The 1,119,239-nt window shown below is 40.6% G+C and overlaps 5 protein-coding genes and 1 long non-coding RNA gene across 15 annotated transcripts in view; 3 read left to right on the top strand and 3 right to left on the bottom strand.

The window, feature by feature from the left end:
• Positions 1 to 98,735: 98,735 nt before the first annotated feature.
• LOC119860672 lies at positions 98,736 to 138,164 on the top strand. Its single transcript, XR_005294601.2, has 3 exons — positions 98,736 to 98,832; positions 124,101 to 124,220; positions 137,566 to 138,164. It is a non-coding gene; the product is annotated as an uncharacterized LOC119860672 (long non-coding RNA).
• An 8,348-nt stretch (positions 138,165 to 146,512) lies between these two features.
• On the bottom strand, positions 146,513 to 150,341 carry FOXI1 (forkhead box I1). Its single transcript, XM_038413612.2, has 2 exons — positions 149,689 to 150,341; positions 146,513 to 148,563 (listed from the first exon to the last, which is right to left on the bottom strand). The coding sequence occupies exons 1-2, from the start codon at positions 150,260 to 150,262 to the stop codon at positions 148,010 to 148,012; spliced, it is 1,128 nt and encodes a 375-aa protein (XP_038269540.1). The 5' UTR covers positions 150,263 to 150,341; the 3' UTR covers positions 146,513 to 148,009.
• A 13,938-nt stretch (positions 150,342 to 164,279) lies between these two features.
• DOCK2 (dedicator of cytokinesis 2) lies at positions 164,280 to 658,048 on the bottom strand. 3 transcript variants are annotated; one of them, XM_038413725.2, is made up of 52 exons: positions 657,762 to 658,048; positions 622,863 to 622,946; positions 609,906 to 609,946; positions 602,219 to 602,274; positions 601,746 to 601,842; positions 600,384 to 600,532; positions 596,804 to 596,939; positions 594,347 to 594,501; positions 586,559 to 586,640; positions 577,750 to 577,885; positions 575,251 to 575,326; positions 571,691 to 571,767; positions 571,200 to 571,325; positions 568,586 to 568,710; positions 558,252 to 558,350; positions 554,703 to 554,775; positions 554,514 to 554,617; positions 550,708 to 550,891; positions 550,507 to 550,604; positions 547,016 to 547,105; positions 545,600 to 545,700; positions 543,358 to 543,492; positions 514,901 to 515,009; positions 497,001 to 497,071; positions 495,681 to 495,787; positions 449,039 to 449,187; positions 422,821 to 422,916; positions 299,633 to 299,731; positions 297,460 to 297,554; positions 264,964 to 265,042; positions 240,741 to 240,841; positions 240,590 to 240,648; positions 234,365 to 234,513; positions 225,108 to 225,193; positions 217,630 to 217,786; positions 214,458 to 214,498; positions 213,037 to 213,127; positions 211,797 to 211,916; positions 209,508 to 209,597; positions 208,022 to 208,126; positions 203,745 to 203,886; positions 198,461 to 198,542; positions 194,633 to 194,717; positions 192,697 to 192,783; positions 184,358 to 184,534; positions 182,761 to 182,844; positions 178,386 to 178,523; positions 175,706 to 175,833; positions 173,001 to 173,175; positions 169,571 to 169,691; positions 166,712 to 166,857; positions 164,280 to 165,199 (listed from the first exon to the last, which is right to left on the bottom strand). In XM_038413725.2, exons 1-52 carry the CDS (start codon positions 657,802 to 657,804, stop codon positions 165,125 to 165,127), a joined length of 5,511 nt encoding a protein of 1,836 aa, XP_038269653.1. In that variant the 5' UTR covers positions 657,805 to 658,048; the 3' UTR covers positions 164,280 to 165,124. The 3 variants fall into 3 exon arrangements, with proteins under 3 accessions (XP_038269653.1, XP_043346952.1, XP_043346953.1); XM_043491017.1 differs by lacking the exon at positions 657,762 to 658,048 and adding an exon at positions 654,189 to 654,447; XM_043491018.1 differs by lacking the exons at positions 164,280 to 165,199; positions 166,712 to 166,857; positions 169,571 to 169,691; ... (18 more) ...; positions 240,741 to 240,841; positions 264,964 to 265,042 and adding an exon at positions 296,649 to 296,688 and having other exon boundaries at positions 657,762 to 658,019.
• INSYN2B (inhibitory synaptic factor family member 2B) lies at positions 300,946 to 417,512 on the top strand. Its single transcript, XM_038413733.2, has 4 exons — positions 300,946 to 301,125; positions 382,875 to 385,349; positions 388,021 to 388,095; positions 413,702 to 417,512. Exons 2-4 carry the CDS (start codon positions 383,977 to 383,979, stop codon positions 413,886 to 413,888), a joined length of 1,635 nt encoding a protein of 544 aa, XP_038269661.1. The 5' UTR covers positions 300,946 to 301,125; positions 382,875 to 383,976; the 3' UTR covers positions 413,889 to 417,512.
• Positions 658,049 to 669,490: 11,442 nt separating the features above from the next.
• SPDL1 (spindle apparatus coiled-coil protein 1) lies at positions 669,491 to 718,561 on the bottom strand. 8 transcript variants are annotated; one of them, XM_038414123.1, is made up of 13 exons: positions 718,290 to 718,475; positions 715,676 to 715,763; positions 705,290 to 705,480; positions 703,254 to 703,430; positions 701,941 to 702,135; positions 701,450 to 701,599; positions 697,809 to 697,907; positions 696,770 to 696,880; positions 694,862 to 695,002; positions 692,958 to 693,070; positions 690,294 to 690,481; positions 687,150 to 687,492; positions 669,491 to 670,316 (listed from the first exon to the last, which is right to left on the bottom strand). In XM_038414123.1, exons 2-13 carry the CDS (start codon positions 715,740 to 715,742, stop codon positions 670,166 to 670,168), a joined length of 1,926 nt encoding a protein of 641 aa, XP_038270051.1. In that variant the 5' UTR covers positions 715,743 to 715,763; positions 718,290 to 718,475; the 3' UTR covers positions 669,491 to 670,165. The 8 variants fall into 8 exon arrangements, with proteins under 8 accessions (XP_038270051.1, XP_038270058.1, XP_038270055.1 ...); XM_038414130.2 differs by lacking the exons at positions 715,676 to 715,763; positions 718,290 to 718,475 and adding an exon at positions 718,480 to 718,555; XM_038414127.2 differs by lacking the exon at positions 715,676 to 715,763 and having other exon boundaries at positions 718,290 to 718,330.
• A 248,280-nt stretch (positions 718,562 to 966,841) lies between these two features.
• The window catches only part of SLIT3 (slit guidance ligand 3), a 796,449-nt gene continuing 644,051 nt past the window's right edge, over positions 966,842 to 1,119,239 (top strand). The window contains exons 1-4 of the mRNA XM_038413692.2: positions 966,842 to 968,063; positions 1,008,374 to 1,008,445; positions 1,012,706 to 1,012,777; positions 1,062,240 to 1,062,311. Coding sequence (XP_038269620.1) covers positions 967,879 to 968,063; positions 1,008,374 to 1,008,445; positions 1,012,706 to 1,012,777; positions 1,062,240 to 1,062,311 — 401 coding nt within the window. The 5' untranslated portion in view covers positions 966,842 to 967,878. The remainder of the gene's footprint in view (positions 968,064 to 1,008,373; positions 1,008,446 to 1,012,705; positions 1,012,778 to 1,062,239; positions 1,062,312 to 1,119,239) is intronic.

Here is a 1,119,239-nt window from a genome sequence, read left to right as displayed (position 1 = left end):
CTGGTATGTTGTGTTACGTTTATACCTTTCCATCAATCAGATGAATTCCACTTGTGCAGCACCAGAGAAATTGTGTCTATACTATAATCTCAGCAAAAAACAAATAAAGATGTCGCTTAGTGTTTTTTACTTGACTTTGAACAAGATTAATGATTTCTAACAAGTCACTAAATTTAGCAGAAGATATTGAAAGGATAAAATAGATTTAAGAAACCCTCATGTACTACATTTATATTTAATCCCTCAATAGATGCACAATTCCCACTCCATCCTTTTCCGTTTAAAGAATATTTGTGAAAGGAATCAATTTTGGAGTTCACTACCCTAGTCCCTTCTAATCCTCTTCAAGCACTTCCATATCAAGGGAGATTATACGTTATTTTTCCACTGAACCCATAGACATAGTTAAATCATTATTTAGGCTCTCAAATGTGACTGGTTCCCACTAACTTTAACCCTTTCCTCTTAAACACAATGAAGCTTTACACTGGCAAAGGCATTTCAGTTTGTAGTTTTGACTGAACTTCCTCTGTGCTGATTGGCTGTTTGGTCCAACTCTCTCCCACCATCTCTTCACCTCAGCATCACTCCCTATCTGCTCCTCTTACCCTTTCATCTTCCCTTCAATGTCTTCTCACACTTCCTTTTTCTTTCCATGTACTTGATTCCCTCCTAACTAAATCCAGCCCACAAAGAAATCCTTGAACTATCATTTGCTGCCTTCATACAGTTCACTCTGCTGCTGTGTTCTACCCCTTCTCCATCCTGTGTGTGTCTGGTTTATGTAGATTGCAATCTCCTTGGGGCAGGGACTATCTATTACTCTTTGTTTCTATAGTACCAAGCACTATGGAGCCCCATTTCTGGTTGGTCCTTAGGCAATGCTATAAGAATAATAATAGGCAGACCTGAGCTACGTTAGTGCTAAAAATGAAAACTGGCAAAACTATTTGTTATTAACAGTAATCAATATAAGTTTAGCTCCTTTTTAGTGGCCCACCAATTTTTAGATTTTTTTAGAATGAAGTTGAATGTCTTGGATGAATTGGTTTCAGGCTATGGGCTGTTTGCTTCAGATATTTGGTATTTACTATTCATATTGTTTAGTTGTTTAGCAAAGTCACATAGTATTATTTCTGCTCCCTGATCAGATGACAGACTTTTTGAACAAAAGAACAGTTAATAACCAATAAGGGTACCTGCAGAATAAGATTTTGGATACTTAGGCTATGGTTACACTAGAGAGCTTACAGCAGTGCAGCAGCACCGATACAGCTGTACCGCTGTAAGCTTTCTAGTATAGCCACTTGAAACTGATGGGAGAGAGGTCTCCCATCAACTCAATCCATCCCGCAATGACCGGCTATAGCTATGTTGGTGGGAGAAGCTTTCCCGCCAACATAGCACTGTCCATATTGGCACTTAGGTCAGTGTAACTTATGTCACACAGGGAGGTGGCTTATTCACACCCCTGAGCAGCATAAGTTATCCCGACATAAATGGTAGTTTAGATGTAGCCTTAATCATGAATGTTGGAATTCTGAAAACTTTCAGAATTTGCATACATTTTCACAACTACCCAGAAATTGTCCAAATACACATGAACACTGTAATCCTTTGGCTGTGAAGTCAGTGGATTTGCAGTTTCTCCGATTACTCTGATTACTGAGACACTGTTGTATTTATTAAGACCAGAAAACAAGGGTATATGTAAAGTTTAACACATTGCAAGATCACATCCTAGCCATGTCCCTTTTTCCTGTGGCAGGTGGTAAGTGTCAACTGGCCTTGGGAAAACAGAAATTGCACTTCAATTGCACAATTCCTGCCCATGGAACCTGGAGTCACAACTCCAACTTCATGGTTTTTTGAGTCAAGTTCAGGTACACATGGTGCCATGACTAAGTGGTGGATAGCCATCATGAAGAGACTTCCCCTCCTTGGGGTTAATTTTTTCCCCGTAATTTTGGGAGTTTCTGAATTTTGAGCAAATTTATCATTATTTCCCACACCTTTAATAAAAAAAAAGTTTATTGGAAGAGATTTTGCAGGTTCCATGAGGTCTTGCAATCATTTGAATTCAGTTCACTGGAAAGTAATAAGCATTTCCACATGGTTCAATTAATAGCACAGCTTTTAGTTCTCTTTTGAACCATGATCTTTATTTTATCACACTGAAATCTTACTTAATGCCCCTCATCTGCATACTAAGCTTTCATCCATACATCTAGCTGTCCACAAGTACAGCGGGATCCCACATGGTACCTGGTGGCCACAGAATGCCCCTCAGTTCAGTGGACATCAAAGAGAGTTGAGGACATTTCAGGATTTGCCCTATACCCAATTATTATAGCATTCTCATTATAATGATATTGTATTCATGGCAATAATAGCATATTCACTGATTGACCACAAAGAATAGGGGGCCTTGCTCAGGTTGATACAATGAGTTATGGTTTCCACGGCAAGTGTTTCCTTCTTTGCTAAAATCCATTTTGTGCCATGTACTTAATGGCTAGAGACAGACTGGATACATTGCAGGTTGTAAAGAACAGAAACTTCCAGCTGTTACATGACTTTTTCATTCACTGCCCTACACCCTTCTGTACATATATCAGAACTCTAAATCATTAAAAAGTACAAGTAGCAATCTGTCTAAAATGAACAAACTCACACTCTGTGTGAGAAGGTACTAGTATGATTTTTAAATTACATGTGTGATTGTGCCATAGTGGCAGAATAATTGGTTTTTGAAAATGATAAAATATCCAACAGGAGGCATAACTTGAGATACTGAAGCAATTCTTCCTTAGCAATTACCTTGTGCCATTTCCTTCTCATTAGGATCTCTCATAAACTGGGAGTAATAAATAAATTTACAATATAACCCAAATCTCTGTAATTACACTCAACCTGACTGTGTAAATAAAACAGTGTCACAAATTCCAAGTAATGCACTCTCACCAAGTAGTGTGATATCTGAAAACAAGAAAGGTCAAACTGCTGAGTAGCAAAGAAAAGCCACTACAGGACCTTCATCCCATAATTACAATGTATTGAGTAATAGCAAGTTGAACAACATGAATGTGCTTGGATGAAACATGTAGGGAATTATTCTAAATGTGAAATTATGCAAGTATGTAATAAATATCAGATTTAAGTAGTGTCAATGTTTTACTAGGATCATCTTATCTACTTCTTATTCAGTGATGTTATATTATTTAGGTCTTGTTTGAAGGGAAATGTGTGCCTACCCGTTATGATCTCCTTTTCTTTAAATGCTGAAAATCAGACTCCCATGGCTTTTCCTCTTATTCAACCGAAGAAACTACATCATGCTTAGGAATCAGAATGTCTAGAGTAGGGCTTTCAGGACACTCCCAAACCACTAATTACTGAAGCACAGCTCTTACCCTCAGTTTGTATGGTAAAATACGTCATGTTCAGCAGTCACACCCCCATTCAGTTTTTTCTGTCTCTATGAAGAAATCTTCTCCTGGGAGAAAGACAGCATTATCCTCAAACATCATCAGGATCTGTGGTTGCAGAGTATGTTGGTTTCAGGGGGTGCTATTCTGCATTTATATCTTCCCTTTTCCTTCATGCCACACACCTATAGCACCATTCATCACCAAAGTGTTGGGTTCTTTCTCCAGTACATAGTATGAAATTACATTGTTAGCTGGCCACTGGGATGACTTGTCTAGCTGCCAGGTCCTTTGGCATCCCAGCCTGCACTTACACTTGCATGAAACCTGGGACAAATCTTGAACCTTATCTTAGTGGTGTAGAGGACAGCTGAAGCCAGTTCCTCCGTGATTGGCTTTAACATTTTATATATACACATACACACACATTGGTTTCATCTTAAATGAATAATTAAGTATACAGCTGTGATCATTTTGTTAGCATTTGCTCAAACCCAAAGATTAGGATTTTATAGGCTGTATTTCAATAGAACCTTTTAAATTCTGAATTTATCACTGCTGTAGTAATGTTGTAGTCAAGTCAACTCCAGAAAGCCAGGCATACTGCAAGGGAAAATATAAATGGTTCACTTGTTAACATGTAGCCAATACAGTATATGAAAGTACAAGTTATAACATTAGTAGAAACAAGACAGTCAATCTTTGTCAGAAACACATCTTCAGTGAGCAACAGAGGAAGTTAGGTAATGAGTAGCAAGAAGGGGATACAGTATGCTTTGTACAGATATACTTCAATCACCTGTGAAAAACTTAGTTTTGTCTGATACTGTATGTTGAGTGATGCAGTCTGCCAAATTGTTTAGTTATGCAAGGATTTCCACATGAGAATGGAAAGCTCAGCATAATAACACACACAAGAGACCTCTCAAATACTGAAGAGTCTAATCAAGTCTTAACTCCTTTGCAAAGAAGGATAGACAAGCTCATTAACTACTCAGAAATATAGCTGATACACAAGCTAACTTAATGGTATTAATAACATTTTTCCAATATTCTAAACTTTACTGATGAGCACCACTGTAGAGATATGCATGTAATATGTTCTTGAACGTGTCACAATTAAGCTCCCTTTGAGGTCTCTTCACAACCTAAGATGTCAAGACAGTAATTAAAGTACTTATTAGCAACATTTTATAATATTTGCAATATGCTAATGCAATCCCCTAAAACAATTAATCTATGGCCAATAAATTAAATAAAGTAAAAATTAATATGAAGGTTGTACTCATCTTCAAAATTTGGTTATCTTGGTCAGATGCAGTTTATGCAAATCATGTTGCTTTAATTTTTTTCCCTCCAACAACATTGTTAGAAATATTTTTCTCGTGGTCAAATGGTATTTTCTTGTCTATTGCAGCTTTGTGAACTATGCAGTAGAAGGGCAAAACAAAAAAGGAACAAAGGACAATGTGATAGAATGTTCCTGGACTCAGTTTGAGGGTTCCTCTTTTAAAATCTAAACAGCTGGAATATCTTGTTAAGCTGTCTACAACAATGCTTCATGACATTTCTAGATCTCCTTAAAGCCGCACCAAAACAGAGCAGACAAAGCAGATGTATATGCAGCACACTGTAATTATCCATGACTATATGCAGTATCCACTTCCATTCACATGGATGTGTTAGGCTGTTCTGACATTTACCTAGAGAAAGGTCTCAAGATCCTTTATCATTATGCTTGTTAAGAATTTGGGGAGTGGCATAGATCATAACTAGAGCTAAATTAATTGGCTATTGTATTAGTGCCTCTTATTGACACATTCCTTGGTCTTCAGGTGAACCACTGAGGGTACTGAATAGACCAGTTTAAGAGTGCATTATGCACCAGTTTAAGTACTAATAATTTGGCCCACTACTCTGTCTGAGGGAGCCAGTCTACTCCATAACTGAAAATGGGTAAATCAGTGACCCAGTCATTCCAGAGTTATAATTACATTCACCACCGCTTTTGGTTGATTGACAATATACTTCCCGGAACATCTCATTTTTCTGTCTTTCCAAGCCAAGTCATATGAGTCCCTGGTTATGGAGTAGGGATTTGGTCCACAAGATCTGGTTGCTTTGAGTAAGAATCTGAGTCAGTAATTAGTTTCATCTCAATTTTTCCAGGAAACAGGAGGTTGGGTTTTCCTCCTGGAGGTCTAACCCTTGGTAGGCCCATGGTCTCCTGGCTTTCCTTCCCTTCCTGATTTTTTTACATTTAGTGAAGGTGAAGGAAGTCTTAAACGAATCTGAATGGACTGTAATGATGTTGTCCTAAGAATCCATGGAGCATTCTCCTCTGGTCCATTCCCTAGACATTCATGGTACCAGAGCCATTTGAGATTCCAGAAGGGCAAGAAACTTTGCCCTACAGTAATCACTGGCCACAGCAGTATGTTAGCCATTGCTACCCAACCAGTCTCACCAGCCATGTAGCAGTGGTTCTTGGTAAACGCACTTAATAATTCATTGCTCCTTAGATCCTAATAATATGTCCGTACTAAGAAAGCCACCAAAATCAAACCACAACTGATGGATGTGGTTGGTGGGTTACGCTATGAATATTCTCGTTGCTGATCTTCCACTTAATATGAAGCTTGCTTGCCCAGAAAGGTGTGCTTCAGGTTACCACACTAACTGGGACTTTGTATCACTCATTGGAACACCCATACAGCTGTCCTGCTTAATGTATTTAGAGTTTCTCCTCTTAGGTCTGGGTATCTGGAAAATGACAAATTGACAGGTGATCTTAAAGCATATATATGTTCCAAAAGCATGATAAATTATATGCTTGGCAAAAAGAGTGGAAGATGGTGTGTAAACTACACGATGTCTGAAGTTGGTCAAGATATTGAGAGTGAAGATAGGCCTACACTGCATTCAGAGATGTGACTGCAACACGTGCAGATGTTCTTAAGCGAGTTTTGATCTATCTAGCTCAAATATCAATAGAAGAGAAGGTGCAACAGCAGAGGCTAGCTGCTTGAGAATACACCAAGGGGCCCATGGGCCTATACAGCCTGTGCTGCCGCATCTTCAATGCTATTGTTTTAGCTAGCTAGATCAAAGCTAGTTCAGGTCTGACTACACGTGCAGCAGTTAATATCTCTTGGCATATTGGGACATGTAAATGTCTGTTCATTTCCTCCTAAAGCTAAATTGAAGTATTTAAATTAAATCAAATAGTAAGAATATTTGTTTAATTGTCAATTTGCGACTAATGTAGTAGCTTTTTGTACTTGATAACTGTAAAAGCTAAGTCTATATAAACAGTGTCATATAAGATTCAAATTCTTCACATGTCAAATATTTACTTTTTTTGGCTAATCTATTACTGAATATTTTTATTTTTATTTCCTCTAAAGAGGGAAATTACTGGGGGTTTTATTATGATTTTAGTTAATCTTGGTTTGAGATACTCAGGGTTTTTTTCCTTGTAGACCCTTGTACCGTAGATATCATATAACATATCATCAACTTCAGGGATTCTAACTGTTCACTTTTGGCCAATGATTCCCATTTTCCTGTTTATATTGAACCTGCTGATTGTTATTACTGTACATGTTGAGGACCATAGGATAAAGAATTATAGACTTTTTTTTTGCATCTCCATTAGTTTGTATAATCCAGCTCTCTGACAGTGCTGAATCCATTTTCACTGTACATTTTACCAGTTTTTGTTCCAACCTACTTTTAGATTTCCAAGCGATTACTTTATGGACTATTTCACTAAATAATACATCTCCCTCCTCAGAAGCTTTTCTGATATTAATCAAAAGTTTTATCTTTCTTAATTTCATCTCAATACTTTTTCATACACTTTTGTAATACTTTGTTCCCTTTTCCTGCCACTTAATCCTTATATGATGAGCAATGAATCTGCCAGTGTATTGAAGCAGAAACAACTGAATTGGTGATGGCAAAAGTAAAACAAGCTAGTAGCTTGGTGGAATACTAGTCATGACTGGACTACAGGTATTGAAGGGTATGTGCTGTTTAGGAAAGACAGAAATAAAGGCAAAGGTGGTGGAGTAGCATTGTATATCAATGATGAGGTAGACTGCAAAGAAATAATAAGTGATGGAATGGATAAGACAGAATCTGTCTGGGCAAAAATCATATTGGGGAAGAAAGTTACTAGCCTCTCCCCTGGGATAGTGCTTGGGGTGTTCTACTGACCGCCAAGATCCGATCTGGATATGGATAGAGATCTCTTCAATGTTTTTAATGAAGTAAATACTAATGGGAATTGTGTGATCATGGGAGACTTTAACTTCCCAGATATAGACTGGAGGACAAGTGCTAGTAATAATAATAGGGCTCAGATTTTCCTGGATGTGATGGATTCCTTCACCAATTAGTTGCTGAACCAAAAGAGGGGATTCCATTTTAGGTTTGGTTTTGGTAAGTAGTGAAGACTTTATAGAAGAAATGGTTGTAGAGGACAACCTTGGTTTGAGTGATCATGAGCTAATTCAGTTCAAATTAAATGGAAGGATAAACAAAAATAGATTTGTGACTAAGGTTTTTGATTTCAAAAGAGCTAACTTTAAAAGATTAAGAAAATTAGTTAGGGAAGTGGATTTGACTGAAGAACTTGTGGCTCTAAAGGCGGAGGAGATGTGGAATTACTTCAAGTCAAAGTTGCAGAAACTATCAGAAGCCTGCATCCCAAGAAAGGGGAAAAAATCATAAGCAGGAGTTGCATACCAACCTGGATGAGCAAGCATCTTAGAGAGGTGATTAAGAAAAAGCAGAAAGCCTACAAGGAGTGGAAGATGTGAGGGATCAGCAAGGATAGGTACCTTATTGAGGTCAGAACATGTAGGGATAAAATGAGGAAGGCCAAAAGCCATGTAGAGTTGGACTTTGCAAAGGGAATTAAAACCAATAGTAAAAAGTTCTATAGCTATATAAATAAGAAGAAAACAAAGAAAGTAGAAGTGGGACCACTAAACACTGAGGATGGAGTAGAGGTTAAGGATAATCTAGGCATGGCCCAATATCTAAACAAATGCTTTGCCTCAGTCTTTAATGAGAAGCTTAGGGATAATGGTAGCATGACAAATGGGAAGGAGGATATGGAGATAGATATTACCACATCTGAGGTAGAAGCCAAACTTGAACAGCTTAATGGGACTAAATCAGGGGGCCCAGATAATCTTCATCCAAGAATATTAAAGGAACTGGCACATGAAATTGCAAACCCATTAGCAAATATTTTTAATGAATCTGTAAACTAAGGGGCTGTACCGTCTGACTAGAGAATTGCTAACATAGTTCCTATTTTTAAGAAAGGGAAAAAAAGTGATCCAGTAAGTACAGACCTGTTAGTTTGACATCTGTAGTATGCAAGGTCTTGAAAAAAATTTTGAAGGAGAAAGTAGTTAAAGACATTGAAGTCAACAGTAATTGGGACAAAATACAACATGGTTTTACAAAAGGTAGACCGTGTCAAACCAACCTGATCTCCTTCTTTGAGAAGGTAAAATATTTTTTAGACAAAGGAAATGCAATGGATCTAATTTACCTCAATTTCAGTAAGGTATTTGATATGGTTCCACATGGGGAATTATTAGCTAAATTGGAAAAGATGGGGATCAATATGAAAATTGAAAGGAATTGGTTAAAGGGGAGACTACAATGGGTCACACTGAAAGGTAAACTGTCAGGCTGGAAGGAGCTTAATAGTGGATTTCCTCAGGGATCAGTTTTGGGACCAATCTTATTTAATCTTTTTATTACTGACCTTGGCACAAAAAGCGGGAATGTGCAAATAAAATTTGCAGATGACACAAAGCTGGGAGGTATTGCCAATACAGAGAAGGACCGGGATATCATACAGGAAGATCTGGATGACCTTGTAAACTGGAGTAATAGTAATAGGATGAAACTTAATAGTGAAAAGTGCAAGGTCATACATTTAGGGATTAATAACAAGAATTTTTGTTATAAACTGGGGACACATCACTTGGAAATAAAAGAGGAGGAGAAGGACCTTGGAGTATTGGTTGATCACAGGATGACTATGAGCCGCCAATATGATATGGCCATGAAAAAAGCTAATGTGGTCTTGGGATGCATCAGGCCAGGTATTTCCCATAGAGATAAGGAGGTGCTAATACCATTACACAAGGCACTGGTGAGACCTCATCTGGAATATTGTGTGCAGTTCTGGTCTCCCATGTTTAAGAAAGATGAATTGAAACTGGAACAGGTACAGAGAAGGGTTACTGGGATGATCCGAGGAATGGAAAACCTGTCTTATGAAAGGAGTCTCAAAGAGCTTGGCTTGTTTAGCCTAACCAAAAGAAGGCTGAGAGGAGATATTATTGTTCTTGATAAATATATCAGAGGGCTAAATAACCGTGGAGGGAGAAGAATTATTTAAGCTTAGTACCAATTTGGACACAAGAAAAATGGATATAAACTGGCCATTAGGAAGTATAGACTTGAAATTAGATGAAGGTTTCTAACCATCAGAGGAATGAAGTTCTGGAACAGCCTTCCAAGGGAAGCAGTGGGGACAAAAGACATATCTGGCTTCAAGACTAAGCTTGATAAGTTTATGGAAGGGATGATATGATGGAATAGCCTAATTTTGGCAATTAATTGATCTTCAACTATTAGCGGTAGATATGCCCAATGGCCTGTGATGGGATGGGATCTGAGTTACTACAGAGAATTCTTTCCTGGGTGTCTGGTTGGTGAGTCTTGCCCACATGCTCAGGGTTTAGCTGATCCCCATATTTGGGGTTGGAAAGGAATTTTCCTCCAGGGCAGGAAGATTGGCAGAGGCCCTGGACGGTTTTCGCCTTCCTCTGCAGCAAGGGGCACAGGTCACTACGAGTGAGGTCAGTAGGCTGCACTACAACTAGCAGTCTGTCTCTTAACTACTATGCACACATCATTCCTATTCCATTGAGGACTGGCCCACAGTGCTATAAATGTAATCACAAACCAAATCACCTGTTTATTCCAAAAAGATGCAAATCCACTTCACAAAAAGACACTTTACATATGACTTCCTGCACAGCAGTTTCTCTGATGCATAGGTCTATCAGCAGTTGCATATTACTATAATACACATGACCCTAGTCACTTTTTGAAAGAGCTGCAAGAATCAGCTTTTGATTCCTTTGTTCATCTGTGACATTTTGCTCACATCCCTGGTGATACATTGGCCACTGCTTCTGCTGCTGCTATAGCATATAGACCAGTTATGGCTTTCCAAAGGTTTTGATTAAGACTGAAAATTTAAGTCAGAGGATATGTAGTTCAGTCCCTGAGAGCATTCCATCTTTGGCCTCTATGCTAATCTTTCCATTATATCTTGGGTTCCCAGTGTTAAATGGACAATCATATAAAATAGAAACTAGACAGATAACACACATTCATTTCACATAGACCTCTGTACAGCTGTCAGATGAGTGGTAATTTTGGATACTACCAATGAGGCCAAGATTTGAGCAGCAACCTGGAGGTTAATATTACTAATAATAAATCATTTTACTGTATCCAGAGGGATTATCACTTCATTACTAGCAGGGCTGTCCCTAGGAGAGTGCAGGGCCTGGGGCGGAAATGACAGCTTTGACTCTTCTGGGACCAATCATACCAGCCAATTGCACCAACCCTCAAGGGCCCCCAAAGCACTGGGCCTGAAGCGGTCGCCCCGATTCGCCTTACTCCAGGGACGGCTCTGATTACTAGAATATTTGTAGCTAGCCAATACGAGTCAGCTCCGATTTTCAGAAGCCAAAGACATATAAGACATATCAGAGAATTAAAGAATAACAGTTTATTAGATGAAAGAAAATGAAATGATGGAATTAATGTACTCATTATTATGAAAAGACATTAGAGCTCATCTCCATAGTATCTGATCATCTTCCAGTCATGCATTATGGCTAATATCTATCATGTGCTGTTTGTTCTCTCCCCCTCTCCCCACGGGGAGATACATGTGTAGTGGACCATTTTGTGTTCGTAGGCTTTTTTAAAAAATATACATGTTGTTATGTGTTTATGTCAGAGAAGGCAAGGTCAAAGAAATGCACCTTGCTCTTGGAACAGAAGATGGTAAGGTTTGTGATAGTCCTGGGCTCCTGAGGGAGGAAGCCATAAATAAAGATGAAGTAAAGATATTTCAACTTATTTGCCTGAAGTTGGAATTCTACAATATCTTGGCATGAGTTTTTTTATATATATAATAAATCAACATGTTGTGCATTACCCAATCATATATATTCTTTAATGCATAAATGACCCCATAATATATTTTTTAAATTGCTAATTTTTGTTTCAGGTCTCAAATGTGAGCAAATGGAAGCACTGTTACTGGACAGCTCAAGAATTCATTTAACTGCAGCTAGAACTGTTCTCCTTAGCATTTCTGTCCGCATATCTATACAAGCGCCAATATTTTGGTCAGAAACTAGATTAAATAGAACACAAGAAATAATGAAAATTAATAGCTTGGGCAAATTATGACCCTTGTTGAAGTCTGAGATAATGTATTGGTTTGAGTTGTGGCTTAAATCATTCTGGGAGACTATTAATTACGCACTCGTGAAAGAGAAGGTTATGGTAACAGACTACTTAGTTATTTTAGCATGCTTATATTTGAAAGAACATGCATAATAGTGATCACTCAGCCTGTCTCTTCAAGGAAGAGAGCAAGGAAGGATGAAAAGGATCTGCATTATGTTTAGTGGCACCGTGAGAAGTTAATTATACTTTTTAAAACCCTTTTACAGCAAGGCATCCAAAATGACTATTCACAAACAAAAACTCCCCTAAAGTGTGGTTCTATTCTGCAAAGATTGCATCTTATTATTCAATAGATGTTCTCCCTGTAGTTACTCGGTGTCATATCTGCTCATTTTAGTCATTAAAATACATTTTATTACATTTTTTTCCTTTGCAGGGTCAGCACAGGAGCTGGATTTATTTGTGCATCACCAACAGAATTATTAATTAAATTCCAGTGGTAATGGTAGAGTCTTTATTGCTGGTGATGTGCAAGCTAAAAAGAACCCACATTGACTCTCATTTCCCAGACAGAGTTTCCAGGGCTGGTGGGCAGAAAACAATGTTTTTACTTGCAAGCTGATTAACATATTCAATGTGGAGTCCCTGAGAGATAATAAATGTGGAACTCCACATTTCAGAGTCACTTTAGGGAAGAAAACTGCATTTTGAACGCTATGAACTATACACTGTGAAGGGAGGGTATAACACACTAGTCCATTGCTTAGAGTGGGGAACATGTCAGTGGGAATGTACTCCCTTTCATGCCCAGCTTTATCCCTCTTGCTTCAATAGGCATCCCCCCTACCCCACCACACTGTTCCTCAGATATTCTTGTTAACTGCTGGAAATAGCCTACCTTGCTTGTCACCATGAAAGGTTTTCCTCCTTCCCACCCCTGCTGCTGGTGATGGCTTATCTTAAGTGATCACTCTCCTTACAGTGTGTATGATAAACCCATTGTTTCATGTTCTCTGTGTGCGTATATCAATCTCCCCTCTGTATTTTCCACCAAATGCATCAGATGAAGTGAGCTGTAGCTCACGAAAGCTTATGCTCTAATAAATTTGTTAGTCTCTAAGGTGCCACAAGTACTCCTTTTCTTTTTGCAAATACAGACTAACACGGCTGCTACTCTGAAACCAGTAAGAGTTAGGAGTACAACATATTCATCAAACCCCTTATTTGAGACATCACAATACTTTAAAGTGGCCACTATCAATACATCACTCTATGCCCCCATTGCCACACTGTAGTATCTGGCATAACAGAATTTCCCTTTGTATAGAAGAAATAGAACCAGTCAATCCATATTCTCGCTATCTTGGGAACATGTGGCCTATCAAGTTACTAAGGAGCTACTGAAGAGAATGTGCTTTGTTTCCTTCTCAACTGTGCAATTTCTTGTTTAGGTTTGCATCACAACTTTAACAACCTCTTCATTTAGTTATTCTGAGATTCATTTTAAGTTGTTTTTTTTAATGGACTACATCATTCAGCACATACATAATGATACAAGACACATGCTAATTAAACAACATTAATAATTGATCAGGTAACTTGATGCCATTAAAGGACTTTAACATGTACTCCAAGAAAAAAAGAACCTCAGACCTAAATAAATAGGTTTATTTATAGGCCTTAAGATCAACAAACTCTGACTGTGTTGGAATGAGGTGCAAGGGGGAATGTGAGCTCCAGAATCCAAGACTCTCAATAAAAAGCCATGCAACTAACACCTGTCATGTAAAATCTGGGGCTCCTAGTTCACACATTAGAGTAGAATGTGACAAGAGTGGCAGACTTGCCTCATATTGGTGGCACAATGCAAACCAACAATTATTGCCCTTGATTTATGACCTCAGAGAGTAAGGAGGAGGATAAAAATGTGATAGTTTAATATTTGGGTTCTGATGCTCTACACTTCAGGAGTCCTGAATAGAAAATGTGCAGGCCAGATATGTGCTCTTGGGAATGGATTTAAATAAACAGCATATGTCACTGTTGCTTTATGAACCAGATCTGCGAAGCAGTTTTGCTCATCTGGTTCCTAAAGCAAGCAGGATGTGCTGTACAAAGCATTGTGTTGTTCTGGAGATAAGAGTAACATACACTTCTGGTTGAGGCTGGTAACTTGTAGATAGATTCTACTTAAATGTTGGAGCCTTCTGCATAGCGACTCTCCTCACTCCCACCCCCATGCCTACATTTTAACTTTTCAGTTTCTGGAAAATCATGCGCTAAGAGATGTTAGACTCAGGAGGTGAGACCCTCTCCCTGCTACAGCCCCTTTACACCAGGTAGAAAGACCAAAATGGTGTAAAGGGGGTCTTAAAAGCCATATTCCCTGGCACAGGCACTGCAGAGATATCTGTAAGGCTATCTTCAGAGCACTCATTTGCACGCTGTGATGTGGGAGATTTACTAAAGGTAGGTCTGGAGTAGAAAGGGTGTGTTAGGGATGAGACTGCAGCATGTAGCTGTGAGGAAAATATGGGCAGTGCAGCAGACCATAGGGCAGCCCAGGTTGCTGTAATTTAGGCAGTGGTCAACAGCAGGCCCAGTTCTGCCCTTGTCTCTCCAACACCCATAGAAGCCCAGGATCAGGAGGGTGGAAAGGTGGCTTAACCCATCATCACTTTGGACTGAGTTCCTGGCTGAACCTCGAAGTGCTACAGCACAGAGCCCCAACCATAGGTTTTAGTCAGAAATCAACATTATGATCATCTATTTGCTGCATAGTACAGGCCATTGAATCTCACCCCGCTGTTCAGGCGTTGAACCCAATAATGTGGGGTTCAAATAGAGAATATCATTTAGAAAGACAAGCAACACTGAAAGTAAGGTTTCCCCAGGCTCTTTGTCAAAGCCAGGTCCTGGGTTGCCTGAGGGAACAGAACAAGCTGCTCAGTATTGGGGTCAAAGATGAGCCCAGGCCCAGGCCAGTTAAAAATCACAAGTCAGAGTCTGATGTCAAATTAAGAGTGTGAGGCAAGAATCAGAGTCAGGCTAAGCCAAGGTCTTGCCCTGGGGTTAGTAATGGTCCGAAACCAAAGAGAGTAAATCAAGATCACAGTCAGGAGCCATGCAAGATAGGGAGCCAAGAAACTGGGATCCAGGTGAGTTGTAGTGAGGAGCAGCAAGACAGGGACCATCTCAAAAGCACACTGAAGCTTTTTAGTTCTCAGCCAACTCCCAGAAATGGCTTCCTGGTTTACATGCAGAGTGCCAGCCAATCGAGGAATCATGGAGGGCTGCCACTCATGTCTCTCAGGGCAAGTATTTCTTGGTGGCAACCCTACCTGGGCCCTTGGGTGGTAATGAGGAAGCAGTGTCTGTCACACTCCCCAGTTTTAGGCCCATGGGTTCCTACACTCTTCCTGTAACAAGCCTCAGAAAATGCAGTATAGATGATCATTTTATCCAGATGTCTTTTGTACACTAATGTAAATGACCCAAACTAAAATATACAGGGGTATACAGACAAAGAAGCTAATTGATTTATTAATATTGCTGATGGTTACAAACATAAAATATTCAGATAATATTTGTGAAGGGTTTGAGAAATCAAGTACTGTATAAAGCAATATGATTTGACATTGCACAGTGAATAAAGAAGCATTCATGTTTGATAATAACAAGTCTTGTTGATTTGATTTGATTTCTAATGATAAATTATCTACAACATCCAAGAATCAGTTTGCTTAGGAGAAAAATAGTAATGCAATTAAATGGCATGCTACAGTGGCTTGGACAAGGTTCTGCTTCATCTAGATTCTGGATAATAATGCCATATTCAATGTGCCGTCTGGTATGGGGCAGAAGAGAAGGTGCTGTAATATCCCCACATTAAACTCAAAATCAAATTATTTTAAGTAATAAGTAATAATTGCACAATGATGCCAGAAGGGGAAGCTGTTTTGCTGAACTTCCCTTAGTAAGTAATCTAGCTAGATATGTGTTAGATTATGATTTCTTTAAATGGCTGAAGAAATAAGCTGTGCTGAATAGAATGGATATTCCTGTCTTTGTGTCTTTTTTGTAATTTAAGATTTTGCCTAGAGGGATTCTCTATGTTTTGAATCAAATTACCCTGTAATCCTTCCCTTAGATTGTCTTTTACATAAGGCCCTGGCTAAAAGGACAACTCTATATTATACAACTTTCTATTTAAAAAAGAAATTTAGCAACATGAATACCTCAGGAAAGTGGAGTTGCCCCTTTCTCCCCTTCCAGCTATGGTAGGCAATTTCAGCAGATTCTCTCTCTTTCTTCCTCCTCAATCTTCTGTATAGCTTTTGATCTCAGGAGGTGTAAGAACCCTGGCTCAACTAATATAAAATGTGATGCAAGAAATTCAGAAGGAACTATTTACTCACAAATACTTTGTTACTTCAGTGAGGAATAGAATATTTGGAAAGTAAATTGTATATGGAAAATAAAATGGGGTGGGAGGGACTTTGAGGGGTTAGGAGTAGGGTTGCCAGGTGTCCTGTTTTCGACCAGAACGCCTGGTTGAAAAGAGATCCTAGTGGCTCTGGTCAGCACTCCCAACTGGGCTGTTAAAAGTGTGGTTGGCAGTGCTGCAGGGCTAAGGCAGACTAGTCCCGACCTGTCCTGGAACTGCGCTGTGCCCTGGAAGCGGCAAGCAGGTCCAGCTCCTAGGTGGGGGGACCATGGGGCTCTGTGCACTGTCCCCACCCTGAGAACCGGCTCCGCATTCCCATTGGCCGGGAACTGCGGCCAATGGGAGCTGGGGGGTGGTGGCCTGCGTGCGAGAGCAGCACACGGAGTCTCCTCCCTCCACCCGCCACCTAGGAGTTGGACCTGCCGGCTGCTTCCGGGTTGCAACGTGGGGACAGGACTGGCAGGGAGCTTGCCTTAGCCCTGCTGCGCCGCTGACCGGGAGCCGCCTGAGGTAAGCCCGTGCCTCAGTCCCGAGCCTCAACCCCCTGCCCCCATCCTGAGCCCCCCCAACCCTGGAGCCCCCTCCTGCATGCCAAAACCCTCATCCCTGGCCCCACCCCAGAGTCCGTGCCCCCAGTACAGAATCCGTACCCCTTCCTACACTCCAACTCCCTGCCCCAGCCTGGAGGCCCCTCCCACACCCTGAACCCCTCATTTCTGGCCCCACCCTGGAGCCCACAGCTCTCATCCCCTCCCACACTCCAACCCCCTGCTCTGCCCAGTGAAAGTGAGTGAGGGTTGGGGACAGCAAGCCATGGGGGGTTAAGAAGTTAAGTTTAAGACACTTTGAGTGATGAATTTTCAGGTGAAGCTTGCCACTGCAAAAATTAAGACAGTAAAACCAATTCTTCATAAATTATTTAGTAAACAACTCATTTTCAAATAAAATATTATAAGCTCTTGGATTTGCCATGATTTTTGGTTAAATAAGATATATAACTATTGAGCTTGAATCTGTTCTGATTCTTTTTCAAATGAGAGCGAATGTTGTAAAGAGAGCTGAACTCTACTGGTTCAACATGATAGAAGCTCATTTACAGAGGGATTCTGGGAAAAGGTGCTTGAACAGCTGAAATCAATGGGCCCAATTCTGATTTTGATTACACCTTTTTTGCCCCACTGTAATTTCATTGCTTGTAATGGGAATTACTCCCAATTTGCACTGTGGCTGACAGCAAAGTCAGGTCTGCCATGCATAGTTTGCAGCAAAGTTTTCCCACTCACATATAGGTGACTTTACCACTTGTGAAGTTCTTGGAGAGTTTGTCACTGGTATTGTTTTATGCTTGTAAGGTATCTTTGCTGTTTCAGATGTAGTTCATTCTGTGCTGATATTTAGAGTGAAATAAAGAGATGAAGGAAGGCATATTCCAAACACTACATTTCCCTAGACGGATTAGTCTAGGAATTTGCCAATTTCTATTTCATTTTGAACAGGAGTAAAAAGTACCTTTAAAGACTTAGAGCACGGCTACTCTTGCAGATGTAGAGCGTTGTGAGTTAAACCCGCCTTCATAGAGCACAGTAGGGAAAGCGCTGCAGTCTGTCCACACTGACAGCGCACTGACATGGCCACATTTGTGGCACTTGCACTGCCATTGGGAGCGGTGCATTATGGGCAGCTATCCCAGCATGCAAGGGACTGCAACATTCCTTCCAAATGGGGAGGAAGGAGTGTGACAGGGAGTGTGTTGTGTGTCTGTGGGGGGAGAGAAAGTAGGTTTTTGGAGTGCTGAGAGTGTGTCAGCATGCTGTCTTGTAACTTCAGACCCTCCCCCCCACTCAAAGCAAAGAGTAAATGTTTGCTTTTTCTCAGAGCTGATAAGCAGCCGGCTTCTCCCAAATGGAGCATTCAATGGCATTTCCTCATTCCTGCTGCCTATTTCACAACAATGACAAGAGTGGCCACTTGACTTAAGGGACGTTTTCGGAGGTCAATCAGAGCACAGTATTGCAACACCTCGTCCACACTGGTCCTGCGGCACTCCAACGGGGGTGCAGCAAAAGTTATTCCACTTGCCGAGGTGGAGTACCAGCAGTGCTTTAGCCGCAGAGTCAGAGCACTCTACATGCCTTGCCAGTGTGGACGGGGAGTGAGCTAGGATGCCCGGGGCTGCTTTATTGCACTGTAACTCACAAGTGTAGCCAAGCCCTTAGACTGCACCTTCAGTGGCTAGTTTCACTAGAAATTAGAGATGTTTGCCAGAAAGCATTTAGGAAATTAATCCAGAATTTATTAATTCAATCTTTGTTCATAAATATATGTACTTCAAATATATTTAAATAAAATATGTATTGATTTTTGTAATTGAAGATAAGAAAAGTACAATAAGGAAAATAATAGCCATTATCTCTTTTAACCTGAGCAGTCAGCCAAAATTTGGGGTCTTGCAGGTTGTTTCTGTCAGGACAAGAAATTGATGATGGAGGTAAGTATTTCATTGAAGCATTTCTGTTTATTTACAAAGAATGTACATAATGTTTTGTTTCCCTGAACTCAGTAGGATCAAATAGCAGAAGACAGTTTGTTTCCTTATAGTTTCAAGGTTTTTTTTCAAGTCAGCACTCTACCCAAAAGCTCTCGCCTTCTTAGTTTTTTTTCAGAGTCACACTACAGGTGCTTCTTTGGCTGCCTCTGAGGCTTCCTTGCTGCCTCCTTGTCTAATACTGAGGTGTTTCTTTTGATTCTCTTTCACACAGAGATACACAACTGTAAACAAATCAATCTTCTGCCCTGGCATCGGTTATCAGACACCTAGGAAACCCCTTGGGCTGCACAGCCCAGTCACTGCTCAGATTTTTATGAAGTCTAGTAATTGAACAGTGGTTTACCATTATTTCAGCTATCATTAAACAAAGTGACAGTTAATTGCTCCGCCACTGAGCCTAAATGGAAGGGGGCTGTCACACCCCCATAGGTGCAGTGAGCTAGGGTGATTGCCTGACCCCTTAGCATAACAAACCCCAGAATAAACCAGAAACTCATGATGATATTAACAGGAACTATCCTTCCTTTTAACAGAATGCATGGGCTTGACTTCTGAAGCAGGGGGCTACTCCGCTGAAGCCAGTGGAGTTACTGTGACATAAGTGAGATCCAAGTGCTTAACATGAGATATTGAAGAATGTAATCTGCTCCCTCTTTCAAGCATCACTCATATTGTTAAAGCTTTAGATGGGTGAAAGCTCTAGGCCACCATCACTTAAAACACCACATTGGGCCTGCTCCCACTCCCGCTGAAATCCGTGACATAGGGCCCATTTGCCCAGACCCTCAAAAGTATTTAAGCTCCAGGATTCCAGTGAAAGCAAACTGAATTAGATGCCTAAATACCTTTGAGGATCTTGGTTATTGTCTTTAATGAGAGTGGGACTGGACTTCATGTGCCCCTTGACAAGGCAGAGAACTCACCTGCAACAGAAAAATGCTTCTTCTCCACCACTAAACTCCCCCACCTCCTGAGCAACTTTTCTAAGATCACTGAGGAGAAAAGGCTTTTTCTCATAAGTTGTAGGGCAGCAGCCTCTGAGGGTTGCCAAGGTCTGCAGTGCCTTTCTTGCTGTTTTAGGGATGGTTGTAGAATGGAGATGAAATTGTGTCCAAGTGCAGAAGCATCTAGGAAGGAATGAAGGAAGGAGTTTCAATAGGCACTGATTTCTCCTTCATGGGGTGTGTCTGACATCTTTATGGACAAAGAAAGGATGGTGTGGTTAGGCCTAAAGGCTGATAGATTACTGAACAGCCAGACTGGGATTGGAAGAGAGAGGGATAGGGGGTTGAGTCCTGTAAACTGGAAGATAAGACCCAAGTGCTTATGCCTGGGCCTGGAAGGTGACAGATGTGATGGTGAGGTAGAGGTTTTCATATCTGTCTGAGGCCTGTCAACATATTGTTAAATGCTCCCTCCTTCCCTCTCATTTCCAGTATCACAAAGGACCCCAAATTAGCTGTTAAACCAGCTCAGCATTCAGGATGTTCAGATCTAGGGCTTTGTTTCAGCTCAGATCAGGAAGCATTCATAATATATGATTCTGGGAAATCTCCCTGCTTGTAAGCTTATGTCAGTCCCATAAAGACATCCCTATTAAGCTGGTCAGATGGCATATTTCTCAGGTGCTGGGTTATTTTTGACATGTTGGCTTAAACTAATGTTAGGAGATGCTGGTTGTGAGGGTTATGATGCATCAAAATTAATGAATTTTATTCCAGGTCTTTTAATCACAATGAACAAAGTAGGGGAAAAGAACATTAATTTGTTGATTATTTATAAAAGCATTGGTTACTCATATGCACAAAAAGAATCAGAATTGCCTGCTTGTGATTCTTAAGCTCTTTAACAGCCTCCACATACTACGGCTACCCTCACTGCGGACTGTGTTTCTGCTCCAAAAAGACTGAAAATGGCAGTGCGGGGCTCCATTTTTATTGTGTTGCAGTAATTTCCAGACCCAATGTGCTTGGTTCCATGGGGCTCATAAAAAGAGAGTTTTTTATTCAGTTTAACTCACAATAAGTTGTCCCCCGCTCATGATCTTTCATTGCATCCCGTTTTCTGTGTGTGTGCCTGTTAGACTGTAAGCTCTTCAAAGCAGATTCAGTCTTTATTTTTGTACTTTGTAAAATGTCAAACATAGTGTTGGTGCTAAACAAATAAATAATAACTGTCTTTACTATTTTACAGATGGAGAAAATAATACAGAGAGAGACTTAGTAACAGTCATTTCAGAATCTCTCCTTAAAATGTGAAGATCAATGACAGGTCACCTCTGGTCTAATTTAACAGGCCTACCATTGTTTTGTTTTTTGGTTTGGTTTGTATAAAGACAAAGATAGGTAATGCAAAAAAAAAAAGCAGGCACAATTGTAGCTAATGACCTTCCCTAGCATTGTACAGGTTTGTTTGCAAGAATACAAGTACAAATAGGGAGAAACAATTTCAGCTTGGGAATCATGCAATGGGCTATTTTGCAAAGAAACAGTGTGTGTTAGTTGTTGAAACTTTTTTGTGCATTCCCTGAAACAAATGACACTATTCTGAATATTTTCTTTTCTGTGCAGTAAATAAAGTCTTTGGTGTTGACAATGCTAATATTATATTTTAAAATATATTTGCATCTCTGTGTTTTGTTGGTTTTTATTGCTTTATATAAATCCCAGAGCAAGGACTCACTAAGTTTCACTTTGAAAAAGAGCCAAATTTTTCAGGATGGCACTGGACACTCTCCCTGCTGATTGTACTACATTAAGCTGATGGATTATCGGGTGAAAATATCCAAAAAAGCTATTTTCAACAAATATTGTGGATATGTACATGGTGTACCAGTCAAGAAGATTTTTTTAATTGATTTCTTGTTGAATTATTTCACATATAGTAATTTTCTAGGCTGAATATTCATATTGCAGAATGATCTCAACATATTTTATTAGCATTGGTGCTTCAAATCTTTGTTTTCTTTTTTGTTCCTTTTTTTCCTTTTTTTTTTGGTGAGGAGCCACTGTTATGACACTAGCAGCAAAACTGGCAAGAAAAAAAACCACCCTGTTGCTAACTCAAAAAACTAAATCTTCTGGGGATTTGTCTTTACTATCAGTCAGGACAATGCAAATAAATATTTCCTAAAGGATGAAGGCTATGTGTTGTAATGAATAGGATCTACCTCAACTATTTGTTTTAAGTTTTATTTATACAGAGGACAGGTTAGCTAGCAATTTGCATCCACGTTGAGCTGGTTATCAAGAAATGAGTTGTTGTTAATTCGGTATTTATGGAAATATTGATCCCAGTTAATGCAGCTTGGCTAGTAACTTTAAGGTATTTAATGTTGCTCTTGTAAAGGTCTCCTCTCACTTAAGAATGTTGAAACCAGTGGCATTAATTTATTTCTGAAGGACAAAAATTATTTCTGGATGAGTTTTTAATGGATTTTTTAAAAATATATATAAACTTTCGATACCATAGAAACAAACCCTTTCATATATCTGAATAATAAAAAAGGACTTGTTCATACAGTATTAGAGTAAAATATTTAGTTGCTGGAGGTTTTATTGGTGATCTTGAATATCTATTTTAGGAGAATTTAGTTCCAATGTCATAATGGAGGAAGTGGAACAAGAAAAAGCAGGAAATTTCCATTAAAAAAGAAAAAAAATTTGGTCTTGGTTTTCTTTTCGGTTCATGAGAAGGAGGTTTGTGCCATGTTCACAGATGTAAAAAGCATGAGGACTCTCAGACCGATCTTAAGTTAGTAAACAAAGTTGACTATTTGCTTTTGTCCAAGATGTTCAGTGAGTTTGAGACACTTAAAGGTAGCCTATTTTCAGAAGACAGATGCTCATCACTCTTTGAAAATCAAACCCCTCTAATGTATCTCACATTGAACACCCAGAATCAGTAGTCTCATTTGAAACTCTTGGCCTTGGAAGTTTCCTTCCCTATAACACATTTTTATTACGTGCAGTACCATGGGTGTCTATACTAGCCAACTGAGTTGTGTGGATCAAGGATGTTTAAAAAATAAATACTTAAATGCATATTCTGCAGAAGAAAAATGCATTAAGGAACATTTTAACACAAATGCTTGCTTTGTCTTTTTAGAATTAATATTTTATGTCCATAATTAACATTTTTAAAAATGTTTTAAAAAACTTAACTAAATAAATCAGATATATTTATAAAAATTGGCTATTATGGGTATTAACTCTGGTTAGCATATTTAGCTATATGTGTGAAGTATGTTGAAGGAGTCTAATGGAATGCATTCACAATCTGCACAGGCTTTAGTTTGATAACACAGGGTCTGACCTTCTCTGGATGCATACACAACTTCTATCTATATTTATTAATGGTACCTGTGGAAGAATTGCCTTGAAGTAAAAGAACAGAATTGGGAGTTAGGAGATTAATACTCGGCTGTCAGCTTCAACAATGGCTTCCTATGAGATGTTTGGAAAGTCACATAATTTCTTTGTGCCGCAAATTATGGTGATACCTACCTATCTAATAGGGGTATTGAATGGCTTAGTGCACTGGTATTTGTAAAATGCTTTGAAATTCTCAGCTGAAACAGAATATTGAGATGCATCTTTGCATCAAGATTACCTTTACCTTTAATTATTTTTCTTGTATATGTGACACAGTTTTCGGGTGACTTTAAAAAATTATGGCCATATAGTTCTTTGGTTTTACACATGCAGCTCCTCATAACGTGAAAGGGATTTTTTGCCACAGATCCCAGAGAGTACACTTAGATATCAGTTTAATAATCACTTTTGAATAAAAGGAAATGGTTGCATTACAAAGTGCACAAAATTTTTGTACAAAAATAAGACTTTTTAAAGCAATTGAGGAAATCTTACTTTGTAACTAGAAAGAGGAATTTAAGTAATTACTGATTGATTAGTGACAAGGAAGGCAAGTGTAATAAAATTCCATACTTTTGTGATTTTTGCATTGATGATAGAAAAATCCTGTTTGTCTAGGAAGTTATGCCTATTAAATTTTATTTTGTTACAATTTTGACAATGTAATGAGGCTGTATAATTGTCTCAAATCAAAATGGTCAAATAAATATAGATTTTTTTTTAACTTTTTAAAAATGTCTCTAGCTATTGGAAAGTAATATAATTTAAAACAAACCTCCTCCTCCATTCCTTACAATTCCAATAGAAAACAGTAAGAGCCTGATCCAACTTCCATTGAAAATAAAGGAAGTTGGAAGTTTGTTTAGGGGAAACAATACATGTTGGAAGGACTAAAATAAAAGAACACAGGGCGAAGGATTTAATAGTTTATCATTCTGTTCCCTCTGTTTGGAGAAGAAGGTGGCAGTTAGTAATTTATGTTTGCTTCAGAAGAACATAGAAGCTCTTTAGCATATGAAAAGAGTGCAATCTCTCAGAAGCTTTCTGAAAAGAATATAAAGGTTTCAGAAGCTCTATAGTTTCAGAAAAGAATACAATAAATTTCACTTCCTGTTTTCAGTTTTAAGAGCTTGATCCATCTTCGGTAGAAAGACTCCCATTGATTTCAATGTACATTGCCTTGGACCCTAACATGAATTCGCGATATTCTGCCTGTTAACCCTCTGTAAAACCATTCATTTCAGTGATGCTGGCCAAATGTAACTGATCACTGAATTTATCCTGCTGTGGTTGTCCTTTCACAGAACACACTTCCCTTTTGTACTTCTCAGTATGGCCTCATGACAATAAGACACACACACGAAAAGAAAATAACTAACAGATGATGGGCTGAAATCTACCCCACAGGTAAGTACACATCTCTCACTTAGATCAATGAGAGCCCCATATATCGATGTCCAAGTGCAAATTTGGCTGTGTGCATTTACCCTTCTGATTCAGATTTATTTCTTTCATGTATTTCACGGTGTCTTCCTTAGTTCCTTCTAGTAACCAAAGGTAACTACAATAGCCCAAACTGATTCATTGATTTCGATCCCAAGAAAAGCAGATTTTTATTTAGAGATTACTCAAGTTCATTTGGAAATTTCTTTGCCAATAATCTCTTACATTTCAGGCCAGTCTGTCAGTTTGTTTGCCAAACTGATACCTGCTACTCTAGCACATCCAGATGGTATACAGAGCTGATTTTTATGAATTATTATTATGAATTATTCATATTTCCATAAATAGAGGAAAGCATTTGAAATACATAATGATAAATACAGAGCTACATTAAATATATACCTTTTGCTTGTTCTTGTTTTTCTGCAATATAATTTAGTGTGACAAGCTCAGCTCTTCTTAGAATATATTTTTTGGGAAAAGTCTGCCTCATATTAATCACAGACTCCAAGATCTAATAAAATTAACCAAATACTAGTTTATGGCAAACATAATGTGAAAGTAGTTAACAATACCACCACTACCCCCAACAAAATAAAAAACAAACAAGCTCCAGGGGCAAGGACATTTTTTACAAAGAGAAATGTACCTATAGTTTAAAAAAATGGATTAGTAGCATGTATTTTTTAACTAATCAATATTTTGACATCATTTTGATTGCCTTTCAAATAAATATAGGTATTGCATTTTTGATGGTACAGATAATGATGTGTCAGCATTTCTAGGAGATATCCTAATAATGAAGTTACGGTAATAATTTTAAAAGGTAAGCAAGATTTTAACCTCACAGGAAAATTACTGACACTGGTCAGGAAGCTTATCTGTTTTGAGATGTTACAGCTTTATTTATGTTCTCTCTTGTGCGCTTAACTAAAAAAAAAATGAAAACAGAATATAATCTGACAATGCATTTATTCATGTCTGAGCACATTTTTTGCCTATTCTATTTAAAAATAAGCAGGAGGAATTATTTGTTTTGTTTTTTTTAAAAACAGGTTTCCATTATGTGTTGACTACTCACATGACTGAGAGCATTTGCAGCGCCTAAATTCAGTGATCCACAAGTCACTTATATTTGAGTCCATGTGCTCATTACTAAACTGCTTCATTGTATAAGGGCCCAGGTCTGCCATCATCACACATAGAGAACAGCCATTGATTTCAACAACAGCAGGCTAGGTTATATCTGTCAATTGTAGTTTTGTCCACTTGGCCATATTTTAGACAACAAAGTATATTTAGCTTTCCCAAGATAGATTTCAAGTTGTGCCACAAAACCCCAATTTAAGAAAAGGAAATTTTAGTTATGTGTGAAATATGCCAGATGACTTCCACAATTATCCACAAACAGGTGCTGCACTTTGGAGAGTTTTCCTTTGTTACATATGTTCAACTCCTTTTCACAGCAAAGGATGCCATGCATGTTTATTAAGCAGAGAATAGTCTCATTTTAATGTGTTCCATTGTGCATGTTGAAGACATAGAATAAGTTACATTTCTCTTTGTAAGAAATGTCCTTGCCCCTTGGGTTTGTTTGGCTTTTGTTGTGTTTTGTTTTGTTGTTTGGAGTGGTGGTAGTATTGTTAACAACTTTCACTATTAGTATTATGATTAACTTCTCAGTGTCTATGATGATTAATATGATGTCAGACTAGATGACCATAATAGTTCTTTCTGCCTTTATAATCTATTTATATCTGATTTTACATAAAAAAATTTTGGAGGGTTAAAACATTATTTTTAAATATTGCACAACAAGGTGTCACTGATCTAAATTATCCTGCTAGCTGAGGCCCAATCAAGAGCTGTAACTCATTGTTCATTAATTTATCTAACTTTCTTCATGTCCTCTTATTGTTAGGTGTTCTAACATTCTACCATTTTCTCTAAAGCTGCTCACAGGCTCTGTAGCAAGAGATGATGTTGGAGAATCAAGTAAAGTTATTTTTCACATGTGAAAAACCCAAATAAACCCATTTTCCTGCACAATACTAAGCTCCCTTATCCCAAATTATGAAGCACCAGGTTTACTGGGACTGGACAGCACCAACTGCCAGGCTAACACTGACTTTAAGTTTCCAGAATTTGTGAAATTCATTGTTTTAGATTTAGAAACTTTGTGTTTTCTTTTACAGCTAGGGAAGGAGCTTATTTAAATATCAAAGCCCAACTACAGTGCATTCAGCCTGGGTACAGTAGCTGGCTGGAAACACTGGAAGGTTTTGTTTTCTGCATTTACCAACACAATACGTGCACGTATTTTGAAAAAATACAAGACATTTATTTTTCAGTGCAGTAATTTCAAATGTCTCTAGGACTAGTCAACAGGTACTTTCCACTGTCTGCATATGCAAACAACCTTTTTGCCCTTCAAGTGGAGAACTCTTATGTGCTTATTTACACAAAATAAAGAGAGCCTCACTTCATAGTTTTAGTATTTTGGGCAACATAATATACTGCTCCACTATCCAGTCCTAGCAGGAAACAATTCCATCAGAAGGAGATGACTTGTGGGCTCAGCTGATTCTGAGAAGTTTAGCAAACGTGTTATCTCTGGAATAGGCTTGATGTAATGTGTATACAAGTTCAGTCTGTTCTGTTTTTCAGTTGTTAGTGATATGATTGTTACCAAAACACTCCATTAAAGCTTGTTCCTCCCCACTGTGACCTTCAAAAGATTACCCCAAGATGATGCTTCAACTGGAAAATAGAGATTAATTTTAACATTTAAAGAGAAAGTCCTGACATCAAGTCTAGGCATTTTAAAGCCTTTTCTCTTCCTTTAACTTTTGTTTATAAGGATGCTTACAATTTTAAATTGAAAAGGGCTTCATTACTCATTATCTAATCTAACTCTTCAATTAAATGTGGTTTATTTGGTCCATACATTGGGTAAGCAAATGGGTTTATTACTGTAGGGTTAATCACTTCTTGTTATCTATTCTGAAAAGTGTCTCTGTAATGAATGTGGCCTAGATTTAAAGTTATCACTGGTTTAGATTTTAAACGCCAGGTACCTCTCACTGGAAACCTTCAAGACATAAATGATTCCCACCCAAAAAAAGCAATTGTGAATCTACTAACAGTCAGAAGGCAGAGTGGGTTTTGATTTGTTGGATTACTCAATGCTGGTGTGCAAGGTGTTACACTTATTATAAAATAGTGGGAAAGGAGAAAGGACTTGGAATTTGAGAAGTTAAATAATATATGGCAAATTAAATAAAGAACAAACAATCTTAAACCTTTCTACAGCAACATAAGTTCCATTGGTGCAGTACAAGACCCAGACGCATGCAGCGAGTGCCTAGCAGCAGGGTGCTTCCCTTCTGCATGCTGCTGTGCGTCTGCAGCCGGGGCAGGATCTTTCCCATGAATCTTCCTTCATCAGTCAAGTCAGTGACGGGCGAGGCCCGGTTGTGCAGGCTGGACCCAGGCTGCCCTTAGAAGCTTCTCTTTCTCTCTCTCTCTGTCTCCCTATGCAGAAGTTTCTTTCAAAAATTGATGCTTTCAGATTGTCCATTCATCCTAGCCTCTGAGGGGTACCCATATCAAGGAGCGGAGAGTCCCAGAGAAATTCTTTCATTTCTTCACTAGTGGGCCCCAGGCTGGGAGGAAGAAGGGGTATATTTGTAGTGGTGATGTTGATTTCTGTAGGTTGTATCTGCCACTGTTATCACTCTTATCTGCTCTCCCTGTACTAGTAGGAACTTCAACTGTATAGAATAACACTATTCTGAAAAGACTCAACTCCCAACTAATTTGGGCACCTAATCTTGCTTTAGATTTCATTTATTTTTGATCCTGATACATTTCTGAATTTTGGATATGAAAAATATGCCAAGGAAGAGACATTTGATTTGCTATTTACAGGAAGGTAGCATACGATGAAATCACATTTTGGACAGCGCGTCTAGTAGCTTTCTTCTTATTCCCATCATGTTCCGTATTGATTCAGGGGGTTGTGTGCCCCTTATTGAATTACCAAGGTCACTTCCTGCAGCAACCCAGGGTTTTTTCCTCGTCGTCTCCCATCTGAGTACAGATCCAGAGCTTTCCTGTTTAGCCTGAGATCTGACTGGGTTGTAGCCCAAAGAGATGTGGCTGCAGACAAAATTAACTGAACACAGTGGTGAAGTCACATTTTATGCATAGTTTTAATTTAAAAATTAAGATGTGCATAACATGGTACAGTTCATAAACCCTTAATTTACATCTGTGCCCATTGTTTACTGATGCATGTTTCTACTGAATACAAAAGCCTGAGCTTTTCTGTAATATCTAATAAGCCAGTAGTCTTTTTTTAATCAGGAAGTTACCACAGAGGGGTAGGATATAAGTAACAAAATGGTATATAAAATATATACTAAAGATCAAAATTTCTCGATCTCTCTCTACACACACACACACACACACACACACACACACACACACACACACACGTGTTTTTAATCCCTTCTCATCAGTGCAGATGCTTTTCACTGGGCAAATTCGTCAAGGTAAAAGTACAGGAAGGGGCAATGCTGACTGATACAAGTGTTGCATTAACGACAGGAAGAACGGAAAGTTTAGAACAATCAGATTCCTGGCAAGAATGATGTTCAGCATGCCCATGACACACCAAAGGATACAGCACAGGAAAAGTTACACGTTTAGGGCCTGGATTCACAAAAGAGCTAAGGAGACTAATTGCCACTTTCGACGCCTAGATCCCAGAATCAGGCCCCACTGGGATTCATAGATTCATAGATACTAAGGTCAGAAGGGACCATTCTGATCATCTAGTCCGACCTCCTGCACAGCGCAGGCCACAGAATCTCACCTACCCACTCCTACAAAAAACCTCACCTATGTCTGAGCTATTGAAGTCCTCAAATCATGGTTTAAACACTTCAAGGAGCAGAGAAGCCTCCCTCAAGTGACCCGTGCCCCATGCTACAGAGGAAGGCAAAAAACCTCCAGGGCCTCTCCAATCTACACAGAGGAAAATTCCTTCCTGACCCCAAATATGGCGATCAGCTAAACCCTGAGCATATGGGCAAGATTCACCAGCCAGATACTACAGAAAATTCTTTCCTGGGTAACTCAGATCCCATCCATCTAATATCCCATCTCAGGGGATTAGTCCTATTTACCCTGAATATTTAAAGATCAATTACTTACCACAATCACAATCAGTTCTTATATTATGGGAACAAGTAAATAACTTTTCCTTATTCACTTTCTCCACACCACTCATGATTTTATAGACCTCTATCATATCCCGCCTTAGTCTTCTCTTTTCCAAGCTGAAAAGTCCTAGCCTCTTTAATCTCTCCTCATATGGGACCTATTCCAAACCCCTAATCATTTTAGTTGGCCTTTTCTGAATCTTTTCTAATGCCAGTAAATCTTTTTTGAGATGAGGGGACCACATCTGTATGCAGCATTCAAGATGTAGGCGTACCATGGATTTATATAAGGGCAATAAGATTTTCTCCATCTTATTCTCTATCCCTTTTTTAATGAGTCCTAACATCCCATTTGCTTTTTTGACTGCCGCTGCACACTGCATGGACGTCTTCAGAGAACTATCCACGATGACTCCAAGATCTTTCTCCTGATTAGTTGTAGCTAAATTAGCCCCCATCATATCTTATGTATAGTTGGGGTTATTTTTTCCCCATGTGCATTACTTTACATTTATCCACATTAAATTTCATTTGCCAATCACTTAGTTTTTTGAGATCTTTTTGAAGTTCTTCACAGTCTGCTTTGGTCTTAACTATCTTGAGCAGTTTAGTATCATCTACAAATTTTGCCACCTCACTGTTTACCCCTTTCTCCAGATCATTTATGAATAAGTTGAATAGGATTGGTCCTAGGACTGACCCTTGGGGAACACCACTAGTTACCCCTCTCCATTCTGAAAATTTACCATTTATTCCTACCTTTGTTCCCCATCTTTTAACCAGTTCTCAATCCATGAAAGGATCTTCTCTCTTATTCCATGACAACTTAATTTATGTAAATTCCCTAAGTTCCATTAGTTTTAAAGAGTGTTGATCTTTATAATATTTGCAGGGGGGTTTACAGAGCTGGTTAGCTATGTGTATGTTTTGATGAGTACTAATTCACAACACTATTCACTGACCATCACTGTAATATTCAGTTGTGTTCTTAGTAACATTCCAGGCCTTATCCACAATGGCATTTTTCATGAAACCTCCCACGAGTGGGAGCATTAGTGTAGATCATTTTTACCACAACTTGCATTAGTACTCCCACCATTGTTACAACCAATGGAGATGTACTGGTGATAGGAGGTTTCCCCCAAAACTGCCTGTGTAGATGCAACCTCAGGTACCAGCATCAGCTTGTTAAACAGCATTCTTACTACCATGTTCCAGTGTAGAGGCAACATAGTTCAGAGATGTTTATAAATCATCTCATTGATGCTGAAAATAGTTTCCCACTGAATGTTAATGTCTGGTATGACTACAGTTCAAACTGTCAGTCAAGAACCATGTTTAGACCATTCTTGCTGGCAAAATATTAATGCAGTTTCCCTATAGCTTGTAGGGACCTTTGTATTAACAGCAAGACCCCCCCCTTTTTTTTAAATACACTAGCCAGCAAGACCATGTTAGAAATCTGAAGTAAATACCACACTTCAACTGCAGTCAGCTTCAATTTCCAGTATCTTATGTGAATTTGTCAGATATTCATCATGTAAAGGTTTTCCCCGCAAGAAAAAGTAGCAAATGTTATTAGTCTTTAGTTTCAAATGCGTAAATGACATTTTTAAACAATTCCACTTAATCATAATTTTCCTCTTTACTGCTATCCAGTAGATCCTCAAAAGGTATGAGCATCAGAGTTATGGACTTGCTGGTCAACTGGACAACCTGTGGAACTGGAAGTCAATCAGGCAGCAGCGCAGACAAAAAAAACCCAAACAAAAAGCAAATACTGCACTGCCTTGGGGCGCGGGACTTGAGTTACAGGGGTTGGAACTGCAGCTGCAGGGTGGAGGGATGGTCAGGGCTCCAGGTGGGGGATCAGGGCTTCAGCCCTGCAGCTCCACTCCCGGTTTTAGCCTCATGATTCACAAGCCCCCACTCAGCTGCCCTCAAACCCTGCAGGTGCCTAAATTTGCTTGGTGCCTAATTTTTTTTTATTTGCAATAAAAGTATCTTAAGCATGTGTGGTTTTGCTTCTGAACATGCACAGTGCAGCCCCACACCAACCGTCTGGACGCCTAAGCCCCAGAGCGAGGCACAAACCAGGAGAGGAGCCCCTCCAACTAAGTCGCCTAAGGAGCCTGATCCAGTGAACATGCTCAGACCTCACCTTCTGGATTGGGTCCCTCTAGGCAAGCTTACACAACATGGCAAGGCAGGGGAGGAAGAGGAGCCGTTCCCTTATAACGTTTAGCCCAATAGCTAGGTTATTCACCTAGGATGTGGGAAACCCCTGGTTCAACTTCCTGCTCCACCTGAGGGAGAGAGGATTTGTACAGGGATCTGTTAAATGTCAGCCGAGTGCCCTAGCCACTGGGCAATAGGCTATTCTGAGGTGAGGCTCCCTCGGTCTCTTTGCTTGAAGCTGTACCACTGTGGATAATTTAAAAAATCATTGGAATAGGGGGGACTGGAGCCTTGGTCTCCTGCATGAGTGCTTTAACTACCAGGGTATAGTATTCTGATGCTTGCTTGCTCTCTCTGGCACAGTGTTTCTTTCATTATTTATCCTCTGTGGGACAGCTTCGGCATTCCGCCAGTACAGTTTGTATGCTGTTCCACAGCACGCAGTTATCTATTCAATTAACTTTTAAAGAAGATTTTGGAAGCAAAATATGCAAGACCGTTCCCCAAAAAAGTATCCTGCTATGTTCAGATACTGGTTAGAACCAGTGTCAGGGACTAGAACCATAGACATTACAAAGAGATAATAATAATACCAGCTACCTCTTATATAGCACTTTATATATTGCAGAAACGGGATAGGCTCAGAGCTTTGCCAAAGCTCATCCAATATGCTAGTGGAAAAGATGGTTATAGAACCCAGCTCTCCTGGAAGTCCAGTCTAGTATTCTATCTACTAGATGTGTATTGAATTCTTATACTATTATGTGTTCCTGTCTGCGTGTGTTTGAATAGTCTAATATAACTATTTTTAATTCGTAGGAAGATGTGTGGCACCAGCACACTTTTGTAAGTCTTCAAAATCTTATTCTTAAATATGGCTTATTGAGGCACATTTAATGGGATTGTTAATAGGTGCCTGGGGTGCATTGTGAGGAACCAAGCTGGTATCCTTCTACTGCTATACGTGCATAGTAATGGGCCCATAAAAACAATACCAGCAGTGCTTCACTACTTACTGTATTCATGAAAACATCAGGGAAGAAGAATTATGGCTAGCCATAGGACTTCTTGGATGCAATGGCCAACCTGGGGGCATGACCAGGGAGAAGTGTTGTGTCGGAGAAATAGAGATTCTCCAGCATTAATGGAATAGTTATGTACATATTATAGCTTGCTGATTCTGATGCACTACATACTGAATATCTGATTCCCCGCAGTGTATGTAAGCAGCATCTCTTTGTTGAAGTGCACTCTCGGGCTTCTATGCATGCCAGCTGTTTGTTTGTTTGTTTTTACCTACAATGTAGCAAGACTGGTTGATTTTATTGATTATTTATAGGGCACCAAGTGTGCTTAATGGTTTGGTGACAGATAGAAAAGTCAAACCTCATGCCAAAAGCTAAATAGTCAACATACAGTTGAAGTGGAGGTTATGGAAAAGGCAATATAGGAGAGGTTAAAGATGTGTCTTGTTGTCCTATTCATTATTGGTTAGTGCATTAGCATTTTGGGATAGTAAGATTAGAGGCCTCCTTGAGGAAGAGAAAGGAGCTTTGACTATTATTATACATTAGGGAAAGTGGTGCAATTTCAGTCAATTACATTTACTTGTCATGCAAATTCTATTTAGTAGAGAGTACAAGTTGGATCCAGTTTCCATGAACAACCTTGTGTATCTGCATCAACAGTCATGCCTCTTAAATTATTTCCAAATCCATTATTCTCTACTTGAAATAAAAGTCTTTCAAGCTCTTCTAGTTTCCATCCAGAGTTGCTCGCCCTCACATGCACACCCTCATCTGAAAATATCCATTTAGTCATTTGATAGTTCATGTATTCAGTGTAACTGTTCAAATATCAAACAGGCAAGCCGTTCACTTGGAAGTTCTTTTTCACATCCATCTACATACACTTTTAATTCACTCCCATTCAGTTTATGCTGCCTACTTTGTTGTTTTACTCTTTATATGTGACAAGTGTTATATACAGCATGGCTACATATTAGGCTATAAATGTCAAGAATTATAATATTGTATATCTGGAAATTTGCAAATATAGACTAAACAAAGGCCAGTGAAGGATCATCTATATTTATCCTGGGAAAATTAATAATACCAAGTTCTTATATAGCACTTTTCATCAGTGGATCTCAGAATACTTAATAGTCTTTTGTATATTTCATCTCACAACACCCCTGTGATGCAGAGAAGCATTATTTGTATGGGTGGGGAACTGAGGCACAGAGAAGCTAAGTAACTTACCCAAGGTCACCCAGAAAGTCTGTAGCAGAGCGGAGCATTAAATCCAACTCTTTTAAGTTCTAGGCTAGTGCCCTAACCCAGTGACTCTCAACCTTTCCAGAATACTGTACCCCTTTCAAGAGTCTGGTTTGTCTTGTGTATTCCCAAGTTTCACCTCACTTAAAAATTTACAAAATCAAACATAAAAATACAAAGGTGTCACAGCACACTAACAGCATACTATTACTGAAAAAATGCCTTCTTTCTCATTTATAACTTACATTTCGGTGTATAAACAAATAATTGTCTATGAAATTTTAGTTTTTACTGACTTTGCTTGTGCTTTTAGGTAGCCTGTTGTAAAACTAGGCAAATATCATGATGAGTTGATGTACCCCCTGGAAGACCTACACATACCCCTGGTTGAGAACCACTGCCCTAATCATTACACCAGCCTTCCTCTCACATGCATGGCTCACTATTCAACAGTGTTTTCAGGCAAGGCTATGAGCTGCTGGGAAGAAGATTAGATTTAAAGTGTGCCAAAGAGCCAAAACAGAGGTTTATATGATTTTAAGAATAAGACAGGACACTTCTTGCCTTATGCGCAATAAGCCAAATGGTCTCCCTACGTCCTTTAGAAGGGTGTCCAGGTTAGTCATTCTCTGGTCACAGACCTAGCAGAGATACAATAATCAGACTCCAGGCATGGTGAGCAGAGATGGAATTTTGGAGATTGTGATCCTTGTTTCAGTAGCTGGAAATGAAGGGGCTTAGTTCAAAGGCTGGCATTCAGGAGTCTTTTGGCCCTGTTACTGCAATTACCAATCAATCCCGCCCCCATTGCCCAACTAAGTGGTGTCTGCCAAATATGCTGGCCAGACTACAGCAGGTTCAACCGATCACTTGACTAACTGTGGATCCTACTTATTATTAACATAGCTGAGGCTTGAAATGAATTCTTGTGGCCCACAGGCAGCAAAAATACCAGATGAACTAAAAGGGAGCCTTACCTTTAGTCAAGTCAGTAGGAGCTCTGACAAGCTGTTCTCAACGGGAAATCACAGTTAGCGTATTTTACATTTTCCTCCAGCTGTTGTCAATCTCCATCTTTAGGGTCCCTTTGGAATGCCACGGACAATATTCAGGAGTAAGAGAGGGGCTTCCAGAAGCTTCCACACATACCCTTTCAAATCCAAAGGCATAAACTGATGCAGGATAGATTATGAAGACTTGATTTTGTAGTAAGATTTGTTTTGTTTAATTTCTTGTCTGCGTTTGCCATGAAGACTCCATGAATGCTGACTGAAGGACCAGCTAGTGAAAATTTGCTGCAGAAAAAGCTTTCCCCATCATGGACAGAGACTAAGATCCAAATTTCACCTTAAATTTGGCATGTCCCCAGTTCTGAGACATTTTAATCCGATTCTAATTATGCCAGTGAGAGTCAAGAATTCCTCCAGTGAAGTTAGTAAAGCTACCACAAATATAAAACAGGTCTCAGAGGAAAATCAGGACCCAAGGGCCTGCTTTTCTGGAGGTGTTATGCACTCACAACTCAATTTGAAGTTGGCAGGAGCTGCAGGTCTTCAGAACCTGTGCACAGTCAGACCCTAGGTTTATCAAGTTGGACATTCAAAAAGGGTGACACTCAAAGAAGGTGACCGTTTTTGCCAGCTTGGACTCCACTTCTGCGATGTTTATCTGCAGATGTGACAGAATCGCACTGTAACTTGAAAACTAAATTATTGACTTATAGAAGCTACAGATGGAAAGAATTATTAGGTGACTTCCTAGACCATCTCTCTACTAGTGCAGGACCTGTTTCCTACAGCATCACCACCATTGTTTGTCCAGGCTCATCTTAAACAATTCATTTAGGATAGACTATTGCACTGAGTTAAATATTAGGATTCTGATAATCATCTCTCTTTTTAATATTACCCTGGTATTCCCAGTAGTACCAAAAGCAATTTCTCTCTTTCTTCTGTGTTCACCCTCTTCAAAACAGTTGCAGTGAGTTATTTTATCCCATTTAGTCATTGTTTAGCCTAACTGGGTGTGTTTAATTCTTTTAACTTCTCCTTGTAAATCAATTTTTCCTACCCCTGGAGAAACCATTGTTGGAAGGAACAGTTTGCTAGCAACATCCCTGCAGCAGAGGATGCATCTCAGCATTAGCCAGGGCAGGATTGGGCCCTTATCCATGTTGTACGTTAGCCCACAATAGCAGAGATATGGAACACTCTGCTCCCATTTCCATTGTAAAGTTTTTTTATATGGAAGCACAAAACCATAATGCCCCTTTATCTGGCTATCCAAATTCCATAGGCAGCTTTGAAAATCTCACCTTAAACTGCTCATATCATTCAAATATGAATCTCCTCAGTGACACCCGCTTCCTTCCCCCCGCACCTGCCCTCACCCGCCTTTGTTTTTAAAGGCATCTACTATATTAATCAACCTCTAGAGGGCAGCATAGTATTTTAGGAAACAACCTAGACAAAAGTTAATACTGTACCATACCCTAACAGGTTTCAGAGTAGCAGCCGTGTTAGTCTGTATTCGCAAAAAGAAAAGGAGTACTTGTGGCACCTTAGAGACTAACAAATTTATTAGAGCATAAGCTTTCGTGAGCTTTCATGCATCCAATGAAGTGAGCTGTAGCTCACGAAAGCTTATACCCTAACAGTAGATCTTAGTGGCAATATAACATTGAGACTAAGTTATAAAACAAGTAGAAGGAAGACATTTGTGAGCCATCTATCAGAGTGTTCTTAGTTCAGCTGTTTTGTTGCAATGCACGTTAGCACATCTGATACTCAGCGGAAGAACAATTTGGGGCAATTTGTTCCTGTAGGCTGCAGTGTGTGCACTAGCATGGTGCTCAAAGGAAGCATTTATCCTGCAGTCCAATGCATTTTGGAACCAAGCAGTTAATAATTTTCAAGGTACTATTTCTAATGCAAAGGACAACCAGCTGTATGATAATGAAACTCTCACATGCAAGCCCTCATAGTTTTGTTAATTATGTCAAATGATAGATTTAGTGCTGGCAAGATGAGTAAATATTTTAAGGATTCTGAGGGTATATCTACACTGTAATGTAAGCCCAGGGTCTGACCTCAGGCCCTAGCCTAACTCCCCTCCCATCTACACACAAATAGCACTTATCCAGGGCTTGGGCCCAGGTTTTCAGGACCCCACAGGGGTGGAGGGTAGAAGCCTGAGTCAAGCTAGAACTTAGAATTCAAGTACTATTGTTTTGCACCGTAGATGGAGCACCTATGGACCTGTGCTCTGGGAGTCCACCAAAAGTTTTCCACAGTCCCATGGGCAGACTTTCTTTGTCCTCTGGACAGTCAAGTTTTTCCATACTGCACCATGAACAAAGGGCTATAGCAGCCACATTTTGGGAGGGCACTAGGAAGTCTGGGATGTGGGTAGCTGGATTTGGGCCTGCATAATGCAGTGTAGACCAGTGGTGGGCAACCTGTGGCCCATCAGGGTAATCTGACTGCGGGCCGCGAGACATTTTGCTGACATTGACCATTCACAGGCACAGCCCCCCGCAGCTCCCAGTGGGGATGGGGGGAGGGGGGCTACTCAGGGTAAAAAGTGGTTTAAAATATCTGTTCCAGCGCAACCAGAGTAGCTAATGATCAGGAGCACCAAAGAGTGGAGTTTTGTGAGGGAGTTTAGAGATGGGGCATAAGAACCTGATATACCTAATAAATATTCTCTAAACTTTGGCTCATATTCACCACCTGCCCGACATTCCCCCCTCCCCCACACCACTACTAAAGAACAAACAAATGACTGTGCAAGAGTACAAATAACACATGTACAAATCCAGCAGCAGAATGGGGGCTAGCCAGTTTATTACACTGAAAGCAGCATTTGCCTTGTGGGCAGGTAGCATATGTGTTTTTGGTGCAAGCAGTTCATGGTCCTCAGAGACCGAGAATGGTATCTTGAGACCAGACTGGATGAACTGGAAGAGCTAAGGGAGACGGAGAGGTACGTAGACAAGACTTTGCGGGACACAGTAGAGTGGTTCCAGTCTGACAGCCTGTGCTTTCAAGAAGGATGAAAATCTAGTGAAAGGAGAACATCAAGCTGGAGTGGAGGGAAATAATCTCATAGTTTGGACCCTCCTTCCAGATGATACCTCACTGGGGGAGGGACCCCAATTATTAGGAAGAGACAGGTAATAGTAATGGGGGATTCAATTATTAGAAATACAGATAGTTGGGTTTGTGATAACTGGGAAAACTGCAAAGTGCATTGCCTGCCAGGTGCAAAGGTTGCTGACCTCTCAAGACATCTGGACAGACTCATGTGCAGTGCTGGGGAGAAGCAAGTGGTCGTGGTACATGTAGGTAACAGTGACATAGGGAAAGGTAGAAGAAAGGTCCTGGAAGCCAAATTTAGGCTACCAGGTAAGAGACTAAAAGTCCAGGACCTCCATGGTAGTATTATCTGAAATGCTTCCAGTTTCACATGCTGGGCCAATTAGACAGGCAGAACTGCAAGATCTCAATGAGTGAATGAGATGATGGTATTCGAAGAAGGCATTTAGGTTTATTAGTGACTGGGGAATCTTTGGGGAAAGGAAGAGCCTATGCAGGATGGATGGTCTCCACCTAACCCAAATGGAATGCAATAACTTGCATGTAAAATTAATAAGGTCATAGAGGGCTCCTAAGGTCAACTAAGGGCTTTGGGAAAGCCAACAGGTGCAAAGGAGCACACAGGTTGGACAGACCAAGTTCTTGTATACAAATGCTATAAGTCTAAATACTAAGATGGGTGAACTAGAGTGCCTAGTATTAAATGAGGATATTGATATAATAGTCCTCACAGTAACTTGGTGGAACAGTGATAATCAATGGGACACGGTAGTATCAGTGTACAAAATATATAGGAATGACAGAGTAGGTCATACTAGTTGGGGGAGTTTCATTATATGTGAAAGAAAGCATAGAGTCAAATACAATAACAATCTTAAATGAATCAAACAGTTCCATAGAATTTCTATTGATAAAAAATCCATGCTTGAATAATAAGAGGATAGCAGCAGGAATATACTACTGACCACCTGACCAGGATGGTGATTGTGAAATACTCAGGGAGATTAGAAAGGCTAAAAAACCCAGAAAAACCAAAAATAATGAGGGATTTCAGCTACCCCTGTATTGAATAAGGACATGTCACCTCAAGACAGGATGCAGAGATAAAGTTTCTAGACACACTTAATGACTGCTTCTTGGAGCACCTAGTCCTGGAACCCATAAGGGGAGAGGCAATTCTTTATTTAGTCTTAAGTGATACATAGGATCTGGTCCAAGAGGTGAATATAGCTGAACCGCTAGATAATAGCAAATTTTATATCCTTGTAGAGGGGAAATACCAAAGAAACCCACCACAGTAGCATTTAACATCAAAAAGTGAAACTACACAAAAATGAGGAAGCTAGTTATATGAAAATTAACGGGAACAGTCAAAAGAGCTACGTGTCTTCAAGCTGCATGGAAACTTTTTAAAAACACCAGGCTCAAACTATAGGTATACCCTACATTATAAAATAAAAACAAGTAAGAGGACCAAAATCTGCCACCATGGCTAAACAACAAAGTAAAGGAGGCTGTTAGAGACAAGAAAGATGTCTTTTAAAAATTGGAAGTTTAATCCTACTGAGGAAAATAGAAAGGAACAAACTCTGGCAAGACAAGTGTAAAAGTATAATTAGGGAGGCCAAAAAAGAAGATGAAAAGCAGCTAGTAAAAGACACTAAAACTAACAGCAAATTTTTTAAAGTACATCAGAAGCAGGAAGCCTGCCAAACAATTAGTGGAGCTGCTGGATGACTGAGGAGCCAAAGGAGCACTAAAGGAGGACAAGGACATGATGGAGACACATAGATGAACATAACATGTTGGGGAAGAGTCAAAAAAGCTTTTTTAAAGGGAAATCATGCCTCACCAATCTATTAGAATTCTTTGAGGAGACCAATACACATGTAGACAAACGATCCAGTGGATTAAGTGTAGCTGGACTTTCAGGAAGCATTTGACACAGTCACTCACCAAAGGCTCTTAAGCAAAGTAAGCAGTCATGGGATAAGAGGAAAGGTCCTTTCATGAGTCAGTAACTGGTTAAAAGATATAAAACAAAGGGTAGGAATATATGGTCAATTTTCACAGTGGAGAGAAGTAAATAGCGGAGTCCCCAAAGATTTGTACTGGGACCAATGCTATTCAACATATTCATAAATTGTCTGGAAAAGGGGTAAACAGTGAGGTGGCAAAGTTTGCACAGGATACACAATTATTCTAGATAGTTAAGTCAAAAGTTGACTGCAAAAAGTTACAAAGGGATCTCAAAGCAGGGTGATGGCAAGAAAATAGCAGATGAAATTCAATGCTGATAAATGCAAAATAACGCACATTGGAAAATATAATCCCAACCATACATGGAAAATTACAGGGTCTAAATTAGCTGTTACCTATCAGAAGACAGAATACTGGGTTAGATGGACCATTCATCAGACCCAGTATGGTCATTCTTATGTCAATATTATATTATTTGTTCACAGATGTGAGTGTAGTGTCTGGGCATTATGTTCTTCTTATGATTCTAAGTAGAAAAACTTAAATATTTTGAAAATCAAACCTATACATATTCATGTATGGGGATAGCAAAAAGTCATCTTGCAGTTAAAAATCTATTTTCCCCTGCTCTCAGTTTCTTTCCATGAGCTACTTACGACACATGACAATTCATCCTAGAGTCTCATACCTTGGTCCCAATCATGCCCTCACTTAAGCCAATGGCAAAGTTCCCAAAAAGTTTAAAGGGAACAGGATAGGTCTCTTTATAAATACTGCAAGTTGGAGCTTGCTTAGGACAGAAGCTGATTGACAGGAGCAGTTAAGTAACAGCATTCTGCTAGAGTGATTGAGACTCAAGAAACAGCTGTACCAAAACAGAAATGGAGTACTTGTGGCACCTTAGAGACTAACAAATTTATTAGAGCATAAGCTTGCTCTAATAAATGTGTTAGTCTCTAAGGTGCCACAAGTACTCCTTTTCTTTTTGCGAATACAGACTAACACGGCTGCTACTCTGAAATCTGTCAAAACAGAAATGTTAGCTTTGTAGGTTGGGATTTGAAAAGGATAGCTCCAGCTATAATGTTTAGCCAAATAACATTATGTTCTAGGAGTAGGTGCTCTAGCTATAGTGTTTAGACAAATAACATTTAAAATATTACATCACCCCTGGCCTAATTCTTTTGCTATTTTTGTTTGTATTCAATTTTATGGTGCTTGGGGGGGGGGTCCATTCAGTAAACACTGTTAGGAGCATGCACATGACACTTCACCAAAATATGCTGCATACCCAATGCACTGTCAATAACAGCAACCAATCCTCCCACACAGACAGGCTCATCAACCCAAAGTTCAGCCTGCTGGCCTCCTCCATCTCACAGGAGCCTAGTATGTTGTGATGTAAACACCAATCACTAGCGCCAATGTTCTTTTTAAACAACAGTATCTTTTTCATGCTCAGCTGTATCTTGATATCATTTCTGATGTGCTGTATTTGTAGAGGTGTAGGGGACTGGCCAAACTGGAAACTGACAGTCAAATCCTCTAGCATACATAATATGCCAACAGTGTGCTCATAACAGGTGCAAGAGGCAATTTGGGCAAAATATAGATATATCTTCCTTGACATAACATCCCACATGCAGGCTCAGGAGACACAGATGGTATGTCTACACTGCAGTGTAAGCCTGGACTCAGACTCAGGTTTCAGCCCAAACCCTTCTTCTGTCTACACACAAATTTCTCAGTCTTAGAATCAGGGTCCTAGGACCTTACAGGGGGTGGAGGGTTTTAGCATGAATCAAGCCAGAACCTAGGGTTCAAGCCTTATTGATTTACAATGTAGATGCAGCCACCCCTGATTTGAGTCTTGGGAGTCAGCCAAAAGTATCCCAACAATCCCATGGCCAATTTCTTTGTCCTCTCTATCCCAAGAATCACCAATAAATTCCAGAGAAAGGGAAGCTGATAATTCAGCAGCTTGGCAAGTCAGCATTTAACCCTTCCATTGTTTTCTGACCACAAAGTTGCAAACACCTGCAGAAAAGTTTCTGTGTTTGCAATGGAGACTGACCAAAAGAAGCCTCTTGCAAAGCATGCTGCTTCTTTGTGACGGGAAGACATACAGATTTTGGTAGATCACTCAGGCAAGGCCAGCCAGCAAAACAAAGGACTTTAGTAACAGAACCAGGAATGACCACAACATCGACGAGCGAAGAAGCTGGCTGTGTTGGAAATTTAGCAGAATGATGACCAGTGCAGGAAACAGTTTATGTGGCTCAAGACTGAGTACCGGAAAACCAGGCACCAGAACTGAACTGTGGGCAATTCGCCAACATCATGCCCATTTCAGCTTGACCAGGTGCTGAGCACTTCACCTAACACAGAGACAACAATGGCACATGATGACCTGGTCAGCTGGAATGGTGACCTGCTGGCCCCAGTATCCAGCATGGGTCGTGACGGTTATGCCATAAGAACACTGCATGGCTATCAAACCTGCACCCCCAAGCATTGAACCCCCCCCCAACAAGCATTAACTAACACACACACACACACACACACACTCATAAAGGTACTATTCTCCCTCTTCCATTGGGCCATGCAAGTCCATAACATGGTAGCACAAAAAGCATCCCTGGAAGCGCTGCCTGGGAGCATTGAGCTCCAACTGTGATAGGTGCATTTCCTGGCTAAGTGCACTGGTTAGTACATCACTGTCATTGTTCTATTCAGGGGAAAATGGCTCACCTCTGGCTTCACAAAGATTGTGAGGAGCACAGCAAGCCACCATAATGTGCACAACACTGATGACACTGGAATCCAAAAGGGCCTGCAGAATCTCCTAATTTGTTTATGTACACACATAGGTGTGCTGCGGCACCCCCAAATAACAATCCAAATACATGGTTTCCGCTTTCAGCTCCCCCGCTATAAAAATGGTTCCAGCACCACTGTGTACATGGCTTTTAGATAGTCTTGGACTTCAGCTGTCTGATTGATTTATGTAGTTTAAATTTGTCAGGAAGATTCCCATGTTTCTTCTCCTAATTTTACAAGTGTAAGACAGAGTCTGTTGAAAATGTTTTACTGACAGTAGCAAGAGATAGGGAAATAGGAATCTAATAGGTAACTTATTTGGACTTTTGCCAATTATAGTTCTGCACTGTCTAATCTGAAAAAAAGTTTCTCTTCAGTCAAAAAGCAACTTTATGAACTTGGAATCTGCAATTCTGCCTTATCCAGACACACTTGAGCATATTATGCTAGAAATGTGTATATATTTAGAACATCTCATGAGACAAATAACTTTATTGTGGCAAAACAAGAAGAATCTGCTCAAGATCAAATGCAGACAGCTCTGAAATAAACTGTGTTTAGACTTCTTATTTATGTTTTTGTTTATCTCTATTATCTGCCCTTCATACAAGCAATACCTGTATTTGAATATTAACTTAAGAACATAAGAATGACCATACTGGGTCAGACCAAAGGTCCATCCAGCCCAGTACCCTGTCTACCAACAGTGGCCAATGACAGGTGCCCCAGAGAGAATGAACCTAACAGGTAATGATCAAGTGATCTCTCTCTGGCCATCCATCTACACCCTCTGACAAACAGAGGCTAGGGACACCATTCCTTACCCATCCTGGCTAATAGCCATAAATGGACTTAGTCTCCATGAATTTATCCAGTTCTCTTTTAAACCCTGTTATAGTCCTAGCCTTCACAACCTCCTCAGACAAGGAGTTCCACAGGTTGACGGTGCACTGTGTGAAGAAGAACTTCCTTTTATTTGTTTTATTATTTGGCTGAATGATTAGTTGGGACTATATAATAGCAAAGAGGTCAGTGGGATTTATGAGTTTGGAGTTACTTTTAAATATTTCAATACATACAAAATAATTCTGCCCATAATAATGTAACAAAAACTGCTCTTGCAGATCGCTATCCTTGTTTCACACTGTGCAGTGAGCCAGGGACAATTCTGGTCCCATGAAGATACGTATGTTTCAGGGAGGGGCTCTTGAGTTTCCCTCAGTGTTTTTCTTCAAGTTTGTCTCCATGGGAAGTTATTCCCGATTAACTATTTCTGATTAACTCCCTGTGTGGATGCTCTTTCTGGCATATGAATGCCTTCTTCTGACATTCAAGTATCCACACAATTTCTTAAACAGGAATAGCTATTCTGCTTTAAATCCATATTCTACTTTAATCCAAATTAACTTCCCTGTGTGGACAATCTCCAAGAGTAATAAGCTAAATTCATTATGTTAATGACCATGTTGTTCCATCACTAGATGGTGGCATGAAGAATGTCAGATGTCATTATTAATAAAGATATTAGCCAATATATCCCAGCTCCTTGTTCTGCTTCCAGATTCCTCACTGTCTTAATATGTCCTCCGTATATATTCTCTCTGTATATATTATTTCAATACAACCTAAGGCATGAATTTAAACCCATTTAGTTATACCAGTACAATGTTTTCCCCCTCCGATATATAGACACTCATTCTGGTATAACAGTGTTTTTTGTCAGTTTAGTTTACGTCACTTGGGAATGGGTTTAATCTCAACTGGAAAAAAAAAGCAATATTCATATAATAATAATGTTCAAATGGAGGGTTAGGCCTGCATAACTATACCTGTATAACTGGTAAAATTTCCTAAGACAAGCCCTTAGATTTACTTGGTGTAAATCTGCAACCATATCCATTCTATCAGAACTTGTACTGCTTTCTACCTTGTGCTGCCATAAAAGTTCATTAGGGTCAGATTGTGTAAATATTTGAATGAGAGACATTTAGGTAACATCAGAGAGCAGCTGGAATTTGCATGATTCAGTAGGTGACTGTCTTTCTTCTGTGTTAGTATCAACCTCCTAATATGGGGTTGGAGAGACGCTGCTCTGGTGGTTGAACTGTCCCAATACAAAGAGGGGCAGTAAAACAAATCTTTAGAAATTCAGATCCAGGACCAATGGCTACTGACACCAGTATCATACTAAGCCCTATAGACCTGAATTTTATCTTGGAGCAGGGAACTATGTGTGGGTAAAATATCTCTTGCTCAATATCCAGAGGAAGGAGAAAAAAACTCCCATAGTCACTGCCAATGTACCCGCAAAAAGAAAAGGAGTACTTGTGGCACCTTAGAGACTAACAAATTTATTTGAGCATAAGCTTTCGTGAGCTACAGCTCACTTCATCGGATGCATGAAGTGAGCTGTAGCTCACGAAAGTTTATGCTCAAATAAATTTGTTAGTCTCTAAGGTGCCACAAGTACTCCTTTTCTTTTTGCAAATACAGACTAACACGGCTGCTACTCTGAAACCTGCCAATGTACCATAATTGAAATTATTTCCTGATCCAAATCTGACAAATGATGAATCCTCCTGCATGTGAGGAGGGAACATCAACCACACTGGGTACATCTCACTGCAATAAAAACACCCACAGGTGGCCCATGTCAGCTGACTCATGATCATGGGGCTAGATCTGCAAAGCTATAAAATTACAATGTAGATGTTCAGGCTTTGGCTGGAGCTTGGGCTCTGGGACCCTGAATGTGGGGTAGGTTCCCAGAATCTGGGCTCCAGCTCAAGCCTGAATGTCTACACTGTAATTTTATAACTTCACAGCCTGAGTCAGCTGACACGGGCCAGACACAGGTGTTTTATTTCAGTGTAGTCATGAACCCATTGTGGCTTAACAACTAATGGTACCGAAAATGCAGTGCATACTGAAATAATAGGATTGATTCAGTATATGGCCCACTGGCTCATTGCATTGGGATAACAATACCTATTATACTTCATTGTGGAGAGTTCCTCAAGGCATAGAATATAAAACTAGCGGCTTTATCACATTCTTTCCTGAGAGCATTCCAATTAACACAAAAACAAATACGTAAAAGGGCAAAATGCCCACAGTGATCTTTCTTCAATCATTTAAGCCCTATTCAGCTGGGCTGCAACCACTTTTTGTCTTTCAGAACATGCCTGTTGCTGCTGCTTCCTTGTTTATTGATTTGGTTACAATTATTCCCCTTTTTTTTTTTTAGTTTGTTTGGGATTCCATTCCAATATTTCCACGTTTAAAACAGTGATCCTGGCCAGACTTTATTGCTGTCAGAGGATCTCTCTTATTAGGTGGTTTAATCTTTGGATGTGGCACCAAAGAAATTCAGAAAGGTTTTGTGTTAAGCAACCTTATAAAAGACTACAAAAGACTACTACAAAAATCCACCCCCAGTTTATTTCCTGTGAGACTGAAGACAGCAGATACAATGGGTCATTAGTTTGCTCCAGTAATTTCAGCTCTGCTGGTCCTTCTTGTAATATACAGCTTGTAGAAATGCAGTCTAAAGCCAGTCAGTGACATCTAAAAGCTCATCTGCTCTGGGAAGGCCAGTTCAGAGTTGATTAGAGCATGCTCCTATAGGCTTTTCTTGCAAAGCAAGTTGAAATACGCTTACACTCACCTCAAAGGATTGTCTCCCTAAATCTTTTTTCCCCTTCAATTTGAGAAGGAAAGGGGGAAGCGAGCGGGGGAGGAGAAAATATCCTTAACCTGACAGGCACTGAGTTTCCAAAATAAATGGTCATCACATTTGAAATGTTAGAAATAAAAAATAAACTCTGAAATGGCTGAGATGTTTTAGTTACAGAAGCTGTTTCTGAGGTTTTTATTATGCTTTATTCCAGCAGATTCCCATATTCTAGATGGTTGTGTTGGTCAGTTATGCAAAGTGAAAACAGATATGGTGACCTATTAACAAACATGTGCAATAACATTACACCAGCAAAACACACCATGCATAATTAGCCAATACTGGGTCATTTCAATTGTTTGCATGTTGAAAACCCAACAAACTATGGGTCCAGTATTGCACTCCTGGCACATTTCAGACCTGCTTTGGGACAGGTTCACTGCTGCACCAAGTTTCTGTTGAGCGTAGCTCAAGCAGAGGCTGTCAAGTAACTGGTTAGGACTCTCTGATTTTCTGCCCTGGTGCTGGCCCCCAATAGAGGTGAAAGCAGATCGAGGGCTGCTTTGACTTTTGCTAGCTGGTGAACAGAATTTAAGGGAGCATCCTTTAAATGGCGATAACTGGAGCACATTGAGCTCCAGATATTTCTCTTCTCAGCCACTTTGCCAAGATCTGCAGGAGGGCTGTTTACATTAGCTGTGTGTTTGCTGGGGACTTGTCCATGCTGTGGGTCATCCCCAGATGGAGAGTTATGAAAAGTCACTGACCACTTTGTGCTGCCTGACACACACCAATGGGAGTACAGCATGCCAGAGAATGAGGTCCCTTGTTTTCGCTCCCAGCTCAGAGTGCAGAAGGAGCACAGGCTCCAGTCCCCAGAGATCTATATAACTACAAAATTTAGTTTGTTAGCAATTTTTTATGTATTGTCCATTACCTTGACAAATGGCAAAAGAGCGTCACCAGCCCCAAAATTCATTGAACAACATGAAGACAGTGAGCAAGCCAAGCATAACAAAGAAATACACATGTAAGGTTGATGTGTTAGTGGACCCTTGGCTAGTTCCTTAATGTGCCCAAATGAGGCCTAACCTGGTAGGGTAGAGGAGGTGTCAGCTTATCAGCTTCCAGGTTCCTACTGCCTTCTCTCTCAGCCTTAATATTCTTGTAGGGTAAAATTGACCCATTGGCAGAGGCTGTGGGCAAGATTGTCTGCATTGCAGAATCATAGAACCATAGGGTTAGAAGGGACTGCAAGGGTCATCTAGTCTAACCCCCAGATGAGATGCAGGATTTATTGTGTCTAAATCATCCAAGACAGATGGCCATCCAGCCTCATTTTGAAAACCTCCAGTGAAGGAGCTTCCACAAACTCCAGAGGCAGCCTGTTCCATTGTCCTAGTGCTCTTGCTTCCTAGTTTTTTCTGAGATTTAATCTAAATCTGCTATGCTGCAATTTGATCGACAATACTCCTGCCTGGAATAGGGAAAGCAGGAACAGAGCCATGGGGCAAGAGGCCTTCTGCACTTTCTGCTCACCAAGGAGGTGGCACCATGCCAATCCAGTATATGCCAGCCCTGGGAGGAGTCTCAAGGTGGGATTGGGGAGGGGTTGCTTTTGAAGTGTGCATGTTCCAAAGTGAGGGTCATGGGACAAAATCATACAGACTAATTGAAATTATGTGGAAGTTCTCTCATTTAACATGTGAAAAGATTTCTATCATTACTGATGTTAATAATTTACATGAACTGTAGTAAGAGTGAGATACAGCAGGAATGCATGGACCAGAAACTCATTTGGTTTTCAATGGCATGAGGAATCCTGTAATGGGGAAATGTGACCCTTAGCTCAGAGATGATTTTGCTTCACTGTAATACATCTTCAGGAACAGAGATTATCTGGCCACACATTTCTGACTCTGCAGCATGAAATCAGTGGTTTTCTTTGCATAATAAAGGTTGGGAAGGGGGCAGATGGTGAATTTAGTGTTCATAAAAGTGAGGGATGAATGCTTTGAGCCAGGCATAGTCCAGGCAGGCATTTTGCAAGCCTCATCACACAGCGTTACCATCTTACCCCGATTTATGAGCTGGAACACAACAGCTTTTACAGACCCAAGCTGGGGCTGCCAGCTGTACCAAAGTGTGTGGTGGCTTTGTAAACAGAGACACAAAAGATGAAAGCACCAAAAACTTACCTTCACTCTTTGACCTAGCCATGGTTTTAAGGTGAACAATGTATACTGACCCACTACACCCCCTTGATCCCAGGATCAGGTGGTCCAAAGTTTGAGCTCTGCGCCTAAAATGTAGGCTCTGAGCACAATCACATTTTAATCACAATATATCTCAGCAGTGCCCTGCTTGCACAATTCTCCTGCAGCACTAGACACACTCTGCCTGGCATAAGCAGTGCCAAATTGCACCGTCCTAAACCAGGGCCCCCCACTTTAACTGGGCATATTTCACACCCAGAGGAGGACATGCAGTATTTCCACTGTCCCATTTACATGGCATTTCTGTCAGGGAAGGCATTTTTAATATCTTCCAGGGACTGTACAGAAGCCCATCCTGTGTAGGCTGCCATGAATCAGTATGGCCTGTATACCATTGTGACCAGCACCAATACTTCTTGTCCCGTGTTCTCTCCACTGCCACAGGCCCTGTTCCCTAGCTTATACCACCAGAAGCCAGCTTAAACCAGAGGTGGATCCTGCTCACTGTATAATAAAAGGCTGTTGATCCTATGTGTTCTTATCTAACACTGATTGTACTTCATCATCATCACTGTGGAAACTGAACAAGAAGGGATTTGAACGTTCCCTTTAAAAAAGTATTTCAGTTTCCTTTCAGCTGAACTGCATTGGCCTTTGTTATACCCGCTCAGTGCCCCATTCAGCACAGCACTCTGTATACATGCACACTAGCTCCACTGCCTCATGCTGGGAGAACAGAGAGCAGAGACATCCTGGCAGGAAAGCAAAAGTCAAAAATGTGGTACAATTAGATCATATTGGGTGAACCAAGCAGGTACCTGGGGCGGCAAATGTAAAAGGAATTCGGCGGCCACTCCGTCACAGCAAGTTTCGCACTTAGTGGAAATTCGATGGTGGGGACGTGACTCATCTTCGGCGGCCGCACCATCTCTCTGCCTCCGTGTTCGGCGGCAAGGTTTTTTGTGGGTTTTTTTGCTGCCCAACGCTGGAGCCAGCCCTGATACTGGGCAATCTACTCAGCAGCAAATAATCATATTTGTGTGCCAATGCTATAGTACTTTAAGACTGAAGGCCAAATTCTGCTCTCAGTAACCAGGGAGCTCTGTGCCATGTGTGGTTACACAGATTTAAATGAGAGCAAAGTTTGTACATATGTACAATGAAAACTGTCCATGTGTATCTGGTATGTACATATATGTTAACATGTCTGATACTACTTAGTTTATCCTGTGTGACATGTGAGCTTTTATTCTCTCCCTTTTGGGTAAAATTTTATGCTTTCAGATGGAAGTATGAGGCTGTAGGAACAGCACCGCCACTATCTGGATTCCAACTTTGCTCTATTGAAGGTAGAGGGTAGGCTAATAGAGCCAGTGAAGCTCATCCTTGTCCTTATGGCAAATCCCAAAGGGCTATATAAACTTCTTGCAGATTGAGCACCATTTTGATCAGTCTCTGGCAAGGGGCTTAAGGTGGCCTGGCTGAATATTCACTTTATGACTATCACTGCCAATCTTATTGCACCACCAAAGCTTTTGACACCCACATGATTGTTAGCTGTGTAGCAGCCTTCCTTGGCACATGCTCGTTGGTCTTCCATTATAGCATGTTAGTGGCAAATGTAAAATCAGTGCCAGTGAAGCTAATGGGATACCCAAATGTGCACTGCCCTAGGTATATGCTGCCATCACTATCGGGCAGGAGGGGGAGTACTCCTTGAGAGTAGCAGTCAGGAGTTATGCTAAATACATTTTCCCCACTTCCCAAAAACCATTCTGCCCTGTGACCTAGGACAACTCATGGATTCTCTGGCCGGCTGTTACCCTTCCACTGCCTCCCTCACTCTATGGTATTCAAGGCTTGTGTCTTCCATTTATTAGCATTGCAATGAATTACCATTCTAACTTATCAGCTTAATGTTTTGTATGTTACAATGCTAAGCCCTGGACTTTTTCAATGTGGAGGACTCGGGATATTTACATACACATCTTTTTAGAGCTTCCTTGTTTCTGAAGCATCCTTGTCTGTAATATTTAAAAAAAACCACCCTAGTATATCTGTTTTAAAGAACAGAAATTGTAATACAAGGATCCCAAGAAACAGTCAGAGAATACTTAAAACGATGAACATTGAAATCTGGGAAACAACATCAGCTACATTGTCAGCTACTGTCAATTTGTACAGCTCAATGGTCTTCAATGGAGCTGCAGTGATCAACACCAACTAAGTATCTAGCCTCATGTCCTTAAAACTCGTGTAAGGCTTCTTCCAGACTTGCCCAGAAAAAAAAAAAATCTAACCTGGGATAAGATGTGGCACATGACATTTCAGAAGGATATGTTTGGTTTGGTGAAGCTGAAAAAAATCAGACTTATGGGGACCAGTTTCAAATAGGGCTGTTAATTAATCACAGTTAACTCACAAAATTAACTCAAAAAATGAATTGCAATTTAAAAAAATTTATTGCGATTAATCGCACTTATAACAATGAAGTACCAATTGAAATTTATTAAATATTTTTGGATGTTTTTCTACATTTTCATTATTGATTTCAATTACAACACAGAATACAGCATGCACAGTGCTCACTATATATTATTATTTTTGATTACAAATATATGCACTGTAAAAATGATAAACAAAAGAAATAGTATTTTTCAATTCACGTCCTACAAGTACTGAAGTGCAATCTATTTATCATGAAACTGTAACTTACAAAGCAGAATTTTTTTTAGTTACATAACTGCATTCAGAAACAAAACAGTATAAAACTTTAGAACCTACAAGTCCACTCAGTCCTACTTCTTATTCTGCCAGTCGCTAAGACAAACAAGTTTGTTTACATTGACGGGAGATACTGCTGTCTGCTTCTTATTTATAATGTCACCTGAAAGTGAGAACAAGCATTCATATGGCACTTTTGTAGCTGGTGTTGCAAGGTATTTACATGCCAGATATGCTAAACATTTGTATACCCCTTCAAGCTTCAGCCGCCATTCCAGAGGACATGCTTCCATGCTAATGATGCTCATTAAAAAAGGTTAATTACATTTGTGACTCTCCTTGGGGGGAGAATTGTACGTCTCCTGCTCTGTTTTACCCGCATTCTGCATATATTTCATGTTATAGTAGTCTTGGATGAAGATCCAGCACCCGTTCTAAGACCACTTTCACAGCAGATTTGACAAAACGCAAAGAAGGTACCTGTCAAGGTTCCTTCCCCACTCTGAACTCTAGGGTACAGATGTGGGGACCTGCAGGAAGGACCCCCTAAGAATATTCTTACCAGCTTAGGTTAAAAACTTCCCCAAGGTACTAACTTTGCCTTGTCCTTGAATAGTATGCTGCCACCACCAAGTGATTTAAACAAAAAACAGGGAAAGAGACCACTTGGAGACGTCTTCCTCCCAAATATCCCCCCAAGCCCTACATCCCCTTTCCTGGGGAAGGCTTGATAATAACATCCTCAACAATTGGTACAGGTGAACACAGACCCAAACTCTTGGATTTTAAGAACAAGGAAAAAAGCAATCAGGTTCTTAAAATAATAATTTTATTTAAAGAAAAGGTGAAAGAATCACCTCTGTAAAATCAGGGTGGTAAGTACTTTACAGGGTAATCAGATTCAAAACACAGAGAATTCCTCTAGGCAAAACCTTAAGTTACAAAAAGACACAAAAAACAGAAATATACATTCCCTCCAGCACAGCAAATTTTATAATCCAAAAAAAATAAAAGAAAATCTAACACATTTTCTAGCTAGATTACTTACTAACTTTACAGGAGTTGGAAGGCTTGCATCCTTGATCTGTTCCCAGCAAAGGTATCACACAAACAGACAAAAACTTCCCCCCCCCTCCAGATTTGAAAGTATCTTGTTCCCACATTAGTCATTTTGGGTGAGGTGCCAGCGAGGTTACCTTAGCTTCTTAACTCTTTACAGGTGAAAGGATTTTGCCTCTGGCCAGGGGGGATTTTATAGCACTGTATACAGAAAGGTGGTTACCCTTCCCTTTATATTTATGACAGTACCAATGTGAGATTTCTAAAAATAGCTACAGCACTTGACCCAAGGTTTAAGATTATGAAGTGCTGTCCAAAATCTGAGAGGGACGAGTTGTAGAGCACGATTTTAGAAGTCTTAAAAGAGCAACACTCTGATACGGAAACTACATAACCCAAACCACCAAAAAAGAAAATGAACCTTCTGCTGATGGCATCTGACTCAGATGATGAAAATGAACATGCGTCAGTCCACACTGCTTTGGATCATTATCAAGCAAAACCCATCATCAGCATGGAAGTATGTCCTCTGGAATGTTGGTTAAAGCATGAAGGGACATACGAACCCTTAGCGCATCTGGCACATAAATATCTTACAACGCCGACTACACCAGTGCCATGTGAACACCTGTTCTCTCTTTCAGGTGACTTTGTAAACAAGCAGCAGGCAGCAGTATCTCTTGCAAATTGTAACCAACCTTGTTTGTCTGAGCACTTGGCTGACCAAGAAGTAGGACCAAGTGGACTCTAAAGTTTTATATTGTTTTATTTTTGAATGCAGTTTTTTCTGTACATAATTCTACATTTGAAAGTTCAACTTTCAAAGAGATTGCTAAAGAGAGTGCACTACAGTACTTGTATGAGGTGAATTGAAAAATATATTTTTTTGTTTTTTACAGAGCAAATATTTGTAATCAAAAATAAATATAAAGTGAGCACTGTACACTTTGTATTCTGTGTTGTAATTGAAATTAATATATTTGAAAATGAAGTAAACATCCAAAAATATTTAAAACAAAGAGTATTCTATTGTTGTTTAACAGTGCAATTAATCACTTTAATCGCTTGACAGCCCTAGTTTCAACCTTAACCATGCAGGGACCAGTGTCTTTCCATAACAGCCAGTACATTTTCAGTTCTTGTAATAATGCCCATGTAATTTACATCCTACAGATGGAATGACATTGAAACTGGTCTTCTGGTTTGCTTAATATTTGTTGCAAAGGCAGGAAAATGGACTAATACTTTGTTCAGCATTTTACTGGCAGTGTGTCTGCTCTGAAGATTTAACTGTTATTTACACTGAAACAAATATGCAGGAAGATTGCAGGGTAGAGCTCTAAAGGGAGCGAGCCACGGAGTTTTTGCATTCTGCACAATGTTATGGGTTGGCAGCCATTCCTGTGTGCTACACAGATTGCCTTCATCCCTTGTGTTTATCCTATAAACAAGAAAGTGCTCCACATTGTTGTCCTGAAAAAAATAGCTGAAATCTAAAGCAGATCAGTCCTGTTTAAGCCATCCCTAGGCATGCTGCCTATCACGCATGTTTGTTTTTCATTTACTTGTTAATGAAAACTGGCAGCAGATGCTACACCTTTATTGAGCACATTCAGCACAGAGGGAAAATAATATTTCTGCTTCTCTGGCAACTTCTGTACTTCACCTAAGTACAACCTGCTGCTTTCCTTACTGACCTTGTTCCGTGGCACATGTTCCCAGTCCCAGGTTAAAGCCCTGATAGGAGACTGAATGCCTTCTGAGCATGGACAGCAGGTGTAAGAGGCCCAGAGAGGTTAAATCTCCCCAAACAGGATGCAGCACATCTCCCTCTGGAAGTGTACTGGCCTGCTGCCTTTGGAGCACCGCCACCAAAAGGGCATCTGGGCTGTAACCCTGCCTGCCCTCCACCCCAAGGCCTTCCTCCTGCTTGTCTTCTTCCCTTATGACCCTGCCCACACTGCTCCTCTTCCCACACCCACTCCACTTCTCCCCCATCCCCGAGATATGGCCTCGCTCCGCCTCTTCCCTTGAAGCAGAGGGGGCCTTAGGGGAGGGGGGCAAAGAGGCACAAGTGGCGGGTGGGGCAGACTCGGGGGAAGGGGCCAGGCCTGGGGCAGAGTGGGAGTGGAATATGGGTGGGGTCTCAGGGGAAGGAGGCCAAGTGTGGGCAGGTCTCAGGATGGAACAGGGGGTAGGGCCATGATCCAGGCATTGGTGGTACTCCCACTTCTAGGGAGCTTCCGGTGCACACGCCTAGCCTCCCCAAATGCAGGAGTCACGCGCTGCCCATGCTTCTGAGGATTCACAGTGAGATATGGAACCCCCTGTTTTGCTTGTGGTTCAGAGTCCAATTAGGACAATAAACACCCAAAGGCACTCACATGTGATGGTTGCTTTGTCAAATGAGCTTGCAGTCTTTGGTCAAACTCCTAGTGCCCTCACTATTAAAAAAATCACCAAACCCAACCCACCCCCACATCAGCTAATGCCCTTGTAAGCAGTCTTAGCAAAGAAGATAAAGGCTTATTGAACATGGAGATGTAATGATCGTCTCATAACCCTCGATTTGGCTTTCCCTGGCTAGAGTAAGCCACAATGGCAAACCTGTTGGGGGTACATGTTCTACAGATGATTAGAGAACTTTAGGAACAAGAACTGCCAATCTGTCATCATTTGAAAGCTCTAAATTCAAGTTCAAACTTCCTAATAACTAGAGAATGCCTTGCAAGCAACAAACTTCATTTGGGAACTATTTTCATGGTAAAAAAATAAAGACATCAGTGAAACCTGCTGCTTTTAGCAAACCTCAAACTCCTATTGCAATAGAGCACAGCTAATGGAACCACGTGTCCCTACCATTGCTAACAGCATGTAGAAAGCACTTAACTGCTATTCATGTGCATTAGAACAACTTCAGAAGCATTGCAGATCAGTGTATGAATTGGATGTTCTTTACCTGAAGGTAACATTTTAAATATGGTATATTTTGAGGCTTTCCTCAACAACACATTTTTGTTCGCCATGCAGGTACTTAAATCCTAGCCACTGTGGATGTAGAAGCCCTCTACACCAACATTCCACACAAAGATGGACTACAAGCAGTCAGGAACAGTATCCCCAATAATGTCATGGCAAACCTGGTGGCTGAACTTTGTGACTTTGTCCTCACCCATAACTATTTCACATTTGGGGACAATGTATACCTTCAAATCAGCAGCACTGCAATGGGTACCCGCATGGCCCCATAGTATGCCAACATTTTTATGGCTGACTTAGAACAATGCTTCCTCAGCTCTCCTCCCCTAATGCCCCTACTCTACTTGTGCTACACTGGGTTTTTTCATAGAATCATAGAATATCAGGGTTAGAAGGGACCTCAGGAGGTCATCTAGTCCAAACTCCTATTCAAAGCAGGACCCATTCCCCAAATCGCCCCCACAAGGACTGAACTCACAACTCTGTACATTGATGACATCTTCATCATCTGGACACATGGAAAATAAGCCCTTGAGGAAATCCATCAGCATTTCAACAATTTCCATCCCACCATCAACCTCAGCCTGGACCAGTCTACACAAGAGATCCACTTCCCAGACACTATGGTGCTAATAAGCGATGGTCACACAAACACTACCCTTCACCAGAAACCTATTGACCACTATACTTACCTACATGCCTCCAGCTTTCATCCAGACCACACCACACGATCCATTGACTACAGCCAAGCTCTGCGATACAACTGCATTTGCTCTAACCTCTCAGACAGAGACAAACACCTACAAGATCTCTATCAAGCATTCTTACAACTACAATACCCACCTGCTGAAGTCAAGAAACAGATTGACAGAGCCAGAAGAGTACCCAGAAGTCACCTACTAAAGGACAGGCCCAACAAAGAAAATAAAAGAACGCCACTAGCCATCACCTTCAGCCCCCAACTAAAACCTCTCCAACGCATCATCAAGGATCTACAACCTATTATGAAGGATGACCCATCACTCTCACAGATCTTTGGAGACAGGCCAGTCCTTGCTTACAGACAGCCCCCCAACCTGAAGCAAATACTCTCCAGCAACCACACACCACACAACAAAAACACTAAACCAGGAACCTATCCTTGCAACAAAGCCTGTTGCCAGTTGTGTCCACATATCTATTCAGGGGACACCATCATAGGGCCTAATCACATCAGCCACACTATCAGAGGTTCATTCACCTGCGCATCTACCAATGTGATATATGCCATCATATGCCAGCAATGCCCCTCTGCCATGTACATTGGCCAAACTGGACAGTCTCTATGTAAAAGAATATATGGACACAAATCAGACGTCAAGAATTATAACATTCAAAAACCAGTCGAAGAACACTTCAATCTCTTTGGTCACTCTATTACAGACCTAAAAGTCGCAATTCTTCAACAAAAAATTTCAAAAACAGACTCCAAGGAGAGACTGCTGAATTGGAATTAATTTGCAAACTGGATACAATTAATTTAGGCTTGAATAAAGACTGGGAGTGGATGAGTCATTACACAAAGTAAAAATATTTCCCCTTATTTCCCCCCTGACTGTTGTTGTCAACTGCTTGAAATGGCCCACCTTGATTATCCCTACAAAAGGTTCCCCCACCCCCGCTCTCCTGCTGGTAATAGCTCACCTTTCCTGATCACTCTTGTTGCAGTGTGTATGGTAACACCCATTGTTTCATGTTCTCTCTGTATATAAAATCTCCCTACATTTTCCACTGAATGCATCCAATGAAGTGAGCTGTAGCTCATGAAAGCTTATGCTCAAATAAATTTGTTCGTCTCTAAGGTGCCAAAGACTTTTCTTTTTGCGGATACAGACTAATACGGCTGCTACTCTGAAACCAATTAAATCCACAAAGCACTGTACTTGCCGTGTGCATTGCTACATTGGTGCCTAGTAAGAAGAACCTAGGAAAAAAGTGGGGGGGAGACTAAAGGTCTGACTGTATTTAAACCCACTTTCAGATATGCATACTCATATACATACACATCTGTAGAACGTGTTTCTGCACAAGGAGCTGTGGTGGCCTCGTGTAAATGCACAATGGCCTCTAGCCCCTTTTTATAGTTTTTTTGTTTGTTTGTTTATTTTGTTTTTTTTAAATCATGGCTTCATTGCTCATGGGTATTAACTTTCTGTATTTTCCAACTTTCCATCAAACATCCCCCAATCATTAGGATTCTTACTACAGTAGGATACTGTTCTACTTTGAAAAATTATTATAGAGTATTGTAGCATTTGTATAAAAATATTTACCAGGAAGATTCCATGGTTACTATCATGCCACATGAGCTTTCACATAAAGGCAGTAGAATTCTTTGCACTAAAGAGAATTAAAGATCAATGCTAGGGGATTTAGGCAACCACAGGTACCTTAATAATAATAACACTAGTTTGTACGTACAAAATTGCATCAGTAGATCTGAAAGCAGTTTACAAAGGAAGCCAGTATCATCTTCCTCATGTTATAAGTGGAAATACTAAGGCACAGGGAGGTGAAGTGGTTTGCCCATGGTCACCTAACAGACTAGTAAAAGAAGTAGGATTAGAAACTAGGTCTTCTGAGTCGCAGTCCCATGCTCTATCCAGCAGGCCACACTGCCTTTCTTAAAGGGAAATAATCATGTATCAGTCCTGAAGGATGTACATTAATGAGAATGAGAGAGAGAGACGTTATTTTAATAGTTTAAAGACACTGTGTTTGGTATCCTCCAGGAATTCCATCTCCATCAATATATTTCTACCTTCTACCATGGTAAACTAAAATTTCTACAGTTTATAACATTGTTCCTGCAGTGTTTGAGCACAGTAGCATTTTTGGAAGGGTTCGTGGGTATATTTTGAGTTCTAAATAGGATGGCAGTCTCCCTATATTGTTGTACATCCCAGGAGGATTGATCCAAAGCTCACTGAAGCAAGTGGTCATCTTTCCACAGTCTTCAGTGGGCTTTGGATCATCCCTAATGGATGGGACTAAAAAACTAATTGACATTGATCCTGTGCACAGAGACTTCAGCAGGATGTTGCATGGACACAGGTCTGCTCATGTGGATGCAGTTGCAAGTTCTGAGCCAGAGAATTTATCCTCAATACGTGTTTTAAATATGAACTAATAAAGCCTGAAGTATCTGTGCTGGGATCAGAACTCAAGAGTTCCAGCTACCCAACCCTGTGCTCAGACCATGCTGCTCTCTCTATTTTAGCAGTACTGTATTTTCGGGGCTGACCAAGTGTCTGGTGGTCAAGTTCTGTGACGCTAAATAGGAGAGACAAGCTCAAGTCACCAGAGTCATTTATTTGGCTGGAACAACAGAGGCTGGGCTTGTTGGGGAAGCAATCTTAATAATTTCCTGAGCTTTCTCTTGCTCTGCTACAATGGAGCCAGGTAAGCAAGAATTCTGAAGGGGATCTTAGTGTGTCATATCACCAAGTAGGCGGCCATATAGTAGCGAGTATTTGTAGCTAGGGAAGAGCGGCGTAGGCTCAAGAGGATACCTTGTTATAATACATGAATGCTTTTGCCCAGATTTTCAACTGGTGTAAATCAGTGTGGTTCTGATGTCTTCAGCAGAGCTACACTGCTCTAGCTGTCAATCTGGACTTTCATATTCCCACATTTTAATCCTTGAATCCTATTTTCCATCAAGAAGCCGCTCTCGAGGGTAAACCACAGAAAGTTGTCAAAGGGCAATTCATGTGTTTGTGGAAGCCCCAGCCTGAAAATTGGGATCCATAAAACTTAAGCTATTTTCTAATGTCTTTTGCTGGTCACATACAATTGTGCATGACATAATTTCTTCATCTCTTTAAATAGAACATAGCCGACCCTGGTGTAATGCTCTTGATTTCATTGGAGTTATACCAAGATAAATGTAGCCCTCCCTCATATTTCTGCAATCAAAAATTCTATTCTCCAGGTTGCAGATAAGTATGCGGCTGGCTGAGGACCAGAGTGTTGAGTTTGTGCAAATACTGACAAGGATTCTACCAGGTTAGAATAATTGAGGAGACCACAAGCATTTTGGGTGTGTGCACAAAGAAAGAATAACCAAGGATGATACTATAAAACTAGATACTTAATTGTGCCTGATTATGTATGGCATTTTTCCCTTTGGAGCAATGCTTCTGAATTCCTAAGAGAAGTCACATTTACGCTCGGGTCTTCATTAATTTCTGTAACAAATTAAGTACAAATTCGAAACTTGCTATGCAAATTAACTTTTCCATATTCCTTTTAGAATAAATTTTTTTACCTACACACCCCATTTTTATTCAAAGTTTGTCTCTACTTGCCTACCTCTTAAATACAATTGTGCATGATGGTTTGGGTTGACAGACCATATTTGATTTTTTTCTAGGCAACTATTGCAAATGTATACTATTTTCTGTATAAATTTGTTTCCACTGCATTTGAAATGATTGATCACAGGCTTAAAAGTCTTATTCCAGACAATTTGGCCACATTAAGAGGCATGGTACAACATATTTCTTAGTTTATAGAAAATCAGACATTTATTAACTGTGCTTACTTGGCAGTTAAGTTAAAATCTGTCCACTGGATATTGGGTTCTCTTGCATAAATCAGGTTTTTTTTCTAGCAAGGAGTCAGTTCTGACTGGTGTAAACATGAGTTTGCGTGCAATATATACATTATTCATTTGTTCTCCACTTTATATTTTGGCTTTCCTCTGTCCTGTGGTTTCAGCCTAAGAGTATGTTTATTGTGTATGTTATTTATTACGTTATAAGACAGTGACAGCTGCACCTGCTAGCAAATTGGCATGGTTTCATTTCATTCTCTTTCTACATGAATGGTTTGCAAATCCCATATGATTGCACATGCAGTCCATCGGACGAATACGTATGCTGAAATATTAGGCCTCCCTTTTCACATTTTATAATCTTTAAAACCAGAAAAGGGAGAATGGGTTATAATAAAACAATTCCTTGCCAAGTCTAAAACTAACTTTGCTTCATTTTTCACTGGAACTGAATTGTTTTGTGGTTAGTGGCTGTCAGTATAGTAAATAAATTCCTTCATAGTGATGACATAAATTCTGTACTACTTGTTACTGATTAAATGATGTACCTTCTGACTAAGCTGAAAATCTTGTATATTTCACAGCTGATTAAAAAAAATTGACCCTAGAAAAACTGAGTAGTTATTTACAACTTTGCCTTGTAGTCTACTCTGATACAGAATTTCCATTCACAAGGTGAGAAGATGATAATTACCATATTATTTGTTATAAATAAAATTAAACTATAATAGTTCCACTACTCAATTGCCACATTATTAAGTGAATGTTGAGTCACCAAAATGTAAGATTAACTAATTTTAAAAGCCAGATTTTCAAAAGTCTGCCTTTATTATTAGACATTGTAAAGTTAGACATTTCTAAATTAGCAGGTCTGTATAACTTGCATCCAAGTGTTCAAAAGAGCTGGCTGAGAAACTTGCTAGACCATTACTATGAATGTTCAATAACACTGGGGAAGTTAGAGAAGACTCAAAGAAAGCTAATGTTGTTCCAGTATTTTAAAAGGGTAAACCACTCACCTCAGATAATTATAGGCCTATCAGCCAATGTTAGTTCTGGACAAAATAATGGAACAGCTGATATGGGATCCAGTCAATAAAGAATTAAAGGAGAGTAATATAATTATTGCCAATCAATATGGGTTTATGCATGGGTGACAGATGAAGCTTCCCCTTGGGGAAGCTAGCCCCTTACCCCACCTCTTCCAGCCAAGGTCCCACCTCTTCCAGCCAATGCCATGCCCCCACTTGCTTTTCTCAGCCCACCCCGTGGCCCCAGCTGGGGGGGGGTGGGGGGTGGGGACTGGAAGCTTGATTGGGGCCACAGGGAAGGCCCTGACCAGTACCACAGAGGAGCTCTCAGCCCTGTCTGGAACGCTGAGCCTGGAGCTCCTCCCCATCCACCTCTTCACCCCAAGGCCCTGCCCCATGTTTGCTCCTTTCTGCCTCCCCCTCCCTTGCTGTGGACCCAAGACCAGAAAAGCTCTGTGCTACTGCTGCAGCCACTCCATTGCCATGGCAGGGGGTGATTTTTTAGGGGACCCCAAATTGGCGGGGGTCCCTGGGCATATGGTAATCTGCCATTGCCTGCCACCCTGGCAGAGTGAGGTTGGGGAGGGAGGGCGCTTAGCCTCCCCAAGCCTCCATTATGTGCCACCCATGGGTTTAGAAAAATAGATCCTGTCAAACTAACTTGAAATCCTTCTTGGACGAGATCACAAATTTAGTAGTGTTGATGTATTATACTTCTGTGAGGCACTTGACTTTGTATTGTACAACATTTAAAAATTAGAATGTCACAAAATTAACATGGCACACATTAAATGAATTAAAACCTGACCCATCTCAAAATGTAGTTGCAAATTATCAAGCAAATGTGTGTCTAATGGGGTCTCACAGGGACTGGTTCTTGGCATTACACAAGTTAACAATTTTATCAATCACATTGAAGAAAACATAAAATCATCACTGATAAAGTTTTCAGATGACACAAGGATTGGGGGATTGGTAAATAATGAAGAGGACAAGTCACTGAAACAGAGCAATCTAGATTACTTGGTAAGCAGGGTGAAAGCATGTGCATTTTAACATGGCCAAACATAAAGGTATACATCTAGGAACAAATAATTTATGCCATACTTATAAAATGGAGGACTCGATTATGGGAAGCAGATTCAGGGGTCACGGTGGATGATCATCTGAATATGATTTCCTAGTGTGATACTGTGGCGAAAAGGGCTAGTCCAATCCTTGCATGCATGAACAGGGGAATATTGAAGAGATGTGTGGAGGTTATATTACCTCTGTATTTGGCACTGATGTGACCACACCTAGAATCCTGTTTTCAGTTTTAATGTCTATAATTCAAGAAGAATGTTGATAAATTGGGTTCAGAGAAGAGCTATGAGAATGATTAAAGGCTTGGAAAACATGCTTAACAAACAGAAAGTCAGGGGTGACTTGATCACAGTTTATAATTATCTACATTGGGAATAAAAAATTGATAATGGGCTCTTCAGTCTAGCAGAGAAAGGTATAACAAGATCCAAGAGCTGGACATTGAAGCAAGATGGATTCAGACTGGAAACAAGGTGAAAAATTTTAACACAGAGTAATTAATGCTTGGAACAATTTACTAAATGTTGTGATGGATTCTTATCACTGGAGATTTTTTAAATCAAGATTGGATGCTTTTCTAAAAGCTAAAAGAAAAGGAGTACTTGTGGCACCTTAGAGACTAACAAATTTATTAGAGCATAAGCTTTCGTGAGCTACAGCTCACTTCATCGGATGCATTTGGTGGAAAAAACAGAGGAGAGCTTCCACCAAATGTATCCGATGAAGTGAGCCGTAGCTCACGAAAGCTTATGCTCTAATAAATTTGTTAGTCTCTAAGGTGCCACAAGTACTCCTTTTCTTTTTGCGAATACAGACTAACACGGCTGCTACTCTGAAACCTGTTTCTAAAAGCTATGATCTTATTCAAACAGGAATTCATTCAGGGAAGCTCTGTGCCTGAGTCATATAGAAGAACACACTGGATGATCACAGTAGTCCCTTCTGGCCTTAAAGCTATTAATTGTTCTTGAACATTTTGTAAGTGCATCCTTTTCCACATGGAAAACGTCAAACTAAACAATAAATTTCACAGTCATTTGTGGAAAGGGGCAAGTGCAACTAGTTCTCAATCTAAGGGAAATATTTCAAAGTTCCAATTCAACTATACAGCTAAGTGTGTTGTGTCCACTATTAGCTGGTCCATAGGAGATAAGAGCCTACAGCTGATACGAGATAACAGAGTTATTAGTTTAGCTCAGGTAGTACAGGCTTACGGCACGTCTACAAGCTGGGGAGTAAATCTACAGCGCTCAAGAATGCCATGCACTAACTGTCTATGTGGACCCTGCTGCTGTGCATTTTAAGTTCCCTAGTGTTTACATAGAATCCCTTCTCTTTCCTGGTCCCAGAATCCTTCAGGGAGCTGGGTACCTCATTAATGTCCCCTAGCTGACAATCATCAGACTCATTCCTTCAATGTTGTCCACCTGGGTTGGATGATTCCAAGAACCTGCTTGCTGTGGTCCTCTCCAGGACAGGGCTGATTACTCCCTGGCTATTCTCCATTTGCCTTTAATGGGAAAGGCTGCCCTGTTACATGTCTTCTTAACTTCAAGGATGCAGCCCGTGATCCAATGCCCATTTGGATCAGATTTAAACTATCTCATTGGCATCAATGGGACTCTTCAATTGCTTATATTTAAGCAAATGTTTCAGTGCTTTTCTGTTTGGACCAGAACTCTCCAGGATTAAACCCATAGTGCAGAACAGTATATTACAAAACCTATGACAAACAGACTTTGCTTTTTATCTGTATGTTACAGTTAGAGGGAGACTTGGTTTTTTTACTTGAGTTTGCTTTAGTTTCAGAATAAGCTACCAGTATTTGTTACACTGTCATGACTGGCATTTTTCAACCTGAAGTACTGCTTCATCATTTCAGTTCAATAGGACCCTTTCTGTGGAATGGAAATTACTACAGATGTAATTATAGAGGTGATGTTTGTGCTGCCAGGGGGACTATTTTGAATCTGAATTTTCTGGGGTTGATAAATGGACTACCCTGGTCTAAAATTTAGTACATAAGGTAACTCAGGAACAAATATTTCTTTTTAAAATGTGCGTATGTTGCAATTCAGAAGTACCAGAACAAGATATTAGAATGTCAATAAATTTTGGTGGACTGGTCAATGCTTTATTGTAAAAAAAAAAAAAAAAAGATTGAGATTTATTTTTTTTTTTACCCTGTAGAGAAATCTTATAGGACTTAAGGATATTTTTGGAAAGAAACTTTTGTAAAAGAATAAGTGACTTTATTTTGAAATATGACTCATTGCATGTCCACATCTCCTTTTATGATAACATATTCAAAGTGTTTTTTTAAACAAGTGGATATAGGTGGATTGTTTCTTCATTTCACATACTAGATTAACCCAGCTCAGAGTGAACCATTACTGTCTAAAACAAACAAAAGCTAACTAAGGCCCCAATCCTGCAAACCTGCCCATACTTAACTTTACTCATGTAAGCAGGCACATTGAATTTGATATTTAGGTCTCTCAGAAAGCCTGTTGCACTTATATAATAACCATCATGGGTTATCTGCAGCATCTGAATCGAGGACTTTCACTATTAAGAGGCATGGGCTAAAATCATTAAAGTGACTTGTGATTTTGGGTGCTTAACTTGGGACACCTAACAGGGGCCTGGTTTTCAGAAAGTTTGAGCACCTGCCTGCTGAGAATCACACCTTTAAGGTGTGTCAAGTTGCACACCCAAAATATTGAGGCACCCAAATCAATTAATATTAAGGGCATGTTTACATGCATACTTACTACAGCTCTCCTGTAGCTGCAGTAGAGGTCTAAAGGGGCAAGTAGGGCTGCTGGACCCACCCGCCTCTCAGGCTGGGGAAGTCCTAGTTAGTAATCTGCCAGAGGGCCCCACAAGATAAGGCAGGGAACAGGATCACTACTTTATATTGTTGTTCCATGTTTCCTTTCTTTTATCCATCCCTAGTGCAAGTCAGTTAGAATCAACTCAATTTTTCCAGACTGTTAATTGTGGCAATATAAGTGCACATGCATATGCAGATACATACCCACACCTGCTGGTCATCAGCCAGCCACCCAGAGAATAGCCTACATGGAACCTGGAGAAAAGATTCTATTGATCATTGGTTGCAGAAATACTAGCCTCTCTACTGGTGAGCTAAGGGGACCTCCATTAGTTCAGACAGTACAAGGAGAACTGATACAATGGAGATGAGCACATCAAATTAATAGATTACCAAAAAAAACCAACCAACCACCCAATAAGATGCCTCTCCACCAAGGTCACACACCAATATTTTGCACTGTCAATAGGAGGAGAAAGAAAAGGAGTACTTGTGGCACCTTAGAGACTAACAAATTTATTAGAGCATAAGCTTTCGTGGACTACAGCACACTTCATCGGATGCATTTGGTGGAAAAAACAGAGGAGAGATTTATATACACACACAGAGAACATGAAACAATGGGTTTATCATACACACTGTAAGGAGAGTTTCAGAGTAGCAGCCGTGTTAGTCTGTATTCGCAAAAAGAAAAGGAGTACTTGTGGCACCTTAGAGACTAACAAATTTATTAGAGCATAAGCTTTCGTGAGCTACAGCTCACTTCATCGGATGCATTTGGTGGAAAAACTGTAAGGAGAGTGGTCACTTAAGATAAGCCATCAACAGCAGCGGGGGGGGGGAGGAGGAAAATCTTTCATGGTGACAAGCAAGGTAGGCTAATTCCAGCAGTTAACAAGAATATCAGAGGAACAGTGGGGGGTGGGGTGGGGGAGAAATACCATGGGGAAATAGTTTTACTTTGTGTAATGACTCATCCACTCCCAGTCTCTATTCAAGCCTAAGTTAATTGTATCCAGTTTGCAAATTAATTCCAATTCAGCAGTCTCTCCTTGGAGTCTGTTTTTGACTTCCCCCCCACCCCACCCCCCACTGTTCCTCTGATATTCTTGTTAACTGCTGGAATTAGCCTACCTTGCTTGTCACCATGAAAGGTTTTCCTCCTTTCCCCCCCTGCTGCTGGTGATGGCTTATCTTAAGTGATCACTCTCCTTACAGTGTGTATGATAAACCCATTGTTTCATGTTCTCTGTGTGTGTATATAAATCTCTCCTCTGTTTTTTCCACCAAATGTATCCGATGAAGTGAGCTGTAGCTCACGAAAGCTTATGCTCTAATAAATTTGTTAGTCTCTAAGGTGCCACAAGTACTCCTTTTCTTTTTGCGAATACAGACTAACACGGCTGCTACTCTGAAATAGGAGAAGAGGTGCAGATCCCAGTGGCTGAGGAGGAGAAGCCACCTGCCTCCAAGGCTGGGAAGCCCAAAACCACACACAAGAGGAGAAGATGCAGGGTGATAGTGGTCAGGGACTCCCTTTTGAGGGGGCTGACCTGACATGATGTCATAGGAAGTGTGCTGCCTTCCTGGAGTCTGCATCCATGATGTTACAGAAAGGTTCCTAAGACTCATTCATCCCTCAGACCACTACCCCACGCTGCTTATTGACATAGACGCTAATGAAGTTGCCAAGTATGACTCTGAGCAGATCAGCAGTAACTAAAGGGCTCTGGGAGGAAGGGTGAAGGGGTCGGGAGCACAGGTTGTGTTCTCACCCATCTTCCCAGCTGAGGGTAAGGATCCAAACAGAGACACAAAAAGAAAAGGAGTACTTGTGGCACCTTAGAGACTAACAAATTTATTAGAGCATAAGCTTTCGTGAGCTACAGCTCACTTCATCGGATGCATTTGGTGGAAAAAACAGAGGAGAGATTTATATACACACACACAGAGAACATGAAACAATGGGTTTATCATACACACTGTAAGGAGCGTGATCACTTAAGATAATCTCCTCTGTTTTTTCCACCAAATGCATCCGATGAAGTGAGCTGTAGCTCACGAAAGCTTATGCTCTAATAAATTTGTTAGTCTCTAAGGTGCCACAAGTACTCCTTTTCTTTTTGCGAATACAGACTAACACGGCTGCTACTCTGAAACAGAGACACAAGCATCCTTGAGAGGAATGAATGGCTCTGGTTTCAACAGGAGGGCTTTGGCTTCCTTGACCATGGGATTCTGTTCTGGGAAGGAGGATTGCCAGGAAGTGGGGAGGGGTGTCCACGTAACCAAGAAGGGGAAGAACATCTTCACACACTGACTCACCAAACTAGTGAGGAGGGGTTTAAACTAAGGTCAAAGGGGACAGGTGACAAAAGCCCACAGGGAGGTATATAAAAAGATGATCCAAATGTATTAAGTGAAATGGAAAATTATAATAGGGTCATAGGTGCAAAAAAGAGGGATAACAGCGGGGAAATCTGCTGAACATCTTAGATGTCTATACACAAATGGAAGGAATACGGGGAAGTAACAGGAAGAACTGGAAATATTAGTCCATAAGATAAATTCTGACTCAACTGGCATCACAGAGACTAGGTGGGATAAATCTCATGACTGGAATATTGATATAGAGGAGTATCACCTGTTCAGGAATGACAGGCAAGGAAAAAAGGGAGGAGGAGTTGTATTATACATCAAGAATATATACGCTTCTTCTGAAGTCCAGAAGGAGGTGAGAGTCAGACTAGATGATAGGGCAAATATAGTACCCATCTTTTAAAAGGGGAACAAAGAGGACCTATGGAATTTTAGACTACTCAGTTTAACTTTGATACCTGGAAAGATACTGAAACAAATTATTAGGCAAACAATTTGCCAACACTAGAGGATAACAGGATTTATAAATAATAGCCAACATGAATTTGTCAAAAACAAATCATGCAAAACTAACCTAATTTCCTCCTTTAACAGCATTACTGGCCTCGTTGATAAAGGGGAATCTGTAGATGTGATATATCTTGATTTTTAGTAAAGCTTTTTCCCCCATGACATTTTCATAAGCAAACTAGGGAAATGTGATCTAGATGAAATACTATATGGTGGGTGTACAACTGGTTGAAAGACCATACTTTCAATAGTTATAGTTATCAATGGTTCATTGTCAAAATTTGGGGATGTATCTAGTGGGGTCCACAGGCATCTGTCCTGGGTCCAGTAATATTCAATATTTTCATTAATGACTGGAATAATGGAGTGAAAAGTAGGCTTATATAATCTGTGGATGACACCAAGTTAGGAGTGGTTGCAAGCACTGTCCTTCAATTTTCCTAACACTTCATACAGACAAATCAGGAGGTGAAAGACAAGAACCAAAAAAGCAATTCCTGATCATATACAGAAAACAATTTAGTGGCAATAGATAATCAATAATTAAAATCCAAGATACCCAAGTGGTCATTTCTTGCCCTACACTCTGAAAAAGCAGTAGGCTTTTGGCAGATTATTTGACTCACAGATGTTGGGCATAGTTTGTTGATTTATTAAAATTATTTTTTTTTAATTTTGCCAAGTGATGGCTAGTATTTAGATTCTTATATTAATGGACTCTAACACTTCAAGTGAAGGAAGGAAGGAAGTAGAGGAAAGGAGCAGGGAGGATAACTATTCAGTTATAGTTAACTTGGTAAATTTTAACAATAACACTCTCCTTCCTTCCATGCTAGCAGGTCTTAAGCAGGGCACACCGTAGATCCACAGAAATAAGAACCAGGCTAGATAACAGGCAACTGATATGCAGGTCTCAAAACCAATATTTGAAGACTAGAAAGAATAGTCACAAAAATACTATTCAAGGTTTCAGAGAGATTTTGCTTCAGAAACACACTTCCATTGGTGTGCCTGGCTTTGACAAAAACCCAGCCTAGAAAGAGTCTACTGCAAACATTTCATCCCTTTTCTTTTTTGGCCACTCCTTTTTCCTTGCATCTCTTCACCTCCCTCCTTTGTAGATGGCCACAAATAACATGATGCTTATTTTACAGGCAAGAGGTCTAGCAAGCTGCCTTTTGGAGCACAAAACAAACGTCTTTCTGTGGATTGGTCAGCAGGAAACATTGTAGAGTAGGAATCTAGTTCCTCTCTTCCCTAGGCCTCAGCATATCATGGTTTGTGCTTCATTGACTCAGGGATAAAGAGACCCATATCTAGATTTTTAATGCCTCAGAGAGCAATACAGCTGCTAAACTTTCTTTAATAGGAGTTTTATAGCTGGGGAAGCTGAATGAGAATCAGCTGAGAAAGGAAGACTTACTTTTGGCCTTATTAAGTAGCAATTTATTATACTCTTGGCTCTTTACATATTTTTGCTCTAACATGAAAGAAGAATGCTGGTCAAACTGATTAGCTGTCATTGATTCTGTTCCAGTGATTCCCTATAGTTTTCTTAAAGGGACAAGGCATTAACGCTATTTTTCAGAGGCAACCCTAAATTTCTAATTCCTCCTAGGATAAAGCAGATCCAATCATTTCCCAGTGCTTAATATCAATTCAATATTTATTCTCATTTTGAATTTCCAGGCCTTTTTTATTTTAAACAAAATAAATCTCCCATCACGTCTGGACCCAGCTGAAAATCTCATTTTCAAAATCTCAGTCCTGGAAATCTCATTGTTGCTTTTCTTTAACACTCACTTTATCTAATGAACCTGTGTTAGCAATGTTAACAGAATGTTCTTTTATTAAGAGGGAAAGAGATAAGAGCGAGGGATATAAAGAAGTACCATAATTTGGACTTTCATAGAAATAGCACTGCAGGAATATTTAACTGAGGATATTTCACCTGTGTTGTTGTATCAACCAGGCAAGGCACTAAGAAGCTTTAACAGGACTTTATTTTCAAAGTGGAAACCTCTTTACCAAGCTGTTGCTGCACCCTCTGTAGCTTTCTCCCAGCCTCTCAACTCCTCCCCCTCCTTCCTGTTTCCTGTCCTTTCAGACTCCTGACAGCCAATGCTCCCAATTCTAATAATTACAAGCAACATCTACATTCCACATTCCCTCCTCTCTTAAGAAACTCTTCCAATTAAAATAAACATTATTGTTCTTAGCACAGGAACAAATATGAAACAAGACACTATACTGTTGGCAGAAATATTACACTGAAAACACTGTAGATACTACATAACATAGTCTCTAGTCCAGACAGGTGGTCGTCTGGGTCTGACAGGCCGTCTCTCAAGCCCCGGTTCCAGTGCAATGTCTATTGTGCTGGTACTACGGTGAAGTCATCCAATGCATACTGGGTGTTGGCATAATCTCTTCTGGGTGTATAGGCAGGTGCAAGATAAGAAGCATTCCATACCCGCCCATCAGAAAGTCGATAGCTGTAAGGTTCCTTCTTCTCTATGATTTTAAGAGGAGCTATGAATTTATGGTCCCCTTTGCATAAAATTCCAGGTTTTCGTATTCTAACGAAGGAACCACACTCAAATTTTGGTTCCTTAGCACCCCGCTGCTTGTCTGTGAAAGCCTTAGACTTTGCTTGGTTCTGTTCAACTGTTTTTCTCACATCATCCTCATTTGGGGCATCAGGTTGTGCTTTTAACAATCCAGCAATGATCAGTTTAGTATTCATCTGTTTCCCATGCAGTAACTCTGCAGGTGATCTTTGCATTGTGGCATGTCATGTAGCCTGGTATGCTTGTAAGAAATCAGTAGTGAAGGCTATCCACAATTGCCGTTCCAGTTTAGCCGTTTGCAAACTCTCTTTCAAAGGTCTGTTAAACCGTTCAATTTCCCCATTGGCTTGACTATAATATAGGGATGACCTTCTGTGTAAAATGTTCCTCTGTGCTAGAAAAGTTTGAAACTCCAAGGAAGTTAATTGACTACCATTATCTGAAACCAGTTCTTTGGGGTTACCTTCCCTGCTAAAAACTGAAGAGAGGAACTTAATTACTGTAGCAGAAGAGATTTGTGATGTAAACAATACCTCAGGCCGTTTACTGAAATAGTCTATTAAAGTGATGGCATAACGGCAGTCAATTGGAGCAGTATCAAAGGGTCCTACAATGTCAATCACCACTTTTTCCCATGCAGATTCCAGAAGAGGAACAGGCTGAAATGGAAAGGTACATGTCACTGCTGTCTTATGCATTTGGCTAGTGACACAGGATTTTATGTGTGCTTCAGTTTAAGAGTCCATTCCTGACCTCCAATACAGATCCCGTAGTCGTTGTTTGGTTCACACAATTGCTTGATGAGTATCATGTGCAAGGTGTATGAGTTTTGACTGTAATTCTTCTGGCACAAGTATTCAGTGTGTACCTCTTAGCACACATCCATCAAACAGAGAAAGTTCATTCCGAACTGTAAAATAAGGCAGCAAAACTGGGTCAAGGTTTTTTGGGTGACTGGGCCATCTCTTTGTCAGAAATTCCCATAGTTTTTGTTGAATTGGACACGCTGAACAAGGAGCTTGAAATTGTTCTCTTGTAACTGCAATGAGAGTGCTTGTAATAAGCGCAACCACTACATCCTCATCCTCTGGTGGACCATCTGGTGAAGGCAAGGGCAGGCGAGAAAGGCAATCAGCTATCACATTTTGGTTTCCAGGCTTATATTCCCATTCATAATTGAAAGAGAGTAGTCTTGCAGACCATCGAGCAATACAGTATCCTGCTCTTCCCAGTCCTTTTGTGGTGAGCAATGTTGTCAAAGGGCTGTGGTCTGTGTGCAACTTGAATGTGCGGCCCTACAGGTAAGTTCTCCATTTTTCAGTAGCCCAGACACAGGCATGTGCTTCTTTTTCGACTGTAGAATATTTTCTGTCAGCATTACTTAGTGTCCTTGAAGCAAGTGCAACAGTCCCCTCTGTGTTGTCCTCATGCAGTTGTGTGAGAACAGCCCCAAGTTCATAATCAGAAGCATCAGTATTTACAATTGTGGGCAACACAAGACTGAACAGTGCAAGTACTGGACTATGTACAATCAAGTCTTTCCCATTTCGAAACTAACTTGTGCATCCATTGTCCACAGTAAGGTTGAACTTCTCATAATTCCCGTAACGGTTCAGTGACAGAAGCATAATTGGGAATAAATTTTGCATACCAGGAAGTAAGACCCAAGAACGAACATAAGGTTTGCAAATCTGTTGGAGGAGGAGCATTTGAAATTGCCAGGATATGATCTGGATCAGGTTTTAGTCCAGCCTGTGAAATTGTATGCCCCAGAAAGGAGAGTTCAGTTTGTCTAAATTTGCATTTGGATCTATTGAGCTGGAGGCTTGCTGTGCTGATGCAGTTTAGTACAGACTAAAGGTTATTGTCATGCTCCTCAGAAGTATTTCCAAACACGATAATATCATCCAGATAGTACTGAACTCCATGTTGATTCTTCAGAATCAATGACACCAGGGGTTGCAGGGGACTCTGGCCATTCGGGACAGCTGCCCAGGCAGGACTCTGCCAGGGGGGAGTCCTCTGCTTTGTTATATTCTCCGCCCTTATCTCAGGATTACACAGGGTCAACAGCTGGTTACATTCTTACATGTATAATTTATGCTTGTTATATAAACTGACTTGTTTACAGGCAAAAAAAATGCTGAGTTATGCTAAGATATATTTTGGCAGGGTCTGTCTGACAAAGTTAATTGAAACTGCCTGCATCCTCCACTTACATCCAGTCACGTACTCAGTCCACCACTTAGCTCCTTGCCAATCTTCCGCAACCTTGCCCCTACACCTGCAATTTAAAGCAGCCAATAAATCTCTGCCAAGGATAGAAGTGCCTTTGTGGACAATGTAGAACTCTGCAGTTTACACAGCAATCACCAAAAGTAACTATTGCTAGCAGGCAGCCATGTACTGGAATATGGTTTTTCAAATAGCACACCAAGTGAAGTTTGGGTTCAGTAAGAGGCACATCTTTAAAGTAATGCAGATAGATGGAATCAGGTAGTATAGATACTGCTGATCCAGTGTCCAACATTAGCTGAATAGAGAGCGGTTTGCCTGAGGGTATGGCGAAAACGTTTGCAGTGCACTTGATCTGTTCTGGAATATGTGCAGTAATAATTTTGTCCACGCTCAGCACAGAAACATCTGGTATTGTAACTGCATGCACCTGTTGATTGAACTGACTACTGTGACATACTTTAGCAAAATGTCCAATCTTTCTCCAATGATTGTACTGAGCTACTTTTGCCAGACATCCTGTGTAGTTTGCAAGGTGTTGTGGGGATCCACAGAGAAAACATGCTTTTACTGTATTTTGAATTTGCTGATTTGGTGGTTTTTCATTAGTTTTCCTCTTGCAATTGTGTGTCTGCAGTGGTAGTGAACTTTTCTGCAAAGAAGTCACAGCCTGGACTGTACCTCCTGTATCCATGCTCATTACTTTGGCTTCAGCTGTAGCTGACTCAATCTGAGTAGCAATAGTTATTGCTTCTTCTAGTGTAAGTTGTGGTTCTAGAAGTAAGCGTTCTCTTACATGAAGGATGGTTGTTTTCTCAATGAGCTGTTCTCTAATAATCTCATCTGCCATATTCCCAAAGTCAATTTCCCAAATTACAATCAGATTCCTCAGGGAAGCAATATACTGCATTATAGTTCCCCTGGTTTCTGCTCATGCTGGCAAAATCTGTAGCGATTAGCTACTACATTCAGTTTTGGCACACAAAAAATCTTTAATGCAGTGTGTGCAGTCTCATATTTATCATCTGGAAGGGAAAAAAGGGAAACTATACGCTGCCCTTCTGCTCCAATGCAGTAGATCAGCAGACCATGCTTTCTGACTTCAGAAATCTCTGTAGCACTGATTGCAAGCAGATAAGTTTCAAAGATATGGATCTAGGCAGTAAAAGCAATTGGAGGTTCACCTAGGCTTTGTAGAAAGGATGCAGGTGGGTTCAGAGACAGAAGATCCATCCTTGTTGCCAAAATGTTGTATCAACCAGGCAAGGTACTAACAAGCTTCAACAGGACTTTATTTTCAAAGTGGAATTCTCTTTACCAAGCTGCTGCTGCACCCTCTGTAGCTTTCTCCCAGCCTCTCAACGCCTCCCCCTCCTTCCTGTTTCCTGTTCTTTCAGACTCCCAACAGCCAGTGCTCCCAATTCGAATAATTACAAGCAACATCTAAACACCACATCTGTGAAGACCAATTTTATTCCAGTATATTTTTGAAAGTTCTATTATTAAAGGTCAAATAAAAGTCTTCTTAAGTAAGACTCTCTTTGTTCCATAATTAAGCTCTGTATGGGAAAGAGCAGTTGTAGGTATGACTCACCATTTAGGAACCAATCACATATTATATAGTATCCCAGGCTTCCATTAAGCCTGCTTTACTAAATCTCACAATATTGTAAAATTAGTATTTTTTAAGAAATGCTGAATTGTTATTAAATATGAGCTTTTCATATGAGCATTTCAAAGTACTTTACCTAGGATGTTATAGGTAGTTAAGTTAGTGATTTTCTATGGGACAAAAACAACAAGGAGTCTGGTGTCACCTTAGTCTTTAAGGGTGCCACCCAGACTCCTCGTTGTTTTTGTGGATACAGACTAACACAGCTACCCCTCTGCTATGGGACAACTTTCTCAGGAATGAACCATTGTCCTGGTATCCATCTATGGGGCCCCATGCTGCTGGAAGTATTAGTATAATTTACTTGTATTGCAGTAGCCTCTAGAAACCCCAGTCATGGAGCAGGATTCCAGTGGTAGGTGCTGTACAAACAGAACAAAAAGATGGTCCTGCTGAAAGACCTTTGGATGAAATATAACCATGAGTTTTATGGAGAATCCCATGATACTTTTTGGAAGATCATGGGTCAACACTGCTTTAATTATGTTCTGCCTCCCAAAAGTTTCAGTTTCAGTAAACAGTGAAAATAGGGCTCATTCTACAGACATTTGTAATTATAAAATCTAGAGTCTGGGAGGCTGTAAAATAAAACTTTCTTATGGCTCATCAGTTCCTCCTGGAATAGCTGTTGTCCCAAAAACAGCTGATAACTGTGCCTGTATCTCCTTCTTTGCCCCATTGGATGCTGCATCAATAAACCCAGTCTCTGGTTTTTTATTGCAAACACACTCTTAGCCTCCTTCTCCAAACCGAAAAAATAGCTATCAACTGGGCTGTCTTGTGGGGACCTTGTGAACAGCAATACATTCCTAGTTTGAAGGACTGGGTGTATTTTGATGAGGTAGATTATCAGAGCATTCATATCAGTGTAACGTTTTCAAGTTATGGTTTATGCCAACAAAATATAACAGATTAGTAAAGGTAATCTTTAATTATGTTGGGACACATGGCTATGGAACTGCCTGGTGGCACCATCTCTGCTACTGTAGGGACTGAGGCTTTTTTCAGACCTGCCTTGTGGATGTAATGGAAGGATGGGGTTTCGCTAAACAAGTAAGGGTAGTGAGAGATGACATTCACTCAGCATAAACACTGTATTGAGATCTACAAGTTAATTGCTTCTCAGTTCTTTCTTTTACAAACCAAGTCCAGCCATACAATAACATCTGATACTCCTTTGTCAGTAACTCTGGTTACAGGTTTCCACCCAGGCATCAGAGATAAAAAATCCTTGCTTGAACAGGCAATGGGTCAAGACATAACATAACTATTTTTAATAAAAATTTGCCATGATCATGGCAGATCACAAACAGCCATTTTTATTTACTGTGTTTACCAGCCAAGATCCTGATCTTGCAAACAGTTACTCACTTGAATCATTCTTACTCAAGTGAATAGTTACATTGCAGCCAATGGAATTATCTCATGCGAGTAAGGATTACAGGATTTGGCCCTAAATTATATAACAGAACCTGCTAGTAATGAACTACATCTGACTCCCATTCTTGCAACTTATGTTTACAGAATCATTGTAGCTGATGCTAGAAAGCATATGTTATACTTATATTAAGTCAAAGAATAATACCAGGTTAATACCATACAATCCCCTCTCTCCTCTTACCTATAATAGTGAGCATAGAAGTGAGTGCAAAGCCATTTTACTCCTAATCCCACATAACACCTTCTTGATTTATGCTACTGGGAAGATGAGGAAAATGTGTCTGTGATAGACTGCCTCTATTGTGCTGTTTCTATCATAAATCAGATTTATCTATTGCTACCAGCTAGGCTTAGCCTGACCTGCACTGGTGCATTAAGGAATAATATTTTAGCTTGCATCATTGTATTTGTTGTAGGTTCACTTTCTTCTGGGAAAAATCAGCCCAACATATATAATATCTTAGGTATAACTACTGCAAAAATCCTTGTCTATTATCAGTGCAACCAGACCAACAAATGTTTATTTAAAGAGGGCCTGGTGACTTCAGGGCCAGCTGAACCTTCATGAAAACATAAGGGTTCATCTTGAACCCTGTGTGAGCCGAAGTACACAGGCATGGTACTGGGGACCTGTGGAAGGTAACAGGATGAGGGGAGGGGCAAAGAAGCTTCCTTCCACAGGCTGCATAGCCACTCCATAGTCACTTAAGCTGCCTCAGAGTTGGTCAAGGGGCCAGCCCTCAAGATTCCCTGCAGCATCTGGCTCCCTTTCCACAAACGGCAATGCTGTCATATCGAGGGACATCTACATTCATGATGTTTTGAGGCAGGATTTACTTCTAAAATGAGTACTATTAAGACAACAGTGAAAGATCACTTGGTAAGACCCAGATCCCCAGAGGTATTGAGCTGTTGCACTCCCATTGAGTTGGGAGTTGGGCATCTAAATAGCTGTGAGGGTCTGAGCCTAATAGTCATGTATTTTAAATGCAAGAGATATGATTACGTGTGAAGTCTAGATTGCTGATATATCTCCTGTGGCCTATGGCTTAATCCTTTGGTCATTAGTAGTTGCCTGCAGAACTGACATGCAGAGGGAGAAAAAGTTTGCCCCCCTTATGCATTATTATCTTCAGTGATGTGGCCAGAGGCTGTTACTAGAATTAGAAATGGTCCCTGTTTGCTGACCTTACAAGGAACAGGAGAGCTGTTGAGTAGCAGCTTATAGTAAAATGTAGGGATTAGAGAACAGCATGTTGGTAATGAAAAAGGAATCTGTGTTCAGTATTGAAAATTTGTGGTCCTATTTCTGACTTTTCATTGTGTACAGTCTTTTATACACTAATCTTTATAAATTTTGTTCCCTAACCCTAGAAATGACAGAGCCTGTTCATTCAGAATACGACTCCTGATCACTGTTTGTTCATTTGAATAGCCATATTGCTATGAGAGTGAAATGTATTTGCATAAAGTTAGTTTATCTTCAGGCTGAGAATGTAAAACAACAGCTACATTTGGAGAACTGTTGGGAAAGGTTGAAGAATGATACACACCTTTTTTACAATAAAATTCTTTAACTATAGATGCTTCCTCCCTCCACTCACATACAAACACAGATGAACACACATGCACACTGATACACACTGTAGCCAGTAGCACAACAGGTTCAACCTGTATTTTCCGGATTGCAGATCAGTTCAATACCAACTGATCTTTATCAGGGCTTTTATGAGGTGGCTCCAGGGAATTGTCTGTGACACACATCAGAAGCTTTTTGAAATGGCTTTTCATTGGCAGCATGAATTTTTACTTTTGAATACCATGTGAGCACCCAGGTGGGTCATTTTTCAGAGTTTGATTCCCCCCCTCCAAAAAAAAGCCTTTTTAGAAAGCAAATGATAATTCATCTGTGCTTTTTCATCCTGAGCCTCTTGATACTCTCTTCCTTCTGCACTATCTTCTTGAAGGATTATATTTGACAAGGACATTCACTTGCGGGGGGGGAGGGAGGAATGAACTATTCATACCTTATTTGGGCCTTAGTTAACTCTATCATCTCAGAAGAAAGACCTGGGCATCACTGCGGACCACTGTATGTCCTTAAATAATACTTACCATGTACCATTTTTCAAAGCACTGTACCCCCATTAACTAAGTTCTCCTCACTATAACTGTTAGGTGAGTAAGTATCACTCTACAGAAGGGGAAGCTACCATGAAAATTGTGATTCTGCATCCCTTACTCATGTTGAGAAATACTTATGTGTTGGCTTCAGTGTAACTAGGCAGCTGTATGCACCTTCAATGAGATTACTAATGTGAGGAAACACCACTCTTCGTAAGCAGTGCAGAATTGGGATCAAAGAGAGTAAATATCCAACCCTACTCCCATTGAAGTCAGTGGGAAGCCTGGGCCACACAGCAAGTCAGTAGTAGGACTGGAATTAGAACTGAGAATCTTTGGATTCCCAGTTCTGTGCTCATTTTGCTAGACCATGCCACCTCCATCACTACCAGGCCTCCTGAGCCTTGAAGCTAATAAAGTGGTGGGCTTAAAACGATTTTACAGAACAATAAATTACTCCATTAACCTTTTAGATTTTCCAAAAAGTTTCAGATCATATGATCACTGTCCAGTGGGCAAAACAATTAACAAAATATATAATCTTTCCCGTGCCTCATAAAATTTCACACCAGGTTTACGAATTGTTTTCAGTCCCATTAGACGTTTTGCAATATTTATATCATGCAGCAACAAGACTACTACAAGTTACAGATGGAAACCTTATAATTCATGCATGAGTTGAATGAAATAAATTGAGAATTAAATAGTCGTAACTTTTCTTGTACTATGGACTTTCCTGTTCTGAATTTAAAAAAAAAAATTCTGGAAGGATAAATATAATGCTGGGGGAAAAATTCCAAGATGCCTACTACAAAGATTGAAGATGATAATCCAGTTCCTACAGTGGGTATCTCAGTGCTCTAGAAAGCTAAACCCCTAGAGTGGGGTTTCCAAAATACTAACGGTATCACTGACAGCAAACAGAGTCCTTTTGATCTATTATGTATTTCATAAACATTAAGGTCAAAATTTCCAAACTCCAGTGCCAAAATCTAGGCACCCAAATCCATACTTAGGCACCAAACTAGCAGACCAATTTTCAGACATGATGAATTCCTCAGTTCAGTGGAAAAAATCTGTAGGTACTCTATAAGCCAGTCCAGATTTATTTAGGTGCCTGAATATGTATTCCCATGCTTAAAATTGCTTAACTATTGAAAAATTGCCAAACTTTTGCCAAGTTTGAAATTTTTGGTCAGAATAACAATATTAACTAATTATCTAATTAGATGCATGATTGATTAAACACTTCAGTTTAATTCTGATTAGTTGAAGAACAAAATTATTTCTCCATTATCATATTAGGGGACCAATCTCATCCTCATAGTTAATAATGTCAAAACAACTTTCAATTAATAGCTTTTAATAATAGTCATCTATTTTCATAGGTTTACTTCTGCTCTTTTTTCTTCTCTCTCATTCAAAACTTTGGTGCATTCCTTATTAGTTAAATGGCAACTGGATTTAACCCATAATACCCATTAGAAATATCTATGAAACTCATTTTAAAAATAGGCAGTTTATGTTAATTCTGATGCAAATACTTTTGTTCATGTAGTTTAATCATTAAAAATAGGATAAAATTATTGGTAGATAGGAAATAATTTCAGATAGAGAAAGATTTTACTAATATTGTTGCTGATTTATTCACAGAAACTGCTAATGTACCTAGAAAAAAGCTAAAATATAGTAGCTCTATTATAGTTATAACTTTTGATACACAAGTGGACAAGATTTTCGGAAGTATGTGCCTGAGTTCATATTTAGGAATTTAGCGATTGATCCTGCTCCACTGAAATCAATGGGAGTTTTACCATTAACTTGAACAGCAGCAGGATCAAGCTTTTAAAGAGATGGCTTGATTTTCAAAAGCACTGAGCACCCAGTACCTCCCATTAATGTCAGTGGGAGTTTTGCTCCAGTAAAAACTAAAGAATTTATCCTTATGGCATATACAGTCCAAGTTATTGGTGAGTTATGGAAGAATATGTACTATAGGTAGAACTGGGCAGGAAATGGTTTTCCCCATCCTGTGAAAATTTTCAAGACTTGAACATTTTTTCCCCATCCCAAATCAGGATGAAAAAGTCAAAATAATTAATTTTTTTTTAAAACTGACCCCTTCCCCTGCATTTGATTTGGGGCAATTGAAACATTTCATTTCATTTTTATTTCTTTTTTGTTTAAAACTTTTTTGAAATTAGTCTTAAATTTCTAAATGAAAATCATTTTGAACTGAAAACTGGAATCTCATTTAGAAAATGTCAAAACAAAACATTTGGACAATTTTAATTTTTTTTCTCAAAACATTTTCAAGTCAGGAAATTTGTCGAAACTGTTCCCATTTCATAAAAAAATTGTTTTTGCCAAATCAACATTTTTCAACCAAAAACATTTTGTCAAAAAATTAATGATCAGCTCTAACTGTAGGGCCACAGAGATTCACAAACTGCTATGATCCTGTTTTTAAGCAGGTAGCTTTTTCTAGAGAACAAGACAAAACATCTGTTCTGCAGTGTTCACCCCAATCTCTGGATATATGCTGGAGAAAAAAATGTAAAGCTTGTAGCCTCCAGCATCCTGAAGATGACCAATGAACCCAGCTCTCCTGTACTGTAATCCAGTGAACTGTACTGTCTGCCAGAAAAATATACATGATGGGATTTATTCTGTAAAAGAACTTGAAATCCAGCCCAAGTGTGAGCACCTGAAAATAGGTTGTTTGTAGTCATTTACATTTGACCGTTAAACAGGTTATACTAGTAATGCTGTTATCATTTGTAAACTGGCACCAGCGCTTAAGAGTTTTGAAATGAGGCATTCCTAGATGAAACTGTCATTTTTTCACAATACTAAGTTATTGCCATAATTAAATGTGCTTTGCATTGTACGTTTGTTCACAAAGTGTTTATAAAAGCCTCAGACATATGAACAAATTGATGCAATACATGTACAGAGTTACATTGTGACTTGCACTGTGCACCTTCAGAAGGGGGTAAGAGGGAAGAAGTAACCCCATTCACCCACAGTCCTTTGCGAACTACCCATTCATTGGGTCCAGATGTGGTTCATTCCAAAAAGTAAGTGTCTAGTTCTCATGATTGTGAAAAAAAGTGATAATATGAATGGAGCATAACCTAATCAGCAATATCTGCCTGAGTCTGCAGACAGCCTGACACAATAGCTCTAAGAGGTGTGAATTGGTCCAGGCATTTCGAATTGCTCTTAATTCCAAAACCCATTGCTCTGGAGACCCTACCAATACCATCCCACAGAAAACTCAGTGTGCAGCTTGAGAAACACTAGCCATCAGCTAAGTAATCTTCACTTAGATTTCAGGTAGTATCTTCATTTGTGATAAATCAAGGTAGCAACTGAATAATATCTTTAAATTTGTTCAGTCATGTTCCTCACTTAAACCACAGCATACGGTCATTCCAATTTGCAAAGAGACTTTGTGGAATGGGCAGGATTATTTCAGATATGTTCTCTCTGTTGTAATATGCTCTGTCCATCAGGATGTGGATGTCAAAGTGCTCATCTGACTCTATATTAATCCATTACGGTGTAGACCAGAAAGAGAGTAAAGAGATGAGATTAGCCAGAGCGGGAGTAAAGGTTATCAGGGTTGACAACAATGTAAAATACATTTTCTCTCAACATCCTGTCCAAAATCTAATCAGTTTAGTAACCTGAGTGAAATAAAGTCTAGACATTTTGTTCCTTAGGTGAAATAATACCATTTCATCCTTCTAAAGAAGCTTCAAACAGATTGGATAGAATAGCTGCCAAAAGATCTTTACTCTGAAAGTCTCTCTAAAGAATAGAGAACTATCAAGCTCTTGACATTATTATCAGAACATACATTAAGACAGGAACTAACTGTAACAGTATTGCCCACATTTCCAATAAACCATGCATAAAAATAAATTCATGGAAGAAAATAACTGGCAAGTGCTTTTTAGTTAAATACAAGAAATTTATTTCTAAATTAGTGATCATGTTTAGTAGGCAATAGCATTTTACACTGACACATTTGATTTATGCCCCTTCTAAATGTGTATGACCAATGAGTTTTGGCAAAGGGGTTAGTTTGTGAATCCAGGTAATGACAAGTAACTGCATTAACCCTCCTGTGTCATTTAAACTGAATCCGAATTTCTAACTAGAATGCTTTATGATACAGAGTAATTTCGTTTGATCAACATTTTTGTATAGTTCCACTTGCCTTCAAATAGGACCTGCAAGTGCTTTGAAGAAGTTATCTGCTTTCACTGTTGCTTTCATAAGGATTTTTGTATTATCCACAAAAATGAAAATGTTTAACTTCTATAGTAAGTTAAAACCCAGAAGCCTCCTTCAATAGCAGTGCACTAAGAGTGCTACTTTCCTCTTCTCTCAGCACCAGAAACCCATCAAAAGACTGTGCTAATCTCTAGTTGGAACCAGTGAGAGCCATAGGCACTCAGCAAGTCTGAAATCAGCTCATAGACTAATTTGTGCTTACACTGCAGCCATCAAAATAGACACAGCATTTAGATACATGTTGGAAATGGCAATAGACGGTGTCCCCAGAGCTGCCACTGACCTGCTGTGTAACCTTGGGCAAATCATTTTCCTTCTCAGCCTTTGTCTTGTCTATTTAAACAGAAGTCTGCTTGAAGCAAGGACTCTCTTACTAAGTTTCTGCACGGTATCTAGCACAATGGGGCCCAACTGCAGGGGGCACTGTAATACAAATAATTCAAATAACCAGACCCTTAAGATCCACAGGAACTGATGTTACAACCCAGTCCTGCTCCCCCTGCAGTCAAAGTTTTTTCATGGTGTAGGACAGGCCCGTAAAGTGTAATTTTCAGAGCAAACTTTAAAGTTTCAGTTCAGGAAGTTTAAAGCAAGAAAAGCTCAACTGTCCCTTTTAAATGTTGCTTTCACCTTTGTCACAATCCCAGAGGAAGGAGATGGAGGAAAAAAATATTCATGTGAACTGCCGATCTTGAGGACACACCAGACCCAATACTGACTTTTGTATACCTAGCACAGCACCCCAGCAGTTCAAGGGTGCACTGGGCGTAGCTGATGGCACAGCTGTCCCAGAGCCTACAGGTGTTAGTCAAGGATTTATTTGTAGGAGCAAAGACAGGGAAGTTACCACCCTCCTCTAAATTATGTTTCCTGTTTAAACACAGGAAAGTCTCCAGCCAGTGAATTAGTTTCTCCCCTTCAGCTTAGTATTATGATCTCTGCTGTCATATATTCATGACAATGATCTAGTCTCCTCCAGCTGCATGTTTCAGACCCTTTTTATGGCTTCCCTTCTACCTTTCTCTGCTATTTCTAGAAATGATGTTAAAAATTACCACTCTCAACAAAACCCTGGCTCTATCCACAGCTCTGTTCTTCCCAACCCCTGCCCAGCCCCACTCATTTACTTTCCAACCACGACTTCAGCCTTGCTGGTATTTACTTCCCCCCCCACCAGTCCTATGAACAGCTGTAAGCTCTTTAAACCCCACCTGGAACGGCTGCAAGCATGCCAGGGTTGTTATGGGCAGCAGATCCTCCTCCCTGCCCGTTCAAAGAGAGGAGGGGAGCACTGCAGCCTGACCTCTGTGGATGGGAGGGAAGGTGGAGGTGCTGCTGCAGGAGCCAGACATGCTCCTGTGTTTGTACGAAACACTGGGCAGAAGGTGGCCCTGCCTCCTGGAGCCAGATCTCCGTGGCTGCAAGCGGTGCAGTGGAGTCAGTGTGAGGGGAGGAGGGGAAACAGCAGTGAGTGCAAGACAAGGCCTGCCCAAGGGAAATGGGACAGAGAGAGGTAGGGCAGTTGAGCAGGTGTGGGACTGTTGAAGGGTGTGGGGAGGGAAGGCTAACTGCATAATCCACCACTGCTGCATGCACTATACACACCAGCTGCCTCATCCTTCCTCCTCCTCCCACTTCCCTGCGCAGCTTGTGTTTCCAATGAAGAGAAAGCTGGACAGTGACCCAGCTGCCTGTATGCTGAAATGAAGACCCAGCACAAGGGGAATCTTGGAGCTCTGTTAGAGTGCATGCCTAGAGCAGGAGGAATGGTCTAGTGTGTGAGGCACTAGGTAGCACTCAGGGCCCATGGGTTTAGTGCCTCAACCACAGGCTTCGTGTACCCTGGGCAACTCACATGGGGCTAGAAACACAAAGTAGAGGCTTGCTGGCATCTGATTTTAAAGCCCCATGCTGAGAGTGTCAAGTCATTTTCAGACTCAACTCAAACCTACTGCCTCCCCATAAACCTGTGTCATCATGTCACCACCTCATCCATGGGCACAGCCAGGTCCGGGCTTCCCATGTCCCATGCCCACAACCCATTTCCGGCCTGCAGAGCAGCATGCTAGTGCCAGCATGCCCCGCTCCTGCCAGCTGCCACTGCTTCACTGGGCTGTGTGATAGCCTGGATGAAAGGCACTGGGGGGGTCGTCAGCATGCTCACGGTCCAGCATATGTAGCGCAGCAAGGTGGTGGCAGTGGCCAGCAGGAGCAGGGCATGCAGCCATTGATGTGCGGACCCCACAGGCAGGAAGAGTCAATCAGAGAGGAGCTGACTCACACCTGACACTTGCAGTCAGGTCCCGTCCATTCACAAGGTTCTACCACAAAGGGGTCTTGGACTCAATATTGAAATGTCTAATGTTTAGGTGCCCTGCCAGCTAGTGAATCCTCAGCACCAAGTTAGTTTCCCAGACTCTCCATACAATGCATGGGGAGAGTTAGGTACCTAAAAATAGGATCTACAAAAGCCAGCAAGCTGAACAGGGAGTAACCTACATTAACCAATAGGAAATGCTGACTAGAGGGGTGTGGCAGGTACCTGACTTGGGTCCAGAGGGAGGTGCATTAATTTCAGTGGAAGTTAGGAGCCTAAATACCTCAGTGGATCTGGGCCCTAACCATTAATCTACCTGGTTTTCCCATCTGTAAAATGGGGATACTTCCATACCTCAAAGGAGTGTTGAGAGAATAAAATCTCTTGATGACTATGAGGCATTCAGGTACTATGATGAGATGATGATTACGATGGCCATATGAGAGGAACTGTGTAAAGTGGCACTTTTGCAATGAATCCTAATTCCTGCCTTCAACAATGGCTGTTATGAAACCTCATAAAGGTTAGACAGGCTTTCAGAGACAGAAGCTAGCAAATTCTGAGAATCTCACTTCTCATCTTCTCTTCCATCATCTGCTATTTCTGGGCTAATGTACATTAAATACCAAGATGTAGAGAATAAGAGGCCGGTTTAATTCAGCCACAAATTCAATGTGCTTCTTGTCCTTCTGAACAGCATTACTATTGGATTCTTTAACAACTTCAGAAGGTAGGAAAGCATTTGTTATTTGTGGTCATTTCATGATCATGTTTTCTAGAACTTTAATAAACTTTGTTGCTTTCCTCTGGGTTTTCTCCAATTTGTCCACATCATTTCTGAAGTGGGAGGCCCAGCATATACAATGAGCCATGTGCACTCTTCCCAAAGTGCAAATGGAGGCATGATTGGCCAGTATAGGTATTTAGGTTCAAGTTTTGATCTCAGTTATGCGAATGGCTCTGTTGAAATCAGTGGAGTCACTCTGGATTTAAAGTGAGGTAACAGAGAACACAATCTTCACTTTAGCCTGGAAAAGCAAAGACAAACAGAGGTAAAAAGCCCATTTCATATTCAGCCTCAAGTCAAAAATGATGGTCAGTCAATGAATCCAAAGTCTTTAGTGAAGCTAGATCAGAAGGTTCTTGGTTGCGCAGCTGGTAGTTAGATTTCACTTTCCCAAACTTCATGTTTGATTGACAAAAGAGTTTTTTGTTAGCCTCTATACAACTATGCAGTTAGGTTTGCTTATTGGATCAAATGCCTCTTGTAAAGTTTTGCTCCCAAAGAAAATTGTCATCTAAAAATTGGTCAAATTCTGCACTTCAACCCATGTAATGATTGGATGGAACTGGTATTTTTGCACCTGACTGCTACCCTCTTGGGTGTTACAAGCAACATATACCTATGGTAACTTGGGCAGTAATGTAAGGGACAAGTCATATGTAGTAAGGAACTGTATCTTATATTTTGAAATAACTTATGGGGAATGAGTCAGTTTCTCCAAGTAAAATTTAATTAAACACAAATCCTAAAGAAACCAGTGGCTATCTGTAAGCAATAATTGATTTGTCAGACAGTGACAGGAGTGAAACCCAAGGTCAGCTATCACTCTTACAAACCAGTCATTACAGACATTAACAGCTGTTTTTACTTTTAAGGGATTATGGCTACACTACACGAGGGTGTTATTAACTATCTATAAGGCCAGTGCTTAATTACAGAATAAGTTTATGTTCTAACAGTGGAAAAACATGTTTTCTGGTATGGTAGCTATTACTTTTTATCAGTCGGGTATCCTGAATGTTTAGAGATCAGCCAAAATAATGTTCTTTTAGTTTTGTGCAAGAAAGTGACGTGTTAATGTGAAGATTCTTTCACTCAAGTTTGAAAGAAGCCTTGGAAATCACATAAATATTTGAACAAATTCTGTTACTATTTTATAGAGCACAAAATCACAATAATTTCCAACCCATATAGATACATTAGAATTCACTAGACTCACATGGAGTCACATTTTGCTTCCCTCCATAACCATAAAGGCTTTGACATTTCACTTCCACATGAGGTCTCTTCTGTCATTTTAAAGGCAGTGGCCTTGAGCTTGTCGTGAACCTGCTAGAGAGATTCACGCAACAAACCCCAAATGCACAAAAGTTCATAGCATGTCGTATAAGAGACCTAACACACTGACAGTGAGGTTAGAGAGGAAGTACAATACCCCATGGTCAAATACTTCATACGGACCAGAGCCTCAGCTGGTGGAAATCGATGAGGTCCACTGACTTTAGCTGAGACTCTGGACCAGTGGTGGGCAACCTGCAGCATGTGAGCTGCATGCAGCCCATCAGGGCAAGCTGCAGGCGGGCCGCCAAACCATTTGTTTACGTTTGCATAGCCGCCCGCAGCTCCCAGGGGCCATGATTCGCTGTTCCCGGCCAATGGGAGCTGCAGGAAGCTATGGCCAGGCCTGCGCTGCTTCCTGCTGCTCCTATTGGCCAGGAACAGCAAACCACAACCACTGGGAGCTGCGGGCAGCCATGCAAATGTAAAAAAATAGTTAGGCAGCCTGCCAGTGGCTTGCCATGATGGGCCGTGTACAGCCTGCAGGTTGCCCACCACTAGTCCAGACCCAGTTTTAAAAACTGTGTTAATTTAAAGGCAGGACTAGGTTTACCACAGGGGTAATAGAGAGATATTCCTCTACACACCCAACATTTTAGATAAATAAATTGTCCCTGCAAGCTTTGGCTGTTTCTCATATGAAGCGCTGACCATTTCTGAAGTCCTCCTTGCTGCCCACGGTTGAATGAAATAATTTTTAGAAATTAATTTAATTTAAATTAAATTAAATTAAAATTAGATCACAGGTCCCTTTTCTGCTTTGGTTTTGTTTGTTTTAAATCTATTAAGGTCTAAATTAGCATAAGACAAACAATTGCACTCTTCAACTTTTAATTCTCATGCCTGCCTGAAGCGAGATTCATTGCTCGGATGCCAGCTTTTAATTGTTAGTGAAAGAATTATTGAAATGATTACAAAACCATTAGAGTTTCATGAGGTTTGTGTGACATTACTTCTCTTAATATCAGTGATTCCCCTGTTGCTCCTCTAGGTAACTAGTTTTTGTGGCTCAGTGGAAGGCCAAATGTTAATTAGAACAAATGGTAATCTAAAACACAGTCATGAAGTAAAAAGTAAAGTTAACCAAGCTGCACCAGGGATGCCTCAAAAAGAAATAAAGAACATTTTAGAAATAGACATTGCTTATTCACAACACTGAGCGCCCAGGCCATTTCTAGATTGTGCTTTGTTTTATTTCTAATTTAGGCTTTCAGGGTGATTTCTAGATGAATAATCACCTGTACTAGGTATTTTTTGTATAAATTAGACAAGCACAAAGTATATGGCACTGGTAGTTTGCCATCCACTGCAGAACAATTATGAAATCATACTGCAAGTCACTATATGAACAACAGCATAAGACCTATACACCCACCAATGCTACTTCTTCTGTATTCGCCCTCGAAAAACCGAGCTCTATGGAATAACCTAGAAGGCACCAATAAAGGATTCTGACAGTTTTCAAATCAAACACAGATAAACTCTTATTTCTGATTGGTAACTCAGAACACAGTGTATATAGCATGTATATAGCACTAATCAACTATTATAGTGGCAATATTAATTTGGATGTATATTTTATTATTATAGAGTGTACCCAGCAGTAAAAATTTCAGTGTCATTGTTACTTTGCTCTGCAGCAACCAATTGGTTTTCATCTAAAATCAGTTCAGCAATGTGCATACCTTATTAGGGCATTTTAATTACTTTAAGATTAAAGTGTATGGGCTGTATGGGAGAGATAGTACCTTTGAGTGATCCAAACTGCCACACTCCTTGAGTAGTTCTTTTCCTCTGTAGTCCTCACTGTACACCCAGCTCTCACCTGTGGCTCCAAGTAGCTGTCAGTATGCAACAGCAACCACATGCCGGCAAATCGTCTTGGCAGGCGGGTTAAACCAGGTGAGGGTAACCGGAAGTGTGGAAACTGACGGTGATTTAGGGATTGCCCTCCCAAGCATACGAAGACTGTTCTGGTAGCCAAGGCAAAAGAGACTATATATTAGTCCAATGGCTTGAAAAACGGTGCAGCAACATATTGTGGAAGGCGAAAGGCATGATAGGGCAGTATAGAAGTCATGGCTATCCACTGCAACTAAAAAAGCCTCCAGTTGTAACAGTCTTTGTGCCACTGGGCCAAGCTTCAGCAGCTGAGAGAATGGGATTGTCCCAGTGCAATGACTCTCCCATTTGAATCAACTTCACGCACACATCATTCATGCACATCTGTCTTCAAAAGTCCTGTGGCGATGTGGAGAGTGGCAAAGCAACAGGTGAAGACGATTACTGGCAGTGTAACCACAAACCTGCATGCAGGCGGCCTGGGACATTGGTCGCCCATTCCTGACCCAAGGGCAGCAAGGAAGCTCGACAACACCCCAGGTGACAGAGCAGCCTTTTTTAGGATTGCACTGCTCTCCCTTTGTAAGGGAAGGGGCTAGAAGAGAGGCCACAAACATTGCCTGCCCAAATGAAATCTGGCCAGTTTACCGTGGCTGGCGGATGATCCTCAACACGGTCAAAAACCAAAGATAACTAAAAAAGCACTAAAGATTGCTGCTTGGAACATCAGGACTATGATAGACAAAGACAATAGCTCTCAGTTTGAAAGAACAGCTCTCTTTTGAAAAGAGTTAGCCCGGTGTAACATTGACATTGCAGCGCTCAGTGAAACTAGATTGGCAGACGAGGGCATTATTACAGAACTGGCTGGGAGCTACACCTTATTTTGGAAGGGAAAAGAACCACACGATGATAGAATCCATGAAGTGGGAATTGCCATTAAGGCCAAACTCTTGCAATGTCTTGAAGACTTTCCAATAGGCATTAACAAAAGACTCATGAAACTCTGGTTACCACTAAATAAATCAGGATCATCAGTGCATATGCGCCCACCTTAACAAGCCCTGACGATGCTAAGGAACGGTTCTACTCTGATCTCAACTCTCTCATCAAGTCAACACCACAAAGTGACAAACTAATCATCCTAGGAGATTTTAATGCAAGAGTAGGTAAAGATAACAGCAACGTGTCATTGGGGAAAATGGCATTGGAAAAATTAACAGCAATCATCTCCTATTCCTAAGCAAGTGTGCAGAACATAGCTTGACAATTACAAATACCATATTCAGACAGGAAAACATATATAAAACTACATGGATGCACCCCAGATACAAATAATGGCTTCTAATAGATTACATCATTGTCCGACAATGTGACATAAGTGATGTCAGGATCACCAGAGCCATGCATGGAGCAGAATGTTAGATGGATCATAGAATAATTAGGTCAATAGTGAATCTACACATTGTACCCACATGCCCAAAATGCCCCAAAACAATCAAGACATCCTCTGATATTGTTAAACTAAATTATGCCTTCTATCAAGACAAGCTACAAAGTGCACTAGAAACCAACCTTGGTGATAACCCTGTCTCATGGGAGCAATTTAGAGAAACAGTACAAAAAACTGCAACTGACATCCTTGGATGGAAGAAAAGCGCTCACCATGTCTGGTTTGATGAAAATGGTGAGGAAATCACAGTACTCTTGAAAGAAAATAAACGAGATTTTCCAAATCTGGCAAAATGATATTCAGTCTTCCTCAAAGAGAGACAGATTTAAACACCTGCAAAGCATGGCACAAAGACAACTACGCTTGATACAAGATAAATGGTGGGAGAAGGTAGCAGAAGACTGATTTCATCTATCTCAGAAGCCAACCTACCTGAGACTTAGTGCAGATTCAGACTGGTCGTAGCACCATTGACATGATTTTCAGTATCAGGCAAATACAAGAAAAATGTATTGAACAAAATATGAATCTGTTCAGTATTTTCATCAATCTGACAAAAGCATTTGATACAGTCAATAGAGAAGGTTTATAGATAATCTTCAGCAAATGTGGTTGCCCACCAAAACTGATAAAGATCATTTGTTTATTTCATGAGGGGATGCAAGGTCAGGTACATTTTAATGAAGATCTCACTGACTCCTTTCCCATTTCAAATGGAGTCAAACAAGGCTGAGTCTTTGCCCCTGTACTGTTCAACCTCTTCTTCACCCAAGTTCTCAACTATGCTACAGATGGACTGAACAGAGGCATATGCATCAGATATAGACACAACAGCTCAGTCTTCAATCCTACAAGGCTTAAAGCAAAAACATAAGTAACAGGACTACTAATAAGAGAAGCACTCTTTGCAGATGATTGTGCCCTCCTAGCACACACAGAGGGAGATCTTCAGTGCATCTTAGATCACTTTACTGAAGCATCAAAATTGTTTGGTCTCACAATCAACCTGGAGAAAACTGTGGTGGTGCACCAATCATTGTCACTGCTCTGTGCCATATCCCCTAGCATATCTATTAGTGGAAACCAACTAAAGTAAGTTGACAGTTTTACCTGTCTCAGCAGCAACATCTCCCATGATGGATCTCTTGACAAAGAGATCATGAACAGGATACAGAAAGCTTCTCAGTCATTAGGAAAGTTATGTAACAAAGTCCTGAAATCCCACAACAATAACTCTCTCAACAAAAATGAAACTGTATAATGCTTTTGTGCTCACATCTCTCCTCTACATACAATGGAGACCAAACAAATGGCATATCAAACAGCTAGAGGCCTTCCATATGCGGTCTGTGCACACCACTATGGGGATCCGCTGGCAGGACAAAATTACCAACCTGGAGGTTCTCCAAAAGTCAAATGCCATAAGCATTGAGGCCATGCTGATAAAAGCCCAACTACTCTGGGTTGGACACATCATTAGGATGCCTGAATATCGACTCCCCAGAAAAAAATTTCTATGGAGAATTGACACAAGGACACCGGAATCAAGGCTGCCCCACAAAGCGCTACAAGGACAGCATCAAGAACAGCATACACTTTGGTGCAATAAAACCGGATGATTTTGAGAAGGCTGCATTAAATAGATCAACGCACAACACTCAGAGCTTTCCAAGCCTTTAAAGGGGACAGAAATAATTGATTGTTAGCTGCAAGAGAAAAGCGTCATACCACTACTATAGCTACCAAGACTCTCACAAATGACTTTGTCTGCCCAATCAGCCCTCAAGCATGCGCGTCATGCTTTGGACTTCAGAGTCACTCCAGAATCCACAAAAAGAGAGAGCATGAAAATGTCATCATCGAACCGACAGACTACACACAATTACTTTAAGAAAAAATATTTTTATGTGCTGCAACATATTTCTTTCATGTACTATGCCTAGAGAACTATTTGGCCCGTGCTGATGGTTTCCATAAGGATTTTTCAGAATGTGTAGGGTGCTTTGTTCCACATATGTTAATTCCTTTGTCCACAGATCAGGTACACTGGCAGTTCCTTGCCATTGTGCCTCACCTGTCTCCTACAGGAAACACATAGGAGAGCCATTCAGCTCCTGTGACTAATCCATCCTTGATCTTTCTGCAGAGTTTAGCAACCCAACGGAGCATATCCAGGGGGATTCCCAGCCCTGCTATCCCTCCAGCACAACTGCAAGTATGCTCAGGATAATTACACTGTTCTATGGGTATGGCAAAGGCCACCAAAGGGCTACTTCCCCACTTTCCCGTCTTTGCAAATAGTGCATCTCCTCCCCATCCCAGCATGGGTTTCCTTCTCTGGAGGTAAAAGTGAGCCTAAGGGCCAGATGTTTAGAAGGGCTCAGCCCATTTAGGCTCCACAACTGATGATTGGATTTTCCAAAGGCTCGGCAAAACACTGGGCTGCTGCTAGGTGCTGAGACATTGGAAAAATCTAGCTTTTATGTAGGTGCCGGAATATAAACTGGAAATCTTGCCCCATTTTGTGGGTGCTGATCACTTAAAAATCTGCCCCAATCTGTCCCAGTGTTCTTTTACAATCTCTTCCCAGACTGAAAGTTTCTAAGTTGCCTTTGGGATTTGGATGCACAATTCCCTTTAATTTTAATGAGAACTGAGTGTCCAAATCCCTCAGCCTAATTTTCCACTGCCGTTTGTTCAGCACACTGGATAGCAAGCTGACTCTTGCTCTTGCCAATAATCACTGTATACACTGATTTCTTTGAGCTACCTGGTTGTTAATAAAATGACAGCAACCATCTGTATTTAGTACAAAATTGCACTTGCCTTCCATGACAAGCTATTAATGATATACTATGAGCACAGCTGATTTCTAGTTTTCTGCCACTGATCAAGATGTAGAAGATGGTGCTGGGGCAGTAACTTTGTGCAGGTGAATGAATCTCAGTAAACTAAAGCATAAATGAAGGAACCTGTGTAAAATTAGCAACCATCCTGAATAGTCCAAGAGCTGCTAGTCCCTACTCAATCAGGCTAAACTATGTAGGGGGTGTCTATACTGCAGCTGGGACCAGGCATCCCAGCCTGTGTCCACAGACACATGCTAATGCTGCTTGAGCTAGTGTGCTAAAAATAACAGTGTAGTTATTACTTCCTGGGCAGCAGCACATGCTACCCACCCGAATCCAAGCCCATGTGATCCCCTGAGTCTAAGCTTAGGTGGCGAGTCCTTGCTGCCATGAATGCCACAAAGTTCACACTGCTATTTTTAGCTCAATAGCTCAAGAGGAGCTAGCGTATGTCATGTCTAGAGGCATGCTTCCAGCTGTTGTGTAGACGTATACCCATATTTTGAGCCTCACAAACCATATGCCTCTACAAAGCTCACTGAAGCGGCCAAGCTGGATTTGACATCGTAAATTACAACAACTCTCCACAAGCATACCTAATCCTCGGCCATGTGCTCTCCTACAAGGTTATTTGATTCATCCTATTTTACTATAAAAAACCAAAACTCCTACACTAATGATTACTGTACTTATATCAATACTATCTATTCGGCAACAGCTGTTCAAACATTTGTTAAATCGCTTCACAGCAAATAACAACATAGTACCGCTTGCCTTTTCCTCAGTTAACCTTAACCATAACAATATTTAACATACACTAAAAAACAGATGCCACATACAAATGTATTCACAAAAAAATGTTTTGCCTTAGCTCATGACATCATCATGCAAATCCAAGAGGATGCTGGAATGTTGTTCCATGCACAAATATCTCCTAAGTGATCTGCATAATTTCATTCATCTTGAAACCTATTTCCACACAAAATTACTGAAAATATTGGCCCTACCCTTGGGTACTCAAAGACATGCACCTAAATCCATGTTTACACATTTATTATTAATTACAGTAGAACCCACAAGTGTCAGTGTAGGTCAGGACCCCATTGAGATAAGCTCTGTACAAAAAAAGAGTGAGAGACACTCTCTGCACCAAAGAATTTACAGTCGAAATAGACAAGTATGGGAGGAGAAACAGACACAAATGGCCAATAGCAGCTTAGTGACCGAAGCCGGAGTAGACTGCAATCTCCTCTCTACTAGCCTGATACCCTACTCACTGGACCACACTGCATCTCCAAGAAAGTGGTATGATTTTATGGAGGTAGCAAGTACTGAGCACATTTGGAAATCAGGCCACCAAACTTGAAAATGTTGGTCTAATTACTAAGTTGCCGTTAAGTAAAAGCTTCTTTTCTTTGCTTCACTTCCTATAGGAAGGGAAGAACTTGTAATCAGTCAAGAAATTAGTCCATATTTCTTAGTCTGCAGATGCCTACTTGTGAGCCTACACTGTAGAGCTGCAGACCATATTACCATTTGTGAAATTTGCCAGACAGGTGATTAAATCAGCTGGCAACCCCACTCCAAAGCCCTCAAATCTGTCTGAGATCAGGGAGTTCTGTGAGAGGCATCAGGCTATTGCTTCAGCTGTGCAGAAATCCCTCCATGCACACTGCTTTTGGGGCAGCATTGGTTCAGGGAGAGCTTCTCCCTGGGTTGTTATCCCTGGCAAGGGTCAGGAACTGTGTACAATGTTAATACCTATACATTAATGCTGAAGGAGTCACACAACCTGTTTCCTGGTACTTCTGGCTCCTCACCTCATCAACTGCTGCCCAGCAGAGCGAGACCAGAATAGCCTCCCTATCACTACTGCAAGGTGAGATAGTGATACCCATTTTCTTCCTCTCTTGCACCAATACATGAGATTGCTGGGCCTCTGCTGTATTCCTGGGAGTGTTTTTCTGATCAGTTCACTGACCTTTTGTGTCCACCTCCCTACCTGCTCCCTAGTTAGGAGAACTCTGCCTTCTCCTTCCATCCCATCCCCGATGCGTGTATATCTCAGAAAGTTTAAGCAACAACTGGGAGAAATTTCCAAGTATCTTTAGCCTTCCTTCCCCCTCCCTCACTCCCCCCCCACGGGCATGATGTAACCCATTTATAACTCTGAGTTATGCCATCAGCATCCATACCCACTACTACTGTCCAGAATATCTGTTTCCACGTACAGCACTGCAGAGTTGTCAGCTGTGTTTCAAATGTTGTGGCTTATCAGTTACATGAATCAAAGGGTGTTGTGCAGATCATGCAGTTATAAAACAATTAGCACCCACTCTGCAAGACAAGCAAGTAACAATCTTGATTTGCTTGGAATTTGCTCCTGATCACATTTTACAACATGATGTATAATGTCATAAAATACAATTTCATGTTAAGGCTATAGGCAGAGTATATAATAATGTGTGCCTTGTATTCCTATTTTTATCCACCCTCAGGCAACAATTAAAATGCTTTCATAGTCATTTCACAGTTAATGAAAAAAGAGAATAAGAAATCTATAACACATATATCAAATAGGAGGAAACAGGGAGTTTTCTTGTTCTTTCTTTCCTTTTTCACTTAGGGAAATGCACTTAGGGAAATGATCATATCTTTCTGGGGCTGATCTTGCTTTCAATAGATCATTGTGACTCGGATGAATTAGGGCCAAATCTTGATGCTTGTACTGACTTGAGCATCCCAATGAAGTCAGTGAGACAATTTCTTTCTTGAGTGGATTTGTTCAACTGCGTAAGGGCTGCAGGATTGGGCCTTTAAAGTCTTATTTAGGTTATGCATACCAATCTGTAAAAATAAAAACTCTGCCTTTAGCTGTTTAAAAGAAATACATACAAGGACGGATTTATTGGTAAAGAGAAGTAGCTTCTGCAGCATCTCTTAGAACTGCATAATACATCCCCTGGCTACATTCTGGCTTCTTTCATGTAGCTACAGTATCTACCACATTCTATTTATTTTTCTGCCCCTCTCAGCTCCTAAAGTTTTGCTTAGCAGAAACAAGTGTGTTGTCTGCATCATATTCAGGAAAAGAATATTTGAAACATGTTAATTTGGCACTAGCTAGAGCCTGGCCAGTATGGAATCCAGAAGTTATTCATCCAGGCTTGCTTTAAATACAACAAAGCAGATTCAGATTTTGCTCTGTGCTAAGACATACATAATGCAATGGTAGAAACCCCTGACTCTCCTGAGCTGTAGGATTACACAAAAGTTGCCCACTGTTGTATGCAAATGAGGAAATTTATTTCAGAAGACTGAAGACTAATTTTGTGTAATTGTAATAGGAAAGTTTTATTAGGACTTTCTAGATCTTATTTATATTATATTACATCAAGTGCCTTGTGATGTGGCATGCAAGAGATTGTAGAAATTATTTGTTTGATCAGAGCAAGGGACTGGGACTCGTGCTGCTGCTTTATGACTCTGCTACCAACTCACTGAGATATGTTGAGCAAGTTGCATACACACCAATCCTGCTCTCAGTGAGTTTTATAAGTGATTTCCTATTGATTTCAGTAGCAACAGGATCTTAGTCATAAATTCCCCATGCCTCAGTTTACCTATATGCAAAATCACTGATGTTATGAGGTTTTTATTAAATATTTGAAAAAAAATGTTGAGATCCTTGAATAAGAGGCCCAGTAGAACTGCAATGTATTATTACTACTACTTCAATTCTGGAGCAGGAATGATATATTAGAGAAACATTTGAGTATCTTAATTATGGCTTTGGATCTCAGACAAGGGAATTGTGATTCAAGTGCTAGTGGGCAAGTTGGCACCTACAAGCCATATTAAAATGAAATGGACTTTCTCACTATGCAATGAATCCTTAATCTGGGTGGTCAGTAAGTGTTACTCTTGAAATCCAGAGGGAAATTAGAGAGAGAGAAAAAAGTAAAGTCTCCTGGATACGCTTGGTAGGTGCATGAGAATACAATCACACTAACTTGGATTTCACTGGGGAAGGTTCAAAGAGCAGCTTTTGAAAAAGGCCATTAAAAATAAATCAAAAGGAGCTCAAAACTCCGTAGAATGTGCTTAGCCTCTGGCTGCTTTACCACAGCCATCTTGCTTGCTCTGCCAGGTACTGGTGTCACGAGGCTTGGCAGATTCCCTGCTTTTCTCATAAAACAAAACAAACAAACAAACAAACACTCTCCCCACACACACACACACTTCATCTGTAAAATCGCTGAGGTTTTAATTATGTTCAAAGGTGAATTGCAAAGGTGGAAAGAAAGCCGATTCCATCCCACTAAGCAAGGTCCTGGCAGCATTCCATACTTCACAAAAGTTTGTTTGAATAATATATTTCCCCCCATCCATGCACTTTCTAGCAATTCTCCCTCTGTGATACTGTCTCAGAATGGGACATCCTGTGCCATCCCATGTGTGGCATCCCCAGGACATTAGCAACGTGTCAGAACAATTCATTCTGTGGTATCTTCAGTGAATCAAATGCCAGAGGATTTCACAGAAAGCAACACATGTTTTCAAAAAGTTAGTACAAACACATTTCTGTGCTTGATTCAGAGGCAACCTGACCCTGTCCGGGTCACCTCTGGCTGGTTTCCCTCCCTACACCCCAATCTCTTCTGCCTTTGTTAGTGGGAGCATTCAGCACATCAATCAGGAATTAACTCAAAATATTGTGGCCTTTGCTGTTTATAGCCATGATTCTGTGTTCTGTAATTTTAAATGCAAGAAGGCTGCCTGCTTGTCTTCTAGGCTGGGATGTGAGGGAATTCAAGATGGAGGAGATCTTACACAGCAACATACAGTCATCTTTCTCTCTCATAGGAAGACCTTCTATTTGTTCTCCCTTGGCTGTTTTCCTTATCTGAAATTAAAGACATGTAGACAGGAAGCATATACTTTGCTCTCTATATCTGGAAGGCACAACACCATTCACCTCTAGTTACTAGTATTATAATTACAGACCATCCTGAAGCCTCAATTATCTGAAGTTTCCTGAGACCAGAAATGGGGTCAAACCCGCAATGTCTGAGTAACTGCAAATAAGTGTCATTAACAATGTCCCCCTGATACTACCATTACTGAGTTTGTTCTGAACTTTACTGTGTTTGTGAATGTGTCCTGGTGACAACAAGTTTTTAAAATAGAGTGTTTTTAAACGTCTACAAACAGAAAGCATAGCCCTGATGAGAGAAGCAATCCTACCTTAGTACCAACAAGCAAGGAGTTAATTCCTTTCCTAATGCTCCCATATTCTCACAGGTGGAGTGGGTTGGGGGTAATGAAGCAAGGCCGCAAGTGCTGGTTGAAGGGGTCATTAGACGCTCAGAGGGTTTTTTCCCAAAGTAGATGTGCAAAGCAAAGAGTTCTGTAAAACAGACTCGAGAGAGATAAAGGAGGATGTGGAGAACAGAGGTTAGTAGTTAACCAACTCCCATACAAGGGTCAGTAAAGGGAAATGTACACACCAAGCTAGAAAGAGTAATTTGTTGTAGCCTGGATAGGCTGTTTTCTATTTGGTTTAAAGTATGTTTTATATATGTAAAGCTATGGGAGTAACATGGTGCTTTATCTACAGAAGACTATGCTAGTACAATAACTACTCCCTTACCCTGCTGAGCTGGCACTATAGAGGCATAGGCGAGAATAATGTAAAGATACACATACAGCTTTGTTGTTGGTTTTTTAAAGCCAATCAAGTAGCAGTATTGCTAGGGTATAGAGCATTAGACTGGGACCCAAAATCCTGGTCTCCATTCCTGGTTCTGCCACTCCTTTGCTGATGATGGGGCAAGTCACTTCACCTCCCTGTACCTCAGTTTCCCTGTCTGTAAAATGAAGATAACGATACTGAACCTGATAAAGTGTTTCGCAATGTATGGATGAAAAATGCTAGATGAGCGTTTATGCAGTATAGTTGTAACCTTTTTGGTCCCAGCATATTAGAGAGACAAGGTGGGTGAGGTAATATCTTGTTGGTTCAATAAAAGATACAATAAAAGATAAAATGAGATAAAAGATCTCATCCACCTTGTCTCTCTAATATGAGAACTAGGTATTTTGTATTAAGTATTATTATTATTATTATTATTATAAGCCCCCTTATCTTGAAAAAAACAATTTGTTTCCAAATGAAGGCTGCAACTCTCCTAAACGTCCATCTAAGGAAATGAGTATAACCTACAAAAAGGCCAAGCACTGTAGTTTTTGTATTGCTATACGGTATCAGAATTAGGGAACATGTTTCACAGCTGCACTAGAAGAATGCCCACCTTATAGGGCTGTTATGAGAATGTTCATTTGTGTTATGTATGTGAAGCGCTCATATACCACAGGGATGGTAACATAGAATATACTCTTTGTTTTTAATTAAAATTGTTCTGAAGAGAGACCACTTTAAAACTGAAGTATCCCTGGTTCCTGCCTACCAGTGAATGAATGTATTCTGTTCTTGGTGTTAAGGCTGAGGCTTTGCTTTATTTTTGGAGAGGGGGTGGTGGTGGTGGATTTTGCTGTATATGTTTCAGCTCTGTTCACATTCTTAATTATAGTGTTACATTAATCAAGTGTATTGCTGAAAGTTTTCTGTTTAACAACTGAAGACCAAGGGCCACATTTTAAAAGGTATTTATGCACCTAAAGATGCAGATAGGCCTGGAGTGTGATTTTTCAAAAGCATCTAAGTGCCAAACTCCCATTGAAATCAATGAGAGTCAGGAACCTAGGCACTTTTGAAAAAACATTAGGCACCTATATGCATCTTTAGAAGTCTAAATACCTTCAAAAATCAGGGGTAAATTCTGCAGTTGGAGCCAGAACTTAGGGTATAACAATGGGAGTTGTGTATGGAAAAACAGAACGTATTAATCCCTATGTATAAAGCAAACATTTCAGAATATGACTGGCTGCCTATCAGATAATAAAATGATTTCAAAAATGTAAGGTCAGTTGCCTGGGCTAAATAGTTAGGTTGGCTGGGTTTGATTCAAACACATTTTTATTCAAGGTTTTGAACTGTGGATTTTGTATGTTGCTTAGATGTCTTCATATTTGGCTAAAATAAATAAAGGACCTGGTACCTTTTTGAAGTCCTCAGTCTGGCTTCCACTTTAACAGGCACAATAAGGTCCTCATGGGTCTAACTGATAGTTTTTTGCAGTCATAGTTAATTGTGTCATCAAATATGAAGGCTGTTTTTTTAAATATGTCAGGCCTAATTTTATTTCAGAATTTTAATTTTAAAAAATAGTATCTATTTATCGTTATTCATAGAAAGCTATGATGACACTGGTCCAGGATTTATGCTCTAAAAATTGCAAGTTACTGCTAGAAATATGTTAATGCTGGAAAGTATATATAAACTGTATATGCTGTGAGTTTCATATGAGCCTATACAAATCAGATATTCAACTTCCACTGAAATTCAGGGGAATCTAATTCCTTTGGGACCTGTTTGAAAATACAAGTCATGCTGTTTATCTGATGCACAATCTAAAGGACATATACACAATCCTTATCAAGAACTCAGTGCCATCTGTAATCATTTATGATTTGTTATAGATTTGACTATTCAGTTTACTGTATGTATATTGAGTGTATACACAACAGAAGTGCTAGATAATGAGCAAGAGATGTTTCTCTCTGTTTTTAAACACGAAGGGAATGTGGTACTATAGAGTTACCTACCCTACATGATAGCAAAATAATGGCTATTAAGGCAGGGGAGGTTTTCTGATGGGATTAAGCACACTGTGAGGAAAGTAGGCTAACCACATATATGTATAAATGCAGACTCTGCATTATACACTAAAAGCCTGTGGCTACACAACAAAGTTTGATCAACATAAGTTACGTCAGCATACAGCCACTCTCTTTTATATATTGTTCAGATGCATGCAAACTTAGCTGCTTGCATCAGCACTGTGCATTCTTACCACAAGCATTTGCGTCGTTTGAAAATATGGTGTATCATGGATAGGCATGCCAGCATGTGGCATGCCACTGTCCAGCACAATGCCTTGTGGTACACTTTTGCAGTGTTTTGTGGAATATAAGCAATTTCCTCAGGAATTTCTGGGAATTAGACATCAAGTTCCCACAATGCCACTTTCTCCATCCCATAATTTTCACGCTCGTATAAACTTCCACAGTCATGTGTGATACTTTTCAGTCTCTACCATCTCTCTGGCAGAAGCATGGACCCTGCAGAGCTCAACATAATTCTCATGGCCATTGTTAATATAGGACACACAATTCTGCAGTAGAACCTCAGAGTTACGAACAGCACAGGAATAGAGCTTTGTAATTCTGAACAAAACATTAGCATTGTTCTTTCAAAAGTTTACAACTGAATGTTGACTTAATACAGCTCTGAAACTTTACTGTGCAGAAGAAAAATGCTGCTTTTAACCATCTTAATTTAAATGAAACAACACATTAAAAGTTTCCTTACCTTAGTTGTGAAATCTTTTTTAAATGTTCCCTATATATTTTTTTAATAGTTTATGTTTAGCATAGTACTGTAGTAATCTATACAGTGTCTGATGGTTGTTGGTTTTTTGGTCTCTGCTGCCTGATTGAGTACTTCCAGTTCCAAATGAGGTGTGTGGTTGTCCGGTCAGTCCGTAACAGTGGTATTTGTAACTCTGAGTTTTACTGTACTGTATTTGTGAACGATCAGTGAGTACTACTACAATTGGGTATGTAAGGAGGAAGAGACGTTTAACAACAATCGGGTTGCTGATGGACACAGTAAATGAAAATGTCAGGTTGCTGCTGGCATTCATGGTGGATCCTGGCTGCTGGGCCTAAGAAACTGGTGATCCCACCAATCAGTACCTCGTAATACAGCTTTGTAATGATGAGCACTGATTGCAGAACTTTCAGATGCAAAAAGCCAGTTTCCTGGATGTCTGTGTGCCAAGCTTCCCCAGCCGTCCAGCACAGGGACATTGGAATGAACGCTGCATTGACAGTGGAGAAGAAAGTGGCAATTGCACTCTAGAAGCTTGCAACACCAGATTATCAGTCAGCAGGCAATTAGTTTGGAGCTGGAAAATCCACAGTGGGACCATTGTCATCTAAGTGTGCAAAGCCATTAAGCATCTCCTGCTGCACAGGGCTGTGACTTTCAGCAATGTACAGGAAATGATAGATGCATTTGAAGCAATGGGGTTTCCAGAACTGTGGTGTGACAATAGACCGGACACATGTATCTATGTAGCACCACACCATCTTGCCAGTGAGTACATAAACAGAAAGGTATACTTTTCCATGGTTATGCAGGCAATGGTGGATCAGCAGGGATGCTTCATTAAATATTAGTGTGGGCTGGGCTAGGACTTTTCCAAAAGCTGTAAGCAGGGACATTCGTCTCTGACCAGTGTATTCCCATTGCCAATGTTGAAATGCCGGTAGTGATTCTGGGGGACCCAACCTATCCTTTGCTTCCCTGGCTCATAAAACTCTACACTGGCTACCTCAACAGCACCACTGAAAGATTCAACTACCAGCTGAGGAGGTGCAGGATGAATGTTGAATGTGTTTTTGGTCAATTAAAAGCTCACTGGTAATGTTTAATGACTAGACTGGATCTCAGCAACACAAACATTCCTATTATAGCTGCATGCTGTGTACTACTACATGTCTGTAAGACAAAGTAGGAAACGCTACTGGAAGGGTGAAGTGGACCGGCTGGCTGCTAAATTTGAGCAACCAGACAAAAAGGCTATTAGAAGAGCCAATTATGGAGTTATACAGCTGAGGGAGGCCTTACAGGAACATTTTTACAGTCAGCCATATATATAAAATAACTTTTATTGTGTGCATAGAAACAGGAAACAAAGTTAAAATTAAACATGGTAGCAGCACTGTAAGATAGTGGCCCATATTTTTAAAGAACAACATTAAACAGGCATACATATTAACATATTACAAGGTTTAATTCATGTTACAAAACATGCAGTGCATGGTATCTGGTGGCTGATCCTGTGGTTAATACAGGTCATCATAAGTGTAGTCATGGTTCTCCTTGTTTTTCTATGCTGTGGAGTAAGTATTTGAGGTAAGCGTTCATGCCACGCTGCAGCCTGTTGGCAAATACAGGGAGCAGCAAGCATGGACTTTTCCATGAATTGGAAGAGCTGCTGTGTCTGGGGTCTTTGGGCATGTAGCCCCAAAATGTTCTGCCGCACCTGCATTTGGTGCCTGAGCAAAGCCATAATGTCCTGCGGCACTTCCCACTGCACCTCTCTGTCTCTTTTGCCTCTTCTGCAGCAACTGCTCACTCCATTCCTGGCCTTTCATCCTGCTCTCGGCCATTTCACCCCTCGTGTTCATGGTCAGTTGCAGTAGAGGATCTTGCAGAACATATCCTCCTATGTCTGCTTCTTTCTTATACTGATCAGGAACAGATGTTCAGCAGGCATGGAGCGGGAACCTCTTAAGGCTACCATGGCAGAGGCTGCTGATTAAAACAAACAAAAAACAGCACTAGATGCAAAAATCGCAATGGAAAGGAAAAGACAAGTCTCAAAATTCATTTGCATTATTCTCATAAAGGCCTTTAATAAAAAATGTTAATTATCACTTTAGCTTTGGAGCACCTTGTTGAAACACCACTCTGCAGTTCAAGTGATGGTGCATACCAGACTAGTTTGGGGTGTGTGCGTGTGTGGAAAAGGGGTACTATGTTGCATGGAAAGTGTTTGATGCTGAGATGGAAAGTGCAGTGAATATTGCCAATTTTTTTACAGGCAGTGGTCATTTTGGCTAATATCTCACTCCTGCAGGTGACAAAGACCCCAGCTGAAACTGGTATCCTGAAACTGCTCAGGGCCCTGTATGCTGCTTGCCTGTTTACTGAGTGGTGTTAGCAGAACTTGTCAAAGAGTGGTGTAGGGATGCCTCATATCATGGGCAGAAACAAAGCTGCCATCCCTAGAAATGTTCAGGAGAGAAGTGCAGAGTATCTCCATGAGAATTCCACTGAGATGGCTCAAGAGGATAAAAGGGACATACCTGTTCAGAAAAACAAAGTACTCTGCATGGGGAGAATTGTGCCCCCACCTCTCCCAGTAAATCATGGAAAGGAAAAGTAAATGCTTCCTCTACCTCTTTCTTATCATCTCTATCAGAGCACAGTGCAGTGACTTGCTGTGAACAATGTAATTTGCATTGCCTGATTATTTTTTACTTTTAAAATGTTAGAAAATAAATTAAAGTGAGAAATCCAAAGTCAATGCCTTTGTTCTGTAAATATGCAGAAGGATAGGCACCATTTTTAAACAAGAGAAGAAGGGTGAGTAGGGAAAGGCGAGACGGTTTTAGGCAACAAAAAGATTTTAAAAAATGCTTATAACAAATAATGCGCATTTACACTTACCAGAGCTCCCTTCCTCTTGATCAAAGGATCATTTATGCTTGCCTGGCAAGACTGGCTTGACTCCAGCAGAGTTTCAAACAGCTCCTGGCTCACCGCAAGGTTTTTGTCTCTGTTCGGTGTTGTCCTGTCTATACGCTGCAGGGGTCTCTGTGCCAGGTTCTAGCAAAGCATCTGTAGTCACATTCTGGGTGCTGGTTGGCTCACTGCCAAGTGTTGCATGCAGTTCATCATAGACGTGACAGGCCTGCAGGGCGGGCCCAGATTTGTTGTTGCCTCCTTCACTTCTCGTATGCTTGCTAAAGTACCTTCGCCTCCACCTGGCATGGCTGCTCATTCCTGTTGTGCCCCAGTTTTAGTATCCCCTGTGCAGTCTACACCTAGATGTCTGTTGCTTCAATCGCGCCTTAGCACCACTTACACAGCCTCTTCTCCCCACAGGCCAAGGACACCCATGACTTCTTTCCTGCTCCAGGCAGGAGTGTATGTAGTAGTTGCCTGGCACGTGCATGGAGCCAGCATGGGTGGATGGGTTAGTAGGTGTTCTTGCCAGGGTAGGCAATAATGAAAAGGCATTTCAAAAACACCATGGTGTGGGAATGGGCTGCCAGTGTCTGTGACCCCTGGGCAGTAGAGTTCAAATTTGTGTCTGAAACAACCACTGTTGTGGGGCCTGGGGCATAATGGTGGAGCTATTACAGAACTGTTAGGGTTGACACAGGTAATGCGGTGTCTACCTTGCACTACATTGACAAGTATGTTTGCTGTGGCTCTGCAATATTCAAGGAGGTGACTGTGTTGTTGAGTTTATTGGTAGCCATCAGATTTAGGTGTAAATGCATACAAAACTATGTCAGAAAAAGCAGACTTTGATTGACTAAACTTTGTCATGCAGATCAGGCCAAAGTAAGACTGTCTCAGTTTATATTTGTTACCCTTTTTCTTATATTTCAAGATCTCTATCTAAAAGGAAAGGAGTACCTGTGGCATCTTAGAGACTAAAAAATTTATTTGAGCATAAGCTTTTGTGAGCTACCGCTCACTTCATCGGATACATGCAATGGAAAATACAGTGGGGAGATTTTATATACACAGAGAACATGAAACAATAGGTGTTACCATACACACTGTAATGAGAGCGATCAGGTAAGGAGAGCTATTACCAGCAGGAGAGAAGAAGGGGGGGGAACCTTGTGTAGAGTACCCAGAAGTTACCTACTACAGGACAGGCCCAACAAAGAAAATAACAGAATGCCACTAGCCATCACCTTCAGCCCCCAACTAAAACCTCTCTAATATATCATCAAGGATCTACAACCTATCTTGAAGGGCGACCCATCACTCTCACAGACCTTGGGAAACAGGCCAGTCCTTGCTTACAGACAGCCCCCCAACTTGAAGCAAATACTCACCAGCAACCACACACCACACAACAAAAACACTAAACCAGGAACCTATCCTTGCAACAAAGCCCGTTGCCAACTATGTCCACATATCTATTCAGGGGACACTGTCATAGGGCCTAATCACATCAGCCACACTATCAGAGGCTCGTTCACCTACGCATCTACCAATGTGATACATGCCAGCAATGCCCGTCTGCCATGTACATTGGTCAAACTGGACAGTCTCTACATAAAAGAATAAATGGACACAAATCAGATGTCAAGAATTATAACATTCAAAAACCAGTCGGAGAACACTTCAATCTCTCTGATCACTCGATTACAGACCTAAATGTCGTAATATTACAACCAAAAAACCTTCAGAAACAGACTCCAAGGAGAGACTGCTGAATTGGAATTAATTTGCAAACTGGAGACCATTAAATTAGGCTTGAATAAAGCCTGGGAATGGATGTGTCATTACACAAAGTAAAACTATTCCCCCGCCCCCACACACACACACACCCCCTACTGTTCCTCACACATTCTTGTCAACTGCTAGAAATGGCCCACCTTGATTATCACTACAAAAGGTTGTTGTGTTTTTTTTTCTCTCCTGCTGATAATAGCTCACCTTACCTGATCATTCTCCTTACAGTGTGTATGGTAACACCCATTGTTTCATGTTCTTTGTGTATATAAAATCTTCCCACTATATTTTCCACTGTAAGCATCCAATGAAGTGAGCTGTAGCTCAACAAAATTTATTAGAGCATAAGCTTTCTTATCTCTAAGGTGCCACAAGTACTCCTTTTCTTTTTGCGGATACAGACTAACACGGCTGTTACTCTGAAACCGATCTAAAAGGAAACATTATTGCTCACCTCCTAGTTTGCATGCTTTTGACAACCTTCATTCAGACTATATTCAAATACTAAATGTATATTGTTAGGGTTGCAAGAGATGCTTTCTTATTCATTTAATCAGATTAATCTGTTACTTTCTTCTGGAAATATCTTTGAAATACATTATTTTTGCATTTCAAGAAAGTGGTAGTCAGCCCAATCCATGGAGGCTTGATCTCTACCTGATAAGGATTATTCTTTGTGTATGTTGAATCTGAACTGCTTTAGAACTTGTAAAAATAAATAAATAAAAATTGCACTTACTGTATGTTATTTATAAAGAGATTATTAGTATAATATTTCATAGTAGCTCGGAAAATCTCTCATCTCTTCCTAATGAACATGAAGTCCATGTCTACCTACGAGTTGTGCCAGTTTAGCGAAGAAGGTTTAGAAACAGATTTGCTTAACTGATGCATCCCCTATGCATGGACATGTTTAAGATGATTTAAAAGTCCTTATATTGATTTACCCTTTTACATTTTTCACAGCATCTAAATAAGTTGTGCTTAAGCTAAATCAATACATGGCACTCTCAAGGCAGTTTGAAAGTGTCCATACAAGGGGCTTGCACCAAAATAACTAAGTAATCAGTAATACCTGCTGCACTCTGTACATGAACCACTGAACTGGGTACACCCCTGAATGGACCACTGCATTTTCATAAACATTCATTGTGCTCTTTAAATTGACAGCATCTTTTAAAGCTAAGAACTATGAAAATGAATCCTTAGAACATTCAATTTAGGTAACTCGACTGTGGGTGGGGGTGCATTGAGTCTCAAATGACCATTTTTCTTTGAGTTGCTTTTTAATAGGATTTTGGCATTTCACAGCCACTGAAGAATTACTCCAGGAATGTCATTAACCAAGATGCCCACACTGCTAATTACAACTGGAGTCTCATTCTGTAAGAATTCCACTCCTAAAACTTAAGCAGAAACAAACTTCTTAAAAGGACACAGTCAGAGTTTTCTTGCTGAGTTCTCAAACATTTTACCTCCTCCTGTTATTTGTCCAATAATTATCCTGTCAGAATCCTGAAACAAAGCTTCTTTCTATTGACATTTTCTTCCATAGTTTGTATGTGCCAATTTGTTACTTTCATGTTTCAATAGAGCTGGATTCTGCTCACCAGTTTATTTATGAAGGGCTACTTTATCACTCTTTTGACTTGGCAGGGGGGAAGGGAAAAAACATTGAAACCTTTTTTAAGGGTGGAAAACATTAAGACATGGATGGATTTGAAAAGAGAAGAAAAATGATAACATTATTCCCCAATATTCCTTTTACTTTTATATTGAATCTTGAAAATAAGCACATAATCTAGGAAAGGAAAGACTTGAATGTCAGAGGTCCAGAAATTTGTTGTTCAAATTAAAATTCTGCATTTTGTGGCATAACCTGATTGAGCTGGGGAGATCCTTTCAGCTCTAGGATTTGCGAGGGGCCCAAAGACTCCTCCAATCAGGTGACAGAAGAGATGCTGATTGTCGCTTCCAAGATCAGGAAGGATCAGGAAATCCACACTTGTAGACTCTATGAATCCTACCTATTGCCCCCTTTGGCCTGAGCAGTTAACTGCTCTTCAGGGCCTTGATGGGTTGATTGTATTAGGAGGAGACAGGGTTTATACAAGTCAGGTCTTTAATGCAGTGTTTAATGCAGTGTTTGTTTACACACAATGTACACGAAGTGCTCTTTCCAGGAACACAGTAGATACAAACAACAGTGGCAGGTTTCAGAGTAGCAGCCGTGTTAGTCTGTATCCGTAAAACGAAAAAGAGTACTTGTGGCACCTTAGAGACTAAAAAATTTATTTGAGCATAAGCTTTCACGAGCTACAGTTTGTTTAAATGGCTGAGAAAATAAGCTGTGCTGAATGGAATGGATATTCCTGTCTTTGTGTCTTTTTGTAACTTAAGGTTTTGCCTAGAGGGATTCTCTATTTTGAATCTAATTACCCTGTAAGGTATTTACCATCCTGATTTTACAAAGGTGATTCTTTTTACTTTTTCTTCTATTAAAATTCTTCTTTTAAGAAACGGAATGCTTTTTCATTGTTCTTAGGATCCAAGGGTTTGGGTCTGTGGTCACCTATGCAAATTGGTGAGGATTTTTATCAAACCTTTCTCAGGAAGGGGGGTGCAAGGTTTTGGTGAGGATTTTGGGGGGAAAGACGTTTCTAAACGGGCTCTTTCCTAATAAAATAAAACAGGTTAGACGTTTGGTGGTGGCAATGAAAGTCCAAGGGCAAAAGGTAAAATAGTTTGTACCTTGGGGAAGTTTTAACCTAAGCTCGTAAAAGTAAGCTTAGGAGGTTTTCATGCAGGTCCCCACATCTGTACCCTAGAGTTCAGAGTGGGGAAGGAACCTTGACATGGGGAAATAGTTTTACTTTGTGTAATGACACATCCACTCCCAGTCTTTATTCAAGCCTAAATTAATTGTATCCAGTTTGCAAATTAATTCCAATTCAGTAGTCTCTCATTGGAGCCTGTTTTTGAAGGTTTTTTTCTTGAAGAATTGCCACTTTTAGGTCTGTAATTGAGTGACCAAAAAGATTGAAGTGTTCTCCGACTGTTTTTTTGAATGTTATAATTCTTGACGTCTGATTTGTGTCCATTTATTCTTTTACGTAGAGACTATCCGGTTTGGCCAATGTACATGGCAGAGGGGCATTGCTGGCACATGATGGCATATGTCACATTGGTAGATGTGCAGGTGAATGAGCCTCTTATAGTGTGGCTGATGTGATTAGGCCCTATGATGGTGTCCCCTGAATAGATATGTGGACACAGTTGGCAACGGTCTTTGTTGCAAGGATAGGTTCCTGGGTTAGTGTTTTTGTTGTGTGATTGCTGGTGAGTATTTGCTTCAGGTTGGGGGGCTGTCTGTAAGCAAGAACTGGCCTGTCTCCCAAGATCTGTGAGAGTGATGGGTCGTCCTTCAGGATAGGTTATAGATCCTTGATGATATATTAGAGAGGTTTTAGTTGGGAGCTGAAGGTGATGGCTAGTGGCGTTCTGTTATTTTCTCTGTTGGGCCTGTCCTGTAGTAGATAACTTCTGGGTACCCTTCTGGCTCTGTCAATTTGTTTCTTCACTTCAGCAGGTGGGTATTGTATTTGTAAGAACGCTTGATAGAGATCTTGTAGGTGTTTGTCTCTGTCTGAGGGGTTGGAGCAAATATATTTGTATCCTAGAGCTTGGCTGTAGACAATGGATCGTGTGGTGTGGTCTGGATGAAAGCTGGAGGCATGTAGGTAAGTATAGCGGTCAGTAGGTTTCCGGTAAAGGGTGATGTTTATGTGACCATTGCTTATTAGCATTTCCAAGACTGCCTTTCCAGCATGTGCTGTGTCCCAAAGGAGCTCTGTGTCTCTGCTTTTCCCAGGGCCGTGCTTACCACCACTGTGCTCTCACTGCCTGATGGCTCTTTCCTCTAATTCACATGGTAGCAACTAAGCAGTCCCCTCCCCCTTGCATGTGCAATTTGGTCTGAGGGGTTTCCCTGAGACTCACAGCTTACTCTACCCAGGCTTTGCCATGCAACCTGGTGCCTTGGGAGGTAGCCTCCTATTGTTTCAGCTACAGCTATGGAACACATTTAACTGCTCTTTCGATTTAGCCTGAATAAAGGGTGCTTAACAGCAATCATCAGCTTTAACCAAGTTTATAATTGTCCATAAACCTAAGACCCAGTTCATGGCAATCATTAACTTCCAGACCAACCCGAAATGTAACCCTGAACAGAACCACAGCAAATCCACTATATCCATGTCTTCTGAACCCAACAAGATTGGGTATGTGGCAGGTTTTCTGTCTAGCATGAGCACTCTGATCTTTTTTCCCCCCTCAACTATGACAAATTCCCCAACATGATGATTAATTGATGTCCATTTACACAAAACCAATTGCTATTATTTGTATTCTCATATCACCTAGAGGAGACAGCCATGGACCAGGACCCCATTGTGCTGGGTGCTGTACAAAGAGAACAGAAAGACAGCCTTTGTCCTGCAAAAAGAACAGGAGTACTTGTGGCACTGTAGCAATGTGTGAAACTGCTTAGGCAAGGTCTTTGACTCAATGCCTGGAACAAAGGACAAACATGGTGCTGGATATCAAAAGAGTATAGGGAGTCCTCTGTAGCAAATTAATAGACTCCCCCATGTCCCCCGAATGAAGATTCTGATACAAGGCTCTACTGCACAACCCAGCTGAAGTTCTGGCCCTTGGGACTTAACCAGGCTGATTTGAACCTTAGATGTTGGAGAAGGAAAAGACCTAGCTGGCTATGTAGGTCACTCCTTCCCAATATTTTCCAGACTGTGACTGCATGTTGAAATAGCAAAGTCTCAGGACAGGCCCTTTCATCTAGTCATTAAGAAAGGAAGGGTCATGACCCCTGGGTAAAGAGCCAGTCATCTAGGCCATCTCCCTGCCAGTGCAGCACTAGAGAATGCTGGCATGGTTTCCTAACTGTTCTACCAATGCATTATAGCTAAGGCTACATTTATGTGACCAAGGTCATGGAAGTCACATTCTCTGCTTGAGAGCCAGGGGCTGTGGGACTCTAGAGCTGGCAGCCAGCAGGGCCTTGGCAGGGCACCAGTGACGGGGGGCCCCTGCAAGGTTCCAACAACAGGTGACAGCCTCAGAATGGGGAGGGGGATGCCTCAAGTGAGCGGTGGGGGGGAGGTGTCCCGTTTTCTCTTTAGAAAATGTGGTCACTCTGCAGCTCCCAGCCACCATGGACCGAGGAGGAACCCCACTGCTCCCAACCACCATGGTGGCAGGAGAAACCATTGAGCCGCAGCAGCAAAAGTCACAGACAAGTCATGGCTTCTGTGAATTTTTGTTTATTGCCCGTGACTTGTCCATGATTTTTACTAAAAATAACCATGACAAAATCTTAGCCTTAATTATAGCTGCTGTTACCTTACTTCATCGCCACACAGAAGCTATATTCTGCTGCATGCATCAAAATGCAGTACAGGGTGGCTGACGTGGCAGTGGTGATTTGACACAGAAGTCAGCATTGCCGGGGCTGCATAGCTCAGGAATCAGTGATAGTTTATGAATCCTTTTGTGTCCAAGTCACCAGCTACCCAAAGTCATTGAAAACTGACAACTGCTTGGTGAGCTAGGTGAAATGAATTGGTTCCAGACATGCTCCTAGCATACAGGCATCTGACCCAAAGCTTCATAAACACTGTGGTTTGCTGTTGGAAAATGACAATTTATAAAAGTTGACACATTCCCATGGTAATGTGTCTATTTTGACAAAACTTTTGCGGAAACCAGGCAGGGGCGAGTCTTTCACCAATAAGGAATAATCCAGAGGCAGATAAAACTGTTTTTGTTAATTTAACAACAACATTGCTTTAAAACAACATATGTTTAGTGGTTACAGTATCTGGTTTAAGGGCAGTACTGATTGGTCTTGGGGGAGAATCAAGGGGTTTATCTTCTCTTCTCCCCCTCCCCTTATATTGTTTTTGGGTGGACTAGTACTTTCACTTGCCCAGACTGAAAGGTTTTTTGAAGGAGAGGAAGGTTACACCTTGGGAAAGCTCCTCTTCACCTGCAGGGAAATTTCTCCCACACACATTGTCACAATTGGGAGGCTGCTCCAGGACCTTTCAGAACAAACCGTTCAGTGTCCCAACCATTTACCAGGCTCACAGAAATAGGATTTTTTTTTAAGACAAGAACTTTTTTCTGCAGCCCAGCTCTCTAATTTTAAATAACCATGCCATTGTTTGAGCTATTGGCATTGCCCAAATAAATATGACTTGGGCATCATTCAAGCTGTAAGTTTGTGATGGGGAATTTTGTGGGGAGGGAGGTGGAGGAATCATGGAAACAATGTTGCAATTCAGAGAAATCATGGGGGAAACTATGAAAGATCAGAGATGGCCTTGTAGTATCTGAAATCTCCTCAGGGACTCCAGTCTTACAAACACTGAGCACAAGCAGTGCTTTGCCTACATCAGCAGTCCCATTGTAGTCACTGGGGCTACTCATGTTGGTAAAGTTATGTACATTCTTAAGTGTTTACAGGATTGGGGCCCTATACAAGTCTCTCTTAAGTTGTGAGAACAACATGTCTCCCCTCAGGTTCTCAGGACTCGATTTTCACAAGGGCTCAGCACATCAGGTGCTTAACTCTTGTGACAGTCTGGTCCTAGTAGTCCCTAATGGAGGCTGCTAGGGGCGGAGCACTTTTGCAAATTTCGCCCGTATTTAGGTAGCTAAAAGGATGTGGAGCAACTGAATCTGGCTCTGAACACTTTTCAAAATTGGCCCTCGCCTGCAGACACTGCTGTCTCTTTTGCTCTATGTAGTTCTCTTCCTCGGCTCAGAATTTTCATTCCTTTTACATAAATACCTTGAAGGCCCCACAAAAGGAACAGGAAACCTGGATTCAATAATATGAGAACCAGCCTTATATGACTCGTGGCATCTGTAACAGATGCCTAACATTAGTTATCAGGGACTAATATCATGAACAAAGAGACATGGCACAATTTGCAACACACAATGGAAAGAGTTCATCTGCCTTTTGCCTCCTGCTCCTGCTCCATACATGCCATGCACACTGAATTATTTATTGCTAGATTTCATAGTTGTGTAATATATGCTCTTGGACCACACTGGAGTCCCAACGAATAGATACATTTTACTGCCTAGAAAGGGAGCTGCAATTAATGTCCAGGCTTGTAGCTGTTTAGAAAGAGTGGAGCAGAATTGCTTCTTGAGAAGGATTAGTATGACCAGTACTGGCTAAATCAGACTGCTGTCTTGATTCTAAACAAATTGAAATTTTCCTCATGAGGCCGGCAAAGGCTAAAGGACATCCAACTTGGTATTTTAAGATTCTGTAGCACGGTCACATCATTGTCAGACTTCCTGGAAAACTCCTGCTGCCTCCCATTCAACAAAAAAATCTCCATTGACCTGGATTCTGTTTAGTTTTGTCCCAGAAATAGCTACAGGTTTAAAGCCACCTACAGCATCTCTCTGACAACATAACTTCTCCTGCCCAAACATGACTAAGCAGCTCTGTGGTGACAGAGCAACTGAGGAGTTGATATTTATTGACTTTTGCTGTTTATCACTCTCTTTAAAATGGTGGGTAGACCAGACAGAAAAAATCTCAGAAACATGTTTGCAGGTGGTCTAGATATAGACAACTGTATTGTGCATTTGTAACGCTCCTCTTATCCTAAAGGACTGCAGTCGGCCAACTTCAGCTTGAAAAAGATACATAGTGAAATTAGCCACTGTGATTCAGTGTGTGTCAGTCACCAGCATTTAACAGTTTAGGGCAAGAATTGGAGTTTGTAGCTAAGGAACTTCCAGTAGTGTTTTACATAACTTCTAAAAACCAAAGTAAAGGTCTCTTGAATGTGTGGAACTACTTTTAAAGTTTAATGCTTGGTGAGCCAAACTCTTTGTGCAAAGCTTCAGAATCAATAAAACGTTACATTTGCTTTTGTGTTTAAATGATGCTGGGCCTGTACAGCCAGAGAATTCGAATAATATTTGGGGGGCATGCAGGTTTGGTGGTTCAGAATATCCTGTAAAATGATATTATAATTTCATGTCGACTGTCACATCAGTTTCACTTCCTGAAATGTGACAGCCTCAGAAATGTTAACAAACATCTTAATAGAAAAATGTCCTCAGGCTACGGAGGTGGTAGATGTTTATCCAGAGAATAGATGGCACAAAGAGAGATTCATTGTTCTTAAGAACAGGGTTTCTTTAAAGCAGAATCGATTAAAGAAAATACATACTCTTGGGTAAATGGATTGGTGGGAACCGGCCTATTGCAGATGGACACTCTATGGAGTGCAAAAAAAATTTCAGCTCTGGCACTGCAGGTAACCAGAAAATTAAAATTTATTTAATTTGGGATTGGTATTTCACTTCTAAATTAGGGGCCAAATCCTCACCCTAACCCAATTCTGCCCTTGGGATCCTAATGTTCCTCTCCATGTTACATATGGGAGGAGAGCGCACAAGTCCTTTCTCAGGAAAAACTTTGGCTGCCATCAATAGGAGTCTTTCATAAGTACAAGCTGCAGGATGTGGCTCTGAGTTACTCTAAAACGATTTTGGAGTTAGATCAAGCATTGCCTCAAGCATTTGGCATTGTACTATATTAAAGGATTTTCATTACAATATAGGATAATTGGCACATCGTGTGGGAAATGTCTAACATTAGTGTAACAAATATGATTCCACAGCATGACACTGGGATAGCAAATGGTGTGAAACTGTCTAATGGACAAATCCATCTTGACTAAGGGCTTGTCTACACTACAAAGTTTTGCCATTTTATATCAGTATAGTTGTTGTTCATAAGTTCCTTTCAGGAGCAAATCTCTCCTGATAAAAGCAATAACTGTTTAAGAAACAACCCGCCCAACAAATTCTGAGACCCTTATATCAAATTATATAAAATGCTTATATTAGGATAGCTTATTCTGGCAGGGTCATGAAATAAATGATATCAATGTAAGATACTTTCAGTACCATTGTAACTGCATCCACATTAGGACTTATCACAATATAAAGTAGCAGTTTTAAAAATATCATGCCACTAACTGACAGTTATAATGCTATGCCTTGATTAGCATAGACCAGGCCTCTGCCCCACTGATTTGTAGAGATGTAATTGTGGTGCCCAGGGTGTCACTATTAGGTGTCTTCTCTCCCACTTTTTGACATTTATACATGGAGAACAGGGATGCTGAGGTATTTACAAGGTGCATCGTGCCCACCATGTGTTTTGATATATCAAACACGCACTGTTTTGGATTCTCTCTTTATAGATGAAATATTTCACAGGTGTAGCCAGCATCTGCATTGCATCAGCTGTCTGGATCTGTCTTGTATCAACCACAGTGGACAGACCCATTGACTTCAATAGGACTCCATATGTGTGCCAAAGTCCTCACTGACTTTCTAATTACAGGCTCAAGGCACAGATTTACAATATGTTCTGAGTTCCATTTGAATATTCAATGCCCACTAATTCCTATTGAGACTAAGGTATCCAAATGTCTTGCTGGGATTATCTGGGTATATCTCAATCATTTCCCTGACACTGCAGAAGCCTCAAGCACCAGTGCATCTCAGTCCTTCCTATTCGCTGGCTATGGCACACAATAGTCTAGTCTTCTATTGGTCTCATTTACTTGGGTCTCATTTCTGTTGTTGAGTTTATTATGCAGGTGCTGACTACTTTGGTGGCCTGTGATATACAGGAGGTCTGACTAGATCTACTGGCTCCTTCTGGCCTTAAATGCAATTACTATTATGAGGCCTTGAAAGCCTTATTCTATATGTAAACACACCAAAATATGATACACTTTCAATCTATGTAATATACATTCTTTTGGACTTACTGTGGAGACAGCTGAAGTCATAGATGTCTGAACTGAACGCACCAATGACACCCTTTTCTGCCCTGAATTATATAGAACACTTGTTTAAAAAGAAGCACGAAAATACTTTAAAGCAATATATTCTGTACACTCCAGATGCAAACTGCTTCATTAAGTGAACTGAACTATTTTCACCTTACTGCTATATTGAAATAAAACACACTGCCCAAATGGAAGATGCTGATCTACAGTAAACTTCGAAACAAAAGAAGATGACAGCAGGTCTACTGCATTTTAAAGAAAAAATATTGGTTTCTGTCTCATCATTACAAGTGGGCTAGATGGCTCAACTGGTTTATAGTGCAATACCATTGTCCCTGGAAATACAATGGCAAGTCAAAACACAAAAGAAAAGAAAGACGAAACCCTGTTAACACAGCCATATTTAAGGATAGAGTGATAGCTTATGATTTTTTTTTGTCTGTATCACTTTATCTCCAATTGAAAGTCATAGCATTTCAGTCAGATTGGTCCCTTCACACTGTTGTAACTATGACATTGCTCTTTGGCTCATCATGTCTTGACTGATATGCCCAGACATGACATACTACAGAGTAATTCATGAGCCAGAAATTCAGCAGGATTCTAGAAAACTGTAGCTTAAAAAGAGTTATTGCTTTTATCAGGAGAGATTTGCTCCTGAAAGGAACTTGTGGATACAAATAAATGCAGCCATCTGTTACCCCAATCTTGATGTAAAATTACAGAGGATAAAATTAAAGCAAGTATTAAAGATGTGGCCCATCATTCAAGGAAGGATTAGGTACAGCCTGTGTTAGAGCTATGGTACATGTGATGAGCTGGCCTGATGGCTTGCAAAGGAAGGAGACAGTTAAATTACCTGTGACTGCTTGAGATGGAAAGTCCATTGCTGGTGTACCGTTCATGGCAACTACATTTTCTTAATCTATTTAAGTTTGTAGGTTTTACAAGAAACATCTCATCTTATTTTAAAGAGGATGCTGTCAAGTGTGTGGAGGGAGGGTGCAAAATCATAACTACTTGTATTGCACTGCATTGCATAACAAAGAAAAACCCACACTTACCAGTAACTCTGCCATCCCATCCCACTATCCATTATAACTATTAATCCTCAGAGCTTCCCGAGTTCATTGCCTGCAAATGAATAAGTAACACATTCCACAGATGTAGCTTCGTTTTCTGAATGTGGCTTTCTGAGGTCTGCCATCTATATGTGTATAAAGTGGAGTGGGTAAAGATGAGTAGATAGATTATATCTGGAAAGTAAGGTCTTACCCCATCATCCCAAGTGTCTATGTAGGGTGATTTCTAGTATGTATGGGGTGGTATACTGGACTTTCTGCTTCACAGTGGAATGGTGAATGCAGAAAGATGCTGTTTCTGAACTGTACTTGGAAACTTAAGGTGTGATGTGTTTCCATCTCTTGGCTGTAGTAGGGATGTAGAGGGTGAGTCTTTTATGTGTGTTCATGGAGAGTGATATCTTGGTTTCTGATCCCATAGCAGGTGGGTGATATTGAGGATGATCTGTGGGTAGTGTTTGTGGGCATGTTGGCAATGTGTGTGATGGAGGCTGGGTGGGAGTATGTGAGTTCCTTGTCTATACAGGTTGGGTGGTGATTGAGGGGGAAGAGATGAGTTTGAACTGTTTGTATATTTATAGAGCTTCCTTTCACAATACATCTCTATTTATTGTTTAAAAACCCCAAACACGTAACATTACTTGCTATACAGTCCATCTTTAATGTAAAGTAGCAATCTTAATTTAAAGCAAATAGTGTTTGTGGTGTTTATAGTGGTTATATACAATGGCTTCTATGTACTAGTTTTGATGGATTTTTAACAAATATATTAATAAACAATGGATGTGAATGAAGTGATTAACTTTCAAAGGATTTCACTCAGTGATATGTACATATTGTTCAGGTTCTACAAACAGAGTCACAAAGATGTTTTACCAGTTTAACTACATACTTATAGCATGTCAAAAAAAAGCAGTTGGTTTGTACCTGGAAGTATGAGAAATATTGCTTCTGGAATAATTACTACTTACTCCTTATCACATCAGAACTAAGATATGCTTCAGTACTCTCTTTGCAAGTGTTTCCGTGTATATAAAAACAAGTTCAGTTAAGGTCCAGTCTTTCACAGCTTTCCATACCATGTATTTCCAAGTGTGTGCAAGGCTTGCAAGACTGGAGCTTCTGGTTTTTAATATGTACAATATGTTACATGAGAAATAAAGACTAGTTGTAGGACAATCATTGGCACTTCCTATATTGTAGTGTCCAGGACTGTCTTACAGAAGCAAACATATCAGACTCGCTCTGTGTCTCACTCACCTTAATAGAATTCTGTCTTTCATCTCCCAGCTATTTGGGCAACATGTCCTTTTAATAATATGTTTCATAATACATGCACACAAGTACAATTTGCTGTTCACTTAAAACTGTACAACTTAGTGCAAGCTCTTATGCAGTCTTAGATGACAATGCATACATGTTTTTTTACAGGTGTCTGGGTTTGGGGGGCTCTGAAGAAAATATGCACATTCTATATCATAGGCAACATAATGTGTAGGATTTAATGTAGCATTCGGTTACTCTCTCTGAATGCTCTAAATCCTGATATGTGAAAAAAATTAAAGAAAAAAGAGAGACACCAGAATAATGAAGCACTCATCTGGGATGTAGGAGTCCCAGGTTCAAGTCCCTGCTCTGCCTGATTCAAGCTATTGCTATTCTGGGTTCTCTCTCTCTCTCTCTCACTGCTTTATACCAAAAATTCTGTCTTGGGTCTGAGAAACATTCCTGATTAAATGTTCATAGAAACTGATAAGTTTGGGCAAAAAAAAATCAGTTTCAATGTTTTTCCAACTAAAAATTTGTTTTGTTGAAAAACTCCCAACCTCCTCTAATAAAAACATGTTTAAGCTTCTCAGAATTAGGCAACAACAAACAAGACAAAAGTTTGTCAGCAGTTTCAAATGATAATATAGTAGCTCTTAACTTTTTGGATGTACACATGTCTCTCTTCCACATGGCTTAGAGACACATGTACAATAACCATGATCTGCAAGCTTCATAAGGCCTTGGGCTATTGCTTCTAGCTAAGGTTTTATGCATATGTTTTGCCTTTTGATTATTTTTGCTAGTCACAGTGTAATACTGCAGTATTTTTTTTAAGCCTTTGGTGGATTGAAAAAATCTCTTATTAACAAGACAATCAAGATATACTGATAGAGTCCCGAAGACACTAGAGATAGAAATATAAACAAGGAACTTGCACTCTGTTTTGCAGCATTTGAAGAATGGTAGGATGGTAGTAAAAAGAACTATTTATGAAACACATAAATATAACTCATTAGGATAAAGAAACAGGGGAGAAGTAAACCACCTGGTCATGCATATAGTCAGAAAGGCTTTGGAAATGCATGTGTTGCACAACCTCACCTGCTGTGTTTAAAACTGTCTTTAAACAGTTATGAGGAGCCAAGGCATATTTTTCCAGCAGTTTTAAAAACATTTCTTTCACATAGGAATGTTTATCACTCCCACCCACAAGAAGCACGACATTTTTCAACCAAACTGTAGTATTGTATCTAAAACGGGCAACACTAATTTGTATAAAGAACATGTTCTTTTGATGTACCAAATAATCTTCATATTGTACCAAATCCATCTCTACCTATAGGACTTCATGCTTGTCACTGTTGTAAGTGATGGCTGAGAACTATTTACTCCAAAACTACAGGCCTCTATTACTGGAACTAAAGGAGCATCTCCTTTAAGCTGTAAAATACTCTGGGGGCTCTGACACACGGTTGAGCAGTGCTGGTTCCCTCCAATAGATAAGCATAGATACAAATACACACTTATAATATTACGTGTGTTTCACAAATTGACAGACTTATTCCTCTCTTGCTAAACAAAATAAAAATAAATAGTATGGTATCTTTTAGCTGTTTTGCTTTGTTTAATTTATTAACAAAGGCAATTCAATATTCATCTCTATGCTGCACAAATCAATAGTCTATGAAAACTTTCTAAATACATAGCTATAGCTGTCGGTAAACTCGTTTTTAGCTATGTAGAACAGAGATTTGGCTGGAAAAAAAATCATATCTTTTCCTGACAAATTCAACAAGTTCATCCCCAAGTAGTTTGAGGTTGGCGAGAGAGGGAAACCTAGTCGTACACAAATATTATTACATTTCTGATTAATGCAAGTGAGGAAAACACATTAATTTATATTTCTTTAGAGGGAGATGAAAATAATCTGCATTATTTATTGATACAGACAGATTTCTTCAGCGTTCATTTCACTAGGCATCACAAAGTCTTTCCAAACATCACCCAAGCTTCTTGTTGGGAATAATAAATAGGGCACACAAGCCTTCAATATATTTGATAGGCTTCAGGTGAGACACATCACATCAAATTCTAATATAGACTATGAACCTGATCTAAAGCTTTCTGTACTCTGTTACACAAGTGTAACTCCACTACACTGATGTAACTGGATGGAGGATCTGGCCCTAGAAATGTAGGTGTAAATAGTCAGAACTGGACTTTGATGCTTACTTTCCCAGACCAAGACACTTGCCTTATTCCTTCTAGTGGAGTCATCTTACTGTTCATAAAATGCCACAGGTTTTAAAACAGGAGAGTACGCTACCTCTGCCACCAGAAGGGTTAGAAACAGCATGTATTTTTCTTGCAAAAATAAAGACATGATTGTGCAGAATACTATGAAATCTGCAAGTTTCTATTACACTTGCAGATGACTGGAGAGCCAGCATATCACTGGTCAACCAAAACAATCGCTAACTGAACCACTGAAATTCTCACTACTGCATCTCCTCTTCAGTCTTCATTCAATCCCTCTTTATAATATTAGGGCAATTAGCAAACACTTGGCAGTCTTTTTATTGGGCAAGAGTGTCAACTTCTGTTTGATTAAGGTCATCTGCTTTTCTGTTTATAATTGAATGGATTGGAAAATCTGAGTCTGATGGCTTTTGAAGGGCTTGTCTTCACTGCAGAATTAATTCTGACTTGTACTCAGGTGTTGCTCCAACCTGACTCTCACCCACACACAACAAACCTCTCATTTAAAAACTTTACAATCAACCAGTTCTCCCACTCTGGAGTGCAGACTAAAGACCAAGTGTTGTTTGCACTTTGGCTGGTAACCTGCCAACTTTGCAATGTCAACGTTGTCTAAACCACTTGAGTGCTCATAGTTTTCCAGTGCCTTTCCACAATTCTCCTTCTGTGCCCAGAAGGCCACACAGTTCTCCCACAATTCATTAGGAAAGAACCATAGAGCAGCTTAGCTTTTCTGGACTAACAATGGTGATATGTGCCCCCAGAAGACTTAATGCTTCACAGGAGCGCAGAGCCAGCGTGGATGCAGTTGAGTGGACATTCAAGTATGGCCTTGCAGTATAGCTACTCGGGCTAGGCTTACCCAGGGGTTCAGACCCAGATGCCCATCACCAAAGCTAACTCAGAAGTGAAAACAGATCAGAATTTGCAAAGCCTCCTGGACTAGCCTTGAGGGAGCTGATAAATGAGTTCCAGTTGACCTGAGTTCATTCTATTGTATAACATGAACACCACCAACAAAGGTAGCCAAAGTACCAGTAAGCCTTTTTGTTAAGTTCATTGTCAAACCCACTGGTTGTGTAGCATGGATTGTCAATATTGATAATGCTCATTATTAAAGCTTGTTTGATAAGGGCCAGGTAATAATTCCTGCAGCCTTTCTACTTCAATCAGTCTAATACATGCACATCCACCTGTGCATTCAAAGAACCTTGTGTAGTGTACCAATTACCTTTGAAATGCACTTTTATTCTACTTAATATGAAATCTTATGGAGTTACGAATGTAGTATGTGATGTTTGCTCATGGTACCTTCTAAATGGGTCATTATTTTATGAATGACTTAGGTCCATGGCTAGGAAAACTTTTCATTTTTCTGAAGCCCACAGAGTTCTAAGAACCTGAGTTTCTAGAGACACCTGAGGAATAGGCTACCAGATCATGGAGCTTCTGTGGGCTGGCCACATCAAGAGGCAATGGGTTCTTCACAATCTGGAACTCCATGCTCTGGCAATAGGTCCCAGAGTGAAGGTTTCTTCTGGGCCAGTGGTATAATGTGTAAGCCGCCAGCCCTCTCCTCTCCACAGGGCAGAGTCATAGCCACATAATTCAGGGAACTACAAGGTGTTGGCATAGGGAAGTGACCTGACCTCCTTCTATTCCAGGGATAGCAAGCTGCCTTTGTATTGTGTCAAGAAATGGTGACAAAATATTATGATACCATAACAAAAAGCTCTGCCCAAACTGAACTCTCCTGCGGTTGGTTTGAGCAGGCTCAGATTTCTGCTTTAATTGTTCACTCAGCCGTAGTCTATGCCAAATCAACAGACAGTCTGTTTAGATATGTGAACTTTAGCTTTGACTGGAACTTTACCTTCCATTGCCTACAGATGGCTTAGACAAATTAAGTTTCTCCTGGGCTGACTGCTTTCACTAGAACCAACCAACCGAACCCCCTCCGCCCCCTTCTGAGCTTTGTGCACTGTAATATTACAATGCCTTCAGGCAGGAGTAGGCTATTTGTTTATGTATAAACAGGTGGCACACTCCACCTGTAGGAGTTTGTTTTTGTACCACTAGCAGATAACAGGGTTGTAAATTTTATTGCTAAATATTATAAAAAACAGGTACATCATGTTTCTTCTATTTAGGGCCTGATTCTGACCTCACTTATGGCAGTTTTCAATTAAGGTGACAGAGTTATCCCTGACTTATCAGACAAGCACAAAACCAGTAACAGACCCTTGAAGGTTATTTTTCTAAATACTGGGTTTTTTTCTTGTTTTACAATGCAGTTTTACAAATAGAACTTCAAACAAAGAGTCACTTCCCCAAGAGTAATATATCATAGGACAAAACACAAAGGGTTAAATTCATGAGTGGTGCTACTCCATTTGCTTCTGTGCTGTTCCACCAGGAATTAAGTTGGGCCAATGTATTTGTTTTGTTATAAATTCATACTGTATAGTGAACTAGCCTATGTCATAAGGACTTTCCAGTGATAGTAGATGAGAGAAGGCCACAAAGTAAAGCTGGTGAGAACATTTTCAGCAAAATGTATTTTTGGTGAAATGGGCCGTTTCATCGAGATGATCAGTTCTGATGCAGTTTTCAATGAGAAATTTTCTGAATTCCAGGGCTCTCCCTTCTGACCACAGAGAGAGACAGACTAATAGAAAATTTGACCTTTTGTTTCTATAACCAGACATTTCAACACATTTCTGTTTAATTAAAATGACCAAAAGGTTCTGGTTCTTCTCCCATGAAGAAGAACAACCAATTTCTAAAGCTTATAGCTTGTTACAAAATGAAATTGTCCTCCTGCAACCAGTTCTATGCAAATATCCCTGTTTGCATTTCTTTATAACAACCATTTCATTTCTTTTTTGTGAACAATTTCTTTATCTGGGCTGCCATTATTAATGTGAGATCTTCTCTCCATCTCCATTTTCTCTGCAGGATCATCTGTTGCCACCTGAATGATTCATCTGGTCTTCATTGTTGCATAGCTTTCTCCATGCTAACTGCTGAGCTGCAATGTAACCAAGCACTGGAGCTGCGTTCTGCTGGATTGGTCTGGTATGTTAAACAGCTTTTGGGGATGTCATTTCAATACCATCATATTTAAGTTTGAAGGTAGAAAGAGTAGCCACAAAATTTAGCTGAGTAATTTTTCTTGCCAGTCCTTGCACCAACCCATTTTAGTGCTTATGTTTCTTTTTTGAGTTCTCATGAACTGAAATATTATCCACCATAGGACTTGCAAATAATATCTGAAACTAGGTGGTCCCCCCTCCCGCCCCAAACTACCTACTTTCATAGAAAAAAATACTTTCATGTTTTAAAATACATTAATTTATAGTTTCGGAAACATTGGACAGGACTTGAAGGTGATTACCTTTGCAGTCCCATTACAGAAAGGCTGCAGGTGGGACAATAAATGGGAGATTCAAGCTGATGAGATTTATCTGCAGTTTAATTAAAAACTAAAACCAGCACAGCAACCCCAATCATCATTGCACTGTTGGATGTGCTATACTAAACTCACATTCTCGAATCCTTTTCATAATTTGTTTTCAATTTAATTTCAAGGGATAATCTTAGAAAAGCAGCCTCCAAACTTGCACCTGAAATCAAAGGGGGGCAAGTTTTTGCTCTCACATTTATATTTCTGAACATAGATAAAATGGCATTTGTGCACACACAAATTTTAGGAGAAAAAATTACGTATATAAGATTTCAGACAGAAGCTCAGAGATTGACTTGAATACTCTGATAACTTGAACTAAAACGTCTTCTAAACATAACATGAAAGAAAGGAACTGTAAAATGCCATTGAAAATGTTAACTTTTCTTAATAGTAAAAGATTGATTATTTTTGTTTGTTATTAAAAGGATGAAAAATTACTTTGAAGAAAAGTAAAGTCTTGTAGAAAATAGGTATACAGGTTTATAAAGGAATCATTATTGTGAAGATTTTGCATAACTAAGAAAGGAAATGTTGATATTTAATTGCATCACTGTAATTTTCCACATTTAAGATCATTAATATACTCTTCTATTGGCATTCTCCTGTGGGTCTTACTTACATTCATTAGTGTTCTAGGTTTCAGTGATGCTATTCACATATGATACATTGATTCAGTACAGTTTTATGCATGAGACAGTAAAAAAAAAGAGCATTTTCATCTCAATATAAATCTTAAAGCCTAATGAAAAAAGCTATCTTCCATTTGAACAAAAAGAAAACTACAACATAATATATTTATGATATGCGTCATTCACTATCTACCTATGAAAATATGCCAACGGAACAGGAAATAGGAATAGGAAAACTGAATCTGACCGTGGATGAGGCCAATATGTTAATATCACCTGCCCTAATAACTGATGTCACTTATAGATTCTCAGACATGGATCACAGACATGGAGGGACATTCCTAACATTGTTTAGTGCGTTCATTCTTTTTGGTCCCTATTTTTACAATTATGCAAAACATATTGATTCAGAGTCTATATATTTTCTCTAAAGTGCTGTAGACCTTGAAAGCTACGGATAGCAGTAATTAGAATAATGAGAAGAAATAGTCTAGCTGCCAGGGTGCTGTACATCGCACAGCCAACAAGCCAGGATCTTTGGCTATGTTCTTTGAATATTAACTGGATACTGAATAAGAGAGATACTATGTAGTATGGTAACGTTTTCTTTTAACTTTGCCTTAATAGAAAATTTCTAGGACTAAGGGGAAGCATAGGAGAAAACACAGAAATGAGCACAGAAAAAGAATAGGAAGGGGGCACTGGGATGGGTGGCAGAAGGTGGGGATCAGAATGGGGACTAAGCAGGGAGTGATGCAGGAGTTGGAAGGCAAAGATGTAATGTTTACTTGATGAGGAAAGAGGAGTTTTTCAGCTTTTAGTCTATAAAGCAGAGGTTAACAGTGCTCAGACCATGGGCCAAATGTGGTTTATGGAGTTATACAAGATGACCCCAGCTGTTCTTATTCTTAATATGGAGATTTGACCTCCTGAATATTGCCCAGCATGCAATGATCCACCTTGAGCCCTTTCTTAGCAATGCCATTAAAATGTAAAAACAGGAGAAGGGGTGTTTTTCCCGGATTTCTTTTCTCCTTACTTCATTAACCACTGTTACATAGGCAGAGATCATAGGCCCATGACAGACTGACCACAGTGCACAATCACTCCCTCTTATATTTGCTGATTAAGTGATTTGGCAAAAGAGTCAGAATGTGAATTCTTTTTAAAGATGTCTCCGAGACTAAGTGTCTTCCAAGTCAGTTCACTCGCAGTGGTCCTGAGTGAAGATATACCAGGTTACACTATAATGGCAATGTTCCAATTATAAGAAGTGTTCATCTGTACAGTTAGAGACACCAGTCTCACTTCTCTTGTTACATTGTCACTAGTATAGATTTTTGTCTACTGTCTCTTCCTCATTTGGTGTCAACATGTTGTTTTAAATCTCCAGAAACACATCGGTTGGATTTTTAAATGCTTAGTGGTAAATAATTGAAAATTAGCATGATTTACAGTGTCCCACTAAAAAACGAGTCTTGACCCAAGTTGTATACTATATAATGACCTAAGAGGCAAACTTTTTAATTGATCTAATTGTGCAATTTTTTGCTCCCTCCTGCAAGAGATCTCTACCAAGAGAGACTACGTCTACACTATCACTTTTGTCGGTATAACACCCCGAGTGACATAAGTGCCAGTGTGGACAGCACTATGTCAGTGGGAGACACTCTCCTGCCGCCATAGCTACTGTCACTTATTGGGGGAAGTTTAATTATGCTCCCATTGGCACAGAGTGGCTACACAGGAGATCTTATAGAGGTGCAGTTACATTGGTACAGTTGTGCCACTGTAAACTCTTTAGTGTAGACATGGCCAAAGCTTAAAATCACAAGAATGTTCTGCTGCTTTGAAGGTTAATGTCATATAGGGAAAGTCTAATTGTACGTTGATTTGATTTTGATCAGTAATAGCGGAGCATATAAAAGAGGTCTTGGTTTTTTTCTTGGTATCACACCACGATCCAATGTTTCCATATTGATAACCATGGAGAATTTAGATAGGACTAAAGAATGCATGGTTGTGACCTAATTTATTTTTAACTAATTGAATATCTGATCGTATATTGTCCAAAGTCTCACATTAATCTGTATTTTGAACAACAACTGTGATAAGAAGCAGCACTGACCTACTCTGTGATTTTAGGCATCTCACTATCACTATGCCTCAATCTTCACATCAGTAAAATGCAGATAAATGCATAATGTACAAGGGAGGGGGCTTGGCAGGGAAGCTTAAAGCAAGCTATGTAAAGCGCTTTCATATCCTTGCTTGTAAAGTACAATATATCAGACTGCATTTATAACATACCAAAGATCATTTGCTGTTCTCCATAATCAATGCACAAGAATCCCCTTAAAATGTAAGAACAAAGCACGCAGCAGAAAATTAAACAGAACTGAACTTTGCAAGAATGGTTCCAGATAGTTAACTATCACTTTGGTTGTATGTGTCACAAATGCACATAGAAAGGGCTGAGCTATAGCAGTCAGCCATATCCCCATTTCAAGTGACTGAATCAGTATCACACACTGGAAGGGGGAAAAAAGCTGTAGCTTTATTTACAAAATGTATAGAGGCAGCAATAAACATCTATTAAGTACGATGTTACCTGCTAATGCATCCTGCGACACCTGTTGATCTTCTAGAGGGCAGGCCCTTGCAAACTGGAATAACACCTCACTCTTCCTGCGTGAGAGGGTGAAGCCGCATGCCCTTGAGTACCATGGAGATACAAAAAGAACGAGGAGTACTTGTGGCACCTTAGACTAACAAATTTATTTGGGCATAAGCTTTCGTGGGCTAAAAACCACTTCATCAAATGCATGCAGTGGAAAATACAATAGGAAGATAGATAGATAGATAGATACACAGAGAACATGAAAAAATGGGTGTTGCCATACCAACTATAATGAGACTAATCAATTAAGGTGGGCTATTATCAGCAGGAGGAAAAAAAACTTTTGTAGACATAATCAGGATGGCCCATTTCCAACAGTTGACAAGAAGGTGTGAGTAACAGTAGGGGAAAAAATAGCATGGGGAAATAGTTTTTGATTTGTGTAATGACCCATTCAGTCCCAGTGTTTATTCAAGCCTAATTTAATGGTTTGCAAATTAATTCCAATTCTGCAGTTTCTTGTTGGAGTCTGTTTTTGAAGTTTTTTTTGTTGGAGTATTGCGACTTTTAGGTCTGTAATCTAGTGACCAGGGAGGTTGAAGTGTTCTCCGACTAGTTTTTGAATATCATTCTTGACAACTGATTTGTGTCCATTTATTCTTTTACATAGAGATTGTCTGATTGGCCAATGTACCTGGCAGAGTGGCATTGCTGGCACATGATGGCATCTATCACATTGGTAGATGTGCAGGTGTACAAGCCTTTGATGGTGTGACTGATGTGATTAGGTCCTATGATGGTGTCCCTTGAATAGATATGTGGACAGAGTTGTCAACGGGACTTGTTGCAAGGATAGGTTCCTGGGTTAGTGTTTTTGTTGTGTGTTGTGCTGGTGAGTATTTGCTTCAGGTTGGGGGGCTGTCTGTAAGCAAGGACTGGTCTGCCTCCAAAGATCTGTGAGAGTGATGGGTCGCCCTTCAGGATAGGTTGTAGATCCTTGATGATGCGTTGAGAGGTTTTAGTTGGTGGCTGAAGGTGATGGTTAGTGGCATTCTGTTACTTTCTTTGTTGGGCCTGTCCTGGAGTAGGTGACTTCTGGGTATTCTTCTGGCTCTGTCAATCTGTTTCTTCACTTCAGTAGGTGGGTATTGTAGTTTTAAGAACACTTGATAAAGATCTTGTAGGTGTTTGTCTCTGTCTGAGGGGTTGGAGCAAATGTGGTTGTATCTTAGAGCTTGGCTGTAGACAATGGATCATACGGTGTGGCCTGGATGAAAGCTGGAGGCATGTAGGTAACTATAGTGGTCAGTAGGTTTCTGGTATAGGGTGGTGTCTATGTGACCATCACTTATTAGTACTGCAGTGTCCAGGAAGCGGATCTCTTGTGTGGACTGGTCCAGGCTGAGGTTGGCGGTGGAATGGAGATTGTTGAAATCATGGTGGAATTCCTCAAAGGCTTCTTTTCCATGGGTCCAGATGATGAAGATGTCATCAATGTAGCTCAAGTAGAGTAGGGGTGTTAGGGGACGAGAGCTGAGGAAGCATTGTTCTAAGTCAGCCATAAAAATGTTGGCATACTGTGGGGCCATGCAGGTATCCATAGCAATGCCGCTGATTTAAAGGTATACATTGTCCCCAAATGTGAAATAGTTGTGGGTGAGGACAAAGTCACAAAGTTCAGCCACTAGGTTTGCCGTGACATTATCGGGGATACTGTTCCTGACGGCTTGTAGTCCATCTTTGTGTGGAATGTTGGTATAGAGGGCTTCTACGTCCAGAGTGGCCAGCATGGTGTTTTCTGGAAGATCAAGGGGCTGGAGAGAAGCACTGTAACTGACTCGAGCCAAAAGAGAGGAAAGCATAGTGGTGTGATCCTGTGGCTGGTGAGGCCCCAGTTACTGCCACTATATACTCCAAATCTGTATGCTCCAAATCCTCAGTCAAAGAATTTAACCTGCAGCTCAAAAAATCAAATCACATTTCCAGGTTTTCTGAGGAACAGTAATGGTATTTTGTACATTTGGATAGACTAGTAGGCATAAATGTCAAACTGCTTTTGTAAATAGGACTGGATCCTGCAAAGCTGTAACACTCTTACCCTCATCTAGCTAAGCATGTGCTTTATCTTGATCATGTGATTAGACCCTCTGAAGTCAATGGAACATCATGATTGCTTAAAGGAAATCACTTGCTTGAGTGCTTCACTGACTGTGGGTGAGACTGCTTACAAAATGTACCCCCCAATCACATGCAAGGTTTTGTGTACAGAAAATAGATGCAGGTATTTTATAGGGGCAAAACACAGGCCCATTGAAATTTGGCCCCCAAGCACAACAAGTAGGAAATGTCATTCCCATGTGTGGTCTGAAGATCCAAACTCCAGCTATGAGGTTAATAATAAAGTTGCTCAGCTGTTGGTTCTGTGTACTGGTGGCCTCAGTACAAATAATAACAAGACATTTAAAAACATGTCAGTACACTGTGCAATCACAGCAGAGAGAAAAATGTGACAGTCACTATGGAAAGTGACCTCTTCTCTCCCTCTCAGGGTTTGCTATCCCAGTCAGGTGGTAGGCACTTTAATTTTAAAATGAACATTCATTCACACTGCCCCAATTTGATGAACCATCCAGGAAGTAGCTGAATTCACTTAGTGTCACTCATTTGTGGGACCCTGACTCAAACAAAAGGGGAAAAAACATATAACAAACCTGGGAAACTCCAGAGTGGGGTATTTTTGTTGGTTTTTTTGGAGGAGAGAGAAGTTAGAGCTCTGAATTCGATCTCTGATTTTGGTTCATGCCCACTTTGTTTTTGTTGTTTCCACCTGAGTAGTTACAATTTAGGTTAACAGTCCACTGGTACTAAGAGGATCAGCTTCACCTGTCCCACATGGCAACAAGGAAATAATAGCAGGTATTAAAGGATTAATCTGTACACAACCAAGATCTTCTCTTTCCCTCATGCTCCAGAATTTCCCTGAGCTTGCACACTGGATCTCTCATTGCCTTTGTTTAGATGGCCTGACCTGCACTTTCTGCAACCTTCATAACTGCCTCATTTTCATATTATCACTTATCATCAAGAGGTTTGCCACAGCTACAACCTTTTTTATTTTTTCCGTGTACAGGGTAAGGAATGTTAAATAGACTTTTGGATGCAAAAAAATAAAATAAAAAAAAAGTCCAGATCTACTGTAGATTGAGGGATTCCAGCTCTTCGGGGATGTATTAGTAACTTGCCAGGGGCCAAAAGGCCATGCTTAATTTGCATCTGTATTTGCATAAATACCATCATCCAAAAATGCACACAGTTACAATATTTGCATTCACTCATCTCTTACAGGATAGATAAATAGAAATGGCTTATTGCAATAAAGACCTGCAGTTGATCTGTTTTGGCCTCATATAACTTGTACAGGGAGGTGGATTTTCATGCTCTCCAGCTGAACAGTTGTTCATCTGCTTGTTCTATAAGCTCCACTCATCCATTGTGCACTGAAACCCCTCAGAACCACAAAGAGGACACAAAATATAACTGTGATGCACAGCCTGGTCGTCTAATTGTATCTCTCACTATGCATCAGGATATAAACTGGGCAAATTAGCTGGGTGTCACAGGGCACAGAAAGGTCTAGCCTGAGGACATATGCAGATCCCAGATGCTCTCAAGGTGTACTTCAGTAGTAACACTGCACCTGTGCTGTTGCTAGATACCTACCTCCCAACCACGTCGTTTTCCTCTGGATTTTGCCAGGTAATCTAACTGTAATGTACTGGAGGAAGAGGGGATGAGGGAATTGATGGTGTCCAACCTTTTCAGACAGGGATGCCCAAAACGTATGAATCCATCTTTATGGCCCTAGATAAACCACTATTTGGTTTATATGGCCCTAGATTATCAGAGGTTCTGAGCGTCCCTCGATCCCACTGAATGAATGGGAGCTGCTCGTATTCAGCACCATCTAGCTCTTACAGTGCATTTGGCACCAATCAAGTGCATCCGGAAGCTCATTGAAATAAAACCAATAGTAAAAGGTTCTATAGCCATATAAATAAGAAGAAAACTAAGAAAGAAATAGTGGGGCCGCTTAACGCTGAGGATGGAGTGGAGGTTAAAGATAATCTAGGCATGGCCCAATATCTAAACAAATACTTTGCCTCAGTCTTTAATAAGGCTAAAGAGGATCTTGGGGATAATGGTAGCATGACAAATGGGAATGAAGATATAGAGGTAGATATTACCATATCTGAGGTAGAAGCAAAACTGAAAAAGCTTAATGGGACTAAATCGGGGGGCCCAGATAATCTTCATCCAAGAATATTAAAGGAATTGGCACCTGAAATTGCAAGCCCATTAGCAAGAATTTTTAATGAATCTGTAAACTCAGGAGTAGTACCAAATGATTGGAGAATTGCTAATATAGTTCCTATTTTTACGAAAGGAAAAAAAAGTGACCCAGGTAACTACAGGCCAGTTAGTTTGACATCTGTAGTATGCAAGGTCCTGGAAAAAAATGTTGAAGGAGAAATTAGTTAAGGACATTGAAGTCAATGGTAAATGGGACAAAATACAACATGGTTTTACAAAAGGTAGATCGTGCCAAACCAATCTAATCTCCTTTTTTGAAAAGGTAACAGATTTTTTAGATAAAGGAAATGCAGTGGATCTAATTTACCTAGATTTCAGTAAGGCATTTGATACCATGCCACATGGGGAATTATTAGTTAAATTGGAGAAGATGGGGATCAATATGAACATCAAAAGGTGGATAAGGAATTGGTTAAAGGGGAGACTGCAACGGGTCCTACTGAAAGGCGAACTGTCAGGTTGGAGGGAGGTTACCAGTGGAGTTCCTCAGGGATCGGTTTTGGGACCAATCTTATTTAATCTCTTTATTACTGACCTTGGCACAAAAAGTGGGAGTGTGCTAATAAAGTTTGCAGATGATACAAAGCTGGGAGGTATTGCCAATTTGGAGAAGGATCGGGATATTATATAGGAGGATCTGGATTACCTTGTAAACTGGAGTAATAGTAATAGGATGAAATTTAATAGTGAGAAGTGTAAGGTTATGCATTTAGGGATTAATAACAAGAATTTTAGTTATAAGTTGGGGACGCATCAATTAGAAGTAATGGAAGAGGAGAAGGACCTTGGAGTATTGGTTGATCATAGGATGACTATGAGCTGCCAATGTGATATGGCTGTGAAAAAAGCTAATGCGGTTTTGGGATGCATCAGGAGAGGCATTTCCAGTAGGGATAAGGAGGTTTTAGTACCATTATACAAGGCACTGGTGAGACCTCACCTAGAACAGTGTGTGCAGTTCTGGTCTCCCATGTTTAAAAAGGATGAATTCAAACTGGAGCAGGTACAGAGAAGGGCTATTAGGATGATCCGAGGAATGGAAAACTTGTCTTATGAAAGGAGACTTAAGGAGCTTGGCTTGTTTAGCCTAACTAAAAGAAGGTTGAGGGGAGATATGATTGCTCTCTATAAATATATCAGAGGGATAAATACAGGAGAGGGAGAGGAATTATTTCAGCTCAGCACCAATGTGGACACAAGAACAAATGGGTATAAACTGGCCACCAGGAAGTTTAGACTTGAAATCAGATGAAGGTTTTTAACCATCAGAGGAGTGAAGTTTTGGAATAGCCTTCCAAGGGAAGCAGTGGGGGCAAAAGATCTATCTGGTTTTAAGATTCTACTTGATAAGTTTATGGAGGAGATGGTATAATGGGATAATGGGATTTTGCTAAGTAATTGATCTTTAAATATTCAGGGTAAATAGGCCAAATCCCCTGAGATGGGATATTAGATGGATGGGATCTGAGTTACTATAGAAAATTCTTTCCTGGGTATCTGGCTGGTGAATCTTGCCCATATGCTCAGGGTTTAGCTGATCGCCATATTTGGGGTCGGGAAGAAATTTTCCAGGGCAGATTGGAGAGGCCCTGGAGGCTTTTCACCTTCCTCTGTAGCATGGGGCATGGTTGACTTGAGGGAGGCTTCTCTGCTCCTTGAAGTCTTTGAACCATGATTTAAGGACTTCAATAGCTCAGACATGGGTGAGGTTTTTCATAGGAGTGGGTTTGTGAGATTCTGTGGCCTGCGCTGTGCAGGAGGTCAGACTAGATGATCAGAATGGTCCCTTCTGACCTTAGTATCTATGAATCTGTGGCAAATGCCTGATTGCAATGGGCTCAGGACTTTTGGGTGGAGGTTTGAACAGCATACCTCTGAGTCACAACGCCCTGTTTCGTCTGGCACATAAGAATGTCACATCTGCTTTGTTCTCAGATAATATGTAAGGATAGTGTGATAGCAGAGCCTACAGCACAGTAGCATGGAGCAGATCTTGGGAGGTGCATGGGTGAGGTGTCCCTTGCTCATCCCCTCCACCCTTTATGCACTGTAGAGTTTATGATAGAACCAAAGCTCAGAGACAACTGGCAGCAGTGACTGGAAAAGGGCCATCTGTTAAGTGTCTCTCTGGCTCCAGTTTGAGTCCAGCACAGCCCTTGTTTGTTTCTATGAGAAATCTGCATCGTAATATGACAACATTTTCCTGATGATGGACAGTGTGTGAGTAAGTTCTGTGTTAAACAGATTCCGAACAGCTGGCTGCTAATCCTTGGACATAGGGCAGTCTGGGATGATGGCACAGTCAGTGCAGTGGTTAAGGAGCAGGCTTATCAGTAAAAGTGAATTTAACCTTGAATTAATTTAACTGGTCAGTTTGGACTGGAGGAAAGTTATTACTTGTTATTAGTCATGTGCTAGTAATCAGATTTCAAAAGACATGGCTGTGTGTGCATGTGCGTATGTCCATGACCTCATGTGAGGGGCGAAAGGGCTGTATCTCTCCAGGCTTGTTTACATCCAAGCTGCACCGGTTTCACCACAGGTGTGATTAGTATAGTAGCCCCCACAGATTCTTGTCATAAACCAGCATCCCATTGTGCTAGGTGCTGTACAAACAGACAGCAACAGACAACCCCATCCTGATGTGTTCACAATCTAAGAACATGAAACAGCAGGTGGAGACCGCAAACAGGGAGAGCACAAGGTAACAATGAGGTGATGATAGTCAGCATGAAAAGCAGTGGGCCCAGAACACTGGCTGCCTTACCATTGGCTAAACTAGCTGCATTTTGTATGCAGACCAGGCTGCAAGCTCTTGGTCAGTGAATATATGCTAAGAGAGTAACGGGGAAATGTGGGGTAAGGTGCATGCAGCATGTTGAACAGAGCACTGGAGTAGGCCTTATGAGACCTGTATTCTATTCCTGGCTCTGCCACTGGCCTGTCAGGTGACCTCTGGCACCCGCTCTGTGCCTCAGTTTCCCCATCTGTAAAATGGGATAATGACACCTTCTTTGTAAAGTGTGTAGAGATCTACTGATGAAAAACACTCTGGAAAAAGTAGTACCTTTATCGTACCTGACTTTGCCAGTGCAGTGGAATAGATGATGCACTGCATGCTGGACATTTGGGTTGGGCTGAGGCCTAGCTGTGGGGGAAGTGCAATCTAGATAAGATGCACATGATACCAATACTATGGGGAAAAGAACCAGGAAAGGTGGTAAGTACCATATCAGCCCACCTGTCTGTGAGAGCATTTGGCATGGGTAACAGCAGGGTCTACATAGGTCAGGGGTACAGTTAAACCTGAGGTTAGAGCTGGGTGTTCTGTTGTCCCTGTAGACAAACATGACTTCGGCATGTGTGTTTGGTGAGCTGAGGTTTGCTCAGGCCTTTTGCACTTCAAAATGAATAACTACAGTAGAATCTCCCCCCGGGGGCTACCACTTGGAAACAAGTGGGGCACTTACCCAGCAAAGCAATAAAGCAATCAATTGCTTAAGTCCCACTGAAGTCGATGGGATTTAGGAATGTACTTCTAGCTAAGCACATGCTGAGGTGCTGTTCTGAATCAGGGCCCTGGCATAGTATGCATCTCTGCCTGTATTAAACACAGTTTCCCACCAACCAACCATAACACTAGCACTACAAGAGCTGCACTGGATTTTTGAATGAACTCAGTGCTCGTTTTGACTATTAAACCCCTAAATGGTTTAGAAGCTGGTGTCCTGAGAGTCTGCCTCTCTCCTCATGCCATACTGGACACAAGTGAGTTCAGTGCAAAAGCTGGTTAATAATGGGCTGCTGTCAGAGTATCTTCCAGGAAGCCTTGCATTTGGAATTTGCTCTTTCAGAACCCAGATCTGTTAAAATGGACCTTGCAGCATGTCCAGATGCTTTTTCCCAGGGACCGGGGAGGAGGGTATTTGAGGAAAGGAACAGCACCAATTAGAGCAGCCTAGTTTACTATCAGGGGCTGCTCTGACCCCTGGAGCAGCCCAGAAGTGGATGGCAGAGAGGTGACTTAAACCCACCTTGACCCTCCCCTCTCTTCAGCAGTGAGTTCTGGACTGTGCTTTTTGGTGGTTCATAGCACAGAGACTTCAGCTTTGGATGACTATATCTACAATTGACGCACTGCCCCTGTGTAGTGTAATACAGCCAGCCAAAGGGGTTTAACAGCCAGAATAATGGGTTGAGGCCTTTTAGAAAATGACCACTAACATTTCTGTACTAGCAGGCCCCAACTTGATGGGGAAACTGGGATATTGCTCCACCTTTTTGAACTTTTTTTTATCATGTTCGCATTCTTAGCATTACTTCTATAAATCATTTTATAGCTGCCCTAGTCATGGAAAAATGTACAGCTAAATCATAGACTAATACTCCCCGTCTCATTAGAGGAAAACATAGTAAATTAGCCCAGTTTGCATGCAAGTCTGCATACATACAGATCTTGGCATGAGCTAGGAACAATAAGCTGTTTATGTCAGAACACTTTATTCAAAGAACAGCATAAGAAAGCTATTGATATGTAAGGTATTATCTTACCAGAGTCTGCACAGTTGGTTAATCAGATGGCTCCCTCATGTGCCTTCAGAGAGTGTGCAACACTTTGCAGCAGAAAACACAGATCTCTCCAAAGGCTTTGGCGAGAAATGAATGTAACATTTTGTATCTCTTATTGTTCTGCATTCAGAATGCCATGGTTTGGGTGGATTGCTATATCTGTGGCCATACACTGGTGAGAGGGCTGGATCTAGCCATATATTGAAGCTGTGCACAGGTTAACAGGAAGTAATGTCCGGGAGACATTTATTGAATCAAAGAAAGGGTTTCCCTTATGGCACAATTTCAGCTCCTGAATATCTTTAGCTTATTGCTGTCAGCGTGAAGTTGCCAGAAAGCTTATGTAATTACAGCAAGGAGCAGATTGCTTCTGCTGCTGGTGGGTTAGCTACTGTCTTGACATCCCATGAAGAAGAGAAACTGCTGGTCTTGCTGACACTGAGAGTCACCCAACCAGATTCTCAAGTGCAAAGAACCACCCCCACAGTATGGCATGCAGTTACAGCAGCTCTGCTGACTACTATAGACCAAAACTACCAGTAACCTCAAATGTTAGCTCTGCTACTGCTTAGAAAAATTCATTGAGAATTTGACCTCAACATCTGCTTATTGCCTGCTCAATCTATATGCAATATGGTTGTAGCCATGTTGTTCCCAGGATATTAGAGAGACAAGGTGGGTGAGGCAATATCTTTTATTGGAACAATTCGTGTTAGTGAGAGAGACAAGCTTTCAAGCCACACAAAGTTTTTTTTTTTTTTTCAGGTCTGGGAAAGGTACTTCGATTGTCAAAGCAAAATGCAAGCTCGGTCTTTTGGAAGCTGCCACAGCTGCATTGGAGAAACAGAGATTCCTGTCTGGAGATGGTTCCTGCAAGAAGGCAGGAGAGAGTTTTTTGGCTGGGAAGAATTGAATGAGACTATCTGATTATGGTTCAGGGCGGTGACCTAACCATAGATTAAGGAGAGAAAGACTACTCCGTCTTTTTCATTGTGTTGCTTGAAAGCATATCGGCCATTTGAGGGATTTGAATGGCTTGACACAGTCTTCATTATCTGCCCTGTGAGTTGTGTGCTCTGTAAAATAAAAAAAACCCACAAAATTCAGGCAACCTCCCTAGCAGAGGGAACTCTGCCATCTTGCAGTCAGACAGCTCCCTTCAAAATATCTTTTGGACTCTTCACAAGTGACCTGCAGGTGCAGGAATAGGAATTGAGGACCACTTTCCAGCCTTTCAGAGCCTTGATCAGATTGGGAAATTGGCATTAATACCGGTCTGTATTTGTTCTTATTGCAAAACAATTTGTATTTAGAACACACACTATGTAGTTTGTGGAAACTATTTGCCTATGAATAAAATGGATTTATAGAGTTTTTATAGAGAAATTTTTAACTCCAAGTATCCCAAAAATATTACTCTGCAAGCTGACAGTGATGATTCCACAAATGGTACTGCAGAGTTTTTTGCACCATCCTCTGAAGCATTTGGCATTAGCCACAGTCAGAGACAGGATACCAGACTGACTGTAACATTATTCTTATCCTGTCTGGCAATTCCTATATTTCTAATACATTCAGGTAATTCACATTCTTCACCTCATCTGCCACCTCATCAGCCATTAAACAGCACAAAGCAATGCTGCCTGCCATTTTAGAACAGGAAGTTAAGAAGAATATTGTATCCATTTGAATGTGCAGGCTGAATGTAGGTAGCTAGGATGCAGCTCAATGAGTTGGAATTGGGCCAGGATGTTCTGGTTATAACTCCACTCTAAGTGCCACAGGATTTTTAATTGACCAAGAGTGGTCAAGAGTGTAGTTTTACGTCTCTTCTAACAGAGGTCACCTCCAACAGTCTAAAATATCATCCTCCAACACTCTCACACTGACATTTTTGATTTGAAGAGAAAAGTATCATCTGCTGACTCCCCACTGTCCCTTCCTATGGCACTTTTTTCAAGTCTGTACTACAAGCACAGATCCACCCCTACTTGTGCATGTCTATACTATGGAGACTGTACCAGCATAGTTATGTTGCCTCAGCTATGCTGGCATAACCCCATAGTGTAGATGCAGCCTACCCATTTATCTCTCAGTACAGGAATACCACCTCTCTGAACAACAATAGCTACAGTGATGGAAACACTCGTCTGTCAACTTACCCCCCAGGACAGCCACAGCTAAGTTGGCATGGCTATGTCAATCAGGTGTGTGGTTTTTCCACACCCCCACCTACGTAGTGGTGTAAACCAAACCTTAACCAGTGAAATATCTTGTGATTATATCATCTGATGTAGTAACCCTGAAAGAAGTGTAGATGGGTATGGCCCATTATGGTTTGGAAAGTAATACATGAATAATAATTTATTAAACAATAGCCTGCTCTGGAGATACAATCTGGTGAGCAGCTAAAAGAACCAATTAAGGTTTTAAAGAGACAGGTCCAACAGTAATGGGTGATTTGAACAGACTGCAAGTAAATTTTGATATGCTAGCGCCAATAATACGGCTACAGTTTTGCGTCTGCATAGCTCTGCTTCCTTATACTGCCTTACACTTGCCTCTTTTCACAAGAATTTGCTTTGAATTGCTCATAACAGAACACTTTAGCAACAGTGAACTTCCATAGATCCAACTTCCATAGTTAGATCTAACATTAGGAGATAAATGAGACCAAGCAGAGGCTCTGAAAGGAAACTGGGAAACAATTTCAGGACATTGTAATTTGGAAGAATGTAGGAATCCTGGAATAAATCAAATGAGGGAAATGGACTCTGGTGCACTTTACTTTTGCTTTCCATGACAACTGTGCTGCAACATAAATAACCTTGACTGTTACATTTAAAAATCAGCTTGGATCATACTGCTCAGCTGCAGCAATGAGAACATTTTTAAACAATATTGATAGCCAATTGCTTTTGATGTTAAAAGTATAATAACTATGAAAAACAGATTTTTAAACCATGAGTTTTTCCTCCCCACCCCTGCAAAGTTTGCTTGAGTTAAATCTCTGCCTGATTATGTGGGCACAGTAAGAATACTGAATGTTTGACATCAATTGCAGGCACAAAATTATGTCTGCAGTTGTGAATGTAGTGAAAGGTATAATGCAATCCAATGGCTGGAAGTTGAAGATAAACAAATTCAGGCTGGAAATAAGGTGTACATTCTTAATTGTGAAAATAATTAACCACTGGAACAATTTACAAATGGTCATGCTGGAGTCTCCATCACTGACCATTTTGAAATCAAGATGAGACTTTTTTTTTTCTAGAAGATCTGCTCTAGGAATTATTTTGGCAAAGTTCGGTGGACTGTGATATACAGGAGGTCAGGCTAGATGATCACAATGGTCCCTTCTGGCCTTGGAATCTATAAAAACTGCTAAAATAAAAATGGTGGTAGGTTGGGTTGGAAATCGGACCCTGTTAAGACAAAATGGTGTTATTAATGTGTGCAAATCTAAATAACCACCCCACAACTAGCTTAAAACTCTATAGAGATCCAGTAATGTTCTGTCTGCAAAATGTAAAATCAACTTTCTTGCTTTCCCTATGGAAAGTGTAATGTATAGCAATAGATTTCATCAGGACTAAAAGGGCAACAGGCTACAAAATGTGCTAATTGGAAGGTCAGCCCAGACAGACAGTGATTATCTGTGCAGAGAAAGCTTCCCGGTCAGATGGAGAGACATCTGAGAGTGGAATGAACAAGGACTCTTCTAATGTGAAATCATGCAAACCATCCAGCAGTTAATCCAGGAAATCACTGCCTTCGGGGCCCAGTCCAGCAAAGTGCTATTCACATGCGGAACTCCATTGAATTCAATGGAGTTCCATGCAGGCTCTGGGGCCTGCCTTCATGGAGTTTTGTAGGGCAGTAACTGGTCAGCCTTGGCCTGATCTTTTCAGAAGCGGAGCTTTCCCATTTCCATAACAGGAGTTAAGGGCTTGCGGCACGTCAGAAGATCAGACTGCCCTGTGTCAGAGAATATTTTCCCAAGAATCTTTAACAGAGGAATGACCAGCAGTCACATATGGAATAGAAAAGGAGTACTTGTGGCACCTTAGAGACTAACAAATTTATTTGAGCATAAGCTTTCGTGAGCTACAGCTCACTTCATCAGATGCATCCGATGAAGTGAATTGTAGCTCACGAAAGCTTATGCTCAAATAAATTTGTTAGTCTCTAAGGTGCCACAAGTACTCCTTTTCTTATTTGCAAATACAGACTAACACGGCTGCTACTCTGAAACATGGAATAGAATAAGTGGCCATTCTAGCAAAATAGGTGATGAGCAGCATTGCTAGGTCTCTGTTAGAAGTCAGGATTAGTACCACCTGAAGTGGATGAGGTTCAAAGGATTGTGCAGCTGTTTAAAGCAGTAAAGAGAAGTAAATTCCATACTCTGAAAATCTGCATTACTGAATGGTCCAGGATTTATCACTGTGGCTTGTGCAACTAAATTAGGCAAGTGATGCATTCATGTTGTTCTATTTTTTTGAATAAAAGGATGAGGAATAGTGTGTAGGTTGCAAGGCAGATCAGACATTCCAGCAAATGCAAATTTGGGGAAATATTCAGGAAAGGAACTTCTGTGGGGTGGTTGTTGTTGTAGGCAACTGGCTATTACCACACACTGTCTTGGGTCACAGAACTAACTAGATACATTGAGACTATAGATGCAGAAGTATTATTGCAAGATCACCAAGATACTATGGCTATTAGTACATTATAAATGCATTAGACAGATAGTCAGCACTGAGGGCCTCCTGAGAGGTTTCATTACTAGCTGAGGGCACTCAGCACCTTGTGTGATTAGACCTATGGTGTGTACAGGAAAATTTCCTGTGCCTGTCCATGTAGGAGGCGCAGCTAACAACATCCCAGTTTACTGGGTTGTGGTGAGTGCCAATTGTGGTATGGATTTGGAAGCAGAACTTCCAATACTACAGTAATACAGATTCTTTCAGTGAAGTTTAAGAACAGTGTCTGAGGTAACCAGCATCACACGACATGCCATTATTTGTACTTACAGCAAGAAGTGCCTGGGAAGAACAGAAAAGTATCACACAGGCTCCCTTCAACCACCTCCAGCTCCCACTGAAAGAGGTGCGAGGAAGTTTGTAAACTGTCAGGTACAAGCAATGCTGCTGGTTGGAATAGGTAGTGGGAAGAAGTCAATTATATTTGTAACACAGAAACGTTTGTCATATGAAACTACAAAGGAACCATTGAATAAACTTTTAGACAATTCGAAATTTCATAACTTATCCCATCCATAGAAAAACGCTACACAGTGTAATTCTGAATACTTTTGCCCTATTGCTCTTTGCTGGTGACTTGAATGTTTGCACAGCTGAAAATCTATTCTCCTTTTCAGGTACTTACACTGTACCGTCAATGTCTTCTTTAAACAGATTTCAGAGTAGCAACCGTGTTAGTCTGTATTCGCAAAAAAGAAAAGGAGTACTTGTGGCACTTTAGAGATTAACAAATTTATTTGAGCATAAGCTTTCATGAGCTACAGCTCACTTCATCAGATGCAGTGAGCTGTAGCTCACGGAAGCTTATGCTCAAATAAATTTGTTAGTCTCTAAGGTGCCACAAGTACTCCTTTTCTTTAAACAGAGTAGTTCTTAAGCTCCTACCCATTTTGTGTGTAATGAAAAGCAATGCATTCTGCAGCATTTCCTACAGGTAAATATAAATCTTTAAACCTACACTGGAGAGCCTTCATTCAGCAGAGGTTTATTTCAATTGGCCAATCTTTGACCTTCCTTAGCGTTGTTAGGGATATTACATTCTCGGACACTTGAGCCTTGCATTGAAGGACAGATATGGACAGAATCCATGCCCTCTGCAGAGGATTTTTCTGCCATGTTTCATGTTGTCTTGCCATTTTTTTTTAGGCATTCTAGATGGTCAAGAGGATGTCAACACAAATTCAAAAGTCTCTCCTTGTTTCTGGAAATCAACTATAAATGCCAATTTCCAAATAGTCCTTACACTGGAAGTTCACAATCTCATTTGTCTCTCCACTTCCCTGTGGAGAATGTGTGGCCAACATCTTCAAGCTCTGATCACTTCCAGTTGTTACAGAGGATAGGCCACAATTCACACAAGCGTTTGCTGAGCAAAAAACCCGCTAGGTTCCTAATCTGTATATTTGTGCCAGATTTTATAGTTTTTACTCAAAACCATCATGGGACGATCTGACCTACAAAGAACGGATGTGTCCCAAATCGTAAAACCAAGTAGCAGGATTCTTCTCTCATTAGCATTAAAAGTTACCCTCATGATTATGCAAAACATTACCTCCAATAAAGCAAATATCAGTATAAAATGATCCTTAGCTGCCTTGCCAATTCCAGGTAAAAGCTCCACAACAAACTTGGTACTTTAAATAACAAATAAGCAACACACAATGAATTGCCAGTTGGAATATATTTTCCCCATATTGAGATCAGCAGTAAATTTGGATGGCTTGACTATTACTATTACTTGATTTTGGCATAGGCAATTTAAGAAGTCCTTGTTAGTAAAGAATGGCACTTCTCTATCCTCTGGAGCCTCCAGTCATCAGCTATCTTCCATCATCTGGCTGATGAGCCAAGTTTGGCTGGCTAGAGAAGTGCACATTCACAGTGACTTTTGCTGCTTAACTCTGGCAAGTGTTGAATTTCTCTCTCTCTCTCTCTCTCTCTCTCTCCCTAATAGGGAGGATTGCAGGCAGAAAGGAAAGAAATCCTTGAATTCCTAAACATAATACTGGACTTTAAGCATCCCTGAGGATTTTGCTGTGTGCTTCAAAGGAGCAGTAACTAGTACAGTACTGTACGTGCTGGAGAGGCATTGCAGTGTTTCCCCCCGTCTCCCCCCCATCTTTTGATGGAACAGACACTGAGCCAGGAGTAGAACAGCTGATAACAAGCTGATTTGCAACATTTGTGGTGGTAGCACAACAGGGTGAAGAGACATCCATCAGGACACTTGACTACAGGTTCTCTGATATGACAATCATCCTAATATTTTTTTTTGTCCATGATTATTGCCCATTTCATCCCCATAGATGCATTTTCTTACTTAGCTTCAACAGCCTCTTCTATCCCCTTTCCTTCCAGCCCTAGACCCCGGAAAAGATTCCTCAAAAAACATATTGACTTGATGCAAGGAAGACTTGCACTGACTCTCTGAATGGTGAAATAACTGGTTTGTAAAGTTAGTTCTGAAGGCGTTGGGAAACTCTGCACCGCTTTCAGCCCACAGAAAGGACCGAGTGAATAACCAGACCTGCATGAATGTTAGCAATGCAGCAGTGGCCAGTGGGAGGGAGAATGATGAGACAATGACACTGGAAACTTGATTGCTGAAGCCCAGGTATTCAGGACAGATAGTAAATAGAAAAACTCTCCTCTTTACATGTAAACAAAGAGGAAACTGTTGCAGGGGCCATACAAACCAGAATGCCCACAATGCTGTGTATGCAAACTCACTTTTCACAGCAGAAGACACACTTTAAAGCAGGATCAAACATGACAAATAAATTGGAATATCCCAGAGAAACCAAAGCCACCACAAACCTCTCTCGCACGCTCCCCCTTGCCCAGAGTCATACCAATGCCTGGATGTGTTCCTACAGCAGAAAATAGGATCCGAATCTGAGGAGATGGGGAATCTGAGTTCTGAGTGGGGAAGGTGGGAGCAGTTTCAGTAATAATGTAGTTGGAAAAACCTGGTATTTTTAATACCACCACTTAGTAAAATAACAGTTTTTACCTTGGCAGGCAATGTATATTTATTTGTAGCAGTGAAATGCATTAATAGTTCTGTTATCATTGTGAGATGAGACCCTCCAGGTACTATTAACACATTCCTCTATGTTTCAGCTGTTGATTAAGAATTCAATAGACCTGTGAGCATCTCAGTACTGCAGGTTGACAATGTCAGTGCAAATATTCTTATACCTCTCTTAAAAAAAATGAGATCTACAGTGAGAGTAAAATGCTCTTTTTATTTTATTTATTCCTTCATAAAGTGGGTACATTTAGGGCAGCAGTGATTCAAACTTCCCTTGCATAGCCTCCGTCTCCTCATCATACCTCAACATCTGACCTGATATTTCTACAAGAGGGAGGGTGTTCAGATTTGAGCACACTCTGCTAATACAAACAAGGGTTTCAGTTGTGATGCAGACAGGCTCCTGTCCATAAGGAACTGTACTGCTGATACCACCACCTCACTATAAATAGGCCAAATAGCCATCAGTTGGTAATTGATGTTTGGTTAATACCAGTCTGGGCCAGATTTGAGGCAGTGATGATTCAGAGGCTAATGACTCTATATAGACTCATAGATATTAAGGTCAGAAGGGACCATCATGATTATCTAGTCTGACCTCCTGCACAATGCAGGCCACCAAATCTCACCCACCCACTCCTGCAATAAACCTCTCACCTATGTCTGAGCTATTGAAGTCCTCAAATCGTGGTTTAAAGACTTCAAGGTACAGAGAATCCTCCAGCAAGTGCCCCATGCTTCAGAGGAAGGCGAAAACCCCCCAGGGCCTCTTCCAATCTGCCCTGGAGGAAAATTCCTTCCTGACCCCAAATATGGCAATCAGCTGAACACTGAGAATGTGGGTAAGACTCACCAGCCAGATACCCAGGAAAGTATTCTCTGTAGTAACTCAAATCCCACCACATCTAACATCCCATCACAGGCCATTGGGCCTATTTACCATGAATAGTTAAAGAACATGATTTTGGCAATTAATTGATATCCCATCATACCATCTCCTCCATAAACATATCATTTATTTTAGACAAAGCAGATTGATAAAAATGAATGGCTCTCTGTGGCTTGGAATCTTCCATTTTGTTTCTGCCTAGCATCATCATGCTGCCTCCGCATATATTGGTACTTCCATCATACATTCATTTTTTAGGCCCTATATTTCCCATTTTACACTCCCTGGGAGTAATTTTCCTCTCATTTTTCTGAAGAGCTTAGTGCAGACTGTTTCTGGATGACTGTTTGTATGATGCAATATCTCCCCAAAACCCAGTGCTCACACAACACATTTCACATGTGCTGAATGACTCTGCAGAAAACTGCAGAACTGAGAGCAATGATTTCTGTAGGAAATGTTGCCCACAGCTGTGTTTCGGGACATATTATTTGTACTGGATTTCAATGTGTTAATGTTGCATTTGACTGTGGCTCATTTCAAGTGAAATCTCACCACGGTGATTGCAAAATTGAACCTATCATTAAAAAAACATACAAAAAATGCAAATAATGCCACAGAAAATAAAACCAAAAATGTTAAAAAAAAATAATTTGGGTAACTTTTTGGACAATTAGTATGTGGGGAAAATAAGTGCAATTTATATAATTAGAAATGATTGGCATCTCTTAGCTCCAGTTCAGAAGCTAAAAGAGCAATTCTTGTTTGGTAATGGCTCTGTGTGGCCTTTCTTTGCATAATACATCAGGCATGCAAATTTTGGTTGCTTAGACATAAAATTGTTTAACCGTTTGACCTTCTGGGGCTGTTATGTGTTTCTTAAGCTAAACTGTGCGAGTTAAAACACCATAAAGCTGAATTTTTAAAGTATCAGAATAATTCACTTTCCCCTTATTGGCTGTTGATTGTTACTAGGGTCTAGCATTTGAAATTCGTTAAGTACATTGCACGCACACTCACTTACATACAAATGTTTTATTATTGAAAATACCTCCATGGGTGTCCCATAATGAAACTGCAACTGAAGTACATATTAAAAAATCAAGGCACAGTAGGGTGTTTGTCACAATATATTAATTGAAAATTAATCTCTCCTCAGCCATCTTGAAATGTTTGCTAGAGCATAACTGTAAATAGCTGAAGATGTCTGTATTGTAGAATATTCAGTTTTGTATATTACAATATATAGTTGTAGAACTTAATGAACATCTTTTGGTGCAAAACCTTTTTTTAATCTTTGGATTTTTCTGTGTGACTACAGTAGATGGAATATTTTAGGAGATCAGGAGAAAAAAGCATTATTCAATAATATTTACACTTGGACATAACAATTGTTTAATTGACTTTTACAAAACACAAATGTATAGTAAACAGTTCCCCCCCCCCAATGACTGCAATCAATTCATGGGGAAGATGCAGTCTTTGAAATAAAGCTCAGTGAAATGTTAGACTTTCTATACAAAAGCACTCAAGGTTCAGATGCTTGTTCAGTAGAAGCATTTGTGTTACACTGGAACAAACACATTTTCTTCTCCAGAAAACTCAGGTATGTAAAATATATGGCATGACACAAATCCTGTTTTTCTTACATAAGTAGGCCCATGGACATTAGGTTGCAAGCGAGCCCATAAGACAAGCAGCATTTGACCCTACCCATGTATTTAAAACTGAAAACATGAAATCTGACTGTGAACATCCCTAAATTTTATTATTTCCCCTCTGTTTCTGGATGAATTTTCTGCCCATGGACGTAAAGGCCAAATTCTGTCTTCATACCTGGCTGTATACCTCATTGGGGCATGAAAAGATGGCAGAATTTGGGCAATAGTTTTAGTTATAGGTGAAGACAGGAATAGTGGTTGTCCTTAAATAACTATCTCAGCATATGTAGTACTTCCTTATATTTACTTAGGGTATAGCACAAATACTGAGGTAACATTGGTCTTGTCAAACCTTTTGCTCACACCTGCAAAAGCACTTTTGTGTCGGTATAGCTTATACCAATTCCCCACATGAAATAAGCTGTACTAAGAAAAGGACTTTTGTGTTTATATAACTGCATCTGCATTAGGACTTTTGCAGATATTAAAATGTAACTAAGAAAATCGCACCCCTAAGTGATATTCCTATACAGGTAAAAGTTACTACTGTAGACCAGGCCTAAGAAAACTGGCAGTTCTTTAAGGATGATGATTGAATAGTGTAGGGTAGGAGTTGTGACTGACAAAGCCCCACAGAGCTCACCTGCAACACCTTCCTGTTCCAGTCCCTGGCCTGTCATGAGTGGAGCTGCTAAAGGTGTGGTGGTTTGTGATATGAGGAAGTCTCCTAGGTAAAAGTTCTCACTTTTAGCCGCTAAGGCAGGTTGTAATATAGGTCTCGGAGATGACTGGCTAACAGTAACCGTCCACCAACTGACCATTTCCTCTCTTACACATTCATCTTTTCCTCCTTTGTTGTTTAAACCTCAGTTCCCTCTCTAGGATACAGGGTGTTATTTGCACCGATACTGCTGTAGAAATGGGTATTAAATTGACTGAGAACTGAATTGCTGTAGCCAAGATGGCTGGAAGGCATTGAATTGGACCACTCTGCCCCACTATGGCTGGGGATATTAGAAAGTGGAGTGTATGAACTGAAGCCTACCATATTCTGTCCCATTTTGTCAGTAGGCTCAGTGCTGAGTCCCAGAGGCACCGATCGGCTCACCGAGTTAGAGCCATTAACGTACGCGGCCATACTGGAGAGGAAGTTGTTGAGGCAGGGACTGCTGGAAGATGGCGGAGAAGATCTCTTGTCAGGTGAACTGTCAGTTCCAGGTGAGGAGCTTTCCAAGAGATCCTGGTGTTCGGCAGCCTTGGGACTGCCACTTAAGGCACTGTCCTCTGATTTCTCAGACGCAAGAGATGCTGTGCTGGACCCAATGTCAGACTTCCTTTTCCTCTTCCGACGGAAATTTCCATTGTCAAACATCTTCTCACAGTTTGGGTCCAGAGTCCAGTAATTCCCTTTTCCTGTTAAAAGAGACCAGCAGATTATAAATATAAAGACATAGACAAAGGCAGCAAAGAGCAGATTTCCTGGGTTTAATCTCAATCTTTCTGCTTCACAAAAAATAATAATAAAAAACAGCAATTGTTTGATACCCTGCAAAGAAGTCCCTGGTCTTCAAACCCAGCAAAGGCTGAAGCTTTGGGCCAGATCCTCCTCAGTTCTTGCCGAGGTAAAACTTTTAATGAAGTTGATGGAAATTTTACTTGAGTAAAAACTTCAGGACTTCACCCTTTGTGTTGACAGCACAGGGACCAAATTCTTGCTGCCCCATAGGGTCAGTGGCATAGCATGGATTGCTAGACAGAGCAGGGTTTGCCTCACAGTGACACACACAGTCATTCAGTAGCTTCAAATATGTCCCAATAGATGTTTCTGGCTAACAATAAATAAAGGAACAGTGTTGTCAAAAAATCAGCTGAGAGTCTGGGGACAGGCAAGCACTGATACTATTTCTAGACCAAAAGCTGACTGTTTAAACCAAGCAAAGCAAACAAACAAAACCCTTCCCTGTTTTTGAGAATTGTTGTTGACTCCATAAAGCAAATGAATTTTCCTTGACAATTTCCTTTTGTCTCAATTAATTTTCATTAATTACTGATTCACATACAATGTGCCAAATGGCTTTTGAATGCCTCTTGCTCAGCTAGACTGCTTGTGTGCTTGTTAAGCCATGTGTGCTCAGCACACTGATCAATATTCAGGAAAAACTACAGCAGAGAAGAATTGCCTTCTGTGCCGGGCATGCTTCATTAGCTACACTGTGGGTCAGAGTCAGATCTCAGCTACATGGGTGTGAATTCTAGAGCAACTCTACCAAAGTCAGCGGAATTACTCTGGGATTTACACTGCGGTGAGACCAGAATCTGGCCTGTTGTGTCTTTTTTCAAAATATATACAAGCATGTGGGGGTCGGGGGAGGGAGGGAGAGGGATAGGGTGACCAGATAGCAAGTGGGAAAAAAAAACAGGACAGGGGGTGGGGGAGTAATAGGTGCCTATATAAAAGTAAGCCCCAAATATCGGGACTGTCCCTGTAAAATCAGGACACCTGGTCACCCTAGAGAGGGAAAATACCTCAAAATGTACCTGGGTCATCTTCGTCTCTGGGCACTTTCTTAAAGCAATCGTTGAGAGACAAGTTGTGCCGTATGGAGTTCTGCCAACCTGCCTTGCTTTTGTTGTAGAAGGGGAAGTTGTCAGCCACGTACTGGTAGATCTGGCTGAGTGTTAGTCTCTTCTCCGGTGCTCCATGGATGGCCATGGCGATAAGCGCAGAGTAGGAGTAGGGTGGTCTCACCAGCTTCATCAGCTCCTCTTGGGAAGGGAGTGGAAGCCAGCCCAAATCAGTACCCCCCAAACCATGCATGTTAGGCAAGAGCTGCCGTTGCATCCCATAGGACTGAGGGATGAAAGGACTGGTGTTGGATCCTGGTAGGTATGATGGTGGGGTAATGGAGGGTCCATTTAGCCAGAGGTAAGGGTTGGGAGTGGTGTTGTAGTCCCCAGATTCAAAGTTTGTTGGTCGTTGTGGGCTAGGAACGTTCTGTGGATGGAAAAAGTTTTCATAATAGATATTCATCTCAGGAGGCTCCTGGCCAATATTTGGAAATTGTGGGCTGCAGCGTGGCGGAGAATGTGTCTGCAGATCAAATGAGCTCATAATCTAGCACCAGCAGTCTACCCAGTTACAACACACCTGTGTTAGTCCTTCCCCGAGACAGGTGCATCACCTGTGCCCTTCCTCAAGTACTTATGCACCTGTAAATGTTTAGGTTTGTGTTCCGTGCTCCGCCCAGTCTGCCCTGACTGGCTGGAGATTAGAGAGATATCCTTTTTGGAATGTTGGCAATCCAGGCCAGTAATTTATGTCACATCAACCAAATTTGAAAGTTACAACTGTTTATCTTTTTAAATGAATGAAGGAATTTTCCACTAATATGACTGACACAAAAAAAGTTTAAGGTACTTTGGGTTATGAGCTTTAACTTCAAAGCTAGAGCCACCTTCTACTAACCTTTTGCAATACAATATTAGCTTGTAGTGTCTCTCTTTTAAAGGGCAACCATTATGTCCAGCTGTGAGTAGAATTCTAAAATGCAAAAGGCATTTTCACTGTGCAGTAAACAGTAGGTACAGCATAAAAGGTCTTCTTTGCCTTTTGACAGGTTTCAGAGTAGCAGCCGTGTTAGTCTGTAAACTTATGCTCAAATAAATTTGTTAGTCTCTAAGGTGCCATAAGTACTCCTTTCCTTTCTTTGCCTTTGTAATTTTAAGTTTTAACTGCACACTACTATACAATTCCGTCTAGATTTACAGGCACTCAGAAAACTACTACCAGATTCTTCAAATGCTTACTCATGTGAGTAGTCTCACTCAGTTCAGTGAGATTACTCACTTGAGTAAAAACTACTCAAACCTTGTGCTATAGCTGCCCCGAGGTAAACAGTGGTTGGAAGTAATATTTGCTGCTTCCTCCATAACACTACCTTCTCTGGCCTGATTCTGCAAGCTGAACTGCATGGGGTCAAGGATCTGCCCTGTATGGATCAGGAGATCATCTGCCCTTAGAACCCCCTTAACAGAAATTCCAGGAAGGAGAGAGACACTTTTCAACAAAGCTCCCATTACATCATACATTTAAAGAGCTTTATTTAGAACTCTATAAATAGAATTGGTCCCTTAAAATCAGAAATTGTTAAAAAAAAAAAAACTAAATTGGCAGCTTGTATGTGCAAAGGAGGAAGAATCGAGTTGCAACCCCCAAACACTTTTGCCAGCTTGCAGCTAGCCCTTAGATTGTTAAATTGTTTGCTATGGGGATAAACCCCCAAGTGTACTTTCTCTCCAGTGACTAAGCAATAAATAAGATTTTGATTTTTTTTCTTATCTCTAAATGTATTCATCAATACCTGGCAGAAACCTGCCCACGTTCTTTAGAAATATAGTCCTCCTGAGTAATGCATTTATTACTTGATTGATTCCAAGACATGTGAAAGTCCTTATTAATGAAAGAACATATTTAAAGCATGCTGTGTTAAGATGACTTTTAGATGGCACTGGGTTCACGTGATTAATGAGAAATCTGGGCTTTGACATTTGATTGCTAATTCCTGGCTCTGCCACAGATACGTTGTGTGACTCTGGCCAAGTCACTTAACTTACTGTGCCTCCATTTCCTGATTTAACAAGTGTTTAACAAGTGTAATGCTTGTAATGTGCTTTGAAATGCTTGGATGGCAGTGAATAGAGAAGCTCAGAGTGCGAGCTGAAGAATACAGGAATACACAATAATGCAGGGCAAACCAAACTTCCAGTCCAGCAGCATCACTTATTTTTGAATGGGCCTATTATTTTACTTGCTTACAGTGTTGGCCTTTATTTTTAAGCCATTTCCAATAGGAGCAAGTGTTGACACACAATATTTTGATTTGAACAGTTGCATTGACACTTGCCAGGGGGATGAGAAGTCATAAAAACATGGGACAGGCCACACAAAACAGGCAAACTTTCACTGCAGATATGGGGTAGTCCTCAGACTTTCCTATATGGCTGGCAGTACACAAGAGGAGTGGGCTGAATTTAAAAACAAATAGCCAGCTATTTTCAGTGAGGGGAAAAAAGTGAACGCTTACCCTCATGAATTATATGTTCCTAAAGTTAACTAGCAACAAATCTTCAGTTTGTGAGAATGCTAATATACCCCTGGTAAAACACTGAGAAAAATTGCTTGCAAGTTTCCTAGTGACACCAGTAAAATATATATATATATATTCAAAGTCCTTCTGCAATCCCACAAATTTTATCCTACAAATAATCCTTACTCACACAAATGAGTGCTGGAAAAAGGACTGCTTGTACGACTGCCACTTTAAAAACTAATCAATAATTAAGATCTAGTGTGAAATAGATGGAAAATGTTAGACCCTACAAACTAATTACCCTATGGCTACAAAATATGTGAAGAATTTGCTAATTCTTTATTACTGTGCCTGCATGCAGGACTTGAAGTGTTTTGGGTTTTTCATTTCAGGTAGTAAAAGTTCAGCCTGCTGCACTTTGGGCTGTGATGAGCAGTTTCTAATTGCTTATTCCCTGGAGTGTTGTGTGCTTATTAACAGTTAAAATACATTGAAATGCGGGTTTGGCATATACATGCTTTGAAAGGATGCCAGGCTTTGCAAGAAAAGAAAAGTCACTTGTGCAACCAGAGGCTCAAGGAGGTTGTAAAACTTTCAGTGAACCAAGCAGTATGAAGTTGCAAGGCAGTGCACTGTTGCATGGTCAGAACCGCAGCGTGCTGCAGCTGGCTGAGAATGGATCTTGCCTGTGAGCTTAACCTGATATGACGTGTGATCAGCAAGTGAAGTATCACAGTGTCCAAAGCAAATAAAGTAATAGCCTGATGAGAGTCAAAATACTGTCCTGTAGCACTAAGGCGATACCTATACAGCAGACTTCTGCTGGCATAGCTATATCATGTGTGATGAGAGGTGATCTCTGACTAAAATAGCTGTGGCGGCAAAACACTTCTAGCGTAGATGCAATTATCCTGGCAAAGTTGTGCTTTTACCGGTAAAGCTTCTTTCATTTGTGGGTATGTGCTATAAGCTAGAGCTCTGAGCGTGTACAAGTGCCATACCAGAAGTGCTTTGCAGGTATAGCATACCAACACCCATCAAGAGCTCCTAATGTACACATGGCCTTACAGTTACAGCATTGTTGATGTTGATTCTAAAAATCACAATGCACTAAGTTTTAATGCAGAGTCTCAGGTTAACATGTCGTGTTTCACATAACTAGTGTTTTCCTACTAGTAGAATATACTTGATTGTCTAAACCCTATTTAACTGAAAGTCCTGGCCAACCAACAGTTGTGCTCTGGAGGGGTTGTGCTTGGAATCTTCACTCTGCTGCTATCTTAAATGACACGCTTAACTTCTGCAGGGCTAAAGCTAAGCTCCTGTAGAGCAGCTAAATTCCCAGGACTGCAGCTCAGCTCCTGCCACACTCCTCTCATCCTGCCAAACTTTAGTGCTCTGCCAGTCCAAAGCTTCTCAACACCCGCCTTTTGCTCAGTAGGCTGGCCTTTAACTAACACCCCTGATTATCTCAACTCCTGATGGTGCTAAGAAATGGCGTATTTCCCCAAGCCTCCTTAAAACTGGGATTCTTATATACAGGGCATTTCATCCTGAAGCTCTACATTCAGTACCACTGAAATGCAGCCACTGCTGGGGTGGATAATGTGCCTGCAGTCTGAGAGGCAATTTGAAGCCTGAACATCTACACTACTATTGTTAGCTCCGCAGCACAAACCCTGCGACACGAGTCAGTCAACCCTGGCTCTGAGACTCACTGCCATGGGGGGGTAATTTTTTTGCTGTGTAGACATACCCTTAGCTAATATTCATATCCCAATACTAGCTTCAGTGATTGCATGTAACAGGAGCTTAGTTAACCCAACTTGGAATGGAGCAGTTTAGGCCAATGTGTCTTTTAAAAATGATCAAATATAGTGATGGAAATATGCCAAAGTTGAAGGAATGCATATTCAGGCTGTCTCAGTCTCCACATAAGGAAATAAAATGCAGCTAACCCCAAGCAAGGTTTATCATCACTACTCAGGGCTCTGTTAAAGAGTGAAATTGCAAAGGCTACAAAATACGACCACTGAAGAAAGATGTGGGAAAAGACAAGAGGTGTGTAAAGAAAGAACAGAACAAAAGAACTTGCAGTTCAGTGTACTATGCATTTTCCAGATGCATTTAGGGACTCCTTTCACTCTAGAAGGACCTTACCTAGAATATAATATCCCTCCATCCTGTGTCATCATCTAAAGACAACTCCCTGATATACAGCTGCACACTTTTTAAAAGGTTGTCTTCCTTTGTTTGGGAATAGCATTCCACTAATCGTCCAGCGTCTATACGAGGGAAACATATGAGACCATCAGAAAGAAAACTAGCAAGAGATTGCCAAAGAAAATACTTGCACCTCAAGGTCATTACAAATCATCAAAGACTCGGTGAATGTAAAATAAAATACCACAGATGAAGAATCCTGAAAACATTATTCCCAGAAATTCATGTGTTGAAAAATGAAATTCATGGCGCACGCAGTAATCCCTGCGTCTGTGCTATTAATACTGCAAAGCTAGCAGCTCAGGGCCTCGTGCTGGTTGCTTCTTGATCCCATTAGATCAGTTGGATTTAGGGATGGAACTGTAGTCGGTTCCATGCGGAAGAGAAAACTCGCTTTCCAGGTACACGAGATTCTACAAGGAGTTCCCATGTGGATTTTCCTCTTTCTGGTGGGTATAATCTAAGATCTCTTAATTAGAAGGAAATAATATGCATATTGAATATTCTACTCCATCATACTTTGACAGCCTTAATGTGACTGTCACCTCCAAAAAGGGGAAATGATTGCCTGTTTCAGAATATTTGATCACGCTTGTACTCCTGCCACTCTCAATATTTGTTGACTACTCAGACGAGCAGTGCATTTGTGTGAATATTAACTGTGTTGTCTGAGTAAATTAATCTGTACACATCTTCATTCTTAGCCAGAAATCCTTCAAGATGGTTTAAACTGCCTTATGTTTTATTTATGAGTTTTATATAGCAAGGTTTAGAGAGAGAAGAAAAATCCATTGGTAATTTTATTGCCACCACAAGCAACTCTCTTATGCTAACTGTAATAATTACAGGTTTTTATTGTCAGGGCATTTGCCATGCATGTAAATTAAAATAAAACAAACCCCCCCAAAAACTTAAATGGAACTCTCATTCTAACATGCAGCAAAATAGTTGCATGCACTTAGAACAAATACAAGCAAATTATTTGCCAAATACTGTGGCACTGCAGACAGAACATAATAAAAGTAGAACTTTAATTGCTTGCTTTAATACAAGAGGTGGCTAATATTGCAGCTAAATATTACCCTCTAGTGGCAACGTCTGAAAATGTATTGAAGTAAATTGCACTTCAATCAGACTTTACTCTGGCAAGTAGTCCACCCTGAGTAATATTGTGCATGTGTGTATCAGTGTAGGACTGAGCCCTTTTTAACTAGCAATCTGGTGTTGGTAAACTTTTTCAGCTGTCCTTGATGCCAGGTCATAAATCCAGTATTTGTTTTAAAATTCTGGGCTGAGCTGCATGTGTGTGTGTGTGTGTTTGGAGACTACAACATCTTTTCTTCCTTGCCTGTGTCACTTAACTTCTCTCTGCCTTAGCTGTTATTCATTTCTAGGGAATAAGGAGTTTTAAGTTACAGCTTGTATAAAAGATTCTACACAAGCTCGGCTCAGCCAGTGCTGATGCACATGCTTAGTGCAATTGAAATCATGTGCATAAAGGTACTCACCTACCTAAGGACTTATAGAATCAGGACATAATTGTATCTAAAATGCAACTCTTTTCTCTACCACCTGCTACCTTATGAACTACCAATATTATGGAAATATACAGTCACTTGCTCTACCAGACATTCTGAGAAAAACCTTCCCTAAAGGCTTATTTACAAGTTACAGGCCACAGAAATTAAACAGACCTAGCATGGGCTAGTAGATTTATGAGTTATAATCCAGCATGATGCATCTGATGAAGTGAGCTGTAGCTCACGAAAGCTTATGCTCAAATAAATTTGTTAGTCTCTAAGGTGCCACAAGTACTCCTTTTCTTTTTGCGAATCCAGCACTGAGTCACATTCCCTCAGTGGCCTTGGGATAGTCCCTTCTGTCTTTGGTTTTAAGCAGAGGTAATGGTTTTATTGGGAGAATAGATACCTCCTTGCTTTCTAAATGTTCTCTGGCCAGAGAAGGTAATGCCCCCCACTTTGGGATAGACCATCCTATTAATACTATTTACACTTTCACAGAGACTAAGTCACCTTTGTCTTGATGGGCCTAAGGGAGCTCAGCTCTCCCCTCCTTCCTGCCTATTAACTGCCTGGTGATATAGAATGCAACAGGTGAGAGAATCTTTAGGGGGGTGAAGCTTGGGAGTTTGAGGGGCTCTGATTCTTCCCACCAGTAGGCAAATCAGCCCTGCGAGAACAGTTCTCCATGCTGGAAGCCTCTTATCTGCCTTCTTTTTACTACAGGAAGATGTGCCCTTGCTGGTCCTGCTGCCTCCCCTCCTTCCAAGGGGCCTGAGAGGAAAGGAGAAGCCTGCTGCTTCTCTCCCCTCCACAGGTGAAGGGAAACTTCTCCCTTAGCCAGAACCTAGAGGAAAGAGAATGTCTTTGTCAGCTCCCCCTCCCTGCCTTGAGCTCCATAGTCACTAGCCAGGGGAGAGCCCAAAAGCCCTTCCCTTGCATTGCTCCTCACTTTGCACTCCCACATACTCGTTAATTTGGCTGGCTATGGGCCTACTGCCTAGGGACACAGACTCCTTACGGGCACATATATTCCCTTGTCCCATTCTCTTCTCTGTGCCCTCCCCACCATATGCTGTCATTTCACCAAAGGGCATCAACCCCAATAACAACCTACCACCAGCCAAACTGGTAAGCTCCTACACCCTATATTGTTCATGTTAACATGCAAGCAAATAAGGTGCTTTTGAATGTACATACCCAGCTATGTACCTAATATGGAGATACCTGATTAGCATGTAGATTTTAGATATCTGTATTTATAAGTGAGGTGTGCACAACTTTATGTATGTGACAGCATGTACCTAACTTTAGATTCTGACCTTAAAGCTCAGGAAATCTTTTGCAAAGATACTAACATACTGTACAGCCCCAGCTTAGTTGAAAACAACCCCCCTTCCTTGTGTGTGAAAGACAATTCATGGCACACTGTGGCTCAGTGCTGGCTGCCTCCTGGAAAAAATTAAACTGCAAGGGACATTAGTGATGATTCTGTCCAAAGAGCAACTGGATTAAACCATTCTATTTGCTCCAGTCAAGAATTCAAGCTAGCTTTCGCCCAGAATTATCAAGTATATAAAAGCCGTGACTTATCCCAGCTTTGTTTTCTGAGCTTTATTCTTTTAAAGTGTTAATCTTTAGCACACTTGGTGTCACGTTAGTAAATCAGAGTACAATATTGTAACAGCCTGAGTCAATAGAGAACAGAACAGCCTCTCTTTTTATTATAGAGGAGTAAATACTGTAACACTGCTATTCTGTAGAGCTCTGGGGTGATGGGGAGGCAAGGTTAGACTTCAGGTCAGGTGACCTTGCGCAATTTTCATTTTAGAAATGCTTGCTAAAGTAGTCCAGGGCCTCTCAAGAGACAATTCACTTTTGAAAGGCAAAGAATAAATAAATAAATACCTGTGGCAGCGGCTGGCTTTGTGCTTACTTTATGAAGGCTGACAGGTTTCTCGGAAGAGGAAGAAAGATTGTTGGAAAGAGATTCCTCCCCCCCCCACTATCATTTCATCCAATTTGAAAAGGAGCTCCTGAATGATTTGTTCAAACAAATTTCAAGACATAGGGAGGAGAAAATTATATTTTGCTTTAAATTAACTTGGTCTAAGTAGAAAGGGTCATGTGCTTGTAAGGGAGATAAATTAGCTGCCCTGATGCCTCCATTCCCATTTCCTGAAGAATATGTTTCTGTTTTAAATTGAATATCCCAGTCCTGTTTTGCATTAATCTCAGAAGTTTGTTTTCAGTTCTCCTTCCTTCAGGGCCACTGAAATCAATAGAAAGACACCCATTGAGTTCAATGAACTTTGGATCAGTTTCTAAGAAAGAAACGTCCCTTGTTGATTCCAGCATGGCTGGAGTTGGAATAAAGAGTGAGGGATTTAGCTTTCATGAAACTACCCCGACCCTCGAGCCCCTGGAGGGAAAAGGTCTGCAACTAAATGGGAAGGGCATGTGAGGATATCTCTCCAGGGAATGCTGATGGGGTAGCTTCCGTACAAATCTTAGTCCTCAGACCATTGTAAATAAACAATCAAATTTCAAACAAAGCCTCGTTCCCCAGCCCCACCACGTTATTTTACCTACCCTTTCAACAGCCTCTCTCATTTAAATGAATGGGAGAAACCTTCACTGAAGCTAACTTCCTGTCTTCTCGGCGGGACGGGGGCAGCCTCTGTGCTGGAGTCTGTACTTAAACACGGGGGAGTTAGCGAGACAGTCAAGGTTAGTTTTTTAAAGCCGTTGCCATCCCTTTTGACAGACTGATTCCAAACAGTGAAATGTCTCTTTGGATTTCTTCTAAGCAGCCAGCAAATAGTTCTTCCTCCTCCAACACAAGACCTGGTGTCTCCACTGGGGAGCAGCCCTCCTCCAGCCATCTGCAAACTGTAATTATCTGAGCTTATCTCGGTTGAAAGCACAGATTTACCTTGTTTGGTACAGGGAATATAGACCCCCCCCCCATGACAAAGGGGTCAGCTCCAGGCACTACACCAGTTACCAGCCACCACTTGCTGTCCTGGGGCTTTTCCCAAGTGTACACTAACCTTTAGTGTTGATCAGAATAAGAAAGTCCTGTTCAAATCAGCATATGCATATCCACCTGGGACCCTTGGACTTCCCACCATCACCCTAATCTTGCCATCTCATAGGAAGCCATGGCAGGATCAAGGTCCAGTAGGGCGTGGCAGGGATAGGGAGCTGACTTGTCTGTCTTTCACCCCCTCCTGCTGTTGCATGACCCAGCTGTTGTTAGACATTCCCTGAGGTGTTTTATCAGTGGGGCAAGGTGGAAGCAAGCCGTACTCAGCTTCTGTAATTTTTGCTGTTGAACAAAGTGCACAAACAGATTAAGGTAGATCAAGAATGCTCTGTATTGTCCACATGATTGAGGATGCTCAAGAGCTTTCTTCATTGCTGTCCGACTTATTCAAAACAGGGGGAGTGGAAGGTTCTCAGATAGAAGAAGAGAAGGAAGGATTGTCCTGTGGCTGAAGCTTTGAACTGAGACTCAGAGTTTAGGGTTCAATTGCTGGATCTGCTACAGACTGCTCCCTGCATGATCTTGGGCAACTCACAATCATTTTTGCCTCAGTTCCATGTCTGTCGAAGAAGAGTAATAACGCTCCTTCTCCCCACACCTCCTCACTTGTCCTGTCCAGTAAGGTGGTTGGCTATTTGGGAAGGGAGAGCTTTGTGCTTGCACAGTGCTGGGCACAAGCGAGATCAGGGCCACATTGTGCTCAGCACTGTGCAAACACACAGCAAAGAAACACTTCCTACCCCAAACAGGTGACAACCTAAATTGCACCCCACCTCCCCACCAGGGTCTTTTCCCTGTTTTCTGTCCTTTTTTTTCTATCATAAATTTAATACGAATTAAAAAGAAAAAGAGGGACCGAGAAAACGGAAAAGACCATGGGGTTAAACGAGAAAAGGTAGCTTAACAGAGAAAGGTTGGAGAGGGGAAATGGCCAGCACACCTGAGCTAAGAGGGCAACGAAGGTCAGAGACACAGAGAATCTGTCCTGCTACTAGCAGTTCTTTTCATCAGCCTCTAAGAGGAGATGTGAGGTTACACCAGCCCTTTGGGGGACACACATGCAGCTTTGACTGATTTTGAATGGCAGGATTTGGTCCCTTATCTCCAGCAAGAGCCAATTCAGGAAAAGCTGCAAATGCAAACTCAAGTAGGGGAAAGGGGCACAGCCTTTGAATCCCAGTACAGCTTGTTGATTCCATTGGTAGAATTTCAAGCGCTTTTGTAATGAGACATAAAAGTATTCAACTGTCTATTCGTTCCTTGTTCTCCCAAAAACTAGACCCAGAGTCCAGGCAGGCTCGTGCCAGCTCAGATTGGAACCTGCTCACCAGCCAATTTTAACAGTGATACCTACAAGCACTAAAGAGGGGTCCTAGCTGCAGCGATTGGTGATAAAACCTTCACCTCACTATTTTTTCTCATTGCTGACATCTGTATTAAGGCAGGTTGCCTAGCTTATTCATTGTCAATCTACTTGTATTGGCACTCATGGGCGCGTACTTACCTCTGTGTTTCAAAGTACAACACCGGAAAGGCAGAGGATTATTCCCTTCTGTTGAGTCTAATGGGGGGGGGTCTCTTTTCTACATAATACCCAATATGCAATACCTGATTACTTGGCCAATCAGAGTAAACACGCGAAAGCCCTGCTAGACCATATCGCAGACACTTAAAACCTTATACCCTGCTTTAATTACAGTTCATGAATTGTATTAGCAATGTGTGCAGGAAAATCTGCTAACACTGTATACAGAGCTGCTTTATTTTGTCACCAAGTTATTGGCAGATTGGCGAGCTTGGCTCGTTTAGCCTAGCAAAAAAGAAGGCCGAGAGGGGATATTATTGCTCTCTGTAGCTACATTAGTGGGAGAAGGTAAATAGTAGAGAGGGTGAAGAGCTATTTAAGATAGACAACAATGCTGGCACAAAAAAAAAACCAGATGTAAACTGGCCATGAAGAAATTCAGACTGGAAATTCGAAGAAGGGCTTTAATGATCAGAGGGGTAAAGTTCTGGAACTGTCTCCCACTATAAGTTGTGGGGGCAAACAACTTAATTAGTTTTAAGAGAGAGCTGGCAGATTTATGAGTGCAGCTGTATGTCAGGGTTGCTTGTGGTGGTGGTGGGGGGGGGGGGGCGGGGGCGGCAGGGCTCAATAGCCCTGAGGTTTATGTGGTTTACATCTGCTTTAGGATTTCAGCTGCCCATCCGCAGGGGGTAGGAAGGAATCCATTCCCCTCCCCCATGTATTCTGGAAGGATTTTTTTATATTCTTCCTCTGAAGCATCGGGGATGGCTACAGCTGGAGATAGGACATTGGATGGGGAGGGCCAGTGCTCAGAGGTGGCACTGAGCCGTCTCCTTCAGGTGCTTGGTTTGCTGGTTCTTGCTCACATGCTCAGAGTCTAACTGATTGCCATATATAGGGGCCAGGACGGCATTTCCCCCCACCTCCGTTTGGCAGTGACCTTTGGGTGTTTTTTTTGTCTTCCTCTGCAGTGAGAGGGTATGGTCACTTTCCAAGATTATCTGTGTGAGTATCTCAAACATTTCCCTGCTGTTGCAGGGACCTCGATCCCTCCTACTTTCTCCAGCCCCATGACATATCACAGTCTAGCCTCCTGAGGGGCTGAAATACTTTGGTCTAATTTCTGTTGTTGGGTTTAGCGTGTGGGTGCTGGGTGATGTTGTATGGTCGGACTGGATGACCTGGTAGGTCCTTCTGGTCTTAAACTGTATGAATGCCAAGTTGGTACTGTTTAGAAGAAGAAAAATTTTAAATGTCTACTGGGGTGAAAATCCACCAAGTGCAGAGGGCCAATGTACCACCCTCCACTCCATTTAAGCCTCATGGTGGGGTTGTATTTGGGGTGATGGACTGGGGAAGAGGCTACGGGCTCCATTATTCTAAGGAGTGAGGAAAAGAGGAGGTAGCTGCCATGCTATTCCACTAGAGTAACAGCTTTGCAGTCTGGCCCAAGTCAGGGGTGGATTTCTGCTCCCCAAACTTTCTGCACTTCACCTCATAAAGCCCAGTGACTTGGACTTTGAGTGAATTTTCCCCAGCACAATATGCTAGAGGCTCATTTTGCCTGTGATGGGAATGGCACTAATCAGTACTGATTTACATTTTAAAATAGCAGTTGCCAGATGGCCACACTTATCCCAGGATGTCCCCTATTGTTCGCACCATGTCATTTACTTGTACTAAATGTCAGGTGTCTCTGTTATGTCTGTATACTTGTATATGGCTGAAGCTTGGTTTCCAAATGCAGCATACCTTTACAATTCCAGTTAACTGTGACTTAGTTTATGCTGGTTAACCAGCACTCAGAGTTGAACCCCAATGATTTTAGGCCTGAGACAGAGCCAAAATCCAAGGCCTGTTTGGCAAAGATGGCAAAAATCTGTGAAACTGGACAATCATGACATTTATGCTTTTCTGTGTCAAAACTGCATAATACTACAATCCATCTAAAATTAAATCAAATTCTTAGCAGCCTTAGTTCATCCTTGAACTACAATTGAATCCCGGCCTAAACCCATTCCCAACTCAACTAAAGTTCAAACTGAATGCCACACCCCTAAACCAAATTAAAACGTTTATTAAAGCTAATGTTAAAAAACGTATGTCATACATAGGTTGAGAGAACAGTGTCTGTACATCTGGGTATAATGCTTAGATTATCCATAAATACAGAGTTTGTTTTTAAGTCATATGATACACAGAGTACGTAATTCTCAATCCAAATGTAGGTGAATACACTAACCCTAAACCAAAGCCTAACCAGAACCTTGCACTCCTTACTAAACACTCAGTGGAACCCCAAACTCCATCGGGCTCCAAACCTTCCTAGGCTATTTGTTTCTAGTCTCTTCCATTCCCCTCAGCTCTTCTGTAAATTTCTTTGAAATCAGTGTTTTTGTGATAGCCTACCTAGTTTAATTAAAGCTCTCATACCCAGCTTTTCTTAGGTGAAAAAGCTGCAGCTTTACCTCAGGAGGCCCTTTGAGAACAAACGCTAAAATACACTGCAAGACAATGAGCAAAGGCAATGTCCTGTTAAGTGGTATCTACGGATGCTCAATAACCCCTCCCCGCCACCTCGAATAAAACCAGAATTTTGCTTTTAAAGATGTTATCTACTTTGTGGCAATGGACACTAAAATGAATACCTGTGTGCCTAAAGCTGCATTTATCCCATCAGCGTTTATTTAATTCATCTGCAAAGAGCATAAAAGGAAAAAAAACCCCAAGTAATGCCTTAAGCTAGGATGACGTTCAAATACGTACCCTACTCTTTTCACCTTCCTATTCATTCTTCCCTCTCTTTCACACACATACACAGAGCAGCCCATTAAAGTGAATTGATTCTTTTGGGGAACATTCTGTTCCCTCTCTTTGTCCCTCACTCAGATACAGTGCTGCACGGTCGTTCTGTATGGTAGAGCTAGGCAAACACAGCTAAACCATACTGCAAATACTCTTGCTGATAAAGAATGAATTGGCTATGGCTGGGAGCCTTTTGGTTTTGCTGTCTGTGATGATTTTATTGAGTAGATTTTACTTGCAGGACTATTAGCACAAACAGCAAAGGTTGGAGAATTCTCACATAAACCAAATGTTCATTATTTCAATAATGAATATATTTGAGAAAACAGTTTCTCACTGACAACTTGTGTCAGAGGCTATATTCATTAGATAATTTATTATGTAATAAAGTGGTTTTAAAAAATAAGGAGTCCTTCCACTGACTTTTGTAGTAAGCAAGGAGTGTTTGACTGATTTTCCCCCTTACCTATAACAAACCAAAACCATGGCAAGGGTGGGTTCCCCCTGCCCCATCCCACATAACACATTTTATTTAATCAGCACACACCTTCCTAGATAATTGTGTGGAACATATAGGGATAATAATAGAGGAAAATGAAAATTTCATAAGAGAAGTTTATGAAAAAACTTTTAAACAGCCTAATTTATTCTGTGTTTGAGACAACTGCGTTTCCCTTTAAAAAACAGGTAATAAGAAGATAGTGCGATGCTGAACTGCACTGCTGGCTAGTTTCATTGCAACAAAGAATCATCTTTGAACTCTATCGCATGAGTGTCAGAGGCAGAAAATCAATTACATTTGGAAAGAATGGGACTTGCAGTTGCAGAGTTCCTCCTGTTGTCAGTAAGAAACGATTAACACATATTATATTAGGCCATTTGGAGAGAATCCCGTCAGAAACATTCAAGGCAAATAAAAGAAACCTTTAACATTTTATTGCTGAACAGCAGAAAATACAGCTTTGCTTATACCATACAGTCAGATATGACATAAACTCACGTGTGTGTATAAACTTTGGGGAATGTTTTCAACACAAAACAGATAGGCCATTCTGGAAAAAACCCTCAAGCATATGGTGTTGCAGGAAGGGTCGGATCCCTTGGACATAAATGATGCAACTTCCATGTGCTTTGAGTTGGATTGGACTGAATCTTTGAGGCCTTCTATTAAAAAAAGTAAAGGCTTGTCTACACTAAAAGGGCTACAGAGGCACAGCTGTACCTACCACTAGAGGTGGCAGCTATGTCAGTGGGAGAACTTCTCCCACCAACATAGAGCTGTCCACAGCAGCACTTAGGTTAGTGTAACTTACGTCGCTCAGGAGAATGGCTTATTCACACCCCTAAGCAACATAAGTTATACCGACATATCCTGTAGCGTAGACAAGCCCTATGATTCACCCATGTAGAGGACCCACAAGCAGCTCTCTCCACTGGACTGAATTTCACCCCAACTGAGCACACCTTGTCTTTTACTTCTGTAATAAAGAGGATCACTGCAGTATTTTTAATGCACATATTTTAATATACTGCTGTAGGTTCCATGATCGCATGTCTTTTCAGTTTCTTCTAAAATCCATATTACACATTAATTAATTATACAGAGCCTTTGGTGTGAATTACACTTGAATGTATTCTCTATCATCCAAATACTATGTCAATCCCATTCTCTTCAATGGCGAATGCTCAAAAACAGTCTCTCACTTTGGGTTTTTTGTTTTGTTTTTTTGCTGGGAAATGATTTGTTTTGTAAAAGAATTCACAGCTCAGTGGATAAGGATTCAGAATGGCGCTCTCTGGAGTGCTTTCCATCTTCAGGTGGTTTGGACATGCGCTGCATAAAAGAGGAAGAGAGTGCCATATGTTAAAAGGCAGTTTTGCTTGGACCCCATTGTATGCATATACAGTAACTAGCTTGTGTCTTTAATCTGGTTTTCATCATTGCCTGCTTCAGCAGTGGCACAATATCATATTAAAGTCAGAAGAAAAATCACCGGCCAAATCCTGAAGGTTTTTCTTTTTAATAAGGCCCTAATAGTGCAAAGCCTTATGCATAATCTTACTCGTGTGAGTGATCCCCAAGTTACAGACATGACTAAGTCATTGTAGTATGGAGCTCTAAACTTTTATTAAGTCCTGCGTGGGCTTCTAAACAGGGTTAGTTTGTTTGTCATCCTTCTCACTTTGGGTGAAACCACAATGTAAAGTTGATTTACATGTACAGTTCACTGCCTTTGTGAGATAAATGTTATATCAACAAAACCCCAGAAACTCTAAATTAAGTTATTTTAGTCTCGCTCCTATCAGGAAGAAATAAGCTAGAAAACATTTAAACACAGGTTTCTCCAATGCTGTATTACTTTCCCAGAAAACAGCAAGCTAGGGTTTTTTAAAGCATGGTAGGGACAAAAGGATCGAAATGAAATCAGTGCAACACACACACTCTTTATAAAGTATCAGCAGAGAGCTGATGGGTGTAAAATATTATTGATATCACAGAATGCTACTCCACTAAGAATATCACTGATTTCTGGCACCTCTATCAAATACAACCTTCTGATAGCTGTAAGACTCCTTTACAGGGCACATTGCATTTTCAAGGCAAATTTAGAAACTTCTGATCTTAGTGTCTGCACTGAATATAAAATATTTGTTGTTAACTGACATTGGGCCAAATTCTGTGAGGGTTTTTTTTTTATTGTTCAAAACTCTCCAAAATCAATAGGGGTTTGAGCACAAATTGCTTCAGGGAGCTCAGCTGATTTTATTGCGAGACAAATTATACCTTCAGATGGGCATGTATCTGAGGTCAGATTTTGACCCATCCTGTGTACGGTAACATACTTTACACTACAGGCTATTACAACTATTGTGATGCTAAGAACCAGCTGCCCAATTTAAGTTTAAAAATTCAACAGATAATTGTTTTGTCATTAGGATGTTACATAAATCAGACTAGAAAAAAGCTGTAGATCAAATGAGACCTCTTGTGGTATGGCTAGAGAACTGCGCCTCTCAATAAATTGTATCTAGCTATGCAAAATGCAGAAAAATATGCTTTCTTTGGTACCTATAGGGAAACATTCACTCCTCCTTTAGCCTAGAAAACGTATGGATGTCAAAAAATTACATAAGAGAAAATAAAAGAGAAAATAAAACTTTGGATAAGTTTCTGTTCCACAGAGGCCTCTTGCTTTTAAAACCCTGTGTTACATTTTACTTTCACACTTGGAGTTTATTTGGGCTTTTTTTTTTTTTTTTTTTTTTTTAATACCAGTGCATTTCTGGGTTTTTTTAGGAAAGCGATCTGTCTCACTTTTTATACGCATACATACACAACGCTTACCTTTGTTTTAAAGAACTGGTTCACTTTCTTTTTTTTCATGGTCTTCTTATCTCCCTCTGAGGTAGAGGGAAAAATTTGCTGGCTTAGTCTTTGTGATACATTTGTTTCCTCAGGAGCTGGGGTGCAGACTACTGACAGAGTTAATCCTTGAAAAGGAAACAAATGATTGGTTGTTAAGAAAGAGTTATACAAAGTGTGACACAAGGCAGAGCTTACAATAATGAATTCTTACAATTCCAAAGGAAAGGTAAGATGTTTTAGTCTAATCATAACTCTTGCAATGCAGCATAGGGAGAAACTAGCTGGCCTGGGGCTGGGTTTGGTTACAGTTACATTTAAACTATACACAGAACAGTCACTGGGCCTGAATCTGCTTTTACTAAAACTGATTCTCTATTGATTTTTGCAACTCCTGTGCATGCAGCTGAGTCCCCTGATTTGCCCTGGTACAAATGGAAGAAGAATGAGAGTCGCTATTCTAAAATACTTACCCAGGGAGAAGTCAAGCTCCTCCTGTGGGTACATTTTAAATAGGCAGTTAGGGTTACTGGAAAAAGGCTAGGCTTTATTTTAGGAAAATATTGCATCTATCAATAGCCCAAGGTCTGCTCATGGGCTAAATAAACACATCTGAATTAATCATACCCAGAACATCTACCTCTTCAAGCAAAGAGATGAGGGGGCAGAATGTATACTGTAAACTGCTGAGTAAGAAGAGCTTGTTTACACTCATCTTTACTCCAGAGAAACTTGCCACCATTGCTACCACTGGTTGAGCTCCACCGGCGGTAGCAGCAATGGGAGAGCGAGTCTGTTCTACCACTGTGTTATTTAGACTAGTTCTGTACAGGATTTGAAAACGGGGGTAGAAATGCCAGCATTAATTAGAAACTATTTTTGAAAAACAAAAAATTGTTTTTAGTTTTGGCCTTTTATTGAAAAAATGTTTGCAGGAAATTTGGAAGGAAACAACCTGATTTTTTTAAGACATTTTCCCCAAAAATAACTGGCTTTTTTTCAACCAGCTCTCCTGGGCACCTGTCAGGATAAGGGCTTAGCCACCCAGAGGGTCCTGTCACCTGTATTTAGCCAGCCTCACAAACATGTGTGAAGTGGAAGGTACAGTCAGAAGTTCGTGGGAGCAACGTTTACCTGTGCTGTGAATAAATCTGATCAAAATGAAAAATAAACATGGGGAAGTAAGTCCAAAGGAAGTGAGCATTGCAGATTGTTTATTTAAAATAGCATTAGGACCTGTTTCATTCAAGTTTTTACCCAGCTTTACCAGAAGGAGATATTCTTCACTAGGCAGCCAGAATTATGCATTGTGCATGACTGCACTTGTTCTCTCTGACCCTCGCATTGCATGTGATGGTTGGAGTTGGTAGTGGCCCAGCCCTAATGGCCAGGATTAATAAGTAAATCAATGCTGCTGGGATTGAGGGGCCTTGAGGAGCGTGCAAGGCACAGCCCCCCTTGCCACTCTCCTCATCACAGTGATGGTCCAAAGGGCCACTTCTTGCAGGGAGGAGCGTGTTTAGCAACAGTCCTTCTCTGCAGCAGGAGAACAAAGGCCCATGGTTAGTTTTCACAGACAGTGACGCTCTGCTGTTGTCCCAGACCTTCTAATTCCCCCATGTGATGGAAACATTTATTTTCCCCTCCCTACAGGCAAATTTTGGCTGAAGGGGCTTTTCTTTGCATCTTCTGCCTATTTATTTCAAAGAATAGACATGGATGTCTGTTCCCTCCTTCCCTGCTGACTCCTTCAGAGGTGGCAACTTTAGCAGGGCCTGCTCTGGCTCTCCATTACTATAGGACTTCATGGTGCTGGGATGGTACCCTGCTCATAAAACTGCTGGCTGGCTGTCTCACCTGCCACACAACTACCAGAAAGACACTCTTCCACTGCCAGGCTGCCACTGGCTGTTTCCCTCAGGGAATCTCGCAACAGATGTCAATTGCAGGGGGCTGGGCAATATTCACTTTGGGGCCTCTGCACAGACACACACATCTTCCCCATCTGTGAGATGCTGCATCTGCATTGGGCACTATTACTGATCTCAACCCATTGGCTTTTTTCCCCTCAAAAGCAGGGGACAGAGCAACCCTTTCATGCCTTTTTGATTCCTACTACATTCTGCTCTTGGACACAATGTGGAAATGTCTCCTTTCCATAAATAAGAGCATACATGGCTGGGAAAGTCAATGGACCTTGGCTCCATGGGAGCCATGGAAGACAAGGTTTCTTGGAGGTTTGGTTCCTTATTGTGCTGCTGTGCAGGGAAAGAGGAACTAGTGCTAGTCAGTGTTCAGCCTGCAGCCCTTTATGGTGCAGTCAGATGGTAATTTAATAAGACATCTGTGGTTCTGCACTGAATTTTTTTTAGCCACTGGACTTATTCCAGATTCAGCCTGAGGTAATTCCCCTGTGATGCCATAGATGGAGTTATGGCCTCCAAAACTTTTTCTGTTACACCATTTAAATACAACAACAGGAATAATCTGGGCGAGTTAGATTAGCATTGAATGTGAGGAGGCATTTTCCTTATCTGAGGGGAGGCTGGGCCCCTGAGGATTTTTCAAAGCAATACTTTACATTGTAGTTGTTAAATTTCCCAGAACTTACATAATACCTCATCAGCATAATGAGAGTGAGTTATCCTGTTTTAAGGCCTGTATCACCATGGTATAGCATTTAAGTGTTGTCCTAGTGAACTCTATTTCAACCCTAAACGCTTCCTAAAATCCAAATTCTTCCACAGAATGAAGAACAAAAAACTCATGTTTTTTTTTTAAATATAAATGAAAGCAGGCAAACAGTGCAGCACTCTAATTCTCTTACTATAATTATTTTACCTGGCATAGTTGGCATAGATCGACTGGCAAAACTCATTTGCTTGAGAACAGATGTTTTCTGAGGTGCTACCAGATGTTCAGAGAGGTTGGTGTCGCTCATAAATTCGTATTTCCTTGACAGCTATATATTAACAAATACAAAATTTTTACCATCAGTGTTTAATGCAGATATAACGAATAGTAGTGAGCTAAGCAAAATTAACAATTTATATGAGAGACACAACTATGGCCTGGTTCTGTTACCTTTACTCATAGTGGATAATGCCTGATTTCAGTGGGATTACTTGTGAAGTAAGATACTACTCAAAGTGATCAAAAGTAACAGAATTTGGCCCTCGGAGACTATGAAAGGTACAACTTCCTAAGTAAATGTTCTGGAACTGATTTATAGTCAGAGAATCTGCTTATTCCACAGACTGAGAAGAGAGATTTAAACCCCTAAAACTGACAAGACAATACTTTGTAGGCTATCTAGGATTGTGTGATAGTGTTCCTACCACATATGGAATAATATTGTCATCAACCCAGACTGTGGATCTGAAAGTAAGATGAGACTGTGAAAAACTGGTTTCCCTACAGTGTTAATGCTGTCAGTTTAGGTGCTAGAAGAGACATGCCGCTTTTATAACTTGAGTCAAAAACGTATGTATTTTACAAAAGGTCCACTTTTTCACACAAAAAACAGACTTTTTCACTGGATGAATTATTCCATCATCGATGACCAGTGACCACTTCTTTACAGTTTGCAGTTTATTGAGGGGAAGACACTGTAGCTGTAGATATTTTTTTTTTTAAAAAAAAAACTTGTTGTCCTGCTATAAAGTTCTCTCTTCTCAAGATTATAATTCTGAAGTGAAAGAGCATTAAAATGTTAGGTCTAAAAACAGAAACGCATCCCTCACCCAGACCAGTCCTTAAAGAAAATAGAAAAAAGGCAATTTTCTTTTGCCTGCCACATAAATACTGTCTGTTTAAATTACCGAAACTGATGGTGCACTGAAAAGCTTTGCATCTACCAAGACTACAATCATAAAGGTTCTCTGTTTCTGCTGCAAATACTTTTGCTATTACCCATGCAACAAAACCAGACTATTTTTGTCCTATTTTTAACAGCTGCTGCTGTTTTAAAGTGCTCACTTGTTGCTCCTAGTCAGAAACATTGCCTACTTAGCCAAGTTTTGGAGGAAGGATTACCAGGGATTGTTAACTTTGGTGCAAGAAGCAATGCTTCCAGCTTTTGTTTTTGGCACTAAGCTATTGAGTTTTTAATTCTTTCTGTAAAAATTAAAAATTTACATGCTGTCGTCTTTTTGTACAGATTTTGCTTATACCTGATTTTCTTCAAGTTCACAGCTGTGCATTCTTTGTGTGAACAGAAATACTTCTTTTGTATGGCCAAATTTGAGATATTTTGTGTGTGTGTGGGGGGGCAAAACAGTTATTGAGACTCAAGCTAAGTGGCTGGGAAATGGAAGCATGCTAATGCCAAAGGACAGCAAAACCCATGGTAAAGGCTGTTCACAGTGGGCCTAGAGCTGGCTCTAGAGCATCAGGTACATTAGGACAACGAACCATTACTGAAAACATTTTCAGCAAAGCAGTGCCATTCAAAGTGCGATTGAAAACACTTGAATACTATGGAAAAAGGCTTCTCTCTGGCCATGTCTACACTACAGCCCTAAGAGAACCTATGTTAGGTCAAATTTCAGCCACCACAGTAATTACTTGTGTAATTACTTGGTGCACATCCTCACCAACAGTGCTTCCACCAACTGAAGAGGGGCAGCCAGGGTTCTGAGAGCCAGGGTTCTCAGCTTCCCACCAGGAGCTGGGAGTTGCCACCTAGGCTTCTCAGCTCCCTGAGAGGGGAGCCTCCAGGGAGTGGGGAGCTCTAGCTGCCCAGCTTTCTTGTCAATTTCACAGCTCCAGAAATGATGCAAGTAATGCAGTGTCTACACAGACACCGTGTTGCCGTAACTAGACTGACATAAGCACTATGTCTCTCATGGAGTTATGATGTCGGTATAGTAGCACACTTACATCAGCGTGACAAGGCTGTAGTGTGTATGCTGACATAATTAGGTCAACATAAGCTGCCTTACGTGGACCTAACTGTGCAGTCTAGACCAGGCCTCTTTGTGTGAGGCTAGGTAATACCCTGACTTCTGTATCTCTGTCCATCAGGATTGTATATGCATGAGAGCCAAATTCAGCCATCAGGGAGGCCTATAATGCTACATGTGATAAGATTCAAGGGGTGGCTTATGGTCAGATGGGTGACTATTCGTGGTTATTCTGTATTATTTATGTCCCTCTAGTTAATGAAGCTGAGGCCAAAATGCCCATTTTACACCTTTATATTGTGGCACATCCTCGTCTGGAATGCACAGTGTGTGCTGCTAGTGGTATCATCAGTGAGCTAAAACACAGAACTTGGCTTCCAGCAAATGAATAAAGGAGGAAACAATTTTTAATTAATTGATTTTAAAACTTTGGTGTTCGTCATTTTTAAGTGCACATGTAAAACAAATTCATCCCTAGTTGGGCTCCATTAGTCAGATCCGTGACAGCAGCAATGAATTAGGCCTATGGTCTCTGAAAGGGATCTTAAACAGCTTTATCCATAAGGGCAAATAATTCCACTTGTCTTTAATGATTCTTCCAAAAGATTTTTTGATCAAATGACATATGCTCTGACCTCCTTATTCAGCTCAGTGATTGCCTACCACTTGAATTTAGACAGGGCTTCTCTAGCTAAACTTTTTAAGAGTTTTTTGCTTTTAAATTGCCTCTTTTTACACTCAAAAACATTTGGCTCCTGAAGATGATTTATAAAAACTGCACAGTGTAAGTCATATAAGTCATTCTGATGATCCATTAGTCTGATAAAGGCACTCAGATAATATATAGGGCAAGAGAAAAACCAATGCCTATATGCTCAAATTTGCACCATTTAAGGAACAGTTTGTAAATTTGCCATTTCCCAGCAGCTGCATGTTCTGGCACAAGGTACAAAATGTGCAGGGTTCATCACTTCTGACATAATCCCCTCTGGAAGGGGGGTACCACCAGGGCCATACAACCACTCGCTTCTCCCCAGGAATACTAATTTAACCCCCACACCAAGCATGCGATCTTTAGCTGGCCAGGCATCAAAAGTCTGGAACTTCACAGCCAGATCCTTAGCTGGTGTGAAATCAGTACGGAGACACTGATTTTCACTAGCTGAGGATCTGGCCCTCAGTCTCTTGCAGGTTTTCTTTTCTGGAAAAGTGATGAATATTTTCACAACACTGGCTCTGAGTGGCCTTTAATAAAACGTGTTGTTTATTTTAACTTCCAGGAGGCACACAATGTCTTAAAGACATCTGCTGAAAATGACATCCACAATTTGGGGATTATTAGAAAGCATTCTAGGCTGGGAACCTACACATTTCATATCGGAAAGCTCGGGTGCTGTTTTTTCATCTGCAAATACCACGCTGCTTCTTTTTGTTCTTTTCCTGGATCTTCTCAACTTAACCTCAGGTTGAGTGCTTATGTGCAAGACGTTTTCTTCTGACTCTGATTTGGCTGGTTTTCGTGGTGCTACTTCCAGTTCAAAGCTGTAGAAAATAGAAGCAAAACATGCTCCATTATATTATAAAGGCCACCGAAGGTCTCAGGTGGTTTTCTTTGAGACACAAATGCAGTCATGCTCATCCTTTGTTCTGACTTTCTGAACTGTACTGCTGATCACTGGCAAATGAGGAGCACAGCACTGTGTTCTATCTGGCAACTGTCTACTAACATGTGCCTCACAGGAAACATCAAAATGTCTTAATGTCAGAGAGGTTGTTAAATATTAATCTAAAATGAACACTTCATAATTTTTGTTGCAGAATTAGCTCTAGGGCACCTAAATTATATAGGCACAGAGCTAACATCACATCGTGTATTTACATGCTTAAATATGTTGCTCTGGTGGCTGGGCACTTTAGGACAGGAGTATTGCCATCCCTTCTCATGCCTCAAGATGTAAACATATTTAAAAACAAATATAATAATAGTGACAATGTGTAACCAATAACCTATTCAAAGCTCAAAGGTTAGAATAATATACAAAGAGGTCTGAAACTGGCAGCAGGTATGGACAACTCCTCATCTTAGGGACAACTCAAAGTCTAAGAGAGAAACTAGACAAGAACTATACTTAAGGAAGCATGATGGGATAAGAGTTTTTCTCGTAAGATGAGAGGTTTTACTAAAGAAGCCTGACTATTTGTAAAACCTTCCCTTCCCACATGTACCTCCAACTTGGAGTTGGGCAGCTTCTGGAGCTCTACACTCCGCCTCCAAGAGTATGTCTACAAAGTGTCAGGTTTCAGAGTAACAGCCGTGTTAGTCTGTATTCGCAAAAAGAAAAGCAGTACTTGTGGCACCTTAGAGACTAACAAATTTATTAGAGCATAAGCTTTCGTGAGCTACAGCTCACTTCATCGGATGCATTTGGTGGAAAAAAAAGAGGAGAGATTTATATACACACACAGAGAAAGCTTATGCTCTAATAAATTTGTTAGTCTCTAAGGTGCCACAAGTACTGCTTTTCTTTCTATAAAGTGTGTGGATGCAAGTGTCTCAGTCTGGGTTGATAGACTTAGGCTAGCAAGGCTCACGCTAGCACTCTAGAAATAGCCGTGTAGAGAAAACGTTGCAGTTGCAGCTTGGACCGGAGCAACTCTGCTGTCCAAACAGCTGTTTTTAGAGCACCCCCAAATTTGTCAACCAGGACTGGGTCCCGCCCAAAAGGACAAACTATAATAGTCACCAGAGCCCTCTGACACCGTTTCCCAGCATGTGTGGAGTCACGGATTGGGAAAGGAGGAAGCAGAAACTCCTGTTGAGGCCAATAGGGAAGCTTATGCATAGGGTGATCTGGACAAGCAATCCACTGGCTGGATCACTGAACCCCCAGCTAGGGGACAGCCTGACTCAGGGAGACAGTTCAGTTTCTATTTTGGTTTTGGAAGATGACTCAGACAGATCAGAGACAGGGAGTACCTTGTTAAATTCCCAATTCCCACAAAAGGGATTCTTTGCACTGCTGTGAGATCTAGCAGTATGGGTCAGGGAGTTCCAGCACTGCAGTGACCAGCATCCAGCAGAGAGAGAGAGAGATCCAACCTGGCACTGGCTGTCAAGAGCCAACCAAGACCCCCACAGTATTTCAGACCAGGGAGCCAGTGAGCCTGATAAAAGCCAGAAGATAACTCTGCCCCACCCAGGAATGAAGAGATAGTAGGAGGACCCTTTGTTTATGCTGGCTAACAATTACAGTGATACAACGCTCTGTTTTAGGACTCAAACACAGCGTGCCATATGCCTGAGAAGATGCCAGGGATGAACTGGTGGCTGGGATAAGTGATCAGTGTTGTGAGGTGGGAGACTTGTTTATTTATTAATGTCTAATACTTATTAGTTAACTGTAAGTCTTTCCTTCCCCAGATTCTATTTTCCTATCTCAATGAAGTCACCCTTTGTTATGCCATTATTTTGGGGATGTCACTCTTTTGCTGTGGTTTCTGCTTATGTACTTTAATACCCCTTTTGTAATGGGCTTATACACTCTTTGTCAGCTAGCTGTATTGACTTCCTCGAGAGACAGAACTTCTGTGCCTGGCACAGTGAGGCGACATTAGGCACCAGAGAAAGAACTCAGCACCCAACTCATGTGAGAAGAGAGGGAAAGTAAATGGAGGGGGCCACTACAAACAAAAATGTAAATCAAGCTTACAAACATTTTTCAAACAGAATTTACAAATAAAATAACACCCTCAACTGTTAAATATTTGTGTAATGATATTCAAAAACCATGCAAATGCATATAAAATTCTCATTCTCATCTTCATCTCACATGGGCTTTCTAGAGTATATTATGTCTTTCCCCCTAACAGACAGCTCATTATGTGAAATAGTACAGCTCAGCATCTGGAATAGCCCTGGCTTCAATACAAATATGATGCTGACATATATTAAATAGTTGCTATTCATCTGAATCCTTGAATGGTTTTGCTGCAGTCTTATGCTTGATCATATGTAACTGGATGAAAACAAGGTGCGGTGGTGGCAGCATTTAGTGCGATATTAACAACTTACCTTTCTGAGGCCATTTTGACTGGAGTGCTACAGTCTGAATTCATGGAAGCCAGTGAAATAACTGACATCTGGCGATAAGATCTCAACATTGACCTCGGCCGACCTACTCTCTTGTCATCGAAATCCGGCTATAGGACAGAAAAGAGAAAAATATACCATGAACAATCTTTGTGATGCACACTTTATGCTCCTCACTAGGCTTGGAGGATGGCACAGATGTTCTCGGAGTGGATTTGGAGGAAACAGAGGATCAGAAAATCCATTTATAGTTCCAGAGTTTATTTTCAAACACTTTTCACAGTTTATGTGCAGTGAAAATTGCCTCTCATCCTGTGAGCTCCCAGAGTGCTGTGATAACACACAATGGGTGAAGCCACCTTTTAAATAGAAAAAGCTCGCATTAGCAACCTGAAAGAGAATTAGGGATGATGAAACTAAAATGGTGCTCCATTTCAAATGAACTGGCTTTTCTGTATGGGAGAAAATGGATGAAATACTGCTATTCACCAACTTTATTAATTTATGAGAAACTTTTTGAGCAGTAATAAAATAATGTTCTTTGCTGCATCAGGCAACTTTGAATAGAACTGTATTTTGTAACAGCACATTACATTGTTTTGAAACATGCTGAACCTCAGCTCAGGAAGGGAGCCCAGAATGAGTAAGGGGGAGATGTGCATCTAAAGAGCTATTTCAGGCCCCCTTGGACACTTATCATAAATCTCAATCATCACATTTCATATTACACTGTTGTGACTCCAAGAACCTCTCAATGCCAACTGGATAAAGGGGGTTACAAGAATATTCTGATCCTGGTATGTACATTCTGGTCCACCTGAGTGTCATGTAAGATCTTAAATGAAAGCCATGTTCAGCTGATCATTAATATGGCTATGAAATGTATGTACAGATACTATGTAAAAAGTTATGTATGTATAATGAAAATATGTTCCTAAAAGTCTGGATCAAGGCAGGATTGACAAACTATGTATTTTCACCTACCTCAGTTCACATGTAAATTAAGCATTGTAAGCCAACAAAATGGAAGCTCTATTTACATACAAAATCAACAGAGACAAGCCACTACAGAATGAGTGACAGGGTAGTCCTGTCTCTGGGGACAGACAATGAACTTTGGGGGATTTAAGGGGAAGGTAAAAAGACATCCCTTTATCCTGCACCTAGAAAGTAGTGCATTTACATTCATGAAAAGGGGATCCCAGCCAGTCTTGGTTGGAAATGCTGGAAAAGGACATTTTGGTTGAGCTGAACTTAGACTGAAAGTTTAGTCTCTAGAAAGCGTGTTGTGATTTTGTTTTCTATGTAACCTTTCGGTCTGCATTAGCATTACTCACTATCTCTTAAGTCTTGATACTGAACTTCCGATTGTTTTCACTATAAACGTATCTCAGTGCTGTGGTATTATCTAAGGAGCTGACCCTGGATTGATACGTTCAAGTTGGTGTGTATACTGCTCCCTTGCAGACCACATACCTGGTATCATTGCGAGTATTCAGTGGATAAGGGGCTGAACATTATAGGGAGATGTTTCAAAGGGGCTCAGGGACAGGGGTGCACCTATTGTTAACTTGAAAGGCAAAGTAAAGCTGGCATAGCCACCCTAACAATCTCCTGTGGGCTAACAGACTGGATGGGCCAGGGAGCTGACACCCAGTTAAGCACAACCAAGTATCTCTCTCAATGGAGGCAGGGGGAAACAACTGATTCTCAGTGCTGGGCATCCCGAGAACTGTCATAACTGTATACTGTGTAGGCCATGGGAATTCTGTCAAACCATGGAAGGCTTGGAAAGGAAATCTTAGTGTGGAGAAGAAGAGGGGGTTAATCACAAGAGCAGTACATTCTATTCTTGCTCTTGTCAAATAAAAATCATACATAGGTTGCTTTTTACTTTTACAAAAGTTGATCCAAATGGCTGTTGAAGGCTTCAACATTTGGCTAGATTGTGGACATTGGGTTGCATCTGTTTCCACATTGTGAGTCTGTCTCCAGTGGACTGAATTATAGGAACAATATTGACATAAATGGCTAGAATTGGCATTATTCAGGATTATACCATAGGATGATACCAGGCTGTAGGGGAGAAGTTTGCCACATTAAGTTTTTTTCCAGTATACCAACTGAATCAACATGTAAAAATTAAAAAATAAATGTATAGCAGGAGCAGCAAAATGTCAATCCCCAAATGACAGGGGTCTACTTTCTGACACCAACAAACAACTGAACTAATGTTCAGATATTTAGAATTGTTTTGCTCCCAGGATTATTTGGGAATAGAAGTAGAGTCACATGGTTGGAATCAGACAAGTGCAGCAAGCTATCTATGGACATCAAGTGTGGATCAAAGCTCAGAGCTACTAAAAATATTCCAAAGAGAAAAAAATGTGCCATGGCTTGTTTCTTTATAATGTGAAAAAGAAATGCAAGTTTAACAGAGATAGGGAAGGGTTCCAAATCTCAGAATGGGGGATGTTTGATGCATCAGGGAACTAATAAACTACTGTGACTGTAAGATTCAGATCATGGTGCCTTCAGATCACAGGACCACCCTAAGTAACCAATATGCAGGAGGCACTTTTGCTTACAGGAAAAGTACAGGGCATACACTAAATAAAGGAAAAGTGCAGCAGAGAGGAAATCAATAAATAGAGAGCCTTACCAATTCTCTGACTCCATATTGTTTTTCTACTTTGATCTTTAAGTGCTTGAAACACTCCTCCATACGGTCGTGGAAAGGACGAAGGTTATCAGAAACCCTCTTTTCATGAATCTTAATTCCAGCCCCAAGGAAAGGTATCTTGAATAAAATGAAAAGAAAGAACATTAAACTGGATCTGCCAAGCCCCCCTCCCTCCATTTACAGAATTTGCCAAGTCAACTGCAAAACCATTACTGAGACTTGTAATAGATTTGTCAGCCCCAGGAACTGGGAGAAGCCGATAGGCAGCTTGCTGCAAATTGGAGAAGGCTTCTGAAAAGCCAGCTTGTGGTGTAAACTGTTGGAGCAGGCTGCCTGAGTGGGCTTCTTCATGGTGATGGAGGGTTTTGGTTTTTTTTTTTTTTTTTTTTTTTTCATATTCTGAGATTTGGATACACCCTGAGAAAGAATCTGAGAAAATCCCTGGTTCTGCTCACAGAAACAGCATTGAGAGTTCAATTCTCTGCACTCATATGACTTGTCAAAGGGAGATTTGGTTATCTCAAATACTAATCCGTCTGCTAACAAAGGCACTTGCCATTTCTTGATGACTGAGTGTAGACAGAAAGTTTGGGAGGACAAAGATCCAAATGGCTGTCACACTCTCAGCTTCCAAGTCCTAATTTTTCTTGGAAATCCATCATTCTCTGATTTTGGGACTGCCAGTGATTTAAGCCAGGGGATCTTAAGTCTACCTATTCAGTTAGAAGAAGAGAGGTGCAGGCAGCCATTCTCTCAGAGATAAACAGGTTAGCAAGGGGTTCTCTCCTTCCCAGTTCACCAAGACAACATCCTCTCTTCATTTAAATCCCACATGAAATCCCTTAAATTCTGTGTCGCAACACATAGCAAGTTACTTTACCAGAAAATAAATACATAAATATACTACCTAAATGTGCTCAGAATGAAGCAATCATCATGTTATTATTGGGTGATCCTTCTCCTCTGCCTCCCTACTGGCTTTGTTACACTCTTACATTAGACTATATGATCTCCAAGGTAGGGATTGTATCTCTCATCTCCAGTTGTTTTGTAAAGTGCCTGGCACACTTTTGGGTACTGTATAAATAGGGGCCTACCAAATTTACGGCCATGAAAAATGCATCATAGACCATGAAATCTGGTCTCTCCCACTGTAAAATCTCGTCTTTTCTGTGCTTTTACCCAATACTATACAGATTTCATGGGAGAGACCAGCATTTCTCGAATTAGGGATCCTGACCCAAAAGGGAGTTGCAGGAGAGGTTGCAAGGTTATTTCAAGGGGATTGCAGTAGTGCTAACCTTACTTCTGTGCTGCCTTCAGAGCTGGGCGGCCAGAGAGCAGCAGCACTTGGCCGAGTGCCCAGTTCTCAAAAGAAGCACCCTGACAGCAGCAGTGCATAAGTAAGGGTGGAAGTACTATACTATGTCATCCTTACTTCTGTGCTGCTGCTGGGGGCAGTTCTGCCTTCGAAGCTGGGTTCCTGGCCAGCAGCTGCTGTTCTCCAGCTGCTCAGTTCTGAAGGCAGTTCCAGTGCCAGCAGCAGTGCAGAAATAAAGGTAGCAGTACCACAACTCCCCCTACAATAACCTTGTGACCTCCCCACAACTCCCTTTTCGGCCAGACCCCTACAATTACAAAACCGTGAAATTTCAGATTTAAATCACCGAAATCATGAAATTTATTATTTTAAAAAACCTTTCACTATGAAATTGACCAAAATGGACCATGAATTTGGTAGGCCCCTATATATAAACAATAGTAAACTAGCCTGCTCTTCTCCCCAACTGTGAAGGCACCTACTTGCTCCTAAGTTCTTTAAGAAGGCTATTTGTGAGATTTATTCACTATACTTTTAAATATCCTAGTGCAAATAATCTTTTGGTAATGCAGCAAAAACCTTATAGCTAGTTCTAAATAATGCATTTTTTTTGCATTATCCACTTATATTTTCTAGTTTCATGTATTGTGTTATGACCCTGTAAATAGCATTAACATATATATATATAAATCCTTATTGATCTCACATTTTATGGAAGTTCATTCTCAGCCTGCCTCTTAGAAGTACCTCTGTTATGGACAATCTGCTGATCCTCTCCTTGAGGACTAACGAGAAGTGTCTGAATCAGAGTTCTGGGGCCCAAGGACATGGTATTAAATTCAAGACAAACCACAAAAGCTGCAATGTTGTAATGCAATCTGGGGCATCCATTAAGTGTTTCAGACTGTCAATAAGGGAGAACACTGTACAAATAAGGATGTGTGGTATCCAGGAGACAAATCTGTGAAATTTGGTGACCATCAGTTACGGCAAGCCCGAAAACCAGAGCAATTAAAATTCAACAAGATGCTGTGAGGAAACTTATTTGGAAGCTTCATTTGTGGTTAAAGACAGGAACAGATAGTCAAGGCTTGCTGCTTCCTTATCTGTCCAATGAAGATGATGCTTCCCTTCCTCACAGGGGTGTTGTGAATCACATTTCACGAATACATGTGAGCTGTTCTGATACTACAGTGATGGGAAATATATGGCAGGCTCTATAGTAGAAAGAGAGATATATAGGACATATCAAAAGAAATCTAGAATCACACATTACTGGTGAGAGGATTCCTGTCTAATGAATAATATTTTCAGCCATCCATGTGAGGGGGAAAAAGGAACACAGTGGTAGGGTTTGAGACATTTAAGAATCACAAGCATATTTTAATATTGTGCATTTACTTAATGTAAGGATTTTATGCCTATTCTGTTCATAGCAAATACAGTACATTTCTCTTTCATTCAAGTTGTTTACATTTCAGAGCAGGGAGGGGCGGTGTTCACAAATAGCGGTGGTTATAGATTGGCAGAGAAATTTAAAATGAAACTTTTCTATCCCACAGTCACTCTGTGTACCAGATACAGTTTTGTAATGGCATTAACTGTTTTGACAAGATCATAAAAATAGCTCTGATATTTCCTGAAGTCATGGTTGTTTTTTTTTCTCTTCTATTGTAGCACCAAATAGTTTAGGACAATAAAGAGAGCTATTTTCCCTTGAATCTCATCAAAACTGATGTTGCCTTTGTGACACTAACTACAGTAGATGTGTTTTATTCTTTGAGAACAAGGGGAAGCCGCAGGTTGGGTAGCTTATCAAAGCACACTTTAAAAATAAGAAAGAAATACTGGAATGTAGCTGGTGCAGGTAGAATATTCTGGCTTTTCTCTAGCGAGATCAACCTTATAAAGTATTGACTACCTCTCCTCCGTTCTGTTTGTGGAGCTGAGTGTTGCATAAGGATGTGCAGCAGCAATCATGCATGTGATATGGGGTATGTACTACATGGCCCCTAAGCAACAAAAAATTCCACTGATGTTTTTGACTCAAAAAAAAAAAAGTGACAAACAATGAATGTTTAAAATGTGTGAGGAAGATGAATTGAAGATGAATTCTTTTCTAACATTTATAGGTTCCCTTTCTCTCATCAACTTGTGAAGCCCCCTATGGTCTTCTTACACTCTCAGTTTTGCCTCCAGGGATGTTTGCTAGAGTTCAAGATCTTACCCAGTAGCAATAAGGGTAGCTCCTTTTGTGTGAATTTTGGGCCAACAATTCCAGAGATGTGCTGGAGGGGATATCTCTGTGGCCTATTGTTAAAGCTCTGCCCTCAAACTGAATGGAGGTTGTCAGATGATTTCTCAGAGTATGGTGGTGTTTCACCCACCCCTCTCCGGACACTGCTAACCAGTCCCTGCAGTGATGTCTCAAAATAAAAAAGTATTGTGCAGCAGGAAATGTATTCAATTTGGAATGGATCAAACCTCACAAAAATGGCAGTTATCTTACAAAATAGAGAGAGGAGCTACAAAGTTTTATCTGCACCACTCCATTCCAGAAGATAACAACTCTTAGCTGTGTAATTTGATCCAGCATCTCAGTAAGTTTGTCAGTAAAGCAGATTTCCAGTTATATATGTGAACATTTGCCAAATGGTATAAGCCTCCTTTTGTGTTTGAGAGAGAATATTTGACTGAATAGATTCAAATTAATGCCTCTCTTCCCTCCTCTCTGCAATCCCACATATCCCCAAGACAGGAGATTTATCACAGGGTAAAAGGAACATTTTAGTAGGAACCCATTTTAAAAATCTTTGGTAATATAGCACCAAGCCAATCTGTTAGTTTCTAGCTATAATGTTGATTTTTTTCCCTTTTAAAAAAGCAGGAGAGGGAAACACACAAATACAAATGTGACTTAAATGACAGAACCATTTAAGTCACATTACTCTATCCCAATGGAAAGAAAACTGATAAATGGAAAAAAGGAATAACTAGGTAAACCTCAGAAAATTGCTGATAGTATGGCATTACCTGCCAAGCAATCAGGTCTTTGAGTCTGTTCAGCTTTTCTTGATCCTCTGGATGGTCTTTGGAATACTCATCGGTGAAGAAAGCCTGTGAGGGGCATATAAATCATTCAGTCCTTTTTAACATGAAAAGGAATCAATGCTTTCTCCAGTGTGAGTCACTGATCACAACAGAACTCTATCTCTAATCGAATGATAAGACATCTGTTTTCCTTGAGAGCAGCCACTTGTGGTGATGCTTTATTAGTAAATGAATTTGAGGAGGAAAGGGCATTTTTATTTGTTCAAAAATTTTTAGTGTCCATTTAATGCATTGGAGCTCAGGACCACCATCTTGAAAAGCCAACCTCTTGTTTTCAAGTTTTTTAACTAACATTTACTTTAGTTAGGGGTACAAAGTATTTGGAGTGCCATAATTTATCCATCAATGAATAGTGTCTTTTTGTTGTTGTTTAGCTAACATAAGTGCATCTCCTGGATGATCAGTTAGATAAAAGTTAAACTTTTCCTCCTGCTGCTATAGGACACAAACAAATACCAATGCAATTCATAACCTGAGCCATTACTTACAGCACCTGTGATACCTGGGGGAGGGGGAAAATTCCCTTTGATGGACAGCCAGCCAGTTAGCTGTAAAATCCCTCTTGGTCTGTTCAAAGGGAGCTATTCCCCCCCCACACACCCTTTATGTATCACAGCACCTCTTTCTCAGCCCAAAGTAAAGGTAGTAAGTCAACAAGCATTATGACATTGTATTACGACAGATTGCCTCACTGCAGATCTGGTGAATATCATGCAGATGAATGTCTTTTTTGAAATGATTTAGATACCTTCCAGGACATTTATAGGTTTGGATAGAAAGATTTGGATTGCTTGGGAACATATGAAGATAAAGACCGGATACCGGACTAGATGGCCCAATAGAAGCCAGCACTTGATGTTCACATGAAGGTGCAAGAGCTCCACATGTGTGATAATTAAGTCTCATCCTTATCTCAAATGGAGATTGTCTTAAGCATCAATGCATGATATTTAATATCCCTTCCAAAATTTGTGTTATGAGGCTGTCTTGGAATTATTGTCTTCAATAACTTGAGTTACTTAAGGGGCTGCATCTCCATGTACCCTGTTGTTCTAACAAAATACATTTCTTTACAAAAAAAACTGCCTTTCAAAAGGTTGCAGTTATTGGAAAAAGCAGTTAACAAGGTAAGAGATTTACTAACTCTGAGTCTGCTAGACTGCTAGAAGGAGAATTTGCAATGATTTACCCCAGACCAAACCAGTTGATGCATGGAAGGCTATTTCATTAGAACATGTGTAATCATATCCTCCCATATCACAGAAACCCCCAAGCTTGCAATTCATTTTGAGCATCAGTCTTATATCCATGTTAGAGTCAACTTTTAAAGGAGACTAAGTCAGACGTGACCAGAGTCTGAGGATCTTCAAATTAATGAGGTTCAGCCTTTCTTTGTGCCCATCCTACTATCTCCCACTGCTGTTTTTGACAATCACTAAACAAGCAGAAACAGAGCTATCATCATCATTTAGAATAGAAAAATCTGTGAAGATGATCTTAAAGCTATTAAAATCATTACCTTTTCATATTTAGCAAAGCCTCCCATGACTGCTGGATCAACAATTCCATTCAGAAGCATGGAGAGAGGGTTAATGGGAAGGTTTTCATCACTCTGGTACTGGTTAATCATCATCAAAATTTTCTCATTTGTCATGGACATTGTCTCAATGGCATTCTCCAGTGGACTAATAGTCGCCTATGAAATAAGAGGAGGAATGTTTAATGTGTCTATTTGATTTAATTTTTTCTTGGTTTTCATTGATACAATAGCAAGCCCAAAAAAACCCATCTGCTCAGCAAAAGCATTTCCCCCCCTCTTTTTGGTGAATATTCATATGTGCATCTGGGAAACTACTCATGGGCAACAATTCATTCAACAAATTAAACCCTAGTTTCTGTTCACTACTGGTTCATAGGCAGAGTTTGATTTTTACCTGTTTGTTGAATGGGATATCTCTGTGGCCTATTGTTAAAGCTCTGCCCTCAAACTGTATGGAGGTTGTCAGGTGATTTCTCAGAGTCTGGTGGTGTTTCACCCACTCCTCTCCGGACACTACTAACCAGTCCCTGCAGTGACTTCTCAAAATAAAAAAGTACTCTACAGCAGGAAATGTATTCAATTTGGAATGGATCAAACCTCACAAAAATGGCAGTTATCTTAAAAAACAGAGAGGAAGCTCTCTCTAGACCCCCTATAAAGTTTCCTTTGTTGAGGAATGAACAAACGTTGGTTTGTGGATTGCTCACCAACTGCATTTGCTATTCATTATTGTTGCTGTGTGATTGGTCATCTTAGTCATGTGATATTGTTTCTCTTTCCTATGGTATAAGCACTATTTTATTTTAAAAAGGGAAAGGGCAAGGGGATTTTGACTCTCTGAGGGCTCCATTGTGGACATAAAGAAAGATATGGTCTGTGTCAAAGAGCTGATTAATCCATATACCATGCGATGTCTAAGGCGATTTGTAGAGGAGGAGGGCAGGTACCAATATGTTACTGGGCATGAGCACTAAGTCACCCTGAGCATTCTGGAACCTCAGAGGTTCAAGCAGTAGCTGAGGACAATCCATATGAACAGTCCCACAACCCTGATTAATATAAAATACGGCCCTAATCTTGGAGCAAAGGAGAGGATCACATTGATGGTGCATTTTTAATACCTATCATGAAAAGCTTCAGAGTGTACCTACCAGTTTAAGTACCCATCTTGCCTGAGAAATATTCTGCCCAGTCATGAAAATGACTTGGATCACAGAGTCTCTGTGATTTGGTAAATCTGGGTAGAAAGTCTGGAAAGTCTGGAAAAAAGTTGGTCTCTACAGGACTGGATTTTCCACAATCATTGTACACTGGGACTTTCATGCCAGGTGGATACAATAAATTAATCCATCCCTATGGCAGAGATATTGTCTTTGTCTAATCAAGTGTAAAAAGCAAAACAAAAATCGTAACCACTCATGCTGACCCCTAAAACCTTCCTGGCCTTCTGCTAGTCCAACTGGATTACGTGACTCAATATAGGGCTCAGATGTGCTTTTCAGCCAGCTCTCAAGTATGCTGCACAGAAATAGATCCATTGTATAATATATCCTGTGCTTTCTTTTCTGTTTCTGAGAGCACTGAGGAAGTGCAAATATAAAGTGAACAGTTTTAATAATATGTATGTGTGTGTGGAGGGGGGTGAAGAACTGGCCCATCACAGCAGAGCTCTGAGAAAAAAATCATTGAAAAAACAAACCTTCTATAATCTTTTGTGTATTTTTATGCAATCCTCTCTCCTCAGGACACTATTGTTGCATATTCCACCTCTGAATTCATAATCCCATTGTATATGCCTCTGAAATTATAATCAATAGCAAAGTAACAAACGGAAATGTCACAAATAGAAGATTATGACTTCAGGTGAAGAATAGCAGCAGAAGCAGATGAACTCCTAGGAAACCAAGATGTTGCTTTCATGCAGTCGTCCTTTGTAATCAAGAACAAGGGACAAGAAAATATAAGAAAAGGAAAAAATAAAGTAGAACTCGTTAGTGATTTCTTGCTCTAGCAGGACATGTTTTTTGAAATGCATGCTCCCACCACTAGGGAATGAAATATTCAAAGGAGTAACACAAACATCATATTGTATTATAGATGTGAATTTCTCTAACAGCTGTTGACACTCCCCCTCCTTGGTCATTTTCATTTCTTAGATAAAAACATAACGGGTTTGATGTCTGTGCTAGAACTAATGCAGCGGCATCAGGTCTCTCAGAACAAGATCCTTCCTTGTCTGCATTCATGTGGCAATGAATTGGGTTCTGTCAACACAGAGAAGATTAAGGGAAAAGCTGATATTTTTCTATATCTTTTTTATAGCCAGCAGCATGTCTGTTCTCTCTCTTGTTGCAGGGAGAGCTGGCTACCATCAGAAAAAGATGGACAATGTGCCAATGCTCAAAGTGGGACAGGAGGTGGAGAGATGCACCCATAGTCATGTTGCATGAGAAGAAAGGAGGGAAATAGGTGATCACACAGTACCATGTTCCCCTTCTAAATCTGGTACAGCACTATGCTCCAATGTAAGACCAGAATGTAGATGGGGTTATCTGTTATCTTGACAGTAAAAATCCACCAAGATATGCTTTGCTCCTTTAGCCACTTGGTGGTTATACAGAAAGTATAAATAGCTATTTAACCTTGAGTATATGGGAGACAAAAGGCTAATGCTTAAGACAAATCCCAGTTTAGGAACCTCTTGGGTCTCTGTCCAGCCCCCACAGTATTCTCCTGCTGGTGATTTAGATGTACTGTAACAGTTCCAAATTAAATAGTTGCTTTTTAGGGCTTGTCTACATGGTGTGGCTAAGCACACTAGAGGGATGTAAATTCTCAAGTGTACCAAACATTTTGGCATGCTAGCTGGTCTGTGTAGACCATGTTGGCATGGACTAAAAGCTCCCCAGCGTGCATTAGTGTAGTACTATCTCACTGAGATCAGATTGTTAGATAAATGCAAAATTGTTCAACAGTACTAAGTTAATGTGCATTAGGTAATTTTTAGCGCATGCCAGAAGGATCTACAAGGGCTAATTAATATGCAACACAGCAGTGTGCTTTAGAATTCATACCCCTCTAGTGCTCATTGCTTTACCATGTAGACAAGCCCTTAGTTAACTTAATGCTGATTTAAGCCTTAAAATTTCAAGAGGGTTATGTTGCAATATAATGACATAGGCATGTGTGACACTTCACAGACAGATAAAAGAGAAGGTCCCTGCCCCAAGGAGCTTGCAGTCTCCAATAGACAAATGGTGTCATGAGAGATGACAAGAGAAAGGGGAAGTTGAAGAGACTATAGAAAAAAAAGAGAAAAGCAAAACTGCTCTTGGGGAGAGCATCAGTATTCACAGAACTCAGGTCATTTCTATGGCTTTGTTCAGTGCTCTTTAGGTTGTTAAAGAATGATGGGGTTCAAGACCATGTGGCACTTAAATAGATGATACTGATGGAAAGCTAACAAGTGAATTTTGATATAGGATCTGAGGAAGAAAGGGAGGCTGTATCAGGGGGCAGGAGGGATTGTGAAAAAAGATGGACTTGGAGCAGACCAAGGGACCATTAAACACGAGAGTGGGTAGCACACAGAGCCTGCGCGATCTGTGTCTGGAACAGCAGGAAAATGGAGATTAGAATCAGGTAATATGTGCCAAAATATATTTGCTCTTTTTTTTTAATAAAAGCTCTGAATAGAAATAATTTTAGGGAAAAAATTAATTAGATACAGGTTTGAATCCCTAATATCAGATCTCTCAACAGTCCTAGTTTTCATGGCACTGTCCCATTTTCAGCCCCAGAACCTCCTGTGCCCGTTGAAGTGAACATTTCCACATTCAAGTCTGACCAGGAGAAGGAGCCATTTGTTTGCCCCAGGCCCTCTATTTCAGAGGGCCCTCAAACTGAGTGGCATTGCCACCTGGAGCACGGGGTCACAGTGCCACTCATGTCTGGCCCATCAGCTTCTCCATCTCCATCTACGGAGGGGCAGACCGGCCAAACCTGAGTGATGCGGTGTCCTGCTTTAGCCACATGAAATACAAGGAGGTATGTTAATTCTGCAGTTAATGAATAAAAACAAGAATGAAAATAAGCTCACTAGTTTCTCTTTCTCAAAAATGAATGACAATTTTTTTAAAATCCCTCTATAAATGGTAAAGAAAATTAGATTTTATTTTCTTTAGTAATAATTTAGGGTGCTGCTAGTAACATACATAAGCACATTTTTCTTTTAAGACTGAACTTTAATTTGACAGTCTCACACTCAACATTTCTATACTTGGTTATAAATTTAAGTTGCCAAGGAAATATTTTTAAAATGCAGTTTTTCCTGATGGCAAAATCTTTGTGTGAATTTTACAATATGATCCTATTATGTTGATGAATGTGACACATAAGAAGGAAATCAGGTAATATTTATAATTGGCCTATATACAGTATATAGTATTTAAATATAATACTCTGAAATGTACATTCAGAGTTTTGTGACATTTAGCCATTTAAATTCAAATGGTTTTAGTCAAATTATTTACAGTTCACAGGGCTGCAACTCAAACAGAATCACTAAGTTTTCTGCATGTTTCCATCTCAAAATAAATAATCATTCCTTTACACTACTGAAAAATAAGGGGATTTGTCTAGAGTTGAGCCTCAGTTAAAACTTTTCAATGAAGCTGGCCAGACTTTGGGGTCCACAGGTTTTGTAAGTATTAAATCTCCTATGTTCTTTTAGGCTATAAAAGCTACACATGGCTAAACAATGGAATTCCAATTCCTGACGGTTGTTAACCACCTGAGTTGTACTTTATAAAATGTATAGAACACTCAAGATGTAAAGATTTTAACTTGCTGTGATAGTTCTTATATGGGTCTGAAGCAGCAACAAAAACCTCACATTCCATTTCTGTGCTACTGGCTGTATTAATCAGGGCTTCCATTTGGTTTTGAGCAGGCCTTCTGTGGAAGGGACTCATGTTCTTTTCCCCTGAATCAAGCTCTTATATCCTTCATAAACCAAGTTTCTTTTAGCAGGACATTTGAGATCCTGGATCTGAAGTGATATCCAGTTTTATGGTCAATGGGATTTTTAGTAGATCAAATTTTAAAAAAACAAACCCCAAAAACCCTGTTAAGGCAGCAGGTTAGGAAGAGGGGCAACCCTCTTCCCCTCCAATTGCTTTTTTGGGCTTCACATCAGATATTTCCTAACGGTCCTGTCTCTTTTAGTGCATCTACATGTGTGTATTTCAGTGATGCTCATGAGCCAAATTAATGATCAATGTCTCCTAAAAGAGCCACAATTGTGTGAATTCATTATTTCATTTACTATTTTAGATATATTATTCAAAGCATTCTGAATGGTTAATGACTTTAGACTGGTTAATAATTAAAGCACACAGTGGTTTAATACCATTGCTGCAAGGAGCCACAGGAGACACATTAAAGAGCCACTTGTGGCTCCCAAGCCTCAGCCTGACTATTGCTGGTGTATTCATTTTGTGGGGATTGGCGGAGTTCCCTTTGCTACACTGAACTAATTCCCAATTTCCCATACTGGTTTACTGCAAGCAATGAGAAGACAAAGAGTCTATTGAGTAAGAGGTGCGTATTGTTCCTTCTATTCTTTTTTTTTTTTTTTTGACAGAAGTGGCTCCTGAAGAAAGGAAGTGATCACGTATACAATAAGGCAAAAACAATAATTTTAAAAATTGTCCAAATCTTTTAGTGGCCATAAATTTTAAGTTTTATGTGCATTTTATGAGGAAATCAGAGCGATACCTCTGAGAACTTATAATGTTCATATTACCAAAGGGGATACTATTATCATGTTTTATGATAAGTCATCACCAAAGGGATTTCCTTCAGATGATCTCAGATCGCCAGTGTCAATTAAAGGGAACTGTAATAAATATGATGCTGAGAACTACTTTTGTGCAATTACAGCAGACAAAAACTGAAATAATATAAAGAGAAGCTTTCTTCCCCAAGTATAAATAATGTTGACAAACTCCTCAAAACAAGGAAGGTCAGAATTAGTAAAACTGAAGGAATCTTAAATTATTTTTGTACTAGCAATTGCCAACACCTCTTTGGCCCACCATGTACCAACAATACCTCAGAACTTGTCTACACAGACACTTTACGTGCAACAAGCCAGGGTGTAAATCTGCAGTGCATTAGCTTGCTATGCACTAGCTGGCCCAGAGGAACCTGCTACCTTGTGCTAACACTACAGAACAATTAGTGCTTGGTAACAGGGTCCAAACAGCTAGTTAGTGTTCGGAAAGCTAGTGTGCTGTAGATTTACACTCTGGTTTGCTGCACATAAAGCATCTGTGTCGATAAGCCCTCACTCTAAAAGCCAAGATGCTTGCCCATGACCACTTTTTTTTTTTTTAAGACTGACTATCCCTGTTGTCAGGGAGTCTCAGGACTGTACCTTACAAAGGATATATGAGTTGTAATCTTTAACCACAGCAGGGCTGAGGTGTCAGTCATTTCAATGTATTGCATTAAAGTAGAGATTCTGTCAAAATCTAGTAGAAAAATTGTCAGGCAAGATATATGGTTATCTTCTACCTTTTACATATATGTTTTATTCATTTGCAATAAAATGTCAAAATGTTATGTTTTCCATGATACATACAAGTTGGGTGAGGTAATATTTTTTATTAGACCATCTTCTGTTGGTGAAAGAGACAACTTTTGTACTCAACAAATATTGGTCAATATTTTACCAGCCACTGGTAAAAAGCTGCCAACCACCTGCCACAGCAATACAAGAACATAATAATGGGAAGAGTCCATGTAGCCCAGTATCCTATCTAATGACAGTGACCATTTATTCCTACCATTTGTTTCCTATCTTTTAACCAGTTACTGCTCCTCAAGAGGACCTTCCCTCTTATGCCAGGACTGCTTACTTTGCTGAAGAGCCTTTGGTGAGGGACCTTGTCAAAGGCTTTCTGAAAATCCATGTACACTGTATCTACCGGATCACCCTTGTCCACACACTTGTTGACTCCAGTCAAAGAGTTCTAAAAGATTGGGGAAGCATGTTGTGTTGACTCTTCCACAACATATCATGTTCAACTATGTGTCTGATAATTCTGTTCTTTACTACTGTTTCAGCCAGTTTGTCTGGTACTGAAATTAGGTTTAATCACACTGTAATTGCCAGAATTTCCTCTGGAGCCTTTTTTAAAAAATTGGCACTACATTAGGTATCCTAAAGTCGTCTGGGACAGACACTGATTTAAGTGATAAATTACATACCAGAGTTGCTTCAGATTCCTTGGGTGAATACCATACTAGTAACTTCTTAATGTTTAATTTACCTGTTTATTCAAAAACTACCTCTATTGACATCTCAATCTGTCACCCTAGATTTGTCACCTTAAAAGAATGGCTCAGGTGTGGGAATCTCTCTCACACCTTCTGAAGAGGAGACCAATGCAAATAATTCATTTAATTCTGTGCAACAGGTCCATCTTCCTTGAGTGATCCTTTAGCACCTTGATCATCCAGGGTTTGTCTACACAGGGATAAAAAACCTGCGGCTGGGCCAGGTAAGCTGTCTCAAGCCAGTGGGGCTTGAGCTCCAGTGCTCAAAAATTGCTATGTATATGTCCATACTTGGGCTGGAGCCAGAGCTCTAGGATGCTGTGAGAACTCAGTCTCCAGCCTGAGCCCAAATGAGCCCTGAAGCTCGAGTCCCAGCAGCTTGAACCAGCTGGCCAAGCCAGCCACAGCCATGCTGCAGGTCTTTTAATTCCATGTAGATGTACCCCAGTGGCCTCCCTGGTTGTTGGCATGCTTCCTTCTTCTGATGTACTTAACTTTTTTTTTTTTTGCTCTTAGTTTTTGTGTCTTTTGCTAGTTGTTCGGCAAATTCTTTTTTGGCCTGCCTAATTATACTTTTGCATTTGACTTGCCAGAGTTTATGCTCCTTTCTGTTTTTCCTGTATAGGGTTTGACTGCCAGTTTTTAAAGATTGTCTTTTTTGCCTCTAACTGCCTCTTTCACTCTGCTGTTTAGCCATGGTGTCATTTTTTTAATTTCGGATATACATTAGTTTGAGCTTCTATTATGATGCTTTAAAATAGTTTCCATGTAGCTTTCAGGGATTTCACAAAAAAACCTAAAATGTACAGAGTAGCAGTCTTGTGAGTAGATTTAGAAAACAAACAAACAAATAAATAAATAAACAAACAAACATTTGATCCATTTAATCTCAAAATAAATCTGTGTTAGAACCACTACACTGCATTTATATACATTAATTTGTATATCAGGATATTTAGCATGTAAATACCCACCTGTGACATGGAGACAACCTCAAACCAACGCAGAATTCCAGGAAGTTTGTAAGCTGTAACAAATGATGTTCTCTCAATCCACATAGACTGTTGGTTTTTTTTTAAAAAAAAAGAGACAGGATTGAAACCTTAGTCTTTTCAGGATAGAAGTTGATAGAAATTACATTGCAAAATAAAAGATTAGGTAGAAAAATGACACAGGATAATTTCTGCATAGAAAAATGCAGCAAAGGGAATCCAGCACAGCAATTTGTGGTTTATTGTTTCAAAACTAGGTCATCATTACGTTCTCAGTCTCTACCAGGTAAGGAACCCCCAAATTTCTATTCCCAACTCTGCCACTATTGACTGTGTGATCTCTAGTAAATCACTTACTCTGGACTTCTTTACTCGGAATTAAGAAACTTTAAGGAAAACACCTGGTCCTAGCAGCAGGAGGAGTTCTATATTACAGTGTCAGAATTGTAACCACTTTGTTGCTGTAAACAGGTTAGACAACATGGCGAATTAAGCAGCTAGCAGCCTGCCTTCTGTAATGCTCCTCCTATTATTGTTACCATGGGGAGCTGAGTTGGTAGTAGCAACTGTGGGAAATTTTAACAACAGGTCTAATGCAGACACAGCCTCACTTTCAAGTGTCCCATATGTAAAACAAATACTAATATTTACCTTCCTCAAAAGGTACAATGTGTTACTACAGTGTCTGATTCTTAGACAGATGCATTACACATCACCATGCCAGGATGTTAAAGTTCTAGAACTGGGAGCACAGGAGGCAGCTAGTGTCACTTGCTCTGGGTGTGGGACAGTGTGTACAGTCCCTGCCCACACAAGACCTATCACTAGTTAGTGCTATTAGTCACTGTTCAGAACAATACACATAATTTAAGTGCTTTGTACAATTTTGAAATAAGGTGCTCTTACAAATCTGAAAACTTAAGTTGTTTTCCCCACCAACATCCTGACAACACTGGCTTACCATAAAATGTGACTAGAAAAATATATTCAGCTATACAATTTTATGATATAATAAAACTTTATATATTTATTCCTCTAAAGTAAGAAAACTTACCATACTGTTGTACATGACATTATAAAAAGCATAAAAAGAAAAGGAGTACTTGTGGCACCTTAGAGACTAACAAATTTATTAGAGCATAAGCTTTCGTGAACTACAGCTCACTTCATCGGATGCACGAAGTGAGCTGTAGCTCACGAAAGCTTATGCTCTAATAAATTTGTTAGTCTCTAAGGTGCCACAAGTACTCCTTTTCTTTTTGCGAATACAGACTAACACGGCTGCTACTCTGAAACCTATAAAAATCATATAATTTATAGCACTTGTAGATCTCAAAGTATATTAAAACCATGAACATGATTTGTAGCTGTTTCATTACTGAACAGCTGATGTGAGTCAGTATGGTATATACAGTACTCATCACTTCACATGAGTGATGAAAACAGACAATTTACACTCCTTAGCTCATACCGGTAGCTTATGAGTGGAGCAATTATTAAGTACTAGTGGCAATGCATTTTATTGATATTTATATTTTGTCTTGCTTAACAATAGAAAATTTTACTAGAGAACTTTCCTGCACAACCAAATTGTATTTAACTTACTTAACTGAGAGGTTTCACCTAAAATTCAAACAATCAAGTATTAAGATCATAAAATGGGAAATTAGGGTACATATCAGGAAATGTAAAACGAGACTATGTTGAAAAGTACTTAGAGTAATGTAGAAATAGAGAAGCCCTAGATTTAAATTGTACTGTAGTTGAAATGAAAATAGGTCTTGTTTCAGATTTTGAAACTAGGCCTTCCATAGTTGGGAAGCTTGGCATGACTATTAAAGGATTAATCTCTGAATTCACACGCACAGCAACGCCAACATGTTTTACAAAGATACTGCCATGTCAAAAAATTACTTACAGCAAATTCATTTTCAGGGTCAACAGATCCTTTCCTGACTGGTCTTGAGTAGTGGAATCGTTGAACGTAGTTGGATTTATAAAAGCTGAAAGATTTAAAGAAGATGTAAAAAGCATAATTCAAGTACAGCTGGATCCCACCATCAAAGTAAATGGATCTCTTTTTGTCTGATTTTATTTTTTAAATTAAGTGTCATTTAGTGTTTGTGAAAAAGTGCAGCAATAACAGCATGGAAGACTGAAATCATTTATCCACCAAACAGGGACAGTAGCACTAAGTTTCATCACAGACATGCCTTGATTGTGACCTGGAGGATGTGAGCCTTTCAGAATACAGCTGAAATACTTAGGGGGAGTTGTAGTGGAGGGTTTTGCTTTTATTGACATGTACCTCTGAATTCTGTTTTACGGATTGACCCAAAAAGCACTGTATATTGTTAAGAACAGTAAGTGACCAAGTGGACTAGATTATATTTTGTTTTGGACTTAAATGTGTGCCTGTTCAAACACTTCCGATGCCAAATCAGTTGATCAGATCTCTTGATAATTCTGCCTACAACACAGCAAAATAGCAGTTTATTAAACATATGAAGCCATAAACAGCTATTTCTTGTCACTCTTGATGGATTTTGAAAAAAAAATCTAATAGAAATGGAATATCAAGGTCGAATACACCAGTAGCATCCAGTGCATTTTCATACTATGATCTCCTTAGCTACAAAATAATCTTCAACTACTGTTGCACGGCAAGAGGAACATCCACCTCGCCCTCGCGCTGCCACCCTTCCCCCCCACCCCAGCCCACTTTACCATACAATTAGAGAGGATTGAGAGGTAACTTGAAAAGAACACAAAACATACTTTAAATATTTTACTGCCCAGGAGACTTGATTTATTTATAGGAATTCAATTTAAAGCCAAGCCAAGCAGAGATGGACTTTACAGGGCACAAACAATGTTATAGGACTAGGTGCAACTTACATAAATATTTCCAGAAAGAATTTAAAAAATGACCTGGTATTTTGGCTGAGTAGGCTTAGAAAACATAGGGCCGAGTCTGGCCAAAGAGCTCTCTCATTTTGCTCATTATTGGGAGTGTATGATTCCTGAACTAGGTGACAACCACTGAAATTACCTCTTTGGTAAATCACGCTGATTAAAGAGGCATATCAATTCAAATAATTTTATATAACCCCTTTTAGGACAGAAATTTTCAACCACTTTACTAGAATGAATACCCTAAAATCACCTCTTACAAATAAGATTTATACTTACAAACAAGTACTCTTCTCAAAAATAAATCCTTCCTATTTTTGGTGGAAGATATTTAGTGCAGTCTTACAGCACCAAGTTCAAACTGTGGCTGGCATTGCAGTGACTTTAAAGTCCAGTCAAAGAGAGCCAGTTTCACTGAGGTGCTTGTCAGTCACCAATTATAAAATACATTCAAGATGAAACTGGGAGCAACGAATTACATTTCATTTCAAAATAAGAGAAATGTGCTTGTTCCCATCCTTTTAGTTTTAGGTGGATCATTCATGCTTTTGCATTCTGGATTAGTTGCAATATCTGTAAAGATGCTACTGACAAATCTGCAGACAAAGAATTGCTGTAATCCATTCTGAATGAAACAAAAGCCTGTGGAACATTTTATAAATCAGAAGGAGCCAGGCAGTGGATTCTAACTGTATTTAATAAGGCAATAAAAGGCTGTTGAACTTTCAGCCTTCTTTTTGAAGAGACTTAATGCCAATATTGTTAAAGGTAAACCTGACATTCCTTCAAATGTGGAACTACATGACACCATTGTTCCCATGCAAAATGCAGCTGCCTCACATTGCTTTCAGAAAATTCTCTTAGCTAAGAATCAAGACCCTTTTATTCAACTAAGAAGATATCACTGAGTCTTATATTTCTGCAAAGCTGCCTGAACCAGATTAGACTAAAAAGATAAGGATAATTTGCTGTTATCTGTGTGTTCCTGAAAAGAAAGATATTACCTAGCAATGATCAGTTCCAAGGAGAGCATGTATAGCGCTAATATCCTTGCCATATATGACAGCTGAATAGATTGGGTGCAAGTGGCTACTGAGAGCAGATTTGAACCAAGCTAGCACATTTCCACTCCATTAAAGATGTACATTTTTCTTCCCATTGAATTAAAACCTTCTAAACCAATACATGGAACGCCACCTCTACGATATCTGCCATACTTCAATAGTAAGGGCACACTAAAAAGGGAATTCAGTTTTGACCACTTTTTCCTAGGACTACTAGTAGCAATAAGAGATCTGAAACTGGAGCAGCTAGATGATTATTAATATGTGGGACATCAGGACCCAGGTATGTTTCTGATAAGGTGACCAGCTAGCAAGTGTGAAAAATCAGGACAGGGGATGGGGTGGTAATAGAAGCCTATATAAGATAAAGCCCCCCAAATTGGCACTGTCATTATAAAATAGGGACATCTGGTCATCCTAGTTTCTGGGAAGGAAGAGTTTTCGGGGGATGGAGCCAGTCCCCAGGAACAAAAGACTTCCCAGGAGCATTGTGAGCCCCCGGCATCTGGGTAGGGAGGGAGATGAGGTGTGTGAATCCAATCCAGACTTGGATTTAGGAGGAAGATCCACCCACTCTAGGGCACCAGGCAGCAGCAGGATTCTCCCTCCCCAGCCTATGAACTCAGGGAGCAGTCTTCTGAGGGCAGAGCCAGATGAGAGTAGAGCTCAGGAGAGGATAAGCAGGGAAGGAAGGAAGGAAGGAAGGAAGGAAGGACCAAAAAAATAATTATGAGTAGATATGTTGGGAAAATTAGAGAAAGCAAGAGAGTGCCATGCAAACACCAGTGAGTTTTAACGTTCAGAGGTGACAGCAGCTGTCTCAGGCAGGTAGGGCAAGCAGGATGAGTGGTGTCACTGTTCCTGGAGCTCCAGAGCTCTCTGAATTAGGCATGGTGGAAGAACAGAAAAGCAGCAGTTGTAGAGATGCTGTCTTGGTGTTGCTGAAACCACCACAGGTTACATCACTGGGAAGAGAGGGAGAGGAGCGAAGCATTGCCCTGAGGCTACAATAGCATAGAGAGTAGTTTTTAAACTGGACCTGCCTCTGGTCCTCTACTAATATTGGTTCTCCTGCCCCCAGTGCTCACCTGTGTGTGTTTGTTTAGGTGGTTCTTGCTACTAGCCAGGTAGATCTTTTAATCTAAACCTATCCCCAGTTCCCTATTGCTGCTGCTCTTAGCTCATGCTTTAAATGAGCAGTTTCAGGAGGGAATTTGAAGAAACTAACATTTGCTTCCTTCCGATTCCCATTGACCTTACCCCATAGGCTGTGAGGAAGTGTATTAGCAACAAACAGTGGCATTGGTTTGGAGGTCAGACAAGTATACAAACTCATGTTCTGTTAAACAAACAAACAAACACACACATCCTCCATCCCCCTGCAATTTCCCCAGGGAACTGGAATAAGAGGCTGAGAAGTGTGTTTTTGGGAGAAGAAAAGCAGACTGTGGCAAAACATTACCCAGGCACACAACCATTCAGTCCCACTGAAATCAATGAAGCTGCAGTGGGTATATATTAGAACAGAATCTGGCCACATATCCAGAGTAATTTGGGTTTTTTTCTGTAAGCAGACAGTAGTGTTTAAATGGCTGATGAGATTATCTGAAATGTCAGGAAAAATACATTTAGTAACTGAGATAAGTGCATGCACCCTGGCTCAACAATAAATTGGCTGTGTTTATAAAAAAAAAAATCTTTCTCCATAGACTATTAACCCAGATTCTCACACCTTTATGGTAACATTTATCCAACACAAATAAACTTACTTTATGATTTGATCGGGTACTGGCTTATTTTTGAATCTGGTATGCTCCTCCAAAACTGGTTGCACAGTAAAGCACTGAATGTCTAAAATCACACAGGTTAAGGACATATGAAAGATAGTATGTAGCCTGGAAAACGAACAACCTGTTGTCCAAGAGCAATCTTCCTAAGATTTTTATTCTAGAGAGGAAATATTTGGCATTAACACTGAAAAAAACAGACTAATTTTGAGATATATACAATACAGTATCAGGTATCTGAGTAGGTTTACTGTTAGGTTAGAGTGCCTGTGAGTTAATTTATCACACTGAATAGTTTATTGTATTACAAAACAAAGCCTATTTGATACAAATATTTTCATTACTTAACTTTGACATAGGCATAGCGTGTGGCATCGATTGACAAAATGTCATGAAGTTTTAGATCTTTGTCCAAATTACTGTGCGTCTGTAACAGGGTCGGCACCCACCTCTTGTGCATGCCCCCTATTCTTTGGCGGATAGTGCCTGCAAACACAGTTCTTTCATGGGGGGCAGCCCCCACCTCTTGTGCATGGCCCCTTTTCTCTTGGTTAGGTGTGATCCTGCTTTTTTTTTTTTTTTTGGTCTTACATCCTGCCTCTTGCAAGGACCCCACCCCAGCGGCTGGTTCTCTCAGCTGGTCTTTGGCAGCTCAGCCCACCCCTTCTGGGGTATGCAGTTCTGAGTTCTTATCATGGCCCTGGTATGGCGCCATAGGTCTTAGGTTTCTTTCCTGAGGTACTGCCTTCTTCAACCACCCAGCCAGAGTCCATTTCGGTACCCTCAACTGGTGTCTTTTTCAGCAGCCCTCTCAGGGCTCAGTCTGCAACCAGACCAGCAGGGCCCATCTCAATACCCTCACCTGGTCTGGCCAGGTCCTGGGATCAGTCCCCTGGGCTCAGCCTGCCTGCACTGACCTTTTCATGGTCCTGCTACTACTCTATCCATCCAGCCAGGCACCCGGTCTTTGGCAGCCTCTGCTGGGCCCAGTTCTGTCTGGTGAACTCTCTGCAGTCAGCTATTCGCAGTTCTGCTTTTTGTCTAGCCAGCCAGGCACCTGGTTCTCTCTCATCAAGCTCCACACAGCAACTGAAAGCTCTGCTCTACTGCTTGCCTTTTATCTGGCCCTTCTGGCCCCTTATTAGTCACTCCAGCAGCCCCCTCTAAGATGCCTGGAGGACTTCTCGCCACTCTATTCTGGGTCAAGGTGATGCAAGGCCACGAGGCCTCCAGACCTAGTCCACCCTGCCACAGTGTCACTTGTGTCTTAGATTTCCATTTTATAAGTGGGTGCTTAGTTTCAGTAGAATATTGTGTGGGCATAAATCAGATTCTTATACATTTCACTCAAGCACTTACAGTCAGATTCTGCCATCTTTCCTTACGTGTGGTAGTGCCTTGCTCTATGACCATTCACTTCAGTGGGACTACCTAGGTGTAAATTGCTCTTTATTCTGAGCAAGGATGTCAGACTCTGACCTTTAGAGAGGAAATATAGTCTAGTAATTAAGGCACTGGACTGGGACTCATGAGATCTGGATTCCAGTGTTATCTTGGGCAAGTCTGTCTGTCTCTTTGTGTTTCAGTTTCCCATTTGTAAAATGGAGGTAATATTACTTTCCTCCATTTATTCTCCAATGTTCCCTCCATTTATTACTCCCATATTCCTTCCATGTGAGGTGCTCAGATACTACAATGATCAGTTCCATAGGGAAGCCTACAAATAATAAACATACAGTTTTAAAAGGAGATAAAAATAATCCTGGGTTTCAACTGTAATATCTGATCCTTTGGTTACCCTTTGCTCGCCCAAATGCTGGGGGCATTTGAATCCAGATCCAAACCAGTGGCTCTCTAATGGTCCAGATCTGAACATTAGGAAAAGGAGACAAGAAGTGAGCAATCTACCAGGAACATTCCAAACAAGAAAATACCTTTAAGTTCTTTTTAAAATAAAGCGAAGAATGATTATTTGAGATTATTTGATGATGTAGCACATTCCAAAGGCTAGGAACTCCCACAGCCATGGCGCCACTGCCTGGTGACATAAGGAATGACAGTGGGATCTGTAAAGGGCAGGTGGTGGTACAAGGGCAGTTTCAATCAGAACAGGGAGGTCATGCATGTGGCCTTTAATGAAGGCCTTGTTCAGGTAGGTCATGCATGTGGCCTTTAATGAAGATCTTGAATGAAAAGCCTGTAAAAGACAGGAATGCCACCTGATACATGACCTGCCACTTTAAAGGTAGCCATTGCCATTGCTCACTACAGTTGTTACACGCCAAGTTGGTAAAGGTAAACTGTGTGTGAACTCGAAAGAAGACTAAATTAGACAGAGGGCCCCAGAACTGGGGGAGAGAGAGGGTGGGCACACAAGCCTTAGAAGAGAAACAGCCTAAATATGTGAAACTGGAAACTGAGCTGTCACATAAATAGGTGCTCGTCACTTTTATGAAATGATCACTCTCTGAAGCTGAATTCCTTCAGATATTGCTGGTGCCGCAGCTACCTGTCAGCTCTGGATAGCCGAACTCCGGTGAACATCCTCCTCCAGAGTTTTCAAATGTTCTCGTTTGCTCATTAGTTTAGCTTTTCATAAAAAAAAACCCCACACACCAAACCCCCCTCAAGTCCAACAAAGGCATTTCAAACATTAAGGGCTTGTCTACAAGTTGTGTTAGTGCAGCACCAGCTGGGGTAGAAATTCTAGTGCACTGCACACCAGCATGTTGTGCATTAACTGGCCCGTGTGGACCCTGCTGGTGTGCAGCACAAGTTTCCTAGTGTGTGTTAATGTAGTACAACAGGACAACATCCGCACAAGCTAGGAAACTTTTAGTACGCACCAGAATCCACTTAGGCTAGTTAGTTCACAACTAATTATGTAGACAAGCCCTAAGTGCAGTAGTACAGGTGCATTTTGGGGATGAAGGGAGAGTATTGTTCAGAATTATGTCACTGTGCCACCAGGGTGTTTCTAACACAAGCAAAGGATTTTTGAGAAGGAGAGAAAAGACCCAAGCTGGTGTAACAAGACATGTGTCAGTGACTAAGTAGATTTAAACTTAGATTTCAAGTGTCAGAAAAGCATGTGCATGATTTATTTACAAGCAGTTCTAGGAAGCCAGCAGACGTAGCCCCAATCATTGCTGCATGCAGCTTTTGAGGACAATTGCAATATACTGTTCAAATAAAAATGAAGTGTGTTTGGTTATTACAATAGATTACTGAAACGATACCCAGCAGGTAGCCACAGGCTGTTTGGATTTCAAAAGCTATCACATGTCTGTACGCTAAAGTATGTTTTTTGAGGGTGGAGGGTACATTAAGTACAATAAGAGCTTCTCTTTAAGTGCTCCCCCCCCTTGAGTGTTGGGGACTGAGAAAGGAACAGATGATATCTCGACAAGCTGTTATGAAGTATTCTTAAAAGATATGCATAATGGTTACAAGACTTTAGGTTCATGTTCAGTAAGTGAGTCGGGTCATTAAAAAGCATAGTACAAAACAAACACTTATATTTATGTTTCAACGAAATATTGCCTTTTCTTATAATTCAGAAATATCATGGAAATGAAAGGAAACAAGAAATACTGGAAAGATGTAAATAATACTGATAATATGGTGTGAAAGCACATGAATTAACTAAATTTAGCAGTTCATAATATTTGATGTTACAGACAGAACAAATGCATGAATTGTATTTAATAACACCACTTTGCACTGACAGCCCTCCAACTGAGCCTCTCAAAGTGCTTGCCAAACCATAGGAATCCATTCTCACAGTTTTCCTGTGAGGTAAAAATCCTGACTGTCCTTTTTTACAGCTGAGGGACAAAGTGGGGAAGCAACTTGCTCAAGGTTATACAGTGCATGTGTTGCACATCCAGAAAAAAACATTTGCTGGCGCTCAGTCCCATGAGGAATATAGGAATATTTTAGCAATGCAGGTTACAGATTTTGACGGAACTAATGGTCAGTGGAACATCATGCCTATCTTATTTTGTCTGTTCCACACAGGTTACGTCTGCTAGCCTCACCCTCTTTTCAAGTTCAGTGCAGTTTCTATCTATTACCAGTTCAGAACATAATATATTTTTCTTCCATTTGCATCCTCTAGTTAATCCCTCACTGTTCTTCCTTTCCCTTTTCCAATTTAGACCAGTGTACTTAGGCAAGTTAGCCAGTGTAAACAAAATCAAACCAACTGGTCATATGTACCCGCAAGCATTTGCGGACCAAAACTTTTGAAGTTCTAGGGTGGATTTTTAAGACCCATCAATGTTGGCATAACTCCACTCCTATTGAAACCAATGGGAGTTTTACCATTGATTGCAGTATGACGTTCAGCAACAGCACAAGACGCCCATTGTACTAGGTGTTGTAGAAACACAGACTAAGAGACAGTCCTACCCACAAAAAGTGTACACAATCTGTTTTGAGTATGATGTGAAGGGAATTAGACATACAATTGCTATTCGCATTAATGGGAGTTGTGTACATGCTACTGCACACACATGCTGAACACATGCCTTTCCATAAAATCATTTTATAGTGATTTAGTTCACAGAGCTGTACTGCCTCAGTCAACAGATTTACACAGTACTACTGTACAGGAGCCCCTTGCCTGTAGGCACCTTCCTTCTTAACATAGCTCCACCTTAGAATCACACAGTTAGAAGGGACAACAAGAGTCATCTAGTCTAACCCCCTGCCAAGATGCAGGATTTGTTGAGTCTAAAATATCCAACGCTATCCAGCCTCCTTTCATATACCTTCAGTAAAGGACCTTACACAACCTCCCGAGGAAGTCTGTTCTGTGGTCCTACTGTTCTTGCAGTTAGGAAGTTTTTCCTGAGATTCAATCTAAATCTGCTATGCTGCAGTTTGAATCCATTGTCTTTTGTCCTGCCCTCTGTGGCGAGCGTGAACAACTTTTCTCCATCCAGCCTTGTATGTCTTGAAGCCACATCTGCTTACTAATACTGGCAAAATCCCTTTTCTCTGAACCACGTACATCTATAGGCAAGCAAAGCAGCTTGATTCTATTTTTTTCATTGTTAAGAGGATTTGAGGATGCTCAGCACCTCACGAGACACTCACAACTTTGAATGATCAAGTCCCCTTGAGCCAACCTAAGTAACAGTGACTGCCATCGCTGCATACCATGATTCACAGGAACCATGAACTTCAACAGTGTTGCTATCAGACTCCCTTGACAAAACAAGTTTTTCCTTATTCTGTAAATTCCTATCTTTAAGGATACATTGACCAGAAGAATTTTTCATGTCCTCTCCTGGGGCTGAGGTGGTGTTCATCTTCTCTGCATTTGGGAACTGGCTCATCAACTGTGCTTGGAAATCTTCTCTCCGCTCATACTCCTTCCCACGGTAGATGAACACTTTGTTCTGCAAGAGATGAATACTAGATTTCTTAGATTGGAAGGTCTTTGGGGCAGGGGCTGTGTGTGTGTTTGTACAGGGCCTAGCATTGTGGGGTCTCTGAACTTGATAGGGGCCTCTAATTGTTTCAGAAATATAAATAATTGATTATAACCCACTTCCACTAGCTCCAGGAAATTGTCACTGATTCCCCCAAAGAAAATACTTCATGCTGCGAGACAGGAGGAGGAAAAAAAGGCTGAATTCAGAATATGCCTTTACAGTAGTAATTAAACAGGAAATGGAGAGGTGGGTAAACTGTTAAAATTCCTTTTCTTTTTTCTCCTTTATGAAAGAAACTTGCTTTATAATATATATTTTTAACCTCTCTTCTCCCTGTTCCTCTCCCCAGTATTATAAACTTCTAATTTACAGCACAGTCAATTCCAAGGAGTTCTCATCTGTTGTTCAGTGGACTTGGTGTCACGAGTTCGGGAAGGGAAGAGACAGGTGTCCTTATAATTATACGAAACACACCCATTCAGTGTTAATTTTTGAAACGGGGGAAAGGTCATTATTATTAAATTAAATAAAAGCGAGTAGTCAAATCTTTAACCTAAATATCCAACACCTAAAACCTAAAAATAAGGTGAAATTCTCCCCTCTGCAAGGGTTCCACTGAATGTCCTCCACATAAAACCAGTCTGCAAGGCTGAACTGGTGAAGGGAGGCATTGCATTGCTACTCAAGCATGAGGGTATATTTCAAGCTATGTTGGAACTACCATAGTACCTTAAAGTACACCAAATGTACCTATGTGAGGGGTATCCTTACTGAGACAGGGACTCTGGACAGTGGTGAATATTTCAATGCACTAACGCTTTGCCAAACACAATAATACTGAACATGGGCAGAAAGACCTGTCCTGGTAGCGTCTCAGAGTCAAGACAAGTCCCGTGATACTGAAAATTTAGAAATGTTGGTTGGGATTTTCAAAGAAGCCTAAGGGAATTAGGCTGCCAAATGCCAGTGAAATTCAATTGGACTTAGGAGCCCTATGATGGTGTCCCCTGAATAGATATGTGGACACAGTTGGCAATGGGCTTTGTTGCAAGGATAGGTTCCTGGGTTAGTGGTTCTGTTGTGTAGTGTGTGGTTGCTGGTGAATATTTGCTTCAGATTGGGGGGCTGTCTGTAAGCAAGGACTGGCCTGTCTCCCAAGATCTGAGAGAGTGATGGGGCATCCTTCATGATGCGTTGGAGAGGTATTAGTTGGGGGCTGAAGGTGATGGCTAGTGGCGTTCTGTTATTTTCTTTGTTGGGCCTGTCCTGTAGTAGGTGATTTCTGGGTACTCTTCTGGCTCTGTCAATCTGTTTCTTCACTTCAGCAGGTGGGTATTGTAGTTGTAGGAATGCATGATAGAGATCTTGTAGGTGTTTGTCTCTGTCTGAGGGGTTGGAGCAAATGCGGTTATAGCGTAGAGCTTGGCTGTGGACAATGGATCGTGTGGTATGATCTGGATGAAAGCTAGAGGCATGTAGGTAGGAATAGCGGTCAGTAGGTTTCCGATATAGGGTGGTGTTTATGTGACCATCGCTTATTAGCACCGTAAAAAGAAAAGGAGTACTTGTGGCACCTTAGAGACTAACAAATTTATTAGAGCATAAGCTTTCGTGAGCTACAGCTCACTTCATCGGATGCATTTAGAAAGTGGATCTCTTGTGTGGACTGGTCCAGGCTGAGGTTGATTCCCAGCATCTACAACCTATCCTGAAGGACGACCCATCACTCTCACAGAACCACACACCACACAACAGAACCACTAACCCAGGAACCTATCCTTGCAACAAAGCCCGTTGCCAACTCTGTCCACATATCTATTCAGGGGACACCATCATAGGGCCTAATCACATCAGCCACACTATCAGAGGCTCGTTCACCTGAGCATCTACCCATATGATATATGCCATCATGTGCCAGCAATGCCCCTCTGCCATGTACATTGGTCAAACTGGACAGTCTCTATGTAAAAGAATAAATGGACACAAATCAGACGTCAAGAATTATAACATTCAAAAACCAGTTGGAGAACACTTCAAACTCTCCGGTCACTCGATTACAGACCTGAGGGTGGCTATTCTTCAACAAAAAAACTTCAAAAACAGACTCCAACGAGAGACTGCTGAATTGGAATTAATTTGCAAACTGGATACAATTAATTTAGGCTTGATTAGAGACTGGGAATGGATGAGTCATTACACAAAGTAACTATTTCCCCATGTTATTTCTCCCACCCCACCCCACCCTCCCACTGTTTCTCAGATATTCTTGTTAACTGCTGGAAATAGCCTACCTTGCTTGTCACCATGAAAGGTTTTCCTCCTCTCCCCCCCCCCCCCGCTGCTGGTGATGGCTTATCTTAAGTGATCACTCTCCTTACAATGTGTATGATAAACCCATTGTTTCATGTTCTCTGTGTGTGTATATCAATCTCCCCACTGTATTTTCCACCAAATGCATCCGATGAAGTGAGCTATAGCTCACGAAAGCTTATGCTCAAACAAATTTGTTAGTCTCTAAGTCCCTTTTCTTTTTGTGAATACAGACTAACATGGCTGCTACTCTGAAACCTGTCATCTATACAGAGAGTTAGTGTGTGGCAAGCTGAAGTGTAAATCTACAGCGTTCTAGCTTGCCATGCACTCACTGGCCATGCAGATCGTGCTACCTCACAATAAAAGCTCCATAATACACTTTGACCCGTTGCTGTGGGCAGTACCAAAGCTATAGGGAATACATCAAAGTGTACTGTGGAACTTTTAGGGTATGTCTACACTGCAGCTGGGAGCAAGCCATCCAGCGCAGGTTGACAGATTCAAGTTAGCACACTAAAAATAGAAGTGTGGATGTTACAGGCCATATGGCAGTGTGACAGGGTGCTACCAGCTTGGGGAAGGCTGCAGGCCCAGGTGAGGGCAGTTACACATTTTCTGGTGGGGGATTGTGAGCACCCAGGTGACAATCACAGGGCTAACAAAGTAATTGGGGAGAATACAAGGGGCAGCTCAGGAGGAACTCAGAAGGAAGCTCAGAGGGTGAGCCTGGGCAGGGGAGTCTATCTTTGCTGTAAGCCTGTATTGCACAGTATTATCATGTAAGAGGGAAATAAATGGTTTAAGACAAACAGCCCAGGATGTGCGGCTGTGAAACTATCTGAACTAGTCAGGCAGTGAGGTTCACAGGGTACAGACAGAACAGGCAACTCCTATTCTCAAGCTCACCCAACCTCCTGCCTCTGAGCTCGGGTGGCTAGCCCAAGTCTTTGCTGGAGCTACAATATCCATGGTACTATTAGTGCACTAGCCTGAGTGGAGCTAACACCAGTCTGTCTATGTGGGCTGGGAGGCTTGTTCCCCGCTGCAGTGTAGATATACCCTTAGTGCGCAACTTCAGGGTCGACACGACCAGTTAGGTGCAGCAAGCTAGAGCACTGTAGACTTAATCTAAGCTTGCCATAGAATATTAGAGTTGGAAGAGACCTCTGGAGGTAATCTAGTCCAATCCCATGCTCAAAGCAGGACCACCACCAACTAAATCATCCATGCACTATCTCTTATTTCTCTGACAAGCCCTCAGAAGTGTGGACATGCACCCTTCAAGTATAGCTAAGGAGCAGTTCAGGTGTCATCTTTTATTCATTCATAATGAGAGCTACAAAAAATTACAAGTGTGTGTGAAAATGAAATAGATTTTAAGTTTTCATATGAACTCCAAACATCATTCCATTGCTTCATGGTACCCTGTACCTTCATTAGTCTGTCTGTGAAATATGTAAAATTTGGGCAGCCTCTTCCTACTTATAATATCTTCTAAGGATTCAGCATGCTGCCTTTTTACTGCATCACTACTACTATAAGGGTATTCTAGTCTACAAGGGAAATCAGAATCAATCAATTTAGAAGCATTTCCATCTGGGAAGGCTTTAATGTGTTATTATAACAAGTAATACTTCAGATAATTGTGAAATCTAGTGTCAATGCAAGATTAAATGAAGATCAGTTTTCTCCAGAGACCAACTACATTTTCACTAGTACAGTGCAGTGGTGTTTATATCAGTATATAAAAAAAAGTTGAAGGAGAAATGTACATAGAGAGACTTACCCTGAGGAATGTGGGAAACCCTTGGCCATAATATCCGACGGCAAAGTAGTCTGGTTTAGGCCTCAGAATTTTCATGATGTTTTCATAAAATTTAGCTTGTTGAATCTGAAATCAAAAATGATATCTTAGTCTTATTGTTTCAGAATCATAATACTTCAAGGAAAATGGTTTCTATATTAACTCATTACTGGGATATCTTTTAAAAAAATTAGCATTCAGTCAGCCTTTACACAGTTTTCTTGTGCCACATTAATTGTTTTATAAATTGTTTATGTAAGTATAATATACAGCTAAATTAAATGGGGTTAAACAATTTAAAATGAACTGTATGCAAAGTCACATATATCCCTAATAAGCAAGTGTGGAAACAAGCTGTCAGACACCTCAGAATTATACTAGGTAGGATCCATCGTAGCTAGTTGAACTTCATTGATAAGGTTAGTGAGATAATGAACTTGAAAATGTTTCATGTCCTTAATGTAGCTTGGTGAGGACTGGGCCAGCTGTTCAGCATAATGCTACAAGTGATGCATAAGGGGCAGAGGTATGTATGCTATACTGAGTTGAGAACAGTGCTTCATTTTATTTACTGTGTCCTCAAGTATAACATTGCATTTAGTCTAGGCTATGTAAATGTGGTCTGCAAGAGATTTTTTTAAAATAAGGGTTGTAATCTTTTGATTTATCACATATAAAGGAAGCTTGAAAAAGTGCATGTCTGAGGAGTGGTCGGGGTTCCTCCAGATTTGTTTTTCACATTAAACATTTCAGGAATATCAAGTTTTGACTCCCCTGGAAGCTTCAGGAAGGTGTCTAACACCTTCACTGAAATGGCAAAGGTGTCAAATCTTCAAAAAAAGTCTTCTTTATATATGTGAGTAAAAAACAAAACATGCATGTTTAAACAGTCGGCCTAAAAATCCTGTCTTCTTTCATTTTCTCAGCTTTCATTCTATTGGCTCTTGTGATGGCACTACTTCACTAGTTCTCCGTTCACCACAGACTCTTCCAGGCTTGACAGGATCTGAAATTCTAATGTCAAAAGCATATGCGGGGAGCGGGAATACTTCAAATGTTTCTTTCTACATCATAAAGAAGAACAAAAAAAGCGCACAAGGCTATTTTGTATCCTTTAGGTAATTTTTAAACCTTGCAAGTCAATTAATGCAGGATAAAGACTCCTGGGATTTGCTTTGTCTCATCTCATCTTATCTCTAGAATAGTGTCAAATGATTAAATATGCATACATACATATATAATAATTAACCACTTTAATAAGGCTCTTTAGCACAGGAATTTTATTATTTAATTTGGTATCAAGGTATGATCGGTGACAAAGTAAAGAATGTGAAATGATCTAAAAATCAATATGGATCACAAATGCCTATAGACTCTTCAAAAACTCGTCTACCTATCTACCATTTGAGAGTTCAAAAATATTCATTTATGTTCCTGACATGTTTTGGAGAGCCATGTATGTTCTTACCAGGTTCTGGCTTAGAAGTTCATAGTCAAAAACTTCCATTTCGTACTGTTCTGCTAGCTCTTTGCATAAGGATATTGATTCTTCCCACATCTGCAAAGTAACCACATATTCTAAAGTAAAATTACACAGGTGAAATCGAACACCAACAAATAAGGTTTTAAGGAACCACTGTTTAATTATTTATCCTTATTGATTAGGCTATCTCTAAGCTGCAGATATTTATTAACTGCAAGTATGGAATGGAAGATTCCAGGCACCCATAATTCCAGGACAGCAGCTTAATGTGCAGAGTAAAAATATTTTATGATTCATTATAGAGAGGAACAAGTGAATCTCCGGTACAGTTACAAGAACACTGCCAAAAATCATCTGACCTTTCAGTATCCTCCAAACATAGGTACAGCATCTCCAAAGGCTCAAACACAAACTCCATGCACATTATATTGTGCTTCGTAGGGGCTCAATCCTGTAATCTATGCTTCCAAAGTAGTCCTTGCTCAGGTGAAATGTCCTATTCAACTAAATTATCTTCAGACCAAATCACTGCCTGCCTACGAGACAGCAGTTTATTTCATTCCTCATAACATAATTTCTGTCTCAAGAAGAAACACTGGAAGGAAGACAGGCATGCTTCAATGGACATAGTGAGCCAGATTTTCTAGTCTGCTAAAGGCATTTTGCTGTAAGCCTCACAAAGTGATTTTAAAGCAGCTGGAGACATCAGGTGGATAACTCCCCCTCTGTAGAAAGACTTTCCACTGCCTTCTGTGCCATAAACCCACACCCCAGCCCAGATAGGGGAAAGGAGGGAACGTACTCAGGAAGGGATGGCAGGGAGAGCGCTGCTATATTTGATCCTCCACGGATATAAAGTCACTGCCAGTCTCATGAACTGGGGCCAGTCCTGCACATCTGTAACCTACACTTGGATTGGGCGGCCCTGAATCAGAGAGATGCAACCAGCTGCCTGCAGCAATCTGTCCAAGCAGAGCTTGGCTGAAGTAGAGAATTAAAGATATTGTGTATCTAGGGTTATGGTGCATGGAGAGGTATTGTTACACTGCCACTATTTCAAATACATATAGACAGACTGCTAGATAACGGTTAAATAGCACTGCACAGTCTGTGCCACAGTACAGTAGTGAGATAGTGCAGAAACACTAGAAGTTTCCTGTCCAAAAGGCTAACATTGGGGAAACAAGTTGTTACCAGCTCAGGACAAACAGTGGAACAAGAAAAAGTAAAGGAGCAACGGTTGGTCATTGTAGGTGAACTGCATCATTCAACAAGTGGGATTGAAGCTGTTCTTTTGAAGGTCAGAAATGGTATTTGCATATATCACCCAGAGGAAGGATAGGAACCCAGTAGTGTAGGAAGCAACCCAGGGAAGACATAGAGAGGGCTGAGAGAGGAAAGCCCTGAACTGCTGAGCTGAAGGCCCTTGGACTAGTACCCAGAGTAGAGGACAGTCCAGGGTTCCCTTAAGAGCCACTGAAGGCATGGCAGTGAATGGGGAGACTGCTAGTGCAGAGAGAGAGATGTTGAAAGACTTTGGTAACGGGGAAAGGCGAAGGCTGAGAGACCTAGCTGGAGGGCTAAGTCACAAAGAGGTCGCTATGGGTCCTGGAGCAAGAGAGAAAAGGAGGGATGGTGTGTAAACTGGGGAAGGGGGCATCTGCCCCAAGAGCTAAGCCCCAGAGTGATCAGGAGGAGATGCCAGACTAGCAGAGAGTGGAGCACCCAGGACAGGTTCAATCATGGAGTCAAAGGGACCTTTACTATTGGACATCAAAAGGTGCAGGATCAGGAACTTAAAAAGGTATTTAGTGGCCTATATATGACTTGTGTGTTGACCACTTGTCTAAAACCACATCTGTCTTTCTGAGATATCCTGTGTGTTTTTAGGAAGAGGACGGTGTGTTGGAAAAATAAGAACCATATCAGTTTCTTGTTAATGGAAAATTCATTGCATGTCTGTAATTATTTTATTTATGTTGGGCAACATGCACTATTTCATTGTTTTGCCTGAGCTAAGAAAGAAATAGACTTTCTAGACTGGATGTCAGTTATAAACATTAGCCTTCTTCCTTTGTATATTTATTTACAAGACATATTTATTAAAAAGGAGTTGTCTATACTGAATCTCCTTTTAGATGAAATTTTTACTTATGAACCACATTTTCAAAATGATTTTACCCAATAGCCAAACAGATGTTTTTGTTATAATAAAATGATTGTTAAAGGCCACTGTTGCATGAAGTAACACAGTCAGAATGTTAAAGCAGTTACCTTTCCCTTGTCAAAGTATTCTATAATTTTTTCATACAAGTTTTCTTTCAACTGTCGATGGGTCTGTGAATACTGGAATTCTGTCTGCATAACTTGAGGTGCACACTGTTCATCTGACCACTGTGAAAAAAAACATTAGAGAAAACATATTTTTGGAGGCAAAGTAAAAAAATGTTAAGTTTCTTCTGTAGTTCCCTAACATCCAAAGAGTAGGGAAATGCCACAGCAAGGATGCAAATTTTTCAACATGTGTCTGAATAACTATTTCATGTTGGTAACTAGGGTTGGTCAATATTTTTTGGATGAAACAGTTTTCTGTTGAAAAATGCAGGTAATACAGATTCATGTCTATTCTGATGAAATGCTCTGCAGAAAAGTTAAAACATTTTATTCTGAGAGTATTTCAATTCTTTTTTTGGATTTTCTATCATATTAAAATATTAATGTATTATGTATATGTAATATAGATTAATATAATATAAAAGTCAAACAAAATGAATTGAAATGTCAATATTTAAACACAAAGTTTTGATGGTCCTGAATTTAAATTTTTCCAAATTTTAATTTCTCTGGAAATTTGAGCTTTTTGTGCCAATTTAGAACTTTTGTTTTAAAAAAAAAAAAGAATATCCCATAGAACAGAAATTACTGTTTCCAACCAGCTCTATTGGTCACATCAGGTTCTTAACTAGATTGTAGTGAAAATAAGCATTAGTTAAGAAAACAGGCAGAGGGAAACATTTGAAAAGATGACCCCTGTCATTTAAAATGAACATTTTAATATGTCCATATTGCAGTAGCTGACAGGGGCAAATTTAATTATGGCCCAATATTATATGTAGGTTTCCAATCTAGCCCTAATTTGGAAATTGTGAGTACAGTAAGGTCAGAAAAAAAATGCAGTAATTATGGAGGGTTAAATTGCTCAAAAGTCACATATCCTGTCTTTATATTATTTGGTGAAACTATTTTTGTCACAATTTTTAATTACCAATACATAATTTTACATCATCAGCTGAGAACATCTAGTATTTCCTCTCAGGAAGTATGCTCTAATTTTCATTAAATGTCTCACTATTTGCAACTACCAGGAAATTAGACTGCTACTAATGAAATAATTAATACAAGTCTTTGATTTATTGTATAAAACAGATTATACACACATACAGACACACATTTCTAAATCTGAAAATTGTGACAGCTCATTATATACATTCAAATGTGAATTCAGTAGTCTAACCTTCAAAAGAGAGGTGTGGAGTAGAAGGGTGTATGCAGCTTCTGTGTAATTCTCACAATCTAAATGAAGATCTCGCAATTTATACAAGTATCTGTTAGAAAGGGGAAGAAAATCAGAGTTTAAAAATATATGTAGTGTTCTGGCAAAATGCATGAATGGCTTGCACCCACAGTGAAACTCTCCAGAGAAAGAATGAAAGATGCTATGAAGTAACTACCCTTAGAGATCTCAAGGTTATTTGGGGGGGAACTATTAATTAACTAATATTTGTCTGGACCATTAGATTTGTCTGAGCTTCCTTTGTGTTGTGGAGCATCTGCAAAAAAGCACAGTTAACAATCAGGCCACCTTTACCAGAGTAACTGCCATGCCTGTACCTGTGCGGGTAAAACTGAGATGTGCAACAAACACATTTGATCCACATTTTCCAGCATTTCCAAACCCTGGTGCACTCTGGGGTATTATCCAAAATAGTTTGCCTTTTGACTGCTGCCAACTACCTGCCATTGTTATATAAATTGTTAATTGTTTTCTCCTGTGCTATTTTGCCCTAATTTTATGTGGCTGTTTCTTTTTACACATGTAAATGCCACAGATAAGACTAAAGTAGGCGAAAAAAATGTGATCCAGTTCCTCCGCTATGGTTAAGGAGTGCACAACACAATACAACAGAGAAGAGCATACAGATGGTGTGCAGGTGGCTTGCTCCAATCCTGACCTGGCTATCACCAAGACGGGTCCCTAGCATAAGTCAGAGCAGCCTTCAGGCTGCTCTAAATTATATACCAACTGCCAGTGGCCCCAAGGGTCTATTGTTACAATAGGTGGGTATAACCATGGCCCAGCCACATCTCCTCCACCTACGGGGAGGGGAAGTGTGGCCTAGGAAGTGATTGTCCCTGCACAGGGGGACAAATTAAGGCCCTAAGTAAGCTTAGAGACAACATAAAGTCATGTATATGCTAGAAAAGTTTTGCTGGTGTTATGTACATCTGCAGCAGAAAATTATTCAACTTGTAATTGTATGTAGTGCTGAATATTTAGCACGCGCTGTAGTCTGAGCACATACAACAAAACTGGAAAGGGTTTCTCTATCTCTCTATAAAGTATGATGATTTCCCTCCAACTTCATATCCAACTGTATTTTCTTTATTAAAGAGAATGCAATCATTAATTCAAATAAACTTTATTCTGGAAAATAAAGTGCTGTTGATGAATATGTACAACAGATTCCAACTTTTTGAAAACTAAGTAAAAAATAGATTAAAAAGTATAAATGAGCCTAAGGATATTATGGATTCATTGTGCATGATGAGCTACCAAGGGCATAACACAAATCCATGTAGTATGCTGAAGACAGTGTGCATAAAAGGAATATTACTGCACTCTTCAAATAAAAATCAATAGAGCAATTACCATACCTTATATACATCCCTTCACGGTTAATGTCTTTGTAGAAATTCTATAGGATGGAAATGATTACAGTGTTAGTTTCCAATATCTGTTATTAAAATACTTTTCAGGACAAAATTCCTCATGCTAAGTATTCTTTTCTTTTTAATTGTATAGACAGTGCAGAAAGAAGACCATAATTCTGTATTTTGGCACATTTTATCATTAACATTTTAAAACTTAAATTACGAATATCACAGTTTGTAATATGCATTATTTACAAAGCATTCTCAATTAAAACCTGATAATATGGCTGCTTCAATCAACATTTTAGTTCCTTTATAGCACAACCATACATAGAATCTTCCAGTTCACTATCACAATTATTAGTGATGGCTCTTTTCTTTGTAAAGGGAAAAAAGGGTTATCCAAAGGCAAACATTGATGTTACATGCTCCACCAGTTAGCTACTAAAAGGGGTTTGGGATTTCTGATAATGATAGATCTAACAAATACTTCTGAACTATGTCTCTAAGGAGGCAGAGTTCAGGAAGGGGGGCAAAGATGGCTTTGCACATCTGAGACTGTTGCAGGCCACTTTAGTTTCCAGTGTAAGTTAAAGCAGCCTTTAGGACTGCTCTAACATGTGCCCATATTAGAAATGATTCCCAAGGGACTAGTTAGAGAATAGTTGGAATATTGCACACTCCAACCACAGCATTTCCCTCGCTGCCTATGCCCTTCACTGGGGACTGTCAATGGAAGGGGGGGTGAGCGGGGATGGCATAGGTCCTTATATCAGCCCTATGCTTTTGGAGAAATTCCTTGGAATCCAGCTACTATCCAACCCCTTTATACCAAAGAAAAGACTGAGTGGTGAATGTAGCCTAGAACCAGGGTCACAGGCTTCAGTGGGACTGTTCTCATGAGTAAGCTTCATCAAGCTCAGACACTTGGCCCCTTGCTACCAGTGCATTTTACTGGCTTCTCTCCCCCCTTGATGATTTAAATGCAGCATTTCTGACTTGAAAACTGCATTTAGTTGTTGCCAGTCTAGTGGGTGGATACTTTCTTCCTCAGAGCCCTGCATTGGAGGAGGAGTTGAAAAAGGGAAAAAGTACAAAAGAATTCTCCTCATCCCCCACCCCAAGGGAAATAAAGTGTCTAAACAAGTAAAAAAAATCTGAATAGTGGACTGTTAAAACATTTCAAGAGATCAAATGGATAAAACATGCCAGAAGCCAAATTAAAGGGCTGAATTAATGATCAAAAATGTGCTTGCTATCTGGATACACAGCCCTTGGCTAACTGACAACTAAGGGAGTATGTGGTGACTATCTGTGTATATGAAGGGGGCAAACACCAAGAAGAGAGATTTTTCTTAGGATGGGTCAAGGTTGGTACAGCAGAATGAAGCTGGGCATAGGAAATGTAAGATGAATTTAGGAGAGTCTTCCTACCAAAATTTTTTATGTTTTGTTGAAAAATGTGTGTGAGAGAGAAAAAGGGCATGGAAGGGAAGAAATGGCAACATTTTGTGCACAAAGGCTTTTCATTTTTCAATCAACTCTGCCTTACAGTGAGGTTCTGCAGACTGCATCAGAGTTTAAGGACAGTGAAGGTTGGAACAAAAATTTGGATATAAAACCTCATGTTTGAGAATTAAACCAGTGTTTAATTATTAAGCATTAGGATGAAACCTTCCCCAGGGAAGATTATCCCACATTTGCGGATTGAGGGGTTTCTTTAAGCCACTGTCAGAGCTGGATGGACATCAGTTCTGATCCAGTCTGGCAGTTCCTGTGAATGAGGATAAAGGTGCAGTTCAGGGTATGTGAATGTGAAGAATCAGACATGCAGATTATGAATGTTTGTTTGTTGGAAGAGGAAGGGAGTTTGTTACTCCAGCTCCTCAGCTTTATGTGTTTATGTACATGGGTGGGGCGGCCTGTAAATGAAGGCTGCTTTGGAGATTATTGATGGTGGGCTTCACTGCTGATAACATGGTTTTCTAGTGATTGTTTTGTTTAGAAAAATACTTGTTTAACTCAGTTAAGGTTGATCGTGTTTTGTAGGGTGATTTCTTTGTTTTTTAAGAATGTAAGGCAATGTGTTGTGTGGTGTAGAGGAGACTTTGCCAGGGAGGCCAGCAGGAGGGGTGTGATCAGAGAAACAGGACTGAGAGGACCAGGGCTCTCATTTGATGGCTTAAGCTATGTCTACACTGGCACTTTGTCAGCAAAACTTTTGTCGTTCAGGGGTGTTAATAAAACATACACATGAACAAAAGTTTTACCAACAAGAAGTGCCAGTGCGAAGAGTGCTTTGTTGGCAGGAATGCTCTCCTGCAACAAAGCCACTGCTGCTCGTGGGGGATGGAAGTTTTTTGTCAGCGGGAGAGCTCTCGCCTGCCAAGAAACAGCAGCTACTTTGTGTACCTTTCAGCGGCATGGCTGTAGCAGCACGGCTGTGTCACTAAAAGCCTCACGGTGTAGCCACAGTCTTACAAGAGGATTGCATATGGAGAAAATCCCTCTGTAGCAGAGCCATTAGCTCCAATTGGCAGGCCACTGTACTTTCAAGCCTGCTCCTCTCCCTGAGCCTGTTAATGTTAGATGCTGGGACATGATAGAAAGAGAGAAAGGAGAGCCTCTTGGCTGGCTACAAGTAGGGGTGGGTCTTCACAGCTCTATCCCACCAGTCCCTGGCTGCTTTGAGGAGGTCAGAAGAAAGTGTTCTCTGATATTTGATCTGTTCCCTAGCTGGGATGGGAGAGGGTGGGAGGGTTGAGTGTGTATGTGGATTTTTCCTTCATGTGAATAACTCGTTTCTCTTGCTGCTGCATCGCAAAGCTCTGAGCAGCAGCAAGAAGAGTAGCATTGTATGAGTTTCACTAATATTTCTAGACAGGCCAGAGTAGCAGGAATTTCATTTTGCTGCTGCCTGGCAAAGTTATGAGCAGCAGCATCAGTGGCACTGAGCTGCAGACTCAGGAAAACAACACTGCATGAGTTCAGATTTGGAAGGCTCTTCTCACAACCTAAAGGTAGAACATATTTTTAAAATTGAAATCTTCCACTCTGCATAAATTGATGTCTTAAGTCACTCAATTCCCTGGGCAAGCTTTACACTCACCAGTGATGAGTAGATTTTTGAACCTCTTCTCCAATTTTATAATTTATTTTGAAAGGAGGCACATACCAATAAGTTGACAGTGCAGCTCATGCGGTTGTCCTTGCTCTCATCATTCATCACTGTTCGGTAATCCAGCAGCTTTTCCAAAAGGCCTTTTACTAGGTTTACAAAATTTTCAACCGTCTTAGAAATGTCCCGATACTCTGAAGAACATTCCACGAGTCTGCAAACAAAGAGAGAAAACTGCTTTACGGTTATGTTATAACTGGTGCACCCTGATCTGAGATGCTTTGGGGCAAACACTATATTACAATGATGATAACTATATTACAGTATTGATCATAAAACAGGCATAGAGTGTATTTGAGATTCTCTTTGTGATTTCAAAAAGAAAAGGAGTACTTGTGGCACCTTAGAGACTAACAAATTTATTTGAGCATAAGCTTTCGTGAGCTACAGTCACACTATGCTCTGACTTTAGTTTTGTCTTTGGCATAGGACAGTTGGGGGGTCATTTTGCAGTTCAAATTTAAAAAATGTGTTTTAAGAGAGGGCCGAAGATTTCAAATCTTTTTTTCTCCAATCTAAATACTTACTTCACTGTCAGAAGGCTGTGGGGTTTATGCTCTTTATTTCATTACCAAAGGACACTATGTACAGTGGTCATCACTAAAAAAGACAACCCTGAAGTCACTTCCTGATAGGTGAGAGAGTAGGGATTTTCAGCTATTTTGTTTTCAAATGTGTATTTCTGATATTTTCTTAAATTCAAAAATGGACAGAACCCAGCATGCCCTGTATTCTCTCTTCTACAATCCTTTATGTCGGTGGAAAGCAAACATTACAGGGCACCACTGTTTGAACAACAGACTGGTACTTTTCATCTAAAGTGTGCATGTCACAACTGATTGCCGTTTCAAGATCAAAACTCAGCTCAATTTTTTCACGTCTACGAAAAAGTAAGTTGCATGCTGTGTGAGTGATGGAAGAAGTGGGCTCTTACTCAGATGAAGGGATGAGTATAGTTCAGCTTTTAAATTCTAGATTTGATAAAAATATACTCGGAGGCTTCCTAAATAGGGGATTTTGATAGTTGTCCAAATTCTGCACTTGGCCAGCATTTACTCCTTCAAGTAATCCTGTATTTACACTGGTGAAACAGAAAGCAGAATTATGCTCACTAAATCTTACTCTCAAAGCATGAATTGATTTTGTCACATAACCCACAGTGTAATAACTATGGGTTACAGATGTTTCTCCTAGATCATAAATGCTGGAAAAATCATGTGATGAATCAGTATGTTTCTACTGTTTGCCATCCCAGAGGTAAAAAAATACTGAAGTTTGAGACAACATGGTCTTATTGGAACGTCGTCGTCTTATTGGTTAGGTAATAAATGCACCTGGCTGGCTGCATTGAGTTCTGAGAAAACTAATACCACTAGATCTGTGTGAAACCCTCTGCCTTTAGATTGCACAAAGTTCCAAGGAATCTTTATGGCAAACTTTGGTTCACGTTTCCAAATTCATAGAATCATAGAATATTAGGGTTGGAAGAGACCTCAGGAGGTCATCTAGTCCAACCCCCTGCTCAAAGCAGGACCAACCCAACTAAATCATCCAAGCCAGGGCTTTGTTAAGCCAGGCCTTAAAAACCTCTAACGACAGAGATTCCACCACCTCCCTAGGTAACCCATTCCAGTGCTTCACCACCCTCCTAATGAAATAGTGTTTCCTAATATCCAACCTAGACCTCCCCCACTGCAACTTGAGACCATGGCTCCTTGTTCTGTCATCTGTCACCACTGAGAATAGCTGAGCTCCATCCCCTTTGGAACCCCCCTTCAGGTAGTTGAAGGCTGCTATCAAAGTCCCCCTCATGCTTCTCTTTTGCAGACTAAACAAGCCAGTTCCCTCAGCCTCTCCTCGTAAGTCATGTGCCCCAGCCCCCTGATCGTTTTCGATGCCCTCCGCTGGACTCTCTCCAATTTGTCCACATCCCTTCTGTAGTGTCGGGCCCAAAACTAGACGCAATACTCCAGATGTGGCCTCACCAGTGCTGAATAGAGGGGAATAATCACTTCCCTAGATCTGCTGGCAATGCTCCTACTAATACAGCCCAATATGCTGTTAGCCTTCTTGTCAACAAAGGCACACCGCTGACTCATATTTAGTTTCTAATCCACTGTAATCCCCACGTCCTTTTCTGCAGAACTGCTGCTCAGCTAGTCAGTCCCCAGCCTGTAGCAATGCATGGGATTCTTCCATCCTAAGTGCAGGACTCTGCACTTGTCCTTGTTGAACCTCATCTGATTTCTTCTGACCCAATCCTCCAATTTGTCTAGGTCACTCTGGAGCCTATCCTTACCCTCCAGCATATCTACCTCTCCCCACAGCATAGTCTCATCTGCGAACTTGCTGAGGGTGCAATCCATCCCATCATCCAGATCATTAAATAAGATGGTGAACAAAACCAGCCCCAGGTCTGACCCCTGGGGTACTCCGCTTGATATGGCTGCCAACTAGACATCAAGCTGTTGATCACTACCCCTCAAGCCCGACAATCTAGCCAGCTTTCTATCCACCATATACTCCATACTTTTTAACGTGCTGGCAAGAATACTTTGAGAGACCATATCAAAAGCTTTGCTAAAGTCAAGATATACCACATCCACTGCTTTCTTCATATCCACAGAGCCAGTTATCTCGTTATAGAAGGCAATCAGATTGGTCAGGCATCACTTGCCTTTGGTGAATCCATGTTGACTGTTCCTGATCACCTTCCTCTCCTCCAAATTATCTTGGCCTATCCCAAATCTCAAGCAAAAGACTTGGACAAAACTCTGAAACCTGGTGAGTTTAATCCTGAAGCTAAGCCAGATCATAAAATACTTGCAGCACTTTGAAAAATGTCCTGCTGAAATATTTTAATGCTCTATCATTTTCTAGGAATCTATATATTATCAAAGCCCAAAGTATCAGTTAATCTAGTCACTTCTATCTATTATATCTCCACAGAAACATTCACCTCTTTCTAAAAATATCCGCCCTTGATGATGACTATTCTGTAAAAAAGAAAAGGAGTACTTGTGGCACCTTAGAGACTAACAAAGTTATTTGAGCATAAGCTTTTGTGAGCTACAGCTCACTTCATCGGTTGCATTCAGTGGAAAATACAGAGGGGAGATTTATATACATAGAGAACATGAAACAATGGGTGTTACCATACACACTGTAAGGAGAGGTTTCAGAGTAGCAGCCGTGTTAGTCTGTATTCGCAAAAAGAAAAGGAGTACTTGTGGCACCTTAGAGACTAACAAATTTATTAGAGCATAAGCTTTCGTGAGCTACAGCTCACTTCATCGGATGCATAAGGAGAATGATCACTTAAGGTGAGCTATTACCAGCAGGAAAGCGGGGGGGGGGGACCTTATATAGTGATAATCAAGGTGGGCCATTTCCAGCAGTTGACAAGAACGTCCGAGGAACAGTGGGAGCTGCGGGGAGGAATAAACATGGGGAAATAGTTTTACTTTATGTAATGACCCATCCACTCCTAGTCTTTATTCAAGCCTAAATTAATTGTATCCAGTTTGCAAATTAATTCCAATTCAGCAGTCTCTCATTGGAGTCTGTTTTTGAAGTTTTTTTGTTGAAGAATTGCAACTTTTAGGTCTGTAATCGAGTGACCAGAGAGATTGAAGTGTTCTCCGACTGGTTTTTGAATGTTATAATTCTTGATATCTGATTTGTGTCCATTTATTCTTTTACGTAGAGACTGTCCAGTTTGACCAATGTACATGGCAGAGGGGCATTGCTGGCACATGATAGCATATATCACATAGGTAGATGCGCATGTGAACGAGCCTCTGATAGTGTGGCTGATGTGATTAGGCCCTATGATGGCATCCCCTGAATAGATATGTGGGCACAATTGGCAATGGGCTTTGTTGCAAGGATAGGTTCATGAATTAGTGGTTCTGTTGTGTGGTTGCTGGTGAGTATTTGCTTTAGGTTTGGGGGCTGTTTGTAAGCAAGGACTGGCCTGTCTCCCAAGATCTGTGAGAGTGATGGGTCGTCCTTCAGGATAGGTTGTAGATCCTTGATGATGCGTTGGAGAGGTTTTAGTTGGGGACTGAAGGTGATGGCTAGTGGCGTTCTGTTATTTTCTTTGTTGGGCCTGTCCTGTAGTAGGTGACTTCTGGGTACTCTTCTGGCTCTGTCAATCTGTTTCTTGACTTCAGCAGGTGGGTATTGTAGTTGTAAGAACGCTTGATAGAGATCTTGTAGGTGTTTGTCTCTGTCTGAGGGGTTGGAGAAAATCTTCATCATCTGGACCCATGGAAAAGACGCCCTTGAGGAATTCCACCATGATTTCAACAATTTCCATCCCACCATCAACCTCAGCCTGGACCAGTCCACACAAGAGATCCACTTCTTGGACACTACGGTGCTAATAAGCTATGGTCACATAAACACCACCCTATACTGGAAACCTACTGACCGCTATTCCTACCTATATGCCTCCAGCTTTCATCCAGACCACACCACACGATCCATTGTCTACAGCCAAGCTCTACGATACAACCGCATTTGCTCCAATCCCTCAGGAACTAACCCAGGAACCTATCCTTGCAACAAAGCCCTTTGCCAACTGTGTCCACATATCTATTCAGGGGACACCATCATAGGGCCTAATCACACCAACCACACTATCAGAGGCTCATTCACCTGAGCTGTAGCTCACAAAAGCTTATACTCAAATAAATTTGTTAGTCTCTAAGGTGCCACAAGTACTCCTTTTCTTTTTGTGAATACAGACTAATACGGCTGCTACTCTGTAGTCTACTGTAGTAATTATAGTGAGGGTTTCGAAGCTCTGAATGTGGTATAAAGCATAAATGTATGAATTATATACTGGAACTAAGAAAGCTGCTTTGAAATTTATATTTTTATTAAATACTTTTCAAAGTGTTATTTAACAACCTGTGTAAAATATGGAATTCTTTTTAAAGAGGACTTTCAAAAGCTTTTCAGAAGTATTTTATAGGGGGGGTTAAACAAAAAAAAAGTAAAGTAAATCTTTTAATTTAAAAGAAAGATGATTGCTCTTAATCGTTGAAATCAGTTATTTCAATAACGAGTTCCTTTCGTGGAGTTTTCCAAAATATGGGACAGAATGTCAGGTAGTGATTGAATGAGGCAACTAAAAGTCAGGATTCTCCAATACTATCCTTTGCTACTATGAACTCATCTTACTTGGATAAGTCACTTACCGTGGATATTACATTGTTCTCCTTCCTCTTTTTCAGATGTGTAAACTGTGTTGAAATCCCCAGATTAAAAGTTCTATGTAAACACACAGATTTTACTATCTTTAATTTGTGAGTTTTTTATAGCCATCTTTTCCCTTCCTCACCTGATGCTGCCCTATGAACAATTAATCTCTAAGTATTAAGCACATTACATTGCTGAGTTTGGAATGTGGCATCAGAGTAGACATTAAACCTCCATTACTAATTCTCTCCTCTTGTCTTTTTTGGTTATAAGGAATCATGATGGACATACAAGTCACACCGACATACCAGCTGTGGATACTGACCCCTACCATATGTAAGGATAAAACCTTTTTCTAACTCTGACCCATCTCATGACATTGGGGGCAGGAAATAAAAATCAGTCTCTTGCTAACATTATTACATATCACACCTGCTGTCAGAATAAAGCCAAGCCTTTGACTAAACAGCACAAAGGAAGCCACATGAATTGCTCAGACTGGAAGGGTCCATAAGAGTGACGTCAATGAAACCCTTACAAATTTTTCTGGAAAAAGTAATAATGGAGGAAAATCAGCCTTGCAGTAAATCCAGGGGCATAGTTCTACAGTGGGGTCATGAAGGGGATTGCAAACTGCTAGACAAAGTCATTCCAAATGTCAAGAATACTCTGGGGTGTTCACAAGAAAGTCCCTTGAGAAATGCTTCTTTTCTTTACAAAAAAAACCCACTTCCAGGTGAGACTATTGTCCATTAGGTAACAGACCTACTACTGAAGTCAATTTCAGCACACTTCAAAATGCATAAGTATTTTTAATGTTGGGAAGTCCAGCTCTATATAGAAAAAGCAAAATACTCTTCTTTCTCAAAGCCTGCTGTGATATATACAAGTTTAAACTACTTCCTTTTCATATTGCCTCAGATCTTTGTTAATCTGCATGTGGTGGCAGTAACTGTTGATGATCGGACATATAGAGAAAATAATCAACACCATGAGAAAAGCTATGCAAAATGAGAGCCTTAAATTGAACACAAACAAATGATGAACATGCTAAGTTACAAAGAAGACACAATGGAGTTCTGCGGGATCCCCGCATAGTAATGGAAAAATCCGCAAACAAGAAAGCCTCACAGAGATCTAGGGGCACGTTACATTATCGTAGCAAATTCATCAGAATTAAGCGTTCTATTTAGAATGCTGCTTGGAGAGAATATAGGATGTACTGGGTTGATCACTAAATGAGAAGTGTTTGGGGGAAAAAAAGTTGTCACTGGAGAACCAGTACTGAAACATTTTGAGATTAACAGAGGCCAAGTTCTCAGATGATACAAACTCACATGGATTGGAAGCTGACTTGCAAAATGAGCTCCTGCTTCTAAGGAAACAATTGTACAAAACATAGACTTCAGAAAAAGTTCACAAAGTGCACAATCCCATATTAAATATGAAATACATGCATGGAAGAAGCTTCTTGTAGTACACAAACTTTCAAGAACACCTATGAATAGTGAAAGCAAGGCACTGCAGGAAGAGCAGTTCAAAGTAATTATGACTCAAATTCTATGCAAGTTTGAAACAGAATTTAAGTAGCTCAAATGAGAAACCCCAAATATCCCAAGCTTGAGACAGTAATTCTATATGGATGGCCAAAAGAAAAAAGCCAGGTACTTCCAAGCATAAAGAGTTACTGGAACTATACTTATTAAATTGCAGGAAATTATGGTCACTGCCATTCTCAATCACAGTATAATGTTGGAAATACTAAGCATATTCTCCTTCAGTGCCCATATGAGTACTGAGAACTGTAAGAAGATAGCCTGAGATGCCATATTCTTGCCAGGCATGAATGCCTTGTCAAAGATAGAATGTGAAATAAATACAGGAAAGGGAATGCAAAAGAACTAAAAAACGAAAAAAAAACCCACCACCCATGAGATTCCTGAATATCCTTGATCCAGGGTATGCTGATCTGTTTGAGTTAAACAGGAACAATCATCTCATTTAGTGGTCAACTATCTATATTTTCTTAGAAATTAAGCTGTTAGAAAATACACCAAAAATTAACCCACTGACATTTCAATGGGCAAAACCATTTAAGTTTTACTAAAACAGATGCACTCTGTGCTTTATTCGTAGTTTCATCTTATATAGCTGTTACTTGGATTCTGTGTAATGGATTTATTTCTCAATGAAATTACTTGTTTTGGGGGTAGAAAGAGATAAGGAAATGGGTCATTAGGTATTTTTCTCATGAACACACTACTTACATTGACTCAAACAGCTGCATGTACTGCTCATCTCCACGTCCTCCTTCCACTTCATGGTCCAAATTTAAAATTATTTCATTTTCAAACTTGAAGGAGGGAAAAAGACAAAATATAGAATAATGCACAATGCATGTGTAAAGAGAAAATTTATGTAAGTAAAATCAAGATATCCACAGGTCAAATAAAGCCTAAACTGACATGACAAAAACATCACATTTTTCAGGGTTAAATGGAAGAATCATTTGCAGTTAAATAACACTCTTCAAATAACATTCTTTAAATAACTTTTCCCTAGCACAAATTGTTATAGTGCCTGAAGGAAACCTTTGAAGTATTTGCATTATAGGTTTCCAAACCACTTCCTAGCTTGAGATACAGGACTTCAAAGTGAAACAGAGCTATTTTATTCCAGATTAACTCTGAATGAACAAATTATAGAACATAATGCCTTCATACAATTGGTTACTCTCAGGCCACTGTACATTTTTACTAGGAATGAGTAAAATATAAAATGGCAAAAATAATCAGTATATATAGAGAGAGAGAGAGAGAGAAAGAGAGAGAGAGAGAGAGAGTGCACGCAATGGAATTAACATTTGTTATAGTTGGACATGTTTTCTTTCTTTGCAATCTTAGAAAGGAATCAGCCAAAAGATTTAATTAAGTAACCTAAGCAGTTACAGGTGAAATATAATGTATGCTATACATAAATCTGTAGGGCTGGAAACATTCACCAAGCCCAGAGATCCCAAAACTGAACACCACCTACCTGCTATTTGCTTTTCTCTAAATCTCTGGAATATTTCAAGGTCAGGAATATCTTTGTCAATCACCCACTAAGTAAATGCAACTATTTTCTTCCATGATATTTGAGCTCAGCACTTTGCAGGATCGGGCCCTTACTTATAAAGAGTTCAAATGTCTTTTGCAAAGTGGAGTATTTGGAAATATTAAATACATGAGTATCACTCCTTTCGTCTCAAAGGACCCCAAAGTCCCATTACTGTCTGGATGTTTAATGGGCTGACATTTTCTCTTACCATTACGCAAGGTGTTTATGGTATGCCTGGCATGCCCTTTCCTTAGAATGGTAAAAAAGTAAATGGCAACTGTTTAAAAGGTGCCTGCTCTGTACAAGGATCACCTCACTCAACATATACAAAGATCTCTTAGGTGTATAAAAGCAGCAGTCTTGCTGTGATACACACACAAACAGAGCACTATTTCTTTTCCCCAGAGTATATAGAAAATATGTATCCAGTTGAAACTATAAGGGAGAATTAAGACAGAAGAACATACTATACATTGTAATACTACCGCTACATTCAGCCAGATAATACAGGCCCCAGATATACTTGTGTGCAACACATAATGGAGCCTCTTTAAAGATAAGTACTGAGGGCCGCAGTTTTATACATCATCCAAAACTTGTTTCTGTGTCTCCTTTCACTATGCCTCCATATTCATACAGACTTTGGATGGGAAGCATCACTGGTTGAATCTCAAATTCATCTTGCAGCTCCTTGGTTTTCTTTGTTATTTTTCATCAATTAATTATAACATCTAACCAGAAAAAAAACAAACTTTGAAGGTGGTATTGTTGTATAAGTAGTCTCTTTGCTTTGTCAGAAAATTAGAGGTTTATGGTAAATTTTTAATCCTATCTAATTTAACTGTGGATGTTCTCATTATCCAGATCAACATTTTTGCCTCAATAATATCTTGTGGCAATGAGTTTCACAGATTAGTTATTCATTGTATTAAAACGCATTTAGCTTAGCGAGTCGTCAAGTTTTTTGTATTAGGTTGCTTGGGTCTAAAAAAGAAATATTAGACAGCTGAAACAAAAATAATGGAAATAAATATTTGGTATTCTGTATAGATATGCATATGATATGCTCCAAGTATATAATGCTGCTTTATACACACTTGCCCCAATGCAGCAAACAATTTAAGCACATGAATAGTCCTTCTTACTTCAGAGTTAAGCATATGCTTAAGTGCTTTGCTGGATCTGGGTCTTGGGTTCTCCCTTTAGCCGAAGAAAGCTTGAGGCTGCCCAGTCTAGAGACAATCCATACCATGTTGATCCGAGGTAGTCAATAGATTGCAACACAATGTATTCCCGCTGCCTAGGGACTAAGTGTAATCCTCTGCAACACTTCCAGTCTTGGGTGATGGAGCTAGCCTAAGATCTGCCACAGATTCAGCCATTACAGCACTGGGAAGAATCGGGAATCCCATGTTGCTACTTTGGAGAGAGATTTTATATATATGACAATTCCTTCAGTTCCAGGCAAATCCACATCCTATATGGAGACACTTCATTGTACATTTTGTCTTTCAGTGTGTCAGGTTAAAAATTCTCCAGTCAGAAGATTCTGATATCAGTCTGCCATTTAATTAACAATTAAGGTTCACACATTCATCATGCTCCTCCTGAAAACGAGACAGCCGTTGCTTCTCTCTTGGGACTCAGATAAATAGGGCCAACTGATGTCAAAGACCAACAGAATTCCTTCAGAGTATGAAATGATAATTATGCCAATCAAACTGCATTGCCACCTATAGCCAAAATACTGCAATTAGTACGATAGTTCCAATTAGGTGTTCCTCAGAAGAGGAACACACTTATAAGTTATATATTTGCAGGAAGTCCCCATATAACATACTGAGATGTGTCCTTCAAAGCTGTGGGAGAAAAATCCATGTGGTATTCAGATTCACAGCTTTAATTTAACAGACAAATGTTGAATTGGCTGCTTTTAGGGTTGAGCTACTCACTGTAGAGTTTCTCAGATTTCCTTTCCTGAGCAGAGCTCACTCAATACCATATGCGACTCCTAAGTAGTACTGGAAAAATTATTTTGATCTAGAACAATGATTCTCAAGCTGTGGGTTGGGACCCCAAAGTGGGTTGTGATCCCATTTTAATGGGGTCACCAGGGCTGGCTTACATTTGCTGGGGCCTGGGGCCAAAGCCCAAGCCCAAGTCCCCACCTCCGCCTGGGTCTGAAGCCGAAGCCTGAGGACTTCAGCCCTGGGTGGCAGGGTTCTGGTAAGTGGCCCCTGCCTACGGCTTAAGCCATTGGGCTTTGCCCCCACCCCACTTGGGGCACCGGGGGTTGGGCAGGCTCAGGCTTCAGTCCCCCCTCCTGGTGTTGTGTAGTAATTTTTGTTGTCAGAGGGGGGACGTGGTGCAATGAAGTTTGAGAACCACTGATCTAGAACAATAGGTGTGGGCTACTACATCCCTTTCCGAGGCATATAAAAAGGAAATTTTGGGATTCAAGTTTTCTACTTCGGGTCTGAGTTTAAGAAGTGAAGAATGGATCAGTGTTGATAAAGATGCACTCATTAAGGAGAAAATGACTAACATTTCCATCAGCTCAATACGGTATTGATCATTTCGGGAAGCACTTCAGAATCATCTAAGTATGCCATGATGTTAGAAAATATTATGGAGCTCTAAAGATGAGGGCATCAGAAATTAGAACTGTTCAAACTACATATAAAAGAACAGAGGAAGGAGAGGGAAAGGGAAAGGTGTTTTTCTATTTTTGACTACGTGCTCAATGAGTTAATTATGGGATATGTCTGCAGGGTTAACAGCCCTCAAGGACTCTTTTTGAATGCCACTTTGCCAGCCTGTGTACATCTACATTTATGGAAAATGTAACATAGCATATTAGCAACTGCTGCAGAATTGAACATAAGACTTCATTTTAACAACCCCTCATTCTAACTCAACTTTACAGTAAGTATTTTGTTGTTGTTATTATTTTTAACACTGTGGCATACTTAGAAGATTGTGAAAGGCTTCTAAACTGATGCAGCTAATATATGTGACAGAGCTATAAGGAAAATTTCAGAAGGGGCTCACATATAAAGCATTCTTATGAGCTAAGGCTCCCAGCAACTGTAAGAATTAGATCAATGTTGGACAAAATGGACTGAAAATCTATTTCCTGTTTTGGGCAGAAGGAAAAGGAGGATCCTTACCTCTGCTTTCTTTTCTAATTTCTTGTGCATGAATCCTAAATGAAATGGGAGCATCTCTTGCTGAAGAGGCCATAAACAGTTTTGGCAGGTTAGAGGTGATGAACAGTGCACTGTGCGCCCCAATAATAGTTTAGCGCCTAATGCTAGAACCGCCATCCATTTTGGTGCTCCTGTTTCCATCACCGTTTATTGTAATCAGAGTACCAGCAGCTCCAAACTGGGTCAGTGGAGTAATAAATATTAACCTAATGTCAGATCATAAGGCAATTTTAAATAATTCATTCTGATCAAAAGAACTGCCTTCTGCGTTGTATATGACAGAGATATTGAGAAGTGGGAAGTAGCAAAGTTCCACCATTTCAAGCACAGGCAAATTGGAGGATAACCAAAGTACAGGATTGCTGTGTGTGCAAGAGATGCACAGACACGAGACAAGGTTAAATAGATGTGGGTTGCATTTGATGTGAAAACGGCATCAAATGAGGAGAAATCCATCTTTGGGTTTGAAGCGGCAGGCCACAACTTAACTTAACTTAAAGGGGCAGGGGGATACCCACCCTGGCACCCATACTCTCACCTACTAGGAGAGTAAGTGATTCCAGTAGAAGGGGGTTACAGGGCTTCTACCATATAACTCAGGACAGACTCTCCTCAGCTTACTCTGCAGACTCCACTCGCTCATCTGAGTCAAACCACCACCCTCCCACAAGAGGGACGGAGATACTAAAAGAGGGGACCTTAGCCTGTGAAGGCCACATAGTCTTCCCCTATCCCAGGAATACAAGTCCCCTCAGTAAAATTCTGGGACTTTTTCTTCTGGGGATTGTTCCCTTTAACTGCACTGGAGACTGGCAGCAAACTGCGACAAACTAACCTGCTTACTATTGTTAATTATTAAATCCTATTCCTATTTAACTTAACAATGCCTCCAGGATGCTGCAGGGAAGGCAAAAAACTGCCCAGGCCTCTGTTAATTTAGCCTCAATGGGAAGAAATAATTCCTAGTTAACCCAAAACAGGTGATTGGTCTCGCAGCCTCCACAAAACACAGCTCCAAAGCTACCAGTACAGGTTGGGGAGGGTGGGGCTGCTGGAATGGAGCAAAGAGCGGCTCCACATGGTTTGGGCTAGGGTGTGTGATGGGCCAATCAGCTCCTATCCTCCTCAAGCTAGCCAATGAGTGGCTAGAAACTCAGCAGGGGAGGGGCATCCCTTCATTCTCTCAGAGCGTTCTCCTCTTTCGTTCAGCTGCGTCTGTCCCAGTCACTGCCAGCCCCATCAGGTTTCCCACCTCTTGAGGTGGGTGGGTGGCATTCTGAGCCACTCGGTAGAGCTGTGACCTGTAGACTATTAAAATTTCCCCTTTTGACTGTTTGCCGCAATAATGTGCAGAAGTGTGAGGACAGCATAAGCTCAGCCACTATCTAAGACAAATCATCGACCAATAAAATCCTCCCTTGTATGTACTGAGCAGTTGATAAGAAATGTATTTCTTTTCTAAAGAGGAGGTGATAATTCTACAGTTGCTTGATCCAGAAAGAAAAACAAGAATTGGGAAAAAGAAACTACTAAAAATGATTTCTTCAGCCCTCATGAGTCTTAGTCCTTTTCTTTCCTCTGCAACAACACTAACTGCATGCACTCACAGCTTGTCACCAGCTGCAAAAGCAGTTGGTTGCTTGAACTGAAATAAATAAAAGATGCTGGCAAACATTCATAGGAGAAGCCTTTGAATCCTAAAATTTAAGTGCCAAATTCAGCCTTAGTACATCATGACGTATCTCCACCGACTTCAGTGGAGCGATGCCTTCTTCTAACAGGATCCAATTTGGCTTTAAAACTTCTTGCTGTATTTTTCTAGTGAAATAAAAAGCCTCAAAGACTTGAGCAGACTTTAATACCAGCCACACAGAGTCTGCAGCTGTGCTTTGGTTAGTTGGATTTGAGTATGAAGTGTCATGCTACTTTTGGATGGCTTTTGAAATGCTCTTTACTATTGATAATGAGGCAGTTCTATTTCCTTTAAATCCTTGGGCCTATTAAGATTTCAGGAACTGAGTCCTGAGTATGGGGAGCTTGCTGAAACCACTTCCATTCATTTACTTAGTGACCTTCTACAGCTATTCGCTAGGAAAGATACATGACTTCTATAGCCTGGCTATGAGTAAATATCCACCTTCTAGTCCTGCAAATACACTTCATTAGTGAGAGCTATTATTGTGTCCTCATTAGTCAGCACTGTTAGTTTTTCTTTTTTGATAACTGTCAGGAAAGAAAAGTAGTTTTAGAATACGTCCACAGATGGCTGCAATAAGTGAAGGATTTAAATGAAGACACAGAAACATGAATAGACATGGCTTACTTGAATGGAAATAATATTACATATGAATTAATCTTTCATAAGCCAAAGTTAAATCTTTGTAAAGATTAATTTAAATCCATGTTTATTTTAATAATGATTTCATTTACTCTGCAAAGAGGTACACTGTTTACTGTTCTTAGAAAAAAGGTTTTCAAAAGCAAGTTTTTTTGCATCTTTCTTTTTGGTTGATGTTTTATCAGCTCATACTAGTGGCTTACCACTCTGATCACGTTCTTTCATTTGGAGGTCTTGTTGGGACATTCCAGCAAGGATGGTTTATAGATACTCTTAATCACTATACTTTTTTGTTACAGTTCAAATCACCTCCGTGCCTGGGTATAATTTCTATTATGTGTCAATGGGAGTTACATGAGTATACTGGAGGCAATAGTTCCCAAAAGAAATATATTTGTATGTTGTGGACTTAGAACTACAATACATCAACAGGCACTCCTATGGTGGTAATAGGATGTTATAATGGTGTTTCTCCTCCCCACCCCCAGGTTGTTTCGTAAAAGATATAGCACCAAATAATTATAAAGAGATTTTCAAAGAATGGCTGAAGTACAATAGTATTTGATAAATTTAGTTAACCCTCATATCCTTAACTGACTTGGGTAGAAATTTCAAAATCACCTGGGAGATTTAGAAGACCACATCCCGTTTTCAAAAGCGACTTAGGCACACAGAAGACTAAAGTTTCATTGAAAGGCTCTTAAGTGCCCAACTCATTTTTGAAAATTTTACACTTGATCTTTTTAAAGAAAATATCTTTCTTCAGAAACAATATTACCGTCCACTTTAAAACTATCCATTAACAAATACTAGAGCTTCAATGCTTGCATATTATGCATAAATAAACTTTATTTTCCATTAGTGTCTCCTCTTTAACTTTACTAATCCATGAGGTGAAAATTGCTAAATTACTACAACCCAGTTCCTTTCCAATGTGTATTTTTCTCGAAGTCCAAACTTCAACTGTGAATTTAAAAAAAAGTTTATCTTATCTTAATCATGCCAATGCAATAGCAGGCAAAGAGAAGACATGCTTTTCAACTCAGAAAAGTGATTTTTATTTCAGAAATAACACTATGGAGTCCAATGAAGTATAACAAACAGCATAAAATAATAATGCAGCATGAGTGACTATCCAATGAAAACTATTAGACAATTATTCTTAATGTGTACTAAAGTGAACATCTTTGTTCCTCTACACTGAAGAAAAATATCACCTGAAACATACTTATATCCTCATAATGTAAGGGTCATGTGAGTGTCTGGCATCTTCTAGGTCCTTAAGCTTTTGTCCTTGAAAATCAGTCAGTTTGACTGATGTGTTTCCAGGGTTTTTTGATGTATGTATGTCTATGCATCTATCCCAAGAGATGAAGTGTCAGCCAAGAAGAGGAAAACATTTTTAAGAAGGCAAAATATCGGACTATTAGGACATGGAAAGAACAGATGCACATAAGCGAAGTGGTTTTTAATCTTGGCCTTAAACAAAAGACTTGTGCTAAAATACTAAACAAACTGAAAATTTCATCTGCCACTTTGTTCCGGGTTCAGCTAATAGAAAAATCTTGTCCCATATAAACTAAAGCACAGATATACATGTGCACATACCAGTAATGTACTCAATTTTTTTCAACTAACATTGTAGATAGTGAAATGTAACCGATTTTTTGTACTAATTTAATGTCTTGTTTGTCATTTATCAATATGCAGGCTGATTGTTATCATTTATGATTTGCATGCAGCAGTGCCTAGAGGTGCCATTGTGCTAGGTGCTGTACAAACACAGCTTAAGACAATCCATGCCACAAAGAGCTTACCATCTGATACACAGGAAGGGAAACAAAAGGACAAAGAGATAAAGCAACTTGTCTAAGGACACACAGTAGGTCAGTCACAGAGTTGGCACTAGAATCCAGATCTCCTGAGTCTTAGTGCAGGACCCTACTCACTGGACCACACTTGTTTGTTATGTGAATTTTTTGACAAATATTGCATGAACATTAGAGCTGGTCAACATTTTTGACTATTTTTTCCTGTTTTTATCAAAATGTATGTTGACAAAAATGTTTTATATTCCAGATGAAAAATTTTATGGGGAGGGAAAGCATTTTCCTTAAAAAAACCTGACTTTCACAAACTTTATTTTCAAATGTTTTCCAGTTAGAAAATAGTAGAGATCTGTGAAAAGTGGGTGCTTAATCACTTTTGCACTTTTTTACTTTTACCCTTTTTACCGCTCCACTTCCCCACCACCTTTTCCAGTGGAAGAAAGGGGGAAGGGATTTTAGAAGGGAGAGAAAGGGGGAATAAAAGAAATAAAAAAAATCAGTTTCTGAAAAACAAAATTGAATGGACATTTTAAGATTAAATGAATGTTTTTGTTTCATTTACAAAATTCTCATAGAAAACCTTAACATTTTGGTTGAAAAGTTTAGAAATGGGATTTTTCCTTTGATGTTTTCTGTGGGAAAAGTTTGGGTTTTATAACCAACTCTAATATTATTTCATGTCTTGCAAACTATTCACTAGAACTATTACTTCAGGTATTCTGCATTCAACACTTGTTATTTCTGCTGTATGATCATTCATCTCTTACATCTCGTGATAGCGTGTCTGTTTCATGTTTGAATGACTGGTTTGTTTACAAGCAGAAATAGGGCTACATTATGTCACTTTTTTTTGCACTTGCACATCAACATAGTCACACAATATTTCCTGTTTTTTTCACTTTCTGCAAACAGAAAACTCACTGCACAGAGTTCACAATTAAATTTTAAGAAATGCTTCATACCTTTTTGCAGCAGATGTCCAGGTCTATTCACAGTCTTTAAGAATAATGTAGCTATTAAAACAAATCTTATTTGTATCTTTCTATTACCTTTTTGAATTCTCCAGTCTTATGATATTCACACAGCATCATATCAAAGAAGATTGGGATTGTGGCTTTTCGTAGCTCAATTTCTGGAATCAGAGTCATTTCCAAGATTGGTCCAACCATCCCCGGAATAAAGCAGATTTTATTCTGGCCTAGAACAGAATGGTGAAAGGAGTATTGGAAAAGAGAAGAAAACTACCACTTTGGGAAGAAACAATCTCAGATTTTTAGCCATTAAAATACTGTTACAACTGTCTGTTTCAGTAATGGTCTCGCAGTTAGTTACATATCCTTCTCAATTCTTTTTCAGAAGCAGAAGGCATGTTGAGGGATATATTCTCATTTCAAGGTACTGGGTCATTTCCTGCTTGAAATGAGCATTCCTGCCAGCTGAATGAATTCACACTTCGGCATCCTTTCAATTTTTCAGCTTTTCACATCTTACTGAATACTCTACTGTACATGCTTGCTGTAGAAAGTAATCAGGCTCTAAGACACCGCGCTCCCCTCCCCCCCAAAAACCAATCAATTGGACAGAGTATTACAATAGCTATATGACATGTTCTCTTATTCTAAGTTATAAAGGGGGAAAAATCAGCCTTTATTCTTAATGAATAATATCAACCATTAAAAATCCAGAATGGAAATTGTATCCTGGTAGGTATTATAGTTCATGTGCACAACTACTGAAAAGCCACATGAAATAATCCTGTAGCACAGCAGTTACATTTGTTGTCAAAGAACCTCCAGATTGTGCTTTAGGAGACATCTGCAATTATGACAGATGATAGAACTGTTGTAGCAATTGTCGTATCTAAAAAGAAACTAGGTACTAAATATTCTCCAAAAGCTGATAGTTTCATAGAAAAAAGGATTTTCTGTATGAATCTGACCACAGTGGTCCATGAAATCCAATGTCCTGCCTCTGGCAGTGTGTAATATCTGGTGCTTCCATGCAAGGAGAAAAATTCCCATCAACAAATGTGACCAACTTTACAATTCCTTTGTCTTATTTTATTTATTAAAAATTATATAAGGTGCCCATCACTATAGCATCTGAGCATCAATACCACACTAGTTTGATTTGCCTCTCACATCAGTTTCATACTGGTGTGATGAGATGTGGTACAGAAGTCTCTTTCAGGAATCACTCTAGGAGATGGAGAGAATCTAGGAAAAGAGCTTCCCCTTCCATAGACAATGAAGATGAACATAAGTAGAACTTCTCCAAAGGGGATGCAGATCTCTGATTAGCTGCAACAGGCTACAGAGATTCTGACCCCCTGACTCTGAGGCATAGATTGTATATACCTGATAAAGAAATATACTTGTTAAAAGCAATTACTGGAAACTAAAGAAAATAAATTTTACTGTTACTAAACAATGGCCACCCTTTCATTGGAGCAATACTTACCACTTACAGGGTTTTATCACTTCAAAGTCTTTAAAAGACTGATCCTGAAAACACATAAGGTTCTATGAGATGTATGGCTTACCATCATGAATAGTCCCATTGCAATCAATTGAAAAGTTGATGATAGTAAGCACTACATTTGGTTGTTAACGTTTGCAGAAGCAAGTCCCTTAAGTCTCTCACCTTTTTGCAGTAGGTCACCTATGTTTCTTTATTTTAAAGGTAGGAAACTGAGACACAACGAAGTTAAGGAACTTGTGAAAGGACACAGGGTAGTTAGTGTCAGAGCCAGGATTAAAATGTTCCTTCCCTCTAGTCTCAAATTCAATCCACCAGCCTATGTTACCTTTTCGTTCCCTATTCCAGGCATCACAGTCTAAATAAACAATTTGGTCTGTGTATGATTTACGGTATTTACAGCTGTTATGAAGTTTCTTTTCTTTAAATAGACAGTAGCAGTTTGGAAATTAGATCAAATAAATCCAAGGAGAATTAATATCAAATAATGGTTATGACACAGATAACACAGCATGGTTTTGTGGTCTGAATTTTCTAAGATGCTCTTTTTTCTGGCTGTTGCTATGGCATAGATTGTTAGATTTGGGGAGGGGCAGTAGAAGCAGAGAATGATCCTCATACAGGCAGTTTAATACAGAGTGAATGGAATGACTCCAGAGATGTTCTGCAATGTTACTGGTTTTAAGAAAAATAATAGTGGAGATGTTTTTGGTTCACAAAGCAAGGGTTGATTTGGGAAAAGAGATTAACTTAAAAGGCACACCTACTGCTACCAGACTATAAACAATGAGAATGACAACAGTGGTTTCAAAGGCTCTCTTTTTCTTTTGCTCTTAATTGGGCAGATTCTTATTTTTTTTTAAATGATTGCTTTGAAAGCTAAACAATCAATACACTAAAACAGTAAGACTTAACCAGACTTGCCTGAATAATATTTTTGTATTAAAATCTCTGTCTAAAAGCAAAGCAATGCTCTAGTCTCCAATTAAGAATTTGCAGGGTTTAAAAAAACATTACCACAGAGTACCTGATCATTAGGATGTGTGTGTTTGATGCAAGGTATTGAGAACAAACATTCAAAATGCATAGGCAAGCACGGACATCTGCATCCAGTTGGGCAACTGCACAGTTAAATATAGATATCAAAGAAATCTCATTGCTCTTCATGAAAGAGACTCAAACAAGCCTTTTAGTCTAAAAGAATATTTTCCATGTCTTTATGGTACTAACACAGCCCCTTTCAGTACATATTTGAAAAGTCTAATTGATTTCATAGTACAGGGTGTTATAACAGCCTCAGCAACTGTCTGCTTTAGTTGTTGCTTTCGGATGCTCAGATAGCTCCTGCTTCTACATACTCTCTCCCTTCTGGTGTCTATCCTAACTTTGGTGATGGAGATACAGACCTAAGAAGATATGGACATACTGTGAGGGGAAAATTTCGTTCCCCTCAAATAAGATGTATTGGTGCACAAATTCAGGGAAAAAGACACACGACAACAATGTTTTGATGTAAGGAATCCTTGTCACAATGAAGTCTTGGGTAGAAAGGTGAATACATCACAGAATCTTGTACCTATCAATACAATGTGATACTACACGTGGGAAGGAAACAGACACTGCATTTTCCACAATAATCCTACGTGTTAAAGGGGGGGGAGGGAAAGTGATGGGCTAGGCAGTGACAATTTAATAATCAGCAGAAGTCCGTCATTGCTTAGTGTAGAGCAAACAGCTGAAAATGGCTCATTTGTAGATAATTAAATTTGCCTAGAATACTCTTAGACCAACAAAATGGCAGGAAAGCTAATTATGCAGCAGCCTTTAATGATACCCTATATTTTCTACTTGGTGATGACTTGTTGATTTTTTGTTTGGAACAAATTATCTTCCTCCTCAATTCATTTAGACTTTTAGATCTCCCCTTACATAAAAGAAAGTGGCCCCTGGGGCTGTAACAGAAGCTATGATTGTTTGATAGGTTGGAGTTGATACATGTTCAGTAACCGAAAAGGACATTTGTCATTCTGAACTCTACTGCTAAGATGCACAAACTTAATGTGAGCTGACATCTTTCATACTGTAGCTTTTTGCTCTCTTTTCAGAGGCCACCATGATTTTAAAGTAACCAGACATATTTTCCTCTCCATTTCCTTAATATGGGACCCTACACTCAATTTTCACTGGTTAGTACACAGAAAAGGAAAGGGTACCATTTGGGAAACAAAGGAACATGGTTCAAGATTGGGTTCGACATCACAATGCTTTTCTCTTTCATGTAATCATTTAGAGGAGTATGAAAAAGGTAGCTATACATACAGTACAAAATATTTAGGGTCTGCTCACATTCAAGTAATTAGAACAATTGGATCGGACAATAGGATAACTTCAACAGAAGCAAGACTGGGCCCTTAGGCTGAGATTTTCAAAGCTGCCTGATGTATTTGGCCATCCAAATCATATTAATTTTAATGGGAAATCAGTGTCCAAATCCACTAGATGCCTTTTAATACCTCGGCCTTAGTCTCTATGACTGGTGTACATATAAATGAAGTGTAAGCACATATCATTATGATAGGCCTTGGAAAGGGGACTGAATGCAAGACAGGGCCTATCTGGGAGTTGGCATCTTTGGGAAGAATGGGATTTACTGTGTATCTTGAATACCAACAGAGAGCTAACCCAATCCACAGCAACTCACTGGAGAAAGCCTAGAACAGGTCCTAAAAGTGACCGATACAAGGAGGATGAGAATAGGAAGAAAAGCTTATCCAGTGATTTAATATTTTAGAGAACATTGACACATGAGTAAAATTTCTCTGCTAGTTGAACTTTGTTCACAAATCCCTAGACCGATCTGCTAACTTTTTGTTTTTTTAATGTTGATAAAACCAAACCACGTCTGTTCAATTTAGCATTTTCCTCTATTAGAGTTTCACTATAATACAATGCCACTGAATTATGATTAAGTGCCAATGGAAAAAATGCATTTCATTTCAGCAAAATAAACATATGTTCAGAATGGAAATAACCTGGGATTAAGGCAGTAGCATAATTAAAGTGGAGGTAACAGACACCAGATACACCATTAAATTTAAACTAGCTATTACAAACATATAAACATATACCCACGCTCACAAATCTAGCCAGTGGAGGATAAATATAGTATTTATATTTTAAACATACCCATCTCTTACAGACCTCCACAAAATATTTCCCATGAAATACACCTACAAAATTTGCTTATTTTTGAGTCCATGGAATTTCTCCTCCCTTGGATAGCTGTGAAAATTTCAAGATACCTCTTAATTGTATATTTCTGGCTAAAAGTTTCAAGATTTGGTTGGACCAATTATATAAGACTCACTGCATTCTTGCCAGGCCCCTAGTTTATTCAGCCTAGCCCCAGATACTCAGGTGAATGAGCAGAAGCCGTATTTGTTTGTTGTTTTTGTTTGTTTTCCTTGGTGAAGTGACTGCCTTTTTAAGATCACAATTATCCTGTTGTATTTGCCCTTCAGTTGAGGCTAGGGGTTCTCCTTGGCAAGTGTCAGATAACTTCAGCAGTTAACAGAGAATGGCTTCCTGCTTCCTAGGTCTAGATGAGAGAGGTTGTTTATCCCTCCCCTGAAGACAATCCAGGATTTGGGAAGGAGGCAGGAGTGGACCAAAATGTGTTTCAATGACTAGAAAAAAGCCTTACAGTGAGAGACTTGAAGAATTTAGTCTGTTTAACTTATCAAAAAGAAGATAATGAGGTGATTTGATTATGGTGTACAAGTATAAAGGGAGAAAATATGGGATATTTAAAGTCTCTCTAATCTAGTGGAGAAAAGCATAAGAAAAATCAATGGCTGAAAGTAAAACCAAATTAGAAACAAGGCACACATTTTTAACAATGCGCATGATTAACCATTGGAACAAACTATCGAGAGATGTAATGGACATCGCTTGATGTCTTCAAACCAAGATACCTTTCTGGAAGATATGCTTTAGTGAAATGCAGATGACTGGACTCAATACAGGGTTAACTGGATGGAACATGTTATCCAGGAGGCCAGACTAGATGATCTAACGATCCCTTCTGACCTTAACATTTATGATGGAGTATGTAAGAGGACAGAGGGTTTGACCTTTACAGGTTCAGAGAGCAAGGCCGACATCTATTCTTCTGGGTGATTAGCGGAACTAAATTCTAGACTTTTCCAGGTCTCTGTATCACCATATAGTCACAGGTATCAATCGCATATATAGTCTTCTACTCACATCCCTAAAAGCAGGGTGAGAATAATTTAAGGAGGATAAGATCATCATCATCATCATCATTTCAGTTTGGGACTCTCAAAAGAGCAGTGGCAGAACTAACATTAAGTGGCTGTATGCAGGGTGTAATAATAGTGATGGGTCCAAAACTAACTTGTGGTTCCAAACAGCTCCTAACCTTCAGTCTGTCTGAAATCCTAGATCCAGTTTGAATACAAAATCACACCACGGAAAAAGATAACTAATTCTGGTGTGAATTTTAGACAATATTGTTGAAATCTTCTGAGGATCCTTGCTTAAATTTTAAGAGAGCAGCTTGTGAGTTTTCAGATGTATAACAGACACCATGCAGATGAAGTTATTTTGCTGGTGGCAGTATCTGCTTGGGCTGCCAAAGGAAGAACATCTGACAGTCTGAAAATCAGATCTATTTAAAATTCCTGAATCATGTCACAGACTCTTTCCAAGAAGAAGGGCGGGGGGGGGAGGAGTACTATAGGTACAGATGTGCTTGAGACTGTATAGTTACTCACCAAGTTTGTACCACATGTCACGGATAGCAAAGCCAATTAAACGTCTCATATCCCCATATCTAGAAGAGAAAAGGGAAAAACCACTGGTTTTATTGACATTTTATTATGAAAGTAAAGAATATATCAACTAAGATATTGAAATTATACTTACTTATTCAGGATCTTATTGTACTTTGCATGGGAGAAATGTTCTAGTTGCAGAGAATCCTGGGTAATAAAAGCCACTGCCAGATGAAAATAGTTGTTCCACAGCTGTAAATTGAATATTAGGAAGTTATAATGGTTTTGAACTAACATGAGAAGTAATATTAAAAACATGTGTAACCCTTGATGAAATAAACCTTGATTGATGAAGGAAAATGATGAAAGCAGCATGAGGTTTTAATATTATGCAGAGTTGTCTGTCATTACTACTACACAATTAGCATAAAGGCAAGAGAGATGGGTTTTTATAAGCACTGGTCTGCATTGGCTCTTAACAGAATTTGAATAAATAGTGCTAATGGAAATTCAAGTGGGGATCATTAGGTAATAACAATAAACCACAAACCATAGCAGGGCTGGTTAAAATACAGTACATCCCACTACTCACCAGATCCTGAGGCATCCAATGCATTTATGCCATATTTGATTGTCTCCTTAACAAGGGCCTGGCCTCCTTGTGCCATATTCCAACTGCAGTTTTTGTGCAAAACTCCCATTTATTCTGAAGGGAATTCTGCACATGAAACAAGGGCAAAATATGGTCCTGTATACCTCCCATTAATGATTAGTCATGCACATGCACTGAGAGGAGAATAACCTCTATATTTTAAGTGTGCAATCCTTCCTTATTGCTAACAGCAGATTGGTTTGTTCCCTTGCTAACCAAAATGAAATACTGGGAAATTCTGCCACGTGCTTTAATGATAAAGGATTATATATTGCAGTGGTATGAGAGTTTTCCCACTGGGAGAATGGCTGGCCATCCCAGGAGAAGCTAAAGCAAATGCTAATTTAAAAGGCTTGTAAATAGTAAGAAATGCTTCTAATTGGTTTCTTTTTTAAAAAAAGTTGATTATATCTAAATGACTTAAGATGATGATTAGCATATGCTATAGAGGAGACAGTACATGCATTCAGCGCTTATTTAGAAGTATTAAACAAAATGCATGTGACTGTTACAAACTATTCCCCATCAGTTAGACAGAAAGAAACTCACCCCGGTGCAAAGGGTCTGAACAAAACCCTACATACCCATGTAAGCCCTGCATTAAAAGCATAGTGGGTTTCACCCTTTAAGATCTGAAGAGCTCTTTGTGCACAACCTAAAATTATCTGGAACAGATACCAACATCCAGCAAAATAAATGACTAAAATGGGAACATTTCCTGTAGTAAACAAAATCTTCAAATCCTTTCTACAGTGTCAAAAAGCTGCTGCATTAAGATTAATATATTCCTTCCTTAGTGCCCCAGCTTCCCTTTTCAGATTTTCCTTATTCAAAAACCTTATGGAAGGACTCTACAGTAATGGTTTTGTTCCTGTCCTGTTTTAAGTATCTACAATCCATAAATTACATTCATCCTTGGTGTAACTCCACAGAATTCAGTCAAATTACACCAGGGTTTTATTTGGCCTGGATCACATTATACAATTCAATGATATCCTAAACTGATCCTGACAAATCAGAATCTTAACATAACACAGGACAGCATCTTGTCTGTTACCAGTATTTAAATCACACCTCAATCTAATTTTTGACAGTATATAGCAATGCGGAATACTTGAAGACATTTGCCCCAAGATAAATATTATTCAGGTTCAATAACTCCAGTTTTTGCCTTATTAAAAATATCTGACTGAGTAATTTGAACCATTTTGTTGCTTTTGAAGACTTTGGGGTTCTATATCTATTGATGAATGTGAAACATACCATGAACAGGTAAGTTCCATTGGTGAAAGTGGGAATTTCTCATACGAAATCCTGCCCACCAATAAGTCTGGAGATGCATAATCTCTAATGCCAGGACTGACACTGAGCCCCTAAGATAAAGTTCCTGATGTCTCTCCCTAAATTTCTCTACTTCTAAAATACAATCTCATCCTCCCCTGAAGTGATTCACTGAGTTGGAAACACAGTATTTTGCATTTCTAGAGTATATGCTAGTCAAGGACCTTCAAGTTCTTAATCACTGAATTAAGCCCCACAACACTGTGCAAGGTATAGCATTGTCCCCATATTATAGATGGGGAAATGCAGGCAAGGAGAAGTCAAAAACCCCACTGGTAATGAAGAGAACCCACACTGCATGACTTCCAGTGCTGTGTTCCATGCTTCCTCAGAACTTTTCTCTAACCTAGAAATACAACTGCATGGGGAAAAAAAACTAAATGGACATACTGGAGAGCAAGTTCTTATAGCATATTTATGTAGAACACAGAGGCATTCACAGAATTTATACCCACACTTGAATGAACACACACACACACACACACACACACACACACACCAATTGCCAAGTTGGAAACTGGCGGATATCACAGCCGGCTTCCAACAATCTCATGAGGAGTAGAAAATCTGACTGGTTTTGACTTCTCTGATTCTATCAGGCTAGCCAGCAAAAGAAAGCACTGCAGCAAGGTGTTATGGTGCTCCTCTTTTTCCTCAAACCTTTGAAACTGATGAATGCCTCACACATTCTCTAATGTCTACATGCACCGTTCACACATTTTCCCTTGTAGCTACATAATTACTTGCTTAGACTCACTGACCAACAGTCTGATTCTTTTTGACATTACATTGGAAATGGCAAATTGATTTATGTTGACTGATTTATGATTTTCAATTATAAGTGAAAGAAAGGTTAAATATGATGGCAGATGTCCATTTTAAATTGGATAAAAAGGGTCTGGTTAGCTTTTTACTGGATGAAAAATATCATTTGGATTGAAAACTTGATTACCAAGTTTCTGACTAATGTAGTCAAAAATAAACTAACTCTAAACATCAAAGTTTAGAACAGAAATAATTATAGGTGTTCAATTTACTATACCATTTCACATGGACATTTTTAGTTGTCTTTGCTCCTTCGTGCATTATGGATTGAACAGAGGACAGTGGCACCTGAATCAATATGTAACAAATTTCAGATATGTATTGGGCTCTTAAACACATTTTGTAGAGAAATGGGCCATATCTTTTAAATAAAATGTTTCATGTAATCATGAGCCATAACAACAAAAAAGGTCTAGATGTCACAGAAAACTGAAAAGGATCACATTAAATAATCATTCTATGATTATGATTGACTTTAGGGAGTTGTTTTGGTTTAATTCATGATACATTTTTAGCTCCTAATAATTTTGTCCATGTTCACATATATTTGTCTTTATACCCATTACAGCTGAATAATTTACAATTAATATTTTATTCTTTGATTTTAGCCATAAGCAATATTGTGAATGAGAGGATTTTTTTTAAATCTTTTTTCAATTTTTTTTACTTTATGGATTTATCACAAATATTGATGTTCAAGCAGCATTGCTTAGCTGTTTTTGGTAAGGTATATTATATAATATTTCCATTTTCTGATTGGATGAGCATGCAAGAACTTTCATTGTGAATGTCAGCGAGAGCAAATTTAAAATTCAGTTTATGCAAAGACTGAACCTCTAACTTGGAGATTACTGGGACAAATATTCACACAAAGAATATGCCAATCAATTGTCAGACTCCTGATAGAAACCAAATACAAAAGGGGTGCACAAACATGGTCCCAATAACTTAATGTAAAGAGTTGAATCAATATTCACAGAAATAATTTACATTTTTCACCACCTCTTGTACATGTTGCACTAGAAAAATACAACTGGCTAACAGAGGTATAAGCATAGAAATGGGGCTTAATAAATATGAACGAAAAGTTCAAACCTACAGACAATGCAACAGGTTAGAAGTGACAAGTGAAAGGGACAAAATGATCAAATGGGATTTCTGATTTTGAACTGAAAAGAAGGAAAGCACAAATTGCAGAAAGCTTTAATTAATTGTGTGTGAACACAGTGCTCATAAGAAGTTCCAGGTTGCACTCTTGAAACTCACGTCCACTATATTTTCACTGAACAGATAGAGGATGGACAGTAGTAGCAATAGCTTCCCACATGCTGCCTTGCCCAAAGGCCTCAATCCTGACTTAGAGGGCCTGACTCTTTGGCACATTCAATCCTTAGTCTCTCCCCTGAGACTTTCAACCTCTGTGCACTTAAAGCAGCCATTTTTCACCTATACATCCCAAAGTGTGTTACAAAAGGCCGGTAAACATGATAACCTTTTTATTTTTATTTATTTATTTTTGAACATGAGGTAATGGAGCCAGAAAGCTCATGACTTGCTCAGGGTCTCACAGCTGGTAAATGGTAAGATTTGACTTGGAAAGAGAACCCAGGTATTTTTATTTTTGGTCTCACATCAAATTCTCTAAACTACAGCTGCTTGTTTGGGCCAAGTAGAGTGGTGATTTTGTGATAAGCACACTTGTCTGCTGGGAAAGAGATCAAACCGAGTTAGCTTCAATAGGCACTATTGCTTCATCTGCTCAATGCTGCTATCATCTTTATGCCAATGAGTCACAAATTGTTATTTCCACTCTTGTCATGTCTCAGCTCAATCTGCCCTCTGAATCCTCATCCATAAAGTCTCATCTTCAATTTAAATTTAGCAAGGCCAAAAATGAACACCTTAGATGTCCTCTCAGACATCCCCCTCTCCTATCCTGATCACTGTTGACACTACTGCCATCCATTTCTTCATGCAGGCACAACATCTGAGGTTCATGTTTGATCCCTTCCTCTCCTCTTCCTCACCCTTTCAGCCAGTATCCAAATTCTTCCTCCTCTACAACATGTTCATAATCAAATCTTTTATTATTATTCACACAGCTTTTGTTGTTGTTGAGCTCTTACCACCTCCCATCCTCAATACTGCAACTTCCTCCTCTCCAATGTCCATGACATACACAGATTGTTGTCCTCTTCTTCCAGGCCCTTCACAGTTCTGTTCTCCCTATTTATCCACTTGTCTCCTATTGCATTACTTGGCTGCCCCTCCACTCTGCCAGGAATGCCATTCTTGAGCTCATGCTAGCTTAAATATTTCATGGCACAGATAGACCATAACATGAAGTGAAAGATTATGCTCCATTGCCAATCCTCACAGATTTGTCACATATGAAGTGACTGTATAAATATCATTAAATTGAATATTGTACTTAGTACCTCATAAAAATAACCCACAACTGTTTGTCTTGATTAATTTAATTTCTTAAAATACTATCTAGACACTTATTTCTCTTGTGATACCTGAGTGGGTTTTCATTCTTGGTGCCCCCCGCCCCTGCCAAAGCTATGGACGGGGGGAAATCATGTTGGTTTTGTTTTGATGTCTCTACTGACTGCATAAGTCATACAAATGCCATACCTACTTTATGTAAGTATCAGAGTAGCAGCCGTGTTAGTCTGTATTCGCAAAAAGAAAAGGAGTACCTGTGGCATCTTAGAGACTAACAAATTTATTTGAGCATAAGCTGTAGCTCACAAAAGCTTATGCTCAAATAAATTTGTTAGTCTCTAAGATGCCACAAGTACTCCTTTTCTTTTTATGTAAGTAGTTCACATAAGGCCATGATCAATCATGTAAACAATGAATCTTGATACATTGTTTATATCCACAGGCCAATATCATTGCTATTCACTGGTTATACTCTATGCCTTGCTTGACAAAAAGATATGGATATAATTAATTTAATTCCATTAAATTAGACTGTGTAAAACTCCATGATATTCATTTAAAGTTAATACCCGAGCCACAGCAATGAATTAATACAAACAATATTTGATGGCCATAATATATTTAAAATATGGCAATATTGTTGATAAAGTCATTGCGTACAATATTATAAACAGTAATATCTGTTTGCAAACAAGCTAACAATGTAATTAATGTTGGCTTGTAAGGATGTAGTTTCAGTTGCTTCTCAAAATATTTTGATATCTTTGAGCAGATTTTTATAATCTCTAAAGTAATTTCACCAACCTACATTACACTAACATTGTTACCTGTACTAGAACAGCAAAAACATATAGGAGGAGTTTTAATGATGACAATATTCTCTGCATTCTTAAATTGTTGATTATGCATAAACGGGCTAAGACACCAGAGTATGGCTAGAAAGGGGATAGATAGTGCAGAAGGTAACCAAATTGCAATATAAATCAGCCGTAGGACATGCATACATATACATCTAATTACCATCCTGATTCATTGTGCTTATAATATGCAGCCAGTCAGCATTTTATCATGCGACCCTGAGTACTTCATTTCATGTGATAGAAATTCTAGCTTTATAAATAATATGCCTTCTGTTATTAGTTAAGCAAAGTTTAAATAGGCAGAGACAAAGAATCTCACTTTGCCTTCCACAGTCATAACTCATTCAGAAAGTCTAGAGGTTAGAAGTTAATCTTTTGGGGCTCAATCCTATGACTTGTTGAGTACTTCCAACTTTCATTGAAGTCACTGATAGTAGATAGCACTCAGCATCTTTTCAAAGGAAACAATTAGCAAAACCTTACAGGATTTTGACCAAATTATTTTCTTTGCTTTTCTGAATCTGTGCAGATAGTACTTAAACAGAAATGTTTCATGATTAATGAAAACAAAAGGTTATTAAAGAAGCTTTGAAGAAACTAAGCACATATTGTAGGTCAACAACAGTTTGGTTAATTTTTAAGCCTTCAAAGGATTTAATGAAGTAGACCTCTTCCAGTCCTTTGCATTGCTGTCTGCTTCATGTCTAATGATGCTATTAACATCAACACAATTTCTCAAACCACTCCTCCCCGCAAATGCAAAAATACTACAACAGCAGGCTGAAGGGCATATAAGAAGAAGCAAACACAGGACTGGTAAAGTTATGATGTCCCTTATGAAAAATCCTAATATAATACCATTTCTATAGATTTTTTTAACCATCCCAAAGTTTTATTAGCTGTAGATGGGCAATATAATTAAATGAAAGCTACGCAATATTCTTTCCTTTAAAAGGGTATTGCAATTTCTTAGAACTTTATTACATTTCTATATAATGCCATTGGTGTCCTCCCTATATAGCTTAATAAGACTTTTCTACATGAGGTGAAAGTGGTACACAAATATATCTCCATCCATATGTGACAAAGGCCTTAGGAATGGTAAGGGACATGTGAGTCCCATATATAAATGTTAATTTCCAGAATAATGTAGAACAACAAATTGAGACTACTTCCTTCCACTCTGGCCACAGAAGACTCACAAAGGAGAACCAGCAATGCAGTGATCCTGGTCTATGACCAGGTGCTACAGAAATACAAATACTACTAAATGATAACAACATCATACCACATGCAGTTAAAGAGACTCATTATAGTACATAAACACCCTGGTTTCTAAGTATATCTATAATATGTTGAGGGTTATTTTAGCAGAGACTTTAGGATAGACATTTATATTAAGCTGTGCCATTGTGCTATGCAGATGCTAAAACATGAGGTTCAGCTAGTTACTTCCAAGAGTTAGTAATACTCAGCTTCCAAGAATTAATAACTAAGCTACTGAATGCATCCGATGAAGTGAGCTGTAGCTCACGAAAGCTTATGCTCAAATAAATTTGTTAGTCTCTAAGGTGCCACAAGTACTCCTTTTCTTTTTGCGAATTCAGACTAACACGGCTGCTACTCTGAAACCTGTGAATGGTAAATGAGAGAAAGATAGAAAAACATGCAATATTTATATCCCTTGAAATGGGAACCTATTCTAGCATTATGGGGTGGGGGTTGGGAGCAGGTGTCTATATATTTTCTAACAAAATCCTGTAGTAGGGTTATAGCTAGTGAGCATAGAATTACTAATAATAGTATACACATGTCACTTCCTTCCCAAAGTCCTATAAGAAGGGCTGTTAAGTGGCAAAACAGGAGTCAACAGGGATGAACCCTGCATGACAGTTTTGCAGGTGATGCTCTTCTTTATATTTGACTACAAATAACACAACAAAATGTTTTCTATTAGCACCATCTCTCCTGTCCCTAAAATGTCAGAAGCTGTCACCCTCCGTCAGAGAGACTACAGAAAGAATGCTGCAAATATAAAGTCATTTCAAGAAATGAAGTGGCATTGGGGTGGTGTGGAAGTTGACTGCATTATAATGTTGATGTGTTCAGTCACTGAATAGAAGTAATGACTACATATAACAGGGCTCCTTCCAGACCTTGAGGTGATGGAGCCATGCACTGACAGTGACATCAAATCCAGACAGAGACAGTGCTCCTATCCCAAGATAATGTCTGACTGCTGACATAAGTGACTAGCAGGAGAAAAAAGCAAATGTCAATTTCTAAATGCCCATAGAAGTTAAAACTCCTGTATTCATTTTTCTCTTCATATTAACACTTAGTTGGAAAACCAAACACTGTGTTCTTTTAAAAAACGAAGAAAGAAAAAATGTAAATGACTTCTGAGACTGAAAGGAGCTGGTCCTAAATAAAATAAAATAACTCTCTCTCCTAGATCTTGAGACATATAGAAAGATGAGATAGTAAAACTGAGGATTATTATTGAGACATTTTTTAACTGTGTAGTCCTGTAAAAATATTTTGTCATGAATTATTGAAATGGTGATTTACATTTAAATGTATTTAACATGTTTCTGCTTCTTTTCTACAAAAAAACATTTTACCATATCTTTTCATGTATGTTATCATGGGTGTATGTTTCTCATTCCTAAAATTCTATTACCATCAAACATTTGCTTGTCTTAGAAATCTTTGCTCATAGCACTAACAGCTGAGCAGTTATAAATTAGCTGTAACATTCTTAAGAGTAAAATAAAGGCAGTTTTGAACACACAAATATTTGCTGTGTTAAATATATTCAGAATGCCTGTTGGTGGATACAGCAACATAAGTGACCATTCCATCGGAGAAAATTCAATCAATTTTGACTTTGATCAAAGAAGATTGTACAGTTACCATACAATTGCCTTTGGAATTGTTTAGAAGCTAAACCTGAAATACTAAAAGGTCCCCAAACTGTCCAAAATTAGGCAGTTTGGGACTGTCAGATTTACTGTAAATATAGCAAAATATTTTAAAGATATCCATAGATACTTGTATTGCAGAAATACAGAACAATGTATCAAATCCTGTTCTCGGCTAGGTTTCAGAGTAGCAGCTGGGTTAGTCTGTATTCGCAAAAAGAAGAGGAATACTTGTGGCACCTTAGAGACTAACAAATATATTTGAGCATAAGCTTTCATGAGATTCCACTGAATGCATCCGATGAAGTGAGCTGTAGCTCACGAAAGCTTATGCTCAAATAAATTTGTTAGTCTTTAAGGTGCCACAAGTACTCCTTTTCTTTTTGTTCTCAGATAGTGGTTCTCAACCCGCAGCCCAATCAGCACACAGCTGGCAGCACATGTGACATCCTTAGCGTCATACAAGTAGTATATATAATTGGTGGATGCAGCCCACATAATACATGAAGAGCTGCATATGCAGCCCACAATGGTAAATAGGTTGAGAACCACTGGTCCAACCTAAAACACTAGGTTGGGTGTGCAACTGCAGATTATGTGCTCTGAAGCTGCTATTTCAGATTTAAGGCTGGTGGAAGGCAAGACACTGTCAAGTGCTCACCTCATTTACTACTTACCCCTCTTCTAAAGTCATGTTGCATGTAAATGCACAAGGATCCTCTACAGAGCTGGAGTGAACAGCAACTGCCCTAACTCCCAAATCCCTCTACCACCATGCAGAGGAACTGTATTGGTTCTGCTGCATTTTGGAATCTCTGCTGCTATGGATGGGATTTGCCCCTTTCTGAACACACAAAGCAATGGGTTTCTATCCACTAAATCTCAAATGGACAAAATCTTACAAAATTAACTCTTGATACCCAGCAGCAAAATACAGCATGCTGAACACATCTGAGATCACTTGCCATGGCAAATTATTATTCTTTATTAAATAAATGAGTTTGCAGGACCCTCAAGACTTAATAGTCAGAATGAAGAAGAATTTGTTTTAAAAATGAGATTTTAAGCATCTTATTGAAACAAACTGTACAATTTTACCTCAGGAAAGGGAGATCATTTTAAAAGCATCAAGAAAAAGGGAAAATCTTCCCTTAATAAAGTAGTGTTTGGCAGCTCAGCTGGTGTTCATATATCACAGTGATGGCTACATTAGAAATACCTAGTTGATGAGATAGTTCTGAGTCTGTTTTCTATTAATGAAACCCTCCCTTATGAATGTGAAGGAGTTCTTAAGCTGTATCCTCTTAGACCTGCAGGGAAATGACAGTTTCCCTGGCACTTATCTCAAGGGTACAAATTTGTCTTCAGTCATTTCTCCTCCCCTCCACTGTTGTGCAGTGCCCTTGTGCCAGCTGTGTGCCACTCTCCCGCTCTAGAGCTGTCTTCATGTCAGTGGTACTGTGCTATTGTGGTTCTGTGAACCATTTTTGAGATCCTCCAGTATGAAAGACACTATTTTAAACCCAAGATACCGATTCAACCCATTTTTACCTTTATCAATTCAGAAAAAAGAAAAGATTTTAGAATAATCAAAATATTTTTAAACACAACTATATCAGGATAGCAAACCAAAATAAAAATGAAGTTTCACTGCCATTTATTTTAACAAGTGAAAGACAGACAGCATTGGTTATAGCAAAATGAGGGCAAATGTATGAATCCTCCTACGTAGAACTGCCAATAAGATCTTTATCTTGACGTGCAGTTAAGCTGCTATTCTGTATTACTGCTGAGCAAAGGCTACCATATGTACCATATTTGACCAAGGATTTTATGTTTGGTGTAAACCTAATAAATAACAATCTCATCTCTGAGCTACAACTTTAGGAAACTCTTTGTCAGGAGAAGCAGGACAAGAACATACCTACAAGTTTATGTTTTGAAGATCGTTTGCAGTTATTGCCAAGTTAAGTGGATTCTACAGGTTAATAAATGGCTTCTCATCCCATGCTTAACAATTGAAAATCAGAAAAAGAAAATATTGGTGGGGTTATCATATGTAGAAAGAGTTTAATGCATTGTAGTAATTGTATATTAGATGACAAAAGTCCTCTCATTACCATATAGTACCAAGGTATGATACAAATGTGAATTTTAAAAATAAACTTGGAAATATGAAGAAAGGCAGGGGATTCTAAACTCTACCCTCCTCGGCTAGAACTAATGCTGCTAGTGGGCCACTGTGGCAAGAAAAGATTAAACTGAAAAGCAAAAGATCCAGATGCAGTTAACCTGTCCTGGCTATGCAATCTAGACCGAGAGGTAAAAGGCTAAGGGGATTTCAAATCTGAAGATTAGCCCAGATTAGACATTTCATTAACAGTCACAGCTGGCCTGTAAGTGCCTGTGATGCTTCTGTATATGTAGCTTCATCCTTTATTTCTATTGCCCCTGCCAGGAGGTTTCATATAATAAGTATTTTTAAAAATACAAAACTTGTGCATGTGGAGGGTCAGTTCTGCTTCACTCTCAACCCACTACACCACCAGAGGGTTTCTTCTCCAATCATTTTTGGAGAACAGTTTAACTGAAGTATTACAATTGCACATTTACCAGCTCAGGAAAAACAACAGTTAGCCTTCATATATAAGCATCAACTCAGCTACTTCGTATATTTCAGGGTTAACATTTTACAACATAGAGGACAATACAGTAAGCTTCACATTTAACCACAAAAGCAGGAATACAAATCAGTCTGTACAACATGGATGCATGAATATTAATGATGGACCTTATATTTATATCCCCTGACTTTGACTAACTGTGCAACCTTGATGTTTTGCTTTAATGTTTTATGAATTATATTTCATAGATACTAAGGTCAGAAGGGACCATTCTGATCACCCAGTCCGACCTCCTGCACAGCGCAGGCCATAGAATCTCACCCACCCACTCCTATGAAAAACCTCACCCATGTCTGAGCTATTGAAGTCCTTAAATCATGGTTCAAAGACTTCAAGGAGCAGAGAAGCCTCCCTCAAGTCAACCATGCCCCATGCTACAGAGGAAGACGAAAAACCTCCAGGGCCTCTCCAATCTGCCCTGGAGGAAAATTCCTTCCCGACCCCAAATATGGCGATCAGCTAAACCCTGCATTTTTCTGGCAAGATTCACCAGCCAGATACTACAGAGGCCTACTTTCAGAGGCTGTTTGAAAAAAAATCTTCAGTGGGAGGTGGGAAGGGCAAGGTTTAATAGGCCTTGTGAAAGTTTAGTAAGGATGAATTTGAAAGAGAATGTTGGGTGCATTGCAAACCAGGCAAAAAAAGGAGGTTGCATGTAAAAAGAGGAATAAGGGGAAAGGCATGAAAGCCAGAGAAAAGTTAAGATCATGTGGCTGGAGTGGGTCAATGGGTAAGTGGAAAGATGAGAGTAGAGGAATGAGCAGGTACAATGGACCTTGAAGACAAGGAGCTTAATTCTGATGTGGAAAGCAAGAGGAAGCCAGTGAAAGGATAAAAGGGGATGGAGGCAGTTAAATTTTGCAGTAGTGACGTATCTATAGAGGGAATACATTTGCAAACATAACTTTGCATTATATTTATTTGTTTGGCTGATATTCAGTTTGAAGATGAAGGGATATGATAAAAGAGTTATAACATGTATTTAGACAATAGTGAAGATTCAAAGAAAATATTTGAGAATTACACTGCGAGAAGAGCTAGACCTGCAACCTCTGAATATACTGGAAGATCTATCTGTGGAATCAGTTGGAAAATGGAAACACAAGGCTTTATATATTTCAACTTCCACTCAGTCCTGCCTGTCAGTCATTTGTCTTTACTGAAGTTTCTAAGATGTGCATAGCTTCTGTCTCTTCCAACCAAAATATGATGCGAAATTCAGGCTTTAAAAGGCAAGCAGTGCACATAGAATACTGTAGGCTGTGTGCATCAAGAAAATGAACAGCAAGTACTGTGCTCTGCAAGACATTATTTAATCTCCAGTCCAGTTTTGGACTCTTCTGTTACTAGTTTTGTATATGGAGTCAGATACCTCCTTGTATGTTTCCCAACTATGTCCAAAGAACTCCACAGTTAATGGTGTTGCACTGGGAATGACATTAACACATTACATCATATCCAAACACCAGAAGCAGGAAGTTTATAATGACCTCTCTGAACCCAGGCGGCAAACCCACTACATTCTTAGACCGGAGCAGCTGCCTCTTGAATTTGGGGACAGTTTTATTAATTGGGTCTATGTATTTACCCTAATTGTGAGCTCGACTGTGAGAAGCGAGTGACCGTTTATAAAATGTCACAATAATCTATAACAATAAATGTTGATGGGAAAAGGTGCAAAAGGGAGAAAGAAAAACGGAATTAGTCTAAACAAAATGGCCTCCTGGTACAACTCAAGGGCTGTGTTAAGATCATGCCTGGTAAACAGGAGACGTGTGGAAATGGAAATCAAAATTGGTGTGCCAGAAATTAGGTCTAACTGGTGAAAAAAAATGAGGGATAGATTAATCTATCCATCACTGCCTTTTGGGGTCCTTAAAAAGACTTGGGGGGGGGGTAAATCAAAGAGATGAAGGTGTTGTCTGCCAACCACTGCTGCAGCAAGTTTTACTATGGTGGCTGCCACCCCAACTATCTTCTGGGATCTCAGGATCTACCGTACCACCACTGGGTTTTCATTCTGATCCTGAAAGATGTCCTGTCCAGAGCAAGCCATCAATGGTAGGGAAATATTGCTATTCTAATTTGGAACTGAGGAAATGGAACAAATGGAGCTGAGGAAAAAGAGAGATTAACCCCTGATCTGTTAGTGCCATTTACATTGGCACTAAACTGGTTCAGGCTAAACTGCAAGTCATCCTGAAGAAAGTAATGCTAATTGTTCATGTTCTCTCTGTGTGTGTGTGTATATAAATCTCTCCTCTGCTTTTTCCACCAAATGCATCCGATGAAGTGAGCTGTAGCTCACGAAAGCTTATGCTCTAATAAATTTGTTAGTCTCCTAGGTGCCACGGGTACTCCTTTTCTTTTTGTCTCTTTTTTGTGGACGCAACATGTTCAAACAAACATACAGTGTGGACCACATAGCATTGAAGATCTAAAAAAAAGGTGGATTGTATCCAACCACTATAAAAACAAACCCTCATGAACTGGATGGATGGAAGAATCAAAATGATTTGCCCAAGGTCACAGAGAAAGTCTATGGCAGAGCTCTGAATTGAACTCACATCTCCCAAGACCCAGTCTACTTTCATATTTCAACAACTTTTTGTGAAGAAAATAAGAACAAGCTGGTTGAGCTAACGGCTGTTTTCCGGCTCTAATTTCTTTGATGATTTGTATTTCTTCCTGAAATGTGTTTCTTCAACATCCATCCGGCCCATGACTGTTTGTTTTCAGACTAGTTGGATGCAATCCATCTTTTCTTTTAAGATACTAAAGTACCTTTTCAGGCATTTAAAAATGCTTTTTAGTTCATTCACAGGGATTACATATCATAGAAAAGGAGAACTGAATGTGAAGGCCAAAAAAAAAAGTAAAAAGAAAATTATAGACACTGAATACAGTGCAGCTTATAGCTGCTCTACTAGGAATTTCATGAATACATTCAAAATGCAGGAGTCAAGCAAGAAGTTAAAATATTAAAACACAGTTATGAAATATACTGTCATATGTTTATCAATATCTGCATCTAACCGACAAGTTACTTTCATATCATACCATACCATTCTCTAAGATTCTGCTTTTAGTCTCCCTTTGTAAGTGCCAATTCCATGTAACCTTTCCTCAGCTGTTATACCTCCCCCATGTTCAAAACAAATCACTTGATTTGTTCTTTGTTGATTCCTCCCCCCCCCCATCTTATTAGTGTACCTCAAATAATACACAGGCCAAAAATGAATACATTTTCCTAAACTCAGAGGGGTAGTGATTTATATAATGCCATGACTTCTATCGGAAACTCATATTTCTGTGCATAAATATATTGCTTTCCAGTTTAACTGCAATACTGAACAAAGAGAATGAATGTATATTCACAATCTTTGATCTGTTGTCTATGTTTGGTTTCTAAAGACTTAAGATATCTAATGAATATCTGATGAATATTTTTGGTCCCCACTCTCTCCCACTCTGCACTTTGCAATCCTCTCATATACCTAATCAATCCTAATCACACTGAATTTGTTTTCTCTATAGTGTGATTGCTGAGGGGCTGGCAATGTTGTGTTATCAGCAAACTTGGCTATTATAAAGATATATACTCCATCTTTCCATTTTCAATTATTCTTCCCCTCTCTTCTAACTCTGTTGTGTTGTTATTTCTCTTGCAGAATGCACATTGCATGCCTCCCCATTGAAATCTGTCCTGTATTTCCATGGCAACTGAGTGATCCCAAATACATAATGTGTAAATCAAATTTGGTTCCAGGCTCAATTCTGCAGTGCTTGTTCATGCAAAACTCCAAGAACTTTGATTGGTGTTACATGAAGGACCAGGGCTCAATATTTGTGTCTTTCCAAAAAGCTGTCATCTTGCCCCTCAACTCAAATAATGGCGTCAACCCCTTCTCACTGACTTTCACCAGACAAGATACTCTTGAATATAACGTATATGCCATGGACTACACTATTCCCTAACAATGCTAGAACCTCAAGCAGAGAAGTCTATTGATCTCTTCTATACATGGTCTCTTCTATACCAACAATTATCTAATTCTTGGCTACCTTATTCAAAAAATAATTGGAAAATACCAAACATAAACAACCTGAGATAACCAAGAAGATAGCTCATCACACACACACAAAGTTGTGCAGTTCCAAGGCAGGATTCCTTTTTAACTCATCATATGGATCAACCAACAAGATAGGTGCCTCCTGCACAGCTATAGTGTAAGATTTCAAAACCTCAGTCATAACTGGTTACATTCACAACAGGGATCTGGTCAGGTTCACTCCTGTTCATCAATTTCAGGTCATCTGACTGTTTAGGGGCCATTGTATTCAGAGTTAAGGACAATAGATTGTGAAGATCCAATAGACAAGTGATAAAGTGGTCTGTCCACAATACCTTATTCCTCCAAACCATCTGTAACTCAACAAGTTTTTAAAGCCTTAAAGGGCAGACAATCTAAACAGATCCTCTGATGTAACAGATGATTTATCCCTAGAACTCAAACATAAATGCATCTTCAGAACATTTATTTATTTGTATTAATTTATTTTTCTGTTTGGAATAGAAAAATGGTATTAAGTTGTAGGTATTTGCATAGAAGTTGCAGAGGAGGGGCCCTCAATCTCTGACCCCACAGCTGCGTCTTCACTACCAAGCTCTTTCAATTCACAAGACTTCAGTGATATGGTCTCTCATAAATATACTCAGTGGACAAAATTCAGGCATGATGTGATTGCAACAGCATTGAAATTAGAGGCCACAGTTCCCAAAACTCAGTAGGGTTGCCCATTCTTACACTCAGTACTGATTGTGTCCCATTGTTGTTGTTGTTTAAAGATCACACAAGTAATATATCCAGAAAAGTGCTACATGTTGTATGTTTGTGAGGTGGTGCTGCCTCCCTCCTTGGTTACAAATGAGTGTTTATTTAAATGGAAAAACAATTGATTCATAATCCCTCATTCTTCTACTGTGTAAGAATATGTACCCATGGCACTGAGCTTATTACAGCCTAAAGGAGGAAATTTAATTGGGAACCCCTTGATAGAATATAAAGCAGCACATCACTGTTGTATGGTGCATCCTATTGTAGTTTGTCTTTGCAGAGTATAATATTTTTGGTTTTGACTGCATGGCTTTTCATTTTAATCTTAAATTTTAAAAAGTCTATTCATTGTTCCCTAGATACATCACTCCCTTTTATATCTTTCATTATATACATTATCATCAATTTCGATATCATTTCCTGCCATGCAGGTGGATGCATATTTTCAGTTAAAATGCAATCCTGTCTTTGAATCTCACAAAAAGACCAGCAACCTTATTTCCTACATTTAATGGACTATATCTCAATAGTGGGATTCTCCCCAATGTTTTTACTTTTGACTTAACGGCCTTTTTTTGTTTGCTCAATCATTTCACAGTCATTCTGTTTGGTTAGATGGTCTACCACGTAGTCATGTCTATCAAAAATTCTCAACTGCACAGTGCTTTTAAATGACAAGGACTTTCTCCCAATTTTCTTTTTTTTGGAAGGACTAACAAATCCTATTTTCTCCATATAGAGATATCTTCCTCCTTCACTGCCTTCTGAACAGGCCATCGCATTTAATAAGATACTACTTAAGTTATTTGCAAATAGCTTGTAGATGCATCTATAAATAATAGAGTACCATATTTTTGTCTTCACACACACACATGCAATCTTCTAGTTTCTCTACTGAACTTATTTCATCTGGATAAATATATTACATTAGCTGTTGTTACACTGGCTCCCAGTATTCCTGAATCTGATTTGGAGATTGTTCACACTGCACATGTTCAATCCTGTATACTTCAATTGGAACTTCATTCATCCCTTTCTCTTTGAAACTGGAAATTGCCAAGAAACACACATCTGATACAAGAGACTGCTTTGCAGGGGAGTTACCGAGTACTAAATCTCTGATCCTTGAACAAACAGGGATAGGTTTTTTTTTTCAGAATAGGAATACATTTTGTTTCTCAAAAACACAAAGGTTTAACTTTTATTTTCCATTATGTAACTCAACTCAACTCAACCTCTCAAAGGGAGTGGCTTAGACAGAGCTTGAAGCACAAATCCTATTACTGATTCATAACTCATTGCAACAGCTGGGCATCATTTATAAAATACATCACAATACAACTCACTAAAAAAATTGTATCAAACATGTTATGTCAACAACAGAGTTTAAAGATCAGAATAGTTTCTGAATCTCTGAAGATCATGCCATAATTTGAACTGCTAACTAAAATGTACTTGTGACATATTGCAATCACATGCAGCATCTTTCGGGACCATATTCTATATTATGCTTAAAGCATGAAAACCTCTGAAAGACATTATGTTGAGATGGGCCAGACAGTATGAGTTATAGAATGGCCTTTTGTATCAATACAGGTGATGTGTATTTGTGTGTTCCTGGCTCACCAGGGATGGGTTTCCTGTGTAATTAATGCAAATCCCATAACACTGGTTATACACTCACACACACACCTTTCTGAGAGGGCCATTGTCAAGGTTCCTTCCCCACTCTGAACTCTAGGGCACAGATGTGGGGACCTGCATGAAAACCCCCCTAAGCTTATTTTTACCAGCTTATGTTAAAACTTCCTCAAGGTACAAACTATTTTATCTTTTGTCCTTGTACTTTTTTGCTGCCACCACCAAGCGTCCAACAAATATAACAGGGAAAGAGCCCACTTGGAAACGTCTTTCCCTCCAAAATCCCCCCAAGCCCTACACCCCCTTTCCTCGGGAAGGCTTATAAAAATCCTCACCAATTTGATAGGTGAACACAGACCCAAACCCTTGGATCTTAAGAACAAGGAAAAAGCAATCAGGTTCTTAAAAGAAGCATTTTAAAGAAAGAAAAAGTAAAAGAATCACCTCTGTAAAATCAGAATGGTAAATACCTTACAGAATAATCAGATTCAAAACATAGAGAATCCCTCTAAGCTAAACCTTAAGTTACAAAAAGACACAAAAACAGGAATATACATTCCATTCAGCACAACTTATTTTATCAGCCATTTAAACAAAACAGAATCTAATAAATATCTAACTAGATTGCTTATTGACTTTTTACAGGAGTTCTGATCTGCATTCCTGCTCTGGTCCCGGCAAAAGCATCACACAGACAGAGAAAACCCTTTGTTCCCCCCCACTCCAGCTTTGAAAGTATCTTGTCTCCTCATTGGTCATTTTGGTCAGGTGCCAGCGAGGCTGTGTTAGCTTCTTAACCCTTTACAGGTGAAAGGGTTTTTCCTCTGGCTAGGAGGGATTTAAAGGTGTTTACCTTTCCCTTTATATTGATAGCCATTGATCTGTTACAGGAAAGCAGAGGTCAAAGGCCCCAACCCGTGTAAAGAAAATGGCTGAACTGTCCCAAGGTGGCTCTGGTTCTTGATCTGAAACCCAATATGAACTGGTAACCAGGAGATTAAACCCAGTTGAGAGGTTTGAAAGATTGACATCTACCTCCTATGTTGCAGTTGGCAGTGATCCCTGGTAAGCTATTAGTAAGCATGTAGGAACTTTATTAAATATATGTTTATATATGTTTAATATGTTCTGATGCTTTTGCCCTAAGAATAAATAGATTTGGCTTTATGAAGGCTGGTTGGAAACTGGTATACACTATTGCAGCTCCTGGCAGAAGGTTAACCACAGGTGCTGGACCTTGGTCAGACCTGCTAGAAAAACCACACTGAGGAGCAGAGTGACTGAAAGCCTAAACTCCTGGTCTGGAGGGAGGGAGACACACGTCTCCACCTGAGAGAGGTGATGGCTATGAAGCCTGAAACCTTAAGTGGGTGACCTCGTGAAAGAGCTGGGTGGTGTTGGGGGTGGGGTCAAAGGTGCAATTAACCCTGAAACTGTGACAATACTATCCAAAATTACTCATAATGCCACCAATTTGTGGCTGACTGGTTTATAAATACCAAAAGTTATGCTATTTACAAACCTCTTCCACCTATTCATTCGAATCCCAAAATACCACACAAGGAACATTATCTATCAGCAACATTTTTAGCAGACCTTACAACTTCCTTTTATAAATACACTAAATGCATTCACATTTAGTGTATATATGCTATTGTGTAGTATCGTCCACCCCTAATTTAGTAACACCCAAACTTTGTTTTATTCAAATCCCTTTGTTTAAAAAGCAGAAAAAATAGACAAGTACGTTTTCAAAGTATTATGTATTTCCCGTTTTGAGTTTTAATTCCCTATTTACTGCAAAACATTCCCCTCCTGCTTGTGTTTCATAGAGAAACTGGGGAGTCTAAATGACATACTCCTGGGGGAATTCTGCGCCACTGCATGCATGCATAATTAATGAGCAGTGCATAGTTTTAATTTTTTTGCACAGAAATAGCTTCTGCTGAAAAGTTGCTTCATTTCTGCCTTTTACCCACCAGAGGGGGCTGTGGAGATAGAACACTGCAGCAGCTCCCAGCCACCTAGGGAAGAGAAAGAGTCTGCAGAATCTTCTTTGGAGCAGGCCAGGTCAGGAGACAGAGGCTATGACGAGACAGACAGCATGGGCTGCTGGGTTGGGGGGTGTCAGACAGGGGCTCTTAAGGGCTAGTGGGGGAGGACAGATTGGGGCAGGGTCTAAATGGGAGTGGAGGCTCAGGTCGACAGGGGCGGAGTGCAGAGCTACACAGGGACAGAGGCTGTTTGAGTGGGGGCACAGAGACACATGTGGATGGGGGGAGTGGGTATCTGAGTCAGAGTGGAGGAACACATGTACCAGACTGAATGGGAGAGACTAGGGGTCAGCTAGGGTCTGCATGGGGAAAGCCTCCCTCCCAGTCCCTCCCTGCCCCACAAAAAACTCTGTTCCATATTTTTCCCACCCATACCCAACAACCCTCCAAGTTCACACCCAGAATCCTTCCCAGTAATTATTTCCCTCTCCCTCAGCTCCTCCGTTAACCCTGAATCCCCCCCAGCCTTTGCATTGCTTCTGTGGGGTGCAGGATTGGTTTTGTAGTTTATTATATCATCATAATATTATGGCTCTGTACTGTAGTTTAAATGAATTATTACTCAGTTCTGTATTAATATGCCTAGTAAGGAATCTATTTGTCAAAATTCATTTTCTGAATCTATTTTTGTCTGTATTATTACAGACATACTTGCTGACAGGTATTTTTAAATAAATTACCAAAATAATTGAAGCTGGTGTGATTATATTGTGTTATTTTGACAGAAAATATGTAGAATTTTGCAGCATTTGAAAATATTGTGTGCAGAATTTTAAATTTTTTGCAGAATTTCCCGAGGAGTAATAACAATTCCCAATGATGCTAATGAAAGCTATATGGCTAAAGCTTGTTTGAAATCTTGGGGATAACCAACCTGATTGATGTCAAGCTTCAGTCAACTGCCCAACTTTCTGCTATCTGATTTTACACCAGTTTGGTATATCTATTGCATTAAGGTGGTGATAGCATATTGTTAAAGCTGAGGATTGAGAACCAGGAATCCAGTTCTATTCCCAGTTTCACCACTGATCTTACTGTGTGATTTTGCTCAAGTCACCTAATATATTTTTGCGTCAGTTTATTCATCAGTAAAATTAATACAATATTTACCTAAATTACAACAACAATGGCTTAACTTTTTGTAAAACACTGTTACATTCAGATAAAAGATGGGGGGAGGGAATAATTTCTGTCTTTAGGTTTTTTTGTCAGTATTGTGTTTTAAAACAGCACAAAGCAAAACTAACTAATGAATGACTAATGACAGGAAAGTTTAAAAGTAAAAATAAGAGTTTTTTCTTTTGAATATCCTGTACATTTACCATAATTCTGTTTAATCTATACAAAGCCTCCAGGTATCTGATAAGTAATCAGAGAAGAAACAAGCCCTAATATGGTACTCCTGGGGGGATTCTGTGCCAAAAAATTAAAAATTCTGCGCATAATTTTTAAAAATTCTGCATATTTTATTGGTCAAAGTACCACAATATAATCACTCCAGTTTCAATTATTTGGGTAATCTATTTCAAAATATATTTCAACAAGTATTTTCTTCAACAACAATATAGACAACAGCAAAAAATATTCCTCCAGGAGTACAGAGTTAAAGAAACCTCTATGACAACTCAGTTCAAGTTGGGGGATGTTGGAGGCGGCTGTGTGGGGCCCCCAGAGCACAGCCACAGGGCACCCCCCTGGCCCAGACACCACCATTCCCCTCTCCACAGGTCCCAGCCACAAGACTCCCCCCAGCTTCTTTACTGTCCTGCCAGGGGGCATGGTGTAGTGCAGCCCTTCCTCACCCTTTGCCAGAGCTGGTTCTCTTGGGCCCTCTCCAGTCCCTGGGAGAATGAGGATCAGGCAGAACATGCAGCCCCTACCTCAGCCAGGCAGTGCGCTCTGCTCACTGAGAGCTGGGCTCTGCAGAATCCAGCGGCCCCTAGTGGCGGCCAGCAGCTCTGCAGCCCCAATTCTACAGGAGGGAACAGGGAGTTCTATGAAATTCTGCATTGCGCAGTGGTGCAGAATTCCCTGAAGTATACAGTCAGAATGCCATTCAAAGCATCCAGGAATGCACAATATTACCACAAGGAATTTATCTGAAATGAGATTACTAGGTTTTTACTGGCTTGACTTTAGTGCTCTCACATTTGACAGATGCAGCTGTGTAGTTAAGCAGAATGTTGATGGATGATCTGCACTCTAGTTTTCATAGACTGTTTATTTTGGGAATTCCCCTAACCCCGATTCATTCTGCAGTCTGTCACAAATATTTAATTTGCTTTTAGGAAGAACTGACAAAGTAAGCAACAAATATATGTCTCAGATTAATCAGATGATGTGGCAATGATCAATTGCAAACTGAAATTAGTGTAGTAGCTTGATGTGCCACAAGGAAGATTAGATCATAGGTTTCATGTTGGGTCAAAAATGAGAGGAATTTTCACGAACAAATGAAACATTTAGAGTCGTGGAAAGAACAAACTGTTCTTGTTATATCCGTGGTCAGGAACTGTATTAATGTCATAGATGTGTACATGTAGTAAGCCAGAGCTTTTCAAAGATACACAATAAGTAAAGAGATAAAGATATTCCCACCTGGAAAAGCCCTATTAAATTGAATAGGAATAAAATAACCAGGGTGATAGAATTTAAGAGAGAATTGTAATCCTGCTATAGAAATCCATCTCTCTAAAGTTGCTCATAGAAGCCATCATTGTAATAAGCAAATATTTGTATGAGTTATTTTACATATTTTATTATAATTGATTCTTTTTTATATTATCTAGGACATTTCAAAGGGGCTTACCAGACCTGAACCTGTGATGTGTCCCGTCCACTTTGGTGCTCTATTTACTTTGTTTTGAGTTGCCCTAGGGCTGGCCCTTGTCTATTGTATCCAGACATGGAACCTTCATTCCACACAGTGCTGTGTCAAGAGACTGACCCTGAATCAGATTCCTTCACCTTAACATGCTCTTTTATATCCCTCTCCTGCACTTTCATACCCTTATATCCCTCCTCTTAGTGCTTAATTGTGATTGAGAGGGCTCCTCCTCCAGCAGGGAAGAACACTCCTCTGAAATCCTAAAATTGGCAAACATGAACTGGCATGTATACACAGTATTAGAGATCAGGATCACCAAGAAGCATAGCCTTGCAACATTAATAGCAAGTTTCAAATGCACTTCTCTGTAAACAGAGAGGAAAGAGCATGGAGGTTTCTCTGAAACCCATATTATGCTGCCAATCAGTCAATGAGCATGCTGCAGCATTATAACTATGTTCGGTATCTGTACATAAATGTACATAGGCATTTACTTACTACTCCAGTTAATACAAAGAAGGTGCAAGTGTAATAAATTTTAAAAGCTGTAGTCAATTCCACATTTAAGGGATTTTCTGTCTATGTAAAGAATCAAATTTTATTATGCAGCATTCATTTGCATATGGTGCTGACTTAATTATACTTTAATAATGTTAGTTTTGAACCCCATAAACCTGTTGTGTTCAGTTCTCATGGACAAATATGTTCTAACTAATACTCCTGAAAATTCAGTCTGGGATCTGAGAATCATGCTGGGAATTATATTTACTTCCCATGCATCATCTTGAATAAACTTTTCAGGTTAAATTACTTCCTCACTGAGGCCTGAGCCTGCACCATTGTAGTCAATAAGTATTTTGCTGTTGATATGAATGAGCGTAGGATCCAGCCCTTATACCTATGCAGCATCACTTCAAATTATGCCCTTAGTTACCTCTGTGTAATTGCATCTCCTTTTGAACTATGTCCCTAAGTACACATATGTGAAGTCCTCTTTCCTTTTACAGGTTTCCACAATGTATTAACCAATTCCATTGACATTGCACAAGAAGGAACAGAATCCAGTCAGCTCTTTCATAACTGTGTCAGTTCAGCACAGGTAACACAAGTAAAATATAATGAACGGGTATTTAGTTACTAAACCAAACAGATGTGACAATGACTACATACAGAGCACATCTGTTGAGTAAGAAGGTGCTACATGTACATAATCACTCCTCACTGGAAAACTACTATTTAAGGAAATCTTGCTCCACAAAAGGGTAGTAAGTACATACCTGTACTTCAAAATCCATATTCTCCAGAAATTTTTGGTTCATGGTTTCAGCAAATTTGTTGATCGCTCGCAAAAACACTCTAAAAAAGAAAAAAAACAATGGAATAAGTTTATGGATGTGATCTTTGGAATGATATCTTAATCAGGTCTGATAGCAATTAAAAGCTCAATTATTTAAAACAAAACTGACAAAACTAGAAATAGCAGAAGTCACACATCCACAAAATACCACAAATTTCATTCCTTGGAACAGCACATCATTTAAAATACATTATACTTTGTGAAAGTATTTCATTCATTATTTGACTGTCAGAACGTTCCTCAATTATGTTTTCAATATAAAAAATTGGACAATGTTATTTCTTTGTTCCGCTGAACATTACAGTGAACTGTAGGAAACACACAGTGTAATAAATCTTTCATACACAATTTACCTTCTATGTGACAGCTATGCTTTGTTTACAGAAATGTTATTGCTTTCCTTTCACTGATCTGTCAGCCAGAAATACTCAAACCTTTTGTGATTATAAAGGTTGTTAGCTCATTAGGAACGTAAGGTATATTTTCCTAATTAAAATATACAGCTTGTTGATTTTCCTACAGAATCTCATGTTTTCTCACAGTTTCTTCTGCAGGTAGATTGTAATACACACTCTAAATTGACTTAATACATTTTATTTTTTGCAAGAAACACAAAGGTCAGAATCTATTATTGCACACCAGGTCATAACTCTAAGAGCTAGGAATGTAGCACTTTTCCTAGTACAGTGCTTTCTTAAAAGGAAATGCCAGGTTAAAAGTCATATTTGGAAAACAAACTTCCCTGCCTATCTCTGTAGATTACTAATAAAACCTTCAAATTAAAAGTCAGTCAACTGTACCTCTCATTATTTATGATGTTTGTTTATTTTATGCACTTCATTCAGCTTGGAATTTGAAAATAAAGTCATCTATTTGACTTTAGTTTACACCTAGTTTGGTCAGTTTAGTAATGTCATACAGCAATGTTTGGGTTGCAGGTAACATTTACTACTTAGTTCTGGTAGACGTGAATCCCTCCTCATCAACGAATGAATTTAATATGCCCCTCAGTATGATGCAAGGACAGACTTAGGGGTCTCACCTTACACCTCTCTTCTTCTCACCTGACTTTGTTTCTCTATAAGGGTGAGGATACTGATCTCTTGATGACCTGACAGACCTTGCAGTTTGCCAACAGGAATCACAAAAGGGCACTGACAGACCCATCCAGGCAGGGACTTGTACAGTCTTCTGCACTGAGATGGATTCCAAGGGCTCCCAGTGGGAGCAGGGGTGATTCTTACTCATTTGCTGACAGTCTACAGGGTTCGCCGCCTGACATTGGGGCTTGACGGGGGAAGAGATACTTAGTTATTTGTGTTAAAAGCAATATTGTTCTTCCAGTTTTATGTAGTTATTGTTTCAGGACCTTGTGATGACACATACCAGATTTCTCTTGCACACAGAAATGGAATTATAATCACCATGTTTGAGGTCAGAAAAGATTTCCCACTCCCTAGACCACCGTCCAAGCTATTATGGATGGTTTTGCTGTTGAGCAACCTGCAGAAACCATCTTGCAGGACATAGGGCTGAAGGGCAGGTGTCCAAGACTCGGGATAGGCACCAGATCACTCCAAGATGGGTTGTTGGCAACCCTAGCTAAGAGTTGTAGGCAGACAATTTGCTCAGAACAACAGAAATGAATTTTCAAGGTGCATTTATTGTACAAAGACTGGTCTTTGTTACTAGGGTTGAACTTGACTGGCCAGAATCCCTCTCTCTAGGAGTTGATGGCCATTGAATCCCAAGGCAAAGGGCTTGAGAGTAGGAGTGCTACAGACCTCTTGGGGAGGAATATAGGGCATAGGTGCAGCCTTACTGTCATGTATAAATATAGCCCTCTCACTCTTCCATCCCTAATATTGGTGGGGGTTTGTACGTGCAATTTGCAGGTGGCATTCTGGGCATCCTACTGGAGTCCAGTGCATTATGATTCTTTAGGATTTGCAGGGACAGTGCAGTTTGAATTATTACAATAGCAGTTGTGCCTTGCAATTTAATCCATTTACAGCTGCTTTGTTTCTTTTCCATATCATTCCCAGCAGAATCAGCAAAGCACATTTATACAGAAAACTCTGGGGTACAATTTGATCTGTCCGTGTCCCTTCAATGCCAGTTTAGCTAATCTTGGTAACCCAGTTAAGGGTCTGGTCCTGAGAAAGGCTGAGTTTCCTCAACTCAAAATGAATCCAGTCGGCCAAATTTTACTTGACACTTTCCCTTTCACATCAGCTCAGCTAACTTAGTTGTCAAAGGCATCCTGGTCAAGAACTTCCTTCAGAACACTCAACAGTGTGTGGATCTGCATGCTGGGCCCATGTGCCTTAAAGCTTCCATTGTCCGCCTGTCTGGCACACTTCCTGGGCACAGATTCTCTGTTTAGTACCTTTTCTGGAAGTGGGACTCTGCACCCAGCTGCCTTAGGACCCAACACCAGTGCTGAACCCCTTCATGCCTTCAGAGTAGCTCAAGCACACCTGCCCCAGACTGCCAACTTTGTGGGGCACTCTAGTTTATAGGGACACATGACATGTGAAGCAATTAAACAGCCTTTGCACAAGGACTTCTGAAACACCACTATTTATTTTAAACAGAGATATACAAATCTAGGTAAAACAATGAATACCAGCTACATCATTCCCTGCCCCAATTTCCTCACCACTGTGGAACATTCTTTGAGATTTGGATCAGTGTTCTTTCAGGGTTTTGAAAAACCTCTCTTCCAGCTCAGGGCTTCTCAGAATAAAGGGTGTCCCTGCGGTCAGTACCCTTCAACTCCAGCAGTCAAAAAGGTTTCCTTCCAGTCAGGAAATTTGCCCTTTTGACTCCCTCCCCAACTTCTTAACTTTTGTGTATTTAAACAACTGCTCTGATACCTCCAAATCTTTGTTCTCTTTGGGGTATTTTTTCACTCCTTAAAAATCCTAGTTCTCTGCTGCCAAATTGAAGAAATCTTGTTTTACCTAGGTTGTAGCTGACACATCATTCAATTTGGGTGAGATCTATTCAGATGTTGATGGTCTTTAAGGATCATCCTATTCAGAGAGAGTGCTCAAGAGCCTCTCCCTGTCTCCTCAGCATAAGGAGTAGGAGGCAAGAATGCAGTAAAGAAAATAAGGGATGAAACATTCAGAGAGTTCATAATCTCAAAATTAATAAATTGCATATAGGCAGATTACTAAAATTGTCATGCTGTCTAACTTAATTAACTAACAAAGACAGCCATCAAACTAATCTGGTTAAAAATGCTTGACAAGACTGTTGGCTGATGTTAGTTTTCTTTTTATCAATCATGTTTAACAATGCCAATTAAGACTATCTGATTATATTAACATGGTTACAAGGTCTTATACTGTATATTCCGAATATTCTTCATCAGTCTCCTTTTGTAGGGCACCCCTTTCACACTCAGGCCATTTTCATCTGGTACATTGGAGTAACACGTTTTCAGGAAATATGCAATATCTTCATGCTGTCAAATTTGAAATACTTCTCATACATTTGTATTTTGCCTTGAGGGTATCTCTCTCTGTTATTGAAAAGAAAAGAAGTACTTGTGGCACCTTAGAGACTAACAAATTTATTTGAGCATAAGCTTTCGTGAGCTACAGCTCACTTCATCTATTATTGGCATTCAGTGAGGAGACTTGACGTATATGTCTGGCTCTGTCACTGTGGTGTTGTGTGAATTTTGGCAACTAAAAATGTCTAATGCCTCAGTTTCTCCTTTTGTAGAAAAGTTGATATTACTTAACTACCCCAATAGGGTTCATTTGAAGCTAAAGTGATGCTTGTAGAGTGCTTTGGAGGTCCTCAAATCTGATTGTAGAGGCAAGTATCATTTTAATTATTGTTTTCAGTATATTGCATTACAGTGTAGTATGGACTGACCTTAAGTCTAAATGAAGAGAAAGTCAAATTCAATCCAGACAAAAGAAAAAAATAGCATTATTTTAACTGACAGCAAAGAGAAGATACAGAGAATTAGAGCAATAGTTCCCAAACTTGTTCCACCACTTGTGCAGGGAAAGCCCCTGGCGGGGGGGGGGGGGAGGAACTGGCCGGCCTGGTTTGTTTACCTGCCGCGTCTGCAGGTTCGGCCGATCGCGGCTCCCAGTGGCTGCAGTTCGCTGCTCCAGGCCAATGGGAGCTGCTGGAAGCAGTGTGGGCTGAGGGACTTCATACTAGCTGAATTCAAAAATAATTTCAAAGAAAGACATACCCTATCATAACTCATGTTACTCTCCTCCCCCGACAGCTCACTGCACCTTCTCAGAATCTGGATCAGTAGTAGCCAAGTCTGCTTTCAAGATTGAGAATGCTCAAAGGGTAGCATCTCAATCTCCAAAACAGGATTCTCATTTAATTGAAAAGACTTTTTCTTATTAACTTCCCCCTAAGAATCTTAAATTCTTTGGAGATTCTACTGATTTTCATCACTCAGTTCCATAAAAAATGTTCTCTGAGGTGTTTAAGTACAATAACTTCTCCATAAATATCTGAGAGCTACGAAACATGATCCTGACAGTATTCAATGGTTTTGGTATAGGATGGCTAATTAAGACTCTACTCATTGACAATGTATATTTCCAGAATGTTTCTCCCATGCCCTGGAAGACACAGCTTCTACATTGCCATTCAAATCAAAAACATAGGTCTATAGGCCTGTGAGTGACCTTCATCAAGGCCCAGATTTTCCCTGTGCACCAAGCCAAATAGCTGTGCTTAACTCAGGGGATAAGAAGGGATGAATCATTCTCTGACATTCCCATCTGGTGTTATCTGGACCGATGATCTGCTAGGTCACTCCAATCCTTGACTCTGGGAGCCAGACTTACCCTGCTCTGCTGTGAGAACCCCCACTCCTAGGCTGTTCATGCACAGCCTCTGGCATGTAAGCTGCTCCTTGGATTGTGCAACCGAATGACACTAGCCAATATTTCCGGTCCCAGACACAACCCTAGGAACCTTTGTCTTGCAGTGCCCATTTTTGCCCACTGGACACTGCAAGCTTATATGAGTTTGTCAATTTAACAAAAGAAATGGATATGTACTAGGCTTCTTATCCCAAGGGGAGTCTCTGACGCACTTCAAACCAAATGCACTGCTTCTGGTAGAACAAACAGATTGATTAACTACAAAGATAAATTTTAATTGATTATAAATCAAAGCATAACAAGTCGGATTTGGTCAAATGAAATAAAAGCAAAGCACATTCTAAGCTGATTTTAACACTTTCAGTGCCCTTACAAACTTAGATACTTCTCACCAATGGCTGGCTGGTTGCCCTTGAGTCACATGGTAGATGTAGGTGGAAGAGAAAGGAAGCATATGGAAAAGTCTCTCCCTTTTATCATGTCCTTCCTTCCCTCTTGGCTTCCCCCAACCTTCAGAGTCAGGTGAGCATTACCTCATCGCAGTCCCAAACTGACCAAAGGAAGGGGGCTAACTCACTCGAGAGTTCAACAGATCCTTTTGTTGCTGCCTAGGCCAGCGTCTTTTGTTCCTGTGAAGCTGGGCTGGGTTTGTCCCATACATGATGTGATGTGAACTGCCTCTCTGCTCTTGGAGAGTTTTTGCCTGGGCTTATTTCAAGCCATGAAGACACATTTTCAGCCTCATAACTATATACATGAAATTGTAACCTATAACATTACTATAAACAACAATGCTCAGTGCATCATGAGCCTTCCGAAGACATCTGACATGACAAACTTTGCATTGGATACCACACAATCATTTTACAAGGATGAACACAAGAGTGTTGTGTGTTCTCCTGAGGTACAGAGCGTTACACATGCCCCTCAGTTTGCAAAGTTACAATGAAGTCATTCCTCAGCTATTTCTGCAACTCTGACAGGTTTCAGAATAGCAACCGTGTTAGTCTGTATTCGCAAAAAGAAAAGGAGTACTCGTGGCACCTTAGAGACTAACAAATTTATTAGAGCATAAGCTTTTGTGAGCGACAGCTCACTTCACGAGCTGTAGCTCACGAAAGCTTATGCTCTAATAAATTTGTTAGTCTCTAAGGTGCCACAAGTACTCCTTTTCTTTCTGCAACTCTGAAGCTTCAGTAGCTCCAGCTGCTCCTGCGTCCCCAATTTGCAATGGCTATGTCTGATAGATACACACATCATTGGATCTATTGGTCTCATCTGTGTTCCTCCTGAACTCTGAGTGGCAAAGTATTGTAGAACAGGCAGGGGATTCACATCTACCACACGATGGCCCTTTTCTTCCCCACTGCAGAAATGGAACTGTGTCTGGGGACCTCTCCAACTGCAAGATTTAGGCTCTAAATGTTAGTAGCCCTCTCTAAGCAAGACGAATATTCTAAACCACATAATCAAATGATAGTCATATGTTGAGACCTCTGTAACAATCCACCTTTTGCTCCTTCCTTCCAATGTTTGACCTGTGAAGTTAACAAGTGGTTTCTTTATTATAAAGAATAATGTATAGATATTTAAGCACATGATTGAGTCTTCACATCAGATACTGAGATGTCTATCCTAAATGGCCAAAACTGGATCTGCAAATAACTGTGGGCAACACCAGGGACTAGCCTGAAACACTATAATTCTCCTATGGTGAAAGGTTGATTTCAGACTGTGTCTTTGACAGAAACTGGAACACAGGAGCTGAGAGGAACAAAGGAATATTTCCCTACTTATAGGCACCACTTTGTTTATCAACTAACTAAATAAAAAATGCAATGTACTCTGAAGCTATTACTAGAAAATGAAGAATCTCCATTTACTCTGAAAATCTGAATATAACCCCATCTTTAGAAGTGGAAATATATGAATATAAACTCAAACTATAGATCTCTAATTCTGGACTGTTATTAGCAAAGAAAAAGTTAAACTAATCCACTGATACTCTATACTTGGCTTAAACTGAAAATTTAAACTGAAAGCCTGATTACAGTGGGATTGACACTGATTAAAGTAAATACTCATATACTTTTCATAGGCAAATAAGCCTATAAGAATTAGTAACTAGTTTTAAGACAGCCTGAAAAACATCATGCATATGAGAATCCAATTATTCCAATGGTTATCATTCACCATTAGGCAGCTTGGCAGGGTCAGCCTCTTAACTTCCACTTCTGGAACTTGCTTCTGGGATACAAAACCATGGCCAGGATTTTAAAAAAATAGGGTCCTAAAGTTCAGCTTGAAGTCCATATATAGGCAATTAGATAAGGGACTGGTTTTTCAAACTGCTGAGCACCCACCAGCTCCCATGATAACACTACTTAAAATCAAATCACTTATTTATATGCTTATATATGGATTTAAAAGCTGAAAGTTAGGGCACAGTACTTTTAAGATCTTGGCCCATATCTAAATATTTCCTTTAAGAACATCCCCAAACTTGAGACATGATTTTATACTTTTACTAAAGACTGGGAAGGGATTTTGGCCTGTCACTCATCAAGCCTTTGTAAACATTATTCCATTCCTAGTAGGGTCCACTTCCATGCTACAATTAATATTTCAAGTGTTTTTAAGTTAGCAGACCTATATCAGAACTGGAGAGTTTATTGTTGTATGCAGTGTTAGTCCCAGGATATTAGAGAGACATGGTGGGTGAGGTAATATCTTTTATTGGACCAACTTCTGTTGGTGAGAGAGACAAGCTTTGAGTTTACACAGAGCTCCTCTTCAGGTCATTGTTTGCATTCTGGCCAAAGCAACCCCAATGACCAGACATAGGCTGAATTCATTCAGTTCAGTATTTATTAGTATCAAAACTTTGTTATATCGTACCAAACTGTGTAATCGATAATGATACAAAGATATTTGTAGATGTATTGGCAGCAGCAAAGAACTAATCGGGTGCAATACATACTGGATAATCAGAGCTAGGGGAAATAATGTTCTTTTGCACTGTTCACTACAAAAACATATAAAGAAGCTGAAAGACTTTTGTTATCACTGAGTTTGAAAACACCCTGAAGACTTTAAAAAGAAAAAAAAAACTTTGAAAATACAGGGCTCATTCCTGAAGACCTTAATCACGTTCCTCTGCAAGAGACCCATATTAGCTCCAGACAAGTCTGCTTAAACTAACATCATAAAGAGCTATTGGCTTTGTGCATGACATACACCATGATGTTTTCATCCCGATGACTCGTGTGGCCTAGCAAATCAAGATCAGTTTTGTTATGTTAAGTCTGAGTATACATCAAGCTTAATATATATATATATATATATATATATATATATATATATATATATATTTTAAAGGAGTCTTGGTAGCTTTAACTTGGCTGACAGCAAACACAGAAAGTTGTCCAATCAGCACTTTCATCAAACAAACAAATCTCAGCTCTAGCAGCCAAAGCGGGTATGGAGAGAGTTGTCATGCTCAAGCTCACTCAGTTCAATGAGGTTGCTATTTTTAGGATCTCTTTTGAGCTTTGGCTGGTGAGGCCTTACCATTATGACTATGCACATAGGTCAGAATAAGCAGTGTTCAAAAAAGTAGTCTCAGACTCAGACTTTTAGATCAGAAAGGACCATCATGATCTACTCTGGCCTCCTGCACATTGCAGGCCACAGAACCTCACCCACCCACTCCTGTAATAGCTCCCTAACTTCTGGCTGAGTTACTGAAGCCCTCAAACTATGATTTAAAGACTTCAGGTTACAGGGAATCCACCATTTACACTAGTTTAAACCTACAAGCGACCCATGCTCCAATCTGTAGAGGAAGATGAAAACCCCCAGGATCTCTGCCAGTCTCACTTGGGAGAAAATTCCTTCCCGACCCCAAATTTGATGATCAGATGGACCCTGAGCATGTGGGCAAGACCTACTAGCCAGACAGCTGGGAAAGAATTCTCTGAGCCCTCCCTATCTAATGTTCCATCACCAGTCACTGGGGATATTTACTGCTAGCAGTCACAGATTGGCTACATGCCATTGTAGGCAGTCTCATCATACCATCCCCTCCATAAACGTATCAAGCTAGGTCTTGAAGCCAGTTAGAAATTGTTGCATTGAGGCTAGCAACTCCTCTTCCTATCACCCATCACATGTGCATAAGTGGTTTATATGCTCCATCCATGGTCAGTGAAAGAAAATATCTTACAAGATTAATTTATACTCTCGTCTCATTTGCCTGTTTCATACCTCCACTGCCGCCTTCTGTGTTCTTTTACAAAGCCAGGGTAAAGCATGTGTGACATTTCCAGGAGCTTAAAAAAAAGTTGACCCAGCCCCAGCTGCTTATCATGGTCAGTGATTGAAACAGCAATCACAAACAGCAAGCAAATTGAATTGGGAACATAGAAGGTACACTGGATACAGAATGAATAAGCAGTCAGTGTGACAGAGGGGAGATTAAAACAGACATTTACTACCTCAGTGGACAAAATACAAAGCAGTACGAAAGAACCTGAGAAACTCAGAGAAAGGTGAAATGTCAAATCTCCCCCTACCCCCAAAATAAAACAAAAACTGTGAAACTTTGGGAGATAACGGCAGCAACCACCTGACAACAGCCTGCCACTGAATCAGAAATAGACAGCAGTACAAGATGGGCACATTGCTAAGAATGTGAAACCTACCATAGACACAGATGACTGACTTATCAACTTTGGCAACACTTGTTTTAGGAATAAAGTTACAGCATTTGAATGGACTGTTTTCCTGGTCGGGTAAACCACTCCTCTGCTACCTGCTAAAGACACATCTTTTGATGAAAAGAAAATGTTATCACTTAATAGTATTTATCCCTTTGTCTCACTTCAGTATTTCAATAGACAGAAGTGTAGTAATTTTCTAATACTGCAAACTATCAGTTTCCTAAACTCACATCTGCTCTACCTGGCCTAAGACATTCTGTCTGAATAGCTTAGTCAGAAAAGAATAGCTTCATAATATCATCTACCTTACTTCTGTGATTTGTTTCTGTTATAAGCTGCTTGTTATGTACAATTCATTTTAGATTAATTAGTAGAGCACTTATTATTTGCAAATTCACCTTTGAACAACCAAACTAATATATACTCTATAATGAACCAGAGGTAATCTGACAGCAGTACAACAAAGTGTGCCTAAAGAAAGACAAGATGAGTGACTGCTTTGATGCAAAACTGCAAAAACCAAAAGGTGGAGGCTTCTGTTAACAATTTATTTGCTTTACCACCATCAGGTTGTGGAATCTCCTTTAATATTTACCCAGAGTGATATTTTCAAGACCGCTCATCTCCCTTATAGACACCAAAATAAGGTGGCAAAACTGCTCCTCACACTGGTGCTGAACTCTTTTGAAAATCTGTGTATTAAGAAGCTTGATTACTTGAAAATATAAATGCCCAAGGAAGCTATCATAATGAGCCGTGGAGCAACTAATGTGGTTTGGTTATACTGTGTCCCTTTCCACCCCCTGTGCTCCTCTCTTTTGTATGCTCCTACTAACAGTTTATGTTTCAGGGATATCTCGTGTGAATATCTTCCTAGAAATCACACAGTGCCTTTTGCTGTTGCCAGATAAAATTAGAAAATAAGGGACACAGGGCCAGAACCTGAGATAGTAGTATAAATGCATGTAGATTCATTTAATTCAATGGAGTTAGGCCAATATATGCCAGCCAGAGACTTGGCCCTTACTTTTCAACCCTGACAAAGGCTTGCACTGCTCCTTCTGAAAGAAATACCCAGAGAAAGGAAGCCAGGGGAGGGAGAGTAAGACACTCTATGGAGCTCCCCTTGTGGTGTTTCCTCTGAACTCTTGAATGGGAAGGAGCAGGGCTAGCCTTTTGGGAAAAAGCGGCATGCTATGCCCAGTTGATTCACCTACAGCCATCCACACAGAACTTTGTGCCACTGGTTTCAGCACCTGCTGTAGCCCTTGCTCCCATATTAATGGGATCACTGTATTCCAGGGGACTAGGCATCAGCCTGTGGGCCAAGAGATCTGAGTTCTGATTCTGATGCATGACTGGGCTGGGTCACTCAGCAACGCTGAGTCTCAGGGTTCCAATGCGAAGTAGAGGTATTGACTTAACATTTGTAAACACACTGAAGATATAAGCAAAAAGCCAATCAGTAGCTTTCCTAGAAGTCATTTTAATGTCACTTGAAATTTCATTGGCATTGAAATTTCAGGGAGACTGAAAACATGTAAAACCAGTTGGTCAGAAAAATGCACATATATCTGAGAATGTATTTTTAAATCAGTTTGACTCAGTCCTGGTAATTCAATATCTCACTGCTAGAGCTTTTTGTAAATATAGATTAAATACAAAAAAGCATAAGGGAAACACTTTTTGTACTGTTCTATTATTTTTATTTAATTTTATCCTGAAATATATCAGAGTGTCACATATTTGTTTCCCATCAGGAAGGTATCCTCTCTGATTAGAATATAAATGATTACAAGCACATACAATATGTTTCTCCCGATATGTTTCTCTCTTTTCCCCATTTGTATGTTTGTTCACATATGGTTCATGCAAGAAGGTGCTTGATCTACTTGACTTTGCTAGTCAAAACAAAACAAAAAAAAGAGGAAGAGATAAAAAGAAAGTGTGGAGCTTGCAAATAGTTAGCTTTCATTTTTCACCTTGAGGCACAGAGAGAACTGTGTTTAGGGAAGCTACAAGCTTACTCCTTCACAGCAGATATTGTGGTAGCACAAAAGAGATTATAGTGAATCAGCAGATTATGGCTCACTAAAATACAAGTGTCAAATGCATAATAGGTCTAACAATTGTCCTCAGGATGCTGCTTTCTTTGTAAATGAGAATCCTATATGGAAATATGACCAGCATCCTTTAGCTTCCAAAGGACTGTGAACACTATATGGGTCTAAAGAAGCTATTTATAGAGCATTTCATTTCTTTGAGACTTTAAGATGCTGTGTTTGCAGCATTGATCCAAAACATTGCACCAAAACTTCAGGGAGGAATGATCTGGTTAGTAATTAATTAGTTAAAGTTACATAAGGCTTGCTCTACAAGATTTATATGAAAAGTTATGGATAGTGAAGTTGCTAATCACTTAGCTTTTGAGTCATTTATTGTGGTGAGACATTTTGCAGGCATAGGTACAAATGTCATCTACAAAAGACAGGATGTGTGTTAGGGAAAAGGTGATGTCTCTGGGAAATTGCTCTGAGAGCTTTAGATAAAACCCAATATCTTGGATTGCAGCCAGAAGTTAATACATCCGTGTTCTGCACTGGCTATGTAATATATAACAGCTCACCCCATTCAAGAGGTGAACTGCTGTAAGGTGACGGATTTGGGTCCTTTGTAAGCAGGTGCTGAGATAACATGGCAGGGGATGAGTGCTGTATATGATAGGAAAGAAGCTGAGATAAAGAACACTGCAGTATTTGATGCTACAAAGAGGCAAATTATTGTAGCCAGGCTCATATCATGGAGAAATAATTGGAGACTTACAACACCAATAGATGAAAGAACCATCATATGCCACAGCTCTCACCTGTGACTCAAGAGCAGCAAAGCATTAAGATGGACTTACAGACCACACTTATTCCTCTAGTTGCTTCCTCCTATTCATCAGCATACTCTTTTCCAGGCTAAAACTTAGCCAATTTTGTCTTTTCCAAGTACCTCCTGTAATGATAATTGGAGCCTAGTAGGCCTACCCCACATGTGATCCTACCGGGGGAAAGTGGATACAAATTTATAAAGTGTCACAATAACATATAAAGATAAATGCTGACGGGAATAATTGCAAAAGGGAAACAGACTGAATTAGTCCAAATAAAAAGGTCTACTGATATAACTCAAGGGCTGTGTGAAGTTTTTGTCCGGTAAAACAAGAAAAATGTGGGACTGGAACTAAATGAACCAAAATTGATGCATCATAAATTAGCCTGATTTGTGGATAAAATAATGAGAGGATGGGTCATTTAGAGGTCTTAAAATAAAGAAGACCTCTAAATAAAGACTTTAAGTGGGGCCCTCCAATTGAGGAATTTCTGGAGGAGGGGGAAGGTCTCTGTTCCAATCCAGGAACTTCATCCTTCACTCGTGGATTTTGAAAATCACTCACTCACTCACTCCTTTTTTCCCCAAAAGGACAGTTATTACCATCTTCAATACCACATAAAAGAATGTCTTGGGGGACGGGGGGTTCCTTTTAAAAATTCTTCACAGCTAAAGGAAAAGGGAATAAGAGAAATTGTTGAAAATATTCTTTAGCTATTTTGCCTTCTGTTTTTGTACATTAAATAAAGAGCTAAAAGGATGTTTAATAGTACGTTTGCCATGGAACTAAGAAAACCAAGGTCTCCATATACCAAACCTCAAACTTGTTGAACACTGTTTACTGTTGGACACGGACAGGATCATGTCAACACCTTTGACCCTCTGGGAGGATTTCTTCCATCTACATTAATGCAACACTTCCTTTTGATGAAACCTTTCATCCGGGTTTGATGAAAAAGGGATACAGAGCTGAGTGTTATCTACTATTGGTGACACCATGGACCAAAGTGTCTCCCCAAGTGTTGTACGTACATACCTTGAATAACAGTGATGAGAGGGGTCTCTGAAAAGTCAATGAATGTACACTGATGTAAAAATGGTGCAAGAACAAAATCAAGCCAAACATTCTACATCCCAATCAATGCCGTGTGTGTGCGTGTGTGAGAGAGAGAGAGAGAGAGAGACCTTGCTTACCAAGGTCACAGCAATGAAAGCATTTTTTAACATGCGACTCACCTTCTTCAAAAAAAAATAAACACAGAAATGCAAAAATCTGGCAGCTAGAAACCTGTTAACTGTGGCTTCATGCAAAATTCAAAGGGGATAATGAAACTGTCTTTATGCATTTAAAAATGGATATTTCAACAAGTCTATTTAACAGTTTAAAGCATATTTGCATGGAGGTGCAAACCAGAAAAGAGACTGATCCGGCTGAATGTTTAGCTTCTTTGTCCTTCTTTGTTACAAAATGATGGGTACTGCCACCATGAATATTGTTACTTCCCAAAATACATTACACTCAAACTTGACTGGTAGTGCATGTGTGATATCATACCTAGCAGCACCATGCTTCCGGGATTGCATTTCTTGGAACATAACAGACTGGAAGACTCACTGTGTTTGTGCATAACAGTATGCTCATTAATCTCAATATATCTGTGGGCATCCTGCCAGCATGAGTGTTTTCTATTAGGTCCCAGTTTATAGGCTAATTGCCTTATGTAACATGAAAGTTAAAGCATATTTTATTAATAAACTAAATCAGGATATATAAAATCTATGCATCCATAACACACTGAAAGCTTTTCCCAGTAAGAACTGAGGCTTACGGTAAGGGTGTGTGGGGGAAAGGGGCAATAGGCTTTTCTTTTTCAGAATTTAAGCTTTCACTGATAAAGATGGTTACAAAGAAACTTCCACATATAAATTGATGCAGAGCTGTCTTCCTGAGTCTGAAAGCTGACTGCCTCTGCAGCAGAGAGACAAAGTTCAGGTCAGTTTCCTGGCCATTAGTGCTTTCTGGCATACTGTCAAGCAGCATATTAGTTTCCTGATCGTCCTACCAGGGAAGCATCTGAAAAGCAGGCACTGGAGTTAATTGTGAAGGAGGAAAATGCAAATGCAAAGAAAGGGGAAGGAGCAGTAAGGGTATGGCTCTGTAGACCATCCCCTCCTTTTGTCAACTAGAAGGGCTTAGGAAAAAGGTCAAGTGTCAGACACTACCTCTTTCCTCCCTTGCAACAACTGGAGAAGAGTTGGAGTGGATGAAGGAGAAGAGTAACCAGACAGTTATATGATACATGGAGCCCTCAAGCATGGTCCAGGGATAGCACCGTTATAGAAATCCCAGCACACTCCCACTTCCCAACTGCTGAAGACAGGGTAGGTCTGGGCTTTTCACCAAGGTCCTACCCACCTTTGACGGCTTCTGAGCTAAGCAGTTTAGTTCTCCAGTTCTAAGGTGTCTGGTAAGGCCTGAATTAAAGCATCTCACCATTTTCACAAAGCAGATGCTCAACTGCAAATTCTGCCCACATGGAAGGTGCTTGAGCACTACAATCAAACCTTCCAACACAACCACAACCACCACCACCACCAGACACACTGTTGCCTATGAGACTTTCTTCAGGAAAATGACAAGGAAGAGCCATTGTGGAATATATATTCTTTGGCATTGAAAGAGCATTTGCAATAATAGGGAAATAATGGCATTTAATCAAGAAAGTTGTTTTTGTTTTGCTGTGTTTTTTATCCCATAATAGTGACATAAGAACTACATAAATCCAGTGGGAAGTGACTGAACTTAACAGAACACCTCCAATTCCTTATTTCTGGAGATTTGTGTTTTTAATGATCATCTGTACCTGTTGTTTAAGATAATTCTTATATTTTAAATCTGCAAAGTTCTGCAATATGCCATAAGCCATTATATGAAGATGGCCTTTTCACCCTTTAGAAAGTTCAAATACTTAGAAAAAACAATTGCATTTCTTTCTGTCATCTCTCTTTAGGGCACTCAAAAGCTTTTGGAGGAAAATCAGATCAATGGAATGTAAAACTATTGAACATTAGCTTGACATTATCGTATGTGAAGGGCTGGTCTTCTAAATTCTGTCCACAGCTAAGAAAACTCCTTCACCTACATCTTTATCACCAAACTATATTTCCACAATTTTCTATCAACTCAATATATCTTAAGCTCTTTAACTTTTCTTTTAAAGCAATAAAAAAAGGAAATATTTACAACTTACAGCAACTTTTTTTTTCATTTTAACCCACACTTTAGGATTAATAAAGTGATATATAAAATTATATACTGCAGAAAGTAAGTAAAATAGAGTGTAATTCAGCCAAGTATTGACACACAAGCTTGTTTGAATAAATCAAAGTTCCTTCCATACTTTAGTACAGAAGGGGAATTGTTGCATGTAATTGACCTGAATATCTATCTTTTCTGAGATCTTTTTATATTATGTGACAAAGTTCCTCCTCTGCCTTTGTGGGTCCTGCACTTATTGGCAGATTTGCTCGCCTCAGAGGTTCACGGCAGCCCTCAGTTTGGCCACTTATGTGGCTCAAATCTGCCATTCACTCAGTTAGCCTCATCACTGGCCAGCATGGGGAAAGGAAGAAGAACAATCCCCGCAGTCTCTGCTGATCCACATAGCGGATCGTGGAACAGGCCAGAGACCTTTCGCTCTGCGAGAACCCACAGTCCAGTTCAACTCCTCCGGTATCAAGTAGGGAGTTGCGGGGATGGAGGGAAACCGGGCTGGCCCTCTACTCTGAGTTCCAGCCCAGGGCCCTGTGGATTGCAGCTGTCTACAGTGGCTCCTGTAACAGCTGTGTGACAACTACAACTCCCTGGGCTACTTCCCCATGGCTTCCTCCCAAAACCTTCTTTATTCTCACCACAGGACCTCCCTCCTGGTGTCTGATAATGCTTGTACTTCTCAGTCTTCCAGCAGTACGCCTTCTCACTCTCAGCTTCTTGTGCCTCTTGCTCTCAGCTCCTTGCACGCACTCACTGAAGTGAGCTCCTTTTTAAAGCCATGTGCCCTGATTAGCCTGCCTTAATTGATTCTAGCAGCTTCTTGATTGGTTTCAGGAGTTCTAATCAGCCTGTCTGTCTTGTTTCCAGAAAGTTCCTGATTGTTCTGGAACCTTCCCTGTTACCCTACCCACCTACTTAGTTACCTACTTAACATGGGGCTAATATATCTGCCTTCTATCACTCTCCTGTAGCCATCTGGCCCGACCCTGTCACAATTATTGTAAATAAAGGGATAATGTCACTTTAAAAATCCCTCTACTGTTACAGGTGAAACCTAAGATTTCAGTACTGCTAAATTTAGAAAAAGTATACTCGTTCCCCATTGTGTTCTCTTCATGCACTTTTTGCAGTCAGATTCACTATTTCCTCTGTATACTCACTTTACTCTATTCCTGTGCATCCTTAACACAGAAGAGAAGATATTATTTTTAAAAGAATAGAAAAGGTAGTAAGACCACCTTAAAAAAACTCAGAGAGAGACAGGAGGGCTTAGGGGCAAGTCTGGTACATGAAACTACTCAACGCTTTTAAAAAACTTCCGAGCTTTCAAGTTGACAGTACCCTTTTAAAAATACATCCCTTTCGTTTCACTTCTCCCACTACAATTGAAGTTTAACTTTGTGTTTGAACAATTTTTTCCCCACTCTCCCTGGCCACTTTGTCAAATACTCCTTTCTTCAAAATATAACCCTTTCTTCCCAAACTAATATTTCCCCAAGGCAGCCTGGGGCACACACTTTAAGCAAGACTTATTGGTGTCGGTGTAGAAAGGGTTAGTGCTCTCACTTACTGAGCTGCAACAATACTGGAGAAGGATAAAAATAGGTCCCAGCACTCAATGGCATTGCCATGTGTAGTGTTGCTAAAGGATCTGCCCATAACTGCTTAATCCACCCTTGTTGTAGCACCTATAACAATTACTGTTGTGATTCAAGGTGTAATAGTGGAAGAAGATAGTTACCATAGAGAGGATATATTTTCTATTCAACTCTCGAGCTGGTCAAATATATTCATCACAATTTTGATGAAAATCTATTCTGTTTTTCAACCAGTTCTAAGTTACAACCAATTGATGGAGTAGCTCCATTGTTTCACCCTCTATGGCAAGCATGTGTAAAGCACTCTTGCTATATTGCTTGTACCTGGATACCCAGGCCCCATGGAGGCTCAGCCATTGACAGGAGGTAGGAAGGGTAACTCTTGTTTGGACCAATGAGGGAGGTTTTGCCTATTTTGAGTCTCAATATTTGCTTCCTTAAAAATAAAAAAAAGACTACTCTTCTACTGTTAGCTGATGAGAGAAAGTCATTTACACTTGTTTAGTTGACCGACCAATGCAGTAGTGATACTGATAGAGCACACATGCTATGACATTCTTTTAACCAGCTTGATATTGCACTCCTAGGATGGTGATGGATTATACTAATCTGAAGTTTTATTTGCCTCAGCTTTTATAATAAAGCTGCAATGCATGTGAGATGTGGGAGCTGGAGGTCTTCAAACCATTACAAAACAGCATCTTAGTAGAGAAGCAGCTATTTACAGAAGCTATAATGAATAAACTCAGCAACTTCCCAATCTGTTTTTTGAAAACACTTGTAGTTAGAGCTGAGCCAAGCCTTCCAAGTTTGATCTGTAAAAAGGCTGGGGAACATTTTACTCAGGACCTCTTTGCAAACCTTGAAATTGTACAGTTATGGACAACCTGTTTTATTCAATGGCTAAATCTAATTGCAAACTGAACGAGCTTGATGATTCATGCATGCATGCATGGTGTTTAACTGGAAGTAAGGATAGCTGGCTATTTTAGAAAATACCTTATGATTTGTCTCACATCATGAGTTTTTTTCAACAAATTTTTCAGCTCCACAGTATTTTTAGATCTCTAGGTAGGGCCAAGAAAGTTCAAATAAGGTTCAATTGATAGTTCATGAATACAAAATAAACATACTGATTAATCATGGCAAGGACTTGAACCAAGTCTGATTTCTGGTACTATTGTGGATAAAGTCAATTAAAGTCCATCTCTCTGACAGTTTCCATTTCAAGCCCTTATGAGCAGAAGAAGAAACACAAGCACCTCTTCTGCTGCACCCCCAGTAACAGGCTTCCCCTCTGTCCCCCACCTCCTGTTCCTCTCTACTCCATACTATCTGTATGGATTTGGGAGGCTGCCAAGAGGACATGTGTACCTTTAAAGTGGCCTTCTGAGCAGCTGAGAGGTATATGACAGAGGTACAATATAAGAGGATATCAGTATGAGGTGGCAGTACTTAAGCCAGCCTATTTCTCTCTATACTCATACCATGTACCTAAAAATTACTGTTTCTAATAACTTATATCCTATTACTACAAATGCCATTCTCCCACCTCAATGGGTTGGGGAACTTGAAGGGGCTGGGAGTGAAAGGGGAAAGCCTCAGCAGTGAGGGTGGGGGACACTCAGTGAAGAACACCACGTAGCTCCTCCTCCACCCCAACTCTCTGGCACGCATAGGCCAGTTGATGGGAGGGGGTGCGGGGAGGTGCTGATTAGCCAGCATTTCCCAGCTCCCAGGATTTAAGCTGGAGTAGAGGCCATGTGGAGGCTCTTTCAGCTCCATTCCAGCAGCCACCCTGTTTTAGTAATGGGAATCTGGTCTGACAGATGCTGCGTGTCTAAATGATCACCCATTTGGAGGCCAGGAGGGAAGTTTTCTCCTATTCGCCAATTGGCAGAGGACAGGAGAGATTTTTCACTTTCTTTGTAGCACCTTCAAGCCACAGTGGGTTAAGCAGGAATGTACTTAGCACCTAACTGAGGTACTTGGGTGAGTTGTTACCATTTGCAGCCAGTTCCCAGTAAGATTTAGAGCAGGAAATGAACAGAAACCAGAAGTAAAAGAGCTGGGATTTTGGTGATAAGCCTTGGGATCATAGTATAGAGTGAGTCATTGGGGCCCTCAGGGGCTGAAGTCCACCCTTCTGTGCCCTCTGTCCCCCTCATGAGGGTGGTGGGACTCAAAGCAAGTTGAGTCCTAAGGGGCAGGCTGAGAAGAGCCTACTCTGAGTTACGGGTTATAGGTAAGAGGCCTGTAACCCCTGCACTGAAACCATTTAAATGCCTGTTTTTGGAGAGTATGGGTGATGGGTAGGTAGCACCCCTCCCCTGTGGTTAAGTTTAATGAAAATTGCAGCCTGCCACTTATAATCCATCCACATGTTTTGTCCTCATTTTGCCACTGTGTGCCGATCAAGGGGAATAAAATGCTCATGCAAACTCTAATGACTTGTAAAAATCATGCATTAAACCAGCTTCACTATAACAAAAACTAATTATCTAATTAAATCTAGCATGGAAGGAAAATTCCCAAAAATTCAGTTTAGATGCTTATTCAGTTCTGCTGGGAACTCCACAATCTAATTCCACAAATTTGTCCACCACCCAGCAGACCCTGCAGCAGGGCACGCCTATGTCATCTTCTTGAGAAGAAAACCAGTAACCTGATTCTTTTTTCCGTTCTGAATGGCAGATGGAACATTTGTCACCCTGGTGTCTAGCCTTGCCAGACATCCGTTTTTTGACCGGAACAACCGGTTGAAAAGGGACCCTGGAGGCTCTGGTCAGCACCGCTGACTGGGCCATTTAAAGTCCGTTCAGCAGTGCAGTGAGGATAAGGCAGACTTCGTGCCTGCCTGGCTCCACGCGGCTCCCGGAAGCGGCTGGCATGTCTGGCTCCTAGGCACAAGGGTAGCCAGGGGTTCTCCGTGTGCTGCCCCTGCCCTGAGCATTGCCCCCACAATTTCCATTGGCCAGGAACCACGGACAATGAGAATTGCAGGGGTGGTACCTGCGGGCATGGGCAGCACATAAAGCAACCCCCAAACACACTCCTAGGAGCCAAAGGGACGTGCTAGCCACCTGAGCCTGCAGCCCTCACACCTTCCTGCACCCCAACACCCTGCTGCAGTCCTAATCCCCCACCTGCACCCCAAACCCCTAATCTCCAGCCCCACCCCAGAGCCTGTACTCCCAGCTGGAGCCCTTACCCTCTCCCACACCCCAACCCCCTGCCCCAGCCCAGTGAAAATGAATGAGGGTGAGGGAGGGAGGATGGGGCAGGACAAGAGTGTTCAGTTTTGTGCAATTAGAAATTTGGCAACCCTACTGTTGTCTTTAGTGGAGACACCAGCCCAGGCCACTGCCCCTCTTAAATCCTGAGATATCTTGGAAGTGGGAACACATTACAGCAGTAAGCAGCACAAAGATGATTATTATTTGTATTGTACTAGTGCCTACGAGCCCTATTCACAAAACCAGTATCCTGACATGGCCTGTGATTCTATGATCCTATTCTCCCCACCTTGAACATTTTGTAGTCTGTTATAAACTTACAAAGTACACAAAAATTACTGCACAAATTATAAAGCAGTGGAAACCAGGCCTAAACAATTTAAAATGGCTCATTTACTTATATGAGAAATAGCGTATTTGTCAAGTGGTTGCTCATTGTTACTCTTCCATTTTCTCAGCAGATCTAACCTGCACACCATGATTTTTGGAAAAAATGTTTAGGATTTTTAAGAACTAGCATTGTTTTAACATTTTATACCTGGGCTGCTCATCCCTCAGTTACCCAATGCAAAACAGATTTGGGAAATTAAACCAACTGAATATAAAAGTATGGAGGTTTATGCTCTTGGGGTATTTTTAAATGAATCAATAAATAAAAACACATTAGAACACTTCTAATTGGAACATAAATTCTAATATAAGCTTTAAGGCAACAAAATACAATTTTTCCTTGGCTGTTAAAACCAGGTTGGTGTTATTAAATTAAAGAAACCCATAAATATTATACTCTGATACTTTATGAATATTGTCAACAACTAGTCTTGTTCATTAGCAATTTTAATTTTACCCAAGCATTCCCTTTGCCCATAAGATCAAATATCTTGCATAACAACTTGTCTTAGAAACTAACCTGTACTGTAAATATTAGTTTTTCATTGTGACTTTTTCTCTGAATTAAAAAAAGATCAGCTATCTTGCAGATGACAACTTTCATTTTCAGATGAACTATGAAAATAAATCACCAGAGCTTTTGCACAGTACAAGAATAATCAAGACCTTCCATAAATGATAGCAATAAAAGTGCTGGGGAACATCACCGAATGAGGAATTCTGATTGATGTGGGATGGAGTGCATTATATGACAGGCAGTAGCATAGAACATAAATGCCATCCCTAGTTATGCATTATAACAGTATTGTTTTAAAGAAGTGTGTGTGCATGCACATGTGCACGTGTCACCCTTACAATGTTTTGCCTAAGCTAACGAGACATGAGATGGGGGACCAGACAGAAAATGTGAAAAATTGGGACAGGTGGGGGTAATAGGAGCCTGTATAAGAAAAAGACCCAAAAATCGGGACTGTCCCTATAAAATTGGGACATCTGGTCACCCTAACATGAGGTGACTATTATTTCTTTTATTTATTATATAAAGAACAGCAAATACTAAAAAATAATAAATGTCCAAGACAATTAGGTTTATATATATACACACACACACACACAGTCCATTACATGTAATATCAGTGTTAATAAACTTCCTGTGAGCAACCTGATAAATATTTCATTCATGTCAGATAAGTTCATGATACAAAAGGACCAAGACCATAGACATAAAGACATAACTGATTGGAATTTCAGCCTAAAATGAAGTTCTCAAAGTTTTCAAAGAATGAACCACAAATAAATGGAGAAATTGATGGGAGACGCCTCCCTTCCCATCAAATGTAATGTAAAGTAATTTACTTTTAGCTTCTTTTAATGCACTTCAGCAACTGGAAATAAAGAGGAGAGTCAACATCATGTAAACAACCAAAACTCTTTGGAGGATGGACCACTCTCTGTGACATGGACTATTTATCCTGATACTTTCTACATTGGCAGCCAAGTTCCTTGCTAGTTTTAGTATGTTTAGCTCTTCATAATGCTGTTTTCCTATCCTCCTGGTACATTTTGATGCCCCCTTCTACCTCGGTTAAAAGAGAAAAAAAACTACAAATGGGCGAAATTTGAATGCAAGGTTTATTTTCACTCAGAAACAAAGGACTCCTCCATTTTCACATACTGTCTTTACCAAATAAGCGTATGGCTTTGACTCAACGTATTTTAACTAATTTGTTTTCAAACCAGAAAAGGAACATCTTGAAATGGTACTTCAAAGCCATTTTTTCCCCTCTTCATTTTACACCTCCCATTTTCCTCTCATTTATAATCTGTCTTGCTCAATCCTACAATTCTCCTATGACCATTAACCTGCCCCCCCCCCGCCACACTATCTTTGCAACATGGCCCTCCCACATTGCTGCTTCTGCTTTCAAGCAGATAGCTCTTTGTCTGAGGGCAGAACTTGAGACAGGACCACTATGTTTTTTTTCCCCAATTCCACCCCAACTCTCACATACAAATAACCAGAACTTGACAGTACTGCAGCCAGCAATTTTGCATGTTCAAACCCTGAAACCCAAACATCAAATAGCTAGAGATAGTTTTAGAAACCTGAGAGACACGGCCATATAACTGCATATTTACAGTTTTGCTATCAGAATGGGATGTTGGAACAGGGAGTTAAGGTTCCATGAAAACAGAAGGAATATTTGGACAGCCTTGGTTTTAGGTGCCTCTAACTTGCATGTTGTCATTGTTGTTATGACTACAAACGCTTTGCTGGTAAGGAGAATAATGAATTGTTATTGGCTGTTGCTAGGGAAATTGTTAGCCTAATAGAGGCTATTTATGAGTTATATGCTTTGTCCAGAGAAAATTTATAAAAAGTTTAGTTATAAAGTGTGCTTTGGAGCAGTCTGAGGAAACTTTCCTTTGGGCAAGCATTTCATAGCTAAGTTCCCCAGCAGCCCCCTGGAAGCTTGGCTGTTGATTCCTTGAAGTCATTTCAGACTTTTTAGGTAAACATACATATTTTGAAATGCTCTAACCTTACTGCGACAGCATATTTGTGTGTCCATGCTTGAGATTTAATAAGAAAGTAGTTTTAGGTAAAAGCACTCTTACTTGTATCAATCATTTATCAGATGGATGAACTGTATCCCCATTGATTTATTCCTGACACTACCTGAAGAGAAACAGTTAAGTTACCACTGGGTTGGGTTCTGAAACCCCTGGGTAACACTTTCACTCCCATCTTCAAATGAATCTACTGGCCTTCCAAATATTGAATGACGGTTCTAAAATCCCTTCCTTATGGTTAAAACTCTCCACAATCTTGCATGTTGCTCTCTGATTCTCTCCCCTTTCCTTATCTAATATTCATCTTCTCTCTCCCCCCTCCCTTTTCAGAAGGTCACCTACTGTTGTATATTAGTCTTCTCTTCAACTCTTGCCACTTGGAACAGCATTGCCAAGTGTGTCTCAGTCTCAAAGTTAATGTCTCTTCTCAAACTTTACCTTAAAATACATTCTTTTCTTTGTACTCTTTTCTTCTATTATTATCCCTGTGGACAAATGCTTTTATTTATTCAAATATCTGTACAATGTCATTACCACAGACTTAAGATATTCTACTTGTAGCAAATAATCCTTTTGGATAGAACAATAAGATATTATTTTTCATGACCATCATCATAGAAATGGGAAAGCAGATTTTGTGCCCCAGATAGCACATTTTCATGACATGTTTACAAAGATCTTTTACGCCAATGCATTGTGTAATTTATACCACTGGCTTGCTTTGGATTATTTGTCTTTGTAAAGCATTTGGGGATACAGTGAGGAAAACACTAAAACTAAAGTTATTATCTGCACCCCACTTTATCATTTTTTGCCTTTTATTCACTAGATCTAATATATGTATTAGGATATATGCACGTTTGACAATATTTCACCTTGAACAGTCCCTTGATATGTGTATTAACTACTTCTGCTAAACAATCCGTTCTACATTGTATTTAGCAGTGAGTCTCTGGGTTACTTTCCCAGACCTAAAGAAGAGCTCTGTGTAAGGTCATCTCTCTAGCCAGCCGTGTTTAGTTTAATAAAAATATTTCCTGACCCATCTTCTCTCTCTAATATCCAATGGGACCAATGGCTACAACAACACTGCATACAACATTTCTCTGTAGTATTTTTTAAGTGGCAGGGGAGACTCAAGAAGCCATTAGTGCTATTCAACTTAAAAGCGTGCTTAAGGCCACAAAAGAATGAAGCCATATTTTTGGTATTGGTGTTTGTTCATGGAGAGTACAATGGTAATCATATAAGAAGTCAGTTTAAAAATTGTTAAATGGAGTGTTGTATATGAAATGAAAGTTACAGTGGGGAGTATAGCTCCCTATTAGACCAGTAAGAGGAGCTGTTCATTGTGACAGACCAGTAGCAACTCTCAGAAGTAGGAGAGTAGGTAAGGCAGGAAAAACTGACATGAGAAGGAAATAAAGGGAGCATCACTAGAGATGCAGGGTGACAACCAGACCCTTCAATTAGACTAGGGAACTTTTCCCCTTTATCCGATTAAGTGTTGGATAGTCAGTAAAAGTCTATTCATATGCGGTTCAAAACAAATCCAAGTTAGGCAAAGCTGACCACTGTACAGATAGCACAGCAAATTCAGAGGTAAAATTTAAGCCAATATATAACGCAAAAAGAATTCAGCTTGCTAAGTGGAACATTATGTAACCCACTCATGGCTCCAGTCCAGTCTTTATTTATGAGGTCATCCCTAATCAGTGTAAATAGCTGTGATACCACTCACACTCCCCTTATCTTTCTGTACCTGTCTAGGATATGTGAGAGAGACTGGTGAGGGAGTCCCACACACCATGTGCAGTATAATGAACCACTTTTAGCTTGTGCAAACTTATCTACACTTTGCTTCCTTTTGCCTCCAACTATGTGCATTCTGTTTTTAGGTTTGATATTACAGTATATCATAGTGCACTAAAAAAAATCAGTCAACTGCTACAGCCAGCACTTTTCCTGCTGGATGCAAAACAACATAAAAATGAATAGGAGCATTTGGGAGGGCTGTCGGGTTTTGTGAATGCCTATAGAGAGCCAGCACCAACTACACTCTGCCATTGGCTAGATTTCTCAATAGAGCTGCCTTACAATCTGTCATTTACATTTTTCCAAATTCAGAAATGGGAGGCTTTCTTGGTAAAATGTACCCTAAGAGGTTTAAAAAGCCCTCTAAATAAGCCACTGCACAGTAAATATGGGTTCTAAGTGTGCTGAATGCCTATGAATGCAATGTTGGGCCCATCAACCCTTTCTTATCTTAAAAAACAACCGGCACTCCCCAAGATTTTCCTATCACCACTTTGGTCTGAGGTAATTTAAGTGTTTAAAAAGGCACTGAGTATTTAGCTTCAATTTTAACTTTTTTAAGATACAAGAACAACAGAAATGGTTCTACAATAAAAACAAAACAAAACCACCACCAAAGACAACAACCTTTCCCTGCAGTAGTGGATGCCCCAACATTACAGCATTAAGAGCCTGAAAGTAAAACAGACAAATAATTTCCACCAGCCACACACAGAGAGCTGCAAAATGTACATAATTAAATAATGTAAGGTTTTCTTAGTAGCACTGATGAATATATTTCTTTACAATCTATGATTTTTAATCTGACCGTCTCTTTAAACATTTTCATTTGGCTGGAACATGGAAGCTTTATAGCAATATAAATATAAACCCTAAGCCTGCCTGGATCAAATTGTCCCACAGAATTATTAGTCATAAGGGGGCATTACAATTCTAATGTCAATTGATGCAATGTAGATATTGGATGATCCCCAAAGGAATACGATCTGAGCAATGATAGACATGTTATTGCTCTGTAGAATTAAAATTACTGTATTCATGAATGATGCAGAAGCTGATATTTTTTCCTAGATGTACAGAACAATTTAGACAAGAAAAGTTTTATATGCCTGCAAATAAACAAGGGATTGGTTATTTACCAAAGTACTAAAATGCTGCTTTTTCAGATTAATCTCCTATACATATAACGTAATTGCTAATAGGAGAAGCACAAGAGGGTAGAAGAAATTTTTACTCAATTAAATTTGCTCATTATGAACCTAAACCTGCCTCAGACAGTGAAAAAAACCTGGTAGTAATTGCTGACAATAGAATCTTACTTGGAGAGCAACTATGAATGATCAGCAAGAATGTGCCTAGACAACAACTCCCCCAGTTTTGCCAGGAAAAGGAGTAAGAGGACAGCCAGGTGTAACTATATAGCCATGATTCAAAGAACATGTTAAACAAGGTTAAACAGGCATCTCTGACTCCTAATTACTGTAAGCATAATCCAAGACACATCTGAGTCACAAAACACAAAAACAGCACATCTCTTCTGGAAAGACGATTCCATTGAAATTCTAGGTAAAAGCCCAATCAACATAATCAAAATTGAATTTGGTAGCTTAAAAGTTCAATTCAGCTTAACCAAGTCTTTTCCTAAAGACTCACTTCTTCCAGGAGGCCAACAAATACCAACTACATCAGTTACCCTCTCCTCTCTCCATTCCAATAATTACTCCTGGTGGATTTTGCACCAAAAAAATAAAAATTGTGCATACAATATTTTAAAATTCTGCAAATTTTATTTGTCAAAATAACACTATTTAATCACACCAGTTTCAATTATTTTGGTAATTTATTTCAAAATACCTGTCAGCAAGTATGCCTCTAACAACACACACACACACACACACACATTCCCCCAGGAAGAGAGAATTAAAGAAACCCCTGTGACAACCCAGTTCCTGCTTCTCTGCCCCTCAGAACAGCTGGGGGGCGGGAGGGGGACACACTCACACCATCCTCCCGCAGAGCTCACAACGGTAAATAGGTTGAGAACCATTGGGTTAAACAAAGGCAATCTAATCCCATCCCATGCTCTGCAAACATGCTCTGATTATCCTTACCCTAGTCAAACAAATCACTGCTAAATAATGGCAGAAGGACATCTTATTATCCAATACCAGATGGAAGAGCTAACCAACCTCCTATCAATGGAAGGTATGAAACTAGGGGTTCCAATTTTGGTTGGATGGATTCCTGGAGATTTCATCACATGACATACTCTTTAATTAAAGATTATTCTTTAATTTCTGGATACCCCAGGGCAATCCTGGAGGGTTGGCAACCCTAAATGAAACTCTCCCAATGGGACAAGAGGAGTTTCAAACCTGAGAAAAACAAGATGATATTAGGCAAACCACATACTACAACACAAATGCCATCTGTTTCTCATACATTCTCCCCCTTCTTTCCTTTTTTGCTTTACTGTAAACACATTTTCTAAATTGTATCTTTCAAATGATGTTTTGAATGTTAAGTGTGTGTGTGTGTGTGTGTGTGTGTGTGTGTGTGTGTGTGTGTGTGTAAAATCAGTAGAGTAGACAGACCTGTAAGTACTAATGTGTCTGATATCTAGAACAACTAAGAAAAAAAATTAGCATGACTTCTAGTCATGTTTTCTACCTAGCTAGGCTTTCCTAAGGCACCTATTGTCATTTTGTACATTGTCAATTATTTTTTCTTGCCTTAAGATATATTTTTGAAATATCAGATACATTGTTTATACCAGCCGCTCCTCTCAAAACACATTACAGTAAGTGATTTCCATTTTCATTTCCTGGATCTGTGCAGTTCTGAGAAGTCTACATATAGCAGGAGTGCAGTAGTGTCATGACTGGGGCGTGGGTGGTCAGGCCTAATGCCTGGAGCAAGATCAGGCTTAGTGGTTAGAGCAGGAGTTGGGAGTCAGGAACCAGAGCGATGGGTTGGAGCCAGAGTCAGAAGCAAGCAGGAAAGCAAGACTGGAGCAGGTTGGAGTCAGACAAGAATAAGGCAGTGTCATGGCTGGGAATAGGGTGACCAGATGTCCCGATTTTATAGGGACAGTCCTGATATTCAGGACTTTGTCTTATATAGGTGCCTATTACCTCCCACCCCCATCCTGATTTTTCACACTTGCTGTCTGGTCACCCTAGCTGGGAACCAGGAAAGCACAAGAGTGATTGCCGCTGCAGGCACACACACTGAACAGCCAACGACCTGCCGCTGCTCAATGACCTTAAAAGCAGGCCTAGGAGCTTCCTTCAACCAGTCAGGCAGTCTGGTCAATCAGGTGGTCATACGCTAACCCAGCTGAGCTCTTTAATCTGGCTGGAGGCTGAGCTAGCTGATCCTCAGGCTCAGTTGAAGGAGCTCATGCCTAATAAGGAGGAGTACTCAAGTGATTAGCTAGTTTAACAGAGTGGGCTTGGGAAAGGCCAAGACTGCCAATTTGTGACAAAAACTGAGGCAGATAAAAATAAATAATAAATAATTTGTATTGCCTGGTTCATTCTAGATGTTCTCAAAACACTTTTTGGGTGCATCGTCACTGCAGAGGTAATGCCAGACTCTTACCCAAGTTTTAGCCCAACCCCCTGTCCTGCCCTATCTACATACAAACATTTTCCTGGTTTTGGAGGTGCTTTAAGCCTGGGCTATCTTATTCAGTTGTTGGGGGAAGGGGAGGGGGAAGATATATAGTGCCCAGTCTCTGCTTTAACTTGGACTGTAATCCACGTGTTGCAGTGAGTGATTCAGACTAAATCATTGGAGTACTGATAGTTATCCAGTGCCTTTTCATATTGCCCCCTGAAAGACAGACAAATTGTTCCAAAATTGACTGGGAAAGAATCAGTATGTCCCAGCACAAATAGCTATGGGCTTTGCCCTCAGACACACACAGGTGAGTGCAGAAACAGTGAGGACACAGTGACACAGGTAGAGGTTTGCTGGGGAGATGCTTATACCTGGACTAGGCGTCCTTGGGTGCTGATCACCCTGGCTAATTCTGCAGTGCTGACTTACCCACACTTACAGCAATTTGCATTAAAAAATGGTCAGTATTGGTCATGGTCAAGCATGAATGGCAATTGTGCATACAAATTGTAATACAACAATTGTGAAGATATGAGTATACAATGTGTGTATCTTTGGATGTATGTTACACAAACATACTATTTCCATTCCAACAATATGAAATATTTCAGAGAACTACAATAAGTTTTAAAAGTAGCTTATTAAACTCTGATTTGTTCATGAAAATGACCCCATAAGTAAAATATTTCTATACCGGACATAAGTCTGAAAGAAATTAACAATGCGATTAATTTGACATTTAAGAGTCTATTGTTCTAACTCAACTGGCGTATTCATTTACAGAAATTTCAATCACTGTGAACGTCCAGTCCTGTTTCCATTGATTTGAATGGCAAATGGAATCAGGATCTCTACATTATATGTCTAAGGAATGGAGATATTGTATTTTCTTGCCTTCTTTTTTTAAATCACACTAAAAGCACCTGGAGACTTTATAAGATTGATGATAGACTTCAGGTAAAATCCTGAGTACTCATCTCAAGAAAATGTGTCAATCCCCTTAAATAACATGAAGCACAAATGAGCAGGATTACAGCTGTGCCAAATGCCAATATGTTGATATTACACTTAAGGAACAGATGTCCTGATGTTCTTGAATGAGGAAGTTTGAAATGAACTTGTCTATAACCCGTGATATCTATAAAATTCAGGTATCCAGCCACCTCCCTAGTGACTATTGATCTTTGATAAGGGAATTATTCAACAATGGGTACCTTCCTGCAACTGAATTCAGTAAAGAAGCTTTTAAAAGTTAAAATAGGAATTAGGTTTGTCACGTTTTGGAGCACCACTGCTTTGGAGTATGAATTCTGTAAATATTCTACTAAGCAGATCAACACTCAAGAATGTGCCCCAAACACTTTGTCGGAGGCAAATCTATTCAGATGATGTAAGGATATGGCAGTTAGTGGGTGCCCAGCTGGCTAAGTTTAGAGACACTTGTAAACAAGACATATGGTTCTTACAACATACAGCTACTTAAAACCCACATTGTAAAGTTTACATTTTACATCATTAATGATTTAGTCCCATAAGACCTCAATATGATGGTATCAAAATTAATGATAATGTCTGCCACATAAGACAAAGAAGAATATTCCAATTCCTATATGGATCAAACAACTGGACAAGTGAAAGGGATTAATTAACAGCTGCTCAGAGCAGCACAGTATTTCCCTTTACCTAACTCCTTCCCCTATTCTCTCAGTCATGGACTACAAATACTAACCCCCCTTCCGCTCCACACATCTGTCTGAATATCCCAAAGTGACTAGAAACAATGATACACCTACATTGAGTCTTCCCATATTGCCATCCCAATGTAACTCAATCCTGGAGCACTGGAATTTTGTATAACTGTGAGGAGGAACTTCAGTTTACTCACCTATTCATTACCGTTGCTGTTTGTCCTACAGTAGTTCCTGGAGACCCCAAATTAGATCCTATCATGTTAAGTGCTGTATATACATGTAGTATGAAAAAGTGCCTGCCCTGCAGAGCTTACAATCTAAATAAACAAGACAGAGAAAGGCTGAGAGAGGAAAAAAGAGGTACAGAAGGGTTAAGTGACTTACCCAAGGTCACAAAGTCAGTCAGTGACAGAGCTGGGAATAGACTCCCCCCCAACTCTCCTGAGCCTCAGTCCTTTCTTGCCTGATAAAAAGTGTCATGGTACCCACTTATAACCGAAATAGCTAATGATTCATTCACAGAAGGAATCTTCCCTTTTGTCAAAATTCAGGGCAACTGCACCTGCATTGCCCCTATGTGATTCACCAAGGGCACTCACTTTTAGGCCTCTGCTCCCAGCTGTCCCCTCACATAGGGAGAGACCTACATTTCCCTCCCTCCCTCCTGACTGGGTTTTTTCCAGGCTGCACAGTTTTCTGCCTACACTGTGATACTGCCAGCAAGCCAGAATATCTCAACAGGCCAATGTCTGCTCTTTGCTCTCTCTTCAAAGGCTACGAACAACTATAATTACCAGTAGAGTTACCACACAGCTCTCTCTAAGCAAGCACATTTACTCCTAAGGTGCAAGCATTGCAGATAAAACATAAAAAACAGAAAGTTACCAGCAGTCAGCCAGCAGTCTTATGGATCCGCAGTAGGCCTTAGTTATATGAGCCTTCATAACCTCCCACCTGGATTATACCTGTAATATATATGGGCATGAAGCCATCAACCCTTAGGAATCACCAACTCATACAGGAAGCTGCAGCACATCTCTTCAGTGACATGGGCTACAGCGAGCACATCAGATCTGTCCTCTACTCTCTACACTGGCTTCTTATAGAATATGAAGTCAAGTTCAAAGTCTGAGTCCTTATCTTCAGGGCCCACGATGGCCTGGGTCCAACATATCTAAAATATTGCCTAAAGGTCTAGGATGGAGGCTATGGCTGACAATTCTGCTCCTCTAGAACAAAGGAACTTTCCATCATGAGAGTAATGCTCAATTATATAGGAGACAGAACTTTCTTGGGGGGCTAGTACACACTATTCTCCCTCTGGAGAGATAACAAACCACACACGACAGACACAGTTTTGGAAGGCACTCTGACAGACTGGGCCTAGACAGTCTCTGTTCACTCCTTGGCCTCTTTACTGAGTCTGTCAACACAGAGACCAACTCTGACTCTTCTTTGTGATGCTGCCACCTGTCTATTAGAAACCCATTTCCTCTTGCTTGTCAGTCTTTGAAAAGTGGACCAAAGGCACACACAGTTTTTTCCATGCATTATGTAAGTCAATTATCTCAGATAATGTAAACAATTTTGATATGAAGTAAAACTGAAAAGGCATCTGGACGGGGAACCCTGCCTATTTTTTGTGTTAAAACATGGAATAAGATGTTCACTTCACCAGCACTAAGCTCCCTTTCAGACTGCTGAAACCTTTAAATTGTTCGGAGGGCTCTATTTACCTGTTCTGCACCATGCTCATTGCCATCCAGTCCGAAGGGTAAACATTCTTTCCTATGAGATCTTTAAACATGATGAATGTTTCCATCAAAAAGTCCTAAAACAACAAAACACAATACAACTATGATTTTATATCCTGCAGACTTCATATTCCAAAACCGACTCTCTGTTCTGTGGAAAGCATCAAAGGACAGGGCTCCATCCTGTTCCACCTGAAGTCAATCGCAAAGCTACCAATGACATCAATGGCAGTGGAATTGGGACCAAAATCCTGTAAAAATAGCAGTCGTGGGCTAAAAATAAAAGTTAAAGGCATGTTACACTGAGCTCTTGAGCAATGATAAGCCATAGATGAATGGACAGAAAAACAATTCACAGTAAACAGCATATTAATTTAGGAACTTGGGAGTAGAATTGTTGAAGAGTTGTTTACCATTTAGAAGAGTCATTGCTTGGAAAACTTGAATTTTGTTTTAATTTAGCAATTTTTCAAAATACACATTTCTAAAGATAGAGTACAAGTTATATTCAGAAATTATTCAGATAAACTTATAAATACACACAACCATTCATACAAAAAACAACAAAACCAAACCAGCTCTCTTTTCTAAAGAACACTTACCAAAGAGACAGAGATTATTGCAATATAATCATTAACACAATTATTCTATCATTAAGTGTTTGCATATATGGAGGTTTACCCCCAAGGTTTCTGTAATGAGCTTTAAGAGGCAGCTACTGAATTGTGAGGCCAATCACTCAAAGTGCCATCAACACCCACTGGTATCACATAAGTGGCACTCGGTAGAAGATTTGGTTCCCTCTTAACAGTCAAATTGGTTAAGGATAACCAAATGAACAATGTCTCTGAACAGCATAATATGGAAATAATTTTTTATCACCACGATTGTCAGGACATTATTTTTATGCTATTGAGGAAAAATGAAGTGTTAACAAATCAATATATTTAAAAAGCAGAAAAAATAAGCATAATGACATAATTTTTTACAATTCTTTCCTGTTGACTTGCTCAAGTAGATTAGGGATTACTGCACTACATAGACTTTGATAAAATTGCTAAATGTAGGCTGTTTCTGAGCACCCAAAGTGCCTGGAAGATGACAATACACCAACATATCCCCATGTTACCAGGTAGCCTGACTCATTTGGAACATTGCAAAAAGTAAGACTAGCTGAGCTTGGATCTGCCATGATCTGCACCATTTGAACTCTCTGACAGTACATGGGTCTGAAAAGCAGCTGGATCTGGCAATCTGAGAATTTTCCAAGAGGAGCTTTCAGCTGGCAAAAAACTGGTCTTATCCAGCAGCTACATCACTGCCTACATCTGACCAAGGGTGCAAGGAGTGTTTCAAGAGCAGGGAGGAAAAGGAAAGGGGTGTGGTCCCAGAACTGCTGTAATCATTTAGGGAATGGTATCAGCTGGTGCATGTTAGAGCAGCTCCTAGGCACTTCTAAGCTAAACTGGAGCAAACCCAGATGCACCATGAGAATCAAACTATTGTAGCTACTCAGCACAAAAACACAATCTGGGTTAACAATGGAGTTTTTAATGGAGATAAAGAGGAAAGAGAATTGGGACCAAAGTCCTGTAAAATAACAATTGTAGGCTGGAAATAAAAGTTAAAGGCTCACTACACTGAGCTGCTGAGCAAAAATAAAAGTCATAGATGAACGGACAGAAAAAGTCACAGTGGAAAGCATATTAATTTAGGCACTTTGGAGAAAAATTGTTGAAGAACTGTTTACCATTTAGCAGAGTCATCTCTTGACAAACTAGCTAACAAACCTCCCCAACACATAGGGAAGACAAAAAAGGCAAGACAATGATCTACCTACACCAGCAACACCTATATCTTTCCAAGCTTCTGACTGAGGTAGCATCCAACTCCTGGTATCATTCAAGCACTCTTCAGGGCAAAAGTAAACTTGCAGGGACTATGGGGCAAGAGATATATACAACAAATGTGTATCAGCCTATTGATCATACTCCAAATTTAGAAATAATGTCTAGTCTTTGGTAAAACCATCTGTTCTTCTTAAACAATTATGGCTTCTAGAATCAAGTGTACTGAGTAGTCCAGTGCAGAATATGAAGTATTTGAGAGCCATGTGTCTATTTGCCAGCTTTAAATGTGGATACTTTGTACTTACCACTAGCTCTGAACTTGTCTGAAAGGTTTCAATGTAAAAGGAGTAATGTTGGTTGTCCATTTGTTTTAAGATTGCTGTCATGCATGCCACAAAATGACTCTAAAATAAAAAAAAGAAAAAAATTGTAAGGAACTGCACATCTAGACTGTTGATTTAGAAGGAAATTAAAATAATGGATTATATCTTGCAATGCCAAATCACTAGATCACTAAAAACAAACAAAACCTGTGCCAGCCCAGAATGTGAATTTTCAAAAGGTAAGAAGTGCTTCTCACTGTGTATACATTGTGAAATATGCTTAACAATAACTTACAACTGGCAATACTGAGGATACTACTCTAACCAACTTTTTTTGTTGGAAAAAGTGGTATCACTCTTAAGAGAACTCAGTGTGAGAGACAGTAATCCAACTTCCTATAGGCCATGACTTCGTATGTGGTTTAAAATTCCTAAAAATAATGTTATATTCCATAGGACTTGTGCATAACAGATTAATAGAAAATGAAAACTTTGTATAAGATCCTTTTGAATATTAATAAAAAAATTATATCCCTGCTACAGAATTCTACAGGAAGGATATGAAAATCTAAAAAAAAAAAGGATATTTGCTTAAATTTTTTAGTCTTTTCAAGTAGCTTCTGTTGAACCCTTTAAAATGTATATAGGATCCAACTGTTTTCATCCCTATTAAATTCTGTAAAACTATATTCTTCTGAATTTTAAAACAGAATTGAAATAAAATGGAAAGTGATTTATAATCTTAGGTTTCCATTTCATTTTACAGAAGTGCTTCTTATTTGCTAAACCTTCCGGATACAGGGGTAAGGGTAAATGACTAAAGTTTCCCTTTGAGGAACACAGTATCTCTTCCTATTGATACTTTTTATCTTGAAAAAATTACAATAATTATTTTGATAATGAGCCAACTCAAAATCTCTGGATTTCTCTAAAAGAAAAACAATATGCAGCAGAGGCAAGTCTAGAAAATAAATGTTTTCTGACAGATTTACTCAAAACTTTGTATTTGAGAAGTTTATAAGTAAGTCCCTGATGTTTCCAACCAGAAGTTTATTTCTAATTTGTACTGGTTTGGGGAAATCAGTTTCCTCTCTTAATTCTGATTGACTTTATATTTTGTTACCATCATAAATTCAACAAGATCACACATGACTGTAAAGTATCAGCTGCAGTTTATCCCACTCAACCATTTTGGCTACTACTTACTGCAAAAAAGGGAAGCCTTTCTTAACTTCAGGTTATGGCCACTAGAGGTCTTTTACTTTCATATGATAGCTGCTGTTCAGTTTGTACTGCTTTTTTATTTATTCCTACGTGAGCAGACCCAGTACAGTTCTTGCATATAAACAGTGAAAATTTCAATATAAAGGATTTATTATACCTTATTTTGGAGTAACATTAGTGCTAGCCAGAACCTTGCCTACTATGTAAGGCTAAGAAGATACATTTTCTGCGGGTAATCCCAAAGCTTTCAGGTAAGGATTTGTATGGTTTTGGTTACAGATGCTCTTCAAAAAGAAAATGCTGATTTTATGTCCTACAGTACTTTTACAGATATTGCTCAAATTAGACTCTTTTGTGAACTAAAATCTACAACTGCCAGGAATAGCAAGCTGCAGTGGTGAGACTGTTAATTTTTTCTACTGTCTTGATTTTAATTTTGAAAGAAATAACTGCCAACACAAATTACAGAATATTACACACGAAAGCATGTGTTGTATTTTTCTCTTTAAGAAGCTTTAAGAGATGCTACAGAATGTGTTTTCTCCCACTAATTTGAAGTAACCATTTGCTGAGATAAGCACTCTCTGTACTAAACTCTAGTCGATGTACTTAATCTTGCTGTTCAGCCAAAATGACTTTAAGAATGTTAATGTATTTGTGGCAACTTTTAAAATCTGTCAGGCAGTATCTAGTATTACAGTCTAGCATGAGTACATGAGTTTAGTAACTTGTAAATGGGAATTGTGGAAATTAACAGATGACATATGTTGGTTAATGAAAGCAGTTCTGCTACCAATAAATATCACAGTTTTGTTAGACAGTTTCTGGCAGCAAACCTGTCAACTTTCACAGCAATGTGACTGATTGATATACAAAATGGAAGGTGCCAGCACAGCAGGTTTGCTATCAAAAATACGACTCCCCCTCCACTTCCCAATATCATGTTAAGACTGAACGGTATATTAAATGTATATTGGTACTGTATATTAACTTTGTGTATGACCTTTAATCATTTACATGTAGCAACCTTGAGTATTATAATTAACCACTTGACTTCTTATGTTGAAAATTTGCTCTCGCCCCCTCTCCAAAAGCCATCAGGAAACAGGTATAGCCTCTCATTTCACAAGTGCTCAGGCATTCTCAACATCACCATTCTCACACTGTTAGAACTTAAGTATACTTCACAATTCTGTCAGCAACTATATGTGTCTTCATCTAAATTATCCTACATTGTCTAAGAATCTTATAATATTTAAGAGCCATTAACTACTTCATAATAAAGTAAACTCCACAAGTTAACCAATCAGTTTTTAAATTCACTTAGTATGTTTATAACTTGGGCACAAGACATTTGGAATCAGGAACCTCCTGCAAACATGCTAGTTGACTGTGATGACGTTAAGTTTCTTTTTTAAAGAAGCACTATATGTAGGGAACTGAATATTTAAATGCAAATAAAAAAAGTTTCAGAGAAGATGAAGTTATTCAAATAAAGTTGACAAGCCATTTCAGTTGTGCTTAGCCTTGTTAAGATGTATCTAATGAATCCCAGCAGAGATGCATGATTGAAACTAGGTCAAACATGTGTAAAAATAAGTGTAATCACAGTGAACACTTGACTGATGAAGGAATACTTAAAATGATGTTAACAGGAAGATTTTTTGCTTAGAAAATATTATTATGAAGAGATGCAATAAATCACATATTAATTTACCACCTTCATGCACAGAAACATCTTCACACCAGATTGACAATATAACTTCTTAACAAAGCAGTGTCCGTTAACCAAATAATTAACAACATTATATCATTAGCAGGAACAAAAGCATCACTAGGTTGTCAAAGGGCAATGAGATACAGATGAGGAAACCCACTCTTCCAGTAAACACTCAAAACTCCTGAACAGTAAAGAAAACACCATGATCCATCAAACTTTAAAGAACTATAGAGTGTGTCTTGCAGCCTTAGTACAAATACTGCAAAGTGTAAGCTAAAAAGAAACTACCCTATTTACAGATTTAGTATAAACAAACCACACAGTCAATGATAAGATATTCAATCAAGAAATCAAATGTGGCTTTGTAAGCCTTGGAGAGGGGACGTGTCTATTTGCCCCATTTCCACTAATGTCAATACCCATGAGCTGCATGTGTAGCACTGATGGGAAAAGAACCATTAAGTGTTAGGGTCATGGGAGAACAATGAGAAACTTCAGCCCCAGCAACCCTAATCCCAGCATACTTTATCATACCAAATGGTGACAGGTTGCTGTAGTAACTTCAAATAATGTACAAGAACCCCAAGCAATAATAAAACAAAAATACTAGAGAAAAAATAGCAAATAGTGTAGAATGAAACTATCCTTCAATATTAATCTAGTTTAAATTAAACATTTACTTAATTATTTTGTGGGTATTTTTTTACATGTTGGAATGTGTGCACATGGAGTGAGGGTGGAAGGTTCATGTGGCCAATTAAACAGTTATCCTCATGTGTCACAATACATGTACATAGTTTAAATGTGTGAAACCCACATACATGTCAACAAAAAGCAACCAAAATAAAATTTAAATATTAATGCGCTAAGACTTTTGAAAGGCAGTAGTTAAAGACATACCATTAGCAGAATATTTAAAGCTTTAAACTAGTTCTTTTATCTAAAAAGAGTACAAACAGTTAACAGTAAGTCAACAGTTCTACCTGATGTCTCGAAAGGCATAATTGGAATAATATTTGCTTATGTGTTTATAATATATATAAATAATGTACTTCTCAGTGGTGGGTGATGTGCTTACACTACATATTGAGTCTGAGCTAATTTTCACAGTGCAAATCAGGCATACATTAACTCAGCTGAAATCAATGGAGTGGAGTGCAAAACTGGTACAAGTATGAACCATAGTTTGTGAAGTCTGGAATGTGCTTTGGGAACTTTCTGGGTAACAGGTATTATACAAATATAAGTCAGATCATTAATATACGACAGCATTTTTTGTAATCTGAATATGGCTCACGATATTAAAAATAATCAACATATTAGCAATTTCTGTTTTGTAAAAATGCAATACAGAAAGACCTTCTGGACATTCATGAAACGAGTGAATAATCTCACCTGCGGAGGGTCATGAGCATATGAACAACATGACAATTACTGTAAATAAAAGCTAAGGAATGCACTGTGATGCCATTTAGAGTGACAGTAGTTCAAAGCTTTTTTGCACACATAGTAATGCTTACAGTGCTTCAGAAAAAAAAATGTACCCTCAGAACTCTAGTGCATGTCTATATTGATACAGATGGTAACACAACACTTTATCATCTTATGAAAAACCTTGAACAGCAGCATTTTGTGCTGAAAAAGGTATAAACTGAATTTCAAGTGGTGAATCAGATATTCCTTATGTAGTAGTTTTGTGTCTTCTCAAAGGAATATAATTCACCTCCAAGCCACATACTCTCCTGTACTCCTCCAAGCCATGTGCCCAGGTATAAAGGCCTCAACCAAAAATATAAAAATTGTAATAGGCTATGTAACAGCCTATTGTGCTTATTAAATGTGTACCCAGTGTTTGAAATTTGGAAACTGATCCACCCCACATACATTTCTCACAGGTTGTCATTGAATATTTGGGGGGTGGGGAGGTAATTATTTTTTGATTACAATAAAGTAGATCCATCCTCTGCTGTACTAAGTTTGAGGTTCTATTTTTTCATTTCTGTTTGATGTCTTATAGTTCATTGGACCTGTCTTCTTGTATTTTATAGATGACTAAACCAAAGCCTTGGTACTCTATTTGCACATCTTACTGACAGCTTTTCGTTTCTGATTAAAAACATCCCAGTCTGCTGTATTCTTGTTTCACTGTTTACATTCCATAGTAGCTAAAATTTAGTACAGCCTAGAGTTTAGTTGAACGTAAGAGGACGATTATCTAAATATTGGATTAATTAATGGGAAAATGTGAGTAATTTTACAACAGAAATTATATGGGAATAAAAGCAGCCTCTCAGATTTAAAAGTCCATTAAAGGTTATACAATTAAGGCTCTCTCAAAATTGTTCCTTTAAGGCTAATGCAGAAATAATGATAGCATAGTATTTCTCCAAAATACAGAAGTATTATGCAGTGCTACAAGCCTTGGTCTTACAATTATCTGTGGGCGTCTAAACTAACATTTGAAGCACCTCCCATCCCACAAAAGTGGTATTCTTTCTCTACAATCTAATTTTTTGTGTGCATGTTCAGTACTAGAATCACCCTCCATTCTCCCTGCCCAGCATTGTCCAGGGTAAAATCTAACAAGGAGCATGACTGCATTGTAAATGATTTATCACGTAAATATATTTATTGGCCCAGATTTTGTCCTCATTTACACTAGTGCAAAACAGTGAAGAACCAGTGGATAGAATTTGTCCCATTACATTGTACAGAACATATTTACATAGTGACCTCCTTAGAAGATACATCTGCATGCACATAAAGTATAGTATATATTCTTCATCTACTTTCCAATGGCAGAGCAATCATCTACAATGAACAGTCATTGCACCGGAAGATTCACTGTATGGCTTCCGCTTTATTCTGTCTAAAGCACAGCAGCTAAAATCATCTGTAACCTACTGCCTAGACCACATCTGTCTTGTACTTCAAAAAACCTCCACTGGCTTCCTCTCATCTGCTATATCAAATTAAAGCTTTCCTCCTCATCTTCAAGTATCTGTGCAATTCTACTCTTGCTTACATAGCTGCTCTCATTTCATAACACACCTCACTACAATCACCTTCTCCTCCCACACCTGCTTTCATGCCTTCTTCCAGGCTGCTTTAGATATCTGACATGAACTTCCTATCTAGTGCAACAGGCATCCATCCTTTCAAAATCTCCAAGTTTACCTGAAAAGGCAGGGAGCTTATTTCCATGAGCTTCATCTTTGGAGCTGTGATTCTTTGTACCCATTCCACACTGGGCCAGGCCTGACCAGTTAAGGACCAGTGGGCTAGCAGGGACATGGCTAACTTAATAATAAACGCATTATAAGTTCCTTACTCTTTTATCCAGGGCTGCCATTCTACTACACTCACCTCCAAATTAAATATAACTAGCAGGTTAATATTCTGCAGAAACTATAAAAGTATAAAATACAACTATACAAAGAAACTATTTTAAATGCTCCTAATTCTAGTTTATTTTGGTGCAAATTAAGTCACTTTCCTGTAGTGAAGTACAGCCACTTTCTTGCAGAGAAAGGGATTGGAAGCTGGTCTGGGAACTAGAAAGGGAGGGAAGTAGCAGCGGGAGTGATCTGGAATGAAGGGTAATATACAACAGTAAAAAGAGCTGAAACAAAACAGCACACTGAAAATTTGCTACAAAGAGAAACACCAGTAGAGATAAGGGAGGTCAGCAGCAAAGCCTAGTGGAACCATCTATAGAGCAGCAATTTAGTTTTTGTTTTCCTTCTGAAATACACACGAACAAAGATGTGATTACATAAACAAGCTTGAGGTGGCATCTTTTATCTTTGTGTAGTCCTCTACAGTAGATTTCCAGATATTGTGAATGTCTTAAACAGCGGCTTCGTTTATTTAAAACAAAACTAACTCCTGTATTCCAAGAAGTCAATCACCCTTTAATCAATTTTATTCTCTTTCAGTTAAACTGACTGCACACAACAGCAGGAAAAATCAAATTAAAAACTGAAGTGCACACACACACAGATAGGCTTAATATAAATCTACCCCTGAATTGTCAAAGCAGTACATAGGGCTTTATCAAAATAGCTCCCAATACACTCAGTGGAAATTGAACAACTTTGAAAATGTTCCCCCTACCTTTAATTTTTTTGCAAAGAAAATGCGAGTCCTTTTACATTATATTTCTGAAAATTCTCTAATCAATAGCACAAAACTTCAACCACATTTAGCAAAGTTTTTGAATTAGTTCTATGGTGACCTCAAAGAATTCCACCAAGACCTTCTCTATACTAAGAGCAATAGACAAAATTTGGCAGCAAAGGTTCAACTGTACTTATGATACCAAGGGCCCAGAATTTTTTTTTACTGACCTGCATGAAAACCTGCATAACTCACTCAGCCTGTAGGTTTTCCTGACAAAATGCCTAAGCCTCATTTATGAGAGCACTAGCACAGCTGCATTGTTGCTGAAGAATGTGTACCAATTTTCCCAGTGCAGATGCATTGTAACAGTTCAGAACGGAATAGATGTTCGGACACTGATGTGCACCCTGGGGCAGTGTGTGGCATTTATTTCACAGGGGAAAAAAACTGACAACGTTTTACAATATTGATATTGAACTCCTTTGTAAAGTGCTTTGAGATCTACAGATAAGCACTATGGTAAGAACTTGCTATTATTTAATATTATTATTTACAAAGCCTTTTTCAGTTATTGGGTCCTGTATTGGGATTTGGTTGCTTGGTTTAATTTGGGTTCTTTGTGACGTGTGTGTGTGTGTGTGTGTGTGTGTGTGTGTGTGTGTGTGTGTGAAGGTGGGGGAGTTGTTTTCTAAGAGAAAGGGACACAAATCTATCCAATTAAGGCACAGACCATATAATATTTTAAAGTACTATAAAGTTTTTCATTTTAGTTCATCTAAGTTCACTGAACTAACCTGAACAATAAGAAATTTAAAGTTATTGGGGAAAGTGTGCATGTGCAATGCACTTCATGAAAAATTCCCATTTTCTTTAATGTCTGGGATGATCTGATAAACCCAAACTGAGTATTGAATGTTCTCTATACTGAGTTCCTCTTTTCTCTTTCCATGTGACAAAGGAATGTAAAATTATTAGTGCAATAGTCATTATATTCTCCTTCCATATTAGGAACTTTATCATGATGTGCTTTGGCCATTTGCTCTACCTCTGTACTAGCCTGAATTAGGGGAACCTCCGTGACCTCTACCACACACTATAGCAAATTCCCTGTTCCAGTGGGACTAATTAGGAGTGTTAATTTCCTCCCAGAAAAAAACGTAGCCTATTTAAACACCGTCATATACCCTGTCTTTACAAATGCTCTTTTTACAATGCTAACCAGTCCACTCAAAGCAGATGTTTTTCCTGTGTTGGAAATAATTCTTTCTGAGAGTGAGCACCTGTTATGCCTTAGAACTTCCAATTCTGGAATTTATCAAGAAAAAAAAATGTCACAGGGGCCAAAAATCTACACACAATTCCCCCCAACACTAAATGGTGATTACACACCACTTCAAACAGGGTAACATACACCTCCCACAACTGTGACTGGTGTCCCTCAAATCTTCTTAGCACCCAAATGTAAGGTGAAGGATGCCCCAGAAACCTCACACATGCACACACTATGACATTTTATTTTTAGTTTCTAATAGGACGGGTAAGACCAGCTGTTCATCCTTCTTGAGGTCTTGGAGCTAAATAAAACTGGGGGGTTGCTCAAGCCATCAGACTGTAGGAAACCCTGCCAGGAAGGGAAACATCCATGCACAAGAGTAGAAAGCTGTCCTTCTCCTGTGGTGTTTCATAATGTCAGAATATGCAGGGTTGGTTGTTTTTGTCCTTCTCACTGGGCTAGGATTTTGCCTGACTAGACTGCCTTGCTGAGAAGCCAATAGTTGTGACTTTCCACTACTGGTCACTATAATCTTCTCCTGGAACAGGCCACTACCGAATGAACAAGAGCAGATACCGTTTGCATAATGTTTGCTGATGGAACTGAGGGAAACCGTGCTCCCAGAAGAAAGAAAAAAGCAAAGATGTCGCTCTCTGATTTTATAGGCAGTATTGAGGAATGAGCTAGAGTGGCCAGAGATGGCATGGTAAAAAACTACAGTAAAAATGTTATTTTACTGGTATTTTGTGTAAGTATCTGCTAATACAGCTTAATAGGGTTCTTTTATTTATCTTTATTATACCAAGTAATACTGCACTGTATGTGAGCATATCAATATATTTCTATTTCACATCAGTCAGCTGAGACATTAGATTATGATTAAGACAGTAAATATACTTTTTTGTAGATGATAAAACCACTAATTACATTTATGCAGTAATGTGATTAGATTTTTAATTGCAGAAATTTTTAAAACTACACTATTCACTCTATTCTGCAAAACAAACAACAACTCAGCCTCTAAGGAAAAATGAAATATTTATGTCAAGTAATTTTTATGTTATTTTATTTTAGTAACATATGCAATACAATCTGCTCTATAGAATTATGAAGACTAAGATGTACATTGGATAGATGCTGTTTCATCACATATTCTGAAAAATTAGCAACCTTTTATTACAAAATTATAACCAGCTTAATTTCAATGTATACAAATCACCACACTTTTATCATATGTTTTACAGACACAATCTGAGTCTCTTTTGACTTAAATCAGTATAACCCCCATTGGATTAGTGTTCACATTAAGATTTAACAGTGCCAGGGACTAAAAGTAACAATGGAATAATATGTAACCTTAATTTCTCAATGTCCCTTAAAAAGAATTATCCTTGAATTTGTCTCTAACCATGAAAAGTAATTTTCCTTATACATATCAGTAACAGCAAATATATAAGCTTGATTAAATTAAAATTGTTTTATTTTAATTAGTTGGTAAGCCAGTGCTATCCTTACTTTTCAGTGCTGACTGATGGGTTTTAAGACTGTAAGTCTTGCCCCTTGTCTTGTATACATCACTGAGCAATAGCTTACCTTTTTCTTAGGTCTATCACATTTATAACCTACAATGCAACCAGCTCTGCTTAGCTACTAATGTATTTTACAGATGATTCCCAGCTCTAATTTGATGGCCTCCAGAGTGAATAAAAGAATTATCACTAACATTTTGAGGCAGAGAAATTGATTTTAAGTAATGCAACTGCATTTGACTGCAGAAAATCAATATTTTATCCAGGAAAATTAACAGAAATAAATATTATTGTTTGAAATAAAGAACTAGATTGTATTTAACAATATGTATTAAACACAACATTTGGCAGGACACACTTTGCTTTTATCCTTCTGAAAACTATCTGGATTTTGCAAGAGCATTATGCAGGCATTTCAATTAAAAGCAATGAGCTGGGACGCTTTACAGCACTAGTCTGATATAGCAGAATGCTCTTACCATATTAATGATCTTGTGAAAGGGCCAGAATTCAATTTTAATACCAAATAAAAGGTTTTTGACTTCATTTATGATGCTAAGTGGTAGGCACATGGTTCCAGCACATGCTATGCACCAAGAATTGTCAAAGAACCCACTGGACTCCCACTCAAGATACAAGTAACTTCCACTCAATCAATGGGAGTTACTCATATCCAGAGGGGGAAGAGGAGTAGAAGTTAAGGCTATGGGGCGCTTGATAGATTAGGCCTTTAATATCCTATTGCACATATCAGTACAAATGTATAATGACGTTATTGCCCTAGCAGAACTATTTACTACAACAGCACAGCTTGTTATACCTAAAGAAAAACTGAAACCAAATTAGCTCTAGTCATCTAATTAATCAGTGTCGTCTTCTGCTATTCAAACACATAAAAAAACAAACAATCCCTGCCCCGCCCCAAACAAAGAAGTAGGGAGGTTTATAACAATATCATCCAGATATGCTATGTGAACGACTGCATCTTCATATTAAATATTTCTGTACTCACTATGCCAAGGATTAGGACATTTTGTCTCAGACCGCAATTATATATTTTGTGAGCACCTAACTTAGGCACCGTGTTCCGGAATGACAGGCATGAGTTGGGGTTACATGTTGCAAGTAAGCTCAAACTCAAGTCATATGCGAGAGTTATACATTTTAAAGCCAGAAGGGACCATTCGATCATCTAGCCTGACCACCTGTTTTACAGCGGCCATAGAATTCACCCAGTTACCCATTTATTAACCAGAATAATTGTGTTTTACCAAAGTATGTTTTATTTGAGTGCATTGGAAGAAATGGTATACATCATGTCTTTGTAGAGAGCATACAAGTTAAAATGAAAATTTGAGGATAAATGATGATACCCTCAGCCACTGTAACATCAATTTCAGAGCATTATATCCTTAGTAACAGTGTGTTCATAGTTAAGATGCACAAGGAATGGGATGGAAAATAAAATGGAAATACTATAATGGCATTATATAAATCAATGGTTCATTCTTATCTGGAATATTGCATACAGTATTGGTCACCCCATCTCAATAAAAAGATACTGGAGAAATGGAGTGTGTTCAGTGAATGAGGAGGAGAATAGACAAGGGCATGGAAAAATTCATATGAAGAGAGATTGAAAGATTTGTATTGTTTATCTTATGAATAAGAGGGGATATGATAAAATTATACAAAATAATGAATGGTCTAGAAGTAGATTGTGAGCTCCTGTTTTCTCTGTTTCATAACAAGAGAACAGGAGCACCTTCAATGAAATTAAAAAGTGGCAAATTCCAGACTGATAAAAGAGAATATTTTTCTCCCACACAATGTGCAATTAGACTGTGGAGCTCACTGCCATAGATGTTGCTAGGCCCAAGAATTTCGCAAGGTTCAAATAGGGATTAGGCATTTATATGTATAACAAGCATATCCAGAAGTGATGCATCTGAATAAGTGGGGTTTTTACCCATGAAAGCTTATGCCCAAATAAATCTGTTAGTCTTTAAGGTTCCACTGGACTCCTTGTTATTTTTAAGCATATCCAGAGTGATATTAACTAATGCTTTTAAAAGGGTTTTGGAAGGGTTATAAAAGTCTTATGCTTCAAGTTTTAAACAAATCCCTGTTATGGATTTGGATGAAACATTAATGGAGAGCACGTTATCGTATTTCAAAGTTTCTTACAACTCGCACTATAACATCTGGCACTGGCCGCTGTCATAGTGGATGAGCTAGACCATAGGTCTGATTCAGAATGGCAATTTTTATGTTCCTTTATTCTATTACTGAACAATAATTTGGCAGGCAATCTCTCAAGGTACATCTGCCTGACAAAACTAAGTTTTCTGCCTGTATTTTTTTTTACATGTTTTAAAGCAAAACCTCCTTGACTAGAAGCAATGCAAAAATGTCAAACCACATGTACTTTATGACTTCTTTTGTTTATAATGGAAATAAAGTGAGGGCCCTGGCAAGGAGCCTTTTTTCAAGTGGATTTCTCTGCTGCTGCACCCCCTGCTATTTTAACTGTCACTCCCCAGCCAGTGTAGGGCCCATCCATTTTTCAATAGATAGTATTTGATGACAGACCCTGCTACCCTGTCTGAGAGAGATGTAAGAAATGTAATGAAAAAATATGGACAGTCTTTTGAAAACTAGATGAGATTGTTCAAAGGAATGAGATTATTTGTTCCTAGTGCGAACAAGGCAGGGCAACAGCAGACCTCATTACCAGCAATTGGGAAATATCACAATGTACAGTCCCAGAAGGGTATCACAGAAACACACAGAACATATGAAAAGATGGCTTTTCTGTGAAAGGGCATCAGAAAGGGAAAGTTGTTACAACATGTTTGAATGCTTGACTCCAAGGAAAACCCAACACATCATCTGCACATGGGACAGCGAAAATGTGAGTGAGCTGAGGACTGATTTACAGTGGCATATTAAGAAAACAGATTGCCCCTGCACTTTGTATCATCCACATGAATCTCCTAGGTATTTTCCCCTGATGGCACAGACAGTTTGGTAGGGCAAGTTTACACCATGGGCCAAGACACAGACAGACAACACACAGTGGAAAAAGTAGCTTCCTGCCATTTTATTTTCCATTTTAAGTTTTGCTATTCTGTTTTATTCAGGTTCTTCGGTCTGTGCCATTTGATCTTCTAATTTCAGTAATTTACACTGAATGGAAGACCTACTCAAATGTGATGATCAGAGATAAATTTGACTCTGAAATGACTGATGCACAATACCTTGTAATGGAAATGAGTTGACATGTGAGAATATATGTTGAAAAAACAAGCTGCAAAAAGATCTTTAAAAAGAGGGATCACTGTGAGGAGTGCCTTGTTGGTGTATGCACATGATTTGAAAAGTCTAGTATTCCTGGAACTAGACCTTTGAATCCCAATAAGGCTTTCCTCGGGTCTTCATCCTTTGTAAAGGTGGCCAATCTTGCCAATAGGTTTAATGGTAGCCAGATTTGGTTCTGAGTAGATAAACTGAGTTCTATATCATTTGGAATCTTTTGGATACAGCCCCAGAAGAACAAAGTACTATCAACACTGTCTAGATATTAAGGATGTTATAATGCAGTACAAGTTTCCTATACCTTAACTCATAGCTGGCTTTTTTTTTAGGCTTGTCTATACTGTGCCACAGTATGGACTACAAGGGTGTCATTAGAGCACACCAAAGTATGTGCTCTAACTGCTGGCTCAAATGAAAAGGTCCTAAAAGTTTGCATCAACATAGTCCTGTTTGAAAGAGGACCATGTTAACATGAACTAGGTAGTCTGACATAACCTATATTGACAACAGGAACAATAAAACAATAACATGCTTAATGTTATGATCTGTAATACTCTGCAAATTTGGCCATAAGCACATTTAAAAGATATTTTTTCTTAAATTTCATAAATTATATTCGTAGTATATATGAAACCAAACAAAATGAGGAACAACTCCCCCGATCAATCATGACTGATACAATACAGCATGTCCTAAACCAGGGATCGGCAACCTTTGGCACACAGACCGCCAGGGTAAGCTTCCTGGTGGGCCGGGCCGATTTGTTTACCTGCCACTTCTGCAGGTTCAGCCGATCATGGCTCCCACTGGCCGCGGTTCGCTGCTCCAGGCCAACGAGGGCTGCGGGAAACAGCACGGGCTGAGGGATCTTCTGGCCACCACTTCTCGCAGCGCCCATTGGCCTGGAGCAGCAAACTGCAGCCAGTGGGAGCTGCAATCGGCTGAACCTGTGGACGTGGCAGGTAAACAAACCAGCCTAGCCTGCAAGGGGGCTTACCCTGGCGGGCCACGGGCCAAAGGTTGCCAATCCCTGTCCTAAACGTACCTTAAGAAGTTCTAGGGTAAGCTTGTCTTTCCCAATTTTGCTAGAATTTACAGTGACATGTTTTTTGCTTGTAGCTTATTAGCAGAATATGTGAAAGGGTAATTGCCTGGTTAAGGATCTGAAGTTTTATGGAGAACCCTGACAAAAGTCTATAATTATGTATTTTATTTACATGGTCATTGTGTAGAGAGAAATTTCAGGCTTTCGCTTACCTAAGTTGTTACTGATCCAGTATGTCTGAATATAAGTTCTCCCTTAAGTTATCCTCAATGAACACATGAATAACAAACATCAGCAAAATTTTGAGAAGAAAACCCCTTTGAGAAGTAACCAAAGCAACATGAAACTTCCTATTTCAGAGCGTAGAAGGGAGCAAGCTGTGGGAGATTAGTGAGGTCAGAGTAACACACCAAAGCAGGAGGTTCTGAGGGGGTGAGCAAGAAGTAGGGCTGCCAGGCATCTGGTTTTGGAACAGAATGTCTGGTCGAAAAGGGATCCTGGCGGCTACGGCTGGTACTGCCACCTGGCCATTAAAAGTCAGGTCCGCAGTGCAGCAGGGGCCCAGGGCTAAGGCAGGCTCCCTGCCTGCCCCAGCTCCATGTGGCTCCAGGAAGCGGCTGCCAGGTCCCTGTAGCCCCTAGATGCACGGGAGGCCAGGGAGGCTGTGAATGCTGCCGCAGCTCCCATTGGCTGGGAACAGCGACCAATGGGAGCTGCGGGGGTGGCACCGCAGGCGCAAGAGCAGTGCGCAGAGCCTCCCTGGCTGCCCATGCATCTAGGGGACGCAGAAACCTGGCGGTTGCTTCCTGTGAGTCACAGAAAACGCTGCCGTGAATCCACACCCCAAACCCCCTCCCACACTCCTACCCCAGCCCAGAGTCCCCTCCCACACCCAAACTCCTTCCCAGAGCTCATACCCTGCACCCCAACCAACTGCCCAGCCCGAAGTCCCCACCTGCACCCAAACTCCCTCCAGGAGCCTGCACCCCACACTCTTCCCAACACACTGCCCCAGCTCTGAGCCCCCTCCTGTACCCCAAACCCCTCATCCCAGGTCCCACCCCAGAGCCCACATCCCCAGTCAAAGCCCTCACCCCCAATCCCCTGCCCCAGCATGGAGCCCCTTCCTACACCCAAAACCCCACACCCCCCAGCCAGAGCCCACACCCTCTCTAGCACCCCGAACCCCTGCCCCAACCTGGAGCTCTCTCCTGCACCCTTAACCCCTCATTTCTGGACCCACCCAGAGCTCATACCCCCCCACACACACCCCAACCCCCTTCCCCTAGCCTGGAGCCCTCTCCCACATCCCAAACCCCTCATCCCTGGCTGCAGCCCAGTGAAAGTGAGTGAGGGTGGGAGAGAGCAAGCAATGGAAGGAGGGGGCATGGAGTGAGTGGGGACGGGAACTCAGAGAAGGGGAAGGGCCTCTGGGAAGGGGCAGGACAGGGGTATTCAGTTTTGCGCAATTATGAAGTTGGCAACCCTAGCAAGGAGACAAAGAGCATCTGTTCTCTATTCCATGCTCCAGTCAAATCAGGGTGAGGGGAGATTCCCAAGCAAAAACCTGCCCCAGAGTTATTGTTTGTTTAATCTTCAATAATCCCACTGCTGTCTGCACCCTCCAAGCATTCGTATGTGTGTTGTGGGGAGGGGGTATCACTGGTAGGGTCACACAAAACAAGCATCCTGTGAAAGCTGTGCTGCCTCTCAGATATGGGTACGATTTAGAGAGTTGTGTAGAGCTCTTAAGTGGAAGATCTATTCCTATTGAAATCCATGGATTTAGTGCACGGAAAAGACACATTTTCTCACCCTCTGTAAAAGCAGTAAGAAAACGTGCAAATATGAACTCATGATCTCACAAAGCCCCCAGTAGGAAAACCACAAAGGGTCACAATATTTGTCTTTTTTGGTGACATGTAATAGGTATGAAAATTGCCTGCTCATGTATGGAAAAGGTGGGTTTGCTCATGCATGGAAAAGGCCAGATTTTGTTTTAAGCAAGGGAGTGTGGTACATTAAATTTGCTGTATTGAACAGTCTGCATCCCAGGATTCGTACTAATCTAAGCTATGAAAAACAGAAGAATCACTTGGTTGCTGGGGAATTTCATAAATTAATAGATTTTAAGGCAAGTCGGAACTACTGTGATCATCTATTCTGATCTGCATAAAGCAGCTATTGCAATTCACCCAGTAACTCCTACATCAGGTGCAACAGTTTTTAGTTGATTGAGCATATCCTTTAGAAATACATCTTCGGTTTGGCTGACCATACAAGCAAAACCAAACCAAAAAAGGTGAATTATATATACTGTTCACTCCTTCCAAAATTAAGGTAGCAATTTCCACTAGAATACTAGTTTACACCTGTACAAAGCAAGTACCCATTGCTTTCGTTACAAATGGTGCCAGATGCCAAGTTACATCTTAAAGTTACTCAAGAAATCAACCCCAAACGGTAATGTGTCTGTGAAATATGTGTTTAATTTAGCTTTAATACAATAAAAGGACTAAAATTTGACCTCCTAATCTGTTTTGTATACCCTGCAGAATGTTTTAATCAAGAATTAAAATATCAATACCAGGATTATTGCACTCATGAGAAGCTATTCAACAGCAAATAACTGTGTATGCACAATTAAAAAATTGTATTAAATAACTGTGTATGCACAATTATTCCATAAGCAAGTCCAAAAACAATAACGTCCATTTTGCACTTACAAAGGGATGGTAAAAAGCACAGTGAAAAATTATATTACTATGTATCCACCTAACAAACATTCTCACTTTAACTACATCACTGTTCTAGGGACACCTGATAATCAGGACTTTCTTTTCACATGTACAGCCTGATAGGTAGATAGATAGATAGATAGATAGATAGATAGATAGATAGATAGATAGATAGATAATGTTCTTTTGTCCTTGAGCTTTACTACCCTGACCCATAGGAGACTGGATCCAACACAAGACAGAGTGGGATTTTCAAAAGACCTGAGGGCCATAGACTCCCCATTTCAATGGGATTCGGGCAACTAACTTCGTTGGGCTCCTTCAAAAATACCAGCCTAAGTAGATACTGAAAGACAACAAAATATACTTAATGAAAATCAACAGCTACATAATGCAGATATGTTACACACATATTTTGCTCTATCAATTGATATGATTATCTAACAACTTTACAGCTAAGCCTAACTGTGCTATAAGTCATAATAGCACCTACAAAAATTGCGTTGGGATGGTTTGAGTCTCAAAACTAGGAAAAGAGACTGGCTTTTGGTTCACTCTCAACGTCACTGGGATATGCCTTTGCCTTCTATTGCAAGACATTGTTAATTCCTTCAGCTGGTACAGAGCATGGGTTTTAATCTTTCCTTTAATAATCACATTGTAAGACTAGTGTTCTATCATCTTAGAAACACTGCAAAGGTTATGGTACTGCCTTTCCCAAGAGGACACTGAAATGCTTATCTATGCTTTTCTGATATCTTGACAGGATTATTGCGGCTCTCCACCTTGGAAATCATCCAGCAGGGACTAAGAACAGGCTACAATTGATTCTAAATGCCTTTGCCAGAATTTTTACACACACTAAAAGGCCTTCTCATATTTCACTGACATTATGTTGGCTTCCACTTAGATATCACATTGATTTTATAATCTTGTTGCATATATTTAAAGCACTCCCTGAACTCATTGTGCCTTACTCAACTAAGCTTAAGTTATCATGCATTCCTCACTACATCCTCTGTTCAGACACTGCTGGCCTGATGGTCCTGACATGCAGAGTTAGCTACAAGACCTTGTACTTACTTTGCCCCTTGCCTTTAGAACTGACTGTTGAATGATAGTTTGTCAAATCTTTAGGATTTCATTTTATTTGTATGAATATTTTAAAACTAAATTTAAGAGCAAGAGAAAAGTGTCAGATCAACAGCCCAAGATACTGACATTCTGTATTTATTCACAAGAGCAGGCACAGTATAGACAGCATCAGTGCAAGCTCCTCCTATACCAGCTTGTTAACATGCGTCAATCCTTACATGCAGAAACCATCGCTAAGGGCAGGTAGGTACCAACTTCCAGGTATAGCACTTTTCTATAATAATGTATTGAATTATTACCAATACTTTATTGAAACATTTTTGAAAAATCCTCTCTTAGCAAAGCAACAGTCTTTTTGAAAAACAAGCTCCTCTTTAGCTTCAGAAGTTGTATGATGACTTGAACTAGGCCAGGCAATAATGACGCTACAATTTATTTTTAAGATACCTGTCTGCCATAGCAATCTAGACACCTCACAAACATCAGAACCATAAAATATTAAAATGTACAGCAGATAAAAGGGCTATAACATGACAAGATAAAATCACTAAAAGTTAAAAATAAATCAGTGCACCAGATTGAAAATATTTGCAAATAAAAATATCTTCAGAATTTACATGAAACAAACTAAATGCATGGTACTTCTCAGCTATGGAGGGGAAGCCACTGGACAGGCCAGAGGACTGCTGAGGGCAGGCAAGCCCTTGAGGTGTCAAATGCATGGCAAAATACTTAATGCCAGTCTGTTAAGAACCCTAAATTAAAAAAAAACCTAATAATTTAAATACAATTTACGTGCCAAAAGATACCCCATCCTGCAAGCCTGCATTTGGGTCTCACAAAGCCTGCAGTTACAGGTCCTGTGATATGGGACAGCTAGAAATGTAAATGAGAAGCTGAGCTACTATTTTAAACAAAGAGTAAGATAGAAATGCAAACCAACACAAACTGATTGCTAAGATTCAAGAGAACAAGCTTCTGCAGTAGGAGGCAGAGGACCCAAAGATTTCTGCCTCAAACACATTATTTATCATATTTCTTCTTAATAGGCAGCAGGTTTAAAACAAACCAAAGGAAGTACTTCTTCACAGAATGTATGGTCAAGCTGTGGAACTCATTGTCAGGGGATGTTGTAAGGGCTAAAACTATCAGAGTGTTCAAAAAAGAATTAGATAAATTCTTGGAGGATAGGTCCATGAGTGGCTATTAGAAACCAGGATGGGCAGGAATGCAACACCATGCTCTGTGTCCCTAACCAGTTTGTCAGAAGCTGGGAATAGACAACAGTGGATGTATCACTCTATGATTGCATGTTCTGTTCATTCCCTCTCAAGCATTTGGCCCTGGCTACTCTCAGAAGACAGGATACTAGCCTAGATGGACCATTGGTCTGACCCAGTATGGCTGTTTTTATGTTCTGTTTGATTGCATCCCAAAGACTCATCTTGCTGATCCTGCCCCAAGTCCTCAGAACCAGTCCTCCCTCACCCCCCCCAAAGAGTGATTCTTGCCAGCCCATGGACAACATGAAACACTGAGTAGGAAGAATCCTTACTGCCCACCCTCAATGGGCACATTGCTATCACATTCTGAAACAGCTACAGATTACACTTTATCTTATTATGGTACTATATATTAACAGACCAGAGCTCAAGATGCAAGGGCAGAGCCTGATAATATTTCTGATATAATGAAAAGCAGCTGTGATAATGAGTGATACCCAGAGCTGTGAGAATAATAGATGTTTCAATTCAATGGCAATTCCAAAAAAAAAAAAAACCCAAAACATTTTGGTTTGAATTAAAACCAAATTCTTTTAGATATTTTTGGCAACTCAAAGAGTTTAAAAAAATTCATATCAGGTCAAGAGTAACACTCTGCTCAACCGAAATGAAACAATTTTTGGTTCAGTTTCAAGACTTTTAAAAATATTTTAAAGTAAATTTAAAGATGATTTTCCATAAAATCTCATTTTGAGACAAAAAATCAAAATACTTCATTTAAAAATATCAAAATGAAATCATTTTTTCTGAATTTGTTTAGTTTTTTTAAAATGAAACAAATTGGTGAAACTGACATGAATTTACTAAACATTTCAGTGTTGCTGAATCTGCATTACTCACTGGAAAACATTTCCACTGAAAAACTTCCTCTCTACTGATATCTAATTTCTGCTGATAAGTAGGGCTATGTTTTTGCCATGGAGGTCACAAAAATAATGAATTCTGAAAACATTCTATGAAATCTTTGAAATGGTTGAAGAAACACATTTGTTATGGCCCCCAAATCCAGAGGTGGGGATGCAACCTGGCACATGAGGTTTAGCCCATCCATCCCTCTGTTTCCATCTAAGGAAGGGCACCAGCGCCAAACCTGGCATTGCGACCCCATGTGCCAGATCACAAGCTTGGAGTGAGGAGGATGACCAAACCCCATGGGACAGAAGCCGCCCTTGTGGGTTGGGCTTGCTCTCCAAACTCATTCTCCCCCAGCCTCACCTTTCAGAACCACCACTATATTTTGTGTATGCTGATGTAGAGAAAACTACATCATTTGCTGACCTATTCACATCTTATTGTTTTTCCCCTCCACACCTCTGCCATAAAATTTACTCAAAATGTCTTTACCAAAATCATAGCCTTACTGATAAGCATTAGACCCCAGCCTGCTCACGTTCTCTACCTGCTGTATCATCTCCTCAAAAAAAATACGGAGCCATAGGAAATGTCATTATCTACATATCTGTGCCTAGCCACTTAGTATAATTTCAGATTTTCCAGAAGTTTGTCTTAGCCATTTTCTTGTAATCCAGTCCCAAAACGAGCACAACATAATTTCTCCTACTCTAAATGTCTTTCAGAGTCAGCAGATAGGAGGAGATAGACCTGGGCTTGGTCAGCATAGCAATGGTTAACTCAAGTCACTGAATATATATGTATAAAAATACTCCCAGCGGCAGCATATATTGTCATCTCTATTACTGTTGTCATGCTCTCATCTGTATAAGTACAGCCAAGAGAATCAAGGATCCTGATATTTTAAAAACTGGCTCCATTTACAGTGCATCTGGCTAGCACTATTTTTCCAAAAACCTTTAGCATTTCAGTGGGCAAAATACAAGTTGTGGCACAACATACTTCAGCAGCAACTAGTTGTGCTCTCTCCCCCACTCCCCTGCCCCAATATCTCTGGCAGTGTTAGGAATATAAACAAGAGTTTCTGTCTATTTCCTTCCACATACACTGCTCACCTACTTGTACCAAAATTGCCAAGTAACTTCTATTGTCATGGAGACCATGAAGAATCAGAACTGCAAATCTGCAGTTTAAACTGTGATAGTCACTGGTGCAGAACAGCAAATGCCTGTATATTATCAGAGTCTGGGAATTTACTGAACTTTGATTCATCACCCTCTTTGCTTTGCAGGGCCAAAGAATTCAAGGGAACACAGACTACAATAATTCAGAACACTGTAACTGAAAGCCAATATGCTGTACAGTATAGTGTAGAACATAGAAACTATTATTTTTAAACAATTCTCATACAGTCATTGTGAAGACATCTCTAAATAAGTCTGAAAGTTATTGCACTCTCCAGTGACAGATTCCTTTTCTAGTAAATATAAAAAAGCAAGGGTCTGATTTTTCTAGATTCAAAATTTCTCACAACATGCCAACTTATGAGTAGTTTAAACAAAAGCAGTGTAAAATGATTCTCTTCTTACATTGTACAAAACTAATATTTTCCCCCAAAGAAAGGCTTTGTTGGTTTATCAAGCCATTGTTTTAGTATGTGAAAGGGCTGTACACAATCCAAAAGGGAAGGGAGGTGAAGAAAAGTTTCTCCAGAGAGCTAACACCAATGCTAATGCTTGGATGCTAAATGTAGTTACGTTTTTAAAAGCTGTGCGTGTGTTCTGAATACAGATCAACCAGTCTGGAAAAACAAGTTTCCACCTGCAAGCATTGTGGAGTTTCTCCCTGCCCTGAACCACATACATTGATGCTGGTAATAGTCCCAACTTCCACTTCCCTGTCATTTTCTTTGTTATTAATGCAGAACAGCAACAAAACAAACCTTAGCCTACAGTTTCTCCCAATCTTGGCTGTTCCTAGGGTTTCCATTGCAGAACCTCCATCTTTGACTGCATTTTTATTCAAGGTCTTAGCACCTGACATTAGGGGTACTCAGCAGAAGATCCCTGCATTCCTATATAGAGTCCTAGAAAGCACCCCTCTTTTACACAGCCTATTTACATGGAGCCCAAATTATAAACTTGCATATCAAGCAATATGTTACATTGAACTACATTACAAAGAAATAAGCACAATGAAAGATCTCTAAAAAATATCACCTAGCATGTTATGGTATTCACAAAACCAAACCAAAAATACAGCAAATGAAAACAAAACAAAATTCTCCAGTCAATAGAAATATTTATAGTAGCAAGCTACATAATACACTGGAAACCCTCCAGCACACTGCTTGAATGCCCTCTTCAAGGGCATTGCCCCATCATCATAACATATCATTAATGATCCATGTTGAAACTTAACAACGCATGTAAAACTCTTTTGGTATCATCTGAATCTTCAGTTTTAAAAAAGCCATTTAATTGTATTACAAATTGAAATGTAGCAGATTTCTGCAGCATCGGGCATAACCATCCCTATATAAATGTAAACAGAGATTACATTCCCTTTACAAAGAAAGAATCTTTTACAGGAACATACTATAATTTCAAATAAGAAATAATAGTTTCTAATTGCTTACATTGGTTTAAATGAAAACAAAAATAAATTTTCCTCATTAGCCTATGAAACAGAAGTTAAATTTGTATTGTGCATTGGCTAGGGGAAAGTGAATGAAACAGACCTAGCCTAGGTTCCCTTTGTTGTTTGTCTGTTCACTAAACTGGTGCTGATATTTTGCTATAGTCTATCCATTTGTCACCTTTGTGGATGAAGTTGCAAATCAGTGAAAAGACTGTAAATCTCTACACAACACAGCATTGCTATTCAGCATATGTATACACACAGAATAGCCCACAAAAATGGTGGTATAGGCCAAACATTTAAATAAATATGAAATTCTGGAATAAAATTGCTGCCATGCTGCAAAACCACAGACAGTGGGGATTGTTGTTTTTTTCATCAGCAGGAGAGGTCTTGCACAATGGTGAGATCCTGTGTTACTAGAGACCATGAGAAATAGAAATGGACTAAAGGTATAGAGTTTAGATCTTAGTCCAGAGTTCTCCAAAATTCAGGTTTCTTTGCCTCCACACCAATTCAGGAATTTGCCTGAGCCTCTCACAATGATAAGGGCTCACCTTGAAGTTCATATCTGAAGAAAGATCTAAACTTCCAACATTTAGGATTGGTGATATCTGGGGTTTTGGTTCAGACCCATATCCAAGTGGAGGAAGCAGTGGATCTTCTGTGAGCGAACAGGATAGAAATATGGGGGTGGGGGAGAGAGGCTTTCAGGAGAGAACAGGGCTAGGAGGTGTGGGAAGAGTCTGGATATATATGACAGGCTGAAATTTGTAAATGAAAGGAGGAATGGCTGCAGCTCAAGAGTGGTAGGTGGGGTGCCAGCAAGTAATTGGGGAGGCAAAATAAAGAGAGTGGGAGTTACTAAGAAATGAAGAGAATTAGGAGTTGCAGAAGATTGTTAGATCAGGAGGGGATATGGGACGGAGGTATAACCTAGGACTTACTGTGGCTGCGTAGGAAGGGGCATTAGAAAATATGTATTCAATATTATACACTACATTTTCTTTAGTCCTTTTCCCAGTAGAGAGACCTGCGCAAAGGGAAAATATTCACCACAAAAACAGAGTCTAAGAATAATGAAGTTAGTGATATCACAAGAGACCACTGACTCATTAAGAAGTTTCACTGTAAAATCCAGTACATCATACAGTGGGTATTCACTCCCCCTTCAGGATTTAATTTGCTTTTGTGAACAGCTAAAATTCCCATAGAAACCAGGAATTCACCATATAAACATCCCCATAATTTGATTATGAATTTACATTTTCTGCAATTTAAACAGCAGTGTTGGAAATTTTATGGGGCTCGGCAATAAACCAAAGGAGTAGAACTAGGATCATTTGCAGGGCCACATGAGGAAAACAGTTAAGTGCATGTGGCTGGGCGAAAGACCAGGTGAAGCTTTTTCTTGAGAGGGGAAACTGATGGGACAGTATTTAATTTGTTTTGAGTATTTTTTAAGTTATTGATACCTTCATTTTTCATACAAATATTGTAAAAATGTCCCTTCAGGTTTCAAAAAGCACATTTAAAAAATTCAAATGCAATAAAAATGAACAACCTTACATTAGCAAACCAGCACATACATGCACTGAATGGAAACCACACTTCTGATGAGGAATTTCAAGCTGTAACATGTCTGAGCAGCAGGAGGAAAAAAAACATTTTTAAGTATCTAATATTTCTGGGCAGGGTCCTTTTAATATTCACCCTGAAACCTACAAAAACCAAGATGTGTAAATAACAGCTGAATATCCAACCTTAGCACCAGCATTTCTTAAATGGCTATGCAACTGAAAAATAGGCTCAGTCTTCACTTTTAATGTCTTGTCTACCGAAGTCAGAAAAACACATTGTTTATTTTCTCAAATTACATAGTACAGGCCTGTTTTTCAGTGGTATTTTTCAGATATTCTGAAGTCAGACAGGACCGCTGTGATCATGCTGTCTGACTTCCTGTACAACACTGTTTCTCAACCGGGGTAGATGTACCTCTGGGGGTATGTAGAGGTCTTCCGCGGATACTTAACTCATCTAGATATTTGCCTAGTTTTGCAGCAGGCTACATAAAAAATACTTGCAAAGTTACAAACTAAAATTGCATACAATGACTTGTTTATACTGGTCTACATACTATACCCTGAAATGTAAGTACAATATTTATATTCCATTGATTTATTTTATAATTATATTGTAAAATGGAGAAATTCCACAATTTATCAGTAATAGTATGCTGTGACACTTTTTTGTATATTTAGGTCTGATTTTGTAAGCAAGTAGATTTTAAGTGAGGTGAAACTTGGGGTATGCAAGACCAATCTTACTCCTGAAAGGGGTACAGTAGTTTGGACAGGTTGAGGAGCACTGCTGTACAACACAGGTCATACAGCTTCCCCAAACTAATTCCTATAGCATATAGTTTAGAAAAAAACATCCAATCTTGATTTAAAAATTGCCAGTGATGGAGGAACCACCTCGACCCTTGCTAAATTGTTCCAGTGGGTAAACTCCCCTCACTTGTATACACCTTAATGCCAGTCTGAATTTGTCTAGTTTAAACTTCCAGCCATTAGATCATGTTACACCTTTCTCTGCTAGACTGAAGAGCCCATTGTGGTTGTCACCCCTTAACCTTCTCTTTGTTCAGCTAAACAAATGGAGCTCCTTGAATCTATCACTATAAGGCAGGTTTTCTAATCCTTTAATCATTCTCATGGATCTTCTTGGACTCTCTCCAATTTATCAACATCTTTATTCAATTGTGGACATCAGAACTGGATGCAGTACGCCAGCAGCACTCTCATCAGTACCAAATACAGAAGTAAAACAATCGGTCTACTTCTAGTCAAGATTCCCCTCTTTATTCATACAAAGATTGCATTAGCCCTTTTGGCCACAGCATCATACTGAGAGTTCATGTTTAGCAGATTATCCGCTATGACACCAAAGTCTCTTTCAGAGTCACTTCTTCCCAGTTTAGAGTCCCCCATCCTGTAAGTATGGCTGACATTTTTTTGTTCCTGGATGTAAACATTTATATTTAACCCTATTAAAACATATATTGCTTGCTTATGTCCAGCCTACAAAGAGATCCAGATTGTTCCATATCCGTGAATGGTCTTCTTCATTATTTACCACTCCAACCAATTTTTGTGTCTTCTGCAAATTTTATTAGTGATGATTTTATCTTCTTTTCCAGGTCATTGATAAAAATGTTAAACAACATAGGGCCTAGAACCAATCCATGAGGGTCCCCACTAGAAACACTCTGGCTCGATGATGATCCCCCATTTACAATTAGATTTTGAGATCTGTTAGCTAGTTTTTAATTCTTTTAATGTGTAATGTTAATTTTATATTCGATTTTTAATCAAAATGTTGTGTGATACCATGTCAAACACCTTACAGAAGTCTAAGTATACTACATGTACATTATTCCCTTTATCAGACCAACCTGAATCTTATTAAAAAAAAGATACTAAGTTAGTTTGACTGGCTCTATTGTCCATAATCTGATGTTGATTAGCATTAATTATATTACACTTCTTTCATTTTTATTAATCACACAGGAACATAAGAATGGCCATACTGGGTCAGACCAAAGGTCCATCTAGCCCAGTAGCCTGTCTTCGGACAGTGGCCAATGCCAGGTGCCCCAGAGGGAATGAACAGGTAATCAAGTGATCCATTCCCTGTCGCTCATTCCCAGCTTCTGGCAAACAGAGGCTAGGGACACCATCCCTGCCCATCCTGGCTAGTAGCCATTGATTGACCTATCCTCCATGAATTTATCTAGTTCTTTTTTGAACCCTGTTATAGTCTTGGCCTTCACAACATCCTCTGGCAAAGAATTCCACAGGTTGACTGCATTGTGTGAAGAAATACTTCCTTTTGTTTGTTGCTACCTATTAATTTTACCTATTAACCTGCTACCTATTAATTTCATTTGGTGACCCCTAGATCTTGTGTTATGATGAGTAAACAACACTTCCTTGTTTGATTTCTCCACACCAGTCATGATTTTATAGACCTCTATCATATGTTCCCATAGTCATCTCTTTTCCAAGCTGCAAAGTCCCATTTTATTAATCTCTCCTCATATGACAGCCATTCTATATCCCTAATCATTTTTGTCATCCTTTTCTGAACCTTTTCCAGTTCCAATATGTCTTTTTTGAGATGAGGTGATCACATCTGCACGCAGTATTCAAGATGCGGGCATTCCATGGATTTATATAGAGACAACATGATATTTCTGTCTTATTACCTATCCCTTTCTTAATGATTCCCAACATTTGGTTTGCTTTTTTGACTGCCGCTGCACATTGAGTGGATGTTTTCAGAGAACTATCCAAAATGACTCCAAGACTCTTTCTTGAGTAGTAACAGCTAAATTAGTCTCCATCATTTTATATGTATAGTTGGGATTATGTTTTCCAATGTGCATTACTTTGCATTTATCAACACTGACTTTCATCTGCCATTTAGCTGCCCAGTCACCCAGTTTTGAGAGATTCTTTTGTAGCTCTTTGCAGTCTATCTGGGACTTAACTACCCTGAGTAGTTTTAGATCATCTGCAAATTTTGCCACCTCACTATTTACCCCTTTTTCCAGATCATTCATGAATATGTTGAATAGGACTGGTCCCAGTACAGACCCCTGGGGGACACCACTATTTACCTCTCTCCATTCTGAAAACTGACCATTTATTTCTACCCTTCATTTCCTATCTTTTAACCAGTTACCAATCCATAAGAGGACCTTCCCTCTTATCCAATGACAGCTAACTTTGCTTAAGAGCCTTTGGTGAGGAACCCTGTCAAAGGCTTTCTGAAAATCTAAGTACACTGTATCCACTGGACCCTTTCAAAGAATTCTAGCAGATTGGTGAGGCATGATTTCCATTTACAAAAACCATGTTGATTCTTCCCCAACAAATTATGTTCATCTATGTGTCTGACAATTTTATTCCTGACTATAGAGGTGTCATGTACTCAGTCAATATGGGAATAGTTGAAATCCCCCCTTATTATTATTATTGAGGTTTTTTTTTTATTTTAATAGCCTCTCTAATCTTCCTGAGCATTTCATAGTTACTATCAACATCCTCATCAGGTGGTTGGTAATATATCCCTATTGCTATATTCTTATTATTAGAGCATGGAACTACTAACCATAGAGATTCTATGGTACAGTTTGGTTCATTTAATCCTACGTTTTCTTTCACATAGTGCCACTCCCCCACCAGTATGACCTGTTATGTCCTTCCAATGTATTTTGTATCCTGGTATTACTGTGTCCCATTGATTATCCTCATTCCACCAAGTTTCTGTGATGCCTGTTATATCAATATCCTCATTTAATATAAGGCATTCTAGATCACCCATCTTATTATTTAGACTTCTAGCATTGCTATATAAGCACTTTAAAAACTTGTCACTTTTTAGCTGTCTGCCATTACATTTTATAATTGAATGGAACTTTTTTTCATTTGAATCTCTCTCATCAGATCCTACCTGTATTTTATTATCTTCCATCCTCTCCTCCTTACTAGGACATAGAGAATCTCTGTTAATTGATCCTCTCCTAAGGAATGACTCTGTCCAAACCATGTACTGCTCCGCACCTATCAACTTTCCCCCAGTCTTTAGTTCACATCCTTTAAGCACCCTCAAATGCGTGTTGATATCATTGGGAGATACAGGTGTTCAGTATTTCTAAAAAAACCCAACAGGGTATACCCACATATTTTCAAGGGTACATGTACATATATATTGACATATGGGGGGTTACTTATTTAGTATACATCATTTATATTTTATATACTTATACATAGAGATTCATATAAATTCCATCACATACATCTTATTTGATCAATGGTGTGGAAACTACTAAAAAACCAAGTTCATACTCTAAAGTGTGTTGAAATTCTGTGTTATAAACCTGCTATTTGAACACTTTCCAACTAACCAGCCTGTCACATTGGATAACTTTCAATTTCCCTCCAGGCACTTGACCACTAAAATTTCTCCGTGTTAAACACATTTATCTTTGAAAAAACAAACTGACATTGCAAAATATACATGTACCCTATGGATAAAGAATATACTGAATGTATTTGCTTATTATTGATCTGCAAAGTGTGTGTGTGTGTGTGTTATAATGTCTTACCTCCTGCCAGTGAACCCTCTATTAACTACTCTTTATATATGCTCTTAAGCAATCTCCAGAAATAAACTTTTGCATAATCCTTAATTCCTTCTACTTTGAGTGGCCAGTAATGAAATATATCATTAACATTGAATAAGATATTTGGAATTGTGTCTTTTATTACAGTTGGATGTATACATTGACAAAATATATAAAAAATTATCAGCAAATACTAGATCCTTGTTTCTTTATTATATTCAACATCTTTCACTGTATCTTCAACGTTTCATCCTGGATGGCTTATCATGGCCAAACTGTATTTATTATATTTCCTTCCCAAACACTCTCTTATCAGGTCAGCTCTCCATTGTTGTTAATAATGCCAACATCTTCTCTGTGCCCATGGCCCACAACCTACATGTCATCTTCTAATCCTACCTCTCACATCCAGGTGGTGACAAAATCCTATCAGCTCTTCTTCCATACATGACATAAATCTGCCCTTCCTTTCCACCTTGATGGGTACATCCATTTTCTAAGCATGAACCATCTCCTACAGTACCAAAGCCACATTCTTCTTTCTGGTTTACATATTCCAACATGCAATCAAGGAGCAAGCTGTCACCAGGAATTAGAAAAGAGAAGATCATGCTGTCCCTGTTTTTCTTTGTTCAGGCCCTGAGGGAAGGGTGGATCAGAGCTCTTCCAGTGTCATCAGACAGAGTTTAGCTGGGGTGGGGGGAGGGGGAGAACGACTAAGAAGCAGGGTTTGGGAAGTCTGTCTTTCCCTTCGGAATGATCTCAGACCACAGTGCAGAATATACTTGCTCTATTCAAAGAAATGGGGAAGGGAGACCTGCCTATCAATCTTCTTTTTGCAAAGCAAGTAAGGATTGAGAAGAGTGTGGACTCCTTTATAATGCAGACTCTTCTACTTCTCAGTCAATGTTGTGGAATTGCTGTGTAAAGGATTTTCAGAGAGAACCTGTGGAGGATATACAGGTAGGGCCCAGCCAATATACTGGTGAAAACTTTGGTCAGCATCATCTCTAAGCATTTTGGGGAACTGGCCTACCTGTACGTTATTGTGTCTGTTGTTGTAATAAACATACTATTTTTTAATGAAACAGCTCTATCTCAAATCTTTGGTGGGGGACCGGTCAATATGACTCAGAGCTGCGGCTGGTGATAGCTGTTCCACACCTCCAGTCCCCTCAACTGTTGTCCTGACTATGTCCCCACTCCCCTCTTCAAATCCCTTTCCTAGCTCCCCACTATACTACATATTAATTGGATCTTCTTGTCCTAGTTTTTAAGGTTCTATAACAATCAATCACATCTGCATCTCAATCCTCATCCTTGCATTCCTCTATTCTTCTTAGTCTGCCAACAATACCACCCTCAGCCACACTGAAGTTTGCTTTCAACACAGTTGCCTTGCCGTTTATATATGCTGCCACCATCAATGAACACCCTCCCAAAGGCTGTTTTCCAAACAGCTTCCCTTGTGTTCATGCAAGTCGTCCTTAAAAAGCTTATTTCTGCTATGCTGTCTATGAGAAATGAGAAAAAATAATTTAGTTGAACCATAAGCATTTGTCTATGCCTTGATTAACAGCACAATGAATGTACAGCCCTTGCCCTACCTCTCCCCGGCCACTTTGCCTGTGCTCATTCATCTGTTGTTGCATCATACCTTAGAATGACAGGTTTCAGAGTAGCAGCCGTGTTAGTCTGTATTCGCAAAAAGAAAAGGAGTACTTGTGGCACCTTAGAGACTAACAAATTTATTAGACCATAAGCTTTCGTGAGCTACAGCTCACTTCATCAGCTCACGAAAGCTTATGCTCTAATAAATTTGTTAGTCTCTAAGGTGCCACAAGTACTCCTTTTCTTTTATACCTTAGAATGTTAACTATTTGGGGTGGGGATGGGGGAGGGGAGTAATGGGACTATGTCTCTACTTGTTCTATGATGCTTCAAGATAATTTCTGGGCACACAAAAAGTAAAGCAATAATGCAGATAGAAAAATATGGAAATAGGATATTTCATGTCTCTGTCTGTGTGTAAAGTCAGTATCTCTTTCAGCTTAAACTGCTGATGAAGCAACTTTTTAATAAGCAGAATTTATACTGTACCTTGAAAAAAAAGTTAGAAATAAAGCACCATGGTTTGGAGGCCACTATCTACCCCCTACTGTCAAGAAGACAGTGTATGACTCTACTAAATATTAAAATTGTCACTTTTGAAATTTGCTATTTTTGAATTAAGCCTGAAGCCCTTAACTGAATAAACATGCAAGCCTTTTTAAAAGATTAACGAATGAATTGTGAATGAAGACACTACAACAACATGAAGATATTAAATTTAGAGCTCTGCTCATACTACAAAAGATCCACTTCAAGAAAAACAAGACTTCTATTTGTTGGAATTTTTCATTTTCCATGGATTGTTTTTTTCTGAAAAAGCTGAGATTCTATTTATTATGCATGATTTCAAAAGAGGAAGTGACGTATTCATGCAGAGCAACATAAAAAGATGCCAAAAGAAGTTCTGTCAGCAGTTGATATTACTTTTCATACTTTTAGTTTTGGGCCCCAAGTTTTCAAGGAGGTCTATGAAACTTACCCTGTCTGTAACTATTCTCAAAGTTTCAGAGTGGTAGCCGTGTTAGTCTGTATCAGCAAAAACAATGAGGAGTCCTTGTGGCACATTAGAGACTCACAAATAAACACATTTTGTTAGTCTCTAAGATGCCACAAGGACTTCTCATAGTTTTTATTCTCAAAGTGAGACACTTTTTGAAAGTTAACTTTTTTCATCAGTCCTCCCTTGGCAAAACGATAACGTGAACATATTCAAGTCAGGAGGACCAAGTGATATACAAATTAGAGTAGAAGGGGATCAGTTAACTGAACTATGTTGGCTGAGTCTTTGGAACCTAGGGAAGTACCATAAAAAGCAAGTCCTGTAATAGTCTCCGCCCTTCCTCCCCTTGTACCAATCACCAAAAACAACAAAAAAGAAAGACAGAACAAACAGTAATCTTGGCAATTACTGTACTATTAGCCTGTATCACTAAAAAAATTATGACAACAATACTGAAAGAAAAAGGCACTGAACATCGAACGGCTTGGTTGCTCGTTGCAGACTTAAGAGTCTGCTGGTATGGGTCCAACGGCAAGATTGAGGACCAAGAGATTAACAAGCATGAGCAATAAAACAACATAGCTGAACTTCTGTGCTATGCCTCTAGAAAGCACAGTGCAGAACTCACAGCCTTAGGGGAAGGAGGAAGCAAAGGCAAACATGGCTTTAAACCACCTTTTTGCACTTCGTATTCTGGGCTGTTGCAAGGTTCTGAGCAGCCCCTAATTTAATTTAGAGAACCCAGAGAGCTGTCCTAAGCCTCACAGGGCAGCTCTATGGATTTGGCACTTCCAGGAATGCTAGGTATTATGGATCCACCTTCTCCTGCCCCCACTTCAGGGCTTGTAGGGCAGTACCACCTGTAACCTGTGCCAGGGGAAATCTGACCAGTTCCAGGTCTTTCATAGTTTTTGTGCATTACCACAGCAGCACAGAGAGTTTGTAGTGAGACTGAGAATCTCCCACGTTTATAAAGATCATATATGTTGCTAAAGAATCTTGACTGTAATTCTACAGAAAAACAAAGTTGTCAGTTGAAGTGATTAATATAATGTATATGGATATCATTTCAAATAAAATCTACTTTCAAAATTAATTTTCAATTGGCTTGAGTATGAACAAAGTCAGGGTCACATAAACTCAGTGATATTCTAAAAATCTCATGGTAGTTGATTCAAAAGTGACTGAAGGACAGTCGACAATGGTTTATAGGGCCTTGACCCAATGAGAGTCTCCACGTAGCCCTTCTCTCTCTAGAGGGAAGAGTCACAGCCTACTGATCCATTTTCATCATAAGCCAGCAAGGGAGGTGAGGAGAAGCAACCCTCTCTCGCACAGTCTCTGTTGTCTCCCAGTCTCAGTGATTAATCAGGGAGGGGAGGGGGTTGGGAAGCCCAGGCCCGCCCTCTACTCCGGGCTCCAGCCCAGGGACCCTAATAGTAGAGCTATGGTAGCTGACTTTTTGGAAATAGGATGTGTACAATTCCCTGGGCCACTTCCCCACAGTAGCCCCCACTTCCTCAATACTTCAGGGCCTCCTTCCTTGCACCTGATACGTACTGTTTGTACTGCTTAGTTCCTTCAACAGCACGGCTTCCTCCTACAGCTCCTGACACGTGTGTCCAACTGACTAACTGGGAGGCTTTTAACTAGTTTCAGCCAGCCCCTAATTGGCTTCAGGTGTCCCAATCAACCTAGCTATCTTTCCTGCCTTCTGGAAAGATCTTAATTGGTCCCAGGTGTCTTAATTGACCTGGAGCAGCTGCCATTCACTTATTCTGGTAACAGGGATTTGTTTAGCCTGGGCTAATATATCTGTCTCCCACTACTTTTCTATACCCATCTGGCCTTGCCCCATCACAGCAGATATTTAATGGGACAGAGAAACCTAGACAGCAGTAATTTTAAAAGACTTGGAGAGGTAATAGCAAATAACGTAAGAATTTTTAACACAAGAGTTCAGGAATAAACAAGAAATTACACTTTGGACTGCCTTTACAGAATAAGATCATGGAACAAGAGGGTACTATTGTCTCTCTCTCTCTCTCTGTGCATCATAGTATCACAGAATATCAGGGTTGGAAGGGACCTCAGGAGGTCATCTAGTCCAACCCCCTGATCAAAGCAGGACCAATCCCCAATTTTTGCCCCAGATTCCTAAATGGACCCCTCAAGGATTGAACTCATAACCCTGGGTTTAGCAGGCCAATGCTCAAACCACTGAGCTATCCCTCCCCCATATATATGTATATATGCACACGCAGTTCTGGTTGAAACATCTGAAATAAGGGCTTTACTGGTGAGCAAATCATTACTAGAAAGATACCGACAAATGGTAAAACAAAAGTGGCTTGAGGTTGTAGGAATAGATTTAAAGGCAAGACTTAAGTACTTGTATTGAGTATAGCTTGGCTAAGCAACAACTAACTGTAACAACACAATAACTATACAAAGGAACATAAGAACAGACATACTGGGTGAGACCAAAGCTCCATCTAGCCCAGTATCCTATCTTCGGACAGTGGCCAATGTCAGGTGCCCCAAAGGGAATGAACAGAACAGGTAATCATCAAGTGATCCATCCCCTGTGGCCCATTCCAAGCTTCTGGCAAACAGAGGCTAGGGTCACCATCTCTGCCCATCTTGGCTAATAGCCACTGATGGACCTATCCTCCATGAATTTATCTCGTTCTTTTTTGAAACATGATATAGTCTTGGCCTTCACATCATCTTCTGGCAAAGAATTCCACAGGTTGACTGCATTGTGTGAAAAAATACTTCCTTTTGTTTGTTTTAAACCTGCTGCCAATTAATTTCATTTGGTGACCCCTAGTTCTTGTGTTATGAGAAGAAGTAAACAACACTTCCTTATTTACTTTCTCCACACCTTCATGATTTTCTAGACCTCTATTATATCTACCCTTAGTCATCTCTTTTTCCAAGCTGAAAAGTCCCAGTCTTGTTAATCTCTCCTCATATGACAGCCGTTCTATACCCCTAATCATTTTTGTTGCCCTTTTCTGAACTTTTTCCAATTCCAATATATCTTTTTTGAGATCAGGTGACCACATCTGCATGCAGTATTCAAGATGAGGGCATACCATGGATTTATAGAGGCAATATATTTTCTGTCTTATTATCTATCCCTTTCTTAACAATTCCCAACATTCGGTTTGCTTTTTTGACTGCCACTGCCCACTGAGTGGATGTTTTCAGAGAACTAGTCACAATGACTCCAAGATCTCTTTCTTGTGTGGTAACAGATAATTTAGACCCCATCATTTTACATGTATAGGTGGGATTATGTTTTCCAATGTGCATTACTTTGCATTCATCATTGTTGAATTTCATCTGCCATTTTGTTGCCTAGGGTATAAACACCAAGAAAAGAGGAATTCTTTTGCATAACAGAAGGTGATACAGTAAGAAAAAAAAGAAAACTTAGGTTGAATATTATGAACTTCTTGACAACAAGAAATTGTATAATGTTAAAATATCTCTCAAGGAAATTCATGGAAATCATTTAGACTGTTCGATGCAGTGTTCAGCATGTCATCCTTGCTCATCAAGTTGTAAGTGGCCCTACTGTGTGGAACCTTTAAGACAAGACTGGATCACACACTACTAAATATACAATGTAGTAAAACCCTGCAAGAAAATGGCCTAGATGACCCAACTGGTCTTCTCTAAGTAGAACCACCTATTTCTGCAAGCTTCTGGTTACATTTAAAAATTGAGTCATGTATGCTGCATGTAAGTAACTCTATATGTAGAACATTGCCACATAACTGGGAGTAGCACTGGAGTCCATCAAAAGACCAAACCAAAATGATAATCAGGGAAGGTATATGCTATGGACCAAAAGGTTACCAAAGTGGAAAATATTTTTTAGGGTCATGGCTACAGTTTGTTGGTGACAATAAAATAATCTCATCTGCTTTAGCCAGCATCCCAGTGAGAAGTAAATTGAGATATACTGTTTCTTTTTCTGGTAAATAGCTTTTAGAATGATTGGCGTACCAGTTTCCTGAAGAATGTGGTACAGCTGTTTCAGATACTGTTACTTCTGTACTTTGTCAAACTCTTTGATACTGGTATATAATACTGCTCTGAAAGCTTCTGGAAACGTGAAAAAGTAATAGAACAGATAGAGATGTACAGTTTGATTCTTGATACAGTCACAGACCTTTATTTCTATCAAAGTTCCCAAATGCAAATATGAAGGTTACAAGCCTGTATGCAGGTTAAATCTCCTGCAGCATAAAGGAAATTCTTCAGTCTTTAGAATGCTGAAGGTTCCTGTAATATTTATGTAAAGATCTATATGGTGGGGAACTAAATGGTGGACTTGAACTTTGTTAAATATCTCTTTTGTGATCTACTTCTCTTGAGTCTGGCTTTCCTGATTTAACACTGCAATTAAGTTATCATTGCACTTTCTGCAGCATTTAAATTGCATTTGTAGACTTGCATGCCAGGAGTCTTGAGATGTACTTGGCATTTTCCTGGTTTGATTGTTGGCTCTTCTTATGTTTGCATCTTGGGAAATGGGGAAAAATACATGGCTGAGTGCTTGCTGACATAATTGTTTATTACATGTATTATTCTTGGGTATTTTAAATCTGCTTTCTTACTGTGGAGGATTCTTTCAGTACATAGCATAGCACAACAGTTATCAACGAGGGATCTGTGGTCCTATGGAGGGCCACAAGCTGGTTTCAGGGTGTCCTCCAAGCAGAGCTAGCATTAGACTAGCCGGGGCACCGCCTCCCCATAGGGTAGAAGCCCCGAGCTCCACCGCCCAGCAGGGCTGAAGCCCTGAGTCCCTTGCCCAGGGCTGAAGCCAAAGCCTGAGCAACTGAGCTGGGCTGTAGAGTTTTTATAGCATGTTGGAGGGCCTCAGAAGGAAAAAGGTTGAGAAACACAGGCATAGTAGACTGTGTTGCTTGGAGAACAAGGAATTTGGAAGCCCAGTGGTTTCCTTTCAATTAAATTAATCATCTTTTACAGCCACATTATAGAGCAATGGTTTAGTATATTGTAGTGAGGATATTCCAGTATTAGGCTCCTTTTTCTAAGTATATAATTCAACTATTCTTTCCATCTCTTACTCCAACGTTTAAAGAAAATTTACTGTAAAGTTTATCTGCATTCATTTAGCAATCCAGCTTCAAAGAAGGTTTGGATATTCATGAACTTCAGAGCTCAGACAGGTGGACACTCTACCAAGTGCATCATGAAGTATGGCCTAGCAACTGGTTTGTTGGGAGTCAGGAAATCTATTTTATTCCCTAATCAACATCACTTGCCGTATAGATTTGAACATCTCATTTTACACCTGTGTGTTTCCATTTCTCCACTTATTAAAGGGAAATAATATTTACCCATTTTTGTAAAGAGTTTAAAGGTTCTAGAATGAAAGGCAATATGTAAGTGCAAATTATATTAGCTACATAGCCAAAGCATATTAGCAGAGTTTGCAAGACATAGGGAATCATGGTAGTTGATTTGACAACAGATATGATACTTCCACTGTAATCTCTATTAAACATTTTTTAAAAACTGATTTCAGAGTAGCAACCATGTTAGTCTGTATCTGCAAAAAGAAAAGGAGTACTTGTGGCACCTTAGAGACTAACAAATTTATTTGAGCATAAGCTTTCATGAGCCACAGCTGTATTTGAGCTGTAGCTCATGAAAGCTTATGCTCAAATAAATTTGTTAGTCTCTAAAGTGCCACAAGTACTCCTTTTTTAAAAAACTGAGAATCACTGGGGAACTCCTGTACTTCTACAAAAAAAACACAGAAATGATTGGCTTTGCTAAAATATGTAAATATATTCTTGCAAATTAGTTCAAATTGATGGTAATTTTCCAAATACCTAAATCATTCCACTTCAACATCTGTGCAGTTCATGACTGTGTGCATGAACTGTTACAAACAGGTAATAAATCATCCTAAAATCCAAGCATCCACATTATCATTCATCTTTAGACTTGGCTAATATTTATGAACTTCTTGTAAATTAATTATCTTAATTGAAAGGTCATGAACATTTGGCATTTGGGTTTTTTTTGGTTTTTTTAATTTGGTAGGTTGTTTGGGGCTTTATTTAAAACGCTATTTACTTCAATAAGTCATTATAAAAACTGAGAGTGAAGACAAAGATTTTTTTTAATAGAATGACATTTTATTTTGTACCATTCAGCTGTAAAGTAAATTTACTAGACAAATGACTTTTTCAGTTGTCGACATTTTGCTAATAAATTGTACTCTTTTGACATTAAAGAAAATGTCAATAAAATGTAGGGATACACAAACTACTGATCTATTTTCCTCTAAATTGCAAATTAGTAACTTGATTTTTATTTCACAGTTAGGAAGAGGTGTGACAAAAATATTATAAACTTCTATTTTCAAATCTTGTAAATCATAAAATTAGAATCATGAAGTATTTTATGACTTGTGTGATACAGCATGGCCAGAGGGCAGCAGGAGAGTGTTAGAAGGGAGCCTTATTCCCTGTAGAGGGAAGAAAGTTTGCTATAGATTAATTAAAGCATCTGAAGCCAATTAGAGCACCTGAAGCCAGTCGCCTGATAAAACCCCCCTGCTTCAATCAGAGAAGGGAAGGAATTGAAGCAAAGAGCAGTTTGGAGGAGTTGAAGCAGAGTGGATTGGTATTGAAGCAGAGAGCAGTTTGGAGGGAAGCAGAGGAGAGTTTAGAGAAGTGCTGTGATGGGCTAAGATGACCAAGACCCTAAGTAAAGGGACCTCTGGTTTGTGCAGAGGGAGGGTAGAAGCTCCACAAGCTGAAGGGCAGGAGAGGGAAGAAGCCCAGGGGAAGGAACCGCTAGTTCAAGCGGTTTACCGCTATCCCTAGGGCCCCTGGGCTAGGACCTGGCGTAGAGGGCGGGCCCAGGTCCCTCCCTCTCCACTCCCCTCCTCTAGAACACTAGTGGGGCAGTTAATACCCCAGTTCAGGGGCGAGAAAGGGTGCCCTGAACCCTCCCCAAGAAGAGAAAGCGCAAGACCCATCAAAGTAGTGTCGGCAATTTGCCACACTTGGAATTTATGAAGTTGAAAACAGATATCAAAAAGGGTGTCATTTTGTTGCATCCAAAACTGAAATTCACCCATAACATCAGGTTTGATATATAATCCACTTACTCGGTAGAAGATCAACTCCACTGATAAATATCATGTGTACAGCATAAAAGAAAACATAGCTCCTAGAATCTCATTCTACTTAAAACATTAAGCCTGAGCCTCTGTCCATGCCACAATGTCTACACTTCTACTTTTAGCATGCTAGCATGAGCCAGTCTACACTACAGCTGGGAGTATGCTTCCCAGCCCAGGTAGACATACCCTTTAAGTCTGATTCCAGAACTCCTTGAGTACACAAAACCCTCTCACTGACTTGAGTAGATGGTTTGGGTGCATCACCATTCCATAATTGGGCACATCAAAATCAGTGTAGCAGAATTACATAGTGAGCTCACTTTTGCTACCCAAAGCTAGCCTGCTATTGTAAGTGCCCACCTACAATAAATAAATATCCACTGTTGAGTCAACAGTACCTAGTAACGACAAATAAGAAAAAAGAAAGAGAAAACACACACACACACCACGAAAGATGGTGCTGTGAAAAATTGTATAATACCCCCGTGTGGGAAAACCTATATCCATCAAAATACTTGGCAGCAAGTTCTGACAGAAAAGGAGCTTTATTACATTGTGCCACACACCTGTTAATATTCTGAGGTAGCAGTATCCTGTCACCTTTTGACCACTCATTAGTCATGTTTAGAATCAAAGAACTGACTCCATGAAAGGGATAAATGGCAGACAATTTGCAGTTTTTTAGTTGAGTAAATGGCATGCCTAATTACTACTTATCTACCCCCTTTTGAATTATAATGAACAGTTTTAAGCGAACATATCTGACTTTTGATATTTTTAGAAAATCCATATTTCTCCTGTGAAATCAGTGTTTTCTGCATGATTTGAGAAGCTCTAAGACATAATATTCGGGCTAGGAACTCATGAAAATAAAAAATGAAAGAAAAATCATTTTAACCAGTAGCTTTAATTTTCATTATTACACATATTATGAAGACCTTAATTTTTACTTCTAAGATGGTAGAAGATGCCCCGGAGCAGAGTTCCATGGACAGCCAAACTCAAGGCAAAAGCTTAGGCTAGAGTGTGTGTATGTTCTGTAACCAATTAAACCAAACACAAGGAAGGGAACTAGTTTGGACATTAACTCAGGGTCTGTATACTCTGAGGACAGGGTACGGATTCAACCCTTGAACAGCGTTCTTCTCCCCATATTTATGCATCCCTAAGCATCTCCATAGAGTGCAGCTGTATCCCTGAAATTGTGGACAGAAAGCAGTACTGTTGAATTACCCAGATTCTGGAATGTCAGGTGAGGTCTGCCAGGATAAACTCATAGTCGTGCTGCTTAACTTCACATTTTGAAAGATCTACAGTACCTTAGCCATTAAACATCTTTCTTGGTTTTATTAATACTTCTAGAAATAGCAATCCTGATGGGAGAGGATGATTTTCTAAGAAAAGCAAATTCTGTGTGGCACTGCAAGATGCTTTTTTAAATCTTAGAAAAATAAACTAAGGAATGGAAAAATAGAGATGTAAATGAGAACATGCCCTGTAGTGAAGTTCTAAAGTTAAAATTAATATGCTAGTCTCCATCCACTGCTTAAGTCCTATATTTTAGTTCTCAATGTAGATCCACTTTGCAAAGCTAGTCACAGAAAAAAAGTAACATATTACTACTTAGCATGTACATAGGAAGTGTTTGTGAGTTGAAAAGGCAGTAACATTTAAAATATCTCTTCAAAAAAATAGAATGGAATGGGTAGAAACTAAGTAGAATAGACAACTTGCAGCAACACGCCATTAGTCACATGTGTTCCAGTGTCCTAATAACTATTTTAATAGTAATTCTTTAATCAAAGGAGCAGTTTTATATTACTTAATGAGCACCTAATTAAAATTGTATCTTCCAAACAGGAAGATAGTATGCCAGGTGTGGCAACCAAACTGGAAGCAGTATTAACTTAGAATTCCTTCATAATAATCAATGATTGAGTATTTTCCATTCACTGATGTCTTCGCACTGGAGAAAGGATCTGAGTCATGATTCAAAATCTTTGCACACGTGGTTTCTATGGTTAGTCTGCAGAATGTATTCAAATAAGGTGGAAGAACTTTGATCTACATATGTATGTGTATTTTCTTTGCGAACTTTATTCCTCCTGTGACACAATAGATTCTTTGACCCATGTAGACTAAGGGTATATAGTGTACCCTTGATTTGATTTTTGTGCAAAATTTTCATTGACTTTAATAGGAGCAAACCCAATGAAACTTAGGGAAAAAACTAGCTTCATTTTCAAATGAAAAATGTAGTGCTCTGTGAAACAGTCAAGTTTCATAAGACAGCTTGCAGCCCTTATCCTGGTGAAAACCTTTACTGACTTGAACCCTCAAAAAAAAAAATCAAGTGGCATCAGGGAAGCAGGAAATCTCATTGCTATTCCAAAGCTGTGAGATTTAACATAAGAAAATATATGAAAATATATGAAGAATTTCCCAGTGATAAGTTTACCACACCATCCAGTCTCTTTAGTTTAATCAGAAATTAGTCTTTTCATAGACTAAATATAAAGAGAGAGAACACAGTTTTAGAAAACACTTCACCTTGGGCTGGCTTACTCACAAAATAAATATGATATGAGGATTACGTTCACTATTTACCCAATTCGGAATGCTAAAGTATTGTGTGTTACACCCACAATATTGATTACAGTACAATAAACAAGAAAATGGATGGTTTATTATAAAGATACTCTTAAGTAGTTGAGCTAGGGACTCCGAGAGCTATTTTAGGTACATACAGCAGCTGATATGGTAGTCCTTTTTCCATCCATGTTTTCCTTTTAAAAGAAATTAGGAAATTAACTCACTGAAAATATTCTTAGTGCAATACAAAGGCTTTGATATCGATCATTCAGGAAAGTCAAATTCAAAATGTTGCTCTGGAAACATTAACAGCCACATTCCTCAAAGGAAGTATTCCGTTCTTTCCCTTCTTGAATGTAAACCTTAACATTCTACTCTTTTCAGAGTAGCAGCTGTGTTAGTCTGTATTCGCAAAAAGAAAACGAGTACTTGTGGCACCTTAGAGACTAACAAATTTATTAGAACATAAGCTTTCGTGAGCAACAGTTCACTTCCGTGAAGTGAGCTTTAGCTCACGAAAGCTTATGGTCTAATAAATTTGTTAGTCTCTAAGGTGCCACAAGTACTCCTTTTCATTCTACTCTTTGTTACTGATGTAGATCATAAACCACAAGAGATACAGAACACTGCCAAAGCAACGATAATATTTGTATTTCCTTACTTTAAAGTGCTTAATTTCACAACTATAATGTTGCATTAGTGCTCTATGTTTATGGAGCGTGAGGAACGCAAGAATACATATGTTGTCAATATACGTTATAATAGGAGAAAACATTGTAATTTAGCAAATGTCCAGCCTTTAGTATGGCACAACCAAAAAGGTTAAGGGTAGAACTTAACAGACAATGGGGGGCGGGGGGGAATGACTTGTAGTAAATAATCAGGGCATAATGCCAAAACAAAATTGCTGTCTGTCAGAAAGAACTCATCCATAGCTGCAGTTATTTAGCACAAATGGATTCACTAGCTTTTAACAGTAAACCACACTAATTTTTAAAGAACTCTCTCACATTATCTGACACTTGCTAATATTTTGCATTTTAAATAACACGGTTCCATCTTTACAGTCTCTCAGTCTAAAAGTCTAAATACTCTCCTCTAATGTAAAGATGAGAAATCTCATGTGCTTAACTCACCAGACCTGCAACATATTAAGCCCCCAACAGACTAGCTTAGAGTTTGCTTGCAGACAAAAATGGGCTGTATGAGTGGTGTTCCTGAAGCGCTAATAAGCAAGTTATGCTTTCTTACAAAAGGAAAAATGTTAAGCACGAATAATAAATAAGACATTTGAACATGCAATAGAACCTTAAGCCTAAAGAAGGCTTTATAAAGTTAACACTAATACCATTAAAACATATTTTCAATTAAACTGATGAAAAAGAGTAAAATTGTTCAGAAGTAGGTTCCTGACCTTTAAAAAAAATACCCAACCTTCTACTGAGTGATAGAGCTGGTGAACTTTTTTCCTTCCTGGACAGATAGTAAATTCACCAAAGAATGCAGTTTCAGAGGGCACATAAAACTATTAATGAATTTGAGTTGAATATGGCAAATAGCTTAGTACAAATAAAAATAAAGGCTTTTTTGGAAAAAAGTCAGAAAGAACCATTTTAACATTTTGCTTTGATTCAAATGAATGTTTTGTTTTGCAAATGTTGATTTGAATCAACATTTCATTTTGAAATGCTGTTCTCTTCAACCCAAATGGAATGTTTTCGATTTTTCATTTTGGCAAGAGAAACAAAACTTTTTTTTTTTTTTTTTAAAGATTTTTTTGGCCTAGGCAGAAAACCAAAAAAAATCATATTATTCACTTAGCTCCACTGAGCTGGAGACTTTTGTGTATTCACCTTTGTATATTCACTAGCACTTTCTTAAGGCTGTTAGGCACCTTGGTGATGGATGCAGTCTAAATACCAAGATAAAGAGAGCAATTAGAGTTATTCCTTTAGCATCAGATCACAGACCTCTACTATGTGAACTAAAGTCCCAGATTCAACCCTGCTAATTACCTAAACTGGATGTTGTTACATGAAATCAAAAGCTTGATTAATTCCACCTGCCTGACGGATAATGTAATCCTCTCAGAAGGAGAGGAGATGATGGCACAAGAATGACAATATGTCTAGGCTTACTCCTTGTCCTTCGAATGAACAGCAATTCTTCAGAGAACAAGAAGGAAAATAAAGGGGAAAGACTGAAAGCACATTAAAGTGTCATGCCTAAATTTCAGTACAAAAGGAACTAAACTTACAGACATGCAGATTGAGGGAGGGGGGATTAAAGTAAGGAGGTAAATTATATATTATGCTACAGCAAAAATAGCAATTATTTGGCCTGGCAGATAAAAAATATCCTGCCGAGGAGATCTCGGATAGAATAACTGCCTCCTCTGAATGTCTCCTAAAAAGACTGCCAGAGACAGGGAGCCCAATTAAAGAAACATGAGACTGCAAAAACACAAGTGCCAAATAAATAGAGTGGTCCCAGTTCACACCACCAGATCTGTGGAACCAGTTACAAATGCTCGGAAAAGTAGAGTGAACATATCTGTTGTGATTTTCATCTGAACAGAGGACAGGACAACACATTTTTGTAAGTGTACCACCATGATAAGGGCATAATCACCAGGGAATAAAAATTAGTAGGCATCCTAAACTTGAGCAGCAGGGACCTGCAGGAAGAAGTAAGACGGGTAGCAGAAAAGTAGAGAATCATTGAAGTTATCCTGCTTGCTTCAGCCAGAAGAGCTTAATGGGGCTTGGGGTACAATACACTCGATCACATTTCTTAGTCTTCCTCCAGAGGTATGCACTCCACTTTAGCATTTGCTGCTGTAGGCAAAATACTGATAGATGCTGGGAACCTTACCATGCCATCAATGCCATGTCTGATTCATGGAACATTCATATGTGCATTAGGTGGGCTCTCCTATCTGATGCTCAAAATAAGGCAGTCTTAAATCCATACCCTGCTCTGCTCATGAGCGAGTGCTGGACTGGAAATGGGAAAGGGGCATTCTGCTCTCTCTTCTCTCTCCCTGTGCTCCTGCCCAGGGCCGGTCAGAATTTTGCCCTAAATCTGTGTTTGACAAATACTCTCATTACAAATAAATGTGCACAGCATTCAATTTGCAATTAAAATTATTCAGAATATTCACTTCTGCAGCCTGAAATACCAAGGTGTAAGTAAACCAAGGGATTTTCATTACCATACTCCACGAATTAGGACAAGCAACTGGGTCCTTATCAAATAGAGCAATATTAATGTACAGTTAACTTCATCTGAAAGCACTGATGGAATGAAAAATTAGATACAGTTAAAACAACAGCAGGACCCAGAAAACATGATGTTATAGAGACTGATGGAATCTTTTTTAAAATGCAGTCTAGATAAGTGATTACAGGATATATGAAAACAGAAAAATACCAGAGAGGTTTTAATAGAAGGGAGAGAGAGGGGGGCAGTTTTATGCAGCTGAGAGCAAGAATTAATGGTCTAACATTAAAAATTAAATACAATTGGGTTACATCTAAGCAGACATTTCTTAACAGTTATGGAAATTAGGCAACAGAATAAGAGATTGAGTGAGGTAGCCAAGTTCCCATCATTTAAAGTATTCAAAAATAAGTTAGACAAAATCTAATCGGAATAGCACAAAGGAAGATGTTGCTCAAGGCAACAAAGTAGGGAGTGTGAGAGGGCCCTAGAGGCAGCAGCATTGGGGCAGGGCTGGGAAAATCTGCTAGTTGTGACAGGACCTATGAGGCTGGAAGACTTAGTTCAAGACAGAGGGCTAAGATTAGATTATTTTATTTATGCAGTGTCAAAGGTTTGCATAGCTCCTTGTAAACTAATAAAACTGACAGGGCCCTGCCTTAAGGCTATTACAGTCTATTAGTCACGAATCACAGCAAGGGGTCACGGCAAGGGGAGGTGAAGAGGACAGAGGAGGTGAAGGTGACAAAGGTTACAAAAACAAAAGGTAACTGCATGGACAACTTTGATTTCTGAAATTCTGAGGGTTTGACTTAGCAACCTTTGTAATGTTCTTTTCATGTAGTTTTTGTATGTGCAATTATAATTTATTTATAGCAATATAATAATTAGGTGTTCTGTATACTGTCCTGGATGGAATTTAGCTATGAAAGGCTGACTGAAATTAAGAATCCTAGGAAATGTTTTGAAAGGGTGCAGCTGCACAATGGGAGGATGTTCCAGGCACAAAAGAAGCAGGAGAGAAGATGCAGAGTCACTTGAGGGAGAAAGCAAGAAAAGAATAAGTTGGGTTTACAGTTTATGTCAGGAGGGAGGGAACAGGAAATCAGTGGAGAGGCGAGAAAGGAGGAGGAGTTTCAATGTAATATTCTTTTACGTAGAGTGAGCTGTAGCTCACGAAAGCTTATGCTCAAATAAATTTGTTAGTCTCTAAGGTGCCAGAAGCACTCCTTTTCTAATGTAATACAGATGGACATATAACCTAATTCATGTTCTCAAGAACAGCCGTGGCATGGCCAAATCACATAGAGATGAGGAATAGGATTTCAGCAGCAGCTGAGAGAAATACAAGGGGAGAATCAAGAGGTTTAGAACAAGGAGGTTGCAGAAAGCTATGTGAGAGATGATCAAGGCATGGACCAAAGCTTTGGCAACAGTAAGGTTTGAGAGGAAGTGATTCATTCTGGAGGTGTTATAGGGCAAAAACCAGCAGGAGTGAGCAATCAATTTGTGATGGGAAACAGTCCCCTCTGTTTTTTCCACCAAATGCATCCGATGAAGTGAGCTGTAGCTCACGAAAGCTTATGCTCTAATAAATTTCTTAGTTTCTAAGGTGCCACAAGTACTCCTTTTCTTTTTACAATCTAATTACTGATAGGAAGTGAAATTGTCTGAAGCGGATATTTTTAGGCCTATCATTTATGGCTGCATAAAAGCCATCAATGTTTCTAAAGCAGATGTTCTCTGTTCGTGTCAGTCATAACATTGTCTCAGGACAGTTTTATTTAGTATATAATATTTTCCTCACACTAAGCATCCAGAGTTTGTTTCTCCCTCATTATAATCTTTTTTGGGAACCATATTGTGAACAGGCTGAATCCTTACGCTATCATCAACAGAAAATTCATGTCCCGAGTCAGTGTCCAAACTTGCCAGTAAAAACAATAGTACAACATGAACCTCAGCTTTCTCCAGATCGCCTCAAAAATCTCTATATCCCAGACCCCAGCTCACTCACCCTAGAGAGCCACTACAATCTACCTCATAACCCAGATTTATTAAAACAAGTCAGACATGCCACAATGAGTCAGCAGACCTCAGCAGCTTTATTTGGAGTTTCAACACCGGATAACCGACGGTCAACAGAAAAGCCCTGGCACCTTCTTAAGACATATTCATACAACTCTTTACATGTTTCTGATATATATCAAACATACCAGCTCTTCCCAGATTTCTCTAGAAAAGACAAGACACAACAGAAGAAAATAAAGGTAAAATCCCCATTGGATTGCTCATAGGAGAGACCTGAATTGCTAGTAGAATGTTCTATCAAAAGAGGTGCATTACTTCTTGGGAAAAAAAAAAAATCTATCCAACACAGTATGTGTTACTAAGATGGAGGGCCTAACCTAAATAAATAGTGCTCCTCTTATTTAAAAGGAGGTAGTTCCATTATGTTATCAAAAGGACTCTTAAAAATGGTATGTTTACTGCCTCAGTTTTTTCCAGATCAAATATATTCTGTTTAAATTTAAAGAAGGTGGGGGGTTGGTTGGTTGAGGGTTTTTTGTGTGTGTGTGTGTGTGTGTGTGTGTGTGTGGTTTTTTTCCTCTCTCTCTCTTTTTTTTTTAAAGTAGTTACCAACCCTGCAAATTGACCCTGGCATCTGAAAGTCAAGATCTGTTTTTATGGCTCATATATTGCCACCAGTAATAAAAAATCTGCAAAATAAACGTAATTTTGTAAATCATCTCCCCACTGTATTTTCCACTGAATGCATCCAATGAAGTGAGTTGTAGCTCACGAAAACTTATGCTTAAACAAATTTGTTAGTCTCTAAGGTGCCACAAGTACTCCTTTTCTTTTTACTGGATTTATCGTTTTTTACAACAATCTCCAATCCACTAACAATCCCCCCACCCCAGCTGCTTCTTCTCCCACTTCCTTTCCTCCCTATGACTGGAGGGGTGTTAATGGGCCACTTCACCTTGAATGATCCCTTGAAATCTGAGTTAATTACTTATTCTAAACAATTTGTTCCACCTTGTATTTAGCTGTGACACTCAGTAAGGTTCTCAGACCTAAAGAACAGCTCTGTGTTAGCTTGAATGCTCGTCTCTCTCAACGACAGAAGATGGTCTTATAAAAGATATTACCTCACTGATCTTGTCTCTTTAAACTTTAAAGAGTTTAAAGTTTAAAGCATAATTAGTCAGGCCAAAAAAACAATTTGAAGAGCAACTAGCAAAAGACAAAAAAACTAACAATAATAAAAATTAATTATCTCAGAAGCAGGAAGTCTGGCAAACAGTGGGGCTCCTGAATGAACAAGGTTCTAAAGGAGCACTGGAGGAAAGAAAGGCCGTTGGGGAGAAGCTAATGAATTTTTTGCATTGGTCTTCACTGCAAAGGATATGAGCGATATTGCCATACCTGAGCCACTCTTTTTCAGTGACAAATCTGAGGAACTGTCCAAGATTGAGGTGTCAATAGGATAAGTTAAAGAGTAATATCACCAGGACCAGATGATATTCACCCAAGAGTTCTGAAGGAACTTAAATATGAAATTGCAGAATTACTAACTCTAGCATGTTTCAGAGTAGCAGCCGTGTTAGTCTGTATTCGCAAAAAGAAAAGGAGTACCCGTGGCACCTTAGAGACTAACAAATTTATTAGAGCATAAGCTTTCGATCTCTCCTCTGCTTTTTCCACCAAATGCATCCGATGAAGTGAGCTGTAGCTCACGAAAGCTTATGCTCTAATAAATTTGTTAGTCTCTAAGGTGCCACGGGTACTCCTTTTCTTTTAACTCTAGCATATAACCTATTGCTTAAATCAGCCTCTGTACTAGAGTATTGGTGTCACATTAATTATCTTCTCCTTTTTTTAGAAAGGGTCCAGAGGCAATCCTCACAATTACAAGCCAGTAAGCCTAAATTCATTACCAAGCAAATTGATGGAAACTATAGTAAAGAACAGAATTATCAGACACAATAGATAAGATAAACAGTATGTTGGGGAAGAGTCAACGTGGCTTTTTTAAAGGGAAATCATGCCTCACCAATTTAGAAGAATTCTCTGAGGCTGTCAACAAACCTGTGGTCAAGGGGGATACAGAGGATGTAGTGTACTTGGATTTTCAGAAAACCTTTGACAAGGTCCCTCTTAAGCAAAATTAGCAGTCATGGGATAAGAGGGAAGGTCCTCTTGTGGATCAGTAACTAGTTAAAAGATAGGAAACAAAGGACAGGAATACATGGTCAGTTTTCATCATGGAGAGAGGTAAATAGCGGGGTCCCCTAGCATCTGTACTGAGACTTCTGCTATTCAAAATATTCATAAATGATCTGGAAAAGGCAGTAAACAGTGAGGTGGCAAAGTTTGCAAATGATACTAAATTAAGTCCAAAGCTGACAGTTAAGGGTTACAAAGAAAGTCACAAAACCGGTTGACTGGGCAGCAATATGGCAGATGCAATTTAATGTTTATAGGTGCAAAATAGTGCATATTGGAAAACATAATCCCAACTATACATACAAGATGATAGGGTCTAAATTAGCTGTTACTACTCAAGATAGATCTTGGAGTCATTGTCGATAGTTCTCTGAAAACATCCACTCCATGTGTAGCAGCAGTCTAAAAAAGCTAACAGAATTGTAGGAAACATTAGGAAAGGAATAAATAATAAGACAGAAAATATCATGATACCTCTATATAAATCCATGGGATGCCCATACCTGGAATAGTTTGTGCAGTTCTCAACCATCTCAAAAAGATATATTAGGATTGGAAAAGGTGCACAGAAGGGTATCAAAAATGATTAGGTGTATGAAAGAGCTTCCATAGGAGGATAGATTAAAAAGACAGGGACTGTTCAATTTAGAAAAGAGTCAGTTAAGGGGGGATATGATAGCAGTCTATAAAATCATGAATGGTGCGGAGAAAGTGAAGTGTTATTTACCCCTTCACGTAACACAAGAACCAGGGGTCACCCAATGAAATTAATAGGCAGCAGGTTTAACACAAACAAAAAGAAGTACTTCTTCACACAATGCAACCATGGAACTCATGGATGTTGTTAAGGTCAAAAGTATAACTAGATTAAAAAAATAATTGGATAAATTCATGAAGGGTAGGTCCATCAATTACTATTAGCCAAGATGGTCAGGGATGCAACCCAATGCTCTGGATGTCTCTAAACCTCTGACTGCCCGTAGCTGGGATTGGATGACAGGAGATGGTTTACTTGATAAATTGCCCTGTTTTATTCAGAAGACAGGATACTGGGTTAAGTGTGACCTATTATGGCCATTCTAATGAGAGAAGATATGACTGCTCTCTATAAATACATCAGATGAATAAGCAACCTAACAATAACTATTGCGGGGTATCTAAAGAAGTCAGGTGACTAAATTACTGAATACTACTTCTAAAATGTAAAGATGCTTCAACAAAAAGTAATACATATATTATGAAGTAAAATAAATAAAGTAAACAATAAAATAAACAAAGTAAAATAAATAGACCTAGCAAAAGCTTTAATCAGAAACCCTGGTCCATCCAACTCAGCAACATTTACATGCGGTGAACCTAATCTCAGCATTTCAAGTTTGAGTTCAGATTACCTATTTTAGATCTTTTTGTCATGATGCTATCCATCATAAAAGCCCAGAAAAGGCCTGTGCTCCAGGAAACAATCTTAAAAGTATCGGGAAGAGAAGCCATATGGTGAAGTATCTGGACATAAACACAGAATATCAGGATTTTATCCTAGTTTGTATTCCAGTCTGCTGACTTTTATATTCAATAGCAAGACCCAAATTTTTCAACATTTGGCCACCCATCAGTAGAAAGAATTAATTGTGATGTAATCATCTGATGGGGTGCAAGGGTACTATCATGTCACTAATGATTAATGTAACTCAGCTTTTCCTTCCCTTTGATTTTGCTACTTAGGAGACAAAGGACAAAAAGACTATGAAGAAGAAGGCAGGGCTTCAAACACAGTGTTTAACTCCAGGCTAGGATGATTTTATTTACTTATTTGCTAATGTTAGATGTTTTGGACTTCTGTCTGCAATTATACTTTAAAAAAAATTTCAGATTGTATCTCTGGTTTGTTTCCACTTATTCATCCACTATGTTACACCTATTTTACTGAAAGACTACAAAAGATTTTTTTTAAAACTATGTTCCCTAAGTTCAGACAGAAAAATTACAGAAAAATTGAATGAAAGTATGCAACAAAGCAAATATTTTAAAACAAATTAAGTGTTGGAGACTATACTTCAGAGAATTATCTTTTCCGACTCAATCCTTAAAATATACTTTTCAATGTGCATGTGATTTGCTTGCCACAGTTTCAGGGTTAACTGCACCTCTAACACCGCTCTCCTTGTCTTCTTCAAAGGCACTCCACTTAAGATTTTAGGTTCTCAGCTGTCACCTCTCTCAGGTGGAGCCCTCCTCCACACCAGGGTTTCAGGCTTGCAGTTCCTCTGCACTTCACTATGATTTCCCCAGCCAGTCTGACCGGGATCCAGCACCTGTGGTTAACTTTTCTCCAAGGGCTACAACAGCATATACTAGTTACCAGCTGGACTTCAAAAAGCCAAATACATTTATTTTTTAGAGTAAAGGCATTACAGATAAAACATTAAACACAACAGAAGTTCCTATATGCATGAATGATTATGCATCAGTCTTATGGGGCCCTACTAGGCCATGTGTTTCAAACACTTCAGCAAGATTGTGGCCCCCTTGGACAAAAGTTCATGTCATAGATCAGAAAGAAGGTTCTGAGTGAGTTTAAACCTCACCTTTTAATATCAAAAGCTCTTTCTTTGTCTATTGGTTTCTGGAAAAAAAACAGTTTGAATCAATATACGCAAGCCTCCCCAGAAGGACATACCTCTCTGGAGGTGTTTAAAACTTTAACTGATTCACCTTAATAACCACTTCCACCCCAACCCATCCCCGCACACTGTTTTTGGTTTCTGGAGTAGCTATGATAACCGTCCCCCATTAAATAGAACACAATCATATATACAATCCCGGGCCCAGGATGAGACACAAATGTTATACAGTATGTTCCCCCAAAGAAATTGCATGTGATTGCAATATCCATCACGCTGTCAAAATGGAAAGCCCTAGTCAAGGTTTTGTGCATGATGGAGAAATCAGATCTTTAAATACATCCAACATCATTTTAGAAGAAAGCAAACTAAGCAATCTTAAGGCACTAGTCAATAATGAGACGTGATAATTTGTAACAGTTTTTCCAATGAACTTGGAGGAATAGTGGTAATTCATCAGAAATAATAAAATAGTGCATTTTCATAAAAAATTATCTTGATTACTCATGTTGAAGTAGCATTTTTTCAACTTGCCTCAAGTTGTACAGATGGAGCCTACTAGAGGGGAAAAACACGTGCTGCTCAAATAAGCAATATGCTGACTTCAACACACGCTATATAAAGTAACTATAACGATCTGCTATAGAGATAGGAGAAAGTGGAGAAACAACAGGTAACTGATCAAAGGGGATTTGTGAATCTAATAGCCTCATTCCCTGCTTTGGCCACAAGGATTGTTCAAGAGAGCCTGGGGTATTTTTATGTATGTTTAAGCAGTAGAAATGAGTCAACAGAAGCTTGAGAGAAGTAGAAGCAGTCAGTTTGGGCTTGTGGGTCCCTTTGGAGAGACACAGGAACAGAGCTATTTTCTGACAAGGCAGAGGGGTAGGGCCAGAAGTTTTTGTCACAAGCATAGCCTGAACGCCATCTGTGACCATTCTGGCTTCATGGAACAGGGCTCCTGTACATTTTGTAAATAAACTAATTACACAGAAAAAATGCACTGACCGAGTCACCAATTTCTATTCCAAAAGGGAAACTGACCTATGAGGCCATAAAAATCTTCTGCTGCTCGGCAGAGTATAAAAATCTGGGATACTGGATATAATGAGTGTCGTTTTTAAACTGAGTTTTAGAATGGTCACATGACTAGGGCACTGACAAAGAAATGAAACTTGCATCTGCTAGAAAGAAGACTATTAATAAACTTAAAAAACTTTTTCCATGGAAAACTTAAAATGGGGATAATAATGTCACCTCACTTCACCGAGAGGTTGTGAAAATCAATTCAATAATGTTTGTGAAGCACTCAGACTCGGTATGAGAAGCACCACAGAAATGCACATAAGGAAATTAATAATTCTGTATTCAGAATATGACTTGAATAGTGTGCAGCGAATAAGATATGGGGCCACACTTTGAACAGTGGAGTTAGAGAAATATTGAATAGTTGTCAGTTGAGTAAGTGCTATCCATTCTGTGCACTGAATGAGGCCGGGGTCCTGTGGAAAGATGTATGGGATCATTTAATTAAAGACTATCATAATTTATAAACAAGTGGGTTGAATTAAGGTTGCACAAGGGACCTTTAATTCTTGCACTTCCTAACTGAGTGCTTGATTTGGCAATCTTAACAGCGGTTTGGATACAATTTGGATACAAGATTATTTGCCATGTTGGTCCCAGGATATTAGAGAGACAAAGTGGGTGAGGCAATATCTTTTATTGGACCAACTTCTATTGGCAAAACAGACCAGCTACACAGAGCACTTCTTAAGGTCTGAGAAAGGTACTTAGTGTCACAACTAAATACAAGGTGAAACAGATTGTTTATCGTAAGTAGTTAACACATATTCTAAGGGACCATTCAGGATGAAGTGGCCCATTAACACCCCTGCAGTCATAGGCAAAACAAGGATATAAAATGAGATTATGTTTGGAAAAGACAGAGAGCCTGATTGCATACCTAACTTGCCTCCAGTTGGAGCTTTGGGTCTAGGTAGAATGTAGACTTACTCCTGTAGTGAAAAAAAATCCCATTGGAATGCAGTGTACATGTCCTGTAGGACTCAGGTTTAGTATTCTATGATGTTTAATACTGCTTTAATGCACAGAACCATAAAGAAAAGGAGTACTTGTGGCACCTTAGAGACTAACAAAAACTCTAAAGAACTCTTCAATAATTTCCAATTCATAGCTGCAGAAAATATTCAATCCACACATAGAGGCTATGGTACATTTACTGATGTACAGAAACACTGCCCTCCATTACAAGAAAGTATCTGCCAATAGTATTCTGTAAGGAATATTAGGGTAGCTGCTTGTAAGTTACCAAGAAAATCATTTATGCAAGAAAGAATTAAATACGTTCCTTAAGTTGTTTATAATGCTGATCTATCTAAATGAAATTATTTTGTAATTTTCTACTTGCTCACTTATATCATAGAATATTGTTTTCTTATAAACAGGAGAGCTTGAATGGTGTGTAACTGATTTCCTTTTTTGTTTTATGCCTGTACATTACTTTCTGTTCATACAAAAATATCAATTGTATTTACTGTAGGATATATAAGAGATGACTATTTATATAGCGAATGCAATGTAGGTTATCATTTTTACTTCATCTACATATAGTCATTCAAATCCCTCTCTATCTATGCAAAAACTCTTCAAATTGTGTCATAAAAGCACAGATGGTACCCAGAATCTATTAGGAGCAATCAGGATGTGTCTGAATCATATTATATAGGTTAAATTATGTACTGAGCATGAATGAGGGTAGGATGGACACAGACACCTTCCCCCCCACTTCCTCCTATATAACACTCAAGCATACTCTGGTTCCTAACACTGGGGGAGAGGGGGTGGGAGGCCTGGGAAGAATTGACTGGCTAATGATCCTGGCACTAGCAGCCCAAAAGGTGCATTTGGCCAGGGCCTCCCCCCACTCCTCTCTCCCCAACCCACCAGAAAAGCTATATTGGTATTAGAGACTGTGTAACATTGTAAGGTCTACTGTACTTTCTCTAGAAATTTGTAACTCCTCCCCCTCTCACCAGGGTTGCTCAGGCTCTTAAAAGCCATAGCTGAGTCCTGGAACTCCAAGAGCATGCATAAAATGTTCAGTCATTTAATAGAGAATTTAAAGTTTGTGAAAAACATTCGTGATGGTCTTGGAGACTCAGGACCTCTACTGAGCCATAGAGTGGTCCTAGCACAGACAGTAGCAAAGCAAGCTTCCCCACAATGTCCAGTCAATGCACTTCAACCTTGAGGGAATATTCTAAAGGCAAAAGGGCAGCTCATTCTGCAAGCCCATCCAATCTTGCCCTTTTGGGTATAATCTTCAGTGTGTTGGCTTGAATTAGCTAACTCCAGTTAAAATCCTAGTGAAGACCATTTGTAGTTTTCACATGAGTTAGCCAGCTGAGTTGAAAACTAGACTCTCCCACAGGCTTTATCCCGACCTGCTAACTCATATGAAAACTGCAAGCTGTCTTGTCTCCATGAGGATTTTACCTCAAGTTAGTTAACTCAAATCACCTACCTTGACTTAAGAACACACCTTTTTTGGTAGTGAAGACAAGACCTTAGATTTGTAATACAAGAGGATCAGTTATTGCATAAACACATTCCACACTCAATCATCTGCACTCCGTAACAAATGTGGAACGCATATTAGGCCATACCTCCAAAAGGCCTGCCAGTTCAAGTGCTGTAGGACTTATAATTAGTATGTTGGCTAAACTGCAAAGCCACAATTTTTCACCAGTTTCACTAGTGTCAAGAATTTCTTTTTGTGCATCTACAGTTGCATGAACATTTGGACTTTGAAGCAATTCTGCTGTTTCTCACTGGGAAATCAGTCTGTTTCCACATAAGCAGGAGGAGTTTGTTCCTAGATATTAAAAAGCATTTTTCTGTGTATATTTAGAATTCCATGTGATTGAATGTTGAGACCACCACTTTCTTATTTGTGAGTGAAAGATATTTATTCCTCCTTCATTTCTCACAGAGGAAGAAAAATCATTTCCAACTGCTGGTACTTCCCAGTGTTTTCTAAAATTTTGTGAAGAAAAATGATTTTCTATTTTGCAACTAAGTTATTGATGCTATGCAGAAAAAAACGTAAAAATTGTAATTAATAAACATCAGTGAAAGGTGGGTAAAATTTGTTTTGGTTTAGAGCCTTAAAATAGTGTGACACTCCACAAAGATGCTTCTGAAAAGTGGATATTCCTCTACATACCAAATTAAATCCAGAACACTAATTGGCAGTATAATTAAGGGTGGCAGGTTGGCTAATTGACCAGTCAGCTAGTCATATTCACTTAATTTATTTTGCATTTATTTTAACAGTCAGGAATTCTGGTGATAATTTAATTAATGGGGTATTAGTCAGCTTCCCGTTACAAAGAGGCTAGTAGTAAAGAAAATCTAAAGATATTCTCCCCAATTAAAAAAATTAAACAATTTCCCATTAAACAAAAATATTTAATCAATCATAATTGACCAGTTTTGGTAGATGTGAGGACAAGGCAAGAGGAAGTCTCTCAGAACAAAAGACAATATTTGAAAGATTTGGTAGCCATGTTTGTAATTCTCTGTTTTGAGGTCAGTTCGTTGCTGTAACAGACACAGATGCATCTAAGGGTGAGGAAAATGCAGATTCACAATATAAAACTGTCTTACTCTATGAAAAACTAGAGAGAAATATGCTTCAGAGCCTTCTTATCTATGTTAGCCCCCTCAAACATTGTGTGTGTGTGTGTGTGTGTGTGTGTGTGTGTGTGTGTGTGTGTGTGTGTGTGAGAGAGAGAGAGAGAGAGAATTATAAAAAACTAAAGATTTAAATTCATCTTTATGAGACTACTACTGATAAAAAGGTTGGGAAACACATCTACATTTGAAAAGACTCTTCCAATCTATTTCTCTGAGTTTCATCCAAACAGAAAAATAGATCAGAGTTGCATTTTATTGAAACAATATGTTAAATCTAACTGAAAACCTACAAGTGTTCACTTTCAAATGAAGTTTGATTGACTATACTGCAGTAATGAGTCTTACTGAGAATGGAAAACGTCATAAAGTGTTCATTGCATTCTGATGTACAGTATAGTTCAATATCCATCATTGTGTTCCTAAGGCACAACAACAAATATCTTTAACACACCATATTATATTGTAACGCTAATCATTAGCAATCTTCAAGGAACTTTATTGATTATAGTCTTAGAATGAGTCACTCTGAAAATCAGATTATTCTATTCTATATTCTGTATCTTATGGCAGGTTCTAATAAAACTTTCATTAGTACACACTGATGTATGATTGGACCAGACCATAAATGTTCTAGCTTAAAAGCCAGTCAGGAAGATTGGCAAAGTGAATGCATGGTAAGATGATAAAAACAGGCCTGTCTTCAAAGGACTATTAACCAGCTCTTCCCTGCCAGCCTAATAAGGATCTTTCCTTCGTAATTTGGCAATTAAACTGTTTGGCATTTGCCAGTGGTGCATTATTGGGCCAAGATTTTGGGCTTCAGCCCTTGTAGAATGGTTGTTTATGTGCCAAATATTGAAATCACAGAGTATCTTTGGTGAATATGGTATTAACTTTATGAATACTATCTGTAAATGTTTGTTTAGATCTCTTGTGAGCCAGAAACTGTATGCTGGCTGGTTGGGGAAGATTACCAAACTCCATCCAGGAACTAGAATCAATGGAGGTAATTACTGCAGTCCCTGGGACCATCAGCAGCACCAGACCATCGGGTGTATTGCATCAGGTTCAGAAGCGTCAAGAGACAAAGAAAGAGACGAGGTTAAAGGGCCAGCTTGAACTGACAGAGAGGCCTCCATTTTGATCCAAATGGCCATGACCCTTATTTACACTTGTGCAACTCTGTTAACTTTAATGATACCAATATTTAGTCCAGAAATACAGATTTCAGCAACAATTCCAAATAGGTTGAATGAATAGATTTTACCAGTAGTAATACCAGGAAAAGCCTTAGGATTAAAGGAAAATTTATTAGCATATAAGCTAAATATCACCAAAAATCTTAAACAACTTCTATACCAAAATGGCAATAATTAAATTGTCAAGTTTAAAAAATAACTTTTGAAAATACATTTCAATTATGTAATCTAGTCAAATATTTTTGATAATCTATATATACCCATTATTCAAAACACCAAAGCCAATCAAAGGTAATATTTCATATGGATCTTTTCCACAAACAGTATACAAGGGAATTCACCATGTGCAAACAGTACATATGTCTATTACAGCCAGGAGTAGAATGAAAAAGCATATTCACTAATGCCGCAGGTTAGTAAGCAATTAAGCATTTGCTTATTAAGGCCTATCACAGTGCATTCTTTTATTCACACAATTATATTTACGTATGTTATTTTATTTTTGTTTGCAATGAATTGGATTTCTCATTTTATGTGATTAGGTCTCAGTTACATTAAAGATTTTAATAGTCTCCTCACACAAAGGGGGTGTCATTTAAAAAGTCAGCATTTACATACATGCACCACACCATAGTACATGAGATACCACAAGTACAGCCTTATCTAAGCATATGGAAATACTACAGCCTTTCATTGACTATAGTGAGGTAGCTGTTGATAAATGCAAACTCTTTGACAATGGCAATCACTGTATATTTTACTATTCAAATACATTTTCTTAACACTATTACTGATAGATACATTTCTACCTGCTAATAAGTATAGTTTGAACCAGGAATTATTAATACAAGACTAGTACATTCCACAATGTTGATTATAATATTCAGTTATGCGAATTACTCTGTATACTCTGAAGCAGTATTGCACAAGGTATGTAGAGAATACACTATACAAACTAATTAATTTGGTGTTACAGTTTCTCCCATTTTCAGAATCCTTTGAATATTTAAAGCTCAACTAAAACAGTTTAACATTAGCATTTATTTAACTTCTCATGAAATTAGTCCTATAGGACATTTTTTTAAAATGCTGATGAAATCTAATTACTCCTGAAGTTTCACCTTAATTTGTCTCACAGGACATCTTATTGTAAGCAATAAAAAGAAAAATTCTTTGGCAAACGATAGGTATATGCAAGAGACCATGTACTATACCTTTTTTTATACACTGTATAATACAATTCAAGAAATTAACAGGACCAAATTATGCTTTAAAACAAACATCTGTCATAAGAAAAAGGCTGGTTAGAGAGCACATTTTAGGAGCGGCAATTTCTATTATGACAGTGTCTGTAAATAATATAAAGTCAATTAACATGAATACCTGATAAAGAAATAAAAACTATTACATTAATATTAAAAATTGTATTCCAGATAGTTAAATATCTGACCTGTTCAGTTAATGAATTGACTATGCAATAAATTATTGCAACACTAAATCCAAATGAAAATCTAATGAAGGCATTAACCTACTGAAAGAATGAAATTGCTGTTCAAATATATTCATTTAACATGTATTCACTATACTCCAATGCTCTCCATTTTTGTTTTGATAAAAGGATTAAATGGTTTTCTATGGTTTTATGCCTTATTTACATAACACTATCATCTTAGACTGACTCATTTTAGTTCACATCAACTTCGCCCACCATCAGAGACTGAATAACTCACATGTGGATTAATTAAAGCTGTACCTCATAGACAGGACATTTAAAGAGGTCAAGCAACTCGAAGTGGAATAATTGTATCTCAGCCTTATCAGGTTTCGGAATGAACAGCTATCAATTAAAGTGTCCCAACTGTTTAAAACAATGAGGGGTTTTAAAACTTTTGGAGTCCCAATAGACCTGCTCTACGTAAAATACAAAAAAAACATATAGGCTGGGACTTTTAAAGAAGCCTAAATGAGCTAGGCACACAAGTCCTATTGAGTTTCATTGTAATTTAGGCATCTAACTCCCTTGGGCACCTTGGAAAATTCGAGCCCTTGTGTAGTAAAGTGCTCAAGTATGTACCAGGCTCCCATTGAAACCATTGAGTAAAGCCTGTAAACAGGCTTCAAATATGCAAATAATATTTAGTTCTAAAGAAACAACAGAAAATTATTCTAAAATAACAGGCCCAAACCTACTGTTTTTGCACAACCCCCCAATTCCTGCTAAAGCTCATGGCATTTTAAGTGTATAAGGAACTGCCCCCTAAGAGCAGAAGCAGATTAGAACTGTGCAAATAATTGTTTGGGGTTTTTTGTACAGTGGGCAACCAAAAATTAATCTGAGGGATTAATTTCAGTCAATCCAAATTGAAAAATTTCCAAATTTTTAAATCAAAGTTGAAAAATATTTGTTTTTTGGCAAAAGTAAATGTTCTCTTCACCTGGGAATTAAAAGTTTCATTTTATTAGCGTTCTCCTACCTTTACAAAACAAAACAAGTAAAATTCTAAACAAAAAGTCATTTTGAATCAAAAAGTGAAAATGTTTTGTTTCAAAAATGTTGAAACAAATATTTGGAGTTTTTGGAATTTTTGATTGTTTTAGTTCTGAACCAAAATCATTGGCAAATTTGATACAAATTCATAAAATGTTTCAGTTGGCCTAAATATATTTTTGGAAAAAAAAAGTTGCATCTGAAAAAATTCCCCAACTCTAATTAAGAATAATTGAGAACCAGATGCAACGATAAGTTTTTGTACTGGAAACCTCAACACTATTCCCACACAGAGTCCCCTTATCCAAAAGAATGTTTCTTCCACTTGAACCCAAAAGTGCTACTTTTTAATTAATTTCATGCTCCTGTCTTCCTAGGATTGATTTTGGAGTAGGGGAGAGAGAAGGAAAAAGCCCAGGCCATATCTTGAGAGAATGTGATTAAACTTAATTTTCTCTCGAATGAGCAGGACCATTGTATCTCAGATATATTTTGAGACTGATTCAGTGAGGCTTCAACCTTGCATAGGTATAGTTCTTTATTAGTTAAGAGGAGGCAGCTGTGTTTCTATGTTCAAAATTTCACAGGATTCAAAGTAATAAATGTACACATGAATCAGCACTAACATACTTTGGGAATTTATAATTGCAGTGCACAAGACCACTAGACACTACCCACTATTCAGTAAGTATCACTGTTCCTTCTGAATCAGTATTGAGTCAAAGTCATAGCAAGGCGATAATAGGTGTTTTAGCTGCTGGAGATATCATCTTCTGAATGAGACATAAAACAGAGACCTTGATCACTGGGCCACCATTAACAATCCAGTGCCACTTTTCAGGGGGATGTTAACCCTGATATCCTGGCCTAATTCCAACCTGAGTAAATATCTTCCACCTCCTAAAATTATCCCCTCAATTACAATAAGATATAAAATCCTCGGCTTCATATTTCAAAGTATTTTATAGTGTTGTTGTTAGCCCTGAAACAGTTGCAATGTCCTTGTTAAACCCTGAAGTAGCTATATTTCAGTGGAAAGTGAAGTGTTTCATATGTATTCCCTATCAACTGCACAGGGAAGTAGAAAGGCTTGATTAGGTAAATTGCTTTGAGATTCTTGGATGGAATGCACTTCCCACTTGCGAAGTACTATTCTGGTTGTAAAAAGAAAAACAGTACTTGTGGCACCTTAGAGATTAACAAATTTATTAGAGCATAAGCTTTCGTGAGCTACAGCTCACTTCATCCGATGTAGCTCACGAAAGCTTATGCTCTAATAAATTTGTTAGTCTCTAAGGTGCCACAAGTACTGCTTTTCTTTTTGCGAATACAGACTAACACGGCTGCTACTCTGAAACCTGTTATTCTGGTTGTATTATCCTCAGAGGAAAAAAACGTTCATGTATTTAAGGCATAGGACTGAGGAGTCTGGAGTTTTGGATTCAGACGTATCCATGTTGGCCACAGTTATTCTGTGACCTTCAGAAAGGCAAACTGTCTCTGTCACAGTTTCCCCAGGTGTAAATAGAGGGTATATAGGACTTACTAGAACCAGTCAAAACTTTTTAAAAATTTCAAGAGAATATTTACGGAATTTTTTTATTATTTCTTGCCCAGCTGCAACACCTACCTACCTACCTTATGAGCGTCTTGTGAATTGCATTCATTCCTTTTGGCAAAGTGCTTTGAGATCCTTGATATACAATGAAACTGTAATTTGCCATCAAATTTCAGCTTCCAAGGACCTACATAAGGACTTTAAAAAATCCCAATTCCATAAAAAGTGGTTGATTGTGTGGCTTCTCTATCCTGAAGCTCAGAATGTTTTTTTCTGCAGTAAATTCAGGCCCTATTTCAGTATCTGCCTAAGAAGAATGCATTAAAACATGCTAAGAAAGTGGTTTTATGAACTTCAGCAAAGATTACTTTACATAGAAAAGAAATAAAGACAAAAATAGGTCAAAGATGTTTTCTAAAGCAAACCTCTGAACAAGTAATCAAGTCTCCAACTGCAAGTTGCACAGTCAATCTGCTGATCCTCTAAAAAAAGTTAAAAGAAAGGCAATAAATCAGTGGCAAAAAAAAAATTTGCTGTCCTATGAACATGTCTTGATCCTGATTCTTTAATGACTTTGTGCTGACCTTGTCCATGTATTTGTAAGCCAAAATTATTTTTCTTCTCTCTTCAATTCTCTCATGAATATTTTTACATCACTTACCACCAGTATCTCTCATTTCTTCCTATTATACTTTCAACAAAAAATGAAAACTGAGGAACTTACTTTATAAAAGAAAGTAAATCATCCAAACAAAATAGTTAAAAACAAACAAAAAAACCCACACTGCCTATACTAGATATTTATGCAGACATGCCAAACCCACGAAAAAAATATAGAAATTGGGTTTGGTTTTGGCTTAATTGGCTTGTGGAGTTGCGTGTTGGCTAGTTTTTGACTTGTAGCTTCTTTTTTTTTTTTGATCGGCTCCTGGCAAGCAGGGGCAAGGGCAGGGAGAGAGTCAAGGGTGCACAGCGAGCCTACCACAGTCCCACTCTGTACACTGGGGGGATCTAGTCACATGGAGTGTTGGGCTTCATAGGGATTGGCTTGTTTGGGCCTTTTTTTGAAATGGGATTAGCTTGATTTTTGGCTTAATGTGAAAGTTGGGATGCTTATTTACCACGAGAAAGTTGGTAACTGTATTTATGCCCCTGTATTAGGATCTGAACACAGTGTGACAAATGTGACTTTTAAAAAAATATTAATGGTTCCAGAGGTGGTTGGTCCCAAATAAATACAGCATATATATAAGAGGCAGTGGATGAGAATCCCATTCTAGTCATATTGCCAGTGTGAATATGTTCAAAATTCTGTTAAACAGTTTGATGATATTTGATTTCAAGAGCATATCAATCTAGAACTAGTTTTGGTAGGTTGAGGGGAAGGAAACGTGGAAAATAAATTATAGAAACAAAAATTCAGACAGAGATTGTTTTCTTTTCCCTCTTCCTCAATCTATTATAATCCTCAATACATACAGTATTTATATACAATATTAACATTTGATTGTATTTTAATAGGAGTATTGGGGCAGTTTTGTACATTCCAGTACACAAATATATCTGGCCTTTGAGCACAGATCTTCCCCATTTTCAAAACAAATACCAACAAGTTTAATGTAAATTGTTATAATTAAACTATGATTGTGTTGTTTCTAATTCAACAGTGCACAGATATCCCAGTGAGTTTGGACCCCAGTGCACTATGTGCTGTACAAACAATTAGTAACACCCTGAAGAGATCCTTCCTACACTGAAGAGATCAAACATTAATCTTTAATCATCATAATAAATGTAATACAGCCTTCATGTACTTCGCCCTACAAATGTCAAAACATTCCTTCCAGCATGAAAATATTTCCCACTGTGAGTAATTTCCCTGAACACAGGTACTCAGAAGTAACTTTAATGAGGCAGAGCATTATTACATGCAGTGGGAGGAGCCAGTCCTGTAGGCAATGTTCTGACACAGCAGGAGTAGTCACATGGTATCTTTTGAATAAAAAAAATGTTGAATGAGCAGAACAGAAAAACACCACAGTAATGGGGCCAAGGAGACCACGAAGACCAATCTCGAGCCTCATAAGAAAAGCTACAATTTTGGCATGGAGGTCAGGGAATTCATGGTAATCGTGAATTTGAATAAAAAGTGTGTGTCCCACAATGGTGGTTTCTGTCCCATGGGGCTGGTCTCAGATCCCCACTCCAGGCATTGCAACTTGGCTCATATGGCCACAGTGCCACCAATGTTTCCTCTAATATTTTAGTTCCATGTGCAGGGGAGGGGATGTGTGTGTGTGGGGGGGGGTTGTGGGTTTCAGAGTGAGGGAGGGGGCTCAGGGCTGGAGCAGAAGGTTGGGGGTGGCGGGGAGTGAGGGCTCTGGCTGGGGGTATGGGCTCTGGGGTGGGGCTGGGGTTGCAGTGTTTGGGGTGCAGGCTGTCCCAGGGCTGCGGAGGCGAGAGAGGACTCCCCCCAGCCCCCTCTCACTGCAGCAGTTCGGGGCTGGCTGAGAAGCACCTTTCCCCAGTCGTGGCAGCTCTGGTTGAGCTAGGCTGGGCTAGATCGGGGGTGGGGCACCTCTCCCCACCTGCGTGGCCCTTGATAGCATGCTCTGTGGCTGTGCAGCTTAGAGGGAACTTACAGTGCCACTCAGGTTTGGTGCATCCAGTCTTTCATCTATGGAGGCATACATGCATCAGACCTAAGTGGCATTATGATCATGTGCTCTAGGTCACAATGCCCAGAACAGTGAGAAAGGCCAACCCTGTGTCACAGAAGTCATCACTGCAAGGTGAGCTTGCCCTGGTCCAACCCCATAGCTCCCCAACCACATACACACAGGATCCCCGCATCCCTAGTTTTTTCTGGCTTTTTTTCCCTAGCTCCTATGCAGTGAAATTTATTAAACATTTCCATGACAAAAATCATAGCCCTACTCATCGTTGCTTATGATTACTTTACGTACGTCTATACTGTAATGGGGATGTACGATCATAGCATGTGTAGACAGAACCAAGTTAGCTTTTGCCTACCTAGAAATCACACCTCCTAATTGAAGTGTAGACTTACCCTTAATATATGCATTATATAATTTTGTTTACATAGAAAAAACTACATGTCAATTTAAAATCATTGCAGAGAGAAATCTGGGGAGATAGGTGTGGCAGAAAATTGGATAGAGGTAGGCTAGCCAAAAACAAGTCTCAGACTTTTCCATTTTCTATTGCAGGAAAGTATGACAATGGTTTGGAGAAAAGAGTTAGCTGAAAATATATAGTTTTAACACTTAGTTTCTGAGGTTCACTGCAAGGAGTTGCCACCCCAGGCAACAAAAGAGTTTGTAGTCCAGACTGCAGCTGAACAAGAATGGATTAAAACAATCCTGGGGTAATTCCATTAAAGCCCCTGGTAAGAATTTCGCCTCATGCAAAGTACAAAAGCTTCAAGAGTGTGAAAGAACCGAAAGTGTTTATGATGCCTAAAAACAGATTTTAAAAACACCTAAATTATGAGTCTCTGGCCTGGTACAGATTCTGGATTGCCTCTAGCTAGGAAAAATGCATATTCAATTATATCAGACCAACATGCTGCCTACTTTCTTATTACTTATCAGACTTTTTTTTCCCCCAATGTGATTTTTTTTTTACAGAAAACTACAACATCCTTATAGATTGCACACCTTATTGATTTTTCTAGACTGTTACAAAATAAATTCTAATACATTGAACCTGCAAAAAAAGGGGGCTGCTATAAAAATAAAGGCTGACAAATAAAAGTTGAAGTTAACAACTCTCGTTCTGCAGCCCACCAAACTGTAATGAGTTCATTTCTGGCCTTACTGAACTTAAACCTTTGCAGAAAATAGGACTGAACTCCTTCGGGGTTTCTTATGTTATGAAAGTTTAAGTTGTTCATTAAAATCCACCCTAGAATGACTTACTGAGATTGTCTCTTTGTAGGTTACCTTCAAGAGAATGCTGAACAAAAGAACTGTTTTATAATGACATTTTATTCTTGTGCTAGTTGCATGGTACAGCATATTGAAATTAAGAATTTTGGCTATGTTACATAACCTTGAAATTGTTAAATTACTATATAATGCTTTTTATATTTTAAAAAATTACTCCCACTTGGGATACAGCAGTTTTCACCCCATTTATAAAAGCTTTTTGTCTCACTGGCGTAATATGTGTGGCATTCTATGTTGCGCTAGCATTTTGTAGGCAAGAAACTTTTAAAACTTGCATTGCACGGGGAAAAAAGGTACATTGCAAAAAAAGAGCACATTGAACAAGTGCCAGACAATTCTTTGGGAAGACAGTAAGCAGTCAACTTCAAACAACTGCCTACATTTACACTTAAGGAAAAAATAACAGTTTGATTGTTATTTGGAACGTACTATCAAAACGGGGAAAGAGACAGTTTTAGTATCATTGGCCTACTGATGTAAAATCCTATTTTGTCTCCTTAATTTATCTAGGAATTTATATGGCGCCCATCACTGTAGTATCTGAGCACCTGAAAAGCTTTATCAAATTTATCCACAAATGCAAATTTATGCTGAAAATTTAGGAAATATATTATCCCAATTTTATACATAGGGAACGAGGCATAGACAGATTAATTGACTTGTCCAAGGTCACAAAGGGAGTCAAACAACAGAGATGGGAACTGAACCCCAAGTCAACTGAGACCCCATATAGTGCACTAACTACATGCCCACCCTTCCTTTCTATTTATTAACTTGAACTTTTTTCTTCCAGTGGCAATACTTCCATTTCAAAAGTCTGCTTTTCTTTATTAATCAAGCTACTTGATATGTTCGCTTTCATGAGCACCAGCCATTCCTGGATTTTAATATTTCAATATTAAAGACCTTTACCAACTGTGAAGCCTACATTTTTTTCTTGTGTCAATATAAATGTGTCAATATAAATAAAAAGGAAAGTTACGCTGCGCCATCAGAAGGATGGGGGGCCCTTGCTTCCTGCCATACCAATCATAGGAGCCCTAAACCCCCCGCCCCATTCCATTAACCAGCATCTCCTTTTCAAGTCCCTTACCAAGCCATTTATCTGGTCACTGGATGCCTTCTCTCTGGAGTGCCTCCACTGGACATTTGCCTGACACTTACAAAATAAGTTGTGACATATAGCCTAACTACTTTTCTCCTGACCATAATAGGTCCTTTCTGACCCCCACTGTGGGGAAGGTGAAAAAACCCCACTTCACCGGTGGTGAAGGAAAAATTTCTTCCCAGACCCCTACAAAGGAGTGATTAGCGCAGTGCCCACAGCAGGTCCTAACCCAACCTGACATTTGCACCTCAACAGGAGGGAGAGTGGGTGCTGCCTTGCCTGCTGCATGGAGAAAGGGCTTCCAACACCCAGGGTCACCCTTTTAAAGCCTTCCACTCTTAGATTCCCAGGGGGTGAGTCAGTGCCACAAAGCTCACTGCCACCACTTTTTTGCAGCAGTTTCCAACCTCCTTCTTGCCCCCACCTCGTCCTGCCCAGCCATAAAGCAATTCTATTTTCCTCTGGAAAGCCCAGACAATGTCACCCCTGCTTCAAGTGTGGTGTGGTCAATTAGAGAGTCAATTTAAATGCTTCATCCAAGAACTACTGGCTTCTATGTTTATACGAATAGCATAAAATACCTATAAATATGCATCACTCTGTTCATAAAGCAGCATAAGGAAACAGGATTCATTACCTATCTACAAATTAGTAAACCAGAGAATTAGGTTTGATTTTAATTCAGAAAAGGAAGCAATAGATGTAACTGTCAATCAGATGGTATAACTGCACAAATAGTAAATTATGGTTTCATATATAGTAACAAATACATTGTACCGCAATGACATCTCTCATCTAAGGATCTTACATTATATAAGCCTCAACTGGGCTGTGATAGTGAGGTATCCCCAGTCCTCTGCTCTGTTCGCTACACTCCACTCCCATCCCTCTTCCCTTATTTCAGACAGATTAGCACGTACAAATGTCATTTTTTGCCAGATGTCACCACACCATTACGTCTGTGGCTTAGTATCCTTTATTTTAAAAGATCACTTTCTCCGTAAAGAAAAATACACACACAGACAGAGATTATGCTTCATAATGGTTTTATTTTTGAACTGTTTAATAGTTGAAAAGCTTGCATTTTTGTTAATAAAAGTAGTAAGACATTTTAAAGCTGCTTCAGATAGAATATTCTACTGTGGTACAAATACAAAACCCAGAATTTCAAAAACCAGTAATTTCCAATATAAACCATTTAGCAATAACCTAACTTACAGTATTTAAGCAACTATCTCCCCAAACTGATATCAAAGGCAGGCAAGAATGCTAGGTCTAATTTTTTCAAGACTGGCAATGTTAATTGTAAAAAAGAAAAGGAGTACTTGTGGCACCTTAGAGACTAACAAATTTATTTGAACATAAGCTTTCATTAGCTACAGCTCACTTCATCGGATGAGCTGTAGCTCATGAAAGCTTATGCTCAAATAAATTTGTTAGTCTCTAAGGTGCCACAAGTACTCCTTTTCTTTTTGCGAATACAGACTAACACGGCTGCTGCTCTGAAACATGTTAATTGTGTCTGCAGGTTTGAACATGCAACTACACAGTGTCAGGATTACAGAGCTAGCTGCATCTCCGTGCCCTTCATGGTCTCGCCAAGTGCACTCACGTGTCAGGCTTCATACCATTACGTCTCCTCATGTAGAATCAGGTGATTCTCCCACTCTTATACAGTGTACTGTACTCCAGGCCCCTGGGCTTACCCTGAAGGTCCGACAGAGAGCAGCCACCTGTGGTTCTTCCCTTCAGGAGTCCATGACCAGAATATATAGTGACCCAACAGCCCTCTTGCAACCAAAGTAGTCTTTAGTTTAACGATAAAGCATAGGAGGAAAAAAAGATTTAAAACCCCCCATATAAATGCATGTCTGTCTTACCCAAAGTCTTACCTCCCCTGATGGTAAGCTGGGCAGGCCTAACTTCTTTAGACATCCCTAGTGGGTTTCCGTGTCAGTCTGGCTCCCCTTGCCCTGAACAGTCACTGAAACAATCCCTCCCCACCCTTTTAAAGTGCATCGAGTTTTTTTGATTTTCTGATTTCTAGTCCTTTTCCTGTCTTGGCATTATCTCTTATCCCTCAAGAGCTTCCTGAGAAATGGGCTCATCTTGAACCATTCTTCTTTCCTCTCTGCTTTGTTTATTTTTTTTTGCTGCCCTCTATTAAACTACACCAATGTATTCATACAGTAAATATCTCAATAATCAGGCCAACATACAGGACTCATTGCAGAGTAACTCCACTTTCCATCACATAGGGTTACAAGGTGAAACAGGCGCCAGAGTCTCAGCCTAACTGCACCTGTATTCCCACTCTGTGGTCTTTCAAGGCATCCACTTAAGTCTAACAGCTCCCAGCTTCACCTCTCTTGGTCAGAGACTCGCACTTCTCTCTCCCCCAGCTCCCTCCTGTGTTTTAGTGCTGCCCGGCTCCTTGCCTTACACTAATGTACCCTCAACAAGCCAGTATTCCTGAAGGCCCCTGCCTGTAGTTTGCTTTCACTTCAAGGGCTATGAAGAGGGTATTGCCAGTAATTACAAGTTACTGCACAGCTCTTTCTAAGCAACCACATTTATTCTTAAATTAAAACCAATACAGAAATATATATATAAAAACAATAAAAATTCAAATGTCCACAAATAGTAACCTTGGGGCTGCATTCTGCCTTCATTGGTAGAAGTCTGGCAGATGAAGCATACAAAATACTCTACTAATGTGAAATTGTTAAATGCCCAGATATCTGGAACATAATTGTTCTTAAATAACTATTTTATGTTTGATAGTTAAGCTTACTAGCAAAAAAGGAGCAATATAAATATGTCTTAAATTTGAGAAAATTTAAATGGATACGTTTTAAAAGGTCAAAGATTACAGCTACAGGTGCTCAGCACCTCTCAGAATCAGACCCCAAGCTTGTACTTCTTTAAACTGTTACCAGAAGCTCACCGAACAAGTTTTTTTAACATAAATTAACAACAAGACAAACAAACAAAACAACAAAACCATTGGGTTTCCCCATGTGTCCTCTTCTTCTGCAGCTATCCTCTGGAAGGCAACTCCATGGGGGCAGAGAACATCTATTTTATGTTTTGTGCAGCACCAAGCATAATTTTAGTTATGACGATATTTCAGTCTAATAAGCACACAAATTAAAATGAAATAATAAATAATCATAGTTATTTAATTGCTTAGCCCTAAAACACACATTGAAAAGGAAAAAAGTTGAATGATTAAATGAAATTTCAGGCAGCAATGAAGGCAGGTAAGTAATGTTACTGGAATTAGATAATCAGTCAAATGTGAACACTTCATCCAATGCATATATACACAGAGCTATTATGCTTGCTTTGAGTAAGTAAGGGGCAAACACCAACTGGTCTTTGTGAAGAGTAATAAGATTCACATTCTTCCATTGATCTAGAAAGAGACAGAAATGCAACTTTGGGTGTGGGCAGTTGAAGACTATCGACCAGATTCTCAGCAGCCCCACACGTAACACCTGGTCCCCACCCAAAGTTGGCGTGGTTCCACTGACTTTAATGGAAGTTTGCTGACAGACCTCTTGAGGATCTGTCCATGAAGGCATACAATATACTATCAGCACGTGTTAAAAGAGTTTCTCTCAACGGTTCATGCTTCCTCCCCCCCCCCACCCATGCTCTTTCCAATCTCCTATATAGAACTGTTCTGTGATTGTAGCTAATGTGCATCAAACTTGACATGAACAATTGGGTTTTGCTCTGGAGATATAGTACAGCATAGTTGCTAGAGGCCGATGACCATTAGGTGGGGAGTAGTTATGGCTCCACGGTTTTTATGTTATTCTCGGCTGAAAAGTCTGCAAGAAGTTGTAAAACAAATAGTAAAATTTCTTTTGTTTGAGGAGGTGGCATCAACATGTAAACTGTAACGCACACATTATTACAACTCTAAATTCAGGGTCATCATTTCCACAGCAAAAGGCCAACAACTTTATGATTCAAGAGGCAGAAAATTCTAACCAGACCTCTATACCAAAACGTTAAGCATTCAACCATTTCAGCTAAAGTAGAACCTCAGTCAGCTTTAGTAATCTTAGTGTTTAAGACAATCAAATAGACATTTGCAGAGGTGACATTGCATTCAATAGAGGACAGAGTTTTTTAGTATAATACTTTTACTTCAACTTCCTAGTGAATGTGAAAATAAACTGTAAAAACATCTGAAATTTTGTTTGCCACATAGTTCATTTATATCTCAATACCAATATACAATTTTACTTTTGATAATTAAAATATACACAAATACCAGCAATAAGGTAGGTCTTCCACTTCTCCTATTTCACAAGGATAGAGGTGATTACATTTCTGAATTCCAGTATATCAACCTCCTAAATAAGCTGTCTGAACAGATTCAAAACAGAGCTGTAAAAGCCCTCCTTTGCATGTTATCATACAGACTGACTAAATATCTGGCATACCCATGAGTCTTTTTAACAAGGGGAACCAAGGTGACATATCTGAAATAGAAACAATTACCATATTCAGTTACCAGCAACAGCAAATCCCAGGGAGCAGTCCTACTATGATGCAAGAAATGGATTATATGGCTACAACCAAACATTAATCATATCATATTTGTCTGGGTTTAGGAGACATTGTTCTCTTACTATTTCTATAATGGGTGCATTAGTATCTGTTAGTAATTTCCTATTGCAAACACACTATTAACTATTTAATGTGCTATTAGTAACTACGATTATCATTTCCATAAAGACATTTTAAGGATACCAATCAATTTGTAATTAAGGCTGTCTGCTAAAACACCTTTAGTGCTTTGGGTGCTGCCAGCTAACATCAGGCACTAAATCAAAGGAGTTTGCAGACATATTAAGCTGCCAGCACTGTCAGGAAACAGCCAATATTATACTGTTTGATATTTTTCCCCCCCAAGTGAATTAATTGCACATGAAGGATTCCTAAATGACTAGCCTTGGAGACTGTATTACTGAATACATAAGCTTTCTACATCCTCCTATCAAAATGCCTCAACTATGTCCTGGAAGATAATGTCGAAGAGCGAGAGGATAGTTCAGACTTCACATGTGGTCCTCTCTTAGATTGTCAACAAGGAACCATACCTGAAAGGATAGTTTGATGACTGAAGCACAGCAATGCCATCCAGGAAATGTGTTCTATTCACAGCCCTGCCATCAACCTTAGCTAACTCACCTAATCTCTCTGGGCCAGATTTTAAAAGGTATTTAGGTTCCTAAAGGTACAGCTAGGGCTGTACTAGGATTTCCAAAATTGCCTGAGTGCCTAGCTTTTGAAAACCACTCTAGGTGCTTATCTGCATCTTTAGAGCACTTAAATACCTTTTAAGATCTGGCCAGCCACGTATAAATTTCTTCAGCTGTAAAATGGGCATAAATATCTATGATTGTATTACTGTATAATGTCTCCCTAAACAAAAGCTCCCTGTTGTAATGATTATTGTTTTGTTTCTGACATTTACATGACAAGGATTTGTAAACCTATTAATACTTCCTAAAATATAAATAGTAAACGTGCATTTCATCAATGCTTTTAAATGAACTTTGAGGTCCTCATGGGGATGATGATATTAAAATACAAAAGTTATTACCAGAGATGCCATTTTACATGAGTCAAAATGCTACCGTCAGCCAAGAACTTATTTATAAGAAATATTGGCTGAACCATCATACTACTACTAATAGCAATACCTAGCTTCTATATAGCACTTTTCATCCATAGATTTCAAAGTGCTTTACAAAGTTACGCAGTAAGTATCACTATCCCCCATTTACATAGGGGATTGATCAATAGTCAGTGTGTAGTCAATGGGCAGTGCTTCTCTGAAATGATAATTCAGTAAAGGGATAGGAGTATTTTGATAAATTCTAAACTAGGAATAACATGCCACTTAAGAGGCTGCACTTCACTACCGTACAAATTCAGTGAAACACGGGTAAATGACTGGCGTAGAATAGCATTTTAAGCAATTGCTAATATCTACATCAATATTTAAGGATTGATAGGTATCTACCATGCTTTATGATACCATTTTATCTTGTTCAGTTAACTCAAGAGCCAAGTTAGCTAACATACTTTTACATCATTGTCCAACTAGCTATAGTTTGTGACATCAAAAAAATACAAAACTATCCCAAGACATGATGACCCTATTAGCCTTGGCACACAATACTCTATTTAGAAACGGAGCAATGTATTTAATTAATTTCTTTATTCTTGCTGTGGCAAGTGGGGGAGCAGGATTATGTAAGGCAATAAAACTTTTTCTATATTTATTGCCATATTTGGGCCACACTTCCTGGCTCATATGACACTGTTGAGAAAAGTAGCAGTAACTCTTTCTTATTCAAAAATACATTTCATACTAACAGTAAATAAAAAAGGATTCTCAATTGCACCAAGAGGAAGGCCCAGTAATATACTAAGCAAACAAAGGATGGAGAGGGAAGGAATTACAAAAACAGTGCAAAACATCTGCTTTTATTTATCTTTGATAACTGCCACTATTAGCGCGACCAGTATTGTTGGCTGAGAGGGTCATGTGATGCTGAACGAATAGAGAAAATCTACAGAGGCCAATTAAAGTTGTAGCATAGTAAGGACAACAATACCTATTTTAAAAGAATATATTTTAATGAGCATAAACAAAACCAAGGTTTTGATTTATATAGAAATCTATTGCTCTTTCAGAAATATGAATACATGGCCAAACATACATTCTCAACCCAATCTTGAGAATATCAGAATTATAAGTATAATGCCCTCAGTGTAATCAAAACAGGCATGTACATAAAACTTGAGTGAAGGCAAGGTATGCAAAAAAAAAGTGCATCAAATAGCTATCATGATCTTTGAGTCCATATATTTAAAATCATATCCTTTTTCATAATAATTTAAATGGATGTAATATATACACTATGTATTACAACATGATTGTCTAAATAAATATGCTCTGCTTTCTACAATTCTTTTTTTAATTATGTATAGATAGGTATTTTCTCCCCTCTGCTTTGAACGTCACTGATATTAACACAACTAGAAATTACATTTGTGTATCAAAGAGTGTCTAGAGGCCAAAATCACTCAAAGTTACCTATGCATAATACCTCTCAAACCAAAGGAACTTGCAACTTTAATCAAGAGCCGCACTTGGAATCATTGAATATGTACTATAGTAACAATTCTAAGTTTTGGTGTTTCCACACAGTAACCAAAGGACATATTAGCATAGTCACCGACTCCATGGGTGCTCTGGGGCTGGAGCACCCACAGGGAAAATCAGTGGATTCTGAGCACCCACTGGCAGCTCCTCTACCAGAACCTCCCCCTCCCACCAGTGCCTCCTGCCCGGAGGCAGGCCCCAGCGATCAGCGCCAGCGCCTCCCCCTCCCCCTCCCTCCCTGTGCCTCCCACCCACCACAATCAATTGTTTTGAGGCATGCAGAAGGCTGGGGGGGGGGGAAGAGCGGGATGTGGTGCATTCGGGGGAGGGAGCAGGAAGAAGCGGGGCAAGGTGGGGTCTTCGAGGAAGGGGTGGAGTGGGGGCAGGGCTTAGAGCAGAGCTAGGGTTGAGCACCTCCTCCCCCCCAGCACATTGGAAAGTCAGCACCTGTGCATATTACTTAGATTAATATTTACTATAACATCACAAAACATCACATTATACAAAGAAAAGGAAACACTTTGCCAATTTATTTTAATTATTGATTAATTATGTGGTTACTGAGTGTCTGTATGGAGTAAATTAATATCTTCCATTGTTGTAGTCATGTTGGCCCCAGGATACTAGAGAGATAAGGTGGGTGAGCAACCTTCACCAACAAAGAGGCAAGTTTTGAGCTTACACAGAACTACCAAAGAGCTCTGTGTAAGATCAAAAGTTTGTCTCTTTCATCAACAGAAGCTGGTCCAATAAAAGATATTACCTCACCCACGTTGTCTCTGGGGTAAATCAACTATCTTCCTACAGTCAGTTCACCTTGAGTTGTCCCTTAGAATGTGCGCTAACTACTTGTGCTAAACTATCTGTTCGGTCTTGTACTTAGCTCTGACTCTCTTTCCCAGACCTTAGAAGAACAGCTCTGTGTAAACTCAAAAGCTTGTCTCTCTCTCATCAACAGAAGTTTGTCCATTACAAGATAATAGACAACGTGGGGGAGGTATCCAGAGGCAGGCAAAAAGAACAATGGCTTCAGATTGCTTCTCATCCACCACCACTTCAGGGACCGGTGCTAGAGCCATTTACTTTTATGTCAACTCATTTAGATCAATGCTTCCCAATCTGGGGATTACGGGACAGGTTTAATGGGCTTGCAAGTGCTGGGCTGGCATTAGAGAGTGGCAAGCAGGGCATTAGGGGTACTGGAGTCTGGAAAGGTTGAGAACCACTGCCTTAAAGGACTATGTCCTTGAACAGAAGTTCACTGGTCTCAGGCCCCACTGCCCTTAAAGGGACAGAATAAACCACTTCCAAGAAGCTCACATACCACAGTTTGGGAACTTCTGCTCTGGAGTAAAGAGGGACCTGTCTAGGGTCTATGCCAGGGCCTGGCAAGTCTCAAAATAAGAGGCATATAATGTAGGTCTATTGTGGTTTTAAAAATCCTTTTTTTTTTTTAATTTTTCCCCTCTCTCATGTTCTGCTCTGCTCCTCCTGTGGTATTAAAACCATGTTTTGCTTGGAGGAGGCTGTCTGATCACTGTATATACTGTTCATCACAGACTCTCCAAGCCAAGAACTTCCAGGGCCAAATCCGTGACCACTGTTCCCTCTAAGCTGTGCGCGTGCACACAGATCCTAAACCCCACGCAGAGGCGAAACACTGCGCGCACAAAAATTTGCACAGAAGAATTTTTTTGCGCACACAGCCTGTCAAAAATTTGCAAGGAAGAATTTTTTTGCGCACACAGCCTGTCAAAAATTAGAGGGAACATTGGCTGTGACCCAGTCTAAGAATGGGTGAATCTTGTGATTCCACCCTCAGAAAGACCTCAGAGAGACCAGAGGAAGGATCAGAGATACAGCAAGCCCTGTAGTCATGACAACATGCATTATAAAATGTGATCTTAGATACACAAAAACTATGTGCATTGGTGAATTAAACAAAAATAAACTGCACCACCTACACACTCAGTTTCACATAAATATACAGGACACAAAGTTCAATACTGATAAGTATAGAAAGAAAAAGGACTCCTATTCCCTATAACTGCATCCAATAACCAGTACACGTTCCTTTAAAATGGAATCAAACACAAGACAAATCTCTGCACATAGCAAATAGGAAATTCTTGTAATTACTGAGCATTTAACTTGCTCCAGCACTCCAACAAGATAGAATGTAGGTTATGAACATGAACAATTGCAAAATACACTGATTAAAAATAAAATATGGAAATGAGATTTCTATATTCAATGACAAGGAGAGCCTGAAATAAACAGCGTTTATTAATACAGAGATTAACAATAACCATTAGCCATCAAACTGGCCATTTGCTTCAGTGGCTACTGCATGAAGACACTGGAACAGAGCCACTGTGTTAATTAAGTAATTACCATTGAAGCACAAGGCATTTCCTGAGGATTAATGAATGGCTGGCCAGGAAATGAGGGAGAAGAGGAGAGCTGATGGCCTGAGGCAAGTTAGAAGGTCATTAAACCTTTGGCAGTCATTAATCCCCAGAAAATGCCTTACACCAAAGCCATTATTGTTATTAAAAGATTAAAATTTAAAAGTGGCTGTATGGATTTTGTTATGCATGATCTGGTTTAATTTGGTACAAATAGCACATTTCTATATAATAGCCAATCAGAATGATTTATGTTCCATTCAACACATGATCTATAGTGCAAAACCATCAAAATATTGCTTTATTACTGGGAAGAAGAGGAGATATTATACACTTCGGTTTGGACCATGCTTGTCCAGAACATGTTTTGATGGACCACTTCTGGCAGTGTTAAACTAGTTTTTTAGATTTAGATTCAAACATCTCCCAAATGTAGGGAAGTCAAAATCCAGAAAAGGATCTCATTTGTGTGTTGAGCCCCTCTGTATATAAAACCAGAATAAGGAATGTATGACATTGTCACAGCTTTATCACCACACCATTCCTGTATATAATAGATGGCAACTCCATCCATTCTGGAGGTGGGAGAAAAGGAAAGACAGTACAGAAAAGATAAAACACTGAGGAAAAGATTTTTAAAATAAATGGTTTTCTACTACAGGTTAGGACCCAAATCTGTGATCTTTACATAAGCAAAGCTTTCATTGCCTTCATAACTCTGATTATTATAAACAATGTAACAAAGCCCAAATATTACAAAGGCAGTAGATCCGGGGTGGCCAACCTGAGCCTGAGAAAGAGCCAGAATTTACCAATGTATATTGTCAAAGAGCCACAGTAATACTTCAGGTTTCAGAGTAGCAGCCGTGTTAGTCTGTATCTACAAAAAGAAAAGGAGTACTTGTGGCACCTTAGAGACTAACATTCGATTAAGTAAGCTGTAGCTCACGAAAGCTTATGCTCAAAGAAATGTGTTGGTCTGTAAGGTGCCACAAGTACTACTTTTTTTTTTTAGTAATACTTCAGCAGCCCCCCCCACATACATCAGCTCCCCCGCCCCCCCACCCACCAGCAGCCCCACCAATCAGCGCCTCCCCCTCCATCCCCGCACCTCCCGATCAGCTGTTTCGGGGTGTGCAGGAAGCTTGGAGGGGGAGGGAGATGAGCGAGGGCATAGCAGGCTCAGGGGAGGGTGCGGGAAGGGGTGGAGTGGGGTCAGGGCCTGTGGCAGAGCCAGAGGTTGAGCAGTGAGCACCCCCCGGCACACTGGAAAGTTGGCACCTGTAGCTCCAGCCCCAGAGTCGCTGCCTATGCAAGGAGCTGCATATTAACTTCTGAAGAGCTGCATGTGGCTCTGGAGCCACAGGTTGGCCACCCCTGCAGTAGATCATTCAGAGCTAGATTAAACAGTGCCCATGTCATGTGGCTTCTCATAGATTCAGGCACTAATCAGTATGAATAACTGCCATCTGACACAGCTTTCTCCTCTAGCACAAGTGCTGTGCTGTGCTGACAACTTAAAAAGCTCTACCTTTACTGCTCCCATTTCAATTTCTTTGTAAAAGAATAACTTTAAACTAGCCCAACTGCCTGCAAGCGTAGCAGCTGGGTACGGGAAGTGAATAATACTACTGCAAGATTTGGCATGTATGTGCAACTAAAGATTATTTATGCACAAGAACTGAAATAAATAAAATCATTAAATGGTGGAAGATGGGAGATTTCAAAGCTGGACATTATAGCTTTACCTTTATTGCAGCAGAGATTTGGTGCATGTGTGTAAACAGCATGTGTATACATGTGTACATACATGTACACAAGAGTGTGTGTATGCTTGGTGAGAGAGTGTGGCTATAGTGCACAAAGGGGCTATGATGTAAGCTTCTAGCTGCTACCATAACAGAAAGAACTTTAGAACTGATGCAACATTTTTCCCCCTCTGATATTGGCTCTATGGAACAGAGTCTTTTTTTCCCCTGCAATGAAGTAATGTTATATAAAACTCTTCCTAAAAATATGTTTTCATTTTTGTAATGATCTATAACAGCTAAAATTACATTAGCAAAAGTTAACATCAGAGTGTACATCTCTGCACTACCGGGCACATCAGGCAGCAGGCTTTCCTGTATCTATCATACGACAGCACCCAATAGCCGGGAAATATATTAAATTGGTGGAGAGAGTCAGCAGGAATAAAAAGGACAGTCAGCAAGGTATTTTTCCCTCAGAGGTTAAACCTACCTTTGTGAGCTATGGGGGGAATGATTTTCCCAAATGTATTCCTTCCCCCATCTCTTGAGCAGCTACTGTTACAGCCTCTCTCCTAGGAGAGACAAGTTGCACTCAGGTTAACCTTTTGATTACCAAGGACCAAATAGTGCCCCTTGCATCCTGTGACACACCTTATTGCACACTCTCATCAGTTCTCATAAGCTAAACATTAAGCATGGGCGGTACTTAGGTGACACAGGAAGTCATGCTAATGAGTCAGCAGATGGAACTCCAACCCAAGTTAGCACTACCTCCATCATGTTCTTAGGAGACACAGCTAAAGGTCTCATCTCACATGAAACATAAGAAGAAGCCCTTTAACATTTAGGATCATTAAATATCTCATTTAATTTTTCACGTGAGTAAGGCTGGCTAGCCCTAGGTTCTATAGTTTACATTGAGTAAGTCTTTATTCCTTACCCTGAAGTAATAGATTACTTCTGGCTTTTGCAGACTGTATCACAGCGCACCATCATGTAGTCTGCATATGCCATATTTTAACAGAATAAAAATTTTAAGCTCAGTTTAAAGTTTAGGTTGTTTTGGATTTTAAACTGGTCACTGTTCAGAATTGTATACTGCACATCTCAGGCCTTGGGCTAATGTATTTTTCTTCATTTGGTTGGGGTTTTTTGGTAGGGATTCACATTTAGGAGCAAGAAGGAAATATTTCTCTGGAAGGTTATTTTTGGGGGGTGGGGGTAGCTATCAAAAGCCACATAAAGATTGGAAAATTCAGGAGAGAGAGGGTGGGGATAAAGATGTGACCAAAGGTGTGTGATAAATTTATTTTATCACATGACATCACCACCACATGACCTGAGTATTCATACACATGTTCTCTATACAAGTTTACTTTTGAGAGTGAGAACTCACCCAGATGTCAAGAAGCCATTATATTTATGCAAGTACATCATAATAGCTGTTAAATATAACGTTAAAATAGCTAAGGTTGAGACAATCTCTACAGCAGCAAGATAACTGGAGTAAGGTTGCCACACCTCCCTTTTGATATCAGATCATACATTATCTTCTGTCATATAGTGTCATAAAACCAGCAAATGTATCGTATTCTATTTCTGTAATCTTGGATATTATTCTACATACATTCTATATACAAGATGAACACACACGTAGCTCAAATAGAAAGAACACCATTTTAAAACAGCAACTGACTAAGAATATCCTTCCTTTCTATAGTAGTTTTCTCTACTGATCTCAAAGAATTTGAACCAGGGGTCACCCAATAAAATTAATAGGCAGCAGGTTTAAAACCAACAGAAACAAATACAATGCAGAGTCAGCCTGAGGAACCTGGTCTTCACAACATCTTCTGAAAACAACCATATAACAGGCACTCCTAGGGGAATTCTGTGCCAAAAAAATAAAAATTCTGCAACAAAAAATTAAAAATTCTGCTCACAATATTTTCAAATTCTGCAAAATTCTGCACATTTAATTTGTCAAAACAACACAATATAATCACACCAGTTTCAATTATTTTTCATTATTTATTTCAAAATACCTGTCAGCAAGTATGTCTGTATCAATACAGACAAAACAGATTCAGAAAATGTTTTTTGACAAATAGATTCCTTACTAGGAATAATAATACAGAACTCTGAGTAATAATTCATTTAAACTACAGAACCGTATTTTCCACACACCCCCAGAAGCAGGGCAAAAGCTGGGGGAGAGTCCGGGGTAATGGAGGAGCTGAGGAAGAGGAAAATAATTGCTGGGAAGGAGCCTGGGTGTGAAATGAAGGTTGTTGGGTATGGGTGGGAAAAGTACGGAACAGGATTTTTTGCAGGGTGGGGAGGGACTATTAGGGAGCTTCCCCCATGCAGACCCTGGCTGATCCCTAGCCTCTCCCATTCAGTCGGGCACACGTGTTCCTCCACCTCCACTCAGACACCCACTCTCCCCATCCCCATGTGGCCCTGCATCCCCTCCTTCATCCCCATGTCTTTGTGCTCTCACTCAGCCATCCCGTCCCTATGTTGCCCTTCACCCCCTCCCAATCCCCATGTGTCTCTATGCCCCCACTCAGCCACACCCCCATCCCTATGTGGCCCTGCACCTCCCTCCCCCTGTGGGCCTGTACCTCCACTCCCATTCAGCCCCTGCTCCAGTCTGTCCTCCCTTACTAGCCCTTATGAGCCTGGGTCTGTGACCTCCCAACACCCTCACACTATCTGTCTCCCGACTTGGTCCTACAGGTGCTGTGAAGAAGCCAGGCTCTTTCTCTTCCCTAGCTGGCTGGCAGCAGCTGTTGTGTTCTATCGCCACAGCACCCTCTGGGTGAGCAAAAGGCAGAACTGCAGCAACTTTTCAGCAGAAGCTTTTTTCTGCACAAAAAATTAAAAATATGCAAGGCTCATTAATTTTGCATGTAGTAGCGCAGAATTCCTCCAGGAGTAAACTGAGTTCAAAAAAGAATTAGATAAGTTAATGGAGAATCGGTCCATCAATGGCTATTAGCCAATAATCAGGGACACAGCCACATGCTCTGGGTGTCCCTAAATATTTGACTGCTGAAAGCTGGGACTAGGTGACAGGGGATATATCACTAGATAAATTGCCCTGTTCTGTTCACTCCCTCTGAAGCATCTGGCACTGGCCACTCTTGGAAGACAGGTTGCTGGGCTAAATGGACGATTGGTCTGACCCCATCTGGCCGGTCTTATGTTCTTTTCTTATTTTACAAACATTTGACCTCACAATTCTATATAAATATTATCCCCATTCTACAGATGGGGAAGCTCAGACACAGATATGAAGGGTGAAGATGGAGAGCTCTCCATCTTAAGTATAATTCACAGTGGCAGAATTTGTTCCTGGATTCCAGACATTTTCTTGTCAAACCACCTGATTACAGGCATAAATCAGATAGCTAAAGTATTCTGATCTTTGCCCTCAGTTTGAGAGTGAAGACTGTGTCCACAAAAGGGAGACTGAGCTCCAGCCCTTTTAAAAATTAGCCCTTGAGAGATCCTGAGGAATAATTTATTAGATCTTCTACTGGCTTGCTAACAGAACCAAGAAATCATGGCTCACATTCAAATAAGTTTAGCCTAGTAAGTGCTTATAAAGGTGAAGTTTTAAAATGTAATCCATTTTAACAGAGTTTAAATTTCCTTTACCAAAACATTAACAGTAGCATTCTATTTTAATTGTTTTCAAATGGCTTTTCTACAACAAACATGGGTATTTTGACAATTTGAACAGAAAGTACTATCCCAATGTGGTTTAAGACAGTAAATTCCAAAATAAAGTTTCAGAACAGTTCTCCCTTAACGTGTCCAGAACTGTTTTTTCCAGTAGCTTTATCATGAACAAGCTGCAAAGAAAATGGATTCCTGAGATTTGTGTCCTGATGTGGAGAGATGAGGAAAGAAACTATTATCTAAGAGCAGGAGGTACAATACAATTATCTCACTTCAGCCTTTCTGATGTTTGAAATCTGCTCAGTATGTGGGTAAATAAAGAGAGTGTACAGTATGCATGTACACATGCTGCCAAAGTAAAGTATGATGTTCTTGACATGAACCTGGCATATCACAACATACAATTTCAGCCCTGGCAGCTTGAGTGAAAGCAAATTTTAAAAAATGGTCATTGGTCTAGAACTGACAAAAACCAAGTCTGGACTTCAGTTTTGTAACGTTCATTACTTGTTTCATCTGAATCTGAACACTGTGGGGGAAAGAAAAGGAAAATGTTACTTTTGTGATAAATTATTGTCACTACTATTATAGTAGGTGTGGTAAATTTTCTGCCAAGCTTGAATGTTGTGGATTTCAGGTAGATACCGTAGATCAGTGGACAAAGTGTAGTTAAGAAAGGGTTAATGGTATGAAGTAAACATTTTTGATTATAGCTGGTAATTTATTTCATGGCTGCAGAAAAAGGGTTTTTCTCAAGGTTATAACACTTTTGTACATACTAAACTGATATCTCTATTTATAACAGATACATTGTTTTCTACTTATGATTACACTATTGTCCTAACAATTTTTCAGCAAGGTAAGGCTTACCGTATAACCAAAGTGTTTTTAGGTATTTTATAAGATTGGAAAGAGAAGTGATAAAATGTAGCTTAATAGAACAGACAGATGTAGGCACATTTCTTGCAAGAGAGACTTTATTCATAAATATCAATCATTTTATACTTCACAGGAGATAAATTTCACAAGCCTACAAAAGGCTTCACTTGCAACATTTAACTTGATCCACTATCACGCTCTCTGGTGGATCCCAGGCTATATACATATTCGCACAACTATATTTTAGATGCACCTGAGTTGCAAAATAGAGATTCAGAATTAGATTTGAACCCTAAATTTGATTTGCTCTAAGTTGAAGAACTTTCATGTGCATTTTCCAACTTTCTGGCCACTGCTAACATAATGAGCTCAAGCAGCCAATTTCAGATATGGAACTAGATTTCTCCAAAGTCTTTGAAGATCCATATCTGCAATTTTAGGTTCAGATCCATAACTAACATAAATGTGCAATCCTGATCACACTGCCAAAGGAAATAAAACTGTTTTATTGAATATATATTCTGAAAATATATTTGGTTGTGTTCCAATATTTCACGGTAGATAAATCTTTATGTGCTTCACAATGTTGAAATATCATCTTTCAGTTTCTCATTTAAGACATCCCACTACAAAGTTCACATGAGTACTGCAGATGAAAAATATTTAGAGACAGCAGGAAGAAATAATAGTATTCAACAGACTTTTCAATGGTATTCAACAGTGTTCAATTGCAACTATTGTCTTTTTATTTTCAGAAAACACTTGTCTGCTATTCTGCAAATGCTGACTATCTGGTCTGGACCACTCTCCTGGGGCCAAAGTGTTTACAGATCTCATCTGAATGATACAGTCCCTCAGACATGCTCAGTCTTGTACTTGCATGAATTAGAGCAAGGACTATACATCAATTACTGAATCCTGTTTGATGCTATATATTTGCTTGGTCACAAGCCACTGGCTTTGTTTGGCTATTTGAGAAGATTAGTTTCAGCTGCTAAAGTAAAAAGATGGGACAAGAAGAAAAAACAGCAGCACTGCAGGAAGAATTTCTGTTTGATATTAATGGGTATATTCCTACAGCAAAGCTATGCATCAAGATAGCAATTGCCCAAAACAGTTATTATGCATGTTATTTACATTCTATGAAAATAAGAAATATTTAAGTGGTCCACAGTTCAAAACTTGAATCTCTTGCGGAGGTTAACTGTTACCTAAGTAGGCATTAGAAAAGGTGGTTGACTAATTTATCTTTACAGTAGTTAACAGTTAACATACCTTGACTACTGTAATTTATACTTTTATTGTAAGAGAAACCAAGATTAGTTTCAGAATATAAACGTTAAGAATTCCAAATTCTTTCTCCATTAATGCTCTCCTTTGATTGGATATTTAAATTATTTGGGACTAGAAGAGGGACTTTAGGGTTAGAAGAGGCTAGAAGAGGGCCTTATCCTCCCTGATTGAACTAACCTCATTATCCCTAGCCTGATTCTTGCTTGCATATTTATACCTGCCTCTGAAAATTTCCAATACATGCATCTGGCGAAGTGGGTATTCACTCATGAAAGCTTATGCTTCAATATGTCTGTTAGTCTATAAAGTGCTACAGGATTCTTTGCCGCTTTTAAATTATTTAGTTTATCTTGGTGATTGGTCTAACTAATAATTTTCTCTGTAACAAAATAATATTGGTAAATATGGGGAGAAATTGAAAGAATCTCTCAAAACAGAATAGATTACCTAGAAATATAAATAAAAACCAACAGAATGAAAAGAATTAGTTTCTTAATCAATAGTTAAAATCTTCATTTGCATCTGGGGCATAACCACCAGGTGCTGTTCGAATGGCCTAATGAAATGGGTCGCAGAGAAACTTATTACTTGCAGGCCTCAAACTGCGATTCAATGGCCCAGCAAAACAAGAAAATGCGCCCTGTATTACTCAAACGGAATAGCCTGGATTCAGTTGATTTTATGAGGCAGCCACACCATCGCAGGAGCAAATCCCAGCAAGTCCGATTCAAAGATGATAGTACAAACAAGAAGCCAATTGGTGTCACTGAAATGGACGCTAAACCTGCCAAAGACACAACACTCATGATTGGAAAGGCACAAATATCTAGGCACCATAACCTGCCAAACTATTCTCTCTCTTTCCCAAAGGCTCAGAAGGGGCATCGGAATATTGCTATTCAAACTTCTCCCAGCCTCAGGAAGCATTTTCCAGTTTTTAAAAAGAAAAAACTGACAACAAGTAAGTCTTTAATGGAAATGCCAACTGAGCTGGAATGCTCTGACCAAGTCAACGGCAATCTTTCTGAGCAAGACATGTCTTTGAACCTCTCTTACTTAAGAATAACTAAACATTTGGAAGATGGATCTAGAAGAGCCAAGACATCCAATCAGTTATTTCAAAGAGAGTGTAAAGCACGAAGCAATGGGCCTATCCACTCAGCGTCAGATACTTCCACAATACTGGAAAAGGCAACTGTTTATACACAGGTGCCTGAATACATACATCTGACTTCTCCACAGGACAATAGCACTTCCATTTATGCTGCAGACATGTCCATGGATTTAAACGATTCAGTACGTTCTCCTACTACTATGAGCCAATCCAATGAAAACTGTACACTGTCATCCAAATCAGGAAAATCTCCGTCCTACCTAAACAATACCAGGAACTGCAATGAAATTAATCCACATTATGACTCTTGTGAAGAAAAAAGTGTTTTGGAGTTACCTGTATCCACTAAAGACACTAGCACTAATGAAATCACTCCGTTATCACCTCTGTCGAATCAGAGTTCATCACACTGCTTTCTCAGAGATCATCAACAGCCAACAGAGCCTGAAACAGACTCTGATTGCATGGTGCTGACTAATGATAATCATGGAATAACATCATTGACCAGCAATGATGAGTCAAAATCTATTCCCTTGTGTCACACTGAAACGGATAAAACTTCTACATGGTCATATGTTCCAGAGTATTGCAATTATTTAGAAGCCTTTCACATAAAATCCGATCTTCAAGGAAATGAAATTAAACCAGAAATCAACAAAGAGATTAGTGACATTAATCAAATTCACTTGGCACATAGTGAACTATGTGCCCTACAAGGCAAGCTGCAGTCCATAGAGGAATCTTTGCACTCAAACCAGGAGAAGATTAAAGTCCTTTTGAACGTAATTCAAGACCTGGAAAAAGCCAGAGCCCTCAGTGAAGGGTATGGTTTACTTTAATATTAAAAAAAACTATTTTGTTAAGTAATTTAACAAAAAGTCAGAAGTGACTGTTTGCTACTGAAAATCTTCCTTTGAAATATTTAAAAAAATGTTTGCAAAAATCATATTTTCTCTACTGTTTTATAGATTTGAGCCACTCCAGAGAAGCAAATGTCTTTACATTTTGGCATTAATTAGCACTGAACTTACAAAACATCAGATCAGTTAGGGCTTATCTATGTTGTCCATCCATCATATTTTGATTAAAAGAGGGCAAGATGCTATGTGACAAAAAAAACAAAAAAACCATGGTTACAGATGGCACTAATTGACAGGACATATGAAAGAACACGGACCCTGAAAGCCCCTCTCACTACGTAGGGTGGTGTTTTAAGAACAGAAATAAGGGCACTACTTGGGCCGTAAACATTCTGCAGGTTAGCTGGGACCTTCTTTCTCTCTGGCTACAAATTCCAACCCATGTACATACTATATACACACCACATTAAAATCATTAACTAGAACATGTTTGAAGAAATGGCAGCAGAAGTTTTGTAATTATTGCTTTCCCTTCTGTTATTACCAATACAGAAAGTAAAAGTCCATGATCCACATTAATGCTTTATATGTTATCAGTCCAATCACCGGCTCTGTCTTGCAACTATTACTCATCTGATTTAGGAAAGCAAATTGTGCATTAGATTTCAGACTTCAATGGGACAAGTCTGCAACTGCAACACATAAGTAACAGTGGCAGGATCAGGCACCTTACTATTAAAAATGTCAAACTAACATGTGCGAGACATTTATATACCATTTTACAGGGTTCAGAATGTCACCAAGTTTAAACCACTGGCTCAGACTTGGAGCATATTTGCTGAGAATACATTTCAGAACTCTTTATGAAACTAACAATAGTTAGAGATGGTTTCTAGCTTTAATTTAATTAGTCAATCCTTTGTGCATTTAAAAGAAGATTAAGGATCTCTTTTTTTAAAAAAAAAGCTACATGCATTAGCACTTGCAAAACATATTTAACTGCACACCTAATTTGCTTTCATAATTACCAAGAACAAAACACAAATAAGATAATTGCACATTTTTAAACTCAGGCCATGTACATTAGCAGTATTTAATCCTTATCACTGGTTACACTACAAAGGAAGCCCTGCACTTCCTTCCACATTTGCAAAAGGCCCCCAGGCAGCAGGAACAGCATGGCCCTAGTGCAAAAGAAGATGGGCAGGACCTGGGCTCATGATTTGGGGCCTAAGTCTTTACAGAAAGATGCAGGGAGTGAACAAGAGAGGTGCACGTTGTAGCTGGATGACCTACTGCCAAAAGAGACCCTTCTAGGGCTGTGGAGATAGCTCAGGGCATGTAGTGGTGAAACCTCCATGAAGTAGTTCTGCTAATTTTCTGGAACCTCTGGGGAGGAAGATATCTTCCCCAACACACACAACAAAAATAGAGTCTGCCCTCATTTGACAAAAGCCTTGTTGATGATTATGTATCTGAGTATTCCAGAAGGGTGCAGCATTGTAAAGTGAAATGCAGACCATTCTGCAACATTTGTTCTTCCTTTTTATTCTGTTACCATATTTTTGGAAACTGAATTACTGCAAAGCTCCTCAGCTGCCTCTGTTTCAGCATCAGTGACAGGCTTCAATCTATCTTTCTAGAATCATTTGGTGACTGTGTTGACTATGGTAGTAAAACTGTGTCATAATTATTCCCATTGCTTTTGTGAGTAGCACCACTACTGCTGTTGAAAAGAACAGATTGAGATTAGTTCTCAGAAAAGCACTTAGAGAATCATTTTGGGTATAATCATAGACTTTTTATGCAGATAAAGCTGCCATTGACTTCAATGGATTGTACACCTGGGATGGAAGGAACCACCCAGTATGTACCTCTACAGCATGACTAAATTACTGCAGTTGTCCCCAACTCATTCTTGACAGATGATTTTCAAGCCTAGCCTTGAGTATCTCCAGTGACAACAATTCTGCCTGGTCAGCTTGTTTGTTTTGTCAACTTTCTTAGTAGCTACAAAGAGAAGTGTTTGTTTTCTTAAATTATTTTTCAAATACACAAAGAATTGTCCAGCCGGTACAGGCTGAAAAAGGATAAACCAGAAAAATAACTTGTTTTTTGATATAGCCATTCATGTCAGCCTGCTTTTGTGGCACTATTCAATGAGAATGTTTAGCTGCCTTGCTTTTCTGTTCAAAGGAAGGGGACAAAAAAGAAAAAGAAAAAAGAAAAGGAATGGAAAAGTAGAAAGCAAAAAAAAAGGATATTTTGATGTACAGAAAGCATGGCAAATGGTTCAAATGTGTTCCAATCAAAAAGTATTCTTATAATTAAAGTGTTCTTGTAAAGGTATTCATATAAGAAAACAGTTGTACAAAATCACCTGCTTTCCAGAGAATCCCCTGAACACAACATCGGCACCACAGTTTAAATGAGTTTAAGGGCAGAGGTTCAAGATGATAAATTTATGTGCTTTGGTTGGTTTTAAACCAGATTCTTAGCAACGAATTTTAGTGTTACATTTGTGATTAGGATACTTAAAATGCCTGTAAAGAGGGGTTAGGTTTATTATAAGAGTTCTAGGTTTTCAGTTCATAACTTTTTTATATAAATTACAACAGCTATTGTCTATTGCAGGCGCAACTTCTACCACACTGGCCAAGACCTCAACAACTGCAGCACTTGCCAGAACACTGCATGCATCATTTACAGGTACCTCCTGCTACTTGCTATAGTATGCATAGATGTCACCAGGATACAATACAGTATTTCCCTTGCACCTATAATTCTACTATTGTAAATCATTAATAAAAGAGTGGAAAGTTATTGTGTGTTGTTTTAAGGCACAGAAAGAAAGTTCTCAAGGCTGACAGTATTTCGAAAGGTTTGGTGCTTTTAAGAAAATTAAACTAGAAACAGCCATTGACATGATATTGCCTCATTTTCACTATTATGCTTTGCAGTTCTTTGAAGCAGTCTCTGCTGATTGGTATTTCCTTTGGGTATTTCTGTAATTAAGTTAAATCTCAGAAAAGGTGAAGAATCAATCCTCCTCCAGACTCAAGTTAGTTATAGCTGCAATTCACGTAAAAAGTAGACAAGTACAGAACACAAAAGTGAACTCACATTTCAATTCAAGGAACAATTTTCTTAGTGAGACTGCCATTTCATTTAGCTAAAATTGCTATAGCAAAGTAACTTTTCAGTGTGTTATGGAAGCTTTACATGTACATCAATAAAATGTGCAGGGTCATAAAGAGTATCCCTCCAGCAGAGTGGGAACCTCTCTCTTGGTGCCTGGGAACTGAAGACAAATTTATTTATGTGTATTACCATAGCACTTAGGAGACATAGTCATGGGCCAGGACCCCATTGTGTTAGGTATCGTATGAACACAGAAAAAGAAAAGATACCTCCTGACCCAAAGAGCTTGTAATCTAAGACTACGAAAAGAGACAACAGATGAATACAGACAGATGGTGGCAGAGTACAGAGGAACAATGAGATAATATTGGTCATCACAATAGACAGTGCAATTAGCACAGCAGCTGCCTAACAACTGTCAAGTTGTTGGGTTTTTTTTGTAGGCATCACAGCAAACAAGAGTTTTAAGAAGGAATCCAAAGGAAAATAACTAGGTACTTTTTCAGATGTTTATGAGGAGCTCCTTCCAAACATCAAGTGCAGCTTGGGAGAAATCAAAAAGTCACTGGTTTGAAAAATTAGCAAGTGGAATATGGAGGCTGCCATCATTGGCTGATCAAGATGGGAGTAGTCATCTCAATAGTGAATGAGAGAAGACAGGTCATGAAGTCCCTTTAAAGAAAAGGCAAACAGCTTACATTTGATGCAATAGAAAAAGGGGGACCACCAGAGGGATTCGAAGAAAGGGGTGACATGGTCAAAATGACAATTTAAGAGAATTATCTTTTCAGCACCATCACTAGTGGATATGACTGGGGAAAGATTGCATTTGTCTAGGCCAGACAAAAAGGTATTGCAATAATAGAGATGAGAGCCTGCGTGACCGTTTTAGCAGAGTGGATGGATAGGAAAGGCGTGGTCTTAGAGATGTTATGCAGAAAGTGTTCATAAGATATAGACATAGCTTGGATGTGAGGACCTACAGAGAGGTCCAAATCAAAGATGATACCCAGATTATGGGCTTGAGTGACAGGCAGGATGGTGGTGTCCACAGTGACTGAGAAAGGAGGTGGAGCGGGGTGGGGGGGCAGAAGAGCTCTGTTTTAGCTTTGTTAAGCTTGAGCTGACAGCTAGAAATCCATGAGGAGATGGCAGACCAAGTTTTTAGTTCGATGAGAAAGATAGGTCTGGAACAGAGAAGTAGATCTGTCACTCCTCAGCACAAAGATGGTGGTTGAATTGGCATTTACAGATGAGATTATCTACAGAGAAGGTGTAGAGGGAGAAAGGGAAACAAGGACAGAGCCACAAAAAGTTGTGGGGGATGAGGAGGATTTTCTAAGGGACAGGCTGAAGGAACAATTAGAGAGATAAAAGGAGAACCAGGAGAGGTCAGTCACAGAAGCAAAGGAAAAACAAGATTTCAAGCAAAGGAACAATCTATGTTGTTGAACGCAGTTGACAGGTCAAGGAAGATGAGAATATAGTATTGGTTCTGATCTTTGGCTAGGAAGTGGCGGGAAGGTCACGATATATTTTGTCTATTTTCTCTTGGAAGAAATTGGTGAGATTCTGTGCAGAGAGAGGAGTGGAGCCAGGAGAAGAGGAAAATTGGAGGAGCAAGTCAACGATTGCAAAAAAGCAGCTAGAACTGCCAGGGTGGAATGCAAAATTAACTCCCTTAGGGCAGCAAGATTAGCATTAAACATGCCTACTTTAAACTCTGATAGTGTTATTACAATATATAGCCAATAACTAGGCTCCTAGTTCTAAAGTGATAGGTGGAACTTAAATAATGCACCAGATATTGTGATCTCTGTGGTATATAAATATAAAATCTGACAAGGGATTGTTTGAAATTGCTGGCAGTGGTGGAATTGGAGAGAGCATGTTTGCTCAAAACCAGAGGTTTGGGATGTGTTGAGAGGGTGTTCTTTGGTTGTGTGGTTTTTTTGTTTTTGTTTTTGTTTTGTTTTTTTAAACTTCAATAGGAATTGAAATGATAGTTTGTGTTACTATTTGTATATTTAATTGAATAAAATTTTGGTTTTGTTTGTTTTTCCAGTTATTTTCTACTGTTTCAGAAATGTAATGCTGCAAGATTTACTCCTGGAATTATTTGGCAGTTCTAAAGATAGAGGCTTTTGTCATTCACAAGGGCAGGTTGCTCCTGGGGTGTGGGTTTGTTGTGAAGTGCAAGTTTGGCAATGGGTTTCAGCAGCTGAGATGACAGAAAAAGGTTTCACCAACTGAGGACTGGGTGTTGGAAGATGTCAGGAAAGATTCAAATAATTTGTCAATAATGGATGATATTTTTCCTGTCTCCCCAAAATTTTGGGATGTTTTTATTATCTCCATTTTTTTACAGACCATAGTGGCCATACTCTAATCTTCACATTCATATCTCATAATCCTCATAGAGCAATGGGCCCAAAGGACACTCTCCCATTTGCTAAGTCACAAAAAATACCTGCATGCCCATTCAATGAGCAGCCCACCAATGGGCTTCAATCATGTTTTCCTAGACAGATCTCATCTTGTATAAAGCTCAAGTAGATCCCAAAAACTGTAAAATGTCAACAAATCAGCCAAACACTGCAAAAGAAAACAAAGCAAGATTTGTGTCTCTACTGTCTTTAACTATTGAAAGCTACTTTTGAGCTATTCATAACTCTTCATGTAAAAATAACTTATTGGAGAAAAAGGCAGGTTGGGCCCATAACCACTCAGTCAGAAAGAAACTGAGGGAACAACGTATTTATACCCGTTATGTGAAATGTAGAGCTCAAGGGACTTGTTCGCACACCTTACCTCCCAACTCAAAAAGGTTATCTGGCTCCCTGGCTAGTCATGTGGTTCATACACTTCTGTGCTCTGAGGTGGTAACTCTAAGGCATGGAGTAAGTTCTCTCACTGGCATGCACATGGAGCAACATATGTGATCCCTCTGTGCACCAATAGGCATAAGAATTATTAGTCACATGGTCCATAGTATAAAACCTGAATTATCTAAAGGTCTCTAGGGAAACAAAACTTTGGGAAGATGATACTCTGTAAAGTCAGTGATCAGCCTACCAACTCAGTTATAAGCACATCAGCTCCTTGTTTCAATTTATCCTGGTTTCCTTTTGTCTACACTTCAGTCATGTCGACATAGCTGTGTCAGGGGTGTGAAAAAAACAGCCAGCCAGCGTAGATGCAGCTATGTTGACTGAAGTAGGCTTCTGTCGATGTAGCTCATGTTGTTCGGAGAGGTTGTGTTCTTACACTGACAGAAAAACTCCTTCTGTCATAGTAGGCAGCGTATAAATTAGGAGGTCTATGCCAACATACCTATGCCAGCACAGGCTCCACAGCTTAGACAAAACCTACATTAGAGTTACATGTGGGATGAGTTTGCCACATTATGTACAATATACCTTTTAAAAAAGAAAGCTGACACATACATTTCCCACGAAACTCCATGCCTTCTGGTTCTAAACAAAAAAACTTAGTCATCTTCTTCATTTTTTAGTCTTCTTTCAGCATAAAATACAATGCCACTCTACACATTTCTTCTCATATTTTGAGAATAATTAACAAAACTTTCAGCGATCTATAACCTTAATGTGCTGATTATTCCATTTATTAACATTGGTCTTTGAAATCCTCCATGTGAAACTAAGGTTTTATTCACATTTTTCCTGATTATTCTTCAAAACTACACTACTGCCTGCTATCTACATTCCAATGCTCAAATAATTAGGAAAGGAAGACAATTAATTTGATGAAAGAAAATAGAGATTAAAACAACATTACATAACAGCAATGGTACTGATGAGAACTGTCATTTTACATTTCAAATTATAGTAAGGCTTATAAGATATACTTGTAAGCATGTCTAATAAGCTAATGAACAAGAGATAAGAGACTTCCTTGCGCTTCGTTAAGCAATCAGCTGCATTGTGATAAATCGCTATGGTGAATTTCACACTGAACATAGTGTGCAGAAATATGACTGAATATATGTCTCTGTATTCATGTGTTGCAATCACTAAACCAACATTACAAACTTATTACTCAATTATTCTCAGGAGGCTATACAAGGTAAGGTAAACATAGTATTTTTTGTAAGAATTCCATGTCCTAGAGTATATCAAAAATATCTTTAAGAGTAGATGATATATTACACACACACAGGCTAGGCTACAGGTAAGTACCCACTTCCATTAAGATCCTCAGCTCCGTTCCTCCCCAGTGTAGATCTTCTATTGGCCTCTTAATATGTCTGGTAAGTGTCCTTTATTCTTGTCCGAGTACAATCTTGATACCACAGACCACATCTTGCCTGCACATCCTGCCTAGGGTAAGCTGCCTGAGTGGCTTTTTTCTTCCTTTTCTGAGAGATGTCCGTGGATGATGTTGAGCTCTTGTTCATTTTCCCCAGGGCTCTCTCATGAGTGGTACCCTGGGAAAGGGGTTCTATTCTGTCACTTTTGCTTAAAAAGGAGGTAAGGCCACCGGGGGATAAAGTTAAAATCTCAATATGCAGGTGACTATCACATCTATGACTTTTGCCGGACCCAATGGCGCAGACTCTCTGCTTTCCCAGGTCCTGGTCAAGATACTGGAACAGTCTGGGGTGGCTATAGCTGAAATCAGGCAAGAACAAAGTGATGTGAATAATTACAGGGAAATAACATGAAAAAAGGGAGGGGTTCCTGTTTACCCCAAGTATTAAAGAGGTTCAACCACACTTAGTCAAAGCAGGATGATGGGCACATGGTTAAGACACTGGACCCAACAGTCTAATAACCAAAATCAAAGCCCTATACTAGTCTATTTCAGATACCAGCTGTCTCTCTTTCCCCAGTCCTCTCCCTAAATAAGCGAGGTGAGGGGATGAGAATTTATTTTATGGACAGGGTTCTCTCCCCCCATATTTGTTAACGTGCTATGAAGCATTTTCTAATTTTGTAGGTATGCTCAGTGACTGTTGCATTGGGTGCACTTTATAATCTGAAATTAAATAAACTATTAGGAAAATATGCATATTTGAAACCTGCTATTTTCCTCCCACAGTTCTTACATAGCTAAGCCTTCCTTAATCACCGTATTTTTAATTAAATTATGATTTCAGTGACATCAAATGCTAATAAGGAAGCCAACAAACTACCTGAACAAATAAATGCCTTTCATTAATCCAAAATAGATTGAAAGTTTTATAATTTGCTTATCAAATCTTAACAGAAAGTGTTCTCTGATATGAAACAGCCAAAATCAAACTTATCTTGTTCAGTCACCTTCTTGCTAAAGTCCCATTGTATTCAACTGAGAAATTAATATACTGAATGAAAAAAGCACCTTACCAACTTCCGCAAGCAAAATTGTTTTCTACAAGAGATACCTTAGGACTGCATTACCTTCAGGCAGTGAGATGTCTTAGGTATCTCCACCACTCAGTAAGATTGCCTTCATTTGTACCATCACAATCAACCCTTCTAAAGGTGACATATGTTGAAAGGCCATCATAATAAATCTTCGGTTTTAAAGAGAAAACAGATCATACAGAGCCACTCTTGAGAGGTACTCACAGCCTCAACTCCTACTGAAATTACAATGCATTCTCTGACCTTGCTCAAACTCCCTCCCCCAATGGTCTAATTCTGCAAGGTGTCAAGCACTCTCAAATCCCGGGATCTTGCAGATTCAGGGAAACATGCAAGTTCACAGAGACCCTGTCAAGGTTGATTCCCCACTCTGGCACTTTGAGTGCAGAACATGGGGGCCCACAAGGATTTTAAAAATTAATACTGGTCACTCCAGGCTGGTATTAAACTCCGAAGGTCACATCTTCTCTCTGACCTTGGATGGGTAGTTGCTGCCACCACCGAAGTGCAACCCTCCCTCCCCTTTTGTGAGCCCAGAAAGGAACACTTGGGAATTCCTTCCTGTGGGATACCCTGAAGTTCTTTCACCCCCCTTCCCAGGAAGAGCTGAGAAAAAAAAAAACAAAGGACATTAGCTATTGCCACCAGCTAATTAAACAACATATGCACAAATCTCTTAAGGACACAAAAATCCAATCCTGTTCTTTTAAAAGGTAAACTTTAATAAACCCAAAAGGAAAGGAAATACATTTGGAACTTAGGCTTTTTGTGAGATCTTAAAGAAATAATTAAAAAATTAAGCATTAAGCATTAACCTCTCTTGAGGTTCACTTTAAAGGTTACAAACAAAACAAAAGCATCTGGGGTTAGCACAGAGGAGTCCACAAGCCAATAAAAAAATAAAAGAAATAACCCTAATCGCGTTTTTAGACAATCCCTAATTTACTTATATTTCTGGGGTTTCAGATAAGCAATCTTTAGGTGTGATCTAATGATTTTTCATACCTGGCTTAAAGCTTCTCACAGCGTAACTGTTTCCGGTTCCCCTATTTTACAAAGAACACCACCACACAGACAAAGGGAAGTTTTCCCCCAATTTTAAGAATTTCTAACTCTACCAATGGCTCTTTCGGTCAGGGCCCACTCCACTTCCTTTTACCTGTGGGCTTGTTAACCCTTTATAGGTAAAACAAGTAGAGAACCACCACCGAGAGGGATTCCACAGCCAACAGGCTGGATTGGTGTCCACAAAGGGAGACCAATGACAGAAATCTGAAATTAAAGAAGCAAAGAGAAAATGTAGCATAACTAGTCCAACTAACAACTTGAAAAGATTATACAGAAGTTTGAGACCATGGGGCCACCAGTGATCTTCTTACCAAATGTCAGATACAAAAATGAAAGGAAACAAGTGTATCTTAGCAGCAGCCTTCATTTCCATGTGGATAAGAATTGTTTGTACGCCCAATGCCATTAGTACTGCAGAGGACAAATGAAACAGCCCCTTCTTATCCATGCACCAGATATAACATGTCCTAGTGGGTGGCTCCTAAATTTTAGTTGTTCTACTGCCTTACTCTGTGACCTCGGCAAAATCATTTAAATTATCTATGCCTCCCAGTTTTCCCATCTGCAAAATGGAGATGATCATAGTTAGTTATTTTGCCAGGGCATTTCCAGGATCAATTGATTAATGTAGTCAAACTAAGTGCTAAGCAGAATTAAATTACCAGGTAATAACAGAACCCACACTAAGCAAAAATAGAAAAAGCTATCTGACAGCTGGCAATTTAGAGTAGGTGCTTGGAGATGCCAGAAAAGCCTTAAAAACAAAAACTTCATTTTGCTCATTTATATTTTATATTGCAGTTTCCATTATTAGTTGCAACTAATTAAGCCACTGAACAACAAATTAAAACATGCCAACACATGCTTTTTGAAATCTCTTTAATGGATAACGTTTCTTATTAAATTCCAGATTCAGACTATTAAATAAATCAGTAACATGTAACCCTTGTACACTCCCTCACTTGGCCCATGTTGGTTCATCTTTAGCAATGCTGATCCCAAGGGCCTTATGAGTACTGTGGGTATGGCTACACTGCAATAGGACTGCAGGGCTGTTTAATTGCAGTGTAGATTTCTGGGCTCAGGTTGGTGCTCGGGCTCTAGGATCCAGCAAGGTGGAAGAGTCCCAGAGCTCAGGCTGCAGGCCAAACCAGAACATCTACAGCCAATTGCCTGCCAGTCTGAGTCCCATTGGCCTGAGTCAGCTGGCACGGGCCAGCTGTGGGTGTCTAATTGCAATGTTTGCAAAATGTAAGAAATTATGGGTGGAAAATTTAGTTTTAAACATCTGAAAAATAAGGTATTGATATGGGCATTAATTAGAGAAGTGAGGACAGTGTAAATTTAGACTAAGGAGACTATGGGTACGTCTATATTACCTGCCAGATCGGTGCGCAACTATCGATCCAGCGAGGGTCGATTTATCGTGTCTAGTCTAGACACAATAAATCGACCCCTGAACACTCTCCCATCGACTCCGGTACTCCACCTTGGCAAGAGGTGCAGGAGGAGTTGACAGGGGAGTGTCAGCAGTTGACTCACTACAGTGAAGATACCGCAGTGAGTAAATCTAAGTATGTCGACTTCAGCTACGTTACGTTATTCACGTAGCTGAAGTTGCATATCTTAGATCGATCCTCCCCGCCCCCGCCCAGGGTAGACCTGGCTTTTAAGATTGGTGTTTTCATGCTTGCCTTTTGCACTGCTCTTTTTTTGAAAGGACATGAAACCTTCACTACAGGGACTTTGTGGCTTACAAGGATAACACTAATTTATTCCATCCACCTACCAATTTACTCTCTTTTCTCTCCTCAAAATGAGGCAAAACCTGAGCTGTGAATTTGACCCTCTGAAAATACATTTCTGATGTGTTTTGAAAGTACTTTAAGACTTAAAAACAACAACAACAAAACTGTCTATACATACCAGTGAAGTATAGTGTTATGCTTCAAAACTGTCTTATGGCTCAAAGTTATTACAGAATCTGAATTTATTTAAAAAGGTTGTTATGAAGAGAATGTGTATCCTGTAAGATTATCTACAGTACTTTAAATTATTACACTGATTAATAAAATCTAAGCATTAAAAATAAAATTACTGCCATGTATTTTTTCTAATGTGAATGTTGCTTACTGCAAGAATCTTCACTAAGTATTTTGTCTGCGATGTGTAGTACTTACTCCATATTTATAGATAAATATAACATATAAACATTAAATAACTTCAATTATCTAAAATATATAGACACAACCGTCAAATAAGAGATTTAATATCTCTCTCCCTTACCTAACACAATTTGTATTCTGTCTATTATTTTAAATATGAAATGAAAACAAATAGGCTGTGCTGCCATAGGGTTTCAAAGTAAGTTTTGAAAACGTGAATTTTCTTGACACTATACATGTGGGTTTTGGCTGTTTGTTTTTTGTGTCTACTACTTTCACATATCAAGAAGAACAGAATAAGCCTGTTATTTTTGCTAAGTTCAACCATATGTAGTAGCAGCCTGGCTCTAACATTCATAAGTCAGGCAATTTTTATTTCAATCCTCCATGTTTTATTGTAGCATTTTTCAAAATCTGTTTTTATATAGGAACTGAGTTAACAGCTGATTAACAATTCTCCAAATGAAATGCCTATCCTAGTAGGAAAAAATTAACTCTCACATGCTTCTTCTGTGCAAAACTCTTGATTCACAGAAGTAAGCATCCCTTAAAGCTAAGAAATATATTGTAGGGTTATTTTTGTTTAGCTTGCTGCTCATTGATTAGACTACTAGAGGATCTAGTCATTAATCAGATAACTAAGTTTGAAAGGAATAAATATTTGGAAACAGAGCTATAGATACAATATAAAAAAAGAGCAAGTCAATTAAATTAAGTACATACAACTATTCCAGAGTTTGAAAATTTTGCATGACTACTAATCCATAAATTTAAGGAAAGTAAATTTGCTAAAACCAGCACAAAGTGCAGGGTTTTGGTTTTTGTTTGTTTGTTTGGTTTTTTTTTGTAAGAGCCAACTCTTCACTGAAGTTAAAAACTCATTACAGCACAAAATATTTGCCTGCTGAGGGCTGAAAGTAGTACAGTTCACTACAGTTATTAGCATATTAAAATATCAGCATTATTGTGATGGTCAGCTTACATAAATCAGCAGGTCTTCAAGAATACCAAATTTTCTATGCCAAATTGTACTACAAGGAAAATGAAAGTTCTCTCTCTTTTCTTTAATTCATTTATTTCCATTGCCACCAAGACCCAAAGGGCTAATCCAATAGCCATAGGCGCTCGTACATCAATTAAAATATAACAGAGAAAAACAAACCCAGTCCAATGAGTTCAGCTCCTGAATTAAATGCAGCCATACTATCAGAGCAGCACAATGAATGAATCCTCCATTCTACCTATGGTATATTCCTGCTATAGCTTCATCCCTCTCCAAACACGTAGGACACCCTACAAAAAATATTGCTATGAACATTAGCTTCTCAGACTACATTCCTTTCAATACATCTTTTGTCATTGGATGTATTTTTAACTATTCATTGTTTTCAGGACTGATTATCATGTAGGCTTCTCCAGTCCACTGTAGCAGAATTTAAACCTAGCTGTATTTCAGGCATGATGGTTTTGAAGTTATGTCATGTTTATTTATGGCCATAGCAAACCTGCAATTCTCTAAGGGCTAATCAAAATGCAGATGCACTCTGGAAAGTGATGAACTTGCCAGTCAGATATGTAAAGAGTGGTGCCGATGGAAATTACACTGCATAAATAATGAACAAAACTTAATTAGAAGCATATTTCAGGGAAACCTTTCCCATCAGTTCAAAAAAATCTAGCATATTTCAGGGGCCGTAACTGCTCCAGAAGCATTTACATTAGCTATTTAAAACAATCCTTTCAATAATACCTTTGATTTATTGGTTATGAATTGGATCTAAAAAATTCCACTGTTTTGCACCATCTACACACATTGATATGTGAGGCCTATTGATTAACACATTGCAGTAGGCTCAACCAATATATTTGCAGAATTTTAAAAAGGTTGCCTTTAGTTCAAGAAATCTGATAGAAGACTAATTTCACGCCCTTTTAACAACCCTCACTTTCTAGAATTGTTTATAATTTAATTTAAGTGTACTGTATATCCATAAACTCCCCAAGTGCTCTTGATAACATTGTTTTCTGAAAAGCATTTCTATTACACAACAGTTTATGTTCCACACACAAATTCGGTATTATATGCAGTGAGTAACTCATTCTTTAGTGTATCAAGCATACTGCTAAATTCATTGCTTATTCAATTGCGAAGTACTAGGACTCCTGATAACCAAATTGATATTTATCAGCTTCAAAGTGCTTTATAGACAACTCATTAATCCTCACAACTCTCCTGAAAAACAGGAACATATTACCCCCCTGTGCACATGGGAAAGAGTTGCACAGAGAAGTCATGCATCTTGCCCAAGGCCACAGAGGAAGTCTAAGCACCATAGTTCAGGGCAACTGCACTTGTTTTCCCCCTCCGTGGTCCCTCAAGTGTACCCACGCCAGGTTCCTGGCTCCTCAACTGTCACCTCCCCTGGGTGGAGACCTGCATCTCTCCTCCTCCCAACTGGGGTTTCTCCAGGCTGCACCGTTCCCTGCTTACCCAGTGATATTCCCAGCAAGCCAGACTACCTAGAAGGCAAGTGTATGTTCTTTGCTTTCTCTTCAGAGGCTGTAAAAAGCATGATCGCCTGCAGGCATAATTTACCACACATCCTTTCCAAGCAAATACAACAAGCATAACAGAGAAAACATATTAAAAACAATACAAGAACCTACATGCAGACTAAAAAGCTTACCATATATATAACCCATCAGTCTCATGGTGCCTCAGTAAGCCAAAGTCCTTCCAAACCTTCCCAGAAAGGATTGGGTCCCAACCCCCCTTGGGCAGAAGATCCTATCTGTTTGCTGGATCAGAAAGAAGATCCTGAGTCAGTTTAAACTCAGGCTAGTTATTCAAAAGTCTTTTCTTTGTCTGTTAATTTCTGGAGGATCCAGTATATGCGAGTGTCTCCAGGTGGTACTGGTACTGAGTGAATTTGCCTGATCACCCCAGCCCACACAGAATTCCATACGATCCCTGGCCCACAATGATACAAACTGAATATAGTAAGATCTCCCAAAGATATTACAGAAAATTGCCATTTCTGTCACACTAAGATATTATCTCACCCACCTTGTCACACTAAGAAGAGTACGTTTGGTTCCCAATCCTATCATCAGGAAAAGTCTCAGAGGTTGCTGAGATCCAAGAATTTATACAGGGGTCCTGGGCTCTATAGCACTGGAGGCTGCTCCCTATGCTGAAATAAGAGTAACCCTTCACCTGTGGCCATGAGAATGCAAAATTGGGCATTAAGCAGTACAGCTCCTTCCTAAGGGCCAACTATGAGGCTCATCCCCACCTGATCATCTTACGCAACAAAGCAGCTCTTAGTAATTATGTTACAGATGCTTGCAGTGAGGAAGGAAGGGCAGTAAGCAGAATGCCGGATCTTGTTTTTCCTTCTTTGTATTAGAGTAGTGCCTACATGCCCCAACTATACATACAGTAAGAGAGAGTTCCTGCCCTGAACAGCTTCCAATAAAGAGAGACAAAACAGATGGAAGGTGGGCATCTCTTTCCTAATATCCTTCTCAAGGAAATCTCTCATTATGGGGAAGGGGGGGTGTTAGAGAAAAGCAATCAAAGCTGTTCAAAATTATTATACTCTCCTGGGATAACTTTCCTTTTCAGAAATTTGAAAGACCAATACCCCTCTCTCTTTCTGCGGTACAAACTATGCACACTATATGCAATCTGTAGGTACAATATGCATGTTTTACCCTTTTCAATTGCTGACATATTAAGCCTCTGCTCAGTAAACCTTGCTTCACATATTAGTCTACTTTTCCCTTGGTGAACCTCACCTATCCTGGGTCTTCCCAAAGCAATACATTGAGTTACTGCCAGTGGAATGGCTTCTATTACATATGTTTGAGTGGTCCCCTGAATCCATCTGTGTAGCTCTTCTCAAGTCCATCCATGTCATGATTATGGTGGTGATTATGTTGACTGGTACTGGGATAAAGAACCTTTCACCCCTACATTGCCAGTTCAATGTCAGTCCATCTCCACAGTGACCAGCAGTTGTTAACCATTGATAACTACTAAACAGCCCATGTTAAATGATTCAAGGCTTTCAATCTAGTTCCCAGGGGACAGGTGTCAACATTACAAATAACTTCACAACTGACACTAATGGGCACTCTCAGACTACTGCAGTCAAGTATTATATAGAGACTGAATCACCCTCTTACCCCCAGAGATAGTTTCTCCAGGAAAACACTCAGACACTTTGGCAGTGAGCAGAGGGCAGGAACATGAACAGCTGCTGCCCTTACTGTAACTGTTCTGTAAATAGAAATCTTCAGTCTCAGGACAATCAATGTCACCTACGAACAGCACTAAGCTCAGTTTTTTTAAAATTAACTGCTCTGTTGACTAGTTCCTTGTCCCTTTTACATCATTTTACCTTCCTATCCTCATTTAACTGCATATCACCACCTTTCCCTGAAAACCTTCCCTGTGTCCTCTATGGTTTTAGATAACCCAATGCTGTTTCTTCTCACTTACTGTACGTTTTTAATTTAAGATCATTCCTGAAAAGACAACAAACAGAGAAATATGAAAGGGGTGCAAGTAGCCATGCAAAGTAGTCAGGGCAAGGATAGGCCACATGGTTAGTTCCAAATTTTTCTCTAGTTTTTTTCTTTATGTTTAACCCATACCTAATCATATTTTCATCACGATTCATTTGAACCTTATATCTATTTCTATGTATATTTTTCACCTGATTTTCCAAAGTGATTAAGCAATCAGGCTCCTATCTAACCTCAACTTAGAGTTAAGAAACTCAACATCTTTCAAAACCAGAACCTTCTTTGTTTCTGCTGATAATTAACACTAGCATTTCCTTTAATTAACCCTGACATTCTATTTATTACATTTAACCCTAACCCTCCGGATTTTGACTCTTGCATTTTAATAACCACCATCTTTGGTGCTGATATATTGTCATTTCTGCTTACATGATGAAATACCACTGAGTTTACCAGTAAGTTTAAAAAAAAAGGATTTTTTTTTTTTTTACAGGAGAAGCGTTTTAACAGGGAAAGTTACATCTATTTTACCAATTCAACTTAAATTAAACCTTATGCAACTTCTTCCCCAACTTGTCCTCAATGCAGCTTGACAGTCCAGATTTTACAAATGGGTGAATAACTGATTCTGTAACTGAACATATCTCCTTCACGTAAGGTAAGCAACAAACTCAGAAGATCAGCATATACATGACATTGACCATAAGCCCTTTATAAGGTTGCTTTAAATGGTTTGGAGACATACCAAAATGCCACAGTGAGATTAGTTTGGTTTCTTGCAGTACCTCCAAAATTATAAATTCATACTTTAAAGTCTTTGCTTCTGTCTTCCAAAGTTAAACAAAATATTGTACATTTATTATGTTTTTAAATAGATGATAAATTAACACTCCATGGACTGCAAATTGTGACAGCTTTTTCCCCCAGAATCTCCAGGCTTCCTGGAACTCTAACTTAATATCACTTTTTTTTTTTTAAGTTAACTATTCAGCTTTCTAGGTTGAATTTATATTCCAGCATTGCATGCAACATTTCCAGGACACAAACTACTTTCATTAGACTGGCTCCTTCCCACATGAGACTCCTTGTGAGAGATTTAATTATTTTCCCTATCACGCTTAACTATTTATACTTAAACCAGCTGTTTCTCCTCATTAGCTTACAGGTCACCAAAGCAGCTTGAGAATGACACTATCAGATATGAGACTCTAGATCTTCTAGGACACACATTAATTATACGTTTCACTAATTCCAGAGAAAGTTAATAAAATCTCTAATACAATATTTATTTTGTTTATTGAGATTTAAAATAATAAAATGATGCCTATTCAAAGCTCGAGGCACTTTAACATGATTGACACCACAGTAAAATCCCAGCAACACCAAGTAATCATTTCAACAGGAACTCAGCCAGCCAGCCACCTACACAGCCACCTTTCCCCGCTTTCATTGTTAATAATAAAAAGATACTTTGGGAGTGTTGGGTGACTACAGTAAAATCCTGTTTAATCAATGCTCCCCAGAGGTTGTACTGCTGTGTTCAGTACTCTCTGAGCTCTCCAAACCTGGAGCAGGCAAAGACAAGTTTACTAGCTTTCCTACAGCCAGCCAGCACTGTGGAACAGATTGTGCTCATGATAACCACCTACTGCTCAGGAGTGAATAAGAAACCAGCGGATTAAGATGTTTACCACCTAGCACCTGATAAACTTTTTACAGTAGCGGGGGGGGGGAGTATTTCAAACAACAGTCTACCTGCATGTCTATCTTATCTATAGGCTTATTATTGCCCAATGATAGCCTGGGGAGGCCTAGCTTCTTCAGACACCCGGGCAGGTGTCTATATGGGTCTGAACATGCCTCACCCTGGAAAGGGAAAGGGTCACTTTTTATCCAGCCAGAGGTTCTCTGTCTTAGTTCTCAGGCTTTGGCTGTGCTTGTTAAAAACCTGTTCAGTGGCCTGTGCAGTGGGTCAAGACCCACTCCCCAACGTCAGTGGCCCTCCCATTGTCTCACAATCTTCAAGCATTTGCTGAGGAGCGTCTTATCTTGAGCCATTTTAATCTTCCTACATTCGTTTACTAATAGCTCACTATTCAGCTACACCAACATGCAGTAAACATCCCAATAGCCTGCTGAACACAGAGTATTCATAAAGTTATTTTACAGAGCAGCTCCATATCAGTCACACACTGTTTATTCATAGATACTAAGGTCAGAAGGGACCATTCTGATCATCTAGTCCGACCTCCTGCACAGCGCAGGCCACAGAATCTCACCCACCCACTCCTATGAAAAACCTCACCCATGTCTGAGCTATTGAAGTCCTTAAATCATGTTTCAAAGACTTCAAGGAGCAGAGAAGCCTCCCTCAAGTCACCCATGCCCCATGCTACAGAGGAAGGAGAAAAACCTCCAGGGCCTCTCCAATCTGCCCTGGAGGAAAATTCCTTCCCGACCCCAAATATAGCAATCAGCTAAACCCTGAGCATATGGGCAAGATTCACCAGCCAGATACTACAGAAAATTCTTTCCTGGGTAACTCAGATTCCATCCATCTAATATCCCATCTCAGGGGATTTGGCCTATTTACCCTGAATATTTAAAGATCAATTACTTACCAAAATCCCATTATCCCATTATACCATCTCCAACCAATTCAAGGGTTTCATGTCATTTCTGCTCCATCACACCCAAATTCTTCACATTTCAGGATTTGCACATTCATCGGGCTAGACTGACTAATAGCCAGATTAAGTATAGAAATTCCAGTCTTTTTAATTGAAGAGCAATTTATACAGTATTGACTTACATTGTAAAAATCCTTGTACTTAATGATAGTTTGAATTGTCTCAGAGATATGATCATGAACTGACAGACACCAGCATCCTTTCAATTATTAAAGCACTAACTCAGCAGATTATGCATTACAAAAACAGTATATTCCACTGGCAATGCTCTGACAGAACTCATGTTTGCCATGTGCTTGCATTGGTTCCAGGATATTAGAGAGAAAAGATGAATTGGACCAACTTCTATGGGTGAAAAAGACAACATTTCGAGCTTATACAGATTTCAGTAAGGCATTTGATACAATTCCACATGGGGAATTATTAGTTAAATTGGAGAAGGATGGGGATTAATATGAGAATTGAAAGATAGATAAGGAACTGGTTAAACAGGAAACTACAATAGGTCACACTGAAAGGTGAACTGTCAGGCTGGAGGGAGGTTACTAGTGGAGTTCCTCAGGGATCGGTCTTGAGACCAATCTTCTTTAACATTTTTATTACTGATCTTGGCACAAAAAATGGGAGTGTGCTAATAACATTTGCGGCTGACACAAAGCTGGGAGATATTGCCAATACAGAGGAGGACCAGAATATAATACAAGATGATCTGGATGACTTTGTAAACTGGAGTAATAGAAATGGGATGAAATTTAATAGTGCAGTGTGCAAAGTCATGCATTTAGGGCTAACAACAAGACTTTTTGCTGTAAGCTGGGGACGTATCAGTTGGAAGTGACAGAGGAAGAGAAAGACCTGGGTGCATTGCTTGATCACAGGATAACTAAGAACTGCCAATGTGATTCAGCCATGAGAAAGGCTAATGGAGTCCTAACACGCATCAGACAAGGTATTTCCAGTAGAGATAGGGAAGTGTTAGTACCATTATGCAAAGCACTGGTGAGATCTCATCTGGAATACTGAGTGCAGATGAATTTAAACTAGAACCGGTGCAGAGAAGGGCTACTAGGAAGGAAAACCTACCTTATGAGAGGAGATTCGAAGAGCTTGGATATATGATTGCTCTCTATAAATACATCAGAGGGATAAATACCAGCGAGGGAGAGGAGTTACTTAAGTTAAGCACCAATGTGGACACAAGAACAAATAGATGCAAACTGGCCATCAACAAGTTTAGGCTTGAAATTAGATGAAGGTTTCTAACCATCGGAGAAGTGAAGTTCTGGAACAACCTTCCAAGAAGAGCCCTGGGGCCAAAAAAACCTAACTGGCTTCAAGACTGAGTTTGATAAGTTTATGAAGGGGATAGTATGATGAGACTGCCTACTCCTTCCTTACCGCATGTAGCTGATCTGCAACTGCTAGCAACAAACGTCTCCAATGGCTGGTGATGGGACACTGGATGGGGAAAGCCTGGGTCAGATTGGTAGAGACCCTGGGTGTTTTTCACCTTCCTCTTGCAGGTTTAAACTAGTGTAAATGGTGGATTTTCAGTAATTTGAAGTCTTTAAATCATTATTTGAGGACTCCAGTAACTCAGTCAGAGGTTAGGAGTCTCTTACAGGAGTGGGTGGGTGAGGTTCTGTGTCCTGCAATGTGCAGGAGGTCAGACTATAAGATCAGAAGGGACCATCACAATCCTCAAGTCTATGAACTCTTCTTAGGGTCTGGGAAAGGTATTCCAAGGTACAGAACTCCTGTCAACATTTATAGGAGTTGTGTGGAAATCACTGAAATAGTATAATACACTAACTCACATTTGCAGAGTGACAATAGTTGAAGGGAATACAGTTTCTTTACACTTATGCTCAACTAAATAAAGTAGTTTGTCAAATGTGCCAGAATTGACTGACATGTTTTATTTGAATTAATACATTGCTTTGAACTAAAAAATAAACTGTTCCATTGTCATATTTATGGGTTTCAGAGTAGCAGCCGTGTTAGTCTGTATTCACAAAAAGAAAAGGAGTACTCTTGGCACCTTAGAGACTAACACATTTATTTAGTCTCTAAGGTGCCACAAGTACTCCTTTTCTTTTTGTCATATTTATGTTATTCTGTAATAGGCTATTCACTTGGCATCCAAAGCTAAGTCAAGTCACATTACATATTCTAAATTATGTAACTCCTGTGGACTTTAATATGATTCATCCAGCTGAATTTGCTGCACAGCATTCGAAAATTGAAAGAGTCAAAAGTTTCCATAGAAACAAAAATGTCTATTTTTCTCTTGGTTCTATTAGTGAGAAGGGAGACTACACCTTAAAACTTGTAATTACACTTAGTATAGATGGGAGAATTTGCTATTTAAGTTTCCAAATTAAAGAGGGATATTGATAGTGGATTGACCAAGATGTGCAAACTAAAGGTCTGAAGAAAGCTGACAGGTTGGTTTTGGTTTATTCTCTCACACAGGAAGCTGTACATTTTGTATGTTTTAGACCCAGCTGTACATATATGACATTTGGATACAGTTTATAGGTACTACAGGTACAAATGTTTTCAAAGAAAGTTTTCCACTGCAGAAACTTACAGAATCTACAGTTCCTCACTGTAAGGCCTTTTAGTTTTCAGCTGTCACTGCCAAATGTCTAAACTGAAAAGGAATCAGGATTTTCTTTTTCTAGATTAAATTTCACCCACAGAAAGGGGCTGAGACACCCTGCATTTTATGGTACTTGAAGGACACTTGAAATCAGAACTCTGGATATTCATAGGTGACCCCAGCAATTGCCTCCATCAGCAATAGTACAGTTTTGGCAGCTTCCTTGCCTTGGTATAGTCATTATTAGAATGGACGACCAACAAATTCTGAAGTTCTGATGTTTACTGAGAAAAGCCACTGCACAATCGGTGATCGCATGGATATTGCCTGAGCAAGACTCCAGGAGGCATTTTATAGGCATTGCCAGCAGTGACTACTGAACATAAGACGGTTTGATTCATTAGTAATAGGGATGTATTATTGAGAACCAACCTTGAGAGGCTATAAGTCATCATCAGTCACCATTTCCTGGCACGTATAGCCTACTTTGGAGATAATGTCCCTATCCATCGAACCCTGGAGATTAGACTTGAGGTCTGGAAGGGACATTGCCCACCCATGGACTGGTGGCAGCCATGCAGTCATCTGCAATTAACCTGGCTGCCCCAGACCAGTAATAATCCTGTGGAGCTTTTAGATGCCTGAAATAAAGCTGTACAGTGTGGCCATGGACATTTGGCACTATGGACCACTGCTGCCTAAGCATGCTATTGTTGCCAGCGACACACTCAGACATTCTTAGAAAATGAAGCATTTAAGATCCTGTGTTTGATCACGTAGATCAGGAAGTTAAAATAGGGAAAAGTATCAGCAGCAGGTGAGACAGAATGACCAGAAATGAAGGAAGGTGGATGGCTATGAATAAGGAACATGCAGGAGACTTCACGTAGTTTATGTATCAATTTATATATAAATGTATTTGTATAAGGGATCTATTTAAATTCCAATATAGGAATTGTCATTTTTGTTCTTCCAGGAGAAGTGTACCAAATTACAACAACATCAATGATAGTGTGGCTTACAAAAGCATGACTAACAACTCCTTTGGAACTTATGTGCTCCTTTCTAATTAAGATAACTTTTTCTTTCATTTTTTTCCCTGTGAAAGATAACTGAGGGCCTGCTCCTACACACTGTACACACATGAATAATCCCATTAATGTAGCCTGAACCCATGATTTATATAAACAGACATGTTGAAGTCAATTGGCCTACTAGCATAAATAAAGGTTATTCATGTGAATAAAGGTTGCAGAATTAGATTTAGTTACACAGCATATTTTATATCCAGGTTGGGGTTTTTTTGGTGGGGGGAAGGGGTCAGGCACTAGATGTTCTTCAGTAGGTTTGCTTGTGTCATACTATGGAACATTTCCCCCCCCCGCAGATCTCTCCAGTACATGACAAAATGTACATTATGAAATATTTAGTTTTCATAGTGCTGTTCTTCCTACTCACCTTCTCTACTGAATCAGCCACTGAGTGTTTCAACTCTGCGCTATCCATCACCTTTGACTTTCACTCTTTTTTACATCTTCCAGGACCATTCCATCAAAACCCTATCCTTGGCCCACCAACAATATCCATGTCTGTGCCCAGGATACAGAGTGGCCCTAGAGGGATCAAGTCCCATGAGAACACTGGCTTCCTCCATCACAAATTTATTCTCTCCTCCAACATCTCTACCATATTCCTAATCAAGCAGCTCTATTTTTCCCACCTCAGTGACCCATGTGACCACAATCTCATCCATCTATTCACCATTTCTGACTCGTTGCTACTACTTCCACCACCCACACCTTCTTCATGAAACCTCCACTCTGCACTCTCTCTGTCACTGCTGACATCACAACCATCTTCTCCAGTACCTCGACCCAAAATCTGGATGCTATGTTAAACTCTTCCTTCTCCACATCTGGTAAATTTCTTAAGTTAGCCAGGTGGACCATGGTTTTGGGCACCCCTCTGCAGGGCTCAGAAGCAGCTGCTAGACATTCACTCAAGGTTGTCTCTCTCTCTCTAGTTACAGGAATCCTCCAGGACTAACTACAAAGATTTCATCATAGGAGAACTAAACAGAGACTTTGTCTTCACTATAGCCAACCACTGAGACACTAAGCACCCCTATATTCACATCATGCACACTACAGTAATATTCTTGGTACAAAATATGCCTTGTGAGGTATCATTTAAAAACCACTCACTGATCATTAATATTTTTGTATGATGTATGCACAGGCTGTGTATAAAAAGTTATAATATATGCTATAATTTTAACTAAAGTGTGTTTAAACCAGGCATGTCAGGGGAATCAGAATCATAGAATATCAGGGTTGGAAGGGACCTCAGGAGGTTCATCTAGTCCAATCCCCTGCTCAAAGCAGGACCAATCCCCAACTAAATCATCCCAGACAGGGCTTTGTCAAGCCTGACCTTAAAAACCTCAAAGGAAGAAGATTCCACCACCTTCCTAGGTAACCCATTCCACTGCTTCACCACCCTCCGAGTGAAAAAGTTTTTTCTAATATCCAACCTAAACCTCCCCCACTGCAAATTGAGACCATTACTCCTTGTTCTGTCATCTGATACCACTCAAAACAGTCTAGATCCATCCTCTTTGGAACCCCCTTTCAGGTAGTTGAAAGCAGCTATCAAATCCCCCCTCATTCTTGTCTTCCGCAGACTAAACAATCCCAGTTCCCTCAGCCTCTCCTCATAAGTCATGTGCTCCAGTCCGCTAATCATTTTTGTTGCCCTCTGCTGGACTAATTCCAATTTTTCCACATCCTTCTTGTAGTGTGGGGCCCAAAACTGGACACAGTACTCCAGATGAGGGCTCACAAGTACCGAATAGAGGAGAATGATCACGTCCCTGGACCTGCTGGCAATGCTCCTAATTATACAGCCAAAATGCTGTTCACCTTCTTGGCAAGAAGGGCACACTGTTGACTCATATCCAGCTTCTCATCCACTGTAACCCCTGGGTCTTTTTCTGCAGAACTTCTGCCTAGCCGCTCAGTCCCTAGTCTGTACAGTGCATGGGATTCTTCCGTCCTAAGTGCAGGACTCTGGACTTGTCTTTTTTGAATCTCAATAGATTTCTTTTGGCCCAATCCTCTAATTTGTCTAGGTCCCTCTGTATCCTATCTCTACTCTCCAGTGTATCTCCCAGTTTAGTGTCATCTGCAAACTTGTTGAGGGTACAATCCATTCCATCCTCCAGTTTAATGAAGATATGGAACAAAACCAGCTCCAGGACCGACCCTTGGGGCACTCCGCTTGATACCAGCTGCCAACTAGACATGGAGCCATTGATCACTACCCATTGAGCCCAATGATCTAGCCAGCTTTCTATCCACCTTATAAAGTTGGTAAATCTTGGAAGTTGGTAAACAGGTCTGCCTTAGACAAAGGAATGTGTATTTGATTCTCTGACCAGCCCTATCTCCAGGCAAAGACAATGAAGGTCCATTTTTACTTATTAGGAAGGGCAGGGGAACAAATTAATCTAACACTCAGGGAAAGAAAGATCATGGAGCTTCCTTCATCACTAGGCTCCATGTCACCTCTCTCACAGCTTGAATAAACTTTCCTTTGATGGGTAACCCCCAAAAGAATCCATTTTAAAGGTTTACTGGTCAAGAAAGATAAGGGGCATGAACCTCAAGCAATAGGCAATTGAATCAACTGATTGTATGCAATATTACTGTATTATAAAGGTGTATAGAGTGAGGTTTTTTCACTATTATTTTGAAATGTAGTATTAACATTATATGAGAGGGGTTGGCAACCTTTCAGAAATGGTGTGCCGAGTCTTCATTTATTCACTCTAATTTAAGGTTTTGCGTGCCAGTGATACATTTTAACATTTTTAGAAGGTCTCTTTCTAAAAGTCTATAATATATAACTAAACTATTGTTGTATGTAAAGTAAATAAGGTTTTTAAAATATTTAAGAAGCTTCATTTAAAATTAAATTAAAATGCAGAGCGCCCCGGACCAGTGGCCAGTACCCAGGCAGTGTGAGTGCCACTGAAAATAATCTTGCATGCTATAGGTTGCCTACCCCGCTATATGAGGAAATATGGACACTTAATGGCATTATGCTTCCAGTCTGTGACCAAACAAGGGAGAAACAGGCTTTCCCCCAAACAGAAGGAAAGGCAGCTATCTGCCTGTCTACAAAGAAATTAAGCAAAGTGTGACCAGTAACAATGGAAGCTCTATTTACAAAGAAATCAGCAGGGAATGGCAAGCCCATAGGAAGGGAAAAACAGCAAGAAATAATCCTTCCTCTTTAAACAGTCATTGATGGTGGGAAAATATAAGCAAAGACAGAAGCTATCTTTGGTACTCATCACTACACAGACAAAAGCGAAGAGAGCTCTTGCAAACTGAGAAAGATGGGTCCTTCAACCAAACAGGGCGGTTTGAAGTCTTTGGAAACTGAGTATAGGTGAGAAACCATCTTGAACAAAGCCTGTACACCTTGCGAGATTAAGTTTTAGACTTTTTGACGTTTTCACTTTTAATTGCTTGTAACCCTAACTTTATGCCTTTTACTTGACATCACTTAACCTGTGTCCTATTATCAATGAATTTGCTTTTGTTTTTTATTTTAAACCAACTCATGTAAATATAAGGATGCATTTACCCCAGTTAATAAGATGTGATGTTCTTTGTGTGTCTTCAGAGGAACAAAAGAACCTTATTATTTCCCTGAACTCTCCAGGAGAGGGCTGGACATTGCAAAGCACATGGTTCTTGAAAAATTTGGGGTCCCCTTCCTGGTTGTAACCAAGGCTGGTGGAAGCCAGGGTGGGGCTGTAGACAAGCTGCTGGGGTCAGAGCTGCTGAACCAGGGCTGTCTAGCACACAGACACTTGAGAGTGTGACCTACATGCTTGTGGGCTGATTGTGAGCATTCCCGGGAGCTTCAGTAGCAAGGCATTGTAAGGCACCCCTGATTGCAGGGCAATTTGGCAGAAGATTGTAAGTCATCTTCTCTGACTTCCCCAACATCCATATTGTTCCCCTCCTAACCATTCAAAGAGGAACTAATGAAATAATCTGTCTCTTGTGGTTTGGACCATTAGATTTTCCGTATGCTCATTTTAATCCTTCCTCTCCTCCTCTTCTCCTGCATCAAGTGCAGTCTTCTTGTCCTCAGTTTTAATGCATCCACTGCTATGCCACTCACTTATTCACTCTTGTGCCTTTTTGCATATCCTCATCCCCCACTCCCTCAACGCTACCAATGATACCAGCATTGACTCTACTTCCTGTACTCCCTACCAGGATGTGTGTGTTTTCTTTTGTACTTTCTATGTGTAACAAACATCTTCCCTGAACTAGTCTGCAAGGCCACTACACTGTACTCATTCAAATGCTTTAAGACTCTCTGCTAACTTGACATTTACAGGTAATTTTCAGTTGGGAATAGCTGAGACATACACCCACAAATAGATTTTAACTGGTTTGGAACCACAGACTAACTCTCACTGACTACAGAAACCTCATCCTCATTCTCCTTCCCCTCTGATTTTAGTAACATTCATTTGTTGTGTTTGGTCTTTAGATTTTAATGTAAACACTTCATGGCAGAAACCATGTCATGTAATTTATTTATTTTTTAGAAATACTTAACATGATAGAACCTTGATCATAATTGAGGCCTTTTGGAGATACTGTTGTATTAAATCAACAAACTGATGATAAAACAGGTTACTTTGAGTCTTTTCATTAATATTTAGTATGCTGCTCATTAATTTTAACGTATGGCATTTGTGTTCAAGACAACCAGCACTAATGGTTACTCTTATTTACCAATGAATAGGGGAAGAAAAAACGTCAGTCAGGAAATGACTTATTTAGAAAAGTATAGTAAACTTGAAGCAATTCTGTTTTATGGTTAAGCTGTTTACTATTAATGCATGTAGGTGACCCTTGACATCTTCATCAATAATAATGCAGCCCAATGAGAGAGAATCACTGAAGACAAGTGACACCACTCACAGAAGCAAGAAAAAAAACATTAGAAAACTTAACTCTCTGACACTTTAAACAGGCTTTTATGTGACAATTCATTTTACACAGTAATAAAAAAGTAATCAGCATTAGCAACCTTTCCATACTATGGAACATGTGGGCTACCACAAATAGCATACTTAAGATTAATTGTATGGGTCAATTTCATTATTATGGTAATTTTTAAATTGTTCTAGGAAAATGTTTATATATACACACACAGATACACAAAAACGTAGATAAATGTATTTGCCTATGGTAGGCAAATTTGCTTTCTTTTTTGTTCATATACTCTGAGAAGGAAACCAAAAATGGATGAATGTATCAGCGTATGCATGAACGGTTATTGGAATTAAGTAAAATGTTGCCTAATCGTATTGCATAAGACCTCCCAGCTGTGATTGCTTGATCCTGGTTTCGTTTTTAGGGACATTCGTATTTGTGCATTTACTTAATTTCTGAACGAATGACTTTGGGCCCAATCCCACAACCTTCACCTCATGCGAGTAAAGATGACTCCCTTTAGTAATGATTGCCACACAGAACCACCTCATAACAGCACAGTCTACAATTGTTTGCATTTGAGTCAGCCTCTATTATGTCAACTGTGAAAGAGGAAACATTATTTGCAGCAAAGTCTAAAAATATTTTCCATGTTTCTCTCCTTGTAATTTGTAACTAACAACTTACTAACTTATTTTTCTCATGTATTCCATAGTGTGGAATATGACTTCAGACAACAAGAAGGCAGATTTCATCAGGTTTTGAAAACACTGGATCAAATGGAGCAAACTCCTGCCACGGCTCCAGCCCCCAAATTACCACCTGACCATCCAATTCCTGAGAAACAGGAATTAAGACGAAAAACAAAAAAGGTGAAAAAGAAATGCTTCTGGTGGATGTGAATGTCTTTTAGCTGACTACAGAATTGAAGGACAACATTTCAGAAGACACAAACATATATCCAGAGGTTTTAATATGTGCAACTATGAAATCACAAACAGGAAATTAAAAAAATGTCTAAGAATTTATTTGAAAACTCAGAAGCCTGGAATGGAATTTGCTCATTTAACAAGCTCAGTGAATAAAGACACGAGTATTTGGAAATGGGATGCAATCTATCTTTTTGTTTCAAAAAGACGTCTCATACGCTTTGTAAAGGCAAAATTTTTACTTTCAAATAATACCGAGGTTGTGATTTAAATTGATAAAAACAAGGGTACTCAAAGTAAAGGAAGCTGCTCCCATATGCATTCCCACATCATGCTTAGTTTCAAACAAAATGGCTAAAAGTCATTCCCTGATCTTGTCCCCAATGGTGGCAACCAAAAACTGTGGGGTGGGACACAGATTTTCAGAAAACTTCCTCTCCAAGAGAGACAATCCATTAAAGTTAGAGTTAAAAAACTATAGGACCCAAGACTGGACACGATTCCTTTTTTTTTGTTGGTGTTATTCAGAAACGATTATTTTGCTGTAGTTGGAGAGTCATATTTATTAACAACCTTTCCTAAAAAGCAATAGCTTTAAAAAACATCTCTATCTCTGTTTGTATCATTGTGCATCTAAGATCCTTCACACTACATCAAAATGCCCCAACACATGCCTCTTTGATCCAACAGAACTTACTCACAGCATCTCAGAGGGTGTCAAACCAGTAGTACACTTTGATGTTCTGATGTCAACACAGATTAGTGCATTAAATGTTAAGAGAAGTTAATGTAGAGCAGACTTCAACTTAGCTATTTTTGAAAATTTAGAAAAATAGCGGTGACAACTGGTCAAAATGAGATATAAAAATTAAACCTCTTTCCCCCCCAAGAAAAATAGTATTCCGCACTGTTTTCCATGCAAAAATGTTTAGAAAAAGGGGGAAGTTTCAGCACAGTAAATTTAATAGCCAAGCATTAAAGCCTTGACAGTACTATAGGTGGCAGAGCATAAGGCAGTCCCGCTCTGAAAGAGACTTTAATATACTAACATGGTACATTCTTACTCATCAGATTTATTCCCGGGGGATGTAGTCTTATTACTTGAGTAAAAGAAACATGAGCATTTTTGTCACTACTTTTACACTAGTGTGTAATGCTAAGAAAGAGGACAAGTTAGCTTTTGTTCATTGTTGCACATCAGCAAAACCATTTAATAAGTTCCAGGTATTACGGACAATCAATTATAACTGTACAAACCTACTGAAGATAATAAAATTGCACAGGAGTCATTAAGGGCAGAACCATAGCACAACAGGGCTTGCTTAGGTGTAACTGGTCTTTGTTTAGATGTGATGAGGCATGGAAAGTAAAGAAATTAGCATGACTCATCTGAGTGAGACTTTTCAGGACTGGGAATTAGAAAGAATTATACACATTAGATATGAAAGTCACTGAGGGCCAGTGAACCCACAATGCCATTCACTGTAACCTTTTTCAGAGGAAAACCTCCCTTTAAATTCTTGTAGCAAAATTGTGACCTACTTATACCCATAAGCCCCCTTCAATAAGTAGGGTCAGAATTTAGCCCTTGTTAGAGCACACAACTATGGCACCCATATAAATACACATTTTATACACTGGCACACCTACAGTATTCTTCCATACTGACTGTGTATCAGTGTGTCTCTATAACAGAGATACAGAAGGGTCTATTTATATACAATAGCATTCCTTCTATCCAACTAGTTTGAACACTGAGTGTTTCATGGTAAAGGGACATCCATGAACTGTATCAAAAGCTATAACAATTCTCCAGGCTAAAAATTGCTCTCCCACTCTACCGTTTTCATGGCTCTTAGCACCTTTGGTGGAAGGTCATTAGCTTTTAGCTATCACCAGTCCTATATTCCATTCCCAAAGTTTTTCTTTTCTTTACCAGCATAAAATGAGGAAGCAGCCCATCTATAGGAAATTAACTATTCACTTGTCATCCCTTCAGGATGTGTTTCAATCTTCGTTAATTTTTTCTTTAAAATGTGCATTTTTAAAAAATAAACACACAGTACCATGGTGAATGATTTGTTTCTTATCTTGGCCAGGGGGCCAAGTTCAGCTCACACCTTCTCCTCAGGCTTGGTTGCTCCTAGGGTTCCCTACCTAATGATCTCTCATCCCATAGGTACTCTCTTTCTAAACAATCCCATCTCCATTATATGAGGATGGTATAAAGCACCAATTGCCTCAGTGAGTGAATAGCAGCCACTTAACCATTTCCTAGAAGTATCAAAACCTGTTTACAGGGTGTGCTAGCACTGCCAGCCTGTGGTGGGTTCTCTTTGTCATCATTCTAGACTTGAATAGTGTTTTCTGCACTCAATCTGGGGGTACAGGAGAAGTTAAGGTTAAGAATATGAAGTTAACCCATTTAATTCCACACCTGTCTCAAGCACAGCTTGACTAAAATTCACAGTAAAAGAAGGAAGAAATCATGTAATTGCACATATCACACAGAAAAAATTAGAGCTGCAGAACTAAGCTTCTCTTGCACTGAAGAATTTAGCAGGCATCATACTTGTGCAATGAAATTGCACAATACTGCATGTGTACAGCTACTGTACACAAACTTCTACAAAGTCCATGCTTCATACAATTTCTTTGTAAAATTATATATTCAGGTCCTACACTGCAATAGTATTACACATTACACTCAAAACGGTGATTTCTATTAAAGAGAACACATTGGAAAAGTATGTCAGACATATAGATATATCAGTGACGTCTGATGTTACAAAGAGCTAACGAGATGTAAAGTTACTCAAATTGCTCCTTTGCTATTTTCTCTATTTTGTTTAGCCTGAACATAGAAATTGACAGCATAAATAAAACATATTACCAGGTTACAAATAGGTACTTTAGATCCTCTAGTGGGCATATGTGACACTACCACACAAAAAAAAAAGAGATGTGACATTCCATTACAATGCATCAAATAGGAAAAGGGAGAACAGATGGCTCCAGAGACACACTGCTCAGTTGTGTAACATCAGGATTAGACTACAAATATATAGATTTGTAGATAACAAAACTATTAATGTTGGACAGAAAAGATTCTATACCATAACAGTCTACTGTGTAGTGTTCCAAAGTAGCTCCCATAAGAGGAGTAAAATACACACACAGAATGATCCCATTTGATAACATTGGTGTACAAAAATAAAGTAGGCTGTTATGAAAAATGTGACATTTATGTGAGAAATACACCAAGCTCTTTGTAAAATACTGTACAGCATGTGGCATTATATATACCAAAATTACTGTACTTGAAGTTACTCTTTCAATTTCTTTTTTAAAAAACAAAACAAAATGAATAGAATCCTGAATCTGGTATGACATAGGTTACAAAGGTTACAAAGCTATTTTTTCCTGTAGTTCTATAAAAAAATATAATTGTCCTATCAACAATCATAAGAGTTGGGAATTATGCTAGCTCAAATACAGAGCATCTTCCTAATGAAATGTAATAATCAAAGGTAATGTTTTGTAAATTTGTAGACTGTTTTAAAGGGATATTATCTTTTGCAATAAACTGACTTTTTTCTTTGGTTTCAAGATTCAATTAATAAACATTTAGGGTGAATACAGAGGAAATGAAAGATTGCTCTTGGGAAAAAAGAAAGGATGGGGTAATGCACAGTATATTTATGGATCCATATTCATTAGATTCTCTAGGTCAGTGGTTCTCAACCAGGGGTACCTGTACCCCTGGGAGTGCACAGTGATCTTCCGGGGGTACATAAACTCATCTAGATATTTGCCTAGTTTTACAACAGGCTACATAAAAAGCACAAGCGGAGTCAGTACAAACTAAAATTTCACATAGACAAAGACTTGTTTATACTCCTCTATCTACTATACACTGAAATGCAAGTACAATATTTATATTCCAATTGATTTACTTTATAATTATAATGTAAAACTGAGAAAGTCAGCATTTTTGAAGTAACAGTGTGCTGTGACACACTTGTATTTTTAGGTCTGATTTTGTAAGCAAGTCGTTTTTAAGTGAGGTGAAACTTGGGGTACACAAGACAAATAATACTCCTGAAAGGTGTATAGTAGTCTGGAAAGGTTGAGAACCACTGCTCTAGGTAGAGAAGGAGAATTTCAGCTATCATTGGTTTATTGGACTAGATTTTCGCACTTCAAAATATATGACACTGTATTATTAACCATTTTAGCTTTGCAAATTGTTGCTTTGGTTATAACCTGTGAACAGTGATGTGTACTATGCCAACCACATTATGGTTCTAAAGCATGCACCTTTTTGATCTCCCAGTATGAAGCAAAGATGTAGATATAGACAGACAGCTGCAGCGGCACAGGAGCTAGCAAACAGAGCTGTAAACAGGGGAGTTTGAGTGGGAGTTCTGTTGGAAGAGAAGGTATTTGTACTTGGTTTTGTATTTGTGTGTGTGTGTGTGTGTGTGTGTGTGTGTGTGTGTGTGTGTGTGTGTGTGTGTGTGTGTGTGTGTGTAGAGGCTTGTAGGGGCTTTTTTTTCACATTTTCCATGCTATGTTTTCAAGGACAAAGTCTAGATGGTTTGTTTTTACTTGGGGGATTTGGTGGGAGGAAGGTGTTTTTGTTTTGTTTTAAATGAAAACAGAGATTCTTCTTTAGTGGTCACGCAGGTCAATTCTGTTAAGAGGCTCTACATCTCATATGTGGGATGTTATTTCGATAGAGGCTATATTAAGGCAAAATATGCATGTGCATCTGAAAGGCATGTACCTGCTGAATACAATGGAAAGCTAGGCTTACACATAAATTACAGTAAAAGTACTTGCTTATGCACATGCCTTTTCAACTGACTGCAACAAACCCTGTATTCATGATGTAGTACTCATCCTAATAAGTCTGCTGCAATTTAGCTGGTCTTTGTGATTTAGATTTGGTTTTTGATTATTCACCATACTCAAAACCTATTCAGCAATATTCATCTACAGATTATATACATAAATACACACACACACACACACACGAGTGCTCAAATCCAGGGCCTCTGCATGCATGTACAAGTAACCTTCCAACAATGTGCAACCGAAATTGACTTTCAGATTCATTAGATCTCCATGTAAAACCACTTCTGACTTCTTCCTTACTGTATCTCTCTCTCTCTCTCTCACTCTCATACACACAACGAACTGACTGCACAGATTTAACTTGCATAGTGTGCTGAAAAGTAAAAGATTTGGACTCTGATGGATCAATGGAGAAATGATTTCTGGAACTAAGGGACTCCAACTGTACCTACACTGCCTCTAGTGCTAATAGAAAAGGAGTACTTGTGGCACCTTAGAGACTAACAAATTTATTAGAGCATAAGCTTTCGTGAGCTACAGCTCACTTCATCGGATGCATTTGGTGGAAAAAACAGAGGAGAGATTTATATACACACACACACAGAGAACATGAAACAATGGGTTTATCATACACACTGTAAGGAGAGTGATCACTTAAGATAAGCCATCACCAACAGCAGGGGGGGGGAAAGGAGGAAAACCTTCCATGGTGACAAGCAGGTAGGCTAATTCCAGCAGTTAATAAGAATATCAGAGGAACAGTGGGGGGTGGGGTGGGGAGGAGAAATACCATGGGGAAATAGTTTTACTTTGTGTAATGACTCATCCATTCCCAGTCTCTATTCAAGCCTAAGTTAATTGTATCCAGTTTGCAAATTAATTCCAATTCAGCAGTCTCTTTTTTGGAGTCTGTTTCTGAGGCTTTCTTGTTGAAGTATAGCCACTCTTAGGTCTGTGATCGAGTGACCAGAGAGATTGAAGTGTTCTCCAACTGGTTTTTGAATGTTATAATTCTTGACGTCTGATTTGTGTCCATTCATTCTTTTACGTAGAGACTGTCCAGTTTGGAATGTACATGCCAGCAATGCCCCTCTGCCATATACATTGGCTCACGAAAGCTTATGCTCTAATAAATTTGTTAGTCTCTAAGGTGCCACAAGTACTCCTTTTCTTTTTGCGAATACAGACTAACACGGCTGCTACTCTGAAATCTAGTGCTAATAACTCTCTCTTACAGCTTGGATCCAAACCATTCAGCTTTACAAATCAAAAGCAACACCTTGAATTTCACCTGGAAATAAAAGGATCCACTGCTGCCTTGGGAGGACAAGTGTCATATGTTTTTATGTTTGGGACACCTTTAAGTAAGTGGTATGCAGATACTTTACAGAAGAGCACAAGAATTTATAATGCTGGGGATTAATCTAAGATACATGATATAGTGTTACCCCTTTTGACCCTAGCAGCCACCCAAAACTTCAGGGTTAGCAGGTTGTTCTAGTTAGAGGGAGAAATAGGTGGTAATCAGGTATTTATTTGATGCAGTTTTGTTTATCTACAAAGAACATACAATGTCCTGTGTCTCAAAGTAGCTTCATTTGCTCACAGCACCAAGAGCACTATTTCAGCCTGCATCCCACCCAAAAACCTCTCCCCAGTGTTCTTCCAGAGCCATATACCGTGCGTTCAGTTGTTCCTTCAAGCTGTCTTGCTCTCTGGTTCTGTGTGTTCTGCCTTCCCTCACACACACTCTTACCCATACAATACTCAGCAAAAGCACCTCCTCCAAAATAGGGTTGCCAACTTTCTAATCATAAAAAAAAAAAAATAGAACACCCTTGCCCCACCCCTGTCCCCGCCCCACCCTGAGGCCCCGCTCCCTGTTCACTCCATCCCGCCTCTCTCCGTCGCTTGCTCTCCGCCATCTTACTCACTCATTTTCACCAGGCTGGGGCTAGGGTTGCCAATTTCGTATTCCTGGAGATTTCATCACATGACAATCTTTAATTCCTGGAGACTCCAGGCCAATCCTGGAGGGTTTGGCAACCCTAGCTGGGGCAGTGTTTTGGGAGGGCAAAGGGCTCCAGCTGGGGATAAGGGATTTGGGGTGCAGAAGGTGGCTCTGGGCTGGAGGGTGGGGCCAAGGGGTTCAGCGTGTGGGAAGGGGGCTCCAGGTTGAGGCAGGGGCTGGGAGTGCGGGCTCTGGGATGGGGCCAGAAATTAGGGGTTCAGGGTGCATGAGGGGTTCTGGGCTGGGGCAGAGGGTTGGGGTGCTGGAGGGGGTGAGAGGTGCAGGCTCCAGACAGCACTTAACTCAGGCAGCTCCCAGGAAGTGGCAACATGTCCCTCTGGCTCCTAGGTGGAGGGACCAAGAGGCTCCACGCACTGGCCACAGTTCCCGATGAGAGCCACAGAGGTGGACGCAGGATTTCTGGGGGCTCGACCCCCAGCCTTGTCGTGGTTTCGAGGACTCTACCACACAGGATAGTGAAAGGGGAGCCCTGGAGTCAGGCAATCCTCTGGGTAAAGGCAGTGGGAGCGAGGACTCAGATCCTTTCGTTAGCCCATTTCACCAGGGTAGCGTATAAGCCAGGAAAGTTCCCCACAATAGTGCGACCATTCCCCCACTTACACTGGCAACCCTAGTCTAAACCTAGTCTAATACCCCTTTTGTCTTAGGTGATTGTGATTAATTCATCTTTACAGCTAAATTAATGAAGGGTGCATTCACACCCTTCAGTCTCAACCAAGTTTGTGACCCATGCAGCCACTTTCCCAGCCTAACAACAAATATACAAATGCAGGGCCAGATTCTGCAACTTTTAGTCCCTTCAAGTAGTACTAGTCAACTCAATGGGACTATTCATAAGAGTAAACGCAGAAAGCACTACAGAATCTGCCCCTAAATTAAATCATAGATCAGCAGAAGTAACCCTACAGGTTACTGTAGGAAGCTCTGCCCCCACAGCATTCCCAGGCCATGGAGCTGTCCTGCATTGGGATTAGCATCCCCAGTGACTATGGCCTCTTACATCCAGCGTTCACAAGACTGGGACAAGAGATTGATGTTCCCCCACTGTAAAGAGCCATTGACAAAAGATGGACTTTTCATCTTCCTTCCAAGACACAGAGCCAGAAAAAGCAGCTAGTTTCATAGATTCACAGAGTTTAAGATCAAAAGAGACTTTTAGATCACCAAGTCCGACTTTCTGTATATCACAGACAATTACATTGCACTCAGTTAACCCTGTATTAAGCCTAATAACGTGTGTTTGACTGAAGTGTATTTCCCAGAAAGCACCCAGTCTTGATTTGAAGACATCAAGAGACAAAGAATCCATCACTTCCCTTCCTAGTTTGTTTCTATGATTAATCACCCTCACTGTTAAAGAATTGTGCTTAGTTACTAATTTGAATTTGCCTGGGTTCAGTTTCCAGCCACTGTTTTTAATTAGCCCTTCTCCACTAGACTAAAGAGCCCTTTAGTACCCAGTGTTTCCTTCCTGTGAAGGTATTTATACATTGTAGCCAAGTCACCTCTCAGTCTCCTTTCTGATAAGAAGGATAATGTCCTAATGCTCTAAAAAGCAAGAGATCTCTAAAACTCATCAGAAGAAATGTTGAAGGGGCTGCAGGTAAATCATTTTATAAACTATTCAGACAATCAACTTTCATTTTAAATGAACAGAAACACTGTTGTCTGTGAGGTAGACTCTCCCCTTAAAACACAGGTATTCAGTAACTCACTTCAACACAGAAGGGATTAACATATAAACAGGAGAGTGGCTAAGGGCCCAAATCCTGCTAGCAATATTCAGGGTTGTGCTCACCCAGTCTTTAACAGGCTCATTTGTGTTAAGAGGGTGAACATGATTTAGCCCCCGTATTTGAAATCTGAAAAACAGTTTGCCAAAAGACCACCAAGAAAGAATATTGCAGATACAGCATTAGTAGAAAAAATGGAATAAAATGGGTTTGCATGAAAACTCATCTTTAAGGCATGCTGAAGACTTTTTAAAACAAATCATTTAAAAATACTACTCACTATCAAGGTGTGATCTCGCCCCATTGAAATAACAGTCCTGTTCACTGTGCGTAGTAGTTGTACCATTAGTTCTTGAATATGATGATAAGTGGACTCCTGTAAAATAATATGAAGCCAATATTGACATGAACTCAAAATTTTTAAAGCAGAAGAAAGAATTAGGTTAGTAAACTACTGATACTTTCAATAGTTGAATGACATCCTTGAGTGAAGTAATGGACCAGTCTTGCTTGCCCAAGTCAGCAATCCCACTCATTTCAATAGGAACGCTCATTTCAGTAAGGCAAGCAGCGTATGATCCTTCTCTTGCCATCACCTATCCTTATTCTCACATTAGTTCCAGTCAATGTGGTTGGTTATCAGACAATCATAATGTCCTAGCGACAGAGAACATATAGGAGAAAACTGAACTGTGGCACAAGAAGCTACAAATGCTAATAGCCACCAAGTTTACCTGCCGCTCAAACTTTTTAAAAAAAGTTTTATGATTAAGGAATAATTGTACAGTGAAGGAAAATACCTTTGTTTCCACGTTTGCATCTCACAACCTGACCACCACACACTGTGGTGGTAATCCTTCTTCATAAGACACTTAAGCATTATGCTGACAAACACAGTTTTATAAAAACTATAATATGGAAGCTATTCCACATCTCCCTCACTAAGCCTACTCTGTTAGTTAACCAAGAGACTTTTTGTCATGTCTCTAGGAATGCTTTGGGTTTTAACATAACTCTCTCAGAAATCAGAGATGAAATCTTAAATCTTTCACTCAACACAGTACAACTGGCTTCACCTGCCAGCAGACCACATAAGCAGATTTTTCAGATTTATGTAACCCTGAGAAGTTCCCAAGTACATAAGCCAGACCTATTTTTCATTTAGCAGAGTTGTAAGTCTGCAGTTCTTCGTCCATACTGTATACTGTGTTCCATAGCTTCACATCTGTTATGATAATCATTGGAATTTTACAAACTGAAGATGGTTGGTAGTAGTCTCAAGTGACATTTACAAGTTTTTGTTTCTGAAATATATGTCAAATCGTAGCAATGATGAGTTTGTCTGTATTGTTATCACAAAACCTATTTGTATAGGATTTATAACCCTGTAATAAAAGAAATCAGCATGTAATACAATTGAGCAAGTTCTCAAACAAATGTTTTCCAAATTTTTAAAAAAAAATTCTTTCCAAACAATTCAACATCTTTTCATCACAAAGTTTAGGGCAATATGATTCTGATGTTAATTTAACTGATTTTTCTGAGTTATTAGTCCCTGAATACTAACTGAATATATATGTTGTGGCATTTTATACTTTACAAACTCATAATATCCTGCTATACTATAATTATTTTGCTGCTACAGTGTTATTCCTCAGTTCATTTTTTGACACAATGGGAATTTTCTCTAATATATTTTATGGAACCTACCATGCCTCAGTTTCCCGCTGTACATTGCATTGCCACCAAGTGGATGCAAAAGGATTAACACTGTTACTGGAACAGTACAGGAGACTGGAGGTGTTTGTCTTTGGGTCACCTTGCAGTCTGGTGAAATGAAGAGTTGTTAAAAAAACATTCTGAAGCCGACCCAAATCAACAGATGGTCCAGCATCACAAAGAGTTGCCCCACTGACTGAACAATCCATACCTAACAGCAGGAAACCCCAGTAGATGGGACTTGTGATCTAAGCTGGAGAACAAGGTGTAAAGGTGACTGAAAAGAAAGGCAGCCCTTTTGGAGGGATTCAGGAACTCTGACTAGATGAATAAAGGGTCAAGAGAGGGAGCCAAAGATGGAGTCCATCATCAGAGCTGGGCTGGCTCATCGTGGCACTGATTTCACCAGGATGGCTTAACTTCTGCCTCTCTATGCTAACCTAACCTTCCGTACTCCAGGTGACTAATAAATGGTTATATTGTTTTGAAAAGGCTGCTTGTGTTTCTGTAAGTATTCACTCAGAATATTGCACCCTGACAGGGCACAATATAAGCCTCCTACAGGATTCTGGCTTGGCAGAATTCACTGCAAGGAGTCATTCAGATGGACAAGGATTGCTGGTGCCAAAGGCCCAGTCTCAGAGTTGTAGAGGCCACGGGCCTGCCCCTATGGAACTGTGTGGGTCTTGGGATGCAGCATAATAAAAGGGTCACTCCCAGGAGTTTGGTTACAGGCTGGGGAATAAACTAGACTCTGTGACAATATTTAGTACAGGAAAAACAAACCTGAAGCATTTTTTAAGCCATTGACCAAACTATTGAATGACTGTGCACAGGAGCAGATAACGGGAGTTTTGCAAGATAATTCTCCAGGTGAAGGAGGAGTGACTATGTGACCTTGGTGTGAGTTTGTTGGTTGGTTGTGTGCTTGCTACTTTACTGAAGTATTTAGTGGGGTCTGTTTCGTTGCAGCGGAGGGAGAGCGAAATATGCTGAGCCTCGCAGCCTTTTAGGCAAGGCTGACAGCTTCTTAATGAGGCTATTCAGGGAGAACAAGAGTTTAAACAGCTATCGCCTAAGCTACGAGAGGAGCTCATGAACAAGAGCAGCTAACAGTGTTGTTTTCCACAGGAGTTTAGAGGGGGAGTCTGAGAACCAGATACACCTGATTAATATTCTCTACACATAGGCCAATAAATACCCACCCCTGAAAAAAAAAACCCAAAACAAACACCACGCAAGAAAAAAAGCCGCAGGAATAAAAAGAATGCAGGCAGAAGTCCAGCAGCAGAGTGGGGGCTATCGAGTTTATTGCACTCAATGCAACATGAGAATTACCCACCTCGTGGGCAGGTGGCATGTGTGTGCATTCACAGCAAGGAGTTCATGACCCTCAGAGAGAGTATGGGCTCTGGAGACCAGAATGGCTGAACTGGAGGAGGTAAGGGAGATGGAGAGGTACATAGATGAGACTTTCCCACATACAGTACAGATGTCCACCCCCAGTCTGACAGTCTCTGTGCTATCGAGGAGGATGAAAGTCTTGGGGAAGGAGAACAACCAAGTGGAGTGGAGGGAAACAATGCCATAATTGGGACCCTCCTTCTAGATGATGTAATGGTATCATCTCGCGCTGAGGCTCTCTCTCCAGGGGAGGGAATCCCTGTGAGATTCGATCATTAGAAATATAGATAATTGGGTTTGTGATGACCAGAAGAACGACATGGTGAATTGCCTACTGGGTGCGAAGATTGCAGATCTCTTGAGACATCTAGACAAGCTTATATGCCATGCTGTGGAGGAGCTGGTGTTCGTGATACACATACGTACCAATGAACTATAGAAAGTTAGGAGAAAGGTCCTAGAGGCCAAATTTAGGCTGCTAGTAAGAAATTGAAGTCCAGTACCTCAATGGTAGCATTCTCTGAAATACTTCCAGTTCCACAGGCAGGGTCAGTTAGACAGACGGAACTACAGGGTCTCACTGAGTGCATTGGACAATGCTGTAGGCAGAAGGGGTTTAGATTTATTAAGAAGTGGGGAATTTTTTGGGAAAGGAGGGGAAGGATGGGCTCCATCTAAATCAAAATGGAACCAGACTGCTGGCATGTAAAATTAAAAAGGTCAGATGGGGTTTTTAAACTAAGGGCTAGAGGAAAGCCGATAGGTACAGAGAAGCATATGGTTTGGGCATCCCTTAGTGGAGAATCTATTAAAGAGAATTCTCTATATCCTAGTAAATAGGACAGGATAGAAGTTAATAAAGTACAGGCAGGAACTGAAGAGAAACAATCCAATGAAAAAGAGTCCTATTCAATTACATCACATAAGGCAGACAGCTAAAAAGTGACATCTTTTTAAAGTGTATACTAATGCCAGAAGTCTAAACACTAAGATGGGTGAACTTGAGTGTCTGGTATTAAATGAGGATATTAATATAATAAGCATCACAGAAACTTGGTGGAATAATGACAATTAATGGGACATAGTAATTCCAGGGTACTAAATATATTGGAATGACAAAGTAGGTCATGCTGGCAGGGGAAAGATATGTGGAAGAAATCAGAGTCAAACAGAGTAAAAATCTGAAATGAATCAAACTGTACCATAGAATTGTTATGGATATAAATTTCATGCTTGAATAATAAGGATATAACAATAGGAATTACACTGCTTGACCAGGATGATGATGGTGACTATGAAATGCTCTGGGAGATTACAGAAGCTAGAAAAATAGAAAACTCAAATAATGAGGGATTTCAACTATCTCCATACAGAGTTGGTACATGTCACCTCTGAACGGGATGCAAAGATAAAGTTTCTAGACACTATTCATGACTGCTTCTTGGAACAGCTAGTCCTGGAACACAGCCAAGAGAAGAGGCAATTCTTCATTTAGTCCTCAGTGGAGCACATTATCTGGTCCAAGAGGTGAATATTGCTGAATTGCTCAGTACACAAAAATGAGGAAGCTAGCTAAATGAAAATTAAAAGAAACAGTCACAAAAAAAAATGTCTGCAAGCTGCACAGCAACTTTTTAGGAACACCATGATAGAGGCTCAAATTAAAAGTTTACTATTTTTTTTTCATTTGGGGTATAATGACCAAAAAAGTGTCATGACAGCTAAACAACAAAGTAAAAAGTGGTTGGAGGCAAGGGGCGTCCTTTCAAAACTGGAAGTCAAATCCTATTGAGGAAAATAGAAAGGAGCATCAAATCTGGCAAGTCAAGTGTAAAAGTATAATTGGTCGGGCCAAAAAATAATTTGAAGAGTAACTAGTAAACGACGCAAACTAAGAGCAAAAAAAAAATTAATTTAAGTATCTCAGAAGCAGGAAGCCTGCCAAACAATCAGTGGGGCCATTAGACGATCAAAGTGCCAAAGGAGCATTCAAGGAAGATAAGGCCAGTGCAGAGAATTTAAATGAATTCTTTGCATTGATCCTCACTGCAGAGGATGAGAAAGATTCCCACCCCTGAACCATTCTTTATAGGTGACACATCTGAAGGACTGCCCCAGATTGAGGGGTCAATAGAGGAGGTTTTGGAACAAATTGATAAATTAAACAGTAATAAGTCACCAGGACCAGACGCTTATTCACCCAAGAATTCCGAAAGAACTCAAATATGAAATGGCAGAACTACTAACTGTGGTATGTAACCTATCACATACAATAGATTTTGTACCAGATGACTGGAGGATAGCTAATGTGACAACAATTCTTTAAAAATTGCTAGAGGCAATCCTGGCAACTACAGGCCAGTAAGCCTAACTTGAGTTTCATGAAAATTGGTTGAAACTATAGTAAAGACACAAATCAGACACAAATTAAAATGATATGCTGGAAAAGAGTCAATATGGCTTTTGTAAAGGGAAATCATGCCTCACCAATCTATTAGAATTCTTTGAGAAGGTCAACAAACATGTGGATTTGTTAGTCTCTAAAGTGCCACAAGCACTCCGTTTCTTTTTGCGAATACAGACTAACACAGCTGCTACTCTGAAACATGTGTACAAGGGTGATCCAGTGGATATAGTGTACTTGGATTTCAGAAAGCCTTTGACAAGATCCATTACCAAAGACTCTTAAGCAAAGTAAGCAGTAATGAGATAAGAGGGAAGATCCTCTCATGGACCACTAACTGGTTAAAAGACAGGAAAAAAGGGGTAGGAATAAAGGGTCAGTTTTCACAGTGAAGCGAAGCAAATAGCAGCTCTGCTCCCCTCCCCACAGGGATCTGTACTGGGACCAGTACTGTTCAACAAATTCATAAGTTACCGGGAAAATGGGGTAAACAGTGAAGTGGAAAAATTTGCAGATGATACAAAATTAACTATACATATAAAATGATGGGATCCAAATTAGGTGTCACCATTCGAGATCTTGGAGTCATCACAGATAGTTCTCTGAAAACATCTGCTCAATGTGCAGCAGCAGTCAAAAACAGAACAGAATGTTAGGAATTATTAGGGAAGGGATAAAAAGAAGAGAAAATATCCTACTGCCAATATATAAATCCACGAGATGCCCACATCTTGAATGCTGCATGCAGTCCTGGTTGCCCCATCTCAATAAAGTTATATTAGAAATGGAAAAGGTACAGAGGAGGGCAACAAAAATTATTAGGGGTATGGAACAGCTTCCATTCAAGGAGAGACTAAAAAGATGGGGACTTTTCAACTTGGAAAAAGACCACTGAGGGAAGACATGATAGAAGTCTATAAAATCATGAATGGTGTAGAGAAAGTGAATAAGGAAGTGTTATTTATCCCACCACATAACACAGGAACCAGAGGTCACCCAATGACATTAATGGGCTGCAGGTTTAACACAAACATAAGGAAGAAATTCTTCATAAAATGCATAGTCGATCTATGAAATTTGTTGCCAGGAGATGTTGTGAAGGCCAAAACTATAACAGGGTCCAAAAAAGAATTAGATGAATTCATGTAGGATAGGTCCATCAGTGGGTATTAGCTAAGATGGTCATGGATGCAACCCCATGCTCTGGGTGTCCCTACCCTCTGACTGCCAGAAGCTGGGAGTGGATGACAAGGGATAAGTCAGTCAAGAAATTGCCCTGTTCTGTTCATTCCCTGTGAAACATCTGGCATTGGCCACTGTCTGAAGAGAGGATACTGGGATAGCTGGACCATTGGTCTGATCCAGAATGGACGTTCTTATGTTCTTAACTCCATGTCACTTGTTCAATATCCTCGCCACCTCTACAAAAGCAGAGTTATCGGATGTGCATTCCAATTGTTGGCTTATCAACTCCAATATTTATAATGCTGTTCAGGGTTTCATTTATTAAAAGCCAACAGCATGGCTTCCTCCTACAGCTCCTGACATGCGTGCCTCACTGACTAACTGGAGGCTTTTAACTAGTTCCAGCCAGCCCTTGATTGGCTTCAGGTGTCCCAATCAACCTATCTCCACTGCTTTCTAGAAGGATCTTAATTGGCCCCAGCTGTCTTGATTAACCTGGAGCAACTGCCATTTGGTTACCATGGTACCAGGGATTTGTTTAGCCTGAGGCTAACATACCTGTTCCTCACTACTTTACTATAGCCATCTGCCCTTGCCCCATCACAAAACACAACCTATAAATAGCTGTCTTTGTTTTTTTCTACTGTTACCACTTTGGCTTAGAAGCCTAAAAAGCAATGAACTGTTTGAAACACAACTCTAATAAAATGGAATAAAAGAAAAGGAGTACCTGTGCTTCTTTTCTTTTTGCGAATACAGACTAACACGGCTGCTACTCTGAAAATGGAATAGTGTTTTATTGGATTAACAGGATGCACTGAGTTGTTTTTACTATCCCAAGATTAATATACAAAGTACTCTTCTTCCCTATGCTATGCTACCCAGAACCTTAGGATGGATCACAGATTCTTAACTATCATCTGATGATCATGCCCTTGCAGTTACTGAATACACCCATTCTTTCAGCACCTGAGGCATATTGCTAGAATGGAAGTTATCCTCTCAAATATTTCATTATATTTATTAAATCCATACCTCTAGTTTCTATATGCAACTAAACATGATTTATGGACTCAGTCTATCCCTCTAAGAGTTCAAATTATCGAACATGCTGCTAGGGCTCCAACATCCATGCACACAGTTCCCCTATTATCGAGTTACTATTAGAATATAATTATTTATATTCCCACTTATTTTATTAGGCCTAGATAAGTTATTCATTGGGTCTAAAATTAATGCAAATTTACCCATCTGTCCACAAATTGATCTTGACATCTATAAATATAATTGTTGTAAGTAGTTGCTGAACAGCCTGGACAACCATTTCTGAGTAAGTGAGCTATTTGAGAAGTATTTGCTTTGACTACCATGGAATTTTGCACTTTGGAAGATAAGCTCTCTTCTAGTTTGAGCATGTGTCAATCCTCATCATGAATTCAATGGGATTAGTCTCAATTTAGTAGTGGTAGATGTTTATCCACTACATGAGCTGGACAAATGACTGTTTTTTTCAGTCCTCTGACAGTTTGGGGACAGGGAGAGGGAATCAGTTCAACCCAAAGTGAATCTGAAAATTGCAAAAAATTTCAGTGAACAAAAAGACATCCATTTTGGTTTTAACAACCAGACTCAAAATGGACTTTTCTGGACAGTGGCAGACTTTCTTCTAACTTTTAAAATATCAGGTAGAGCACTGATCCTATGGAATATTCTGGCACAGGTCCCTCTCAATCACAGGGCTAAAAATTATATGGGAGTCCTCTCTAACTCCCAAAACTATTCAACAAATCCACGAACAGACTCAGGTCAACCAAAACTGCATTTTTGGGTGAATCAACTATTCATCTGACAAATTTCACCTACCATTATCCACTACCATGATCCACTATCCATCCATTTGTTACAGTATGGTTATGCATCTCCACTTCAATAACATCCAAAACCAGAGATGCTGGAAATTAAGTTTGAAACATGGCAGCAGAGTGGAGTGTAGAATTTTGCAATGGCCTGTATTCAGTCAGCATACACTCATATATGGTGGAAAAGTTTGCAAAGTCAAACCCTTACAAGTTAGGAAATGTCAGAACTTAGGTTGCCTATGGAATCTTAACCACTCCCCCTTATGCATATGCAGTATGATACAGTCTGTAATTGCTTGGCTACATACTATTTCTTCCACAGGACCCCCGGCCTCCAGATGGTGCTCACCAAATGAGCAGCTTTTCAATGTTGTTTTATTCTCATTGTTCCCTGTGTGGCCACAGTATTCAAACCCTGCTCTCATCAGATACAATAGTGAGTGCTTCCAAACATGAATGAATTTATTTTCACAACACCCGTGTGAGATGAGATGGTATTATTATCCCCATTTTATAGGTGAGGAACTGACGCACAGAGAGAATAAGTTCATAGGTAGCCACTAAGATTAAGTGCCCAATTTGAGATACCTGGTACCGATTTTTCATATATTTAGCATTATATCGCACTTTATATGGTCAAAACACAGCACACATGGACTTCAGCTTCAACTGTGCTTAGCACTTCTGAAAACCAGACCCCAGGGTCTCAACACAGGCACCCAGAAACTGTGGAACATACAACTAGCGACTCCTGTTAAAAGTCTGGTTTCAGTAACTAACCTAGCATCCCATACAAACTCTGTGGCAGAAGCAGGAATAGAATCCAGTACTCCAGGCCAGCATTCAACTGCTTTAATCATAAGACCATTCTTTTTCATCCTGCAATCCCCTGCCAAACACACACCATCCAATTTCAGCAACAAATGAGTCAGGGGTAATAGAGACAACAGCTTCCTTCACTACAGACCGGGATTCATCCCAGAGCAGCTCTATCCTGTATACTAAAGGAGGCAGAGGTCCTGTTGGAAAAACAGTATGCAATCATGGAAGCAAAGACTAGGGTTGCCAAAAATAAGGGACAGTTTTCTTAGCACCCCACCCCACCCCACTCCTCCTCCTGATATAATCAATAATAAATACAATAAAATCAAAATAAAATAATAAGCAGCTACATTTGCCAGGATATTTCTTGCTGCTTTTTTGCAGCACTCAGCATCAATCTCGTTGTACAGAGATGAAGAAATAAGGTATCACAGGCAACCCTACTAAAGACTATCATAACAGATATGCACAAGGGGGCTAAATTAAGGTTGTACAGGCAACTCTAATTCTGGTATTTACTAACTTTTGGGGCTTGCCTTTGAAACTTAAATAGTAGTTCCACACCAAAAAAACCCACATTAAGAGAACATTATTAAAGTGCATCACATGTTCTACAATGATTGATAATGACTAGCATGACACTTCCTGTGTTATGGAAGCACAGCAGAAAATGTACACACTGTATGCATATCTGAAAAAACATTACATAATATTGAAATTGTGCTAAATATGTCTAAATGACAAAAGTAAATTGTACTAAAGTGAGAATAATGGTTTTACTCCAGACCTGAAGTACAATTATTAAAATAATTGTTATAAGCTTTTTATATTATAAATCAAAAACTCAATACATACATTTATCAGAAAACTTAAAAAAGAGTTGCTCTTATTGTCACACTCAGAATTTAGACGATGCTGTTCTACTCTTGATAAACGTGGCTAGCACTTAGCAACACACATGGAGATTACAATAGTACTGAGAATATATGCAGAGAACTGTTTTTCAGCACTGTAATGAAAACATCTGCCAGCTATAGATGCTACTGTTTTCAGCAGCTCCTTTGTTTCAATGGAAGGCATCCTATTTATTTCTTTTACTTCAACACTTTTCATAATTACTTGCACTATTTTAATGTCATATCTACATTCCAGGAGATAATTAGCTTTTGATAATCTATCCCCATTGCAAATTTTTCATATACCTCCAGATCATGCTCCTGATATACACTGCTGTATAGATCACACTTATAGCCAAGTGTGATCATCTTTTTCAATCCTTTCTGTAGATCAGCAGTTCTCAAAATGTGGGTCGTGACCCCGTTTTAATGGGGTCGCCAGGGCTGGCATTAAACTTGCTGGGGCCCAGGACCAAAGCCCAAATCCCACCACCCAGGGCCAAAGCCCAAGGGCATCAGTCCTGGGCAGGGGGCTGAAGCCTGTGGGCTTTGGCTTTGGCCCCCTGCCTAGGGTGGTGGGGCTCAGGCTTCAGCTTTGGCCTCCCCACCAGAAGCAGCATGGCTCCAGCAGGCTCAGACTTTGGTCCCCCTTCCTGAGGTCGTATAGTAATTTTTTGTTGTCAGAAGGGGATCACGGTGTAATGAAGTTTGAGAACCTCTGATTAGGTATTTTCCTTCTCTGAATGTACTCCAACATCTTCTGCCTGCTCACTGACACCCAAATTCAATTATTCACCCTTAGCCACAGAGGTCTTGCTTTGAAGCACACAGCATTTGATATTGCTGTACAAAGGGAGAGTGCGAAGATTTAGCACTATTTTTTGTTTTAACAGTAGTGTGTATTTATTCTTGAAGAAAAAAATAGTTATCCTTGTACAGTGCGACTTGGTACACTGTGACATATAATTTTCCATAGTAAGATGTGCTGCTATGTCAAGTTTCTGAAGCGTGCATTAGTAAAGGATCGTGGAGGCAACTTGGAGTTAAAAAAAATGGAATTAAACTGAAAAATCCTCTATTCCTTGCAATTCTCATTTATATCACCTGAAAAGTAAAATGAACATAGAGCTAAGGCATCTAACATTCACCCACAGCATAAGTTAAATGAAATAAAATAAATAAGTCACAATACAGACTCTTAAGGATCTTCCAAACTCTAGTTTTCATCAACACTTTGCCTATCCATTAGTGTGTGTTATTACTTGACTATGGAACACCACCTCACACCCAGCAGCTGGAAAGGTCATCTGAGTTTTTTGATTGCTGAGCAGCTTTTTTACACTCCAGTGAAGGTGTGCAAAACTACTACCTTTTAAGAGCATTGGCCGCATAAACACCCGTATCAGACCTGGAAAATATCTGTTAATTTCTTAGAGTGTTCAATGTTACTTCATAAAATCTGCAGAGACTGTTTTGTTTTCACCCAGAGAAGACACACCCTGTGTCACTGCTGGAACTGCAGCACTTCTAAGTAGTTTCCTGGTTAGAATTCTTGACATGAAATTACAGAGTGTGGAGTTCAAAACTGACAATTCAAATGGAATTTTTATGTGCCATGCTGTTCGAGGTGTTTTACGCTTTGTCCCGTTAGAATTCAAGATGTTTATATTAATCAGATCTCTTCAGTGTATTGATTACCACTATAATTTGGGGGAGGGGGAAAAGGCTTTTTTAGGCTTGAAAAACTTCACTACTTTTATGTGGAAAAATTACAGTATTAAATATTGAGAGCTCTGGAATACTGATGTATTCGCACTGCTTCAAATGGCCAAGGAAATATGGGAACATTTAGGTCTACGGTGCATGAGCTCCCCCCTCCTGTAATCAATTTCACTGTTGTCATTGCCTCTGATACTCAGTAGCAGACTTTTTTTTTTAATAATAGTATTATCAACATTTCTACTGCAGTTTCTTCTTTAATGTCTTACACTTTTTGTATTCCTTTGATAATCTTTCTAGGCAGAGGTCTCCTTCCTATATGAGGATGTTATACCACACTTTTCAGACACCTCCTAACTCTACATTTTAATAATCTGATTTCATCTATTGCGTTATTTTAATTATCTATCATGTGGCACTAATCCTAATCCAAAAATGCCACCATCACACTTCTCTTTAACAAAACCACAGTTGTTCCAAAAGCTGCAGTATTATTGACTTGCGTGTCAACAACATTCCTCCCTGTTCATCCATATTTATAGGCTGAAATTGCATTGTAGTCATTTGTCTCATGCTTATTCCAGAAAAATGTAAGGAATTATTTTGTCAGTTCTCAAAAGGATTTTCAATCTATGAAATATTTTATTTTTAGCTTGTTATTGTATTCACTATGCCATCCATGTTTTTACATCTTCATTTCTTCTTCTATTATAATGCTTCATAAATTTACTTTCCGGTGGAAGTCTGAAAAAACTGAAATACTATGAAACTGATGATCACCATGTGATATGCATAGAAACTTCCTACAATATCCTTGAAAAAAACCTAAACTTTCTCCAAATCTTTGCATGCTGAAACATTAGGGCAGCTGCTTTTTTTGTGTGTGTGTGTGGAAAGGCATGCTTTATTTTACTGCACTTCGGAATGCTTTCCTCAAAAGACGCGTACCTTCAGTCCATTAAATTACAGGACTTTACAATTATTGGCTCTCTTTTCTTAGAGCCATGTGAGGCAAAGACTTCAGCAGAGGACTTTGTTTCTCTCTAACCAGTAGGATTTACAATTAGTTTTGGGAATGTGGTTTGATTTTGTTTTATTTTCAAACAATGTGTTTGGAAGCACTTGAAAACAGAGGAATTGGCCAGCCACAACAAGACGTATTGAAAAAGGACATTTTAAACTGAATTAAGTAGAGCTGAGGCCCAGAAAGAAGAAATAGTGAGACATTTTATCATAGTTGTAGACATACTAATAATGAACTGACACTTAATGATTTCATAAAAACTATAAGGGAAAAGACTTGGAGTATATTCTACTCCTTGAAAAAAATCAATCACTGGCCAAAAGAGTTAGCCACTAATTGACACTATCAAAGCTTTCCTTGTTTCTCCCTCATGCTTCCTTTCCTAAAGAAGGGAGCTGAACAAAATGTCCTCACAATCCAGTCTCTTCCCATTATTACATTTCAATATGGCCTGCAGCATCATTGATACTATCTATAATAAGGCACAATAAGAGATTGCTTATTAAGGAGGGGCTCGTTATGACTCCATAGTTAAGGCTTAGTTCCATTTTGCACTCCGGAGAGAGGAGACAGAGCAAAACAGGGCTGAAGCTATGCTGTAAAAAGCTGTGAACCAGGTATGAAAAATCACTAGATCATACCTAAAACTACTCAATTTTAAACACCAGATATGTAAGTTGGTCAGAAATTGTCTAGAAAGACACGATTAGGTTTACCTCTTATTTCTGTAAAGCTTGTGGACACAACTCTGGGCTAACCCCCAAATGCTTTTGTTTTGCTTGCAACCATTAAGGTGGACCTCAAGAAAACCATTCTTGATGCTTAATTCCTATATTTGCTCTTTTTAAATCTACCAATAGCCTAAGTTCCAGATGCATTTTCTTTCTTTTTGTTTTAATAAAATTTACCTATTTTAAGAACAGGGTTTTTTTTGGGTCCTAAGAGGTTTGTGCACATTGTTTAATTAGCTGGTGGCAACAGCTGATTTCCTTTGTTTTCTTTCTCAGCTCTTCCCTGGGGGGTGGGGAAGGGTGAAGGGGCTTTAAGGTACTCCACAGGAAGGCATTCCCAACTGCTCCTTCCTGGGTTCTCAAAGGGGTTGGGGTTTTTTTTTGCATTTGGGTGGTGGCGGGATCTACCCATCCAAGGTCAGAGAAAAACTGTAACCTTGGGAGTTTAATGCCAGCCTGGAGTAGCCAGTAATAATTTTTAGAATCCTTGCAGGCCCCCACCTTCTGCACTCGAAGTGTCAGAGTGAGGAATCAGCCTTGACAATTTCTTTCCTCTCTAATGATCTTAGAGGAACAATTCAAATGCTTCAAAATTAACATGGAGTTAAAATGCCTGGAAATTTTATTCATAGATTATAGTTGAAGATGATAGTTTATAAGAAGTTATGATTGTTACATCTAATTGTTATTTAAATAGGCCACAGAGCCTTGGGTCAACAGCCTTCTTATAGATTATATTGAATAATGGAACACTACAGACTAGAGTAGAAGCAAGATATCTTATGAAAGAATGTCATACAACATGTCAGTGATTTTTAAATTATATAACACAATTCTGTGAATCTTTATCATAGTCATGAACACATGGTATACGACTTTATCCTACAACTGAAGTTCACAGATTATTAAAGGCCTCATACTACAAAACTCATTCAATGTGTGATTTAATTAAAATAGTGCCATTCCTGTCTTATTGCTATTTTCACTTATAATACACATGAAGAACCATTTTTAAATTAAAGAGAAGATTCTAAAAACTATTTGCGCAATCCTGATTCTGTCATTTCAGGAATCCAGGGCTAGGATTTCCAAAAGCATGACACCTTGGCGTAACTGCTCCCAGTTAAGTCAATAGAACTTTTACCACCAACCTCAATGAGAACAAAGTATATCTGAATATCCTATTCTTAGGGTTTCAAGGTGTGATACGGGGCCAAAAAGGGTTAAGAACTTTCAGGCTAACTGAACCACATTCAAAATTTAGAGACATATTAGTAGTTAATGATTGTGTTTTTGTGTATTTATGTACATATTATTAGAGGTTAACAATGTAACCAAACAGTTCTCATCTTGGTAAAACATTCTGTAGCTGCTGCCTCATGGATGACGTATGTTCATGCACATTCCTTTCCTTTGATCCTTACATTTTTCCTTTGTTGCACTTTGGTATTTTTCTTTAAATTACTTATCTCAAATGTGATGTTTAGTAATAAAACAACAAACCAACACTAAAACAATATCATAACCCACTTAGGGCTTAAACAAGTTAAAACTATTTAATATATTCACATTTTATTAAATTACAAACAATACCCTTGTACTTAATGTCACTTACCTAAACACACTGTAACACTCATCCAATCTCTCTGATTAGCAATTAAAGTGCCAGATGCCATGCTGGGGTAGGTATCTTTCCAACACTAGCATCTGGTTGTTTGGCAGACTTCCCAGTTAGACTGACACATATGAAGTTTCCAAAGGGCATGTCACATGCTAATGTTGCTACTGAATTCCTTCAGTCTTCCGAAGAGCCTTTTTCTCTAGCCACTGAGTAAGTGTGTGCGGAGTTAGATCTATCTGTGGATAGGTTCTTCCCAAATGCCTCATAGGAAATATCTAATTAGACACACTATTCTTAACAGAAAATTAACACACACCTACCTATATATCTATACGTTAATTGGGTTATCGTTGTTTCCGTGTTGTAGAAAGGGCCATTGTTTGAGATATTTAAAACTAGACTGAATAGAGCATAAGAAGAGCATGAAAAAGGCAACAATTCTGACTGCCAGGAGGATGGAATAGAACACTCAACTATTTTCAATTTCTAAACTGGATGGCTTGAATTTAATTTTTTTCTTCAAGTTTCAGCTTTTTAAAATTGTTTTTATTTAATGTAAATCAATATTTTATTTAAATTTAGACTTAATGGCTTAAATTTGAATTTATTTGCATTTTATCTAAATTCTAGTGTAGTATAAGATTAATATTTTATATTATATGGGACATCCTTTTTCTGGGGATTAAACCCTGCACCTAGAAGTTGATGGATTTCATCTATTAAGTCTTTTTCTAGACCTACATTTTATCATTTAAATTATTTTTTAGTAATCTGTGTAAAGGGGGAAGTTGAGCTCACTGTAAGCTGCCACAGTTCACCTGAATTGGGGGGAAAAGCTAAATATATGATATGAGTCTCCCAGATGCAATACAGTACAGATATGTACAATTATTGATGTACAATAGTGCACCCGATTTTATTATATGCCCACTTTTATCACGAAGGTAAGAGGACATTGCTCCCAGGGTAGGAGCTTTGCATTGCTGCTGGAGTATAGCAATTTTTCACTTGGGCCTAGGGGAAGCTGGTCTATCGCGGCTGAATGGGGAAGACGGAATTAGAGAGAGGTGGTGATTTGTAGCCTCAATGCCAGATGTGTTTTACGCATGATAAACTGAACCAAAGTAGAGATTTTTTTTTTTTAAAAGCTAACCTGAAGTGATCTTTGAAGTCCCTCCCGGCCCCCCTCAAGGCAGATGTGCCGTTAATCCAGTCGTTCCCAAGAAATACATTTACCCTCCCATCTGGCCCAGCACAGTCCAAATATACATGGACACCTCTAAAAATGAAATAATATCGGAAAGGTATTACTCATGGCTAGTTATTTTAGGGAAGTACGCAACAGCCTTTACTTTCAAGCTTTACAATTTATAGTACGAAGTGACTAATCTTAAGTGACCTCAAATGGCTTCCAGCTTAAAGACTAGACTGAATCTTTTCTTCTTCATTTAAAGTGTAAAAAAAAAAATTACCAGTTTTCATTTGGTTAAAAAACATGTTTTTTCAACTGTTAAATGAAAATTTTGTTTCTCATGTTTTGGTTTTTCTTCTCACTTTCCCCCCTTCCTTTTTTTCCACGGGGACAAGGTGGGAGGAAGAGTTAAAGTTAAAGTGTTTTCTTCATTATTTGGAAAGAAAATCCCTAAAATTTTGAATTATTTCATGGTTTTTCCTCTTAACAATTGCATTTGAAATTTCTCTGAAAAATTACTAATTTGACAATGATTTTTCCCATAAGAATTGTTTTGGAAAACTCATTTTTCAATTTAATTTTTCATTGAAAAAAATTGTTCAACCACCAGAACAGGATGTCTTTATTTGCCACTTCTTGTTTGGTCATCGGATCCTAAGAGGAAGACTAGCCTTCCTGAATTCTGTTTCAACTCAGTGTCCCAAAGTTAAATGACACAGGACAAGTGAAAATGCAATTCTTCCTTTATTTTTTATAAGTTCAGTTTATTTTGGGCCTGCTTCTGCACTCTTTCCTCAGGCCCCCATCAAAACTGCTGTGAGTTTTCTTAGAGTAGAGACTTCACAATAGGCTGATAAGGAGCATTTTAGGTATTAACCTCTTCTGTGACTCCTTCCTATATTTACATTCTTTGCTAGAGCTTTTTTCCCCTATGGTGTCGCTGAGATGCCAGCATATAGGACATATATTTGCAGATATGCTACAGATACTAGTGCCCCTGACACACCCAAGTAAGAGGGAAAATCATATTCCATCTAACTGGCTATCTGAGTACCTAGAATTTTTCAAGGCTAGTGTATATTTCTAGGGTACTTACCCTTCCCACCCCATACCAAGAATGCATACACACACACACCCCCTTTTACCTACGTGTGTGCATGGATTTGCTAAAATAGCACAATGGGGGAAATAATCATGAGATAACCTGCACGTGAATGTGTATGAAAGAGATTATACATATGTATCTGTGGGTGTGTGCTGGAAGGGATTTATAACTCTGTTAGGACAATCAAAACTGGCTTTTTTTTAAAAAGCCTGTAAAGTCCAGTTTTGAGTGTGTGTGTGTGTGTGTTAGTTAAAGTGGGATAAATGGAATAAATATATGTCGAAAGAAAGAAAGAAAGAAAGAAAGAAAGAAAGAAAGAAAGAAAGAAAGAAAGAAAGAAAGAAAGAAAGAAAGAAAGAAAGAAAGAAAGAAAGAAAGAAAGAAAGAAAGAAAGAAAATGAAGCCCAGTTATAAAACCCCTAGTGACTGAACAAATTAAATGTTATACATTATATACAATTGCAAGCAGTTGAGCAGGAAAAAGACAACAGCTTTTCAAGACAACTGAGGAAAACAACAAAGCTTGCTCCTTTAAGGGCAGTCAGGGAATACAATCAATTTATTTAATCTTTCAGATTCAATGCGTCTTTCATAGGCAAAATTTAACTTGAATTTGGCATTATATGAAAAGTATGTCAAACAGAATAAGGAAAAGCATCTCTCTGAGTCATATGCTGCAGAAGCCGTAATAGATAAGGGAAGAGCAGCTGAAACATGCGACCATATTATAATATCAGTACCTTGTCGCTCTTTAAGTATCTGAAACAACTTCACTTTAGATGTAAAGAAGGGAATTATTTTTCATTCTCTAAATATCCATGCAATGCAAATAAAGTTTAGATTTTTAGGCGTAATCCTATTTTAGTGGATCAATTTTTAACCAGAGAAACTGAAGCCAGCTGCAAAATTTTCGTAATGAATGGAGCTGTTCTCAATGGAACAGTGGCTGTTCTCAGCCTAAATGACTGTGTTACTGATTCAGCAATGCCTAAGTGACTTAAGAGCAGAAGTTCAATTGAAAACCATTTTCCAAGTAAATTGAACTGCTGCTCTTGTGTCACTCTGGGTACATTTAACACAGCGAAAAAAAAGATCTGTGGCATCAAGTCTCAGAGCCTGGGTCAACTGATTTGGGCTCATGTCGTGGGACTAAAAATAGGAGTAAAGATGTTCAGGACCTCCCCCGCCCTTGCTGGGTTTCAGAACCTGGACTCCAGCCCAAGCCCAAATATCTACATTGCTATTTTTAGCCCTGTAGCATGAGCCCCACATCACAAGCCCAAGTCATTTCACCCAGGCTCTGAGACTTGTTGCCGCTCGGGGTTTTTTTGGTTGGGTGGATGTACCCCCTTAGGCAATTCTGAAAATCCCACCTTATGTTCTTAAACAAAAATATCATCAAGATAAACCTCAGGTCATACATAAGCATCCATTAATTTAAAAGAACAATAGAACACTGTAGCTATGTAAAAACAAACATTTAAGAAAGGAAATTCATACCTAACCACCTTAAATTGGGCCCCAGACATCAAAGCACCAAACTAACAGGACAGGATACCTCACCTTTTTACTATGTGAAAGTTTAGATGGACAGCAGTGGCAGTGTTTTGATTCCGGCAGAACCTCACACTTCAATGATCAAGCCAAATTCATGCCTAGTTTTAGACCTGGTCAATTTTTTCCCATCTAAACTTTTGATAAAAATGGCTTTTGGATTAAAATGAAAATTTTCTTAGTTATGCGATTGGCCCTCCCCACATCAACTGTCTGTAACAGAACGCACCCATGTATACACACACCCTACATACTATTGTAATATTCTTTGAACACAATATGCCTCGTGGGAAATCATTTGAAAACTAACTCCTCACTGGTCAATAGCATCATGGTGAAACGTATGCAGCAACATTATATGTAAAGCTATTAATTTCCCCTGTATGGTGAGGTTAGCATATATTCGAACCCATTTAGCTCTGACTAAGCTAAACAAAGAAATGTGTGTTTACCTCAAGTAGTAAACAGGGTCCTTGGGACAGCAAAAGGGGTAAAGTAATTTCTCAAAGGCAAAGGACAAGCTGATGCCTCTAGCCAGGTGTCAAAGTTGACTGGCAATTACTGGTCAAGGAGCCATTCTTTGGCAAGGAAGTAGGTGCAAGAAAAGATTGATCTGCATTTTAGCAAACAACAACATGGAACCTCTATCACCACAAGACTCCATGTCTCCATCGTCAGAGAAGGAAGAAACTTTATCTAGTGGTAACACTCAGGAAAAGGCATTTTAAAAGGTGACTGGACCATAAAAATTAGAGGCAAAAATACCCCAGGTTATCTTTCCCTTTCTCAACTGAGATGACAAAGGAACCAGCCTTTTGACTTTTGGGAGGGATCCTGACAAGAAAAATTGATTAGTAGTGCTGCTGGAAACATGTTGTAAGGACTTTATCTTGAATCAAGCCGGGGTTGTTAAATTTTAGTGACTAGATCATGTTTTTGTCTTTATTTATTTCTGACTTTAATACCTTGTACTCACATAAAATCTCTCTTTGTAGTTAAATAAGCTTGTTTGATTTTTTTTAAAATCAAAACTAATCCAGTGCTGTGTTTAAACTGAATTGGTTGGTAACTCCAACTGAAGTAGCCAACTGTTGAATATTGACTCCGTATAGGGGGATTGGATGTCTAATATCCAAACTGATCCAGAGAGGGCTGGACAGTGCAGAACACATTTTTGGGAAAATCCAGTACTGGGAGTGCACTGCAGTCACCCTGCATGTAATAACCAAGGCTGCTGGAAGCCAGAATGTGGCTGGTGTATTGCTGACAGGCTGCTAGGGTCAGGGTTGCTGGACCAGGGCTGTAGCTATACACAGATACTTAGGGTGTGACCTGCCTGCTAGTAGGCTGTTTATGAGCAGCCCAGCTTCAGATCCACAAGAGCAAAGCATTGTGAAGCACCCAAAGTAGTAGGGGAGGAGGTGACAACCCCTCACTGGTCTGTATTGCATCCCTGAAAGTGACACTGTCTCATCTAAATCAACGGGACTACTTGTTTGAGTAAAGAGAGAGAGAGGAGCAATGGCTGCAGGATCTGATCCTTTGTAAGATAACTGATACTTTTATTTACATTGAGAATATTTTAATAAAACAGATATTCCTGATTCTGCAAATCTTGTGTGCAGTGTTTAAAAGAAAGGCTGTCCTCCCTTTGCTCGCTTTCAGGTATTTCCTCAAGAGTATTTTATTTTGGATAATTATTACACGGATCCTGCTCATCCATGTAAAGAATGGCACTTTTGGTGTTTTTTGTTTCCATTTTTAGAGAATTAAATGTCTCCGATTGGCATGATCTCATCTGAAGGCTAAGCCAGTTCTCAGAAGTGATAAATTACAGTTAAGTAATATTAAAATCATACTTTACATATTTTTTTCTTTTCATACATGGTTAAAATAATAAAAATGCTTTCACAAATCTACTATTAAAATATACACTGAGTGTATTGTTGTGAGCATCTCCTACACTGTGTAGACACATTTTCTCTTTTGTCTGGACTGTTATGTCCCTGGACATCTAATTTGTATTGGTCGAAGCACACTGACAGTGCTTAAATAGTAAAAACCCCTTAGAATAGTATCTAAAGATTAAAATAAGTTTTAAAACCCATTGCTAAAAATATCATTAATATTTTCAAAAATACAGAATCAATTTTTTAACTTTTCAATTTTGATAAATAGAACATCGCTGTTATCTAATCTTTGCTCCTATCAAAGGTATGAAATGGAATAGCTACTAAAATTCCCAAGTATCTAAGTTTGCCTCCGGGACGTATCGATTGTTGATCTTTATAAAGATGGTGTTTCTATTTCAAGGTCACATTTCAATGACTAAAAAATGGGTGAGTAGAGATTTTCTTGCTGAGTACAGGCATTCATTTAATTTTTCTTTAAAGATTATCCCAGGATTACAGTGTATTTAATGCAGCCACTTCTCAGCATTGCAGAATAATTCACGGAGAAGATGCTCAGTGGCTATACAATGCGAAACAGCATTCCACATGTCTGCAGAAGGTAGAGCTTGGGGTATATCTGTTCCAAATTGTATTGTCCTAACCTCAACTGTGCAGGGATTCAGAGTCAAAATGAGAACTGGATCAACATAATCTTATTGCTAAAGGCATCCCATTTACCTCCCAAGAAAAATTAAAAGGCAACAGCTAACTGGGAGGCTTCTCAAGAGCCACAGAAGTCAAGAACCAATGAACAGAACCAGCCTTCAAAAACCTTTGTTCCCATTTGTGTCTCAGGGGTTCTCTAACACACTTACGGTGGTGTGTAGAGTACATATACCGTACACCTTTTAGCACAGGTGTGAATAGCTGAGTAGACAGTCAGGCACAGTTTAGGTGAGTAAAGACATCCCAGAACCATAGCATCATGTACCCTACATGGCTCTCTATACTCGCCCAAACAATGCTTCCCCGTCTACACTATTTTTAGCAGTAGAGCATCCCACTGCCTCAGTCTTTCCCTGCTACAGGGAAAGGCCCCCGAAGTAGGAAAAGGCCCTGGCAGGGAGGAGACAGCAGGGAAAGGTTATGACAGCATCCTTCTGCTGGAGACTTTCCTCACTACTTCCCCCTGCCTTTCATTACCATACTTAGCTAAATATTTCAGTGTGGGAACAACCTGCATTTCACTGTAGATATACATACCCTAAGCACCATTGCCAGTGTAGACAAGGCCAGGATCTGAACAGGTCAAATCCACCAGTCTAAGGAGCAGAACACTGTGCACATTGTACAAGGTACTTCTTATCCAAGGTGATCAATCCTAGGATTTTTTTACTTGTTAAAACTGGCCAAGAGTAGCCACCAATTAGCCATTATTAGCAATTTTCTATAAGGCAAGATTTAAAAATCTAGCTGCTCTTTAAACTTTCAGCAGCACGCTAGTATTCAAATGGTTTTAGAACTGAAGTATTCTGAAGTAAAATCTAAAATAAGCAGCTTTCAAGGGTTTTCAAAATTGCTGAGCACACACAGTTGCCAGCGTTTCAGTAAACATAGAAAACCAAAGAGAATAAAATATTACATTCCACTGAAACAAGAACATGTTTGTTTAATCAGTTTTGTAGTTTATTTACCTGCTAAGTTTTAGGAACAGCTGCAAAGATATCAGTTTAAATGTGAGTGTTTTCAAATTTTGCATTTTCATGAAGTAACACACTCATTTCACATCAAAAACAAGATCTTTTCAAGATGCAAATTTTCAAAGCCACCTTTTACTCAGCACATGAACATAACATAAGAATAGCCATACTGGGTCAGACCAAAGGTCCATCTAGCGCAGTATCTTGTCTTCTGACAGGGGCCAATGCCAGATGTCCCACAGGGAATGAACGGAACGGGTAATCATCAAGTAATCCATCCCATCGCCCATTCCCACCTTCTGGCAAAGTATACTGAAATGAACTCTGTTTCAAGAGAGGAATCTGAAAACCATTTTGAAATTTTAGCTCTATTATCAGAATCAGAATGAAATGTTAACAAGTCAGATGTTCTAAAGCTTCACCTTTCTTTGTTAATACTTCAACACCTCTCTACTTCAAAAGGAATTAAAAGGCTTAGAGAGGAAAATTGCTTTTTCATTATCTACATATACTTCAAAAGGATTTACAAGTGACCCTAGACTTCTCATTTCCTAAACTCTTTGACAATGGGTATATTAGTAAATGTTAGAAATTATGAAAGTAATACTTTTCACCTTTAAAATGGCAGCATCCTAGAACTGAAATGGAGTGATTTAATTTGAAAAAAAATGAACCTATTTAAAATATATTACTTGAGGTATTTAATAACTTTGTGCAGAACACGTACCCATCCCTTTTCATTCTTGTGTTCTGCTCACCATAGAGTTTCATAAGCCTGTAATCCCCTGCTTTGGTGAAACTTTGGTAGATTAAGTTTCACCATCTCCTTTGATAACTCCCTCTTTACATTTCATGTTTTTCCACAAACCCAACTAACCATCATTTAGCTCCTTCATGAAATAAACAAGAATGAGAGAATAAGAAACCCCTGAAAATACATGAAACTTTTCACCTTTACAAATAGGCCTAAAGTGCCTATCATACTTTGAGAACTACAGAACTATACAACCAATGTACAGTGGTGACTGTGTCATTGGGATATGGCCCCACTTAAATATGAGAAGGTAAAATCAGAGTAAAATAAATTTGTCTTTATCCCCAAAGACTGAGACCCAGGGATCTCTTGGTGCCAACTGGCAGAGAGTAAAGGAATTCATAAGGGTTACAGGGATGCCCTGGGTTTGATATGTACAATACAAGTCCACGAAATAATGTCATGTTAGGTCTCGTCTGTAAGCATGTGTCATGCTGGTCCTCATAATCATTATGAAATGTTTGTACAGATAACATGTATGGAGTTGTGAATATATACAGACAATTATGTTCTCAAGGTCTGTGACTTGGGGCTGGTCATCAGAAAGTGATGAACAAGTTTCTTTCAGGCAAGACATGCTAATGTACATAGACAGGTAGATAAAGTAGTGTATACTTCACAATGAACACCTACTTACAGCCTAAGCAAAATGCGAATCAAGTAATTGCAAAGTCTCCATGGGAGGCTGGCGGGGTGGGGAAGCAGCAGGAGATGAACCCATTTTACAAGTGAAGACAATGGATCATTGGCACTATATGTGGCGGTGCAAATTTGCATCCAGTTATCCTTCACCAAGGGGAAAAGCTGGCAGCTGTCTTGTCTTATGAACAGAGCATCACATCAGTCTGGCTCTTAGATGCTGGGAGAGCTTTATGAGACAGGGAAATATCATGTTAGTTATGCTTACACTCTAGACAGTGTTTTATGATTTTATTTTATATGTAACCTTTTGATTCCATTCATTCTACTTGCTTCTTCTCAAATCTCTGTTCTTTGTTAAATAAACTTCTTGTTACTGTAAACGTATCAAAGTGCTGTGTAGCTGTGATCTAATGTATAAATGGTGAGCTGAGTGTATGGTTCCTCTGGGAGCAGAGGATCTGAGAATTCTAGGAGTGTCCAGTGAATAGGGAGTTGGGCACTCCAAGGGCACTCTTAGAGAACTTACAAGTTGGTGTGTGCATATATTGTTAACCTGTAAAGGGAATGCGCAGGGCCTGTGTAAGCCTAGAAGGTAGTGCTTGTGTTGCCAGAGGCTGGTGGAGTTGGTGAACTGACCCACAATAGGCACAGACAAGGCTTCCTCACACTATGGGAAGGTGGTAGCAAGGTACCTAATGACCCTGAATGCCCCTAGGAAACATCACTGTACCACTGAGGGCACATCTACACTGCACGCTTCTTTCAGTGATATGTAGTGTACATACCCACGAAGACCCCCTAGCATGGGTATAAATAGCAGTGTGAAGAGCAAGGCACAGCTTAGGTAAGCAAAGCTAAAACATGGCTGAAAGCTGTAGGTAAGTACTTGAGAACTATACTACACAGTTCTCTACTCGCCCAAGGCACCACGTCCACATAGGTATTTTTAGCAGAGGAGCATCTGGCTGCCTTCCCACTGCTTGAACCCTTCCCTGATACAGGGAAAGGCTGCAGCATCTCGGAAAGACTCCAGCAGCTCCACCAGGGAGCAAGGCTCCAACAATGGGGGAAGACTGACAGGGTAGGCAGCTGGGAGCTGCTGAAGCCTTTCCCTGCTGCATCTCCTCTGCCAGAACCTTTCACAGACACATGTAGTTACCCACCACAGCATGGATGCAGCCCACTTTCTACTGCAATGTGTAGCTACGCATATCCCACATACCGCTGCCAGTGGTATGTAGTGTAAGATGTAGCCTTACAGAAATTAATCTAACAGAACATCACAACTCTTCAAGATAAAGCATCTATGCCTGATGGAGGCTCCAGCGCTCCCAACTCAGGTACCTATGTGCTCATTCCATAAGAAGCATCCAAAGCAACAGCAAATCCTCCCTGTATATCCAGCCAGCCACTGCAGAACACAAAGGAGCCCATCAAAGTGTGTTCTTAATTAAGGAATACACGTACAGCTAAAGTAAGGTACAGTCCCCCACTTCCAATCTGACCTGGACTCGCTGTTGTACATTCTTCACACAGTGCATCAGAAAACAACACTTTGCAGAGTTAATAGTCAGCTAGAGAACAAGAGTTCAATGATTACAGAAAAGCAGCAACTTCGAAAAATAGATCCTATGCCAAAGCAACGTCCCATTATACTACAAGCAGAACCATCATCTCCAGTAACACCCAAGTATAGGAGGAAGCTGACTGACAGTAAATGAAGCTGAATCTTTCTTTGAAAGCTTTGTTCAATATATGTAAGTACCACTTTTTCTATATTTAGTAAATATTTTAAAAAATAATTTTAGAAAAAAGAGGAAGATGTTTTATAAATGGGTAAAATTAACTTTAGAATAAATATCTAGGTAACATTCTAGTATACTTCACCACCTTACTCTAAGATTAACTTCAACAAATTAATTTAGACAGGCCCAAGCCTTAGCTAGAATAAATGGAGATCGATTTAATGATTTACAACATCTGACGATTCAAGGAATATTAAACAGAAGTTGAGAAGAAAAAAAGCCCCAGATTTTAGTATTTCACCTTTCATACCCTCACTGCTATAGAATTTTACCCCTGAAATATTGATGAGTTTAACTTGCCATCAACTTATATTTAGCATTTAAATGAGATTCTTCAGCATCAATATTTTACAACTTAATCAGCTCAGTCTCTGTAGGCTTGAGCCATCTACATCTTCATCAATACTTACTGTGTCTTGATAGCTGAGGACCTCCAAGATGCTATTGAGTAATTCTACACAGTACTTCTTCTCTTGAAGCTGAAGTTGTTGCTCTTCCCTTTGTTCTAGTAATTCTTTCAGTTCTTTTGTAATCACTGGAAGCAGAATGTCCCTGCATTCTGAAAAGTAAAATATTCTCTTATGAAAAGGAAAAAATAAGTCAATGTTATTTTGAAATAAATCCTCTTTGAAACAGTGAAGCACAATAAGCTCTTCCTTTTTCAGCTTTAATAGCAGAAGTCTCCATCACCTTGGTATTCTTGATTTCTCTCTCATACCCCAAGGACTCCTCAATATCTTTGATGCCTTCGCTGCTTACCAATATACTTCACACATAAATGACAAGCCAGTTGAGATAAAATGCTAACCTGCCTTCAGCTAAGTTTGGAGTGTTGTTCAATGCCATGGGCACTGGTCTGTGAATACTTGTTGACTCCATATATTAAAGACGGCAAAGAACTCCTATATTTCTTTATAAAGTGAAATGCTGTATTAAATCAAGCTAGGTTTATTTTCTGTTGAGATGTTGGGTTGCTTTTGTTTTTGTGGTATGTTTCATTTGTTTGTTTGACAGGAGAGGATTCACACATGTCCAGAAAGTAAAATATGGATAAACATTTATTATTTGATAGCAAAAGTTAAGTAAATGTGAACCCTTCAGGGAGACCCACTCAACAGACATGGAAAAACTTTTAAGAATGGCTCTAATGAGAAGACTCCTATCTGCAACAGAAGTTACAGATACTAAGAGCTGAGCCAATTTCTGTCCTCATTTTCAACTGAACAACCCCAATGAAATGAAAAGTCTGCTGTATCTCCAGCTCAAACAAAATTGGTATTTTATTTATGAGAACTGTTTCCGGGAAAGTTTGGGAGAAAGCACTACATTAACTAGAAATAAACAACTTTAAGAAAACTGATTTCAGAGTAGCAGCCGTGTTAGTCTGTATTCGCAAAAAGAAAAGAAGTACTTGTGGCACCTTAGAGACTAACAAATTTATTAGAGCATAAGCTTTCGTGAGCTACAGCTCACTTCATCGGATGCATTTGGTGGAAAAAACAGAGGAGAGATTTATATACACACACACAGAGAACATGAAACAATGTTCATGAAACAAAAAATCTCTCCTCTGTTTTTTCCACCAAATGCATCCGATGAAGTGAGCTGTAGCTCACGAAAGCTTATGCTCTAATAAATTTGTTAGTCTCTAAGAAAAGCTGAGTGGCTACAGGTAAAGAACGGGGATATTTCCGAAAGACTTGATGTTACATACTACCAAATAATTATTAATCAAGAACATTGAGTATTATTTTCATTACAAAGTTGAGTTGAAAGTGAGCAAACAGAATATAGTGAAACAGTAAATGAGGCTGAGGAGAGGTCACTTTAACTGCACTTTCCTCTCATGTCTATAAAAACCATCCAGCAAGAGATCAAAGCTGAATGTAGCTTTAGAGGTTTCACATTAGAACAAAAGAATTACCATAAATGTGCAGACCTGTTGAAAACTTTTCAGTGAGACAGTGAGCTGAAATTTTGACCAATTTGTTTCAGGTGACACCTTGTACCTTAAAATTGTTTTTGTGAACACAGATTTTTTTTTCCACATCAAAAACTCTTCATCACGCTTTCACTTTTCACTCAGAATAGGTCTAATTTCTACTTGCAAATGAGTTTATTTTCTCCAGAAAGGGAGAACTTTTGAATGAACAAACAAAACAAACCATGAAGCCTTAATTTTTCTTTTTATTCACACAAATGTGCTTAAAAAACCTCACATTTTTAAAAGATTTGCTTTTCGCTGGGTTTTTTTAACTCAACACCAAGTAACTTCAATGTAACAATGTAACTTCATTATATTCATGACTCCCCATATACTTTTAATTGCTGAAAATTAATATTCAGTAAAGATAGTAGACATCAAAGCGGTGAGACCAGGTGGGCAAGGTAATATCTTCTATTGGACTAACTTCTGTTGGTGAGAGACAAGCTCTGTGGCTTGAAAGCTTGTCTCTCTCACTAACACAAGTTGGTCCATTAAAAGATATTACCTCACCCACCTGGTCTCTCTAAGGTCCAGGGACCAACATGACTACAACTACACTGCATACATCAAATCAGTTGACATTTTCATCATGGATTATTACTGTTACTATGCACCTTGATCCAGCAAGACAATTAAGCATGAGTAATCTCACTGATGTCAATGGGGACTTGTCATTTATTTAAAATTAAGCACCTACTTAAGTGTTTTGCTTAGGTCAGCATCATAGTGCAGTTAGAGTACATGGTACTCCAACAAATCAAAAAGACAGATCCCTACCATGTGGATGTTACTATCCAAGTTGAATAGAGCAGTTTTACACAGTTTAGTCATCTACTCAGCTGAGTGTGCCATTAACATACATAACTTTTTATATTAAACTGAACAATGCATTTGTGACGCAAAATCCTCTTGGTGCCAACTGGCAGAGGGCCCAAAGGAAACACAGGATTTTACATGGATCCCCTGGGTCACATAAAAGCATATTAACTTCACGAAAAGGTGGCATGAAAAGTCTCTATTAAGAGCCAGTAACCCACTGGTCATCATAATCATGCAAAATGTATGGATAATATTGAGCAAGTTATGTATCTATACTGGAAATTATCTTCTCAAAGAGGTGACATGTCAAACTAGTTCCTTTCAAACAGGAGATAGCAGACATTTATCAACCTGTCTGAGCATTCTGCATTTTGTCTCTCACAACATAAGCCTATTTGCATACAAAGCCAGATGCCAATTAAAAGCTTACAAAATCAATGAGAGGTAATACACATTCTCAGATTTACAGACTCTCTGTTCTCAAATGAACATGACACCCCAGCTTACCAGATCACAACAGCACTTAAAATAAGCTGACAGTGAAAACAAGTAAAAGAATAGGGGTCATCCTGTTCTTGAAAAAGAACAAAGAACCCAATACCTCTAAAAGTACCAAGAGATACCCAGCATCTTTCACCTAGCAGGCAAGCCGACAGCATAACTTGTCTCACGAACAGAAGATCACAGCCAAGCCAGGCTGTAAAATGCTGGCAGGATTTTGGGTGAGCTTTTCTTTGTAAGACATGAACATCTACTTGGTATCATTGTGTTAAATAAGTTTTTACTTGTTTTTACTTTTAACTTATTTAAGTGCTGTGGCTATCTGGTAAGCTGGGGGGTAGTGTTCCTTTGGGAGCAGTGAGTCTGTAAATCTGAGCACGTCCAGTGGAACAGGGGCAGAACATTCCAAGAGGACGCTCGGAGGGCTCAAGGGTTGAATTGTGCCTATCGCTAACCTGTAGAGTGACTGCAGGACCAACGAGGCCCAGAGCGGAGTGCTTGTGTTGCTCATGGCACGTGAGGTTGGGGAGCTGACCCCCAGGCAGGCACAGACAAGACTTCCTCATGCTATGGGGAGGTGATAGCAAGGTGCCTCATAACTATGGGTGCCCTCCAGGAAGCCTCAATATTTCATAACAAGTCTAAGAAAATGTATAGATGGTCTGCCTAATAGGGGAAAATCCTGACAAACAATTTAACTTTTAACTCTTGTAAGCAGGGACAGCATGGGCCTTTGGACAGGTCATGGGACTAGGTGCCAGAAGATCCAGCTTCTATTCCCGGCTCTGCCACCAACTCACCATGGGACCTTATGTAAGTCACTTAACCGCCTGTGCCTCCATTCCCCCATCTGTAAACTGGTGATACCAATTCTTACCACTCACATGCCCCTTTGTAAAGTGCCTTGAGATCAACAGATATTAAATTCAACAAGATAGCAAAGTCCAAGTAATATATTAATATTGCTTCAGGAAGTGGTGTTTTAGCTTGGTTTTTTGACCATAAAACTAAACAGGGTAACATGTGTGTGGCAAGGTAAACAACAGCCAGAAGCATCTTTAAACCCAGTTGTAATCCTTTGACTGATGCACTTGGTTGCAGACAAAAGATTCAAGTAAAGTTCAATCAAATGACAAATCCAAATTGCGATTAAGAATACTGTATAACTACTTCAATAGAAACAAAGATATTTGTCTCCCTTTTTAAATTGCTGGGAAATAGTTTCCTTTTCAAAAGATGTTTGCAGAGGGACCTCCACAATACAGAACAACTTCTGGGCCAGGTTTCTCAAAAAAACAGTCCTCTTCCTCCAGCACTATGAAGTTTGAATTCTCAACCACTTCACAACAATATCTGTATGATATACTTTTAGGTAAGTTTTGCTTTTTCTTAGCTTTCCTAAACCCAGTGTATGTGGGAAAATCAAAATATATGAATGCAAAGCACTGGCCATTAATTGCTCAATTGTTTGGTAGTTAACAGCCCTTATGTTGGCCCTCTGAAAAAAAGGTGTGAATTTCATCTTCAGTGAACTGGTTGCAAGTTTGGGAATAGAACACAGGTGATTTCCACCTGTTATCCAATAATTATACCCAATAGTCCAAATTGGTTATTTCAGAACTCAGTGACCGTAAGTGGCCCCAACAACACAGAAGAAAAGAGAAAAATTCCTACCTGACCCTGACAGGCAATCAGCAAAGTGCAGACCACACTGGGAAACATCAGCTCTGTTAGATATATTTGCTAACCCAGAAACAACCCCCACTGATGCCATCAATAACCCAAACCAAAGGATGGGTAGGTGAAAGCCAATGCCTGACCCTGCATCTGGCAGCCCTCACATACCCCCTATAAAGAGGGACAGGCAAAAGCCCATTTGCTGGCTAATAGGACACTGGTCTCCATCACTACTCCACCAAGCAATCAGTACCATGAAATGATTTAGATTTGCCCCTTTTCTGACACTGCCACCTTGCAAGTCCTTCTAAAGCACCCTAGGTAAGTAATGGGAATGCTTTTCTTTTATAATGCATCAGCTAAAGAAGAATCCAGATCACCTGCTTATAGCACCGCAGAGCCAATATGCAAACATGAATGACTGAGACTAAAAATTACTGTACTCAGGATGCAATCATCACTGTGTACACAATATGTCTGCTGCCAGCAGGTAAGAAAATGCCATTTTTACATAGTAGCTTTTGTAACCATAAATACACTTTCAAGCAAACAAGCTGTACTTTAACTCAGTTCTCACCTTTTAGGTCAATCTTATATGTTACCTATCTTTTTGCAGTAGATGCAGCAGTAACTATTCTTTAAAGCTTATTGTAAATCTACTCAAGTTTACATATTTAAGCACTTCAAAATGCTAACTTTTAACTAACGTGCATTCATAAATATTTCAGGGATTACACATATTGTTTTTAAATATTGAATCAATTGCATATGCAAGACACTTGTAAACATTTTTATTGATGTTTGCTTGTATAAGGAACTGAACAGGCAGTTATTCACTAGTTCTGAAAAATATATGATCGTAGCTTTCAAAAATATATCAGTGAGTTAAACCACTTTTGTCGGTTACAAAATCAATGGTGATTGCTATGCATTTGCTATGACAGCTCAGTCCATACAATTACAGAAGTTTACAAATTCTCTTCTTCAGTTACCTCACCCATCTCAACTTCCCTTAACTTCCAGGAAATGAGTCCTGAACATTACACGCAGGAACAAATTTCATACCTTCCAGAAAAAACATCTCCATTGATTGGCCCAAAGAATGAAATTCAGCTTCACCACTTCAACAAATACGGTCTCCCCAGAGGTGCCTGAAACTTAGCAACTATAAAAATTCCCTTCGAGTATCTTGCAAGAGAGAGGATGCAATTGAGTAGTAAATCCCCCAAAATTATATACATACAGAACTTTGTCTCCAAACTATATTGAGACATCAAAACAAGCAAAGGCTGTTTGCTCAGGATATTTTATAATTGAGCTAAAGGGTACTTTAAATTACGAGTCAAAGAAAATTCAGAACTTCATAGAATCACAGGGTTGGAAGGGACCTCAGGAGGTCATCTAGTCCAACCGCCTGCTCAAAGCGGGACCAATACGCAACTAAATCATCCCAGCCAGGGCTTTGTCAAGCCTGACCTTAAAAACCTTCAAGGTATCTCCTAAATTGTGCATGCAAATGGTGAGACTTTAGTTATCATGATACACGCATATAGATTATATAGTAATTATTTATCCATGTGCCCTATGTATATGAAAGTTAACTGTTACTTCGCTGCCCTCCCAAAATCACAGAGGAGTAAATCCCTATCATTATCTCTTATTAATTAATTTCCCCCCCGACCCTCCTTGTGGTAAAAAAAAACCAAACAAACACTTACAACTTGGTTTTGTTTTACATTCCTAGTATAAAGCCACTCCAAGTGTTTTACAAACATTAGTGAAACGAGGCTCACAATACCCTTCTGATGTAAACAAGCATGATGCCGTATTTTACTCATAAGGTAACTGAAGCAGAGAAGCAGATTAATTTTGGTTAATATTAAACAGCAAGTCTATGGCAGTGGCAAACTGCCAGCCTACTTATGCCCAGCCCTGTGCTTTAATCACTAGGTCATGCCTCCCATTCTCTACTAAGGTTACATAATTTGTTATACAAATCGCTATCAAACGGACTTAATCAAAATGAAATATGCAACTGATTGTCTATTTCTGCCATATTTTCAGTTATCAGCATCGTAAGGATTCAGTTGTGAGTAAAAACAATGCCAAGCTAGGCAGAAACTCATAAGATCCAAAAGTTAAGTCAGACAACTTCAGAATAAATGCAGTTTAAAAAAATAACCCTCTCACTGTAGACAGTGCATAAGTAGTTCAATAATATTTTTCATCATGAACCAAAGAAACTTTATAGTGTGTGACTTTAGGAAATTGTGTTAATTTTGATCCCAAGTGCTATCTTCTGACTGGCTGTCAATAATGCATTAAACTTATCAATTATGGAAATTTATAACAGTCTTAGAGAGACAAGATGGGTGAGAATATTTTTATTGGATCAACTTGGTCCAATAAAAGATCTCAACCATCTAGTCTTTCTAATATCCTGGGTCCAACACTGCTACGACTTATGAGTATGCATACAACTTATGAGTGACTTTTTTCAATTATCCTTGTAATACAGATCTTGGACAATGCATTTTCTGAGTGAGTAGACAGTGGTCTTGTGATAAAGGCACAGGACTGGGAGTCAGGAGGTTTGAGTTCTAACCTATCTCATAATCTACACAGAAGAGGCCACAGTTTGGACATTGTGTACTGTAAAGGAACAGAAAAGCTGAACCCACACGGATTACAGTTATTAGGTTATTGAATCAAATCGTTCAGCAATGTTAAACTGTGGCTGAGACATTTTAGTACGAGTCCATACAGACTCAAGTCTCTCTATCCTCTGCGTTAGGTATTTGTGCTTTCTGAGCTAAAAGAATCCTGTGCCTTCAAAGAACAGAAACCGAGTTTTAAGTGTGTTACAGAATCCTATATCCTTTATACCTATGGCATACACAGAATGCTATGATCTTAACATCGATAACTGAAGTTTCCACAGTGGTTTAGGACTCCCATACCCCCCCATGCTCCCTAGAGTAAAACAACAAACTGCGACTGATTTTCTGTAACAACACATTTATACTCCTTTGATGCCTTTTACATTTAGGCAATACATGTTTTAGAATTCTTTAAAGCATAAACTTATAGCACCCACCTGTAATGCAGAGAGGAGAGAGACTCATGGGTATGCCCCCATACCACAACCACCCAAGACAACAAGAATAGGGACTGGGAGTGTCTCAAAAATGCTACCTCTGGAGAACACAGTGGCAGGAGGGTTCCTAAAATGTAGGCTATTCATGTAAAATCATAGCACTCCCTTTTGTGTCAGCATTAGAGCTGCAATATTTTTTTTTTGACTCAGACTAATTTATCTAGAACGCATTCACCAATCCCACCAACCCCCCAAAGGGAAAGAAAATATACAGACGGAAAGAAAACATGCACTACTGAACTACTTTTATGCTGGATATACAATGCAACAGCTATGGAATATTAGCAGTAGAGATGCATACTCTTTCCAAGCCTCAATTAAACTCCATGAAAAAGTAACATTTCAAGGGTGGCTCTTTAAAAAAAATAGCTCGAAGTCCACTGTTCTAAACCCCGTCTTGGGCCAAATTGTATTCAAATACACAAGACTTAAATCATATCACTGCAGCAGATTACACATAATTATTCAGAAAGCTCCACCACAGGAAAGGCATATTCCCTTACATTTAACCAGACTGAAAGTAACTCACTTCCTAAAGAGAAGTTCCTTGATGTCATCTTCCTATCTGAGGTTCGGTAGAATAGAAATTCTACATTCCACTAATACATGACCTAGCACAACCACTGCAAATCATTTTCTTCTCTTTTATCTATTCCCTCCACCCCATCCCTTCTCCAGATGGCTTAGATTTTTAACAATTATCCAACGATTTCAGATGTTTGGTAACTGAAGTATGGATGTTAAAAGTTATTATTTAAATAACATCATCATTAGCATTTGGGCCTCCTTCAGCAGAAATCACACTTCAGGCTTCATTTCAGAATGCTTTATACATAGAACCAAAATAATGATAAAGATTTGAAGCCACTTTGTCCCCCCATGAACACTAATTCTGAATCCTTGGCAGGCCTGTACTCATACCCATCTGTTAGGATGGCTTCATGCCCACTCACAAATCAGGACATAGGTATCACCTAAATATAGATTTAAAGCACAACTTTGAAAATAAAATCAGTAAATAAAATCCTTTCGGCAGTGAGAGACTTTTGAGACACCCCATCTTTTTTGACAAAAGGAGACGTGTTCACAACTGTGGCCATTACAATTTAAACCATCAATTGTATTCCTTCCTGCTCCTAGGCGGAGGTGCAGCAGCCGACTCTGCAGGAAGCCTATGCTTGCAGACGCCACCCCCTCCATCTCCCATTGGCCGCAGTTCCTGGCCAATGGGAGCTGCCAAGCTAGCACTCGGGGCGGGTGCAGTGCACAGAGCCGTCTGCCGTGCCTCTGCCTAGTAACTGCCGGGGTGAGCACCCCCCCAGGATCTGGCACCCCGAGCCCCCACCCACACCCAAACTCCTCCCAGAGCCCGTGCCCCACACCTCCTCCTGTGCCCCAACCCCCTCCCACGCTCCGAGCCCCTCATGGCTATTCCTCCACCTAGGAGCAACAGGGACATGATGCTGCTTTCGGGGAGCCATGCAGAGCCAGGTAGGGAGCCTGCTGGCTCCGCACCAATTGGAACTATAAACTGAACTTTTTATGGAGATTAGAAAATGCCGGTTTATAGAGCTTTCCGGTTGGTACAGGGCTGGATAACACAGCTTTTACTGTACAAGCCACATGGCAAAAGGAATATGAAGGGCAGCTGCATCATTCTCCATTTTGTCTTCATTCTTGCTTCTTATCTCTGGAGTAACTTTTCTATAAACAAAGCTCTGAACAAGGGACTGAAAGATGCATCCAAGCTGTGAATGTGTTCCAGAGGGACTTTCAAGCCAGCAAGCTCACCAATATTACTAAGAATCGGATATATGGACTTTGAAGCCTTTGTATGTATCCAACTGCTTTACCATTTAACAACTCTCTTCCTGTTCTTTTTTCTTTATAATAAGCCTTTAGTTTTAGCACTAAAGGATTGGCTGGCAGCATGGTATTTTGGGTAAGCTCCAAACTAATACTGACTTGGTAACATGGCTGACCCTTTGGTGTCAAAAGAACACTTTGTATAGTGAGCAGAGTTTTTAAGCAACTTTTCACTGTACGGCACCTACGCGCTGATTGGGAGCCAGAGAATGGGAATGCAATAAAGGGAGTTGTGTGATTTCTTTTTTCAGCTTCTTGATAACCAGTGTGGGGGATCAGAAGCAGAGTTTGTGACTGGCTGGTAAGTTTAACTTCAGTGTTAACCAACAGTTTTGGGAGTATCTGCTCTCCCTTTTGCAGCCTGCCCTGACTTTGGCATTTTCAGTGAGGGCTACCCCAGGCACCCTGGGTCACATATAGTGGAATGCATCACCAGAAATGCCTGCATGGAAGTCATTGGGTCTCCCCACTCCTCACTGGAACCAAACGCACACCTTGGGACAAAGCTAGTCACAGCAATATTCTGTGATACTATTGCAGCCAAGGTGCCACCATGAGATTTCCGTGCTGTAGTCTCTCTTTAGATGACTTATAGTTCTGCAATCTTGGTGGTCTTTGTGAGCCTGATCGAATGGATAGCTTCTGTGTCAGTCTTGCAAGCTCTCAAAACAGACCAAATGAACTCCCTTGTGTAAGAACACAGAGAATGCAGTAAGGATGAATATAGCTCCATATGTTCTCAGTTTCTCTTGAATTCATGTGCAAAACCAAATTTTGTGCTCTAAGTATCTGATTCATTCTAAGTTCTATAGTTTCTGCTTATGATCTGTTTTCTATTTATAGTAACTGCAAATTAATATTGTCTGATCTTCATATAAACTAGGAAAGAAATGTGGTTATCAAGTAATTTGGATAGTACTTTGTCCTGATTTTCCCCCAAAAATTTAAGGATTTTATTGTTTCACCTAATTGTATTCTTCCCCAATAAGCAGAAGAATAAGATACCTTTATCATTTGTCACCACAAAATTATACAAATACCTATGTACATGTGCATACAGTCTATATCTGTATCAAGCTATTGCAGAAAAGGCCATACAACTACATAATTTGAAACTGGCTACCTTGAATATACTGTAACCTTAATTCTGATGCTAATTCCAAAAAGGAAAAAAAAGTCAGCTCACAGCAAGTTACATCTTTTAAACACTTTTAAAAAAGCAAAATAAAAAAGGGGAGAATTCATCCACTCTGGGTTGCTCACAACAGGAAAGAGAAATCAACTTGTATTTCAAAAGAGATTATTTCAAGCTTCTGCCTTCTAGTAACATTATGAGCAATACACACATTTAGACTCCCAATAGCTAAAAGCAGAGCAAGTGAATGGAGAAGGAAACTCCTAAATCCAAAGACTGTAGCTTTAAAAAATGCTGGGGGCAGTTTTATGCATTAATATATAGTCATAGCAATATTATCCCTAATACAGAAACAAGCATGGGACTCAATGGAAAAGTAAAAAGACATTTTGAAATGAACATTTGAAGCTCAGTTTTGCCATAATTTCTAAACAGAGCAAAATGACAACTGGTTTTTCCACAGTTGAAGAGATGGTTGGAAATTTCCAAGTTTTGTTTCCTATTGCAACTGAATCCTGAAGAAAAAAAGTGGCGAAAATTTGGCACTGCCACCATCCTCTGCTTCATTTTGACTAGATTTGCTAATACATGTTGGGCCAAATTCAAACTGGGTATAACAATTACAAACACATTTTAGTTATTTTGTTTAATCTGCATATGTCTGGAGGAGTCAATAAAATACATAGTTTTGCCTAGTTATTTACCAGCATTAAAAGAATGCTGGTGCCAGAACGGAAGATGGAGTCAAGATCAAGGAAAGTTAAAATATAGCTAGCTATGAGTATGTTCATGAAAGTCTTTGGATACAATCAGTGAGTCAGTTTGAACAGGTGAGCAATGCAGGAGTACCATATGCAATGTACTCCCTGCAACTAGGGGTTAAGAACAAAGATGGTCATTTGCAATTTTTATTGCTGGGTCAACTCAAACAATTTCTACAGTACAGGAAAATAAAGTTTCCAAGAATATTTTTATTTTTATGCAAACATGAATTCAGAGGGACCCTTCAATCAAGTTGAAAGTTTGAATGCCACCTCAAAGTAGTAAAATAAAAATTGCTTAATATTACAGACGTTAGTGATGAAGATGACCTACAACTCAAATAATCTAATATCCTGCAACTGCAGGGATTAGTCCCCGACTGTGGATGTGTTAGCTGTTTATCCAAAAAGGCCAAGACAAAGGGATAAAGAACATATGAAGTGACTTAGTAAACAAAAGTTGCTGCCGTACCTGAATTTTAGCGTAGCATAGGTAAATTAGGTAACTTTTATAAGCAATAGGAGATGCTTTAGAAGGAAAAGCCTCTTTTGGAAAATATGCCTGATTATTTTCAAGAGCCTGTGTAAAGGCCCTCAGTATCTTGAGCTGATTATTTCTAAGAATGTTTCACAAAACAAAAAGTACTTGCTTTTAACTACCCTTCCAAGGAGTGAGGAGTTTCCACCCTATAGCAGAAGAAAACTGGCCTATTCCTTTGAGCTTCTCAGGCAACTCCTCTAGGTATAATAATCTTTTGTACTAAAAAGAATATATAATTAACCTTCCTAGCCCTTAATTTAGCTATGCAGGCTTTTTATTAGTAGTAACAGAAGCCATATTATTCAAATCTCTCTCTGCTCTGGCTATCTGTATTCAGTCCCACACTTCAGTTTTTTAATCTCAGCTGAAATACAAAGATATCTATTTTTCAAAATTTTTAACTAAAAACCTCTTGAAATAGATTTCACTTTCCTGTTTTTTCTTGAAGATGGCATCAAAATGTACATCTTTATAATGCTGTATAAATGCATAATTTACAGTGCAAGTTGTAGAATAAAATTAGGAAGCCAGAAGAATTATATACCTGCTACAAATCTCACAGTTTGGCTCTTTTACCCCTGAGCAGCCTCAATAATATGCATTAACAACATTGAAATATCCACATTACTAGAATAAATGCTACTACATATAAAACAATACAATGTAGATATTTACAAGGCACCACGACATAATAAGCAGATAATCTACGTAACTGACTGACAATTTCTATATTCCCACTTAGCTACATCTTGAAAATTTAGGACACTATTTAATGGGTACTGAATACAGAACAAATCCCAGACTTTAAATTTTACCTTTTCTTTCTGAGAACTCCAAAGTATCAACTTTCACCATTTTGTTTAGACTACTTCAATGCTACTTGAACAATACTCCTTAGGTATTTATGGTTAACCATTTATTTAAATTATATTAAATTTATTTGATTAGCTGGTCATGTTGTGTATGAAGTCTGTAGTTTGCAGAAGGTTAAAATAATCTGAGGTCTACAGTTCTATTTACTGGATTTTAGCCAAACAAGTTTCCATAAATAGGTCTGATTAGGTGATAAAAGAAATTTCTTTCAGTATTCCATATTGATGTCTAAGAGACTGTACACTTGTTCCGGCTGCTTTCATGTTAGAACAGGGTGTTTTTAATTCAAACTAGGTACTTTTTAGTTCATGTCAGCAGTGTCAACACAGGACAATTATATTGCAACACTTTGTTGTGCTTTGCAATTCACAAATCCAGCATTCACACTGTGGCACAGTATAGATATAGCCATATAGTGTTAGTGGCAAAGGTCAGGTACAAAATGACTTATTTCCCATACTCTACCAATGTAGGACTGTCAAACTTATTAAAAGGAATAAGGTAACAATGCTCTCTTTGATTATCAAGATAACCTACTTGTATACAAATTTTCCTGTATTAAATTATGGTGGAATCACTTAATTCCATTTCACTACTCAAAAAATTGCTGTCTTAGTAGCAGGAGGTTGAAAATATACCTATTTAGAAGTAAGGGTTTATATTTAAGACAAAAGCTTCACTTTACCCCCTACAGGCTGTCCTCGGTTACAGTAACAACTAAATGACATCAAATGATGATTTTGCTAACCCTATGTAATCACGCTATAGGCACCAACACCAGTAAATCTGACTGTAGAAAGGACAGTCAATTAGAAATATAATGCAGATTCCCCACTTACCACTTCTCCTGTTGAGCAAATATCGTCTATTTTTACCACTATACAATCACTTTCATTATACATTTATTAGGCACATTTTAAATGGACCAGATACAGCATTTTCCCCCTAGAAAACTCCCACTGAAGTTACTGGGAGTTTTTCCAAGTTAAGGATCACAGAATTGAGCTTTACATAAAAAGGAATCAATTCATTCAGCAATGGAACAGAATGTGGGAGCTTTTAATGATATCACTAATGTGCACAATAAGCAGATAATCTATCATCGATACAGTAAAAGAGGGTATCAATATACAAGATAAGGACATGCAGCAGAGACAAGGCAGTAGAGAGTAAGCATTACTTGCTACTATCCTCCAACTTCCTTTTTGATGTCAGGGAAATGTCCTAGTTTACAGACATTGAAAGAATTAGCTACTTGTTTACACATTTACTGAAGCTGTACTTAATAAATGTATTTCACCACCACAGAATGAACAGAGAGAAAGAAAAGAAGAGAAGACTACTGAGGTATCTAAGTGATACTGCCAGGGAAATTCATATAAACCAAATGCAATAACTCAAACTGTAATTTTGGACAGGATTCTGAGTAATTTTGAAGGTTTTCAATTTTAAGACTATTACTCTCCCCTTCAGCATACACATGTATCTCATTTTCACATATATGAATATTAACAGACTTAGCTATCTCTAACTAATCTATATTTATAAAAAGCATTGTGATAATAGAAGGAATTTTATCATTAACAAACATGCAGGTATTTTTCCCTACAGAAAAGTGTCTTGGCACTTTGGCAGCAAACCCATAGCAAAGGGAACATGCCCTTCCAAAAATGAGCCAAAGCTATATGCACATGCTCACAGTGTCTGTATCTACAGTGAATAGGGCAAAGAGGACCTGGGATCTTCTCTAGCCTTTCCACTGACCATATATGTAACCTATCAAAAGATTAAGCTTTTTGGGGTAGAGACTACCTCTCCCTGTATGCTTTACACAATGTTTTTAACACACTGTAGCCCCAAATTAATTGGGGCCTGTCGGCTGTACTATATTACAAAATAACGATGCATACTTATACCACACTAGACTGTGGAACTTGAGTACTTTCTACTCACCACTGGCAAGAAAGCCTTGAGAAATTAACCTCTATCTAGAATGCTTATAGATCCCAACTAAGTCATCCCAAATCAAGACTCCACATAGAGTTAGAAAAACAAATCAGAGTGCCAACCGCTAACAGATCAGAAATATTCTGACCTCAGCTCAACTTTTTGTACAATTTGGAAACCATGTTTGATGTGGCATCTGAATTTGGGGATCTGTCATGATAAATGGCAAAGAAAGACTAAGTTTTCCTTAACTCATGCCCAGATCAAGAGGAGGGCATATGTATATGAGAGATAAAAATTAAGAACAAACATTCCCAGACATTAGGATGCAGAATCTGCATAAACAATACAAAGTACACTTTAAACCTTTGATCGCCATTAGGGCATATATGTTCAAAGGGATGCTGGACTCAACCTATTAAATATTGGAATCACAGAAACAGGTTTAGTAGTCATATAGTCATATTATGGGTACAGCAGAATGATGCCTCCACAAGAAATCTGTCAATGGGGTCTATAAGCTTGTGCAACTACTGAAGTACCATTTGGATTTTGAAGATTGACTGTTGTGTCAATGGATCCCATTTTCTCTGCCTTTAGCACCATGGACAGCACTGTGCATTCTATTTAAAGGAAACTTTCTATTCTAGTCTGCAGTGAAGCTTGTTGAACCACAAGCTAGCCATTAGAAACCTCAGCCCAGAGCTTTACATCACATTCCCAACTCTGTGCACTTCAGGTTAATATTTAACAACTGTTTACAAAGTAGATTTTCATAGACTTTCTCAGCATTTTCAGATGCTTCCTTCCCTCCTCCGCAGCATTATTTTCTTTGAAAATGTCACTGAAGTCCATAAATTTTAAAAAAGGGAAGTACAAGATCATTAGTAACACTGAAAGTTCCAATATATGAAGTCTAATTAAATTATAAATGACAAATAATACAGTCAGAAATGGAAGTCAATGAACTGAATTGCAGCTTTGATGAACTCAGTGACAATACAGTGCAAGACTAACACTTGAAGGCAAAAATAAATTTTTAAATGCACATTAATAGGCTATATTCTAATTGACAAAATTAGTCTAACTTCATTACATATTCCTAGTTCATGCCAATGCTTACTTGTTTTAGATAAACTTCAACTTCATCTTATGATGCTATCCAATAAAGATCTTTATTATATTATACATAAAGGATGAAGGTTGTATGTATCACACAGGTTTGTGCCTTGAGAATCATTCCCCACGTACCATTAGTATAGGTAATCAGGGATTGCCATCTATGCTTCCTCTCCCTCCCCCCATCACAAATACAGGTGACCTTTACTTAAAGTGAATTTCTTTAATTGAGCACTGGAAATGGTTAGAGGCTTTCCTTCTGGCCATGGGTTTAGCCATGACGAGCTAACACATGGCTTAATTACAATGAAGTCTTGGTTAGCCCCATGTTAGCCAGCTCATATGGTCACAGTCCTCTTCTATGATGATCAAAGTCTGTAGTGAAGACAAAGCCTAAAGGAACATCCCAAAGAGTAGTGCTAGCTCTTTAAAGGCAGTGGAAATCATGGGGATAAGAGAGTCTGGACTCTACAGCAAAAAATCTATACTATCAAATACCACTTCAGACCCATTTAGTGTGAACCGCCTTTGAGGTAGCACCAAAAGTGCCATTAATTTGTGGTATTGACTAACAAATGCATTGCACTGTACCTGATCCCTAGTAACTCTTTCAATTACATGAACTGGTTGCTTTACAAGGGTCCAATTAATTTTTTTTCCAGACTGACGCCTTTTTTCTTAAAATAAAAATAAATTAATAGTTTAGAATATTGGGTTTTCTTTGTTCTAATTTTAAAAAAAGAGGTTTGCTAAGATGGTTTTTAAATAAAAGAAAGAAGTGTTAAACATATCCAACGCTAAGTTAAACATGATGAGCTCAGTTCCCTCCCTGCAGTTCGTCCGTTTGCCCCAATTAGGGAATTTAAAGACAGGAGCAAAGTTGCACTAATAGCATTTTGATTCATGTATCTATTTCAAGGTGGATTTTCTGTTACTTGAAACTAATCTAATGGACATTTCTTTTTTAATTTGACCTTTTTTACACTTTTAAATTGCTACCACTTCTTGTTTATATAAAGCACAAAAAATTCAAATAATCCAAACCAAAAAGTACTGTTGAAGTTCTATTTCTGTAGTAGAATATATTGGAGTGATCAAAGAAAACAACTGTACTTTTCCATGAAGTAGCATAGTTCATTCAAAGAGCCTATTTTCTAGCTCACTCCATTCTCTAAGTGCACATTATTATTATTATTTATTATTAGTAGTAAAACTGTAGTACTTAGGAGCCATCTAGATGCTGTACCAACATGGACAGGAATCAGAGCCAGACTACAGCTTCCCTTCATAGATGTGCCTCTTTTAGAAAGCAAAGATAGAGGGAATATTTCTGCTTGATTTTCTACAAAGCATCAAGCATATGAACCTTGGTCTTCCTTGTTTCTACTAAGATACTTCTCGGAGTATTTGAAAAATTAAGTGGGAGCTGTTTCAACTAGCAATGGAAAGGACAAAGATGGTTGCATCTTACACAATGTCAACTTTTCTGCCTGTGTTTGTCTTGTGTGTGTTTTTCAAAGTTTTTTAAAAAGATACTGACCAATTCTAACATCTTTTCACTTAATTAATACCTTACTATAAGTTGATCCATCAGAGTCAATTGGTGTACTACGAGCACAGTATGACAAAGGGAGGTAAAATTAGAACAAAAGTATAGATTAACTAATTACTACTTTCCTGATGAGTTAAGGTATCATTCACTTCTAGGTATCATTCAGAATCCCAAAAGCTCCCCATTCATCCAACAAAATAAAGATGATTAGATCTAATATTATTCATATAAAAGCATGTCTCCTTTGTGGGTTAGATACAGGGGTATTAATTCAGGCTTTTTAAATACTTTGCGTACACAATCTTTTTTTACCCTTGTTAAGTCAAAAGGTAACAGACAGGGCTTTCAGCGTCACAAGCATCAACAGGCAATACACACCAGAGCAGGAAAAAATAATACTTGCACAGAAAATTTACACAAATACCTTGAATTACATATTTCATTGTACGTATATATTTTGGTGAAGAGGAATCTACTAAAAAGAAACCCGACTTACGAAAGATGTATAATGAAAACCCAGTTATAAGGTCACTTGCCCATGCCATATAAAGGCAAATAAGCTTCAATTCTTCAGCCTATTTAAAGAAATCTGCCATTAAAAAAAAACTGACAGTGACAATATTTTTGCAAGGTTACAGGTTTAAGCACTTGTCATGATTATGCAGCAGTATTTCCAATCTGGATATAAAATTACACAATTAGAAACCTCTTTTGGTTTTGGCATAAACAAAACTATTTCTGTTATAATCATTATCTACATGAATATTTCTGATATTAAAACTCTTGACTTCAATAAACAGAAAAAATTGATAGACAGGGAGTATATGTCCTTGAAGCCTGTATGCTTAGGACAGTTTGTTGTCTGGCTGCTTCTTTAATACTCCACTTCTTCTATTACGTTAATCACAAAAATACTGTCTGAGATTTTCAGAAGAGAGGAAGGGACTTAAATAGAAGTCTTGTGTTTAAATTAACAAAAGATTAATTTAAATCCCTTAAGCTGCTTTAAAAAAAATCTCCACTGCCATTTCTAAATAGCATGCAGTGCCTCAATATACAAGTAATGAGTGCATTAAAAAAATACAGATCAGTAAAATGGAATATAGGCAATGAAAGGATTAAGGACCAGATTCTGCAGCATGTCTGCCCACGTGATTGCCATGAAATCATACACAAATTGGACAGCTGCCTGCATTTTTGACCATTTCCTTATGCTACTATGCAATTGCACACAAACACAACCACTAATTAGGTGCATAGTTGTGTCCCCGACTTGTCTCAAAAATCCCATATGTTTAGGATCAATGTGTAAAACAGCTACTGTGGCAAAAAGTTAAAAAACTTGTGTTACTGATGTCTGGATAAATTGCACAAACTTTGCATCAGCAAGTTTGTATGACCTATGGAGGTTACTAAAGCAGCTCTGTAATTGTAATATTGCATGACACTTACTACATCTATATATTTATTATTAGTTCTAAGCACAAAAATTTAAATTCACTGTGGCAACAACCCTCAGCATTTACTGCATGGCATGCAGCACAATGGAGTTCTGGTGACAGATTTATAATTCATGATTACAGATAGAGGGAAACAAGTTTGGGTTATCTGATTGATGCAAATCTGCTGGTTGTTGTGAAAGGACATATATTATTCATCAAAGGGAGCACGCCTTAGTCATGGTACAGCTTTCCTGTGCATTTTAACACTACTGTTAGGGACTATGATTTATGACAGCTAATTATTTTTCATCTGTATTTTTTGTCATTGCTGACCTGCTTGTTGAATGAATATTATATATATATTCTAGACATCGTGTTCACGGACAAACTTTATGCTAATGTGGGAAAAATATGAGTGTGAAAAAGAAAAATGCTCAAGTTATAACTCAAGATGTTTCAGAAGCTGTCTCCCCTCAGTACTCCATATAGGGAAGAGTGGTACAGACTTCAAACTACATCGAATACAGGCAAGCCATCAGTTTTCAAGTAATTCATTTTCTGAATTTTCCAGTGAGTTGTATTCCCTCAAACATTTTTTTCTCTGAAATCAGAACTTTACCATCACAAGGGAAGTTTATTTAAGAACAAACAAAAAAAACCCAAAACATCCCACACATGAGTAGGCTGGGCAATCAACACTAGCACTTAAAATAAATGAAAAACCATAACTAAAGTAACATTTCACAAGACCACCAAATGGGCAAATATTCTTTTAAAAATTGTTGAAAGACACTAACTTAAAAAAAATAGAAAAAAGCTTTTAAAACATATGTCAAATTTAGTTTTAAAATTGTTTGAAATTTTCAACCAGCTGTATACATCACCATAAACTCAGAGCCTCTACATGTAGATCGAGCTCCTCCACACTGCCCTATTGAAGCTTTCTTACCTGACACCACAGCTTACACAGGAGACAGGATGCCATGGGCTCCATTCACAGCTACATACTAACACTAGTGGCAAAGACAACAAACAGGGAACTATTACTGAAGCTTCTAGCAACTATTTAGTCTTGGAAATCCAAGAGATTTCAGAGGAAATATGCTTCATACACAGTTGGTCACTGGTTCTGCCCCGCACCCCGCTGACTTTCACACATAGGGTACTCATAGGCTCAGGAGGATGCGGAAACTATCCTTGCTTTTTTCTCACACAACATACCTGCCTGATTTTATAGTTTTCCCTATCATTTTTCTGCTCCCCAGTGTACCACCAAGTACAGAGAATCTTAGAAGCTCATAAGGTAACTTTCAATGACTACCAACCATTAGACCATGAAGATGTGGGCAAGACCCACTACACAGACACTTGGGAAAGAATTTTCTGTAGTAACTCACTCAGAGCGCTTGCCATCTAGTGTCTCATATCCAACCACTGGAAATATTTGCTAATAGCAGGCGTGGATGGATCACATGCCACCGGAGGCAGTTGCATCATACCATCCCCTACATAAACTTATCAAGCAGAGTCTTAAAACAAGCTAGGTTTTTTGCTTCCACTATTCCCCTTGAAATGCTATTCCAGAACTTCACTTCTCTGATGGTTAGAAACCTTGGTCTAACCATATCAGAGGCCAGTATGTATACATTTCTTCTTGTGGCAACACTGTCACTTAATGACAGGTTTCAGAGTAGCAGCCGTGTTAGTCTGTATTCGCAAAAAGAAAAGGAGTACTTGTGGCACCTTAGAGACTAACAAATTTATTAGAGCATAAGCTTTCGTGAGCTACAGCTCACTTCATCGGATGCATTTGGTGGAAAAAACAGAGGAGAGATTTATATACACACACACAGAGAACATGAAACAATGGGTTTATCATACACACTGTAAGGAGAGTGATCACTTAAGATAAGCCATCACCAGCAGCAGGGGGGGGGAAGGAGGAAAATCTTTCATGATGACAAGCAAGGTAGGCTAATTCCAGCAGTTAACAAGAATATCAGAGGAACAGTGGAGGGTGAGGTGGGAGAGAGAAATACCATGGGGAAATAGTTTTACTTTGTGTAATGACTCATCCATTCCCAGTCTCTATTCAAGCCTAAGTTAATTGTATCCAGTTTGCAAATTAATTCCAATTCAGCAGTCTCTCGTTGGAGTCTGTTTTTGAAGCTTTTTTGTTGAAGTATAGCCACTCTTAGGTCTGTGATCGAGTGACCAGAGAGATTGAAGTGTTCTCCAACTGGTTTTTGAATGTTATAATTCTTGACGTCTGATTTGTGTCCATTCATTCTTTTACGTAGAGACTGTCCAGTTTGGCCAATGTACATGGCAGAGGGGCATTGCTGGCACATGATGGCATATATCACATTGGTAGATGCGCAGGTGAACGAGCCTCTGATAGTGTGGCTGATGTGATTATGCCCTATGATGGTATCCCCTGAATAGATATGTGGACAGAGTTGGCAACGGGCTTTGTTGCAAGGATAGGTTCCTGGGTTAGTGGTTCTGTTGTGTGGTGTGTGGTTGCTGGTGAGTATTTGCTTCAGATTGGGGGGCTGTCTGTAAGCAAGGACTGGTCTGTCTCTCAAAATCTGTGAGAGTGATGGCTCGTCCTTCAGGATAGGTTGTAGATCCTTGATGATGCGTTGGAGAGGTTTTAGTTGGGGGCTGAAGGTGATGGCTAGTGGCGTTCTGTTGTTTTCTTTGTTGGGCCTGTCCTGTAGTAGGTGACTTCTGGGTACTCTTCTGGCTCTGTCAATCTGTTTCTTCACTTCAGCAGGTGGGTATTGTAGTTGTAGGAATGCATGATAGAGATCTTGTAGGTGTTTGTCTCTGTCTGAGGGGTTGGAGCAAATGCGGTTATATCGTAGCGCTTGGCTGTAGACAATGGATCGAGTGGTATGATCTGGATGAAAGCTAGAGGCATGTAGGTAGGAATAGCGGTCAGTAGGTTTCCGATATAGGGTGGTGTTTATGTGACCATCGCTTATTAGCACCGTAGTGTCCAGGAAGTGGATCTCTTGTGTGGACTGGTCCAGGCTGAGGTTGATGGTGGGATGGAAATTGTTGAAATCATGGTGGAATTCCTCAAGAGCTTCTTTTCCATGGGTCCAGATGATGAAGATGTCATCAATGTAGCGCAAGTAGAGTAGGGGTATTAGGGGACGAGAGCTGAGGAAGCGTTGTTCTAAGTCAGCCATAAAAATGTTGGCATACTGTGGGGCCATGCGGGTACCCATCGCAGTGCCGCTGATTTGAAGGTATACATAAGAGTGGCTATACTTCAACAAAAAAGCTTCAAAAACAGACTCCAACGAGAGACTGCTGAATTGGAATTAATTTGCAAACTGGATACAATTAACTTAGGCTTGAATAGAGACTGGGAATGGATGAGTCATTACACAAAGTAAAACTATTTCCCCATGGTATTTCTCTTTCCCACCTCACCCGCACTGTTCCTCTGATATTCTTGTTAACTGCTGGAATTAGCCTACCTTGCTTGTCACCATGAAAGGTTTTCCTCCTTTCCCCCCCTTGCTGCTGGTGATGGCTTATCTTAAGTGATCACTCTCCTTACAGTGTGTATGATAAACCCATTATTTCATGTTCTCTGTGTGTGTGTGTATATAAATCTCTCCTCTGTTTTTTCCACCAAATGCATCCGATGAAGTGAGCTGTAGCTCACGAAAGCTTATGCTCTAATAAATTTGTTAGTCTCTAAGGTGCCACAAGTACTCCTTTTCTTTTTGCGAATACAGACTAACACGGCTGCTACTCTGAAACCTGTCATTATGCAAGGCACTGAATTTAGCCGAATAGAGTGGAAATCTGTCAACTTCATGAAAAAACTCGCACAGATACAGACAGACATCATCTTCCTCTCCAAATGCAAACAGATGGACATCATACCGAAAGGACTGAAGGTAAAAAATCCATTACAATCTACATACCACACAGACTATGCTGACAGCTTGTGCCACACACTCTCAAAGAAACTGCGGAACCACCTGATCAACATCCTCTACAGCAAACAGGGAAAGATTAAGAATGAGCTCTCAAAACTGCATACTCTCATAAAGAACCAACCTTCCACACAAACTTCCTCGTGGCTGGACTTTACAAAAACTAGACAAGCCATTTACAAAACACACTTTGCTTCTCTACAAAAGAAAAAGGACACTAAGCTATCTAAACTGCTATATGCCACAAGGGGCCACAACAATGGTTCCCGTAACCCACCCAGCAATATTGTTCATCTATCTAACTATACTCTTAGCCCAGCAGAAGAATCTGTTCTATCTCGGGGCTTCTGCTTTTGCCCCTCCACCCCCACGAACATGATACAGTTCTGTGGTGACCTAGAATCCTATTTTCGACGTCTCAGACTCAAGGAATATTTCCAACACACCTCTGACCAACATATTAACACACAGAGACCTTCCTGCCAACACGACAAAAAGAAGGATTCTGGGTGGACTCCTCCTGAAGGTCGAAACAGCAGCCTGGATTTCTACATAGACTGCTTCCGCCGACGTGCACGAGCTGAAATTGGGGAAAAGCAGCATCGCTTACCCCATAACCTCAGCCATGCAGAACACAGTGCCATCCACAGCCTCAGTAACAACTCTGACATCATAATCAAAAAGGCTGACAAAGGAGGTGCTGTCGTCATCATGAATAGGTCGGAGTATGAACAAGAGGCTACTAGGCAGCTCTCCAACACCACTTTCTACAAGCCATTACCCTCTGATCCCACTGAGAGTTACCAAAAGAAACTACAGCATTTGCTCAAGAAACTCCCTGAAAAAGCACAAGAACAAATCCGCACAGACACACCCCTGGAGCCCCGACCTGGGGTATTCTATCTGCTACCCAAGATCCATAAACCTGGAAATCCTGGACGCCCCATCATCTCAGGCATTGGCACCCTGACAGCAGGATTGTCTGGCTATGTAAACTCCCTCCTCAGGCCCTTCGTTACCAGCACTCCCAGCTATCTTCGAGATACCACTGACTTCCTGAGGAAACTACAGTCCATTGGTGATCTTCCTAAAAACACCATCCTAGCCACTATGGATGTAGAAGCCCTCTACACCAACATTCCACACAAAGATGGACTACAAGCCGTCAGGAACAGTATCCCCGATACTGTCACGGCTAACCTGGTGGCTGAACTTTGTGACTTTGTCCTGACCCATAACTATTTCACATTTGGTGACAATGTATACCTTCAAATCAGCAGCACTGCGATGGGTACCCGCATGGCCCCACAGTATGCCAACATTTTTATGGCTGACTTAGAACAACGCTTCCTCAGCTCTCGTCCCCTAATGCCCCTACTCTACTTGCGCTACAGTGATGACATCTTCATCATCTGGACCCATGGAAAAGAAGCTCTTGAGGAATTCCACCATGATTTCAACAATTTCCATCCCACCATCAACCTCAGCCTGGACCAGTCCACACAAGAGATCCACTTCCTGGACACTACGGTGCTAATAAGCGATGGTCACATAAACACCACCCTATATCGGAAACCTACTGACCGCTATTCCTACCTACATGCCTCTAGCTTTCATCCAGATCATACCACTCGATCCATTGTCTACAGCCAAGCGCTACGATATAACCGCATTTGCTCCAACCCCTCAGACAGAGACAAACACCTACAAGATCTCTATCATGCATTCCTACAACTACAATACCCACCTGCTGAAGTGAAGAAACAGATTGACAGAGCCAGAAGAGTACCCAGAAGTCACCTACTACAGGACAGGCCCAACAAAGAAAACAACAGAACGCCACTAGCCATCACCTTCAGCCCCCAACTAAAACCTCTCCAACGCATCATCAAGGATCTACAACCTATCCTGAAGGACGAGCCATCGCTCTCTCAGATCTTGGGAGACAGACCAGTCCTTGCTTACAGACAGCCCCCCAATCTGAAGCAAATACTCACCAGCAACCACACACCACACAACAGAACCACTAACCCAGGAACCTATCCTTGCAACAAAGCCCGTTGCCAACTCTGTCCACATATCTATTCAGGGGACACCATCATAGGGCCTAATCACATCAGCCACACTATCAGAGGCTCGTTCACCTGCGCATCTACCAATGTGATATATGCCATCATGTGCCAGCAATGCCCCTCTGCCATGTACATTGGCCAAACTGGACAGTCTCTACGTAAAAGAATGAATGGACACAAATCAGACGTCAAGAATTATAACATTCAAAAACCAGTTGGAGAACACTTCAATCTCTCTGGTCACTCGATCACAGACCTAAGAGTGGCTATCCTTCAACAAAACAGCTTCAAAAACAGACTCCAACGAGAGACTGCTGAATTGGAATTAATTTGCAAACTGGATACAATTAACTTAGGCTTGAATAGAGACTGGGAATGGATGAGTCATTACACAAAGTAAAACTATTTCCCCATGGTATTTCTCTCTCCCACCTCACCCCCCACTGTTTCTCTGATATTCTTGTTAACTGCTGGAATTAGCCTACCTTGCTTGTCACCATGAAAGGTTTTCCTCCTTTCCCCCCCCTGCTGCTGGTGATGGCTTATCTTAAGTGATCACTCTCCTTACAGTGTGTATGATAAACCCATTGTTTCATGTTCTCTGTGTGTGTGTATATAAATCTCTCCTCTGTTTTTTCCACCAAATGCATCCGATGAAGTGAGCTGTAGCTCACGAAAGCTTATGCTCTAATAAATTTGTTAGTCTCTAAGGTGCCACAAGTACTCCTTTTCTTTTTACTGTCACTTAACTAATTCCTCTCCCTGCCTGACATTTATTCCTCTGATGTATTTACAGAGCACAATCATATCTCCTCTCATACTTCATTTTGTTAGACTAAACAAGCCAAGTTCCTTAAGTCTCCTCTCCTAAGGTAGAGTCTCTGTTTCTCTGATCACCCTAGTAGTCCTTCTCTGCACTTGTTCCAGTTTGAATTCAATCACGTCTGAATCTCCTACAGACTTACTCAGCTTTCGGAGAAATCACAGTCATTTCCCAGAAAATAAAAGCTCTATTTTTGGAAGTAATCTAAGATTTGATACAAGAAAAGAGAGCTACTCAACACCTACACCCCACAGTCCCTGGTCTATCTGGGTCAGTACTGTCTGTCTGACTGAAGGCATAGACACCAAAAACAGAAAAAAGGAAGGTGGAAATCCATCAGATGTCCTTTTAAAAAACCTCACTATTGTGCTCAGAACCTATAAGCCTCTTTTTGTGCTCCATCTAGCACCCACTGAAAAAAACTGAAGTCTCCCCACTGACCTCAGAAGAGGTTGGATTGTGCTTGTTACCTCCAAATGTCCCGATACTTCAATAAGCTCCATGCAGGCAGCCTCTTGTGCCCAGGTGGAGCTCCACTAGAGTCAACAGAAGTCTGTGCTGGCAAAGGAACCTGCTTATACATGGAGTTCATTGCAGGATGGGGTCAGAATCAGTTACCATCAGGGGCAAAGCACTCAAATGAAATTCTCACTTCAGTGTTGCCAGGAGTTTTTAATGAGATGGGTAAATTGTGATCTCTTCCATGAGAAAATAATTGACTTCCTTTGGTGGTATACATTTGTAACCAATTGCAAAATATTCACACTATTCACCCATGACAGTACACCCTTTCCATAAAAAATTCCCCTCCCCCAAATACGGGGTGGTGGGTGGTTGTGTTGAAAAATCAGCTTTAATTTTCATGTGGTTTTAAACCAAAAAATGCTTTGCTTTCCTAAAACCAATTAAATGCTACTTTTTGCACTAGCATTTTAGACATTACAAAACAGTCAGATGTGAAGTTTGGACCCAGATCTGAGATTCCCAAAGGTTTGGCCATGCTTGGATCTAGGTTTTTGGCGCAGCACCATCTGATTTTTATATTGTATTTTGGTCCAATAGAAATAAAATAGTGCACTTCAACTAAAAATATTTTCGCTATAGCAAACATTTTGCATTTCATGGAATAAAATCAAAGATTCTATACAACCTAAGAAAGTCTCATCAGAATATGCATATGTCAAAAAACCTAGTATTTTAAAACAGCCTATCCTAATCATATTTATTTTTGTAAAATATTAAGATAAAATGAGGATTTTCTGCAAAAAACTTACCCAGTTGAATAACGCTGGAAGACATTCTTGATATTTTGTTACAATTGGACATATAATTGGATTCTTTTTGGGTTCACCATCACTAGAAACTTATTTATGACCTAGTAAGTTGAAATTTATATAACATTCAGCCGGTAAGAAAACCATGTTTTGCCCTCTGACAATGTCCATTGGACAAATATGTCAAGAAACTGTGTGTTCATTTGTAACCAACTCCACATTAAAACAATATTAAGTGCCTCATAAGAAACTTGTAGATGCCATGACATGTAGATTTCAGAATAAGTACATTTAAAAAATAAATGAAACAAATGAAAAAGTGCAGTGAAATGTAAAGCAGCAACTGGCGAAAGAGCCTTCATGACACCATTTCCTTTCACATCTGCTAAGGAATTGACTGCCTCTCCAAAAGAACAAATTTCACTGCTTCATATCTGGCTTCACTGTGGCCAGCTATGCTTTAGCCATGTGTATTGATTCTGGGGCTGTGGGCATTAGATAAGGGAGTAAGAGAAAAAGTCAGCTGGCTTCATATCTTGATTATGTTTACATAAAAATTAAATTGCTTTCTTATTGCAAAGAGGGACCTTTTCAGCAGAGTTTCTACAAAGCAATTAAAAACTCTTTATATAACAAAGGGGAAAATTTGATTTAAGCTGTGTTTATGTTTTCTTTTTTAGTTATTTGGTTTTGAGGTTAGAGAAAAGAAAAGCCCACACTAAGGAGTTTTTATATATTTATTTATTTATGCATAAATTCATAAAAGCATGAGCCCATTGCCTACAGGTCTGGGCACATTTAGATTGCCCAAGAGGATTGCCTATCTTAGCAGTGTTCAAAGAGCCCACACTGTGTTGAAATAGCCTCTCATATGTGGACATTCTTTCAGTAATTTTTTCCTCCACCATTAATACCCTAAGAACTTTCAAACAAAACATGAATATTCCTTTTGGAACTCCTGATACTTTTCTTCGTAAATTTTACAGAAACCTGTATTTGAAGACTTCAGAAGAAGCAATGTTCCAATTGCATTTACAAACTGACCGCAACCCATTCTGAACTTCTATTTATTTGTCAACAGTAAAAGCTTTGAAGTATGTTATGTATTAATAGACACTTTAGCAGTTTAATTATAGTCTGTAATGCTTGAAAATCAAGTAGCTTAGAAAGGCCTTAAGCAATAAACTCACACTGTGGACAGGTACCAAGTAGCAACATTTTCTGAAGACTTCATATTATTTTGAATTCTGAAGCAATGCTTAGAATGAAATTACAAAAGTGCAATCTACAGGTAAGTACAGAAATGAACAAATGCAAGAAAAATAAATTTATCTTGCTTAGGACAAAGCAAAATTGACTTTCCAGTCTCTTTTCCCATTAAGTTGAAAGCCATATATTCAGTCCCCTTGAAGTCACTGAAACTTATCTAGGACTTCATATAGATTGAGTTCAAAACCAAGTAAAGGGAATAAACTTTGTTTAATTCATTATTAAAAGGTGACGGGGCAGTAGGACTCCTCTGGTACAGAATATCTGAAAATTGGTGAAGGTTTTTCCACAAGATGCCCTAGACTCAGGTCTTTAGTTTACAAATCAAATTATCCTTTCTGGCTGCAGAACTAGCAAAGTCAACTAGTACAATGTGCTCTTAACACACTCTGAAGATAGAGTGGCAAGTTTTTTTACTTTCTTTTTAACAAGCTGCTGATTTTAAAACTTAAGAGCAACTACATCATAATCCCAAGTGTCCGATATCTAATTTTACAACTTTTCATGTTAGTCTAAAACAGTTTTGAAATTACAATAGTACCTGTGAGATTATGGCCTTGAGCAGATTCTGGGTGACCTGTGTTGGGAAGAAGTGGTTACTTATTTTAGGGTAAACTGATGGGTTTCAAGATGTTGATCCCACAGGAGGACACATGCACCTCATGCATGCAAAACTGGAGTCTTTTCAATAGCACTATCTATCTGTTGGGGCCACATATACTTTGTGATTCATCACAATTCTGAGAGAGAGCACTAAGGGTGCAAGGCTGCAACCCTATCTCAATTCCTTCACAGTCCAAAACCAGTGTTTGCCAAGGACCCCAAAATGCAGGGATGGAGTGTGGGTTGTGAGATCCACATTGACAACATCTCAGAGAGCTAGCTACCTTAACTTGGGTTACTTGGGATTGCAGCGTGGCCCTAGAATCCTTGAGTGGAGTGCTCCCTCCACTCAAACTGAAAAGCTCCATCCATCAAATGACAAGTCTTCTATGATACCTAGCACCTCCTTAGGAACGCTTGATGCTTGCAGTCAGAAGACTCTTCACAGTGTCACAAGCATGGTGGTCATTGACCCGTTCAACCCTGTATCCTTTGGGACCTTGGATAGGACAGGGCCACTATCTCATAAGAAATTTACAAATCCATAAAGGGAACCTCAAAAAGATCCTAAAACCACAATCAAGCTCTGTTGGTCATTACTGCACCACAGCATCCCTGCACTGCACTGGCAGCCAGCCTTGGTTCTGAGCCCTCCGGGTAATCAAGGGGTTGCCAGGTTTGTCATTAGAGGATGGGTATTTTAGATCCTCCTTGTGAGGTGATCCTGAGTTGTGTCTGGAGCTGTGCTTCTTCTGTTCATATTTCATGCAGCCGTCCTTCTCCACACCAGTCTTCAGTGCTGGGGTCTTTGGCACCAATTTCCTTTTCAGTGCTGCCTTTTTCCCCACTGCCGGATTTAGGTGTGAGGTTCCTGCTTGAGGGGGTAATACTAGTCAAGATTGAGTTCAGCAGTAAATCTGGTTTGGCAGCCACTGTGTTCTCAAGGTTTGTGGTAAACTCATGGGCAATATGAGTGAGGTTTATTTTTTTATTGGACCAAACGTATGTTGGTGAAAGAAAGAAGCTTCTGCACTTACACAGAGCTCTTCTTCTGTGTAAGCTCAAAAGCTTGTCTCTTTCAACAACAGATTTTGGTCCAATAAAAGATATGAACTCACCTACCTTGTCTAATACCCTGGGACCAGCATGGCTACAACACTACAAACAATAATTAGATGGAGTTTAATATGAGCGACTCAGGACTTACAGGTTCAGAAGGAGAAGGAAAAAGCAAATTGAACATAGATCTAGTGTGTAGCTTTCTGCTAAGCCAAATGGGCAAGGGCCATGGCTTCTGCTTGGGGGATGAGGTCATTGCAGGACAGACAGGATTTAAATCCTGAAAGATCAGAGTCCATCATCAGGCATGGTGGATGGTGTGAAGCACCTCACCCTGGTGTATCGGAATAGTCTAGTTTTTTTTTTAAATCCATCACTACTTCTTTCTTAATGTAAAGAAAATTCCAACTGTACATTGTAGTAAAGAAAAGAATGAATTCTTCAAGAGGTCAATGAAAAGAATGGTAGCAAATGCGTATTGACAATGCAAGGCATTATGGCATAACCACTGTATAAAGGGATTGTTAGTGGAAAAATCAAAGGGTGGACACTGATAGGTAGTCTCAGTTAAGATGGATTTGTGGAACCTGAAAGCATTCATAGACTTCAAAATTTGTTTTAAATTTTAACCACACTTGAGAATCTCCATGAAGAGCCCTACAGTCAAGAAGACCCAGATCCAGTGCGACTCGGTTCCATTTCTAGTCTCCCCTCATTACAAATCGCTCTAGCATTTCTTCAGAGCTGTGTGTGCCTGTTGCAATACATATTTTAGAGCAGCAGAATAAGCTTAGGTGTAAGACCAGAAGGAAGAAAGGACAGAAATAAGAGACACTCGGCAGTTCAATTTAACCCATTTGAAAACTTAACAAAATGAGTGCAATGCTACTGTCCACTTGCTTACTTAGTCAAACTCAGCTCTGCTCCTGAGGACCTGTCAAAGTCTTTCTACCAGAACATTTCAGCAGAAAAAAAAATCAAAGATACATAGCAAAATAAATCTAAACAAACCCTGTAACCTTCCCTAGAACATACAAAGGCACTGCCCACAGGACAGATGAACAATGCACATTTGGAGCGAACAGGCTGAGCCAATTCTGAAATAGGACTAACTCACCATCCTGGAGAACCTCCTTATGCTAAGTCACATGCCCTCTGCCTCCCTTACCTCCTACAGACTTCAGAGATCTGTGCTGTGTCATGCCCCTGGGGCCAGGTCACACCAAGAGTCGTGTACGTTCTGGAATAGCAATGGCCACATTCAAAGCTCAAAAGGAACAAAAACTCTTCCCTCTTTCCTGGGATCAATCCTCTGCAGACTCTTCACTCCTCTTTTAGACTCTGCAGAATTCTCTCTCACTGTTAAATTCTCTCTCTCTGTTAAAGATCTTTCTCCCTGGAGGTCTGGCTCCTCCCGAGCTTCTGACCCTCAGGACTTCTTCCCTGGGGTCCCTTCTACCAGATCTGCTTTGGGGGGAGGGGTCCTTCCTATCACCAGCTGCCTGATCCTTTCAGGAACTGCCCCAGGGTGCAAGCTCCTTCCAGCAGGCTCCTCTGTAGTTCCCTTCCCAGGAAAAGGAAACTTCACCACCACCTCTCTCCCAGGTCTCCTCTCTATATTGCCCATTTGATCATCATCTTTGCTGCCTACTGCTCCTCACAACACACAGCTGTTCTCTCCAGGGACTAAGTTGTTTTTTTAACCTCAGTTGTTCTGAACAATTTATCCAAGAGTCTACGGCATAATATGGTACTATGTGAAAGTAATGCAAGATACTCAGGTAACAAGACTGCTGTATTAAAGTTTTCCAAATAAGATGGTATCCAAAACCCAGGAGAATCATGTCCAAAAACCACCATTAGACGGTTAAAACATGGAGTTACAGTTCAGGCATAAATATATAGTTAGTATGACTCTCATAACTATCTTATCGGTATATCATGCTTCCTGTATATACTTCTAAAAGTAATTGTCCATTCAAATATCAAGAGGGACATGCCTACAGAAAGGATTTGACCTGCAATATTGGCTCAAGGGTGCTTTGGGAAACAAAGGAATGATGTTTTGTCAGCTTTTCCTAATTCTACATGAGGAAGATGGTTTAAAATGTAAGAGCCATTGTGGATAGTTCTCTGAAAACATCCGCTCCATATGCGGCAGTCATCAAAAAAGCTAACAATTTTAGGAACCATTATGAAAGGGATAGATAAGATAGAAAATACGATGCCACTATATAAATCCATGGTACTCCGACATCATGAATATTGAGTGCAGTTCTGATCTTAAAAAAAGACATTAGTATTGTAAAAAGTATATAGAAAGGCAAGCAAAAATGATTAGGGGTATGGAACAGCATTCCATATATGGAAAGATTAAAAAGATTGGGATTGTTCAGCTTGGAAAAGGCATGACTAAGGGGGAATGTAATAGAGGTCTATAAAAATCAATGGAGAAAGCAAATAGGGAAGTGTTATTTCCCCTTCACATAACATAAGAACCAGGGGTCACCAAATTAAATTAATAGGCAATTTAATTTAATTTAATTTAATTTAATTTAATTAATTTATTTAATTTAATTTATTTAAATTTAATTTAAATTAAATTAATTAAATTAAAACAAACATGAGGAAGTACTTCACACAATGTTGCCAGGGGATGTTATGAAGTCCAAAAGTATAACTAGGCTCAAAAAAGAATGAGAGAAGTTCACAGAGGAGAGGTCCATCAATGGCTATTACCAAAGAGGGTCAGGGATGCAATGGCAAACCTCCACAGATTGCCCAACCTCTCCAACAATTCAGGATGGCAGGATGCAACATGAAGTAAGCTGCCCTACATAAGTTATTAGTTTTTCAACTCAATTTTTCTTTAAAAATAGGTAGAAGCTTTTTGTTCTTCTCACAGCTGTGATACAATGGACCTGTTATTGATATCTTTTTGTCTAGTTTATCATGCACAACACCACTGAGAAGTTGAAGCAAGAGGAAATGTTTATGAATGTGCATTTTTTCTGTTAGACAAACAGTGTTAGCAGGAATCAAAGGCTAACAAGACTGTGAGCCACTCAATACTTGTCTGAAGGGCAAATATAAAGAGTTTTTGTGGCCTATAAATTTTAATACAAATATAAAGCTGGAGATTTTATCTAGCACTCTGAAAAGATGGAGATTGTCTAACACAAATCTACTCTGCTCCCCCCCTCGCCCAAGAGGGGCAGTTAGTCTTTTTTAAAAGGGATCAACAGCCAATAATTGTGCAACTTTTGCTGTGTTGCCTGTTTCCATAGTTTAGTTTCCTTGTCTGCAGCCTTACTTAATAAAGATTTTCCATCAGTAAAAAGATTTAGAAGGCTTTTTGAGCCACAAGGAAGAAACAAAACCAAGTCAGCTTCTTGGATTAAGACCCCAAAAAGCCATACATCTTATCAGGTGAATCAAAAGAATCCTTTGCTATTTTACTAACAAAATTAGATATTAACCAGCAAAAAAAATGTATTCAAATAGTTAAAAAGGTAAACAGAAATACCAGTGTATGGTCAACAAAAACACCTTTATCAGTAACACCGGAAAATGGGGAAACAGTGAAGTTTAGATTTTTCCAAGCAAGTACTGACTTGCCTTGCCTGTGTTATAATTAGCACGGGCTCTGACAGCACAGGTTCACTGCTCACCTTCAGCAGGACTGTCAGTTTGGAGCAGCATGGGAGAGAACTGTTGTAGTAGCCAGGCAAGGTACTAATAAACTTCAACAGGACTTTATTTTTTAAAGTGGAAACCTCTTTTCCAAGTTGCTGCTGCACCCTCAGTAGCTCTCCCTCAGCCTCTTCAACTCCTCCCCCCCTCCTTCCCATTTCCTCTCCTTTCAGATTCCCAACAGCCAGTGCTCCCAATTCTAATAATTACAAGCAACCTCTAAACACCACAAGAGCTCAGCTAATGTTTACATTATGGCAAGTCTGCACACAATCTTTTAGCCAAAAAACAGCACAAGTACTTCCCCACAGTAAGATTTTTCTTTTATTTTCTTTGTAAGATGAAATCTATTTTCTTCTTACCTAGGGAAAGAATATTTTGAGCACTAAAGTTTGCTACATTTATGGGGTACTCCACTCAAAGAACCTGTGCTTTGCTTTGAGGATACAACTATTTAAGTAATATAATTTATTACCATAATTACAAACCAATTACCTTTATAAAACTCATGTTAATCTGTGCTTTTAGTTCATAGCAATTTTCCTGCACAGAAAATGAACAGTTATGTAAATTATTCCCTCCATTTAAAAAAAAAATCTATGGGTAGCCTCTTTAATACAATATCAGATGGGAAACTAGATTACCTCAGGTTTCAGAGTAGCAGCCGTGTTAGTCTGTATTCGCAAAAAGAAAAGGAGTACTTGTGGCACCTTAGAGACTAACAAATTTATTAGAGCAGAAGCTTTCGTGAGCTACAGCTCACTTCATCGGATGCATTTGGTGGAAAAAACAGAGGAGAGATTTATATACACACACACACACACACACACACACAGAGAACATGAAACAATGGGTTTATCATACACACTGTAAGGAGAGTGATCACTTAAGATAAGCCATCACCAACAGCAGGGGGGGGGAAGGAGGAAAACCTTTCATGGTGACAAGCAGGTAGGCTAATTCCAGCAGTTAACAAGAATATCAGAGGAACAGCGGGGGGTGGGGTGGGAGGGAGAAATACCATGGGGAAATAGTTTTACTTTGTGTAATGACTCATCCATTCCCAGTCTCTATTCAAGCCTAAGTTAATTGTATCCAGTTTGCAAATTAATTCCAATTCAGCAGTCTCTCATTGGAGTCTGTTTTTGAAGCTTTTTTGTTGAAGTATAGCCACTCTTAGGTCTGTGATCGAGTGACCAGAGAGATTGAAGTGTTCTCCAACTGGTTTTTGACTATTTCACATTTGGTGACAATGTATACCTTCAAATCAGCGGCACTGCGATGGGTACCCGCATGGCCCCACAGTATGCCAACATTTTTATGGCTGACTTAGAACAACGCTTCCTCAGCTCTCGCCCCCTAATGCCCCTACTCTACTTGCGCTACATCGATGACATCTTCATCATCTGGACCCATGGAAAAGAAGCTCTTGAGGAATTCCACCATGATTTCAACAATTTCCATCCCACCATCAACCTCAGCCTGGACCAGTCCACACAAGAGATCCACTTCCTGGACACTACGGTGCTAATAAGCGATGGTCACATAAACACCACCCTATATCGGAAACCTACTGACCGCTATTCCTACCTACACGCCTCTAGCTTTCATCCAGATCATACCACTCGATCCATTGTCTACAGCCAAGCACTACGATATAACCGCATTTGCTCCAACCCCTCAGACAGAGACAAACACCTACAAGATCTCTATCATGCATTCCTACAACTACAATACCCACCTGCTGAAGTGAAGAAACAGATTGACAGAGCCAGAAGAGTACCCAGAAGTCACCTACTACAGGACAGGCCCAACAAAGAAAACAACAGAACGCCACTAGCCATCACCTTCAGCCCCCAACTAAAACCTCTCCAACGCATCATCAAGGATCTACAACCTATCCTGAAGGACGAGCCATCGCTCTCTCAGATCTTGGGAGACAGACCAGTCCTTGCTTACAGACAGCCCCCCTATCTGAAGCAAATACTCACCAGCAACCACACACCACACAACAGAACCACTAACCCAGGAACCTATCCTTGCAACAAAGCCCGTTGCCAACTCTGTCCACATATCTATTCAGGGGATACCATCATAGGGCCTAATCACATCAGCCACACTATCAGAGGCTCGTTCACCTGCGCATCTACCAATGTGATATATGCCATCATGTGCCAGCAATGCCCCTCTGCCATGTACATTGGCCAAACTGGACAGTCTCTACGTAAAAGAATGAATGGACACAAATCAGACGTCAAGAATTATAACATTCAAAAACCAGTTGGAGAACACTTCAATCTCTCTGGTCACTCGATCACAGACCTAAGAGTGGCTATACTTCAACAAAAAAGCTTCAAAAACAGACTCCAACGAGAGACTGCTGAATTGGAATTAATTTGCAAACTGGATACAATTAACTTAGGCTTGAATAGAGACTGGGAATGGATGAGTCATTACACAAAGTAAAACTATTTCCCCATGGTATTTCTCCCTCCCACCCCACCCCCCGCTGTTCCTCTGATATTCTTGTTAACTGCTGGAATTAGCCTACCTGCTTGTCACCATGAAAGGTTTTCCTCCTTCCCCCCCCTGCTGTTGGTGATGGCTTATCTTAAGTGATCACTCTCCTTACAGTGTGTATGATAAACCCATTGTTTCATGTTCTCTGTGTGTGTGTGTATGTAAATCTCTCCTCTGTTTTTTCCACCAAATGCATCCGATGAAGTGAGCTGTAGCTCACGAAAGCTTATGCTCTAATAAATTTGTTAGTCTCTAAGGTGCCACAAGTACTCCTTTTCTTTTAGATTACCTCAGACACTGATGTTCCCAAAAGCACCGCTATCGCTTCTGCATCACGCTGTCCAGCACTGACAAAAATAATAAGCTGGAAAATGTGTTTGCATCAGCTGTGCAACAAAAGCAGTACTACTGCATTAAGAAGGGTCTTCATTTTAAATGCCCTCAGAAGAGCTGTCTTGTTCGTGAGGAAAATGTAATTTTAGGTACTGGTGTAGTGCAGATTATGGTGTGGGAAAGTTAACTGTTTGAAGATTTGCCTGACCTGGAGAATTCCAAGGATCAAGATATCCTAAGCGATTTTTCAAGGACTGCACTGATTGGGATTATAGGCCTTACACAAAAATAAAATAATGGAAAGCTACCAATGCACTGCAAGGACACCAAAATGAAGAATGGTGGTAAAAATAGTCACAGTAGTTTTTCCCTGATAAAAAAGAAAATTATTCCCCAAGATTGAAGAAACAAATGATATGAAGCCTAAAAGCTGTTTTCATTAGTGCTTGTACAGGTCTTGTAAAAAAAAAAAAAGTGATTATAATCTGATGTGACATGCAAAGGGCCCAAAACACTTAATGCAGTTCAAACATCTGCCAGGTAAGGGATTTTCATTATACATAATAAGCATCTCTCCAAACTATTAGAAAGCATGTAAAAGAGAGTAAATAAAAAGTTAAAGAAGTTCTATCTAGAAAATTTGTTTTGACAATAAAAAGGCAGAAAATTATGCCTTGCATAGAAGTTTGTTCACTGTCAGCAATTTTCAGAAGGCCTTTTGAAGAATGAAAGAGCCCTTGATACCTATCCACTATTGACATGCAGTCACCTCTGGAGTACATGGGGGCAGCCATTACAAACCCTGAGACAATAGGTCCAGGTTGATGTGTTAGCTAACATGATTTTAAATCATGGTTTTGTACCTAGTGTAGGTATTGTTTTTACTCGTTTAAAAATGTGTTAGCTGGCTGTGATTAACCCAAGGGTTGACCAAGACCAACTAATACATTTTAAAGGAGTAAAAATAATACCTACATTGGGAGCAAAGCCATGGTTAAAATTATGTTAACTAACACATTTTCAGCAATTTTCCTAATCAAGAAAAGGCCAAAGGTGTCAGCATTGCAAAGTTTTATGACAAGAGCACTACCTCCAGAGACAACATATCTGGGACTTCTAGTGTTTGATGTGTGATGAAGAAAAAAAATCAAAGAGGCTGCAATAGTTAAAAGGAATTTATTCAAATGACACTAACAAAAGAAACCCAGAGTACTTTAAAAAATTGCTGTACTTGCTTATGCAGTGTATGCAAAAGTGTCCAGATTAACATATCCAAAAACAATTTGGACTGAGGTTTGCTTAAATTTTCCATGTGCATTTCTACAAGAGCACGTGCTCTTTCTGTACAATATTTTATTCTTGTGAGCCTAATATCAACATCTTTGAATCTCTAATATAAGCAGTACTAATACAATTAGCAAAGCACTGCCTTTCAAATCACTTCAGTGCTCATTATTCCTCACATCTCCAAATGCCTATGCTTTAGAAAAACATATTGACTAATCCAGATTTTCAGAAGTTTGCAAAAGAGATGCTATTCCAGTCACAAGACTATGATGGCCCACAGATACCAAAGTAAGCATGTTATCCTGACTTGTACAGGCTGTTATGAACATAAGGGGCCACACATTGAAACAGTGGGAAGAGCCTGTGCAAAGATTCATGCAAAAACCCCAGCCATATCTGTGTGCACTATTATCTCCGTTGCATATACAAGAGCTAAATTATGGGTCTCCCTACTTGGGCACCATAGAGGTGGAAATAAGATGCAGCAAGTTCTTTTGAAGACTCGGCACACCTGCACAAAAGCAGTAGCTATATCAATAGCATTCTAGGAGCACTATGTGAGAGAATGGCAAATGAGGGCTGCATCACTGAATAACCCAGAGTAGCCTAACAAGTGAATTAAACTAAAGCAGGGGTGGGCACATTTTTTGGCCTGAGGGCAACATCTGGGTATGGAAATTGTATGGTGGGCCATGAATGCTCATGAAATTGGGGTTGGGGTGCAGGAGGGGATAAGGGCTTTGTCCTGGGGTGCAGGCTCTGGGGTGGGGCCAGAAATGAGGAGTTCAGGGTGCAGGCGGGGGCTCCAGGCTGGGGTAAGGATTGCTGGGGGGGGTTGGGATGAGGGCTCCAGCTGGAGGTGTGGGCTCTGGGGTGGGGCTGGGGATGAGAGGTTTGGGGTGTAGGAGGGCATTCCAGGCTGGGACCAAGGGGTTTGGAGGGTGGGAGGGGGCTCCAGGATGGAGCAGGGGATTGGAGCATGAGGGGAGGGAAGAGGGCTCCGGCTGGCGGTGCAGGCTCTCGGGTGGGGCTGGGATGAGGGGTTTGGGGTATAGGTTGGTGCTCCGGGCTGGAATAGAGGGCTTCAGAGAGCGGGAGGGGCTCAGGGGTGCAGGTTCCGGGCAGCACCTCCTGGAAGTAGTGGCATGTCCTCCCTCTGGCTCCTACATGGAGGCATGGCCAGGCGGCTCTGCACACTGTCCTGTCTGCAGGTGCTGCCCTGGCAGCTCCCATTGGCAGCGGTTCCCGCCCAATGGGAGCTGTGGGGGCGGCGCTTGGGGCACAGACAACGTGCAGAGCCCCCTGGCTGCCCCTATGTATAAGATACGGAGGGAGAGATCCGTGGGGCTGCGGCATGAGCACCCCTGACCTCGCTCCCCAATGGGAGCTCAAGGGCCAGCTGACGGGCCTGATGTGCCCCGCGGGACATAGCTGACTTTAGTTCAGGGGTGGGCAAACTAAGTCCACTTCATTTCTGAATCAGAGCATCCACACAGAGGTTTAAAGCTCTAACTAGTGCACTTTAAACTCACAGCTTTGTTTCACTCACCTTAACTTTCCTGAGGTGTTCCTGCCTTTATGACCATCCAGATGCATCATCACCAACACCAGCCCATATGGAATTATTCGGACAAGAATCTTTATGTTTAATGCTTTTTATACAGAATTTTATATAAAAGTGTTTGGATAAATAATTTGTAACTAGTAGTTCATTATTACTTTTGCCCTAGCATTATTATATGAAAGCTGTTTGGAGTGATACCAACAATATTAATTTAGGAAAGAGATGGCAACTGAGGTTATAAACAACAAACATCCTCTCTCCATGTTTAAACTTTATTTACTCATTTCACCAGCCTCAAGCATCAAAGCTTCTGCTTGAATGCTGTATCAGAGCTCATTTTAGCATTGTCAAAACACTTTCTCTCTCATACAAACAGCACCTCAAATAGCACTGAGAAAGAGGACTCTGTGCTCAAGATAACTGACTAAATACATTTGATTGGTGGTTATAACGGCTGACTTTGATTTCACCATTCTGGGAAGCTCACTGAATTTAAAAGTTTTTTGCTTTTGTTGTTGTTGTCTTTTTAAATTAAGCATTGCAGATGACACAGTTTGTTTTTAACAACATGCAGATCCTACACAAAACTATCAAGAGCCACATTAATGTTACTACAGGGATAACTGTGTTGGCAGGGGAAGGAAACGAGGTTCTCTGCTGTTCTTTTGCCCCAAGCAAATTGCCTGTAACACACCAGGGAGCGAAGATGCACTGATTGGCAGCCCTTACATCATGTGCTTAAGAGCAGCAGTCCACTCTCCCACCCCAAACCCACAGAAGAGTATAGAGATTAAGGCCATGGCTACACCTAGATCACATCCTGTCTAGAATGATGTACAGTGCTGGATGCTCCCTTAACCCTTTTACTCCTGGAGCATACTCAATCAAGTGCCCTTCTTTGAATCAGTATGAGGGGTTACTATAACAGACCCACAAGAAGGTTGATATGCCTAGGCCCCAGAGGAAACCTCCCAATACAGAGGAGTTAAAGGTCTCATACCCCTTTAAAAGATTATTTTAAGAGTCAATTAGCTACTCTCCTCCCACGGTAGGTTCGAAATACTTGGATTGATTCTCTGGCTCTGAATATGCTGGAATAGAATGATGGAGAGCTCTGTTTATCCAGCAAAGAAAATATTTGGCTGGAGACTAATAGATCTTAGCTAAAAGCATTAGGCAGAAAACAGATTGAACCAAGTAATACCCTCAGAAAGATCAGAATTAGATTTAGGATGCTGCTGCTTGAAATCTCTAGATGTTGTCCCAGTTGACAACACCCAGTGTTGCCTGGAGATGAGGAGGAGTTCAAATCTTCACAGCCTGATGTGCTGTGTACCACTTCCTGGTATCTCTGTAGACCCCACACCTATATGCTCAGTTCAGTTGCACACAGATACTGAATACACTTACACTGAGTAATTTCTTGGAGTTAGCCCAGCATATTCCCTATACTGCTCGTCAGTAACATTACCTGTTCCTTCCCATACAAACATTTTTATCCTAACACTTTCCTTTTGGCTTTGTAACTTGTGACTTACCAGCTATAATACAACCAACTAGAAATATGATAAAGAGACTTTCACATTCATTGCAGCCTCCTACAAGCACCCCTCTGTACAACCTCTCTAGCCAAAAAAGAGTTTTTGTTTCAGGCAAATTGTCTGCAACTACTGCTACTTCTTAAATCGCTCTGGATATATTTACTGCAGTTCAATTATGTACACAAAACTTTGATTGTAGATTAGATGCTGTTTCACTTAGATTTAATAGCTTGGAACAAGGTGCTGATTTGGTTAATACACACGGTATTAATGATAAGCTAGCAGTCAAAAATCAAAGGCTAAGTGCATGAAATCAACAACAAAGTACTGATTAAAGACTGCATAATATTGCATAAAGAAAAGGAGTACTTGTGGCACCTTAGAGACTAACAAATTTATTAGAGCATAAGCTTTCGTGAGCTACAGCTCACTTCATCGGATGCATTTGGTGGAAAAAACAGAGGAGAGATTTATATACACACACAGAGAACATGAAACAATGGGTTTATCATACACACTGTAAGGAGAGTGATCACTTAAGATAAGCCATCACCAGCAGCGGGGGGGGGGGGGGGGGGGGGGGGAGGAGGAAAACCTTTCATGGTGACAAGAAAGGTAGGCTAATTCCAGCAGTTAACAGGGGAGCCTTTCATGGTGACAAGCAAGGTGGGCTGGTTCCAGCAGTTAACAAGAATGTCAGACGTCAAGAATTATAACATTATATTATAACTTCATAACATTATAACTTCAATCTCTCTGGTCACTCAATTACAGACCTAAGAGTGGCTATCCTTCAACAAAAAAGCTTCAAAAACAGACTCCAACGAGAGACTGCTGAATTGCAATTAATTTGCAAACTGGATACAATTAACTTAGGCTTGAATAGAGACTGGGAATGGATGAGTCATTACACAAAGTAAAACTATTTCCCCATGTTATTTCTCCCCCCACCCCACCCCCCACTGTTCCTCTGATATTCTTGTTAACTGCTGGAATTAGCCTACCTTGCTTGTCACCCTGAAAGGTTTTTCTCCTTTCCCCCCCCTGCTGCTGGTGATGGCTTATCTTAAGTGATCACTCTCCTTACAGTGTGTATGATAAACCCATTGTTTCATGTTCTCTGTGTGTGTTTATAAATCTCTCCTCTGTTTTTTCCACCAAATGCATCCGATGAAGTGAGCTGTAGCTCACGAAAGCTTATGCTCTAATAAATTTGTTCGTCTCTAAGGTGCCACAAGTACTCCTTTTCTTTTTAAGAATATCAGAGGAACAGTGGGGGGTGGGGGGGGGAAATACCATGGGGAAATAGTTTTACTTTGTGTAATGACTCATCCACTCCCAGTCTCTATTCAAGCCTAAGTTAATTGTATCCAGTTTGCAAATTAATTCCAATTCAGCAGTCTCTCGTTGGAGTCTGTTTTTGAAGCTTTTTTGTTGAAGGATAGCCACTCTTGTGTAGATAATGTATACCTTCAAATCAGCGGCACTGCGATGGGTACCCGCATGGCCCCACAGTATGCCAACATTTTTATGGCTGACTTAGAACAACGCTTCCTCAGCTCTCGTCCCCTAATACCCCTACTCTACTTGCGCTACATTGATGACATCTTCATCATCTGGACCCATGAAAAAGAAGCTCTTGAGGAATTCCACCATGATTTCAACAATTTCCATCCCACCATCAACCTCAGCCTGGACCAGTCCACACAAGAGATCCACTTCCTGGACACTACGGTGCTAATAAGCGATGGTCACATAAACACCACCCTATATCGGAAACCTACTGACCGCTATTCCTACCTACATGCCTCTAGCTTTCATCCAGATCATACCACTCGATCCATTGTCTACAGCCAAGCTCTACGATATAACTGCATTTGCTCCAACCCCTCAGACAGAGACAAACACCTACAAGATCTCTATCATGCATTCCTACAACTGCAATACCCACCTGCTGAAGTGAAGAAACAGATTGACAGAGCCAGAAGAGTACCCAGAAGTCACCTACTACAGGACAGGCCCAACAAAGAAAACAACAGAACGCCACTAGCCATCACCTTCAGCCCCCAACTAAAACCTCTCCAACGCATCATCAAGGATCTACAACCTATCCTAAAGGACAACCCATCACTCTCACAGATCTTGGGAGACAGGCCAGTCCTTGCTTACAGACAGCCCCCCAATCTGAAGCAAATACTCACCAGCCACCACACACCACACAACAGAACCACTAACCCAGGAACCTATCTTTGCAACAAAGCCCGTTGCCAACTCTGTCCACATATCTATTCAGGGGATACCATCATAGGGCCTAATCACATCAGCCACACTATCAGAGGCTCGTTCACCTGCGCATCTACCAATGTGATATATGCCATCATGTGCCAGGAATGCCCCTCTGCCATGTACATTGACCAAACTGGACAGTCTCTACGTAAAAGAATGAATGGACACAAATCAGACGTCAAGAATTATAACATTCAAAAACCAGTTGGAGAACACTTCAATCTCTCTGGTCACTCGATCACAGACCTAAGAGTGGCTATCCTTCAACAAAACAGCTTCAAAAACAGACTCCAACGAGAGACTGCTGAATTGGAATTAATTTGAAAACTGGATACAATTAACTTAGGCTTGAATAGAGACTGGGAATGGATGAGTCATTACACAAAGTAAAACTATTTCCCCATGGTATTTCTCCCTCCCACCCCACCCCCCACTGTTCCTCTGATATTCTTGTTAACTGCTGGAATTAGCCTACCTTGCTTGTCACCATGAAAGGTTTTCCTCCTTTCCCCCCCTGCTGCTGGTGATGGCTTATCTTAAGTGATCACTCTCCTTACAGTGTGTATGATAAACCCATTGTTTCATGTTCTCTGTGTGTGTGTGTATATAAATCTCTCCTCTGTTTTTTCCACCAAATGCATCCGATGAAGTGAGCTGTAGCTCACGAAAGCTTATGATCTAATAAATTTGTTAGTCTCTAAGGTGCCACAAGTACTCCTTTTCTTTTTGCGAATACAGACTAACACGGCTGCTACTCTGAAACCTGTCATAATATTGCATAGAAAACTTGAAAATTTTTCTTGTTATGCAATACTTCATGACTGCTAACTTGGTTAAACAGTTCCCAATGTCCTGAAAACACAATGGACTTTAGATGAAGTATCTTGTTACTATTTTAGCTAACAATCCAAGTCTTGCCCTCAACAGCATGCATCCTATAGAAGTTCTATGACAGTGCTGCATTTCCATCTGTCCACAGTGCTTAAGTCTGTGCCTATGACTATTCTGGGAACCTTGTACAATGTGATGAGCAAAAGCATTCCACTCTTGGCATATTCCTCTACAACGCCATACGGAGTCACTGTTGTTTTTGTCAAGTTCCCAGGAGTGTGACAGATTTGTTTTATAAATTGTCACAAGTGGAAACACTGAGCAACTAGCAGCTCATTGGAGCAGACTAGGTGCCCTTTCCAAGTTACTGAGGCTTGCTCGGCTCCAATATGAAGCCGAGAGAGCAACAAGCTCAGCTATTCCTACAAAGTATGGAATAGAACCTTATTTGTTACTTGTACAATGAGGCAAAGTTCTTGGAGCTGAGGTTAATGAAGCCAGTCAGTCAGTTAGGCCTGATGTATAATACTTCCTTTGGCAAAAAGTTCCCACCTGTAGTAGCAACAGTGGGAGTGCTAGCACTGACAAGGCCGTTGTAAGCACTGGCATTTTTAACACAGAGGTAAATGACAGTGTTAAAAGCCACTGAGCCTTTCCTCATGGTAGTTTCCATGATAGCTCCTTGTGGAGGAGCTACACGGTGGGTGAACTAAAGATATTAAATTTGCTAGTATAGCTAAGTCAAAGAATATCTTCCCCTTTAACGAAGGCAAAAAGAACATACAGCAGTGACTTAACCTCAATATCTCCGAAGACTCAAATAGACTAATTAAAAGATTTATTCATGAGAGAGACAAAAACCCAAATAAAAACACCTGGGACAACCCATCAATAGTTTTATACTCAGGAAAAAATTCAGCTGAGTTGCTGCAGGTAATGAAAGTGAATATTTTACATTTCTGGTTATTTTTCCCCTATCCTCTCACATGTGGCAGGCCCACGTTAGAAGCACAGTCTATTAGAAGTGTCCTCCTCACCTTTTTCCCAACCCCACAGCGTTATCAATGCTGTCATAACACTGTTATCCTTCTCAAATACCTCCTTTTAAAAGGGACATGACCTGGTTTCTCCATTCATGTGATTATTGGTCTTGCTAGGGTTGCCAACTTTCCAACTGCAGAAAACTGAACACCCTTGCCCTGCCCACCCCACCTTGCCCCTTCTCCAAGGCTCAGCCCCCACTCACTCCATCCCCCCCTTGCTCTGATGTTCACTTTCCCCCACCCTTGCTCACTTGCTCATTTTCACCGGGTTGGGCAGAGGGTTAGAAGGAGATGAGGGCTCTGGGCTGCGAGTGTGGGCTCTGGGATGGGGCCACAAGTGAGGAGATTCAGGGTATGGGGGGGTCTCCAGGCTGGGGTAGGGGGTCAGGGCACAGGAGGGAGGGCTCCAGCTGGGGGTGAGGGCTCTGGTGTGGAGCTGGGGGATGAGAAGTTTGGTGTTCAGGAGAGGGCTCTGGGCTGGGGCCAAGGGGTTTGGAGTGTGGGAGGGATGCAGGCTCTGGGAGGGAGTTGGGGTAAAGGAGAGGGTGCAGGGTCCAGGCTCTGGGAGGGGCTCAGGGCTGGGGAAGGGAGTTGGAGTGAGGGAGGGGGTTGGGGTGCAGGAAGGGACTCAGGGCTGGGGCAGAATGTTGGGGTGCAGGAGGAGGTGAGGGATGGGGTGGCGCTTACCTCAGGTGCCTCCTACAAATGGCCAGCATATCCCTCTGGCTCCTAGGTGGAGACACGGCCAGGCGGTTCTGCGTGGTGCATGCCAGCCCCATCAAATGGGAACTGCAGAGCCGGCACATGGGACAGGGGGAGCATATGGAGCCCCCGGCCACCCCTCTGCCTAGGAGCCAGACATGCCAGCCGGTTCTGGAAGCCACACAGACCCAGGGCAGGCAAGGAGCCTGCCTTAGCCCCGCTGAGCCACTAATTGGACTTTTAACGGCCCAGTCAGCAATGCTGACTGGTTAAAAACCTGACACCTGGCAACCCTAGGTTTTGCTCTCATTTCCTCTTCCCTCACCTGCCCTTGGCCTCCCACTCCCAAAATATTGACCTTTATAATCCCAGTATTGGACAAACATTTGGGGCAAGTTTTTCAACACATCAAACTGACTTAGGAGCTTAAGTCCCATATGCAGAAGTGATTTAAGAATTTTTTAAATGTTACTTCTAAATGTTCTTATATTTCTGTACATCTTAAAAAAATGGATTTGAAGGTGGCCACAACAGGTTTCTCAATCTTCACATTTTACCACTAAAATAAGCACTCACAAATAACCCTTCCCAAGCCTGTGTTTGTTCTGGTCTATTGATCATGCCTTTGCAAACTAATTGTCTTGGCCAAAAGGATCAACCAGAAGCCACCTCCATATGATTTTACAGATACAAGATTTACATAATTCTTATAATTCAATCTACTGTATATCAAATACAATTATGGAGCGATTAAAGCCATTCTGTCAATCTCATACACATTTAGCTTAAAACCTGAAGGGAATTTGAATTTACCTTGTTTTTTAAAGAGGTTGCTGCGTACTATTTCATTCATGGACTGCACTTTTTGCTTCTGTAGTTTTACTGGTGGGATGCAAGTGTAAAACTCATACAGTAGTTGGCTGCAGATAAGGGGGAAATCAGAAATAAAATTTAGATTAATTCCTTATGCTAATATGACAGACAGCAAGAGCAGTAATTACTAAAATACCTCTAATGCTTAACAAATGTATTCAATACATTTCCTTGTATTTTGTTGTGTATTAAGACTGCTATCAGGGGAGAAAGACCAACTGTTAAGAGGGAAAAACTAAGTGTTGGGGCATTTTTGCCCAAAGATTAACACTTGCCATTTTTCCCATTGCGCATGTACAATATAATGCAGTTTTTGGCCAACAAATCTTCTGTCATCTATCAGGAAGACACCTATTGTCAGCCAGCCAGAGTTGTGGCCTTTTTGGTAGTCCCACTTATTCTCCAGAAGTGCATTGCTTTACTTGCTAATTCCATCCACTGAACAAATTTTTGAAAAGTCGGCCTAGATATTAAACTGTATTATAACACACTCAAGTAAAAATACAACTCACTATCTAAGCACTGAAGAAGAAGAATATTCTAGCCAAACAGTCGGCCATAGCGATCGCTCGCCATTTGGTCCGTTCCTGCATGACAGCAAGGGCTTGATGGCCCGACAGTCCAACATCAGAACAGACTTGATGAACACATGTAATAGGGGGTCTGCCTCTGGGCCACTTCCACCCTTCAGTTGGTGGAATTTTCCTGAATGTTACTAGCCACCCAGAGAACGACATTCACCCAAACATCTTGTGGCATTCTTGCTACATGTACGCAGATAGCATCTTACGCTTTTCAGACAATGGTCCCAGTACTCTGTGGACTGGCGCGATCATAAACACCTGTATTACCAATTAAGTGATTCCATTTTATGCCCAACATAGGATGTTGACATTGTGTGTGGAAAGCCTCCAGTTTTGCCCAGTGAGTGGCACAATGTCCATGTTTTGCAACTGTATAACAGTACAGAGAGGATACAGCTTGAATAGATGCTGAACTTGGTTGTCATGCTGAGACGATGTTAATTCCATATTCGTTGTAAACAACCCATGACAGATGCTTCAAATATGCTTCAAATTGAACAAAATGAGCTAGATCCTTAACTGGTGTATACTGACATAGCTATATTGATTTAAACGGCGCTATGCCATTTTATAGAGGCTAAGAATCTGGCTCGGTATCTGTATTGGACAGAACTGACCAGATTGCATATAGACAACATCAGGCAGATCTAAAAAATGCTGTTGAACAGCAGCTCACCTAAGTAACTTGGCATCAAAGACTGTTTCAACATCTTGGAGGACCGATGGTATATACTTCAAGGCAGCAACCTGAATTGACAAACGTATCATGTGTTAATTGTGTAAGTACATGTATGTATATGTCCTTGTATACAGCTCAATTCCATCTAATACCCTCAATGTCCACTTAATACAATACAATAGCAATACATAGCTCTCAGAGACCCAAAGGTTTTGGCCAATAATGAAGTCATTCCACCCTCTCCCCAGGAATGGCTTCACTATTAGAACTAAAGAAGTGCGCACATTTCAATGAACTGAAGTGAACTACGACTTCTCTTCTACCTTACTCTGAAATGTCAGTGCTTTATACTCTAAATTTCTCCATGATGCAGAGGGCCAGAGTAAAGCTTTCTGTAACACATATGCCTTATGGTGATATAATGCAAGGGGGCTGGAAGCACAATAGCATGAGGTAGATTGCACACACTATGCACACCACTGACTGTTTCTAATGCTGCCACAGCAGAAGGTGGCTTTACAGTAATGCAAGTGTGTAAGCAGGCACAAGCCAGAGGCCACAGGATCCTCAGTTACACCAATCCAGCCCCCACATCTTTTGTGTCTCCTCCCTACTTATCTTTCAAGACTTTACTGACATGGAGCTCAAGGACTAGGGATTTTTACTTAAGAGGTGAATTTCACCTTGTATGATTTCTATTCTATTCTGTTTGTCAAGCAATTACTTGGTAAAGGTTAGTCATGAGACAAATTACACTTGCTACACTACCCTCCTGAGTGGACAATAGCACACATTGGTGGGCAACAGTCTATGTCTGATGTCATCACCAGCATCCAACATCAACTCCCTTGAAGAAAAGATCAAAACCTACATCATTCAGTTCTCCTAAGAATCCTGCAAGAGGAATTTGATATACTCAGCCTCTGGAATCAAATATTTTTAAAGCTACACATAGTTCATAAGCTCATGATAAAGAGCAGAAACATTCAAACAGACTACCATGCATAACAATTCAAAAGTGAAAGCTTCATAAAGACATTAGTCTTTACTTTTCATCCTCTTAATCTAATAAATACCAAGAACTGCCTCCTAGGATTAGTGCATCTTTCAGATATGGAAACTATCCTATTCTGTAATTCTGTAGTTTCTAGTGATAGAGATACATTTCTCACTTATCGTACATACCCAAAGGATGCACTAGTCCTCTTGCTGGAGGGAAGGTGGAGAGATGCTTTTGTAGTTTTAACAAATTCAAAATAAAAGCATGGTTTTAAGTTTAAGAAAAGAGTATTTTAAAATGCGCTTTAAAATCGTCAAAAAAGGAAAACTTGATCAAATTGCGGCAGGTACAGTACAATGCACCAGCACATCCACTCTGGTCTCTCATCTCCTCCTCTTCACCCAACCAACATTGTCAGCCATCATATACTAAAAGGTTTATGAGAGGTTAAATTCTGCTTTTGTGTTTGTGACACCATTTATTATTGAGGGAATGCATCCGAAGATTGCTACCTCCATTAAAAAAGAAAAATCCAAAGATAGCCATCTCTGACATACACTATCTCTAGCAAAGAACATGGTATGAATCCTGCTGCACTTCATTTCTTAAGTGCATTCATACCAGCTTAAAATCTCTTGTTAATTTTACTATGGACACTAGTTATGGACACTGGTTATTCACAAACTCTACCACCATCATAAATTTAGGGCAGTGTTTTGTGTAATAATTCTGCAAACTGTAATTTGTGTTGTGTAATACACTAAATCCAAAGTAAGGGAACTAAGTGTATATTAAGTGGTACTTTGGCTAATCACTTCCTGAACAAAACATTAGAACTACAAAGGCAATACTGGCATTATTTCATTTTGAAACACTAAAGGCTTGTTTACACTACACAGCTTTTAGCAACACGGCTGCTAAAATTTGAGCAGTGTCGCTACTGTTTGTCAGCTCTCCTGCCAACAAAAATCTTCCACCCCCAACGAGTGGCGTTTGTGTAGTCGGCGGGAGAGCACTTCTGCCAACAATGCGCTGTTCACACTGGCACTTCTTGTGGCAAAACTTGTGTCTTTGGTGGGGTGGGGTGGTGGGTTAACAACTCTGAAAGACAAAAGTTTTGTCATTCAATTGCCAGTGTAGACATAGCCTAAGTGTTGCTTTTACTAGCATCATTTAGGTGAGAAGCAAGTTTCAGCAAAAGGCAGTCTTAGCAGCTGATGAAGATCTGTTTTACATACTAAATTTCTCCAGCTGTAGGTAGACCCTGGGCTATAGGAAAGGGAGACAGAACAGATGCTTAAAGCCATGGGTTTCATAGGTGCATACTGTCAACTCTGCTATATAGCAAGACACATACTAAACAACGGCCTAACCTGCACATGGAGTGTATCATCAGCTCAACAGGGTACTATTGAACATTTGCTATTGCCTTCACACACAAACATGCGGAATCTGCTCTTTACATTGCCAACAGCAATCATTCCTGTCTGACTTCCATTGTCTGCACAGACCTTGATAAAAGCAGTGACTGACCATACATCATCCTGACGCTTACTTTCTACACTGACAAGGCACAGAAACTGAAATAAACTGAAAAGCATAACTTTTTTAGGAAAGCCATACAGCCTGTGGATATTTAAATTCAAATAAAAAAACTAATTAAAAGCAAATGTGTTTTTATAATGAGAATTTGGAACTCATGTAGAACTTTTTATCTTACCTTTAAAAAGGCAAGAAACATTGCCACATTTTATAGGTAGGGAACCAATGGGATGTCAGTGTTAACTCTACATATAGAGCTATATCAGTCAAACTTAAAAGCGTGATTTTAAAATGATTAGTTAAAGCAGTGGAAAAAGGTTGTGTGGACACTTGTTTCATCTTAAGCCAGTCTTGTTCTGGTTTAATTTAAATTGATTAGGAACAAGTTTAAACTAAATGAAATAAGCCACTAATTAAATAAAATTATCCACAAAGGGTTTTGCACTGGATTGGTTAACCTATGCAAGTTTGTGCATTGACAAGGCCACAGAGCTTAACTTCCTCAAGGTCATTCAGGGAGTCAACTTGCAGAGCCAGGAAGAGAGCCATGTGTCCCAGCTCCCAGTCCAGTGTCTTTGCCACTGCTCCCCAAGTAGTGGAATGTACAATTATATATAGATTGCATTTTAATAAACGTCAAATCCAAAATAATTCTTAATACATGAGCATACCACAACAAAAGTTTTAAGGTGCTGTTTCCTTATAAAACATGCACTTCATATTTAAAAGCTTAAAAGAAAGCTGGAATGACTTTGGTAAACCCAGAAAACTAAGCATTTGAATATGGGGGGGGGAACCTACTGTCCAAGTGTAAGGAACTTTTTCATTAAAATTAGCTTCTCTGTCTTTTTTGCTGCTAGCAGACCTCTTGCTAAATAATGACAGTTTGTAACAAACACTATTTAAGCCAAAGATACAAGAGCACAATCCAATTTGCACGCTGCTTTAACACAAATCAGAACCTTTTTATATTTAAACAAAACATTTGAGATTTTGGTGAAGTTGTTCTGATACATCTCTATGTGAACAATATGGCAACTGAATTGCAATTTCTAACATTGGGTGCCAATAAATTATCTGTTACGTTACATAGGTCCAATTATTCATTCCTTGAGCTCAGCAGTAAAACTCAGTTACTTTATCTGATGCAGGATTGGGCTCACATGGTTTTCCTCAGCAAGCAATCCACCACTGACAATCTCCCACCATAGACCCACATGTCATTTGAATAAGACCCAGGATGTGTACCTTGAACTCTAATTTTAATTAAATGTTCCAAAATAAATGATTCTCTCCAGCAAGAGAGCACTTGGATGCAAGTTTCATAAATAAAGTCCCCACAGAATTCCCTAATCATCATTTCTCAGATGGAAACTGGAGAGGTTTACACATTTGTGGGGAGGAGCGGAGAGATTAAAACAAGCCTCCAGATACCCAGTAATTCCTATGAATTTAGGAACATTTTCATGAGAGATCTGTCATAAGTGTAATTCTGCCATAGGCTGACTACCTACATTTGGATTCCAATGCACCTCCAAGGCATGGAGTGAAAAATAATGCTGAAACTGTCAGCATTGACTCCAGCTACAATTCCCAGAGGTTCCTTGGGTTTAACACATCAAGTGGTCATGCTAATTTCGGTCCCTTAATGCCTAAAAAGAAGCGAGAGAGAACTTTTTAAAGAGCATCTCACAGCTTTATTGGGTGAGAAATTATCAACATTATGTGTAATTTTAGAACACTGTTCAGAGAATTTTGGGCTACAGCTTTTTATTCAGATGAGAATCCATAATGCATTTCCTTAAAACGAACAGAAAGCCTGCAGTCAACAAATCAATGAACCCTTGTAAACAAATATGATAAAGCATCTACTAACATCAGCTATTGGAATTTGCATTTGTTGGACTTCTATAACCCGATTTCAAACTGAGGAAAAAAGTGATTCTAACTACCCCACACATAATTAGAGTCTAGACACAATACCCTTATGCATGGACATTGCAAAATGTATGAGATGAGCATGTGAAATATACACTATTCCCACCACAGCATCAATATTTCACCTTTTTCACAACAAATTTATGTATGAGAATGATGCCGGGAGACAGTTAAGATAGATTCACTATGATGTACAATATAAGAGGAGGCCAACCCTAGAATATTTTCACTGTAGAAAAAAAGATATAGGCAAGACCATCATGGACTAAAAAGCACAATGAAGTTGTGGTCATTAATAGGAATTCGTTGTCATGAATGTTCAATTCCGGCCTCTACAAAGACCCAAGAAGAAGAAATGTTCTGGAGCACAGGGGCTTTTGAAGTTTCTTTGTGTTAGTCATTTGACAAGCATTCACAGTTTGTTAGGACTCTGTGACAGACTACTATCCCCTGGATAACCACCAGCATCACTGAGCTTCAAAACTGAAGTATGTATGTCAAATACTTTTCCAGTTTTGCAGAGATATTGCCACTCAAATGCAAGACCCAACACAACCCTTCTAAGTTCAGAGTATGCTAATACTCAACACCAACTTGCTTGTTAAAAATTTTATTTTAGGAACTAAGAACAGAAATTCCTTTGAGCTCTCATCTAGATTTTTAAAATCACAAAGACAAAGATTTCATTTACATTTGAGATGTTACTTTAATATGGTGACCAACCTTCTTTTTAAAAAAGCCAACTGGAAGAATAAGGATGGTATTGATTCAACAGGAAATACTTCTTCCACAGCTAAGACTGTACAGTACATCAAGCCACCATAGTACACCTAAAGATAAATCTTCCACTCACGGCTGTACCAAATTGCAGCTCTCAACTATGCACACAAGACTTGGCAGGGTAAAAGGAGCCTTGTCTGCCAAGCAGGGATCAACTACATTTTAGGCCCTCACATGAAGACTCTTCTTAATAGTGACACTAGCAATGCTTGCAACCTCCAAATGGAGTTGGGAGGGGAACACACACTTCCTTACACGGTTATAAAATGGTGGGATGGGTGATCATTGGGTCTACAAATTTACCCTAATTGGGAGCTCAGTAAAAACTGAGTTTAGGTTCAAAAAAATGTCACAGTAACCTATAAAAAAGAAATGCTGATAGGAAAAGATGCAAATATGAGACAAAGACTGAAATGGCCCAAAAAGCCTAGTGACATAAGCATAATCTTAACACAGTTTTTGAGCTGATCAACAAGAAGCATGGAACCAAAAATCAGTCAACTAAAATTGGTATGTCAGATACCAGGCCTAATTGGTGGACAAAATAATGGGAGTGGAATAGCCCATCACTTCTTTGAGGGTCCTTAAAGAAACAGACTTTGGGAGATAAACTGGCTATTAGAGTGAGCTTCACCATCATGCTCTAGTCCCTCAGTCTCCTGGGTGGTCTTTATTCTAATCCTGAGACACACCCTGGCCAAATTAGCTACAAGATTAATTTCAGATCACAAAATGCCTTAGAGGTACATTTTTTTCTAACAGTGCACCCTGCGGTTAAGGCACATATGTGCGTAAATGCTAATGAGAATAAAAGGAACTACAAACCACCTATGAAAAACTGGGCATCCCCATATTATTGGGGGACAATACAAATAAGGAAAAAAGAGGGTGGACACCTTCATGCACCAGCGCAGAGTGTTTGGTGGAGTCAGAATCACAAGATAAAAGAAGGCTCCCAGATTGGGTACAATGAGTTCTCTTTTGAAAAACCACAGCAGGAATCGTCCCTCTACTGATGATCAATTGGCAAGGCATCCATCAGACCCTACAGATATCACTAAGCATGTGAGTATGGCTGTATTTGTAACTTGTCATAAACATACAGCTAAGATAGCATAAAATCCCTCCTGAGCAGCTGTACTGAATCTTTACCTGTAAAGGGTTAAGAAGCTCAAATAACCTGGTTGGCACCTGACCAAAAGGACCATTAAGGAAAGAAGATACTTTCAAATCTGCAGGGGGCAGGGTTGTTTTTGCTCTCTTTTTTTGTTCCCTCTCTGGACAGAGAGAGAGGGAACAGGCAGGTAAAACATCTCCTGAAAACATACCTGAAATGATTCACCTAAAATTACAAAAACTGTAAGTGAAGCAAGGAAATGAGTTAGTTTATCTTTTTGTTTTAGCTTGTGAATTTTCCCTATGCTAAGAGGTAATTTCATTCCTGTTTTGTAACTGGGAAACAGAGTCAGAGGGGAATCCTCTGTGTTTTAAATATTACCCTGTAAGTTACCTTCCATCCTGATTTTGCAGGTGTGATTCTTTTACTTTTTTCTTTATAATAAAGCTCTTCTTTTAAGAACCTGATTGATTTTAGTGTCCTAAAGATAAAGGGTCTGGTTTGTACTTACATCAAAGGCAATTGGTTGGTATATTATTCTCAAGCCACCCCAGGAAAGGGGGTGAAGAGGCTAGGGAGATATTTTGAGAGTGGTAGGGCTCCAAGTGCCCCCTCCCTGAATTTTTGTTTAAATCACTTGGTGGTGGAAGCAATACCATCCAAGGACAAAGAAAGGAATGTGTGCCTTGGGGAAGTTTTTAACCTAAGCTAGTGGAATATAAACTTAGAGGGTCTTTCATACGGGTCATGTACCCTAGAGTTCAGAGTGGGGAGGGAACCCTGCATAGGTCTTCATAGGATTTCTACATGCTTGGGTAATCATAACCTTTCATTAAAGTTGTAAAATACACTATCTTTTACTTGTAAATGTGTGTGAGATCACTATCTTTGGTCTAAATTTGAAGCAAGTAGCAGAGGTGATTTTCACTCTGTTGAGCTTCAAACTGTAACCACCAGGGCCGAACCCACTGTTGCGTAATACAACATTACTAAATTCACTTTAAAGTATGTAGCCTTTAATTTTATTTACATTTCAAATGATTTCTGCCTTTCTTTTTTGTGTCTTTAATTCAAGATTTACAAGTTTTTTAATGGGTGTTTGCCTTGGTCTCTGTATACCAAACCCTGAACCTTGTTTAAAACTTTAGTGTTAGTAAGTCACTGGGTTATGTTAACATCCTTGATTCTTTGGGCCATATATGCCATCTAAATTAACAGCATGACTCGGCAGAAATGCATTGGCAGCCATCATCAGGTCAAATCTATCAACACAAAAATAGCCATGAGCATATGTAACCAAAAAACAAGCCCCAGACTGGGTTTCAGCCCAGCAGGCTGTTGTCCTTTTTGCTCTTTACAAACAATATGAAGGAACCACATGGTAACATATGGATCCAAGTAAGTGTATACAACATGCAACATCTACCTACATATCTACACTGCTACTATGGCAGGAATTGGGGGTTTCCTGAAACACAGGAGATAGTGAGGCCACTAGAAGGCTCACATACTATTTAAAATTATACTAACCAATTCCTATACATTACATAGAGTGTGCAGCTCTGCCTTGCTACAGATATTGGCCTCTTGTGACTCTCCAGAAGACCTGCTTCCACGTTCTTCCCTTCAGCATCTGCACAATTTGCAAGTGGGGAGGATGTAGCAGTCATAAACTCAGTACAGAAAATCAGAGACAGTGTGCAGAAGTGAGCACCTGACTATCTCTGGCACTTCCATGTTTCTGTTGCAGCAGTATGGCTTCAAAATGATGTGGTGTACACACAATGGAACCCTCAAGTCCTTAGTCAAGTCATTGGCATCTTCTGCTGGGTAGGAAAGAAAGACTTGGCCCTTTTAGAACTAAGAGGTTAATTTTTCAGCAGGCTAGAAAAACCTCACAGTATTACAGAAATGTATGTTATACTCCTCCATCTTACCGGTACATTTATCTTACAATCTTTATTCCCTAACAAGCTTAGCTTCATAGTAACCCTCATCTCCATCAATTCTTTATACGTATTCATGAAACCTAAGTACCCAGAAGATTAAAAGACCATTTTAAAGAGTCACCAGGGCCCTCTTTATTAGGCTGATTTTATTTGTTGTCAAGTCAAGTTTAACAAAATTACCATGCCATCATCTATTGTACATCACAAATCAGGCATCACTGTCGGCGCTTTTCCAACCTTATTTGCACCTAAATAAATAATCAAGCTGCCTCCAGACACTTCTAAATTGTTAGGCTCCAATGTTCCACTCCACATCCTGACATAAATGAAGAGAGCCACCTCACTGTGTGTACGCTCCTCTCCTCCCACTCAAACCCATGGAAACCTCTCCTCCCACTATAGCCAGCAGCTCAACTGGTGGGAAGCCTGCAGCAAGTGACACTTTCCAATGCTGCACCTGGCTCCTCGATGCTGGAAGAACCATGATACCTAGAAGCTAGCTGCAGCAGGCAGGGCTCAGCAGCAGAAAAAAAACCACAAAAAAAGAGGCATCTACTTGGATGTCACTTGTTTTCCACAGGTCCCTTGAGACCTGTGCAGGTCACTTGGGATCTGCTGGTTAAAGGAGTATATAAGAACATAAGAATAAAGGTCCATCCAGCCCAGTATTCTGTCTACCGACAGTGGCCAATACCAGGTTCCCCAGAGGGAGTGAACCTAACAGGTAATGATCTAGTGATCTCTCTCCTGCCATCCATCTCCACCCTCTGACAAACAGAGACTAGGGACACCATTCCTTACACATCCTGGCTAATAGCCATTAATGGACTTAACCTCCATGAATTTATCCAGTTCTCTTTTAAACCCTGTTATAGTCCTAGCCTTCACAACCTCCTCAGGCAAGGAGTTCCACAGGTTGACTGTGTGCTGAGTAAAGAAGAACTTCCTTTTATTTGTTTTAAACCTGCTACCCATTAATTTCATTTGGTGGCACCTAGTTCTTATATTATGGGAACAAAGTAAATAGCTTTTCCTTATTCACTTTCTCAACACCACTCATGATTTTATACACCTCTGTCATATCCCTCCTTAGTCTTCTCTTTTCCAAGCTGAAAAGTCATAGCCTCTTTAATCTTTCCTCATATTGGACCTGTTCCAAACCCCTAATAATTTTAGTTGCTCTTTTTTGAACCTTTTCTAATGCCAGTATATCTTTTTTGAGATGAGGGGACCACAGCTGTACGCAGTATTCAAGATGTGGGTGTACCATGGAGTAATCCACAGCTTTTGGGAAAGAACAGAGTCCTTAATTTTAATTAGAGGTTGGTAGGGTGGGGGTAAATAATGGAGGGAAAACATGCACATAGTATAAAATAGATACCAATAAACCAGCTCCAAGAATCCTGGGCAAATCATTGAATATTTACTACTTGTCAGAAAGGCATAAATCCATCTCCTGAGGGTCATTTTTTGTCCTGGCAACCAAATAGAAAGGAAATTTGATAGCTGTGCATTCCCGAACACAAACAAGAGCACGCCTACCATTGAGTTAGGACCATTACTGTATATCTGAAAAAATAAATCCAGCTCCAAGAATCTGGATTTTATGCACAAGCATTTAGATGGCTGACATAGCACAATGGAGACAATGAAACTGACAGGTGAAGGATATACCGGGGAAATTGATAAAGTGGTACAGAGAAGTCAATACTGTAACATTATCTGGGTCTTGATCACAGATACTGAGTTTCAGTTTGCTTTAAAAAGCTATAACTTTGACAAGTGCAACAAGCACCAATTTAGCACAGTTTCTAAATGATTCATCTAGAAGAGTACTACAGAAATGTGAGACTCCCTAAAAGTCATCCCTCAGCTGTATCTTCACTACACACCATCTTCGTGAATCTGCCTCATTCCAGAACATTGTATTTAAAGTTGCTGAGTATCTGATGTAGTGGTTTCCCAGATTCCAAAGATGGATCAAGTGCAGCCCACATGCTTGCTTTCATAATGTAGGAAAGGTTTTATGTCAGCAAAGAAACCAGGATATTGAAATGATGGCCATAATCCTATTGGACACTCTTGGGGTTGAGAGGAAAATCTTATATCTTAAAGTCTTCAGAGGAAGCCAAGAACTTGCTTCGAGGAGAAATGAGACAACCTTGATTTGGATTTGCATGGATGACTCAGGTGAGTATGAAAATATGACAATTCTCAGTCTTCAGCTATTCAAAGAGTACTTAACACAACTGTAAGAGCGTATTATTTTGCCCTCTTCTGTGCTAATGAAATGGGTGATATACATCAGACAGAGAAAACAGACGTTTAAAAGTTGGATCTTTTTATACATGACAAGTATCTTTCTTTAAATCAGAACTATTATGTTTACCAGTTTGTAAATATTTTTGGTGAGGCAATGGATACCCTACACACTACAGTAGATTTAACATCTACAGATGACACTATGAAGTAGAGGCCATTGCCATGTGAGCTGTGGAGAGCTTGTGGGAACAGGCCACTCCACTTTTACATGGCACAGGAAGGATCATATAGAATACCATCTTTTCTTAGAAGTATTAAAATCCAGACCAAGTTGAGGATTGTATGTACTGTGTGCATATGTGGCGTATGTAAAGTTGCATAAGGAATTCCAGCTCAGTTAAGTCCTTGATTTCTTCTCTGGGCAATGCTACAACAGATCAGTGGATCCTTGACATTTCTAAGAAAAGTTTATCTCAACAAACTGGGAAAGACCCAAGGATTGCTTTGGATAGTGCATGCTGGATAGGACTGATTTGAGTGTGCATCTTGAGCCTTTGACTGACAATCCTGTTGCATGCCCCCAGTTACCCTGGACATCAGAAATTGGTGTTCTACAGCTGTTTATATCCATTGATAAATTACTTTAAAAGATTTGTAGCCAGATTTGAGGTTACCTTGCTCCCCCTCTGGTTTGATGGCATAATCCTTGTTTCATGAACCAGTGGACTTTTGTAGATTTTTCTATGTGGGTATGTAATGAGATATACCTCTATCCCATAGTGGTCCCTTTGTGTTTGGGGACAGTTTGGCAGAATACTTGTGTCCTAAAACTGGCATGCTCAAGGTTCCATCATTGTTCTCCCAAAGCCTGTGGCAGAACCTTCACCTTCCGACCTCTCTATGGGTAAATCTGTTGTGGCTATAGGTGAATAAATAAATCTGGACTTGTTGTTTCATTTGCACTCCTTCCTGATGCATTTTGTCAGTAATGGAAGCGAGTGCTTGATCATCCTTGCATTTTGGTCAACCATTTTACAATCACTCCAAACAGACACTGGCCGCAGAAAGGTGCCGAAGCTTTCATGAGTGGAGCTACAAGTCTCCTCTATACTGGCAGAGAAGCACATGTTCTCCATTGTGATGACTGCCATGACTGACAAGTCTACAGAGATTTATAAGCACTTGCAACCACCTGATTTTGAGAAAAACAGCCCTTGAGTTATGTGTATCAGGCCACAGAAGCTCTTGCCAAGCATATAGATAATGTGGAGTCTTGCAGAAATCAGCTTAGCATAATTTCTGAGAGTACTGTCTATCTTTTGTGGACACCAGATGCCCTGGGGAAAAATGGCCATTCTTGGGATCGTTGTTTCCAGGGCTTTGGATAACACTGCAGCAGGTACCTGGAAATCTGTTCCATTATCTACTCCTCTGTCACCTATATGTTACTCTCCCTTGGTAGGAATGGTCCCACTGTGAGCAGCTGGTTTTAATGATGGGAAAACTAGATTATTTTTTGCTGCTTCACAGGAAGTGTTTGCAAGTCAGGATCTACAAGGATTCCTGAGCAGTGTTCCTCTTGGAGCTGATCCAACAACCAGAGTGATCTTAAGGCCAATGATTCTTTTTCACTGTATTCTCAAGACAGATTTTCTCCTAGACACTGGCTTTTCCAGTGCTAAATCTGACACTTCTACCTCTCTCACAAGCAGGGAAAATCTAAGCAGAAGTTAACAACATTGATAACCGAGATTTAAAGTAGTATTCCCGCACCCTCTATTATGTATTCTAGTTTTACCATTCAAGTGGTCAGCTGATCTAATTTTGAGTCAGTTCACGTGTGCATTTGCTGTGGATTTCCATTCTAGAGTCTAGCTTTTCTAATATACAGTTGGTACTTTATTTCTTGCTGCAGAAACCTGAGTTAAAAGGCATTTCTCTTCCTTGAGGTCTCAACCTCTCCCACTGAGTTCTTTATTGATCGTTGTTTGATCAATAATTGATCATTATTTATTGAATTTGGGCATGTTTAAGGCAGTTCTACCTTCCAGTCAGCTATATCTTTTAAAATAATCTGTGCATGAACTATCAATTTTGTGCTGAAACTATGATTTTCTGATAAAATCAGGGGCTCAGCCAAACCAGTTCTACCTTCTCTGTCTGGGCTTAAAACAAAAGCATTTATTTTTATTCTGAATCATACAGTAGTTGAAGAGGATAATTAAACATAACAAAAAGACATGTTTATTTGTAGAAATTGTTTTGTTACCACAAAACAATACCTTTTTCATATTTGATAGAACTCATTAGAAAAGACAAAATGCATGGTCAAAATAGTTATAACTAACAAAAGCATAAAAACATAAAAACACAGAGTACATATAGCCATTCCATCGGTTTACCATATCACTACCTACTTATCCAGTATATACATACCTGTACAGCCTTAAAATTCCTCAGGCCCTGAAGGAAAGGAGCTTTAAATATTTTTTTATATTTTCAAAAACATACTCAAAGGTATTCACCCTGCATGACAGGAACTCTTCTGCCAGACAGGTGCAATTTTAAAATTCCAGTACAGTATATGGAAACCACCACCCTAAACATGAGCAATGTAGCCATAAATATGTATGGCAATCTTTTAAATGACTGTTGCAGTGTGGCCAATTTATTTATTTTTATGAGTAACTCTGTTGGCTGCAGAACCAAATTCTGTCTTAATTTCCACTCCCATCCCATGTACCCAACATTAATACAATGTGGGATAGCGGTCCCTTATTCCCATTGCTAATCCATTTTTCACATGGAACAAAAGATATTCTGCTTATCTCGGGGATGACACAAATTGCTAAATAGAAAAATTTCCCATGGCTAGTGAAGTTCATTTGAGTTGTTCATTCTGATCATGAAGCCTGTTTTTCATTCTTGTGAAAACAAAGAACATTTTTAAGCAAAATGTTTGCACTCAAGCGGAACTAAAAATACCCCCAAACATTGTCAGTCATTACATCTGTAATGTTCATGTCTCTATTAGAAACTTCATTGAAACAGGCTAAGTGGTGTTAGAAGGTATCAAAAGATTTAAAAGATGTGATTATTAACATCTCACAGTAAAAGAGCCAGATTAAGACTCCCACAGGAGTACACCTTTTGTTGAAAATTTCCTTCCATTCATCCAATGGGAAATCCTGCATATATATTTTGATCATTTTCACTGAGTAAGCAATGGGTTTAAGTACTTACAAGACACAGCCACTGTGCAATATGAATGCCTCAAAAGTATTTAATTAGTTTACTCCAGAGATCTCACTCTAACAAGCTTGAATACTCGGAAACTAAATGCAGGAGACATTGACATTTGTGCACGTGCCTCCTTTGCAATACAGGTATTAAGATATTCTAACATTAACAGTGTGTTATAAGCAATGTAGAGTACAATCCTTTACACTATGTAATGCTGAAGTACGATTACACTGAATACTTCTGGATACTGCTTTGTTGCTGTCAAGGATCCTTCCCCACTCTGAACTCTAGGGTATAGATGTGGGGACCTGCATGAAAGACCCCCTAAGCTTATTCTTACCCGCTTAGGTTAAGAGCTTCCCCAAGGTACAAACTTTGCCTTGTCCTTGAACAATATGCTGCTACCACCAAGCATTTTAAACAAAAAATAGGGAAAGAGAGCACATGGAGACGTCTTCCCCAAAATATCCCCCCAAGCCCTACACCCCCTTTCCTGGAGAAGGCTTGAAAATAATCCTCACCAATTGGTACAGGTGAACACAGACCCAAACGCTTGGATCTTAAGAACAGAGAAAAACCAATCAGGTTCTTAAAAGAAGAATTTTAATTAAAGTAAAAGAATCACCTCTGTAAAATCAGGATGGTAAATACCTTACAGGGTAATCAGATTCAAAACATAGAGAATCCCTCTAGGCAAAACCTTAAGTTACAAAAAGACACAAAAATAGGAATACACATTCCCTCCAGCACAGCTTATTTTACCAGCCATTAAACAAAAGAAAATCTAACACATTTTCTAGCTAGATTACTTACTAACCTTACAGGACTTGTAAGGCTTGCATTTCTGATCTGTTCCCAGCAAAAGCATCACACAGACAGACAGAACCCTTTGTCCTCCCCCCCCCCCCCCACACACCCGAGATTTGAAAGTATCTTGTCCCCTTCATTGGTCATTTTGGGTCAGGTGCCAGCGAGGTTACCTTAGCTTCTTAACCCTTTACAGGTGAAAGGGTTTTGCCTCTGGCCAGGAGGGATTTTATAGCACCGTATACAGAAAGGTGGTTACCCGTCCCTTTATATTTATGACAGTTGAAAATTTTTTTAAATTCCAATGCTCCTGATGCAATTTGTTCCAAAATACTTAGCCTGCTCCTGGCAAATCATCTATACGTTTGTCATATAGGGTACAGAACATCCTGAATTCCTTTCCAACACATTGTGAACGTTATAGGAAGCATGTTGTTATTCAGGTGAAAACAGATTTATGTTTTTAGTTCCTTTACAGCTCTGTGCATCATTCTAAGGAAAGCATCAGGGGAAATGTAACTCCAAAAAGGATCATTGAAATGAATCAAATACAGCCGCAAATTTGCTCTGCTTAGTCTTCCATTTCCACTGCATTTTAAATCAAAGATACCAAAACAGAGAACTAAACAAAACAAAAAATCAAATTCAACAGTATGAAAAACAGGACATTAAAGGGTTCATAAATTGCTAATGTTACTATCCTGCCTGAAAACAAACTATATCCTGCTATAAGGCCACATGCAATCTTCAGATTTTTATTGCTACTGGGGCATATCAATTTATAATTTATGAAGAGTAGGATATATCTTAGTAAACCCTTCTCTTCCTGATTTTTGTGCAAGTATCTTATGTTTATTCACAGAGGAGAGTCTCTGTGGATGATAAAAGTCACTGACATTTACATGACTGCAAAGCCTTCTACCTATAGGTCAGTAGTTTCTGCTGTCTAGATAACTCATTGTAAAAGCTCAGACACCAAAACGTCTATTTTTTAATTGAGATACACAAGGTAGGTAAGGCAGTATCTTATTGGACCAATGTCTGTTGTTGGATGGTACAAGCTTGTGTGTTAGAGAACTCTCTCAGGTCTGGGGAAGGAAATCGGAGTGTCTGAGCTAACTATGAATTGGGACAGATTAGCATATTAATTAAACAGAGTCACCACCTTAAGGATCTGTGGGTTGCATTTTCCTAAGTGTTAAGTATTCTATTCCCATTGAAATTCAAAAGGAATTGGGGGCCTACCCATAGGCACTGACTTGGTGGGTGCTCCGGGGCTGGAGCATGGAAAAAAAATAGGGGGTGCTCAGCACTCACTGGGCTGACCAGCTGTTGGCAGCCAGGGATCAACTGTTTTGCAGGTGCCTCAGTAGCTGCGCTATTTCCTGTGGGTAGCCTGTGCGCAGCTGTGATGAGCTGTTTGGAGGGCAAGCTCAGATCAGCTATTTCCCACCTCCCTGCTCCAGCAGGGGCTGAGTGAGTCTCACAAAAAAAAAAAAAGCCTTAGGGTTAGGCATGGGCAGGAGTGCTGGGCTATTAGCAGCAGCACAACCAGCCCCTGCTCACCTAGGGCCGCCCCACACCTCTTGGGCTGATGGCCATGTCCTCCAAGAGTATGGTTGCTCTCTGCCAGCCAGGCTCCACTCCAGCCACAGCAGGCATCAGGTGACTCAAGGGAAACCCAGCTAGACTAGGGCTGGGTGCAGTGGTGGATTAGGGGGAGGAAAAGCCTTGGACCCCAGGAGCTACACTGTGGGGGGGGGAAGGGAGGAGAAACCACTGCAAGAGCCGCACTGGCAGTGGAGGAGAGAGAAGAAGCCCTGGACTCTGGCAGAACATGTGGGGCTGAAGTCCCCAGCTCGGAGCCCCAGCCGCCCTAGTGGCAGAAGCTGGAGGGCCGAAGCCCCAACCCCATTCTGTGCAGAGCTGGCCTGAGCCCCTCTTCTCTCCTGTCCCCCCTGCAGAGCTGGCTCTCATTCTCTGGCTCGGACGAAATTCAGCCCAAATCTACCCGCATTGGTATCTCCATTTCCCCCATCATCACACAGCCATGAATGGATTTAGCCTAGGAGGCAGGGTCAGCATTAGCTTCATTTGGCAGGTGGGATCTAGGGCACACAGAGGTGAAGTGACTTTCCCAAGGCTAAGCAGGGAGTCTGTGGCAGAGCAGAGAATCAAACCCAGAACATCTGAGCCCGAGGCCTGTGCATTAACCACTAGGCAACCTTCCCACCCAAGGAGGGGGAACCTCCTCTGCCACTTTGAGTGAGTGGGTGGGAGTAGGCACTAGGCAGAGCCACCAGGAGATGGAGAACAGAGAGAGATGGGAAAAGGGACATGAGTGGGAAGCAAGAAGGGGGAAAAACATCAGGAAGGAGAGAAAGAACTTTGAGAATAAACAAGAGAAAGGGAAAGGGGCAGGGAGAGTGAAAGGAAGGGAGAGGAGAAAGGGGCAGGGAGAGAGGAAAGACTCAACACTGCTTGTCCCTCTCATTCACCTTCTTCCCACAGCCATCAGTGGTCTCAGCTCCCAAACATGCCCTAAGCAGGTATGAAGCCCAGAGCAACATAATGTCTTTAAACTTGGATGTTAGTGAAGACAGCTTGTAGCTGAGTGTAACGATTTTAATATACTGTAATTCGTGATAATGTAATGATATATTTCATTACTATTTTAATAATAATTACATTGTTAAGATGCCAATGATAGACACACATTCAATAACAGAATAAGAAAGAAGTGTGTAAATATGCTGAAAATTGCCAGTTTTGGGGGGAGGCTGAGCCCCCCCAACACAGACACCTTGACTTCAAGGTGGGAGGGGCAGAAAGGAGTGAGCAGTGGGAAGGAGATGCTCAGGGGAGAAGACCTAAGGGGAGGGGCAGAGCAGGGGCAGGCAGAGGTGGAGTGGGGCAGAGTGGGGCCAGGGCCTTGGGGAAGGGAGTGGAACTGGGATGGGTCATTCACCAGCAAAACCAAAAGTCAGCACCTATCGGCCTACCTCTTATAGGATCCTTGAAAAATCCCAGCATCTGGGTTTTAGTTATTTAACCAGCTACCTTTTTAAAAGGTATACAAACCATGCGCCTTCCTCTAAACTTGTTAACCTTTGGCTTCAAACTAATTAAACAAACTGTCCATCTGTGCTCTGCCAGTTAAGGAATAGATATGTAATGGGTAAAGAATAAATAATCTAAATGCATCACCACCACTACACCGTCAATAAACAATACATATTGTTGTTTCTGAAGTACCAACCTGCAACAAAATGGTAGTTTTATACTGGCTTTTCATAAGGTTGTTGATGGATTCAAAGAGTCTCCTCATAGATTCCTCAAATTCTGTCTGTTCTTTTCCTTCATATAACCTGTATAAAGATAAATCCATGTTATAGCTTAAGCAGCAGAAACTGCCATACCCATAACTGTTCCCAGTCCAATGTTAATTGAAAATTAAAATATAGAAGGTGACACAATACTAGGTCCACAGATATTTCACCTACTGTATGTACCCAATGTCCATTGTACTGAGGAGAGATTTTCAGCTTCACAACATAATAAAGTTTTCTAATTTTTTCTTGTAAAAGGCTAAAGGGATAAAACTTTCTGGTGCTGAAGACATAAATAATCTCACCACACTAGTGGGTTTGCGAACAAACAGTTGTAATTTTACTTTAAAAGTGACTCAAATGACAAGAAGATTTGCAATATATTTTTCCTTTCAATTTATCTTCGATGGAAGAAGATTGTAGCAGGTTGGAGGTTGCATTTTCAAGCATTAATACTGCACTGGTGAATTACTACAGTTGCATCTTTTCCAAGTGCTATGGATTCTCCATGTTGGTCTTCAGTTAGGTTGGTGGTATTTAACGCCATATGTAAACTACACCTATAAATGATTTTTCTCACAGTTTGGTACCTTACAAGACCCACCTATACCATCCAATAGAAAAGTAATCAAACAGTGCCCACTAATCAGAATTCAAGACCATTATTTGTTAGCCATTGTCATACATTTTGAAGACAACAACTTAATAGAAAATGTGTATGAAAGTGTGGTGTGCTTTTCTTTTGAAGTTGTTTTTCTAGGCTAAGTTTTTCTCTGACCAAACAGCATGACAGATTCATTCCACAAAGGCCTCAGTACAGCCTGTTTGGTAGTAATAACCAAAGATTTGAGTTTTAAATTGTCCAAATGCCCAGATATTTCCCCAGAGCTAATTATATTTACTCAGACGTCTTACAGATAACAATCTGGAATCCATTTTGATGATCAATAAATCCTAATTTTGGCATGGGCTGAAAATTCTGCCCAAAATGTCCTTTCCCATTCATAATGATGCTTCTGTTTTCAGCTCTACTCAAACCTAGGGAACATGATGATGTACAAGATCATTTACAAAAAGGCAACTGAACTCCTTGAGCCTCCACAAATGGTCAAGCAGGTTTTTCAATCTATTTCTGATGCTTTGCCCAGTAAATTGGGACACAGGGCCAAAAATGCATTAGCTATATGATGTTCTCGCTCAAGATAGATATAACATTACAACATAGATTTAGAACATGGATGTAACATAGTTTGGTCATGTCCATGCTGGCCTACAAGGGCATTTTACCACCTGTTTTGTCCCAACCAAATCTAAATCATGGGGTTAAAACATGACTGAAAGGCCTGCCTAGAAGGTACTATAGTTTCAGCTAAATTTCCAATCAGCACTAATTTTATAGACTGTAAAACCAGTAAACCCAATCTTCATAGTAACCAACTCGCTATCTAAAAACCCAAACTAGTAGTAGTATTGGGACAATACAGCAATCACTAGGTAAAATGGCATAAGACTGTTTTCAGTCACTCATAACTACCATCCAAAATAATTTAACTGGGGAACTGAAATTTTCCAGGTTTGAATTCTGTCCAAAACTGGCTTTTTTGTGAAATTTGATCAAAGCCAATCAGCAACGATTTTGTATAAAATCTAAACTTTCTCTTCACAAATAGATTAATTGAAAAACAACAGATTAAGGGATTAAGTCCCTAGCCTAAACAGCACACAGTCTCAAAAAGCTAAAACAAGCAAATTTACACAAATAAGATTATCAGGAAATGAAATCAACAGATAGCAGTACAAGCAGCACCTTTTTTTAAATGAAATTTCTTGAGGGGTATTTGGTCATTGAAATTTCATGGAAGAAATGTGAGTATAAAAAAAATCTAGCCAATACCTTCCGTAAAAACAGTTGTGTGTTGAATAGCTTACTTTCCCTTACATTTATAAGAAGATTATCAGGATTTAGCTGCTGCCCATCATCAGTGGAAGAAATCATGCTTCACTAGTGCTGATGCCAGTCAAATCAACAACCAAACTTCCACTAACTTTCATATCCATAGAAATCTTCCATTTTCAAATAATTTTTAATCAGATTTTGCTGTAATAAATCTAAATATATTTGTTGAACCGTGTTATAAGACATTATGCATCTGAAGTGTACTTCCACTTTTCACAAATCCATGTTCTAGTGACAACAGAAAATAATATTAAATCTCATGTCTAGGAAAATTGGATTGGAACCATGTTACTCTGATCCAAAACCACAGACTTCTATTATTTTTTCTACAAGAATTCTCGCATAGTTGACAGTAGTTCTGGGTCACTTATTCTGTGGGCTAACAAGTAGAAGACAACTCTCATCTAGAGCTGGATGAACATTTTATACTAAAACTTTTCTTCAGCAAAAAAAAAAAAAAAACACCAACAACAATAAAATAAAAAAAATGCAGTGACACCAAAACATTTCACAATTGCTTGTTAATGTCACCAAGTTTTCAGTAAAAAACAATTTGAAAAAAATCAAAATGTTTCATTTTGATATTTTCAGAAGTTTCTATTTTTGATTCAGAATGGACTGTTTTGAAGTTTTCTTTTATTTCTAAAAAATTAAAAACATAAAAAATTTTCATCTAAAATCAAACATTTAGTTTAATGGCTAACAGACCATTGCATTGGACACAAAATGAATTTTTTACTTTTTTGATTAACCAAAAATCTCATCATTCAGTTTAGCCCAAAAGGATTTTCATTATTATTTTGTTTTTAAGAATCTGTTATTCATTCAGCTCTAATCCCATCTTCACAATTGTTTATTCTTCTGGATTAGACTACTGCCTATTCAGCCCTAATGCACTAAATTTGGCCATATTTATGAGGTCTTGTGAGGTAGTTATTGAAGTATCTATATGCCATACATTAAGAAAAATTGAGGGATAGTTAGGCCAGGATTTTCAAAGACATATAAAGAAGCTAGGCAACCAACCCGCAATGAATTTCTTTGAGTTTTAGGTGTTTAACCATTAGAGTTCTTTAAAAATGCTAGCCTACATGACTTTCCTTCAGACACAGTGGAATGAATCAAGAAATCCAGACAACAGTACCAAAGCTGTGTATATATGAACAAGCCTCAAAACATAATTGAGGTTGCTATTGGCAGTCTTGAAGTGCCTCATGATTTAAAGCATTACATCTTTAGGAAGGTGAAATAATCAGCAGATCATGAAGCTTTTATTTTCACAGTCAACATTCTGCTATCCATGCAAATAATAATGTTGCTTACATGTATTATATTAAAAGCACTGGTAGTAAAGCAGCACACAGTTTTAATAGCCCCCATATGGTTTATTTAATAACATACTGGAACCTTTTATGTATGAGTAACAAACATTTAAAATTAAAGTATAGAGTTCAAGATCAAAAGAATTCTGCTAAGCTATCTGAGGAAATCTAATGGAAAGAAGTTCAGTCTTACAACAATTCACACTGGTAGCAGAAATGGATTCTTCAAGGAAAAAAATATTTGCAATAATCACAGCATGAGCAGCATAGCCACATCAACAGAGACTGAGCAGCAATATGAACATCTATGTGCAGAAAATTATTTGCTAGGAAAGCCTGCAACAACTTCCACTTATGTTCATCTAAGTGTTAGCCATATTGTACAGCAAGGGGGGAGATTTTGCTAGATAACAAGAGAATAGTTTGTATTTAATTATTGGCACCAGACTAGTTTACCCCATTTGTTTTTGGAAACAAGCTTCTCTCTATGCAGCTGTCTTCATTGAACAACATTCAATCAAATCACAAGAATGACCAATAAGCTAAGCTAGACCACTTAACAGCTGCTGTTTTTTAGGCTGTTCAGGCCATTTTTAATTGTGCATTCAAGATATTTTATTCTACATTGTTCTCTCTTTAACCCAGGAGATTTGACCGTCACCCCCATGATTTGCCCTAATGCAGTCAACTTGGCAATGATGAGTCAAGGTTAAGTCTCAAATTTCAATCACTGTAAAATTATCTATAATGCTACTAAACAAATTGCCCATCAGCTAGCTTTCTGAATAGCCCTGTATTCAGAGAGGTCACTAAGCCAGGTAAGTTCTCTCAAGGCACTTTACAAATATACGTGAAGTAAGGCTCAGAGCACAATTGATTAAAAAGGCAAATGCAGGAAGTGCGATTAAAATCTTAATATTTACTGTCCAAAGTAGACATTATCATAGCCAGGGCTGGCTCTAGATATTTTGCCGCCCCAAGCAAAAAATTTGCCACCACAAATTTGAGCGCAACTGCCCAAGCAAAAAAAAAAAAAAATCCCAGAAAAAATGGCTGGAATTGTGCCACCCCAAGCACGTGCTTGCTTTGCTGGTGCCTAAAGCCGGCCCTAATCACAACCCTTTCAGGATTCCCTATTTTAATTACACAGAATCCAAAAATATTGTGCTTCCTTTTCAGTTTCAATCATTCATCTGCAAATGGACCATAAACTTGGCAAATGTAGATACCTACATAACATCCACCCCATGTATTACTAACTCTAGATACAAGAATGGCCTGGGAGCCTTTCTGAAAACTTTTTTTTTATGACCAGGAATACTAAATAGACCACTGCTCTGCCTACAGATCAAAACGTTTGTCTACATCAATGCTGGATTCTTAGAGTGAACGTAAAATGGGCACATCATAAAGCCACAACGCAGTTTGCTATGACTGGCAGCCACGTTCTAGGATTAGAACTTGAATAGTAGGGCAGAACTTGAGGTGCATGAATTGGAGAAGTTATTTAAGGAACTTAAATGATGCCTGCCTCTCCTATATTTATATAAAGCCATAATTACAAATATTTTAAAACTAAGTTGACTGCATTTATTTCAACTCTTGGAAGTTGTTCTTTTCCTTTGTGGGCTAGATTGCAAGAGTACACCATGGCCCACGGTTAACTAGATGAGGGAAAAAAGGGATGAGCCTAATGGAGGAAGAACAGATTTACGGCCATGTGCCTTCTTAAAACAACTTGGCGAAAACCCAATTGTGACTAGTAAATTTGAGCCATAAATAAAGCAGAAAAACCTTTGAAGGGGGAGAAATAGTACTTAAAGACAAGATAAAGCTGAAGAGAGATTTTTGGCATCACAATCCTCAGACGATAAATTGGGAGTCCAAGTGCCAGATTCTCCACTGAGATTGGACCCATTTGCATTGGACAATTGTCATGATTTTTTTCATACTAAATTGAAACATTATAACCTGACCTACTGCCCTCACCCCATTGGCTCCCAGATCTGCTATGCAAAAGGCAAAAAAAAACCCCATCCTGCTTAGCCAATCTGGCTGTGAGGGGAAAATTCCTTCCCAGCCCTCAAAGAGAAGGGCTGAGTAGCATAATGCACACAGTGGGCCATGAGAAAACCGGTTGTTTTGCAAATTTCCAGGGTGGGTAGATGCTGCCAACACAATCCAAGTAAGAGAGGGATTTTCTGGGACAACATAGGATATAAATACCCCACTACCACAACTCTTCCAGCCAGCCGGAAGGGCAGTCCCCTCCCCCTGACCTGCTTCCTGCTCTTCTCCCCTAACCTGCTCCATCCCTGTAAAGAACATAAGAATGGCCAAAAGAGTCAGACGGAAGGTCTGTCTAGCCCAGTATCCTGTCTTCTGATGTGGCCAATGCCAGGTACCCCAGAAGGAATGAACAATGAACAATCATAAAGTGATCCTTTTCCTGTTGCTCATTCCCAGCTTCTGGCAAAACTTCCCTCCTTCCTCTCTATGACCCTTTGAGGAGGAAGTCAGGTCACCTTTAAAGGTGGAGGGAACCTTTTCCTCCAGAAAGCCAAACAAAGACTCAGCCCATAGATGCTGTGGTAAGCATAACCTAGTCAAACCAATGAACCAAACTCATACCTGATATAATTCCATTAGCTGAGATATTTCAAGGAGCTTAAGGAAGTTAAGTAGCCATTCCCATTAAATTTTCAAAATCAACATTCAAAAATCCTACCCATTGACTTAAAGTATAGTAACCCCAGCAAATTTTTGGTCTAAGCATCGCATATTCACTGCTTAGGTGCCAAAGCTTGGTGTGACCATAAGAGGCCCTCAGTACTCAATGGCAGAGGGCCCACTATACTATAACTCATATCAGGCCTGACACACAGAAAGACACATATCCTGGCCATGATATTTGGGCTATAGAGAAGAGAAAGAGACATCCCATATGAGCTTGAGACTGAGTAAATTAATAGCTTTCAAAATGAGTCACAAAGGCTTTCAAGATGGACAATTTTTCAATCTTTCTTGCTCCTATACCGTATTTTACATCGACGTTCACAGCCTTAGCTAGCTATTCTTTTCCTAATACTTAGTACACTATGTTTAATATTCAAATTCACCTTTCTTACATTATTGCCCCTTGATTCACAAATGTCACCCACCTGTCAAATTTCAGGTGCCTCTTTCAAAGCATGGGGGAACGAGAATTTCTCAAAAAGATCAACAGAATTTAACATGGCTAAAATATATTTTGTTATTGGAAATGGCTGAACCGTTTTGGCTGAAATTTTCCTCAAAAAAGTTCAACCCGAGGCAGATATCCGGCATGGAAAATTTCAGCCCAAAAGATTAGTTTGCCAAAGTTACAAGCAACTGAAAACAAATTCTTATAAGAGAAAGTGTCAGGCATCTTTAACAGTGGGTGTTGCCAGATCCTACACTGCTTATAAAAAAGAAGAGAAAGTAGATCATGAGAGGGGAAGAAAAAAGAGGTAGGGGAAACAAAATGACATTACGTCAATCTCAGGCCAATTGGTTAGATATGCTGATCTCAGATCAAATATGGAATAATATTTTGAAAGTCTACATTTTGGCATTTTCCCTGATTTGTGTCATCTACTAAGAGTGAAATTCTGCATTTAAATTGCCTTTGATAGTACATCAGATAGATTTGTTTTGCCAGTGTCTCAGGATGATCTTTCTGGCAGAAATCAAAACCTTTCGTAGCGATAATAAAAGGTGGGCCATTTCCAGCAGTTGACAAGAAAATCCGAGGAACAGCGTGGGGGGGGGGGATAAACAAGGGGAAATAGTTTTACTTTGTGTAATGACCCATCCACTCCCAGTCTTTATTCAAGCCTGAATTAATTGTATCCAGTTTGCAAATTAATTCCAATTCAGCAGACTCTCGGTAGAGTCTGTTTTTTAAGTTTTTTTTGTTGAAGAATTGCAGCTTTTAGGTCTATAATCGAGTGACCAAAGAGATTGAAGTGTTCTCCAACTGGTTTTTGAACGTTATAATTCTTGACATTGGATTTGTGTCCATTTATTCTTTTACGTAGACTGTCCAGTTTGACCAATGTACATGGCAGAGGGGCATTGCTAGCACATGATGGCATATATTACATTGGTAGATGTGCAGGTGAACGAGCCTCTGATAGTGTGGCTGATGCGATTAGGCCCTATGATGGCGTCCCCTGAATAGATATGTGGACACAGTTGGCAACGGGCTTTGTTGCAAGGATAGGTTCCTGGGTTAGTGGTTCTGTTGTGTGGTGTGTGGTTGCTGGAGAGTATTTGCTTCAGGTTTGGGGGCTGTCTGTAAGCAAGGACTGGCCTATCTCCCAAGATCTGTGAGAGAGATGAGTCATCCTTCAGGATAGGTTGTAGATCTTTGATGATGCGTTGGAGAGGTTTTAGTTGGGGGCTGAAGGTGATGGATAGTGGCGTTCTATTTTCTTTGTTGGTTTGCTCTGGCATTATCGGGGATACTGTTCCTGATGGCTTATAGTCCCTCTTTGTGTGGAATGTTGGTGTAGAGGGCTTCTACATCCATAGTGGCTAGGATGGTATTTTCAGGAAGATCACCAATGGATTGTAGTTTCCTCAGGAAGTCAGTAGTGGCTTGAAGACAGCTGGGAGTGCTGGTAGTGTAGGGCCTGAGGAGGGAGTCTACATAGCCAGATAATCCTGCCGTCAGGGTGCCAATGTCTCAGATGATGGGGCATCCAGGATTTCCAGGTTTATGGATCTTGGGTAGCAGATAGAATATGTACATGGAAGTCAGATGCTAAATGATCCTTAATTATAAAAATTTCCTAACACTGTTAAAATTACTAAACCTTTTTTTTGCCTTTTGGAAATATTACTGAGAACCTGTTGTCTTAAATTTGGCAGTTGCTTATGTTCACATTTGGCACTTGAGTTTTTCTGTGAAAAGTAGTTTGACTTAAGATTGAATGGTGATGGAGTTTTTGATCAGAAACCAGCACCCGTCAAAGTGAGTGCTTTCATGCCGAATATGATTTATGTTCATAGAGAACTTAAAACTTCACTGAACCAAATATGTTATAACAAATATAAATGTAACTGTTTTGATGCCTAAACTGAAGTCTGAGGTCATGTCCAGCATGCCAATGGTGATGTTACACCGTAGGCCGACAGTTGTCAAATACTAAACATATGTTTACGCTTACCAGGGATCAACGCTGCAGTGATCAATGCACCAGGGGTCAATTTAGCGGGTGTAGTGAAGACCCGCTAAATTAACCGCAGATCGCTCTCCCGTCGACTCTGGTACTTCACCAGAAGAAGCAGCATAAGGTAAGTCAACAGAAGAGTCTCCCATCGACCCAGTGTGGTGTAGACACTGCAGTAAGTCAATCTAAGCTACATTGACTCCAGCTACATTATTCATGTAGCTTGAGTTGAGTAACTTAGCTCGACTTACCCCTGTATTGTAGATAAAGCCTAAGTAAGGGGCACCAGTTAGACAGACACACTCAGAAGTGGTTGCTGGAGCCCTAAGCATAAGTAATAGCATGAACCAAAGGCTGTGAACCAGAGTAGACCTGGCTTTGGCAGAATAGCTAATGAAGCAAGCATGTTCCTGACTGGAGAGGACAGTACCAAAACACACAGATCTCTCAAGTAACTAACTATGTAAACACATTGTTGAGAGATGGTACAAGAGCACATAACCCCTCATAAGATAAGGATGGGATTATAGGATAATGGATGAGGATGTTTTGTTCTAACCAGCAGGCACAAGGATGAGGATACTCACTAACAACATCTGGAGTATAATACATAACATGTTTGTATCAATGTATAGAAGGAGAATTCTATGAGGGGCATCTTTGTACTCACAGAGGAGACAACATACTGGTGTACAAGTGACCTGATACCATTGTTGTAGGCATACATACGTTAGTGTACCCATAACCATTGAGCCAGGGTGCTAGTACCGTGCTTGTCAATAAACCTGACTGAGTGCCTTTACCTCTGAACTGAGCCTGTGGTCTTTATGAATAACTTCAAGGTCTGCTGAATAGGTAAACTGCATTTGATGCTAGTAAAGCTGAAATCGGACCTCCAAGAACAGTAACCCTGGTGGCAATAACAATTTAGCAGCCTTAACACCTCTCTGCAGCACTAACACCAGGTGGCAGGGGGATTACGAGGGGGATACAGGGAAACTGGGAATTAGCATGTGGGAAAGAGACTAGGAATTGGGGGCAGTGAGGTTGGAGGAAGGAGTGAAGATAGGTCAGATCAGGATCCAAAGCAAGAGGGGGCAGGGAGCAGGCAGATTCTGTGCCCACAAACTCATTCTCCCCTCCGCCCCCCATCCCTGGGAACTGGAATAGAACCCAAGATACCGAAGTCCCACCATTCCCCTATTTTGAGCAAATATTGTGAAACCCAGTGGCAAGGAGTCCAATCCCCCTCTAGTGCTGATCTATGATTGCTATTAGCTCTAATGGCAGAGGTTTGCACAGACTACCTTAATTCTGGCATTTTCTGACTTTTTGAAATGCTTGACTTTGCAGCTTGAATATTCTTTTAACTTTGAGTGTATGATAGAAAAAATTTTATTATAACTATATGTCTGTTACCTAGCCCAACACATCACATCTCCAAATTTTAGGTATTTATATTTTCTACTCAAAAAAATAAAACAAAACAATAACAAAAAACCCTGTGCAATGCAAATTATCCAGATGTCTCGGTCAATATCCAAAGCCATCAATAACTGATGATTCAGGTAAGATGCAGCCCTCCATACCTCAAAGCATGTTCTGTTTTTACAAAGGCGAATGGCAGAGCTGTGGAAAGGCAAGCTTGGAAGCATAAAGAAATTAACCAATTTAGTTGAAATGCTCCAGCACTGAGCCTCTACATTTAATAGCGTTAGCTAGGTGAATTTACCTGCATGGCTCCAAATCCCTCTCACTTTCATTGGATACTCCCAAATGTAATTCCTAACCATGTCCCCCAGCTTTCTACTCTCCCTATTATCCAAACATCTCTTTTCTCAAAACACCCATGTCCAGCATTAGCTGAGATATTAAACTCCTTCAGGTAACAGAGTTAAGGACAATGGAAGTTTCTCATGAGAAGGAATACATATACATACATACATACACACACACACACATATACATACATACACACACACACACACACACACATATATATACATACATACACACAGACACACACAAGTATTTTAATCTTTGTTCTTTACTAAGAAATCCCAATGGAAAAAAAAGTCTGTACCAACTGACAAATCAATATAAAGGACAGCAAACCAGTTTCTATCCCTGCATAATGCTAGTTTTTAAAAGATAATTTGGTGCTGAAGTAGTATTAGTAAATGATGCACTCAACCAGACCAAAAACTTGGGATTGTCACATCTGAAAAATTAATGCAGATCTGAATGCAAGACTGAGCACTTATGGCTATTAAAGATCTTGTGACATTCTCTGTAGAAATAAAGGGTATTAAACCTGGTATTGCTGCTAGATTCACACTCACTCAGTTGCAGTCTAACAAACATTTTTCAGTTTCAGGTGGCTACCAGTGAATGTTTTCAGTTTTTATAACAAATTAATGTGAAGAGCACATCTGCTCCCCTCTTTTCCCCCAGGGGCTGTAATTCAGTGACAGGTGAAGTGATCCATATACATCCCTCCCTCATCTACTCCACAGGTTTCTTGCAACGTTTAGTTTTCGGAAAACATTTTACGATTCCCAGGTGCTAGACATAAAAATTATTGTAGTTACTATTCAACAGTTAAGCAAAATGGTTCAAGTCATTTTATGAAGGGTGAATAAAATACTGTGATTTTAAGTAGAGTGAGGCTGTGGAATTTCCCTGCACCAGAACTGATGCTGGCAGCAAAGAAAGAAGCCAAGGTAGACAGCTAGAAAATAGCACAAGACAGACTGTAGAGACTATGTGAAGTTCTACACTGCACTGTGTGGAGAGATCCAGGGCAGCCAGCTATTTTAGGCCCCACAAAAAATAAACTGAAGTTTTTGTTTGCTTTATGTGGAGGAGTTCTTTATTTAATCTCTACTGACCTATGAAGCGACTGTCACAGACACCTGAATTAGGGACATGAGCTGAAAAATGAGAGTAGGAGAGTGTTACTTATATATCCAAGAAAACAACAAGGAGTCCAGTGGCACCTTAAAGACTAACATTTATTTGGGCACAAGCTTTCATGGGTAAAAAACCACTTCTTCACCAGACTCATTGGTGTTTTGTGGATACAGACTAACACGACTACCCCCGATAATATAATAACTTAGATATCTAAGTATCTCAAACAAACTAACAGTAGGGTGAAAATTGCCATACAATTTCTGCATGCAAGATTACAGTTTAATTTGTAGTCCGATAGGAGGTTACTTTTCAGCAAGATGGTTGTCATTAACAATGCGCTTAGAAATGCCAAATGCAACTGAAAACTTTTTATCTGTGATGTTATCAGGGGAGCACCACCTAGTTAATATTCTCCAACTGCACCATCAGCCATAGGCAACAGTCAGAGGTTCATCAACAACAGGCAACTGCTCTAATTATTCCTTTTTGCTTGGATACTTATAGGTGAATGTATATACCAGATTGCACCCACAATGGAGATTTCCAGCTAATGAAGGTTTGCAAAGTGTCCTCACTGGAGTAGATGACTGTCAGAAAACAGTCCCTCAATCACAAATACTTGGACAGGTGTCTCCTGTTACTAAGTACTCCAAGACTGGCCCCATATTGCAGTGCTCTCACAACACTGTATTCCTTACTAGCGGGACAACACTATATTTTCATGTGTACAATTTATATCACTTGACCTAGTCACTACACTACATTACATGAACTTGTGATCATAATTGAGATTTGTATTGTATTGTTCCCTACAATAAAATTGAAGGTTTTTTTAATCAAAAATAAATTTTAGTTTACAAGCAGATGCCTCCAAATATTTAAATTTTCTGAAGATCGCAATGAACAAAAATAAAAGCATCTTTTTTTCCAGATACATTTTGGTACCAGCACGAGACACTCCATTTGACTGGAGTTCTGCAACACCAAGTCATTCTGACAACAGAGATCCTCCTCTTGTCCTGATGTTGGAGGTGATGGTTGGACTGACATCAAGTTCCTGCCTGCAGTACTTTTGCTGCCAGAGGGAAAATTCAGGTCATTTTGTAAACTGCAGCATAAATGCACAAAACTTCAGAGTTCTACATAATTTGTACCACTGTGTTTAAGGCCACATCCACAATTTCTGAATAAAGAAGGTGTTGCAACATGAGAATATTTCCACATATTTCACTAAGAAATTGAGCAAAATTAAACTAAATTATGGAGTCATAAAGCCTTGATTACACTTGGGATTAGTTCCATTCAGTCATCCGCAGCCAGCAACTGAATAAGTTGCACTCTTGCAAACTGGACAAGAGAAGCCATAATTTTTCCTTGTGTATCTTTCCCTTGTTTCAAGGCATTATCAATGCAATGCTTAATCAATGCAAATCACAGGTTCCACTGATAGCTGGAATTGGGGCAAATCCGCAATGTAGAACAAGCCTCTATTCTCCCAATAAGATCTGTTAACATTTAGCAGTCATCTATCAGAACTGAAACTGTCTTGACTACTTCATTTCAGTCCGTGCACTTTTTAAACAAATCAACACTACCTGCACAAGACAGAGGAAAATCTGACAAAAAGGATGATTTCTTCTTTAAAAAAAAAAAAAAGCAAAAGCAAGAATATGGATAGATTCAGTATGTGGTAGATATAGACAAATCCTTAAAGAACAGTTGACAGTTAAGCTTCAATAGGTCTTCAGAAATGTATCAAAAAAAAAAAAAGACTAGTTTCATCAACACAAGGTAATGAAAAATGAAGTGAGGTACAATAGGAAAATCTGAATAAAAGAAAGCAGGCAAGGAAATACCTCATGCATGGAAAAAAAGTTGGGGAATTTTAAAAGGGAAGACCAGACAAATCCCAAAATAGGAAATATTTAGGTGTACAGGTGCTGAACCTCTAAAAACTGAAATATAACAAATGAGTAGACCTTCCGAGCCCTGGAATATAGAGAGATGATCAAATCTCAAACTGATAGGAAAAGTGCACTCACTGAAAGTCAAACTACAGAAAATGGAATTAGAAATTATGATAGTTATTTCTGCTATGACTTATCAAGCAGTAATCATGACTGAAGAGAAAACCAACAGTATCTTTAGTTAATGGAAAAGTATCATATTTGAGGCCAATAACTCTCTGCTAAACCCAGAATGCCAATAAATTTGTCAATAAGTCTACTCAAAGTCAGGTGTTACTTCCCAAAGACCCGACATTTAGAGGTGTATTTGCAGCCAAGCCGATTCTGACTTTTATGGATGCAATTTGTGCCTAAGAACATGCCACCACAACTTTTTCAATGAACGAACAGGTACTATCAAGTCCTCAGATTTATGACTACAATTCAGTTGTGGGCTTTCAAGGCATTTAACAAACTGGGATCTACCTTTTTGAAAGCATGAACCCTTAGGAAGGGGATAGCTATTAGGACAATCTGCTCATATGTTTCAGTAATTATTCTATTCACTGGTTTCAGAGTAGCAGCCGTGTTAGTCTGTATTCGCAAAAAGAAAAGGAGTACTTGTGGCACCTTAGAGACTAACAAATTTATTAGAGCATAAGCTTTCGTGAGCTACAGCTCACTTCTATTCACTGTATGTTACCCAAGAAAGTATTGAAAGCAGACACAAGAAAGAAAAAAACAAAGAAAAGGAGTGTAGTTGTGAAACAGGCTTATAAATACACTGAAAATAAGAGTTCTATAGTAGAATCTGAAAACAAAGCTATTTGGAGGTGTGTGCATAAAAAAAAGATGACAGTACACAAAATATGAAGGAAGAGACATCGAAAACATTCCTTTTACTTTTTAAAAATATCCAAGTTTAAATAATATACGAGTATAAATTAGGTAACAAGAAACAGGCAAAAAACTCAACTGGAACCCTAATTTATCAATCTATTATAATACATCTGATTCTAACATTTACTACCTACAGGAAAAACGATTTAGGCAAATTTTACCAAAACGATCAAATTGCATAATTCTGCACTTAAGTCTTCCTGTTACTGTGATGATCCATTTCATACTCTTTAGATTTAACTAGCTATTGAGTGTCTGAAGTCTGCACTCAGTGAATGAAAAAGGGCCAGCAAAATCACAAGTGCATCAGAGTCTGCTTCCCAGTGGTTAAAGTCTAGTCTCTGAAAAGGAGCAAGACAGAATCAGCCTTCAGAGAAACGGGGCAGAGGTCTGTGATCATGATCAAGGTACTTTTTCTGTGACAGCAAATTTTGCAGGCACAACATCTCTAAATATGGAGCATCAAGTGGTGATGTTGCTGCAAAAATGTGTCACGCTGATTGGGTGGCACAATCCCATCACTCCAGAAAGTTATGCTTTAAAAAAAAAAAATACCTGATCGTGCCGAAGATCCTAACCTAATTGAATTCACTAAACAGAGGATCCCCTAAACCCTTGCAATTAAACTTCATAATTAGTCATTCATTTTACACAACAGTTTCTGAATTCCTTGAAGAAAGCCAAGCTCTAAAAATGGCCAAATTGCGGAGATCATTTTTAAATCTCAAATATCAGACTGGAGTTACTATTGACCTTCCAAGGACAAAGAACATCTTAACGCAGAACGAAGACTTTCCCTCTTCTCTAGCATCACTCCAGTAATACAGGCAAAGTGGCAAAAATTGCTCTGATTGCACAGAGATTGTAGAAGTCAGGACCAAGACCCTAGTATTGTACTTGTCAAAATGCTAGGAACAATTTGATAGAAGAATGTAAGATGCCAAATGTGCTTTAAAAAAAAAAGATGCCTTCACAAGGGTTTCAACTAAACCACACAGCCAGAAATTGTACTCCAATAGCATGGATTCATAGGAGGGTTGGCTGGATGAATGATTAAAAGACAAGCTCCTGGTGCTGAGCCTAATGGATAATACTGTTAATATGATAGCTGTACTAATACCTCTGTATGCAACTGTTATTTCAGCTCCCAAGACCTGGCTTCCTCAATGGGCTCACATTTCTTTAGTTTGGCTTTAAGTTTAGGCTTCAAAACATGGTAATACTCTACCAAAAATATAAGGCAGCAGAGGCTTCCTGGAAGTTTGCTCAGATTTGCCAAAGTATTTGCAAACTTTGGATAGCATGACCTTCATTATATCTTGATTCAGGTTTCAACAGGAAAATTTTGCAAAGCCCTAACAATTAGATCTACATAAACCTTGAAGTCTCCAACTAATGACAGCAACTTGGTACCAACTTGACCAACATTCAAATGCCCTCCCAATTAAATGCAGCTACATGTCACATATAGAGCAGTTTCTGCTCTGTGTGCAGGAGAAGTAGTAAGATATTCATGTTGGGTCTTGCTTGTCCTTGGATGAGAACCATGTACAAGTACAAGTAAGGGTGCTGGAATAATTTGCATAGTGGTGGTGTTGAGAGCCATTGAACCAAACTATATTCATTACAATTACCTTCCTTTTCTTCCATTTGTTTATAGCAGCTTTCATTTCCTGTCTAAACCATGTTGGGGGGTTTTTGTTTGTTTGTTTTTACCCAGTGTAGTCTTCTCTCTCATTTGGGAGTCTCTGGCCTTTTGAGCATCTAGTAAATATTCTTAACAATTTCCAATTTTTTATATTTTTATTCAGATTATTTCTCCCAACTAATTTGTCTGAACTACTTTTAAAGCACAATACATATATTATTGGTTTGGAGATCATTCTGCTTGCACACAACTATTATCTAGCCATGATCACTTGCACCTAGCTATCAGTAATTTTTAGGACTGTGATTAGTTCAACTTGTAGGTGGAGGTTAGATTCATGTTTACCAGAATGGTTTAGAATAGTGCCAGCAGTACAAACTATTAACAGCACTCACTGCATTAGTGATGTGCAGCAGCTGTCAAAAATCAAGTGGAGGAAAAATAATCTAGAAGGAAACCAATCGCCACCACAGAAGTCAAAAAACAGTATGTTCTAGTGAAATAAATATTACATCTCAGACATGCTGCCCTTTCCTGTCAGAAGGCACAGAACCTGGGCTTATATACTGACAAGGTCATATGCTTTTCTTTTCAATATTAAACTAAAGGCTTTTGCAAAGCTAGAGGCAGGCAAAAAGCTTTTAGATACTTCAAGGGACAATAAAACTAAGCAAACACTGATTGGCAGAGAAATATGCAAAAATGTTAATCTAGCTGAGAAGTGGGATAGAAGTGAAGCACTGAAACATAAACAGTTAAGGGCAGCAGCCTTTGAACAGTCAGAGCAATGTTTGACTGTGAGGTTTAAGCCAACTAAAGGAAAGAGGCTCCCATAGCCAAAATCTTAATGAAAGAAAAAGCTGAGTGATTACTAGGAAAACGTATACCTTGTTTTGTTATTTGGCATTTCCAGTGTCTAAGTTCAAACCACAGGGAAGTCATAATTCAATGTTGAAGCACTACCTAAAGTTTAAATCTTAAAAGATCGAAGAAGAAGGTGATTTGTTAGCAAGGTTGTTGTAGTTGTGTTGGTCCCAGGATATGAAAGAGACAAGGTGGGCAAGGTAATATCTTTTATTGGACCAACTTCTGTTGGTGGAAGAGACAAGCTACAGAAGTTGGTCCAATAAAAGATATTACCTCACCCACTTGGTTAGCAGAGCAAATTAACAAATCAGAACTGGTTCGTTTTGGATCCTACTCCCCAACCATAGGAAGTACTGGGTCTGAGAGTGAATGGAACAGCCACCAAAAGGTACAAATTAAAAAACTGACATTTGTTTTGTGCCCACACAACAAGGTCAACTAAGGACTCAAGATTTTCAGCACTGCTATGCAAAAACTCAATGCTTTAAGCAAATCAATATGGATGCCTTTCCTGTAAATTTAGCAAACAGCTGATTGATTTAAGAGAATCTTTGGGTTTTCTGCTAAACCTCTGAGATTTCAATAGGGTGGCACCAATGTAACTGAAATCAAAACTTGGGCCTCTCTCTGTGACTCGTTTGCCTGCCAAAGGGATAAAGCTCTCCCCAGGATGACTCAGCAGCCAACTCTAGAAATCATGTTTACATCTGTCTCTTTCCCACACCATTTTCACTACATATTAACATTTTAATTTGCAATCAAGCATCTGTAGTCTCTGAGGAGAGGCAATAAATTATTATAGTGATAAGAATAAATTGGAGGGGGGGTTAAATAAATTGGTCTCAACTTCAACATCAGCTCAGAAAAAAAATTATTTTAACACGATAAAGCAGATTACTTTACTTAAGGGAGATGTGATCCTTTTAAGCCCAAATCATCATGCTCTTCCTGAAAAGAAAGACCTCCTTCACATCCCCAACACATTTCCTTCTCCTTCATGGGTCAGTTTGGCAATTAAACCAGCAGCAGATGACTGGATAGTACTAAAGGGTGTTTGTGCAGTTTGCTCTTGTAAAACTGCAGCCTAACAAACAAAAAAACAAACACATTTATGCTTATTGGCCATATAAGCAAAAATCACATTGGCGCGCAACACATTGCACCATCTTGGATTAGTGTAAGCGGGGGAATAGTCCCGCTATTGTGGGGAACTTTCCTGGCTTCTGCACTACCCCGGTGAAGTGGGCTAGCGAAAGGATCTGAGTCCTCGTTCCCACTTCCTTTACCCAGTGGCCTCTCTGCCCTTGAGGACTCCCCTTCCACTCTCCTGTCTGGCAGGGTCCTCGTAACCCCAACAAGGCTGGGCCCAGGATTCCTTGGGGGCTCGACCCCAAACCCTGCCGTGGTCACCTAGGCCAAGGGTTTGGGTGTCCCCACTCCGGGGTACTCTCTCTGCACTTCTCTGACCCACTGACCATTACATACAAGTTAAAGCAAATGCAAGTTATTTAATCAACAATTAATTTTAAAAAGAATAAGGAAAAATGGGAAAGGTTAAAGGAAACACATCAACCCGCTCTGTGGCAGGGAACATCACAAACAGTGTCTCTGGAATGTCCTGGCAGTTCACAGTCTGTTCCTTGTAAGTCCCAGGCCTTCTTCTCAGGCCCTGGCTGTGCTGCAGGGATGCTGTGGGTTGGACACTTGCTCTGGTGGTGGCCACACGCTCTCAGGCTCTAAGTGGTAGGACCCTTCTTCCCCATGTCACCCCCACCCTGTCGGGGTTACGATCCAAGCCTGGCCTGCAGAGCCCCTTGGCTGAGGTGTCTCCCTGTGCTGGACCCGCTGCCCAGGGTCCCCCTTGCTCTGCCCAGCTGCTCACCGCACCCAGCTCCGGACTGCTCCAGCCCCATCTCCACCACTCTCTTTCAGCGCTGCTGCTGCTCTGCCTCCAGCTCCCTGGGCTCCTTCCTTGGCCCCTCTGCCAATGGTTGCTACAGCTCTGCTCCCAGGACAGGTCTGCCCTGCAGGCTGCTTCTGTGACTCTGCTCCCAGCACTGACCTGCTTCCTGGGCTGGTTTTCTGGCCCCTCTGGCTCTGGTTGTTGCAGCTCTGTTCCCAGGGCAAGTCTGTGATTGACAGAGCCAGAAGAGTACCCAGAAGTCACCTACTACAGGACAGGCCCAACAAAGAAAATAACAGAACGCCACTAGCCATCACCTTCAGCCCCCAACTAAAACCTCTCCAACACATCATCAAGGATCTACAACCTGTCCTGAAGGACGACCCATCACTCTCACAGATCTTGGGAGACAGACCAGTCCTTGCTTACAGACAGCCCCCCAATCTGAAGCAAATACTCACCAGCAACCACACACCACACAACAGAACCACTAACCCAGGAACCTATCCTTGCAACAAAGCCCGTTGCCAACTCTGTCCACATATCTATTCAGGGGATACCATCATAGGGCCTAATCACATCAGCCACACTATCAGAGGCTCCTTCACCTGCGCATCTACCAATGTGATATATGCCATCATGTGCCAGCAATGCCCCTCTGCCATGTACATTGGCCAAACTGGACAGCCTCTACGTAAAAGAATGAATGGACACAAATCAGACATCAAGAATTATAACATTCAAAAACCAGTTGGAGAACACTTCAATCTCTCTGGTCACTCGATCACAGACCTAAGAGTGGCTATCCTTCAACAAAAAAGCTTCAAAAACAGACTCCAACGAGAGACTGCTGAATTGGAATTAATTTGCAAACTGGATACAATTAACTTAGGCTTGAATAGAGACTGGGAATGGATGAGTCATTACACAAAGTAAAACTATTTCCCCATGGTATTTCTCCCCCCCACTCCACCCCCCACTGTTCCTCTGATATTCTTGTTAACTGCTGGAATTAGCCTACCTTGCTTGTCACCATGAAAGGTTTTCCTCCTTTCACCCCCCCCCCCCCCGCTGCTGGTGATGGCTTATTTTAAGTGATCACTCTCCTTACAGTGTGTATGATAAACCCATTGTTTCATGTTCTCTGTGTGTGTATATAAATCTCTCCTCTGTTTTTTCCACCAAATGCATCCGATGAAGTGAGCTGTAGCTCACGAAAGCTTATGCTCTAATAAATTTGTTAGTCTCTAAGGTGCCACAAGTACTCCTTTTCTTCTTGCGAATACAGACTAACACTGCTGCTACTCTGAAATCTCTCTGGGCTGTGCCTCTCGCTTTGGGACTGCAGCTCTGCTCCCAGGACAAGGTCTGCTCTCTCTGGGCTGCTTTTCTGGCACCTCTGGATCTGGCACAGCTCTGCTCCCCAGCTCAGCTCGGGCCCCTGCTTTCTCCTTGGCTCGGCCCCACTCTGTCTGACCCAGGCAATTCCAGCTCACACAGAGGATGGGACCTCCCTGGCCTCCTGACTCCCTGATTAGCCTGCCCACCCTGTCATTCAGGCTGACCTGGAGCATTGGCCTATCACAATTATTCCTGGGGATAATTATTCAGTCTCAGGATCCTGATTTCCGATAGACCCTTCCCTTTTAGTACTGGGAGCTAGCCAACCAAAACACCCCCACTGAATGTTAATAAGGGGGCAACAGTCCCCTTACATTAGCATTAGTGGCAAAAATACTCAGTGTCTGCTGTGTGACAATTACCAACTGGGCCAGCACTGGGGATTGAACTAGAAACCTCCAAAGCTTAATGCTGGAGTCTCCACAACCCAAACTAAATACCTATAACTGATAGCTGTAACAGATTTAAATCGTGTGAGGCACAGAAGCATTCATTAACACTAGAGCTGGGCAAAACAGAAGTTTCAAAATAAAATACTGAAATTCTAATTCAAAGCCATATATTATTATATAATCAACAGTTGACTCTTCTAGACTGCAAGGAATTCAAGGTTGAGGCTTTTGTCACTGGGAAGGTAATTTTACTAGATTTGTGATAAGTCTCTGAGCCTTCTCTTATATGCATTCCTTTTAAATATATTTTTATTGTACAATTGCTTGGGCAGATATAAGTGTAACCACAATAAATAAATAAATAAATAAATAAATAAGAACGCTCCTACCACTTCCTCCTCCAACAGCTTTTGCTCAATCTATATTTATCCAGGAAAAATAGATTTCCAAAATATACAACCAACCCCGCTCCTCCCACCACACACAAACATCATATGGGAGCAATGTAAAATGGGCTGCGTGGCAGAAAATGTTAATATTTTCTCCATTATTCTTAAAGATTTGGTGTTTCCAGTACAGTTAGCAGGTTAGGCTGTGGAGAGTAACTATCAACTAAATGTACTTTTGTTTCTGCAGTCAGTTGAATGCTTTAATGCAAAGTCTCACTTCAAGAGGTGACCTTCATGTTTTAGTCTAACATCAGTCATGTTGACTGTTACTGATACATCACTCACTCCTCCTTTCACGGCATGCTAATATATATGACAGTACTGTTACCAGGAGCTATTTGAGAGTCTGGAGATGTAACTCATTCGTTTTTGCAGGAAAAAATTTTGCTTAATGAAAAACATAACATGCTGCATTCAGCATCATTAAATTCTAACATCTGATCCAGGGAGCAGAAAAAATATCAGGTATGGAGCTGAATGGGTCATCTGTTTTTCAGTTTGGGGGCTAAACTGAAAAATAAAAACTCAGTTCAGTTCAAAAGGAAACAATTTTTACTCCCCTCCCCCCCATGAAAAAAAAATCATGGTTTGTTCTACCTCAAACAAAAGCGCTTCCTCTTCCCCCCCTCCCCACCACCACCACTTTTTGTTTAGTTTTTTGGTGTAACAAAATGTTTCACTTTACTCAAACAAAAATTATCCCGTTTTTCATTTCAAGTTGTTTGAGTATTTTTCAGCAAATTGACCCAAATTCATGAATAGTTTCAGCATCACAAAAAATGCATTTTTCAGTGAATTTACTGTTCAGCAATTTTTTTTTGCCCACCTCTATTCATTTGTAGAGCTCTGCAAATAATTGTTGTCAGTTTGCTTGCAGTACCCTCCACCCCCCAAAATTGAATAACTTATTTCAGATCAACCCAATGTGTGTGTGTGTCTGTCTGTTTTGGGCTGAACAGAATATTTTCTTTGAACTGAAATGAAACATGTCATTTAAATCATGGGGGGGAGTTGCATATTTTTTTATATTCAAGTAAATTCCTAAACTGAACTAATTTTGAGTAAAAAATTAAAAAAATCTAAATTGCATTTTAAAAATGTCAAAATGCAACAGATTTTTTCAGAAATTTATTTTTGACTGAAACAATTCAATGTGATTGACACACATTTAAAATTTGTTTAGCTCAACCCAAATCTGCGTTTGAGAAAAAATTTTCACCCAGCTCTAATTGCATAGCTAATAGATCAATGACAGGAACAGGGTAAGAAACTGTTCAGTACTGCAGTAGCAGTACTGTAACTCTTGAATGCCGATATTAAAGGTTGTGAGGGAGGGGTTTTATGGACTCTATCATTGATTTTACTGGGACTACCTTCCAATGGAAATATTGATGAGTGAAGATTGTTTTTGTGAATACCAACTGCTGCATTAAGTTGTTGGTTATGGCTCCATCATCACAATAAAATGGCATGTACACTGAAATTCTAGTCAAACCTTTCAGCACAATGAGAAGTACCTGTTCTAAAGAGGTCAGATATGGAAGCAGTTACAACTTATAAGTTAACCTAACAGCTACCAACAGTTCTTTCTGATATACAAGTTAACCTGTGTTTTCTTAAGGATAAAAGGAAAAGGTAGCATATCTGAAAAAATTCAGTTATTTTGGAACTAGCATACTTAGAAGTCAGTGCTTACTTCAAGTACATTTGAAGTGCATCACAAAGTATAGTAATCATGTCAAACAGCTTTGTGGTTTATTCATAACTATTACACAAGCTGCAGGAGTTATATATCCCCTCCCAAGTCTATACCTTTATTTGCTCTGATTCAGTTATCTGAATTTTAAAAATATGTATTTCCATAACCTACATATGTATTCTATAATTTGATCTTCAAAGTTCACCCCCAACAATGTCATCTTCTGTGGTCTTGACAGTGGCAGTATTAGATAGAAGCACACAGTGCTGTTACTGCTATACAAAAAAGCCATCTTAACCTAAGAGTACAGACCTCTAGAAATATTTAGTTTCAAATGGGAGGAAATTTCCTCTCCTCCCCTATCAGCATAGAGTAATGAATAGAATCATTTCATCCTCAGTTCTTTATTTATGAAATATCACCACAACTGAGTTTGTCCCTAGAACACTTAAGATCTTGCAAGTGTTTAGGAGATCTATCAATTTTTTTATTTTGACTTTATCCTTCATTTTAAATAATGTACCGGTATTTAAAAACTTAAACGAATGTCCCTTTCTCTATTATTAACATTTCACTGTTAACAAAAGTAGTGCAAGACAGCCTTGTAAATGTACTGTTATCAGCTACTCTCATAAGCTCAAACTTTTGGAGCCATGGAATCAACTTCATAGTCAAGGTCGGAAAGTATTTCCATTGTAGGGCTGTTTACATATACACAATTCCTGTTTGATGCCAGAAGAGCATATTTCTGTCCAAAATAAATCTTACAGGGCATTCAATGTGAACAAATGTACTATGAAGTTTGTGGGAATTACATATGGTGCTGTTTTCTGAGGCTCCGTTTTTGTAGTAGCTAAGCAGAAGAGAATACATGTTAGATATGCAGAAGGTGTCTCAGCTGTATTGTTTGGGTAAACACAAAATGGCTGGGTATCCTTGTGATGGGATGGACTAAGTCCTAAGGCCCCTGCTGGAGACCTCACAGCCCTGCCGCACTCCGCCCCAGAAAAGGGCAGTGGAGTGGGTCCTCCACGCTGCCAAGAGTGGCTGTGTGGGACGCAGCCAAACAGAAGGTGCTGCAAGCAGCAACCAGTCAGGGCCCAGCAGGCTGGTATAAAATGAGCTGCCGAGCCAAAGTGAGTTCAGTTCCATGCTGGAGGAGCCAGGTGTCTGAGGGAGCTACAGGACATCAGATAGAGCAGAGCTGGCAGAGACTGTGGGGAGCAAGGAGGTGATCTGGGCTGGCTGCTGGGACTCAACCAAGAAAAGGCCTTGAAATAAGGGTGAAGAATGTACTGGGGAAGTGGCCCAGGGAATTGTAGAAGAGAGACAGTTTATTTAAAAGGGACACAGTGGATGGTACTATATACAGGGTCCTGGGGCTGGGATCCAGAGCAGTGGGTGGGCCTGGTGCCTCCCTCCCGCATTAGCCACTGGGGAAGTGGCCTGGACTTTTGATGCACTCCAGAAAGGTGGGCCCAGACAGGCCCAAAGAAGGCAAAGACATCGCCACCAGGGAGGGAGCTCTGGGGGCACTGCTCTATACCAGAGCAGGGACAATTTAAGAGATTCCAGAAGGGACAGGGAGACCGTTCAAACCAGGGTAATGCAATAGGCCCTGCTGGACTGATTGAGGAGCGAGTCCAGGGATAGAGCTGCAGATAAAGGGACCTTACAGAGGGTGCCTAGATAGACCGCCCCCTTCCCCGTTGAACTTGAACCCCTAGAAGGGGTTTGCTTTAATTTCACATACAGACTGTGGGACTCGGCCAGAGGGTGAGTTGCTGAAGACACTCCACAAGGCAGAGAGAGGGAATGCAGGCATGCACACTCTGCCAAGGGGGGGCACTTGAGAGAGGTGAGTGCCATCTTGTTACAATCCTACAGCGGCAAGGAAAATGGTACAAGGGTGCAGTTAGGTATTTGGTCTATACTGATGGTGCAAGTCAGGAAAGTTATGAAACGTAAAGTGAATAGTACACACCTTTTAAAGTATGTTGAACTGAGATAGCTTTACATCGGCATATTGTGTATCTTTCTTTCAAAGTTTGTAGGTCAGTGTGTACAATTTCATTGTCTACTCTAGATTTTGTAGCTGCTACTGGAAAGCTACGGGAAGGTGACATCTGTATGTAGGTGGTAAGAAGTGATATGGGACAGAAATAAAAACGGATGTCAAATTTAAAGATGCTGCACAATATGTAACTGTATGTAAATAACATTATGATGATCCTATTTGTGTTTATGGGTGATGAATCTTGTCTCTTCATTCCATCTTAAATAGACAAAACAGTGAATTCCGCCAATGGCCACACACTTGAGTGGGTGAAGAGGGGCAGTTCCCAGAATCATTGCGCCAGCGACACTGGGAGATCATACACAGCAGTTTTCACTGCTGTGCCATTTTCCAGGATGCATCATGTGCTCTTACTGTGCCAGTCTATTGCCAGGAGATGGGAGAGTGGGCAGACATAGCCCCATTCTCCTCACCCTCTCCAGTTGAGTTTAATGCCACTCTCAGTACAAATGTATTTGTGTGATAGTAATACAAGGTTCCTGGATTGTGCTTGAATGATGGCTATGTACAATCAATCCCAAACTGACAACATTAACAAATATTGTCTCTTTGTAGAAAGAGCATAGCAATATTTAGTAGAAAGCTTTGGGATCCTGAGATGAGAAGCACTATATAAATGCCAACAGCTATTGCAATGTTAATGGGGAGGGGGGAAACAGATTTAGTGGTGAGACTAATCTCACACCATTAGTGAGTCAATAGCAGAAGTGCTAGGGGATGTGTAAAAAAATGTGGCTTTAAGGATACAAGTTTTGCGGGGAGGCGGGGTGCTGTTAAATTTTCTTGGCAATATAGTGGTGATTTTCATCATCAGAATAGCAACAATTAAGGAGGTAATATTTTGAGGCCTAAAGTGATATTGTCAAGAACATTTTAGTAAGGATATTATGTTCTGCATTGGTCCCCATTAAGCTAATGGTATTGTGAAATAATTAGCTATAATCTGACAGAGTGAGTGATTAAAAGATATAAAAAAACTAAGACTCCCAAGAGTAAAAGTCTGTGTGGAAGAAAAAAAAAAAAAGCAGCAGCATAAAAACCCAAATAAAATGATAATTTCTCAAACATTTGGTAATTTGCTCCTAGAAATACAATTCACAATCACAAATCCCTTTGCAATAATTTATGATCTTACCAAATAATGGTATCAATTTGTTGTTTTCACTGATGTTATAGGTAATGAGTAAGTTTTGACAACTCCCAGTGCATAATGTAGGAAAAAATATGTAAAGCATTGATCTCTAGCAATCAAAAATTAAACAAAAGAGCTTTATGACTTTTAAAACAAGTGCCATTTAGTGTTTGATTTAGGTCTAAGTATTGAAGGTAATTTGCCATACAGACATCTCACTGATTTCTTCCAAGAGAAAAAACTGTCAAAATGACATGACCTTCCTCTTCCCTCCCACAATTCAGAGCTAATGCTGTATTTTACCGCTCTTCATCTTCTGCCATCAATCTCAACATGGCTAAAAATGAACCCAATCTTTCCCCATAAGCTCTCCCTACTACCTCCATTACCATCCAGCCTATCACTCAGGCCCATATTCTGGGAGTCATCTTCAATTGAAAACTCTTAAGATTCTCACATTTAGGATTCAAACAAATCTTGCAGATTCCTTCTGCATAATATCTCTATGGTACGGCCTTTCTGGTCTTGCCACACAACTAAAATTCTAGCACACACTCATCTCATGTCAAAATTACTGCAATATCTTGCTGCAAAAATCATCATCAGTTGCTTTGACCATGAATCCCACTAGATCCACTTTCTCTATCACATCACACATAAGTTACTTGTCTTCACTTTCAAGTCCCTTCATGGCCTTTCAATATTGTGCTATCACCTCCCCCTTATATGGGCCCCTGTTGCTAGCTTCCATTGCCTGATTGTTAAATATTCAAAACAAGCATCTTCATGCTTTTTCATCCATGTGGTCTCATGCTTAGGGAATACTCCCATAAACATCCACAAATCTGCCTCATTGTCCTTCAAAACTTGCCTCGAAATTCTTCTTTGCTGTGATGCCTACGAAGTAACCGAACTTGATAACCATTAGGCCACTGGGTGCCAAGACTAATCATGCTCTCCAGTATTGTCTCATTGTTTCCTGTGAGCCCACATCTATTTCGTCTGTCTCTTGTCCTCTGCTTAGATTGTAAGCTCTTAGATGCTACAGTAATGGACAGAAATAATAGGTTAATGAGTAACCTTGAAATCCTACTTCACTGACTAAGTGGATTGGAAAGGGGAGTCTCTGGACATGAAGATCATTATATGACAGTTATATCCACCCCTCTTTCATCAGGTTATTATGGAGAGGTATTAGTACTGAGGGAAACGTTTTCCCTCAGGACACATAACAGAGCTTTTATTGAACTTCAGTCAATCCCATGTACAAATCTAAGGGCAAAATTTGGCTTTCCAAGTCAAGTTTTTTCATTGCTTCATTCTTTTTCTCTTTGATATGATGTAGTAGTGGATTCATCAAGTGAAAGAGCCTTTGAAGATTGAAAAATTACTAGTATTTTTCTTTAAGGACCACCTAACTCAAGAGAGCTGTTTTTGCATATAGTTATGCTCAGAAAAGAGAGCTTTGTTGTTCTTTAAACATTAAGGGCTAAACACCAAAGGGATGGACAATGGTCTTATTTTCAGGTGTGAAATGTGTATTTTTCTCCTGATGATTCTACCTCCATGTGAGACACTTTACTTATGTTTGGAATATAAATCAATACTTCATCTTTCCTGAGTAAAAATATGCTCTTTTATAAAAACCAACAAAGATAAAAGCCATAGAATTATGTCAAAGAGGTTAGGGATGGAAAATTTTCATTAAGTCACCCAGTCAGACCTCCCTCCTCCCTTGGAAGCGCAGAATTCCTTCCTACAAAGGTTTAAAGATTCCCCCCCCCATTAGATTCTTAATGCCCCAAGCAACAGGGTTTTTGTCCCTTGGAAGAGTATTCTTACTTTAATAGATTTTAGTACTGTGAAATGTTTCATAATATTAAGCCTAAATTTTCTTTCATCTTATTTCATTGCTCACATTTATAACCTCTTCTACTGCTCTAAAAATTCCTCCCTCCTTGCTATACCTTATAAAAGCTTGTAGACATGCCCCATCTGTTAGTTGTCATGTTATTGAGCTATACATACCTAGTTCCTTTTAATATTTCCCTCTAAAATTAATTCTCCAGCTTCTTAATTGGATAACTGGAACTCTACACTCAATTCAATTATGTTAGTCCAAAATTATTACATTGTGCTATGCACAATCTTTAATCTGCTAAATATAATGATCTGAAAGGCAAGCATCTAAAATGTTAGGCCATCTGTCATGCTCTTTGGCCCAAGCCAAACAGCTGGCAAATAAATCTGATGTCATTGTTAATCACCTTTCAAGAGAGGTCATTATCTTAGTAGGAATTGGGAATTTGTGCGCTGAATGAAATGAAAAGTGGATATTTACTTTTTGTGGCAATTTTCATTATGAAAAAATTTACCACCTGAATAAAGTATTAATCCATAAAACTTTAGGCCAAGCACACCATCAAGTATCTGATAACTCTTGTGCTCAATTTGAAATAAAAAGATGATCAGAAAATTCCTACAGGTGTGCGCCCAATTCTTCCTCTTCCCCACCAACACGAATATTACACGTTTGTACCATTGCAGCACTAATCAATCGCTTGCAGAACAAGTACTTACTGTGCAAATAATGTTCTTGACCGAACAATGAATTTGAACACATATTCCAGTGCTTTCAAAGTTCTTAGTATAGGCTCACATTGTTCCCCTCTACTGGAGATATCCAAGTAAGTCTTCAGAACCGTCATTAGTTTCCTGAATTAGGGATAATTTCAAAAACACACTTAAAAAAATGCACTTCAGTAACTAGAGTTGTCTCAGTAAATTATTCAACATTCTGAATCTGCAGTTATATAGTACATCAAGTCTCAAATGGCAGATATAAAAATAAACCAGATTCAATTTTTTACTACCATACACACCAATTGTAAGAATCCTGTAAATGTGATGAGAATGAATAGCAAATAACTGATTCTGAAATGGTATAAATTTCTTTGAGTATAGAAACTGTCTGCACCCGAGCTGACAATTCTGGAAACTGATTCAGTGGCATTCATTTTAGTGCCAGCGGTCCTTGTACAAGGAAGTACAATGCATATAAAAGGATTAAACTCTAGGTGACTTTTGCCTGCCATATACATAATAAATTAGGAAGCACTAAACATAGGCATGTGCTCTAACACTATTAAACACTAGTGGCATGACTGCTCAAATAAGATATCTAATATAAGGTATGTACAATATTTTCCTGTTTCCTCATTGCATGCCCTGAGGGGAATCTCTGCTGCACTGGCACATTACACGCTAACAAAAATGTCAGGCAAGTGCAATTTTCTCCTGTTATCACTGCAGTCATATTGATTCTTGCTATTTATTTAAATGGGAACAAAATCAGGCCCTTAAGATTGAGGCCTGGTCTATGCCAGAAAGTTTATTGGTTGAGTTAAGTCTGTCACAGGTGTGGGGGGGGGAAGATCCCCAATAGACACAGATATGCTTATATAACCCCCAGTATAGACACAGCTATATCAACAGACTAGAGCTTCCATTGACATCCGTAACATCATTCAGGGAAATGGCTCCTATGACAACAGAGAAACCCCTTCTGTCAGCGTAGGCTATGTTTACCCTATGGGATTATACTAACAGTCTCCCAGCTATAGACATACCCTGAGTTTCTCAGTTTTGGTCATTATAGTTTCAGAAGCATATCATGTCAACCTTGATGGCATCCCCACCGATTCATTATTAGAGTTGGGTGGGAAACAGTTTCCCATTTCCAGAAACATTAGTTTGACCTCACCCCCATCTTAAACTGGGACAAAGTCAAAACCTCAAAAATATTCCTTAACCAAAAATACTCTCCCGATAGCCTCCTCCCCACATTTTAGGTCAATTGAAACATTTTGTTTTGATGTTGACTTTTTTCTTTCTCCCCCCAGCTTTTCTTTTTAACCATTCTCAGTTAAGTTTACCTTTCAAAATGTAAAGTTGTTTCACATTGAAAAGCTGGAGTTTTTCCATTTCAAGAATGCCAAACCAAAACAGACTACTTTGAAATTTTCTCTACATTTTTTCAAGTTGTAAACCCACTCCTGTTTTGCAAACAGTTTTGGTTTTGACAAATTGGCGTTTTTTGGCAAAAAAAAACATTGAATGACAAAATTTGTGACAACTCCAGTTATAATAGTTTCTTTCCTTACAGTATCAAAATGCTAGGAACTTCCTATGAACCAGTTTATGAAGCACATAGTTTTGTCTTCTTGCATCACAACTGAATTGACCCTGGGTCAACTGCACCTGCCTATCCTACTCCAATCCATTACATACTAGTGAGTTGAGGAAGTGGTATCTGGGATTCCACATAGGGAGGAAATGTTTGTTGGGGACTGTATGGGGTCCCTGCAAATGGAGGCTACCAAAGGAACGTCCTAAATTCTTTACTAACTGCCATAACCTCAACCATCCCGAGCAAGCTCTGCTGAATTTTGAATGATTATCTGGCTGCAGACTCCTCAGCCCAGGGGAGGTTTATGCATTGCTGTGCGCTAACCACTTCCTTTTGAGGCTTTCCACAGCTAGAGGCTTTCTGCCAGAGTTTGCACAAAACTGGTGTAATCAATCTGCTTCGTATTGGACAAAACCCTGAATCCCTTAAGTCCTTACGCATGTTTAGTCCTCTTTGAAATCCATAGAAGTTTGGCCTGCAGGAGGACTAAAACTGAAAAGGGTCTCAATTTGGCCAACGTATTGTAGTATTTTATCAAGTCAAGACATCTAATAAGATTAAAGTTACTTGTTACCTTTCAAAAAATGACTGGCGGATTTTTAAAGAGAGAAAAAAAGAAAAAATAAAACTTACTTGTAAGCCAAAGTTGCACTGAAGTGCTGTTGGATATAAGCCTCCAGAACAGTATTGAAATGTTGAAATTTCCTGTCTGCAATAAGTCCTATTATATAAATCTAAAGAGAGATTAATCAAATTAGTATTTGACATACACACAACATTAAAATGGAAATATCAGGTTCCTGAAGTATTTATCATTCTGAAACATTTGTGCACACTTTGATGAACAGTTTCAGCAAATTTAGCTATTCACTGATGCTGGCAGAGCAGGTGCCAGCTTTTGCCAAGGCTTTAGGCTTCAGCTGAGCACTGACATTCATTGCTGGAAACCAGTCCAGCTCACCTGTGTTAGCGTTGTTAAAATGGGTACTAGCTTTATAACAATATTTTTAGATTTTATTAAATGTTTTTAAGTTGCTTCATGTATTAAATTTCACTCTTCATGTCTGTATCCCAAGCTATAAGGTGATATGCAAGTTTTATTTTGTAACTGTAGAAGTGCTTGCTAAGACCCTGTGAACCCAATCAGAAGAAATGGTCCACTGCCCATCAAGGAGGGCTATCAGAACTAAATAGGCCATTGTGGAACATCATAATAGAAAGACTTAGTTAATGGCTCTCTGAGACCCACAAAAGTGTGTTACATGCAAGAAAGCACATACCATCAGCTTGAATGCTAGTGGGAGGAAAAAAATAGAAGAAAGAAAAAAAAATCATCTCTTTTTTTGATGTTTGGACTCAGACAGGGCCAGACACACTAAAGTGAAGCAGAGGTCTTCATGGTTACTCTGGGTTTGCCCTGAGAGACATTTTGAATTGACAGATGTCTACATCTGTCACCTTTTGGAACCACAGACTACCTGCTTTAACCTGTAAATAACTCTGATTTCTTTTTCCTAGTCAATAAATTCTTAGTTTACTATAGGTCTGACTACCAGTGTTGTCTTTGGTGAGAGATCTGAGGTACAAATTCATCTGGGGTAAGTTACTGGTCTATTAAGACTAAAAACAATCTGAATATTTTGTGACTTTTGGTGTAAGTGACCATTTATCACTTAGTCTAGTTTGCCTGAGTGGCAAGATAGACTAGAATGCTCAAGGGGACTGTATGTGCCTTCATGGTAAGACTGTTATAGTGCTTTTGGAGATCAGATTTGTTACAGGGTTATAGAACATATCACCAGTTTGGTGTGTCTGCTCTCAAGCGGGCACTTATGGTCATAAGCCACTCCACACAGTGTGACACACTCAAAGGCAACATTTCATCAACTCATTTTATGTTATTTTAACACTAATTCCTTGAGGTATATACACACTATGGAGTCTCTTATGACACTTTAGTAGTGCAGTGTCTTCAGTGCATTTTGAGTCCATTTGCTCATTTTTTCCCTATTTGCAGTGTAGTCTTTTTTTTCCTATGATGATTCTTACCAGTGCATCAAAGACTAGAATGTCATACTCATCACTATGGGAATGTTCCATCATGATGTTAAACAGGGCATCCAATGTGTCTTGGAGAAACTATATGATGGAAAATGAAACAAGACAAATTAGTTAAAATAACTTGGAAAATCACATGATGAGAACTCATTTTGCAGATACTTGGTTTCCTCTGGATGGATTTTTGCAGACCCCTGGGAAAATTGTGTTTTTATGATGTACCTCAGAGAATATAGCCTTTAGTTCCTGAAATCTGCCCATGTCCCTGAAGATTCTAATTGGTTAGTCCATAATATACACTTAGTTCAAAGAGCCATGGCATTGATAAAAAAAAATTATCACTATCTGTAATTTGTATGTAATTAAAACAATTCCTGTCTTTTTGAGTGATATAGATCAGTATTTGCTCTTTTTTATCCTGAAAAGGTAACAGCACAAAAGATGTTTATCCCTCCAGAGCCTGAGCCAAAACCCATTATAGTCAATAGTAAGACCCCTGTTGATTTGAATCGGCTTTGGCACCAGCCCCAGTGGGTACTGCACTTTTCTCCCCAGCCCCATAGAACAGAGGTAGCTATTATAGCATTAGTTGCTTTTGACCTTATCCTTTAAGTCTGATTTAAATTACATGACTCCTAATTTGGGTACCTTCTCTTCATGTTTTAATTAACTATTATACAAATTAACATTGCTCAGTAGTTTTTCACAAATTCTTACCTACCTTGCATGTGTTATAAGAAAGCAGGGCATTAATAATATATTCCTATTTTTAAAAAATGCAACATATATAACCCAGCAATAAAAATAATGCTTATTGTATATCTGTTGACAGCAGCAGAAGGCACAAACTGAGCAAATATTTCTTTACCAACTAGGTTTGTGGGCAATGTTTGCTATTATTCTCTTCCATAATTTTCTTCATCACCTGTCTATGACAAGTCCAAAATTAAAATTTAGCTCTGATGTATGGTTGAGTGTCAGAATAGCAACAAAGTGGTGCTTTTCACAAGTAATGTCCCAATCCTGTCTTCTCTGCACGAAGAAAATGCACACGAAGGTGAAGCGCCAAAAAAGAGAGAGGAAGCAAAATTAGTCCCCAGATAGATAAATCTTTAACCCCACTTGAGAATAAGAAAGCATAACGGATCACACCAGAAACCCATCTGTATTCATCATCATCTCTGACAGTGGCTGACACTAGATGCTTTGGAGGAATGGGCAGAAAATCTTTAGTAGACAATTATGGAGCATCTTGCCCACAAGGAAGTACCTTACTAATCCTAATTAGAGGCTGGTTTATGCACTTAAGATTATATCTCTTTCAAAACTTTAAGGATCAGGGAAGGTTTTCATTAGTATCATTTTAGAGAGGGCAGAAAGAAAAAAGTTTTTAAAAAAAGCTGAGCTGAAAGCAAATGTTTGTTATTTCTTGGATAAAAACTACATGTATTTTCAAAAGTTACTGTAAGATTCAAGAATTCTGTGTTGTGTTGAAGATGCAATCCGGAATCTGTTAAATAGGCTTTCATTGTCATTTATCAAGTGCTTTACTAAAGTCCATATAAATTAGATCTACCACATTTCTCGTCTGTAGAATCAGTTATCAAAGAAAGATGTCAGGTTAGTCTGTACATAGCCTACCTTTGGTAAAACCATGTTGCATTATCTCCTATTTATGTCTGTCTAATTATTCTTCACTTCACAATTTGTTCTAAAGCCTTGCATATATTAATCAGACTAATGAGTCTGTAGTTGCCTGGATCACACAGCCAGAGATAATATTTATGGGACCCAGGTATGAGGTGTGCTAGCCCTCGTCTCCTGTTTTGCATTGTAAATCAGTTTTCTAGTTTCCTGAAGAGTAAACTACTGTGCAAAGTAAAGTAGGATGCCAGGCGGGAAAATGGTTGTTTTATCTGTTTTCCCAATTATTTGAACACATACAAAGTGCAGTGGGAAGAAACATGGCACCACAAACTAGCAACAATAATGTGTTTACATTGGCTAAGGCATGTGGAAGCAGTAAGATGTTGAATTAAGGATCTCTAAGTGTTAGATTAATACTATGTCTGGAATATTCATGGGACTCCGAGTTAGCTGAGCAATATTCCCTTAATCAAGGTAGGTGTCCCAGAAGACAACTATGTGAAGCTTCAAGTACACATAAAATAAGCTATACTTGTTGGATACAGGACAGTATTACTGCCTCTGCTAGTGATATATAGCTAGATAGATGTAGATACACATATGGGGAATACAATTTGACAAGGAGAAAGACCAAGATTAAGCCATCTTTCTGCCTTCTGGAAAAACATTAATAAAAATTGGAGGCACGCGCCTTTAGGAGGAATGGGAAGTTGCAGAAGTTATTTCCCTTGAGGATTTATATCTGCCAGATTTAGCTACTTCTGCAACCTTGCAAATAGTCTTTACATGGAGCAATAAACAACTAATATTTAAAGTAAATGCACATCTCCTGCATTTGTTAACGTAGAGGGACTCAGATTTATCCAATAGCTCTTTCAGCATTACAACCTCTAATCTACTTTCATCTAGGCTAAACATTTGTTATGTTGTCACTTAGATTTTTTTTCTGCATGTGCATTTCAAATTTGCAAAGGGATATATGGTCAAATAAATTTTATATGTATGGCTGAAAGAAGTCAAATACCATAGGCCATGTTCGTATCTGCTAGTGAGTCAAATGAAATTAACCTAACATCAAAAATTTATTGTACTCTTGCACACTTGTTCAAACGTGGCCCAGCAAGCAACAATGTGTGATGTCAGCATAGGAATTTCTGACATTCAACTGTCTAATATAAGGACACTTACTCATAATACTAATGAAATCCTAAATTACCATCCTATAGTGGCTACCTGATTTCCTCCATCCATATTGTATCTAATATCTATTTAAAAATTATTCTTACTGTTTCACTAGATTAATCCTTAAGTGTGCAAACTGTATTTTGCTTTCACCAAGATGGGTACTAAGATATATTGAAAATTGTTTCTTCTGAGCATCTTGTACCATTAATGACAAAACTTTGTCACTGTAATGATTTTATGTGATCAGAGAAAATTATCTCTGATCTAAGGGAAGAGTGATATGCAGCTGAGCTCTGCAGCATCACCTCTTCCTAAATCACCGGAATGGTGTATTTTTTCCATTGTGTGGAGGAAGACTAGGTTCTGGAATAACAATGGCATACCTACTCTACTAAATGGAAAAAAATAATAGGATGTCATGAAGAAATAACCAAGCATATCACGATCCAATCCCTTCTATCAGTTGATTGTTGAATGCCATGAACAACAGCCTGATAGAAGCCTAAATGTTCTGTCCTCTGTCAAAAGAGAAGCAGAAGGCTCACAAAATCTGTAAAGAGGAGAGGAACTCAGCAGTCTGCTATTTACTGAGTGCCAACAGCAACAAAACAGCAGTTGTGTAATTGAATGGAACATTGAAAAAGAGGTACCTTCACAACTTCCTCGCCATCCACAATCTTCAATTTTTCTAAATTTTCCTGTAGCAGTTCTGGTTTCATGCGCCACTTCAAAAGACCCAGTAAACCCACTGAAATAAATGGCAGAGAAGATAGCTTTTTAAGGTCCGTGTGAGTTTTAAGAACGTGTAATAGCCTTTTTCAAATGTTTGCACAAGAATATGAACTGCGTACCATTTTGAGTTAGCTTTGTTGAACAAACCAGAGTTGAAATAGAAAAGGCATCCCGTGTGCTTACTGAGAGTCCTCCTACACTGCTAGCACTTCGGCTTAAGGTCAATCCTTTATTCTCCATATATTGGCGAGAGGAAGGTAGAGTCAAATAAGCACTGGCATCTTCCATTTTCTTACTATCACCCTGAAAAGATATTAGTTATATATTATTTGTATTGCAGGAATGCATAGGAATAACAGTCCTGGACAAGCATTGGGCACTGTACAAACATAACAAAAAGAGGGTCCCTGCCCCCAAAATAGTTTACAAAGTAAGCATAGGTAAGAGAAAACAGGTGACTGCACACAGATGGGGGAGCACAAGTAAACACAAACAATGCTAGTCAGCAAGAAAGCTGCAGTCTCAGCACACCAGCAACCTCACCACTGTCAAGATTTTTTTTCTAGGCACCACAGGAAAAGTTTAAGGAGGGGTGACTTTGAGGGTGCTCAGAAGGGTGCTCCTTCCCATATGCAAAGGGCAGCCCAGAAGAAATTGGAAAGGCAATTGTTTGAAAATGTAGTAAGTGGACAATGCTGGCTGGTACCAGTGGCAGACTGCAGGCTGGAGCTAACCTCTTAATAGCACATGACAGACACGTAAAGTGGGGATAGGACATGAAGGGCCTTGAAAGTGGCAAAGTAGTTTATGTTTGATGAAATGGAGAAGAGGACAGTGAAGGGATGCAAAGAGGATGATGTGATCAAAGCAAGAATCCTGGAAATTTTTCTTTGAAGCACCATTTTGAACGGCTACAAGGGCGGGGGAGGAGGGAGAGGAGGGGGTCGAGACTGCATTTTTCAAGGTCACAGAAGATGATGTTGCAGTAATTGAGATCTAACAGGAGGGTGACCTGGACTGTCTGGATGGAGGGGAAAGGTGATATCTTAGAGATGTTATTCAGGAATAATCGGCACGTTGTAAAATGGGAGATTATTTCTTCTGATTTGAAGACATTCATAGATTCATAGATACTAAGGTCAGAAGGGACCATTCTGATCATCTAGTCCGACCTCCTGCACAGCGCAGGCCACAGAATCTCACCCACCCACTCCTATGAAAAACCTCACCCATGTCTGAGCTATTGAAGTCCTTAAATCATGGTTCAAAGACTTCAAGGAGCAGAGAAGCCTCCCTCAAGTCAACCATGCCCCATGCTACAGAGGAAGGCGAAAAGCCTCCAGGGCCTCTCCAATCTGCCCTGGAGGAAAATTCCTTCCCAACCCCAAATATGGCAATCAGCTAAACTCTGAGCATATGGGCAAGATTCAAAAGCCAGATACCCAGGAAAGAATTTTCTATAGTAACTCAGATCCCATCCATCTAATATCCCATCTCAGGGGATTTGGCCTATTTACCCTGAATATTTAAAGATCAATTACTTACCAAAATCCCATTATCCCATCATACCATCTCCTCCATAAACTTATCGAGTAGAATCTTAAAGCCAGATAGATCTTTTGCCCCCACTGCTTCCCTTGGAAGGCTATTCCAAAACTTCACTCCTCTAATGGTTAAAAACCTTCGTCTGATTTCAAGTCTAAACTTCCTGGTGGCCAGTTTATACCCATTTGTTCTTGTGTCCACATTGGTGCTGAGCTGAAATAATTCCTCTCCCTCTCCTGTATTTATCCCTATCTTCTCTATAAAACTATATTCGGTTGACAATTAAGACTAGAACTGACAGTCTCCCAAAACACAAGCTTCTAGCAAAAGAAGCCTATTAAAAATGGGAAAAAAACAAACAAACAACCACTTTAGTCAGATTATGAAATGGTAGGTACTAGGGAAAGAAAATAGAATATACCTAACTGCAGAATAGTTACTTGCACCATATAGTACATCCGTCAGTTCACAGTTTGTACCCAATATTGTTGCAACTATTCAAATATCATGACTGTTCAGGTTTGAAGCTGAATTTCCAGACCATATCAGAAGGTGCAACTGCCAGCCTGCAGACCAAGTGTAGCAGATGTGGAGGAGAGTGCGCTAACCTGAAATTTACTCAGCACAGGATTTCTAGATTCAGGAGACTTATTCTTTAATATTTACCATAGCTCCAAAAGGTTTGGCCTGTGAAAGAAGGGCTGTGTGCAAACAGACCTATGGTGTCAATTTTTATGGTTTAAATAGGTCTTGAGATAATTCATGCTAATGCAGCCCTAAGAAAGGTCAGGGATGCTTCCCAGATTGACAAAATGTAAAAAGGGGCTTGGTGCCTAACTCAGTTCAGGTTTTCACTCAAAACCATTTAAAAAAAAAACAAACTGGTTTCCATCCCATGAAGAGATGTCCATTCTCTAGCTGCGGCCAAGCGAAGCACAGGAAAACCCTGACAATTTTTTGAACTTTTGAAGTTGAAGAGCATTGGCAAGTGTTGCATGCGTCCTCAATTTTATCAGTCTCACAATTAGGATTTTTTTTTTTTTAAAAAAAAGATACATGAGAGTCACAGCTTTCATTTTGAATAAAAAGTTTCTAACCTTCAGAGAAAAGCTTGAAAACATGATTCAAGTGCACACCAAAGGACTGAACATCAGAAGGCAAAAAAAAAAAAAAAAAAAAAAAAAGTCACCACCCCTAAAAACTTTAAAAGGTATTTAAAACCTCTTGAGTTTAAAGCCTTTCCATTTCTGGGATCTTGACTCATGTTTTTAAATGCTTAGCATTGGTGTTTCTATATTTGAATTCTAGAAGTAGCATTTCTCTGTCAGAAATGATCTATCTTCTACCACAAATATAAGTGCCAACTCAGGTTTAGCATTTCTAATATATATGCTCTCACTTAACCAGAAGTTATGGGCTTGATGCAGGAATCAGTTGCTGAAATTTTATGGGTTGCATTATACAATCAGTCAAGACTGGATGATCATAATGGTCCCTTCTGGCCTCAATGTTTATCATTTTTAACACCAACAAGAGGTGGGCAAGTATCTAAAAAAATACATTAATCTCCACTGGAATTTATAAACAATTTGCTTTGGTTGTGTGCAGGCCTCTGTTACAGCTTTCCATGAATATTACAGGAACTAGTTTACTGGACAGAACACATTTGGAAACAGCTGAGAAAGTACAGGATTGTTTATATTTTCAGGAAATTCATTTCCAATTCCCAGTCTTCAGTATCTGCCTGGGAAACCTAAGTTTAATATCATGCATCCAACTGGGGGCGGGTGGAAAAGTCAACCATGTTATCTATGGCCAATCAGAACAAATCAGCACTATTCAAATGTCCAGCATCCAAATCCCTGCAACTGACTGTTCATATACAATCCACATCTTAGTATTCATTGTAATTATAAAGCAACCAACCCCTACAAATACTAGAAAGTCACAAGCTGTTCACAGATTATTCACAAGGCAGGAGAGATCATGTTGAAATTAACTGAATCAGTATTTAACTGCATTGCATTCCAAGCTCTAATGATGGTTTCAGTCCAGGTCTTGAGTTTTGTCCCAAGCTTCTAGAAGTAGGGACAAAGTAAACTTTAAGCAGGGCAACAAAGGTTAAAATGTGGGAACAGCAACTGTCCTGTGTCATTCTACAATGATTCCTACCTATAGTGGATGTTTGGGGTCGTCTTGACCAGCTCTAGAAAAAGATAAATCCAGTCCTGTCCATTCAGAGGAAGGACCACGTAATTTAAGTCTTCAGTAGGATAATGAGAGGAAGACCATAGAAAATTGGGAATATCATAGACAACTGAACAGTAAAAAAGTCAGTGAAAAAATAATTGCTTCTATGCAACAACCTTCATTACTATACCTTTAAGACTACCAACTCATGGGAGCCATCTTGCAGAGTTGTACCATCCTCTTTCATTAGCTTTACATAGGCCATTGCAAAATTCTTTTCTCCCTTATCTTTAGCTACAAAGTACAAAATTATGTGTTATTTTCTTTTTAAAAGGACTGGCAACCTTGATTGCAAACAGAACAAAAATTCTGTACTTACACTCTTGAGATGACCTATGTCTGAACATGAAACGCAGATGTATTCTTTGCATGTCTTCAATGGGGACTGCCACCTTTTATAAATGAGAAGTTATCGCACATAATGAAACTTGTCTACTTTGAAATGAATATCCACCATTCCTTTAATTGCTGGGTTTAGCCACTTATGCAATCTGGACAATTTACAAATTCTGGTTGACATTGTGAAGTTGTTCTTACTGCAAATCAAGGAATACCTCTGTATATCAACTATTGCTGACAAGCTTGTAAGCACATCTCTTCCAGATGAGGGACAATGGAGAAGAGTTACCTTTAATGACTGTACTCTGATTGCTCAGTATATATGCTAAGGAGGAGGGTGTCTAGAGCTGGGAGAAGCCACTTCCTTCAGCCTGCATGTAAGTAGGCTTGGGTTTGAAGAGTGGAAAATTACTAGCAGCAGGACAAAGGAGCCAGGTGTTGATGATGGGACGTATCAGCTTGAGTGAGTTGGAAACATATGCTCTGGACTGGTGAGGAAACTAAGGCAGAGAAATGTATATAGACTTATTTTTGTATAGAACTGTGTATTTCTTGTGATTAAGAGCAATAGTGGTTTAGAATCCTGTGAAAGTCAGTCTGTGCATTATGTGTTACACACACACCCTTCAAGAGTTAACCTGTGGACAGAGAGCAACCAGATGGCAGAAGTTCTTGAAGAGGGAGTGTTTAAGCTTTAGGAGAATCTAAGCAGTTGGCACTGGTAACAGGGGGTAGGCAGCTGGATCATAAAATTTCAGCTTTCAGAAGAGTGTGCTAAATGGAGGATCATCGCCCTGTGAGGATGTTGAGGGATCCCAACCAGAGGCTGTGCCTGGATTCTGTTCAACTCTGGAGGCTTAAAACACCTGGGGGCCAGTGAAGTTGGGCTCCTCACAGCTAGAGTTGCCAGGTGTCTGTTTTCAACCGGAACACTCAGTCAAAAAGGGACCCTGGCGGCTCCAGTCAGCACTGCCAAACAGGCCATTCAAATTCGGGTCAGCACTGCTGTGGGTCTAAGGCAGGCTAGTTCCTACCTGTCCTGGCAGCACTCTGCATCCTGGAAGCAGCCAGCAGGTCCAGCTCCTAGGCAGAGGGGCCACAGGGCTCTGTGTGCTGTCCCCAACTCAAGCACCAGCTCCACATTCCTATTGGCCAGGAACCGCGTCCAATGGGAGTTGGGGGGCAGGGCCGGTAGGTGACAGCAGTGCTCAGAGCAGTATGGCCCCCCCTGCTTAGGAGCTGGACCTGCTTGTCCCTTCTGGAGCACAACACGCTGCCAGGACACCTTAGCCCTGCTGTGCCACTGACTGCCCGAGGTAATCTGCGCCCCAACCCAAAGCCCCCCCCGAAACTCAGACCCCCCTCCCACACCCTGAAACCCTCATCCCCAGCCCCACCCCAGAGCCCACACCCCAACTCCCTGCCCCAGGCTGGACCCCCACACACATACCCTGAACCCCTCATTTCTGACATCACCCCTCCCACACCCCAACCCCCTGCCCCAACCCAGTGAAAGTGAGTGAGGGTGGGGGCGAGAGAGCCTACAAGGGAGTGGGAATGTAGTGACTGGGGGTGGGGGCCTTTGGGGAAGGGGTGGGGCTAGGGTGTTCATTTTTGTGCGATTAGAAAGTTGGCAACCCTACTCACAGCCATCTGGTGAGTGGGCAAGAGGGGCACTTGACATAACCACATGTAAAAATCAGTGCTACTCTTTCCCACCTGTATGCTGGCACTATAAAGCCTTGCATACACAAAGCACATTTGCCTAGGCCTGAAATAAGCTGCTTGAAATTACTAATGAATTCCACAGTCATTAGGCACCACAGTCAAGCAGAACAGAGGGGGGTGTAAGAAAGGACTGCAGCAGGAGGAAGTAGACTGAGCTCTGGGTGCCTGGTTTCCTATTATGCAGTCCAGGATGAAAATGTTCATCAGGACCAATTCCAATTTGCATGCCAGTATGGATAAAGCCATCAGTTATAGGGCTAACAAAAGTTCATGTACTAGAAAACAAAAACGAAAAAGGAAAGTGAAATTGTACTGTTAATTATATGGATTTATATAATACCTCTCAAAACCCTTTAACATCAATCATAAAGCCCTATGGAGGTTAATTATACCTCTTCAGTAATGGATGAGCTGGAGTAGAGAAATATTAAATGATTTTCCCAAAGCTGCAAAGCAAGTCAGTATCAGAGCCATGAAGAGAACCTAGGAGTCATGACCAGATGATCAGATCACATTCCCACCCACTCTCTCACACCTCTCATTCTGATTGCTAAAGAAGTCCCAGAGACTACAAGGAAATGAATACATTATCCAATATAGCAGCACTCCATTAACATAAAACATTCTCATGATCTGACAGGTCACAAATCAGATTTTTAAATTATGTAATTCTGATGTCCATCTTGTGGTTATTCCTATTTTCAGTATAGTAGTAGCTGTGTTGGTCCCAGGATATTAACAGGACAAGGTGGGTGAGGTAATATCTTTCATTGAACCAACTTCTGTGGATGAAAGACAGACAAGCAGGCAATCTTATCTCACCCACAGAAGTTGATCCAGTAAAAGGTATTACTTTACTCACCTTGTCTCTCTTTATTGCTTAGACAGTGGTGGCTCCTGAAGTCACATGAGACTATCTTGAAAATCACTAGCTACAACACAGCATTTTACACTACCTTAATCTGATTTTAAATCCCAATTTTCAAATAATTTTAAGCACAACTATTTCTAATGGCTTTCAATACAAAATCTATTCAAGTTACTGCCAAAATTTAAAATGGAAACAAGATGTCAAAATACCTTTGTCAGTGCTTTCAAAACTACAAACATGTTTTATAGCTGCAGACCTACCTTCCTCTATCCACTGTCAGTACATTCATTGGTGCAGTCGCAGACTTATTATACAGATTACTAATATAATTCAGCCAATCTTCCATAGCGCTTTTCTAAAAAAGCATTGACTGTAGACTTGTCAAGTAAGCTTGAGCCATGTTTTGTAATTATTTCCTTCTGAACCTTTCAGACTATTACAATTAAACACTGATTACGTAGGTGTCTATTAGTTCTTCTCTAACAGACATCCAAGACCATAACAATCTAAAATTTACAAGAGGTTATTTACCATACTTGTTTAATCATTCAAGTTTCTCACTTTCTCTGTTTTACACCAACACAGCTAATGGTGTACCTCATTTTCAATATGGCATATTCAGGACATAAGGTAAACTAAGATGATCTCATGGATTTTGCTGCTACAACAAGAAATCCTAACACAGCTTTCTGGACTGAAACTTTAAGCATCACTCATCATGTATCCCAAACTGATAGTTGATGTAAGACATACATGCAACTATGTTTCAAGACCTCAAGGTATTTGTTACAAAAAATGTGAGTTGCACTGCAATAGGTTGGTGTTGTTTTATTTTTGGGTTTTTTTTGTTCAGTTTTTTTTTTTTTAAGGAGAAAAGATAGTTGCTGAAAACAAAGGGAAAATATAAAATGAAAAATGTGTGCATCATACCTTTAATGTTTCCATCCAGCGTGGCTGTTTGACCTGATAGTAGAGAACTGATTTGTATTCACTTACAGGTTTGTCCCCTGCTCCCAAACAAATTGCATTCTTACACACACAAAAAAAAAAGAGAAAAAAATACAACTTAGTTATTTTGTGTAAATAATTCATGGGATGTGGGTAAAAGGCAAAACTCTCCTACTTAAGAACACTCCAACTAAGTACATATTTTCAGCATAACAGATTTACAAAATTCATCCAAAGAACTAGAAGTGAAAGCTGTTTAACTATAATAAATACTAGCATTCTAGAAATCAGAGCCATGAAGAAAAGCAGGAAGTCATGACCAGATCATCAGATCACATTCCCATCCTGTCTCTCACACCTCACATTCTGATTGCTAAAGTCGTCAAAACACTACAAGGAAATGAATACAATTATCTAATATTAGCAACACTCCAATATAAAACATTCTGAAAATTCCTGACCCTCATGGTAACCAGTCTTGTCACTTGTTTGTAACACTGATGTATTAATCTGATTTTTTTTAAAAAAATTCCATACAAAATAAATTCCCTGATGGGCTTGCATTGATCAGGCAGTATTTTACTTGAATTATTTTTAAATCTTCAGACATCCACAATGCATTTTTTAGGGTTTCTAGCTCTAAACACATGCTAGTGCCAATCTTTCTACAAATCTTTAGCGGGTGCAACATTGACAACGGTATTCAGAGGCTAACTTGATTATTGGCATGAGGATGGGTTCACTATACTCAATCAATGCAATTCAACTTATTTATTCCAGAGGTGAATTTGGCCCGTTGTATAGAACCAAGAACACTATCAACCTAATTTAAATGGAAAAGCATCTTCCAATTTAAATGCAACACAAAAAAATTGTTTACAGCTAGAGGCTACAGTGCTACATATAAAGACGCATATAAAAAGGAGTACAGGATATTCTGTTCATTGCACAAATAATAAAAAAAAGTTGTATTATTTGTACTGTGACAGCACCTAGAGAGCCCAGTCAGACCAGCAACCCACTGTGGCAGAAACACATAAGTGGCTCAAGGAGATTATACTGTGGCTCAAGGAGATTATAATCTACTTCAAGTGTAGAAACGTCAACCATCCTACGTGTAAAATATGATCAAATGTCTTCTATTCCCACCAAGCCTCCCCTTCAGGTATTTTAATGCTTTCCAGTGTGTTTCTTGTTTGTTTTGTTTTTTGTACTGCAACCAAGTTAAACAATAAAAGTAGTCTTCAGCCTAGTGCATGCATCTCTATCACCCCTTACCTGGCTCCCATTGAAATCCAAGAGAGTTTTGTACATGCAAAGACTGCAAGAGAAGACTATATATTGACAAGCTGGAGTAGAAATAGTGTGTAGTACCACTACATAGTCGTGTTGTGCCTCAAGAGGGAATTTATTTTAAAAGTTTAACATGAGAATGTAGGCCAGGGTCAGACATCCTGTCAGGGTTCCCTCCCCACTCTGGGGTACAGATGTGGGGACCCACATGAAAGACCCCCAAGCTTATTTCTACCAGCTTAGGTTAAAACTTTCCCAAGGCACAAATCCCTTCTTGTCCTTGGACGGTACTCACTGCCACCACCAAGTGAGTTAGACAAAGATTCAAGAAAAAGAACCTCTTGGAGTTCCCGTTCCCCAAAATATTTCCCCCAAATCCCTTCACCCCCTTTCCTGGGGAGGCTTCAGAATAATATCCTCACCAATTGGTACAGGTGAGCACAACGAATCTCTGTGGTTTTAGTGTCCTAAAAACCATCAGATTCTTTAAAAAAAAAAAAAAACACACAAAAACCCAGAACTTTATTATAAAGAAAAAAGTAAAAGCACCACCTCTGTAAAATCAGGATGGAAGGTAATTTTTACAGGGTAATCAGATTCAAAACACAGAGGATTCCCCTGTAGGCAAAACTTTAAAAGTTACAAAAAACAGGGATAAACCTCCCTCTAAGCATAGGGAAAATTCACAAGCTAAAACAAGAGATACTCTAACGAATTTCCTTGCTATTACTTACTATTGCTGTAATTTTAGATTCATCATTCAGTAGAAGCTGGATTACTTACTTGGTCTGTCTCCCAAGAGACCACACACAGAGCACAAAAACAAAGCCCCCCCTCACCCCAGAATTTGAAAGTATCTTCTTTCCACATTGGTCCTTCTGGTCAGGTACTAACTAGGTTAATTGAACTGATTAACCCCTTACAGGTAAGGGGATTCTCTACCTCTGGCCAAGAGGGATTTTATATTACTGCATACATAAAGGTTGTTACCCTTCCCTTTATATTTATGACACATCCACATAAACACAATCGCTTGAACAACCCTGAAGCACAAAAAACTTCCAACAGTGTTATATGCCAGAGTAGAGAAGGCTTGGGCACCCTCAGGAGATTTTACTTCCTTTAGCATGCAGCCAGTGCCCAGCAAATAACTTGCTCCATAAAGGGTCTAAGATATAGGTGTTTGTGTCTGGGAAATGGAAGTTGATAAGTTGTGTTTGCTTTTTTCAGTTTTCTTGGAGGTTTAGCTGGACATCTGTGCAGCTAGAGAAAAACTTCCCAGGAGGATCAAGCAAAGCAAAGATACCAAAGCACTCTCTTTTCTGGGGTTTCAAATTTTACAGGGCTCTTTTCCAAAAAAAAAAAAAAAAAAAAAAACAAGCAAGAAAATCCTAGAGAAATGCCTGGGAACTCTACCTTTAGGCAGCTTTCAAAGGCCAGAAAACTACAAATACAACTAGGGAGGATTTCTGTCTCTAGAACTCGCTTCCCTGGCTTTTAGAAAGTAACACTCCTCTCTTTCCGAAAAGTAGTCCATCCCCTTTTGAGGTTCTGAGCCTAAAGTAGGCTCAACTGGAGAGGATTACTTCAGTTCAGGAAGGCACTCCCAATTTAGACTGCAAAAATCTCTCCTATGAATTAACTCAGAATTCCCAGGCCATTGTCTTGCTCAGTGAGACTTCCCTCTAGGGGCAGTACTAGGAGCAGGGGGCATGCTGGCAATAAGGCCCCCTCCTGGGGACTCCCTTCTACCACCCAGTATATCTCATTTCAGGGCATATTTTTACATTTGTCATGTTTCATTTCTACACTGAAAGTTATGCCCTAAAGTGCATTGTGGTCTGGATAGGCCCTACCCCCACCAGTAGCATCCCCACCCCACTCCAAAGGGGAGGGCTCATTCAGTCCAAAAATAGAGCCACTTCTCTTGGCATCTGCTTTATTAACAAAAAGGTGTTCCCAAATTTACCTATATGAAACCCCAGATTAAGCCTCAGGAGGCTTTATTGCCTCTACAGTAACTTTGCCCCAATTTAAGTCTTCTACACTTGGTTGGCTGTAGTAAGGGCTCTTTCTCTCAGTATCAGTCTGCTCCAAACCTTAGCACTGTCTTCCTGAGAGTGTCATTATGCCACTTGTACCAGCAAGTCTGCTTTACCCCTTTCCAACAGGATCAGCTCTAGCTAATTGGGTGTGGTTTTCAAAAGCAGTATCTGCCAACCTAGTACACAGCAACTGCAGAAAGGCAGTCACTGTTCTCCTTGAATTCATACCCCATTTATGATTTAGAGGGGAAGAAAATGTGACACCCCAAAAAAGATCCAATTCTATGTCCAGTTTTTGCCACCCGCTATACATCAAGCTCTTGCTGCCTTGTTTTTTTTCCTGGTTGTTCATTTTATTAATGACTCTACTGTGTTATGTTATTTTTATGCTATTTTTAATATATCAATATTTAACCCTATTTTAACATTTTCTTCCCAGTTTTTAAAGTCTCTATTTCTATTTTTAGTCTCACCTTCCTTTCCCACCCCAGGTCTAACAATTGCTTATTCTAGTTCTATTTATCTAGCATTATAAAACCTTCTATTTCAACATTTTAATTCACATTTTCCAATTTTTTTAAACCTTACCTTTTCCAAAATTTCTCATTTATTTTATCCCTCATTTCCTCCCCTCCAAAACACTCACACTCTATGCTATTTCTACAGACTGGCACAAGCTAAAGAGTTCAGACCCCAATCTGCTTTTTTTTTTAAATCACCCCAAGTTTGATCAACGCTCATCTCCACTCATTTTATCACAAGAGTTTTTAAATTCTAGGCTAAGGCCATTTAATGGCCTGAAAAGACTCTCACAGTACAGCCAGGAATCCCACACACAGGGTAGCTAGTTCCCTGTGCTAAGAGGCAAATAGGCCAAGCTCTCACTTCTGCCTCTATTTCTACTTGGATGGGTTTCATCACCAATCAAAAATGTAAAAAGAAAAGGAGTACTTGTGGCACCTTAGAGACTAACAAAGTTATTAGAGCATAAGCTTTCGTGAGCTACAGCTCACTTCATCGGATGCATTTGGTGGAAAAAACAGAGGAGAGATTAAAGCTCTCCTCTGTTTTTTCCACCAAATGCATCCGATGAAGTGAGCTGTAGCTCACGAAAGCTTATGCTCTAATAAATTTGTTAGTCTCTAAGGTGCCACAAGTACTCCTTTTCTTTTTGCGAATACAGACTAACACGGCTGCTACTCTGAAATCAAAAATGTAGCATCCCTAACTCATGCACATGCTGCATCCCTCACTCATGGGAGCATCCCTCACACATGCACATTAAATACACACTAAATTACACATGCATAATACTTGTTCTCGACTGTAGGTGCAACTGAAGCTAAGTTTGTACATTGTATTGGCTGCCAGACATTTATAAATATCAGTTAGCAGTGAACCCTCCATCTTAACCACTTCATACCTTATGAAGTCATTCTTTTAAACATGAGACAAGAAGGTAGTAATATTGATACATCAAGAGGAGTAATGAGGCTTTATTTCTGGGTTCTACTGAGGAAATATAGGCATTTAAATTAGTAGAAATACATACCCCCAAAAAGTGTTTTATAATGCACCATTCTCACATGAGTTGTTTAAATTTATTCTGTGACATTTACTTATAGAAAGTGGCCTTCTCTCTTGTTTGCAGAAATAAATTGAGTGCCAGTTTTTCAATTTAAGACACATTAGTGTTCTGTATTGTGTACCATTTCTAATTCAGCTTTGCTTTTGTTATATCTAGATAAAGCAGAAGTCCAGTTATCTTCCCGATATTTATCATGTGCTCTCAAGATTATCTTAAATGAACAGATGAGCATTTTTGTGTAATGAAAGGGGTTTAAAAGGAGTTCTGACTAAAAAAGAGTGCTTGAATTGAATTGACTTAAGCTGTAAATATAAAGAAAAGGAGTACTTGTGGCACCTTAGAGACTAACAAATTTATTAGAGCATAAGCTTTCGTGAGCTACAGCTCACTTCATCGGATGCATTTGGTGGAAAAAGCAGAGGAGAGATTTATATACACACACACAGAGAACATGAAACAATGGGTTTATCATACACACTGTAAGGAGAGTGATCACTTAAGATGAGCCATCACCAGCAGCAGGGGGGGGAAGGAGGAAAACCTTTCATGGTGACAAGCAGGTAGGCTAATTCCAGCAGTTAACAAGAATATCAGAGGAACAGTGGGGGGTGGGGTGGGAGGGAGAAATACCATGGGGAAATAGTTTTACTTTGTGTAATGACTCATCCATTCCCAGTCTCTATTCAAGCCTAAGTTAATTGTATCCAGTTTGCAAATTAATTCCAATTCAGCAGTCTCTCGTTGGAGTCTGTTTTTGAAGCTTTTTTGTTGAAGTATAGCCACTCTTAGGTCTGTGATCGAGTGACCAGAGAGATTGAAGTGTTCTCCAACTGGTTTTTGAATGTTATAATTCTTGACGTCTGATTTGTGTCCATTCATTCTTTTACGTAGAGACTGTCCAGTTTGGCCAATGTACATGGCAGAGGGGCATTGCTGGCACATGATGGCATATATCACATTGGTAGATGCACAGGTGAACGAGCCTCTGATGGTGTGGCTGATGTGATTAGGCCCTATGATGGTATCCCCTGAATAGATATGTGGACAGAGTTGGCAACGGGCTTTGTTGCAAGGATAGGTTCCTGGGTTAGTGGTTCTGTTGTGTGGTGTGTGGTTGCTGGTGAGTATTTGCTTCAGATTGGGGGGCTGTCTGTAAGCAAGGACTGGTCTGTCTCCCAAGATCTGAGAGAGCGATGGCTCGTCCTTCAGGATAGGTTGTAGATCCTTGATGATGCGTTGGAGGGGTTTTAGTTGGGGGCTGAAGGTGATGGCTAGTGGCGTTCTGTTGTTTTCTTTGTTGGGCCTGTCCTGTAGTAGGTGACTTCTGGGTACTCTTCTGGCTCTGTCAATCTGTTTCTTCACTTCAGCAGGTGGGTACTGTAGTTGTAGGAATGCATGATAGAGATCTTGTAGGTGTTTGTCTCTGTCTGAGGGGTTGGAGCAAATGCGGTTATATCGTAGCGCTTGGCTGTAGACAATGGATCGAGTGGTATGATCTGGATGAAAGCTAGAGGCATGTAGGTAGGAATAGCGGTCAGTAGGTTTCCGATATAGGGTGGTGTTTATGTGACCATCGCTTATTAGCACCGTAGTGTCCAGGAAGTGGATCTCTTGTGTGGACTGGTCCAGGCTGAGGTTGATGGTGGGATGGAAATTGTTGAAATCATGGTGGAATTCCTCAAGAGCTTCTTTTCCATGGGTCCAGATGATGAAGATGTCATCAATGTAGCGCAAGTAGAGTAGGGGCATTAGGGAACGAGAGCTGAGGAAGCGTTGTTCTAAGTCAGCCATAAAAATGTTGGCATACTGTGGGGCCATGCGGGTACCCATCGCAGTGCCGCTGATTTGAAGGTATACATTGTCACCAAATGTGAAATAGTTATGGGTCAGGACAAAGTCACAAAGTTCTGCCACCAGGTTAGCCGTGACAGTATCGGGGATACTGTTCCTGACGGCTTGTAGTCCATCTTTGTGTGGAATGTTGGTGTAGAGGGCTTCTACATCCATAGTGGCTAGGATGGTGTTTTTAGGAAGATCACCAATGGACTGTAGTTTCCTCAGGAAATCGGTGGTGTCTCGAAGATAGCTGGGAGTGCTGGTAACGAAGGGCCTGAGGAGGGAGTCTACATAGCCAGACAATCCTGCTGTCAGGGTGCCAATGCCTGAGATGATGGGGCGTCCAGGATTTCCAGGTTTATGGATCTTGGGTAGCAGATAGAATACCCCAGGTCCTGGCTCCAGGGGTGTGTCTGTGCGGATTTGTTCTTGTGCTTTTTCAGGGAGTTTCTTGAGCAAATGCTGTAGTTTCTTTTGGTAACTCTCAGTGGGATCAGAGGGTAATGGCTTGTAGAAAGTGGTGTTGGAGAGCTGCCTAGTAGCCTCTTGTTCATACTCTGACCTATTCATGATGACGACAGCACCTCCTTTGTCAGCCTTTTTGATTATGATGTCAGAGTTGTTTCTGAGGCTGTGGATGGCACTGTGTTCTGCATGGCTGAGGTTATGGGGTAAGCGATGCTGCTTTTCCACAATTTCAGCTCGTGCACGTCGGCGGAAGCAGTCTATGTAGAAATCCAGGCTGCTGTTTCGACCTTCAGGAGGAGTCCACCTAGAATCCTTCTTTTTGTAGTGTTGGCAGGAAGGTCTCTGTGGGTTAATATGTTGGTCAGAGGTGTGTTGGAAATATTCCTTGAGTCTGAGACGTCGAAAATAGGATTCTAGGTCACCACAGAACTGTATCATGTTCGTGGGGGTGGAGGGGCAAAAGGAGAGGCCCCGAGATAGGACAGATTCTTCCGCTGGGCTAAGAGTATAGTTGGATAGATTAACAATATTGCTGGGTGGGTTACGGGAACCATTGTTGTGGCCCCTTGTGGCATATAGTAGTTTAGATAGCTTAGTGTCCTTTTTCTTTTGTAGAGAATCAAAGTGTGTTTTGTAAATGGCTTGTCTAGTTTTTGTAAAGTCCAGCCACGAGGAAGTTTGTGTGGAAGGTTGGTTCTTTATGAGAGTATCCAGTTTTGAGAGCTCATTCTTAATCTTTCCCTGTTTGCTGTAGAGGATGTTGATCAGGTGGTTCCGCAGTTTCCTTGAGAGTGTGTGGCACAAGCTGTCAGCATAGTCTGTGTGGTATGTAGATTGTAATGGATTTTTTACCTTCAGTCCTTTCGGTATGATGTCCATCTGTTTGCATTTGGAGAGGAAGATTATGTCTGTCTGTATCTGTGCGAGTTTTTTCATGAAGTTGACAGATTTCCACTCTATACGGCTAAATTCAGTGCCTTGCATAATCACAGGTTTCAGAGTAGCAGCCGTGTTAGTCTGTATTCGCAAAAAGAAAAGGAGTACTTGTGGCACCTTAGAGACTAACAAATTTATTAGAGCATAAGCTTTCGTGAGCTACAGCTCACTTCATCGGATGCATTTGGTGGAAAAAGCAGAGGAGAGATTTATATACACACACACAGAGAACATGAAACAATGGGTTTATCATACACACTGTAAGGAGAGTGATCACTTAAGATGAGCCATCACCAGCAGCAGGGGGGGGAAGGAGGAAAACCTTTCATGGTGACAAGCAGGTAGGCTAATTCCAGCAGTTAACAAGAATATCAGAGGAACAGTGGGGGGTGGGGTGGGAGGGAGAAATACCATGGGGAAATAGTTTTACTTTGTGTAATGACTCATCCATTCCCAGTCTCTATTCAAGCCTAAGTTAATTGTATCCAGTTTGCAAATTAATTCCAATTCAGCAGTCTCTCGTTGGAGTCTGTTTTTGAAGCTTTTTTGTTGAAGTATAGCCACTCTTAGGTCTGTGATCGAGTGACCAGAGAGATTGAAGTGTTCTCCAACTGGTTTTTGAATGTTATAATTCTTGACGTCTGATTTGTGTCCATTCATTCTTTTACGTAGAGACTGTCCAGTTTGGCCAATGTACATGGCAGAGGGGCATTGCTGGCACATGATGGCATATATCACATTGGTAGATGCACAGGTGAACGAGCCTCTGATGGTGTGGCTGATGTGATTAGGCCCTATGATGGTATCCCCTGAATAGATATGTGGACAGAGTTGGCAACGGGCTTTGTTGCAAGGATAGGTTCCTGGGTTAGTGGTTCTGTTGTGTGGTGTGTGGTTGCTGGTGAGTATTTGCTTCAGATTGGGGGGCTGTCTGTAAGCAAGGACTGAAAGCTGTAAATATAGACACAGTGATGTGCTTTGTTTCTCATTCAGTTAGGGCGAAGGTGCATGAATAGAGTAGGATAGAAGATGTAAGTTACGAAGTTATTTTATTTCTGGACATTTAAATATGTTCATTTTATTAAGTACTGTATTAATTAAGAGGTGCCTAGACTTTGGGATAAGCACTGTTAAAGAAAATTAAATGAAGACATAAAATAGTGCCAGGTTTCCAAAAGGACTTTTACCTAGCTTCCACTTGAACATCCCCAAACTTGCACTTATGGGTTAAAATCATTACTTGCAGATTCAGGCAACAGAACTTAGAGATCCAAAGCTCTTTGGGGTGTCTTTCTCCTTCATTTTCACATGACAGATGTGCACACACACTGCTGGAGGCCACATTTTGATGTTTGGCCCCATAATGAAGATTTGTTGCATCATACATGCATTAACGAGAAGTTTGATAAATGTGGGCCAAATTCTCAATTCTGACAGTGTAAGGCTTTTGACCATAGTGAGTTGCTCCAGATTTACATTGTCTTAAGAAATGTCACTGCTTTCACTCTTCTGAATACAGCGAAGTTCCAAAAAGAATAGCATAAAGCTCAAAACAAAGTGGAAGAAAATCTTCTTAAACACTGGACAGCTATTAATGTCTTGAGACAAATAAAAAAGTTATACAAAAAAGGAAAACAGACACCATGAAAAACCTAGTAAATATTTACATTGCATACATCTAGACAGACACTCATCCACATTGCTACCTTACTTAACTCAAGCAGGCTACCCCCCCCACCCAAGAGATAGGAATACAGTCTTCGTGTCCCATTCCTGCATTGGCTGGTTGTATAATGGAGATGGAACATTTAGTTTAACATAGCAATTACATTACTCTTCCAGGAATCCCCATGAGGAAATCTCTAGAGTAAAAGTGGAGTCACAGTCAATAAGAGCAGGTCATCTGTTTGCTCTCTAGTCAGAGCTAACAGGTCAGCAAGTGTCTTTTACGGGTTTATGCACATTACTTAAGGCTTTTATTAAATATAACAATTCCAGCATGACAAAACAACTCACTAGAAATAGAACACAAATGTACTGCAGGATATTACATTACAATGTTATTCAAAATTAATGTGAAGTGTAAATGTTTTCTAAGATGTGTTTAACATTTTCATGTTTAATGCTAATGGAAAGAGATAAAAACTTACTGGTACCACTTTTCCTTCTTCATCACAGACACACATGATCACTTCCACATTTCTTTGGGTTGTTTTATTGTACTTATCAAAATCACCCATAGTCAGTGTAACATAAATATCATTTCTTATATCCCCTATGACAGAAATGCAAAAGGTTAAAAAGAAGAATAAAAATATTACAAAATCAAAGGGAAACCCAACAGGGTTTTTATAAGTAATAATGATTACTTATATACTCATCTCACTTTGCTGAACTATATTAAATGAAGTTAAGTTCATTCTAAAGAAAAGTTTAAAGTGTTCTGCTTTGATATTTTCATTTGATCAGACTTTATAGGTTGGTCTGAAACGAGACAAGACGTGTTTCCTAAAAGGGAACTCATCTAACTCTCAGACTGCAGTGACACCTTCAGGAGAGGTGAAGTTAAGATGCTGTTGCTCAATTTGACTAACAAGATATGAAATTCTGTTTTCTCCCCCCAAAATGGGAGCTTTATAAAACAGCTTTTTTTGTTTTCCTCCTCTGAACAAATTGAGATGTCATCAAAACCGTAATGCCACATACATACCAGTCTGGATAATCTGAACCAAGAATTTGGCTTTAAACAAATATTCAGTAGCCTGACTTCATACACATTGATATTTTAACTGGAACAAAAGCATAGTATGAAAGTCAAACAACTAATAAAAGCTGTAAATAATTGCTTTACGCAGTGACCATGAAAGCAATTTATGAGAAACATGGTACTTTTAGAATCATAGGGTTAGAAGGGACTGCAAGACTCATCTAGTCGGCTCCCCTGCCAAGATGCAGAATTTGTTGTGTCTAAACCATCCAACACAGATGGCCATCTAGCCCCTTTTGAAAGCCTCCAGTGAAGGAGCTTCTACAACCTCCCTAGGCAGTCTGTTCTGCTGTCCTGTTGTTCTTAAATTTTTCCTGAGATCTAATCTAAATCTTTATGTTGTATAGTTTGAACCCATTGCCTCTTGACCTGCCCTCTGTGGCAAGAAAGAACAACTTTTCTCCATCTTTTTAAGGCAGCCTTTCAAGTATTCATATCCCCCCTTAATCTCCTCTTTCCCTTCAGCCTTTGCTCATATGGCTTACATTCCATCCCTTTGATCATGTTTGTTGTTCGCCTCCGGATCCTTTCCTTTGGTGACCAAAGTTGGACGCAGTACTCTAGCTCAGGCCTAACCAGAGTGGAATAGAGTAGTACTATCACTCCCATGACTTGTTTGCTGTACCTCTGTTAATGCAACCTAAAATTGCATTGCTTTTTTGCAACAGCATCACAATGTTGACTCATGTTGAGGTTGTGATCCATGACAACTCCCAGATCCTTCTCAACAGTGCTGCTGCCAAGCTAGTTATCCCCATTCTGTATTTGTGCATTTGGTTTTTCTTCCTTAAGTGTAGCCTTATTTGAATTTCATTTTGTCATCTATAGCCCAGTTCTCCAATCTATCCATATCCCTTTGAATTTTAGCACTATCCTCCAAAGTGTTGGCAACCCCTCTAGCTTTCTGTGAAAATTTGATCAGTATGCTCTCTATTCCTACATCCAGGTCATTAATATAGATGTAAAATAATACTGGACCCAGAACAGATCCCTGTGGAACCCCACTCGAGATCTCCTTCCAGTGAGACATCATTCCATTAACAGTTACTCATTGTTTGTGGTTTTTAACCAGTTATGTATCTACTTAACTATAGTTCCACCGAGCTGCATTACTCCAGCTTTATCATCAGAATGCCATGTGGGACTTCTCAAAAGCTTTGTTCAAGTCCAGGTATATGATGTCCACATTTCCCCCTATCCACCAAACCAGTCATCCTATCAAAGAAGCAAATCAAGCTGGTTTGGCATGGATTTGTTCTTCATATATCCATGCTGGCTGCTAATGATCACCCCTTCATACTCCAGATATTCACCACTTGAATGTTTTATACATTTCTGTAATAGCTTCCCACGTATCGAGGTCACACTGACTAGTCTATAGTTCCCTGGCTCCTCCTTTCCCCCCTGCTTTTTGAATATGGGCACTACATTAGCCCTCCTCCTGTCTACTAGGACCTCCCCTATCATCCATGAATTTGCAATTATTGCCAGTGGCTCAAAGATTTCTTCAACTAATTCCTTCAGCACTCTGGGATGAATAGCATCAGGACCCACTAACTTGAATTCATTCAAATTATTCAGAAGATCTGAAATGTTCTTTACTTATCTCAATCTGCATCCCTTCCTCTTTATTGTCTATGGTAATTTCATTAGTCGTCCAGTCACGTGTTATTTTTTGTGAGAAGACTGAAGCAAAGTATGCATTGAACAGCTCTGCTTTCCTATCATCGTCTATCACTTCTCTACTGAGCAGTGGGCCAACACCATCCCTGATCTTTGTCTTCATTTAAGTATTTTTGTTTTAAATGATTTATCCTTACATTTTTTCTAAGTAATTATATTTCACTGATTGATGTAAACTTCTAATATTTAAATTAGAAATCACCCTGAAGCGTACATTGAAGTAAGCTCCAAGCTAAATATTACAGATATTTATACTAGGCTTTATAGTGAAAAGGTGAAAGTCTATTTTCAGTGCAGAACAAATCACCTCCTACCTGGCATGATTATTTCAGGGAATCCCAGCTTCCTTCCAACAACTGTTGTCCTGTCAACGAGATGGGGGTAGTCCTTCCTAATCTGAGTCATGTCTCCAACAAGCATTTTCATAGTTACCCACAGACCTATAGAAAAAGTGAGAGATTATGTAATTAACTTCTTAACTGGAGTTTACTTTGAATTAAGTTACCATTTTTCTCTCCTCTAGACAACAGCTTACAAATGTCACCTTTCCCACCTTCCCAGCCAAAAAACAGCTACCACTTAAACCATAACTAAAGCCACTTTTCTCAACGAGACAGGTGCTTATTATCTAAATAGCCTCTAACTCCCCCACAAAGATTTACATTCATCACTGTCAGCGTCACAGTATATCTAGCCCAATGACTGAAGTACAGGGACTGATTTGAAACCCAGACTCTCAAAAAATACGAAACCAAGATTTATAAATACAATTTATTGTTTTGCTTACACACAAAGACTACTTTACCTTGCCCGCCACTGTCTCCTTTTGATGCTGTGACTTTGCCTAAGAGACTGTGCAAAGAATCATTCTCTGCCACCACTCTAAAGGAAAACAGAAAAAATTCACTAGTAAGCATTGAACATACCAAATAATTAAGGAAGCAATAAAGCCAATGCCCTCAGTCATTGCTCTTTACAACTTAATTATTTACCAATCCCAACCACTACACACTTAGTGATCATCCTTCAGCAGGCTCTTGGTCTGTATTTGCAACTATTTAATGTTACCATAATTCTCTACATTTAATACCATGAATATTGAGATAACGTCAAAGACAGAACTGAAATGTCTTCAAAGGCAGCCAGAGCATTCCAGAGCTGCTGAACAGCTTAAGCTGATGAACCACAGACTTGAGTATTGCACAGCAAGGTTTTTCTAATCTATTATGTGAATAAATTAATTCTTTTTAGTACTGAACTCTTCTAGCTCTTTGGTGGCAGAATCACATCAGAATTGGCAAGACAAATGTGAAGACTTCTCCTTGAATATTTTGGCCAGTGTCAGTCAAAGAGTTTCTCAGAATTATTGGGCAGCTACCTATGCTCTATGCACTACCTATTATGATCTTCTGGCACAATGACTTGGATATTGGATAAGTGACATAGCAACTATCACAGCAGCATCATTCTGAGACATCAATAGCATCCCCCATCAAGACAGTGAAGAGGGCAGTCCATAACGAGATGTCATGCTCTTTGCTCTTGATACTATGGTGATGAGTATAACACACTAAGGCCACATCTACACTACCTGCCAGATTGGCAGGTAGTGATTGATCTATTGGGGATTGATTTATCTTGTCTAGTGTAGACACAATAAATCGATCCCCGATCACTCTGCTGTCGACTCCAGAACTCCACCAGGGCAAGAGGCAGAAGCGGAGTCGACAGGGGAGCGGCGGCCATCGATCCCGTGCCACGATGACGCGAAGTAAGTGATTCTAATTCGATCTAAGATACGTCTACTTCAGCTACACTATTCTCGTAGCTGAAGATGTGCATCTTAGATCGACCCCCCCCACCCTGTGTAGACCTAGGATAGTGTTGGACCCATGTCCTTTCTGGATGTTAAAGCCCCGTGACCCTATCCAGGCAATTATAAGCACACTCAGTATCTTTATACCCAAGTCCCCTAAACATTCTAGAAGCAAGTACACCAAATTATACTCCACCAGTTCATGGAGGTAGCTAAACTTTGTTGTATCTGAGTCTGTCTGGAGTGAGATGAACTCTCCTCTGCCAACTCTGTGCTGCATGTTACAGTGTAGCCCATAGGATTATTTTGCTAGCTATTATATCCCACTAATCCAGCCAGTAGTATCAATTAATGTTTTTTTCCCCCGAAATTAATCCATTTTATTCTTATACTTAATCAGTATTATTTCCTTGGAATTTAGAATGTGTTGAGGCACGTGTTTCCTAATAATAAGTTTTGCTGAAATACAAGAAGCCTACCGGCCTGTAAGATACAGTAAAATCGGCTATATAGCAAAAAGTATAATCAGTTATAAAAATGTCAGCATATAAATATGTCTGGCAACCTTTGGCATAGATAAGAATGGTCCCTGAACTTGGGGAACCAAAGGGAGGAATTATCCACATCACATCACAGGTTTATCTGGCTTCTACAACCAGTTTGTAACTGCAGGGCACACCACAACTTGGAGGTCCTCAAGAGAGCCTAGGTTGGCAGTTTTGGAATGAGATAATTCTTATTAATATATTTAGAAAGTGTCATAATCCACTAACCTATAGGCAGTGATGAGCTGCCAAAAGCTGAAGAACCGGAAAAGTGCCGCCGAAGTCCCAGAGCGATGCCAGGTGAATAAAAATTAAAAAGGGATTCTCAGGGGAGCCTCCCCATCCAAGAGCTCAGGTGGGCCGGAGTTTGCCCATTCCTTTAGCAACCGGTTCTAACCCGGCTTCAAAATTTAACAACCGGTTCACGCGAACCAGAGTGAACCAGCTCCAACTCACCACTGCCTAGAGGAGAAGGATACCCATAAATTTCTTAGGGTATGGAAATAAGATTTGGATATAGTAGGTTGGGCCTGAATTACATAGATCAGGATCCTATACAATACCTCGTAAGAGAGTTCAGTTGGGTTCTTCTAAGTTCAGCTCTTCTAAGTTCTAAGCTCTGTCTATCTATTTTATCATGCTATCAGCTCAGCTTGTGCAGTATAGTATAACTACTCAACATTCCTAACCATTGGGGAAGCCAGCACCATTGCGTAATCGGGCATGCCAGGAGTGAGGATGGTCCTTCACCTCCTATTACCAGGTCCTCAAGGAAGGGTGTGAGTATGTTAGGTTAAGGTACTTATAATAGAAATGGTACAACCAGGAGTTTTGGAATTCTTTTACTGTTTTGCAGTTATAAGTTTCATTGCATTTCTTATTTTTAATGTTAATTTCAATAAAGTTTTTATCAATTTAGTATTGTCCTCAGTGTACATGTTCTTGTCAAGCATCCCAAGAATCCTCTCCCGATATAGAACTCTCCGAGTTCTTGAACTCTGTAGTCCGAATTGGAAAAGAACCTATAAATCTTCTGGTCGGATACAATCAGTGGTGAGCCATAACAACTAACCCATCAAATTCAGGTCAACAACAGATCGTGCCTTGTTGCAAAATCAAAGGTTTTTTTTGATATGTGTGGTAATCCTAATGGGTTCAATTAGTGCCTTTTCCAATACAGTTTTCCTCATCAGAAGACAGAGGTGCATTAGAACCCCCTTCCCCTTTCCTCTACTATTCAGTTCAGGAATGCTTCTTGACACCCAGCTCAAAAAGGGAAGTGGGGCCAATGCTTAAGTGCTTAAACTGGCATATTCTCCACAGAACATACAAACAAACACTTGCAATATTATGCGGACTGCCATTCAATAACCGTTTCCAATGTGTACCTATACTTCAGGCCATATCTCCATTTAATTTACGTGTGAGTACCAAGTTCAGAGTCAAAGATTGCCTTGCATTGCAATTGAAATTTGAACTTCCTTTTTCAAAATTCAGTCACCTTTCAACTTGTTCGGTAGCCCAACTTCACAGCTCACTCAAACTCATGAAATACACACAGTATTTACCACCTACAATCATGTCTAGAAGGAATTGGTGTACATTCATATATTTTGGTTCTGTTTAATAGGTCACAATGCTGCTATGGAGGGAAGATATCAGTTTGAATTCATTTATACTTAGTTGATGCCCTATGAAAAACTGCCATGTCTTTGTCACATTTCACGTTAATAAGCCTTAATCCTGTAATAGTCTTTCCTTGTGGCTACATTTGTGAATATTGAAAGGGTGGGGGGGTTGCTATCTTAATATTTTTCACTCATGTTCCCATAAAATTACTTGTTTTCTTTTTAGTACTTCAGATTATATTAACATTGATATTCATATAATGCAATTAAAATCATTTTATCTGTAATAAAGAAAAGATCCATGACAAGCACATAGCCAGAAATTTTTGCATGTAAAATGAACTATTGTATTGTAAAAAATAAATTTGACTCTTACGGGTGAAAGGGAATGAAATGCTGCTTCTCTTCATCGCTTTCCGCTTTACCTTTTATGGTATCTGTAATATCCATAACTAGAAAAGTAGAAATAAAATTCATAAATATATCAAAACATGAAAAATTATTCTTCTCTCACTAACACAACCTACATTAAGTGCATAATTGTGCTTCAGGACAGGTATGCATTTTAGGATATGATTTTCAAGGTTATTAGATGGAAAGATATTATACAATGGTATTTCATCAGTTATTGCTAGCAATGTAAAGTACAATATACAGTTGATCATGACCAAAAAAGTTATTTACACTCAATTGGGGTGCCATATGTTGTAACTTCCCCAAGGAGATGAACTTCAATATGAATAGAAGTGAGGCTAAAGCCTTTGTTAAAACCTAATAAGCTGAACTCTGTGTGTGTACAAGTTTAGAGAGAGAAAAGAAAAAAAAAACCCTTTTCCAGGTGCTATGATATAATTTCCATGTAGAAATGGTTTATTTTAATTCCTGTTCCCCCATTATCTGTTTCCAAATACCCAATGGCACTGAAGCTTAGTTTTCCAATATGTAAGTTGTCAGATGTACAGTTTTCTATTTCATTCTTCATTTTAATATTGGGGGGCCCACACAAATTTCTAATTGTAGTTTTGAAACCTGATGCAGTAGCACCCAGAAAGAATGGACACTTGCCCTACAATATTTGCTGCTCTTTGAGTTGTTTTAGTCAGCATTGTTACCACTGTACTTGTGCACGAGCCTCATGGACACAAGGCCAAAACACTTCATTTAAAAAAAAATATATCAATAAGCTGTCAGGGTTCCCTCCCCACTCTGAACTCGAGGGTACAGATGTGGGGACCTGCATGAAAGACCCCCCTAAGCTTATTTTTACCAGTGTAGGGTAAAACTTCCAAGGCACAAACACTTTGCCCTTGGAGGGTACGCTGCCACCACTAAGTGATTTAACAAAGAATCAGGGAAAGGACCACTTGGAGTTCCTATTCCCCCAAAATATCCCCCTCAAGACCTTTCACCCCCTTTCCTGGGGAGGCTCGAGAATAATATCCTAACCAATTGGTTACAAAGTGATCACAGACCCAAACCCCTAGGTCTTAGGACAATGGAGAAATCAGTCAGGCTCTTAAAAGAAACAGCACTTTATTAGAAAGAAAAAAAAGTAAAACAAGCACTTCTGTAAAATTAGAAGGGAAGCTAATCTCACAGGGCAATCAGATTTAAAACACAGAGGATTTCCCTCTGGGCAAAAACTTTAAAGTTACAAAAAGAAAACCAGGAATACACCTTCCTCTCAGCACAGAGAAAATCACAAGCCAAAACAAAAGTAAATTGACTCATTTCCTTGCTAGTACTTACTAATTCTAATGGAGTTGGATTGCTTGCTTTCTTGATCTCTCTCCAGCAAGCACACAGGACAGACAGACAGAAGCCTTCCCCCCCACCCCACCTAGATTTGAAACTATCTTGTCCCCGTATTGGTCCTTTTGTTCAAGTGCTACCCAGGTTAACTGAGCTTCTTAACCCTTTACAGGTAAAAGGATATTGTGCCTCTGACCAGGAGGGATTTTATAGTACTGTATACAGGAAGGTTGTTACCCTTCGCTTTATATTTATGACAGAGCATCAGTATGCGCTCTCTGCCTCCTCGTGCTCCCATATGAAGGCATAAAGGGCAATACTTCCTCAGTTCCCTTGTGACTCAAAGCCCATGTTCCAAAAAGCAGGGATGGAGAGCGAGTTGCAGGATCCATACTGACAACATCCTTAAAGAACCATAGTTGCTGCAGAGCATGGGATTGTGTTCCAGGTCACCTTGGTTAATAGCCATTGATGGACTTCTGCTCCATGAATCTAATTCTTTTTTTTAACTCAATTATACTTTTGGCCTTCACAGAATCCCCTGGCAAGGAGTTTCACAGATTGACTGTGCATTGTGTGAAATACTTCCATTTATTTGTTTTAAAAACCTGCTATCTGTTAACGTGGATGACATGGGATAGATCACTCGATAAATTGCCCTGTTCTGTTCATTCCCTCTGAAGCATCTGACACCAGCCACTGTTGGAAGGAGGATACTAGGCTAGATGGACCATTAATCTGACCTAGTATGGCCATTCTCATGTTCTTAGAGGATATAGTACTCTGCTCATATTAAGTGTAGACAGGATCAGGCTCTTATATTGTGTGAGATGCTGCAAGCTGCACAGTATATGCACAATATACTCCACACATTAGATTCCTGGAGAATTTTTTTTCCCCATCAGTAATTACTACAAATATTTAAACATGCTTTCGTTTACTACATATTTTATTCAGAAGTTTAATCAAAAGCATTCTTCCATTTTAAGGTTCATCTTAATGCGTTTTTTCTCTGCCTTTAAATAATCAAGTTTTTAAATTTTTCATTACAAAAAAAACAAATGTAAATGGGCTGTGATTAGAAGCAAATGCTGCAAATAATTTTAAATGAAATGGTTGTCACCTGCCACACCAAAAGGCCGTCGCAATCCTTGAGTGCATTTTTTCATATTGCTATCTTTTAGATCCATTCTTCCAACCCGGACTATTTGACAAATCAAATAAACTTTGTCTCGGTTAAGATCTTTGTTTCCAAGATCCTAAAAATAGATGACAAGAGGATTATTAAAATATGACCATTGACATTCTACAGCAAATGAAATTTCAACAGGGACCCTAGTTACAATACCAACTGACAAGAACCAGAAAAAAAAACAACTAAGATATAGTCAGGGAAGGAAAGCTATGATTTAACATTGTCTGAACAAAGATGACATTTTAAATGATACAAAAAGGTAAGGAAAGAGAGGGAGAAAGGCATTTCCACACAGCAAGAGCTACAGGACAGAGTATCCTGATATTATACAAAAATTGTGAGTATGGGGAAACAGAAGAGGCCAGTGCTAGAGAACTGGAAGGAGATAGAGGAAGGATAAAGGAGAGAACCATCTAGAAGTGTTCATTATCATTAGTACAAACAGGAAATCACCCATCTTAATCGCTATTGCAGTGGTTTTCAAACTTTCTAGGCTGTATACTCCTTTCCAAATAATGTAATCTACTGTATACCCCCATCTGAGATAGGGTCATAATATACCTATAATTAGATTGCCAAGTCTTACAAAATAAATTGCTTTGTTTGCCATTACAGAATTTTTCTCATGTATCCCAGTTTGAAAACCACTAAGCGCCTCCATTAATTCAAAGAGGCTGGCAGTTGTACAACCCATCAAATGCAGCTGCTAACCCAGCACCCTGAATAATACAACATCCCTGCCAGCCAAAAGTTAAGCTAATAACCATCTTCCTCAAGACCTCCACCCCAAAAGCCCAGACAACTCAAGCCTCCTCAAATGTCTGAGCAAATAGATGGGCTCTGCATCATTCCCTGAAGGTGAGTGAATATGGGCTAATTTCAGACCCTCAGGCATGGGGAGAGTGATCTCAAGTCCCTCTCCTTTCATCTAACAAGACTAGGACTGAGCATCTCCACTGATCCCAGTTGTGGCAATATTACATGGGGGAGAAGCAGTCCCAGCAGACAGTCCTCAAAACATTTAGGGCTTTATAGGTCAGCAACTCAAACTCTGCCAGAAACAGCAGGCCAACCACACTGTTCCTGGAGCATTGGTGTTATATGCTCATGATGCATAATAACCAGTCAAATATTTGCACTCATCAGTCTGAGTTGATTTAATTTAGGATTATGATAAAGCTAATAGAAAAGGAGTACTTGTGGCACCTTAGAGACTAACAAATTTATTTGAGCATAAGCTTTCGTGAGCTACAGCTCACGTCATCGGATGCATTCAGTAGAAAATACAGTGGGGAGATTTATATACATAGAGAACATGAAACAATGGGTGTTACCATACACACTGTAAGGAGAGTGATCACTTAAGGTGAGCTATTACCAGCAGGAGAGCTGGGGGTGGGGGTGGGGGGGAACCTTTGGTAGCGATAATCAAGGTGAGCCATTTCCAGCAGTTGACAAGAACGTCTGAGGAACAGTGGGGGGGGGGGGGGGGGGAGAGAAAGAACATGGGGAAATAGTTTTACTTTGTGTAATGACCCATCCACTCCCAGTCTCTATTCAAGCCTAGAGTTAATTGTATCCAGTTTGCAAATTAATTCCAATCCAGCAGTCAGTTGGAGTCTGTTTTTGAAGATTTTTTGTTGAAGTATTGCCACTTTTAGGTCTGTAATCGAGAGACCAGAGAGACTGAAGTGTTCTCCAACTGGTTTTTGGATGTTATAATTCTTGATGTCTGATTTGTGTCCATTTATTTTTTTATGTAGAGACTGTCCAGTTTGACCAGTATACATGGCAGAGGAGCATTGCTGGCACATATCACATTGGTAGATGTGCAGGTGAATGAGCCTCTGATAGTGTGGCTGATGTGATTAGGCCCTATGATGGTTTCCCCTGAATAGATATGTGAACAGAGTTGGCAATGGGATTTGTTGCAAGGATAGGTTCCTGGGTTAGTGGTTCTGTTGTGTGGTTGCTGGTGAGTATTTGCTTCAGGTTGGGAGGCTGTCTGTAATCAAGGACTGGCCAGTCTCAAGATGTGTGAGAGTGATGGGTTGTCCTTCAGGATAGGTTATAGATCCTTGGTGATGCGTTGGAGAGGTTTTAGTTGGGGGCTGAAGGTGATGGCTAGTAGCGTTCTCCTATTTTCTTTGTTGGGCCTGTCCTGTAGCAGGTGACTTCTGGCTCTGTCAAAACTGTTTCTTCACTTCAGCAGGTGAGTATTGTAGTTGTAAGAATGCTTGGTAGAGATCTTGTAGGTGTTTGTCTCTGTCTGAAGCGTTGGAGCAAATGCAGTTGTATCGTAGAGCTTGGCTGTAGACAATGGATCGTGTGGTGTGGTCTGGATGAAAGCTAGAGGCATGTAGGTAGGAATAACAGTCAGTAGGTTTCTGGTATAGGGTGGTGTTTATATAACCATCGCTTATTAGCACCGTAGTGTCCAGGAAGTGGATCTCTTGTGTGGACTGATCCAGGCTGAGGTTGATGGTGGGATGGAAATTGTTGAAATCATGGTGGAATTCCTCAAGGGCTTCTTTTCCATGGGTCCAGATGATGAAGATGTCATCAATGTAGCGCAAGTAGAGTAGGGGCATTAGGGGAAGAGAGCTGAGGAAGCGTTGTTCTAAGTCAGCTATAAAAATATTGGCATACTGTGGGGCCATGCAGGTATCCATAGCAGTGCTGCTGATTTGAAGGTATACATTGTCCCCAAATGTGAAATAGTTATAGATGAGGACAAAGTCACAAAGTTCAGCCATCAGGTTTGCCGTGACATTATCGGGGATAGTGTTCCTGACAGCTTGTAGTCCATCTTTGTGTGGAATGTTGGTGTAGAGGGCTTCTACATCCATAGTGGCCAGGATGGTGTTTTCAGGAAGATCACCAATGGATCGTAGTTTCCTCAGGAAGTCAGTGGTGTCTCGAAGATAGCTGGGAGTGCTGGTAACGAAGGGCCTGAGGAGGGAGTCTACATAGCCAGACAATCCTGCTGTCAGGGTGCCAATGCCTGACATGATGGGGCATCCAGGATTTCCAGGTTTATGGATCTTGGGTAGCAGATAGAATACCCCAGGTCGGGGCTCCAGGGGTGTGTCTGTGTGGATTTGTTCTTGTGCTTTTTCAGGGAGTTTCTTGAGCAAATGCCGTGGTTTCTTTTGGTAACCCTCAGTGGGATCAGAGGGTAATGGCTTGTAGAAAGTGGTGTTGGAGAGCTGCCTAGCAGCCTCTTGATCATATTCCGACCTTTTCATGATGACAACAGCACCTCCTTTGTCAGCCTTTTTTATTATGATGTCAGAGTTGTTTCTGAGGCTGTGGATGGCATTGTGTTCTGCACAGCGGAGGTTATGGGGCAAGTGATACTGCTTTTCCACAATTTCAGCCCATGCACTTTGGCAGAAGCACTCTGTGTAGAAGTCCAGTCTGCTGTTTCGACCTTCAGGAGGAGTCCACCCAGAATCCTTCTTTTTGTAGTCTTGGTAGGAAGGTCTCTGTAGGTTAGTATGTTATTCAGAGGTGTGTTGGAAATATTCCTTGAGTCCGAGGCGTCGAAAATAGGATTCTAGGTCACCACAGAACTGTATCATGTTCATAGGGGTGGAGGGACAGAAGGAAAGTCCCCGAGATGGACAGATTCTTCTGCTGGGCTAAGGGTATAGTTGGATAGATTAACAATATTGCTGGGTGGGTTAAGGGAACCACTGTTGTGGCCCCTTGTGGCATGTAGTAGTTAAAAATTAGATAAAAAGGACACTAAACTCTTTTGTAGAGAAGCAAAGTGTGTGTTGTAAATGGCTTGTCTAGTTTTTGTAAAGTCCAGCCAAGAGGAAGTTTGTGTGGAAGGTTGGTTCTTTATGAGAGTATCCAGTTTTGAGAGCTCATTCTGAATCTTTCCTTGTTTGCTGTAGGGGATGTTGATCAGGTAGTTCCGCAGTTTCTTTGAGAGCGTGTGGCACAAGCTGTCAGCATAGTCTGTGTGGTATGTAGATTGTAATGGATTTTTTACCTTCAGTCCTTTTGGTATGATGTCCATCTGTTTGCATTTGGAAACAAAGATGTCTGTCTGTATCTTTACGAGTTTTTTCATGAAGTTGATAGATTTCCGCTCCATACGGCTAAATTCAGTGCCTTGCATGATGACAGGTTTCAGAGTAGCAGTCGTGTTAGTGTATGGCTTAATTTACTACATGCATTTAAGTAGTCAACTCACAATGTCGTAAAGAAGTATTTATCATGGTATTTTGGCCCACATCTGAAGAAAGCCTGACTGCAATTTGGGAGTTCAGTCAGAAATGGAACGTAAAGTTTTGTTGCTTCTGGTGAGATTCGCAATCTTCGCAATTTATTCTAATGTTACTGAAAACTAAAAAAATTATCCTCACAGCACAACACAGAACTGCAAGTCAGAAAAGTTTCAGAAACTGTGTAGGATAAGCATCCAAGAGCTTGAAAGCTCATACAAATATCCTGAAGACTGGGGATAGATTGTGAGGATAGACTCAGTCATAAGATTTCTTGCACTTCCACTTACAACAGGAAAGGAGAGGATACAGTTATTGTTTAGTAGTTGCCTGGTAGCAACTAATATCATTAGGATTGCACAAGAATTGAATTTATATCCTTGTTCCCCTGTCTCTCACACACAGCAAGTTTTCATGAAGTCATTTTTAGTTTGTAAGTCTCATGTTTTCGGTCCATAGCTAACATTTTGAAGCAAAATCTCTTCAGCCATTTTTCAGTTCCACAAAAGTGGGAAAAAAATATCCACTTTCTTTTTCCTTCTCCAAACGTGACATCCCCAACTTACCAATCACTGGATGGAAACTCCACATGTAACCAGTTCCAATTTAGAAGTACATCCAAGGCAAGTTTGGGGAAAAAATGGGGATGGGGAGTTGGGAATGTATACCCAACTGAAAATAAAATCATTAAGCACAGTCAGTGTTGTCTGCAAAGTTTTCTGCCTTCCCAAAAAGGCCATCTCCCTTTATGACATCACACTAATCATCAGAACTTTCTAGTCTAGAAAGCTCAGGGGTGGACTGGGCTTCCATAAATCAGGGGTTATTTGCATAAGCAATAATATGTCATTTTAATGCAGTCAAATCATGGCCTTAGCATCAGAAACGAGGAGAACACTACAAGAATGGAAAAGCTACAGCTCCCATAATTTTAGGAGATCTTGGCCATTCTTTCTTCTCCCTAGAAATTTCACACTTGCATTGAAATAGTTTAATTCTGTGTCTAACTTTTTCTGTTGTCAATTATGGCTAGTTTTAGCAGGGTATTTTTAGTAAACAAAAATTCACATCCTGTGACCCATCAATGGCTTTTATTATAAATACCCCTACTAAATCTTAGCTGCTCCTGGGGTCCCGAGTGCTGCTGCTCTGGGGGACCCCAGGGTGCCAATAGCTGGCCCCTGCTCCAGCGGTTGAGGCTGACTGCTCGGGGCCAGCTGCGGAAGTCCTGGAGATCCTGCAAAGTCACGGCATCCGTGACTTCTGTGACAAACTCGCAGCCTTAGCAAGAATACATCAGCCTTCATGTAAACTGATGTGCTGCTGCCTTTTTAACCCAGCCTGCAGAAGGCTGCCCTCTAGCTTACATTAGCAGAAGCTCAAGTCAGAACTCACCGTGCCCCCATTTGTGATCATTTAATTAAGTCTGAACTCTGATCCTTCTCCCAGTCAACTAACCTTCATGAAAAGCCAAATTCAAAATCTAACAGGGAACATTTAAATATTATCAGAAAAAGGCAATTTCTTTTCTTCCTCTTCCCTCTTTTTCTTGAAATTAAAAAACACAAATGTATGTAATGTTAAGGCTGTGAAATTAAAATAAGTCACAAAATGCTGAAGTACAGCCACATATACTCTCCATGTTGTGCACAATATATATTTATTTATATTTCATGGTACACTTTCAAATTAAGCAGAAATATTTATCTTGAGTTAATTTAGCTTAACTATCTCAATACTTGTACTTGATTTGGCTTATGCAACTTCATCTCACAAATAGGGCATTCAGGCATTTATTTATATAGCACCATCACAGTGCCCAACACACTTCAACACAAAGCTCTTATACCTGGTGATACCATCTCATTCTCAGGAAAATGCTGCATAGGGCAACAGTGCATGTGAGGAAAGAGGAGGAGATATTTCACAATTCTGTGGGAAATAGTATGTTAAAATGAGTTTCAAAGAAAGGACAAAAAGGGTATTCAGGTTTCTCTCAACTTCAGTGAGCTTTGGATCAGGCCCCTGTTGTACATGAAATTGGAGACTTTTCCAAATAATGCACAGATCTGAGAATGAGACGAGACAAAAGATATCCATATATTTTTTCAGCAATGTCCAGCATTGCTAACACCAGTGATTCTAAATAAAAAAGTGAGTGCAGTTGGCAATCTACTCACCCAAGAGCTAGTGCTGAAAAAGCTCCTGAATCTAAAATATATTCTTTATTGTAGACAGGGCTAAAGGCATCAGTCAGAGAGGCTATCATAGATTAAGTAGGGGTGTAGTACAAAGTTTTAAATGTATATGAGAAGTAAGATTTTGCTCTGGTTCAACTGAGCTTTTAAGCACATTCATCATCACTCCCATACCGCATTGATTGTTGGGGTACCATCATTGATGAGCAGCCAATTGTCTCCACCCCTGACAATTGTGTGTCAGTGCTTGAGTCTCTGCAAAGTCCATTTGTGTCCATTCTTTTATGTTGTCAATCCATCTCTTCTTCTGTCCACCTCTTCTTCTTTTTCCCTGTACTGTCCCTTGGAGGATGATCTTGGATAGGCCAGATGATCTTGTTACATGGCCATACCACTTCAGCTTGTGCTTGTTCACTGTCATCAGGAGGTCTTCATATGACCCAGTACATTGGGTGATGATGTTGCGGACCTCTTCATTAGGGACGTGGTTGAAGTAGGAGATGCCCAGGATTTTAGGGAAGCATCTTATCTCTACTACTTGTATTTTCCATTCAAGTTTTGCTGCAAGGGTCCACATCTTGCGTGCATAGAAGTTTCAGTTTGGATGTTCTTATTTCTTCAAAATGGCTTTAGCTTTGCCACTGCTGCTGCTATTTGTGCAGTTCTTGCCAGAATTTCTGCCTTTGATCTTTCATCAGTGAAATACTTGAACTGTTTCACTGTCTCCTGCTCTTGTTGGCCGACAGTGATATGTTTCAGAGTAGTAGCCATGTTAGTCTGTATCAGCAAAAACAATGACGAGTCCTTGCGGCACCTTAGAAACTAAGAAATTTATTTGGGCATAAGCTTTCATGGGCTAAAACCCAGTTCATCAGATGCAAAACCACTTTCCTGTTGTGCCATTGATGAGAATTGCATGGCTGGTCTTGGAATACGGTTGTTTAATGGTAGGAATAAGCTTACAACCAACATTATACTTCATGATTGCCCAGAGAGCTTCATGCCATACTCTGTCAAATGCCTTCTTGAAATTAATAAAGACATGGTAGATGTCTTGCTGGTGTTCTAAGTATTTCTCACATAGAACATGAAGGTTGAAAATCTGTTCTGTGGTGCTTCTTCCATCATGAAAGCCAGCTTGTTCTTCAGTAATAATATTCTTCGCTTGTGGCTTCAATGGGTTCAATACGACTTTCAACATCACTTTAAGCACATTAAGCCCCCCTAAAGTTAATCACGTGTCCTTTAACCCCAGTTTCACTCAGCAAAACATTTAAGTCCAGCTTCAAGTTATGATGCTGAATTAGGATTTGAGTATCAGCTCTTTCAATAGACTAGAGACACACTTGGAAGAGACATTATAGAGCCTCAAAATTATCTGGTTCTAAAAGACAAAAATTTTCAGAAATTCTCTCCTCCCACAACTATATCATCCACCACTTTTTTTCACCTCTGAGTATTTATGGACATTATGTAGTTTACACCCTTAATATTGCACTGAAAATAATTTACAAATATATGCATGGTTGTTTATCATTTTTAGTAAGTTCCCATTAACTGTGTAAGGAGAATTTCCAAATATGAAGGATCTTCCAAGGTTCCTCAGGTTCATTTGATTGGGGAAACAAAGTCACTATGTTGGTCCCCGAGGTGGTTAGATAATTTTCTCATTAATATTCAGTGACACTGATTTAGTGATGTCTTCATCTCTTTATATATTTATGGCATGAATCACTGGTTAGTGTTCTGCAATATGAATGCCTGATTGATATCTACATCCCCTTGCTTATTATACAGCAACATCTGTCTACAGGTTTAGTAATGAAATTCTACTAGATTTTGATATTTGCATCAGTAATGGTATAAACATTAACTTTTGCCAAATAATTTGACAAATCAGAGACATGAGTAAATGCCAAACAGCTTCATCTAAATTTCTGTCTGTCCTACTATGTCATTCATATACCCTTTTGCTAATCTAATCATAAGCAGAGTGCACAAACATTCTCCATCTTAAAATTATTACTTGTAATGAGCCAACTTAATTGGACTTGAAGTGAAAATCATTTAAGTAGTAAGACCGGTTAATCAAACATGACATAATAGGAGGCAAACTCGGGTCCAAACAAACCGAGTTAATTTGTGAATGCTCCTCTCCATTTAATTACTCAGACTAACTTCCTTTCTGAGGTCATTCAAGCCTTCTCCCAAAACACACACAAAATTCTGGGAGTGACCATTAGAAATGAGAATCCTATTTCAAGTTCAAAACCTAGTCAAATATGAAAAATGTTTACTCACAGTGAACACCACTTTCAGATTGTTGAGCATATCAATCTCCTTTGGAAAACCTTTACTCCCCCATCTCACCAAGTAATTCTCACTGTTTAAAGAGAAAAAGAAATAATTTGTTAATGTCATTTAACAAAATTCTTCACCATGTGTCATTAAGTACTGTAGTACTGCTTAATACACAACACATAAGAAAATACCATACAGTACCACATCTTTAGATTCATTATGCATAATTTGACCATTTCCCTCACTCTTGGCATTGTTCCAGTCACTGAACATTTTTTCCCCAAGTACACATCCCAAAGAAAATATTGGGTTGCCATTTTTGTGCCCAAAAACAGGGATCCAAAATCATTTTAAAAACACAAAGCAAAAAAAATTCCATTTCTATTCTATCTGAGTAAATATGAAACATTATCAGCCCCAATATTATTAATTTTTAATATTTTGTTTTTGACTATTTGAATGTATAGGTTTAAAACACAGAAGACTTAATCATTTGTCAAAATGTTGTAGGTTTATGTTTACAAGTCCAGCTCCTGCACATGTGTCAAAACGTAACCAGTATCTCTCACTTCTTGCAACAATGCATGAATGAAAAACAATTAGAAGCCCAATCCATCACAGTACATCCACCAACCTCCCAAGATTGCATAAGATTGCAGATGGAAATATCCAAGGGAAAGCACCTCTCATTTGAAAGCCAAGACAAAAAAAATGAACTTTGTCTTCCATGGAGTAAGTCTACCTCAACAAAGTAATTATGATTACTCTTTTTTTTTTAAACCACCTCAAATTACCCCTCGGAATGAACTACCAAGAGAAGTGGTGAATACTGGATTGATTGAAGTCTTCTTCAGATCAGTATTGAATGCCTTTCTGGAAGGTAACTTGGTTTGACTAAAGTTTATTGGACTCAATATAAGGTATCTAGGTAAAATGTAATGGCCTGTGAAATACACAAAGACAGAATAGTGAAGTAATTGTTCCTTCTGGCCTTCAACCCTATGAATAGTACAACATTCCATCCAAATGGAACAAAATATTTCTAAAACCAATTTTCCTTACACACACAGAAATCTACCACCATTTGATCATGTTTGTACAACTTCATGAATACTAGCAGCAATAGGATTTCTTATCCTTTCTCTTGATTGAGCCCAGTAACTTGGTTTGGCTAAAATATATCATCCAGAAAAGTATCCAAGCCCTGATATGAAGATATCAAGAGATGGAGAACCCACTACTTCTCTCAGTAGTGTAACAGTGGGGATGATTAACCATTGGAATAAAAATTTGTGCCCTATTTCCAATTTGAATTTGTCTGTTTTTAACTTCCAGCCATTGGTTCTTGTTATGCTCTCCTCCATTACCTTGACATTTTTAACTTACTGCTTGCTGAATAAGGTATTGGCTAAAGTAAAGCTAATTCTCTTGTTCTCAGAGAGCCAAAGTCAACAGCAAAACATAACCAAAATTAATGTTTAATCATTCTTTATTACAGAGTGACTGAAATCAAGATGGATGCTCAAAGAGAATTCTCTGTAAGACCAAAACATCAGTTCACCTTACTCACATCCATAGTTAATTGAAGCAAATGGCTTGTTGCTCGTCTAAGGTGAGCCAGATATGGCTCCATCTTTAACACTGAAATCTTATCCAGGATGATTTTTGTTAAAAATTGGTTGTTTGAGAAGAACACATGAAGACTAAGAGAGAAACCACCACAATGAAGGGAGAATTATGATGCATAAATGTAACAGAAACTACAGAAAAGGAATCAAATGCAAGATAGATTTTAAAAGAATTAAATTCAATAGAATACAGCATGGTAACATTTTGGGGGAAGCAATTATATGTATATGTAGTTCACCTCGATGGCAGTTGTCCTAACAGGACCACTTTTCAGACTCTTAAATCTCACAATGCTTCTAAATTTCTCTGAGCATTTTATTCCATGCATAACATTGCCCATTGAGAAGTTAATAGACTTAAGCCCAACAAAAATATAAATTAAAAAGCACTACTCGAGTAACACCCATTAAGCACAAAATGTTCACCAAGAAACATAGCTGCTATTTCATTCAGATAATCCAAAGGAAGAACCAAATATCAAACTGGTGTCTCTCCTCTGTGGTATGGCTGCATAATAGTAACCTCTTAAAAGTGGGAAGGGGTCCATTTCAGCGCAATGTATAGAGCTGGTAGGAAGTAAAAGCTGAATCTGATCATTTTAAGACTCCTTACTCTTATCACAGGCAATTCTGGAGGTATCCCTGATCTATCTTGAACAGAATGCCAAAGGAAGCTACAATTCCTAACTTTGCTGGCCCCTAAAAGTCATGGGCTGACTATGGACACTGGATTTATGACTTATTACAATGATCTATAACCCACTTACAACCCCCTCAGCTTCCTTGCTCTCCCTTTGCCCCCCAATGAATGGAAGTGTGTTATTGGGACACTTCATCTTGAATGGTCCCTGGAAATATGAATTAGCTACTTATGCTAAACAATTTGCTCCACCTTGTATTTAGCTTTGACACTCAGTATGTTTCCCAGACCTGAAAAAGAGCTCTGGGTAACCTCAAAAGCTTGTCTCTTTCACCAAACAGAAGTTGGTCCAGTACAAGAGATTACCTCATTCACCTTGTTTCTCGAATTTCCTGGGACCGACATGGGTACAACAACACTATCCACAGAGTAACACCACACTTGTATCAGGTCAAATGGCAATTTGCTCATTTTATTAGCCACGAGCAATCATGACAAAGAAATATATCCTGAACAAAAATTTACAAAATATCAATTAGGAAATCAACACTCCATTTGCACCATTTTTCAAATACAAAGTTTCTGTTGTCCTCGTTCCCCCAGAGTTACATGTCAATGAAAGTTACATACATTGGGATATAACCTCTCACCCACTAATATCTAGCACAAACGTGTTTTGGGCACCTTGCTGATCAAAAATGTGCACCAGTTTATTTAGGTTCAAGAGCTTGACTTTTAGCCATCTATATAACACTTAGAGATGGATTTTGCTCTCAAAACATAAAAATCACTGAAAGAAAATTTAGTGCATTTCTGTGAGAGCTACCCTACAGAAATAACTAGCTCTTTCCTTTCATGGCCCACAATCCCTTTTCTTCCAAGATCTCAGTTTAGTAAATTATATAGCAGAAGTTTGAAGCTTCTTTTACACAACAAGAAGAAAATCACATAAGTGAAAGCCTGCCAATCATGACTGACTCCACTGGCCACTAGTGTAATTTTCACTCAAATATCTTTCTGCTTTCCTCTGCCACTCCCTATCATAGAATATCAGGGTTGAAAGGGACCTCAGGAGGCCATCTAGTCCAACCCCCTGCTCAAAGCAGAACCAATCCCCAACTAAATCATCCCAACTAGGGCTTTGTCAAGCCTGACTGTAAAAACTTCTAAAGGAGATTCCACCACCTCCCTAGGTAACCCATTCCAGTGCTTCACCATCCTCCTACTGAAAAAGTTTTTCCTAATATCCAACCTATACCTCCCCCACTGCAACTTGAGACCATTACTCTTCGTTCTGTCATCTGATACCACCGAGAACAGTCTAGATCATCCTCTTTTGAACCCCCTTTCAGGTAGTTGAAAGCAGCTATCAACCCCCCCCCCCCCCATTCTTCTCTTCCGCAGACTAAATAATCTCGGTTCCATCAGCCTGTCCTCATAAATCATGTGCTCCAGCCCTCTAATCATTTTTTTGTTGCCCTTCGCTGGACTCTTTCCAATTTTTCCACGTCCTTCTTGTAGTGTGGGGCCCAAAACTGGGACACAGTACTCCAGATGAGACCTCACCAATGCCGAATAGAGGGGAATGGTCAAGTCCCTGCTGGCAATGCTCCTAGCTATACAGCCCAAAATGCGGTTAGCCTTCTTGGCAACAAAGGCACACTGTTGACTCGTATCCAGCTTCTTGTCCACTGTAATCCCCAGGTCCTTTTCTGCAGAATTGCTGCCTAGCTGCTTGGTCCCTAGTCTGTAGCGATGCATGGGATTCTTCCGTCCTAAATGCAGGACTCTGCACTTGTCCTTGTTGAACCTCATCAGGTTTCTTTTGGCCCAATCCTCTAATTTCTCTAGGTCCCTTTGTATCCTGCCCCTGCTGTCCAGCATATCTACCACTCCTCCCAGTTCAGTGTCATCTGCAAACTTGATGAGGGTGCAATCCACACCATCCTCCAGATCATTAATGAAATATTGAACAAAACCGGCCCCAAGACTGACCCTTGGGGCACTCCGCTTGATACCGGCTGCCAACTCGACATGGAGCCATTGATCACTACCCATTGAGCCTGCTGGCAATTGGTAGCCTGCTGGGTGGCTGCTGCACAGGGAACTTAGGGGAGCATGAAGTTGATGGGGGGCTGCCAGCCTGGTTCCTAGCCCCCACCAAGTAGCTGCAACTGGCTGCTCTTTCTGCAAGTAGTGGACAAAGCGGGCAGCTGTCAAACAACCATTATAAAGGGAGCATTGCACAACTTTAAACGAGCATGTTCCCTAATTGATCAGCAACAATGAAACAACATTAACCGGGATTTAAGTGAGGAGTTACTGTAGTCCTGAACCACTTTCTCCACAGAGTGCTGGTCACCTCCTCCCCATACTGTGCTGTGCAGTACAGTAGTCTGGGAGCTGACCTTATTCGTGAAGACAAAGGCTAAAAAAGCATTGAGTACATTAGCTTTTTCCACATCCTCTGTCACTAGGTTGCCTCCCTCATTCAGTAAGGGGCCCAAACATTCCTTGACCTTCTTCTTCTTGCTAACCTACCTGAAGAAACCCTTTTTGTTACTCTTCCCTGAGGGAGTCAAAGGTTGCTTTTCTGATGTCCAGGGTCCACATTCTGCTGCTCTCCTTTCTTCCTTGTGTCAGGATCCTGAACTCAGCCATCTCATGGTCACTGCCTCCTAGGTTCCCATCCACTTTTGCTTCCCCTACTAATTCTTCCCTGTTTGTGAGCAGCAGGTTAAGAGCTCTGCCCCTAGTTGGTTCCTCCAGCACTTGCACCATGAAATTGTCCCCTACACTTTCCAAAAACTTCCTGGATTGTCTGTGCACTGCTGTATTGCTCTCCCAGCAGATATCTCGGAAGGCTGCGAGAACCATGACCTGCGATCTAGTAACTTCTATTAGTTGCCGGAAGAAAGCCTCGTCCACCTCACCCCCCGGTCCGGTGGTCTATAGCAGACTCCCACCACAACATCACCCTGGTTGCTCACACTTCTAAAAACTTAATCCAGAGACACTCAGGTTTTTCTGCAGTTTCATACCGGAGCTCTGAGCAGTCATACTGCTCTCTTACATACAACGCAACTGCCCCACATTTTCTGCCCTGCCGGTCCTTCCTGAACAGTTTATATCCATCCATGACAGTACTCCAGTCATGCGAGTTATCCCACCAAGTCTCTGTTATTCCAATCACATCATAATTTCTTGATTGTGCCAGGACTTCCAGTTCTCCCTTCTGGTTTCCCAGGCTTTTTGCAGGATGATCAGCGAGTTTTCTCAGTATGAGGCAGGAGTCCTCCCCTCTTGTGCTCTCCTGCTCATGCTTCCTCCTGGTATCCCACTTCCCCACTTACCTCAGGGCTTTGGTCTCCTTTCCCCAGTGAACCTAGTTTAAAGTCCTCCTTACTAGGTTAGCCAGCCTACTTGCGAAGATGCTCTTCCCTCTCTGTTAGGTGGAGCCTGTCTATGCCTAGAAATCCTTCTTCTTGGAACACTAGTCCATGGTCAAAGAATCCAAAGCCTTCTCATCGACATCACCTGCATAGCTATTCGTTGACTTCCATGATTCAACAGTCTCTACCAGGCCTTTTCCTTCCATAGGGAGGATGGACGAGACCACCACTTCCACCTCAAACTCCTTTATCCTTCTTCCCAGAGCCACATAGCCTGCAGTGATCTGCTCAAAGTCATTCTTGGCAGTATCATTGGTGCCCACATGGAGAGGCAGAAAGGGGTAGCAATCCGAGGGCTTGATGAGTCTTGGTAGTCTCTCTGTCACATCGTGAATCCTAGATCCTGGCAAGCAGCACACTTCTTGGCTTTTCCAGTCAGGACAGCAGATACATGAATCAGTCCCCTGTCAGAGGGAGTCCCCAACCACCACCACCTGCCTCTTTCTCTTGGGAGTGGCTGTCATGGAACCTCCATCCATGTTCATGTGAACAACTCCCAAATGAAAAAATGGCATTGCTACTACATTGTTCTCCTTCTATACATCCTTGAATTTACCTGGTTTCAATACCTACTAATTTCTGAACAGTGACAAGAGAGAGCGTGTCCTATTAGTGCAGTTTATTATACTTAAAATAATAGTTTCAGTGCTTCTTTTTTCTCCTCTCGGGCCCCATTTGTTTGTTTTTCACCTCCTGTTGCCTTCATGTGCCTGGTCAGTGAGCTCCTTGGAATTAGAGACTGTCTTCTTTATTACATGTGTGTACAGCACCGAGCACAGTGGGGCCTATAGGTGCTATCCCATTACCAACAACCACCACTCTCCCACCTTCTCTGAAGCAGAAGAAGGCCTTGCCCAGAGTAACTGATTGAAGAGGATATGCACCACTACAAAGCAAGAACGGCCAAGATCTCAAGGGCAAAGAGCTAGAACTCTACTGGTTCCCCTGCACCCAGCATTTAGGGATTTGCCCCTTTTAAATTTTACCCATTGTTTGCTGTTTTCCCATTCGGAAAAGAGAAAAAAAAGTCTCCTTATGCAAGTTTAAGGCATATTGTTAGTTTTGTCAAACTTCTTCCCAAAAACATACACTTTGTCAAAGAATGAATCCAATACAGCAACCTTCAAATCTGAGAATTTGTCAGATTAATTTATAACTCAAATGTAAGAATTGCTCAATAGAAAGGGAGCATGTGTGTACGTCTTATGTATGTGTTCTATTGCTCTAGTCCTAATCCTAAAATCCAGTATTATTTGACTCTCCTATATGGTCCTACATATAAATATAATCCCCCACTTTTCCATCAATAGAATTTCTTCCATACTAATCACCGAGGCATTGGTAGTCAAGGTGATGGAAACTCTCATAATTAAACACATTTTAGCTGTTGATGGTCAGATATTTGTATTCTCCATTGCCTGTTGCAAAAGCTTCTGTTTTGGCAATGAGGCAAAGAAACATTTTTCACAGCAGCAAACTGTCCATCTACTGAATCTCTGTAGCTGCCTCAAGGCTGTCTGCCTACCAGCGATAAGAGTGACCTTGACTTTTATTTTTTCTACACATTTGAACAATCAGCTCAGCTTCTGCCCAAATGTGTTACTGTTTTGATTGAGTGGTTAAGGCTGGACTTAGACCAATCATACAGAACTCACAACATTTGATGCCCCACTTACTACATTGACTGCACGTAGCTATTCCAAACGAAGACTGAACAAACTCTAAACAAACTGACTTAACATTTCATTAATCTTTGCTACACAAAAGAAATCCTACACAAAGCGGAAATCAGTCAGCTTTGAAGCAATATCAGCAGTCAATTCAGATTTCAGAGCACACTCAAGCCAAGACCATTTGGTCCATTTGCTCTCAATATAGTTTAGTTGTTTGCTAGTACACAATACTCCAGCCTAGCATCACTAAATTCCAGCAGTGCATGTGGTTTTTCCTTTTAAAACTTTCTTTTACAGTTTTCCCCCTTTGTGTGTACATTGGCCATTACACTCCCTCTCCAGTTTGACCAACTCACTTCACTATTCATTCTCCAGTGGAAAATAATATAGCCTACCTTATAACTGTATGTTTCTGGGGATCATATAAAGACATGAAGAGTTCTGCATCTTCTCCTATTCGGCATACAAAGTTTCTTACAAAGACATAAAGGCTGTACGTGGGGGATGAGGAGATTCGGGAGTATGTTCCATAGTCCGGTTGATCCTTTGACTACACACAGAAAGAGGAAAATTATTAATTAGACCAAACTAATTTGAATGCCAGCAAGACCTGCACTTACTGCTCTATACTCAAGGTTTGTCTGAAAATGGCCCAGTTCTGCTCTCAATTTAAGCAACGTAGTAGGGTAGAATTTAGTCTAAAATATTTATCACACTTTACAGTCTTTTCTAGCACCTAACCACTGGTCCATACATTCCTAAAATGCTAGGTGGTGCATAAGACGTTCACACACATACACAGCCTGTATGAACAAGGTGATGAGCAGTGAATCTGTTCCTGGACTGTCCTTAAAGTAAGTATATATGAGACCCTCTGATGTTTTAATCAGTGATTGCACCTTGCATCACTACATGTTTAAAGAAAGAATACAGTACAAGTCTCTAGAAGTGACTCAGGTTAGCAGGGCTTTAATCTGTCTTGTATTGCTTAGTGATAACCTTTCCACATTTGGGAAGCACTGTTTGTTCAATTGAGCTTCTGATCGACAACAAGGAATGTGGTGTTAAATACTGATTTATGACGCATTATTCATGGTAGTCATGATCTGGAGATTTCATAACTCACTCAAACGTTTTGTTCTTCTTTAACATATACCTCATTTGATTTACACTGTGATCAGTAAGAAAAAAAAGACCAAACCTTATGTCACTTGATAGTTCTTGGGATAAATTTAATATTTATAAAGACAATGAAGTGTAATCATGTGAGCCATGTTTTAAAATGTGACTGCAGATTATGTGCGTGCTCTGATCATGTAGACCTTGATATCATCAGCAAGCATGCCAAGAGTTGTTAAGTTTACCAACTTCCTCTCTCATACGCATTAAACCTTTTGGCTAAGTCAGACCAATTAACTGGCAGCAGCTTATATCCCATGGCCAGTATTTTCAAGATTTGGTATCTAAATAAAGCTCCTAAATCCCAGGTAAGTGGCCAAAATTCAATAGGAGCAGCAACTGGAAAACACATTGCATATTGGAAAACATAATCCCAACTATACATATAAAATGATGGGGTCTAAATTAGTGGTTACCACTCAAGAAAGATATCTTAGAGTCATTGTGGATAGTTCTCTGAAAACATCCACTCAATGTGTATGGCAGTCAAAAAAGTGAACAGAAGGTTGAAAATCATTTAAAAAGGGATAGATAGTAAGATAGAAAATATCATATTGCCTCTATATAAATCCATGGTATGCCCACATCTTGAATACTGCATGCAGATGTGATCACCCCATCTCAAAAAAAAAAAGATATATTTGAATTGGAAAAGGTTCAGAAAAGGCCAACAGAAAGTATTAGGGGTATGGAATGACTACCGTATGAAAAGAGATTAAGACGAGCGGGACTTCTCAGCTTGGAAAAGAGATGACGAGGGAGGAATATGATAGAGAGCTATAAAATCATGACTGGTGTGGAGAAAGTAAATAAGGAAGTGTTATTTACTCCTCCTCATAACACAAGAACTCGGGGCCACCAAATGAAATTAATAGGCAGCAGGTTTAAAACAAACAAAAGGAAGTATTTTTTCACACAACACAATCAACCTGTGGAACTCCTTGGCAGAGGATGTTGTGAAGGCCAAGACTATAACAGGGTTCAAAAAAGAACTAGATAAATTCATAGAGGATAGGTCGATCAATGGCTATTAGCCAGCATGGCAGGGATGGTGTCCCTAGCCTCTGTTTGCCAGAAGCTGGGAATGGGTGACAGGGGATGAATTACTTGATGATTACCTGTTCTGTTCATTCCCTCCGGGGCAGCTGGCACTGGCCACTGTCAGAAGGTGGGATACAGGGCTAGATGGACCTTTGGTCTGACCCAGTAGGGCCATTCTTATGCTCTAATTCTACAAACTAGCAGTTGTGGAAGTCAAACCACATTGGAGGCTAGCCATTCATTTAAGAATCTTATTTTAAGCATTGAGATTTGATATCTTTGCCCAGGTATTTAATCCAGTGCCAGCCATTAACACTCACGTCTATTCTTCAGTTGTTGGGTTAGATCAAGAATTGCACTTTTTCATCTTACTCAATGCATGGAGAAACTTGCTGAAGTCCCTGTTAGGCAAATTTTGACAAAGTCTGGTAAAACAAAGTAAATATTTACAGCTGAGGTGACATGTTCCGTAATTTATCAACTAGGGATCAGAAACTACTCCTTTAAATTGGTGGCAAAACTTCCATTAGTTTTACAGGGAGAAGAATCAAGTTTAAACAAACAGATAATATCCTGTAAACTGAATTAACATTTTCTGAAAGGAAAGGCCAATTTTGGCAAATTGTTCATACCATTTCTTCTTTAATTCGCTCTGTAATTTTATTAGTAGCTTCTTCATGTGCATGAAATAGGCTAATGACGCTGGTTTTATCTGGATCCAAGATATTTCCATCTTCATCTCTAACTATTAAATCTAGCTCAAGTATCCTGTGGAGATTGAAAAAGAATCACTCCATAAGACATGATTATTTTCTTCTAGAACAAATTACATTCAACTGACTGTTTTTGAAATGGGATTCACAATAAGCTGCTTGGAATGTTGAAGCAGTCAATTCAGTTTAATAAAACAAGGAGAACATATATAATTTAAGTAATACATCTGATGACGCTAAGTATCTTCAACAAAAGAAAGAAAAAAAAAACCCAAAACATCTTTTCTCACAGTTTTTTTCAAGCTTTGGTTTTCCCTTTACATACCCATATTAGGGTTTTATACTGCCTATCCTTACAGTATCCAAATGCCTATCGTGTAAAATAAAATTGAGCAATAGCCAAACCACGGGTTGACTTCATGAAGACTTAGCCTCTTCTTCCTTATTAGGGTATAAACCTTCCCCAGTAGAGTGATGAAGTATCTCTGTCTGTCCCCTCCAATTTCATGTCACTTTGTTCCACCCTCTCAGTGTGCTCCATTTGGCTTCAACCCTTTCTGCTAAATTCCATTCCTCTGCCAAACATTTCCCACCCTCTCCATTCTCCTTGGTTCTTTCACGATTGTCTTGGAACTCTCCTCCTCTCCAGATCCCTTACCCACTGATTCTCCCTTCCACCAGATTGAGACCCTGAGTAGAGAAAAAGGGAGGCACTCTCTCAAGACTCCACACTCTCACCATAGGGTGTGTCTTCCATATATAGAAATCTGCCCCCTTCCAGTTTTTATCTTGTTCTTAGAGCCCTGTTCTCCTTGGAACAAACACAATCTATGCCCCAGCACTGTTCTTCTGGCACCCCAGCAACCCCTGGTGACCCATTCTGCCCCTAGCACCTCCTCACTCCTCTTTTGTGCCCACATCAATTCCTCACTGCCCCCTCTCAGACAGGTTTCAGAGTAGCAGCCGTGTTAGTCTGTATTCGCAAAAAGAAAAGGAGTACTTGTGGCATCCGACGAAGTGAGCTGTAGCTCACGAAAGCTTATGTTCTAATAAATTTGTTAGTCTCTAAGGTGCCACAAGTACTCCCTCTCAGACAGACACCCTCCATCCCCAACATTTGAACCTCCCCCAGGGCCAAAAGATTTAAATTCAAAATGTTAAATTACCAATTGTCATTGTGATTTCAATCAGCAAGCAGGGAACCTTGATTTAAATTATTGATTTTAATCAGCTTCTGTGCTTGTATTTTTTAGTTATTTTCCTAAGGAAAGGTTGATTCTCATTAATTGGGAATCATTGAAGCATTATTTGTAACTAACGACAGTCTTTACACTACATTTGATGCTTCTTTTTGCTAACCAGGACAACACACTATATCGACACACATTTATTTCGGCAATTATATAGCTTACCTTATTTTATTCAGATGCTTTTTTTTACATTTTTATTATGTTAAACAATGGTGAATGGTGTATTTCTTATATACTACATGATTTAATTTCTTCCTTGTGATTTGTGTTAAGCCTATTTGGATGGAAAGCTCTATTTGGATGGAAATGCAAATTCAATTAAAACGTAAAACATTTTAAAATGTTAAGTTAAACTATCATAAGAGTGCTAGATAGTTTAGTATTTTTTCTTAAACATGTTTTTCATTTAAAAATGATTATACAAAGGAATTATTATCTTTAGTTAACGAATTGAACTCAGCGTCTAGTCACCATGTCCTTCAAGATTTTAAAACTATTAGATATCATCCTCTCACACCTAGAATTTATTCATATATTGTAAGAAGAAAACAAGCTTTCCTTCTTTTTCAACTTCCAGTTGGTTTCTTAACTTGGAATTGAACCAGCTAAACAGAATGAAAAGAAGAAAATATTCTCTCTGCACCTGAATCATGTTTCTGTTGAGTCTACAGATGGTAGAGGATTTGAAGCTGGAGTGGGGGTAGGGTTTCAAGAGCTCCATTTAATAATTCAGTTAATGTCAATATAAAAACTCTACCATCTACTTTGACAAAAGCAACTGAAATACCAATTGAAAAAAAAACCTTTTCTCTGAATTAAATCAGAGCTCGCGAGATACATTTGTGAAAAGTCTGATTAAGACATTAATTACTCATGCTTTGTACTTTTGTGTAGTTTACTCAAGCCTTGTGAATGCACAATTTGCCTTCAGGGATCATTAAGTCCATTATTCATCAATTTGCAACCTTTGTTATGCAATATTGCATCTCAGATGATCCAGCTCCATGTATTATCCCCAAACTAACATGTTCAGACCTAAGTGGAAAACTACTGAATATGTTTATATTAAGAGCGACACCTATGTAAGCTCCTGAGTAGACTCCTGACTATATACCATACTCACTGGTAACCAGCAGTGTCTGAATCAGAACGGGGTCTCACTCCATAATGAAAACAAGCTACCATAACCAAAAGCAAACAAAAATCTCTTTCCCTACAAAAAATAGCTTTCCCCCATCTGAACCAGAAGGCAATTTAATCCCTGATTCCATGGGTACAATCACTGTAGGCTAGGTACACGCTTCCCTGGCACCTAATGTCACCTGCATACGTTACAGTAAATGCAGGCCACAGACAGCCCATAAGGTTCAGTCACACACAGACCCTGGAACTGCCACTACCAGAGCCATTTGCAACAGTTCAAGGTACAAGTAATCGACAGAGGCAAAAAAAAGTCTGCCATCCAATAGTGGAAACTGGTTTGCAAAGCTCACTCGAATCTCAGGCAATGCAACACCACTCAGTTTTGCCCCTGTATTGCTCTGTGCTTGCCAGCTGAGCTATGCTGTGGTGACTCTGAATCAGTGAGAAGCAATCAAAGTATTAGTGAAGCTACCATCAAACCTACCGATGTTTCACTTGTGTTACCAGGTTCCCAAAACAGACTCAATCTCAATGTGCTTGGCCTGGAAATTTCAAAATTATTTTTTTTCTCGTCACCTTCATCAGGATTTTGTTCAGGTTCTTATATTTACCCATGACCATTGTTTTTCAGCACCCTTATTCAGGGGAAGCATGGTATTACAACTACCAGGTATCTTGTATGGGACTGGAGCTTGCCTTTGTTTGTGAGGCATGTGTGAAGATGTCCAGATTGAATATATTAAGTGGATATGAATATGAGTGACAAATGCCCAACCTAGAACTGATCCTTCCTATATGCCTATGTGTCTGCATAGGCAACGGAGACCATGCATCCTGAAATGTTTGATTCCAAACAGGGGAGCAGCTGAAAATTCTGGATGGCCCTGTTCAAGTAAGGATGATCATGACTGCAAGGGACCAGGGAGTCTGCTGCTGCAGCAGGGATCGTAGGGGAGTGGTCTGACAAAAAAAGATGGGTAGGCACCCAATATTCACCCGGTAGGGACACAGAAGCAGGGCAAATTTGCCCCCAACTCTATAGCAGTGACTCATCTGAAATAAAGTAGTTGTTCCCAGTACTAGTTTAGCACAAGGAAAACACTTACTTGTTGCCATAGTCAATTTTGGATGTGACTTTCTGTTTGAGTTCTTTCAGTTCATCTTTAGGCAGTGTTCCCGATAGAAGCTGTGATCTCCACTCCATTAGATCGTACATCATAGATTGCACCTGCCGGAACCGCTCTTTTTTGTTTGCCTGAAATACAAAATGTTCACCTTTAAGGGCTTGGTTTCATTTCAGCTTCCTACATTGTCCTTCATTGTATGTACTAGGCATTCAATTCAAAATAGTTTAACCGCTACATTGCTAAGGGTTCAAAGCGCAGGGATGGTAATTGTGTGATTGGGTGGAGGTTAGGACTAGTTTTGTTTTGTGCATTTTACAGTGTTATTTAAAGGGTACTCATTGTGCAGGAGAAGAAAGCTCCAGCTAGAGAACTGGAATAAGGAAGGTGATATTACATCTGTATTCTGCACTGGTCAGACCAATATCAAAATACTGCATACAGTTCTGGCGTCCACCTTCTTCTTGTTGTTGGGTTTTTTTAAGTGTAAAACTGGAGAGGGTGCAAAGAAGAGCCACAAAAACTATTCAAAGACTGCAGACAATGCCCTACTCTGAGCAATTTAAAGAGATTAATCTGTTTCATTTACCAAAAAGGAGATTAATCAAGGCTCCTGCCAGAGTCCAAGTACCATCACCGGGGCAGAGGGAAAAATACTGAATGCTAAAAAAGGGTTCTTCAATGTAACAAAGAGACATAACAAGAATGTTGGCAAGGTGGAGACTGGCTGCCTTCTGGGTGATATTCGGAAGAAGGTCTTGAATCGAGATCTCACACATCGAAAGCGAGTGTCCTAACAAATTGGCTATTCTGGTCTTTACCCATCTGACCTCCACCCCACCCCCCATATCTGCAAAAAGCTCTATCCTGGCCCAGAGAAACCTTCCCAACAAACAAGAGTTAGTTTTGAGAATTTGCCATTTTCAGACAAAAAAAGTTTATTCCAAGTTTCCTGATCATTTCTACTTGCTTCCTCCTCCTTGAAGCGCACATACTGCACAGGCCAAATATGTTATGCAAAATGAGCCAGACACAGGAGACTAATTAGCTAATAGTATGAAGTTCGACTACTTCTAAGCAACAATTATAAGCCATGTCTTTTATTTTAATACTACTGGAGAACACTGTATTGATCCAAATACTCAGATGAAGAAATCATTTCTTAATTAAATCTTCTCTCAAATCCCGCCTTGTACTCCAGAATTAAAACGAAGGGAATTACAATGACAGCTTGATACATATAAATAAACCTATTTAACATGCAAATGTAGCATCCCTGGATCCCAAGCATTTTTCTTGCCAATCTGCCATATAATTTTAGTCATGGCAAAAACTTCCCCTCACCACATAGAGTTGTTTCCAAATGCTGCCCCATTCCCATAGTGTAGTGGTAACTTCTTGCACCAATGGAATTTCAACAGGTACGATGTTCTCTGTATTTCTAAGGAGAGGGGGAAAAGTGACAAATTAACATGACTAAAACCTAACAAACCGACTGTGAAGTATTTATCACTTAATGTCCTACAATTTAGTTCTTAGACAGTGATGATCCTTCCATTAGGAAGGCAAAGTGACTATTAATACCTACGTTCTCTGTCTCCTTAGCTTGTATATTAAAACAAACCAGATTTTTTATTCCTTTTTAATGGGGTTGCAAGTGTGTTCACAATTCAGTTATTCCATTCCCACTTCCAAACTAATAAAAGCCCAGTATAAACTGAAGTCATGTAACAAGTAGATCTACTTTCATTTTAGATAGAAGCAGTCTAAAATTAATTAACGTCAGTTAACCATATGCAACAATGACAATGAAATACCTTTTCTTTTCAACAGTAACTTCTTTGATGTGGATAAAAGATTTAGGAAATATTCCCTATGGGAAACAAAACCAGAAACACCACACATTGTCATTCTACTCCAATGTTTCTTAAAACAATAAATTCAAGTTATTCCAAAACACTAAACCATGCCATTAACATAGTGATTTCCCCTATTTATTAACCATAGAAAATCAGACCATAAATGTGTCTTGAAGTCCTCCAACTATGCAATCAAACCCTGGGTTTTGGTCCAAAGTTATTTATACTTCAAATACATACATAGTGGTACATTTGTTGCCCCCTCCCTCTTTTTGCAACAAGATAAAATAGACCCCTTAAGTACACACATAATGGTGATATACTATAAATGGACATTTTCCCTTTATACATCAATTCTGCTTCTCCTTAAGGCAGTTGTGTGCAATTCGTACTGTGTCCCAAAGACTTCCTACTGCAAGACACTAAGTAAGTATCTGTAGTCACCCGTCCTGCCGAAGAGGCTCACAAAGCTTCTGGAAAGTAAACAAGTAATTATTTATGTGAACTGTGAACTTTGATAAATATTGTTTGGTTACAACTGGATATTTTAAGAGATTACAAGTTTGGTTGATAAGGTAATAGTGCTGAAGTGATTACTTAGATTTATGGAAGTCAATTGACTTGGTACTGTACAAAATTTTGATTCAACTAGAATGATACATTTTGAGATCGGTCAAGTAGCCAGTGTTCAATCCACTCTGTGTGTCATGTTATTTTTCTAATTGTAAACCAAGGTGGTCAGGGACACAATACCATACAACAGGTGTACCTAAACTTCCAGCTACTGGAAGTTGGGACTAGATGACAAGAGATGGATCAATTCAAAATTCCACTCTTCTGTTCATTCCCTCTGGAGGATCTGGCACTGGCCACTCTGAGAGACTGGATACTGGGCTAGATGGACCATTGGTCTTACCCAGCAAAGCCTTTCTTAAAAGGGGAAACATTATCAAGCTGGTGTATTTTAGGGAGGGATCCAGAAGGGGTTTCCTTTTGGTCCTATACTATTTAACCTTTTCATCAGTGATCTGGAAGAAAAAGCAAATTATTGATAAAGGTTGCAGGTGACAAAGATTGGTGGAGTGGTAATAATGACCAGTCACTGACACAGAGTAATCTGAATTGCTTGGTAAGCAAGGGTCCAGCAACATGCATTTTAAGACCAAAAGATGTAAAAAGTCATACCCTAGGAACAAAGAAAATAGGCCATCCTCACAAGACTCTTTATCCTCGGACACACTGGATTTTGAAAAAGACTTGGCTGTCATGGTGGATAATCAGCTCAACACAAGCTCCCAGAGCAATGCTGTGGCCACAGAAGAGCTAATGACAGGTTTCAGAGTAGCAGCCGTGTTAGTCTGTATTCGCAAAAAGAAAAGGAGTACTTGTGGCACCTTAGAGACTAACAAATTTATTAGAGCATAAGCTTTCGTGAGCTACAGCTCACTTCATCGGATGCATTTGGTGGAAAAAACAGAGGAGAGATTTATATATGTTTCATGTTCTCTGTGTGTGTGTATATAAATCTCTCCTCTGTTTTTTCCACCAAATGCATCCGATGAAGTGAGCTGTAGCTCACGAAAGCTTATGCTCTAATAAATTTGTTAGTCTCTAAGGTGCCACAAGTACTCCTTTTCTTTTTGAGAAGAGCTAATGTGATCCTTGGATGTATGAACACAGACATCTCAAGTAGGAATAGGAAGGCTATATTATCTCTGTATTTGACACTGGTGCAACTGCTACTGGAATTTCATGTTCAGATCTAGAGTCCACAATTCTGGAAAGATGTTGATAAATAGGAGAGGGTTCTCCATTCCTATGAACATCAGGATTGGATTTATTCTATAAAATATGCTCTAGTTCAGGCAAGTCCTGTAGCTCACGTTAAACAAGCAGTCAAACTAGATCCTCAAATGATCCCTTCAGTATTTAAAATTCATCTATGTACATAATCTGGGCAAGATCAATAATGTTAGTGGGCTGAGGGAAACAGCTGAAAGAACTGGTAGAGTGTGTTGAACAGAACTCAGTACAATGGAATACTTGTATAAATTGCACAAAAATAAATTCATATTATGTGTTTATTATTTTACATGTAACGACAATAAATACTGGAAATTAACAGCAAGGCACATTCAAAGATTAGATATAGTACATCTAAAAATGTAAGTCCCTCCATTTCTTGTGTTTAGACAAAATCAAAGTGTGGGGCAGAAAGCACCTATTAGAGTAACTACCCTTGTATGTATTTGGATCAATATTTGTTCACCCTGTGTTTACAGAATAGGACACATCCTGTAGTCCCAACCCATTTATTCCTTTCAATGAGTGTAAATATCCAAGTGTAGCATATCAAGGCCCATTTATGCCGTATGTAGGAATTAAACATAAAAAACTTTCAAATCTGATCCCTTTGTGGATCTTAATCTTTTCATTAATGATACCATTTCCACCCATGATCCCTTCACGTAAGCACTGCAAATTATGACCTAAGAAAAATATCTGCAAAAGACAACACTCAAAAAAAGTTGTAGTGAGTTTTAGTTTCTTTTGAGCAAGAAGAATAAAAGCTGTTATTTTCTCAAGCGTGGCTTTACATGTAGGCACATATAATAGAAAACCACAACTCTGAGCTCAACACAAAAAGATATGAAGTGCTAAATATATCAAACGCAAGCCAGTAAAATTAAACCAAAAGGAGTCAAAACAACATGCGTTCACGTTTACGTCCATTCCAAGTCTGCTTCTCTAGCTGGATTTATTTGTTCTGTAACACTAGTCAGATTTTTCCCCTCATACCATGGTTTTAATGCCTTCTCCCTACTTGTCCTTAAGCTTACTTCCTACTGGCATTGTTTCTCTTGATTGGTAGTTTCTGTTCTGTTCTTCTCTGCTATCTTTCTTCTTTTTAATCCCTTCTGCTCTATTAAACTTTTACATGTATTGATGCATATAGCAATGCTATTTATAACAATTTTAATCCGCATTTACTCAAAGCCACTTGTATTATGTACATAGAGATGTTCTGCTCTCATCTAACAAATTATTTTTAAAACAACCCATTAAGTTTTCAGACTTGTGGATCTAGTCTAGCATGTTCCCAGTAAACCAGGTAATCTAGGTCACCACAATTCCCAAGATTTGATTTGCTTCACCTCTGTCATTACTCAGATGAAGATGTGACCTATGAATTTCTGGTTACTGCATACTGACAGGTACTGGTTACTGACAAGTATGCCCCACCCACTGCTAAACATCAAAATTTTGTAGCTATTGCAAGAAGGACCAACTGTGAAGACTTCCGATATGCAGCTGAATGAAATAAGCAAAACAGGATGGCCGAACATACTACAAGAGCAACACAGCAGAAATCAATAGAGATAGGTACTGAGGCAATACAAGGCACAGTAACATCTTCATATTCCTAGTGGACCCAGTTACCTCTGCCCAATAAATGGCTTTTGTGACAAGTAGTTGGTCCCTACCACCTTACAAAATGTCAAACTCACAATGGGGGGCTAGGGCCGTGAGGGATGTGAAGGGTTTCTTGAATGAAACCTTAGACAGTAACAAGTTTATTTGAGCATAAGCTTTCATGAGCTACAGCTCACTTCGTTGGATGTAGCTCACGAAAGCTTATGCTCAAATAAATTTGTTAGTCTCCAAGGTGCCACAAGTACTCCTTTTCTTTTTGCGAATACAGACTAACACAGCTGCTACTCTGAAACTTGAAAGAAACCAAAAGAGCTTCCCTTCCTTACACTTTGTGGATAAAGGAAGCCATTTAATCTGACCATATGCCTTCTACACCCACAACCAGATGTGCCCACAAACAACTGAGATATCAGTAATGCCTAGCAAGATGCCAGGCACATGCTGTAACAAGGGATTTTTCTCAAAAAACAGATTTGATGTTATCACTAATTGATCTCTGCAGACAACTGCTGAGCCGGCAAGGTTAGTTCATGCGATACATATCCTCAAGGAACCTTTGACTCTCTCAGTTTAGTCTTTCAAGGAAACAAAGCTGCTGATGTGCCCAGATATGGCAACGGTGCTAGGATTTCTTTGAACTTTAAGGGATTATAGCCCGCACTTCATCTTTGACTGACATCAAATGTAGCCGAATATATTCCAGAGGTTAAGCCTTTCAGACTTTCCTGGGAACACTGTTTAAATTTCAAATGGCTCTCGCTCTAGATTTCATCTTGGAGATTTACTAAAAATGTTTTAAACCTCTGGAATATATTTGATGTGTCAGTCACAGATGATGTGCTGGCTTTTTGTATCACAGCTCTCTTGCCCAGTGATTGGCTCAAGCTGGAAACTGAAGTTGTTACCTGCCTGATTTTCGTACTACACACGTCAAGTAATGGAGTCTCATCTGGTGCTTTTTCTGCAGGGTACATCCTGATAATTAACCTCTTTTTTGAAGGTGGTGGAGGATGAATACATTCATCAGTGTTTCTTGGTCCTTTTGTTTCATTGGGAAGTTCTCATGATACTACATAGAGGAGTCTCCAGCGCACTTAACTTTGCAGGTCTCTGAATTTACAAAATAGGTTACATACAAAAATCTACATTCAAGAAAGTTGAGGTCTCAGTTTCAAATATTAGGAAGTGCTAGCATTAAGTTTGCTCATGCAAGCTCAGTTAGGCACCTCTACACATATCTTATGACAAACTGCCCCCACATCAGATAGCAAGTCTGTGGCAGTGTGTAATATACTGTTCAATATCCCCCCAACTTAATGAATATTAATTTTAATATGCACATTTTGGTGAATTAGTTATACAACATTTGGAAGAAAAAGACAGCCATATATAATTCCTTTGGGGTTTAATGCTCAACACAAGAGAATCTGTTTGGGTACAAAGAATGGAGAGAGCAAACAAACCTTGCAAAATGTTTAAGAAACATTACTGGCCAAATTCAGAGTATTTTAGGCAAAATAGTTCAAGTGCAGCTGGATGAAAATTTTCACTGACCCGAATTTCAAAAAGGGTAAGGATGAGTAAGTGACTAGTTCTGGTCTATGTTTTAAAAGCAGGATTTTCAGGTTCACTTTAATCTGTTAAATCATTATCAGAGTGAAGGACTAATTGCAACAGCAACTCCTGGGGCAGGAGAAGCTTCAAAAAAGGGAGCAGCTCAAAATGTCAGGGGGGTGTGGGGATGGGGAGAAAGAGGACTAACTATGCTTCCTCACCTTGATCCAGACAACACACTTGCAGGTAGCAGCCTATTCTCTTCATGAAGATTCTGCTGTGGTGCTGCTATTGCACCAGCAGGCATCACCTCCTGCTCTTGATACAGTACCTGAGCATTGGAGGGCCTGCCATGATACCTGTAACAGCTAGGAATGGAACCAGGGAAGTCAGGTGCCCTACACTTCTATTCGCATCATTATTTTTAGTGCTTAGATAGTACCACAAGGAATGTGAATAAATAGATTCTACATATTTATAAAGAAAACAGAATTTGCACTGATACCGGTAACTGATACAGGACTTCAGTGATTCAGCCAGAGGGTAGGGGTCTACTACAGGAGTGAGTGGGTGAGGTTCTGTGGCCTGCGATGTGCAGGAGGTCAGACCAGATGATCACAATGGTCCCTGCTGACCTTAGAGTCTCTGACACTCACTTGCTTAAAACATGGCACCACAAGAACTTTAATAAAAGAAAATCAAACCTATAGGACTCTGGTAAGTTTTATACAATACCTTTAACTTGGATCTCGCCTGCCAACTGAGTAATTCATTTCTCAGCTTAAGATTCTTTCTTTAGGTATTTGTAAAACAATGTACAAGATGCTTAATCTAAGAACATTAAAGTTGTAATTATGTCTATGTAAACAGATCACAGAGCCATAAGTAAATAGATGGTAATAAAGATGCAAATCTGTTCCAGTTCTGGCGGAGTCAAGCAGCAGACACGTTTAAGTCATTCACATATACTAATCTGCACACAGGGCAAAATGTTCTCAGCAAATTTGAAGAAACAAGGGTAGAGATATATGCTGCTCAAGTTTGAGTTTATTGTAGGTGATGGATCCCCCCTGCCTGAGAATAGCTAAAATTATTGCCCACAGACTACCTTGACCAGAAGTCACAAGGAAGTGTGCTAAACCAGTTGCATACTCAGGATACATGAAGTGAGATTTAGACCAAAAGTGGGTGCACTGGGAAGCAAAGGCAAATACTAAAAAAACTTAACTGGTAGATGAAGGAAAGTAACAGATGATAGACTAAACGCGTACTTCATAGTAACACCCAATCAAGATGGCCTATTGACTGAAACTGCAAGCTCAATGCTGAATCTTATGTCCATGGCTCAATCTGTTCAGGGGCAGGTGGGCTAAGGTGTCTTCCATACTTTTTAAAAGTATCCCCTGATCCTAAGCATCCTCCTGTGAGTGGCTATACAGGATTTTTCCCCAGACTAACAAGATTATGGATTTCCTTTATAATAGTTTTTGCCATTTTAGTGTGCACCTGTTTCCACAGAAAGTATTAACAGCATAATTATTTTCCAGTGACTGAAACATGCCCCTCCTAGGGACTGTAGTTTTGAAACTTAAGAACATGATGATCAGGCTATTCAGAACAGTGAAAATAGGACAAGAATTAGACCCTGTTAAGAAGGTCCTCCATGGATTTTGGTTAGGCATTTATATTAAATGACCCAAACATCACTTTACTGACACTAGGAATGTCCTCCTTGGATATATTCATTTTCTGTGATAGCTCTGTTCCAAGACTTTCGTACATCTGCAGGTAGTGCTGATCATATTTACAAATATTGCATCTCTTTTGTAATATTGACTACTGCTCCCTAGTAGTCTGCACGGTGTTTTATCTGAATAGAGGACTTATTAAAAATATTTATAATCTCTCTCTCTCTCATCCTCCACTCAAACCCCCAAATAAACTTTTCCATCTCTTTGAGAAATTCAATACAAATCAAGTAAACCTCTAGGTATCTTTTACTGAACTCAGGTTCTTGAGTAGGTCAAACGACAAGTTAACACATTTCAGTTATGACTTCCTGCAAGGTTATGTTTGAATTCACAACACAATGAAAGTTGAAGTTAACACAGTAACTACAAGCCAACTGTTTATAATACAGTACCTCCCAGAGGAGCTCAGATACCAACTCTGAAGCATCCACATTGAGAAACATGTGTGAGCCACCAAAACAACCACAGTTTAAGGCTTGCACTGTCATACCTAGCCAATAACTTGAAGCTTGATGGGAGTTTATATTGAACCTGGGTTTCGGAATGTTTGGAACAAATGATAAAGCACTTACAATATTTTATAATTTTGCAATAAATTAACTTTAATCAAGTATTTCAGGTCATATTTTCATCAGCGCTTTTGACCTGGAAGCACAGCAGTTCTTTTCTCTTTGATCTGTTTTACACCATCCTCTCTTCTCTTTATATTTAAGAACAAGTTTCAGGTCAAATCCTTTTCACCTTACCCACCTTGCAGAGTCCCACTGAACTAAAACAGAATGAGATGGTTGAGCTAACTGATCAGGATTTGATTCTTTGACAGCTCTGAAATAAACTAACACCAAGAAGCAAAATTGTTTCTTTTTAGCATAAAATCTTACAAAGCATGTAAAGTACAACCTTACCTCGAACCCTTTGTGTCTTACTAGATATCCCTTGTACCAATCTGAAAATCAAGAAGAGAACAGAATTCAGTACAATGGAATACTTGTATAAATTGCACAAAAATAAATTCATATTATGTGTTTATTATTTTACATACAACGATAATAAATACTGGAAATTAACAGCAAAGTACATTCAAAGATTAAATATAGTACATCTAAAAATGTAAGTCCCTCCATTTCTTGTGTTTAGACAAAATCAAAGTGTGGGGCAGAAAGCACCTATTAGAGTAACTACCCTTGTATGTATTTGGATCAATATTTGTTCACCCTGTGTTTACAGAATAGGACACATCCTGTAGTCCCAACCCATTTATTCCTTTCAATGAGTGTAAATATCCAAGTGTAGCATATCAAGGCCAATTTATGCCGTATGTAGGAATTAAACATAAAAAACTTTCAAATCTGATCCCTTTGTGGATCTTAATCTTTTCATTAATGATACCATTTCCACCCATGATCCCTTCATGTAAGCACTGCAAATTATGACCCAAGAAAAATATCTGCAAAAGACAACACTCAAAAAAAGTTGTAGTGAGTTTTAGTTTCTTTTGAGCAAGAAGAATAAAAGCTGTTATTTTCTCAAGCGTGGCTTTACATGTAGGCACATAATAGAAAACCACAACTCTGAGCTCAACACAAAAAGATATGAAGTGCTAAATATATCAAACGCAAGCCAGTAAAATTAAACCAAAAGGAGTCAAAACAACATGCGTTCACGTTTACGTCCATTCCAAGTCTGCTTCTCTAGCTGGATTTATTTGTTCTGTAACACTAGTCAGATTTTTCCCCTCATACCATGGTTTTAATGCCTTCTCCCTACTTGTCCTTAAGCTTACTTCCTACTGGCATTGTTTCTCTTGATTGGTAGTTTCTGTTCTGTTCTTCTCTGCTATCTTTCTTCTTTTTAATCCCTTCTGCTCTATTAAACTTTTACATGTATTGATGCATATAGCAATGCTATTTATAACAATTTTAATCCGCATTTACTCAAAGCCACTTGTATTATGTACATAGAGATGTTCTGCTCTCATCTAACAAATTATTTTTAAAACAACCCATTAAGTTTTCAGACTTGTGGATCTAGTCTAGCATGTTCCCAGTAAACCAGGTAATCTAGGTCACCACAATTCCCAAGATTTGATTTGCTTCACCTCTGTCATTACTCAGATGAAGATGTGACCTATGAATTTCTGGTTACTGCATACTGACAGGTACTGGTTACTGGATACTGACAAGTATGCCCCACCCACTGCTAAACATCAAAATTTTGTAGCTATTGCAAGAAGGACCAACTGTGAAGACTTCCGATATGCAGCTGAATGAAATAAGCAAAACAGGATGGCCGAACATACTACAAGAGCAACACAGCAGAAATCAATAGAGATAGGTACTGAGGCAATACAAGGCATAGTAACATCTTCGCATTCTAAACCGACTATTAATTACACAGCTCTCAAACATTCAATCACCTCCAAAAACGTACAAAAAGCAAGTCTTCTGTGCACTCATTGCTTAAAAAAAAAAAAAAAAGAGAGAGGGTCTTCCGAGGCCTGATATTTGACAGGAAGCATCAAATACACAGAGCTAGAGTGAGGACTTTGAGAAATGCAGGACTATCATGGAGGTTTTACTCAATTCGTCAGCATGAGACTCATTCTCTTTTCATCAGAAATATAAATAAATAATAAATAAAAGCAGAATTTCATCTTGCACTTGTAATAAAAAGGGTGTGCCCCATTTATACCAAAATAAAGTTGGGATGGGACTTTGCAAGTCATTTGAAACTTAAATGTTATGCTGCAATACAATTTGAAACATATACAACAAAGATCTACCCCACCACTCTCAACAAAAAGCATACAAGTCATAGTATATCTGGCAGAGGTAAATTGGACCCACTGAGCTTTGAAAGCAGCTTTGTTCAAACATGCCCCAATCCTGCTATTTCATTGACACAAACAGGCCCGTACGCTCATATGGAGCCTCTCTAATATGCATGGGATTCTGTCTGGTTATTATGCACATCAGACAGCAAGCCACAGCCCGTTACTAATTGTCTGTCTTAACTATTTCACAGAGCAGTGAATAGCCAGGATATGAAGCCAAAATGATTTCCCTGGCCGCTTTTTCTTAAGATGTAGTAGAAATTGGTCTCACTATGAAAAATTCCCCACAAATACTTCATTTCTTGTTTTGAATTGCATTAAGACGTATTAACCTACAACCCTGTGAACATAACGAGTAGGGGTCACAAAGGGGTGCTATTGACTTCTAGCACAGAAGACGTCAGGGCCTGTGCATATTAGCTGCTAGTTCACATGCTCCACTACAGAAAGGTTTGCAGATCTCCACACAAAGCACTCCTGTTGTGAACAGCTACACTCCTACTCTTGTAACTAAGCTACTAAATAAAAAAAAGTTAGAAGCAGCAATATTCTAGTGCTCAATTTAGTTGCCATCTTTAAAACAAAGGTTCAAGAGAGGGATTTTTGTAAGCGCTCACTGCCGATGTAACTCTGATCTGATAGTACACAATGACCATTTTACCACTGAGTGCAACAGAATTAGACCAACACTGAGCAGTTCTGAATATCCCACCCTAAATCTAAAACTGAGTAAAGTAGTTGTACATAATCTACATGCCCATTTACAACAGTGTGCAAGAAAACGCCATTTCATGCATTATTCATCACTGGTGCGCACAGTTGCCATGACTGCACACCATCATATGCAGGTTCTACATCAGCTTTTTTGTATATGCGATTTAGGCAAAGTCTGCATTACAGATGCATGTATATAAGAGTAAACAAATCTGTTTCTACACACACACACACACACACACACACACACACTTTTATTGCTTATCAGCTACAATTTGCAGTAGGATATACCTTTCAAAAAAACCTCTGGAATAAGTAACTTCCTCACTTACACAATACGAAAGAGTCCACTTCCCTCATTGAGCAACTGTTTTGAGAAGACCACAAATTTCACAGCAACTCAAGGGCTGAGTGTTTTAAAATTTATTCGGACAGATAACCACCCTTTGTGAAATTTTGTTTTATTTTGTTGTTCAGCATAATAGCATTATGCTGCACTACTTCCTGGGTTCTGCTAAAGGGCCTTGTACAGCAGACAGAATGCAAGACCCAAATATTAACATACCCTAGACTAAACTATTAATGAGGCAAGTCACTGTAAAAAAAGATGTGTTTGGGTTTTTGTTTTGTTTTTTTTAAAAAGCCTTGCTGTACACTCATAAATAGAAGCCAGGAAAGAGGGAGGAAAAACCTCAAGTAAACTAATTCCTTATCATATCTCAGTCACCACAATAATAAAAAAGAGGTTGGCACAGCCCAAAGAAACCTTCTACCTCTCTGCAGAGGGTTAATTGAAAGGAAATGGGGTGGGGGGGGGGTGAGAAAACAGATGTGTCTGAGGATTTTTCAAACCCCCCCCACACACCAATTTTTTTGAAAGGGTCCATTCTAGTCTTAACTAATGAGAGGAGGCTGAGGGAAGCATCTCTTGCAGGAGGCCAAATTCTCACTGATGTTTAGGACGCTACCTCAGCTTCCCCTGAGACAGGGCCTATCAGACATCTGATGCCCCAGTGCTTTGATGCCCTTTTGGGGAAAAAGAGAAGCACATTTAGACCTCCAAAGTCTGCCTAGAGAGGCCATCCAGGATCAATGCCTAGTGGAAACAATGCAAAGTTGTTCTTCAGCAGCTAGAAGGGCTGGGAGTGGGCAGAAGCAAATCTTGGCAAGGAAGGCAAGATAAGAAGGGCTGGCTACTTCCTCCAGCAGTAGTTCTGGGTGAAGTGGCAACAGAAGGAAAAATCTCCCATCCCATCTTAACCCAGAAGTTCAGCCATGTCAGGGCCCTAATTCTGACTGCACTTTTCGAAAATTTTGTTTTACATGGTAGAGTTTAAAGCCCAAAGTGGCCACCTTGTGTAGGACATCAATTGACTGTTGTAAAGTTAAAAGGATCTTGCTTTGGGGGAAAATGCTCCACTGGCTCTGGCAAACTTGTCATGTACCCAGTCACTTCTGAGGGATGCATTTCTTGCCCAGTGGGCCCATGACTAGCCCTTGCTCAACTCCATTTTAGAGCCATGAGATCTCTCTTTAAGATGGGAAGGAATGACATTGCTGCCCTCAAATCAAGACATGGGGCCCATACCAAGCACTAGTAGTGCATACACCAACATCCTTCCCCAAGACCCTGTTGCCCCGTACAACCAGAGCAGGGTTCAGCTCTGCCCATTAGAATTAGATGGGCTTGGATAGCATCAAACATCCATTCCAAGGAGGCATGTAGGGAGGCATAGACTGGAGCAGGCTTGTGGATCTACCATTAGAGCTAGTGGTTTTGGGGGTTTGGGTTTTTGGAGGGGGGGGGTCAAATAGTAAATTTGCTGCAAAATATATTTTTTTGGTGCACCAAAACTGTATGTTAATTTGGGCCTAATACAGTCAATAGTTTCATCTGAAAAAAAAAGTGTTTTGGGGTCGGGGAAGGCAATGTCAAATTGGTTTGTTTACACATTTGGAACGCGTTTGGTTTTTCATTTCAAATAAGAAAAAACAAAGAAATCACTTTCAGTTCAAAATAAACCAAGGCTATTTGGGTTTTGTTTGTTTCACTATATTTTAAACAACCACCCCCACCACCATTATTCACTCAGCTTTATCCATCACAAATGCCTCTCTCTCCCCACTGACTCCCCCAAACCACCATCCACAGTTACAGTGCCTGGTTCAAATTAAGCAGGCAGGGAAAGGACAATCAAGTAGAGCTGTGCTGAAAATGGTTTTCCCATCCTGAGAAAATGTTTCATTGCAAGAAGCTTTCTATTCTGCACTAAGAGAAAACTGAAACCCTGGAATTTGTGTGTGCAAAATAGAGACCTCCAGCCCCAGGATGGCCAATAGACCAGAGTTTAGGGCACTCACCTAGGATGTGGAAGATGCAGGCTGTAGTTCCTACCCTGCCAGACTTGAACCCGGGTCTCACACATCCCAGGTTAGTGCAATAACCATCAGGTTCACACTCTCTTCAATTTCCAACCCACTCAATAGTTAAGCTTTGCAGGTTCTAGGGGGGTTGTGAATCAGTACTTCTGTGCTTTTTTAAAAAGAGCCACCGTCCATTCTGCTAGTGAAAATATATGTGCCCCAGCTGCTAATCATGCACTCCCTTTGCCTCCCCCTTGTTTTCATGCCATACTTCAAGATGACCTTAAATCTTCCTCCACAGCCCCACCAATTTCCTTCAAATTCCTCATTAAAATCCACCTGTTTATTTTAGCTTTCCAAGATTGATCTTCTCCCCAGCATTGTCTGATGTCATTTTCATTCCTCAACATATTTCATTTGTGTTTTGTCTGCATTATACTCCAGCTGTAGAAGTTGGAACCTTGTGCTTCATGGGTTTGTGAAACAGCGTTCACATTTATGGCTTCTGGTAATAAGGCACACTCCTTACATAACTGAACAGCAGCCAAACAAAGCCTTCCCCCTCAATTGTATTTTGTGTGTCCTAAGATGTCATTCTAAACAAGGAAAAGAAAAAAAAATAAAAACCACTGAACTATAATAGCAATGCTTTCCAGTTCCTATTTAAGGCCAGCTTTAGGAAAAGGGGCAGAAACCTCTCACTATGGATGCATTAGTAGCTTGGTCCTGTGGACCTTGTGGATTTACAGCTTCTTCTAGTTTCAATGACAGCAGAACTAGACCCAATGTTACCTACTATAATCAGGATAGACTGGGAATTCTGAGTAGTAGAGCCACAAAGAGTTCACTTTCGCACAAGCCATGTTGTCACAAGATACTCTGGAGCAGTTTTGTTTATTAAATCTTTGCACTATAAAACACTGAATACTTCTCTTCCTTAACAGTCTATATGCAAGTGTAACCACCACAGCTGTGGTTTTGGGTGGGAGCCGGTCTCTTACCAACTACATAATGAAGAAATCAGGGGAGAACACTTACAGTAACTGTTGTTCTTAATGGTGTGTTGTGCACATGTATAGTTTCACTGCAGTTGTGTGCCCCCAAAGCACTAAGGTCAGATTCTTGCCAGCAGTATCATTAGGTGGCATGTGCACCCTTACTCTTCTCATACATTGAGTTTAAGCCATTAAATTGGCATGTCCACCACTTCAGTTTCATCTCCCTCCAGTGAAGTTATTGTCCAAAAGTACTGGAGCAGGTGGGAGGGTTGTGGAATGTATGAGCACACAACACATCTGAGAACAGTTACTGTAAGTAAATAACCCATTTCTCTCCTTCAAGTGATTGTGCACATATACATTCTGCTGCTGTAGCAATTCCATTACAGATCATAGGATTTTGAATTATCTGAACCGAGACAGCAATGCTGACTTGCCGAAGCTTGGCTGTTTGAGAAGCCTATGGTTATGTAAAAATGACGGCATTACTGCTTTACAGATATCTGTTATCAGAACATTTCTCAACAACACAGAGGAAGTGGACCGAGCCCTGGGGGGGGGGTAAGTTGGGTTTTTTTGCTGGTGGAGAGATTTTTTGCAAGATTGTAATCAAGTTTGATACTGTCAGAGATCCAGTGAGATATGTTGAACTGATTGGTGAGAGTGTCCATCTTTACAAAAAGGGAGGAGGAGGATCCGGGGAACTACAGGCCAGTCAGCCTTAACTCAGTCCCTGGAAAAATCATGGAGCAGGTCCTCAAGCAATCAATTCTGAAGCACTTAAAGAAGAGGAAAGTGACCAGAAACAGTCAGCATGGATTCACCAAGGGCAAGTCATGCCTGACTAACCTAATTGCCTTCTATGATGAGATAACTGCTCGGTGGATGAGGAGAAAGCAGTGGACATGTTATTCCTTGACATTAGCAAAGCTTTTGACATGGTCTCCCACAGCATTCTTGCCAGCAAGTTAAAGTATGGGCTGGATGAATGGACTATAAGGTGGAGAGAAAGCTGGCCGGATCGTCGGGCTCAATGTCTAGTTGGCAGCTGGTATCAAGCGGAGTGCCCCAAGGGTCGTCCTGGGGCCGATTTTGTTCAATATCTTCATTAATGATCTGGAGGATGGCGTGGACTGCACCCTCAGCAAGTTTTCAGATGACACTAAACTGGGAGGAGTGGTAAATACGCTGGACGGCAGGGGTAGGATACAGAGGGACCTAGACAAATTAGAGGATTGGGCCAAAAGAAATCTGATGAGGTTCAACAAGGACAAGTGCAGAGTCCTGCACTTAGGACGGAAGAATCCCATGCACTGCTACAGACTAGGGACCGAGCAGCTAGGCAGCAGTTCTGCAGAAAAGGGCCTGGGGTTACAGTGGACGAGAAGATGGATTCGAGTCAACAATGTGCCGTTGTTGACAAGAAGGCTAACAGCATTTTGGGCTGTATACATAGGGAAATTGCCCGCAGATCGAGGGATGTAATCGTTCCCCTCTATTCAACATCAGTGAGGCCTCCTCTGGAGTACTGTGTCTAGTTTTGGGCCTCACACTACAAGAAGAATGTGAAAAAATTGGAAAGCGTCCAGCGGAGGGCAACAAAAATGATTAGGGGACTGGAGCACATGACTTATGAGGAGAGGCTGAGGGAACTGGGATTGCTTAGTCTGCAGAAGAGAAGAATGGGGGGTTTGATAGCTGCTTTCAACTACCTGAAAGGGGGTTCCAAAGAGGATGGATCTAGACTGTTCTCAGTGGTACCAGATAACAGAACAAGGAGTAATGGTCTCAAGTTGCAGTGGGGGAGATTTAGGTTGGCTATTAGGAGAAACTTTTTCCACTAGGAGGGTGCTGAAGCACTGGAATGCGTTATCTAGGGAGGTGATGGAATCTTCTTCCTTTGAGGTTTTTAAGGTCAGGCTTGACAAAGCCCTGGCTGGGATGATTTAGTTGGGAATTGGTCCTACTTTGAGCACAGGGTTGGACTAGATGACCTCCTGAGGTCCCTTCCAATCCTGATATTCTATGATTCTATAATTGGTCCTTCGACTCTCTCTGCATGGGCTATAAAAGAGCCTGGGATACATACTGAACAACCATGCGATCAAGGTGCAACAGCAAAGTTCTGTGAACATCCAAGGTGTGAATCTTTCTTCATTTGGAAGCATGAAGTTTTGGGGAAAACCCTGGATGATGAATAGATTGGTTCTGATGAAAAGATGATACCCCATTTTCAATTAACTTGGGGTGTCATCTGAAAAGAACCTTGTCCTCATTCATAGGGGGAGAAATTTAAGGACTGTCAGTTAGCAGAACTTGTAGCTGATATGCTCTTCTTGCAGAAGTTATTGCCTCCAGAGCTACAATGGTGATGTCACTAGGGGGTTCAAAGAGGGCCCTCCATTTGCCTTTAAAAGACTAGGTTAAGATCCCATGATGGTACCTGATCAGATACTGGACAATAGACATGGACTGGTTTTTTCAGAAATCTGGATACCAGAGGGTGAGAGAAAACAGAAAACCCTTCTAACTGGCGGATGGACTGCAGATATGGAAGTCAGGTGAACTCTCAGAACCGAAAGGCCAGATGCCTTCAAATGCAATAAGTAACCCAGAAAATGACTAGTGTCCTGTTGCTGGGGGTGATAAATGCTGAGATTGTCCAGATGGACACACACTTCCATTTAACGGTCGATATGGCTCTCACAGAATCCTTCCTCTTGCTCACGAAGACATCTTGGACATCTCTAGAGCAGTTTTTCACAAGCATTTAACCAGAGCTTATCCATGCAGTGAGATGAAGAGACTGGAGGTTGCAGTGTGGAGACCAGCCCTAGTTCCAAGATAGCAGATCCCTGACTCCAAGTGAAGTTAGCTGGCCTGATTGAAAGCTGGTGTAGGCCTGTGAACCAGTACTATCTTGGCCAAACTGGTGCCACTAAGATTAACGTTGCTTTGTCTGTTTTCAGCTTCCTGAGTACCTTTGGGATGAGAGGGACTGGAGGAAATGCATATAGCAGATGATTTGCAATCTGTGTTCCTTAACCACTCAGGCTGGAGCAAAAGTTCTTGAAAATAGACTTGTTCACTACCAACTTGAACAACAAATTCAGAAAGGAGGATGTCCTTTCTGATTGACTGCTTGTGGTGGTCCACAAAATCCCAGCCAAGGGATTCTGCAGTGGCATTCCTCACTCCCAGAAGAGGGAACTATCTCAAGGAAACTTTTGTTCTTATGCATATGTTCCTAAAGTGATAGCCTCCTGATATAGAGGAGTCATTCTTGCACATATCCACACCCTCCTGCACAACTGTGGAGATAAAACATGGCAGTGGTGTTGTCTGTAAGGACTTGCACCAACTAGTTCCTGATGAAGGACATAAATGTTTCACAGGTCCAACAGATAGCATAGAACATCACGTCTATATGCAGAGACACCTCCTGGGTGACCAGAGCTTGTGCATGAACACCAGCCTTTGGTAGATACATCTGTAACCAGAGTTCTAGTTGGGTCCCATTTCTATCTCCAGAACCCTTTGCACATATTACAAGTGTCCAGCCACCAGTTCAGAGACTGAAATTCTCATTCAGGTACACAAATGACCAAAGGATGCCTAGTCAAATGAAAAAACAAAATGGAGCCAAGCCTGTTAACGGTGAAGGTGAAGCCTGGTATGCTGAATTACATATGTGCATGAGGCCATGTGACCCAGTGGTTGGGGACAGGAAAGCACCATCGTTACTAGGTTGGACTTCAGGTTTACAGACTTAGTGACTAACTAACTAAAGGCACCAGACTTGATGGGCCTGAAGGAGCCAGAGTCCATGGTGCATCCTCTGACAGAGCTGGTGAGTACTTATGTTTATGATACCTCAAACCAGTATTAGAGGACTTATTGGAAGTCTTCTGTGAAGGCTGAGATTTTGAACATTTGTCAGCATCAGAAAGCTTCAAAGGAGGCCAATAGCGAAGATTAAAAGCATTGTTTTTCACCTGACTTGTGCTTTGAGTTGCTGGTGGCCGGAGGAACATTCCTCATGGATTTAGAATTTGTCACCTCATGTTTGGGATCTGGTTTCAATGCAGGACACATTCCTCTTTCATCAAGTGAACTTCTAGACAGAAGTCAGTCTGCTTTTTAGTTCTATACATGCAAAGATTTTCAGAATACCCTGGCTAATCAAAGCAAACAGCCACAGAGAACTCCAACTTTCACTGAGAGGAGATGGCAGACAAGGAGAGCTGGGGGTACATATGCCACCTAGTGGTACTACTGGCAAAAGTTTTCAACTCAAGTGCATTGGGCACATACACACCTGCAATGAATGTATGCATACACTCAAAAGGAGAACCACAGCAAATGGCTACTCACTTCTCTTCTGAGAGTTTCAGGAGACATCTTACAGACTACCACTTGATCATCTCCACCAGTACAGCTAAACTCCTCCCCTCAACCCTCATGGCAGGCAGGGAAAGGCTCCAGTCACAGGACATTGCACAGCTAAAAATAGCAGTGTAGATGGAAGTCTCAGCTTGGGAAAGCAGAAAGCTGTGTGGGGTATTGACTCAGTTACATACCCACATCCTTGTAGCATCTCTCAACTCTACTTGCTTAACTCATGCCTCACCATCTACCCTGCTACTTTAAACCAGTACTAGTGGAGCTATCCTGAGTGCATACTCAACATGCCACTGAAAGAAGCATGCAGTGTAGATGAAGCCTAAGTAAGCAAATAGAGCCCCTTCTCTCAATGGATTCTAGGACAGAGCATATCCAATCTAAAGTTTTACAGTTAACACTTATTTTACCCAATAGAAGCCAAAGGCATTAAAAGGTTTTAAATATCTAATAGGGTACAGTCATGTGAAATATTCATCTTAAAACAACCTTGCAGTCCTTGGGATTGCCACCAAAATTCCACTCAGACCACATTCATCAAAATGTTTTACTAAGTGTGGCAAGATGGCCAATTTTTGTCTGGTGTTTCCTGCGCTTTTCTTGGCGGGGAGCTAAGATGCTACCCTTTACCCCTGCTCTTGGGTGCTGAGGGCCCCGCTACTAGCCCGGGAAGGTGGTAGAGGAGGGAAGCGGGGGAGGAGGTCTAGGTTTGCTCCTCGCTCTGAGTCCCAGCCCCTCTCAACCCCTGTGGGTTTCTTACCCTCATGCCCCTTAGGTGGGGTTACCCTTGGTCCTTAGATGCTGGGGGGGAGGGAAGTCTCCCTTACTCCAGTTCTCAGGTTTTCCAAATCTCTCAACAACACACCTCCAAGCTCCAGTCCTTCCTCCTCCTCCGCCTGCCTGACACAGGCAAGGTTTTATTAGGTTCCTAACAGGGCCTTAATTGACTGCAGGTGCTCCAATTAACCTGCAGCCACCTTCCCTAGTTTACAGGGAACCAAGCCTTAATTAGCCTTGAGCTTATATATCTAGCACTCTCCCACTGCTCCCTGGCCCTCCTGTTTCATATAAGATAAATACACCTTTCAGGCAAGTCTGAACTTAGCTTTAAGCTCAAGTGAGGTGGATTTGCTTAGCTTCAGGGTCAAACCAAATAATTCTCAGTTTTGCATAGTGAAAATATGACATCTCAATGGCTTTGACAGTTTCATGGAGCAGAACTCAGGAAGGCTATGAATGTGTGGGTCAAAACAAAAATATTTGGCTTGACTCCAGCATAGCCTGAACAGGAACCTTATGTAGCTATAGCATAAGCAATGCATTTATCACAAGTTTGCTGCAAGTTCCAGTATTATTTTATTCCTTTTTGCCTCTTCCCATCTTAGTTCTGTCTTACTTCTACCCCTTTATCAGGTAGACTCCACATACACCAATAATTTGATGAGCAGCATATTCAATGTTAATGATGCGCCATTAGTTTTAAATTTTGGTCAGCATTATTTAATGCATCCTAATAATCAGTGTTTGGCACTTGAGGTAAATGGAGTGAGATGTATTGATTTCTGAAGTGTTTCTTGTAAGGCAGCTCTGACATACAAGAAGAGTGAAATATTACATATTAAAGAAGTTCTTTGTGTTAAGTGAGAGTTTTAAAACATTCAGCATCTTAAATATTGCATATATTTACCAAATAAGACTAAGCTCAAACACATACAACCCATGTAATTCTTCCATCAGATAATCATAGTGCACATAAGAGGGGCTGACAACAACCTCAACTCTTTATCCACCTGGATTCCTTCATCCTTAATGTTTTGCATGGAAACCACATGCACTAACATTTCTGACAACAGACGTCCAAGGATGAATATACTCTGACCCAAAGAAGGCAAATTTAGACTAACCAAGTGCAGCATGGCCTATCCTGGTTTTGAAACTCTTACAATATTAAATGTTGTTTTTGTAGTTGTAGTACATTATGTGCTTCTTGGTAGAACAGATAGATCCAGATGTAAAGCAATTTCTATGATCATCTTAACATCTGTTTAGATCTCATCAGTATACTCATAGGTTCAAAGGAAGTAGGGGAAGGGAAAATAAGTTGAATACCCCCTTTCCTTTACCATCAATTAGATGAAAAACCTGAAGTTGAAATTCACTAAATCCTTTCATGCTAAGCAGGCTTTCCGCCCACCCCCCACACACATAGGTGATAAACTGGCTTCATAATCATGTGGTAGGCTTCAGGTGACTTTCATTAGTATATCCTATTTATTGAAACCAATAAAATAAAGACAACAGTTCAATGAGAGCGACTGATGCTTTATTGCAAGTTGAATGGTCAACTGAAATAAGCAGATAGGAAACAGCTTAATTTAATTTGGAGATTTAAAAAGTATTTATTAATGAAATAATTAGCCCCGTTTTCCCAGGAATATCTTAATGTAATACTGGCTGATGGTGGAAAGCACATGAGGTAATGTGATATAAATGTAAGTTTTCAATGCAAGTAATTAAAAAGAGATGCTATATTTTGAACGCAAGTGACTTACCTTCACAGGACTCCAATATATGGACCACATCACCAATCTGCAGGGGTAACTGAGATTCTCCTGCACCTTTAAAGTTGTATATGGCTGCAAAGTTAAAGGACAAAGTATTCAATGATTCAAATAGAGCGAGTCATACTTTTCAATTAAATAGAAAAGTAAGCTATGTATGATGTTAAGGTTTTGGCTCAACGATGAATAGATTAGGGAGAACAAGACAAGTTATAAATTATATGATGGGCTATGATTTCAGCAAACAAGTTTCTTCTTTTCTTATCTAACGTAAACACTACCTGAAAAAAAGGCAAAAAGAAGCCATGCATTGCTGGTAGTCAAAAGAGGATTGTGTATACATTTTCAAAAGATCATCATCAATCAAAATTTAAAGATAATGTTGTCGGTAATACTTTGGTGGTTACTGCCCAAATTCAGCCAAGCATTTAAGAACATGCTTAACTTTAATTACGTGCTTTAGTGTTTCCTGAATCAGGGCTTGTATTTTTCCCTTACATGTAGCTGTCAAAGCAAAACATGCAATGTATTGAAAGGTTTAGGTCAGGGTTTTATCCAGAGTTTACTTTGCATATGCATTAGGGTTCCTACTCTGATCCCAACATTCACTCTAAATATATGCACACATTGAACACTTATGCATGCATAAGTCTAAATAGCTATTATATATGCACAATAGAAGTTCATGTCCAACAATGGAAAAAACTGCACGCAGACTTGGATTTTATTAACTCTGCCAACTAAAAATGTTCCTAAGGTAAAGAGTTCAATCTTAAAGCAAAATCATGGTTAATACAGAGAAAGCAGAAAAAGTCTAGTTGTACTGTTTTTAGGACATTTGAATTTGCCACAAAAATACTAGATACTAACAATCTTGCTAACCGAAAGCAGGTAATTCAAATGCAGTTTCAAAGCACAGAAAAGAAGATGAGAAGTGGAACAGGTTTCAAGAACATTGTAATAGGCTTTTTCAAACAGTTGTTCATTATCTTTGAGGCCTACAGGATGTGGGCTGGCAGGGTAAGTGTTAGGCTTTTTGTGTATGCAGTCTCCGTGGGCTGAACCATAGAGGCACATGCTACATACCGAGAATGCGGCTCATTAATAAACATCCCACAGAGATCCTATATTAAATGTTCATAGGGCTGAAATCTTTGAAGTTACTTTTGATACAATAATGCAGGTATCTATTGCAGAGTCTCTCATCTACACTGAAGTACACATTACTCAGTGGTCATTGTTTTAGTTCCATTCTCTTCTCCTCCCAGAACATCCCTATTCTCCTCCTCCCTCTCCCCCAAAAAACCCACAGAGTGCATCAAACCCACAAATTTGCAGTGTCTTTGGTTGAAATGAGCATGGTCCAGAGGCACAGCTTCTCTTCAGCACATGTAAGTGCCTTTCTGTCCCATTTTGCTCCCCTTTGCACTCATGCAGCAGAAAAGCACCTGTGGCCTACTGTTACAGGACCATCAGTTCAAGTAAATAAGCTGTATCTTTAATATATATTGCTGAGATCAACTTTGCCCCTGATAAGGCCATCAAGTTTCAATCGTGTAGCTGACCACAGAATACAGTCCATCATATTCCTTTGAAAAAGAAATTCCATTTTATTCTTTTAAAAGTTCTTATCTCCTGTAGTACAAATTCTTCCTTTCATTTGGCCTTCTGTTCTAATATTTTCTTGATTTCCTTGCTCATGTTTTCATCGCCTAGTGCAACAGTCCTCAAACTGTGGGTCAGGACCCCAAAGTGGGTCATGACCCTGTTTTAATGGGGTCGCCAGGACTGGCATTAGACTTGCTTGGGCCCAGGCCAAAGCCCAAGCACACCACCTGGGGATGAACCCGAACCCTGAGGGTCCCAGCCCTGGGTGGCAGGGCTCAGGTTACAGGTCCCCCTACCTGTGACTGAAGCCCTAGGGCTAGGACTTCAGCCCCCCGCCCAGGCCAATGGGACTCAGGCTTTAGCTCCCCCATGCTCTCCTGGGATAGTGTAGCAATTTTTGTTGTCAGAAGGGGGTTGCAGTGCAATGAAGTGTGATAAACCCTGGGATAGTGCTAATGGGTTGCTTTCAGTATGGTGCACCCAATAAATTACTCTTTGAAAAAACTTTCCATTCCTCTCAGTGTCCCCTTCCATCACCTGAAACACTTCTCTCCCTAAAAGCTTATCCCATAGTCCTACCATATTCTTTCAAGATCTGTGTGACTTGCCACATTACCTTACTCTTAAAGTTAAAGGCATTTTTGCTGACTTTTGATTTATCTAGTGTCATTGATTTGTAAGTGGTATTCCCCTATATTTCCAGCTAAAAATGAAACTGAATTTCCTTCCCCAAATGGCTTAAGACTGACTACTTTCTCTTAGAATGATTTATAGTATTGTGTATTTAATACTATGTTATTTAACATTTGTTTGAAGTGATACAATATTTTGTAAGCAAAACATGTGTTCGTTATATTTCTAAGCTTTATGTAGACAGAGTTCATCATACTATAAAAGGGTATACTTGTCCTATAGCACCCCTCCTGGCCAACTGCAGTGTCCTGCCAGAGTTTCCTTCTCTCAGGGCCCCATAAGAACTCCATACACTGAAAAGGTAAAGACAGAATTCTCCTGTTTGGGTTGTAATCTATTAAATCCAAATAAACTTGATATAAAAAAGTCTCCCTGGTCTGTAGTCTCTCCCCTCAGGTTCAGGGCTTTTACTGACCTCCTTCTGGGCTCTCAGTAGTTCCAGCAGCTTACCTTAGGAACCTTTCCTGCAGCTCTCCATGTAGTTCTTTCCCTTACCTTCCTAGGCTGAGGGAGGATAACAGATTGTCCTTTCCCCTGCCCGTCTCCCTCCATCCTGATGGAAGGCACAGACTATATATAGCCTTCTTCCCAGTGCTTTTTCCAGTTGGCTGGGAGAGGGGCCTTGCCTTATCAGCCCTACAAGGCCCCTGGCCCTAAAGAAATAGCCTGGATTTTCACTTCCCTACAGGACAAGTACACCCTTTTATAGTATGATGAACGCTGTCTACTTAAAGTTTTCATTGTTCCCCAGTGCCATCTTCCTTCTCCCAACTCCTAGCTCTCCCTTCTTCTAGGTCTTCACCCACCCTAAAAAGTCCCAGGGGTTAAAGGAACATACCATGGAACAGGTGTCACCTAACCACTAGACCTTACTACCTGTAAGTGGGCAGTCAGTGTTGCACATACATTTTGGGTGGTGGTGATGGGAAGTTTATAAGTCATTTTCACTAGCCACTCTGTAAACATACTAAGTATATCATGGCAAGAAAAAAAAAAAAGAGTACAGGAGTATAAAAATCCATCATGCCCACCTTACACAAGCAATACAACTTAAGTGTCTATAACAAGCTTAGTAACAACTCCAGAACTAAGAACTACTAAAGATTTGCTACGACTGCTCGAATCCCACTACCGCCACCATGCAAGCTTTCGTTAGGAGTATCTGAGCAAAGCAATATAATTCAGTGTGCACTGAAGTGGCCTGTGACGATGCATGTCATTTTGTCTTATGTTTTATTTTACTGTAACCATTTTATGGAGGTGATAAAGCAATTTGTCTTTCAAGGAGAACTATTGTCTCTCATGTGGCTTTTCTGCATGTCTGTAATTAAACATAAAACTTGAAAGCAATTAGAATCATAGAATCAGGACTGGAAGAGACCTTGAGAGGTCATCTAGTCCAGTCCCCTGCACTCATGGCAGGACCAAGTATTATCTAAACCATCCCTGGCAAGTGTTTGTCTAACCTGCTCTTAATCTCCAGTGATGGAGATTCCACAACCTCCCTAGGCAATTTTTTTCTAATGCTTAACCACCCCGACAGTTAGGAAGTTTTTCCCCAATATCCAACCTAAACCTCCCTTGCTGCAATTTAAGCCCATTGCTTCTTGTCATATCCTCCCTCCTCCTTGTAAAAACCTTTTACGTACTTAAAAACTCTTATGTCTCCTCTCAGTCTTCTCTTTTCCAGACAAAACAAACCCAATTTTTTCAATCTTCCTTCATAGGTCATATTTTCTAGACCTTTAATAATTTTTGTTGCTCTTCTCTGGGACTTCCTCTAATTTATCCACATCTTTCTTGAAATGTGGCACCCAGAACTGGAGACAATACTCCAGTTGAGGCCTAATCAGCACAGAGTAGAGCGGAAGAATTACTTCTCATGTCTTGTTTACAACACTCCTCCCAATACATCCCAGAAAGGATGTTTGCTTTTTTTGGCAACAGTCTTACACTGTTGACTCACATTTAGCTTGTGGTCCACTATGACCCCTTTCTGCAGTGCTCCTTCCTAGGCATCCATTTCCCATTTAGTCTGTGTGCAACTGATTGTTCCTTCCTAAATGGAATACTTTGCATTTGTCCTTATTAAATTTCATCCTTTTTACTTCAGACCGTTTTTACAGATCATTATGAATTATAAACCTATCCTCCAAAGCACTTGCAACCTCTCCCAGCTTGGTATCATCTGCAAACTTTAAAAGTTTACTCTCTATACCATTATCTAAATCATTGATGAAAAATATTGAACAGAACCGGACCCAGAAATGATCCCTGCGGGACCCCACTCATGCCCTTCCAGAAAGGCTGTGAACCACTGATAACTCTCTGGGAATGCATAATGACAGGTTTCAGAGTAGCAGCTCTAAGGTGCCACAAGTACTCCTTTTCTCTCTGGGAATGGTCTTCCAACCAGTTTTGCACCCATCTTACAGTAGCTCCATCTAGGTTGTATTTCCTTAAATTTGTTTATGAGAAGGTTATGAAAGATAGTGTCAAAAGCTTTACTAAAGTCAAGGTATACCACATCTACCACTTCTCCCCTATCCACAAGGCTTGTTACCCTGTCAAAGAAAGTTATCAGGTTGGTTTGACAAGATTAGTTCTTGACAAATCCACGCTGACTGTTACTTATCACCTTGTTATCTTCTAGATGTTTGCAAATTGATTGCTTAATTAATTATTTGCTCCATTATCTCTCCAGGTACAGAAGTTAAGCTGACTGGTCTGTAATTCCCCAAATTGTCCTTATTTCCCTTTATATAGATGGGTACTATGTGTGCCCTTTTCTAGTCTTCTGGAATCTCTCCCACCTTCCATGACTTTTAGAAAATAATCGCTAATGACTCAGATATCTCCTCAGTCAGCTCCTTGAGTATTCTAGGATGCATTTCATCAGGCCCTGGTGACCTGAAGACATCTAACTTGTCCAAGTAATTTTTAACTTGTTTTTTCTCTCTAGTTTAGCCTCTGATGCTAGCTCATTTTCATTAAGCATCTCTGCCATTTCCACATTTTCTGTTATTGTTTCCCTCCCCTCATTAAGTAACAGGCCTGCCCTTTCCTTGGTCTTCCTCTTTCTCCTAATGTATTTGTAGAATGTTTTCTTGTTACCCTTTATATCTCCAGCTATTTTGATCGTGTTTTGTGCCTTGGCCTTTCTAATTTTGTCCCTACATACTTGTTATTTGTTTATATTCATCGTTTGTAATTTGACCTCTTATCCACTTCTTGTAGGACTTTTTTTCCCGTTTTTAGATCATCGAAGATCTCCTGGTTAAGCCAGAGTGGTCTCTTGCCCTACTTCCTATCTCTCTTATGCAGTGGGATAGTTTGCTCTTGTTCCCTTAATAATGTCTCTTTGAAAAACTGCCAATTGTTTTTCCCCTTAGACTTGCTTCCGATGGGATCTTACCTACCAACTCCCTGAGTTTGCCAACGTCTGCCTTCTTGAAATCTATTGTCTTTATTTTGCTGTTCTCCCTCCTACCATTCCTTAGAATCATGAACTCTACTACTTCATGTTTCAGAGTAGCAGCCGTGTTAGTCTGTATTCACAAAAAGAAAAAGGAGTACTTGTGGCACCTTAGAGACTAACAAATTTATTTGAGCATAAGCTTTCGTGAGCTACAGCTCACTTCATCGGATGCACGAAAGCTTATGCTCAAATAAATTTGTTAGTCTCTAAGGTGCCACAAGTACTCCTTTTCTTTTTACTATTTCATGATCATTTTCACCCAAGCTGCCTTCCTTTTATTAGGCTTTTATATAGCTGCTACTAAAGACATTTCTCTTATGATTGCCATGTTTCCATCAGAATACAAATTGTACATGTTGAACCTGAAATAACTTTTACCTGAAATTTAAGACTCCATACATTTCAGTCACACACACATTTCATGGATTTGCATAGATCAGGGTCCTTTTGTTGCCCTCATAGCTCACTGTTACCTGGATATAAATTTCATCCACCTTCCCTATGCCTTTCAGGTATTACAATATCAACATAAAGAACAAACAATTTTATATTGTATGGGTCAAACAAGAAAATTAAACCATATTACATCAAGTGAAAAACATCACTGACTGTTCAGATTAATTGCTTCTATGTAAATACTTAGAAATTGTCATTCAATCACTTCCACCTTCCTTATAAAACTTGTCTCAATTTCCATTATTCTCTCCCTTAGTTATTTCTTCTGCTCAAAGGGAAATTTATTTTGTTTGTCAACATTCAATTCCATTTATCATGTCAGCTCAGTTATGTAGCAATTCCAAAGCCTATAGAATTTTGCTTGCTGTATGTGCCCCAGAAAGTTGATTATACATATCTAGGATCGTGATCCTGCTCTGATATGGGATGTGTTGTTCATCCATCACATCCACTGTATACCATATAAAGCCATGAGAAGTGAAGATAGAAGGCAGACGGCAGGAGCAGAATTAGGGTGTAGATAAAAGAACTATGAGTACAGCTTGAAAGTGAACCAGCTGAAGACTTTCCATAACTACTATTGTGTTGATGGGAGGCCCTTGTCCTGACAATGTATTCCACTGCCTAGAGTGGATTAAAAAAAGTTGAAGAAAAAAATCAAATTATATGCTTAAACCCACCCAGTCCAAAAGTGGAAGGAAACTCACATGAAGACAGAAGCTGTGCACTTCCGAATGGACCCCTGAAAACAGAATTTTTAATACTGGGCACAAATGCCTATAAACTCTTCAGGGCAGGAAACTGGTCTCACTCTAACCAAGGTTTAATTTTAAATAATGGGTTACTAAAGTTATGCTCCTATTAGGAGTGATTTTCTATAGAAACTTCAAAACAGTTTTTAGTAAATACTATATTATGACAAAAACATCACAACACTTAAAATAATCACACACTTGATCAAATTTGAGGATTTTTCCCACCCCAATAGTGTCCCTATGGGCCAAAATTAAGGATATTATTTAGTCATGGGTATTTATAGTATAAGTCTTGGACAGGTGACGGGGCAATACACACAAAAATTCAGGGGCCCGTGACTAAATCTTAAGGGGATTGCTGCTGGGGGACTGCTGGGGCCTCTGCTGGGGGGGATCTAGAGGGGCCACTTCTGGGGGGGGCAGTTGCCCTAAAGGGCTGCTGATGGGGCGGCAGAGCCAGCATCCACACCAGCCCCTGGGAACCGGACGAGCAGCAGCTGGTGCAGCTGGCCCTTGGACCACTCCAGCAGCAGTCACTGTGGCTGGCTGCGGGGCTGCTGGAGTGGCCGTCTGCAGAGTTGCTCCAGCAGCTGCTGGTGTGGCTGTCCCTGAGGCCATCTGAGCAGCTTGCCCCAGAGCCCGCTGCTTGGGCAGCCCTGGGGTCAGCCATACTGTCTCTCCACCTCCCCACACAGAAGTCACCAAGGTCGCGGAAAGTCACAGAATCCGTGACTTGCGTGACAAACACAGAGCCCTAGCCAAGATTAATTTAGCTTTCACCTTTCACTTGAAATATGCATTCCTCCACTACTGGTTGCCTTGTATTAAATGAAAGCCAAAACATTATAGATACCAACAATCATCAATTCATGTTGTGAACTGGTTTTGCCTTCTGTTAATTGCTTCCTTTAACACCAGTTATGTTGAAAAGGCACAGTAACTGACAGAGGAAGTGGCTTGGTTTGCAGGCTAAACATTTTCTAAATGAGTAAGTGGAAACTTACAGACAAAGCAGATTTCTTGGTTGAATTTTGATTGCTTACTTGGATGCGTTTATAAAAACTTTGTATTCTTAATATAGGGCTGTTTAAAGCCCAAATACACATAAATATATAATCTATTACATAGTATAAATTATCTGCAGACCACATATATTTGAAAAAAATACCAGCAAAACCACTGACTGCATCCCTGATCATCCTGGCTTATAACCATTGAGGGACCTATCCTTCATGAACTTATCTAGTTCTTTTTCCAATGCCATTAGAGTTTTGACCTTCACAATATCTGCCAATGAGTTCCACAGGTTGACCGTGTGTTCTGTGAAGTAGTACTTTCTTACGTTTGTTTTAAATTTGCTACCTATTAATTTCATTGAGTGAACCATGGTTCTTGTGTTACGTGAAAGAATAACACTTCCTTATCCACTGTCTCCACACCATTCATGATTTTATAGACATCTATCACATCCCCTTTAGTCTTTTTTCCAAGCTGAATAGTCCCAGTCTTTGTAATCTCACCTCAAATGGAAGCAGTTCCATTCCTCTAATCATTTTTGTCGCTCTTCTCTGTACCTTTTCCAATTCTAACGTATCATTTTTTGAGATGGGATGACCAGATCTGCATGCAGTATTCAAGGTGTGGGCATACCATGAATTTGCACAGTGGCATTACGATATTATCTGTTTTATTATCTATTCCTTTCCTAACAGTTCCTAACATTCCATTAGCTTTTTTGACTGCCATAGCATATTGAACAGATTCTTTCAGAGAACAACCCATGATTACTCCAAGATTTTTCTTGAGTGATAAACATCTAATTTAGACTCCATCATTTTGTATGCATAGTTGGGATTATGTTTTCCAATGTGCATTAATTTGCATTTAACAACATTGAATTTCATCTGATATTTCTTACCCATTCACCAACATTTGTGAGATCCCTTTGTAACTCTTCATAATCTGCTTTAGACTTAACTACCTTGACTAATTTTGTAACATCTGCAAACTTGGCCACCTCACCGTTTACCCCCTTTTCCAGATCAATTATGAATATGTTGAACAGCACTGTACCAATACAGATTCCTGGGGAACCCTGCTGTTTACCTCTCCCCACTGTGAAAACTGACCATTTATTCCTACCCTTTGTTTCCTGTCCTTTAACGAGTCTCTGATCCACGAGAGGACCTTCCCTCTTATTCCATGACTGCTTACTTAGCTTTTCACAAGGCTCTTAAGCAATCTGAATCACCCTTGTCCACATGTTTGTTGACCCGCTCAAAGAATTCTGATTGGTAAGGCTAGATTTCCCTTTACAGAAGCCATGTTGATTCTTCCCCAACAAATTATATTCATCTATGTGTCTGATAATTCTGTTCTTTACTATAGTTTCAACCAATTTCCCTGGTATTGAAGTTAGGCTCACTGGCCTATAATTGCCAGGATCCCCTCTGGAGCCTTTTTTAAAAATTGGTGTCACATTAGCTACCCTCCAGTCATATGGTACTGAGGCTGATTTAAATTATAGGTTACGTACCAGAGTTAGTAGTTCTGCAATTTCACCCAAGAGTTCTGAAGGAATTCAGATGACTATCATATGCTCCTAGTGACTTATTACTGTTTAATTTATCAATTTGTTCCAAAATCTCCTCTATTGATACCTCATTCTGGGGCAGTTCCTCAGATGTGTCACCTAAAAAGAATGGCGCAAGGGTAGGAATCTCCCTCACATCCTCTGCAGTGAAGACCAAAACAAAGAATGCATTTAGCTGCTCCGTGATGGTCTCATCTTCCTTGAGTGCTCCTTTAGCACCTCCATCATCCAGTGGTCTCACTGATGGTTTGGCAGGCTTCCTGTTTCCGCTGTACTTAAAAACTAACAGCAAAAATATAGAGTCTTTTGCTAGTTACTCTTCAAATCCTTTTTTTGGCCTCCCTTATTATTCTTGTACACTTGATTTGCCAGAGTTTATACTCCTATTTTGCTCAATAGTATTTAATGTCCCATTTATAAGGGGTGCCTTTTTGTCACTAACTGTTTCTTTTACCTTGTTTAGCCAGGGTGGCTCTTTTTTTTTTTGGTTCTCTGTGTTTTTTAATTTGGGGAATACATTTGAGCTTCTATTATGGTGATTTTTAACTTTCCATGCAGCTTGCAGGTATTTCACTTTTGTGACTATTTTTGCTTTTAATTTCCATTTAGCTAGCTCTCTCATTTTTGTGTAGTTCCCTTTTCTGAAGTTAAATGCTACTGTGATGATCTCCGTTGGTGTGTCTGCACCACCATGACCACCACATACACATGAATGTTAGATTTAATTCTATTATGATCATTATTACCAAGCAGTTCGGCTATAGGCACCTCTTGGAGCAGATCCTCTGGACTAAATCAAGAATTACCTCTCCCCTTGTGATTTCCAGGATTAGCTGCTCCAACAAGCAGTTGTTTATGTCTAGAAACTTTCTCTTGCATCCTGTCCTGAGGTGATATATGTCCACTCAATATGGGGATAGAAAACTCAATGAGGAATTTCAACTATTTTTATAGCCTCTCTAGTCTCCCAGTGCATTTCACAATCAGCATCACCATCCTGATCAGGTGGTTGGTAATATATTCTACTGCTATATTCTATGCTTTAATAATAAAAAATTCTATCCATAGAGAGCCTATGGTACATTTTGATTCATTTAAGATTTTTACCATACTGGACTGGTTTCTTGCACATATAATCCCATTCCCCCACCGGCATGACCTATTCTGTCATATATTGTACCCTGTTATTATCATGTCCATTGATTATCGTCATTCCACCAAGTTTCTATGATGCCTACTATATCAGTATCCTCATTTAATACCAGGCACTCAAGTTCATCCATCTTAGTATTTCAACTTCTTGCATTCATATACAAGCTCTTATAAAAATTTGTCACTGATTAGCTGTCTACCGTTATGTGATGTAACTGAATAGGATTTTTTCATTTGACTGTCTTCAGTTCCTACCTGATCTTTATCAACTTTTATCCTCTCCGCCTTACTAGGACATGGAGAATCCTGATCAACAGATCCTCTCCCCTGAGCAATGTCAGTTGTCAACTTTCCCACAGCCCTTAGTTTAAAAACTTCTTTACAAACTTTTTCATTTTACATGCCAGCAATCTGGTTGCATTTTGGGTTAGGTGGAGCCCATCCTTCCCCAAAAGTTGCACTAGTTCCTAATAAAACCTAAACCCCTCCTGCCTACATGTCTCATCCATTGAGACCCTATAGTTCTGCCTGTCTGACCCTGCACATGGAATTGGAAGATTTTAGAGAATGCTGCCATGGAGGTCCTGGACTTCAATCTCTCATCTAGAAGCCTAAATTTGTCCCCAGGACTTCTTTCCTACTTTTCCCTATGTCACTGTATCTACGTGTACCACAATCACTGGCTCCTCCCTACACTGCACATAAGATCTTCAACCTTTGCCCCAGTCAGGCAATTCACCAGGCAGTTCTCCCAATCATCACAAACCCAGCTATCTATATTTCTAATGATTGAATCCTCCATTACTATTACCTGTTTCCTCCCAATAACTGGGATTCCCTCCCCCCCCCAGAGGTATCCTTAGTGTGGAAGGACATCATGACAGTTGTTAATGCACCCTGCACCCACTTTTCAAATTAACTAAAAATATCAAAGGTATATTAATGAATTGTATTGTGGTGGCATGTAAGCATCCAAATCAGGGACCCTATTATGTTAGGTATTACACAGTTGCTGAACCCAAAGAATAGATTAAATTTTAAAAACAATGTGATGTATTCAGGTCCTGTTGGAAGTTAGATGTCATTTTGAGTCTGCTTCCTAATGACCAGTATTGACCTAACCAGGCACTAGTATTAGCATTATTGGCATGGACACTCTAGGTCAGTGGTTCTTAACCTATTTGCCATTATGGCCCCATATGCAACTCTCTGTGTGCTATGTGGGCCACCTACACATTATATTTATGCCATCTTTATGGCCCTGATGATGTCACATGAGCCACACCTGCGTACTGATTGCGTCACGGGTTGAGAACACTGCTCTAGGTGAATGAGACATCGACAGTCAATATAGTCTAACCATAGGCCACACCTTAACCAACAAGTCCTCCTTTGACCTGGAGTACAGCTACCACCCATTTCCCAATGCAGTGATGTATGCAAAAGTTAGTCTTCTAAGCCCCTCTCCAAATCCTTAGTTTACCTCTCATCTCAGCTACTTCTCAGATTTGGCTCAGTATAAAAGCTCCCTGCAGCCTACCACTCATTCTTTGTGAGAGCAATCAAGGAAAAGGGGTGCTTTAATCTGTGAGAGATATAGAAGTGAAGCCTTTTCCAATCCCACAGAGTCTGCTCAATTGACCCTGTGAGAGAGTTTAGGAACAACAAAAGGCACTTGTTAGTCAATGACTCCTGCCATGAACACCTATGGAAGGTCAAGACTAACTTGATTAACATGACCTTGTTACGGCCCCTCCCAGGCTTTTTGAAGAAGATTAGCAACTTCCAATTGCCATGCCAGTCCACCATCTGGGAAATTCCTTTCTCACTCAAGAGACCATCAACTGAGAGCTAAAGTGCTGCATCCTATTTACCATAAACTCAATATTAGCTTCTAGTCAAGCCTAGAGCACACAACCAGATCCGACTGGTGACACAACAGGAACATCCTCTTTACAAGCCCCAGTGCCATTGGGAATTCCACTTCAAGTAGATGGAGATGAGACCTATGAAAACCTCCTCAGGTGGCATCTGAAGTGACCAATGGGAGATGCCCTGAGATAAGAGTGACTTTTAACCCAATCAATGGCCATATATTAATGACAAGGAAGATCTGCAGGTTGTCTGTTGCTGTCCAGACCCTCCTAAATCCAACTCCAACATATGGTGTGGGCATTCTTCGCTATCTTAACCAAATAGCCAAAGACTGCATTGGGTATGGAGACTAAATAACCCCCTGAACTGCCAGTTATATTTTCAGTTTTATTTTGAAAAAAAAAAAAAAAAAAAAGGAGTACTTGTGGCACCTTAGAGACTAACAAATTTATTTGAGCGTAAGCTTTTGTGATCTACAAATCACTTCATCGGATGCATTCAGTGGAAAATACAGTGGGGAGATTTATATACACACACAGAGAACATGAAACAATGGGTTTTATCATACACACTGTAAGGAGAGTGATCACTTAAGATGAGCTATTACCAGCAGAAAGGGGGGGGGATGGCGGGGGGGAAGGAAGAAAACCTTTTGTGGTGATAATCAAGGTGGGCCATTTCCAGCAGTTAACAAGAACGTCTGAGGAACAGTGGGGGGGGGTGGGGAGAGAAAGAACATGGGGAAATAGTTTTACTTTGCGTAATGCCCATTATTTCCCCAAGTTATTTCTCCCCCCTCCCACCGTTCCTCAGACGTTCTTGTTAACTGCTGGAAATGGCCCACCTTGATTATCACCACAAATGGTTTTGCTCCTTCCCCCACCCCCTTCCTGCTGGTAATAGCTCATCTTAAGTGATCACTCTCCTTACAGTGTGTATGATAAAACCCATTGTTTCATGTTCTCTGTGTGTGTATATAAATCTCTCCTCTGTTTTTTCCACCAAATGCATCCGATGAAGTGAGCTGTAGCTCACGAAAGCTTATGCTCTAATAAATTTGTTAGTCTCTAAGGTGCCACAAGTACTCCTTTTCTTTTTGTGAATACAGACTAACACGGCTGCTACTCTGAAACCAGTCTTATTTGGGTAACTGTTACTGCTGGGTAAATTCATGGATAAACAAACAAAACAGAAAACCCACTAGACTACTCCTCTAGGCTCTGTCTATATTCTTGTGCACGCTGTGGCAATACCACTATATCTGTCAACAGCCGTTGTCTTGGTTCTCACTGACACAGGGTGCAGAAAATGTAGTCACAATTTACTCTTTCTAAAATTTGAATGAAGGTCATTTGGGGATTCAGACAGGAAACCAATGTTTTAAGATTTGAAACCCACTGGATTAAGAAAGGTTTGAAGCAACAGAAGCCAAAGGTCAAAGACTTGGCTAAATTTGGTTATAAGGCCCTGCCCCTAAGCAGAGAAGGGCAAATGTGAGGCTCAAGCTCTAGGATCTCCATTGAAACCAATTCTAAGGAAAAACTTAAGGGCACAATCCTACAAGGTGTTGATTGCCCTGAGCCTTCATTCATTTTAAAGGGAACTAAAGGCAAGCTAGAATCAGGTTGCAAACCAATAGAGCATCTTGACAGGAATGCTGACCTACGGAAAGGCTGCAGTCACAATCCTCAAGTACAAAGTTAATTTACTAACCTTTTCTCACTACCTGCATCTTTCCCCCTGCATGTTTTTTTTCTTTCATTCCAAGTGCCTACCCCAGCCCTTTATACCATTTCATCTACTAGTGCCTTGTCCCTCTGTCTAGTTACTTAGATCAATCATCAGTCTTCCACTTTGCTGTCTCTCCTCCCTGTGCTCTTCCCCCCACAGAGAAGCTGTACTAATGTTTCTTTCAAACTTTTTTTCAGAAGCACAACTGTGTTAAACCAGGTTTCCATTTTGTTTCATTGCAATAAAGTGAATTAACAGGAATGATTCTGGCTCAGTACCTCATCTTAAGTCTGTTGTACTTGCCAACATGTTGAATGAAGAACTTCAAACACCGTTTGGTCTAAAATCTTTGTTCTGTCTTGCAAAACTCAATTGTAGTGTTGGAAAAATAAGCTGCATTTAGAAATCATCTCAATAGTTTGGCATTTAAAAGGGTTCTCAGTGGCCCAATAGGCTACCATTAGGAAGTCTAATCTGATCCTGACAAATTATTAACTGTAAATTTTGCCCTTTTTCTATACTCACAATCCAAGTTCCTTAAAATGCAGTTTTACTCTTAAGAAAAAGAATGTAAAAATTCTACCTTCTAACTCAACAGAACTGCTCCATGCAAAGCTACACGAGTCCAATCATCAGTTATGGCCAAAATAAGTTTGGATTGTTTTTTATTCTCAGTGGTCATGTAAAGCCAGCACATGAAGAGCAAGAGCTGCATTCTATTCCCCTTGTTTATTGGCTCTATTTAACAATTTATTCCATAATTAGTTAATAAGGACCTGGACACAGGAAAACACTCGGTGATGCACAAACTGGGTTTCTTGAGCTAGAGAGTGCATGCCAGTACCCTGAATTAAGAATTCCTTCTGAGTCACGGCTATAAGAACGGATGTTACATTTATTAGGTTATCCTCAATTACACTTGTGCAGCTCCAGCAAAACTGCTGATGTTCCACACATGTCAGAGACCAATTTGGCCTGCAGACTCTGTTAGTGATGTGTAGCAAGGAATGAATCCAGCTTGATTTTTGTATCTCAGGACGAGTTTGAGGGCTTGCCATTAAGGAAAGTTTTCGTTGTTAACTGAGAACCTTTTGGAGATGCATGTTAATACACAATCCCATTTTGAGTCATTTTTAGATGTAAAGACACTTCAGTGTTTAAACAAATTTTTATTATAGTGGCTTGCACACTACGAACTAGAAAGCCATCTGCCAAATGGAGCTGCAGAGATCATCAGTATAATTGCAAGGGAACAAGCTGATAATGCATTGCAATGTTTGTGTCAGCACGTATTAATGCAATGCCAGGATGACCATGATATGAAAGTGAAGAACTCATCATTAAGAGTTGGACACAAGAGTCCATTTACACTCCAACCCCCTTTTTATTGGTTCTGCAGAACAACTAGTCTACATATTCTTGACCATAATCCACTGCTTCCTTATTCAGGAATTACATATATACAAATGGAATACTCCTCAAACACCGATTCTGTACATCTGCAATGCCATTTGACTATAATTTCCCTTCATACGCTATCCCCACATTCCCAGAGTCAGAAAAAAGTGGGGCTACTTCTCCCTTTCCCCTGCTGCTTTTCTTATGAACAAAAATAAAAGTTAACTGAAAATGGGGTCAACAGAATAAAAAGGCAGTCAGTAAAAACAAAACTTTAACAGTATTCACGTTATTACCCCTTGCTGCCATTTGATCAGCAGAACTCAGTTATATTTGCTAACTCCACAGAAGCGAACAATTACAAAAATAAGCTGTGGTGGCTAATTACTAAGCAACATCTTTAGCCATGGGACTACAGTGTCACCTACCCATGAAGATCTCTAATTGGGTATTTAGAGAGATTACAAACATTATGCTGTACTCCAAATTTACCAGTGCCTTCTAGATTAACATCTCTACTAATATAGACTTGTTAGCGCCTCCCCCCTCCCCCACCCAATCACATGGACCAGACCTGGAAACCTAATACAAGCAACACAAATTAAACAGTTGCCTTGTCTGAGAGGAAGGAGTAGTGGCTCGTTTTTAAAAGCCAGGACCCACACACTGGGCAACTTTGAGCACTTAACTCAATTGTGTCTTGGTTTACCCATCTGTAAAGTGGGTCTATTTATGAGTCTACCATATAGGCATAGTGAGGCTTAATTACTGTTCATAAATTGCTTTGAGATCCTCCCTGGGTGCAGTAGTTAATATTATTGAACTCAGCCTCCTTACATGCACATTTCCATAGTCCAAAAACTTCATAATTCTGTTCACTGTTTGTTTAAAGCTATTACTCACTAAGGAGGTTCTTTTGTGAACTAAAAGCCGCAAGTATCTTTTCTCCTTTTGTTTGATAGACCTTAAAACATTAGGGTTTTGTGATACAGCTACAGAAACTGACTCAAGTCCAACATGCAATACAAAATAGTTGTTCATGAACTTTGACTTAAATTACCAAAAATAATTTCACTAAACACAACCTGGATATATGCTTGGGCTCAGTTTAGTAAAAGAAATGTTAAAGCATTTGGAAAATGTAATCCTTTATGGATCCAGCAATCTGTTACCTACTTCCAATTTTTTTACTACAGAAATAATCAGAAGAAAGTAAATCATCCAAATCAACTTTTCACACTTTATTCAATTTTCCATCTACTGCATTCTTCAATTTTAGTTCTTATCAGACTGACCCACTAGTTAAACTACTACTGCTTTTATGACATAACTATGGAAACCAGTACCACTTAAATTCTATTACATTTATTCTAGTGAACACTGCCCATGTTTTAGGAATAGAACAAAAATTTAAGTTTAAAATATTTTTTTATCTGTGCTGATAACTGGCTATTAAACATTTCTACAGGCACTATTTGGGCTAATTTTTCAGGGCACTTCCACAAATCAACTTGCAATATTTTCAAGCAAATTTCTAAAAATCACATCAAACATTTGTATGCACCAAGTAATTTAATGATGGACTGTTTTTGACAAATTAATTTAGGTTGTGCGAGCAAATATTGTAAATGCATTTTACAGCCTCTTTCAAAATATGGTTCTACTACTCTTTTGTGCTTTTCATCTGCATATCTCCAAGATCAATATAAAGTCCAAATGAAAAGACAACCTCAGATTTACAAAAGTGTATGTGCAGCCATGCATGAAATTTAAGCATGAAACAGAGATTGTGTTTATGCTTATGACACTAATTTGTACATGCAACACAAGCCTGGCCCTAATAGTAAAGATGCTGCATAGTATGAAGTCAAGTTATGTTTAAGTCAGAAAAGAATAGGTAAGAACTCAGAAAGGAGTTAAATATTTTTAAGCAGAAGTTCCTGCAGAGAGAATTCATTTCCTGCCACACTGTGCATCCTGTATCAAGGAAACACCATCTTCTGGAACATGAAATGATCAAATCTTGTTCAAAGTAGGTTGGTTTTCAGGTGACCCACCTCCCTGAACTGAAATTGTCCCATAGCAGTTCTACATTTTAACTAGAGTTGCTCTATGCAAACGTACTGAGGAGTCAGTATCTCCCTTATATATATTGATTTTTACCATAATAACTTTTAAGAGCTGGGCAAAGCTGGTTTATTCTTCCAGAACTTCATTTTTGGGTAAACAACAGATTTACTACAAGAAGGCCAAAGACTAGTGTGCATTTCTTTAAGATAGACATAGTTGGTTTAATAGAGGTTATTTAATTGTATTTCAAATTCTGATTTATGCTTATAAATATTTGCCCTACCCAAATTGGAAGCTGGATTGTTGGCCCTCCAGTGCGGGCTAATATGGATTCTTTACAGTTTTCAGTTCAGGAACCTCTCTAAAGGAACAGACATTGATTTGGTTAGAATGACATGACCTTTTCATGTTACTCAAGCTCTAAGAGCTGGTTGTGATAAAATACATATTTCAGCATAGTTTTCAAAGACCTAGCTCTCCATCCCCACAAGGAACATCATAGTTTGTAGGGGGTTTCCTACTTTTTATTTTGACTGAATATTAATGCTAAAAAAAAAACCCACAAAACCAATTAATCAACTCTAAGCTAAAAGATAGATACCGTTCACTAATGAAGTCTGAACTACTGTCAGATGGGTAGGAGGTTCCTTTAAACTGCACAGTCCCTGGAAATAATTCATGAAGGGCACATTTTTTCCCCCACACCAGTAAAACCTTCAGGCTTGACCTTCTTGTCATTGCTGAATGGATTTCCTCCCCACCCCCAAACACTCCCCCCCCCAAGCAGCTACAGTTTCTTACTAAAAGGCTAACAGCTTCCAAAAGTTAAAGAGGCTTACATTAAAACCAAGATTGCTTCAGTGCATTGAATCAATTATATTTTGATTGCAGTAGTATCTAGGGTGACCAGGTGTCCGATTTTCGACCAGAACACCCAGTTGAAAAGGGACCCTGGTGGCTCTGGTCAGCACTGCTGACTGGGCCGTTGACTGTCTGGTTGGCGGTGCTGCACAGCGGGGCTGGCAGACTCCCTGCTAGTCTCTGTGCCACGTGCCTCCCAGGAAGCAGTTGGCATGTCCCCCCTCAGGCTCCTACAAGTAGGGACAGTCCCATTACCTGGAGCTGCAGGGGTGGCACCTGCGGAAGGGGCAGCCTGCAGAGCCACCTGGCTGTGCCTCCACATAGGATCCAGAGGGGGGGCACATGCCAGCTGCTTCCGAGAGCTGCTTGATGCAAGTGCTGCCCGGAGCCTGCACCCCTGACCCCCTCCCTGATCCCCCTCCTGCACCCAAACCCCTTATCCCCAGCCCTACCCCAGAGCCTGCAACCCCCTCCGGAGCCCTCACCTTCCCCCTCATGCCCCAACCCCAATCCCTCTCCCGCCCTCCGAAACCCTCAGTCCCAGCCCGGAGCACCCTCCTGCATCCCAAATCCCTCATCCCCAGACCCACCCCAGAGTCTGCACACCCTCCTGCAGCCAAACCCCCTGCCCCAGCCCAGAACCCCCCTCCGCATCCCACTTTCCTGCCTTAGCCTGGAGCCCCCCTCCTGTACCCCAAACCTCTCATCCCTGGCCCCACCTCAGAACCCGTGGTCCCGCCTCAGAACCCGTACCTCCTCCCACACCCCAACCCCCTGCCTCAGCCCAGAGCCCCCTTCTGTACCCAAAACTTCTCATCCCTGGACCCACCCCAGAGCCTGCACCCCCTCTCGCATCCCAACCCACTGCCTTAGCCTAAAGCCCCCTCCCACACTCTGAACTCCTCATTTCTGGCCCCACCCTGGAGCCCTCACCTGGAGCCCACCCACCCCCCAGCGGAGCCTCACCCCCTCCCTCACCCCACTCCCCTGAAGCCAACCCGGTGAATATTAACAAGTGAGTGAGGGTGGGGAGAGCAAGCAACTGGGGGGGGAAGGGCGAGGACTCATAAGAGGGGCAGGGGAAGGGTGTTCAACTTTCTACTTGCACAAAACCGGCAACCCTAGTAGTAGCTAGAGGTCAAGGACCCATTGTGTATAAAAGCAAATAGACAGTGGCCCTGGCTACAAGAGCTTACTATCTCAGTGCAAGATTATAGTTAGCAGGAGGCGCAGATGGTGGAAGTACAAATAAACAATGAAATGACATTGGTTGGCATGAAATACTGTAGTTATAGCAAACCAGCTGCTTAACCAGTGTTGAATATTTTGTAGGCATCATTGCAGAGAAGAATTTTAAGAAGTTATTTGGAGTAAAAGGAGGTGGCTTTAATATTATTTAAGAAATCTAGGATCTATCAAGTCTGTCCTTTCCCTCAAGAACCAGGCTCGGTGTCAAGGTGTCTTTCTTGCAAAACACCCTGTGTACAACATTGGGCCTAGAACCATAAACAACTCTTGGGAGTTCAGGTGAACAGACTCAGACTGATTTTCTCTCATTCCTAAGCAAAAATAAATATTTTGGGCTTCTTGATACAAGTGACTGTAAAGTTGCTAATAATTATTACTCAAATTATTTTCCTATCCACAATACATTAGAAGCTTGAAGTCCAGAGTGGAAACAGAATGGAAGTTCTTAAGCCAAGTTTTCCTTGGGGTAACTATGCCTAAACCCTTACTTGATTGCTCACTACTATCCAAAGGCTTCAGTATTAGACTCTTTTTTAAAGCAGGAGTGGTGGCTGAGAAAGGCTCAGGGAAAGCAGTGGGAGGAAAGAGGGAGCAACAGAAGTTAAGGAAAAAATTCCACCTTTCCCAAAGTCAATGAGCCTCTTCCCAACACCTCAATAGTGAAAAGCTTGCTTTTTCTCTAACTAGTAAGATTTTTCTATGGCTGCATATTGGCAATCAGAATGAAGTAGGTTCCCTATAAAAACGTTATTTCCTACAAAAATCTTCAATCCTGTCTTGTCATGACAGTCTCGATTCCAGACACTGCATGGAACTGAGCAATTAACTGATCACAGAACAAGCCTCAGTACAATAAAACAAATGTTATATACAGCACTTAATATCTCAAAATGCTTTAATTCCATACAAGCATTGACAACCTTTTGGTGTACAAGTTCAACAGCTGTGCAATGCCACTATATAGTTTAAAAGACCATCAGTCCCTTTATTAAAAGGGTATGAAGTGAAATTGTAAGGCTAAACTGAAAAATTGATCTACCATGAAATAATAATACTTGGATGGAAAAAATATCAGTTGTATTTTAGTGGCATATTTTGCCTCTTGATTTCTGTAATAGAACTTTACATTTGACAAAGGAGGAAAATACGTCTATAGCTTCCTTTAGGAAACTGCCTATTTTTAAGTTTAATTATCTATCACCACACCCTCAAAAATGAGAAATACTTTATATGTGCCTTGTGTAATAATGCTACAATATTTTTTTGTTTGAAATAGCAGCCACCAAGCCATCTAAGGGAACAATTAATTCCTATTCCCAGAGTTGTGCTGCATTATACTTTAAGATACACAGTGAAGTTAATCAAATTTCTCCAGAGATGTTCCATCTAAGGAAGGTAGATCGTGCCAAACCAACCTAATCTCCTTTTTTGAAAAAGTAACAGATTTTTTAGATAAAGGAAACGCAGTGGATCTAATTTACCTAGATTTCAGTAAGGCATTTAATACCGTGCCACATGGGGAATTATTACTTAAATTGGAGAAGATGGGGATCAATATGAACATCAAAAGGTGGATAAGGAATTGGTTAAAGGGGAGACTGCAATGGGTCCTACTGAAAGGCGAACTGTCAGGCTGGAGGGAGGTTACCAGTGGAGTTCCTCAGGGATCGGTTTCGGGACCAATTTTATTTAATCTTTTTATTTCTGACCTTGGCACAAAAAGTGGGAGTGTGCTAATAAAGTTTGCAGATGATACAAAGCTGGGAGGTATTGCCAATTTGGAGAAGGATCGGGATATTATACAGGAGGATCTGGATGACCTTGTAAACTGGAGTAATAGTAATAGGATGAAATTTAATAGTGAGAAGTGTAAGGTTATGCATTTAGGGATTAATAACAAGAATTTTAGTTACAAGTTGGGGACGCATCAATTAGAAGTAACGGAAGAGGAGAAGGACCTTGGAGCATTGGTTGATCATAGGATGACTATGAGCTGCCAATGTGATATGGCTCTGAAAAAAGCTAATGCGGTTTTGGGATGCATCAGGAGAGGCATTTCCAGTAGGGATAAGAAGGTTTTAGTACCATTATACAAGGCACTGGTGAGACCTCACCTAGAATACTGTGTGCAGTTCTGGTCTCCCATGTTCAAGGGGGATGAATTCGGACTGGAGCAGGTGCAGAGAGGGGCTACTGGGATGATCCGAGGAATGGAAAACTTGTCTTATGGGGGGAGACTTGTGGGGCTTGGCTTGATTAGCCTAGCTGGAAGAGGGTTGAGGGGAGATGTGATTGCTCTCTATAAATATATCAGAGGGATAAATACAGGAGAGGGAGAGGAATTATTTCAGCTCAGCACCAATGTGGACACAAGAACAAATGGGTATGGATTGGCCACCAGGAAGTCTGGACTTGGGATCGGACGAAGGTTTTTGGCCATCAGGGGAGTGAAGTTTTGGAATAGCCTTCCAAGGGAAGCAGTGGGGGCAAAATATCTATCTGGCTTTAAGATTCTACTCGATAAGTTTATGGAGGAGATGGTATGATGGGATAATGGGATTTTGGTAAGTAATTGATCTTTAAATATTCAGGGTAAATAGGCCAAATCCCCTGAGATGGGATATTAGATGGATGGGATCCGAGTTACCCAGGAAAGAATTTTCTGTAGTATCTGGCCAGTGAGTCTTGCCCATATGCTCGGGGTTTGGCTGATCGCCGTGTTTGGAGTCGGGAGGGGATTTTCCTCCAGGGCAGATTGGAGAGGCCCTGGAGGTTTTTCGCCTTCCTCTGTAGCGTGGGGCATGGTTGACTTGAGGGAGGCTTCTCTGCTCCTTGAAGTCTTTGAACCATAATTTAAGGACTTCAATGGCTCAGTCATAGGTGAGGTTTTTCATAGGAGTGGGTGGGTGAGATTCTGTGGCCTGTGCTGTGCAGGAGGTCGGATAAGACGATCAGAATGGTCCCTTCTGACCTTAGTATCTATGAATCTATGAATTGTAGCAAAGAACCGTAACAGTAAATAATAAATATGATAAAAGGCAGAAAATTGCTTTGACATATGAATGCCTTTTCTATCTCTCTAGTCTAGATACTCAACTTCCAAAAAAAAAAAAAAAGAAAAATTAGTTTCTATAACAAATGATTCCCCTCTGATTATTGGCCTAAGCCAAAAATATTATGAAAAATTCTCATGTGACTTGTGTCATTGCTCTCATAATAATGGAGTACATATTATACACCTTCTAATCATTCTGCACCTTCTTTCATTCTAAAATTTCATAAATTAGAAACTAAAGCTATAAAGGCACTTCAATCTGGGACAAAATTCAACTTCTATTAAATAATACAGAGCAACAGTGCACAACAGCTGAGCATAGTCATACTATAATAAGGTTAACATGCTACAGAAGTTCAAGTAGAAAGAATGCAGTTATTTTTCACACTCACTCTTTGCTCTCAGGCTCAACCCTTCCAGGAGTCTCTGGCACCCTGCTCCAATCAGTGTCCCAGTTCTTGCTAGTTTAGCTTCTCTCTTGGAGCAGTGACCCCAGGGCTGCCTCCCTGAGCATCTAGCCCACTAACACACTCCATTGTGGCTTTCCTTCTTCCTGTGCATGGCCCCTAGCAGACCTTTGTAGACCCAGGTGTTTCCCATCCTTTTAATTGGCTGGATTGGGCTCATCAGCTCTGACACAGGGACCATGGGCCCAGTTCTACTCACCAGGACTAGCTACCCTGTGACATTTCAAGATAGTTAATCAGTGTTCCAAGATCACTTCCTACAGCTGCTTCTTATCCCACAGCATGGCCTTTGCCTTTTAGCAATTGTACAAGTGTCATGCTGTGTAATTCAGTCAGGCAGCTGAGAGGACCTTCCCTGTGAGTACACTGTAGCCTTTGTACTTCAAGAACCCAGAGTGAGACCAGAGATGTAAGATTTAAATCACAAATCTATCAGTTACATGAGTCTTGCAGACTGAGCTTGCAGACCCTGAGTGCCTGCATCATGCTGGAAACCGCCTCATTCTGGGACTCCCTCTGGTGACTACATGAGTCATTTTAAAGAAACCAAAATACTACAAAATGTCAAAAAGAGCCCTGTTTCTGTACCGCTATGCTGGTGGTTTGTTAACTTTTATTACTAGCCACTATCATAGAAAGGATATGTTAGAAGTTATGAGTTTAACATTTCACTTAAAGATGGTCAGAGTCATTGTTATTCTCATTTTAGAGAGGCTACTTTCACAGGCATGGTCCTGACATCAGTACAGCTCCATCTCCTGCACCCACAAGTTTTGTTCTTGTTGCATTGATCCATGTGTACCAACTGTCAGTCATGTACCCCCAACTGTGCAGGGAAGGCGCATGCACTGTAGGGGCACTAGGACTAGGTGGTGTCTCTTCTCCACTTTCCCAGCTGCAGAGGGTGCAACTCTGTAGAGAGGAGCCAGATGGAGATTCCAGGGGGGAAGGGGCAGAAGCAACAACAGCACAGAATGTTGTGTGGGGGTGGGACAAAGGGAATGGGTCTCAGATAGGCTTACCGCTCCGCCCAGCACTATTTGGACCCAGAACTGTAGAAGGAAGGATCCACACACACTCTGGGGGCACTAGGACCCAGATGGCATCCCCTCTTCCCCCACTGTGAGGCCTTGAGAGAAATTAGCAGATGAGCCAGCCAGAGACTCCAGCAGCTAAGGGAGAAACAGCCAAAGCAGCCACCTTTGGAGACCTTTCCAGTTTTCACAGGACTGTCTCTGCCCCGTGCTGATTGGCTGTTTGCTCCAGTCCTCCCCTCCCTCTTCCTCCATCTCTTCACCTCAGCATTACTCCTTTTACCTTCTTTACCCCTTTCCTGGCCCACATAACCTCACCCTATAGACACCTCTCTCCCTTCAGCTTATCCCCTCTAACTCAACCTACCAAAACCATATAAAAAAAAAAGGTGAGAATCCAAAATGACCTCTCCTACCATCCCATTGTTCACTCCACTTGCGTGTTCTGCTTCTCCTCCTCCCGCCCCACGTCTGTCTTGTCTACTGAGGTTTTAAGCTCTGTTGCTCACTTAACAGTTGCTTCACGCTGAACCAACTGGAGCTCCTCGCAAGCAGGATTCTACTGTGATTTGGTGGAGGTGGCATCATGGTTTTTCCTATTGTACCTCATTGAGGTAGGATGGTGCAGTTGTTGCCAGCATAGGACTGAGGGGACATGGATACAATTCTCTGCTGTGCTACAGGTTTCCTGGGTGATGTTGGGCAATTCCCTTAAATCTCTCAGTTCCTCACTGGTAAGATGGAAATAGTACTTCCCTGCCTCACAGGGATGCTCTGAGGATAAATACATTAAAGACTGTGAGGCATTCATTTGCTATGGTGATGGGGGCCATACAAGTACCTTAGATATAGAAACATAAGTAAAAAAAAAATATGCCTTTCCCCATTGTATAGCGTGCCATCTCAGTACAGGATTTCAAAAGTCATTTCAACACATGCATGACCACCCACCAACAGTTGTGCAGGCCAGCTGCTGACAGCTATGCTCACACAATCCTATGGTTCTCAATCATGTTTTCACTGTCCCTTGGGCAATCCTACTCAGTGCAGTTGCAAGTGAGGGGCAGAATATGAAGATATCATAGTGGGTCCTGCAGAATGGATTTACTTAGCAATTCTGCTGATGATGCGCAAACCAAATTAATGTATAGTTCTTTCCAAGAACTGATTGTGGTTTGCAGCAACTGCAATAGTCGTGGATATCAGCTGATGTGACCGACTGCTCACCAGGATCAGATCTGCTGAGTAAGAAAGTGAAGTTTTTATGTTGTCACTTTTCAAAGGAGCACACAGTTGGCATTTTCATTTGAATTTGCAGTAACCATCCCTGGAGAGGACAGTCATGACTCACTGTGCTCATGTCCAAATTTAGCCTGATGGGGGTGCAGTTTCCTAGCTTCTTTGGTATCACCCCGGTCCAGAATGACTCTGAAGCTGCCAACCACATTGACTCAAGGCAGATGCACTCACTGGAAGCCAATCATATGGCAATAAAGCACTTCCCTTTCTAATGTTATCTTCATCTTACCTGGATTTATACCCTCAGCCAGCTACTCTTCACCTAGGTGCTGATGTCTCTCATGCACGGTGAGACGGGGTACTCCACTCACTGCAAAGGTGGCACCTTCTCCTGATCATTCTGGGGAATAGCTCACAAGGTCAACCCCCTTCCCAGGGCTGCACCCTGTCCTCTACCTTCCTCTTTTTATGTCTGCAGTCCCTCTCTCACTCCACAAGCTACTATTGCCTCTTTGTGACTCAGACCTCTAGCCAAGTTACTCCACACATTTTCCCCTTCTGGGATTGGAAAGCCTTTCCTTGCTAGCAGTCCTAGCCAATCTTCCCATTTACTGTCTCAGAGTGCCACTCAGTGACTGGCAGGGGAATCCAGACCTGCCCTCAGGTTCCAGTTCAGGGACCCTGTAGTCAGCAGTCAAGGTTTGGTCCCTTCTAGACCTTACTGACTTCACTTAAGCCCTTTCCTGCCATTTGCTACTGCCCACTGTCAGGGATTTACCAGCCTCCTAACTCCCAGAGGAACACTGTGGGCTGGCTGTCCCTGTAGCCTCCAAACACTCCTCCCTTCTTCCAGGGTGTCATTGCAGACTTTCCCCACAAGCCCCTTGTGTTGCAAATTCCCTACCTTCATAGTCTCAAACCAGCTCCTTCCTTCTCAGCTGGGCTTCCTCACTCAATCAGGGGATTGCTCAGCCATCTGATTCCCCTCAGCTGTGGGCTGTTGGATTAATGAGCTCTCTTCTCAGTCTGCATTAACCCTCTCAGGGCAAGTGTGGGATGAATACCCCTCATGCACTGGGACTGCTGGGAGGATGCTCTGTTTGTATTTGACTGAGGGGTAAGCTTTATTCACACATGGCTGATGTCCATCTCCCTCTCACTTCAAAAACCAACCCTTCAGTTGCACACAGATGAGGGGAAAAAATTGGCATGTCAGCAGGTGAGGGTTCTAGAAACAGAGGCACAATTGCCAATCCCAACCCTTTGGGTCCAGACTTGAAGAATGTTTGCCTTTATCTCAGTTTCCACAAATTCATGTTACATATCTGAAGTGGATCATCTTATATCCAACATTAGCCAATGTGACTGAGATTCAGCAACCTGAGTATGGATTTATGCCTCCTCACTTTACTGTGCTCTGAAATACAATTTTGCCTGTTCTCCTGCTTCTGATATCACAGCAAAAACTTGGTTCCCTGGAAACCTGAGCAGACATGCAGATCCCTTGTCATCTGGTGCACTTCTAGCCAATTGCCACCCCCAAAAAAGGAACAGTCTGCCACATTTTCTTTGCTATCCTAGTCTTATCTAACAGTCTTATCTAATATCAAGAGATAGCCATGTTAGTCTGTATCCACAAAAACAACAAGGAGTCTGGTGGCACCTTAAAGACTAACTAATTTATTTGGGCATAAGCTTTCATGGGTAAAAAACCCACTTCTTCAGATGCCTGGAGTGAAAATTACAGATGCAGGCATTATATATGACACATGAAGAGAAGGGAGTTTCCTCACAAGTAGAGAACCAGTGCTGACAGGGCCAATTTGATCAGGGTGGATGTAGTCCACTCCCAGTATTTGAACCCATTGTTCTCATTGAACCCATTGAACACTAGTTCTCCACTTGTGAGGTAACTCCCTTCTCTTCATGTGTCAGTATATAATGCCTGCATCTGTAATTTTCACTCCATGCATCTGAAGAAGTGGGTTTTTTACCCACGAAAGCTTATGCTCAAATAAATCTGTTAGTCTTATATAACAGACTTATCTATCTTATGATGAGATAACTGGCTCTTTGGATGAGGGGAAAATCAGTGGACGTGTTATTCCTTGACTTTAGCAAAGCTTTTGATACGATCTCCCACAGTATTCTTCCTAGCAAGTTAAAGAAATATGGGCTGGACGAATGGACTATAAGGTGGATAGAAAGCTGGCTAGATCATTGGGCTCAACAGGTAGTGATCAATGGCTCCGTGGCAGCCGGTATCAAGCGGAGTGCCCCAAGGGTCAGTCCTCAGGCGGGTGTTGTTAAATATCTTTATAAATGATCTGGAGGATGTTGTGGATTGCACCCTCAGCAAGTTTGCAGATGACACTAAACTGGGAGAAATGGTAGATACACTGGACGACAAGGGTAGGATACAGAGGAACCTAGACAAATTAGAGGATTGGTCCAAAAGAAATCTGATGAGGTTCAACAAGGACAAGTGCAGAGTCCTGAACTTAGGATGGAAGAATCCCAGGCACTGCTACAGACCAGGGACCAAGCAGCTTGGCAGCAGTTCTGCAGAAAAGGACCTACGGGTTACACTGGACGAGAAGCTTGGTATGAGTCAACAATGTGCCCTTGTTGACAAGAAGGCAAACAGCATTTTGGGTTGTATAAGTAGGAACATTGCCAGCAGATCGAGGAACGTGATCATTCCCCTCTATTTGCCATTGATGAGGCCTCCTCTGGAGTACTGTGTCCAGTTTTGGGCCCCACACTACAAGAAGGATGTGGAAAAATTAGAAAGCATCAGCAGAGGGCAACAAAAATAATTAGGGGGCTGGAGCACATGACTTATGAGGAGAGGCTGAGGGAACTGGGATTATTTAGTCTGGAGAAGAGAAGAATGAGGGGGGATTTGATAGCTGTTTTCAACTATCTGAAAGGGGGTTCCAAAGAGGATGGATCTAGACTGTTCTCAGTGCTACCAGATAACAGAACAAGGAGTAATGGTCTCAGGTTGCAGTGGGGGAGGTTTAGGTTGGATATTAGAAGAAACTTTTTCACTAGGAAGGTGGTGAAACACTGGAATGGGTTACCTAAGGAGGTGGTGGAATCTCCTTCCTTAGAGGTTTTTAAGGCCTGGCTTGACAAAGCCCTGGCTGGGATGATTTAGTTGGGGATTGGTCCTGCTTTGAGCAGGAGGTTGGACTAGATGACTTCCTGAGGTCCCTTCCAACTCCAATATTCTATGATTCTAACACCTCACACAAATAATACAAACCTATGGCTGAACAGTATGTCACTAGCTACCTACAATCAGTGCTTAATTTGTAATGAAAGAGGTGCTGGGGCTCAAGCATTTCTTTTACTTTTATAACTGACATGGCAAGCCCAGAGATGCCAGGGCTATGAACTGCTAAGCCCTGGCACAAGTTAAGCATTGCATTCAATAAAACCACAGCCACCTCACAGGGTCAGAATGACAGCACATACACCAAGGTATCTGGAATGTTTTGAGTAAAGAAACCGAACAAAACAAGAAATCTGTACTCCTCTCATTTCTAAGAGCCTCACCTTGGGTTGCACATTACTTAAACCTCATTAGATGACACCACAACCTTCATTTCCCCATACTGACTACATTATCATTCCAGAATGGACAAAAACAAATGTGTAGTCTCCATTCTATTCCCTTCCAGCCTCAGAGAGGTTCTGCAGGATCAATGGAAATTCTTTTGAATAAATTCCCTCAATAAGAGTTCAAAGGCAAGGCCAATATGGGCATCACCCTTATCTATAGGCCTCCAGACAGAAAGGTTTCAAAGATAAATGGAATGGGATGCAGTCATCCTGGAAAACTTCATAGTTTATACTAACACCTCTTTTGTCTCAATGGCCTCAAATTTCTTATCTACTCTTTCCACCTCAGGACACAGTGAGGTGTCTGGTCATAACTTGGACCTTACCTCCAGAATGGGTGTCTGGTTAGAGAACATGGCAAATATCTTCCCATCTCTCAATTCCTAATCAGTCCATTTCTTGCAGGTTTAAGTCAGAATTTACCCTGTCTCCCTGTAAATTCCTTCTTCAGAAGCCCAAACCCATTTCAATTCCAAAACATCCTTAGAGTACCTTAACAAGAAGCAAAAAAGCAAGATTAAATGAGACACTGCCCCTCACTCACTCATCTCTGCTACTTACTTAGTCTCATTTGAAAGACCCTGCTACTTTTGTTTCTATCATGTCTCTTTGGTTTAACAGCATGTGATAGATCAAGGAGGAGGGAAGGGGAAGAAAGCAGGTTAGCAGCAGGGATGAACCATGTGAGCTTAGGCAAGTTGTGAGCTAAAAGAGATGGATGGAAAGAATTCTTAAAAGCCTCCATAAGCCTTAGCTATGGAGGAGGGTAAAAGGTGCAGCTACTTTCACTAAAGCCACCATAAAGTCTAGCTTTGCAGAACTTCTATGGGTCTTCAGTTGTCCATTAACCAGGAAAGCATTTATGGAAACCCACCACCTAGTAGCATCTTTAGAGGGAAGTGAGTTTTACCCGCTTCACATAGATGATAGACATCTTATCAAAAAAGAAGGGGCATACTTTTGATGGCTTATACTGCTGGTATTTTAGTATTCTTGGGACAACTTATGTGAATGCTGATCCTGTCTTTTCCTGTCAATCTTATGAAATAAGATATAATCCACAGTTTTATTACATCAGGTTACTTTTCATCAATATTATAAAAAAACTCTTTCATTGATAAAGCATTTTGATGAAAAAGCATACTATCTACTCAAGAACACAAAGTGGCAGGGGGCTCTAGACTGGGAGACCACCTGGATTACATTCCCAGATCTCCCATTCACCTGTTGTGTTAAGACTAGTCAATTCATTTCTGTGCCTCAATTTCCCCATCTGTAAAACAAGGTTATTCATACTTGCCATGCTTTGCAGGGTACTCTGAGATGTACAGATGAGAAGCCTAAGTCCAACTCATTATCATGGTAGTGCAATGGTCACTTATTAAGATGGTAACCACATACAATTAATGCAATTGCATGACATTCCAGTATTCCAACATTATACCCAATTACTGAATAAGTTAATTAGCAAGTATTACACTACCTCCCCTTAGTCATACCAAATATACACACACCATGTTTCAGAGCAGACATTTTCATCTCTTTTTTAAAGTTGGACATAATACTGCTCTATAGCATTCTGCTAGTTGATTGCCTGATAGGTCAAATTGGATTAAAACCAGGGCCATAAAGCTTGATGAAGCATTTCTATAACAATGGGTTTAATGCAATTTGACCCACAGGAAATCATGCATAGCCAATGCTGCATAGTGTTTATGCAATGTTCTATTATGCTATTCCTGATAAGGTTATTTATGCCTACGTGTGCATAAACAAACAAACCAAGTCTTTGCAAATTGTCATTAGGGAAAAGCAGCAATACAACAGCTGTTTCACTGTATAAAGCACTTGTCTGCCTTATTTAAACAAATATATGTACAGTACACTTATCCTCTGCTCCCAAATGCCAGTGAAGTACCTTCACATACTTTAAATAAGCAGGTAGTGGTCTGTGCCATTCTCACCTTCCCGTACCTTATGTTGCTAGTATTTCCTTTCTATTATTCACACTCACGCTCAATTTGTCTTAGTCAAACTGCAACAATTTGTTTCTTTAAACTAATCTGGGGTGTAGTTCAAATGATAACGGGCTCACTGTAGCCTTAATTTGCAGCAGGAAATGAATTGGAGATAAACTTTCAAGTATGAAATAGCTACCTCTTCTCAAAAAATTCTTCCATTATCTTCACCCTATTCTACTGAAGTTGTGTGTTACTGCCCTGATGTGCGCTGTATGTAACAGTAATCAACTAATTTTCTCTGAGCTGTACTGATGTGTTGCCCCTCACTCATCCTCCACCACCCAAGTCTCAAGATTGTAGTTTACTCATTTGGTTTTTATAGTAGGCCAAGTTGTGGAATGCCTTGCATGCAATGCAAATAATCCTATTGACTTTAATTAGATGACTCATGAGTATTGCAAACATGATTAGCAGTATAAGCTGCCATAACTCCATCATTCACCTCTCTCATGTGCTTCTTCAATTCCAAGCCCTGTCATGAGGCCAGATAACAGATTTAAGGAGAGCCAACAACTTTATCTGGAAAAGGTGATACTTAACAGGTGTTAAGTTTCTTTTTAGGCAATGAAGGATTTTCTGTCATTTTCAGAGATAACCCTAGTTATTTGGGTTGATACAAGACAGAACTAAAGGAAAGCTAACACATTATTATTGTATCATCTGTAATTTAATTGCCTAGACATTCATTTTGTCAAACTGACACTTAACATTTTATTCTTATACTAAAAGTAGAAAAATTTCAACTGAACAATTTCAACCATAATAACTAACTACATATTTTTTAGCCTTATCAAAGTACTTTTCTTAAAAATGTCACTTGCCTTGGTTATTTTCTAAAGGAAACTTCAGCTAATGCACTTAGGGTGCTAAAATAATATAAAGTGTTCATGATGGTAAGTTGCTAGGAATTCTAATTCATTATGCAAAAAGTTACACAGCTAAATATTCAGAAGCCTTTGCTGGCAAGCCTAACAGAGAAATGTGATGATAGCCACAAACCTGAGCAACCATCTTGGAGCAACTGTAGACTGACTAACTTTAGAAACCCTTCCTACTGATAATACTTACATAAAATTTGTGTGTGCAGTTATATTTGTGGATAAATCAGTTCAGTAAAGATACAGCTTTTATACACAGACTAATATATTAATTGAACCAGAAACCTTTGCTGAAGAAAGCGTTGTTTATTTTATGTACTAAAAAGGATGTGTTATTTCAGATAGTGAACAGTGCTTGTGGCATTCAAATCGCTGCTATGGCAAATATTATAAAAATTCTTGTAGTCACATGCAACACTTAAAACCATAATGTGTGTTCAGTGACCACATGATTGGAAGCTGAAGCCAGACAAATTCAAATTAGAAACAAGGCACACATTTTTAATTGTAAAAACAATGAGGAGTCTTTGTGGCACCTTAGAGACTAACAGATTTATTTGGGCATAAGCTTTCGTGGGCTAGAACCCACATCATCAGATGCATGGAGTGGAAAATACAGGAACAGGTATAAATACATGAAAAGATGTGAATTGCCCTACCAAGTGTGAGGTCAGTCTAACGAGACAATTAAATTGACAGCAGAATACCAAGGGAGGAAAAATAACTTTTGAAGTGGTAATGAGGGTGGCCCATTTCAGACAGTTGACAAGAAGGTGTGAGTAACAGTAGGGGGAAATTAGGTTTAGGTTTTGTAATGACCCAACCCCTCCCAGTCTTTATTCAGGCCTAATAACAGTGATGGTGTCCAGTTTGCAAATTAATTCCAGTTCTGCAGTTTCACATTGGAGTCTGTTTCTGAAGTTTTTTTGTTGAAGAATTGCCACTTTTAAGTGGGTTCTAGCTCATGAAAGCTTATGTCCAAATACATTTGTTAGTCTCTAAGATGCCACAAGGACTCCTCATTGTTTTTGCTGATACAGACTAACACGGTTACCACTCTGAAACCTGTCATCATTTTTAGTGAGTGTGATTAACCTTTGGAACAAGCCACCAAGGTAAGTAGTGGATTCTCCATCTCTTGATTTCTTTAGATCAAGACTGGGTGCCTTTCTGAAAGATATGCTTCAGTCAAACACAAGTTGTTGGTGTCAATGTAAGGGTATGTGGGTGACATGCAGTAGCCACAGGCAGTTAAACTAGATGATCTAATGGTCTCTTCCATCCTTATAAGAATCTATTAATTATTAGCCTTTATTTACTCTGACTAGCATTACACAGAAAAAACTGAACATGCCCAGAATCACAGTGTTGTCTACAAAAAAAGCTCAACACACACTGAGCACTTAAATTGTTTTCTCATACACAAGTCATTTAAATTCTATATTCTAGCTAACCCAAGCAGTACACTCTGATTACCAAACATATGGACACTGAGACAACATCCTACAGAAATCCAGCTGTTACAGGGCAGATGATCAGCTTGCCAGAACACAGAAGTTCAAAATTAAAGTTACATGTTTCTGCTTTCCGTCCCCACCCCCTTACCACTGAAACAGAAAATCAAGTATCTTAGCCCCTCGGTTTTGCAATGGAAATTATCACCAGTACAGAATACTTAGATTTCACAATTTTACCACTTCTGTGCATGGAAATTAAACATGGAGAAATTATTTTGCTTTTATTATTTCCTCCAGGAAATTAAAAATCATTTTACACCATGTAACTATCAGCTCCTATGATGTGTACTGTGAAGTACTCTATTCTCTCCTGGGTTTGTCTTTTTTTATTTTAAAAAATCTTTATGGTGCTGCTTATATACGTATGCATCAGTGTGTATTTTAACAGTGACTTAAGGTTCCTTGCTATCAATAGCGGTCTACCCAAGGGAGCAAGAGAAATATTTTGTTACCAATTAGTGGAAGGTGCTCAAGGGACAAATTTGGAGTGCTTCTGTTCTGTTCTGTTCTGTTTATTATTGTGGTTTTCTTGAGTATAATTTAGCACAATTACAAAATTCTTTTAACTCCAGGACGCACGCCAGTCTCTATTTAATCAGAGAAACCACAGATGGAAGCGGTCATCCCTCCAGCCAACACAAGAACTTCATTCTTATTTATTAGCTCCTTTTCTAGTACCACTCTCAAAGCAAGTGAGGGGTTCTAGTCCTTCCCCAATAAACACATGCATTACTTTTCCTGACATGCAAATCTGTTTTCCCCTTTCAACTCCCTGTCATTCCTCAAGCAGCACCCAGTAAGTTCATCTTACTGCATGCTGACACCCTGAAAACCCTGACCTTAGTCATTTTGAAGATGTAGCATTTTCCTACTGTTTCTAGAGTGGCAGCCTGATTCTCCCACAGTGGCAAAGAATGAGATGAAAAATCTCAAGTAGGCAACACAAAGTTTTCCCTGCAAGCTCCCCTTTGGGTTTGTCTTAACATAGAATTTCTGTTTTTTTTCACAAGACACTGCAAGAAAATGGTAGGGAAGGGAGTTCATTGCACTGCAGCAAATACCTGCCCACATCCTGCTTGAAAACTAAGAGAAGGGGCAAAACCCAAATGGCAGTCTGCATACGTTACATACCCACACCGCTCCTCTCCTTGTCAGTCTTGCACCAGGGTGCCATTGCATGCGTCTCCTCCAGGTCCCAGAGGATGCCAGCCCCCAGAAAAGCCACTGAATGTGAGCAGCGTACTGCAGCAAGAGTGCGAGTGAGGCTCTTGGAAATCAAATCTGTTACCCAGTTTTAGTCACGGATGGCCTGGGAGGAAACTGGGGCTGACTAACGTGGCTGCTTCTTCTATGTGCACTTTGCTGCTGTTCGCAGAGGCTCCTGCTTCCTTCCTCTTTTCTAACTCTCTCCTAACTGAGTCAGTCATTGCCAAAAGGTCACGCCTATTGTGGGGGAGGGGTGACCTGAAGTGGGTGTCTTAGCAACAGGACAAGGACAGTAATATATGAACAGACAAGATGGAAAAGGAGTCATGCCAAACACTGCCTTTTACCACACATTTTTCAGCTCTGAACATGGTCCCATCTACAGTAGAAGGCTACTGTGCTCTATGACCTGATCATAACATTGCAGTTCTCAACACTGAACATTTGAATCTTGTAGTTCAAATCTCCATTTTTCCAACTGGTCCAACAAGATGCGACTTAATTGTGTAGGAACTTCCATGTTTTAGCCCTGTCCTGCAGAATAGTTTCATAGCATAGACATAGCAAGGGCAAAAATATGGCTGCAAACGAGGAGGATGAGGTTTGAAATCTTTCATGGAACATTTAGAGCAATAAGTAGTAAACAGTAATGCTAGTTGCTTAAAGTGCTCTAGTTCAAAATAGTGAAGAACTTTAATATTCCATTGTAATGTCACAAACCACAGCTCAAGAAAAACATGGATTTTTCCCACTTACAGACTGACCATACAGTCCATGCTCAAAACTCCAATGGACTTAACTAAATTTTGGGCATGTAAAGATCATATAATCTAGGTGTTCAAAGTTGAGTTGGAGAGCAAGATACAGATGACCTACGACATGAAGCTTCACCTTCACTTCTCTCTCTTAGCTGGTCTTACAAGGACAGAGGCTTAAAAGAATCCTTTAGATGGAGTTATGTTCCCAAGTTGTTTCAGTGGGATAAATTCACTTGGTACAAGATTTCTTTGCACCTGCTTTTTACCTTTAAACATTTCTAAAATATTCAGTAACTCTAATGCTGGTATGACATTCTGCACTGATAATCCTATGATTTCAATCTTCATTTCATTCATAGACCACATACGCAAGCACAGACACTGCCAATCCAAGCTTCAATTTACTGAAGACAGTGTGGAGCAACAACAAATCTTGAGTGTTAGCTTGCGAACATCAGTCCTGTCTGCCCACTTGAGTGTTTCAGTTCTGTTTGTTTTGTTGTTAATTCAAGCCCTATGTGGTGCAGGCTTATGAAAAAGGGTATTTTCAGAAGGGTGATGGAAGTTCCCAAGTGACCACTTGATTATTTTAAGTCAACTTGAGAAAGGTACCTTCTATCGTTAGTGCTAAAATGTCATTTGATATACAGAAATGGGAATTTACCCTAAAGGGGATTCTGAACCACTGAAATTCTCCCCTCACAAGAGCCAGTCTGTTATTCCCACCTCTGTAGTGAAATCTTTAGCCCTTTTTTTAAGATGTAGGCATTACTAGTGTGCAACTCACCATGCCCAATTTAGACTAATGGAGCAAGTTAATCCATTAGCTAACTCGCATTAGCTCGAATTTATACCAGTGATAAACATTTTCTTGATATGTCTCACTGAATTTGTTGTTATTCAGCCACCCCCTACCCTATTTTGTTGGACCTGTATGCCCAGGTATTCTTAATTTGACCCTTTACGTTGGTCCTCCCTGATAGGCTTTCTACAGTGTGACAAAAAGAAAAGGAGTACTTGTGGCACCTTAGAGACTAACAAATTTATTAGAGCAAAGATTTGTAAGCTACAGCTCACTTCATCGGATGCATTTGGTGGAAAAAACAGAGGGGAGATTGATATACACACACAGAGAACATGAAACAATGGGTTTATCATAAACACTGTAAGGAGAGTAATCACTTAAGATAAGCCATCACCAGCAGCGGGGGGGGGGGGGGGGGAAGGAGGAAAACCTTTCATGGTGACAAGCAAGGTAGGCTATTTCCAGCAGTTAACAAGAATATCTGAGGAACAGTGGGGGGTGGGGTGAGGTGGGGGGGAGAAATAACATGGGGAAATAGTTTTACTTTGTGTAATGACTCATCCATTCCCAGTCTCTATTCAAGCCTAAGTTAATTGTATCCAGTTTTCAAATTAATTCCAATTCAGCAGTCTCTCATTGGAGTCTGTTTTTGAAGCTTTTTTGTTGAAGGATAGCCACTCTTAGGTCTGTGATCGAGTGACCAGAGAGATTGAAGTGTTCTCCAACTGGTTTTTGAATGTTATAATTCTTGACATCTGATTTGTGTCCATTCATTCTTTTACGTAGAGACTGTCCAGTTTGACCAATGTACATGGCAGAGGGGCATTGCTGGCACATGATGGCATATATCACATTGGTAGATGTGCAGGTGAACGAGCCTCTGATAGTGTGGCTGATGTGATTATGCCCTATGATGGTGTCCCCTGAATAGATATGTGGACAGAGTTGGCAACGGGCTTTGTTGCAAGGATAGGTTCCTGGGTTAGTGGTTCTGTTGTGTAGTTTGTGGTTGCTGGTGAGTATTTGCTTCAGATTGGGGGGCTGTCTGTAAGCAAGGACTGGCCTGTCTCCCAAGATCTGTGAGAGTGATGGCTCGTCCTTCAGGATAGGTTGTAGATCCTTGATGATGCGTTGGAGAGGTTTTAGTTGGGGGCTGAAGGTGATGGCTAGTGGCGTTCTGTTATTTTCTTTGTTGGGCCTGTCCTGTAGTAGGTGACTTCTGGGTACTCTTCTGGCTCTGTCAATCTGTTTCTTCACTTCAGCAGGTGGGTATTGTAGTTGTAGGAATGCATGATAGAGATCTTGTAGGTGTTTGTCTCTGTCTGAGGGGTTGGAGCAAATGCGGTTATATCGTAGAGCTTGGCTGTAGACAATGGATCGTGTGGTATGATCTGGATGAAAGCTAGAGGCATGTAGGTAGGAATAGCGGTCAGTAGGTTTCCGATATAGGGTGGTGTTTATGTGACCATCAAATTATTAGCACTGTAGTGTACAGGAAGTGGATCTCTTGTGTGGACTGGTCCAGGCTGAGGTTGATGGTGGGATGGAAATTGTTGAAATCATGGTGGAATTCCTCAAGGGCTTCTTTTCCATGGGTCCAGATGATGAAGATGTCATCAATGTAGCGCAAGTAGAGTAGGGGCATTAGGAGACGAGAGCTGAGGAAGCGTTGTTCTAAGTCAGCCATAAAAATGTTGGCATACTGTGGGGCCATGCGGGTACCCATCGCAGTGCTGCTGATTTGAAGGTATACATTGTCCCCAAATGTGAAATAGTTATGGGTGAGGACAAAGTCACAAAGTTCAGCCACCAGGTTAGCCGTGACATTATTGGGGATACTGTTCCTGACGGCTTGTAGTCCATCTTTGTGTGGAATGTTGGTGTAGAGGGCTTCTACATCCATAGTGGCTAGGATGGTGTTTTTAGGAAGATCACCAATGGACTGTAGTTTCCTCAGGAAGTCAATGGTGTCTCAAAGATAGCTGGGAGCGCTGGTAACATAGGGCCTGAGGAGGGAGTCTACATAGCCAGACAATCCTGCTGTCAGGGTGCCAATGCCTGAGATGATGGGGCATCCAGGATTTCCAGGTTTATGGATCTTGGGTAGCAGATAGAATACCCCAGGTTGGGGTTCTAGGGGTGTGTCTGTGTGGATTTGTTCTTGTGCTTTTTCAGGGAGTTTCTTGAGCAAATGCTATAGTTTCTTTTGGTAACTCTGTGGGATCAGAGGGTAATGGCTTGTAGAAAGTGGTGTTGGAGAGCTGCCTAGTAGCCTCTTGTTCATACTCCGACCTATTCATGATGATGACAGCACCTCCTTTGTCAGCTTTTTTGATTATGCTGTCAGAGTTGTTTCTGAGGCTGTGGATGGCATTGTGTTCTGCATGGCTGAGGTTATGGGGCAAGCGATGCTGCTTTTCCACAATTTCAGCTCCTGCACGTTGGCGGAAGCACTCTATGTAGTATGTAGACCCATCACTCTCACAGATCTTGGGAGACAGACCAGTCCTTGCTTACAGACAGCCCCCCAATCTGAAGCAAATACTCACCAGCAACCACATCCCACACAACAGAACCACCAACCCAGGAACCTATCCTTGCAACAAAGCCCGTTGCCAACTCTGTCCACATATCTATTCAGGGGACACCATCATAGGGCCTAATCACATCAGCCACACTATCAGAGGCTCGTTCACCTGCGCATCTACCAATGTGATATATGCCATCATGTGCCAGCAATGCCCCTCTGCCATTTACATTGGTCAAACTGGACAGTCTCTACATAAAAGAATGAATGGACACAAATCCGACGTCAAGAATTATAAAATTCAAAAACCAGTTGGAGAACACTTCAATCTCTCTGGTCACTCGATTACAGACCTAAGAGTGGCTATCCTTCAACAAAAAAGCTTCAAAAACAGACTCCAACGAGAGACTGCTGAACTGGAATTAATTTGCAAACTGGATACAATTAACTTAGGCTTGAATAGAGACTGGGAATGGATGAGTCATTACACAAAGTAAAACTATTTCCCCATGTTATTTCTCCCCCCCCACCTCACCCCACCCCCCACTGTTCCTCAGATATTCTTGTTAACTGCTGGAAATAACTTTTCATGGTGACAAGCAAAGTAAGCTTTCCTCTTTTTCCCCCCCCTGCTGCTGGTGATGACTTATCTTAAGTGATCACTCTCCTTACAGTGTGTATGATAAACCCATTGTTTCATGTTCTCTGTGTGTGTATATCAATCTCCCCTCTGTTTTTTCCACCAAATGCATCCGCTGAAGTGAGCTGTAGCTCACGAAAGCTTATGCTCTAATAAATATGTTATCTCTAAGGTGCCACAAGTACTCCTTTTGTTTTTGAGAATACAGACTAACATGGCTGCTACTCTGAAACCTACTGTGTGACAGGAGACTCTGGAGACGATTGGTCTTCTTAGGCACTAAGTTTAAAGTCAGTAACAATTTGGATAGTCTCTATTTTTAAAAAATATATAATTATTTACAAGGAAGGCAGCTTCAACTTATGAAGAATGTTTGGAAAGCGCAACCTTGCTATGATACACTATAACACTTACAGCGCTGAACCACTCTTTGGTTAAGGATAAGGTTGGTAGGAGCCAGAACACGTGCATCTTGCTTTTTCTGACATAACTGTTCAATTTCCTCAAGTCCACGATGGGACTAAGGTAGTCTCTTTTTAGATGTAGTACTTTTAATACAAACCCTTCTTTCTGTTCTCTTTGGCTTCTCGTTGTACAGCTCCCATCACCAATAAATGAACAAGTAGTAAGAGAGATAGGAGAAAATGATGAGTGGATGGTAATTACATTTCCTCCTAAAGTATCTTCCATTAAGTCTTTTTTTTTTTTTTGCTGGCAAAACTCAGTCTTCGGGGGAGGAACGGTTAAGAAAGTATCCAATGAAAGATACTCTATCTATCCTCCACTTGTTAAAGAAGCCACCTGTCCCAGGGCAGCACAAGTTTCCTTCCCCTTGTCCCTGCACCTGGCCTGGAAAAAGAAAGGGTCTCAGGTGCCTCTTGCAGGTACTTAACCCATGTTCTTTTATTTACAGTGGCTGTACAGTCCCAATTCCCCCCAACACCAGTCCCCACTCCAACCCCTCACTGGGTCCCCTGGCCCTTGAGGCTTGTGTCAGGCAGCAGAGACAGAGCCATAACCCTCCTATCCTCCTGTCTGGTTAGCCTCACCCCTTAAGCTCTTCCCTGGGTTTATATTTCTTCCCAGTCAGCAACCCAGCTGGTTCCACTTGACTCAGCAGATTACACTGAGCCTGCCCTCCTTAGGGCCTGTAGCTGGGCTCCCAGCTAAGGGTCTTGGCCCATGTACCCGGCCACCCTACAGGGAAGCAGGGGGAAGCCGGCTCTTTAGCAGGGCATTCGAAGGTTTTATACCTCTATCCTGCGACACCACCTAATAAAAAAGAATAACACTTCCTAGTAAAAGCATATTCATTGTAATACCATTATGAAAATCCATTGTAGAGAATTAATTCATATTTAGTGGAAACATGTGATGTGCCTCTTGCCAGTTTTACTGCCCATTCCTCCCTTCCCTCACCTAAATGTCACAACATGAGTCCTTACTATTTTACATAAACTTAAGATAAACATGCTACATATAGTTATAACTCAGACATACACAAAGGGGATGTAATGCAATATATAATTATGCTCCAATGCTATATGTCTTGAGTAGTTTTAGTTTGTTAAAAGGTGAGACTGCAATAAAGGTAAATAGCATTGTGCATTATTTCCTGTAATTTATCGTGGAAGACACATGAGATACTTTGGTATGCTTAAATTCAGGAGATAGTACGTCTTCATTTTTCAAGTCATGCCCACTTTAGCTATGATTCTGTGAAAAGGGTTATAGCAATATAAATAATGCCATTCAAGATCCCAAGGATTAAGTTTTGCTTGTTCAAAAGTGACATGGCAAGTATAATAAAAAAAAGTAACCAGTTTCATAGTTTAAGAGCCACTTGATTTTTAGTCAGCTTTTTGTGGTCAGGATGTTTTGCTTCTGGTATTAACTAAACTCATTTATTTCCTCTTCAAAATTAATCTTAAAATATTTAAATTAAACCAAAATCTTCATATTCTGTAGCTTTGTCAGGAATCCAAGTTGTCAAGATAGAGATCAATATCTCACTGATAAAAACATATACTCAGTATTAAAGTTAACAAACCACATATAGAAGTTTAAGAATATTTTAATATTAATAAAATAATTTAATATAACGTAGTTGTCTCAGAACAATTCCTCAGCTACTTGTGTTACAATGTAGCACAAGGATTACTTTCCAGTGCGAAACAAGTAGCTGATCTGATTTACAAATGATTTTTCCCATCAATATTATATATCCCAAGAAAGATTTCCCAGCTCTTTGAAGTTTATATATCTTCACTATTTGGCCTATGGTTACAGAAGTACATATTTAATATGAAAGTTAATTTGTATTTCAAATCAGCTTGGCACTATACTGTAGATTAAATTTTATGCTGCAGTACTACAGTCTAACTTGACTTGAATAAGCAGAACTGCTGATGAAAAAAAAAAATCTTTCGAACTTTGGTTTGAGTGGGATCTGACACTTTTGGCAGCATTGCAAACAAGATGGACAAACTTATTCATAGAACAATCTAAATAGCATCTAAAACTAAAGAAGCCTTATGAAGTAGAAATTGTCATGCAATCAATAAGTTTTGAATATGGGAACAGTAACACTAAAGGATGACTCAAAGATGCTTGGAAATATACTGTTAGGTAAAGTTGCCCAGTTGGGAATAAAATTTATTGGCTGGATTAATCAATTTGGCAGGGAAGCGCAATGCTGCTGTTTAAGTATCAATATAAAATATTCACTAAGCTAGCTGACAGTTTAGAAAACTGCATTGACAAAAGCAATACTGGAGGCAGTTGACCAATGCACACTTTTAAGTCCTGTGTTTAGCCTTTCACAGTTTTCACATATGAATACTTTAACCTATTTTATTTCTCTATTAGTAGTGACTTGCCAGATTTGCCTGCCAAGGTTTACCTTGTTTCAGGGTTCCCTCCCAACTCTGAACTCTAGGGCAATGGTTCTCAAAGCCGGTCCGCTGCTTGTTCAGGGAAAGGCCCCTGGTGGGCCGGGCCGGTTTGTTTACCTGCCGTGTCCGCAGGTTCGGCCGATCGCAGCTCCCACTGGCTGTGGTTCGCCGCTCCAGGCCAATAGGGGCTGTGGGAAGCGGCGCAGGCCAAGGGACTTGCTGGCCCCCCTTCCCGCAACCCCCATTGGCCTGGACCAGCGAACCACAGCCAGTGGGGGCCCCGATCGGCCGAACATGCAGACATGGCAGGTAAACAAATTGGTCTGGCCCACCAAGGGCTTTTCCTGAACAAGGAGCGGACCAGCTTTGAGAACCACTGCTCTAGGGTACAGATGTGGGGACCTGCATGGAAGACCCCCTAAGCTTATTTCTACCAGCGTAGGGTAAAACTTCCCTAAGGTACAAACTCTTTGCCCTTGGAGGGTAGGCTGACACCACCAAGTGATTTAACAAAGAATCAGGGAAAGGACCACTTGGAGTTCCTATTGCTCCAATATATCTCCCTACCCCCAAGCCCTTACATCCCATTTCCTGGGGAGGCTTGAGAATAATATCGTAACCAATTGGTTACAAAGTGATCACAGACTCAAACCCCTGGGTCTTAGGACAATAGAGAAATCAGTCAGGCTCTTAAAAGAAACAGAACTTTATTAGAAAGAAAAAAGGTAAAAGAAGCACCTCTGTAAAATTAGAAGGGAAGCTAATCTCACAGGGCAATCAGATTTAAAACACAGAGGATTTCCCTCTGGGCAAAAACTTTAAAATTACAAAAAGAAAACCAGGAATACACCTTCCTCTCAGCACAGAGAAAATCACAAGCCAAAACAAAAGTAAACTAACGCATTTCCTTGCTAATACTTACTAATTCTAATGGAGTTGGATTGCTTGCTTTCTTGCTCTCTCTCTCTGGCAAGCCCACAGAACGGACAGACAAAAGCCTTCCACCATCCCTCACTAGATTTGAAAGTATCTTGTTGCCTTATTGGTCCTTTTGGTCAGGTGCCAGCCAGGTTACCTGAGCTTCTTAATCCTTTACAGGTAAAAGGATATTTGCCTCTGGCTAGGAGGGATTTTAAGTACTGTATACAGGAACGTTGTTACCCTCCCCTTTATATTAAGGGTGCATGTACATGTTTGGATCAGTCTCAAGTATGTTCATTCTAGAATTATTAGAGACAGAAGGAACCCCTTGCAAGCGTCATTCTTCTCTGGGGGCTATCAGGTTTCTCTGGGTAAGAATTGCCTAATTGAATTGACGATTCAAAAAAAAAAAAAGACCCAATATTTCTGTATGTATCGACTGTTACACAAGTAGTTTTAAACCACATTTTTCTCTGGCTATCAACAATTAGATGCCCTACCCCCGCTTGACCTCAAATATGAAAGTAGGTTTAGGACAGTGGTTTTCGATCTGTAGTCTGTGAATCCGTGGGTGCCATAGATTAGGTCTCAGATTTCTAAAGGGATCCATACCTCCATTCAAAATTTTTTAGGAGTCTGCAACTGAAAAAAGGTTGAAAATCACTGGTTTAGGGCAATAAAAACCTGTACTCATTTAATCATTTATGGATCAAGACTGAACTAAAGTAGAGACATAGCTTTACAACGGGAAGGCAGTTGTTAGTTCTTGCAAGAATCCATGCAATTCTTACTTTACAACTCAAGTCTATTTCCTGCTTAGTGATATTTTTACTAATTCCACTCTAAGGCAGCACATCTATTTTTGATTTTATACTCGCTTATTTAACACAGCATTTTAACATTCCTGAACTGAATTTTGGATTCTTTTAGAAAGAAAAGCCTTAGAAAAAAAATCTAATCTTTTACCTGGAGGAACTTTTGAAAATCAAATAAAACCAAAAGTCATCAATATTTTCCTTGGTGAAAATCATGGACACAGTTTTCATGTACAAGATCAAGAAAAAGCAGGTTGATGTGAGCTAAAGTTCCTGATTTACTGCTATCGAACAACAGAGATACACCCCCCTTCTTTGCTATCACTTACCGGCTAAGTTTTAAGGGTCCTCAAATGCAGTGGCTCAAGAATTTAAAAATAGAATAGCAGCACTAAAGTAGGATGCAAGGCTGGGAAGGGGCTGTAGGGACTAAGTACTTAGAGCCACTTCAAGTTAATTATAAACTTTAAGTCAATTTAAGATTTAAAAACAAAATTCATGACTCTGTGGATTTAGTATTCATACAAGTGATGTGAATGCAAACTTACCAGCACAGCTTTGACAATACATCTCAGTCCTTATGTGCAATATACTCTGCAGTTCTATATCTGAAAGGCAGGTCTCCTATTCCACAGGTTTTCATCCTCATCTCCCACAGAAAGATGATCTAGCCCATGGTATGAGTTTATTTTTAAGAAGCTATTCTGAGCCAATGTTGAAGTGCCCATAATGATAGTTTAGGGAATTTATATAGCTTATGAATTCTGTTTGATATTAGAGTGTTTGTGCAAGGTGGTGATGTCCATTTTGAACGTGGGGCTTGCCGCCTTCTGCTGTTTTACCTCCATTTTGGACTGAAATTCACGTATGATAATGGAGTGAACCAGAAGAAATTCCATTTGAATTTGACCACCTTTGAACAATAGGAAGGTTGTAGCCTTTGGGAAGAAAATTTCTCTAACTTTTCTGCAGGGTGATAGGGTTTGGGGCCTGGAATTTTCTCTCAGAGGAAGAACATCGGAACCAGACATTTGTGTTAGGATTTATAAACTCAAGAAATTCATAGGGCAGGTGAGAGGAACAAAAGGGGCATGTAGTTCTGACATAGGGAAGTATTTTTAACTGTGGAACCAGCCCAGGGAAAAGCATGCTGACCTGAAGAAGACAGACTCCATGATTCAAAAAAGCTAGTAGCCACAGAAGGATCCTGGACACTCAAAAGGACTTGGACTTAAGCCCAGAGAAAACTCCCAAAGGATAAGGAAACTGAGGCAGGGAAATGAATGTAAGATTTTATTTTTGTCTCAATCTAATGTAATTGTATTTAAATCATTGCCAAACCTGTGTGTTATGTGCAATACCTATTACACATCACCAAAGAGGTGAACTGTAAACCCAGAGCACCCACCAGGTTGGAACTCTAGGAGAACATATAGTGAAACCAATAGGGAATCAACACTGGTCCTGGGGCAGCTGGGCAATGTAATTCCATTTCTGTGCAAGGGTAACTGTCTGTGCCCAGGAAGTGCACCAGGAGACCAAGGAATGGGATGCAGCCTCCTCAGTTTAAAGGAAGGTTAAGAGCTCAACATGACCCAGTGTGGAGGGACACAAATATGCTGATCAGTGTCCAGGCAGGGGCAACTCTACCAGGGCGGAGATTCCTTTTTTCTTTTTAAATCACTTGCCTTGTGTGTAAGGGCATCAGTACAACACAAGCTAAGAAAAAAATTAATTGAACTGCTGAAAGTAGAACAGGATTGTACAATGGTCATGTTCTACTGCTGGCTAAGACTCATGCTGTGTAATAAGTTTAACTTTGATTTTAGTCACCTCAGTTTTCTAAATAATTGATTACCTGCAACTAACACAAAAACTTGGATACACTTTGGTTTAAGTGCTGAACACATTTAGGAGCCTAACTTCAGCCATCCACATTTAGGAGTGTTTACATTTCCTGTTTGGTGCACACAGTTTTCAATGGAAGTTTTAGGGGATTAGTGCCTTGCGGGTGGAGGGGTGGGAAGAGATCAGGGCACAAGTGCATAAATACTTACTCAACCAGGTTATCAGTGGGTAAAAACTACTGGAATAATTTTCCAACTAAGACTTACAGAAATCTTAGCTACAAAGGCTATTGGCAAGCACTTGAAAGGGCTGAATTAGCCGCTAGGGGAAACCAGAGCAACTGTAGCAATTATCATACTTCAAATTTAATTAAGTAGTTTAGAAGTCTTAATTGGGAACACAAACATCCATTAGAATTAACCTGCATATTAATTCCAAGTACAATGTGCAAGTTGCAATAAGCCATTTATTGTTACAGAAAGCTTACATGTTTTGTATTCTACAAACAAAATTAATAAAGTAATTACATTAAGAGCAGTAACAGTTTTTACACACAGAATATTACAAAAAGACTTCCTGAATTTTTTTTTAGAATTTTACATTTAGAAAACTAAGCACTTTGTCATATAATGCAACATTTATCGGCACCTTAGAAAGGAGTAAAGCAAGGTTTATTTTAACGGCTGGTACATTTACAAGATACTTCTTAGCATTTCAAATGCACCGAACCTTCATACAACTTTTAAAGGAGGTGTTAAATATGGGATTTAAGTATACAGGGAGCGCTGAAAATCAGAAATTGCTACACATTGGGGGAAAATGTAGCTTTGAAAGGTGCCCATTTAAAACAAATAAAACAACCTTTAGGAAATTTAACATTGGTATTTATTATTCTCTCTCTATCTTCCCTTCCATCAGTCCAGTGTCACAATATTTTATTCACTACAAAAACATGCAGTCCTACTCAGTTTATATCTGTATTTATTATATAGCTTCACAGTACGTCCATAGTCAACTCTAGTCATTCTGAGCTTTAAACGGTACACTACGTATTCACTGCCGCACAACAGAACCTTTAAGGCAAGACTAAGTTTCCAGATTTGCTCTGGAAAAACTGAGTTTTATTGCTGAGGACATTGTGTTTCAGGAGTTGATTTAGAAGACACATATAATGTATTGTATGTTTTCTTTCGTGTTTTCTTCTCAGGCTTGATTGTTTTTTCATGCAGGTCTTCATTTTCCACAGTTTCAAATCTGGATCCAGCTGTTAACCTACAGGCAAAGCATCCATTCTAAATACATATTTAATTAAAGAAAATCAAGGCTGTGGGTCTCATTTTAACTTAGGTCAAGCACCAAAATGGAATACCCAATTGCCCTATCCACAAGAGAAAGTAGAGTCAGCTAGTATTTTTACTACAAGATTTGAAAATATAAAAACATCAAAACTGTTTTGAATTCACATAGCAATGCTCCCCATCTTTACTTTGCCACTTTAAAAAGCTTTTGGTTTCCAATTTGTTTGATCTACTGAACCAGTTTGAAACGGATGATCAAAGATGGTAATTGGTTGTTATCCTCCTTGAAACGGTATCATGCCATGCGTGGAACAAAAGATGAACACCAGTCACACACAAAAGCACAAGCTCCAGGAGAAAGCTACCTATCAGTTCCTGATTAACACATTACATATGACCATAAAGTGGCAAAGTCACAATTCAACTTTTGTATTGCAACAGACAAAAATATAGGGCCAAATTCAGTGCAAACAATTTCCATCCAGGCTCTCTGCTACAGTAGCCTCTGCCCTGATGGTCAGTAACATCTTAGAAGCTCAATCAGTTTTTATTGACTTACTTGGGCTCAAAGGTTATCATAATTTGGCAAAGCTATGTTTTTAATCTGCCTGTAGTCTAAACAGGTGTGTGGGGGGGGAGGGGGAATGTTGGCTTCCACACTGTGGTGTAAGACCTCCATTAAGACACAGGTTCTCAGACTTCAAGCTACAACTACACAAAAGTTTTCAAACTGCATAATATTAACTAATTAAGCTAACGATAAGTGATTTTTACAAGTCTGTCAACTTTCAGTACATCAGACATGTCATGTTGAATCATACTGCTTGTAATCTATTTCCAACATATATAAGGGATTATTCAGTTATTTTCTAATAGGTCTTGCCCATCATATAGTGCTGGCCCCTCATTTACTGCTGTATTATAACCATTTTCAATGCAAATGGTTTTCCTATTATTTTTCCATGCAAACAAGTGCTGCAGTTGTCAGAGATCATTTGCCATGGAAAGAGAGGAGCAGCATAAGATCCACACATCTGGGTAAGAAAATCTAATTCTGGGGACTTGAAAAGCTTTGTTGGAACATGAACCTGACTTCTAGAGTCCTCACCTGACCCCATCTATCTGCAAAACATCCCACTTAGTTTTTACACCAAATATAATGGCATAAAATTCTCACCAGTTGTGGTATGCTGCACAGAAGTCCCTGAAAGCACTCATTTGTCACCTTCAATAAGCCTTCAATAAAAACTGCAGGCCAAGAGCTAGGCTCCCTATGTAATCTTTACAAGTTAACAAAGGAGAGGTTTCTTACCTTACAGCAATTTGAATTCTTTTAGATGTTTTTTGTCCCCCCATAGGATGCGAGTGCCCATGCGCTCTTGAAAGGAGAATGCAAAGTAGTGCTTGCAGGCCACACCTGCACAGAACACTTTATGATGCAAACAAGGGGATCATTCAGTTCCTTCACAGCAACAAAGCCAGAGACTCCACAGCAGAGGGGAAGGAGGGAGGGAGGTGGAGCTTCCACAAGGACAAGCTACTTTAAGGTAAGTAACCTCTCCTTCTTAGAGTACATGTCTCTATGGGCACTTCCCCATAGGAGACTCCCAAGAAGTAATTCAAAGAGGCGGTGGGTACTGGGAAGCTAAGTCAAGAACTGTTCAGAGAACTGCATCACCAAAGGCAGGGTCCTCTCTGGAAGCAGGTAAGGTGGCATCAGGCTTGGCAAAGGTCTGAAGAGAAGAACAAGCTGCAGTTCTGCTATGGGAACATCTTTTAGTAGATGTGGACTGAGCTCAAGTGGAATGCACTATCATATGGGGAACTACACCTCAGTTATTTCCTAACAGGTCAAAAAACAACCTGAAAATCACTTTGACAACTACTGCAGAGAAATAGATTGGCCTTTCATTCTTTCTGTAAATGAGAAGGATACTCACCTTGTGCAGTAATTGAGGTTTTCTGAGATGGTTGTCCCTGCGGGTGCTCTACTTTAGGTATCTTCATGCCCTGCACTTGTAATCAGATATTTGTGGTAGCAGTGCCCGATTGGGCCGTGCATGCCTATTGCCATCTTGTGCTGCTCCGAGTGGTTACATAGTGGTGCACAGCCAACCGTCCCTCTGTTGCTGCCCTACCCCAGAGAAACTACATGAAACTCCAAAGGAGAGGGGAGGAGGTAAGGCTTGTGCAGCACCCACAGGAATAGCCATCTTTAAAAACCTCAGTTATTGCACAAGGTGAGTAACCTTTTCTTCTTTGAGGAGCGTCCCTGTAGGCGCTCCACTTTAGGTGACTGTTGAGCAGTGCCTCTCAGTTGGGGAGGGGTGGCTTCAGAGTTGCAGTATGCATGGCGGATAACACCTTGAGTCCAAAGCAGACAGTTGCTCTAAGGCATAGTGTTTTGTAAATGTATGGGCTGATGCCTAAGTTGCTGCTCCGCAAATGTCAACAATAGGGACATTATTGAAGATGGCTACTGATGTCCAAAGTACTCTGGAGAGTTTTGATAACAATGAACTCTACATCTACCAGTTCCAGAGGTGGATGCATCCTGATATCCACTTAGTCTCTATTTTGAGACAGAACGACCAATAGGAGAAGCAGATATAGCAACAAATAGTCTTGAAATTTTCTAAATGATTTTGTTCTTTCAATGTAGAAAGCTAGGGCTCGATGAACGACCAGCGTGTGGGAGTGATGCCTCCTTTCAATCTGCATGTGGTTTTGGAAAAAAAGACTCAGGTAAATAGATAGGCTGATTCAGAAGAAAGGGAGAGGCGATGTTGGGTAGAAATTTGGGGTGTGGTCTTAAGGCAACTTTGTCTCTTAAGAAAGTTGTATACAGGGTGTGCCCCATTAATGCCCCTAGTTCTCCCTGCCTTCTGGCAGAGGAAATGGAGATAAGTAAGGCCACCTTCATGGATAAGTGGAGGAGTGAGTATGTGGCGAGTGGCTCAAAAATAGTTTTTCCATAAGCCCATGTAGGACAAGTTTGAGGTCCCACATGGGCAAAGCGTTCCTTATTGTGGGATAGGCACTTTCAATGCCCTTAAGAAAGCAGGTTTCAGAGTAGCAGCCGTGTTAGTCTGTATTCGCAAAAAGAAAAGGAGTACTTGTGGCACCTTAGAGACTAACAAATTTATTAGAGCATAAGCTTTCGTGAGCTACAGCTCACTTCATCGGATGCATTTGGTGGAAAAAACAGAGGAGAAATTTATATACACACACACAGAGAACATGAAACAATGGGTTTATCATACACACTGTAAGGAGAGTGATCACTTAAGATAAGCCATCACCAACAGCAGGGGGGGGAAGGAGGAAAACCTTTCATGGTGACAAGCAGGTAGGCTAATTCCAGCAGTTAACAAGAATATCAGAGGAACAGTGGGGGGTGGGGTGGGGGGGAGAAATACCATGGGGAAATAGTTTTACTTTGTGTAATGACTCATCCATTCCCAGTCTCTATTCAAGCCTAAGTTAATTGTATCCAGTTTGCAAATTAATTCCAATTCAGCAGTCTCTCGTTGGAGTCTGTTTTTGAAGCTTTTTTGTTGAAGGATAGCCACTCTTAGGTCTGTGATCGAGTGACCAGAGAGGTTTTAGTTGGGGGCTGAAGGTGATGGCTAGTGGCGTTCTGTTGTTTTCTTTGTTGGGCCTGTCCTGTAGTAGGTGACTTCTGGGTACTCTTCTGGCTCTCTCAATCTGTTTCTTCACTTCAGCAGGTGGGTATTGTAGTTGTAGGAATGCATGATAGAGATCTTGTAGGTGTTTGTCTCTGTCTGAGGGGTTGGAGCAAATGCGGTTATATCGTAGCGCTTGGCTGTAGACAATGGATCGAGTGGTATGATCTGGATGAAAGCTAGAGGCATGTAGGTAGGAATAGCGGTCAGTAGGTTTCCGATATAGGGTGGTGGTTATGTGACCATCGCTTATTAGCACCGTAGTGTCCAGGAAGTGGATCTCTTGTGTGGACTGGTCCAGGCTGAGGTTGATGGTGGGATGGAAATTGTTGAAATCATGGTGGAATTCCTCAAGAGCTTCTTTTCCATGGGTCCAGATGATGAAGATGTCATCAATGTAGCGCAAGTAGAGTAGGGGCATTAGGGGACGAGAGCTGAGGAAGCATTGTTCTAAGTCAGCCATAAAAATGTTGGCATACTGTGGGGCCATGCGGGTACCCATCGCAGTGCCGCTGATTTGAAGGTATACATTGTCACCAAACACTTCAATCTCTCCGGTCACTCGATTACAGACCTGAGGGTGGCTATCCTTCAACAAAAAAGCTTCAAAAACAGACTCCAGCGAGAGACTGCTGAATTGGAATTAATTTGCAAACTGGATACAATTAACTTAGGCTTGAATAGAGACTGGGAATGGATGAGTCATTACAGAAAGTAAAACTATTTCCCCATGGTATTTCTCCCCCCCACCCCACCCCCCACTGTTCCTCTGATATTCTTGTTAACTGCTGGAATTAGCCTACCGGCTTGTCACCATGAAAGGTTTTCCTCCTTCCCCCCGCCCCCCGCTGCTGGTGATGGCTTATCTTAAGTGATCACTCTCCTTACAGTGTGTATGATAAACCCATTGTTTCATGTTCTCTGTGTGTGTGTGTATATAAATCTCTCCTCTGTTTTTTCCACCAAATGCATCCGATGAAGTGAGCTGTAGCTCACGAAAGCTTATGCTCTAATAAATTTGTTAGTCTCTAAGGTGCCACAAGTACTCCTTTTCTTCTTAAGAAAGCATTTAGTCATCGGGTGGGCAAATATAGTGGCTCCATCCACTTTGTCACAGAAAGAGGGAAGAGCTGCCAAGGGTACCTTGATGAAGCTTGTGGAAAGCCCTGATTTTTTTTAATTATAGCATGTAGTCCAGGACCCTTGGTAAAGGGGAAGATGTTGGTAAGATCTGTTTATCTCGACACCAAACGCTGAATCATTTCCACTTATGGATATAGGTCTTTCTTGTACTTGCTCTCCGACTTCAGTAATATATCTTTTACTTCATCTGAACAGGCCTCCTCGACCACAGTCAGCCATGGAGTAACCAGGCCGTGAGGTGTAGTGGCGGACATGTCCTGCATATTGTGATAGAAAGTGAGGTACTAGGGGAAGGGTTTGAGGTGGGCTCACTGCCATTTGAAGGAGATATGGAAACCACGTTTGTCTGGGTCACGTAGGAGCTATCAGAATGACTCTGAATTTGTCCTTCTTGGTCTTGTGAGTGACCCGGTGTAGGAGTGGGGTCGGAGTGAATGCATACATTAGCAGCGCATCCCATTGGATGAGGAGAGAATCAACTAGGGAGTGGTGTCCCAATCCTGCTCTGGAGCAATATTGTGTGGTATTCTGTACTGTTGCGAAGAGATCTATGGTGGGAAATCCCCATAGTTCGAATATTGCACGTAGAATTCCAGGATCCATCTCCCATTCATGGGTTTGTGAGAACTCTGCTTAGGGCATCTGCTGTTGTGTTCTGAAATCCCAGATAGTAGGATGCCAATATATTGATGTGGTTGCTGATGCACCAATTCTGAAGATGTATTGTCTCTGTGCTCCCCCTTGGCGGTTTATGTAAAACGTGCATGTTATATTGTCCGTGAGGATCCTGATGGCTGTGTATTTAGAGGTAGAAAGTGATTGCATGGATTTCAGATGGGACTCCCATACAGACGTTCTTTGGTTATGTTCACCATTTTAGGGAGTCTCTTATTCTGTGTGGCGCCTGTATAGAGAGTGCCTGTGCAGTGTGTCCACTGTTCGAAGCCAGGCCTGCAGGCATCTCATGTGAAGTCTGGCTTGTTTGACAACAGATGTCGATGCTGACATATGCCTCAAGAGCCGTAAAGATATTTTGGCAGATGTTTGTGGGCTGTCCATCACTGCCAAAATTAAATTGACTGGTGTGAGGAAGCATTGTTGAGGTAGTATTGCTGTTAAACAGTCGAGACAGGCTCCTACAAATTCCAGATTCTCGACAGGAACAAGTGTGGACTTTTGTGCGTTTATTTGTAATCCTGGGCTCGTGAAAAGGGTTATCGTACTCTGCATGGCGTTTATTGCTTCTTGTTGCATTGATGCCCTTATGAGGCAGTCGTCCAAATATGAAAATATCATTACTCAGTATCTGAGGAGGTATGCCGACACGAAAGCTAGAACTTTGGAGAAAACCCTCAGAGCGGTGGACAGGCCGAAGGGTCGTACTTTGTATTGGAAATGTTTCCCTAGGGTGAACCTCAGGAATCTTCTGTGTGAGGGGTTCATGATAATATGAGTCCTGCAGGTTGAGAGCCAATCTCCCTTCTCTAATGCTGGAATTATTGTAGATAATGACACTATTTTGAAACATTGTGTTCTTACGAATTTGTTGAGTTTCTGTAGATCCGGGATGGGTCTCCACCCGCCAGATTTTTTCTGTGTTAGAAAATAATGCGAACACCACCCCCCTCCCCCACCCCACGTTGCATTGGTATGGGTTCCTCAACACCGAGTTGTGTGAGGTGATTTATTTCCTGTTGCAGCAGGTGCTCGTGAGATGAGTCTCTAAAGAGGGATGGGGAAGGCGGGCGGGAGGGGAGAGGTAGGTAGAATAGAAGTAAAGGGGATGGAGTAACCCTTTTGGATAAATTTCTAAAACCCATCTGTCTGTTGTGACGGTTTTCACACTTGGTAAAATGGTGACAAGCTATCTCCGAACTGTCAGGAGATCCTGTTTCTGTTTCTGGAGTTAGAGAGCATGGTGGTCACACCTTGATCACACCTTAAAAATTGTTGTCTGGAGTGGATTGCTGAGACGTTGAGGGTTAATCTTGGTTTTGCTGACATCTTTGTCTATGCAGTTAGTCATACTGCCTGTGGCGTTGCGAGTACGGCATTAAGCAGAATCTCGGTGTATAATATCTGCCCTGTTTCTTTTCTCTCTTTTTTTTTTTTTTTTTTTTGCAGGTGTATAGATGCCCAGAGATTTTAAAGGTTGCCCTTGAGTCCTTGAGAGTGTGAAGGGACTCATCTGTTTTGGTCGCAAACAACTTTGGGCCTTAAAAGGGCAGATCCTCCACTGTCGAATGGAATTCCCTTGGAAAGCTGGAGAGATGTAACCAAGATGCACTGCGCATGACCACACACGTTGCTATGGATTGTGCAGCCATGTCTGCCGAGGCCAGGGAGGCCTGGCAATGAGGTGGCCTTCTGTAATGTTGACTTTGAACTGTTCTTTCATCTGGCAAACGGTCAATAGGTTCAGATATCTTTGAAAAGATAGAGAGAGAGAGTGTACTTGGGTAGTAAAGATGCATAGTTTGCTATGCAGAACTGTTGTGTGCCAGACGAACATGATTTGTGACCAAAGAGGTCTAGCCTCTTTCGGTCCTTGTCATAAGCAGTTGTTCTGGCTTGGTGCTGTTTCCTCCTTACATAAACAGACTTCACTACCAGGGAATTTGGTGTGGGGTGTGTAAAAAGGAATTCAGCGTCTTTGGCTGGAACACAGTATTTATCAGATCTTTTGCAGGAAGGTGGCGCTATTTTGGGCATCTGCCAGATGGTTTTGGCAGGCTCCATAATAGTGTCATTGATTGGCAATACAATCTTGGAAGTGGATATCTGGAGTATATCCAACAGATTGTACTGTGATTCTGGTAGCTCCTCCTGAGATATGTCCAGGGATTCTTCTACTCTCTTAAAAAGGTCCTGGAACAGCTTGAAGTCGTCCCTGTGATAGGGGCATTATTGTTTCATCAGGTGACAAAGATGACAGGTTAGCCGGTGGTAAGGCTTCCTGATCTGAGAATTCCTCTGCCCTTCTCTCATGCGTATCCAAAAGCGAGGGGAGAGATGGTGGCGGCAACTGCGGAGGTGTGGGTCTTGATGGGATAGGACGTCTGCGATGTTGGGAGGCAGAGCCCATGTGTGCCCAGACCAAAAGCATGCATCTGCAGCTGCAGGGTAATTTGATTGGTGGGATGGCCCCAGTTTGGGTGAGGAGTGATGAGGTGTGTAAACACTTTTCTATCTTCCTCATCCTTGTCGCTTTAAAGATGTGGAGCTAAGCAAGGTGAAGTCATCAGTGGACTTGGTACCGACCAGGTTGGAGTGCTGTCAGTACTGAGGAGCGGCAATTCAGGGGTTGAGGATTCCCACAGATCCGCATGCCATAAGAACTGGTGCGGTACCAACAGTATCAGTGTTGACGTCAGCGTTGCTGGCAGTGCAGCCATATGCATTACAGGCACCAGTGACGAGGGTTTTAGGCTGAGCTGTGCAGGCACCACAGGTTCCATGGGTGGTGATGTGGAGGGCTTTGTTGTGCTCTTTGAGGTGCTGTTAGAGCTTGACCGCTTTGGGTCCTTTGCTCTATGAGAGCTCCCACTGCTGGAAGGACCCAGGGTCTATGAGTCCGAAGCACTCGATGCAATTGGTTCGAGATGGACTTGGCAGGTGGGGATCTTAGCCAATTCCCTCTGAATAGAAGTTTGAGCCCTCTCTTTTGTGGCCTTTTTAGGTAAATGCTCCTGGTGAGGGAAGGTAAGAGCAGGTACTCTGTCAGATGCTGCTGATGGAGACTGTTGGCCTGGAGGTGTCTGAGACTCAAGGTCTGAGGTCTCCATCATGAGCAATTTCAGTTGGAGATCCCTTGCCTTCCTGGTTCTGGCCATGAGGTTTCAGCAATGTGGACGCTTTTGAGAAATTTGGGTCTCGCCGAGACACGGATGCACTGTTCATGTCCTTCAGATACCGGGATAGAAAGTCTGCAAGTCAGACAGTTTGAAACCTAGTCATCCAGGCATGCCAGATAAATCTGTCTCCAAAATTCAATAGGGTACAGACAGTCTATGGGAACCTAAACCTATCTTCTTACTGAGGGTAAATACAGAAAAAAGGAAAAAAATTTTTTGGTAAAATAAATGGAGGTAAGGGATATCTAACTATTACTTATCCTACCACTAAAAACTATCTAATGCTAATCTTATCTTGAGAGAGAGAGAAGGTGTTGCTGATTGCTCCAACTCAAGCCAAAGGTGGCAGAGAAGAAACTGATCGATGGTTTGGGCTAGACACTGCTATGTAACCACTCGGAGCAGCGCAAGACGGCAATGGCATGTACGCGGCCCAACCCGGCACTCGTACCACAAATCTCTGATTACAAGCACGGGGCATCAAGTCTCCCAAAGTGGAGCACCTACAGGGACACTCCTCGAAGAAAAAGAAGATACAAATAGCTTAAAATGTAGTCCTGTCTAAGTAGAAGACAAGGGACTGTAACATCTGGTGAATGAAGGCTTGATTCCTCTGAGGTATTAGATTTTGGCTTGAATACAGGAAGGTAATCCCTTGTTAAATGAGATATGCTAATTAGATCTTTGGGGGGGAGGGGACGCATGGGGGCCTAATATAGCCATGACCTTAAAAAAGGTGGTATATGGTGGGTTGGCCCTAAGTTCCCCCAGCTCTCCCATTCTTCTTGCTCAAGTACTGGTGACCAGAAGTGAAGTTTTAAAAGGAGGAGAAGTGGAGGAGAGCATGATCAATCAGCTCGAAGAAGACTCTCCTTAAAGCATTAAGGACCAGGTTGAGGTCCTACTAGGGGATGGGTCACAGACAGGAGGATACAATTGTATAGGCTTTTCAAAAATTTAGCTGTGGCAAGGTGGGCAAAAACCAAGAACCCCTAGATAGAAGAGTGGGAAGCTCTGCAGAAGCCTAATATAGAAATATAAAGCTTATTGACAGACCTCTCGCATTTAATTCCAGTATCTTGGTAAGCAGAACTTCTAAGTCTTGGAAAAATGGAAGAGTACCAAGAATGAAAGCCTTTCCACTTCTGGAGGTAAGTCTTGCAGGTACAGGGTTTTCTACTGGCTAAAAGAACTGACTGAACTGCCTCCGAACAGGTCAATTCCATGGTCGAGAGTCATTCATGAGCCACGCGTTGAGAATCAGAGAGAAAGGGTTGGAGTGGATAAAGGACCCTGAGTTCTGTGTCAATAGGTACTCTGTGGTAGGAAGTTATAAGGGTGCCACCTCCTAAAAATGGATGAGGTTTAAGTGCCACATCTATCTTGGCCAGGCTGGTGCTATGAGAATAGCTCTCACTTTTTCCGTACATAGTTTTGAGAACAGTCTTGAGGATTGTCTCAGCAGTTAAGTATAAAAGTAGGGCATGAGGCTATGGAGTTATTAGCGCATTTCCCCCAGAGCAAAACAGGTGACTTTTGGAGTCTTTCAGGGTGGCAAAGAGATCTATTTGTGGTAGACCTTAGGTCTGGCAGATGCTGCAAATGACCATCTTTGAGCTGTCATTTGTGGTCTTGCCAGAAGTGTCTGCTCAGGGAGTCAGTGATCATAATCTGAAGGACAGGTAGATAGACCACTTATAAGTCTACTCGACAGGAAATACACCAGTTCTAGAATCTTAGCAACTCTGCACGTAAGGACTGGGATTTTGCTCTGCCTTGGTGGACAATGTAATACAACACTGCCCTGTTATCAAGCACTACTCTGACCAAGTGGCCTTGTAGGTTGTGGAGAAAGTTTTAGCAAGCATATCGAACTGTTGATGTCAAGAGTCAATTCTTGCAGAGATCATTTGCCCTGAACTGTATTTCCCTGCAACTGAGCTCCCTATCCTAACAGACAGGTGTCTGTTGTGAGAACATTTGGTAGTGTTGCATGCGAGAATGGGATTCCCACAGACCCTTTGTGGGTTCTTCCTCCATGTAAGGTAATCAACACATTTTAGAGGCATTCTGACCGATTTGGAGCAGTTGTATCTGGTTGGGGTATATACCGTTCTTAATCATGTCTAGGGACATCTGAGGTGTAGTCTCATGTAGGGAGTCAAGAACTTAGAGGCAGACGTGACCCAAGAGCTGAATACAAGTGTTCACAGTTATTTGTGGGCTGAACTGCAGCACCAAGGTTAGAGATATGTGCTGCTTCTTCTATGAGGTCTTCAGGTCCACGGTCACAGACAAAGCTGGACCAGTGACAAAAGCAGCCTGAAATTTTTGGGTCAATGTAACGGGGAAGGAGAGGATCTCTCTGGACCTGGGGAACATTCCATTAGAAGGACTTTTAGTCTAGCCTCCCCGTCTTTTTTGGACCTACCCTTACATCCCAGACAGACCTTGCATTTTGAGGGGATATGGGAGTCCCTCAAACACCACAGGCTACTTTAAATGTCCAGCACTGCAGGGGAAAGACCTGTGGTAGGACTTAAACAGGTATTTTAGGCAAAATTATGCTCTGGCACAAAGGTCCAGAAGTAGGAGAGGAAAAATCTCTCTTCAGAAGCACACAAAAAAAGAACTAAGTAAATAATTGGGAAACAAACAATAATGAATAAAGACTTCCACAAGGTGAAAAAGGCAAGAAGCCGAAATAGCTAACAGCAAAGACTTTCTCTCAAACTGTAGGTGGCTGAGCAGGAACTGAGTCGCGGCCGGCTTGTGCCTGCCGATATCTTCTTATTTGGACCACAAAGTGTTGTTCTCTGCAAGCACAGGCCCATGAGCACTACTTTTCAGTTTCCAATCAAGAACGCACAGGCGCATGCACATACTATGGTGCAGAGGTGGATGCACTCATAGCAACATATACTCTAAGAACCATCTTGCAAACTTCATGATAGGTAAGGAGTCTGTTGTCCAGCTAGACTGATGAGCTTCATCTAAAAAAACAAATTATGTTCCTGTAGCACTTGGAGCTTTGCTTGCCAAGTATCTTCTTGCTAGTGCTCCCTCTGCTTCATGGCTCCTGCACCCCTCCTTCCCTGGATGCCCTCTGGACCACTACCTGTAAATCCCTCAGGCAGTTTAAAGTGTACAAGAAAAGAGCCTCCCTGACAGAGAAATGAAAGTGTGCTACTCTGCTCATTATCTCTTGATAACGATATTTAGCCAGTGGTTTCTACAGTGTAAACAAACAGATGAACAGTAATTGATTAAAAATAAACAGTTAACCTATGCCTGAGCTTTTAACTCCACACATAATCCAAGCTTTCTTTTACACACACACACACACACACACACACACACACACACACACACACACACACACACTCACTCACAGGCTGAGTTTTCTGACAAAAAAATTGGTAGAAGGCCAAAACACACAGAAGGACAATTAAAATCCACAAAAAGAAAAGGAGTACCCGTGGCACCTTAGAGACTAACAAATTTATTAGAGCATAAGCTTTCGTGAGCTACAGCTCACTTCATCGGATGCATTTGGTGCATTTTTTTTCCACCAAATGCATCCGATGAAGTGAGCTGTAGCTTACGAAAGCTTATGCTCTAATAAATTTGTTAGTCTCTAAGGTGCCACGGGTACTCCTTTTCTTTTTGCGAATACAGACTAACACGGCTGCTACTCTGAAACCTGTAATTAAAATCCAGTATGCTTACATTACAAATTCTGGTGAAACATTACCAGAAACTTTTACAAGATAGGCCCAGTATTGAATAACTGCATCCACAAATAACAAATAGGACCCTATCAAATTCACGGTCCATTTTGGTCAATTTCACAGTCATAGGATTTTAAAAATTATAAATTTTATGATTTCAGCTATTCAAATCTGAAATTTCACGGTGTTGTAATTTTAGGGGTCCTGAGCCATAAAGAATGGGGGGCAGGGTATCACAAGGTTATTGTAGGATGTTGTAGCACTGCTACTCTTACTTCTGTGCAGCTGCTGCTGGTGGCGCTGGCTTCAGAGCCGGGCAGCTGGAGAGCAGCAGCTGCTGGCCAGGAGCCCAGCTCTGAAGGCAGAGCCACCACCAATAGCGGCGCAGAAGTAAGGATGGCATGGTATGACATTGCTACCCTTACTTCTGCGCTGCTGCCTGCAGAGCTGGGCCCTCAGTCAGCAGCCACCACCCTCTGGTTGCCCAGCTCTGAAGGCAGCAGCGCAGAAGTAAGGATGGCATGGTACTTCAGAGCTGGGTGCCTGGCTAACAACTGCTGCTCTTCAGTTGCCCAGATCTGAAGGCAGCACAGAAGTAAGGGTGGCAATACTGCGACCCCCCTAAAATAATCTTGTGACCCTCATGCAACTCCCTTATGGGTCAGGACCCCCAATTTGAGAAACACTGGTCTCCCCTGTGAAATCTGCATTGAATAAAAGCACACAAAAAAGACCAGACTTTATTGTGGGGGAAGACCAAATTTCACAGTCCTTGAGACTTTTTCATGGCTGTGAATTTGGTAGGGTCCTAATAATAAATCACCACGTATGTCTGCAAGTTTCAAGCTGCGACATGTTACTGTACCATGTACCCAAATCAAGAGTTCTGTTAAGACTATTTCTACCTTGAAGCAAACATCTTGCATCTTGTCTGACTGAGGTATTACTTACACGCACACACACACCCCTACCTACCTTATCAGGTAATTAAGCTTTTCACCTAAACCAAAATATATTAAGCCAATTGACAGAAAGGCAACCGTCAAGTCAAATATACAAACCCTCTCTACCCAACATCATCAGTTCTTCTCCACCCTAATGAAGTAAAAGGAGGATGGTACAGCAAGTATCTATTGGGTACATTAAGTGAACAACTCTAGTTATTGCTAAATAAACTTCCTTTCCCCTTCACATTATTTCTTCTGCCAATCCCCATTACAGTATATCGTGAAACAAACAACAAGTTTATGGAAGAGAGCTGAAGAGTAATAACTAATCAGAAAATGAAGGACTGTGTATTGCCAAATAGCATGCAATCTGGTTACTACACAGAAAGATATTTCAGGAAAAAAAGTCAATTTAAACTTCAAGATGGAACATCACAAATTTCAAAGAATGAACACTGAGTAAAGCAGTTGTTCTTCGCTCTGGGGATTATGATCTAAACAGGCTTCAATGGAGATAGAACTTTGCCAAACAGGAACGAAAGCCTTGCTGTTCTCTAATGAGTCTGTACTAGGGGTGCAGGGGGCACAATCAGGATAATCCAAAAAGAAGAGTTAAATGAAATTAGAATAGTTGAGTCAGAACACTTTCCTCTTGCTGGGAAAAGAAAACCAAGGAGAACCAATATTTCTATAGAGACCAAAAGCCTTGGAGTTTTGATCTTTCTTTTCTATATCTATGTGCTATCTAGGCCAACAAAGTAGTGCAGGAGAAATAAAAATTATTCCCATAAATTAAAAATGTTGCTTGATTTTATTTAGTCTGCATCCACCCACTACCCTCCTTTACTTCCCAAACCCTCCATTTATCAGATACACTTTCCTCCTTGGCTTCCTCCTCCCTTCAAACCCATAGCTGACTTCTCTAATCCATCTTTTCAACCTCAAAAATGCTACACATTTTAACTGCCTTCCATTAACCCATGAAGTATTAATGTTACTTTCTCCAAAGCCTATTGATGTTGCTTCATCAGATAGTCATCAGATAGGGCACCTCTTTCACATCCAGCTTTAAGTGCTTCCTTCCCTTCTAGATAAGACAAGATGGCCCCAACAGAGGCCCGAAACTCCAAAAGCCATTATAACCAATTTGGCACTCTCAGGCCTTCCCACTTTTTGACATTCCTGCTCATTCCTCCTCACCTTTCTCCTAGATAAGGGATGTGGGAGTCAGTATTTGTGACTAATTTACTTAAAATCAGTTGGACAATAAGCTCATAAGACTGTTTGGGAGGGGAAAGATTCTACTCTAACTACATTGGAAGCTCACAAATTGTGCCCCCCAAACCAAAACATTCAATATCTGAATTATACCACACAAGCCAGAAGGAGAATCCAATAATTACCTTTGCGTTCCTTATATTTCTTACAAGTTGTACGTGCACTTAACTGAACCTTTGCAACCTTTTCCACATGCATTGAAACAGACAGTTGTCACAATTTAGTTTGTTAGTAAGCCCACTGTCACCCATTAAAAAGGTACTGTAGTAACTAATGCCAATACTAAGCATCATCTTCTAGCATTTAAGTCCCTCTTCTCTCCCCTAACCAATATCTGATTTTGTCTTGCCATATCCCCCTCTGTTCTTCTCATGACAGACTTGAGGCTGCCTTGATTTTCTTCTTATCCCAGTCCTTTTCCATGCTTCTGCATATATGTAATGCCTCCAGGAATCCCACTTCCCAAGCCACAGCCTCTTCATCATGCAAAACCTTACTACCCCCTGTCCATGTAACCTACTAATTAAAATGGAACCAGCAAGTTCTTCCAACCCAGTGATGATGCAGTCTTACAACCCATTGTGCTTTCTCAGTATATCCTTCTATTATTCATCAGATCTTCTCTTAATTTATATTTTAAAGCTTCTCTAAATAGTGTAAATATAAAACAAGGTAGTTATGAAGTGCAGTGAATGAGACTTGAGTTTTGCAAAAAAATATTGTGATTGCGCCATTTTAATTGCCTCTAATTATATCCACAAAAGGAAGCAATAAAGAGGTTGCACAGAAATTTTTACTTCTAGCATTTCTTAACTTTGACCTCACAACCATAACATTCCTTCAGCATAGTTCTGTATCTAATTTCCATATGCTTTGTAAACAGTTTGTATTATGTTTGATTGTAGTAAATATGGTTCCAATATAAAGCATTATGCTGTACCATGAACAATGCTAAATAGAAGCCTAAGAAAAAATATTTCAGAAACAAGAGAGGAGGGGAAAAAAGGGAAGTTTCTGAGGGGGGACTATAAAGGAGACAGTCAGCATTAAAGGGAGTGGCTCACATTCCTGCAGCAATTATTTTCTGGCAAACTAACTTGCCCTACGGGGAGCTATATGCAATATTAAGTTTAAAGACTGAGACAAGAACACAGTAAAGAGAAAAGTAGTAAGTCAGCTGGACACCTCATGGAAAATGAACACTTTTTAAAAAGAAATTTAGCTTTTTTTCCCCCACTCAACATTCTATTCCACCCTCCTTCCAGAATGGCTTCACTCAGCAATCTTCTCAACATGGCTACACTCTATTGTGTGCAGAGCCTGACCTGAAATATCAGAAAATGCTGGCTCTCTCTAGTTTTACTTGCATAAACTTTTTGACCAGTCATTAGAGCTCAAATGAGTAATATTAGCCTTCACATGATTTCTGTGTACCCACACATGCTCCCACATGAGAATATTAACTTGAATAGAAAACAGAATCAGCAAACAGAAGGTAGCATTTCTTTTACAAAGACAAAAACGTTGGACCTCTGTACACAGTGCTAGGTCTCTATCATTACTTAAATTTTGAATAAAACGGTGAAAGTTTTAGTAATTTTGACAAATTAGTTTTTAAAACAAGTTGTTATTACATAATCCATTAAAACATGATGTTGAATAATAAAAAGTCATTTGAAAGCTACTGGTAATCTTTTTTTGTGAAGTGCAAATTTTAGGTTATTTATTATTTTAAGTCTTGAGTTTTCAAACGACTCCTGGAATGCAACCCCTAAAGCCCTGCCATAGTTAGTTTTGTATGGCAGCCTCAAACAGACCACGAAAAGAAGCCTCATATTGAAGCCTCTGCAAATTAAGTTTGATCTATCATGGTTAAGTTAAAGATATACAAATCAACACACTGATATTTTGAACAACAGTAAACCTTAAATATCAGTTATTCCCAAGATCCAGGTTCATGATTCTAAGAGTCATTTTCATTAGCAATCATTTTAGCCTTTTTAAAGGATTTTGAAAAGTTGAGTGTAGGCAGCCGGAACTGAGGAATTACACTGCATGCAACACTGAGAAAATAGATTAAGAAGTGGATAGCATAGTTCATGCAGCGAAAGAAAACAGATGCAGGTCTGCGCTGATTACCATAAGCATACACACAAGATGACACTGACCTGGAGGCAACTGGAGTTAGAGAGTTATTTCCATTTCTTTTACTTGAACCTTTGGTGTTATCTTCTTTGATTTTAACTCTTTTCCTGTCCTTCTCAGGTTCAGCCCTTAGCTGTGTTGCTGGAAGAGGCGTGTAGTTCATTGATGCTGGCACAAGTACATATGGTCTTTGAGGGGCATCACTTGCCTCCAAGTTCTTGGAACTTATCTTTCTTTCTTCCTTATTTTGAGATGAAAAGTGAGTAGTTTCTTCCCCTGTAGCATTTTTGCTATCTACAGGTTCAGCGATCATGTCCACTGGAATCTTCTCCCTCCTTTTTATGCTTTTAGGGATTTTAATTAATTCTAGAGAAGAATGGTAGTTATGTTTGTATACAAACATACATGTTGGTAATTGAAATAAACTTACATGTTCGTACAATTACTGAAACCAGCAAGATAGCATTGAACCTATTTAGGTGACAATTTGTTTAATTCAGACCGTCCCAAGATGTTTAACTGACTCCATGCTGATGGTGCTATCAGACAGTGACTTTTTAGTAACATACATCTAAGTGTCCCAAAAGACTTAAATTCAAAAATCTAACTGGTACATCTGCTTTCCTTCTCTCACCTCTATTTTAAAATTTTCACCAATCCCTTTTAAGCAGATATACCTAACTGCACACACCTCATTTTTGTGTGTTCTGATTCTTCTGACATTTGGGCTGCTATCCTGGTAGCTAAAACTTACTGATGACATATTGCTCAAATGAACGGTAAGTGCTTCTTTTAGGCAGAAGGAGCTACCTCCCACAGTACTCCTATTTCCTAACTTTAGTTTCCTTTCTTCATGACCACTGACTTCTTCCACATTTGTTTCACTACATATCTGCCTATTATCTTTGCAGTACTCTTCATGTGTGCCATAATTTCATCTCTAGGTGGGCAAGCATGACCTCCACCTACCCTAGGGCTTTCCAACACCTAACTTTCAAAAATGCTGATTTTTATTTTATTTTTTTTCCAATCGTTATGAAGCGTGACCACATCAATCTATCTTAAAAACTTTTCTACTTTGAAGGGACCTGGAAGCCAGGAAATTTTCAAGTCGGTCAAGGATTTGCTGCCACCTGCTTAACTCATCTAGCAATTTGTTCTGATGCCCCCTCGCATCCTTTTACCACTATTGGTGTGAAGATTTGCGGTAGTTTCCAGACTTGTTGCGTTTTCCACATTTTCTCAACTACTGTGTCACCTGAAAGCATCTTTCTTGCATATGCCTCTGTTTCTCACTGCCTGAAAGACTGATTGAAAGCTTTAATTTATTAGCCATATAAGGAAAGAACTTGCATCATATCTGTTTTCAGTCAGTGTGTGTTGTAATTTTACAAGGCACTTGGTTACAGCTGGTATGAAAAATGCTTCAAATATTTTTATCGCAACTCAAATTCTAGTAAACTTTCTGGAGATGCAATCTCAGAATTCACACCATTGACATGCTTCAGCAGAAAACCTGTTCTGTTCTTTTCAAAACAATTTTTGATCCTCCCCACTCGGTCACAATGGTGCAGCACTCCCACCTTGCCCTCTAATCTAATCTTTCAGTGTACACATCTCATCTGCTCCAAGAAATTCATAGGAAGATTGCAATTGTCCCAAGACAATTAAAAGAAAAAAAAAAACACCTGAGGATTATACAGAGATCAGCATACCCAGCAGCTTGAAGCTAATGAAAAATTTAGAAATAATCACAACAGTTTTCATTGACACCGAACTAGGCTTTGCTTCACTGCTGAAACAAGACAACAGTTACATCTAAAAAGCCATTTTAGCTGTAAAACATTCTTGCAGGCAACAGAAACTAAAAAATGTTACCAACACTTCCTTTTTAGAGATAGCGTCTTGGACTGGCAGAGATCTGAGCTTGCTCTTCTCTTCCTGCCAGTACCTGAGATAGCTGACCTCTCCCTGGACTCTGGGACTCCTTCAAATCCCCATTGTAGGATTAAATCTCAGATAAACAATTAGCTGCATACATAAGCTTTGTAGTGGCCACACAGTAGCACCCAACAGGCTTCTCAGGAAGGCAGACTCTGGAAGAATTCACTCACAATAAAGGAACTACTGTGTCATTCTGACTTCTCCCCAGATTGAACTATGATGGGAAAAAAGTCAAGGCTTAGAGTTTGAACAAGCACTGACATGGCAGCCTTGTCAGACTGAACTAGCATGTACTCCTTTCTGGCAAGATTTTGTGAATTCAAGAGAGATTCAACCTGACCACCATTTTCTAGTGGAGGAGAAATGTTTTGTTTGCCAACTATGCCATATTGAGTAGAAGAGGGGGGACATATAGAAAGGAAGGAGTTCAACAGGTAAACCCATTCAGTAAACAGCACCACAAAAGATTTCATACTCAGTGGATGTCTATACAGTCCATGACAGTGAGCCTCCCATTCTGGGTCAACAGACTCTGGCTCAGGCTAGCGCTCTAAAAATAGCTGCGTAGACAGCCCTTTGAAGCTGTGGCTCAGGCTGGAGCTTGGGCTCTAAAGGGTCAGAAGGGGTGGACTGCAACATAAAATTTGCCTTTAAAAGCTAGGATAATAATGGGCAAGGTTAGAGTGCTAAATCACTGCTTTGTACCCATGACTGTGGCAGATTCTCTCTAATGAAGGAGAAAGTTACATGGTCAACCTTCACTTTCAAAAACAACTCTGAGCTTCTTCAGAGATCTCCACAAAGTGATGTGCAGGCCAAGTGTCTGACTGGTAAAAAATGTTAGCATCCAGAGTTTCCATCCTGCTTCAAAAGCTCCATTCGCTATTTGCTGTGAATTTCCATGTTTTAGTTTCAGAATTCTATAGTACATGTATAGCTATATATACACGCACACAGATTTCAGACTTGTGAAATTAAAAGTCAGTATACTGGTTCCATATATTCATTTCAATAAAGCAATGTTTTAAAAATCACAGCTGTTCAGCAACTTACAAGACAGCAGGATGTTTTACAGTCACTTGTTTAAGTAGAGTGTTTATGGTCAGGTTGAAGACATCTTTTTAGTTGGTTGAAAACTCATGCCTCAACAAAAAGCTAAGCTATAGCAAAAGAGGCTCAAGTATTTATTATGTTCAACTGTATTAGTGATCAGAAATAGTTACCTTCAGGTTCATACTTCATTTTCAGTTCGTCCAGCATAACTCGCAAGTTCATGTTCTCACTTTGGCAAACCTGCAGGTGCCTCTCATTGGCAAAAAGCTTCCTTTCTACCTCCAGAACCCTCTGGCTCTCATACAAAGCTTTCATCCTCTGTAAGGATAGTTCGTTTCTCAAAGTTTCGGTCTCCTTACTGGGAAGGAAAAGGAATTGACCAGTTTGAAATTCACAAGAGTCAAATTAGGTAAACAATTTACAGTGAGCTTTCAAAGCTAAAGTATTTGGTTGCTCAAACCCTCTTAGAACAATTAACTGCAATTGGAAGCTCCTCTAGGGAGCTTTGAAAAATCCCAACCCAAAGTTGAATTTTGAAGTCTCTTCATTTCTAGAATAGGAATAATAGTTTAATTAAGGGAGAACACAAGCTACTTAAACAAGCAGTTATCTAACACTGTAATGAAAATTATACAATACAACTTTAATCAGAGAATCCTCCCTCCCAAATCCCAACCTGTGCATGGACAAATAAGGTTTAGTTTTGTATTCAAATTCAGATACTGTACTTTCAATGTTTGGACGGGGAGTAGTCCATATGAGCTAAATACTTAAGACTGGGGGACAGATCTCTGGCTGACCTAAATTGTCATCGCTCCACTGAAGCCGAGGCTTTGCTCCTCTGCATACAGTACCAAATTGAGTCATTTTAGTAGAAGAGTATACTACTGTTATATCTGTATGATCTGGACTTCAAACCAGAAGGAAGTTCCCAGTAATATTTTAGATACTCATTTCAAATTGAAGAGAACATTTTGTAACATGTAACCTTAGACTGGGCGTGGCAATGGCATTAATTTATATACAGCTAAGGATGAAAGTAAATCCAAGGACATCTAGAACTAAAATCCAAGAAAATAAAAACTAAGAAACCCTAGAGTAGTTGTCATAAATATAAAGGGAAGGGTAAACACCTTTAAATCCCCCCTAGCCAGAGGAAAAACCCTTTCACCTGTAAAGGGTTAAGAAGCTAAGACAACCTCGCTGGCACCTGACCAAAATGACCAATGAGGAGACAAGATACTTTCAAAGCTGTTTTGAGTCTGATTACCCTGTAAGGTATTTACCATCCTGATTTTACAGAGATGATTCTTTTACTTTTTCTTTAATTAAAATTCTTCTTTTAAGAATCTGAATGCTTTTTCATTGTTCTTAAGATCCAAGGGTTTGGGTCAGTGTTCACCTATGCAAATTGGTGAGGATTTTTATCAAGCCTTCCCCAGGAAAGGGGATGTAGTGCTTGGGGGGATTTTTTTTTGGGGGGGGGGGTAGGGGAGACGTTTCCAAGTGGCACTTCTCCTGTTATTTTTGTTAGACACTTTGGTGGTGGCAGCATAAAGGTTCAAGGACAAAAGGTAAAAAGTTTGTACCTTGGGGAAGTTTTAACCTAAGCTGGTAAGAATAAGATTGGGGGTGTCTTTCCTGCAGGTCCCCACATCTGTGCCCTAGAATTCAGAGTGGGGAAGGAACCTTGACAGTAGTAGTAAAAGCCACAATGTTTTTCACAATCACATCAATAATGCAGATTTCAGTTTCCTGGACAGAGAGACTAACATAAAAGATTAAAAAAACCAAATGATGAAAAGATGAAAATGAGCATTCTAGGTGTTAAAGAAGGGGCATGCTGAAACCAGGGTGTTAGGCTTCAAAGGGATCCTAGAGGGCATCGTCCCTGGGGAGGCACTCTATGCCACTGAGATAAAAGCTCTTCAGTAACATGGAAGGGATCTGTAGCCATGGAGAGAGCAGAGGAGACTTTAAGATAACTCATTATTACATCCTCTCTCAATACCAAGGGTCAGGGCCATAAGCCTCTGTGTCAGAGAGGAAAGCATCTGGGTGGCTGACGGTGCCAGCATGCCTGGCACTGGTGCATTTAATACAGACTGGGTAGCATTAAAGGGAGTGGTACCAATGAGGCTAGCTCCATAATGACCAATGTTGAAGCACTATGCTGAGGTGCTCCAATGCCCTGGCCTCTGTACTAACAACAGTTAACTCCAAATCTCAAGACTGCACCAGAGCACATTTGTCGGGGATATGGGATGCCCCAGACAGAACAGACATCTCATGTATCCATCATTTTTTGGAACTGCTGCCTGGCAAAAGGGGCAATACTTAAAGCCAGAAGACTTAAAATAGATCATTCCCAAGTCCTGGTACTGGGGAGGAGAATTAACAAAGCAAAACAAAATAAGGAAGTTAAAACTTCCAAATAATAAAATTATCAGAATTTTACAAAACAGGCTGGTATCATAACTGACTGTACTCAAAACTAATATGCACACAGCTAACTGTAATTTAAAAAAAGGATGTGTAAAAACCATGGGCACAGAGGAGCTCCATCTCAATCACAGGTGGTGAGAAATAACCGAGGGGCAGTTGGGGCCACTCTGTCTTTTGTGCTACTGGTACACGCAGGACATCGATGACCTAAAGATTCCAATCTTGAGCATCTGGGGTCCATGTGCACCGAGAACAGAATACATGTGGACAAACGAAGAAATGGCAGAGCGCAAGACAGCTCTAAGTTGATGTAGATTACAAGTATTTTTTTTAAACATTAAAACAATACCTAAATTCTATTTCTAGGCTTTAAACCTCCACACACTTACTTGGAGTTCTCAAGTTTCATTTGAAGCAGATCTGTATAATAGCCATCTCCAAATTCTCCACCTCTTGAACTGCTACTAGAAGATTTTGATTCTTCCATGTTCTCATATAAATTCTGATGCCAGGGAAGAGTTTAAAAAATTGTCAATTAGTGGCTTTTTCAGAAGTGCATTAGTTCTATTCTTACAGTTTTCACTGTCCCATCAACATTTTAATACAACTGCTGCAGAAAAAGCTACCTGATAGGTAGTCTTTATAAATGGATTTAAACTTGAGGTAGCAAGAGCTTCATTTCATTTGAGTGTTTTCATCCAAAATTTTGTCTTAGAGAAGCAGCCAGAACTGAAAAAGATCCTCCTGTCTCAAAGGTACACAAAAAGCCTTGATTAAAAAGTTACCCTTCCTTTTCCAGTATAGCATAAGCTACCCAAACATTCTGTAGATTATTAGTGAAAAAGAGAATTAAAAAAAATCTCTTTGTTGATACCAGAACTGAGAGAGTCACAGTATCAATTGCCCCTTGGATCCCCTTCTTGAACTCTGCGAGGGCATCCATCAGTGTCTCAAGCTTCTTAGGCCTCACCTTTCTCAAAGCAGGGACCTGCATCCCTGCCCCTCCAGATTGGATATTTAGGCTTCCAGCTGTCCTGCAAACCAGTGCATTTATCCCAGCAGGTCTGACCTTAGTCTAGCCCAGAGGTCAGCAACCCTTCAGAAGTGGTGTGCCAAGTCTTCATTTATTCACTCTAATTTAAAGGTTTTGCATGCCAGTAATACATTTTAAGGTTTTAGAAGGTCTCTTTCTATAATTCTGTAATATGTAACTAAACTATTGTTGTATGTAAAGTAAATAAGGTTTTAAAAATGTTTAAGAAGCTTTATTTAAAATTAAATTAAAATGCAGAGCTGCCTGGACCGGTGGCCAGGACCTGGGCAGTGTGAATGCCACTGAAAATCAGCTCGTGTGCCGCCTTTGGCATGCATGCCATAAGTTGCCTACCCCGGTCTAGCCCTTGAAGTTCTCTCTCTCTCTCACACACGCACATGCACCGAATACCAGTGACCAGCTAGCCTTTACAAAGCAAAATATATTTATTTTAAAGTGGCAAGTGACGGGGAGAAGACGAGATTTTACCTCTGCATACAGCACTGCTGAGACAATGGAATATTGCATCCAGTTCTGGGGTCCAAATTTTTTACTTTAAGTTAGAGAGGGTGCTGAGAAGAGCTACAAAAGTTACTCGAGGGCCAGAGAAAATGCTTCACAGTCAATGACTTATAAATCTCTGTTTAGCTTATCAAAAAAGATTGAGAATGACTTGATTACAGTGTACAAATACCTTCACGGGGAGAAAGATATAGGGTACCAAAAGGCTCCAATTTAGTGAAAAAGGGATAACAAGAACCAAATAATTGGAAGCTAAAGCCAGACATATTCAAATTAGAAAACAGACATTTTTAAACAATGAGAGTAACTAGCTATTTGAAAAAGCTACTAAGTAGTAGCAGATACTCTTATTTCTTCAAGTCAAGACTAGAAGCCGTTCTGGAAGATATCCGTTAGCCATACATATTATTGTGCTCAATACATATGAAACTGGGTGAAATTTAATGGTAGTCTGTGATATGTAAGAGTGGTCAGACTAAGGGATAGAATGGTCCCTTTGGCTTTAAAATACAAGAATAAAAATTAGAGTTGTGGCACTCTTTAGGACTTAAAAGATGCACACAATAGTTGTAAAAGGGAGACTGTTACCAACCTAAATAAGAGTTGTGAGCACTGTTGAGATTATATGGAATTACAAATAAGAGTTTATATTAAAAGCCTCCTCTCATATTTTGAAGAACTTTTTTGTCCCACATTACAAGATTTAAACTTTACAGGTTTATTTTGTAAAATACGTACCTTAAACTTCTCCAGTTGCCTCATTTTCATTAGAAGATCTTCTATTTCACCATTCTTTTGTTCTAACATTGACTGCAAGCGTTCTAGTTGCTCAAGTTCTGCCTGAGAACCTTTCATCTGCAGCAGCGTAGCCATTTGTAGCTAAACATCAAGCAAAAACCATACCAATGTTAAGACTCTAAGAAAAACCTTTCGGAACCCGTATCCTTACCCAGAAACTTAGGGGACTGCAGTCCTAACTCAGCAGCTGACATTCACTGCAATACTTTAAATACTTTTCTACTCCTACAAGTACAGAAATGGCATTAAGTTATCTCAAATTGTCATATTAAATATGCTCTTATACAATAAAGATGGATTTTTAATACTTGCTGATCTATCCAACTCAACCTGGACTAGTTTTCAAGTCATAACTGTCCTTATTGGGCATTACCTAGTGACATTCTCCAAGCCTAGTTACATACTCAGTGATTCCTCTGTAAGCCCAGCTAAAACTTCATGAACAATTGTGTTGGTTATACACAAGAAAGCTACAAGATGCTTGTTTTGTATGGCTAAACAAAAACAAAGCAGTAAAAAAAGTAAAAAAAAGTAAAAAAAAGAAAGGAATCCTTCTAGTATACGCAGGGAGCAGACCCAAGAAGATGCCTTTTTGTAGTCATTTAGCCAGAGCAGTCAACCATCAAATTCAGACATTAGGTGTCCAAAATGCAAAATGAGTCAAAAATCAAAACTAATATTTATAATGGTGAAGTATCAGAAAGTCTTTTTGAAGGCTGGCTAGCCATTTTAGTTACTCAAACATTTGCTGGGAATGCAGAACAAGAAATTTCATCTCAACTGTTATACTGGGTGCATATATGCACCAGATGCTTATCTTAAGTATGCAGAAGTTCTGCAATAATTCTTTTCCTAGTCTTTTCTCTTTTGGAAGAGGATTGTTTTAAGCTTATTTCTGCACCCTGGTAATACTGTGGAGGGAGTGTAAGGTTGGAAGTTCCTATCCCACCCATAATCATCATCCCACCTACATGGTGGTTGAGTACTTTCTGTGCATCCAGTCCCACTCTTTCCCAACTCAAATTTGGTCCCTTCACCTTAAGATAATGCACAAATCCTGGCTTCCAGGCTGTCTTCAGAGTTTCTTGTGGACAACTTTCCCCTAGAGTTTTTCCTGGAAGATGGGACAACTATGTTCTAACTCAGGAGGGTGCACAATAATTGATGTTTAGATGTGATAATATCCTAACTTGCTTGTCAGTTAAAATTAATAAAGTACTCAACGTTTGAGAAAAGGTATTGTGAATTGTATGATTGAGTTGAGCATTGGGACAGGGATGACAGATCAGAAGAACAAGAAAGCAATACACAGTAAAAGCAACAGGATTAGAGGAAAAACAAAACAAAAACATGCTTCGTTCTTGGCCTGACCTGCAATGCATAGGCAGCCAACATTACTGCCTATCTCTAATAAGGCACAGAAGAAAATGCTTATTAGAGTACAAATAAATTCCAACATTAAGGCAAAAGGACAACAAATGAGTATTGGGGGTGAAACAAGGACAAAAATAGGATAATTATTTTGCATGCTTTCAAAATCTGTATTGAACGACTGACAACAGAACAAAACAGCTACTACAATGAAGTAGCTTTAGTCTAACGTTTGATTTCTTGGGATGACTGATAATATTTCTTAAGTTACCAATAAAATATCCTTAACAATAAATTAAGTCTTCATGTGATACTAAACCAAAACATGGACAAAATCCTCAGACATATTCTGTTTGCTATTTTTGCATGAAGACTACTTGTACTATAGTCCGTGGAATCAAATTCCTAACCCGTTTTCTCAAGCAGTGTCTTGTCAGACCCCAAGGAAACCCTGGAGTATTACAATAATGGTCATACCTTCATTCTTTGCAATTGTTCTCTAGTGAATGCATGCTGTTTTTGTAGTGATTGATATTTTACTTTCACACTGATCAGCTGACGTTCCATTTCTGCCCTACGGTCCTCCACCTATAGAACATTGTTAACACATTATTACTATGGAAATCATAATGATGGTCAATTGGATGCTAATTTTTAAGAAGTTAAGGTAAGAACATGAGGTTACAGTCATCACCAGTGACAGTTCTGGAAGAGTGACTTCAACAACACACTTCATGTACTTCTAAGGCATCTAAAATGAATAGATATTGCCTTACTACCAGGAGCAAGGTCAATGGATTGCAATAGAAATTTTAGCCCCTTGTGCTATAGCTACACAAGTAAAGTAACTCCTAAGATCCCTTAGTAGTACTGTACATGTAGATTTGCCTACTGACATTAGTGCAAGTTGTCATGAAATTTTTATATACCTAAAAAAAGGTCTCATGACAGTTACACTAATTTACAGAGAGAAGTTGGAACAAAACTACAACATGGTACTCCCATAAATGCCAAGTAAGAATATATGATCCCCTTCATACGATTGGATTATCCGATACTTATATGTCTCAACTACTAAGCCAAACAAACACAGGCAGGCCCTACAGGAGGTCAGACACAGCCCCATCAGTTAACTTCCCAAATACATTAGATAAGAGCATCCAGCTGAATATTCCTTCCCAACTTATGGTTTTCATTTAGCTTAGTATAGTAGCCAAAATTACACCTCTAACCCTCAAGTTTTTCCAAAGTGGTCCAATTCAGTTTTATTAATGTTGCTACCAAACTTAACTCCCACACCACTTTAGAGACTAGAAACAAATGTCTACTACTCAGTCCCCACAAACAGCTCAACATCTACAGTAGTCTTTGTAGAGTGTCACATTTGATGCCTCTGGAACACAAATACATCAGCATTTAGTGTGTAACTGAAGGTACAAGTTTATAGTGATTGAAGTATAAGTATTTATTGCTCTTTCCAATTAACACATTCTGCAATAATTGTGGCATAACATACCTCTGCAAACAGAGAATTGCCTTTACTGGTAGGGTCCAAAGCCTGAAGCAGTGCATGATCCAGCTGACCTTGGAGTGCCTGGTTAGCTTCACGAGCTTTCTAGATTAAAGCCAAAAAAACAGTCAGTACAGTGTCTGTTTATATTACAGGTCAGAACTATAGAGAAATGTTTTCAAGGACAACAAATGAGCTAAGTGCCTCACTGTTTTTGCTGGAGCTTTACTATTCAGCTCAAACCATTGGAAGAGTTCTTCCAAAACTGTAAAAATACTCCAGCAATTGATTATTAGCAATAAGACAACTCATTTGCTACAACTGTCATTAAGGCAAGTATGTCTAATTCTCCCTTTAGAGGAAAACAATCAGTTTGTTATAAACTGTACTCCAGTTTTTCAGGCTACCACAGTGGATACAATGAGAGAAGATGCCAGCAGAAAGGTATCAGGTGATTAATTTTGCCTTCTACATCAGTTTTTCTCCTCATTCAAACACTACTGGGAGGTAGTGAGCACAGAGTAAGAAACACAAGCAATGGGGCAGGAAGAAGCAGCAGAATGGATAGGAAAAAAAAAAAAAAAAAAAGCTAGAAATGGGCATGCCCCCTATAAAGCCTGAGCTTTGTAATTTAAAAAATTAAGAACCAGTGTGGTATCTTCCCACTAGAGGATGCTTCTGCAGTGGAATGGACACCTACTCACTAAATCTTCCACATATACCTTCCTCACATCACTAGGGACCTTTTCCTTCTCTGTAAATAGTTGCCCAATTGCCAAGCGTGCAAACTGAAAGATTTTAAACACCTTCCCTACAGCAATTGGAGGCCCTAAAGACCTGGCATTTTGGATGGAATGATGAGCAGGGTACAATCTGAGCGTGTACTCCATCTGTTTAAGTTATATCTTCAGACTTCTAGGAATGCTCATTCATTACCACCTTCCAGAGGGGCCACAATAATGTAAAGTAATGAGAAAGTTATTTCCCAGGAACTGTAGAAAAAAAAAAAAAACTGGCTTTCTAGAGGTTTCTAGAGCTATAACAACCTCTTCCTCACTGCAAGAGCAATGTGATCCTCATATAGTGGAATTAATTTCAACACCTCCTCTTTCTGAAAAAATGGGAAATACAAATTCAGCCACAGGCTTGTTTAGCATCATTCCAGTTAATCTTGACACCAGGAGGAGTCCACTGTGCCTGCCAAAACAACATTGCTAGGGCTGGTACCAATTTTCTATGATGACTGGTCATAGAATTCCAGCCAATCATCCTGAAGGCAACATCAAGAAACCAGGGCTCCATTGTGATGGAGACTATACAACCAAGAAGGTCTCTGACCTGAAAAAATCTTATGCTTGTATGAGAGGAAACAAACTTTCAGTGCTCTCTATCAAGCTTCCACATGAGGCAGGGCAGTGAGTCTATTGGGACGTGCAGAGAAGCCTGATAATCATGTGAAGCCCCTCTTCAGGCTACAGTGTTGTGGGAACTGTTCCTGTCTGGCTTTGAGCCCAAGAATCTTCACTCTTCCAGGGAATGGGGCTTAGTCAGAAGGACAGGAAGGGGTGTCTCTCCACCCCTCTGTTGCTCCGTAGGTTACCTCCATATTAAAGTGAAAGGAGCACTTCAGATAGTCTCTGACCAGATCTGAAACACCGCGATTCCACTCCCCACTAAGCTATACTTTCATGGGATTACAGAAGGAAAAAGTGAGTAATAGCTTCCAATGTTCAAAATGACTCATGACTGGCTGAAGCCCAAAGTGGTACTAGATTAATCCTACAGTACTTGTGTAGTAGCCAACCGGAGGCAGGCAGGCAACCTTTCAGGCTCCTGGAGACCTCTAGTAAGCTACTCCCACAATCAAGGTGTTTGTACCAATACCCCTCTTCATCTGAGCGGTCCCCACACCAGGTTGAATAGTTAACTCCCTCCCTCCAGGAAACAGCATGGGGAAGTAACCCATATACCCATGCCTCAGCTGCAGAAAGGTTTGTGGGGCTGCAGCTAGGAATAGAAGCACTAGGACGTGCCTTCTCTACCGGTAACTTTACAAACCTGCCTGAGGCTGCTACTGAGCACATCTCAGCACCTCCTTTAGGACTGCAGCTCTGGAAACCTGCCTGTGCCAGGGAACCATGCAGGAGGTAAGGGACTGGGGCACCTGCATCCCCAGCCAATGGGGAGCCACTGCCGAAGTCCTAGCTCTGTGGGCTGGGAGCGAAGCTTTTGGGGAGGGAAAGCTGTTAAGTGTTTATTGCAAAGTACACTCATTCAAAATTTCTAATTGCTACAGCTAAAACATCTTTTTTGTTCCAAGCAAAATACTGAGTAATAGTTACATGCTACCCAATTCATTGGGTATCTCAGCAGGCACTGTATAACTTAGTTATTGACCTAGATCTACAGTATTTAGAACAAGATGATGTAGCTCTACCCTGTAGCTTGAAATTCAGGATAAAGGATAAAAAGATTCTTACTTTACACAATTAAGGACAGAAAATTTCTTGAAAAAAGCAAGTTACCAGCACAATGTCCACTGTCAAATCTCTCAGCAGCTCTTAAACAATAGTTGATTAGCCATTGTAACTGTTTAAAGTATTAGGAATCTAAGCAACTTGCATATAAGCAATTCAAAACAAACAAATGTCCACACAGGTTGTTTCATCAGTTTAAAACAACACCTTTGAACTGCTGTGAGTTTGTGCACAGACACCCTGAGACAATATAGAAAGAAATCAAGTGACTGATATGGCCTGGTAATTGTAGGGAGAAAATAAAAATGTAGATAATAGCGTGAAGGGGCATAGTGATTTCTCCTCATGATAAAAGGTGCAGATTGCAGTCTTAAGGTCCATATCCTAAAACAAAGTGGTAGGTATCTTCTGGCAAGATGCAAGTGATAAAAAAAACCCATCAAGGACATCATTGTAAGATAATCTGGGAGTGGCTGGTCACCTAAAACTATGAAACTTTGCACTCAAATGAACAACAAATGGCCAAAAGGACTGACAATTTGCACTATATCTTTTTTTCTGTTTTTCCCCAGCCCCCATCTTTGTCATCTCAATGGGCCATAGTCCTCCGTCAAACTTTCTGGATATGGGTTGAGAAAGAGAGAATCAGTATACCCTCCCAGAAGCCCCACAAACGAATACAACAACGGAAATGCCACTCGTGTGTCCTTGGATAGGAAGTCAATTGCAACCTCTTGGAACTCAAAGACAAAGCGAAAAGCCACCTCCCAGCAGCTGTTGTCTCAAAAGTTTATGGACACAACTCAATAACCCCTCAGATGATTGTATAATCTATGGAAAAAGCCAGTATCAATATATGATTGAAGTTTTTAAAAGGTGTTTAGGAGATGTAGACATCTCTCCCATTAATTTTCATTAAAAATATTTGGTATTCTAGATTGACACTATACAAAACAATCATACGTGGAAATATCTGCTTTGCTGAAATCCCTTAGACTCAAGTCTTTAAATCAAGATAAATAAAAATTGTACTTGTGGGAAGCGCTGCATCATTAACAACCTAGCAATTGTGAATAAACCCCTCACATTTTGATTCTCATTACCAGCTATGTATGAAAAGTAGTATTTTGATATTTGAGATTATGGTACTTAAAACTATAGGCACAGTACCTCTAATGCATTGCAGTAAGAAACTATTTCTTTTTCTCTCTCTTCTTTTTCTCCCTGAAGGCGTTCCAACTGGTTGTGTAGGTTGCTGTTTGCAAGTTCTAGTTGCTCTTTGCTGTATTGCAATTCATTCATCTTCTCTTCAACACTGGCCTGTCCCAAAAACAAGTAGCAGCAAAATGATTTTACTTGTATTTTCTACGTAGTAGTTAGGTACTCTGGCATCAGTCCAACTTTTTCCAGTGTCGCCTACTCAAAAAAGAAGGTTCTCACCCTTCAGTGACAATCATACTAAGGTAAAAAGTTTTGCCCCAGCCATCATTACTAGCTTTTGGAAGAACCATATTAGTATGCCAGTTTATTCACAAGATGCAGAATACTGTACATGACCTTCTAAAACTGTGTTGGTATAGGAGAAGACTAGAGGTAGACATTTGTCTTCAAATAGAATGTTCATACCATAAACTTACACTGATAAAGTATTAGTCACATACCTTCACACTTTCAAGTTCTGTTAGTTCAATCTGGAGATTTAGCACTTCTGAAGACATAGTTTCATGTACACGTTCAGACATCATGTGCAATTCTTCTGATTTGGCATTAATGACTGCCTTTTGATGTTCCACTTTGTGCTTTAGTTGTTTCTCACTTAGTCGGGTTTCATCTAGGTCTGCTTTCAGCTTCTCCAACTTAAAAACACATTAGTGAAGCAATTGATATTGTAAATATTGCCAGAGCCCCTGGCATAATTAACAAAATGAACCGAAGGCTGTGAATTAGGGTAGGCCTTACTAAAATAGTAATACTGGGTATCAGCTAGTATCAAGTAAGCACATTCCTGACCTAACAGAATGGTACAGAGATACACAGCATTCTCAAATAACTACATAAGCACATGCCTAAGAAACGGTACAGGAACGCACTGACCTCTTGTAAAGATAAAGGGAATGACAGAATATTGGAGAAGGATATTTTGTTCCAATTACCAGGTACAAGAATAAAGGTGGTAACTAACAACTTCTGGAGTGTAATACCTAACTTATTTGTATCAATGTATGAAAAGAGAAGTCATAGAAAGGACATCTTGTACAGGCCTAGGGGCCAGTATTACATTATGTTGATTAAGCTGCTATGCTGCCTCAGGCATACATCTCTTAGTGTACCTGTAATCATTAAGCCAGCGCACTAGGACTGCACTTTGTCAACAATAAACCTGGCCCTCACCACCGAACTAAGCACATGGTCTTTATGAGTAACATTGAGGTCTGCTGAATCAACACGCTGCACCCTCTGCTAGGGCATAATATACTGCTTTTGTAACAGGCTACCATGAAGCCAACCACATTGTTTTGTGACAACATTCTTTCTTACGTTTTACCTAAATTCCACATTACTCAAGCCAGCTATTCATTGGCAAACTGCAGAACAAACTTAATTATCTTGTATAGAATCAGCAATATTCATTTAAATATTGCTGATATTTTCCTCCCTCTGAAATTCTACCATAAGCAGCCTTTTGTCTCCAATACTATTTTATTAGTTACTAAGTGCCACTGTGCTGGAAAGTTTGATTAAAAATAAGTAAATGGTCAGAAGGATTGATGGCTAACTGAGTTCTGGAATTTTCAATATAGGTACCAAGTACAAGAAGGAAAAAATAGCTGTATGTCTGAACCATTCATCTGATTTGTTGGGGTGATAGTTGCAGTTATTACTTCAAGAAATAAGTTAAGTATTATTGCAAATATTGCAAATATTCCTTAATATGTATGTCGGCAACATTTTAGCAGTTCATTATATCCCAAACCTTGTTTTTAAGTTGTCTGATTTCTTGTCCGTGGATTCTTTCAAATTGTTCTCGCTGTTTTTCCAGTTGCATATTTTGTTGCTGCTTAAGAGCATCACATTCAAAGCTCAAGCTTTCCAACATTCTATTCTTGAGCTCAACTTCTCTCTGAAGTGAATACTTGTCTTGTTCAAATTTCTGAAAAAGAAATGTGATATTGATAAGTCTTTGTTTCTTTTTAAGTGGCTCCTCAGGCACTGGTTTATTTTAATGCATTTAGACTCGAGATCCAAGACCAACTAATTACTAGGACTTCTAACTCCAGCTGATCTGTCTTTTTCAAAAATCATCAAAAAAATCATCTTGCTTTACGAAGATTTTCATGTCTGTCTTACAGGAAAGAGCCATCCATCCAGAATTTTTGTAATTTATTTGGTAGTTCCTATATTCCTCTAATTCTCCAGGCAGACTGCAGAGAGTCCCCTACCCACGTGGTCCCCCATGTGTTAGTGTTTGGGCATGTCAGTCATGAACCATCTTGCGACATCTACTACAGTGTCCAATCTATAGTCTATCTACAGTGTCCAACTAACATGAGGAACATGAATATAACATGAAATACTTTAATGTGTTGTTAGCATTTAACAATCATTTTAAAATGTTAGCTGAAACATGTCATGTAAGCTATTAAGAAGGAAAAGAATTATTCAAATGTTTACTCACTGTTAAACTTGATCTGAATGTCAGGCAGACATGTGACAAAATAGATGCAAGTCCCATTTATCATTCCAGCTTCCAGTTTGAACAATCATCTCAGTGGTTTATTACAAGACTTCCAAAATAGTGTGCTAGCTAACTATAAAGAAGAGCTTGGGTTTCCTACATTTTATGCTTTCATTCAGCTAGAAATTTGGAAAAAGATGCTATCCTAAGGAGAGGATAGTATAAAAGCCTAAACCAATGGAATCTAATGAGACAGATAGAATGGCAAAAACACCACTCTAGAATAAATGAGTATAATTAGGCTTGGCACAATTTGATTGAAATCTAGAGATATTGGAAAAGGTCAATTTCAACTGACTAAAAATCAACACAAAATTATCCATGTGTAACAGTTGGCACAAGCACAGCCTCTCCCCCGTCCTTCCACCTACAGTGATCGTGAGTCACCTGCCCTGTGCCAGCAGAGAACTCTCTGCAACCCTGCTGTCACATGAGTGAGGGAACAAGGCTGTAACAATGGAACTGCGAAGGGCTCCCTGCACAGCTCCAGTGTTGTTAATGCTGGTTTCTTGCAGGCACAAAGTGTAGGAAACACTGCAGTCCTGCTCTGCCCTGCCACAGACCCCATCCAGGGCCACAAGAAAGAATAGCAGTCCCTGACAGCTGGAGAGGCCACCCCACGCTACGTGGTGCCTGCCTGTGGACAGCAGGGTGACCTCCCTTGTGGCCCGGGGTTGGAAGAGATCATCCTCTTCCCCACAGTCCACAGCCTTCTCTGCACATGCAGAGATTAGGTGTCACCAGCAGTGCAAGGAGCCCTTTGCAGCCCTGCTGTCACAGCCCAACTCTCTCACCAGCTGGGAGAGCTGGGGTCCTCTGCTCCTCTCTACCAGGACTGCAGCCTTCCCTGCACTTGTGCCTGCAGGGATTCAGTGCCATGAGCTCAGCAGCCGCAGAGGGAGTTGTCCGCAGCCCTGCTCGCTCACTCACCAGCCAGAAGTGCAGGACTGACCCCAGGCACAAAGTGTTCAGCAGCAAGGTGGCCTCCCCACACATCCAGGGTCTTGTCCTCCTCCTCACAACCCTGGCCATAGGTCTCTGCTCTGCCAGGCCAGGGCCGCAGTGTCCCCCCCCAAAACACCTTGTGCCCAAGTGTCTTGGGTTTGTTTGCCACACTGGGAGCCTCATCCCGCTTTCAGAGCTGCCCTAACCATTCCCTGCTTAATTTCCCACAACTGTAAAAATTAAAGTAGTTTAAAAATCACAAAAGTTAAAAATGATATTGAAGTTACAAAAAATAAAAATATTCCATCAAATCTAACATAAAAGTTTACCTCAGTTTTGGTGCTCAATTCACTCCGGAGCTGATCTAACTGATTCTGCATCTCATTTTGTTGTTCCAGTATATGCAAGCCATATTGTGCTGCCTTTCTCCGCTCATCTTCTGCTTCCTTCAGTTGACGACGAAGATTAGAAACTGCCTCTGTCTCCATTTTCTTTTCGCCGTCCAGCTTCTTTTGGAAGTCTGCACATACAAGATGAGCAAAAACAAATTTAGAGTCAACATAAAAACGAAGCTCAATATAAAAAACCTAGTTTCTCTCTAAAATTCCTTTTCAACATTCCAATATGATGTATGGTCTTGGTGTAGTGGACTTTTGAAGAATAAAATTAAGAACTGACTCTGCTCATTTAAGGAAAAACCAAGATAAAGAGACTTGTAGGCTCTAAAGTTTTACATTGTTTTGTTTTTGAGTGCAGTTATGTAAAAAAATTTTCTATTTGTAAATTGTACTTTCACAATAAAGAGATTCCACTACAGTACTTGTATGAGGTGAATTGAAAAAATAGTATTTTTTACAGTGCAAATATTTACATAATAAAGCGAGCACTGTACACTTTGTATTCTTTGTTGTCATTGAAATGACTATATTTGAAAAACATCCAAAAATATGTACATAAATGATATTCTATTTTTAATCTTGCAATTATTTTAATCTCACGATTAATCATAATTATTTTTATAATTGTTTGACAGCCCTAGTTATAACCATGTTTATTCTTGTACGGGCATGGTAGAAACCCAACCCCCCCAACCTTTGGGGGTGTTGAACTTTTATCAACATAAGAAGTTTGATTGACTTAGCTACAGCAAAACATTTCTAACTAAAAAAAAATCTCTGAATATATTCAGTTTCCATTCCATGAGTCCTTAAACCAGTCTTCTAGCATCAACTTTTGTCTTGCTTTTATTACATTTAATTTTTCTGACATGTTAGTGACAAACGAGTGCCAAGTAGCAAGTTTACATTTTGAATATTATAGTTATTAGTTAAGCATTGAAGTGTGAACCGTTTCTAATATTCTGTTTGATACATTAATACTGTAATTTGTTTAAGACCAACTAAAGAAACTTAATCTTCGAGTTCATTTAATTTTTTGACAAGTAGATTGGTTTGAGTGAACACCTCATAACTCGGAGCAAATACTATCTACAATGTTGCCTACTGTGCATACCATCCATTTAGTGCAGAAATCAAAGTCATAACAGAAAGGGCAAGAAACAGTATTGAGGATGGCACTGCTGCCAGATTAACTACTAGTTTCAGAGCATTTTATGTTAGAAGTATTTCACCTCTGAAAGCTAACTAAAATGGCACAAAAAGGTTCCATAATTATCTCTCAATTATGATTTCTATAAATTAATATTAACTCAGTCACATCAAACTGTTCTAACTTTAGAGGATACTGGAATATTAAATCCCACAATCATATTTTAAGGCCAGAAGGGACCATGATGATAATCTCACCTGACCTGCCTAATACAGGCCATAGAACTTCAACCAAAAATTTCTGCATTTAGCAGATCAGATGCTATAGGCAGAAGTTTTCTAGAGAGAGGCAGACCAAAAGTCCATTTAGCCCAGTATCCTGTCTTCTGACAGTAGCCAATGCCAAGTCCCCAGAGGGAATAAACAGAACAGGTAATCAACAAGTGATCCATCCAGTCACCCATTCCTAGCTTCTGGCAAACAGAGGCTAGGAACACCATCCCTGCCCATCGTGTCTAATAACCATTGATGGCCCTATCGTCCATGAATTAATTAGTTCTTTTTTGAACCCTGTTATAGTCTTGGCCCTCTTCCACTTTCCACACACCAGACACACACACAGGGATTGACGATATTACTAGAGAAATTGGAAGAACAAGTTTTCCCCAACCCCTAAATGTGGTGCTGGTGTCTGGAGTTGAGATAATATTCAAATGTAGAACAAAGACCCCAAGATGCTAATGGTAGCCTTTGGGGGTGGAAGAGGGAAGAATAAATAAATAAAACCACTACGTGGGTTTTCATAGATTCCAAGATTAGAAGGGACCAACTACTATGACCATCTAGTATAATCTCTGTTATAACACAGGCCTGAGAACTTCCCTGAAATAATTCCTGTTTGTAATAGAGAATCTTTTAGAAAAAGGTCCAATCTTTATTTAAAAAAAAAATTACCAGAGATGGAGACTACACCACAACCTTGGGTAAGTTGCTCCTACTGTTGATTACTTAAAATTTTATGGCTATTTCCAGTTTGAATTTCTCAAGCTTCCTCTTCTATACCTAGTCTCCTAGACTGGGGAGGTCACTATTAAATATCTGTCCCCCGCCTAGGTATTTACAGGTTGATCAAGTCACCCCTTTAACTTTCTCTTTGTTAAGCTAAATAGATTGAGTTCTTTGAGTGTCACTATATTTAAAGGCATGTTTTCTAATTAGTTCATTATTCCCATGGCTCTTCTCCCTGTCCAATTTATCAACATCCTCCTTGAACTGTGGATGCCAGAATTGGATATTTTATTCCAGCAGTGGTATCACCAGTGCCAAATACAAAGGTAAAATCATCTCCCCACTCCTAATTTGAGATTGCCCTCTTTATACATTCAAGGATCACATTAGCTCTTTTTGCCACAGCATTGTACTGGGAGCTCATGTTCAGCTCATCATAACCTGCAAATCTTTTACAGTCACAGCTTCCCAGGATAGTCCCCTATTCTGTGATTATGGCTTATCTTCTTTATTCTTGGATGTGAACATTTTTATTTAGCTATATTTAGCATTTAGCATATTGTTGGCTTGCACCAAGCTTACCAAGAGATCCTAACAGCAAAGGAGACTGGTCTCCAATACAGCACAATTTACCACACACCTAATTTCTGTGTCACCTGGAAACTACCTATCTGTGATTATTTTTTTCTTTCAGGTCATTGATACAAATGTTCAACAACATAGGCCCAGGAACCCATCCCTGCTGAAAACATTGCCGGAGAAGACTCAGAACCATAGGGAGTTCTGGGAAAGAAGAGATTTGGCATGTTTTTTATGGTTGTTTTTTTTTTTATTATTAAAAACAGGGGACTGAATTTAGCTTCAGGACCCATAAAGGTCAAAGCAAGCTAGCTGAGGAGGAAGCAGAGGAGAGGCTCCATGGTTAGGAAGACAAGTAATGTACTGCAGAAAGACCCTGGACAACATTAGAAAACTGACCCTAACCCAAAGAAAGCTCGGAATGAGGAGGAAACTGAGGCAGGGAAATGTGTGTAGAGTTTATTTTTGTATAGACTGCCATAGTTCTCGTGCACTTAAGTAAAGACCAACAATGGCTAGGAATCCTGTGCAAAATCCGTGTATAAGTTGTGTTACACCTATCACTTGTCCTCAAAGGGTTTATTTGTGGACTCAGAATGCCCACATGCATAGAGTTCTGAAAGTGTGTGTTTAAGATATCAGGGAGGGTCGGGTCAGCACTACTACCAGGGACTAGGCAGTTAGATCTTGGGGTCTTAACTGTCAAGAATAGGTGCTAGACAGAAGACCTGCATCCTGAAAGTATGGCCAGGGACTCCAAGATAAGGTCTGTGCCTGGACTCTGTTCAGGCTCTAGAAGCTTAAAGCATATGGGATCTAGTGGTTGGTTCCCTCACAGCAATCTGGAGCAATCTGTACCCCCCAAGAGACAGAGTACAACTACATATGAAGACATCTGTCACAGATATTTCAGTATGCCTTTGCTCTTCCACACACTCATTTTTTGCTTATTTACTATTTTGGCATTCTATTCATATTTATTCAAATCATATGGCATTTAAATACCCTATGGAGGTTCTTATTCATACCTCTCTACTACCAAAAAAGAAAACGTTGTGTTCTCCAGGTAGAGAACTAGAAAAGCTTGGGAAATTACAAGCCGAGATCTGATTACGAATTTTAGTACATCGTTGGATAGTCAAAACTTAAGTTCAACATACAGGAGATACAATATAAAATAGTTCAGACTACATATACTTCAGCTCTAACATTTTTGTTGTTGGATCTAGCCAAGTATCTTTAAAAATATAGAGATCATCACTAATGTTTCATTCTTGAAGAAACTGTCCAAATTAATGCCTTCTGGGCACAGTTAATTTTGTAATTAAATGTTTCAGCATGGTTATTCGAGACTGTCAATTCTTTATACTGTTGCATGATCCCACTTAAAACTACAGACTTGTCAGTCTTGAACATTAAACTAACAATTTGAGACAAAAACTTAATCCTAGGCCCTAATTCTGCCAACACATGCATGCAAATAGTTCCACTGTTTCTATTGAAGTTATTTACATGCATATGTGTTATCAGCTACTCAGTTATATGGTGGAGTAGTATGAACAGTTGGAGTAGAGTGAATGAGAACAAATTGGAATTATTTCTAAAACAGTTAATGTATTTAGTCTACTTATCTACTGCGTCTGAGGCTTATTCTTAATTGCTTTTGAAAACATAGGCTAGCCTGATAAGAGAAACATATGGCTAAATGGTTAACAGGTTAAGTACAGCATAATCACTTGGAAGAGCATCACAAGTTGACACAACAAGAACTAACTGCTAATGGTTGACTCAAGTTTACAAATGAAAAGCCATTTGTGTTTATACATCTTGTATCATAAAAAAGAAGTATCCTGGCCTACAGTCTCTTTTGTAATAAAACATTACAACTCTATTTGAGGCTTACAGCTGCTCCTCACCACTACACCAAAAAAACCCAACCATATCAAAATTTACCTCCCAAGCATACCAGCCACTGTTAGGCCTTTTCCACAAACACCTGGAAATACAGCAATTGCAAACTCAGACCACTGGGTTCATCTAGTCCAGTATCCTGTCCTGTAAAGTGGTCAGTACCAAATGCTTTGTATAGGCAGTGTGAAAAATTTTAGTTCACTGTTATGGAATAACGTATCCATAACCCAAGTTTCTTCCTAACCCCTATGTCAGTACTCAGACCATAAACCAGACTCTGCTGAGATTTTTGTCCCTCTAAACCAGTGGCTCTCAACCTTTCTAGACTACTGTATCCCTTTCAAGAGTCTGATTTGTCTTGCATACCATCAACTCATTTAAAAAACTACTTGCTTACAAAAATCAGACATAAAAACACAAGTGTCACAGCATGCTACTACTGAAAAATTGCTTACTGTCTCATTTTTACCATACAATTATAAAATAAATCAACAGTATAAAAATATTGTATTTACAGTTCAGTGTTATAGTATGTAGAGCAGAATAAGTCAGTCATTGTCTGTATGAAATTTTAGTTTGTACTGACTTCACTAGTGCTTTTTATGTAGCTTGTTGTAAAACTAGACAAATATCTAGATGAGTTGATTTATCCTCTAGAAGACCTCTGCATACTCCAGGGGTACACGTATCCCTGGTTCAGAACCACTGCTCTAAACAATTATTTTTAAACACCTAATTTAACTGATGGCATTGCTGTTGATAAACACGTCATTCTTCTTTTGCATTCTACCAAGATACTGGTCTCAATCTGGTGGCAGCAAGTTCTACAAGTTTTGTATTAAAAAATGGTTTCCTTGTATTAGGTTGAAATTAGCTGCCTTTCCATTTTACTACATCCCCTTCTTCTTGCATTATTTTCTTCATACAAGTACCTGCTTAAGCCACAGATCCCCCTCTGAAATAAATACCATTTTACAGCACAAAAATTGAGGTAGAGAAATTAGATCATTACAGTGAGTTTGAGCAGATTTGGAAACAGAATCCAGGAGTCCTTATCTTTTCCTTTTTTATCAGCATATCATCTTAACATGCGTTTGTCACCAAATTTGGCATTTATAACCTCTACATCTGGCCACAGACAAGGAGGACTCTAAAACGTAAGATTTTTAAGATCCTATCACCCTGGTAGTTAAAACTCTAGATTCTTCATGGCTCATAAAAGAAGGCTATTAGGACTAACTAGGAATATAGGTGGTCTCTAGTGATATTAGACAGCCTTGATATTGTGCCAATAATAGCAGACCAAATTTATACTCATGCACAGGATCATTTTTCCCACTTCCTTGTTCAATGTTAGTAAATGAACTATGACTAACAGCTTGTAGTGTGGATTTATAAAGGAAACAAAGACAATACAAAGTCAATTTGAAATTACCCCAGAAATACATTCTTACCCTGCTTTAATCAAAAAGTCTGTTTTTTTTAAGAAATCTCTGAGAAAACATTTCTAACTCACCTTTACGAGTCCATTAAACTATTCAGATTTTATCCTCAATGTACAACTTTAATTTATATGAACAAAGTTTCTGCCCATAGCTGAAGCTGGGCATATCAGTCTATTCTCCGCACTTCTTTCAGGTCTGTTGCTGCCTTTTGAAAATGCAAATCAGACTGAGACCCTATGGAAATGCAAATCCCATTCAAATCCCATTTGAGGCAGCTGTCAGCTAGTACAGGGACAGCAAAACCACACTAGGCTGCCAAAGGACAGATTCTCTGTAAAGAGCACCAGTCAGTAAAAAATAGGAAGCTACATCCCTGGCTCTGCTCTACTCCCAACACAAACAATCTGCAAATTTCAACCTGATTCCTATACACTTTCTCTTCTTTAACTCCCTACCTCTGAGGAGCTCAAAGGATAACCAGCAAACAAAACCTAGTAGAAAATTTTCTCAAAGAAAATTAAGAGGGAGGGAAGAAAAGTTTCTAAAATATTTCAGGGGCAACATTGTCATGAAAAGCTCAGTTGCCATAACATCCACTTCTGGGAAGAGGGAGAATTGTGACATTTTGCTGCTACTTGGGGGGTTAGAACAGCATGGGCAGTGACCTGCATGTTTATCACTTAAGCTAGCATCGATGGTTCCAGGAGCTTTTACCCATGATCTGCTGACAAAATGTTACACATAAAGATCGCTGTCTAAACTAAGTCATATTTAACCCATCAGGTTAACTAAACTACTCAAGGTCATGTTAAAATACTTCTATAGTTAGCTAATAAATACAAGCCCAAGGTTCAGAGTAACAAAAGCAACCAGGTTCTTATTAATTTAATTTAGCAGCTACTTGGCAGAGCTCTGAGCAGCAGCTGAGTTGCAGGAGTTCTATCTGCAGTTTCTGGAGGAGAGCAGTGCATCTGTTTTCACAGCCACAAGGGCTGAACTCATTTTTAAACAAAAAACTTGGATTCTGTATAACATCACGTTGTAGTCTCTCTCACCACCTCTTCACCTCCCCATGCTTCACTGGCTTTTTCAAGCTCTGTGGAAAGCAATCTGCAGCCCAAGCCCATTCCCAGGCTCTTTGAAACTATACCAAGTTTGGTAAACTTACTTACCTGAAGTAACGCTTCTTTGAAAACACAATGCACGATTCTTACACCTGAATCTTAAAACGTTAATGCAAGACTGATAGGATCCATGTATTTATTTTTTTCATTCTTGGAAACAGCAACAACAGGACAGAGTGCAAAGCCAAACTACCTACTAATTGTTGCATATCCCCTCTACTCACAATATAAACAATGCTCTCCAGATATTCCAGCCAGTTCCTCCATTTGACAAGAGGCAAAACTCCCTGAAGAAGAGTCAACACAGATGGCTTTACCTCCCACAAAATCTGCTGTCATCAATCATTTACCAGCCTCTCAAGGCCAGTAAAATTTTCAAAAAATGCCTTATTGATTTGGAAGCCAAAAACCCTACAGAAAGTCATTGGACATTGCTGCTTTAGAACAATGGCTCTGAACCTTTCAAAACTACTGTACCCCTTTCAGGAGTAGGATTTGTCTTGCGTACCCCAAGTTTCACCTCCCTTAAAAACTACTTGCTTACAAAATTAGACAAAATACAAAGGTGTCACAACACACTATTACTGAAAGAGTGCTTACTATCTCATTTGTACCATGTAATTAGAAAATAAATCAACTGGAATAGAAATATTGTACTTACATTTCAGCATATAGTAGTATACAGAGCAGTATAAACAAGTCACTGTCTGTATGAAATTTTAGTTTGTACTGACTTTGCTAGTGCTATTTATGTAGCCTGTTGTAAAACTAGGCAAATATCTAGATGAGCTGATGTACCCCCTAGAACAGCAGTTCTCAAACAGGGGTCTGGGGCCCCCTGCGGGCAGGATTCTAAGCAAGGCTGGCATTAGACTCACTAAAAGAAAAGGAGTACTTGTGGCATCTTAGAGACTAACAAATTTATTAGAGCATAAGCTTTCGTGAGCTACAGCTCACTTCATCGGATGCATCCGATGAAGTGAGCTGTAGCTCATGAAAGCTTATGCTCTAATAAATTTGTTAGTCTCTAAGGTGCCACAAGTACTCCTTTTCTTTTTGCGAATACAGACTAACACGGCTGCTACTCTGAAACCTGTGATTAGACTCACTGGGGCCCAGGGCAGAAAGCTGAAGCCCCACAGGGCTGAAGCCCGGGGCCCCAAGCCCCACCACCTGGGGTTGAAGCCGAAGCCTGAGTAACTTAGCTTCGTGGGGCCCCAGGCAATTGCCCTGCTTGCTAACCCCCAACGACAGCCCTGGCTTTTATAGGCACAGGTGGGCCATGGAGTTTTTATAGCATTCTGGAGAGGCCTCAGAAATAAAGGTTGAGAACTCCTGCCCTGGAAGACCTCTGCATACCCCAAGGGGTACGCATATCCGTGGTTGAGAACCACTGCAGAAGTTACCCAATATTTAACCTCTGTCAAAGCAAGGGTCAACCACATGGAGAAACACCTGCACCAGTCTACATTTGCACTGTAGGAGGAAGCGGGGGGAGGGGGGAAGAGAGGAAGAACGAGCAAGGCTAAGTAAGGGGATATTCTACACAGAGCTGGTAGCACCATCTATTACTATATTTGCTTAACACTCCCCACAATAAGATCCTGTTTTCAATTGCTTTTAACTTTACAAACTTTAACTCTTCAGGCTGAACTTTTCCACTTCATGTATCTACCTCAGGCTGTTTTTTTTGTTTTTTTTTTTTTTCTTTTCAACGCTTCAGTCAAAATAATTCAAGCATTTCTGCGAACAATGCTAATGAAAAAAACTTTTTCCCCCATGTTAAAAAAAATGTCTGTGGATCTTTTCTTTGTAAAGTTCTCTCACCATGCTTTGGAATAGGGACTTGAAATTAGAAAGGAGGGTGACCGATGTGTTAGGGATGCACCTTTTGCCATTGCCATGAAAATCCAGCCAAATTTCATCAAGTTGGAAGCCTTTGAAAAAAACTGCAGTTCACACACGCTCAATGGACATTTGCTGGAATTTAACAGCTAAGATTTCTGAAGACTGCATCCTCCATGAGCATGCACCATCCCCACAAGAATATCTACACATGACGGGATGGCACATACACCAAACCCACAGAGCATACTCCATTCCCTCATAGCTCCATCAAATGACAAAACTGCATAGATGCCATGCCCACGGAGCGACAGATTATGCTCCCTCCAGCCTAGCGCTACAAGGATGAATCCTGATTTTCACTCTGGCTGGGCACCTGAGCTGACAGCAGAGTCTGTTTCTCCTATGCTCTCTATGACCGCTCCCACCCAGGCAGTGTGGAGGAGAAAGCCATTTGATTCAACTGTATGGGGTTGCAGGGCAGAGTAGGTTAGGACAAGGAGCTGACAGTAAACTAGGTCTGGGAGCCAGGGAAGGAAGGTGATGTAACACAGATAGCTGGTGAGTGGAGAGAACTGAGAAGAGATGCAGAGGATGAGGAAGAGAAAAGGGGAGACAGATCTGACAGTGAGCCAGGGTGCAGGGAGTGAACTACGACTGGCTGGGTAAAGAGACTGGGACAAGGAGCTGGGGCATGCAAGAACACAGATCAAATGAGAAGCCTGGAAAGGGAGATTGGAAGCTAGTGGGGACAAGGACTGCGGGCAGGCAAGAAACATTAGGAAGCAGAGGAGTGAACTGGGAATGGCTGGACAAGAAGAATGAGACAGGGAATATGGAGAGGTGAACCTACGACTTTTAAGCAAGGAGACTGGAACTGGGAACAGAAGGCTAAGGAGCTGAGACTAGGACAAGGAGCCAGTAGTGGGAAAGAGATAGGACTAGGATGGGGCAAAGGTGGTCAAGCTTAGGGGAAATGGACAGAAAAAAATCTGTCCACTAGTGCACACTCCCTTCTAGAGTTTGAAATAGAATTCAAGATTTCCAAGTCTTTACCACACCTCTGCTGTCAGCAAACATCTGTAAAAACTACAGTCAAAGAGTCCCATTCCTCTCTAATGCAGGTCCACAAAGAGGCTAATTAACCATGTGGATATCAGTATGATGCCACAAGAAGGAATCTGTCCCCCCTCAAGTTTGCTTTTTTAACATCTTAGGAAAGTATACAACAATTACATTAAAAGAACATTATTAACTTTGCAAAGTCCTCAACTTCACAGCTGGCTGTTGTCTGTTTTGTTTCTTGCAACAGTTAGAAGACATAGGGCATGAAGCATGGGACTACTAGAAGAGAAAGGAGATCAGATGGTTAAAGTAGTTGAATGCTGTCCACAGAATTGGCTTCTATCCCTCCCTTTTGCCACTAAGTTCCTCCATGTTGCTAGGCCATCACTTAAACCAAACTTTTCATAGATGATTACTAATTGTATGTTCATTTTTTGGGTAACCAACTTAACACCCTAAGGCAGGGGTTGGCAACTTACGGCATTCGAGCCGATATTTAATGGCATGCTGCTGCCTGCCAGGTCCCAGCTGGCAGCCCCACTCAGCCCACTGCCGAACCCAGGCCGGCAGCGGGTTGAGCAGGGCCAGCGGCTGGGACCCCAGCAGGCAGCAGCGTGCCATTAAAAATCCCGTCCGTCCGTCCCCCCTGCGGGGTCAGGATGAAGAAGCTTGTTCCTGCCGGCTGCTGCTGCTGCAGGGAAGGCAAGGTTCCCTCCTCCCCTGCCTCTTCCCCCAGTATGCTGGGTTCCTGCCTCTCCCTCACTGCCCCAGATCAGCTGATGGCCCTTGTGAGGAGGAGTAGAAGCGGAGCCACAGAAGAGGTGGGGACGGGGCCTTGGGGACTGGGGTGTGGAATCAGGGCATATCCCCTCCAGCCCCCTGCCATGAGCCACTCTGGGCAGGGGGCTGAGAGCACCCCCACAACCCTAGGGCACATCCCCAGTCCTCTGCCCTGACCCCTACACCCCTCTTACACACCCCCCAGCCTCCTACCCTGACTCCTGCACCCTCCTCACACATACCCTGCTCTGACTCCTGCACCTCCCATACATACCCAGCCCCCCGACACCCCATGCCCTGACTCCTGCACCCCCCACATTCCCACCCTCAGCACCAAACGGGAGCTCCTGCATCCCCCACACACATTCCCACCTACACCCCTCGCACCAAATGGGAACTGCCCAGGTAAGCATTCCACACTCAAATCTCCTGCTCCAACCCTGAGCCCCCACCCTCATTCTAGCTCCTGGCCAGATCCTACACCCAAACCCCCAGCCTGCTCCTTCACTCCCAGCCCAGTGCTCAGTGCACTCCCACCCTCAGCTCAGTGCAGAGAGGGGAAGAGAATGGGCTAGAACCAGGAAGAAGGTAGGTACCCACTCTATGTGGGCAGGGCCAGGATCCCAGACCAGCAACGGGCTGAGTGAGACCCTGGCTGGCAGGAGCCGGCAGACAGAACCCCAGACCAGCAGCAGACTGAGTGGCAACGGGCTAAGCCGCTCAGCCCACTGCCGGTCTGGGGTCCCAGCCACTGGCCCCGCTCAGCCCACTGCCGGTCTGGGGTCCCAGCCACTGGCCCCGCTCAGCCCACTGCCGGTCTGGGGTTCTGGCTGCCGGCCCCTTGCCAGCCAGGGTCCTGGCCGCAGGCCCTGCTCAGCCTGCTGCCGGCTTAGGTGAACGGAACCCCAGGCTGGCAGCGGGCTGAGCGGGGCCGATGGCATAAGATCAGCATTTTAATTTAATTTTAAATGAAGCTTCTTAAACATTTTGAAAACCTTGTTTACTTTACATATGACAACAGTTTAGTTATATAATGTATAAACACAGAGAGACCTTCTAAAAAATGTTAAAATGCATTACTGGCATGTGAAACCTTAAATTAAAAAGTGAATAAATGAAGACTTGGCACACCACTTCTGAAAGGCTGCCGACCTCTGCCCTAAGGTCTGACGTGCACTAGCACTGAGCAGTTACAGTAACAATGGCAAATATGGAGTAAATAAGGTCACACATCAAACAACCAAGAGAACTCATTCAGGGAGCACTTCCCCTTCCATGCGCTAAATAAGACCAGGGTCTCTCTTCTAAAATGTATGTGGGCACATAAAACTGTGATAATAAATATGCACAAGGGGGCTGAATTACAGTTGCAACTGACATGTGACTCCTGTCATTCCCTGACTTCTGAGAGCTCCACTTTGCAACCTGAAATTTCTTCTAGGTTGGTCACTGGCTGTTCTCAGTGGTGGAGGATGACAGAAGGAAGAGTAATGGTCTCAAGTTGCAGTGGGGGAGGTTTAGGTTGGATATTAGGAAAAACTTTTTCACCAGGAGGGTGGGGAAGCACTGGAATGGGTTCCCTAGGGAGGTGGTGGAATCTCCCTCCTTAGAGGTTTTTAAGGTCAGGCTTGACAAAGCCCTGGCTGGGATGATTTAGTTGGGGATTGGCCCTGCTTTGAGCAGGGGGCTGGCCTAGGTGACCTCCTGGGGTCTCTTCCAACCCCGGTAGTCTATGATTCTACACACAAAACTCAGTCTACTGCGGAGTCTAGCAGGTTCAAGCACTGCCACACAGCAGCCTCCGCAGAGGGGAGCGTGGAGAAGGAAAGAAAGGACAGTCAGCTCCGACCAGCTCCACCCGGAGAAGGGGGACTCCGTGCGCCCAGCTCCAGCCCCCGCCCCCGCCTGCCCGGGGAAAGGGGCAACCCAAACCCGCCCCCAGTCCGCGACAGCTAACGGCGGCCGCCGACGCCAGCCCTCAGGGAAGAGCGGCGGCAGTGACGGCCCCCGGACTCTCCCGCTTACTCGGCCCGGCCTGCAATGAGGCTTTCAGCTCTGGCTCCGCTCGCCGCGTTCAAATTCGGCTCCAGGTCTAGCCTTTCCCCACAAACCTCGCGACAACAAACTCCACCCCTCCCATCGGCCCTCTTGGCGCGCCAACGCGCATGCGCCCACCGACCCTCTGCTCCCCCCCCCCCCGAATCCGTGCGCTCACCACCGTGTAGGCGCGTGAGCTTTGGATCGCAGTACGCAGGCGCAGAAGACCGCGGTCAGCCGACGTTTTCCCATTGCGCATGTGCGAAGCCCATAATTCAGGCGGGCCGCGCCAAGAGAAGCGGCTGTGGCGGGCGGCTTGTGGGAGGAGGGTGCACTGACCCCTTGGCGTGCGCCTGCTTGCTGCACAGGCGAGAGCAGCGGTGCACAACAGCACCCGCCTCACTGCAGGTGGGACGAGTTGCCCACCCTGAGATATATTTTTGTCCCTTTCAGTGCCTCTTCTGCGCTCTTGTACTGATTAAGCTCCATGGCGGTGCTGAACACACCAAATCGTTCAGACTAGAAAGGTGTGGCTCGCAGCGTGCACCAGAGTGCCACACTAATTCCCCCGCAGGGACGCTGCAGGCCTGAAGTTCTTACTCCATAGGGATGTAGTCCTGTTTGAAGAGGGCAATGTAAATGTGAACTAGGACTCTTGTTCACGTTGGCAGCGTCCGTTCCACCAGTGGACGAGAAGCTGGATATGAGTCAACAGTGTGCCCTTGTTGACAAGAAGGCAAACAGCATTTTGGGCTGTATAAGGAGGGGCATTGCCAGCAGATCGAGGGACGTGATCGGTCCCCTCTATTTGACATTGGTGAGGCCTCTTCTGGAGTACTGTGTCCAGTTTTGGGCCGCACACTACAAGGATGTGGAAAAATTGGAAACCGTCCAGCGAAGGGCAACAAAAATGATTAGGGGCTGGAGCACATGACTTATGAGGAGAGGCTGAGGGAACTGGGACCGTTTAGTCTACCAAAGAAAAGAATGAGGGGAGATTTGATAGCTGCTTTCAACTACCTGAAGGAAGGGTTCCAAACAGGCTTTAGACCAGGGTGGGCAAACTTTCTGGGCTAAGGGCCACATCTGGGTGGGGAAATTGTATGCAGGGCCAAGGCAGGCGGTTGGGGTGTGGTGTGCAGGAACAGGCTTAGGGCAAAGGATTGGGGCAGAGGAGGGGTGTGGAGTATATGAAGGGGCTCAAGGAAGAGGGTTGGGGTGCAGAGTGCAAGAGGGGGCTCAGGAGAGGGGTTGGGGTGCAGGAGGGGTGTGAAGTGCAGACAGGGGGCTTAGGGTTGGGGGGCAGGGTGCAGGAGGGATTCAGGCTCTGGGCTGGCACCGCTTACCTAAAGCGGCTCTGGGGCCACAGCAGTGCGCTCTGGGGCCAGGGCCGGTTCCCTGCATGCCTGCCCTGGCCCCATGCAGTGCCACTCCAGGAAGTGGCCAGCACCACCTCTGGGGGGGGCCGGGTGTGGCAGAACAGGGCTTCTCTGTTCATTTCCCTTGCCACACCCCCAGGTACCTCCCCTGAAGCTCCCATTGGCCAGTTCCCTGTTCCTAGTCAATGTAAACTGCAGGGGGTGGGGCCTGGAGGCAAGGGCAATGTACAGAGCCCTCCGCCCCCTGGAGCCCCAGGGATGTGGTGCTGGCGTGGGGCCTGCAGCACCATGGGGGACAAGCCTGTGGGCCGGATCCAGGCCACAGTTCGCCTACCCCAATCTAGACTGTTCTCTGTGATACCAGATGACAGAACAAGGAATAATGGGGGAGGTTTAGGTTGGATGTTAGGAAAAGTTTTTTCACTAGGAGGGTGGTGAAGTACTGGAATGGATTACCTAGGGAGATGGTGGAATCTCCTTCCTTAGAGGTTTTCAAGGTCAGGCTTGACAAAGCCCTGGCTGGGATGATTTAGTTGGGGATTGGTCCTGCTTTGAGCAGGAGGTTGGACTAGATGACCTGAGGTCACTTCCAACCCTGATATTCTATGAGTTACAGCACTGCTGTCTGTATCCCCATAGTCCAAACTGCAGGACTATGTAAACTTGCCAAAATTATAGTTTTGAAACTGACAGGATCATGGAGCCCAAATTACCAGGAAGTAGGCTAAATGTTTAAGTAACTATGGACAAGTGGCCCCATCACAGCTCCTCTGGTGGTCTCGTGGTAGCCCTGCCTGCAGTCCCTCACCTCAGTTTCCCTTCTTGGATCCCCAAATAAACTCCATGCAGGGTTTTTTCCAGTCAATCACAACAGCCCTGCTTAGGGTCCAATTTATTAAGTTCAAAACAAAATGTAAGTGTTCCCGTCAGCTGCGTACAGACTAAACTCCCCTGGTCTGGTCAGAGTCCCTCTTGTCATAACAGACTACTCCCAGCCCTTCTCATCTGGAGCAGTTCCCCTGGCCCCAAGGTCTTCCCAACAGGGGTGTCTCATTCTCTGCAGTCTCACTCCAACACCCTTAGCTGTCCCCTTAATAGAACAACCTTCTGCTCTTTAAAAGAAATAGCCCTAGCATAGGGGAATCAGGCGTATTTTTTTTACTCAGGGAGGGGAGAATACAACAGCATTGGGGGTGCAGTGAAGAGGGTTCAAACTAAAATGGGGAGGGGGCATGGGTGCATAGAGTGAGAGGCTAGAGGTAGGACAGGGAAGCCAAGGGGCTAGTTTCAGAGGTTGGGGCAGGGCAAACAAACAAACTAATAATGGGGGGCTGAGGCAAAGAGGAGGGGCAAAAGGCTGCAAGGGGCAAAGCTGTGGGGTGGGCAGTCCAAGGGGGGGGCACATGTACACACGTGCGCTTGCACAAAAGGGTCCTTTGGGCTGGCTGCTGCTTCTGGCCCAAATGGTTGGAACAGGGCGTGGCAAGGCAAGCAAGTAGCTGAGTTCAGAGGCAGGAGCTGAAGCAGATGGTAAACAGCCAGTGGGGCTGGTGCGGGGGCAGCGGTGGGGGTTGTGGGGGGGACACAGATGGAACCAGAGGGCAGGCTCCACACCACACTCCCTGTCCCCACAAACACAGTGAAAGTCCCCACCACAAAAGCACAGTTCGAAAGTTACTCAATCCGTGATGGCCCCCTCTACGGTGGTGTGCAAAGTCTCTAGGTGCTCCCCGACTGGTAGATGGTCCTCTTCTCCTCCTCCTTGGGGCTCCAGCAACTCCTCAGTAGCAGCTCCAGGCAGCAGTCTGGTGGCCAGGCAGGAAGGACTCCTCACAGGTGGTGGTGGTGATGGTGATGGTGTCTGCAGCAGCAACAGCTGGGGCTGGAGTCCCTCACTCCCCCCCCCCAACCCCAGGGAGCGGGCTCATACATTATTCCTGGGGGAATTCTGCGCCACTGCACCTGTGCAGAATTTATGTCCCCTGCAGATTTATTTGCTTCCCTGCAGAAAAATGACTTTCTGTTGGGGGACCAAAGGGAAGCCACAAGTGTGGTAATGTGACCCTCCCCAGCAATATGTTTCAGGTGCCCAGGGCTGGGACTGGGAAGACCCAGCTGGTAGCGCCTACCCTGCGCCAGGCTCAGCTGCTAGTCCTGGGTGGATTGGGGAGGACAGGACTTCCTCTTCCCCTGCACATCATCCGGCGACACACTCCTCCTCTCTCTCTCACACACCCCTCCTCAGCTGCGTGGGGAGGGAACCCTGTACAGGGAACCACACCTGCCATGTGCCTAACTCCCATGCATCCAGACCCCGCCCCCATACCCAGATCCTCCTGCTGAGCCTCACTCCCCTACACTCCGAACCCTGCCCCAATGAGCCCCATTTCCCCTGTACAACCTGATGAGCCGCTGCACCTGGATCCCCACTCCACTGAGCCCCTCTTCCCCAGCATCTGGATCCCCCACTGAGCCTGCCACAACCAGACGCCGTACCAAGCTCTATCCCCCATGACCTCCCCCCACCTGCTGAGCTCCAACCACCTTCACTGAGACCCTGCTGCAGAGTCCCATTATCATTACACCCAGAGCCGCCGCCCCACCAAGCCCCTGGGCAGCCAGAACCCTCCCCCACACCCAGATTGCCCCACACAGACCCCTCTCAACCCACGCCTAAATCCTCCACACACGAAGCCCCTCCACACTTGGATCCTGCTTTGCTGAACTTGCCTGCCCACGTGGAGGGGCAGGGCCCTGGGTGTTTCTGGGGCAGGCTTGGTCCTTGCGCTGGGGCATGGTTGAGTGCAGCCTCACTGCTGAGTGTGTCCCCCGGCCGGGGGGAGAAAAGGAGCTGCACTATGATCTCCCACCTCTGTCCAACCAGTGGCCTGTGCTACCCACTGCCCTGCTGGAGCTTCCACATTTATTTGACAAATAACATTTGCAGAATTTTAAAATATTGTGCACAGAATTTTTATTATTTGGCACAGAATGCACCCTCAGGAATATCATATGGTTATCAGACTTGGCTTACCCCCATGCTCTCCAGCCCAAGGGAAAGCTATCATATTAAGGTCATTTTGGAAAATGAGACTTCTGTTCCTAAGTTTCTTTAGCACTTTTAGAAATATCAAAAGCAAAAAATTTGGCAATGATAAGGAAAAGGTTTTGGCATTTTAAAGGAAATGACAGCAGTAATTCTTGTGTTTGCCATGTTCACAATCAGGATTGGTTGCAGTACAAAGATAGCTGTGTATCAAAGACAGTGGAAGAGGAGTCTTTCATATCACAGCACTGGTGCCTAGACAGATTAGAGAGCAGCAGCCATTCAAGAGACCACTTTTTGCATCCCCACCCCTCAAAAAAAAAATAACAAAACCTTAATATCTGGAAGTATTTTAGCACAATTTCTGGCTTGAAGAAATAAGCATATTGATGTAAAATGTCTTGCAATGCTGTAAACAGACTGTAAATGGAAACTAGTCTGTTGTTTGTGACAAACTGGACAAAAAACAAATTCAGCAGACTTAAGATGCAAAGCCACAACACAATTTGGAAAGCATTATTAGCATACAGTTAGAAATGCTAGGGAGAATGCCAGTAAAGGTAAAGAGCCAAAACAAGGTGTTAAATTTTACTCTACTAAAGCAAAGGTTTTAGTAGAAATTGGATTAACAAGTTAAATTTAGACTAGTCTAGAGAGGCAGGCAGAGTGGACAGGTTAATTAAAATGGGAGCTAGGAGCCAAAAAATCCTTTGTTCTAATCCTGTTCTGCCATGTTCACTGTATAAGCAATTGCTTTTTATGCCCTTTGCTCAACTTTCTTGTCATAAAACAAGAGTAACACTTCCTTACTTATCAGGTGAATTATAAATATTTGTCAATATTAGTACATCTTGGAAAATAAGGTATTTTGTAAGGGCTAAGTATTATTAAAATAGCCCATTAGAGGAACTGTACAGTAAATATGTTTTAACAAAACACATTTAGTGCACTGTTGCTTTAATGTAACGGAGGCAAAATGGTAACGTATTTTAGAAAAAGTCATTCTAAGATTCTGTAAAGCCAGTCTATTGCCTTAGATATCCATTAAAGTCATGAGTCAAAATATTTAAGCAGCTGGAAAATCTCCAATCTTCTCTATTGCTCATACCATTTGTGTATACCCAAGACAAATGAAGGAGTAATTCATTCATTCATCCAACTGCAAAGTGACCAGTCAATTTTTAGATGTAAAATATTTCCCCATTAGCCACCTCAGAATTGGTTTTCCTTGCTACAGCCTTTTAAGACACTGACTTGGGTACTTCAGACTTGCCTTTCCCAACAAAATTGTGCTCCCTAAAAGTTATAAGGAAGGAGATAATAGAATAACCTACTTTTCTACAGAGAAAAGGATGTAAAAGCATTGGTCTAATAGCACACTTCATGGAAATAAATTGTAGATGTGTAGAGAACACTGTATCAGTTGCTGTTAAGTCTTTGGAAGAGTGTGGGATTTGCAGTGTGGAGAATGACCATCGATGGAAATGGATAAAATTTCCACTACTGTGAACGATGAAAATATAATTATGACTGAAAGAAATATTGAGATTCTATCACTATTAGACTTCACCATACTAGGAGGCCTCTAGAGGAGAAAAAGGTTTGTGATCTTGTTTTATTGTTCTAGTGTAACAATTTTTAATTACTTTGTGAAATTTGTAATTATTGTGAAGGAGTGTAGTGGAGGGAAGGGAAAATGCAGGAAAGGCTAATTGCCTCTCAGAACTTCTTAAAAAGAAAAGGAGTACTTGTGGCACCTTAGAGACTAACAAATTTATTAGAGCATAAGCTTTCGTGAGCTACAGCTCACTTCATCGGATGCATTTGCTGTAGCTCACGAAAGCTTATGCTCTAATAAATTTGTTAGTCTCTAAGGTGCCACAAGTACTCCTTTTCTTTTTGCGAATACAGACTAACACGGCTGCTACTCTGAAACCTGTCAGAACTTCTTGTGTACAGTGGCCTTTATGCACTGATCAAACATTTTGGTCTGAATAATTTCTTCTTCTTGCTAGATATCTTAGTAACTGACATTTCAGTGAATGAGGTGTAAGTGTTTCTTTTCAATGCAAATTTCATTTTCATTTCTTGTAGCCCACATGTATAGCTGAATTAGTATCTTGGGTTTTGCTAATCGTTCCCCCACCTCCATCTGATACCTATAATCACCACCTTTTTCTGTGGTACCACTTCTAGAAATCCAGTTGCTACTCTGATCTTTTGTATCTTCCTTGAAGTGAGCTGTAGCTCACGAAAGCTTATGCTCAAATAAATTTGTTAGTCTCTAAGGTGCCACAAGTACTCCTTTTCTTTTTACTACATTTAAGTATAGTTTGTGCATTTATTTTTCAATTTATGTAGATATATACAAGTTAACTGTGGCTACCAACTTTATCAACACATACCCTTAACACATCCCTTTCTGTGACAACTTTGTGTACAGCTGACCTTGTACAGAATGTAAACACAAGCTTTTGTCTTGTCCTCTCAGTGTTAGCTATGCCAGTACGTAAATGTTCCTTAACAGCAATTATGGCAAGTGGGTGGATCTGTTTTCTTTATCTAGGCAATTGAAAACTAAGAGCTTTTGTGTAATGTCTACCTGGCAATAGCTCAGTCAGCCTTCACATCGCTAGTAACATAGGGCTAGACTAAAGTATTTTAGGAGCCACTCCACTTCTGAGATAACATCCTCCAAATTCAGTGGAGAGTGGGCAAGTTTGTTGTAAGCAATTTTTCTAGAAGTAGGTAATTGGTTGCTATTTTGAGTACCATGGCACAACTGAGACAGCAAGTGAAGTGTTGGGTGTGGGGGTGTCATCCTTTATCCTGCATCATTAGTTTCCTCTGTGCTTGCCCTTTCTATCAGTACTATTTAATGAAGGGTTAATGTTTTTTAAACACAAATTTAAAACCTTGTCATTTCACCCCATATTGAAACCTCAGAGGATATCCTAACCCTACTGAAGTCAGTGGGAAAATTTACATTTACTTATGTGGAGTGAGGACTTCATCCCTTTTATTTATATGATTCTTAAATTGGCATGAAACCAGCAAGAGAGTTCTTCTTGCATGAGGCATTTATAGTTTTAGTTTTAAATTAAATCCAGTTCATGGATTCAATCTTTTGAGCATGGTTTAAACACTAAAAAAAAGACTGATATTAATGGTGCTGGAGTTTGAAAGAGACCATATGCTTACAGCACAGCTTGAAAGCCAGTAATATCTTGTTTATAATCCCAGCTGAACTAATGAGCGACTCTGACCTCACACAAGTCAGTTATCCCCGATAAAAACAGGAACTGTTAGGAAAAACGGAGATGCAGTATCTGTTGTTCAGAGTATATTCATAGATATGTTTCCTGAAATCTAAATTAGTTCTTTTGCTATTTAATGGCATGAAAAAGACACCCATGTACTACTCTGAGCACCTTTGGTAGGATATAAACCTAAACAAAGACTAAAAGAGCATCAAATCTCCAGAATAACTGCAGCTCCGTGCGGAGTAAAATCCAGTAGGTTGTTCTTTCACTTCCAAAGCTCCTTCCTTCAGACCCTTACTTACACCATCTGCATTCTTAGCCCTGGTCTACACTAGGCGTTGAGGTCGAATTTAGCAGCTTTAAATTGATTTAACCCTGCACCCGTCCACATGATGAAGCCTTTTTTTGACTTAAAGGGCTCTTAAAATCGATTTCCTACTCCACCTCTGACAAGAGGATTAGCGCTGAAATCGGTTTTGCTGGGTCGAATTTGGGGTACTGTGGACGCAATTAGGTGGTATTGGCCTCCGGGAGATATCCCAGAGTGCTCCATTGTAACCGCTCGGGACAGCACTCTCAACTCAGATTCACTGACCAGGTAGACAGGAAAAGGCCCGCGAACTTTTGAATTTCAATTTCCTGTTTGGTCAGTGTGGCAAGCTGCAGGTGACCATGCAGAGCTCATCAGCAGAGGTGACCATGATGGAGTCCCAGAATCGCAAAAGAGCTCCAGCATGAACCGAACGGGAGGTACGGGATCTGATCGCTGTATGGGGAAAGGAATCCATGCTATTATAACTACGTTCCAGTTTTCAAAATGCCAAAACATTTGTGAAAATCTCCCAGGGCATGAAGGACAGAGGCCATAACAGGGACCCGAAGCAGTGCGGCGTGAAACTTAAGGAGCTGAGGCAAGCCTACCAGAAAACCAGAGAGGCAAATGGCCGCTCAAGGTCAGAACACCAAACATGCCGCTTCTATGATGAGCTGCATGCCATTTTAGGGGGTTCAGCCACCACTACCCCAGCCATGTTGTTTGACTCCTTCAGTGGAGATGGAGGCAACACGGAAGCAGGTTTTGGGGACAAGGAAAACGATGATGATGAAATTGTAGATAGCTCACAGCAAGCAAGTGGAGAATCCGGTTTTCCCGATAGCCAGGAACTGTTTTTCACCCTGGACCTGGAGCCAGTACCCCCCGAACCGACCCAAGGCTGCCTCCTGGACCCACCAGGCAGAGAAGGGACCTCTGGTGAGTGTACCTTTTAAAATACTATACAAGGTTTAAAAGCCAGCATGTTTAATGATTAATTTGCCCTGGCATTCATGACTCTCCTGGATATACTCCCAAAGCCTTTGCAAAAGGTTTCTGGGGAGGGCAGCCTTATTCCATCCACCATGGTAGGACACTTTACCACTCCAGGCCAGTAGCACGTACTTGGGAATCATTCCAGAACAAAGCATTGCAGTGTATGTTTGCTGGTGTTCAAACAACATCTGTTCTTTATCTCTCTGTGTTATCCTCAGGAGAATGATATCATTCATGGTCACCTGGTTGAAATAGGGTGCTTTTCTTAAGGGGACATTCAGAGGTGCCCGTTCCTGCTGGGCTGTTTGCCTATGGCTGAACAGAAATGTTCCCCGCTGTTAGCCATGCGGTGGGGGGGGGGGCAAAATGCGACCTTGTAATAGGTTCATAGATACTAAGGTCAGAAGGGACCACTCTGATCATCTAGTCCGACCTCCTGCACAGCGCAGGCCACAGAATGTCACCCACCACTCCTATGAAAAACCTCACCCATGTCTGAGCTATTGAAGTCCTCAAATCATGGTTCAAAACTTCAAGGAGCAGAGAAGCCTCCCTCCAGTCAACCATGCCCCATGCTACAGAGGAAGGCAAAAAAACCTCCAGGGCCTCTCCAATCTGCCCTGGAGGAAAACTCCCTCCCGACCCCAAACATGGCAATCAGCCAAACCCTGAGCACATGGGCAAGATTCACCAGCCAGATACCCAGGAAAGAATTTTCTATAGTAAATCAGATCCCATCCATCTAATATCCCATCTCAGGGGATTTGGCCTATTTACCCTGAATATTTAAAGATAAATTACTTACCAAAATCCCATTATCCTATCATACCATCTCCTCCATAAACTTATCGAGTAGAATCTTAAAACCAGATAGATCTTTTGCCCTCACTGCTTCCCTTGGAAGGTTATTCCAAAACTTCACTCCTCTGATGGTTAAAAACCTTCGTCTGATTTCAAGTCTAAACTTCCTGGTGGCCAGTTTATACCCATTTGTTCTTGTGTCCACATTGGTGCTGAGCTGAAATAATTCCTCTCCCTCTCCTATATTTATCCCTCTGATATATTTATAGAGAGCAATCATATCTCCCCTCAACCTTCTTTTAGTTAGGCTAAACAAGCCAAGCTCCTTAAGTCTCCTTTCATAAGACAAGTTTTCCATTCCTCGGATCATCCTAGTAGCCCTTCTCTGTACCTGCTCCAGTTTGAATTCATCCTTTCTAAACATGGGAGACCAGAACTGCACACAGTATTCTAGGTGAGGTCTCACCAGTGCCTTGTATAACGGTACTAAAACCTCCTTATCCCTACTAGAAATGCCTCTCCTGATGCATCCCAAAACCGCATTAGCTTTTTTCACAGCCATATCACATTGGCAGCTCATAGTCATCCTATGATCAACCAATACTCCAAGGTCCTTCTCCTCTTCCGTTACTTCTAATTGATGCGTCCCCAACTTATAACTAAAATTCTTGTTATTAATCCCTAAATGCATAACCTTACACTTCTCACTATTAAATTTCATCCTATTACTATTACTCCAGTTTACAAGGTCATCCAGATCCTCCTGTATAATATCCCGATCCTTCTCCGAATTGGCAATACCTCCCAGCTTTGTATCATCTGCAAACTTTATTAGCACACTCCCACTTTTTGTGCCAAGGTCAGTAACAAAAAGATTAAATAAGATTGGTCCCAAAACCGATCCCTGAGGAACTCCACTGGTAACCTCCCTCCAACCTGACAGTTCGCCTTTCAGTAGGACCCGTTGCAGTCTCCCCTTTAACCAATTCCTTATGAATTAATGAATTAATGAAGTAATGAAAGCACATGTGCTATGTACAGCAAGTTTACCGTGAAAGAGTGTACCCATTGTTCTATAAAATGTGTCCTTTTAAATACCACTGTCCCTTTTTTTTTCTCCACCAGTTGCAATGTGTTTCAAGGATCACAGGATCTTCTCCTTCCCAGAGGCTAGCGAAGATTAGAAGGCGAAAAAAACGCACTTGCGATGAAATGTTCTCTGAGCTCATGCTGTCCTCCCAAAAAACAGAGCACAGATGAATGCATGGAGGCAGACAACGTCAGAGTGCAGGAAAGCACAAAAGGAGAGGTGGCGGGCTGAAGAGAGGGCTGAAGCTGAAAGGTGGTGGCAGCGTGATGAGAGGAGGCAGGATTCAATGCTGAGGCTGCTGGAGGATCAAATTAATATGCTCCAGCGTATGGTTGAGCTGCAGGAAAGGCAGCAGGAGCACAGACCGCCACTACAACCCCTGTGTAGCCAACCGCCCTCCTCCCCAAATTCCATATCCTCCTCACCCAGATGCCCAAGAACGCAGTGTGGGGGCCTCCGGCCACCCAGCCACTCCACCCCAGAGGATTGCCCAAGTAACAGAAGGCTGGCATTCAATAAGTTTTAAAGTTTTAAACTTTTAAAGTGCTATGTGGTGTTTTCCTTCCCTCCTCCACCACCCCTCCTGGGCTACCTTGGTAATTATCCCCCTATTTGTGTGATGAATTAATAAAGAATGCATGAATGTGAAGCAACAATGACTTTATTGCCTCTGCAAGCGGTGATCGAAGGGAGGTGGGCAGGGTGGCTAGCTTACAGGAAAGTAGAGTGAACCAAGGGACAGGGGGTTTCATCAAGGAGAAACAAACAGAACTTTCACACCGTAGCCTGGCCAGTCATGAAACTGGTTTTCAAAGCTTCTCTGATGCGCACCGCACCCTCCTATGCTCTTTTAACCGCCCTGGTGTCTGGCTGTGCATAACCAGCAGCCAGGCGATTTGCCTCAACCTTCCACCCCGCCATAAACATCTCCCCCTTACTCTCACAGATATTGTGGAGCGCACAGCAAGCAGTAATAACAGTGGGAATATTGGTTTCGCTGAGGTCTAACCGAGTCAATAAACTGCGCCAGCGTGCTTTTAAACGTCCAAATGCACATTCTACTACCATTCTGCACTTGCTCAGCCTGTAGTTGAACAGCTTCTGACTACTCTCCAGGCTGCCTATGTATGGCTTCATGAGCCATGGCATTAAGGGGTAGGCTGGGTCTCCAAGGATAACTATAGGCATTTCAACATCCCCAATGGTTATTTTCTGGACTGGGAAGAAAGTCCCTTCCTGCAGCTTTTGAAACAGACCAGAGTTCCTGAAGATGCGAGTGTCATGTACCTTTCCCGGCCATCCCACGTCGATGTTGGTGAAACATCCGTTGTGATCCACCAGTGCTTGCAGCACTATTGAAAAGTACCCCTTGTGGTTTATGTCCTCGCTGGCTTGGTGCTCCGGTGCCAAGATAGGGATATGGGTTCCATCTATGGCCCCACCGCAATTAGGGAATCCCATTGCAGCAAAGTCATCCACTATGACCTGCACATTTCCCAGGGTCACTACCCTTGATATCAGCAGATCTTTGATTGCGTTGGCTACTTGCATCACAGCAGCCCCCACAGTAGATTTGCCCACTCCAAATTGATTCCCAACTGACTGGTAGCTGTCTAGCCTTGCAAGCTTCCACAGGACTATTGCCACTCGCTTCTCAACTGTGAGGGCTGCTCTCATCTTGGTATACTTGCGTCTCAGGGCAGGGGAAAGCAAGTCACAAAGTCCCATGAAAGTGCCCTTATGCATGCGAAAGTTTCGTAGCCACTGGGAATCGTCCCAGATCTGCAACACTATGCAGTCCCACCAGTCTGTGCTTGTTTCCTGGGCCCAGAATCGGCATTCAACCACATGATACTGCCCCATTAGCACCATGATGCCCACATTGGCAGGGCCCATGCTTTGAGAGAAGTCTGTGTCCGTGTCCTCATCACTCTCGTAACCGCGCTGACGTCGCCTACTCGCCCGGTTTCGTTTTGCCAGGTTCTGGTGCTGCATATACCGCTGGATAATGTGTGTGGTGTTTAATGTGCTCCTAATTGCCAAAGTGATCTGAGCGGGCTCCATGCTTGCCGGGGTATGGCGACTGCACAGAAAAAAGGCGCGGAACAATTGTCTGCTGTTGCCCTGACGGAGGGAGGGGCGACTGACAACATGGTTTACAGGGTTGGCTTACAGGGAATTAAAATCAACAAAGGGGGTGGCTTTGTAAGAAACTGAATGGCTGCCTCAAGGATAGAACTCGAATCCTCAAGGATAGAACTCAAAACTGGGTTTAGCAGGCTGTTGATTTCACAGAGGGAGGGAGAAGAAAATGAATACAAAACAAATCTGGTCTATTTCTTGTTTTGAGCCACTTCATACGGTGTATGAATACGGTGCAGTATGACTACTGGCCATCGTCTTCTGCTGGCTGCAAATTAAAAGACAGTGCACTGCCGGTAGGACTTAGTCGCCATGAGATGAAACAAGGGAAATGACCTGGCTGAGTCACTCCCATGTTTGCCCAGGTGCCCGGTTAAAATAGCACCCAGGACTACGTCGACGACGGCTACCAGTCATATTGCACTGTCTGCTGCCAAAAGGCAATAAACTGCTGCTGTGTAGCAATGCAGTACCATGTCCGCCAGCACCCAGGAGACATACAGTGACGCTTAGCTTAGCGGGCTCCATGCTTGCCATGGTATGGCGTCTGCACAGGTAACTCAAGAAAAAAGGTGCAAAACGATTGTCTGCCCTTGCTTTTACGGAGGGAGGGAAGGAATGGGGGCCTGACGATATGTACCGAGAACCACCTGCGACAAGGCTTTAGCCTCATCAGGCACTGCGATTTCTACCCAGACTTCAGATGGGCGGTGGAGACTGCGGGAACTGTGGGATATCTACCCACAGTGCAAAGCTCCGGAAGTCGACTGTTGCCTGGGTACTGTGGACACACTCCGCCGACTACATGCACTTAGAGCATTTGTGTGGGGACACACACACTCAACTGTATAAAAATGCTTTCTACAAAATCGACTTCTATAAATTCGACCTAATTTCATAATGTAGACATACCCTTAGCATCAGCCCTCTTCAGGAAGTCCAAGAAGCAAAATGGGTCTTGTAGCCTATTCTGAAGGTCAACAACCCTAGACTATTTCAATCCTAGGGCAGAAGGTCCTTGTTTCGTCTCATGGCGATTGAGTCCTACCAGCAATGCACTGTCTTTTAATCTGCAGCTAGCAAAAGATGATGTCCAGCAGTCATACTCAAAGGCTCTCTCCCCCCCCCATCACAGAAGATTTTCTACCCCAGCATCCTCTTAAATTAAGGGGACTCAATCTAGTATCTCTATTGATCAAAAGTTTTTGAAGTAAGTAGAGTTTGTACATCACAGGAGACAAAAATGTTACCTTCTCTAACTTCACATGGCAGCATCAGGAGCAAGTGTTTCAAGGATGTTTTGAGAATCCCTGTAATGGGCAATTTTGTGGAATAACTGCCCCTGGGAAACATTCTTCCTATTCTTAAACTGATAGTGTTGTATTTGTACCCTAAAGGGCAGTATTTTTATTCTTATATTTATATATTATCCTAAATACTGGATGTTATCCATAAGATTATTTATCACTTTTATTAATTCTGATAAAATCTGTTGCCTTTATATCTTATTTTCTGCCCTCTTGTTGTATTATGAGTAGAGCTTTCGATTAATCACAGTTAACTCACGCGATTAAAAAAATTAATCCCAATTAATTGCACTTTTAAATAGAATGCCAATTGGAATTTATTAAATATTTTGGATGCTTTTCTACATTTTCAAATATATTGATTTCACTTACAACACAGAATATGTGTATAGTGCTCACTTTATTTAAAAATGTAGGAAACATCCAAAATATTTAAATAAATGGTATTTTATTATTGTTTAATCATGCAATTAATCATTATTTTTTGAATTGCTTGAACAGCCCTAATATGAGGTATCATTAATGTGAATGCCTGACACCTTCTTTATACCTTCTCCCACTACCACTAAAGAGGTAAGTAAGTTGAAGTGGATTTATGAATTTATTCTGTACCCTAAAAATCAAGCAGTGGCATTCTAACTACTCTAAATTTGACTGCACAAGGCTGAGTTTTCATGTACCCAAAATTCAGTAATTTAATGCAAAGATTTTAACTCTAAATGCTTTCTCCTGCTCCCTTAATAAAAAAAGTGCTGGGATATACAATTGGTAGATCACAGTGAGACAACCAATTAAGTAATTCAAGGTCTTTGAAAAATCAGATTGAAGCAATTATGCCTTAACAGTATTTTATTGATGCAAGACTAATTTTCTATCACAGTGGGAATTTAAACAAACCTTATCCTATTCTGCATCATCAGGAATGTTTTAAGAACTCAGCATCTTAAACTTTGAAAATAAATGTTTTAAATAAAGAGGTACAATTTTGTCACATTATTCACTGATTGAAATGGGGCAGAACATGCTAGCCTGCACTTTTAGTAGTACAGTCAGCATTTGGATTGCTGACCAGGATTAGCAACCAAATTCAATTTAGGATGAAATCCCACTGTTTATATAATAGGTCATTTGCTGATGTAAGCAGAGTCAGAATGAGCTCTACCCTGACATCTGGTGGTAAGCTGTGGAAAAGGACTTCGGGGCTTATCTTTTTGCATAGGCACACATCCCTAACATGATGGGACTGCTTGCCCAAATGGTCACTTTGGCTGCTGTGGGATCCCCAGTTTCTTTGTTATTGGGGCAGGAGTAATAAAGTGCTGTAATTCTGGTTATGTGAATCAGGGACAGTGGAACTGTACTTGGTATTTTATGACAGAGGGACTCACCCTCAACTAAGTAGCACTCGCTAGGCAAGGGACATGGATTCCAAAGCCCAATGAATTGAGAGAGGCTGGGTGATAGGTATGTGTGCTTGGTAGTGTGTGTATGCCTTCTAAGGGCCCTAAACACCACTTTGATCTCTCCATGATGTAATAACAGAGCTAATTTTGACTCAGTTAGGGGTCTTGTTATGTGCTGCAGAGCTGAAATCACCGATTCCTAGGATTAGGCACTAGGCCTACTTTGGGCTAGTGGTTCTGAGTATGTCAGCACTGAGGCTCCCCTACTAAGAGCTGAAATCACTAAAGAGCTGGAGTTACTAAGAACTGACATCACTGAGAGCTGTGTTAAGGGTGGGGGGGCTGAAGACATGTTAGTGAGCAGCTAGTGAAGGGGCCTGGCTGGCGGTGAAGACTGCAGCAGAACCCCATGGAGAAGCATGGCAATTGGCCCGAGCAGTTGAGCATGTAAGGTGCCCCCATACCTCTCCCCCTTCCACTCAGGCTGGGAGGTAAACTCTGCAGAAGAACTTCTCAACTCTGGGGCTGTGCTGACCAAGGACAGAAACTGTAGGAGGGGTGACTTTTGGGTTGTTGGACTTAAGACCCAGCTGGAATTAAGACCTTTCTTAGGGGGAAAGGACACTGCTAAACTTACTTGGGGGTGGGTCTTTTGCTCATGGTTTGTGTTATGAATTCTGTGTTTGTGGTGTTTCCCCACATAGTTTCCCTCTTTTATTAAAGGCTTTTGCTACACACAGACTTTGTGCTTGCGAGAGGGGAAGTATTGCCTCTTAGAGGCGCCCAGAAGGGTAGTATGTAATTGTCCCAGATTACTGGATGGGCGCTCGAGCCAGTTTTGCATTCTTTTATTGAAAAGAAACCCCTAGATACTGAACCCGGCCCTTGTTCTTGCTAATTCTGATGGGCAGAAGGGTTACATTTTGATATGAATATTAAATAGCTCACCAGCATGTCTGTAGCTCAATTGTGCCAGAGCAGCATTGTTAATAGTGGTTTCTTTAAATGAGTGTTTAATTATCAATTCCATGTGACTACATGCGCTCATATAATTGCAACAATGCAGTATTAATAATGAATATTATTTTGGTAGCCTTAATGTAATGCCCTATATATAAAGGGCTAAATAATGAATATGCACCTAATAAAGAGGAGCCAAATCTTGCAGTCTCTATACTCAGTACTCTCTAGCCAAGATGCCATTGAATACAATGGGAACTTTACCATTGGAAATATCTAACTTAAAAAAAAAAAGCAAGTGTTTACTCAGGCTCTGCATTAATTTTAGTTGACCGATTTTCCTGCAACCAGTCCTTGGATCTATTTCTTTGCACGTGATTCTTAAATATTTATAAAAGTTATTCAGATTTATTTAAAAACAGAAAAAAACAGGAGGAGATTTAGTTGACTGAATGTTAGATATCATGGTTTTGCTGTGGCATTTTTCATTTCATTGTACCTCTCCTCCACTTGTTTCTAACCTCAAGTGGTCAGGTTTTCCTTCAGTTTTCAGGAGTATCAAGCTGTGCCATATTGCTTCTGTGACAAAGGTAAAGGAGACCTCTTTCCCTAAAAGCACATGTTGGGCATTGTTATCTCTTATGCAGAAGTATGGGGGAGGGCACACCAAGTATCAGGTCACTGCTGTGTGACGGTGAACTGATGTGAGACTCTAGCCATAGCTAAGGGAGTCCCAAAGGCAGTTTAGATTAGCCAACCACTGTTACTTTGCACCCTAACATACTTCTTTCCACCCAGACAATCCCCCTGTATGGCTATGGTTGGCATCCCTAGTCCCTACTAGGGGAATTCTCATCTGTGCAGTTAGAGCCAGATTCCAGCTCAGTTATGCTGCTTTAACAACTCAGGAGTCAGATTGGGTGGAATAATCTGGTCTTTTATCTTCAGGAGCAGACAATTTGCTGTCTGTCATTCTCTCCATCCAGGAACTGTGACCCTCTCTAGTTTTTTTCACTGGCTTGATAATGTTTTAGGAATGAGAATCCCCAGAGCACACTATGTTACAGGCAAGTCTGTCCCTTTAGCACAGTGCAGTATAGAGAGAGAGAGAGAGTTTAAAACATGAAGGAATACAAATACCAATGCATGAATATTAGAGCCAAATCTTTGTCCACTTCCTGCAGGAAAGAAACAAGCCATCCCCTGAACTGCGGATAGCAAAGGAAATATTTTGTGGAAAGGAACAGCTTCCCTTAAAGGCAACTTCAAGCAAGATGTAAGGAAAAGGGTATATGAGTCAGAGTGGCTGTAACAAACAAACAAACAAAATGACTTTATGCTTTAAGATCAAATGCAACATCTCTTTGGTGCCTAAGGGTGAGAGATGGTTTTGCCAAAATGTATAAGAATGTGCAGTTATGACCCCCCCTAAAAAGTGACCTCTCAATATTTTGTAGATATCAACTGTATATAAAAACAACTTCTTACTTTATCCAATCAGTCAATTCTACCTATCAATTTCTGAGCATTCAGAGCTACATGTTCACTAATAACCCATAGAGTAAAGAAACCCAAAATATTGCTGAGTACATTTAATTTATCAATTTGAAGTCATCTGCTTGCAACCCTCATGCAAGCCAAAAGAAGTAAAATTTGTCTTTTGTTTTTGTTGTGACTCATTAACCAAATTCTAGTTTAGACATCTAAGCCAGTTAATTCAAAATGAAGTGTTACCTAATAAAACAGTTGTACAAACTCTAGAAATACAACAACATTGCATGAGATTGAGTAGCTCTTTGCACAATAAAAGCTTGACCCAGAACCCATTGAAATCAATGGGAGGTTTTTCATTCTACTTCAATGGACATTGGTTAAGACCAGGGCCGGCTCTACAGTTTTTGCAGCCCCAAGCAGTGAAAAAACCTGCCACTGCAGACGGCAAAAGGAAGAAGACGGCACTGCGGATGGCAAATTGCTGTGGCGGCAGGTGGAACTGCCTTCCCTTTCTAACTGCCACTCCAAGCACCTGCTTGGAATGCTGGTGTCTGGAGCTGGCCCTGGTTAAGATCCATAACATTTAAAGGAAGCTCCTTGCTCCACATTCACCAGTGGAGAGGAGTGCCATGCATAAGACTGAACCCTAGCTGTCTGCTGATAGCTGTGTGTGTTTAAGCATCTCATCTTAATCAGGGGCATTCCTCTCACTATTATAAACCATTCTTGTGTGTCAGGTAGATATAGAAATTGAGTGAAAATTAATCTTTCCAAGTATACATAACTTAAGGCAAGTGCTATTACAGATTTGTTTGAAGGTTTGGGGGCAGCCCTTTCCTTACTGGCAGGAAAGGCTTTTAAGAAAATTGAATGGCTCCGTTTGTTTTCGATTACTGAAGATTTAAAAGCTATACTCATTAAATGGCTTTAATTTATGGCTCACAGGGTGCTCCTGCTGTTGTTTCTGTACACGTGGGATGGCAGGGAATCCCAAAGAGAGAAAAGTGAAACAATGGCAAGGGCTCTTTACCAACATGTTAATTGAGAAATAGGTCATTAAACTTCCTGCCTTGAGTGGTATTCAGTTTCCTATAATTTCTGAATAGAAACCCATAGCTGAGCCAACATAATTATTGTACAGCCACTTTGTATTATGAAACAAAAAAAAACTATACTTTGTCCCAGCCTCTGTATTGACCTTCTTTCCTGACTATCACATGAAAGCAGGTTAATGATGAAAAAAAAACCTCTTAGGATGGGAGCAGGTTCTCACATATCATATTTTTCAAAGATGACAGTCAAACATTTTCCATACCCCAACACCATTGTACTTTGGGGCTACCAGTTCTTCTTTTCCTTTTTGGGCGGTACATATTACAAAGTCTTCCAGCTCTCCTTTAATCTGAGAGTACCAGTCCTTTGTCTGGCAACCCAAAATACAATTTTAAAGGCCGTGAGGGTGAGCTGTAATACTTTATAAATAATGTATATCAAGGGCTGCGGAGCACCATGTAAAGTGGGGAGAGGCATAAATTCCTCCTCCCCCTGCCTGATCTTCCTCTTCTCATGTCAAGCATCTCAGGTCACAAAGTGGTCACTATGGCCCAAGTACTCTTCCCTCAGCTTCATGGTCTATGCTGAATACCATCTGTTTAATGAGATGGCTACCATATAGCCATATGGGTTAGTGAAATGCTTAATGTATGCATATGTTCATTTAGTTTAAGAGTGGGGGTATTAGGAAGCTCGTGGGAAGGCAACACACTGTCTCCATATGGGCAACCTACTGGTCAACATGGCAAGACTCTGAAACTGTTGGGCCTTCCTAAACTTCCAGGGGGATGGCAAGCTTTAGAAAGATAACCATGCATCTGTCAAAATAAATCTGTCATTTTAAAGTCCTTTCCCCCACCCTTATACTTTTTTGTGTTCCTACTGTTAAGATTCAACAGTACTTAGCCTTTTGAAAAGGTTATCTGCTCACTGTATTAACCACTGGTCACAGTTCCTGAACGGAAGAATTGCAGAGGTTGAAGTAAGTCAGGTCTGCTGAGTAATCATGGTTGGTATGCCTCAGCTATAGGCTGGGGACAGAGTCAAAGGATGGGGGGAAATTATGGTATTCCACTCCAGGAAGGTAAAGGCTGAAGGCTTACATGTTGCAGGGGATGCAATCAAAGAGGCCAGCAGGGCCTGCAACCCAGCTAACACAGCAGGACATGTAGAGAAGAGGGACTAGATAATAATGCTGTCCATATATAGGACAATGACTTGTAACCAGTACAGCAAGGAATCTATGCAGGAAGCCAATAGCAGTACTGTAGCATGACATCCATGAATTAGTTAATTTTTAAATCAGCAGCTTTCAGAAAGTACTAATTCACAGTGTCTTTGTCTGCAAGGTATATTTACCTGATGAGTGTTCTGATGATTCAATACTTAATCAAATATGGTGTCAGTTTTTGGTAAGGAGCTAGGGGTCTATTGCTGGAGTAGTCCAATTTTTTTGGATCCATTTTGCTTGTGTAATTTAACTCTTAAACAGCTCAAATTTTTCATCTCACTTCCGTCTACTGTTTTCTGCCATCACAAGGTGGATGATACATAGGCATGTATTTTTATTGTAAAAATTTTTTTGAAAGAGAATAAATAGGTCTCAATCTATGAGAAGCGAAAGGAGATGAAGACGAGCAAGAAGAAAAAAATCTAGATTCCCTTGTCCTTTTGAGCAATCCTCTTTTGAATTTGGCCAAAAGGTGGCAATATTGCTATGATCACCAAATGCTAAGAGATCAAAGACTGGGTTGTTATGGTGATACTAGGGAAATTTGCAAGATTCTATTTTGTATCCCTATCTTCCATTTTGAAAAAGAGTCACGTCACCCTTAGACAGAAACTGCAGGTCACATAGCACTAAAATAGAATTGGCAGAGAAAAGGGGTAGCAACAGCAGATTGTAACACTGAGGAAAAGGCTAGAAATAGAACGGACCATTTAGAATGTTTTGGTGTGCATCCAAGAAAGATCTGACAGAAAGATATTAGCAGAAGTATCTCAAAAGTTCTAACAGGATGGTATAAAGGTCAGTATGTCAGTGGGCAGTTGAGAAAGTAGGAGAGGGGCAGCTGGCAGGAGTTGAGAGTTGACAGATGAGCAAGCAGCAACAGGAGTCCTGTCACTGGAGCAGAGGGAGACGAGACAGAAGATACAGGAGAGACAGTGCAGCAAAGTCAGCAGGCAGACGAAGCTTGTCAGTTATAGTATAGTGCTAGTGTATGTGTGTAGGTTAATAAAGATGTATATATGTGCATTGGTTGTAAAGGCAATGTTTATATGCAAGACTTGAAGAACAGTTATCAATTGCTGTCAGCAACCTGAAGCAGACTGGCCATGTGAAGCATCATTTCAAATTGAAAGGCAATATGGTTTGGGGTGCTTTTTAAACTTGTTATAATGGATATGTGTTTTTATCAACATCAATAATGATACTGTGTTAGGGATGACCTGGTCTCCTACTTTGAAGGACAGCACTCTGGCATGTTTATCATACCAGGCTTTTTGCTCTTTTTGAGCATCCTGTAGGTTTTCTTTAGCAAGAGCTAGAGAGGTTCAGAGGGTGTTTTGTAGGTTGGTTACAAAGTCCAGAATGTTAGTTCCTGGAGAAGGTGTAAATCCCTCCCATTGCTGCTTCACCAACTGTAATGGCCTCTTAACCTCGCGGCCATATACAAGTTCCAATGGTGAAACCCCTAAACTGCGATGTGGTACAGCTCTTTAGGCAAAGAGCAACTGCTGCAACACTAGGTCCCAATCATTGGAGTGCTGATTTATGAATTTACGTATCATGGCCCCCAAAGTTCCATTAAACTTCTCCACCATACCATTTGTTTGATGGTGGTAAGGAATGGCAACCAAGTGATTTACCCCATGAGCTTCCCAAAGGCTTTCCATAGTTCCTGCCAGGAAATTAGTTCCTGCCTCTGTGAAGATGTTGGAGGGCCAACCTACCCTGGCAAAAATGTCTGCTAGTGCCTGGCACACACTTTTAGCCCTGGTGTTGCTTAGAGCTACTGCTTCCAGCCATCAGTTGGCAAAATCCATGAAAGTCAGTATGTACTGCTTTCCTCTGGGTGTCTTTTTTGAAAAAGGACCCAGAATATCCACAGCTACTCGCTGAAATGGAACTTCGATGATGGGGAGTGGCTGGAGAGGGGCTTTGACCTGGTCTTGGGGTTTTCCCACTTTTTGGCATACCTCACAAGACCGGACATAGGTAGAAACATCCTTGCCCATTCCCTCCCAGTTGAATGACCTCCCCAAACAGTCTTTGGTCCTGTTCACCCCAGCATGGCCACTAGGATGATGGTGGGCTAAGCTCAAGAGCTTAACCCGGTACTTAGTTGGAACTATCAACTGTCTTTGAGGATGCCAGTCTTCCTGTGTCCACCAGAAGGAGTTTCCTTGTATAAAAGTCCTCTTTCTACAACAAACCTGGATTGATTAAAAGAGCTGAGAGGTGGTGGGTTGCTCCATGCCACCGTCCAAGCTCTCTGGAGGCTTTCATCTGGTTCCTGTTCGGTCTGGAACTGTTCCCTCGATGCTGGAGACGTCAGTTCCTCATTGGATTGTGGACCTATGCTTGGTCCCTCTGGAAGCAATGTAGGGGATGGTGCTGTTTCTGTTGACTGTGAACCGCTCTCCGCTGGTGCACTATGTTGGGGTTCAGGCTCTGGCTGAGCCTCTTGCGTAGGGTTATCGGCTGCTGCCGGTTCCGGTTCTGGGACTGGCTCTGTCTGGGTCTCTGGGACTGGATTTACTACTGCTGTTGCAGACGTTGGCCTGGGGTCCAGGCCCATCACCTCTGACCGGGTCCCGGTAGAAGTTTCCAGAACAGAGCTAGGTGTGACGGCTTGCTTTGCCTGGCTGCGGTTGACCATTCCCACCCTCTTGGCTAGCTTCACATGATTGGCCAAGTCTTCCCCCAACAGCATGGGGATGGGATAATCATCATAAACTGCAAAAGTCCACGTTCCTGACCAGCCCTTGTACTGGACAGGCAACTTGGCTGTAGGCAAATTGAAAGACTTGGACTTGAAGGGTTGAATTGTCACTTGGATCTCTGGGTCGATTAAATTGGGGTCCACTAAGGAAGCATGGGTAGCCGACACTTGTGCTCCGGTGTCCCTCCACGTGGTGACCTTCTTCCCACCCACAGTTTCCCTCCGCTCTGAGGGTATCTGGGAGGTATCTGGGCCTGAGGACCTCTGGTGTGATTCCGGTGCAATGAACTGTAATCTGTTGGGGTTCTTGGGGCAGTTGGCCTTTACATGCCCTGGCTCGTTACATTTAAAACATCATCCAGCTGACAGGTCACTGAGGTGAGATGGGTTGCTGGAGAACAGTGTGGCGGGGCGATAAGGTGGCTGTAGGGTTCCTTGGGGGGTAGTCGGGGCCTTGGGCTGCCCTCGGTAGTAGAGTGTGGTCTGAGGTTGTCCCTTCTGGTATCCGCTCCAACTGCAACCAGTTTTTTTTCTTTTCTGCCACCTCCACCCATTTGGCTCCAATCTCCCCCACCTCGATTACAGTTTTGGACTTCACATCTAGGATGTATCTTTCTATTTCCTCTATTACCTCTAAGAACTGCTCCATTTGCATTAGGAAGGGCAAATCTTCTGGAGATTTAACACTTGCTCCTGATATCCAGGCATTCCAATATTTCACAATGTGGTAGGCATATCGGGTAAATGACACGTCTGGTTTCCACCTTAGGGCTCTGAACCGCCAATGGGAATGCTCGGGTGTTAGCCCCATTCTGACTCATCTTGGTTTTAAACAGTTCATACTGGTTCATTTGTTCCTTAGGCATTTCAGCCGCCACCTCAGCTAAGGGTCCACTGAGCTGCGGCATCAGCCCTACCCATGTATTGGTCTGTAGAGAAGCTGTACGCAAGGCAGGCCCTTTCGAAGTTTTCTAAGAACGCTTCGGTATCATTGCCTGCCTTGTAGGTGAGGAACTTTCTGGGATGGGAAGTGGTACCTGGAGAAGGATTCCTAGAGTTTGTTGGTATATTTTGCTGAGCCTTTGCCTTCTCCATCTCCATCTCCAGTGCATGCTTCCTCTCTTTTTCCTTCTCCTCCAGTTCTTTGTCCCTTGCCTCCATAGCTCTCTTGTGGGCAGCTTCTAGGGCTTTTTCTGCCTCTTTTGCTGCCTCCAGTCTGATTAACTCCAATTTGTGTTGTGTCTTGGTTTCTGTCATCTTTGCCTCTCTGTTTTTAACTAACTTTACACCCGAGAGTTAGAAATAAAAAACAAAAAAAAAACACCTTGGCTTGTAAAATTTTGCTGTGCTGTAATATGATACCTATGTTCTCTGATAGTGATTGTCAGCCTACAGAAAAATAAAATAAAAAAAAAAAACCTAACACCTTTGTCTCCAGGCAAATAGACAGAACACCCCTCTAGTTGCTGTTAGGTAAAAAAAAAAAAAAAACAACAACAAAAAAACTTCAGGTCTGTGAAGACTTATGAATTTCCCTGCAGGAGGTTAACTACCCTGCCTTTGGGTAGAGAAAAATCCAGCTCACAAAAGACAATTCCCTTTTGTCTCTGGTCTGGCCCCCAAGCAGATACCAAAAAAAAAAGACAACTCTAACTGCTTTCAGCTGAAAACCTGCTTTCCAGCAGCCCAAAGGAAAAAAAATTCCTTTTAAAATCTGTGCTTCTGGTTCAAAAAATCTCAAATTGATCTCAAAATGATTTCAAGTTAATCCCACTGCTCTGACACCATGTCAAGGTTCCTTACCCACTCTGAACTCTAAGGCACAGATGTGGGAACCTGCATGAAAACCCCCTAAGCTTATTTTCTCAGCCATTTAAACAAAACAGAATCTAACACATATCTAGCTAGATTACTTATAAATTCTAAGACTCCTTTCCTGTTCTGTTCCTGGCAATAGCCTCACACAGACAGACAGGACCCTTTGTTTCCCCCCCCCTCCAGCTTTGAAAATATCTTGTCTCCTCATTGGTCATTTTGGTCAGGTGCGAGCGAGGTTATCTTAGCTTCTTAACCCTTTACAGGTGAAAGGGTTTTTCCTCTGGCCAAGAGGGATTTTAAAGTTGTTTACCCTTCCTTTTATATTTATGACATCCCCAACTTCTAGCCCACAGCCCTCTTATCAGGGCCAGCTGGGCCCTGATTGAGCTGGCCACAGCTGGGGCTGCTTCCCCAATCAGCCTAGGCTGGCTGCGTTTAACCCCTGCTCTCCCGGAGTGGGGCAACTGCCCCACTACAAAGATATTTATCAGATTTTAACAAAAGCTCGAATCATCCCTCCAATGTAAATTTTGTTTGAGATTTCAATATGTTGTATTTTATTTTGCACTGATGTTTAAGTACTAAACTGTAATACTTGGTAAGGTATCTGACAACCCACTCAATATATTTACATTTAACATACTTGCAGTGTTATTTAATCTGAATTTCATATGGTTTTAGTTTTCATTTTCCCATTCTATAGAAAAGTGTTTAAGCAATTTAATTATCAGTTTGTTTGAGAGACCGCTATTTATTTGTTTGTGCCTCACAGCGATCAGCTTAGATTCACTGACTGCTTTGGCCACCTACAAATGCTGAAACAGAAAACTAGATTAATCAACTTTGGTCCAGATATTCAGCTAGTGTGAATAAGCATAGCTTCATTGACTTCATATCCATCAGAGTTCCAACACAAGGAAGCAAGCACCAGCTGAGATTTTACTGTTGCATTGATCAATAGTTATTTTAGTGTCTGTCCCCCACCTCCCCTTTGTTAGAGAGAAGCAACTAGGCAACAGCCCCAGGCTCTGTATTGTACGGAGATGATTTAATTTAAATGTTAATGGAAAATGATGCAAACACTATTACCCCACCAAAATTAAACACACACACACACAACACAAAAAATGGAACAGTTTAACAACCCAAATCTTTCTGAACTCATTTATTTACAAACTAGACTGTTTCCCTCCGTAGCATCCTCGTCTCCTTTTCAAGAACTGTATTAGTTAAGATGCTTTATTCCTTCCTTCTGCCATCCAGACCACAGTATTGCCTTTGTACTTCTTGAATCTGACTAGAACTCCATTAGAGCTGAGTGACAGCTGCAGCTGAGCCTTTGGCAAAAGAAGGCATCAGCTCCACCTTGTGGTGCCTAGCTTATCCAGACACAGTTACTGCTTTCCAAGCCAAACGTGCTCAATTAGCAGGTATTAACTAATACCCTGCTGGAACCATTCTTGGTTCATGTTTGTGAGAACAAAAGGCTAAATAGGGAGAGCTGATCAGGCTTTCGAGTTAACCCATTGGTATCCACTGTCCTCAAAGAGGAAAGAGAGGGAAAATAAAGTATTTGAGATATCTGGGGTTTTGCAAACTGTTCAGCTCTTTCAGACTTCCAGACTCTCAAAGTAGGAGCTGGAACTATAATCAAGGAGTCAGACAGTGAAATTCTGCTCACATAGTGCTTCTCACTAGCAGACTTTTTTCAAGTGCAGGGAGACTGGTGTACCCATTTGTTGCTATCTTTATTTCCTCTCTCTAAGGTAGCCAGGTCTTGAAGATGTTGGAACATCAGTCTTCTCTCATGTGGCTTGATGATTAAGAAGGTTTGGAGGCACAGCCTTTCACTTCATTCTTATGGCTTCCAAATTTCACTTACTCTGCTTTCCAGCACTTCCCTCTAAGGGCTTCAAATGAATCAAGTGCTAGACCTACCTTGGAGCCATGCAGCTTAATCCCATCAGGTTTGAATTAAGTCATCCTTTGCTAGCAGTTTTGGGAAGAGTCCTTTATCAGTCATTTTTTTAAAACATGTAGTGTTTTACATACCACAGACACTAATTCTGGGACATTCCTCTCCCCTCCAAAAAGCTACTTATAAACTTAAAATTCTTAAAGGGGTTTCATTTGATAAGTTTTAATAACATACCCCCACATATGCTATTTCTTTCATATGTTGTTTATATCAATTGCAGTTATAACAAAGTTACCATTGGCTTCCAACTAGGCATACTTAAAAGAGTAAGGCTGTTGTTACTTGACTGGCATGTTTTGAACAGCATCACCTTGTGGATGGGGGGAAGCATTAGATGTGGTATATCTTGACTTCAGTAAAGGTTTTGATACAGTCTTGCATGACCTTCTCATAGACAAACTAGGGAAATGCAACCTAGATGGAGCTACTATAAGGTGGGTCCAAAACTGGTTCCCAGAGAGTAGTTATCAGTGGTTCACAGTCATTCTGGAAGGGCATAATGAGTGGGGTCCTGCAAGGATCACTCCTGGATCCAGTTCTGTTCAATGTCTTCATCAATGATTTAGATAATGGTATACGGAGTACACTTATAAAGATTATGGACGATACCAAGCTGGGAGGGGTTGCAATGCTTTGGAGGATAGGATTAAAATTCAAAATGATCTGGAAAAACTGGAGACATAAATAGGATGGAATTCAATAAGGACAAATGCAAAGTACTCTGTTTAGGAAGGAACAATCAGTTGCACATATACAAAATGGAAAATGACTGCCTAGGAAGGAGTACCGTGGAAAAGGATCTGGGGATCATAGTGGACCACAAGCTAAATATGAGACAGTGTAATGTTGTTGCAAAAAAACCTAACATCCTTCTGGGATGTATTAGCAGTAGTGTTGTAAGCAAGACACGAGAAGTAATTCTTCCGCTCTACTCAGGCCTCAACTGAAGTATTGTGTCCAGTTCAGGGTGCCACATTTCAGGAAGGATGTTGACAAATTGGAGAAAGCCCAGAGAAGAGCAACAAAAACAATTAAAGGTCTAGAAAACATGACCTATGAGGGAAGATTGAAAAAATTGGGTTTGTTTAGTCTGGAAAAGAGAAGACTGAGAGGGGACATAACAGCTTTCAAGTATGTAAAAGGTTGTTACAAGGAGGAGGAAGAAAAATTATTTTTCTTAACCTGTGAGGATAGGACAAGAGGCAATGGGCTTAAATTGCAACAAGGGAGGTTTAGGTTGGACATTAGGAAAATATTCCTAATTGACAGGATGGTTAAGCGCTGGAATAAATTGCCTAGGGAGGTTGCCTAGGGAGGTTGTGGAATCTCTATCACTGGAGATTTTTAAGAGCAGGTTAGACAAACACCTGTCAAGAATGTTCCAGATAATTAGTCCTGTCATGAGTGCAGGGGACAGGACTAGATGACCTCTCAAGGTCCTTTCCAGTTCTATGATTCTATCTCCATTTATGGTGCTAGGAACATAATAACTAATCCATATTCTCTTGTTCCCCATACTTCACACAGTGTGGCCTGGTCTACATACAGATTTTGTACTGGTATAGCTATGTCCAAGAGTTGGGTCATTTTTAAAAACAAAAACCATAGACAAAGTTCTACTGGTACAAACCCTTAGTGAAGACATTACATGAATAAGCTCGATTGGTATAAGGACATTTGTTTATAACTGCATGCACACTAGGAGTTTTTCTGCTTTAATTATGCAGGTATATTTTCTGTTGTAGAACCAGATTCAACTATGTTGGTGTAAACTCTCAGTTTCTGCACTGAAGCTAATACCAGTTGTCCTAATGCATCACATCAAACATTAAGCTTCATACCAGTCATTAAAACTAGCCGAAAATCCTGAATCCATCAGCGGCCAGTATGGCATGCTCCCAAGGAAAACAAAAACACATTTACCCATAATGGACAGTTTTACAACAACATGCTGGTGGGGGAAAGCAGGGGCAGACTTTATTCTTGACTTGAGACACTTAGTAGTTGGCCTGTATTCTGAAGCATATCTGAAGGATATCAATTTGTACCTCTTTATCATATAAAAAGCACACATTCAAATTTTCATACAGAAGTCTTACCTGTTCTTCAATCCCAATTGTCTCCCCACCCAACAGGATTGTGGAGTTAATCCATATTTACACTAGCGTAAGTGAGATCAAAGACTAGTCCAGGATCTTCAGAACAATTTCTTATAATCAAAATCAAATGAAATTGTTTTAGTAGTTGAGTGGGATAGGAAAGTCAGTTGAGACATACTCAATTAGGCCTACGCCTAAAACTGAAGCTTTGGACATAAAAGTTCTTTTTTTAAAATCACCTTTTTTCCTGTATTTTCTAACCAGTGTTCTCATAGCAGAGTTGAAAATCTTGTGAGACAGGGCTACAAACCTCGAGAACAGAACTGCAAAGTATCTGAAATTTAGGATGCTCAGTTCCATCATTCTATCCTAGCACTTTCAGTTTATTCCATGACCATCACCATGGTGATGACCCTTCTCCACCAGCACCAGCAACGATGCCGTGGTTATAAATGGAATGCACAGAAAGCACAGAACCTTATTTTGAAACATTCTGCAAGAATGCTCTGTAATTCAGTATTTTGCAATTGGCATATTCTTTGGGATCATTAATAATTTTACTTTACATATTCGTTGGCATATAACATTACAAGTTGAGAGAAAAAAACAAAGTCTACAATAGTTGAACATAAACAGGTGCTGTCATGGTATTTCCAGCTTCCTCTGGAGCGGATATTTTGATAGCTTGTGGAATAAGCATGTTTTACAATATCTTTGATGACATGCAATCAGGTAATATTTCAAGTCCACTTTTATTTATTTAAATTACTAATGGAAGAGAGTAAAACATATGAAACACATTAGCTTTTTGTCAAGTAAACATGTTTTAGAATGATGCATTAGATGTTAAATTATATTTAAAAGAGTAACAAAACTAGCAGAAACCAAAGATAATGTATACAAGTATGGGAAAGTAGCCAGAACACAAAGCTTGTGCAGTATAGGCTATCCATTTGGCTTCAAGTCTTACACAAAAGAGAGGTCAGTGCTTCAACTTCCTACAATTAATGTGGCATGAATTAGAGGTAGGATAGCTTCATTGTAAAAGTTATGGGACTTTTCGGTTTTTCCACCACTTAGAGTTAGGACAAACGTGTATAATCCTTTTGCTGCTATAGAGGCCTGCTATAGAAAAACTGTGTGAACACTAACAAATCTTGAATCCAGAAAAGTATTAACTATACTTGTATTGATTTAAGGGGGAGCTTGAGTTGACAGTCCTTTAATTATTCTAAGCAGAAATATAAACCATTTGAGTGAGGCCTAATCTCCTCATATACAGGGTTTACCCTTTTGAAAATATCCAAATGTATTTCTTCCATCTGGCTTAATGTCACAGGGTCACATCTTCAAGTCCTTATTCAGACAAATCCTAAGTGAATGGGAGATTTTATGGACTATGAACTGCAGCGTTTTGTGCATTTGTTTTGTAAAGCTCTAAAGTTGAATTACAAGGAGGTTTATTTTACAAATCTTTTAGAAATAATATTTTTGAATGTGAGTGGTAATGTTCATCAGAAACACTGATGTGTAACTCCATTAAATTAAGCCATTTCCAGGCCTGTTCAAGAGCCTACCGAAGTCAATTGGCATCTTTACATTGATTACAATAGGCTTTGGAGCAGGCCTTCCATAAGTCAAATACAGCATAGGTGCTGGAACTAGGGGTGCTACCGCATCCCCTGTCTTGAAGTAGTAATAACAACACAAATACATGGTTTCCACCTTCAGCCCCCCGCACCCCCCCACACACACCATAAACATTGTTCCAGCACACTGAAGTAAGTAGTTCTTCTTAGGGATGAAGAGCCCCATTCAGCAACATGCTGAGCATCCTCAATTCCCTTTGACCTCAAGACAATGAGAGCTGCCCTACGACTTAAAGAACGTGAGTCTATGTCTTCTAATAAAATCCTTGTTCAGTGTTACAGTAAGAAAACAGTGTTTTTCTTCTGTAGAGCCTCTGTCTGGAAGCTTCCCCAGCTCTGTTCTTCCTGGTTTCTTGCTACAAATTTAAAGCAATGGTATGTATCTTTTTCAAGAATTTTGTCTTGGCAATCAGTGTCAAATTAAGTGGTGTCCAAAACATGCTAAAAGCTTAATTACTGAAATGCACATTAATAATTACTCCAAATGAGCTATATTTCTGCTTGTTTTCAATGCAATTTTTAAAGTTTTAAACACATATTAGGCCATGTAATTGAAAATATGTAATTATTTATACTTGATATTTACTATATGCAAGTGTTAGTCTACGTAGCACAGCAATATTTGCTGTCTTTCTGTGGGGGATACTAAATGGCTCAGGGAATTAGTAATGGGCTACTAAGGCTTTGAACGCCATATCATTGGTTCAACTTTTGACATGTCTAACTGATATTCATTACTGTGTCACAGCTGTTTGGTAATTGTTTTGAAATTATGTGTAGGGCTTCAGTCCAGCTACCTGAAAATATGTGCATTTCATAAACCTCTTCTTAATTACCATTAATTGGGAGAGGTATTACCAGTCTCATCTAAGAGGAGAAAAGACAAATAGGTAAAAAAAATCAAACTGACTGTTTGATCCGTAGGGGAAGCACATAGGTGGGGCAGAATGGGGAAATCCTGCAATATCGCTACCACATGTTTTAACTGCTATAAACTAGGGAGCTTCATTCTTCATTATTCTAAATGTGCTATTTTTCCCTAAAGTACTAAAAAACATATGCAGGAAACAAGAGTTCAGGAAATGTTCACTTTAATAGGGTATTAAGAATAGCAGGACTCACAGCTAGGATTCCAGTATACTTAGTCATAATGTCAATTTTATAAGCTGTAGTAGTTATCCTGAAAATAAGTGATTTTTTAAAAATAAAAAAAATCCATGTACATCCAGAACTTGCAGGCATTTACCTAAAATACAGGCCATCTCACACCTCATCTGTTTACATAATGAGATGTAAAAAGATATTTCCTGCTTCTTAAATATATTCACATACTGAGAGGAACTTAGACACTTCCCCATGGTTGCAAGATAGCACTCTGATTGCACTTCATATCAGTTCAGTCTGTGATTTGTTTTAAATGTGAATACGTAAGTAAAACAAAGGTGCTCACTACAGTGCAGACATGGTATTTACTTGCAAAAAGTTATATTTTTTCCTAGGTTTAGTTTTCTTTTAATTTCTGATAGTGTCTTTTAGTTGTTATAAGTTTCTTCCTATGCTGCAATTCACCCTAACGTTTTGGAGTTACACATCCATCAATCTAGCATGAGCAAGTAGGATACAGATGAGCGCTGCTCAGGTAAAAGGAGTTCACCCCACTTTGACTTTTTTGTTACATTCTGTAAATGAAGTATATAGGCCAGGTCATGGCCACACATGGCTGGCCTTATGGATCGGTGATGGGGCAACCACCCAGGGCAATGCAGTCAGGGGGCGCCATGGGCAAGAGGCTGCAGAAGGGCCACCTGGGAGGCAATAAAGGGGGCTGCAGGTTGGGAGCCAGGCACTCACACATGTCCCTTCTCCGCCCTCCCGGCAGCATGACACATGCAGCACCGCTACCGCTGCTCTGCCTGCTGAGCCGCTACCCACTGCTCAGAGAGCAGTGCTTAAAGGGTGCAAAAGAAAGTTCGCCCAGGGTGCCATTTTCCCTTCGGCCGGTTCTGTACCATTGCAGCCAGATTAACCAGTTATCTGAGATTTCTCTGGTGTCCAGGAGTCCTTAACTGGCACAGGGCTAGCACAGCAGACTTTACCCACCTTCTCCTGCCCCTCCTCGCAGTATAATTTTAACTTCTGATGCTCCCTTCTTGCCATCATTAGAAAGCTTGCGGTCAGGGGGTGCCATGGTTTTTCTGCTACAGCAGTTTCTTTCAATATATCTATAGTGATTTCTCAACCCTTCCCAATTATAAGCATGACCTCTTCAAGCCCCATATTGGATATTCAGTTGTAGTTTAATTGATATTGGTGTTTGTTTAGTGTCATTTTTCTATTAGACAAGATTTACACTCAGATTTTAAGGCCAGAAGGGACCATCATGAGCTAATCTGACCTCCTGAACATTGCAGCCACAGAACCTCACCCACTGACTCCTTTCAGCAGGACCTCTAATAGTTCTATTTGTAGTGTAGACTGATCTTTGGATTGTGGTCTGTTCTGTGGCTTGGTCTATGTACCCACCATGCTTATACTACAGCAGTTTAGTTTATGTTAAGTTCAAAGAAAGCAACAAAAGCAGGGAGGTGAGCTGAACCATCTTTCTCTGCACTTGTGCAGAAAGTATGGTAGGGCAGTTTAGTTAGACATGTAGAGGAGAGGTGCAATGGTTACTAGCCGTACTCAGTAACTGTTCCAGAAACTTTACAGGAAGTTTCCATTAAAGGCAAGCAGTCTTCCAGGTTCCACACATGCACTGACAGCTGAATGGCTGAGCAACAAAATGTTGATAAATGCAAAGTAATGCACACTGGAAAACATAAGCCCAACTATACATATAAAATGATGGTGTCTAAGTAAGCTGTTAGCACTCAAGAAAGATGTGCTAACACATCTTCTCTGAAAACATCCACTCAATGTGCAATGACAGTCAAAAAAAAGCTAACAGGATATTGGGAATCATTTAAAAAGGGATAGATAATAAGACCGGAAATATCATATTGCTTCTATATAAATCCATGGTATGCCCACATCTTGAATACTGCGTGCAGATGTGGTCACCCCATCTCAAAAAAGATCTATTGGAATTGGAAAAAATTCAGATTAGGATTCTAGAACAGCTTCCATATGAGGAGAGATTAATAAAACTGGGACTTTTCAGCTTGGAAAAGGGGGGATATGATAGAGATCTATAAAATCATGATGGGTGTGGAGAAAGTAAATAAGGAAGTGTTATTTACTCCTTCTCATAACACAAGAACTAGGGTTCACCAAATGAAATTAATAGGTAGCAGGTTTAAAATGAACAAGAGGAAGTATTTCTTCACACAATTCACAGTCAAACTTTGGAACTCTTTACTAGAGGACATTGTGAAGGTCAAGATTATAACAGGGTTCAAGAAAGAACTAGATAGGTGACCAGGGATGGATCACTTGATACAGGGAGTCCTCGGACTTACCACACAATTCGTTCCTCAGAATTGCGTTGTAAGTTGAAACGTTGTAAGTCAAAACCGCTTTTCCCATGGAATCAATGGTACGAAGGGGGGATTGATTCCTGAACCAAGGCTTGATCTGTTATTTTTACCACAATAACCCCATTTTTGTACTACATGAATTATAGATAACTAATGTTGTAAAATCAATGTTTTTACAGAAACCGGGGCCGGGAGCCAATCAAAAACAAGCGACAACCCTACCTGGCAACAAGCTACCCTGCTGCCTCGAAGCCAATCAGAAGCGACCCCTTCCAGCTCTATACCAGCCAAACACAACCAGGAAGTGATTTCAAGCAAACTTTATGCAAATTGAGCATTGTAAGGGCGAAACAAGCAGTCAATTGAAAAGTCGTAACTGACGTCTGACGTAAGTCGGGCATCGTAAGTCCGAGGACTCCCTGTAATTACCTGTTCTGTTCACTCCATCTGAAGCACCTGGCATTGGCCACTGTTGGAAGACCAGGTACTGGACTAGATGGACCATTGGTCTGACAGTGTGGCTGTTCTTATGTGTCAGTAAGAGCTCAGAGGGGGGGAAAAGTTATAAACATGGGAGCTGGAGAAAGCTCAGTAGAATCAGTATAGACTGCTTTCAAATACCTGTTCCAATAACTGTTCCACCTTGGAGAGAGGCTACAACTTCCCTCTTTTGCTAAAAACTGAAGAGACCATCAACTGTAAACTCAGAGACTGGAACTGTATGCTGGCTTTAAGGCTTTTTGGCCTACTATTTTACTAATGAAATTCTGAAGGGTTTGTAAGAAAACAGAGGCTGCCAGTCTCAGACTCTGGAGACTCCACTTGACATACCCATTTTGAGGCTACACTATGGAGACTTAGAAATCACCTTTTAAGAGAACAGAAGGGAATGTAGCATCACAGAAATATATGCAACAGCAGTGAATTGGGTAAACCTGTATAAGGCAGTAGATCTATTGATGTTCCTAGTAGTGCAATTTAATGTGTTTTTCAAAACTATTCTTAATACTGATTGCAAACATTTGTTTATGTATTATAGGTGGAGTTGGCAGCACTGCCTATTAAAGTTGTCCAACACATCCTTTCATAAAACCCTGTTTTAAGTTACTTATAACTTAGCCAAACTTTAACTGTTCAAAATGAACTTTTCCAGGCTGAGTGTTTGCCTCATGCTCAATCGTTTTGGAAAGTGTAAGCCAGAACGGTTCAGCTTTGTTTCAGAGAGTGAGACTATTAAAAGTGTTTGATCCATGTGAAAAAAATTTACCTTTTCTTTGAAATGCTCTAGCACTATGTACTTTGCAGCAGGGACTTAATATTTGGAAGGTTGGCCTTTGTATCAGGGATTTATGTCTTTAGGCGTCCCCATGAAAATATGCCCAAATTATAAATCGATGCAGGGGAAAGGAATAGGAGGAGCCCTCTATTGAACTCTCTTAGTTAAGACTTGCTAGAATTTAACAGCTTAAATATACCAAAATTCCATCCTCACTGAGCATGCTCAGGCATCTCATAAGTTCTCGTGCTGACCAGACTGTGCATACACCATCCCCATCGAGCAATTGAACATGCTCCCTCCATTCACAGCTTCTATCTGTCATGAATTGCAGATGCACCATCTCCAGAGTCACTGAGCAATCCAAGGTAACAGACGCAAAGCTGAACTTCCCTGTAGTTGTTGCTTCAGGCTGGGGCCAGACACTGGAACTGAGAGCAAGAAACCTGTCTCTCTTGTCCACTCAAGCCCCTTGCCCTCTCCCCCAGCTCTGAATCAGTGTGGAGGAGAAAGATATCAGATTTGAATGCAGAGGGGACAAAAGCTGGATGTGTGGAGGAAAAGGAGACAAGGAGTGTGACGAGACTGGGATTGAAAGGAGGAAAGGTTGGACTGGGGAGAGGGAGACCATGAATGGCAATTGTCCAGGCAAACTGGGGTGAAGAGACAGAGTGGATGAGGAGGCTGCGGAAGCAAACTGGGACTGGGAACCATTATGGGAGAGAATTCAGATGAGAGCGGACAGCCAGGATTTAGATTAGGAGTGGGTAGGGGGAAGCCAGTGAGAGCAAGAATGGAGATTGGAACTGGCACTTGAGAGTGAGCCTAGAGGGAGAGTTTAGAACTAGCTGGACAGGGGGGCAGACTGGAATGATAAGCCTGAAGAGTGGACGCTGCAATTTAGTAGGCAAAAAGAATGGGACAAGGAACTGGGGGTGGGGAAGACACAGGACTGGGACAGTTTGGCAGGGATGAGGCAGAAGTGGTCAAGTTTTGGCAAAAAAACAACAGAAATGTCTCTGCCCACTGTAGCACACTCCCCTACCAAACCTGGACTGGAACCCATGGTTCCTGATTCTCACCATTCCTCTGCAGTCAGCCAATTTCCATGAAACCCACTGGGAATGGGATGCCTTACCTTCTATTTCTAGTCTATTTATAGGATGAAAATTGACTGCTGCCATCAGTTACTTTCTTGCTCAAGTGGCAGAGGTCTAGAGGCAGACCTAAAGGTTCCTACCTTGCTGAGAACCCTTGTGGCTGTCAATGCCACAGATTGGAATTTGATTTGAGTTTGCTTTTGTAAAAAGCTAGGAAATTGGAGACATGCAGAAAACCCAAAAAGCTATGGGTATGTCTACACTACGAAATTAGGTCGAATTTATAGAAGTCGGTTTTGTAGAAAGCGTTTTTATACAGTTGAGTGTGTGTGTCCCCACACAAATGCATGTAGTCGGCAGACTGTGTCCACAGTACTGAGACAACAGTCGATTTCTGGAGCTTTGCACTGTGGGTAGATATCCCACAGTTCCCGGAATCTCCACCACCCATTTGAATTCTGGGTAGAAATCGCAGTGCCTGATGGGGCTAAAACATTGTCGCTGATGGTTCTGGGTACATATCGTCAGGCCCCCATTCCTTCCCTCCCTCCGTAAAAGCAAGGGCAGACAATCGTTTTGCACCTCTTTTCTTGAGTTACCTGTGCAGACGCCATACTACGGCAAGCATGGAGCCCACTCAGCTAAGCGTCACCGTATGTCTCCTGGGTGCTGGCGGACATGGTACTGCATTGCTACACAGCAGCAGTTTATTGCCTTTTGGCAGCAGACAGTGCAGTATGACTGGTAGCCGTTGTCGACGTAGTCCTGGGTGCTCTTTTAACCGGGCACCTGGGCAAACATGGGAGTGACTCAGCCAGGTCATTTCCCTTGTTTCATCTCATGGCGATTGATCTTTTAATTTGCAGCCAGCAGAAGACGATGGCCGGTAGTCATACTGCACCGTATTCTACCAAGCACCCAGGAGGTGACGATGACTAGCGGTCATATTGCACAGTCTGCTGCCAGCATGATGTATAAAGATAGATGAAGTGGCTCAAAACAAAAAATAGACCAGATTTGTTTTGTATTCATTTTCTCCTCCCTCCCTCTGTGAAATCAACGGCCTGCTAAACCCAGTTTTGAGTTCTATCCTTGAGGCGGCCATTCAGTTTCTCGCAAAACCACCCCCTTTGTTGATTTTAATTCCCTGTAAGCCACCCTGTAAGCCGTGTTATCAATCGCCCCTCCCTCCGTCAGTGCAACGGCAAACAATCGTTCCGCGCCTTTTTTCTGTGCAGACGCCATACCACGGCAAGCATGGAGCCCGCTCAGATCACTTTGACAATTAGGAGCACATTAAACACCACACGCATTATCCAGCAGTATATGCAGCACCAGAACCTGGCAAAGCAAAACCGGGCGAGTAGGCGATATCAGCGCGGTTACGAGAGTGATGAGTACATGGACACAGACTTCTCTCAAAGCATGGGCCCTGCCAATGTGGGCATTATGGTGCTAATGGGTCAGGTTCATGCAGTGGAACGCCGATTCTGGGCTCGGGAAACAAGCACAGACTGGTGGGACCGCATAGTGTTGCAGGTCTGGGACGATTCCCAGTGGCTGTGAAACTTTCGCATGCGTAAGGGCACTTTCATGGAACTTTGTGACTTGCTTTCCCCTGCCCTGAGGCGCAAGAATACCAAGATGAGAGCAGCCCTCACAGTTGAGAAGCGAGTGGCAATAGTCCTGTGGAAGCTTGCAATGCCAGACAGCTACCGGTCAGTCAGGAATCACTTTGGGGTGGGCAAATCTACTGTGGGGGCTGCTGTGATGCAAATAGCCAACACAATCAAAGATCTGCTGATATCAAGGGTAGTGACCCTGGGAAATGTGCAGGTCATAGTGGATGGCTTTGCTGCAATGGGATTCCCTAACTGTGGTGGGGCCATAGATGGAACCCATATCCCTATCTTGGCACCGGAGCACCAAGCCAGCGAGGACATAATCCGCAAGGGGTACTTTTCAATAGTGCTGCAAGCACTGGTGGGTCACAAGGGACGTTTCACCAACATCAACGTGGGATGGCCGGGAAAGGTACATGACACTCGCATCTTCAGGAACTCTGGTCTGTTTCAAAAGCTGCAGGAAGGGACTTTCTTCCCAGACCAGAAAATAACTGTTGGGGATGTTGAAATGGCTATAGTTATCCTTGGAGACCCAGCCTACCCCTTAATGCCATGGCTCATGAAGCCATACATAGGCAGCCTGGAGAGTAGTCAGGAGCTGTTCAACTACAGGCTGAGCAAGTGCAGAATGGTGGTAAAATGTGCATTTGGACATTTACAAACACGCTGGCGCAGTTTACTGACTCGGTTAGACCTCAGCGAAACCAATATTCCCACTGTTATTACTGCTTGCTGTGCTCTCCACAATATCTGTGAGAGTAAGGGGGAGATGTTTATGACGGTGTGGGAGGTTGAGGCAAATAGTCTGGCTGCTGGTTACGCACAGCCAGACACCAGGGCGGTTAAAAGAGCATAGGAGGGTGCGGTGCACATCAGAGAAGTTTTGAAAACCAGTTTCGTGACAGGCCAGGCTACGGTGTGAAAGTTCTGTTTGTTTCTCCTTGATGAAATCCCCCGCCCTTGGTTCACTCTACTTCCCTGTAAGCTAACCACCCTCCCCACCTCCCTTCGATCACCCCTTGCAGAGGCAATAAAGTCATTGTTGCTTCACATTCATGCATTCTTTATTAATTCATCTCACAAATAGGGGGATAATTACCAAGGTAGCCCAGGAGGGGTGGTGGAGGAGGGAAGGACTAGGCCACACAGCACTTTAAAAGTTTAAAACTTATTGAATACCAGCCTTCTATTACTTGGGCAATCCTCTGGGGTGGAGTGGCTGGGTGGCCAGAGGCCCCCCACTGCGTTCTTGGGCAAATGGGTGAGGAGGCTATGGAACCTGGGGAGGAGGGCAGTTGGTTTAACGGGCTGTAGCAGCGGTCTGTGCTCCTGCTGCCTTTCCTGCAGCTCAACCATATGCTGGAACATATTAGTTTGATCCTCCAGCAGCCTCAGCATTGAATCCTGCCTCCTCTCATCACGCTGCCGCCACCTTTCAGCTTCAGCCCTCCACTTACTCTCTTCAGCCTGCCACCTCTCCTCCCGGTCATTTTGTGCTTTCCTGCACTCTGACACTGTCTGCCTGCATGCATTCGTCTGTGCTCTATCAGTGTGGGAGGACAGCATGAGCTCAGAGAACATTTCATCGTGAGTGCATTTTTTTTTGCCTTCTAATCTTCGCTAGCCTCTGGGAAGGAGAAGATCCTGTGATCCTTGAAACACATGCAGCTGGTGGAGAAAAAAAAGGGACAGTGGTATTTGAAAAGACACATTTTATAGAACAATGGGTACACTCTTTCACGGTAAACCTTGCTGTTAACATTACATACATAGCACATGTGCTTTGGTAACAAGGTAACAAGTAACAAGGCATTTTGCCTCCCCTCCCCCCCGCGTGGCTAACCGCGGGGAACATTTCTGTTCAGCCATAGGCAAACAGCCCAGCAGGAACAGGCACCTCTGAATGTCCCCTTAAGAAAAGCACCCTATTTCAACCAGGTGACCATGAATGATATCTCTCTCCTGAGGATAACACAGAGAGATAAAGAACGGATGTTGTTTGAACACCAGCAAACATACACTGCAATGCTTTGTTCTGCACTGACTCCTGAGTACGTGCTACTGGCCTAGAGTGGTAAAGTGTCCTACCATGGTGGATGGAATAAGGCTGCCTTCCCCAGAAACCTTTTGCAAAGGCTTTGGGAGTATATCCAAGAGATCCACGAATGCCAGGGTAAATTAATCATTAAACATGCTGGCTTTTAAACCTTGTGTAGTATTTTAAAAGGTACACTCACCAGATGTCCCTTCTCCACCTGGTGGGTCCGGGAGGCAGCCTTGGGTGGGTTCGGGGGGTACTGGCTCCAGGTCCAGGGTGAGAAACAGTTCCTGGCTATCGGGAAAACCGGATTCTCCACTTGCTTGCTGTGAGCTATCTACAATTTCATCATCATCGTTTTCCTCGTCCCCAAAACCTGCTTCCGTGTTGCCTCCATCTCCACTGAAGGAGTCAAACAACACAGCTCGGGTAATGGTGGCTGAACCCCCTAAAATGGCATGCAGCTCATCATAGAAGCGGCATGTTTGGGATTCTGACCCGGAGCAGCCGTTCGCCTCTCTGGTTTTCTGGTAGGCTTGCCTCAGCTCCTTAAGTTTCACGCCGCACTGCTTCGGGTCCCTGTTATGGCCTCTGTCCTTCATGCCCTGGGAGATTTTCACAAATGTTTTGGCATTTTGAAAACTGGAACGTAGTTATAATAGCACGGATTCCTCTCCCCATACAGCGATCATATCCTGTACCTCCCGTTCAGTCCATGCTGGAGCTCTTTTGCGATTTTGGGACTCCATCATGGTCACCTCTGCTGATGAGCTCTGCATGGTCATCTCTGCTGATGAGCTCTGCATGGTCACCTGCAGCTTGCCACACTGGCCAAACAGGAAATTGAAATTCAAAAGTTCGCGGGCCTTTTCCTGTCTACCTGGTCAGTGCATCAGAGTTGAGAGTGCTGTCCAGAGCGGTCACAATGGAGCACTCTGGGATATCTCCCGGAGGTCAGTACCATCTAATTGCGTCCACAGTACCCCAAATTCGATCCAGCAAAACCGATTTCAGCGCTAATCCCCTTGTCGGGGGTGGAGTAAGGAAATCGATTTTAAGAGCCCTTTAAGTCGAAAAAAAGGGCTTCGTCATGTGGACGGGAGCAGGGTTACATCGATTTAACGCTGCTAAATTCGACCTCAACGCCTAGTGTAGACCAGGGCTATGTTAAAAGAACATAATTAAGTTAATCACTGGAGAGATAGGGAATGCCAGAATTAAAGTTGCATATAGAACCTTTATTTCGCCCACTTGTACATATGCATTACAAGTCCTTAGTGACATGATCTGAGATATTCAGAGGCTTATAACTTGGCCAAATTTGGGCACTTTTCACAGGGATGGCAGGAGGAAGCTTCCTGGCTCCATTGTGACACCCCTGCCAAATTTCATGTCTCTGCTCTAAAGCATGGAGGCCCTAGAGTTTCTCAGTGCAATTTTGATATTTTTTTTAAAACATGGGGAAAAGTGTATTTTCCCCAACTTTGTCCTCAGAAGTGGCTGTATCATTTCATCTGAAATTTTCCAAAAATTACAAGATCCTTTTCCCCATTCTTAGGGTTCACCAAACTAAACGTTGCAGCTGAATTATTCCATGCCAGGCATTTGCCTCAAGCTGACCTCAGCTTGAGGCAAATGCCTGGCATGGAATAATTCAGCTGCAATGCTTAGTTTGATGAAGTTGTAAGAATGGGGAAAAGGATCTTGTAATGAGGGGTACCAGGCAACTTTTCAACCATAGGTGGCCCCAGGTCCATTTACAATTCCATTGAACTTGCTGCAGATTTATAGTGGTATCACCAGCACACAATGTGGCCCATACTGTATGTTTGCTGTCAAATAATCTGACAAGTGATGCAAAACCAACAGTGCCAGAACTCAAGTTGCCCTTTCTGTTAGTACATTATAAAAAGCTACAGAAATGAAATGGCTAGTTGCCAAGAATTATACCTAACATCCAAGATCAATAAAATGAAACATAGAAAAATGACTTTTAAGTGCTAACATTACCACTGATATGACAGTTTAACCTGACCCTATATCTGGAAAAAAAAATCGCCCTAAGCACTGTAATTAATATGGTTTCTATAGTACACTTACTTGAACTTATCCTTAACACATGAGATCATTTGCAATTCCAGCTGACTCCTGCTCCTTTGGCTTTCTGTGAGCTCTCCATTTACGACACGCTATTTGCAAGAACATGTTTTCTTTTACTTCCTCTTTATCTGTTTTAGTACAGCCACCCTTGCATACAGAAACAGAGATGGCGCCTCATTTCGTATGGAAAATGAGATGGTGCCTGATTAAGTCTATTCGCTATAGTACTGGATAAACACAATTACAGAGATGTCATTCATCACTAACTATAAATATGCATAGAATACTGTGGTGCTGCACATAATAGTCTGTCATACTTTGCATTAGAAACACTTATTCTCGGGGGGGGGGGGGTTAATTTACCTATAAAAAGCCTCCAGGCTGAAATCTGCCACACATCATCTCAGCCAAGAAATGTATTTGTTTTAGAAAAAAAACCCTGTTTTGCCATATGAGTGGAGCCCTTTGCCTTCGTTGCTTAAATAAATAAATAAAAACAAAGAAGTCTGTACATTAAGGGATTTTTAACTCTCAACTCAGCAGTGGGCTTATCTTTTTTGCTGTTTGGAATAAATAATGGAAACAGCTAGAATATTTCCCCGCCCCCCCACCCAGCCACCCACATTATTACTGGACATGGGGCCAGATTCTAGTCAGGTAAATAAATCTCCCCCAACGGGGCATCCATATATGCTGCACAAGCAGTATTATAGCACTCTCCTATTCTGGCTAGCAATACTACACATCCTTTACCTCTCGGGTATTCCTCTTTCCTGCCTCCTTCCCTCAGCCTGTCACACTTTCCTCTGTTTACATTCCAAGCCCAGGTTATCTGGACTTTGACTAAGTACATTGCCAGAGCAGAGGACATCAAATGCCTTTGTATCTGTCGATATTAGGGACTGGGATGTGGCCAGTCGGGTCTAGTAGTCAGAGCAGGAGTCAGCAGGTTATCTGGGGTAAAGCTGGGAACAAGCAAACACAGGAGCTATCACAACCATTGGTGAATGCTTTGAATAGCCAGTGCCCTGCTGCTGGTCTTAAGAACAGGTGTGTTAGTCCCTTCAATTAATTAGGCAGCTCACATGGGGCAGCTCTCCTGGCTACACTGCTTGGTGTTAAGCTGTTTGCAGTGTAGTTAAGCAAGCTGGCTGTGGGTCCTTACTCCTGACAATGCAACCCCTTACACCACATGCACATCTACTGTCCCAGACCTATTCCTTTGTGAGCCTGATTGATTAGGGGCAGTTAAGGCGAAGAGCTGGCCCCTCTACTCCAGAGCCCTGGTTGGCTAGAGGCCTGCAAGTTCTACCTTTCACTTAGAGGTGCCAGCCTGCCTCCTGTGGGAGGAGAGGAATTCCACTCCTATGCGGGAGCTCAATCCTGCCCCGAGGGACAGGGTTTGGTTGCAGGCCACCTGATTGGCTCTGGAATGGCACTGGGAGAAAGCTGAGGGTTTGGGCTGGGAGCACATGTTGATTTGGTGGCTGCTAGAGGTAACAAGGTCTAAATGCAACCTAGACCCAGTGCTAGGGCATCAACTCATGAGGAAAGTTGGGCCACAACCGGAGCGAGGATTATACAGTGGCCAGACTCAGTAGAGGAGTCTTGAAAGTAGACACTGGGATTCACCATTCAGGGCTTACACTGAATCTTGACATCAGCAAGCATTTGAAGTATCAGTTGCTAGTTCTTCAGTCCCCAGGATGGCACAAGTCTAAGGGGCAATTCCAATGGTCAGGATAGGCAGCATAACCCAGTATTTCAGTCTGGATTCAATACATCGGACTATTGCTGGGGTGGTACTGAGACTCCCGCAAGGGGCCCCTGAATGGCTCCTTTCACTAACTGCTTTTGCCCCTCTTCAGATAAAAAAAGGGTTGGTGTTATAGCTGAATGCAACATTTATTTCTAGGGTTAATTCTTAACACCAATGTTGTAGAAGGGAACAAACAGCTTTGGGGGCTAGTTGGTGGCACTCGAGTTCCTCTCCTCCACCCCTGCCACATGGCTTAGAATCTTAGGGTGGGACCAAAAGTGGCTACATCCACCACATCTAACACTGATTAAGCCTGCTCTCTTGACCTCTCTACTATGGATATTTTTGGAGAGGATCTCAGCTGCATTCGACAGTATAAGGACCCCAACTTAATCATAGTGTCATTAACATCTTTAGTACAGAGGTTAGCCATCATTGTCCAACTTTAGCCTCTGAAAGTCAAGCCATGACATTTTGAAGTGTTAGCCTTATTGCATATGCACAGCTCCTGCATCAGTTTGATAGTGGTCTAGGATGTTTGTGTTTAATAAGTCATAAAGCAGACTTTGAGAACCATCATTAAGCGAGTCACAGTATCACATACATGCGACAACCTTCTTACCCAGATATTGCTTACACCTGCGTTTCTTTCTGTTATACTTTCAAGATGTGCCATCATCTCTGCAACTGCAAAGTATCCTCAGAAATAAACTATTATCCTGTTTAGCTTCGGCATTTCAGACAATGGTTCATAATCGGTACTATTTGAATTACTATTCACCTCACAGGAAGTAACTTCTGCCTAGCCCGGTGTTTAACAAGCATTCTTCTGTTGGCTACATAGTAAGATATTCATGACCTTACATTATCTGCTGATGTGTAATTCTTTGAGAAGGTTCTCAGTGGGGCTTGTGGCACTGATACCCTGAGTCAAAGCAATTTTATTTTCTCTAGCATGTAGTAATAGTATTTTGGATTGCAAATAGTGAAGAGATCTTCCCTATGTTCTATATATGTGTCATTGGGCATCTTTCTGATGGCTCTAAAGAGTTTCTTTATTATACCTTCTTTGCAAATATATTTGTGTTTCATGTATTCCTGGTTGGCAGTTGTAACAAGCAAATGTGAAATTTTGACCTATCAAAGTGGAGAATAGTTAGACAAATAAAATACATCATAGAGCATTTTTTCAAAGTCCATAGAGATTCCACTCCAGTTTGTGAAGTACTTAAAGAGCTGGGTATTTTTCCCATCTCCTAGTGCTTTCCTGTTTGAGCCACAACTAAAGCAAAAAACAGCAACTCATTATTTTGTTGCTTCCACTTTTTTTACTTCCATGGTAGGCATATTTGAGTCATTTCCAAGGTACCTGCCACTTTCTTGCTTCTCAACTTAGAAGGCCATGTATGGGGTCTATCTGACAGTCAAACATCAGGGTGGATTGATTTAAATCACCAATTTTAATCATGATTTAAGACAGCAAGCAGGAAACCTTGGTTTAAAGAATAGATTTTAATGATGTATTGCATTTGTACTTCTATTATTTTGCAAAGGAAAGGTTGATAACTATTAAAATGTTGATTTTCAACTGAATTTAGCCTTTACATGAAGTTTGCTTCTTTTAATTAACCAGGAGAATAAACTACATTTATAAACATTTGAGTATTACATAGCTTAATTTACATTATTCAGATTTTTAATTTTACATTTATTATTGTGTTAGAAAAGAGTGAATGATGCATGTCTTATTTGCAGGATGGTTAATTTTTTTATTTGTGATTTGTGTTAAGCTCAATGTGGATGGAAATTAAATAAAAATGAACAAAAATACCATTATTTTATTTAATAAAACTATCTTAGTGTGCTGGATACATAAGAAAAGTCTACCAGAAAACGTATCCAATATGTTTTGCATTTAAAACTGGTTATTAAAACCAAGAAATATTATCTGTAGTTATTTGAACTGTTTTTTCTGGTCACTGTGTCCTTCAAGATTTACAACTGGTATATCTCATTCTCTTGCACATTATTTTAATTTATACATTTGACGTGGGAAATAAGCTTTCCTGCTGTTTGCAAATTTCAATGGGTTTCTTAACTTTGAATGTATTAGTCATTGAATTGACCGAGATGAATAAACTGAAATGAAGAAAACATTCTCTGCACCAGCTGAAGAGGCTACTGCTGTGAAAAGCTGGTTTAGCACTTTAACCAACACTGGCTCCATGTGCTTAATCAGTGACTCAAACCACTGAACTGGATCAACTTTCTTTAAAACTCAGCAGCAAACATGTAGTGCTTAATTTTTGTGTGTTTTAATTTAAGTGATTTTAATAGATTGTACTAGGTTTAGATCTTAAACCTGTTTGAAACTGACTAGGTTATCTTTTTAAAACAAAACGTGTTTTATTTAAATAAATCCAAATAAAAACAGTTTTATTCTAAAAAAAGTCATTGATTTTTATCCACTCTGTCAAACATGCTCGGTGTATCATAGGATGATCCTTTCTGAGGTTAATTCACGGGAAAAAGTGCAGGTCACTGGGAGCAGCATTCACACATCACCTAGTTTCTTGTGCTGCTTCTGCTGTCTCACCTATGGGCTTTCTTGTAGCGCTTCCTTCCCTGCTTCCCACCCATCCCTGCAGCTGACTGAAAACTGTGAGGCTCCATTTCAGCTTCTGCTGAATGTTATTCTATAGCAGAACATGCAAGTCAAAGTGTTATTTAGTGATAAAGTTTTAACATCAGAAAGTCACCTCAGATAACCAGCCTTGTTATTGATTGTTCACCTATCAGGGACAACGCGCTTGCTGCTGTATATGACAAAGATGAGGACAAGTCCTGCCATAGCGCCACAGGGAGAAATCCAGAGAAGGGAAGAGATTTTACATACACTGTGATTTTTCTTTGTTATGACCTTGCTAGTTGCGTTTCAAAGGAGGGATTTTCTTGTTATTCACCCCTTCTTGTCAACTGCTGAGAATAGGCCATTTCCATCTCAGTTGAATTGGCTCATTAGCACTCACCCCCCATTTGGTAAGGCAACTCCCATCTTTTAATGCGCTGTGTAATTATACTTGCCTATAGTATTTTCCACTCCATGCATATGATGGAGTGTGTTTTGGCCCACAAAAGCTTATGCCCAGATAAATTTGTTAGTCTGCAAGGTGCCACAAGGACTCCTCGTTGTTGTTGTTTTTTTTATATATTATCTCAGTTACCCATTTGCAAACTTACTGGAGACAATGAGCTTCCACAACTGCACTGAAGGCTTAATTGTGGCCAGCCAAACCTTTATTTATTTGTTATGATAGTGAAACAAATTAGTTCATTTAATCATCCTTTTATTATTTTGTTATGGTCAACACATGGGCTATTCCATATATAATTAATATATGCTCAATAGATTTTAAGTTGTAGGATTATAGAAATATAAGACTGACAAGTGTTTAGAAGTGATAAGTGTATATTAGATATAGAAGTAATGCATGGCTGTAATGCAAGACCTATAGGCTGAGGCCTGTAAGATTTTAGCTTAGCTATACTAGACCATAGGCTTTAGAACAGTTGACGTAAGTGGATATCCTATGAATAACTCTATGCCACTAAGGTTACAAGAGGAATAGAAAAAGTGGACCAATGGGAGATTTTTATGGGAAATAGGTTGTAATGTACCCATCTAGACCAGTGGCTTTCAAACTGCAGAATGTAAGGCACTGGGTCGTGGCAACTCTGGTCAGCACTGCCAGCTGAGCCATTAAAAGTCCCATTGGCAGTGCTGCCTGGCTAAGGCAGGTTAGTTCCTACCTGTTCTGACACTGTGCTGCTCCTCGGAAGCAGCCAGCAGTTGGTCTGGCTTCTAGGCAGGTAGGGCACAGGGCTCTGTGCCCTGCCCCACCCCAAGCACCAACTCTGCCCTCTCACTAGCTGGGAACCGGCCAATGAGAGTTGGGGGGAGGCAGTGCCTGCGGGCAAGAGCCATGCGGAGCCACTTGAGCACCTCCCCCTACGAGCAGGACCTACTGCTGGCTGCTTCCAGGGCGCAGTGCAGGCCATCGTGCCAGGACAAGCAGGAAGCCTGCCTTAGCAACCAGCTATGCTGCTGACCAGGAGCTGTCTGAGGTAAGCCCATGCCCCAACCCTGTGCTCCAATCCCCTGCCTCAGCCCTGAGCCCCACCTCCAAACCCAGAGCCCCTTCCTGCACCCCAGACCCCTCATCCCTGGCCCCACCCAAGCCTGCACCCCCAGCCCAGAGGCCTTCCCCCTTCCTGCACCCAACCCCCGCACCAGCCCAGAACCCCTCCCACACCTGAACCCCTCATTCCCAGCCCCACCCCACAGCCCTCATCCTGCACCCCAACCCTCTTCCCCGGCCCTGAGCCCCTCCCACACCCCAAACCACTCATCCCCAGCTCCGCTGGGTTGCAGGCATCAACAATTTTCTTCAACTAGGTCGCCAGAAAAAACGTTTGAAAAATTGGTCTAGACTGCAGGACATCGGATTGTCACATCATGGATGTCCTGCTTTGTCCACAGGTTATCATGGAGGCATGTTGTGCATAGATGCTAATGAGAATAAGGAAAATTAATAAAACAACCTATGAAAAATAGGGAAATCCCAACATTCATGGGCTATGAAAGTACAAATAAGGAAAGTAGGATTGAAATCTGTATACATATGCATAAGATGTTGGTCATAACAAGATAAAAGAGATTCTTTGGTTAGGCTAAGCTGGGAGGAAGACCCATGGAAGATTTCATTGTGACGACCTCTGCAGGAACCATCCCTCTCCCAATGACCACCTGTTGAGAGAACCACCCAACTCTATGAAATCTTTGGGTATGAGAGTTTGGATATGGCATTTCCCAGTGCATGGACTCTCTTGGGTTGTGTAAATGGGTACATAAGTGTAACTTATAACTTATAATACAAACAAGATTTTATACTTGCAACTGTGTTTGTGGTTACTGTTTTCATTCTTAGTCAGTTCCTAGAGCCTCCTAATCTCCACCCTATTTATCTTTAAATTGTAGCAACAGGAGCTGGACTGATAAAGTGTGTGTTTCATCCCATTCTAGTTTTTGGTCCACATAGAAGACTGCACCCTACTACAGCTATCATTTACTGTTTGCTCAAGTAGTGGAGGTCTTAGCAGTGGATCTTAAACATTCCAATCTTATTGATGAATGATGTGGGAGTGACTAGTGTTCTACATAATGGAATTTGTTTTTTCCCATTTGCTTTTTAAAAAACCTATAAATAAAATATATATGTTAGAGGTAGGAGTGGTCTAAATCTTAACATAAAAATAATTTGAAATTGTGGTTATTTTACTAACCAATTTTTGTGTGTGTGTGAAAAATGTTTTCCATATAATGTATTGTAGGGTTTGTTTAATCAAAAAAATTAAAGTCCAAAACCACAAATACTGTCATGGGGCCTCCTGGGAGTTGTAGTTTTTGGTGTCTCATGTTCCCAATCTCCTGTAAGAGCAAGGTTCCCCAATGGATTTATTCTCCCATGAGGCACCATGGGCATGCAACTGCTGTGATGCACCTCCTTCCTTTACAAAGAGTGGAGACTGTGGTGAATCATGAGAGATGTAGTCTGACCAAGGCCATTGCCCTACAGAGAACAATAAAGCAACCAAACTACAGCTCCCATGAGGTACCACAACCAAGGTATTTAGTGTTCTATGAAATTGTTTTTGGAAATATCAAAATTTTTCCTGGAAAACTGCAATGAATATTAATTTGTTGAAATTTTTTATTTAAAAAAATTGGCTCTAGTTAAAAGATTGCAATCTTGCCAATCTTATGAAAGTCAAACATTCACATTAGAAAATGCCAGTATTTAAGTTTCTCTGTGAAATCTTAATTTGGCCCCCCAATCTGCACCCAATCTGGTGTGATGCATTATAGAATCATAGAACTGGAAGGGACCTCGAGAGATCATCTAGTCCAGTCCCCTGCACCTGTGGCAGGACTAAATTATCTAGACCATTCCTGACAGATGTTTGTCTAACCTGATGTTAAAAATCTCCAATGATGGATATTCTACAACCTCCCTAGGCTATTTATTCCAGTGCTTAACCACCCTGACAGTTAGGAAGATTTTCCTAATGTCCAACCTCATCCTCCCTTGCTGCAGTTTAAACCCATTGCTTCTTGTCCTATCCTCAGAGGTTAAGAAAAACAATTTTTCTTCCTCCTCCGTGTAACAACCTTTTACATATTTGAAAACTGTTATCATGTCCCATCTCAGTCTTCTCTTCTTCAGACTGAGCAAATCCAGTTTTGTCCATCTTTCCTCATAGGTCATGTTTTCTAGACCTTTTATTATTTGTGTTGCTCTCCTCTGGACTTTCTCCAATTTGTCCACATCTTTCCTGAAATGTGGCTCCCAGAATTGGACACAATACTCAAGTTGAGGCCTAATCTCAGCAGTGTCGAGCAGAAGAATTACTTCTCGTGTCTTGCTTACAACACTCCTGCTAATACATCCCAGAAGGATGTTTGCTTTTTTTGCAACAGCTTTACACTGTTGACTCATATTTAGCTTGTGGTCCACTATGACCCCCAGATCCCTTTCCACAGTACTCCTTCCTATTTCCTATTTTGTATGTGTGCAACTGATTGTTCCTACCTAAATGGAGTACTTTGCATTTGTCCTTATTGAATTTCATCCTATTTATGTCAGACCATTTCTCCAGTTTGTCCAGATCATTTTGAATTTTAATCCTATCCTCCAAAGCACTTGCAACCCCTCCCAGCTTGGTATAGTCCGCAATCTTTATAAGTGTACTCTGTATGCCATTATCTAAATCATTGATGAAGATATTGAACAGAACCGAATCCAGGACTGATCCGTGCAGGACCCCACTCATTATGCCCTTCCAGCATGTCTGTGAACCACTGATAACTACTCTCTGGGAACGGTTTTCCAACCAGTTTTGCACCCACCTTATAGGAGCTCCATCCAGGTTGCATTTCCCTAGTTTGTTTATGAGAATGTCATGCGAGACAGTATCAAAAGCTTTACTAAAGTCAAGATATACCAAGTCTACCACTTCCCCCCCATCCAAAAGACTTGTTATCCGGTCAAAGAAAGCTATCAGGTTTGACACAATTTGTTTTTGACAAATCCATGCTGTTACTTATCACCTTATTATCTTCTTTCTTATTGTACTACAGTCTATAATTACATGATAATATTTTGTTTTTCCCACAGGACCCCTCTCATTCAGTGCACAGTTTGGACCTGCTTTGTGATGGATCATGGTATATAGTTAAGAAGGGTGTCTGGAGGCCCTTTGCCTCATTTGTTGCAGACATTGGAAGGTGAGTAGTAAATGAGACAGGGCTTCGCAGGAATATAAACGATGATTTTACAGTTAAGGCAGTTGAATGCTGCCCAGAAGAACCAGATTCTATCCATGCCTCTGCCACAGAGTTCCTGTGTGTTACTAGGAAAATAGCTTCAATCAAACCTTACACAGGTGATCAAGAGCTGTGTATTCCTCATTTAGTGAGTGCCCGACTGTTCAACAAATTATAAATTATTTCAGTCTTCTTGAAGTCTTCTTCACTTCTTTCTGTGAAACTAGTGGTTAAATAGTTTGTTGGTTTATAATGCTGTTACTGAAATTCGATGTTACATAACATTGGATGTAACATTGCTGAACTTACCCGTGTTGTACACACTACACTGAACTGCTTAAACTGTGTTACCTGGCTGTTGTATTATCAATATTTCTTTGCATGATGCCATCTAGTGGTTATTGATATTACAGCAAAGACTTTTGGAACAATTACGACAGCTGAAAATATGTCAGTTAACCTGTGCTGTGTGCATCCATCGTACCTTCTACAAATACTGCATGCGCACGGCTTGACTATTTATTTAAGCCCAAGGAACAGAGAGACTGAGGAGGAAGTGTGGAATGAAAAACAGCCCTAATTTAACATAGCTTTAAAATGGAGGTTTAGTAGAGGCTTTAAAACACAGTAGGGCCTTTTTCAAACAACTAATTTAGCTTTCAGTCCTGCTCTTGCTTTCATTTCTCATTCCTAGCACTACCAAAGCAACTGCATACATGAAGTTGAGAAAACAGTTTGTTTAATAGTGTTAAGTTTTATGGAACTCATTGTAATTTTATAGATGTAATCATTCAGTTCTCTGCAAAACATGTTTAGCAGCATGGGAGGCCTTTCAAAGGAAATGTGGTATTAAAGAAAGTCTCTGAAACCTTCAGTATGTTAATGGGATTAACATCTTTCAACATCACTTGTTGGGTCAATCCCTCCAAGCTTTTATGGTTCCTGGCAAGCACTAGAGACCCTCCCATCTTTTTAAAGCAGTTCGATGACTGCTCTGTAAGTACTAGATCCTATGTCATTGTGGTAAGTTTCAAAATTCCCATAGACTTTAATATTGCCCAACTGAGACCGAATACTTTGAAAAGCAGTTTACAAACATACAACTCTGATCTGTCTTAGCTTGTCTGCCCTTCATTGCTTTAGTTGATCTTCCTGTATTTTCACCCAATCCCCAGTTCTCCAGGGTCAAATCTACACCAATCCCCATTTCTCCAGGGTCAGATCTAAGTGCCTGAAACTAATTTTTTTTCCACATGCAATTGAAGCAGCACTCCCCATTGATTTCTTTGTATTTTTGCTGAAAAACTGATATATATTTTAGTTTGTGTCCTCTGGTATTTATAGTTTCAGCTATGGGCCAAATCCTGTACCTCTAATAAAGCCTAACTTCCTTTGACTACAGTGAGTAATCTGCATAGAGGTTATAGGGATAGTCCCTATGTAAACAATTCATCTCTTGGATCTCCATTTCCTAGTTTGGTCTTTAGACCCCAAATGCCTTCTGCAGTTGCTGTCGCCTGGTCTGTACACTGAAGTGATCTAAATCCGTTTGTCAGGTTGTTTCATTCCTCATCTTGGTTCTATCACCAGTGTTATGTAGCTCTGAAACTTTGACTTCTTGAGCCCAATTCTCCTGTCATTTATACTGGTGTTCCAATGTTGAATCTAGAGTAACTCAGAGTTAGACAGCTATACCTCCAGGTAGAGGATTAGAATTTAGTTCTGTTTTCAGGTATCTTCATTCAAATCAGTTTTTTTGTATGGTAAATAGAGGTCATGAAACTGCCCCCTAGGTGTCTCACTCATGCTTTCCCATCTGGCTTTCAACTCTTTTGTCTCCTGCTGTGTAGCGGTTTTATCCAGCACCTCATGTTACTTCTTATTCCATGGCTTTTTAGTTTAGCCTTAATCTCTCATGTGAAACCTGACTTTCTGATGCTTAGATTTTCAGAAATAATTGAGTTTTCCTTATCTCTCATGGCAGTGAAGTCTTCAAAGAGCTCCAGCAGATTAGTGAAGCATGACCTTCCATGCCTGAAAACCACAGAGACTATTGCAAGTTGTGAAGGAGAAACAAATTCCCCATGAAGCAGTTTTGTGGAAGATTTCATTTACTATATCAGAGCATGTGGAATTCCATACAAAATAATTTAAATGAGAAGGAGACAGTGGCAGATGAACTTTGCCATCAGCAATAGCTGTATTTTATTAACCCTCTGGAAGTGGTTATTTCTTCACATATTTAAAAGCCCCAAACAGGCCTTTTAAAATGGTCCATTTCACCAGGTTCAGTCTCTAGATGATAACTTTAGAGCACTTCTCTGTTTTGCCTTGCAGCCAGGTAGGTGTCCTTCAGCCATCAGTGGCTAAACCCTATTCTCTATCACCTATGTTCAAGCTCAGTCTCCATTGTGTTATTGAGGTCTGCCAGGAGAATTTGGCCTAGTGCCTCTGAATACCCACAGGTCTTTAAACAAAAAGGAAGTTGCTGTAAAGCAAGTGAGGGACCGAGCATTTCAGGTTTTTTAAAAGCTATTTCTTTTCACATGTTATCATCTAGTGCAGGGCAGCCTATGCCATAAGGTCACTGTCAGTCTTTAAACAGCCAAACAACAACTAACTCAGAATTTGGCTGTTTGCACTTTTAAACAGACAAAAAAGGCAATTGCATGGTCATAGCACTTTAGAACCGAGGCCCTGCCCCTGGAATTCTGGGCCAGGGCTGAGAAGCTCTGCTCTGGTCCTAGCCTCAACTAGCATGCCCCATGAGAGGAAATAGCCAAGCCTTCTTAACAGCCTGCTGGCTCCCATTTGAACATTGTCTCCTCCTGGCTCTGCTAGGCATCTGGAGGGCCAAGTCTTGTTTGTAATCTGAGTGGATTTCTTTAAGCGGGACTGTGTCAGGGCATCAATGCCTCCAGCAGAAGACAGAGAAGTTCTGATAGGCCCCATCACACAAGCTCATCCAAGCTTCTCAACCCTTAGTCTCTGTTTGCCATGCCACTCCCTTTCTTCATTCAAATGTACCCAGAAATGTCACTGTCACTTAAGTGATTTATTACTCTCAAAAGAATTTTTAAAAATTCATCACTATCAGGATGTGCACTAATAATCACATCCTTTCCTGCTTTTTTGTTCATCCAGACCCTTTCATTATTGATGAAAATCAATCTGGCAGTGGTTGCATGCACCTTGTGAAATCTTTGACTCAGTCAGGAGACAGTGAAACCACTGAAAATTCATATCCTTTATTCTTTGAGTTACATAGTACGCTTGAAAAGGCTTTATATGTTTAGAAGCCTTTTATAATTAATTAAATGGCCAACCTAAATCTGCTTGTTAAAAGGCACTTTAAAATCAGCCACAAGTAAGCATCAAAGAACAAAGCCCTAACCTGGTTCCAGATAGTGAAGTTGTTAGTCATGACAGCACCTGTTGTGCATCCTTAATCCTTTCCAAGCTGGTAGGGTGATGCTCTTACTTTGAAATAGCAGTGTTCTTTTCTTGTGGAGATTTTTAAACCTGAATTTCTTTTGATTTATCAGACAAGCTTTTCAATTCATTCTGGAACCAGTCCCTCAAAGTTACATGAGATTCCCAATACACTTAAAATTGACCAATTCTAATCTTGCTTTGATTGTTGAACTTTATATTAATCCCGAACTGAGATTCAATCTTGCAGAAGAAAAATATCAGAGCTCATCTTTCACTACATAGTTCAGGGAGCTGAGAAAACATCTATTTTTTGTGAAAATCCAGCCTTTCCTCCCTTTCATCTTTTAAAAGATGCCTTCCAACATCCTTTTGCTAGATAGACAATTAATGCAAAACTTTTATCACCATGTTCAATGCAATTCTTGAAAGGTAACTACAGGCTGTTACAGATTCTTATCAACCATATTTTAAGAAAACCCATCAGCATCACAGTGTAACAAGCAGGTCCTAACTGGAGGTTTGCATGATTAGGAAAAACAAAACCGTACTTGCATATTTGTGGGGATACAAAACTAGGTCAAATTGCTTTGATCAGTGAAGATGGAGTTAATGGAGCTCGTGTTTCCCTGAACAGGACTATTTAAATAAAAAGTCACTTGGTCATCACAGACAGCAGACCAGGAAGTTCCAGATTGTTTTCTATTTACTAGTAGTGACTGAATTATCCTATATTTTTAATCGCTCTGCCGTGATTCTGGCGGTCTTCATTACCACATGTACAATTAAATCCCTCTGCTAGGGCTAGAATTAAATATGTCATACTAGTTTATCAATTGAGAAATGTTTTCCTGTAATGACACTACACATTAGTACATACATAAGGGGCAGAGTTAAGGTTACTTGTATATTAACTCAATTCATGATTCTTGTATTGTCCAAGATACTACAAAGAGGACAAGACACCAGGAATGTAGTTTGATTAGGCTGGAACTTTACTAAGTAACATATCAGAAAGTAGCACGAGAAATGATAGGGCAATAACTGACCCAGTCCCGGTTATCTGTCCATCTGTAATTCCTAAAACCTGGAGAGAGGACTGCCCTCAACACCTGTTCCTGTTGCACCTTTAACCTGTCCCACCTTGGTGCCAAGATGCCACCACTGTTGGCCTGATATTAGGGTTAGGAAAAAGGGACTGTCTCCTCGTTGTACCAGACATTAGAAGCCCCAGTCCTGTTCCTCACTTTCTTTAGGAAATGCCTTCTCCAAATTTGCTTCCAATTCTGTTTTATCACAGAACGAGACCATCTATTGAATTATTACTACAGTAGGCCCCTGCCATCACCAGATGCCAGCAGCTCACTTGGCTGCCTCCTGCTCCTGCTGGCCTGTTGGGTTCCCAACACACCGAACAGAGAGATTAGAGTATATGATGTTTTTATCTTTCTGGAACATTGCAGCGTGATGCAAGTTTATTTCTCATCATCCAGAACCTTAGCACACAACACTGAAAAAGAGAGAGAGAGCAGGAGGCTCCCTAAGGCAAAGAGGCACAACACAACCCACTTTGCTGTGGCCTGGCTCTCTGCATGCTGACCACTCAGGACACAGGTCACTCACTTCCCTATAGAGTTCCTACCCTGCAAGCAAGCCCAGGAAACCCCAGATAGTTTAAATTGGTGATTTACAATTTTAACAGTTCTCAGTATATCACAGATTCTCCAATTCTTAAATCCTTCCCTAATATCAGACCAAATCCTATCAGATCCTCAGGCAGCGGTGCACCCCTGATTAACTCAGGTATTGAATAACACTGTCTTTCCTGATTAACTCAGGTATTGAATATACAGTTTCATGGCCGGCAGTTAGCCTTCCTATTCACCATAGTTATCTACCGCTCCCTTAACGCGCCTCCCCTCCCCCCGCAGTCTTCATTGCAGTCTCTCAGGCCAGATTACACTTAACCCATGAAGAGGACCTGGATCCACCCTATATCGTTCTTTGCCCCAATCCTTAACGCACCCCCCCGGTTAGATTTTGTCTCTCTAATATCCTGGGACTGACTAAGCTACAACACTGCATACCTTTACTAATACTTTAAGAAAGCGCTTTTTTTGTTCAAGAACATTTTTCAAAAGCAATTCTTTTTCTTTCAGTTATTTCAGCTCATCAGAAATATGGATATGCAGCTGCTTCTTTGTAGGTAGTATATGCTGCTTTGTTGTTGCATGGTACATAAAGACACTATCTACTATGTAATTGTCTCAGAGTGGAAGGATGTTGTACAATTACTTATCTTCATGACAGATGTTAGACAATTATACTCTGTTCTAGTTGCACCATTTCTTTTTCTTGTCATAGTATCCAAAATGGTCTAGGTGCTTTCAAATCTTAGAGCAAGACAGTCAGTGCCCCCAACTGCTTACAAGCTAAAACAGATGAAGGTTAAATGAAGTGCTACACCACCTTCAAATCTTGTCTCCACCCCATCAGCTTTTGTAACTTAATTCTCTCTTGTTTCTCCTCCTGCCTCTCTAACTGCTCTTTTGGTGTGTCATTTGATGGCTCATCATCCCCACTCCCACTTTTGGTAGAGGCTTCAAAGGGCTCAGCCCATTGACCACCTATTCTCCCTCTAGGAAAACTTATTTTCAATAATAATAATAATAATAATTAATAATCAATCAGCCTGGAGGCGATAGTCTACTTAGCTATACCTCTGCACTCCAGACCAGTCTCATGTCCTCACCAAACCTTCAGTCTGTTTTGCTGACATCTTTTCTTGGGTATCGAAACATCGGATTAAGTTCACCCTGGTGAGAACAAACCCTTTAATCTCCCCTTCATGCATTCCTTTCTTCGCCCTCCTGTCATTGTGAATGCCACCCATTCCTCCATTTTATTTCAGCCCATAATCTGGATGTGCTTCTTGACTCCACTCTCTACATCCCCACATCCTGGCAGTGTCTAAATATTGTTGATTCTTCCTGCCTATTATCTAAGATTTGGCCTTTGCCCTCCATCCACACAGCTTTTCATTAAGACCCTCATATTGTCTCAATTACTGCAACATCACCCTGTGAAGGGCAGCACAGAACAAGTACTCCTGCAATAATAGTGGCTTGGTGAACAAGTTCCTGAAATGCTTTCCATGTGCATGTGATGGCACGGAATGATGTTGGGAGAGTTTGTCAATGAAGTTAACCTTGATTGATGGACAGTATGTCCCGTTGATCATGATAAAAGCCATGTAAAGTAAAGTATTATACTTTTACTGCCTTAGCAACCTTATCATGACAACAACAGAGTACAAAGGAACATAATACCATTTTAAGATGTAGGAGAATGATTCACTAGCCAGTAAGGCCCTTCATGGCTAAGCATGTCATTGCAGGATATTCCCCTTGGTTACCTTCTTCCGAAGGCCACTGACATCTTGGGGTTGTCTGGTTCTTCTAGTGACTTGGTCTTTCAGCCAGGTCATGTACAGTCTCACCCCTTCTAGGGTAATAAAGTTCCTAAATAAGAAAAAATAGGATTCTTGCAACAAGTCTTTGGCAGGACCCCCATCCTTTGACTCATGGCCTGTCTTCAAAAACAACCAGTCCTTTGGTCTGTCTCCTAGGACCTCGTCATCCCATGTCACAGATTCCTGGCTGCAATCAGTCTTCTCTTAAAGAGGAAGAAGCAACATTCTCTTCTTCTTCTTAGTCAATCCTCAACTCATCTAGGTCTTCTCCTTTTAACTTCCCTCTCCACACCTGACATCTGTTGCAAATATAGGAGAGTGGGGCAGGGCTAATTCGGTCAGATCCTCAATTAACCCTCTCCTCAACAATATGGGGCCTGTATACCCCTTTACATACACCCCCATGCTTGACGTTTCTGTAGTAATATGTTTGATGGTGCAGGGGGGTGCATGTTCTTTTCTTTCTGTTGGTTCCTTTCAAATCCTTTTTAGAATACTGAAGGGCGAGAATTTGTACGACGGACGAGTATGCATTGAGATTTTCCTTTCTTCTGAAGTGCATTGGTAAGTAACAGTCAGTACTCTAAGTACATTTATATTGACAGTATTAAAGTTAAAGAGCCAAGGCATTAATATTTTAAAACCCATGCTAAGTTACTTTGTCCGTATTAGCTACACTATTTCACAAGTTTAATACTAACTGCAGTTTTTCAGCCATGTAATGTTCAAAACATTTCATTGTCCCCCTCCACCCCCTTTCTTCTATATTCTGTTTCCCTCCTAGGACAGAGGTTGCCCTCAGGTTTGCTCAGAAGAGAAGTGTGATATGTTTACCTCCATATTTACAGTATCTTCTGCACCCACTATAGGCTTTACCTAGAAAATACTGTGAATACTGACGCTTACATTAGATACCCATGACCACTGGCAATGTAATAGTGGCCCCTGAAAACCTAACTGGATTTTTTTAACAATTTTTTTTCTGGGGGTTGATTCTTTATTAATGCTGATCTTATATTTGTTGGTTTAGGTTCTGTTCTGATATTAATAAAAGGTCAAATAAACAGGTTCAATTGGAATTTATTAATCAAAGATTAACGCAGCACAAGAGAGAAAGGAAGGTTGTACATACCAGACCTGTCTGGGGAGCAGGTAGCAGCATTAGACAGTTCGAACTAGCTCCCAGAAACTCACACCTTTATATAGCAGAGAGACAAGGTGGGTGAGGTAATATCTTTTAATGGACCAATATCTGTTGGTGAGAGAGAGGAGCTTTTAAACTACACAGAGCTCTTCCTGAGGTCTGCAAAAGATACTCACAGCTAAATACTGTGAGTCAAAAGATAGTTTAGCATAAGTAGTTAGCAGAATTAACTAAATAGAGCTCTGTGTAGCTCAAAGCTTGTCTCTTTCACCAACAGGAGATAAAAGATATTACCTCATGCACCTTGTCTCTCTAATATCCTGGGGTCAACAAGGCTACAACTCTACGTACCCTTTTAAACCATACAGAGTCAAAGAAAACAACCTAGTGACCCATGGAGCTCTTTTCATGGTCTCTCAATTTACATAACTGATAAGCTAAAGACATCTGTTCAAGCCATTATGGCAGAAACACCTGTAACATCTAATAATTCCTGATAAGCTAAAAACATCTCTCAATAGGTCATTATCAAGTATAGAAAACATATGCCCCTCATCAACCATAAGTAGTCCCTTTCTGGCCATCTGGACACATATCCTAAGGGTCAATGAGTCAGAGTAAGAGGATGCACAATCCATCATTGATCACACTAGGTTCATCTAAAGTTCAGTTTAAGTATCAAGATTCATGGGAATTTGGTATCACATTGTGGGAAGAAGGGTATTGAGTTGTGTGGGCTCCCAAGCCTTGAACAGTCCCACAGGCAGGGTTCAGGCCATGACCGCCACCCAGCAGTTCACCTGCATAACCCTAGAAGGGAACTAATAAAGTGCTAGCTCACAGAGGGCCCTGCTCCCAAAGCTTCTGTGTGGTGGAAACATGTAGCACCTCCCCAATGACTGAGGAGCTCTATGTGAACCAGGAAGTAACACACAAAGTTGTCTGAGCAACCAGTGGAATTATTGGCTGGCTGCTACTGTGAACCCTACCTGCTTACCTGTCTGCTGAATCCTGCATTCCTGTCTGCTGCTGGTTCCTGTTATCCTATCCCAGATGCTGGCCTACTCCCAGTCCCTGCTCCTACACCTTACCCCGGATGGTGTGTCTGGCTCTGAGACCCCTGGCTTGGAACCTGACTCTGTCTCCAGCTCTGACCTTTGACTTGCTACCTGGTGTTGTCTTTGGTTCTGATCTTTGGCTCTGACCCATAGACCTGACCATCCAGACCCCAATCATTGCAGACATATCCTCCATTATATTGTTCCTATGCTGTCCAATATATGCTGGCTAGCATATAAATATATATCATATTAATAATATCCACATTATATATGTATTCATTAAGCACCAATAACATTAAGCACAAATATTGTAACAGCGATGTAGCCTAAACTGGCCTATACCATAATCCTGTTCGTTTATGCTGAGTATCCCATAACACTTTGTATTTGCTGAAGTAAGCATTTGGCGTAAGCAGGTAGGAAGCTTGATACATTTATTTTATGTCTTAGTACAAGCTAGGGAAGTACCTTCATGGATCAGTACCTGGAATGCTAGTATTCAAAACAGTGATAAGGAAGGAACAGAATGACAAGTTAGAGAACTGGAACAAATTGATGGGTTGGATTTTAGTGACATGTAAAGAAATGTGTAACTTGTAAAATCATGTAAATAGTACCAGCTGAAATGCGTAACTTGGGGAGCATGCCTTCTGCTAAGGTGAATGTGACCTCACTCCATGGGATTGCTCTTTGGAGACTGGTATCATTTCCTGTACCATATTAATAAATCTGACTGACATAGGTTATTTGGTCTCTTGAGTATATTTCATAATGAACCAAAGTGTGGTCAAGCAATTGACTATGCAATTTATCAACATTTACATCATTAACAAAGGATAGTATTACTATCATCACAATGAGTCTATGTTTTCTGTGATATGCAGACAGTTTTGCAGCGCACACTAACAGTTCTAGTATCTGTTTTAAATTAGGTGTGCACTGATTTGATTAAGCAGTTGGTATCAGCATGAATTTAAAGTATTACATTTAGATGGGTAATAGGGCTTAAAATATGTATTTTGAAACATATTCTTAGTAAAACATTATGTAGTGATTACGTAGTGCACCACTGGAGGTCACTGTCAACCTACAGATGCAGAGCTTAAAGCAAAACTCTTTTGTGCTTTAATAAAGTAGACATTAAGAAAGGAAATTTTGATTGTGAACTCTTCTGGGTAGACACATCTCTAATGCAAATCATCTGCAAGCAATTGCATTGTAATTAGAGCTGAGTGAATAACTGAATTTTCAGTTTGGCCAGCAAAATGAAAATCAGAACAAATATTCAGTTCTGAAAATATTTGGAATTTTCAGAAAATTCCAGTCAGCTTCAGAGAACCATGAGTGTCTGTCCTTATAACCATTAGCTTAGCAGTAAGGGCACTTGCCTTGGATGTAGGAGTCCTAGGTCTCATCACTCACTACTGTGAGAACAGGGACTTCAACATAGTTCTCCCCTCTGTTTGGGGAACAGCCTAAGCACTAGACTCACTGTCTCCTGGTGAAGCTGTTCCACTTCGGATAACTACTTAAATATTCCTTGGACAAAAGAGAAAGAAAAAGTGTGAGAATGACTTTATAGCCTGGTGGCTAAGGCACTCAGCTAGGAATTCCTTGTCTGAATCAGGCAAAGAGAAAATCTGAATCCACATCTTCTACCTCCCAGGTATATCATGTGGGGTAATCTAGAACCGCCACATTTTCCTTCTCTCTTCAGTGACTCCTGCAACTACTTCAACAAAGTGAAGAGCTAGAATGACGTCTATGGCTCACCAACATTGTTCTTTCACTTATCCATGCCAGGTTGCTAGAGAGCACCACAGAAAACTTAGTACCCCACAGGGGCTAAGCATGCAACCTCTGCCATGCTCTGCAGGCACTCATTCCTATGATAGCATGGTGGAAAGAAGAGGTGAGTGGGAGCTGAGGTACCCAAGTCTACCACTGATTCATTATGTGAGCCAGCTGGCAATTCATGACATTAGATTTGTCCAAACACCTCATGCAGTTTGTAGTACCTGCCCATTCTTATTTTAATACTTCACAGTTGGCCATGGCTATTTAAGGGTGAGGGAGCGATACCTTCCTCTGGAGCATTAGGTGTTGGATCCTGCCAGAGGTAAGGTATTTGACTAGATGAACTATCAAATTGATCTTTAATAGCACTGCCTTCTTCCTGTGGTTGTAAAAGACTTTATGCCAAGTATGTCAGAAGCTTTAACACCTTCATTTCTGAAAATTCATTTCACTTAGTAGTAGTTTGAGGGACCCCAGTACAAATCTTTACTCACTCTCAGGCAGAGAGGGGATTTGAACCCTACACCCCACAGAAGTGCTCCAGCTCCCAGGCTAAAAGATCTAAGCAGGGCACCACCACCTCTTCTGACTGGATTATGTATGGGGTTTGATCAATACAGTCTGCTCGGAGCATGCCTACTGCATCTGGCTGTGCAAGGAAGATAGGCAAGCCTCTGCCTCTATTTCCGCTGTTCATGGATCACACTGGGGCATAGGTTGGAGATCGGCATCCAGATGCCTAAATTGAGGCAGCAGTGCACATGCGCACAGGCAGAAACATAGGCTCCTATCGAGCTTTTATCTTGAAAATGTAGGCACCGAGTGAATGTTGGTGTCTGTATGGTTAGGTAGCAGTGAGGTGGGGGTTTTGTGGATCACAGTGGGGCTCAAAACTGGGATTTAGGTGCATATATCTGGTGCCTAAGTACCTTGATGGATCTGGGCCTAAGAGCTGTACTAGGTGTTACAGACTTGGGTGAGTCTCCCTAGTGGACAGACACCAAAATATGTTTTAATTGGTCCTAACCTTGGATCCCACGCAAGCCAGTTGAGCCGAGGCAGTGTCCAGTCATGGTTTCTAACTCTGGGCCTTTGAGGGTACACGCCTGGGGGAAGAGACTGTTTTTGGCCTCTTTCTTGGGATGTGGGACTCCACAGTCCAGCTACCTTAGGGCCTGAAACCAGTTCCCTGAGCTCCAAAGCCTCCTCAGTCACTTTTACACTCTCCCTCCAGAGCCTGCCTCTATGGGCGCTCTGGTGTGAGGCACATGGCAGGTAAAGAAAGGAACATAGACTTTGCTCAGGAATTTCTAAAGCCACAGCAACTTTTAGTCTCAAAGCATGCAAGAGTTACAGATCTTAGGACAATAACAAAAGCCTATCTGCTCTCTCCCCTGAGCCTATTCTGACCCCTTCTTATGAGCCCTCAGATCTAGCCCATGTACCTGGTGGATAGGCCAATCCTGCAGTCCCTGTCTTGCAGTGTTCAGCCAGTAAAAGAGAGCCCAGGGCACTGCAGTGGAGATGGTCCTCCAAGCTGCCTAGAATGGCTGTGTGGGACAGCCGGTCAGCTGGGCAGGCCTACCAGGTCAGTATAAGAAGAGTGACAGAGCCAGAGTAAGTTCCAGTTCCTTGCTAAAGCTGCAGGAATGTGGATGGGGTGTGTCTGGCTGAGAGAGCTTCAGGACCTCAGATGAGGTAGTGCTACCAGAAGCCGGGGAGAGCAAGAAGGAGCCTTGAGCTGGTTACTGGGACTCCATCAGGACAAGATCCTGAGGTAAGGGTGAAGACAGTGTGGGGCTGAAAAGAAGTGGCCCAGGGAATTAGAGCAGCAGTGTGACTTAGATAAAGGGACACAGTGAACAGCTGCTATCTACAGAGTCCCTAGGATATAAGGAAGTGATTAAGACAAATATTGAGGTGGGGAATTTTTTCTTCCAACAAATTCAGTGCTTGTGAAAGTTGCTAGATTGAATGCCTTGGGTAATCAAGAGTTATGAAGATGAGAGGTAACAAGCAAGAGATAATATAACATACCTTAGTCCTAATCTATAGAGACCATAAAATGACCACTTTACTCTCCATGGCCTTTCATTCCTTGGCCTCTCTGCTGAGGCAGCCAGGTAGCCTGCCTACAAGTGCTTTATGTGATACAGCTTTGTTATCTATAATTAACTGCACTGAGACTTTGAGCTCATTTCATTTATACCTGATGGCAGTTTGGATTAATGGCTGTCAGTCACTGACTCACTGCAATCCTGGGATGGATTTGAGCCAGCTACTTCATTATCAAAGTCCAAGCTTCTCTTACAACCTAAGTCAACCAGTTCCCCCAAGGAAAGATCTTCTTCCCCAGCCAATGGAAATGTTTAACTTCAAGCTATCAGCAAAATATAAGGCCCTTATCTTTAAAGGTACTGAATTTCCTCCACTTTCTGGAGCATTTTGTAGCACTTTAATTGGAAAAACTGTTTTTTCTCCCTTGTGCTTATCTAACATCATCACAGTATTAGGACAATACTATTTTAAGATATGGAACTGTGACTCACTTCAAAGGCAAGATTCTGATATAAAACTATGTTTACTCTACAAGACAGAGTTGGCAAGATGGTCCAGCTCATGTTATTCTTAGGGCGGTCAAGCGACTAAAAAAATTAATCACGATTAATTGCACAATTAATCGCACTGTTAAACAATAGAATACCATTTATTTAAATATTTTTAATATTTTCTATATTTTCAAATATATTGATTTCAATTACAACACAGAATTCCAAGTGCACAGTGCTCACTTTATTTTTATTACAAATATTCACACTGTAAAAAACAAAATAAATACTATTTTTCAATTCACCTAATACAAGTACTGTAGTGCAATCTCTATCATGAAAGTTGAACTTATAAATGTAGACTTATGTACAAAAAAAACTGCACTCAAAAATAAAACAATGTAAAACTTTAGAGGCTACAAGTCCACTCAGTCCTACTTCTTGTTCAGCCAATCACTCAAACAAGTTTACATTTACAGGAGATAATGCTGCCTGCTTCTTCTTTACTATGTCAGCTGAAAGTAAGAACAGGCATTCGTATGGCACTGTTGTAGCCAGCGTTACAAGATATGTACGTGCCAGATGCACAAAAGATTCATATGTCACTTCATGCTTCAATCACCATTCTAGAGGACTTGCGTCCATGCTGATGACGGGTTCTGCTTGATAACAATACAAAGCAGTGTGGACCAATGCATGTTCATTTTCATCGTCTGAGTCAGATGCCACCAGCAGAAGGTTGGTTTTCTTTTTGGGTGATTCGGGTTCTGAAGTTTCTGCCTCAGTGTTCTTTTAACTCTTCTCAGAGTAGCAGCCGTGTTAGTCTGTATTCGCAAAAAGAAAAGGAGTACTTGTGGCACCTTAGAGACTAACAAATTTATTAGAGCATAAGCTTTCGTGAGCTACAGCTCACTTCATCGGATGAAGTGAGCTGTAGCTCACGAAAGCTTATGCTCTAATAAATTTGTTAGTCTCTAAGGTGCCACAAGTACTCCTTTTCTTTTAACTCTTCTGAAAGCATGTTCAAAATCTCCTCCCTCTGAGATTTTGGAAGGCACTTCAGATTCTTAAACCTTGGGTCAAGTGCTGTAGCTATCTTTATAAATCTCACATTGGTAACTTCTTTGCGTTTTGTCAAATCTGCTGTGAAAGTGTTCTTAAAATGAACATGTGCTGGGTCATCATCCAAGACGGCTATAACATGAAATATATGGCAGAATGTGGGTAAAACAGAGCAGGAGCTATGCAATTCTTCCCCAAGGAGTTCAGTAATTAATGCATTATTTAATTAATGCATTATTTTTTTAACAAGCCTCATCAGCATGGAAGCATGTCTGCTGGAATGCTGGCTGAAGCATGAAGAGGCATATGCATCTTTAGCGCATCTGGCATGTAAATATCTTGCAACAGCAGCTACAACAGTGTCTTTGAACGCCTGTTCTCACTTTCAGGTGACATTGTAATTAAGAAGTGGGCAGCATTATCTCCTGTAAATGTTAACAAACTTGTTTGTCTTAGCGATTGGCTGAACAAGAAGTAGGACTGAGTGCACTTGTAGGCTTTAAAGATTTATATTGTTTTGTTTTTGAGTGCAGTTATGTAACCAAAAAAATCTACATTTGTAAGTTGCACTTTCATGACAGATTGCACTACAGTACTTGTATGAGGTAAATTGAAAAATACTTCTTTTGTTCATCATTTTTATGGTGCAAATATTTGTAAACAAAAATAATATAAAGTGAGCACTGTACACTTTGTATTCTGTGTTGTAATTGAATCAATATATTTGAAAATGTAGAAAAAATATTTAATAGAATACCCATTGAAATTGTTTAAAAGTGCAATTAAAAGTGCAATTGTGATTAATTTTTAAATCGCCATTACATTTTTTGAGTTAATCACGTGAGTTAACTGCGATTAATCGACAGCCCTAGTTATTTTTTTAAATTTGATCTATCTTTCATTTTTCTTCTATTCCTGGTGTATTTACCTAGCCGGAATGCCAGACAACCAAGTTTTCGACTGTACAAGCTTTCAGCTTGGTGAAGTGACATACTTTGAGACTCCTTTGCTAATTCATCTGACTGCACCAACTGTCCCATGTTGAATGGAACTTAATATCTTAAAATGAAAGTTTTTAATTATTGTAAGCTACCATTTCAGAGTTGTATGAGTGGCACTGCATTTCACATAGTTAATTCTTCCTGACTAAGCCAGTTAGCTGAGTGAGGGCATCTGCTGAAGTGAGCCAACAGCTGGATAGTTGTCAAATAATCTGACAACTGTACATTTATGAACTATGACAAAAAGCCTCAAAAAGTGTCTTACATTTGACTGGGAAAATAATTAAGATTTGTTCAAAAGCTTTTTTGGCTCTAATTTTATCTTTCTGGTGTGATTGTCCCACAGCATATGAGACACTAATGACTTGGGAAATGGACGTTTTTTATCACTAAACTTTCAATTAACAATTTAGGATAAATCCTGCAGTCATGAGATGACTACCTACACACCCCCATCTCCATTCTACCTGCACACCCCCACCACCCACTTCGCAGGGCGTTTAGCAATCCAGGATTGGGTTCTTCATATGCATAAACCATATTTAGGTTTTAAATCTACTTCAGCACTAGGCATTGATTACTGAAGAACAAAGTTACTTTTGATAATGGAATGATAGCACATTGCATCCATGCTTGGCTCCCTTTGACAGCTGCCAGTCCCCCTGTAATTCCAATTTAAATTCTTGTGCCTGATCTTTAAAGCCACTAGAGACCATGACACAGCAGCAGACTGCATTTCTGTCCATGACCTACTAAGCTGAGTGAGATAATATCCCATACGTGACCTGCCAAGACAGCTTCCATCCTTTGGGACAAGCTAGCTCAAAGCTTAGGATGAAGCCCCGCCTTCAATGAAAGGGATTCTTCTGTCAGACAAGTTCCCAGAAACAGTCAAAATAATCCGGTCAGGCTACATTTTGTGCTTGCTGCAGTGCTCGTTGTGCATACATTCCCACTGTAACACTGACCCACATACAGGCGTCTGCAGCAGGGATCAAACATGGGACCTCTGGAGCTAAATGTGTGAGCTTCTACTGCACGCACTAAAAGACACATCTCTGTTAGCCAAGGCTATAGAAGGCTCGTCATTCTCTCGGTGGCCTACACACCTCTAGAGTAGGTCTGAGTGGTATTCTGAGAAAGCAGGGGGTTATACCATTATTACTGGAATCTTTATAGAATATAAAAAAATAATAGAATTTAAATAACGAAAGAAGGAACTCAGTTTCCTACAACCATGGAAGGCAGAAGAGCTACAGTGGATGAAATCCTCAAAGGCTGTATTATTCCCCCTCTCATTTACCTGGGAATCACTTTGTTTCCAATAGTACCATGTCACTATGCCATTTAAGAAACAGATGATTGTCCATTTTTCACAGTAAACTTTCAAATAGAGAATTTTAGTGTAGTTCTTTGAGGGGGTTGCCATAATTTTGTGGTCCAGTCACAGAGAAGCAGCTATTGAAAGTCATAACTTTTGACTTTCCCTTCAGCCCATATAGTAAGAATGATCATAAGTGTGCCATGAAATCCTATTTTATATGAAGTCCCATGGATGCCTCTTTCAAGGAGACAAATGATAGGTAGAGTTTTAAAGCTTTCCCCCCTCCCAGTAAAGCAGGCTGAGCTGGATTAATATTTAATTCTCATCCAAAATGATTAAATATGTGGAGTTTTCTAAAATAACTCATCTTTGAACTACACCCTGAATTGTTCACTGTTCTGCATACTATTCTGTATTACCTTAGGTTTTTGCCAGTCCTTGCTGAAATTTAACAACATTTTTAGAAGTTGAGATTAAATTCTTCAATGTTCATGGTGAACTCATCACTTCAGAAACCTGTCACTTCAGTCTAGGCATCGATACAAAACATTAGAAAACAATCATTTATAACTTAAAAGCTCCCCTCCTCCTAACTTTCATATACAGCCCTTTCCTATTAGGTGTTAACTTGAGCTGGGACACAGACTTTGCTGTGTATGATGGTGCATTTGCCACCACACTGGCACAGAAGGGGTTAATAGCGTCCTAGGGAGGCTGTGCAGGAAGCAGCCAGTAGGAGAGGGGCTGTGAGGAACAGCGAATCAGGGCCCAGCAGGCCCATATGAAAAGAGCTGCAGGACAGAGCAGGGTCAATTGCTGCCTGGAGCTCAAAGAGTGAAGATTGTGTAGGAGGCTGAGAGGTCTGTGGTATCTTGGACAGAACAGTTGCTGTCAGGGACTGGAGGAGCTGCTGGCTGCTGAGACTGGGTAACTGCAGGCCCTGAGGAAGGGTGAAGATGGTGCTGGAACCATGGGGAAGTAGCCTAGGAAGACATGTTTTCCTCTCACCACTGCTGAGGTGCAACAGGAGGCTGCAATCCACAGGGATCCTGGGCTGGGACCCAAAGTAGTGGGCAGGGCTGGGTCTTCCCTCCACTTGCCACTGGGGAAGAGGCAGGACAATTGATGGGCTAGACCACCTCTGGAAGGGGGGAACATGGACATGACATGGCCGGAGGGCTAAACCATGAAGATGATGCTGCAGTACTTGGACTGAGGTGGGTCTGTAGATGGTGATGACAGTGGGTGAGGTACCACCAGGAGAGGGTGGACTGGCTGGCAAAGCTAGTCCCCAAGACAACCAGCAGGAGGTGAGTGAACCCTGTGACACCATGCCATGCTGTTATGTGGTTCGTTGCTAAGGTCTATCCCAAAAAAATTGATTTGTAAAGTGTCATGAATGTCTCTGGCTACTGCTTTCCACAACCAAGATCCTTCTACAGAGTAGACTTTGCCTTCAGTCTCAAGGCATTGGAATCAGGGCTCGATCTACTGTAGCATCCTGACAAGGTCAAGTGTTAGAAGGTTTTGGACAGAGATGGTCAGGCTCTGACATTAAAGGCTCACTGTAAATAGCTATTTTTATAGCTTTCCAGGGATCTCTTCCTTCTCATTGCTTACCTTGAAACACAAGCCTTCGTTCCCTGCATGGGTAATTGGGGGGAGGGTGAAATGATGCAATACTCTACTCAAGCTCCACCCATAGTCCCAGAATAGTTTGATACTTCTGCTGTAATGACTAGCAGTCAAATAGTGTTGACATTGGAATGGTCATTTGGCGTTTGACTAAACACCATACCTAGAGGACTGAAGTTCCTATCTATTGTTGCTCTGTCTTCTGCACCGGAACAGCACTACTTGGGTCATAGGAGAGGCATGTAGAAACAGTAAGCTTTTTTTTTTAAAAAACACTTCTTCTGTAGAAGCTGAGGGAACCAATAGGGAAGCTCCAATACAACGTGCCATTATGTATCTGCTCAGTACAATCCCTGGTCCTCACTCTGTAACAGGCATTTTTCTCTTTCCCAAGTCTAAGATAGGGCTCAGCTCCTTCTGAGTGTAACCCTTTAATAGAAGCTGCTGTTTGTGTTCTCCCTGACTCCCGAGCTAATGAAGATGCCATAGGATGGACCAGGAGCTTTCACACCATCTCTATTTGCAGCTAATTCCTTTTTGTTAACTTTTCAATGGGTCCTAGCTCCTCCACCAATAAGCCACTTCCCTTTCTGCAACTCTTTTAAGCTTGGGTATTTTGTTGCATGGACCCACGGTTTCATCTGTTCTTGAATTCAAATTATTTTAAGTGGACGCATAATGTAGGCTTTCCCATAAATTTTTCAGAAAAGCACTTTTCAGAGCAGTGCAAGGATTCTGGGGTCTATTCCCAGATCTGCAACTCATGTGCAGTGTGGCCAATGCCACATACCTTCTATTCTCTGCCTCAGTTTGTCGCTTCTAAAAAGGGTTACTGATGCTTACTCACTTGAGATTTATAGATTCAAATTACTATAAGCTTAGCATTTTAAATAAGTCACCTTAGTACCTCATGTAATACAAAATCTGTATCCAAAATCACAGTCCTGATTCCTGCTGTGAACCTAGTGCATCTTCCCTACTATATCCCCTCCACTTTCACAATTAAGCGATTTAAAGAAAAAAAGAATACATGACAGTTTAATTGTATTTTACACTTCATATTTTAAATTCTGTATAAACTTGCTGGAAAATTTTCCACTAAAGATTGGTATTCTATTCAAGTGAGTAAGTTATTTAAGCCATAACAATATAAGGACAAACATTTTCTATATGGGATCGCTATCATTTGCCAATCTAAGATTCAAGGAAGAATAATTTGGCTGAGCATTATGATGAGCATTTGTGACTTGAGAGGATATGAAAATATTTCATGTGTTTTGAGTGATGTTTTTATTCAGCTCAGCATAGCAGAACCTCACCGGATGCTGTTGAAGCAGTTTTTTATATGAAATCCAACTAGATGTTATCAGTCAATGAGAATTATTTACAACCATTTATTTATGCCATTCCCATAGACTTGCTCACACACTAGAAAAGCAAATAGAAGTGTAAGTGTTTTTTGTGTTCCAGGTAACACTGGACCATGGTACATTTCATACAGAACCTTCTCCATAGACCAGGCCCAGTGTGTCTTCAACTTTTAAACAAAAATGAAACTTCAGATTTCACAGGGTTTGAAAGAAGTCCTGCAGTTTTTATCTGTAAAGAGCAGAGTCCACAAAATTATAGCCAAAGATTGAATTAAAACCTTTTCCTTTGTAGTGGTTTATAAGGTCCACCTTACAATTAATCATCACAAGACATTTTTCTATGTGAAGTACATGCCCACTTCATACTGAAAAGCAAATTTCATATGCAGGCCTAGGCTGTTTTCTTGCAGGGCCAAAGGGACCAAGCACTCAAGTGAGGCAAGGAATTTGAAGTGAGAGAAGTGGCTGTCTAGCCTGAATTACTTTACTGTAATTTTAATATAGACAAATGGTGCTGTGACAGATGAGACCTTGGAAGTAGAGAAACTTCAAACAACTATTATATTGAAATGTATCTGACACTATGGGCAAAGGGTGTATTCATGAACTTGTGTGTCTACAAATATTATATGTATCTTTGGGGAGCTAGGAATTGTATTTTAGCTTCATGGGGGGAGTTACTGAGCTTCTCTCAGGAACAAAATCAATGAGGAGCGGTAATGATTGCAGATCCCAGGACAAGTAAAGAACTCCAGAGAAGTACCATCCCCTGGAAGGAATTGTGTATACTAGTTCAGAACAGGTTCAAGAGACCTTCATATAAACAGGAGGCTGAACTGTCTGAGAGCTCCCTCATTTTGATCCAAACCTTACATGAGATTGTACCCAAGAGGGCAAAACTCTGCTGGAAGGGTTTGAAGGACTGGGATCTGCCCAGGTCTCCATGAGGAAGAAGGTGACACCTGGCAAGCTAGTGTGAACATAGACTGTTGATCATTTTATAACTTGTTTGCTCTGTGCTGCTTTTTTCCTAAATGTACCGTGCTTTGTGAAAGCTGGGAGCTCACTGGCAATCACTATCACAGCCTCTAGAGAGAAGGGCAGGCACCGGACTAAGGTCAGACCTGCTGGAATAAGCACATGAATTGCAGGGGGACCACAAGCCTAAATTCCCAGTCTGGCAGGAGAGGGACATAGGTCCCCCCTCACAGTGGTGACTGCTGGAGACCAGAGACCTAAGAGGGTGCCTTTGAGCAGATACAGAAATGTCATTAACCCCAAAACTGTGACAGATGCTATTTAAGAAGTTTGCTTTAATGGACCATCAAAGTACACCACAGTTTGGGATGACACTCCCCATTTGCCTTCCATTCTAGAAGTAGGGAAATTGCATGATATCAAATAAATATAGGGTGCTTATCAGTGATCAATGGAGAGCTGGCATTAAGGCTTCTGTATTTAATGGCCAAGGTTCTCCAATACTCTGGTCATTATATGACTGTCAGATAACACAAAATGGCTAGGTTCTTGCTGTAGAAACCCAGTGGAGAATTTCCCTTATGGAGGTTGAAATTTGGCAAAGGCCAGATGCCTCCCCACCCTACTGTGTAGCAGTGTAGTTGCTCTCCAATTGACCATGACTGTAAGGTCCATAGTCTGTATCTATTATAATAGTGGCAAGATTGATGTAGCATCAAGGAGACTTAACTAGCTCCCTCAGCATCTCCTCTGCTCATGACAGACAGAGCTTGGATGAAGGGGCAACTTTAGCCATGTATCTCTTTACAAGTTCTGAATGAAGCAACTCATCCTGCTCCCTTCAGATTCCACATCTTATTGATGAATCCAGGAGTGCCTCCATCTTGACAGAAACTTAAAGCACCATAGCATCCTTCAAGGATATGTGAACTTACTGCATATCTTTCTTTCACTGTGGAACAACACGCAGACCCTTATGATCAAGTAGCATGTTAGCTCTTTGCCCCCCATTGTAGGTCTACAGCTGGCCTTTTCAAGGCCAAATACAAGCAGTGCAAAAGCCACATTCCAAGGGTCACCCCCAGAACAGGAGGGAAGAGAAGGTGTGTGGTGGACTTTCACTACCCCTACTCTCCACTGATGAAGATACTTTTTAGGAATAAGTCAGTTGTGGGACTTCAGGGTGCCCAGTGGCAGCTTTAAGTGTCATTGGAGCCAGTGCTGGTCCTGAGAAAATCATAAGCCCCCTCTGTCCTGGCAGGACAGAGTTTATGGTATGGGACAAAATCAACTGCTTAGGCTGGAAAATCTTCATGTTTTCTGCAATGCTAACCAGATATGATCTGTTTGTTTCTGATGTGTTTTCAATTAAACTGCACAGACTACAATATATGGCTTGGTCTTCCATTTGGTACAGAATGGAAATCTTTGTTCTCTTCTGGCACTTGATGAGCCTGTGATTACAGTGCCATGCAATTACCTTTTTAATAGGTTTCAGAGTAGCAGCCGTGTTAGTCTGTATCCTCAAAGAAAAGGAGTACTTGTGGCACCTTAGAGACTAACATTTATTTGAGCATAAGCTTTCATGAGCTACAGCTCACTTCATCAGATGGATGTAGTGAAAAATACAGTAGGGCGATTTTATACACACAGAGAACATGAAACAACGGGTATTACCATACACACTGTAACAAGAGTGATCAGGTAAGGTGAGCTATTATCAGCAGGAGAGGAAAAAAAACAGCTTTTGTAGTGATCAAGGTGGGCCATTTCCAACAGTTCACAAGAATGTGTGAGGAACAGTAAGGAGGGGAAAAACATGGGGAAAATAGTTTTTACTTTGTGTAATCACCCATCCACTCCCAGTCTTCATTCAAGCCTAATTTAATGGTGTCCAGTTTGCAAATTAATTCCAATTCAGCAGTCTCTTGTTGGAGTCTGTTTTTGAAGGGTTTTTTTGGTTGTAATATTGCAACTTTTAGGTCTGTAATCGAGTGATCAGAGAGATTGAAGTGTGTTCTGACTGGTTTTTTGAATGTTATAATTCTTGACGTCTGATTTGTGTCCATTCATTCTTTTACGTAGAGACTGTCCAGTTTGGCCAATGTACATGGCAGAGGGGCATTGCTGGCACATGATGGCATATATCACATTGGTAGATGTGCCCGTGAACTCCTCCTGAAGGTCATAACAGACTGGATTTCTACATAGTGCTTCCACTGACATGCACAGGCTGAAATTGTGGAAAAGCAGCATCATTTGCCCCATAACCTCAACCATGCAGAACACAGTGCCATCCACAGCTTCAGAAACAACTGACATCATAATAAAAAAGGCTGACAAAGGAGGGGCTGTTGTCGTCATGAATAGGTCGGAATATGAACGAGACTGCTCGGCAGCTCTCCAACATCACATCCTACAAGCCATTACCCTCTGATCCCACTAAGGGTTACCAAAAGAAACTATACCTTCTACTCAAACTCCCTGAAAAAGCACAACAGCAAATCTGCACAGACACACCCACAGAACACAAAGCAGGGGTATACTATCTGCTACCCAAGATCCATAAACCTGGAAATCCTGGATGCCCCATCTCAGGCATTGGCACCCTGACAGCAGGATTGTCAGGCTATGTAGACTCCCTCCTCAGGCCCTACACTACCAGCACTCCTAGCTATCTTTGAGACACCACTGACTTCCTGAGAAAACTACAATCCATTGGTGATCTTCCTGAAAACACCATCCTAGCCACTATGGATGTAGAAGCCCTCTACACCAACATTCCACACAAAGATGGACTACAAGCCGTCAGGAACAGTATCCCTGATAATGTCACAGCAAACCTGGTGGCTGAACTTTGACTTTGTCCTCACCCATAACTATTACACAATTGGGGACAATGTATACCTTCAAATCAGTGGCACTGCTATGGGTACCCGCATGGCCCCACAGTATGTCAACATTTTTATGGCTGACTTAGAACAACGCTTCCTCAGTTCTCGTCCCCTAACACCCCTACTCTACCTACACTACATTGATGACATCTTCATCATCTGGACCCATGGAAAAGAAGCCCTTGAGGAATTCCTCCATGATTTCAACAATTTCCAACCCACCATCAACCTGAGCCAGGACCAGTCCACACAAGAGAGCCACTTCCCAGACACTACTGTACTAATTAGCGATGGTCACAAACACCACTCTTTACCAGAAACCTACTGACCCCTATACTTGCCTACATGCCTCCAGCTTTCATCCAGACCACACCACACAATCCATTCTCTACAGCCAAGCTCTACAATACAACCGCATTTGCTCCAACCCCTCAGAGATCTTGTAGGTGTTTGTCTCTATCTATCAAGCATTCTTACAACTACAGTACCCACCTGATGAAGTGAAGAAACAGATTGACAGAGCCAGAAGAGTACCCAGAAGTCATCTACTACAGGACAGACCCAACAAAGAAAGTAACGGAACGCCACTGGCAGTCACCTTCAGCCCCCAACTAAAACCTCTCCAGCGCATCATCAAGGATCTACAACCTATCCTGAAGGACGAACCATCACTCTCACAGATCTTGGGATAAAGGCTAGTCTTTGCTTACAGACAGCCCCCCCCCCCCCGCAACCTGAAGCAAATACTCACCAGTAACCACACAACAAAAACACTGATCCAGGAACCTATCCTTGCAACAAAGCCTGTTGCCAGCTGTGTCCACATATCTATTCAGGGGACACCATCGTAGGGTCTAATCACATCAGCTACACTATCAGAGGCTTGTTCACCTGCACATCTACCAATGTGATATATGCCATCATGTGCCAGCAATGCCCCTCTGCCATGTACATTGGCCAAACCGGACAGTCCCTACATAAAAGAATAAATGGACACAAATCAGACATCAAGAATCATAACATTCAAAAACCAGTCGGAGAACACTTCAGTCTCTCTGGTCACTTGATTACAGACCTAAAAGTTGCAATATTACAACAAAAAATCTTCAAAAACAGACTCCAACGAGAGACTGTTGAATTGGAATTAATTTGCAAACTGGACACCATCAAATTAGGCTTGAATAAAGACTGGGAGTGGATGTGTCATTACACAGGGTAAAACTATTTTCCCCATGTTTTTCCCCTCCTTACTGTTCCTCAGACTTTCTTGTCAACTGCTGGAAATGGCCCACCTTGATTATCACTACAAAAGGTTTTTTTCTCTCCTGCTGGTAATAGCTCACCTTACCTGATCACTCTTGTTACAGTATGTGTATGGTAACACCCATTGTTTCATGTTCTCTGTGTATATAAAATCACCCTACTGTATTTTCTACTGCATGCATCCAATGAAGTGATCTGTAGCTCATGAAAGCTTATGTTCAAATAAATTTGTTAGACTCTAAGGTGCCACAAGTACTCCTTTTTAATAGTTGCTTGAGAATGGTTAATTATGTTTTAATTTCCACTCCTTACTGCAATATTACTTCACAAACAAATGCATGTTTACAAAAAGGTCACAGAAATGTCCAAGATTATCACATTTAATGCATTACCCTCATGGTTTTTTTTTTTTAGTGTGTCATGCATCAGGAAGAGTTATCACAGAATGTTAAGGCCTAATTTATTATCCCCTTCTCATTATCTTTTCTGTGACAGATTCCTATAAGTAGCACAGAAAATGGCACCAATTTACACCATCCCATTTCAAAACTCATAGGAGCAGACATTAATGTCATTCTGCCTTTTCAGTTACACTCAGTCTTATGCTCATATTTCTCTATTTCTTCCTCCTATGCATTACTGCTACAGCATTCGGGTTTTACTTGTGAATTCTATCCCTGCTACTGGTATTATTTTTGAGAGTCTCATAAAAGCTGCCTGAAAGACTTTTCTTTTTCCTTGATGCTTGGTTTTATCTTTCTATGTTTAAGCTGAGTTGTCTGCTTTCTTCACTTGTCTAGATAAGGGCCGTTAACAGTATTCTCACCAGTCCCTGAATCTAGAACTTCTACTACAATGTTAGAAATTGGGTGGCTTGAAGCTCTGTCGCCAACCAGAAAAACCAATCTCAGAGGAGCAGACCTCACTTTCAATCTCTCTCCTTCATTGCCTTCTATTCAATATGGTTGGGACTTAAAGAAAACCAGGAAGAGTCAGAACCTCGTCAGTGTTTCAGAGGATCTATGCCAGTTTACTGCAGTTGAGGATCTGGCCAAAACTACTTCAACAGTGGATCTTCCTAGATTGCTCCCTCATGGATTCTCAGGTATTAAAACAATGTCTGAGTTTGTTCTGTAATGCCATTACAAGAACCCCCAAAATGGCCAAATCACTCTGTTCTAGCTGAGTTTTGTTTAATAATGTACAGTAAGTAAGCTTGAAGTAAGATTTTTCACTCTTCGGATTTCAGTTTAACATCCTATACCAGTACTCTGTCTTGAGTTAGACAAGTGCTTTTCATCCTGAAACTGAATTTGAGGGGTTACTTTATCCTTAATTTTGCTGCTTATAATGGTTTCAAGGTTAGATGCATGGTTGAGCATATACTTCAAGCCAACAATACATAAAGGTAAACCTATCAAATCCATCTTTTGTCACAAAAGTAGAGCTGGTTGGACATTTTCTGACAAGTTTTGTAGAAAAATGCTGACTCAGAACTGAAAGTTTGGCGGACATCTGAATCGGACCCAAACCACCCAAATACAGCTTTTCACTATTAAATCATGCATCAAAAACCTAAGTTCTTTACCAACATGAACTAACCCTCTTGAGAGGGTCCTAATATATCAATTAAACAGGTGGGTAAATTATGTCATAGTGGCCAACCCAAAGTCATGAAAGAGATCAGTATCAATGCCAATCTCAAGAAGTTAAGACCCAATGCATATGGAGCTTTGCAGATTGAATTCAACATATTGAATGGCACTAGAAGACAAATAATTGTCTCAACAGGAGTAATAGGCTCCCTTTAGCTAATCTCATGAAGCAAATATGCAGTTTCAGGTTTTGTGAGTAGTGTCATATGGTAACTGCATTGTGCTCCAAGTCTGGAGGTTAAAGCTAACTACTGAGGCTAAGTCCAGAGGAATGATCCCTATTGAGTTGCCAAGCACAGATGAAAATAGAGATGCTTCTGGGAATCAATACCATCTGAACTAGGATAAATTAGTTACCCAAAAGCATACCTGAGCTTCTTGGACAAGGGCACAGTAACCCTATATTTACGGCAGAAAACCATACCCACTGCATTTGTGCTTTCCCCAGGCCATCAAGATCCATTTGCTTACATGCTTTGGCAAAAAGTCAACTAGCATTTAACTACCAGTTAGAGCTATACATCCTCAAGGTTAACACCCTGCACCACCAGGGTTGGTTGAAACAAGCAGCAATATCAGCCTCAGTCATCTCACTATATGGCACTAACTATCCATTTGCTCTTTTGATTCATTCTTTCCCACTAGCAATATTAAATTGATTGATTCTCTCCCCCCCCCCAAGTTGTATGGCTTTTTTTTTTATTTGTATTATAATGTCTGAAGCCCCAACTGAAATATGAACGGTACTCCAAGCAATGGGATCCTAATATGCAAGAGTCTCTGCCCTGAAGGGTTTACAATCTAAATATACAAGAATGGAGGAAAGACAGGGGCAGAGGTGAATTTACCTGTTGAAGGTTACAGTATTTCAGCAGGAAAACTGGGATTACAACCACATTCAAAAGATGCAGGAGATTTCAATGGACTACTAAGAATAAGAAATTAGGTAGTAGCCAATTCATCTTTAGGGGTATCCCTTTCAACTTCAGTGACCCTTACTCGTAGGTGAATTGGGACCTTCTTATTTTTCAAAGCTTTGCCATCAGTATTTCCCCTCCCTTTGTGCTCTAGCATAATTCTGCAAGATGTATCAGCCTTTGAACTTAAATGTAAGTTTAATCATTTCACTTTTTATAGGCTTAAGACTATGCAAGTTTTTGTTCTTGCCTATCCTGTACATATTCCCCTGTTACACATAGCTCTATTAGCATCACGTGGCATAAGAGTCACCAACAGTATTGATTGGATGCACAGTTCATAAAAAGTAGCTTAGGCTATTGAATCTTATATTTTTATCTCTCCATGCAAAACATAAGTTTTCCAAGCTTTTAAGTACAATAATGAGAAACAGTTTTGCAGCAAGTCATTGGCATATGGGTTATATTATAGTTTCACATAAAGTTCAGTAAATTTAACTTAACAGCTTACATACCAAACATGCCTAAAATTGTATTCCTGCAATTGCATACTCTTACAATCCCCCTAAAATGATCAAATTCATATGCAGATGTATGCATTCTTTGTGTCCATCAGTGCATTATCAAATCACAGAGAAAATATGGTTCCCACTATGACATGCTCTTCCTCCAAAAAAAACTTCTGCACTGTTCATTTCTTTTAGGTATTGCTACCTGACAATGCCTCCCATGATGTTACCTCTGTGCAGCAGAAAGTCACATTTGTGTCCTAAAGATTGTGCTCAGAGGAGACTTGAGTGATCCACAGGCCTTGGAGAATGTTTGTTTTCACAGGGTGAAATTCACCCTTAGAGAGAGAGAGTCAGTTTGGTCAGCTATTTTACAGGCTGAAAACAAGGCAAATTGAGTTTCTATTAGGAAACTTCTTAAAAAATGGAAAAATATTCATCAAGTGAGTCAATAGTTAATAACAAGTAGTGGTTTATTTGCTTAGGGAGAGATTTCTTCAAAAATCTGGGCTGGGATTTTCAAGTTGGAGTTGGAAAATTAGGCATTCTGTCCTCTGACAAATGGGATGCCTCCTCTGTAGTGCCCTCTGCTGGCAAGCATGACTCAACTTCAATTTTCCTCCGCACAGGGTTGCTTAAAAACCCAACACACTTCAAAGGTTGAGTCCATCTGCTAGGGTTCTACTTTAACTCCAAATACTCTTGAAATAAAGTCTCCTTGGGTTCAAGGAGTTGCCACCCCTACTTCTTGGGCCTGTGTTTCTTTAGCCTTCTTCCCAAACTTCTCCTTATTGGAGGGGAAACAGGGGAACTCTTCTGGTCCCAGGTCCTTAAAGAAACAGTAGCCTAGGCTTTCCTTAACTATTCCCTTGGGACTATCTTTCTCTCTCCCAACACCTAGCTCTAACTTCCCCAGGTCTTGATCTGCTTTCAGAGTTCAAGGACTTAAAGGGACACATCATGGAAAAGGGGATGGTTACCCTGTTACACTCCCCTTAGGCTTTTTTGAAAATCCCATACTTAACTAAAACTTCCATACTGTGGCCATGCCTGTCCTGACGTTCCTTGTCTCTTATGTTTATGTTTAACTTTTTGCTTTGAGTAATTTTGGCTTATTTTAGACCTGTTTTTATGTCCAGTTTGCCTTCTAATTGGAACCCAGATTAGAATTTGGGACCTCCTTATTCTTCACCCCATTATCTTTACTTCTGACAGGGCTTCCGGAATTAAAAGTGAGTGAAAAGCAAGTTATGACTTTTTAAGCCTGAAGGCATTTATTGACATTCATTTGAAGTTGATATAGTTTAGGAGCAAAATTCTATTGTGACCTTTCAAATTTGCAGCTGAGAAATGGGTCGGTCATGTTTAATATAGTGGGGGAGGGGGGGTTAGGTTTAAAATGCACTTCCATTGGTTTTAATAGTTGAGAATGACTAGGCTTGCAATTTTTTGATTGCTTGTCGAGTATTTGTGAACTCCTGTTGCTTCAAAACATCGTTTTTACTTCCTTGTGTGAGCTTATGATTCTACAGAACTTACTCTGCTTTATCCTTAACTTTTTATATGGCTTTCTAGAAAACATTTCAAAACTTTCAAGTGATCACTCGAAATAATGAAGCTGTGTAGGTGTACTTTCTTGGTTTGCTTTTCACAAATAACGCTAGTATGGATTAATCAAGGAGCATATTAGTAGCTTTACGTTTCCTATAACTCAAAATATGAGACTGGCATGTAAGGGCACACAGCCAAAGCTAAGTCCTCCAACACTTTCCCTCACATTAATGGACCTAATTATTAGTATGAGTGTTAACTTTGTGATTCTTTGTCTTGTTTCCCCCTCAAATGTCTTGCATTACCAAACATTATCAGGTAGCAACAATCATGGAGGTAATTGTATAGTGGCATGAATATTTCCAAGTTTAGATTGAGTATTATAAAGGTAAGTATTTGACATTAAATATACATTTAAAACAGTCTGGTTGTATTCCAGATTAGAAGTTTTAATGGAGTCTCCTATAATGGGAATGTTACATGCAATAAATCTGAAGTCAGACTTCAGAGTTTTCCCTTCTTTGGCCTGGCAGTCCAGGGTCCATTCCAGATTTCAGGAATACTGTTAGTGGAAGTCCTAAAAGCAGGAAAAGTGAGGCTGTTTTAATTCTGAGGTATCACATTTGCCAAGGATCTCCATTTGGCAGCCTGGATTCATGTTCCAGTGCAACTGATGGGTTTAGTTCTTCAGTGTCAAGTGATGTGTTTCAGTGTGTTGACTGTGCTGCCTTTTGTTCCTAAATGGAAAGTGAAACTCCTAAGGTTCCCACTGGATTTTGAAGGGATACAGCATCTGTTTGAATCAACAGCTCAGCTGTGCTCAATAGTCAGTCTGTAATTGATCAACTTTTCTTCTACAAAGTGCTACCGTCACATCAGGAGCTATACCATTAAACGAAGACATTTTGGGAATTGGGAGATCAACCCTAAGTTCAGAAATAACTGTACATAAAAATCTCTTCCAATGATGGCCATAGCGCACTCAAGGAATAAACCATTATTATGTAAAGTATCTAGTAGCTTTGAATTACCTGGTTATTTTTGTACAGTAAGTTATGTCCAGCTGAAGCACATCTTTCATAGTAGCTTGTATGGTGTGGCTTGTAGTACCATTTAATATATATAATTTATTTTTTGCAGCTACTGGACATAAGTGAGTCAAAGCACAAAAGTCCTGGTTCATCACCTGTTCAAGTAAGATTATTGAATTAGACTTATTCTGACGTAAATTACTAAGAATCAGACTCCTTTTTTTCAAATTTGTTTCAATTTTTGCAGACTGATCTGCAGGAAATGGAGTTCATTACCTATCTGCTGGCCAGCCAGAACACTATTTTGAAATATAACTTTACTGTTCTAAAAAGCTGAATCCAAAGAAAGACACATACCTTAAACAAAGAATAAAGTCATCTGTAAAAGGAGAAGCCAAGAGCACTTAGACAAATTGGGCCATACTTGCCCTGGGTGAAAGATTGTACTGTGAACCCCTCTTCCAGCACACTCAGCTTTAATGTTGGTTGCCTGAGCTTTCAGCTTTGGGAAGCCTGCAGAGCTCAGTAGGTCACAGAATATGCAGTTGGGGGAAGTGAAGATTCAGCTGAAACTCAGCTGTGCAGTGGATGGCTCCAGGAAGGCTAATCCAACAAGGCACACTCGGGAGTGTGGCCCTTCAGCTAGCCATAGAGCTGTACAAATAACAGGTTTTGGGGTTAGCTGGCAATTAAAAAATATTGTTTGGGATCTAACAATGATTTGTGACAATGTTTCACTGCAGTTTCCACCATTTAAAAACATTGTTAAAATCAAATCAAAGGGAACTTTGAAACAAATTCACTTTGAACCAAAAAATCAAAATGTTCAGGGTTTTAACTTGTGGCTTTTTTGTGTGTGTCCAAAACTATTTAGTGAAAATGACAAGTTTTGTGTCACTGAGTCATTGAAAGATTTCAGCTGAAAATATCATCCAGCAAGCACAGAGATACATGGGAAGTTTTAAATTAAGCATTGAACCATTTATGGCTTTTTCAGTTTTGATGAAGTTTGGTTTGTTCTTGTATCTCAGCTAGTCTACCTATCTCAGATTCTAGTAAGAATCTAAGTATCTGCTTTTATTGTCTGACAATTATTTCCATTACTTGGTGGTTTCTGGATAATTCATCTTTCTTTAGTACATCACAATGCACTGGTAATGCTCTAAGGTTTATTTATAAGATCAGTTACGGGATTTTAAGAATATGTAATGACGTACTCACCTTGACAATACTGACATTATCAATTAGACTTCAATAAGTTAAACTTTTTTATGAAATGTCTTAAAATAAGTTAAAGTTTTTATTGAGTTAAATGAAGTATTTAGAAACTGAATTTCAGGTTTTTTCCTGACCAGTTTTTTTTATGCAAAGTTACTCTCTTTTTGTAGATGAATCATGTACTGTAATTAAAAACTACTAGTAGGAAACAATTCAACTGGCCAATAAGTTAGGCCAACAAAGGTAGACATTCAATTAAGTACCCAGAGACTCAAGGAAAAACTGCCTTTCAGTATGGTATTTCCCTCAGCTGGAATCTGAAGCAAGCATCTGCATATGCACACTCCTCAAATCATGTACCCTTTATCCATTTAGGGGGAAATGTGTGAGTAGGGGGTCTGTGTGTGTTTTGTTTTTAAACTTATTTCCTAGAGCATTGTTGTGTCTTAAGGTATGACCTCCTCTCCCCCCTCAAAAAAGAGTCCTTGTGGCACCTTAGAGACAAATTTATTTGGGCATAAGCTTTTGTGGGTTAAAACCCACTTCATCAGATACATGGAGTGGAACATACAGTAGGGAGGTATAAATACACAGCATATGAAATGATGGGAGTTGCCAAGGGGCAGGGGGGTCAGTCTAACAAGCCAATTCAATTAAGGTGGAAGTAGGCTACTCCCAACAGTTGACAAGCAGGGGTGGAAATCACTTTTGTAGTGCTAATGAGGCCATTGTAATCAAGGTGGTCCATTTCAAACAGTTGACAATGTATCAGCAGGGGGAAATTTTGTTAAAGAAGAAATAGACACAAATCTGACATCAATAATTATAATATTCAAAAACCAGTAGGAGAACAGGTCAATCTCCCCGGACATTTAATAACAGAAGTGTTCTCCTGTTTATCATGAAAGTTGAACTTACAAATGTAGAATTATGTACAAAAAACTGCAACAAAATATAACATTTTAAAGCCTTCAAGTCCACTCAGTCCTACTTCTTATTCAGCCAATCGCTCAGACAAACAAGTTTTGTTTACATTTCCAGGAGACACTGCTGCCTGCTTCTTATTTACAATATCACCTGAAAGTGAAAACAGGAATTTGATGGCACTTTTTTTGTTGTCAGCATTGGAAAGTATTTACATGACAGATATGTTAAACATTCATATGCCCCTTCATGCTTCGGCCACCATTCCAAAGGACATGCTTCCATGCTGATCACTCATTTAAAAAAATGCATTGATTAAATTTGTGACTAAACTCCTTGAGAGAGAATTCTATGTCCCCTGCTCTGTTTAACCTGCATTCTTCCATATATTTTATTTTTATAGCAGTCTTGGATGATGACCCAGCACATGGTTTTTCATTTTTAAAAACACTTTCACTGCAGATTTAACAAAATGCAAAGAAGGTGAGATTGTGATCCAATGTGAGATTTCTAAAGATAGCTACAACACTTCACCCAAAGTTTAAGAATCTGAAGTGCATTTCAAAATCTGAGAGGGATGAGATGGAGCATGCTTTCAGAGGTCCCAAAAGATGAACACTCTGATGCGGAAACTACAGAACCTGAACCACCAAAAAAGAAAATCAACCTTCTGCAGGTGGTATCTGACTCGGATAATGAAAACAAACATGCATTGGTCTGTACTGCTTTGGATCTTTATTGAGCAGAACCCGTCATCAGCATGGACACATGTCCCTTGGAATGGTGGTTGAAGCATGAAGGGACATACGAATCTTTAGCACATCTGGCACGTAAATATAGGGCAACGCCAGCTACCACAGTACCTTGCAAACGCCTGTACTCACTTTCAGGTGACATTGTAAATAAGAAGCAGGCAGCATTATCTCCTGTAAATGTAAACAAACTTGTTTTGTCTTTTCAATTGGCTGAACAAGAACTAGGTCTGAGTGGGAACCTGAAGGCTTTAAAATGTTGTGTTAATGCAGTTTTTTGTACATAATTCTACATGCAAGTTCAACTTTCATGATAAAGAGATTGTGCTACAGTACTTGTATTAGATTAATTAAAATACTGTTTCTTTTTTTTAACAGTACAAATACATGTAATCAAATATAAAATGAGCATGTACACTTCGTATTCGGTGTTGTAATTGAAATCAATATATTTGAAAATGTAGAAAACAAATTATTTAAATGGTAATCTATTAATAGCGAGATCAATTGTGCAATTAATCATTTTTTTTTTACCTGATGAAAGGCAGTTAACTTTTAGAATTATTTTTTTTTAGTTGCTTGACAGCCTTTTTCAACATGTCTTTTGAGTTTGGATGCCAATATTTTGTTTTAACTTTTCACTTACCCTCTCAGCATGACACTCTAAGGTGCAGTATATTTATTGCATGCTTATCTGATGCCTTAGTCAAGGAGCACATCCTCTTAGGTACAACACTTGTTTCTCCATTATGAAGTGTGTGAAATTGAAGGTTGTTTTTTTCTCACAGCTGCTCCTCTGACTTCTGAGAACTCCCCATAGGCTTTCCAGATCCAAAAGTTTCCAAAATTCAAATTATCTCCAACATGCTACCTTTCAAGAGATTTCTTACAGACTGCAACAGCAATTCCCTACATGCAGGAGCATTTCTTTGATCTGAAGCTCACCTTGCACAGACATTCAAATAGTTACTAGTAGCATTGTATTCAAACACTAAGCCCTTAATCTGTGGTAGTTATTTACTGATTTTAAGAGTTTTTTCTGTGTTCTTTATGCCCTAGAAATTTGCCACCAGCCAGGTTCAAGCTCATTTCCCAGGCAGTTTGAAATCCTCTCCTCTCACTTGCAGCTGCTACATCTGCTTCCCCCTTTTTCCAGATTTTAAAAACATCAGTACATTCAACTAGTTTACAAGAGATCCCTCAGGTTTTTGTATATGGAGATTTGACACAACAGTGCTTCCAGTACTTGAGTTCTGATCAATCCATCTTACTGCGTCCCCCTTCCCCCCCTCCTCCCGGCTTGGTTTAGTTTTCTCAGGAGTCTAGTTCTCACTTTTGTAGCCAGGCTTCTTCACTACCTCATGTTGATCTTGCAGCTTAAGATGACTAACAATAGTCACATAAGTTGGAAGCCACACACCTTATAATTTATGGGATCACTGAGTTAGAAGACAAATCTCACTCTTTATGAGACCTGAGAACCAACCAACTAAACGAATGAACAGCAGCAAAACAGTACCACCAGCTTCCACAGATGGGTGTGGTTTCAAGTGTACTGTTCTTTACAATTTAAAAACGAAAAAAATGACATGCCTTCACTCCCACTGACCTGATTCTCATTTTCCTACTGATCACTTCTCTCCCTTTGAAAGGCAGCCCCATTCCCTGTACCTCACACAGTTAAAGTTTGTCTCTCTTCTCAAACATTTTGAGGAAAAGACATTTGGGTCAACATTGTTAAAGGTGTTGATGTTGCTGCATTGAACATGGCAATGCCTGATTCAGGAGTCTAAGCATTATTTTCAAAACTGATTTAGGCACTTAGGAGCCAATATTCTGTTGACTGTCAAAAAATTAGACTTTGGCTTTTAAAAATTAGATTTAGGCTCCTTAGTCAGTTAGGTGTTGCAACACTGATCTCAGCAATGCCTAAATATCTTAAAATCTGGGCCTTAAACTCCACTGCACTAAGTAAATGTGTGGAAATCTGCTGGAGAAGTGCTTTTGACAGATTTTTTAAATAGCCCCAAAAGACCTGGTTCCATATCAGGATGCGGCCTTAGCCATGAACTAGACTTATGCTCCAGAGTTGGGTATGCAGAACTAGTTCCTGTCTAAATAGCTGAGGGATGAGCTCTAAGGTGGCAGTGCTGTGGTGTACCTCGGCCCTTTCAGTAGCTGGTCTACAAAGGAAACAAGCTTCTCTGGAGCAGTAGAGGCCAGTGCACAAAGGTTTGTCCAACAGGTGACTATATCTGCACCGCTTGGTAATAGTGGCCATAATTAAATTTAACATCCCTGTGACTGGGAAACCACCACAATACTATGGCCCAATACTGGAGCATTTAATTTCAGATAGGGGAACTACACAAAAAGGAGGAGGTTAGTTAAACAGAAGTTAAAAGGTATAGTGCCAAAAGTGAAATCCCTGCAAGCTGCATGGAAACGTTTAAAGACACCATAATAGAGGCTCAACTTAAATGTATATCCCAAATTAAAAAACATAGTAAGAGAACAAAAAAGTACCACCATGGCTAGCCAACAAAGTAAAAGAAACAGTGAGAGGCAAAAAAAAGCATCCTTTAAAAAGTGGAAGTTAAATCTTAATGAGGAAAATAGAAAGGAGCATAATCTCTGGCAAGTGAAGTACAAAAATGTAATTAGGAAGGCCAAAAAAGAATTTGAAGAACAGCTAGCTAAAGACTCAAAGTAATAGCAAAAAAAAAAATAAGTACATCAGAATCAGGAAGCCAGCTAAGCAACGAGTGGGACTACCGGACAATCGAGATGGTAAAGGAGCACTCAAGGATGATAAGGCCATTGCAGAGAAACTAAATGAATTCTTTGCATCGTCTTCACAGCTGAGGATGTGAGGGAAATTCCCAAACCCAAGCCATTCTTTTTAGGTGACAAATCTGAGGAACTGTCCCAGATTGAGGTGTCATTAGAAGAGGTTTTGGAACAAATTGATAAAGTAAACAGTAATAAGTCACCAAGACCAGATGGTATTCACCTAAGAGTTCTGAAGGAATGTGAAATAGCAGAACTACTGACTGTGGCTTGTAATCCATCATTTTAAATCAGTTTCTGTACCAAATGACTGGAGGATAGCTAATGTGATGCCAATTTTTAAAAAAGGCTTCAGAGGTGATCATGGCAATTACAGACCAGTAAGCCTGACTTCCGTACTAGGCAAACTGGATGAAACTATTGTAAAGAAGAGAATTGTCAGACATAAATGAACGTAATTTATTGGGGAAGAGTCAACGTGGTTTTAGTAAAGGGAAATCATGCCTCACCAATCTACTAGAATTCTTTGAGCAGGTCAACAAGCATGTTGACAAGGGGGATCCAGTAGATATAGTGTACTTAGATTTTCAAAAAGCCTTTAACAAGGTCCCCTCACCAAAGGCTCTTAAGCAAAGTAAGCAGTCACGGCGTAAGATGGAAAGTGTCCTCAGGGATCAGTAACTGGTTAAAAGATAGGAAACAAAAGCTAGGAATAAATGGTCAGTTTTCAGAATGGAGAGAGGTAAATTGTGGTGTCCCCCATGGATCTGTACTGGGACCAGTACTATTCAACATATTGTGACAAAGCTCTGTCCTTGCCTCCATGGGTCCCGCATTTCCTGGCAGATTTCACTAGCCTCAGAGGCTCACTGTGACCCTCCATGCAACCCTTCTTTCTCTAGAGACAAGGGTCACAGTCTACTGAGTCATTTTCATCATAAGCCAGCGAGGGAGGTGAGGAGAAGTTATCCTTCCTTGCACAGTCTCTGTTGTCTCAGTGATCAGTCAGGGGCAAAGGTGGTGGGGAGGGGCCGGGCCCACCCTCTACTCTGGGCTCCAGCCCAGGGACCCTAATAGTATCAGCTATGGTAGCTGACCTTTTAGAAACATGACATGTACAATTCCCTGGGCTATTTCCCCCACAGCAGCCTTCACTTCCTCAAACTCCACTTCACCCTTACCTCAGGGTCTCCTTCCTTGTGCCTGATATGGTGTGTACTACTCAGCCTCTCCAACAGCACAACTTCTTCCCACAGCTCCTGACATGCACACCCACCTGGCTGACTGGGAGGTTTTTAACCTAGTTTCAGCCAGCCCCTGATTGGCTTCAGGTGTCCCAATCGACCTAGCCTTCTCCCTGCCTTCTGGAAAGTTCTTAATTGGCCCCAGGTGTCTTAATTGACCTGGAGCAGCTGCCATTTCACTTATCCTGGTTCCAGGGATTTGTTTAGCCTCCAGCGAATCTCTCTCTCCCCCACGACTCTCCCATATCCGGGGATGTCAGTTGGCAGCTCCTTCACGGAGCTATGAGCATGGGCATGTACTTGGCGTGGTTCACTTCAATCCCAGTCACCTGCCCCTTTTGCGGCGTGAGGGATACCCTGGCACATGTATACCTGGAGTGTGCCAGGCTGCAGCCCCTATTCCGGCTCCTCACCAATATTTTATTACGTTTTTGGTTGCACTTCTCCCCTCACCTTCTCATTTATGCACTCCCTATCCGTGGCCCCACAAAGTCACGGGATCTCCTGGTCAACCTCCTCCTGGCCCTAGCTAAAATGGCCATCTACAAAACCAGAGTGAGGAGGTTGGCCAATGGAGTCTCCTGTGACTGTGGGGCCTATTTCCGATCCTCGGTCCGTTCACGTATCCGGGCAGAGTTCCTCTGGGCGGCGTCCTCTCACTCCCTTGACACCTTTGAGGAGCAGTGGGCGCTGTCCGGGGTTCTCTGCTCGGTGTTCCCGTCCAGTTCCCTTCGTTTGACCCTTTGACCGCACTCCTGTCCCTGTTAATTTATTATTTGTCCCCCGGAATTTTTTGGGTATCTAGGTCCTGTGGATCCCCCTTTTAGGCTGGGGGGGATCCTTTAGCGGTGGACGGGCTTCGCCCGCCCACTTCCCGGATCCCAATAAGACGACTCTCCCATAGCCTTCTAACTTGGAGGGAGGTAGGAAGCTGCTACTTCTGCTGCTGGGCCCTAAACTCTCCCGGCTGCTCCAGCTGCTCCCCTGGCTGGGCCAGACACCACCCCCCCATTCTCTGCTACCTGGTTGCTGGACCCCCCACTCTCGGATGCTGCTACTGCTCCAACTGCAGCCCCGGGGGGGGGGGCTGCTAGCCCACTCCCCAGAGAGGAGGAGTGAGGGACCCCAGCCACTGCTGTTGTGGACACCACCACCACCACCACCTGAGAGGGGTCCCTTCTGCCTGCCTGGACCACCACCTGGAGTTCCTGGAGCTGCTGCTGCTGCAGCAGAGTTTGCTGGCTGGAGCTGCTGAAGCCCGAGGAGGAGAAGAAGAGGACCATCTACCAGTGGGGAGCACCTAGAGACTTTGCAGACCACCGTGGGGGGGGCCCTAAGACTGAGTAATTTTCAAACTGTGCTCTTGTGGTGGGGATTTTGACTGTGTTTGTAGGGGGTGTGGTGTGGAGCTGCCCCCCGATCCATCTGTGTGTCCCCCCCAACCTCCACCACTACTACCACCACTGCTGCACCCTCCACCACCCGCATTAGCTGCTTACCATCTGCCTCAGCTCCTGCCTCTGGACTCAGCTGCTTGCTTGGCTTGCCACGCCCTATTTCCATCCTTTGGGCGAGAAGCAGCAGCCAGCCTAAACAGACATTTTGCAAGCGCACGTGGGCACACGTGCCCCCCTGGACTGCCTACCCCCCAGCTTTGCCCTTGCAACCTGCCCCATTAGCGCTTTGCAGCTTTTGCCCTCTTATGCCCCAGCTTCTGCTTACTACTTTCAGTTTGTTTGCCTGCCCTGCCCATTTCCTCTGCAGCCTCTGTTTGTTTGCCCTGCCCCAGCCTCTGAGGCTAGCCCCTTGGTTTCCCTGCCCTACCTCCAGCCTGCTTAGCCCTCGCTCCATGTGCCCATGCCCCCTCCCATGCGCTTGTGCAACTCCCCATTTTAGTTTTAACCCTCTTCACTGCACCCCCAATGTTGTGGTATCCCCCCTCTCCTAGTGCACCAAGAGGAGCTGGAACTCCACCTTGTGTCGGTGACTGACTCCTAACCCCTGATTGCCCCCCGTCCAGCCCACCCCTTTTGGCGCCCTCCTCCCCCTCACCCCTCCTCCTTCTTGTATCCCCCCTTCCCTCCCTGCTCATGATGGCAGGGGATAAGACGGGTGGGGCCTCTCCAGCAGCCCGAGCTGCCCATCCCCCGCCTGCCCCTCTGTCCCCCCCCCAAGCTTCTACTATCGCTTCCGAACCATCTGCCACCACCCCCGCTGGGGCACCAGCAGCGACGGGCACCGGGGTGACCTCCACTGCTGCCACGTCTCTCACCCCCTCAGAGTCGGGGGAGCCCCCCCAGCCGGCGGGAAGGGCCAGGGGAAGAAGAAGGGGAAGGGCCCCGCTAAAAAAACCAGGCCCTCCATGGCAGGGGCTGCCCCCAATGCTCCAGTCCCACCACCGGCTGGGGCGTCCCTCCCCGCTGTTCCCTCCACCAGTTCTGCGGGTGTCCCTCCTCCGGCCCCCAGGGCAGACACCCAGGTGGCGGCAGCCCCCCCACCTGCTGCTACGTCATCTCTCCTGCCCACTGCCTCCACTACCATCTATAGTGGCCAGGGCCCCTTTCCCACCATGACCAGGAAGCACGGCGTCGGTTGCCTCCTGGTGCCCGCCTCGCCCCACGTGGAGGCCTATGTGCGGGTGTTGGCGAGGGTGGTGGGGCCCACGGCCATTGTGGCGGCCTCCAAAATGTATGGCAAGGTCGTCTTCTTCTTAACATCGGAGGCCGCCGCCCAGGAGGCGGTGGAGAAGGGCCTGGCAGTAGGGGGCGTGTTTGTCCCCTTAGAGCTGCTAGAGGACCTGGGCGTCCGCCTGGTCCTGACCTCCGTCCCTCCCTTTCTCCCCAATGCCGCCCTGTTACCCCCCTCTCTACCTTGGAGAAGCCCATCTCTGTCATCAGCCCTCTCCCGTTGGGCTGCAAAGTCCCCGCCCTCCGTCACGTCCTCTCATTCCGCCGGCAAGTGCAGCTTCAACTGCCGCCGCTGGCGCGTGACGGAGAGGCGCTGGAGGGGTCCTTCCTAGTCCCCTACCAGAGGGCCCATTACCGGGTGCATTATTCCACGGGGGAGGCCCAGTGCTACCTCTGCCAGGCGATGGGGCATGTACGGAGGGACTGCCCCTTGGCCCGGCAAGGAGGGGCATCCGGGACCCCTGAGCCCCGGCAGGGCACCGGCCCCGTCATTGCCGGTGCCCCTGACTGCCCGGTGCCCGAAACCACCCCTCCTCCTTCCCAGTCCACCATTGCTCCCGCTCAGGCCCAAGGGGCACTTCCCCAACTATGCCCAGATGAGCGGGAGAGCCCCGCCCCCGCTGCTTGCAATCTGGCGGGGCCTGTGGAGGAGGGTGCGGCAGGGACACCGCCAGGCATGGGAGAGGACCCGCCCCAAGGGGAATCTTCCCTCGCTTGAGCTGCCCCACCATTACCCCCTCGAGTCCCTGAGCCACCGCCTCTGCCCCCTGACACAACCCCTGCTAGCCAGCCCCCAGATGATGCCATGGAGGGCTGGGCCCTAGTCCAGGGGAAGCGGGGCAAGCGGAAGGCTCGAGCTCCGCTTTTTCCATCTGATGCGGAGGCCCCCCGGAAGACCAGGAAGGGGGGCACCGAAGCCAAGCCTTCCGCTCTACCCACGGGTGTGTTTCATGCACCAGAGCCGGCCGGGGATGACGTGGCAGCACTGGAAGGCAGTATCTCCCCTCCACGGGAATCCCTTCCCTCCAAGACCCCCAAGGCGCCATCTGAAACTCCAGTGTGCCCCGAAGCAATCGTCGCATCAGGTGCCAGTGGGGACCATCCCGGGGTGGTGGAAAAAGATTTCCCATCCATATATGAGGAGATCGAGGCCCTGAGTCTGACCCCGGTCACCCAGGGGGAGGACGACCCTATGCCAGCGGGCCTCGATCTGGACGATTTCACTACAACCCCCCTTTCCCCATGTTCCCTCCCCCTAACTGTTGCTTCTGCTCCCACCTCCAAGGAGCCCCTGGACTCCTCCATCAACCTGGCTGCAGAGGGCACCCCGCTGAGAGCCGCCGAGCCTGTTGAGGCGACGGCCAGTGCCACGCAGCCGGGACCTGAGCCATCAGGAGCCCCTTCGGGGGTCCACACCCTGTCTGCCTGTCTCGGTGGGCCACGGGCTGTAGCAAGGGCCCCGTCGGGGAGTAACCAGACCGTAACCCCAGCCCCCCATGCGCTGTAAGAGGAGTTGCGGGAGTTTCTAGAAGACGTCCGTGGCTCCCGCAACAAAGTACAGTTTGCCCTCCAGCGATGGAGGGACTTTAATCAAATCCTCCGGGCCGCAAGGGCCCTCATGGGGGAGGGTAAAAGGATCGGGAGGCAGGGCGCCGCGGCCTACCAGCGGGTCCGCCTCTTCCGTGACTCCTTACTCACTTACGGGGTGGGTCACAGACTGCTGTGCGACCCACTGGGAGCCGCGAGCATCCCTGCCGGCGAGGATCCCCCCCAGCCCTCCTCATGGCACCCTTTACCATCGCAACATTGAACACCCGCGGCTGTAGGATGGGTCTCCGCAGGTCCCAGGTGCTCTCCTTCCTTCGGGAGGGGAGGTACTCTGTGGTTTTCCTGCAGGAGACCCATACGGATCCGACCGCCAAAGACAGCTGGCGGCTGGATTGGGGGGACAGGGTCTACTTTAGCCACCTCACAGTTCATACGGCTGGAGTGGCGACCCTGTTCTCCCCCGACCTATGGCCCGAGGTACTGGGGGTCGCCGAGGCTGTGCCAGGCCGCCTGCTGCACCTCCGGGTCTGCATGGAGGGGCTCGTAGTCAACCTCGTCAACATCTATGCCCCAGCAGCGAGCCCGGAGCGGCTGCAATTCTATCAGCAGGCATCCACCTTCCTCGGCACCTTGGATCCTCAGGAGTGCCTGGTCCTGGGAGGGGACTTTAACATCACCCTTGAGGAGCGGGACCGCTCGGGAACCGAGCAGAGCCCGGCCGCCGTCGCCATCCTCCAGGAGATAGTCAAACACCACTCCCTGGTGGACGTCTGGCGCCACCTGGATGACACTTCCACGTTCACCTTTGTCCAGGTGGAGGCCCATCGGTCGCGCCACTCTCTGTTGGACCGCATTTATTTATCACGCTTTCATCTTTCATGAGCCCACTCCTCCAGCATCCAGCCGGCCCCTTTTTCTGACCATCATATAGCCACCGTGACAGCCTCCCTCTGCGTGGAGAGGCCGGGGTCGGCCTATTGGCATTTTAACAACAGCTTCTGGAGGATGCGGGCTTCGTGGTGTCCTTCCGGGAGTTCTGGCTGGCCTGGCGAGGGCAGCGGCGTGCCTTTCCCTCGGCGTGGCGGTGGTGGGACCTAGGGAAGGTGCGCGCCCGGCTCTTCTGCCGTGACTACACCCGGGGCGCCAGCCGACGGAGGGGTGCGGCGATAGAGCAGTTGGAACGGGAGGTCTTAGAGCTGGAGAGGCGTCTGGCCGCCAGCCCCGAGGATCCACCCCTCTGCGGAGCATGCTGGGAGAAGCGGGAGGAGCTCCAGACCCTGGAGGACCATCGGGCCCGGGGTGCCTTTGTTCGATACCACATCTGTCTCCTTCGCGAGATGGATCGCGGCTCCCGCTTCTTCTACGCCCTGGAGAAAAAGAGGGGGGCTAAAAAACATGTCATCTGCCTACTGGCAGAAGATGGCACCCCCCTCACGGATCTGGTGGAGATGTGCGGGTGGGCGAGAGCCTTCTACGCAAGCCTTTTCTCCCTGGATCCGACCAACCCTAAAGCTTGCAGAGTGCTCTGGGAGGAGCTCCCGATGGTCAGCGCGGGCGACCGAGACCGGCTCGAGCTGCCTCTCACTCTGGCCGAGTTCTCGGAAGTCCTCGGTCGCATGCCCACCAATTAATCTCCGGGCATGGACGGGCTGACCGTGGAGTTCTACCGCGTGTTCTGGGACGTCCTGGGCCCAGACCTAGTCACCGTCTATTCTAATCGACCTCCGCGATTTACCAAATTGGTGTCCCGTCTCACTCCTCAGCACGGACTACAAAGTCGTGGCAAAAGCCATCTCGCTGCGGCTAGGGTCCGTGCTGGCAGACGTGGTCCACCCAGACTAGACCTACACCGTCCCAGGCCGCAGCATCTTCGACAACCTATATCTGGTCTGGGACCTTTTGGAACACGGGTGTAGGGATGGTCTGTTGTTTGCCCTCCTGTCCTTAGATCAGGAGAAGGCGTTCGACAGGTGGATCACAGGTATCTCCTGAGCACTCTGCAAGCGTTTGGCTTCGGACCCCAGTTTGTGGGTTTTCTCCAGGTGCTGTACGCCTCCGCAGAGTGTTTGGTCAGGCTCAATTGGTCCCTTTGGGCGAGGAGTACAGCAGGGGTGCCCCCTCTCAGGCCAGCTGTACACTCTGGCGATCGAGCCCTTCCTCTGTCTCCTCCGAAGGAGGTTGACAGGGTTGGTGTTGCGGGAGCCAGAGCTGCGGCTGGTCCTGTTGGTGTACGCCAATGACGTGCTCCTCGTGGTCCAGGATCTGGGCGACTTGGCGCGGGTGGAGGCTTGCCAGGCCATCTATTTGGCAGCCTCCTCCGTGTGGGTCAACTGGGTCAAGAGCTCTGGCTTGGTGGTAGGGGACTGGCGGCAGGCGAGCTCCCTCCCACCCGCGCTTCAGGCCATCCGGTGGAGCACGGGTCCGCTGCTCTATCTTGACGTTTACCTTTCTGTCACGCATCCCTCTCTGCCGGAGAACTGGCAGAATTTAGAGGGCGGGTTGATAGAGCGGCTCCGGAAATGGACAGGACTACTCCGGTGCCTCTCCCTTCGAGAGAGAGCACTGGTGCTTAATCAACTAGTCCTGTCCATGCTCTGGTACTGGCTCAACACCCTGGTCCCGGCCCTGGGTTTCCTGGCCAACCTCTGTACATCGATTCTGGAGTTCTTTTGTTCAGGACTGCACTGGGTCCCTGCAGGGGTTCTTCATCTACCTCTGGAGGAGGGAGGGCAGGGTCTAAAATGTCTGCTTACTCAGGTCCATGTCTTCCGCCTCCAGACCCTGCAGAGGCTCCTTTATGGTGCAGGTAGTCCGGCGTGGAGCATACTGGCGCATGCCTTCCTGCGTCGCTTCCGAGGGCTCCAATACGACCGGCAGCTCCTTTATCTCCATCCAAGAGGTCTTCTGTGAGACCTCTCCGGGCTGCCGGTCTTCTACCAGGACCTTCTCCGGACCTGGAAACTCTTTTCAACGACCAGGTCTGTGGCGGCCACCGAAGGGGCAGATCTCCTCGCGGAGCCCCTGCTACACAACCCCCAGCTCCGTGTGCAGGTGGCGGAGTCCCGCTCGGTGCGCCAGAGGTTGGTCCTGGCAGAAGTCACAAGAGTCGGAGACCTCCTGGACTATGACCGGGGAGACTGGCTGGATCCCCTGATGCTCGCTCAGCGCATGGGGCTTTCCAGACCTTGTACTCCCCGGCGCATACTTCAGGAGGTGAAGGCCGCTTTGCCGCCCGCTACTCGGGTTTATCTCGATCGGGTCCTGCATGAGGGCACGCCCCGCCCACCCGCTACCCCAGGCCCGCCAGACCTTTTAATTGGACCCCTGCCCCGTGGACCCAACCGACTCCCTCACCCCTTCACTGGAAGCCGGCTGCACGAGATGCAGCCGGTCTGCTTTCAAACCGCACCAAGAAAACATCTATACATGCTCGTGCTCCACACCCTTCACGCCCTCACCCTCGTGTCCCACCCCGATACAAAATGGCGGGACCTCCTGCCACCTTTGGAGGGTGAGGAGCCCCAGTGGGCCAGCCTATATTCCACCTTAGTTCCAAGGCCCGCCAGGGATGTCAGTTGGCGGCTCCTTCACGGAGCCGTGAGCACAGGCGTGTACTTGGCGCGGTTCACCTCAATCTCAGACACCTGCCCCTTTTGCGGCCTGAGGGATACCCTGGCACATATATACTTGGTGTGTGCCAGGCTGCAACCCCTATTCTGGCTCCTCACCAATATTTTATTATGTTTTTGGTTGCACTTCTCCCCTCACCTTCTCATTTATGCACTCCCTATCTGTGGCCCCACAAAGTCACGGGATCTCCTGGTCAACCTCCTCCTGGCCCTAGCTAAAATGGCCATCTATAAAACCAGAGTGAGGAGGTTGGCCGATGGAGTCTCCTGTGACTGTGAGGCCTATTTCCGATCCTCGGTCCGTTCACGTATCCGGGCAGATTTCCTCTGGGCGGCGTCCTCTGACTCCCTTGACGCCTTTGAGGAGCAGCGGATGCTGTCCGGGGTTCTCTGCTCGGTATCCCTGTCCGGTTCCCTTCGTTTGACCCTTTGACCACACTCCTGTCCCTGTTATTTCATTAGTTGTCCCCTGAAATTAATTGGAATCTAGGTCCTGTGGATCCCCCTTCTAGGCTGGGAGATTCCTTTAGCAGTGGATGGGCTTTGCCCACCCACTTTCTGGATCCCAAAAGGACTACTCTTCCAGAGTCATCTGGCCTTGCCCTGTCACAATATTCATAAATGATCTGGAAAAAGTGGTAAACAATGAAGTGGCAAAATTTGCAGATGATATAAACTACTCAAGATAGTTAAGTCCAAAGCAGACTGCAAAGAGCTACAAAGAAATCTCACAAAATTGGGTGACTGGGCAACAAAATGGCAGATGAAATTCAATGTTGGTAAATGCAAAGTAATGCACATTGGAAAACATAATCCCAAGTATGCATATAAAAGGGTCTAAATTAGCTGTTACCACTCCAGAAAGATCTTAGAGTCATTGTGGATAGCTCTTTGAAAACATCCATTCAATGTGCAGCAGCAGTCAAAAAAGCAAACAATGCTGGGCATCATTAAGAAAGGGATAGATAATAAGACAGAAAATATCATATTGCCTCTATATAAATTCATGGGATGCCCACATATTGAATACTGCGTGCAAATGTGGTCTCCCCATCTCAAAAAATGTTCAGAAAAGGGCAACAAAAATTATTAGGGTATGGAATGGCTGCCGTATGAGGAGAGATTAATAAGATTGGGACTTTTTATCTTGGAAAAGAGACAACTAAGGGGACATATGCTAAAGGTCTATAAAATCATGACGGATGTGGAGAAAATAAATAAGGAAGTGTTTATTTACTAATTCTCATAACACAAGAACTAGGGGGCACCAAATGAAATTAATAGGCAATAGGTTTAAAACAAACAAAAGGAAGTATTTCTTCACACAACGCACTGTCAACCTGTGGAATTCTGCCAGAGGATGGTGTGAAGGTGAAGACTATAACAGGGTTCAATAAAGAACTAGATAAATTCATGGAAGATAGGTCCATTAATGGCTATTAGCCAGGATGGGCAGGAATGGTGTCCCTAGCCTCTGTTTGCCAGAAGCTGGGAATGGGCAACAAGGGATGAATCACTTGATGATTACCCGTCTGTTCATTCCCTCTGGGTACCTAGCATTGGCCACTGTTGGAAGACAGGATACTGGGCTAGATGGACCTTTGGTCTGACCCAGTATGGCCATTCTTATGTCAGTCTTTGGCATGTTTAGTGCAAGTGATTTTTTAAAAATGTTCCCATACACACATATGAAGTCCTTCATGCAAGAGAGAATGCCAACATTTGATATTGGACTATTTTGCTTAGGAGCAAATTCAGACACTGAGTCCTACACATTTCAGTAATGAGGGAACTGGCACGTTAGTAGTTACTCTAAAAATCTGAGATTAGAAGATTATTTTTCTTACAAGGTCTGACAGATGTGTGACCTGGAAAGTGTAAAGTGTTCAAATGACTATATTTAAATGTGTCAGACAGGCATGGCCCCGTGGAACAGTAAGTGTTAAGTGGATTTCCTGGAGAATCCCTGAGGATTGGTTAATGTAAATGCTACAACCCTGGTTAAGCAAAAACTCAGCCTTTTCAAACTATACCCTGCGGAGAGGGTCATCAACTGGTGATTAACTGTTCCTAGAGACTAGAGATCAAAGGCCCAAGTGTAAAAAGAAACAGCTGAATTGTTCAGTCCAGAGTCTGGGTCCTGGTCTAAAAATTGACATGAATTTATTACCAAGTGGGCAAACCCAGTTGTGAGGTTTGAAAGATTGACACCTACCAGAGCCCTATGTTAGAGTGGGGGTGACCTCTGGTAAACTTTTAGCATGCACATGGAATCTTTTATTTTCTCTCTATTGCTTTTGACATTAAGAATAAATGTGCTTGCATGGAAAGAGCTGTGTGGTAACTTGTAACTGCTGTCAATACACTGTTCATAGCCTTCAGAGGTAGAGCAAAGCACAGGTGCTGGCTCTTAGGCAGATAAGCTGCTGGGGATGTCACAGCCTAAGGCAGGAACTGTGCTGCATTAAAGCATTGGTCAGGAGAGAGAGAGAGAGAGAGATGTGGGTCTCTGCCCAAGAGAGGTGTTGGCTGGGACCCAGAAACTTTAAGTGGATGCCCTCAAGGGACCAGGGAGGAGGTATATAGGTGCAGTTACCCTGAAACTGACACCGGGTAGGATTTTGAACCATCCTATGGAATTGTTTCAGAGATTTTAATGCCAGAGTGCAGTTCAAACTGCCTGAAGCATTGCTACACTCTTGCTTTTAGCAGGAATTTTGCTACTAATGTGTGAGATCATTGGAACCTAAAGTGAGTGATATGATCAGCCATTCTGTGACCTGTCACTTGCTGTATGAAACGAGTAACTTTTATTGGGGAATAATGGTGACTTACTATATTAAGTATTATACCTTGTATTGTATAATTATTAATTATCTGAGTATTTGCAGTTATTTTTTTGATATGAACAGCAGAAACACCCTTTTATGGGGGTATACCAACCCTTCACTGCCAGCAAGATTTCACAAATTGCTATGCACCCACTCAGCCTGGCCCTGCTACACCTGCACTTGCTATCAGATAACGAAAGGGCAGTTAAAAAGGGAAGAGGAGAGCTCAATAACTGGCTTCTCAGGGAGGATAATAGACTTTCTATCCTTTATTCCCTGAGGAAAGTAACAGCCCAGAATCTCCAGAGGTGGCTGAGTGCCAGAGCTCTTTTGAAGACAGGCAGGCAGGCAGGCCGGCCTGATACAGAACTAAGTCTGTTTTGGGGACAATTTTCCTTTTGTTTATCTACTGAAAGGACTAAGGGGTCTAACGAGACTGTTGCAGGGAACCCTGCCTAGGCTGTGTGTCAGGAACTATCTCAAATTCTGGACTTTTGCACCCTATTCAAGTCTGCTATGTGGTCTGTCTTGGACCCTGAAGAGCATGTGTATTTTGAGTAAGAGCAACAGCTTCTATGGGGTCGGGGGGGGGGGAGGGGGGATGAAGAGCTTTAGAGTTAATACTTTGTCAATTTACACCAATCAACGATGTGGCTCTTAACACCATGACATCCAAAACTGAGGCGTTGGCAACTCAGTGAGATATGCTCAAATAAATTTGTTAGTCTCTAAGGTGGCACAAGTCATCCTTTTCTTTTTCCCAAGATTTAAGTATCACGTGAGTAGTATAACTAAGGAGTTAATACTAAAGCAAGGCCTTGGTCGTCCTTGTGTCTGACCTGCATGCCACAGTCAAAGACAGAATGAGCTATAGGAAGTGCAGTAGACTTTATGGACAGTAGCATCATTAGACTGAGCACAATCCCCAACTGTATTCTGCTGGCACATTGTAATAGTAGTGGCAGTTTACTGAATTTGTACACTGCAGTCTGACAGGTTAAAGAGGCACTAAACAAAAAGGAACTAAGGAGAAAATTAAAGTGAACACATGGTATTTCCTTTCCCCAATGTTTGCTTTTTAAGTGGCACAGCTTTTAAGTAGCCCTGCATCCTAATCACAAATATAAGTAAGACACACTTTCACTAACACTTAAAGTTACTGACATGCTGAAGCAGTTTCTGTGAAGGAAAATACAGAAGCCTCAGAATTTGGAGCTAGTTTGCCAAGCAACAGAGAAAGGAGAACCAGTGGGTGTAGTCTAGACTTTCAGATATCCTTTGAGGGATTGTCAGAAAGGAGGCTATAAAAGCAATAAGAAAAGGAGTACTTGTGGCACCTTAGAGACTAACAAATTTATTAGAGCATAAGCTTTCGTGAGCTACAGCTCGCTTCATCGGATGCATTTGGTGGAAAAAACAGAGGTAAGATTGATATACACACACAGAGAACGTGTGTATATCAATCTCCCCTCTGTTTTTTCCACCAAATGCATCCGATGAAGCGAGTTGTAGCTCACGAAAGCTTATGCTCTAATAAATTTGTTAGTCTCTAAGGTGCCACAAGTACTCCTTTTCTTTTTGCGAATACAGACTAACACGGCTGCTACTCTGAAACCTATAAAAGCAATGTGTCAGACCAGGTATTTCCATTTACCCTCAAAATAGGGAAACATTAAATAAAATCTGAACTCAACTAAAAACAAGTCAGCCTGTAAAACTTAGTATCACAAGCCTAGAGCCATTGAACTTTACAAAATTATTTACATGAGTAAGTTGGTCACCCATAGTTATGTTCAATGAGGTATTGGAAGTGATATAAATCTTCAAGGGGTAATGCAGCCTTTGACCGGGGTTAGAAAACTGCCTTTTGTTCTTTTCCATGGTAAGATTTCTCATCTTTCTGTGAGTAAGCTGTCTGTCCGCAGTTAGAGGACTGTATTAGATGGACCACTGATCTGATTTAGTAGGGCAGTGTCAGAAACTGTCACATGGGTGGTCAGCCCTAATGACTGGAGCAGGAATTGGTAGCCAGGAATAGGAGCCCAGGGTCAGAGGCAAAGCCAGAGCTGGGGTTATTTGGAGTGGAGAAAGGCTGAGAATAAGCAAGAGCTATCATAGCCACTGCCTTCCGCTGGGCTTAGAGCTGGTTTGCTGATTCTTCTCAGCAATGAGATAGTGTAGCTAATCAGGCTGCCTACTATAGGCCAGCTGCACCCTTTAGGTTGCCTGGAGACTGGCTCGGCTGCAGGCCCTGATTCCTGACGGGCAGTTTTTATGGTCTTAATCTTTTAGGAGCTGACCTAAGCTTCCAGCAATACTCCAATGTACCGTTATATCTGCTGGAATTGTTAATGGGCTGTAGTTTTTTTGCCCACTCAGAAGTGAAAGGTCACTTGTCATTCCTAACCTCAGTTGTTGGTGAAGGAATCATATCTTCCCCTCTTAGTACTCATAGCTCCATAAATCAGTGTTGCCATTTGTAACAGCTGAGGTTAGGGGACTTTTTTCAGGGAGCAGTGGCAGTTAGTTGGGTGGTGCCCAATTCCCACTTGTGCCTTTAAAGCCAATGGGGTAGAGTGATATTTTTTAACACAAGCTACCAGCTCTCCCATTTCAATTCAATTGTAAAGGTGAAGAAGATTACAGTACTTACGTAGTATTTGTCAACTAGTCAATTTAAGCTGCCCACGGGGATTTTGTGAATTGAAGGCATAGAACTTGTAATTGCTGGGAGACAACATTCAAATTTGAGGAACGTGTGCTCTAGATCATCCATTCCTCATACACAATTTTCCTGTTGACAAGAACTTTTATTTCAGTAGAGGAAAGGTACAGGAATGAGCACAAATGAAACTAGACTACGAACAGAGTAACTGTCAAATGTAAAGACAAGAGACACTGAAGTGACATCCATTCATTTAAATGAAACTGGAAAGGGAATTTACTTTTAAAGCTCAAATGTATGCAAGAGGCCACATTAAGGACAAAATGGCATACTCCAAGGTACACCCACAAGCAAAGCCTTTGTCACAAAACACCAGCCCATCTATTGCATGGTTCCTCCGTGGCTTATGCTGTTTAAACTGCATTTCCTCCCCTGTTTCTCTTCTCAGGTACAGCTGGGACAATAACTGATCTTTCTGTTCACTGCAGTTCAAAAAAAGAAGAAAAGTTTCATTCAGGTTGAACCAAAAATTTTGAAAAAAAAATGGGTAAATCAAAAGTTAACAATTGTTATTTCAGGTTGTACAAATCATTTAATTGGATCTGAAATGACAAGATTCATGTAAGAGCATTTTTAAATCAATGCAAAGAACATACATAAGAATGGACATACTGGGTCAGATCAAAGGTCCATCTAGCCCAATATCCTGGCTTCTGACGGTGGTCAATGCCAGGTGCCCCAGAGGGAATGAACAGAACAAGTAATCATCAAGTGATCCATCCCCTGTTGCTCATTCCCAGCTTCTGGCAAACAGAGGCTAGGGACACCATTCCTGCTAATCCTGGCGAATAGCCATTGGTGGACCTATCCTCCATGAACTTATTTAGTTCTTTTTTGAACCTTGTTATAGTTTTGGCCTTCCCTACATCTTCTGGCAATGAGTTCCACAGGTTGACTGTACGTTGTGTGAAGAAATACTTCCTTTTCTTTGTTTTAAATCTGTTGCTTATTAATTTCATTTGGTGACCCCTAAAAAGGAAATGAAGACTATGTTTACTATTTAAAATAAACTGGCATATTATTCCCTTAAAGGAATAACAAACTGTCAAAGCTGATTTCCCCACTCTGGCACTTTGAGTGCAGAAGGTGGGGGCCCACAAGGATTCTAAAAATTAATACTGGCCCTCCAGGCTTGTATTAAACTCCCAAGATTACAGCTTTTCTCTGACCTTGAATAGATAGATGCTGCCACCACCCAAGTGCAAAAACTCCTTTGAGAACCGAGGAAGGCGCACTTGGGAATTTCTTCCTGTGAGGTACCCTCAAGCCCTTTCACACACAGCCCCCTGGGGAAGAGCTAAGAAAGAAAACAAAGGAAATCAGCTATTGCCACCAGATAATTAAACAACATGTGCACAAACCTCTTAGGATACAAAATCCAATCCTGTTCTTAAAAACGGTAAATTTTATTAAAAACAAAAAGAAAGAATATGCATTTGAAAACTCAGGCTATTGCTAGATTTAAAAAACCCACTTGCAAAAATTGAACCTCAAGAATAATCTTCTTGAGGTCCAGCTTAAAGGTTATAAACAAAACAAAAGCATTTTGGGTTAGCACAGAGGAGTTCACGAGCCATAAAAAAATAAACAGAGATAAACCTAATCGCATCCTCATAGACATTTCCAGATCTACTTACATATCTGGAGTTTTAAATGAGTCGTTTCTAGGTATGATTTGATGATTTTTCCTACCTGGCCCAAGCATAGCTTCTCTGTCTCTTCTCTCTGGGAGAACAACACAGACAGATGAAGGGGAAGTTTTTTTTCCCAATTTTAAAAAGTTCTAGCCTTTCCATTGGCTCTTTTGCTCAGGTGCCCACTCCCTCCCTTTTACCTCTGCAGGGAGACTTTTTAACCCTTTACAAGTAAAGCAAGTAGAGAACAACTACTAAGAGGGTTTTTTTAGTTAACTGGCTGGCTGGGCCCACCCCCGCCTTCATTTATCACACAGACTTAATATATTTGCATTGTCCAGGAGAGTGCTGGATAGTACAGGACTTATATTTCTGGGGAAAGATCTGGGACTGGTGCTGTGTTGGGATCACCCTGCAGTAAAACCAAGTCTAGTAAGAACTAAAGTCTGGTTGGCTGCAGCACACAGACATACTGGGAGTGACTTACGTGCTGGAAGCTGTTTGTGAGCAGTCCAGGTTGGAGGCTACAGCTGCAAGGAATTGTAAAGGGCATTCCAGGTTACAGGGCAGAGATGACAACTACTCATGGGTCTGAATTGTGCCATAATATGTCACACCCTACTCCAGTGACTATTTATACACAATGTAACAGCTTCAGTGGGAGAGATCTGCCAGAATATCCCATAGCTCAGTGCTTAGGGTATTCTCTTGCAGTGTGGTAGACCTTAATACAAACAGCTGGTGAACATCAGGCAGAGATGGGAATTAAAGCAGGGTATCTCACATCCCAGATGAGTGCTCTAACCCACAGGCTAAGGGTTATAAAGGAGGTGACACCTGCACCTGCCACTTTTTTGTGGCTGGGACCTAAGTCTGTTTGTGAATCCAACCTTGCAAACTCTTTTGGACAAAACTATCTGGTGGATATGTCAAGTTCATGACTGGCTTCAGGTTGACCAAAATAGCATTTTTGTGGTGAATGAGCTATCCATCTGAAAAATTTCACCCAGATCTACTCTTGAATATCTATTCCATAGAAGTTCTGACTCTGACCTAATAATTCAAAGATGTGCTGCCTATGATGGCCAACATGCCATTGAGTTACCTAGGTTTTGATGGTCAAGTTTGGGGTAGGCATGAGGTACACTGTAATGTATCTTCAAGAGGGAAGTGTGCTTTTAAAGTAGCTCCATTCCATGAGGAAGAAGTAAGCACTGATTTGGAACACTTAAGAGTTTGGAGCTGAGCTGATCCATGTGATTAATTCAGTTATCTATAACAGAGTAGCTCTAAACCTCCAACTATGAAGGACAGGTGCCTCCTAGAGGTGGGTATTACTCTGAATTCATGCTATCCATGTAAACTGTTTAAGACAACCAGGTCTGGCCCTAGTTGTTTTGATGGGATTTTTGGTGCCCAGGGAGGAGAGTTTTTCAGTGCCCTTCTCCCCCTCCAGTGAAGCAACAAAAAACCCCACACACGGTGGAGTGATGTGGTGCCTTGGTACCCGCCCTGCTCATCTGCCCCTGTGGTTGCCCCTGAAGGCAACTAATAACAGCAATGTAGCAATTTCTTTGAGTAATAGTTTGTGTTCACTGTTTGGACTTTCACCATGGGCTTGTTGGGCAGAACACTGCCCCTGTATGAGCCCAATGGGCATATGTCAAGGGGGTTAGTTTACACTAGTTTAGATCAAGATAGCTAACAGATGTCTAATGCAATTTATCTTGGTGAAGCAACACTTTCTTGACCAGCAATATCTATTAGCTCACTCTGAAGTCTGGAGCTTCAGTTGTAATTGACACCATCTGTTCCACACAAGTTATTAGTCATTTATCCATGTGTCAATCTTACCTCATTCAGCCATGTATGTTGTCTGCAGGATTCTGAAGCCTGAATGCCAGAACTGTGTTTCACTCTTCATATTGGTATCCCTATATGAGGGTAGCATAAGAATAGCTGTGCAGTTTGTGTATTGTTATCTTAAAGCATATTGCAGTCTGTTGTGACGAGGATTGTTAAAAGAAAATATAAAGCAAATATATGCATTGTTTCACATTTTTCTATTTAATTTTTTTCATTTATCTAAATTCCCCTTACCCCCAACAAAATAAAGGGAGAACAAAAAAAGTAAAGAAATGTGAAGGAAAGGAAGGCATTAACCATCATATCATGATGATCCATTAAAGAAGCAATTCAAAAGTAATACAGGGGACAGACAAGTTTAGGATTAGAAACAGCTGATGGGTGCTGAAAGTCAGTTAGATGAAGCAGTACCTTACACTTCAATTCTTGCCACCACTGCTGGCTTTTCATGAAGCAATTGTGTAGATTCTTTTCTGAGTTCAAGTTAGCTACTCTTTTGATGCAAGCCAAAAGGCAGAAGAAGCACAACGTTTGATGTTCATCCTGCTCTGTCCTGGTTATTGGACACAAACTTAAATTGGCAAGTTTAAAAAAAGACATCAAATGGTTATTGACCTCTAATATGGGGTAATCCTTTGTCAAGCAAATAAGAAATTTTAATCAGGAATTAGAAATCAGAAACAGGAATTTCACTAGGAAACTTTTAAAAAATCATTTAGAAGGGCAACTAAATCAGACTTCTACTAACTTGAAGATGGAGTGCTATATTCTAAAGTCACTAGTAAGTATTTGCAACTTTGTACAGAAAGCAGTGAAGAAGCTTTTTGTTCACTCCCCCCTAGCAATTTGTCATTTCTTGAAATTATATCACCAATTAATTTAATACTTAACTCTGTTGCCATTAAATTTGCTCATTCTGTCAAAGAGAATTGCGACAACTGCCTCTTTCTGTATAAAATGCAAACCATTTCCAAAGTTTGAGGCTATTTCTATGTTTGTAACTGGGGGTGTGATTCCCAACTCAAGGAGACCTACCTGAACTAACTCTAACTGAGCTAGCATGCTAAGAATAGTAATGTAGGCAGGGTAGTATGGGCAGTAGCAAATGGTGGGAAAGACAAGTCACCCCGAGTACAAACTCACTGGACCCTGAGGATATCTAGTCAAGCTGGGTAGTCCATGCTGCCTCTCACAGCTGCTCATGCTACCCTGATTACATTATTATTCTTAGTATACTTGCTCATGATGGAAATTGCACCCCCAGCAGAAGCTTATCATTAAGTGCAAGATGGACTGGTGCATCTATATTTGTAGCTGGAAGTTAAGACTTACAACACATACATAGTATTTTACAACTCTAGAATAATCTTTGTCTTAAGGCAAATATGTTGCCCAAACTGATGCATAAGGGCAAAAACTCTAATAATCCTAAATTTGATTCTGGGTCAGCTTGCGTACTCTGGAAAACACCTTCTCATTTGCACAAACTGCTTGTGACAGAAAAAACCCAACTGATATGATGTTGCACATCTTTCTTTATTTTCTTTCCTACAGATATGCTTAGGATGCTAGAACAACAAAACAGAAAAGAGATTGTTCAATGGCTATGAATTGGCAGGTATTTAAGGCTACAAAGTAGACAGGTTAGATATGGAGCACTTGCCTTGGTAAGTAAGCAGGTTGTCTGATGTCCATGACCCCAACTAGGTGGCCTTTTAGGGGCAATGTAAGATATGGCATATATTTGTGTTGATGTCTTTAGCTCTAATTTTGCACCCCTGTTAGTCCTACTGGCAATAACAAAAGGCAAATACATGTGACAATAGATTCATAGATTCATAGATATTAAGGTCAGAAGGGACCATTATGATCATCTAGTCTGACCTCCTGCACAATGCAGGCCACCGAATCTCACCCACACACTCCTGCAATAAACCTTTCATCTATGTCTGAGCTAGTGAAGTCCTCAAATCATGGTTTAAAGACTTCAAGGTGCAGAGAATCCTCCAGCAAGTGACCCACTATAATGCTCCTGAGAAACATCCCTTCATTTAGGGCATACCTAATTCACCTTTGGCACTTTGTCTCTGTTCTTATAGCATGTGCACTATCATGGTTAAAATATCCCTTCCTCCCCTTTCCCTTATGCCTTGCAAGGTACAAAGGCAGACAAAGTTTTTTTTTTTATCCCTTGGGCTGCTCTTTACAACATGTTCAGAGAATCAGCAGATGACATGTCAGGGAGGAACCATAGTTTGATGATGGCATATGACATGATACTTCTGGGAGAGGCATTGGACAGAGGGTTTAGGAGAGGAGTGAAGGGCTATGAGATCCTGGTGTGCTTAGACCATGCTTAGAGATGCATCAAAATATTTCTGCTGGGTAATCCCAGAGTATCCTGAGGTGGTTCATTCCAGGGAAGGTAAATTACTGCCTGGCAAGGAGGAATTGTATTTCAAAGAAGGAAACAGGAGTCTGTAAAGCTCAAACAGCAGTTTGTAACCAGGCATGATGAAGACAACACTAAGAAAAAGGGTTGTGATTTAAATTTCAGATAGCCATCTTTTGAAGTTCTCAATGTTTGCTAATTGCATCATGAAACTCAGGCTGCAGAAGTACTAGGGGCAAGTAGAAGACATAAAAAGTGAGAAACTGTGTGGAAGAGCAACAAAAAGATAGATTTTTTTTTCTGTGTATGGTCTTCTGAGGTACAAGAGCTTCCTCCACAAAACAAGATAAACATCCCCTTCTTCAGGGGCTAGTGCAGCCCTTGCTGTCATGAATATCCCCATTAACTTCATTGGTACTGTTGATGTGTATGTACCACTGAAAATGTGAGCAACATATAGCCTCTACCTGTGCCTTTTCCCCAGCCACCACTATATAATAGGGCATGAGCCCAAGTTGTATGATGTTTCATCTACTCATTGCACTTAACAAATGGTTTGTACCTTAAATATAACACATTTATAAGTATTTCCATTGTAGGCTTTTCTTTGGCTTGAGATTGCCTTATTTACATTGCAGCCTTTGGCAAAATATATCAAGGGTAACTTGTGCAGCTTTGACAGTGCCAGGCCCAGCAGGTACTTTGAAATGCAGCCGTGCAGGGAAACGCAAGACTTTGGTTTTTTTAAACCTCCAACTGTTTTCATTCAGAAGCCCAGGTTCCTAACTATCTGCTTGTGCAATCTAATGCTCATTATGGAGTTTGGCATGTCTAGCTTTTTAAAAAGCTCACAGTGCAATACACTGATCTAGTTTCTTAACATATTGCTTAAATGCAACTGAAGCAGAAAAAGTTAAAGTTTGCTTTTTCCTAGCTAAGACAGTTTGCACCCAAATCACTTTTGTTGTTTTTGTTTCACCCCAGTGTAAGTCAGCACAGTTGTGGATCAGGTTCTGTAGTGTCCCTTATAGTCAAGTCATTTAGTAGTTCTTATAAATCAGATTGACAGTACTATGTTGTTGTTTTTCTAAACATCTTTTGTATTTGAAATATAGTATTGTATTTTTGTAGGTTGGAAATTCTATTTCTATTTAAGGGATTAATTTCTTTCAGTTCTATAGGAGGATTGAAAGAATCCGTAAAACAGAAATACAAAAACGATACGGTATACAACATTGTCCTGTGTTTTCTAATCACAATAGACCAATTCATGTTGGGAGTGGCCCCACTGAAGTTAGTGGCATTATATCTATAGAAAGAGCATAAATCAGAGAACAATCAAGGCTGTGGACATCCAATGCCACCTAGGAAGTCAGTCTTACTAGCAGTTTGAGGTATCCATGTCCAGTTAGGTGCATAATTGGCACCTACAACTTCCATTAATATTTATTGGTGCTCCATGCCCTTTGATGTTAGGTCATTAATTTGGAAGGACAAACATACTATCTCTGGTAGAGAAAGATTAGGAAACAAAATTACAAAACAGAGTCCTACCCAGTTTATGATGGACATGTGATTTACAGCTTGGCAGCTGTAGGCCACAGGAGAGCATGAGGCTATTGAAGTCTTTCCCAGAAGAATATTTTTTTCTTTTAACATGTTTTTCTTTTCTGTAAATCACCTTTGGATCAAAAACCCTACAGCTTGGAAGACATTGTACTTAATTGAAACAAGATGCTACAGCACATTCTATTAGGAGGATTTGCTTCTCTGGAGCCAACGGAACTGAAAGCCAGACCTAATTATTTCACACTTTATGTAACATCATATGAAGTCCTGCCAATATGGCAAGTTCTGTGGGCCAGGATTCCTGAATATCGACATCCACTGTGCAAGCTGATCTGCACATGAGACAAGGTGAGTGAGAAGGCTTCCTGCCCTTCATATCCAGAGCATTTCAGAGTTAGACTATGCACGGTTCTAATTCCCTTTGGCAGCTCTATTTTCTTTCACCTAGTAAACAAGTTTTGTGTCTTTATTCTTTTCTCACTTAACTTGGACACTAAGTGTATAGTTTTTGCAATTCAGTAGCCTTAACCAAAACATCCATGTTCTCTATAGTCCATTTATTTTACTGTGACCCATGTGCATATGTGAAACCTTATCATTATGGAAGTTATTGGGTTTTTTAAAGGATACCAAAGTGTTCATTTTAATCCTTTGATTTTATTTCTAACTTCACTGTGAAAAATACATCTACAGTAATAGTGTTCTCCTTAAAATCCCCACTTCTGACTTTGTACTATAGCTGAGTTCACTACAATATTCCAAATCATTACCATTCTCAATATAGGTAATCTGAGTAACATTTGCAACAAAGACTAAGTTTTTATATTTAAGGGCAACTGCTGTAATATATATTCTGGGATAAAATTCATTTACATGCAGAGTGCCTGCACTAGGTAGCATATGGAGGGCATGACTGATGTGTTTGTCCCTTCACTTTCTATGCTGCAGGCCTGCCTCACAGCTCATTGATGCATAGGTGCTGGTGCTGGGGCTGCAGCAGCACTTCCTGGCTTGAAGTGGATTCCACTGTATACAGGGCTTACAGTTTGGTTCAATCACTCTCAGCTCCCCCACTATAAAAATTGTTCCAGCACTCCTGAATTGATGTTAACAGAAGGACTCAAGTCAATCACTAAGATGACAAGTAGGCTGTTTTCTCCCTTACAGCACTGTGGGTCTGATCGTCCACCTACTTGTGTCTGTCAAAAATGACAGTTCAATGGCATCAGGATTTGCCCTGTACAAGTAAGCTAAGAGCTTCCATTCTGGGTCAGATCATGGTCCATCTTGGCCAATATTCTGACAGTAGCCAGTCCCAGAGCTTCACAGAGGATGTACAGAAGTAGGGGTGTATGACTCCAAGATTGCCCATCTTCCAGTTCGGCTTCTGGCAATCATATGTTTAGGGTCGCCCTGAGCATGGGATTGCACCACTGACCATCTTGGCTAATAGCCATTAATGGACCTATCCTCCATGAACTTATCCAGCTCTTTTTTGAATCCACTTATACTTCTGGCCATCACAACTTCCCATGGAATGAGTTCCACAGGTTAATTGTACGTTGTGCGACAAAGGACGTCTTCTTCTTTGTGTCAAACCTGTGGCCTATTAATTTCATTGGGTGACCCCTGTTTTTTGTAATGTGGGAAAGGGTGACTAATACTTCTCTATTGACTTTTTCTATACCATTCATGATTTTACAGATCTCTATTGTATCCCCATTTAGTCATCCCTTTTCTAAGCCATGGGGGCTTCTCTAGACTACAAAGTTAAATCAACTTAAGTTATGCCAACATACAGCCACCACTGTAATTAAACCACTGTTGCATGTCCACACTATGCTTCCTGTATGACCAGAGAGCATCCACACTAGCAGCTCTTGCATTGACACAGAGCAGTGCATCATGAGTAGCTATCCCACTATGTAACTGGCTGTAGGGTGTTTTGGGAAGGGTTTGCAATGCCTCATGGGGGCTGATTCAGTGTCACATGATGCAGTTTTCTCAATCCCACCCTAATACATTTCACACTGCTTTTCAGCTGTCCTGGTAACCTGCACGCCAGCCATTTGTCGAAGCAGGGATCCTGCACTGCTTTTCAGTATTGTGTGTTAGGAACACAACGTGCCTGATCCTGTAGTATTTCATGAACTATCTGGCTGAGGGAGGCCTTGAAGGAGCATTTTAACAATGAGCCACAGTTACGTGTGTTGTAGTGTGCTAAGCCTGGCATTGTTAGTACCATGTTATGAACCTTGTAATGATTGCTGTGTGTGCCCACCTATAACAATGCACATGCACCAATTGTCTATGAATGTTAACAGTAGCCACCATGTGATGGAGAAGAAGAATAAAGATAAATTCAGTTTCCATAAGTAGATTTTTATTCTACATCCATGCAAACATACTTATGTTTCCCTATGTATATGCAGTTTACGTCTATGTGCTTGCTCCAGTTCCTTGATTTTTACGTGACACTGCTGTGTGTCCCTATCAGAGCCCTTCTCCTCCATGCCCTGAGCCATCTGGCTTTAGATTTCAAAGTTTGTGCAGCTGGAGCAGAGTTGTGACTGCACAGCCTCCTCTTCCCACAAACCCAGGGGATCCACGACTTCCCATGTACTCCAGGCAAGAATGCATTTGCTGCACAGAGACAGCATGCTCAGCTGGGCAATTGCTAGGTGAGCTCGCCACATGGAACTAGCAGGAAGAACATGTTCAAAACTTCCTGGGACTTTAAAAGGGGTGGAGCACATACCTGGCTACCTGGCTGCAGGGCAGTGGAGTTCCAGAGTGGTCACGACGAGCATTGTGAGACATCTCTTGAAGGTCATTTAAGCCAACGTAAGCAACGCAGTGTCTATGCTGCCACTGCATAGACCTAATTATATCGACTTAAGTGCTATGTCTCTCATGGAGGTGGAATTATTAAATTGACATAGCAGATGAGTTACATCGGCAGGAAAGACCTGGTAGTGTAGATGCAGACATTATTAGCTCAGCATAAACTGCCTGATGTCAACTTAACTCTGTAGTGTAGACTAGGCCTTAATCTTTTTACTTTCTCTTCACACAGAAGCCATTCCATACCCTTGATCAGCGCTGTCTCAATTCTCTGAACTCTTTCCAGTTCCACTATATCCTTTTTGAGATGGGATGACCAGAACTGGACACAGTATTAAAGGTGTGAGTGCAGCAGGGAGATATATATAGTGGCATTATGACATTTTCTGTATTATCTATTCCCAGTGGTTCTCAAACTTTTTTCTTCACAGACCACTTGAAAATTGCTGAGGGTCTCAGCGGACCACTTAATGATCTTTCCAAATGTTGTTTGTACCATTAGCTAACTGTTGTAAAGCGCTTTGGATAAAAGTGCTATATGACAAAAACTTAAACATGTTTTTGTTGAACAAATAAAAGCACACAACTCATATTTTAATATCAGTAGTCTTAGCTTTCTAATGTGATGGATGTGCCCTCTCTCTCCTGCTGTGGCAGCCCCCAAGCTGGGGTTGGGAAAGAGGGGGACTCTCCCTCTCTCCCCTACCACAGCAGCCCCCAAGCTGGGGCTGGGAAGGAAGGCTGTCTCTCCCTGGCATCTGCAGCTCTGGAGCTGGGGAAAGTCGCCTCTTTCTCTGGCTGCTGCAGCCTTGCATGTCCCAAATTCCACCCACCCCCTCTTCTCACCCCACTGCCCCCTCCCATCTAATCCCTATTCCCCCCCAAGGCCACCACCTTACCTTACATGTGTGTCTTCTCCAGGGTCCAGGCACCTAGGTAGTGGAGCCACGCCTGTGCAACTCCACTAATTAAGTGAGTGGCCCTTCATTCTCTCATGTGAGGCCTCCCAGGCGCGCAGCTTAGAGAGAACTATCGCAGACCACATGAATCGAGCTTGTGAACCACTGGTGGTCCACGGACCATAGTTTGAGAACCTCTGATCTATTCCTTTCCTAATAGTTCCTAACGTACTATTAGACTTTTTAACTGCTGCTGTGCAATGAATGGAAATTTTCAGAGACCTGTCCACAGTGACTCCAAGAGCTCTTTCTTCGGTGGTAATAGCTAATGTAGGTAGACCATCATTTTGTATGTAAAGTTGGGATTACCAGCTGGCATCACTAGCAGAACACAAGTTACCCAGTAAGACTTTTTACTTGTGGTTGAGTTACCGAAGCACAAGTTACCTTAACTAAGCTTTTGACAGTTGCTTGTGAAGTTTAGCATGTGCAATTTTCCTGCCTATTGCTTCTTGTTTCCTATCATTTGAAGCAGATAAAATTCAACATTATAAAAACTCAAACCAGCACTAAGGACATGAAGAGGTATATTAACACATAAGCCTGCTATAATGTATCCTGGAAACTGAAATAAAGTACTGAATATGATGTAATGGATAAATACTCTTACAATGGACCTCTGCTAGTCAATACATCCAGTTATCTCTTATATTGTTGGTAATGCATGCCCCCCAATGGAATAGCGTTGAAATAAAATTATGTCGGTGCAGAATGGGGACAGGTCTATTAGTTTTGGGAAACAGTATTAAATGATGTAGGTTACATTTACAGTAGTTCTTATCTCCCACCTTCCACTCAGTATTGTTTTCCCTGGTTATGATTTATTGTACTGGACTAAATATGCAGGTGGGTGACACAGGTCCTCTCCAGACTGTTCTGAGCCTAGAAAGTTCCTTTCAGTTAACACAATACTGAAGTTAATACTGAATGCACAAAGATATTGAAGGCATCACAGATACTAAAACAAAACCAGACTCAGTGAAACTCAGCTTGCAAGACAGATTTAATTCTGTTCCATTTGAAGAGCTCATGTTTTCATGTTCTGCATCAGAGTCAACTAAACCAAACTAACTGACCAAATCTATCTTTATGACATGCTGACATTTTTTCTGGTGCTCGAGGAAGCATGGTCTAGTGATCTAGTACTAGACTCATAGGTTGGGGGTTTAATCCTGCCTTGGCCAGAAACATGCTGTGACTTTAGTCAAGTCAATTAGTCCAAAATCCTCAAAAGTATTTAACTTTCATTGATTTGGGAGTTAGGAACAAATCCTCAAAGGAATTTAGGCACCTTAGTCTTTATGCCTCTCCTTCTGTACATACTAAAAGCCTAGAAGGCAAGTGTTTGAAGTGATTTGAGCTCCTCACAGCAATAATACACACTATTTCTGTGGCTTTTCTAGCACCTTGGAGGGAGAGTTGTATGTCATATCAGAGTGCCTGACCCTCCCTTTCCTTTCAGCCACACATCTTTCCCCTCTCCTCTGCCACACACATGCGCACACACTCATGTTCTTGTTTAAACTATATGCCACAATTCTTTTCTAAACCCCTACATCCCAGAGCACTTAATCACAGTAGGTAAACTGGCTTAGCATTTGTACATCTGATAACTATTTAAGCCATAAACAAAGTGGAAAGAAGTATTCCAGCTCCTCACTGAGATCACTGCTCAAAGTCATGTACAAAATGTATTTGACTATAACGTACCATGAGGGCAACTGTCAACACAAGGATAGCTAAGCCAGAGATGTGTTCTGTCACATTTGGAGATGAAAATGTCATTGGGAAAGAACCTAGTTTTCCATTACACCACCCTGAACTTTTTCCTTGATCCCATGAATTGTTATAGTTTCCAAGTAGAATGTAATTAGAAGGAATGTAGACCTCCATGTGTTGTAATTGAAAAAATGTTTACAAAAATAAATCACTAACAGTCAGCTTTTTAGATGTTGCTCTGAAATTCTCTAATTGGATTATTAGCAGATGGTGCCATTTCTATTGTCTTGGCTCATAGCAGTCTTTAAAAAAACAAAAAGGGACTCTATTTGGTTAAATTTAGCAGTACTTTATCTGGAAGAAGTTACTTTTACTGATTTGGCTCCTATTTATTGTGAAATAGTTGTAAATGAGAATCTTAGTGATCCATGCAAGGTATCTTTGCTACAGAATATGCATTGTAACATTATGAAGATTACATTTAAGACTGTTACCTTATGACATTGTTTGAACCTCTTCATTCACAAAGCACTGTGCTAGAGATAGAGTTGTGCCTTTCTCCTGCCCCATCACATTAGGCCATGTGCTGGAGAACTCATGATTGTCTTCTAGGGACTGAAATGCAATATTCACTCTTTTATTTAAGCTTTCAGCGGAAACACATGTCAATAGTGCGTTTTTTTATTAAATAGCTTATGTACAGTACTGCTACTTTCTCTACCTGCTCTTCCAGTTAAAGAAATGCAAGATTGTTAAGCACTGAATTGGTTTAGTAAAATCAGATGCAGGCCAAAATCACCAGCTCAAGAACAAAAACCTTAGCTCGCTTCTATAAAGGAAAACAATATCTACTTCCCTGGAAACTTCCATTATTTTCTAACTAAGCCCTTTTTCTGATTCTGTTATATGCAAAGGAATTATCCTGAGCTACATCTCTGTAACCTGCTTGTGTGCATAAAATGCTATAAAATCAATACAACAGTGACTGTACTTTTACAATACAGACAGTAGGTCATATCTGCACCGAGGGCAAAATGATGTAGTTCCACCGACTTCACTGGACCCACCTCATTTTACCCAAGCTGAGACTTAGCCCTAGACTAATTCAATTAGTTTAAGAGGGTGACTAACTGCACTGAATTACCGAGCAATTTGGCAATTTTGGTTGTTTTGTTAAACGAGATTCAGTTCAGTGGTATGTTGTGGGCCATGCTTTCTCTGTAGCACACCCTACTGGCCAAGTGTGGCACTACAGACACTGCCTCCCTCAGTTTCCTCTCACCCAAGTTTCGTGTCTCTGAAAGATAACCACGCTTTAGCCCTCTGGTTGGGTCACTCTGAGTTAAATCCCCTTTCCTTTCTGGCTAAAAAGTCCAAACAAAAGTCCCCTACACAAAGTATTTTCTCCCTTCTTGAGCATCTCTTCTGCCCTAGGCTCAGTTCCCAGTCCTTTCGGGGTTTGGGATAGAGCCTAGAGTCCCTTCAGTCTCCTGCAGATCCTCACTCAGGGCCTTCCACAGAAGCCTGCCTGTTGCTCAGGTGCAGCTATGGAATAGTTAAGCTGGTAGTTGAGTCCACCTACCCTTAAAGGGCCAGCCAACCTGTGACCATGCAGGTAAGCCTATTTTTCAATAGGTTTTAGGGTCAGATTCTGAGGCTTTTATTCAGGCAAGACTCCCTTTCAAGTCAATGTGAGTTTGAATATAGATTCAAGTGGAGAATTGCCCTGTCATGGAAAAAAACTGGGGAGAAGTAATGCTGGGCAGAAGTTTAAATTCACTAAAATTTCCCCAATCATTCTCACTCCCCCAACTTTGCCCATATCTGCCCAGCTTGCAGATCCTGGGACAGTCCTCTGAAGGATAATCTCACCCCATCTAATCCCTCTTCACCCTTCCAGTATCTTCCCCTCCCTCACCAGGAGGTGACTGTGAGAGAGCCGCCAGCACTTTGTCATTGTATTTGTTTGCTTGCATGGGCAAACTCTATGTAACTGTTGTACCCACAAGCAATTGAGACAAGGGCATTAAACTGGCTTCAATGGTGACATGCCTAGCTTCTAAATATAAGTGCTCCACAACTTACATTGTATCTTTGGAGAAATGTTTTACTGCCTATATTATCAGTCAGTTGTCTTTCAAGACTTTGTTATCCATAGTCAATTGTTTTACCAACCCTGATGTGGAGAATAATTTACTTTACTTACTGTATGTAGCACCTTTCTTTGGAAAATATTCGTCCTTACGAAATGAACACTTGGTACTACACTGTGACATCCATTTGAATGCTGCTGTTTTGCAGCAGCAACAAGGTAATTTTATAGTTGGGGAAACAAATACCTATCACCCAGTCATACCACCAGGAAGAGACTGAGTTAAGAATCTAGGCTAGGTTGTCTTACTTTTTATTGTTGAGCAGTGTCTTTTATAGACCATCTCAATGAGTGCTTTCCTTACTCTCATCCCATTTTTATTTGCTTGAATTTGCTTTGCTCACTTTTAACTGTAAGCAGAGTCAGATGAGCTCTACCCTGACATCTGGTGGTGAGTCATGGTGGGTTGTGGAAAAGAACTTCAGAGGCTGATCTCATTTGCATAGGCACACCCACCCTGCCTAGATGGTCACTTTGGCTCCTGTAGGAGCTCCAGTTTCTGTGCTATTGGGGCAGGAATAAACTGTTATTATCCTGATTATGTGAATCAAGGACAGTGGAACTGTACTCGGCCTTTTGTTATGATGGAGGTACTCACCATCAACTAAGCAGCACTCGCTAGGCAAGGGTCATGGGTTCCAAAACCCAATGAATAGAGAGAGGCTGGGGATAAGTATTAATGTTTAGTGGCATGAGTCTTCTGGTGAGGGCCTTATATGCTAATTGCACTTCCACCTGGCTCCACTGAGGAATATCAGAGCTGTTTTTGATTCTCTTAGGAGTTTAGTTATAGGCTGCTGAGCTGAATTCACTTTGGGCTAATGGTGCACCAGCACTGAGGCTCCCCTACTACAAGCTGAAATCACGGAAGAGCTAAGCTTATTAAGAGCTGAAATCACTGAGTGTTGTGTTAAGTAGTGTGGGATCCTGAAGATATATGGTGGAGCAGTTTGCGGGATGGTGAGCAGAGTGGCTGGTGGAGCAGAGTGGAGCAGTTTGTGGGATGGCTGGCAGAGTAGAGCAGTTTGTCAGATGCCTGGAGCAGCTCATGGGGGTGGCTTTGGACCATGTAAGGTGCCCCTTAACCCTTCCCCTCCCCCCATCTCCACCCAGGGGGAGGTAAAACGCTGCAGATAAACTTTTGAACTCTGGGGCTGCCCTGACCAGGGACAGAGACTTTTGAGTTGTTGGACTTTTGGGACTTTGGGTGATTTTGGGTTGCTGGACTCAAGAACCAAAGGGAAAGGACATGCCTCAATTTGCTTGGGATGGGGTCTTTTGCTCATGGGTTGTGTTATGAATCCTGTTGGTGGTGTTTCCCCAACATAATGCCACATTGTTTCTCTTTGTTATTAAAAGGCTTTTTGCTACACTCAGACTATGTGCTTGCAAGAGGGGAAGTATTGCCTCTTGGAGGCGCCCAGCAGGGGTGGTATATATTTGTCTCGGGTCCCTGGGTGGGGGCTCGAGCAGGTTTTGCATTTGTGTTATTGGAATGGAACCCCTAGATACTGAACCCGGCCCATGTTGCTGCCCACTCTGACAGGCAGAAGGGTTACATAACCATTTAGGCTGAAATTTTGTGTGCTGGCTCTCTTCTTCAGCCTCTGTTTTCTTGCCAATTGACCCACTCCGGTTTGATTTCTAAGAATGTTAATGCTGCTAAAGAATATTATTCCTGTAGCTTGTGTCTTTTCTGCTGAAAGCTATAGCACCTCCCTGCTTTGGAACAAAGATGTGAAATTTGGCAGGGATGTTATACTGGGAGCAGGGAGGTACCTCATGCTATCCCTGTGAAATTCAGCCTGACTTATCCATGCTAGTTGACATGTATGAAGCAAAGTAATGTGGAGGTAGCTTCAGGGTCTCCTGCCTTGTCAGATCACTGGGCTCTTTCACAGTCTACTATTGATTCCCACTAGCTTCTCTAAACTCCCCAGTCACACCTGGGCCCCACAAACCCTTTATTTGAATATTCATACTAACAGATTACTACTTTCTTCACCCTTCCCATTGCTGGGGCACCTTGAAGAGGGAAGATTACCGTTTCTCACGAGCTGGAAATGACACATGAAAATGCCCTGGATTTAAATGCTACGCTCTGACTAGGGGAAGGTATGCTGGGCTGGGATCCAATAGGACATCTTGATTTCTATTCCCAGCTCTTCTGCTGGGTGTTAGTTTTGTGAAGATTACAGCCATTTAACAACATCCCATACTCCTACCTTAATAGGAAGCAAGTTATCACTTTCCTCACCTTCCAAGTGGGCTAACAAATCTCAGAGTCACTTTTAGTTGAGCTAGTAATAGAACTTAGATTTCTAAAATGGTAGGCCCAAATCTAGTACATACTTGTGAAACCCACTAGAAAAAAGTTTCTCATTCCCTCCAACGGCTGGGCCACCTAGAGATTTTTACTACTACCACCAGTGATACTTAGCTCAAATGCTTGAGGTCATCAGTGGAGATCAAGGTCTAGTCGGTTGATGAACCATATTGACCTGCATATGGATGCAATTTCTATTTCAGTCTTGTGAAAACCTAGTAAGTTACATACCAATCAAATACATCTGGTGAAATTGAATTAGAAGCTAGCAGATGACAGAAGTGAGTTTGGTTACAGAACCTCCACACCTAAAAATCCAGATATTTTGTAAGTCTCACTAGGCACCTAAGTGAGTTAGGTGCTGGATTTAAGTCAATGGGAGTTAGGTGCCTCACCTGCTTAGTTGCTTTTGTTACTACCACTAGACACATCTCTGCATTTTAGATGCCTACATACCTTTTTAATCAAACCCTTAATCTTTAGTTCCTTAGGACGACCCATCGCTCTCACAGATCTTGGGAGACAGGCCAGTCCTTGCTTACAGACAGCCCCCCAACCTGAAGCAAATACTCACCAGCAACCACACAACAGAACCATTAACCCAGGAACCTATCCTTGCAACAAAGCCCGTTGCCAACTCTGTCCACATATTTATTCAGGGGACACCATCATAGGGCCTAATCACATCAGCCACACTATCAGAGGCTCGTTCATCTGCGCATCTACCAATGTGATATATGCCATCATGTGCCAGCAATGCCCCTTTGCCATGTACATTGGTCAAACTGGACAGTCTCTACGTAAAAGAATGAATGGACACAAATCAGACGTCAAGAATTATAACATTCAAAAACCAGTTGGAGAACACTTCAATCTCTCTGGTCACTCGATTACAGACCTAAGAGTGGCTATCCTTCAACAAAAAAGCTTCAAAAACAGACTCTACCGAGAGACTGCTGAATTGGAATTAATTTGCAAACTGGATACAATTAACTTAGGCTTGAATAAAGACTGGGAATGGATGTGTCATTACACAAAGTAAAACTATTTCCCCATGTTATTTTTCCCCCTACCCCACCTCCTACTGTTCCTCAATTGTTCTTGTTAACTGCTGGAAATGGCCCACCTTGATTATCACCACAAAAGGTTTTCCTCCTTCCCCCCCCTCCTTCCTGCTGGTAATAACTCATTTTAAGTGATCACTCTCCTTACAGTGTGTATGATAAAACCCATTTTTTCATGTTCTCTGTGTGTGTATATAAATCTCCCCACTGTATTTTCCACTGAATGCATCTGATGAAGTGAGCTGTAGCTCACGAAAGCTTATGCTCAAATAAATTTGTTAGTCTCTAAGGTGCCACAAGTACTCCTTTTCTTTAGTTCCTTGGTCACTTTGCCCATGGAAAAATGTTTCTGCATGAGGAAATTAACCACCAATATTGTTAAAATACAATACACTTGTTCCAGTTTAGTTCTCTTCCAACTTTTGTCAGTTGGGAAAAGGGTGTGTAACTTAAGGTAAGTTTCATGCTTCTCCAAACTTTGGTAACAATTTAATATACAAGTGTTTCCTCTCACTTGTTTCACCTCCTCCATCCACTTTGGAACAAAGGAGCAGAGTAAAAGTCAAAAAAGCAAATGAAAACCCTTTTAATCAAACAGTTTTCAAAAACGTAAATGAAACAATGTATGATGTAGAAAAAGTATTTTTGTTCTGTAGTCCCCCCCCCCAAAAAAAATGTTTATTTTGTTTCAAACATACATATAAGAAATAGTTTTTTAATTTAAAAAAATGTATTTTCAAACTATTTTTTTTTCTGGTGGGAAAAAATCTGCTGGAAAAAATGCAACTGTGCAGTCAGCCTTCTATCAACTGTTTGCGTTGATTCATTATATGAAAATGTGCATATCACTTAGTGTTTTATCAGCTTCCTGATGGGATAAGACCTCGAGTTTAACAGCCAACAATTGAGTAATAGTAAGTAACTGGTTAGCTGTGTGCACACCAATACTATTGTTTGTATATGAATATAGGTATTTGCACAAGTCATAATTTCCTAAGTTTCAGAGTGAAGGTGATTTGAATCAACAGCAGATATATTCAGTTGTACTCCCTTAATCAGATTGCACATACATGTTCATCAAGGCTTATAGCAGTAGCGGAAAACCTGCGGCCCACAGGCTGCATGCAGCCCATCAGTGCAAGCCACTGATGAGCCGCCAGACTGTTTGTTTACATTTGTACGGCTGCCCACAACTCCCAGTAGCCAGGAACAGCAAACCGCAGCCACTGGGAGCTGCGGGCAGCTATGCAAATGTAAACAAATGGTCTGGTGGCACACCAGCGGCTTGCCCTTATGGGCCACGTGTGGCCCACAGGCTACAGGCTGCCCACCAATGACTTATAGTATTCTCTTGCTACTTTCTACATTTGATCCTAAAAGCATCTTTTAACTCAGCCATCTTTTTCATCACTATTTCACAAAGCAGCACTTTGCAATAAGGGCTGCATTTCAAGTCAAACTGTGTACTAGAAGCAATCTGTGATGTGATGGAGAAGAAGTGGCAGGAGCCAGCCTGTAGCACAGCATTCTCCTGCTCACCTAATGAGCACAGTGGGCCCTCATAGACTGTGTCTGACTGAGCCACCTGATTGGCTGGAGGAGTCAGCTGACTGATATTTAAGCTCAGTAGCAGCAAGAGTCAAGTGGCTGCTCGATGTGCTCTTCACCTGCAGCTGTACTTGGTTCTGTCCCTGCTGGCTCTAGCTCAGCCCCAGTTCTATCCTGGTTTCTGATTCCCAACTCTGACCCTCGCATATGCCTCCTGACTGTGCCTCCAGGTAACCCTTTGGCTTTTCTCCTGAACCCTTCCCTGGCTTCAGTTCTAACTGGTAGGGTGGACTGTTCCTCCAACCATTAGGCCAAACTGCCTGTGAGTTGGTCACTAACAGGAGTGTCCATGATGGTGTTCACTAGGAGAGAAGGCTGGAAGCAGTTTACCAGCTGCTAAAGAAAAGTTAGGATACTTGATTTGCTGTCCAGTAAACAGTGACATTCTATTTATCTACCAATTATTAACCTCTTGCGCTGCTGAATGTTTATTGAAGGACACTTAATGATTGCTTTCTCCCTTACACTTACAACTCTTCTGCAGACTGTGAATACTGAAGTTGCGGGACCTGCACCAAGAATATAATCCTTACTTACATTTGTATTCTTTGACTATAGCAGGGTTTTACTAGACCTAGAATGATGTTCCTAGCTATGTATGCTGCCCAGTGAATGACATTTGTAAAAAGTAACAGCTTCATATGAAAGGGTTGTTAGCCCAAAACAGATGCAAGTATGGCCTGCACAGATGGGCTTTCTGCAGATCCTATCCCCTCCAGCATCTATCATTTGGTGAGCTATTAAAACAGAGGCAGAATAAAGTGCAACAAGAACATTTATTATGCAACTAGTAAACAAGTTAGGCAAAGACCCCTTCAGGTGATAACAAAAGGTAAGCAAACACACTTTGTTGTTAACAGATATCAGAGCATGAAGCTCAGAGCCTTTAAACTATGGGTGTAAAACAGAGTGGGTATTACAATACCATATCTGATGACAGGGACACAGTGACAAGGACTCAGGATACTGACAGGGACAATGGTAATAATCAGGGGTGCTGGACACTGGACCAGAACTAGGTATTCTTCTCCCTCTGGACAGGTCCTCTGGGCAGGTCTTCTCCCCTTCTGGTGGGTCTTCTGTGCTTTCCCGCACAGTCTCTACTTGACCTTGTAGTCCAGTGTGTGTATGCGCACAATTAATGAGATGTAGAGGTTGCATGCAAGTGAGTGTTAATTAGACCAAGAGTCCGAAGTCCTATGAGTCCTGATCCCACTAGGGCTCTCCTAGCAACTTGGCTGATCTTGTGGGACACCGGCTGCCACTCAGATGGACAGGCTGAGTGATGGGTATGCCACCCTTAAATAACCAGCGGTTACTAGGCAGATTACGGCTACCACATGACTTAATTGCCCTATCCTTTCCCGCCTTGATTTGAAAAAGACTGGAAGGGCACCAAATTATCTAAGAAGAACGGTGTCCAAGATGGAGGATTAGTTGTTTTTTACAAATCCAAGATGGACATTACATAAACACAAGTCAGAAACAGATTTTACCCAACAGGGGAAGAGTGGTCTCTTACCTTACCTGTAGCAGTAGAAAACTGGTGAGTCTGATCCTGGACAATGTAGTCACAGCCCTGCTCTCTACACATGCAAATACAAAGTTCAAGTCATGAGCAGGACTGAGGGTGGTGCTTCTTGAAAGATACAGTTCAGTCAGGCTGTTGGTGAAACGTTTGATTTATGCCAATTGAGTCTCTCTAGTCAGTGCAGAGATCCTCTGATGGAGCATAATTCTAGTCAAGAAAGAGGAAGGCCTTTCTGGGGTACTACAGAGGCCAGTAAAAAGAGATGGGCCTTCTTGGGCAGTTGCTAGTGGAGCATGTTAGCTAGGAGGCCTAGAAAGTCCCAACATTTCTTTATCAGTGTATTCAGCCATTATGCAACAGCTGGAGAGCATTGGGGCTCCTTTGACTTCAGTGGGAACTTTTATGAGTAAGGACTGGTTAACAATTTGTTAAGGATTCAAGGATTTTAACCATGGTTTTTGTGTTAGTTCAAAAGTTGGCTTCTTTCACTTGGTGGTGGTCACCACTTTGGCTGGAATAATATTGTCTTAACCTTTTTTATTTATTTTTTTTTATTTTTGGAAGGACAGACTTTTAGCAACAACTCAGTTTTACTGTGTCACAAATTATTTCTTCATTCTTCTGACTGGGTTGTCTGCTCGCTACTGTAAAGTTAGGCTTATCTTTCAGTCTTGTACAACTATGTTAGTGACATCATTATTGCAGCATGTATTTACAGCAATTATCAGGCTTGAAGCATGTTAAGGGCTCTCGTCCCTTGGATAACTGGTGTATGGCATTTAGTTTTTAAGACATGCGTGGCGATTCCTGGGGGTGATACATCCTGAAACTACAAAAACTTGTGCTTTATATACATTGCATCTGTATTTTGAATACCCTGATTGTGTCTTATTTCATGTTCCCCGATGTAATGGATTAAGTTCCTGAATTCCTGCATTATACCTCATTAAGTTATTTAACATGTCACTTTGGACCAATGTCATTTAATGCATTTCAGTTTAAAGTATGCAAAGAAGGGTTTGTCTAAACAAGAAAGTTAGACTGGCATAAGCTAAGGTGTAAATTTAAATTTATATAGTTATACCAATATAACACCATCTGTAGATACTCTAATTAGGGTATAAGTACCCTTTTTTTTGGTTTAGCTTGTCTTGGTTATGGTGGGATAAACGAAACTAAAAAAAGCCATTCTTACACTGGAATTAAAGTGTTCACGTGGGCTTGTACCAGCATAAATATCGGTTTAACTATACTGATATACCAGTACAAATGGTAACACTTTCCTGTGTACCCAAGCCCTAAAATAGAAGTAGAAGTGGATTTTTCTGCTTGAGAAGATATTCACTATGAAATCTACGTAAATCAGTGACCCTAAAAATTTTCAGTTGGACATCAAGCAATACCTGGGGCTACAACTAAAATCTGTAAGAGGTGGCATAAAACTGAATCACTCCAAAAGCAGCACAGGTAAGCAGTTACCCCTCCTGGAGGCACATTGTTTGATTTCTTGCTTCCTTCCAGAGCTAGTGGCACTGCTTGCAATGACTTGTTATCTCTCCTTGCCCATTCTGGATCACCTGCCCTGGATGATGCAGGAGGTTAAGCTAAGGCTCTAAGTACTTGTTTGGTTTGGAGGGAAGTGGGGGGAAGTGGATGCAGAGGTCTCAGGATACTGCAAGGTTTGAGGGGCTGTCCAATTTTAATTATGTGCCTGCATGGGATTACAAAACAGATACGATCCATCCCTTAATTGACTACACTGGTTCTCTAATCTGACCTAGTTGTATTGGCCATAGTAACACCTGATGTTTTGCAGTACATGTTACAACCTGAGGTTTAACTTTGTAGCAAAAGCACAGAGTATTATTTTACTTACAAAAAACATGTATGGCTACATACTCAAGTGTAAATGACACTATTCCTATTTTAATCTGGAGCTCTTTTTAGGAAAAGGACTTGTATTATAGTATTACAGTTGTGCCTTTTCTCTTCCAGAGCTTCCCATTGTAGTTTTGAGTGGTGGGGAGAGAGAGTGCTTGGAGGAATTGTTAAAGACTAAGAGTTAGTAGACCTAAAGAAAGTATGGAGCTATGAAAGTAGGAATTTCATACAGTGGGACCTGATTGGTAGGCATTCCTGCTGGATTGCACCCACAAATGCAGTAGAAAAGATGGGGATTGGCACCAATACTCAAGACAATATTTGTATTTAATGAATGCTTCATAGATAATATTGGTCACATTCTACCACCAGCTTAGCCTACCATCAGGCTATTCATAATAAGGTTGGTGCTTATAGAAAGGTACTAGTTTTTTAATTATAGGATGTCTACTGCCAGGGTTGCTGCTAACCTATCTTGTTCAAATATTTCATGGAACCATGTAAGTTAGAGGTATATTGTCTCCTTACTGGTATAAGATAGTACTTTATGGTATTTCCTAGTTTCTCATACTGTCTCATGTGGCTTATATCACTTTAATAGATCTCATTGACAGGATCATTCTCCTGGTCTTCAGCTTACATTTTCCCTTTTCTATGTTGAAATCAAACCTGTTTAACTCAGTTTCTTCAAAAGTGTTTGTATTTCCAACTACTAACCATTTGCATTCTTGGTGTACAGCTTCACTGGGGCTTATCAATTTAGTTTAATAATGGAAATAACATATTTTGCCAGTATTAGTTTCTTCATCATAATAGAACAATATTTCATGACTTTGAGCTTGCATTTGTGGCTTCTGCCTCAGGCTAGCCGGTTACACTGAAAGGCTTAATCTTGCAAGTTGCTGGTATTGCTTTAGTGGTAGATGAGAGTTCTCTCCTTTAAGGATCAGGCTCACACACAAGATACTTCTTAAGGTAAATACTCAATGATTTAAAGTTGCCAAAGGAGTGTTATGTGTATCGATTAGGGGTCAAATTGACTAATATGCTGGTCAAGATTATCTGTTTTACATTAACAAAGCACATGGATTGCATTACAATGTACAGCCAACGCTACAGATTTTATTTAGTTGCACTCAAAACTGAACATTAGGTTGATATGAATTGTTGTGCCAATTGATAACAGCAAACAGTGAACCAAGGTAAATTGTTATGTATGGAATGGGCAGGGTCTGGCTATTAAGATATTGCCTATACTGCAGTTTGATGGTGAAACCTCTGTTCCTTAGTTTTAAGTTTGCAAGTGACTGTGAACCAAGAGCAGTTCTTCAGTTAAGATGGAAGAAGGACAGGAGACACTGGATGTGGATTAATTAGGCCACAACTTTATTCCAAAATGTCAGTGGATAAAAGACTTCTTTTACCAGAAGATAAAAGCATATAGTGTGGGTAATTCCATAATTTCTGTATGGGGGGAGGGGCTACTGTAAGCCCTTCCCCTTTTCCCATCCTGGTACTCGCCAACCTGTTTCTGGGACCTTGCCACCCCACCTCAAATGAGGATTAAGGGGGCTATAAAAGGAACAGGGGAGGGGGTTGGCCCCCTGCTGTACCAGTCATAGGAGCCCCAAAACCCCATTTCTGCTCCTTTAAAGAATACTTCCTTTAAATCCTTTCCCAATGAATTTTATCTGATCACAGTATCCCTTCCCTATGGAGTACTTGCACTGGACATCTGTCCCATCTTAGATAATGATTTATGACATCACAGCCTAACCCGTTTTACATCTGCCCTGACTAAGTCCCCTGAATCTGCTGTGGGGAAGGTTAAAAATCTCCCACCTCACCTTGTTCAGTTTGGCAGGGAGGGAGAAAATTCCTTCCCAGGCTCTAAGGGTGACTAGAATAATGCCTACAGCAGATCATGACAAAATCTGGTATCTAGCTACGTCCATAGGTGTTAGGGTCAGTGCTGCTCAGCCTGGTTCAAGTAAAAGAGGGCTTTTCCTGCATGGGCATGGTCCTAAATAGTCCCTCCTCTCTTTCAGTCACTTTGTGGTGGGGAGTGGGTCAGCACCCCATCACTCATCTGGTCTGAAGCTGCCACAGCAAGTCGCTCTCTGGCTATCTAGCCCTCCAAGCCCGACAATGACCCATGTTGCTTAATGTTTGGTGAGGTCATAAGTGCAACGAGGATAGACGTGCTGCCTAGGGATTTAGCAAGATTTTAAGTATGGGCAAAATATATTACACTGTTGGATGTCACAGCTACCAGTGGATACTGTGTCAGTTCAGGCAACTCCGCCTGTATTGTCTGTCTATGATCTAACAAGGACACAGCTTCTGGGCTCCAGGCTCCTCAGCTGTCAACTCTTTTGGATGGACCCGTTTCTCTTCTTTTTGACTGGCCGAACAATTCCCTCTCTGCACTGTTATTTCCCGAAAGGCAGACTGTCAAAGCAGGCTTGCTTCACTTCTGTCCTCAGATTGCCAAGAGTTATAAGGTACTACACAGTTCTTTCTGAGCAAGTATTTTTTATTCTTAAGGTACAAGCATTACAGAGAAAATATATTAAGCAATAAAAGAACCTACATCCCAGCTAATAAGCTTTCCAGAAATCACTTCCTCACCCCAATAAGGTCTCTAGTTGGTGATTACTCCTTCAAATCCAGCATGGGTTTTTCCTGTGGTCACCTGTTCATAACAGCTTTCATTGAGAACTAGTCCCCTCCTAACTAAGAGTCATTCCTTTGAGTTTGGGTAATCAAAGTGACAGAATAGATAATCACCTGGACAAATGGTCTCCCCCACTTCCTCTCAGGGTGAAGCATCAGGGGCTGAGTTCTTAGGTGGAAGTTTGCAATTCCCTCTTCCCAAGTGTTTCTAGGAATTCCACTTCACATTTATGGTCCCAAAAGATCATCCTGGTCTGTTACATTGTTTATCATAATCTTTTGGGAAGTATTGTGAGTGTCAGAGATTGCATTAATCCTGTCCTCCTCCTAAAGAAGTTATTTACAATTGAACAATAGTACATAAACACTTGCATTTCTAATAAAATGAACTCCTAAAATACTTAATTCAACAAGGTTTGTCACGGTCACAGCAGAAAATTGCCATGACTGTCAGATACACATTAAACTAGTTGCACATTAAACCAGTTTATGAAGGCTCAAATCAGAGTCTGTGTGGTATCATCAATTCTTGCACAGTAGCATTTACTGTTTCTTTCCCAGCCTTTTTAAAATTGGTGACTTAAGGGTGGAATTTTTAAAAGCACTCAGGATTTAATGGCTCAGGTTACTTTGGGGAAAAATAAATCAATGGTACTTATGCTCAGTGTTCCCGCTCATTTTTCCCAACCGTGTGCGGAATGAATTTTGTTATGTGCACCAATATGGAGGTGATGGGTGACACATCAGCTCCACATTGGTACACATAACAAAATTAATGTGGCGGGGTGGGTACAAGGGGTTCGGAGCATGGGGAGGTGAGGGCTCTAACTGGGGGTGTGGGCTCTGGGGTGGGGCCAGGAATGAGGGGCTCAGGACTGGGGCAGAGCATTAGGGTGTGGGGGGTGAGGACTCCGGCTGGGGGTGTGGGCTCTGATGTGGGGTTGGGGATGAAGGGTCCAGGGTACAGGAGGGGTCTCAGTGCTGGGGCAGAGGATTGGGGAGGGGGGCTGAGGGCTCCAGCTGGGGCTGCGGGCTTTGGGGTAGGGCCGGTGATGAGGGCTTTGGAGTACAGGCTGCCCTGGGGCTCTGGAAGTGAGAGAGGTCTCCTCCCAGTGCTCTCTCCCCACAGCAGCATCCAGGCTGGGGGGGGGGAGGCGCCCCTCCCTGCCGCAGCAGCTCTGGGGCTGGAGCCATGGGATAGGGCCTCTACCCCACCATGGCAGGGCCGGGCCGGGGTTGGGCTGTGGCCAAGGGAGGAGCACCTCTCCCCATCACAGCCCTAAGTGCCTGTGCTGTGCTTAATAGTCTGCTGCGTGGCCGCGTGGCTTAGAGAGAACTTAGCTTATACTCTTTAACTCCTGTCATTAGTATCTTGAAACATCTTGTTCAGTTTCCTCCAGCCTTATGAGCTGATTTGTCCTCCTATGCTATAGATTTCACTTTATGAAGTTGTATGCCTTGCTGAAGCTTTAGGCATAATTAAAAGTATAAATTAAAGGAGGCCTTGACAAAATAGAATCATACTAGGTGTTAGCTAACCAAATAAGTACATTTTTGATAAGAGAGGATGGTACAAAAATAATTTTATTTTAAGTAACTACATAAACACATTATTGAGATGGTATAAGAACACACTGAATTTTTGTAAAAATATATAAAAAGAAAAGGAGTACTTGTGGCACCTTAGAGACTAACAAATTTATTAGAGCATAAGCTTTCGTGAGCTACAGCTCACTTCATCGGATGCATTTGGTGGAAAAAACAGAGGAGAGATTTATATACACACACACAGAGAACATGAAACAATGGGTTTATCATACACACTGTAAGGAGAGTGATCACTTAAGATAAGCCATCACCCACAGCAGGGGGGGGAAAGGAGGAAAACCTTCCATGGTGACAAGCAGGTAGGCTAATTCCAGCAGTTAACAAGAATATCAGAGGAACAGTGGGGGGTGGGGTGGGGGGGAGAAATACCATGGGGAAATAGTTTTACTTTGTGTAATGACTCATCCATTCCCAGTCTCTATTCAAGCCTAAGTTAATTGTATCCAGTTTGCAAATTAATTCCAATTCAGCAGTCTCTCGTTGGAGTCTGTTTTTGAAGCTTTTTGTTGAAGTATAGCCACTCTTAGGTCTGTGATCGAGTGACCAGAGAGATTGAAGTGTTCTCCAACTGGTTTTTGAATGTTATAATTCTTGACGTCTGATTTGTGTCCATTCATTCTTTTACGTAGAGACTGTCCAGTTTGGCCAATGTACATGGCAGAGGGGCATTGCTGGCACATGATGGCATATATCACATTGGTAGATGAGCAGGTGAACGAGCCTCTGATAGTGTGGCTGATGTGATTAGGCCCTATGATGGTATCCCCTGAATAGATATGTGGACAGAGTTGGCAACGGGCTTTGTTGCAAGGATAGGTTCCTGGGTTAGTGGTTCTGTTGTGTGGTGTGTGGTTGCTGGTGAGTATTTGCTTCAGATTGGGGGGCTGTCTGTAAGCAAGGACTGGTCTATCTCCCAAGATCTGAGAGAGCGATGGCTCGTCCTTCAGGATAGGTTGTAGATCCTTGATGATGCGTTGGAGAGGTTTTAGTTGGGGGCTGAAGGTGATGGCTAGTGGCCTTCTGTTGTTTTCTTTGTTGGGCCTGTCCTGTAGTAGGTGACTTCTGGGTACTCTTCTGGCTCTGTCAATCTGTTTCGTCACTTCAGCAGGTGGGTATTGTAGTTGTAGGAATGCATGATAGAGATCTTGTAGGTGTTTGTCTCTGTCTGAGGGGTTGGAGCAAATGCGGTTATATCGTAGCGCTTGGCTGTAGACAATGGATCGAGTGGTATGATCTGGATGAAAGCTAGAGGCATGTAGGTAGGAATAGCGGTCAGTAGGTTTCCGATATAGGGTGGTGTTTATGTGACCATCGCTTATTAGCACCGTAGTGTCCAGGAAGTGGATCTCTTGTGTGGACTGGTCCAGGCTGAGGTTGATGGTGGGATGGAAATTGTTGAAATCATGGTGGAATTCCTCAAGAGCTTCTTTTCCATGGGTCCAGATGATGAAGATGTCATCAATGTAGCGCAAGTAGAGTAGGGGCATTAGGGGACGAGAGCTGAGGAAGCGTTGTTCTAAGTCAGCCATAAAATGTTGGCATACTGTGGGGCCATGCGGGTACCCATCGCAGTGCCGCTGATTTGAAAGTATACATTGTCACCAAATGTGAAATAGTTATGGGTCAGGACAAAGTCACAAAGTTCTGCCACCAGGTTAGCCGTGACAGTATCGGGGATACTGTTCCTGACGGCTTGTAGTCCATCTTTGTGTGGAATGTTGGTGTAGAGGGCTTCTACATCCATAGTGGCTAGGATGGTGTTTTTAGGAAAATCACCAATGGACTGTAGTTTCCTCAGGAAATCGGTGGTGTCTCGAAGATAGCTGGGAGTGCTGGTAACGAAGGGCCTGAGGAGGGAGTCTACATAGCCAGACAATCCTGCTGTCAGGGTGCCAATGCCTGAGATGATGGGGCGTCCAGGATTTCCAGGTTTATGGATCTTGGGTAGCAGATAGAATACCCCAGGTCACGGCTAACCTGGTGGCAGAACTTTGTGACTTTGTCCTGACCCATAACTATTTCACATTTGGTGACAATGTATACCTTCAAATCAGCGGCACTGCGATGGGTACCCGCATGGCCCCACAGTATGCCAACATTTTTATGGCTGACTTAGAACAACGCTTCCTCAGCTCTCGTCCCCTAATGCCCCTACTCTACTTGCGCTACATTGATGACATCTTCATCATCTGGACCCATGGAAAAGAAGCTCTTGAGGAATTCCACCATGATTTCAACAATTTCCATCCCACCATCAACCTCAGCCTGGACCAGTCCACACAAGAGATCCACTTCCTGGACACTACGATGCTAATAAGCGATGGTCACATAAACACCACCCTATATCGGAAACCTACTGACCGCTATTCCTACCTACATGCCTCTAGCTTTCATCCAGATCATACCACTCGATCCATTGTCTACAGCCAAGCGCTACGATATAACCGCATTTGCTCCAACCCCTCAGACAGAGACAAACACCTACAAGATCTCTATCATGCATTCCTACAACTACAATACCCACCTGCTGAAGTGAAGAAACAGATTGACAGAGCCAGAAGAGTACCCAGAAGTCACCTACTACAGGACAGGCCCAACAAAGAAAACAACAGAACGCCACTAGCCATCACCTTCAGCCCCCAACTAAAACCTCTCCAACGCATCATCAAGGATCTACAACCTATCCTGAAGGACGAGCCATCGCTCTCTCAGATCTTGGGAGATAGACCAGTCCTTGCTTACAGACAGCCCCCCAATCTGAAGCAAATACTCACCAGCAACCACACACCACACAACAGAACCACTAACCCAGGAACCTATCCTTGCAACAAAGCCCGTTGCCAACTCTGTCCACATATCTATTCAGGGGATACCATCATAGGGCCTAATCACATCAGCCACACTATCAGAGGCTCATTCACCTGTGCATCTACCAATGTGATATATGCCATCATGTGCCAGCAATGCCCCTCTGCCATGTACATTGGCCAAACTGGACAGTCTCTACGTAAAAGAATGAATGGACACAAATCAGACGTCAAGAATTATAACATTCAAAAACCAGTTGGAGAACACTTCAATCTCTCTGGTCACTCGATCACAGACCTAAGAGTGGCTATACTTCAACAAAAAAGCTTCAAAAACAGACTCCAACGAGAGACTGCTGAATTGGAATTAATTTGCAAACTGGATACAATTAACTTAGGCTTGAATAGAGACTGGGAATGGATGAGTCATTACACAAAGTAAAACTATTTCCCCATGGTATTTCTCCCCCCCACCCCACCCCCCACTGTTCCTCTGACATTCTTGTTAACTGCTGGAATTAGCCTACTTGCTTGTCACCATGGAAGGTTTTCCTCCTTTCCCCCCCCTGCTGTGGGTGATGGCTTATCTTAAGTGATCACTCTCCTTACAGTGTGTATGATAAACCCATTGTTTCATGTTCTCTGTGTGTGTGTATATAAATCTCTCCTCTGTTTTTTCCACCAAATGCATCCGATGAAGTGAGCTGTAGCTCACGAAAGCTTATGCTCTAATAAATTTGTTAGTCTCTAAGGTGCCACAAGTACTCCTTTTCTTTTTGCGAATACAGACTAACACGGCTGCTACTCTGAAACCTAAAAATATATAGGTTTTGTTAAAACTAGTAGGTACAAGCTATAAGGCTGGTAACTTAACATGTGGAGTGCAATATATAACTTGTTCGTATTTAAAAAAAAGTTATAAAGTGGCAACTTTGATTTCTCATTCTGGAATGTTAACTAAGCCTTTACCTGTAACCTGTTGGACAGGCTGCTAGTTCTGTTTTATTAACAATAAACCTCACAAGTGCCTTTGCCCCTGAACCAAGCCTGTGGTCTGCCTTTATAAATAACATTGAGGTTTGGTAATCAACAAGCTATACTCTGCTATTGCAGAGTGCACACAAGCTCCTGAAGCCAGCAGCAGTAGCCACACTCAGCAGCACTAACAACCCTGGTGACCCAAACCGCTAATTTGGTAAGTGGCAAGCTGCCTGCTCTGAGGGTCACAACCTTAAACAGAAAAAAAACGTGAAGCACCTGGCTTCTGCCTCATGTCTAAGTAAAGATTTAGTAGTGCACAGCTGTATATGAGCTTTCTACAATTAATCCCCTGCAGGAGAATGCTTAACTTTTATACAACTGGGCGTCCTACTGCTAGACTAGATTAGAGAATGCACATTTAGGTTTAACAGTTACAAAGTTGTTCTGTGTGTCAGCTTTCAAGCCGGGCTCTGACAAGCCTTTGCCCATACTTAGTATGTTGTGCATACATTTTTCACATTCTAGACTCTTCCTCGGTCTAGTAGACCTAAAGCCGTATTACTCCAAGTACCCTGTGCATTGGGCTTTATCTTTGTGAAGCCTTTATATGGTCCCCAGGCAATGTTGAAATGCAGTGGATAGAAATCTTCTCTTTTTTGAGACACATTTCAAAACTATTTCCTAGTAACTACTAGTTTTGGGGGCCATCTGCACTAATTTTTCTATGTGTACAGATAGAATGTTTATTCATCTTGGCATTTGGAAATACACAGGGAGTCTTGACTCGTTGGCTGACCCTTTTTTGGCACCAAAAAGCTGAGGAAACAAAGGCAACCGTTCTAGATGTTCGGATATGGTAGTATCTGTGCATCTATCATGAACAGACTGTCCAGGAAGTTCTCCCACTCTATTTTAAGAAACCCACTTGTATCCTATTGCAGTCTGTTTTTCATTATAGCTGCTTTAATATTGAGGTGGTCTGACTCCAACACCTAATGCATTCAAATTTGACATTTCTGGATCTACACTGAGTGGTTTTCAAGCACACTCTCAACATATGGCCTTACCCCAGGGCAGCTTCAGTGTCACAAAAGAGAATGCAAAGGTTGTCCATCTTGTGTTACTACTGTCCTCTACTCCTGCTCCACCTAGATGTCCATGGCAGTAATGTCAGGGGTATCACTTCCTCCATTGGTGGAGTGGTATAGTGATAGGCTGAATGGTAGGATGATCCTGTTTCTCACTGTAGAGTAGGCTGGTCTGATTGCATTCAAAAGCAGCAAGCATGTTGCACAGGCATAAAGAGCCTTGAGAACAGAATTCCTTCCACATGAAGTACTACAAGGCTCAGAACTAACAAGACCTGTGGCTGTTAGGTTAATGGAGAAGACAAAATGCAAAATATAAGTAATCAGTCACTTCAACTGATGGCTCTTTGCGTTCCGCTTATTTCAGTTTTCCAGGGTGCAAGCTAAGGGCCAAATTCTAACTTCACAAGCCATAACTTGATCAGCTATGTGCACAAAAGGGCATTGCATCAGTGCCAATGGCTTTTGACTTGCCTACCTTCAACAGACCGGCCAAATGAAGAGATTCAAAATAATATGAAAGCAACAATTACACCTGTTTGTAAAACTGCATTGTGTGGTCCCTGCAGTGGCAGGGTTCCCCTCTTACACAAAGAAATGAAAAATGATAGTCACCTCTCCTGTGGGTTTTGACATGTCTGCTGCTGCCTCATCACAGGGCAGGCAAGCAAGGTAATAGCATGGGGATTGTGGGTATTTGAAAAAGGAAGAAGTTGGGGTCCATGTTTAAGTTCAAGCCCTAGCTACACAGATCTCAGTCAGGGGTATATATTCTCACCATCTAGCTTTCCATCGTGCCACAGGAACATGGAGGCAAGTATGCTCTGTTACTACCAGACTCTGAACTTTGTGCATTCTCAAACGGGCATGAAATCATGCAAAGTTAGTTCTCTTCTGAGCATCAAACTTCATAGAACTAGTAGCAGTACATATGAAGGTAGAGGAGGAAATGATGCTTACAAAAACTTTCCCCTGATCTACCCTACAACCCTGTCAAGCTCCCCTCCTTTTCTGTCTTGCCCTTTGACTTTTGCAAGTGTGATATTGATAGATATATGAGAGGAAGGTGAGGGTAGTATTTATATAATGACTGTGGCATGTTTTAGGTTAACTTTATAAACCTACAAGTAGTGTTTTACAGAGGAAACAGCACTCAAGTTACTGTATTCCAGCCAAGCTGTATTTCTGTCTGGCTGAAACTGGGTCTTGCCTTTCTATGATAGACTCCCTTCAAGGAAACAGGAAGTTATCACTAGATAATGTCTTTCAGGCTGAGTGGGAACTTTAAACCTCTAGTTGAAACTTAATCTATTCTAGGAAGGAGGGTAAATTAACCTCCCACGGCTGTCTGCTTGTGCTTGTCCTTCCTCCATTGCCGTAAACCCCGTATTTTTTCTGGTGTGGACTGGGAAATTTATAGGCTTCTAAACCATTTTAAAATAGGTTTATTGGACTTTAGCTTCCTGTTCTTCCAGAGCAAGAGTTTTATTGTCTTTGGACCCCAATATGATTAGAAGAGGGTGGGGCTTACTTACTCCCCTTTTAACTGCAGCATGTTAAAATTTTAACTGTTTAGTAGAGAAACTCCTATTTCTTTTTGCACTGATACACTGCTCCCGATTTCTTTCACCATGGCAGTATTTCTCTTCCTAGGGGGAACCAGAGACTTTTAAGGGCTAATACCAAGAGGCTGGTGTTAAGCATGTTTCACATGGTACTAAATTAAAGGGTTGGAGGCTAGCAATAAGAACTTGGGCTGATAGGCCTATTATCCACGTACTTGCTTGTGCTGATTACTCTAATGCTTCCACCTGCAGAGTCTAATAGCCATACTCATTAGCTTCAAGAACATGGATCTCAAAGAAGGAATATGCCCCTTGGAATGTAAATGGAATGACCAAAGTAGAAGTTTAACAACTAGTGAAAAAAATTAATATACATTAAAGAAAGGTGGAACCAAATTTACTTCGGGGTTTCCTGTCTTTATCTAGGTGTCTACTTTTTGTTGGGAGCTCGGATCCAATGAATCCTTTGCCTGCTCACTCTTTGGTTACCATTACCTCCCTGCTTCACATCTGCTGTTCACATGGACAATGGGTAGAGTTCGCAGACTCCAGAATTGCTTAGACAAATGTATCTTGGCATTTGCTTGCTTCTTCATTCTTCTCTGTAAACGCACGGGCTATTTTTAATGTTTCAGATGATCAACTTTTGTCTCCAATTACAACTTGAGAATAGACTAGTAAAATCTGATACAAGTATAGTGTGCTTCACACTTTAAAAAAATCTTCTTGATAATTAAGGACACATGACTGGCTGGTTTTATTCTAGCCATAATCATAGACTTTTTAGTGACAAATACTAGTTTTGATTTTTTTAAATAATTCTCATTAAAATGAAATTGAAGAATCTTTAAAAACATATTCTCATTACTTCAAAGATCTTACCTGCCCCTCTACAACTTGTCTGGTTTGAAGTAAATGATGGTTTGTGAATCACACAATTACTTTGTTTTAGAAATGATTGATCCAGTTCTAATGCACATAATCAATTCTTGGTGGAAGACCATGCATCTTTAGTGTATATGTACACTCTAGTTCAATCGCTTAAAGTTGACTTTCCTATCTATTAATTTCATAGATTCAAAGGCCAGAAGAGACTGTTGTGATCATATAATCTGACCTCCTGGATAACATAGGTCATAGAGCTTCCAAAATAATTCCTAGAGCATATCTTTTAGAACAACATCCAATCTTGACTTAAAATTGTCAGTGATGGAGATTCCTCCATGACCCTTGGTAAATTGTTCTAATGGCTAATTACTCCCATCGTTAACAATTTGCCTTATTTCCGGTGTGCATTTTTCCAGATTCAACTTCCAGCCATTGAATCATGTTATACCTTTCTCTACTAGATTGAAGAGCATGTTAAAAAAATCTGTCTCCCATGTAGGTACTAATAGACTGTAATCAAGTCACCCACTCACCTTCTCTTTGAGCTAAATAGATTGAGCTCCTTGACTCCATCACTAACAGGCAGGTTTTCTAATTCTGGAATCATTATCATGGCTCTTCTCTGAACCTTCTCCCATTTATCAACATCTTTCATGAATTGTGGGCACCAGAACTGGACACAGTATTTCATCAGCAGTCACACCAGTACCAGATAAAAGGTAAAATATCATCCATGCTCCTAATTTCAGATTCCCCTGTTTAGCCCTTTTGGCCACAGCATCACATTGAGTGCTTATGTTCAACTGATTATTCACCATGACCCCTAAATATATTTGAGTCAGTTTCCCAGGAGAGTCCCCCATCCCGTAACTATGGCCTATATTCCCTGTTCTTGGAAGTATACTTTTACATTTAGCCACATTAAAATGCATATTGTTTGCTTGTTCCCAGCTTACTTACTTGATCATTCTGTATACTGTCCTTTTCATTATTTACCACTTCTCTCCTCTCCACAATGTCAGTGTCATCTGCAAATTTTTTGAGGGATGACTTTGTTTCCTTCCAGGTAACTAATAAAAATATTAAATTATATAGGGCAAAGAATTGATCCCTGTGGGATCCCACTAGAAATACACCTCTTTGTTCATTTCCCATTTACAATTACATTTGGAGACCTATCAGTTAGCCAGTTTTAAATTAATTTAATGTATGCCATGTTAATTTGAAATCTTCCTAGTTTTTAATCAGTGTTATGTGATACCAAATCAAATGCCTTACAGAAGTCTGGAATATTGCATCAGCACTATTACCTTTATCAACCAAGCCTGTAATCTCATCAGAAATATTGTTTGTTTGACAAGATCTATTTTCTGTTAACCCATGTTGACTGGCATTAATTATATTATCCTCCTTTAATTCTTTATTAATCAAGTTCCAAATCAGCCACTCCATTATCTTGCCCAGGACTGATGTCAGACCGACAAGCCTGTAATTGTCCAAGTCTTCCTGTATACCCTTTTTAAATATTAGCACATTAGCTTTCTTCAAGTTGTCTCAAACTTCACTGGTGTTTCAGACAAACTGAAAATTTGCAAGTTTCTCAGCCAGCTCTTTTAAAGCTCTTTAAAAACTTCAGTGTAGAATGCTTAGAAGTTCTGTTAACAATGAGTTCAAATACCATTGAATCTCAGCATTTATGGACTGGTAAACTATGCATGCTTCGTCTAAATTGATGATAACATATTTTAATTTACAAGTATTCAGACAGTATAATTTTACAGCTAGTACTTAGTTACTATTGTGGTGTTCTGGCTCGGAGGACTTTTTATGAGAAACAGTTTCTCTGCTGTAGGTCTTCACCTCACTGAAAAGGATTTCTTTGACTTTTGCAAGTTCCAGGAGCTTTAAAATAAAATTTCTTATTAAAACATGTTAAGTTTACCTTAGTAAGTTATTCATACCCTAAAAAATAGTCTCTGGGGTTAGCAATTCTCCTTTGTGAGCTTGCGTTTTGTTCCTTTTATTACTGTATAGACGCTAGGGTTTTCTCATCTTATTTTAGAAGGATAAATGGTACTGTTCAAATAATGGAAATTGTAAAACCAGTAAAAACTCTGGTTCTGGTAGAAAACTCAATATTGATTAGAACTTTTAAGGGGCATCTCCCCGTAAAATATACGTTGACCATGAGCCTCAGGGACAAAGTGGACTTAAAGCAGATATATTTTTCCACACACATTCTTCTAGCATTGTTGTGTGCTATGTTATATCTCTTGAAAAATCATTGAAAATCTAGATTACACCCTACTATGATGCCATCTCTTTGAGAACTAATACTTTGGCAAGCTGCACTGGAGAAACTAAAGAATAAACACCGGAGTAGCTTTTTTTATTTGAGAGGCTCGGCTTAGATTTCTGTCAACAGATAAGTTCAACATTGTTGTCATTTTCACAAGTGTAATTACAGGGCTGTGTCATCTATAGTATAAAACCCTAGCTGCACAGAGATGTTGAGACTCAACCGTGCAGATTTACTTATGTTGGCAAAAAAATTTCAACTGGGGGAGATCCATTTTAATTCTTTTTTTTTTTAAATTGGTGTGCCCATTTTAAATGCAGCTAGATGAAAAAGTATTCCAAATTCTTAACATATTTCCAGCACAAGAGATTTGAAATGCTTTCTTGTATAGTAGGTACTGTTAGGGGAAACCTATGTGCAGGAATAATATTTTTTGTTTTGTACAGTGCTTTATATATTGTACTGAGCTAGTAACAAATGTTCATGGAATGTCTTTTCAAATGCAACTGCTGAACTTCTAGTTGGAAAATACTTTGTTTCCACCTACAAGTGTAGGTCCTAGTCCTGTTAAACATCTCATTTGGGAAATTCTTACTCATGTAATCTGTTCTGTTGCATTGTTCATGTCAGTAAAACTTCACTTCATGGGGTCATTTGTTGTGTGAAAGCATTTTTTCTTTAAACTAACTTTTTTATAATTCATGTAAAAGGTATGGGTTGTAGGAAGTAGATGGACATACTGTATATTGTGGCCTCTTAAAATCAAGCAGTGTTAAAGCACTTGTGAAATAGTGGTCTTTAAATAAATTCATTGCACATTCTGTGGTGGGGCAAGGAGAGAGACAGACAGACAGACTGACCTACCTTCTGTTTTTCAGGCATCTTCAACGTCTCTGTCATAAATTCAGGTTTTAATCTTTCAAAACATTCCATAAAATAATCCCCTTCTTATAATAAACTTTCTTTAAGTGAACCAAAAATCCAAACTTTACTTGGGGTTAGGTATTTGAAGGTTCACTCTAAGTCACCAAAGATCAGTTTATCCGAATATTTGTCTCAATCTCCTTGCCTGAGTAAAAAGAAAAGGAGTACTTGTGGCACCTTAGAGACTAACAAATTTATTAGAGCATAAGCTTTCATGAGCTACAGCTCACTTCATCGGATGCAAATGCATCCGATGAAGTGAGCGGCACCTTAGAGACTAACAAATTTATTAGAGCATAAGCTTTCGTGAGCTACAGCTCACTTCATCGGATGCAAATGCATCCGATGAAGTGAGCTGTAGCTCACGAAAGCTTATGCTCTAATAAATTTGTTAGTCTCTAAGGTGCCACAAGTACTCCTTTTCTTTTTGCGAATACAGACTAACACGGCTGCTACTCTGAAACTTGCCTGAGTAGCAGCTGAAGGCTGGCTCCAAAGGTGATGCCTCATGGCCTGGCTGATCATTGTCCACTGGGATTGCAGGCTGGCTTGAAGCGTTTCTCTGAACTCAACCTCACTGATGATGTCTGTGATCCAAATTGATTTTAAATTCCTAAACAATTAATCCGAAGCAGAGTTAAATAGCGGGGTGTTTTTGTTCTGAGGTGGTATGGTACCTCTCGTCTGGTGGCAGTTGAGTAACCCCACACAACCCATGTATTCTTTAAGCCTGATCTAGACTAAAAACCCTTGCCCATATACTAATGTCAGTTAGGCATGCAATTTATTTATTGGGGTTATTTACAACATTTCTATACCAGCAAAAGCACTAGCATATGAACAGTTACACCACTACACAAGTTCTTTTGCCTCTAACTTATTTTGCTTGGAAAACTAGTATGAATTTACCAGCAAATGCAGTTATGCTGGTATAACTGTTCTGACAGTAGAAGGATTTCCTATTCTAGCTGTATTGGCAGACCTTTTCTAGTGAAAATCTGGTGCAAGTCCCACTTGTCATTGGCACTGGGATATTCCCCTAAATGTTAAGTTTGTAAAAATTTCAATGGGTAAAAGGTAACTGTTAAATGTTCCCTGGAACCAGCAATGCATCCTCTTATGTGGAGCAGCATGCACATATACCTAACATAGTGTTATAGGCCTTAGGTCTTGCTAATCCTCTGAAGCTCAACCATCAGTAGCAATTTGATCCTCTGTGTTTTTTCCCAGCCAGAAGAGTCTCGCCTTACTATAGGTTTATCTGTGCTGCAGTCATTAACAATGTTTGATCCTGTCAAGATGCATAGTTATCTCTGTCCTTGACTTTTCCTTGCATTGTGTTTCTAATGTGCTCCTGGTGACATGGAATAGGTATTTTGTGGTGGTGGTGATAGATTGCATATGAGGGACCAGATCCTCAGACATACAAGTCATGCAATGAGGTTATTAAATTATTAAAAATAAGGGAAGTTTAAAGAGCTCATTAATTACATAAACACTACAGTTTCTTGGACAAACTCTAAGTCATAGAGCCATCTGGAAGGAGAAGTCCACTGAATGCTTATCAACTTCCTTCAGTTTTCTGAATGTCTGCCAATAATTGAAACACATTAGTCATCCAATTATAAAGTCATAATCTGCCCTTTGACAAACAATGACCTCTACTAGCACTTTATAGCAACTGAAAAAAATAGTCAATATTGTTTAGTTACTGAAGGACTAGAGACATTTAATTAACCTATATTAACTGGTCAGCTCATCTGCAATATCCTAAACTGAACATCAAAATACTTATGTCATCTGGTTTTTGTTACAGTTTGCTCCTTTGCACTATGTGTGGTCATAGAAAAGGGAATTAGAGTAGAAAATCATTTCCAGGCAGACAGAAAACAAAAATCCAAGGTTTACCAGCTTCTAACTCATGAGAGTTTTTCTATGTTAGCCATAGCGTCCCACAGCAATTCCAGTTATATTTGAGAAAAGAAAGCTGGCCTTAATTTCAGACTCCACGCGAATTCATTGAGATGTTGCTGTCACAGCAGATAATCCTTACATTGCCCTTTATCTGGTGCTTTAGCAGACAAAGCTAAAGGATTTTTACTTTCATTTTCATGTCTAATTCCTCTCCTCCCTCCACCCTAATTACTGATGTAAAGAGAACTTCTAGAAAACTAGAGAGAAAATTGTCCTCCTGGCTGATCAAGGCAGAGTTGACACTCTTAAATGGAACAAATTTTTATTTGCCAGCTAACACCAGTCTCTTTGGGAGACCACCCATAGTTGTTGAAAGGAAAAAGTTAACATTTCTGGCACATGTACTTTTTGTTTCCAGAGATTATCCTCTCTTACTGATTGTGTTTAATGTGATAAGCTCCCATGTGATTGCAAGAACTCTTATATAGTAAGGAAAGGCCAATCCGGAGAGGAGTGTTTTGATAGTTGCATGAACTTTGTTTCAGGGCTCAGCTCTGGTAAAAAGCAATAGTCTTGCTTCTGTAACTACACTGCTCTCGTTAAAATGGGGGCAAGGCAGAAGCTTTTCTTTCTTTCACTACTCTGGCTTTCACAGAAAAAAAAACAAACTGATGGCCAGATGTTTTGACAGTCAAGTGGACCAGTTGTATCTTTTGCCTTTCACTAAAACAGCCTTCGGCAATTAAATTTAAAAGTCGTAATATGATCACTGCCTGCCACCATAGTCCCGTAACATGTGGACCTCCTACTTTGCCCTTTTCCTTAGACCCACTCTATGCTTAACTTTTATAGAAGGATTTGAGCTATGCCAAAGACAATTACCAACTAGTATGGACTTTGAGGCTTTCATAGGCTCCATGTTGAAATTTGGCTTCACCTGAGTGCCAGCTGATGAACTTAATCTAGGAGCCAGAGAACCTTGAGAACATATGAACTTCACAATAGTTTGGACCCTGCAGAAAGGATGACCAATCCAGCCCAACCAGCAGAGTTGTTCTCTATACCACGGCACACTAAACACCAAGAGCCAGATCCTCAAAGGTATTTATGTGTCTAACTCCCATTGATTTTTCTTTTTTGAGGATATGGGCCCAAGACTGCAATTGTGCTAGTCCCTTATAGGGTCCATGCATGGGGGGAAGTCTCCTTTGCCATTATCTCCTATTGTGCAAATAAGGGCCAAACAGAATTTTGCCCTATGTTTTTATTTTGCCTCTTACTTTAGTATGACCCATATTTGTACATTATGCCCTTTAACTATCTCAATATTTTCCTGTCCCTTTTAAGGCATTATAGTTTGTGTGACAATCCTGCTGATGTCACTGGGTTACCTGCCAATCCCTTACTCAGTAGGGAAGGTTAAGCCAGCAGAATCTTCTGCCTGGGAACCAGTAAGATATCTGAGAGGAAGCAGATACAAGGACTTCATTAACTAAGTAAATCTGTTTTTTTTTATATTCTTGATCCATTCAGACAAACCCTTGCATCTCCCTTACATGTAGAGTGCCTCTAAGAGATCTTTTCCTTAAAAATTCATCTCTTGGTTCTCATCAGAAAAAGGTTTGTTCCTCGCATTTATACTTCATAATTGCTTTGTTTTTACTTTGACTATTTATCACTAGTTTTCTAAGATAGAACTCAAGCAAGCAGTATAAATATTTTGGTATGTTATCTCTGATGCCACAGCTTTATCAAGAGCTCTAGGGACAACTTTAAGTCTTAAATGTCTTGTTTCAAGCAGTTGGATGTTTTCAGCAACTCAAGACATGCATTGAATTATTAGTTCATATCATGAAGTGACTGCTTTAATAAGCCCTTGCAATTTTAAAACTTTCTGAAAAAACAATCTTTAAGTTAATGGTGAAGCTTATCCTTCCACTGTGAAGGAGTCTTCTAAGCATAAGAGGAAATACCCAGGAGGTTATTCTCAGCACCTTCCCTCTACAAATAACTAGTGTTTTTATTGTTTAGCTTTGAAACAAGTACTGCTTGGGGAAAAGTCATAGGGAATAAGAAATTTTGAGTTTGTGGTAGTCAGCTGATTTGAATGGAGGCTAAGAAGCATACTTAGTTAATAGTGATAGATGTGAGCTGGGTAGTGTCATTAGAAAAGTCAATCCATGTGGGCACAGTCATTACCGACTATAGATGGAAAGAAAGGTTAAAGTTCTTATTTTATATGGAGCATACCGAACCGTACAAGGCTCTTGAACTTAGGACAATAGCTACATTCTATTGTTTCTTGACTTTAATTTGAAAAATATTTACTGCTAGATGAAGAGCCATTAACAACACTACTTCTCAGAACATGACAGTGATTATTCCTGATTTAGTAGCTGCGTATATTACATTATTAGGATGTTGCTATCACCAGTGTAAGAAGCATTGGCTTTGCCACTGTGGGTATATCTGTACAGCAGCTGGGAGGCATGATTCCAAGTTTGGGGAGGCACACATATGCTAGTTCTGCTCAAGCTAATGTGCATAAAATCACCATGTGGCCACATTGGCACAGGCAGTTGATTGGGTTAGCCTCCCACGTATAATTCTGCTCAACCCCTGGGGGCATACCGAGGGCACCAGAACCAGAGGAAGCCTGGGTGGCCATCCCAATCCACTTTTTAACATGGGTGTAGTTGCCTCGGGCAGGCTCAGAGTGGTGGTGGCAGGGACTGCGCTTTGCAACAGGGGAGCTTATAAGGTGATCAGCTCCCCTCTGTGAAGTACAGCCCCTGATAGTGGTGCCAACCTCTCCCCAGTGTGGGGTTGAGATGGGCCTTAGCCCCTCCTCCTCATCTCCACAAGACTCCACCCCTGCTGCTTCTCTTCCTCCCAGGGCCCCATCCCTGGCCAGGCTGGAACCCAGAGCCAGAGCCGGGCTGTGGTAAGAGTCACTCAGGGAGCCTTGGCCTCTGTGTGGAGACCTGGACCCTCCATCGTCCTGGATGGTGTGCCCCGGAGAGAGGGACATGGGCCAAGGGCTGCTCTTGGGTAGCTCAAACTTCAAACAGCAGATGATCAAGCAGATACATTAGTGATTTCATGGGAGCTGCAACTCCCAGTCATTGAAAACTCAACATGACTTTTAATGCCAGCTTTGCTTCAATATTCATACCCATCTTACTTAGAAGGTATGTAACTAGTCACTCCTCTTATGGGTAAGCCATCATCCCTACTGCCCAGCCTTTGTTAAGACCACTCTCATCCTTTTACATAAAATTCAACTTCAGTGCAAGTCAGGAACATAATCACCAGCGTTACCAACAAGTCATTGCCTTCCTCTATATTAAAGTTTGGGAGCTTAAACTTGCCTATATAGTTAAGAGTCATAGATTCCAAGGTCTAAAGGGACCGTTTTGACCATCGAGTCTGACCTTCTGTATAATACAGACCATATAACTTCCCCAAAATAATTCCTAGACAATATCCTTTAGAAGAACATCCAATCTGATTTAAAAATTGTCAGTAATATTCTAACCAGAGTTAGCAGCAAAAGAGAATATTTTATTTAAAAAAATGTGGACCCTGTCTAGTGACACATTTGAATAAAGAATGCTGAGAGAGCCCAATAATACAAGACTTCTGCTGACCTCTCCTCTTTTTCTCTTCTCTTGCTACCTATTTTCATAGATACTAAGGTCAGAAGGGACCATTCTGATCATCTAGTCCGACCTCCTGCACAGTGCAGGCCACAGAATCTCACCCACCCACTCCTATGAAAAACCTCACCCATGTCTGAGCTATTGAAGTCCTTAAATCATGGTTCAAAGACTTCAAGGAGCAGAGAAGCCTCCCTCAAGTCACTCATGCCCCATGCTACAGAGGAAGGCGAAAAACCTCCAGGGCCTCTCCAATCTGCCCTGGAGGAAAATTCCTTCCCAACCCCAAATATGGCAATCAGCTAAACTCTGAGCATATGGGCAAGATTCACCAGCCAGATACTACAGAAAATTCTTTCCTGGGTAACTCAGATCCCATCCATCTAATATCCCATCTCAGGGGATTTGGCCTATTTACCCTGAATATTTAAAGATCAATTACTTAGCAAAATCCCATTATCCCATCATACCATCTCCTCCATAAACTTATCAAGTAGAATCTTGATGCCTCTCCTGATGCATCCCAAAACTGCATTAGCTTTTTTCACAGCCATATCACATTGGCAGCTCATAGTCATCCTATGATCAACCAATACTCCAAGGTCCTTCTCCTCTTCTGTTACTTCTAATTGATGCGTCCCCAACTTATAACTAAAATTCTTGTTATTAATCCCTAAATGCATAACCTTACACTTCTCACTATTAAATTTCTTCCTATTACTATTACTCCAGTTTACAAGGTAATCCAGATCCTCCTGTATAATATCCCGATCCTTCTCCGAATTGGCAATACCTCCCAGCTTTGTATCATCTGCAAACTTTATTAGCACACTCCCACTTTTTGTGCCAAGGTCAGTAATAAAAAGATTAAATAAGATTGGTCCCAAAACCGATCCCTGAGGAACTCCACTGGTAACCTCCCTCCAACCTGACAGTTCGCCTTTCAGTAGGACCCGTTGCAGTCTCCCCTTTAACCAATTCCTTATCCACCTTTTGATGTTCATATTGATCCCCATCTTCTCCAATTTAACTAATAATTCCCCATGTGGCACGGTATCAAATGCCTTACTGAAATCTAGGTAAATTAGATCTACTGCATTTCCTTTATCTAAAAAATCTGTTACCTTTTCAAAAAAGGAGATTAGGTTGGTTTGGCACGATCTACCTTTTGTAAAACCATGTTGTATTTTGTCCCATTTACCATTGACTTCAATGTCCTTAACTAATTTCTCCTTCAAAATTTTTTCCAGGACCTTGCATGCCACAGATGTCAAAATAACTGGCCTGTAGTTACCTGGATCACTTTTTTTTCCTTTCTTAAAAATAGGAACTATATTAGCAATTCTCCAATTATTCGGTACTACTCGTGAGTTTACAGATTCATTAAAAATTCTTGCTAATGGGCTTGCAATTTCAGGTGCCAATTCCTTTAATATTCTTGGATGAAGATTATTTGGGCCCCCCGATTTAGTCCCATTAAGCTGTTTCAGTTTTGCTTCTACCTCAGATATGGTAATATCTACCTCTATATCCTCATTCCCATTTGTCATGCTACCATTATCCCCAAGATCCTCTTTAGTCTTATTAAAGACTGAGGCAAAGTATTTGTTTAGATATTGGGCCATGCCTAGATTATCTTTAACCTCCACTCCATCCTCAGTGTTAAGCGGCCCCACTTCTTCTTTCTTAGTTTTCTTCTTATTTATATGGCTATAGAACCTTTTACTATTGGTTTTAATTCCCTTTGCAAGGTCCAACTCTACTCGACTTTTAGCCTGTCTCACTTTATCCCTACATGTTCCGACCTCAATTAGGTACCTTTCCTTGCTGATCCCTCCTGTCTTCCACTCCCTGTATGCTTTCTGCTTCTTCTTAATCACCTCTCTAAGATGCTTGCTCATCCAGCTTGGTCTACAGCTCCTTCCTATGAATTTTTTCCCCTTTCTTAGGATACAGGCTTCTGATAGCTTCTGCAGTTTTGATTTAAAGTAATGCCAGGCCTCCTCTACCTTTAGATCCATAAATTCTTCAGTCCAATCCACTTCCCTAAATAATTGCCTTAATTTTTGAAAGTCAGCCCTTTTGAAATCAAAAACCCTAGTTGCAGATTTATTTTTGTTAATCCTTCCATTCAGTTTGAACTGCATTAGCTCATGATCACTTGAGCCAAGATTGTCCCCTACAACCATTTCTTCTATGAGGTCCTCGCTATTCACCAAAATTAAATCTAAAATGGCATCCCCTCTAGTCGGTTCAGCAACTACTTGATGAAGGAATCGATCAGCTATCGCATCTAGGAAAATCTGAGCCCTATTACCATTACTAGCACTGGTCCTCCAGTCTATATCTGGGAAGTTAAAGTCTCCCATGATCACGCAGTTTCCATTAGTATTTACTTTAATAAAAACATTAAACAGGGCTCTATCCATATCCAAATTAGATCCCAGAGGTCTATAGCACACCCCAAGCACTATCGTAGGAGAGGCTTTACTAGTTTTCTTCCCCAACGTAATTTTTCCCCAGACGGACTCTGTCTTATCCATTGCATCGCTTCTTATTTCTTTACGTTCTACCTCAGCATTGATATACAATGCTACTCCACCCCCTTTACCTTTGTTTATGTCTTTCCTAAACAGCACATACCCTTCAATACCTGTAGTCCAGTCACGACTACTATTCCACCATGTTTCTGTTATCCCTATAATATCTGGTTTCACTTCCTGCACCAGTAGCTTTAGTTCCTCCATTTTGTTACCTAGGCTCCTCGCATTGGTGTACAAACATCTTAATTTTTGCTGTTTGGCCTTGCTCACATTTTGTACCCTATTAGGCACAGTCATTCTACAGCCAGTATAACCTAGTAGACTAGTATCCACACCGCCCTCGTCCTTATATACATTCTCCTACCCACGGCTGTATCCTTTCTTACTTCGTCTTCTTCCCTCTCAATGCTAAAATCTGGCGTGGAGATTTCCTCGACATCTCCCATCCATCTCCCCCGAATTCCTAGTTTAAAGCTCTCTTTATCAGTTGTGCCAGCCTCGATCCTAGAAGTCTATTTCCTTCCCTACTCAGATGAAGTCCATCCCGAGAGAACTGTCCTCTGTCCGTGAATGCCTTCCAGTGGCCATACATCCCAAAGCCCTCCTTATAGCACCACTGCCTAAGCCATCTGTTGATAGTCATAATCTTGTCACACCTTTGTTGCCCTTCTCTAGGAACAGGAAGGATCCCGCTAAAGATCACCTGAGCCTCAATTTCCTTAAGCGTCTTCCCCAGCCTAGCATAGTCTCCCTTAATACTTTCCAGAGAGAATCTAGCCGAATCATTTGTTCCCACATGAAGGATAATTAGGGGATTCTTTCCTGCTCCCTTTAGGATCCTTTTCAAACTCAGGTCTACATCCCGTATCTTAGCACCCGGAAGACAGCACACCCTTCTATTCTCAGGATCAGCTCTAGTTACAGGCCTGTCTATTCTTCTCAATAAAGAGTCCCCGATCACATAGACCTGCCTTTTCCTGGTGACGGTGCTATTCTCCAGTCTCTCCCCTGTTCCCTCTGGCTGCAAGTTCTTTCCATTCCTATTTTCCCTTATAATCTTCTTCAACCCATCCTGTATCCTCCTGGGACTCTCATTTGATGTAGTCTCCCTTGACTCTTCCGCTTTCCCTATAGGACTAGCCTCTCTTTTCTTCTTCTTTACCCTTCCACCTTCAACAAGTACCTGCTGAGCCCCTTCTTCATTTTCCAACTCTATTCCTATTCCTAATAGCAAACCTATTCCTAAACTCTATTTCTCCTTCACTAGCCCGTCTTTTCCTCTGCCTGGTTCTTTTAGTCATATGTTTCCACTGACCACTTTCCTCACCCAGTCTCCCCTCAAAATTCCCCAGCCCTGCTTCCATCCGTGAGTCTGAGCTTTTCCCTTCAGATACCTCATATCTTTGCTCCATCATCTGCTCAAACCCCTTCCTAAACTCAACGAGACTTTCCACCTGCATCTCCAAACCTCAGATCTTTTCCTCCATCAGCTCTATCAGACGGCATTTCATGCAGAAAAAACTCTTACCGGTTCCACGCTCCAGGATCATGTACATACCACAGCTTCCACATCCAGTCATCCTCAATGTGTCTTCCACTACAGGAGTCACTCCCACAGCTGCCTCCGTATCTGTCATTGCCTTCCCACCTAAATCCTGTTAATCTGGGAACCACCCCCCCAGCAAAAGCAAACCCCAAGCACCACAATACAAACTCCCCTTGTTTCTCTCTTCCCTTTATTGCCTATTTGTGTATGTCTTTACTATTATTGTTACCTTCACTCTAATATGTTATGTTTTGATAATCTTACACAGACATATTTTGTATTGTCTGGTCTTGCAGCTTTGGCAAGTTGTAAAGTTGCATAACTTTATAATTTTATTGGCCAGCCTGTCAAATGTGTAATATCTGGTGACACATAAAGTTGTAAGTCATTTACCTTTCTGTATTTGTTTCTTTATGAACATTAATAAAAATATTTTTCACAAAACTTTCAGTAGTGGAAAATCTACCAGAACCCTTGGTAAGCTGTTCCAATGGAAAATTACTCAGTTAAAATTTTTGCCTTTATTTCCAGTCTGAATGTGATTAGCTTCAGCTTCCAGCAATTGGATCACGCTATACCTTTCTCTGCTTGATTGAAGAGCCCACTTACACACAGTCAACTTGTAACTCATTCGCAGGGGATGTTGTGAACGCCAAAACTACAGTGGGGTTTAACAAAGAATTAAATAAGTTCATGGAGGATCGGTTCATCAGTGGCCATTGGCCAAGATGATCAGGGTTGGGACACCATGCTATGGGTGCCTCTAAGCCTCTGACTGCCAGATGCTCAGACTGGATGACAGAGGATGACTCATTCAATGATTGCCCTGTTCACTCCTTCAGAAGCATCTGGAATCAGCCACTGTTAACACACAGGATACTGGCCTAGATGAACCATTGGTCTAACCCAGTAGGCTGCTAAATAATAAATATTTATTCCCCATGTAGATACTTTTAAAAGGTAATCCTGTCACCCCCTAACCTTCTTTGTTCAGCTAAATAGAGTGAGCTCCTTGAATCTATAACCGTTAAATAAGGCTGTGTGTCTGTCATGGAGATCACGGAAGTCATGGATTCCCTAACTTTCCATGACCTCTGTGACCTGAGCCGGACAGCCCCTGGGCCAGCAGCAGCAGTTTGGGTGTGGGAGGGAGCTTAGGGCTGGGGCATGGGGTAGCGCTTACCTGGTGAGGGGAGCTCCCTGGCTCCCACCGGCATGTCCCTGCAGCTCCTAGGTAGAGGGGCCAAGAGGCTCCATGTGCTGCCCTTATCCGCAAGCGCCACCCCCGCAGCTCCCGTTGGCTGCAGTTCCTGGCTACTGGGAGCTGCGGAAACAGCATTTGTATCAGGAGCAGCATGCGGTGCCCCCGTGGCCACCCCTCCCACTAGGAGTTGCAGGGATATGCCAGTTGGAGCTGGTAGGGAGCCTGCCAGCCCCGCCAACCCCTTTTCCCCCAGCACCAGCAGGGGTCCTGGGCCACGTGCCACCGCCCATCCCCCCCACCAGCGGGGGTCCCTGGCCACCCCCGGCTAGTACCTGCAGGCCCCCTGGCCCAAGTTTTAGTCAGGGGTATATAGTAAAAGTCAAGGACAGGTCATGGGCCATTAATTTTTGTTTACTGCCCATGACCTGTCCATGACTTTTATTAAAAATACCTGTGACTAAAACACAGCCTTAACTATAGGGAATGTTTTCTAATCCTTTCATTCTCATGGCTCACTTCTGAACCCTCTCCAGACAACATCCTCCTATGAATTGTGGACACCAGAACTGGACACGGTATTCCAGCAGCAGTCACACTAGTGTCAAATAGAGGTAACATAACCTTTCTGTACTACTTGTGATTCCTCTGCTTATTATTCAAGGTTGCATTAGCCCTTTTGGCCACAGTGTTGTCCTGGGAGCTCAAGTTACTCTGCACACCCTCGTCAAACCAAGTCCCATGTATTAGAATGTTGCTATAGCAGCCCTGGCTCCAGTTGTTCCCCAGCTCTGCTGCAAGTCCCATAGCAGCCTTGAGCAGCAAGGGGCAAATCAGAACAATGTTTGAGGCTGCTTTGAATGCTTGGGGCCAAATCCAATGAACTGACTTCATAAGGAGGGGGCACGGTACTTGTTTATCACATTGGCACCTGAAAAAATATTTCATAACCAAAGAGCATGTAACTTGTCTTTTTCTTTAATTCTCGCAGAAGTTATTTTCCCCTTCCCAATGTTAATACACCAGGTTGGTTGAACAGTTACATTCAACTGAGATTATTACATTTAAAAACCTTATTATGATGAATAAGTGTGTGAGATACTGTTACTTCTGACAGAGCTTTACTCCAAGAGCTATACAAGTCAAGGCAGTGGATTTTATAATGTTGGTTTAAGTGCCAAACTCTGAGATATGTAAGAGGCTGCTATAAATTCAGCCTCCCTTGACTCCAATGGAACCTTTACTGTTTTACACAAGCTGAAGACTTCCCATTCAATGGTCTAAAATCATTTTTATGATATATACTGTTAGAAATTTTGTCTTACAATAGCCTTTACTACAGAGGTAGGCAAACTATGGCCCGTGGGACCATCCAGCCCAGCCCTTGATCTCCTGGCCTGGGAGGCTAGCCCCCAGCCCCTCCCCCATTATCCCCCTCCCCTGCAGCTACGCTGCTGTGTGGGCAGCAGGGCTGCAAGATCCTGCCACTCTGAGCAGCATGGTAAGGGGGCAGCGGCAGCACAAGTGCAGCGGTGGGGGGGGGTTGGGTAGAGAGTCCTGGGGGGCCGTCAGGGAACAGGGAGCAGTTGGATGGGGTGGAGGTTCTGCGGCGGTCAGGGGTTGGGGAACAGGCGGGGGATTGGATAGAGTGTGGGAGTCCTGAGCGGGCCTGGTGGGGGGGGTGGATAGGGGTTGGGGCAGTCAGGGGACAGGGAGCAGGGGAGGTTGGATAGGGGATGAGGTTCTGGGGGAGGGATTTGGGCCGGGGGGTCCCAGGAGGCAGCAGTCAGTGGACAAGGAGTAGCAGATTCTGAGTGGGACACTCAGGAGTGGGAAGTGGGAGGGTGCGGATAGAGGGCAGGGGCCAGGCTGTTTGGGGAGGCACAGCCTTCCCTACCTGGCCCTCCGTACAGTTGCGCAACCCCGATGTGGCCCTTGGGCCAAAAAGTTTGCCCACCCCTGCTCTACTACCACAGCACTTCTTGATCCAGAGCTGATGAATCTTCCTGTAATTAACCAACTATATAAATGTATGACTTAATAAAAGAAGCCTAATGACGTGCTATTAATACCCACACATACATTTCAATAATATTGTAGATTAATTCATTACTTCTGTAACAAAGGGCTTAATAGGACTTGGTGAAGTCCTGGAAGCTTAATTTTAAGACTTTTTTTTTTTTTAAGCTTCTTACAACCTAGTGATTTTGGTAATGGAGCCAGTAGTTGGAGCTTCATTGTAACAGAAACAGACAGTTTTCAAACATGAGAAAATGGGCAAGAATATGCTCAAATGGGTGTCACAAAAGATCAGTTCAGTCTGAAGTAAAACAGCAGTATGGCTTGACAGGCAATTACCGTTCATAACTTCCATCATTTTAGTTTTGTATGAATACCAACTCACATACAGAGCCCTGGCTTTGCACTGGATTAGCTTACAAACTGCAATGAATTATTGTTGGCGTGATAATATCTTATTGGCCATCATTCACAATTATGACAAACTCTTGCAAAGCCCCTTGCCAATCGGTGGGGGTTCCAGGGGGCGGGGAGAGGGAGGGAGTAATGTTTTGTCCTAACAATAGGGCTAATAGAGAGGCACCAAAGCTTGTGGAAGCTAAGCATGGAAACTCAAAGGTGCTGCATTCTCCTGCGTGACTCATACTGTTGAGATCTCCCTGCTTCCATCCACCTGGTTTGTAACCATTTTCCTTTTTTTCTGTGCAGACTGTCAGCAACAGTAAATTGAGCGGGAGTCATTAATTTTAGTACTTTTGTCTACCCATCCCCTCCTCCACCTCAGATTTTTAAAAGTAAATTCTTTATAACCTGTTCTTCCTTCACAAAAACTTAATGACCCATCTATTAATTCCTTTCCTCCATTCAATTACTCCCCATCCCAGTAACCTACCTGTTGCAAACAGGCCAGGTGACTTTTCATAGTACAAGAATTTCCTTAGTAAAATCACTTCTATAAACAAGAATGCCAGCAATGGAACAGCTACTCAGTTAAAACCTATATTTCCCATGAGACCTTGAGTTCAGGGCCAAAGATCACATGACCCCAACTGATACTCTGCTAATTGAATCTAAGGGCTATTAACAGGTATGGTTCAGTTGGTGTCAAGTAGAAAGGATGCATAGGCAGAGAAGGGTCTAGTTTTACTCTTACACTACTTGTCATGAGCAACTCAAGTGAAATCAGTGGCATTGCACTAGGGTTAAAAAGCTGTGAGATCAGTGTCAAGCTAGAAGGTTACAGATATTCTGGGTTGTATAAACTGAAACTACTTGAGATATTCAAAATGTACAACATGGTGGGAATAGCATTTGGTCCCTCCCCTCTTCTGGGGCAATAGCCTTATGTTTGTGATCAGCCAAGTCACTACAGCACAGCAACAACCTTTAAACACCCGAGGATGGTTGTTTCATTGAAGGGGTTTTTGTCAGTGGAACTAGCTTGTTAGGCTACTAGAAGGTGAATCCACCACTTCAGAGCTTACTGCAAAGCTTAACTTTTGGTTGCTCCATACATAGTGTGAATTGCTAAGACTTGTTTTGTCGTTGGTGTGTGTGTATTTTTTTCTTTTAAATCTCGTGTGGATAAGTATTTGGCTGGCTTGTTGTGGTGCTTACTAAGGACAGCGAAGAGTGAGACACCACTGAGAAACTACCTGTAACAGAGCCCTACTCCTGAAGTCCCACCAAGTCCCAGTGCACCTGTTAAGAGATTTACCCTAGAACAGTTTGGTTCAGCCTCACCTGTTCCTAGTTTAGCTAACTATCAGGTGACAAGACTAGCAGTTCAGATGCTAGTGATGGGACCACATTACAAAGTTAGAGTAAGTTAGGCTATTAGGCCCAGATACACAAAGGGACTTAGGCATTGCAACTCTGATGGCACCTAACTTTAAGGCACCTAAACATCACAGGAGAACAACACTGCAAACCACAAATTGAGTTAGGTGTGCAGTGAATGTGGACAGAGGTGTCTTGGAATAGGATCCTCAAAAGACAGCACACTAGGCAGAGATGAGCCCAAGCTAGCCAATGGAAGATTCTGACAGGAGGGTTGTCCTAAATCCTGTTCCTCTCATGGAGATAGTTGCCTAAGTCCAGGCTGCAGGGAGGTGTGTCTCTGCTAGCAATCTATGAATGGGGACCCCTCTTCTGGAGTCATCAGCTTTAGGTGCCCAAGGCATTTCTTGCAAGAAATGAGTAAGGCACCTTCCCTTGCTCCAAAAAAAAATGGTGGTGGTGGGAGGAGGAGTTGGTGCCTACCTCATAGCTTTTATCCCAGTGGCAAGAGCACTTGTTTCCAGTATGGGGGACCCAGGTTCAATTCCCCCCTCTTTTTGATGGAGAGAGGATTTGAACAGGGGTATCTTACCTCTCAGGAGAGTGCTCTAAGCATTGATCTAGGGGATACTCTCTTGTGACGGGTTTAGTCACAGAGACCCCCGTGAGACTGTCACCTGACTTGCTGGAATTACCTCTGAGCCCATTTACCACTGCCAGCTTGGGACTCCAGAATCCTGCCTTGTTGAGCCAGGCATGATAGTCTGCTACAACACAGACCCAGATCTGGTCCATGCCCACAAAGCTGTAGACTTTAACCAAAAACTGCTCAGCAAGTCAACGATCTCCAGCCCTCAGACACTTAGCTCCCAATGGGATCCAAACCCCAAATAAATCCATTTTACTCTGTATAAAGCTTATACAGGGTAAACTCATAAACTGTCCACCCTCTATAACACTGATAGAGAGATATGCACAGCTGTTTGCTCCCCCAGGAATTAATCACTTACTCTTGGTTAATTAATAAACAACTGATTTTATTAAGTATAAAAAGTAGGATTTAAGTGGTTCCAAGTAATAACAGACAGAACAAAGTAAGTTACCAAGCAAAATAAAACAAAACACGCAAGTCTAAGCCTAATACATTAAAAAACTGAATACAGGTAAATCTTGCCTTTAGAGATGTTCCAATAAGTTTGAAACCTTTCAGACTAGACTCCTTCCTAGTCTGGGCCCAATGCTTTCCCCGGTACAGTTCTTGTTAATTCCAGCTCAGGTGGTAACTATGGGATTTCTCATGACTGGCAGCCCCCTTTGTTCTGTTCCACCCCCTCTTATATCTTTGGCACAAGGCGGGAATCCTTTGTGTGTCTCTAGGTTCCCACCCTTCTTTCTAAATGGAAAAGCACCGGGTTTAAGATGGATTCCAGTTCCAGCTGACATGGTCACATGTCCTGTGAGACCCCAAGCCTCCATTCTTCCCAGCCTGACTCACAGGAACACAGGAAGGCTTACAAGTAAACAGAGCCATTTACAACCAATTGTCCTGGTCAATGGGAGCCATCAAGATTCTAAACCACCATTAATGGCCTCCACTTTGCATAATTACAATAGGACTTCAGAGTAATACTTCATATTTCTAGCTTCAGATACAAGAATGATACATTCATACAATGGTGATGGTGATGGGGGACTTCAACAACCCAGACATCTGTTGGGAAAATAACACAGCAGGGCACAGATTATCCAACACGTTCTTGGAATGTATTGGAGACAATTTTTTTATTTCAGAAGGTGGAGATATCTACTGGGGGGAGGTTGTTCTAGATTTGATTTTGACAAATAGTGAGGAATGGATTGGGAATTTGAAAGCAGAAGCCAACTTGGTGAAAGTGATCATGAAATGATAGAGTTCATGATTCTAGGGAATGGTAGGAGGGAGAACAGCACAATAAAGACAATGGCTTTCAAGGCGGCAGACTTTAGCAAACTCAAGGAGTTGGTAGGTAAAATCCAATGGGAATCAAATCTAAGGGGAAAAACAATTGAAGACAATTGGCAGTTTTTCAAAGAGACATTTATTAAGGGCACAAAAGTAAATTATCCCACTGTGTAGTGTGACAGGGCAAGGCCAGATGGCTATGGAAGAGTAGTGGGAGATAGATATAGTAGCTCCAGACTAAACAAATCCCTGGTACCAGAATAAGTAAAATGGAAGCTGCTCCAGGTCAATTAAGACACCTGGGGCCAATTAAGAACTTTCGAGAAGGCTAGGTTGATTGGGACACCTGAAGCCAATCAGGGGCTGGCTGAAACTAGTTAAAAGCCTCCCAGTTAGTCAGGTGGGTGTGCATGTCAGGAGCTGTGGGAAGAAGTTGTGTGGTTGGAGAGGCTGAGTAGTACACACCATATCAGGCACAAGGAAGGAGGCCCCGAGGTAAGGGTGAAGTGGAGCTTGAGGAAGTGAGGGCTGCTGTGGGGGAAGTAGTCCAGGGAATAGTATACGTCATGTTTCTAAAAGGTCAGCTACCATAGCTGATACTATTAGGGACCCTGGGCTGGAGCCCGGAGTAGAGGGTGGGCCCGGGCTCCCCCCACCACCACCTTTGCCCCCTGATTAATCACTGAGACTGGGAGACAACAGAGACTGTGCAAGGAAGGATAACTTCTCACCTCCCTCGCTGGCTTATGATGAAAATGGCTCAGTAGACTGTGACCCTTGTCTCTAGAGAAAGAAGGGTTACGTAGAGGGTCACAGTGAGCCTCTGAGGCTAGCAAAATCCTCCAGGAAATATGGGACCCACGGAGGCAAGGGCAGAGCTTTGTCACAACTGGTGTCAGGAGTGGGATTTCGTTCACAGCATGGCAGAAGAAAGGTTTTTGTTTGTTTGTTTTTTTAAAAAAAAGTGCAGTGGGGGTTTGGATTTTTTTTTTTGTTTTGGTTTTTGTTTGTTTGCTTTGTACCACAATGGAGGAGGTGGTAAGAACTCTGGTACAAGCCACGTCAGCCCAGCAGGAGGCCACCCAGATTCAGGCAGTGGCACAACAGGAGTCTATGCGGCTACAGCAGGAAACCAATCAATTATTGATGAGCCAGGCGACCCAAGATCGTGCTCTCTTGAGAGAGGTGGTGGACCAGCTGAAGATCCTCACCACCCAGGTTCGGGGGTCCGATGGGATGCAAACCCTGAGAGCCACTGGTTGTCTGCCAAAGATGATGTCAAGAGATGACATAGAGGCATATCTCCTCTCATTCGAAAGGACTGCTCAGCCTGAGGCGTGGCCCCAGGAGCAGTGGGCCAGCATCCTCGCCCCTTTTTTGTGTGGAGAGGCCCAGAAGGCCTACTTTGACTTGCCTGCCACGGATGCCACTGACTATACCCGTCTGAAGGCAGAGATCCTAGCACAAGCAGGGGTAACAGCAGTGGTAAGGACCCAGAGGTTCCATGAGTGGAAATACCAGGAGAACAAACCCCCGAGATCCCAGCTATTCGACTTCATACACCTCACACGGAAGTGGTTATAGCCCGAGGTGTGCAGACCGGAGATTTTGGAAACCCTGGTCATAGACCATTACATGCAGGGATTGCAGCCAGATCTCCACAAATGGGTAGGCCAGAACGATCCGTCCATGCATGACAAGATAACACTGGTAGAAAGACGGATGACAGTCTGGGGACTGACCCGACTACCCAAGGAAGGCCTCTTTCGAAGCAAGCACCTGACCCCAACCCTGGAAGGTTGGGCAGCCAAATCCACGGGGAGTCCTAGGTGGAAGAAGGGGGGGCTGAAAACCAGCGGGGATCCCAGAAGGAAGGGATTGGCCTGAGTGGGGGGAGCCCCGGGACTAAACCCCCTAACCCCCAGGATAGGGGAGTGATTGATTAAAAGCAATTATAGATGTTATGCATGTGGGGAGTGGGGACACATAGCAGCACAGTGTCCTAGCACCAAGGAGCCTATGCAATGTAACCTGGGGGATTGGGAGGTCCCATGCTCCCTTATCCACCTCATGGGGGTTGCATTAGCCCTGCATAATTACACCAGGCCAGTGTGGATAAATGGAGCAGAGACTACAGCTCTTGTGGACTCTGGGAGTGCTATCACCCTCATATCGGGTAAGCTGGTAAAAAATAGTCAGCTGCTACAAGCCAAACGCGTAGCAGTGACGTCCATGCATGGGGCCGTGAGCCATTACCCCACCATCCCAGTGGAGATAGAGGTTCGGGGAAACCCCATATAGGTGACCGTGGGCATAGTTCCTAAACTCCCATATCCTGTAGTCATTGGGAGGGAGTATCCAGGGTTTGATAATTTACTCCCCTGGAGAGGCTGGAGGGAGGTGGGGACCCTGAGGAGAGCAACTCATCACCGGGGGAATGTCAACCCCTGATGTTCGCTGAGAGTTCTCAGGATCTGTTCTCAGCCCCCCCAGAAGACAAAAAAGGAGAGGAAGGCCGTGAAGGCCTTGGGAACCCGGATCCTGACCCAGGGCCAGAAGACCTCCCTAGTAGGCAGATGGACGCGAGCAGCCAACAGAGAAACTTCCACCACAGAAGGTGAGCCAGAAGCTGCCCCCAGCCACGACAGCAGCGAGCCGTTGGAAGAAGCAGAAGCCAGCCACTGGGAGCTTGGGCAGGTTAGTCCCGGGAGAGAGACTTTTGGGCTGGACCAGGCAAAGGACCCCAGATATGATAATGTCAGGAAAGGGGTGGCAGAGATTGATGGGATACCCAGGGATGGGAAGGTCCAGGATTCCGGACCTTACTTTATAGTGAAGAAAGATCTCCTGTACCGCGTGGTGCAAATGTAGGAGCAAGAGATGCAACAACTTCTGGTGCCATGAAAACATCAAAAAGCCATATTGAGTCTCGCCCACAGTCACCTGTTTGGAGGACACCTGGGGTAGAGAAAACCCAGGCACAGATCCTGCGGATGTTCTTCTGGCCAGGAGTATATGAAGATGTCCGGCGATACTGCACCTCTTGTCCGGAGTGTCAGTTGCATAGCCCTTGCCCACACTTGCAGGGTCCTTTGATACCTCTTCCAATAATAGAGGTTCCTTTTGAACAGATAGCCATGGATCTGGTAGGGCCCCTAGAGAAGACAGCTCAGGGCCACCAACATGTGCTTGTTGTACTGGACTATGCAACCCGGTACGCGGAAGCTGTTCCCCTGCGCAATACAGCTTCCAAGACAATAGCTAAGGAGCTAGTACAGATCTTTGCCAGGGTTGGCCTACCCAAGGAGATATTGACTGATCAAGGGATGTCCAAGTTGATGAAAGATCTGTTCATTGCTCCATGTATAAGCCCTACGGACCTCTGTATACCACCCGCAAACAGATGGCCTTGTGCAAAGATTCAATAGGACTCTCAAGGCCATGATCAGCAAAGTGGTGAACCGGGATGGGAAAGATTGGGATACCCTATTGCCTTACCTCGTGTTCGCCATCCGGGAGGTTCCGCAAGCCTCCACGGGTTTCTCTCCATTCGAACTACTATATGGGCGCCACCCTTGGGGCATATGAGGAATATGTGACTTCTGCTGAAAAGTTGCTGCAGTTCTGCCTTTTGTCCACCAGAGGGTGCTGTGATGATAGAACACAGCAGCAGCTCCCAGCCAGCTACAGAAGAGACAGAGCCTTCTTTGCAGCAGACCAGGTCAGGAGACCGGGGCTATGGAGAGAAAGACAGTGTGGGGTGCTGGGGGGTCAGACAGGGGCTCATAAGGGCTAGTGGGGGAGGACAGACTGGGGCAGGGGATGATTGGGAGTGGAGGCATGGGGGGAGGGAGGTGCAGGGCCACATGGTGATGGGGAAGGAGGTGCAGAGCTACATAGCGACAGAGGGTAGCTGGGTTAGGGCACAGAGACACATGGAGACGGGGAAGGGAGTGCAGGGCCACATAGGGATGGGAAGAGTGGGTGTCTGAGTGGGTGTGGAGGAACACATGTGCCTGACTGAATGGGAGAGGCCAAGGGTCAGCCACGGTCTCCATGGGGGAAGCTCCCTAACAGTTCCTCCCAACCCCACAAAAAAACCTGTTCCATACTTTTCCCACCCATACGCAACAACCCTCCAAGTTCACACCCAGGCTCCTTCCCAGCAATTTACTTCCCTCTTCCTCAGCTCCTCCATTACCCCTGACTTCCCCAAGCCTTTGCACTGTTTCTGGGGTGTGTGGGAAATACAGTTCTGTATTGTAGTTTAAATGAATTATTACTCAGAGTTCTGTATTAATATGTCTAGTAAGGAATCTATTTGTCAAAAAACATTTTCTGAATCTGTTTTGTTATCTGTATTGTTACAGACATACTTGCTGACAGGTATTTTGAAATAAATGGTGAAAAATAATTGAAACTGGTGTGATTCTATTGTGTTATTTTGACAAATAAAATATGCAGAATTTTGCAGGATTTTTAAAATTTTTGGTGCAGATTTCCCCCAGGAGTAAAAGGTATATAGTGAAACCTTGCGGGGTAGACTCTTTGTGCATGCGAAAGGAAGTGGACTGAAGGCCTCAAAGAATGATGTTTTCTATTTGTGATGGGTTTTCCCCTCACCTGCTAGAGAAGCGGGAGGGGGAAACAATGAGACCAGCTGCATACCTGCGGGGTGTTTGCTTCCTGGCCAGAGGGGATAGAGCTAGGTGGTGATCTACTAGGCAACTGGGTCTTATAAGCAGGCTGAAGCAGCTCAATGAGGGGAAAAACTGAAGAGGAAGCAGGACTCTTCTAAAGGGGAAGGCCCAGCAGTTTGGGGGCTGGCTGTGGCTAGAGAGCTCAGCCACAGAAGAAGTACTAACTCCTGTGGTAGGCCCCTGGAACAAGGGGTAAAGAGGCAGTCCTGTGTCTGGTGTCCCAGAAGTGAAACAGGGAATAGAAGAGACCCACAGGGGGGCAGGATAACCTCCTCTGTAGCTCTGGGGTTCTCCCAGGAACATTATTCACTGACGCAAGGGGGAATCTAATGTTGAGTATGCACCATGACACTATTGAAAACAGGTAACATGGATAAAGTGCAAGTTTTCTCCATGGTATTTTGCTTAAGTATCTCAGCTCTTATCTGAGGATAAAACAGTAGCACTATTAAGATAAGGGAACGTATATCTGATACAGCACAGCTACTTTATCAAAGAACATGATGATTGTGAGATAACCTAGCAAGTACAGGATGTATGTTCCTGAATGTGCACAACATTTTCGCAATGGCTTCATAACTGAAGATCCTATTCTTCATAGAACAGTCTAGGCTGAAGTATTTCAATACAATTCTAGTTGATAAGAGTTGCCATCCCTTTGTCAAAGACCTTTTCCCCCAACAACATGTTGGGGGGAAGAATAGCTCAGTGGTTTGAGCATTGGCCTGCTAAACCCAGGGTTGTGAGTTCAATCCTTGAGGGGGCCATTCAGGGATCTGGGGCAAAAATTGGGGATTGGTCCTGCTTTAAGCAGGGGGTTGGACTAGATGACCTCCTAAGGTCCCTTCCAACCCTGATATTCTATGTTGACCTGGACTAACAAAACCAATTGCCTATATGACATGTTAGATTTGTAAATAAATCAATAAATAAGCAAAAACCCATTAAGACATCTGGTCAAGTTGGAGTTTGGTGTATTAATCAGACTAGACATCTGAAATCGAACAGCATAAACAGAAAAGGCTAACCGACCAAATCTGGGGTAGTAGGCCAGCATGCCTACAGTAGTCCAAGTTACACTACAGCTCTAAGGATGTATATAGATGCCTTCCCCCATGTTTATTCCATATAAAAATGTTTGCAGTTAGTCCAATCACAATTACATATCTACCTTGCAGCCAGTTGTCTAGACAGTTAGATTTTCATCATGCCCTCATACGCTCCAAATGTCCAGCACACAAAAGGTCACTACAGTTTTGACCTACTTTAACATGGGTTCAAAACAAGTTTTTAACCAACTAAATGTCGTATTCCATTATGTTTGCCTTTTCATGGCTTGTTTTTTCCTTTTTATAATGTTTTTATCCACTTACTCTTTTCTTGTGGTTTTCATTACAACTTTAAGTAGGTTGTAAAGATAGGTCATAAAAAGATTATGTGATTAAACAAATTTCCACTTAACAGTTCAGCTTTTATTGGCTAATAATTGTATATCATCTTTTAGCATTACTTTTTCTAGAGCTTTATGGGAGTTTTTTAGCATAGTCATGATAAATACTTAGGCTTTAGGCCTTCATTTGCCAACAGATTTCAATCTGGAATGCAGGGAACTATATTTGTGGTATGACAGAAGAGGTAACATAATCTCATCCATGATAGTTTAAAAGGGCTTCAACAAATGTTGGCTTAAAAGTAGCTCATGTAAACCATCTTTAACTAGCTAAGCATTGTGCACAAGGATTTAACTTTGACTAATGTTTATCTTAAATTATATAAGAAGAGACAGCCATATTTATAACTATGTACATAGGACTTTCTGAATCTCTTTAGTGTAACTTCTGAGGTGTATTTGAGTTATTAGAATTTACACTAATGAACAGGTTAGTTTATGCTACAAAAGTCAAATTAATTAAATTTGCAGAATTGTTTGGACAGAAACTTTTCTGAAATAAGTTAGTCTTGCTTTAAGGGCACAGTAAAACCCAATTTTCATTATTTCATCCATGTCCCTACATCTTGTGATATCCCCTTATTTCAAACTTTGCTAAGAAGGTTTCTTTAAAGAAAGTGTTTTCCTCCAGTCTCTACCGCTTCAACATATGTATTCAATTTATTTTTCTGCTTAAGTTTTTGTAACCCTGATACAGAGTTATACACATTACAGTGAACTGTTAATATGCTGAAGCACTGATGAAAAGAACTTTTACACATAACCATTTGCTTTGGCAAGAATGGAAGCCAAAACTAAGCCCTCCCTTGATGTCTCAAATTAGAGATAAACACAACTTGGAAGAAAAACATTTTGGAAACCAACAGAAAGATGTCGGTAACTGGCAATGCTCTATGTTTTCAAACAGTGTCAACCAAACATTAAGACTGTAAATTTAAACAAACACCAGGCTCCCTGGACACTTGAAAGCACTTCTTAGTAATTTAAGAATGGCTCTCAAGTATAAAGTGGGCCAATAATTAAGCCCTAAACTAAAACAAGATATGAAGCTGGAATAATGAGGTGATTGTTGTACAGCTTTATTCCTTGCACAGTTTGCTTTCCTTGTGCTTCAAAACACTGAATTTGCCCACATTCCCTCTTCCAGCCCCAGGATTGCTACTTGCTTTTTAGATCCCTTACCCTTGAGGCTTTACTTTACCTCCTGTGATTCTTCGAGGATTGCCCAGGACTCCCAGGAAAGCCCATAAGTACTAGACCATCACTGGCTGCAACACAGATGGATGGACAAGATAAACCACTTTCCTTTTCCTCCATCCACCCTACAGACTAGTACATAATAGTACAGCTTCAATTCAGTCTGAGTTTGTGAACTTATAGTAGTAAAAAGGGGCCTGAAGTACACAAGGCAAAACCAGTCTTCATATGTTAAACTCAACTTAATACAGCTAAGCGGCCACTAGGAAACTTGGTTTTATATGTAAAACCCAGATTTATCAAACTAGGGTTGTTCACATGCATAGCTTTGGTTCAGGCATAACTGTAGCATATACAAGCCTTCCCGACTCCCTGAATTACTAAGGGAATTTGTTGTGCATAGGCTTGGAAGAATTAGACTTTTTTAAATCAGTAAATGTGAGTAAACACTGATTTCACTGTACGCACACCAACCAAAAATATTTACATCAATAACTAGAACTTACAGATAAGCAAAGAAAGAAAAAGTCAGCTTGGAAAAATCACTACTCTTTGACCCCAGGATATTTACTTTGTATATTTTGTTGTGTGATGTTGACAACCTGGGTTTTCACAGTTATAAAGCTTTGTAACTCTTTTTGCATTTCACAACCTACTGTCATTAAATAATTATTGCCTGATCCCGCCCACACACTATTGTCTGACCCTGCCATAATTTCCTGCAATTGTGAACATTTAAATCAATAACAATACTTAAACATTGATATTATCCATTGAAGTTACCAAAAAAAAATGTTTTTGAATTCTGCCAAACCTAGTCATAGAGCATGCTTAACCTATACTGCATGAAGCATGGTAGACACCAGCTTAGGGGTTCCTCAGCAGGTGACTTGTTCCCTTTGTACGGTCTGTGTGCAAAAAGAGTACACAGGCAGAAGTTCTAGTCCTCACTGATATCACCTTCATATTTTGAAACAGACTGGCTTTCAGGCTAAAGAGCCTTACAAATAATGCAGATAGACATATTTGCCTTCAGGGACAACAGGGTATATCACTTGCAAAAAAAATATTTAGTGTATTGATGAAGGAGCAAACTCTAACAAGGTCAAATTAACTTTAAAGCAATGGTGTGTAAACAGCTTTTGCAATGGTGGGACAAGACAAACCCAGACTTTGAATATATTTACTTTCTGGAGAGCTATCTATAAGTATATTTTTCTAAAAAAAAACCCTAAAAACTCTGGACAGGCTCTGGAATTTCAGTTGATGATCAAAGGTCAGATGCAAGTGCATTTAGTTTAATCTTGAATATTACCAGACTTTTCATAAGAGCCATACTAAAGACAAATTTAAAGAAATACTACTTGCGTGCCAGGCCAGATGTTATGTATCGGGGGTAGTCGTGTTAGTCTGTATCCACAAAAGCAACAAGGAGTCTGGTGGCACCTTAAAGACTACTTAATCACTTTTTAGTGACATTAAAATTTTCCATAAAGAAAAAGGAAGATATTGAGAAAAATCTACTCTTTCCCCCTTTAGAGTTTAACGTTGTTCAACCACTATTCTTTTAACGAAGCCATTAGCAATACTTCTTTAGGAGTTTACACTTGTACTGTACTGCCTGAGAGGGGAAGTTCTGTAGAAGAGAGAGAGAGAGAGAGAGAGAGAATGAAGTTAAAAGCAACAACAGCAATGGACTTTTCTACAACAGATGAATGGGATTGATAGCCTCAGTGTTGTTTATACTAGACAGGTCTCCACATCATAAAAGCCACCATCACACCAGATAGTAATTGTTACGTACGGTCCCACTAGTAATGCAAACCCTAAGCATTCACATATAAGATCAGCTTGAAGATCTTGGGATTTTTAAATAAACTAGGTTCTCCTCACTTGCCTGCTGGCTTCAGTTTTAGGCTGCACTTGTTTCAAATTGTAAAGCTTTTTACCCAAACCACGAAGAGCTGAAAAATGAAATTCTCAGGCAATCTCTTGCATGCAGCAGCTGTTGCTTTAAGAAAGCCACCTAACTCTGTCTGCTTCAAGTCATCAGAGTTGATAACAGAACTCCAACTATGCAGAGTGCAGTGTGGTTTCAGGGCATAGTGCATCTTGGGCCTTAGTGCATGCTCAAAGCCCAGAGGCCAAGTAGGTCACAGAACTTTAAGTATTCTTTCAACTGTACTTTCCTTGGGGCAGAGACCTTGCCTCTATGACAGGGTGGCAGCACACACTGCAGGGTCATGGTAGTATCAATTTGGCCCTGACAGAGCCTATGCATTACTGATTGTGTGGATTTACATGCAAAGACTTAAGTCACATTTCTCAGCATTAACTAATTGAATCTCAATGTAGTTAAATGCTTAAGAAATTTAAAACCTGGATTTGATTGCCCTACAATATACAAGTGCAGGGTTCATGTACTTCAGGATAGAAACAATCCTGTTATAAAAGCAAGAATTCCTTTAATGGTATGAATGGTAGAATAGGGGAAATTTAATTCCAATCCTCAAGCAGGGGAAATAAAATTATTTATCCTATATACTGTTCACTTTTAATTTGTATGTAATCCATATGAATATACATGCAGCTGCTTTTGACATTAATTGTAATGTTTTATAGAATCACAGACTGGAAGAGACCTCAATGGGTCATCTATTCCAGACCCTTGCACTCAAGGAGGACTACATAACTAGATCATTCTGAGTCAGTCAGTTGGTGCCTTTGCTTAGGTGTTCCCTTAAATTCAGGCAGAGCTTGTGAAGCTCCATTCTTGTTGTTCATGGAGTTTCCACAACCTGGCAGGAAGTAATGGAACTGTTTTCAGTGCCTTGACAGGAGTGTTCCTGGCCCAGTTCAAAGAGTCAAAACGATGCCCTCCTACTGAGGGAGGAACACCTGCAATCACGACTAAGTATTTCTTACACAGGGATCTTCCTAAGCCTCCCTGAAGCAATCTCATTATGTAGCTCATCCTAATCTATCTTCCCTGCTTTTGAGTCCTTTATAGAAATTACTGACAGGTCGCTTATCTTTTCTTGTACCATGGACATTCTTAGAGAGGTCTTGATTAATTTTAGTTTTCTGAAACTCCTTTTATTAGCATCCACAGTTATGGAAAGACAGCAAAAAAATAGGCAGTGCTGTTTCTGTGTTAGAGGAACTCGCATCCGATGACCTTTCATGACTGTTGTTAAGGAAATCAATGGGAGCCTTTGTTCGTAAGTCATCCTTAAATATTTGCTCACAACACTTGGCAAAAACCTTAATCTCCTTTTCAAAACTGAGTTTAAATCTTCTGGGTAGCTACTTGCTAAGTTTCAACTGTACCACTTTAGGTTTTTGCTGCTGAAACTTTTAAGTTTCTTGCCCATCAAAAGAAAAAAAAGCAGCAAACCTTTCTCCAACTCCATCGTGCTTATACATCCTATTTGACTGTGTTAATGTGTTTAAGGCAGCACTGGAAACCTCTCATCCAAAAACTTTATTGGGATCTGATAACCTTTTGTCCTTTAAAGTTTGCCTGTCATTACTTTCATCCTTCAAAATAATTTCTCTTTGAATTGCATGGATATTCCTAAAATTTCACACTGGGAAGCCATAGCTTCCTTACATGGTATGTACCAGAAGACTAATTTGGATAAAGCACCTCCAAAGCCACCAAGTAAACCACAAGTTCTTTGAACCTCAGGATCCAGACTCGGCAATATTTTTTTTTTTTTTGCTCACATTATTTTTTGAGAAGATGGTATACCGCATCTCAGTCAAAAAAAAAAAAGGAACAAAAACACTGCAATGTTTGTTTGCAAGCTAGAAGTTTCCAACTCAAGTTCTGGTAAAAAATTGTTTGAAGCCTTGATCTCATCTAACATGTCAAGGCACCCTCAGGTTGATTTTCATAGGGGACTGATTTTTCTCTACCCTTGATAATATGTTGTCATGTTTTAGCATTTTAGGATAATCTAATATGTTTTTTCAAACACATCCCAACAACTTGTAGAAGCAGAAAAGAGGGTATGCTATATTTGAACAACTCCAAAAAATAGAACAACATGGGGAACAAACATCGCAGAAGCTACTCCGAAAAGATTTGTTGATCAGCAGCACAGAGGATGAAAGACACGTACTGATTTACCTGCAGAATTCAATTTTGAACATCTTTGTATATTGCAGCCATGTTCTCTCTCATACCTTTGTCTCCGATAATCAGCTATATCTAAACTGCCTTCTCTCAGCTTCTGTAAAATAATCTCTGTCATATCCTCCTGTTTTGGTGCAGCTAGCAGTGAAATCTGCAAAGCTCTCAATAACCTCCACTCTGTCTTTTGAAACCACAACGTACCTTAATACATGAGATGCTTGTTTAAGTTCAGGTGAGGTCTGGAATGCAATCAAATAAATATAACAGAAGTATTTAGCTGTCCTAACCTTGTCCAAAATATTTTGCCGTGGTTTTCTTGCAATCCTACCAATTAAAGTTCATTTTGAATTCTGTTGAAGTACATCACCTTTGTGGTACCTTAATAGTTTCCATGTGATCTTGTAATACACTATCATACCTTGCAAGCAATTCTAGTATATGCAAAAAATTACCATTATGAGAACTAATTTCTCATCTGAACATCTCAAAGCTAAACATCTCTCATCTAAATACAGCAAAATATCCAAGAGGACAACACAAACTATTGTGCCGCATATCCTCCTGCATCGGATAGCAGATGTGCATACCTCGGTCAGTGGTGACCCTCTTCCAATTTTTCTGCAAGTTCCATCCAGCAAGCAATTGTCCCTCCATGGTCCTTTGATTGTTTTATGTGGCATGCATACTCACTAAAGTGGAAAAAAATTGTGAACCCAGTTTAACATTTTGCAAAGGAAGATGAATAATTTGGATTGAGAAACAGAACAAGAAGGCAAGAGTCAAACTGTACATCAATCAGGATCATTAACTTAACTGCCCAGTATGATTTTTGACCAAGATCCACTATTCTAATCCTTGCCTGCCTCTGCATATTGTCCTCACTTCAATATGGTTGAAATACATTGAACTGTTCAAAATAGAGGATAATGGTATTCCATAGCTTTTTGTATAGGTTTAATGTATTCCTTCAAATCTAGTGTAAAAGAACTAGAGGTATCGTTACTGGTAATTTAAATTTACAATGAGCTATCAGTCTTCATAATACGTGAAGCTTTGACAGGGCTAAAAGATTTTCTCCTCATTGTAGGCCTTGCTGCCATACGCTAGATTGTTTTGCTATGAAAGCTTACTTTGAAAAGTTTGCTTAATGCATGGAACAGAAGAACTTTAATATAGGAAATTACCTCCTCTTGTATGCAATTAAATATGGTCTGCTAAGCCACACTCACTTCACGGGAATGAACAGTTGCAAGAGTCCTCAGATGTTGTTGAATTTTTAAGGCTGGCCTTTTGTAATGATTGAAAGACTTTCAAACTAATGGGCAGGGAACATTTAGGGGAAAGGGATGACTTACAACAGTAATGGTTAAAAAAATTTCTAATGCATTCCTTCTGTAGTCAGCTGTGGTAATATAGAGAATATTGGCATAAATATGGTACAGAGCCAATCAGTGTTACCTGAGTTATCACCCTAACTACAATAATTACACCTTGACTCTGAAAATCTTTAGTTACTTAACTGGGTGAAATGGGTGAGAAAGCCTTCTGCCTTCACTTAAACATCTTGTGTAGTAACTCTCTAGTACAGGAATGAATAAGTATTAATGGCTGAGCAGGTAGCAGCCATTGTCATTTGTCCTAGAACAGATGTAAAATGTTCATTGCTACCATTGTGTTGCTAACACTTCCCTTCCCTCTGCTTACCTGGAATAATTACAAATACCTACACCCTGTACAACTCTGTACGGTATCAAGTCTAATGTATCTCTGTTCAGTTCTCTAGTGACCCAACCTAGGAGTGTGCCCAGTGATGAGCTGCCAAAATCTTAACAACGGGTTCCCTCCTCACCCTACGAGGGGGTCATTGCCCACCCCCACTCCCCCCCGGGACTCCTGCCCCATCCAACCCCCCCGTGTTCCTTGACACCCCCCCCAGGACCCCTGCCCCATCCACCCCCCCTCCCCTGCCCCCTGACTGCCCCCAGAACCGGGCAGAAGGGTCTCGTGGGCCACCATAGTGGGTGCCCACCCCACCCCTAAGAGCCAGAGGCACCTGCCGGGGGGCGAGGTGGGGAGTCCCGGTGTGCTTATATGGGGCAGCTCCCAGGGAAGCATCTGGCAGGTCCCTCTGGCTCCTAGGGGCGGGGGAGCATAGCTGGGGGGGAGCAGGGGGAGTGGCCACTCCCCCCACTGATCACACCAAAAGTGGCACCTTAGGCACTGAGTCCCTGGGTGCTTCAGGGCTGGAGCACGCACGGGGAAAATTTGGTGGGTGCAGAGCACCCACCGGCAGCTCCCCACCCTGAACCCGGCCCCAGATCAGCTATCTCCGCTCCGCCTCCTCCCCTGAACGGGCTGCCCTGCTCTGCTTCTCCGCCCCCCTCCCTCGGCTTCCCGCCGAACAGCTGATTCGCGGGAAGCCGAGGGAGGGCTGAGAAGCAGGCTGTGGCTTCCTGCTCAGGCCAAGGGTGGCGGAGGTGAGCTGAGGCAGGGATCAGTTCCCCTGCGCGTTCCTCTCCGCCCCGGTTATCTGCTGCAGCGCGGGCGGCCCTCCTCACGCCTTCCATCGCCACCCCAGCTCACCTCCGCCTCCCTGGGCCTGCGCAGGAAGCCGCCGCTTGCTTCTCAGCCTGCCCCACCTTCCCGCACGAACAGCTGATTCACGGGAAGCCTGGGGGGGCGGAGAAGCAGAGCGGGGCGGCGCGTTCAGGGGAGGAGGTGGAGCAGAGGTGAGCTGGGGCGGGGAGCTGCTAGTGGGTGCTCTGTACCCACCAAATTTTCCCCTTGGTTGCTCCAGGACTGGAGCACCCATGGAGTCGGCCCCTAAGGTGCCCCTTTTGGCCAGTTAAATTTAAAAGCCCTTTTAGAACCGGTTGTCCCTTGCGGAACAACTGGTTCTAAAAGGACTTCTAAATTTAACAATCGGTTCTAACGAATTGGTGTGAACTGGCTCCAGCTCACCACTGAGTGTTCCTGCAAGACACAAATGGCCTGGTTTAAGCACAACTTCCACCACATAAATTACTCATCCAAATCAAGCTCATTAAATGAGTTCAAAACACTCTTCTACAACTACCAATGCAAGCTAAATTGCCAAGGTGTAAAGCAATCTTCATGTTTGCAAGTTGGTTTATAAACTAAATTGGTTTATAAACACTTTCGAGTTAAATGGATTCAATTTCTTTGTGTAAATGAGGCCTCAGCCTTTACACAATAGGTTACCATTACAAAGCACCAATGGGTGGAGGTAACTGTGTTTAATGAAGAGAAAACGAACTATTGCCTTGGTTCAAATACTGACACAAAGTGCAGGCTTGATCTTGATAACGCTACAGATTAGTTTTTCCTATTAAAAAGTACAAATGTAAGGAGCAGAATGTAGGGTATCCTTCTAATGCCTCATTGCAGAGTTACACAAGCAATTTCTAGAAAATCTCTGATCATTTACTTAAGTGACTTTTGGGTGCATAACGAATTTAAGAACTTGCAGGACTAGAATCAGGGAAGTTTTAGGCCAGGGGTGGGCAAACTTTTTTGCCTGAGGGCCACATCTGGTATGAAAATTGTATGGCAGACCATGAATGCTCACAAAATTGGGGGTTGGAGTGTGAGAGGGGGTGAGGGTTCTGGATATGGGTGCGGACTGTGGAGTGGGGCCAAAATGAGGAGTTCAGGGTGCAGGAGGGGGCTCCAGGCTGGGGCAGGGACTTAGGGTGCAGGGAGCAGGATAAGGGCTCTGGCTGGGGCTGCAGGCTCTGGGGTGGGGCTGAGGATGAGGGGCTTGGGTGCAGAAGGATGCTGCAGGCTCAGACCAAGGGGTTCAGAGGGTGGGTGGGGGGAAATCAGGGCTGGATCAAGCGTTTGGGGCATGGGAGGGGATTAGGGGTGCAGATTCCAGGTGGCACTTACCTCAAGCAGCTCCTGGAAGCAGCAGCATGTCCCACCTCTGGCTCCTATGCAAAAGCATGGCCAGGCAGCTCTGCACACTGCCCCGTCTGCAGGCTCCATCCCTGCAGCTCCCATTAGCCTCGTTTCCTAGCCAACGGGAGCTGTGGAGGCGGTGCTTGGGGCGGGGCAGCGCACAGAGCTCCCTGGCTGCCCTTACATGTAGGAGCCGTAGGGGGGACGTGTTGCTGTTTCTGGGACCTGAGAGGAGCCACAGCACATGCAGAGCAGGGTAAGTCCCCGGCCCTGCTCCCTGGCGTGAGCGATGGAACTAGGCAAGCCCCAGACCCTGGTGGAAGCTCAAGACCGGATTAAAAAGTCTGAAGGGCTAGAGGCAGCCCCTGGGCCATAGTTTGCTTACTCCTGTTCTAGGTCCTGGATGCTTCCACATCACTACTAGAAACTTAGGCTGGCTTTCTGCTAGAGGACCCTATGAAGCCAGACTTGGCAGGAATTACCGCCCAGCAGGGCCTGAGTGGCAGCCACCACAGCCCACTGACTGACTGAGGCTAGTATTTAAATCAGGAAGCCATCAAAGGGAGTTATCTGAGCAATAATACAGACTGTCTGTCTCTATGCCAGACCTGTCTTGCTGTACACCCTAGATGCTACCTTCTGACCCTGATTTGTCCTTAATTTTGCTATTTGCTTGTTATCTGTAACTTGACTTCTTGGTATCCTGAGCCAGCCCCATCCTCACCCTGCTCTTTACCTGCAACTTGGTGTCTGACTCTAACTTCCTGGCATTCTCATCTGGCTCACTCCCACCCAGGGGCTGCAGGTTTGTAGAAATTTTGGTGATGCCCAGAAAGCCTAGAGCTTGCCTCCCCCCACTGCCAACTCTGCCCCCCACCTGCCTAAGGCTCTGGGAGGGAGTTTGGGTTGGGGAGGCGGTCTGGGGTGCAGGCCCTGGGCTGGGGCAGGGGATTGGGGTGCAGGCTCTAGGAGGGAGTTTGGGTGCCGAAGGGGTGAGAGGGTAAGCTCTGGGATGGAGTTTGGGTGTAGGCCAGGGTTGGGCAAACTTTTTGCCCTGAGGGCCCCATCTGGGTATGGAAATTGTATGGTGGGTCATGAATGGTTTAGGCTCTGGGCTGGGGCAAGGGGTAGAGGTGCAGGGTCTGGGAGGGAGTTTAGGTGCAGGCTCTGGGAGGGAGTTTGGGGGCAGGAGGAGGTGTGTGGGAAGGGGTGGGGTGCAGGCTCTGGGATGGAGTTTGGGTGCTTGGTGCAGGAGAGGGTGAGGGGTGCAGGCTCTGGGATGGAGTTTGGGGTGCAGGCTCTGGGCTGGGGTGGGGATGTAGGCTCTGGGAGAGAGTTCAGGGGTGGGAGGAGGGGTGTGTGGGAAAGGAGTGGAGGTGCAGGCTCTGTGAGGGGGTACGGCCCTTTCCTGGGGCTCCTAGGCAGGGTGGGCTGAGGGCTTCCATGGGCTGCTACCCCCGCAGCTTCCTATTGGCCACAGGGGCATTTGAGGTGGGACACAGATCCATCCTGTCCAGGGGCTGCAGGTAGGGGTCGGCAGCCATGTGGAGTGAGCAGACAGAAAGCAGCTCAGCTCCGCTGCACTGCCGGTCGTGGGTGAGGGCCCCAGGCCATTTTAAATCGCCTATGGGATTCATGGGGGGGAGCACTTGGGGGTGGAAGGCGGGGCCAAGGGAGAGACCTGGCCTCAAACATTGCTGGAGCCGGACCCCAGGCCAGGAATATTCCTGGTGCCCAGGTACCATGGACCCATAGAACTCACCGTCCATGCCTCCCACCCTCTCTACATCTTTCATGACTGCAATTTAGCACCTGACCAGTGCATGCAGGCTGTCCGTGGCCTGGCCCTGACAGAATGGGGGAATGGGTGCTTATTGTACAGTCTTAAATAATCACCAGAGTGCCTAGAGCAGATCCTGTGTGATAAGGAGGTTTTTGCTTTGCTTTACTTAATGCTTAGTCTCCTAACCATAGTTGTGCTATTATTTGACAACAAACCAAGCTTTAAATCCTAACATGCTTGAACATATATTTAGTAAATGCGCTGATGAGAGAAATTAGCTTTTTTTCCTCACATACTAGTTCTTCAATATGGAAATGCAAACTGTAGGTAACAATGTAAGCTGCAGTAGTTCTGTTGCTTCTTATTCAATGCAAGGCAGGCCTGAAATAATTCTGATGGAGTGGGGCACAATGTGTACAATTATGGTGCAATAAGATGTTCTGAAATGCTCAAAGTCACATTCACATTACCAAACTCATGATTCATAAATAATATAACTTAATAGTAACAGTGCATTTTTCCGTAGCTTTGATATAGCTTGAGAAATTAAACAATTTTCAGAGCAACAGGAACTAGGTGCAGACTTCTGAATTTTTTTTTTGCAGAAACACCTATTCACTTTGTTTCAGCCAACAAATCAAAGTCTGAATCTAAGAAATTCCATTTGGAGAATTTGGCACTCTTCTAAGTTCAACTGCTTCTTAAGTACACACAAACATGGATATGCAATCAGGGCAGTTAGTTGAAGTGAGGAGCATATTCTCAGATGAGCTTCTAAAATGAGAGAAGCCAACTGAAGAAACTACCCTCTTCAATAGACAGGAAGGAACTCCTTACAAAAGCTTGTAGGTGTAAGTGGGAATGGGGTGTTGGGCTCTGACCTGTTAAAAAGTAAAAACTTTTTCAGACAAAAGGAAAAAGACTTGCAGTAATTATGAAAGACTTCTCTTCAAGATACTCCTGCTACTATGATTAAGTTTGTCTTGAGGTTTCTAATAAATTAGGAGGGGAACTTCAGTGAATTCTTCCTGGTATACCCACTGAGAGTTTGAACTGACCCATAAAGTACATCTTCTTTGCACACCACTGGTGGTGGCATGTAGGAAATCTGTATCTACACGCCACAGTGAAAAGCTCTGGTGTAGGGGAGGCAACGGAAAAGGCTCCAGCAGCAGAATACTATGTGACTAAAAATAGCAGTGTAGATGGGGAGGCACTGCTTGGTGTGCAGAGAACTCTGTGGGATACATATCCTAGTGGTTCAGGTGTGTCCTTACTCAACTCACCTAAGTAATACCTCACCATCTACATATATACATATGCTGGGGAGGGCGGGGGTGTTTATTCTACATGCTGCCATAAGGAGACTGTAGTATAGACATGGCTATAGTTAGCCTAAGTCTGGGGTTGCCAGAATAAGAATTGTCTTCATGTTAAAAGCAAAGTTGCTAAGCAGTGAGCAAAGTGGGAAAGAGAACTAACTGATTCAAACTGTTGGAAACAATGAGAAGCCAGACGTAGCATCCAGTGTACTCCATATCTAAGACTCTAAAGTCTTCGGGAATAGAGATAAGTAGTACTTAATTCTCATGGCTGTGAAAAACAAAGATTTTAACAAACATTAGCCCAATTTTGCTCCTCTGGAAATCAGCAGCAAATTTAATTGCTTGAAGGAGTTGAAAGGTATTTTATAAGGTGTGAATCTGATGTATTTATCATAATTGGAGCCGTGTTGGACTCTAAAGTTCCCCAGAAATTTGGATTTCATGTGTATCATTTATTTAAAACAAATGCTTTAAAGTTGAACATAAATCCCAGGAAGGAAAACTAAAGTAAAAAAGCTTGAATATGGGTGTGCCTGATCCTGCAGTAACTTAGTCATACTGCTATTCCGCGGATTCATATTTAAAAAAATGGAGTTAATACTTATTTACTGAAATGTAAGTGAAATTAGGTCTGGAATATGCATACCACCTGTAAAGGCATATAGTGGACACTCTTCCATCTCCCTCAGGGACAAAGACTATTTCCACAGGTGTTAACTATTCGTAAGCGAAGGGTCTCTCTCTCAAAATAACGCATTTTTCAAAACTGAAGTAACTTTCACAAGAGTAACCACTATACAAATATGCTTTTGTTAATGGGTAAAAATTTCAGTTGCCTGTGACTCAAAAGCCTTCATGAACATTCTCGTGTGTGCTGTGTAGTCATCTGAAAGGGAAAAGCTTTTAAAGCTGTTTTAGTCTATAGGTGCACCACACCTTTTAAAAGTTTGTAGGCTAAAGTTCCCTGTAAGCCACATGGACGAGTAGCATCCTATTTAGTGCCGTGCAGGCGCTCGGGGAACCTGCATGGAGACCTGCTGCAATCGGGGGAGGGGCACCCCTCCCCCAACACCAAACTCAGCCTGCAGCCTGGACGCAGCCCCGGTGGCATTGGGCCCAGGCGTGGCGTGGCCGGGCCAGCCCAGCCCCACCCTGGAGTGGCCCAGACCGGACGCAATCAGGCCCAGCCCCAGGCACGAACGGAGCGGCCCGGACCCCGGGGCTGCCCAACCCCGGCCTGGACCTGCTGGGACTGGGGGAGGGGCGCCTATCCTGCAGCCACAACCCCAGAGCTCCCACGACGGGAAGAGGTGCCTCTCCTCCCCAGCCAGGTACTGCTAGAGAGGGAGAAAGCTGGGGAGGCCTCTCTCCCCACCATAGCCCTGGAGCACCCTCCTGCACCCCCAGCTCTTCATCCCCAGCCCCACCCCAGAGCCTGCACCCCCAGCTGGAGCTCTCACAGTCCTGAGCCCCTCATCCCCAGCCCCACCCCAGAGCTCACACCCCAGCTGGAGCACTCACACCCCTGCATCCCACCCTCTGCCCCAGCCCTGAGCCCCTCATCCCCAGCCCTACCCCAGAGCCCGCACCCACACCCACAGCCCTCATACCCCTGCACTCAATCCTCTGCCCCAGCCCTGAACCCCTTCTCACACTCCGAACCCCTCGACCCCCACCACCATATGGAGGTGATGTGTGACACATCACCTCCATATTGGTGCACATAACAAAATTCATTCCGCACATGGGTGGGAAAAATTAGAGGGAACACTGTAGGATTTGGGTTCCTTCCCTGAAAACTGGTTTAAAACAGCTTTGAAAAGAAACTTTGGTTAGCTAGGCTGATGGCCAGTTTTATTAAATGCATGTCAGATTTAAAAAAAAAAAAAACAGTGGTAAAACTACTCGATCACTGGAATAACCAGGATTAATTGGCATTCACTTGAGAGTTATAAGAACCAACGCTGAGTTTCAGCAAAACCATATAACAACAAAAAGCTAGCATGCTCGAGGGCAGATGGCCAACTAAGAAGTTAATTCTGAGGGCATGCCTACACTGCAAGTGAAAGTGAGATTGTAGCATGGGTAGCCCTATATGGGCTAGCTTTAATCTAGCTAGCATGGGTAAGAACAGTAGTGAAGATGGGCTGGCATAGATTAACAACAAGAGTATGTACCCAGGGCTTATCCTCTGGTTGCTAGCCTATATTAAAGCCCACTATTGTTCTTACCCATGCTAGCTAGATTAAAGTGCATCAGTCACCCATTCACTTGAAGTGTAGCCCTTCCCTAAAAAAAAGAACCAAAAGTGATCCTGGCAGCAAACATCTCACTACCATACAAGGAAAGGTGTACATTGGTAAAGCCAGACCTCTGTTACAGATATCATGGCCACAAATTATAACAGTACTCATCTCATCCAGATGTGTTACCCATTTTAATGGAAGATTTGTCTTAATTCTGTAGACCAGTCTGGAAATATCAACCCTTGATGCAATTAATACAATTTATTTACTCTTTACCCTGAGGATCAGTTGTAGGAACAATCTTCTGCATATCAACATTTTGTGAGAGAAAGTGAATAATGAAAGGTAGTTTGATGACAGCACACTAGTTTGGTGAGCCTAGAAAACGGACAATGGTGAACTCCACAAGGACCTACCCAATTAGGACACTGTTTTATATGGTGACAGATTATGGCAGCAATGATAGTTTCACACAAATACTGTGCACACTGCTGGATTCTACTTTATATCCAATTCCCAAGACTATGCTATTAAAGGCCATTCAGGACAGTCAGTGAAGACTGTTGCATAGTGGTTACTAGTGTAATTTGCAGTGACCTGCAGAATTTATAGGGTATGGAGCAATATAGCAACTTACTCTGTTTCAAGATGTAGAGTTTGGCAAGCCTATTATGTCTACTAGAGAGTGTTTTGCAAAAGTTCTTCTTGCTTCTCAGTCAGAATTTGGAAAACTCACTTATTCCTGGCCACTCAAGATACCAAGGCTATGTTATGTATCTGGATCCTTCCACCAAATACTATACCATTTTTAATCCCTATCATAGCTGAGTTAGGTCATGTTCTTGGATTTTCATAATCAGCACCAGTGTTCTGAGAGCACAAATTAAGTCTGTCAAGGGTTCTTTATTGCTGTTTGACTCCACCTATCAAGAGAATTTAAGGCCTTTCAGAGCTGCTAAATTTCATCTTCCTTTTCAGAAAAATCTGTGCTGTTATAAAAGCTATTAAAATTCCAGAAAAACTTCTAAATTGTAGCTGATTCTCACTTAAGTTTTGGAGAAGATGAACCACTGCTGTAAGACTGAAGCCAATTTCTTTTCATGTTTCCTGGTTGCTAGTTTTAACAATGCAACACATAGCAACTAATATATAAAAATCTGTGTGCATAACACCATTTGTCTTTGGAACAGATGTAACTGTAGCATGGCCAGAACTAAGTAGAGCTCTCAAAGTCAGTAAATCTTCTGAAGATTTAATAAAGTTCTGGCAAGGGAAATAACATTCGGTTAATGTTAGAAGTCCCATATGTCTAAAAACAGGTGGCATAGAAAAACCTCTTGTTAAAACAGATAACTATGGAGAATAATGGAATTTGAGCAGCAGTATAAAAGCCTCCTATTTTATTTTAATGGCAGTAAGAGTGCACCCTTCGAGCAAGTGGCTCTTAAGCAATATATTCACTACTGAGTATGTTCTCAAGCTTATGCTTTCTTTTTCTCCTGTTTAACCCTCAATGGGGTTCTAACACCCATATTGAATGTTTCAGGCTGGCATTTTGTGTCTGGAGCTATTGAAAACTGTTCAGCTGACACCTCAGAATGCTGAAATACTTGGTCTACAGAGTAGGTAAAACATGGACCTTGGCAATGCTTATTTAGTTATGTTGTTCCACTAATTTTGGTTAACATACTCCATTTGGAGGATAACATCTCTGCAAGGACTGTAGTTTGAGCATGAAGCCTGAAATATCTTTTTGGCCATCTCAGACAGTGTAAAATATGCTGGTTACCACCAGCTAATTCCTAGAGCACCAGTTCTCAAACTTTAGCAACCCCAGGCCCCCTATTTTGATTTAAACATTTTCAGGGACCCCCAAATCCCCTCTTCCCACTCAGCTCCAGGGGCCAGAGAGACGTGCCAGCCACTTCCGGGAGGGACACAGAACCAGGGCAGGCAGGGAGCCTGCCTTAGCCCTGCTTCGCTGCCGGATTTCTAGCACCTAAAATCTCCCGGTTTGGCTTCAGTAAGCCTCTGGAAAATGGAGGAGGAGGAGTTGAGGGAGGGAGGGGAAGGAGTTGATCAGCGAGGCCCCTAGACCTCCTGGATTACCCTCAGGGACCCCCAGGGGTCCATGGACCCCAGTTTGAGAAATGCTGTTCTAGAGCTTTGTGGAACACCTCTTCACTAGAAACTAACCCAAGATAAACAACTAAACTTAGAGTGCACGAGCCACTTGCTTCTGATAACTTTCAGTTACTACTGGTCCGCATGCAGAAAAGGCTAAAAATGCATGCATGGAGAGTTGCTACTTCTAAGCCACTTACTGTTGCATCAATTCTTGATACTGCATTATTTCTGGAAATTTTCTCCCATAACAAATTTTGAATGAAAAGTAAATTTTATAAATGCTTCTATGTAGCTGGGTTATAGGACATTTGATAGAAGTCCAAGGGAGTGGTTATACTGCCTAGCAAAGGCTGTTCACAGTTATACACGTGACTTCATATTAGAAAAATTAATCATCCTCGACTTTAACTTGATAAGGGACCAATCCTGCAGCTCTTAATCATGCAAAGTGTACACTCCTGCATGAAGCCTTGTGTCATAAATATAAAGGGAAGGATGAATATCTTTAAAATCCCTCCTGGCCAGAGGAAACACCTTTTCACCTGCAAAGGGTTAAGAAGTTAGGATAACCTCGCTGGCACCTGACCAAAATGACCAATGAGGAGACAAGATACTTTCAAAAGCTGGGGGGGGGGGAGAAAAAGGCTCTCTCTATCTGTGTGATGCTTTTGCCGGGGACAGAACAGGAATCTACATTCCATTCAGCACAGCTTATTTTCTCAGTCATTTAAAGAAATCAGAATCTAATGCATATCTAGCTAGACTTGGCCAATCCTGTGAAGCTAGCCAAGAGGGTCACCCGCAGCCAGGCTAAACCAGCCATCACACCTAGCTCTGTTCCGGAAACTTCTACCAGGACCCAGTCAGATGTGATGGACCCGGACACCAGGCCAATGTCTGCAACAGAAGTAGGGGATCCAGTCCCAGAGACCCAGACAAAGCCAGTCCCAGAACCGGAACTGGCGGAACAACTAGCACCAGATCCACTGTCAGCACTGAATCCAGTACTTGCAACCCCAACACCAGAGGGCCCCACCAAACCTGAACCGGCAGCAGCTGATAACCATACACAAGAGGCTCAGCCGGAGCCTGAACCCCAACATAGTGCACCAGTGGAGAGCAATTCACAGTCAATGGAAACAGCCCCATTCCCTACATCGCTTCCAGAGGGACCAAGCATAGGTCCACAATCCAATGAGGAACTGATGTTTCCAGCATCGAGCGAACAGTTCCAGACCGAACAGGAAGCAGAAGAAAGCCTCCAGAGAGCTTGGATGGGGGCACGGAGCAACCCATCGCCTCTCATCTTTTCTAATCGATCCAGGTTTTTTGTAGAAAGAGTTCAGAGTAGCAGCCGTGTTAGTCTGTATTCTCAAAAAGAAAAGGATTACTTGTGGCACCTTAGAGACTAACAAATTTATTTGAGCATAAGCTTTCATGAGCTACAGCTCACTTCATTGGATGCATTTGGTGGAAAATACAGTGGGGAGATTTATATATACACACAAAGAACATGAAACAATGGGTTTTATCATACACACTGTAAGGAGAGTGATCACTTAAGATGTGCCATCACCAGCAGCAGGGGGGGAAAGGAGGAAAACCTTTCATGGTGACAAGCAAGGTAGGCCATTTCCAGCAGTTAACAAGAACATCTGAGAAACAGTGGGGGGTGGGGTGGGGTGGGGTGCGGGAGAGAAATAACATGGGGAAATAGTTTTACTTTGTGTAATGACTCATCCATTCCCAGTCTCTATTCAAGCCTAAATTAATTGTATCCAGTTTGCAAATTAATTCCAATTCAGCAGTCTCTCGTTGGAGTCTGTTTTTGAAGTTTTTTTGTTGAAGGATAGCTACTCTCAGGTCTGTAATCGAGTGACCAGAGAGATTGAAGTGTTCTCCGGCTGGTTTTTGAATGTTATAATTCTTGACGTCTGATTTGTGTCCATTCATTCTTTTACGTAGAGACTGTCCAGTTTGACCAATGTACATGGCAGAGGGGCATTGCTGGCACATGATGGCATATATCACATTGGTAGATGTGCAGGTGAACGAGCCTCTGATAGTGTGGCTGATGTGATTATGCCCTATGATGGTGTCCCCTGAATAGATATGTGGACAGAGTTGGCAACGGGCTTTGTTGCAAGGATAGGTTCCTGGGTTAATGGTTCTGTTGTGTGGTTGCTGGTGAGTATTTGCTTCAGGTTGGGGGGCTGTCTGTAAGCAAGGACTGGCCTGTCTCCCAAGATCTGTGAGAGCAATGGGTCGTCCTAAGGAACTAAAGATTAAGGGTTTGATTAAAAAGGTATGTAGGCATCTAAAATGCAGAGATGTGTCTATTGGTAGTAACAAAAGCAACTAAGCAGGTGAGGCACCTAACTCCCATTGACTTAAATCCAATGCCACACACAGATGAACTATTAGAGAAACTGGGATGGGCCCAGTTCATCTCTACTTGGACTTAACCAAGGGATACTGGCAGGTACCGCTAGATGAATCCGCCAAGGAAAGGTCAGCCTTCACCACCCATGTCGGGCTGTATGAATTTAATGTACTCCCTTTCGGGCTGCGGAATGCACCCGCCACCTTCCAAAGACTTGTAGATGGTCCCCTAGCGGGATTAGGAGAATATGCAGTCACCTACCTTGACGATGTGGCCATATTTTCGGATTCCTGGGCAGAACACCTGGAACATCTACAAAAAGTCTTCGAGCACATAAGGGAGGCAGGACTAACTGTTAAGGCTAAGAAGTGTCAAATAGGCCTAACAGAGTGACTTACCTTGGACACCAGGTGGGTCATGGAACTATTGACCCCCTATAGGCCAGAGTGGATGCTATCCAAAAGTGGCCTGTCCCAAAGTCAAAGAAAAAGGTTAAATCCTTCTTAGGCTTGGCTGGTTATTACAGGTGATTTGTACCACAAAACAGCCAAATCACCACCCCATTGACAGACCTAACCAAAAAGAAACAGCCAAATGCCATTCTGTGGACCGAAGAGTGTCAGAAGGCCTTTAACCAGCTTAAAGTGACACTCATGTCTGACCCTGTACTAAGGGCCCCAGACTTTGACAAACCGTTCCTAGTAACCACAGATGCGTCCGAGTGTGGTGTGGGAGCAGTTTTAATGCAGGAAGGACCAGATCAAGAATTCCACCCTGTAGTGTTTCTCCGCAAGAAGCTGTCTGAGAGGGAAAGCAACTGGTCAGTCAGTGAAGAAGAATGTTACACCATTGTCTATGCTCTGGAAAAGTTACGCCCATATGTTTGGGGACGGCGTTTCCACCTGCAAACAGACCATGCTGCACTACAGTGGCTTCATACCACCACGGGAAATAACAAAAAACTTATTCGGTGGAGTTTAGCTCTCCAAGATTTTGATTTCAACATCCAACACATCTTAGGAGCTTCTAACAAAGTGGCTGATGCACTATCCTGTGAAAGCTTCCCAGAATCAACAGGTTAAAATCGTCCTTGAGATGTGGAAAATATTGTTAGTCTTTATATACTTGGTAGTATATTTAGAGGTGCATGTGTCTTATTAACTCTGTTTTCTCCTAGAGCTCCAGGAAGAAATCACAGCCTGCGTTTCACCCTATCTGTGATTTGGGGGGCGTGTCATAAATATAAAGGGAAGGGTAAACACCTTTAAAATCCCTCCTGGCTAGAGGAAAAACCCTTTCACCTGTAAAGGGTTAAGAAGTTAGGATAACCTTGCTGGCACCTGACCACAATGACCAATGAGGAGACAAGATACTCTCAAAAGCTGGAGGGGGCGAGAAACAAAGGCTCTCTCTGTCTGTGTGATGCCTTTGCCGGGGACAGAACAGGAACGGAGTCTTAGAATTTAGTAAGTAATCTAGCTAGATATGCGTTAGATTCTGATTTCTTTAAATGGCTGCGAAAATAAGCTGTGCCGAATGGAATGTATATTCCTGGTTTTGTGTCTTTTTGTAACTTAAGGTTTTGCCTAGAGGGATTCTCTATGTTTTGACTCTGATTACCCTGTAAGGTATTTACCATCCTGATTTTACAGAGGTGATTCTTTTTACTTTTTCTTCTATTAAAATTCTTCTTTTAAGAATCTGAATGCTTTTTTATTGTTCTTAAGATCCAAGGGTTTGGGTCTGTTTCACCAATGCAAATTGGTGAGGATTTTTATCAAACCTTCCCCAGGAAAGAGGGTGTAAGGCTTGGGAGGATTTTGGGGGCAAAGACATTTCCAGACGGGCTCTTTCCCAATTATATACCTGATAGATGTTTGGTGGTGGCAGCGATAAGTCCAAGGGCAAAAGGTAAAATAGTTTGTACCTTGGGGAAGTTTTAACCTAAGCTGGTAAAAGTAAGCTTAGGAGGTTTTCATGCAGGTCCCCACATCTGTACCCTAGAGTTCAGAGTGGGGAAGGAAGCTTGATACAGCTTTGTTAATTCTTGAAACATCCCCTGGGAAGTGAATCAATGCGGCCGAACAGAAAAATTGAGGCATAGGTTAAGGAGTTGACTTGTAGAGATTAGATCTTTGTGAAACACTTTGAGATCTACTGATGAAAGATGCTACATAAGAAGTAGGTAGTAGTAGTATTGACATCAGTGGGAGCAGTGGGTGCTGAGCATTTGGAAATTGCTCTTCAAAACAGAGCCCTTCAGGGTAGCTGAGTACTGCTAGCTCCCATTGACCCAAATGGGAGTTGACTGCTCAGCACTACAGAAAGTTAAACTCCAGATGTCTCAAGTCAGACCCCCAAACTACCCCATACACTCTCAAAATGTCTTTCCCATGTTAGAAAGTGAGTCAGTAACTGAACTAGAGATCTTCCAGTCCTCGTGCTCTAGATATAAAGTATGCTCCTTCTCTGTGCACAGTTTAGAAGCTAACTAACCTAGTGAATTGTAATGCAGCCAACTTCTCATGTTAGCAGCTAATAAAATTTATGTCCAATACTCAAATAATTTCATGGTGACCCAAGTGATAAGAATTCTATGAAACCCTTTGCTGTTTGTGTGTTCTCCTATAAAATCTGATGCAAACACTGAAGTTTTCTGTTTGTTTATTGAAGTGGATCTTGATCCTTGAACCAAAATAAGCTTATTTCATTTCAAGAAAGATTTTTTTAAAGTAAAGGCACCTTAAGCATGGAATATCCAACAAATAATATACTGTGCTAGCTTGATATTTTGTGCAGGAAGTATTTCAGATCTCTAATTATAAAACTTATGAATGGTTAAGCTGTTGCTTTTCATATTGAGGAATAATGAAACTTTTTTACATCTTTGCAAATGTTTACATTCAAAACAATATGGGAAGGGGAAGATAATATGAGTGTTTATTTTGATGCCAATACAGTTTCTGCTGTCTGTGCAAAAAACAACAATCCTGAAGCACCGTGTCTGGGGAAAACACACTCAAATGTTACAGACAAAACACTTCTGCATCTAAAAATAGGTGTGACTAGTGGTCAGCCTACTCCACCACATGGCATGGCTCTTCAAGGCTTTGAAAGATCCAATATACCTTTAATATAAAATGACATAAGGGGGATATGGACAGAGAGGAACTGGTCCTGGGAATGAAGGGTGCATGGGACGAAATCCTTTCACTGTATCTTCAAGGTTCTGGGGCCAGGAGCATTGCAGAGAGGGTGGACCAGGTTCCCACAACCAATTGGGAATGAACCGGGAGAACAACCAGCATAAAAGCTGTGCTTCTTCCTTCTGAGCAGAGAAAACCCCAGGAGACTTCAGCAAGGAAAGGCTGGCCTGCTGTGCACCCTGCGGACTTATTAATGGGAAGGGGCCCATTGAGGGAGAAGATGACAAAGGTCCCAAAATTGGCTAACCCAGAACTCGGCTCCAGAGAGGAGAGCTGGAGAGTCTCCTGTTTAAGGAGAGAGTGAGGGGCTCCTTATTACTAAGAGGAGAGCTGTGGACTACTTCTTAAGGAAGGATTGAAAAAGGAGTAATCCACAGAAGGAATCAGGAAAGGCTCCAGAAACAGACTCTTAGCAAGTGCAGGAAAGTAGAATCTCCTGAACGAAGGAACTGGAGAAGGCTAGTTGGACTGAGTCCTGAGGTGACGTGTCTCCATGTGTATCTGAGTAAGTTACTCCTTACAGTTATGGCTGTCTTTCATAAATGAGACCTTTGGAAAGGGGGATACTCTTTGATAAAAAGATATGTCTGGACTTGTTTATAACCTGAGTGAAGGGAAGTAATCAGGAAAGGCTCACTTGCAGTATCACACCAGAGCAAAAGGGAGCGCATGGGCATGACCTCTATGCTATCAAAATGGGCATAACAGATTGTTGCCACAATGACTCAAGGAGAGACAACTGCAAAATGCTCTTTGGTTAGTAATGCAATACAGTAGTTGGATTAAGCATTCCTCCAACTACTTTGCACTTGCCTCTCGATATCTGTCTGGGTTTCAGTGTAGAGATCTGACTTTGGTTCAGCCCTTTGTAGAGTCCATGCACAATACTCTGTAGGTACCTTGTCATCCTCAGAGTTAGGTGGTGTTCCAAAATTTAGTTCTACTTCATTTACTTGTAAAACATCCATCTGATTTATTTCCTCCCACACCTTGAGACACAACAGCACATAAAATAATGAAAACACTTAACAAAGACATCTTACTGAAAAGGGGTAGGTGGTTTCCTAGCCAAAATATTGTAAAATGAAGAAAAGTAGGTTCTGAAAAGCAAGCTTAAATTGTCCCTGAAGTGATCAGTCATGCCATGAACAAGTACGGGGCAGCAGGATGTCTTAACAAAAGTTCAGTCATCCATAGACTCTTAAAAAGGTATTGGAGTCCAGAACTGCCAGATCCTGCCTCCAAGTGCCATGTCTTGCCTACTTCCAACACTGGAAAGCAGGGCCAGATTAAGACCTTTAGAGGCCCTAAGCATTGAAAAGATTATGGTGCCCCCCCATATGTAATTCAAAATAAAAACAATACTATACGGTAAAATAAAATTTTGTTTTTTTGAAATGACACAAAACTTATATGTATGCTGAAATTAAAATAGCTTCTTTCTAGATTTTCTGATTGCAAAATTCTGGATAAGTTCATCGAAGCTGACTCGATGAAGCATGTCCGCTTCCATACACAATAGGGAAAATGAATCAAGTCTGTCCTGACACATTGTTGTTCTCTGAGGGTTTTTTATTCTTTTCAGCTGAGAAAAAGAGTGTTCTGCGGAGCAGTTAGTAATCATCAATGTTAGAAAAATACGTAGTGCGGTCTCTACATTTGGAAATACAGATTGTATTCCGTCTTTCAATATTGTGTCATGAAGATCGATGTGACCGAATTTCATTTTTCCTGTTTCATTAAACTTTGCGCGCATATAACAGTGGAACTGCTGTACTTCTCCACGGAGATTCATGTTCAAGTCAACAGGGTATGAGCCAACTAGCTTTTGGGAACCTGGTAATATTGTTCATCAGATAAGTCCATATCTTTTAGAAAAGCAAATCTACTTGATACTTCTTTGTACACTTCACCTCTCCTCTTCATATGAGCTTCAATTATAGCGTAGTAAGTAGATACGCGAAATTTGTCTCTAGGATTCCATGCTGTTTCTGTTGCACGGCTATCATTTGTTTGTTTTTTCCTGATTCATTTATGGGACTGGGCTTCTTTGTAGTTAGCATCAGGCAAGATATCTTTTGATACGTCTTCAAATCCTTCGAAATCATTCCTCAAAGTATGTACGTGGTCTGCTAATGGTTGACAGAAGTCTTCACATGTTTTCAAATCCAATTCTTTTTCTTGGAGAGCTTGACTTGTGTGGTAAAAGTGTTGTAAAATTTCATTCCATGTGGTCAACATGAATACAACTCATCTTGTTTGCAATGTTTTCTGCCTCTTGTATAGTTTCTCCCTTTTGTGATTGGTCTTCAGCTATACTTTCTAATGGAGCCACAATCTTTGAGTAGGACTCCAGAATTACACTTGTTGCCACAGCATGTGCCTCCCAGCAAGTATTAGAAAGAGATTTCAACATATGATCATTGCACAAATATGTTTTAAGAACTGCCCATTGGTGTGTTGAGGCAGAGAAAAATGTATAAAGTAACTGGACTGTTGAGAAAAATCTTGCTGCCACCAGATAACAATCAACAGCACTGGGGCCAACAAGATTGAGAGAGTGTGCAGCACATGGTATAAATATGGCATATTTGTTTTGTTCTAAAAACTTCTTCTGCATTCCCTGATATCGCCCTGACATGTTGGCAGCATTGTCGTAAGACTGACCTCTGCACTTTGAGAAATCTATTTTGCAAACTTGGCACAGATAATGCAGTACTTGATTTGCCATTTGTTCACCAGTGTGGCTTTTCAAATTGAGGAATGTTATAAATCGTTCAACTGGTTTTACATCTGTGGGAGACACATATCTTAGTACAATACTCAATTGATCAATATGTGAAAGATCAGGTGTAGAGTCGACAGATAAACTGAAGTACCCAGCAGTATTTATTTCATCCACAATAGCTGAACAAACTTTGTCACTCATTAGACCAATGAGTTCATCGCATATTGTCTTGGATAAGTATGATAGGTTACCTTTGCCAGCATTCCCATATATTGAGATATGGCCTGCTAAAAATGGGTCAAACTGAGCCACAAACTCCAACAATCCCAAGAAATTTCCATTCTGCAATGATCCAAATGCGTCATTTGATCCCCAAAAAGACAGACCACGTTCAGCTAATGTTTGAATAACAGCGATAACACGCTGCAAGACATGTTGCCAGTATTCAAGCTACCTTTTAATTTGTTCTTCCAATTTTTGTGTCAATCCAAAGCCCTGTCTTCTATTTAAATACGTCAACATTGAATCTCTGTGAGTAGTGCTATTTTCATGTTGTTCAATTAAAACAGTATTCCGCCAGTCACTAAATCCATCTGCAACAAATCAAGATGTTGAAGGTTTATATGCAAAAAGTTTGCAAACAAAACAGTACACAGACCCTGTTGATGGTGAATACAGTAGCCATTCTCGAGTATATTTCTCACCATTCGCTTTCATGCCGAAAAATATTTTTTGTGGACTATATCTTAATTGTTTGCCATTGGTAAAAGTCCGACGTGATTTCTCAAATGGCCTAGTGTGGTGTTGACAGTCATTTGGTCCACGATCTATCCAGTAAGCTACATCATCAGTATTGAAATCAACCCACGTACCAGGATCTTTTCTCCTATTATTTACAGCATGAGCAGGTTCAGTCTCTGACACATCCACATCTAGAACAATGTCTGTTTTACCACCAGGAGTAGGATGATCAGTTACAGTCTCTGACACATCCACATGTTCTGGAATGGTGTTTGTTTCACAAATAGAAGAAGGGTCAGTTTCTGAAACACCTACACGTGTTTTGGAACAACTTTTGTGTTACTGAGAGAGGATGTTACTTCTGATGGATTCGCTTTGAAAAATGATGTCCGCTTTGGAAGATTTTGGAAAATTTCACTAGTTTTTTGTTTCTTTTCTTCTGCCAGTTTACGTTTCTGTGCTCCACTCAGTTAGTTACGTTTCATCCTGCCCCTTATCTCAGTTATCTGAACTTAAAAAAATTCACACAATGTACACTATTTTTATGGGTATATATAAGAAAGTAAAAAACGAATCAAGTACGTATAACTCAGAAGAATATATCTATAATAAAACATAAATTTATTGCAATACATGACAGGATCTGATTTCCTCGCATTATTTCAATCTATGTTAGTAGGATACCCCCCTGGTTTAGGTGGGGATAAGTAATAAAAAGAGAACAGAAAAATGGGGGAAGAATGTGTAGTGGAGTGTAAGGAAGTCTAACAAAGTTCTGATTTTTCCCATGATGACTACTTCGATGCTTTTTTTCAAATATCAAATATCAAATTTTTTCAAAAAAAAATCTCATTTTTTTGGTGCTTCCTGCTTTGCTGGTGCCCTAAGCACGTGCTTAGTCTGCCTATTGGGTAATCCAGCCCTGCTGGCAAGCATCATGTGTAGTCAATACTGTTAATATTTATGACTAATCTTGCTACTATTGACAGAAATCTAGCTTTCACTCAAATCACTATCTTCACCAGATCTCTATAAGAGGTGGAAGCACTCTCTGACTCCAAAAGCTCGCCTGGCTTATGTGGATGCTTTGTACGTTAAACATGAATACTTGTATAGAAATTTTCCTTCACACTTCAGTACTCTCTTCCATTTCTTGTAACTCGTATAACTGGTTTTTACCGATCTCAGAATCTTAGTGGATTCCAAATTTAGGTTGAAGAGCTTTCTTATATCCCTAAAAGAGAATTCATTCAAATACGCAAACAGTGTTCTATTAGTTTAAGCTTCTTGAAGTAAATCAAAACGCAATATAAAACTTCAAGTTTACCCTTAGCTTAACTTTTGTGAATGCATATAAGCAAGGTGTCAGAGTGCCTGTGCAATACAGTGCTGTTAAGTAGCGTACTGTATAACTAATTCATTACTATGAGTGAGTAGTTAGACATGTCCTTTATCCTTTCCTTAGACTCCACTGAAGCAAAAAGTTCACTGTTTGGTCTTTCCTTCAGCTTAAAAAGAACAGAGGCTTGTTCTTCAACTAACAAGACTGCTTGGTGAAATGCAGATATGAGCTTCCCTATGTAGTAGTCTACTGGCCTTTGCTATTGGAGCAAAGGTGAGAGCAGACTCATGTTAGACTTCTCTTACTTTATAGGATCAGCAAAGGAGCACCTAAACATGATCAGCAATAGCCTTTTTAACTGCTGTCTCCTCTTCTGAAAGTTACCCTTCTGCAAAGGTTAAGCCAGACTGATAGTCCCCTAAAAGGAGATGCTCTGTCATCATAACTGAAATTTGTCAAAGAGCTCTATGTAATCCTTATGTACTAATTCTGCCTTTTATGTTTTGTAAATATATGAACAGTTCTTCATTAGAACAAGGAGCAAAGAAAAATGAATTGTCTCAGCCTTTCTATTGTAGAAGAACTTTATTCACTTGAATTCAAGGGTCACAGGTTATTTCATGTCTAATTTAAAGGGCGTGAAGGTAAGGCTGCTAGCGCTAGTTAATGAGAATTTTTTTCTATTAAAAACATGTTTCATGGAACTGAAATGCTTAACTGAGCAATTTGCTTAAGGCTAGGACACACACACTGGTTCTGGGAGGAAATGCAAACTCTGTACCAGCCCAGTTTAAATGGCTTTAATTTGAATCACTGCTGTGAGCGGCCATATCTGCGGACGCTCAGGTAAACAAAGCATTTTGCGGCCCGCCAGGACAAGCCACGAACCAAGTTTGGGAACTCCTGACTTAAAGGAAAAGAGTGAAAACATCCTCAGCTCAAACAAATGTCCTATAATAATTATAATGAAACCAATAGGTTTATATACAATTTAAACATTCTCCCATGGTTTTTGATGACCTTAGAGAATTCATAGCAGGGATGTAGCTGCTGTTTAATTTTATTAGCTTGTGACACCTAAATTTTATACTTTCTCACGTGGTATTTGAATAGATATAAATGTGATGGTTAAATCTTAATCCAAAGGCTCAGTCAATAACAAGCCTATGACGTAATTAATGTTTCTTCCAATTAGAAAATTGTATCAAGAGCCCTAATTGGGCAAACATCTATTTCAACATCTATTTCAGGCCTGTTATGGCTAAGCCAATAAATACTTGAGATGCTAGTGCATGCTGAGACAATGAGCAGATAATATAGAATACTTACTTTTATTGTAAGGCTAAAGCAGAGACGCTGTCTTTCTGAAACTCTTGTTAACGCCTCAATTTCTGACTTTAACACTAAAGGTAAGCTTAAACGAGATGTTTTTGGGTGTTGATGAGTAAAGTTGTTTCCTACTTCCCTCACTCTTCAACATTTAACTGTTAGCATTTGCTTATAAATACCTAATAGGAGAAACACAGCCTGTCCTTTCAGAAGGTCACAGCGTACGAAGAGAAGGCAGAGATTCTCTCATGCGAGAGAGAGAGCGCAAAAAGCTCACATAAGGAGGCACCAGAGCTTTCATGAAGGCTTAGTGGTGTGGCAGATCAGTGCATGTTCACCTTTATGTGGAGGACGTGAGTTGGACTCTTCATTTAAGTCACATGTGAAACCAAGATGAATTAGCACATCAAGACACTATTGAGGTATAGCCCAAATCATGCACTAGAACAATTGCAGAATTTATTTAAACTACGTCCAAGCCTGGAAGGGAATGCCACCATACAAGTTTAAGGTACTATTAGTATCATTGGGAGGGGAAACTGGGCAGCATATGCTATGAATGATGCCTTGTTAAGGCCAGTTTGATTAGTTCTTGACTTATATTTTATTTTGACTTATATTTTATTGACTTATATAATCACATTGTTTCTAGCTACCTGACTGGGTGGAATTGGGCAGATGTCAAATTAACCTTATGCAGGGGTGCAGCAAATCTCCAGATTCTTTGTACTTCCCCACTTGTTCCTTCTTCCCGATCATCATAGTAATCACAGAAATGAGATTATACCCGTTCATAGCTATTGCCTTACACGCTTTCAGAATGACTGTTTTGTTTATACTTAAACAAGGACATCTAGTGGTGAAATATATGAAGTAACTGATCTGTTTTGCTGCAGTTTATATTTCTGAAATTGACTGTTTAAAACACCTGTGGATACCTTTGTAACGTTTTATTGCTTCCTTTTCCCCCTTCAAACATGTTCTCATTTAACTTTCTTTTCAAATACCGAATAGGAAGCAGCTCTGCAAACTGTAGCTTGTTCCCCTGCTAATTGGAGCTGGGAAATGGAGTACTCCAGAGGCCGATACAAATAAAACCAAGAGTTGTATATTAAACAAAGGCAGGCTTTAGAATTGAACTAAGGATTGCATTTTTATTGAACCATGTTTAAGTTCCCACTCCCTTTCCCTTCACCCCCTGCAGAGAACAAAAATATAAGCAAATATTTTTCAAAACTGGCAACAAAATTTAAAGGTTTCCATTTCTGCACATTCAGCTTGAAGTTGAGACTTGCTGATCCTCGTGTTCAGCTTGAAGTCAGTGAGAGGTGCTGGTACTCAGCCTTTCCTGAAACCATCCCAAGGTGTTAAGATAAATATCCAGAAATTATGACAACCAAAATTATTTGCCACTTCAGAAAATTTAGACTACAGTAAAAAATTTTTCCATTACCCTGTACAACTAAAGTAAATGAGGCTGCATTTGACATTACATCCTCTTGGAGATGAACAGATGACGAATAATGGACATTCTTGGTGACTGCTCCAAGGAGACTTCCACCCAAGAGAACCCAAGCGAGAGATAACTGATGATGGGGGTTTGGAGGCAAAAGAAAACTATACCATCATGGATTTATTTTGGGCTGCTGTGAATTTATGGTGGCTTCTAAGAGAATGATGAAGTCTTAAGTTAAATTATTTTCCTTCACACACTGGAACTGAATTCAGTGTTGACACAGAAAATGTGATTAAAAACCGAGTTTCTCTGAAAAATAATTGAGGTATTCACAGACCATAACTCTCTCTACCTGCCACAAGTTTTCTATTGTAAGTCAAGTCCAGAGCAATCTACCTATTTATAAAATCTTCGTTTAAAAACACTTCACAGGATTACTCTTCTCCAGAAGTAAACCTGATTTAATAAAAGGGGTTTTCAGAAAACTGAAAAGCAAGAATCAAGATTTCCAAGGAGTTTAGTTATAATTTTGTTTAATAAAACTAAAACTAGTCTTTCCTGTTCTATTTATGCTGAAATCATTACATATTTTAGATACTCTAAGTCTTAAATGGAGCACAATCCTTATATAAACAAATGTCAACATGTTGCTCTTTCAAATTGCAAAAGACAAAATGATATTGTCTGGTTGAAAGAAAACTATAATTTTGTCTTATAAGAATTTGAAATGTTATCAATATAGCTGCAGAGTATCCTTAGAAAGTGGAGAATACATGAGACATGTGACTCTAAAAGTATAAGATGTACAAATTCACTGTAGTATATTATCTATCTCAAATATTTTTTCTTGGCTTTCCCAAATAACTTCTGTGTTTCAATTATGGCCATGATTGAGCAGATGCAGTGTGGCCTTTCTTACTTACAAGATACAAATGTTGGCATTTCCATGAAATGAGGTGCAGGACTTGTGGGTCAGAATAAGAGCTTGTCCCTGGTTCAACCATAAATTTCAGTTTTTCACAACTATTTTGTATAAACTTGTCAAAACAAATATAGCCTCACTGAGGCTGGCTTGCATGGGAACAAACCTAAATGGGTCTCACTCACGCTATCTTTGGATTTCCAAATGAGTAATTAAGATGAGTCATGTCTTCATCGTAATAAGCCATATGGTGATGGTCTCCAGTTTTATGTTGTTGAACACTGTCTGTGGGGAAGACAGTCCTCCACATTTAATCAAGAAGCAAGAGCTTGGTTTAAATGAAGCCCTGGGAGAGAGTTTTTGAAAATGCAACTTTCAGACAGTTAGTTAGAATGCAGTGATTGTGAGCTGACCCAGCTGACAAACAAACTGGATAACCCTGATGTGAAGAAATTTAATTGATCCCTTATTTGCAATGTCCAAGAGCAGGACCAGATTAACTCCTCATTGGGCCCCTAGGAAAAATACATTTATTGGGCCCTACCTTCTCATGAATAACAACAAACAGCCTTACAACACACTCACCGCAGCTGGGCTGGTCATGCTGTGCATACCAAATTTGAGTGAGTGGCATTGTGACCCCCATCATGGTGAGCAGAAGCAGAATCAGTAGCTGGTCCAGGTGGATCCATAGTATAGGCAGCCCGGCTGTGGTGAGTGTGTTGTATGGTTGTCTGTTGGGCCCTAGGTGCTCCCCTATCTTGCCTGCGCATTAATCCAGCCCAGTCCAATAGTGAGGCTTGGCTTACAGTTAAAAGTTAGGTCGAGAAAGCTATGAAAAAACTACATTCCTAATTGACATAGCTATGCCAACTTAACCCCCCAGCACAGATGCAATTATGTCAATTAAAGAGTGCATCTATCAATGTAACTACTGTTCTTGGGGGAGGTGATGATCCTATTCCAGTGGGGGAAAAATCCCTTCTGTCACTGTAGGCTGCATATGCAGGATGGGGTTATGCTGACACAGCTGCAGTGACATAGCTATGCTGGTGTGGTGTCCGTAGCATAGACTTACCCTAAGTATGTGCCAATCTTTCCCCTAACCTACCTCAAAAGCATAGGGAAGGATTTTTAAATCTGGGGGTGGAGACTAATAAATGAACAAAAGGTTAGGTACTTTCCCAAGAGTCTCAAACTTTCTGTGTAATTTCAGGTGGGGGTAATCTGTACTTTGCTGTAGGTGAAATGTGAGTGGGAAGTTTCTCATGACCATTATGACCTGACCTGACCTTACTAAGACTCCAATAAACTGCCCTTGGGCAGCTATGTTGAAACATGTTCTTGATGTGAACAGGGGCTGAATACTCAATAAGGACCGTAAGAGCCCCTCAGTGCCAACTAGCAGAGGGCTCTATGCCTAACTCCTACCAGCCTGACACACTCACTACACCCAACACATTGCTATCATGGTATTTATTAAGAAAGAATGTTGTGTGAAATATCAAATGAAAGCTTGTGACACACTGGTCACTAATAACATGGCACGAGGTATGTACAGATGGTGTGTAAAAAATTATGTTTGGGTGCTGAAAATAGGTTTGTTTTAGAAGCACAGTTCCTAAACAAGTAATCTTGATTTACTTGTCTGCCTAAAACCAGAGACCATGAAAGTTATATTTGTATCTGAGTCAACAGGAAAAGCAAACTGAGAGTAGCATGGTCAGTTCAATGGAGCACAAATAGGATACTTCAAAGGTTTACTGGATTATAAAATAAAGGGGGGAAAGCCACTTTGTTATCCAGCACTAAAGGAAGAAAGAGGTCAGTGCTTTTTGCATCTATGAAAGGAGGATCCTCAACTATGAGGGCTGGTGATAGTCAGAAGTACTTGTAAGTAAAAAAGCAGCTTTAGACAAAGATTGGTGCCCACTAAGGTTACATGTGGTCTCTTAGAAGCGTATTTTACTTTTGTTTTGTTTGTAACCATTTCTGTTTCTATTCTATCTGCTTAGTATCACTTAAATCTCTGTTCTTTATTGATTAAACTTATTATTGTTTCATTATAAATTCACCTCTGTGCTGTTATAGTAAAGTGAGGTCTGCATCCTCAGCTGAGCCACCAGGGTAATGTGTGTTCTGTCTCTTGAGAGACATCAGACTTGATATTTCTGTAACTGTCCAGTGGCAGGGACTGGATACTGCAAAGGCTGCTGTTCCATGGCGTTTGGGAACTGGGAGCAGAAAAGCAAGGAAAAGACTAGCAGAGCCATGAGGAATTTGTTGGGATGACTAACAGAGCAGAGAGTCAGAGCTGGCACACAGTTCAGGAGCAGCAAATCTCTTTCTCACTGAGGCAGAGAAATAACAGGGTGACTTACAGCTCTGGAAATCCTGAGAAAGCATCACACCAGTGTACATGTGGATTACCACATCAGATCAACGTACTTCCTGTACATGACTTTTGAATAGTTCAGAAGACTGAACCTCTTCCAAACATATAGAATTATTCTTAATAAATTATTAGGGTCCATTCTTTAAATGGCTATTTCCAGATTTTTCAAAAGTAATTTAAATGCAGATAATGAAAAGTTGTTGGGTAACATGCAGCTATTTTTCAACTTGCATCTATAGAATTTGCATAAAAGGTTCTTACCAATCTTCGTGTAGCACTCAACAAAAGATAAAACATTTGTCCTTATGTCCCCATACAAAATGTTGTGTGCTACAAAAATGATTATTTGCAGTACTTTCACCTTCCAGATTCTTAAGAAATCACTTAGAAGCATTTTTTCTGGTGGTAGCATAATTGCCTATATCTTATTGCAACTTAGACTGAGTTTCTTTTTGGACCTGTTGGCAGATGAGCAATAAAGTCAAATTTAGACACAGAATGTTGTCAAACAGACAATAAACCCACTAACCAGGTGTAACAATCTCAGTGTAAGTGGTGCTTGTTAAAGATGTCAAACTCACTTGACGAGGAGAAAAACTAGAGTTAAACAGAGGGGAGACAAGTATAAAAATTGGCCATGATAATTTCCTACTACATTAAACTTGTAGTAGCTCTTGCATTGCATAAAGAGATTAAGGTGTATCTCAGGATAGCTAATGCTTTGGAGATAGATAGCCCATTCATTCTGAAATATTTTGCCCTTAAGGCTACGGCTTTTGGGGTTTAGGAACTGATGCAACCTTGATTTACAAGGTAAACATAAGCTAAAATTGGATTCAAGTTTTATTGAGATTCAGAGTACATTTTAAAAAAACCTTAATTTCTGCATTTAATCAAATAACACTGTTCAAATGAAAGTCAATTCAGGGTTTTGAGAGAGTTCTAATGCATTCCCAACAGAGTAGTGGTTGGGGAATGAAGGAAAAGGATTGAAACAGATAGTTTTTGAAAATTTGGGTTAAAACTGAAGTAACTGCTACAAGTTGGTAATGGCACGCCAGAATCATAGAAGATTAGGGGTTGGAAGAGACCTCAGGAGGTTTTCTAGTCCAACCCCCTTCTCAAAGCAGGACCAACCCCAACTAGAGCAGGACCATCCTACCCATAAAGATGATTTTATGTTAACTTGCAGCTTAGACCTTCAAGGTGGTCTTCCAAATGGGTAGTTCAACTCTTCTTGTTCGATAACAAGAACACAGATGATGAGTGTTAATCTGCCTCCTGAGACTGAGTCACTAGTACAAACTGTGTACAACTTGAATAGAAGTGCTTGCCATTAAACCTCTTTTAGGTCTGATTGTGCAAGGTGGCACAGGCCTCTGGCCAAGTGCTGAACACTCTCTGCTCCCATTTAAGTCAAATGGGAGCTGAAAGTGCTCAGCCACTCACACCTTTGGTTTCTAAGGATGAGAATACAGCAGCAATGACTGATCAGCTTGAATTATTCAACCTACAGTGACCACGAAGAGCCGTTTAACCAGCTGATATTTAATTTTTAATACTTTCTATGGGATCCCAGCACAGAAAAATAAATCAGCTGAATCCTAAAGATTGAGAGCCTATACAATCAGACTGCCAACATTGAAAAGATGCTTAGAACACTGGTGCCCTAAGGGTTTTCACACTAGCCCAGATCCATCTCTGCTTGCAGAGTGAAGCTATTTGGGTAGACATCAAACCTCTTCCAGCGATCTTAGGTGCTTGTAGGCTAATTATCCACACCTGGTTCATCTTTCCAAGGGTTGAGGATCATAGAGCAATTGCTGTATAGAGGTAAATAAAAAGGTCAGGCAGTCAAATTGCCAATAGTTTGTTTTAAAAAATGCTGCTTTATTTAAGAGCAGAGAAGCAAGATTAAAACTTAATCTAGTCCTTGCAGAAATGGAAGCATTTCAATTTAAGAAACTAGGGTCAACATTTAAGTCATTGGTGTAGTGTGCCATTAGTAATGTGGTGGTCAGTTTGGAGCTACCGAACAGAAACAACCAGTTATCTGTTAGCCCTCAAATGTTGCCCCTTTACAAGAGTGTTTCAAAATGAAGTCCCACTACATCACTCCAAATTTTTGTGATTAAAGGGGTGTCCAGATACTTGGTATCAAAACACAAATGTAAGGGCATGTGTCAATGCTCCCAGCCCTGCTTGTTCTTTGATTGGGTAAACTTAATTGGCTACATTTTTCTGGAAAAATGTGTTACCCTCGTTTGCAGAAATCTCAGCTCAGTAAAATGTTTGGAACTTTAAATGTGAGTTGCCATGTCTAGCTATACTGTTCTACTTAAGTTTCTATACCACCCTCATCTCGATAGTAGCTGGGCACCTTGCAGCAGCACATTAGTTGACATGACTAACATCTGTGACATGTAGCTTTCTTCCTTCTTTCTCATTAAGGGGAATTGTGCAAGCTCTGTAGTGTAGTGCTGTGTGGGGTAGATTGCTGTCTGCTGCACAGATTAACTTTACCCTTGGTAAAAAGTTGCAGTGTGTCTGAGGATCCAAAATGCTGACCAGTCATTATCCCAGGGACTGAGGGGACCTTTGAGATATGCTGGCCCATGCCATTGAGATAAGGATAGACCCTGAACTTAACTCAATCTATGGGAAGCTATGTGGAGGGCAGGGGAGAGGTTTAACATACTTGCAATAGACCATGATGCTGAGGAGATGCACTGCAGCCTTATGTAGTTGTTGGACTTCATGCTCACATACGCTGCCTTGCTGTATTCCACACAGGAGGTTATAAAGGCTACATGAGAACAGAGAACAGGTCATCATCTGCTAGGATGGGTTGGAGTCACATAGCCAACTAAAGATAGTGGAAAGCAAGCACTCCTAAACTACAGACCAAATTAATTAATTTTGGGTGTGTAATTTGAACCAAAGGGTACTGCACTGTGGCTGAAAACTCTCTATAGTTTTCTTCTCTGCCCACCAGATTTGTGTCTATCATGCTCAGTTTCAGCAGCAACTAGCTGTTCATCCATCCATGAGCAGAACTTATCCAAGCCCTTAGCTAACTGGGTAGCAGTGGTATTGTTATATAGTGAAAGATGAGTCAAGTTGAGTATGAACAGCATATTGCTGGCACTTGAACCTATGTCACCTTCTTGGTTCATCTACTGGCTGTTTAATAGGATCTGACAGAGGACTGATCCTTGTGGGATTCCAGAGGTGAGGGATCTAGCAGTGGAGGTGCGGTTTTCATCACTTTTCTTTAGGTGTGTCCTTCTAGGAATTACTGTAACCATCTTGGTATGTTCCCTTGAACTCCTGCCACCTCTCTCAGGAAGGACAGCAGTATTTCATGATCAGCAGTATTAAATACTGCAGAGAGGTCCAGGAGGATGAGACTAGATGTTTCCTCACCATTCACTGGCAGTAGAAGCTTCTCCATCAGTGCCATTGAAATGATTTTTCTCTCCCATGTCTTGAATCAAGATAATCGTTGGTCTAGGATAGAACAATAGAAATGTAGGGCTGGAAAAGACCTTAAGAGGTCATCTAGTCCATCACCCTGTCTGAGGCAGGACCAAGTGAACACAGACCATCCCTGATAGGTGTTTATCCAACCTGTTCTTAAGATTGCTAATGATGGGAGTTTCACAACCTCCCTTGGAAGCCTATTCCAGTATTTAACTATCTTCAGTTTAAAAGTTTTTTTCCCTAATAGCTAACCTAAGTATCCATTGCTGCATGTTAAGCCATTACTTCTTGTCCTACCTTCAGTGGACAATTGATCTCCATCCTCCTTAAACGTACTTGAAGACTGTTAACAAGGCCCCCCTCAATCTTCTTTTCTCAAGACTAAACAAATCCAGTTTTTTCATCCTTTTCTCGTAGATCAAGTTTTCTAAGCCTTTTATCATTTTTGTCACTCTCCTCTGGACTCTCTCCAATTTGCCAACGTCTTTAACTGGACACTATTAATATGTTGAACTAGGTGAGCTTATAGTTGACCTTCTGGCTACCTTTGAGCTTGCTTGGGGAATAGTTGTCTAGAATTGAGGTATTGAAAGTGAGTTTCTTCAGTGTACACAACTTGCTTGTCTGAAGGAGGCAGGCAAAACTTTTCCCACCTATATGGAGTAGTTCTAGAAATCTAGAAAGAATGAAAGAATGAAAACTACTTGGGTCAACTTAAAATATCCATGTGGTAACTACACCAATTGCTTATATGCAGAAGCAGCTGTTGGTACTCTGGCATAGCTCCTGTTCAAAATCAGACTACACTAGCAGAGCTAGCTTAGCTGCCTCCACTTGTGGATCTTCATACCTGAACCCCACTGTCTCTCTCTAGGCATCAAACTTTATTTAGAGTGATGAGCCTGGACGTGTCGAAGCAATGATGTGGAGTCAGCCCTGAACAAATCACCAGTAAGTGCTCACAGACCATAGTTCAAATTGACTCAGTAATTAAAGAATGCCATTGCTTCAGTTAACTATAGTATTATGGACAAAACTCTCAAGTTGCCGCTCAAAGCTTCCATTGATTTAAATAGAAACTTTGCCTGGGTAAGTAGTTCTTTGGCCTTAAGCACATAAGACCCCAGATGTTACTTTGTAAATTACAATACTTACATTATATTTTTAAAGAAATAAATGCCAAACTTCCACTTAAACTACTACCAGCCAGTGAAGCACTAATAACAATGGCATGTGTCATTACTAGTATCCTTAAAGGGGAGGAAAGTGGCCATCCTTATACTTGTCAACCAAGCCTAGTGTTTAAATATTGAATATATTCCATAGAAGGGCAATATATTTAAGAGCTGCTTGAAATACCGAATTAACCTTTGTTAGCCAAGGCATTTTGCAACTGTCAGAGTGACTAGAGTACATTTACAATGTCAGGAAAACCAAGGCAACTTAATACAGCAGTTTAAAACAAAAGTCTGGATGAGTGCATATAGATGGTGGCAAACATTTAACATAAAATACAAGATGGCACCCAATAATTATAGCATATAAGCACAATTGCCTCTTAAACAGAAGGAGACACTGTGTTCCAGCTCTAGAAATGCATTTAACTCCAGATTGTTTTCCCTAAGGTGAGTGGGAACTTGGCTCATCCCTAAGAACTACCTTTCACTGAGAAAGCCTGGTCATGGCTAAACTTTGTGTTCATCTGCTTAAACAGGTGGAAGAGGCTTTTCCAACAAACTGTTCTTGTGGCTGGACTTGCAATTTGGGATAGACCAGCTACTCCAGTTGTAAGGTGGATGAGATGATAAAAGATATTACCTCACCACTTCTGCATCTGCTGCTGTAGGCCCCACCTCTCTCCCCTCCATCTGGGTGCTAAGATTTTTCAATCTGCAACGTTTGCCCTTTGTCATCCATGAGGTGGTCAAATCTCCCAAATGGCAAGAGGAATTTCGGTAGCAAATCTGCAGTTCCTCAAATGAGACTTTTTTTTACCAGTAATTGACATTCCAGTCTTCTGTATAAACTTGACTGTATGATTAAAATTAATCATATGCTAAGGTTTTTTTAGTTGGTGTTAATCCAGAAGTGACAACTGATTTAAATCATAAATAACTAAACTTTCAACCTTCACTCACTAATTGGCAGTCAAAATTTGGGCTCAAAATATAACATTGAAGGTATTTGGGGAAGGAGAGGAAGTGCTTAAAGCAACATGCTTAACTGCTTTAAAAGGTACTTTTTCCTAAACTGAAATTTATAAACAAACACTAAGTGTCATTACTGTGAACCTTAACTTTGTATTACTGCTCTCTGTGCTAGACAGACTAAAGCACTTAGTATGTGAAAAGTTGGTAGGCATCATTCAAGAAAATTGTAAAACCAAGTCTGTTATAGCAACATTTTACAGCTGTTGAATATAGGAGCACAGATACTGGAAGGCTGTGCAAGAACCATATTGTACATCAATCTAACCAGTAAATTAGCTACATGAATGGCATCCCATTTTCCTCTGTGAATAACTATCCCTCAGAAAACATATTTCAATGACTCTTAACATAGGCAAAATAGCAAATGAGAAATAATGAAAACAAATGAGTCCTTAAACTTCCTGAAAGTAGTTGAGTGATGTCCTGGAAAGCACACTTACTGATGCAATGGAACGATTAGGTGTTTATAGGGTGGTGCAATTACATTAGATTATTGGTTTTATTGAAGGAGAAACTGACAAATCACCATCTTTACAAAAAGAAAAGGAGTACACGGCTGCTACTCTGAAACCTGTCATCTTTACAAAAGCTATCCTTTGCCAAAACAGGGCTAACTACACTTCAGCCTTTTTTTTTTTCAATCAATGGTTTTGAAATCAAACTTTTCATTATTTCTAAGTTTAGCTATAGAAGTCTTATGATAGTTGTAATGAAAGGGTTCCTCTCCTTAATTATGTGTACTGATGCTATTCTTTAATCACAGAAATTAACTTCTTTGTCTGTTCTCGTAATTTTATCAAGTATCTGAGGGAAAATGCTGTCAACTAGAGTGCTCATGGTAAAGATACATTAGTCAGATGTAAGTAAGGTCAGCTCTTTAATTTCTGATCAGTCTGATTTCATTCCCAGACCCTGTCTTATTGAGCACAAACAATAAATACACAAAGGAGCAGAATTAAGACTGCAAAGGTATCCATAATTATGGCACTCTTTTTGGATGCTTGACACTGCAATATAAATCTTCTCAGCATAGTTGAACATACTGCATCCAAAGATGTATTTTTCATAATCTGCCCTGTGCACCACAGAGCAGATTAGTATTTATACAGGTATACATCTGTACTGTTAGAAAATGTTGCTATATAATAAAATCAGTGACATGGTCCCAGTATCGTTTTATTTTCAGACAGTTGTATGAAAATTGGGTTCAATATTTAAAAGTGCCCCAACATTGCTAGCACTTTAGTAGTACAGCATTAGTTTATTAACAGAAAACAAAATTCCTGTCACCAACTTACATTTCATGAACAGAGGTTTTTCACAATTGATGATTCAAGGCCATTTTCTCTAATAGTTTCCCAGAAGTTAATACACAAGTGAGAACAGGAAGGTGTTCAACCCCTAATATATCACACTGAGGGTAGTAACTTTGTCTTCCTGCTGTTTTCCCTTGGTTGTTTCTGTATTTTTGTTCCCATGGCCTTGCAATCCTTAGGGCTTCCTATTTTCAGTTTCTGTGACCCATTCAGCTGTACATTTTTCATGAGGGTAAATAGCATATGGTGTGTTTGCAAATCTCACTGACCATGCCAGGTACAGTATGATAAAACTATTACATATCTGTATTCTTATATTACACAGCAATTCCATGACCATCACATCTGCTATGAAAGGCTTTTAAGAAGGTGTGGTGTCCATGTATCATATACAAATCCAATATGATAGAAACCTTACTAAATGAATTAACATTTTAAAAATCTCTATTTAAGCCAAACAACTTTGTCTCCAGGGCTGACTTTTCTTAACTGAAGCAGAAGGTAGCATATAAGACTAATTAGTAATAACCAGCACAGTCCTGAGGGCAATTAATGATGTTTCCACCAAAATGCCTACTGAGCTGATGTTTTCTAGAGAGAGAAAACAAACTGACTGCAGTGTCTCTAAAGGGAGCTCTGTGTGAAGTCAGAAATATAAGCACAATGTCATTTCTTCATTGTGAAAAGTGGTGCATGACCCTGCCAGAAATTAATTTCACTTCTCTAAACTAGATATATTAATACAATTGGATTTTAATTGCAATATAGCTTTTAAAGAAATGACATTTGAATTCATTAGAATTAATATATTTTAGATAAGTGAATGCATCATATTTACTGTGCAAGTTACTCCATGTTGGGCAAACTTAAGCAAAAGAGGATTTGGAGTGTTGGAGTGTACAAGATCTTTATTGGTGCTAACTGACTAAGAGAATCAGGCTTAGATAAAACCTTCAGGCTCTGCAGAGAAATGGGGCTGCAACCAACATGTGCCTAGGTTGACAATATTTCCCTATGCTGAATACAGGAAATCTGGTAAAATAACTCTTATTCAAGTGAGTTCAACAGCAATCAGTCATAAAAACATTCAAATTAACATCAAGTTGACTGAGTCCCTGTTAAAAAGAAATACTTTCTGGTTGGATTCTTTTTATTTACCTTCTTATCTTTAAGGCTTTAGGGCTCACGCGGGGAGGGGTAACACCTCCCCTCCCCCTCCCTCCCACGCACTCCCATTCACCTCTCACACAGTGGAAATCATTTCTGCCCTGTCACTCCAAAGCTTAGCTGAGGGGCAGAGAGGCTTCCCCGTGCCAACGTTGTGTGGTGCTCTGGCATATGCAGGGCTCAGCTCTTCCTGGCTAGCACCCTGGGCCGGAGGGTCTTGGGCTTTCTCAGGGCGCCAGCCCAGCCCGAGGCAGTGGAGGAAGGAAGCAGGCTGCTGGCCAGGCTGTTAGTGAGCTCAGTGCTCCAACCAGGGGCTGGTTTTCACACAGTGCTGGGAGCAGGACACGCCCCATGGGGGCGGGGGGAGATATGGAGGAGCAGCGGGGCTGGGAGTGGAAGGGGCAAACTAGGGAGAGGATAGCAAGAGGGGGAGCAGCTAAAGGGCCCATGGGTGGGCAGCAGAGGCAACTTATAACCAGCCATCACAGCTCACAGACAGTGCCAGCTGGAAACGGGATAGGGGCTGGGCCCTGCAGGCTGAGAGCCGGAACGCAGCGGGCACTGCACTGACAGATCTGCTGGGGGAGTGGATGGCCCCACACACTGCATCTTCACCCTGACACCAGTCTTGCTAACCCACCCCCATCTTTGGCCACTGGGGCCCCACTCACTGCTGGTGGTTGGGCAGTGGCGAGCGGGATCCGCCAGTACTGATGGCAGGGAGACAGAAAATATGGGACAATTTGCCTGTTTTTAAGAAAAAGTCAGGACATTTGCAGGAGGGCTTAAATACGGGACTGTCCACTTAAAAAGGGGTCATCTAGTCACCTCACATATGCCCCTCTTCCCTGAGAGCAAGGTTTTTAGAAGCATAGAACCTCGGCAAGGGGATATAGAAGGTGCTGAGGGGCATTGAATTCCCATTAAAATCCACTGGGCTCAAAGGGTGTCAGGTATGCACATCAGGTGCTCCATGGGTCATGATCCATGGAGCTATATCTGCATTAAATGCCTATGCAGGCACCCTTGTGGGATCAGAGGAAGCAGAGAGATAAGGAGTATGCAGCAGAGCAGCTGTTGTTGCATGCCCCATAGACAGCTCAATTGATTCTCAATCCCAGTCACTAGGCACAAGGAAAAGGGAGCAGTCTGGCTCTAGAGCATATATACAAAGCAAAGACTCTGCCATAATGGTCTTGGAGCTAACATTCCCCCATACTGCATGGAACATACCACAAGTAAGGGACAGAACTCAGTTGCAATCCAGAAAAGATGAATAGTCATTACAAAATGCCACAGTACCTCTACATGGGAATAAAAGCCCTGCAGCATGGTTGTGGCTGACCAGTGTCAGCTTACTCAAGCTTGTGGGGCTTGAGCTGTGGGGCTGAAAATTGCTGTGTAGAAGTTCGGGTAGAAGCCAGAGCTCTGGGACCCTCTAACCTCATAGGATCCCAGAGCTCAGGCTCCAGCCCAAGGCCACCCATCTACACAGCTATTTTTCAGTCCCTGAGCCTGAGCCCCGAGAGTCCTCATCAGCTGACCTGGGATAGCCATGGATTTTTTATCCCCATGTAGACATACCAATTGTGAGGGGCAGATTTATGGTTGAGTTAATTTATAAGCTAAGCTGTTCAGAACTAATGTTAAGACAAAGTAAAATTTGACAAAGTAAAAGGGAACTTGCAAAGATTTTGTCTGTCTGTTCTGTAACTTGAAAAGGAGTACTTGTGGCACCTTAGAGACTAACAAATTTATTAGAGCATAAGCTTTCGTGAGCTACAGCTCACTTCATCGGATGCTTCAGCTGTAGCTCACGAAAGCTTATGCTCTAATAAATTTGTTAGTCTCTAAGGTGCCACAAGTACTCCTTTTCTTTTTGCGAATACAGACTAACATGGCTGCTACTCTGAAACCTGTTCTGTAACTTGACTGCTTTAACAGCCGTTTGTGCAACTGGGATACAATTTAGCAATGTAAAATTCACGCTAATTAAACTGAAAATCAATTTTTAACAAATGAATTATTTCTGTTAAGGTGCCTTGAGGCAACTGGCATGGGTTCATAGAAATCAAATTGTTGTTGATTAGTGTATTCTCTTTAGTCAGCATTGGTTGAGCTTCACATATTTAGTACTTTTAAATCTTTGCTCATAATACTACTGCTCTCCTAAATCATATATGTTGCTATTTTATAATTTCCATCGAACTTGCTAATGTAGTCTTTGTGGTACTGAGGTTCTCAGAACTGAATACAGCGTTCCCAGCTTTCTCACTAGGACTGAGTAGTGAGGGATTGGACCTTCCTGCTGTGCTCCTGATCTGCAGCCCAAAATTGCATTTGTCCATTTGCCATGTTTCATTGAAAGTTGACATCTAAATTATTGTCTGCTCTTTGCCCAGACTTTTAAAATTAATATATTGAATAGGTGATGACTTTAACAGTTGCTGCATATGACATAGAAGTGGCTGCATTTTTATGGCCAGTGAAGTGATCGTTAACATAGTTCACGCTTGTGTAAAGCACTTCTAAATAGCCTAAATTGGCTACTGAGTTAATGAAGTCAAAACTGATTTTTTTTTCTGTATTGGTTACACTTTTTACAGTGGCAACTATGGCAAAATGAATTGACAGAGCTGAATGAAATGTAATGCATAAATAAAATGAAATAGGGTTTTAAAAAAAAACCTGGGTGCAAGTTGAAGTCATAAACCTCTCTGATGGATCTTTATTTAGTACCTATAATACAAGGCATAAGTAAATGGTCAATATCAGCAAACAAGTTGTCAGAATTCCTGCAATACCTTATGTCCATTTCAGGGGTGGAGATGGTGGAAGAGTTCCTTAAAGCTGCAGTATGGGACAAGGGAATAGCAGCCTGGGCCTCAGAACAATAGAGCAGGGTCATAGAATTGCTTCCTATGTGCCAAACACAAAGGATTCCAGGCTGAGGGCTTGATTACTTCTCAGGGCTCTGTGGACTTTCACATCAGAATTGGCTACACTTGGTCAACATTGCTGTAGAGGAGGGAAACTGATTTTTTTTCCCCAACCAATTCAATAATTTTTACGGTCCATCCAAAAAGTTCTTAGGCAAATAATTTCAATGGAGTTAGGTGTGCTTTTCTGTAAGAAAAAATATTTATACTAAACTTTTCAGAAATGGACAGTTGTATACTTGGGGATGCTGCTATTCTTGCTTGCCCACCTTCTTGTCACTTTCTCTTGAGGAAAAGATGTAAAAGGTAACAGGGGAGAGAGAAATATGGTTAGGCAATTCTAGGGTGGTTTGCCTGGGAAAACTCAGTCCTGACTTGAGACAGTTTCTTTCTCGTTGTATCTTTAAAAATGTGTATCGTAACTTTTCCACAGCTTGCAGTGTTATCAAGTTGTGTTATATTCTCACATACTGCAATTTACCTTGACTATAGAGTAGTTGGGAACAGTCAGGATCTGTTAACATCTTGAGTTTTTTTCATTTGTCCAGGAACAGTTATAAGACCAAATTAGAACTGGTTTTGCAGCTCCTTTTGTGAACAATGTGTAAATGCAGCATAAGGCAAACACGACACTTTGAGCACCGTAAGTGTCTAGCTGCTAAAGAACTGGAACTGAAATGTCTCTATTTGGGTCCCTTTGGAACTCAAATGTATAGCCCTGGTCAATAGCCTTCTTGTTGCCCCTCATATACCATAGTAGGAAACCATTATTCTTGCATTTGAATGTTGCCCATATCACAGTAATAGGTTGGGTAAAGTGACTATTCTTGAAGATTGCTTAAACAGCTACTCTGTTAGCTTGAACCAGTCTGAAACTAGACTGAAAACTAATTCAGGAAACTGTTCATTCCTGGAATATGAAGCTTTAATGAGCATTTTCAGTGTTTCAGGTCTCAAACTACTTAGTCAGTTAGTCCTTCTGGAATACATTGATCAAGTTACTGCCCAGAAAGCCAATTGATTTTTAGTTGATTTTACTAGCAGATTAAGATGCTACCCATTATAATGGTGTCATGATCCTGTCTTAAATTTCTTTAAGACAACATTGTCTTGGGCTGTTAAGAGTCCATTCAGTACAGTAAGGAGTTAAATGACAACAAAAATGTTCAGTGTTGTTATTGCTTGTCCCACTCCCCATGGGTATAAGAGGTGGATGGCTGGTTTGGGATACAATCTTACATTTTTAAGAATGGAATAATCAATCCATTAGATATGCTTCCCTTTAAAGGGAGTTTCATATCTTTATGGAAATCCTGTACGTTTGTTTGAATCTGTCCCTTTGTCTCTTGCAAATATTTCTCTTTCAGTAAATTGATCATACTGCATTTGGTTAAATGTGGCCTAGGTGGCAAAACTCTCTGTATAAAGATGGCAAAACTAAATAGATAGTTTCCAAGTAATTGCTTCTATTTTCCCAGCAGGGGAAAAAAGATTTATACAGGAAACAAGAGATCCCAGTTCATTCTAAGGGGTGGGGTTCCAGCAAAGAACTGATTTTCTAGATTTAAGTGGAAATATCAGTAACTTCTTGAGCAGATTATTTCTATTTATATTCAGATTATTAATAGTTTCTCAACTATTTGAGAAACACTTGGGAGAGATATTGGATTAAACTACGCTAGTGGAAATTTTCTGATTTAAATACGTTGATTTCTGTTCCTTTGGCCGCACAGCTAACAATTGCCTTTTTTAAAATAGAATTTATTACAAATGTGTGTTCTGGAAAGACAGTGGTAAATATTTCTGTTAAAGAGGGACACTGCATGGCTAGACTTCATAAACCACAATTGAACTTACACACTGTCACTACATTTAACTGGGTCAGTGGATAAAAACAAATTTAGTTAAGTATATGTTTTCAAAGAGCTCAGGTTTTCCCTGGTGGTGGTAAACCATGCTGGTAGCATCAACGCCTATGTACAAAAAGTTACTGGTAGCTAATGTAAATTCTAAAAATAACTAAAACTGAAGGTTTTCACTTTCAACGCAAAACAAAATGTGCTTCATAATAATACTTTTACAAAATCCCTGATACAAACTTCTTAATTATAATGCAAGAGAGAACAGTGTACAGCTTTTTTACTTTTGCAATCAACAGTTGTACCACATGACTAACAAGTAGCAGTACAACCTAAATTATTGAGATCTGCCTATGGATTGAGTTTGGATGTATAGTCATAAAAGGGAAGGCAACCATACTGTTTAAGGAGTCTTGACTAGCTACTATTTTCCTATAATTTTTTCATAAGCAATTCTTCTGGAAGTTTTCAAACAACTGGTCAGTGGGAGCTTTGTCTGTTCCTATTTAGCTAGTATTTCACAATGCACTGAAATTTAATAAATGGGAAATCAATTTTCTACTTTCTTTTTAGTGAAAAATGAATTGCTAGTGCTGCTAAATTGAGTCTTGATGTTTAAAACAAGATTACTCAGTTCTATTTTTCATGAAAAATTAGTTTTCATCTTAAATTTAAACTGTCAGTGATGTGGATTAACTCAACACGCAGTTAAGGAAGTAAATATTGTGGCATATAAAGTAACTAGCAAGTGACTCCAAGTGCCAGCTGGCTTTCCCTCCAGCATGGGAATCTGCTTCAGAAAGGGAAAACTATTTGCTTAGAATTGTAACTTTTTATACCATTTGAACATTACACATGTCTTGTGTCATGATGAGTGGCCTCAGATGAGGGAAAAGCTGATGATTTTCCACTAGCTTTATTTCTTACAAATAAACTCTCAGCTTATTACATTTCATTTTAATCACTTTTAAGTTCTTAACTAGTTCCAGTTCACAATTTTGTGCCTCCTTTGCTTAAGACAATTAGGTTAATTTTTCAAGAAACTGTGTATATCTTGCAAAAATTAGTAGATTGATAAATTCTGGCATTGACTGGATAGAGCCAGATAATGAAACACAAAAACCTTATTCATGGCAATAGTGCACATTGGTTCTGACTCTGCTCACCAGTACGGCCATTCCTAGTAATGAATAAGAAGAAAAGAATAATACGTTAAAAATAGGTGAAGTATAAAATAGCTCCCTTCAAAATGAAAGGAACGCTATATGTATACAACTGGTATAACTTCCAAACTGAAATCAGTTGCCTTTTTAGAGTTTCCTGAAACTGCCACACAATTTGCAGCCTGACACATTGGAGTGCTACTTAGCTTCTGGCGGAGTGAAGAACCTGACCAATACCCACTGAATCCATTTATTTTGATAAATGCCTCACTTAACTCTCCAAATGATTGTGGGTTAATGGTAAGGGCCAAATGCTGCTTAGCATAAGTCTTAAAACTCCATTTGGTAGAACTTAGTGCTAAGTGGTTTCTGAAGCCTCAGGAATCAAAGAGTCTCTGTGTGTGTTCTTGGTTTGGTCAAGTAGGCATAAATTCAGGAGCACTGCAAATATATGGAGAAAGAGAAGTTGCAGAAGAACATCAAGAGGTTCTGGGAAAATGCACATGTAGCGTCTCTTCCTCTGTGTGTGTGTGTGTGTGTGTGTGTGTGTGGTTTTTAAGCACGTTCCATGCTTTGTGCATTTTAGATAGTCTGCGTCCAATTAATAACCTGGACATTCATTCAGTATACCCATTAAACAGATAAAGGGTTAGTAATGGCAGCGCCATATATTTCTTTGTACTTGGTCCTACAAATCAAAGCCAAATTGAATACAGCTGTCCCAGTTGTGTGTCTGTTGCTGAAACTTGCACATGTTCTTCATCTTTGTGTTCAGTGACATTGTCTGCAGGACAAGTCAACCTATACAGGTGTATTTGCTGGTTGTATTTGAAATATTGTTCAGCCCAGAGGTAACTCACTAAATCTGTATTCAAGTGCCTGAATACTACCTATTTTCACTTCACAGTGAAGAATTTTTAAGAGTAATAGAACAAAATACCTCTGTCACCTAGCATGCCAGGCTAAGAACCTTAAGAAAGGGGGTAGAAACAGGAAGTTTCACAGAACTAATTGTTTTCCGCTCACTCTTCTGCATATGTGGATATGTAGTCACTTAGTACAAGTAAAAGATATTTAAGCAATTTCCTAGAGGACAACCAATGCTTACTAAGTGATAATTCAGTTCTGCTACACGTCAGCCTATATAGTGACCATATTTTAGTCTGAAATGATTATGCTGATATTAAGGGGAATTAACCAAGCATCACTACTGGAACACTGTTGATAGTAAAAACGAGGGTACAGACTAACACAGCTACCACTCTGAAAACTGTTGATAGTTCATCTAAGCACAAGATTGCAGTTCTAGTAGTAAAAGTGATAAAACAGCATTCAAAGAAAAAATTGCCAAATGGGGGTTAAAACTTTTTTTTGCTTAACTGTGCTATCAAAAATGTATGGGATAAGTGCATAGCTTTGCTAAACTGTAGCTGGCAAGAGCTCCTTCAGGGAAGGTCTACACTGCAATTAAAAACACGTGGCTGGCCTGTGCCAGCTGGCTCGAGTTAAGGAGCTGTTTAATTGCAGTGTAGACATTCAGGCTCAAGAGGAAGGTCTCAGAGTTCAGGCTGAAGTCTCAGCCAGAATATCTACACTGCAGTTAAGCAGCTCCTTAGCCCAAGCCCCTCCAGCCCAAGTCAGTTGGCATGGGCCAGCCACAGCGTAGACAATATCCTTATTGCAGCATAGACAATATCCTTAGATATACTCTTGGATGTTAATTCTAATCTTCACAGCTAGCCAATTGAAGCAGATTTCAAATACACTAAGACAAAAAATACATAGATGCTATGTGCCGATCTTCATGACAATGTGGCTTGCTGTATGTGGTGCCCTGGAAACTCTGAACACTACAAGCTAGCAGTGTGAGATGATGGTGTAGGGAAGAGGGAGTTAGGTTTATTAAAAACTGAGGAACCTTTTGGGAAAGGAGAAGCCTACACAGGAAGGATGAACTCCACCTAAACCAAAACAGAACCAGACTGCTGGCATGTAAAATGAAAAAGCTAGCATCATGAAAACTGGGTGGAATGAATCAATGGGACATAATACCAGGGTACAAAATATCAGAATGAGATTAAGTTGTCCTGGTGGGGAGTGGCACTATATGTGCAATACAAAATAGAGTCAAAGTAAAAATCTTAAACGAATCAAACTCTCCCATAGAATCTCTATGGATAGAAATTCCATGCTTGAACATTAAGAGTATAGCGGTAGTAATATACTATTGACTTCCTGACCAAGATGGTGATTGTGAAATGCTCGTGGAGATTAAAGAGGCTCCAAAGGCAAATAATGCAATAATAATGGGGGATTTCATCTATCCCCATGTTGACATCAATGCAACTTAAAATTGTTGCTCCAGTATTCTCATATTAGGAAACAACTGATATTCTCTTGTGCTCCCATCCTGCGAAGACTTGCATGTGGGCTTTGAGCAAAGCACATGCACATGCTTTTGCAACATGAAAGTTTTGGTTTATCATATGCAGTTTCAAATAACTAATTTTTTATGGTTTTGTTACATAATTCCTATAGTAATGTAAATGCTAAACAATTGAAAACCTGCCCAGATAACAGCAGTCTCCCCAAGCCTTAGCTTTTGCCGTTGACACTACTTTGAAAAGAATGAAGATATAAATGTCATACTTAAATCTACTTGTCTGGAGGCTAACTAAAGTTAATTTCAACTAGTTTTCTGTAGGTGAAAGCTTAGAGTTTGGAGACTTAATGCCTGCCTCCACAAAAAAGGTCAAAATGGTTCGAGCATGATTGTCCCTCTGTATCAATCAGAGATTTTTGTGGACTGTGTTCTTCCTGTCAATGTATATTTTCTGTCTGCTCTACAGCAATGTTTCTGGAATGCTTCCCACTCTTTCCCTCTGTTATGTCTCTGTGCTGTCAGTAATAATTGATTCAGATTTCACATATGTAATTAAGTAGTCTTAGAGATACAAATGGTGCTTGGATTATGCCCAATGGATTTTAAGGACTATGAGAACCCTTCAGATTTGAAATGGTAGAAAAAAGTGACAAGTCTGGAAGGCCACGGATGGCAGTAATGAGAAGGCTGATTTTGGCAGCCAACTATTGGCCGCACTTTGGAATGTAACAGCCAATTAACAGGCCCCATTTCTGATGGCTACAGTCAATATGCACAGTTCTGCATACAGCTATAGCAGAGATGTGAATTGGGACTCTTAGTCACAGAGAAGTCCAGTGCATTGGACTAGCAATCAAGATCAGGATTCTATCCCCAGATTTCACATTGACTAGCTATTTGGCATAGTCAACTTTTTCAAAAAGTGGCTTAGGATGGCAGATCAGTATTGTCAAGGGCTTGGAAGTGTACAAATGCAAAGTCTCATTTTAAGGGAGGATGCTGAAAGTCAGCCATTCTACTTAATGAGCCAAAAGGGAGCCTTTGCATTAAAACATGGTAGAAGTTGTGCTAAGCTTGTTGCAGCTGGAAGTCCCTCTCTTTGTCAGGTTGCATAGTGTTAGTCATCGTTTTGTGAACCTGTACACATGGGATCTAAGTTGCCAAACTTAAAGTGTTGAAGCAACATAGGGGGAAACTGTGGACTCAAGTACAGAATCATTGGAGCTGTGAAATTGCTCTACCTTTCAGATTGACTATATTAAGGAATGACTCACTGTAGATAGAAACAAGCTCTCCCCCATGGAAAACAAAACATAACTTCCTAGAAGCTCGCAAAATTCCCAGGTGTTAAAGATTGGGACATGGCAGTTATACCTAGTGGCTGGAGAAGGAGCTGTGAATCTGAGCTAGGGGTCAGAACCACAATCAGAAGTCAGGAATCAGAGCCAGAACTGGGTTACCTGGAGAGGGGCTGAGGCAGGCACAGCTGCAGAGCTAGAATAAGACAGTAGGAGGATTAGAGCAAGGCTAGGAACAAACAGGTCACAGTGCTACTACACCATGGGAAAATGCTTTGACCAGGCACCAAACTGCTGCTGCTAGGCCTTAAGAGCTGGTCTGCTGACTCTTCCCACCAATCATGTGGTGTAGCCAATCAGGCAGCCTCCTATAGGCCAGCTGAGGTCATTAGGTTGCTCATTAGATTGCAATCTGCTCTGCTGCAGGCCCTGATTCATGACACCAGGGTTTCCCAAAGTTTGTGGCACTTAGTGCAGAGGTTATTCCTAGTCGGGTTGGTATATATCTTCAGATGGGTAACAACATGTGATCATTTTCTTTGCACCTGTAACTTGATTAAAATTTAAATTCCCCTTGCTGTAGTGTAGAGAACTATTACTCCTTGCACTGAGTGGAAGATGGGATATTCCAACTTCCCCCTCTCTCAACTTCAAGAGTTTGTAATTAATGCCCGTGGACTGCACATAAGACAGGGATGAAGGTGTGCCTAGTTTTTATGTATGGCTGTGCCTTAGTGATGAAGCATGTGGCCTTCTCATATCTTTGCTCTGGCACAGTGATGAAACTGAAGGATTAGGTGATGGCTTAACAAGGAGCATAATTTAAGTGACATAATTAATTGCTGCTGTATTTATCAGTGTCCTTCCATGCTAAAGGATCCAGGACAGGGGTACAAGATAGAAAGGAAACTAACCAACATTTATTTTTGTTGAGGTGAAGCCTCTATTATTAGTTCTCCTTCAGAATTCAGGGGTCACATGTAATTCAAGGGCAAGAGGTAAAGGGAAAGAGAGCAACAACTTGACCAAAGAAAATAATTGTAACAGAACTGATAACTACAGAATGCCACTTAAAACTAACCCTAATGCTTTTGTAAAGAAATGTTTCTAGATAAACTTTAGTGAACTGGTTTTAATAAGACTGAGGAACACCCATGTTGAAAGTTACAAAACAGGTACCCAGGAGAAGGCATGCTACATAATTTTATTTCATTAAGAAATTCAGTCCTGTCTCAATCTTATTGTTCTTATACAATGCCATGTATATAAACCCACATACAATCTATTTTTTTTAAATTGACCAGAACACAGCTGCAGTTCTGTGTGGTTAGCAAATCCTACAGGTTTTTCCTCCTCTGGGGATTGGAGGATAAGCCTATGAGGGCTCTCTGGCACAAGTACTACCTTTCCACTTTTGGAATCAGAGTCTTAAAGATGTTCTGTGGTACTCCTAGATCTACAGTATCACTTTACAATAAAGGGTCTGAAAATATAGTGATACCTGAGTAGCTGTTCTGACACCTCAAAGTGCTGTATTCATCATTAACAGCACCTTAAGTACTAATGGGTGAGTTGTATGGTTGATATCATGTGACACTAGCTAGCAACCTCAAACTTCCTGTTTCTGTATTAGAACTGAACTTTCAATTAAAGCTACTGATGGCAAGGCAACTGATAAATCAGGGAAGCAGGGGCATAAATACTCCTGTATTTGACTGGGTGAATTTTTTTTAAGTCAGGCATGACAAATCTAATCATTAGTGGCTCATAAAAGGAATGTGTTTTAACATGATAGATGTCTAAATAGTCTATTACATATCCAACAATCACAATATAGTACCTCTGTTGCATTGACTTTTCCATCACATATTCTGCCAAATATAATTTTATAAAATAAAGGTAGACTGAGTTTTGAATTGTTGTGGTTGGTATGTTCTGCCATATAAGGATAAGTTAATAAACCTGAAGACCTGTGTGTATAATAAATGAGTTGCACATATCTAATCAATTTTGTGTTTAGCATTTTGTAAGAAAATACATTGCCATAACTATGTGTTCAAGCGCCTTTACCTCATTAAGATGTTCAGCCAACAAAAACATTATCTTTAAAACATCATCAACATAACTGGAAATGTTTTGGCAGTCATAATTTAAAAAGACAGGGTGTTTCTGCATAAATTTAGTTACGCCAACACTGGCCAGAATTTAAATGTAAACTAAGTCAGTCAATAAATGGTGTGCTCTTAGGCAATTACTACTCAGGTGGGCCTCCCTGTATGTCTTCACTTGCATGATAATGGTTTATATAATGTTGGAAGAATAAGATTGTATTTTATTGAGATAAAAATTCACTATATAGACCATGGACCACAGAGATGCAAACACTGCCTGCTGCAAACTGTAGGATACTATGTGCTATCTCTCTACAGTAACTCATCGCTTAACGTTGTAGTTATGTTCCTGAAAAATGTGACTTTAAGCGAAACGATGTTAAGCGAATCCAAAATTGGATTTGCTTAACATCGTTTCACTTAAAGTCGCATTATATATATATACACATATATATTACATATATACATATATTATATATATATGTTTTAAACAAACAATTTAATATTGTACACAGCAATGATGATTGTGAAGCTTGGTTGAGGTGGTGAAGTTAGAGGGTGGAAGAGAGTAGGATATTTCCCAGGGAATGCCTTATTGCTAAATGATGAACTAGAATTCAGCTGAGCCCTCAAGAGTTAACATGTTGTTAATGTAGCCTCACACTCTACAAGGCAGCATGAATGGAGGGAGGGGAGAAAGCATGGCAGGCAGACAGACACACACACCCTGTGTGGGGGAGAGAGAGAGAGAGAGAGAGAGAGAGTGCGCATTGCCCCTTTAAATATGCTGACATCGCTCTTAAATACATTGCCTTTTTAAATATATCAGGAAGTTGAGACAGCAGCTGCACCCAGCAAGCTCTCTCTGTCCTGAGCCCTGTTGTGTGCCCACCCTACTCTATATGGAGAAGTGGTAAGCGGGGGGCAGGAGTGGGGGCGGGGACACCCTGACATTAGCCCCTCTCTTCCTCCCCCCCTTCACAGCAAGCAGGAGGCTCCCGGGAGCAGGTCCAAGGCAGAGGGCGGGAGCAGCACATGGCAGTGCGGGGCAGGGACAGCTAAACTGTGGGCAATTGATAGCCTGCTGGGCGGCTGCCGCACAGGGAACTTAGGGGAGCAGGTCCACCCTGGTTCCAAGCCGCCCTCCCCCCCAGCTAGCTGCAACGGGCTGCTCTTCCTGCAAGCAGTAGACCGAGCAGGCGGCTGCCAAACCATGTTATAAGAGAGCATTGCGCAACTTTAAATGAACATGTTCCCAAATTGATCAGCAACGAAACAATGTTAACCCGGATGACTTTAATTGAGGAGTTACTGTATTTTGCAATTTGAAGCATCAATCAAAAGTGACTGCTGTAAATAGTTAACTTAGGCCTTGTCTACACTACAAAGCTTTCTTGGCAAAAGTTATGCCACTTTAATTAAAACCGCTGTTGCATTCCCACACTATGCGCCTTGTGGCAGCAGAGTGCATCCATACTGGCAGCTCTTGCATTGACACAGAGCAGTGCACTGTGGTAGTCATCCCACTGTGCAACTGGCTGCAGGGTGCTTTGGGAAGGGTTTGCAATGCCTCATGGGGCAGGTTTATCAATCCCATCATTCCATGGGTATCTTAGTAGATTGTCAGCGGCTTTTCAACTAAAGTGGGGGAGGAGAGGAGAGGAGAGTGGTGGGGCGGAGGGAGGCAGAGACAGCAGCCTGACCAACCTATCCTGAAACAGGGAGAGGGGTACACCCCCCAGGCCCCGTCAACCCCTGGCTCTGCTCTGCACAGCAGTCTCCCCACCCCACCCCCAGAAGCAGCCCTGTTTACCTGCGGCTCTGTGATTCCCTCCAAGTTCTCCCACAGCCTTCTCAGCTGCCAGGAGCATCCTGAGCAGATCTTTCCTGCTGAGGAATGTCAAAGCAGCAAGCAGTCCACCCCACTGTCACTCCCTGCAGCAGGAGTCTGCCTGTCTCCGTGTGCCCAGCGCAGGGCAGAACAGAAGCGTTCCACATTAATGATTTACTCTTTGTTCCCAGAACAGAGCAGCACCCTCAGCTGTCAGATACTTCCCCAAGCTCTGAAAGGGGAGGGTCGCACGCAGGGCAACCACAGCCCTGCTTCACTGCCTGAGGACATGCCCCCTTTCCCCCACTGAAGCCCTCCCTTCCCACGGCCACCAGCCACCAGGCCCCCAAGTGCAAGGAGGGTGGCTGGGCGGCATGTGGCACCCCTCACTGCCCCCGAGAGCACGGTGGGCAGCATGCAACCGTCCCCCAGCTCCCAAGCACAGAGGGGGTGGGCGGCGAGCAACCCCCCAGCCCCTGAGCACAGGGTGGGTGAGTGGTCCCCCTGGCCTCAGTGTCCCCAGCCCCTCCAAGCCCAGTGCTAGGCGACCCCAGCCTTCCCAAGTCCCAGCTGCCCCAGCTCCAGCCCACTTCCCTGAAGAGGAGTAGGCTGCCTGGGCTGGGGCCAAGGGGGAAGGGCAAGGGCAGGGCCATACCGAGCTCTTTTGGGGAGGCACAGCTTTTCCCAGCCTATGTGATGCTCTGCCCATGAGAGCAGCAGAGATCAAAACAGTGAGCAGAGTGGTCACGGCAAGCATTGTGGGATACTGGGAGAAGACAGTTTTGTCAACATAACAAACAGCAGCGTCTACACTGACACTTTGTCGCTTTAACTTTGCCGCAAAAAGCTTTATGCCTCTCATTGGTGGTTTTATTTTGTTGGCAAAACAGCAGTTTTGCTGCCAAATGTAGCTTTGTAGTGTGTACACCTCCACTGTTTTGTTGTCAAAAGGCAACTTTTGCTCACAAAACTTTGTAGTATAGATAAGGCCTAAGTATGTTTCCACAGTAGCATGTAGATAAATGAAATTGCATTTGTTTTATATAGGTAGAAACTGCAGAGTCAATCTAGCAGTGGGAGGTGCCTCCCCACCACCCCTCACCCCAAGGTCTGGTCTACACCCACACTTCGTACTAATATAATTATTTCAGATTGGAATGTGAATATTTTTTTTTAAACAAACCAAAATAATTATACCGCTACAACCCTAGTTCTAGTGTGAACTGTTACACTAGTATACAGGTAACTTACACTGCTGCAGTTTATTTTCTTTCCCAACTAAAAGGATTGTACCAATCTAACTATGCCAGAATAATTAAAGTGATAGACCTTCCCACAAACAGAAGTTCTACAGGTTAAGCCAGTCCATAAACTCCACCTATTCTTATTCTTGTTTAGATAATGACCTAAAAGTTTGCATTAAATATATTGGTAATGTTCAGACAAAATGCTAACCTATTTGTACTCTGACAACAGTTCCATGTAATACTTGGTAATGTACTAAGACTTTTAGCCCAATTTTAAAAATTCATCATTCTAAGAATGGGTTGGAGTAGAATATATTTGAATAACTTGATCACTCTTACACAGCTTTGGTCTAAAATGAGTTAATGCCGGTGTGGATGTAGTGAGGTCATAAATATAAGTTAGATATGTAAACTTAACAGTGTTATCTGCTTTTCACCACCTATTGGATGGGGTACAAAGATCTGGATGGTTATTGCCCACTGATATCTAAGACTCAGCTTGTTAATGCTATAGTGATTAGTGGAAATTAACCCACAAGGATTTAAAACATTTTGCTTTGAGGGATGAATATCATTAACTTTCTACATATAAAAATCAGATTTCTTCACTTTTAGAGCTCTTTTGGCCTAAGCAGTAATTTGGATTGTAAAGAAGATAAAAAACTTCTTACCTGTAGGTCACTGTTCCAAATCTGACTTATGTCAGGATTGACAGAAAGTTTTAATAAGAAGATGGTCTTAAGATGGCTGATTAGTACATCAAATGAACTGACTGTCTCAGTCAATCTTTTCATTAACTTGTCCACAGTTCAATTAGCATCCTTGTAAGCAGTAAAAGGGTCGTGGGGGGGGGAGGCAGGGGAAAAAAACAGATAAAATAGGGTAGGGGCTAAGTTGACCATGGTTCTATGACAGGGTCCCTGGGGTGCAACCTGGACTGTGGGACCTCTGAGCCCTCTGTCCCATCAATCTGAGGTGTCCCTCTCACACTGTTATGCTGTGTCAAGCCACAAACCTCTGACACGTATTGCACTTACACAGACATTCGCAGGCAGTGACACATCCAACTGAGTTACATGAATGATCTCCCAGCCACTCATGAACCAGAGGCTTCAGCCTTTTCCCTCAGCTCCCCAGCCTTGCACCCCAGAACTGTACCTTCTTGCCCTGGTCAGAAGTCGAACCAGTGTACGTTCATTAAGTTCACCACTCCCTCAATGTGGAGGGACCATACACAAGTCTTTGTAAAGTGAGCTGAGATTTCCCAAGCACTTCAACCAGAACACACTGTTTTAAGTAAAAATATAAAACAGATTTATTAACTACAGAAAGATAGATTTTAAGTACAAAAGCAGCCCATGGCTTTAAAAGTGAAGAGATGTAGAGAAATGGTAACAATGAAACCCTGTAAACCCTCTAGAACTTTAAACAATTTTTTTGTGTAAGATGTGGTCAGTTCGGAACATATGATTATGAGGAATAAAGGTCCTTCTGATTTAGTTGCAGTTCCACCCTAGCTTAGTTTTGGAGGCTATCCCAAACGCACATAATGTGGAGCTAAAGCATGCATTTTTATGAGGCTACAGAACTATAGAGCCATAATTGATCAGACATGTACACAACATAATTAAATGTGCTAATTGTGTTTAATAACTATCTGATTGTTTGGAAACAACTCCTTGTATGTGCCTTATAAAAAGCAGAGAGAATACTGTATATACTGAGGTAACATTTATTTAGTTTTTGTAAAGGATGACCATTATGGACTTGCCTGAGGTGTAGGAAGTAAAAGTGTAAGGACCCTACTCACAATGCTTCCCACAGGCCTGGATGTCTTTCCCTAATATTCCTAATTCAATCCTAGTCCAACCACATACTTGTTGCTTCTCCTGGTCTTAATGAGAGCTACACTAAAGTTTCACAGTCCTTTCAAGTCCTCCTTAGGCACTTACCTAGTCTTCTATCCTTACTCTGCAGTGTGATGGGGGTATAAAACCCCACCGGAGGCAAAATGATATTAATTAATTAGTGTGGGTTCAACCAGCTGTGCTCCCTACCACACACACCCACCTGTGAGAGATATCAAACTTGGAGGGAGGAGATTAAAAGGGGGAGAACATAGATCAGTTGAGGACAGCGCTGAGCTGAGCTTCAGTCTTCAATTTGTAGTGAAGGGCTAGCTCAAGACATGAACTTCTCTGCCAATGGCTGCTAGACAGCCCCTTTCCCGAGGGCCCAAAACTGAACTATTATTGTGGGACTATAACAAACTGGCCTATAAGCCTGCTTGGGGCCCATAGTTTACCAGGAAATAGTCCTTTCAGGGCCATGAGAGAGTTAATTTGTATCTGTTTCCTTTTGTTTGTTGATAACTCTGGAAGGGGTGACTATCTCTGACCAGGGCCTGGGTGAGTGCAAAGGCCCTATTTCAACCCTAAGAGATGCTTTAGGAGATTAATACAGTGACTCCAGGTAGGTGTTGGCAAGGTCCAGATTTGCTAGAGAGTTCATAGTACTGCTCGCAAGTCCTGCGAGTTCATGCTCTTTCTGCCTGATGTAGTGCCACCACTTTCCCCAGTTCATGTGTTCTTAAGTATGCAAATTATAGAAATATGCATACCTTATGCAATTGAGTGAATGTAATACTTCAAGAAGGCGGAGGGACTTAAGAGCATTCTCTTGAAACAAGCATAGTACACACATATGCTCCTAACAATATAGTTAACATAGATTGCAACTAAATGTGTAAAATATACACAGACTTATTTTGACCCATTCTTGGCATAAGATACTTCTATTGTCATGGCTCGCTTCCATTGTTTTGCCTTTCTTTGCATGTGAACACAGGTCTCACTAGATTTGTTGATGTAATTTTGTCTGACACCTGTCATAACACTTTCTGTGGGCTGGCATTGGTATTATTTTGTCATGTTACTATGTGTATGGGAGTAGACAGTTCTGTTATGTCTTGAACTATAGAAATATCACTTGTTCTCAGCACCTGTGAATTTTCTTTTTCTATCGCTGTGTGCATTCTTGTTACAAAAGTCCTTTCAGTTAAAATATAAGAATGCTTATCTGTTCTAGCCTCAGTAAATAAGACCCAGATCGCTTGGTATCATTTGCTGGGAAATATTGTGGTGGATGCATAATATGCCTTAACATTTTTGAAATGTAAATAGTTGAGCCTTATTGTGCACTGATACCCAACAGCTTATGTTGTAATGTTAATAACACCTTTCCTTCATGCACTTTATTCTACTGTAATATGCCTATTATCATCGTTTGCCACTAATTACTTAGGTCTTAAACATAAATGGAAAAGCACTGGTAAATGTGCACTGCTTCCGTTTGACTTATTTGTGTAATTATTATATTTAAAGGTATGTGCATGAAAGAAAACTAAATCCCACCCTGGAAACAAATGAAACAGTGGACAAAGAGTATCTGCACAATATAAGAGCAATCTAACATCCTTATTATTTTCATTGTCTCACCTTAAATAGTCTCTCTCTCCCCCTGCACTGCCCAAAAATCAATTTTGCATTGCTGGGGGGCGGGGGGGAATCCAGCCCTCTCAAAACTCCTTACACACACTTCTGTATACCAAGTAAACACAGGTAAATGAGAAGGTACTAACGCTTCACTTGAGTGAACTTTCAAATAATTCCAAAATTTGCTGTAAAACAAAATCTTTACTGAGACTCTGAAGCAAGAATAAATCTTTTTAAAAATATACTAACCTGGGTTAGAAAACTGGTCATCTGAAGCTCAGATATGTTTTCTGAGCCATTTGCCCCCATAGAAATGTTGTTTAATGTAGTAATTTTAATTTATTTAGGCATAGCATTGACTTGCTTCTGACCCTACTCTTCCACAATGCTTTCCTCTACACTGATGAAAAATGTGTAGTTTCATTTGTCAAGATGTGGCTCCTACTCCCAGATGTAATGACTTGCTCAGGGGTTATTTCTGCAGCAATGAGGAATGACACTGAAGTTTTCTTCAGAGGTGAAAGTTCTAACCTAATTAATTGCATTCAGTGTAACTGTCAAAGATTTTGAAGACAATTTGTACAAATTAGTTTGAATTGCTACCCAGATTATTGTTTAAGATTCCTTGTGGTCCTTGGTTTTAATGCGAGTTGTTACATTCAGTTCTTCCATCTAGATCACAATTGGTAAAATGTGAAGATGAGTCAGAGGCAAAGTATTAAAATCCTGGCCTGACAGGCTTTCAGGAAGACAGATTAAAGAATCCTAGCAGCATATGTTGAGAACTGGCTTTCAAGCAGGAAGAAATTACTTTGGTACACCATTGGTCACTCAGTTCCAGACCACGATTAATAACATTTTTAAGTTGGTAATGTTTTCCCTATTAGAAGTATGTGACTTAGCAGACAGAACACCTGAGTGGGACTTTGCAGACATGAGGTCTATTGCCAGCTCTGCCTCTGGCCTGCTAAGTGACCTTGAGCAAGTCATTTCTTCTCACTGACCTCAGTTTGCCCCTCAATGAAATGGGGATAATAATACAGACCTCCTTTTAACATGCTTTCAGATCCACTCATGAGAAGGGCTATATAAATGCTATATATTATATTTATCATTTTTAATTGGGGCCATTCATATAGTGCCTTTCATTTGAGCTCTTAAAAATACTTCATTACTACATTAGTAGAAGTCCGATTCAGGAGCTAGGTGCTGTTAACACACAACAAAGTTTTTGTCCTAAAGACTCTACAGTGAGCTACAGAGACTTTCCAGTTGAATTCCTCACATGGGCCACCACTTTTGATGCCAAGCACCTCAGACTTCATTGGTGGGGATGAAACCTGAGACCTCTTGTGCCTGAGCTAAAAGACACTTCTCTCTTAGCCAAGGCAGTATTAGGCTCAATCTCTAGGTGGTCTGGCCACCACTAGAGTGGGACAGAGTGCCACTCCAAGCAAGCAGGAGCTACACTTTGGTATCGTCCCCTTTCCATAAAAGAGGAAACTAAAATATAAAAGTGAAGACCTAAAGGGTTATACAGAGGGGTCCAGAATTAAAACCCAGCCCCTTAAACTAATGACTAACAAATTTCAACTAAAGGCAGGTGTCCATTTCAGGTTAATTGCACCTTGGGCTCCCTCTATGGTATGTTCAAGGAATGGTCCCTTAGATTTCAGGCCTCTTGCTGTCAAGTGAGAGTTGACAGCAAGAGGCCGTCTTCTCTCCCCTCCCCCCGTCCCGACCAGGGATTTAAATTGCAGCCCCTTGCATTTCACTCTGATTATCACAGTAGGTATGACCCCGGCACTGATTTTACTTCCTTGATGGAACTCTAACTCTCCCCAGCCAGCCAGCAATACAATCCCTGGCTCTCAGAAATACAGACAATTTATAAAGTTTGGTAAACAGTCTTAAACACATGCCTGTGTTAATCATACCTGTGTCAGTAGGCACTTAAAACCAATGTGCTGAAATTTTCAAAGCGGGCCACGATTTAGCCACACCAGTCCAATTGCAGTTAATATGACTGAGTGGCTAAATCTCTTGGTAACATCAGAAAAAGTCAGCTGATACACTAATTTCCCACTCCATATCCTGAAGTAAGGTGCTCCCAGGATTGAGGGTGAGGTGGGTTGGCACAAAGACACATTGGCCTAGTCGGAGTGAGCTTACATGGATTTAAAAATCAAATTAGCAGGGGAGAACCACTTGTTTAAATGTTCAGTTAATTTGTTTGAGTTCATGTCTATTACTAAGTTTGATCACTAAAGTTGAGAACTTAGTGAACATTACAAAATTTCTACTGCACTAAAGACAAGCAAATAACAAAGAATGAACCCTTCTCTGGAAATGAGACTTGCTTGAGTGCCATGGGTATGCACAGCATCCGTTCTATGTTCCTTACATGGAAATTATGCAAATACTATTGTGACATGACAAATTGAGCCCACAACAAGATAGTCATGTTAACAACTGGCCTCCAGGTCCTGAGGTATGGGTTGTAATTGCAAAAGGTGACACGTTCTGTCCTGTTACCTAAAGCATGCTTAAGAGAAAAGGCCAATGCCCTAATACCAACCACACTGTCTAGACACCTTAAAGTTTGTGTTTAGCCTAAAGCATCACTTCAAAATTAGTATTTATTTTGGACACTTTAAGAGTTATATTATTGGCTGAAAACCAGAAAAATATTCATGTCTGCCAGCTAAGATAATGTTACTTTATGATGGTGGCTAGCAAAGGAGGTCTAGATAACAGAACACGTAGAACTAGGAGACATGTTTCTTGGCTGTGATGCTTGACCAAATAATATACTTTCTTTTTTTTTAAACAAAGCACCTGAGGTGTATGAATGTCAACTGATGACATTCACAGCTAAGTTTTCTCTAAGATAACAAAACATTAGAATGGGCTATTTATTAAAAAAAAATGGCCTCTGTTCAATGAGTTTAGCAAAATAAGTATGGCAGGTCAAAGCTCAAGTATTGTGCATGAAAGTTTCCCCCTGAAAAAGCTGGGTCAAAAAAAGCAAATGCGGCTTACCAGAAAGGAGCAGGGCAGACATGGTCAAAAATGAAGAACTTATTCTATAAACAGAATACAAAACTTGGCCTACTAACTGGATAAACCTAACACTCAGTTGTGTTGGCCCTTAAAAATGATACCCTTAATTGTCTCTTAAGCACCTAGGCTTTGTCCTGGGAATGCAGGAAGACTGATACGTTGCAACAGAAGTTGTTTAATTAGTTTTAGCTTTATTTAGCTCATCTGGGAAATTTCTGGTAATAACTTGTACAATGCTAGTTATCATTCCTTCCTCTCTCATTTCCACCTTCTCATTACCCCGAGTTCTCCACTGGGACCCCGCTGCCCTCTTCTTGTACAAGGATTACGGTGCTCTAGAATGGGGCTTGCGTGCTTACTGTACCAGACATTAAGAGCCCTTTCCCCAGCTTTTTTAGGAGATGCATTCCCCTGAGGCTACCTCCACTTATGGTTAATCAGTGAACTAGATCCTCTGTGAAATAAGTACCCTCTAAGCTGTGAGAACTTGAACCATCCCACCTGACCTACCCAAGTTCTGGGGAAGGCAAAAAATCCAAATGGCAGTGAGGGAAAAATTCCTTCCCAGTTCCTCCCAAAAAAGTGATTAGCGCAATGCCCCCAGCTGACCACAAAAACCTTGGTTCCACTCTCTTCCCATAGATGGGAGTTGATCCAGGCATAAGAGAGGACGCCATCCAACAGGGCAGGGCATATATCCTCCCCTTAGTGCACAGGGGGCTAATGGCTTACCTGAATCCCCCCAGCCAGCCCCTAGCTCAGTCATTTCTCCTCTTTCAACCCAAAGGAGAGGGGGGACTCTCTTCCTGCTTGACCAGGCAAAGCGTCTGTCCCTCCATCTATACACCTTTGAGATTGGAGGGGTTACAACTGGAAAACTTCAGCCAAGCAAGTCCAAATGTGCTAAAATGGGACATGATAGATGAATAGTTGGCTGGGGAGGTGTGCACTTTTTCAAAAGACAACATTGAAAATTGACATCCGTGCTTTAACTGAAACCATTTGCCCTCCTTTTGGTACAATGAGCTTTGATAAAACTTTTTAAAGTAATATTGAGCATGGATGGAAACCTTGCTCATAAACTTAAATTGATGAAGAGCCGTGTAGGTCTGGCTTGACATAAGTAACTTGCCTAATTTCTTAGTGGGCATAATTGGGAAAGTAAATGAAAGGATAAGTTGTAAAGAGAAGCTTGACAAACAGTTTGCTGGAGTCAGGATGTGTGTGCTAGCTAAGATAAGCAGCAACATTTTGATGCTAGGGATTATGGACAAGATAAACTTGGAATGTGAACAGCACATGGACAGAGCATTCTGGATAGGGATTTGATCCTGCAAAGTAACCAATCCAATCCAAAAATGTGTGATGTAATGTACAGCAAATGCAATGTAATGTGTATATTAAGGAAGGGTTGTCTGTGTAACTTTGGATGTCTGGTAAGGCCCCCGTGCGTCTGTCTAATCAACTCAGCGTAGCTTTGCTGCATGCCAAATAAGGGAACCTGAGTGACAAAATCCAGAGTCGAACTGAGTGTTTTGGATCCCAGAGAACTGGATCAAGTCTTCTTCCAGAACGAATAGAAAATGTCTCTGGGAATCCCAACAAGGAAGGCTTACATGACATCAGCCTCTTTTCTTCTGGGTTCAGCCTGTGACTGTTAACCTAGTAATGGAATCACTACTTGTTCTGTCCTTTTTGTTCTACATCTTTGGCTGGAAACATAAAGAAATGGGGCTAGATGCTGTGGATGGGAAGTGAAAACAAGCCATTTGTGGTGATCTGATGGGGCAGCTGCTTCAACAGTTTTCCTGGTGTTTCTATTGTACAGCATGCACTCATGAGAGATGCTATACTCCAAACTGTAGAACTGTTGTGGTTGAGAATGTGTGGGAATGATGTGTGGCAAGCCCTGTTTTGAGACTCTTGGCATGCATTTGTTAAGAGGAAATTAAGAGCAAAGTCAATGAAAACCAGTCTGAACAAAGAATTGAAGTCAGTCCCCTATCAAGGAAAATAGTGTTTTAACTATTGGTTAACAGCTGACAGCGTGCAGGGAAGTAGAAAATCTGGCCATTTCCAGATGTTCAGCACCCACAGCCACAGGAGAAATTTAAATGAGATCCACTGCTGATCAGCAGTGAGTTCCTGGAGAAGTTTTGGCCTCTCTTTCCTACAAAAAAAAAGTGCTTATTACCCAAATGGTCTCATTGCTAGCATACTGCACCTGTTCTAGGTTCTCCTTGTATTTCCCAGCAGTCTCTAAAAATGTAATGAAGCCAGAAACATAATAGGAAATGCATTTGATTAAGGGAAAGAAATAGAATATGAACTTAATTGCAAATCATCTTGGTAAGGCCATACAACAGCTGTTTGCACTAAAAACAACTTGATATTGATTTTGCATATGTTATGATGAGTACTGTACATGCCATAACATTATGACTTAGCAAAATAGTCTTAATAAAGTTTTCAACAAAGCCTCCCACCAACCTATACAGAATGAATTATTTTGTTTATATTGGTATTAACAGATTTGACAATACATAGCCCAAAGTGCTATCCATCTCCTGGTCTTCTGTGCAGCTGAAGAGTACAGAAAAAGCTGAATTTAAAATACCCAGTGGACAATAAAAAATCAGACATAGTGGACTGCATTTCCCAACCCCATATATCCTTTGCAGTTTTAAAGTCAAAAATCTCAAATTTGGCCTTAAACTTGCACAGAAAATAAAGACTAACCTTTACTAGCATTAGTTCCTGTTTCAGTCTTAATTGTGGGGATGTTATCATGGCAGAAGACAGATATCCTTTTCCACACTCCATCTTAGAAAACTGAATCCATCTGTAGTGCAAGTACAGCTTTCCCTGATGTTTATAAGGAACAATATCAATTATGACAGAGTGAAAGAGGCACAAGGTCAGGTAGAGGTCATTGTAAAAGAGAACCTATTTAAATAGACTTTTCCTGACCAACTGTATCAAAGGGCTATTAGTATCTCACGTACCAAGCTTATCAAAACATAAGATGCCCCTTTAAATGCTGGTGTATAGAAAGCGAAATGTCCATTGAAGTACAACATGTTTTTTTGGACCTAAAAAACTTCACTCAGCTACCCCATTGAATATATAACACCTCTCCTTGAAGCCATAGTAAATAAACTTTCTACTTCTACATCATAAAGGGAAGGCAGATGACATCTAGTTAAAGGCAGTATGCACTTTGGGTATAACGTGTGTAACTGTTATTCAAGTAACAAAGTTTTATACTGAAACAAGCAGGTAAACGTTCAATAGCTTAGGGTCCCTGAGATTAAAAACAATCCCCCACCTCCACTGAAATGCTAGACTTAATTGTCATGGTTCCTGATGAGGGTAAGTGAAGGTAGAGCATCACAGTAGAAGCTTGGTAACCTGAACAGGCATTACAGACTACGCTGTGATATATTGGAGCACTAGTGTGCAATTGTGCAGATCCATTTCCAAACTGGGGGTTGGAAAAGACTGTGTGCAAGCCGTCCTTAACAGATACATGAAATGTCTCAAAATACCGATAGCGTAGAAATGTTACAGGTTGATGGGACAAGAGCATCAGATGGGTGCTTTTGTCCTAGGCCAAATTTGACTGACTACGTGGCTTATTCCTTCCCTGCTGCCACTTTCTTTGCAAAGCTTCCAATTGTTCCTGTTACAAGTCTGCTTTGACATATGGTATCTATAAAATATTAACTGAATACCTGACCTTCCCCCATGAAAGCTGTTTATATAACAGCCATTGTCTCCAGCCCCTGATGAATATCTCATTCATTGGCCTTCTGTTTCTTGTTTACAGCATGCAGCATAGCTATTGAACACACCATTAAAAATACTCTTCTCTAACTATTCAGCCGTCCTATTTTCAGGCAGAATGTGAAGTTTCATGTAAGGAGAAATCCAAAATCTGTCTTCTACAAGATGTCATGAATTAGCTCTGCAACTGCAGGGTGTCATGCCCAGTGACAGTAGGCAAAAAGGCAGAAAAATACAATGGCTATAGCGATGCAATAAAGCACAGGCAAATAAGATGATCGCACATTTACAAGATGGGGAACTCTATCCTGGGAAGCATTGAAACCCCCCCCCCTCATTTCTTTAGAGTCATGAAACACGAATTCCCTATATGACACTGTGGCCAAAAGGGCTAAAGTGATCCTTAACTGTATAAATAGGGGAATCTCTAATAGGAGCAAAGAGGTTATTTTACCTATGTACTTGGCACTTGTGCTACCACAGCTGGAATACTGCATCCAGTTTTGCATCAACAATTCAAGAAGGATGTTGATTAAACTGGAGAGGGCTCAAAGAAGAGCCATGAGAATGATAAAAGGATTAGAAAAGATAGTTTATAGTGATAGGCTCAAGCAGCTCAGTCTGTTTAGCTGGGTTGAGTTGATCACAGTCTACACATATCTACCTGGGGAACAAATATTAATAATGAGCTCTTCAGTCGAGCAGAGAAAGGCATAACACAATCCAGTAGCTGGAAGCTAAAGCTAGGATTCACACTGGAAATAGGGCATTAAATGTTTTTGTGAGAGTAAGTGACCATTGGGACAGTTTATCAAGGGTCGTGGTGGATTCTCCATCACTGACAATTTTTAAATCAAGATTGGATGTTTTTTCTAAAAGATCTGCTCTAGGAATTACTTGGAGGGAATTCTATGGCCTGCGTTACATATAGTGTCAGACTAGATGATCACAGTGGTCCCTTCTGGCCTTGCAGTCCATGAATATTTATCAAGTGTGTGTAATCTAATTCACCATTTTTAATATGGCTCCATTACGTAGGACAAATGTAAATTTGTATCTTACCTACCTTTGGAAAGCTGGGACCCTTGTACATAGGCTACTATATTTTACTTCAATTTGGATAAATAGGTAAATGGAGGCACAAAGGTTCAGGGACTCGCCCGAGGTCAGAGCCCATAGTTTATACTATAAGGAATAAAATCTGGATCTCCTGGCCCCTGTTCTAACCACTACATTTTCCTTTCTCTATAATGAAAGGGATTTTCTCATTTAATGTGGTGACACTATAGGGGATCATCAGTTAAAATAAAAGTTAATATTTCAGAAGTTTTAGACTTCTTGCTTACCAAAAAGCTTTTTCTACAAAGGAAAAAACAATAAATAAGTAACATTCTGTATAGCGAAAGAGTAAGAATTGACTCTAGCCACATACTAAATTAAATTATCCTTTAATTGCTACCTATTAAAAGGAAAAATTCAGCAAGTGGCTCATATCAAAATGCAGTGTAATTCTGTAATTCACACAGTGCATTGCTAAAACAACCAAAATTCAGATTGTGGAGTGTTTTATATTGACTTAGTAGCATTCATTGTCAGCTACGGGGAAAAAAACATTTAACCTTGGCAAAATGTTATTGAATTACTCAAGTAAAAAATTAATGTAAAACCTATGTAATTTTTCTTTTCTTCCATGCTTTATCTTAAAGGACACTCATCTTTAAGACTAGTAGGTGGAAAGTACTAGATATTAGTTTATTTAGACTTAAAGTATGGGGTAATACTTAGTGTTTTCCAGGTCCAAGGTGAGGCAACTGGCTGTATGTGTAGGATGATGTCTGTTTAATTCTGACTTGACTTGGATCTTCTACCCTGAACTGGTCTTGAGTGTCAAACTCATGGCTTTCCCATCCTCTGGATTTTGGTTCTGGACTCTGCAGGAAATGGTGGAACCTCAGACATCTTAAATGATTCTTCTAGGTTATCTTTAATTTCCAGCCTAGTAGGCTTGCATTCTGAATAGTATCTTAAATATTTTTGTAGCTACATAAAGATTAATGCCGTTACTGCACTTTAAACCTATTATTCAAACCTCACATTAGCACTTGTATTCTATTTCCCTTCTGCCTCACTTCTCTTAAACCAGCTCTTTTGTGGGAAAGTGGAAATGACAAAACATTATTTAGAACAGATGAAAATCTTTTAACAAGACTGTGTGTGTGAGATAGGAGCAAATGGTTTTAAGACCATTATGATTGGTGTTACTCTGCACAAAAAAAAAGTGTGTTTTAATTACATCCAGTTCAAACTAAACCCAATTTTCAGCTATCAGTCAAAGCATATTTCTCTTGCATTTTACCAGTTTAAACCTTTTTCCACCAGTGTAATGACAGTCCATTGTAAGCACATGTTTATAAGGCTGGATTGTAGCTTCCTGTGCATGGCAGTAAGGCTATGGAAAGTGCACAACAGCCATAATCCTAGTCATCCCAGGAAACTAGGGTTTCCAGTTCAACAAGTGTTAAAAGACACTCTTAAGAGAATGTGACAGTGAGGCCAAGCCTGTGCCCCTTCCTGAAGAGCCCTTTGGATAACTTTCACTGTAGAAAGCAACACATGCTTCATTTTGAAAGGTGCATCAGTTGCCAGTGCAACAGGTATTGCCAAGAAGGGTTGGTCAGAACCTGGAATTCCCTTCAAAAAGAAGCTTTCTCCATGTCAGAATTAAAATCTGACAACTTCAAAATTTCCCTCTGAACAGGTGAGTCCAAAAGTTTGGTTTCTAAAATCAAAATGACATTTCATTATGATCGTTCTAAATGAAATTGTCAAAGGCTGCTCAGAGCTCTGGCGGCCCTCCTGCCGGCTTAATGAGAAGCCTGGGCAGCCCTGGCTTGAACAGGTGCAACTGGAATTTTCCAGGGTCCTAGCTCTGTGGAAGCCCATGAGGGGAGAAGCAGGCAGAAAGATTTGGTGAAAACCACACATTCCTGTGAAAGTTGGCTATCACAATCACTGGCATGTTCTGATACAAAACATTTCCAGTGGAACATTTCCAACCAACTCTATTCCAGCAGCAGGATTAGTAATGAAATTGTGTTTCTGTATATGTTGTGTGTATCTTTGAGAGCTAGGGATTGTATTCTAGGATGGGGGAGGGCTATCCTCCAGGAACTCCAATCAATGGTGGATAACTACTGCAAATCCTGGGATAGGCAAACAACTGCAGAGAAGTACCACCCCCTGAGGTGAACTGGGTCAGAGTGGGTTCAGGCAACCCAAGGAACAAAGAAAGAGCTTGTGATAAAAGGATCAGCCTGAATTGGTTGAGAGTTCCCTCATTTTGATCCAAACCTGCCATGTGATTGTAACCAAGGGAGCAAAAATCATGCTGGAAAGTCTGAAGGATCTGCTAGGATCTCCATGTGAAAGATGGGTGACAGCTGGTAATCTAGCATGTGTGTAAGCTGCTGATTGCTTTGAAATGTTTTCTCGATAATGCTTGTTTTAAAAAAAATGAACTGTGCTTTGTGAAAGCTGGCTGGTCACTGGTAACCATTGTCATAGCCCCTGGAAGAGAGCAGAGCAGAGCAGGACTTAACTAACTATCCCAGACCTGCTAGGATAAGCACAGTGAATTGCAGGAGAACTGCAACTCTAAATTCCTGGTCTGGAGGGAGAGGGACACAAGTACCGGCCAATAGAGAGGTGATACCTGAGACTTAAAGGGGCAGCCTGGAGCAGATCATGGAGGAGGTAGAGATGCAGTTAACCCCAGAACTGTGATAGTTCTTATTAGAGGTGGTTGCAATGTTTTGATAAAATAATTTGTGAGAAAATGCCAATTTGTCAAAAATGAAAACATCTGAGGGCATAGATAAGTTTTGATTAATTTCTTGACTCAAATATTTTGGGGAAAAAATTGGAAAATTGTTAAAATATTTCAATTTGACATTCTGTAAATGACAATTTTTTCCTATTCAAAATGACTATTTAGAAAACAACCAACACACCAAGTCTTTAAAATAAAAATCCAAGCAAACAGTTTTAATTGACCTCAAACCAAGTATCTTTTTTTAGATTCTGGGTTCATGAACCTTTTCACAACTTTAACTCTTCAGCCTGATTTGGGATGGGGAAACTTTTTCACAATCTCACGTTTTCACAGGACAGCTAAATGAACACCCACCCAGCTCTCGTTCTTATAACTGCAACAAAGTTATAACTTCAACAGAGTTAGTTCCTCAGAGGGGAAGGGGTACTGTTAATCTTTAATTTTAATGACGAAAAGCCATTATTAAAATGCTCAGGTATAATGTTAACTTGGGAATTAGTGTTTCAGAAGTACTCTGTCAAACCACCACCAACATGAAAGAAAGTATTCTGTGTCAGGGTAATACATGGCAATTGAGTTAATATTGTTAAAATTTAATGCTTGGGAAACAGTCCATGACTTCCAATGGAGGAGCTACTATGGTATGTCGTCAGCACAGTGGTTTAAAGAACATAACACAACATGACTTGAATTAGTATAAAGGAGCACAACTTTTCAGTGTCCCATGCTGAATTTGGCCACTTAGTCTATATCTAAGACTTTATCAACATTAAAAAAATTGAAAGAAAAATATAGTTTTAAAAGTCACATTTTCAGCACAACTAAAAAGTATTATGGCTATCCTAGTTAATGAAGTGTTAACAAAACACAAGCCTCATAGAGCTTTGTTTTCCACAAGTACTTGAAAACCATTTAGATTTTCCTCCTAGCTCGATCCCTTATCTCCAAAGCCTAGATGCCCTTGCAAACCGACAACAAGACTTATTGAACACTGTCCAATATGTGTAAGCCTTTGCATACTGATCACAGGCTTTGTTGGTTTGGCATCAAAATGTCTAGTTACTATGTGTATTTCTTAAGCTTTTTTTTTTAAATAAAAACCAGTACCAAAAACACAGATCTTACTTTGCAGTTTCCCACTTACATTAATATAATATGAAAATGAAATCAAGTAGCATTACTTAAGACTGAGTGCAATCAAGATGAAAAACCAAAGAGGACTATTGCTGGATGGGTACTACTCAGGACATGAATAGCTAAATAATTGACAGCATTAACACTCTATGGTCCATGGGATATGTTACATCCTATGTGTCTCATACCCATATTGTAGTAAGGAAATGAGAGATGTGGAGTGCTGCCTGGGTGAGGCAGATGTAATACAATAGAACCTATTTGGATTTGCAAAGCTTTTAGGGAAACTACAAGTGAGCTGTAGCTCACGAAAGCTTATGCTCTAATAAATTTGTTAGTCTCTAAGGTGCCACAAGTACTCCTTTTCTTTTTGCGAATACAGACTAACACGGCTGCTACTCTGAAACCTGTACATTTTCTCTGTTTCTTCACAAGCAATAAGTTAAAAACCTTTAACACGTTTTCAGCTACAGTAAGGGGCATGGTCTTTTGTGGATATTAGTCTATTAGCTCTCCATTTTGACTTGAAACATTTGGACGGGGAAGCGAAAGAGGCAAGAATGAGGATCAGGCTTAGTTTTATGCTCATCCATGATTAGAAATGAGTCAATGGGAATAACTTTTCAAGGACGGCTGCAGTTTGTTCCCTATCTAAACAAATGAGTGAGTAGGTGATGGATATTGTGTATTGGCTCTTAATGTTAAGTTTAAATCACGGGCCTCTATGATTATGTACTTGTTGCTGATGAGAGGCACATGTGGGGTGACTACAGAGAAATCCTGTTCTGAAGTATTCCCTTATTTTATTGCCCGTGTGTGTCAAACAGAGCCAGCTTGACTGGGTGGGAAATGAAGCTTGGTATGTATAGGGTAGGGGCACAGCAAGCTTATTCAGAGTGTCCTGCTAGCCTGCCACAATCCTGACTGGGGCCTTCTAGACTTAACAGGGGAGTTAATTCTTCACCTGTACAGTTCTCAGTGCCTCTTAGCTGGCCAGCTAGTGCTAAGAATGGTGGTGAGTTTGTGATGTGGGAGCACAAACTGTATTAAAACCATAATTGTAAAGTCAAACTAGGTCACCTTCATTCTGGCACTTCCTATCTGATTTTATTTTTGCTGTTTCGTGCATATGCATTATGAAACTCTTCATTTAATCAAATAGCCATTATTTTCCTAACATGGGTTGTCCTTAGGGTTGAATCTGGGACCTACCAATACACAGTGCAGACCTCTGGTATATAACTAAGCTTGGAAGGATTAGGGTTTTGGTAAATGTTGCTTTCACTGTACACAGAAGCAAACAAACAAAATATTACCATTAATAATAGAAATGTATAGATAAACACAGTGAGAAAAATGCTGCTTGTGAATTTATTAGGGTTTGATTTAAGGATATTTGCTTTGTATATTTTTGTGATGTTCACAATTTGTATTAATGGTTATAAAGCTTTAACTTTTTGAAACTCAATATGTACTGTCATTAAACAATTGTCTGTCTGACCTCCCCATAATTTCCCAAAACTGAAAATTTAATAGATAAAAATAGAAAAAAAGCATAAGAATAAAGAGACATCAAAATTATGAAAAAATAAAAATTTGAATTCTGCCAAGCCTATATATAACATAAAAGAGTCACTGTTAGCTGAAATATCCTTAGGGTTAATCAGTCACCAGACTGCAACGTGATACAACTTGACAGGGAGTTAAACAACTACTTGTGATAGCACTAGTATGTTCAAAATCAAAACTCTTATGTGTATTCCTGCTGCTGGAATAGTTGCCTAGTGATTTAAGCAGTGGTTGGAGACAGCATAACTGAGCTTAACGGATTCTGCACACACGGGCCACTGGCAAGTTTCTGCATAGTAAAGCAGCTTTCTGTGGTGTAACTCCTGTAGTGTACACACTGCCAAGCCACTTAGGGCTGGTCTACACTACAGGGTGGGGGATTGATCTAAGTTGCACAACTTCAGCTACGTGAATAACGTAGCTGAAGTCAACATACTTAGATCTACTTACTGTGGTGTCTTCACTGCGGTGCATCAATGGGAGACGCTCCCCCGTCTATTCCCCTCGTGCTTCTCGTTAAGGTGGAATACCAGAGTTGACACTAGAGCGATCGGCGGTCTCATAGATATTAAGGTCAGAAGGGACCATTTAGGGACCATCTAGTCTGACCTCTTGCATAATGCAGGCCACAGAATCTCACCCACCCACTCCTGCAATAAACCTCTCACCTATATCTGAGCTATTGAAGTCCTCAAATCAGTTTAAAGACTTCAAGGTGTAGAGAATCCTCCAGCAAGTGACCCTGCCCCATGCTACAGAGGAAGGCGAAAAAACCTTAGGGCCTCTTCCAGTCTGCCCTGGAGGAAAATTCCTTCCCGACCCCAAATATGGTGATCAGCTGAACCCAGAGCATGTAGGCAAGATTCACCAGCCAGATACCCAGGAAAGAAATCTCTGTAGTAACTCAGATCCCATCCCATCACAGGCCATTGGGCCTATTTACCATGAATAGGTAAAGATCAATTAATTGCCAAAATCATGTTATCCCATCATACCATCTCCTCCAGTATATCTTTCTATATCAACATGATAGATCAACACCGGCTGGATCAATCACTGCCTGTCGATCTGACTGGTATGTAGACAGTCCTTAGTACACGGAAACTGCGCAGTTGTAGCGCTGTAAAAAAAAAAACAAAAACAAAAAAAACAACACCCTGACGAGAGGCGTACAGCTTTTTGTGCCGGGGCTACAGTGCTATGGTACCAGTGTAGTCACCCTGGTTGATTACAGCACTGTGATAGGCCTCCGGAAGGTGTCCCACAGTGCCTGTTCTTGCCTCTCTGGTCATTGGTTTGAACTCTACTGCCCTGCCCTCGTGTAACCAACCGGGAGCTTCATCCCTTAAATTCCTTGGGAATTTTGAAAGTTCCCTTCCTTTTTGCTCAGTGCCGCATGCATTGGTCTCAGTGCATCTTTCCAGGTGACCATGCCTGTTCCACACACCAGGAGATCCCCCCCACTTGGAGCAATACCGTGTTGCTGGACCTTATCAGCATTTGGGGAGAGGAGGCTGTCCAGTGCCAGCTGTGCTCCAGCCTTAGGCATTCTGATACCTACAGACAGGTATGATGCATGACGGAAAGGGGCAATGACTGGGACACACCGCAGTGCAGGGTCAAAGTGAAGGAGGTGTGGAACACCTACCACAAGGTGCGAGAGGAAAACCACTGCTCCGGTACTGTGCCCACGAGCTGCTGGTTCTACAAAGAGCTGGACGCGATACTCGGTGGCGACCCCACCTCCACTGCAAAGGCCACTGTGGATACTTTGGTGGCTCGCATGCCAGTTGCGAGAGAACTGAGCCAGGAGGAGGAAATCTTGGACGAGGATGTGGAGGGGGACCCAGAAGCAGAGGATGACTTGGAGGTCAGAGATGCATGCAGCCAGGAGTTCTTCTCTACCCAGAGGAGGCTAGCCAGTCACAACTGTCAGAGCTTGGCAAAGCACAAACAGGAGAGGAGGCCCCTGGTAAGTGGCTTTGATTTTGGGAATTGCTGAAGCGAGTTGTTTGGGGGCAGAAGGGTTGCAGAAAGCAGGCTTGTGTCTATATGATGCGTTTACCACCACATGCCTAGTCTGAGTGGTGGAACAGGGTGTTGATTGACTCATCACTTCACAAGAATCTGCCTCAGAGATCTCCACAAAACTCTGATATTGGGCAATCCACGGCCACAGGTTTTTTGGCAGAGCTGCTTTGTTTCTTGCCCCACTAAAGGTAACTTTCTCGCGCCACTCTGCCATCACTGGGGGTGGACCATTGCTGCACTCATGAGCATAGCAGCAAATATTAGTGGCTTTCAGCTTCAAATTGCTGCCTCAAGGCATCCCTGATCCTTATGGCCCCATGCTGCGCCCCTCTAATAGCCCTGGTCTCTGGCTGCTCAAATTCAGCCTCCAGGCACTGACCCTCAGCGGTCCAACCCTGAGTGAAGCTTTCACCCTTCCCTTCACAAATATTATGGAGTGTACTGCACACTGCTGTAAGCATAGGAATATTGTCATCAGCCAGGTCCAGCCTCCCATATAGGCAGCAGCAGCAGGCCTTTAAATGGCCAGAAGCACACTCAACAGTCATTCTGTTCTTGCTCAGCCTGTTGAACCGCTCCTTGCTGCTGTCAAGGTTCCCCATGTATGGCTTCATAAGCTACGGCATGAAGGGGTAGGCAGGGTCTCCCAATATCACAATGGGCATTTCTACTTCCCCTACATGATCTTGGAAGAAAGTCCCTGCTTGCAGCTTCCTGAACAGGCCAGTGTCATGCACCTTTCCAGACCAGGCTGCATTAATGTCCATGAAACACCCACGGTGATCTACAAGAGCCTGGAGAACCATTGAAAAATAACCCTTCCAATTAATGTACTTGGTGGCTAGGTGGTCTGGTGCCAGAATTGGAATGTGTGTGCCATCTATCACCCCTCCACAGTTAGGGAAGCCCATTTGTGCAAAGCCATCCACAATGTCACATACATTGCCCAGAGTCATGGTCTTTCAGTGCAGGATGAGATTAATGGCCCTGCACACTTCTGTCAACATGCATCCAGCAGTAGACTTTCTCACTCTGAACTGGTTAGCGACTGATCGGTAGCAGTCTGGAGTAGCCACCTTCCACAGTGCAATCACCACACGCTTCTCCAATGACAGGACAGCTCTCATTCTTATGTTCTTCTGCCGCAGGGCTAGGGTGAGCTCATCACCTAGTCCCATGACTGTGGCTTTCCTCATCCGAAAGTTCTGCAGCCACTGCTTGTCATCCCAGACTTGCATCACGATGTGATCCCACCACTCAGTGCTTGTTTCTTGAGCCCAAAAGCAGTGTTCTGCTGTGGATAGCACCTCCGTGAATGCCACAAGCAATCTCGTGTCATAGCTACTTATGCATGGCGAGATCAATGTCAAACTCTTCTTGTCTTTGTAGTTTAAGGAATAACTCCACTGCCACTCGTGACATGTTGGTGAGAACAAGCAGAGTATTGGTCAACAGTGTGGGATCCATTCCTGCAGCCTGAAAGAGGCAGGATGTACAGTACACAGACCGTTGAAAGATGGTGCCAAATGTGGATGGAAGCACAGGGATTGCTGGGATGTGAAGCAATGCATCATGGGGCATTGGGACAGGACCCAGGATGCCCCATGACCCGCCTTCCCACAACTCTTAATGGCGGAAGAGGAAGAGATGCTCTGTGGGATAGCTGCCCAGAGTGCACCACTCTGAAAACCGCTGCAAATGCCGCAAGTGTGAACATGGTATTGTGCAGGCAGCTGACCGTGTGAACTCACAACAGCTGTTGCCCTTCAGCACACTCTGAGATTTGCTGTAACTGCCAACGATATAACTCTGTCAGTGTAGAAATATCCTCAGAAATGTAGCATCGCACAATTGTTGAGACTTATCTATCATATTAAATCTAAATTAAGGTTGCCACTTTTCCAATTGCTGGTAACTGGACCTTCTGACCCGCCTATTTTCCCCCAAGGCCCCTCCCCTGTTGCTCACTTCTCTCCCCTTCCCCCTCCCCTTGTTGCTCGCAGGATCATCTCAAGGAGCCTGCCTATAGGTAGGAGGCAGCCCTGGCTGAGCAGGGGCTGGTGTAGTTTAATGACCCGGCACCTCTCCCCACCTCCTGGTAATAGGACTTTTGGTTCAGGTGCCATTTAGGTTGCTAGGTGCCCAGAAACCTGGCAATCCTAAATGGCACTTGGACACAGAAGCGAAAAACCAGACTGTCCGGGAAAAAAACAGATGGATGGCAACCCTACATCTAGGTTGTCTTATTCCACCTCTGATTCCTCACAGGAGGAGTCAAACCTGGGCCCACGGGTCCCCAGGCATTGCTCAGGCCACAACTGTCACCTAGCAGTTCATCTGACTAACTACAGTAGGGTCGAGTGAAGGGATAGCTTGCAAAGGACACCGCCCCCAACGCTCCCAATGGGTAAATATCCAGCCCCCCACATTGGCTAAGGAGCATTATATAAACCAGAAAGTTGTCCGAGCAACTAGAGGAATCCTTGGCTGGCTGCGACTCCAGACCTCTCCTGCTTACCTCAACCCAGCATTCCTGCTTGCTCCTGGTTCCTGTCCACCCATCCCAGACCACCATCTACTCCCAGTCCCTGCTGTTTTGCCCTACTCCACACCCCTGCTCCTCTGCCTTACCCTGATGTTGTCTCCAGCTCTGACCCTGGCCTGGCAACTGTCTTTGGTTTTGACCCTCTGCTCTGACCACTAGGCCTGATGACTGCCCATGACCCAGTCACTCACCTCCCAACATTTTAAGTGTTCTCAGCAAGACACAATAAAAATACAGTAATTATGTTTATGGGAAAGATTGACGCTTATATGTTCAAACTATTGAAAAACTAAGCCCAATAAATGTTTCTTCATCTGTCTTCACCACTGACAATTTGTGAAATGAATGTTAGGTTCCAGATTTTTTTATTTTACTTTCTGTTTTGCATAGAACAAAGTAAGTATTTGCCTATATAAAAGCTCCTTTTTCTGTTACTTTGCAGTGTGTTCCTTTTGGCTGGACAAACAGGCATATGTGGCAGATTTTGCCTTTAGCAAACTTCAGTTGAAGGCTGCCATTGGCGATGCTTCATGTGGGAAAAGGTATTGACTTTTCTGCCAGCATAGCACATACTTTATTCCTCACCATTGTTGCCTCTTCATACACATGGTATGGTTTGGTTTTTTTTCCCCAATGAACTTCTCATGTTTATTTTCCATACTGTGCTGAATAGTCTTTCAAATGAAGTTATGCTGTGGGGGATTAAACATATGAATTTTACAGGTTTTGAAAGCAAAGAGAATCTTGCCTGGTTATTTACTAGGTCTTTCATTTGAAATTTTATCCCAAAATTCCTCAGTTCTCACAATCATACTCAGGAATTGTATAAACGATTTGATAATCCTTGAATTAAGAAAGCAGATCATGGAAAGGTGCTAACAAACAACTGGTGGGATTACCAAAAGCCAGGCTCTTAAAAACAAAGTCTTCTACAAGCATTGCCTTTTCCATGTAATGTAGTGCTTCTACCCCCCGCTCCCAAAACAAAAAAAATTGCATGACTTCAACTAAGAATGTTTTATATGGCCTTGTATTGATCATGTAAGTTTTCTTGCATAGTTTCATAATCTCAAAGCCCACAAACACTTCAGATACTGGTTACTGAACAGAAGAGTTCTTGTAAATTTAGTCCCATAACACTTCACTCACCGCTACCACTGAGGGTTGCACAAATTTCAAAAGAATATTTTACCATAGCATCATCATTGCTGGATGCACAGGTTAATGTCATCGGTACTTCAGTTTGGAGGAGTCAGTTGAACTTTTTAAATGTGAGCAAAACTGCATGCTAAAACAATACACCTTCATCAAAGGATTCTTTAAGTTCCTCAGTATTCTTTGTTTTTCCTCATCAAAGATTCTGACAAACTGGGAATACAGCCCACCCCAAGTATCCAAGATACATTCAATAGATCTCTCCAAAGACAGACAGCACTTTTTAAGATGCTTCACAATTTTCTTCACATTGGTACTGCAATGTGCCATATAATCATTTCAGTGATGCCACTCTTTTTGACATTTCTCTGAAAGCTGTAGTCAATGATCTAATCCTCAACATTCCTCTTCAGTGATTTCAAGCCATGCTCTGCCATTAAGGGAACAAGGTGGCAGGAGCACCCCACTGCATACGCTACTTAGTTAATTTGCTTGGCTTTCGTTTGAGACTGTTGTGCTTACACAGCATCTTTGCAGCATTGTCTGCTGAATACATAGCATATTCATTCCAGTCGACATGGTGTTTTGATAGCACATTCTGGATTGCATCAAACAATTCCTGAGAATTATTCAGTGTGCAAGAATCCATATCTAAAAACTCAGTAACTGTAAAGCTAGTTGCTGGGTGTTCATATGTAACCAAGATTAGAAAACACAAACTTATCAGAACTAGCATCCAATGCCAATTCAAAATATCAGTCGTGACCTTCAATCACATTTGGTACACTTTCAAATTCTTGAAGTGTGATCGCCCTTTGTATAATGTGGGACATTTGTTATGGAAGCAGATGCATAGCTCTTGGCAATTTTGGAGTCTGGGAACATTTTGAAATTTGAATAAAAGTCTAACATGGTTGCAAGAGGGATGTTATGCTCCAAAATAAATAAATAAAACTTCAGCTGTGGTTGTACTATCATTCATTTTTGGCCCAGCAAGTGGGTGGGATTCCGACTGTCACAGCATTGGCACAGGTCACATATTTCTCTATAGTGATGTGTCTTGAAATACCCGTGTATTCACAACAACAGAAAAATCAGTTCTGCAATATGCCCCAAAAGCAAATGTTAGTCCTTCTCTTGATTTTTGTAGAAAATGGTGCTGTGCCCACCAAGAGTCTTTAAAGACTCTCCATTTTTTCCCTTTGAAGTATTAGTGTCTGTTAGCCACTGCTGCTGTTTGTCATCTTGCAATTTCTGACCTATACTACTCAAGTTTAATTTTTAATTTATTTGTGACTCCATAACCGATAGGGTAGGTCTATCCCTACCGTTACTCATTTCAACACCCTCATGTTGCTGCTGGTTATTGCTGCTTTCTCCTCAGATTTCAACTCTTGTGTGATTACTTCTCAACATGATGTTCAAAGTGCATATGTGGTTTTTAATAACACAAGGAATGTGGAAGTTTTTTTTAAAAAGAACAATACCGAGTTGTGACTTTATACAACAAGTGAAATACAATTTTGTGGCTGTACTTGTATGTTCAATTTTAATTGTATTTTTGTTCACCCATAGTAATGGGCTCTAATTTAAGTAGCCAAGTTAATGCAGGAAATGCTCTATTTCAACTGGGATGTGGGAGTGCTGGGGGTCAAAGTGAGACAATTCTACAAACCCCAGGAATGTTGGGAGGTATGTTGTATTCCCAACTCTGCAGCTGAAATAAAGCTTAACATATACCTTCTGTTGACTTGATTCTTAATAGCGGTAGCCTTATTTTCCTTTTTGTTGGCCTAAAATACTGAGATGGTACATAATTTAGTATAGTAGTGCACAAGTCATTGCTTCCCAGACTGTCAAAATCAATGACTGCAAAATTAAATGGACTCATACAGCTGGATTGAGACTTGAGGCAGACTTCAAATGCACACATCAGCGTGATGATCAGATGACGGAGCATTTCTGGTTGTGGTGGATATGCTTGTTAGAAGTTCCTCTTACAGGTGTTCAAAATGATGATTAACTGACTAGGAATTGCATTGAACTAGAACTTAGAGCTTGGATCTTGAAACCTCATCCATGTGAGCCCCACTCTGATCCTTGGGCCTTGGCTCCACCCAGGCCCGTAAGCTGCAGGATGAGGTCCTTAGAAAGGTGGAGTCTCCTGCTGCCTGTAGAGAGTTCTAAGTTTACACAGCACCTAATAATGGGTTGCAAGTGGAGATATCCCCTTAAGTCTTTTGGCAGTTCCATTCTCTAGTGGAGAGAGAAATGAATGCTGCTGGCGGTAGAATATTGCTGAGAGGCCTCAGCAAAGTTCACTGCCCCATTGTGCAAGATGTAACCAAATACATAAGACAGTTGGTGCTACGAAGAACTTCAATTTCTCGTTACTTCCTGCCATGCCGAGTAACTGTTGCTCATTTAGACCTAAATGTTACTCTACTCCCTTTACCTTGGCTATGGCTCCAAATTTACGTTTTTCCTTTCAACTAAAAATAAATTAAATTGCACAAACATTTGTGAAAAACAAATAAAGGCTAGAGAGGCATGGATTCTAATAAGTGCTTGTGGACCAACATTTCCGCTATACATAACACTAACAGCCACTGATGCTGCTTTGCCATAGGTGTAGGCAGGTATATGCCATCTTTGACAAGGCCTACAAATTTTAATTAACTCTGGCAATATTTCTTTTGACACGCTGCCAGTGGTTTCAGCTTAATCAACAAGCTCTTTATTCATTCTGCTAGACTCAGACAGTAAATCCACTATACCTGCACCTACTGTTAGTGATCATAATGAGTATAACAGCTCGTCTAACTTTAAAGATGATGGGGGAAGGGGGAAGAAATGTATTGGCCAGCCTGTTAACAAATTCCTAAGTGCTAGCTACATTCCTTCTCTCCAACGAATTCATACTTTAAACTCCCTTTCCCCCACAGGGCAGAGCCTGATGAATTTTTAATTTCAGAGCACAATGCAAAGCATGTTGGCTGAGTTGTTAAGATCAGCTCAAAAATGTTGTTAAGATCAAAAATGCCCCCTCTAGAACTTAGACCTTTTATACTTTAATACTTTTATAAAGATAAAGAATATCTGAAAGTGTCCAGAAAGGGAAGATAAGTCAAAACTGAAGTCAATAAGTAGATAAAATCATGAAGAGAGATGTTTGTTCAGTCCATCCCCATGTTTATGCAAGGGCTGTTCCTAAAGGGGGTAAACTATTTTTTTTCCTGTTGCAGTAGCACCTAGAGCCTCCAATCAAGGATCATGATTCCATTGTACTAGACACTGTACATTTTTACGTTAGACATGTTTTTAGTTGAACGCTTTCCAGCCTGCAGGTGTTTCAAAGAATTCACTAATTCACTTAAAATGTATGTCTACTTTTCCTTATTGAAGTGCCAGCCACTGTAGGAAGAAACTTCCCTTCTGGCCATATTATGCCACGAGGGTGTAGTGTCTCATACTTTCTTCTGATGCATGTGATACTGGCCACTGTCCCGTTGGATACTAAACGGGATGAACTACAAAGAAGGTCTATTCCTTTTTTTCAGTTCCTAGCAATGCCAATAGAAAAATGTCCATCTGAGTAAAGTTTCCAGTTCCTCAACAACTAGAGTACTAAAATTCTTGAAACTGATACTTTTTTCAACTTTATGCAATCTGCTCAAGTGTCTCAAAATTTGAGAAAAGGGAAACAATGACTCCACAAATACTGGAGTGCAGCACTACTGCTGTAGTACCTGAATACTTCTCAGTTAAAGTAACTGTTCTTGGTGGCCTTGATATAGTTTAACCTATATTGGGCGTAGAAACAGTTGGCTTTTGGTTCAGTTGTCTATTGGCCATCTCCTTTGGTTTACTTATCTGTTGCGGGCTCTTTTTTATTTTGGTGGTTTATGGAGTTAGTTTAGTTTGTTTTGGGGAGAGGATGAAGAGTATAGAAGGATGTTAATGTCGTAATTGATATGGTGGAAAGTATTTATTGGAGGAAGCATTTCCTGAAGGTGATCAGCTTCTGAATTCATCTAAAGTCCCCTTACCTAATTGTGGCTTTTTACTGGAGATGGGGTTTGATCCACTAATAGCTTTCAAGATTAGGATCAAAGCCCTTGCACTGCTGTTGGAAGGAGATTGGAGGCCAATAGAAGCAATTGGTATATGGAGTTATGCTCACAATGGATTAAATCATGAAGATGGAAAGCAGCCACACTGGTATGGGCCTTTGGACTTGTATATTCAGTGTCAGATACAGTGAATATAGTAATCCTATCTGGTGGTGATCTGTGAATGCTTCTCTATGGCCAGGTCCTCATCTGGAAAGAATGGGTCAAGTTTTCTAGTCAACTGAAGGTGAAAAGGCATTCTGAGATAGTGCAGTCTGACTCATCGCTATGCTTGGATGACCAACCGGGAACCTGAGAATTCACACCACTTGAACAAAAAGGCTCTATACTCTCATTGGTGAGGAGAAACAGCATTTTGGCTGGTTATTCAGAGCACTTTTCCCATTCATCCTGCCTGGGCTGCATTTGAGCCAGCTGTTGTTCATCGGGGAGCTAATCTCCTGTAGACTGTCACTTTAGCAGTGCTGGGGCTTGCATGGGAGGAGAGATATGGGATGAGTGTCACTAACACAGCTGCATCTGAGTTTTTGGCATTGCAAGCAAACATGGAAAAGAGATGGGTAGTCAGGACCCTGCAGGTGATAAATGGCAGTAACTAGTGCTGCTCTAGGTCCTGCAGGAGGCTAACAATAGGAGGAGAGTTGTGTTGCTGCCATCAACTGTTGTTGAACTAGGTTAAAAGTATCTTGTGGTGACCTTGTGGAGAGGGCCAGTTGAGGATCAAGCACAGAACCGTGCGCTCTGCTCTGCCCCCACTTGTGTTCCTGTACAGATCTGGGAAGTGGGAAAGCAGTGCTGTAGAGCTGTGTGAACACTTTTTTTCTTAAAGGCAGCTTTCTGTGATCTCTGGCAGGTTGAGGGGGCACAAAGCAGCCGCCTCACATGCTGATGCCTGAGTCCCATACCTACTTCTAGGCATTTACATAGCTCACGTCCCTCATATGCATGTCCTGAATCCACTTACCCTTTCTGCAGCTATATAAAGGCCACTCCTTTACACCAGTGTGCACTTACTGCCCATTCATTTCTGGATGTAGTTTTAAGTGGTTGAGGCCTAGCTGTCTTAGAGCAGGGAGTACTCAACCTTTTTCTTTCTGAGCTCCTCTCACTCCCCAAAATATGCTATAAAAACTCCATAGCCTGGCTGTACCATGATAACTGTTTTTAGTGTATATACAAGCCAGAGCTGCCATTAAGGGGTAGCAAGCTGGGCAATTGTCTAGGGCCCCACACCAACGGGGGCTCCTCAAAGCTAAGTGGCTCAGGCTTTGTCTTCAGGCCCAGGCGCTAGGGCTCAGTGCCCCAGGCTGGAGTCCCGTGTGGCGGGGCTTCGGCTTTCTGCCCTGGGCTCTAGCAAGTCTAATGTGGGCCATGCTTGGCAGACTCCCTGAAACCTGCTTGCAGCCCCCACGGTCCCCCAACCATTCCTCCACACCCCCTTGGAAGGCAGGTCCCACAGCATGAAATCCTCTGCTTTAGTGTGGTTGATTCTCTCTTTTAGAGATGAAGTTACTGTAATACTGGCATTATTTACTGACCGTCACTGGGGGGATATGATGCAACTGGGGGGAGGGGAGGAAGGCTGTGGCATGCGGTCCGGGGCAGTTACTCTGCTTTCTACCCCCTAAAGTTGACCCCAAATACCAGGAAACATGGCTTAAGCACCTAGACTAGCTGTTGCAGGGTTAACACGCTGCATTTATGGACTAAACACGAGCTGTGGCACCAAGGAGTGATAAGGGCAGAAAGCAATAGAGGATCACTGTCTCATAGGTCAGTCCCGTCTCCTTTCCCGGGGGCTGGAGTGAACCCCCTGCCTGCTGAGCTCGGGCTACTTTGAGCCGAGGAGCAAAGGAGCAAATCCCTTGTCCCTTGCAGGCGTCCCGCCGAGCCGCGAGAAGGAGCCGCGCGCCTCTCTCACCACCAGAGGGCAGCACGAGAGAGAGAGAACAAGGCAGCAAAAGGAGGCGGCGAGTTGCCCCGGGCGAGGGAGAAAGTTGGGGCCGGTGGGTAGGACGCTGAAGCCTGGGGGCGCTGCTGCAGCCTGCACGCTCCTGTCTGAAGCCCGAGCCGGGGCCGCTCCCAGCGAGGGGACCCCCAAGCCGCAGCGGGGCCGCCGCAGCGCCCGCCCCTTTGCCCCCTGCGCTCTGCCGCAGCCAGCGCGCCTCCCCCCAGGTGCCGCCCGGCGGAGCGCCCGGGACAATGGCCCTTCCTCGGGGCCACTCCGCGTCCGAAACTCCCCCCCCCGCCCCCCGCCAAGTTCAGAACTTTGCCGACGTCAGGGGCTCAGCAGCCAATGAGCGCTGGCCTGGATATTTTGGGAGGAGAGGCGGGAGGAGTGGCCCCCACGGCCCTGGCGTCTGCCTGGCCGCCTCGCGCGCAGTGAATGGGAAGGCGGCCGCCGCGGGAGCCGCGTCCAGCGCCTGCCGATCCCGGGGCTCTGCGCAGCGGCCGCCCGCAGCGAGGCTGGCCTGGCATGGGAGCGGCGAAGGTGCAGGAGCCAGGGACCGAGCAGCTGGCCGCCGGGGCACTCTGAGGTCTCCGCCGTCGCCTCCCCGAGCGGTTACCTGCCCTGCCAGGTTGGGCGATGCGGAGTGGGGCGGGGGCTGCTTGCCGAACCCCCTGATGGATGGTTAGCTCCGTTTACCTGAACTCCCTGCTCCTCTTTCATCTGCGGGCTCCTCTGGCTGGAGCGCTGCTAACCCCCTCGCCTGCTGGTGCCGGTCAGGTAACACTGGGAAACCTGAAAGGCTAAAAGGCACCACGGATCATAACCCTCCCCCCAGATCTCCCCGGAAGATTGGCTGGTGCGAGCGGAGATGCGGGGAGAAGTGGGCTCTCTTGGGCGGTGCTGAGAGCTCCTCGCAGCCCTTTGCCCTCTCTGTCGCTGGGGTTTCCCACCTCTGAGGACCGGCTGCTCCTGCATCCTTTTGCACCCTGTTCGGGGAAGGGAGAAGGAGACCATGTTGCCCGGTGGGAGCCGTGCGTCCCTGTGGCTGGGAGTGATCCTGGGCTTCTGGAGCTCCGTGGCTTGGATGCCTGTTGGAGGATGCCCCAATAAATGTACCTGCTCTGCCTCCAACGCGGATTGTCATGGGCTGGGGCTGAAAACCGTGCCACGGGGTATTCCCAGGAATGCCGAGAGACTGTAAGTAACGCACACTTAGGTTTCCAAAGTCCTGTAGGCGCGCTCTCGGTGAGATTCCCTGCAGCTGCGTGTCGGTGCAGACTCGGAGCCCGCACAGACCTAACCGCTTCAATAATCAAGCACAGATTCGCGTTTGCAGGAGAGAGGGGGAGGAACCTTTCGGAAGTTACAGCCGCTCTGATCCTGCTTCTATGCTAATCAAGCCTTGCGTGTCAGGTTCTTGTTTCTTGCAGTAACTTTAAGTTTAAAATCTTGCTATTGTAGGGTTTGCAGTAACTAGTTTGTTAAGGGCTTCAAACCTCTGGCCTTGGCACTGACACGGTTACCACTGGAAACACTTCAGGAGATTTAACCTATGATTAAAAATCTGGGTGCTTTCACCTGGAGACTAGTATTGATTCCTTCTTGCTTTGTTTCTCAGCACTGTGACTGCATTCCCGTGGAAACATCAGCTGCCGGCAGAAATAAGTAAAATGGATAATAGATTGTATTAAAACAATCTCTCTGGTTTCTGTCTTAAACTGACAGAGCAAGGCAATGTTACAAGGTAACCTGTCACTTAGTCCTTAACTCCCCTTATGGTATATCCTAGATACTGCTGTGTGGTGGGGTATTTCATGAGACAGCATGAGCTACCATACTTGAGTGCAACAGGAGGAGTTAGGGGCCCTAATGCTGTCTACAGCTTTGTGACCAAACACCATAAATGCATGCTTAATTTGCTATCTTGAGGCTAAACTGTTTTTGTGAATGCCTCAGCTTTCTCAATCTCAAATTAACCCTTACTGGAATGCTGGAGATCCCTTGAAGCAAAGTGGAATGTAACTCTGACACTGGTTACTACAGTGCATATGGCATATAGATATTTCACACAATATGTAATGGAGATATGCAGAACTAAACATTTGACAGAACATCATTGTAGCTCCATAGTTAGTTGCCAATGATAACCAAACTGAAGTGTAGTTCAGTTTTTTTTTTTTTAACATTTGAAAAATTAGCTATCCCATACAAAATATACTTCATGGTTTGGAACTATTCTGCAAATTACACAGTTAGTCCAATGTAGGGACTGACTGCCCACCATATTTCATTTTGGCTAGTGGAGTCAGTTTATTTAGTGAAAGCTCAGACCCTCAAAGTGTCTTACCTTTCTGGAACTAAAAAATAAGCAGATGAATTGTGACTAAGCAAAAAGTTCTCATGGGCTTAACTCTCAAAGGCTAAGTTTCAGCAAGGGTGAATTGTTATGAAGGTCATTAATGCTTCCACAAATACAACTCATAATGGAAATATTAACAGCCCATTAATGATAAGACTTCTGTTATCTTACAAACCACACAACTTCCCATCTTCTATACTTGGCAATCCAGTGATACTTCACAATTTCACACACAGACCATTTTAACACCAACTGAGCAAATGAATGTCAGTGTTTTGGAAATGATTAACATCTATTGTTGCATAAAACTCTGATCTGGAACTTGAGACTCTGTTTAGCAGCAGCCTGGAAATATAGAGAATAGAGTTCAACCTCTTAGCAGAATACAGAGTTGACAACAGTAACACTAGGACCATATATTACCCTAAATTCACATGCCCTGCACAACTCATAAACTTGGTGAGATGTGCATATTCTGTATGCAAGATTCAAGGGCTAGAAGCTGAAGTGAGTTAAATTTGGACTAGAAATAAGGTGCAAATATTAACAATAAGGTATTTGACCTTTGGAACAACTTACTAGGGGCATGGTGAATTCACTATCACTTAAGACATCCAGTCTTGACTTAGACTTTTCTAAAATATATAGCTCAGTCACAAGATGTGGGCTTAATGCAGGTATTACTGGGTGAAATTTAATGACTTGTGCTATGCCAGAGGTCAGGCTAAATTATAATTGTACCTTCTGGCCATAAATTCTATGACTCAATATGCATGTACAAGTGTTTAATACAGCAAAATTATAGATGTACACTAAGTGGTTGTAATATCCAGTATAGATTATACAACACTAAAGTTTTAATCCTTTACCACAAATGTACTCTTTTATAATGGACTCTTCAAGTTTTATCAGCCTAACTTACCTCAGAAATAAAAACTATTGAAGACCATTTTGCGGAAAATTAATCTTATTGGTGTAATACGGTATCTCAGATGATCTTTGTTATAATGTGTAAATGGAGAGCTTCTTAAGTTATTAATGTAGACTCTAAAATAGACTATTAACTGCCAGTATTCAGTATGCATAGTATTCACTGATAGCTTGTGAAAGTAGCATACAGACTGCAGTGAAATAAGATTTGAGGACTGTCTAGAAGATGTATATTAGTCTATATTTTTATTACCGCATCCTATCTACCAGTACCCATTCTTTCGTCAATGTTTTATTCTCCTGATGCTGATAGTATCTTATGAACCATTTGCTGTTTTTGGAGTATCAACTGAAATATAACCTTTTCAAAATACTTTGTCTATTTTGAATCCTTATTTAAATTGGTATAGTAAACCAACTTTTTTTCTTATGCAAGATTTGGTAATTACACTAATTTATAAGAACATAAGAATGTCCATAAGCTTTGCATATTGGGTCAGCCCAATGGTCCATCTAGATCGGTATCCAGTCCCTGACAATACCAAGTGACAAATGCTTTAGAGAGAGTGAACAGAACGGGAGCACTCTATCAAGTGAACCTGAAATTCACAGATGGAAATAAGACCTTTTTTGGATATCCTCTGATATCCAAATTCATCAGACCAGGAACTCATTCAAGTGCCTTGTTTTTCCACCTATTAAATACATGCCTGTTTTCTGTTCACTTAGCCATAAATATTCTATGTATTCAATAATTGCTCAGGGCTTGAAATGTGCTGTTAGAATCTCACTATATCTTACAGCCACCTTAGGCAGTTACCCTCAATCTTAACTTTTCCTGTTAAATTTCATAGCCTACTAAGGGGTCCAATTGCCTGAAAAATGACAAGTGAAACTTGAATGGAGTGATTATATCACTCAGTTCTGTGTGCTCCATGGCAATCTGCTAATTCTGTGCGTGACATTAGATTGTCTTGATTCGTAAAAACAACGAGGAGTCCAGTGGCACCTTAAAGACTAACAGATTTATTTGGGCATATGCTTTGCATCTGAAGAAGTGGGTTTTTTACACAGTTAAACTTATGCCCAAATAAATCTGTTAGTCTTTAAGGTGCCACTGGACTCCTCGTTGTTTTTGTGGATACAGACTAACATGGCTACCCCTCTGATTCTTGATTTGTAGTTTTCTACTCTTTTGCTTAATATACTGACTTCTGATTAGTAAAAAAAAAAATGCTTAAATAGCTGTGAAATAATAGTGCTATCACCCAGGTCAGGAAGCAAATAGCTGTGGTTCGTAAGATACTTTGGAAAATGTTGTACTCATGAGTTTCTTGACGGCTATTTGCATGCCACTGAACTTTACTCTGTATAAAGGGAAGTTTTCATCCTTTCTGCACCCAGATAAGATATAGGCTGAAAATGCCAGTTGCAGTTTGTTTTTATTTGTAATTGACAGTAGATCTAACAGCATCACTTAAAATACTTCCACACTTAGCTCTTAAAATTCTGGTTTTGCAAACCTTCCAGAATGTTTGGGCCAGTGCAGCCAGGCTAAATATTATTTTAATTTTGTTTTAAAATGAATCCAAATGAAAAATAAAGGAAAAATGTAACATTGAGGAGACTGTGACAAAAGCATTCCACAAGAAATGGGTCCTTTACGCTTGTTCTTTAAAATTAACTAGCACAAATCTACCTTTATTAAGAGAAATACAGTCACTAGATTTTTTTTTTTTTTTAGTATGATAAAGTCACTGCTTTGACAGTTTTTTAATAATGTATGTGAAACTGATGCTTTATTTTTTTAATGTCTGGAAATTGCTTCTCTTGGAAAGAAAATTGGTGGTGGTAACTCTTTCCAAGGGCTGCAATCTGCAGAGCAACCAATGGTCACCAAGATGATATAATCTTGAGGAAAATTGGACTAAACTTTTTACAATTTAATGTTACATAGTAAATTTTAAAAAATTGCAGTATCAAATCTAGAGTATAAGCATGGCTGCATTTTACATAATGTCAGCACATTTTATGCTAGTCCCCTTCCCTTAAAAGTCTTGTATAAATTTAATTTTATGCTAGCAGTGTTATATGCAAAGCTAAACAAACACAGCAGAGATTTCAGTGTAATGTATCCATGAAGCAAAGATATGGCTAAATGCAGAGGAAATGAAAGGTAGTTGAAATGAAAATATTTGCTGTGAAGCACAGAGTAAACAGATGTTGTGTTTACCTTTTGTACTATGAAAGGAACCTGCAAATATAATTCTCCTTCTACCCAAAACCTCGGACAAGAACAGTCAACAAAATAAAATGAGCTCTAAAATAGATTTTTATTTTTTTTTAAAGCTTTTTAACCAATGGTCCTTAAATAAATTTTCTACATGAACAAGTATATCAGTAGTATAGGCAAAGTGTGGCTTGACATCTTTATTTCTTAGCTAAAGTACTTATATATTTAAACAAACATTTAGTCTTTACAGACTTGCATAACAAAATCCTGAAAAGTGAATGTAACCACATTACAAGCACCCTAAATAATGGAGAAAATTACTTGTTTAAAAATTTTATCAGCCTTTAGCAACTAGCTAAGCACTTTGATCAACTTCTGTAGAGAGGAGTCCCTGTACTGAAAACAGTAAATAGTGATATATGTGGCTCCGATGAAGGATTATTGACCTAAGCAAATACTGGTTATTTAGAAATTACATAGCACGTGTAAGGATGTACTTCACATTCAGTTTTTTGGATGCATCTTACTTTACCTAATATTCTATAGGACTATACTTGGTTAACTAACTGAGCTGGTATGCTGTAATCAGCTTCTGGAAGTGCTGTCATTTCCATGTACAATTTCACATTATATTCTATTTTTTTTCAGTGGAATCTTGACTGGCTGTGCCATGTTATGAAGAGGGAGATATTTCTATAGTTAGAAACTTTAGTTGTACAGATAAAATCATTCCCAAGACCAGTTTGTTTTGTGGCATGCTAGTATTCACTTGTGAGTATTGCTTTATTGGAAAATGCCTTTAGCTTCTCTGCTTGTTGGTTAAGTTATCTTTTATAAAAGGTTCATGAAACCATCATATGATGATAACCTAAAAAATTGACTCTTGATATGCATATGTGTAGGGAACTGACTTATCTTCTAATACTTATTTTTGGAAGTGGTTTGTAATCTAGTTACAGCATAACTTGTGATTTTGTTTGTGTAGTCCGTGTGAAGAGGGTCTCCACTGCTATATCACTTTGGGATGCTGTGAGCTATTCAGGACAGACCATGTCAAACAGTTATGGTGTTGAATTTATTAATTTAATTAGAACGGAAACCTAGATCTGTAATGTAGACTTAACTCTTACAGTACTTTAAATGTTATGAGCTTTGAAATCATGGATTTAGTCAGTCACCCCAGTTTTACAGATTGGGAGGCTGAGGCTAGGGTGACCAGATACAAGTATGAAAGATCGGGACACTTTTTTGGGGGGGGTAATGGGGAAGAGGGATACAGTTGTGTATATAAGACAAAGCCCCTAATATGGGACGGATCCAATTATATCAGGATATCTGGTCACCCTAGCTGAGGCACATGTGCATTGACTAGTGCACTGTGTCAAAGCCAGTCACTGGTCCCATTGAACCATATAATACCCTTCTACTCCAAATCTGAAGATGTTTAAGATTGAAAACATAGCCAAAATTTACATAGAGCTCCAGATCTAGCTTCTGTTAGGTATGACGTTTGAGCACATCTGGTTCCTTAACAGTCAGTGTCTCCTCCTCCTCGTGTTAAATAGTAAGTTTTTTGGTGGCATATTACTATTCTGAATTGGTAGAGCAAAGTTTTTGTTTCACTCTCCATAGCAAGGCTAATCACTCCCTACACTATGCTCGAATAGCTAATTCAAGTATGTTGATATTTAGGAGCAATTTGGAAGTTTAGTCATCAGTATACTATGGAATTTTTTCATGTGGTCTGTGGTTTCTGTTGTATAAATATATTATTGTGGTGTTCTTGGCCTGAGTGAATGGAACTGCAAGGTTGCACTGGCTTGTAATATTTCTCGGGCTATTCAGCTTTGTTTGTCACATCACTTACTCCAAGCTCCTTTCTTCAATACTTCTGTATTGCTGCAGAGCATTTTTTTTAAATATATGCAAATATTTAAAATATATTGATTGTCCGATTAACATTCTGACTTTCAAGAAGTCTTACCTCTAAGGATAATTATTAACTTGTGTATATACCTGTAGTGTCCAAAAGCCTCAGTCAAGACCCATTGTACTAGGCCATGTGCCAGTAAGGGGAGACAGTTCGTGTTTAGAAGAGCATGCTATTTAAAGCCCTGATCAAAAAACAAACCTTAGCCTAATTTTACTCGCATGTCTTTTGCCTTCCTAATTTAATGGGACTGCTCATGTGCATACAGTAAAGCATGTGCATGTTTGCTGGATCAGGGTCTCACTATATTATAGTTGTTTATTGCCTAAACAATGGAAGGGGAATGAGGACGAAGGTAGCAACCACAATATCAGTAATTATGTGGTCTGGCAATGTGCACAACTTTTGCACTCTCTCGTCAGATGCTGAAACGTTAATGGTCTCCTTATGCCAACAGCAGATCAGAGATGGTTTGTCATCTTGGATATCTCTGTTACAGGAGGATGGGTGAAAAGTTAACTTAGAAACAGTAGATACTAATAAAGTAGGGATGCTACTTGTGGGCTTACATTATTTTTATTTTCTTGACCCCATCTTGCTTTAGTCTTTTAAACCTAAATCATACCAAAGACATTGCTGAAAGAAGTACAGCAAAAAAGGCCAAGAGGCTATCTTTGCAAAGAAAGTTACTGTCTTTTTTTTTTTTCCTTAGGCATATCCAATAATTTAAATGGTGCGTACGCTGCTTTTTTTAGCACTGGCTTTAGAAAATGAGGCTGAAGCAGAGCAGGCCACTGGTGGTCTTTGATGTGTATGCAAGGCATGCATTGCAAGCCCTAGGATTCAAAAATATGATCCAATTGTGTCCCATGGGCCAGATCCAGCCCTTGGAACAATTCTGTCCAGCCCCTGAATGCGCATTGTAGAGCAAAATGGCATCCTTTGCACAGCATGACCTCGCACATGCAGTGCATGCAAGGTCATACTATGCAGAGGATGCCATTTTGGACCACCTAAGTCATGCAAGGGAGAATTGCGTGCTTCACTAAAAATGTCGCAGCACCCCACTGAAGCAGGCTAAAGTTACCTGCTGAAGCCCTTTCAGACCTATTCTGACTGATGGCACTTTTTTCTAATGGACTGGTTTCAAAATGAGTTTTAAAATATTTGCATTATCGCCAGTATCCAAATGAAAATACCTACAGTAACTGGTTTCAGAGTAGCAGCCATGTTAGTCTATATCCGCAAAAAAGAAAAGGAGTACTTGTGGCACTTTAGAGACTAACACATTTATTTGAGCATAAGCTTTCGTGAGCTACAGCTCACTTCATCGGATGCATTCGGTGGAAAATGCATTCAGTGGTATTTTCCACCGAATGCATCCGATGAAGTGAGCTGTAGCTCACGAAAGCTTATGCTCAAATAAATGTGTTAGTCTCTAAGGTGCCACAAGTACTCCTTTTCTTTTCTACAGTAACTGGACAATGTACAAGGCAGGAAAAACTTGACTAGCATTTAAGTAATGTAAATAAGAATCCAGTCATTATTCAGTAGTTTGGTATTTGCTGTAACAACATTAATCGCTATGGATTAATTTGAGCATCATATGGATATAGTCAGTAATTGTATAGGAATACCAGCATAATTTAGCTATTTAATGTACCATAATTTTCAAGCATTGATCATGGTATTGACACTGACATCCAACATTAGTATTCCTTGGATGGCCCTTCTGGATGGCTAAAATACCCTGAGTTTGTCTAGATGGCCTTGTCATTTGGACTTTCGGGGTATAAATTGCAGCATGCATTAGCATTCAGTGCTTTAATTCCCCTGTGTGGACATTACAGGTGTGAACTAAAAGGTACCTAGTTTATGTTAATGTGGTACTCTTTAACAGGACAGCGTTAATATAAACTAAGTGCTTTTAGCTGGCACTCCAGCATAGTCATGGGTATGTCAGAGAACAGCATACTAGTGCACACTGCAGATCACACCTCTCTAATCCAAGCTGTGGAGGTGTAGACATAACCTCAGGTTTCCAGATAATGGCAGAGGAACGGGGACACCATATAAACCAGGGAACAAAAGCCAGTAAACAGGAGTTTAACAGTTTAAGTCTTAGTATGGCAAATATCACACACTTTAGCTTATGAGCGTGTTCCGGAGACTGAGTCAGGATGTGATGCCTCCTAGGAGCTGCTAGTTCAAGTGACCCAAGGTTTAGTTGTTCCAGGTCCCTTTACGTAGTTCCAGTTACCCAGAGTGCCTCATTTGCTTTGGCTGCCCGTTTTTGCACCTGGTCCCTGGAAATGAACAGCAGCTGGGCTGGCTTAGGCCTAATGGCAGCCATTTCTCGTGAGTAGGAGATTGAAGAGGAATCCAGCTTCTCTCATTTCTGCATCAAGATGAGGAGAGGAAGCCACTGCTTAAGATCTTGGCTTTTCCCTGGGCTCACTGGATATACACACAGGCCTGAAAAGGAAAACAAAATGTTTGTATGCAACTTAAATACATCAGGCTTCTCTTCTGGTCACAGCTGTACAGTTATCCAACTCTTTTCCCCGCCAATGCTGCTGTAACTTTCTAATAACGTTTCTGGAAGCCGGGATGTTCCATCCAGCTCTTGTTTTTCAACTTTGGCTGAACACAACACTGAACTTTTATTTAGCATTTAAAGTTCATGTAAATACCTAATTCCTTGTGCTTTGAAAAGATTTAATTCTGAACTATTTTGACGAAACTGGAAAACTGATTCCAAGTTCTCAAAGCCCACCTGGAAAAGGGTGATTTTGTTTTTCCTGCCTGACTTCCTCTCTGTAATTCCACACCAACAAATGAGTTGCATAATCTTAAATTCCTATTTTTCAGAGATTTGAGCTGCTTAACTCAAAGTTGTGCAACTCTTTGCATCCTCCTCTAACATAATTCTATCCTGCTGACATCTCAGTTTGTAGATAACTTCCCCGCAATTAAAAGGGATGGTTCTAGAATGCTCACCACAGTGCTGAGGTGGATAAGAGGCAAAATTTCTTTTTGCCTAATCCTTGTTTTGAGGCCACAATCGGTCCCTCCCCACACCAAAACCACTGAAGTATCTAAAAATGTTGTCATATCACCAGAGCTATGAAGCATCTGACAAAAGTGCCTCACAAATAGCTTAGTCTAAGTGGAAAAAATAGCCTCAGTTTCTCTTATTTGTTCATGCTCTCCAGTGGTCCTCAGTTGGATGAGGTACCTGAGTTTGAGCTCCATCTACAGCTCTCTTTCTATCTGAGGGGGCTGGAGAGATGTGCTTGTGATAGCCAACACTAAACATTTTAAGCCTCTTATGCTGCTCTTCAGCAATCCCCCCACTGGCTTTTCTTCTCTTTCTCAGACTGTTGCACGTCAGGGAGAGCAGGTAGTCTTATTCATCTCCATCTACAGTGAAAATAGCTTCAGCCCTCAGATCACTGCTACTTGAAGGCAAAAAAGACCTTTAAGATGATACAAGGAATTACTAAGTGTGTTTGGGTGTGAATGGTTGACAGCTCATGAAGATGCTGGCCTGGAGGTAGGTTGGCCATGGAAGCCTCCTGAATAGACAGTAGAGGACTGCCCTATTTGCTTCTAATCACACTAGTCGTCAGCAGGGAGCTGAGGCCTTCATGGGGTGGGTTCAGGAGAGGAAGATAGAATGGGTATGGGGCTTGTTAGGGACTTCAGGGGCATTATTTTTAGCAAATTTCAGACACTTGTCTTTTAAGTCCAAAAAGTCACAGCATTGCAAACTCTAGCTTTCAATATCTGGTTTAGAACTGTACTCCCTGAAGCTGGATGACTTGGAGATTCATTAGTTTACTCTAAGGGAAAAAGATGAGCCAGCTAGTTTTGTGGATGGACATTCATATAAACTTACATCAGACACTGAGCACGTTAACTAGAAAGTAACAAGTAACTAGTTAAAGCATGCTGAAAGCAAAGTTATAGCTGAGTACTTGCACATACTGGTAACCACTGAGGGTGGATTGCCTTTTCCTGATCCCAGCCTTCTTCTTCCTGCCTTTTTCCTCTCCATTGCCATGGATAGTAAGAAATTACTAATAAAACTGATCTTGATGTGTTATATCACTGTATCTGTATAATCTATTAATATGTTGCCCTGTTAGGGTGACCAGATGTCCCGATTTTATAGGGACAGTCCCAATTTTGGGGGGCTTTGTCTTATATAGGTGCCTATTACCCCCCCGTCCTGATTTTTCACACTTGCTGACTGGTCACCCTATGCCCTGTACCTTTTCCTTAAGACATGAATGAGTAAAACACTGATGACTATAACAAGAATTTTTAATCACACATTCACTCTCAGGCCTTTAATGCTTTTAACTGAATGCATACTAATTAGTGTGCAAAACCATCAGATTACTTAAATGTAATCTATCATCAATAACTAGCTGTAAACAGAACTGGATTCACATTGGGAAAACCTCTGATTTTTTTGAGCCCTGGTAGTTAATGATCAACTTGTGGCTTGGATGTTTTTAATGGCTTTTAGGGCTTACATGGGTATGACTTTCATGTTCCTGGAAAAACTGAGGTTGACATCACAAAATGGCTGCCACTGTTGACTATTTGGTGTGCTTGGTGTTGGTGTGTAGTCTCAAAAGCTAAAGAATAGGTGGGAAATTGTTCAAAAGTTAATTAAATATAGAACTCTCACTAAAAGTCATTAGGACTTGGATGCTTAACTCAAAACTAACTGCCTTGTTGTCTTTGAAAATCTCACCCTGAACTTGCATAGATACTACTCTGATCCCCTAGTCATAGTCTTTCTAGAACATAGGTAGGACAAACTGAAGGAATTTAAATTATGGAGTGTACATATTATGAGTGTACATACTTTTCTAAGTGGAGAGCTTATGGCTTCAGGACTTTAGAACAGGCATATTTCACCAGCAATAAATGAATAGTGAAAAATACAAAATGGTTTGCTTCCTCCAAAGGGTGAGTGATTAGCTAGGCCCACCATGCTAGTTTCAGGAAATTCCTATTCTGTGATGACCTAAAAGCAAGGCTGGCATAAAGAAGAGATGTTGTCACAAAGCACCAGGCCTGTAAGAAAAATTGTTGCAAGTATATTTTGAATGATCCTTCTTAATGACACAAATATGTGGCAACTTTGGCACATAATAAAATCAGTGCATGTGGGACCTGAAAAACACATGGGACAATATTGATAAGAGAACTTCATTTTGAAGGGAGTTCCTGTGTCTTCCTGTGTAGCTGACATGCCTAATGGAAGTTGTGCATTGTATATAATACTTAAATTGCAATATAGCAGTGACCATGCTTTAGGAACTTTTATTAAATTGTCACTTTATGAATAAAGTTAAATTATTATTACATTGAAGGAGAGAGGTTTTGCTTTGAATCTACTTGAAATGTCTGGATGCAATGTCTTTTGAAGTTTATTCTTTTCTTCTCTTAAAAACTGGCCAGGGTACTCGCTCCATAGCAGTCCCCTGGTTAGTTAGCCATGTAAAATGGGCAGCCTGCTCAAATTGGGTTGGTTAGCTTTATTAAACAATGTTCCAGGGTGGTGGAAGGAGGTGTGTTCAGATTCCATCTAGTGCTGCTCAAAAGTGGTAGCTGCAGATTCAAGATAGTGGCATAATAAGTATTTCAAATGGAAAGCAGACTCTGGAGGACTGGGGAAGCCACATTTACATAAGATAATTGTATGCTGATGAGTGAAGAAATACTAACAGAGAACACATTTTGTAGGAGATATCTGTGGTATGTGTAGTGGGGTGGGGGGAAAGGAAGAGAGGACAATTCCATAAGGAGGGGAGAAAGCAGGACCAAGTCATTGCAGTGAAGTGAGTCAGAGTTCTTGAAGTGCAGAACGGAAATCAGAGGCTTGTTTTTCTATAAATGGAAATGAGTGTTCAGAGAGGTGAGGTCCAAGAAGCAAAGATCATTGGAGAGGAAAGAGGGAGGGGGGTGGAAGTCCCTTGGATAAAAACACAAAAGATTTTAGCAGTGAGAAGGCCCCTCATTCTAAGCGGGTTTAAGTACACGGTGTTTTTTAAATTACTTCATGCCACAAGATAGAAAATGCTGTACTATATTTAGATTGTATTTATTCCAATGAGTTTTTGAATAACTGCCCATGTGCACTTATGAATTACTAGAAACCTTGGAAAATGTATGGCTCTTTGGGCTCTTACATTTCATGAAATAATTCCAAATTTTGGTGAGACCGCCATTACTTTTTAAATTAAACAACAAAAAAATATTGCTTTCAATGAAGATTGCCCTGCAGTCCCTAAATGTAGAACAGCGGCTCAATGCAAAACAGTTTCATAAGCAAGAATGGTTACGATAAAATGTCATGCCAAATGTGAGTGCAATTTAAGTAGCCTGTGGGAAACCAATCTTGTTTACAATAACTTCTGTTGCATGGTGGAATTTAAAGTTGACTTAATACACACAGAAGTGTGCTGTAAAATAGGTCAGATCAGCATCTTTCCACCAAGCAGCCAAACCAAAAATGGAGGGCAGAGGGAGTTCAAGGGAAGAAGCCACAGGAAAGACATTAGGATTCATGGGGATTTAACATTACTCTAATGAATAACTGGCAAATTAGTAGAGAATTTTTCATCATTTCAGTTTACTTCTTCAGTCATTCCTCTGGACAGTTGTTTTCTAGCTGCTTGCTTTTTAGGAGGCATATCTCCATGTACTCCTAGAGATGAATGCAAGAGCTCTATGAAAAGTTCTAAGCCAACATGTGGGTTAAAGTCAGGGAGTGCCAAGACTCAGCCTGAAGTTGACAGAAAGCGTCTTCATTTATTGATGATGGTTTCATATTGAAAAATGCAATACTGAACAGGCATTGCAACTACAACTGGTGAAATATTAGTCATCAGTATGAACCTTTTGTGTTAGAGCATAATTCACAAATGGATCCTGATTTCTTCACTGAGTTAAACTTAGGCACCCAATCATTAATAATTTTGCTATGAAGGCTTAGAGGGAAGGATGAAATGTTGGCCCCATGGAACACAGCAGTACATCTTTTGCTAAATTTTAAGGCAGCCGCTAAAGAAATGCTCTTCATAATTATACAATGGTCCAACACATCAAGGTACATAAAATGGCTTTACAGGTCTTCACAGAAGGCCTTTCTCTACCCATCCCATTCAGTCATTAACTTCACAAAAAGCATTGGTTTCTCATTTCCTGATGCATTAATTTCAAAGTTCTCATTCTCAATGACGTGCACCACTCCTCCACTGCCTGCCTCTACTCTGCTATTCTACCCCTCTAATCCTTTGAGTTCTGTCCCATCCTTTCTTGCTGGCTCTTCAAGTTGCCGATTCTCCTTTATGTTCCAAGCATCTTTCTGAGGTTCTTCAAGTCCCTGTTTAAATTCTACTGCTTTTGAGAAACCTTCCTATGTTAACCCCATGTTTGATGTCACTAAATTGTTCAACACATTCTATTTAAGCTCTTGGGCACAGAAACCTTGCCCCCATTGTTGTGCTTGCAAACACAGTTAATCTCACATCAATGTTGAACATATTCTAAGAAATCCTTGACATGGATTGGGAAGGATAAGAAATTCCTAGTCATAGTGAGTAGTAATGTAACCTTACCTTTAAATGTCACATGCTTTGAGGACTGGGGTGTGGGGTGCAGAGATATTGTCTTAGAGAATTGAATCTTGACTTCAGCTTACCTTCTTTATTTACTAACAAAGTATCCTTAAATGAAATTAATACAATATATGTGAGTGTATGTGAATTCACTTATGACAAGTTTTAGAGTAGCAGCCGTGTTAGTCTGTATTCGCAAAAATAAAAGGAGTACTTGTGGCACCTTAGATGCATCCAATGCATCCGATGAAGTGAGCTGTAGCTCACAAAAGCTTATGCTCAAATAAATTTGTTAGTCTCTAAGGTGCCACAAGTACTCCTTTTCTTTTTGTGAATTCACTTAGTCACTGGGGAAGTTAACGATGAAGTCTGTAAGTAAAAAGTGAAACAAGCTGTGAAATGCACCTATATGCTTACTAAAATAATGCAGCAGATAGCTGGTGGAAGTGTTGCCTGTTTGAGCAAAGATACTCAAATCTCTCACATTCCTGTCTGTACCATTGTTTGGGCTTCAATCCAAACATGTTGGATTGATGTAGTAACCACCTACACATCCATGGAACCAGCTGGTGTATGTTGGATTTGGAAGAGAGGAGGGGGCTGCTGTAGCCTACAGGGAGTATGTAATTGCTGTAGGAAATTAAGTAGCAGGCTTAATTTTAAAAAGTACTCTGACTTCTGGAAAGAAATAGCATGAAGCTCTAAATGAAGCCAAAAAATAAGCTCTTGTAAACACAACTGTAGAGTTCTATACGAGTTCCTCAGAGGAAAGAAAATGGTGCCTGAATTAAAGTGGCACAGATTACTGCAATCTCTTCTTTACTTTAGATAACTTGTGCATCTGGGATTCTCCATATGAAGCTGTCTGTTTCTGCTATAGCCATAATGTTTCTATATGTTCATTGTGCTTTGGTCTTAAAGCTTGCTGTCAAAGGTTTCTTCCTTTGTACCTAGGAAATAGAATAATAGAAATGTGGGACTGAAAAAGACCTCAGAGTCATCAAGTCCAGCCCCTGGTGCTGAGGCAGAATCAAGTAAACCTAGACCATCTGACACATTTGCCCAACCTATTCTTAAACTTCCAGTGATGTGGATTACACAATCTCCCCTGGAAACCTATTCCAGAGCTTAACTACCCATATAGTTAGACAGTTTTTCCTGATATCTAACCTGAATCTCCCATGCTGCAGATTAAACCCATTACTATTTGTCCTAACTTCATTGCACATGGAGAACAATTGAACATAGTCCTGTTCAAATATGTTATCAGGTCCCTCTTCAGTCTTCTTTTTTCAAGACTAAACATGCCCAGCTTTTTTAAGCTTTCCTCATAGGTCAGGTTTTGTATACCTCTCATAATTTTTGTTGCTCTTCTCTGGACTATTTCCAATTCACATCTTTCCTGAAGTGTGGAGCCCAGAATTGGACACAATACTCCAGTTGAGGCCTCACCAATGCTGAGTAGAGCTGGACCATTTTCTCCTTGTCTTACATACAACACTCCTGTTAATAGACCCCAGAATGGTATAAGTCTTTTTCGCAACTGTATCACATTGTCGACTCATTTAATTTATGATCTACTTTCACTCTCAGATCCTTTTCGGCAGTAGTAAGCCCTAGACTACTATTCTCCTGTTTGTAGCTGATGTCTGTTTTTTCCTTCCTAAGTGAAGTACCTTGCATTTGTCTTTGTTGAATTCAGCTCAATTCTCAAATTAGTCAAGACCATTTTGAATTCTAACCCTGTCTGATTTTACATTTTGTTACCTAGACATTTTTATTTGGCATACAGAAACACTGAGTTGATTAGATTCAAACTCAGGGGAGCGTGGGTGTAGGGCACATCACAGCTCCAAAGTTTCACGTAAACCCTCCTTTTATACATATTTATATATTTCATTGCATTTAATATACGTTACATTACATACTTGTAATGCTTGGATTGGCTTGGTTATCTTATAGGAACCAATTCTGGTATAGCATGCTCTATTCAAGTTCTATTTATGCTTGACCTACTCTTTATTTTTATATTTGTAATGTATTTTGTTTGTTGTTTTGTTTATAGTAAATGGTTTCCTGAGTGTTCTCCCTCTTATCTTAGCTGGCTCAGACATTTTGTCTTTTAGCCTACTGGCCTATTTGCTTATTTTAGTTAGCACAAACATTTTGATTCTAGCCTGATCATTCATTTACCTCTCTAATCGTATCTTCCAAAGAATGAGGCTGCCTGCCTCCTCCCCCACACCCCATATTTAATTACTCACATTAGGTCAAGACTACCTACATACCACTGCCTTTGTTTTTCATTTCTGCTGTTAGTTGGGCAATGGACACCAATTGTTGTTTTTTATTTTTCTTTGTATCAAATTAGTGGTATTAATGGACAAGGAAGGTGTAGATGCAAACAGAATGGTTACCAATGAATGTCTGTCACAGCCTCTCTCACAATCTCCTTCATCTACATGCTTGGGCATAGGGCATGGCTCTCAATCTGAGTCTGAGGGGTGAGGTTTAGACAAAATCCATTTAGGCTTTCCTGGCATGGTATTGTCCCCACCAAAAAGTCTGTGGTATTTCATATACTGTGCTCCCGAGCTACCACCTCCTTCACTTCCTTTGTAATGACTAGTTGGGTCCAACCTTCCTTCCTTGTGGTTAGGTTTATTTGTGCTGAGCACTCTTAGAACCATCTGTGCTTCATTCATTTACAGCAAGCTGTTTACTTCATCTTCTCCTTGCGTGGCCATTTTCATACTGGGATAATGCTATTGATAAGTCTTATTTTTTCTTGTATTCATACTGTTAACATACACTATTGTTTTTAGGATTCCCTATCCATCTAGGTATAGCAAATGTAATTGGCATAGTTGAATTATTAAGTCATGGGTGCTCAAGGTCCAGGACTTTCTAACCTTGCAAATTTTTCTTCCTAACCTTCTTAATTCTCTTTTCTACTAGTGTGGTCCAGATAAGTGTGCTGTTTAATAATCTTACCATTTCCCCTGCTCTATTTCTTCTATTTCCTGTATTAGGTGCGTAGCAAATTTGCTAACATACATACTGCATGAAATTGCCTAAAAACATTATTTAATGAACTAATTACAGCATTTGCAGATGTATTCATTCATTTTAAAGTTTGCTCAATGGAATGCACATTATTAAGGCTGCATTTTAGTCACGGGTATTTTTAGTAAAAGTCATGGACAGGTCATAGACAGTAAACAAAAATTCACGGCCCTTGAGCTGTCCATGACTTGTACTATATACCCCTGTCTATATCTTGGGGAGGGGGTAGCCTGGAGGGCAATGCAGGTGCTGAGGGGGTGGCCCAGGGGAGTGCTGGGTGTGGGGGCGGTACCCGGCTCCACACCTCCCCAGAAGTGGGACATCCCTCAGCTCCTAGACAGAGGTGTGGCCGTGCAGTTCTGCGCACTACCTCCTCCCTGAGCGCTGGCTCTGCAGCTCCCATTGGCCTGGAACTGCGGCCAATGGGAGCTGTGGGGGTGGTACCTGCAGGTGAAGACAGCCCACAGAGCTCCCTAGCCACATCTTCCCCCTAAGAGTCGAGGGATGTCGCCACTTCCAGGGAGCCCCTCTAAGGTAAGTGCCACCCAGAGCCCTCACCTCTTCCCCAGCCCTGAGCTCCCCACCCAAACTCCTGCTGTTGCTGCTGGGGGATGGCGAGGGGGGCAAGACTGCCCCAGCAATGGCCGGTGTGGCTGGCCCAGGGGTCACCTGAACTGTTCAGGCAGCCCCCAGGCCAGCCGCACCAGCTGCTGCAGAAGTCACGGAGGTCACAGAAAGTCATGGACCTCTGTGGCAAACTAACAGCCTTACATATTATTAATAAATACCTTTTGCTGCAAGGCTAAAGTACTAATTTCTCCTTTTTTCAATGGCTTGACCAACTGTATGAGTTAGTGAGTTAATTTTAAGGTTTAATTTTTTAATGTTTGCATTAAAAATGTTTTTTTTAACCCTTAAAAAATGTTTATAGGCCTACTTACAGGTGTCATCCATAAATCTGGTAAGAGTACTCTCCACTCCGTTATCTAAGTTATTAAGGAAAATGTTGAATAGTACCAGGCTTGATCCTTGTGGGACTCTAATAGATATGTCCTCACAGTTTGACAGCAACCATTGATAACTACGCTTTGCGGATGGTTTTACAATTAGATGTACACCCACATTATAGTAATGTATCTTGACTGCATTTCCTTAATTTGCTTATGAGAATGTCATGTGGTGTTGTATCAAAAGCCTAACTAAAATTAAGATATGTCATGTCTGCTGTTCCTCCCGCCCTCGTCCACTAGGCCAATAACCCTGTCAAAGAACGAAATTAAGTTGGTCTGTCTGTGCTCTGCCTTATAACCTTATTATCCTCTAGATGCTTGCAAATTGTTTGTTTAATAACTTGTTCCAGTATCTTTCCAGGTATTAAAGTTAGGCTGACTGACTGATATATAATTCCCCAGATTCTATTTGTTCCCCTTTTTAAATATATGTACTATGTTTGCCTTTCTACAGTTCTCTCGGAACTCACCGGTCCTCCATGAATTCTCAAAGATAATAGCTAATGAGTCCAAGATTGCTTTAGTTAGTTCCTTAAATATGCTAAGATGAATTTTTCAGGGCCTACTGACTTGCATCTAATTCAGGGGTTCTCAAACTTCATTGCACTGTGACCCCTTTCTGACAACAAAAAATTACTACACGACCGCAAGAGGGGGGACTGAAGCCTGAACCCCGCCGCTGTGCGTGGGGTGGGGGGGGGGGACAAAGCTGGAGCTCCACTGCCCTGGGTGGGGGACCAGGGACTTACTCCCTAGAGCAGAGGTTCTCAAACTGTGGGTCAGGACCCCAAAGTGGGTTGTGACCTAATTTTAATGGGGTCGCCAGGGCTGGCTTAGGCTTGTTGGGGCCCAGGGCCAAAGCCAAAGCCTGAGCCCAGGCAGCCTGTAACCTGAACCCCGCCACCCACAAGGGATCAACTAATTTTCTTGAATTGAAACCTTAACTTGTGTGGCAGTATGATGGAGCCACTAGAAAATTGCTGTAAATTATAAACAGAATTGGTGTATTTCACCCCATGTTGCAGTGCTGTGCACGGCTCCTTCATTTGCTCAGACTGTGAGTGAGTCCTTCCAATGCAGTTAATCACGAGATTACATGTAACATGTTAAATGGGGTATCTCAGTATAGTTTTATCATTGTGCAGTAGAGTTAACTATTACAGATCAGTGATGTCCATTTCTGAAGAAAACTATGTAGTCCTAGTCAAGCAGGGGATGGATCACTTGATGATTGCCTATTCTGTTCATTCTCTCTGAAGCACCTGGTACTGGCCACTGTCAGAAGACTGGATACTGGGATAGATGGACCATTGATCTGATGTGATATGGCCATTCTTATGTTCTTATATTATACTTGTTTAAACAAATTGTATCCTTATTTACTCTTGTGAAATACATAGCTAAAAAAGTGCCTGACAAACTTTGTCACATGAGAGGGGGACCCCGTTTCTGTGACCCTGGATGCACAAATTCATTGTTGTGAATGGGTGATGTAAGGCCTTTGCTGATTAACCAGACCCAATATTTTTAGGTTCTTGGACAGAATCATGATTTTGGACTAGAATGCAAGGCAAATCTGGTAACTTTCATGAACAGTAAGAGGAATAAATCAATATTTAACTACTATTATTAAGCCTTGAATAAAAAGGGCAGCACAACTCTGCCATATGTTGTCACTTGTTGTACAAAAGACCAGTTATGTCAGCTAGCTACTGTCAGCAGTGTGTACAGAAAAAAATTATAACCAGGAAATAAAAGGCCATGATGCAGTCCAAAGTTTCAGGTAATAGACTGTTGTCAAACTCGAGTGTTCAAAACACAAGTAAGCTCCCATAAGTGAGTAACTTAAATTTTAAGATTTAAAAAAATAACGATTTGGGGTTTATTTACTTTCTGGTTTCTGAGCCTGTAGGATATGCTTTGGTCATATTTTCAAGCTTTTCTACTCCACCATAAAGGGGCTAGTACCTTTTTATTTTGAAATGGAAGTTGAGAGTTTCATGAAATAACAATATTTGGGAGATAGGGCTTTGAGAAAAGCACCAAATATCATGAAGCTCAGGATGAAATTACAAGAGTTGGCAACACTTCGTGACAGTAAACTCTAAGTACGGTGTAATTAAATAATGTGGTGAATCCCCTGAGTATGAATCCTTTGCTGCTCCTCTGGCAGCTGATTGGAGGGTAATAAATTAGCTCAAATCAGCAGGTTCCATGATGCTTGGATTGGGATGGTGGGAGACATGGGATGGGGGAGATGGAAGGAAGAAACCTGTTGCTAGCAGTGGGCACTGAGCGAGCTAGGCTTCTGGAGCTGCCTTGGTGCATTTGAATCTACCTTGGTTTCAGATCAACAGGCCTCACTTACATAGTGTGAAGTTCTAAAAAGCACACCATTATAACTGGCTCTGATATGAAATTCCTCCTATGGAAACAGTCTTGTAAAACCCCATGTTTTCGTACAGCTTGGGTGAGGAGCAGTAATTTCTTAATAGAAAGCAAAGATTTTTGTATTGCCTGTTGGTTGTTTTGTAGAAACCTAAGGTGAGCTATCTGAAATCTGTTGGCTTCATGTTACTCTTTTTAGAAAAAGCCAAGCTCATAATGATAGTGTAAAACTGATGATATAACACTCATATAGTCTGAGCAGCTAACAATAGAGCTTCCAGGGCAACTTGTAGAAGGGAGTTTGGAGGCTTTGCTTTAATAGGTGCAATTTCATCTCAGAAACAAAGATGGACAGTCATCAGTTATTGCGATCTGCACCCAATGTGCCATGTTCTCCTTCCTGCCTGAAGAAAGAGGAGACTTCATTTGCAAGCTGATAGCTCTCATGGAAGAGAAGGTTCATGGTCTTGAGTAACAGCTGGCACCCTTGTGTAGGATTTCCTGGAAACCTAGGTCCAATCAGTACCACAACAGGTGCTGCAGAGGGAGACAATGGAGTTAAGTGACAAGAGGAGACAAAGAAACAAGGAAGACTGGAAATTTGTCACCACCAGAAGTAGGAGAACCGAAAGGATATCTTCAGGCTGGTATTGTAGAATTGCTATTAGGTACTGAGTAAAGATATTTGAAGATAACAATATGCAAGAAGAAACCAGAAGAAAGGACTGAGAACGGCTGCTTAGCTCAATTCAGATGGATGTCAGAAGCCCAAGAGAGCATCCACAACTGCCCAAAGGGGAGACAGTCCTCACTGGGAACGCCTTGCTAAGAAGAATGGACAGGACATTTTGCAAGGGGCAGAAGGATAGCATGACAGTTTGCTGCCTTCCAGGAGTGAAGACTCAGGATGTCACCGCAAGAATAAACAAGGTTCTGATGTCAGCAGGAGAGGCTCCCTTGGTGGTCTGCATTGACACCACAGTAGAGATCATTCCACAGAGACTTCAAGGAATTGAGAAAGGAACGGAAGGGGAGGAATATCCTGACGATCTTCTGTCTCTTGAACAAGAGAAGAAAGAAGGCAGAAGTAAGATATTGGAGATGAATGGTTGGTTAAGTAAGTGCTGTAATGGGGGCAGGTTTTAGTGTTGTGGAACATTGAGACACCTACTGTGCAGAGAGGTTGTTGTATGGTTCCGATGACTTCACTCTTAGTAGTACAGGTACTATTTTCAGTGATTGGCTACGGTAGTCAGGAGGGTTGTAAAGTAACCATGAAGGGGGAGGGTGATTACAGGATAATCATGGTACAAACAGACAAATATGTAAACCATCTTCATGGTGTCACACATGATAAATCCAAGGGCTAAAGGACATATAGAATACACATTTAATTGTTCATGCTGTGAGCCTAAGTAATAAACAAGAGGATGGTTATGTGTGAAAGAAACACGATATGGTTGGTATTATTAACACTTGGTGGGATGACTCTCATGTCTAGAACAATAAAATTGATGGCTTGAAGTTGTTCTGTAAGGATAGAATGGGAAAAGGGGAAAAGCAATGGTCTTTTACAACAAAGACATACGTTACCTGTTAGTCACAGTTCAGAACTGCAGGACCTTGAATGCTTATGGATTAATATTCTACTGAGTAAAGCTAAAGTAGTAGTACTGGGGCAGCTGTTACAGACCACCTACTCTCACTAGAGAGCAGCATGAACTGCTCCTTAACCATCTGTAAGTATTATGTGGGAAGAAAATATTATCATGGGTGACTTGAACCTTGGGGACTCTTGCTGGACATTGCATGCAGCCAGTAACAAAACTTCCTTAGAGTTTCTAAAAATAATGGATGATGATTTCTTAATACAAGTCCTGCACTCAGCACAGGATAACTCAATAATGCCCTCACTCTGATTGACAAAGAAGAGTGAATTCTTGACCTGAGCATTATCAGTTGTCTAGATACCAGTGATTATGATCTGGCTACATTTACTTTGTGCAAATGGAATATGGCACCAGCCAATATGTAGGATGTGTATTTGGAACTTTAAAAGGGCCAATTTTTCCAAAGCTTAAAGCAATTGTTGGCATAACTGTCTGGGAACAAAAATTTAAAGTGGGATGTGTTATTGAAGACCGGTAATTGTTTGAAGGCACTAGAGAAATGCCAAGTGCTTTATGATGATGAAAAATTAAGCCTCGTAACACACCTGCGAAGTAGGGAAAGTAATGAGATTTTCCTGTAACAGACAGGCAAAAAGTCACAAAGTTAAGCCACGGTATCACGTGAGCTGTATACCTGTGTGACACTGGAACTGTGGCAGATACAGGAATAGAACCCAGATATTTTGCCTCCCTCCTCAGCTTGAGAAATGAAACATTGTCCTACCTGCAAATCGAGCTGATGCCATTAATGGAACTTGCACCTTATTTTTTAATTATCAAGCTCATTGCTACAGGGATCAGGGAAGAAATTCCCTCCAATGTATGGTACAGCACTAAACTGCAGACCAAAATCTTAATTGGGGAAGTAGGATGGGGGTAAGCTGATGAAGCTTCAGGAATCGGACACTGTAGGAGGTAGGATGCTAGACTTCATGAAGCAATGGTCTGATCTGGAGTGTCAATATCAGAGTGAAATAACTTGGATCCAAATGTTTGAATGAGTTGCTCACCTCCTAGGTAACAAACCTTTGTTAGTTCATGCTTGAAAATGTAGTTTGTCATGTAAGACTAGAGGCAGATTGCAGCCTGTATCCATTAAAGACAAAGCAGTTCAGCAGCAGAGGCTACAGGTAACAGGTAAAATAAAACTGTGGTGCAGCATGAGAATGGTACTATACTAATCACCAAAACATTCATAGGGAGGGACAGACAGTATGTGAGTTTGAACTTGTTTACTGAAGACTCTTGCATCAAACTCCACAAATGGTTCCATGAAATACAGTGCAGAGATGCTGACCACTTTGTGCTACTAAATATTCTGCTTTCACAGGCAGGGAACTTACAATTTGTTAGTCTGCCTTCTAAAATCCCACTGATACCACTGTTTAGGTGCTGTATGTTTGAGTTGATGGTTACTTTGTGGAGCAGGTGGAGGAAAGAAGCCAAACAGGAGAAATTTTAAAGTGATTATTCAGTTTGTCATTCCAGCAGGTGGTTTGAATCAGCAAACTCTGTAGTAACACACTGATAAACAATACAACCTTTGTTCCCAAGAATGTGAGTTACTTGAGTTATTTGGAGGAAGTAGCCTAATGCACAATACCAGTAACTCTTTGTTAACGAATCAAGGTTCAGCTACTTTGGTAAATTCGAGAAGGGCAGTTGTCCAGCTGATGTTGCCTTTCCAATAAATACATTCTGCCAACTCTCTAGTGAATGGATTAGAATGTTGCACTGTGGTTTACATGGATTTCAGCAGTGACTCTCAAACTTGCCTTAGTCCTCCTGTGACTGAACAGGTGTGCCCTGGGTAGGCCTGATTAGGGGATCAAGAGATCTATAAGGAGACTTAGAATCCAGGAAGTAGGGAAAAGACAGGCCAGAAGCAGGAAGGCCTGGGTGAAGGGATGTTGAGACACTGGAACTAGAAGAAGGCACAGGGAATACCACTGTCCTGTATAAGGGGCAGGAAAGTGGGAGACAGTTGAAGCAGAAGGAAGCCAACAGCCTGCAGAATGACAGAGGAGTTGCTTCCTGCTAATCTCTGAGTGTTGAGGTGAAGAAAGGTGCAGAAAAAAGTGTCCTCTTGCCACTGTTCTATTTGTGGCAGGGAGATGGGAAAGGACTCAGATGGGATGTGGTAATGAGCCCAGGGTGGGCAGACATTACATATGTATATAAGAATGGATCAGACCATACTGAATCAGACCATTGGTCCATCTAGCACAGTATCCTGTCTTTCGACAGTGGCCAATGCCAGCAGATCAGAGCAATTATCGAGTGAACCATCCCCTGTCATGCAATCCCAGTTTTTCCTTCTTGCTTGCATTAGCTCATTTTAAACTCATTCTTTGTATTATTGATTCAATGGGTCCTTTTGAACAGAGGTGAGCACAGGAGCCCTTCATTTTGAAGAAAGACTGGGGACTGAAGAAGAGTCAAGAGTGTTAAAAGGTGTGAGAGCCAGCAGGGTTTTGAGTTCCAATATGTGACTTTAGTTTATGCCTTTGAGACTTGTATAATAATTACCCTGTGACAAAGGAGTTCTAAGCTTCAGTGCTGGAAAAATACTCTTGAGGAGCCTTGAGAAGGAGGAACTGAGGATGGGATGCCTGCGGGGCCACCCCAGGCCAGGAGGGGGTGCTCCAAGATAGTGACCCTCTGACAAAGTTACTGGCACTTAGTTGTTCTCAAACTCTGTGTGCCTTCTTTACACCTTTGGTGGAAACCTGACCCTCTTTAAAGTCAATGGTAAAACTGCCATTGACTTGAGAAAGTTTGGGATTTTCACTCTTTGTGTTTTCATGTCCTGAGAGAGTAGACTATTTTTGTGTTGTATATTTTAGTTTATTATCACAGCTTCTCAAAGTGTAAAGAAATTGACCAATAAAGAGGTAACTTGCTTCCTTCCAGGAAAAGTTTACTTAAATGGCGCTATTATAGAACTCAGGGTGCTTGATTGTACCTCTCAACATTAATCACAAACATGAAGTAACAGGGGCTCAGAAAAGGTCTTCATGTTCAATTTTAAAACATCAACTGCATTGGCTATGCTGAGTAGTCCAAGGAAGTTTTCCAAAAGGAGGAGTAAAATATGCTACTAAAGGATGGTATTATAAATGCACTAATTGTAGGAATGGCCTAGCTAGTTAAGGGCTCCTGATATGAATGTAGAGAAGACACAAATCTAATCTCATGGCTACCAGACAATGTCTTAGAAACTTAAATGGCAGTGACAGAATTTAACAGCAGGTTCTGGTTTTCATGGGCAATCCCATTCCAGAGGCAGATGCAAGAGGCTAATCTTTGAGTTTGGCTGGCATTATTGCAGATGTGTCTACATAGCTTGTTTTGTACAAGACTAAATTTTGAGAAACTAACCAGTTATTGCTTTGGGTGGGAGATGAGACAGATTGTGGGATATGAATTGTGGTTTTGTGAATGCCATGTTGTATTTTAACCTCCATTTTGAATGTAAGCTTCAGTGTGGCTTCAAGAATTGATTTTGTAGCAGGAACTTGACATCCAGTGGAGAGACTAAGTTTGGGAAGCTGAGAGAAAGCAATCAAGGACCATCAACACTGAGTCAGTGGCTCTGTGCTACTAATGGTTTGCTATCCTAGGACTATAATCTGCAGAACTGGGGGCCCACCCAGGGCAAACTCCTGCACACAAGGACACAGTGCCACTTACTCATGAGCTAGTCTGTCTAGCCAAATTTTGTGAATTGCCTTGTGACCTGACTCGGGGTCACAGGCCTACTCAGGTTTGTGCCAGTTTGCAATGCTACTCACTTAACTCTGGGCCTGGGGAGTCAGGCTGCTGGGGTGATTGTGGCATTCTACAGCCCTTTATTAGGGGCAGGGACTTCGAATGATTCTGCCTAGAAGCCAGTGGGGAATAAGGAGTGGGGCTGGTATTTGGAAATATCTAAGCAGAAGTGAATGGGCAGAAAAGGTGAAAGAGGCTGTTTTAAAAGAAGAATGTCCTCCAAGCCAGGAGGGGGCCATTCCACTGCCAAAAGGAAGTCTGTTAGCCAAGAAGACTGGAAGAGTTGCCTGGCCTATGGATTTGGACCAAATCTAGGACGCTTGGGTGTTGAAGTCAGACTTGAGGGGCTTTGTGTTTGTTTGTTGTTTTCCATAGATCTATAACTCTTCTGCTTTGTAAGAGTGAAAGTTTTTGTGGTTAAATTCCTGGGCAAGTCCATGTGCCTTGTTTTACTGCCACGTTGTCCATGAAGGGTGTAATTAAGAAACCAGACTCCGGATATGTTTAAGCAACTGGGGGCTCTGCAGGCACTGATACCAGGGTCTAAGTAAACACACTGCAGGACCCCACTGCCCCAGAAGGGTGTCCAGACATGGGGTTTGCATCTGGAAATGCACTTGAGATGCTCAGAGCTAGGATCAGTGATCAGTCACTACCCAGATCGAAGATGTTTAGAAGCATGTGTGATTCAGTTATTGCATTCAATCACAACAGACAGGGGTCTATCCAGAAAATGGGACTGGGAACAGGTTGTGACAGGAGGCATATGTGGAAGTATGCTCCTATTGGTCTGCTAATAGCTTGCATGCCTTTTGCACCCACCATAAGTGTACTTGCAAAGGGCGGGAGAAGTATCAGTATTTATATATACATTTTATTCATTCAATGTGAGGATGGCTTAGTGATCTGAATTCAAGAGTGGGCACTGGCCTACACTACAGAGTTAGGTCGATGCAAGGCAGCTCCTGCTTACCTAATTCGCCCACTACACCAATTTAGTAATTCCACCTCCACAAGAAGTGTAGAGTCGAAGTTGATGTAGTTAGGCTGACACATTGTCAGTGTAGACTTGCATCAACTGTGCTGGCTTTCAGAAGCCATCCTACAATGCCCCACACTGACAGTTCAATCAGTACAAATGCTCCTGGTAAGGATTTGCACCGCTGACATAAGGAGCGAAGTGTAGATATGCATGAGCAATGTGATTTTATGTCTGCATACAGTTGCCACAGTAGGTAGGTTGACTTAATTTTGTAGTGTAGACATGCTCTGTCATGTACTCCAGGTCTAACCATCTTCTGCTCCTGGATTATTGTTTAACATTGCATGATATGAGAAATTGAGGCATTTCATCTGAAGTATTTCTTAAACCTCAATTCTAACTCCTCACGCACAAAGTACTGTGACTTTATGGAGGTAAGCAGAGGTTAAATTATTTGCACAAGATCAGTTTTGCAAGGCAGTATTGAAAATAGAAGCTGAAATACTTCAATCTGCTCCCTCTAATCATGGCGTGTGTGTGTGTGTGTGTATATATAGATAGATGTGTGCGCGCGCACACACTCTCTCTCCCCCTCCCCCCAATACTCTGACAAGAGTCTACTCCCCCAGTGATGTGCCTGTATAATTCTCATGATGAGGGTGGGTTTTTTGGAAGAACAGATTCCCAGCTTATTTTTTGAAGGGTTTGAGTGACACAGAAGGATAACCGTAAACTAAAAATTGTTCAAACTGTGCTGGAGGATAGAAAAATACGTGTAGCTCTAATTGTATTGGAAGATGTATTATGGCATGCATCGTGGAATCATGGAGGCACTTTAAAATATTATTCATATGTCTGGCTTGAGTCCTCTAAATTCTCTTCAAAGAGGAATGTAGGATTAAGCAACTCTGAAGAATTCTTGCTTTGGAGCAGGGTTTGCTCCAATTGCTTTGTTTTGCTGCTTGCAATAAGTATACACATTGTGTGACTTATGCTTCAGCATATTTACCAAATATGTCTCAAATTATATAGTTATTAGAGCGTGGGGGGATATGTTTATGGGTAAAACATCCTTTAATGTGACAGTTCAGTGTGAGCTTACTTTATTGGTATTCACACAAAATATTCATTCCATGCCCGTTGCAATCCATGATTATGTTCCAGCAGAAATCATTCCATTCCATTGTTTACTTCTGTTTGCATAAAGCTCCCGCAACACCTATATTAAAAGTTGTTAGTGTTTTTATACTGCCCTGCTTCATATGTTGCATGCCAAAAGAAAAATAAATTAACCCAGAGAGTCATAAGAACCAGCAGTCTTACTAAAATTGGTGTGGGTTACAATCTCAATCTATTCTCCTGTGGCTAAAGGTGAGTAGTGTTAAGAGCTACTTATGAACCACGAGAGGACAGCTCGGCTCATGACTGCCAGCTTTCCTGTATCATGAGTTATATGGGATAGTGTTCTATGAACATGTAACTTCACACAATATTAACAGGGCTCTTGTGCATGCAGGGTGAAATTTAACATGTTGCAAAAAGGGTTGTAGCTGGCTCTGAATGCCAGTCAGATGTAGGACTTCTGCCCCGAGGAGATATTCATCCGTAATGAGCATATATCTTTTTGCATGAATCTGTGCTTAAAAGAAATGGAGAGCTTATTAATTATAAGGTAAAAGACTCTTTAGACTTGCAGTATAATTTTCCAAGCGTGTGTGAATGGCTTGATTTAAAGAATTTCCATTGAAAGGTACTTTGGCATAGCCACTAAAAGGATCAGTTTTAATGTACATTTCTTTGGCAGTTCAGCAGTATACTGATATATTTGAAAGCCCATGAAGATTAGAAGTTAAGGTTAGGTTTTTGCAGCTGGAATCTGCTAGTGATCTTACAGTCACCTACAAAGCTTTTTATAAGCTTATCTTAGACCTTAGTCCATCCCATGCTTTGCTGCACATTGGGCTACCAAATTTGCCATCCTTGTCTGTCAACTCTCCTTCTCTCCAAATCTTCCCATTTCATGTTGAGGCGCTTGATGAGTCCTCTGTTCAGGACAGCTCATTTCCATGTTATTAGTGATCTTCCTCTCTTTCTTCTTGTGTTTTCTGGCTTCCATTCAAGGGCAGTATTTGGTAAGCATTCTTTTTCCATTCTCAGCACATGTCCCAACCACTGATGTCTTTTGTAGATTATTTGTGAGAGGGTGCCTTGTCCAGTAATTTTTATGACTTCTTCATTTGACTTCCTATCTCTATATGTTATTCCCAATAATCTTCTCAGACATTTGTGAAGAAATGCATCCAGCTTTTGCATCTTTCTTGTTTAAGTTGCCATGTCTCACTGCTATATGTTGTGATGGCAATAACAATTGCTTTGTACATATTCAATTTTGTCTTGAGGGAGATGTTTTTGAGTTGCCAGATGTTTTTGAGTCTTCCAAATGCAGCATTTGCCTTCCCAATTCTTCATATTATTTCCTCTGAGCTAGTACCATCTTGGCTGGTGATACTTCCAAGATGCATAAAATTGTCCACTTTCTCCAATTTCTCTTCTTATAGTTCCCATTAGCATGACTTTACATTTCTTTGCATTGTATCTCAAACCAATCTTCTCAGTTACTACTTTTACTTGGTTTGTGCATTTTTGTAGTCCATTGGAATCTTCATTTATAAGAGCTATGTTATCAGCAAAATATAGATCAAATAGCCTTTAACTGTTCCATTTTAAGCTCTAGTACTACAACATGTGACTGAAGAAACAAACAAACCTGCAGGAACCTTGACAAATCAGTAAAGAAACAAAGCAAAAAGAATAAGTGAAGCTGAAGAAGCAGGAGAAAGAAATGATAAAACAGTCTACTTGATCCTGAAACAGTTAACAGGATATGGATCAAAATTCAGAAGTGTCCCAGTGAAAGGGAAACAAGGAAAAATTGTGAAAACACAGGGGGAACAAGGAAATAGATGGGTAGAACACTTCAAAGAAGTGCTAAACCAGCCAGAACCAATTACAAGACTGGAATTTAACAATGATATACCATTAGACCTAGATATAGATGTATCCGAGGTAAAAAATTGAAGCAGTAAAAAAAAAAGCAGTGCAGAAGCTGCAAAAGAAGGCGGTACCTGGTTTGGACAGCATTCATCCTGAGATCCTTAAATATGGAGGCAAAGATGTGGAATCCATCATTTGTTTGCTGTGCAACAAAATATGGATGGAGGAGAAAGTGCTGGAAGAATGGAACCTCGGTATCCTAATCAAGTTACCAAAGAAAGGTGATCTAAACAGTTATTTAAATTAGAGGGGAGTAACACTAACTGTCACAGGAAAAGTATTAGCAGCAGTCCTCCTGAACAGAATGAAAGGAAAGATGGATACCATCTTATGTGAACAACAATCTGGATTTAGACAAGGGAGATTGTGCACAGACACTATTTTTGCCTTGAGACAGATTATTGAGAAAACAATTGAATTCCAAAGCAGTCTTGACATCAATTTTGTAGACTTTTTAAAAAGGCATTCGATAGTGTAAACAGAGAAACAATGTGGAAAAGTGTGAAACCATATGGAATGCCAACAAAATTAATTAACATTGAGTTGGCATAGAATGCCTTCATAAAGTGCTGCATTAAAATGGAAAATGGATTGAGTAAGCCATTCAGCATCAAGACAGGTGTAAGGCAGGCATACATCCTGTCTTCTTTTTTGTTTTATGCTGGTCATCAGCTATGGATTAAAACAATGCTTTTTATAAAGGAAACCTAAAATGCTATTTTCCCACAAATGCCAGTAGCAAATCCCTAGCATACAAAGCAATATTGTTGCATACCATGGAAAACAGTGGAAAAACTAATTAGATTTGTCTAGCAGGAGTTTATGCCATCTCTTTGGCTTTGTCAGTGGTTCATCACTCCTGAGTGTCTATGTTAGCACAAAGTTTCAAGAGCTGCTGTTGAAAGCTAGCAATAAACAATTGCCATCTGAAATTGTAGGTTGGCCTAAATTAACTGAATGTCTCATGGACCCCTGCAATCCTGTTGATGAACCTAATGCAAATTAGTAACAAGCTGAAACCAGGACTCCTGGGCACAGTTGCTTACAAAAATGTGCACATCTTTAATTTTGTCTCTAGTACACCTGGCTGAACAATGAACAAATTGTTTAAGAAAACAATCATTTGTCAGTTAAAAGAAAAATAGTGTGACTACTCAATCAGCTCTAATGCCCATGAAAGTCAGTGAATTACAGAGGGGAATTTACCTAACAGGACAAGAATGCACTGTTGCCTGGCAAATGATGAAACTCAAGTGTGTGAACTGATAAATCACCAACATAAAATAACACACCTTAAGAATCCCAAAGTTACATTGCATAAAAAGAACATTGGTTGCAAAGGTCTTCCGTTTACAAGTGTACTTCCAAGTGTACAAGCCTGACTCTGGGTCAGGGCACTAAGCACTGAATGGTCCATGTAGGCAGTGGGGCTTCTGACTGTTCCTCCTAGCAAAAAGAGCCAAGCCTGGAGGAAGAGTTCTGCTCCAGCAGCTGTTTGGCAGGAAACTGTGTACAAAGAGAGGCGGCAGGGGTCAAATTGTGACGGCGTAAACAGTCACTTGAGAAGAAGGAAGAAGAAAAATTCAAACCCTTGGAGAAGCAGGAGTGGAAGCAACTGTAGAAAGTTTGGTTGGGATTTGGTTAGGTTTGCCTAACCTCTAGGACCTTAAACTCCCTAGATGCCTAAGTTTGTACTGGAAAAGTCCCCTAGGCATCTAAATTGCTGTTGGCATGTACACAGCTACCTCAGCACTGATGTCACTGAGCCTAATTCCTACATAAGCCCCACTGGGATTCACAACATAGGAATTTCCCTGTGCTTCTCTCCTGCAAGGTCTAATCCAGTAGACATGCTCACAGGCGGCCGTAGAGCACGTCTGCTGGATCAGGCTCCACACACCACAGCTGGAGGAGGAGGAGGTGATTTCGGTGCCCCCTTTTATACCCAATAGTCCAGTGATTAGGGCTCTCATCTGGGAGGTTGGAGACCAGAGTTCAATTCCCTGCTTCACATCAGGCAAAAGTGGGATTTGAACCTCTGAGTCTCAAACATCCAGAGCAGGAGCTCTGGCCACTGGGATATTGAGCTTAATGTGGGATGGGCACCACCTCTCCTGCTCCTTTTCGTTTTGTCTTGGAAAAAGGGCTGAGCTGACTAAGGTGCCAAACTCCAGGAGAGAGTTAATGGCAGTGAATCCCGACTGAAGGGAGCTGCCTTCCTCTGGTCCAGAGTTTGGGTCCGAATCGCCTTTTGGGGAGAGGGCTTTTTGCCACACCCCTTTCCTCAGCATTTCCTTCTGGCTTTCTGAGGCAGCTTCCTGCTCAGCTTGAATCCCCTTTTTAGACATCTCTCTCTCCCCATACATTCTATAGGGAGCCTGGGTGCCTAACTCAGTGCTATGAATTCCACTTGGTGGCAGGCAGCTAAAAGTTAGGCCCTGCATCAGTCAACCTGGGCCCCCCTTGTGAATCCCACACTTTGTGCCTGTCCTAGGGAAGTGTGGTCCTGCTGTTCTGAGTGGGGTCTGGGCCTCTGTACAATACAGACTCTTCTAACTCTGGGGTGAGGAGAAGTGTGCTGTTAAAGGAGTGCCAGGAAAAATGGCTCCAGAGAAGGGAGTGCTGATGACAGGACCAGGGTTGCCAACTTTTTAATGGCACAAAACTGAACATCCCTGCCCTGCCGCTGCCTGTTCCCTTCTCTGAGGCCCTGTCTCCCTCTGTCAGTTGCTCTCCCCCACCCTTGCTCACTTTTAGTGGACTGGGGCAGAGGGTTGGCATGTGGGAGAGGTGTGAGGGCTCCGGCTGGGGGTGCAGGCTCTGAGGAGGGGTTGAGGATCAGGGGTTTGAGGCACAGGAGGCAGCTCTGGGCAGGGGCTTGGGGTGTGGGCTCCGGGGTGGGGTTGGGGATGAGGGGTTTGGGGTACAGGAGGGCGCTTAGGGCTGGGGCAGGAGGTTGGGGTGTGTGGGAGGTGCGGGGTGCAGGCTCTGGGAGGGAGTTTGGATGCAGGAGGGGGTGCAGGGTCCCTGCAGCACTTACCACAGCTTTCAGAAAGCAGGTGCCAGGTCTCTGAGCCCCTAGGTGCATGAACAGCCAGGGAGGCTCCATGTGCTGCCCTCGCGCCCACAGGCACTGTCCCCGCAGCTCCCATTGGCTGTGGTTCTGAGCCAATGGGAACTGCGGAGTCGGCACTTGGGTGGAGGCAGCGTGCGGAGCCTCCCTGGCCAGCCATGTGCTTAGGGGGTCGCAGCGACCTGGCAGCCACTTCTGGGAGCCATAGGGAGCCTGTCTTGGCCTCTGCAACCGGACTTTTAGTGGCCTGGTTGGTGGTGCCACCAGGGTCCCTTTATGACTGGGTGTTCTGGTCAAACACCCGATGCCTGGCAACCCTAGACAGGGCCATGTTAGAGACTATTGACAGAAGAAGCAGTACCTGGAAAAGGTTATGAGTTTGGTCATGCAAGCTGGGGTTTGTCTTGTAAAGTGACTTTGGGCTTGCCAGAAAAGGAAAAAGACTTGGTGCACACTGACCAAGGAGAAATTTGAGGTAATAGCCGTGAAGGCAACAAATATATATACAGGTGAAATAAATACTGATGTCTGTGTTCAGAAATGCTGCATCTCTGGCTTAACACTTCCCACCCTTTCTGTCAGGCCCAGGTCATCCTGGCCCACCAGTGAGTCCCTCATGACACAGCTCACTAAGGGGACACAACTGTGTGCTTAAGAGGAAGCTGCGTTTTGTTGACTTGGGAATTGCAGCCAGCTAAGAGGCTTTGCTTGGAAAGGAAAGGTTCATTCAACAGACCGACAACGTATTCTTGCATATGGGAGAGACAATTAGAACTTTTGCTGAGGAAAAGAGGACCAGCAAGTACTTTTTGTTCTGAAATTGACCTTATCCCATAATTAGTTCAGGCCAGGGTAGTCAGTTTGATTTTGTATGAGGTGATCAGAAGAATGAATTTTAAGAGTATAACTACTTGAGACTCTAGGTCAAACAATACCATCTTTCTGTGGACAGATAGCTCTCTGCAGAGACACTCGAATCCAGTGTCAAGGTTCCTTCCCCACTCTGAACTCTAGGGTACAGATGTGGGGACCTGCATGAAAGACCCCTAAGCTTATTCTTACCAGCTTAGGTTAAAAACTTCCTCAAGGTACAAACTTTGCCTTGTCCTTGAACCCTATGCTACCACCACCAAGCATGTTAACAAAGAACAGGGAAAGAGCCCACTTGGAGATGTCTTCCCCCGCACAAAATATCCCCCCAAGCCCTACATCCCCTTTCCTGGGGAAGGCTGGGTAAAAATCTTCACCAATTTGCATAGGTGAACACAGACCCAAACCCTTGGATCTTAAGATCAATGAAAAAGCAATCAGGTTCTTAAAAGAAGAATTTTAATTAAAGAAAAGGTAAAAGAATCACCTCTTTCATAAATCAGGATGGTAAATACCTTACAGGGTAATCAAATTAAAAATATAGAGAATTCCTCTAGGCAAAACCTTAAGTTACAAAAAGACACAAAAACAGGGAATAAAGATTCCATTCAGCACAACTATTTTACCAGCCATTTAAACAAAACAGAAATCTAATGCATATCTAGCTAGATTACTTACTAAGTTCTAAGACTCCCTTCCTTTTCTGTTCCAGGCAAAAGCATCACAAGACAGACCCTCTGTCCCGTTCCCCCCCCTCCAGCTTTGAAAGTAACTTGTCTCCTCATTGGTCATTTTGGTCAGGTGTCAGTGAGGTTATCCTAGTTTCTTAACCCTTTACAGGTGAAAGGGTTTTGCCTCTGGCCAGGAGGGATTTTATAGTTCTGTACACAGAAAGGTGGTTACCCTTCCCTTTATATTTATGACACCAGCACTTATACTGTCAGGCAAGATCATAGGCCAGCCAGGAAGAGGATAAAAAAAACCCAGTTATATTGGAAACCAGATGGATTGGTATTTAAAGGAGAGTGGAAATTTTACAGCTCTGTCACAATTGGGAAAGATGAAAGCTGGTGGTAAATAACCTCCAAATCAGATACATTGCTTGTTGAGAGAGAAATTTGAAGTGCAGAGCTTTCTTTATGCCATTTTTCCTCCTGCAAACAGCTCACCAAGTCATACCCTTTATTGATCTAGCTGTAGTCTTGGAACTGATGAGATGCTGTTACAAGAAGGAAGGAGAAAATTTCTTTTTCTTAACCTCTGAGGATAGGACAAGAAGCAATGGGCTTAGATTGCAGCAAGGGAGGTTTAGGTTTAGATTTAGTTAGGAAAAACTTCCCAACTGTCAGAGTGGTTAAGCACGGGAATAAATTGCCTAGGGAGATGGTGGAATCTCCATTATTAGAGATTTTTAAGAGCAGGTTAGACAGGAACAGTCTAGATTGGTGGTTCCCAAACTTGTTCTGCCGCTTGTGCAGGGAAAGCCCCTGGCGGGCAGGGCCGGTTTGTTTACCTGCCGCATCCGCAGGTTCGGCCGATCGTGGCTCCCAGTGGCTGCGGTTTGCTGCTCCAGGCCAATGGGAGCTGCAGGAAGCGGCGGCCAGTACATCCCAAGTACTGCACAAGCGGCGGAACAAGTTTGGGAACCACTGGTCTAGATAATACTCATCCCATGAGTGCAGGGGACTGCACTAGATGACCTCTCATGTCCTTTCCAGTCCTCTGATTCTGTGCCTTTACGCCACCTAGCTTTGCTGTTAAACTGTAACGGCTTTAGTACAGGAATCTATTTGGTACAATTCTTCCATTGAAGAGTATTGTGTATGCTTATGGTGCAAAATTCCTACTTAAAAGGTGGGTTATTCCTTTAGTTTGATAGTACACCATTTTGACACTTGATATTGGAGTTGGGTATAATTTGGACACTACAAAGTATTCATTACTCAGATTGTCAAGGAATGTGGTTTCATGTTATGTGTGGTTTTGTGTGGAAGGTCTGGTATAATGCTTAAACAATTACAAATCATGCTAAAATATTATTTGCTTTCGTTGAAGCATGGATGGATTAGGTTTTTATTGATAAAAGTTGGTAAACGTTGATTTTTCTATACACACACAAACCAACAAAAATATGTCCATAGAAATTAACTGAAGTTACAGATCCGCAAAGTAAGAAAAATGCTGTTTGAGAACCAGTTAGAGTTTGATTTAAGGATATTTATTTTTAATGTTTTGTCACGTGATGTGGATAATTTGTGTTTAATGATTATATAGCATCAGTGTCTACTGTCCTAAATAATTGTCTGACATCATCTCCTTCTGCCCCTGCCTGGCTGTCTAATCCCTGCATAATTTTGGGCAGCTGTGAACATTTAAATTGATAAAAATTAAAAAAAACTGCTTAACCCAGAATTTAGCATAACATTTTTCCACCATGAAAGACTTGTTTTTAACCAGGGATTTTGCAAGTGTAGAGGTTTCTCCTTAATTATCTTTTATGGTCATGATCTCAGTCAATAAATGGCTACATGTTGAGCTCTAACTTAAAATCTAAAGCAGTTTTCAAATAGGATTCCACCTTTTCCACAGAAAGCAGTTTTTATTGGGTTGAAATATATGCTTTTAAATCAGTCTTCCTCTCCCACTGAACCTTGTAAAGGATAAATGATGCAAGTGCCCTATTCTCAGTTCAAAATTTCATGGCTTCAAGATTGTCCTCCTGAGGTTTACTTCTTATGTTAGAGTATTCTTGTACTGGAGGGTGGTCCAGTAAAATGGGTTCTCAACCTTTTTCTTTCTGAGGCCCTCCAAACATGCTATGAAAAACTCCATGGCCCACCTGTGCCACAATAACTGGTTTTCTGCATATAAAAGCCAGGGTTAGTGTTAAAGGGTAACAAGCAGGGCAATTTCTTAGGGCCCCATGCCCCCATGAAGCTAAGTAGCTCAGGCTTCTGCTTCAGCTCCAGGTGGCAGGGCTCAGGGGCCCAGGCTTCAACCCCATGCAGTAGGACTTCAGCTTTCTGCCCTTGGCCCTAGGAAGTCTAACAATGGTCCTGCTTGGCGGACCCCCAGGAGGCCCCAGACTCCTTGTTGGGAACCACTGCAATAAAAGATATTACCTCAACTACCTTGTCTGTTCTTGTATTAATACAGAGAACAAGATACTTTGACTCCTGAGATGAAAAAATGCAAAAATTCTTAGCGGAAACTAGGGATTATTTTGATCCCCAAATCTGGAGTTTCTCTGCCACAAATTGACTCCCATGCAAGGCTCTGGTTGTCCTGTTTTCTTGAGAGCCTGATATGCTAGGTTTGTGGGAAACTCGCACACTAGGTAGGACTTACATAAATGATAAGGGTCATTCTTTATTTAACCAACCATATCTAGACACGGTCCTCCATCCCTCTCTTAATTTCTCTCATAAAAACTCAACAGCAGTGGAGAATTGTGCATGCTGTTCATGAAGCACATTAAGATATTCTGTATGCTACTTTCTTCTAAATTTTATTTATGTAAAAATAAAAATATAACCCAGTTCTCTGAAGTCAATGATCCATGTCCTGATCTTTCTGGAGGTGCTATGCTACTCCTATGTTGGCAGATATGTTCCTGAGAAGTTCAAACTATATAACCTGTTGTGTTAAATCCATATTTTATAGATTCATGCTCAGTAGGTGTCATGTGATAATGATAAAGAATCTAATCTGATTTTATCTGAATCTGAACTGGAAACTTGATTATTATGAAATAATGTTAGTGTCTTTCAATTTTCCTAGTGTGAAACTCTTCCTAATTTGGAAAAGCAGAAACCCCACAGTATTGAAATTAACAAATTCTGTCAAGGTCTACTGAAATTAATTTGTACAATGGTGATGAAAGATAAACTTGAAAGGAAGACAGACACATACTCTGAAACCTTGATTATTATAGAAATGGTATTGATATGTAATCACTGTTTCTTTGCTTTAATGGATAATTTTGGTTTAGGACCTTCCCAAGTCCCACTCCTGCCTTTACTGTCCCCTTTATATTTAAGGAAACTCTCAAGAGAAATAGCACACCTTAACAGGACTATCTGTGTTTGGGAAATAATCTCATGTTCAGACTTTTGTGCATTTTTGGCTTTTGCCAAGTGCACTTAGAGAAATTAATCACGATCAAACAAGGTTAAGAAATTATGTATTATCATGGGGGAGACAATCCTTGCTATTACAGAAAGAAATGTCTCTCTTAAAACATACATTTGTGTTCATTCTGATATTTGGTGTTTCGCTTGATCCAAGCTATTGGAGTCATGTGAATTTTTTTTTTTATGACAAACTTCTAGCCCTCACAGTTGCATAGAAAAGGTTGAAAATGTGAACTTTAAAGGCTCCAACACGAGAAAGCAAATCTAAAGAACCCCAAATCTATAATTTAGACTCATGATTGTTAAGGTGACAACACTGAACTCTTCACCTGGGTAAGGATTTCTATAACAAAGATCCTTAACCATAACCTTCTGGAAGCATAAATTTGAGTCAGGTTTTTGTAATATTTTAATTAAGAAGACAGATCATTTCTAGGTACCTCCCACATGCCCAGAATGAACTGGAGGGAAAACAGCTAGCAGACTAGGGCACTGTAACCAAGTTTGTTGTTTAGTCCTGTAGCAGATTGAGCACTTACCGTCACGGTGCCTCCTGCTGGTTGCCTTGGGAATTAGCTCAGTTCTAGCACTCTGAGCGCCTCCTGCTGGCTGGTGTCTCTCCTGCCTCACAGACCCCAGTGCCCTCTCACCCTGGGTTGCTGCTCCATAGCAGTGCCCCCACACTCTGGGTCTTCCTTCCTAGGGGAATTCCCACCCCATGCCCACCTTACCTCAGTGGCTACTGCCAGTCATCTAGCCCCCTTTCTCTGGGGCAAGTTGCAGTCTGTAATGGCCATTCATAGTTGGCAAGGGAGTTGGATCGGCTGCCTCTGCAGTCCCAGTACCTCCTAAGGCCTTGAACAAGGCCTCAGCCTGAGACTGGAGCTCCTCAGCTCCTCTTGCCTTTCTCCAGCACTATTCTGCTTCAGGTACCCCAAGCAGCTAGGCCCTTCCCTCTCCAAGGCTGGAGTGAGATTGACCCAGCTCCTCCATTTGCCCTTATATCAGGACCAGCTATGGCCTGATTGGGTGTGGCCACAGCTGTGGCTGCCTCTTTAAGCAGCCTACCTCAGCTGCCTTTAACCTTTTCTCCTAGGAGTGGGATAACTGTCCCGCGACAAGTCCATTGCGGGATCTGTGATGCTTCTTGACATGGAAAAGGAAGTGACATGTAGAGGAGAGCAGTCTCTGAGAGGGGAGTAGGAGGCTAGAAGCAATATCTTGGCAGCTCATTGGGGAAGGGATACAAGTGAGCAGGCAGTTGAAGAGTTGTGCCTGAAAAACTGGGGTTGAACAGTGAAGCAGAAGCTGGCTGTGGCTGGCAAAGGGTTTGCAGCAGCTACAGAGTTGTGGAAATAATTTGCACGTGGAGGTGTGAGGCAGCTACCTGTCTGGATGAAAGTACAGGGCAGATGGGGCCGCGAAGAACACTATATGGGAAGCTGTAGCTAGTATGATTTCCAAGCCAGTGCTGCTTTTCTCTCAGAGAAATGGGCTGGAGATTCGTCTGAGGAGCCCCAGGGAGCACACTAAGGCTTTTGATTTACAGGATTGCCCATAAGGGCTTTGGGAGAAATGAGGCTGCAATTAGATGATAGTGATATAAGCCTTTGTACCTTTCCATTCTGCTAGCCCTATTAAATTCTACTACTTTCAGTAACTGCAAGTGCTGCATGAGACTCTGTCAAAGCTAAAGTCAGATCAGTGTTTAGAGTAGCTACAGTGTACACACACTACCAAGAGTGGCTAGTGCACGTACCCACTGAGTGAATCCCTGGAGTGGGGTCAGTTATAGTGTTGTGGTTGTTAAAACTACTCCAGCTCTTTAGAAAACCCCCAGCCTGAGGGAGTTAAACACCCAGCTCCTATTGAAGTGCAGTGTGGCTAAGGTGAATTGAAAATCCCACTCTTCTCCCCTCATCCCGCATCTCCCCCAAAAAACTTAGTTAAAAGTAGCATCACTGGGGGGTGGGGGGGAAGCAAAATTCATCAGTATTAGCAAATCTTTACTCATTTTATATACTCATACTCATTTTAGATTTTAATAGGAAAACTAGTTTGTACAATTTTGAGTGCTGATAAAACCGGTGGTTCTCAAACTTTTGTACTGGTGATCCCTTTCGCATAGCGCATTTTCGAGTGCGACCCCCTCCCTATAAATTAAAAACACTTTTAAATATATTTAACACCATTATAAATGCTGGAGGCAAAGTGGGGATTAGGGTAGAAGCTGACAGCTTGCAACCCCCCATGAGGGGTCCTGACCCCCTTTGAGAACCCCAGTGATAAATAATTGCTTATTTAACAAGGTGAACAAGTTGCATTCTCTTCAAACAGAGTTTTGTGTGGCTACTGAAGTGCCTGAACATGAATTTCTGTTTTCTTTTCTTTGCAGGGACTTAGACAGAAATAATATCTCAAGAATCACCAAGATGGACTTTGCTGGGCTGAAGAATCTCCGTGTCTTGTGAGTATAAAACTAGCTTGGCCTTCAAAATGCTGCCATTGGCCTCCAAAAATAAGCACCTGGAAAGATGTGTGCTGCTGATGCTCTTTGTACTGTAGAACTGTTTACATCCTCTAGTTGTGAAATAGCATCCACATCAGACACTCTGTACAGTTTCTATAACTAAAGCACTGATTATAGTTTTATGCCGTGCCTTAGGACAAGAGATAAACTCTAAATCATTTAAAATCAGTGTTATTTCATTGGTGTTTTTCTGCTTGGCTTTTAATCAACATTGTGATTAAAACTTTTTTTCTTTTTCCACTGTAGAATGAATTGTACTTCAGTTAAACCAATTTAGCTCTATTAAACCACTGTCAAATGGCTCTTTCCATTTTGGGATGGCTTAAGGTGTATTCCCATACAGAACACATGGCAGCTGCCATGTAACTTTGAGTTGACTAAGGATTAGTTGACAGTTGTAAGGGTCACACCTAAAGGAAACCGTCCATATCTCCTAGTTGACTATAAATGATTAAAAACAATAGTCACTACTGTCACTTGTAGCAGCTGTGGGTCCAATTATACTCCTGAAAAGAAATGATCAGTCAAAGGAGTAGAAATTATTTTCCGTAGTTCCATATTAAGACTGAACTGTTACAGAAGGCCAGTGTTTTATTTTGCCTGATGTGAAACTTTTAATTATCAGCAAATTAACTTAATTTGCTTTCATTTAAGATGTCTACAAAGGATATATAGTGTACACACTATACACACATTGCTGCTGTAGTATACACACACATTTATGTCTAAAGAAGAAATAAATTGGGCAGCAAGGTCTAAAAGTACAAATTGATTTGTGTTTTCAGAACCAGCATGTCGCTGCTGCTGTCGTAGTTGGATTACTGGGATAAAAGTATAATAAATTGTCAGTTTGTTAGCTCTATGCCTCTTGCTTCTGGCTGGGACCAAAGAGAAGTGATGCAGTCCTGAACCTGAAGTCCTTCCTGCCACGTTCCCTGCTCCTCCCCTCCCCCACAATATTTCCAAACTTTTCAGGACAGCTGGGAAGCACTTAAGATTTAATGGGCATTATTTTTTTTTTCAACACTTCCCAGCTAGATTTGCAGAGCTAAAAACAGATAATCTGGATAAACTGCAGATTAATAAAACTTTTGGGCTCAGATAATGAAGTTATTTTCCAGATCAGAGCTTTGCCGAAATGGAGGTGTGAATCCAGTGTTTGCATGTATAGTCACTAATACAAATGCCAGTAATTTGTGGACCATGTCTTAGTAAAACATAAATAATGGAGGGGAGGTATATAAACCACAAAGAGATGCAGAAGTTAGTGAAAGTGGTTCAGTGAAGTTTGAAGACAGCTTGTAAGGGCCTTTCGCAATTACCACTGATTTTATGCTATGTGTACATTGCTCTTTTGTCATTAAAACTTATCAGTTGGGTTGTAAAAAAATTACCCTCCTGACCAACAAAAGTTTTAAAGACAAAAAGCACCAGTATGGACTGCGCTTTGTCGGTGGGATATGTGGCTACATGGCATACCTTGTAGCAGCATAGCAGGGTAGACATAGCCTTAGTCTCGATTTAGGTTTTAGATTTGGCACTGTATGAATCACAGATCATAGTGGCACTGTGACACTGCAAAGTTGCAACTGGAGTTGAGCAATATTAACAACCATACCAGTCTTATTAGTGAGTTCATATTCGGTTTTCTTTAAATGGCTTGCTGATTTTTTTTTCTTGGAAAATCTGTAATATGACAGAAGTACCTGTGTAGCATTTACACAAAAAGATAACATTAATGTATTATGTATAGAAAAATTCAGTACCCAGCTCCTGTTGGATGGGCGTTATATAATTCCTTGTGACCCAAGTTAACGGGAGAACAGCAATTCAATATTATGTGTCTCATTTAGCTCACTAGAAGCCTATAGCTAGTTTATTGCCCTCAAGCTAAAGCCCTATAAAGTGACCAGTAACAAAAACCACTTGTGCTTACCATTGCACAAAAGAGGGGCTCAGAGGTGTTTTTTCTATTCTTTCCCCCAAATAAACACCTGTGAGAAGTGTAGGTACACTATAGGTAAGTTAAAAGCTAAAGTGAGGGAAAATCTTCCTATTTCACCCACTTGCCCTCTGTAGCTAACACACTACTTTTACACCACCTTTTGTACAATTATCTCAGTCCTTAAAGTCCTACATGATGCCTTGGAGATAAATAGTGGATGAACTTTCTAACATTGTGAATTAATGGGCAGATGTTTAATATGGTTGTGATGAAAATACAAATATCTTCCACTGTTCCTTCAAAACATATGGCATAAACTCTTATAAACTCATAAATTCTACAACTAAATAAAAAAAAATCTCAAATTTATTAGAAGACTGACTTCCCTGCTTTGTTGTCTTCGCCTGCAGGATGAGACTACTACAGCAAGACTTTTCTGCTGCTTGGAGCCATATAAAGTTTGTTGGCTTATATCCCAGCTCTCACTATTTCTATGGGGGTCCTTATTAAAATAACATTTACTGACATGGTAGTGTGACTGTTGGTAAATGTTTCTTTTACTGACTGCTATTCTTTATGTACTATACAAAATATTGGCTAAATTGTACCACATGAGTTATTCATGACAAATATAGTTAAAATCTGGCATAATCTATGTTGCGTGCGTACGTACGTGTGTGTGTGCGCACATAGTTGGATCCAGACTACTTGGAGTGGAGGCGCGCTCCTCCCAGCGACATTTTGGAGAGGCAGGAATTAACCCAGCATACACTTCAACACCTTTCTCAGTGACTGTCAATCACACTGATCAGCAAACACAGTCCAAATGCCCCTAGTATCCAGTCCATCAGTCACTGATCAAGGTGCTGCCTTTCCTGTGGGCTCTGGTTGATTATCACATGTGGTGCAAGCTCATAATGACCACAGAGACCAACTGCTCCATGGGCCTGCCCCACAGTGCTGAGCTCAGATTGTTGGCATGCTGTGCCCCTGCAACAGGCACTTGTGCCCTGTCTGCCCACAGAGTCCCTTCTCCAATGGCAATCCCATCTTCCAATTGGGAAGGAGCTGGTGGCAGGCAATTGCACTGAAACAATTTTTATAGTGGGGGTGCTGAGAGCCATTGAACTAAACGGTAAACCCTGTATATGAAGAAAACCAGTTCAAGCCAGGGGGTGCGGCAGCACCCTTAGCGCCCTAGTTCCAGCATCCCCGGTGGCAGGAAATATAGGCAGGATTCCCTGCCAGCCCTCTAGTCAGTCATGGCTGTGTGAGGTGTGGAGAAGCCCTCTTCTCTTGTGTCTCCATCCCCTAGCTAATCAGAGTGCCAGGGCCATGTGTCACAGCACTGCAGCTCATATGTGGAGTGGGGGCTTCACTTACCTGTCAATGAGCCCCCACTTCAGTACAACACTTCAGTGATAAATGATTGGCTCCACAGGATTGCAGTGGGATTCCACGTAATGGTAAATAAAGACGATTCCAGGCATTTCTACTTGCCTCCAATCTCTTCAGCTGATTCATCCCTGCCTATGCCCTGTCTCATGGGAGGAAATGAGAGACGGGTGTGAAAAAGGGACAGATTGCCTGAACACTTCCCTTGGTAGCTTTTACTATTCCCTGTGATGCAGACTGACTGTCTTCAGTGGTCACAAACAGCTGGCACTCCTGCACCCTTGGAGAAGCCTCACCTGAATAGGAACTGCTCAGTAACTTCTGGAGGAGTCTGAAATCCCATGCAGATGCTTATGTGCATGCACTTTATCACTTAATGTTTTCTCTGGATTATTTGCCCTGCGTTAATCTTCTGATGTTGACTATGGGCTTCCATCCTTACTTACATTGAATAAAATTAAAATGATTGGAAGTGAGAAGAGTAAAGTACTAAGGGGGCAGATTCTGGCCTATAATAAACTAATTGCAAGATTTTAATGGGTTTTGGCTATAAAAAATAAAAGTCAATAATGTGGCTACTAGCCCTGGTAATCAGGATGCAGTTTACATCCATGCAAAAACTACCAGTGATATGTATTTTGGACTGTAAATTTAATCTTCTGATGGTGGTAGAAGTGACCATGAAAAAAACACTGCCATTGGTGGCTTTCACCAGTCTATCACCATCACTGTAATTGGTGTTGCTGTGAACAGCACTTTAAATCAAGCAATGTGTAGAGAAATGGCAGAATAAAATATTGTCTGTATAAGGCGTTCTGTAAAATAATCATTGTCAACTGGTATTTCTTTAATCATAGGCATTTGGAAGAAAATCAAATCAGTATGATAGAGCGTGGAGCATTTCAGGATCTAAAGCAACTCGAACGGCTGTAAGTATGTTTATTGCATACATGCTGATTTAAAGAACTAAAGATTTTCTGCCTTATTTTATGCATCCTTTTTATTATGTTTTTATAATGACTTAAAGAAATAATGTGGCTAGAATGAACAAAAAAATTGACATATATTAGAGTTAAGAATAGTTTAAAACAGAGCTGAGTTTTTTAGATTAAAACTTGGTATCCATGATTTATTGTAATTCAAAATAATATTGAACAGTAATTTGTTAAGAAAACTGTAACCACCAATACATATTTTATATTATAGCTAATCACTGAGGCAAAGTTAGTCAGGTCTAAATTTTCTCTCACTTTGTTTTCTGAAGTTCTCAGGATGACTTCTCTAATTAGATTAATGGTGATGGATTGTTTTAATAGCCAGCACTACTGGGAATTGCCATAGTATAAATGGCATATGAGAGTAGAACTCCTTGTGTCAGATATCTATACAGGTACATTTGCTTTATACTCATTTAATGGCACTGATATTGGTGGAGTCCCAGAGGTATAAAATTGGACTTTGAGTAGAAAATAAGGCCCTTGGTTTTCTGCTTTTGTTAGTGATTTAAATAAAATGGATCTAAAAGATTTAGATAATCTTAAATCCATCATTTACAAGGCCACTGGCCATGTATTATGGTATATAACGGGGTCTGTGTAGAATTCTGTATGAAGGTAACCACAGTCTCATTGTTTTGGTTGAGTGGGTCTGCTTTGCATAGGGTGGGAAAACACCTCTGTCTAAATCGGCATGGTGAGTAGTTAATTTTGTGTACGCACAATAGAACAAAGAAGTCTGCTGTGCTAAAGCAACTGAGGCCTTGCCTTAATTATCGACAAGTGAGTTGCTTTTTTATACATTGACTTATCTTTTGAAAACTCAAGGTTCACTCTTATAAGAGAAATGTATATCTTGTCTTGGGTTACAAAACTGTGCTTGAAATTGAAATGATGTAGTTAAGATTCACACTGAGATTGTAATCTGCTCCTTAGAAAAATAGATCTTGAAATATAAAACACTGTTAAAGATACAAGAGTGGTGATTTTGTATGTTGTGTTCAGGGAAACAACTGAGAAGTAACAGAGAGTAACAAAGTTTACTTACAAAATAATAAATGCTTAACTTGACACTATAAAATACGATTGTTTTAGCTAAAATTTGTTCTTCTTTAAAGAAAATGTCAGCACTAAGTCATGAATTGTTACATCCATTATATGTGCTTTAATGGAATAACTTGCTTCTCTCCTCTTCCCCCACTATTTGTTTATTTCTTTAAATGATTCCTCATCTACCTAAAAGGAGTATTTGAGAAAAATGCCAAGAAGATACCTAAATGGATGAGCATAACTAGAAAGCAGATCTTTTCTTTATGTTGTATGTTTTCATTTTTGTGAAACCAGAAATAAAAGAATGGGCTTCTTCTACTAGTAACTGCTAAAGTATGTGATATCTGAATGCCTCCCTTAAATTTTCTCCCTGCAAACTCTTAAGTTGGCCTGCTACATACTGTATACTCAAAATCAAACATACACTATATCTCTCCTTGCTTTTAGGATTACCTGTCATTAAAATGTTTCCTAAATGAATATACCTTGAATTTGAGATTGGGAAACTCACAACTTTTTGGTGCTTCACCTCAAGTCATTTTATAGGAGATGACTATAAATCTAATCTTTTGCTATGGATCAGTGTGCTTTGGAGAAGAAATTATGGAAAGCCTGGCATTACTTGTAAGGGCTAAATTGCAACATTTTAGGAAATATAAAAACTATTTTATTAACTATTGTCAAGCACCACAAAATATTAATGCAGAAAATACGATAGCTGAATTTAAACAAAAAAAAAAGAAGCTGGCTTTTTTCCATTTAATTTATATCAAATAACAAATAAAAATTTCACTTACACTGCTGCAGGCTTTGGAATACAGTTGGCTTTTGATCTCTTAAAGTAGATGCAAAAGTAATGGTTTTGCTTTTTTAACAAAGCAACTGCAGTGGGTCAGACTTTTAAAAACTTGAGTAATTTTTTTCCTGGCAAAATATTGTACATTACATTTTCTTATTCAAAATAACATTGGAAATATATTGCTTTTTTTTACAGTAGTGATCATTCAAAGGGCATTAACCCTAAATGAATATTATTTTCTCTTAATGTAGTTTAACTTGTCTAGACATCTGAGCAAAACCCTCATTATTAACTAAAAATATGGACAGAGTTTTCTTTGTGAAGTTTATTGCCTGTGATGTCTTTCGCCTCTTTTAAATCAGTCTAAAACTGTAAAACTAAATGTCTATATAGGTTCCAGTTATTGATGTCAAAAACATACTTCTTGACAACTTTCCAATTGTTTTACTTTTACCATTTGCATCTCTAAACACTTATAACTTAGCTTTACTGAGTGAATGGATGTTAGTTCTTGCAATACAAGCAGAGCATCCAAAGGGCAAATTTCTGTCAAAAATTGTGGCAGATGAGGAAAGTGTGAGGCAGACTTAAGCACTGAATTCAAGTCACAACATGGGGAGCTGCAGTGCAGACTTGGTAGTTAAAATGATATTGCAGACAGTAACTAACTATTTCTGATCAAGCCATTTTTTTCTTCACCTTTCCAAGTAGACTGAGTTTTAATAATATCCATTAGGTATGGAAACCCACATACAACAAGGATTCTGCAAGGTGTCTTCTGCACTTCCTACGTTCTTTAAGGGCCTTACTTTCTCTATCGCTGAGCACTTACACCTCCAATTCAATTAAGTTCAATGGGAGCTACAGGTCTTCAGCACATCAAAAAGGCAGGCTTTATTTAGTGGTTTTACACCACGGATTAGTTTTTACAACATTGTCACCTTCTATGCCTTTCTAAGCCAGAATTAAAAGGGTCAATTTCTGTGGTGGCTAAGCATCAAAAGAAAAAATGGTTTAAACAGAACATATGTAAAACTAATGTGTGCAGGTAGTCTGCCTTACTTAAATGTTTGTTCTTCTGCAGCTGTAGGTCCAATCCTGCAACCTACGCTGCATAGGCCAACTCCACATTTGTGCAGTACCCTATGGAAGTTGAGAGTCTCCATGAATGTTTAAGTGTCCACCTTCATGAAACAGCTTGCAGGACTGAGGCCCTGAAACAGCATTAGTATAAGTATTCTATCAGGTTTGATTGCTACTGCTCTTGCTGCCATAATCTTCGTAGCACAGAGGTACAGTACGATCTTCCAATATGTGTGATGAACTTATGTCTGCTAAAGGACTTCATGTGTCCGGTCTTATGAATAGTAGGAGTGCTCAGTAAGTATTTAAGTAGCTATGAAAATAGCTGAAAGAATTGGGAGTGCCCTCCAAGAATCTTCTAAATGATACCCCAGGGTTCAACTCACTTGGCTGGTAGCACTATAACCATTTTAGGGTAACTGCTCTACCTTTTGGTATATGGAATATCTCGGAAGACAGCATCACTTGCTTAGTAATTTCCAGCTCCTTTATATTAGAGTCCTGTCCCTTAATTCAATTTATGTTTCATTGTATAAAATGAAATTATGTAGTCAACTGTTATTCATGCTTGTTTTATGTAGGGCTAATTATTGGACTGACTGTAAAACATGACTAACATTGCTGATGGAAAGCCTCGAGAAGCAGAGATTTTTGCTTCAGTACTTTTTGTATGTTTCTAAGGAAAATTAAAAAGACATGTTCTGAGAATTCAAGCATGAACTAAACATATGCCGATGAGCATGGAATTGTTTAAAGAGAGTAATTCAGAAGGTAGAATCTTGGGTACAATTTCTAAGATATTGATTTCAATCAAGCCTTCTAAAATTGCCATGGCATGAACTCCAGCCCTTTCTTAACTAAAGAGCTATTTGGAGAGTCTGTTGAGCATGTGAAGTGCCATATAAATGCTATGGATGATTCAAGTTTTAGAAAGATGCTTCACATTTTCTAAAATGGAGAATAGCAAACTTAGTGTTCTCCAGAGTGCTCTTTAATCGCCAATACTGGTATCCAATGAGGGGCCAATAAATATTTGTATACCTTTTTAAGCTAATTTGGTGTAATTAAGAGATCAAAAGTAAAATCCTCCACTGAGGAATATCCTAAAGATTTGTGATCCTTCCTGAAGGTCAGATTAACAACTCCCTCTTCTCCCATAACCTTATGATTATACTGGTCCAGTCCCTGTAAGTGCGGGATGTAGTACTCAGACATGATGAATAAGTGTCTGATGTGATGCACTATTTCTGACTTTGCCTTAACTTATCTAGAACACATAACATTGGAATATATCTGAATAAAAATAGAATTTTACATTATAGCTGGATCTGATTCGTCCTGTGAGCTTAATATGTATAATACTATGAAATATTGGCATACAAAGATTGTAATGCAATTAAAAAACAATATTTTATTGGCTTGTTTGTTTGGACCCTGACATTTCAGCTACACAAAGTGAGCAGAAAGGTTGTTACACATTATACAAACAAAAGGAGACACATGATCAAGAACGTAGGTGTACTGTAGTAAATGGATAAACTCATGATGCTGAGCATGAGGGGGCCCAAAGTACAGATGGAAATCCCTCCCACAACCAGATGTCATACATCTCTGTAGAATAAAGAGGCAGGATACAAGACATTAAATAGTCTTGACTTTTACACAGCCGTCTGCCAAAAATTGTCACACATCCCTACTGTCTTCAAAAGGGTTGACTTTAGCTCACAGTTTGTTCTTTCTCCTCAGATCAGCTTCTTTAGCTTAGACTAAAGGATTTCAACATCTGAAAACACTAACAATATGTTTCTGTTTTTAAAGGATGGCAAAAACTATAAATATAGTCAAATCTAATCTCTACAATGTTCGGAAAAATAATTAGCTCTCAGACAAAGAACTTGGATGCCAAGTTTTAACTCCAGAACCCTTATTTTGTGCAGCGATAGAGCTTTAAAATGGAAATTGGGTTTGACCTTTAACTGGAGAGATGCTACTGTGTATTATGTTTCTGTAAGCTGAATTTTAAATGTTTGATTATGACATTAAAATGTGGTGTTTGGGCATAATGTACTGTAAAATCACTATTAGTGACCAAGGATGCTAGTGGAGAAGAATAAATTGTTCTGAGCGATGCTTTTCAATCTAGACCTAATCAATGAGGACTGTACAGCCTTTAAATAAATCATGTAATACAAAAAGCATTTTCCACAATTAACATGCTGAGTGGAAAGATTGCAAAGTGGCTCAGAGTTGTGGGTAAAATAATAAATGTATCGGATAGTTCTTCACTTTTGTAAACAAAAGTTTATTGCAGACTTGTGGCATCCTAGATGGATCTATGCTTATGGTGTTTATACAGAGTTTGCAGAGTTCCTTTACATCTGGCAAAAATGAATTTTTTTTTCCATATTCCTAAAAATCTAAGTTTATGAATCACCCAATAATAGAGCAGAGTAACAAAGCAGCAGCAGTTTGTATAAGGTTAAGAAACTCTATTTTCTGTGATAGCTATTCAGAAAAAGTTTTTAAAATGGTAATTTTCTATTAGTGAATTGTGAAGAGTGTATAAACGCCGCATCTGTGATGAAGGGGTTAAAAAGCTGCTATGGGCAAGGCTGGCCATTTCACTCATGTCAAGAGTGGAATAAGGGCTTAGAAAGCAGGAATTTCCCAGCAGCTGCTGGGCAGTTCTGGGACAGAGCAGACAATGGCTCTACAGCTCTGAAAGGAGATTCCTGAAAGCCTTCAGGGTATTGCCCACAAGAATACCATTTACTAGTCCCCCTCCCCCCTTGTCTACAAGGAGACAGTGACCCTGGGGCACTGGCTGGGTAAGACATGTTCTGCAAGCCTCATAACACAAGAACTAGGGGGCACCAAATGTAATAGGCAACAGGTTTAAAACAAAAGGAAGTATTTCTTCATACAATGCACAGTCAACCTGTGGAACTCTTTGCCAGAGTATGTTGTGAAGGCCAAGACCATAACAGGATTCAAAAAAGAACTAGATAAATTCATGGAGGATAGGTCCATCAATGGCTATTAGCCAGGATGAGCAGGAATGGTGTCCCCACCCTCCTTTTGCCAGAAGCTGGGAGTGAGTGACAGGGGATGGATCACCTGATGATTACCTGTTCTGTTCATTCCCTCTGGGGCACCTGGCACTGGCCACTGTCCGAAGACAGGATACGGGCTAGATGGACCTTTGGTCTGACCCAGTAGGGCCATTCTTATGTTCAAGGGGAGTTGATTAGGCGGTTGGTACCACTATGCTCTACCCCTTTTGGGGTTAGGAAATCTTAGAACATACAAAAGAGACTAGGGGAGTGGGAGCCAAGAACCCTACCCCCTTCAACACAAATGGACACTTAACTCAATTTGTTTCATAGATACCCTTACTTAGGCAGATGGGGGTGTCGTATGGATTTTTCAGTGTTTATACAGTAGGAGGCACCCGTCAACAGCCTGAGAACTGAGACAATGATGACAGTAGGTGACCTGCTCATGTTGGTTTGCTGTGAGTTTTACTATTTTAGTACTCCAGATGAGTGTGAAATTTAGATATTCTGGAACTGCAGACACTACACTTATTCTTTTATCTCACTAAGCCTTATTAATTTATATGTAACAATCTTCCTGTGTGACCTTTTGGGGAAGAAGCTTAATTGGGCTATGTACCTCAGTTTTCCTATAACACATGAATAACCCTTTTCTAGCTCAGAGTAAATGAGCATAAAATCATTGATAGGGACACGCCAGAGACATACATTTGATTGGATTTAAAGCAGCAGGCTGTTACATGATTAGGGTGGTAGAACCCCTGAGTTAATAATTCTTTGGGCGGTGGGGAGCTCAGAGTAATGTGCTGCTGCCATTGATTGAACTTTATATAATGTTTCATTGGCTCAAGCAGCCAAAATAAATGTTCCCAAGCTATACCCTTGGCTGCCGAAATGTTGATTAAGATTTCAGATTTGCCTTCTTCAGTTGCATAAGTCAGAACTGTTAAGTGGCCTTTTTAGGACATTTCACTGTAGTTTTGTTCCTGTGATTTAGTGAAGCATTACTCTTTCCTGTAAATTGCATACCAGATCTGGTCAGGGAAGATCAATGTTTCATAGATATCTTTCTCTTAACTTTGCTGTTCCCACAACTCCAGTGTATGCTAGGTTAAAAAAACCAAAAACAAAAAAAATTATGGAAGGGGGAAAAAAAAATCTTCTAGTCCAAAAAGTTGTTGTTTGAAAGGAATGTTTTGAAATCTCTTCTACATACTTTTCCATATAGAGTCAAACTACTCTGACCAATTACCGGACAGAAGAAAATAAACTGAGTTACAAGCTGTGTCATGCAAATATTCAGTTTGTTTTGTGACAAGTGTCACATGTTGGATACCATCTGCTTGAGAAATGCCAACCATGCAAGGTTTTATTGGAACTGAGGTGAATTGAGCATGGTGCAAAAGAAAGCACATGTGATATAAAGATTTAAAAGATGGCAGCGTACATGTAGAATATGAAATACATTGAAAGCTATTTTTAAATATGCAACTTCAAAAATATTTGTTTCAATGTGACACTGACCTAGAATTTGATCTTTAGGATAACCCCTACTTCTCATCCCTTACTTAAAGTGAGCAACAGATTGACCCTATTGTTATCCTCCATAACTTGGACACCTTTTGCTATGGTCATTTGACTCCATTGGGCTTCCTGTGGGATTCCATGTAAGTGTAAATAAAGACTATTACAGGTATCTTAACAAGTGTTTTAATAGTTAAATGTAACATCCATATGTTAAAGAATAGCCACACAGCTATATATGAATCTGGCAGGTAGGTAAATAAATTATCCATACAGAGGGCTCAATGCTCCATACAAGAGATGGGCTTTTCAATGGGCTGTGAATGTTAACAGATCCAGGCTATTTTAAAACAGAGAGAGTGAAAACCAAATTGCAGAGTCAAGGGGCCTCATGAGAACCTCCTACCAACTTTTGTTAGCATCCTAGGCACACACCCGATTTCAGATGGGGAGACAGAGCTGGAGTGCCTCTGCTGATCGAAATGTGTGACAGTCTGGCACAAGGAGAGATGCTCTCCCTGGAACATTATCAAACTTCCAAGTCAATTAAGGCTCTATAGAGAGAAGATTTCAAACTGTGAGGAAAGATGTGCATCTGATATGATGAGTGAATGTTACGGAATGCTGGTATAGTGTGTGCTGTGGTGAAGCAACACCCGGTAAGCAGGCAGCCACTTTCTGCACCAACTTTAGCTTCTGAATAATTTTAAAATGAAGTGTTATGAAGAGCATCTTATGCTGTATTTTGGCTATGCATATTGCTGTTCAGTTTTTTAACCTGACTAGTTGTTTCTATTTAAAATTGTCAAATGGCTTAAGTCATCTTGTCATTTAATTGTCAATCTTTTTCTTCTTTTGGAAAGGATTTAATTTGTTGAGGAGAAAGACTTCAATGTTAAATATTGAATTTTTTTTACCATTTACTTTAAAAAGTCTCATATATAGAAATTTGCTAGCAGCTTGGCATTGCATACCTACAGTACAACAACAATATTTATTTCTAGCCACATACTGTACTCCCATTAAACTTGGCATTATTTCAAGGATAAAAGGCAGCATATGGGATCCTGAACCAATATAGCTTTTATTTAAATACAGATATGTTTTCATCTTGAAGTATATATCATGTATTAACATTCATATGAGTTAGTTAAGTAATGCTTCAGGCATTAAAATGAGGAACCACTGTGTGACACACATACATAGTTTATGCAGATGGAGGATGCTATATTCTTTGGAAACCAACTAAATAAGATAAAGAAGTATTTCATTGCCAGTCAAAAGCAAACCACCACAGTTGGGCAGTCTGCAATGTGATTAGTATACAGTACATGAAGTCCAAGGACTGGAAAAATAAATGCATTCTAGTTTAGTACAGAAGTGCACTGGCAGAGTAGCTAATTTATATTTGGTACTGATTAGCGTTTGTTCCTTGCAGATTTGAAAAGTTACCTTTCCTGGAGCTTCAGCTGACATAAATAGTGCAAACATATTTGAAGAGCTTGGATTTGATTATGTTCTTATTACAAAGGACAACTCCACATAAAAATGGAAACCTGGAGGAAAATAATTACATAGCTCTCCCCTTCCAGGGATCTCCAAGTGCTTACTTGTCTGATGGGACAACAAAATCATAATTCCAAACTTTCTCGTATGCTTCAGAAGAAGCATAAGCCAAAGCATGAAATAACTGTTCTTTCTAAGGTACTCACCATCTACCAAAATTCGCTGCATCAAACTGCCTGGAGTAAAGGATAGTGGTCACTTGGGGGATGTCTATAGTACGAAATTAGGTTGATATTATAGAAGTCTATTTTTAGAAATCGATTTTATACAGTTGATTGTGTATGTCCCCACTAAGCGCATTAAGTCGGCAGAGTGTGTCCTCAATACTGTGGCTAGCATCAACTTACTGAGCGGTGTACTGTGGATAGCTATTCCACAGTTCCCGCAGTCTCCGCTGCCCATTGGAATTCTGGGTTAAGCTCCCAATGCCTGATGGGGCAAAAACATTGTTGAGGGTGGTTTTGGGTACATGTCATCAGTTGCCCCTCCCTCCCTCCATGAAAGCAATGGCACATAATCGTTTTGTGCCTTTTTTTCCTGGGTTACCCGGGCTGACGCCATACCAATGCAAGCATGGAGCCTGCTCAGCTCACCGCTGCTGTTCTGAGCATTGTAAACACCTTGTGCATTATCTTGGAGTATGTGCAGAACCGGGCTAAGAGACGCAAGCACGAGGACGATTGCGATGAGGAAATGGACACAGATGTTCCTGAAAGCATGGGCTGTGGCAATTGGGACATCATGGCGGCAGTGGGACTGGTTGATACAGTGGAACGCTGATTCTGGGCCCAGCGACAAGCAGAGACTGGTGGGACCGCATGGTGTTGCAGGTATGGGATGACTCACAGTGGCTGCAAAACTTTCGCATGCATAAGGCCCCTTTCCTTGAACTTTGTGAGTTGCTTTCCCTACCCTGAAGCCAGGAATACCAAGATGAGAGCTGCCCTGACAGTTGAGAAGCAAGTGGCAATAGCCCTGTGGAAGCTTGCAACACCTGACTGCTATCAGTCAGTTGGGAATCAATTTGGAGTGGGCAAGTCTACTGTGGGGACTGCTGTGATCCAAGTAGCCAATGCAATCACTGACATTCTGCAATCAAGGGTAGTGACTCTGGGAAATGTGCAGGTCATACTGGATGGCTTAGCTGCAATGGGGTTCTCTAACTGTGGTGGGACAATAGATGGAACACCTATCCCTATCTTGGCACCAGACCACCTTGCCAATCAGTACGTAAACTGCAAGGGGTACTTCTCAATGGTGCTGCAAGCACTGGTGGATCACAAGGAACGTTTCACTGACATCAACGTGGGATGGCTGGGAGAGGTGCATGACCCTTGCATCTTTAGGAACTCCGGGCTGGTCGAGCAGTTGCAAGAAGGAACTTACTTCCCAGACCATAAAACTACCATTGGGGATGTTGAAATGCCAATAATTATCCTTGGGGACCCAGTCTACCTCTTTCTCCCATGGTTCATGAAGCCGTATACAGGCAGCCTGGACAGTAGTAAGGAGCAGTTCAACTATAGGCTGAGCAAGTGCAGAATGGTGGTAGAATATGCCTTTGGATGTTTAAAAGCTCACTGGCGCTGTTTGCTGACTAGGTTGGACCTCAGCGCAACCAACATTCCCATTGTTATTGCTTCTTGCTGTGTGCTCCATAATACCTGTGAGAGTAAGGGGGAGACATTTATGGCGGGGTGGGAGGTTGAGGCAAATCGCCTGGCGTCCGATTTTGAGCAGCCGGACACCAGGTGATTAGAAGAGCACAGCTAGGTGCGCTGCGCATCAGAGAGGCTTTGAAAACCAGTTTCATGACTGGCCAGGCTACGGTGTGACAGTTGTGTGTTTTTTCTTCTTGCTGAAAACCTCCCCCTTTGTTGATTTTAATTCCCTGTTAGTCAACTGCCCTCCCCCCTTGGGTCACAGCTGGCAAAGGAAATAAAGTAACTATATTGTTTTGAAACCATGCATTCTTTTTCTTCATTTAAAAAAAAAAAGTGAGATAACTCACAAGGTAGCCTGGGTGGGGTGGAGGTGGAGGGAAGGACAAGGCCACATTGCTTATTGTAGCCACACTACAAATCAAACTGTTTTGAATGACAGCCTTCTGTTGCTTGGGCCATTCTCTGGAGTGGAGTGGCTGGGTGCCTGGAGCTTTCCCATTGTTCTTGGGCGTCTGGGTGAGGAGGATATAGAACTTGGGAAGGAGGGCAGGCGGTTGTACAATGGATGCAGCAGGGGTTTGTGCTATTGTTGGCTTTCCTGCAGCTCCAACAGATGCTTCATCATGTCTGTTTGCTCCCCCATTAGCCTTAGCATCGCCTCCTGCCTCTGCTCTTCATGCTCACTTAATGCTTTCCTGGCCTCTGCCTCTGAATGCCTCCATACATTAAGCTGTGCCCTGTCAGTGCAGGGGGACTGCATGAGCTTGGAAAACATGTCAGCGTGAGAGTGTGGTTTTTTTTTTTTTTTTTTTGCTTTCTAATCTGTGATAACCTCAGGGACGGAGATGATAGGGAAAGCATAGAAACATTTGCACCTGGGGGGAAGATAAAAAGGGAGAGTAAAATTTAAGATGATACATTTCTGAGAACAAAAAGGAGACGCTTTCACAGTGAATCAAACAATTCACAGCAGACAGCACATGTGATTTAGATACAAGGTCGTATTTTGCCTTTTATAATGAGTGCCTGCCGGTATGGTGACACATCACAAATGGCTGGCAACAGAATTTGGTTTCCAGGCAGCAATGGTAAGCCTTTTGGTATGAGGGGGTTGGCTTCTTACATCTTCATAATGTGTGGGAATGGTTTCAAACTGCAGCACCATCCTTTCCCATAGCAAGCAATGCCAGTTGGATTTCACATTTAAAAGGAGGGGCTGCGGTTTTTGGGTGGATGTGCAGCTCACACCTCCCCTCCCCCAACCGCATGGCTATTCTCTGGGATGATCCCTTTTAGCCAAGCGCAAACAACCCAACATGAACGGGATCCTTTTACTGTTCCCTTACAAAAATTCCCCTATTTCAACCAGGTGACCATGAATGATATCACCCTCCTGAGGCTAACACAGAAAGATAGAGACCGAATGTTGCTTGAATATGACCAATACCCAGGACCATTTGCTGCTATGCTTTGTGCTGCAATGATTCCAGACTACTTGCTACTGGCTTGGAATGGTAAAGTGTCCTACCATGGAGGACGAAATAAGGCAGCCCTCCCCAGAAACTTTCTGCAAAGGTTTTCAGACCTCCAGGAGAGCTTCATGGAGATGTCCCTGGAGGATTTCCGTTCCATCCCTAGACATGTTAACAAACTTTTTCAGTAGCTGTACTGGCCGTGAATGCATCCCAATTCTTCAGGGCAAACCATACATTAAACACTATTGCTTTTAAACCCTGTACTGTACCCTGTAGTGGGCACTCACCAGAGCTGCCTTCTCTGGCTTCAGGGTCGAGGATCCTGCCTTGGGAGAGTATTGGCTCCAGGGTGATGAAAAGGTCCTGGCTGCCAGGGAGAACGGATTCATCGCTTGCCTACTGCGCATTCTCCTCCTCCTACTCTTCCTCATCCACAAAATCCTCCTCCCTGTTGTGTGAGACTCCCCCCCCTTGCAGGTGTCCACGGACAATGGTGGGGTAGTGGTAGAGTCCCCCCGAGAATGCCATGCAGCTGATCATGGAAGTGGCATGTATGGGGCTCTGACCTGGACCGTTTGCCTCCTTTGTCTTTTGGTAGGCTTGCCTGAGCTCCTTAACTTTCACGTGGCACTGCTGTGTGTCCCTGTTGAAGCCTCTCTCCACCATGCCCTGTGCAATTTTGGCATATATGTATTAGCATTTCTTCTTTTTGATCCGAGTTTGGCCTGCACAGATTCTTCTCCCCATACAGCAGTCAGATACAGTGTCTCTCTTTCGGTCCATGTTGGAGCTCTTTTGCGATTTTGGGGGACTGCATGGTCACCTGTGCTGTTGAGCGCGCCACTCTGACCAAACAGGAATTGAAATTCAAAATTTCCCGGGGCTTTTCCTGTGTACCTGGCTAGTGCATCAGAGTTCAAAGTGCTGTCCAGAGCGGTCACATTGGAGCACTCTGGGATAACTCCCAGAGGCCAATACCGTTGAATTGTGTCTGCACTACCCCAAATTCGACCTAGCAAGGTCAATTTTAGCACTACTCCCCTCACCGGGGAGGAGTACAGAAATTGATTTTAAGAGCCCTTTAGGTCGATGGAACGGGGTTGCTTATGTAGACGCATTCATTTTAAAATTGACCTAACGTGGCTAAATTCGACCTAACCCCATAGTGTAGACCAGGGCTCAGTGTTTAATTTAATAATTCTCATTCAGTCTTTTGACCACAAATGGAAATGTTCATAATTATATTGTTTAACCCAGAATGGCATTGTAAGTTTGCAGACTGCTTGCTATGAAGTCCAAAACCTCCTAAATGTGTAAAAGTTCTAGTGTTTCATTGAACTCTAACACTACTTTATAACATCCCAGAGTGTAAAATGCAGACTTGGGAAGAAATTTGAGTGTAATTTCTAAATTTTGACTCTTTCCCTGTTGACATTGAAAGAATTATACTTTGAGTCACCTGACTTTGTACTTTGTCTGTTCTGGGATTTACATGAAAGCATTTCCTGTCAGAACTTACTGCAGTGATGGTACGGTCAATGGGAGCCTCTTGCTAAAGGGTGAAATTGGAGAATGGCTACTTTCTTTAAAACTTACTTTAGAACATAGTTTCATTATATAGTAATCAAGAATAAATTGTCACTTGAATCTAAAATATTTCCCATCCAAGGTAGTAAATACAGAACTAACATTTAGATTTAAGCATTGTTGGATGACTTTCCAAATGGTTATTGATCAGAAAGGGAACAGGTGGGAATGGGCAGGGGAGAAGAAGGATCTTAACTAGTGAAAAACAATGGACTTTATCTGTGCTTGAGAGAAGCATAGAATCCTGCTTTTAGTTTGCAGTATTTGCAAGAAGTGTGTCAATCTTTTGGACCCAGTCTGTTGACAGTTGATCAAATTGGGCAGTGTAAACCAGTGGCTCTGAACCTTTCCAGACTATTATACCCCTTTCAAGAGTCTGATTTGTCTTGAGTACTCCCAGATTTCACCTCACTTAAAAACTTACAAAATCAGACATAAAAATGGACAGTGTCACAGCACACTATTACTGAAAAATTGCCTACTTTCTCATTTTTACCATATAATTGTAAAATAAATCAGTTGGAATATAAACATTTCAGTGTATAGAGCAGTATAAACAAATCATTGTCTATAAAATTTTAGTTTGTAATGACTTTGCTAGTGCGTTTAATGTAGCATGTTGTAAAACTAGGCAAATATCTAGATAAATAGATGTACCGCCTGGAAGATGTCTGACTATTCCCAGGAGTACACTACCCCTGGTTGAGAACCACCAGTGTAAATAAATAGAAAATATTGTGCTCCTCTGTGGAATATAGATTCAAGGATTTTTAAGGCCAGAAGGAACCATTATGATGATCTTGTCTGATCTCCAGCATAACACAGACTATAAGTCTTCTTGTAATTAATTTCTGCTTCAGGTCCAATAGGTGGTGTTGAACTATAGCATATTTTATTAAAAAATAATAATCCAATTTTGATTTTAAAAGTGCCGGTGATGGAGAATCCACCACAATCCTTGATGGATTGTTCCAATGGCCAGTTACCCTCAAAGTTAAAAATTTGCTCCTTCTTTCTAGTCTAAATTTGTCTAGCTTCAACTTTCAGCCATTGGATGTTATAACTTTGTCTGCTAGATTGAAGAATCCTCTATTAAATTTTTGTTCCCCATGTAGGTACTCTCAGACTGTGATCAAGTCACCGCTTAAGCTTCTTTTCTGTGGGCTAAGTGGATTGCACTCCATGTCTCACTATCAGGCACATTTTCAAAAGTCTTCAATCATTCTGGTGGCTCTTCTCTGAACTGTCTCTAATTTCTCAAAATTCTTGTTAAACCATGGACACCAGAACTGAATGCAGCATTCCTGTAGCAGCTGCACCAGTGCCAAATGGAGAGGTGATATAACCTCTCTATTTCTGCTCAAGATTCCCCTGTTTATACATCCAAAGATTGCATTCGCTCTTTTGGCCACACCATGCCTCTGGGAGGGCATGTTCAGCTGATTATCCACCATGACTCCCCCACCCCCCAAGTCATTTTAGGATTGTCCCCCATTTCATGTCTTCAGATGTGCAATACTGTTTTGTAGAGTGAATGTGATTCTCATAGCTTCTTCTCAGCTGCTAATATGTGGATGTTATGACTTCAGGTTCTGAATTAAGTGGCTTTTATATTTCATTTTTGGCTACACTAAATAGTGATACGTTCAATCTATAACTTCAGTTGATTGGAGATACAGCATAATGATGACCCATTGAAGGTCAAGTTGAAAGTGAACAAGGATTGTAGAACTGTGTGTGTTTATTTGTATGGGAAAATATTTGGACCCAAACTGTGAAATTGTATAGTAGCTTTCCCCTTCTCCTTTTTTGGGCTGTACACTGAATAAAGCAGCATGTCTCAAATTAGATAACCATCACTTATAGTGGCTCATCTGAACTGCTGTATATTCAGAATGACCTTTCTCTGGTTATCTCTTATAGCTGGATAGCGTCTTTATCAAGTGTGGATCATGCACACTAACTGTTTATGTACTATAGGGAACTAATGCCCTACTTAATTCATGATTTAGTATGTCTGTCTACAGTTAGTAATTAAATAGTTACATTACCCTGCTACTATGAACCTTTAATCTTTTCTTTTGCTGTTGCTGATGCGAGAGTGGATGTTTCTCTCCTTTCTAAACATTCAAAAAGTTGGCACCTCTTCTGGAAAGGAAACCATTAGCTGCTCTGTCAACAAGTCTTCACAGGAGGAATCCAAACGCAGGAAGAGTGGAAGAGAGAGAGCAGCTCAGAAGAGTGGAGGGCACATGTTTGAGCAAACTAACTTGGTTTGCATTGGTACATCTGTCCAGGCTTGCAAAACAAAGTAGTTTATTTTAACAATTATCATAATAAACCATTCTAGTTTCATCAAAAACATTTTCATAGCAAGTCACTGACCCATAAGAACTCAAGGAAAAACAAATTTGGGTCAGGCTTAAATAGACAAGAGGCTTTGTAATCCCAGAATTTCTAAGCTTCCAAAAGTGGTGACTGTAAGAGCAAATGAAGTAATGATGTTTCATATACAGCATAGCAATAATTCATATGGAATTTTAGATTAATGTTTATCATTACATTGAAGATGTTAAACATTATTCTTGCTGTGGTTTATTTGTTTGATCTTTGCATTTTTTTATACTTCAGGGGATTTACAGAATGCTTTGCATAAGCAATATGATTGAATGTTTTGCCATTTGGGTTTTAGCAGTCATTACGGAAAATATTCAAGGGTTTGTCTTAGTAATGGGTAAACTTGCATCCAGTCCATGAATATGGTCATCTTCCCAAATGCTTCATTTAGTCTCAGAAACATGAAAACATCACCAACAGGTATTTTCTCTCTTGGCTTGAGCTTATTGCATCATTTAATTGATCATCATACTCTATTTTGATGCCAGTGTAAAATGTCCCTGAATTTGGCTAAATTTAATCCTGATCTTTGTAGGTATTTTCCTTGATCTACTTTAAACAGTTATTCCTGATTATTAAATGATGAAGTATTCATGATGAAATACAAGTGGTTAATGCGTTGTATTTCTCTGTTCATCAAGCCTTTGATATTTAGTTATTTGAGCCTTTCCATCATAGATCAGCTGCTGAGCCTTGAATCCTATTTTTACTCCTTAGTATCTCCAGTTTGTCAATATCTTTGTTGAACTAGAGCAGAAAAAACTGCAGTGTTCCAAAGGCATGAAATCTAACTCTATTTCATGACTGGTCTTAGTTTAAAATTCACCTTTAACCTTCTAATATTATTCTCTGGATTCACAAAGTGATACAGTAATTGCTACATCTTTTATTTACTCATCTCCAAAATGCTTTTAGAGGAGGGAAGGAGAAAGGTGTGTGTGTGTGTGTGTGTGTGTGTGTGTGTGTGTGTAAGTAAATATTCAGATTTTCAGAAGTGCCCAGAACCCCAAATGGGGGCAAAATTTTCAAAAGCTCAGCACATATTTAGTCACCAGAATGAAACGGCCAGATTTCCTAATATCTTCAGCACTGAGAAACAGGAGCTGCTGAGTGCTGAGCACTTCAGAAAATCCAGGCCAAACTACTGTGGTGTTTTTGCAGAGTCAGAAGAGAGGTGACTGAAAGTAATTTAGGTTTTGTCCTGTGTTTGTATAGCACCTAGTACAATGGGTCCTGGTCCATGACTGGGGTTCCTAGGTGCTACAGTAATACAAATTGTTGTTGTTTATAATTAATAATAATGGGAAAGGTTAAGGCATTGTGAAACTGAGAGAGTGAGACCACGTGTCATTGTGTGTTAAGATAGAGACATCATTCTAATTTATATAAATAATAGTAATGGTTTATCCAGTTTTAGTATTGCTATCAAAATTAATGACTGGCTATCCGTGATGTCTGGTTCTGAGGGTAGGAATTGCCTCTGTTCTGACTAGGGGTGATTTTATTTATCCATTGTAATTTCTCTTAGTAAGACACCCTGGCTAACCGTGTGCTGATTTGTGTCAGTAAACAACTTCCTCCCCCTCTCTCTCTTCAAATTGACTCTGGAGAGTGTGTCTTTTTTCAAACATCCAGTTCAATAAAGAGAAGGAGGTGGTTCCCTTTGTATTAATTTCACTGGTGGTGGCTAATGGTATGTAGCCCCAGAGTGGAGGGAACAAATATTGCCACTAGAGCATTTTTTTACAGTACAGTACGGTGGACAGGCTTGGCAGGTTAGCCTTGGATGTACTAAATAGAACCACTTTACCAGGAAAATACATGGTGGTTGCCCTGGGAAAAAAATAAAGCCACAATATCTCAACTTAATTTAATTTCTTAATTTTAACATGAGTGTAGGGCTTCTGGAAATGGGCAATTTGATTATTCCAAACTGAAGTCTTTATAAACAGGACAGGTAGAGTTTGGGAAGTGTCAGGATAAGTGTTCCTGTTGGGCTTCTTCATTATGCCTCAGCCTTGACCTGAAAAGAAAATAATTTGGTGACTATGCCTAGTCTAACCTTGACACCTATGTTGAAATTAAAGAGTTGTCAAATATCCTTTTTTGGTAATGTTGAAATGCATCCACTGGGAACGGGAATGGAACCAACATACTAATTTCACATAGGCTTTTGAAGAACCATCATCATGGTAACCACAATTGGTTGCTATCATCCTGTACTGAATTTTCATATAGAAACATGGGAAAGCTCCAATTTTTATCAATCTTCTAAGCCACCATTTATCTTTTTTGTAAGAACCTCTGTTTACATCCTATAAAGTAAAAGACTCTCTCATTCTTAAACTTACTAAAAAATTGTAACTAAAATTCAAGCAGCTTGTGCCAAACATGTGCCTGGATATATGTGAGTGCATTGGTGATTCATCTTGTTTGGACTCTCTTAATGTGTTAGGCATTAGGCAAAGCAGGAGGAAATGAAATCTCTGAATTTGTAATCTACTATAGCTCTGTGACCATATGGTACTTTGACTTTGGATATTTGTGCAGTTCTGCTGCTGTTCCTGAGTTATTAGTTACCATCCACCTGACATTTTTGTTCTCCATTCCCCTCTTCAGTTTTCATTGTAACCCTCTTTTCCTTTTCGTAAGCTGTGTCTACACTTGAAGCCTGGTGTGAGTCCCAGCTCATGCTGACATACTCGCACTAAAAATACTAGTGTAGCAGGGGTTGCAGAGGCATTGATTAGCCGCTCTGAGTACAAACCCACCTGGACCCTGTGGGTAGGTACTAAAGGTGGCTAGCCTGTGCCACCACTACCCTGTGCTACTGCAGCTATGCTACTTTTAAGTGTACTAGCTTGAGGAGAGCTAGTGTGAATATATCTGCATGGGATGAGGCTCACATCCCTATCTCCAAATGTCGACATAGCCTTAGAGTGAGGCGTGGAACTGTTTTGCATCTTTCACAATCAACTTCAAAGTCCTTAATACTTCAGACATTTATGCTATTACAGCATTCTCATTTTGAATTTGTATGCAGTACCAAATCCAACATGTAGGCTGCTCAAGACAAGCTTATAAGTATTCCATCATAATGTGCCAGTTTGGGGGTGTGTGTGCCGGAATTTTAATACTGTTAATTTGAGCTAAAGCCATGAAAAAATATCTACCCCCAGGCAAAGGATATTTGAGCTTAAACTACAGAGGCCAGCATTGTCCCCATCTCCATAAGATATTACATACATTACGAACAGCCAAAAAACCTGAGAAATTCTCAAGTAACTCCGATTGAAAACTGAAAATCACATATAATGCTTCCAATGTACATATTTAATTCTTTGTAGAGAGGTGGATGAGATCTGTCTGGCTTGCTGCATGTAAGTGCCTATAAAGGTTCTCCATTGGATGGTGGAAGATCCCGGTTTTCCATCTAATGACGTCCAGCTAACACAGACCATAATGCCCCTCTGCCATGTACATTGGCCAAACTGGACAGTCTCTACGTAAAAGAATGAATGGACACAAATCAGACGTCAAGAATTATAACATTCAAAAACCAGTTGGAGAACACTTCAATCTCTCTGGTCACTCGATCACAGACCTAAGAGTGGCTATACTTCAACAAAAAAGCTTCAAAAACAGACTCCAACGAGAGACTGCTGAATTGGAATTAATTTGCAAACTGGATACAATTAACTTAGGCTTGAATAGAGACTGGGAATGGATGAGTCATTACACAAAGTAAAACTATTTCCCCCTGGTATTTCTCCCTCCCACCCCCCCCCACTGTTCCTCTGATATTCTTGTTAACTGCTGGAATTAGCCTACCTGCTTGTCACCATGGAAGGTTTTCCTCCTTTCCCCCCCCTGCTGTTGGTGATGGCTTATCTTAAGTGATCACTCTCCTTACAGTGTGTATGATAAACCCATTGTTTCATGTTCTCTGTGTGTGTGTGTGTGTGTGTGTGTGTGTGTGTGTGTGTATATAAATCTCTCCTCTGTTTTTTCCACCAAATGCATCTGATGAAGTGAGCTGTAGCTCACGAAAGCTTATGCTCTAATAAATTTGTTAGTCTCTAAGGTGCCACAAGTACTCCTTTTCTTTTTGCGAATACAGACTAACACGGCTGCTACTCTGAAATCTTCAAACAGTCATGCAAGACCTTCCCATCTGTTTATCAGTAAAGGATCTCAGTGTTTTAATCAATGTAGACAGTTTATTTTTTATAAGCATAGCTCATTATAGTGAGGTAAAGTCTCACTTCTCACTGTTGTGGGAAAAGCTTCTGTACTAAGACATGAATGTAAGTAGATATGTTTTTATTTATTTCAAACAATAGTCCTGGGTTTTGGCCCTAGTGGCCACCTTCTTGGCAGCCTACTTGAAATTCCAGTCCTCAATCTTTATGTCCAACTGCAGTAATGCAAAGGAGTGCTAACAAAAAATATTAGTCAAAACTGACTCTTTCTCAGAGGGACACTGAATTTCAACCAGTATCCCCTACAAAAATACATAAAATTGATTTGCCTAACATAGTTGTTCATTATATTCATAACCTTAGTATGCCTATTTATAATAATTGGAATTGTCATGCTCCCGTTGCAATTACATGGACCTAAATTATGATTGAACTTCTAATTTACTCTTTCTTAGGTTGAAATATGCACTATTTTAAAAGATAAAATGTGCTAAATCCTCTGCAGTGCTTGTGCTAGCCCATTGGGGGCTCTAAGCAGGAATATTTTTGCCCTCCCCCACACACATACTAATAATTAATAGTGGGGCTCCTTGATCTGCTTGGGGCCCTAAGCAGTTGTTTAGTCTGCTTATGCCTAGCGCCGGCTCTGCTCCTCTGAGCCTACTGTCTTCTTCTGTCTGTTTTGCTGTAAGGAGCTATTTTATTTTTATGGCTTCTTGGTTATACCCAAGCCTGTCATCTGACTGCTTTGTTCTTAAACCAACTCTTGCAAAGTAGTTTAAACTACATTGCATTCCCTGAGGCTCCTCTCTAAGGGTAGTGTAGTACAGCTCTTAAAAACAAAGAAAAAAAAAGCAAGGTCTTACAACTAGTATGTGTATCCCCCCCCAAAATGAAACCCAGATGTTTTTAGTGTGAAATAAATAAATGACCAAGCCATGGCTTAAACCCAAGGTCCTGTTAGAAAGCTTCCAGGTGTTATTAGCTGTACTACCAGATAGCCCCTTAAACATTCTTCTTGCGTCTTGAAAGATTCAAAGAAGCACTATAGAGTAAATGAATTTGCAATTAAATAAGTATCATGGATTCTGCCATAGGTAGTAATTTAGATACTGATCTCAAACCGTATAAAAACAAGCACAGGTTCTAAAGATGTACTGAATTGACTGGTTACCTGTGTGCTATTTTTACTAACTCTAGTATAGTACAAGAAATTCTATTGACAAAGCTCTTGATAAAATGTATTAATATAGGTATCTCTCTGGAAACACTCTGGATCTCTTTCAAATGCAATTTCTTGCAGATAACTATAAAAGCATTAAAATGGCTGTAGTAGTTTATGGGGGGGAAAACTTTATCTTGACAAAATTACAATACTTGTATCTAGTTCAGAAGCCACAGATGGTCAGTAGGGAATTGGATGGGTAAATTCCTGAAGCCAATGGGAGGCGCAATTTTATAATTGAGGGTAGAATTGAGCCCTGGGATATATTTTTGTTTAAAAAAAGTTAACGCTTTGATTCACCATGATTTTGCATGTAAACTTAATTTTTTAGAAGGGATTTATAATATAAAATCATCCCGTATTATCAAATAATATAACTTGCATATTTGAAATGGAAATGAGTAGGTATGTGAATATATATTGTGTTATTTCTTGATTTGTGGTTCTCTTGTTGGTAGTGGCCTGGTCCTTTATTTCTTCCATAGCACCTTCAGTTTGATGATCACAAAGTTCTTCTAAGACAGAGAATATCTTATTGCCCTTTATATAAATCCATGGTACGCCCATATCTTGAATACATCGTACAGATGTAGTCTCCTCATCTCAAAAAAAGATATACTGGCATTAGAAAAGGTTCAGAAAAGTGTCACTAAAATGATTCGGGGTTTGGAACGGGTCCCATATGAGGAGAGATTAAAGAGGCTAGGACTTTTCAACTTGGAAAAGAGGAGACTAAGGAGGGATATGATAGAGATATATAAAATCATGAGTGGTGTGGAGAAAGTGAATAAGGAAAAGTTATTTACTTGTTCCAATAATATAAGAACTAGGAGCCACCAAATGAAATTAATGGGCAGCAGGTTTAAAACAAATAAAAGGAAGTTCTTCACACAGTGCACAGTCAACTTGTGGAACTCCTTGCCTGAGGAAGTTGTGAAGGCTAGGACTATAACAGGATTTAAAAGAACCTCCATTAATTTATCTAGTTCTAAGTCCATTACTGGCTATTAGCAAGGATGGATAAGGAATGGTATCCCCAGTTTCTGTTTGTCAGAGGGTGGAGATGGATGGCAGGAGAGAGATCACTAGATCATTACCTGTTAGGTTCACTCCCTCTGGGGAACCTGGTATTGGCCACTGTCGGTAGGCAGGATACTGGGCTGGATGGACCTTTGGTCTGACCCAGTATGGCCATTCTTATGTTCTTTAAACACATGTGACTGTAAAACTTTTCAGGTTAATGTTAAGCTTGTTTTACAGACAGTAAGCGATACTCCAAAGCTTCACAACCAATAAGTCGCAGTAATATAGAATAAAGAAAAGGAGTACTTGTGGCACCTTAGAGACTAACAAATTTATTAGAGCATACGCTTTCGTGAGCTACGGCTCACTTCATCGGATGCATTTGGTGGAAAAAACAGAGGAGAGATTTATATACACACACACAGAGAACATGAAACAATGGGTTTATCATACACACTGTAAGGAGAGTGATCACTTAAGATAAGCCATCACCAACAGCAGGGGGGGGAAAGGAGGAAAACCTTCCATGGTGACAAGCAGGTAGGCTAATTCCAGCAGTTAACAAGAATATCAGAGGAACAGTGGGGGGTGGGGTGGGGGGAGAAATACCATGGGGAAATGGTTTTACTTTGTGTAATGACTCATCCATTCCCAGTCTCTCTTCAAGCCTAAGTTAATTGTATCCAGTTTGCAAATTAATTCCAATTCAGCAGTCTCTCCTTGGAGTCTGTTTTTGAAGCTTTTTTGTTGAAGGATAGCCACTCTTAGGTCTGTGATCGAGTGACCAGAGAGATTGAAGTGTTCTCCAACTGGTTTTTGAATGTTATAATTCTTGACGTCTGATTTGTGTCCATTCATTCTTTTACGTAGAGACTGTCCAGTTTGGCCAATGTACATGGCAGAGGGGCATTGCTGGCACATGATGGCATATATCACATTGGTAGATGCGCAGGTGAACGAGCCTCTGATAGTGTGGCTGATGTGATTAGGCCCTATGATGGTATCCCCTGAATAGATATGTGGACAGAGTTGGCAACGGGCTTTGTTGCAAGGATAGGTTCCTGCGTTAGTGGTTCTGTTGTGTGGTGTGTGGTTGCTGGAGAGTATTTGCTTCAGATTGGGGGGCTGTCTGTAAGCAAGGACTGGCCTGTCTCCCAAGATCTGTGAGAGTGATGGGTCGTCCTTCAGGATAGGTTGTAGATCCTTGATGATGCGTTGGAGAGGTTTTAGTTGGGGGCTGAAGGTGATGGCTAGGGGCATTCTGTTATTTTCTTTGTTGGGCCTGTCCTGTAGTAGGTGACTTCTGGGTACTCTTCTGGATCTGTCAATCTGTTTCTTCACTTCAGCAGGTGGGTATTGTAGTTGTAGGAATGCATGATAGAGATCTTGTAGGTATTTGTCTCTGTCTGAGGGGTTGGTGCAAATGCGGTTATATCTTAGCGCTTGGCTGTAGACAATGGATCGAGTGGTATGATCTGGATGAAAGCTAGAGGCATGTAGGTAGGAATAGCGGTCAGTAGGTTTCCGATATAGGGTGGTGTTTATGTGACCATCGCTTATTAGCACCGTAGTGTCCAGGAAGTGGATCTCTTGTGTGGAGATCTTCCATCCCACCATCAACCTCAGCCTGGACCAGTCCAGACAAGAGATCCACTTCCTGGACGCTACGATGCTAATTAGCGATGGTCACAAACACCACTCTTTACCGGAAACCTACTGACCCCTATACTTACCTACATGCCTCCAGCTTTCATCCAGACCACACCACACAATCCATTCTCTACAGCCAAGCTCTACAATACAACCGCATTTGCTCCAACCCCTCAGAGATCTTGTAGGTGTTTGTCTCTATCTATCAAGCATTCTTACAACTAGTACCCACCTGATGAAGTGAAGAAACAGATTGACAGAGCCAGAAGAGTACCCAGAAGTCACCTACTACAGGACAGACCCAACAAAGAAAATAACAGAATGCCCCTAGCCATCACCTTCAGCCCCCAACTAAAACCTCTCCAACGCATCATCAAGGATCTACAACCTATCCTGAAGGACGACCCATCACTCTCACAGATCTTGGGAGACAGGCCAGTCCTTGCTTACAGACAGCCCCCCAATCTGAAGCAAATACTCTCCAGCAACCACACACCACACAACAGAACCACTAACGCAGGAACCTATCCTTGCAACAAAGCCCGTTGCCAACTCTGTCCACATATCTATTCAGGGGATACCATCATAGGGCCTAATCACATCAGCCACACTATCAGAGGCTCGTTCACCTGCGCATCTACCAATGTGATATATGCCATCATGTGCCAGCAATGCCCCTCTGCCATGTACATTGGCCAAACTGGACAGTCTCTACGTAAAAGAATGAATGGACACAAATCCGACGTCAAGGATTATAACGTTCAAAAACCAGTTGGAGAACACTTCAATCTCTCTGGTCACTCGATCACAGACCTAAGAGTGGCTATCCTTCAACAAAAAAGCTTCAAAAACAGACTCCAAGGAGAGACTGCTGAATTGGAATTAATTTGCAAACTGGATACAATTAACTTAGGCTTGAATAGAGACTGGGAATGGATGAGTCATTACACAAAGTAAAACTATTTCCCCCTGGTATTTCTCCCTCCCACCCCACCCCCCACTGTTCCTCTGATATTCTTGTTAACTGCTGGAATTAGCCTACCTTGCTTGTCACCATGAAAGGTTTTCCTCCTTTCCCCCCCCTGCTGCTGGTGATGGCTTATCTTAAGTGATCACTCTCCTTACAGTGTGTATGATAAACCCATTGTTTCATGTTCTCTGTGTGTGTGTATATAAATCTCTCCTCTGTTTTTTCCACCAAATGCATCCGATGAAGTGAGCTGTCGCTCACAAAAGCTTATGCTCAAATAAATTTGTTAGTCTCTAAGGTGCCATAAGTACTCCTTTTCTTTTTGCGAATACAGACTAACACGGCTGCTACTCTGAAACCAGTAATATAGAATGAACTCCTGACGTTTTTGTGGTCCTATGCTTTTTCAAATGGGCAACTTTATTTCTCAAAAATTTAATTTTGAATAATATTTGCCTTGTTCATATGTTTCATGTTTTAAGACTGTACAAAAGCTGATAGCATTGATTTTCTTTCCTGGCTTAGTTTTGGATTGAAGTAAAACCGTTTTGGAGGTGGAAGAAGAAACCATTGAAGTGAAAATTCTGGAGATTTGCTATCAAACTATCTTATTTTGAAATGTTATGCCCCACTACTACCAGAAATGATTTTCTCTCTCTAAAAACTCTTTGACTAATCAACCACACTTGACCCTAAATTATAACAAGCGCCAGTTGTGAACATATATTTGTATGTCTTGTGAGTAAATGCAACAAGTAATTTCCCAATAGCCTTTAAATCCAGTCACACTGTTCTGGGGCCAGTATAGAAATGCTAATGTTTTTGGAAAAATAAAAGATGATGTGTAAACTCTAAAAATTTGAATATTGGACAGCGTCTTCATGGAGCATCTGATCTGAAACACCTTAGATATCTCAATACATTTTCTCTTGTGGCTTAAAATCAACACACGTCACCGAAAAAATAAAGCTCCACAACTGGGATATAAACCTTATAAGGGAATGATGTTCTGTCAGTTATAGTACCTGTCAGGGTTCCTTCCTCACTCTGAACTCTAGGGCACAGATGTGGGGACCCGCATGAAAGAGCCCCTAAGCTTATTCTTACCAGCTTAGGTTAAAAACTTCCCCAAGGTACAAAACTTTGCCTTGTCCTTGAACAGTATGCTGCCACCACCAAGCATTTTAAACAGAGAACAGGGAAAGAGACCACTTGGAGACCTCTTTCCCCAAAATATCCCCCCAAGCCCTTCACCTCCTTTCCTGGGGAAGGCTTGATAATAATCCTCACCAATTTGTACAGGTGAACACAGACCCAAACTCTTGGATCTTAAGAACAATGAAAAATCAATCAGGTTCTTAGAAGAAGAATTTTAATTAAAGAAAAGGTAAAAGAATCACCTTTGTAAAATCAGTATGGTAAATACCTTACAGGATATTCAGATTCAAAACACAGAGGATCCCCCTCTGGGCAAAACCTTAAAGTGACAGAAAACAGGAATAAACCTCCCTCTTAACACAGGGAAAATTCACATAAAACAAATGATATACTAAGCCGCCTTGCCTGGTTTACCTATACTGGTTGCAGTACTGGAACTTGGATTAGGATGGGTTGGAGAAGATGGATTTCTGTCTGGCCTCTCTCAGTCCCAAAAGAGAACAAACATGTAAACAAAGAGCACAAACAAAAGCCTCCCCTCCACCCCCCAAGATTTGAAAGTATCTTGTTCCCTTATTGATCCTTTGGGTCAGGTGCCAGCCAGGTTAGCTGAGCTTCTTAACCCTTTACAGGTTCCGGGATTTTGGCTCTGGCCAGGAGGGATTTTATAGCACTGTATACAAGAAAGGTGGTTACCCTTCCCTTTATATTTATGACAGTACCTATTATGGAGACTTCAACTGAATCCCTATTTGCCTCAGCACTAAAAGATATTAAACATTCTGAAAGCTGGGTAGTGCTGGTGAACTACACATTTAGGGCCAAACCGCTCATCCACAATCACAGACTGTGGGCCCCTTAGGATTTGCTTCTTGAGAGGTTAAAACTTAAATGGGTCAGTTCTCCTTTTACTGTTCACTATCATGTAAAGGAAATGGGAGCAATATGTTTTCTTTGAGGAGAGAATAAAGCACTAAGAACAGTGGAAAAAATAATCTTCTCAATACTTAATACAGAGGAACATCATTCTGTTCCAATTTTTGATGATCATATGATTTTAATCTTGCTAACTGGGTCCTAAAACTGAATACCATTTGATTATAGGCAATGCAGAGAACAATGACTTAATACGTTGCACATTGACATCTAACTTAATGCTTGCTTAAATGTGAGTCCTGTTGCAACTAATATTAAACAATAAACACTGGTTTTCAGGGGTATGAGATGGGAAAGAGAGAGGTTGCTCTATGTTTATATATACGCTAATCAAAAAGGATTGATGTCAATTAAGTTTACTTGTGTATCATGTAGAAATCTTTGAGTCTGGAGAGAAGTTTACTGAGAACACAGGGTAACTGTGACAGAACACTGTCTGATAGTAGCACAGCTGCTGAAACACCTGGAAGTTATTCAAGAAGATCATTGGGTTCAATCCACAGGCTGCTCATTTATTTATTTCTTACAAGGATAACATCTGTGCTTTAGTTTGAGATGAAACTGGGTTTGGATATAATCTTGAAAGCTTGGTTCTGTTAGCATCTACTTACCCTGGCCTTATTTCAGATGGAAGGAAAGCGGGTGAATAGAGAAGTTTGTGTGGGGCTGAGGATATAAGCTATTATGCAGACTTTGGTTCAAATGCAAGTTAAAATCCTACATGTGAAGAAATTGCGCTTAAGAAAGGAATTAGCCAAAATGAGAGAGAAACTGATTGTAACAGTGGCATATCTTTGTAAATTAGCTGCTCAAACGTGGGGTGTTAGTATCAAAATATCGGTATCTTCATTTCATAGCATATATTGAAATACTAAAAAAGTTGGTTGGAGCAGAAAAGGCTCTAATTAGTTATTTGTGGGGATTTGTCACCGTTGCAAATCAGGGGATGTGTGGATGCCTGGAAAAGCTTAAAAGATCTTTATATGTATGTATGTATACTTATGTGCACATGCAGTCTGATCCATTGGAAAAGAAGACTGTCCGTGAGGTAGGCTGACATTCTCTTTGAACTTGCCAGCAATGAAAGCAGAAGCCACTCGATCCAGGTTCTAATGGCCTATGATCATTTAAAAAATGACAGATAATGATCTATGAAATTACATACAGTCTATTCCCTTGACATGTATGCTTTTCAGGAATTCCTTCTACTCTGTTCACTAGTGTGACTTACTGACCTGTTTGTTTGAAGCGGGAGTATTGAAAAAAGCATGATTTCAAGAAAAAAGCTCGTTGATGATCAGCCCTGCTCTAGGGGTGAAAAAATGACAGTAGGATAAAAACTATTTCATATAAAGTACATTAAAATAATGATGTACTTTCCAAATGAAAGCATTTGGTAAGGATATGTCAAAGTTAAGTTTACTTTTACCTATATTACTTCGCATCACAGTAGTCTATAATTTATTCCCATACATCCTTGCCTCATTCAGCCTATATGATGATGGATGTCTAGTGAACAAGGTATCCCTCCAAAGAGATTTATTATCCTTTGTGTCGAATTTGTGGCCCCTTGCCTGAACCTTCACGCCATCCTAATCCTAAACGGAATGATACAGGCATACATTAGAAAAAATAGTTAGTTCCTGTGTATTGACAGATGGCTAAAATACTTATGCATGAGGGGACTGAATTAAGCTTGCATTATGTTCCTTGACTTTTGAGTGCTTGACTTAAAGTAGTGATGTTCATCTAACATACTTTTGGTATGTAATTACCCAGGTTTAAACCAAGAAGAAAAACCACATCATATGCTATTAGTTGCTCGATAATAGAATGCTCAGACATTCACCATATGTGTGTCGAACTAGGCAAGGGCTCCAGTAGAACTCTTTATGTATTCAATGTACACTTCTTTCTTACGACACATGAAGGCTGAGCTCTTTAACAGCCCTCCCTCTTTGCATCAGAGGTCACGTTATGCACACAATGTTACATTAAAACAAAAATCCCCTAAATGTACACTTATACATGTGTACAGCGCTGATGGATAAGTGACAAACTTAGTTTGTCATGACACAAAAATTGGAGTGTGTACAGAAGGTATCTTTTTAAATGGTTACATTAGGCCCTAATGGAAATTATATTTCTAACAATTCTTAAAATTGAATTCCTTCCTACATTTGGTCGCTGATCTCCAACCTAATAGTCTAATGTGACTACTGCACATTTCAGAAGATAATGCAACTAGGTATAGTAACTACTCGCTTAATGTTGTAGTTATGTTCCAGAAAAATGCTACTTTAAGCAAATCTAAACTAATTTAATTTTCCCATAAGAATTAATGTAAAGGGTGGGGGTTAGGTGTGACAGGTTGGATTACAGAAACCCCCTTGGGGCTTCCACTTGATGTGCCAAGACTACTTCTGCCCCTGCTTTCCCTGCCCGCTTGGGACTCCAGCACCCTGTCTTGTTGAGCCAGACACGCCAGTCTGCTCCAACACAGACCAAGCGTCTGAACCACGTGCCCCAAAGCTGACTTAACTGAAAACAGCTTAAGAAGTGTTCCTGTCTCCAACACTCAGCTGCCCAACTCCCAATGGGGCCGAAACCCCAAATAAATCCGTTTTACCCTGTATAAAACTTATACAGGGTAAACTCCTAAATTATTTGTCCTTTATAACACTGATGGGGAGATATGCACAGCTGTTTGCCTCCCCCCACCAAGTATTAATATGTACTCTGGGTTAATTAATAAATAAAAAGTGATTTTATTAAATACAGAAAGTAGGATTTAAGTGGTTCCAAGTAATAGCAGACAGAACAAAGTGAATTATCAAGAAGAATAAAATAGAACATGCACGTCTATGTCTAAGAAAACTGAATACAGATAAAAACCTCCCTCAGTAAGCTTCCTTTTACAGACTAGTCTCCTTGTCTGGGTCCAGCAATCACTGACACCCGCTGTAGTTACTGTCCTTTGTTCCAGTTTCTTTCAGGTATCCTTGGGGGTGGAGAAGCTATATCTTGAGCAAGCTGAAGACAAAATGGAGGGGTCTCCCTGGGATTTAAATAGATTTTCCCTTGTGGGTGGATACCCCTCCCTTCCCCTGTGTAGAAGTCCAGCTACAAGATGGAGTTTTGGAGTCACATGGGCAAGTCACATGTCCATGCATGACTCAGAACTTACTGGTAGCAGCCATGGTTCACATGCTTCCTTGAATGTCCTCAAGTAGACTTATTATGTGGATTGGAGCATTCCAAGATCCATTCTTCGTTAAGTGCTTCTTGATTGGGCACTTAATTTGTACATTCCTTTCTAAAGTAGTTGACCAAATGCTTTACAAAGGCTACTTAAAAATCAAGCCAGTACATAGCCAATCTTCCTACCTTTGAATACAAAAATGATACGTGCATACAAATAGGATTAATAGATTCAGTAGATCATAATCTTTACAGAGATATGTTACATGGCATACATAGCATAAAACATATTCTAGTTATGTCCTATATACATTCACAAGCATATTTCCATAAAGCCTAATTTCCCCATAAGAATTAATGTAAATAGATGGGGAGGGGAGCGGGTTAAGTTCCAGGGAATTTTTTTTCCAGACAAAAGACTATATTTTATATACATATACACAGTATAAGTTTTAAATAAACAATTTAATATTGTACACAGCAATGATGATTATGAAGCTTGATTGAGATGGTGAAGTCAGAGGGTGGGATATTTCGCAGGGAATGCCTTGCTGCTAAATGATGAACTAGCACTTGGCTGACCCCTCAAGGGTTAACATGTTGTTCATGTAGCCTTACCCTCTCCAAGGCAGCACAAATGGAGGGAGGGGAGACACACCCGTCTGTATGTGAGAGAGAGACCTCATTGCCCCTTTAAGTACGCTGACCCCCATCTAAGTACACTGCCTTTTTAAGTAGATCAGCAAGCTGAGCCCTGTCATGCCCCCCTGCCCTTCTGTGGAGATGGGGGTATGGGGGCAGGAGTGGGAGAAGGGGGACACCCTGACATTAACATCCCTCTTCACATACGCCCCACCATGCACAGCAAGCAGGAGGCTCCCAGGCGCAGCTCCAAGGCAGAGGGCAGGAGCAGCACATGGCAGTGGGGGAGGGACAGCTGCACTGCCTGGCAATTGCTAGCCTGCTGGGTTTCTGCTTCACAGGGAACGTAGGGGAGTGGGGGGCTGATGGTCCACCCTGGTTCCAAGCCCCCACCAGCTCGCTCTAAGGGGATGCTCTTTTTCTGTAAGCAGTGGACAAAGCAGGCGGCTGCCAAACAACGTTATAAGGGAGCATTGTGTCACTTTAAATGAGCATTTCTCTAATTGATCAGCAATGTAACAACATTAAGTGGGATGACTTCAAGTGAGGAGTTACTGTATACCTTGTGTGACCCAGAGTGCCTAGGCAGCTGGAAATGCCAAGGTCCAGGCAGGCTGCAAAAGGGAGAGCAGATACTACCCAAACTGGTGCTTAACACTCAAGTTGCACTCTTCAAGGGTCACAAACTATGCTCCTGATCCCGCATACTGATTATCAAGAAGCAAAAAAAAAAAAAAGAAAGAAATCACACAGTCCCTCTTTTTGCATTCCAGTTCTCTGCCTCCCAGTCAACCCCTAAGTGCAGTAAGGTGAGGAGTTATTTAAAAACTCTTATCCTATACAAAATGTTCTTCTGAACCCCAAAGGGCCAGCCACATTGCCAGGTCAATATTCGGTTGGAGCTTACCCAAAATGCCATGCTGCCAGCCAATCCTTTAGTATCTAGAACGAAAAGGTTTATTAATAAGAAAAAAGAAAGAACAAGTAAGAGTTGTTAAATGGCAAAGCAGTCACATACATACAAAGACTTCAAAGCCCATGTATCAGGTTTTTAGCAGTATTGATGAGTTTGCTGGCTTGAAAGTCCCTCTGGAACACATCCACAGCATGGATGAGTCATTCAGTCCTTCATTTGGAGCTTCAGTTTGTAGAAAAGTTACTCCAGACGTAAGAAGCAGGAATAAAGATAAAATGGAGAAGATGCAACTGCCTTTTATAGCCTTTTGCCAAGTGGCTTATATTTCATAGAATCATAGAACTGGAAGGGACCTCGAGAGGTTATCTAGTCCAGTCCCCTGCACTCAAGGCAGGATTAAGTAATATCTAGACCAGGGGTGGGCAAACTATGGCCCTCAGGCTGGATCGAGCCCCTCAGGGCTTTGGATCCGGCCTCCAGGATTGCCCTCCTTGGTGCCGCAGGCTCCACGCCGCTCTCAGAAGTGGCCTGCACCATGCATCAGCACTAGGCCTATTTGATGGCCCACCAAGGGACACAGCTGTACAATGAACCCATTGAAAGGAGTCAAGAACTACACCTTATGAGTCAGCATCAAATCACGTAGTATGCCTGTGGACAGAGAATTCTAAGGATTCCATACCATGTGTGCCCTGGGGCCCCTTGTTGCACCCTGCACCCCTCCTGCACCAACCCCCTGCCCTGAGCTCCCTCCTGCAATCCTCACCCTCCTGCACATCTGCCCTGAGCCCCCCCTGCACTCCCCACCCCTCCTGAACCCCCTCATACACCTCTCCTCTTCCCCAATCTCTTGCCCTGAGCCTGTTCCTGCATACCGCACCCCCTCCCACACCCTGCACACCCTCCCGCACTCCAAACCCCTGCCCCAGCCCTGCATACAGTTTCCCCACTCAGATGATGTCCCTTTTTGTATATGGGCAACTGATTTCCTTTGTTCCAAACACAAGCGGCCTTGTGGACCCTTAAAGTAACAGGTTTCACTATCTTCACCTCTCTCCTGGTAGAACTCCACAGTTCTGCCACTCTTAGGGCTTTTCTACATGGAGACTTAGTGCAGGGCAAGCCGGGGGTGGGTGGGAAGGGGTAGAACTACAGCACTACTAGCCTGCAGTGTCCTACTAGCTATGTGAACCACTGTTTCTGTGCACTAAAAGTTCCACAGTCCACTCTGACCTACTGCTGTTTGAAATGGCCAGTTACTGCACAGCAGCTTAGCATGCTGTAGATGTACACTCTGGCTTGGTGCTCACTAAATCTCCATGTAGACAAGCCCTTCAATGGGATCCTGGGATGATAGTCCCCTGGGTTTCAACCATGCTAACATGATAAGTCCAAGTGGTGCCTGCAAGTCAGGCCTCTCCAGGAGCCTGTGACTAGCAGCTAATTAAACTGACTGACTCCAAACAGCTCTTCCCAGACACACATTTTGTCCATTCACCCAAAGATATTCAGCGTGTGGCGGAAAGGGTTAAAATCACCTGAGATCCACGCACCTGGGGATTGCTCAAAACCTTTCAAAGATGAGGTGAGCCCAGCTGCCTCAGATGCATTGCGCAGAGCTCCTGCCTTAGTTCCACAGCCTTGCTATATGCTCTGCCTGTATCTGGGTAGGGAGAGAGAAGCTCTCCACCTGCAATTTCTATCTCTGTCTCTCTCTTGTCTCACCCGTCTTGTCTTTCCCCAAGCAGTACAGATATTTCCCTCATTCTTTACAGCCTTGTGGAAAGGGGACATGCTTTGAATTAAATTAATGTCTAATAATGAAGAATTGATGATATGAAGCTGGCGATGAAAATAGTTGTGGTCTATGTAGAGGCATTACAGTGTATTGTGCACGTTCATCTGTAAGTAGACAGTCCTGCAATACTCAAGGACTGCACACATAAACTTGCCAGGTTTAACTTTGTACTATGTGGTAATGCTGCAGCAGCAATGGAAGGGTTTTATGTCAGGAAACTTATTAGAGAAGTAGAGACAGGCACAAACCAAACTCTTGTATCCAGAAATCACAAAACTTCAGCTAAGCCTGTATGCAGACCTGCATTTCACATTTCGGGCTATCTTAATTACAGAGAGTATGCAGATGGACACCAGTATAGTAATTTAGGAAGAATCAGAGTGTCTGATGCTACCATGCCTTTTCTGTTAATATCCTGAATTGTAAACATGTTGGAGCAAGAAAAATGTCATAACAAAGGCTTGCAAAATAATACGCAAGTTTACAGTACTAGTTGAGTGACTTATACTAATTTTAGTAATGCCTACTCATTTTCATGGCCATATAACTACTTGTAAGTGCTTGATGTTCACATTAAGCTTCTCTCCACTTTAGTAGGTTTTTGCTGTGAATTGCACTCAGAATTTTAAGAACCTGTTCATGCTCTTCCATGGTATTTCATGAGTTGTAGATTTAAAACTGTAACTACAGCTCATTACATAAGTTAAATTGCTCATGCAAAAAACTGAGGCTCTTTCCAAGAATTAGGCATATTGTGACTTGCTGTGCAGCAATTAACCATTCTAAAGACATGTGCTTCAGCTACTCTGGTGTCAGATTAGTTTTCTTGACTGAAAATGGAACATCTAAGACATATTTTACAGAAGATGGTGGTGGCTGTAAATCCTACTCAGTGTCATAGTAAGACTGGAAGCTTGTATTCTCAGTACATGAGAATTTACATGGTACATGTACAGTATAACCATACTGTGATCTCTCCCCAGTTGTTCCTGGGACACTTTCCTAGGGACAGGCATCTACATGCATTATTGCCCAGAGTTTAAGTCTGTGGTTCACTTAACTTTAGACTGGATCACTAGGCTACAACACCCCCTATTCCCACTGTTCTGCCATGGTTACACAGCAAGTGGTGCCTTATTCTCTTAGGCAGTCCCTCACGAATGGACCCCTCAGGTGACAGGTCTCAGTAAATGAGAATTCCAGGGAGGAAACAAATGAAGATTGGTGTAATGATTTTCTATAAAGCCATGCTGGGGCCTCTTCAGTCTTTCACAGGAAATATCTTGGAAGTATGTGCTTTGTAAGAGCAGTTATTGGTCTCGTTTATGATAGCAGCACTCCTCTGTGGCACTGGCTGAACTGATGGATAGATGAATAATTCACTGTGACTTCTAAATTCAGTATCAGCTTGGACACCATTTTGCAAACCTTTTTCTTCTGAAAATATTTAATTTCAGTTTGAACTTTGTAAAGCATTTTGTATGAAATTCAAAATGCAATAAATTGTGCTCATGAGCAAATGTAAAGCACTTCTTTATCATTCTAGTGTTTTAATCAAATTAACAAAAAATACATGAGATCCGTAAATGCCAATACATTTGCCATATTTTCTGTGCTTAATGTGGCTTCTGAAGCAGTCAGATAATTCTGAGCTACGTGCCAATGAATGTTCATGCTCATAAATGTAGATTTCTATTAAATAAGTATTAAGTATTCTGTAATATCTCTGATACACAACTCCTGTAAACTGTTACCAGTGGTTGGTTCAACACATCACATGTGCCCATTTCTATGGATGACATGCAGTCGTTTAATTGGAGCAGTAGATATCTTTGCTCAGTCTTAAGTTTTAGTTTACTGAAGATTTTAATTCTAGTAAAAATGTGCCCCAAAGTGACTTTGTCAGTCCCATTTCATATGTATTGTGCATATTACAGAGTTAATAAGAAATGCTAAATGAGGCTTTAATTTCTAATTCTAGCTGTCAAATCTTCTTGTCATCTTATATATTGAATATCACACCGCTATAGTTAAAGTAGTGATTTTTCTAAATTACTTTACTTTACACAGTGTAGTCACAAGGAAAATGTCACCATAATTAATAATTTTAAAATCAACATTTGGCTCAGATTATCTCTTTATGATCATGAAACCATGTTGCAGCTGATTTTAATATTGTTCTGTACTTTCCATTGTGTGTCCTTTCCGCTATGCTCACAAATGACTTTGGTTTTCGGCAAGCTGACTGCACTCAATAGCAGACTTAAAGGCTTATTGTAATTACAGACATTTTTTCTCAGTGACCTTCCATGCTCCTAGAGAGTTTCCTTTAAGGCTGTTTTTTCACTGCTGAGTTTGCTCAGCTCTTACCTGGCTGTTGTCCATAGTCTCCCTCTTTTCCACATAGGGCAACCTCTGACCCAATTTAAGTGGTACTTTCAACCTAGGTGAGCTGGCACAGGCAGGAGGGGTGTGGGTTAAAGCCCAGGTTCCACTCTTCACTCAGACTGGCAATCTGACTTCTTTACAGCAATGCTGCAGGATACGTCATTTGAGGGCTGATAGTTCTCTGATACCTTCCCACAATTCCCCAATGTGCACAGGACAGACAAGTTGTCCCACAGTTCACTGGGAAATAACCATTGAGGGTCTCATCTTACTGCAGCACAAAAGAGCCATGGATTTACCTCCAGAAGTCACAGTGACATGTAGCCAGTGTGGCTGCTCACAGCTGGACTCAGGTTCTCTGATCCAGGTGCCAATCCTTTGGGCTAGCTCTGTAGTGAAGACATATCCTCAATGGCTATCACATTGATTTTGATATTAGTCCTAATTCCATTTCATTTACTTCCCAAAATAAAAAGTACATTTTTATGCCTAAAGTTTGAAGATAAATCATGACTTTGGAAGTTGAGGGTATTCTGTACTCAAAATAAGTGAATCACATGGCAGGATCAGGCTCTAGGAAAGAGCAGGGCAATGAAGCATTTAGCATTGTTTGAAATATCAACATAGTACAGCTTTCTGTAAAATAAACTTGACCTTAAATAGGTCATGAGAGAACTGACTTGATTCTTCTGCTGAATAAATAGAAAAGCAATGTTCAAGTGTAATCAAAGAAACAGTTCTCCTTTTCCAAGCATGAGGGGATGTGTCATTAAAGCTGCTAAACTTCACATTGCCTTATAAAGAGAATTAATTAAGAAGTAGGAAGCAGACTGTATAATGTGCTTCTCCACGTACATGAAACAAACCTGTGCAAATAGAGGGGAGCTGTCTCCATCAGTGGCACTGTCCTGCCAATGTTTGCATACTGAACTTGTCCATTAACACTGTCTCTTCTGTCACCTAATGGCTGCATGGCAGTAAAGGCTGCAGATGTGACATGCTGTCGCAGATAAAAGGCTCCAGCCAGCTTGTGGAATTTCTAACTCCCCGCCCCTGAGTGTTTTAGGTTGGGAAGAGAATGGTGCTGCTGTGCCGTGTTCCCAAAGCATGTGCGGTTCATGCTTTCATGTGCCACTTGTGAAGAGGTGAAGGATAGAATTTGTCAGACCCTGTACTGCTATTTCTAATATTTGCTTCAGTACTTAAGCTGTACTTAAAGCTTATGCTGAGCTTTCTTTGTGATTGTCAAAGATTACTGCCATGTGGCAGTGAGGTGGAGTTCTTATGGACACAGTGTGTTTTGGAAAAAAACATTTACGGTTCACTCAGGCTTGGCAGGCACTTACCTGTCAGCTTGAGGGAAGTAGCACTACTAAATGGCCATTTAAAGCATTTATTCCTCTAAAGCGCAATTCTTTTAAATTTAAAATTTTGAAATTTAAAAACATGCTCAATTTAATGTTCCAAAATAGGTTAATTTTTAAAAAATCCTATATAAGGAAGTCTCATAGCACACGTTGAGAATCTTCATAATGGCTTTTCTGGCAAGGGCTTTAAAGTTTTCTCTCTAGCATAGAAAAAGTGAAATAAAGAAGGATTGAAGTCACATGGGAATTTGTATAGTTCTTGCTGTTGATGTCATTGTGACAATCAGGGCCCAAACACCATAAGGGCAGAACAGAAGGGTTAAATCCCCAAAATGAGGAACTGATTGCATAGTGTATTATTGTATTATAAAAGTATGTCTGGTAAAGTCTTTTGTGAAAGCTTGTGTTATAAACGTAATAATCATTAGGAGATATGTATTTAGACTATGGTTATGAATTTATGTATTTGTGCATATAGAAAACTGTGCTCATAAACTTGGGCTCCACCTCAAAGCATGGCAATGAGCGATCAGTCAGAGAGAGGCAGCTCCCGAGCCAGGTGTTTACACAAAACCAGACTCAAGTAACAATCCATCGTGCAACCCAGGAAAAAGCAACGATGGGCCGTTAGAGTTAATGGAGGTACATTGAGACATCCCAGCTCTCAAGTGAAGAGGGGGTCTCCACTATCTGAATAACCATAAGTCACCATGCCAGGACAGACAGGAAGAGGACAAAAACCCTTTTAAAAGGAGGCTTGATACTGAGGGCAGGTTGCTGCCGCAGCGCAACTGCATTGGTGCAGTTGTGTTGCTGTAGTGCTTCAGTGAAGATGCTACTTACTCCGATGGGAGGGCTCCTCCCATCAGAGTAGGTTCTCCACTTCCATGAGAGGCGGTAGCTATGTCGACGGCAGAAGCCCTCCTGTCTACAGTGAGGGTTAGGTCGTGTAATTTCGTCAGTCAGGGATGTGGATTTTTAGACCTGGACTGAGTTTTTTATCCAGAACTTGAGGGACAGTCTTGAAGGTGGGAGGCTGCCTGTGAATATTGGATACCGCCTCTCAGGTTAGGCAGTATGCTGGGAAACTGTTTGAAGGCAATAGGTAAATTTGTATTAGAAAGAGAAGGGATATTATCTAGTATAGAAGTGTAAAGCCTGAAGTTGAATATTAATGTTTATTTACTGTGTAACTTGTATACGTTTGCTTATACACTTTATACAAAGATTGAAACAAGTCACTATTGCATCCTTGATTTTCAGACGTGTTCAGCTCCTAATAGTTACCAGTTATTCATCCAACTAATTTACTACCCACATGATCTGTAGGCAGACAGAAATTTGCATACCACTAGCACCTCTGAATGTCAGGCTCTAGGTAACAGTACCATTAAGTAGCTGGGTTTTGTAGACTAGCTTGGCAACCACTGGGAACAAAAAGAGGAAGATGTTTGAGGGCATCCTAGTTATTAAACACTTGAGTCACAGGGAATAGTGGAATCAAATATTTGAATATCTCCCTGTTTTCAGGTTTCAGAGTAGCAGCCTGTATTCGCAAAAATAAAAGGAGTACTTGTGGCGCCTTAGAGACTAACAAATTTTGTTAGTCTCTAAGGTGCCACAAGTACTCCTTTTCTTTTTCCCTGTTTTCAGAATCAGTTTTCATTTGAAACGTTTATTGCTATTACACGCAACAAATCTTAATGTGAATATTCGGAATGTGAAAGTCTGAATGGACTGTTTTTGCATGAACTTGGCTTGCTTTCATTATCAGGGAAGCTAACATATAACAGCGTGAGACAGGGTGAAATACTAAAATGCTGATGGGAGGGTTGTTTAAAGGAGTAACTTAGAATTTGATTGAATGGAAAATAAGTGATGAATGGACACTGTGTTTTGTAGTTTCAGTATAGTTTTGATGTAAGCATCTTTTTTCTAGTATGCAAATACATGTTATATAAGACAGACATAATTATTTAGTGTTCTGTGCATTCAGATTTCCATGCAAAAGAAATACTTTTCCACAACTGACTGTAAAGCAGTTGGATTCCTGGAGGGCATTAGGAGAAAGTTATACAGACCCAGCTCCATTCTCACTGAAATCTATGTAGTACTGTTATATAGGTATGAAAAGGACATAATTTCTATTAATCTGCATGCAGACAATGTGTGTGAATAAAAATTTAAGGCCACGTCTATGCTTACAAGCTTAGAACGGCACAGCTGTGCCGCTGTAAGATCACTCCTATAGCCGTGTTATGTCGATGGGAGAGGGCTCTCCTGTTGACTTAATAAAACCAGATCAATGAGCGGTGGTAGCTATGTCGGTGGGAGAGCATGTACCACACATGAGTGCTTGTACAGGCAAAACTGAATGTTGCTCAGGGGGGTGTTTTTTCACAAGGCTGAGAGACAGTATTTTACTAACATAAGTGCTAGTGTAGACATGGCCCTAGATGAATAACAGTTAACAGATCAAGTATGTAGGGACAAAATTAGAAAGGCCAAGGCACAAAACGAGATTAAATTTGCTAGAGTCATAAAGGGTAACAGAAAAAACATTCTACAATTACATTCGAAGCAAGAGAAAGACCAAGGACAGAGTAGACCAGTTACTTAATGGAGGGGAGGGGGAAACAATAACAGAAAATGTGGAAATGGCAGAAGTGCTAAATGACTTTTTTTTTTGTTTTCTCTGAAAATGTTAAAAGCGATTGGATGTCTAACATAGTGAATGCCAGTGAAAATGAGGTAGGATCACAGGCTAAAATAGGGAAAGAGCAAATTAAAAATTACTTAGACAAGTTAGATATCTTCAAGTCACCATGGCCTGATGAAATACCTCTTAGAATACTCAAGGGTGGTTTAGATTGGACATTCGGCAAAACTTCCTAACTGTCTGGGTAATTAAGCACTGGAATAAGTTATCTAGGGAGGTTGTGAAATCTCCATCATTGGAGATTTTTAAGAGCAGGGTAGACAAACACCTGTCAGGGATGGTCTAGCTCAGGGGTGGGCAAACTTTTTGGCCCGAGGGCCACATTAGGATTGCGAAACTTTATGGAGGGCCAGGTAGGGAGGGCTGTACTTCCCCAAACAGTCTGGACCCCGCCCCTTATCTGCCCCCTCCCACTTCCTGCCCCCTGACTGCCCCTCTCAGAACCCCCAACCCATCCAACCCACGCCCCTGCTCCTTGTCCCCTTACTGCCCCCTCCTGGACTCCTGCCCCTAACCACCCCCAGGACCCCACCCACTATCCAACCCCCCTGCTCCCAGTCGTCTGACTGCCCTGACCCCTATCCACACCCCTGCCTCCTGACTGCCCCCTGGGACTCCACCCCCTATCTGACCCCCCCGAACCTCCGCCCCATCCAACCACCCCCTGTCCCCTGACTACCCCCCGGGACTCCCTGCCCGTTATCCAACCCCTCCCCGCCCTCTTACCACGCTGCACAGAGCAGCAGGAGCTTGTAGTCATGATGACGCTCTGCCCAGCAGGAGTGGTGGGCCAGAGTGCCGGTGACACAGCACGCTGAGGCTGTGGGGGAGGAGGGATGTCTTAATTATGGCGAGCCTCCCCAGCTGGGAGCTCAGGGACTGGGCAGGATGGTCCCGCAGGCTGGATGTGGCCCGTGGGCTATAGTTTGCCCACCTCTGGTCTAGATAAAACTTAATCCTGCCATGAGTGCTGGGGGTGTGTGTGGAAGAGATGACCTCTTTAGGTCCATTCCAGTCCTATGATTCTATGATTTAATCTATTTTGCCTTTCCATTGAATTGTGTGACAGCAGTTTCCTCAAACGTATTTGTTACCCTGAACAATTCTTGGTGCTAGGTGTTTTGCAAACAGTTGTTTGCATGCAATATCCAAAATTGGAAATTTGATTCAAATGGAGTATGTAAAGTATTTGACTCTGAAAAGCTGATCTGCTCTCTGGATATACTTTTTCGTGAACATTCAACAGTATTAGCCTCAATGCTGTTGTGCTGATGATCTGGAAACTGAGACTTTTATATTTGCAAAAACAGTGGGTATAAACTCAACTAAAGTTAATTCTTTAAGATTGTCTGTGACTATTCATGTCAAAATTTCAATAGCCATTGCCTGGTTCTAGTATACATTATGAAAGCAGTCAGGAGAATGATTAGCTTGGAATTGGCAATGGGATGTGGATTCTTGCACCTCAAAAACATCATCTGGACTCAGATCAGAGGCAGTCATAACCAAAAGTAGATGGTAGTTTGCTGGAATATATAAAATGCATTGACAATCTCTTCCATTCCTAATAGATAAATGAGTTTAACTTAATTACCATTAATCAAGTACTGTTGGTAGTGTCCGAACAGATGGTGAAAGGAATGGAGCTGAAGGATAAAGTTTCTGTGATTCCTAGCAGTTGTCACTCAAAATCAGAGGCATGTTGATGGAGCCATTTTGGGAAGGCTGTGCTTCTGTTGCCCATGGTTTGACTGTTCCAGGGATAAACAGTACTCCAGTCTCTGGAGTTGCTAATCTGAAGCTTTTTGCACAAACTAAATTTTTTTAATGTAGTCTTGTACTTCCTTAAAACTCAAGTAAAATCTAGCAATGTTTTAGATAGAAGAAACATTTAACACAAAACACAATTCATTAACCATTATCATCAGCAATAATATAATTGAATTCACATAAATATTGACACAGAGTTCATGAACAAACTCAGTACATGGCTCAATCAGTCTCACTGTCATCAGAAGCAGAGTAAATAGACAGATCATACACTGTACCCTATTGAATGAAGTTGAGTGGAGGACCGTCCATTGAAAGCCTTCATGTTATCTCCCAGATATTAAAGTCAGAGGAGAGAACGCAGTGAGAGAGATGCAAATTGACTCTGAATTTAAAGATATTAACTTTTTTAATGAAATGAAAGGAAAAATGGCCAGTAAACATTTCAGTCTGAAGGGTTGCTAGCAGACTATAGACCACTGAAGTGTGGAAAAGTAATTTGTGCAACTTTAGTTGAAATGTCAGAAGACTGAGATTTTCAGTTTGGCTCTGAGATTGCAACAATCTGGATGGATACCTAGACCTAAATATGTTTGGGTTACAGTAAATTTCAGGTAGTTAAAACCCAAAAACAATTATTAAAGAAATCACTAACTCTGTTCAGGAGAGAATAATAGAATACTAAACAGTTTCTGGAAGGCAGACACCTATTCAGTAGCAAAGTAGGAAGATTCACCGTGGAAAGTTGAGGTTTATGGGTTCTAGTCTTGTTCTTGAATGAGTAGGAGTAAAAACACACTAAATGGATATATATAGGTGGGTAGCCAAGTTACAGCAGTACATTTTGGTGTAACTTTTTTTAAATGACATATGTTCCTTAAACAGTATTGTTTCAAATGCTTGTCAATGTCAGAAAAGATTTCCCACCATAGTTATTTGTGAGCAACAATGCACATTGGACCTGTCTGTTTTAATTTTATCAAAGAATCGTAGAAGATTAGGGTTGGAAGAGAACTCAGGAGGTCAACTAGTCCAATCCCCTGCTCAAAGCAGGACCAACCCCAACTAAATCATCCCAGCCAGGGCTTTGACAAGCTGGGACTTAAAAACCTCTAAGGGTGGAGATTCCACCACCTCCCTAAGTAACCCATTCCAGTGCTTCACCGTCCTCTTAGTGCAATATTTTTTCCTAATATCAACCTAGACGTCCTCCACTGAAACTTGAGACCATTGCTCCTTGTTCTGTCATCCACCCCCACTGAGAACAGCCTAGCACCATTGTCTTTGGAGCCCCCCTTCAGATAGTTGAAGGCTGCTATCAAATTCTCGATAATCATTTGTCACCATGAGCAGAGGCTGACAGAACCGGGCTTCTGCAGAGTAAATAAGTCCAGTTCCCTCAGCCTCTCCTCATAAGTCATGTGCCCCCGCTCCCTAATCATTTTTGTTGCCCTCCACTGGACTCTCCAACTTGTCCGCCTCCTTTCTGTAGTGGGAGGCCCAAAACTGGACACAATACTTAAGGTGTGGCCTCACCAGTGCCTAATAGAGGGGAATACTCACTTCTGTCGATCTGTTGGCAATGCTCCTACTGATGCAGCCCAATATGCCGTTAGCCTTCTTGGCAACAAGGGAACACTGTTGACTCATATCCAGATTCTCATCCACTGTAATCTCCAGGTTCTTTTCTGCAGAACTGCCAGTTAGCCAGTAGGTCCCCAGCCTGTAGCAGTGCATGGGATTCTTCCGTCCTAAGTGCAGGATTCTGCACTTGACCTTGTGGAACCTCATCAGATTTCTTTTGGCACAATCCTCCAATTTGTCTAGGTCACTCTGGACCCTATCCCTACCCTCCAGCATACCTACCTCTCCTGGCAGCTTAGTGTCATCCACGGACTTGCTGGGGGTGCAATCCATCCCATCATCCAGATCATTAATGAAGATGTTGAACAAAACCAGCCCCAGGACTGACCCTTGGGAAAACTCCCCTTGATACCGGCTGCCAACTAGACATCAAGCCGTTGATCACTTCCCTTTGAGACCGACGATCTAGCCAGCTTTCTATCCACCTTATAATCAATTCATCCAATCCATACTTTTTTAACTTGCTGGCAATAATACTGTGGGAGTCCATATCAAAAACTTTGCTAAAGTCCAGGTATATCATGTCCACCCCTTTCCACATATCGACAGAGCCAGTTATCTCATCATAGAAGGCAATCAGGTTGGTTAGGCCCTTGGTGAGTCCACGTTGACTGTTCCTGATCACCTTCCTCTCCTCCAAGTACTTCAAAATGGATTCCTTTAGGAGCTGCTCCATGATTTTTCTGGGGACTGTCTGTAGTTCTCCGAATTTTTCTTCTTCCTTTTTTTAAAGATGGGCACTATATTTGCCTTTTTCCAGTCGTCCGGGACCTCCTCCAATCACCATGAGTTTTCAAAGATAATGGTCAATGGCTCTGCAATCATATCAGCGAATTCCCTCAGCACCCTCGGATGCATTGCATCCAGCCCCATGGACTTGTGCATGTCCAGCTTTTCTAAATAGTCTTTAACCTGTTCTTTCACCACTGAGGGCTGCTCACCTCCTCCCCATACTGTGCTGCCCAGTGCATCAGTCTGGGAGCTGACCTTGTCTTGAAGATGGAGGCAAAAAAAGCATTGAGTACTTCAGCTTTTTTCACATCATCTGTCATTTAGTTTGCCTCCCCCATTCAGTAAGGATCCCACACTTTCCCTGACCTTCTTCTAGTTGCTAGCATACCTTTAGAAACCTTCATTACCCTTCATGTCTCTTGCTAGCTGCATCTCCAATTGGCTTTGTTCTTTGGCCTTCCTGATTACACCCCTGCATGCTCAAACAATATTTTTATACTCCTCCCTAGTCATCTGTCTGTTTCCACTGCTTGTAAGCTTCCTTTTTGTGTTTAAGCTCACTGAAGATTTCTCTTTTAAGCCAAGCTGGTCGCCTGCCATATTTGCTATTATTTCTGCACATCGGGATGGTTTGTTCTTGCACCATCAATAAGGCTTCTTTAAAATACAGCCAGCTCTCCTGGACTCCTTTCCCCCTCATATTAGGCTCCCAGGGGATCCTGCTTTTCTGAAGTCCAGGGTCTGTATTCTGCTGCTCTCCTTTCTTCCTTTTGTCAGAATCCTGAACTCAACCATCTCATGGTCACCACTGTCCAGGTTGCCACCCACTTCTACTTCCCTTACCAATTCTTTTCTGTTTGTGAGCAGCAGGTCAAGAGGAGCGTGGCCCCGAGATGGTTCCTCCAGCACTTGCACCAGAAAGTTGTCCCCAACACTCTCCAAAAACTTTCTGGAATGTCTGTGCACTGCTGTATTGCTCTCCCAGCAGATGTCAGGGTGATTGAAGTCCCCCATGAGAACCAGGGCCTGTGATCTGGAAACTTTAATTGAATACCTCAGATGTGAATCACTTAGTTATACCCAATATCTGCAGGAGAGGGTCAGTGCTGAACTAGTCTCTGAAGCTGGTGTGTTGTCTTAATGCTGCCTTGAAGTACTGTACCTGGAGTTGGAGAAAATGAGTTGTGATACAGCCTATACTCCACAGACGGAAAAAGTTAACTGGAACCAGAGAGCAATTAGTGCACCTGGAGGGTGGGCCAGGTCCAATTTAAAATTAGGCCCTGCTGGGGAGGAACTGAGTGGCTGAGTTAAGAATGACCTAGCTGCAAGGAGTGGGGTGACTCATAAAGGAAGGACTTCAGGGCAGTAGAAAGGAGGCCAGAGCCCCAGGAGGAGATTAAGCCTTCTGATCTTCTCCTAAGAAAGAAACTTTGGCAAAGGGACACTGGGAAGCCAGAGGGACAAAGCTCCTTTGGTGAGCCTGGACAAAAGGATTAATATGACTCACATCAGGGAGGCAGCCCAGGGGTTGGGTCTCCAGAGGAAAACACACAGAGTCTCTTGGGAGGGGCAGAGAGAAGCCTAGGCCTCCAGGGAGGCATCACTAGGTCCAAGAAAGAATTCTGTGGAGCCTGGGAAAGGGCAAAGTATCTGTGGAGGAACGGACTGGGTAAAGGAACCTAGAAACAAGCCAGAGGTAGGAAGTAGTACAGGGAGGCAGCAGTGATGCAAGGGAGCTGACCTTAGTTGCCTGCCACTGGTCCCTGGATTGGAACCAAGAGTAGATGGAGGGCCTGAGTTTCCCTATTAGCCACTGACAAAAGTGACATGGAAGCCTCTTGAGGTGAGAGGGACCACTGAGCCCAGTCAAGTTAAAAACCTGGTTTAAAGGCATTGGACTTCTGTGTTCTGGTACTCCTTGTTACCCCAGAAGGGGTGGGGCTGAATGTAACCTGGCCAGAGGGCTGAGTCACAAGGAGAAGCAGACTATTGCAGGCCAAAGCAGCAGTCAGCTCGGGGTGCTAGGGAAGGAAGGTTTGTTATATGACAGCCAGTGAGTCACTTCTTGACAGAGTCCATTGACAGACCTGGTGCCCCCACTTAATCTCCCCCCACTTAAAAATATGGCTGTTCTTGTTCAGTAGATAAAGTGGGAATGCAGGATTTTTCTGTAGTCCTGGCAGGAGAACTTCATGCTCGTTGTGTAGTAGCTTCTGGAATTATAAAACACACGAAATATATCCTAGTAAATAGCTTCAACTGTTGTTCCATAATTGCTCTATTTATGTGACTGCTGCTATCATTAAGAACCCTGAATAAAATCGTACTCAGGCTTATACGGATTTTACAAGCACAATTTTTTTTCTCATATTTAGTAAAAACAGATGGGAGTGAGCCGAAAGTTATCAGAGTCTTGACTACATAAAGTATCATGCAATCAGCATATTCCAAAAAACAACTTCCTTACAGTTATGCTCTTTCCATAGAATTCCCTTTGGTAAATAGTATAATCGTTGATAAAGTTAGAATAGTGGTGTTGAAGTGCTGGTCCCGGAAGTAGTACCCACTACTATCTAAATCTATCTAAAGAAAATTAGAAAGGTATGCAAAATGCCCTCAGGGGTATTAAGATACTTAGGTTTTCTTCTTCAGTTAACTGACAGATGTAATAACTAGCATGGATACGTATTTATGGCATGAAATGTAGCATTGTCGATGCCTTTCCACACAAAGGAACCAAAAGTGAAAATCACACCATGCAATGATTCCATCTCTGGGGATGGAAGGTGAGGGCGGTTATTAACAAGTAGGTTTAAAAGGGCAGAAGGATGGGGAAGATTGGTCCCAAAACTGGCCAGGACAAACTACTATTAAGAAAAATGCTATCAGTTCTTGGATAATTGCAGATAAGAGCATCTCAGCTTGAAATCTGCGTGAATCTTAATTTACCTTCCAAATAATGTATTTTAGAGTATTTTTTTCATTATGTACCATATATAACTTATTTTAGATATCACATGTTGTCTACGCAGATTTCACTGCAACTTCAGCAAACAACAACAACTTGATGGTTAAGTTAGTTAAAGCTAGTTAATGCTAAAAATGACAGAAACTATCCAAACCCTATTTGGCTATGTGCTATCACAAATCATTGCTTTCCTTATAGTTCATTCTGCTAGTCATTTTTAGACTTAGACTCCCCCATCTGCTGACTAAACCTGTTCTGTTGCTTTTGATAGTATTTCATTTATTGCTGTGTTTAGTCATTAGATGCACTTGCATAGAAAACTAACTTGGGTGTTTGTTACTGAAATGTACTGGGAGGTGAACCAATTGTATAACTTGTTTGCATTAGGTATGTCCTTAATTTTGAGTATGTCCGACTGTAGGCAAATCTTCCAAACCCAATTTTGACTGTTCTTGATATCAGGAAGAGAAGTACATATATGATTGCCTTTTTCCATTGTTGCTGGATTTATTCATATGGTAGCCATATGAAAACTCCAGCCTTTCAGTCCCAGTGACCGTAGACTAATCCCTAAGGAAGACCATTAAGGCCAAAATGGTGGAGGCCTGTAATGTGAATAAATCCAGAAAGGCATGGAAAATGAAATGAAGTACTCAGCATCCAAGAAAATTAGAAACCAGGAATTGGAGGCTAAGCATCAGTATGTCTCTTAAAGAGCCCATGTGGCTTTGGGGAGCAGAACCCTAGTAACCCCCATCATATCATGGAATCAGACTCATTACTACTATTATAAACATTTGGGGCTGATTAGTCAAATGCTGTGTGTTGTTTTTTTTCAGCTATAGAGAGACACAAAACAGAACTATTCTGTGGGAGACTGGAGCCAGATATTTAGTTTGAGCTTTGAATGTCTTTTCTGTGAGTTCAGGTCAATTGTTAAATTTAAGTAACATTTACTGAGCTTGTGGATGAACAGATGTCTGTTTCTGCTGTACATTGCAGTATTTAACTTGTGTTTCTAAAGTGGGTTGCTTTGTCTATATTAAGCTGATTTCAGTTTTGCATGACTGTTATAAAGATAATTTTTACTTCGGAGTGATGGATACTTTTGTAGCTGATGGAGGGCAGGATGGGTAAATACATTTTTCCCAGCTGGCATGATGTGTTAGTGAGTCAGTGCAAAAGTTCGTCAAATGAATATATTAAAATTAACTAGAAAATAAATATTAAAACAGGTCCCCAAAAAGTTATTTTAGGAGATACTTTCTGTAAACTAGGTTGCATTTCCAATCACAGAAGCCTTTGCAAGGATGCAGTAATCCCATTAAAAGTGTGTTTTCATTCTTTTCACAATAGTGCCCAGATTTCCAAAGTTAATGTTTAAAATACAGTTTAAAAAAATTAACATGACCATGTACAGTAGACACAATAGGCAGTCTGGAAATAATTCCTGGATGGTTGGGATATTTAACTTGTTGCCTACATGTTTAGAAAGAAAGATGAAAACCAGATACCTTCTGCAAACCTCTTCAAAGCACTGAAAACTCAACATGGGAGCCATGTGATTTGTATGTTAGTAAACATCCAATACAACTCTAAAATGCAGATACAGTCATACACACTATAGCATTCTGATTTAATATTTGCTGTCTCTATCTTATTTTCAAGGAGCTGGCCAGGTGGTCTACACATGGCATGATGTACTGACCTTGTGTATTAATAATGTACACAAAGGCTCCTACATTCTGTACAAGCTTAATACCATGGCTTTTCACATCCTTTAATGGGAGTTACATGTGTTGTGGAAGATGGAATAGGTTCCTGAGTATGAAAATTATTCTAATGCCTTTTTTGTGTTAACTGTCTTCTCTTTATTTATTTAGGCGTCTGAACAAGAATAAATTACAGGTTTTACCAGAGCTGCTTTTCCAGAACACGCTGAAGTTAACCAGATTGTAAGTATAGTTTACTTTTATTGTGTATGTGCCTTGATTCATTATGTGGATAGTGCATTTGCTATGATATTTTGGTTAGGTACTTTAGTGACATTTAAGATACATCTAGATTTCCATAGTTTCATGAGGACATTTTACCATTATGTTATGGTAGTTATGTACTAGAAAATAAATACATATATGAAAGAAACCACAAACTTTCTTTCCCTGTTTCATAGTTGATGTAGATTCAAAATGATGACTTCAGAGTCATTATACTTAAAACTCGCTGTGTAGAGTTGCAGGATTAGTGCAGAAGTGGCCATGGTTTGCTTTCAGTGTAGTAAGCTGTCCACACAGAAATAGTCGATTCTTGTGCTATTTAAGATGGGCATGTTGGCATAAAACAGTTTGTCATGACTAGCTGTTAATTAAAGACATATTGGTTTAACTGAGTCAAGGTTCAGAGACCGTTAGGGCTGGAACAATGGCTCCTATTATTTGAAGAATGGGGCAAATGTAATGGTTTCCATCTCTATGGGCACTGAAGATGTTATTAGTTGAGATTTGTAGATTGGCATTGGAGCCAACTTGCACATCAGAAGAATAACAGAGATAAGCTGGCTGATATATTTTTCTCAGTTTACTCAGTGGAGTAGAATCATTTGATTGTGACCATGAATGCCCCCCAGTTTTTGATATAAGGAAGAGGAGTTGTTGGTTCTTTTACATGCAGAGGGGAAGGTTGTAGAGATACCACCAATATTATAATGCTAGGTCTGTAGTAAGCAGAAGGTAAACTGTCTTTAGACAGTTTGCTGAAACCTGGACAATTAACTTTTCAGGACCCCCCCCAAAACAAACAAACAAACAAACAAACAAACAAACAAACAAACAAACAAACAAACCCAAAAACAAAACAACCCCACAAGTGAATGAGAAGAGAAGTTACATGGTCAACCTCTTTTAAAGTTTGGCTATCTAGATTTATAGGAGGCTGGTTAGTAAGATTTATGATCTGGTTAGCGAAATTGTAAAGTTACTACAGGGTGAATGAAAAGTTGCTACATTGATGTGGGGTTGTGATAATTGTGTTTTAATACCTCTTTAGGCAATCAAACTATCCACTGAGGCAATGTAATAATTTTTTCTTCCTCTGGAAACTGTGAAACACATGGCGATGGTGAAGCAAAATTTGGGAACCAATTCACTATTTTAAAAATAGACTCTTTGTCCAAGTTTTAAAGCGAAAGAATTGGGCAATGTTCAGCCAGGAGCAGTCCTGATACTATTGTGGGGACCTATTTTCACATATTAAACTCCTTTGTGTTGTCAGAATTTCATTGTGAAGATCTTCGTGTGTAATTCTTGGAGCTTCTGATCAGCAGCACAGTTCTGGAGACAAAATCTCATAAGCCATACCTGTCTTTTACTTTCAAAATCTACCTATAGACTCTCAAGTACCAGAGTGACACAGCTGCTCTTGGAATGCTAGCCTTGCTGCAGCTTTTAACACACTGGAAATATTCATTGAGTGGACTTTCTAGGACTGAGTGGGATTTGCTTGAGTTTTCTAAGATTCTTCATGCAAGTTTGTGTAAATTCCACAGGTTGAAACTGCTCTTTAGTCAAAACTACATACTGCTATATACCTTGTTGATAGGGCAGTTGGTCACAACCACACCCCATTTAAACCATTCTCCAAAAGTGTTTGGGTTGTGTTTTATAAACAAGTGCCAGCACTTGTTAAAGTAAAATTATGCAAAGCTAATCTGTATGTAATAACATAATCTCAGTTATTTAAGAAGCAGAAGGTTTCCTCTTCCATAGGTAAAACTATCACACAATCTGTGATTATCATTAGGTTTAAAGCAGCTTCTACAGTTCAGCATGTTGATACACAAGTACAGTGATCATATCACAATTTGATAACACACAAGACCTCCTTCCCTTATGCATTTAAGATTCCTACAGCAAAATAATGGTATAGAAAAATAATCTAGTTTAGTATTTCCGTAATCTCAGGTATCAGTGAAGCAGTTATCTGCAGCATCTATGGAAAGGCTTTATATATGCCCGTACAAATCTTCATGTATCACTCCTATGAAGATATGCCTTAATATAAGGTGAAGGAACTAATCAAAGTTCAAGTAGTCAGGAATTTTGATATGAAATATATTCAAAAGTATGTTCCTTTGATTATTAAGATAATCAATCTGTTTATCGTCCTTGAAAACTAGGTTTCAGAGTAGCAGCCGTGTTAGTCTGTATTCGCAAAAAGAAAAGGAGTACCGGTGGCACCTTAGAGACTAACAAATTTATTAGAGCATAAGCTTTCGTGAGCTACAGCTCACTTCATCGGATGCATTTGGTGGAAAAAACAGAGGAGAGATTTATATACACACACACAGAGAACATGAAACAATGGGTTTATCATACACACTGTAAGGAGAGTGATCACTTAAGATAAGCCATCACCAGCAGCAGGGGGGGGAAAGGAGGAAAACCTTTCATGGTGACAAGCAAGGTAGGCTAATTCCAGCAGTTAACAAGAATATCAGAGGAACAGTGGGGGGTGGGGTGGGAGGGAGAAATACCAGGGGGAAATAGTTTTACTTTGTGTAATGACTCATCCATTCCCAGTCTCTATTCAAGCCTAAGTTAATTGTATCCAGTTTGCAAATTAATTCCAATTCAGCAGTCTCTCGTTGGAGTCTGTTTTTGAAGCTTTTTTGTTGAAGTATAGCCACTCTAAGATCTGTGATCGAGTGACCAGAGAGATTGAAGTGTTCTCCAACTGGTTTTTGAATGTTATAATTCTTGACGTCTGATTTATGTCCATTCATTCTTTTACGTAGAGACTGTCCAGTTTGGCCAATGTGCATGGCAGAGGGGCATTGCTGGCATATGATGGCATATATCACATTGGTAGATGCGCAGGTGAATGAGCCTCTGATAGTGTGGCTGATGTGATTAGGCCCAAGATCCATAAACCTGGAAATCCTGGACGCCCCATCATCTCAGGCATTGGCACCCTGACAGCAGGATTGTCTGGCTATGTAGACTCCCTCCTCAGGCCCTTCGTTACCAGCACTCCCAGCTATCTTCGAGACACCACCGATTTCCTGAGGAAACTACAGTCCATTGGTGATCTTCCTAAAAACACCATCCTAGCCACTATGGATGTAGAAGCCCTCTACACCAACATTCCACACGAAGATGGACTACGAGCCGTCAGGAACAGTATCCCCGATACTGTCACGGCTAACCTGGTGGCTGAACTTTGTGACTTTGTCCTGACCCATAACTATTTCACATTTGGTGACAATGTATACCTTCAAATCAGCGGCACTGCGATGGGTACCCACATGGCCCCACAGTATGCCAACATTTTTATGGCTGACTTAGAACAACGCTTCCTCAGCTCTCGTCCCCTAATGCCCCTACTCTACTTGCGCTACATTGATGACATCTTCATCATCTGGACCCATGGAAAAGAAGCTCTTGAGGAATTCCACCATGATTTCAACAATTTCCATCCCACCATCAACCTCAGCCTGGACCAGTCCACACAAGAGATCCACTTCCTGGACACTACGGTGCTAATAAGCGATGGTCACATAACCACCACCCTATATCGGAAACCTACTGACCGCTATTCCTACCTACATGCCTCTAGCTTTCATCCAGATCATACCACTCGATCCATTGTCTACAGCCAAGCGCTACGATATAACCGCATTTGCTCCAACCCCTCAGACAGAGACAAACACCTACAAGATCTCTATCATGCATTCCTACAACTACAATACCCACCTGCTGAAGTGAAGAAACAGATTGACAGAGCCAGAAGAGTACCCAGAAGTCACCTACTACAGGACAGGCCCAACAAAGAAAACAACAGAACGCCACTAGCCATCACCTTCAGCCCCCAACTAAAACCTCTCCAACGCATCATCAAGGATCTACAACCTATCCTGAAGGATGACCCATCACTCTCACAGATCTTGGGAGACAGACCAGCCCTTGCTTACAGACAGCCCCCCAATCTGAAGCAAATACTCACCAGCAACCACACACCACACAACAGAACCACTAACCCAGGAACCTATCCTTGCAACAAAGCCCGTTGCCAACTCTGTCCACATATCTATTCAGGGGATACCATCATAGGGCCTAATCACATCAGCCACACTATCAGAGGCTCATTCACCTGCGCATCTACCAATGTGATATATGCCATCATGTGCCAGCAATGCCCCTCTGCCATGTACATTGGCCAAACTGGACAGTCTCTACGTAAAAGAATGAATGGACATAAATCAGACGTCAAGAATTATAACATTCAAAAACCAGTTGGAGAACACTTCAATCTCTCTGGTCACTCGATCACAGATCTTAGAGTGGCTATACTTCAACAAAAAAGCTTCAAAAACAGACTCCAAGGAGAGACTGCTGAATTGGAATTGATTTGCAAACTGGATACAATTAACTTAGGCTTGAATAGAGACTGGGAATGGATGAGTCATTACACAAAGTAAAACTATTTCCCCCTGGTATTTCTCCCTCCCACCCCACCCCCCACTGTTCCTCTGATATTCTTGTTAACTGCTGGAATTAGCCTACCTTGCTTGTCACCATGAAAGGTTTTCCTCCTTTCCCCCCCCTGCTGCTGGTGATGGCTTATCTTAAGTGATCACTCTCCTTACAGTGTGTATGATAAACCCATTGTTTCATGTTCTCTGTGTGTGTGTATATAAATCTCTCCTCTGTTTTTTCCACCAAATGCATCTGATGAAGTGAGCTGTAGCTCACGAAAGCTTATGCTCTAATAAATTTGTTAGTCTCTAAGGTGCCACCGGTACTCCTTTTCTTCTTGAAAACTAGGTAATAGTTGTGCTTTTATAGAGCTTGTGGGGTAATTATCTGAGAGGTCTAGTTGAGTATGAATTTGGCACTTCTATAGTGATTCCCCTCAGAAGGTTTTATAAATGTTAGTGAATAAAGAGTCTCATCAGCCCAGTGAGGTATGCGGTGTGATCCCAGGGTCTCAGTCATTGGTAGTAGTTGGGATCTATCCCCTCATATTGTGCTTAGCCAGAAAGCAGTGTTTTCTCTTAAAGGTACAAGCATTAAATTGAAATAATGTTTAAAGTGAAACTTGTACCCTAGATACAGTAACAATTTATCATTATTGCTGCTTCCAAAAGTAATAGGCCAGTTTTGCTACACGTGTTTAAGTGGTGCAGGAATAACCAGAGTAGCAACCTAACCATTGGGATGCATGTGGATGAAAGGTTTTTTTTTTTTTAACCCCTTTTCTACTTAAGGAAACTGGACAGCTAGCATTGGTATCTGATTTTTGCACCACTGCTCTGAATCTACCCACAGTAAAATTCAGAGGTGCTTTTTCTCACTTTCCTGCTGTGAGCTAAATTCACTGGAGTCCAGAAAAACTAATCAATTTTACTTGAAATAGGTCTCTGGGTAAAACACTTCAGTGAAGGGGCATGGCTCTGATATTCCTTTTCAGTAGCTGGCATGAACTTACAAGACAAAAGAGAACAATTAAGACAGCAAGGAAGGGGAATAACAGAAGTGAGGCAAATATGAAGAGGGAACAGGAGTCAGAGTGACAAGACTTCAATGGGGGTCAGACAAAAAAAAGAAGAAAATAAAGGAAGATGGAAGAAAGGGAAAGATGATAATACTGGTTCAGTTTTCTATCTATCTTTTTAGTTATGCACAGTACTCAAACATGTATTGTGTGGGCTGCCACAGTTTGACACAGGTTAGCCTACTGGACTGCCAAATCACTTTGCTCATCCTCTTAGTAGAAGTTAGAACATAGACAACCTGCTAGATTTGTGACCAGGTGAGTTACTAGTTCAGCTCACCAGAACCAATCCATGCCTGTAACTCTCTTAATTCAGTAGCTGAAGGAAACTAAATTACATAACAGTAGGGCTAAGATGTCTGTAGCATATAAGGTTGCAGAGCTTCTGTTTAACTATACAAACCATACACATTCACAAAAGCCCAGCAATTGTGTATCAGCTGCTTATTTCAAACACACACAGACACACAAGGTTTTTGGACCCTAAGAAAAGGTATGACAAGCCATCCAACTCAACTTTACCAAAAAAAAATAAAAAAAAACCCAGCTGGGTGATAACTCCATGAGAGCTGGCATTTTTATCTTATTTATTAACACTGGTGTTGGTAGCAACTGTGATCGGTGGCAAGTGTCGCAAGCTGGTCCGATCTGGTGAACACCAGGGCATACTTCCTGGGTATACTTCGACAGAAGACCTGAAAGTGTTTTCAGAATTGGTCACAAAGGTTGTAAAATAAATTTAAATTACTTTTGTTCCACAGATCATGACTGCCTAGAATTGTTCCTGTCTGAGTTGAAATGCTGCCTGTTACTTTCCTGTAGGACTAAAGTTGTGTGTGTTTATATTTTTTATTTCAGCAAACCCTCTTAAAGTTTTGTTTGAGCTATGGGAAACTTGGGAGGGCAGAGGGGAGTGAAAATGCATTCAGGGGTAATATGCATATTAAAGACTGCATATTAAAGCAAACATGTCTGAAGTAGCAGACGTCAGAGCTGGGACAGATGCATTCCTCTTCCATACTCTTTAATTTGCTTGGCTTGGGGGGAGAAAACTGGTGATGATTTTAAAAGTTCATTCACCATGTGTTGGGATGCATATTGGCAATCCAGAACCTGCTTACTTGCAGTAATCAATAACCTCATCCTTCAGAGGAGCTGAGAAATAATTCTGGGTCTTGAGAACTATTACTCCTTCCTTTCTGGCCATTTTTTTCCTATTCACTCATGTATTTAGACAGACGTTATGGACTAAATGTAAGGAAAACAGTTAAATCATTGATGTAACACTTGCAACTGCTTTAAAAAATAGTGCTTCTGCTAAATTCTTGGGCCCTTACATTTCTTCCCCTGAAACAAAGAGGTGTAGGCTCCTTCTTTTATACAAATGATGACAATAAAGCCTGAGTAAATGCCTTGTCTGTGGCCCCTCCTTTACTGCAGATGGCAGATGAAATATCTAATAATCTGGTGCTTTTTTGTAGCTCTACAATTCTCAAATTGGAAAGAAAGCAATTAACACTTATCTCAAACCACATTTCACCTCTAAAAATCAAAGGTCATTAAACTTCAGCTCCAGGGAAATTTCAGGTTACTTTTCAAGCTGGGCTCTGTGCTTCATTACCAATCAGATGCTTGCAACTTTTTGTAAGTTTAATAAGATGTACTGTTTTTTAGAGTGAAAGATAGAGCACACAGCTTTCCTGTTAGTCTAAGAGAGGTCTTTCCCAGTGTTTAAAATAGCTTTTGTGCTATGTGAAGACTATTTAAAAATACATAAACCCTTCCCCACTAATTCTATTATGGTGTTATAAAACTTCAGAGGCAAATAACATTTGTGCTTTGCCCTAAAGACAAGATTCATTTGGGATCCTAAAAATCAGTAAGATATTTTTCATTTCTGAGAGCTTCTTTTTACTGTTGGCCTTAGCCCTGATGTAATCATGTGCTGACTGAACACTCACAGCTCCCACTGACTTCAGTTGGAGTTTGGGGTACTAGCACTTCTGAAAATCAGACCCAACATATGTAGCCCACAAGTAGGCAGTACCTGATGTTGTGTTTGCTAGACCTCAGTTTCCATGTGATGGTGCTTACTGTCTGTAAGAATATTCATGCACAGTGAAATATGTGTTTCAACAGACATTATACATTTAGTCATTTTTGATTTGATGAGCAGAAATTTTTGGTCAAGGAGTTACAAAGTTTGATCAGCACGACAGATTTAGCTTTGTTTTGTACACATAGATATTCTGTAATACTTTGTTAATTTCAATTAATATTTAGTTAGCTGTTCTTATTCCTCCACCTTTACTGGTGAAATATTAATTCTCAATCTATAGTTGTTTACTATTTTTTCCAGATCCAGCATATTTCTTGCATTAATGTTTGTATACAACAGGAAGAGTTCAAGACTAAAACATGAAACTTAAATTCAATGAAAAAAGCTATCTTGTGTATATATAAAATTTCAACGTTGATTTTCAATTACTTATTGCATAGAGCTTTAGACTCTTCTTATTTAGATGTCTCCTCAAAAGCAAGCACATGTGAGGGGATGAGCATTGTTTGATGTGGAAACTTGCTTTGTTTACTTTTTTTTCCTCCAAATATTAGTTGTTAATAAAAACTTGGCAGACAGTTTTTCTTCTACTCTGTGCTAGAAGCTATATCGTGAAGTGGTGTCTTCTTCCTCTTCTAGATCATTGTCTCAACGAATCTCACTGTGCAGTTGTCCTTGAGTTGCTTTTGATCTATTTTTAGACCGTAAAGCTATCAGGTAAAGGAGCTTGGCTTGCTATTTACCTTAAAACACCATGCTCAACCATGGCATTAATAAGTAATTAATGTACAATGAAGAACCAGTCATTAACTGATAAGCTTTCTAAAATGAGCAGGTAGTCCTAGATGCCCTCTACGAGGTGGGATGGTAGAGAACAAACTGTGATTTTACAGTACCTCAGAATTTGAATATGCTTGTAATTTTTATGATTATTCACAGGCTTCTTTGTCACATCTGGTTGATATTACCACAGGAATATATAGAGGAATAAACTTCCAAGTGGAATGTGAAACATCCCACAAAATGATTTTCTCATAGACTGGTGCATAAAACATATGGACCCTTTTGCTTTGGAAGGTGGGGCTTTGGAACTCATGGATTTAATATTTGCTTTATCTTAGAAGATAAGAGTTTTAAGGTAATGCTCATGATAAATGGTCCCATGATCAGCTGCACTGGTGTGCATAATTGTCATTCTTCTGTTGTCTTGATTGCCTAGGTCTTAATCTAAACTTTTTCTCCCAACTAATTTCATATTTAACATAAATACCTTTATTGGAATCACTATTAAAGTTAATGGTCAAATTCTTTGATCGGTGCATAGGTATGTAGGGGTAGGGCACCTTACTAAATCCAGAAATCAAAGTAATTGAGGTGGCAACCAGACAAATCCAGAGGTTGAGCCTATCAGTAGTTAACAAATGGATAACAAGAATAATGTTAAACTTAAAAATACGTTCTAAGCTGAGGTGTGCATATGCAAAAAACAAAACACAAAAGCCTATTTATCAACTGTAAAAACAAGCTGTGATTTGCAATTATATTGAATTTTTAACATGAGAAGCCAGAACCTAAATTCCATCAATTTTTAAAAAAGCCTTTTTTGTGGGTTGCGTGTAAGGGGATAGTTTCTACACTCAGTATGCACAGGTGACTTCTGGAGATGATCATGGCACTTACGTTTTTGTACGAAGAACCCAACATAAACGTATTTGGTTGTGTAGCGTTTTAAAAGGCCAACCCAAAGCACTTCACTGGAAGTAATATGCCTTCGAAGAAAACTGTTTTTAAAAAGCTAACCTGAATGAAATTGAATGATTGGTTAGCCTTCTGAATTCACAATTGATTGTGGTCAGAAGAGTGTCTGTTAGGTTTTGTCACCCATAGCGGCTTATCAGTTCACAAAGCCAGCGAGGTTCTGAAAAATGGATGGATCAGATTAGATAAGATTGAGAAGGTCTGGAATATATGAAGACAGCAGATCGCCAACAGCCTTAGGGCATGTCTACACTACACTCAAACACCTATGGCTGGCCTGGGTCAGCTGATGGGCTTGCAGGGTTCAGCCTGCAGGGCTAATAAATTGCAATGTAGACATTTGGGCTTGGGCTTGGGCTGGAGCCTGGGCTCTGGGACCCCGTGAAGGGGGAGGGTCCCAAAACCCAGGTTCTAGCCTGAGCCCGAACGTCTACACTGCAACTTTATAGCCCCACAGCCTGAGCCCTGTGAGCCTGAATCAGCTGACCTGGGCTAGCCATTGGTGTGTTATTACAGTGTAGACATACCCTTAAAATACAGAGATCTTGACATTTTAAAATGCAGCCTGGCAGCAGAGAGATTCTATAATTGTAAACTACGTTGGTCCAGGCAAAACTTATGCCTCACTAAGTACTTATAGCACCTTTTTAAAATCAAAGGGTTGTAAAGCATTGCATGTAATCAAGCACCAACATTTTGTTGTTTCCACTTGTAAATTGTACTTGCCCAAGAGAAGACATGCAGGTAAACCACATCAGTGGGAAAATTAATACTGTAAATCCAGTTCCTTTGTGTTTGAAAAGAGAGACCAGATCTAATTTTAATACAAAAGGCTGTCAGATACTAATGGGTAGAGGTTACTGAATACAACATCATATAGTCCGTAACATGCTCTAAATATTTGTAGCTAAAGGGAATTTGCCAACAAAGGTGGTCTGTGGGGTAAACACTTCAATTTCTTAGTAAAATCATTAGAACAGTTGGTAGATAGTTTCACAATAATTGGTGAAATAAAGCAGGTAAGAACTTTCTGTAACAGTAATTAATAAACTCATCGGTCTGAGAATACTATTTTCACATCTATGGTTAATAAGGCCTTAGTTTTTCTGAATGGGAAACCTATTTTGCTGTTGCCCATGAATGTGTGTATTGAATGTAGTACATCTAGTAAATTCAGTTTATTTGCAATGTAGCAGGCTACATTATCCATTTTGGGCTGTGAAAGTCATCTCTCAGTATAAGAAAATAGGTTTTGTTCAGAATATATGTGCTGTTTCCTCTCCTGTTGATCAAGGCCTTAGAGCTTCAGTCATTAACAACATCATATGTTAGTTACAAGGTGTATTGTCCCTTCCCCTCTCCTCCTGCAACAAGCAAGCAGCTCCAACTATAAATCACCCAACTGTAAACTAATGCATTCCATTGAGGTTTCACTGTGGTAGCAATAATAGTTGGTACTTACATTATGTTTTCCATTCATAGAGCACCATACAAACATTAATTAGCCCCCAAAATAGATGTGACGGTGGGAGAAGAGCACTATCTCCATTTTTTTTATAGAGGGGGAAGAAAACAGAAGGTGAATATTGGACTAAGACACACAGTTAATTGCAAAAATGAGATTAGAGCCTGTGCTCAGTCCACTAGACCATGCTGTTCCTCTGTTTTATTGTGTGGTAAGGGTGAGAGAAATTAAACTGGCACCAATCCCACTCATGAAATGATGCTTTTATAACAATGAGGGGAACTTTACAGCCTTTTCACTTATACTAATTTATTCCAGCTTTGGTTGTAATTCAGATCTGTGTTAGTATTTATCTTGTTGATATTTATCATTAAAAGTGCTGACAGTGCTTAATAATACAATAATTTTTCTTTCATACAAATTGTAAAATGAGAACTTGCCAAGTATATAATAGATTATTCCAGTGTGGGGAAAACAGACTTCACCTTCCAATCAAAATTCCTCAGTGTTCTGAATGCTGTTCAGAATGCCCTTCAACAAATGATGTTGTGGAATCCAGGATGATAGATGGCAGACTGGGAGCTGTTTGACTATGATGTGTGCATTTAACACCTTTTTAAATAAAAAAATCTTCAGAGCTTTGCAAACATTAAATACAATTTGTAACAGGTCTGTGAAGCTTTTACAAAAGGGAAAGAGACACAAATTTAACTATGGAAATTCTCCCATCCAAAATAAATGTGTGCTTTCTGATGATGGGGTTGTTTGCCTACTCTGTATAAAGTTATTAGCAAATGGAAACAGTTTCCTCAAAGATTATAAATTGAGTTTGTCCGCTGTATTACAAATCTCATCTATTAAGTGTCTAGTCTGGGGTGATAGCAGCAGCACATTAATGCTAGCTAATAGGGCATAATGCGTAGCAGGGTATAAAAAGACTTGAATAAGTGAGCATATGTGATTAGACTTGTTAATATGTCAAGGAAAAACTGAGAATCTTGGATTTCTTTTTGACCTTTATTAACCTCCATTTTCTCTACTATTCCTTGTCCACACATAAAAATTAGACCTTAATATATGGTAAGTATTTTCTGAAGACCTTTCAGAAATACTCTTTTTGGAGTGTTCATAGACTTGAGCGTGTAAAAGGCATGCACTGCTACATTATAAGCACCCGAAAATAAGAGTTGATAATGGAAATAGTGACAAAGCCTGATGATTGTGATTACAAATGTGTGATCTGTTATGGGTCCAGAAACTTCAGCAAAATCATGTTGATGAATTTACAAGTAAATTCAAGCCAACTGTTTAACTGTTATAGTCTGACTTTTTATTTAATGTATACGTTTTAATCTTCAGAATTTCTTTTCCTTCTGGTGAACTTGGTTGTGTATCTGATGTGAAGATCTAAGTGTGTTATCCATTCATTATTCTTAGATAACTAATTTTCAACAGCATTAACTGGATTTACACAGCTGATACACTGTCCATTCAATAAACAGAGTATCACGCAAAGGTGTGAAAACTGGAGTTAGCTTCCAGATTCAATGTGCCAAATTCTTCACAGGTGCAACTTAAAGCAGAATTTGGCCCAGTGGGTCAGCTTCTTTTGGTAGGAGTCCACATAAGTGTAATGTGGATTGGATTTTGCCTATGGCTGATACAGTACCTGACGGTCAGTACCTGACCTTAACTGTAGCCAGGATACTTCTGAGGACATTTATGGATTACCAAAAATTGACTTTAAAAGAGACAATATCTAGAACTACAGCCCTTAAGTTCCCAATTCCACCTTCATACTTATGAAACTTTAAGAATGAAATCATGACTTTCTGACATAATCCAGAGGCTTTTAGCTAATGAGCATCAGGAGAAGTTGTGTTCAGAACAAGCAACCAGTTCATAAATTCTCTTAATGTCCTCATTTCTTTCTCACTAGACAGAGGATAGACAGAAAAATAGAGATCTCACTCTTGACTTAAAGCTCCAATATCATTGGAGCCCAGTCTTTACAAGTCAGCTGTTCCATAAACTTGAATTACTGGGCATTACATTGACAAAATAGTATGGGCCATAATGGGGTGTTGCTATAGTATTTTCCAGATCCAATAATTGTAGTTTTAGTGTGTATAGCTCACAGCAGGTCTGTTCAGAAGATAGTAAATAATTACAATAAATGTTTGCTGATCTCTAGGGAGCACTTCTGGTTTGAAAAGATATACGTTACATCAGAGGCACATATTGGAGATTTCTGGGTGACATCTATTCCATTTATCAAGCTGGAGCCATTTTATTGCTTGTTTTTTTTTTTTTTGCTCTAGTGGTAAATAGCATATTTTGCAACATTATGTCTGGAAATGAAGTGGCCTTAACTGTAGAGTCTAATTGTGACTCTCTGTTCACTGCTCTTCCCCAGTGCAGGCAAAGGGCTTGGTTTCTTTTATTTAATTATGAATGATTCATATTTTCTGTACCTGTTAGTTGAAAATGAAAAAAGGCCATATCAGAAAATAAGTAGTTGATTCTCCATCCTGGATTCTAACCTCTGACTTGTGTGAAGTTAGTTATTTAAAACTACTTTGTGCAGATGTCTTGGTTTCCTAAACGGTAGAGGTAGAGGGAATCAGGGAGAGGGTGGTACTTTGAGACCTTGCTTGTGATTTCAGGGCCATGTGTCATGTAAAGGCTGTCTATTGTTAGGTTCTCTACTGATTGGGTCATCCAGTTGTGTAAACATTGAAGGCCATTTGTGGCAAAGGACTGTTCATTTCCAGAAGAAATATCCAGAAGAAATTGTGCTAGACGTTACTTTGTTGATGGAAGTCAACAGCGTTCTTCCATTACAACTGAAAAACAGGACTTTTTTGTAGGTTTGTTATTTTTGAATACAATAAAATATTCACACTTGTTTTCAGAGAGGCAGCATGTTTTTTTGGTTGGAGTTTGGTATTGGGGTCCAAGAATTCCTGATTTGTAATCCTAATTTATCATTAACTTGCTCTATAGCTTTGGGCATGTTACTCTGTCTCTTGCTTTTCCCATATGTTAAAAAGGATAGCGTAGATATATTCACACTTTCAAAACACTCTAGTATGTTAGCATCCAATGCCAGGTCATATCTGTATGTTGTAAAATAAGACAGGTTGCTTTTTTCTTATCCTCAGTTTAAGCAGAAGTTCCTCAGTTAAAAACATTAGAGCCCCTAACTAGTGTGCTGGACAACTAGCCCTGCTATCGGACTGCAGGCTAAGTAGGCTGACTTAGGGTGTTTTTTGTTTTCTGGGGTTTTTTTTTGCACTTTAGTCTCTCAACATGGGTGGCTCTCCTTCAGTTCTTGTGGTAGAAATGGCCAAATGCCAAAAAACTCAATGCCCAATAACTCTTCTCTCACTTATGCATCAACTCATTCCTGTCCCCGAAACGTAGATACATACAGACTGCTTGGAAAGTGCTGTGCCTGGCCTGGATCAACAAATTTAGGCTATTTGGACCAAGATTGAGGAGTTGTGGATGCCGATCAGAAAATAATCTGGCAGAAGTATTCTGCAGTAAATTTGACCACATTCTAAATAATGGAATATGAATGTACTTTTGAGGAGATAAAGTATAAAGACTAAATACTATAATGCTGTACACACTCCATCTTTGTTTGCAATGTGTACATTCATTCTTGCAGAATAAGCAAAGCATGTAAACCTTTTCAGTCTTATATGCAAAGCTGACATTCAGAATCCTTAATTTTCCAAATGTTTTACAAACTCTAGGAATGCTTCCAAAATGAAAAATAAAATCATAGAGTTCTATGCACCGTTCAAACATGAACTAAACTAAAATAATGGACTTGGGACTTCAGTGCAGGTGTATCCGTACACTCATATGGACCTCCCTAGTGAAGTCACTTCCACATGGGCACAAGGATCTGCTCACTCAGAACCCATTGTAGGATTTTGGTCCTCTAACCTCTCATCTGGTAATTTTCAGAAATATATGCATTTAAAATACACTGATACTTAAAAGAGGGGAAAAAGGGCTATTATTTGATGCGTTACTTGTTATTACATGGTGTTGAAAATAAACACTATGTCCGGATCATCTCAGTTGAGATTGAAGTGGCTAATTTTGCTGAGGTAATATGATTGTTGAGTTCCTAAATCTGTGAAGAATCACTTTCTTAAAATATAGCAACTTTCACATTAGTAAAAAGTGAGAGAAAAGTGGCATCTTTGTAATCAGTTCTAATTAGCTAGACCTAGGATACCAAGATTCCTCTTTACAGTCTATAAAGAGCAAAAACAGCAGAACTGATGTTGAACAGACATAAAATGAATGGAAATTAGAGTTATGTAAAATCTGCAAATAAAGTACATGTGTTGATTGGATGTATCAGTGGAGAACTAACTAGCAGGCTTCATAGAAATGACAGGTACTATCAACACTATAGAGCTAAGTATTAAAAGAGAAACTTTACCAACTGCTAAGAAAGTCAAACAACTGTTTGGTTGTTAATCAAGTGATTGTTGATTATGGGCCTTTTGTAGCAAGTCAACTTCCATTGATAGACAGAAATTAATATCATGGAGTGGATTATGGTGTAATTTTGTTTATTTACACTATTTGCATATTCTTATATACAAGATGTTTAATTTATGCTTAAACCAACCAAGGTAGACCCAACCATAAACAGGTGATGTTCAGCAGCCATCAAGAAAAGCTGTTTTCACCGCTATTGCTCCATGTCTCATACGATCCTCCCAAATGCCACTAAAGCTTCCTGTCTTGGCTGACCTACACACTCCAGTCTGGAAACAAAGGAGTAACAGCAACAGATTTATCACATTGCTCTCTGCTGACCTATTATTGCTCAGCAGATTCATCATGCTATTTTATAAAACAATAAAGAGGAAAAACTAAGTGGGTCAGCCAGTCATGCAGCTTGTTTCCAGTTTTGAATTCCTTCTTGCTAGTAGCTTTAGCCTAGGACTAGAGTTTAGTGAGTCAACCAGGCCTCTCAATGAAAATGTTAGGCAATGGTTTAGCACCTAAATGGCTAAGGAGTATGTATTGTGACCCAGATTACTGTTTAGGATGTTTATATTTAATTTCTTTGCTTTTGAAAACTAATTTCAGCTTTCAGTTACAGAATCTACATCAGTTTTTTTCTTAAATTGCCCTTTTGTATCTTATTTTGGCTGCTTTACTTACAAGAAGATTTACATATCTTCATGTCATTTTCCGATGAAAAGACATAGATCTCTCATTTGTAACTCAACAATACCAAACTCATTGGAACAAGTTCTCCAGAGAGGTGGTGTCATTCTGTTTCTCTATTGTACACATTTATTGGCTGGCTACCTAAAACCAATTAGCAAGCCTTCGATTTAGAGTACTAAATTGATATGCTAATTAAGGTAGTTTTCTAACTGTAAGCCATGATTACCTATCTCAACATGGGAAATGTTACTAACAGTGCCTCTTTTTAGATATAATTTGATGACTATTTGTTGGAAAGCACTTTATTAGGCAGTTTTTATATTGAGTTTCATACTAAATAACTGAAAAGATAAAGTAACAAGGTTAACCAAAAAAAAAAATCTGTGGTGCTTATTTATGGGGGCTTGTTTACTTACTTTCAGTATAAATTACTTCTGCTTAAAGCTTTCAGGTCATTCCAGTGATACACTAATAGCTTGAAGCATCCCAGATTCTCTGCGTGTGATGAGACAACTAATATGCCACAGTTAATATATGACAGAAGCATCTGTCACACTGTCTGGAGTGGCTCACGACTGTGAATTGCCTACCTCAGGGCAGACTGTCAGAAAACAGGGCAGACACCCATAACTGGTGGTGTGTTCTATTATTAGATTTTGCCAAACGAGGAACAAATGTGAAGTCCTGGATCACTAAACCAGTCTTACCAGGGAGTCACAGACAGTCCCCTTAGACTCTCCAGTCTATGTTGCCACACAAACAAACTGGACTTTGTGATAAAATGCTTCTTTACACCAAAAATCACATCACATTTCGGTTGCTTCCAGTACCAAGAGACCAGTCACTTGCCCCAGAAAATGGGCATCCTAGATCTTACACCCCAGACAACACTGGTAGCCAATTCTGTAGTAAACTAATTAAAGGTTTATTAGCTAAGAAAAGGAAATGAGAGTTATTGAGAGATTATAGCAGGTAAAATATATGCAAAGATGAGTCACAGTTAGTAATTCCAAATGGTGGCAGTGAAGTAATAAACTGCTAGTTTCCCAAAAGTCTTTTCAGGGTACCAAGATTGTTTCTGCGGATCTCCACTTTGCATCTGGTACATTTCCCTGGAAGAATCCTCACATTGTTCAGAGCCCTTTGCTTGAATCCATACTTATAGCTTCTTCTCACAGAAAACAAGCTGACAGTGTCACTACCCACGTGAGCTTTTCCTTTGATGATGGATAGTGCGGAATGCATTTTGAGTCTTTGACCTGTGATCATCACACAGAATGACTACTTGCTTTGAAATTAGCTCTTTTCTGAAATTAACTCTTCTCTGTTAAAGTTCTTCATTTGCATTCCACGCAGCTTCTTTCTCATTTGATAGATTATTTAGTTATGGGGTAGAAACAATATAAATGTTTGCTACTACATTATAATGGGATACACATGTGGAAATAATTCAAGTAACAACCCACTTTTTTTATGACGTTCAAACACCAAATACACTCATATACATTTAACAGTCACTTTGATCTGTACTAATACACAAGCAAATTGGCCTGTGGATTTGGCATGAGCTGGCACCTGTTTTGCTAGCGTCACAGCACCCTCCATTTATTTTAGAGAGAAACTTCTTGGGAGAAGGGGAAAAGCCATTTTACCTAATAGCCGCCTGTGTGTGGTAGTGTAATTGCTACCACAATTATGTAAAACAAATTGTCAGGCACTTTAATCCTATGCTTTCCCCCCTAAACATATGCAGACTATGTCACAAACTTCTTTTTAAGCTTTTCTTATGTAAAGACAAAATTTTATTTTTAAAAAAATTGTGGAACCTCTGTTGGTTGTGTGGCTAATGATTTTGCTTGAATTTGATACCAGATCCCATATCTTTTGTTGAGCTGGGACCAATGGGAGCACAATGCACTCAGCTCCTGGTGACAGCACCACATGGCAGTGATTAGCTCTAAAGGGATTTATTTCTGGAATTCAGCAGGAAGGTAGGTTGAACTGCCATGATGGGAGGAGGTTGCAGAACTGTGGGTGGAGAAGAGGGACTCCTAGGAAGGACTCTACCATTAAAAATACGTTTATTAAAAATGAACATGAACCACAGATAAGACTCCAAGATCTGAGATGCTGCTAGTTCTCCTGTGTGATTTACAGTTGTACTGTGGCATGGTTCCATACTGAGCCATATCAATTTCAGAAAACATAACATTAATATTAACATCTGTATCTTTAAAGCAACTCTAGTATCTGAGTACAGTTTCATGTGGGATGCGTGACCTTGATGGGAGCATAGTTCTTCACTCAATAGCTTCATTGTGTCCACCCTCAAGGATCAGTCTCCAAGTAGAACTGTGGAACCTTGTACAGCCATTAGGCAAAGGCCTCCCTGAAGAGGTGAAAGAATGTTACAAAACCCAGGCTGAGCTTGATCTCTGGAGTAAACGGTACTGTAGCTGCAGGCCTTCAACTGTGCATCTTTCTCCTACAAAGTATGTATTCCTTGTGACAGCTATGATATCCTTGCTGATTACAGCTGGCATACCAAGTCACAGACAAAAAGGTGACTACTGCATCTGATGAAGTGAGCTGTAGCTCACAAAAGCTTATGCTCAAATAAATGTGTTAGTCTCTAAGGTGCCACAAGTACTCCTTTTCTTTTTGCGAATCAGACTAACACGGCTGCTACTCTGAATACTGAAATAGTTAAGTCTCAGTTCCTTGAGGGATTTGTATATGGGGATTTTTGATTTGACTCATATCTGGGCAGATAGTCTACGTGAATCATGCAAAACATGATATTTGTTTTGGTGCTGCTTAGCAGTTGGGCTCCTACAATCTGTAACTTCGGGGTTCTTTCAGGTCCAGCACCAAATGCACTGCACTACAATAATATCATTTGGAAGTGTCAGATATGCATCATCATGACTGGGTCCTCTATGACAGAAAAGGCTGCAGTCTCTGAGCGGGCTGTTGGTGCATGAGGCTTCTTTGTTCACTGCTTCTATCTGAGAGTGCAAAGAAGACTCCAGCAGGACCATCACCATTCACCAACTAGACAAGTGGACAGATATTTTCAGATTATGGTCATGCACGCTCACCAGTTCTGAAGTGTGCTCTTTTTACCAGTCGTCATTGCTCATGTCTTACAGTGCCAAGGAAACCTGGGGGAAAATACTGTGACTCAGCTTCCTGTTATGAAGGAAAAGCTCATATGACTAAAAGGAGTTATAAATTTTGCCAGTCAATAATTGTGGGTGGGCATATTGGCTCATCATGCTTAAACATTTGTCTTAGGATCTTGGACCTTTAGCATCTGTTAGCACCAGTTCAAGTTGTAATGTTGCTAGTTAAACACTCACAGCAGAGTTCTTGGATTCTGACTCTTCTGGCTTCTATTTCTGGGAATCTGAGGTTGGGGAAGCATTGTTTCCATTGGCCTATAAAGAAATCAGCACATCTGTTGAAATCATGAGTGGCTTTTGTTGAACTCTGCAGCACAAAAACTTGTAGCTGACCAGCTGTGCAAATTGCCAGTAGATTTCAGTGTAGTCAGAAAGCATTTGTTTGTTTCTACATGGGCATTACTTAGTTTGCAAAAAAAACAACCCCAAACTTATAAGCAAACTGGGGTCAGGGCTGAGCAACAAGTACGGTTAGGGAGCCCAGGCCTTTGGTCAGGGTGGGGAAAAAGAGTCTATAGCTCTGGCCTGTGTTCAGGGGCTGAGCAACAAACACAGTCAGGGAGACAGGAGGGGGTGGGAATATGTGGGGTGGATGGAGATGCAGAGGAGGGCAGAAGGCTACAGGTGCATGAGGATGAGGGGGGCACAGGGTGTATAGGGACATAATGGGAGTGCAGCAGTATATGGAGGTAAATGGGGTGCAGGGCTGTGGCAGGTGAGGGACTTGGGGTGGGAGCTCTGGGAGGTGGAGAGGATGGGTGGGAGAGCGCTGTAAGGAATACAGGGCTGGGATGGGTAGGTGTTGGGGCAAGACAGGATGGCATGGGGAATGGATGCAGTGAGGGGGATGGGGAAGTGGGGCGGGGTTGGTATGAGGAGGGATGCAATGACGGGGGATGGGGGTTTGGGGAGGTTGGGACGGGAAGGGATGAAGTGACGGGGGGATGGGAGTGCAGCTCCATTCCCAGCACTCGGAGAAAAGGGTACACATACCTCAAACTCCTGGGTGCTTGCGATGGAGTGACAGACAGACCGCGGTTCACTGCAGGGCATGCGCCGCAGCTCGAGCCCAGCTGCGTGAGGAGAAGAGGCCAGGCAGCAGCAGGAGAGGCACGTACGATTCGACCCCTCAATAGCTGCCTGCTGAGCGCTCGTGAGTCGTGCTTGCACTTGTTCCTCCCCTGCCCTGACCCAGTAGAAGCTGCACCTGCGGACGGGGGGCAGGGCAGCACATCGACTCTCCTGGGCACCACTAAGGCTAGGACCAGACATGCCGGCTGCTTCCCGATCCAGGAGCTGTGCGGCGCGGCAGCTAGCAGGGAGCCTGCCAGTCCCACTGCGTGGCATGGTGGTGCCACCAACCGGACAGTCAATGGCCTGGCCAGAGGTGCTGATCGGAGCCACCATCATTCCTTTTTTACTGGGTGTTCCCACTCGGGAGCAAGCAGGAGGCGTCTGGCTCTTCCAGTGACTGCAGCCCAACTGAGCTCCCAGACCCACCTTCTCTGCTTCCTGTCCTGGCCACTGACTTCTGGCGGGAGGGGTGAGCCTGGCCTGGCTCCGCCCGCCAGGGCTCAATGAGGGGTTCCTCCCCCTCGAGGTCTGTGGGAGGCCACCTCACTCCACTCTCTAATATGCCCCATCATAATAGTGAGCTAAAAGGCTAGTTTAAGTTACTTGTCAATTCTTTCCAGTGTGCATTTTTGGAGATATCTGTCCATGATGCTAATTTGTGCCAGTTGTGATATGTGAGTGCTTACTTTGAGTAAGTGAATGAGTTCATGAGTTACCAAACAGAGCTAACTTCTGATCACTATAAACCAGGCCTGGGTTTCAAACTATGACCTAGGGATGAAAGGCCATTTCTCATCACTAATTCCATGAGCCAACTAGATTTCTAACGGCTGTGTTTTAGCAGCAGCCAGTTCTGCAGGGGTAAGTGCAATGATTGTAATTTCTTCAAATAGAGGTTATTTTTGATAAAATAATGTAAAGCCAAGTATTTCCTGGTTGTTATTCTTATTTGTGTTCCTGGAAACTAAAAGATGTACCATACCTGCCTTAGGAAGATGTTAGAAGGCTTAGGCTGGACTTTCTAGAACTTCTTACTATACATGACACTCCTGTTAAATGCATTTCAGATATTTAAAGGTTTCTGAAGTAAATGCTGCTACTCCTCCAAAATGTGCTGTACTATCTCATATGTTCATAAATTATCAGGATCTCAGTTTCTTGCATATCAGAATAACAGTGGAGGAGGCCCTAGTGTGTCACCACCAATTCCTACAACACCCTGGGTTTTTGTTTTTTTGCACAGATCTGCCATTCAAATATTCCAAGTCTCACTGTGCATATAGACGTGTTGTGATTCTCAAAGCCCTTTCATTCTTTTTCTCTTTTTCTGGATTTTAGAAAATAAATTGCAGCAAATATGCAAACAATTTGCAGTGACTCAAGGAAATGTTTTTTGAGCTGACTACCAGCCTACATCTTTGTTGTGTGGTAGTGGTGCTGCAGTACAATAAATTGCCTAAAGGGCTATTTGCTGGAGACAAAAGGAAGGACATCCACCCTCAGGAAATAGCTGGTATGGACAGCTTTATTCCTGTGTAATTATGCTCATGGATGTTAATTTTGATGCTTTTTGCATGGTTGGTATGCCAGATTTAGACTTTCAAAGTAGTTTGTGAATTGCAAGAAAAATGTTGAAAAATAAAAAATATACATAAAAATATACATTGTGGTTATGTGGCTAAACAAATTAGCTTCCATTGTGAGAGAACATTCTTGTGGTATTCTATCAGGATATCTCATGTAGAGAACCTTCTGTGTGGCATTATGCTTATCATGACAGCATCAAGGAGAATCCTGCATCAACTTGTTTCCTGTGTGGTTGGAAAGGAAGATGGTCACAGGCTGCACTGAGAATTACCATCCTCAAAGCCTGCGAACTGGTTCTGCTGGAACTAATTTGTGCGCATGATAAACATACCTTCTCAGATGAACAGGATCTTTGCCTGCCTCTTAACTCAGCTGCTTTGCTTCCCTACTCCTCCACCCTTCCAAAATAATAATTTGAGCCTTTCTCTTAATAGAATGGCAGCTATACTGCTGTGCTGGGGCAAAGGAGAGGAGTATTTTTGCAGTTTTTCCCCCTCTACTTTCCACCTAATATTTCTGTTGTGCTATGTGAATTTCCTGCACTGCCACCAAGGGAGTGAGCCTTCAAATACCCCTCCCTGGCCCAGGTCTCTTGTAGCATGGGGAAAAATACTGTTAGAGGGCATCTGGGTGGTTTTAATTGTTGTGTTTACAAAAAAGATCTTTTGCATCCAGGGCCAAGCAGTTAATCTAGTAATATTGCCCCAGAAGACAAATTATTCATCTAAATGAATTAGTATTTACTTCAGCTCTGTGGTTCCAAGGTTTAAATTAGATATGTCATTGGGAAGGATGACGCACGTGACAATATGTTTCTGTTTGTACTCAACATCTTAGAATGAGGTCAGTGGTAATCCACCAGAGCAAAATGGGTCTGTTTGGTTTTTATTTTCAAGATGACATCAGCATAGTTCTTTGGGAAAATTCAAGAGAGGTGTTAAAAAGAGAAATTAAAAATACTGAGTGGATGCAGGGGCAATAGCAATAAAGATATTGCTTGGGGCAAAATAATTCCCCAAGACCGTAGTACCTTGCTTGCCACCAAATACAACAATCAATTAAGCTATTTCCTGAGCAACAATAAATGTTGTTACCTTTTGTTGCCCTTTGGAGTCTGTCAGTATTAGTTGAATTAATCTTTAGAATTGCTATTTCAAGTGCTACAAGCAAATTTTTCCTTCCACCCTACATCCATTGCCAGTCCTAATCCCAAATGACAACACTTTTTTAGAAACCAGCATCATGTCTGTTGATTCTCCAGTGGGATTTGAGAGTTGGAGATAGCAGGAGATTATATGCTATGTTTATAAAGAAAGATTTATCTGTTACAGCTGTATAAAAACTTTGATATCTCTAACCATGAATAGGATTCTCCCTAATAAATGATAAAAAGAAATTGAGGAACTCTTCTCTCCCCTAAGGCAAAGGAATCATTTCAAGGAAGCCTGAAAAATAAGCCTGAATCTATTGCATGCCCCTGAGAATGAGAAGTCAGATTTCTGTTTTAGTAGAAATGTGTGTAAGGAAGTTCTTCCTGCATTGACCAATGTTTTGAACAAAGTATTGAACACAACATTGTCAAAACAAACTTTTTCAGGCTTTTTCTACCTTGATATTCTTCTCTGACCAATATGGCTCCGGATAGTTAAATCAGTGATTTCAAATCTTGTACAGATATATTCCATTTTGCTATCAAAATACCAGATACTCAGTTTGAAGCTCCGTTTCCACCTTCCCCCCACAACTATTAGTGCTATACACTCAGATACCAGGGAAAAGGATGTGTTAATACCCACCCTTATGGAAAATACCTTCAGAGTTGTGTAGCAAATGACACATAATTTCTGTAGAATTTTTAAACGACAATAATAATAATAATTAATAATTATACAACAATAATATAATTTTCTATTGACTTTTAGAGTAATTTACGTTGAACACAACTGACCTTATCCCTGCTGAATTCTATAGGACTTTATCATAAGGGTAGATAAAAAGCAATGACTTAGTTGTCAGAGTGACCACCACATTGGATGGCTACTGACTTTTCTGCTGATGTTCTTGCTTTTTAGAATTGGTATTATGACGGTGCTGATGTCAACACATTTGCCTTTTTTCCTGTGAAGAAAATACACCATTTACTTTTGCTGCTGTGAATTAAAGTAGAAAGTTTAGAGGAATTCTCAAAGTAGCATCTGTTACAGTACTGAAGCTTTTGGATACACCTCTAGGTAACAGAGTAGCAGCCGTGTTAGTCTGTATTCACAAAAAGAAAAGGAGTACTTGTGGCAGCTTAGAGACTAACACATATATTTACCTCTAGGAAAGGTTGTGTATTAAATCTTTCAAATGAGTATGGAATTACAGGTCTGAAAAAAGGGATCGATACTTGGAAATACATATCAAACTTGATCTTTCAAAACATACTTGATGGGGATTTCTCTCCCTTTCAGCCAACATTCCACATGTGGGAACTCATATTGACCTCAATGGGGAGGTTCTGCCTGAACATAGAAAGGAAAAAAAGCTCCAAGTGGACTTGAAAAATGTCACCTACCAATCCAGTCTTGAGACAGAGCACATGGTAATGTTTGATATGAGATACTGAGAGTTTAGTGTCCGTCCTGCTGTTTCTGAGGACATAGCTTTTGATTTTTAGTGTGTGTGACAATCTAGTTTCAGATTGTATTGCAACTAGGGCAGCCCTGAAAGTTGTACACTCTTCTTATCTGGATGCTGCTGACTTGATTCAGCATTACAGTTTGTTTGCATGACTTCTAAGGTAATGCTTATCAATGTGTCAGCAAGCTGTCTACATTTTAATAAAGGTCCCGGCTATCATAATCTGGGTAAATGGAGACCTACAGCTCTGAGTTGATTGAGCTGAGCTGTAATTCAGAAATGGTTCGGGCTATTATAACATCAGGTTTATACTGCAGGTGGTGATTGTGGTAAGTAGAGGAAATGATGATTTCATTCAAACGAACTGAGTGAATGTATGAAATGGTATGTGTTGGATGTGGCAGGGCAAGATTACCCATGGGGAGGCGTATACTATAGTGTTACTTAATTTTTTTGTGTATATTAAAATGTAAAATGCGTTCTTGCATTGATGGGTATCAACTAAATGTGCAGTGGTTGCAGTGTGCCTACTTTTGAGGTCTGTGGCAAAATTCCAGTTTTGGGAAGTGGTGTAACATCCATTGCCTTAATGGGAACATGAACATAAATCCAACTGAGGTTTAAAGGAAACTGGAACCCTGTTTGAGTCCCTAAAGTGAGTTTCAAACAAGTAATTGAGAGGCAATGTGGTGTTATGGATAGGATAAGGCATTGGACTGGAAGTCAGGAGGCCTAGATTTTATTCCCAGCTCTTCTACTGACTGTGTGTAGTTTTGACAAGTCACTTCAATTTCTTGTTCCTTCCAACCTTTTGGTTATATGGCCTATTTAGACAATCAGCTCTTAGGAACATGCATGTGTGTGTTTCAGTGTTTATACATAAAATGCTTAGCACAATTGGCTCCTGATCTTTGTTATGGCCTATAGATGCAAATAATACAAACAATAATTAAGAAGCAATTATCTAAGTTACTTTGTTTATGAACACACGTTCTAGTAAAACAAATCAAGCTTTCTGATAAAGTGTTGAAAAGTCTAGCTTACTTCTGAAAAAGTCTCTCACTAGAGTTTACTATCTAAAACTTCAATCTCTATTTTTTATCATGCAAATTTCCCAAGCAATTCACATTATATGTACAAATATCCTATATGGAGTTATTTTTCAGGCTACAGTGAAAAGTTAGGACTTCTGATTTAGCAACCAGGGGAATTTATGAAAGGTATACAGTTAGCAAAGTATTTCTCCAGTGGCTGTTTCCTGTGGAATGTAAAGTTTTCCCCTATTGTCAATGAATTGTGGATATTTTATGTTGGATTTAAATGTATATGCCAGAAGAACTCTGAAATCCTGGTTGTTTTTTTTTTTCTCCAAGAAGGTCCTGGGAATACATCTGGCAATCTTGCATATAGAAAACAAATGAGTATATTACAAAAAAAAATTCTGAAAATTGATAAAAATACTGCAGCTTTTAACCTTGTGAGCCTGCTATAGAAATAAATTAGATTGTTCATATCTTTTTCAAATAAAAATCTCTAGCTAAGTCAACTGGCTACTGTGCACAGATTTAAATATAGAAAATGCAAATGGTAGATAATGAGCGAGTTAATTGTTATTTATGGTGTGACATGAATATGAAAATACTGGGGGGGGATTTATTTTTGTGGTATTGAAAATCCATTCAATTGAAATATTTTCTATAAAATCAAATATGTAATCACTTTGTAGATTGTTCAAATAATGTAAAACAATGAAATAAACATGCTTATTCAGTCTTCCTTGTCTGCTACAGTTTTGGTCGAAGGCTTTCTTCAGAGCAGTGCATAACCATGTAATACAGCAATGAGATCCCTCAGTGGAGGCTAATCCTTATGTTTGCTTGATTGTTCATGTCATTCTGAAGCCTCCCTGTATTCTGTATGGTACTCTTAGGAATTTTTCTGCCTTAAACTAATGGTAACAAAGGGTTGTTAAACTGGGCTAGCATTGTTGATGGAATTTTTGCTTCCTGGTGCCTGCTTCCCCCCCCCAAAAAAAAGAAAATAATTAACTCTATTATAGCAAAGTTGAATGCCTCCTGCTCTTCATGCGTACCATTGTCTGATGGTCAGAATTACATTTACTGCATCATAATCAACATATTGATGGCTAATTATTTAAAACCGTTAACAAAATTAAAGGCTATTTAAAAAGCAACAGAAATTGGAAAACTGTAATTTATTTCAAGCTTTCAAGGAATACAAATGATCAATTTAAGTACATTCATTTTTTATAAAGTGTCCTGCTAAGACTGTTGAAATCTCAACACAAATAATACCTGAAATGCAACATGCAATACCAAGAGAAGCTTTCTGCCATTATCGCATTTATGCTTAGCATATACATACTGTGCATAATTAAGATATAACATTTACCTGTCTCTTGATATGCCAACATATCATGAGGTAGTTTACAAATTTCACTAGCCAAAAAGGGATCCTGATGTAATGATTTTGTACTGTGACCCTGTGGATCATCATTTAACAGTGGAGTCCACTGTTAAAATGGACTCAATTTTCTTGTCCCTGCTATATGTATATGAAGAAATGATTGAAAGGTTATTGAATAAAATTTGATTTTTCCTTTAAAGGCATGTCGTAAAAACTTTAATTTGTTTTCATAAGTGTAACATACAAACCTAGAAATATGCTTATGTTGCCTAATAGTGTAAAAACAAATCCAGGGTATTTATTTAGAGATGAATAATGAATATACTTGAAATTTTAGATGTGTAACACGCTTACTGAATTAAACAATTTCCTGTATGTACACAGGTGGTAGAACACAGAAGGGTAAAGTACTCCTTAAAGAGAAGAGTATGATGTGCTTGTCCAGTGTACTGAATCTATAATTAAATACATCTAATTATGGAAAAATGCTAAAGAGCAATTGTGTCATTAAGCACCTAAAATGCTAAAGAGCAAAGGTCAGATTAGGAGAGGTGTGTCCACTAGCACAAATGAAATGTTGTCACACCAGGTTTCAGGATAGGTGTCCACAAGGCCCATGTACTGAAAAGCTCCCCACTTACCTGGCCAACATTTTGAACCTGTTCGTGTTGTGGTTTGTGAAAAAAAAACCTCACACAGAGAATTCACTTGTTCAGAAACTAACAGTGGCGTTTTTGAGACTGATTTTGTGTGATTATATTTTTAAACAAAGCAGAAAAGAACACAGCACTCAGTACCAGTGTGCTAGTTCTAATTGTTAGATGCAGAGAGAGAGAGAAGAGGCTGTGGGTATAGTGAACAATAGCTTCACTACCATGGGTGGAGTGATTTAATTGGTGAAATAATTGCCTTATTTGAGCTATTGAGGCAGTGTCCTAAATAATTGGATAAAATAATTTAGATTGCCAAACAGAAGAATGAAAATTGGCCAGCATTCATGTAGGACTTTTTTCTGGGCATTTTCTTAGCTCACTAAATAGCTTTCCTTGTTTCAGGCCTTTTGCTGTGAGCAAGGACTCTTCTGCTTTTAATAGGCATATACTTCCTAGAATGAGATGTCAGTGGTAAGCTTTGAAAACACATGGGTATAATTTTTACAAAACAAAAACTCGTTTCAAGAAAATTTAATTGCAAATGAATGGAGTATGTACCACAACAGTATAAATGTGAAGTTTAAAAGGGTATAGCATATGCTTTAAAATAAAATAGAGTCCATTAAAAGGTAAAATAGAATAGCTAACTTGATACGTGATTTCCCCCTATTTTATTATAGGTATATTTACTAGCTGTTGGGGTACTTGCTGGGCTAGAAGGAAAATTCCAGAACAGTAAGGTGATTCTGAAAAATGCTTGTATATGCCTGAGATTTCTTTCTTTTGGCTTATAAAGATACAGAATGAAACAAAGCAGGCTGGGCTCAATGACTAAACTCTGATAGCTTTTGTTTCTGCAGGTACAATAGATCAAAATTAATCATGTAAATCCTAATCTTACACAGTGCCAGTGCTTAAATACTGTCACACTATGACTTTAAAGCACAGCACAGAAATGTATCTATGTCAGGGCTAGGAAAGTCAGTGAGTTGCGTGGCTAAATACTGTGAACTTAAAACAATAAAGCTTGAAATTGCCATTAATTAGGAGATATACAGACTTTGTTTCACAAGGAAAATAAGAGGCTTAACTTAGTGGCATCATTTTCCATTAGTTGTTGATGGGTAACTTTTCTTCTACAAAGTGCTCAGTTGAACGACATAAACCAAGTAAGAGTATAATTAAAACCATTATGAAATACACCGTAAAGAACCCTCTTAAAATTAGGTAAATGGGAATAAATCAAGGCAATCTAAATGAGAGAGGGGAAGAAACTAAAAGAATAAGATGCCAACAATGGCTGTATGATGATTAAATAAATATTCTTGATGAGTTCTTGAAAACTAGAAAACACAGATAAATGGAAAGAAAGTGTAGGTTCTTGATCAAAGGGCCTACAGGGCAGCAAAGGTTCAATTGCCTGCTGATTTGAGGTGTGATGATGTGATCCCTAAAAATGTGGTTAGTGAACAGCAGATACCTGTCAATACTATTACAGCATTTCTCATCTAAGGATTGTGGTCAACGTGGATGGCACATTGCATTATAAGATTTCTCTTCCCTTCTTTAACAGCCTCTCATGCTACCCTTTTTCCTGATGGGGCACAGAATTATATGGCTGGACCGTGGGTTCAGTCATCTGTGGTATTTATTTTTGTTATTTTCTTGTGGCACGTCAACTTGTGGCATCTTAATTTCTATCTGCAAAGATAAGATAAATGTACCTGAGTTCTCTCTGTGTGTCTTTAGAGAGAATATCATGGCAGATTGGAGGAACTTTGAATAGCAGATTAAATTGTAGTAAAATTGGCCCTTTGGATTGTCAATTTGTGACCCAGAAACTTTCACTCTTAAATGTGTTTAAAGAGCACACTTTTAATAGTTTCAATTTAAGAATAAAATGCTCGGTTTCTCTTTTCCTATTGGTGCGCTCAGGCAAGAGTAGCTGCTACTTTTACTATGGTATATCATTGTTTAAAAGGCAGCTCTTTAGGACAAGCGCCTTGGCTGAGGGAGTTTTCACTTCTGGTTGTGGGTCAGTAATAAAAGGGTACAAAGGTTTGCAGCCCCCCCATGGCGGAACTTACGAGACTGTGGTGTTGCAGAGGAGTGTCTAGGGGAAAGGTGCTATGATTGACAGCCTGGGGATATAACAAATAGTTTCAGTATGACTTGGTAACTGAAGCCGGGAGGGCAAGCAGTGGGAGAATTCCAGTTATGTCATGGGAAATGGCCATAGCCAGCATTCTGATTAGCAGCAGAGTGCAAATCCTCTGGGTCATTTCCAGGGTTCAGGAGGGCAAAGCACTGCTGCGACATCAAATTGTTGCCATATTTCATTTGTTAAAAAAGAGTGGACTGTTTGATTACTACCTATTGATGTTAGAAATGCCATCGTTACAGTTCTGCTAACATGCACACACCAAAACTTCTGGGAGAAAAAAAAAGGGGGGAGAAGGATAAATTAAGTACATATAGCATCAAGGAAATCCATCAAAAATTATTTACTAATTGACTTGTCTTTCATGGGATCTCTGTTTGTCCTTAATGATTATTGTTGATTTTTTCTCTTAGGAAATCCACATGCTGTAGTAGTAATGTTAACTTCTCTGTGAATCCTTAGGTAAAGATTTGACTTAATGTACTCAAAGAATAGGGAGAAGCATTTTGAGAATATTTTCCTATCAATATGACTAGCATAATCTACCAACTAAATTAAAAATTGCATCCAAACTAAATAGACTATTGTTTTAAGTCACTTTTTATAACCTAATTATGACAGTGCTCACTTATATAAATGATACTAGTGTACACACTTGGCTAAATTAGTGAGGGTTCAGATTTAGGAAATTATGATTTATAGTTGGATTTGAATACAAACTCCCACAGTCTCTGGTTTATACACATGTGGAGTTGTTCTGAATAGCTATCTGTGTGGACTTCTCCCAGAATAAGAATGTCTTTTTTTCTGTTTAAGCTAAACAAGAACAGGAACTCTTATTCTGGGACAAGTGTCCCCACACATGGACAGGTTTCAGAGTAGCAACCTCGTTCGTCTGTATCCACAAAAAGAACAGGAGTACTTGTGGCACTTTAGAGACTAACAAATTTATTTGAGCATAAGCTTTTGTGAGCTACAGCTCACTTCACTGGATGCATGCAGTGGAAAATACAGTAGGGTGATTTTATATACACAGAGAACATGAAAAAAGGGTGTTACCATACACACTGTAATGAGAGTGATCAAGTAAGGTGAGCTATTACCAGCAGGAAAGAGAGGGAAAAAAACCCTGAAAAAAACCTCACCTTTTGTAGTGATAATCAAGGTGGGCTATTTCCAGCAGTGTGAGGAACAGTAGTGGGGGGAAATAAACATGGGGAAATAGTTTTACTTTGTGTAATGACACATCCAGTACCAATCTTTATTCATGCCTAAGTTAATGGTGTCCAGTTTGCAAATTAATTCCAATTCAGCAGTCTCCCATTGGAGTTTGGTTTTTAATTTTTTTTGTTGAAGAATTGCCACATTTAGGTCTGTAATTGAGTGACCAGAGAGATTGAAGTGTTCTCCAACTGGTTTTTGAATGTTATAATTCTTGACGTCTGATTTGTGTCCATTTATTCTTGCACGTAGAGACTGTCCGGTTTGGCCAATGTACATGGCAGAGGGGCATTGCTGGCACATGATGGCATATATCACATTGGTAGATGTGCAGGTGAACGAGCCTCTGATAGTGTGGCTGATGTGATTAGGCCCTATGATGGTGTCCCCTGAATAGATATGTGGACACATTTGGCAATGGGCTTTGTTGCAAGGATAGGTTCCTGGGTTAGTGTTTTTGTTGTGTGGTGTGTGGTTGCTGGTGAGTATTTGCTTCAGGTTGGGAGGCTGTCTGTAAGCAAGGACTGGCCTGTCTCCCAAGGTCTGTGAGAGTGATGGGTCGTCCTTCAGGCCCCAACTAAAATCTCTCTAACGCATCATCAAGGATCTACAACCTATCTTGAAAGCTGACCCATCACTCTTCTTAGTCTCTAAGGTGTCACAAGTACTGCTTTTCTTCCCACATATGGAGTTATTTAGTAAGGAATAGTTATTCAAGAATAACTTCTGGTGGAGTCATTTAGGAATAGCTATTGTCCTTTAAATTCAAGCTCTACCTTAATCTGAATTAACTTTCAAGTGTAGACAAGCCCTTAGAATTATTGTTCAGTCATATGTCTACTATAAACAGATGGGTGGTTTTCCCTCCTTCCAATAGTTTTCCAAAATTATTCAAAATAAAAAAGCAGTGAAAGCTTTTCTCCACCCCTTCTTCAACAACAGCACTTAAATTAAAAAATGTAATTTCTGTAGAAATGGCAATTTTAGTAGGCAAGTTTTGAATGATTTTCTTTGTTTGGTACTAGAATCCTATTTGTATGTTACTGGTTTTGTTAAGATTCAGTGAAAATGACCCTGACAATATTTTCACTCAGCCATACAAAGCATGTGGAGTTTGTTTTGAAGCTGGATGTAAAATTAATTGTAAATGCTATGGGTTATAGTCTCTGGGTTTCTAGTGAAGAATTTAAGCCTAACTCCTATTGACCTGATGGAAATTAACCTGCATGCAGGATGCCTGTCTATGTATAGGGAGTAAATGGGGTAAGTGAATGAAAGGTTTATACAAACTCCTAAAGTGGGTCCAATTTAGGTGAAGAGTAGAGTTTCTTTTTACAAGTTATTTTGGACCTATTTAGATGAGAGGTGCATTGGCATAATAAAGGATACCACCACCCTTTCAGGAAACCATAGGGATAGTTTTGTTTGATGTGGAGGTAGAATACAGTTGCCTGATGTGATTTTATCCATTTGCCTCTTGTGAGCACCCTTGAGCAGGTATGCATATGCCTGCTCTTCTTTTCTAGGTTTGCGCTGCTTGGGGTGCCTCCGCCGGCTGCCACCCTCGTCAGGTTGATCTTTGCCGACACAACCCTCCAGCAGAATCACATGCGGTCCATATGTGAAACAACAAAGCCCTTTCAGGGTACAAGTTCACCAGGACCTATCACAGTAACTCGGTTGGTCTCTTCCTGCAGCCCTCCCTGGGCTCAATCTCAAACTCCCTTGTCCCTCAGTCTCTTCTGGGCTAGCTCTCAAATGATCTCTGCTGTGGAATGGAGCAGTGACCCAGGACTTCCTCCCTGAAGACTCATCACCAGTTTCCCCAGCTGAGTCACTCTTCCAGGCCGTCATTCTCTTCCCTGGGCTACTCCCTTGCTCAGGGCTTAAGCCATTTCCTCAGTGGCTGGGGGGGACCTGGGCCCTCCAACCGCTTTGGATTCTGACCCAAAGAACATACAAATAGCAGCCAGCTGCTATATCCCTTTTTACTCTGTTGCTGATGCTACTGTTCTCTGGGCTACTTCCCTGTGACCCAGTGCTTTCACCTTACCCTTACCCTTACCCTTACCCTTACCCTTACCCTTACCCTTACCCTTACCCTTACCCTTACCCTTACCCTTACCCTTACCCTTACCCTTACGCTGAAGTCCTTCTTGAGTCCCTGCAGTCAGCCAGTGACTAACTCTGCTCTGTCCAGCAGCTCCTTTTGTATGAGGCTGCTGGGCTCTGATTGGCTGCTTCCCCATAGCCACTCTAGGCAGCCTGGAGAACTCACCTTTACTGTTTTTTCCTCAGGCAGGGTGTGGTAGGACCTGGACATAATCACCCGAGCCAAAGACCCTTTCAGCCTAGATGAATGGGGTCACAGTTAAACTACACATTTAAAAATATCAGGCTTTGTGCTGCCATTGGATGGCTCTTATTTTAGGTTAATCAGCAAATTAGGGGTTTGCAGCAACATAGTAATCCCCTGTCAAGTACAACTGGATAGATATTTTTGCATTCCCACTCTCACTGCTATAGTCACATTTTTGCTGCACTGCCTATGCAGTACAGAAGTTTTGGAAGTTACTGAGAAGTAACTATTTCTTCATCTGAGTAACTGTAGACTGCAAAACTGGGTCACATATGAGGTCAAAAAACCCACATGATATGTTGTGGGGGAATTTTAGGAGTGAAAAGGTAAGGGGCCCAGTTAGATCTGTTGCCTGCATTGAGTAATTCAGAAGAGGCTTTAATGGTAATGCTTCCCTAACTGAAAAAAATTAGGAAAATTCTCTTTATTTATTTACCTCTTATCAATCACTCTGACTTGCTTTCAGCTGATGGAATTCTTTGTTTCATACTGATGGAACTCTCAACTGATTTTTTTGCTTGTAGGTATGCTTGTACAGTTTTTAATTGCTCCCTGAGTGAAAATTGATGAGATTGGTAACGTAGAGAATACAATATTTCTGAAGAAGCAAACCTAAATATCACTTCCATTTTTACATGATGATAAATATAGGTATAGATATTTGTCTTACAGAAAGAGCCCCTAAGAGTTAACTGTCCATACTTGTTTTTAGCTCAGTATTTGTGGAAATAGTCTTAGCGCACGTAGTAGGATCTGTCCTTACTATCCCCTTAACAACTTAATCTTTTTCCCAAAAAATATTAGGTTTCTCAAACTTTTATCTAAAAGATCCTCCAAATCCTGTGTATGTCTGTTGTGTTCTTTCCGGTAAGACAACCAGAATTTCTTGTAGTATTTCACATGTGACTCAGCTCATAACACAATGCTTAGAATAATTTCTTCTGATTTTTGTTTAATGTCTGTTAATGGCCCCAAGAATTTTGTTTGCCAAAGCATTCACTGTAATTTATAGAATTATAGAATCATAGAATATTAGGGTTGGAAGAGACCTCAGGAGGTTATCTAGTCCAATCCCCTGCTCAAAGCAGGACCAACACCAACTAAATCACCCCAACCAGGGTTTTGTCAAGGCGGACCTTAGAGGTTTTTAAGGATGGAGATTCCACCATCTCACTAGGTAACCTATTCTAGTGCTTTCCCACCCTCCTAGTGAAATAGGGTTTCCTAATATCCAACCTAGACCTGCCCCACTGCAACTTGAGACCATTACTTCTTGTTCTGTCATCTGCCATCACTGAAAACAGCCTTGCTCCATCCTCTTTGGAACCCTCCTTCAGGTATCATAGAATCATAGAATATAAGGGTTGGAAGGGACCTCAGGAGGTCATCTAGTCCAACCCCCTACTCAAAGCAGGACCAATCCCCAATTTTTGCCCCAGATCCCTAAATGGCCCCCTCAAGGATTGAACTCACAACCCTGGGTTTAGCAGGCCAATGTTCAAACCACTGAGCTATCCCTCCCCCCGAAGTTGAAGGCTGCTATGAAATCCCCCCCTCACTCTTCTCTTCTGCAGATTAAATAACCCCAGTTCCCTCAGCCTCTCCTCATAAATCATGCGCCACTGCCCCCTAATCATTTTTGTTGGTCTCTGCTGGACTCTTTCCAATTTGTCCACATCCCTTCTGTAGAGGGGGGGACCAAAACTGGACACAATACTCCAGTGCCTCACCAGTGCCAAATAGATGGGATAATCACTTCCCTCAATCTGTTGGCAATGTTCCTACTAATACAGCCCAATATGCTGTTGGTCTCGTGGCAACAAGGGCATACTGCTGACTCGCATCCAGATTCTCATCCACTGTAATCCCCAGGTCCTTTTCTGCAGGACCTGGGGATTGTCATTATTTGTTTAATTGTTGAACAAATAATTGCCATTATTTGTTCAACAATTAAAGATTTACATGCAGCAGAAAGTACTGTACTTGAGGAAATGATTTAAATGCTTACACAGTGATGTTACTAATACATTTGTGTTAGTTAAAACACAAACAGTAATGTAGCATATAAAAAGTAGTTTGGGAGAGCTTCTATATTGATCTTCATTTGGTATCATTGCATGATCAATGGCTGAAATAACTAGCCCCATTTAGGCTGAGTAGGAGAGGGATGTAGGTTTCATACACATTGTCCTCATAACACATCCACAGCAAATACATACGTTTCCTAAATTAGACCCATTTTATAACTGGGGGAGATTGTGTGTGATAACACCAGCCCAAGAAACCAAGGTACTGAACAATGCCGTGCAATTTGTGTGTTTATGGTGCGGGTGGTGTAGGAAAGGGACAATAAGTAAACAGAATTATGATTAGAATGGTCTTTTTGGATCTGAGCAATGCCCCTTGCTGTGGTCTGGTACCTTATGAGATCATAGATATTGGAGAAGAATCCTGGAAATCTGAAGAATGGATGGAGTGTACAGGAGCAAGTGCCAGTGTGGAAGCAGATGAAGTGCATAGGGCTGGAGTTAAGTGGATGGTTAGTAAGGTGCTTGGTTAGTATACTAATGAACATATAAAAAAAACATCAATCAGTGGGTAGACAGGAGTTAGAGGGCAGTCTCTGGAGTTGCAGAATAAGTTGAGGGAGGGCCTACTAGTAGGAACAAGACAAACACTAGGGATGGAGAGGAAACAGGGCCACATAGCAGATGTATTCAAGTAGCTCACATCCAACAAATTTTAAGAATTTGATTTGTATGGCTGAACTTCTCTACAAATAGCTTCTTAATTAAGGAATCATCTTATCCGTGTTGTCATCCAAGGTAACATTTCCATTATGAAATATGACACACAGTCTATGAAAACTTTTGAAGATAGGTTGCTGTAGTCTTACAAAACAAATGGCCCAAAGTCATACATTAACTTGCTAAACAATGTAATGTCTTGAATGCAGAATTTCTCTGGAGTTGACTTTAATTGTGTAGTCTTTGTGTGATATTGTATGATATTGTATGTCAGAAATATTTTGATTTTTAGACTGGAAAATGGAGAGATAGGCCTGTAATAACTGAGTGAACAGCTGAGTGTGAGATAGCCTTGCAATATCTTTCTGTGCCTGCAAAAATTGGCACTTAGCTTGTCATCAGCTCAGATAATAATTACAGGAAATGTGCAGTGATTTGAAATTATGCAGAGAATGTGGTGAGAAATCCGGGTCTGGTGAAGATCTTAATATAGGTAAGATATTTTTGTCCCTATTCTGAACATAATTTGAGTCTTAGCATAGCACTTGAAATTGAATATGTGGGTAGGGAAGAGGAAAAAAAATTACGTTATCAAGGAGATTAATGTTAGTGGTGAATGGTCAACTGCCTAGTACAACTCAGCTTGTAAACCACCAAAGGTGGAATTCTGTTACCTCTATCAAGTTGTAGCCCTGATTCAGTTTTTCCTTTATTAGTTTCCAGGCTTGATATAGAGAATCTAATATCCCAATATTTATCAAACGAAGTGTCACAGTAAGAGGAGGAAAACAAGAGTTGGAAAATGATTATAGCAGTCTCTTGTCTAAAACCCTGGCAGGCAAGTCATGTGTTGCAAAAGCTCTGATCATATTTTCATGGCAGCCATACCTGCATACTTTTTGTTATTTGTTAACTTTTAAAGTGTGTTAGGTTTTTAGAACCAGGTGTCTTCGAATGAGGCTAGTAACATTTAATTTCTGGAAATGCTGAGGCCGATGTGTGCTCAAAAGAAATATTAGGAATAAAAACATGAGTCTTTAAACAAATGAAATGGTAATAAAAAAAGAGAAAGAAAGAGAGATTGGGGAGGACAGACTACATTTCACAGAGGGAGATTGGCTATAAAGTGTACATTTAATGAAACTGCATGCTGGGCTCAGAGATGGATATATTGAAGACAGAAATAGTGTGCCACTTACAAACAAGAAAAATCTGCTTCTGTTTAAATACAAAGCCTTACTTCACTCTAGCTACCTTGCTGTAATTGTGGTTACTCTGTGTCATGCTTCTCAATCTGTCTTCTCAGCAGGAGAGTTCACAATTTCTATTAGAGACTCTCTATGGAAATCCTGCAGTTTTATGTAGTATAAGTATTCATTCCAAATATTCAGAACTTCTCTTCCACATTTCTTGACACATACATGTTGGTGGAAGATCTAATCTCCTTTCACCTTGAACCTGCTAAACACAAAGAATTTACTGTCTGTAGCAGTAGCCACAAATCGTTGGAACTGTGATGTTAGTTTCATGGAGGTACTGTTAGCATACAAACAGCATATGATAGCACAAAAGGTTGTACCCCGTTGAAGTCTCTCAATCCAGATGGCCAGCATGATAACAGCTTCCTTCAGCCATTATCCAGACATAAATCATCAAGGGGAATGGATTGCCGTTGGTCCACTGTCCCTAGACAGCAAGCAGGATCACTCATTTGTTCTCTTTCAGATGCCATCTTCATCAGATTCCCACTTGGTTCTGATTTTATGTTCCCTGTTGGAGGATGTGGGAGTTGTTTGCTATTATTGATATATTGCAGATAGCCTGGTGCCTCCATATTGTGGCAGTCCTGTTGGCTTCTGCTAGGGCTTAGTCTGTTGATGTTATTGCAACCGTATGATGTGAGAGAGGATTTGGAGCTGCAATCCAGATTGTAGTCAGGGCGAAAGGGGGAGCCCAAGTGGCGTAGAACAGCACAGTAGCTTAGGCCCCAGGTGCCACTATATGAGTCACTAGAGCTAGCTGTGAGCTTGTTACTTGAAACAAAGCGGTGAGCTTTGTCATGGGAGATAAAACCCTGGGAGTGGAGCCAGGCTTCCCACAGAGCACAGCATAAAAACAATCCTCAAGTACTCAAGAAAACAAACTTTAGTCAATGAGTATTTTCAACTGAACCGCAGCCATTTATATTGGCCTGAGAGTGGAAATTAAAGACATTAAATAGTAATAGACTAAAATGTTGTTACAGAATTTGGTCTTGGGATAGTTTGTATCTCTCTGATGCCCCTTTGGAGGTAAGGCAAGCACCTCTTGTCTCAGACTTCCTTCTCTGGATGGTGGCCTGACTGTGGTCTGGGTTCCTGGGTTTGGGTACAGCCCTCCGGCTGTGCCTATTAGGGAGTCTGTCCCCTTCCGGGGAGGGGAGGTATTAAAATGGTCCAAAAAGAAATGGCAAAATACCTCTTCAGACTATGGAGAGAGCTGAGTCCCCTGTGTCTCATGCAGGGCAGAGGCCAATAGACTTTGGGAGGGAGGCCTTGGTTTCTTTTCCCTCATGTGTCCAAACAACCAAGACTGAATCCCAGGACTCCAAAAATGCAAGTAAGGAAAAGTTGGTTCATCTGATTACTCAGAGGGTTCAGGTGGCTGGTGCTCTCAAATAATTTCCCCAACAGACAGCCTGTGTTTCCTTGGGCCCCATGGAACTCTATGCAGAAGTTCTGTCTGCTCCTCAATGCTTCCCAGCTTGAGCCAGGGTCCTCTCTTTTAAGGATGTCAATCCTTTTAAGGACGTCAATCCTCTTCTCCAGGATTGACTGGCCTTATGGCTGTGATGGGTTGGGGTTGATTGAGCCTTGAGGAGTTCTTTGACTTCTTGACTGGGGCTCAGAACTGTTCTACCACAGGTCCCATCTAGCAATGAAGCTCTTGGAGGCTTGCTATGCACTTAGCTTGCTGGCACATAAGACCCAGCTAAGAACTGGGGTTCTTAGCAATGCTGCTGAAGTTGAAGGTAGAGTATCTTATATCTCGTGTGGCTAAAATCCTTCCTCGCCAATTGAAACAAAGTACAAGATTCAGACGGACATGCTATGGTGGGCGGCGAGGAAGACCCTGCTACCTTCATTGTAATAAAATGTAGGCCCAAACTAAAACCCTGGATTTACATGCCTCTGAAATTTGCCTCTTGGTCCTTTAGTGAATTGAAACCTGCGTGCAGGGAAAGGGGCATATTTTGGAGAAGCTTTCCTCTGGAGTGAAATTTGAGTTTTCCTTTTTCTGCAAAGCCAGTTTCCTATGTCTGTCAGAAGTAGCTTGTGAATGCATATATTAAAGCATACATAAGTAGTCTCTTGCTGTACCAACGTGAGGATTTGATAAATTGTATTGAAAAGACGGCAAAGAAATGGGCAGAATGGAATTTCTGTTCCATTTTGGAATCCTGATTTTCTTCAGTGGGGAAGATGCATAATAAAACTGGAGTGACAAAAGCAAGTTGAAAGGTGTTTGAAAACAGAGTAGCCTGTCTGCATTGCTAAGCCCTGGTCTACACTACAAAAGTATGTAGGTATAACTACATTGCTCAGGGGAGTGAGCAATCCGCATCCCTGAGTGATATAGTTGTACAGACCTAATCCCTGGTGTAGACAGCGCTATTTCAATAGGAGGGCTGCTCTCGTCGACATAACTACTGGTTATTGGGGAGGTGGAGTACCTATGCTGACAGCAGAACCTCTTCCATTGGCATAAGTAGTGTCTTCATTAAGCGCTACAGTGGCGCAGCTGCACCACTGTAAGTGTAGACCGGGATGGCCAAACCGCGGATTCTGAGTTAAAGTTAAACTCTTTTACACAACTCTTTTACAGTTAAAGTGCGGCTCTCAGAGCTCCCAACGCCCCTCCCATCCTCTACCTATGGGTCTGTTTGGGGGAGCTCTGGGCTTCTGCCCTGCAGCGGGGTGGTGGGGTTTGGGGTTTCTGCCCAGCAGGGAGGGGGGTCTCAGGGATTCAGCCTCGCAGGAGGCTCTGAGTGAGAGTGGGGCTGAAGCCCTGAGCCCCAGCAGATAGGCCCTGTGGGGCTGAAGCCCTGAGACCCCCTAGCCCCACCATTCTGCTGCAGGGCTGAAGCCCCAAGTCCTGGCAGATGCATCCTGGCTCTTGAACTTCTGAAGATTGTCTTATATGGCTCAGAGGGTCAGTAAGTTTGGCCACCCTGGGTATAGACAAGCCCTTAGATATTAGTTCTACTGATAAAATCAGATCTAAAACTCCAATCATGACTAGCCCTAATTGGTCTCAACTTCTGATGTGCCAATCACATTGGAATCTGGGCAATATTTTTTGCTATGAAATGGCATGTAGCACTGATTAAGCCTAAACAATATAAATCTAAAAAAGAGGTCTTAGTATGTTTGCTGTGTTTTTCTAACTTAAAAACGTTACCATTATGCAAATATATAGTTGGTTCAAATGTTTGAACTATTAAGGAGATAATTTTATCAAAGCAAATAAACAGGCTTTTTTTATATTGAGGCATTAAACTATATTATTTTCAGATGTCTAAATAGTATTATTTTTATTTATTATGTGTTTAATTAAAAAGAATACATAATCACAAGTGTCTAAACTTAATGTATTTTAAATGGTTGTTAATTAAAAATCAATTTAAAGAAATTTTATTTTTGATTAACTGTTGTGTAATTTTTAACTTCCAAATGGCAAGATATTAAAACAGTTGGTACACAAACTTGGCGAATTCCTCTTCTACCATCATTCCTGTCCTGCAACCTGTTTGCAGGCTAACTCTTGACTCTACATGGAGATCTGGTAAGATTTCCAAATTAAATGTCAGTCAGACACAGGTCAACTTCTTGAATGAGGTGTGCAGGTGTTCTCTACTACTTCCTCCATATGATTTCCCTAGCTTCTTATCATTGTCTAACTCAGCCATGATATTTGATTGACCCAGATTTTAGTCCAGACTGGGACTTAGAGCATTAGCTGTCTGAAGATCAAGCTATGTAAGGAAGAGGTAATACTGATAGGCCTTCAGGCAAAATAAAAAGAATAGTTGTGATAGTATCTCACCATTTGATTGAGAAAATTTGCTCTCTTTAACTGACCCATTGGCAGATAAGTTTCCCACCCTTCCTCTACTTAGTGATATGTATAACTCGTATGTTACATTTGTGTTTATATCTATATAAGATGCATTTGAAAGCTCCCTCTTTATCCTCTTCCCCAACCATTTGTTAAGGTGGGAGGAAAGAGGTCCATGTGTATCAAGTAACATGCAATATATGATGCTGTGCCATGGTCATAAAGGTTTTAATGTCATGCCTGTTTACCAATTTCATTTTATTTGAAATTCAGTATCTTTTGTTAACAAATGAATTCATGAAATAACTTCTGTCCAAGACAATTGAAAAAAATATATTTATACTAACTAGTTTTTTTAGACTGAGAAATCTCCTGAAACTTAAATGAAACATATTTGTCAAACTCATTGACAACAAATAGAACCTCAGAGATGACAGTTGATATGTTAATGTTAAGTTAGTGGAAATAAGCAGTTAGAGCACTCTTGATCTCTTTTTATTATACCTCCCAGGGAAGCTGAAAATTTGCTATAAAGATGGGGAGGGGATACCTGTTTTTAAAAGCAAAGAACTGAAAACCAATTAAAATAGTTAAGTTGCCTGCCTGAAACTATATTAAAAAGTGATGCTAAATTTAATCCGGATCTTTTGGGGGAAAAATACAACAGTGACTATTGTGTAGGAAAATGTAAACTGCATTATTGAGATGTCTTTAGCATGCGCTCAGGAATGAGACACTGTACAGCAAGGTTAGTTAAATGAACCAAAAACGTAATAAATCAATAGAAGTAAACAGGTTAAATCACCTTCAGAGTTAGCAATAAGAACTAGTCCAGTGTAGATTCAAATTACTTGAGTCTTCCAACGTGCAAAGTCTCAGTCACAAAGTTGGGGAGGCTGTATAGCCACCCTGCATCATCCTAATAGATAGTAGGCTCTGTAGTCTAATTTCCATTCCCCCTTTTCTTGTAGAAGTGTTAAGGCACAGATGAGATGGAGCTTCTCTCTGTGCCGGATTTAAAAGACCCACACTTCCACCCTGCATCTCGTAGCCCCATCATGCCCCGTTTAATTGTCTGTTATTTTGCAAATTGGACTTGTGCTAGAATTCTCAGTGCAAATGTTGAAACAAAAATATAATGTGCATAATAACCAGCTCTCCTGGTTGCTGGAAGGAAGTTTAAAAAAACCCAAACCAACCAAACAAAAACAACAACCCGCACAGCATACATCACTTTTGCCATGTGGCAAAAATGTTTTCCTCACACCATGAAGTAATTGGCAAAAGCCCACAAATGTGTAGGAAAACCATTAGCAAATGCATCCGATGAAGTGAGCTGTAGCTCACGAAAGCTTATGCTCTAATAAATTTGTTAGTCTCTAAGGTGCCACGGGTACTCCTTTTCTTTTTGCGAATACAGACTAACACGGCTGCTACTCTGAAACCACTCAAGACCAGGAAGAGTAAATGTGGAAAGGGGTGCCAAATGGCAGTCAGGGTAGAAAAGCAAGGAAATGACAGTCAATGGGGGTGTGAGTGGAGAGAAGCAGCCAATCAGGAGTCCCATGCTGGTTTCCTGACAGTCAGAGGAGGGAAATGTGGAAGTTGCAAGGGGAGTATACCCACGCTTAAAGACTCCATGTGGCCAGAAGCTCCACTCCCTGTAACTGGTCATGCCCAAAGAAAGGGTGGGGAGTGAGGGAGGTTGCAGTCCCATTTCCCTTGGCTAGCTATATTCCCTGCCTAGTAGGGTTAGCAGATATTGTAAGAATGTTCTGATAAACCTACAAAAGTTATATAACTTTTCTGACTTCCTAGGATCTTATGTCAGATGTCATTCATAATAGTTACAAACTTTGGGTTGGTTTAAGGGCAGTGAAGTTTTAAGCTGCTTGTTCTAGAGAAAGTTGTGCTGTACATTTATATCCAAGGACCATTGTACTTGAGATTACTTTTGAAACAGACTTGGATTTTGTGTGGGTACAGCACATGAGAAGCCTTTTTATATACTTCCCTCACAATGTTCTTAGCCATGTCAAAATGTAATATGTGTATTTGGAATAATTGCCATTGAATGTCTATCTTTATTTTCACATGGTGTCTTCTGTGCAGTTAACAAACTAGCCTTCCCTTTTTAGTCAGGAAGCCATTTTTTAGACCCACTGAGTTTTGTTCTAATTTAGAAGAAACAAAAGGATTTCAGAACATTCTCACTGTGTGTATAGGGAGTGTCATATGTTTATGGTATATTTTTAAAATAAGAGTAAAAAGTGTTTCACTGTAGAGGCATATCTTTGCAAAACTTCTCCCCTTAAATGTTAAATTAGCTTCCCCTTTGTCTAGAAATCCATGGCTCCTAATTGCAAAACAGCTTCATTAAGGGGCAATTAATTTTGCAGCTTAGAGTGGAATGGTGATAATTATAACCTTAGAACAAAAGACTTTGATTAAACATAATCATTTGGTGTGTAAAGACTGCACTCCTGTGGATTACAGTGAGCAGAATAGAAAGAAGATGGAGTTTTACACAGACTGGTTCTTAGAAGCTATTAGTTTTCTCTTTCCTTCTCTTCTATAAAAGCGGCTGCCTCTGACACTTTTTGACTTTGTAAATGTCCATTCCTTAATGAAAGGGGAACAGTTATTTATTTGAAAGGTTTATGTGCTGCCAGTGCCCTTTATTTTTGCAAGCCCCAGACCCTGCTGTAGGGCAAGGTTTGTTTGTTCCTTTCCTATGCATCTCGGAAATCTGTGGGCAGTTAGGTTTTATGATGGGGTTGCTGCTTGTTACTCAAAAAGTGAAGTCCTGTTGCATTTTTTTGATAATTAAAATGTCAAGTGTCATGTTTGTGTTTTTAAAGCCATAAAAGCTGTTAAAAAAGGTAGTAGCTGTGCACATAATTTGAATATATGAATTGATGTAGTTAAGAGAGGTACCTGGAGGAGTTGCTACTTTTGACTAGTCTAACTGCAGGTAATAACTCTAATTATTTGTTTAATCTTATTGTTGGAGATACTGTCTGTTTCACAGGGCATTTGTAATTTAAAAATCTAGTCACTAAAATTCTGCAATTGTATATTTTGCAGAATGCTGCTGTGTTTGTTGGGCTTAAAATGTACTATGGTTTTTTGTCTGAAAAGCAGAAATATCAGTTCTTATATTAAAATTTTGGTCTTGTCAGAATTGTTACGTGAACAGCACATTATCAAGATCAAATACAGATCATTGTCAAGGGGAGTTTCTGACATTTTAATGGTCAAAATCCATCATGGATCATTGGAGTGTTTTTATTCTTGCTTCTTGTTACAAAGCTTAATAGTATTTGAAGGTTTTAATATCAAAATTGTGAGTAACTTGCAAGGTTCCTTATGTAATTAGGAGAAATATAGTATGGTGCCCTCTTGCTCAATATTCCAAGTTCAAGTAGCTCTGGAGGTCCACATCAATCAGGAGATTTGCTGGAGGTGACTTTGACCCTCAGGCTTTTTAAGAGATTGCAGATCGTGAAGTTAACACCCCCTACATTAAAAGAAAGTGGTAGTGATTTATCTGAATCCAATTCAGTAACATGGGTATAACATTAAACATCAAGTGACCCATGAGATTTCAGTTACTTTAGAAAGTATTTCTCTAATATAGCAAATATATCTGTGCAAAGAACTGGTTTATACGGTTTCTCAGAATATCATTGGAGGCATGTTAATTATCAATAACAAGAATACATGTGTTGTCATGGTCTGTGCTAACATGACTGTAAATTGTGGTGTTGTAAGAAAAAGAATGATGGTAGTTTAATGTATATTTGGTTTCAGGCCAGAAAATAATAGGTTATATGTATGTAATTTAAGCAAATATAGTGGTTTATAGATGAGCTCTGCCATATGAGGCTCTATTTTGGCAGATGTTCTCTCCATTTTAAATTGATTTATATAATACTATGTATAATTTGCTGTAATATGCAAGTAAATCCATTTGGCAACCTTCCCCTCCCACCCCCCCCCCCGGTTCTGCTTCTCTATTCTTGTTTTCTGTAAGTGCAATAGGCTTTTCAATTTGTTGTCAGATTACCTTGTGGCCAGAAGTTCAGCAGTTGATATTTTCAGATGTGCACACAACTCCCATTAATAAGATTGGGAGCTCTAAGCAAATCCTCAGAAGAGCTTAAATGAAAACTAGCCACTTCACTTTACTTAATTATATTGAACTTTATGTTGGTTGTCAGCATGTCTGTCACAGGATCAACCTACGGCATTTACCTAAACTTCTTGGCCATTAAGTACATTACCAAGTAAAAGGAATATTTCTACTAATTAATTAGTTCAGAAAAATTTTGATTCATTTAATATTTTCATGCAGACGGTGGCTTTCAGGAATTTATTCATTATTTGAAATTTGTTGAATACTTCTCATAAGTGGTACTTGACTCCTGGCTTGTGAGAAGAACCTTGCCAGTATTTGCAATACCGAATATGAACAGTGCTGGCTAGTTTGAATTATAGAATCTGGTTTGTGTTGAGAATTTTTTTCATTGACCAACACATAACTCTTTTTGCAAGAATTCTCCAAAACTGGTGTAGCACTAATTGCTTCCATGAACATTCCTGTGAGCATCATTGCTAGTGAAAGTTCACAGAAAGCAGTGACATCTAGAGCACTAAGACAGTCAAAGGAAATTCATTTAAGTATTCAAATTGTTTCTAAGGTATCAGTCCAGCTATCACCCTGTCACACGCACTCATTGTAATGTGAATTTGTACCATCCAAAGGCCATGGAGCACACATTAAGTTTAGTTCAAATCCTAAGGAAAAGTGCTATGTGAATGGGCAATGAAAAATCAGAATCGAAGACCCACCACTAAATGAGAGGTCTGATTGGTGCAACCAGATAAATGGAGAAGCCAGGTTCTAGCAAGCCAGTATCTGAATTCAACCTGTGCTTGAAACAAATTTAATTATTAGATACAGCTGTTTAATCCTAATGTTGTACAGTTGTCCGTCAGTTACGAACATATTGTAGTGCCCGTCTGTGAAACTGTTCCCATTTTTTTGTTTTGTTTTGTTAAGCTACATTAAAGAATTCATTTTATAAACATTTTTTTAAATTTAGGGAGCTCATTTGAACTATAATCATATCGAAGGGGTTGGTGCAAATTACTCGTTCTTTGAAAACATACTAAATTTCAGATTCTTCCTAGAATGTCAATTCAGGACTTGTTTTAATAAAATCTTTCCTATCACTACGTGCTGACTGACCTGTTCCACTAATGAAGCACTGAAATATAGCATTGAATATTGGGCGCTGGGATACATAGAAGGACCCTGTCCTATGTCAGTTGGTTGCTAATAACATTTGTCTTTTGTTGAGTGAAAATCCCTGCTATTCATCACACAGGAAGTGGCATTAATTCAAGTAATTTCTGTGTTATAAACTATTGCCTGGCTGTTTGCTGAGTTAAGTGAAACTATTCTCAATAACTATCCCCTTACTTTGATCAAAAGGACATGTACGTAATGTTATCAGGTTTGTGTCTTTGTTAAAGAACCACTGAGTAAACTTTAATTAAATGGATAAAATTGTACAAGCAGCCTAGCCCATTTTCACAGCTACTCCAGAGGTAGTTGCGGGGAGGGCGGAAATGATAAAGGCTTGCTTATGTGTGACTGTTAAATTGTTGGGACCAGTTTCCATCCTGACTGACTAGGGAGCTAATAATGTGTATTTGAAAATGATTGTTCTTGAATAATCATTAGTGTTATTGGAATAGGAACGTAGGAATTGATCTGCTGGAGCAGACCAGCAGTCACTCGCCTTTGGTACTCTGTTTTACAGTAGCCAGTAACAGACACCTGAGAGAAATACTCAGGAAACCACACAATGGAGAATAACTTGCTCACAGGTCCAACCCTGGACTTGAAACCCAACTATTTAGTATCCCCTATAAGTATTTGTATTTTATTTAGTGTAACTATGGATGTTATCATTCATAACAATGACAATGGTTAGGCTGCTAAGTGCAGAGACAACAGTGTACCGACCATATGGCCTCGTTGATCCCTTGTACTCCCTTATCTCTCTGCATCTTACACTTAGATTTTAAGATATTGGATTGTAAAATACTGTTGTCTCTTATCTTATACTTAGATTGTAAGCTCTCTGAGGCAAGGACTGTCTTTTTTTCCATATTTGAATAGCACCTAACACAACAGGGTCCTGGTCCTGTGGTTTCCCAGGTGCTATGGTAATACAAATATTTAACAATAAATACCTAATAATTTATAAAACCCGGTAAGTATTAACCTGAATAATTTCCAGTGGGAAGTTCTGCAAGTTAATTATAAGCTGTATAAAATATATTAAATATATGTCATTCCATGTTTTAAATGAAAGAGTGAGGGTAACAGGGAGCATTCAATATATTTGTCCTATACAGACTACCTAGAGAACTTCCTCTAACAGGCCAAAGACCAGTACAAATTCTCCATTATCTCTCTCAAAATTTGATAAGTTTCTTTACCCAGACCCCTTCTCACTGAACAAATACAGTCTGCAGTGGTGATTCTGTATCCTACTGTGGTTTAAAATACTTAAGCAGAAGAGCGGGAGAATCAGTCCATTCTGACATACTATAATAGGCTTGGAGAGGCGTAGAAGCTAAGCACGTGGTACATGGAGGGTGCTAGATATTCATACTGAAAAGAACTAAACCCAGGAATTCAATTTATTTTTTCCCCATGCATGAAAGCTATGCTAAGATGAAGGAAACATTTGCATTTGGTCCTATTAAAGCAGGTAACTGTATAACTGATTTCCTTGTGAACTGGAAGATGGCTTTGGTTTCCCACCAACAGTTTGTGTTGAAACCAAGTTCTGCGTGGTGTCTGTACACGTGCAAAGGCCACAAAGAGCTGTGGTCAAAGGATGAAAATGTTTGCTCAGATTCTAGATCCCTGAAGCCCTTCAAACCATTTACAATCTCTCCAAGTGTAGCTGCAGAAGAGACAATTCTGGGTGGGGAATAGTGTTCTGGGTAAGTGGCAAATACCAGCATTTCCTGTCATGTGTACTGAAGCATCTGGCAGGGATAGCCATTGTGGAATGGACAAGCTGGCACTACATGGGCTACAGCCAACAGGAATATGGGCATACAACTAATGCTACTTTTCTAGTGTAAATGTACAAGTTGGGGGTAGGGGAAACCAGGGGTGACAAAATATGGCCCTAGAGTAACTGTCTTAGAATGCACTCCCACAAACTAGGTGATACAAGCTTCTCTAGTGTGCTGTACGTGGTATGGTCCCACTTGGTCTTTCCTAGCATTGTTTTTTGGTTCATGTGTTTGTATTGTGGTAGCACCTAGAGGCTCAAACCATTGTGGCAGATTCTGTACAAACACATGGTAGGTAAGAGAGTTCCTGCCCCGAACGGCTTAGTCTGTATAGATAAGATGGATTTAGAGTGAGAGCAGAAATGGAGGCAGGGACAGATGAAAAGACTTACCTAAGGTGTGACAGCAGACCAGTGGCAGAGCCAGGAGTAGAAGTTGTCACCTGACTGAAATTCCCATGCTCTATCCATGTTGTTCTTACGCACACTAAATTCCAGCAAAAATAAAAAAAAAAAAAAAAAAACATTGAGTACCACATTAAAAGTTATGGCTTTAAAATAAATTGATTGTCTTAGGTGTAGAAGACATTTGATATTATTAAAATGAAAGAACAATCTCACTTGCTGTTGTTTGTTTGTCCAAGATGAGAGAATTACAAAAAGGAAAAACAGGTTGTATGCGACTTTCTGGCTCTCAAATGCTCACATAAAGCTGCAATCGTTTGATACATGTTTGTGGCAGCAGCATTGCCTGTTGCTACCACAGTGATGTTTGCATCACACTGAAATGTTGCTGGCACTTCCCCTTCCATTCTCCTTAGCATCTTCACATAGGATCACTAGTGATCGTCTTGTCTTGAGATGTTTGATATTTTTCTTAAAGCCCGAGCCCTTGGAGCCATGTGATTACACAAGAATCACAGCTTGCATGAGGAAGTCAAGTTACTAGCTCTTATGGTTGTGGAGAATGGCTTAAAAATTATGAGATTAAATATACATAGTGTGTGTGCTTTTTCATTTACCTTCTAATTTTTGAGCCAACCTCCAGGTTTTGGGGATCTGACTCATGGCTTTTGAACGCCTGAGGTACTGTGGGAGGGGATGCACATACAAGATTTGCAGAATATCTTAGATGAGGCTTTCAATCATGTAACTGTAGTGCCAGGGGTTAGAGCACTGTTGGAGAGATTGTGTGGTGAGTTTGGGGTTAAATTCCTGTTGAGGCCCGGCTGTATTTTGCAAGAGTTTGGCTTTGATGTGTAATTTGGAAATCTGCCCTGTCTTACACCAGGAGACACTTCCAAAGCAAAATGTGCGTCTGTCAGGGAGAGAGCATAGGCAGGTGTGGTGGGATGGCGGATAAGGGCAGGATGGGAATCCCTAAACATGCCATGCTAAGTGCATCTGAATAAACATGTGTGGGGACTTAAATGAGAACAAAAGAAAGCTGCTTCTGCATGATGGTGATGCTTGTAGACATGAGCTGTTCAGGGAAAATAATCTTAGATTTTTTTTTATCGGCTTGTGCTTTTTTCTGGCAGAGTTGTATATTTATATAACCAAAGCTTGGGGCTAAAGTGAGCTTAGCAATGTTCCTGCATTTTGGTAGTGCAATCAGATTAAAAAGAAAATACTACTCTAAACAGAGTTTAAGGACTTATTTTGAAGTAACTGCAGATGAGGTAATGCTAGGAAGATGTGTGAGATAAGTGATACTCCTCACCAGAAGTTACATGATATCACCTACCGGCCATCGTAATGGTGCAACTGATAAAAGGCGAGAGTCATCAGATCCAGTGTAGAACTTCAGTAATACCACCATGCCATAGCATTCTACATGGATTTGTTCTAACATGAGATGAGCTCAGATAACTTACTAGCCATAAGTGGTGCTGTGATAGCTTCTGTAGAAATATAAGGTCTGTAAAAGTGGGTATTTTTAAATGAAATACCAAAAATTGAGAAGTCATTAAGTTAACTGAAAGTCCAAATGTTTAGTTTTGTATTGCAAGGTTTTTGCTGTGCACAATTCAGTAAGTTAGTATAGTTTCTATATTCATGATCAAAAGAATGTCACTGTGTGTGTGTTTAAAGAGTTAATAGCAACTTGACACTGACCAATCCCATTTCTATCATTAACAAATGATAACGATTGGAATGGAAAGTGTCCAGGAAAAACAATCTACTATAAAGGCATGTTTATTTCGCTCAGAGAATTTGATCTGTGGTAAGTATACTGATGTTGTCTGTGAAAAGAATCTGGCAGAGAAAGTCCGCAAAACACAAATGGACATCTCATCTTGTACATATTTATTTAAATGTTTTGTAGAGGTCATTATGAAAAGTTACTTTAAAGAATACATGTTTTAATGTGTTCAGGTTGTAGACATGAGCTCCACCTGCATACAAAAGAATTATGCACATCTGTACAATAATGCCTGAGTTCTGTGCAATAGGAAGTTCCCTTCCCAGTGGAAATTTAATTAGTTGATTACAGTTGAGGCCACAGGTGAAGAGACAGCAGCTCAATAGCACTTACTGCCTTGTATAATAATTGCCGTATGTAATAGAAACGTGTTTACTTTGGTAGGGTGTTATCAGTTATTACATTGGAATTGGTATGTTGGATTAGACCAGTAGTCCATCTAGTCCAGTACTGCTGTTTGACACTTTACCAGTACCCTTTAAGCTTAAGTGAATGACCTCTGTTCAGAATAGTTTATACACTGCTGGGATTCCTGGCCTTTTAATACAGAAATTTATTACAGTGGGACTCTTTCCTCTCTTATTGCTCCTCATCTCAGTCTTGCTTCCCCCCTCACCCCCCAAAAAAAGGTTACAAAATGAAGAGAAAAAAGTCAAGGTGCGTAACTGTTACTGATGGTTGGGAAACTCAAGCATGTTGGTGGGTTACTTGAAACATATGAATCACCAGTCCAGGCTGTAACTGTTTTTAGCAGGAAGGCAGCCTAATTTCACATGATACCTTTGAGAGTACCACTCCATTGGGAACACAGGGAGCTGGCTAAGAAATCCTGTCCTTTGATAGCACTGTTCAGTTTGTGTAGACATGTTTTCACTTCACTGGTTGAATGTTTTAGATTTTTTCTTTTTTTAGTGTCCTAATTATGACAGGACTATTTACATATCTCTTCTTAGTGTAAAGTATTTCAAATATTCCTCTGCTGGACAGCTATGAACTACTTTATGCCCAGTTCTGACAGCTGTTTTGATATTTTTCCATTTACAAGCCAATGGAATACAGAAGCTCTAGGTAGCAGCAATTCTCCCTGGCACTTCCTAAGGCCATGTCTGCACTACCACTTACGTTGGCAAGGGGGTGAAAACACCGTCCCCCCCTGAGCGACATCAGTTTCGCTGACATAAGCGGTACATGCTCTCAGCACGTGTCGGTGGGAGAGCTTCTCCCACCAACATAGCTATCGCCACTCATTGGGGGTGGTTTAATTATGTCAGTGAGAGAGCTCTCTCCTTTCAGCATCAAGCGGCTACACGAGAGATCTTACTGTGGCGGCACCACATCAGTACAGTGGTGCCACTGTAAGGTCTCTAGTGTAGACATAGCCTAAATCTACGCACAGTCTGCTGTAAATGACCTCACTATGCATTAAGCAGTAAGGGCTGTTGTCTGGCTTGTAGGTGTGGCTCCATTAAGGGCTAGATACCCAGAGTATGACTTGCTGTGGCAGGTTCAGATCAGGTCAGTGTGGGGATGCTGACCCATCCTTCTCTTCCTCCCCTGCTCCTGGAAGAGGGGTGGGGGACACTCTGCAATGCGGGAAAAGCACTCTTTTACCTGGAACAGGCAGAGCAGCACCCCCCCTCCCACCTATGGACGTAGCTAGATGCCAGGTTTTGTGATGGCCCGCTGTGGGTATTGCACTAGTTGCTCCTTTCTTGCAGAGCTCGGAAACAATTTTTTTCCTTCACTGCCAGATTGGCCGAGGTGAGATTGTGGGTTGTTGATTTCTTTGCCTTCTCCATTGTGGGCTGGGGGCTTACTTGTGGCAGACATGAAATGGAGGTTAGGCTGTGAAATCACAACTCCATATGTAAGTATGGGGTGGATGTCTCCTGCAGGACTCCGTAGGGAAGGTATATGGTAATCAGATAAAACGGACTGGTAAAAGATTTAAAGGAGGTATTTTTTAAAGGAGCGGAAATGGGGCTGAGGGGTTTTGGAGCTCTTATGACTGATATGGCAGGGAGCCAACTACCCCTCTTCCTTTATAGTTCCCCTTAACCCTTATTCAAAGATGGGCGGAGTCCCAGAAGTGGATTGGCTGGGGACCAAGATGGGTAAAGGAGAGGGCTGACAGCAGCACTCCCCCACCCCCCAGTATATGTAAATGATTATGGAATTACCTGCATTGTACACTTTTATCTGCCAGGTACTCCGTGACATTTGGGAATAAAATTGCAGCCTAATTAAACCACATCCAGTGTCTTCTGTTCTTTTGGCATAGCCAGACACTGTTCTGTGAGAACATTTGAATTCTAGCTGTATTGGTTTAGGGTGCACAGCGAAGTCACACATGCACAATTTCACATCATAATTCTCAAGAGCTGACTCCATGTGAAAGGTCAAAGGAGGTTAATCTTTCCTTAAATGAGATTAAGACTAAAGCGGCAACATGATTCAAGTTCTGAATATAATCAGAGATAAATATACAGGGCATGGGATTATTTAGTTCGAGCATAATGAAAAGAATAAGGATCAATTAAAAAAAAAGCAGGAGCAGTAAAAGTGTCAAAAAATTTTCTGATGGTAGAAATACTTGTAGTGGGGCCAGAACCAAGTCAAACAAACTTTGAGTAGCTTCTTAAAAATCACATTGCTGCAGTTTGCAGAAATTACCCCCAAAATGGCTTCCCATGAGATCTCATGGTATTTCCTTTTGTAAGAATGGATCACAAAAGTCCATATTTTGCATTCCTTGCTTGTATAATACCCCCATTGAAGTCCATGGGACATTTTTGCTTGAGTAAGGATTGCAGAATGTAACGTTGTGGTCTATCTTGAGAGAATTTGGGCACCTAGAGCACAGTTACTTACACCAGCTATTTTGCTTTTATGCAGGGTACAGTAAATCTTCACAAGCTGTGACAGTGTGTGAAAAGCTAGTGGTAAAAACAAAGTTAATTGAAAACAATTAATTAGACCGAGATTCACAGAAATACTGCTAACCAACTTGTGACACCAAATAACTCATGTCACCCTGTAGATGAGAAAATATGAAGCTTGGGGTTTCCACTTGGAGATGAAGGATATATAAGTACTACCATGAATGGATTATTTGGACCAGAACTAAGACAAGCAGAATTCCTGTAGTTCTGGATTATATCAGAAGATTTTCCCCAAGCATTTAGCAATGTCTAAGTATCTCTTGAGAAGATAAGGCTCCCAGAAGCAGCCCACTTGATCAAGACATTTGTTAATTAATTTCAGTACTTAGATTTTTTAATCATATCTTGCGGGTTATCAGATGCTCTTATAGAAGGCTCCACCCAGCTCCTAGATAAATGGGGTGCATTATGTGTACTATCTTGAGAATCAACTATTGCATGGTAAAGATTGCAACCTCTCATGCATGCCTGTGTTACAAATTGACCTTCCATTAGCTTGTTAGAAGACATTGTATTAATAATGAATTTTAGGCACTGATAGAATCGGATTGTTACATGGAGAAATTTAAAAAAAATCAGTTTCTTTGAACAGCTTGTGTTATGTTGGTACAAATTGTTTGGCGAATATACGGGGCTTCAGCTGAATGGTAATCAGTTATGATGTACTAATTATTTTCTTGCGTTGTGTACATCTTACATTTAATTACAGGAATAAAACTATGTGGTGTATTCTCCTTTTTTCTCTGTTACTGACTGACAAGGAGCTTTATTTCCCTTAGCCTTTATTCACCTGTGTTATCTTTATGCCAGCTTGTCATCTGCAATAAAAATGTGTTTCCATGACAGCTTTTCTCTGAGACATTGCCTTCAAGTTGCAGAAAAAAAGCAATGTAAACAGTTGATATAGATGACAGTTTTTTCAAGGTTTTTTTTTAGTTTTTAAAAGAAAAGTTCTCCTGTCAACCTTGACTGATGTTGGGTTGATTTTTTTCCATTAATTATGAATAGACCTTTTTTCTTCTCCATGGAAACAGTCATCTTAGTGACACTGCTGTTTTGGAGTTGCTATTACAGTATATCTGAATCCACATGCAGACAACTAAAATACTGCTATGAATATAACAGTGACAGTACTTCACAGTCCAAAGAAATGGCCACCTTTTTGGAGGCACTAAATTTAATTGTAAGTATAACAGCAATTGAAACCTTTATTACAAAGGATTAGTAAGCGTCAAGTAAGAGGTCAACAAGCAAAAGGTTGAAGCTGCTGTGACATATGCTACCACTTCATATTTTGTAAAATCAAGTGCATTTGTAGATTTCACAAGATTAGCATGTCTGCAATTAAGAATAATAGACCTCAGGGCATGAGCGTTAGCTGACTACAGTTTTGCAGCTGCAGAATAGCACCTCAGATCATGATCGCGCAAATATTCGGTATCTATCTGTAAACTGGTTAGTTACATGATTTTTGTGAAAGCCCACAATGAAATTCGAGGCAGAATTCAAGTGCAGTTATATGTAGGTGCAAAACCATTAGAAAACTGTTAAGGAACCTGCTCTTCTGTTTAAGATAAAAGGAAACTTATTTATTCTGGGAAATTATCTGATTTTCTGAATGGCTCCTGTGTATCAAAGCATCTAACAGAATCTGGGTGGCAGGTTTGGGGCACACTTCCAGCATTATCTTTCTGTGCTGTCTAGGAGTGAAACTGCATATTTTAAACATGGTTTAACTGGTGGGGCAAGGGGGGAGATACAGGCCGTGTTGTTTCTTGAAAAGTAAACATGAAATTCTAGAGCAGAGGAGGGATTATTTCTCAGCAGTTTGGGTGGAGACATTAATTTAAAAAATTAAAGCCAAAAAGGCATATGACCTATGGAGAGTAGTAAATTACCAATCTCTACAAAAAAATCTAATGAAATCAACAGAAGACTGAGTTGTATTCAGATCATATTGTGTGCTGAATAAATCCTGTAGGTAGGGTAGTCCCTAGTCTCAAAACCCACACAGTAAATTAAAATTCTAATCCCAGACCATAATGTAACATAGTAATTTTTCTTTTACATACTGTCTTTCATGTGCGAGGTCCCAGAGTGCTTCAGACAGTAATAAACTTTTGTACAATTTACCAGTTTTACATGCAGGGGAAACGGAGGGACACTGAAGTGCAACGACATATGAGAAGTAAGTGGCAGAGAAAGGGAGTACAGTCTTAAATCACTGGTCCACTCTGCCTTTTTTGGGAAATTGTGTTCAATAGTGGTTACTGCAGGTCATAAGGGAGTAGGAAATTCTACATTAAGTATGTGCAAGAGACTTGCTCTGTGACCCTGGTAGAAAGTCACCAAACTTTCTGTACCTCAGATCTGTGAAGTGTAATACATAGATAGTACCTTGCATGATTGTTGAGAAGCTTAATGTTGGTAAGGTGCTATCTAAGTGTAACTTACTATTTGGTATTAGATGACTCTCGAAGGCAAAACCTGGTTGGAAATTACTTTGGATTCTTATTAGCCTGAACTAATTTGCCAACTTAACTCCTGGGTTATAGATTCATAGATACTAAGGTCAGAAGGGACCATTCTGATCATCTAGTCCGACCTCCTGCACAGCGCAGGCCACAGAATCTCACCCACCCACTCCTATGAAAAACCTCACCCATGTCTGAGCTATTGAAGTCATTAAATCATGGTTCAAAGACTTCAAGGAGCAGAGAAGCCTCCCTCAAGTCAACCATGCCCCATGCTACAGAGGAAGGCGAAAAACCTCCAGGGCCTCTCCAATCTGCCCCGGAGGAAAATTCCTTCCCGACCCCAAATATGGCAATCAGCTAAACCCTGAGCATATGGGCAAGATTCACCAGCCAGATACTACAGAAAATTCTTTCCTGGGTAACTCAGATCCCATCCATCTAATATCCCATCTCAGGGGATTTGGCCTATTTACCCTGAATATTTAAAGATCAATTCATTACCAAAATCCCATTATCCCATCATACCATCTCCTCCATAAACTTATCAAGTAGAATCTTAAAACCAGATAGATCTTTTGCCCCCACTGCTTCCCTTGGAAGGCTATTCCAAAACTTCACTCCTCTGATGGTTAAAAACCTTCATCTGATTTCAAGTCTAAACTTCCTGGTAGCCAGTTTATACCCATTTGTTCTTGTGTCCACATTGGTGCTGAGCTGAAATAATTCCTCTCCCTCTCCTGTATTTATCCCTCTGATATATTTATAGAGAGCAATCATATCTCCCCTCAACCTTCTTTTAGTTAGGCTAAACAAGCCAAGATCCTTAAGTCTCCTTTCATAAGACAAGTTTTCCATTCCTTGGATCATCCTAATAGCCCTTCTCTGTACCTGCTCCAGTTTGAATTCATCCTTTTTAAACATGGGAGACCAGAACTGCACACAGTATTCTAGGTGAGGTCTCACCAGCGCCTTGTA

This window comes from Dermochelys coriacea, chromosome 8, assembly GCF_009764565.3.
Source record: "Dermochelys coriacea isolate rDerCor1 chromosome 8, rDerCor1.pri.v4, whole genome shotgun sequence".
NCBI lineage: Eukaryota > Metazoa > Chordata > Testudines > Dermochelyidae > Dermochelys > Dermochelys coriacea.
This window is presented reverse-complemented; position numbering and strand designations above follow the sequence as displayed.

Coding starts and splice junctions, on each gene's coding strand:
- INSYN2B (XM_038413733.2), top strand. CDS start 383,977: ATGGGTCGCAGAGAAACTTATTACTTGCAGGCCTCAAACTGCGATTCA. Junction 385,350..388,020: donor GCCAGAGCCCTCAGTGAAGG/GTATGGTTTACT, acceptor TGTCTATTGCAG/GCGCAACTTCTACCACACTG. Junction 388,096..413,701: donor ACTGCATGCATCATTTACAG/GTACCTCCTGCT, acceptor TGTATTCCATAG/TGTGGAATATGACTTCAGAC.
- FOXI1 (XM_038413612.2), bottom strand. CDS start 150,262: ATGAGCTCATTTGATCTGCAGACACATTCTCCGCCACGCTGCAGCCCA. Junction 148,564..149,688: donor CAGAGACGAAGATGACCCAG/GTACATTTTGAG, acceptor CTCTTTTAACAG/GAAAAGGGAATTACTGGACT.
- DOCK2 (XM_038413725.2), bottom strand. CDS start 657,804: ATGGCACCCTGGTGCAAGACTGACAAGGAGAGGAGCGGTGTGG. Junction 194,718..198,460: donor GTACCCGATCAAATCATAAA/GTAAGTTTATTT, acceptor TAAATCTTTCAG/CTTTTATAAATCCAACTACG. Junction 169,692..173,000: donor AGCTTTCCGATATGAAATGT/GTAGGTTCCCAG, acceptor GTTAATATATAG/CTGTCAAGGAAATACGAATT.
- SPDL1 (XM_038414122.2), bottom strand. CDS start 715,742: ATGTCTTCTAACTGTTGCAAGAAACAAAACAGACAACAGCCAGCTGTG. Junction 703,431..705,289: donor AATTGAGCACCAAAACTGAG/GTAAACTTTTAT, acceptor TTTCTTTTTCAG/AAATTTGAACAAGACAAGTA. Junction 693,071..694,861: donor GGCAACTGGAGAAGTTTAAG/GTACGTATTTTA, acceptor CCCTGGCATCAG/AATTTATATGAGAACATGGA.